At 46.2% G+C, this 1,153,433-nt stretch overlaps 1 protein-coding gene and 1 non-coding gene across 5 annotated transcripts; one reads left to right on the top strand and one right to left on the bottom strand.

Annotated features, from left to right (window-relative positions):
- Nucleotides 1-387,293: 387,293 nt before the first annotated feature.
- On the top strand, nt 387,294-880,808 carry SH3RF1 (SH3 domain containing ring finger 1). 4 transcript variants are annotated; one of them, XM_069631393.1, is made up of 12 exons: nt 387,294-387,650; nt 401,775-402,263; nt 647,059-647,334; nt 688,255-688,350; nt 725,376-725,678; nt 750,720-750,830; nt 778,116-778,270; nt 798,111-798,281; nt 798,858-799,129; nt 815,703-816,043; nt 833,845-834,179; nt 876,477-880,808. In XM_069631393.1, the coding sequence occupies exons 2-12, from the start codon at nt 401,847-401,849 to the stop codon at nt 876,643-876,645; spliced, it is 2,646 nt and encodes an 881-aa protein (XP_069487494.1). In that variant the 5' UTR covers nt 387,294-387,650; nt 401,775-401,846; the 3' UTR covers nt 876,646-880,808. The 4 variants fall into 4 exon arrangements, with proteins under 4 accessions (XP_069487494.1, XP_069487496.1, XP_069487497.1 ...); XM_069631395.1 differs by lacking the exon at nt 725,376-725,678; XM_069631394.1 differs by lacking the exon at nt 750,720-750,830 and having other exon boundaries at nt 387,295-387,650.
- LOC138517227 (U1 spliceosomal RNA) lies at nt 444,894-445,055 on the bottom strand. The gene has a single exon (XR_011282439.1). It is a non-coding gene; the product is annotated as a U1 spliceosomal RNA (small nuclear RNA).
- Nucleotides 880,809-1,153,433: the final 272,625 nt, after the last annotated feature.

The raw sequence follows: 1,153,433 nt of genomic DNA, 5'->3' as shown, positions 1-1,153,433 counted from the left end.
TAGTATGTTGCCTGCTCTTGGGCTGGTGCGGTTCACCCTTCTAAGGAGGTGGACTTCCCCCTCTAAGTCTTTAGGTTGCCCCCTTCTGAGCATGTCCGCTGTCCCCTCCTAAGCCTTAGTGCTGCCCCCTCTGAGCAAGTGTGGTGCCCCCATTTGAGCATCTCCATTGTCCCTTTCTGATCCTGAGCACTGCCCCATGTTGAGCCCTGTGTGCCACCGACATACATTCTCAGCCTTCTTGCTGCCACTTTCTGAGCTCTATGTGCTGCCCCCTTCTTAGCCTATGTGTGGCACCCTCTGAGGCTGCATGCTGCCCCTTCTGAACCTGTGTTTGTATGCCTTTTGAGCCTGTGTGCTCCTTCCTGCTGGGCCTGCCTTGGCATATTTTTGGTGTGTGGCTACTCTATGCTACCCTATGCTACCTTTGTCATGCTCTGACATGCTTTGAGATGCTATGCTCTCTTAGATTTGGTAGGCTGCACTGTGATATGTTATGCTATTACGGGTCATTTCTAAGCTTCGGGAACATGTTGTGCGATGTTGATCTGTTGGAATCAATGTGTTTTGTTCCCAAATACATTTCCATGCCCCGGCTGGCAGACTCTTATTTTGGCCGGTATGCTGCTACCGGCACCCTTATTTATGGACCGCCAAACTCATAATAAAGCCCATAGTCTATCCAATAAAAGGAGCCCTCCGTTTTCCAAGTGGCTACTCTATCTGGGGAGAGCCAAGAAGTAGGAAAGAGCAATTCCAGCCCCCAAGAGTCCAGAAGTCCATCCAGACTTGGGCTCTCTTCCTTGAAGCATGAGACATAGAATTCCTGATTAAATGATAATTTGCAAATGCATGGAGAATTAAAATCACCGGCTATAATGATGATATTCGGACGACCATCTCCCGGCCAATTGTCTAAGATGGAGCTTATCTCTTATGCAAGTCAACAATGGACATGTTGTCAGGATTCCACTAATTATTAAGAATTAAGATCTCTTTATTTACCGCCTGCTCATCAGATTGTAATTTCACTGCCAACAGACCATTCTCTATAATAGAGGAAGAGGATCCTAATTTTAGATGTATGGCAATAAGTCTGAATTACACAAGGCCCAGTAGGATTGCTTGTCCTGTATTCCCGTTGTTGCCTCCTTCCTTGTCTTGTGGCGCCTTGAAACACTTGTGTACAGGCACGTTATAAATACCAAATCATATCATATCATAAGTCAACTGCAAATTGGCCAACCTTTACAACCACGTTTGCCTCTTTGGTCAGTACTTTATATCCTTGCAGAATAATTAGTGACGTGAGCATAGTTTCTTGTAAAAGAATAATATGGAACTCTGCCAAAAAAGGAGAATTAGTAACATTAATTATATTTTGGAACCCACAACTATTCCAAGATTAAATATTCAAATGTTTCTGGCTAAAGATGAAGATTTATACTATCTTTCTTGTTGTCTTTAAGCAAAACAGAAGTAGGCCAAGACCAATTTTCTTGTTTCTTTGAGTGGGTTCCCGTTTCGCATGAACCAAACACCGACCTTGGACCATTAAAGTTGATATCGTATTTTATCATGAGGGATGGAAAGGACACCTTATGAATCTCAGTCAATGAGTCATTATAGAAGAAAAAGTCATTAAAAAAGCACTGTGTAAGTTATAAATATCAATACCTGTGGAATGAAAATGATCTATGTGGTCCCACATCAAACATGCAGCAATAGATGAATAAAAGTGGACCACAATTTTATTACCCCCCATTGTCCAGAGAATACCCCCAGTGATAAACGTAGGGCAGGAATCATGGAAAAAACATGGAGTATAGCTGATCTACTAAAATGCAAACAGTCTTTTAATTGTCAAATGTTCTCAATTCCAATAGCATGTCCCATGGGCTCTTCTCGTAAATAAGCAAGTAGCTTGTGTTAATGAGTTTCTTGTGTTAGAGATAAATGAAAGGAAAGTTTCCTTTTCAGTAGATAGGTTAGTGTCCTTGGTATAAGGATCTGAATATTGCTGCTCTCCAGTGACAATATTAGTAAATGATGGATCGTTACTAAGAGCAGAATTCTGAACGAGTTCCAGAGCAGAAGTATTGTTACCTGTCCTCATCTCGTTTAAAGGAGGAAAAAAGTTTGCAATCTTGTTCTGCGAAACAGCTTTAGACTTTTCCATAGCCTTTTTAGAAGCTTTAGATGATTTTTGTTTCTGTAAAGGAGAGGAAAATACAGCATCTAAATGTGGCTGAGAATTTAGGTCAATGATCTCATTGACAGTAGACAGAGCCTTAAGAATGTCCTCGGAACGGTTTTTGTTGGTGTTCTTGTTCTTTTTATTTTTAGATTTTTTTTGTTGCACCAAGCTTGTTACTATTATTTGTTTTAGTTCCCCTTGGAATATTCATATTGACCTGGTCAGAAGAAATCGCCAAAGGGGAGAATTCTTCCAAGTTCCCATTGAGAGTTTGAATGTCTGGAACAATTCTTTGAAAAGGATCTGGGGACATACTCAGTCTTTTGAAGTTTCTTTGAGGTGACATTGATTCACCCATCAGGCTGGCAAGTGGAATCTCATTCCTACTGTCATGATGCCTACCCCCGGGCATCCGGATCAAGCCCATCAGCCCCGGGAGCAGGCATCCAGATATTTAATAAAACCCCAGCAGCCCCGGCTGGGGGCTGTCTGGGTTCAGTCCTGGCGCCTTAGGCGCCAGGCTCATAATAGGAATCAGTCCTGGCACCATAGGCGCCATATGCACCAGGCTCATATACTTTATTTACCTCATGCAGACCATGCTGCAAATGAATCCAAGCCAACGTGAGACCTGGATGGGACTATTTTACTACAGGGACTATTTTTTACTCGGGTGTGGTTCTAGGGACTTCTTACCTAGAACTACTTTGGAGGCTATTTAAACCACGCCCGAACAGCAGCGCATGCTTCGCGTTATTCTGCATCCAGCAGCGTAACGCTCACCGTGCCTGCAGTCAGCATCCAGTCTTCAGCCACGCCCGTCTCGAATCCAGAGCTCCTAGCAATAGAAGAAAGAAGAAGGAAAGGGTAGAAAACAGATATTATCTCAATCCTTACCTGAATTCCGGATCAATCATGTCTTCGAACTTGAAGAGGACATTATTATACACGCGTCGCATCGCCAGCTGCAGCGCTGCGCCATACTCACCAGTCCTCACAGCATTTTTCAATCCGGCGCAGCCTCCATCATTTTCTCCGCCGAATTCCACCATCTAGGGGACAAAGAAACATAAGTTGAGCCGAGAGAGCCAACAAATACAATCTCCCCATCATAGACTTACCTGATTAATAACCGGAGGCATTATTCTGTAACGAACCGCAACTTCTTACACCGCACCTGTAAGGAGAGAGAAACCAGCAATTTAAACACACGCATCTTTTGCCGGACAGTGTTTGATAATACAGACTCTTACCTGAACACCATCAGCTGCCAAAAGACAATCTTCTCTTGGACCCAGCTGCAACACAAGAAGGAATGTACAAGAGTGAACATCGGACATGTTGAACTCTTTGAACTTTATACTTACGGGTACTCGACTGGAACCTCGGAGTCAATATTCACCCGGAACTCTTCCAGCGCCTTCAAACCAGTGAAGTAACTGGTATGTACGCGCCCCTGCATTCCACGCAGGATGGAGAGCTCATCATTTACAAACATAAGGTGAGCTTACTGAAAGTGAATATCGGTGGTGATTAGTGGAGAGAACAGTGGGGTGCCATTACTAAAATCCACAGGTGGCTAAATCCCTTTCTCCATTTGCAGGAGAATACTTCTACGGGTTAAGCAGACGAGATTAGGTGGCCCAGTCCACTCTGTTATCTCTGCACTGCGCTTCACGTTGGAGGAGGTCGCAGCTGTCCGGGTCCGATCGACGCCCCTGTGGGAGCCAGGTGAGCGTAACACCTACCCTCATCGGGGCCTCAAGATCTAAACTAATCGTACAGCCCACCTCAGGTTGACCCTTACAAATGTCTATTTGCATTAACATTCAGTTTGTCAGTAATGAAGGCTAGTAGTACAGAGTTAAGCTATACTGACTCTTTAATATTGTCAATAGCCTCACAAGAGAGTGTAATACCAGATGCAAGGCCGAGATGGATGAAGGGCCCGAAGTGTCTGAGGGGGGACTGATTCATCGCACCAATGGAGTGTGTTCCGAACAATCGTGTTTGAAAGTGGGTTGTCATTTTAAGATTGCTTGCGGGATATGTGATAGATTGATCTCCCAATATTAATTCAGTAGAAGGCTGCACATCCTCTGCGGGCTTGTCCACAATCTCACAAACCTTTTTTTCTCTATTTTAAATCTCCCTTCCTAATTGCGATCAAAAGATGGCACTCGGAAATGAATAAATAAATAAATAAATAATGCATATGAGCAGCACTTAGTTCAGGAAACGAGCCTGCAAATGAAGGTTTGTAAGCAGACTCTACCCGCCTCCCCCCGATGGATGGAAGGGCACCCAGTGCCCTTCTGTTAACAGAAATGGTAACTGCTGGTCAGGTTGAGAAGGATACACAAGGCTGGATTATGCAGAATAACTTTCAGAAGAGCCCAGCCACAGCCCGAGAGAAATCATGTTTCCACACCACTATAGCAATCCCCATGAAGCCCCTACGAGGTCTCAAGAACTTCCAGGAAAGCCGGTGCAGGGGGACCCACAGTTCAAAACCGACCTTCATTCCAAAGAACCTATAGTTATTCTCAGGTTCCTTGTCTGTACCAGCTGGACGTTCATAGCTGTTCATGGCCTACGGAGCAAGGAGAAGGGCTTTTGCTCTCCTGTTCCCTCGTGCATAGTTTCAACACCACCAGGTTCACAATGACACCCTGCATTGTGGAAGGCTTAAAAACCTTATTGAGCCTGACCCAAAGACATACAAAAGGGTATCTGTCAGACCGCTGCTTGTACAGATATCTGGGATTTTTCTCTCTATCTCCCTGTTTGTCCTACATTCACATTCCTCCTTTACACAGTGTAAGGAACACAACCTGCATAGGGAGCTCAGGGTATATTTTCTCACCATATATGGGTATGTGTGCTCTGCTTTGATAGCATATTCCCAAGTAAGGCACCACACTGCCTCACTGCGAACTGAAATTAAGTCTAGCATGACATGAACAAACTCTTAATAATTGACTTCAAGAAGCCCGTTTTTAAAGTTTTTTACAGCATTAGTATGATCACTCCATTCTCTTACCTTCTGTTACCCACAGCATTCACCTTTACATGGTCTATCCTTGACTATGCCACTCTTTTATTAAAACTTTATTTTTAGGTATTTAAATCACGATACAACTTCACACCCACATTAGGGTGGACTTAAAACTTTGCGCCTTGACCCAGGACCCACCCAATGCCCCTCCCCCCGCCCCCTCACAGCCGCGTCCCCCTGAAACAGCGCCCTCTTTAATTGAGAAAGTGCCCCTTCCAGCAATCGCTTCAAGGATGTTAAAAAACCCGGGACCAGACCTCATCGGGGGGTGTCCTCAGAGTCTGAAGATGCAGATGCGTGCTCTGCCGCTTCGCCCATCAAGAACAGTGTCAGTGGCCCCCAGATGTCTGGAGGTCGGGCTTGCAGAGGAAGTAATTTAATGAAGTCCATTTCCACATCTTGGTAATATAACAAGTCTCTGCGCCAGGAGGCGACTGACGGGGGGGGGCTCTGCCCCATGCCATGGCAACCCTCCTGCGAGCCAGAGTCAACAGTACCCCTGCAAGTTTCCTTATTGGAGCAGAGAGCAGCCTAGTCATACCCAACAGAGCTGCTGTATGGCTTGGTTGTATTGGTTCTCCCACAACAGCTGCTGTCGTCTCCAGAACTTGTTTCCAGAAAGGCGTAAGCTCGGGGCACTCCCATGCTAGGTGAGAAAGTTTGCTGAGATTGACCCGCATCTGATGCATTTCGCTTCTGCGTCTGGGTGATGCTTGTTGGTTTTCGCTGGTGTGTGATATGTTTGATGGAGAAAGTTGAAGTGTATAAGTTTTAGGCGTGAGTTAAGCGCCACTTTTTGAGTTTGTTTCAGGCTATAGAACCAGTCTTCATCAGAAATCTTAACCTGTAGTGACTTCTCCCATCTAGCCTTTGCACCTGAGATGGCGGGGGATGTACTGGGAATGAGGGCTTTACAGATCTGTGACACCAGCCTGCCCTCGCCTTGCGCTTGGATGACGTTATGCAGCAATTGCCACGTTGGTGGCTGACGTGGGAAGTCTGGCAGTAGAGCCTGAATGGTGTAACGAGTTCTGAAGTAGAGGAATACATCCAAGGCTGTGTTGCCCCCTTTACTTTTTGCTTGCTCTGGCGTTAGAAAACCCTCTTCTGTGAAAAGATCCCCCAGGGTTTGTATGTTCAGTTTGTCGACCCACTTGTGAAACACCATCTCCGAGGTCAGTGGGACTCCGGGAATAAACTTGACAAGTAGGAGTGGGGAGTACCATGTCTGCACACCAAGTTTCTGGGCCAGCGTCTTCCAAACTTTGTACGTCGTGAGCATCACATTCATCGTGGCGCTGGGAACCGGTATGTGACTAAGGACGACTGCAGTTAGGAAGTTAGGTGTTGCGAGGGCTCGCTCAACTTGTACATGAGGTCGGATAGCCTGAGAGGCATACCAATGGCTGAGGAACTGTGCTTGAGCCGCCCAATAATATCTTTCCAGGTCTGGCAGAGCCAGTCCCCCCTTGGTGACCGGGAGTGTTAGCTGGCTTACCCGCCCAGAGTAGTTTGAGGACCAAGCTTTTCAATTTTTTCCAGAAGGATTGTTGCAGCAACATTGGGATATTGTTGAATAGATATAATAGTTTGGGTAAAATCACCATCTTCACTAGGGAAATCCTACCCCAGATGGTTAGTGGAATAGACTTCCAGCGAGAGATCTTGTCCTGAAGTGATTTGACCACCTCTTCATAGTTATCCCGGAACATTTCCTGACATTTTAGAGATAGTTGTATCCCGAGGTATCAAACTCTGGAGCACTTCCATGTGAGTTTGAAGTCGTCTGGAAACTGTTTTGTGGCTGGGGTTAGAGGGAATACAATGGATTTTGACTGGTTGATTTTTAATCCTGACGCTGCTCCAAACTTGATGACTTCCCTCATGACTGGATTGAGATTGTTTTCGGGTTTCGAATGAATAGTGCTACGTCATCGGCGTAGAGAGAGATGATGAGCTTGTGAGGACCTATAATGAGTCCCCTCTCCTGTCTCTGTTCCCGCAGTTTGGAGGCTAGAGGTTCCATCACCAGGGCAAATATTAAGGCCGATAGTGGGCAGCCTTGTCTCGTGCCTCGTTGCAGAACTATTGGGGCTGATTTGGCTGTACCCACAATAATGTTGGCACGAGGCTTGGTATACTGGATAGAGACCAGGTTAATGAATCGGGCTCCTAGGCCCATCCTAGTGAGCACCGTGAACAGAAATGGCCACTCGACCGAGTCAAATGCCTTTTCGGCGTCCAGAAGAACCGCCACAGCCTGCAGTGAGGGGTCCAGTGCGGCCATGACACCGAACATTCTCCTAAGTCCAAACGTCGTGTTGCGGCCCGGAATGAAACTGGCTTGGTCTGCCAGAAGAAGGGCAGGCATCAATGGCATTAACCTCCTCGCCAGCACCTTGGCAAGTATTTTATTGTCAAGATTGAGGAGAGATATTGGTCGGTATGATGAGCAATCTTCTGGAGGTTTGCCAGGTTTGTGTAGTAGAATAACATTTGCTTCACAGGTGGTAGGGGGCAGGTGTCCTCTTTCCAGCGCTTCCGCATATACTGCCTCTAGGAGGGGGGCCAGGGTGCCCGCAAAGGACTTGTAGAATCTCCCGTCAGTCCGTCAGGGCCCGGCGCTTTGGTGCTGGGGAGGGACTTTATGGCTTCTATAATCTCTTCTTGCGTGATCATTTCGTTTAGGGGTTCTCGGAGAGAATGTTCGGCCCAGTAGAGTTCCGTGTCTTCTAGGTACTCCAGTGGGGCAGTCGAAGACTTGTTAAGTTTAGCACTGTATAGTTCTTGATAGAAGATCCTGAACTCCTCCGCTATCCTTTCATTGGTATAGACTGTCTCTCCCAGAGTGGTCCGAATCGATTCAATGTGTGCAAGTCTGTTGTCGGCTCTGATTAAATTTGCTAGAAGGGCCCCGGGTTTTTGGCCTTCTCCGTATTGACGAGCTTGGCCATTGCGATTCAGGAATTTGACCTCACGGTCTGCTGCGAGATTGAATTTCATCAATTCTTCCTTCAAGGCTGCTGATATTTTGGGATCCGCCCCGTTAGTGTCTTGACGCTCAAGGAGCTTTAGCTTCTCTTCGCTGCTTGTGAGCTCGCGCTTGATGAGCTTGTGGATGCCGTTTTCCTTGGCATGGCAGACTCCTCTAATAAAGCATTTTAGTGACTCCCAGATTGTGCTTGCGGATGGGACTGAACCAGCGTTGGCATCAAGAAACACGTTGATCTCGTCCCTTAGTTCGGAGGCAAACACTTCATCCCTTAATGAGCCGTTCTTGAAGCGCCATCGCTGTAGCGGTGGCGTCGGAGTGGATGGCTTTAAGTTGAGGAAAATAGGGGAATGATCGGAGAGCGTTCTCGGATGTATGCAGCATCGATCACCTGTCAGAGGATCGCTTGTAGAGACGAAGAGATAGTCGATACATGAGCTTGGGTTGTGTACTGGTGAATGAAATGTGAATTCTCGTGAATCGCCATTCAAGACCCTCCAAATGTCTATCAGGCTGAAGGCATTACAGATTTCTTTTATTTGGAGTCCAGCTTTGGTAGGAGGTAGTGGTGAAGCTTTTGATCTGTCCTTTAATGGATCTAGTATAGTGTTCATGTCCCCCCCCCAGATTATGGTTGCTGGATCCTGTTTGGAAAGCTGGGTGAGTACCCATCCAAAATTGTCAGGGCCGTCTGTGTTCGGAGCGTAGGAGTTGACAAAGGTCACCTTCTGTCCGGCTACGATACCGCTCACTATGATCGCTCTCCCCTCCGCGTCTTTCGCCATGCGTATCAGGCGGAAGCTCATCCTTCTGTGTATAAGTATAGCGACTCCTCTGGAGTAGGTTGAGTAAGAAGAGTAGTATCTGTGGCAGCCCCAGCTCCTGGCCCACTGGTGTTCCTTCCCTGGTAGAAGGTGGGTCTCTTGAATCATAGCCACGTCAATTTCGTGACGCCTGAGGTATTGCAGTATTTTCCTGGTTTTAGCTGGAATATTGCCGCCTCTTATGTTCCATGTTAATACGTTGAATGGTTCGGATAAAGCATTCTAATTGACCACTTTTTGTTTACTGCAGCTGGCCATGGAGCGGCACCGAGAAGAGACTTGTTAGCTTTGTTGCTGAAAGCTTTGTAACTTGCTTGATAAGACGACACTTGTATCTGCTTAGGAGATGGAGAGTAAGGGGAGGGTTGGGAACTGGTGGCAAGGCCGTCCATTTTCTTGTTTAGATTTCCGATGCCAGCCTTCAGGTCTAAAAGGCGTTCTTTTATTTCAAATGCATTACCATCTGGCTCCATCAGGGGCGAACTGCTGGGTGCGGGAGTCTGGTCTTCCCGCTGAACGGGGGCTTTTGGTGTCGCACCACCTTCGAAAGTTAATTTCCTCTGAGACTTGTCGTTTTTCCCCATTTCAAATGTGGAGCCGGTGCACTTTATGTGAGAGTCGCTATATTTTGTAATTCCTGGGGTGTTCCGCGGAACCACCTGGGATGGCTAGGAATTATCTGGCTGCTCGGATTTGGACGGATTACAGTTCAGAAGCAAAATGGAACTCCGCTATTGGGCTGCGTTCCACGCGCCCTACGGCGCGTAACTAGGGGGCTGACTTAGTTTGATTTGAGCGGGGGGTTAGCGATTTGCTGTGGTAGCCAGGCTTGCCACTAACGGACTCCCCCTGGGATGGTGCTGACACTGGGGTGGGGAGGCAATGGGCAATGTATTTTGTCAGGCTTATTGCTTATTGCTGGAGCCTCAGTAGGTGAATGAAATGGGATGCAGCATTGCATTGGTGCATCTCCTGACTGGCAGTATGGTGGTTGTCAAGGTGCCAGAGGGGTGTAGGGAAAAACACAAGTGCGTTGGGCAGCCCACCAAAAATGAAGCACCAGTCCAAAGTGGGGGGAGCGGGGGGGGTCTTCTTGGTTCAGGTCATCCAGCGGTGTACACCCGAGACTTTTTCCTCCCCCGTCCTGTACTGGGCCTCCGGGGCGTTGCACCGATTCCTCTCAGGGCTGTTGCTCCGGTATGTTGGTGGAGACCCCACACGCCTCCCAGCCCCCAAACGTGGCCTCTCGCAGCCGGAGCCGCGGGTAGGACTCGCAGCTGAAGTGGCGCAGGGGCGGGAGGATGTGGGGGGTGGGTCGGGCCGGCTTGGGACCAGCTTCAGCACGGCGCACGATCCCCCCCGTACCTGGTGTCCCGGCTGATCCTCTGGCCTCGCTCCTCTGGACTCCAGTGGGACGTTGGGGAGCCCCGCGGGGTGGTGGGCGGGCGCGGGCGATGGCCACGTGCCAGGAAGGCAGATGCTGGACCCGCACCGCCGCCAAGCCCGTGTGGTTCGCCCTCGCGCCGCGGAGTAGCGCTCCGGATCCGGCCCTCCCGCAGGGCACGGCCCATGCAGAGTGGGGGAGGTCCCTCGGCGGCGCGACGCAGGCAAATGCAGTCCACTGGCTGGATGTGGTCTGCGGCGCAGCGTCCTTTGCTCCGGTGGGCCAGTTGTGTAGGGCTCAGACCCAAGGCCTCAGGGGTCCCAATCAGGCATGGAACGGCCGGTTTTCATCAGGAAATTCATTGGCAGGCAGCTAGGCAAATCAGGAAGTCAGGAGACGAGGAATTGGGGCTGTGCAGTTCAGGAAACAGCAGGATTATTTAGGATTGATGCGGGGCACTTGCGGGAGCTCAGACCAAGGCGGCCATCTTGGATGGCCCTCTAGCGCCCTCAAGACTACTATGCCACTCTTGGCTTAGGCTTGGCAGCCCACAAATAATATTCTGGAGTTTGACCTACTCAGACAAATAAACCATCAAACTATCCACGATTGTCTGAGCACGCTCTCAAGCCCTTCATGTATTCAACATTGCAATACATGCTAACTTGCAATTCTCCAAATCTGCCTTGGAAACTCATTCCAGTTATCACAACACTTAAAACTACATCCTTCTCCTCTTTTTTGCAGAACTATAGTCCACCTAACAAGACATGCAACTGTCCCATCACATACCACTGTTCCCCCTTCTGCATCCCTCCATCCCTTTCTCTGTAGCATCTTGTTCCTGCTTTCCCATCCTCTTATCCTCCATTGGCTATTTTTCTTTCTTTCAGCAGAGTAAGGTCTGTATTCCCCTGGCTTGGGCACAGTACTCTACCACACGACAAAACCTAGAAGCTTTCAAATTACTTCTGTCGGGATTTGGCACAGTATAAAAGCCCAGCAACATGAAATAATATAACATATTCTTATTAACCTGTCTGCTGCCCCTCACTGGCTCTGGAGGCAGCCTTGTTACTGCCACCCTCTGGATCTGGGTGCTGTGCCTGCATGCTGCTATCTTGAAGAGCTTGCATACTGCCTCCTTGCGCCCAGATCCACTGCCCACATGGTTCCCTGCAGCCTATCCCTGGCTTCACTATCCCCATTATTGCACTGATGCCGCATTCTCGAGCAGTGCCCATTTACTATCATTACTACCCTCCACTAGGGAAAGCAAACGCACCTGAAGAAGAGGTCTCCCCTCGGCCTCATTGCTGTAGTATTTTCCCTATTTGTGCTCTCTATGACTCTTTTTATCGGATTGTGCTTGCCATCCCTTTTAAGGTAAATGTTTCTCTGCTTTGATAGGCAGAAGGTGCCAAAGAAAATAAATATTCATTAATTGGGTTGAGGGTGACCACTTTCCAATGTTTGTGAAACTGAAGTGTACCCAGCCTAAAAGGGCCCATGTAGTATTTGGCCAATTGTAGGTGAATAGTTCTCTAAACTGGATATCTTGGCCTGATGATGATCTTAAAAAGGCTGCAATCAAGGCACGCGATAGTCCCAGAATTACAGTAAGAACAACTGCTCTTCTGCTATCAGCAGAATAAGCCATTTTGAACCATGTATGGAGCATATCAAAGCCAGCTCAGTAGGCCCACAGAAATTGCTTAAAAGAACCAGAACGGGCTATCTCAAGTCTCACCCACATATCCACGACAAAGAAATTCAGACTAGGAAAAGGGCCTTGGGACAGGAACTACGAATTATTGCGAAAACGGAGCAAGGTGTTGTTAAACATACTGAGGCGGTGAGAGGAGCAAAAAAAAGGTTACGCGACATGGCTAAAGAAACACAAACTAGAAAAAGAATGTACAAAATGGCGCCTTCTGGTCTGGTTGTGTCAATCCAATGCCCCTGCGCTGTTCTGGAAGACCATTAATGGGAAATCCACTGATCATAGAGATCTCAATGGGGTCTCGTGGGAAGACTGGGAAGTGTGTGTGACACAACATTTCACCAGGAATACGATCCATAGGCTCCTGGACCATGTTTCTGGCACTGCTCGGTACCATACTAAAAAAATTAGCAATATAGAAAAAATAATTAGATCTTGTAAATCATCACAGGCGCCAGGTCCTGATGGAGCGTGTATTGCACTTCTGAACTAGGACATAGAGGGGTGGCCAGAAGCCCTCAACTGTCTGTTTAACTGGATTGGAACAGCAGAGGTTATCCCTGCGTCCTGGAAAGACAGGATAATTGTTCCTATTTTTAAAAATGGTAGCCCTGAGGAACAAAAAATGATCGCCTGCTGGCGATGCTGGATATTCCAGTAAAGATCTTTGCACATGTAATCCTAGCAGAATTGGAAGATTGTCTGGTTTATCATTGTGATAAACCAGACAAGATTCCGGAAGGGGTGTTATACCAGCATCAATAGCATGGCCCTCGTTACGATTATCCAACAGGTCTGGTTCATCCGCCAAACACCATTGTATGCCACATTCATTGACTTCAGTGCAGCATTCGGTACGGTGGACAGACCTAAATTATGGAACAAACTGAATGACTGGAATATATCACCGGGTCTACTCAAAATGATCATTCAATTACATGACCATACACAAGTAAAGGTTTGTGTGGACCAGGCGGGGAGGACCTCTGGTTGGGTTAACACATATAAGGGGCTTAAGCAGGGTTGCACGCTGGCACCAATGTTTTTGAATCTTTATCTGGCGGACCTAGGAGGGGAGGTCTCTAATCACTCAGCAAACCCTCCGAAACTAGGGGATGTCCCAATACAGTGGTTGGGCTATGCCGACGACCTTGTCATCTTAGACTGGTCCCGTTGGGGCCTGAAGATTACCTTAAACAGGCTCTTTTTCTATGCAGTAATTAATGCGGAAAAAAACAAAACCATGATTTTCGTTGAAAGAGGGTAGGAGAGTCAAACGAATGGCATAGTCTTTGGGGGTGCCATGGTGGAAGTGGTTTCAGAATTCAAATATCTTGGGATATATTTTTATGCTGAGCTGAGTGGAAAATGCACCTGGAACATATGAGCCTGAAAACCTCTATCACCTCAGGTCTGATGGGGACGTTAGCCGGTAAGGCAGGTGGATACTCCCTAAAGATCATTTTACAACTGTATCAAGCAAAGATAGTGTCAACCATTCTATATGGGGCTGATATATGGGCACTGGCACACGTGGAGAGTATAGCCAGGTTAGAAGGAAAGTGCCTTAAGAGATTGCTCCGACTTCCCTCACAGGAATCCATTGATTTTCTGTATCTGGAATTCAATTTGACACCTATCTATGTTAAATCGAAAATGCATGGTGTGTCATTGTTCTGGAAAATCCATAATGCACCAAACAAATCTTTGTTGGGGCTTCAGCACAAGGTTCTTAATCTAGAGCTAGGTTTATGCCAAATAGTAATCTAGTGAAAATAGAAGTAGGTGGTAACATCTGGTTGGAAAGGGCATTTGATCATTTCATCAATCTTTGAAGTGCCCCCTTGGTAAATTCAAGAACTTTATAAAATCTACTTTGCCCCTGGACGCATATGAGCAATGCACTGCAAAGTTGGCAGGAAAAGTCGCAGGCACTGACTTTTCTTGAATAATACAACACACGAATTGGGGTGGTGGGATATATACAATGTTTCGTTGGAAACTATGTGGTCTGGGACTACATTAAAATCAAGTTCAATCTTGCAGAATCATATGAAATCACAGGGGCTTGGTTAAACATCCCTCGGAACAAACAGACTTGCCGGGGCTCATTACGAGTTTGGAGGCAGCCATGGCTGCCTCCAATCTCTGGTCCGGGTCTGTGGTCCCTGAATGGGGAAATACCGGGCCATTCCGACTTTGGAGGGCCCGATATTTCCCCATTCAGGGAACCCGGACCCGGACCATCCCCATTCCCATTGAGCCCCAATAGGGCTCAATGGGAATGGGGAGCATTCTAACAACGGGCCTGTTAATGACGGGCCCGTTGTTAGCATGCTGGTCCCCTCGCGGGACCCACAAAGGACATTGTAAGTGATTTCAATCTGGCACACACCAATGTCAACGCCTAGCATGTAGTGCACAGCTGAAGTCATTATTTATTTTTGTCTAAAGGTTCTTTATTCTGAACGATATACCACTCATATCACGCCCCTCTGCTGGAACCCCCCCCTGTCACACTGAACCAGGAATCAGGCTGGTTTGCAAAGTTAAAATATTTATTTGATGTATTTACAATTTAATCACACTATGTTTTAATGGGTACACAATAATCACCAATGGGGTGATGGAACACTGAATAATTTCTTTAATACACAAGGAGTACTAGTGAGCAAAACAATTAAGCACAGAAATAATACTTTTGTGTGTGTGTTCCGATCAGATAGCACTGTGGTTAAAGGTTCCCCCTTCACACCCCTCAACCCCCCAATAAGCAATATAAAGAGATAGGAGGAGAGAACAAGTATTCAGGAATGGTAACATTCAAACAAAATATCAATCCCTCTTTCCCCCAGCAAGCAAAAGAGAAAAAACAGAATTGACTGTCAAGCTGTCAGAATGGCTTTTAAAGTTATCTTAGAATGGACTGGGTAAGAACACTAAATATGGTCAAAATTGCTGAAATTGCTATAAGTTCTTATGGGAGCCACTTTGGATAGTTGCACACAAACGCAAGCAATGATTTAACACCAAGAAACAATTTGAAATCTGAAAATTCAAGTCGGAAGCAATCAAAAGCTGTTTTACACGTGTCAGAATTTCCCAAAAACGAAATTGGCGGCAAACCTTTCACTGCGCGATAATCGCGATAACGGGAGAACCGTAAGGATTTGGGACGCGGTTTTAGATGCAATTTAAAGCTGTGGATAGTAGCTACAAGCAGAGGTTGATTCGTTTCTAGCACAGAAACTGAGGGAATTATGGACGTTTTAGTGGAGGTCATTTTTTCGAGATAGGCGCAAGAATGGAAAACAGGAATGCACTTTTAAAATGATAAATGGATTTCTTACACTAGAGGATGACTATGAACAAAATGAATACCCCCCAGGAACACAGCCACTTGATCAGAATGACTGTCTGCTAAAGACTCGCCTTCTTCAGATGAGACCCCCGAACTGGACCCCAAAATACTCACCTTTGTTTTCCAAGACCAACAAGGACCCTTGGAAGGGTGTAGACAGGTCATGGAAGAGTTGCCAGGAGAAAGTACTAGAGCTGGCTGGCCCTCTCGCTAAGATCATGGACCTAGCAGAAAGAGTGAGAGATACGGGGGAGGAAGTAGATCCAGAAGCCCTGGCAGGCTGGGAGCAAAGAGCAGTTTGCCTTCTGGGAAACGCGAACTGCGCTATAGCATCGGAGAGAAGGAGAGGCCTATTGATAAAGATCGACTCGAAGCTCAGCGACTTAGCATCCTATGAAGCTGGAGAAGCAGCTCAGGGCCTCTTATTTGGGGAAACTTTTGGAAAAGAAATGGGCCGCTTCGTGGGCACTTACACATCGCTGGAGAAAGCTCAAGCTGCCATTCGAAAGATCTTCCCGCATAGAGTTTTTGCAGGGACCGGCCGTTATAGAGGTCACACAGAAACTGAGGGAGTTATGGACGTTTTAGTGGAGGTCATTTTATTGAGATAGGCGCAAGAATGGAAAACAGGAATGCACTTTTAAAATGACAAATTGATTTCTTACACTAGAGGATGTCTATGAACAAAACAAATACCCCACAGGAACACAGCCACTTTATCAGAATGACTGCCTGCTAAAGACTCGCCTTCTTTTGACCAAGGAGCGTGTGAGCAGCGAAGTACTGCTTCCCAACCTGTACTGCATCTGCCAGGATCCAGGCACTGCGAGCGTTGCTCTTGCCTGGCCCGGACTGCTTCCTGGAGGGGGCGGAGTCTTCCGGACCACGTGTGCGATCACGTGACTCGCCGTGAACAGAAAACTGCGCTCGAGCCGCCTGAGCGGCGCATTTCTTTTGACCAAGGAGCGTGTGAGCAGCGAAGTACTGCTTCCCAACCTGTACTGCATCTGCCAGGATCCAGGCACTGCGAGCGTTGCTCTTGCCTGGCCCGGACTGCTTCCTGGAGGGGGCGGAGTCATCCGGACCACGTGTGCGATCACGTGACTCGCCGTGAACAGAAAACTGCGCTCGAGCCGCCTGAGCGGCGCATTTCTTTTGACCAAGGAGCGTGTGAGCAGCGAAGTGCTGCTTCCCAACCTGTACTGCATCTGCCAGGATCCAGGCACTGCGAGCGTTGCTCTTGCCTGGCCCGGACTGCTTCCTGGAGGGGGCGGAGTCATCCGGACCACGTGTGCGATCACGTGACTCGCCGTGAACAGAAAACTGCGCTCGAGCCGCCTGAGCGGCGCATTTCTTTTGACCAAGGAGCGTGTGAGCAGCGAAGTACTGCTTCCCAACCTGTACTGCATCTGCCAGGATCCAGGCACTGCGAGCGTTGCTCTTGCCTGGCCCGGACTGCTTCCTGGAGGGGGCGGAGTCATCCGGACCACGTGTGCGATCACGTGACTCGCCGTGAACAGAAAACTACGCCCAACCCACCCTTGCGGCGTTAAGCCCGACGGTGAAAAGGCCATTAGCTGTTGTGCGGCTGTTTGGCGGCGTTCATAGAAGGTAGATCGCTGGGACTAGATTAATTACTGTCAATCACGGAGGTTCTATTTTTAAAAGTGCTAATGCTCAATTCTATGTGAAAAGTAGTGAACCCATTGATATATAGTCAGAATTCAATGATTTTATAAGTTTTATATGCGCTGAGGAGCGAAAGTGTGGTTACATTGATGACATTTTTATATAAAGTACTAGATGCTTGTCATCATCTAATGTTCTAATTCATATTTCTCTTTAATTAGAGGTGTAAAGTTGGATTAGTCCCTACCTTTTATAGGACCTTACTAACTTTTATTTAGTAGGTTGTGATTTCTGTTTTTATATTAAAATTAACTATGGCTTATGGATTGCGTAGTGGGCGGTGTACAGAAGCAATACTAAATGCTTGTAATGAAACCAACAATGACTTCCTAGGCCATAAAAGCAGTATTCCTGATAATGAACTATTGGTTACCAATACTTTGGCGGAGGAAGCTAAAGATGATAACTTAAATAGTATTGATACTCCAGCACAAACTACCTACTTCGCTCAGATTCATGCTAACCCAACTGTTAATATCTGCAATTTTATAAAAGAGGAAGATATTAATGTTGCTAGGGTGGGCTTGGCGAGCTGCATAACCCCATCATTACCTTGCACTATGAATGAAGACCCGTTTAGAAATATTATGAGGAAAATGGGTGAACTAGATGAACAAGTTAATCAATCTATTGAGATGATGACCCCACTTGTTTATAGGCCTTCCAATAAGGGGATTTTTAACTCCACCTCTAGAAATCGTACTGTGCAAACTCATAATGAAATAATGGGTGATGGAGGCACTGAAGTGATTTCACATGCCTTATCGTATTCCCCTGAGCAAATCAAAGCCCATAGTAGGTCTATAAGACGATCCTGAGGGCAGCACATCCGACAAGGGAAGTGCCGAATTTCAATCTCCTAGTCCCCTCCCTGTGATCACAAAAATATTAGATCTTCTGGATAAAGGCCATGAACTTACCCACTTGGAACTAAAGGAATTAAAGGCAACTATGCATTTTCTTTGTTCCAAGATGGATAAAATTGAGGGCTTTATAACTGCAATTGATACTATGAGATATTTGCAATATGAAATAGGTGGACAAAGACCTAGAGTGGTTACAAATGATTGTCATGAGAGAAGCACGCAATGTTCGCTCCCTGATCACCCAGAATGTAACAACTCCGGGCAAATATATGGGGTGTCATCAGAGATTTTGAAGTGCTCTTGTGAGAACGATTTGAGTGAGATTAAGGCTTCAATAATTGCATTAAATAACACAATAGCTTCACAACTACTTAATAAACCACAGCCTTGCGATATGCTGCGTAGTCCTATTCCCCAAGTGTTGACATTGGATCAGCCTGATAGTCCTTCAGTTTTGTTGGATGAAATTGAGAAGCAAAAAGAGGCCGAAATCGAAAATTTGCACACTGAGGTAACCTCAACTTTTATGTCTCGTCGGGCTAGAAGGATGCATATGCGTGCTGTGAAAAGACTTGCGAAAAGAAGGAGGGAGGAGAAGTGCATAAAACCTACTTCTATCCTAGAAATTGCAGATGAGGAGATCATTGACTTGGATCAGTTGTCCAAAGAGAGTCAGGATGCCCTTACACCTGCAACTGAACCAAGTGTAGAAAAAAAGGGTGGGAGCCTTGGCACATCTGCATTATTGAAGGTAGATGTGCATAAGAATACGAGAAAGAACAAAACTTTTACTACACACTTGGATCAGTTGTTCAAAGTGAGTCAGGATGCCCTTATACCTGCTACTGAACCAAGTGTAGAAAAAGATGGTGAAAGCCTTGGCACCTCTGAACTATTGAAGTTGGATGTGCATACGAATATGGGAAAGAGCAAAACCTATACTACACAATTGGCAAAATTGAACACTCAGGAAACCCTAACTTCTAAAGCTGTGATACATCAAGATGCAGTTACGATTATTCCAAAGGCCCATTTAATACAGGGAAAGGGAAATGTAAAGCCGAACTCGGACTGCATCATTCAAAACTCACCAAAAATCACCTTAAATGAATATTTCCCCTCAGTAGGTAGATGCTGCACGTCAAAAAATCAGATTAAGCATCAGGATGGAGGAATTAGTGTCCCCCTAAAAATACCTCTGAGGAAATCATATAGTGAGATATGTATCAGTGCCTCGAATATCCAAACACATGTAAATAATGCACATAGACTGAGTAATGTAATGGAATCAGGAGTAGGAATTGGAAGTAGTAACAAAACGAACGTAAGATGTGCCGATGCAATAATGTCGGATAATTGCTTACCTGATAAAAAGGAAAAGGTAGTGATGGTAAATGGCCGGGGGAAAAAAGTGGAGATCTCTGAAGTACCTTTTACGACGCATTTTGGGAATTTATCAACAAATGATCTAAACAACGTGAGTACCCTTTTTGCCCCGAGCCACATCTCCATCCATGGTCCTGCAATGAGTAAGTCCCTACTTGAGAATCAAATTAACACCATTAACTCAAATAGGGATTACGATTTACCTGTTAGTGGGAGTACATTTTCACTTGAGCCGAATCCCTGTGCGGTTTCTACGACAACTACACAGGTTGTATCTTTAATGAACACAGAAAAAAGTACACCTGCTACTAGGCCTCATCGAAGTGAATTGGCAACTCAGTGCATCATTGGATTTGAGGGGGATGCAAAGATATTGGCGGATAATCGCATTAATCGATCCTATACATTCTCCGTATTTTCAAAAATTCCTCAATTGAGAATAATCAAATCTGAGGATATTACAAGGGTTTCTCTGGCAAGTACAAATAATCATAGGGCTATTTGTTATCTTGCCTCTGAAGCTATAATGAAATTTATATGGTTTAATCGTGAGGAAATTGAAAAGGAGGGTCTGACGCTGTTTACTTTTGATTGTGAGTCGGAGGCTTTAATATTTCTAGAAACACCAGGCAAGGGTATTGAAAAAATTCAAACTGCAGGTGGTCCTTGCGTGCAATTTGAAGCAGGGTTGGAGGGAGGAATGCTGGAAATTTTGAAACTTGCAGCTAATACAAAAGGTCTACCATGGTTGGAACCTATGCTTTCGGCAATCTTATGTCCGAATCCTCCGATCCCGGCGAAATAGCTATGCATTGATACGCGCTTGCAAATTTTATCATGGAATTCTTGTGGGTTTGTAAACCTGATGAAATGGCACTCTGCCCTAACCTACTCAGAACAACCTACTATAATAATGATACAAGAAACGATGAAAACTGACCCATTTGTGATTCCTGGATATTTAACTTTTACATCACCTGCAAGGAGATCTTTGTTAGGTCGTCCATCTGGGGGTTTGTTGGTTGGAGTCAAGATTTCCTTGCAGGCTCAATCAGAATTAGCTTGGGAATCTGTCAGTATATTGGCGATTCATCTTGTAATACCCTCATTTAGGTACGCATCTCTGATGATAATTTCCTTATATTGGAATCCAGCTGCCCTCTCAGTCGATGAAATGTTAGATGAATTAGATGCATGTTTATTGGATATATCTACCAGATACCGCACTTGTGAAATCATTATAGGCGGTGACTTTAATTGTGATTGTAGAGATTTGACTATAATCCATAAATTTAAATCATCCACTCTTTCACGTAGCAGAGGAGGCAAACTTAGAGAACTCCTCACGGAGTGGGACATGGACTTAATGGTCAGAAACGACATGAATCTTGGTAATACATGGTCAAGAGGAACAATGCAATCAATGATAGATTATATATTTGTATCTCATAATCTGTTTATGCACATGGCACCCCTAGAAATAGGACGGATTGAGATAGGTGATCATGCACAACTCTCTACCTTTTTTCAACTAAAATTTAATTCGCTTACACCTAATATAACTCTGGCAGTGGTTGAAATAGATCGTCCTTTCCATTCCATCAGATGGAACCAAGGAATATGTAACTTTGTTGTTACACAAATCTCCTCAGAGATTGAGAGGATTAGAAGTGCAGGGGGAAATTACGATTATACATTGTGTATGCATTATCCAGATATAGTTGCAACAGCTCTTGAACGATTCCGCAATACACAAAGCAATGTGCAACATCCACATCCATATGATCATACATGCAAACTATTAAAAAGGGAGAAGAACAGGGCATTGAGATATTTAAAGAGAGGCAACTTGGGCAGCGAAGTTAGTAAGACAAGGAGGAATGGTATACTATTAGCCTATAAACATAACTTGAGATCTGCTCGTATTTCAAATTATAACAATGCAAATTGTACATTAATTCGTGCCATCTTAGCTCATGACACACGAGTAATCTGGCGCACTCTGAAAGCTGATAATAGACGCGTGGCAACGTTTTCGTTAAATTGTATTCCTGAGCACATTTGGCAAACTTTCATAAAGGCTAAATACCAACTACCTTGCAAATTTCACTTTGTCCCTGATGTTTCTCTTGAATATTCCAATATCCCAAGGCTGAACTGGGATTGCAACGATATTATATGGGCAATCTCCAGATTGACCTATTCAAAAGCCGCAGGACCTGATGGCCTTCCCCCCTGTCTTTATAAGGCAGATCCCGTGTTGTGGGCTGACATCATAAACCTTAAGTTTGACTCTATTATTAAATCTGGGGAAGTTCCACCCTCTTGGCTAACTGCCAATATAGTACCTATTTTTAAAAAGGGTGATCCATCTCTCCCAGAAAATTATCGTCCGATATCGTTAATTGATTCTGAGGCTAAGATCTTTTCTATCCTGCTCTTAAATGAATTGGAGAAAGTAATCACGGCGAATGATATGTATTCGAAATATCAAACTGGATTCAGGAAGTCTATGAGTACAACCCTAAATGCTTTTATCATGTCGCATGTTATTGCTGGAGTAAAAGAAAGGAACTCTAATCCTGTATATATAGCAATGATTGACATGAGTTCTGCTTTTGACACAGTGGTCCGCAACTTATTGTGGAAGAAAATGTTGAAGTTAGGGATTCCAGCTGTGTTGATGTATTGGATTATTAAGTTGCACACAAACACTTCGTATAGAATAAGAATTTCCCCAGAAGGTGGGACCACAGCCCCTATACGTACAACAATAGGTGTGAAACAGGGCTGTAACCTCGCGGCTACCTTATTTAATCTATATCTATCCGATCTCGGTGAAAATTGGGAAAAGGGCGATTTGTTTTCTGTTAAAGTGGGGAGTATTCATTTGAAATGGATTGCATTCGCTGATGATATTATTTTGTTTGACCCTACTCCAGTAGGGCTCCAAACCAAACTCTCATTATTTGAGAATTTTGCAAAAGCACATAATTTGACACCTAACCCAGTAAAAACTGCCATTATGACCTTTGGAGTGAAATCAAAAAACGCGAATTTTAGATGGCAAATATTGAATACACAAATTTGCCGCGTGAACAATGCTATCTATCTAGGGTATTACATATCAGCCCTTAACTCTATTAACGCATGGTCAAATATTATTAGGAATAAAACTCGACCACTGTTGTCTCAAATGAAAAGGATTTATAGCCAATACTGCAAATTCTCTTTAATCCCGCTAATAGACTTTATGACATTAAAAGTCGAAAGTGTCATATTGTACACATTAGATATTTGTCTGTGTGACATGACTAGCGTTCTTGATAGTATACAGGGTTCTCTTTTAAAATCTGCAATGTTTCTCCCGATGTCAACTCCTAATGCCATTATTCGACACGAACTAGGTCTGGTTTCATTATCAACTCGTTGGAAATGGAGACAATTGTCCAATTACGTTAAAATTCATTATCCTCCTATGAACTCATTGTATATCGATTTAAATAAAATGTTGGGCATGCAAACTCCAAAATCCTTTTTTAACTATCAATTGAAAATGCAACAAATTTTAGATAATATAAATACAACCGTTGAGGACATGCAATATCGTCCCGGTTTTGTTAAGAAAAAACTTTTTGAAATGGATTGGTGTATTACCATTGATTTAATTAAAACCTATGTGTTGTATAAGGAATACAGTATGCATGTAAAACAGCGCATTCCACGTTATGACCATGTTTTGTTATTCCCTTGCGAAAATATCCGAAAGGTATATATTCGCTTTAGATTGAATCTATACCATACACGGGAACGGACTAAAAACTGGGAAATGAATAAATTAAATGATTGCGTGGGATGTCGATTTGTTGAATGTAATGAATCGTACGAAACGTTGAAACATCTTATACTGTACTGTCCGCATTTTAAGAATACAAGGACACTCAAATTGAGGAAATTTGCGGAAATTGAATTTGAGGACTGTCTTGAAGTTTTGTGGACCAGAATGATGCAGGGATGTCACAAACCCTTAATATATGAATTGGCAAGTTTTTGTAAACACATTGAGAATGAATTAGAGCTATTTTTGTAATTGTAAAATGATCATTTGTAATATTTTTAAATTTTGTAAAGGTTCTGCATGAATTGTTGTGTATTATGAACCAAATGCAAATAAAAGAAAAAAAAAAAAAGACTCGCCTTCTTCAGATGAGAAACGATCAGTGCAAAGATAGTTTTAGCAATACTAGTACAGAGGAAGATAGGAGGGATTGGATAGAGAGATCAGACAATTCAAAAATACACCTAACAATGCAGGTTCTGAATACAAGATAGGATGGGTTTAAGATAGGGATTAACTAAGCAAGGTACATATGCTAGTGACACAGTTCTAGCTATAGATACTCACTAGATATGTTTTTAAATGGAACCGTCAGGATTCTGGTCCGCCAGGATTCTGGTGAGGGAATTGGATCTGGTTCTAAGACAGACAGCTTGGCACATCGGATTGGATCTGCAATCAGCAAGGCGCTCTGGTCACAGCACGGCACAGGACTGGACTGGATCTGCAATGCACTCAGGACACAGCACGGCACAGGACTGGATGGGATCTGCCCTTCTTGGTTCTGATGATAATTATTTCAGAATGCAAGCAGTACAGCGCAGCCCGGCTGTATTTTGATGCTTCCCCTTAGGTTTGTGGGGTTCTGGTTCTGGAATTTGAGGCCTAACTGAAAATGGTTCAGCTATGCAATGGGTTTCTGCTTTGCCAAGTTTCTGGAGTCTGGAGCAAGGAAGATGGAGAGTTCTGCAGCAGGGTGCTCCGCCACTATCAAGATAGTGGGTGAATCTGTCTGTCCTTTGGAGTGGTGAGCTGTCTCTATTTATGCTATGATAAAGGGGTGTGTGGGCTGGTTTATCCTAAGCTTGCCCCTTTGACAGGCGATTGGATCAGAGTCTCCTCTCTGCCTTCATAGGAGGAGAGAAACAGTGTGTCACCTTTATGGTGTGATTTTATGAGGCTGAGAATCCACCCCTAGCCCCTTGAACACAAAATCTACTTTTGGCACCATACATATTTACACATGTGCAACCTCTATAAGAATCACATATACAGATTACATATTTTATATAGCAGCTATTCCGTAAAACCCCATAGCTATGGGATCTTGTCCCCGCTTTTCACAGAATTTTCTCCTTTTCACTCGGAACACAATGTCCAATTTTCAAGCAAATTTCTGCAAGTGTGCGTGTTTAACATGGGCATAAGTGTATAAAGTTTCACACTTCTAGCGGAAATACATTTTGCATAAAATCATATTTCTTGCCATTTCTGTCCAGAACATGTCCCGCAGTTCTGGCGCCTCTTCATCTGTGCCTCCAGAAATTACATTAACAATGCTGTTATTTTTAATTTTTTCACAATTTCCAATAGTAAACTATCAGTCTTTTTAAAATGTGTCCTTTTCTTTCTTAAGCAACAAATGGTTGTTTAGCTCCACCCATTTGGTCTCTCCCTGGAAGCCCAGGAGCTATCTCCCATGTCTGCTCCTTGCAGAGGCCATTTACGACTGTCTTCGCACTTCGCATTTCCTGAGCTGGAGCTTGCCATTGTTCCCTTTTGCCTCTGTAGACCAGGCTCTTCTGTAATTATCGCTTTGGTGTGATTTCCTGCTGAAAGGAAAGGCCTCTGTGAGGAAACCTGTTATTCCAGTTTGGTTAGCTTTAGCCAGGCTTGATTTAATTGTTAATTCTGTTGCATTTTTCCTTACCTTAAAACAAACTTGTGATTTTAAAGTAGCAGCTAGAATTCTCATTCAAGATGTTAAACCATGGAATCAAAACAATTACAATATGGGTTACTATCAGCAATAGGCCTCTTAGATGGCAAACATTTGATTTCAGTGTATTTATGTTTAAAGTTTAATCTGGCAGGCTCTTGACAGCTGTCATCCCTAGCAGCCCTCTGCTGCCAGGGATTTTGACATCCACAAACAGGCCACCTTTGCTGTGGAAATCCCTTTATGCTTTCAGCTTTTCATGACCTTGCAATGTCACAATGATTTCTTAAACTAAGTGAATTGTAGCACCCAGCAAGAAATGTGGATGTTTGAGGGTGTTTTGTACCAGCATTCTGCAGTTTCAGCAACAAAGAAAAGCACTTGCTTTTTCCTTCTGTACTCCATTTCCAATTGTTGTGGAGCCCAGTGACATATTCCAGGAGTGAGATCTCTGTTGCACCACTGACACATGCGTGGCAGATTGGGCAGCCATCTTTTGTGCTTTGCAAAGTGCAATTTCCAGAGTTTTTGGCGCGCACAAGGGTTTTGCAGCCATTTTGCTATTTCTGGCACCATCATAACACAGTGCTGTAGCATAGCGGAGCAGAAGTGGGTTAAAACATCCCACAACGTCTGATCTGACCAGACGTCCAGAGCGGGTCCCGCGAGGGGACCTCGTAATGAGATGGTACGAAGTTAACAGCGCCAGCACCTTTATCGGCGCCGTTAACCCCTTACCGTCTCACTTGTAATGAGGCATGCCGTTTGTGTGGAGAAGACCGTGTGGACTCCATAAAGCATTTGCTAATGACTTGTGAAGCACTCAATTCTTTAAGACTAGATGCATTTAGAAAGGCTGGCATACAAACGTCACTCTCACCTGATGGTGTATGGGAGCTTTCTATGGGTGTGAATTCAGAAGGTAGCTTTTACCATCTCTCTTTGTTGCGGAGGCAAATCGTTTCCATTCTTGATGTATTGTTTTAGTAAGTGATTTTTTTCATTTTTTATGATGTCGAGCTGGATCAATTATTTTAAAAGGTGTTTATACAACTGTATAAAATAAAAATTAAAAAAATAATATTCAATAATGCTTTTGCTTTCTCTTTAGCAATTTGAATAACCCTATTTTGCTAATTACTAGGTACATTAAGTTCCTTTTATGAGACCATCATTATACATTAATTAGTGTACTGCCATTCAGATAAAATACTTGGATGCACCTGGTAGTTACATGGATGTTTCCTGAGTTTGGTGGGGCACTAAAAGGCTTAATGAAGGAGACCAAAGAAAACATAATTTCCCTTTTCGTAGCTACAGCATGTGTTGCGAGTGCAGCTTTCCAATGTTTTATAAATCACAGATGCTCTTATTGAAAGAATGCTATGGTGAGCAGGGCTTACTACACACTAATAACCATCAGAGGTCCTTAACCTTTGGCTTGTCAGATGTTTTGGACTACAACTATCATTACTCCCAACCAACCCGATCAATGGTTCAAGATCATGGGAATCGTAGTACAACACATCTGGAGAGGCTCAGGTTGCAGACTCCTGATGCACGTGTTATAGTGCCAAGAAACATGTATGTGCGAATAGTCAAGCTCAGCGGTGGATCCCAGATGATAATAAGGAATGTGACATGAAATTGGCTAACGTCTCTCTCCCGAGGTAGGTGTGAGCTGAGGGAAAGCAGAGAAAGTTTGCACAGGCAGCAGGAAAGCGGAGTGCTGCCAACCAATCATTAGGCATAATCAAACACAGTGTGTGTGTGTTTATTGAAACTGCTGGGAGTACGACCAGAGCCAAGGAACGCCGCAACATACCAAAAGTGCAATTTCCATTATTAATGTTGAATGCTGGGGCTGTTTGACTTCCCTGTTTTGAAAACAGTTTCCAGTAAATTTCTGTGAAGCTTTCTCATACCAGGTGTAGGGTGATGGACAGCTTCCAGGATTAGGGCCTTCCAGGAGGCCTGGCGAAGTCACTTCGAACTTGGTTGTCAGCAACCATCTTGAACACAAGTCCCTCTTAAAATCCCATTGAGTTCCTGGGTCCAAGTCCTGAAATGGTATATAGTGGAAATTTACAGAAATACCCCATAAGACACTTACTTATTTATCACACACATAAACTGCATACAATCACTCCACCACAGTAGAGTACTGGAGAATGCTGGCATATCCCATCTCATAGGTTATAGCCCATGAACAACAGTTTATACCAGGCCAAGTACTTAAACAAAATATTCTTGGCAAACATGTAATATGTACCTTTGGCGCCTGCACCTATTCTAGGTACTGAATCCTCATATGGGATCCCGTTGCTTTCTCGACAGTAATTACTTTGTGGTCATTTACTACGAAGTAATTACTTCAGCAAACTAGTTTGACAAATATTGGTTAAGGGGTAAAACAGGTTTGGGGAGGGTTTTGTGTAGGGGTAGCAATGAAAGGGAAGGGGGACATGGTGGGGACCCCCAACAATTAAAAATAAAACATCTGAATTACAATTTCGAAGTAATAACTTCGTAGTAAATTAGTAATTACTGTCGATGAAATTACATGGAACCCCTCATATGTAAATGTATCCAGTATAGACTCACTGTCCTACTTGTAGAAGACTGTGGTGATTGAAGAGAGCTCTCTGCTGACTGCTTAAGAAATTAACTTAAAAAACCTGAAAGGCCCCACTTAAAAAAGCCTCACTGTTCATATGAGGGGGAATTGCCTCCCTCAACAACTTTTAAGCAACAGATGAATGCTTATAGGGGGACTGCAGGAGTGTTTTGGGAAGGGAGTACTTACTCAGTTCTTGTCCCTGCAGGAAAGTGTTGTAAGAAACCCAAGTAGTGTTGGGTACGGTAGCTGGGCACCCTGAGCCTTTTGCTCAAGGGTTTTACGGAAGGAAACCCAGCACATAACAGTAAAATAGATGAAGAGCTTCATTTACACCAGAATTGTTCAAATTAGAGCAAAAACACAATGGAGAGGTTTAGGGTTACAGGAGTTAAGGAAAATATTTGGCAATAGGCTATTTTGGCCTTCGTTTGCTTTCAAGAATCAGTGCAACACCAGATGGACAGACATTTCCACTGGCAAATGGAAATGCCCGTTCGACGTTCATTCATCGGCAGGGTTTTTTTAATGGAGTTTTTTGTCCTCGATTTGTGGTCGAAAAAACTAATTGAAAGATATGGGGGGGGAGTGATATAAGGGATAGGGGAGTGTGAGGAATAGTTAGTAAATAACTCAGGCATGCAAGGAAGACAAGACCCCCGAAGCCTGCACTGTCGACCCCAAGAGAGAAGAAGTGCTATAGGTGTGGATTTGAATTCCCTCAAAGTGGCCAATGACCAGCAATAGGGCAAATGTGTATGAGGTGTGGCCAAGAAAACCACTTCCAGGCGATGTGCAGGGAGAAATCCCCAACGCTTGCCGCCTATAGACCGACCACACTGTCAGGCCCAATCAGGAGACTTGAGCAGCCAAGATAGGTGTTTGATTGAGAGAACTATAGCCCAAGTCTCGCAGAGCAGCGACAGCTTTCTGTTTCCTATTACAGGATGCGTCGTAGGTTTCCAAGAGTGTAAGAAGGGAGCTGAAACACTATGCCCATTTTTTGGACTGCCAACAAGGGATGGCACTCTGCCATTACAGCGTCCCCGAGAAGTGCATGTAATGCCCCCTGTAAGAGGTATGGCAGACTAGCTGAGAAATGCTGAGACTGTGCTAGCAAAAGAATTGCAGTTCTGAAAATGTCAGGAACCGCTGACACGTGTTGACGTTTAAGAGCCCATTTAAAAAAAAGTATAGCAGGCTTGCTGAATATAGTGGGTATAGTGCCACTGAAAACGACACGAGCCTTGCTAGGAATTTCAGGTATTATCACGTAAAATGTATAGTTTTCTCCACTAAGTGATGGTAGACTCTCACCCTGTCTACCAGCAGAATAATTTGTAAAATCTTAGGGTTCAGATTGCATGCCCAGTCAATCCTTTCCCTCTCAGCCGAGACTGTAAACAAGTGTGCTACCCTTTCAGGGATCCAATCTTTTAAAGCTATAGACAGAGCAACATTTTCATAGTCAAAACAATAAAGATTTTCAATATAAAAAGAAATGTCTGTCTTTGCATATAAGTTGATCTCCCACGAAGTTCCTCGTACCCTTTCATACTTTCTGGTGCATTGCACCCGGAAGTATGCATTTAGAAACCCACACCATATACCCTTCCTTACATCCTCGCCTGGGCCCTCCTAGGGTGATACTAGACCCAAGTTCCAAAATGTCTTCACTTTCCTTTGCAACCGAACATAGATCTAGAGATAAAACGAATTGTGGCGAACTTGCAGGGTGATGTTGTTCACTGCACTCTTCTTAGGGTAGTTCACACTCTTTAAACAAACACATCTTTTTCAAAAACCGTTTAAAGGCAACCTTTTTGTCTGCATTCTGCTGACCTCCTCCATCAATCCAGCAGCTGCTCTGGAATTCCCCTAGCACCGCTAGTTCCAGCGCTAATAATGCCCAGCTCACCCAGCACTGCCACGGGTCGTGCAGAAAACAGCCTACTACTCATCCAGGTACATTGAGGATTCAATAAGATTATGAATACGCCTTTTGGCTCCTCCCTCAGTGACTTTACCCTCAAATGGGAAAAGAAAGATTGGACGAAGAAGTGGCAGGTTGAGCGGGGGACTAGCACAAAGGTGCAGCTCTAGAGTGCGTACAGGCTGGGGGAAACCAGCCCTGAGCTGAGGGAGACCAATGGCAGGAAGATGCTCCGGAACCATTTTCACTGGGCTGTAGTCAGAAGTGGAGCCGCCCTTGTTGATCAAGAATAAAAACTGCCTATATGTGGGTTGTCAGGCACCCTGCCGAGGTGAGGTGAAGGATGGATGGTGGATAGAAGACAGAGCCTCATAACAACCTGCCTGGCATTTCTGGGGCGAAGTACAACGAGTAGTAATTATCATCACTGTCAAAGGTATTTTCCATAAATTGTCCCAATTTCAGAAAATTCACTAACCCAGTGGAAACTGTAGTGGTATTTCAGGAATACCACTTGGCTGCAAACTGATATTAATGCTGGTATTGGATAGTATTTATTTATTAATAAGCGAAATGTTTAATATCAAATCCTCCAGCTACTTAATTCACAGACTCCATAAACAAGGGTAGTATACTGTAGTGGCTTATACCACTACTATACATTTTGTAAAGCACAAAGGGGTAAAATCTTAAATTTAATGCATTGCATGTGGAAGGTGGGGAGCGGGCGGGTATCCGGCATGCCCACTTTCTCACCCACTTCCATGGTCCCTATTCAGTATGTTCCTATATTATTTATTTATTTATTTATTCACATTTGTTAAGCGCACAGCAGTCCGTGGGCATTGTGGCGCTGGTTACAGTAGATGTTCATATCTTAGTTAAAGTGGTCATGTAAGCACATACAGGCATGATGCGCACTGGAGTCCGTAGGCATAGTGGCGCTGGTTACAGTAGAAGTTCATGTCTTAGTTACAGTATTCTTGTAAGCACATCTAACAAGAGGTGGCCTTGTGGTATTTGAGCAATGAGAGCGGTTTACAGAGCTGTGAGCAGATACATACAGTGAGCAGACACATACATGCATACAGTGAGCTGGCCGCTAATTGAAGAGAGTCGTTTTTAGCTTATTGCGGAATGCCTGGAGGGAGGTTTCAGCTCTGAGAGATGTGGGTAGCGTGTTCCAGAGCTTGGGTGCCAGATGGGGGAATCCAACTCCTCCTGCCTTGACCCTGGTAATTCGTGGTACTGTGAGTTGGTTGGTGTACTCTGATCTCATGGGTCTAGTGGATTGTGTTCTGACTAGTGTTTCTGCTAAGTAGGAGGGTGCGGTTAGGTTGATGCATTTGTGTGCGGTGGAAAGAATCTTAAAAGTGATTTGCTCTTTGACCGGTAGCCAGTGAGCATTTTTTCTTGCTTGAGAGGTATGTTCTCTTTTAGGAACACTGAGAGCTGCTCTGAGGGCGTTGTTTTGAGTAGTTTGGAGTCTGGCTAGGTTTTATTTTGAAGTACCCGCTAGGAGGGAATTGCAATAGTCCAGTTTGGCTCCTATGGTGGCTCTCACAATGGAGAGGCAGTTTTCTTTTGTTAGAAACGGCTTTATGGCATTAATCAATGTGGTACTCAGGGCGGAGGCCGATACAATGGCGCTAACTTGTTTATCCATAGATAGTGTTGCATCAATGTGGACTCCAAGCGTTTTGACTGAGGATAAGACTGGGATGACACAGTTGTCAATGCAGAAGTTTTGATAAGTCAGACCTAGTTTGGCTAGCGTGGGTTTTTGACCGAGGATGAGGATTTCAGTTTTATCCACGTTGAGGCATAATCCATTAGTGGCCATCCAGGCTTGGATTGTGGAGTAATTTGTTGAAGGGTAGCAGCGTCTTGGAGATAGCTCCCGGTGAGGGGGAGCAGCACCTGGGTATCATCAGCATAGTTTGTGTATGTGATCCCAAGTGCGTCCAGCTTATCAAAGAGTGGCTTTGTAAATAGATTGTAAAGCGTTGGTGCAGGCAACGTACAATAAAATAACTTAGAAATATAGGCTGAGGACAAATTACAATTTTTACCTCCAATGGAGGTTTCCAAAGAGAGACTCTGCCCTGTAATCCAGAGGTATTTACCACCGGTGGTGTGTTCTTGTAATATCAGCCAGATATACATATCTCTGCACTTGTACTGGGACAGCAGGTAAAACAAGAGGTACTTTTCAAATACCGCTGGTTTTACTGATACCGCTGAGCCTGAAATGCTCCCTTTATGGATTGCGATCTGCAAGCAAAACCTTTGCATTTTGTCAGAAAAAGAAGCATTCAAATGTTGCTTAGCACACCAGAAGCAGGCATACGGCTTGTAAGATTGAAAGTCAGAATCTGCACCTAGTTTTCTTTTCTCGATTTTCCTGGCTCGTTAACCCCGCCATTTCCATTGATAAGCCCCCATTGAAGCTCTCATTATGGATGCCAATGCGAATTATGCCTCTTAGAGACCCAAAGCCTATCGGGGGTAGGGTGCCACAAAAATACTTGTTCATTGTAGAGGACTCGTTAGACAGTCAGCTGTGTCGGCTACACCGGATGGGATATTAGGGATGCCAATAGTTGGGGGTACAGCTGCTATGCCCGTTGGTGTCCCTACTGGTAACCTCCAGTGTAAATTCCAGTACTGAATTGAACAGCCTAATGCTGTGCTCTGCGAGAGTGATTGAGAAGCAAATGTTGCCATATAATATGATGCCATGACCTGTGCCTGCCTCAGAGAGTGATGGCCATAGCTGGGATAACCAGATATAGCTGGCTGCTTGAATGGTGTCTGGGTTCCGCATTGAATCCACACCTGGAGTGAAAGCCTTGGACGATACCCGGGAAAGCTTGCATGTGGCAAAGAGCAGTGGTTGGGTGGCCGCAAACGTTTGACTGATTGCAACCATGTGCTTGGGAACTGAGTCTGCACTCAGCCGCAAGTTTCTATTTTACCAGAGGTTCTTTACTCATATCTTGTCAAACAAGGGGATAAGTCAGAAATAACAAAGAAGACGCACTGCAGGATGAATCTCAAGGAAGCACTGCAGAACCTGCAAATCTTGCACTGTCTGCAGTAACAAGACTTCTTTAGTGACCAAAGAAGGCCCAATAACTGTACTGTAGTTCCCTAACTTGGTGGGGCCAGTTGAGCCACAAGCCCTTGAGACCCTCAGCCCCGAGACGGCTGGTGGTGTTTGCTGCGCAGCCCTTGCCCAAGAGGGTGAGTACACTATACTATCGAGAGGAACAAAAGGAAGCCGCGTCTGCGACCTTACAAGAAGTTGCCCAAATAATGTGCAGCCTGTGGGGGGCACTTTTACAGCATCAGCTCCATCCCTGTAACCCAATATATTGCTAATTGCAATCCTAATACTGAAAACTCTGAAGACCGCTACACTGGCCACTGAAACGGTGAGAAACACATCAAAGGCATTGCCTAACTCTTTGTAGGTCGGAGGTAGTACTGTTATTGGCTGGGACTTAGGGGTCTGAGTTAGTTTTCTTGGGTAGTGGTGTGACCAATGATTCTTCATAGTTTCAGAACAATTTCACTTAGAAAACAAAGTTTTGCAAGACTCACTGATGGTTCTCAGACTGAACTTGCCTAAGGGAAAATACACTGAGGGGAAATTACATTTTATTATTTGAACCGGCATCTGTTGTTCATAGGCCTCCCTGGACACCCATATTCATCCAGAGGCTTCACCAGGCTTCACCAGGACTAGGCCTTGTCTATCTGTCTCCTATGGGACTTTCCAGTTTGCATCAGGTCATGCAAAGGCTTTGCCGCTTTCATGGATTAGGTTCCCCTCCCTACTATAGCAAGGATGGATCCCTTAAGTCTAATCACAGAATTTTACATGAACTGAATTAAGGCGAGGGATTTGTTAATCGCCGTGATTACGAGCAAGAGAAACTGGGCCAAGGAAATCCCCTGCACTCATGAACAGAGAAGTCCAACAATGTAATAAAAGGTAACTGCTTTATTAGAGAGCTCTCATACAGGGGTTAAGCAATGGCCAATACAGCATTCTCCATGACCTTTCTCCGAAATCACAGGCTTGTCCAGGCGTTTTAAGGTACAATGTTGTCACAACATAAAAGATACTTCCTAGAAACCTATGGTGGATTCGGATTGGTTAGTAAGGTGAACAATATGTATGAAATATAGAGTATTGGTTCATGGATCAGATAAACATACCTGGTGGCTCCTCCTGCGACTACCCCCTAAATGTTGCAATTACAATATCTCAGGTTGATGTACTGCAATTGGGTAATGCACAAAAGTGTGAGCTTAATGAGAAAGATGAGAAAGGATTGGCCAGAGAGTGTCTTCTCAGCCTTGGTGCTTTGGAAAGTCACCAGCTCAAGTGTAACTATTCAAGGTGGTGAGAAAGACCCTGAAGGTGCTGCATGTTCACGATAAATTACCATTTCCAATCCTCTAGGCCAGTGGTCTTCAATCTTTTTAGCCTGGGCTCCCCCCTGAGCAAAGAAATCTGGGCAGGCTGGGGCCCCCCAAAAATGCAAAATGGACAGTATGTATTGCGCGCCGTCACCTGCTCCCATTGTATCGCTGGGCTCCCTCATCCCACTCCTACCCAGTCTCTGGGCTATCCCCACCCCATCAAACACCCTGGGCTCACCCTGCTCCCACCACTATTCCATGATTCGCGCCCATCCTGCTCCCACCACAGTCCCTGGGCTCCCCCTCCTGTTCCCAACACAGTCCGAGGGCCAGTGGCAGCTGGTGAATTCTTTAAGTGGAGGGTCATAACTATTTCCCCCAAAAATGGCATAGCGACCGAGCGCATTGAGGGAGGTCGAACCAATCAAGGGGGATTCGGGGGTTTTCCCCCGGTGAATTATTTTTAAATAATGGGTTAAAATGTTGCATTGTAGAGCATACTTAAAGAAAAATGGGTAAATAGCCAAACAGTTTGGAATTGGTGCTGGGGGGCCCAGGGGCCAGGCGTGACATTTTGTACTGGACATCTATGACAGATGTCCAGTAAAAAGATACCATCCCTGTCCCCTGGGCCCCACTGGGCTTAATACAATCAACAGGATTATGTGTGTATGGAAGGTGCTGGGGTGCCAAGGGGGAAAGCATGGTATTTTTGACTGGAAATCTATGATAGAAATCCAGTAAAAAAAACATCCCTGTCCCCTGGGCTGCACAGCGCCTCAGAAGTTGAGCTGACTTTAGCAGGTAGGTAGGAGGATTGTACAACAAAGGCATTTAGGCATTTTTTAAATGCCTTTGTTGTACATCCCTCCTTCCCCCTCTATCCAACACTTGCCAAAATAAACTCAATGGACCAAAACAAACTAGCGCGCGCACGCACGCACGCACGCACACACACACACACACACACACACACACACACACACACACACACACACACACACACACACACACACACACACACACACACCCCCCCCCCATCCCCCCCCCCAATCACTCTATCATTCACACAAGCATCCATCACCATACACTCACTCATAACACAAGCATACATGCATCCATACACATGTTTAAATAAAAAAGAATGAACATAAACGTACCTTCTGCATTGGCCTGTGTGTGGGTGCTGAAACGCCCTGCTCCAGGCTGCTCCGTCCGTATGTGCGCGGAGGCGCAGGAGCTCCCCCTCGCACATACAGACATGCAGTGCTCCAGCCAGCATTTCCAATGAGCTATGCAATTCTGGTGAAGCAATACGCCCCAGCCTCGCATGGCTCAGTGAGCATGTGTGGCTGGGGAACTGAACTGTCAAAGGGAAATAGTTTTTCTCTTTGACAGTTCAGCCAGCCTAAGAGCACTCCCTTAGCTGGAAAAAGCAGCTAAGGGAGTACTCACTGTTTCACTGGGCTGGCTCCTTAGCTCCTACATAATGGGTGAGGTGGCCACTGGGTGGGTGCCCCCTTGCCATTATGGATGAGCAGCCAGGCTCGGACTGGCCTATAAGGCAATGCCGGAACAAAAAATGCAAAATGCTAGTGTGGACCAGTCAAAATGTTCCACCTTTTTGGCCAATGTGGGCCGGTTTGATGGGTTACTTCACTATGCAATTAGTCATTTTGACCATTGTTGCTGATTAAATATTTTTTCAATATCACAATTTACTTACATTTTAACACAAAGCACCCCCGTGGGTGCTATCAAAACAGTCCATATCCATTTACACCTGCGGGCCACTTTTTCATTGGTGCCTGAGAGAGTTTCATGCAGCCCGACCATGTAAGCCACCCCTACCCATTTCTTCTAAACAATAAAATCTTTTTTTTTTTACACATTTCATGCTGGGTTCTCACGTCCCCCCAGGGACGCAACCATGGCCCCCTGCGGGGGCGCGCCCCACAGTTTGAATACCGCTGTTCTAGGCCTTGAGGCAGAACATTTAAGCTTTGAACCTGGTATTATTTTTGTATCATCCTGTCTTCACTTGGATGGGAACAACTGCACCAGTTTGGCTTTGTTGCTCAGGTTCAGATCACGTGTGCAGGGACCACAAACCTGAATTTCTCCTGCCTGCTTTTATGAGGATTTTCAGCTTTTACTCATGCAGGTGTGCTATCTTGTCTGCCAATATGAAACTTTTCCTTCTCAGTGTCCTTGGCAAGGCTGTGCACAGTAGCTGCACTGGAAACATGGTCTGCGTGTCTCTGCGAAAACAGCATGTCTGCCTCTTTCTTTATTCTCGAGTCCTTTCAGCATCTCCTATTCACTTCAATGCATTTGTGGCTTTCATCTTGGTTAACATGGCCGCTCAAGTTAGTTATGTTTAGCGTCAGCAAGCAGGCCATATGTATGCGTATGTGACTTGCGTTACTGTGTAGCAAACGTGCTTGTGTGTTCTCTATCTCAGTCATAAGCATGTTCTTCACTGAAATTACTTTCTCTGCTCTTCACAGATTTTCCTAGACACACTTCTGTTCAGGGAGGAATGGCCCTCATTTGATGGTGTTCATCCTAAATATAGATGCGCATGGCTGTGTTTTACTGGAACCAAACTGTGTAATGTTGAAAGATGGAAAGAGCACCAGTGCAAGGTCATTTTAAAGACAGAACATTTTCTTTTTTCAGTTTGAAGTTTTGAGCTGGCAGCACAGCAGCGCTGAGCCATTCTGCCTTGGAATCCTTCTCTTTGGTTCACATCAAGAAAATAAATGCAGCCATCCTCGGGGTGTCTATATTCCATCTAGCCCCATATGTGCTTAGCAGACCCAGGGCAGCCATTATTTTTGTAACTGCTAAAAATGCAGTTTTTGTGATGCAGGGGAATATGTGCTCAGCAGACACAGGGCATGCAGTTTTGTGAAGCAGGGATTTCTGTTGGGCTGGTAAATGTACCCCACAGAACCCCCCCCCCTGCCAGGTTTTCCGGGACTTCTTGTTGAGAGAAAGTAGGGCAAAGTGGGGTTCATCGGGTAGAGTTCTTCTTTCATCAGGGAGTGGTACGCCAAGATCTCCTTCCCTCTTTCGTTTGGAGATTATGGAGCGACACCCCCTTTCCTTCCTTCCCTTTCCAGGTCCCAGGGAAGACTTCAGATTTGTGTGGTTGAAGCAAGAGCTTTGAAGTTGTGTCCCTATGAGTCATGGACTTTCCCATAGTATGACTACGGAAGGCTGCATGTTCTTCACATTTTCTGTAGATAGTGGTCTAGTAGGTGATAGTGGCCCCTATGTGTCCTTATCGCTGTGTGGGGGTGAAAGTTGCTGGGCAAAGAAGCCCAAGAAATGTCTAGTTGAGTATTTTATGACTTGTGAGAACTTTCCTGAGTGGATGAACCTCATTAATCTATAAGCTGTTATCCATAAATGGTTATTTATTTATTGGGGAATGCCAGTACCAGGCTCTTGAGTCTGTGGAAGACCCCATTAAAACGCCACAGGTGTTTTTTTTACCCAATTCAGTCATTATCGTTCCATTCAAGGATATGTTGAAACATGTTTTTGGAATTTTACTAGCTAGATGTTTTGCTTAATCATTTTACTTCTCTATGTTGTCGAAGTAGAGTGACAGGTGAAGTAAGTCTTTAGGACTATGCTCACAGTATTTTGATCATGTGAGGAGAATAGTATATCAGTGGTAAAAATGCCCATTGTTTGACAGTATTAACTATCGAAAAGTAGGTTTGAAACACTTGGTTCTTTTCTTTGCAACATCATTTGTAGACTATGGTTGTGTGAGAAAAGATAGTTCATTTGGTGAATTTTGGAGTGGTCGAGGGCCCTATGTCATTAACTAGTTGTACAATTGGAACAACCCACCTCTAGATGGAACTGTACTTGTCCCAAATGTTAGCTGTTCACTGCCACTCCTATTAGAGCAGGTTGATAAGGGGTGACTCATACTTGTGAACACTCCTGTTAGTAAAAGGCAGATGGAGATGCTTGGATAAGTGAAGGTCTGTGCCTGGAGGTTCGGCTCAATTAGGACATAAGATGGCCACTGCACTTAAGGGGATCTATGTGATCACTGCGTGATTTGTCAACTTTGAAAATGCTGACGTCCATTACGGCACGGCGCAGTGTTCACATAGATCACTTTGGCCTGCATCCCCATCCCGCCTCCCCGTCCCCTCCCTACTTACCTTTCAGCCACACACTTCTGTGTGTGCCGCCGACTCATCTCTGTCCATGCTGCGTCGGTTCCCTTCTACTAACGTCGCTCCGAAATGGTGCTGCAGGGTCCTTTTTACTTTTTTAAAAACGTTATCGTCCCTCATTACCCATGCAATGGGTAGGGGGGACAACCCTTCAACCCCTGACTCCCATTATACTGAACAAGGGGAGCAGGGGACGCCCCAGCTCACCTTATTCCATGAAATTGGATTATTTTAGTTTTTTTTGCATAGATCCCAAATTTGCCCCATACCAAAATTCCAACTGCGACTTCAGTCGAAATTTTGGTACGGGGCAAAAGCGCAGTATTGTACAAGTCGGACTTTTACAGTCGAGATTTTTGTACGCACACCCACTTAAGGGAGACCTTTGTGCAGATTGCAATTTTTATCGATAGAAATGGTCGTCTCACCAACCGATTTCAGCACTATTTTGGTCCCAGTATATCTCTGATACCCAGTCAAAACAGCCGAGCCCAACTCTTTTTTTACCAGTAGTTGGCCTATTGTCATGGAAAAGGTTCCAAATTGCCTCCACCTGTATGCCGTGGCCATAACATACTGGTGCACTGTTTTCAAATGCACAGGTATGCTATGACCTGTAACATTGGTAGATCTGAGGTAAGAGCGTGTGTCTGGTAAACCCTACAATCAACTGAGACCCACTGTTCAATCCTGGTGAACCCATCAATCAACTCGGAACCAGGGTTCACTCTTCATCACAATGGTATTTTTGCCAGTAAGCAATACTGTGCATGTTTTCTTTTTCTTTTTGCATTGTCCCTTTTTCTCGTTCCTTCCTACATGAAGTCATGTCAAACAATAATTTACTGTGTTTTTTTTTAAACTAAACACAGACGCAATTTATGGTGCACTCACTTCCTTTAACCTAGCAGGATATATACACACAGTGCTGCGTCCTAGTAAATGATTAAGCCATTGCTCAACCATTGTGCCACCAGCTGAAGAGATCTTCCAGCGATGCCCAAGATGGCTGTTGCCAGATCATTGGCCTCGCAGCCCATGGGTGATAGATGATGAAGCGGTGTTTGAAAGGAGGAGAAGAGCAAATGATAGGGAGAACGACAGGAGAAGGCTGCAAGAACAACCTCTAGAAGTACGGGACAGAGTTTTGGTTCGTTCTAAACACCCGAAGGGGAAGATGCCCCTCCCACATGATCCGCATCCGTTCAGAGTAGTGGACACAAAAGGCTCTATGATGACCGTTTCTGATGGCCAGGCAACAGTGACAAGGAACTCCCGTTTCTTCCGGAAGAGTGGCAAGATCACCTGTGTCTAGTGGAGACAGAGAAAGGATATCAGTAAGTCCTCCAAGATGGCCAGGACTGGGCAGTGAGGAGTCAGATCAAGGAGGACCCTTGTCCAGCAGTGATGGAGACGGCCCAATGGATTAAGGGCGAGGCGCCGCTATGGACGAGGAAGGTCCAATCGAGGAGATGTGTTACCCCTTGTGGGAGTACCGCGGGTAGCCGAGCTACCTGCAAGACTTTGAACTAGGTCTCCCTTGACCTGAGCGATGTACAATTGCAATTTGCGGTACCGTAATTAGCGCCTTCCCTATTCCCATTGAGTCCTATGGGGGCAAAAATGGGAATGGGGAAGTGCCTTGGTGAATGGGGAATTACCGCTCCCGCTCACCTTGGAGTAGGGCGGTAATTCCGCCATCCACCAAGGTGGACACGGTAAAATACCGGCGGCAACCATGGCGCTAATAGCGCCATGGTTACCGCCTACCGTGTAATGAGGCCCTTTATGTTTGGGGTTGTTTTCAGGAAGGCGTGTTTTTTAAAACTGTATTTGTGCTACATATTTCCAAAGGTGTGTGTTTTAAACCTTTTAGGAAACAAACAACTTTAACTTTGCATAACACCATTTCTTTTGCACAAGTGCATTCCATCATTTGCATTAAAGTAAGTTGTGTGAACCTGGCCCTTGTATTTTTACCTCGACTTTTTGTAAGTTATTAAAGCACATTGCTTAATTTGCTTATGGGTTCACGTTATTCTCTTTCCAGAAAAATACAGTCATTGATGCGGTAATTGGGGCAAAGCATTCTTAATATTCTATTTGGAATACTAAATATTCGTGGTGGTGTGCTGTTTCAGTAGTGGACGTTCTGGAAGTTTCCCAATTTCCCATCAGCTGCCGTCCTTCGCTTCTCCTGCAAAAACATGTCGCTAATTCCATTCCACGCAAACATGAATCTCCCAGAAGCAGCGCGCATTCTGCATTCTCACTGAACCAGGGCCCCTTTGTTTTCTGCAAGCCGACCACGTGACAAAGCTACGGGTGCATTTTGTGGTATTTCTATAGGAAGTGAGTCATGGCGAGTAACCGGGCTCGGGCATGTATTTGTGTTTTGCTCAAGGACAGCGCAATACTTCCACTTCTGAAGGTCAATGGGCAGCTTTGTATATAGGTTTCTGTACATCGGTTCTGATTGAAAACCAAGCCTTATTTTAGAAAACGATCATAGCCGGAAACCGTGTTTTGAGCGTGCGGGCTTGCGTGAGGCACGGTATTCATATTGCAATATCCTGTTAATTGCGTTTCTCAATTTGCTAACCACCCGCAGGGGAGCAACAATGACAATTTATGCTGATCGATTCGGGCAGAAGCACAGTGAGACAGCAGCTGGGAAAACCCAAGAGATATTTGTAGCCGTTATTGAAGGGTTTGCTCTTTCCGTTTGCACATAGGCAAACAAAGAAAATATGCAGAATAGAGCAGAGGTACCCAAAGAGAAAAATGCGGGAAAGGGCCGAGGCACCCAAAGAGGAATATGCAGAATAGATCAGAGGAACCCAAAGAGGAATATGTAGGATAGAGCAGAGGTACCCACAGAGAAAAATGCAGGAAAGTGCAGAGGCACCCAAAAAGAAAATATGCAGAATAGAGCAGAGGTACCCAAAGAGAAAAATGCAGGAAAGAGCAGAGGTACCTAAAGAGAAAAATGCGGGAAAGGGCCGAGGCACCCAAAGAGGAATATGCAGAATAGATCAGACGAACCCAAAGAGGAATATGTAGGATAGAGCAGAGGTACCCACAGAGAAAAATGCAGGAAAGTGCAGAGGTACCTAAAGAGAAAAATGCAGAATAGAGCTGAGGCACCCAAAAAGAAAAATTGCAGAAAAGGGCAGAGGCACCCAAAGAGGAATATGCAGGATGGAGCAGAGGCACCCAACGAGAAAAACGCAAGAAAGGGCAGAGACACCCAAATAGGAATATGCAGGGAAGGGCTGTGGCACCCCAAGAGAAATATGCAGGAAAGGGCAGAGGCACCCAAAGAGAAATAATCAGGAAAGAGCAGAGGCACCCAAAGAGGAATATGCAGGAAAGGGCAGAGGCACCCAAAGAGAAATAATCAGGAAAGAGCAGAGGCACCCAAAGAGGAATATGCAGGAGAGGGCAGAGGCACCCAAAGAGAAATATGCAGGAAAGGACAGAGGCACCCAAAGAGGAATATGCAGGAGAGGGCAGAGGCACCCAAAGAGAAATAATCAGGAAAGAGCAGAGGCACCCAAAGAGGAATATGCAGGAAAGGGCAGAGGCGCCCAAAGAGAATTTTTTTTTATTAAGCATTTAGCATAAATTAATACAAACTTTTTTGCTTTGACATCCTAATTAGTCTTTCTCACCAAGCCAACAAATAACAAAAATCCATATATGCTTTGGTTTCTTGGCCATTAACAGTTCATCATTCCAATTTTGCCTTTGGGGCCTTGTTATCTGTTTTGCGTTTGGCTATGGGAGGCCAGGTTTTGGCTAAGACCAGTTTCATTCAATTGCAAATTGTCTTGTCCAGATAATCTTGATTGCATCACGTCTAGGATTAACCCCAACCCTCTTGCTGTTCTATTTGTAAGGACAACATACTATGCTTCCCACCAAGAATCAGAATCCAGAGCACATGACATAGGCAAAGAACATTGGAGTATATTTTCTCGCTCTGCTTTTAACTCTTTACAGAACATGGATAGATGTTGTAACGATTCTTCGTGTTTGTTACATAAGCAGCATTTGTCGTCTACTGAAAAACCATATTTCTTTAGATTCTGTTTTGTTCTTAAAATGTTTAGTCTAAAGCGTAGTATGGCATCCCTATGCTTTAGATTTGCGCTCTTCTTCAGGTAGTTAGGGAGCTTTTTTGGGAAATTAACCAGTTTGGTTGAAAGCGTGTGTGATCTGGAACCTGCACGTATAGCTTACGTTTGAGCCCAGTCAACTGATAGCAGTGCTACTTTTTTTGGATTGTTGCATAATGTTTCAGCACTGATGCACAGATTATCCATGATTTCTTTGCATTTAGATCTCCAGCTGTTAAGGAGACAAGAGGCGGAAACTTCGTTTTGGGACTTCATTATTTTATATTGCGGGAGGCAGTCGATTAGTTCCACTTTCCTGTAAATTGTTAAGGTTTTCCATACCACAAGCACGGAAGGGAGTGGAGACCCAGCTCATGTCTAATCACACCACTTGTTAGGCAATTTGGCAATCTTAGTGTTCTTTTCCAAAATCAGGACTCCAGTTTATCCCTGGTTTCCCAAGGCATTCTTAGACAGCTATTTTTAAATTATAAAAATCAACCAAAGGCTGAATTGAGAATTTCCCAAATTTCTTCTTCCGTATCAGCGCTTGCGATATCAGTTGGTCCATTTTTAGTTCCAGATTGGTAATCCATGGCTTTTCGCCCCAATCAGAGCTGATCACGGCTCCCAAGTACTTCATACTGTTGGATACTTTAATTGGAATATCCTGCAGACACCATTTAAATGGTTTGTATATTCTCAAGTGTGCTTTCTTGATTATTAAACTTTCTGATTTGCCAGCATTGATTTGTTGTTTGTTGACATCAACGTAGGCCTGTAATGCATTAAGCTTTCTTTGTAACCCTATAGGGGTCATGTCCGGCAGCACAAGGTCATATGCATAAAGCAGTTTACCAACAGAGTTCCCATTTATGCGTGGCAAACAGGATCTTTCTGGCTCCACCCGTTCTTCAATATCAAGGATGTAAAAATTATATAGGACTGAAGACAGCGGGCACCCTTGTTTCAGCCCTCTTGTAGTTTTTATATGCCGACTGAGGGTTCCTTTTTGGTCAAGTCGTACTTGTAAATTAGTGTTCGAATGTAGGGCTATGATGGCGGCTAATAGAAAATGGGGGCAGCCCTTTTCCCTCAATTTGCTCCACAAGATCTCTCGGTCAACTCTATCGAACGCCACAGCCATATCAATGATTGCCAGGTATACATTGTTGTTATCCTTTACTGCTTTTAGTTTCAGTAGGTTGAGTAATAAATGGTTTAAACCACAGTCTACACTTTCCACGAATCCAGCCTGTCTCTGGTCGAAATTTCCACTCATGATTAGCCATTTTTTTAGTCTCTTCAACAAAATTCCTGCATACAATTTTCCAAGAACATCCAATAGAGATATTGGTCGATAATTTTCTGGTTTTGATCGATCGCCTTTTTTGAAAATTGGTATGACAATTGCAATCTTCCAGGATTCTGGTATTTGTCTATTGGCATTGATTCTATTGAAGAGAACAAAGCACATGTCTGACCAAAGTTCCAGATTTTGTTTTAGAATGGAATTCGTCAGCCCGTCGGGTCCCGGGGCACGTGATGCATTACGTTTTTAATGAGTTTAAAGATTTCATCCCTTCAGAAATATGCAGAAAGGGGCAGATGCACCCAAAGAGAAATATGCAGGAAAGGGCAGATGCACCCAACATGAAATTTGCAGAATAGAGCTGAGGCACCCAAAGAGAAAAATGCAGGAAAGGACACAGTCACCCAAAGAGGAATATGTAGGATAGAGCAGAGGCACCCAAAGAGGAATATGCAGAATAGAGCAGAGGAACCCACAGAGAAATATGCAGGAAAGATCAGAGGTACCTAAAGAGAAACATGCAGGAAAGGGCAGAGGAACCCAAAGGGGAATATGCAGGATGGAGCAGAGGCACCCAAAGAGAAAAATACTGGAAAAGGCAGAGGCACCAAGAGAGGAATATGCAGAATAATGCAGAGGAACGAAAAGAGAAATATGCAGAATAGAGCAGAGGTACCCAAAGAGGAATATGCAGGAAAGTGCAGAACCACCCAAAGAAGAATGTGCAGGAAAGGGCAAGTTGTCCCCTGGATATCTCCAAGCAACCACACTAGAATCAAGTGATCTGCGGGGCTTCTGTGCATTGAACGTGATACAGAGAGCTATATGCATGGAGACCCACAGACAGGCATCTCTGTTGTCGTTAGATAGGGCTAGTTGACTCTGGAAGCGGTCCCTCTAAGGTGGCAGTAGACATAACACAGACACACAACACAGCAGCCATTTTGAATTGGGTGCTTTGTATACATATACAAGTCTGGCAATCCATAAAAAAGGGCCCCAGTAGCAAAGTACCAGCACCCTTTCCGGACCGCCAGACTACGTGAATGCCTGCAGGGGTTGGTGCTCCAAGCAGGTTTGACCTGCCAGGAGCACCAGCCCCGACAGGCATGGTTTTCACGGAAGCAATGGCACCGTTAGCAACGGTTCCATGTCCCCATTTGCATGGAGTCCAATGGGACTCCAAGGGAATGGGGACATACTGTTCCTGCCACCTGACATCCTGGGCCACCGGGACTTTTTAAAATCCTGGTGGCACTGGAATATCAGGCAGTGGGAACAGTGTTATGAGGTCAGGGGTAACCCGCCGGTAGCACCGCTGCCGACCTCATTATGTGGCCGATAGTGTGAAGACCTTCTTGGGGAGAGCTTCTGTATTTCATTTATTATTTTATTTGTGTCGCTGGCCTAAATAAATAGACCTTAACACCACACATTTACATACACATAATTTACATTTTATTAAACAATCCAGACATATTCATGACAACTTAAAATCACGTGAATATCTAAAAACCCAGATTCTGCAGACAACAAAAAGTGCAATTTTCAGTGATTTCGAGCAATAATCTTGATAAAAACGATCCAAAGTAAAATCCCAGGTGTTCAACCTAATGCCCTCACTGAAACGACCAGAGATGCAATTTCTCCATGGTAGTAGTGCTACACATTCACACACTAAGGGGGGCATCAGGGGTTGGGCAGAGTGGTAGAAATGCGGCGGTAAGGCTATTTGGGCGGAAAGTGGGAGCTTTACCTCCAGCTTTTTGCTGGAGGTAAAAACCTCCCCTTTCTGCCCATTCTCACTGCTATTAGTCTGGCGCTAATTGTGCTGGCACTAATAGCACCAAGAAAGCCCCTTTGGTTCCAATGGAGCCAAAGGGAATGGGGATTTTCGGCCACACCGCAATTCGGGATCCAGCGTTAATAGCGCCGGACCGAGTTGCTGTAACGCTATTTGCATTGGACGGTATTCCGGAGCATTTACTGTCGGGATACCGCCCAACTTGTGATAGAGCTCTAACAGTACAACAACCAACTCAACAAAACTTCCTCTATACAGGATTACAAATCCCCAGAAATCCACAGTGTCCTGTAGTTTTGTGTCCATCTTCCTACACCAATCAAGATCCAGCACACTCCCCATGCCATGTCCTGTCTGTGCCTCCTCCTCTTTCTTTGCTGCTCTTCCAAGCAGTTAAGTCACCCTATTATTGCTCTACAACAGTTGGGTCTACTAGAGTGTTTATAGGGACTTTATGCACAACACATGTTTTTTCACATGGTCTGGGAACTGTATTAGACATGCATTTGATGCCTTTCAGGTTTTATGGCGCGCATGTTTTGGCGCAAAGTTAGAGATTTGGTCACTGACAGCGGCTCATGCATTTGCTACATTATTAAGTGTTGGTGTTTACTATTATGGGTGGCGAGCGGCTCGCTTGATAGTGCGTTTGGAATTTTCTAAGATATTACGGGCGGTGGTGCCACAAAATTGCTGTATCAGCATATGCGCTGTAGCGGGGGCCTGCGGGGAGTGCACCGGGACTTCGAGTAATCCTGCTCACTCCGGGTGATCGGGGCACTCCCCAGGGTTCGGCCGCTTTCAGCGCAAGGTCCTTTCAGACTCTTCTGAGTCTTTAGAGGAAATTACCTTGCGATTGTTCATACGCCAGCACGCAGCGATTGCTCCGCAGGCTTATCATACGCGTCTCCCTCACACTGCGTGCAATTCAGTCCTTGCATTAAGGAAAGGGACGTGAGAGGCTCAGTGCATTTAAAAGTATTAAACAGCTGCTGTCCACAGGGAACATTCGCTTGGAGTGGGGTGCAGCTCTAACCCAGGGAAGCAGCCTGCTTGTTCAGGCAGTTGAAGGCACAATAATCACCAGCCAGCTGCCAGCCCACATTTCTTTACACAAACAGTGTTTTTTAAATTTTGATGGAGCCTGAGAGCACCACCCGAGAGTACAGTGAGGAGGATCAAGAGATTGACAGGGACCTTTCATTAAGTTTCAAGAAAGTTCTGGGTAATTCATTAGTCATGGCAGTGTCACAAGGGGTGCAGCCTATTCAAGAACGCCTACAGGCTCTGGAATCCCTCCTGGCTGAAAAATGCATGGCTCCAAGAAAAGGAAGAGAGAGCTCAGTCAGGTGATGGTACCTCAGAAAAACAACCCAAGAAGAAGGTTGTGTCTAGGGGGGGGGATAAGGCCCGGAAGAGCCCCCACTCTTCTACAACCCTGTGCAAAGTGGTTTGGGCCCAACAGATTCCCCAGTATGTAGCTGCTCCCTTTGCGAAGCTGAAAAATGCCTTCCTGGGAAAGACGGCAGTGGGAACCTCGTACTCCCTATCCCATGGGCGAAAAATATAGGGGAGCCAAAGATGGCGACGGCACCTTGTTAAATGACTCCAATCAAGCAGTCCCACTAAGTCAGTGCCTTGTCTGGAATTGCTCAAGGGAAGCCCTTATTTATATATTTTTATGTCCAGTTCGTGTACTCTGGATGACAACCCTTATATAACACCCCTCTCTTAGAATCCCCCTGACCCCACTGAGCCAAGAAGTAAGTTTGTTTTGCAAATTTAAAAGGTTTATTTGAGAATTAAACAATATATATATATCGCACTTTTATAATAAATTAATAATTGGTATCACACTTAGACATATGACAGTGAGTGATCAACAATGGATGATGTGATACTAGCACACTGGGTAATTACTTAGGAGTAGTATAGAGGATAAGGTAGCTAAGAATGCTTTATATGGTACAAGGAAATGCAAGGTGGAAAAGAAGCAAACCAGGAATAAACTTGATATGATTTCAGCAAAAGGTAATATAATCACTTTTCCCCTTTTGGCAATTCACCCCCTCTCTATGCAATGTAAGGAGGTGGAAGTAACACACACAGTCTTCAGGAATACAATCACAGTACAATACGAATTCAGTTCCCCCTAGCAAGCTTAGAGAAACATGGATGATTTTAAACACAGGCAAAGTACTTTAAAGGTGGTATGCAAAGAAGGGAAAAATATGCTAAAATGATTTTTATTCCCTCTAGAGGTTCAGGGTGAGTGATAGCTACTTTAAATTAGTTCAGGATCACTTTAGCAATGCTCTATGAATGATTGTCAGGTTGCAAACGAATTTCAGCAAAGGAAAGCAAGGACAAATATTTTTACACAAGGCTGAAATGAAGCAAAATGTCAAATCGCGGCAATTTAGTCGCGTGCGTCAAGCACGATTACGGAAGAAGTATAAGGAGTAGCAAGTCGTTTAGAGCTTGTTGGAAAGCTCAGAATCTCAGTTTCAAAATAAAAGTTAAATCTCGCTTTTATCACAAACGGTTCAAGTGATACGGACGATTTTGTGGAGATAGATTTTCAGAAATGAAATTAAGTTTGACAGATGACAGTTTTGCAGCTTTGAATCAAAAGACGGGACACGATTTCTATGATGCAGTTCTCAATAGGTTAAAATAGTTTGAATTAGATTATTTTAAACTAAGAGATTGGTTTTTTACAGTTCTGGGAGGGTACTCACACTATATTTTGGAAGGAATGGGCCTCGTCACAGATCTGGTCAGGTTGACTGCGGTTCTCTCGCCACGCATGGTCTTTAGTACCGGTTCTCTGGTTACAGCGATCTGGGTCAGTTCTGCTCTGCTGGTCTGGCACTTGGCGCTTCACAAAGGTCTGGTCTCTGGTTCCGGGTACAGCTCTGCTTTCTGGGTGTTTCTGGCACAGGGTTTTAGGCCAGAATCAAACAGCTCAGCCCAGCTGTTTTACTCTGATGTGCCCCTTGGAAGGCTCGGGTAAATCAGTTTGCAAAGGATTTTTAGGCCTGCTGACAAATTCTGAAGTCTGAATTCAAAGTTCTGGTCTCTGTCTGGATTTGAAGTTTAAGTGCTGGATCTGGTGTCTTCTGGCAAAACGCTCCGCAAGAAATCAGCTTGAAGTGGGAAGTGAATGTCCCTACCTGTCCTGCACAGTCTCCTTTTATGTGTTTAGAAAGTGGGAGGGTCGGCTCATCTTCTATGCCCAACCCTCTCAATTTGTCATTGGCCAGTTCCTCCTCTCTCCCTTGATTGGGGGAACTGGGTTGTGAGTCAGAGTGATGAGGTAGGTTTATGGTCAGAGGATCCTCCCCTTGTCAAATTGCACACAAATCTATTTCTGATCCAAATACATATTTATCTATGTACCATTTTTCTAATATTATATGTCCAGTTAACATATTTTCTGTAGCACCAAACCATCCGATCCCTGTCTTTGTAAGATGTCGTGTCCACTTATGACAGAATTCTTCCCTTTTCATCCAGATAACGACCTCTAAACCTTTCCAGATTTTACACAAATGTGCACCAGGGATATGGGTTTCAGTTGATAAAGTGTCAGATTTTTAACATGCATACATTTGGAGTAACAACCTTTTTTCCGCTACTATCCCCAAGAACATACCCCAGAGTCCTAACACCTCTTAAAATGTGCACAGAAAAATCACAAGAATGATGATGTTATTTATATAATTTTTACAAGTCTGCACTATGAATTATCCATCTTTTTAAAATTATGCTCTGGCCCCAAAGGGGTGTGGTTTTCCAAAGCACAAGGAGGAATTTCTGGTTTATCCACTTCCCCCAAGCTCAGCTTGCTCACGTGCAGTGCCCCTCCCCGTTTCCTTCCAAGAGGAAGCCATTTACGACCCCCCTAATTTAACATTTGCCTGGGCCAAGGACAGTGCTTTGTTTAGTTTCCTGCAGTCCCCAGGTGCTCCTCCCCTGATTCAATCAGGGAGGTGTCATCTCCTTTTGGTGGGGGCATCAGAATGCAGCCAGGCCTGGGAAGAGTGGCTGAGCAAGTTTCACTCCTGTCGGGGGTAGTTGACGGGCAGAATTCACTCTCTTCAAGTCAGGCTTCAGCTAAATGTCACTTTAGTTCCCAGTTTTCTACATTCAAACCAAACTTGCAATTTTTACACATGCAGCTAGAACGCTGATTCTAAGTTCAAAACTATGGCATTTAACAGTTGCAAACTATGTGCCACTCAACAGTAGGTCACTCATTTATTTTAAACATTTAGATTTTAGTGTCTTTCAGTCCAATTTCACTTCAGCTGCTGACATCCACAGCTCAGCCAGTTTTGTTATAAACATTGTTTTGGGCTCTTTCTCTTTTCAGATTGTGTATGCACACAAGTCTACCTTCTGCCAAATGTCTGCTGGTGTTCATTGAGATTTTTTAATATCTTGCAATGTTTAAAATAGGCATTTTTAGCTTGCATTTCAGAGAAACAAAGGTGATTTCAAAGCGCTTTTGGTTTTTTTTGTTAGCCACCGGTACTGCTGTTTTTCCTTTGGCACACATTTCACTCATGGCACTCCTGGCCTATCACGCTCGTACTGGTGGGTGGCAGGTCAGGCGACCATTTTGGTGTGCGCTAAACTGCGCGGTTCTCCTGGTTCTGGGATAGAATGATGGGCGGCGACAGCTCATCCCCACATCTACCCAGTCTAATAATTCAACATGGGTCAAAACCCTTGACAACCTCCAAAGAAGAGGTAGGACATAGAGATGATCTCCAATCTGATGAAGATGGAGTGGACGATAGCAGCACAATTGTTAGGGGCAAGACAGCCTATGAACCTAAGAAGCCTCATCTGGCCAAAGTCAGTCTGCAGGAAGGGGACGATGCGACAGACATTATCGACCCCAACAGCATTAGGCATCCAAAGTTAACTGAGTCGTTGCCCTCCCCAAGGGTGGCCCAATATATGGTGCATTGTATAAGGAAGCCACTGGAGAAAGAGGTGCGGTTCAGGATGAGGTCGGAATTCCCCAGGCCAGAACTACCAGGCAAAGCTACAGAGACACCAGAGCTTAACGCTAAAATGGTCACCTTTGTCACCAAAGCCACAAAAGACATCAGAAGAGGGGTTGACCGTGCCTAGAAAAGTTGCTAGGACAAGGTGCTGGACATGGCAGGACCCCTAGCAGAAATAATGGACTTAGCCGAAAGGGCCAAAGACACTGGCGAATCCATAGACGCAGCCACCCTGGCCAGCTGGCCACCGAGGGCAGTATGCTTTCTGGGTAATGCCAGTTGTGCTCTTTCCTCAGAGAGACAGCCCAACCTCTTGCTGTAGATAAACAGCAAACTGGGGGATCTCACCAAATATGAGACGAGTGAGTCCGCACAAGGTAAGCTCTTTGGAGAGACTTTCGCTAAGGCAATGTCCCGATTCGTGGGAATGTGTACAGTCCTGGAAAAGGCACAATAATCCATCCGAAAACATTTCCCGGGATCGGTTTTCGTGGGCACCGGCCAACACAGGGGCCGTTTGGCCCGTCACTTCAATTCAACAAGTGGCTCCAGGGACCCAGAGTCCAATACTGGGAGAGTAGGCAACATGATGCCTTTTTCCCCTCCATAGGCAGGGGTCAGTGTGGTTGCAGAGGACGTGGAGGCTACAGACAGCAAAGTGCTGCTAGCGGTAAGTACGCAAAGCAAGTGTTACCCCAGGGTTGGGGGGCGGACATTGCTGTGTATGGCCAAATGGTCAGTGCTATCGGGCGATGCTTGTGTATTGCAAACAGTATCAGGCTTCAGGCTAGAGTTCATGAGCTTTCCGTGACAGGAGCCCGTCCCAGCACGGCTCAGGATGTCAAGGGAGGATGAGAAACTACTTGATTTAGAGCTGAGCAGTCTCTTAGAGAAGGGAGCGATAGAGCAGTGCCCGGCGATTCGAGCAGGGTTTTACAGTAATATGTTCCTGGAACACAGGAAAGGGAAGTCAAGATCAGTCATCAACTTGAAGGAGCACAACAGCTGGCTAGCCTACACACACTTCAAAATGGAGGGTATTCACCTCCTCAGGAACATTCTGCGCAAAGCAGATTTGCAGGAAAGGCTCGACTTGAAAGACACCTATCTGACCATTCCAGTAGCTCAAGTCCACAGGCGGTTCCGAAAGATTCTTATGGAGAGGACAGAGTTGGCAGTTTGGTTGCATTCCCTTCGGACTGGCCTCAGCATGCTGGGCATTTACCAAAGTCATGAGGCCAGTGGCGGAAGCTATCAGAGACAGGGGATCAGGATTATAGTCTAATCTGAACAACATACTGATCCTAGCTGTGGACACAGTGACATTAGTGAGTCAGGAACAATGGGTGAGCACCCTACTGACCTCCTTGGGGTTTTTAATCAACCAAGAGAAATCAGAACTGGTTCTAAGTGAATGGATAGAGTTTCTGGGATTTGTAATAGACATTAGGAAAGGCAGCTTAGAGGTCCTACAGCAGAAGATGAAAGCAATAAAGAAAGAGTTGAGGGTAATGATTCAGAAGAGACATATTTTGATTCAGAATCTAGTGAGGATTGTGGAGCTTCTGGCAGCCTCAATGTAGGCCATGTTCCCTGAGCCCCTGCATTACAGGGCGCTGCAGAGGCTGAAAATCAGACATTTACAAGTGGGATATAGATATCACCAGAATGTTCCGTTAGACGAGGACGGAAATGAGCTGGTGGTTGCACAACATGGAAGCCTGGAACGGCAGGGACATTTTCTGAGATGTGCCAAAATTAGTGATAGAATTGGACACAAGTAGGTCCGGTTGGGGCGCCAGGTGCGGCCACTTGCAGGCATGGGGAAAGTGGTTTGCAGAAGAGTTGAAACTACATATCAACTGTCTCGAACAGTTAGCTGGCTCGTTCGCAGTGAGAGCCTTTGCCAAAGAGAATGCAAAATGTTGCATTCTGTTAAAGATGGACAACATCTGAGCAGCGCGATACATAAACAAGTTATGGGGGATTCTATCGAAGGTACTGGTAGAGATGGCAAAGGACTTCTGGCATTATTGCCTAGAGAGGAAGTTAGCGATGGCAGCGCAATACCTCCCAGGGAAGCAAAACGTGATTGCATATTGCAACTCCAAGTATCTGGCGGATGCGAGCGACTGGAGGTTACACAGGCCAGTGTTCTTTCAGTTACAGGATCTTTGGGGGCCGTTCGACATAGTTCTTTTTGCCTCCAGGTTGAACGCACAAACACCCAGGTACTTCAGCTGGAGGCTGGATCCGGGTGCGCTGGAGACAGAAGCATTCCTTCAGAGTTGGACAGGAGCACTACATTACGCCTTTCCCACATTTATCATGCTAGCAAGGACACTAGCAAAGTTCCCCAAGGAGCAGGCAAAGCTAGTGATTGTGCAGCCGCTGTGGAAAGCGCAAGTATAGTTTCCGATTCGGATGGAACTTTCCTTGGATTTTCCGAGAGTGATTCTGAGTGGGCTGAACCTGTTGAGCAGCCCAGAGGGTCAGGAATACCCTTTAGTGCTGGCAGGAGCGCTACAGCTATTGGCGTGTAGAATTACAGGCAACCATGGGATTTGCCAGGTCTTTTGAGATTCGCTGCAGATTGTATCAGAGACTCATTGGTGCCTTCTACCCTTAGGAGCTATGACGCTGCTTGGGCCAAATGAGAAGAATTGTGTACAAGGCAACGCATTCCTCCTGTTTCTGCACCTGTAGTTCAGGTCCTGAATTTTTTGGTGGATTTTTTCCCTGGATGCGTATTCTTTTACGCAGTTTAGGAGTTTACAGATTAGCTATTTCCGTTGGTCACGAGAAATGTGATGGCCAGCCGATCGGGGAACACCCAGCCATGGTTAGACTCTTGTGTGGGGTGAAATTGCACAAGCCCCCCACACCCCATGCTCTGGGATGTAGAAGTGGTTTTCCGGCTCTTTAAGGAATGGCCGGCCATTGAACCGTTATCTATATAGCGTCTGTCCAGTAAGCTGGCGATGCTGCTGTGCTTAGTTTCATGTAGGAGAGTGTCTGACGTTAAGGCACTGGATGTGAACAGGAAGATCTTCTACCGGGAAGGGGCGGCCTTTCGTATTGCTAGGAGAACTAAGAGTGGTTCCTCAATCATCTCTTACACATTTTTCCCGGATGAGCCCAAGCTGTGTGTGACTCGATGCATTAAAGACTACGAGCAAGCTACCGCAGGGATTAGGCCTTGAGTGGTGCGCCAGTTGCTCATTGCGTACATGAAGCCTTTTCACGCGGTAGCTTCAGCTACCATAGCCAGGTGTGTTAGAGAAGTCCTGCAATCAGCAGGTATAGATTTGGGGATTTTTGGAGCCCATTCTGTCCGGGGAGCTATGACGTCCAAAGCCTTTGCGGCTGGAGCATCCCTGCATGATATTTTGAAGTCTGCGGACTTGTCCAAGGAAGCGACGTTTAAGACCTATTATTTCAAGCCTGTATCAACTGTGGCTGCAGTGGTGTTTGAACAAGTATAATGCTCGCCTACGGTCTCGATATGAATATGAATGAAGATTACCTAGGCTTATAGAGCCAGGAGTCTTGATTCTATTAAAGACACAGAGGCAAGAATTATCCCGCCGACGCATGCAGGATAGGAGAAAATGGTATTGATGTTCATAAATGGTATGCCAATGCTATTGTAATGTGGTTTATTTAGCTGCATATTCCCTCACTAATGGTGTGTCTGGTTGTTTCCTAGGTGATGATCTTAAAAGCAACTGATCGGAGGGCCTCTTCGGAGCTGTGGTGAGTGTTGCTGGAGTGGTTATGCGGGGACTAGGAGTGGGTTCCGGTGTTGGTACACAGTCCATATTGAGGGCTGTTTGGAGTGAAGTTTACCGATTGAACTGTTACCTGTTGGATCACTAAAGAAAGAGAAGGGAGGCACAGACAGGACATGACGTGGGGAGTGTGCTGGATCTTGACTTTATTCTCTGATTTATAATTCCGTGTAGATGACGTTTTTTTGAGTTGGTTGTCTTATTGTTATAAAAACTTTATTTGCAGGGACATTAAGGTAAGAACTTAATGCAACAAAAATCTGGAAATTCAGCTAAAGCCACCTTTACTTCGCGCCCCTGTTGTGCAGACTATGACCACAATGATGACATCACAGATCATCAAAAGTAATTAACAATAGAATTTTGAGGGGTTCCTATGTGTCTCGGACTCCCCTTAACTATTATATTATAGGGCGACCGCCGCCCGATAATTTAATATATATATGTAAAACAAAGATTGATAATTTAAAAGAAACTGCTGTGAAGAGTGGTATCAAAGAGTTTAAGCGTAATGCTTGCCTCTGTGTCTTTAATAGAATCAAGACTCCTGGCTCTATAAGCCTAGGTAATCTCCATTGGATCAAACAGGTCTGGGCCTATGGTGGCACATTTTATGGGAAAAGCAAGATGTAATGTTCTATTTTTATGGCAGAGAAGTCCTTATTTGTGGACACATGCAGCTGGTCTAGCTGCTAACAGTAAACGTTCCCAAAATGTTCCTGCTGATTGAAGCTGACTGTCTATTGTTGTAGGTTAGCTCACACTTTTTCAAACAACTGCCTCGGCCAGAGCAGCCTGCCAGGGCCCCTCTGCTATCTGGGAACATCTCAGAGCAGCTGCCTGGGGACTGCACATACATTCAGTAATTGTTTTGTCTTTGCAAAAAACAACCATTTTCTGCAACCAGGAAGAATGGAGTCTATTTTATTTTCATGATGTTTTTTTGATTGCCAATTTTCTTTTACTGCAGATTTGTTCTCATCATGCACAACAAGTTCTATGCCTGCGTCAACGACTGACTAAAAGCAGGTTATTATATCACTGGCTCTTTTGGATTGTGTGTATTAAAAGCAGCAGGGGGGTTTACAGAGCTCTCAAAATGCCCTTTGTTCACTGTAAACTGTTACTGTAGTCATGGCTTAAAGGCAGCTTAAAATAAGTTGACACCACTTTGCATCCTGGTATTTGTAGTACATTAAATTAAATGCAAGATTAAAAGAGCTAAATTTCAGGTCCTGCAGAAGATATTTTGCTAGCCCTTTCTCTGCATATATGTCAGACCCCCGGGCTGAAGACTCCCAAGATCCTGACCTCCCCTCTTCAACCTCCTCCTCACCTGACAACCAAAAATCAGAAGTAGCCTCTACATACGGTCTCCTGGAGAGATAGTCCTTCTTTTTCTTTCTTTCTTTCTTTCTTTCTTTCTTTCTTTCTTTCTTTCTTTCTTTCTTTCTTTCTTTCTTTCTTTCTTTCTTTCTTTCTTTCTTTCTTTCTTTCTTGGACAGTGTCACGCTCCCGAAGAGAAGCCACAATGGATAGTTGAAAACAACGTTATCAGTGGCCCCCTCCCCGGAAAGGGACTAACGGGGAAAAAGCCGTAATGCATAAAAAAAACAGCCGAAGATGGAAGGTGGGCTCCGCAGAATCGAATGAAATCCGGACCGAGGACGGGGAAGACCTCCAGAACCACAGAGCAACACAGGAACTGAAAGCGGTGAACAACGCACACCGAGAAGTAGAACTCCAAGGAAGAAACACAGAGATGCCAGGTAAGAGAGAGAGTGGGACGAGCGAGAAAGAGGGAGAGAGAGAGAGAGAGAGTGAGAGAGACAGGAAACAGAACGAAGGAAATCAAGGCAAGCAGCAGGCTGAGAGAAAGCAATGAGCATGAGAAAGAAGGAATACCCAATGTGGGTAGGAAAAGTGGAAAACTTAGCGCAGCAAACCAAAGACGCTACAGGCTCGGAAGGAACCCGGAACTTAAGCGGGTTGCAACGCACAGCGTGCAGGGAGGGCGTGGACTATATCCCTCCCTGAACGCTACGAGAAAACAACTAGACCGCTACAGTATGCACGGAAGATACGTGCCGGCACCCATAATGAGTGAGGCGCTTGTCAATATATTTAAAAAATATGTGTAAAATGACCAAGGACTTTTACTAGATAGTGGGAAATAGCTTGTTCTCATTCTGTTATGTCTATGATGTACCTGGTGGCAAGATGGCAAGTTTGAGACATGGCCTCTCAGGCTGGTAGCAAGTTATTTCCACCCACCAGACAACGTAGGTAGTATTCTGAAAGCAGAGATTTTTTTTGTGCATTGAAAGAGTGGTAGGTATGCGGACAAGTTTTCTCTACTCGGGCTAAAAGAAATAGAGGCACAGGTGAGTACAAATGAATCAGGAAGTATTAACAAATGACAACATCCACCTCTCCCCCCTCCCCATCCTAGGATCTCATTTGTGTAAGAAATACCTGGTTTCAGGTGCACACCCCAAAACACCCGCTGGGTGGATGTTACGCCATTATAGGGGTTGGGCAGAAGAACATGAAGATACATGTAGGTAATCCTGTAGCGCGTCAAGTGGCACAGCTCGCTTTGACATCCGTGCAGAGCCTGCTAACGCAGGTTCGAATCCCGGCAGGGCCAAACTCAGCCTTTCATCCTTCCGAGGTCACCACACACCGTGGGTAATAATAAGCAGCGCTCAGATACCTCAGGGTTCGTAGCGCTATATAAGTGCCAAATTATTATTATTATTATTATTATTATCATCCATGGAATCATCTACTGAATCCAAAGTCAATGATGACAATATACGAAGAAGTCACTCGGTTTAACGGAAGCCAGGCCGGAGACAGAAGACCACACATCAAGGAACTCAGTCCAGTTCCAATCTAGAGGTGCAACCAGAGGCTCTAGTCTGCAGCTCCTGCAGGGACTCGGGGAAGCTTCTTGCACTTTGTCGGAAGTCAAGAAGCGCGGTGGCATCCAGACGCCGGCATTTTACTTCCACAATATTACAGAGTCGGCGGACACACAGTGATGTCAGGCACACGCTGACGGGAGAATGCATGTCCCCTCCCCTAGGAGGTGCAGTGTGTGATAGTCTGTGTTGAGAGATGTAGTAGGGCAGCCTGCAGCTACCGTGCAACAGGCAGCACCGATGCGATGCTTCCACAGGGCCCAGGGACCGGACACATTTTGTATGGGAACTAGTCCCACGCATAATGTTTTATCACTTGTCCACTGCTTTGTCTGAAAAGAAAAGTGCTTGCTCCAAAGCTGTGGATCCCTCAGCTCTATTCCTAAACCCACACAGAGGCTTCAGCCAATAGGAGTCTGAGCAGAAAGCCTCAGGGGCGAAGGAATAGAGCTATGAGTGCTGGTGAGTTGACCGCATTGGCAGAGGACCACAGTTAACCCCTTTGCTGCTTGGAGTGCAATGGAAGGCTTCTGTATTGACAGTGCTCATCTGTTTGTGAAAGGAGATGCGAAAGATGTGCCAATGCTCGATAACCAGAGAGAAGCCTGGATTTGGCATCAGAGCGTATATTGGTTCACCCCCGTGCTATTTCAACACCTGTGTGTGCCTGCAATTCTAGTTCTGGTGACTGGCGTTTGTGCACAAATATTAGTTTTAATGCAAAGTTATTCACTGCCAAAATCAAATCTGGGAACCCACACAATTTACAGGAAACGGGAGCAAACAGCAACACAAAAGGCAAAGCATACTCACTACAGTGCTAGGAAAAGGAAGGGGTTTTAATGTTTTCCCATTGCAATCCAAAGTGTATCCGTCTGTGTCTTTAAGGTAAAGCAGGGTGGAGTCTGGAGAAGGGGTGAAGCCTGCAGTGGGAGCGTTTTAAAGTTGGGTGATGCACTCATTTGTTTGAGCCCAGGGCAGCGGAAATCCTAATTATGCCACTGTCTGTACGTAGGCACTTTGCATTCATGCTTATTTTTTCCATCCCTCTAAAGTAGTAAAAAAGGGAATGTAGTGATGCTTTCATGCATGTCTTTAAATAAATCCTGAATTGCCATCAACAGCTGCCTGCAAAACACGCCAGCGTTAACTTCTCTGGGCTGTCTACAGAACATTAAATCTGAACGACCTCTCACTGTAAAATGGCCACTCGAATTAAGCATAATATGAAGAAAATGATACTTGGAGAAAAACGCAATCACTGTTTGTTAGCAGTTTACAACGTTGCTGTTTAACAAGGAGCAGGCCATGGACCGGCTGCTGAGCACCATACAAGCATGCCGTGGTATTGCTTATAAACAGAAGGTTTAACACATACTAGACTTAGGATATCTGAAAGCTTAACTCTAAGTACGAGAGGCTTAGATGTCATGGGATCCACAGGCTGAATGGCCCCAATACTGATTGTCAATCTCACAAGGCAACTAACCCCATGTTCCTGAGATAGAAGAGGAGATTGTGCTATGCAGGATTTGGAGCGAGAGTAACACCTGTCCTGGTGATGTGCACCTGGAACAACCTAGCTACATTTCGTAAGTTTAGGACACAGAGAACTTCGATGAGAAGCTCCGTAAATGAGCATTTATGAAACACTGGGCAGCCCCATGCCCCATGCCTGCGCGCCTTACCATTGTAGAGGAGGAGCAATGGCAGATGAATCCGTAAGCGTGCCGTGGCGAGGCAGTGGAGCATCAACAGGGCAACGCAGCGATAGTAAAATGTTAAAACACACAGACAACAGTAGTTACAGTGTTGAGCGTGCCCATATACTAAAGCGGGGGGGTCTGCAACCATTGACGCTCCAGATGTTTTGGACTACAAGTCACATCAGCCCTAGCCAGTGTTGTTGTTGGTGAGGGATCATGGGGGTCATAGTCCAAAACATCTGGACAGCCACAGGTTACAGACCCCTTAACTAAAGGATTATTATGAATATTATTTACATATGTGCAAAAAATGGGAGGAAAATATTAGCTTGCTATATTGGTGTCCCCATTAGTGAGAACAGGTGCCTTTTTGGGACAGTTATAAAGCTGACAGGATGGACTTTAAGTCAGGTGAAAGGGAGTTTCAGTGGTGGTGGTAGAGCAGTTGAAGGAGTCGGGTGAAAGAACGAAAGTGAGAAGTATCACCAGGAGGGTAGAGAACTGCGAGATTGCATAGTTCTAAAGATCACAAAGTGTGAGGTGGTGAATAAAAAAGAGATATAATTGGCCAGTTTGTGGGTGGGGAGCCCATGGATAGATTTGATTGCTCATTAGAAGATAACATTTAAACAAGGGGTATTTGTGCATGGGTAGCCATCCTGTATGGTGGTGTGTGAGGATCATAAAAGATTCAAGAAGGTGCCGGTAGTAACGTTCAGCACGTTTTCTGGGAGTAGGGACTGAGGGGAGCGAAGGTTGGGTGAGGAACTAGTGCACAAATGTAGATATATACCTGTGGAAATCTGCAGCAGATGTTGTTCTCATTCTAATACTGAAACAAAACATGTCTTTCTTTAATGCTTTAGTTAGGAACCTGGGTCATATGTGTTTGGTGCAGAGTGTACATTCTCAAGATCGTTTTCAGAATTATCAAGAGTGATACATATACCCGTATTATGTGCCCATGAAACGTCTTCATGATACATGTGATCGTTGTCATTTGCCATTTTCTGGGCCGGGTGACCACTGAAAGCATTCTGTCCTATACCCAAAGGGGCGTGGGCACATAAAAAGCACATCTAACCAATCTGTTCTGTAGAAAACATGCTCCTTGCAAATCACCTGTGGGCCAGGTTCCTAATTAAACAATCTACAACAACTAAAAATACCAAAGAAAGGGATTACTGCTCAGGATACAGTTTGACCTCAGAAAAAAGACCACGTTTCAAATGGTATCCAGTTAAAGTACCGAATACAAAAGGATCGAATGCCAAAAAGTCGACTCAATTTGACCTAAAACAAAAGGGTCCATTTTTTTTTTAATATATTTTTTTTGGGTTTCCGTTTTGGATAAAAAAGTGGTTTTTACCACAAAAAGGGGGGTGGGGAGGGTCCCCCCAAAAAAATAAAAAAATGTGAAAAAGAAAATTCAACCCTTTGGTTTTCGGTCCTTTTAATTCGACCCTTTGGTCATTCGATCCTATGCATTCGAAACATTGATCTAGAACCTTTTCAAATGGCTCAAAAGGAGATAGGAAATATATTAAAACATAATATAAATGTATCCACTCATATTTGCAACATGCTTGTGAACGCAGTAAATAAATAATATTTGTTTCAATGTTTTAAAACATTTTATATATGCACTTTAATGGCAGGACAGCTGATTAAATGTAAGACTTTTCAAAGGCAATGCTAAAATGTTTTTAGACCAAAGATTGAATCAACAAAGAAAAATGTTTTTACTATAAAAATAATTCTTACTGTTTTTTTACATTAAAATCCAAATGTCAGCATGTGTAACAGTTGGTGCGGGGGGTCCTGTCAATCTAATTCAACTATATCTTCATGAGACATGTTGTGGACACATATATCACAATTGTATCCACAGATGCCCATTGTAAAATATGATTCTGCTTTCAAAACACATTTGTATTTGTATTTTGTATTTGGTTTATTTGTATTGCGCGCCTGATTGTCATTAGGCAATGCATATAGATAAGTTTACAACATGTCCCATCCAATGTGTATGTTTTCTGATATACTGGCTGCGGCTCTATATTTGGGTCTCATGGACTTGTACTTAGGTCAATGCAAAAATGTAACTTTAGTTACTATTCATGAAAGTTTCATCAATGATTTAATGCCAAAGAGATTGCTGGAAAACCTGACTTTTTGCTTGGGGCTTGCCATGAATGCTGAAAGATTTACTGTTTAGCCTACGCTATATCAACATTGTCAGCATCGATTTTCAAAGTTTTTGCAGATGTTTGGCCCTAGGTTGGAGTAGTTCATGCCATCAGTATTTGGAAAATCCCATCAGCCAACCCTTAGATAAACTCTTTTAAAGGGCCAAAACATGTTTTAAACATGTGAAAAAGGTAGAGAGGAACAAACAGGATACAGTGCATGCCATCCAAACCTCTGCAGTAGTTGCAGTGGGCCAAAAGAAATTAAGTTTATAACGCGCAGTAGGGGAAGAGGTGGCAACGGATCCTACAGTAATACACAATTGGCAAAAAAGAACAATCAATTACATTTTGGCATGCTCACTATTGTGTGCTCACTTTTTGGTGGCCCAAACAGCTGTATAAATAGCCACAGAAACGCTCCCGAAGACACACAATGAAAAATGTTTGAAGTCCCAAAAATGAATAATACATTCGTAGATGCACGCAAACATATGGTGCAAAACGCGCTCAAATATTTTTCGACCATAACCATGCCTAACCCAAAATAACAGGCACATGAGTAACTCAAAATCACGCATGCATCCCACACATATAATTGCTACACATGGAAATCAGGAACACAAGCTAAATTGTAGAAACAAAAAATGCCCTCAAGTCACAGTCCACAAAGGATTGCATCTTAGGACCACTTTCCCTTTCACATACTTCTAGTACATTTCAAACAACCATTCAATTAAATTAATCCCATTTGAAAACAGGGACACACAAACTATCATGATTGGTCGTGCTTCAGACCATACACCTGTAACAGAGCACACAAACCGAAACCCACTTTCTGTTGACATTGACAAACAGAAATTATCCTTTGCTTGCTAATTACTTCTTCTAAAAGTAAAGACTCTGACCTACAAATGGTTCCATGTCCTTTTACCGACAGGAATTACTTTAAAAAACTCGATTCGTTTTCTTGATGGAATTGCTTCGAAGTAATTCCTGTCTATTAAACCAGGTAACACAAATATATCATAAGAAATCCCAAAATGAAATGACATCGTTAAGGTAACTAACATTTGAAGTGACGAATACAATAAATCTAACTTAACAGATTTAGTAAAAACTAGGGCACTCAGAGTGTTTAGCCATTGCATTACGTTCTGCTAGTGTGCTCAGAATGCTCATCCGTTATATAAGGTGATATGTGGCACAAACTGTAGCACAAAATGAGTAATTTATGTGTTATCCAATATGTAAGAAAACATAATTGTTCCTTGCAGAATCACAAATATTACATATCAAGAGAGAAACGGGTTTTGTCATTGAACAAAAACAGTCTACGGGCAAGGTATATTCAAATTCATAGTAACGGCGTACATCCAAAATGTAAATCACAATATAAAGCAGCGGTATCGAATAAAATCCACTTCCTATCATTATCTCAATAAATGATGCATAATAGTACAAATAAAATACGCAAATATAGACTGGGAAGGAATATAGTATCTATGCCACTAATTAAAAGATAAAATGTTGTAGCCAATACAAAAACACCCACAGTAGCATATATGAAATTCTCCAAATAATTTGATAATTTGTATCCACATGTTACAAAAGTGACACATAATACTTCTTTACATGTGATGTACATGAAAAATGTGTACCTTCAATATCTGGAGAAAAAGAGTAAACAATGGCAATATCTTTACATATATTGCAAAATGAGAATGCTACTACAAAAGGTATGTGAACAAAAAGGAAATGTTGGGGTGATCGATAAAGGTCTCAATGGAAAAGAGGGGTTTACTTTGCACGTGCCATATTGTCGAGTGGGGTGATGGCGATGTTGCATGATGGAAATTAGCATGTATTTAGTGTAGTTAAGGAGAATGGGATCAGTGTTACTATCAGTGTTACTTTGTGTTTAGTTGATACATTTTAGATTTGCACACACGTAGCAACATAATATAAAAATCTGCTGATACAATGAAGAAGCATGGCGTGCCACATAGCGCCTAAGGGTGGGAAGTGAGGAGCTTCATATAGATATGTGAGAAAGGAGATTTGCGGATCGAGAAACCACTGTGAGGGTACATACATGCACAGACATACATACAAGGGGGTCTTTTAGGGAATTGTATTGGGACAGTTGGAGTACATGGGGTACATGGCAAATACACTAATCTGTATGCTGCGAGGATTGGGTTTTTACGACTTGGTACTTTTGTGGAAAGGAGATATAGGGCCTCATTATAAGTTTGCCGGTCCGGGAACTACGGTACTGGTAAACATGCCGGTACCGTAGTTCCCGGACCGGTGAACTACGAGTTGTGCTTGCGTGTGCCTTTCTGCCCGCCAGGTCAGACCTGGCGGGCAGAAAGGCACCCACGAGCACAGCATGTCAGATGCACCAGCACCGTTATAAACGGTGCCGTTGCATCCGACCTCCCCATTCCCATGCAGCCCTATGCGGCTGAATGGGAATGGGGAGCATCTTTTTTCCGGTGCCCGCAAATGGGCAATTACCGGGTCCGGCAGGTCAGTTTGGGTCCGGGTAATAAAGCTGGTGCAAGGGATGCTTAAGGGCAGAGCTAACATATGGTTTATGGGTTTCGTTTAGGGTCTCAGGAGTGACCAGGATGTGGCAAGAGGCCATGCATGCTGAAATGGTAGTTGTGGGAGATTAGTGTGAAATGTTTATGCCAGCAAGTCTGGGCAGATAAGATACTTATCGCCAGTTCAAAAGGAACTTGTTTGTTTCTCTCCCTCCTCGAATTGTTAAACTATCCTTGAAAAAGCCATGTGCATCAAGTCTGGGGTTAGAGGTCCCGACCAGTTGAAACTTGTAGTAAATTAGGATTGTTGTGAATATGTAACCATGTGATGATGTCATGACATACTACGTAAAGATCCCCATTAGGGGTGTGCTGTAAATATGAGATCATGCAAATGTTGTTAAAATGGGATGGTGGTTAAATAAATGTGTCCAATAAGAGCGTGGAAACTAAAGGAGATTAGATTTCTTTGAATAGGGTTGGGGGGATGACTTTGTTACAAAATATATTGGAGTGTGTTAATTGCTGCAAAATGTATCTAATGTGAGATCTTTGTGTGGGTTGAGGAGACTCAGGTTAGTTTGACTCTACAGCGTCATCTTGCCCCTCCCAGCCATTTGTACAATAAACTTGCTTTACGGAAAAACATGCACTTGCCTCTTAATAGGTGGGCCTGTTTTCAGTTACGGAGATCGGAGGTCCACCCACACAGAAACAAATATCAGACACAGAAACATGAACACAATACACCACAACTTGAAAATGAGAACACTTGGCATACACTCACTCACACATCCCCTTCACACAAACACACATAGACCAACATTGTGTTAATAAGGATCACATCCCAACAGAGGTACTTGATTATCATTTACCCCAGGCATCTGAAAGATGAGATGCTTTATTGTATACGGTGGATGGGTAGTACCCTACACCTACCCTTGCACTGAAGCATAGTCCATATGATTTCCCCAGTGATTTATGCCATGTTACATGATCAAGGACTTCAAACTGATTTATGTACTGAAGCAAAACTGTGATTTTTGATTTCTTTATTCATTTATGTTCAGACTATTTGAGTTTTTCACATGCAAATTGTCTATAAATGTTTTCTTGTTCATGTCTGAATGCTTTTAATTTTAATACAAACCACGTTTATTCACAATCATGGTTGTATGTGATTCTTCTTGTTTAACCCCTTTCTCCTTTCTGGACATTCTCATGGGGTATAAACTTAGAGGTTTTTCCTATCAGTACCAACAATACCAGGATTCCCATTACTAGGATATAGTTGTTTCATTCATTGACAACAAGTGGGAACATACCTGGCCAGTAGCAGTACTAACTCTTCTTGGTTTTTGTATCATTTACCCCTAACCTAACCTCAACACACATAGAACAACTAGTAGTCCAGAAACTACTAAATCAGGCACAGGTTTACCAAAATAGTAAAAGGAAAACTGCACAGCAGTACCACGCTATACACTGCCAAGTCATATAAATGGTACAAGCCCACCAAATAACTCAAAAAGAAAAAGATTACAAATCACAGTTTATACATCCTCATTACACACACAACAATCAGTCATTTAAATCCTATTAAAATTGGGCAAACACACCAACAATATAGGAACAGTACCAAAAAATATAAATAGTACCATAAAGCCAATAACCTCAAAAGAAGTATAATATAATACACATCAGAATTATTACTAACATAAACACTGCCGCCATTCGACACAAATAAACAAAATCACCCCAACAATGCAAAATAACTGCAGAAGAGAAGGAGTAGCGTACATTCTACCCCAGCATTCCACCAGTGATGATTCATGAAAGTATACCTCTGCAACCAAACCAGTTACACAGATTAGCATGACAAAAACACAATTTATGTAAATATTTATGATATATAGATTTATGCCGAAAAAAGGGTACAAAACCTAATAAACACATGAAATATTTATAAAGGGTAACTATGTATATGAAAAAGAAAAGGTGTGTGCCAGATCTAGTCCACAAGCATTGTAAAAAGCATTGTAATTGAATCAAATCCTCACAAGCACAGTTTAATCACTGAAAGATGTCTCAGACGTTTTTAGAAAAATTAAAACAGGATTAAGAATTCTTTAAAAAAGTTATTTTACAAAGTGTTCACATTTGGTCCCAATCCATAAATTGCATATACATATATATGGATATGTGTATATAGGGTAAGGGAGTAGGGGGCTGAGTGTGAGGGAATGAGGGGGGGGATTCATGTTGACCAAAAGTTGACAAAGTCTTTGAAAACACATAGAACCGACAAATACATACAAGACAAATGACAGTAAAACTTGGCAAGTAAATGGATACACACTTCTTCCTCTCTCTGACCAATACTTTTCTGAAGTAATTTACCAAAGTGATAATAATATATTATATACTTTCACTACTGAATAGGCAGTGCAAAATGGAAAATTCACCAATTAATTGCTGAACACTGCATGAAATGACAATCAAACTGAAGAAACAAGACAGGAAACTGTAGCGGTCAACCATAATACACAATTTAATGCAATTAATGTAAAACTATGGACATCCATACATATATGTAATAGTGTAGAAGAGACATTTAAACTGTTCAGGTCATTTATTATAAATACTGCAGCACTAGGGACACGGGTACACTCAACATTGACTGACTTGTGATCCATGTCCCATTGTAGAATGAACAAAAGTATGGGGACAGCACATTTCTTGCAGTTCTAAAGGACAGTCCAATAATACATATAATACCACTGTAAGTTGAGAGCCTCATAACAAATGTTTATCCGATTTGGTTTGGAAAATATACATTTAAAAAACAGGTGAACTGCCATAGGAATTAAAACATAACATGGAACAAGACAAATTACAAAGTATTCTCGAGATACTCGAAGATATACAAGACTATTTATTTGTTGTTCAAAGAGAAGAAGAGGGGACTGCTTAGAACACTCATATGCCCTCTAAAGATTTAACAGTAGCATACTAATTAACTACATGTACACAAAACAAATTCCAAAAGAGAATTCAGACAGTGAACAATACTCCCTACAAATGTGCCAATCGTGTCAATCCATGTTTTACACAAAAAAGCATTAATATAGATGAAAAGTCAAATGGCCTGAAAAGCAAAATGTGACTTGGCCCAGTCATGTATTTATATATTTATTTATTTTATGTTATTCATGTTTTAAGCGTGCAGCAGCCCAGGGGCATTGTGGCGCTGTTACAGCAATCGCAGGCATATAAAACATGGTATGCACATGCAGTTACAGTTGGCATGAGGTAGTACGTAATACAGACTGGTGTTATTTGAACAGCCATGTTTTGAGTGCTTTGTGGAAGGCTTCATGGGAGGGTTCCGTTCTGAGCGAAGGGGGCAGTGAGTTCCAATGGTTGGCCGCTATAAAAGGGAAGATTGCTACTCCTGCTTTATCACGTTTGACTTTGGGGATCAGTAGTCTGTTGGTGTATGGTGTTCTAGTGGGCCTGGAGGAATGGACTCTGCTTATTTTCTGGGAAATACAAGGCAGGGCTCAGTGAGGCACTTCTGAGTAATGGCTAATGCTTTGAACAGAACTCTCTCTCTGGCGGGCAGCCAATGAGCTTCTCTTCTTGCTGTCATGATGTGTTCCCTTTTTGGGATGCTGAGAGCTGCCCGCAGTGCATTATTTTGGATGGCTTGGAGTTTTTGGAGGTTTTTGGCAGATGTGCCAGCGAAATAAGGTATTGCACAAATCCAGTCTAGAGCCTCTGATGGATCTGGCTATGGTGAGGCTGCTTGCTGTAGAGAGGAACAGTTTTGCTGCATTCAATAGTTTGGTGGAGTATGCTGCAGATGATGTGATGGCACTGACTTGGCAGGACATGGAGAGGGTGGTGTCTAGGTATACCCCTAGGGTCTTGACAGCAGGAGACACTGTGGTTTGTATGTTCTCTGTCAGGAATGTGGATTATTGGTTGTAGAGTTTATTTAGTGTCGCGGGAGGCCCTATTAGTAGGATTTTGATCTTGTCCCTGTTGAGGCACAGGCCGTTTGCCGCCATCCAAGTCTGGATGATGGAGTAGGCTGTGTCGAGGGCCTTAGAATCTTCCTCATAGGTACATGTGAGGGGGAGCTGGATTTGGGTGTTATCAGCGTAGTTGGTATAGGCTATACCGCTGGAGTCTAAGATATAAAAAATTGGTCTGGTGAAGATATTGTATAAAGTGGGAGAGATGCAAGAGCCCTGTGATACTCTGCATAGAATGGGGGAGTGCTCGCATGTTCTGGAATCACTCTCATGTTTCAACCCTCTAGGAATGAGGTAATCCAAGTTGTTGCCTCATGCAAGAGGTTTGCTGATGTGGTGAGGGGATGGCAGAGTATTTTGTGGTCCACTAGTTTGAAGGCGGCTGATAGGTCAAGAAGGAGGAGAAGGGCAGGTCTGCGTTTGTTCCTAATTTTATCCATCTGATTTTTTAGGTCTAACAGTGCTGATTCAGTTCCATGGCCAGTATACCGCTTAATGTATTTTTTCCTTGAGGTGCGTGTTCCACAGAATGATCAGTTACAAATCTGCCTGTGGTTTTGTACCAAATTCGTATAAATGAATTACTCCCAACTCATACCAAAACAATTAGCAAACCTCACTTTATGTGAGATTACCATCATTAAATTTGTTCCTCCATTTCTATCAACTTGATGACTTCAAAGAGTAAAATAAGACTATCAAATGAATACGTTAAATCCTTAAGAGGCAACGTTGTCTATTTACCTGCAAACATACATGACAACCTGAAACCCTTTGGTGTTAGTGATGCCCATGAGAACATATTATCAGTGATTGTAAATGAAGTTCCAACAAAAAGTAAAACAATTGAGGAAAGAGCTAGTAGACTTGCAGAAAGGCAAGATGGAGTCATCTCCTTTCCAACCCACCTGTGTTCCCTGGGTGTCCTAGTGTCATCCCTTTTCCAACCTGCAGCTTCAACGTTTCTCTGGTATGCAGCCCCATAGTGTGAGGCTGGCCTTTGTTATGGGCTTGGTTCTCTGAAGCTACGCTCACATGGTGTTTCCAGCTAGGAAATCCCATGCTTGGCAATGAGGGCAATACCTTCCCTCATAGGAGGTCAATAGGGACATGCATTTTGTCCTTTGTCTCAGTTACTGGGATGAAGACAGGCAGGTGCCTGAAATCCACCTAGCCTCCCATAGCCTTCTGAGCTCACAGGGATAACAGTGGTACATTACAAATCAAATGTGGCTTTACTAATTATGTGAACTTCCCACTAATGTACCAAAAGAGGTATCGCTTGTATATTCTGATTACCTTGCCGCCAGGTGGGTAGCTTATCATAATTATCTGGAATTTGGAACAGGGGGATGGACTTAAATGCAACCTCTGTATGGCATTGACTTGGCTGTCAAACAGGGCACCTGTGACCTCTGAACCTGCTGTGTGCCGCAGGAGAGCAGGGGATGCAGCTCCAGATACTGAGGGAGAAAGGCACAAATGTACACTATGCTTCTGGCATGGAGTTTGATGAAATGGGGGTCTGGTTAGCAGACCACCCTTTCTGAGGTGGAGTACCTGCGAAATTTAATTTTTTAAAAAAATATTTAAAAGCTAGGGCTTTTACACCCTTGCCAAATGGCAATCCTTCATATATACACGCCTTCTATATCATCAGGTGTTCTGAGTATAATGATGACTTTACTCTGCAAAACTAAAGGTCTTTTTCAAGCAGAGCTCCGACGTGGTCCCATTTTAAGTGTGTGTTGCTCATCCAGTCCTGGATTTTTCTTTTGAATTCTGAGACTTGAAGCCCTGCATTACCAAATTAAAAAGAAAAACAGCAAATATGAGAAAGTAGTGTAAAAAGAGGAGTGGATAGGCTACTCACGTCCTGACCTAAGAAAACATGAGAGCGCTAGAGTTCACCTCTGGAATTCCTATTTGCCATCATTCATAAAGTGAGCTGACTGCAACACATTGTGAAGAGGTAGGGAATGCCCAAAGGTGGAGTGAGTCACCTGGTGGGGTAATGGGCCCAGTGCATGTTGGTGCCCTGAATCAAAAAGTCAGAAATGACAACAGTCACAATGGTGGTCGATATCATCTGTGGCACCTCTAATCAGTCCAACAGCACCTTACGTTGTGAGATTTTTATTTATTTGTTAAGTGCGAAAGGTGTTTAACCAAACACTCTTACAACAGATGCAACCGTGTACAGGTGCCTCACATAAGAGGGAATGGTAATAGACCAGTTTGGGTTATGGAATACAAGATATACAAGCCAGAGAGGGGACAAGACACACAACAGACAGTAGTCAAATTAGTACATAGTAGTACAGGGTCCAGAATACAGCGGAGCAAGGGAAATGGTGGTCATGGGTCAGGGGGTGATAATTCGAGGAATTACGTGTGCTCCTTCTTGGTTTAGGGTGTGGAGTTTAGGTGCAGATTTAAAGGAGTGGATGGTAGTGGTGTTTTTTTTATGTTGGAGGGTAGCGAGTTCCAGCAGTGAGGAGCAAGGAGGGAGATTAAATAAAAAGGAGAGAATGTGCAAGGTGGCTGCGAAGCAGAGAAATTGAGAAGGGTGTTCGAGCAGAGGTGGCATGGAGGAGAGTAGCGAGAGATAGTGTCGTCCAGGTAAGTGGGCAAGTCTGTAGATGGATTTGAAGATGAGTTGAAGCAATATGAAAAAGGGGGCGTTTCTCACAGAAAGCCAACAAGCATGCAGGGGGTCCCTGCAGTGGGGGAGATTATAGAGGGTATGAGTGTGGCAAAGTTGAGCATTTTGGCATGTGGATTGAAGGTGTAGGGGAGGCCAAGGAGGACGCTTGCATAGTAGGCAGGGAGAAGGAGTAGCAGAGATATTTGTCAGGGGTTTTGTAGAGTGATAGATGGTGAGAGGGCCCGTTTTTCTAAGCAGGCCACCCCTCTCGGCAGTAGAGGTGGCAGCAATACAATTATGGAGATTGAGATCACTGTCGGAAAGGACCCCAATCGAGCATGTTTTATGGGAAGTGGGGAGCAGGTCAGGGGGCAATTGAATAGGTGAAGGAAAGAGGGGGTACTGGAGTCTGGGCCCTTCAAAGGAGTTGTGCATAAGAATTAGGACAGAGATGAGTTTACGATGGTGAGCAGAGGTCAGACATCCTGAGACATCTGTGAGAGCTCTTACAGTGGAATTGCAGCTGCAGAAACCACACTGAAGAGGGTCACAGAGGTCTTCATTGCCAAAGCAGGCGGATGTCGTGTTAAAGAGGAACAATTCTAAGATTCGACAGTAATGATGCGGGAGAGAGACAGGCCAATCCTATGTGGGACTGCTGGGCTCAGTCCAAGGCTTCCTTAGCATCAGTAGGACATTAGTACCTTGGCCGGGGCACTAGCCATTAAGGAAGCTTCCGATGGAGGCTGCTATACTCTATAGGCCCATGGTCTGAGCTTGCCAAGTGCGTTATGCCTCTTGCCCTGTTCCTCTTTTGCTCTACTTTCCAACTTGTGAAAAAGCACACGCAGGTGCTAAATGTTAGACCGAATGTTTAAGAAAAGGAATACCAACTTACCTTAGTTTTCCCACAGCACGCCGCTTTTATGAACGGGAGTCCGCTTTCAGCGTCAGTATAACCAACACTGAAAACAGACTTCTTCTCATGGAAGCAGCGTTACAGGACCGAAAGTATGTTTGTTTTCCTTTTATTAAACATTTGTTTAAACACCTGTCTGTGATTTTTCGCGAGTGCCTATGACGATATTAACCTCCGTGGTGGGCTGAACCTGGCAGTAACGGCAGAGTCGGCCGCTGCTTCACTTGGGCGTTTCACTTGGTGGCAAGACTTTCCTGGCAGGGTCGGCTCGCCACCTTGGTTAGAATCGCCTCAGTAGCTACCTTCAAGCAGGAGGGAAAGATTGCAATAATAAGGGGGAAGCTAAAGGGAAAGGATGGGAGCAAGCGAGAGGTGAAATGACCAAACGAGTCAACAGGAGCGCAAGTGGGCGTGGCTGTCCTCAGGATGGGCGCCAGTTCAGTGGCAGATGTTGAGGGACAGCACAGGTAGGAAGTGGTGGCGACAGCTGTGATCCTACACGACTAACAGGCAAGTGGCCTTGCCTACTGATTAATAATATGCTATTTTCCATGACTAGGCTTTTTGCATGTAGTTTATACTTCCTTTCTCCCATTCGCCTTTTAGAAGACTCTCCATGTAATAAACACCCATGGTTAAAAAAAAATTCTAATGTTACTCCGGAGCTGCCGTTTTACAGTCCTCCACTGGAAAATGCTTCCTTTTGCACTTCATTTAGTTTCCTTTGCAGTTTCAGGTGCCTAATTGTAGCTGGTAAAATAGTCCAACGGGTTAAGCACTTCATGCTGAGATCTGTACGTGGTCTGCAGATTGCAGGTTCACATCCTGGAAATGCCCACTCAGCTTTGCACTCTTCCAAAGATGTTTAATGAGTCCTAGTGTTGGTTGGGTAATAATACGTGCATCTAGTAATGTTCTATGTAAAGCATTATATAAATAACAAATTACTAGTGTAATTTAACTTTTTGTATGTGCATACGATAAGGATTTGTAGCATCCACTTTTACTTATTGTTTATTGTAGTGTATTGTATATTTGTATTGGTGTCTTGTGACATATGTAGTGTAAAGGTTAAATATTTCAGCCAAAATACACTAACAAAATAAAAAAAATTAATAAAAATAATAAAAAAAGAAATATATATATACATATATATATTTCTACACTCCGCTGCATTCTCCCTTCACCTTTGAATATGCAAGCTAACATTCTTGACACTACATTAATTTGACTTTCTTAAAACATGCACCATTTTGTGACCTCTCTTCACCTTTCTGGAGATGTGCCACTGGGGACTCTAAGACCATGTACAATACTCCAAGTGAGGTCTTAATAACTGTGGGCCTAATTCATGGTATTTTTAGCAGGGTGCAAAGTGACTTTGCACTGGTGCAAAGTGATTCTGCACTGCCAACAAACACCCTGATTCACAGAGCGCTGCAAAGTGTATTTTTGCAGAGCAAAGTCTCTTTGCAGTGCAACAACTTCGCTTCTTCTGCTTATGCCACCTCACCACGTGGACTTTCAAGCTAACACCATCCACATGCAACTGAGGGAGTTGCCCATTGATGCCCACAAAATAAGTGATATGGTTGCCCAACTCAAATCCACTTGTTTTACGGGTATCAGAATAATGAAAGACCCTGCAGGGGTTCACACCTCTGCCTCTCAAGTTACAGTCAGATATCTGCAGTAGGTGATCAACCTTCTGAGACGTTCTCGTTTATGGGACTTTCTGAGGCTGTCACAGGCATACATTGTTGCAGCCATACTTTGTACATTGGCATAGTGCAAAAAGCAGTAGGTGAAATTCGGTTTCCTTTGTTTACTTTCCTGTTTGTCCACATTAGAGGAAAACATGCTCTTCTTTTTCCTCTAACACACATTCTCTTTAAATCATCACAGAATACCTTGCTACACAGATAGGACCTCAGTATTTGCCCTTTTCTGCCTTCTGTGTTACTATGACCTTAGCATAGGTATCTAATGACAGGTTCAGTGGCAGAGCATCACTCTCGTATAGTCTTCTTTTTCACTTTATAATTGAGTGCTTTGTCTGGACGCCCAGCTCAGAGAGAAGGAATGTGTGAACAAAAAACAGCCTGAGATAACAAAACATACAGGAGGATCACAGCATCAGAATCATTTATAAAATACATTTATAAAATTATAAGTCTCCAACCTATTGGCTAAGCCATGCCGGTTGGTGCACAAACAATCATAAACCAATCTCAATTGCTTTGTATGTGTTTATTCCATAACAAGATGTCTTTCAAACAGAGGTGTTGTTAGGGCGGACAAGGGGGCTATAGCCGCCGGTCTTTTGGTTGTAGCCCTGGATAGAAGCTATGGGGCTACAACCAAGAGGCTAGCTATCCCAGAGTCCTGACAGTCCCTTACATTAGCTTAGCCCCGGATCTTTTCCAGACCTAGCAACACCCCTGCTTTCAAAGTCCAATCTTCATGACCTGCTGACTCCAAGCCCAGGGGCGGCTGGCCAGGTTGATGCTTGTTGCCATGCCGCCTGCTAGTCATTTCCTACCTGTACAGTGCTGGATGTGTAGGCTACCAGAGAGAAGAGCAATCACCACGAGCCGAGAGGCCCAGGGCAGGTGTGAGCCTTGGCTGGCACCGAGCAGGCTGAAACCTGTGCTTAATCCAAGGAGTGACACAGAACAAGAGGTATGGCCAGACCCCACTCCCGCAACACTGTGATCAGGGCTTGTAAAAGAAGTAAAATGACAGTTCACCAAGAAAGAAGAGGGCAAGCGTAAAATCAATTGTTAATCATGGGCAGCCCCCAGGAGAGGTGTGGAGAAGGGCTCATAAACCTCTGCACCGCCACCCAGACTTCCACTTCACTATTAAAATGTTTTTATGAAAAAGTTAAAATGCATACAGTGTGCACTCACACCTCTTCCCAAGGCCCTAACTCACCACTTACTAGAAGGCAAGTTTAATCCTAACACCCTTGCTCTATACCTAGGTGAAGTCAGATCCTCACCACTCACCCTTTCTCCTCCCTAGGCCTACTCCATTTAGCAAGATCTTCTTGATTTGAACACTGCCCTCTGCTCACTTTTTGATCACTACCACCCTTCACAAACATTCACCCCTTATAGGCCCCACCCCTTGACCTGGATCGCCAAGATATACATCATCTTTAGGCCAACATTGGCCTTTGCTTATACAAAGGGCACATGGACCACACATCCTTGCCACTGCCCTCCTTCACAACAGCCCTCTTTCTCCTTGCACCTGAACTACATGAATCAAATCCAACAACTCCCCCAGCCTCATTTTGTCTCTAAGAAGTCATCTTTGAAACCTCAATACTATGCTCAGCCCATGCTGGCCCTTTCCTGTCCTCACTACTTTTCTTCCTCCTTATCTTCTAAAGATTACACCCCCTACTCTCTGCCAACATAGCCACTGTGAGCTTTATGGCCTACTAATGGTATGCCACTCTTCCAACACCTACCACTTTTATTCTTCCTCCTCTAGCCCCCACTCTCTTCTCTCACGCCTCCTTCATTCCTACTACTACCTCTAAAGTGGCAGCTATTTTCCACCGAGCCAATCTATCCTGTACCGGGATTGATACATTTGCTTCTGAAGCTATCAAGGCATTTACACTATAACGTATCCCTGCTGTTTAACTGATCCTTCGACACATACATCTTTTCTTCCTGCAACAAAAGATCCACCTTTCTTCCCATCCTAACAATTATAATTCCTTCCTCCTTTCCTACTATTCCAATGTTCTTGAACATGTAGTCTTTAATCACATCACTTACTGCTGGGAAACCAGCTATTTCTGTGAACCCATCCAGATTTGCTTCTGTAGCCGCCAGTCTGCAGAAACAGTGTTGACCCATGCCTTTAATTTTCTGGCTGTTGCCCCTCAATTTAAGCTCTCTTTGATACTCATCCTTCTTGACTTCTCGCATTGTTAGATGCTGTGGGCCATCCCTCTCTCCTCTATACCCTATCTCACATTGACACCAAGGTCATTGGTCTTGCCTGGATTATCCCAGATGTTTCTGACCAATCATTCTCCATCTCCATCTGATGAGACACGAATACCTTCCAACTCCACCCACCTCCCTCTTCGAATTCTGCAAGGTTCACTTCGGGGTCCAATATTCTTTACCCTCTACACCTGCTCATGTGGCAAACTCATCTCATCCTTTGCTTTCTCATACCACCTATTTATAGACAATATCCACATCTTCCTCTCCTTTTATGCATTCTCCCCTGATGTCACCTCACAAATCTTTGACTGCATCTCTAAAGGTCCATCACTAGATGACACTTTGCTGTTTCATGCTGAACTCCTTCAAGACTAAAATGATCTACCACCCTGCTCTTCTCCCTCTTTCACTCCTTCCCTCCTCCCCTCCATGCTATCCTTCCACCCCAACCTTCTCCGATCTTCCCTCGAAGACTAGCCTCCTTTGAGTTCTCTTTTCAAGCGATATGAAACTTCACTCTTTCATCCCTTCCATGGTCACTGCTGTTCAACTCGATCTTCTCAACACTAGGAAAATGCACCACTTACTAACCTACCACTCAAGCAAATCTCTAATCTTCACCCTCAGCTCTGGACTGGCTACAGGACAATGCCCAAGGCCCAGAAGTCAGGATTGTGATGGCCCCTTTTGTGAGATAACATGGGGCAGTTTGATGAACTGGTGCACTGTGAAGATAGCGGTTTTGACTAATGCTACTTGCCTAATAAGATTTACAATATACAATTTGATATAATTTTTACCCAAATCATAAAATGAACAGTTTGCCATGAAAAGTCACAAATTGCAATCTGTAATTCTGGGCCACTTTTCTGGTGCCTGGGTTTCCAGCCCTACTCATTCCACCCTGGTATGCATTTGCCTTGACTACAGATATAGCTTTCTTGTGGATCTACCTCTCTTCTACTTCATCTCCTTAAAAGTCCTGAACTTTTCTTCTCGCACTCTTTATAACCTCATGCTCTTAAATCCCACTGCTGCCCATTAAACCCATGCTGACAATGCATATGAATGCATGACATATCACTTTGCAAATTTCTTCTACTTATATTTAACTATATATGGCTAAGCCCTCCCTTATCTTACAAGTTCTATCACTGTCAACCAACATCCATCTAGTGCTCTCATCAATGTTTCTGTTCTTCAACCACCATGTGTTACCTCTCGAGTCTATTTTGTCTCTTCTTGTCCCATAAACCAGTCCTCAAAAGCTGTCCCCTCTCCCAGTCTCTCCACATTCACCCCCCACCAGAAATATCCAAAACTACATAAATATGCTAATAAGATAATATAATTGTACTGCATCATGCTGAACACCTACCTGTTATGTATAGCTCTTCGGCCAGTGTGTACTGTTTCCCACCCAACAACGTGTCAATTATCCACTCATGGATCACCCTATCCTTATGTAAAGTCCCATGGAAATTGATGGATACTTACACTGATCTACTGTACTGCGTTTCCGTTCGAAACACTAATTCCTGATCAACACATGACTTCAAATAAAGTAGGAACTAGTTGTGAGAGTAAACTGTCAATTTCGCAGGTCTAGGTAACTGTCCTAATTCGAGCGTACACATTAGGATCACATGTCCGGACAATCTGCTATATCCAAATAAAGTTCTCTGTCAGGTAATATTTTGGACCCTGTGCACCATAGGACACAGGCTCCTTATTTCAAGATGTTTTATTCAGCACAATTCCAAACTCTTCCAGAAGGGAAATGCACACATCTTAGGGTACACATTACAGAAAAGTTGCATTAGTGCGAGCACCATTAAGAGTGTGGGATAACTTACTTCTCACCTGCCTTTTAGCTAACATATTTCCCTTTCCTCTAACCTGCCTCAGTCCCTCACTTCCTCTGCCTCCATACTAGCACTTCACCCATCATGGCCACATCCCGAGCACTTCTGGCCATACCGCCTACCTGCACTAAAAAATGTCCAATGTTCGTTGTCCTTAATCTATGTATGTCCACTTATGTACTGTCCTCGGTGACGGTTCCATTTGCTCCCCTCCACAACCTGGTCAGAATGTCCCTCAAACTCACCACATTGTAAGAAGCTCACTGCTTCCCATCAAATCTGATTTCTTATCTATTGTATGTTCTTTAGTGATCAAAAGAGCATTGTTCCTTGTTATAGAGTGTATATAGTTAAAGGGTCAATCTTGTACATAGTTGCCTACCCATGTAGGCAGCAGGGAAGGACAGCAGTGGACCTGCGCTGCACAGGGTCCTCAAGTGACTGAGAGTGTAAAAGTATAATTGCAGGACAGACCCTGGTTGATTTGTCTCTCCCCTATGAACTGTAAGTGGAAACCCTGATTGACTGATTCCTAGCGGGCGCATTCATTACTGCTTAGCCACATACCAAACAAAGGAAAAAGTTATGTCGCTGAAACCAAAAGGAGCGCTGTAACACAAGTTTAAAGTTATAATAAAAAAAGAAAAAGGGGAAGAAATAAAGGACACAAAAGTGTTCAAACACACTGTTCCTGAAACGTTCATCGGAGTGGGAAATCTTAGGTGACAAACAGCAAAGTCACACCAACACCAGTGAATTGGACAATGGCGAATAATCATGGCCCCGCATTATTTTTCCCTCAAGCATGTCGTAAGCCTATTATCAGATGGAAGGATTGGAAGGAGGATTTCCTGAAGTCAGTTCTGGCAGTATATGGTTCTAATTACTCTTTAGAAAGAAAAGATTCCTTATTATACCACTGTTTGGGACATGGAGGCCAGGAAGTATTGAAAAGGATGGATTAAATGTAAATTCATTTGATCAAAATATTTTAAAACTAGATAAACATTATGAGGTAAAAGAAAAGATAATACTTGTAAGATATAGGTTTGCCACGAGAGATCAACACAAAGGGCAAAATATTGAGGAATTTGTCATGCCCCTAAAAGGATTGGCTTTGAAGTGTCAGCTCAGACCGTGCTGCCATGAGGAACGACTAAAGGACCAATTGGTTACCAAGTGTTCAGATGATAAGGTGAGAGAGGAACTCTGTAAGGAAAAGTATCCCCAAAAACGTGGAACATACCGCTTCATGCATTAAGGAACTGGTAAAGAAAAATAAGTTGGGATTAGATAATCCCAAAAATGGACTTGCGCAAGCTGAACCGAGTGTAGTGAAGAGAGACAAACCAGGAAGTCGAAATTGCAGCGAAAGGAGAGGTGGAATATTACAAACCCAATGATTGGGGATACAGGAGCCAAGACAGAAACAGAGGAAGAGGCTCTCCAAACAACAGAAGAGAAGTGTTTGGTGGTCATGGAAGTCTATCATTTAAGGGCTGCTATAGATGTGGGAATTCTGATAATTCTGTGAGAGACAGAGAGGAGACAGAGAGTGTACCGCGCATGATGTTGAATGTAGGCGATGTGGAAAAAGGGGATACTTATGCAAATGGTTTTGTTTTTGGAGTGGGAATGTAGGAATTATTGAAGATGATGGTGATGATTGGAATGATGTGCATGAATGGTTGAGTATTAAACAAGTAGTGAATGCGGTATGTGAGGTGAAGATCAAAAAACCCAAGACGTTAATTGGAGTAAATGGCACACCCATTGAGATGCTGGTCAACGGTGGTGCTGACTACACCTTGATTAGCAGGAAATCCTGGGAAGAGAGTTTAAATAAATGTACATTGAAGGAGGCCAGGGTGAAAGCCAATACATATGGGGAAAATCCTTTCACAATATTTGGTGAGTTGGATGCCACATTATTGTTTAAGAATTAGGTCACCGCCAGCAAAATATATGTGACCAGTGTGGGGGGAAATTTGTTGTCATGGAGCTGCCAGGTTGCACTCAAAATGTAGCTAGATCTGAATAGCCAGGAGCAGGTCCAGAATGGGAGTAACACAGTTGATTTGACCTCATCAGAGTGTGTTAAAAAAGAGTACGGCGAGTTGTGTGAGGATGAGGTAGCTAAGTGGTCTCCAATTGTGTGTCTAAAAGGGTTTATTCACAATATCAGGCTCAGAAAGGATGCAGTTCCATTTGTTTCCAAGCTTAGGCCTGTTCTCATAGCATGCAAGAGGGAGGTTGAGGTGGTGATTGAGATAATGTTGAAGGAAGGAGTCATTGAGAGGGCAGAAGCATCAGAATGGGTTGGTCCCATAGTGGTTGTAAAGAAGTCCAATGGCTACATAAGGTTATGCATTGATCTCAGACAAGTCACTAAGAGCGTTGTGACAGAGAGATTCCCTTTGCCCAAGATCAACGAGATGATCACAGATTTGAGTGGGCCCAAAGTTTTCTCTTTTTTGGATCTAAAATCTGCATACCATCAGATTAGGGTGCATCCTGCCTCCCATTACATCCTTACCTTCATTGCACATGTTGGACTATTTAAATGTGTCAGAATACAGTTTGGTTTGATTTCAGCAGCTAGTGTCTTTCAACGAGTACTACACAATATTTTAGGAGGCATGGATGGTGTGAAATGTTAGCAAGATTATATTTTGGTCTGGGGAAAGGATAGGTGTGAACATGACAATAGGTTACGAGGAGTGCTGAAGATATTGGAAGAAGCTGGGATGACTCTGACCCTCGAGAAATGTAAATTTAGGGCTCCACAGGTTGCCTATTTGGGGTACAGCTTGTCTGGGGACGGTGTTCGACCCAAACTGAGCACTGTGAGAGCCGTACTGGAAATGCACTCACCCACGAACAAAGCAGAAGTGTCATCTTTCTTGGGGATAATTGAATATTATGCCATATTTGTTAAAAGTCTTGCCAGCAAATGGTGAGCATGAGGAGGCTGACCAGAAAAGGGGTGATGTTTGAATGGGACATGAGGTGTCAAAAGGAGTTTGAGAGGGTCAAAGAGGACATTATAAAGGCTCTCATCTTGCAGGGTTTCAGGGACAATGCACACACAATTGTGTTCACTGATGCTTCCAAACAAGGATTAGGGAGTGTACTCATGCAGGAAGATGAAAATGGTTTGCATACCATAGCATATGCCACTAGGGCACTTATGGAGGTCATAAAACAATATTCTGTGATAGAGCAGGAAGCCCTTGCTGTGTTATGGTTGATAACCAAGTTCAGAGTTTTTCTATATGGAAATGCATTCACTGTGAGTATGGATTTCAAACCTTTGGTTGCCATTTTTAACAGGAAAGGACTCGATGGAGTTTTGAGTTGAATTTCCAAGTGGAAAACAATATTGCGGGTTTGGAATTTGTGGGTGAGCATGTCAATGGGAAGGTTAATGTGGTGGCGGATAATTTGTCTAGGAATCCCATTTGTGAAAATTATGAATTTGATTTCCTTTCCGATGAAGGAATTAAAGATATATTTGTGGTGGAAGAGTAATTTAATGAGAAAAACTAGTGTGAGGCGTGGAGCAAGGATGAGCTATATCTAAAGGTCAAAGTGTTGATAGAAGCCAGATGGAGTCTGTATAGTTATCAAGATTTGAGTGATCAGCTCACGGGGTTCAGGAGGGTGAGGGAAGAATTGAGTGTTTCAGATGGTCTGGTGTGTAGGGGTCAGCGATTGCTAGTCCCAGTGTGGATGCGAGAGAAGATAGTGGACATTGGACATAATGCCCATATAGGAGTGAGCAGGACGAAAGCCTTCAATAGGGTGGACTTTTGGTGACCTGGCATGGATACATTTGTTGAAATGAGAATCAAGGAGTGTGGAGAGTATAAGGACAGCTACAAAGTGTTAGTGAGAAAGACCCCGCCTATGGTGGTACCGGATGCTCCTAATGTTCTGTGGGACACCATTGCCATTGATTTACTTGGGCCATTACATTTTTGTGGGAGTACAGATTCTTACATGGTTGTTATTATGGATTTGCATAGTAGGTGGCTAGAAGAATGAGTGATTAAGGATATCACGTCTAAGAATGTAATAATATTGTTGGAGGGTACATTTTGGAGGGGGATTGGCCTACCTGCTCGGTCAGTGACAATGGACCTCATTTTGTATCGAGAGAGTTTCAGAAGTGGCTAGAAAGGAATGGTGTCAAGCATAAGCGGACATCCTTGTATCACCCGCAATATGTGTGTGGAATGCTTTAACAGAACCATGGTGGATGGTATGCAACTTTCGGTGCGATCTGGTGGTGACTGCCAGAAGGAATTACTTTGGAGGGTATTTCAGTACAGGTGCTCATCTCATCCGGTGAGTTGTGTTTTTCTGTTTGAATTAATGAGGGGGCACAAGCCGAATACCTTGTTGGTACCAGAATGGGTAGGTCACTCCAAATTGGTGGATATGGATCTGGATCTGATTCATGAGAGAATACGATTGGGTGGAGAGAAATCTAAGAAAGGTTTTGATTTGAAGAATGGATGTTGTTTGGTGAGGTTCAGAAGAGGTGATGAAGTAAGGATTAGACTTCTGAGGTGAAGTAGAAAGGTCGATTCTAAGTTTTCTTGGATAAGAAAAGTTTGGAAGGATTATGGCAATGCAGTACTGTTGGAATGAAGCGAAGTGTGGAACAAGGAGCATATTGCCAATGGCAAAAGATCACAACAAGGAGTGTATTGCCAATGCCAAAAGATCATAAATTCAGGAACAAGCACAGCTGCAACTTTGGATGTTGTTTAATAACTGTTTTGCTTTGTTGTAATTTGTTGTTATGTTATTTGCTATGTCATGCACAGAGCTCCAAGTGTTCTTCCTTCTCTTCTGCTGTTTTGAAAAGAGGGAAGAGGGAAGTGTGTTATATAGTATATATAGTTAACGGGTCATCCTTGTACATAGTTGCCTACCCATGTGTAGAATGCTGCAACAGCTGTTGATGTCACAGAGAGCTTCAGAATGGCCAAGAGCTCAAGGAATGTTGTGTTTTAAATGAGAGAGTTGGCAGCTGCTGATGAGGACGAATGGCTGCAGTCCAGTAGCTCTGAAATCAATAAAGACTTCCTCACACCCTCATGTCCAGAGTTGGCGTTTACTTCATTCTTCCCATAGAAAAATAAAATATATATTTTAAAAATTGTAATAGCTGCCTCAATTGATTGGTTTAAAAATATTTTATTAAATTGAGTACATTGAGAAAAAGCTGATTGCTGATGAAAAGAGTCAATTTGCTTTCACGTTATCAATTTTGTTATTATAAAAGCATGTTACTTTGAGGGCGGATTCTTTCCCTGACATGTATCTTTTGCCTATAACGCTTTGTTGTCCTTCCCGCCATATCCTTCTCAGTGAACCATACATTTTCTATCATTCTAATTGTATTCACAGTAGTGAACACTATTACTGTTAGCCCTTGTTGTACAGTAATATGCTGCTTCACAGCTATATGTGTGCTATATAAAACAAAGCACATGCAGAACATAAGGGGTGTGTGTGCGTGTGTGCGCGTGCGCGTGTGTGTCTCAGAAGTGGCTGACCCAAATAGACAATTTTAAAATCTTTGTTTTACAAATTATGGCAGTGTGCATGGAAAAGCACTAGATTTTGCATAAACACTCTAATGTATCATGACTTAAGATTGGCCAAGTTCATTGAAGGTCCATGGGGGAGGTAAAAAGTTACAGCTGAAAATATATTTTCTAGTTAACTACGCTGTGTCTTGAAACAACAACTATAGTTTCACTTCCGCAAAACTAAAATATATCCAGCTACGAAACAATGAAAAATAAATCGATATACTAAAATCACCACTGAAACTTCTTTTGTTGTGGTTCAAACCCATATTTCAACCAGTGGATCGAGTAGAAATCATTTGAAATGGTGTCTACTGGATACAGATGCTGTAAATATGGGTTTTCATTTGACAGACAGGTAACCTATACAAATGTCATAACAAATAATAAATAAGAACCCATTGAATGCACCATTTCAGAAGCATTTTGTTAACTATGTAGCACTCCGTTTTTTTTAATTGTCTATGGAGCCCCCCTCCCAGGGTCGGACTGGGGCATATAAGTGTCTCGGGCACAAATGAAAAAGTGGCCCATCGTTGCAAATCGCAATTCATTCTGTGCTGTAGCACCTTTGGGCATTTTTCTTGCGCAGAATGCAATTACCATAATAAATGATGTTGGTCCCAAATAACTGGACAGACTCAAAGAATAATGCAAAGTGCTACTTTATTGTCAGCTCAAATAAGGTAGGGAAAACCGGTGACCATACGAAATGCAGATCACTCACTCTCAGTGACTTTTCCATTACATAAAGGTTTTATACTTCGATGTATGTCAGCTATGATGTCCTCCTACGTGGCTAACAATAAAACCTATCGAGGGGAGGGATTGGTTAGGGGAACTTATAAACCTACAGTATGCATAAGTGTTATCTTAATAACATCATTGGCTGTCTCTTATCTCGTAGGCACGCCTCGATCTACCACTAAATACGTATAATATTGATTATAGCAAAATAATAACGTCGGATTTGCTTATGCAACATTGTATAGTATTTTGCTACATAGCCCCTTATGATTGGTTGGCATGATCTCCCAACCTTGGACATTCGGTATGTTAGCAGCACGTAAGTAAATCGAATCCCAGGTGTGGGGAATAACGTCAGACCACTGCCCACTTTGGTCAATTAGCCTACCATCTCTCATCAGTTTTGCCCTAAGCCAAGGCTTACTATTTGTAGTTGACCTTGTTGGCTCTTTCTTCTCTGGGACTTTTAAGGGAGTAAGGATACACCATTATCTTCATCTGGAGTTAAATGAATAGACCTTGTCTTCTGGTCTTGCACCATGTGTGTCGGTAGACCACATATTTGTCAATTTTTTCCTTTTATATACTGCTATTTAATTTATATTGCTGGGTGCTATTACCCTCTTCAGCCTCTAAAGACTTGATCACTCCATCGTACATATGCGTTTGGTATCCTTAAATGTTAAATACTTGGCACTTGCAGATGTATTCGCTTCTGCTTAATCTAAGACAAATGCGTCCTTCGTTCATAGCTTATCCATGTTAACTCGCTTTGTACTTTCCAATTATGTCTTGCTGTTATATCCTTAGTCTTAGCCAAACAGATATTCTTTGTTCCTCCCATGGAACTGTTTTCTGCAGCGTCTTCCAGCTCTGAAGCCTTGCTTTGTTTCTGAGGTAGTTGTAACATGATCCGACGGCCATCTTTTCATCATGGCTGCTTTACTCACATTATAGTTTCTGCTGCAGCAAGCTTCTATATATATCTCATCTACTTTGCGTTTCTGCATATGTACATTCGCTGAGTTTCATTTCACCCGTCTTCTCAGCATCAATGATTTCTTCATCCCTTTATACTCGATTACTTTGGTACTTTAATTACACGTTTACTCTTTAGGTCTCTGCATATCGTTTCTGTGCATCCTTGTGTCTTCCCTCTATAACGTCACTTTACTTGTGTCAGTTTGCACTTACAGATACCTGGTATCATGCATAGAGTCTTCCTGCTATTCTTCCAGTATGACGGAGGTGAGGCGGCAGGCACTAGAGATTACATCATCTGCTTCTCTACAATTCCATTTGTGACGGACGTTTGAGTAGTACCCAAGGGGTAGGTTTTTGACAAAATGTGATACAAATTGTGTATTTTAGAGAATATTTATTCAGTATCACTGGTCAAAAATACTAGCCGCATGGTGAAGCAACTTGTCAAACTAGCACAGATGGCCCAAGGAAGTAGCCCACTTTGACCCAAAAACTGGCCCACACTAACCTTTGTTTTTTAGTTCGGTCATTTCCCTATTGCCCTATAGGCCAGACTGAGCCTGAGCAGCCCTACGGCTGTAGCTTTAGAGATCCTTCCACACAATAAGCCTTTGCTGTTGCTATACATAATACAAATAGGTGGTGGGTCTATTGCGTGGCATTAAACTGCTTGAATTTATTTTGGTAGGTTTCTGCGCTCGAATTCTACCACCAAAATGTAGACAGTGGGTTGGGGTTAGGCAATATTGGTGGGGGGAGGAGTGCGGGTGCGAGGAGGGGTAGTGGGTGGAATGACGAGTGTTTCCCCCTCATTCTGCGTTAAACAATTCAAGCAAAAGCATTCAAGCCATTTTTTCCAAGCAATAGACAAACATCCTAGAAATAAGCGCTCAAGCCACCGATTGTCAAAATGCATTTTATGGAAGACAACAATTTAACTATGTGTGCATGCTTTGTATTGAACACAGGATCTAAAGCTAAGTGGCCATCCATCAAATGCTCCTTTTTACTTTGTAAAAGGGACATTATGGTTAAGTTGCGCTACTAAAAACCTATGAAATTCAGTGAAAGAACTTTGTTAAAGGGACGTTATGGTTCCAAGTAAAACCGAAAAACCCCTGAAATTCACCAGTTATGGTATGCTAAGCAACCATAACTCACACCACCGCCGTGCACTGCTAAGACTAACACCCAGGACATCAAAGATGACATCACAAATGTCATTGATGACATCACTGATGACATCACATGTCTGGCTCACTCTTTTTTCCTTTACTGACATATCTAGGCCACATGGTTTTCTTCAGTAACAGTCAGGAACTAAAAATTCCAAAAATAGCAATGGCAGACCTAAGGACCTTCTTGGAGGCTAAGATCGACGCAGTGGGGATAGATGTCAACTTGCTACGACAAGATGTCAAGTCATTGGCAGACAGAACAAGCAGCCTAGAAAGTGCTGTTAAAACCAACACGACCACCAGCACTGACAATGCAAAGGAAGTCCACATACTAAAACAGCAAGTGGCCAACCTGGAGAACCGTGCGGAGGAGACGGAAGGGTGAGCGAGAAGGAACAACATTTGAGTGGTCGGTCTGCCGGAGGGAGAAGAAGGCCAGGACCCCACAGACTATGTGGAGAACATGATCCTACAGGAAATAGGAGCTGACAACCTCTCACAGGGATTTACAGTGGAGCGTGCACACAGAGCCCTCACGAGAAAACCGAAGCCCAGAGCACCTCCCCGCGCAATAATTGCCAAGATCCTGAATTATAAAGATTGTGAAAAGATCTTGGAGTATTTCAGGAAAGGGGGAACGATAGATAGAGCCTCGGCCACAATCACAGCTTACCCGGATTATACAATGCTGGTCCAGAGGCAGAGATATAGCTATGTAGCGGTGAAGAGACGGCTGCGCGCGGCCGGCATCAAATATATGCTCCTGTACCCTGCGAGACTGAAAGTGCTACATAAGAGTTGAATGTTTTTCTTTGACACCCCGGAGGAGGCTGCCGCATGGCTGGATTTACAGGGCTGCCCGGAACAGGATGCTGCACAGGCCCAAGGAGAATAAGATAAGTGACTGAGGCGATTTATGTGGACTTGGTTGGCACGCTGTGGGATACCCTATCAGAGGCTCGACAGGAACTTTAAAAGATGAGAAAGGATGGGTGGCGTGGAGGCTAGGTTTGGATACCCTTGATCCTGTTGAGTGGCATTGGACTAGAAAACATTTTGAATACGTAGACAAATTGGACAATAGCATGTGGTTGATTATGGCAAACAGGAGCAGCAGAACACAGGCACCCTACCCCCCAAATAATAGTAGTAGTAGTAGGTTAGCCATTAGGGCTACCTCACCCTGCTGAGCTTCGAGTACAGGCTATCACCAGAAAGTGCTAGATGCAGGGGTGCCTGAGATCCAGGGATGGAGCTGGGCAACTGTTGGGGGGGTGAAGTTGGGGAAGGGAAGGGTGGCGGTGGGAGAAAGGGAGGGGTGTTTGGGGTGTTTGTAGTTAGGGGAAGTTTGAACTGGGACACAAGCCTATATAGACAGAAATGGGAAGGGGACCTGGCCTGCACTGATGGGGGGGGACTCGGAACTCTGACAAGCCATGGGGGACCTTAAAATAATTACATGGAATGTCAGGGGCCTCAACAGTTATTTAAAAAGGAATAAGGTTATGTTATACCTGCGCAGACAAAAGATAGATATTGCATTGCTGCAGGAAACTCACCTGACACTGGAAAAGCTGGGAACGCTGGTGAAGAAATGGAAGGGGGTTGTGGCGGGCTCGACATATTCTGCCTATGCCAGGAGAGTGCTCATTTGGGTGGCGCCGCATGTCCCGTTTCACTTATTGCAGGAAACTGCGGAAGCAGATGGGGGAATGGTTGTGCTGAGGTGACTGGTAGAGAACAGGGAGATATGCATTGTGAACACTTACGCCCCCAATCAGAATACGGCAACATACTTCAGAACCCTGAGTACTAATCTTCGCATGTGTGTGGGGAGTGCGGTGATCTGGGGTGGGGATTTTAACTGTGTACTGAACCCTAGGGAAGACAGATCGGATCGGAAGTTTAATAGACATGCCCCAGTGGCAAAAGCGCTGCAGACATTGCTAGACGACTTTGATCTGGTGGATGTGTGGAGAATGAAACACCCCCAAGAAAGGCAGTACTCGCACTATTCTGCCCCGCAACAGTTGCATACAAGGCTGGACTATGTCTTCGCCACGTCGGAAATAATGATGAGACGGTGCAGGCAGAGTACAAGGCGAGGGTCCTGTCGGACCACTCTCCCTTGGTTATCGGCTGGCAATACTGCCCCCCAAGAGCGAGGATCCCGACATGGCGTCTCCAAACAGAGGCGCTTAAAGACCCCCTTTTTAGGGAAGACATAAGGGAGGAGATTATAAACTTCTTTGAGGTGAATACGGGTAGTGTGGACTCAGCGAGCACGCTATGGGAAGCCTTTAAGATGGTGATGTGGGGTGTAGCAATAGCAAAATCTAAAAGCCTGCAGGGAGGAATCCTAGCTGATCTACAGGAAGCAGAAAGGGAATTGGAAAAGGCGTTGAAGGGGGGAGATGATACTGAAAGAGACATGGAGCTAGCTGATACTTAAACTGCAGCAGACATGTGCAGAGCAATGGGAAAGGCTATGTAAACTTAATTACAACAAAATATATAGAGAGACAGCATGCGGGAGGAGATAAAACAGGAAGGCTTTTGGCATGGTTCTATAAGAGTGAGATCCCCAGACCCACTATTAGGACAATAACAAGAGAAGATGGAAGTGTAGCTGACACCCAGGAGGGAGTAAATCAGGGGTTTGCAAATTATTACAGGGAACTATATGAGGTTAAGGAGCGAAGCAGTTATGCAGAAATAATAGATACACTGGAAGACATAGGTTTGCCTAAAGTAAGTGCTGAAGAGAGGGAGGAGCTGGATGCACTGATTACCTTGGAGGAGTTAGAAGAAGTGGTGAGACAGCTTCCTACTAGTAAGACCCTGGGGGCGGACGGGTTTCCAAGTGAGTTTTATAAAGTGTATAAAGCAGAAGTACTCCCCCCGATGTTAGATATGCTTAATGAAGCATTTGAGATGGGAAGGTTACCAGAGTCACTTAGAGAAGCGATCATAGTACTGCTTCCCAAACCTAATAAGCCCAGACATAGCTGCGGCTCCCATAGACCATTGTCAATGCTGAACCAGGACAGCAAGATACTGACGGCTGTCTTGGTAAGCAGACTGCACAGAGTCATTGGCAAACTAATACACCCCGACCAGACGCGCTATGTCCCGAATAGGAACATCACTCCTAATCATAGGCGACTCCATCGGGTTATTGAATGGGGGAGTAAGAATGAGGGTGAAATGGCAATAGTGTCCCTAGACGCTGTGAAGGCCTTTGATTCTGTCAAGTAGCCATGGCTGCTGGCAGCCCTGGCGGGCTATGGGATGGGGCCTGGATACATAAGATGGGCAAAGATGCTATATAGTGAAACGTTGGCAAGAGTCAAAACAGGAGCAGTGATCTCCGAGAGATGGCAACTAAGCAGAGGTACCAGACAAGGGTGCCCGTGGTCCCCTATGCTGTACATATTAGCTTTAGAGCCTCTGGCGATATACCTTAGACAACAGTATGATACTATAGGCATCGAGGTGGGAGGGGAGCGACACTTGATCTCCTTTTATGCGGACGATTTGCTGTTGTACCTGAAATACCCAGAGGAGAACCTCCAACATATCCTGGAGGTTATGGGCAGGTATGCGGGGCTATCTGGCATAGCAGTTATTTTCCCGCTAGGTAGTTATAAAGGGATCGAGCTGTCGAGCGGTTGCCGGTGCTGCAAGCCCCTTGGGCAGTTGGTACTTGTCAGTACCTTGGGATAGATGTGTACCACACGGTGGAAGAAGAACATTGGCACAATACTGAGGTAGCCATAGTGAAAATTGAAAAGAGTATGACATTTTGGGTGAAGTTGCCTCTAGCAATGATCGGGCGAGGTGCAATGCTCAAGATGGTGGTCTTACCCAGGCTCCTGCATTATTTCGGGAACATTCTGTACCTAATACCTAAGAAGTTCTTCACCAGACTGAACGGCATGTGCAGAGATTTCCTGTGGCAGGGTACCAGAAAAAGGGTGGCACTATGGAAGTTGCAGAATTTTTATGAAAAAGGGGGAATAAAACTGCCTAACTTTGAGGTCTATTACGTAGCGTGCCAACTGCAATATATAGCTAAATGGCTCTCAGATGAAGCGACTCCTGAATTCAGGTTATTTAGAGCAGACTGTGCCCCATTTTACTTAAAAGAGATGATTTGGCTGCCCGAGACAGAAATGAAAGCGCGTCCTAAAATGATGATGCTAGGGTGGAGGATCTGGCGACGTGCATGCCGGATGATGGAAAACCCAGCCCCATGCTCCCCGCAGATACCGCAGGTTGCGTTGGCTGGGGGTGACAAGCAGCTACGAATGACAATTAGAAACCACTGGGAACCTGTGGGGTTGGTAACTATGGGATATGTCTGGAGGGAGGGGACTATCATACATTTTGAAGGGCTGGAAGAGGAAGTGGGGTTGCACGTGGGTCAATATATTACATATCATGGAATGGTGCAGAAAATTAAGACAACTTGGCCTGAGACAGTACTGGAAGAAGAGCCAGATGTTACCGTAGACATGATATATGATATGACGGAGGGAGGGCATGAGATTTCTAGGTTGTACGAGATGATAATGTCCAAGGTTGGGAAAGAACTAATGCAACTGAGACTAGACTGGGAGATGGAGGTGGGAGCCCCGATAGAGGATGGGATGTGGGAACGTGCCCTGGGGTACCACAAAAAGGTGTCCAGAAACGCTAGATTAAAACAGATTCAATTATATATTACGCACAGGGCATACATGACACCCCTGAGGATATCGAGGTTTGCAAATGCTGGCAGACAGGCATGTCCCAAATGCGACGAAGAACAGGCTGATATGGTACACATGTTCTGGTCCTGCCCGGTGATTGAGCGCTTCTGGAACGAAATAGCTGGAAAACTGTCGGAAAAGGGGGTCACTATGGTCATAGATTCAGCCTGGGCCTACTTACTGGGGGGGTTCCCCAGACCGCAGAAACTTAAACATGTCAGTAAACTGAAGGATTTAGCATATGTGCTTGCAAAAAGCAGGATTGCCATGAGTTGGAAGACTTGTCATAGGCCACAAGTGGAGATATGGTGGAAGGATTTGCAGAAGTGGGTGGAGGCGGAGACCATGGTATTGCAGGAGGCAAGGAACACAGGGGGGGAGGAAGAAGTGGGAACCCTGATGGCATGGAAATCGCTGGTAGCGGAACTGTTTGGAATAATACAGGATTTGTCAGAATCCACTGGAAATGAGACCCCACCACGCGGTGCGGACACAAAGTGAATGGAATAAATAGGCTCGTAAGGGGGGGTGGGATAAGGGGAACAGTGACGAAAATTGTGTAACGAACAATGTGAAAACAGTACCATTGATATTTGCACTGCAAGTTTGGTTTGTATTGGTTGTGTTTGTTAAATATGCAATAAAAATTGTTTTAAAAAAACAAAAGAGGATGAGGTAGTGGAAGTCCCTACTACCAGCACCCACCGTGAGTCTTGGGTGTGGTGGTTATTTACCACTCTTGATGGAATGCCAAAAGCTTGTGCGAATAAGGTGATCTGCAATCAGTGCCACATGGTGCTGAGTCGTGGAAAGCCTGGTTCGTATAGCTTTGGTACGACATCAATGAAGCGACACCTGAAGTCGTTCCACGGTGGGGCTATTTGTAAGGTTGTACCTTGCGATAAACGTAGGTTGAGTTCCCCTGCAGCATCCTCCGTTTCCGCTCCTGCCACCACAAAAGACACACCTGTGGGACAGCGCATCTCTCCAGCTGCCTCGCAGGACATTCATGATGCTGTTGAACCTTATCTTTCGAGGGTCACAATATTGTGCATGTACTGCGACGCAGTACTCTGCAGGGGGGAGAATCTTCTGAGTGCTTTCGAGACTACGGTCAAGGAGCACAAGAAGAACTGCCCACTACCTGAATAAGGCCCACCCTACATCTTCCTCTCTCCACCTGCCCTTTCTTATCCCTGTGGTTGGTGTCCCTTCCTTACCCTCCTTTCCCCTCCTTTCCTTGTGTGTCGTGTTTATAAAACCAAAAAAAAATATAAAACAACAAAAACAAAAAAAAAGGCTCTTTTCAGAGCCGCCATTCAGAGTTTAAAAATAGAAGTGACAAAGAAATAGTGCAGGGTCCTGTGTTTATTTTTTTTTAGAAGTCCGCGGACATTAACATTTTTGAGGGACTGCCGATTAGAACTACTGCCCTTTTCTCTGACTGAAAGGAAGTGGTGGCTCTGAAAAGAGCCTTTTGGTGGTGTTTTTTTGTGTTTCAAAAACTTCAAATGATTAACACCTATTGCAAAATGTATTAATGTAATTCCAAAAAAGGTTGCAATGCATTTTGTATATTTCGTAGAAAAATATGATTGCCAGCATAAGTAAGATGTACTCCATCTCTGCGAAAAACGTATGTGCTACGAAACATAATATTTTCATTGTGAAAAGAGGACATGCCAACATCTCTTAAAAAGGCACAAACAGCCTTATTGACATTGTGCCTCGCTTTCTTCATTTGTGGACCAAATGAAGAAGAACGCAGCCACATTTGTCTCTGCACAATACGGGAAAAAATTACTTGGGAATTTGGAAACATGTCCATGACCTTCCCAAGTACTTCTTTCATTGCAAATTGCAAAGAAATTCCAGACACATGTCCTAAACTGTCCCCTCCACAATGAATAATAATAATGTCTGGATGACGCTGTGTCACCAAAGTAGCACAAAGAGGTACCAAATCCAGCCACCTCATTCCACGCACTCCATGCCAGTGCACTTCCACATGAGGGAATCCAAGATGTGCAGCCACTCCACAGCGTTCTGCATGCACCTCCAACCAAATTATACATGAGTCTCCCAAATCCAGATAATCTGTTTTCTGAAACACACAGCCATAGCTATCTGTTCTTCTCTCAGGAAAAAGACTTTCTGACAAACTCTCACCTTACACAACACACCCAGTAAATCTTATTGACCAATCCCTACCTCTGCTCATTCTCATTCACATGCCTCTCAACCCCAAAATCCCTGTATGCAATACGCGCTGTCCGCGGACAAATCGAAAAATCTGAGTGTGATGAATCTAAATTTAAATAGTGTGCTCCATTTCCCCTTTGAGGTTGGCTCTGAAAAGAGCCTTTTTTTTGTTTTTTTTGCAGATGCTCTAGAGACACCTTTATTTCATATTTCTTTGTTTTTTTCTTCTTATTTTACCCCAAAAAACTTCACATTAGCTTCTCCAAAGCAACCTTAATATTCAATAACAGCATGGCATTCCCGATACGAGATAAAGAAATGCCATCTTCTTTAAAAAAAACAACATTACCAGAATCAATGTTCTCATTATTACAAAAGAACATACGAGATCTAAGCATGGAAGCAAACATGCCTCGGTTAATTGCACACCTAGCAATGTTTTGCTGAGGACAAAAAACAGAACTATTGTCCCATATTGCCCTAGGCACTAAACCAGAAAAAATAACTTTGGCATTTGGAAGGACTGTCATTACTGCTTGAACCAAGAGATCTAAATCTGCCAACAAAGTAGGGGCACTGACATAGCCCAAATGCAAAGCACCACAGGGCAAAACTACCACATGTGGACTGTTCACCCTGCCCATATCTCCACAAACTTGTACAATTCCCTGCACATTGAAATCAGGCACAGTGCTTCACACCACCTCCACTCCTTTAACATCAAAATTGTTTGCCACATTCCTGCATTTAGCATACTGCTCCAAACCATCAACAAACCTATCTCCAACCACCAACACCCTGACTTTCTCCACCTCTGCCATCTTCACTACACACAGCCTCTTTCAACACAGACCACAACCTCAACACCTGATTGGCTAATCCCTACAGTCCTATTTCCGTGCCAAATATGTTCAGAAGTCCCGCATGTGGCACGCCCTGTCCGCGGTGTCCGTGCGGAGCGTAACTCTTGGGCAGCCCTTGTACCCTTTCCACTTCACTCTCTGCACCATTCCCTCATTGGCTACAGCTGAGCAGTCACACAACCATCCACCAATCACATCCAAGAACTCTACATCTAACTCCATCATCATAGTTCAGCACTTCAAATGTACTGTTGATCACTCTGAGTACAAGTCTCATGTCATTGGAAAGCACCTACTACAAAAACTACTGAACTCTCCAAGATTTCTACTTGCAGCTTCATGCATATCCAAATGCATGAACACAAACTACAGGTATGCATATATTCTGCACATTACATGTACAGCTCTTGTATAAATGCATATAAACAGGGTAACTGCCACTTAACCTGTATAACCTACAAAATGAACTTACTGTCATTTCTCCCATCTGCTATAATCAACTGTCACTTGCAAACCTGTCTGCTCTCCAAATTTTCCTTTTACACACACAGCTATCTAAAAAAGTGTAATTTCATATTAAAAGATGGGAGAAATAACAGTATAATTGTAGAAAAACGCTTTGTAGTGTATTATAAAATTAAACGCAGCCAGGATGAGTTCATGCATCCTTATACACTCACACAGATAGACACTATTATTAGAAAGGCTCCCAGCTGAAACAGCACCACTGCCTCTACATCAAATCCTCCTGCTTTATTACCCACACCTTCACAAATGCATACATTCCATGCTTTTCTATACAGTTTCTGCCATTTACCCTATAAAAATAGCAAAATTAGTATATCATTATTTCTTCTATCTCCTAACATCCAATAACACAGCCTTAAGTAGCCAAGTGAGCTTCATACGCTTAGTATTATACCCATTTGTAAAGCATGTTCAACTAACAGATTCTAAGTAAAATATACAGGCTGCACATAGGCAAAGGAAACTGCATGTACACACTATGTTCAGTTATCAAAAAACACTACTACTACAAAAACAAAAAAATCAATGTCTAAATTAACAACAGTGCTATAAACACACAAATGTACTACCTTCTTTCGTTTACAATTGCAGTGAAGACCACTCTCCTGAAAAGCAGCAGCATCTGAAGTACGAACAACAACTCAGAAAAAACCTACTCTTTCCATACAAAAAAGTAAGTACAATACTACCATAATGTTCTAATTGTTACTCAAACACACTAGAATGTTAGTATTGCAGAACAAACATCTGTTTTAATTCTATACCATTAGATTTAGTATTAGTGCTCCCCCTCACCACTAGCTTAGTTGGTATTGTCATCTGAACCCCAGTATAGTAACACACAAATACAAAAATAGCATTCCCAACTTGTTGTAGCTGGCCATTGCACAATCACACACCTCCACATACATCCTTACCATCATACTCAGACACTCATGCACACAGCACACATACATTGCACAACAGCCCAACCCACACTTTCTTTTTTTTCTCCAACAGACCCCAAAGAATGCCTACCAAAAAGCAACTCCGTAGAAAGCAATGCAAATGAAGAGCAAATCAAAATAAAAGTGTCCAAAATAAGCATCCATCTCAAGCAGAATTTGTACAAAAAATTCAAACAAAACAGCTAATACAGTCATTAAGCGAAACAAAACAAGCTTCCAGTACAGAAACTTTGCCTCCTCTTTCAAAATGTAAAACGAAACAGAAAGTGATTAACAAGAATTCAGCTACCACTAATGCTAACACTGCACCTATAAATTTTGATGTAGTGGCAAGTAACCATACCAAAAAAAGTATTTTACAAAATAAATTTACCACAGAGTCCTTCAGAACCTTATAAAAACAGGAGGGAAATCATGCACAACCCTTAAAACCTACCGTAGAAAATGAATCTTAGAAGCTCTCATAGACAGTGCAATCCTTCTCAAAAGGAAGTTATTTATTTTTGTTTTAAACAGAATGAAATCACTAACAAAACTAACTACTAAACTACAAAAAAGACTTCTCAATAAACGGAATGTCAACAAAACTAACTTCTTAAATATCTGTGAAGGTGAATGGAGTCACACCACGAGCACAGAACCATATTTTAATGAAGAAGCATACAAACAAAAGCAAACAAACACAATTGACATACATAGCAGTAGACGAGGGTATGAAAAACATAATAATACCATAATGGAACAAGAAAGGCTTCTCACAAAAATATCCCCAGAAAACTCAGTATCACCTCTCCATTCCACTGAACCAAAACGTCCAGTGTACAAATGGCTGTGCACGTCAATGTGTAACATTGCCAAAAAATCTTTCAAATCTTTATGCCAGTTCCTCAATCAGTATATGAAAGGCAAAGACAAATTCAAAATGAAACTTTTACAAAATATGGATACTTGTCCGGTGCGTAAATACACAGGACTACAAGGACATTCATTAGCTTGCATTTCAGGACCTATTTGCAAAAGCACCTTCCATCATATCAAAATGATATCAACACATCATTCAACTATAAGAAATCTGGTCCATAAACTGTACTATGCTAAAAGTCCTGCTTTAGTACTAGCCAATTTAAATAACAATCTTCTACATGGTACTGTCACGATCCATACCCCTGACCCCCTCAGGTATAACAGCCCCCTGGCAGCAGTGGGGCTAAAGCCCTTCACACTGGCTCCAAAGGCCTTAAAACCCCATCAGAAACATACACAGAGTCAGTCCTGGCACCTTTGCTGCCAGGCTCATTATCAGGAATAAAGCAAAGCCAGTTTTGGACCTTAATCCAACATGGAGGCCTATTACACAGCTCAGTTCTTTAGAACAAAGCCATGCGGTCTAGTGTTTTGGATGTGGCTGGGCCTGGAACTACTTGGCCTGGAACTACTTTACCTGGGCTATTTAAACCACACCGAAACAGCAGAACACACTTTGCGTTATTCTGCACTCCTGCAGCGTAACGCTCACTGTGTCCAGCTCCTGCTCATCTGCTTCTCCGGCGGCCCAATCCTGAAGCCCCTAGATCTGTATTCCATTAATAACCTGGAGGAACAAGAACAGCATTAGCGAGCAAGAACACTTACCTGTGAAATAACCGGTCTTAAATCCATCCTGCGCTTCGCTTACCTCGCCCATCTCCGGAGTTCACAGCAACCCGCAAAGGTAAAGAAACAAGGACAGCATTAATAACAATTCTTACCTGGGCAAGCAGCGAGTCCTGGCAGCACCCTGCGCTTTTCTTACCTCGCCCATCTCTGGGTTTCACCACAACCTGCAAGGGAGAAGGAACAAGGTTAGCATTAACAAAGCACTTACCTGGGCAAGCAGCGCTTCGATCGCTCATCACTCCGGAACATAACCGCAACCTGTACAAAGAAGGGAAGAGAACACAGGTTATCAATTAACACCAATGAACAGCGTAGCACTCCCGCATTAATAACTCACTGTGGTCTTCGCCATCGGCGCGGCAACTCCGAGATCGCAACCACCCCTGTGAAAACAAAAAGAGACATTGGGCCTCATTACACGGATGGCGGAGAACCATGGCGCTATTAGCACCATGGTTCATGCCGGTAAAATACCGGCACCGCCTTGGTGGAAAGGGGAATTACCGCCCCATTCCAAGGTTGGCGGGGCGGTAATTCCCCCTTCCACCATTGCCCTTCCCCATTCCCATTTTTGCCCCATAGGGCTCAATGGGAATGGGGAAGACGCTAATTACGGTACCGCAAATTGCGGTACCGTAATTAGCTCCCTGGGTCCCTTTGCAGGTTGGTTTTTAACGCCTGCAAAAGCAGGCGTTAAATCCCCCAACCCGCAAAGGGACCTCGTAGTAAGGCGGTAAGGATTTACCAGTACCGGTATTTTACCGGTACCGGTAAATCCTTACCGCCATCCATGTAATGAGGCCCATTGTTAGGGAACAGCATAGTGGAGCAAGACGCTGAGAAGACAGAGAAAACGGAGGGAAGGAAAGAGACAGAATAAAGATGGAAAAGACATTATAACTCACCTGGAAGACAGCAAGCAGAGTCAGAGTCACAGCCGGTCTGGACCCGACATAAGGCCACACGGGCCAGTGAAGCAACTAGGTCCACGGAACGCCTGCACCAACCACGAGCCCCTGCACAGAGACACAGGACGGAGAGTTCAACGCACAAAAACCTAAGGTGAGCAATAACCCCAAGGGAGAGGATTTGGACCAGAGGGAGGTGGGAGTCCACCCATCACAGAACCAGTATGTTAACCCTCCATTCTCCTGTTATAGGCGCTACCCAACGTCTGGCACTTAACCAAGCAGAGAGGGGTCCGGGATAGCGCTTAGACCTCCATCCAGTATCGTGTGGCACCCCCGTGGAAACCAGGTGAGCTTAACAGAACGCAAAGCCTCAATTAAAAACATCCACCTGGGCATCATGGAAACATCAGAGACTGACCAACTAACCCAGTTACTAGGAGAATTACGTGCCAAGGTGCACTCCGCCTGGCAAGAAACCAACGCCCTTAGGAGGGAGTTGATTGTCACCATGGACCGCACCGATGAATTAGCCAGACAATTGCTCCAAACACAGGCTGGGCAGGCTCCGTTGCCAGGAAGCATTCCGTCGGTTCCAGCCACATCCATCAATCCAGTCCAGGTGGTCCTCCCTGGGGCAGTTCCTTTGGCCCCACCGGAATGTTTTACGGGGGACCCAAGAAAATATGCAGTATTCATGAACTAGTGCCGCCTCCATTTTCTTTGTAGACCTGGAGCCTTTCCTAGCGATCAGTTGCTGGTTGCCTTCGTTCTGTAATATCTGAGTTGTAGTGCCGTTAGTAGGCCAGCATGACCCCACTCCTGCGGGATTTCAGGGGGTTTCAACAGGAGATGGAGAAGCTGTTTGCCCGACATACCCAGGGCCAAGCTCTGGATAACAAACTTCTGTCCCTCCGCCAAGGCAGCCAAGATTTGTTAACATATATCGCCACTTTTAACAGACTTGTCGTAGAAACTGGGTGGCCTGAGGAGAAACGAACAATGTTATTCCATCGATGATTACGGGGGGAATTGAAAGACGTCCTAGCTCAGGTGGTAAACCCGCCAAAAGACTGCGCAGAGTTCATCAACCTAGTGGTGCAGCTAGACCACAGGCTGCATGATCAAAGGACAGATCAAGCCAGAACGGAGAATCGGACTGTGTATGTACGATCAAAGGAGAACATTCTGCGTTCATCCGAAAAAACTTCGGAACCCATGCAAATTGGGGGGGCTACGGAGCTCATTAACCAAGGCCGAAAGAGACAAAAGGAGACAACAGCAATTATGCCTGTACTGTGGGAAATCAGGTCACTTCCTCAGAGAATGTCTGCTAAAACCCCCTAGGAGATCAGTTGGAGCTACAGAGAAAGAAGGAGGAGAACATGAGTTGGAAAACTTCCAGGCCCGGCAAGCGTAGAGGTCCCTTTGTTGAGCGAAGGAAAAGAGCCGCAGACCTCACACCTTGCCCTGTCTGTGATTTTGATCAGTCACCAACAACCATCTCGGATGCATGCTGTGGAGGCATACATAGACAGCGGAGCCGTTGGTAACTACATAGACCAAGGCCTGGCAACAAGGCTGGGGCTTCCCCTCTGTCAGAAAATGACAACTGAGAAGGTCACCACTGTCGACGGCACAGAGATAGCTTCTGGTCCAGTAACTCAACGCACAGCAGAATTGACCCTTCTGTGCCAAGACGGACATCGGGAAGCCATTGCCTTCGACCATACCAAGGCCCCTCAGTTCCGGGTGATTCTAGGGATGCCGTGGTTGGTTGCTCACAATCCTAACATCGACAAGCGATCCAGAAAATGAGCCTTCTCCAATGAGTGTGCTCATGCGTGCTACCAAGTGGAAATGCCATTGTCTGACCCAGACACACCTGTCCAAGATAAAGAGGCATTGGTACTAGGTGTAACAAGTACACTACCAAGCGAATACCATGATTTCCAAGACGTTTTCCAAAAAGAACAGGCTAATACCTTACCCCCTCACAGGCCATATGACTGTCAGATCGACCTTGTACCTGGAGCACAAATCCTGTGCAGTCGAATTTATGCACTCACCGAACCTGAAAATCTCCACTTGAAATCATATCTGGACCAATACCTGGCAAACGGTTTTATCCGCCCGTCCAAATCCCCGGCAGCCTCGCCCCTATTCTTCATACCCAAGAAGGAGAGGGACTTGAGAACGTGCATCGACTACCGTGCACTAAACCAGGTAACAGTTAAAAACCGTTATCCTCTACCCCTTATCCCAGAACTGCTGGACCAAGTCAAGGATGCCCAAATTTACACCAAATTGGACCTCAGGGGGCATACCATCTCATGCGTGTAAAGAAAGGAGACGAATGGAAGACCGCCTTTCGTACTAAGTATGGCTTGTACGAAAATCCGGTGATGCCCTTTGGGCTTTGCAATGCTCCTGCCGCATTCCAGAACTTCATGAACGATGTACTACGGGAATTGATCGACGTATGTGCCCTAGTTTACATCGACGATATCTTGGTGTACTCCTCTTTTAAACAGGACCATGTCAGGCACGTTCGCTCCGTCCTTGCAAAACTCTGACAGCACCACCTATACGCCAAAATTGATAAAAGCTCCTTCCATGTCACCGAAGTCGAGTTCCTTGGTTTTGTCCTCACTTCCAGAGGCGCCCGGATGGATATGCACAAAGTAGACGCCATCCTTATCTGGCCATCACCGTCTTCAGTCAAAGGTGTCCAAAGTATGCTCGGCTTTGCGAACTTTTTTCGCAGATTCATCCTGGGATCCTCCCAGATTGTGCACCCGATCGCTTCTTTATTACGAAAAAACAACAAACTGTTCCAATGGACAGAAGAGGCGGAGAAGGCCTTCCAGGAACTCAAGAAAAGATTTACCTCAGCCCCGGTGCTACGACACCCCCGCCCAGATGTCCCATATGTAGTGGAAACAGATGCCTCCAACATGGCAATGGGGGCTGTTCTTTCCCAAAGGGATCCCGAAACAGCCCAGCTACATCCCATGGCCCTTTGGTCGTGAAAATGTACTACACCTGAATTTAACTATGCAATAACAGACAAGGAACTCCTAGCGATCAAGGCAGCCTTTAAGGCTTGGCGGCAGTACCTCCTAGGCGCCAGACATACCATCACAGTAATCACCGACCATCGCAACCTGCAATACCTCAAGACGGCAAAGGCTCAATCATCCCGTCAACTCTGATGGGCTTTATTCTTCGCAGAATATGATTACGTAATCACGTACCGACCTGGAGCCCAGAACGGAAATGCCGACGCCCTATCCCGCATAGGTATTGATGAGAACGCATATTCAATCCCAGAACCAGTGGCCATTATTCCAGGTGACAATCTACTAGGACTTACAACAACGTTATCTCTGGACGAACTCCAAAAGGAAATTCGGCTCCTAATGAACACCGAGGCTCTACAAGACTGGACCACTCAAGGTGAACATTACACAACAAAGAACCAACTCCCGTATTTCAGAGGGCGTTCATATCTACCGAATAAGGCACTACAAGAACAAGTAATTTCTGGTTATCACAAGCCCCTGATAGAAGGACATCCAGGAATTGCTAAGGCCCTAGTCAAGGTGAAAAAAATGTATTGGTGGCTGACCTGGCGAAAGGACATTACGCAGTTTATTCTGTCATGTGGTATTTGTGCACAGAATAAATCCCTGAAACAAAGACCTGCGGGCCTTCTTCAACCCATGGATATTCCACCAGCACCTTGGCACACACTCTCGATTTCATCACAGATCTGCCTCCTTGTCAAGGGTTCAACACTATCCAAGTGGTTGTTGACCTATTCTCTAAAATGGCCCATTTCATTCCGCTTAAGGGTCTACCAAACGCATCCAGTCTGGCAAAGGTGTTTTTAGAGCAAATCATACGATTACATGGTTTCCCCTCTGTCCTGATTTCTGACCGAGGGAGTCAGTTTGTGTCTAACTTCTGGAGGAAGAGTTGTGCAATTGCCCAAATTGATATTCCTCTGTCCACTAGTCACCATCCCCAAACTGATGACCAAACGGAGCAGACGAATCAGACACTAGAGCAATACCTACGGTGCATGTTACATCAAGTGGAAGAAAGCTGGAAGGATGTGCTGTGGATAGCCCTTTATGCGTACAACAACTCGCTACACACTAGTTCCGGACAGAGTCCATTCTATACCGTATATGGAAGGCACCCACGTACTTCCAAATTAGATACCCCCATGGCCTTGGAAATGTCTGCGGTAAAGACTTTACATACGACCATCAATCAAGCCTTCAAAAAGGCAGCAGATCACTTGATACAAGCCAAAGAAAGACAAAAAAGATTCTCTGATCAACACAGAAGAAAAGCCCCAGACTACCAAGTCGGAGATGAAGTCTGGTTGGCATCTCGGCACGTGCCCATAAGAGGAACTCGAACATTTCGTCCCAGATATCTAGGGCCCTATACCATCAAGGCTATCATAAATCCCATGGCAGTAAAACTAGCTTTACTACCAAATATGCAGATCCATCCCGTATTCCACATGTCACTCTTAAAACCTGTTCCGCCTGGAACTCGGGTCAAAACCCCACCAAATCAGGCACTGGTTAACGGAGAACCCGAATTTGAAGTCAAGGACATCCTAGATTCTCAACTCACCAGGTCCAAGTTATATTACTTAGTGGACTGGAAGGGATACAGCCCTCATGAATAGGACATGGGAGCCTAGCGAGCACGTCCATGCGCCACGCCTGGTAAGACGATTTCATCTGAACCATCCGACCAAACCAGGGCCGGACGGAGGAAATACCTTGAGAGGGGCCTTAGGGGGGAGTGCTGTCACGATCCATGCCTCTGACCCCCTCAGGTATAACAGCCCCCTGGCAGCAGTGGGGCTAAAGCCCTTCAACTGGCCCCAAGGTCCTTAAAACTCCATCAGAAACATACATGGAGTCAGTCCTGGAGCCTTTGGCGCCAGGCTCATTATCAGGAATAAAGCAATACCAGTTTTGGACCTTAATCCAACATGGAGGCCTTTTACACAGCTCAGTTCTTTAGAACCAAGCCATTCAGTCTAGTGTTTTGGGTGTGGCTGGGCCTGGAACTACTTGGCCTGGAACTACTTTACCTGGGCTATTTAAACCACACCCAAACAGCAGAACACACTTTGCGTTATTCTGCACTCCTGCAGCATAACGCTCACTGTGTCCAGCTCCTGCTCATCTGCTTCTCCGGTGGCCCGATCCTGAAGCCCCTAGATCTGGCTTCTATTAATAACCTGGAAGAACAAGAACAGCATTAGCGAGCAAGAACACTTACCTGTGAAGTAACCGGTCTTGAATCCATCCTGCGCTTTGCTTACCTCGCCCATCTTCGGAGTTCGCCGCAACCTGCAAAGGTAAAGAAACAAGGAGAGCATTAATAACAATTCTTACCAGGGCAAGTAGCGAGTCCTGGCAGCACCCTGCGCTTCTCTTACCTCACCCATCTCCGGGTTTCACTGCAACCTGCAAGGGAGAAGGAACAAGGTCAGCATTAACAAAGCACTTACCTGGGCAAGCAGCGATTTGATCGCTCATCAAAGCGGAACATCACTGCAACCTCTACAAAGAAGGGAAGAGAACACAGGTTAGCAATTAACACCAATAAACAGCGCAGCGCTCCGCGCATCAATAACTCACTGTGGTCTACGCCATCAGCGCGGCAACTGTGAGATCGCAACCACCCCTGTGAAAACAAAAAGAGACATTGTTAGGGAAAAGTGTAGTGGAGCAAGACACCAAGAAGACAGAGAAAACGGAGGGAAAGAAAGAGACAGAATAAAGATGGAAAAGACATTATAACTCACCTGGAAGACAGCAAGCAGAGTCAGAGTCACAGCCGGTCTGGACCCGACATAAGGGCACATGGACTAGTGAAGCAACTAGGTCCACGGAACGCCCGCACCAACCACGCGCCCCTGCACAGACACGCAGGACGGAGAGTTCAACACACAAAAACCTAAGGTGAGCAATAACCCCAAGGAAGGGGATTTGGACCAGAGGGAGGTTTGAATCCACCCATCACAGAACCAGTATCTTAACCCTCCATTCTCCTGTTATAGGCGCTACCCAACGTCTGGCAAATAACCAAGCAGAGAGGGGTCCGGGATAGCACTTAGACCTCCATCCAGTATTGTGTGGCGCCCCCGTGGATACCAGGTGAGCGTAACAGGTACAGCCAATGAACTACTCGAAGAAATAGATCATATCCAGAGAAAATATTTTGGAAGTGAAAGCCACTTACAAAATGCAATAGTTTTACAACAGACTAGCAACAATTGTACAGATGGCAACCTTCTACTACACACATACAAAAAAGAAATACTAAAATTTAAAAGTACATCCGCTGAAGTACCAAACCATGTGTGTGTGTTTTGTCGCAGAACTTTTTATAAAAGTAGCACAAAAACTATAGACATAACGTACAAAATAGAAGACAATGAAGATTCCAAATGGTTTGAATTAGCTCTCTATGTTATAGCAGAAAACAAATACGAAATTGCTGACCCCTTAATACATTGCAGTTACTGCACTGCAAAACTTGACAACAACCAAACTCCTTCACGTGCTATCACAAATAACCTGGAATTATTCCCACTGCCAAAACCCCTGCAACAACTCAATTTATATGAAAGCATCATAATTCAAACAGTGCACCCATTTCAAGCAATAATACGCCTTCAACCAAAAACAGCAAAATTACCTCCCTCTGAATTAGTGAAAGGCATTCGTGGCAAAGTAGCTTATTTACCATTAGAACTGTACTCTGGGAGTGCAACGTCCAATAGATCAATCTTTAATTGTCTTAGTAAATGGGGTACCTACAAAAGACAAAATAAATTGGCAACAACTCGTGGACTTACATAAAGTTAGACAAGCCTTGCAATATCTAAAAGACAACAATGAATACTGCAAAGAAATTAATATTGAAGAAAACCTGAGAGAAACCATTGAAATAATTCAAGAGCCACCAGAAACTGGTCAGTTTCAACTTCTAGATTCTGCTACAGTATCCAATATTTTAGACCATTATACAATTCATCCATTACACTCTAAAGACACCATAGACGATGCACTGGAAACGTACCAAATGCGACAAGCCAAAGGATCACCAGTCAGCATTTGGGAAATAGTATAGAAGCACGTACCTTTCCTCTTTCCTACTGGAAAAGGAGGAAGGTACGATGATAGACCCACACAAATAACAGCATCAGAATACTGCTCTTTACAAATGTATTCTGAAATCCCAGATTTAGACAAAATGTGGAATACATATTCCACCTTCTCTTTGAAAGTGAACTAGTAACTCTATGCTATGGAGTTGCACACACATTGGAATCAGGTACCCATTTTCAAAATATGTCAGCTATGCAATTACTACAAAAAGTACAAGAAAAAGATGAGGTTCTACAATCAAGCATTACAAATCTTTTAGCAAACATGCGTGGTACAAAAGAATACTGACGTCACAGAGATGTATGCTGTATGATAAGAAACCTTGGCCCACCCACTTGGTTTGTTACATTAAGTTGTGCAGAATATGCATGGGACGATTTACATGATTTCCTACGCATAGCAACAAAAACAAAACAAACATAGATATACTAACACCTGGAGAACTCTGCTCTCTAGATCCTGTTAATGTTTCAAGGTTTTTCCATCATCGCTTCATTGCTATGCTACACTTTATTTGTAATAAAACTGTTCCTCCCCTCGGAGAAGTGCAACATTTCTTTTGGAGAAAAGATTACCAAGCCAGAGGAGCCCCACATATCCACATGCTTTTATGGATTAAAGATGCTCCTAAATTTGGTCAAGACAGTGATGCCACTGTTTTACAGTTTGTCGAAAAATATGTCACTTGTGAAATTCCTTCACAAACAAGAAATAGTGACCTTCATGCACACATTTTACAATTTCAAAGACACAAATCTGGGAAATATTGTCGTTGCAAATATGTAAACAAATGAAAATACTACACCAAATGCCGCTTTGGTTTCCCTAGACCAGTTACAACAACAGGTCAAGTAAACAACTTCATGTCTTTAGTTAGACATAGTGTCAAAGGTAAATCACCTAAGAACACAAATTACATAAAATGGACAGAAGAAGCAAAATATATCAATGATTACAATGCAATCATTGCCCTCTTATGGAATGCAAACATAGATGTGCAGTACATTCCAGACAATTCCACTGCAGTTGCACGATATGTCACAGCCTACTTAACAAAAGCAGAAAAAACAGAGCTTCAAGACCTCTGGGATGACTTATCATCTGACAAAACACTGTCATAGAAATTGTACAGCTTAGGCATAAAAATGCCCTCTCATAGAGAATGTGGCTTCTCTTAAGCTAGAGACCGTTTACCCGGTACTGCTTTGTGTGGAAAATCTGAAAATATACTATGGCTAAGTCTTGGTCCTGCTAAATGTAGAAAAAGAGTTCTCAAATCATATGAGGACATAGAAACAATAGCCAAAAATGATCCCAACAGCCAAGACATTTTGAAAAACAATTTACTGGACACATACTACCCAAACAGGAGTACCACTTTGGAAACCATGTGTCTATACCACACATACAAAAATAATATAAAACCAGATGAAAAGAAAGGTAGATACAGAGAGACAAATTGTGAAGGCAGCTTAGTGAAACTTACCAAAAGAAGCTTAATTAATCATATAAAATTGTCATTAAAAACTCCTCAACATAAAGAACTTTACTTTACTTTACTTTACACCATTTATACCGCGCAACCTTGAACCCGTGGGCGTTAGGGCGCAGACAAGAACACGAACATCAACAAAAAATTCAGAGAGAGGGATCATAATAACGGCAAGGAGCATACATCAATTCAGGGCAAGGGACGAACGTTAGAGCGGGAACTATGCGAAGAGCCAGGTCTTCAATTTCTTCTTAAAGCTAGTAAGCAGTATGTGACCTTGCAGATCTGATGGAAGAGCATTCCAGGCTGCTGGAGCTGCTGTGGAGAAGGCTCCCTTTTCCATTTTTTTTTTTAGATTTGCTCCTAGGAATGTTCATTAGGTTCAGTAAGCTAGATCTAAGGGGACGGCTATTTGATTTATTCGATGTTAGACCTTGAAGGTAGGTCGGCATTAGCCCGAGCCTGAATTTCATGGTTATTGGTAGTAGCCAAAACTGGATTCGGGATGCCACGGGAAGCCAGTGCAAAGATCTTCTTGCTTGAGAAACATGATCGTGGCGGGTCAGTCCAACTACTATTCGAACAGCCCCGTTCTGCACAACTTGGAGCCTATTAGTGATATTCTTGCTACATCCAATAAGAAGGCTGCCACAGTAATCCCTCTTTGATCCCATAATAGCTCTGGCCAGCATCTCAGCATTAGCTTGAGTGATAAAAGGGCGCAGGTGGGCGAGCAATTTAATTAAGTAGATAGCAGATTAAACCAGACTTTTCACATGAGCTTGCATGTCTAAATGTTGGTCAAATATCACCCCTAGGGTTTTCACTTTCTTCTGTGGTTTAATAATCACATCTCCCAGATGAAATTCAGGGTAACAAGATCCCAACTTCTTAATCATAGATTGTGTGCCAATCAACATTAATTCAGTTTTGGCCCTGTTAAGCGCTAATTTATTTTCTATCATCCATTCTTCCACTATAGAGTAAACTCTATTGAGTTCCTCCTCGTCACAGGAATGGGAGCCTGCCAAAGGGACAACACACTGGGTGTCATCAGCGTAGTTGGTAAACAGCACACCCTCTTGTTCTAGAGTGTTAAAAAACAGGACAGTGAAGATGTTGTAGATACACTGAGACAGACAGGCCCCCTGGAGCACTTCAAACGATACCGTCACAGGATCTGCAGATGCCTCGTCTATAAAGACGCGGCTAATTAGATTACCAAGAAACAAGATTGTCCATTGAGTTGCCTCAGGCGAAATATTAGCTACTTCCCCTAACCTGTCAGCCAGGATCGCATTATCGACTAAGTCGAATGCGGCTGACAGGTCTAGGAGCATGAGCATAGATACTGCGCCTTTGTCCATTCTTTCCAGGAGTCTTGATTTTAATTCTAGTAGAGCGGTCTCTGTGCCAAAACCCTTTCGGAATCCGGATTGAGGAGGATTTAAGATAGGATGTGAATCAAGATGTAAGGAGATTTGATTATAGGCTGCACGATCTATGAGTTTAAGTAGAAATGGGATGTTCGTTATTGGCCTGTAATTCAAGCGATTATCAGTGTCCAAGCCTGGTTTTCTCAGGATTGGCGAGACCCAGGTTTGCTTGATATTAGAAAGTACTTGGCCTTCTAAAAATGATGCGTTGATAAAGTTGCAGATGGCCTCCAGAAGAGGCAAAGGGCAGGTTTTTATGATTAAGGCGGCGCATGGGTCTTCCCTACAACATGTAGTTTTAAGTTGTTCAATAATACGGTACAGATCCTGTACTGATATACACTTAAAACGAAATTGAGGTATCGATGGGCATCTGCCAGATAGAGCCTTCTCTGTAATAGTCTGTAAAATGGCTTTTTTTTGGCTACATTTTCCCTAATGGTAGAACGTTTGTTTTGCATGAACTATATTACATGTCCCTGCTACAACTTTTTAAATCATGGAGAAAAGAAGAAGAGTTACTAAATATCTATGACTCCTATGAAGATGCTTTCAAAGCAAATGAAAGTACTATAACAGATGTAAACTTTGCACAGTACAAAACAATGTTGCACAATGAACAGCAGCATGAAGAAGAACTCCAGGCCAAACTAGATGAGGACACTCCCGACAGTAGTCAACCTTCTGTAACAGGAAGCCAAGAACCACTGGGACAGCCACTAATAGCAAATGATGCATAATTAGCTATGACAGAAGTAGAAAACACCATGTGTCAGTATGAACAAGCTACAGAAGACTTCACTGTACTGAAATCAAAACTGAACAATGAGCAGCGTAGCATTTTCCAAGAAGTAACAAAACAAATTGAACATGGTATAAGACATGAAAATAAAAACTGTACCTGCCAAAACTACAAACCTATACTGCTATATGTCAGTGGTCAAGCTGGTTCAGGCAAAACATTCCTAATCAAAATCATCAGCAAGTTCCTTCAACAATTGACATACAACAAACTGTCAGCTGTTGTAACTGCCCCCACGGGTTTAGCTTCCTACAACATAGGCGGTGTCGCTTTACACTGATTACTACTCCTTCCAGTAGAACACCAAAACAAATTAGATTATTACAAACTTTCTACAGAAGCTGCAATGGAACTACGAAGAGTTTTGAAACAAATGAAAATGCTACTAATAGATGAGGTGAGCATGGTCTCCAACCTAATGTTGGCTTTGATTCACCTCAGATTACAAGAGGTACTCAAAACAAACTATGAAGAGCTCTTTGGAGGAAAAAACATTAATGTTTTTGGAGATCTTCTTCAATTAACACCAGTGAAATGTGAACCTATTTTTAAAACCTTAGGGCACAAACTCTGTCGTAAAACTCTTGGCAGCATAGGAAATATCAACCTTTGGCAACATTTCCAATACAGAGAATTAACAGAAAACATGCGCCAGTCTGCAGACCTCACTTACGGCAACATTTTAAAAAGTATTAGAGTTGGTGTACTATCTCAAGAAGCACAAGCAATATTAAAAACCAGGCACATCCATGCACTCTATGGCCATAACTCATGTGCTGCTGATGTCATGGAACAATTAGCACACACAAATGTCAATTGTATGTCCTTGATGCCAACTCTTGCAAGCTTTTCAAAATTCAATGAAACAATGTTGAAAAAAGAAATGCAACCAATAATTGAAACTTGCTCAACAGACAAACTGGACGTACATGGTATAACACTACCCATGTGTCAACAAGCCACAACAAGACTAAATACCTTAGAAAAATCTATCTCCAACACAACTGGTTTGGAGAAAATCATTCCGCTTCCTTCTTTTCAAAGACATGTATGTATGCAAAGAACAATTTTCTCTGACTGTAGCATATGCAGTCACCATTCACAAATCACAATCACAAATCTTACCCTAGATAAAGCATTGATAGATATTGGGAGCGCAGTCTTTAAAGAAGGCATGAGCTATGTAGCACTATCACGCTTACGTACACTTGACGGACTATTTCTAATCAACTTTGATGCAAGTAAAGAAAATGCTGATATTCCTTGCATTCTAGAATACAATAGACTACGTTCACTGTACACCCCCATCTAAAAACCTATCCTGTTCCACAAAAAGCAAAACGTTGTAAAAGAAAACTACTTCAAACAGAAATGATACAGGATCTCACTGCAATTCCTCCAAAGAAAGTAAAAGAAGCTAATACTTCATCAAGTACCACAACCAAAGACGAATCTACTAACTCAAGTACTTCTTCAAAAAAGCAACACACACTCCGAACAAATGACTTGGACACAGAGCTGTCAGGTCCATTCAAATTTTCAAATACAACTGGTGTAAATTGCTACGTAAATGTAGCAAAAAATATTCTATTCCAATTGCCACCAATTATTGACAACATTTACTTACACAATACAGACCAATTGCGTTTGCAAATGTTAGTCCTTCATAGAAATGCAACCAACAATCCTGACAACACCTACAGTGTTCATGGAATAAGACAAGAATTGGACTACTGTGCTGGAATGGTCAAATTCACTATAAACTCACAAGAAGATCCACATGAATGTTTAATGTACTTACTACAAGTACTGTAAAACAAAAACATACCTATAAATGAAATCTTCCAGATTTAATACATGTGGAAACATACATGCACCGTCTGCAGCCATGTGGCACAGGAACAAATCCCTAATGAACGCTTCGTGTATGTATCCATACCTAACTGTGAATCCATTCCATTTCAGCAACTTGTACAAAATGCAAACCATGGCAGATTATGTACTACCTGCAATTCAGATAATCGCTCCACCTTACAAATACAGGCACATAATAAATACGTAATAGTAATGCTTTTACGTTACAATGCAGATGGTACCAAAAACAACGGCAAGCTGACTGGATTCACACATGGTCAAGTATTACTTGGTGAGAAAACCTTCACAACAATAGTACAATCTACCACGCAGGAGCCACAACCAATGCAGGTCACTACACTGCATATATAAAAAAAGAAATGCGGATGGTTTGAATGTAATGATACTACCATTACTCTTAAACAAAGATTACCAGCAAATCTTATGAACGATTATTTAATATTCTTAAAACCAAAATGTAATAACTAATATGTGCATAAACATTAACAAAACTTCAATTACAAAACTATAAACAGTTAGAATACGCCAACAGGTATCTAACTGCCCCAAGATTCTGCAACAACCAAACAGATAAATCAATACCACTAAAATATAACAAGAAATAAACAGTTAGAATACGCCAACAGGTACCTAACTGCCCCAAAAACCTGCAACAACCCAACAGATAGATGAATAACTTGAAAGTATAAATAAAAAACTATTACCAGGTAGAATACACCAACAGGTATCTAACTGCCCCAAAAAATCTGCAACAAGCCAACAGATAGAAGATTAGCATAAAACTATAAGTAAACATTTAGAATACACCAAGTATCAAACTGCCCCAAAAATCTGCAACAAGCCAACAGATAGTAGATTAGCAAGAAACAACAAATAAACACTGAAAGCAAAGAAAGAAATATATTGTAGCATAACAAAAAAAGGTATTTTTTTTATCCAGCATGGATTTTCTTTCCCACAGACACAATGATTTAATAAACAAACACAGAAACTGAGCAAATTGCACAGTACACTGGTTTGAAATATAGTACATCTAAAGTACTAAATATGAGGGTCAAAATAATGCAGAAATGTCTATTATGCAATGCAATAACTCATTATGAACTACCTACACTAACATATGATCTTTTCTTTTATCACAGAGATTGAAAAAGAATATCTGCTCCAGTTACGCATGTCATGAAAAAAATATATCCAATCACAAAAAGTCAAACAGCAAGTATACAATAATTCAACTCAAAAATACTGCTGCATAACACAACCATTCAAGCAAACATCTAACCATACACCACAATCCAAAATATTTACTTCCATGGGTATGTTATACTGCAGTGCTTGTTACCAAACTCTACAATCTTAATTGCATGACTTAGCCAAAACTTCACATACAAACTCTACAAATCAAACAGTACACAAACTTTGGAGTTGTGGATATTTGATGGATGTTTGATTCTATGGTTGTGTCATGCTGCAGTGGTTGTGGCCAGGGCCTAGAGTCTTGGGTGCATGGCCCAAGGCCTACACACCTTCGGCCATGCACCCAAGACTCTAGGCCCTGGCCACAACCACCGCAGCATAACACACCCATAGAATCAAAACTTTTGACTGTGGTATGTGGGCTACTTATATTACAATCAATGCTCTACTAACAACCCAAAACCGAAATCATACTAAAGTAAAATAGCTAGTAGTGCATTTATTATGTCCGCGGACAGCGGACATAGCGAACACATCAGGGGCACCTGCCACCTAAACAAATACAGCATTTGACCCATTGCTTACTCCCCCACTCTCCCCAAGCACTCCTACACACCAACACACTCCCCGAAATAGTATTTTTCCCCCGTTCAACGCTGCGCTGTACGCGGAGATCCTTGGATCCAAGATGTCGGGTGCATCGAAAAAAAATGTGATGCACCTCACGCTTCACCCCAGCCAATCAGCGAACACATCACACGTCCGCGGACATGACGCAATCCGATTAGCCAATCGTGTCCTGTCCGCGGAGCGAACAGGGAAATGTGTCAGCGGAGTGGACATAGATATCACTAATTGTTTTAGACCTACTTTTCGGTCGTTTTAAAAAAAACTACTGGACGGATTTCCACCAAATTTACAAAAGCATGCTTTCGGGACCAATCCGCTGCCCCTGCCGCAAATTTGGTGCAAATCCGTCCAGCGGTTTGAGCTGTAGGCGTGAGCAAAGTTTTTCTCCATTCACTCTATGGCAAAAAAATAAACTTTGGGACCTCCCCCTATAACTTTGCCCCCCCTGGACCAAACCTCCCTAAACTTTGCAAAATTCAGAGTGGGCCATATACTTTTTTTGCAAAGTTTGTTGAGGATTCGTCCAGGGAGAGCGAAGTTATAAGCCACCCAAAAAGTACTCTTCCTATGGGATTAGCAACTTAACCATAACTACATGGCCGCTACCTCAGGCCATGTAATATATACTGTAGAATAACAACTGGTCATCTATTCGTTGACAAACAATGCTTTTTGCTGACCAGAAAAGGAATAAGCCCCCTTTTTATGCACCATCGTTATTTTCGACATGCATGCAGACTCCCTGAAACCCTCTCAATGGGCAGCAAAGTTAAGCGTCTAGCAATAAAAAAGGCATGTATAGTCACAGGCCCTCATTACGGCCCTGGCGGTAAGTGAAAAACGATGCCGGTAAAGGATTACCAGCATCGCTTACCACTAGGGCCGATTATGACCCGAGATAGCGCTAATAGCGGCACCGTAATCAACGGTGCCTTTAAAAGCACCAAGGGCGCGGGCACGCGACTCCTATGCCGGAAATACCGCCATGGCGCTAAGGTGTGAACATCACGAGTCACGCGGACATGGAAATAACGCCCTTGTGAAGGCTGTAAAGTATCTTACCACCATGGCGTTAATAACGCCATCGCGGACCAACCGTAAATGGCCATGTGCAGTGTTCCCAGCTGCAACAGGTGCACATAATCAGCACAGGTGGAGTCAATACAGACTGGGCAAGCACAAAAGGAGCACACCCCACCCCTTCCCACACACAGTTACACTCCACAATGATTCCAACACCACTAGCAATGCTGGGGCTGCAGGACCTGATTGCAGTGGAAGTGCCACAACAACAACTACAAGAAGTACAACAACAGGCAGCACAGAGGAGAGGCAGGAGGAGAAGGAGGGCAAGGCAGGGCCAGCATGCCCCACCAGCACAGCCAGTGCCACCATGCAGGCACCCCCCAATTCCACGTATGATTGCCAGTCCATTCAACCTAACCGCTGACCAGATCCACACCCTGTCCCCCCTGGACCGGGACACCATCTCCACCATTGTGGAAATTATACATGACGACATAGTCAGCCTCATTGAAACACGCACCTCCATCCCACCCCTACTGAAGGTAGTCTCTGTGCTCCACTTCCTGGCCACAGGCACCTACCAACACACAGTCAGGCAACTGCATGGCATTTCACAACCATTACCCTCACTTACGCTGAACCAAGTGCCTGATTCCCTCCTGAAGCACACAGACAAACACATTTCCTTACCACGGTCTGCCCAGGAGATCTCAAACACCAAAGTTGGTTTCCATTCACTGGCCGGCATACCTGGTTGCATTGGCGCCATTGACTGCACCCATGTTGAATTTGTGGTTCCACATGCCATGGAGGTAGCTTACCGCAACCGTAAGCTATACCACTCAATCAACGTGCAAATGGTATGTGACTCGAACTACATCATCACACAATGTTGTGCCCTATTCCCCAGACCAACCCATGATTCAATGGTCCTGCGGAACTTCACGATTCAACGCTACATGGAGCGACATGCAGGGCAGAGATCCTGGCTACTCGGTGAGTCGCATGTTAGGCTCATGGGAATGTGATGTGGGTAGGTGATTGAGGCATACATGCATACTTCACCTGGTTGAGATGGGGGGGAGAGATGAATACTTCACCTAGCTGCGAGTGCCAGAGTAAATGGAGCAAGCTCATACCCCAAAAGTAGCCCAGACTGGACTTGACACCTGACCACATAATGCAAGATGTAAGCAGCCCTACCATGCGAATGAAGCGGTGTACCAACCAACCCACAGACATCTGCATGTGCACTGTACGAAATCAGACTGCATCTCCCTCAACAAAATGCAGCTACAAGCAACGACAATAGCCAATACACACCACAAAACACCATGAACTGAAAGGCCAGTCCCCCATCACTGCGCATACAGGAGTCACATGAGGGTCAAATACATCAATACACCACTACACTGACACAGATGCCCAACTACATTACATGACACCATTTGTTGTGCGTAGTGATAGCATCATGAGGCTGACATCACCATTGCCAGGATGAAAGCATACAAATTAGTGGATATCTGCAAGATCACAGAAATAACCGTCGTGGACTAACACAGTGCATGTGCACTCACAAGTAACTGGACCCCCCAGCGCACACTAGTCGATGGCATGCAAAACAGTCCATATGAGGAATACACACATAGCACTCACATCGTGTGACTCCATCCATGCATGGAAATGGGCTTGAGATTAAAAAACAAATGCATGCCATAGTATCACTCAATAGGGTTAAACATGATGAGTTAACTTACACATACATTGTTGCCCACATGCAGGTGATGCAGGCTATCCTTTGAGGCGGTGTCTCCTTACCCCAGTCCGGAACCCACAGAACAGGCTAGAGGACTATAATCGTGGCCATACACAAACCCGTGTGGTGTTTGAGCAGACATTCGCCCTCTGGAAGGCACGGTTTCGCAGCCTCATCAGGTCTGGTGGGTCACTCCTGTACAGCCATGAGAAGGTGGCAAAGATTGTCATGGCATGTGTGATGCTAAACAATATGTGCATCAGATGGAATGTGCCCCTGCCCCCTGACGCAGAACAGCAACCACCTGACGAAGAAGATGAGGAGGGTGGGGATGGTACAGCACCCCAGGAAGTACGTGATGCACAGGAGGGACGTGACATGCGTCAGACCCTGATCAAAATAATCTACTAGCACACAAGTATGGGGGGGTGTCACATGGAGATGACACTTGGGGCACTGGTTGTGTCTGGGACATGCACACTATACACTGTTCACCAATTAAACACACGTACGCAATGAGGAATGTCCACACAAGTGATTCGTGCATAACCAAAATGTGTATTGAAATAGTAAATATAAGGGAACACACCCACTCCCCCCTCCCCCCTCAACTCCCCAACACACCCACTCCCTCCTGCCCCCTCAACTCCCCAACACACCCACTCCCCCCTCCCCCCTCAACTCCCCAACACACCCACTCCCTCCTCCCCCCTCAACTCCCCATAACATGGTGTGGATGTCTGTGCTCAAGTGCATCATGTGGCATCGGTCCACGTGTCCGCCTCTATTGGCACACCCCTCTCCCGGCACCCGGTGCATCCCTGTCTGTACACCGCAGGTTCCTGCCCGATCTGCGGACGGGGCTGGTTCGGGTAGAACTGGCAGCCGAGGAGGAACTGGGCTGCTCACAGGGACGCATGTCCCTCATTGTCTGGACAAGCTCAGAAAGTACGTGCCGCACCGCGGCCAGCTCAGCACAAATGTCCTTAGAGGTGGGGACTCTATGGCAGCCTTTACAGTTTCAGCAGATTTGCGCATTTCCCCCCTTGCGCTGGCGCATTCTTCGACATGCTGTGTCAAGAGGGAGCTTAGCTGTTGTTCTCCTGGGTTTTGTGGTCTGTTGATGATGGCTCTGGCGTGTCCATTGTGCTGCTCCCCTCCTGCACATCTGCCACTGGGCATGGAGTGGCCGGCCAGGAATTTTCAGGAGATTGCTCCTGTATGCCATTGTCATGCTGCCTGAATGGGGACAGGTAGGGGGAGTGCAGGGGGCCAGTGGGGGGAGCCATGACAACATCGACATCCCCTTCATCATTGTCTGAGCTAGCTGCGGTGGTGGCAGTCTCATCAATGGTGCTGCTTCCTGTGGACCCAGTGCCTTCAGTAGACACCACTGGGCGGATGCTTGTAGTCGGGGGTGCTGTAGTGCTTGACTTGCTGCACATCAGTGCCGTGGCCTGTGATGTGCTGTGGGATTTTGGCTGCTGTGGGGGTTTGCTTTTTGCACCAGAGGTGGAGGGATGGTGTTTTGGGTCTTCGGGCCTGGGCTTCTTGGCAGGTGTAGTGCCTGTGTCCTCATCGGCACTGTCCGAATGAGAGCCTGTGGTGGACCAAAGGAGGGAAAGGGTTAGTGATGGGCCTGCGGACATTGAGCAGGCATTGTGATGGCTGCATTCATTTTGATTACTAGATGGTGCACATTGGAGGCAGTGACATACAGGTTGTCTCCCTCTTAGGTGGTAGAAGCATGGAGGCATGTGGGTGGCTACAGAAAAGGTGTGCATAATGCATGTGTACAAGGTGGAGGTCAGCACTGCCTGTAGGCAGTCTTGTGCTAATGTGTAGTGTGGACTCTGTTAGGCATCATTGCACTTCACAAACATCTGGACTTCATTGTGTTGAGTTTTGCATAGCTGGATTTAAGACACCTACCTGCGTCGCCTGATGTCGGGGCTCCTCTCTCCATATCTCCGACCCCCTCTATGCTCTCTGTGCCTATGGTTGCGGCACATATCTCCTCCCACGGCTGCAGTTTGATGGGCGACTCAGCTCCTCAGCCAGTCGCCATGCCCAGATTCCTATTGGCCGCCAGTATACTCCTGACGCGGAGACGTAGATCGTCCCATCTTTTTCTGCATTGTCTGGCATTGCGGGGGACTGCACTGACCCTCTGGGCTACCATGGCCCATATGGCCTTCTTTCTCATCGGTTTATAGTGAAAAGACGGAAAAAAAATATCGAAAAAAAAAGGTCGAACCAAAAAATCTCGACCAAAAAAAAATAGAATTTTTTTTTCAATACGTTTTTTTTCGAAATGGGGGGGTTCCCCCAACCCCCCTTCTTTCATTTTTTTTATTTTACCCCTTTTTTTTACTTACCTGACCCCAAAAATACATATAAATAAATAAATAAATAATTCACATTTTTTTTTTCGATATTTTTTTTTCGATATTTTTGTTATTCGATATGTTTTTTTCGGCCTTTTGACTGACCACCTTTCTCATCAGCGCCGGTCTGGTCATCTCCGTTGAAAAGACTACATCGGCATGCTCTTGTAGGGTTTCAGCCAACATATTTAACTCCTCCCTAGAAAAGCGCTCCTGCCGCAGCCGATCTCTGGTCTTTTTCAAAACTTTAGGCATTATGATGTGGAATGGGTGTTGGAGAAGGTTTGTGGAGGTTGTGGGGGTCAGGTGTCCACTGGTTGAAGAGGATGGCAATGGATTGTGTTTTTAAAGATGGCCGCCGTGCTCTTTCCCTTTCCTGTGCGGTGACGCAACTTACGGATCCGCTTATTTGTGGTCGCCTCTAATAGCGGTTCCCACTATTTTCGGTCACCGCTATTAGCGGTGACCGGTAATATCGATGACTAGGGTGGCGGAGGTGCTATTTGCACGGCATACGATGCCGGTGAGTGGGGTTTTACGCCTTTAGCGGCATGGCGGTGATTACATTACTGGCATGGCGCAATGCTCGTGCCCGAGAAGTCGTAATGTGCCTCTTTTAGCGGTCTCTGGCCAGCAAGGACACGTTAATTTTCTAAAAACATGGCATTGGGGTTTTCTTTCGCATTGAAATATCTATGCACCCCATAGGGTTCAATGTTAAATGGACGTAGACAGCGTTATCATGTTTTTTTATTTTCCCTTTCATGTTCAAAATTAAATAATGGCTTTAAACCTCTACTCCCTACCTATTAACCACAAAATGTATTTTTGTTTTTGCTATTTCTGTTATTCTATATGTAGTGTAACCCTTTGGACACAACTAAACTGAACATTTTGTGGATTAATAACTGAATGTTATTGGCTGTGCTTTTCTGGTACATAATTTATATCCATGTGGATGCCATGGGAAGTCACAGAAAACACTCCAACATATAGACCTCACTTAAGATCTGTATACTCACTGCGACCACAGTCGGGGTCCATAGGTATGGCACATGCATTTTAATATCATGATCATACAAGTTATGTTATGTTATGTTATGTTATGTTATGTTATGTTATGTTATGTTATGTTATGTTAAGTGAGGTTTGATCAAGTGCACCAATCACCAAAAGGTATCTGGGTGCTGTAGAAGGGATAAGCTGAGCATCTAATAACACTGTGAGATAGAACAGTTTAAAGAGAAACGTTTTGAATGTTTTTCCCAAATATGTATGTAAATTTGCCAACAAATAAAAATAAAAATGGTCTTAAAATGACCAATTTAAGGGATATTGGGAATACTTTTTACGTAGTGGATCTACAAATATAGGACACTCCCAGTGGCTGCTGTGTGTATATATAGCAGTTGCTACATATGTGTCTGTGTATTAAGAATGGAAGTAGGGCAGTTCCTACAGTAGTTATATGAAATGGCTGAGAACGTTATTTTGGACAAGGGTGCATATTCTTACCCTTTGAATTCCTTCTTGAGTAGTTCACCTTTTGGCAGGTTCTACACAGGATGCCAAATGGCAATAGTGGTTATATTGACTTCATTTGCTTAAACTATGCTTTTCTATTTTTTCGTTATGGTGTCGTAATAAACCCTGAATATTGAAGTTCTTTCTTTGACATTTTTGTGTATATTTGAAAAATATTATTTTTAATTTCTTTTGACAAATTAGTATAGGATGCTAGTATTGGCATAGCATGGATAACCAGAGCGTACATCATCCGAGTCAATGAGATTTTCTGCCTGGACAAACCCTGAGACTGCCACTTTGTTTGATACATGTTGCAGAATGCTACATGAAGTTGCTGGGAGCCCTGCAGAAGGCGGAAAGTGTTTGTGTCTGAGGGAGGCCATTTTCTGAAGACAACTGCTTAAAAAAGGAGACAATGAGTATGAGACTTGAGCAGAGCAAGTAGCAGAAATGATCTCAGAATGTAATAAATGTCATGCAGAACAAAACAAAAGGATGATGGAGGCCTTAGATGTTCAGTTTAGGTTTAGGATCACTTTGTCTGACTCACCATAATGTCAACGCTGACATTTTGGATATTCTTGAAGGAGTATATAAAAAGTGCAAAACTGGAGCAGAGGAACTCATCAGGGTTGACTCTGTGTGCTTGGAAAAAAGGGGGAAAATACCCAAGTTATGTCAGGTGTCTTGAAGGTTTGCTGCATCTGCCATTTAAAAGAAGTGTAATGATTATTTCAGCAGATAGTAGGACACATTCCTGCCCACCTACCAATCTTGAAAGTGGGATGGGGCAACTAATACATCGTAGACCCTAAGGGCCTAATTCATAGAAGCGTTTTATAATGGCTTAACCCCATTGGAAAACGTTCTTTGAATAAGGGCCTAAGTCACAAAGATCTCAACTGGAGCAAATCAGAATTGTCCCTGCAACCTTACACTTGATACAAAAAGCCTGAACATGGAGCAAATCCAGAGATGCTCCGGACATCTCTGAGATTCGCTTGAGCAAATCTTTATGAATCTCATTTGCGTGTGATCAGATTACTGTGAATCAGGCCCTTAATGTTCAAAATCTCTTGCCATTCAAATGTCCTTGTACTATGATGCCAATGCTTTCAGATAAGTAAACTAGACAGAGAATAGAATTGCAAAAATGTAACATATATATCTTACAGCTTCAATATTCTGGTGGTCTTTGGCGGAATATGGCTACTTCCATTATGTTGATGACCAAGGCATACACTTTATGTTCTGCAGTGTGTCTTTTTTCTATTTACATAAAAAGATATGATGTTTCTTGATAGAAATCCATAAATTTAGAAGCAATATTATTTTTGGCTATCTTTTCCTTTTACTGAACCATCCAAAATCACTGTGCTGTGCGTGTGCCAGTACGGATACCAACACCCAGTGCAGTCTCATCCAACTGCAGCTCCACTGAAGCTCACCGTAAACCTCTTACCACGTATGTGATTCTTTGGCTGAAATTGGCCTGTTCAGTTGAGCCCCTGAGTTGAGCTTGGCCATGCTTCATGAGTCAACATCATACCCACCATTTGTGAAACACCAAAGCACCAATTATCGAACAAGAAATATGTCATGAGCCTACATGATGTTATGCTATGTTACGCGATTTTGTAAAGCGCACGGTCGCCCAGAGGCATCATGGCGCTAGAGAGGGAGGAGCCCAATGAACAGAACAGAGAAGCAAAACATCATCACGAAATCAAAACAGAAGTCTTTTTAAAGCCTTTTGAAAAGACAGATGGTTGGGCAATAGCTTCAGTGAGAGAGGGAGGGTATTCCAGAGGTGAGCAGCAGCCACGGAGAACGCCTGACCCCCTACCCGAGTGAGCCAAAAAGATGGCATAGAGAGCAGTCCAGAGGCAGCAGACCGCAAGGGGCGATTAGGAACATAGCGTACTGTTAATATGTAAATGACCATGCTTCACGCTGATGCTTGTCTTTATAGAGAGGCTTTATTTCTTTAGTTCATCCAAGAGAAAGGCCCCCAGCTGTGGCTCTCCTCCTGCTCTCAATCCTCTCTCTCTCTGCTGCTAGAATGTGGAACCTTTGCTTAATCATAACAACAAAGGTTCCTTGGTAACTAGGTTACATGGCAGCAGCTGAATTGATGTGATTGTAAACTCAATGAAGTAAATGTAACCACCTCCTAACACCTCCCTTCCTTTTACCAAAATATAAGTATTTGCCTAAACTAGATAATAGATTTCATTGAACATAAGTAGTTCATTATTTACATAGTATCTGATACACCGCTATATGAAGAAATAATTAGATTGCTTTAAATATCTTGCAGTGCAGTTACAAGTTGTTGTTTACCTTTTTGCAAATTGCTATCCTCTCCTTGTTCCAGACCCCACCCCCTTTAACAAGCACCGAAGATCCCAAATCTTTAACAACTTGTTTGGGCTGTGAAAATATGGATGCACCTTTGCGCACCTTGGTGGGAAGTTTGATCTTGATCCAATCACCTTCCTCAAGACTGAATTCTCTACAAGCATTCTTCCTGTCATATTGCTCCTTGGATCTGACCCCAGATTCAAATATCTTCTCTCTCACTCCCTCCAGATCTATTCCTACGAATTTTGACCTTCCCATCCAGCCTGGACACATGTGTGAGTTAGGTTTCCTCCCTCTTAATAGTTCAAATGGGGATACACCCGTAACACTGTGTGGTGCTAGTCTATATTGGAATGTTCTCTCCATTATGGTCCTGATCCAGTCACCTCCTGTTGCTACCGCAATTCTAATTGCATCCATGAGAGTGCGGTTGAAGCGTTCTACACACCCATTGGTCTGGGGATGATATAATGAAGTGGTTACTTGTTCTATTCCATGGTTACTCAAGAACTCTCTAAATTCCTTGGAAACCAATTGGGTCCCATTATCTGATAAACACTTTCTGGGGAATCCCTCTCTCCAAAATAATTGCTCCAAACATTTAATGATGCTGCTGCTGGATATGTCTCTTAGTGTAAATATTTCGGGCCACTTGGATAATAAATCTATGACAACCAGTTCAAAGGTGTCTCTCCCACCCTTGATATTGAAAGGCCCTAGTAAGTCTAAAGCAACCTCATCCCATGGAACTGTGGATGGCTTTCTAACAGTCATGGGTACTTTTTGAATCCTGAGACCCTTATTACCTTCAATGCAATCACAACAATTGTTGACCACTTCTTCAGTGTCTTTGTCAAGATTAGGCCACCAAAATTCTGCTCTAACCAAGCCTTTGGTTCTAGGCATTCCCAAATGCCCAACATGAGCTAGCTCAATTATTAATTTTCTCATTTTAATAGGTACAACCATCTGATGTCCTCTATGTAAGTATCCTTTATCAATCCAGAGTTCTTCCTTAACTTTGGCAAACCCGCCTAAATCACCAATATAGTTTCTTATGCTGTTCTGCGTCACCAATGTTAAAACTCTCTGGTACAATTCATCCTCTGAACATGCATTGTCCCACTACTCTTTCTTTACTGACTCATGAACCTGAAATATTTCAACACCTTTCTCACGAGTCAGAGGAGACTCCTCAGACACTGTTTCTCTCACTACTGATCTGGATAAGGCATCAGCAACTACGTTGGTTTCACCACTAATGTGAAGCATATCATATTGCAGGCCTTGTAGGGATGTCACCCACTTCATGATGCGTCTGGAGACTCCCTCCAGACCACCTTTGGTAAATATTCCTATTAGGGGTTTATGGTCTGTACATACTGTGAATTCTCTGCCCCACAAATATCTTTTGAACTTTTCCACTCCCCAGACACAAGCCAATGCTTCCTTTTCTACCACTGAATATCTGTTCTCAGGTCCTTTGAGAGATCTAGAGGCAAATGCTATGGTGTGTAAGCCCTCCTGATCTTCCTGCATTAGGACTGCCCCAATACCATAGTCACTTGCATCCACAAATAGTAATGAATGTCTACTTTCTTCAAACGTTTTCAAGATGGGTGCATTGACTATAGCATCTTTAATCTTACCAAACTCTTCCTCACAAGATTCATTCCACTTGAACGTAACACCTTTACGAGTCAACATCCTCATGTTCCTTGACAACTTTGCCAACCCTCTAACAAACTTGCCATAAAATTCAACCAGACCTAGAAAAGATAGTATATCTGCTTTGGATTTTGGTGCTTCCATCTTGCGAATAGCTTCTATGGCCTTTTCTTTGGGTTTGATCCCTTCACCTGTAATTTCATGACCTAGATATTCAACTTTGTCAGTTTTGAATATGCATTTCTCTAACGATACTGTAAGGCCAGCCTCTTTGAATATGTTCAACACTCTCTCTAACCTTTTATCATGTTCTGCTTCATTTTTCCCACATACTAGCACATCATCCTGGTAACACATGACACCTCTCTCTCCTCCTAGTAATCTGTACATGACGTTCTGAAATACACCAGCTGCTGAAATCAATCCAAATGGCATTCTTATACATCTGAAAAGGCCAATAGGGGTAATGAAAGCTGTGAGATCTCTCGAATCAGGGTGTAATTCTACTTGGTGATATGCAGATTTGAGGTCAATAAGAGAAAATACTTTGGAATCAGACACCCCTGCCAATAAATCATCTATTCTGGGTAAAGGAAATTTGTCAGCCACTACATTTTTATTCAGGTGTCTAAGGTCTATGCATATCCGCAGAGATCCACTGCTCTTTCTCACTATTACAATAGGACTAACCCACTCTGAGGAATCAATTCTCTCTATCACCCCTTCACTTTCCATTTTATTCAATTCACTCTCTACATCTTTTCTCAGGGCCAAGGGAATGGTCCGTAATTTGGAAACTTTGGGAATGGCATCCCTTTTCAAACGAATTTTGTGCACAAATCCCTTCAAGCACCCTAACTTAGTGCCACTCATATGCCCTCTGGCCCCTTCCATAACAATGCTCGAGACCGATTTTCCACCGGATTTTCCACCTTCAACAGTCAAAATCTGTTCTGGGTGGCTTGCTTCAAGTCTTATCTTGAGCTCTGCCTGATCGCTCCAGGACAACAGCTCTCCACCTCTGTTGGCTACATGGATAGTCCCTAACGCCTTCCTGTCTTTGAATTGGAGCTCAGCTTCAAAGCACCCTAAAATTTCTCCATAAGCATTTGCTCTGACTACATTCTCCCACAATGTACAACATCCAAATTTCTCCTTCCACACTTGCACACTTATCAAAGTATAATCTGCTCCACTGTCCATGAGCATTGATACTGGCACCCCTCCAACTAACACAGTTGCATATGGTTTCTTTTTCTTGACCTTCCCATCAATGGCATTGACTGAAAATATAACTTCTCTACCAGCATCATCAATTGATATAAATTCTTGATCTGCATTGACTTCATGTATTTGACTTGGGGCGGTATAAAAATTCCTACAGCATCTAGCCATGTGTCCTCTGACCCCACATTCATTACATATAATGTTTGATGCATAACATTCTTTGTCAGATGCTTTGTGATATAGACTCCCACATCTGAAACACCTCCTAATTGATGCACCTCTAGGATAACCAGAGTCCCTGCCACCCCTGAATGTAACATTCTCACTGGGCGACCCTCTGGTAGATGATCCTTGTCCCCATGCTCTGGTATAGGGACCTTGGCGACCCTCAGGTCTCCTACCCATTTGCCAAGTGCCACGCGCAGTTGCCGCACCTCTCTGCATCACTCTCGAAACCTTATGTATGGCAGCTTCATTGTCATCAGTTTTGGGCTTATCTTGAGATGTATTATCCACTTGAAGCATTTGAATACATTTGTCTGTGTGTTCTATCATTTTCGCTATCTCAATTGCTCTATCAAGAGAAGGATTTCTTTCCTTCCATAACTCCTTCCTGATGTTATCATTAGAACACTTAATCATGAGTTGGTCCCTGACATGCTCATCTCGACAATGGTCAAATCTACATTTGATGGCTAAACCTCTAAGAGCAGTTACAAATTCCTCAATACTCTCTCCAGTTTTTTGAGTTCTCGTGGCAAATTTGTACCTTTCAAGAATTATATTTTCTTCAACACAGTAGTGTTTGTCTAATTTTGCTAATGTTTTCTCATATGGACCCCCATCAGGAATGTCTGGAGGTTCTGGTAGTTTTTTGACCACTTCCTGTCCTGCGGCACCTAAAAAGTGAAATAGGAGCGCCTCTTTGCGCTCATTGGAGAAATTGGGTCCAAATGCTGCCAGTGCATATTTTTGAAAACCCTCTTTCCAGTCTATCCAACGCACTCTGGGCTCACCTGGTGTAGGCAGGAAGAAAATTGGGGCTGGGACGTTTGCCATGTTGTGAATTAATTAATGTCACCCCCAGGTAGGAAACCTTACACAGCCACACTGTCACTTACTTGTACTTAAATTTTATAAGGTGTGATTTCAGGTAGAACCTGTGCTGATATTGTCAGCGCTGTCTGTGGTAGTTGCAATTTGTGATCTACAGGTCAGCCTCCTCCGTAATCCACAGGTGATCCAATTTGTGATCCACAGGTCATCCAACCTCCTCAATATTCGTGCTCAGCTCCAGTATGCTTTTATGGTTCTCTCCACTGCCAGGCACTGACTTCTTTCTTGGTGCTCCGCTCCAAAATGCGCTTTGCTGGTTTACTCCGCTCCAGGAGGATGGCCGTGTTTCTCGCCTGCTATTACACAACGCATCTAGTGTAACACTCCGTCCATTTGCATCCAAACTGTAATCAATATTGCTGCAGTGTTGCTGCTGCTGGGGGCCTTTTCTCCTTGGCCCCATCCTCGTCGCCAATGTTAATATGTAAATGACCACGCTTCACGCTGATGCTTGTCTTTATAGAGAGGCTTTATTTCTTTAGTTCATCCAAGAGAAAGGCCCCCAGCTGTGGCTGTCCTCCTGCTCTCAATCCTCTCTCTCTCTGCTGCTAGAATGTGGAACCTTTGCTTAATCATAACAACAAAGGTTCCTTGGTAACTAGGTTACATGGCAGCAGCTGAATTGATGTGATTGTAAACTCAATGAAGTAAATGTAACCACCTCCTAACACGTACAAACCTAGTGCGCAGGTATTCTGCTCCCTGGTCATAGAGAGCGCGGTGCACGATGCACAGAGACTTAAACTGAATGAGCTGGACCACTGGAAGCCAGTGCAGGGAATGCAGCACGGGGGTAATATGGGCCCCTTAGGGGGACCCGGTTGCTACCCGAGCCGCCATATTTTGGAGGCATTGCAGCCGCCCTACCAGCCCCTTAGGCTGAGCCAGATATAGGGAGTTGCAATAATCCAACTAACTCATGATCATGGCAGCAACCACGGGCGGACGAAGTGTGTCCGGGATCAGATGGAGCGTCTTTCTCACTATTTTTAACTGAAGATGGCCGGTTTGACAGACCGCTGATACCTGAGCTGCCATGGACAGATTGGTAGTCACAAGAGCCCCCACGTTTTTTACCTTGGTAGAGGGCACCGGGAGTGGGCCCAGAGAAGAGGGCCACAAGGAGGAGATCCAGAGAGAAGGGGCAGGGGGGAGCCTACCACCATCACCTCTGTCTTGTCACCATTCAGCTTCAACCAGTTGTGGCCCATCCACTCATCAGCGGCCGCCAGGCACTTATTCAAGCACGCCGCTGCCTCTGCCTGATCAAGATCAAGACGGATCAGCAGCTGAGTCTCATCGACGTATGCATAGCACCTGATGCAGAGGGAGTGGATAATGTGCACTAACAGGAAGATATAGATATTAATCAGAATGGGCGACAGAGCAGACCCCTGAGGGACACCACAGCTGAGGTGGCAGGCCTTAGAAGTGACCGGGGGAAGAGAAAGAGTTTGAGACCAATCCGACAGATAAGATAGAAACCAAGCAAGTACCTGACCTGAAACACCAATCTGGCTCACACAGGAGAGCAGGATGGCATGATCGACGGAGTCGAAAGCCGTTGGCAGGTCAAGAAGAATCAGGGCTCTGACACGCCGCTGTCAACCAGCCTGGCCATGTCATCCTGGACGGAGACGAGAACGATCTCTGTGCCTCTACCCGGGCGGAAGCCAGACTGGGCTGGATCAAGGAAATTAGAAGACTCGAGAAAAGAGCACAGGATAGGGGAGACCAGTGACTCAAGAAGCTTCATCAGAAAAGGAAGATGGGAAATAGGCTGAAAGTTGGAGGGGAGAGTGGGGTCCAAAGAAGGCTTTTTCAGCAGAGGTATGACCAAGGCAGCTTTCAGCTCAGGGGGGATATACCCCAACTGACAAGAACTGTTCACGGCCATGGTGATTTCACTGAGGAGATCAACCGACACCTTCTTCATCACTGCCAGTGGTAGCGGATCCGAGGGGGCGCAGGACTTAATTCGTAGCATGGCGTTATGTACCAGGTCTGCGTTGAAGATCGGGAAAAGTGCCAGAGTGGGACCGGAGCTATGCGAACCCTTGATGGCAAGAAAAGGGACTGCAGTGGAGAGGTTGACTGCAATGTTAGCACAAATGGTGGCTACCTTATTAATAAAGAATTCCGATAGAGAGTTAAAAAGCTCCTGCGTTGGTATAACGGTGGGAGCGCATTTGGAAGTGGAAGATAGAGACTTGATGACCGTTAAAAGAGCCTTAGGCTGGTTTAAGGCATTCTCGATTTTTTGCGCAAAGTAGGCATTCTTAGCCATTAAGATGGCTCCAGAGTATAAGCTGAAAGCGCCGCCCTAAGAATGAGATGGTCCGAGGGTTCATACTTAGAATGCCACTTGCGTTCAAGTTTCCTAACCTCCAGGCGAACAGATCGCAGCTCATCTAAGACCCAAGGTTCCAGGGGATAGTCTCTGTGGTTGGAAGAGGCGCAAAGGGGGGACTTCATTAGCAGCCGTCAGAAGAGAAGTGGTAACAAGGGTAGAGGGTCCTGTGGCTGTCATACAATTGTCTTTAACAGTGCGGGTCAGTAACTGTAAATTAGCCGACCGCCAACAGCAGTGCCAGACCCGTTCAGGACGAGTCTTAGGGGAGACAGAGGTGACATGAACTATACAAGTGACTAGGTACTGATCTGTCCAGGACATGGGATCGATCGATTGTACAGAGAGGAAAGAAGTGTTGCCAAAAACAACATCTAAAGTGTTGCCATGCTTATGAGTGGGTCCAGCGCCTTGCTGGGGAACATCTAAGTCCCTCAGACTATCAAAAAACAGATCAAGAGCAGATGTCCTAGGAGCATTACATTTTAGATTCAGGTCACCCAGTACTATTAAGTTTGAGTACTTAGCTTGGAATTCAGCAATAAGGTCAACAAGAAGTTCTAATAGGTCAACAGACAGACCAGGGGCCGATATATAACCAAAAAGTGGCACATAAAGGCTGGGGGAGAAAGCACATCTGAACAGCAGGGACTCCATATTTAAAACATGAGAACAGGCAAGCTGTGAACACCTAAGATCAAACTTAAAAATGACAGCAACCCCTCCCCCTTGTTGGTGAGGGGGTCTGTCAATATGTATGATCTTATAATCATCTGGAATCGTTTGGGCCAGGACAGGTGCCGAACACTCCTGGATCCAGGTCTCTGTAAGGACCAACAAGGAGGGGCTGTCATGATACCTACCCTCGGGGACCCAGACCAAGTCCAGCAACCCCGGAAGCAGGCATCAAGTTATCCCAAGCAAGCCCAACAACCCCTGCTAGGGGCTATTTGGGTGCAGTCCTGGCGCCTATGGCGCCAGGCTCATATGGAGAGTCAGTCCTGGCGCCATAGGCGCCAGGCTCATAGATTAAAACTTACCTGATGCAGACCATGCTGCAAACTTACCTGATGCAGACCATGCTGCAAGAGCTCCAAGCCAAAAGAGGCTTGAAAGGGACTACTTTACCTAGGGACTATTTTTTTACTCGGGTGGGGCTGGGGAGGAACACTTACCTGGGACTACTTTAGAGGCTATTTAAACCACACCCGAAGAGCAGCACACGCTTCGCGTTATTCTGCATCCAGCAGCGTAACGCTCACTGTGCCTGCAAGTCTGCATCCAGCCTTCTGCCACACCCGCCTCGATTTTGAGCTCCTAGAAAAAGGGAGAAAGAAGGAGAAAAGGTTAGAACAAGAGCAATACCTTTGATCCTTACCTGAATTCCCGATCCATCGCGCCTTCGAGCTGGAAGAAAGAAGTTATTTTATGTGCGTCGCCTCGTCTGCTGCAGCGCCGCACTGAACTCACCGGCCTTCGCAGCATCTTGACATTCCACTGCATCCTCCTGCATGTTCCCGCCGCAGCCTGGCACCTAAGGAGAAGACAAGAACAGCAAGGTGAGCCAAGGGAATACACAGAGGAATATTAGTTACCCCCATAGACTCACCTGATTTTACCACCGGGGCTACTATTCCTCTTCACGGGTCGGCGCAGCTTCCACTGCATCTTCGCCGAACCCCGGCCCCTAAGGGGAAACAAAAGGACAGCAAGGTGAAACAAAGGGACTAACAAGGGGAACCCTCCTCACCACAATAGACTTACCTGATTTTACCGCCGGAGGTATTATTCCCCGAGACTTCATACTTTCTCTCAGCACCTGAATAAGGGAGAAAGCAACAGGTTACATATTGACATTATTTTATCGAACTGTGTTGGATAATACAAATCCTTACCAGAATATTACCGGTTGCCACGAGGAACTCTTCACTAGGGTCAAGCTGCAACCTGCAAGGAATCGGACAAGAGTGAAAATCAGGCATTTGAACTCTTATGAACTACATACTTACGGCGTCTTGCCAGGGAATCTCAGAGTTATTATTGTTCTGGAACTCACCAATTCCTTCGAGCCAGTGAAGTAACTGGTTATCTACGTGCCCCTGCGCTCAATGCAGGATGGAGAGCTCATCTTTTCAAACCATCAGGTGAGACTATAAGAGGGGACATCAAAGGTGATCAGTGGGGAGAACAGCGGGGTTGGGGTGATTTACTCTCTACTTCACGGGTGGTTAATTCCCTTTCTCCATTTGCAGAAGACTATTCCTACGGGCCAAGCAAACGAAGTTAGGTGGGCCAGTCCAGTCTGTCATCTCGGCCCTACGCATCACATTAACGGAGACCGCTACTGTCCAGTTCAGATTGACGCTTCTGTGGGAGCCAGGTGAGCGTAACAGGGACAATGGTCAGTGAGCAGGTGGGATACCTCGGCGGCATGAGCCGTGAGCGAGTGGGTATTTAGTAATAACAGAGACACAGCAGGTTGATTCTGAGTAGCAACTGTAGGCAGGGTAAACTGCCACCCATAAAGAAATATTATATATGCCAGTGCCAGGGACAGAAGTTCACTCCTAACATAAGCAGTCCTGCCTTCCGGCCCAGCTGTTCCATGGACGGACACAGACAGGCTTGCCTTAAGCGCGCCTTCGATGCGCAAGTGGCGTGCCCGTTGCGCCTGTCTGCTGCGCGGGCGGTCAGGTTGGCACATAAATGCCGGTCGAGCGAGAGGATGGAGCAGAAGCCTGGCCCCTTGCAGAAATGGAAAGAGGACTGCCCGTGTGTGGCGTCCTTACAAAAAGTAAATAAGAAGAGCTATGCTCCGAGTCAGAGAGCGAGTGCAGTAGGGTAAGTAATTTACATGTAAAGCACGTAAACAGTTTAAAACAATTTAGCAGCAGGATATTAAAACAAACGGCACCAAGAGCGACTTTATAATGACACACTAAAAGCAGCCGTACCTCTCTTGGCGCAACAAACACTGTATGGCACTAAATGCCGGTCGAGCGAGGGGGTGGAACAGAAGCCTGCCCCCTTGCAGAGATGGAAAGAGGACTGCCTGTGTGCGGCATCCTTACATAAAGTAAACAAAAAGATGACATATATCATTTTTTGACTTTTTTCCACACTTTGCATGAACATTGTATATCAGTGTGTATGAAACTATGCCGCACTTTGGCAGGAATATATGATGTTGATCTAATGGGATGCTAAATGTGATTGATCCTTTTCTTATACTGGATGGACATGATCATATGGTTTTGATCAAATTAAATAGAAATTCCCTGATGCATTTATATGATTTAAATAATTTAATTAAAAATTCAAAAAATGTTTTTAATATGTCTTCTTTTGGTATATCTACTAACAAGAATAAAGTAGACTAAGAAAAATAGATTACAAAAGCTACTGTTTGATCGATATTTACGCAACCAATAGAGTGGTAATAAGGGTGTGCAGCCCACACCGAAGGCTAATCAGCCTAGGTCATTTACTCACCAATGTCATTTTGCATGCCCAGCACAGAGGCGTGACACAGTGGGTTGCACCCCACTCACAATTTTACAGAAATTGAAGAGATTCTTGACTTGCTATCTGGAAAGATATACATTTACACATGGTGCCCGGTCACCAAATCATTTGCAATACCCAGTTCTTCCCTGCAATTTTCATTTGAGCGGTGTCACACAAGAATGTCCTATGAAGATATTGAACACCTTACTGACCATAGAGCAACCACATTCTTTTTTTCTACCAAAGAAGCGGATGCTATCCTTAATTTGATCAAATACACACACCAATCAACACAACATACTGACCCACAGAAGAAGATTAAGCAGTTGGAATATGTTAAGCCATCAACAGTAAGCTTCACGCTGTAATGTTGGGACAATATTTCAGAGCACAGAGGATTCCTCGGGGACTGCGTAAACTATTCAGGCCAAATTTATGTAAGGAAAACAAAGATTTACTCAAGAAATGGAAACACATTCTGAATAAATGTTCCTTAGATCTGATACTACTGACTATCAAAACAATACGGGTCAATATTGACAGCTTGGAAAAGGAAATCAAGGAATTGTCCACAGAAATGACTGCACTAACTGACGCTGAAACGTTCACGGATATCCTTGCTGACATTAACGGCCACCTGGAGGAATACACAACTGATTTGGAATCAAGAAAAATGAGAAAATTTAAAAGAGATACTTATGACTATTTAGACGACAAGGTCTACACTTGGGTCGATAAATACCAGTTTCAACCATCACGACTGAACAATCCATCTGCAGACAATAGTAGTTCATATTCAGACTGCCACAACAGTCGCTAACCAACTTCTACAGGCAAACAATACGGAAGAACAACAAAGAGGTTTGGACACCGCAAGTTCTACTTTTTAGGAACAGGCCAAAGATGAAAACAATGAGGCGGGGAAGAGGAACAAATCAAGAGATGTTAACAAGGTTTCAGCTACAACAAACTTAGTGGTGAACTTGTCAAACACAATACTATCTGAACATGAGAAAAGAACTTTGGTAAAGGGTTGAACTTTGTACCTACTTACAGTACGAACATCTTTAGCGCCAAAGTGGAAATACACAAACTTGGCAGCAAACATAAGCTTAAAGTATTTTTCGCAGAGCTAAATCCAACAGAAGGACGAGCTGCCGATAACGCAGAGTTTATCGAGTTCAAACCCAAAAGCACATTTACAGCCCCAATCAGCATGCCGTCAATAGAGATTTTTGAAAAAATTGTGTTAACAGATCTAAAAAAATGACACTTTCGGAAACCTAGTCATAACAACTTGAATAGAGGTGAACTATCACAAATTCGTACCTTGTACTCAGATATGAATATTACCATCCGCCTAGCAGACAAGGGGGGAGCACTAGTGATTCTTAACACAAATTACTACCTGAAGGAGTGTGAGTGACAATTAAATGACACATCAGTTTACGCAATATTAGCCCATGACCCGACTAACGAGATCATGACAGATCTAGAAGCAATCCTCAAGTCAGCTGAAGAGATGGAATAGATCTCATATAAGACCAAATCCTTTCTATTCACAGCCCATCCTAATTTTTATCGACTGCCTAAAATACATGAGAGTCTGATAAATCCACCAGGACGACCAATATTGGCAACTACAGGGGGTATTTTGCAACCATCAGGGATCTACATGTATTTCTTTCTTCACCCATTGATACAAATAAATCAACGTATATTAAAGATAGCACTCACGTTTTACACATCCTCAACTTAATTCAATTAACGGACATCCTATTTACAATCGATGTATGCAGTCTATTCACCAGTCTATACACTAGCATTCCTCATGACCAAGGTCATGAAGCGGTCAAGTGGCTGTTCCTGCAAGAAGACACTATAGGAGCTTCAAAATAATTTATCATGCTACTCCTACAGTTCATTTCTCATAATTGTTTTTTTCAAACACAATGAAAAGTTCTACTTACAAACATCAGGTACAGTCACGGGAGTCACATGGCACCAGCCTATGCAAAAGGCTTTATGCACAAGTTTGAAGTAACACACATCCTCAATCACCCAGTATGGTCCAAAAATATAAAAACATGGGTATGTTACATAGAAAACATTTTTGGAGTGTGGCATGGAAGACCTGATCAGCTTAACACATTTTTCAGTTCCATGAATACTATAGATTCCAGGATCCAATTCACTACAGAGATTGTTAACCTAAGCATACACTACCTTGATGTACAAATCAATGTGTAGGAGCTAAAATATCAATAACACTGTTCATCAAACCCACCGATAGGAACAATCTATTGTATCGGTTAAGCTTTCACCCACAGAAGACACTAAAGAATTTACCATATGGCCAGATACTTAGGATTAAAAGAATAGTAGGCAATCCAACTGAATGCGATGCACAACTGTCTAAAATGTGTTCCAAACTCAAAGAAAGAGGATATCCAGAGGCAGTCTTGGCAACAGCAGAGGTCCAAAACAAGTAATAAAACACGAGAGAATCTTCTGAAAAACAAAATGGAAAGAATTCTGTTTGTCTCCAATTTTCAATGCAAAGTCGACAAATTAAGAGATGCATCACTAAACATTGGAATATATTGACTAGCGATGAAAGGACCAAATACTTATTTGGGAATCTCCCCCCTTTTGCATACCAAAGAAGTAACAATTTAAGGGACCTACTGGTCAACACGATAACTGGCACCAAGCATCAAGCAAATACTAAAAAACAAGGTACCTTTCCATGCCTCACCTGCAGCAACTGCAATAACATCAATAAAAGACCAGCAGTATTCCATCCTAGTACTGGTGGAAAAGTACAATTGAGAGTATAGGCAACTTGTCTCACAGAAAATGTTATATACTACATAGGATGCCTGTGTGGCATTTATTATGTGGGGGAAACAGAAAGAAAAATATGCATAGGGATGAATGAACATAAATCATGCATCAGAAACTGGAACACCACATCTGCAGTTGCTAGACATTTTAATGAGAAAGGACACAGCATTCCCCAACTAATGTTCCAAGTATTGGAAACTATAGCTACAAAAGGCCAAAGAAGAGACCTCAAAAGATTGAGGGCACAGAGAGAAGCCTATTGGATTGTCCGCCTCGATGCCTTATTCCCCAATGGAATGAATGAAGACTGGGATCTCAATTGTTTCCTCTAAAATTTCACTAAATATCATCAGTTTACTTTGTTAAATGGTTTTACTAGGACAGGGACATTTTTCATTTATGTCGCATTTTTCCTTCATTAATTGACTCTATATTGGTAACCTTGTATAAACCCTTCTTAAGAATATAAAGGGCCACTAAAGCCAGATCTATATGTTCTGCAATATTAGGACATTAACTATGTTGATTCACCCAACATTTGCACATTCATATACAAGCGGTCATAACATGTTTGGCACCACTCTTCTCCGTAGTAAAGATGATAGACTACATAGCGTCTTCAACTTATAAAGATATTAATAAACTGTTAATTCTTAACACAGGGGAAACGCTCTTCTATTATAGAGGATCATGTTTTCTGATATATGTACATTTATATATCATTTCTAAATGCTAAATGCTAGACTAGTGTTTGCACAGTCTCTTTTAAGTAAAAATTATTTATTCGTGATATTTAAGTTTTCAAGTGTAGAAACACCCACCACTATCAGTAAATTCAATATTTCATGCTGCCGTTTGTTTTGTTCCTGTTATTTCTTGTTATTAATACATTGTTCACCACTCCACCAGAATCGTGGGTGGTCATTTCTTTCACCACACACTCCACACTGAATATTAAAGAGGCCAACATAACACACCTCCACTCCTTACCAAAGACAAAGACACATATACATCACAAATAAACCCAAATACAGGGGAGTAAATAGCCTGAGAAGCATTTCCAGTCATTGGGCCTCATCGCAAGTCCGGTGGTAACCCTTGAAAGTGGCAGTAATGGAATTAGCACTGACAATACCGCTCTGCCGGATCATGAGCCGGTGTAAACACTGCTGACTATAAAATCAGCCAGTGCTATTACAGCCAGCACAATTACAGCCAGCGCTATAACAGCCAGCCACACGAAGCTCAAACACAGCCGCATCACAAGTCCATGTCCGGCGCTATTAGCGATGAAGACCAGCGCTAATACCGCCGAAAACACGGCACGGTTACCTTCAGGTTCCAGCTAGAGGTAAATGAACACAGGTGCCTGAAATTAAGTCACAGGTGATCCCAATACATCCCAGCGGGCTACATAAGGCACACCCGTACCCCAAACACTGTTTCCAACACCATGCTCCCACTAGCCACTGTGAGCTCGGGCAGGCAGCTGCTCATGCTGTCCCTGGAAGTAGAGAGGCTGGACAACCAGGCCAGGGCGCAGGGAGTACATGGGGTGGGCAGGAGGAGGAGAGCCCAAGCAAGGCGTACCCCAATCCCCAGGGTCAGGCCCTGATCTTGGACCCTCACTGACAGCTAGTTGGTCAGCCTGTATCGACTCAATAGGGAGGCCATAACAGAGCTGCTCAGCACAATACAGGATGACATAGGGAGCAGGATCAACACCCGGACAGCTGTGTCCCCACTGCTGAAACTTGTGTCCGTCCTACAATTCCTTGGAACTGGCACTTTCCAGCACTCCGTGGCCATGATGCACAGCATGGCACAGCCCACATTCTGTGCAGTGCTGTCCCAGGTGCTTGAAGCCCTCCTGTGGCAAGGGCAATGTCACATCTCACTGCCTACCACCCCAGCACAGGTCAATGCCATGAAGCCACAGTTCTAAATTGTTGCCCAAATGCCAAATGTGATTGCTGCCCTGGACTGTACCCATGTTGCGCTGGTGGTCCCCCAGGACCACAAAGCGGTGTACCGAAAACCGCAAGCAGAAGGAAAGCTAGCACACATGTGCTGCGGGTCACATGCCCAACACCGACAGACACCTTACATAACATATGCTGCAAGGGAACAGGGTGCATGCGAAGCACAAACAATGCCAGGCACGAGTGACACTGCATCCACCGACATGGAATAGGCACATGCCATGAAATGAAGGGCCTTCTGCATGCACAAGTAGTCCATTGACCTGAACTTGTGTAAGTCCTCACCACACCTTGCACCGTGACTAATGCCTGTGCCTCCACTCATGCAGGTGACTCTAGATACCCACAGCTACCCTGGCTAATGACCCCTGTGCATGATAAACAAACAAAGCAAGAGAATGCCTACAACCATGCTCACGTGTGTGCATCGAGCATACCTTTGTCCTCCTGAAGGCACGTTTCCGCTGCCTCGCCCGTACCGGTGGAGCCCTGATGTACGCACCAGAGAAAGGGCCTCATCACGAGTTGGGCTTTAGCCCTTAAATGCGGTGGTAACGGTATTACCGCCGCATTTAAGGGCTGGCCCTATCACGAGTTCGGCGCTAAATTGGTTTTTTTACCTACAGCTTTTTTCTGGAGGTGAAAATCCCTGTTTTCGGCTGTATTACAGCCGGCTGTATTAGCCCGCAGTATTAGCACCGAAAACTCCCCATTGGATCCAATGGACCCATTCAGGAATGGGGATTTACTGTTAAGGCCCAACCCGTGATCCGGTGGTAATACCGCCGGACCGGTCGGTGCTAGGGCTATTACAGTCGGAGGTATTACAGCCGGGAATACAGCCCAACTCGCGATGAGGCCCATTGTTGGGAAAATTATGCTTGTGTGTGTTATGTTGCACAATATCAGCCTGAGGAGAAATTTTCTGCTACCCCCTGACGTGGACATGCCACCCCCAGAGGATGAGGAAACAGTGCCTGTGGCAGAGGAAAATGCATGCATTGGCAGCAATGACATGAGGGATGGGAGAATGGCACGTCTGGGACTGATAGACTATTTATTTAGACATTTTCACATGACACAAGCCATGCACCACTGTGTGATACCAGCCCAATCAATAAACACGACAATGACACAATCAGAAATGTCCTTGCATTGATGAATGTTAACTGTTTTTAGCTCCCACCACCAAATCCCCACACACTATCCCCCTCCACCCTCCCACCACTGACTCCCCACACACTCTCCCCCCTCCCACCACCAACTCCTCCCACACTATCCACACTCCCCCTCCCACTACTGACTCCCCACACACTATCCCCCTCCCCTTGCCACCACCAACTCCTCACACACTATCCCCCTTCCACTTCCAACTCCCCACAGACTATCCTTCCTACCCCCTCCCACCACCAACTCTCCACCATGGCTACTCAGGGCAGAATTTGTCACAATGTTATTTCCATTGGCCTCTTTTCATCCATGCCAGACACTGGTGTTCTCGGACCCAATTGGCCCTGGGACCGGCGCCTGGGTGTGCTCTGCTGCGACCCCTCAGTGGGTGTTGTGGAACTGGAGGGTATCAACCCTGGCCCTCGGATGTGCTGCAGTGTGACCTCTGTGCTCTGATGGATGGCCTCTGCAAGGGCAGAGACCCCTTCAGGCATCTCCCTGACTCTCTGCCCATACACAGTTAGGGCAGCAATAATGGCAGCTGCCTCTTCCCGGTTTCTTCCCATGGCTCTCACAATCCTGTGGGTGGCCCTTGCCGGCAATCACGGATTGCCTAGAGGTGTTCTGAATGGTTGTGCCCAATGGCCTCCAAATCCCTTTGTCACATCTCCATCTCATCAAGCCTCTGAAGCATTGTGTTGCTGGGTGGTGTGTGCTGATTGGGAGTGGGGCTGTGCAGTCGCTCTGGGATGAAGGCCGGTGAGCCATAGGATGACGTGTCCATATCCAGCTCAGGTGTCTCGGCATGCGGGTGGAGGTGAGGGCTCTCAGGGGTTTGTGCCCCTTCTTTGTGCTGTTAAACTGGACTGATGTCCACCTGTGACTCAACAGTGGCCCTGCCGGATGGTGTGGCCTCTGTGTGGGACACTGCAGCTGCGGGAGTGGGTGCAGTGGGCCTGGAGGTGCTCATGTCGGCCTGTGGTGTTTCTGTGGGGCCTGCAGTGCTTCCTGCAGGCTTGGCCTTGCTGGCCCGAGGTGTTGTTTGTGGCAGCCCTTAAGTCTAGGCATGGTGGTGGCTGCCCTTGAGGGCCTAGAGACACTATTTTCAGATGGGCCTGTCTCCTCATCATCCTCTGATGCCTCTGGTGTTTTCGTGAGTGCCTGAAGGGGACATAGGAAATTCTGTCAGGTATAGTTCTGCCATGTGTGTTGGCATGCAAGACACATTTGCTATGGTACAGAGTGGGACCCCACACATTTTGGTTGATGGGCATGGTTGGGCAGGGGACATTGTATGTGTGCACAGCATTGTGGGGATGGTTGCAGCAATATGTGTGTGACACATGGCCAGGTGGCCTTTTGCATGTGTCTGGGAAGGACAGGGTGTCCATGCTATGGCATCTGATGTATAGCATGCATGACTGTGGTCATTCATGCCCCCTCATCCCCTCCCCGGGTGGCACACACCTTGTCGGTGTGTGTGTGGTGGCTTTGTCTATGGCACTGCCATGGCTCTATGGGCCGCTGCTGCACATCCAGCAGTGTTGTGCTGTGGTGTATAGTGATTGGCTAGCTGCGCCCATGTCGGTGTAGGGAGACATGTACTTCCATGTGGCTTGTCTGCCATACCAACATGGGGCAGGCCAACTGGGCCTGCAACATTTTGGTGTTACTGTTGCCCGGTGTCGTGGTTACTCACGTACCACATTCCCTCTGGCACAGGGTGCACCAGCAGGGGTATGGTGTGCATGGCCCTTGGATTGGTCACTTGCCAACCCTTCACACTGCCCCATGGCTGCTGTGGAGGGAGGCTGATGTGGCACCCCATCACTTCCCCCTGATTGGCCTACCCAGCTGCTGGGTCTGTTGACATGTGTCCTTGTCCACTGGGGCGTCTTGTGCTAGGCTGACATTTGTGCATGGACTTGTGCTGGGGGTTTGACTCACCTCCTACCTGCTGGCACCCGTCTTTGCACCTCCGACTCCCTCAATGCCCTCCATGTCAAGGACCGTGCTGCACTTCTCCTCCCAGGCAGTCAGGACCAGTGTTTCAACAGTAACACTCCAGTTGCCAGGGACTCCTGCCGGTTTTGGTACAGGAGTCCTTGCACCCTGACCGTGAGATCGTTCCAGCGCTTCATGCAGTCCTCACCATCACGGGGTATGCTGGACACCACAGGCACCTTCTGGCTGATGGTATGCCAGAAGGCTGTTCTGCGCTTGCCCCGTGTCTTCTTCTGCCTCCTGCCGTACAGTTAATCGCAGTGTGCCACAACCTCATCAGTGAGGGCCACCAATTCTCTCAATCACTGAACTTGGCTTTACAGAGTCGATTTTCTGCCACCTTACCTCAGGTCCTCTCCTGTGACATTTTTGATGACTTATAGGTCTGGATGGCTGCAGGAAGTGGAGATATTTAATGGATTGTGTTTTTCAAAATGGCCACTGCAATGCTTCCGAGTTCTGGCGATGACACAATTTCCGCCTGCGCTAATAGTGCCAGGGGCGCCGGCATTAGTGCTATTAGCAGCGGTTTTCCGGCGGTAGTCCTTATTTCATCGCAATTTCTGCCGTGCGCTAATTGCGTTACCACCGAGGTCGGGGGAGTGTTCACACCAGGTTGTTATGCATCACTAATCCTGCTGCATGACCCGGTGGTAACGCTATTTACGCTCGGCAGAAACTGCGCCGGATTACTACCCAACTTGTGACGAGGCCCATTGTCTCTCACTGTCTTCTAAACTGACAGTTTGTACATTTCCTAAGCCCAAGTCCTGCAACAGGCTGAAGCTGAAGAGACCGGTCCACCAGCAAGTGTCAACATATAGACAAATATTGCCACAAAGAAAGGAAATGCATAATTTGTGTTGCATCTCACATGTGTTCAATTAGTGATAAGAAAATCTGTCATAGTTCTCGATGTAAGAAACCTCATTGTTATTAATGCGCCGAAAATGGGTTAAGGGAAAGGTTGTGAGGCATTGAGGATTAAATGCCTGATGTGTCTAGGCAAAAGATTGGACAAGACTGGTTCGAGTGAAGGATTTGAAATTAGTTAGAAGAGACCCTATTTTCGGATGGGACTGTGAACAAGAGTGCGTTATTGTGGGCTGTGGCAGAGGAAATCTATTCTACTTCCAGACGAGAAGTAGGGCGTTAAGGCAACAGACCCCAATCTTAAGGGAATCGCCAGTCCAGGATGACCTTCGAAACCACTGGCCCAGTCAAATGATCCTTTGAAAGACCATTTTAGGGAAAACAGATCGATTTTGGGGTAACATTTAAAGGCACTAAACCCTATTTTTGTTTCACATTTTATGACTTTGTGGGCATACCCTTGTCCAGAACAGCTCCATGGAAGTTAGTTGCTTTGACCATGCAATTGACTGAAAACCCAGCATTCCTGGACAACGACCATATACAGCCAGGGGAGAACAAATTTCAGAACGTGAAAGAGGATGGCTATTGTCTATTCATGAAATCCCCACTTTATCCAAAAAGAAACGTGGCCCTTTCTCCCACCAATCAGCCCCTTGCGCAATCACTAATTCCACCACAGCCCGAAATGCCTGAAATGTACTTGTCATATTCTTATTCTTTCCCATACATTTTGTAACCTTAGTATGCAAAGGCAAGACTGCCTAATCCAAATCAGAGCACGTTTTCCTCCCCCTTTGTACAATCAGAAAGTTTTCAATCATCCAGATTCCACCATGGTAGAAGCAAGTCTTCTTTGTCCTTCTCACTGTTTCCAACTCTCGAGCCAATTAGCAAGCTTGTAATGGAGGCTCTAACCGCCTGTAAAAGCTGCAGTCCAAGCTGTCTTTGTGATGGGCGTAGAATGGGCACTGGTCAGAGAGACATGGGTATTCTCTGGCATGGGAAGCCCCAGATGAAGCTGCTCTTTCTTCTCCCCTCTAAAGCTCTAATAGCAATTCAATCCTTATTATCGGGATCTATTCTGTACCAGGTGACCTTCGCCCTCATTAGAAGCCATTGCTTTTGGCTCGGAACCAATAACATCATTTGCAGTCCTCTACCACAAAGTAGATCCCTATGCTGCGGGCTCAAACACTTCAATAAAAAAAATGACAACCAAAAGAATGTTTGGCTCAATTTTACCATAGAAAAAAATAAAGGAGGAAGAATACAAATAATGGTAATAACAATATAAAAATGGAAAAAACAAATGAGGAGGGGGGGGCACCAGTGTTAGGTTAGATTTTCATGTATATGACAAATCACATTCACATGTGAGACCCCTCTATGTTCCTACATGGGTGGGAACCTTTTTCCCCACTCGCCCTTTCTTTTACCTTTTTTATGGGTGTCATTTTTCTGACTCTCCATAGTTTATTTTTGAATCTAAACTTTCCTATAACATTTTGGGCATCTACATTTTATTATTGCAGAACAAAGCACTTTCTGTGCAGTGTTGCTGGGTTGCCCCCCTTGGGCTTCCCGTTTTTATTTACATGGTCTCAAGTGTAGAGAAGCATTAACATCCCCTTTACATTTTATATTGTTAAACCAGCAAACCCCACCTTATGTGGAGTGCTGGGGAGATACAATGTATCCCCTTTCTCACTACTCCTGCAACAGTTATGCAACAGAAGATTCGATGAGGAAGAAGAGGAGGAGACTGCTGTAGCTATTTTGAACGACTGGAGATGCCTGCTGCGTACCCGCTGCCGGTGCTGACCCCTTCTTTGAAGTGAGAGAGGAGTCCAGAACAGTACGACTCTGACCCATAGGCTATTGGGATCCGTCAGTCTTCAGACAACCTGCATTTTGAGCTATCCTACAATGAGTTGTAAACTTCCTAGGCTTATGAAACCGCCAATACCCTGAGACCTCGAGCCTGGGTGCTGTGCAATGTCTTCCAAATGAATTAATCTCACTGAAAGCTTAGTGGACTCTAGTTGGATCTCCAGAAACACAATTCCACTCTTTGAAGTCCACTCTGTGGAGTGTTGGACCAAAATGTTGAAGCAAATTTGATCAGCAATGACTTTCCTTCATCTGGTACCTTCAAAAGGTCGCCATAACCAGAGGGCCGTGAGAAGCACCAAATAATCCTTTGTTTGGAGCCTTTTCTGTCGACTGCTGCTGCAAGTTCCCATCCAATGTCCGTTATTTCATCACCACAACCAAGAATCCAGAGACGGGGTCCTGTGCTGCTGCATTGTGAAGGCGTCCATCTGCAAGCTCTATTTCACTGCTCAGGTACTTTGTGGCTTAAGGTAACTCTTACCTAAAGTCTTGTGTCACTCTTGTGTGGCTAGGGTGGTGATTTGTGTGTTTGGGATTTCGCCCATACCGTTCACCCAGGCCTAAGGCTGGAATGCATCTAGGGATCCTTCTATGAAGTCTGTGAGAACTTTCTACTATCTCTAAAGTCTGTTCTTAATTGTTGAATGAGAAATCCTCTCGACCTCTGACTTTCCTGCATCTGTGCCTATCCTGACCTGCCTTCCTTTAGCCAATGGACCGACCTTTTGCCTCTGAGATCACTCATTCCTTAGACCCCTGGAACACTTCGAAAGTATATGGCCTCTGCTTGAAAGTATAACAAGTGTTGCAAAGTACTTACTTGCTAATGTGTTAGTGATGTAAGTGTATATCTGGAATAGAATAAGTTACAAAGTGTTAAAAAGTTCTTACTTACTGCCATTCTGATGAATTTACTAACTTCTTACTTAGCTATGAGTTACTTATAGCCCCTCTGAAAAGTATGCAAAGTTATTTACTTACCTTTGAATTGTGCCCCACTATTCTAGAAAGTAACAGAGTTGGTATTACTGTATTATTCCTGAAAGAGAAAAAGTGTATCTGTGTATTACCAATAGGGTTTTACTCACCTTGAATAGCATACTGCCAATGTGTAACATTAGGTTTTGTTTACCTTGAACTGCTTACTGCCTTTCAGAAAAGCCTTATAGAGCTCTTGCTCACCTTATAATTGTGTCCCACTCTTCTGTAAAGTAATATTGGTATAACTACATATTCCTGTGATAGAAATAGTTGAGTATGTATTACCAATAGGGTTTTACTCGCCTTGAATAGCATACTGCCTTTCTAAATGTGTATCCTGAGTTCTTACTTATCCATGATGTACATACTGCCCTTCTGAAAAGTAATTCATAAGTTATTGCTTACCTTAGAAATTGAGTTCCACTGTTCTGAAAAGTAATGTTGGTGTAACTTTATCATTCCTGGAAGAATAATAAGTTACATTTGTTGCAAAGTGCTTACCTGTTGGGTTGGTAGTGTGATTTTATTGCTCCTAAAATGGAATAACTTATACAAGTGGCCAGGTACTTACTTGTAACAGTGTTGGTATAACTATAGTATTCCTGAAACAGAATAACTAACATAGCTTATTACCAATAGGGCAGGGCCTGCTTACCTGTAATTCTGTAATTAAATACTGTCATTCTAAAAGTCTAGTAATGTGGTTTTACTCCCCATGAATAGCTTACTGTCATTCTAAATGTCTATCACTAGGTTTTACCCATGTTAAACTGCATAGTGCTATTCTAAATAAGATGTATACTTTGGTTTGCATGCCATAGGTATTGTGTTGGTTTTTATAATTGTGTTTATGAATAATAATAGTACTTACATTTCTAAGGTAAAATGGCTCCACACTACCCTAGGTATCTCGGAGTGGGCACTGGACTGGCTAACCTCTTTCCTCAATGACTGCCCCTCCCAGGTTAACCTGGACTCTTTCTCCTCTCCCACCTCTATCTCCACCTGTGGCATCCCCGGGGGCTCGAACCTTTCTCCCTAGCTCTTTAACATCTCTCTAGCCCCGGCTGCACACCTAATATCCATCTACTCCCCTTACTTCCAGTGTTATGCAGATGACACACAACTCTTTTTCAAACTTCCCTCTGATCCTCACCTTACCTCCTCCATCATTCCTGACTGCCTATTTGCCATCCAGTCAGGGTTTGCCTGCAATGATCTCTGCATCAATGCCAGCAAGACTGAGATCCTTCCCATTGGTACTCCTGCTCCCTCTTTCTACTCTTCACTCTGGCGAGCATCCATGGGTGCTCCCTCTTCTCCTTCATCTGAAGCCAAAAACTTTGGAGTCATCTATGCCTCCTCTCCTTCCTCCCTCACATCAGCACCCTGCCAAGAAGGGCAACTTTCAACTCCACTTCCTCAAAGGAATCCTTCCTTTCCTCACTTTTGCCCAGAGGCTCAATGTCTCCAGAGCCCTGGTACTCTCTAGGCTTGACTACTGCAATAGACTCTTCCTTAACATACCCTCTCCCTCTCTACATCCCATCCAGCTAATCTAGAATAGGGCTGGAAGACTTATCCCTGGCCTCAGGCCCAGGGACCGCATCTCTCCAGCCTTAAAATCTCTCCACTGGCTCCCGGTTGCTGCAAGGACCAAATTCAAATTCCTCTGCATCATCCATAAGGCTGTCTGGGGCCAGGGACCACACTATCTACAAATGGCTCTCAATAAATACACTCCCTCCAGATCTTTACATTCCTCCGGCACCAACTCTCTGCTTGTCAAGAGATTTGCTAAACAATGAGCTGGTGGATGATCTTGTTCCTCTGCTGGCTCCCTCCTTTGGAACAGCCTCACCCTTCCTTTTCGTCTTGAGCCAGATGTCCTCAAATTCCAGAAGCTGCTCAAGACTTTTCTTTTCACCTCCTTCCCCCCTCCTTTGCTAAACCCAGAGTCGCTGAGATTGGTGACCAGGGCTCTCATGTGTCCAACTGGATCCCGGCCTCCCACCCCCAATCGTTTTTAGTTTCTGCCCACTCCCAGCACTTGTTTTAGGCACCCACTGGCCTGTTCTATCGCAGGGCTGTACTTATTTATTGGCAGTTGACCACCCTTACCTAGTGATCTCTGCCAGTCACCCAACCGTTTTGCAACTTACTCCCCAGCACTTCCCTTCCTGTTACTCCTAGCACTTCCCTCTCTCATCCCTCTCTCTCTGCACTTGAACACTCTAAATGCTTACATGGCCTAGTAGGACTGCCTCTCCCTTTCATTGTTATATTTGCCTGAATTCCCATGTTCCCTCCCTGTTGCTCTGTGGATGCTTTGAAACACAATTTACTTGATTTATAGGTGCCTTACAAATGTGTAGAGGAGCATTCGAACGCATTCTCCCTAGTCAAAACCCCCTCAACCCCACCATATTGTGGTAACAGATGAGGAGCTATAATTGGGAACCCATATACACGTTTATGCAACATGTCTCTACCACGTGGACTGTATGAAAAATTATATGCACTCAGGCAGTCATTCAGAAGATACCTTCACGTGGAAACAATAGAAGAAACTTACCAAGAGGGATGTTCCTTGCCGAGTTGTCAAAAAGTCGCCATGAATAAAATGATGCGTGTCATAAATGTACGTTAAACAAAGTCTAATAACAGCAAAATAATGTCAGAAAGAAGATATATGACCCTGTGCTGAAACGATATGCAAATACTTAAGAATGACAATATAACTGAAGCTGTAATAGACCCATATATTTTATGATGCAGTAATTACAAATACAAGGAAGAATGAAGTGACCCATTGGTCAATAACTGTAAATACACTGAAACGCAAGGTAGAGTTATCTCGGGAGGATAGCTCAGGGGCAACGTTCTTGCGTTGGAAGCAAGATGACACACAGCAACACAGGTTTGATCCCCGGGTCCACGCTTAGAAACCTCTGGGTATTAAGTGCGTTATAAATAACCAATTACAATTACAAGAAAGAATGCATGGAAGCTTGCTTATGAGAAGTATATATTCAACGTTTAGGACTAACGTTAGAACAAGATGGAGGACGGCTCATGTAAATCAACCCAGGTACCTCAAAATGCAAGTCCAAAGTTTAATATGGAAAGATGATGAAGAAGCTATTTTCCTTGCGAAATAGGTGAGTACATTGGCTGTCAACAAAAGATGCTATTTTGAGAGGTGAAGAAAAGCACGAAGGGAGTTCACGAGCAGACAATACGCAATACACAAGGGCATATATTCTAAAGATTGGGAAGAACACAAATATTTACTGATGCCAAATATTGGGTGATTAAAAGGCACAAAGTCCATATGGGATAGAGTGTGCAAGCCTCTAAAGGACAAAAGAAGAATTGAACCCAGTAAAAGTGGAATCAAATAAGGATAAAAACACAGTTGATATGGACGAATTCATGGTCTTACAACACGTGATGAAGAGCTCACAAACAAGGGCTATTCATTATGACCTGAAGCTAAAATAGTGGTGTACGTACACTCCCTCAGAAGTCCATAGGCTGGGCAGACTGGCAAGGCCAACCTTCAAATAGAAGACACTGGCATGAGGCCTATCGATAAAAGAGGATGACCTAATTGGAAAACAAAAAAAGACTGACGTATCTCCAACCACCTAGGTATCGTTTCTATGTAGGTGTTGCTAGCATTCAGAATGTCCACAGTTGGATTTGGGTTGCCAACCAATTAGAATAGCCTGCCATGCACCTTTACATACAATGTTGCAAAGTATTATTCCGCTGCTACATTTTCTGCTATAACGAGTGCTTTAAACCACGTTAGAAATAGCTCATGGTGTGTCTCACAGATAAGAAACCACCAATGACTGAGGCGGAGAGGGCAGGGCCATTGGATATGTGGCCCATTCCATCACCCATTACTTGCAAGAGCGCCCTCAGCTCAGCTCTGACAGATTTCTTGAGGACAATTTGGAGAGCCTATGAACAAGCAGCCGGAATAGATTCTGATACAAATGCAGAATCATCGATATGGCTGAATCCCAAAATTAAAATTGGGAAAAAAGTGATTTTTTGGAGAAGTTGGGGATATGTTCAAAGATCAGAAATGGAAGACATTCAGAGAGCTGAGGGCGGAATATAACCTGGCCCACAATTTATATGGTGACTACAGGAAATTAAGGAAAGCGGTGAGCCTGCCATCTGCAAATGCTTTTCAATTGACTTCCAGTATCAAGAGTATTTCCAGAAAGGCACATTTAGCCTCTAAAATGTACACTCTGTTAAGTGACTTCTCAGAGCCGGATCAAGGGATACTGATGACATGGTCAGAGATTTTGGAAACGGAAATGACTTCTCAAAGATGGACAAGTATATGTGCAAATATCAAAAGAGTGTCCCTGAACATTGGGGATCAAGATCGTCAGATTAAGATACTACACAGAATATTTTGGACTCCTGTTCGTCTTTTCAAACATGGTTTATTGAACTCTGACATTTGCTGGTGTTGTGAATTGGGGCAAGGCACTTTGGGGCATATGTTGTGGGATTGTATTAAATTGAAGGATTTCTGGAATGGGATCAGGAAGGTCATGAATGCTGTTGTGGGGGAAGGGATGGAATACAATTTTGAAACATTGATCCTAGGTGAAACTGTACTGCTGGAAGACTTGAATGATAGCCAACTGGGTAGCATGTTGAGTAGCTTTTAGGCGTAAAGAAGAGAGGAGGTTGGTGTATTAGTATGACTTGGCAGAGCCATGGGCAGAGGGGAGCTTGCAGGCAAATTCTTCGATGGAGGGAAGAGAGAAGGAGCACAGGTTGTTTGAATGGAGCATGTTTGTCAGTATATGTTTGTTCTCAGCTGTTGACTGACACAGGAGATCCAAGGATGAGCCCCCAAGTGCTGTGCTGAAGCCTGGGAAGCCTTTTTCAATCGAGTTGGCAAGGGGCAGAGAGAGAGAGCTTGGATGGGGGACCTGAAATGATATTTAGAAAAGGTTTGGTCAGCTTTAAACAATGGCTTCATCTGAGACTGAGTTTTACCAATCAGAATGTCCTATAGATTATCAGTTGACCTTCTTACTTTAATAACTTGACCAACACTGACTTAAACAACAACCATTGCATAAGTAGTGAATCATTAGAATTAAATTAAAGACAAAAACATTCAGAACCAAATAACATGCACCCTTCTTGAGAGTATATTTAAAAGCAAATATAAATCCTCTTGGCTTAAATGTCAAAAATGTGGTTATTTCTGGATGATGTACAGAGCAATCTGCACTTCTGCCGCATTGCCACCAAATATAGTTGAGAGCTGATTCTGTTAACGATAAACGCTGCTAAAAAGATGAGTAAAAATGAATAAAGGATCTACAAAAAGATGGAATAAAAAATGATTGTGGACCAGACAATACACAAACTAAAGAAAAGCTTACTAATATTAATGCTCACATTGAAAGATTTAAAAAGGAGACCTTAAACAAACAAAAAACAAAAAACATAATATGCCCAAGTAAGACATCATGGAATTTAACAAAGAGATTTAACTGTATTTAGCACAACTATACTCAGCCAAAAATCAATTCTAATGTCAAACAAAAATGTATCTACCTCAGGGGGGGTGGACCACTCTGGCCCCTCCTGCAAAGATATCTCAGGGCGGTTGTGCACTGCACTGTCTTACTGCAAATAGGACATACATGACAAACCAGACCAAACACTAAGAAATGACACGGAATGAGATAAAAATAACATGAGGCAAAGAAAACAAAGGAATCGATTCAACAATAAAAACACTTTTATTCATGCACAGCAGTACTAGCAAAGCAAACGAATCTGCATCCCCTTTCTGCTCTGGGTGCAAACTACAATGAATGCAAGCCTTTCAGGCTTCTAATGCAAGCATTCTAATAACAATTATCCCTGCTTGATCTATAATGCATTGTGGCTTAGTAACAACAAATACTAATAGCAAAATACATGTGGCAAGCGTCAGCATTTCTCTCAATCTCATCACCACACATCACACTCTCTATGTGTGTGCCTATCTCCCCTTCTGCCAGTATGTTAACAACCCATCTCTAGTGTGTGCAAATCTCAACAACACAGCTTCCCACTCAACAGCCTTTACTCCCCTCTGTGTGTGTGTGTGTGAACTTCTTCCTAGGCAGCCTCACTGCTCTCTCCTCTCCAGCTCCCTCTGCTTCCTCAGACAGCCAGGTCTCCCTGCACCGCCTCGCACAGGCACCTTTCTTGGCCCTTCAGCGGTCTACATCTGCTCTCCCTGCCAGATCGCTGTCAAACTCTGCTCTCCCCTCTCAATCAGTCTGCATCTGCTGGTGTCATTCCAAAGGCTTCCCAAAAGGCTTCTGTGTCTCCCAAGCTGGTCTCCAAAATGCTTCTCTCTCTCTGCATCCCATGCTGCATCCGAAACGCTTCTAACTACTAATCAAATCTTGCCTACAGTTATAGTGTTAAATCACATCATACATCTCTATGGTAACATCAAGCATTCACTCTCTCTGTCAAGCCAGCATTTCTAATTCTAGCAAGCGTCAGACTGTCTGTGCATAAGTGTGTAATGTCCACTATGTTCTCTTGTCACTGTGACATTACAAAACTAGTCCATACTGCTTTCAAACTGCGTATCTGTATGTACAGATGGCCATGACCTTCTCTGTGTGTTACGAAACCATGCTCCCATCCTCCCATTCAGCTCAATGCAAGCTAAAATCCTTTCTTTCTCCACTGAAAATCCCTCTCTCTCTGTGCAAAGCACTCACTCCCTGCCGTTCTCCCCACCTTCTTGCTGTCTTCTGTCTGCGAACAAGGCCCAAGGATGCTAATAAAGCCAGGCCGCATTCCCTCTGCTCGGGCAAAGGCTCACAGCCATCTGCCAAGAAACTGTTTACATATCTTCCCTCACAGCCTACTATGACAATCTCTCCGTGGACCACAAGCAGCTTCTAGTGTCTGTCAATGAAATGGCTTAGAGAGCCAGTTTCATTCATTCTAGCGTTTAGCGCATTCTCTCAAACCCAAGTGCTACATAATGGACTCAATGCATGATTCTAAAAGCATCTCTTTCAACATATATAACAATAACATAACCAAACAAACCCTTCATATAACAGGGCCTATTTCTCTCTTCAAATGCATGGTCAAAGTGGCAGAATAATGTGGATAATGGATAACTAATGTCACTAATAGGCATGAATGATGGATAAATGAATTACTAATGATAACATAACAGGCAAGCATAATATCTGGTTTTAAACTAACAAATATCAATCAGCATGGAAAAGGAATAATAAAAGATGTGTCACATTTTCTGAGTCTTCGACCAGTGATTCCACTGATGAAGAGTAACCAGGTGCTTCCAAAAGAGAACATGTGGATGCGTATGAAACCAATCAGCCTTTTTTATGGGGAGTAGGAGACCCTTCGACCACAACAGAGGCATGGAAAATCAGTGCTCTCCGGCAAGGTTCAGGACACATCAGGCAGCTTACCATCAGTAGAAGCACCACTTATATATATCTTGTCCAATATTTGGCATACAAAAGATATGGAATCATTACTTTAAAAAAGGGTCTCACAGTCAGCCAAATAGGGAAATTTTTGGGAAGATCAGACTGAGAGTCTAAATATATTCTTTCACTTTCATGAACAGGAGGGTGTCACAAAATTCAGACCCAGTTCCAAAATTTTTTCAAAGGATAATACTGTACTAGCAGAGATTCTTACATTTTAAAAGTTAATCCACAAGTTAAATCTCGTTCCTAGCGACTACGATTCAAAAGATACGGACGAATTTGTGAAGGTAGTTTTTCGAAATTAAAGTAAACTTCAGAATGACAAAATGACATTTTTACAGCTTTGAAATGACAGAATGAACACACGATTCCTATGATGCAGTTCTGGACAGGTTCAAATGTTTTGAATCAGATTATTTTAAACTAAGAGATTAGTTCTGGCACAGTTCTAGCTGAGTACTCAACCTATAAATTTGAAATAGGCCGTCAAGGTCTGATCAGGTTTGGACTGGACTCCTGGCGGGTGGTTCTGAAGTCACAGCTCTCTGGGTCTGCTCTGCTCTGCACTTCACAGCGGTCTGGTCTCTGGTTCTGGCAAAAGTTCTTGGCACTGCAGAGTGGTCTGGTCTCTGGTTCTGGAGATGGTCCTTCTGGATATTGTCTGGTCCGGCAAAATGCATCGCAAGAAAGTGGAAAGTGAATGTCTCGCCTGTCCAAGCAGTCTCTTTTTATGTGTTTTGAAAGTGGGTGTGTGCGTGGGCATAACTAAGCCTGCCCCTCACAACTTATCATTGGCCAAGCTCTCCTCGCTCCCTTGATTGGGGGAAGGAAATGGAGTGTCATCGTGATGAGGTAGTTTATGGGTCAGAGGATCCACCCCTGGTCAATTTGCACACAAATCTATTCTTGATCCAAATACATATTTATCTACGTACAATTTTTCTAATATTACATGTCCAGTTAACATATTTTCTGTAGCACCAAACCATCCGATCCCTGTCTTTGTAAGATGTCGTGTCCACTTATGACAGAATTCTGTCCTTTTCATCAAGAACACAACCTCTAAACTTCTCCAGAGTTTACACAAACATGCACAAGGAATATGGGCATCAGATGATAAAGTGTCAGATTTTTAACATACAGACATTCGGAGTAATACCTTATTTTCCACTACTACCCCCAAGAACATACCACAGAGTCCTAACACCTCTTAAAATGTGCACAGAAAAATCACAAGAATAATGATATTAATTATATAATTTTGACAAGTCCGTACTATGAATTATCCATCTTTTTAAAATTATGCTCTGGCCCATAGGGGTGTGGTTTCCCAAAGCACATGGTGGAATTTCTGGTTCGTCCACTTCCTCCAACTCAAGTTGCTCACAGAGGCATTGCCCCTCCCAGTTTCTCTCAAGAGGAAGCCATTTACGACCCCCCCTAATGTAACATTTGCCTGAGCCAAGGAAGGCTCATTGTTCTGTTTCCCTGCTACCAGGTGCTCCTCCCCTGATTCAATCAGGGAGGTGTCATCTCCTTTTGGTGGGAACAGCAGAAGGGAGCCAGGCCTGGGAATGCAGTGGCTGAGCATGTTTCCACTCCTGTCGGGGGTAGTTGCCGGGCAGAATACAATCTCTTCAAGCCAGGCTTCAGCCAAATGTCACTTTTGTTCCCAGTTTTTCTTCATTCAAATCAAACTTACAATTTTTACACATGCAGCTAGAACGCTGATTCTAAGTTCAAAACTATGATCTTTAAACAGTTGCAACCTATGTGACACTCAAAAGTAGGTCACTCATTTATTTTAAAAATTTCGATTTTAGTGGTTTTAAATCCAATTTCAGTTAAGCTGCTGACATCCACAGCTCAGCCAGTTTTGTTATAAACATTGTTTTGGGCTCTTCATCTTTCCAGATTTTGTATGCACACAAGAATACATTCTGCCAAATGTCTGATGGTGTTCAGTGAGATTTTTGAATATCTTGCAATGTTTAAAATAGGCATTTTTAGCTTGCATTTCAGAGAAACAAAGGTGATTTCAAAGCACTTTCTGAGCTAACAGGCACCTCTGTTTTTTCCTTTGGCACCACGTTTCACTCATGGCGCTTCTGGCCCATCACGCTCGCACTGGTGGGTGGCAGGTCAGGCGACCATTTTTGTGTGTGCAAAAACTGTGCGGTTTTCCTGTATTCTGGCGCAATGTGGGCTTTTTCGGCCATCTTGGATTTTCTGAGCCCACAGCCCCAAATGTTGCAGCATAATAACTCGAACACGGGTCGAAACCCCTGACAAGCCCCCCCGCCCGACTTTGCTTTGATTTCGAGTCGAGGGGGAGTCGGGTGCAAAGGATGTTTTGAGCCACGTGCTGGGATGTCCGCATCATCTTCTTCCGATTACGCAGATGACAAAGTTCAGCATCTTTTCCTCCATCAGGGTGGATCGATCAGTTCTCCTTGCCAGTCCTGATGGGAGTTTTCTGCGGTACCCCGGGCCCCTCGCATCTTTGCTCCCGGTCCCCAGGTCGTCTTCCTTGGTCAGTCTCCATGGTTTCATCTCTCCTAGGATGACAAAGCAAAGCGGCAATACCTATTCGTAGACCTTTCTCCCCCACTAGTGATATAGTGGGGCGGCATATTCATCTTATAAATCCAAAGACATGAACATATACATTTTTTTTTTTAAATCAGGAGACAAGAACATATACATTTTTTTTAATCAGGAGACAATTTGCATTCAAGAATCATAATATTTTAGAGACTATATGTGGGATATTTTAGGGTTGGAACTGAATTACTCTGGAGCGGCCCCCTCTGGTATTGCAGAGGACTCCTCCAGTTGCTGCAGAGTGTGCCTGGGATGGCAACACTTTAACTGATTTATATGGACCCACTTGTCTTCCCCTTCTGCTGAACTACCTTTGGGGATGCGGATCTTGTAGGCAACTGGGGAGATCTTGTCCATAATTTCAAACGGTCCCTTCCATGTAGGCAAACATTTTTGTTGTTTGGCCTGGTTTCTTTGGAAATTGTATAGATAGACCCGGTCTCCCACATTATATACTTTCCTGGAAGTTTTCAAATCGTAATGGGTCTTCATGCTATCAGCTGATCTTTCTAGATTCCGCTGAGCATAGGCAAAAGCATGCTGAAGGTGTTTCCTTAAATTCGCCACATACTCATGAGTTGTGGAGGCATTTATCAATGTCGGCTCTTGGGTCCTGTAGAGCAAATGCTGGGGAAGCACCATCTTGCGTCCAGTCATCAGCTCAAATGGTGACATTTTAGTTGAAGATGAATGGGTAGATCTGATGGCCATTAGGACCAGAGGTAATCGGATATCTCAACTTGGCCCAGAATCTGCCACAAACTTTTTTAATATGCTCACAATGGTTCTGTTGTATCTCTCTACTGCACCAGAAGAGGCTGGCTGGTAAGCAATATGTAGCTTCCTTTTCACCCCCCGTATCTCCCACATCTTAGTCATTACTTCGCTGGTAAAAGGCTACCTCTGTCTGACTCAATCCGTTGGGGTAGACCAAAACGAGAAAAGATGTGGTTGATCATCAGGGCAGCTGCTGTTTCTGCCTTGCAGTTTAGGGCCGGGAGACATTCCACCCACTTGGTAAACAAGCATGTGACTGTCAACATGTACTTGTTTCCCCTAGAGGAGCGAATCACGGGGCCTATGAAGTCAATTTGCAAATCTGACCATGGCAGTGTCATCCCCCTCTTTTGGAGAGGCGCCGGGATGTGACGGATGTTGGCTGAAATTGTGCACACACAAGACACCCCTTCAAGTATTGGTCGAGGTCCTGCCCAATGTGTGGCCAGTATGCAACCTCTCTTAAGATCTCAAGTGTTGTGTGAAACCCCCTATGACCGGCGGTGGCCGCATCATGGGCGTGACTTAACATCAGGCTTCGGAATGAGGTAGGGACCACCCACTGATCATGGCCAGCTTGGGATTTCCTTACCAACAAACCGTCTTGGATTCAGAACTTTTTTGGACATTTCATCAATACTCTAAGGTCCTCTTTCCCAATGTAATCGGTATTCGTCAGGGGAAAGTTCTCAGGGTCCTCAATGTGTTGGTAAAACTTACCAGTTATTGGATCCCCCTTTTGAGCCACAATCAAATCAGCATTTGTCTGGGACCTAGTGATAGCAGTGACCGGGACTTCCCCCAACAGGGACTCAATCTCTATTAGATCCCCTTGGATGGCCCCGGTTTTGGCCAGCTGATCAGCTAAGTCATTTCCAGTTTTGTCTGGTCCCTCTACTTTGGAATGACCCTTGATCTTTTTCCAGTAGATGGTCATCCCATTCGATGTGACTAGATCATCAATATTTTGGATTAACTTCCCATGTTTCAAGGGTTTGTTATTAGCACATAACATGCCTCTGGTTTTCCAGTTAACCAGGTGCTCCACAAACCCGTTACGTACATAATCTGAATCTGTGATTATGACCAGTTCATAGAGTTGATGTTGGACAGAAGTGAGGATGGCCTGATACACAGCCATCAATTCTTCCACCTGACTACTTCGGGGACCCATTTTGTACCCAGCAGAGGGTTCCGGGGTCTCATTCACCCATGCATTCCCTATGCCGGCCACCAGTTCTTTCTCCCCTTTGTTGTCAACATGGTAAGAGCATCCATCCACATAGACAGTGGGCATTCCCTCACACTTGTCTTCTTCAAAGACTTTGTGTGGGGAATTAAGGTATGCCTCCATGTTGTCCTTGATTTTCAGACTTTCGTCCTCGAGACAGTTTTCTCTGGCACAATCATGCAAGTCAGCCAGACCTTGCGCGAGGGGACTCTTCTTGTTTTGGCCATATCTGACCTCCACAGGAAAGCCTTGCATTGACAGAATCCAGCAAGTAATTCGGGAATTACTCACATTTCCGGCTCGGATTCTGTCACTTTGGAGATATTGCAGAGGCCGGTGTGGAGTCTCCACTATGATGTGTTCCCCCTGGATGAACGGGCGGTAATTCTTCAATGCCCACACCGTTGCCAGAAGTGCCTTCTCACAATCGTTGAATTTTTCCTCCACAGAGGATAAGGTTTTGCTCACATAGCATTGGGGACAGTTTGTCACCAATGCTGTTCAACATATACATGCGCACTTTGTGCAGCATACTGGTGAATGCAGGCGTGTCGTTTACGAATTACGCAGATGACACTCAACTTATTTTGGAACTGGGGGGCAGCCAGCACGCCGCTGACAGCGAAGTGATTGCAAGGGTTTATAAGACAATAGACAATTGGATGCAGGCTAACTGGATGTGCCTGAATGATTCAAAAACCGAACTGATGCTGTTTGGTTCCAGTCGTCAATTGGCTAATCTAGGGGCAGAGTACAAATCCTTCCAAATTAAGAAAGCCATCATTTCGGTGGCCCCTAAAGTGAAAACCTTGGGATTGATGGTTAACTCTGCGGTAGATTCTCATGCCCAGACCAGCTATCTCCCAAAAAACACGGCTTACTATCTCAGGCTAATGAGATATATCAAGCCCTTCCTAAATGAATGTAACCTGGCGACCATTGCCAGAGCTATTATTTTATCACGGCTAGACTATGGCAATGCACTGCTGTTAGGGGCCTCGTCTAAGGACTTAGCGAGATGTCAGGTGATCCAGAACAGTGCGGTTAGGCTAGTAAAAAATCTGAAGAAGAAAGATCATGTCACCCCCGATAGGATTTCCCTTCATTGGCTAAGAGTAGAGGAACGTATAAAGTTTAAGGCTCTTTCTTTGGTCCAAAAGTGCCTCTATGGTAAAGCACCAAAGTATTTGAAAAACAGCCTAGTCCTGTACACACCCAGGAGAAGACTACGATCGGAAGGAAAGTGCCTCCTGGTCGTACCCAATTTCAAGTTGAAATCGGGGTTGGGTAGATCTTTTCTGGTACTGGCACCTAAATTGTGGAACAGCCTTCCTGATTCACTGAGGTCAGAAGCAAACCACCTTGTATTTAGGAAACGGATGAAGACACTCCTCTTCAGATAAGATCTCTAGCGCTAGTGGCTGTCAGGTCTTCCATGCCAACTGTTTCGCGTCTCTTTATGCCTGCTTTCTTCTCTTCTATGTTGTAATGTTCAAGCGCCCTGATGCCCTCGGGCTACCGGCGCTTTATAAAAATATATACATACATACATACACACACATAAGAGATTACTTTATTGACCTTGTCATGCTTTTGGTATAATACTGCCGTCAAGCACGTATTAGAGAACCCTGTCTCCAGGAAAAACTCCTTGTTTCTGACAGGGTAAGCTAGGCAGAGCACTTGTGAGAGGCTTCTTTTGAGCTGTCTTACTGCCTCAGCTTGTTCTGGACCCCATTCCTACTGACCCCCCCCTTCAAGAGATGAATCAGGGGTCTGGTGATCTCTGCGTAGCTCTCAATGAACTTTCTGCTGTAATTAGTCAGTCCAAGGAGGCTACTTAGTTCCCGCAGAGTTGTGGGATCCTTCAGTTTCTGAAGTGCTTCCACTTTCTTTTCCTGGGGACAGAGACCCTGAGGAGTAATCTCATGCCCCAAGAAATTAACACAGGTTCTACACCACTGTGCTTTCTGAAAGGAAAGTTTTGCTCCGGCGGCCCTCAACTGGGTCAGAACATAACGGATTTCCGCTATGTGTTCCTCCACAGTTGAACTTTTGATGAGGACATCATGTACATAAGCCAGGTTACCCCTCGCACCCAGGTCGGGCATGGCCTTGTGTAGGAAAATGTTGAATTAATTTCCGGAGTTGAGGTATCTGAAAGGAGTCCGGGTCAATGTGTACTGCTGGCCCCCGAAGGTAAAAGCCAGCTTGTATTGGTCCTCCCTACTGACAGGCACAGTCCAGTATCCATTGGTCAGGTCTATTGCAGTGAATACCTGTGACCCCTGAATCTGGGCCAGCCCTTGGTCAATGTAGGGAAGAGGCCATCGGGAAGTATGGACCCGTTTGTTGAGCTCCCTAAGGTCGGCGCAGAGTCTCCACTGGCCGTTTGGCTTCAATATTCCCAGCACCGGATTATTGAAGGTGCTGTGGACTGGATGGATTATTCCCCGGGACTCAAGGTTCTTAATTATTTCAGTAAGGGACTCCATTGATGCGAGAGGCAAGCGATATTGCTTCACAAACACTGGAGTCATGCCAGGGTCCGTGGGAATTATTGTTGTGTGGATGTCGGTGGGATCACAGTCATATGAGTCTACCGCGAAGAGATCTTGGAAATCCAAGAAAACTTGTTTCAACTTTTGCTTCTGTTCCAGAGTCACACAGGCATCAGCTAGGTTGACTCTCTCTTCCACCATCTGCCTGAAGCCTGGAAAGACTTCTGGTTTTGCTATCTCAGCGGCCTCCTACAGCTGGGTGGAGAAGTCCCTGGTCAGGGTGCTGATTTGGACTGGAGGCTTCAGGTGGGAAAGGCAGCCCTCATGGACCTGGAAAATCACCTCATCCCTTCTGAAGTCACAAGTCACATCTTCCTTACCATAAGGGCAGGAAGTGTACACCAGGAAGTTCCCCCCATGCCGGGTAAAGATCCTGTCTGGTGTTGTATTGTCATCACTGTCAAAACAGTCCTTGGGGATTGGTCCTAACAGTTCATTTCCTAGATCAATGGAAAAATGTCGGTAATCAACCGCCATTCCAATAATGGTGCCTGCGGCTAGAGTGATACTCTTTAAGTCGCTGTTATCCACCTCTATTGGAATGGTGTCATGCTCTAGATTGACTAGTGGAGTTGGGTTTACCCCCAACCCTTGCTGTTGGAGAGAATCATTTAGATGAATATAAGCATCAGGGTTTTTCAATTTTTGTACTCTTTTAACTTTCACTTCCAGGGAGAATTGTCGGGTCCTTTCTGGGATGGTGACTTCCTCTTTAATCTGAATTTCAACTGCATAAGGTAGCAATTGAGCTGACCTAAATGCTTTTTCTGGATCATCAAAGCCCATGGGATTATCCGCTAATCGGGACCACGCTTTGAAGTTTATTAGGTCTAAACTAATGGCAAAGCGATTGAGAATGTCACTGCCTAAGTAAAAGGTGGCAGTGACGTCTCGCACGACCCAACAATTATGGACTATGCTCTTGTTGCCAATGGAGATTTAGAGCATACACCTGCTTGGCAGGAGATGTTTGGAATTGGGTGCTTCCAGGTCCATTTCCCATTTGTCTATCAGTTTGAATATGGGAATGGCTGGATCTTTTGGGAGTTGGCGGAACATGGCTTCGCTGATGAAGCTCTTACCGTTGTTCACACACACTTGGGCGAGAACAGAATCCGTCCCATCATTTAACTGAACAGGGATGAACAACTGCTCTCCAATTTGCTGTACATCAGCTAGGCTCTGAGCTGATTTCACATCTTTCTGGACTATCGGAGTGGGAATGTCTGATTGTGGATTAGTAAAGAATTTCAGAGTGTTTCCTTCCAGTGTGGAATACCACCTTACACTGGAAGGAAGGTTGATCTTCAGAAATAGAGAGGACCCCCCCACCACCAGTCTGTTGTCCTACTGCTATTACTGTCACGTCTGGAATTTGGTTATTCTGGAAGTGAAATTCTGCTTGGTCAGATTTTTGTTCAACCATGTGGCACGTGCCGTTTAAACTAACATGGTTGACACTTTATTGGTCGGCTAGTCTGTGTCCAGAGGACCTTGTTTATGCAATCTATTAGGGGTGACAACCTTCTCAGGAGGTCATTCCCTAGTAAACAAGGGGTGCCCTCTGGAGTCACTACTATGACCGGGTGTTTCACCTTGTGTCGCCCAATTTTGATGTCCAAATCTGCAGTCCCCTCGACGGGAATTTCCTTCCTGTCAAAGTTCTGGAGTTGTCCAGGAAGAGAGGTGAGAGGAATTCGGTAATTCTCCCCCCTTCCTGCATTTAGTTCTTCAAAGACCCTTTTGGACAGAAGAGTAGCTTGGGATCCAGTGTCCACCAGTGCCAAAATTGTACCCTGCCCCAGTACTTGTACCGGGGCATAGTATCTTCCCTCCTTCTCCTCAAGGGGGCACAGATAATGTCCATTTTTGGACAACTGGTGGGCTAATTTTCTGGTTTTGGACATTGAGAGAGAGGAGATCTGGGCAAAATTCTGTGGAGAGTCTCGGGAATCTGAAAGAAAAGGTGGGCAACTGGATATGGTTTTGGGTTCCCCTGGTTCCGGTTTTGGGCTGCCCCCCCCTTTTGGAGGCAGTCACCAGGATGGGTTTGGACTACGGGTTTTTGGTATTGTTGGTTCTGGGATAGGATGATGGGCGGCGACAGCTCAATCCCCATATCTACCCAGTCTATGGATGCGGTTTTGGGTTCCCCTGGTTCCGGTTCTGGGCCGCCCCCCCCTTTTTGGAGGCAGTCACCAGGATAAGTTTGGACCAGGGGTTTTGGTATTGTTGGTTGTGGGATAGGATGATAGGCGGCGACAGCTCGATCCCCATATCTACCAAGTCTATGGATGCAGTTTTGGGTTCCCCTGGTTGCGGTTCTGGGCCGCCCCCCCCTTTTTGGAGGCAGTCACCAGGATGGGTTTGGACCAGGGGTTTTCAGTATTGTTGGTCCTGGGATAGAATGATGGGCGGCGACAGCTCAATCCCCACATCTACCCAGTCTGGGTTGCAATCCATTGGGACCCATTTTTCCTTGGGAGGAGTTCCCCCATCTCTGAAGGAGAAAATCCTTTCCCCAGGATCCTCTTGGGATCCCTCTACCTCAAATTGGAAGATCTGTACCTCCTCCTCAAAGTGGGTCTGTTTGGGTACTTTGTTTCTCCTACCTCCTCTCTACTCCTTGGGTGGCAGACTTTCAGGGGTAGGAGATTTTGTTTCCGGTTCCTGAGTTTTCAGGGGCTTTTTACAAGTGGGGAAGGAAGCTTCCTCCAAGGCTTTACACCCCCCTTCCCCTTGTGCCTCCTCCCTGGGAACCGGTGGGTTATCGGGGTGCTGCCCCCGTCATTGTTCTGGAGCACCAGGCTCAGAGTTTGGGGCATTCTGCAGTGGCATGCTCATCTGAGGGTTCTGTTGAGCCCTCAGTATGTGACCCAGATCCTGTGCCATATTTTGGACCTGGCGCTCAAGTTGGGAAACCCACTGTGGCAGATACGGGGTTCTGTTTTCTCCCCTGGGCTGACCTCGGGAAGGGTAGCTATCCCTTCTCTGGTAGTACCCTGGGTTGGGAAGATTTGGGTACCCCTCCACCCTTGGTCTCCCCTCTCCCGAATTCGGTTGTCTGGGCTCAGGGAATTGGGGAAAGAAGGATGGATGATTTTGGGGCTGGAAATTGGGTGGATACCTGGGAAAAAAGTTCTGCCCCGGGTTTGGTGAAATTCTGCCCTCCTATGGGAAGTTAGGAGGGAGGTTCCCTGGGTTGGGTGCCTGGTTGGATCCCCCCTTGGGCTGGAGGAGTCCACACATACCCCAGGATGGGTCGGTTTCCCTTGTAGCGGGGACTTACATAGTCAGGGGAGCGAGGGACCCCATTTGTGGGACTACCTCCTTGACTCCCTGTCTGTGACTGGCCCGAGGACCTTCTGGGCTGAGAATTATTTGGTGCAGGCAGGTTTTTAGGTCCTCCATCTCTAAATCTAAAATGGGGGCAACCTTTACCTCTGCCACCTTGGCAGCAGCAGGGGTGCTGTTGGTTTAGGGGTTTTTGGGCTGATTCTTATTTTCCACCGGTTTCTGCACCTCATAGATGCGGGTGGCTTGCTCAATGAACCAGTCTAAAGATCTTTTCTCGTGAAAATCTCTCACGAGCTGGGTCATTATGTATTTGGGTAAGGCATGGAAAAACGTATTAACAAATTCTTTACTGTTCGTGCACACCCTTTTTGTAGTCTGAGCAAAAGCACGCTTTAACTCCTGCACAAATTCTTGGGGGGGCCTGATCCTCCCCACATTGCAAATTGTAGGCTGCCTTGCGAGCCTCTTGGGGATTTCTGTGAACAGAAAAATGTTTCAAGATGGCTGCCCTGTAGGTGGACCATCTTGAATGATTTTGGTCCTCCAGCCCTGCAAAGAAACTGGAGTATTCTGGGGAGAATGTCCATTTTACATACTGAATGCGGCTACTGCTGTCTTTCAAATGGAAAGTCTCCATCATTTGCTCATAAAGCTCCAAGTGTTCCCAAACAGAATACGTGGTGTTCTTGTGATAAGGGGTGATGACACTCCTTATTGCCTTGATCTGCTTTAAAGGGTCCCTAAGCAAGGCCCTTTTTGCCTTATTGGCCTTTTTGGTTCGGGTAACCCTGGTCCACTCATCCTCTGGCTCAGAGGCACTGCTCCCAGAGGTGCCTGTCTGATCTTCCAGGCTCTCCCGGATTCTGCGAGCCTGGGAATGGCTGGCAGAATGTGGGGACCTGGTCTCCTGTGTCCTGGGCCGCTCAGAGGAGTCTTCAGATCCCTCCTTGCTGCCAGGATTTGATGGGTACCCCCCCACTGACCTAACTGGGCAGAGGTTTTTAGGATGCCCTTAGTGGGCCTACTTTCCTGGGGTTCCCCACTAAATTGCACTGTACTTAGGTGCCCATACCCGTATGCCCGCCCATCCATTCCTGGGTGGTACTGGCCTATGAGCCCCATACTTTTGGCTGGATAGTAATCTGCCATCCCTGTGGCCCTGTGCTCATGTGCGCCAGGGGACAAGGGGGTGGCAGAGTCCAGGGACTGGGAGAGATGAAGGCCTCTGGTACTAGGGCTCCTGAGGTTATGCTCAGGTGTTTCCCTTTCCCAGCGAACTTCATCTCTGTCAGCCCCTGCTCCCTGTTGCAATGCAAGAGCCTGCGCTTTCAGTTCCTCAGTTAAGGACTTACTAGACTCTATCAGTCTCTCCTGCATGGCTACCTGTTGCTGGAGCCTATCATTGTGCTGACAGAGAGCCTCATTTTCTCTCTGTGCCTCCTGGTTGGTCCTGGAGTACTGGGCCAGTCTTTGCTGCAGGAGGGTTACCTCCTGGGTCCCATCCCTACTGGCCTGCTCCTTTCTTGCCAGAGCATCTTCCACCCTCCTGGTGTGCTCTAGCAAGTCCTGATGCTCTTTTTGGAGGTCACTGCACCCCCAGAGGGCCAGGTGATTTTCTTCATTTTTTTCTTTTAATTGGCAGACTTCCTGGCCTAAGGTGTCCCTTTCCTGACTAAGAGCCTGCATCTGTGCCGCCAGGTCGTCCCTCTGCCTTTGAAAGGCACCAGCTTTCTGGCGTTCTTGATCAAACTCTGCCTGGGTATCCAGGTCTTTCAAAATCATTTTATTGCTCTCTGCCTTTTCCCTATCTAGGTGGCTTTGCAGGGTGACTACCTGCTCTGCGCATGCCCTATTGAAGTCCAGTTGTTGCTCCAGCTTTTTGTGGCTCTGCAGTAGGGCGTCCAAACCGTCTTGGTATTCCTTCTGCAAGGCCAGAAATCTGTTATCCTGTTGCAGGATAACAGATAAATCTGTCAGACTTTTCCTGTTGCAGGATACCCATATCCTCTTTTATTTTAATGGTATACTGCCTACTATCATTTTCTGACTCCTGGCTCCTCTGCAGCCTCTGCTCGGAAGAGACCCGGTCAGATTGGGCCTTCTCTAATGCCATCAGTTGCCTTTTTGCCAGATCTTGGCCTTCAGCACATTTGTCCTGTATGGCTCCCATATATAAAAATAAATAGCCCGCTACCCTGGCAATCTTGTTGTGCTCATCCTTGGCCTTAGGGGACATATATAGTTCACTCAGGGCCACATGTAAGGGACCCTGATCTCTCCATATATCTGACCCTGTTTCAGTGATCTGGGGTGCGATTGCCTGCAACCAGACCGCCTGGTCCTGATGAGCCCACTCACCTCTCACAAATAGCTCATGTAAGAGGTGTTCTCTAGCTCTCTTGATATCTACCAAGGTCGTCATTCTGGAAATTGATTTCGTTCCTGACTTACAGAAGTTTGTATTTTATTTTGCGAAACAGACCGTTTCCTTAGAGCGTTCCTTTGAGGGGTGTTTTTACAGTGTAACACGCCGTGGTGATCCAACAGAATTTATATATCCTGTCAGTTAGCACACTGTATTAATCTGCACAAGTGATAGATCTAATCCAGAATCCCGGACGAGCCCCCAATCTTGTTAAGTAACTTCAATTCAGCAATCCCACTAAGTCAGTGCCTCGTCTGGGACGCCCAAGGGAAGCCCTTATTTATATATTTTTATGACAAGTTATACTCTGGATGATAAACCCTTGTATAGCACCCCTCTCTATGAATCCCCCTGATCTCACTGAGCCAAGAAGTAGGTTTGTTTTGCAATTTAAAAGATTTATTGGAAAAATTAAACAATATATATATATATTACACTTTTATAAATAAATTAATATTTGATCGCAGACTTATGAATATTACTGTGATCAACAATGGATAATATGACAATTGTATGCTTACTCAATCACTTAGGAATTGGTATAGAAAGGGTAAAGTAGCAGAGAATACCTTTATGGTTTCAAGGAAAAACAATGATGGAAAAGAATGTAACACAGGAATAACCTTGATTTTATTTCAACAAAAGACAATGTAATCACTTTTCCCCTTTTGGCAATTCACCCCCCGCCTATGCAATAGAAGGAGATGGAAGGAGAGCACACAATTCTCAGGAATACAAAATGCAATACAAATTTCCAGTTCCCCCCAGCGAGCTTAGAGGAAAACAGGTATGATTTTAAAGCAGGCAAATCCTTTTAAATGTGGTGGCAATGAAGTAAAATATAATAAAAATGCTTTTAATTCCCTATAGGAGGTTCAGGTTAGGTGATAGCTATTTAAGATTAATTCATGTCACACTTGCGATGCTCAATGAGGGATTAGCAGGTTGAAAACAAATTTAAGCAGTTCAAGCAAAAGCGGCTATTTTGACAGAAAATGAAATTGAGCGAAATGACAATTCGCAGCAATTTTTCCAAAAGCGTCGAGCGTGATTACGGAATAACTATATGGAATAGAAAGTCTCGTTCCTAGCACCTACGATTGAAAAGATACGGACACATTTGTGAAGGTAGTTTTTCGAAATTAAAGTAAACTTCAGAATGACAAAATGACACTTTTACAGCTTTGAAATGACAGAATGAACACATGATTCCTATGATGCAGTTCTGGACAGGTTCAAATGTTTTGAACCAGATTATTTTAAACTAAGAGATTAGTTCTGGCACAGTTCTAGCTGAGTACTCACACTATAAATTTGAAATAGGCCGTCAAGGTCTGATCAGGTTTGGACTGGACTCCTGGCGGGTGGTTCTGAAGTCACAGCACTCTGGGTCAGCTCTGCTCTGCACTTCACAGCGGTCTGGTCTCTGGTTCTGGCAAAAGTTCTTGGCACTGAAGAGTGGTCTGGTCTCTGGAGATGGTCCTTCTGTATATTGTCTGGTCCGGCAAAATGCGTCGCAAGAAAGTGGAAAGTGAATGTCTCACCTGTCCAAGCAGTCTCTTTTTATGTGTTTTGAAAGTGGGTGTGTGCGTGGGTATAACTAAGCCTGCCCCTCACAACTTATCATTGGCCAAGCTCTCCTCTCTCCCTTGATTGGGGGAAGGAAATGGAGTGTCATCGTGATGAGGTAGTTTATGGGTCAGAGGATCCACCCCTGGTCAATTTGCACACAAATCTATTCTTGATCCAAATACATATTTATCTACGTACAATTTTTCTAATATTACATGTCCAGTTAACATATTTTCTGTAGCACCAAACCATCCAATCCCTGTCTTTGTAAGATGTCGTGTCCACTTATGACAGAATTCTGCCCTTTTCATCAAGAACACAACCTCTAAACGTTTCCAGAATTTACACAAACATGCACAAGGAATATGGGCATCAGATGATAAAGTGTCAGATTTTTAACATACAGACATTCGGAGTAATACCTTATTTTCCACTACTACCCCCAAGAACATACCACAGAGTCCTAACACCTCTTAAAATGTGCACAGAAAAATCACAAGTATAATGATATTAATTATATAATTTTGACAAGTCCGTACTATGAATTATCCATCTTTTTAAAATTATGCTCTGGCCCAGACGGGTGTGGTTTCCCAAAGCACATGGTGGAATTTCTGGTTCGTCCACTTCCTCCAACTCAAGTTGCTCACAGAGGCACTGCCCCTCCCAGTTTCTCTCAAGAGGAAGCCATTTACAACCCCCTAATTTAACATTTGCCTGAGCCAAGGAAGGCTCATTGTTCTGTTTCCCTGCTCCCAGGTGCTCCTGCCCTGATTCAGTCAGGGAGGTGTCATCTCCTTTTGGTGGGAACAGCAGAAGGCAGCCAGGCCTGGGAATGCAGTGGCTGAGCAAGTTTCCACTCCTGCCGGGGGTAGTTGCCGGGCAGAATTCAATCTCTTCAAGCCAGGCTTCAGCCAAATGTCACTTTTGTTCCCAGTTTTTCTTCATTCAAATCAAACTTACAATTTTTACACATGCAGCTAGAACGCTGATTCTAAGTTCAAAACTATGACCTTTAAACAGTTGCAACCTATGTGACACTCAAAAGTAGGTCACTCATTTATTTTAAACATTTCGATTTTAGTGGTTTTAAATCCAATTTCAGTTAAGATGCTGACATCCCCAGCTCAGCCAGTTTTGTTATAAACATTGTTTTGGGCTCTTCATCTTTCCAGATTTTGTATGCACACAAGAATACATTCTGCCAAATGTCTGCTGGTGTTCAGTGTGATTTTTGAATATCTTGCAATGTTTAAAATAGGCATTTTTAGCTTGCATTTCAGAGAAACAAAGGTGATTTCAAAGCGCTTTGTGAGCTAACAGTCACTGCTGTTTTTTCCTTTGGCACCACGTTTCACTCATGGCGCTTCTGGCCCATCACGCTCGCACTGGTGGGTGGCAGGTCAGGCGACCATTTTGGTGTGCGCAAAAACTGCGCGGTTTTCCTGGAGCAATGTGGGCTTTTTCAGCCATCTTGGATTTTCTGAGCCCACAGCCCAAAATGTTGCAGCATAATAACTCGAACACGGGTCAAAACCCCTGACAAGGTGAATGTCAGGCTCTCAGGCTACTCAAAACATAACACAGATTTAATTATAAAACTGTCGGACAAAGGGGGTGGAATTGACCTCCTGAGTACTGAGAAATACAATGTAGTGCTATATGATCTATTGAGTAAAGAGGCGTATTATCAAAAACGATCTACTAATTGTAGTTTGAATGGCAAGAACCTTATACGTGCTTTCGCTTTTAGAGCCTTTGAAATAAGCTTAATTAATATCAAGGAATTTCAATATTTGATAAGTGCTAATACAAGAACTCCTGTATTTGTATTTTATGCTCTACCAAAAGTGAGAGGTTGGATACTTTGCAATCATTCCTGTTTACTCATCACTTGGTCTTGCTGTGGAGATATCACTTTGTTCATTGGCTCTTCCCTCTCTTGTACCACGCATCTGTTGCCAATTTTGGGCAGACTGATTTGGGAACTCAGCAGAACATGTTGTATGCATTTACCAATTAAGGGTATAGCATGAAGCCTAAGCATTAGGTGGAAGTAAAACCACAGTTACTACTTCAGACTTTAATGGTAAAATATGTTTTCAAAAGCACTCAAATCAGATTCTTTTTTTTGAAGAACCTTTTTTTGTGTAAGGAGTTTTACTTTTGCGTAAATTCTCTTCGAACATGAGGCAATTAAGAATTATAGAGCTTCTGACTCTAAGACACTGGTCCAGATCTCCTCCTGAGAAATTGAACTCAGTATCTCAACTTTTAGGGAACCTTTTGTCCCCCTGTATTTTGAGAGAATGTTTTTATTGTTGGTGTACCTTGGCTAAATTGGCATTTCGTGGTCTCTTAAAGCTAGATTGTTTGCCGTCTTATTTAAAAATGAAGTTTCTCTTTAATGAAAATTACCCCAATGAAGACTAATCAAACAACATAATTCACTGTGATGGAGACTAACTAATCAACATATTTAGTCTAAACATGTTACATGTTGATGATTGTAGTGGGAGCCGATACAATTAAACGTTAGCCTACACTTTTCTGAACATGAATACATCATTGTTTGCAAAGGTGACTATAGTGCAAACTGGTCAAAACAAATGTTAGCTTTAGAAATTTGTGGATGTGTATATCTCATTGTTTATGAAATTTGAGGAAACTCAACTTTCATAATAAAAACAACTTTGTATGTAATTGGGCATTGCAGAGGTTGAAAAAGTGGGTTGTAATTCTATGATCTTAATACTATATTTGACTGTATGCTTGTGATACAAATGTTTCATGGATGGATGATTATGACTTGGCTTTGTTTTTGAGTAAATACATTGGGCCTCAATACAGGTTTTGCAGTATTCCTGTGCTAAATCCACTGGAATATCGCCAAACGGATGTTACTGCCACTTGGTCTAGCGGAATTACCACCGGATCACAAGTGGAGGTATGGCGGTGTTAGGACCCCATGGGGATTTTGGCAGAATTACCAATTCTGCCGGCGGTTATTCTGCTGATTTTGCTGATTTTTGGCGGTGAGGCGGCGTAAATACCTGCAATATTTTGCCTGAGGTTTTTCTTCTACCTCACTTCCAAACCTATAGTACGGTGCTGCGGTAATGTGGCAGTAACAGATTTACCTCTGTTTTACTGCTGTTTTGCACTGCATTGCCACACTTGTAATGAGGCTCATTATCCTAAAAAGAACTCCTTGGCAGATGATTCTTGTACTTCTTCATCTTGAAGGGAAAAATTAACTGATCTGATTCAGTCTATTTTCAACTATTATTGGTAGCTATTTGTTTATGTGGGTTCTGACTCTTGACTGAGAAAGAGAACCGTGGTCTCATTTGAGAAATTGAGCCTGGTGATCACGCTTGTGAGGGAGGGGCAACGGAAAAGAGGCACGGGTATACTAAAATTGAGAAGAGAGTAATAAGTGGGGGGAGGATCAAGAGAGGTGGATGAGGTCTTAAGAGAGGGTGCAAAAAAGGCTATACCCAGTGAGTTGCCACACATGTAGAGTGACTGGTTGTGGAGGGTGACGAGAGAGTGATTAAAATGGTAGGGGTCAAACGGAGAGACAATGGGCCTAAGTCATTTTAGGCATGTTGCAGTCTCCTTTTGTATATGGTTAAGGGTATATATGTTGGAGGTCTACTTCCTGGAAAAAGAGGTTGCATGCACCAGGAATCCAACAGATGAGAATGTATGTCATCAGAAGTGATATCATCAGTGTACTAACTAATGGTGTCACATGTGATCTCTTGTGTTATGTCATCATTGAGGACAAGAAGAAGCAATTACATGTTTTCCAAATCTTTATATCAAGCTACAACACAAACTCTTAAATATTTGACAGCACAACATTTGCAGTAGCTATTGGGCTCATAATAAGAGGGAGGCAAGCCATGATCATCCAAGGCCCCAACCATAGAGCTCCAGCATAGGAATACAGGCTAAGGATTGTTGAACAGAGAATTGAGGGATAAGTGGGAGAAAATGGAGGAAAATAGAATAATGAAAATGCAAGAGGAACCGGAGAATAAAAGGGAAGTAAGGGACCGAAAAACCTATTTTTAAAACAACTAAAGAAATGCCCCACCCCACCAGCCCCATACTGCTATAAAAGCAACCAGGCCTAAGATCTTACTGAATACCTAGCCGAGAAACAGTCAAGCAGTCACGTGGGAACACACTCCGCAAATACCTCACTTGATTTGGCTTTGCCCAGAAGACAGTGGTTGCCATGGGGTCTGTGAAAGAAGAAGCCCTATCCTTTTGAATCACTATCAGTGTTTAGAAGGGCTTCAAATGGACGCTTTCACTCCAATTAATTCCAATTCCTTAAAGATATCAAACAGTTGCTTCCTCCAGGACATGATCACCCTGTTGAAGTCAGGATGCTTGAGCCCTCCAATGATAAGGACCTGACACTGGCAGCCCTTCAGAGAAGCATCTCAAAGTTATCTGCATCTCTGTAAATCACCCACAGGGTGAATCCACATTCGATTGCCCACCTCATGGTTAAAGAACAATCCAACATTGTAAAGTGCCTCCTAGTTTGTCATCAGGTGTAGTTGCCAATAGCCCTATTACTGTCACCTTCATCACACAATTCAAGTTGTCGGATTACTGCAATCTATCCCCCAATAGGGTCATAGTATTTACCATAGAATTTTAATATCTGAATTCTTGTATGCCAGCTACAGTCGTACGCCACAGTCCCAAGGCGAGTCCCGGCCGTCTTTATTTCTGGCTCATTGCTTCTGTTGCAGCTGCCTAGTCTCCAATGGAGCCTCCACTGCTGTAACAGACCCCTCCCCTTAATGCATCTTTGCTGGAGTGGCCCAATACCCGACAGAACTTCTTTGAAACCACCTACCATTGTCATGTCAGAGGACGGTGGCAAGGTTTTCTGCAACACTCTGTTTTGAATAAGCGGGAGAAGGAAACATTTGCTCTTATCTTTTTGCCATGGCACTGTGCCTGTCCCTAGAAGATCCAAAGAGATCCAATGATTAGCCAAGTTGGGGGAAGTCCTTACGCAAGTTCATCCTGCGTGTCATGTTCCTCAGCCAGGGTTGCCGCTGCAGGACAGCAATCCCAGGGGCATGCCCATTTCAGCCACTCCCAGAGATCACTGGAGTGTGATCTTCCTTGCAGCACTACTGAATGCTGGAAATATGTGAAGTCATGCTACAATGGGCCGTAACAGCATCGTTCACCAACAAGGATGGATCTCCCGCCTCTCTCATGCCACACCACCTAAGGGACGCCTACCTGTCACTGCGCCTTCTTGATTTAATTCAGGCCACTGTAGCACACCCTGTAGTCAGACACCACCCCGCAGCAACAACCGAGCTGCACACCATCTAGGCACGCCTCCGTTGCTGCTACTGTGAGAGTGGCAGCCTCCTCAGCCTGCCACCAGGACAATGACACCACACAAAGTGTAAAGTGCCAATGGTAACGGTCCTCTTCCGAGCCAACTGGCTCCATTCCCCCAAATTTAATTTTGTAGCTGGTGTATCATTCATGTTCTTTTAACAGTGTTGCAATTGAATACAAATATACATAAAGTCCAACCTTTTAAATGACATAAATATTGTACACAAGACCGGTTTTCTGCTTTTTAGCTAAACAAAACTCACCAAGCTTTATGTAAGCATCTGCGCTATAGAACTGATACATATTGCCAAGGAGGGTAGGATAGCTGAAGAGCAAAGTAAATGTTGTTAATTGACATAGTAATAATCCTCAAAATTACTTGCCAGAAGGTAGTCTTGTAGAGTTAGTAGTTCGTGTGTAATCCAAAAAAGGTGCACAGCAAAAAATAAAATATATATAAAGTATTTTCCCATCTTTTGTGAACAGCATTGACAACCAGCAAAGGTCTTAAAGATGAGCAGATCTTTACTCTGAAACCACAGAAGCAAAAAAAAAAACTTTTACAAACAAAAAAGTTTAAAACATGGAACTAAACAGAGTTCATGTCAATGTAAGGGGAAACTCCCCAATCCATCATGGAGGACAGGTCATGCCCTGCAGGAGACCAATGGGCAGGGACCCTCCTCTATATAGGTCCTTTACTCCAACCCCAACTCCTCTTTCTTTGCTGCTGAAACCACAGCTAAGACACTCCTTTCAGTTGTGTCTTGCATTTTAGTCAGTAGTAGGCCTAAAGGGTTTAAATATTGTATATATCGTAAATATATGTTAAATTACCTTTATTATAAAGGACGTTTCTGCTTGATACATTGTATCTGGGAAGCTGTGTGCAGCCGTTGCTTTTATTAATGTGTCTTTTGTTAGAATGTTAGCAGTGATATTTATTACGTCATTAACTCATGTTTCATGGGCATTGGAAAATGAGAAATGACGAAAATGGTCGCTCACGCTTGTAAACCTCTAGGTATTAAGCGCATTTAAAAGATATGTGAAAGTCATTTGCACCCGTGTATTCCTCTCCTAAACAACGTTTTAAGCTATGTGTAAGGCACATAAACGTTTCCTCTTGGCAGTAGCCCAGATGGCTCAGTAAGCTTTGGCTTTTATATAAGGGCTCAGGGTTCGGATCCCTGTCGGGCGTAACCCCACTTTCCTAGGAAAGGATTACTTTATATGGTTTATTTATTTATTTATTTATTTTAAATTATGTATTTATTATTTATTCAGTACTTCAAAGAAAAGAGTGTTTGTTTCCATAGGTTGGTTGTTTACAGGACAACTCAGACTGACACTTCCTTAGGCATTTCTCCTCCACAAGAAGAGGTCAGGGTTTTTTTTTACCCTACTCGCCTTCATAAGGCGCTTAAAAATCTAAGACCTGCCCCCCCCCTTTCTCTCTTTGAATAATACAGTCCTGGTATCCTTTCTTTGCTCAGGAAAGGGAAAGACCCTAAGAAAGGGGTAGAGGTGGACTGGAAGGGTGGTAATGGTGGGTTGAGTCGATTACCCAGTTTCTCTAAGCTGGCTGAAGAGGGAAATAACCAATAATTTCCCTATTGTCATGCAAGGACTGCGAGCTTGATGTACAGACGGGGTTTGCCTGCTCGGCAACACCAATTGCTTGATCCTTAAGAGCGGCGTGCTTTCCCTCAATCTGTGTCCCAAGATGGCATTCGATGAAGTCAATATTAAGATCTTTGCGGGGGCAAGACAACTCTTTAGTCTTGTAAATAAGACAACGTTGAGCAACCCAGGTTCAAGCCCCCATACAGTGTTTTAAAACATTGTGGGCGTAAGTGAGAAGGATCTCCAAAAGGTAACATTATAGAGACCGTCCCTATACCTTTCCCTCCCAAGCCTTTGCCTGTCCCGCTAATACATCTAGCGGTGTATGCAATCTCTCCTCTGCTCGAGGAGTTCAAGCCCAAACTTTTTGCCCTCAGGGGAGTTTGTTTTTCATTGCAGTTTGTAGGAGGCTGTTTATATATTTTCATTTTATTTCCCTTGACAGTTCTCTTTCCTTGACCCTTTTCCCTGGGGAAGCCAGTCAGGCTTGCACCTTCATGCATGCAGAGGTCCACACCTCAATTTTGAAGGGACGGTGTTCCCAGTATCCCTTCACAGCTTTTCAGTTGCTGTGCACGATAATTATCCCGGGACCCCTGTCCCTCCCCTACCCCCCCTTTTTCGGAGGGTTTGCTTAATAAGATTACACCTCTGATGGTTTCTGTTTCTCCCGTCAGCAGGGGGTTTCTTGTTCATGGCCAGTGCAGAGCTCACATTGGATGTTTTGCTTCCCGTCTGTTTTTCCGTTTTCAATTCCTGGTATTTCACCAGGGTAGCAGAGCCGATGCTGGCTCACCACAGCTCTTTTGAGGTCCGGATGATATGCATGTTTGGTCAAGTTCTCTGTAGTTTCCAACCTCGTGTGGAATTAGGGGGCCCCCTTCTACAGTGATACGGGTTAGGTTATAAGTGCAAGAGTTCTTATTGGAATGATGTAAGGTGCTCAATTTCTGTACTTCAAGGTGGACTCCAGGCTTTGCATCCCTCTCCTTCTGCTTTACAGGTTTTTTTCTTAGATAGGTACAGAATTTTTTTCTCCTACTTCAGGAAGGGAGGATCTCCCTTAGAAAGATAGAAGGGTCTGGGAGTGGTGTTCATCTTTCATCCAAGTTATTCCGGCCCTCTCTATCATAGGGTGTTACAACGCCCCCGCATTACCATCCCCGCAAGATTTTGTCTGTGCGATAGCTCAATGGCAAGGAGACACTTCGTTAGTGATTGAATTGCTTAGCTACCTGCATAACAGTTGGTCTTTTTTGATTCCCTCTGGGGATTGTCTAGAATAAGTTTCCAGCACAGTGTGCTGGGGGTGCCAGAATAAGTTCAGATGTTCGCAGGCGGAGGTTAGTCCTCCTCCAGTGAGAAACTTTGTTTTAATGGCTTAGTGCTCAATTTATTTTTACACTCTAGAGATTTTCTCAAGACTATGGAATTTAGTATACTGCTTGGTGGGTCTATTCCTCTAAGGGATATATCAACCATGGGGGAGGGTTTAAGGTCCAAGCTCAAGTTTTCTCTTTGCAAGTTCTGTCTCTTATGGGTCAGGTTTAAGTAAATAGCTCCCTATAGTGATAGCAGAGTGCTTGTGCAAGGGTTCAGGATGGTGGCAGTGAATTGTCTGTTGTTTCCCCTTTCTTTAACCTTTTTTCAGGTGTGTGTTTTTTTCTCAACTGCTGCGGTTGGGATTGCATTGGGCGATTTTCGCTCTCTCTCTCCTCCCAAGGTTCTCTCTGGTTCGTCAGGTCCCTCCAGCTGGGCCGTAAGTGTCTCCGTCTTTATGACTTGCCGCATTTACCTTCACTGGTGTTTTTTCAAGGATTTCACAGGAATATCTCTTTGTCATCTTTGTTCCCTGGTTGGTCTATTCTTAGTAAGGATAATATTAGCAGCTAACTACTGGGTTTCAGGTGTGTGGCTCATCCCTTCCATCCCGCTTCTGCATCCAGAAGCCGTAATTTCTGGTATATGGGTTTGGGAAGGTTTTCTGATATACAGGTGTTACATTTGACTAAGGGCAATTGTGTCGTTAAGGGCAGACATCGAGGTACACACTTACGGGTGCTCAGGGCCCTCAAATATATTTGCTTTTAGGTTCCACCTAAGCTAGTTTTTTGTCCTATGACATGTGGTTAAAGTGTCCCTTTTTTCTCCCTCTGGGGCCTTCTAATGAAGATTTGTCTTCCAACTCTATTCCCCAGGGTGGCAACGTGGTATGTCTAGGTTTACCAGAAGATGGTATGACATCAAGTGTTTTAATTGATTTTGTGTTGAACACAGAGAAACTTAACACTCCGATTGCCTTTTTCCCTGCTATTCTTAAAGAAACACCTTTTGTCTAACTGGAGTTGGCACATCTGCCTCGTTCTTTGCAGTTAAGACTGCTATGCCTTCTAGGACAGTTCCTGGGGTGATCTTAACCTAGGGGAAGAAATTGTGCAATAAGACCATTGGTAAAAGAAAATAGAAACATTTAAAAAAATGTCTTCTCGTTTTATTGTATTGTCACTATTATATCATCAGGTATTAATTAATAGGATGCAAGGGCTTCAAACTTGCATAATAGGAGCCTCCTGTCTTGCCATAAAATGGCTAGTCCCCCTCACTAACGTGAGAAGGGGGTTTAGATTCTATTAAAGACAAGGAGGCGAGTATTATCCCACCCACCCACCCTTGGTTTGATTTGATTTGATATGATATATTGTGATATGGCTTTAGTGGCACGCCTGTACACAGGTGTTTCAAGCGAGAACATTCTTTGGTTTGTTTTTTTTCCCATCCACCCACCCTTCTTTGTTTGTTGTGTTTACAGCTACGGGCTGAGAAGTTCTGGTCAGGAACGTGGATCACAGTTATAAGATGAGGAGAGTGAGTGATATGAGAGCCTCGCTGGATTTTGTCTTCATAATTTATCATCTGGTCTGTGCAGTGGACGTCTGGTTCAAGACAACTACAGAAAGAGGAGTTGGGGTTGGAGTAAAGGACCTATATAGAGGAGGGTCCCTGCCCATTGGTCTCCTGCAGGGCATGACCTGTCCTCCATGATGGATTGGGGAGTTTCCCCTTACATTGACATGAACTCTATTTAGTTCCATATTTTAAACTTTTTTGTTTGTAAACGTTTTTTCTTTGCTGCTGTGGTTTCAGAGTAAAGATTGTAATGCATAATACTCGCCTCCTTGTCTTTAATAGAATCTAAACCCCCTTCTCACGTTAGCGAGGGGGATTAGCCACTGTGGTGTAAATGTAAATGTGTGCATTGCATTGAGCAGGGATGTGAAAAACGAGCATTGAGTGTAGGAAGCAGTGTAGTGTTGAAGTCATAAACAGGCACGAACTGGCCTATCGGGCAATGCCCGGGCGAAAACCGAAAAAGGCTAGTATGGGCCCGTTTTTGGGGGCAAAGTGGGCCACTTTTTTTGGCCAATGTGGACCAGTTTGATGAGTTACTTCAATATGCTGCTAGTGATAAAACTCTGCCGTGGTACTATTCAAACAGCCATCCACAAAAGGAATGAATTACCATTTGCAACAGTGGGCCACTTTTTCATTGGTGCCCGAGACAATGGTATGCCCCAGTCTGACCCTGGCCATACATAGATGTATATGTTGTTGTTTGCAGAAGGAACTCCTCCTGGAGCTGCACGTGGGTGCTGCTGTTAATTAGGAGTCCAGGTGCAGCTGCTTCCTCGCTCCTGTGGAAATCCCAGGCCGCAGTATTTCCCAGACCCTATTGAACAGCCCTGATTCCTGAATGAATGTAGACCCCCAACTCCCTACAGAGGGCCTCAGATTCACACACACACAATATATGTCAGGATCCCCTGCGCCCCTTTACCAAAAGCCTGCGCGGCTCTATTTCCTGCTGTGTCGAGTGAGCGGATTTGCCTTTACAAGGCATGCCAAACATTCCACCCCTGAAAGGAGCCGAGCCCCTGCCTGCCCTCCCTGGGATCAGGAAACTATATGAAAGTGGCACCAAGGTTTGAATGGGCACCGACCCATTCACAGTCCTAGCCAGGATTACTGGTGCTGGAGGGGCCTGCAAATCCCAGGCTCCTCAGCGGCTCAGCCGAGGAGCCGTGAAACTGACACTAACTGACAGGAGGTATGCGACTGCACGCAGGCAGCTTCTTGGGGAATTCTGCTGGGTGGGGAGGGGGTGTCTGTGATTTGTGCGAATGGTGCGGTACCAGGGGAGCATGGCTTGTTCTGGAAGTTACTGGCGTTATCAGAATATCAGCGAAATAATAATGGTAATAACAATAGTGGGGAGGGACTGGAGGTGGGGTGCACAAGATCAACCTGATTCATGGATTTTTTAGGGTGGCCAAGCGACTTTGCCCTGCCAACAAACACCCTGATTCACAGTGCTGCAAAGTGTATTTCTGCACGGCAAAAGAACTCTTTGCACCGCGCTAAATGGGCGGGTCAAAGAGTACTTTTACAGTGCAAAGTGACTTTTCTCCGTAAAAATACACTTAGCACCGCTGTGTGAATCAGGGTGTTTGTTGGCAGTGCTGCACTGTGATAAAAGTTCCATGAATTGGGCCATAAATCATAAGTTTAATAAGGCATGACTTGTACTAACTCCAAAAGAGAGTGCCAATCAAGAATGCCCCCCTCACAAACCTCAACCCCCCAGCTTCATCAAACAACGTAACACGTCCAATCTTTGTACTGCCTGCAAACGTCATTTATTTTGCTGCACGTTGTATGGCATTGCATGGGCTGAGCACTACACAAAAACACACTTGGATAAAAAAAGGTGCAATTAAAAACATTTGCAACAAACAATTCCGTGAACTATTTTAACAGCATTTCTATTTAAGATCTGCTTTTCTAATTGCGCCTTGAAACACTTGTGTATAGGCGCGTTATAAATGCCATATCATATCATATCAATTGCCTGTAGATCGTCCAATAATAAATATTAGGATGCAATAACGTGCAGCAGCGTTTCAGATAATTTGGGAACGGCCATACAGCCGATGTTAGTGATACTTGATATGAGGTCACGGTTCAAAATCATTAACATTGTAGGTCAGCTCAGCTGTCGTCCACAAAATGGCTGTTACAGTCATCACCAAATGTTCTAACTGCTAAGAGGCCCACTACGGATAATTCAGCGTGAAGGCGGGGTGGTGGGCGGAGGGGGGGGGGCATCTTGCGGCGCTTCTACACTGCCACAGCACTGGACAGTGGTGGTGTTTTCAATGCAGGCATGTCCAGTGTGTATATGCCAAGCACCAGGGCAGTTTCTAGCCAACTTGGTGCCCACGGCGAAACATCAGAATGCGCCCCCAACCCCCAAAGGGCTCACGTCAATCCCAAACTACACCTCTGTCGTGTGACAAACCCCCTCCTCAATATGAATAAATAATTGCTATATAGATGAAGATAGTTTAATTCAAGTACTTCACAGACGAATTCTAATGAGAAAACACAGCTGTTGCTGCCTAAGTACATGGATTTTCTGTGACCTCTTGCCTGAATGCAGTTTCAAACTATCCGTACTAGCACACTGCGGTGTGATCAGCCTACCGATGTTGCAGGTGTTCCGTTCATACAACCTCACTTGTATTTCGCAAGGGGCAATACTAGACTAACCATATGAATTATTTTCCGATAGAAGGTTATCATTCCAAGATGGACAGTCTGGTGTTGTACTCTTTCTAAATACCTCTCAGAGTGGCAAAGGGGGCAAATAGCACCAGTGAGGGTTCATGTATGCCTTGCATTAAATCACAGAGCATTTCAGGACTATAACAGTGATCAGAGATCTCTACATTTGATTTAAAAAAAGTCTGTGATAAAAGGATTCTATGTGTGAATGTCTAAATGCATAACTGATGCATGGCTTGGTGCTCCCATCACGGTTCACAATACTCACCCTAACATTAACATTGTGGTAATCATGAACCATACAGGATCATTTGGACAGCTTACATTTTTGGATGCAAGTATTAAATGACTGCAACATCAGCCACTCAAATGGGGTACAAGGGCTCTTTTGCTTCCTATTTCTGGAGCCTTTTAGATCTTCTGGAGACTTTTAGATGAGGAAGGGCTGGGTCTCACTGTGGGCATGCCCAACCCCAATACAGAAACATCTTTAGGGAATTATATCTACAGACAGCACAGGATACCTCACAAGAGAGACCCAATAAACAATGCACAGAAAGGCTACACAGAAAGGATTGTACCTCTTACAAACTTGAGCCTGACCAGTAACAGCTGATGAAGCATTTTAAACAAAACTGGCTTCTAATGCATGGTAAAGGGTCCACATTTCCTCTGCCACTACCTCCTCATTATTACGCAGGGCTCAGGGGTTATTTCAGCAAATGAAAAGCAGGCTCATGCTTTATCTAACAGATGTGACATTCGCATTTCTCATTAGTGCTGGCCTGCAGCTAGTGAAAACCATGGCGTGGCAGTGTGGAAAGGGCGTTTGGCCCAGTGGATGTAATTTGAGGCAACTTCTTTGATTGCTTTATATGTTTATGTGTGGGCACAGTATGGCATGCTCATCAGAGCCACATACACAAAACATCCCAGTGTGCTCTTCTATGGACATTGGGCACATCATGATGACAATATGATGTGTACTGTTAGTAGGGATTTTGCCTCTATTACACTGCTAGTGTTTTAATTTGTAATCTTTCTTAACCACTTTAATAACTTGTCCTAATCATTTTACCTACGTTGATATGTTTATGTTTGTTTATCTTGTAGTGGGTTCCGTGTTTTAAAAAAGTGTGGCGATTAAGAGGTACTCAGCACTATCAAATTGTCACATTGTTCCTCTCCTTTTGTCCTGAAGACGGCTACACTTGCATCAACAGACAACGTTTGTGTGCATTGCCTGATTCCTTTTGGTGCCATTAGCCGAAACATATGTCGACTTTCACAAAATCAAACCTAAGATATCTGATAGGTTTTCTCTTGCATGTGATAGAGCTGGTTCAATCAATTAATGCTCTACCTTTAAGTGTCTGATGTTGTACATTGAGTGCTCACACAACACCTTCTGTTTCCACGTACTAACCCCACTAAATTTCTTGTGCTTTTTAGACTATTCAGCCTTGATAATGAGAAAACAATTTTGTTGTAGTTATACTATGTAATGTCTTTCCTTTCTTGTAGACTGATTTTAGCTTGATTAAAAATAAAAAATAGTTTTGTTATTATTTAGTGGTTGCTCCCTTTCTCAATAGTTGTTGTAAATGTTTTTGCCTGAACTCTGGTGTTGATATCTGTGCTTTCAACCTCAGACTAGTTGGGCATTATTATCATACTCAACTTTCTCATAAAAATTAAATAAGTGTTTTAGGGGTTCCTTTTCCTAACGACAGACACACCATTCACCTGACTGTGGTTTCAAGGTCATAGGGTCACCACTTCTCCTTTTGTTGCTCTTCTCTCTGCATTGGGCACATCAGACATAAACAGGTGTATCGCACAAATCATCACTGCAAACATATCACAGCATTGATTTGCCACGATCTATGGTCTGCACAGTGACACAATAAACCCTGAATTCCTAATCAAGGTGCCAAGTGACATTGCTGTCCATTTGGAGTACGCGCTATGCAGTGGCTTGTTTAGAAAATGAAAAGACCTTTGATGCTGAGCAGATGCATTTAGCCCATGTCCCAAAGCAGCCACTAGAATACTTAAGCAAGAAGATGACAGTTAACCTTCGCAGGGATGCGCCATGTGTAACTAAAAAGTAATATAAAAATAAACGTTTTGTTGTGTCAAATAAAGAGACGTGAAAAGAAAGAAAATACTTTAAACATGTTCCTATGTGGCATTACAATTCTCTTTGAAGAATGCATAGGTTTGGTCAGCTCACTGATACTTCTGCTGGCCTGGTGAATAAAAATGCCCCATGTTCAGTTCTTAACACTGAAATGTTGAGCGCACATTGTGTAAAAACAATGGCTCGTTAACTGAGCCATCACTTAAAAATTGCTCCACTTGAAAGGCTGTCAGCACAAAGAATGAGGGGCACAGGATGTGTGACTCCAGAGCATCTCACACGCTGCGTTTGGAATATGCATTCCTTTGTTTGCATATTCCGAACACATCAAAGTCGGCAGAGAGCAGCCAGCCGCACATCGCACAGGAGCACATACCAGCACAGCAGGCTGCTTCATCTGTTGTCCGGCAAGGTCAGAACCACCTTTATGGGTGGCCCCCTTACTGCGCCCCCTCCTGAGCTCTTTAGCTCTGCGCCCCGGGCCATCGCCCGATAAGCCTGGCCCAAGAAACGGGCCTGCCAAGTACTCTTCAAACTACTGTCGCTACCTTTCTCTGCACATTCTGCAATACATTGCTGGATTTCAGAACCGCGTGGGTTGGTGCAATACCACCACTCATTGTTTTATTTTGAGTGGTGTAGAAGATAGCCACTTGCAGAGCTCATACCACCCTAATATGGCGTAGAGAACCGGTTGCTAATTGATTATGCAGCCCGCAGCTTCAATGCTAGCAGAAGGAGCACACAGTGTTGGAGCACCAGGAAGGCAGTAGAATTAGGCCACAACAGCCCTTTTCTTTATCCCAGTGCTGGTGGGGCAAATTCATTACAAGTAAACTAGCTTTGCTATAGGCTTCCACTACAGCAATAGCAAATATCATGTGTGTAGACCAAGCATTGTGTGCTGAAATTGGACTCATAATACAAAAAAGGGCAGCTGATCCTTTTTAGGTTTAAATCTAAATGTAATGTGGCCTTGTGTAGCTCACCTCTGCCATTTTGGTGGCTCATTGCATGGGGCCCTGCAAGAAAAGAAGAAGGGAATTAGTTGTTGGTCGGATAGAGGGAAAGTCAGATGTTTAATAAATGCAGTATAAAGGTACTAAATGCCAGTACGATTCTAATTGGTTAGTGGTGGTGATACTTGGGTCTGCATTTCATCCAGAGGGAAGCTCCAAAATCAATCAATTGGAATTCAGTGCTGCGAGGCTGTGTGTGATGAATCAACTTCCGGGTTACCAGTGGTCCAGCGAGGAATATCGGTTTCTAAACCATCAAACCGCTCCACACCTCTAGTACACCAGAAGAGTTCCGAACAGATTTGAAACGCAAGCAAATTATAAACATCATTGTCCAATTTTGGTAACATTGACAGAATGGCAGGCTCATCTCCGAAAGGTCATGGATCATTGGTTATGTGCAACACAGCGAAAATACAATTAATACCCAATGATAAAAGGGACGGTCCAGTCACGGTTGTATCAGAAATATCTACTTTATGCATCACAACAGACAGTTCCAGTAACACTACAAAATACAACACACCCTGTAAAGGAATGCAGAGGACAGACCGTTTCAAAGAAGGTAAATGGGATGCACTCTGGATACTGACAGGAGGGTAACCGATATTGTTAATAATAACCACAACAGTTTAAGGTTACTTGGCTACAGCACGAAGGGAGTAATGGGTCTTAATATGTCTCTAGGGGCCTTCTAGGAAGGACCAGCGGGACAGAACTACAATGTACCTAGTGCTGTAGGTGTTCTTGGTGCCCGACGGGGTTGAGACGCCTTGACGAAGTCCATTGTGGGTATCAGGCAGAAAGACAGTTCGGTGAGTGAAGCTGGACGAATGGCTGCAGGCTGACCTACACGGTGGATCGGGATCAGGAATTGTTGTCTCAGTGCTCTTCTGCAGTTCTAAAGCACTGGTCGAGGCACTTCAGATGTCTTTAACCGACTGCAGCTTGACAACGGTCAGCATTGCAGTTGGTTGCAGCTTGAAGAACTCGACTGGCTCGAAAATGTCCTTTGAGGCGGACACCAGTAAATGCTCATTGAGGCACTTCTCCCAGCTGCTTCAATGGGCTTGTGTCATCCTTTAAGGCAGATGGGCCAAAGCCGAAGAGTGTGTTGCAGGCAGCTGCCTTGTCCTTGGTTTCGGGTTCAGAGGCCTTCTGGCACTTGCCACCTAGGAGGCTAACTGCAGAGCCTAACAGGGCACGCTGTGAGCTGGCTCGATACCAGTTCTGGAGCTGCTGGAGGGTCCTCTGATTTCGGTATCTCCTATTTCCTGGGAGACGTTTAGGGGAGGGATATTGCTTCCCTCTTTGGAGGTCCTGGCCATCCTTTACTGGTGGAAGATTTAAGGCAGACTGTACCTTCAGGCAGGGTCCAATGATGATTTCTTCTTGATACTCCTTGTGAAGTCTTCAGATGATCTGCTAAAAGAGGGCTCAGCCCTCTTTTAAAGCCAAATGGGCCACAGGGATTGGTGTAGGTTAAGCCTACCTTAATGAACCAATCCTTGGGTCCCCACGAACAATCTCCTGTTTGCATGAGGTTATAACCAGAGTGCTTTGTAACAGGGAAGGTAAAGGGGTGAAAACATGCAATACTAAGTCCCACCCATCTTCCTGTCTGCTGTGGATCAAAGAGTCTCTCTGATTAATGGATCTCTCTGTGGTTCCCGATTAAAGCAGCAGGTCTCCCTTGAAGCTGTGGCAAGACCAGACTCTCTGGCTCCTGTAAACCACATCCTTGTACCTTTAGGGTCCTCCTGTGGGGTGAACTACTGTAATCATGCAGTCACAGTCATAGATACCGAGAGCGGGGGCTGGCTTCTGGTTGACACAGTTGCATATGAAAGGTTGTTGGGGGTCCCTGTCTCCTTTGTTAACCTCTGCAGCCAGGCCCCATGTGGGCCTGTTTGAATTACCCTCTAATTGGTATGCGAATAGCTGCCACCAGCTGTAGGCCCCAACAAAAGATCCATAGAGTCTTTGTTAGTTAATCAGGCTGGCCATTGCAGAGGGAAGACTTGGTCCTCCTCCTTCTGGAGATGTATCGTGTACCCCTGGCAGTCATATCCAAACTAAATATGACAGGGGTTACTGGGCCCGTAGGCTGTGTCCACCCAGAGTACAGAGGTGTATGTGTTTTTCATGCTGTGAGCATAGGAAAATGTGTGTGGATAAGTCGCACACATTTTCATGAGGTTGGTCTACCATCAGTCCATTTAATTAAAAAGTGCAAAAAATCCCAGGCGAGCGCACACCCACCGTGCAGATGGTCAAATTCCTCACACCGGGTTAGCTGCTGATGCTAGGGGGGTTATAGTACTAAAGAAGTGAGCAGTGGCATTGCTCCACTAATATGCCATGCTTGTAAGCAGCTTGCGGCCATATCCAAAGGTTGATTGCGTGGGTACTGTAAGGGCGTGAGAGATGAAGGCATGGGTAGATTAGTGGGTCAAAGAAGAGGAAAATGGTTTAGTGGAAATTAACCTTTTTGGTTCAAGATTATTGTTTCAGGTGATGACAATTTTCAGGTGTTTCTCTTTGGATGAAGAGTTTTTACAGTTCCAGTTATAGGGCGTAGGGAGATGGACTCGAATAAGTCTGATCTCCCAAAATCCTACACTCATGAGTTGTGTGTGGTTGCTCATAGACCAACCAGAATGAGTCTGATATCTCGAATCCATTGCCTTATGTGTTGGGTGTGGGTGTGTGGCCGGATGATTAAAGTACAGAGAATGTTCCTTCTGGTCAATGTCTCAGAGAATAGGAGGTATGTTGGTGGATTTTGGTCTGTGTGCATAGGTTTGGTCCAATCTTTACAGATCCTGTGCTAGCATGTCATTTAAGTCACAAGGTTGTCAGGGATTTTCTGAAGGGCCTGTGGTTTTCTTGTGTGCACATGTTCTTAGGGAATAGAGGTCCCAAGCTTATTTGAGAGAAAGGAGGAGGACAATCCTCTGTGGTGTTTCCAAACACAATAGTACAGCTCCATTACTGGACCGTAGCGTTCTGGTTGGCTTGCAGTGGATGAGTTTTCTTGTGGTGGATTCCAGCCCTCTTTCATTGAAGGTGCTATGAGTGATAAATTATTATTCCGTTTTGATCAGGAGCCAGGCGAGCATTCAGAGGGCTGGGGTGATGTCTTTGTGCCTTTGAAGAATGAGAAGAAGTCAAGCTGCTGCTTTTTTGGACTCTTTGTGATCTGTTCAGTAAGGACTCACGTAGCCCTAGGTAGACATTGTTAGTGCAGTCTAGCCTTGCCAGAACTGATGCAATGACTGCCAGGTTTCTGTACGGGAAGGTCAGATAAGGGTGAATACGCTAGATGCTCAAAGTTGAAGGCAACCGCTGCTTCCGCATGCTTGAACCTGTGGTTCGAGTGTGAGGTTGCTGTCCACCAAGAGCCTGAGATTAATAAAGGTTTGATTGTTGTCACTGGCTGTGGGTAGGTTCCCATTTTGTTGGGTCAAGGGACTAGTGTGGGCTTTAAGGCTTGGATCTTGCAAATCTTCAGTTCAGCTTTGGTTGGATTAGGTTTTAGGCTATTTGTCAAAATTCGACTTACACAAGACATCGGCTAAGATTTGGTTTGTTTGATGTTGCATTGTTTGTAAGCGTGGACATTGGTGGATGGGATGACAAATGTGTATGAATACACAACTGCTTGAGCGATGCCATTGTTTCCTCCTTTTCCATGTTTCTGGGATACTGCTTTTCTGAAAGCCAATCATTATGTGAGTGCCTTAATTACCTCTGCTGTCCATTTAATGGGAAAATAATCCAGATGTCCTAGGCTTTAGAGAGCAGTGTCTGTATTACTCACCTATTTGTGTTTGAGGTGCGTGTCTCTTTTGTGGTAATTACTTTCATGGCTGTTTTCATTTGCAGTGGTGTGGGATTTATTGCTGTCCATTAGTCATGTCAGCAAGGTTATTGGGGCATTTCAGTTTGGATTGCATTGGGGAGAGGACAGTTTGCATTGTCCTCTTGGGAGAATAGCTCTGGGGCAAAGCCCTCTCGCCTTGGAAGAAAGATGACGCAGAACAACACAGGTTCGATCCCCGGGTCTGCGCTTAAAGACCTCTGGGTAATAGGTGTGTTGCAAATAATCAATTATAATTATAGTCGGGCTTATGACAGCCAAAACCTGTTCCCTTCACCATTACTTGTTTTAGGATGGATTAAATTAACTCCTCCACCTTTAAGGACACGTGGGTGTAAATGTGCACTTTGACAAAAAAGGATGTTTGCGATTACGCAAAAAGATGCTTTGAGCTGAGCTCCAATTTTTGAGCAATTTCTGAGAATTCAAACTCTCTAGACATTACCTACTGTTAAGAATGGTCTTATCTAGTAGTATATGTTATGTTATCTTACATTTTTATAGTGCCTACTGCCATAGTTCATGGCGTCGAAGTGCTTTTGCCTATCAGAGAGGTAAAGGAGGAGTGTGATAGAACATTCAGTAGTGGTAGGGAGGAGCAAAGCCGATTATATAGTTGATATGAGGGCAAGGGATAGATCAGGTGCTTAGGAAGGCATAAGAAGGAAAAGGTGGACAAATGGACCAAATTTATCATGAGACTCAACTGTATTCTGATATGATATGATATGACTTGGTATGCATAACACACCTTTACACAAGTGTTTCTAGGTGCCACAAGACAAGGAGGGGAAACAGAGGGATGACAAGACAAACGATCTTACTATACCGTGTGACATTCAGATCGTGCAAGTGCAACAAGAAGTGTAGGGGAGAAGGAGAGGGGAGAAGTGCAAGGATCGGTATGAGGGGAAGTGCAGTCAGGGCAGCAGGGATCTGATTAAGTGCAAGGAAGGCAGAGGACTACACAGGTGCAGTCTCAGACCGGAAGTGCGGGGTAGGCCAGAAGGCAGTGTAGGGTGACTGGTCAAGGGGGGGGCGTGGTACCCTATGTTACTCTGAGGGCAACCACGCCACCAGTCAGGATGAGCAGACAGGTAGATTAGCAGGGGAGCAGGAGAGAGAAGGAATAAGAGAAGAGGAAGGTCTTGAGGAGCTTCCAGAACTTCAGGTGATCCGGATCAAGTCTTAGAGGGGCAGGGAGGCTATTCCAGAGGGAAGCACCTGCTGAGGAGAGAGATCTAATCCCCACTCTCTGTTTGGAGAAGCGTCTGACCTGCAGAGAGCTTGAGGTAGCTCAGCGCAGGGCTCCAGAAGGAAGGTATTTAGGAAGAGAGTTGTGAATATATAGAGGACCACAGCCCCAGAAAGCCTTGTGCATGATGCACAGGGTCTTGAACTTGATCCTCGCAGCAACAGGGAGCCAGCGGAGAGATTTCAGAGCTGGAGGGATGTAGTCCCTGGGATTGAGGCCAAGGACAAGTCTTGCAGCCTGTTCTGTATTAGTTGAAGAGGGCAAAGGGTAGAGTTAGGAAGATTGAGAAGGAGGCTGTTGCAGTAGTCCAGCCTGGAGAGAACCAGAGCGCTAGAGACAGTTAGCTTCTGGGGAATGGTGAGAAAAGGTAGGAGGTGCAGCTGGAAGTGGGCCTTCTTGGCAAGGTCCATAATGTGTAGAGCGAACGAGAGAGTGGAGTCAAAGATGACACCAAGGTTTTTGCATCTCAGGAGGGTGAGGGGAGGGGGCCCAAGGAGGGAGGCCAGAGGGAGAGAGGAAAAGCAGGAGCAGGGTCCAAATGAGGAGCATCTCTGTCTTACCGGCCTTAAGGCAGAGGTCATTAGAGGCGCACCATCCCTGACTAGCGGATAGACAATCAGAAATGAGCAAGGAGGGAGATGAGGCTGATGGTAGCCTGAAAGAGAGCTGAGTGTCATCGCATAACACTAAAAGTTAGAGGAGAAAGTAGAGATCAGGCGGGCCAGGGGGGCCAGATAGATATTGAGGTGTCAGGGTGAGAGGATAGATCCCTGATGAACACCACATGTGGAAAGAGAGGTGGTGGATAGAAAGGACCCAAGTAAGACCTGGCAGGGTCGGTCCAAGAGGAACAAGGTCAGCCACGCCAGAGCCTGACCTGTGATGCCAAGGTTCACACTGAGACAGTTGATCAGGGTGGCCTGATTGACCGTGGCAAAGGCAGAGGAGAGGTCAAACAGGATGAGGACAGAGTGAGAGCAGGAGTCAAGGTTGGAGAGCAGATCTTCACAGGAGTTCACGAGAGCAGTTTTCATGCCTCTGGCCGATCTGAAGCCAGACTGATGGTCATGGAGATAACCAGCAAATTAAATGTGTAGGTTTAGCTGAGAGATGGGCAGTTTCTCAAGGAGTTTGCCCTGGAAAGGAGTGATAGAGATCCTGCGATAGATGGCCGGGCAGGAAGGATCAGCAGAAGGATTTTTCAGAAGGGGGTGCACAAGGGAGTGCTTGAGAAGGTAGGGTATGGATCCAGTGGTAAAGAAATGATTGCAGAAATCGGCCAAGGCTGCAGCGCGGGAAACATTGTTTTCCTTAATGGTTCTGGAGGAGCAGGGAGAACCTGTTTGGATGAAACTTTCATAGACCGGACTTGTCTAGAATAGGAGAGAGAGAGAGGAGAGAAGGAGAGGAGAGGGAAGGGTGGCCGGAGAGGGCCTGAGAGAGGTAGATGGAGAGAGATGAGCAGATAACGTAGACAGGATTTCTTGAGTTTTAGCGGTAAAATGAGAGGCCAGGGCCGTGCAGAGGGCCTGGGAAGGAACAAGAGAGGTAGAGACTGCAGTCGGATTGGCCAGCTCCTTCCAGATTTTAAAAAGTTTGTCCGTGCTGTTAGAGGCCACAGAGACGTGGGCTTGAATGTGGACCCTCTTCTTGGAGAAAACGGTTAGGAAAGTATTTGTAGTGTCCAACTGGTGTGGGACTTTATAAGACTTATCTCCTGGTAGTAGGTAACCCACCTTTTAATATAGGCCTGTACAACACAATTTGGTAGTGTTACTGAGCAGTCAGGCTTATCTTAAGAGGGGTAATGTGAGATGTAGAGCTGTACAATGAAATCAGTAAATAGAGGTATCCAAGTAAACACTTACACACTTAAAGTTATAGTATAAATATGTATTTATATATACACAAGGATATTTAAACAATCTTTAAAAAGCAGCAACTAATAGTAACATTAATCCCAAAGTTAGGATTTAATTCAACAAGAGCAACAAAGCAGGTGAGTAAACTTTTCATATGTTATAGATATTCTAGCACATTGAGTGACGTGATTTGAGATCAGTAATAACACTTATTTGTGATCACCATTGCAATATTGAGTTATTTGGAGGGAAAAGCTATAGTCAGATCAGAACATACTTTGTACCTAGAAAAACAGTTTGATTCTCCCAGAGGGATGTAGGCAGTCCCTAATCCCAGCATGAATAGTGTTAAACTATTAAAACCTGTAAGGTAACAAGCACTGCCAAAACCAATAGGTTCAGAAGGGGGCCTTTAGGGAGACACGCCAGCCAAAGTCATTGGGCTAGTTCAAAGTTCCGATGCTCTCTTCTTACAAATAGTCAGTAGTTCAATAGAAAATCACAGAAGCTCAGGAGGAGCCACCTTGAAGAAGCACAAGCTGGGAGGCCAGTGGAAGTAAGTGGAAGTCAACTCAAAAGAGTGTAAAATAGTACTCCGCAAGCTAGGAAGCACCACAATCGGCAAAAGGTAGATGTACCCCAAGCTCCACAGTATCTGTGAACTGAAGAATCTGTTCCAGCTGGATGCCTTCCTGTTGGACTATAGCAGACGACTGTTCCTGGTCCTTGGTCATGGTGACCAAAGGGAGGACATCTGGTGGGATTCTGCAGCAGCACTTGACAAAGGGGCCCTGCAGCAATGGATTCTCCTTGATTCAACAGCCTTTTGTGGTTTTGGCGCCAAAGAAGAACAAACACCTTTGGTTGGAAGTTACTTGATCCCTTGGTCCTGGACTCGATGGGGGGGTTCTGGATAAGGATTTCCTGCTTCTGTGGGGTCCTCTGGATGCCCACAAAGTTTTGGCCATATTCGCACTTCCGAAGACAATGCACACGATGATGGTCACGGGGCCCTGGGCATTGGGATTATGCAGCCGTGGAAAGTCACAGCAAGTCGGGGGTTGTGCCAAAATGAAGCTTGTTTCATGTCTAGTTGGTCCCACCAGCCCAAGGGAGGTAATTGCCCCGTACGGGTTAAAAACGAAAATGGGGTCAGCACAGCTGCAGGGCTTCAATGGGTACTTTGCGGTCCAGGAGTGTGCTGCTGGTGTCTCTTCACGTCTTCTTTGTCGGATGTTGTGCTCCAATGGTCGACTCTGCCTCTAATCCCAAAAACCTCGCCTTTTAAGCAAGTTCTCATTCATTCACAGCCCTAGGCTGTCAATCACCCAGCTGGACAGCCAGCCGGCCAATCAGAACTGGTTTCAGTCTGGCACATCTAGAGACAAAGGACGGGGAAGTTTCGGGACCATCCCTCACTTCCTGCCTTTCCATACACACTGGAGCCTGGGCAGGCTTCAGGGCTGAAGCCCGCCAAAGGCAAAATGCACAAAGGGCTCAAACCTGATTCAAACAATAGAGTAAAATCCCAGATGGAAATAACTGACAAGAAATGGCAAAAAAGAGGACAGGGTCCATTTGGGGAAAATGGTCACCTGTGGGTGCTGTACTGCAGCTGAGGAATCAGTCTGCAGATACATGGCAGAAGGTAGTAAAAAAGAAATCGATTCCACCAGCCATTCAAGTTAGTTAGTGTAACAGAATGTTACATGAGAAGTGGGATAAAAGAGTTACTATGTAACTCCCCAGTACTCCACATAGGGTGGTGTGTGCTGGACCCACAAAAGAAAAGGTAATCAAGACAGAAGTCATCTTACTATTCTTGGGAACAGTAGTTCACCCAAGAAAATGTACTTAAACATTAAGAGAAGTCCAAGGGTCTTCTCAGTGGCACGGCACAAAAGGTGCTGTGTGTCACGATGCAAAAAGCAGATGCCTATGGAGTTTGCCAGTCTCCATTTAACAGTAAGAAACACAAAAATCCTAGTCAGAAAAAACACATGAGAGTGAGAAAAAAGTCCGACTCACTCAGGAGTTGAAATTAAAAAGCCCTAAATCCAGCAAAATAGACGGGGGTCTCTAAGTTTAAAGGGAATTGCCACAGAAATTAACATTCTCCCTAACAAAGACTGAGAGTCTGTTTTTCCTTTGGAGCAAGCGGCAGACCAGTTTGTCAGTGGATGAGCCCGAAGCCCACCACTTCCGCTCAGTCACTGTGCACTTGCATTTCAAAGCGGCCGGATCAGAGTCACACCAAGAATTGCACTTGGAGGCAGGCTTCAGGTGGATCCTCATGACATGGGCAAGGATATCAAGAGCATTGGAGACAGAGAGATGGAGGTTGGAGAGGGTTTTGTCAGAATTGGAGTCAGCCACGGGGTAGAAGGACGAGAGAAAGTAGAGGCAAAAGCAGCAACTGACACCAACTTCATAGTTTGAATGACCGCAAAGGAAGGTGGTAGTGCTGGGGTAGGTTTTGCCAGTGGGACAGACAGTTTCAGGTGAGAGGAAAGCAGAAAATGTCAGTCCAGGAGAGTGGAGTAGTGACAAGGTTAGAGAGGGGGATGTCTAAGGAGATGAGAACATCCAAGGTGCGTCCAGGTGAGTGTGTCGGATCAGATGGAAGAATAGAGAGGCAGAGAGAGTCGCAAAGGTTGCGGAAAGACCGAGAGTGGTCAGAGGAGTCCAAGTGGATGTTGAAATCCCTGAGGAGGAGAAGCTTAGAGGTAGAGGCAAGGAGAGAGGAAGAGAGATCAGCCCATTCAGAGAGGAAGAGGGTGACCTGGCCAGGTTGCCTATTGATGGTGGCCAGAGTCAGAGAGAGCCCAGGAGAGATAGAGAGCCTGCAGACCAGGCATTCAAAGGAGGAGTAAGCCTGGGTGGGAATGACAGAGGCAGGGACCCACTCGTGAAAGATCAGGGCCACTCCACCTCCGGGCCGATTGATCCTGGGTTCGGGGAGGATCGTGCAGCCCTCAGGGAGGAGAGTGTCAAAACTTGTGACAGAGCTGGCCGTGAATCAAGTCTCTGTGAGAGCGAGAACATCCAGATCAAGATCTTTGAGGAGGTATCAGATGTCAGAGGAGTGTCAGATGTCAGCGCAGAGCGAACATTGAGGGTAGCTATGTGGACTAGTTTGTCACTTTTGAAAGACATCCACGGTGGGGTGCAGAAGAGAGGTACACCCAGTGGACGAGGTAGAGGGGCACAAGAGAGGGCACAGGTAGAAAGAGGGGTGAGATGGCCCAGGGTTCAGGAAGAGGCAGGCACCAGAGAGGAGGCAGTGGAGGAGGAGGTGGGAGGCAAAGGAGCTAGAGCTGTGAAGAGGATGATGGCAGAGGAGTCAGAGAGGATGCAGAGGGGAGAGCTACAGAGGAGGCAGCAGAGGTGGAAGGGAGTGGCGGAGGAGCCAGAGAGCTAGTGTAGGAGGGTATCTGAGGGGCCAGAGAGGTGGCAGATAAAGTAGCAGGAGAAGGAAGGAAGTTCATAAGACGTGGGAGACACCTATCCAGGAGGAGGAGGCTGGACTGAGTGCCCTGGGCCATGACGCTCCGATTTGATAGACATTAATGATGGTTTTGGCGGACAGGAAGGAGGTCAAGAGGACATCCCATCTTGTGCCACCATTAATGGGAGACGAAGAGAAAGGAGAGAGAACAGTGACCAAATGTAGGGTCCACAGGTTGGGAGAGGAAACGACAAAGAGGATGTCAGTGAGAGTCTGTCTGGAGGAGGCACTGATGTGGGTGTCAGTGATGGGAAGGCCTGGATTGGAGACCAGGAGGTCCTTCTTGAACCTCTTCCTTCCAGACTTCAGGAATAGGATAGGTGATAGAAAAGCAGTTAGAGAAGATGGGTGAGACCGAGAGCACCATGGATAGGTGTAGGTAGAAAGGAGGGGGTGAAAGGAGAGCAGCGAGAGAGAGAGGAGAGAGGAGGGGAAGCACAGCACAGGACTACATCGCACAGGATGCACCGGGTGGGGACATAGCGGGGGGGTGGGGAGACACAGATGGAGGCACAGTAAGGAATGCAACAGAGAAGCACATGCACATAGACACAAACAGTGGGAAAATGCAGGGGAAAGGGGAGAAGAGACAGACAACTGGGAGAAGCAGGGCTAGAGGGGGGGTGGGCAAGTGAGCAACAGCCAACATTAGCACAAATAGACACACAGAAGAGCAGGCACCTAGAAGGGGGGGTAGGCCTAGAAGGCACCAACAATAATCAACAGTAAATACAGAGCTCGACCCTACAGAGGGAAAAGGCCTAGAGGGCACAACAGAAGCAGAGTGGAAGTAACAGCACAGGAACAACAACCTAGAGGGAGACAAAACAAAGGAACAGCAACCCAGAGGGGAAAAAACAAAGGAACAGCCACCTAGAGGGCGAAACACAAAGGAAACAGCAGAGAACACAGAGTGAACTGTACGTGAGGAGGCCTATTGGGTGCGCAGAGACAGTGTTTAAGTGGAAGTACGTGGAAGTGCGTGAGGGCAGAGTAGTTTAGTAGAGAGCATTAATGGCTACTCCCCCTGTCTGCACCTTTCTTACCGTACGGTCACTGATGGTTGATGGTTGTGCAGCATATTCGCACTCTGGGCTGCAACCCCTTTGTCGCCAAACCCCTGCGTCGCACAACACTGTGCCCTTAACCTGTGCGGGCTTTATCGCATAGGGTCCGATCCTCGGTTCTTAAAGGATCCGATGCATGTAACATAGTGCAATATGCTATGCATCAAACGGCCAGCATCTCCTACGGTCCTGCATTGCACAACACCGCCCCATAGCCTGCCCAGGCTTTGCGGCAGAGGGTCCGATCCTCGGTTCTTAAAGGATCCGATGTGTGTAACGTAGCGCAACGTGCTACGTATCAAACGCCCATCATCTCCTGAGGTCCTAGGTCAAACAACACCGCACCCGTAGCCTGCGCAGGGTTTCTATGGAAGGCAGTGCCGAAAGGAGTTATAGTTGGAGAACAGGTGTTTGCTGCCCCAGGGGGCATGTCTGAAATGTACTCTCTGCATGGTGAGCTGGAGCATGTTGAAGCCAGGCCCAAGAAAATACAGGGTATAGGGTGCAAAGCTCTTCTACTTACTTCCCTAGACCCCCAACAACATTTGGCGGGGGTAGTATGCCATGGTTATTGCTTGTCATCACAGCAGGTAGCGCCCACCTTGGGAATTCTACACAGTAGGTGTGTCTGTACATTCCTAGGTGACTATTGTGTCTGCCCCAGTGCTCTCAGGTTTCTGTGGGAGCTGTAGTGGAACAGTATGCTATTCTTGAGTAGGACGCCTGCAATGACTGTATTGCTTGCAGCAGCTAACCTCTTATGAATGAAGGGAGCAGCTCATATCTCAATTTGTTTCAATGTGAGAATTTTAAGACGCAGATAGATTGGGATATGACGAATTCTGGACATTTCTTTGGCACATGACCGGAAATGTGAAAGAAATCACGATCATGGTATTGGAGCAGAACTATTGTGGAATTATGCGATAAATAACAGGCACATGAATAAATAAATCTGTTCCCTACTTTTTTAAGAATCTCACCACAGATGATTACTTTCCCAAACAAGGGTAAGCAGCAATTATTTATAAAGTTTTCATTTAACCTCTTAGATACCCTGGAAATGTTTGGGTCCCGATAAAATTCCCGGGAAGACTATCACTTCTGCAGATAACGTTAAAACGTAGTATAGAAATGCTGAAGCATCTCGAAATTAAATGTTTGGACTTAGTAGGAAGTAAATATTTTAAGAAATTAGGACATTTTTGCTGTTTGATTACAACCAAGATTTATTGGGAGCACTGTTTGAATGGTCTTTGAATTTATTAAACCCTCGCATTGCAAGATTTGTTGTCAGAAATAATGAAAATTGGGAATGAAGTAGGGAACTTCAATTCGTAGTGATGTTGCAATAAACTGAGAAGGATTTTATAATTCATGGCAGCTTGCAATATCTGAATAAAAGGCTACAAATCATGTTTTTATGTTAGGCTAGTTGTGACATCCCCACTGGCCTGTAATAAGAAAGTGACACCACAACTGCTCTGTAATCCGTTATTACGCTTGCGTTATGACAGCACAATGCCTGCTGCTTGAGCCAGCAGAGAGAATGCCAGATGTCACTGCAACACTTAATTACAGCTGTGAAATGTTTTTCAAATTGCTTGCTTGTAGAATAGTTTTCTGTCACTTTACAGCTATTAATTGACAAGGAACTGTTTATAGTAGAATGTTTAATTTGTGCACTGCTGGAGCTTAACACATGTAAGCTAGAATCTGCATGTTATTACTTATTTTAAAGCACAAAATGAAAACTTGTTTTCAATACATTTCATTAAACTGCTTGAACTATTTTTCTGCAACACATCAAGAGCTGTATTTTTGCTTTATCAAATCCAAAAAGATTCTATATTGAATGTTTGGATCAGCAAATGGAAGCTATCGTACATTATATTATGCAATAGACAGTGTGTTGCCATGTATTTTAATGATTAAAATACCCCCTACCATACATACAAAGTATATTGCAAGTCATCTTGGAGTTCCTTGACCGCATAAAGGAATTCGGCCTTCAGCCACTTTCCTTTTTTCGCTCACAAAACTCCTTGGTGACTTGCAATAGCCTCATAACGCACGGTAAGGGGTATTTTATCCCAAAAGTAATGATTTAGTTATGATTTTATGAATATCTTTGCAAAAAAGTAGCAAAGATTTGAATTGTTCACAATGGTCTTATTTTTGATTCTTGATGGCTGCACATTTTTAAGTAAAAGGGACTGCTTTTTTATATTGGTTAAATTGTTTGGATCAGAGAATGTAAGGATTTATGTAAACCAAAAGACTTAATTTAAAAAAGAAAATGGCTCCATCTGTATGCACAATTTCTCCCTTTAGATAGCCCAGAATGGAGACCCCTTACCCGCTCACAAGTGTCTTTGTTGAATCTCTTAGGAAGGATTAGGAATAACTCTTAATCTATTTTTTTTTTACAGTTAAGGCAAACACAAGCTATGAGATTCATATTACAAAAAACACAATTACACTGTATCAATATACGAAAACGCACACTGCTTGAAACACCTTGACCCATTGCGTGCTATACTTATTCTTACAATGCTACTGTTATGCATCATAACAGCACATCCCTCATTGGAACTCGGATATGCGGGTACGCCTTACTTGGTTCTTGGCACCGGTATTCTCTGTGGCACCTCTCAGGACCTGGGGCCTGTCGGTGCAGCACTCCATGAGGCGTGCTCTGGACGCCATCACCTGGTCCAGTTCTCCCAGAATCCTATTCAGCTTCCCATGCTGCCATCTTGCCCGCTAAGCGCATTCACAGAGGACCGCAGGTTGTAGGACGAGGACCAGGCAGGATGTGGAAGCTCCTTTGAGAACTAGGAGATGTACACCGAAACCTCGCAAATCTCGCTTCCACCCTAGATTGATAAGTACTTCACAGAGGCAGGGCCATCCTTCAGTCAGGCAGCCCTCGGGGAACCTTTATATCAACACGAGCCTGGAAGCTGCTCATGCTTCAACCTTTGATCGGTCATCATTAAGTATGTTGGCTGGCTTGTTCTCCTTTAGGGGGCCTTCCGCTCGGTAAGTGGACCAACTTGACAAACACTTGTGGCTCCCTCCAGGATTTTCAGCAGTGGTGCAATCTCTATCCATCAAACCCCTGCTCCTAGCATTCAAGGGCACCTCCTCTTTTGTGTGTCAGTGCAGATGGCATTGTTCACAGCATAACAAGGGCAGAGGGTGGCTGCTCCTCTCACCACCAGGGATGGATAACCAGGCCTTCCCCTGGCTCACTGTCTCACTCCTTGACATTGGAGACACATTTGCCCACGTGGGGGCTCCCTGTGGTTTTGCTCATGCAGTGGGATTGCTTTTTCCATTTATTTTTTCTGTATAACTGACTTATTTTTGGTGTCCAGGAATACTTCTCCTGAGGTCCCCCTTCCATTGCAACCCTTTAAACCTTACTTTAGGTACATGGTATAGTAACATGCTTACATTGCATCATTTTTTTGGGAGTAGAAATGACACAATTAAACTTGCTCTCATTTCCCATTCCTTATTAAATAAATATGGCTTCACAGAACACACATTATCAAACAGATTTTTGTTAGGCTATGGTACAGATGTCTTCATATTACAGCTTAATGTTAACTATTTTTATGAAAACACTTTGGGGCTCATATTAGAGTCCTGCAGAATTTGAAGGTGGAGACCTGTTAAGTGTACACTTTCACATAAATGGGACCAGCCACCAAATGTTCCTCATTTGCATTGCAGAGTGCAAAAGGAAGGGCAAAAGTACACAGCCCCTTTGCACACCGCCATGCAAATTGAGTAGACATTGCTGCATTTACAATGGATTCCTATGGAATCCACAGAATTCTTGCTTTTTCAAAAATGCCAGCGGATTCCGTAGGAATCCCCAGCATTTGCACTTGCATGAAAATCTGTGCTGGTGCAAATGCTGGAGTATTTGTATGGCAGAGAAGAAGGGAGTGGAGAAAACATAACATATGTTATGTTGCACCCCGTCCGACGTCCCATATAAATCAATGAAAATGGGTCATGATGTGAATGGAATGCATAAAAGCCTTACGGAAGGCTTTTATATCTTTCATTTACATTATGCTCCATTCAAGATGAGCTCCTTTGGGTACAATTTTATGAGATTATAATATACTTGTAGTCAGACAACATAAAATGGTATCCGTACCATGGCACACAACTCCAAAATGTTTTTTCGGTTTGATTGAAATTACATCTCACTTGATTTTTAATGCAGTGAGAATGCATTGTATTTTTTACCATTTAATCAATGTATCTTGATATCACCTTCCCAAACCACTGCCTTTCTGGGATTTAACAGGAAAAATAAAATGGTGGCTAGAAAGCAGATATCATTTAGTTTGGGGAATTCTCAAATTCACTTTGGATAAGTCCTTAAAGGTGCAGAGCCAGCAGCAACTCTTAAGTATTACAAGGGAAGTCTCAGTCACCAGTCCTCTCTTGGATTTCTTCCATGAAGTTAGAACTTCTGCAGGTAGTCTTCTCTTCAAGTTCCCTTGTGCACAGGACTCATCTCTTTGGAACACGAATCCTCCCTTCTACAGCCTTTAAGCTGGTCTCCTTCATTATTCCATCCATCCGAAAGGCTAAGGTGGTGTTCCTTCCTGCAGCTTTTTCAAGAGTCAGAATCCTATGCCCTTTGTGCTCCCACATATTTAAAGTGTAAAATATTGCCATATTTATGCCATGATTATGTGACACTATTTGGCTGGCCCAATATTTCCATTGGCCCGCCTCAGAGTCAGACACTCCTATACAGTGCACACATGTTTTTGTCCATTGGTTGATTATAATTTCTATATTTGTTCCCAGAAAAAAGGAGGGGGGCTAATCTGCAGTTAGTATTTTAAATGTTAAATCACTTGTATTGCATAATTCATGTTAGCAACCTACTACCTCTATGAAATAAGGATCTCTGAAATCTGTCCTCATAGACGCACATCTTGGCATGTGCATTAAATATATAGCCTATTTATTTATAATTGTATGACCATTAATTGTATTAATAATTTTAAATAAACATATGGAATGTTAATTTGATCTTAGATTAAAGTTGAAGTGCTCAGCTTCAAAAGACACTCAGTACCATATTTGTAACGGTATGATTTCAAAGTGATGAGCCAAATTTGTTTCTATGTATAATGTCATATTTGAATAATGCCCTGCATTTGACCTGTGGATAACATTGCGTTCCTCATCATCTGAGTCGTGTAAACAAGCCTATGCAATAGGTTCAGTGAATGTTTGATTTGAAATGGGATGACAGTCTTTCTTTGTTCTCCTGCATTAGCTTATCATATAGCTGTCTTTATTGCTAGGCTAAGTTTAAAGGTGCCACATTAATACAAATAATTTTCCTTTGAGGCTCAATAATAACACAAACAGGTTCAGACCAACAGATGACACTCTCCTGAAGGATCATAGATTTCATTTCAGTTTTAAAGCATTTAGAGTATTTTTCTAACATTCTCCTCTCTCAAGGAGTGTCCATCGGTGGGGACTGATCTGAGGTGAAACTCTGGTCAACCTGAAGTTAGCCCATTATCCGGGTGAATTGAACACCAGTGTTATTCAAACCAATACAAAAGAACCACTGCTTTTGAAAATATTTATAATATAATATGGAAAATCCACTATGTTTTCATACACTTTGTACAATAATCAGACAATTATTGTAGAAATGACTACTCTGTTACATTACAGAAAATGAATATAGTGATGGTTCATTTTGGCTTCATTTTCCGGGTACAGCAGGGAAACTTCAGTTCAAAATAAATATTTCTGCAATGCATACCATGTTCTATTTTTGAAAGGCACAGGTCTCCACACACAAATACAGATATTAATTTGACCTTGGAGCTTTTTTGCATTTCCTGCTGTCAAGTTACTCAAGCTCAGTCTTTGTGCCAAAAGTATTCAAGGCCCGATATTGTTCCTGAGATGATTTAGTTGGTGGCACAATCCACACCATGTATAGAGTGCTGTCTCTCATGTGTGCAGGTGACTACCCGCGTCCCATAGGTGCACCCTATTCGAAACAGTGGACAAATGTTTATACAAGTGAAGCAGTAAAAGGCACTATTCTGTCACCTCTCACTTTGAATTCAGGCAGTCTTTATTTGGCTTTGACTCTCCCCACTGTATTGGATCGCCTCTAAGGCTCTGAGCCCCAGGCTTGCCTCTCAGGCCCCACATTTTGCGCTACAGTGAATTTATCAGCCTACATTGATTTAAGGGAGTAGGATGGGGCAGCTGCACTTTACTTCTAGCTTCGCCGGTGGTGTAAGCTATTTTGCTGCATTGCTAGCTCAATGTACCATTTGGGAAGCAATGTGTTTTTTTTATTCTGCTCTTGGCCATTTTGTAATTTAGGACTCCCTTTGTTCAGGGTAACCATGAGGAAGGCACAAAATGGCTGTTCTCGCCACATAGGATCTTTCTTTTTGAGTCTATGTTACAGCTTCCTAATTGGTTTAAACTGGTTTAGACCAATGTAAGACCCTTTGCTCTCCCTCTCACTTACTGTGGAGTGGTTAACCCCTCTAGTGATATTTATGATGCTGTCTTGTCCCAGCCTCTCTCTCTCCGGCTGCTTTGGTTCTCAACTTGGAAGAAGCAGGTCTGCCAACCTGATGAAGCAGGTTTCCTTTTATTTTTCTATCAGGCAATGTTTGCTGCTTTTAACCCTTGCATGTCCATACTGGCTGGGTATAGTGGTTTGGGCAGATCCAGTCTGGGTTTCCTGGTTGATTCTCTTGCAGCCTCCAGTTATCTGTTAGGTCGAGCCTTTCATGCCAGAACCGTTGTCTCTATTTATTGCTGCTTCCCGCTGTTTATCGCCGGGATCTTCTGTTTGGCTGTGTGTCATGGCCTTCACCTAGAAAGGTGCAAGGATGCCAAAGCCCCACCTGGTCTGCTGCTTGGGATGCTGAAGGCTGCACAAGCTGTTATATCCATCCTGGAATCATTTACTGCTGGTCTGGCCACCTTTATCAAGCTACCCCACCTTGTTGGCACTGGCCGTGCAAAGAACCAGCACACTTTTAACAGATCACTGTAAGTGGTCTGTACATAAGAGAACACACATAAAACATGTAACACAATTACACATTTTATTCTTGTGGTTTAAAAATAGCATAAAAGAGCTATCATCCAAAAAACCTTTTGCTGGCCCGTGATTACCGGGTGGTTATACACTGTTTAAAGCATCTTAAATACAAAAGCACTTCATATATTTGTTCTTTGCATTCAATTTTTTGCAGTGTGGATTAGTGCAATAGGTGACTTAGAGTGTGGTCGAGTTGACTACACATCTGTCTAGTCGACACTAAATGGTGTTTCTGGCACAGAGTTGGTGGCTGGGGTTCTGGTGCCGTCTTCAGGACAATTGTAGTGGACTTCCTAGTGTCACTGATGTACCACTGGTCTGGGACATCTAAAGGTAAGGTGGTAAGGGTTAGAAACATGGGTGTTCTTACAGGGCCTGAGGTCCCTGGGAAAAGTGCTGGGCAGTATCCTACCTGAGCCATTTCTTTCAGTGCAACAGGGTGGTGAAGAATCTTGTGTGGATTCTTCGCTCCAAGCGCCTTCTGTGCACTTTGTGTATTTCAATGCTGTGAATCTAGGATCTGGTCTGCAGCTGATTAGCTGTTAGAGAAGATAATAATTATCTGGTGGAATAGAGGGAAGTATCTGCACTTACTTTTGTTGTGCGACTGCTGCCCTTTTCTGACTATGGTGTTGACTAACTACCAAGCATGCTAATTGGCAGTGGTAGCGTGCAATAATTTGTAATCTAGTTCCCTACGAGTGCTCTGCGTGTTGGTGACTCTGTGATTAGGCAGACAAAATTGTGTCTAACAATTATACTTAGGACAGCGAGTTCCAGGCATGCTATTTGAAGGCGCGTAGTTAGTGTATGTGCGCCCGATTGTCATGCACGCATGCGTGCACGATCAGTGTCCCCGTTTACTGTGCCGAATCTGAGGCCCGCATGTGTGCGCGATCAGTAGTGCTCCTTAGCTAGGGCAGATGTATAGTGTCTCGGCCCGTGGTGAGGTCACGTAGGTGGCCTCGTTCTTATCACTGGGAAAGGCCTGTCTAAGCTGGTACTTAATGGAATGTACATGCCGCGGGGGTACTGCACCCTTAACTGGCATGTCGCATTCTTTAATTCTTTGCAAATCACATTTTTCCGTCTTAACATCTTTGAGGGCTCAAGATTGTTTACCTTGTGTCACAAGGCACATACTCGTTGGCATCTGCGAGTACTACAAAATCAGTGGGATAATGTGTAGCACATTGTCTCATTTTAAATGAAAATTTATGAACAACATTTTTTCTGGCACATTTTTTTAAAACATTTTTGAAAACCATTTTTCGAAAAAAACATTTTTGAAACAACACTTTTGAAAAGAGACACAGTGGTTACATTTCATTTCGAGGTGCTTGCCTAATTGATGGTTGCTTTTTTGGAGGAGGATGTGACTTTTGACAACGAGTTATACAGCAATATGGAACAACATGTTAGGGCTATATATTAAAACATTTGCCATGGTTGTATAAAATTTGGGCATTCTTGTATTTAGAAAAACATGTATTTAGAAAAACAAATTCCACTCAATGGACACGTTTAGGCCATTTTTCACTGTGTCTAGACGGTGTATCCATTTTTGCTCTAATCTACTTAGTGCTAGATCTCTGTCTCCCCCTCTGGCTTTGGCTTCTATCATTTGGATGACAAACAATCTTAGTTCTGTGCGTTTTTGTTGCTTTTTAGCAAAATGGGCCACCATTGGTTTATCCTCTACTTTGTTTTTTAGGCAGGACCTGTACTCGAAAATCCTTTGTCTCACTTCACGTCTACTTTTTCCTATGTATAACAGATTACATGGGCATTTGATCATATATACGCTCCACTTGGTCAGACAATTTGAAAAGGTTCTGTGCTTCCATATAGTGCCGTTTAAGGATACCTCTTTCTGGTCTTGTGTGAGGTGGCAGTACTTACCACAGCGGTAGTGTCCGACCACGGGCGGAAGATGCCAAAGTGTGGTTTGGGATGTTGTTGTAGGTTTCTCTATGGGATACGTGTGTACCAGATGATCTTTGATGTTTCTACTTCTCTTGAAAGCAAAATGCGGCGTTGTTGGTGCAAAGGTGTCTGTTTGTAGCAAATGCAAATTAGTCAGGATGGTCTTTCTAAGTGCGTTGCTGACTGGTGAGAAGGTGGTAACGCAGGTCATCTTGTCTTTGTGCTCTACTCGTGTCTGTTTGGTCAAGCAATCTGTTCTGCTCTGGTTTCTCGCCGTTTTCTTTGCTTTTCTGATGATTGCTGCTGGGTACCCCCTATTTCTTAGGTGGTTTTCGAGGTCTTTCCCATGGTGATCATACTCTGGTAAGGAGGAGCAATTCCTTCTTATTCTCAAGAACTGTCCGAACGGTAAGTTTTCTTTGAGGGCTTGTGGGTGGAAAATTGAGAATTTCAAAAGTGTATTTTTATCCGTAGGTTTACGATACAATGTTGTTGTGATTGTCCCATCCTCTGCTCTGAGGATGTTGAGGTCCAGGAAGGCCAGGTTGTTAGTGTTGTGGTACATTGTAAACTTGATGCATGGGTCCACGTTGTTGAGCCATGTGTGAAATTCTTGCAATTCCAAGATGCTGCCTTTCCAAATGGTGAAAATGTCGTCTATGTACCTCACCCATACTACTAGTTTGTTCTTGTATTGGTTGATGTTGTATACGAATTGGTTCTCCATATAGAGCTTCATGATGTCTGGCGCGAAGGTCGATCCCATACTCGTGCCTCTGATCTGTTGATAGAATTGTCCTTTATATATAAAATAGTTTTCCGTAAGAGCCAACCGGATACATTCCAGGATGAATGGTGTAGGTGTGGATACGCCTGTGCGTTGGTCTAAGTACTCTTTGAGGACGTTGATGCATTCCATTTGTGGTATGCTGGTATATAATGCTTCGACATCGAATGTGTCAAGTATATCTTGTTGCGAAGTAGTGATGTTGTTCAGGTGATGAATCATGGCTGTGGTGTCCTGGATGAAAGATCTCATTTTCCTAACACATGGTCTGAGGAATATATCTGTATATATGGACAGGGGTTCCAAAATGGATCCTATAGCAGAGACTATAGGTCTCCCCAGTGGTTTTATGGTGTTTTTATGGATTTTCGGAATGCAGTAGAATGTTGGTATAACTGGGTGTGTCTTCGTGAGAAAAGCTTTTTCATCCTTGTCGATCCATCCTTGAGTGTTGTCATAGAGCATAAGGCTTTTGATTTCTTCCGCTAAGCGTGATGTAGGGTTGTTGTCCAGTTTTTTTGTAAAAACATATGTCGCTCAGTTGCTTGGTGGTTTCCTCCTCATATAGTTCTTTCCCACAGAGGACTATGCCGCCCCCTTTGTCCGCAGGTTTTACTAGAAAGAGGTGATTCATTTCTAGGTTCTTCAAAGCTTTTCTTTCTGAATTGGTTAGGTTGTCTCTGTAATGGTTTTTAGTTTTGAATATGTTGTCCACTTCTCTTAGGATTCTGTTCTCAAAAGTTAGTATCTCTGGACATACCATTGACGTGAGGGACGTAAATGTTGACTTTGTTTTCAAGCCTGTAGTGGTTGGGTCTTGATCTTTGTCCTGTTCCCTTGTCGAATCTCGGAAGAAATACCGAAGCCATATCAGTCGAAAAAACTTCCTGACTTCCACTTCGGTGGTAAAGCGATCTGCTTTATTTTTCGGGACGAAACTGAGCCCTTTACTAAGGACCTCTGTGTCTTTTGGTGTGAGGCAGTATTCGCTTAAATTGAAAATTGGAATCACCAACTTTGCCGGGGGTAGTGGGTCCACTGGCGTGTTCGCATCCCGTGGTAGGCTTGTTGTCTCGGTCTGCCTTATTTGCCTCGCCCTTGAAAAAATTGTTGTTGTCCTCTTGGTTTAGATGTTGCTGTGCCTCTCGGTGGTGATCCTGACCCGCTACTGTTAGACGAGTTTGAAAAAGACATGAATTTTCTCTGTGGTCTTCCACCTGATCTGTGGTTGTTACCACTGTTCTGTTGTTGATAGAAACCGGGGACTAGATAGGGGTATGTCCGCTCCTCTCTGTAGTTTTGTATGTCCTTTTTGAGTTTCCAGATTTTTTGTCCAGTGTGAACTCCTTGAATTTTTTGATTTCTTACTCTATTTGTTCCTCTATTTGTTCCAGCTGTTTCTTGATGTCTGGAATAATGGAGTCTGTTTTGATCTTGTCTACAGGGCCGAGACACTATACATCTGCCCTAGCTAAGGAGCACTACTGATCGCGCACACATGCGTGCCCCAGATTCGGCACAGTAAACGGAGACAATGATCGCGCACGCATGACAATCGGGTGCACATACACTAACTACGCACCTTCAAATAGCCCACACGCATGCGCGCAGTTGCACACTTCGCCACTTCCACGGCAAAGCTGCAGCTACGGACACAGGTAAGCAAGTTGCCGATCAAGTACAGTTACCCGTCAGCACCTCCGTGAGATTAGATCTGTCCCTCACAACTACGCTGCCCCGTGAAATTGTTAAACACCATTTTGCCTGCCTGATCACGGAGTCACCAGCACGCAGTGCACTCATAGCAAACTAGATTTTGGACCACTGCCAAATAGCATGCCTGGAACTCGCCGTCCTAAGTATAATTGTTAGACACAATTTTGTCTGCCTAATCACGGCGTCACCAACACACAGAGCACTAGTAGCGAACTAGATTACGAATTATTGCACACTACCACTGCCAATTAGCATGCTTGGTAGTTAGTCAACACCATAGTCAGAAAAGGGCAGCAGTCGCACGACAAAAGTAAGTGCAGATACTTCCCTCTATTCCACCAGATAATTATTATCTTCTCTAACAGCTAATCAGCTGCACACCAGATCCTAGATTCACAGGATCGAAATACACAAAGTGCACAGAAGGCGCTTGGAGCGAAGAATCCGCACAAGATTATTCACCACCCTGTGACACTGAAAGAAATGGCTCAGGTAGGATTCTGCCCAGCACTTTTCCCAGGGACCTCAGGCACTGTAAGAACACCCATGTTTCTAACCCTTACCTCCTTACCTTTAGATGTCCCAGACCAGTGCTATATCGGTGACACTACGAAGTCCACTACAATTGTCCTGAAGAAGGCACCAGAACACCAGCCACCAACTCTGTGCCAGAAACACCATTTAGTGTCGACTAGACAGATGTTTAGTCAACTCGACCACACTCTAAGTCACCTATTGTACCAATCTACACTGCAAAAAATTGAATGCAAAGAACAAATGTATGAAGTGCTTTTGTATTTAAGATGCTTTAAACAGTGTATAATCACCGGGTAATCACGGGCAAGCAAAATGTGTTTTGGATGATAGCTCTATTATGCTATTTTTAAACCACAAGAATAAAATGTGTAATTGTGTTACATGTATTTTGTGTGTTCTCTTATGTACAGACCACTTACAGTGATCTGTTAAAAGTGTGCTGGTTCTTTGCACGGCCATTGTCAACAAGGTGGGGTAGCCTAAATCCCTGTCTTTCTTTAATATTGTTACCCCCTCATGCCTTAGGCCCCCCTTATCAAACAAGAGGGCCACACTACCCCCTTATATTGTAAACACCTTTATCAAGCACCACAGGTTTGCTGGTCTTCCCTCAGTCTTCCTCGCCGGATTCTTCATTCTGGATTTAAGGTAATCTTTGTGGCAAACTGTTAATCTTCTTGGTCATGGGGGAAGTCATTGGATCAGGCTTCAAGCCCCTATGCACTGAATCCTGTAAACGGAAACCCAGGAAAGAAGCCTGTACTTTCCCAGGCTGTTTCTCCATGATGGAACCATTCTTGCTGTGAGTGCTTACCTCTGAACCATGGGGTGGGCGATTATTTAAGATACTCACCTGAAGGGGTCCATCTGCAGGAGTCCCCCTGGTCCAGGGTAGAGATTCTTTGAGGCGAGTCTCAACCACATTTCCCATTGACTTACATTTGGGCGTGGGGGGACCCTCCTGCTCCGATGCATTTTCCTCTGGGGCTTCTGATTCTCTAACCAATCTCTAGATCTCGTCATTGGGGACTATGCTGGTCCCCCCTGGGATTGTTTGCTGCGAAATCTGCACCTTTGGGATAGAACAGGTTCACCTCTATACAAGTGGATAGGCCATTGATTTTGTCCTCTTGATTCCTATGGAATTTTCTATGTGACTCTTTGGTCCAATTACCCACCATTGGACATTTTCCATGTACCCAAAACGGGTTCAGTGAGCTCTGGACCAAGAAATAGAATTTTAGGACTTATATGTATTTTTAAAGTCATGCTCTGCACTTCTATCATTGTTAATGCAATATTACACTGTGGCTAATTTTGGTGACTCTATAAATACTTTGCCCTGAAGTGTATTGCAAAGGTAACTATTTCTAAAATGTATCTTGAATTCTTAGAGGCCTTGGTCTTTAGTTCTCAAATGTTTCTTGCTGTATATTTAATTATCATATGTTCATTTGTATTACTTTTAGAAGAATCCTCTAGAGGGTAAGAAGTATATCTACTTTATTAGATTGTGTGGTTCCCTTATTCCCCCCTCTGTTATGTTATTTTATGTTGAGTGCCTATATGTGACAGTGGAACCGCATAAAGGTAATATGGTGAGTAAAGTAATTTTAGACATGTATTGTTTTGATTATATACTAAGGGCCTCATTCCAAGGTTGGCGGTAACCCGCAGATGCCACCAGCGGGTTCCCACTGATCCAGAAACACTGAATCCGCCGCCTGACTTTGCGGTGCCACCGGGACATTACAAGTCCCGGTGGCGTGGGAAGTCAGGTGGCAGATTCGGTAACTCCCCATTCCTGTGGAGTCTCATAGGACTCTTATGGGAGACGGAAGCACCGGCACCGTTGCTAATGGTGCCGGTGGTTACGTGAAAAGTCTGTCTGCAGGGGCCATTGCCCCAGCAGGTCTGACCCTGTTGAGCGCAACGGCCCCTGTAGGCAGACTCATATTGTGTCGGTTCGGAAACAAGGGTGCCGGTATGCTTACCGGCACCCTTGTTTCCGGACTGCCACACCCGGAATGAGGCCCTATGTATTTTTTATAGAACTGTGTGTTATGTGCTAAGTTCTTATTTCACCTGATAGACAAATATATGTGTAACATAATGAAAGAATATATTTGTCAGTATTCTAATGTGAAGTATTTTCTAGAGGTAGGTGTATGGACATATTGTCCAGACACCTACGTGTTAGTTGTGCTACATAAATAAATAAATACATAACATTGTGCCTCTGTGTCTGTCTGCTACCCCTAACTGAGAGTTAAGCTATGCCACCCTGTCCATGTTACTATACCTTTAAGAGAGTTTTGACTTCCCTTTCTAGTCGGGTGTGTTAGCCTCTGATTAAGGTCAGTATTTGTTGATCCCTCAACAGAGGGTTATACATAAACTGCCTAATAATGACTCTAAACCAAACTTTGGGATACAGGTATTCCTGTACTGTATCGTCACATGACGTCTTGCTCAGAAAGGCAATGCTGCATTAACATCTCTGAGGGTGCACTGCACGGTTTGGACATCATATATGCCCCCCAGTTCTTCTCAGAACTCTATATCTTTGCCTCTATGTGACACTGTCTGCAGAACAGTTGGGTGTTGACAACCATCATCGGATAGGAACCAGAATCCTAATTCAACACCTGCTTGAAGACATTTGTGTGTTTTCCAGAAGAATGAAGTACCAGTCCCATAATGCACATGTCAGATAACCTGAAATCCCAGCAACCTAATCCAGAAATCCTCTATGACTTTGATTTGCATGTACAGAGGTTTCTTGGAGAAGGGAAGAATGAAAGTGTATTCCAAAGGACTTTAATGCTCTATATACCGAGGCAATTACTGTGCTTTCATTTTATTTCATCAACTCGTGGTGTATGTCAGTACTGTCCTCTCCCAAAGTCCATGCTAGAGATTGAAATTAACCAAACCTGTGACTGCTGGTGTGCAACCCAATGAAAGGGCTCCATCCTGCTAGTACTTCCTATAAGCTGCCATGCCCTGAAGCTGCTTGCTTGTGTCTTTACCACTGAAGCTCTTGCAGCTGAATCCTTGTTGAATTCCTCTATGCTTTACTGATCATTCTGCCCCGTGCACTGCCAACGTGGGTGTCTGATTCCTGCGCTACTTTGCTCCATTTTCTCCACCTCTATCTTGGAGGCTCAGTCCTTTCTTTGTGGCTTCCAGCATATGCCCTTTCTCTATTTGCTTCTGTTGTGTTCCTGCAGCCGCCAACTCCTATTTCTTATGCTGTTTCCCTGCAGCCTCCATTCCCTGCTTCTTGTGCTGTGTCCCTGCAGTCTCAAGCCTCTGATCCTTGTGTTGTGTTCCTGCAGTGTCCAGTTCCTATTCCACTTACTGTGTTCTTGCCGTCTCCACCCCAGCTCCCTGTTCTACTCTTTTACTGCTTTCCTGAGTCTATAACATCTCAAGCTTTACCCTGTGAAACCAAGCCCTGCTCCCTTGCCTCTGTTTAGACATTTTCCCCTAGTTCTATTCCCTTGCAACAGGTTTCCTTGATTCTAGTGCCTGTGTTTCTGTTGGGAAATCGTGTTATTATGACCCTTACTTCTCTCTGTTACCTGCATTGTGTCCACCTTGGTTGTTTAGTGCCTCATACGTGTTGTACAGCATCCAAACTTGAGCCTCTGTGTATTCCTTTGTACAGAGACTGGCTGGTATAAACTAAGAGACAATATCTGCCCATTACTTTGTATTGTCTTAGTTGTAGTACACAGTGTATTTAATATGCTGCTTCCTGTTTCCATTGAAGGCATTCACTGTGAATATCCGGCTGAACCCCTGCAGGGTTGTCTCGTATAAGTAAACGCATTGTTTGTGCCTTAGGGTCCAGACACAGAAGCCACTCTTGCTCCCCACTTCCATGGGCTTGCAAGGAGTAGCCTGGACATCCCTTTGTGCCTATGGATGACCCCACACTGTGTACACCGCACAGTAGGATTCCAGAATGTTTCTGGAGTGCATGGTTCTCATCCCTTCTTGTTTACCATCCCATTTTGGCTTTTTTCTCTAGTTCCTTTATCGTTTGCTTTGGGCTTTTTCTTTCCCTTTCGGTCAGTGTAGCAGCTTCCGAACCTAGCTGGCATTCCCCCTTTTGAGCCTTCTGACTGGTTTGGTGGCCGTGAGCACAGATGAGAACAGGAAGCACTCTCTTCGGAGCTATAACTACATGTGGTGAGGATTCGTTATTACCCAAATTGACCGAATACAATTGACCGAATGACCTAATTGGTCGAATTTTAATGGTCCTAATTGACTTTTTTACACAATTGACCTATTATTTTTTTTATATTTATATAATGGGTTGGTTTCGTATTATAAATAATACAAGGGGTTTGGGTGGGGGGTTGCAGTGGTTTTTGGATTGGGTGGAGGATAGCGGGGGGGTTCCCCTCGCATATATGTACTAATTGACCTTTAAAATTCGGTCAATTGTGCAAAAGGTCAATTGTCATTCGGACAATTGTAACTCGGTCAATTCGTATACAACCGAGGATTCACCTCAGGTATGCATCTCCCACACGTATGCAGAGTGCTCGAACTAGCCGCAGACCCCAGCTCTCGGACAAGGTCCATCTTACAGCAGAATGGATAAAGGCATGCACACAAGCTAACACTGCAACTTCAGATTGTACTAATGTGGAGAACCTGCCTGCCCTCCACCAAAACCGCCCCACTCGCCCGACGAACACATGTTCCCCATGTAAGGAGATCTTAGACCATATTCTTATTTTTTTATTCAATGCGTACCCTTTCCTGCATCCACGCCACACAACTTTCACGCTAGCAAGATCATAGACTACTGTGCATCTCCAGAGCCCTGTTATAATAGAAAAAAATCACTTTAAATATCTCAACCTGTGCCACAGCACATCAGCAGAAAATGATTGCAAACAAAGTCGAAAGACATATGCCCATCACCTATAAAACATGGGAACTAACAAAATGTGTACACCAGCCTCTCGGTGAAAGAAGTGTGTGGCCACGTGCGCCTTGGATGTGTCAGACATCTTGGAATTAACCGTTAATAACATGAGAAAATGTGTTACAAACACTTTCCAGAGAAAAAGCTATACTAAAAGCTTGCGGTGAAGTAGACAGTGGGTGCTTGTACGCCACAACGCCTCTGCCTTCATCGTTTCAGCGGAAGCACACATTTTAATTGAATGCTTGCACTTGCAAATAATGGCTCTATAATAAGAGCACCATCACGAAGATTCATTAGCTGAATATTAGAGCGCTCACAGAAAGGTAGCTGCTGTCCTACCACTACTCACAGTGGTACAGAAGCAAGCTGGTCGCTGACATTTAAAGGCACCTACTATACTGCAATAAAAGCGCAGTGTGCATGCCGTGTGGCACCATGCAGTGTGACATCAGTCGTCATTATCACTGCCCCTGGTGCAGCCACAGTGGGGCGCTGAGCCCATAGACAGCATGTGTAATTCAAACGTTTAGCGATCTTTCACCTTTCAAAATTGGAAAAATAAATATTGTCTATCGCTCAGAAATACAAGGACGCCGGATGCTCGCCTGGTGGTGCAGCAACGTTGCGTTCGTCAACCAGCCCACTCTGGAACTCTGGACCATTCCTCTCAAGAATGTATCATTCGTGTTTGTGTCAGAGCACCTGCATAATTCGTTACTTCTATTGGAGGGGGCATGAATTTAGTCAATATTATTTATACACATCACATATATGTTTGCACTATTTTTAGTGTTTGTAAAATGTCCAGATGCTTTTTTTGGTTTGTTTGCCTTAGTATTGTACTTTTCATTTATATAGCGCCTTTTACCTTTATTATAGTCTCAATGCGCTGTTAGTGGGAACGCCCTCGGAGGACCGAAGTACAGAATGTTGGAGGTCTTGGCGTACAATTAGGATGCGTGTGTGCATTTGGCCAAATGAGGCTCGGCAGGACTGGCCAGGCTCCGACAGAGTGCAACTCTTGTGCAACAGGCATGTGGGTGGGTGCTGAGAGGAATCAGGAGATGGCTTGAGTGCTATAGACTCACTATGTGCCCAGTGTCCAAAATGCCCGAATCTGTCATAGGTCTGCGCTGCATTCTGATATCAGAGGTGTTCAGGCCTAGTCTGGGGTGAGTAGGCGCAGAGTTATGTGAAGAGCACGACCGAATGCTGTCACAGTCTTTGCTGTATTCTGATATGTGCGGGTAGCCATGTCTGCAACCAGTGTCCACCAGAGTGGTGCGTTATTTCTTCCCTTTTTAATACGTTTCTGCATTTATTTGCCGTTTATTTATTTCCTATATGGAACAAAAGCCTCCTTAGTCTGAACATGTAGTTAGGGAGCACTGGGACATGTTTCAAATGACCACTGATTAATGTATACATTAAGGGCCTGATTCACAGAAGCCTTTTACATTGGTGAAATCCCATTGAAAATGCTTTGTGAATCAGGCCCTTATACTATTCAGGTAACTGTGTTTACAGGTTAAACTTAAATTGGTTTAATTTTCTTAAACACCAAGTAATGTTCCTTGTGTTCCCCTTTAGCCAATCACTCAAGGCATTGGGAGGACTATACAGGAATATACAGGGTACACCCCAGGCTGCAATTACGTTTATCTCCCTGTCTTCAGCTTTGCAGTACTTTAGGGCAATGTCTCACACATATTTGAAGTTCTCAGCTGCACTTTCAGAAGGTCAAAAATGGTTGTTGTGCCATTGTTAAGAGACACACTAATTAAAAAGAAAACGTGGTTTGGGGGATTGTTTGGCAACTTGCAGATAATCAAGTAACCAGTAAAATCACAGATTTGTGAAGGTTATCTGCGTCCTTCTCATTTGCAAACTAAAAACCAAAACATACAGCCGTGCTAATCCATCAAAAGTGACTGCATTGATGGGCAATCTAGCACGTTAAAATGATTTTTTTCTGCCATTTTTTAAAGTAAGTAGCAGCAGTGTTACCATTGACTCCCATCACTAGCCTTACCTTCATTGTATTCATTGCTAGAGATGGAAAGAATTGTTCTGGGACTCCACCTCGGCAGGTCGGGGGGTCGTGGGGGGTTGTGGGGTGGTGTTTGGCGGGACTAGCGGGGAAGTCATGACATGCAAGTCACAGTCTTCTCAGAAGTGTCAAAAAGATAGGACTATACTAACACTATGGTTTACAGAGATGACATGAAACATGCAAAAATAACACAATAAACCAGCCTGACAATATAGTTGAGCAAAAATAGTACGATTCCAGCTTTATTTTTTCCATCCTGAATCGGAGCTTACAATTATCAGCATTCAAATTAATGTAAGCCTAATAAAATCCCACTCTGAAAAGAAGCAGAAATAAATGCACTTGCTTTTAGACTTTGTGTCACAGAGCAAGTCGCTTTATGCATCCCTTCCATTGCCCAATTACTCTCACTGTAATATGTGTTTTCAAAGACTGCTGTTTGAAAGTCAGCACTTTGTACATGGACTTTTGGTCAAAATCAGCAACGGGGGGTATGGAGGGACGCCATTAAAACAAAAAATAGTCAAATTCATATCAACCAAAAGTGCACAAACAATCTACTGACGTTTAAAAAGAAGTCTATGAAAACACATAGAACCCATACCTGTAGAGGAAATCAAACTCAGGACTCAAATCTTAGGTGAAATTATTTCAGTAAAGGTTTGATGGCAGCACTGCAGGGCAAACAAAGAAACTGACACCACACAATCACTACACCTTGATTCTAATGAAACCAGCAGAAGATTTCATCACTTTATCAGGGGATCTCTATGTGGAGACAGAAGCGCCCTAGGCTTCCAAGATAACTGCTGCCACCTTCAAGAAATGCGAGCACGAAGGCACCCTCATTATTTAAATAAGACTCACACTATCTCATCACATCTTTGTAGTAAGGTGAACTAGTGCTGAGATATGCATTGGCAGCGCCCGAGGTCACAGTTATGTTTGCTGAAGCAGCACTAAGCCAGTTGACAATAAAACATTGCTTTGGTGAGCGAAGCTCCACTTTGATAACAAGCATATATATATATATATATATAATTCAAAATGGAGTCTCATTAACTATTTATTTTTAATTAAGATATATAGTTTGAACATCTAGTTTGAACAACATTTTTTATCTATTCACACTTCCTTCTTCATCAGACATATTTCCATTAACCATTAGAAAAAAGATTAAAAAGGATAAATGAAGGATAAAGGAGATCCACTAGGAGAAAAGAAAGCAGCCCAAAGATCAAATCAAAAAGCGGTAGGAAAAACAGCAAAGAAAAAAGAATCAAGATTTCCATTCCCAGTTCTTCTCTAGTTTTGCAATGTTTTTACGGGCAAATTCTACCTTCCCTCTCAGGGGATAAGGTATTAATTACCCTTTTTGCTTCATTTGCTCTCCCCCGTCATTATTGCGGGAAGAATCTGCTTCATGAAGTTTACTACCACGCATATCAGTCCAAACTCTTGGCCTACGCAGATAGCTTTCCACCAATCTTCTAGCTAGTATGACGATTTTGACCTTATGATCCTTCCCAGATAGTTAGTCCCTTTTGCCCATTGGGCTCAAGGCTACGTGTTTCAGGGTTTCAATTTGGTCCCTTTTTTTTGCAAAATCTGCAAGAGAAGTCAGGCGTGTTACTATCAAATATTTTCAATGATTCCTGGGTGGGAAGGCAGTTCAGTCGAAATGGTTGTATACTAATTGACCTTTTCACAATTGACCTCGGGAGAATTGACCTTCGGGAGAATTGACTTAATTTAAAAGGTCAATTAGGACATATATACAGGCTGAATCCCCCTGCAACTCCGCACCCAATACAAAAACGCCTGGAAACCCCCCACCTAATCCGCTTACATTATTTATAATCCAAAACCAACCCAATACATATATAAAATAACTAAAATAATATAAATGTCAATTGCGCAGAAGGTCATTTAGGACCACTATGATTAGGTCAATTAGGACAAAAGGTCAATTGTAAAAGGTCAATTTGGGTAATACCGTCAAAATTTCAGGTAGGTGTTTCGAACTTGATTGCTGAGGAATTTTATCAAGTATTTTGGTGGATCATTGAATGCTCTTTGTTCAGTCCACCCATCTCGGTTCAGCTTATGGCGACCTCTGGTATCAACGGTCTGAATCCAGTCCACCTCCTAGAGCCTTTGTTTTGCTTGTCTGGGTTGGTTATCAGCATTTCCTCCGTGATTCCTATTTTTTCCAGAATGTCATTGCATCTCTTTTTCCACCCCTTCACTGGAAATTCCCCATGATCATTATGATTTTATTATCTTAAGTATAGGTCTGGAGTAACCGGTATGATACATTTCCTGTAGAGCGCCAAGGTCTTCCACACAGCAATTCCATTAATTGAAATTAGCCCCATTTCATACCTTATTGATGCTGGAAAGACCCTTTTCGGGAGCTGCAAGAACCTCCTCCAAAATGTGCCTTCTAGCTCTCTCCACAGAGTCCATTGTAGCGCTAGCTGAGTCTCGGTGCCATAAGTCAATATGAGCACCACTTTCATTTTATAGAAGTCTAGCATAAGCTTCATTGTGAATTTTCCGTATTTGTTATTGATTGCCATGGCTTGGGCTGCATGGGTTCTCACACGTGCCGTTAGTTCACTCTGCCAAGGTGTATCTTCAATACTTGAGCTCACTACCACTCCCAAGTAAACCATGTCCATAACTTGTGGAAGAAGTAACCTGATGATTGTCCACTTGAAGGTGGTCTTCTGCCTTCCCCTCAGTCTTGTTAGGATCATAATATTTGATTTCACCTCATTGATTTGCAGTCAATTCTTTGGGACATAATCCTGCAGGTTCTCTAATAGTATCTGGAGGCCCACAGGAAATTGTCTGCATAAAGAGACCATGGTACAGCCACACCATTGATTATTGGTGGAATTGTCCTGAGTTTGTTTAATTTTCTTGTAAATCTGCCAGGAAGAGTTTGAATAACATCAGAGCCAAAGGTCACCCTTGCTTTAAGCCTCTCCATGTTGTAATTCCTTTTGTTAGGGGACCTTCCGAGTTCAATCTTACCTGCACTTTGATGTTCGTGTATATAGTTTATTTGGGGCTCAAAATAGTTGCCGGGCATTTCCACTTTTCTAGCTTTTCACACATAAGCTGCCTTTCCACACTATCAAATGCCTTTTTGAGGTCAATGAATGCCAGAGATATTTTAGTCTCACTCCTGATTGTTTTCAGTTTCAGTAAATTTATCAGAAATAGATTGAGGTCTGTTCCAACACCATTTGTGGACCCCGATTGCTGCTGGTTGTTTATATTTGCTTTAAGTGCCCGTTCCTGATGATGTTTTGATATTATGGCCTCAAATAGCTTGCCTAGCACATCCAGCAATGCAATTGGATGGTAATTATTTGGATCTGTTGTCTGGCCTTTTTTTGTATATTGATATTATAATTGCTTTTTTTCCAGATGTTTGGCATTGCTCTTTTCTCCATAACCTCTTTTAAGAGTTGTGAGATGAACAGGATCCACACCTCGCGGTCGGCCTTGATGGCCTTGTATGTTAGTAACTATAGCATTCGGGTGCAGTGAATATAAGGCCTAGTTCTAATAAATCAGTACATTACCCTCTTGTGCATTTAAATTAATTTACAATTGCATTCCAATCTACCTTCTTTTAAAGTGTGTTTTTACATACTACTGCATTTTGACTCCACAGGACTCCCCCTTTTTAGAAAAATGAGCACTACTCTCACACTTCTAAACATTTTGAATGATCAATTCAAAGAGACATGTTTCTTTTTCAAGCATCTATTCTGAAGTGCTTATTCATAGCAAGTTTTTATGAACTTTCTGGGCGTTACCAGTCCTCTTTGCCAAACATTTACGAGCACACTTGATTAGCAAATAAATGCAACAGATTCTCTATATCATAGCAAAAATCATCAAATCTCCAAGTATTATGGAGGCTCCTATTGAACCAATTGAACTGGAGTGCCAGCACCAAAGGGTAAGTGTTTTTTCTCTGTGTAGTATAACCACATACTTTCTAATGTGAGAGATATCAGTGTGATTGCCATTGTAGTTTGGGATAAATGTACATAATTCTGATCCCACAAGAGCACAAACACCTCCTTTCGAGGGCAGATTAGTGTGGCCATTCGGTTATTCAGTACCATTTTGTGTATAGTTACCAGGATCATGAGTGATAATGAAAGAGAAATTGAGGTGCCATTTGCCAGTTTATCCAGCAACAGAGACAATTTCAGGATAGTATCCCCATTTATCTTAACACCTATTCCAGGCATTATGTATCCCAAGCTATCCATGGGTATCTATTTTCTTTCTCTGGGGTGATGTCAGCTGTGGGGAGTGTCTGATAGAATGCAGGGTATATGCCATGTAACAACTTCCCCTCCAATCCATAGGACCCCAGAGATTTAACAAAATGTCCCATGAAAAGTAGCATACCCAGAGTTAACAAAGGAGAAAGCAACATTGTTAGTACCTGCGCAAGTGATGGTGGATAGAGAGTAGCTACATTGGATAATGCCCATGAACCAAGAAACCTGATAAGTGCAGCAGAGACCGCCTGTAGCAGAAAAGTATTTTTGCTTTCGATCCAAGGATGTGCATTAGGTCCCTGGAATTCGTGGCACAGTGTGTTAAAAGTTTTAACAGTTGCGATAGATAAAAGACAAAATAAGAATACATTGGAAAGTCTTTTTGGACATAGGGCCTCATTACACGGAAGGCGGTAAGGGTTTACCGGTACTGTGAAGGGGACCAGTGCCGGTAAACCCTTACTGCCTTACTACAAGGTCCCTTTGTGGGACCCTACCTTAACGGCTGTTTTTACCAGCCATTAAGGACGGGACCCGCAAAGGGACCTTGGAGGTAATTACGGTACCGCAATTTGCGGTACCGTAATTACCGCCTTCCCCATTCCCATTGAGCCCTATGGGGGCAGAAATAGGAATGGGGAAGTGCCATGGTGAATGGGGAATAACCGCCCCCACACACCTTGGAATAGGGCGGTAATTCTGCCATTCACCATGGCAGACTCGGTAAAATACCAGCGGCAACCATGGCGCTAATAGCGCCATGGTTACCGCCGTCCGTGTAATGAGGCCCATAGTCATTAGCAACTTACTTCAGCTTAAAAGTTCTTGCTACCGGATACGAGGTGCAGTTTAGAGTCCAGTCAAGTTTCACAAGTTCTCGAAAAGCCGATGTGCTTCTTACTTCTAGCCCTAAATTCAGTATAACAGTGCAACAAGAAACAGTAGTGGACATCAGGGTGTGTCAATGGATGAAGTAGTTGACATCAGGTTGTGTCAATGAATTAACTGAATGATCATCATTGTCGTGCATAGTCAGAGATGTCCACACAAATGTGTGCGAGGACAAGGACGCCAGTCACAAACAAGAACAGCTCTATAGCACAAATATGGAAATAAATTCAAAAGGGTCTTGAAGAGATAATATCTTTGCAGCTTCTTTAGTTATCTCTTTCAATTTCAACATAATTGAAGAGAATCATAGTACTGAAATTCACCCTGTAAAATATTGTGTGTAAGCCTTTGTCCAGAAAATGACTCAAACTTTACATCATCCTCTGCGTGATGGAGATTGCATTTCCCTTTGTGTGTAGAATCAGAACCTCAGGGAGCAGAAACAGACAGAGGCTGGTTTCCTTCTGTGTTTCAGTCAACAATTACTGGCAGTGAGACTAAATCACCAGCTGAAGCTGCCTGCAGAGCCTGCATTGAAAAGGTAATATTATTCTGAACAAGTGGTGAAGATGCGCCTCTTATCTCAGAAGGCCTGCATGCAGGAGTAGATTCAGGCGTGGATGATCCTGGTGGAGTGTCTCTTCCAGTATCAACATAAATGTAAACATGTGCTCTGTAAAGCGCTTTGGATTAAGGCGCTATATAAATAACACATCATTATCATTATCATTAACACAAGGATGGGGCATGGGTGTTGTCGCAGCCGGTCCATGTGCTTCTGGTGATGGCTGTACCCATCTGCTATTGGAGGTATGGACCTAGGTCAGATGCTCCTCACACTGGACTGCACCTGCATGATGTGAAGACTTTGAAACAGCCCTCGCCAACTTCAGTGCCAACTTCCTCTGATTCACTTGCAATTAGAACCGATGCCCGGATCTGAGGGAAACAGGTTATGGCTGTGCTTCATTGACCTGTGAAGAGAGAGACCTGATAGCCTTCACAAGGGACCTACGGTAATTCATTACAAAATAATTTACTAAGTGCAAATCCAAATATTTTGCTGTCAAAGCAGGGGATGTAACCATGCGGATAGGGCATCCAGTTAATACTTCATGAGGTGACAGCCCATGTTTTTTATTCAGGATATTACCAGAGGCAGTGAGTCGAGTCATTGGAGACCGTCTCATTATATACTTTTGGCAGTTTATTTGCAGTCCAAAGAGTCCAACTCCAGACTTTAGACAGCTTATTCTTGATATTGCCATTTCCGTGTTCTACTATTCCACTAGATTGGGGATAATAGGAACAATGAAAATTCTGAAAGATTTTCAGGGCTCTACAGATGTTTCTAACCACCTACCCATTGAAATGGGTAAGTCTGTCACTGACAAATAACACCAGGGAGACCAAATTGTGGTATAAACTGTGTGAGAGGTTTTTTAGCAACAGTGACAGTGTCACCACTTTGGCATGGATATGCCTCTACCCACCCTGAAAACATATCAATAACAACTAAACAAAATGCCTAATTAGGACAATTGGGGAGCTGCATGAAACATATTTAGATAATATGAAATGTAGCTTCCGGTGTTAGATGCGTTGAAGGCAAAATCATTACAGCTTTTTCTGGGCCACATTGAGGAAGTATGGTGCAAACTAGTCTCGGTTTATCACATTGATCATGGACTATTTATGAGAGTGTACCATAGAATGTGCGAGTCTTGCGATATAAGGAAGAAGCAGTCTGGACGCTACCAGGCAGCCATCTGAAGAGTGCCAGAGTATCAATGTGTAACTTGCATTATCTCCTGGACCAAAGCTCCTTCTCAGACTCATGTGCCAGGCCCTGCAGCATAGCCAGACTAGAAATAGTTGCAATCAGTGACTGTTCCACTGAAATACAGGCAAAGAAACTGTATGAAGCCTGGTGGTCTTTTAGGATCACAGCTCCCACTGAAATGTCAGCTAGGGCATTTCCTGTTGCCACCACTGATTGAGACACATCGTATCCCATGTGCTTCACAATTGGCAATAAAAAGTAATAAAAGAGCTTCTAACAGGGCTGAAAAATTGATACCGTTTATAATAGGGGTACATGCTAATGTTAGATAACCACGTTGCTCCCACAATATAGCAAAGTCATGAACCATGCCATTGGGAATCAGATTATACTATAGTGGATTTTACTTTAGACAACACTTAGTACAGGTAAGAGGCATCAATTCAGTAACTTGATCAGAAAGAACATTTGCCAACTGATATGCCTTTAGAACCTCTTACTATTTACAAACTGCATACCACAATGAAACTCTGTAGAGGAGGAGCCAAGTGCCTCTAATGAAAGTCTTGCCCCCATTGTGCCTATATGTTGGAAACAGGAAATTGCGACATGCACAACGGCAGTAATGGTACCCATACCGAGATGAGTCCTTGAAACAAGATATCAATTGAGAAAACCCTGTATGATGAAGCCGTGGAGAAATTACAGTCTTCTGAAGGAGGTTCAAGAAGAGTTGTGAAGATAAATGAAAGAAAAGACTGGTGACGTCACATGAAGCAGAAATGACACACCCAGAAGAGATGCTAATGAAGAGAGCATATAGACCTTATAGAATCTGATGGTGAAGTAAAGAATTGAGCAACATTTCATGTGCGGGATGAAGTTTGCTCGTGCGGAGAAGCACTGAAGAAAATGCAAGCCGTTTTACAACTGTACAGATGCTGTACAATTAGACGAGTAGACTAAGTAATCATGAGGCTGGCTATACATAGTGAGTAGACTGCAGGTGATGCCACCAATATATATTTATAAGTGTGTAAAGGATCTGCATGTTCCAAAATGCATTTTAGCAAACTAGGACCCTGTTAATAGAAGGGCTGAAAGTATGGCGCAGTTGAAGAAAACAGCTGAAGGCGAAGGAAGATTTGAGAAAGGTTGTCTGGCCCAGTGTCAAGGGTTGGGGCAGCTAGGAAACTGGTTATCTATTCGGGAAGATACAATGAATGTGAGAAGCGAGACGAGCTCCTGTTGAGGTGTAATGGAAAAACACTAGAAGTGCCAGGTTTTATTCATTTAATAGTGTTCAATGCGAAGAAGGAGCTCAAAACACGGTCTCCTGTCACAGGGTCAAGTTGAAAAAAGACTTTGGGCGAGCTTCAACGAAACCAGAAGATTAGACCATGCTCACACTCCCTTCTATTCTCAGGCAGAATGATACTTGCAAGGCCGAGTTCAAAGACTAATTTGAATGGCAGACAGCAGGAGTGATGATCGATGGTGGGCTAATTGGGTGGGGAGGCATGGTCAAGTCCAACCCGCCAGCACCTGGGGGTACAAGCTTGCGTGCTGCTAGCAAGTGGAATATTCCAGAAGGGTACAAGTGTGCCAACCAATTATAGAGGGCCACGTAGTAAAGAACCCTATAGTTTGAAAGCCAATGAAACATTGTGTATTTTTATGATACGGAAGATGACTTGCACTAGAGGTGGGCATAGCTGTCCAACTGATCTTAGAGACCCAATCACAGTCCTGTCCCCCATAGAAAGTATACTTAGATGTTCCCCTTAAGCCTATCACAACCCCAAGTAGGTTTTCTTATTTTGCCACGTAGTATGACGTCATGTATGATGAGTTTTTGCTATAAAAGAAGTTTTTTATGAAATGCTTTGAAAGAATGCTTGTGCAGCATTGGTTGATGCCCGTTGTCCACCCTGTTTTAGATTCTTGTTAATAAAACAGCTAAAGATTTGGCAACTTCCTGAGTCGGTCTGATTATTGGTGTCAGAGTAAAATCTGCATTCCCATCCATCCCAGATAGCGCTACCTCGCTTAAAGGGCCTACGGGTTCAACTCTCTCCAGGTTATTATATTAACAAAAACCATCAATGATGGTTATGCAATGGTACATCCTTTAAATTAATCCTCGGTGTCATGAAGTTTTTGGTTACCAATAAACAATCCTGAGGATCTGTATCTGAAGGTGGCAGAAGCAGAAAGGCAGGGTTCAAAATGGAAAAGCAGTGTGACTGTTACATTGGCTACATAGTTTAAGAGGTTGTCATATTTGGTTAAACATGAGTTTGAAATGTGCTGGGTCTTGCCTTTCAAGGATAATGCTAGAACAGCATCAGGCACTGCTATGGTGACTGGGTGTCCATGAACAAAAGGGTCAGCTATTTCTACCAACAATGGTGTTTCTGCCACAACACGTAAACAAGATTGCAGGCCTACAGGCATAGGATCTAGTGCAGCACTCTAATATGCAGCTGGATGGTGTTCATCATTATACACTTCAGTCAACACATCTAGATCAAAGCATTCTTGTCCATCACAAGATGGAGGGAATAATTTCTGATAATTCGGCAGACCTAAGGCCGGATGTTTGTGCACTTATCGCTTAATTCTTACAAAAGCGTCTTCCGTTTCTGATATGCAGGAAAGGGATTCAGGGCCTAATCATGGGTAAGGTTTCGTAATCGTTTAATAGTTCAAATATAGCCCATGTTTCACTGTCGGCAATAGCTAATTAATCCAATAAATCCTCTCATTTGCTTTCAGGTTCGGGGACTGGGTACTTTAAAAATCACATCAATTTGAGCTTTAGACTGGGTTCTTCCCCTTAGCAGAGGTATCGTGACCAAGATAATGGCCTCAGGTTTGGCTTAATTGAAGCTTTTCTTTAGAGGGTTTATGTCCTTTCAGAGCAGGAGCTGTAAGTAGATCGGGAAAATCTTGTTTGCATTTTGTTTGCAAACCTTCAATGAGAGAGGCACCAATAGAAGATTGTGAACATGCTGAACCAGGACGGAATCCATTTTGAACACCAGTGAGATAGGATATCATTTTAAAATTTGGCAAAAGAGTGTCAGACTTTCCACATATGCCTGAGTTAAGTGAGTAAAACACTACTGAAGATTTGTATACTTAAATGATGAGCAAGACCCTTAGAAAGGTGGTGCTCATCCATTTTGGCTGGGTTCTTTATGATGGATTGCCATCTGCGAAGGTAAAGATTTTAAAATATTATTATTAAAATGTTGCAGTTAATTCTGGCTCTAAAAGGGAGGACCGGTAATCAGACAACCCTGTGCCCTAAGTGCTTCATGCCAAAATTATATTGCACAGATTTGCCTTTGCTGAGAAAGCTTACATGCACCCTCAGCACCAGTCCTGCAGTGGAACAGAGCAGGTTAAATGGTCACATGTGCATTCCTGACAGCTGCTGCATCACAAAGTGACAGCAGGCACAGGTTGCATTTTAATATTCAGCAACTCTGAGTCAAAACACTATAATGTTGTACCTTAATCAGCCTGGTTACATGTTAATCTTTAAATGTAAACCAATCCTGGATGTGGTATGGTGGCTACTAAGGTTACACAATTATGCAAACATAGCAATTTGATTCCATACAAGTGTCAGCTCTGTTAGCCGGGCTCTAGCTATGATAGGGCTGATGTGGATAAAGCTCCTAGGCTGTCTGTTTCCACAACTGCCATGTCGGATAATAACCTGAAAGCTGCCTCTTTTAATACTCCTGCAGGTAGAGAAACACATTCCTCCAGCTCACAGGAACCCTCACAAGGAGATCTCCTCGGAGTCATTGATTCAAAGGCAGCACTGACATAGAAAAACCACACTCACACCAGTGTGCTGGCCACTGGAGTCCTTTTGATGTCAGCAGACATGGGAAGGGAGTGGAGCTATCGTAGCCAGAAGGGAGAGGTGGGCTGAGAAAGGGGTTCCATGATATGATGTTAGAAGGAAAATGACGCTTGTTTCAACTGCCTGCATTAGACCCCTTGCAACTGGCATGCTTTGTACAAATCCCCTGTGACATTTTGCTTGCCTTTTTAAGAAAGTTGGCACCACCTCCTTCTTTGATTCTTCCTTTGACTCTCAAGACAAGAAGAAGGATTCACTGGAGCTCTGTTCGGTGTACGGTCTACTCCAAAGTCTTCTTCCAGAGAGGTAAAGACAGAACGCATCTAAGGCAGAGGCAAGTTTTCCACCTAATAATCATCATGGAAAAGTGAGGACTGAACTGCTGTGGACTAAGGCCTCTCTGCTGATTGCACTGGAACCAGGACCCGGTTCACTGTAGGTGAAAGACCCACTGTAGATGCCAGACAACCTCCTGGAGTGGAGGTCCAGAAATGTAGGACTAACCTTGTCCTGGAGACACTGGATTGGCCTCCCAGCAACCAAGAAGTTCAAAAGCAGCTTGGAATCCTGATTCATTCCATCAAGGCATCTTGAACTGGATCAACCACACTCAATGCACTTCGAGCAGCCACATAAGTTGCACTGCTGCTTTTGGCACTCTACAAAACTTCAAACTGCTTGCTACACTTCGAGCCATCCAGATTCCGGCTCAACGCATTGAAGTGAATGAATCATCTCAAGCTGATCGCCCGAGATTGTGTGAGCAACTGACTTGAGTGCTGACGCAACTGCTGGAAGCCATCGACTCGCTGTGTCAAATGCTAACTTGACCCAGCAAAGCCATTGTCTCACCATCTACTCGACCACTATCCCAATCCATTGGAAAACATCATCTTGACCATGTTGAACTACGACTTGACCTAACAAAAGCCCAAACATCCAGGCTGATGCAACACTCACTGCAAGTGTGATCACATCGACTCAAAATTCTTCACCTCGGCTCAAACACAGCGAACGTACCTAGAAACCATGCTCAACGTAGTCATGGACCAAAGACAAGACTTAAAGTTATTATAAAGCGGCCCTGTCATCCTAGTCCACTTTGTGGCAGTGTAGTGACATTTGAGCCACTTTCTCTACCTTTTTGTCTAAAAGAACATATCCTTGAACATTGGCAATTGCAGAACTCCTTTCCTAAACACCCCTGTTTATAATCCCAGAGTCCCCTTTCACATCAAGTTCTGCATTTTCTGTATTTATTTTACAGGGGTGGGTTTTTAATGTTTTTAAATCGAGGGTATTTTATTGTTTACCTTTACTTTTATAAAACTTTGTTTTTGCATTCTTTTATTTTGAAAACCTTGTACTAAAGCTGTTTGTATTGTTAATGTTACCAGTTTACACCCCTCATAAAGGTAGCCTTCCCCCACTACTTATCTCTGTACTCCTGCAGAGCAGTAACCATTTCAGCACACTGGTTGCAGCAGTGGGATTTGATACCGACTGCGCCTAGAGTTTAGTCATCCAAAATAAAATAATGTGCAGTTAATGTTAGAAACACCATCGGGTATATTTTTGATTTGCACAATTGAACTGGACATGGCCTCAGTGCAGAGCCTGGAGGCCATTGCCCTCTGTGAGCTATGCCAAGAAAGGGGACTCCACAAATGAAGAAAAGTTGGTAGAACAGAATAGTGAAAGAGCCACCAAGTTGTTAGGGAATCTAGGAGGGTGGACGAGACCCAGGGTGCACTAGAAATCTGGAGCCACCCAGCACAGATACAAATTCCGCTGTGGGTGGGGCATAGAAATGGAATGAAACAGTAATAGTGACATTTGTTCTTGCCATTCTTTCCAAAGGGTGGGTAGTGTGGTTTCTCAGAGGTCTCGCGTTTCAGTATATTCTTGCGCTTCAATTAAGTCCCAGGTCTTAGCTAGGTCACAGGGTTGTGTACCTGTGGTAGAGCTGGCTGGGAAGAGGTTGTTTATAGAAGAGAGGAGAGTGGCCTTAGCAGAACAGAGTCTGAGGTATGCAAGGTAGAAACATAAGTATTTTGTGATGCTGTGTATGACAGAATGGCCAAATGGTGAGGGCAAGAGAGACCAAGGTTTTTGATTTTCATTCACATATAATGATGTGGGTAATTCTGTTGCTGAAACAAGGTCTGGGCACCTCTGATTCAAAACATAAAAAAATGTACCTTAGTCAGCCTGGTATCACAGTCATTTTTAAATTGCGCCATACCTGATTGTGGAATGGTGGCTACTGAGGTCACATATTTATACAGCCATAGCAATTTGATATCATGCAAGTGCCAGCTCTGTGAGCAGTGCTTTGGTTGTGACAGAGCTGATGTGTATTAAGTGTTGTGGGATATATTGAGTCACTCTACAGCATTTCCCCACATCACCAAGCTGCATTTGCGCAGAAACAGGTAAATGGCTGCGCTGGCTCCTGCGAGCGCCATGGCTCCAAACTGCATTTTGCAACAACAACCAAAAATGGCTGCACTGTCCTGTCAAAGCACACATCGGGCAGAATGGAACAAGTGGGACCATTGAAGGAGATTGCCAGTGGGTTCTGACGTAAACAAAAGGAAGAAAGTGGAGCTGCAAAAGCCGAAATCTCCATTGAAAAGAAACCCTTTTTCACCATTAAAAAAATGCTGTTGTGGCACTAATTCCCTCTGTTCCTTAAAGCCACTGTGATTAATAAGCCCTACCAAGCCCTGTATGCCATACTATGCCTCAGCAAAACCAGACATTGTTCTGAATTGACAAGCCTTGTCAAACCAACTCTAAAATAAATCAACCAGGAACTTTACTTTTACTGACACAGGAAACGCGAAATGCAAAAGTATCAAAAACTCAGCTGTTCACAGAGAGACTCTAACTAGCTGAGCCATCCCTGTTTCAATGTATCCATGCTTCAGACCAACTCCAGCATTTCAAGAGAATAACTATAGCTGCAAGACAGTGTGTGAATCTGTTGGAGATTAAAAGTTGAATTTAAGAAGGAAGGCCATCTACACCACGTGTAAATAAATGGGCCTTCGCAAATTCAAGAAAAACAAATGCCTGTGTTTTGGAGCAGTACAATGGTGAATGAAAGCCTGCCAGTCTTTAGCAATATGAAGAGGTTTGTTGCTGGTGAGAACATATAACATGGGTTATTTTGTGCAAAAGGCCTGTTTTAATTCTGGATCTGAGATCAGAAAATAAAGGTTAAAACTATGGTGGCTGGAGCTGCAAGTTGAAAAACAGGTTTTCTGCTTGAAGGGGTGGCACCAAAAGGAGGGCTCTCTCTCAGAAGATACTAACAGCCCCCTGGTAATTATGGGTTTGAACCGACTTTCGTCTCTGCTGGGACCGTGACAATGAAGCTTCCAGGGAAGGAAGTCTGAAGTGTGAAGGGGCAATAAAACTTCAATCAAGGAAGAAACCCCCACCATCCTCTGAAGGAAATGACATTTGGCAGTAGTTGAAGGAAAGAAAAAAAATGACCCAGGGACAAAGGTACTGCCATTTGTTCCCAAAGACTATTTCAGGAATAAACTTTAAAGACTTCTATCTCTGCAGCAAGACTTTGAAAAATTGTAAAAAGTTAGCAGTTTAAAAGTAATATTTTTGTGTTTTCTTTTGAGACGTGATAGAAGTGACTGACACCTTAGGGACAGAAAGGGCAAAGTATTGAGGATAAATCGAAAAGTATCAATGTTGCAAACATACATTTCTGTACATATATCCCTTGGGATAATTCACATCTGTGTATAAAGTTATGGAATTTTAGGCCGAATCTTTCATGCTCAAAATTACCAAAACGTAGCAGAAGGGCGAAACAAGATCCCACAGACTGGAGGATTGGACTGATATGTGCTGCACAAAATATGTAACTTGTGTATATAATTTGCTAAGTGATTGCAATAGTATAAATGTATGTTTTTAGCAAAATCGGATTTTAAGTAGAGTAAATGTGGGAGTTTTTGGACATTGTAAAACCCCCATCATAAATCTGACATCATTCCCTTGGAAATCCAACCAGTTGAGAGCGAGGCGGAGATTAGCCACCCTGTCCAATCCAAGTAGTTTGGAGGCGTGCTTAGTTAACCCTGGCCAACCTATACTTTGATGATGTTATTATGCACCATAAATAAGGGTCCCTGACAAGACTCTAGACGCACACTCATCCTGATTTCCTGCGCTGCGTTCCTGTTTCTGTCATCTTCCAGATCCAGACTCCGACTACAAGGCCAAGGCATTGCTGATCCTGCTCCAGGGTCCACTGCAAAACCCAAGCAGTGCTGTTCCATTCCCAGCAAAGCCTCAAATCTAAAGAAAAACACTGCCACTCACTGCATGCTGCTGCCATCCTGCTACCCTGATGACCTTTAGTATCCAGTGATCAGAATTGCCTGTCCAGTCCTTGCCAGCCGGTGACCATAACCACCCAGCTGTTTGCCATGTGCCCTTCCGTCTAGTGACCAGACCCAGTTGACTATCCAAAAAGCCCAAAACTGAAAAGTGGATTGTGAGTATTTCACCAACCCACAGAAATCTATACTATACCTTGCGTTGTCCTTATTCCCCTATATAAGTCATCCTATCCTTATCCTGATAACTTGTCCAACTGTCAGAATTTTTTGTGCAATTTGTCATTAATCTCCAAGCATTAGCGCTACTTTTCTATTAATTTCTGTCTTACATAGAGCATATGTCATTAGCGATATTTTAATTAAATAAAGTAATTTTCCTTAAAGAAAAGGGGTACACTACGTGAAGGGTTACATCTGCAGCGTAACCTAGAGAATTCACGGGTGGCGTTCCTCTTTTCTTAGTCCTTAAATCTAGTTAAAGTAAACTGTTCTTTTCACAAACTGATTTCCTTTCCAATTTCACCCTTCATTTTACTCAAAGTGCGCCTCCTTCTATATTGCATAACTCTTTCAATTTACCAGCTAGAGACTTACTTTCAATTCCATTTGGTACCTGTGATCTATATCTATTCCCCAACATAAATACTGCACTCCAAATCAGTGTATTTCACCCGTTTTTATTATAAACCGTTTGGGTAATTTTAGGCGGTAATTGCAAAAGTGTAAATTTTAAACGCGTTATTTGACTGCAATCTGTTTTAAACTTTCCACTTATTTCTGAACTGTATGCTTTTGGTAACCCATTCTTTGTGATTGTTAGTATCTTTGCACTGTTGCGTTAGTAAAGAATTGTATCTGCTCCAAGGTTTAACCCACATTCATTATTGATTTATCCAGTTCCGAGTGTCATTTCACAACCTTGCAAGGGGTTTAAAATCTGTTTACTCTCTTATTTGGGTAGGGATGGTCAGAGTTGGATTCCGTTTTCAGTTTCTTATTCCTGAGTACCTACTCCTTCTTTCTATCCACTCAGAATTGATTATTTGTGGGATGAAGGAACCTTGCAGGGGGAAATTCTAACTTGGGTGCTATCTGTCCTAAATCAAAAAGTGCTCCTATTCTGCTGTGCTGTGTATGCTCCATTAAAAAGTCAAACCCAGTGCATTTCTCACATTCGCATTGTCATTCATCACCCCATTGGTGACTGCTGCCCCATATCAAAAAGTGTGTGATTGCTTTTGAATTTTAAATAAATAAATAAATATTGCATTTGACCAACCAGCCTGGTTCATGGTCCACTGTGACCCGGGGTATTTGAAAAGGGGGTGTGATATGAGTGGTGTATCATCCCAAAATTGAATCCACATAAATAAGGAGAAAAGCACGTCAGTTAGACGCTACATACTAGGCCGAGACCAAGGTGTGCATGTCGCCTGATTGAAATCCTTAACAGCATCTGGCCTGTCTGTCTCCACAACTGCCATGTGGGACAACAGCCAGGAAGCTGCCTATTTTGATCCTCCTGCAGGAAGGCACACACCTTCCTCCAGTGCCCAGAAATCCTCACAAGGAGATCTACTAGGAGTCGGTGCATCAAAGGCAGCTCTGACATAACAAAGCCATGCTCATACCAGGGTGCTGACCACGGAGATCCTGTTAAAGTCAGGAGACGTGAGAAGGGGGTGAAGTTAGAGTAGCCTGAAGGGAAAGGTGGGCTGAGAGAGGGGTTACACTATCGTGGGTTCTGTTAGGGCCCTCTGACACTTTCTGTCCCCCCATTTGCTGCAGGACAAGGAAGTCTGTGTATGATGTCAGAGGGCAAAGGGCACTTATTGCAATAGCCTTGCTTGGAACTCTTACAGCAGGCTTGCTTTGAAACAATCCCCTGTGACATTTTGCCTTTTTAACAAAGGAGCCAATGCCTTCATCTTCGATTCATTTTTAGACTTTAAAGTATAGAAGGATCCACTGGGCCTCTGCTGGCAGTCTACTCTTAAACCCACTCACATAAATGTGAAGAAAGAAGGCATCCAGGCAGAGTTAAGCTCTGTCACCTAACCATCTCCAGGTAACAGTGGGGGTAGACTGCATCAGACCAAGGCCTCTCTGCTGGCCACACTGAAACCCCACGTCCACAAGTGACAACAAGGGCCATGGTCTACAGTGCCAGCACTGAGGACAGGGACAATGGACTGGTCGGTGGCAGGGACCATCGTGTATGTCATCACCGGTGGAGCAGCAGAAGCAGGGTGCACTGGCTGCCACGGCACAACAAGTGATGCTTCAGTTGAGCTAATGAGGCCTAGACACCACACACCTCAGATACGAAGTGAAAGCCCGCAGGAGCTGTAAATTTGGCACATAACAGCCGATGGGGATAGGGTCTCTTATCTTCTCTTGGGTTTTTTTATGGGGACATTTGCTTCTGGTGTCAGTCTTGGATTGATTGAATTTCATTGAATTTGCTATACTTTTGGCATGCATTGTGGAAAGCTGCATGGTTGGTTCTTCAACATCTACTACCGCACCATCTTTGGCCTGGTCAACAGAGCTGCTGCTTTGTGCTCATGGAATTCTCATGGGACTCTATACGGATGGCTGTGCATTCTTGGACTCTTGGCTTAGGGAGCTATTTGGAACTGGGTTTGCCTGCTCTGATGTTGTTTTCTACTCTAGTATACACTGATCGTCCCAGAGTCAAAGCCTACTGCCTTCTCACAAGCTGGTTGCTGCTGGGTTTTGCCCCTGGGTTTTTGGATAACTTTTTGCTGACAGGTTTCACTGGCCATGAATACATCTTGGATGTCACCCCTTCTAGAGCTCCATTTCTGTAGTCTTATGTACCTGCCACACGGAGTGCTTTAGAGACTTGGATGTCCAGTGCTCAGCGGAGTTCTATTGGGGCGAGTTCCATTGAGCTTTTGCACTTGAATATTGCCCCTTCCTCAGTGGGGTCTTGGATGCATAGGATTATTCTTCACCCAGTTCCTTCATTGAGTTAGGACGATTTGAGATGTTGGGGGTTTGTCCTGTACCAGACTGATCTTTGGTCTTTTGCATACTTCATGAGTAAGTACTGGGACGTGCAAGTGGGACGTGGAGGTAATGCTCTTAGAATGTACTTGTAGTCTTCATTACTCATAGTCCTACTTTTCCTTGTCCAAATTCTGAAGCCCTCCTCTCCCTCCCCAGTGGGAATACCCTCTGGGTTCCTTTGGTATGGACAAAAGGATTCTCGGAGAAGGTGGGTATTTTATATCCCAAATAATGGGGGAGAGAGGTTTAAGAAAAGAAAAAATATATCTGACCATTGGAAAAGTGTTCTGCCGGAAGTGGATCACCTTAATTTTAAGTACTGGGATGAAGGAGAGTAGGACTAGGAATAATGAAGAGTATAGGCAAGTAATCCGAGAATTTAGGGGACTTTATAAAAACCGCACAATAAAGAAAATGAACTGTCAGAAACAGGGAATCAAATATCTAAAAGATGGTCATATTATGGATATGGATCAAAAACAAGACCAAACCTGGTGCAACATTACGATGTACATTAAATTACTTTTTATTAATTTGAGATGAGAGATGACTAATAATCCATTGTTAAGTTTCTTCTCTCTGACATTGGCTAGGTTGGCGTCTTCTGCCGGCTTTTCTAAAAACGTTCAATTAACTTCTTCAGAATGAATAGTCCCAAACACAAATGTCCTCACCTGAATTAACAGAATCCACAGAGTCTATAAATAACCAAATGTGAGCATGTCTCTAGATTAAGCCACTGTAACCACAGTATTCGATTTCAAGAAAGGAACCTTTTACACCTTCAAAGATTTCCGTATACATTGCACAAGGTTTTGGGGTTCAACTCTGGCACTCCCAGTCTCTGGTTTGTTCTCTCTGGTAGGTCTCCTCTGGCTTGTTTCCTGCAGATGTTGTGATATGATCACCTCCACTCCTTCCTGTGGTTCCTGTAGGCAACTCGTGCTTCCACGATGAGCTGCATATAAAGGGGGAGCCTCGTCTCAACTTTGAGGAAGAATGAATTGGGTTAGCCTCCCAAGCTTCTGTGCGTGAAAATAAGAGCTCCCTTCCTTAGGGTCCCGATTCCTCACCCCTGCCCCTATTTACTCCTCTACTGGTCCTGCTCATCCTTGATGCCATACCACATGCTTGTCCCTCCTCTTGCTGTGGGTCACCCCTCCTGCTTTAAGCCAAGCATGCTCTCTCATTAATTCCTGCTCTTGCTTGCTACCACCTCGCTAGTTTCTAACAGTGCCTCCAGTCTAACCACCTCCTCTAGATGGCTTCCGCCAACACCTTATAATCACTTCCTCCAAGCACCTCTTGCTGATGTCCCACCTACTGTGGATGACATCCAACAACTTCCCCCTATTGATTTACACCAACGTCCTCCTGCTCACTTACACCAACCTCCCCCTGTGCAATTCCTCCAACCACCTCCTGCTATCTCTTGGCCTCTTTCTGATTACTCTTGTTATCCTCTCTCCCCTTGTCTCGTCTTCTCTTTTCCATATCTCTCCACGTTCCTGTCACTGTAATTATAATTGGTTATTTATATTGTGCTTAGTACCCAGAGGTTTCTAAACGCAGACCCGGGGTTCTAACCTGTGTTCCACGTCGTCTTGCTTCCAAGGCGAGCGTGTTGCCCCTGAGCTATCCTCCCGAGACTATCTCCTTCAGAATCCACAAAGTTGCTCCAAGCGCTCACCACGATCTCCTTCTCCAGACACCCGTGACTCCCCCTTCCTCTGACATCCATTTTTATACTTTAGCAAGTCCTCCCTTGAGACTGGTATGGGTGTAAGAGCCTGCACGTGTGTATCATTGCTATTGCTGGCATGTAATTGGCTACAGGCGATTTTGCCTGCCCTCCTCAGGTGTAGTGTATTTCTTATCGAGGAATCCAAGTGGATGCTGGACTGCAGCTTTAAAAAGCTATCTGGCCTGCTCTTGTCTGTCCACGAATACACACATTGGTGTGTAGAGCTAAGCAGAGCTGTGTTCACAGCAGGTCCCACAGTGGGTGTTGCAAATGCTTCAGAGTTTTTTCCCATTATCTCTGGGGAAATGGATTCCGATTTTATCGCAAGGCGGCCTTGGGGAGTGTGCAGTGCGAGCTTGCAGGCAGTGCTGTAGTGCCCTCAAAGGGCCAGTAACATCTTTAGCCAGTACGCCCAAAGACGGTTCTGAGGGTGACCAGGGCATCATCCAGATGGCACCCCCAAGTCCATCGTCCACTAGCTTGGTGAGATCCCTGGCACCATTGTTCACCCCACAAGATGCCCCTCTGGTAATCAATGTACAGCTGTGAATTTGTCTGCATAGTCATATTGTTTGCATGTTTAGGTATTGTGCTTCGCCTTTTCTTCTATGTGTCCATTTCATGTACAGTTCTGCGATGCTGGCCCACTCTCAAGCAATGTGTGAATAAAATACATACAAAAATAACCAGCAGGAAGAAGCCCCTGCTTGTCGAGCCCGGTATGTCCTAGCCAGCCCCCAAAAGGGAATATCAGGCTTGGACGATATCTTGCTCGGAGAGGCCAATCCTGAGCTACAAACACAAATAGCAAAGAATATAAATAGCAACAGGTCTATGCCCCAAACTTGAGACTAATTTAGACACAAATGTGTCAGCATGACGACCTTTGAGCACATTGGAGAATAGTTGAATTTAGCTACAGTAAGTGGAAATGTATCAAGAACAGCTTCCAGCAGCAGGGAAACAGACAAGCACACCTTTCCTGATGGGAGGCAAGGTGTAAGTGTCCTTGGGCCAAGTGGCGGGGCAAAAATAGTGCAAAGTGTCGATGACCATGCCTGTTTCCTGGACAGGGACTCACACACATTCAAGGATTGTAACGAGGAAGGGGGGCAACGTGGTGATATACTCAATGGAATCTCTGAGCATCATCTCTCAAGACTGACTCCAGTACCCACTGTACTTCTGCAAATAGTACATTTCTACCAATGTATTACATCACTGCTGAATAACGTACTTCAAAGTGAAAGCCGTCTATTTTCACTGCTGAGTTAGTGGAGGGCCCATCTGGGCTCATGGGGCATCACATGGATGATCGATCCCATCTCACAGCTGCTCTATTAATGCCTCAGCTTTCTTTCTTAGTCCTTTGACTGTTTCTAGTTTATCGTCTACACGTTCTCTCGCATTTTCTCTCTTTATATGTTCAGGAAGCTCAGGTTATTTTTTATCTGAGTCATTTGCGTGTATTAATTTTTGTACGATGTTCATTGTCTCTGATGTGTAATCTTTTGCTGTTGTAACACTTCACAGAATCTAATATAATAGGGCCTATAATAGGGCCGGAAGGTGTTTATGGTGGAAATTGGGAGTGGGCAGACAGTGAATTCTTGGGCAGAGCTGGGATTTTGGGGCAGCCTGCAATTTAGGCACTTGACAACATATCGTATCAGCTGTAGTTGATACATATATCTTTTAATGTTTGTCTACCAAGGTCTAGAATAATATTAGCAGTGATGACTTGAAAAGTGCTCAAGTCACAAAATAAAGCAACCTGAAAAATATATTAACTATATGGAAACACGTTAAGCAAAAGAGTGTCTGGTCATAGTTGCATTTTCCTCATTCTGAATGGAAAACTAAAAGTGTAAAATTGCAAAGCAATGTGAGCTTATCATCTCTCCTGCATGTTTTCAAACAGCACTTTCAAAACACAACAAAGCGTGATAAGGTCAACTGTTTGTAATCAGAGTTTGACACCGCCAGGCTGCTTAATAAGATGCATATTTGTAACGCTCACCTGATTCTCGCAGAGGCGCCGGTCTTGACTGGGCGACTACCGTATCTTCAAAGGTGATGTGTAGCACCCGGTTGGCTCTTTGGGCTGGACCTCTGTGCACTGTATGCCTGACGTGTAGAGTAAGATGTCTGCAGATAGAAAATATGGGGTTAATGAACTGGGGTTATTGGGGTGTCCCTATCTCTTTCCTCTTCTCCTCTCCTGTAGACCCCCAAAGGTTAACGCTCTCACCTTAGGTAAGTGAATGCCGAGCTCTCCATCTGCCTCGGGGCAGGGTGCTGTAACCAGTTTCTTCACTGGATAGGTAGCGCAGGCCTCTTGACTTCAGAGGACTGCTGTCCGTCGTTTACTGCATGAACGGTAAGTTTCGAGTCATTCAAATGTCTTTAAAGTCTTTAGTAATGATGTCTTTTGTTTTGCAGGGTTCCGGCGATGGCGGATGACGGGCTGAAGTGAGTTGAAGATGGAGCCCGTGTGATGAATAGAAGAGCCTGGAAGCACGTAAGTAAGCGCTTGTTGCCTGCTTCACTATGCGCTCTAACTGTCTTTTTATTTTGCAGGTACGAGTTCGGAGCGGCTGCAGGGTGCCGGAATACCCACTGGATTAGATGTGGAAAGGAGTAATGGCACGTGAGTATTAAAGTTCCCCAATGTCTTTAAACGCACCTTGTTTTGTCTTTCAGATGCGGAATGCAGTGTGAAGACCTCCGGAGCGCACGAAGAGTAGGTAAGCCTTTGCCTTTCAGATGCCGGAATGCTAACCTGTTCTTTCTTGTCTTTATAGGTGTTGCTGAAGACTAGATTCAGGATGGTAAGCCTTTGCCTTTCAGATGCCGGAATGCTAACCTGTTCTTTCTTGTCTTTATAGGTGTTGCTGAAGACTGGATTCAGGATGGTAAGCCTTTTTCCTTAGGCCCAGGACCGGATGCAGAAGACACGATGAGCATTCTGCTGCAGAGGTTGCAGGATAACGCAAAGCAAGATTCATCCACCGGGTGTGGTTTAAATAGCCTCCTGTAGTGCTTAGGTGTCTCCTTCCACAGCCACGCCTAGGTAAGAAAAGAGTTCCTGCCTTCCAGAAGAGTTCCAGTGTTCTGAATCTAGGGAGTGGCTCCTGCCCCACCCAACAGGAAAAGTAGTTCCAAACAGAAGAGGATCAGAGGCTCAACTGGCAGGCAAGTAAGCAGCATGGTCTGCTGAAGGTAAGTCCACCCAAGCATTATGAGCCCGGCGCTTCCAGCGCTGGGACTGGGCATATTTATGAGCCTGGTGCCACTGGCGCCAGGACTGGGTCCAAAAGGTCCCAATTGGGACTGGTTGGCACTCGGAACCTGGGTTATGGATCTGCTTCCAAGGGAGTTGGGAAAACCCTGACCTTTTGGAAGCAGAGATCATGACAATATTGCAGTGAGGTTTCATCCATAATGGGTGAAAAAGAAATGCTTTGTCAACAATTATGGGGGATCCAGGAGGTCAGGACCAATTAACCTGAGTGCTCCTTTAGTGGCAGTTTGCAGCTGAGGGAGCCTGGGCCATAGAGTGCTCTGGGATACCTGGTATCCAATTTGCTTAGAATATCCCAGACCATACATGTCCAGTGGTTCAGGCAAAGCCAAGGGTGTTTAGCTTTCTGTGAAGAATCCTGCGGATCTGTGACAAATCAACTTCTGGGGTACCAGTGGTCCAGGGATGAATATCAGTTTCTAAACCATCAATCAGCCCCACGCCTCTAGTACAACAGAAGGGATCTGAACAGATTGGAAACACAAGCAAATTATAAATCTCATTGTCCAATTTTGGTGGCGTGGATGGAATGGCAGGCTTATTTCTGCAAGGTTGTGGATCGTTGGTTAGTTGCAACATAGCAAAAATATAATTATTACGCAAAGATAAAAGGTACTGTCCAGTCAATGTTGTATAAAAATATCTACTTTATTATTATCACAACAGACAGTTCTAGCACACTACAAAATACAACCCACCCTGTAAAGGAATGCTGAGGACAGACAGTTTCAAAAAGGAAAGGGATGCATTCTGGATATTTACAGGAGGGCAGTCGGTAAAGTAATTGATCGCAATAGTTCAAGGATACTTGGTTTCAACACAAAGGGAGCAGTGAGTTGTAAAATGTCACTAGGGGCCTTCGGAGAAGGACCAGGGAACAGAACCACAATGTAACTTGTGCTTGAAGAAGTTCATGGTGCTCGACAGCGTCGAGTTGGTTTCAGGGTGCTTTGCAGCTTCTGCAACAGAGTTCAAGACAGGAGACAGCTGCAGGTATCAGGCGGCAAGCGGTTCGGCGAGTGAGGCTAGACGGACAGCTGCAGGCTGGCCTACACAGTGGCTCGGGGTCAGGAATTGTCTCAGTGCTGGTCGGTGGGTCTGAAGCACTGGTCGAGGTGTCTTGGACAAAGTTAGCGACTGCAGCGTGACAACAGTCAGCAGTGCAGTCGGTTGCAGCTCGAGGGGCCCGACTGGCTCAAAAATGTCCTTTAAGGCGGATGCTGGTTGATGCTTGTCAATGCACTTCTCCTAGCTTCTTCAGTGTGCTCATGTCATCCTTTAAGGAGGACGGCTCAAAGCTGAGGAAGTGTTGCAGGCAACAGCCTTGTCCTTGGTTTGGTTCAGAGACTCTCTGGCACTTCCCACCTAGGAAGCTTGCTGAAGAGCCTAGCGGGGCACACTTTGTGCTGGCTGGGTACCAGTTCAGGAGCTGCTGGAGGGTCCTCTGGATTCAGTATCTCCCTCTGTTCCTTAGGAGATGTTTAGGGGAGAGATCTTGCTTCCCTCTTTGGAAGTCCTGGCCTTCTTTCACTGGCGGAAGCTTTAAGGCAGACTATAACTTCACATCAAAACACAGAGAGGTTGAGGGTGGTTGTAAGGAGTCTAAAGCAGACCCTCAAGTAAAGGGGTTAACCCTTCAGTAATAGACAATAGAGTTTATGACTTCAAAATACCGCTTTCTTATTGTAACAGGAGAAGTTAGCTCATGTCCTCAGACTATAACCAGCACTCGAAAATTATTAAGGCATTACTACTACAAGTAGAAAAAGTACATATTTTAATATTCATTATATAAAAATACAAATCACATATATCATATAAGAAGATTCAAAAACTTTTATAAACAAGTGTGATCAAAGGGCTAGTGTGATACTAGACAGAAATTCACTGCGGTGGTGTGTGCGAAACAACTCCAAATTCAAAGCCCAAAGGGTTGCCTAGATGTTAAAGTGGCTTGTGTCGTGCATCATCACTTGGACATACCTCAATTCATCACTCTTCCACTTCATACTCATTCATTCCATTCAAATACTCATGTATTCATATTCACTCAAGCATATAAAAGTTCAAACAATGGTTAAAAAGCCCCAGACTGTAACTTCAGCCAGGGTCCAAATGAGTTCTTCTTGTTACTCCTTGCAAAGTCTTGAGATGATCTGCCAAATGGGCCACAGTGATTGGTGTAGACTACGCCTACCTTAATGAACCAATCCTGGGTCCCCACCAATAATCTCCTGTCTGCGTGAGGTCATAACCAGAGTGCTTTGCAACAGAATAGGGGTGAAAACATGTAATACTAAGTCCCACCCATCTTCCTGTCTGTTGTGGATCAAAGGGTCTCTCTGGTTAATTGAGCTCTCTGTGGTTCCTGATTAAAGCGGCAGGTCTCCCTTGAAGCTGTGGCGAGACCAAACTTTCGGTCACTGCCAAACCACAGATTCGTACCTTCTGAATGGGGTCCCCCTACAGGGATGACTACTGTAAACAGCTGTCTCAGACATGACAGGTCACTGCCCTTGATACTGAGAGGCAGGAGCACAGTGCATTTCAAAGGTTGTTGGGGGTTTCCCATCTCCTTTGTTTTAGCCTGTGCAGCCACGCCCCATGTGGGCCTGTTTGAAGTATGCTCTTAGTATGATATGATATCATATAGCATTTATAAGGCGCCTGTACACAATTGTTTCTAGGCGCGACAAGACAAGGAGGGGGAAACAGAGGTGGATAAAATAACAATCTTATTAGGCCTTGTGTCATTCAGATTGTGCAAGTGCAGGGAAATGAAAGGGGAGAAGTGCCGAGTGGGGGGGGGAGAAGGGCAGGTAGCTCACTAAGTGTAGCCAGCGAGTGGCTCATAAGTGCAGAGAGGAGGGACTGTGGGGTTGCAGACACAGACAATAGGTGCTGGGGGAGCCTAGATGCAGTTCGAGGGCAACTGAATGTGCAGGGGCCTGGGCCCGAGTTCAGAGGGAAGCCAGGTGAGCAGTGCGTGGAGCAGTCGGGGACATCAGCAGGGGAGAGGAAGAGAGAAAATCGGAAGCGAAAAGGGAGGTCTTGAGTTGCTTCAGGAACCGGAGGTGGTTCTGCTCAAGTTTGAGAGAGGCAGGGAGGCTGTTCCAGAGCTAGGCCCCAGCCGAAGAGACAGCTCTGCCCCCCACTGTCTGATTGGAAAAGTGTCTGACTCTCAGAGAGTTGGAGGTGGATGAGCGGAGAGCTTGAGAAGGAAGATCCTTAGGAAGAGAGATTTGGAGGTATTGAGGCCCCAGAAAGCTTTGGGGGCAATGAAAAGGGTCTTGAACTTGATCCTTGCCTCCACATGGAGCCTGTTAATTATGTTAATTGCTGCCACCATCTGCAGAAGGTAAACAGACAGACAGGGTGGATCCATGGGGCCTTTGATAGTCAATTAGGCTGGCCATGGCAGGAGAAAGGTTTTGGCCCTCCCCCTCTGAGATGCATCGTGTACTCCACCTGTCAGATCCCAACAAAATATGACAGGTTGGACTGCGCCTGTAGGCTGTGTCCACCCAGAGTACATTGGTCTATGTGTATGTCGTGCAGTAAGCATAGGAAAATGTGTATGGAGTAGCCCCACACATTTTCCAGAGGTTGATCTACCATCATTCAATTTCATATAACATTTCAAAGAAGTCCAGGTGAACGCACACCCACCGTGCAGATGATCAAATTGCTCACAGGATCGCTCACTGAAACCCTGCCTAAAGTCTCCTCCCAGGTGGCCAGGGGAAGGCAGACGCTTTCTGATCCCAACCCTGTGTGTGGTGTACTGCGGGAGGATCACCTGGGTGGAGACAGGGCCCATGGTAGTGAGGAGATTCTGTGGGGTGAGGCACAGTATTTTTCCTCTAATAGGGAGACGCTTACCACTATGCCAGAGGCGGCTATGGCTTATTGCCATTATAATGTCTCCCAACCTTCTATCAAATCTAAGGTGGTAAACCCCAAGATTGTAACACAAAAGCATTTTATACAAAAATAAATAATCCTTTTGATTCCTAAAATCCAATGCCCTCCTCAATACCAAGGGTACACTACAAGGAATGGCGGAAATGCTGTCTTCTCTAAATCATCTTCCTCTAACAAAGTTAAAACATACAGCCCCTCTGTTAAAATGAAACTACATGTCCCAGAATCCTATAGGGACTGAGGCAAAGAAGAGGGCTGAAGAGGCATGTAGATGTAGTAGTCAGGCAATTAGGTCTAACAGTCTTTGCAAGGGTCAGGCAATTAGGTCTAATAGCCTTTGCAAGGGTCAGGCAATTGAAACCAATGGCTCACACCTGAAGCCAATTGCCAAACTTGTGAGGCATAAAAGGCTACAGCACGAGAGGAGAGGAGAGAAGGAAGGAGCTAGGGCAGGAGAAGGAAGGCTGGCAGTAGCAGTAGTAGTAGCAGAGCACGATCCTGGCAATTCACAAGGAAGTGTAATCACAAAAAGGAAACCGGGACGTGGAGACATCAGATTTAACCTGCAAGTTCTGTGAGGTTCCTGTGGTTTTAAAACCTGCATTGCCATGGCTGCACCAAGGAAAAAGTGCTGACAGTGGAGTTTTCCCCATGTGCGCCGAGTAGCTGTGATGGCACAGCTGTGACTGTGCTGAAGCAAGAGGCCCATGAACAAGGCATGCCGAGGGACTGAGGAGTGAATGAGACTCCCAATTGCTGTAGCCGGACCGGAAACACCCGTGCTGCAGAAGGTTGTGAGTCCCAAGTGTGTCCAAACCAGTAGTAGAAGCTGAACAAGCCGGGAAGGTGAAGCAGCTCACAACCACAGTGTTTTTGGAGGCGGTGAGTGAAGCTCAGCATTCAGGTTCACTCAGCAAGCCTTGCTGGTAACTCTTACCAGCTCAAAAATAACTTGCGTAAGTGTTAAAGCGAGTATAACGGTTTGTCATTGTAGAAAGCATTCTTTACAATGGAAATGTAACATGTGCACTGTTTGTGAAAGCCGTAGTGCTTGCGTAAGAAGAAAAGCATCTTATTTCCATTGTTGTACCATTTACTGTTGACGAAGTGGTTGCATGTCCCTAATGAAAAGGTAACGCCTATTAAAACATTCCAAAAAACCTAATGTTGACTTTCACAAGAGTTACAAGTGAATGCAGCATCAACGGAAGGTTGTGTGTGGCCAATTGTGTTTCCTGAAGGGAGTTTGAAACCATCTCCTTGATATCATGTGGGAATACAATCACTTGCAATCCTTTAAGATTAGTGATTTATCTTAAAGAGTGGTCATGTGTGCCTAAAGTTGTTTTTCCTTTGAAGACTGAACCTTGTAGTATTCGGAACAATTATTCTTTAAGTCTAGAACTTGTTGAACTGATGAGGAGAACAAGGATTACCCAAGCCAAGATGCAAACCCTTTCCATATTGAAACAAGTACTATTTTACCTATCCACCTGATCTGTGAAGTTGTTAAAGGACTAGTGTCCTCTGATGCAAGTGTGGCATTGTTACCTGGTTCTGGGAAGTGGCAATACAGCTTCAGGGTAGTTACTGTAAACATGAAGGTGTGAACAAAGCTGGGGAAGGGAGCTGGGTGCTTGTAAAGAAGATTAAGAAGATATTCTGTAATGCTGAAGACTACTGAAGTTGAGAGAAGGTAAATCTTGGGGCAGAGGCAGGTTATACATGTGGCAGTAAGGCAGACAGAAGAAGCGAAGAGGCTGCCCTTTTCTTGGCACATAGGAAGGAAGAGTGCCTTGCCTACCTGTAGAGATCAACGTGTCTTGTCTTTATAGTTCTAGTAATATTGAAGTATAAAGTTGAAGCAGAAGTAACTGCACTGTGGTGGTGTACAAAACTGTCAGTGGATGTCACATTGAAGTTGGTTGAAGTAGTGGCATACTGTGGAACAAAGGAGACTGTTCTCAGGTTAACTGTAGTACAAGGGTGGTTGTCAAGAGGAAAGCAACAACCCAATAAGTAGCATCCTGACAAGTATGCATAATGTACTGCATATGTCCTAATTAATCATAGTGCTGTAGAAGAAGAAGTTGTTAACCTATTCTTTCAACTGTGTAAAAATATTTTTTGAATGAAGATATCCAGGAGTACCTTTGGTGCTGTTTTCTTGGCTGGAATTTGAAGGGGATCTTTTCAACTGCAAGCTGAAGAATTGTGCAAGCTGAAGAATTGTTACCAGTGGATTTTTGTTTGATGAACCTTTGTTTTGATTTGGAACTTACACGAAATGTTTCAAGACTTTTCCTTTCCATTGAACATTTTCTTGAAGTTGACATTAAAATCCTGGGGAAGGGATTTACCCAGGCCAACTGAAGGTCACCCAAAATACTATGTAATTATTGTTTATTCTTGTATGTTGTTTATGATTACCTTTGAATGTTTTATTGTTAAGTGTGAGGGCCAGTTTGTGTTATGTTAGGAGTGGTTCCCTTAGTCTTTCAACTAGGTAGGGAATTCCCAGATACAGTAGGGCAAGCAAGGTGTGATTATCAAATCTTTACTTGAATACAATGTCTGATCTTGAGAAAACTGCACGCAGTTGTCCGCCTCACATTACTTACCCCTCACATTTCCCAACCTGGCATGGCCCTTTGGGTGTTCGTACTAAATCAATTTAGGCACACATTTGTAAAGGGGTTGCCATGGATATCTTCTGACTGAGGGCTTCATGAGGTGTTGACTTCCAGTACCCCATGCATGCAGAGCAAGCAAGACTCAGAGAGAAATGGTAATTGACGCCTCGCCCAACCCGCATGTGGAGTGTGAACATCCTGACCTAGAGAGTTTGTTCTGGCATGAGGTCCTTAGGTAGGCTGGCAGAGCAGTCGTATTAAAATAAACAAGTTTCACTGTGTATGTTTGTGTGCGTGTGCATGCATATATGCAAGAGTTTGTATGTGTGTGGATTCAGAAAGTTGTGTAGATTTATTATTTCTTTTGTTTTCTTCATTACTGATCATGGGCTCGCATTGAGCCATTTGTTAAAATCTTTGAACATTAACACTTAGAATATAATGTGTAACATGTCATTTCTTTCCAACTAATAACAGTGGACTTTAATATAAATATTGATTTATTATTATTGTATTCTGTTATGTGTTTCCCCTTTAAATTCACTTCCGGGACCAAATGCATCATTTGATTGAGATATAGAAGATTCTGAGGCAGTAGTTTTGTGTGAGGCACCAGAGGTGTCATGTGGTACAGACTATACAAGCTGGGGGTTTTGGGCAGGTAGCAATGGACAATTACAGCCATGTGTGAGGTGGAAAATGATATTCTTGACTGTCGTTCGAGCAGAAGCCTTCCGGAAGTATTCCGGTCAGGTGATCAGCACAGGGGTGACATATATACACATCGACAATGGACTTCTACAATCATTCGAAAGGGAAGCCTCCTCTCAAACAGTGGTCACTGGACTATTGTACTCAAGGTTCTTCTTTAAATTTCAGTTTCAGTCATATGTTCATATCTGATAATGGTGGCAGTGTGGTAGGTAGGTCATGTTGTTGTGGGATTGTTCTGGTAGAGTGATCATATAGCTCTGTAGATTGTATACTACCTAAAAATGATTGTGCGAGCTCTGTTTCTCTGACAATTTGGCGTCACAGCTCAAACTTTACACAATCCAATGAAGCACCGCTGGCTTTCTGACCACTTTCCCCTGTACCTCTCTGATGCCGAAACTCCATTAGGGTGGTTGGGAGGAGTTTGACTGTAAGTGGTGCTTATTCAAAGCAACGCACAGAACCAATTTTGACAATGTAGCTGGATAAGACACAGAGAGTAGGGACCTGATATAAGCTAGGAATAAACTTTTAGCAGCTATTACTGAGACGGGCCAGAGGAAGACAGATTGGAGCAACAAATACAACTGCAAACAGAACAAAGGGAATCGTAAGGGGATTATTTGGACAGGCTCATATAGTATTTATGCAACATTCAGGTATTGCCAGACCATTACACTCTAAAGAGTAGGTGGTAGCTAATGTCTTTGTTACAGGACTGGAAGGTTCCATGTCTTAAAATCGCGGCAAAAATGGCCGTGAATACAAAATATTGCGGCAACAATGCTGTGGTTTTTTGCGCCACAATCATGTAAAGGATGCGGGGACATCGCAAACAAGCTTATGGCCTTACAGATGCAGAACCTTCAGGGTCATTTTCCCCAATGGGGTTATGGAGCTTTCCAAGAGGGATCAAGGGAGATGGGTTCAATAAAAGTGCTAGATGGGTTGTGCAGAATTACTGAGGGGGGTGGGGGGAGTTCCCTAATTATATAGCCTGTAATTATTGAATGCAGGAGGGCTATTGGAAATAAGAAATGCCTGAACCGTCCCCAACTAAACTTCCCCCAACCCACTAATTTCTTAATCCAAATCCCCCTAAAATCAGCCAAACAAGTCAGCACGGAGAGCCTCATGTAACGATCAATTCTGATATAGCCATGAGAGAAAAAGCCCTGAGCCCCCTGGTTCCGTTAGACCAAGTGGCCCCTATGTACAGTATGGGATAGGAGGGCAAACAATCCCCTGTCTGCAGATAAGGAGTCTGGTAGGTCAGCAATCTGTTCTGACTGTTTCTCTGGCCTTCCCTTGCCCTCCACGACCATCAATGCAGGAGGGAGGCTCTACTAGTTCTATATATCTAATACACCAGTGCCTCAACCAGCCACTGAACTGGTTTCTATCACCCTAGAACACCAATCACTGTACTAATTTCCATCAACTCCTGCAGGGTATTTTGGAACAAACCTATGCAAATAAAATAGCATTTTTATTGTAACCCCGATAGGGTGTTCTTTGATTTCCCTGATAAAATGAATGAAGCTATGTTGGATTTGCTACACAATACACCATTCCCCAATTCAGATTCTAAAGACACACGCTTGTTCTGAGAACTTACTGATTTACTAGCCACAGTCCTAAGTAATAACACATCGTTATCATTAGGCCATGGACGTCTGATTGCATTCACAGTAATTTGGTAATATGGGCCTATACACACTGATCTTAACGATATATATGGCGATCCATTGTTGTATGAAATGAAAATCACATTATAGTGATATGGTAACCATAGTTTTTGTAGTGTACTTAGGAACAATGCTATGTGATGCCACTTCCTGTTTTGTCAAGGGGTGAGAGGTTGTGTTCCATCGCTTCCCGCCATATCACTTCGGGGTGGGATCAAATGACATCACTTGATGTGATGTCATCAGAGGTCAAGAGTCGCGTGATGTCACTTCTGCTACTCCTGGCATTTTGGTGAAATGACGTCCCTGGAACATGCCTTCCACAGGGTACACAGAATATCCCACACTGTCCTCCCAACAATTAAAAAAGCACCTAGATAGCATTAGGTTTTCTGGACAGTCTGTTTTCGTACAGTACACAGATGACCTCCTGTTAATGTTTTCCTCCTATGATGCATGTCAACAGGACACAGAATTACTCTTAACTTCGTTAGCTCTCAAAGTACATAAGACTTCCAGGCAAAAGCTACAACTGTCTAGATATAGTGCCCACTATCTAGGACATGACATTATGGCAGTATGTCAGATCATAGAAAATATGCACACAGAAGTCATTTTGAAGAGACCCAAACCCAGACAGTTAACCAGATGAGAGCTTTTCCATCGATGATTGGTTTTTGTAGATTGTCCGTATAAGATTATTCAGAACTTTTTAAAGCACCTACAAAAATTGACCGAAACGAATACCTCATAGCTTTTACAGCGGACAGAAGAATCAGAAAGGCCATTTACTGCAATAAAATGGGCATTATCATATGTGCCAGTGTTAGCATTATTAAATACAGATATAATATGTCAAAACACTGTCACGAATTAAACAGATTTTTCATGGCAGTCCTGAAACTAAAACACAGACACGCACCGAGACCATTTGCGTATTATAACACTGCCCTATGCCTGCTGCAGTAGGACTTCCCCATGTCTTAGTTTAGTATCAGCTGCTGCCCTTGATGTACAACAATGAATGCCTAGTGTAAGGATCATCACTAGAGAAATCTTTTCCACATGCATATCAGCACTATTGTTAAAGACAAAAAAAATCTTTCACTATCATGACTTATCAAATACGAAATTATATGATATGATATATGTCATTTATAACAGGCCTGCACACAAGTGTTTCAAGACACGACAAGGGAGGGGAGACAGAGGGATGAAAGGACAAACAATCTTACTAGGCCTTGTGTCATTCAGATCGTGCAAGTGCGATGGCATAAAGTGTAGGGGGAAGGGAGGAGGGGAAAGTGTCCGGGAGAGGGAAGGGGGGGAGTGCAATCAGGGTAGCATTGCTCTGAGTAAGTGCATCCAGGGCAGCGCTGATATGGGTAAGTGCAAGGAGACTGTGGGCAATAGATCATACAGCCCCAAAGTGCGCGGTAGGCCCGGAGGCAGTGCAGGGGAGACTGATCATGGAGGAACCTGGCCCCCAGTAGACTTTGAGGGTAGGCAAGCAACTATTCGGCATAAGAGAAAGGTAGGGCAGCAGAGGGGAGAGAGGGGAAAAGCAGAGGAGAAAAGGAAGGCCTTGAGCTGCTTCCGGAACTTCAGGTGGTCCAGCTGAGGTTTGAGAGTGTCAGGGAGGCCATTCCAGAGGGAGGCACCTGCAGAGTAAAGAGATTTACCCCCCACTCTCTGCCTGGAGAAGCGTCTGACCCTCAGAGAGTTTGAGGTAGCTGAGCGAAGGGCTCAAGAAGGAAGGTATTTTGGAAAAGAAAGGTGGATGTAGTGCAGACCCCCGGCCCCAGAAGGCCTTGCGTTCGATGCAGAGGGTCTTGAGCTTGATCCTTGTAGCCACCCTGAGCCAGAGGAGATATTTCGGGGCTGGAGATGTACGGTCCCTGGGCTTGAGGCCAAGGACAAGTCTCGCACTCCTGTTCTGGATTAGTTGCAGAGGGCGGAGAGTAGAGGAAGGCCGATTGAGAAAGAGGCTGTTGCAGTAGTGCAGCCTAGAGAGAACCAGGGCTCTGGAGACAGAGAGCTTCTGGGGGAAAGTGAGAAAAGGAAGAATAACTCTGAGGAAGTGCAGCTGGTAGTGGGCCTTCTTGGCAATGTCTGTGATATGACGAGAGAAGGAGCGAGTGGAGTCAAAGATGACATCAAGGTTTTTAGTCTCACAGGAAGGCAAAGGAAAAGGGCCCAAGGAGGGCGGCCAGAGTGAGAGAGGGAAAGCGGGACCAGGGGTCCCAATGAGAAGGATCTCCATTTTACTGGCATTAAGGCAGAGATCATTGGAGGTACACCAATCCTGAATCGTGGATAGACAGTCAGGAATGACTGAGAGAGAAGAGGAGGCTGAGGGGAGCATGAAAATGAGCTGAGTGTCATCAGCATAACACTAAAGGTTAGAGCAGAATGTAGAAATCAGATGGGCCAAAAGTCCAAGTAGACATTGAAGAGCCAGGGTGAGAGGATAGAGCCCTGGGGAACACCACCTGGGGAGAGAGAGGTGGTGGAGAGAAAGGACCCAAGTTGGACCTGGGAGGGTTTGTCCATCTGGAAGCAGGTCAACCACTCCAGGGCCTGTTCCAGGATGCGCAGGTTCTCAGAGTTTTTTTATCAGGATGACGTGATTGACCATGTCAAAGTCAGAAGCAAGGCTAGAGTCGAGATTAGTGAGCAGATCTTCACGGGTGTTCAGGAGAGCAGTCTCTGGGCCTCTGGCTGCTCTGAAGCCAGACTGATGGTTATAGCGATAACCAGCAGATTCGTTGTAGCGAGTACCCTGGGAGATGGCCAGCTTTTCGAAGAGTTTGCCCAGGAAAAGAGTGTTAGAGATCGGGCAGTAGTTTGCCGGACAGGTAGGATCGGCAGATGGCTTTTTAAGGAGGGGGTGCACAAGGGAGTGCTTGAGGAGAAAGGGGAAGGATCCAGTGGCAAAAGAGTGATTGCAGAAATCAGCCAAGGCTGCAGCGAGGGTGTCAATGTGGTCCTTCATGGTTCTGGCGGCGCATGGAAGCACCTGTTTGGATGACACTTTCATAGATCGGACTTGTCTAGAAACATTGTCGGGTGTTGTCGGCGAGAAAGAGGAGAAAAGAGGAGGAGAGGAGGCCAGAGGGGGCAAAGAGAGGCAGAGGGAGAGGAAAAGGAGAGCGAGGAGCACCGGAATATCCTGAGTTTTAGTGGTTAACTGAGCAGCCAGAGCCATACCGAGGGCCTGGAAGGGAACAAGAGAGGTGTAGACTGCAGAAGGATTGGCCAACTCCTTGTAGATTTTAATGAGTTCCGTTGTGTTGTTAGAGGCTGCAGAGACGCAGGCTTGGATGTGGACTCTCTTCTTGGACAGGACAGAGAGTCTGTATTGCCTTTGGAGCAGGCACCAGGCCAGTTTGTCAGAAGATGAACCCAAAGCCCTCCACTTCCTCCCAGTCACCCTGCAATTGCTTTTCAGGGCAGCGAGGTCGGAGTCATACCAAGAGTTGCACTTGGAGGTAGGCTTCAGATGGATTCTCATGACAGGGGCAAGGACGTCCAGAGTGTTCGAGATGGAAAGATGAAGGTTAGAGAGGGCTGTGTTAGAGGGCTGTGTTAGAGTGTGAGTCAGCCGCAGGCATAGGAGGAACAGAGAAAGTAACGTTAAAGACATCCACTGACACACGCTTCATAGGCCGAATGACCGAGAAGGTAGGTGGCAGTGCTGGGGTAGGCTTAGCCTGAGGGACAGAGAGTTTTCGGTCCGAGGATATCAGGAGGTGGACAGTCCAAGAGAGAGCAGTGGTGAGAGTGTTAGAAAGGGGTATGTCTGAAGAGATGAGAACATCCAGGGTGTGACCGGCAGAGTGTGTCGGACTAGAGGGTAGAATGGAAATATTGCTGTTAAACTCTTCACACATAACTCTGACAAGGTGCCCTGTCCTGAATCCAGATTCATTGTTACCCACTCCGCTTGATGGTGAACCACATGACTTTGAACCACGGAAATGTGTTTCCATTACCAATGAACTTCTGCCACCCAGGCAAGCTCTTTCTGAAACCCCATTACAAAACCTGTATGTGATGTACGTTGTTTACCGATCCTGTACAAGAGATGATAAAGGCCAACTGACTGACAGGTATGCAGTTTGTTCACTTCAGGAAGTAGTAGAGAGTGGTATCTTACCCAATGTATACTGAGCACAATTAGCAGAACTGTCTGCACTAACAGATGCATGAAAACAAGCAAAGCAACACAGCATTAAAAGGAATGTTGACTCTCGCTACTGAATTGGTGTTGCACATGATTGTGAGCAGTTGTAGAGGCAAATGAGAATTCTTACATCATGAGGTTCCCCAATCAAGAACCTGCTCTCTTAGATGCCATCATGTTATTCAGGCAGTTAGTAATAGTGAGGTGTGCTGCACACCAGCCAGCCAGTTTATGACAAGTTTACAAGTAGATGCTGCTGCTAAACATACGTCCGGTTCCGATTGTCAAGTTGAATATGTTTTAAGAATAAAGAGAAAGACACAAACTCCTACATTCATGACACTAGAGGAACTGGCAAACATCCCAGATGCCGACCCAGAATTGGAAAAGGACTCTTGGGCACAGAGAGATTGTCGTCTACACTCTGATAACCTCATCATAACAAAAGTACTGTTATTCTACTTGGTTTGTATTTACCATGGTCTCACCCATGCTGAAAAGGGTTGTATTATTGCTACATAGAAGGAATACTGGTATGCCCCAGATTTTTCTGCTATAGCATATGCCTATTGTAGGGAGTGTATGATTTACCAGAAAAACAATGTTGAGAAAGCTATACAAGCAATGTCAGACGCACATCTACAACTTTATTGGTCATTTGTAAATCTGCAGATAGATTTCTTCCAGCTGCAGAAATGCTAAAATTACCAGTATGTTTTAGTAATAGTGGACACTTTTTCAGGTTGGGTAGTGGAGGGGCCTAGCCTTGTCAACAAGCATATACCTAGACTCGCATTGAAAGCCTTATCCAAAGAATACAAAAATGCTATAATTAAAGCAAAATCAGACTCCTTAAACACTAGGATTTCTAACGCCAAATCAGGTTCAAGAGAGATATTCACCATTTTTAGAGAACTTGGGTCACCAGTTCCGGAAACACATACCCTCTCAAAGGATAGGGAATGGTGTAATAGTATCCAAGAAGCCATGCTCAGCAAACTCAACTCGCTGCGAAACAAAATTACTGAACACCAACAAGCGCTGGAAAAGCTTATCTCACATATTTCGCATAAACCCTCACCAAAGGTACCGCTATTCTCATTTAAGGAAATGAGTGAACTTGAAGTGGCAGCACTCATCAAATCCATCAAAGCCTCTAATTGCAAAGGAGACTCATGCCCAGCCCAGCTTATTAAAGAATGCGCAACCACCTTAACACCATTCATTACGGCCTTCATCAATGCCTCCTTCTCAACGGGACAGGTCCCGGCATGCCTCAAAGAAGCCTGGGTCCGACCCCTCTTGAAGAAACCAACTCTTGACCCTAACACCCCTACGAATTATGGGCCCATTGCGACAGTACCATTTTTACAAAAAATACTTGACAAAGCAGCTTACCTGCAAGTCCATCATTTCCTAGAAACCAACAACCTGCTAGGTCTCAGGCAGTCAGGTTTCAGACCCGGCCATGGGACCGAAACCGCACTACTAGACCTAAAAAATCAGATCAACGATCATAGGGTTGCAGGAAAACCAGCCATCCTCCTGCTCCTAGACCTGTCAGCGGCATTTGACTTGGTGAACCATGACACACTCTGCCACCACCTTTCAACTGCTGCCAACTTCTCTCCGGCAGCAACAGCCTGGATCCCTTCATTTCTTCAAGAAAGAGTGATGAAAGTATTTTCAGATAAAGCCTGTGCCGACCCCAACTTCATTAAGTGTGGGGTCCCTCAAGGATCCTGCATATCGCCCACCCTATACAACCTTCTAATGAGGCCCCTCTTTAGTTTCTTGGACACGCGTGGCATCACATACACAAATTATGCTGATGACACGCAGATCCTCATCCCCCTCACAGGGGACTACAAAGCAGACAGCAAATCTCTTAACTCCATATATGCTGAAATCCAAACATGGATGGCGGAAAATTGGCTATGCCTGAATGGAGAAAAGACGCAGATCCTACTTTTGGGCACACCAGGCACCCTAAAAAAACTGGATGTGAAACACAACTCTTTCTCGGTTGACAACACGCCAATCAAAGTTGCACTTACTGTTAAAACCCTAGGAGTTTTCCTGGAATCAAACCTCTCCATGAATAGGCAGGTTAGCGCCATCTCCTCTGCTGCAGTTTACCACTCAAAATTTATCACAGCAGCCAGACCATTCCTAACAAAAGACAACTGCATTACCATAGCCAGAGCAATTGTGGCGTCTAGGCTAGATTATTGCAATGCACTCCTGGCTGGCACCTCCGCTAGAAACATTAGGAAACTCCAGACTGTACAGAATAATGCACTGAGAGCTGCCACGGGCGTAGCCAAACGTGAGCAAATATCAGCAACCAGAAAACTTGTCCACTGGCTACCTATTAGGGAACGTATCCTGTTTAAAACCCTGGCACTTACACATAAGTGTCTGCACGACACCCTTCCCCTGTACCTATCTCAGAGGATTACCAAACCCTCCTCGGATAGACCCACCAGGTTGGCCTATGTAAACAGGATGCCCATCCCCAAAACACTCAGAACAAGAGCGGGAGGAACCAGCTATCCAGTCATTTCAGCCTCCAATTGGAACCTGCTCCCTCCTCACATCAGGAACATTGACTCCTACACAGCATTAAGAAAAGCTATCAAGACACTTCTATTTGTGTAACCACTGTATTGTGTGTATTTACCTGCCTCAGTACTCACAAACACAAGGCCTATGCTCACTGTAACCACGAGACAAGCCTTAATTAACTATATGAACATGTAATTCGTTCTGTAATCTTGTAATCATGCATTTCCTGTAACAAAGTCATATTCTTGCAACAGCGCCTCGATGCCCTTGGGCTGTAGTGCGCTATACAAATTCAAATAAATAAATAAATAAATACCAAATCTGTTGATAAAAGACTTTGGGCCTCATCATGAGTCCGGTGGTATTCCGGCGTAATTTCTGCATAGAGGAATTAGCGTAACCGCCGTGTAGTGTGGCGGTAATGGCACCACCTCACAACCTGGCGTGTACACGCCCCACTCCGGCGGTAACACTAATACCGCCCGGCAGAAACTGTGCCTAAATAAGGCTCGCTGCCGAAATATTGGCGCTAATAGTGCTACCGCTGCCAACTCTAAAAACTCAATCCAACCAGAATCACCGATTTCCAGCAGTCATCCAGCCCTGACAACAAGCAAACATGTAACAGGAGAGGACCCGAGGCAAGGTGCCTGAAAATCACCTACGCAAACCCAAACTCAGGAGGGTCAGGGTGCATGGACTCCTGTCCCAACGCCGCCAAGAATCCCTGGCAACAGGAGGTGGAACTGTCGACCCACTGGTGCTGGCGGCCTTGGAAAGAGAAGTGCAGCACCATCATTGATATGGAGGGCATAGAGCGATTCGGAGGTGCAGAGGCAGATGCCAGCAGCCAGGAGGCAGGAGGTGAGTCAACCCGCCCCCTCAAACACACAGCAAAACACCATGCACAAATGTCAGCCCAGCACAAGACGCCACAGTGGACAGGGACACATGTCAGCAGACCAAGCAGCAGGCCAATCAGGGTGAAATGACGGGGTGTCACATCAGCCCCCCTCCACAGCAGCCATGGGGCAGGATACCAAGGGCACCCCTGAGCATAACATAAGTGTGAATAGGTGGCAAGTGACCTATCCAGTGCCATGCACACCACACCCCTGCTGGTGCACCCTGTGCCAGCGGGATTGTGATGCTTGAGTAACCACGGCACTACGCAGTAGTCATACCAACATGTTGCAGGCCCAGTTGGCCTGCCCCATGTTGGTATGCAGACAAGCCAAATGGAAGTACATGTCCCTGTACACCGACATGGGCGCAGCTGGCCAATCACCATACACCACAGCGCAACACTGCTGGCTGCACAGCAGTGCCCCATAGAGCCATGGCACTGCCATAGATGAAGCCACCACACCCACTACCACAAGGTGTGTGCCACCCGGGGAGGGGACGTGGGACCACAAGCATGCATGCTATACATCAGCTGCCACAGCATGGACACACTGTCCTCCTCACACACAGGCCAAAGGCCACCTGGCCATGTGTCTCACACACACACATTTTTGCAACCATCCCCACAATGCTGTGCCCACATGAAATGTCTCCTGACCAACCATGCCCATATGCCCAAATGTGTGGTGTCCCACTCTGTACGATAGCAAATGTGTCTTGCATGCCAACAAACATAGAAGAACCCTACCTGACAAAATGTCCCATGTCCCCTACAGGCACTCACGCATCTACAGAGGCATCGGAGGACGAGGGGGCAGGCCCATCTGGAAGTGGTGCCTCCAAGCCCTCAAGGTCAGCCACCACCACCCCACAAAAACACACACAAGATATGCCTAGGCGCATGGACAGCCGTTAAACACCTCGACCCAGCAAAGCCAAGCCTGCAGGTGGCATCGCAGGCCCTGCGGTAACACCACAGGCCACCAGGAGCACCTCCAAGCCCACTGCCGCAGCTGCAGTGTCTGCCTCAGAGGCCACACTGCCAGGAAAGGGCCACTGTTGAGTCACAGGGGGACATCACCCCAGTGTCACAGCCTGAAGAAGGGCCACAAACCCCAGAGAGCCCTCACCACTGCCAGTGTGCCCAGACACCTGAGCCGGATGTGGACATGCCATCCTATGGCTCACCAGCCTACAGCCCAGAGCCACTGCACAGCCCAACTCCCATTTATCCCACACCACCAAGCAACACCATCCTTCAGAGGCTGGATGAGATGGAGAGGCGACAAAGGGAGATGGAGGCCATTGGGCACACCCATTCGGAACTGCTCTAGGCAATCCACGATTGCCTGCAAGAGGCCACCCACAGGATTGTGTGAGCCATGGGAAGAAACCGGGTAGAGGCAGCTGCCAGTAATGCTGCCCTGACTGTGTATGGGCAGAGAGTCAGGGAGATGACTGAAGGGATCTCGGCCCTTGTAGAAGCCATCTCTCAGAGCCTCGAGGTCACACTGCAGCACATCTGGGGGGCCAGAGTCGATACCCTCAAGTTCCACAGCACCCACTGAGTTGGTGGTAGGAGGGCGGATAGTGTGCTTGGGAGTTGGTGGTGGGACGGGGAGGAGGGATAGTTAGTGCACATAATTTCATTAAAACTGTTGAACTTTATCAGTGCGAGGATATTTCTGATTGTGTCATTGTCGTGTTTTTTAATAGAGGTGAGTGTTCAACAGTCATGCATGGTAGCAGAACATGTCTCTGTAGGCAGATATTGTGCAGCATGGCAAACGCAAGCACAATTATACCCAATTTCGCTGGAGCGCACATCAGGGCTCCAGCAGCAGGGTCGAGGCAGCGGAAACGTGCCATCAGGAGGCCAAAGGTATGCTTGATGCACACACGAGTCCTGCTGTGAGTGTGGTTGTAGGCATTATCCTGCGGTGTCTTTGAATCACGCACAGGGGCCATTAGCCAGGGCATCTGCGGGTATCCGGCGTAACGTGCATAGGGGAGGCACAGGTATTAGTCACAGAGTAATGTGTGAGGGTGGCCTTACACAGTATCAGGGCAATGGACATCATGAGCATGCATATGGGGCTTCATTTCGTGGCATGTGTATGTACAATGTCTGTGCATGCTGTGACACACGTATCGTGCATTATTTTTACTTCACATGCACCCTGTTCCCTTGCAGCAGATGTTACATACTGAATCTGTCAGTGACATGTGCAGCTAATATGGTGACTGTCTTGTGGCAGTGTATTGCTCTTGTGCATGTGGCATGCTGGGTTTCCTGTCGGCCCTCCCTAGGCTTCTGAAGCCAGCTGGTCGGGATTGCGGGATGGGTGCACATGGGTACTTATATGTCATACTAGCAGGGTTAATGTTGTGTGAAGTGATGTGGAAATTTGTTTGCATGTTACATTGTAGTACCAGTAGCCATGTTTGTGTTTGGAATTGATAATGTATTTGCTCGACAGCTTCTACTTCCAGGTATGTCTGACATGTGCATGCTCCCTTGTCTGTACTGTGACATTGGTGCGGGAGGTGGACAGGTACAGCTCTTGCATTTACTTGTCATGCCATGCTTTATGTAATTATTCGTGTCCCCCATTTGATCAGGTGCTTCGCATTATTTTTACTTCACGTGCAACCTCTTCCCTTGCAGCAGATGTTACATACAGTGTCTGTCAGTGACATGTGCCGCTAATATGGTGACTGTCTTGTGGCAGTGTATTGCTCTTGTGCATGTGGCATGCTGGGTTTCCTGTCGGCCCTCCCTAGGCTTCTGAAGCCATCTGGTCGGGATTGTGGGCTGGGTGCACATGGGTACTTGTCTGTCATACTGGAAGGGTTGATGTTGTGTGATATGATGTGGAAATTTGTTTGCATGTTACATTGTGGTACCAGTAGCCATGTTTGTGTCTGGAGTTGATAATGTATTTGCTCAACAGCGTCTACTTCCAGGTATGTCTGACATGTGCATGCTCCCTTGCCTGTACTGTGACATTGGTGCGGAAGGTGGTCAGGTACGGCTCTTGCATTTGCTTGTCATGCCATGCTTTATGTAATTATTCGTGTCCCCCATTTGATCAGGTGCTTCGCAGCGCATGTGGGCAGGCAATTTTCCTCACCCACTATCCACGTCTGTTCTCCTCTGTGCCTCTCCATGTATCGTGGCAGTGTGCATGGAGAGGCACACCATTTCTGCACTGGTCCTGCAACTCAAGGCTGTCCCCCATTGAACCCTCCTGCTTGTGGAGCTGGAGATCCTCTCCCTCTAGGCACACCCCCTCTTCCTCTGGGCCACTAATAGTATTCTCCCCTTTCTGCAAAGCTTCTTCCCACCATTATGAAATGATATGATAGGTTATTTATATCATGCTTAATACCCAGAGATTTCTAAGCACGGACCCGGAGATCGAATCTGTGGTGCTTCGTGTCGTCTTGCTTCCAAGACGAGCACGTTGCCCTGGAGATATCCTCCCAAGACCATTGTCTGTGTTTCTTGTGTAACCACTACCTCCCCACTTGTAAACATGTCTTCTTCCATTGAAAACTTTGATAGTTTTTTCTGAACTAATGTTGCTTCTTCTAGCTTTCTCTCCTCAATTTATTTCTGGCTTTCTCTTGTAACAACCGACAATGGTGAACAATGGTCAACTGAATCTCTGGCCATGGCTTCACTTCAATTCTCAATAGTTTCTTCAACTGCCTTTGCACTGGCTCGGGTAATCCATGACACAATGTGTGGTAGAAAATAGATAGAGTTTTGTCCTACGGTTCACAAGTCTGAAGGCGCCAATGCTCTTGAATCTCTTGAATGTAAGCAACTGGGTCTTTGTCATTTTCTGGGTCATGATAGCACTCATGTCTGATGTATTAGGTCATTGTACTCTGAGCGCCCTTGTTACACTTCAGGCTTCCCCCCGGGCCTCCTTGCAGAATGCGACTTCTTTGCAGGCTCCTCTATGGTCCAGGTACAAGCTACCATGGCGTCTGTACAAACGTCGACGCACTCCGGGTCACCTGACAGGTCTTGTACGTGGAAGACGTACAGCAAGCCATGCCCCTCTTACGACTATAAAACCACCGTCTTCCAAGGGGCTCGTTGCTGCTTATTAGCGTTACCAGCTACACACGGTTTTGTCCATTTTCTCTTCGTGTCTCCCTACACGATTCCTCATCTGAACTCCTGGTTTTGACCTTTGCCTGACTTTTGGATTGCCTCGTCTCCTCCTTTGTTCCTGTCGTGCTCGTCTGGTTGTTGGACTCGGAACGCTACTGGATCCGGCTCTCTTCTGTGCCTTGGGGTTCTTATTCCTGGTTGCCGCTCTGCACACCAAATTGCTGTCTACTATCCGGATCATCTCAATGGCTACTCAACTATACTCGTGTACTCAGGTACATACTTGATTGACATTCCTCATCTTTGCTAATTGCTACCTCCACGACGAGTTTGGATATTTGTCCTCTGTTGGATTCTGGGACATTGAGTGACTTTCCTGTGAGATTGCTCTTACGTGCATATAAACGCTTTCCTGAACTGCATCAACCCGGCACTAGTGCGTCCCTCGTGCCGTTCGGGGTTACTTCCCTATACTAACTTCCCTGTTTGTTATTTTCTCCTGTCGTTGTCTTCAGAATCCTGGACTCTTCTTCCTCCATTTATCTTTACTCAGGTCAGTTGTTATCAATCCTATAGCTATAGTTGAAACCGATACTGATTTAGATCATATCCACTCATTTGTGTTATTCTTTGTAGATCATCCCGGGGAAACTCCACTCCAATATCTATCTAGGTAGTTGCCCAGTTATTTCAACTGTTCTAATCACTTGAATAATCTCAACACTGTCTAATATCTTTGTATTCCTTTGCAGCATTGGTATTGGCGGTGTGTGTTCTCCTCGCTCTTTTATTCAATTGACACCTCTGTCTGTCCCAACTCAAACAGCAGAGAGGTACATTGTGGAAAAGAGCCCCTCTTTGAGGAAGCCCAAATCTTGCACTCAGGGGAGCTGGGATGGAAGGCTGAATTTTGAATCTTATACCACCAACATCTCTAAGGTCATTTCCTCTGCATATTCGGCCTATTTCGGAGTGGTGAGTAACAGCCCTCCATACAGCTGTCCTACAATTATTAAATAGTGCTCCATCAAGAGCCGTGTTCTGTGCAGTCACCACAGGGTGTTCTGCCTGCTTCCAAATGTCATCAGCTTTCTCCTCAATAATGGCAGTGAGTATGCTTTGTATGTCGCCCGCTGCTAATGTAACTCACGCCGTCATTCTTTCTAGCTCATAAATCCATTTTACCGCCTCTGATGTTAACAATGGGAATTTACATCTCCAATATTCATTGTCCATTTGTGGTTGTGGTATGTATTAAGACTGTCCTCCCTCTTTTTCTAGCAGTGGGAATTGCGTTTGTTCTGCACTATGTTCATATCCAGTTACACCTTTTGTTTTTGTAAAGGCACCAATCATGCTCATTCTCTTTCGTCCTGGCAATGCTCTCAACCTCTGCTCCCACAACTTTGTCCGGAAGAGTATGATTTTCCATTATCTGCGACATTTCTCTGAAGCACCTCTCCCAACTTCTTTCTCTTTCCCTCTCCTCTCCCCTACTCTTCTCTTTACCCTGACATAGTGCTCATTAACAAGCCTTTGAACTTCCTTTTGCTGCCTGCCTCAACTTTGCTCTATCTGTCTCTCCCTTTCTTTTTCAATGTCCCTCTTTCTCTTCTCTTCTGCTTCCTTCTGTCATTGATTTCCTCCTTTCTTTTTCTCAGCATATTCCTCTCTCTTTCTCCTTTTTACCTTTCTTCCTGTCATTTCCTTTCTTTTCTTTCCCTTTCTTTCACTTCCTCCATTATTTCTTCCCATTCTCTTTCTTCCTCCTCTAACCTCCTTCACGGCTGTGTCTCTTCTCCCTCTTTTTCCTTGTTCTCTTTATGTTCCTTTTCCCTGGCTGTAGTGTCATTCATGTTTTTTTTGTCTAATTTAAGCAATATTTTTCCTCCCGCCCACTCATTCTCAGTGCGCACTGTCCCTTCATTGTCACTTTGTCTCTCTTTCTGTCTTTGTATCTCTTCCTCCTTCTCTGTTAACTTTGCCTGCAGGTCGCAGCGCTCGCTATACTCGTTGTGCATGCACACTGGCTTGTCATTATTCAACTAAGCTCCATTTCTTGCGTCTTCATGACTATACGTGGGGTGGGGGGTGTATATTCGTTATTAGTTTAGCCTGCTGCTGTCTTTAATTTTTTTAACGGGTAAAATCCCTGTCCTTCGGTTGGCGGATCGATGATCTGGCGAGGGGGAGAAGGAGGAGCCAAGGGCACTGCACCCTCCCCTTCATGCTGATTAAGCCTCCACTCCCTTAGGGGTGGGCCCTCCGCCTTGTTCCCAAACATCTTCCATAGCTCCAAAATGACTGACCTATTCTCTAGTTTCTTTCCTTTATATGCAGCATGTAAGTATGTGGTCATGCGTTGCATCATAGATTTTGAAAGACTGCCCTCCTGGGGCCAGATATTAACCATTTTGCCCACTGTTTCGCCAGCCCATTCCGCGTTATTCTTGCACATTTTAATTTTATACAGTGAAAGGGACTTTCGGAGGTGCATAAGGGGAGTGTCTCCCATGATGGCACATCCTGCTCTTGATGGCCAATACTTACCAGTCCTTTAAAACTCTCTTAAACTCAAGATTTTTCCACTCTACCTTTACAATTTTCTCATCACCAATATATATATATTTCAATTTCCAACACTTTCCACACTCCTTCCCAAGCCTCTCCGGCTTCAATAGCACTCGTTTCTGTGTGCCCCACAAACAACTCCCACGCTCAGAACTCTGCCCTTTGAGTCCAAACCAAAACCTCAATGTGCTCTGATGACATAAACCAATATCAACAAAACCTCATTTTCACAACTGTAAAGCACCTTCTGATAAACAAACTTCTTCTGTCAATTGCTCACGATCTCCTTATATCCTACTACTGGCATCAGCAATCTCTACACATATGGGTATATGGGTGCACCCTCAAAACAGCACAACAAACAAGAACCCCTACAGCTGTCTTCCTGTCATACTCTGACAAGGTATCCTCTCCTTTTAATTAGAAACTGCTCCTCAGGGCATGGTGCCTTCTTCCATGCCCTTGACACAGGATAACTTTTTGTGGTTTTTTTGTTTTATTCAGTTTTATTCTTTTCTTTTTCAATACTTAATACCCATTGTCGGGGGGTAAGGCGCCACCCCTGGATACAGGTAAACTATTGTAAATAAACTTTTCCCCAAAATTATACAACAGATCCCTCCCACCTTTGTTTTTCAAATCGATGCTCTTATACTTACTTCCATGAATCGGCCGAAGCCTTTGAAATCGCTCCTCCGACAATCGGCCTCTCTACCGTCTGGCCTCCGGGGCATCCTGCCAGCAGCGGGCAGGATTTTCTGCACAGGGGGATCATGACAACCGTCTCAGTTCATGGATGATTTTCCGGTAACCACTAGTCACTCCATAGTACTCAGGCTCACGGCGGGAAATGAAAACATAATGCTGAGGGCAATGGCCAACCGTCCTCTGATCTGCTACCACACCTTAAGGAGGGATGCAAACCTCCAGGTAAAGCAGAAAAGACAGGATGGGAAATCCCACACCCCAATAACAGAAGAGTCCAAAGAATTTGACAAAGACCTGTTTTTATTCACAATCCATATAAAACAAGGGCAGCAATGAACATCAAAAATCTCCAAGCGCATGCTAGTCTTAGGCTTGACAATGAGTTATAACGAAAATACATTTCACAATTGATGTCACATTCCTCTTATCGTTACAAAACCTTACAGGGTGGATGGATTGGTTAAGGGAATCATCTATGTATAGGGTCCATAAGGGTATGTTTTTTCATTGGCCACTCTCTATCTGATTGCTCCACCTAAGACCACCTACCAAATTGATAAAGGTGAAATGTCATCTCTATACATTTTATTGACTGGTGCAACAATTATGGGGTAACGTTGTTGGGGGGTAGGAATTGGTTAGTGTTGACTTTCCCAGACTTGGCAAATTGGAAGGTTATCAACACATGAGCAACAAAAGTAGCCAGTGGAAGCGGCACCAAGGTGCTACTTTTCCAATTAGGTTACTATGTATGATTCTATAGGCCACAAGCCACGACTTTGCATATCTTGTATCTTTGCCTTGAGGACTTGATGGGAACGAAGGCCTCAGCCTGTCTGTCCCTGAAGATAGTGAATAGTCATTATTATCCACCTGCAGGTGATGTGTGTGGGGACCTCGTTTTGGATTATTCTGCTTAGCATTTACTATGATTTTAGCAATTTTAATTCGGGTGCCCTTACCCTTCTGACTGCTAGAGACTTGTTCAGGCTACTTTCTTCCCAATATTAAGCCGTGGCCAATGGGAATCTGACCTTCCAGCTTTGTTTGTTTCTTTGCTTAATCTAAGACTAAATGGCCTCATTCCGAGTCTGGCGGTAACCCTGCCGGACTCAAAATAATTAATTTACTGGCTCCTGACCTCCCGGTGCCACCGGCTCATTCCGTGTCCGGTGGTCTCCCATTCACTCGAACATGGTTGCACCGTCCATCTTGCAAGATTTTATGTGCAAAACAAAGGGGGGTCTGGGAGTCTCTCTACCAGCACAAACAAAGCCCATTGACCTGTTCTTGGGTGGATGGCCCCTGGGAGAGTCTCAACCAAGTCTTTAGCTCACTGTCCCTTTCACAGAGGAGAAATATCCCTGCATATCAGTCTTTGTCCTGCCCAAGGGCAGTCCAGCACCGAAATGCTAGGCAATTCTCCTCTGAACAAGAGTACCAACAGCAACCCCATACACGTGTTTCAGCCTTGTTGGGCATCATCAGTGAGGTGGAGCTGTGCCTCTCTGAGAACAGTGAGCAAGGGGTCCACGTCTGGATTCCCCTGGTAACTTAGGGTGAGACCCAAAGTTACTTAATATGCAAAATAAAGAGGGTGTCTCTGACTAATCCCGCTCAAAGCAGGGGGGCCCAATCATCATGGGGATGTTGAAATGGGCACTGTTATGTTGCGGACGTGGCAACCCAAACCCCACCACATCGTTATATGGGTGGCCCGCGTTTGAGGCCACATCCGAGGGGAAGTGACGTTGGGCTAGGGAGTTAGGCGGAGGGACGAGGGCAGTTCTGGGGGATGTAATGTAAGAAGAAAGAAGACGTAGAACCAAGCTGCTCTGTGTCCCGTGTCTTCATTAAAGTCAGGACGGGGAAATCCTGTGTGGCTGCCAGTGTAGAGCATCGGGCGGTCCCCACACTCCTCAGACATCACAAAAGCGACGTGGGAAACAGATGCGCGCACACCGGCGTCCACGCAGGCCTGCAGAAGTCCTGCGAGGTGTCTGCGTGATGAGCCACGAGCCTGGGGAGGATGCCGTCAGGCATGAGCTAGGCACGTTGGCGCGCCTCCCCATAAGTGGCCTGCCCCCTTTTTCTTGACACAGCACGCGGATTCTGGTCTCCTGAACACACAAAGGAGGCAAGGAAAGCACCCTTCCTTCTTGGGACGTACGGGACGCCTCCGAAGGCCACACCAGACCAGCAGTTGTGGTGGAGGAGCACCAGACTCCTCAAAAAGGGGAGGGAAGCAACAGTGGCACTGGGGCCAAAGAAAGTGAGGCACCCGCCAATCCTCTGCGCACAGACCCCGGGAGGCCGGCAGCCCGGGGGTAAAAGGGAACACACTTTTGCAGCATAAGGCAACGTTTGGCCTGCGGATCACACCCGCAGCCCGGCTGCAGGCAGGGTGCAACAGCACAGTGCCCAGGCAAGACGGTAAGTCCTGGGCAGACAGAAGGTCAACAGAACTCTGGACCAGTTCTGTACAAGCCAACAGGGACAGCTACACTTCGCACCATAGGCCTATAGGGGGTCCCTGTACCGCCCACCGTGTCAGATCAAGAAGCTTCCTCCACATTGGCGGACGGAGCGACGGGAGGTGCGGCTGGACAGACAAACTCGGCTGGGGGCACCACACAGGTACTGCACCTGCCCCATGCTTTTGATCTGAGGGATACCAGTAACCTGGGGCCCCGATGGGCGATATGGTTGAGGGACTTTAAATTCTACGTGGGGGCCATTGGTCTCACAGATGACACCAGATTAAAGAACACTCTGTCCATGTAAGTGGGACCAGCTGTGAGGCACATCACGGGGGAGCTACTCAACTTGGACACAGCGGCATACCGCAACTTGCATGGCAAACTGTCAGAATACTTCACCCCCCATAAAAACATAGAGTACGAACGGCACATCTTTCATACCACTCGTCAGGAGAAGGGGGGTTTTCTCGACAACTACGTCATGAGGCTACGAATCAAGCTCAAATACTGTGAATTCAACCGCTATTTCAATGAGGGGGCCCTGCGGTCCCATGTTATCGCAGGCTACGAGTCACAAGCATTCAGGAAGAAGCTATGGCAGAAGCAGCGCTCTCTGGAAGACATGTTAGCACTGGCTCAGATGGAAGCAGCTGTCGAGTCACAGCTGGACAGTTTAGGGAAAATCACCATTCAACACAAACCCGCAGAAGCAGACGCCATCAACAAACTGTCCACAAGGCTGAGTCAACCAGGTAGAAGGTCGGAAGCCATGCGCTTCCGGTGCGGATACGAATATCTCCACACGGGTGAATGCCCCGCCTTGGGGCAACAGTGTGCCGACTGCAGGGGAGACAACCACTTCCGGGCTGTCTGCAAGAACACCCCAGTCAACACACCCAGCAGACAGAGACTCCAAGAACGACAGAGAAGCTTGTCAGGTAATCGACCAGAAGGAGAACCCAGGAGCCAGAGGAGAGAAGAGCATGAACGTCAGATCACATACACCCGAGAAGACCGCCGGGCTCCGGAGGGCATGAGGCGCACTGGCAGGAGAAGATTTGTCCGATAAATAGAAATGAGATTCCCATCAAGCAGTGAATCCCCATCATCGGGAGACGACCAATGCAAAAAAGGCTACGTGTGGGCCTTAAATAACAGTACTGCCACCCAACACAGCCCCATACTCACGTTGCACATCAACAACACCCCACTGGAGTTCCTCATCGATACAGGGGCGACAGTAAACATTATAAGTGAAGAGGCTTACAATGCCCTCGCCCAACCTCCAAAACTCAAACGGCCAACGATCGACATTTACCCATATCGGTCGACAACGCCTCTGCCCTGCATGGGCATGATGACAGCCTGGTGCACCCGCTACACGTTCTATAAACGGAAGCCGAAAGCAGCTGCAAACTCAGCTTCAGGACGGCAGTCGACATGGGACTGGTACACATCTTATATCAATTTATGGCATGCAAGTAATTTGCCATCTCAGAAGATGTGGAAGCAGCATTCCCAAAGTTATTCAAAGGACTGGGAAAACTGAAACACAGGAAGAAACACCTACACATAAATCCCGAAGTCCGGCCAGTTGCCCAACACTACCGGGGTATACCTGTGAATATACAGAGGCAGGTGGAGGAGGAACTAGACAAAATTCTACAACAGCAGGTGATCGAGCCAGTCACCTGTCCGACCCCGTGGGTGTCACCCATTGTCCCAGTGCCCAAGAAGTCACCAGACAGATCCATACGGTTTTATGTGGACATGCAGAGAGCCAATGAAGCGATTGAGTGTGAACGCCACCAGGCACCAAGGATCACTGATACGATCCACCTACTCCACGGAGCAAAGGTATTCTCAGAGCTGGACCTCACAAAGGGGTACCACCAGATTGAAATCGCACCGGAATCTCGCTACATCACCACTTTTGCAACACATCTCGGTCTGTCCCAATATAAAAGACTTGGTTTTGGCATTTCCTCGGCCACCGAAATATTTCAGGAGGAAATCCATAAGGTCATAAGACATGTGCCCAACTGCCTCAACTACTGAAGACGTTCTGGTGTTCGGAAAATCCAAGGAAGAGCACGATGTAGCCCTACACTGAGTGTGTGCCGCACTCGAGGCCGCTGGCCTCACCCTTGAGAAGTCCAAGTGCGAATTTGTAAAAGGGCCACTTCGGTTCTTCGGGCATATCTTTTCGGAAAAAGCTATACGGCCTGAGACGGACAAGGTTGCGGTGCTGAACACGGCACAACCTCCTAAAAACACGTCTGAACTACGGTCGTTTCTGGGACTGGCGAGCTATTGCTCCAGATATCTCCAGGACTATGCCACAGTAAGCAACGCACTCCGACTCCTCACCCGCAAGGACCAGCCATTCGAGTGGTCCAGGGACTGCCAGAGCTCATTTGAGACGATTTGTAACAACAATTGTCTGGGCCGAAGACATGGTGTAATTTGACGCGCAAAGGAAGATGGATGTGGTCGTGGATGCCAGCCCGGTGGGTCTGGGTGCAATCTTGACGCAGAGAGACCCCACGAACCTCTCCAACATGTACATCGAGCAGGAGCCTCACTGCAACGGAACAGGCATACTCTCAGGCGGAGAAGGAGAGTCTGGCGGTGGTATGGGCATGTGAAAACTTCCACCTGTTCCTGTACGGGAAAGCATTCATGGTCATAACCGACCATCAAGCCCTTCTGACGATCTATGGAGATCCCAAAGCCAGAATGCCTCTTAGGATTGCCAGATGGGGATAGCACCTGCAAGATTACAAGTTTGACATTCAATATTGCCCGGGCAAGGAGGACAATCCGGCAGACTACCTCTCTCGCCACCCGATGGGCCCGGCTCTTGTGGGGCCCTCCATCGCAGATGCTTACATCAGCTACGTGGTGCATCATCTCCAACCGCTCCCAGTGGACTGGGCTGCCATAGTGGCTGCGTCTGAGCAGGATAAGGCTCTCAGCATCGTCACCCACTGAATCAAGTCAGAAAAACCCTCCTTTCTAGAACACCAAGCCAGGAACGAGGCTGAAGCTGTGAGAGATGACGTCAGGTGCCTGGACCTGGTGAAGGACGAGTTGTCCATCGTGGATGACCATGTCGTCCTCAAAAGCTGCAAGGTGGTCATCCTGGAGGCACTACGGGTGAAGATGATTGAGCTGGCACATGAAGGCCTCCTAGGGGTGGTGTCAACAAAGTGCCTTCTTCAGCAAAAGGTGTGGTTTCCTAAAATGGACACCATGGTGGAGAAAATAGTAGGGGGATGTCCCACCTGCGTGCAAGTAACCCCACCACACCCAAACCCATTACACATGTCTCCACTACCTGAGAAGGTCTGAGACGAACTGGCTGTGGATTTTTTTGGTCCTCTTTGAAACGGCACCTATGTGCTTGTGCTCATAGATGAACACTCCTGCTTCCCAGCTGGTCGAGAGCATGTCGGCTACATGGGTAATCCCGGCGCTGGACCGAATGCTATCTGCGTACAGAATCCCAAGAGTCATCAAGTCGGACAACGGCCCACCATTTACTAGCCACGATTTTCAAAACCTTGTGAACTACATGGGGTTTCAGCATAGGAAAGTAACCCCATGATGGCTGCAAGCCAACGGCATCGTCGAAAGGTTCATGGCAAGCATTAAGAGGACTTTGCAGATAGCTTCCATCATCAACCAACCTTTCAAGCAAACCCTATATCAGCTGCTGAGGGAATATTGCCACACACCGCACAGCACGATAGAGGTGTTCCCGGCGGATCTGGTGCTTCGGAGACCCATCAAACTAGGCACCAACATTGTTCGAACAGCAATCGAAGGACAAAGATCAGGAAAAGAAGAGCAAGATGAAGGCCAGAGCAGATACCCGCAGGCGGGCTCAGGACTGCATGATTGAACTGGGAGACCAGGTGTTGGTGTGCCAACCCAAGGGTTGAAAGGAGGATGCCACTTTCGCCCCTGACCATCTGGTGGTGACTCAAAAGCAAGGTACCAGGATCACAGCCGGTGGGCATGAACAAATGTCCGTTACAAGAAATTCATCCCATTTCAGGAAAGTGGGGGCCTCGCCGACTTTCAGATATGAATGCGCATACGACAGTCTCGATGAGAGACACTCTGATGGGTCGTATCTCGGAGATGGAGAGTCATTAGAAAAGCATGACAGCGAGGAAAGAGAGGACTCACCCGCCAGTAATTCGCCGGACTCAGCGGTGCCGTATGAAGCCCCCGAGACTGATCGAGGAAATGGACTGAAAGACGTGAGTGATCTTTCGTCTTAAAAAGGGGGGAGATATCATGTCGGAGATGCGACAACCCAAACCCCACCACATCGTTATGTGAGTGGTCCGCGTTTGAGGCCACGTCCGAGGTAAAGTGATGTTGGGCTAGGGAGGTGGGCGGAGGGACGAGGGCAGTTCCAGGGGATGTAATGTAAGAATAAATAAGACGTAGCAGCAAGCTGCTCTGTGTCATGTGTCTTCTTTACAGTCATGGCGGGGACATCTTCTGTGGCTGCCAGTGTCGAGTGTCTGGCAGTCCCCGCACTCCTCAGACATCACAGGCACCCACACAGCTTCAGCTCAGCCTGTGTGAGGGTGATCTTCATTACTGTGAATTCTGCTCTTACTCATCACCTTCCTCTCCCTCGTCTGTGGCCCAGGGCTTGCGTCAGACGAGTCACAAGCTCGGGCACATGCAGGCAGTGCAGGGCTTGTGGGAGGAGCAGAGAATGGGAGGAGCTACGCCCCCACCTCCCCCCAAAACCCCCTAAAGAAGACTGGTATGCGCTGGATACCTAGGTGTGTATGTGGAAGGATACAAGTATCCTTTCTTTAAAGTAACGAAAGTGAGGAGGGAGAATATCTATCGGAGTAATAAAGGAACGAAAGTGAGGAGGGAGAATATTTATCGGAGTAATATAACCCCCTGACCTGTAACTCAAAGGCACACAGACAGACTGATTTATCACTAAGCTGACACTGTTACGTTATTGATGCAGAGAGGTGCAGCCTAAGGCCGGATCACATAAACTGACCACATGATCTAAAAATGTAATTTTGGATTGGTCGATCAGTGCAATTGTCTCTGCAAAAGCACAGCTGCAAAATGTTCTGGTGCCAGTGGAATGACCTGGGCATCTGTCCATTTATTATGCCAACATACATCACCCTTGCTCATTCTTTTGGCCCCTTCTTTTTTCTCTCAGTAAGGTGCAGAATGAGACATGTCTTCTTTTGGCATAAAAGGCAGCAGATTTATTTTCACACATAATAAAACACAGCAAACAATAGTGAAAATAATTCTGAAGGTGGGGCAACTGCTCCGTGTCCCAAACCTGCTTCCCCCTTTTCCCAGCAAAGTCCATAATAGGCACAACTCCCCCAACCCTTCACGTCTGAGACCCGCATGCCCCTGTAGGTGTTCCTGGGCTGAGAGAGCACCGTTTTTTAGGGGGAAGTTGAGCCCTCGCTGCTAACACCAGACGCCACTGCCGCTCAGGCTCCCAAGAGGCGCTGGCCCGAAAGAGCGAAGACCCTTCTGGCTTTGCAATGGCTCATTCGGAGTCTGTCTCTTGTCACTGGTCGCCAAAACACTGCCTCGCCGTCCCACGACGTCAACGGCCAGGCTTGCTGTAGCTGTTCCTCATGCAGGGTGGGTGGGTGAAAAACGAAATCCTCTCCTGCAGCGGCGGGCGTCCTTCTGCTGAAAGCTGAACGTTCTGTGCTGTAGGACGCCCGCTGCTTATATGGGGCTTGGCCCGCACCTTTCTTTTGTCGCCCTTCGCGGGCTTTCCCGGCACTTTGGCGCACTTGGATTTATCCCTCCCCCTTACCTAGGGCGGAGGGAGGAGAAGGAGGACCCTGCCCTGGTTATCGGGGTGCCTCCTCCATTTTGTTGTGTTTTCCGTCAACACCTTCATAACCTGGGTATCTGTCCATTTATTATGCCAACATACATCACCCTTGCTCATTCTTTTGGTCCCTTCTTTTTCCCCTCAGTAAGGTGCAGAATGAGACATGTCTTCTTTTGGCATAAAAGGCTGCAGATTTATTTTCACTCATAATAAAACACAGCAAACAATAGTGAAAATAGTTCCGAAGGTGCGGCGAGTGCTCCATGTCCCAAACCTGCTTCCCCCTTTTCCCAGCAAGGTCCATAATAGGCACAACTCCCCCAACCCTTTGTGTCTGAGACCCGCCTGACCCTGCAGGTGTTCCTGGGTTGAGAGAGCACCGTTTGTTGGGGGAAAGCTGAGCCCTCACCGCTACCAGCAGACGCCCCCGCCACTTAGGCTCCCAAGAGACGCTGGTCCGAAAGAGTAAAGACCCTCCCGGCTTTGCAATGGCTCATTCGAAGTCTGTCTCTTGTCACTGGTCGCCAAAACATTGCCCAATTCAGTTTCCTTCTTGATTTCTCCACGGCTGAGTGACTCTCAGCACTCCTCCATTCCTGCTTCGGAATGATTTCCGACCACACAATCTCGGTCTCACACAGCTGAGCCGACAACTCCTATAAGGAAAACATCATCTCCTTCATCAGGCTAACTCTCCCCAAACACGTTAAGTCGTTGTCCCTGAGGTGTATGATCAAAACATCAGGTTTTTGCTGCTTACCCAGCAATTTGCGCACGTGACCCTGCAGCTGTGCCCATCTCATCCCAGGCACCCCATACCACCATATCCGGTATTCGCCAGCGGTCAACTCCTCCTGCTCCGCCGTCCAGCTTGCCCCGGCCCTTGACACAAAGGAATGCCCAACCACCCAGACGAACTGCCTCCTTCTTTGTGCTGCCGCTACTAGGAAGGAGATGAGAGGGAACCTTGTTAGCACTACATTTTTTCAGGCCTGATGTACCTCTTGAAACACCCTGATTTCCATCCCCCTATTTGCTTGATAGCTTCAGCACTCAGGCCCATCCCTGCTGCTGACGTGGCTGCCCCGATCCCAAATGAATGAGTCCCGAACACTTCCGCTGTCACCCCCATTTTCACCAGTGCCATGTCCATGACCCTCTTGAATTGGAAACGGCTCAAGGCCGAACCATCACTGTATAAGAGAAAAGGAGACCCTTCGCCTGTAGACAGTCTCTGCTGGAGATAAGCCGCAAGGCACCCCACTGGGCACACCGAGCTGCCTTGCGTGCTGTCCAGTGTAATAATCCTACCTTTCCCATTCTGATCTGTCTTGAATTTTCTAAGGAAGATGCTCAACCGCCCTCCCTCCAAGTGCACGTCACTCATCCTCAGGAACCCAGAACCCCTGCCGTCCTTATTCTCTGGTACCAGCTCAATCACTCTGAAAGCCCAAAGAAAGCTAATGCGAAGGCCGCCGTAAACAAGACCCTCTCAGACTCACCCCGGCAATCTCCACCCAGGCATTCAATCATACTGGGCCTCAGTACGAGGTAGAGGTAGCCATGGTGCTATTAGCACCATGGCAACCCCCTTACCGCATTCCGGGTCCGGGTTCTCGAAATAGGGACTTACCGGGTCATTCCAACCTTGGAGGACCTGGTAAGTCCCCATTTCGTGAATCATTCCCCATTCCCATTCGAGCTCCCATAGGGCTCAATGGGAATGGGGATGGAGCTAATAACGGGCCCGCTAAAACCAGGCGCGCATAGCGGGACCCACTAAGGGACCTAGGAATATGGAGATAAGGGATTACCGACACCCTTACCGTTGCCGGTAATCCCTTACCTCCTACCTCGTAATGAGGCCCACTGTGTACTTTCACCACATCAATGAGCCACCTTTCATCTGGCTTCCTCTCAGTCTGCTTGGCCCAACCTTTCATTGCCATCACTATGTAGTGTTCTTTCGTGGGATCTGACCTGCCCCCCAACTTGTAGTAGTGCGCCATTGCCAACAAGTGATATGCATCCAAGATCTGGTCCTCCCAGACCGCCAACACCATCCCACAAAAGCCTGTACCGGCAAATCCCTCTGTGTCTCTGGCAACACCTCACCCTGAAAGGCCAAGAACCGCTCCCAACACCCTTTCTATCTCCTTGATGTGCCAGGAGCGAGAGTGGTATAGATCTGGGAACTCAGATCCCCCCAATCATGCCCCACACCTGCGCCTTGAAAGGGGTCATGGTCATGCTTGCTTCCGGACAGCTCCCCCAGAACTTTGCAACCTGCAAACGAGAGAGAGAGTCAGCGGCCACGTTGTTTACCCCTGCAATATGCCGTGCCCTCACCTCTGTGTTCAGCCTCAGCAGGCTCCTTGTGAGCTCTCTAAGCAGCTTAAGCACCCTGTGATTACTGGACATCCCGTGATTAATGATCTGCACCACTGCCAAGTTGTCTGACCAGATCATCACCTTCTTGACCTTCAATTGTTGGGCCCACATTTTAAACGCCACCACGATAGGGAACAACTGTAGCAGTGTGATGTCCCTAGCAATCCCTTCGCGCTGCCATGCTGCTGGTCAGGCCTGACCGCACCACTCGCTCCCCAAGATGGCCCCAAATCCATGTGAACCTGAGGAATCAGTGAACAGTTTAGGCCCCTTGCTGCTGTCCAACTCCTCTCTCCATATCAACACCCCATTAAAGTCATCCAAAAACACATCCCACATTTTGAGGTCCTCCTTAACCTCCGCCCCCCGGCGGACATGTTGTCCTGCGTGCTGTAGCCCCACTGTTTTAAGCTTGATGCTCCTAGCGAACACCTTCCCAGCCGGGATGACATTTCCTGCAAAATTGAGGTTGCCTGCCAGTGATTGCAGCTCCCTCGAGGTGGCCTTGCCCTTACCCCTCAACACCTTGATCGTTTCTTTCAATTTCAGCACCTTGTCGCTGGGCAGTCTGCACTCCCCTGCGACTGAATCAATCTCAATCCCCAAAAAGGCCAGTGTGGTGACCAGGCACACTGTCTTCCCCTCGCCAGTGGTACCCCCATTTCCTCCATCAGACCCTGAAATTATCTCATGAGCGACCGGCACTCACGGGTCCCTCTTTACCGATAAACAAGAAATCATCGAGGTAGTGCAGTAACCCCCCACCACAGAGGTCCTTTGCCTTACTGCAAACTCCAGAAAGCTGCTGAATTTTCCAAAGTATGAACATGAAATAGCACAACCCATTGGCAAACATTTGTCAACGAAGTAATCATCTTGCACCTTGAAGCCCAGTACATGATAGCTCTCCCTGTGGATTGGCAACAACCGGAATGCAGGCTCTATGTCAGCCTTACCCATCAGAGCACCTCTCCCTGTGGCTTTCACCAACTCCACAGCCTCATCAAATGATGCATAATGAACCCTGCACTGCTCGTCCACTTTGCCATCATTCATGGATTCACCCTCTGGGAAGGAAAGGTGCTGTATCAACCTGTACTGCCCCTCCTCCTTCTTGGGAACCAATCCCAAAGGTGATACCACAAAATTCTCCAAAGGAGGGAAGGCGAAAGGGCCCGCCACCCTCCCAGTTTGATTTCCTTTCCCACTTTTTGAGCCAATACCTTCGGCATCACCAATGCTGACTTCAAATTGCTGGCCTCTTTGGCAACCTTCGCCCCGGTGAAGGGAATCCTGAACCCCCACCTAAAACCTTCCCAGAGAATTTTAGCATCGCCAATGTTATGATACACATTTAGAAAAGGAATCATGGCCTGCAATCGCACTGGTGTGGGTAAATGGCTTTTAATCACGCTTTGTTTTATACTTGAGTTTGCCACTGCTTCGCTGCTTCCCTTCCCCAGTTGAGGAGCTGCGTCCCCCTGAGCTTTTGCCCTTTGCGTGCTTGAATCTACAAGCCTTGCCGTAGCTACAGTTCCCCTCAGCAAACAACCAGCAGTTGGGCTGCTCCCCCTGGAAGCTGGAACGGTTGTTCCAGGAGGAGTTCCCTCAAAAGGACCCTCTGCCCCTGTATGGATACGACCCTCTGTTTTTCCCATATTGAGGCTTCTCCCCTTGAGCCTTCTCCCCAGATTCCCTGCCAGGTACCATCTTGTCTATGTACCCGCCCACGTCCACTTCATCCCAGGTCATAGCTGGCCAAAGCTGCATCTTAAGTCTAAAGCCCCTATCATAGTTGAGCCAAGCCTCAGAGCCATGTTTTAGATACAGATTGTGAATGTAGGGTTCATAAGCAATCATTGCCACCACATCCTGTGGGAATTTCTCAAGCATGGTGGAAGTATACATCCTAAAGGCCTTCAGCCAGTTGTGAATAGTAGCTTCCACCTTTGGCCCCTCCCTTTCTCTCTTCTCCCTCTCTTTCTCTGTTAATTCCCTTAACCCTTCACCCTCGGGTTCCATTCCCACCAGGTCCAGTATTTCCAAAAATGATTTTGGCCATACCCTCTCCTTTTATGCCCTTGGTATATGCCATATCAAGGAATTCACTGCAACTCTCGCCGGGGCAAAGCCCGGCATAGGCCTCCCGTGCTGCGTGACATTGCTCGCCAGTCCGCCCTGAACCGAGTTGGCTGTTGGCACCAACCTCAGAGGCAATCCCTAGCCATCCCTCCCCCCCAGAGATGACCTGTTGGTGGTGCCCCCACCTGTGCCAACTGACCCACTCCTATGACCTGTCCTGTCCCGGGAGCAACAAAGGCTTGCCCAACCACAGAGCCACGTCCTTTGCCCCCCGGTTCTCCCCTTGGTGGTGAACCGCCTCAGCATTCCTACCCAATTGGTTAAACGCATTAATATTACCACATAACATTTGACCACTACCCCCATTTCCCCAAGCTTACATATACTGCATGCTACCGCTGGGTTGGCTACAGGAGCGCTGGGAGCGCCTCCACGATTCCTCGAAGCCTCAGCAGGTACAGGCACTGTTGCGGCTACAAAATGCTGCGCCCTCCCCTTTCCTTTAGCGCCAGCCGGTATGTGTCTCCTGGCAGCTTCCGCCTGCTGCTTGCTGGCCTTGGCTTTCTCTGTCATAACCCTCTTCCTCTTGGATACTGGCTCTTCTTCGGGCAAAATAATCACTGCTGCAGCCCGGATACTGAAAAAGCGTCTTTTCCCCACAAGCGTCTTTCACCCAGGCGGCCCGTGGCAATTGTTATTGTTCTAGTCCTCCACACCGTGTTCACCGCTTGCAGTCCAGGCCCGCCTACCTGTGATCTGAATGCCTTCTGATCTGGACGCCTGTTCCGCTGCTCCTCCTCGACCCGCTCAGCTGCCCTGCCTTGCCGCTCGCTCATCTCCACTCCAGCTGGTTTTCGGCGACTGCGTACCCCGTGGATCCTAATCCAGCGACGTGACCATCGCTGTTGTTCCTCTTGTGTTGCCTACGCGGCCTCCAGGCACCAGCACCGCAGCTCCGACCTCCTCGCAGCTCGCCCTCAGCCTCTCACGATTCCTCCGTTCCAGCAGCACCACTGCTCTGACCGCCTTGCAGCTCCCGATTCCTCCACTCCAGCACCGCTCTCAGACCTATTCGAAGCTCGCTCACAGCAGCTCACAATTCCAAAGCACCTTGCAAGGAACGAAATACCAGACGCCTCACAACACCAAACTAAAATCCAAAACGAAATCATCTCCTGCAGCAGCGGGCGTCCTTCTGCTGAAAGCTGAACGTTCTTTGCAGCAGGACGCCTGCCGCTTATATAGGGCTTGGCCCGCCCCTTTATTTTGTAGCCCTTTGCGGGCTTTCCCAGCGCTTTGGCGCTCTTGGATTTATCCCTCCCCCTTACCCAGCCGGGAGGGAGGAGGAGGAGGACCCTGCCCCGGTTATCGGTGCATCCTCCATTTTGTTGTGTTTTCAGTCGACACCTTCAGAGTCCCAGGCGCGAGTGGAATGTACGTCTTATGGTTTAAACTGTGACTTTAGAACTTGAAGACCTGCCTTCAAATTCCTGTTTGTTTTACTTTGAATTCTGAGCAAATGTCTGTAGCTCCAGTTTCTGTATTTATTGAACAGGCTTATAAAACGTTCTAAATAATAATGGCAGATGCGCCCATATGCGAGCCGTTCGGATCCCGTTGGAAGAGCCTAGCGTAGGGCCAGGGATGTCATTTCACCAAAATGCCAGGGGTAGCACAAGTGACATCACACGACCCTTGACCTCTGATTACATCACAGGAAGTGTTGTCATTTGACCACACCCCGAAGTCACATCAAGGGACGTGAAGGAGGAACGCGCCGTTTCACCCCTTGACATAACAGAAGTGGCATCACATAGCATTGTTTCTAAGTACACTACGAAAAATATGGTTATGATATCACAGTAAAGTGACACCATATGTATTGTTAATATCAGCGCGTATAGGTCCATTTACCAAATTACAGTGATTGCAAGCAGACGTCCAAAGCCAAACGATAATGAGGTGTTATTATATAAGACCTACGAGTAAGCGCTTCATATAGAACAAATATATATACAATATCACCCAACCTGTGTTAGTAATTATTTCTCAACCTCAGTAGGATGAAAGGCTGAGTTGACCTTGCTGGGAGCCGAACCCTGCAACCTGCAGAGCGCATGCACATTGCAGCAGCAAGCCCTCAACCCACTGAGCTATCTTACCGGCTACAGCTATCAAAAAACGAGCCACTCAAGAAACACAGAACCACATGCTGCTCTCCACAGCGCAGGAGCCTCAATGTAAAAAATAACGTTTTGTTTTTAGGGGTAGCCAGGTAGACCACAGGGGTCTCAGGTGCGACCCCTGGCGACCCCTAAATGACTTCACTGTGTAGAGCCGCCTACAGTGCCGTTTGGGCATTTCCAAGATGTCAGGTAAATTGGTACTCTGCTGTCTCGTGCAGAGTAGTGTGTGTCTGTTTGAATGAGCCAGTGCCAAGGACCTTTATTTTCTTTCTGCATGGAGGGGTTGGGGGGGGATCCCGGGGTGGCATGTGTATGGAGGGCAGAGGACGTACATTTTAAATAACCTGATTTCCGATAGACGTAACGTGCGCTGTTTGCATGTTCAAATAATGCTGATTTGCATTCGCTCGTGATTTTTGTTGTTGGGGAGTCAGCAGTTGTCTAGAGAGACGCTAGTCTAGCGTATCTGGTTTCGCGCGGCACAAAATAACACGCTTCACTAAACCAGCACACAAGGCCGGTGTTTTTCTGCCCCGCCGCTCATTACAAGGCCGTACTTGTAAGAGCACGTACTAGCCAGCAGCACAACTGCGTGTTATCATTTTGGAAATATTTTAAGGGGCGCCCAGGGCAAACCTCCTCTCCGCGTCTCTCATCTCCTCAGTCGCGTGTTTATTTTCATTGCTGAAAATGGTGGGAGTTGCGTTGCAGCCTCCTGAACTAGGACATGTCTGGATATGATGGCGCGTCTCCCGTTTCTCTCTTCAGGCGTAAACGTGTTCTTGGGCCATTTTTCTATTATTGCATGCCTCGGTAAACCTCGTCCCTTTATACACACACAGAACATATTTGCAAACAATATAGCATGGCCTGAATCAAATGACATAATTGTGTACGCTTACAGTGGCATTCAAGCATCTGAAACAATGATAATTACAAGGCAACACTTTCCCCAAAAAAGCCATTTTTGGATATAAGAATCTTGCAAGCTACATTTCTGTTGACCATTTCCCTGCTGGATAATACAAGAAGTGGCGTCCCCGCGAATGATATCTGGGGTGTGAAGGGGACCATAGACAAAAAAAGTGCGGCGGGGGAGTCCGCTACATTTAACTTTAATTGCAGTAGCATCAATGGATAACGAAACACCCACCTTGTGTGTGCACTAAATACATTGAATGCAACAAACAATATATAGATTGGGAACATCCTGATGTTTGATCGCAGCAAGTTGAGTCACTTGCGTGAAAGTGCTCTCACCTCACTGCCAACCCATACATAGCCCGGTCTCATTAAAGCATCAGACATGCTGAGGCCTGGCTGAAGATGTGTGGCGGCCCATTGTAACATGATGGTTGGGGCCCCCCAGCTCAGAGCGAAAACAGTCTGCGGCACCTGTGAGGTGCATACATTACAACGGTGACAAAGATACGGGTAATTGCCGCCGATTATCACAAGACTGCCATCCAGCAGGGAGCCAAAACACTAAATACGCACTGAAGAGCTCTAAACCCTTCTTTGTCAGCAAGTGGCTGATGTGGAGGAACCAGTGTTAGAAGCCAATGAGGTGTGAGGTGATAACACTTCTGCATATTCTGTGGGAAGAGGAAACACAGCTTGTAATGTGTGTGCTGCAAAGCGCGCATTTTAAGTCCCCGCACAAAAAAAATATATTGTTTGCGCCATGATGCTTGTTTTCAGCGCTCAAAACACTGCATACCAAGGGACACATTTCTTAAAGGATAGTTCCGGGACTTTTTTTTATTGTCCCTATGGTTCGGCCATGTGTTTTTAAGCATAAATCGGTAGAAAGTAGAAAACTTTCCTATGGACCTTACCCGACTTTTCGTCCATTAACGCACTCAAAATCAGCCGCCATTTTCTGATAATCCTATCATTTCCCCCCATCGCCCTGGCTCACCTGCTTTTGCGGCACTAAATCAAATCCCCCGCCCCTGAGCCTGACATCAGCAGACGCGTACCGCCCATTTCGCAACGCCAAAGCACGTTTCGTGTCAACAATCGCTGCGCCTCAGCTAATGAAGTGTCGCCATGGAAATGGCAGGACGCCTCTTTCCTCAATAAGTATAAACACACCATTTCACAACACACAGCAGCAGATTTTCGATTCCATTCCTCTCTCTGTGTTACTTTGAGTATTCTGTGACTCGTTTCTGTGCTCTGGTCAGCTACCTTCGCCGCTTCTAGGCCTTGTGAACACCTGTACCATCTCTGTAAATTATTTTACTTTCTTTACCACACAATGGCTACAATAATGCCGTATATGTACGAGCCCGAGTACACCGAGGAGGAACTACTGGAAAGGCAAGCACGCGAAAACGATGGGGATTCAGACGGCAGTTGGGAGGACGAAGAGCCTGGACCATGTCGCATGGACGGCGTCTCCACCTGGTGCACGTGCAATCGGTGCGAGCTAATGCCAACTGAGGAGGAGAACTGCTGCTGCCGTGAAAATTCCGGGTGCTTGGCCTACATTTCGGAAGGCGAGCCAAGCCCGCAATGCATCACCGAGCTGCCAGAGTTCAGGGAAGCCTGCCTCTCACGGACCGTGTTGAGGATGATGATGGTGCTTATGCACGAACTTCGCGGCACTGTTCGTCCGCGTAATCCAAGTAACGAGTAAGTATACTCTGGTTTTGATGTCAGTGATGCCACTACTATTTCATGGTCGTCTCCCACATATAAAATTAGATCTACATATCATTCGAATGCATGTAAATTGGTTCCATATTGTGCATTTTCTAGATAGAATTTTTTTCAAAGCAGAATGACATTTTTTACCTGAATCGACAGTGATAAGAAAGTTTTGTCATTTTAATACAGTTTGCATCTTTCTTTTTCACAGGTGGTACAGGCTGGTGGCCTATCGTTGCTTCACTTGGTGGCTTCACGGGAGGCTCGGACACCGCGTTCGGAGAGTAATACCTGCCTGTGCGGTACTTGCCATTAGACAACATTTCCCCAGCGACAGTGGACAATACAGCGGATTTTCCCTGGATGTGCTGCAACATGAACTTTACAATGTGTAATGTTTATTATTTATGTTCAATTGAAATTAAGATCTAAAATAAAACCCAACATATATTTTAACAATGGTTGTTTTGATTTTTTAAATGAATCTAGTGTGTCTCCATTGAATAGTCTTCCTGTGCCTTGTCTTGTCACACCACATGTCTCCGGCCAGCATCCTCCCTCACGCTGGCCGCCCACCTTCAATCCACATAACCGTTGAACCCATATGCAGCAGACATACATATGTTATTTTGTGGGTTGGCATCAAGCCTCCCGGCCTTGCCTCCTCCCCCAAAAATACTTACCACACCACTTTGTTCAAGCGTTGGCAATAAAAGGCCGTTGGATTTTATTGATACAAAACATGGTTATAGGTAAATAATCAATATGGTTGATCATAATAAATCATCCTTTTGGGCACCGGGTACAGAGATGACCCCCTCTGGCCCGTGCCGCCTTGCCACCACAGGCCAGCCTGCTGCTGACTAACTGCCTAGGCAGCCAGGGTCTCCAGGGTGAACTGCACCCATATATTCTCCTGGGAGGGTGAGGTATTTATAAACTCACCCCCCTGCCTTCCATGTACTAGATCCTGCAGCCTGCCTCTTACATGCAGTTAGATGGCCTCTCCTTGGTGAGGCCCTGCGGCAAACGAGTCTTGTCTGCACGACCACCGCCCCAATCCACCCCCCGCCCTATCAAAGGCAGTTCGCACCGGGGTACTTGTGCTGGCAAGTGGAGCTGTCAGGGAGCGATAAAGGCCAAGAGGTGCCAAAGACCATGTACCCTTCAAAGTGGTCTATAGAGCATGGGTTGTTGTTCCCATGTCTACCTCCAGACCCCGTGTCTCCTGCCAAGCATCCCCCCTCACGCTGGACGCCCCCCTGCAATCCACATAAGTGTGTCTCCATTCAGGAGTCTTCCTGTGTCTTGTCTGCACGACCACCGCCCCAATCCGCCCCCGCCCTATCAAAGGCAGTTCGCACCGGGGTACTTGCGCTGGCAAGTGGAGCTGTCAGGGAGCGATAAAGGCCAAGAGGTGCCAAAGACCATGTACACTTCAAAGTGGTCTATAGAGCATGGGTTGTTGTTCCCATGTCTACCTCCAGACCCCGTGTCTCCTGCCAAGCATCCCCCCTCACGCTGGACGCCCCCCTGCAATCCACATAAGTGTGTCTCCATTCAGGAGTCTTCCTGTGTCTTGTCTGCACGACCACCGCCCCAATCCACCCCCCGCCCTATCAAAGGCAGTTCGCACCGGGGTACTTGCGCTGGCAAGTGGAGCTGTCAGGGAGCGATAAAGGCCAAGAGGTGCCAAAGACCATGTACACTTCAAAGTGGTCTATAGAGCATGGGTTGTTGTTCCCATGTCTACCTCCAGACCCCGTGTCTCCTGCCAAGCATCCCCCCTCACGCTGGACGCCCCCCTGCAAACCGCATAATGCCACGACATATACACGTCATTCATTCACAAACACACCCCTGTTTTGAATTCTTTATAACCCACTTCATATTTCTAATGAGAACTTCTTTGCGCTTTGCTAGTCAAACCGTGAAGGTGCTGGTTATCTGTTCTTCGTCTCTGTGAACTTCCGTGACCACTTCGAGGAAACTCGTCAGTTTGCAACCTGTGAACTGCTCCCTGTTCTACGACAAGAAACTACTCTGATCCCTGCATCTAACTGTTTGTTCGTCAAGGTAAGGCCATGTACGATAATCATTTTGCGTCCAATTTCTTTTCGTTCAAGACAGTACATGCAAGGAACTAGTCACATGTTCTGAGTTTAGTGAAATTATTTTTCTATTTTTTTAAAGTTATTCAAATACTTATCCGCGTGTGAATAACGTGTATAGTTCCAAGAACCAAAACGAACCTTGCATTGAACCTTTTATGTGTCATTTTATTTTTTAACACATTGGTATTCATAGAGAATTGTTGATCTTTACTTTTCAGAACTTTCCACAATGCCTGCCTGTTCCATTGGCGGTTGCCCTTCGAAGACTCATAGTAAATCTGAAGGTACTATAATGCATGTTTTCCCTAAGACAATAGATCAGATAAGAGAATGGGTCCGATATTGCGGATATCCACCGTCTGAGCTTGAAAGTAGAATCCTAGAAGTCTTTGCGGACAAGAGGGGTGATCGATACCGCATCTGCAGCAGGCACTTTACCTCTGACATGTACTCCACATCATTGCTAATAAAGAAGAACACACCGCGAGCGAAGCGAAAATTTCTCTCAACCGCTATTCCCACTCTATTCGTCCACATCCCTCCACTGGTGAGTCAAGTTTACGTATTTATCTCTCGGCCTTGCGGTAGTGTGTAGCATTAGCTAACAATAATTTCCCCATTTATGTATCCACTCAATATGAAGGCGGAAGATTCTCCATCCGTGTCGTTATTGCAGTCATCAGCCACTTCAAGCGCCTATCGGGTAATCTTACTTAGCTATTCTGCCACTGACTTGTTTTAGGCATGTAAATCAATAGTTTTAATTTATCGTGTGATTATTTTACCTAATGGTACACCCTTGTATTTGTCCTCTAGTCTTTGTTTTCAGTTATAATTATTGTTATCCAAAATAATGCAAGTACTGTCTTTCAGGGAGATGCTGAGGAGTCCAACGCATTGACGACAACCGTTGATGTCACTGAGATGCTCGAGGTACGTTTCCGGACAGTTCCATCGATGGAGATCATCAGATCTTGCATTCTTGTAGCGTGATTGTTACACACAATGTTTCTTTCATTTTTAGCCATTGATATGTCCTTCTGTCGTCGCCCTCCTATGTGTCTTCTTTTTTCAATATTGTGTTCATTACTAATGAAAGTCCTATGTTTCAGGGAGTCGATGGAGCATTAGTCCAAGAAGAAGGGGGAGCATGCAGTTACGGGTCGGCGCAACAGCTTGCAGAAGTGTGCACCGCAGTTACATCGTCCCTTGATGTTCTTATGCATGTCGAGGTATGGATACTGACAGTTCGATCAAGCGAAATCATATGACGTGATTACATCTGCTATACTTCCTTCTTTATTAACGCAAGTACTATGTTTCAGGGAGATGACGGAGCTTCTTCTACAAGAACATCACCCCTAGTAGTTGATGCAGATCTCTGGGTGGTGACACTTCCAACGATCGAGCAAATCGAATCATATTTAGATATCCATTATTTATTTTAGACAACTGATCATTTGTGCAGGTCTATTTAGATGAGTCGTTGATGCCTGCACAAAGTTTATGTTCTTTTTAACAAAATAGAAAACCATACTAATGCAATTACTGTGCTTCAGGGAGTTACTGAAGCATCATCTTCAATAATTTCATCAATGGAAGTCTATGAGGAGCCCGAGGTATGGATCTTGACAGTTCCATCTAAGTAGATCAACAATGCGTGAATAATTGTCGTTTGAATGTTCTACACAAAGCGTTCATTTGTGTTTTGCTATTGAGATGTACGTGGGTATTGGTCCCCAAGTACATTTTGTGTTTTCAATATTATTATACATACTAATGAAAGTTCTATGTTTCAGGGAGTCGATGGAGCGTCAGTGCGTGATGGATGTGCTTATCATGAAAATATAGTCGTTGCAGCGCAAGAGGAAGTGGAGACATGCACACACGAGTCGGAGCAACAGCGTCCTGATGTTGAAGTTCGAGGCAAGAAAGTTTCAAAGAAAAGAAAGCAAAAGAAGGTTAGTGTCCTGGTCACTATGTTGTTTTTCACTGTTAATAGTTCAATACTGTAAGTTGTGTTTAAACTGAACATCCCTTTTCCAATCTGTCCTCTAGTTGCGAGTGGGTGTACGAACTAGATCTACACAGACAGTGAAGCGAACGAGAGATGTTGCTTGTCAAACCTTTTGGCAGGGACTTGAGACTGGAGATGCATCGTGCCAATTGGAAGAATATGAAGTGATTGACAACAGAGCTATACCAGCACCAGCCTGATAGTGAATGTCCTCCTGGTAGTTCGGATGCAGTCGGAGATCAATTCACAGAATCCACACCCGCAAAAACTAAGACCGCGAGAAAGTTGAAGAAATTGTTTTATTCACCCATCGCCGGAGAAGGAACAGATGTTGCTATGGAAGAGAATGAAGTGGACGACAATGAAACACCATCAATATCACTGAACATAGTGGAAGACGATATCAGAGATTCTACCTTTCATGTGAGTGACATGTCCTCAACGTTACAGGCCGAACCAGCTGGGATGCAGAGTGACAGTATAAGGAAAGAGGCCAAATTCATTGTATTCGATAGTTGTTTGATTGATATTATTATTCGGATGAAATGTGGGCATTCGGTTGGTGGAGAAGTATGTGGGGAGCCATTGATTAATGTGACTCGTGCAATTCGAGGCACTAACCTTAAAATACATGCCACCTGTACAAAATATCATCCTTTTTCATGGTCTGCACAACCCATGCTGGGGCAACTGTCAGCGGGCAATCTACTTTGTGCAGCAGCTGCACTTTTTAGTGGTTCAAGTTTTAAAAAGTTAGAGTCTTTCTTTCAGTTTGTGGGAATCCATTTCATTGCGAAAACTCAGTTCTACAAATACCAAACCGATTATCTATTTCCAGCCATTAGCGAAGCTTGGAGAATGGAAAAAATGTCTATTGATAGTACATTCGCCGGCAAACGGTTCAGGCTAGCCGGTGATGGACAGTGCGACAGCCCAGGATTTTCAGCCAAGTACTGCACCTACCACTTTCAGGACATGGAAAGTAAGAAAATTGTGAGTTCGGTGGTCGTGCAGGTGTCACAAAGTACATCCTCAGTGGCCATGGAGAAAGTTGGCTTTGTAGCATCATTGCAAGAACTACAATCGCGGGGAATGGTGATCGACCTGATAGCCATGGACAGACACGTTTCAATTGCCAAGACAATGAGAGAAGAGTACAAAAATATAAATCACCAATTTGACGTATGGCATCTTGCAAAAACAATCAATAAAAAAATGTCGGCTGCAGGTAAAAAAAAAGATATGCAAGGTATTTCACAGTGGTCCAAGTCAATCAGCAACCATCTTTGGTGGAGCACAAAAACATGTGGAGGGTCGTTGGAAATTCTACTGGAAAAATGGCGGTCAGTAATGCTACACTGTAGCAACGTTCACCGCTGGACCACAAACCAACATTTCCACAATTGTGAACATGGCCATTTGTCCACAGAGGAGGCACGGAAGAAGAAGTGGTTGATTCCTTCATCACCCACTCACAAAGCCATTGAAAAGATTGTATTTGATAAAACTATAACAAGAGATTTGAGGGGACTCACAGAATTCTGCCACACAGGGGATTTGGAGGTGTTCCACAATATGTGCCTAAAGTACAGGCCAAAACGATTGCATTTTGGCATGGAGGGCATGATAAATCGGACTCTTCTAGCGGTCTTGACACATAACGATAATGTTGGCCGTCAACAAAGTAGGACGACCGGACCTTTAGGGACGCTTCGCTACAATAAGCCCTTCACTAAAAGAAGTAAACAATGGGTGATCAAACCAGTGTTTGAGGATATGCAATATGAGTTTATTGAGAGACTTATTGTTGATGTCCTAGATAGGCACATACATGGAGTTGTGAACGAACCTGTGCAGGGGACAACTGCATTGCCACCCAACATTGCCTCTGTTCCATGTCCACCTAAAGCAGAGCTCATTCAGAAATACACATCACGGTTTAAATGATTGTAATTTGACTGTTCTCTCGAGTCTCCTCATGTTGCAGGCCCATTGAATATGTGTATCTATGTAATGTGTAAATAAAAGTGATTGCTCAGTGTACATGCAATGTGTCTCTCCACCCTTGCCCCTCCCTTCACCGTCCAGTTGTGCGAACCACCCGGGTGTCACCTGTGACTTTGCTCTGGAGTCTCCTCATGTCGCAGGCCCATTGAATATGTGTAGCTATGTATTGTGTAAATAAAAGTGATTGCTCAGTGTACATGCAATGTGTCTATCCAACCTTGTTCATTTGTGCATTAAATTAAACCAAACAGTAATATAAATCATTTTTCAAAAAATATAGAATGTCTCCGTATTTATGGTTCTCTGGGGCTGGAAATGCACGCAGACAAAATGCAAAGATGGAGTGTAAATTTCAAGTCCTGTGAGATGGCCTTACACTGAATGTAGCTAACTAGGAATGTGTGCTCGTTCAAAGTGAAGGTCAGCTGCTTTGATTTTTTGCTCGGGTGCCGGAATGGCCCACGACTCAGTATAAGGTTCTATTGTTATTTGACCTTGACAGGCTGGGACCATCCCGAAAGACTTCTTTTTGGTGGTGTGGTGCAATAACGTAAACGATAATGAATATAATTTCAGAAACGAAAGCCATTTAATGTTCGTTCATTAGAAGAAATAACGTCGGCATAGAAGGAGTGGTATTTCGGGGCTGCCCTACGCACAGACACAATGGAAAATGCAAATATAATGTAAGTAACTCTTTAGATGAGTTTATACCGCAATTTAATTACTATACAGTAGCTTTAAAGACGGGTTAAGTTGTACTTGTTCGTTCTGTGTGGCATATTGTTTTGTACCGCGCACTATCTTGAGGAGAACGATCTCCTTTTACGGAAGCACCTCAAAACCTTCCTCTTTGCTTCTGCTTTCTCTCTCCCTCTCCCCTGCTACAACTGGTCCACTGTCTGCGACCTCGGTCCTGGGCCCTTCCACTCTCCACCTGCACTGCCTCCCTGTCAACCCCTGCACTGGGGGACTGTCTCAGTATCCTACGGCCCCCCCTTGACGTATAATACCCAGTTGCACTGTCCTAGCTATGAAATAATTTCCCGACCTAATATTTAAAATGAATAATTTTAATAAAGATCTGATGGTGAGACTAATTTCATTTTTTTATGTTTTTAAAACAGGTACATCATTCATTATTGTATGTGTCACGAGTACCAGACACCGGCGGATGGCTTTTACAACCGCCAGTTGCTTCTCCGCGTGAACAACGTTTCCACCCTGACCATTTTATGGGACGATCGCCAAGTACAAGTATGCCCTTACGCGGTACTAACGGCTAGATGCAACATACAGACCGTTGTGGTGGCCTAGTGCCTCGTTGTTGGAACAGCCATGCGATTATCAGTGCGACCGAAGAGCTTATTTTATCGTAAACCAACACCCTGTGTACTGCACACGAACATCGCTTGCCTCAAGACGAACTATTTTGGATCGACAGCAAAGAAAAATGCAAATCGCTGAATATTCTCTAAACATTTGATGTCCAATAAATGTACTTTGCCAAATGTACAATCTTGCCGTTTGCTTTTAAACCACAGTTTCATTTTCCGAATTGTGGCGCTGTATTGTGAGATGATCTAAGACCCTGCGTACAGCAAAGGAACATCGCGTGCCTCAAAACGAACTTTTTGGAACGTGAGCAAATAAAAATGCAAATCGCTGAATATTCTCTAAACATTTGATGTCAAATAAATGTACTTTACCAAATTTACAATCTTGCGGTTTGATTTAAAAGTACAGTTTCATATTCCGAATTGTGGCGCGCTGTGTTGTGAGCTGATCTGTGTTTGTTTCCGGGTTCTGTGTGGAGTCGCGTAGAAGACGCCTGGGCGCGTTTGCCTACGCAGCACAGTCACGTCACGGATAGAGGCGGGGAATATGAATGTTTTGATAAAGTCTGTTTCAGGGGCGGGGGATTTGATTTAGTGCCGCAAAAGCAGGTGAGCCAGGGCGATGGGGGGAAATGATAGGATTATCAGAAAATGGCGGCTGATTTCGAGTGCGTTAATGGACGAAAAGTCGGGTAAGGTCCATAGGAAAGTTTTCTACGATCTACCGATTTATGCTTAAAAACACATGGCCGAACCGTAGTGACAATAAAAAAAAAGTCCCGGAACTATCCTTTAATACTTTTACAACTATGATTACAGTGCTATAAAGAAGGGGGAACTGCCATGGCACATTTCTTATAAGCAGTATCTTAACTTATATTTGAGGGTGACGGGCAGATATAATATTTCTTTTGAACTGGACAGTTCATCAAAAAACATACTGGGGTGTGCGTGGGTAGCTCAGTGAGTTAAGTGTGGTACTCTGACATGTGCCAGCTTGCTCGTTCCAAGTTCAAGTCTTGGCAGGGCTGTATCAGCCCTTCATCCTTCTCAGGTTGATACATTGCATAGCATTACATTTGGTAGTAATAAGACCCATTGTGACAGCACTTAAAAGCAAGAGGAATCAGGCATAAAGAGCCATACAACAAAATGTGATATATCAGTTATTTTAGCTGGATTCAGTAAAATCGATGCAGCATTAGCATCAACATGTTGCGGTTTGTATGAACAAAATGGTAGATCACAGAAACATAAGACAAGGATGTTTGCTGGAGATAAGAAGCTGTGGGTCTGGGGCATTACAACCCCTGTTCTCCAGCTGTACCTTCTGACTGTGGCCATTTTCGAAAGCTAAAACATGTGTGAAATGTGGAAGACTTAAGTCAGGGGCAATTGTGGTGCGAATGTCCTATTGCAGCTCACACTAACTGCAATGCACGCACATTTCAGCTGACTAGAGTGTACAAGAAAGGAACTCATCCGAATGTTATGCTTCTCACAGTTTGTGTGTGCTGCGTGGGCCCAGCGTGTGGCTTCCTGCAACACACTGCAGAGTGAGGAGCCAAGGGGAGGCCAGAATTATGAAGGGGGGGCAGCGTTTCCTCTGGATCCTCGCTAGAGACAGCACTGAATACAAGGCATATACACTTCATGCTGTTGCCTCCATGTGTAATCTGTGAAGTCTGTACTATGGGGTCTAAGATAAAAGTGAAAAGCTATAACCATCAAAAGATGAAAATCTAGATAAATCTAATTGACCAAGAATGGCTGCCTTTCAGTTGAAACGTAGCAGATAAACAACAGTATATTAAATAAAAATGTTCTAGCCATAACAACTCTGAATATCTTCTAATTAAGCAAAGGCAAGGCTGGAGAGAATGTGCAGATTACCTACAACTTGACTCCTGCCTCCCCTATTAGAGATAAAGTGTGGCACTTACCATACACCCAAGCTAGATGACACACTCCGAATATTGCAGAGTAGAGGATTATCAGTAAATCATTTCGGCATTCCCCTTTCTCATTCCAGTCCCCAAAGAAGGAAATGTTCAGAGTAGGACTGGGCCCCCAGAAGTACAACAGATAGACCACCAGGCCAAGCATAATGCACACCAGTGACATTTATTTGTGGCAACCAAACAGCCCAAATGTTTAGGGGTCTGAACAGCCATACCAAATGCTGAAGCAGCACTAGACAGGAACAGTCGATAGCGGATAAAGAACAGTTACCACGTGACTTGGCCCGTGTGGCAGCCAACAAAACATTAGTCATTGCCACACAAGGAAGGCTGCTCAGCAAGAGGCCACCACCTAGGTGGTTCTCCCTTGAACCCCCTTCCTTGAGGGGACTCGTGGCCATCGCATAAACTAAGGAAATGGTGAATTGAATCCATCAATTTAGAGTCGGGGGAGAGGCTAGGACCAAAAGACAACAGAAGGTCATCACATAATCTGGTGGGAGCAGTTAGCTCAATATAGGTCTTAACCATTCTGCAAACATCCAATCCCCTAAGTAACACATAGTCCAGAGCACACTGTCCTCATTCAAGTGGAACAACGAACCCACCATAGGCTGACAGTGCTCAGAAGGGCGAAGAACCAGACTGTCTGGGAGAAAGTGCAAGTACAGGGAGGAACATAGAAGTGACCAGGGTCAATAATTCACCTAGCCAAACTGAGATCCAGAGGGGACACACTTTTATAAGTGAGACACTGCAAGGGGATATCTATAAATAGGTACAAAGGGAGCAGAACTCAGACAGAGACCAAAGCTAGATCCCCCCTGGGCTGAGGGTCTCTTATAGCAGACCAATGGATCTGAACCCCCCTGAGAAGCCAAGGTTTACATTTCTCAGCGTCCACAATGCACACAATGCACCCTCAGAGTGCTCTTAATACCTTAATGGATGCTGAGGAAACAGCCAGGCCCAGTTTGGATTTATCACAAAACTCTCTTTTAAATAGTTCAATTAATTCACAAATTGAACTTGATTCCGGCGAGCAGTTATTTCATTGACTTTGAAGAAAGACAAACAACGATTGCACCTGAGCAGCTACAGACCAATAAGTCTAATCGACAAGGACAATAAAATATTCGCATAGGTTCTGGCTATGAGGCTAGAATTTTTGTTGGCCGCTATAATTGTCCAGGAGCAGTCAGGCTTTCTGATGGAGAGGCATATATTTGAGAATATGCGTAGGATGATTCTTACTCTATATGCCGGTGAAGTGGTACGGCTCGCTTTGACATCCATGCAGAGCTTGCTAACACAGGTTCGAATCCCGGCAGGGCCAGAGGTCGATAAATGAGCATCACACACCGTGGGTAATAATAAGCAGCGCTCTGATACCTGAGGGTTCGTAGCGCTATATAAATGTGAAATTATTATTATTATTATTATTATTATTATTATTATTATTAGAGTTGAAAGTTATCAGCAGACGTGGAAGTGTTGCCATTTTGAGGCAGAAAAGGCGCATGACCGGATTGAATGGAACTACGGGTGGGAAACTTTGGATGGTTTTGGGTTTGGAGAAAAACGAATTCACTGGATACAGCTAGTATACTCAAAACCTGCGGCAACTGTAAATACAAATGGTCTGTCTTCAGAAAGTTTCAAGCTTGGAAGAGGCACAAGACAAGACTGTCCTCTATCGCCTTTGTTAGTTGTTCTAGCGATGGAACCTCTGGCTGTGAAAATTTTAAAGGCACATGAGATTCATGAGTCCATTTTGGGGAGGCTTCACAGAAAATATGGCTGTATGCAGACGACATGTTGCTAATTGTACAAAGTGTGGTTTCATCAATCCCTGCAGTAAAACAACAAATCGATACATACAATGATCATTCAGGCTACAAATTTAATTGGACAAAATCGGAAGCTATGAATCGGAAGCTATGCCAGCTTCGGAAGCATGCTCCGATTGTCAAGTGAGAAGCTATGGTTTCAACTGGTGCTCAGAAAAAATGAAGTATTTGGCAGTTTGGTTGACGAAGGATGTTGATCGCATTATGGATGTGAATTTGAAGAATATAATAGAAAGCACAAAGGTGGATTTCCGAAGATGGGGCGAATTGGAGCTGAGTCTCTGGGGTAGGATGAATGTGATTACGATGACTACGGCTCCTCGCATTAACTTCATCCTAAGTACGATCCCTATGACAGCGCGGAAGAAAGATATGAAGAGTATTGAGAGTATGATTCAGACTTTTTTGTGGGATGGGAAACAACCATACCTGAAGTTATGAAAACTACATTTATCAATGGACAAAGGAGGTCTGGGAGTCCCGGACATCAAGAACTACCATCTGGCTTTTGGAGAAAGACATCTGTTTCCTTCCATTGAGAACTCAGAGGATGTTTGGACTCAAACGCACAACAAGTAGGTGTGCACCACTGTCATCTAAGGCAATGCTACCCTCGGAAGATGCTACTGGTTGCCAAGCACATGCTCCAATGAGATTCTTGAGGGAATGTTGGCATAGTCTAGAAAAATGGACTAAAGTTGAATTGTTCTGTTCGAGAAAATCTTCTCTATGGCTGAACCCTGAGATTAAATTGGATGGGAAAATGCTGTTCCGGCTGAATTGGTTTTTGAGTGACATCCAATGGATAGCTGATCTATTTTCACATAATAAATGGTTGTCTTTTAATTGCCTGAGATCTGAAAGGGACCTAGAGGACTGCACATTTGCTGACTATCAGAGATGGAAGAGGGCTGTTGGTGTAAAGATCCCCGAAGAAGCAAACAAAAGATTGGGCTGATTTGTTGACTGAGTTCAAGTCGAAAGGTCACTTTGCCCTGAGAGTCTATACACATCTGGCAGGATACAGAGAAGTTTATGATAGTCTGCTAGACAAATGGTCAGAGGTCTTAGGTTCAGAAATGAGTGAAAATAGATGGAGCTGTATATGCAGGAATACTAATTTGACTTCCCTAAACCTAGGTGAACGGGTTAGGCGGATACAAATATTGAACAGAGTTTACTGGACACCACGGAAAATGTATGAAAGCAGTTTGATTGACTCTGAAATGTGTTGGCGATGTAAACACAGGGTGGGTTTGTTTGAACACCGGATGTAGGAATGTAATGGGTTGAGGTGTTGTATTAACTATGAACAATGTTCTGTTACTTGATATTGACTATGATTTTACAACGATTGTCCTGGGTGAGGAGGTAGTGATTGCAGATTTGTCTTACCTACAGAGGTGTTGGTTTTTCAGGGCGTCATTGTCTGCAAAGAAAATTATTTTATATGACTAGTAAAGTGATTGAATACCTTCCTCAATGGCTTGGTTGGAGGACCTACGGAGAATGTCCATAATGGAAAAAGTGTTATTTTACAGGAATAAGAAAGGCAACCTTTATGAAGAAATATGGGAGAGGTTTATGGAGTTATAAGTGAAATGTTTGGATCAAAATGTGATGTAAAGATTTATGTTAACAATGTCAATACTGTACTTTAAGTTCACCATTCTTGTGTGAGAGAGTTTTGGGTGTTTACGTTCTGTTTACATACTAAAACTTGTAATGTCTTGTTTACTGATATTTTTCGTTCAATAGAAATGTGAATACAAAAAAAAGGAAAAGAAGAGAAAAAATAGAGACCAGGCTGCCCCTCCCTTAGGCACAAAAATGTGGGAAACCTATTCGGATCTAGAAATAGTTAAAACTAGCTATTGACAATCACACTTGTGGTCATACAGATAAAACAAAGTTTAATTCAGCAAAAACATCATCATATTTAAAAACAACAAACAAAAAAGATGACAAATCACTGTTGTCAACCATGAAGACAGATATTTATATGTCATATCATAGATGCTGAGTCTAAAGGTAGATCAATGTGCATATTGATCTACCTTTAGACTCAGCATATATGATTGTCAATAGCTAGTTTTAATAATTTCTAGCTCCGAACAGGTTTCCCACCTTTGTGCGCCCAAGGGAGAGGCAGCCTAATCTCTACTTTTTCTCTTCCTATATTCACTTTGCTTTCCAGAACCAGGCCCCCCGTTAACAACAAAGAAAGCTGTTGCCCATTTATTGTTTCTGCAATACAAAAATAAAATACATTGAATTCACTTATCCATATCTTCTTCTTTAGGGAAGATTAACAACCCAATTAAAGCAGGACATGTTTCGCAATTAAACTCCTGAAAAAATAGATGAATGATTGTTGTAGGGAAGGAGAAGATTCGATTCCAGATGTATAATCCTGAGGAATGGTGGAAACATCTCCATATTGGGGAAAACAAATCTCTGTTGATTGCAGTGATGAGATTCTTTGAACAAATACAAATTCAACTAGATGGGACATCAGCATACTCTGAAGATGAGGTTTGCCTGTCAGATGGAACTGATGGCTGAGGATGCGAAAAAAGTCACCAAATACATCTATCAAGCATATATATAGAACAGAAATGTGTGATGTTTAAATAATGTCTCAAACAAAAATGAATTAGACGAAACTTACTAATTGTTTTAAGATGTAGGAAGAAAGTGATGAGTTTTTGTGAAGGTTTTTTTCTTGTTTTTTAAATTTTCAAAAAGTTTGTAAAAACTAAATGAAATTAAAAAAAATTTAAAAAACAATTATTTTTTCCTAACTTAATATATGGTTCCAAATCCTTCGAAGTACAAGGAGTTAAAAAATCAATTCACAGAAAGCATTATAAATCTTATCGGATATTAAATGGTCTAAATAAAGCAGCATTCTCTATGTAACTAAGAAGGAAAATACCACAACAAATGTCCATACTGCTTAAGAACATTGGAAAAATATGTCATAGTCAAATATCTAAACTGTTAAGACTATTGCCAGTAGGATGTGGCAGTCCTGTCGATATACAATCATAAACTAGCAGATGATCAAGTTTCCAAAGGGATGGGAGTTAATTCAAATTTTAAAAAATGGCACAGAAACTTCCAAACTTTAAGGACAAGCATGGTGGAGTCAATACATCACTGGATGGCAAACGCTGTAACATCAGCACAACATAAGTTACTGTCATAATGACATCATTGCGCACACGCAAAAAGAGCATTTTGGTGTCTTTGCATGAAATTGATTAAATATCACAAAACAATCCAAACACAAAACTAATGTCCAATGAATGAACAAACAAAATGTAATGGAAGTTGTATGTCAAGGACCTTATGCCAACTTTTCTCCACAATAAGTAAGAAATAATAATAATTTACATAATATTGACCATGCGAAAGCAATAAGGGAACAAAATCTGAAATAACACTCATGACTTGTGACTAACATTCAGATCCAAATAAAATGTCAAAGAATTCTTAAAAATATGATACTTACATTTATGAAAAGAAGTACCAAACAAGGAATAATCAGTATTCATATTCATTGAATCAGGACTAAGACTCATTAAGGTAAAGATCCATCACTCCTCACATTTTTCAGGTGGGACGCTGCAGCTAGTCTACTGGCGTGTAAAGGATTTGCTTCAATCTAAACAATCTTAGCTGATGACATTGCGTTTTTGCACCAAAAAAATGATTACACTCGATTTGCTGTTATGAGTACAAATATTTGACTTAGGTTCCATAATGCGTTACTTTGATTTCCTTGTGGTTTAACATATATATGTGTGTTGCAGGAGACCTTATGTGTCAAATCATAAATCTGTTATGTGTGCTGGTTACTTGTAGAAGGCACTGCCTTTGCAGTGTAGACTTTTGTTTCTGTCCTTTTCCACCTCTCCTTCCAGCTTCATACAAATTTGCTGAGGCAGTCATGTGTGCCTGTCCTCTGCTTTTGGAGTCCGTTGCTACTGAATTGCCCTGCCTTCTCTTTAGTAACCCCTACCCATCCTGTGCAGCAAACACCTGGTAAGGAGTTTACAGCTTATTTGGGGTTCGGTGGAAGGTTTTACCTGTGTTTTTAGTGTGATTTACAATCAGTTGTATGTGCTGGATTGCTTGTACTTCCTTTGAGGTGCAGTCCTTTGTGTCTTTGTGTCTGTCCTTTTTTCCCCCCTCCTCCAATCTTCATAGCAATTGGCTGAGGCTCCCTCGGCATACTCCACCCTCCATTTCCTTTCTCCTGTCCATCTGCCAGCCCCACTCCCACCCACCCCATCCTTGATAGGGCCATCAATCTCCAGGAAGTACTCTTAGAAGTGAGCCCAGGGCAGCCTTGCCCGGGCAGCCGGCAATGGGCCAGAGGTAAATGGCAGCTCACCTCTGGGCAGCTCCCATCCCCTGTTTGCCCATGGATGCCTGGCGGGACACCCTATTGCTACACCCAGGTAAGGTGGTACCGGCGGGGCAGTACAGTCATTGATATGCTCTGGTAAAACCCTACCACCCCTACATTACTACCACCTACTCCTAACATTATGTTGTCCTGCACTGTGCTCTTAGATTTGCTGTTGTATTACACTTAGAAGAAATGTGAAGGTTAGCCTATGTTCTGCATTTAGATGTAATGTGAAGGTTAGCCTATGTATTGCATTTAGAAGAAATGTGAAGGCAAGCCATTGCGCTGCACACAATAGATTTAGGAGTATAGCACATACACTGCACTTAGATGAAAATACGAAGATAGCCATTGTACATACATGCCAACATTCCGCACAACCTGGGAGGGAGTTTTCGTCAGGGAAATCAGGAGACAGCTATTTGCCCGCAGGAATGCATTGGGTAAAGTATTATTTTAGGTGGTAGAATGTGTAACCATAACTGTATGGGTGGTGAAGCAGGTGAAGTCATATCTCCATACCAAGCCTTGATTTCTGGGCTATCATCAACGGGGGCAGTTAACAAAGCATTTATCACCTCGGTTTCAATGCAGTACCAAGAATATGCAGACAGGTTCGATAAAAAGCAAGTAGAACAGTTACCTCCAAATAGATCCTATGACTGTCTTAGAGCTCTGGTGCCGGGGTCAACCATTCTAAGTAGAATAGCGTATTCCCTTACACTGAAAGAAAATTAGGTTCTCAAGAAATATACAGAAAAGGCCCTTCAAAATGGACACATAAGACATTCCAATTCACCTGCCGCCTCACCCCTTTTCTTCGTGCCAAAGAAGGAAGGTAATTTAAGGCCCTGTATAGACTACCATGCTGTTAATACCATCACCATAAAACAACAATATCCCATCCTGTTGATATAGGTTTTGTTGGATCAGTTGCAAATCTCTGCTTTACTAAGTTAGAACTAAGGGGTGCCTACAACGTGGTATGGCTAAGACAAGGGGACTAATGGAAAAAAGGCTTTTAAAAAATAAGTACGGCTTATTTGAGTACCTAGTATTGCTATTGCTCCTGCCACATTTCAGTTATTTATTAGCAACATATTCAAGGACATGATAGACATTTCCATAACGGTCTATTTAGACGACATTCTAATCTATTCTAACACAATGTAACTGCATGTTCAACATTTTAGGAGGCTATAACAAAGACTAAGAGAGCATTCCCTGTATGCAAAAGCTGAAAAATGTGTATTCCATGCGGATGAGGTGGAATCTCTGGGCTTTGTGTTGACACCTCGAGGAGCACAGATGAGTGTCAACAAAGTCAAGCAGTGTGTGAGTACCTCTACCCCAGGAAAAAACCTGCAATCATTCATAGAGTTTTGTGAGGAAAAGGGGTGTGGCGGCTGGAGATTGGAGGCTCCATTGGCTTTCCGCTAGGACCTAGGGACTACATTACCCATGATTCTCATGGGAATATGTGTGCGTGCATGCACACAGGAGACTCGCTATAAAGCCCCTCCCCAGCCCGTGCTGCTTGCTGGTGATTTTGGCATTCGGCAGGCACAGGCCTGAGGAGAGCAGGCGAGGAACTTGTTGGCAGTCAGAGGTGGAGCGGCAGCACTGAATAAGGGAAAGGAGGAGGAGGCACCAATAGTCTCCCTCGCTTCGGAGTGTGTACGCTGCACAGACCGCAGGTTTTTTCCACTTCAAGGCATGATCTACAAAGCCTGGGGTGGTGGCGGTCGGCCTCCCCAGGCCTCAATTAAGTGCTCTATTGCTGGTTCACGAGACCGTGGAGGTTGCACTCTGGGCAGACAATGCTGCAGTTAAGGAAAATTTCTTCTGGCATACTAAACATTCCTTAGGCTACCCAGGGAATGCATATGAACACTCTTGGTGGAGTGTGTTTTGTGGACATGAGTAAGGACGCAAGCAATATTTGTTTATACTTTGCTTCCTGCTAAAACACACATTTGGGATTCACAGGCAGGCTAAACACTGAAGCGTCAGAGGGGAACTGAGCATTGGGAGACCTCTCTGCTTAACACCATTACTGTATCATCTATTCATGTGCTCAGCAAGCACACACATGCTAAAAGGGTTATGCACTTGTGTATTGTACCTGTGTCCATGTTGTTGCTTGTCCAGGTTTTCCTGGTGCTATGTGATTTGTGAGTTGCTTACCAGCTATGCTACGATTTACTGAATGTTTGATTATCATGCGGGCATTGTCCTAATCAAGAAGGAATATGCTCAGTGTAGTAGGAGTGTATATCTAGGAACTAGGAGGTCAGGAAACCCAGAGGCCATTTGTCTTTTCATGGTAAATGTTGTATGTTCCTTTCCTTACTTCCTCTGTACTCATCCATTACGCAAGAACCTTATCCTCAATCTGGTTACCCTAACACCCCCTTCCCTAGTCACAACTTCTCCTGATCCCTCTTCCCCCATTGGCTGCCTTGTGGTAACCTGTTAACTGGAATCAGGAGCCCGTGCCAACCAAGGTGGGACGGGTTAACTTCATTTGGCTTCCGTGGTCAGGAAGGAGTTAAATACTCCAGGGGTAAGACAGGTTTGAAAACATCTACAGAAGATTCATTAGCACATTTCCTGCGATAGTGGCCCCTCTCACTCATTTGGCATGCCCATCGGTTCCTTTCATGTGACCAAAGACGTACAAAGGGTTTGATACCTTAAAAAGTGCTTTCACAACTGCACCAGTGTTGCAACACCCAAACCCACAGTTACCTTTCTTAGTAGAGGCTGGTGCCTCGGCAGTTGCCATCAGAGCTGTCCTGTGCCAACATTGCCCAACCACTCAGTTTCGGCCCCCAGTCACTTTTTATTCTTGACGTCTGACGGTGGACGAGCAAAACTACACCATTATGAAACTCACATTTTTTTTAAAATGAGAGCCACATTCAAGGAATGGTGACACCATCTCCTGGGTGCCAAACATCCTGTAACCATGTACTCTGACCACCGTAACTTACAGGGACTCGCCAAAGTATGTTGTTCGAACGCCTGGCAGGTTCGATGGCACCTGTTTTTCCCTATGCTCAGTTTTATGATGACCTATCAACCTGGGAGCAAACACAGTAAAGCAGATGCACTGTCTTGCATGATCGACACAAAATGCACATCTGAACTAAACACTCATGTGCTTCCTTGTGATCATGTAGTATGTGTCTGTATTGCCAGCACTGTACTGTTAGATGATACAAGTCTTTGGGTACAAGAACACCCAGAAGAAGTCAAGGATCTTATTGCAGTGGTGGTAGAAAGACTATCTTACATACAGAAACGCATGTATATTCCTATGGAAGCTGGACCCTGTCAAGCCTTGTTGTGGTTCCATGATTCTAGTGTGATGGCTCGTCCTAGTCAGCCTAAAACACTGGTGATATTGCATAGGTGGTGTTGGTGGCCCACCATACAGAGGGACGTCATTGACTATGTCATGACTAGTTCCATGTGTGCGCTATGCAAGGGCGCACCAGGTAAACCCATTGATTTACTTTAACAAATGCCAAGACCCCATAAGGCATGGATTATTATTTCCATGAACTTTATTGTAGAATTGCCTTACATTACAGACAAGAACACCACGTGGGTGGTGGTGGTGGATGCCCATACCAAGATGGCACATTTTATACTTAATTTGTTTGTTTTACAGTTGTTTTGTATAAAGAACAGGGGGTTCACCAGATTGATTCTTAAATCCAGCAGGATATCTTTTGTCCTGATGAAGGCCCAATAAAAAGCCACGTTAGAACGCTCAGGATAAGCGTATCCATCCAGAACAGCCGAACACAATGTGTCGGCCAAGACCTGACTAGACATCATTGACTGACTAGTCCTCTTTTTCCACAAAGGAGAATCATTTTCCTTCCCACAACAATTCACCCCTGTAAAGTATAGATCAGTTGGAAGCCCATGAGAAGGGCTCGAGTAGGTTGTAAGATTTTTCTAGCATCCTCTGCCTTATGTACTGGGTGTGCGAGGTGTGGACTTGATTCTTTTAAAATGTGTTGAATTGTCTTTGACGATTTGGTGGTTGTTAGAAATATTTAAAAAATACATCACATCGTACTAACCCCTGGGCACACATTGTGTTGTCTATGTTTGTTGAATTGATGTCTAAATATGGTATTTATATTTTTATAGTCACATTGAATGTTAGATTCTTTACAAAAAAGAATGAATAAATAAGTATATTTTTGATAATAAAAAAACACTGATGTGACTTGGGAAGCATCTAGCTGCTACTATGTGAAATTCTGAATTGTGGTGGTGCGAAAGGGAAGGGTAACCTGTTTCCTTGTTAACCTTGCACAGGTTAAGTCTACTGTCCTTCAGCATTTAAAAACACCTAAGTAACGTGCAAGCGGTTTGCTGATAGACAGAGGATTCCTGGCCCTGCTTATAGTCAAGGGGACAAGGTATGGTTGTCCACCAAAAAGTTCAGCATACCTGGAAAATGGAAACTCCTTCCCTGATACATTGTGCCGTACCATATCTACTCTATTGTAAATGCTGTTGCTGTTGGGACCAAACACTGGCGTATCGATCCAGTTTTTCATATCAGTCGCCTTAAATCTTGTCAGGATTTCACCAGGTTACCCTCTCACCCTCAGGTGGTGGAGGTTCATGGAGAGGAGGAATATGAGGTGCAAGCCATCCTGGACACAAGGATGTGCTGTGGTGTTCACTATTTATACAGCCCGAGGACCGCACATGGGAACTGTCAGATAATATGCATGCACCTCGTCTGCTCTGTCATTTTCCTGCTGCGTTTCCTGGCTCCTCTACAGTGGGGCGGCCTTTGCGGAGGGGTAGTGTTGGGATCCCGTCTTTTTACAAGCAGGGCCCCAATTACCCTGGTGTCTCGCCCAGTGCCACGGAGTGCACCGCACCGCGAGCCCCAAAATCCCAGCGGCCTGTAGCAATGTGCGCAAGGACATCATAGCGTGTACATACGCAATGACACCACACGTTACTCTACAAGCGGTCCGCGAGGAAGATAAAAAGGCACCGGAGAATGGCATTCAGGGCTTCTCAAGGTAAGCTGTTTTTCATGCTTGACTTTGCCCCAAGCCCTCTTGCTTTCTTGCTCCTGCTATCCCTGTTTTGACCATGGCTCTTTGTGCTGGACTATCTCCTGCTTACTCCCTGCTGGCTACCTCAATCTGCATTGACTTCCTGACTCTAAACCTGCTTTCTCTAGGACCCGCTTGTAGATCTTCACTTTAGGTTTTGGCTAAATTGTTGCTTCCTTTGTGTGTATTCTACCCGGTTCCTGTATGGATTTGTTTCTTGGTTTTTTGGGATTTTTGTTTCCTTTTCTTGGCTTCAGTGTTTTATGGATATTGGCTGTTTTTCTGGAACTACTTAGAGTTTGGGATTTAACTCCATTTCCATGGATTAAGTGAACTCCGAGACTCTTTGCTTCTGCCAAAGTTTGTATTTAATTGTGCCATCGTGCCACCCGGGTCAGCCTCTTGCGTTTTCATTGTTTTAAATATCTTTTTGTTTCTTCCATGGCAACTCATCATGCGGTTCTCTCATCTACGGAGTCTGCTTCTGGAGACTTTTGAAGTCGGTTCTAAGGCTACACTAGTAGGTTCACCAGTACTTGTAATTCTGCGCACAGGTAGGAAACGGGCAAAAGAGGGGAGTGATCTAAGTGATTCTATTGTATTTTCTGAACTGAGGGTGACGATAGATATTTGTGTTTTCTTTTACAACTTAGGAGTGAGCGTTGCACCATCCAGCTGATCCTGCCTCTTCGCCGGAGCCACCTAATTACTTTGTGATTTTCCAATCACGGAAACCGTACTCTCAGGAGGAAAGTCACCCTGATTCAGGAGTCTTTGGACGGTACCAATTGTTTGGTGCTGGTTTGGGGTAACCAAATAAAGGTTTATCTTTTGTCAATGTTCTCAGTTCAGGCTCTGATTGCAAGATTCGTCAAATTCATATAGATTATTTAGTTCAAAACCATATGCCTCAGCTACAAGGCAACCACTGCGGGTACCCTGGCGTAACTCATGGACACACTAAAAACATTGGGCGGCACAAGGTACTCTCACAGTAAAATCATCACCTGACTGGAAACTAGACTGGCTCACAAAGAGAAAACTAGGAAACAGTACTTCTCATGCGACACTCCAGTCCTCTGGAACGTCATACCGGTGGCAATCCGGACTGCTCCAGTCTTCTTCAGTTTAGGAAATAATTGAAGATCTGGTTCATCCAACAATACATAGGTGTAACCTACGCTGCAGTTATCTACACCGTCATCCTTATGACCTGCATCCGTGTACATTTTGGGCTTAAGATAATGAGAATACAAAGGAATTCAACTCGGCCAGTAGCCCTATTTTGTCCAATCTGATATTTCATTCTCCCATGATTTTCTGAAGGAAGGAATTGACATCTGGAAAAAACTGAATGTTTTATCTAAGATCTGCCAGAGATTGGAAATGACTACAAGGGGTGCAGGACCGAAGTCATAAGCTTCCAGAAAACAGCGGTGCAAATTTAGAATCAGAGAGACTTTTTGAAGTTGGTAACGCAAGGAACAATGTAAAGGCACAAGCTATTTTTATAGTTGGCGTCAAATGGTTTATCCATTTTCATACCATATATCAGGCAGATTTTAATAATATTGAGTAGAACAGCAATCAGACTAATTATGAGTCTTATTACCCATATTCAGTTGGGGCAGAAACCCCTGACTCTGAGCCCCTGATGTTCACTGATAGGGAGATAGAACGTGCAATAAAACAGCAAAAATCAAACAAATCAACAGGTTTGGATTATTTGCCAATCGACCTATTTAATGAGGAGCCACAAATTTGGGTACCTACTTTGAGTACTTTATTTTAACAAAGCTAGTGTAATTAATAGGATTTCTAGAAGTTGCCAGGGGTTGATTATTCTCCCAATATATAAGAAAGGGGATCAAAGTGACCTTGTCAATTACAGGCCACAATCTTGGATTACCTCTCTAAATTATATGACAAAGTATTAACTCACAGGCTAGAGTCGTGGTGTGAGGGCAATTGTATTTTATCTCCAGCGCAGGCTGGGTTTAGAAAAGCGACTTCTACAATTGACCGGTCCTTCTGACTTACTCTGCTGCTAGATAAATATGTTAAGCTTAAGGGGATGCATTTATATGCGGTTTACATCGATCAGCATACAACTTTTGATTCTGTCTCAAGGATCCAACTGTGGGCATTGTTAGAATCTCTGTGGGTTCCTTCCCCGTTGATTTGTGCAATGTCCCAACTGTATGCAGATAATTTAGCTGTGGTTCGTTGGGGACCAGCTGGGGAGTGTACTTCACAATTTCCCATCCAACAAGGAAGGAGACCGGGGTGTGTGATCGCTCTCCTTTTGTTCTCCATATTTATAAATGACATTGCAGTAGGTATAAATAACCTGGAAGCCGATGCCCCATTATTGGGTGGGAAAAAATGGGGCATCCTCCTTTATGCAGACGATGCTGTTCTGATTTCAAAGACTCCATTGGGTCTCCAAAATTAATTAACTACATTCTCCACTAGATGCGAGGAAAACGATCTAAGAGTTAATATTTTGAAATCTAAAACAATGATAGTTACCCTGAATAAATATTGTAAAGGTAAATCCTGCTTCTGTATTATAAGTGATCTTAAACTGGAGCAGGTACAGGGATATGATTACCTTGGATTACAGGTACGACAAACCACCAGTTGGAGCAAGCAGGCAGTGAAAAGTACAATCACACTGGCCAGGAGAGGTATGGCAGTGACAGGTTATGCCAATCCGTACGAGTGGTTAAGTATAGTCCCCGCTATGGACATTTGTAGAATGCAGACTGTGTCAACAGCATTTTTTGGGGCTGAATTATGGGGGTATTTGAATACACATAGTTTGATGATAGAGGAAAATAAGATAATTAAGCGACTTTTTAACCTCCCTAACAATCTTCCAATTAAAATGCAGTTGGGATGGTTCAGTATTGAGTATATAATAAAACTGAGACCATTGTTTTACTGGCTAAAAATATGGAATACTCACAAACTTGCAGATTTTCAGGAGGGAATGTGTAATTTATTGACACAGAAAGAGGTATTGTGTGTCCCATGGTTCCTATTTATTCAAAATATTGCCCTAAAAGTGAACCCTTGTGTTCTGTGGAGTAATCCTCTTCAACTGGGCATGATTATAAATCTGTTGTCAGGAAAGCATATGATATGTGGTATTTTAGTGAGTTATGTAAGCAATCTGTAGGTAAAAATGTTGTAACACAACTTTTAGAGTTTAAAAGTGTTTTCTCTTTGGAACATTATTTGGACATTCCATGTAAAAAGAGGGAGAAGACTCTAATGATTAAATTCAGATTAAGTATAATGCCGGTTAACAAATGTATCTCTCGATGGAATAAAGACTGTGTGGACATGAATAAATACTGTATTTGCCCATTATGTGTCAACCAAAGGAGACAGTTTTAAGACCATTATTTATTGAGTGGAAAACTAAATCTATTAATTATGCTTACAGTCTGATGAAAACAACAATGGAAGAAAAAGGCTTAGTTGGAATTGGGCGCTACGGGTGAAATCTGAAAACATCTCCATATGATTTTGTTTCATATTATGATGCTGACCCTATTTAAATATTTGTTTTTTTCACATGTTATATGGAATTTGATATGTTTTATGTTTGTGACATTTTATGGCATGTGCCGAAATAAAATGAAATGAATGAATGATAAACTCCCAAAAACTCAAACTACAAGAGACTTTATTACAGCCAGACCTCTGAAATCATAAATACCTTTAGTTCTTAACTAACAGTGAATATACCAGATGCTCTGTTATTAACAGACCCAACTGCAAATGCCATGTCATATTTTATATTTAAAAAATTGGCCTTTTGAATGCTACATTGAGATTCACTATTACGCTCATAACACTTGGACGAAACCTCGTAGAACGTTCATGTCTTGTTTAAAAGGTTCAGCTTGTAGATATCTATTAGAGGGACCCAAAACGTGATTAGAGGGAGCCAACACGTGATTTCTAATTATGCAAATTAGGAACATTTGTATTTCGTTGTGCCAAGAGTGTGCATGCCAGTGATATATATATTTCCTAGCATCCGCATTCCCGAACCTGTTACTTAGAGACGGGAAAATAATTTGTTTATAAAGGTAGAAGTGAGTTAAATAGAAAAACATGTAAATCAGTAAACATATGGCATACCAAGATAAAAAGTGCATAATTTAATTTGCGCCAGAGATTTAAATCTGGTGAATCTATTAGTAACATGATTGCATATATGGAATTTACTATTTCAGAATGTTACAATGTTTAATGCAACAAATCTCTAAGATGACATCACATCAACTGCGAGGGAAACTGGGGTTAGAAGTTACTCCCATTAGACTGCACTTTTCAATAATATGGCCAATGACTACAAAGGGGTAGATCTACAGGCCGATTCATGGAATTAATGTGCGCTGTAATTTTCAGCGCAAGCGTGCGAAAGCATGCGAATCGCAGCGCAAGTGCGGAAATTGCAGCGAAACCCGCGCATAGCGATTCATGGAAGTCCGTGCATGTGTAAATCCCTGGATGTGCGCTAAAATTCTGCGTGGCGCACGCTGGCGCACACGTCTCCAAACAGCGTGCGCTAAGCGCACAGCGAAAGCACACATAGCGCAGCGCACACAACAAAAGTAGGCGGAACAGGGGCCATAACACGTGGAATGGGGAACAACGAGTGAAAATGTGGGCGTCACGGGGGAAGTACAGGAGGCAAATGCACGGAACGCCCACACGCGCGTCTACAACACGTATTCATGGAATCGAACGGGGCTAATGCGTGCGACAAAAAAGATGCGCTAATCTGGAAACACATACGCCAGCAGGAAGCAGGTGTACGTGGGCCCGTGCAGCATATAAGTGCGCGCAAACAACAAACAAGCTCAGATGCCAAGATGAACATACCGTTCCTAGCAGCAGTTGTCGTGGGATACCGCAGGAGGAGGAGGAGGATAGTCAGGCCCAGAATTTTTACACCCAGAACCAGCCTTTTTGGGATGCCTGATGACCAGGTGTATGGGAGGTACAGGTTTCCACCACACATAATACTCAACCTGGTGAGTGAGTGGGAGGATGACCTTACATCACCCACCCTGTGCTCCCAAGCACTCAGCCCCCTGGAGAAGGTCCTCAATGTACTGCACTTCTTGACCACTGGATCATTTCAGCGGACAAGTGCTATAGTGGGGGGTGTCACAGGCCACGCAGTCACGCTGCCTACACCAGGTGTTGGCCATCATGACTGCACGCCCATCAGTCCGCAGGCCCATATACCTGCCCAGAACACCTGCAGAAAGGCAGGCTGCCGTCCAGGATTTCTACAGGGTGGCACAATTCCCCAAAGTGCTAGGTGCCATTGATTGCACCCATGTGGCTCTACGTCCCCCCAGGGCATTTGAGCACATCTATAGAAACCGCAAGCACTGGCATTCCAACATCGTGCAGGTAGTATGTGATGCCAAGGGAATCATCACCTCAGTATATGCCAACTATCCAGGGTCCACCCACGACAGTTTCATTTACAGAATGTCAACCCTAAACCGGGACCTAGAAGCTGGGCGGCATGGCGATACATGGATGTTTGGTGAGTATAAATGCCACTGCACATGCATGCATGTCAGATACTGAGTAATGTCACAACCCCACTAATGATAACCATCACCACGTCCCCAGGGGACAGTGCCTACCCGCTGAGCACCCACATGATGACGCCAATTCGGAACCCCACCACGCCACCCGAGGTAAAATACAACACAGCCCATAATGCAACCTGGGGCATAGTGGAGCGCACATTCAGAGTGCTCAAGTCACGCTTTCGCTCTGGTGGGCAGCTGTTATACGCTCCCCCAGTAGTGTGGGGGATCATAGTGGCAGCATGTGTCCTGCACAACGTTGCAACAGGCCGGGGCCTGCCGGTGGACATGGTGGTGCCCCCACATCCCCAACCACATGCACGCCCGCTGCGCATGGGAGGGGAAGGGCATGTGGTGAGGCAGCCCGTACGCAGCTGGTGGCTAATTAATTCACATAAAATCACACCCCTGTGGAGTGCACACAGCCCTGGCACATACCAGCTGACAATCAATGATGATGACATAAGGGACAGTCAACTGTCACAACCATACAAGCCTGAGATTGGTCACCATGAAGTGTTACATTGTGTGCATCCCTACCTACCGAAACACCACCAATGCTGTGTCATCAAAAGACATACATCTATGCTGCTAAATTCATTACCCCCTTGATAAATACAACATGAGAACAGCGCCATGTCACCCAACCCCTCCCCAGCTCCACCACCAAACACACCATGGCATGTCATGCATTGTGAAAGCAAACAAAGCAATGCACAAGACCTGACACAAGTGTCACAAAGTACACTGTCCCTAATGCAAACTGCCCACACATAATATGCTCCAAGCAATGTATAACTAACAGCACACATTACCAAATACTTACCACCAACACAATGCTGCAACACACCATGGAAAGATGCAAAAACATGACAGTACTAAGTTCAAGTAGTGGTAGTCTTACAACCTGAATACACCAGCACATCGACCCCTTCCAACTGTAGAGTGTTGCTGCCATGCAAATGTCTCACTGTACTCCATACAACAATAACTGCATCTGCAAAGTAGACGGCCTTATGAAGACATGAGGAAGGAACCTGCAAATGAGGAGGAAGACATGGATGCACAAGCACATATCAATATACCATGCAGTGTACAATACAACAACAAAATCCACTAGGGATGTCTGCACAGTATTGACTACAGACTGCCCACACAGCTCATGGGAGCCCAACGTCACTGTGCAATTCGCTGTCACTTGGTCACACCCTTTGCAAGCCCATGGAAACGGGAAGCAGCAGGGGTGTGTGTGTCAGGAAACCAAGCATCTAACCCAAAATCAGGACAAGCCTGCATGTGCCCAGCCGGAATACAGTGGATGCCCACGGGAGCCACACAAGGCAACACACTGTAAAAAAAAAAAAAAATGGCCATGTGGGGGACAAGGGGGGGGTGGGGGAGGCCACCCAGGAGGTTCGAGGACAGGGTGCACACCAACACCCACCTGCGTGGATGTTGCGGAAAAAAAATACCTCCTTGAGCTCATGGCCTGCACGGCTATGCCATTGTGGGAGAACTGCTGTTGCTCTGGTCATCCTCTGCTGCTGCATCAGGAGGTGGTGGCACTATGGGAGGCAGCCCACGCAAAGCCCTGGTATGGTCCTCCATTGCAGCAAGCATGCAGGTCTGGAAGGTCTGATTCTGGAGGATTAAAGTGCAGAGATCCCCATGCAGCACAACACACGTTGCCTGCATTCCTGCACGCATGGCCTTGCGTGATGCCCGGATCTCCTCACGTGTTGCATGCAGCTCAGCTGAGAGTGAACGTGTGAGCTGCTCCAGCTGCTGTTCTGCCCTTAAATTACTGAAAGCCTCAAGTTCAACCAGAGTCTGCCTGAGGTTATGTAGTTCTACCCTCAGGGCTTCCCTGTGGCCCTGGGACTCTATTGATATGGATTCGCGCAGAGTCTCCAGTGCCACTCATCTGTCCCTGTTGGACGCCAACATGGCTTCCCTGTGTGATTGGCAAATTGAGTCTGTTGCCTGCTGTTGTTGCTCCATCTGCCTTTCAGGGGGGATAATGGAAGTGGCCACCCTCTCCATTGCCTGAGCCATCATTTCTACTGATGCTGCCTGTTGGGTTGCCATACCGTACATGGAGTTTTACCATACAGTATTGCCTGGTGGCGCATGGCCACCGCGTCGACGGGCACCACACCTGTTTGGGGCAAGGCGATCTGCACCTTGCTGTGCTGGCAGTGCCTGAGGCTGCAGGACTGCATTACCCCTCTGATCTGCTGGCCCAGGAACAGGATCAGATGCTGTGGAGTGTGACCCTGCATCCGTAACCACCAAAGGCGGACCTACCCACACTGACATCCCCATAGAGGGTTCTACCTCTGGTGCAGGTGGGTTGGACAGAACAGAATCCCTGCCAGAAACACTTACCTGCGACTGCACATAAGTCTCATCATCCGATTCATCACCTGAATAGAGGTCTGGGGAGGTGCACCCAGAGACACCCCTGGACAGTATGGTCTGCAGTAACATTGGGTTTTCACCCACCACGACACCACGTCCCCCACTGGTGCCCGATCATGCCTGAGATCCTCCTGGGTCTGCACCATCTCCTCAACCTCAACAGCATCAAGTGTGTCATCACCTGCAAAAACATGAAAGACAACAAATGGAAACAGGCATGAGCACCATAGCACACACATAGGCCTTGACAAGCCAGAGATCCAGTGCATGATTTACACATGTCCCACATTACTATAACCCTGCCATGCATGGACTGTCAAAGAGTTGGAAGTGGAGTCACAAAGGCAGACACTGGGGAGAGCAAGATGGAAAAGCAACACATTTGCAGCATGTTGGGTAGCACTGGCATCACACATCAGGCTGTGAGTGGCATGTCCAATACACATACATGACACATGCCACCAAACAGATGTCATGTAGCATAGCCAAGTTAAATTACAAAACTACAGCAATATGTCAGTGAATGAGTACTGTCACACATCCATGTCACATCGACATGATGCGTAGATTAATGCTGAATAGTGTTGCTAAATATGCATGTGCCACACACTGAAACACATCCAGTGTCCAATAATACAGTCATTGTGAGATGATCAATGGTTGGTCACTTTAACATTACATGAAACATCTGTCATGTTCCACATGCAAACAGGCCCTAATAAAAAATGTCTGTAGCCCAATACTCCATCGGCCTGAATGGTGTAATCATTAACATAATCAGGTAAAAATAGTGGCCCAGTGTGGGCTGTAAACAATGACCGAAGCATATCACATATGTTGCAATAGGGCAAAAAAATGCATAGTAAAAATGGGAGACTGGAAACAATCAGCCTGAATGAACACTTACAAAATCTGAACAATGTATTTGCAAGATGACAGTTCAAGGTAATGTGCACTAATGTGGGCCTAATTGGCAACTGTGGGCAGAAGGGATACAGTCATACCCAAATCCAAGGCACGTGAATGTATGGGAGGAAGCAAATGGGTGACCCATAACACTATGGATACACACCCTCACCTGGCACTCAATCAGAACCCGTCACCCAAACAACATACACATGGATTACACACACACGCATGGGCACTCACCGGACAATGCATCGTAATCAGTTAGATCTCCCACACCTTGGATCTGTTCCTCTGTAAAAAAGGTCCCAGCAACAGACTCATGTTCAGTGAGTTTGTTGACCTCTTGTGGAGACCCACCGCCAGTCACCAGAATAGCGGCATGATTTGAGGCCAGCTTGTTCTTTGCTCTGCGTTTCAGGTCATTCCACCGCTTGTAGAAATCATCAGCTGTGCGCCTCACAAATCCAAGGGCACTTATGCGGTCCGCGATGGTCTGCCAGTGTGCCCTACGTTGACCAGGTGTGGTCTTGCTCCCTGCAGTCACCAACATTTCACGGCTAGGTGCCGACACATAGGTCACAAGTGCATCAAGTACGGGGTCATTAAAGCTAGGCTTCCATGATGTGCCGGACTGTGTAGAGTGTCTGGGGTCTCAGCCTGTAGTGCCAGAGCACCCTTCTTCCTCTTCTTCAAAGGTGGAGCAGAGCCTAAGTGGCTTGCGTTACTCTGGTCAGTAGGGGCAGAAGCGCAGGTGGACTGGGTACTGGGAGTGTGCGAATGCACAATGACCAAAGGTCTTGGTGCAGGCATTGGCTGAAGTGTGATGTTGGCAGGGGCAACGTCAGTTTGATGGACCAGGACCGACACTGTCCCGGCTGGGAGACTCAGAGGTGGGGTGGATAGAGCTGCAGCTGCCCCTGCAGCCTCCCCGCCATGCCTACTTGGGGCAGCAGATGACATTGCTGCCCCAGATCCACGTGGCCTGGTGACACCAACTTGCACCGGCACACGTGGCTTAGACTTGTTGACCTGGAAGTCAGCCTGGGAGTCATCCTGTGCCGGGTCAGGTGCCACAATGGGCTGGTCCAACAAGGGCTCAGCTGGGATGGTGTCAGCCACGTTTCCCTCAACCATGGGGGGGGCATGGGTGTCCCTGATTGGTCCTCCACACATGGGGGTCTAGGGGCACCCTGCAAATCATGGCCATGTCCCCTACCGCGCCCACCACGCCCACCTTTTGGAAGTCGGCCACCTTTGCCTCCCTTACCGCTTGGTCGCCTCCCAACCATGGCACTGATGTTGTTGTGCGTATGGGAGTTGCAGTAAACAATTGTCCTGGGCAATTGGGGGTGAAAGGGGTAGGGTACTAGATGGAATTCGTACCCTAGTGCTCTAGCAAGGCTGTCTGTGACCCCTGGGGGAAGATGATGGGTCACCCAATGCACAGGCACTCCAAAAACAAAAAGTAACGTGCACGCAACCCCTCGTAGACCACGTGAGTGGAAAAATTAACCCGCACTACCCTGTGGCACCCAGAAACACAAAAACAAGCGTAAGCGTGTTACACGCAGCCTACAATGACCTCTGAAGGGGTACGCGACACATGGGGCAAGCACAGTTGGTAAATGCATGCGCGACTCACCGTCTGCCTGGAAAAAGAACGTGAAAAAAACATAGGCAACACCCCCGCCAAAAGAAGAACTGTACGCTGTCTGAGGAGACCGGACAAAAGAAGAAGTGAACGCTGTTTGAGGAAACAGGCCCAAAAACAATAAAGAACGCTGTCAGAGGTAACAGGGAGTACGAACTTGAAACGCTGTGAAGTAATCGCATGTGAACCAACAAGAAGTACAGAATTCACCCACTTGCTCTCCACGAAAAGCACATACAAGGGAATGGGGTCCTACACGTACCTTTTAATGCGGCCCACACATACAGCGTCACTTACGCGTGTACGCGCTTAGGCCCTTTCCTCTAATTACACGAGCTGACACTCGGACATGCAGTTTTTGGATGTGTACGATGAACATGCACCCGTGTTGATGGAAATTCTCTCGCACGTCACTTACCCACGTAGGCCCTTCCCTCGGATTACACGCATGCACACACGGATGTGCAGTTTTTTCACGCGCGCTCAACCACTATGCCCACATCACGAGGGAAAAGCCCGCGCAAGTCACGTCACAGACGCGCTTACGCGCTAAGGGCCTTTGGTCCACTAAAACTGCGTACGTGTGCTGACGTGCTTACGCGCGAAGGCCCTTTCCTCGAATTACACACTGACGTGCAAAATTTTCACATGCCAAATCACTCCGTATCAAGCTGGCCACGCAACAACACACGGAAGACCACGCTCCTGCCCAGAAGGCCGAATTACTGCCCCCCAGAGCCCCGAACACACTCCCACCTGCCATCTGCTGCTACCTGACTGCCTGCTGCCCACGTGCCCTGCTATTTGCTGCTTGCACGTCAGCCAGGGGTGCAGTTGCTGTGACCACCCCTGCTGGAACCGAAGACTCCCGACTGGGATACCATCACTCCACAGCCCAGCCCCAGGACCCAGTTGCCCACCCACTCCTGCCTCTGGGGTTGCCATGTCGGGCACAACACCATCTGGCACCACTGGCAACCCCCAGCCAGAGAGGCAGAGGGCCACCAGCTTCAGTGCCAGGGAAGTTGGTGTCCTGGTGGAGCAAGTCCTGGGGCAGTATGATGCCCTCTTTGGAAGTTCGCGCGCTGACAATGATGGACGGACCAGGATCTGGATGGACATCGTGACTGCCATCAACGCAGAGGGGGTGGCACTCTGCGACTTACAACATGTCAAGAAGCAGTGGGAGGACTTCAGGTCCAGGACCCTCAACAAGGCCCGGCACCTCTTGAAGTCAGCGGATGCCAAGGGGCGCCGGGGCCAACTGTCTGACCACCAAATGAGGGTCCTGGAACACATATGCCCAGCGCTCCACGTCCAGGTCCTTGAGAGGCAGACCCGTCTGGAGTCGAGCGGTAAGTGTACATGCATACTGATTGGACGCTGTGCGTGTGGTAGTGTGCCAGTAGTGTGCAGGTTGCACATGTGTTTTCATAGGGCCATGTAGGGATGTGTATGAACAGGGGCATGAGGCTGCCACATGTGAGTCCTCTTAGATGTGAGACACATCGATGGTGTATGTGTTGGTAAGCATGCTGTGCAAATGCAGGTCTGGGAGCACACATGTTTGAATTTCTGTGTATGTACGTTGGCATGGTTGTGGTGTCACACATGGATGGTGGTTCCTGCTGCATGTATCTGCACTGTGTACATGTGCATGTGTGTGTATTTGACAATTGTGCAACTGTGATGCAACATGGATGCACGTGACACTGATATGTAGAAGGCTGAATGCCAGATGTGACATGTATGGTGATCGCATCACTGCGACAGTTGGAGGAGATGTAGACATGCATGTAAGTGTGGTGGTGTGTGTGCATGTCTAGTGCACTCCCTGTGTTTCATGTGATGTCAGGCTGTTCATGCTGTTGTATGTGTATGGATGTTGCTGCCTGGTGCAATATTGCTGTGGAAATGCTCATGTGTGTGAGTTGAAATTACATGTGTGTCGTGGAGTGTGATGCCATGTCTGAAGTTTGACACTGCCACTCATGTGCAACTGTCATGTGTGTATCAGTCCATTGTACAGTGCCCTGGTGTCTGTGTTTTATCTCTCCCTGTCTGCATCGTCAACTGATGAAGAGGGCGGAGAGGGTGCTGTGGAGCACAGCGGCAGGGATCGCACCACCAGCCGGAGACGCAAGGCCCGGCTCCCCTCCAGATTGTCATCTCATCGGGGAGTGAGGAGTCTGGTGCCGCATCCCAGGCCGCAGCTGCCGAGGGTAGGTTCAAGAGGCAGAGGTTGGAGGTGGACTCCTCAGCAGCAGAAGGGGCAGCTGAGACCCCACAGGGTCCAACGGAGGAAGATGGCACGGAGTCATCCAGGTTGGTGGGGGGTTTGGTGGAGGAGGAGGCCGCGGAAGGGACACACACGGGGTCTGGAGGTGGGGATTCCACTGGTGCTAGTGGTGCAGTGCAGGGGCAGGGACAGGAGGCAGCACAGGCTGTTAAAAACCTATAGGATACCAATCAAATGATCTATTTCTCACTCTTGATGTTGGCCGATGGGTAACACAATCAAAGTACAGCCTACCTTGTCTTCGGAGCTGCAGGAAGTGATGGAAGTTCACCTGCCGCACTCTCCTCGCGCTTGTAATTAAAGCTCTTGGAGACCACAGCAGGGAAACCCTCGAAAGGGAAAAAACCCTGGGCTGCTTGAGAGCGCTGGTCAATAGAAATTGGGGTGCGTGGCTAGAGAGCGTAGTTTGATCCCCAATGTCTAGCAGGTGTATTCTACTTCACGTGGAGGTAACTATAATATAAGGAGAGAATTACTAAGATGTTTTTGATGGAAAGGTATGTCAAAGGATATAGGAAATGAGGATACCTTTCCGGACTGTATTTCTGTTAGAACGGGAGAATAGACGGATGGGAAGTCCTGCTGTTTGAAACACGCTTGACTCCTTTGGGTAAAAGAGTAAGGAAAAAGAGAGGTTTGAAAGAAGGGAGTAGGAAGTCTTACTCAGAATACCTATTGAGGAGTTTAGTTTACCTAAGTTGACGAGGACAAGGTTCGTGACTTGTGGAGAAGGGGTTATGGGAAATGTAGTCTGATACCACGAATCCTTGTTAGCAGAAAGGAACACAACCTGAAAGGGTCGAGAATTACTAACAGCAAAAAGTAGCCTGATGGGAGTCAAGTATCTGACGAGGTACGCGACCTAATTGAAAAGAATCTTCCTTAACAACGGGGAACGCTGCTTGAAAGGGTTCCTGCGATAAACTCGGGGCCGTGGGAGTACTCTCTGCGCTCGGTGGGCGCGGAGGAAAAGAAACCCTGGAAATATAAAGGAGTTGAAAGGTAAGAAGCAGAGGAGTTACGGAAAGGTAGGGAAGCAGGAGGAAAGTTCGGAACTATTCGATTACTCACGTAACGTAGCTACAGTAAGCAGTAGCAACGCTCCCTCCTCCTGGCTTCTGCTTCAGATGTACCGTCTCCAGGAAAGAGGGAGGAGCCTCTGGTCCGCCATACTGCAGGACTAGACTGTTACTTTCAGTTCGATGCGCCATTTTGGAAGAACTATATGTCAACTTGGGTTTAAAGCGATATGTTGACGAGATGTGACGCCAACGGTGCCAAACCGACCAAGTCCGCCGTCGATGCATACAGTATGCCCCCTTCCAAGGGAAGAACCCCCCGGTTTGCCCGGATGATTTCTGTAAAACAAGCGAACCAGGCGCGGGGCATGAACCGCTGAAGCGGGTTCCCAAGAGCGCTCAGCCACGGAATATCCCTTCCAGTCCACCAGGAATTGAAGAACCCCACGATAGTAGCGGGCGTCACAAATTCCCGACACCTCGTATTCAGGGGCAGAGTCTAGCAAAACAGGGGGAGGCATACCAGAGTGTTTAGGATGAAATTGACTCCTCACATCCAGTTTCAATTGAGACACATGAAAGGTAGGGTGAATGCGACTCCATGACAATGGTAACTGTAAACGATAAGCCGCTGCTCCCTTCTTTTCCAATACAGTGAATGGGCCATAAAATTTAGGTGACAATTTGGAAGGGACCAGTCTTCTGGGCAGGAACTTGCTTGCCAACCATACTTTGTCTCCGATATTTATAAGCGGTGCTGGAGTCCGGTGTCTGTCCGCTTGCCTCTTGCTTGCTTCTTGGGCAGCTTGTAGGGCCGTAACCGCTTTGGCGTGTCCCTGTCGGATTCCGTCAGCGAGTTTCTCCAAATTCGGAATAGGCAGGGATTGAGGTAGAGAAGCAGGAAATACTGACGGATGAAATCCATATGTACAATAGAAGGGACTGGAATGGGTTGCAGAATGTTGTGCGTTGTTATACGCAAATTCTGCTAACGGTAGAAGTTCCTTCCAATTGTCTTGGGCCGACGATATGTAACATCTGAGGTAACCCTCTAGGGTCTGATTGAGACGCTCGGTTTGCCCATTGGTTTGTGGGTGGTAGCCCGAACTCAGGGCTCGTGAGATCCCTAAGGCGTTACACAGGTGGCGCCAATAGTTGAAGGTATATTGCGGACCACGGTCTGATATGATAGTATCAGGGAGTCCATGCAATGAAAAAATACGGTCCAGAAAAATTCGAGCCATCGTACTTGCTGAAGGTACGGAAGAGAGAGGAATAAAATGAGCCATCTTGGTCAGAGAGTCAACCGTGACCATAATCGTGTTACAACCCTCTGACAAAGGGAGATCCACTATAAAGTCAGTGGAGATTATTTGCCATGGCTTATTGGGGAGTGGCATTTGAGTCAATTCACCAATGGGGGGTTGACGTGATGACTTGGTTTGAAGACAGACCGGGCAGGAACTGATGTATAGTCGTACGTCCTGTTGCAGAGAAGGCCACCAGAAATGTCTCTGGATCAATTCCGTAGTGTTTACAAAACCCCGATGTCCAGCAACACGAGAATCATGACAGAGTCGTAAGACTTCTTTTTGCAGGATTTCCTCCGGAACAAACATCTTTTCATCTTTGAACAGCAATCCCTTGCTAAGTGTAAGACCATGTCGTGCGATAATCTCGGGGTTAGAAGGGACCCAAATCTTGCTTCGGTCTTTCATCCTTTGCAAGAAGTTATGGAGGACTGAAATGAAAAGCGCCTTGGGAAACAAAGGTTCAGGTTGAAAAGCTGTCTTCTCCCAGGGATCCCGTCGAGATAGTGCGTCCGCCCTTTGGTTGTTTCTTCCTGGAATTAAGGTGAAAACGATGCGAAAAGGAGAAAAGAAATGTGCCCATCTCGCTTGTCTGCTGTCGCAGGTTTGCGCGTATTGTAAGGTGCGGAGGTTTTGATGGTCCGTTCTCACCTCAACAGGATGTTGTGCTCCTAATAAGAGATGGCGCCATTCCTCAAAGGCACGTTTGATGGCCAAGAGTTCTTTCTCGAGGACTGTATAGTTCAGTTCCGCAGGGGTCAGAGTCTTGGAAAGATAGGCGATGGGTTTCTCATTGTTTCTATGGTCCGGTTGTAAAAGAATAGCGCCGATGGCGTGATGAGAAGCATCGGATTCCACAATGAAACGTCTCCTTTGATCAGGGACCGATAAGATAGGTGCACTAGTAAACAATCCTTTGAGGTCTTGAAAAGACCTTTGTGTCTCAGAAGACCAATTGAAGGCAACTCCTTTTTTCAACAAATGAGTTAAAGGCATGGTAAGCTTAGAAAAATGGGGTATAAAGCGCCTGTAAAAATTTGCGAAACCTAGGAATCTCTGGATATCCTTTACCGATCTTGGTGAGGGCCATTCAATGATGGCTGACACTTTTGTTGGATCCATAGCGATACCCTGAGGGGATAGAATATAACCCAAGTAGGCGACAGTTGTTTGATGGAACTCACATTTCTCCAGTTTACATAATAGGTGATTTTGTTGTAATCGATGTAGGACTTCACGCACATGTCGTATATGTTCGGACAAGGAAGGAGAAAACACCAGTATATCGTCCAAGTAGACGATAACATAATGAAGAGAAATGTCTGAAAAGACATGATCCATAAACCTTTGGAAGACTGCGGGGGCATTTGCCAAGCCAAAGGGCATTACATGATATTGAAAATGTCCAAAGGGCGTTCGAAACGCTGTCTTCCATTCGTCTCCAGTACGTATGCAAATCAGATGATACGCACCCCGTAGATCGAGTTTAGTGTAGATTTGGGCTCCTCTGATCGCCTCCAAGATGTCTGGTATAAGCGGCATGGGGTACCTATCAGGTACTGTGATTTTGTTTAGTCCTCTATAATCGATACACGGACGAAGTTCCGTTGTGTTCTTCTTTGGAATGAAAAACAAAGGCGCGGCCGCTGGGGAGGTTGATTCCGTGATCAAACCGTTTTGTAGATGGGTATGAAGGTACTCTTTTAAGGCTTCCTTCTCTTTGGCTGATAGGATATACATGCGACCGAATGGCAAGGGACAGTCAGGAAGCAATTCGATAGCACAGTCGTCCCTTCGATGTGGTGGGAGAGATGAATATTCTGACTGAGAAAATACTGACTGGTACATCTGGTATTCTGGGGGTATTGAAGAAACCTGATTAAGTATCTTGCTGGAAATGCTGTCATCTGGAGATCTTTTCGTTTCTTGACAGTGATGAACACAATGTTCTGAACCCAAAAAAAGCGTACCCGCTGACCAGTTGATGTATGGGTTGTGTCTCCTCAACCAAGGTAGTCCGAGTATGATCGGATAATGTGCAGTGCGAATTATATCAAGGACCACTATCTCCTGGTGGGCAGATATGTGAAGACCAAGGGAACAAGTCTGTTCCTTAATAGGGCCAGATGTTAATGGACTACCATCTACACTTTCAACTGGGATTTCCACGTGTTTGGTTTCTCTGGGTATCCCATGATTTCTAGACCAAGACTCATCTATAAAGTTACCTGCAGCGCCACTGTCTATCAATGCGGATACTCTCTCTAATCTAATGTTATTCCAAGACAAGGATACTTCAAGAACCACCATGGAATTATTGATGAAGTTGGGAGGATGAGACTCCTTCTTAAGTAGGGAACCGGTAACTGAAAGAAAGCCCTGCCCCGTCGTTCCCTTTACGGTCGGGCTTTGGCGTTTCCCGGCTTCCTTTGTGGAGCCACATTACATTCTTTCACAGTATGGGTGTTGGAACCACAGTACATACAAAGTCCCTGTGTCTTTCGCCTAACTCGTTCTTCTGCCGAAAGGGGGCCTCTGGTAGTCCCCAACTGCATAGGTTCTTCAGATGAAGTGCCTTTGTTTGAGGAAGTACCACCTTCTGTCAGCTGTCTAAAAGTACGTCCCTTCCTTCTCTCCTTATTCCGTTCTTGTAGACGAAAATCCAGTTGCATTACTAAGGAAATGAATTCGGCCATGTTGTGTGGTCTCGCTACTCTGGATATCTCGTCTTTAAGTTCCTCAGAAAGACCTCGCCTAAATATGGTGATCTGAGCATCGTCTGCCCAAGAGGTGTCTGCAGCCATTTGTTTAAATTTGGTTATGTATGTTAGGATATCTTGATTTCCCTGTTTTAAATCCAATAGCTTCTCTTGGGATACAATGGTAACTTCTTGTCTCCCGAACATACTTTTAACACTATTACAAAAGGCGGGATAAGAGTCGAGAATGGGATTGTTGTTGGTCACAAGAGGAGTGGCCCATGCCAAAGCGGCTCCCGTCATCTGGGCGATCATGTGACCTACCTTATCCCTGTCGGTAGGAAAAAACGCTGCTTTGAAAGTAAATTGGACTGTGCAGGATTCTAAGAATTCTCTCACCATATGTGGGTTTCCATCAAATCTGCCACAAGGCAAGGGACCCGGGGGAACCCCTGAACTCTGTCCTGACTGCCCTATAGTCTGACGTAAACTGAGATTTTCTTGTTTAAGTTGTTGCATTTCCGCCGATAATGCTTGCATGGCAGAAACCAACTGTTGCACTTGTTGCTCCATAGTAGGGCTACACTCGGTTGCGTTCTCCAACCGCCAACACTAGGTGATATCGGGCGTTGCTATCTGTTAAAAACCTATAGGATACCAATCAAATGATCTATTTCTCACTCTTGATGTTGGCCGATGGGTAACACAATCAAAGTACAGCCTACCTTGTCTTCGGAGCTGCAGGAAGTGATGAAAGTTCACCTGCCGCACTCTCCTCGCGCTTGTAATTAAAGCTCTTGGAGACCACAGCACGGAAACCCTCGAAAGGGAAAAAACCCTGGGCTGCTTGAGAGCGCTGGTCAATAGAAATTGGGGTGCGTGGCTAGAGAGCGTAGTTTGATCCCCAATGTCTAGCAGGTGTATTCTACTTCACGTGGAGGTAACTATAATATAAGGAGAGAATTACTAAGAAGTTTTTGATGGAAAGGTATGTCAAAGGATATAGGAAATGAGGATACCTTTCCGGACTGTATTTCTGTTAGAACGGGAGAATAGACGGATGGGAAGTCCTGCTGTTTGAAACACGCGTGACTCCTTTGGGTAAAAGAGTAAGGAAAAAGAGAGGTTTGAAAGAAGGGAGTAGGAAGTCTTACTCAGAATACCTATTGAGGAGTTTAGTTTACCTAAGTTGACGAGGACAAGGTTCGTGACTTGTGGAGAAGGGGTTATGGGAAATGTAGTCTGATACCACGAATCCTCGTTAGCAGAAAGGAACACAACCTGAAAGGGTCGAGAATTACTAACAGCAAAAAGTAGCCTGATGGGAGTCAAGTATCTGACGAGGTACGCGACCTACTTGAAAAGAATCTTCCTTAACATCGGGGAACGCTGCTTGAAAGGGTTCCTGCGATAAGCTCGGGGCCGTGGGAGTACTCTCTGCGCTCGGTGGGCGCGGAGGAAAAGAAAACCTGGAAATATAAAGGAGTTGAAAGGTAAGAAGCAGAGGAGTTGCGGAAAGGTAGGGAAGCAGTAGGAAAGTTCGGAACTATTCGATTACTCACGTAACGTAGCTACAGTAAGCAGTAGCAACGCACCCTCCTCCTGGCTTCTGCTTCAGATGTACCGTCTACAGGAAAGAGGGAGGAGCCTCTTGTCCGCCATTCTGCAGGACTAGACTGTTACTTTCAGTTTGATGCGCCATTTTGGAAGAACTATACGTCAACTTGGGTTTAAAGCGATATGTTGACGAGATGTGACGCCAACGGTGCCAAACCGCCCAAGTCCGCCGTCGATGCATAACACAGGCAGCCACGGAGGTGCCTGTGTGTAATCCTGTCCCTGATCCTGTCACTGCATCATCTGGCACCAGCAGGGATGCCTACGTCCAGACCCGTTTTCAGGGAGGGGATGAGCGCACAACAACTGACCTTCCTCTCCCTGCGGACGTGGCTATCCGGGACCGTGTTGAGCCTGTCCTGAGTGGGATAGCGTTGCGTCAACGGGGCATGCGAGGTGACCTGCAGTCTTTTCGTGGAGAGACTGCACGTCGTCTTGCATGCCTCTTTGACTACGTTGACCTACTGGGACGGGTCACCGGTGCTGGATTCCTCCGTGTGCTGGACCTTCTTGCGACCCCCTCCTCACCTGAACCCCCTACGCACCAGTCATCCTCCATGCCATCTTCCCACCCATGTATCACCTGGGTACCCTGTGGAGCTGCCCCTGACCTAGCGGCCAGGCTGGTGGAGGACACATCCCTGCCACAGTCAGGAGTCAGACGTCCAGCAGGGGGGGCCACCATGACAACTGCACCCCAGCCGGAGGAGGACGTGCAGGCAGCAAGAGCCAGGGTGCAGACACAGGCACAGGCACAGCAGCAGCAACATGGTGGGAGCAATGATGGCTCGGGGCCTTCAACATCGGAGGGGCAGGCATCGGCCATAGGGCAGGAGGACCCCGGATTTCAAGTGTCTTCCGTGTGGCAGTGGTTGGGCCACGCCATAGATGCGGAGCGGCAGGGGGCAGAAGAGGCACGGCTCACAATGGTCAGGGCGGAGAACTCCATGCGGAGGGCCCTGAGGCGGGCCGAGTGCCTCGAGGCAATTTGCAGGGATTTGGAGGTGAACATGTCGTCGTCCCTGCGAACCCTCGGGGCCATGGAAGAGGACCGCCTCCAGGACATTGAGCGGGGGTTCGATGATGCCCTGGCCCAGGACATCAAAAAGTGAGCCATCGGACTAGCCCGCTGCCATTGTAAATAGTTAGATAGTGTTAGGTTTCCTTTCTGTTTTTGTTTATTTTGGCCCGCTTGGACAATGCACCACATTTTTGTATATAGTTCTTTATTAGGTAGTGTTTTTTGTAGATTTCATTTCATTTGTTGGGCTCATGGTCCCTGGAGTGGTGATTTGTATATAGTTGAACAGTGGATGTTGCTCGTTTATATTTTAATTTCACCATGGCGCAATGGATTTCATATATTTTTTTCCCTTGGATTTACTTTGTTGGACTGAGACTTTGGACAAATTTTCATTTCGATTTTTTTGAATTCTGATTTCATATTTTTTATTCTTTTCCGGACATGCTGCATTTTATTTCTTATTCCCATTATTGAGTGTTTTTTTTCATTACATTCATGTTGTGTTCAATACATTTTTGTTTCATACTTCGATGTGTGGTATTCTCTCATTGGTTTCATGCATGCCATGATATGGGTTTTCACATTCACTTGCACCCATTGTGTGTGTGTGACGGACATGTGTTCATGTACATACTTGCCATTCGGGTTGTATCATGTAATGGCCATTTCTCTGTGGGTGGATGCAATACTTGGTTGGGTCTTTGGGCTGGGGTGGCGTGGGGTGTGATGTGGGTGGCCATGAGGCCCATGATTGAGGATCATCATGACGTGGGTGCTGGGGGACATGTGTGGGACATGAGTGGGGGCCTGCTGGCAGGTGCCCCTGACTGCTTGGGGGTGGGGGTGCTGGGGGACATGAGTGGGGGCCTGCTGGCAGGTGCCCCTGACTGCTGGGGGGTGGGGGTGCTGGGGGACATGAGTGGGGGCCTGCTGGCAGGTGCCCCTGACTGCTGGGCGGTGGGGGTGCTGGGGGACATGTGTGGGACATGAGTGGGGGCCTGCTGGCAGGTGCCCCTAACTGCTGGGGGGTGGGGGTGCTGGGGGACATGTGTGGGACATGAGTGGGGGCCTGCTGGCAGGTGCCCCTGACTGCTGGGGGGTGGGGGTGCTGGGGGACATGTGTGGGACATGAGTGGGGGCCTGCTGGCAGGTGCCCCTGACTGCTGGGGGTGGGGGTGCTGAGGGACATGTGTGGGACATGAGTGGGGGCCTGCTGGCAGGTGCCCCTGACTGCTTGGGGGTGGGGGTGCTGGGGGACATGAGTGGGGGCCTGCTGGCAGGTGCCCCTGACTGCTGGGGGGTGGGGGTGCTGGGGGACATGAGTGGGGGCCTGCTGGCAGGTGCCCCTGACTGCGGGGCGGTGGGGGTGCTGGGGGACATGTGTGGGACATGAGTGGGGGCCTGCTGGCAGGTGCCCCTAACTGCTGGGGGGTGGGGGTGCTGGGGGACATGTGTGGGACATGAGTGGGGGCCTGCTGGCAGGTGCCCCTGACTGCTGGGGGGGTGCGGGTGCTGGGGGACATGTGTGGGACATGAGTGGGGGCCTGCTGGCAGGTGCCCCTGACTGCTGGGGGTGGGGGTGCTGGGGGACATGTGTGGGACATGAGTGGGGGCCTGCTGGCAGGTGCCCCTGACTGCTGGGGGGTGGGGGTGCTGGGGGACATGAGTGGGGGCCTGCTGGCAGGTGCCCCTGACTGCTGGGGTGGTCGGGGTGCTGGGGGACATGTGTGGGACATGAGTGGGGGCCTGCTGGCAGGTGCCCCTGACTGCTGGGGCGTGGGGATGCTGGGGGACAAGAGTTGGTGATCACTAGTGCAAGGTGACATGTGGCTTGACTGAGGGGCATGCCCATGGTGGATGGGCTGCCTGCGGGACATGACCAGGGGTGCAGGGTAGTCCCCTGTGGTGTGGGCTGCCTGCAGGGGCCATGGAGGGTGTAGAGGGAACACCTGGGAGGACCCACACTTCCAATTCACGTGTAGGACTCCCCGCGCACCCCCGAAATTCACGTACCCCACTCTGACAGCAAAATCGCGTTTGAAACTTCCCGCGAAGTACAGTTATTCATGTACCCCACTCGCATAGGGCCAATCGTGTGTGAAACTTCCCACGAACCCCAGTTATACACGTACCCCACTCGCACAGGGCGAATCGCGTGTGAAACTTCCCGCGATGCCCAGTTATTCACGTACCCCACTCGCACAGGGCCAATCGTGTGTGAAACTTCCCGCGCACCCCAGGAATACACGTACCCCACTCGCACCGGGAATTTCACGTGCAAAACTTCCTGCGCACCCCCGAAATACACGTTCCCCGCTCCAATCGTGGGTGAAACTTCCCGTGCACCCCAGGAATACACGTATCCCACTCGCACAGGGCCTATTGCGTGTGAAACTTCCCGCGCACCGCAGGAATACACGTACCCCACTCGCACGGGGCATTTTGCGTGTGAAACTTCCTGCGCACCCCTGAAATACACGTTCCCCTCTCCAATCGCGTGTGAAACTTCCCGCACACCCCAGGAATACACGTACCCCACTCACACAGGGCATTTCGTGTGTGAAACTTCCCGCGCAGCCCCGAAATACACGTTCCCCGCTCCAATAGTGTGTGAAACTTCCCGCACACCCCAGGAATACACGTACCCCACTCGCACAGGGCATTTCACGTGTGAAACTTCCCGTGCACCCCCAAAATACACGTTCCCCGCTCCAATCGCGTGTGAAACTTCCCGTGCAACCCAGGATTACACGTACCCCACTCGCACAGGGCATTTCATGTGTGAAACTTCCCACGCACCCCAGTTATACACGTGCCCCACTCGCACAGGGCCAATCGCGTGTGAAACTTCCCGCGCACCCCAGGAATACACGTACCCCACTCGCACAGGCCATTTCGCGTGTGAAACTTCCCGCGCACCCCCGAAATACACGTTCCCCTCTCCAATCGCATGTGAAACTTCCCGCGCACCCCAGGAATACACGTACCCCACTCGCACAGGGCATTTCGCGTGTGAAACTTCCTGCACATCCCAAAATGCACGTTCCCAGATCCATTCGCATGTGAAACTTCCCGCGCACCCCAGGAATACACATACCCCGCTCGCACAGGGCATTTCGTGTGTGAAACATTCCACGCACCCCCCAAATACACGTTCTCTGCTCTGATCGCGTGTGAAACTTCCCACGCACCCCAGGAATACACGTACCCCACTCGCACAGGGCCTATCGCATGTGAAACTTCCCGCGCACCCCAGGAATACACGTACCCCACTCGCACAGGGCATTTCGCATGTGAAACTTCCCGCGCACCCCCGAAATACATGTTCCCCGCTCCAATCGCATGTGAAACTTCCTGCGCACCCCAGGAATACATGTACACCACTCACACAGGGCCTATCGCGTGTGAAACTTCCCGCATTTCCCAGGAATACACGTACCCCACTCGCACAGGGCATTTCGCGTGTGAAACTTCCTGCGAACCCCTGTTATACACGTACCCCGCTCCAATCGCGTGTGACACTCCCCATGCAGCGGGGTACGTGTATTCGGAGGGGTTCGTGGGGAGTTTTACAGGCGTTTTCGTGGTTGGGGGCCTGTGCGCCATGTACGAGATTTGTGCGCTGTGCATGGCGCACGGGGAGGGGTTGGGGGCGTAACTGGCGCTGCTTCAGGGTCGCTGCACCACTCTGCGCCACGGCTGGTTTTGGAAGCTAAAATCCATGAATACGCTGTGCCGCAGAAATGGATTTTAGCGCACGCGGCTGGCGCAGAAATTCACACGCGCATACTGTGCACCAGCCGCGTGCGCCACTTGTGCACTGAATTCTATGAATTACTTCCTTTATGTGATGTCACTTTTGGAACACTGTCCAATCACATACAGTGACCAATTAGATTGGAGAATCTGTACACACCTCAAAAGGGAGTGGTTTATGGTCTATAAAAGGTCAAACACACACTTGGGGAGAATTGAACCTGTCCTTAAAACAGTGCACACCTGTATGTAAAACAGCCAAAAGAAGCAGTGCATAAATTGACTGTACATTCTTCGAAATAAGTAAATATTTCAGAAGCCTATGTGCTTCTGGGATTGTAGATTTGGGGTGATCCCTTGGCTCACGTTCTGTGCAATGTACAAGCAGAGAAGAGTATAGGACATCTCACTGTTTGCATACCTAGACAAATAAAGTAATTGAAGCCACTTCCTGGTTGTGCCATCAAGCAGAATACTGTTATTAATGCTGAGTGCTCAAGGTAGAAGGGAGAGGGTGATTATTCGCTACCCATATTACCACTGTTTAAGTTGCCCATTGAAAGTGAGAAAGGTACACTTTTACACTTTAATAAAAGAGAAACATCACTGAAGTGAATCTAGTTTACATACATATTGAACATACATTTTCCTTTCTGCAAGCCATTCCATGCAGGAAGGTCCAGTAGTTGGTTGCAACTGACTTTTATAGAATGCTGCTGAAATACTGACATGTCTATTGAGAAGGGAGGGTGGTATATATTTTGAAAAAAGAGGAAGTAGAGAGAAATGGATAAGCAAGGATGCTTGGACATAATTTGCCTTTTAACAAATGAACGATTCATCCCGGACTCTTATGCATTTTTAATCCATGGTGCATGGGCACTCAGTTTGAATTAGATGTCCTATACTCTTCTCTGCTTGTACATTGCACAGAACGTGAGCCAAGGGATCTCCCCAAATCTATAATCCCAGAAGCACATAGGTTTCTGAAATATTTACTTATTTCGCAGAATGTACAGTCAATTTATGCACTGCTTCTTTTGACTGTCTTACATACAGGTGTGCACTGTTTTAAGGACAGGTTCAATTCTCCCCAAGTGTGTGTTTGACCTTTTATAGACCATAAAATTATACTAAGTATAGATACCTATGGTGCTGTGTGTGTTACAGAAGTCTCTATTTCTATAACTGTAGCATTGAAAACTGTGGTGAATAGTGTATTGATTATTTTAATCATTAGCATTGGAATTTCATGAATGCATGACTTGTTTAACTTTAAACTGATTTAATTATTTCTATTTGGTTAATAAATAGACCTTCTATGCAGCCCTGTGTGTGAGGAATTTCGACCATCCGCACGGTGGGCGCGCGCTCGCCTGGGCTTTTCTGAAATTTTAAATGAAATTGAATGATGGTAGATCAACCTGCGGAAATTGTGTGGGGCTAATCCGCACACATTTTCCTATGCTCCCCACATGACATATGCATAATAGACCTGTGTACTCTGGGTGGACACAGCCTACAGGTGCAGTCTCCCCTCTCTGATTTAGTTCAGCTATGACAGCCAGGAGTACATGGCCAGCCTAATTAACTAACAAAGGCTCCAAGGATCTGCCCTGTCCTTTTTTGTGCCCTGAGCTGGTGCCAGAATTCACATACTAAATCAGAGTTTAATTCAAACAGACCCACATGGGGCTTGGCTGCAGAGGAGACAGGAAACCCCAACACTCTTTCATATGCTCTCTGTCAAACTGAAGCCAGCTCCCGCCCTCAGTAGCATTGAGAGTGAACTGTCATGTTTGGGTCTGTGTGTTTACAGTAGTCTATTCCTGCAGGGGTACCCGATTCAGGAGGTACGAGTATGTGGATTGACGGAGCCATAAAGTCTGGTGTCGCCGCAGCGTCAAGGGAGGCCTCCCGCTTTAATCAGGAACCACAGAGAGCTTCATTAACCAGAGAGACTCTTTGGTCCACAACAGATAGGAAGATGGGTAGATTTAGTAGTAAATGTTTTCACCTCTTTACCTTTCCTGTTGCAAAGCACTCTGGTTATGACCTCATGCATAACAGAAGATTGTTGATAGGGACCCAGGATTGGTTCACTATGGTAGGCTTGTGGTCCATTTGGCTTTAATATGGGCTGAGACCCTCTTTTGGCACATTCTCTGAAGGCCTCACCAGAAGCAGAAAGAAGAAGGCAGCATTGAACCCTGGCTGAAGGTACAGTCTGCCTTACATCTTCTACCAGTGAAGGAAGGCCAAGACCTCCAAGAGGGAAGCAAGATCCCACCCCTAAACATCTCCCAGGGAATAGAGGGAGACACTGAATACAGAAGGCCCTCCAGCAGCCCCAGAACTGGTACCCAGCTAGCACACAGCGTGCCCTGGTAGGCTCTGCAGCAAGCCGCCTAGGTGGGAAGTGCCAGAGAGTCTCTGAACCAAACCAAGGACAAGGCTGCCTACAACACTCTCCTCAGCTTTGGGCCATCACGATACAAGCCCAGTGAAGAAGCTAGGAGGAGTGCATCGACAAGCATCTACCGATGTCCGCCTTACAGTACATTTTTGAGCCAGTCGAGCCCGTCCAGCTGCAACTGACTGAACCGCTGACTGTTGTTACGCTGCAGTCGCTAAAGCCATCCTAGACGTCTCGACCAGTGCTTCAGAACCTCTGACCAGCACTGAGACAATGATTCCTGACGCTGAGCCGTTGTGTAGGCCAGCCTGCAGCCATCCACCCAGCTTCACTCACTGAACTGCCTGCCACCTGGTACCCGCAGCTGTCTCCCATCTTGAACTCTGTCGCAGAAGCTACAAAGCGCCCTGAAACCGACTCGACCTGTCAAGCACCAAGACCTCCTATAGTATAAGGTACAGTGTGGTTCTATCCCCATGGTCCTTCTCTGAAGGCCCCTAGTGACATGTTGTGACCCATTGCTCCCTTTGTGTTGAAACTAAGTATCCTTGAACTATTGCGATTAATTACTATACCAACTACCCTCCTGTCAGTATACAGAGTGTATCCCTTTTCGTTCATTATGACTGTCTGTCCCCTGCATTGCTTTACAGGGTGGGTTGTATTTTGTAGTGTGCTAGAACTATCTGTTGTGATAATAATAAAGTAGATATTTTTATAAAACCTTTACTGGACGGTCCCTTTTATCATTGGGTAATAATTGTATTGTTACTGTGTTGCCACTAACCAACTATCCACGAACTGTTCGAAAATAAGCCTGCCATTCCGTCTATGTTATCAAAATTGGACGCAGACGATTATAATGTGCTTGTGTTGCCAATCTGTTCAGATCCCTTCTGGTGTACTAGTGGTGTGGGGCTGACTGATGGTTTGGAAACTGATATTTATCCCTGGACCACTGGTGCCCCGGAAGTTGATTTGTCACACTGTGTGTTTGTTGTTATGTTATGTTTCTTGTCCTGAAAGGGGTGATAGGCTGTAAGGAATCAATGCTGTTAAATTGGGGGTTCCAGATTCATTAAAGGAACTTTATAAACTAACGGAAAATGGTGTGCGCCTGGTTAGGTGTGGGTGTAATGTCCCCCTGAATTTGATGTCGCCTGATTAAAAGATCCTACAAAAGCAAAATTAAGCCAAAGCCTGAATGCATTTTTCCATCTAATTTTCAAACATAAATGATTGTGTTTATTGGTTAAATAAAACCTTTCACATATTTACACATTAAATACACAACATGATAAAACATTAGCACAAATTTGTCTTAATAAAATCTCCTAAAAAATGTCTACAAAACATACAATACAAGCTAAAAGTCAATTCTTCCTAACTTCTTAACAATCTCTTTCCATAAATAATATGTTAAATTCATGACCAAATGTTCTCCTATAAATAAATAGGACCAGAATTGATCTGTATGAATAGAGTTCAACACATGCACCCGAGAGCCATATGCCCTTGCATATAAAGTATTCCGCTTGCTACAGTTAGTTAATAAGTGTCTAGAGGTTTGAACTTCTTTTTTGCACAATCTACATAGACGATCCTCATAAGGTGTATTGTTCCAGGTGCCACTGCTCACTAAAGAAGGGAGTTGATTAAATCTTAAAAGCAATATAAAACGCCTAACATAGGAATTTTATAAATTCTTAACATACATACAGGGAGTGTTCACAGGAAAGGATTGTCTAGAGTATTCTGCATAGTTGGATTTTTTTGACAAATGGAAGCTTTTTTAATTTCTTTCCCAGATGGCTGATTTACATTTTATTTCTTTAAATTTGCTAGCCAAATTGTCAGTGACATCACACGTTCATCCTATATTCCCCAAGAAGTCTCTAATCTCATGTCCCCACTCCTTTAGAGCAACATAACGTTCAAGTGCACCCTCTTGATTCAAGAAGTGCGAGTATAGGGATTTAGCCTTATCCTGACTCAGCAGGAGTTTAATATAGATATTGCATGTGAGTATAATGTTCTGCGTTGTTAGCGAGATGATTCCTAGATCACTACAAATAGCCTCTGCAGGGGCTGACTGGGACAAGGCCAGCGCCCTCCTCCACAATCTGCCCTCCAAAATACTCAACCAAGCTGTTTCTTTTGAGGTACATATCTCCAAACCGTACAAGTTACACAGGACTACACAGATTGTATACAGTTGTACCAATCCTTCAATTGAGTACCTCCCGGATTTTTTTTTTAATTATCTTATAGCCTTAAACTTTGTCATCGCTCTACCTGTTATGGTTTTAGAAAAAGTCTGTTTGTTCATATTATTTGTAACAAGAGATCCAAGATATAGGTAATTAGAAACTTCCTCTATTTTTTACCCTTGCAAGGTCCAATTATATTTTTGGTTGTTGAGTCTATTGGCCTTTATCGTCATAATTTTGGTTTTCGACAAGTTAATAATTAGACCATTATCCAAAAAGAATGTTTCTAACGCCTTTAAGCTGTGCTGTAATCCCAATGCTGTTTGGCGAATATCACAATATCATCCGCGTATGACAGCCATGACACCGGGCATTGCGAAATGTGCAGCGGATTATTATCACAGTTCTGCACAAAAGTTCCTAAATCAGCTAAATAAACATTAGGTAATGTTGGGGCTAGTGTACAGCCTTGTTTTAGGCCGTGTTTAACATGAAATGTTTCACTTAATTCCCCTTCCCAATTAGTTCTAATCTGTACCCTGTTATTCAAATAAAGCGCTTTCACAAAGTATTACACTTGATTATGCAATTTTCCTGCTTTCATTTTCTCCCATAAAATATGTCGGTTGACCGTACAGAATGCCTTCGTAAAATCAATAAAACAAATATAAAGTGTCTTGTTTTTATCCAGCAATGTGCTACGAATGAAATGCATTAAAATCCATACATTTGTGATTTTGCTAAAAAACCCTCTCCAAACGCTGCTTGCTGAATACTAAGAATCTTCTCTTCCTCTATTCATTTGTACCGTAATAATAATTTACCGAAAACCTTGACACTCGAGTCTAACATAGCCAGTATTCGGTAATTTGCAGGAGAATCTCTTGGGCCTTTTGGGATCATTTGTGACTGATTCCAGGATATTGGTACCTGACCCGTAGTCACAATACTTTGAAAAATAATGTACAGGATCTGGGCCCATATTGTAGGGTTTGCTTTAAATAGAGCATTTGGCAGCCCACCTGGACCTGGTGCCCTGGAAGGTTTTAACACTTTTATAATTGTTTTCAATGTCTTCCTCAGTGAACTTAAAATATTCGCTGTGCCTCTTTAAAAGTTTGTCGGTATGGATACAAGGGCACCAGTGAGCTCACTGGCACTCTTGTTTCCGGACTGGCAAACTCTGTGTTTGCCTGCCGTGGCCACTGTGCCCGACAGGTCTTAACCTTCCGGGCGCAGCAGCCACGGTAGGAAAACACTTCATGGAAGCGCCAGCACCGTTACCAACGGTGCTGGCGCTTCTGTGTCCGCACTCCCATAGAGTGCTCTTGGACTCTATGGGAATAGGGACTTACATTGTGCCGGCGCCTGACTTCCCGGGCCACCAGAGATGTAATCTCCCTGTGGCACTGGGAATTTAGGCGCTGGTAAATTATTACGGGTCAGGCAGCAACCCACCAGTAGCACCGGCAGAGTTACCGCCAGACCCGTAATGAGGTCTTCCTTCTTTCATTTTTTGATAAGTATCACTTGCCTCCTTTACATTTGCAATAATACAGAACCAATATGTAATTCTCCTATACTTCATTCTGAATAGGATTAATTTCTCTCACTGTAGTGTGGCCCAAATTGTATTTGTGAAGAATATACCAAAAGTTTTTATATCCTTACCCTTTAAGACAGAGAACATTGCTTTCCACTGGGCAGAAGCAATAGTACCCCTGTCCCTCAATCACATTTTTCCTTTCACATCGGATGTAATGCTTTAATTGCTTTTTCTAAAAATCAAATTCATAATCATATACTTTCTGATGTACTTTGTATACAATATGAATCTTTTTCCTTCGTTCATTAGCCAAGTTGGCGGTAAATGACTGGATAATCTGGTAAAAAGACTTAATATTAGCAAAATTCATTACATTTCTCTTCGCCACGAGAGACAAGAACTCAGAGCAAATCCTACTCACATTTCCCTCTGTCCGTCCTATGCTATTGCCTCCATTACTAATAGAGTACCTACCAGTCAATTGTTCATAAGGAGGAATTAAGTCAAGATTAAGAGTGACATCAATTACCACAGGGTCACTTAGCTCATTTGGAATTAGCACAAAGTTACTAACGTTTATAAAACCCTGATTTGTAGTTAAAATAAAATCAAACCATGAATGCTGCAGACCATTAGTCCAAGTGTAGTATATATCATCACTCTTTACACTGACCAGTTGTGGTAGATGGAATGCCTGAAAAATTAATAACCATCGACTAGTATAATTTCTTATTTCCTCCTCAGTAGAACCCAAGGCCCATAAATCACACTGATTCAAAGTATACTAGTAATCTTGAGAAATTATTAATTAATTATTTAGATCCCCTGGTCAATGGAAATTTAGGTCACCTGTTATATAGTAAGGACAATTTTGGGAAGATGACCGCCATGTTACAATCAGAAGTTCAACCTGCTCAATAATCAGATCCAGCTAAGCATTTCCAGGCAGATTATACATGTTCAAAAGAAGAATGGTACATTTCCCATTTATCAACGACTGCTCCACCAATACTGCCAGGACCTGATCCGATTGCTGTGAGGGGAAGAACTTTGTAGCCTTTAGATGATTGACGCCAGCTGTCATAAAACCTCAAAAGGGTCGGACTTTATCATATTTCTGAGCCTTCCTTTGATAAATTGTACACCCATCTACAATCAAATCCCGCATTAATCACGTTTCTTGCAGGAGGAAATGTATGCTGTGACTAGATAAGGAAGTCCCAGGGGAGGGTCCCTAAGAATGATCTGTATCCTAATGTGTTCCAGGATCTAATAAGAAGATTATTGAGATTCTTCAGTCACTCAACTCCATCAAATATTGACTAACCCCAGTCTTCAGAAACATGATCAGAGCCTACTTTCTTTTTTTGCTGAAGTGTGGAGCAAATCTTGGCTATAATGTAATTAATGACTTTTCCTGGCAAATAGTCCTCACGTTTAGGTGTTGCAGGATGGTTTATTTTCCTTGGCACCACCGTAATCTCCTTGACTAGCTCATATCCCAGCTGCGAAAAAACATTAGCTTGTGTCATGATAAGTTCTGTTATGATAGATGATACAAAATGGATCACAACCCAATTAGACTCTCGGGTTTTCATTGGATTTAAACTTGTTTTAGATCATGGGTCGTTATCATTTTTAAAGATGTAATTTGGGGAAACTGTTCTAACACATTTGATTGATTCAGGAAGGGACTAGCCATTGTGGCATATAGGTCTATTATTTTTATTTTATTTGAGGCAACATTGATTGTTTGAGTAGATAGATGTTCAAAGTCTAGCATGTTACAATTCTCTTTCTCAATTTAATCCGTGATATCAGTAAATTCATTATTGTCACTAGTGTGTTGAGACTTAGTACCCATTGTCAGATTTTTCGCTGACGAAGTTGACTTTTTATTATCCTTTTTGGTATTTATTACTGAGAGAAAAAATGTATCTTTAGTTGACTTATTTCCCGCCCTTGCTTCTTTCAGAGGGCTAGTTGTGTTTTCTAATTGCAATCCAGGAATGTATCCTTGCATTGCCCTTTTCTTGCCTGCTTTGTCCTTATTAGATATAATTGTGAAACCCTTTGCAGATTCATGACATTTCAGATTTCTTGGAAATGCTGCTGCTAAACTTTGAATTGACATCGTAGCCTTACAAGTGTGTTTCCTCTTTGTGGCTGCACAATTATTTTTTTTCGTCTTAAACTTTTCACTAGGAGTAGTACGTTTCAATTGATTTTCAGGTTCTGTTTCCTCCTGCAGGAGCAGATTAGTATTGTTGCATGCCTGGCTCTCCTGACCATTAACAAGTTATTTTTCTTGCATGTCTTGAATAGTATTTGGTGAAATATTTGTATGTTGTGCCTTGATGATGATCTCCTCATTTACTGCTGGTACCGGTGTAGTCTGCAATTTCCGTGAGCTCATTTTAATACTGTTTAATTATTTGCTGGTCTTTATACATAGTGTTGCAAAGTGAGAACATGGCTTTGAGTATAGTCATAAATTCTAGTTCAATGCAAGGATCGTCCAAAGAAGAAGCATCACTTCTTTAATTGAGAAAGCATAGGCCTTCATTGCAATTGCAGTTAAATGTTGATATTTACCCAAGTCAGAAGGTGGGATAGGACATGGATCCTCAGATCCTATACTACGTTGAGTCATGGTAGTTGTCTGATTAACAGTGTTTGTAGTAGCCTGTAAATTCAAACACAACTTTAGCAAAGAGTTGTTGTCAATTGGGTTGCCCAGAGATGAATTATGGTCACTGGTCTAGTTGTTTCTTCTGGAATTATGGCTAGGATTGGATCAGTGGTATTTATTTTATTTCGTAGGTTTATGAGAAACTGTAATATTATCAAGTTATTGAAACATGTTGGAGGTTCAAAGACCCAGAACCCACAGTCACCTCTTAAGTGTAAGTGTCCGTAGATGGGGAAAGAGGCTCAATGGCAAATTATAGATGAATTAAGTAATTACTCCTTCAATCAGCCAGCTAATTCCAATTGTTTTACTCATTTAGATGACTCACCTAAGCAGTTTGTTGTAGATCTAAATAAACTCAGCTTCCAGGGTCCGTTGCTCCTGAAGACGGCCAAAGACACCAAACACACAAACACACAACCTCCTCTTCAGAATGATAGAGATAGAAACTAGACTTCCAACAAGTTCAAGCAAGGAAAACACTGTGCAGGTACTGCAAAACACACAGCACTGCACACCGTGCAGCGTACCATGCTGATGTGGGCTTTTGGTAGTGATAGGACCTACTCCTCAGAATGATAGAGATAGAAACCAGACTTTCAACAAGTTCCAGTAAGGAAAACACTGTGCAGGTACCGCAAAACACACAGCGCAGCACACTGCCATCTACATTCCAGCAGAACCCTAAACTCCACGTCCGGAGAGGAAACTGAACCCTTGGTAGCACACACATTAACAGCCTTACCGGCCCCTGGCAAGATGCCTCACTTCACTTCTGAGAATCAGTACTGCTAAATCCTTCAATATTCGTCTTACTCTGTCGTTAACCCAGCTTTAACTGTCACACCCATCACCTGACCTAAAACCTTCTTGAAAGTTCAGTCTGTGGTGGCAACTAACTGTCAGCCACCTCATTCATACACAGTGGTAACTTTCCACTTGCACGATCCTTCAATGTCAGAGAGATGGTGCAGCTTCTGGAATTGTGTTAACCTCAGAAGACGATTACCTTTTCAGCTCAGTAATGTAGCGCTGGGATAGACGCTGTCTTGAATGCATTGCAAGCTGTTTTGAAGATAATCCAGGCTGAACAAAGGATGGCAAAGAAATCTCTATAATTTTCAGGAACAGAGGGATCGAGAGCGTAATTACATATAGGGAAGGAACTCCCTCACTACAAACAGTGCAATTTGGAGCAATCTTATAAAGATATACAAAGTTACGAAAAATACATTTAAATTGTAAAAAGTGAGAGCAAAACAAATACAAAATTGCAGTTCAATACACTAATGTCAGGCAACTTCGGTGCTACCTAAAAAACATAGAAACTGCTTGTTGCTAAGTAATAATGTTGTGAAACATATCGAAATCACAACATATTGTTACTGCAAGGAAAATGTACAATAAGGAAAGTCATTCTTGAACAACATGGTAAAAAGTGAATAATCATATGCAAGGTAGTTGGTGTAGACTGACATTGTAGAGGAAGTCCCAAGCCCGACCCACACTCAAATCGCCCATTTTGAAGTGTTAGGAACTTTCACGGCGAAGTATGTGACGTATGATGAGCAAATAAACCAACAGAGAGCCGCAGTGGGGCTCTGCCCAGTACCTATCAGACAGATAGCACATATTGAAGTACCTGCACTTAAGAAACCTTGGACAGTAAGGTACTCATTGAGAAAACCATATCGACAAGTGAGACCAACTGACGATTGCCAAAACACAATGCCTGAAGAAGCCAAGAAAGTCCTAAAGGAAGATGAATGGTGACGTCACAAGAACCCGAACTGACTCACATATAGAAGATATGACAACCTGCAAATGACGAAAAGACTGGATAAGGGACATCATGAATCTAAAGTGAAATAACAATGTCAAAGGTATGATGCTTATGCCATAAGCGTGATGAAGATATGCAGCCAGTTTACAAGTGTACATATGCTTGGAACCGCAAGAAAGCTGAGAAAATCGTGCGGCTTGCTATGCTTAGTAGTAAAATAGATTGCGTCAAGTGCCACCTATGCACATCTACCTCAAAAAAGAGCATTTTATATTAGTATACTTACACTGTGCACAAGAACAGAATCAACCAAAGGTTACTAAAAGGCTGCAGGAGAGGAGCCCCTCAACACGAGAATCGAAAGCTAAAAGACAAAAAACTAAACTCAGACACATGCAACCCGCACCAAGAAGCCAAGGTTGCATTGGCTGACATAGGCGAACCAATTGATACGATTTATGTCGCAAAGAGCGGAGTATCCTGTTCAAAGAAGTCAAGATAAGCAGCAGAAGGCAGGTGGTGGGCAGAAAGCTAAATCAAATACACGAATTTCAGGGAAAAGGAGACAATTTCACGGTGTGTCTGAATCACGTGACCTGCCAACTAAGAAGAGTTGGGGCCTTCACACCTAGGCGCGGACTTGTGCCATGCACAGATATCTGAACTCTTCCCAACAGAGATACAGTCTCAAGGCCAAACCAACAAGAAATAATTGACACATGGCCATTGGGGAGGTGATTGATGATGACAATGGTTGGGGGAAGGCTGGAAGAGCAGGCGGGCACCCTGCACCTGGCCGACCATTCTGCACGCTGCTAAGCCAGTGGAAAAGTATAAGGAGGCTTGGTGCCAAGCCAATCACAATAGACCAAGTAATCTAGGATCCTATAGTTTGTAGAACCAATGGGACGTCGTACTTTTAGTGACGTCCACAATAGCTATTCTGAAGGAAGGGCTTAGATGCCACATCTGACACTGATTGCCCAATCCTGTCACCCCGTTACCCCATACAGATATAGTACCTATAGTAAAGTTACCTTCCTATAACCAATAGAATTGCATGCAACATTTTAAGCATTACGCATCAGTGATGACGAGTTTTTAGTATAAAAGATGTGTTTTCTATGAGGTTCATTGGAGTTGAAGCGAGAAGGAAGATCAAGCAACAGCTGATGTTCATGAACTCCCCGTTTTTTGTACTTTTCATTAAACAGACTACCTTTGCCAAACCATTGAGTTGTCATTATTGATTCAATGCTAGAGTACGAATCTGCAACCCCATTCATCTCACGGGTGATGCTACCTCATCTTAAATTGCTATTGGGCAACCCCAAGCTTTATGGGTCGGTTGGGGTCATGGTGCACACTTGGTAGGAGAGGATGGTTTATCGATTATCGATTAGATAAGACACCCATTGACCGTCGACATAAAGTAACTGTAGGTCCTCTGCAATATCATGAGTCCTTTTGCCATGCAGCTAAGTAGACCGAGAAGCTCCCCGTAGATAGTGGTTAGTTAAGTAAAAACCCTGCAGGTCAAGGTCTGAAGGAACCTGTGTTTTGCCCACAAACCTCTTCCCACTTCCATGAGCAGCCGATCGAGTGAACAGCAGGAGAGGCGGTAACGAAGGCGGTGATCAAGAAGATCCAGAGACAAAACATGCGAACAGTGAGTGAACAAGTCTGATCACTTTGGCAAAAAGTTGCATGCCTTAGAACAAGTAAGGGGAGGTAAAGGTGGGCAGCGGGAAAAAAGGTAGAGATAGAGTAGAATGTATATATATATAAGGGGAAGGAAATAAAGACTCAAGGGTGACCGAGTAACACATCGAAGAGGATACCGGGAAGATACCCGAGCATAGAGGAGGATACCGGGAGGATACCTGAGCAGAGAGAGGATACGCACAAGTACCTACGTTTAATATAGCGGCTAGAAGAAGCCTGCATCCAAAGTCCTGAATTAATAGGACGAATTAGGAGATCAAAGCGGTTAAAGACGCTATTGAAAGGGATGGGTTTACACTCCATGTCAGGGTAACTCATAGGGGCAGAGATCTGTGTAGCCGGCTGAAGTCTGCCTTGTCTGTCTAGTCTGTCGCATTTGTTTTGTGTTTTTCTCTTTCCTTTTATTTTTCTCTGTGACGTTATAATAAATAAGGACATTTTTGAGGACTGAGCACGAAAATTGTGTGATTGTGTAGCCAAGACACTGTATATTATGAATCGATGATTATTGTTTGAAAAGGAAAAAAAATATTTTTGGGGGGAACAAAACAGGATTGGAGCTTGCGACGATTGGTGCTCGCTCATATTGTTGATATTGTTTAAGCAACGTAAAATTTGGCTATGTGTTGTGTGAGGAAGAAAAGAGATAATTTTAAGTATGGAAGATATTACACCGTTGATACACTTATGCAAACATTTGCCAAAACATGCACCTAAGCTGAAAAAGTACAGTGCAGAATGGGTTTATGCCGTGGCCCCAGAGCGGGTCACTATCTAAAATGGTCCTGCAACACATGACGACATATTTGCATGCTACGTACACTGGCAAGAAGTTTGATAAACACCTAGCGAGTTTCGAACTTTGGAAAATGTACCAAGGGGACAAGGAGGAAGAGCCGCCTTTCGATTGGATACTTAACGTATGCACAGAGGGGGGTGAGATGCCTTCCGCGCCACCCATCCCACCTGAAACAAAAGGTGAAGTTAGTAAAGATGAAGGATTATACCCGCTAAGGGAACTTTAAGCAGCAACGGGATATAGCAACCCGGCATATGAGTCACCTACGGAAAGTAGTGACAAAAACCCAGACAAAGACAGAGATAGAGATATCACCTCCAAGGTCCTGAGGGACAAGGAGAGGCGCAAAAAGGAGAAAGGAGACCAGGTTAAAGAGCGTACATCTCTAGATACTAAGGGAGAGGGCAAAAGATGGAAAGGAGATAAGGATAGAACTGATGAGATAGCATTCACACAGAACAAATGGATGGGAGGTCAGATTCTGTTGAAACTCAACGGTAAAGGCATTGAAGAAGTGAGACAAATGGGAGAGCTAGACAAGTTTTGAAGAAGTGAGAAGGAAAAGGAAAAAGGATTGAGAGACGAAAGGATCACGAGGAGAGACAGGCAGAGACGAGAACAATTGTATCGCAAGGAGCAAGAAAGGAAACTCAGTCACAAGCAGAGAGGAGCCGACTAACAGAATAGGCAGGAACTATGGAAGCTAGAAGAAAAAGAACAAAAGATCAGGGAAAGGAAAATAAAAAGATGAAGGGATGAGGAAACACAAAGGGCAAATGAACAGAGAGATACAAGGAAACGGGAAGAAGATAGAGTCAGGGAGGAAACGCGGAAGCGCAGAGAGTTCGATTACGACATAGAACACAAGCGAAGACATAGAGCACGAGATCTTGAGTATCTGGAAAGAGAGGTTAAAAAACCTGATCCAGTGGTAAGCTGATAGGACATAGATTAATTATTTCCTGAGTAGGATTCAGTACCAGGCACGTCTAGGGCAAAATTCGAGGATGACTTCGACACCCGAAGCATCGGAGAGACGATCGACAGAAAATATGATGAAATGGGGCTAGAACAAGTACCCCAAGGGACAGGAGAGGACGAGCGTCTTGAGAGCATTCAGTTGTATGACACTGAGGACGCCTCTAGAAGTAGTAGAAACAGAGAGCTGTCCCTAGATGGGTTGAAACTAAATCAGAACGAGGGTGATGAGAGGAGTTGCACCAGTTGGGCACAGACAATGTCAGATGCGGAAAGAGAGGAATATGAGGAAAGGAGGATGAGTGAAGGCACGAAAAATGCTTCTCAAGGGAAAGGGGAATAAGATGGTTGGATTCTAGTGAATATGCACCTAAGGCATCAGTGTCAGCCATGCAATCAGACCGACACGAAGGAGTATTTTACGGTCAGAGGGGGGTGTCTCCACCACCCTATGTGAGCCGACTAAGGACATTGGAAGGTAGATGGCGATGCCGGACTATCACCCCTGCAGTGGATAAAAAAATGATGAGAGAAGAAAAGGAGTGTCACGTATCACAATTCCTGTTGCTGGAGAATGGCGGAACGAGGCCACGGTATATTCCATGGCCACACATGGATCGAGAAAACCTGAAAAATAAGCTTCCAATGTTAACATCTGGAGCCGGGAAATGGATACATGAGCTGGAAAAAATGAAGGGAGGGAACACGCTAGCTATTGGAGATATTAAAGGTCTTTTAACCGCCATACTTGGTGATCGAGCTGACAATGTGTGGAGACGTGCAGGTTACACTGGCGTGACTACAGTTAACACTGCACACAATGGAGCTCCATTTAACAATTGCAGAGCCGCGGTATGGAAAGCATTACGATTGCTATACCCGGATACTTCTGACATGGGAGCCATAATGACACGAAAAATGAAGGAGTCAGAGGATCCTTTGCTTTACATTCAGAATTTCCAAGACGCATGCTCGAAACTTGTGAATCTTGGGGGAAATCTATACCCGTGCTTTACCATATATTATGCCAAAGGCTGCCAGATCAGCTACAGAAGCACCTCAAGAAATTGGTAGGAATTGAGGCCAACCCGTGGTCTGAAATACAGTTGACCATAGCTCACTATTGCAGATTACTGCAGGAGGAGAATCACAAAAAAGAGGCTGCACGAAAAGCTGAAGAGGGCAAATTAGTGCAGAAGAAAATGTATCAATATATGCCATTGAAGGGGCAATGATAACTAGCACAGACGGACCGAACATGCAGCAGGTCAATAATCAACAGCAAATTAGTCAGGGCAGTAATGGGTTCTACCCCAGAGGGAGAGGCTTTCAATGAAGAGGTTTCCAGAGCAATCAGGGAGGTTTCCAAGGTAATCAGGGAGGTTTTCAAAACATGCAAAACAGCAATCAGGATATGCCAAATAATCAGACCACCACCAATATGTTGGACATGTGGGATGTCAGGGCATCTAGCACACACATGCAGGAGTCAAGGCATGGTGCAAAATGACCAGGGGACAAGAGTAGGAATGGTGAATCCACCTGTGTTTTTTCAGCAGGGTGGAAATGGAGTTGCACAGACAGCAAGCGCCAGGAGCACAGCAAAGCTCGCAACCTCAGAACTTGATAAGTTATCCACAAGGACAGTATCAACATTCACCGATGCAACTGTCACAGACAACGAGTGCAGGACAGGCATCGAACTCTGGAACGAGAGCTAACACTGGTGATGGAGGAAGTCCATTCACGCAGAGTGGGACAAAGTTATAGATGGATTAGGACAGCTCACTGGGAAGCCTGATGTGTTCTATCCTATCAGTGACACCAGACCCTCATGAGGAACCAAGGGTAGATGTCCTTATAGGGGATAAAGAATATTACTTCTTAGTTGACACTGGTGCAACACGTTTGTGTATACGTGAAGGCAGGTTTTCCTTGTCCGGCGATGCTATTAATACTCAGGGCTTTACAGGAGCAACAAGTTGTGTTCCTTTTACAAAAGAACTTTCAGTCTCTATAGGAGAATGTGATATGAATGTGCCACTCTTATACTCAAGACAAACCCCAGTAAACATATTGGGACGAGACCTAATGACGAAGTTAAACATGACAATCTCGTTCAAGGAGAAGGGCATAGTATGTTCGACTCCAGCAATGCATTATTTGAACGTATGAAAAATGATTAGAGCATACACAGGACAATCAGCTATGAGAGCTGTCCCATTCGAACCAAAAATATTCACTTATGGTATACGCATACTAATGGCAGGGCTACCAGGCCTTCCAGACAATACCATGAGAACCCAGATGAATTTCTATTTAGGCCACAAATACCTATGCACAAGGAAAAGGGACAACTGTTTCCCTTGGCAATACACACAGCCATAGTGCGAGGGAGAATGGCACTGATCGATGGGTGCGATGATGAAGGCAGACAATGGTGCACAGTAATCGCCATTGAAGAGGGGTACAGTCTAACAGATGTCACTGATGACGATCTATTTGGTGAACAAACAGATGTAGGCGAAACATCAGTTGAGGTAAATTTCGTTTTCTGGGTGAGAATGATCACAAGAGAGGTGCCCTAGAGAATGATGTTGGTGAAAAAACGCCCGGAATATTTTGAAGACGACATGGCCCAGGTGCCTTATCTTGGTGTGGACCACAGGCCCCTATGATGTAGGCCTATTGAAGGGAGTCGGAGAAGTAAGGATTAAACTGAAGCCAGGAGCAATTTTGCCAAGGGTACAGCAGTATCCCATGTCTAGGGAAGCAGATGAAGGGATTTTCAAGACAATTTCTGCTATGATGGAGCAGGGCATCTTAGTGACGTCAGAGTCGTCATGCAATACCGCAGTTTACCCAGTCAAGAAAGGGAGGGTCCTGGAGACTTGTTCAAGATTTGTGCCCGATAAATGATATTGTTCAGGCCGAGTTCCCTCTAGTCCCTAACTCGTCCATGATCCTATGTAACATACCTGTTGAGGCTCAATATTTCACGGTGGTTGACTTGAAAAATGCATTTTTCTCTATCCCATTACACAAAGACTCACAAGATTTGACGTCATTTACATTCAGACAAATGCGTCTGAAGAGCACGAGGCTAACCCAGGGATACTGTGAGTCTCCTTCAATTTTCAACAGAGTCCTACAAATGGACTTAAGCAACGTTGCATTAGAGAGTGTAGTCTTGCAATATGTGGATGACATTTTAATCTGCAGCACAACAGAGGAAAAATGCAGACACGATTCTATTAAGCTATTGATTATACTGGCTGAGAAAGGATATAAAGTTGACAAAGAAAAGTTAAAATATTGTCAGCAAGAAATGCTGTATATTGGCCAGCTAATCTCGCATGAGGGGAAATGGATTACCCCTGAAACGGCTGAAGCCATACTGAACACAGCCAAGCCACACACGATAAAACAGATGCAGCATTTTCTAGGTCTTTACAATTACATCATGGCATGGGTCTTTGACTACAGCTCATATACCAAGCCCTTGTTACAGGCCCTGAAGAAAGCACAGGTGACAAAAGAAGGAATTGAATGGTTTGAGACTATGGAAGAGGGGTTTACTGAACTCAAGAAAGCCATTTGCACTGCACCAGTTTTAGGGATTCCCAATTATGCAGAGGAATTCTATCTGTTCTCACACACGAATGGCAGCTTTATAACGGCAGTACTCACATAGAGAACCACATTGAGGTACAAGCCCCTAGCATACTACAGTGGGAATTTGGATCCAGTGATGAGAGACCACTTCCCTTGCGAACAGAGTTTAGCTGCCACAGCATTCGCCATAGAGAAAGCTACAACCCTTGTGATGGGAGGCTTAATGATGCTGTTCGTCGAGCACGCACTAGTTGCCATTCTAGAGAAACCAAAGGGCTCATTGACATCTCAGGGAGCTTCTGCTTATCATCTTGATCATATCGAATCCATCGATTAAGATAGTTTGATGTAAAATAGTGTAACCAGCTATGTTTATAGCAGAGCCATTCAATGAAGGAGAACCGATCCATGACTGTGCAAAGTATGAGGAATTCTATGATGAAATTCCCAAGGGGGAAAGAAAATGCATTGTCAGAAGCAGAAATTGTTTTCGTTGACGGTTCATCGAGAATCGATCAAAATGATGGGCAGAGGTACACAGGCACTGCTGTGGTAAAGCACACAGCAAATGGAGAATTTCGGGTACTTATTAGTGCACGATTACCGTCTCATTATTCAGCACAGGCTGCAGAATTATTGGTGTTGATACTCGCCATCGAGAATCACGCAGACCAGGAAGTTTGTTTGTTTATTTTATTTAGTATAGCGCTCCAGACCCAGAGGCAAAAGGGCACTTTGGTACAGGTTACAAGGTACATTACATAGTTTACAATTATACATTATACAGTTTATACGTAGAAAACACAAATTACAGTAAAGGCAGTAGCATCGAACATAGAAAGGAGGAGGATGGTGGATGTACAGTGACTCTGCCTATGTGACATCAACAGTGCATGCAGGCTTAGCGCGCTGGAAAAGGAGGAGCTACCTCCAAGCAGACGGCACGTCAGTGCAGCACGCAGCCCTATTGGATAGGCTCATTAAGGCACTACAGTTCCCAGTGGGCATAGCAGTCATGAAATGTGCCGCCCACACGAAGGGGACAGATTTTATCTCACAAGGAAATCAAGCAGCAGACACAGAGGGCAAGTGTATGGCATCCAAGGGCGAAACCATAATGGGCGTGGAAATAACTGATGTAAATGAAAAAATGAAAAAATTATCATTGCACGAAGTGAACCTGAGGGTTATAGCAACATGGGGCAAACCCAGTTAATGGAACTCCAAGGGGAAGCACCACAGGAGGAAAAGAACCTCTGTAAGTGGTGAGGGTATTCTTTAAACCCCTCCGAAAGCTTGTGGCAACAAGACAGCACTGGTAAACCTGTAATGCCTATAGCCCTGTTAAAATTAGCATTGGTACTATTGCATTATCCAGCACACATGTCGAAAGAGAATTTATCAGCAACGGTCGCTGAAGACTGGTTTGTACCAAACTTAGCAGAACACGTTGCATTTTTTATGATGAACTATATGATCTGCCAACAGTTCATGGCTGGGCACACACTAAAAGTGATTAGAGGAGTCATCCCAAGGCCAAATGGACCTTTTCAGCATTTGCATGTCGATTATGTCGATATGATTCAAGTATGGAGTGGGTACAGGTATTTAATTGTTGTGGTGTGTCCATTCGCTAGATGGATAGAAGCAAGTCCATGTACACACCCAGACTCTACCTGTGTGGCCAAATTTCTGCTGAGTGAAGTATCTCCCAGGTGGGGAGTATTTGAGGTCATGAGGTCAGATAATGGGCCTCACTTTGTTAATGCAGTCTTCGAACAGATTAGCTTGCTGCTTGGTATAAAGCACAAGATCTTGTCTGTGTATCACCTGCAAGGTAATGGGATATGCGAGAAGCTCAACGGCTTATTAAAGGAAAGGATAGCCAAGTTGAAGCTTACTCTAAAGAAGGGATGGTTACACTGCCTTCCATTGACACTGTATGCACTCAGAAACCAGGCTGGTTCTGACCATCATCTCACGCCGCACGAGATAGCAAGAGGTAGAAGGATGCATACTCCGCTGACAACCTGAGACAGAGCTAGATATGATGCCCAGCCAACAGGAGAAATCTTAGGGTCTGAAATGCTAAAGTACTTGAATTGCATGACATCTTGTCTTATTGTCATTTCAGGACAGATGCAGCGACAACAAAAAGGGTGTAGGGCAGCACCGAAAACAGAAGGAGATATTGCTTCGCACTCAGTTCAGAGTTTACGTGTTCCATCAATTTTGCCTGGAGGCACTGTCCCGGTGACAAACCACACGTGAAAGAAGAGAGATGAGCCAAGGTTCAACGGACCCTTCACAGTGGAAGACGTCACCCCATCTACAGTCAAACTACAAGGAAGAAGAGCTTGGATTTTCCTGGGCGACATCAAACCATACATCGGAAAAGACCCCCTGCCCGCACCCCAATGCATAGATACTACAGACAACGGGGAAGAACCACAGCACGTGCAGACGAGATCCATGATGAAGAAGAAGGACGCATGATCAGCAAAACAAAAATAAAGAACTTTTGTGCAAAATTGTGGCTTAAAATTAGACATTTCCTCTGAGCAGAAAAGGGGATAAGGACATAAAACACAGACACTCTGCGCATCCTAGTTGCAGGGTGAAGAAGAAAATTGTACGTATGAGCCACAACATACTCTGTTAACTTTGAACTTTGGACTGAGGTACACTGAAGCCTTGATAAGAAAAGAATATGCCAAAATTTGATTGTTTGTTTGTTTATTTCTAATGCGCTCCAGACTCGTGGGTAGAAGGGCGCAGCAGGTAGGATAATGCGAAACTTACAAAGTTACAAAATTTACAGGGTATAGAGCTTACAAGTTACAAATTATACAAGATATGGTAATGTTATACAAATTATACAAGATACAGTAATAATATACAAATTATACAAGAACGGAGTTGTAAAAGTCAGTGATTTGCATAAAGATGGAACAGGTAACATATCATGGTTCAGCAGGAGAAAGGGACCAGTGTCGAGTGTTATGCCTGAGAATAGCGTGGACCGGTGACTAGTGGTCATTAGAGATAAAATGTTGGATAGCGTTCCTTCTAAAATGTGGGTAAGGTTGATCTGCTCTTAGGTTGTTTGGTAGTAGATTCCACATTTTAGCAACCTTCACAGGGAAACTATTACCGCCGATCGTGGTTAGTTTGAATCTAGGTACTACTAGACAGTTGGTGTTGGTAGCTCTAGTTGGTCTGATAGAAGTTTTTTTCTGCATTTTGAGGTATCTTGGGGACACATTGTGGACACACAAATTGGAATAAAGTACAGTATCCAGACTCATTCAAAACAGGAGCTTTGTTCGGACTCACTTATGACGCCCCACAGCAGCAGCATCACTAAAGACGTTCTGAATTACTTTGACCTAGTCTTGAGGTCATACCCGTCACTAGTGGGAAGGCTCACTAGCATCACTGAATTTCTTCAAGACCCTGAAAACGAAAAGACGATAAGGAGGCTGCTCACCGTGATTGCCGAGCAGTTCCTCCTGCTTCCGTAATACAGAGAAGAAAAAACAAATGTCCCAAGCAGAAGGAGAAGCGAATAGGCTTGTCAACATGCTATTCTTTCGTTTAATTGAAGACTGCCCAAATCTTGTGGGGAGGCCCGCCGGGGTTGACGTACTCACTTTCATCAGAGACCCAGCAAATTGTACACCAATGAGCATGCTCCGGCAGGATATTGTAATGAAAATCGAACTTTCTAATCACCATCAGAATTCCCAGGGGAGACTGTGAAGCGTTCCGCCAAGGGCCAAATTGAGAAAGTATTGCCAGAGACTTCACTTTTATTCATACTATCAAGGACACGATATTTCTTCCGGAGTGAAACAGATAAGAGGAGTAGATTTAGGAACTTGTGTATTTTTTAACACGTACTGTAAAAGAGAACTTGCCGAATTTATTGCATTAATTGACATTTTTCGAAATCAGAAAAGAGAACTGTATCCAGAGACAATAGACAATCCGTGATCCTGGCAAAGGAGGACAATTGTTTCAGTACCTGCAGCCGACAAGCAGAGACTGCAGAATCCAGAGCTATTGTTGCATAGAGTATATATGTTAACGTTCGTTTTTTTTTTCCAATGATCGAGATGGGAAATCAAACCAGCAGCATCGTCACCGCCCAGGAAGAGAGAAGTACTTATTGTCCCAGAACTAAGTTCCATCGCCTAACCGATATGAGCATAATGTATTTATGGATCATATTCATCATTATTTTATTATCACTGACAATTCGAACAGCATTTTTTATAGGTGTAAAAAGTGTTCCAAGTCCAGTACACCCACCTAATAACATGCGCATGACACCCACAACAGCACCGAAACCCTTTATAGTGATCCCAGTTCCTAGAAGGTCCAACACTGGAGTGAGTGAACTTGAAATGAATGTGATTAGCAATGACACACATACAGTGACAATCAAGTTGAAAAGCCAGAGACAGGGTCGGCAGAGTAAGAATGAAAGAGGTTTAATGACAACCACACGTATGCAAGCGATAAGTGCACACACACCAGGTCTAGTGTCAATAAAAGCAGAACCACAGACCCAAGAAGGGGAAACATTTGGGCAGCCAACAATGAGAGGTTACCCTACACGTGATGTGATAAGACAAGTGGGAAAAGCTGAACCTTTAAAGAGACAAAAGGAGTTGGAGAATGAAACAACCGAGGCAGAATTGATAAGCACACATGATCCAATGAAGGGGACTAGTACAAGTTCTACAATACAGCCATATACTGGACTAATGGCAGAGTGGATATGGACATTTATAACCAAAAGAAAAAGAATACAAGAAGAGAAGGAAAGAATTGTCAGACTTATGCCTACTCCACTAGTACAGATGAAGAGGCCTGAACCCTGGATTGAGGTACCTGAGAAACCTCCAGTAAGAAGCCATACGGAGGTGTTCAATGACGTAGTTATAGCAAACTACATGAAAACCCTCCGAATCAAGAGAAGCATACAAGGAGATGACAGTGAACTAAACGACTACTTGGACAGCACAGCACACTTGAGGAATAACATATGGTACCAGCATATGAAAGAAGTTGGAAGACGGAATTCAGAGGAGGAATGCTTTGTTTGTGCACTCCTACCTTACAGCATGGGGAAGTCAAAGATCTTTGTAGCTGTAGAAATCGATGTCCAGACAGCACACTGTCGGTCACACATAGCAATGTGAAAGACCAGAGGCCAGTTCATGGGTAGTGATGCCTCACTGAAATGGGCAACGGAAGCAACTGATCCAAATGAAGACGACTATGTCCATGACATAAAGACAAGGAAGAATGGAAAGACAAAGCACATTGTGATCAGATACGAGAAGCCTGGAGTTAAAGGGGCGGAGATCAGAAGAGAGGCAAATCACAAACTGAACGTCCAAGGAAGAACTTCAGAAGAAGCCAGAAAATGGAAGAACAGAGGCCATCTGGTTATCTGCAACCATTGTCTTGACAATGTTAACGTATGGTTATTCTAAAACAATACAAGAAATTGCATATTCCATGTGCCACGTCACTTTTTGTAAATATGTTTTTTTGTTAGTTAAAATAGAAACTTGAATCCCACGGTGATCTCTTCCTAACCCTCTAGAGTCAGGCCCCCTTACAAAAAAGAGGGTTTCGCCAACATCTCTCACAACAGGCTGGGCTTCCTAACATCTATAACCCAGTTAATCGAAACCCAAGCTCCTTGACTTGAGTCAAAAAGATGGCTTACGTTGTATTCTTGGCTTGGTAGGTGGCGAATTGCTGTAGAGACCAATGTATGTTGCTATGTGTTCATTTATTTTCTCAAAGTGAATCGGCAAACGGTGCAGTGGCTGCATGGAAAATGTCTGGTCAGAATAGTCGTATGCTCAAGTACTCTAAGGATGGACGGTTCTGGTATGGATGTCTGATGTTTAGCTTGCACTAACTTGGCTTTTAGGTTGCACCAACGTCTTAGGGCAAAGAGTAATTCAGAGTCAGAGTCTTGGATAATTCCAAGGATGACCAATATTTATGGATTTGTTGTTTGAGGGCTGGGGTGAATCTGGAATAGGTGTTGACACAAGCACAGACAGATTCTGTGTTGCTGAATTTGTCAGTATTAAAGAGTAAGTCTCTGTCTATGTGCCAGATGCTTTTGGCGGTTCTCTTCAAGAGGTGTAAAGGGTAGCCCCTTTGGAAAAATGTGGTAATTAGGTTGTTAGGTTATTCCTAATAATCAGACCACAAAGTCCAGTTTCAACATAACCTTAGAAATTGACCGTAGGTTAAGTGTCTTTGAGATTCTTGGCGCGTTTCCTGGTATAGTGAAGAAGTGTATTTCTGTCAATGGGTTATTTGTATAGGGTAGTGTAGAGTTTGTCATTGCTGTGTTTTACTATTAGATCCAAAAAAGGTATCTCATTAGATCTGTAGTTGATAGTGAATTCCAAATTTGTATTAAGACTGTTAAGCCTTGAAACAAATTGGTGCAAAGAATCACTTGTGCCATGCCAAATGAGAAAGATGTCATCCATGTAGCATTGCCAGCGTGTGATGTTCTGGCTGAATTGATGGTTGGAAAAAATGAATTCGTCCTCAAAGGCCACCATGAATAAATTAGCGCTACTTGGTGCAAATGCTGCACACATTGCAGCGCCTTTGATCTGGAGAAAATATTTCTGGCCTAGCATGAAAAAGTTGTTACGGAAACCCATGAATAGACGTTTGATCAATAATTCAGTGGGATTCTGTTGTTGTAAAATAAAGAGGATAAAAAAAAGAAAAAAATAAAGAAAAAAATAATTCAATGAAAACTGTGTGTGGTGTTTTATGTTGGTTAAGTAAGTATGCAGGTACTTCCAATGCCTCTTCTTGGCTAATGTTAGTGTAAAGAGATGTGAGGTCCAATGTCACTAATAAATAGGAGTCATTTTTTTAGGCTTCACTGGTGTCTTTAAGGAAAGCTTTGGTCTGAAATGTAAGCAGGTTAAAAAATAAATCAATATATTCGCCATCTGGTTCAAAAATGGAACGACAAAGAGATACTATGGGTCTGCCTGGAGGATTAAGGGCATTATTGCAGATCTTCGGTAGTGCATATCCCTGATGTCATGAGTTGTAAGGCATTTTTCTCTTTTTCTCAATTAGGAAACCAGCTGTCAGCCACCTCATTCCTCACACAGTGGTAACTTTACACTCGCCCAATCCTTCATTGTCTGAGTGCCCCAATCCGAGTAATGGTGCAGCTTCTGGAATTGTGTTAACCCCAGAAGACGATTAGCTTTTCAGCTGAGTAAAGTAGTGCTTGGATAGGCAATGTCTTGAATGCATTGCTAGCTGTGTCGGAGATAATTCGAGCTGCTATTGGTGCCCAGTTCAGCTCCATGGGAGTAGGGGTAATATGCTTGAATTATTCAATACTGGTGATTAGCCTTACTGCAGCATGTTGCACTGCTTTCAGTGCAACAAGGGCTGAGGTGTTGACATCAGAGTCGAGCGCATCCCCCATCTAAGTGCAAAGTACTTGGGATTTGACAGCGTTCCTGAAGTTGGGGTGGTAGAAAGAATTTTATCTTTAGCATATGTGATAGACTAAGTCAGGTGGGTCTTTTTAGCAATGGGTATTTGAACAAGAATTAAACAAGAGTGTGGGAGCCCCTCTACTGAGAACAAACATGGAGCCCCTCTACTGAGAACAAACATGGGTCAAATACCCTGTTCTATGGAATTTCTTCTGCTCAGGAGGGTCTACACCCACGTTTTAGCTCACTGCACCCTTCACAAAGAAGAAATACCCATTTGCAGAATAGTCTGTTCCCACCCACTTGGGCAGTCCAGAACCAAAATGCTAGGCAACTCTCCGCTGAACAAGAGTACCAACAGCAGCCCCAGACATATGTCTATGCCTTGCTGGGCCTCCTCAGTGAGGTGAAGCTGAGCCTCTCTAAAGCACAGTGAGCAAGGGGTCCATGTCTGGGTTACCCTGGGTTACTTAGGGTGAACCCCAGGTTTTACGACTTAACAAGAGTGTGGGAGCCCCTATACTGAGAACGAACATGGGTCAAATACCCTGTTTAATGCAATTAATTCCACTCAGGAGGGCCTACAACCACATTTGAACAAGAGTTTGTAGTGGATGGGAAAGGATGGGGTTTTGGCAACTGAGGCTATAATGCAGCAAAACAGCCTCTCATCCGCAACATCTTCAATGCAGCTGAACTGCAGCTGACCATTAGATATAGCTGTGTGCCATCCGCACATTGGAGTAGCGAGTATTCCGGGTCCTTGGGGAGAGCTTGCAGCTGCTTCATGCATAGGCTGAAGATAACAGGAGATATGATGGACCCCTGAGGGACCCAGCAAGTTACTGGGAGGTGCAACAATCTGGATTTCCCAATCTGGACCAGTTGGTGTCTGTTTGAGCGGTACGACTCAAGTCCATCGAGTACAGATACTGTAAACCCCATTCCTGACGCAAGAGGTGTGGTTAATATTGTATGGGTGACAGTGTTGACTATTGTAGAAAAGTTGAGTAGGGACTTGTGACATGAATCCTATTTGTCCATGATTGGCAGCACGTCATTGACAACGGTATGGGTTGTTCCTTCAGTGCTGTATCTGTTTCTGAACCTAGATTGAGAATCCTGCAGCAGCCTATATTGGTCTATTGGTGTGTGCATCCGTAAGGCCACTTTTCTCATTGATTTTCCCTAGGAATGGAAGGGTGTTTTCTAGAGGAAGTTTATGGGCTCATCTGGGTTTAGTTTTGATTTTGTAATTGGACATTTCAGGCCTGTTTAAGAGATTTGGGGAGGACCAATTGTGAGAGCAGCACATTGATGATTTGAAGGAGGGGCAGCACAGCAGCACTTGGACCTTGGTTGATTTTCTGGGCTGATACAGAGGGGGGGGGGAGTTGTCATTGTATGAGGTGGGTTTGAGGGACGAGAGGATACTGGACAGTTCAGTGGTCAAGATGGACCTGAATTTCAACAATGTGTGTACTTTCTTGAGGGGATCGGCAACGGGGTTAGAGTTACATTGTTTTCAATATGTGTCCTAACTGTTGATAGTTTATAGATAAAAAGAGGTTTATGATGCCACGTTTTTCCTCTAGATGTGGGGCTGGTGGTTCTGGGAGAGGACTGAAACAAAGTTGCATGGCTTGAAAGAGTGCACTGTTTTTGTTTGCAGCCTCAGTTATTATTGCTGTACAACGTGACGTTTTTGACGATTTTGTGAGGGTGTGGCCAATGTTATGTAGTTGGTTGAGCATGGTGAGATCAGTGTGAGATTTACTTTAGCATTTGAGTTTCTTTGCTCGAAACATGGCATGCTGTGTATTTTTACTTTGTTGATAAGGAGTCAAACGTTAATGCAATTCTTCCAATTCTTTTAGTTTGGTTTTGCTCCTTATATATAATTCTTTCTGTACTGACATATTCATTCTTATTTAGAGGTTCATGATCCATTGCTGGTGCAATGGCCCCCTTCATCTGTGACATGCACTCTAAACCTTGGAAAAAAATAAACCTGGCTCTTGTCCAATCATGTCTTGCTTCAGTGGGCCTCCATTGCCGTATAAAATTAGTAAACCTTTAATAGCTTTACTGGGTTCCCATTGCGATCAGTGTGTGAGTACTCTAAATCAATACCAATATTGATGAAATCAATTTCCGTCAGTTCAGTAGTCAGTGCTGAGCTAATGGGACCTGATACCAGATTAGCAGTAAAAGCCTAGTTAGTTATCTATATATTTTGTCCAATGCATATTAAAGGGGGTTTAATTTAGCTGTCTATTCAATCAAAGTGGATCTTCATCTGATGAAAACATTAGTATTCTATTCTGTGAAGCTTTATTAATAGTTAATGCCTAGCTATTTGTTAACACTCCATAATGTATTCTGCAGCTATCATATTCAGCCAATGCCTAGCAATTATTAACCATGCCGCTCATAACAACAGTAGACTTGTTTGTCCAAAGGATAAGTGCTTTGTTGTTGCACACGTGCCAGAGATTGATAGCTCTTCGTCAAGTGACATGAAAAATTGTGTTAGAATTGTGCCAACTGTCTTCCGAATCCTGGAAATGCCTAGAACATGTGGGCCAGGTCTGACTGTCCATTTGAGCTTCTAGGACAAGCCTACAAACCACGCAGGGATAACTTGGTTCAACGTCAATTCAGTTCTTGATGCTATAGGGTATGTTAATGATTTGTATGACAAATCACTCAGCCTTGTCAAAATGCACTGTATTTTTGTGATGCGTATGTCGTTCGATCTTTGTGGCCAGGTAACCTATTTTTCTTTTTGGGCATCGGTGTGACTTCAGAATAATCAGATGCTCTACATTCCGGGGTGTATAGAGTATTCGCTGAAACATGACTGTCCATTTCTCTGTTAAAATACTGTGTTTTTGACATTAAACACATTCTTGATGGGATGCGAGTGACTAGTTTTCAAACTTCAGAACAAGAGTGACACAGAGCACACCACTCTATAAACGGTGTAAGGGTATTCTGCAAGATTTCTAAAGGCCAAAGCTAGATAATGTGAATGATATGTCAAGGTGCAGGGGAGAAAAAACAGTCCCGGCACATGAACTGTATAATAACATTAACGAGGAAAAGTTCCCAAAGTATTGGAACTCCGGTCCCCTGCACACTGTCTGAGGCCATAATAAGCCAAACAATTCAATTTCAGGTGCATAGAAATAGTTCAGTGGCAATGCATGTAATACATGAATGGAGATTAGTCACTCTATAGGAAAGAAATTCTTCTTGGCATAGAATATGGTTGTGAAGTATACAATCTTCAATAATAACAAACAAAAACAAAACCAAAAAGACCCAATGCGTTTCCAGAAACAGTTCTCCTCACCAGGGGTAAACTATTTGACGAATTCTGACAAAAATGTATAAATAAAGAGGTTGATTTTAGAGACTCTTTCATTGGTTATTGCATTAATCATAATAAGAACATACAATCGCATAGAAATGATTGCATAGTAGGCATGATAAATCACCTCATGTGTTATAAAATTCCAATTGAAATGTGGAAATGAGGAGTGTGTCACCCAAAAATGTTCTTGTAGCGCAAAATAAATGATAATCTATGGAAAAAGAGGGACCAGAATGTAAAAAACGGTCACCGCTCTTCGAATATATAGATGATATTGCACGATCTAACTAGAGGTTGTCTTACCCAATAGGAGATCCTTAAATCTTGATTACAGGTTTGTAATATTCTCACCAAGTGCTCCCATGGCGGTCAAACAAGCCCTATGTGGGCTAAAAGCCAATAGCATGTCTTTGATTATTAATATTGAACAGTAAAGATGCCAACCAAGAGGAATATAGAAAAAAGGGGGATGCCTCATTAGGAAATCCATCCGGTGCAGTCTCCTAAATGAGGGAGTAGCCTAAAGGTCTTGCTAGAGAGATGGAGCGAATAATCAAAATTACAAGCAGCTACTCCAAATAACAATATGGATTACCCTGTGTGGGGACAAAGGAACCAAAATATATCACTTATGCCTTAGACATTGTTATGATGTCCAAACGCGGCAATGTGTTCTCAAAATATCACAAAATTGGATAAAAACCACTAGAGTGATTCAGCCTCACCTCAGAGTCTATGATCTCCAAGGTATCTGTGTGGCTTGTGTATTTTTGTCATTCAAGTTGCCCAGTAAATAATTAAACCTATGACTAGGAAAAAAGGAAGATCGTAACTTGTGGCCCTAGTTTATTTGAGAATATTACTGGTATGGGATAAAGTTAGATCTGGCTTGTCGTATCATGTGCAATTAGACTCACCTATTGACTTGAAAGTGACAGCTTCAATACGTGCCGTTGAGTTACTGTCCTACACAAAATGCCATTTTGCTGCTTTCTATGATGGCCGCCATAGCGTACACTGCAACATGATGACGTCATCACGTTGCCCTTCACGATAGCACAGTGTCAACAATAAGTTTTATCCGAGCCCTGACTCTGTTGTGAAAAAAACATAGATTAAGTGTAGGAGCCACTCGGCACGTCACACTATAGAAGCTTGCACCCAACACAACTGAAAGAGAGTCTTCCATATAGCCAGTACTTGAGGCTTAAGAGGATTGTCTCAGATACCACAACACTGCAGAAGGAATATGACCTAATGACTAACAGGTTCAAAGATCATGGTTACCCATCGGAGGTTCTAGTGAAATCTATCACAAGGGTAGAGTCACATAGGAGAGAGGATCTGTTAGGATCAGCAACAAAGAGAAACAATACGAGGAGGATCCACACTTTACGCTATTCAGCACAGTCACTAGGTATCCAGGATTATTAAAAAGAATTGGAGTCTTATCAAACTTGATCCCCAACTTAATTGGCTATCCCCTGAACCATATATGATGGCGTTTAAGGGAGGCAACAACTTACGGACACCTTAGACCAGGCTGAACACCTTAATAAACCCATCCAAAGAACATTACGTAAACCCAACTGGGTACGTACCCCTGTCTCAATTGCCAGCATTGTCCCAATATCATTAAGGGAGATCATCTGAGAACCCCCAATGCAGGGAGAAAGATCACACTAAGATACTTTGCCACCTGTGACACTTGTTGTGTCATTTATGCCTTAAGATGCCCTTTCGAGTAGGACAGCTTCTCAACAACACGTATTGAAGCTATCACTTTCAAGTCAGTAGGTATGTCTAATTGCGCACCATATGACAGGCCAGGGATAACTTTATCCCATACTGGTAATATACTCATTTGAACTAGGGCCACAAGTTAAGAACTTCATTTTTTCCATGTCATAGGTTTCATTATTTACTAGGCAACTCGAATAACAATCCACAATCCATATAGATACCTTGGGGATCATAGACTCCCAGGCGAGGCTGTGGGTTTTATCCGATTTTGTGATATTTTGAGAACACATCTGGACATCATTACAATGTCTAAGGCATAAATGATTTAGTTTGGTTCTCTTGTCCCCACACAGGGTAACCCATACTGTAAGCAGTCCATAATTTTGATTATTCGCTCCATCTCTACTAGCAAGACCTTTAGGCTACTTCCTCATTTCTGAGACTGCACCGGATGGATTACCTGATGAGGCAACCCCCTCTTTTTTTCTATATCATTCTTTGTTGGCATCTTTACTGTTCAATATTAGTAATCACCCGCATAGGGTTCGTTTGACTGCCATGGGAACAACTTGGTGATAATATTGCGCAATTTTAGTCAAGATTTAAAGATCTCCTATTGGGTAAGACGACCTCTAGTTAGATTGTGCAATATCATCTATATGTTCATGGAGGGGTGGCCGGCTTTTACAATCTGGTTCCTCTTTTTCCATAGATTATCATTTATTTTGCGCTTGAAGCACACAAGAACATTTGGGGTGACACGCTACCCGTTTCCACAATTCGATTGGAATTTTATAACACATGAGGAGATTTATCAAGCCTACTATGCATTAAGTTCTATGAGATTATATGTACTTATTAACATTACTGTGATAACCAATGAAAGAGTCTCTTACATCAGCCTTTTTTTTATTATTTGCAGAATTTGTCAAAGAGTATACCCCTTTCCTGCTAACTATCGCCCAATCTCCATTACTCCCTTTCTGGGCAAACTCCTGGCAAAGCTGGCCATCTCTCAGCTTAACCTTCATTCTGACTCTGTTGGCTGTCTCCATGACCACCAGGCTGGCTTCAGAGCAGCCAGAAGCACGGAATCTGCCCTCCTGAACATCCGTGAAGCTCTGCTCACCAATCTTGACACCAACATTCCCTCTGTCCTCATCCTACTCTCTCTTCTGCCTTCGACACAGTCAACCATACCATCCTGCTCAACCATCTCTGTGATAATCTGGGTATCACTGATCAGGCTCTGGCCTGGCTGACCTCTTTCCTCTCTGATCGACCCTCCCAGGTCCAGTTGGGGTCCTTCCTATCATCTATCTTCCTCTCTACCTGTGGTGTTCCCCAGGGGTCTAACCTCTCGCCCTGGATTTTGAACCAATACCTGGCTACTCTCACCCACTACATTGCCATTTATGCTCAAATTTCCATTGCTATGCTGACGACACTCAACTAATTTTCAGGCTGCCCTCGGCCACCTCCTCTCCCTCTCTCATCTCTAATTGCCTAACTGCCATTCAAGATTGGTGTGATGCCAATGATCTTTGTCTGAATGCCAGCAAGACTGAGATTCTCCTCATTGGTACACCTTCACCATCCTTCCCCTCACCCTCTGGCTGGCCTCTCTTGGCCCTCCTCCTACCCCCACCTGCGAGGCTAAGTACCTCAGGGTCATCTTTGACTCCACACTTTCCTTCTTGACCCAAATCTCTGAGATCACTAAAAGGTCAAACTTCCTACTGCACCTCCTTAGAGGTACTCTGCCTTTCCTCTCATTCCCCCAGATGCTCACTGTCTCCCAAGCTCTGGTTCTCTCTAGATTGTACTATTGTAACAGCCTCTTTCTTAATCTACCTGCCTCTACTCTCCGCCCTCTGCACCTAATCCAGAACAGGACTGCAAGAATTGTCCTTGGCCTCAAACCCTGGGATCGTATCTCTCCAGCTCTGAAATCTCTCCATTGGCTCCCAGTGGATGCAAGGGTTACATTCAAAACCCTCTGCATTGTCCACAACGCTTTCTGGGGCCTGGGTACAAAATACCTTCAGGAATCCCTCCGCAAATACCCCCCGTCTCGAGCTCTTCGCTCCTCTTCCTCTAACTCCCTCAAGGTCAGTTGTTTTTCAAAGAAACAAGCTGGTGGTAGAACTCTGCCTTCGGCTGGGGCCTCCCTCTGGAACAGCCTCCCTGCCACTCTAAAACATGAGGAGAACCACCTCTGGTTCCGAAAGCACCTCAAGACCTTCCTCTTTGCTTCTGCCTTTGCTCCCCCTCCCCCCCTCTCCCCTGCTGATCTGCTCTCTCTTGGCACTGTGCCCCTGGCCACCCTGTGTTCCCCTGGGCTAGGTACCTGCTCACCCTGCCACCCTCCTGCACTGCCTCCTGGCCACCCCTTGCATTTGGGGACTGTACTGGGGACTTTCCTTTTCTGCACTTATCAGACTTACCCACAGCACTTGCCACTTGCTGGCTACACTACCACTGTTTACTGCCTCCATTATCTGTTATCTGTATTTGTTATCTCCATTATCTGTTATCTGTATTTATCTGTATTTATTTATTATTATTTATCTGTTTTCCTCTGCTCCTCTGCTCTCCTCTGCTCTGCACTTTCCACTCTCCCCCTTCCATGCACTTTTCCCCTTTCCCTTTCCCATGCACTTGCGCATTCTCAATGTCACTGGGCCTAGTAAGATCGTATTTGTGTTCACCCCTGTTCCCCTCCTTTGCCTTGTCGCGCTCTGAAACTCTTGTGTATGAGCACGATACAAATAAAATATCATATCATATCATATCATACCCCTGATGAACAGAAATATTTCTCGAAACACGTTTTTTTTTTGTTTTTGTTTGATATTATTAAAGAGTGTAAACTTCACAACCATATTGCATGCCAAGACTACTTTTTTTCCTATAGAATTACTAATCTCCATTCATGTATTACATTCATTGCCATTGAACTATTTTTGTACAGTTCAAATTGAATTATTGGCTTATTTTGGCCTCAGGCAGTGTGCAGGGGACGGGAGTCCCTATAATTTGGTAACTTTTTCTCGTGTATAGTTTCGAACTTCAGCCAGACTTATTCAAATAGCATGGACTCTTTCACAATGAATTTTATGATAGGTAGTTCAATTGAAGTTTTCATGTTCGTTCAGATCTATGCCAATAAGTACTCTTTTGAAAAGCATTTTGGTATATGAGTTTCAATCTTAACATAGTTTCTTGTTGAGAGATTGTAGTGATGCATTCCTGGTGGATTCCTAACCCTCCTACAGGTAGATTTTCATGAGGGGACACTGGCTGATGTGAATGTCTCCTTTTGATGATGTAAAGACCTCCGACATGAGCTCTATATCCAACTCTGTGTTGCCCTTGATGCAATAAATATGTAATTTGCATGCTATGTATGATTATTATGAGCAGCGTCCTCATAGTATCTCAGTGTCAAAGCAGGCAGATGAGGGCATTTATGAGACAATTGCAGCACTTGTGGAGTGAGGCATCTTGGTATCATCAGAGTCCCCATGCAACACGGCTGTGTACCCTGTCAAGAAAGCAAAGGGGTGGGGGGTCATGGCGTTTCATCCATGATTTACGCCCTCTAAACCACATTGTAGAAGCAGAGTATTCTTTGGTCCCAAATCCGGCAACAATTTTGTGAAGCATTCTGGCAGAAGCCGCCTGCTTCACAGTCATAGACTTGAAAAATGCATTTTTCTCAGTACCACTATACCCAAACTCACAAGACTTTTCTTCCTTTACGTATAGAAACCAGAAGTTGAAACATTCAAGGCTTCTACAGGTTTACTGTGATTCACCCTCTATATTCAACAGGGTCCTCCAGATGGACTTAGGCAATGTAGAGATGGAAAGCACGGTTTTGCAGTATGTAGATGACATTTTGATTTGCAGCACGACAGAAGACAGGTGTAGAAATGACTCATGCACTGCTGACAGTGTTAGCAGACAAGGGGTACAAGGTGGACAAGGCCAAACTACAGTACTGCCAGAAAGATGTACTGTACATTGGACAGACAATTTCCCAAAATGGCCAACAGATAACGCCAGAAAGGGCGGAGGCAATACGCATGACAGCCAAACCCACAACAGTAAGAGAAATGCAGCGGTTCTTACGGTTGTGCAATTACTGCAGAGCATGGGTATTCGACTACAGTACATACACAAGGCCATTATTGGGAACTCTGAAAGAAGCACAGATGGGACACAAGACAATGAACTGGACGGATGAGACGACTCAGGCATTCAATACACTAAAGGAAGCAATATGCACAGCCCCAGTGTTAGGGATCCCAGACTACAAAAAGGATTGTTTTCTGTTCTCACACACTGACAGGGTAGTGATGAAGGCAGTACTGACACAAAGGACAAGTTTGGGGCACAAGCCCATAGCTGCCTGCAGTGGAACACTTGACCCAGTAATGAGAGGACACTATCAGTGCGAACAAGCTTTGGCTGCTGCCACATTTGCAGTGTAGAAACCAGCAGGGATTACCATGGAGTGCCCTACCACACTTTATGTGGAGCAGGAACACTTTGCGATATTGCAGAAGCCAAAGAGCACCTTGACAACACAGAGAGCATCAGGGCACAAAGTGATACTATCAAATGCTGCTCTTAAGATAGTGAGGTGCAGACTTGTCAATCCAGCACCTTTCCTCACAGATGTTCTGCAGGTAGGCGTCTATGCACACAACTGTACAGCAAACATACAGATGTTCAGTGACACCCACAAAGTTCATGAGGACGCACTTGAGGGGGGAGACGTGCTTAACATTGACAGATCTTCGACCATTGACCAGACAGATGGTGTCAGACATATAGGGACAGCAGTGGTGAGATTAAGGGAGGATGGAACCAGTGAGGTAGTGGCAAGTGCGCAATTACCATCACATTATTCAACACAAGCATCAGAATTAATGGCCTTAATATTAGCATTAGAAAACAGCAGTGGAACAGAAGTGAGAGTATACTCGGACTCAGCGTACGTGACGTCAACAGTACATTCAGGACTGTCACAATGGATCAGGAGAGAATTCCGGAGGCCAGATGGAACACCAGTACACCATGTACTTTTACTGGGCATACTGATCATAGTGATTGATTATCCTGCACATGTAGCCATAGTGAAGTGGCAGGCAAACACACAAGGGGAAGATGTGATTTCAAGAGGAAATGAAGCAACAGACTCCAAAGCAAAGCATGCAGCTTATTTTGGAGAATGATTAGAGATGGAGACAGCAGCAAATGCCCGTACTGTGAGGACAATGATACTAAAGGAAGGGAAAAATACACTGCTAGAAGCACAGATCATGGAGTAGCAGGGAGCTGAAGGTGCCTGAACGCTGTTACCAGAATGAGGGTGAGGTGGAAGTTGGTGAACATATAGGATGCAGAAGCATAGAAAAGCATGTGGCGATGAAGGCATGTACAGCCGTGCTAATGGATCGCTACTCGGCGTGTGGATCCAAGGCATATGAGAAGCTGCCACCCAACTAGGGAGGAGTTTGCACATTGGTACACATCAACAGGCCATCCTTGGTTGTGCCACGAAAGGATGTGCAGCTTGATGAGTTCCCGAAGATGGACACCAACAAAAGGACGAAGAGATCTGTAAAGGAGGAACGGATAAACAAGAAGGAGAAGTCTGCTGAATTAAGTAGAGTAAAGAGAGCTCTGGATGAATTGCCAGCAGAACACAGACTGTTCAGCAGGACACAAATGTTCTTCCTATAAGTAATACCATGGGTACAGACATATACAAATGCGAAATGGTGGCAGATAACCCGTTGGGAGCTAATGATAATGATAAACTCCACGTTGAATGGGTTCAATGCAACAAAAGAAGAGCTCAGAGAAGTAAGGTTGGTGGCACTCCAGAATGGGTATGTTCTGGATCTGCTGACAGCAATGGAAGGAGGAGTTTGTGCAAAATTCGGGAGTTCCTGTTGCAGGTTCACACCTGACGAAGATAATGGTACACTGAGAGAAGCGGTAACACAGCTATCTCAGATGCATGCCAAAATGGAAGAAGAATCCAAGGGAACAGGAAAGGACCAGAGCTGGATAGCATACACATGGTTATGGATGGCATCATGGCTATTATATGGGCTGAATGTGATATTGGGAGAGCTAATATTGGGAGGAGTTACAATGTGCGGGGTGAAGATATGCCTCACCCAGTGCCGAAAGAGAGCAGAAGAGACTATTGGAATTAAGGTTTTGATGGATGTTTATAGGAGGAGGAAGAGACTTGATTGTGGAGGAAAGAGACAGGCTAAGGGAATGTATAGTGAACTGTCAATTATTTTCACATGAGGCAATGAAGCTTGACAACCCATTCAATGTGAAGTACTATGATGGAAAATGGGTGTGATGCAACCCGGACGGAGTGTGCAGTTATATGGAAGGGACTTTTAACAATCATGTGTATTACTATGGACACCTCGGAGGGATTAAAAAGATATGGCAGTCAAGAGCAAAATGACTCATTTATAGAGATGTGGTCGACAGGTCGACCAGAGGGGGGACTGAAGAAGGAGTCCTGAGACCACCCCTCCGTGCCCCATGTTCTGGTCAGGACGAAGAGCTAGAAATGCTCGCCGCCATTCATCTTATGTTGGACGAATCCCAAGTGCACCAATGATTGACAAGTACACTGAAAGATATCCCCTCAGTCAGCCATGCAGACCAAATACAATGCAAGGCTATCCATGTGTGGGAGAAGAGCCAGTGATCATGGACAGAGACACCTATATACACAGCCTCGACTAAGCACCAAGAAGCCATGGTACTGACGTCATTAGTGATACCATGACATAACAGCGTTAGACATAAAGTCCATGTGCAGTCCACACTGCACCACATAAACACACACCCGTATACATGAAGAACATGAGTGTATGGTTCTATAGCTAGAGGACAGATACACATACGTGCTGTTGATGCTTTTATTATTTTGTCATTAGCCAAATGCAGTAACGCAGAACCGCAAAGAACAGGAGATCCTGACCAAGCTTGCTGATGCTTGAAGCCAATTGTTGCGTGGACATACAGATGTATATATGGAATCTGATGGAACCACGTATACCTAACCCATAAGGAACGTAGTATAACATGGACAATGTAGAACCCGCATTATAAGGTTTAGGAAGATTACAGTAGGCCTCAAGCCACTGAACATGAGACGAGCAGAGATGACTAAGGGCTGCACAGAGAGCAAGACGTGTGAGACAGGCCCACAGCCAAGGACAGAGATATGGAGACACATTCCAATTCCCAGACGACAAAGGGACCAGATGCAGAGAAATTGAATAAATCCTCATAATTATGAGCTTCAGAGCTCAAATTCGTCGTCTCTAAACACATGGTGCAGCCAAGCAAGACAATGGACAGTCACCCACGGTGAGAAAGAGGAGCCGGTCTCAGCAAACCAGGCGCAGATCGCAACAAGTGTTGCTACCGTAAGGAGAATATTCTCATAAGGCAAGGTGGTGTACATAAGTTACAATACAGACACATAATCATTCACATCGCCGTGAAGAGGTGCACAGTGAGATGAGAACCGATTCCGATCCCAAGCCTGGGGAGAGGAGCTCTAACCATGCACAGTTTAGCATTACAGGGGTGTATGACAAAGGGCATGAGCCAATGGTAAGCCCAATACTCTGCAACAATGTAATAGTTTGTTCTTGGGGATGGGAGAGGCCAGCCACCTGACATCCGAGGACTAGTAGAATAACACCTGTAGGGTCAATATAGTTGGTAGAGGCTCTCAGTGGCCAAACCCCCATGGTGATAGGTTTTTAGGGGAAGGGCCTGCGTGATGACGTAACAATGCAAGAAAACCAGCCTGCCGCGTGTGAACTTTGAGCTGTATCTGAATCGCCCTCTGTTTGTGTGTTGATCACTGTTGGTTTTATTTGCAATAAACCGCAGTTTGTATTTGCTGTTGACTGAGTTCTCCGTTTGTCCTGGGGAGAGTAGTGTGCCCTCCAAGTCTGTGGACTACCAGCATCGCTCTGGTATACCTGGGTGTTCCCCCCAACAGAAGGGTGTTGAAAAGCCTCAGCTGCACTGCCCTCTAGAGTAATGTAATGTAATATGGCATTTGCATAGCACCCAAAGCGCTGAAGGTGAACACCCTCAGAGGACCAAAGTCTGTGGAATGGGAGGTCCATCAGCAGTGATTAGAATACTTGTGTACATGTGGGTTTCCAGGAAGCGGTGGTTGGTGCCGGGTGTAATGAGGTACTCCGCCACCACCTCACGTGGAGCAGCGTGGGTATTTCATATTTCAAGCTCTACTATCAGGTTTTCAAAGAAATCAGAACAATACTTACCAATTAACCCCCTCTGTTCCTCAGAGAGCGTAAGCCAGAAACAATGAAGCCCACTGCCAGTCATTGATATCTCTCTGTATTTTAACCAGAGATACAAATTTATGACACATTGACTCTAACTATTGTAGGATACTACACCCTTGATTTGATATGTACCGTTCTGTGTTTTGTGTGTTTATTTTGATACACTGTTAACTAGCTAGCCAAGCTTGTCACGTAACTTCTGTTCGAGTTTGTTCTTTGTTATACATTGTTTGTACTGTGGACCGCATTATTTAATTGGTTTTTACCTTTGTGACCTAATAAACCTGATACTTATCTTTTAACTGTGACTGGTCCCCTTGTGGTACTCCAATCCTGGGAGTTCTGTGTTTTCTTGCATCTATATTATAGCTTTGTCTCATTCTATAAATATAAATACAGTCCACACTACACCACATAAACACACACCCGTATACATGAAGAACACGAGTGCATGGTTCTATAGCTAGAGGACAGATACACATACGTGCTGTTGATGCTTTTATTATTTTGTCATTAGCCAAATGCAGTAACGCAGAACCGCAAAGAACAAGAGATCCTCACCAAGCTTGCTGATGCTTGAAGCCAATTGTCGCGTGGACATACAGATGTATATATGGAACCTGATGGAACCACGTATACCTAACCCATAAGGAACGTAGTATAACACGGACAATGTAGAACCTGCATTATAAGGTTTAGGAAGATTACAGTAGGCCTCAAGCCACTGAAAATGAGACGAGCAGAGCTGACTAAGGGCTGCACAGAGAGCAAGACGTGTGAGACAGGCCCACAGCCAAGGACAGAGATATGGAGACACATTCCAATTCCCAGACGACAAAGGGGCCAGATGCAGAGAAATTGAATAAATCCTCATAATTATGAGCTTCAGAGCTCAAATTCGTCGTCTCTAAACACATGGTGCAGCCAAGCAAGACAATGGACAGTCACCCACGGTGAGAAAGAGGAGCCGGTCTCAGCAAACCAGACGCAGATCGCAACAAGTGTTTCTACCGTAAGGAGAATATTCTCATAAGGCAAGGTGGTGTACACAAGTTACAATACAGACACATAATCATTCACATCGCCGTGAAGAGGTGCACAGCGAGATGAGAACCGATTCCGATCCCAAGCCTGGGGAGAGGAGGTCTAACCATGCACAGTTTAGCATTACAGGGGTGGATGGCAAAGGGCATGAGCCAATGGTAAGCCCAATACTCTGCAACAATGTAATAGTTTGTTCTTGGGGATGGGAGAGGCCAGCCACCTGACATCCGAGGACTAGTAGAATAACACCTCTAGGGTCAATATAGTTGGTAGAGGCTCTCAGTGGCCAATCCCCCATGGTGATAGGTTTTTAGGGGAAGGGCCTGCGTGATGACGTAACAATGCAAGAAAACCAGCCTGCACGCTGTGAACTGTGAGCTGTACCTGAATCGCCCTCTGTTTGTGTACTGATCACTGTTGGTTTTATTTGCAATAAACCGCAGTTTGTATTTGCTGTTGACTGAGTTCTCCGTTTGTCCTGGGGAGAGTGGTGTGCCCTCCAAGTCTGTGGACTACCAGCATCGCTCTGGTATACCTGGGTGTTCCCCCCAACAGAAGGGTGTTGAAAAGCCTCAGCTGCACTGCCCTCTAGAGTAATGTAATGTAATATGGCATTTGCATAGCACCCAAAGCGCTGTAGGTGAACACCCTCAGAGGACCAAAGTCTGTGGAATGGGAGGTCCATCAGCAGTGATTAGAATACTTGTGTACATGTGGGTTTCCAGGAAGCGGTGGTTGGTGCTGGGTGTAATGAGGCACTCCGCCACCACCTCACGTGGAGCAGCGTGGGTATTTCATATTTCAAGCTCTACTATCAGGTTTTCAAAGAAATCAGAACAGCACTTACCAATTAACCCCCTCTGTTCCTCAGAGAGCGTAAGTCAGAAACAATGAAGCCCACTGCCAGTCGTCAGAGAGCCGAGCTGTGATCCGCACAGTGATACTCAGGGCTGGAAGTGGAAATTATTTACAGTGGGATCCCACCAGTGTGGGCTAAAGGACGGGAAATGGTCTCATCCCCCTTCCATAAACGTCTGAAAAATAACCCTAGGGGACCGTTTCCTATACTGCTGCTAACAAAGTATTAAAGGAGTCCTCCTTTTAAATGAAAACAAGCTGTATTTAAATATTTTTTGCCGAGTACAATCCCAAAAAGCTTTTTTAAGTGCAAGCGGCCTTATGGGTCAGTGTCCTGCAGCTTGTCCTAACGACATGGGTTCGAATGCTGCCAAGCAGTCCGAACACACTAAACCAAATGAAAGGGACATATGGATTTTTCCGGATTCTAAGAGAAATGTTTTTATGGATCCCATACACAGAAAAATCCGGCCAAGTGCCAACACTGGTTATAATAACTTTGTGTGCAAAGCCACAACCCTTTGTACTGCAGTGGCTCCTGTTTGTCTTTGTGTCACTCGAATGCTGGCACACATCGTGCAAAGGACCTCCTGCGGCCAGATTACAGAAACTTTGCAACGGTGCAAGAGCACTTTTGCATGGTATTAGCACAAGGGCAAAGTTTGCCCTAGTGCAAAATAAATATATGTGGCCACATTAGAAAACTTTTGCACCATGGTTTTGAGCTACATCATTTAACAAAATTAAACACAGTAAGCACTTGTTGGCTGGTGGTAATGGTGGTCATAGGCATTATGGATGACACTTTCTAGGTACGTTTATGGCACTAAACGTACCTGTGGGCACTCCGGTTTGATGCTAGCGGTTGTGGCATGTTATGTACTATTAAAAAAATTAAGCAATACATAAGACTGCGGGAGTTGTTCTGACTACTCAACTTCCAGGGCACCAATGGTCCAGGGATGAATATTGGTTTCTAAACCAACCATCAGCCCCACACCTACAGTACGACCAGATCCTTGGTCGTGCCACAAAAGGATGTGAAGCTTGATGAGTTCCCAAAGATGGACACCAACAAAATGAAGAAGAGATCTGTAAACGAGGAATGGATCAGCAAAAAGGAGAAGCCTGCTGAATTAAGTAGCGTAAAGAGAGCAGGCAATTACTTCTCTGAAGCTTCAGAAACAGCTCTGGATGATGTTCCAGCAGAACGCAGACTGTTCAGCAGGACACACATTTTCTTTGTATCAGTAATACCATGGGTACAGACATATACAAATGCGAAATTGCTGCAGATAACCCGTTGGGTGCTGATGGTAATGATAAACTCCACGTTGAATGGGTTCAATTCAATAAAAGAAGTGCTCCGAGCAGTAAGGTTTGTGGCACTCCAGAAAAGGTATGTTCTGATGTGCTGACAGCAATGGAAGGAGGAATTTGTGCAAAAATCGGAAGTTCCTGTTGCACGTTCACACCTGCCAATGACAAAGATAACGGTACACTGACAGAAGCGGTAACACAGCTATCTCAGATGCATGCCAAATTGGAAGAAGAAGCCAAGGGGATGGGAAAGGACCAGAGCTGGATAGCATACAAATGGTCATGGATGCCATAATGGCTATCAGATGATCTGAATGTGATATTGGGTGCGCTAATATTGGGAGGAGTGACGATGTGCGGGGTGAAGATTTGCCTCACCCAGTGCCAAAAGAGAGCAGAAGAGACTATTGGAATGAAGGTTTTGATGAATGTGAATATAAGAGGAGGAAGAGACTTGGTTGTAGATGAAAGAGACAGGCTAAAGGAACGTATAGTGAACTGTCAGGTGTTTCCACATGAGGCGATGAAGCTCGACAACCCATTCGATGTGAAGTACTATGAAGGAAAATGGGTGTGGTGCAACCCGGAAGGAGTGTACAGTTATATGGGAGAAACTTTTGACAATCATGTGAATTACTATGGACACCTCGGAGGGATTACAAAGATATGGCAGTCAAGAGCAAAAGGACTAACTTATAAAGATGTGGTCGACAGGTCGACCAGAGGGGGGACTGAAGAGGGAGTCCTGAGACCACCCCTCCGCGCCCGAGGTTCTGGTCAGGACGAAGAGCTATAAATGCTCGCTGCCATTCATCTTATGTTGAACGAATCCCGAGTGCACCAATCATCGACAAGTACACTGAAAGATATCCCTCCAGTCAGCCATGCAGACCAACTACAATGCAAGTCTTCCCATGTGTGGGAGAAGAGCCAGTGATCATGGACAGAGACACCTATATGGACAGCCTCGACTAAGCACCAAGAAGCCATGGTACTGACGTCATTAGTGACACCACGACATAGCAGCGTTAGACACCACATAAAAACACACCCGTATACATGAAGAACTTGAGCGCACAGTTCTATAGCTAGAGGTCCGATACACATACATGCTGTTGATGCTTTTATTATTTTGTCATTAGCCTAATGCAGTAACGCAGAACCGCAAAGAATAAGAGATCTTGAGAAAGCTTGCTGATGCTTGAAGCCAATTGTCACGTGGACAAACAGACACATGTATGGAACCTGATTAAACCACGTATAGCTAACCCATAGGGAATGTTGTATAACATGAACAATGTAGAACCCGCATTATAAGGTTTAGGAAAATTACAGTAGGCCTCAAGCCACTGAACATGAGACGAGAAGAGCTGACTAAGTGCTGCACAGAGAGCAAGACATGTGAGACAGGCCCACAGCCAAGGTCAGAGATATGGAGACACATTCCAATTCCCAGACGACAAAGGAACCAGCTGCAGAGAAATTGAATAAATCTTCATAATTATGAGCTTCAGAGCTCAAATTTGTGGTCTCTAAACACATGGTGCAGCCAAGCAAGACAATGGACAGTTACCCACGGTGAGAAAGAGGAGTCAGTCTCAGCAAGCCAGATGCAGATCGCAACAAGTGTTGCTACCATAAGGAGAATATTCTCATAAGGCAAGGTGGTGTACACAAGTTACAATGCAGACACATAATAGTTCACATCACCTTGAAGTGGTGCGCAGCGAGCTGAGAGCCGATTCCAATACCAAGCCTGGGGAAAGCAGCTCTAACCACGCATATTTTAGCATTACAGGGGTGGATGGCAAAGGGCATGAGCCAAAGGTAAGCCAAATACTCTGCAACAATGTAATAGTTTGTTCTTGGGGATGGGAGAGGCCAGTCACCTAACATGTGAGGATCAGTAGAATAACACCTATAGGGTCACTATAGTTGGTAGAAGCTCTCAGTGGCCAATCCCCCATGGTGATAGTTTTTTTAGGGGAAGGGCCTGAGTGATGACATAACAATGCAAGAAAACCAGGCTGCGCCCTGTGAACTTTGAGCTGTACCTGAATCTCCCTGTGTTTGTGGGCTGATCACTGTTGGTTTTATTTGCAATAAACCGCAGTTTGTATTTCCTGTTGACTGAGTTCTCTGTTTGTCTTGGGGAGGCTGTTGGGTCCTCCAAGTCTGTGGACTCCCAGCATTGCTCTTGTATACCTGGGAGTTCCCTCAACAGAAGGATGTTGAAAAAGCCTCAGCTGCACTGCCCTCTAGAGTAATGCAATGTAATATGGCATTTGTATAGCACCCAAAGCGCTGTAGGTGAACGCCCTCAGAGGACCAAAGTCTGTGGTATGGGAGGTCCATCAGCAGTGATTAGAATACTTGTGTACATGTGGGTTTCCAGGAAGCGGTGGTTGGTGCTGGGTGTAATGAGGTACTCAGCCACCACCTCACGTGGAGCAGCTTGAGTATTTCATATTTCAAGCTCTTCTTTCAGGTTTTCAAAGAAATCAGAACAGTACTTACCAATTAACCCCCTCTGTTCCTCTGAAACAGTACTTAGCAATTAACCCCCTCTGTTCCTCTGAGAGTGTAAGTCTATCATCTGAAATGATGAAGCCCACTGCCAGTTGTCAGAGAGCCGAGTTGTGATCCACACAGTGATACTCAGGGCTGGAAGTGGAAGTTATTTACAGTGGGATCCCACTAGTGTGGGCTAAAGGAGGGAAAATGGTCTCACCCCCCTTCCAGAAACGCCTGAAAAATAACCCTAGGGGACCGTTTCCTATACTGCTGCTAACAAAGTATTAAAGGAGTCCTCCTTTTAAATGAAAACAAGCTGTATTTAAATATTTTTTGCCGAGTACAATCCCAAAAAGCTTTTTTAAGTGCAAGTGGCCTTATGGGTCAGTGTCCTGCAGCTGGTCCTAACGACATGGGTTCGAATGCTGCAAAGCAGTCCGAACACACTAAACCAACTGAAAGGGACATATGGATTTTTCCAGATTCTGAGAGAAATGTTTTTACGGATCCCATATACAGAAAAATCCAGCCAAGTGCCAACACTGGTTATACTAACTTTGTGTGCAAAGCCGCAAACCTTTGTACAGCAGTGGCTCCTGTTTGTCATTGTGTCACTCGAATGCTGGCACGCATCGTGCAAAGAACCTCCTGCGGCCAGATTACAGAAACTTTGCAACGGTGCAAGAGCACTTTTGCATGGTGTTAGCACAAGGGCAAAGTTTGCCCTAGTGCAAAAAAAATATATGTGGCCACATTAGAAAGCTTTCACCATGGTTTTGAGCTACATCATTTAACAAAATTAAACACAGTAAGCACTTTTTGGCTGGTGATAATGATGGTCATAGGCACTATGGATGACGCTTTCTAGGTACGTTTATGGCACTAATGTGGGCACTCGGGTTTGATGCTAGCGGTAGTGGCATGTTATGTACTATTAAAAGATTTAAGCAATACATAAGACTGCGGGAGTAGTTCTGACTAATCAACTTCCAGGGCACCAATGGTCCAGGGATGAATATTGGTTTCTAAACCAACCATCAGCCCCACACTTCTAGTACGACCAGATCCTTGGTTGTGCCACGAAAGGATGTGAAGCTTGATGAGTTCCCAAAGATGGACACCAACAAAACGAAGAAGAGATCTGTAAACGAGGAATGGATCAGCAAGAAGAAGCCTGCTGAATTAAGTAGCGTAAAGAGAGCAGGCAATTACTTCTCTGAAGCTTCAGAAAGAGCTCTGGATGAAGTGCCAGCAGAAAACAGACTGTTCAGCAGGACACACATTTTCTTTGTATCAGTAATACCATGGGTACAGACATATACAAATGCGAAATTTCTGCAGATAACCCATTGGGAGCTGATGGTAATGATAAACTCCACGTTGAATGGGTTCAATGCAATAAAAGAAGAGCTCCGAGCAGTAAGGTTTGTGGCACTCCAGAAAAGGTATGTTCTGATGTGCTGACAGCAAAAGAAAGAGGAATTTGCGCAAAAATCGGAAGTTCCTGTTGCACGTTCACACCTGCCAATGACAAAGATAACAGTACACTGACAGATGCGGTAGCACAGCTATCTCAATGCATGCCAAATTGGAAGAAGAAGCCAAGGGGATGGGAAAGGACCAGAGCTGGATAGCATACAAATGGTCATGGATGCCATAATGGCTATCAGATGATCTGAATGTGATATTGGGTGCGCTAATTCTGGGAGGAGTGATGATGTGCGGGGTGAAGATTTGCCTCACCCAGTGCCAAAAGAGAGCAGAAGAGACTATTGGAATGAAGGTTTTGATGAATGTGAATATAGGAGGAGGAAGAGACTTGATTGTAGAGGAAAGAGACAGGCTAAGGGAACGTATAGTGAACTGTCAGGTATTTCCACATGAGGCGATGAAGCTCGACAACCCATTCGATGTGCAGTACTATGAAGGAAAATGGGTGTGGTGCAACCCGGAAGGAGTGTACAGTTATATGGGAGAGACTTTTGACAATCATGTGAATTACTATGGACACCTCGGAGGGATTACAAAGATATGGCAGTCAAGAGCAAAAGGACTAACTTATAAAGATGTGGTCGACAGGTCGACCAGAGGGGGGACTGAAGAGGGAGTCCTGAGACCACCCCTCCGCGCCCGAGGTTCTGGTCAGGATGAAGAGCAATAAATGCTCGCCGCCATTCATCTTATGTTGGACGAATCCCGAGTGCACCAATCATCGACAAGTACACTAAAAGATATCCCTCCAGTCAGCCATGCAGACCAACTACAATGCAAGTCTTCCCATGTGTGGGAGAAGAGCCAGTGATCATGGACAGAGACACCTATATGGACAGCCTCGACTAAGCACCAAGAAGCCATGGTACTGACATCATTAGTGACACCACGACATAGCAGCGTTAGACACCACATAAACACACACCCGTATACATGAAGAACATGAGCGCACCGTTCTATAGCTAGAGGTCCGATACACATACATGCTGTTGATGCTTTTATTATTTTGTCATTAGCCTAATGCAGTAACGCAGAACCACAAAGAATAAGAGATCCTGAGAAAGCTTGCTGATGCTTGAAGCCAATTGTCGCGTGGACATACAGACATATATATGGAACCTGATTAAACCACATATAGCTAACCCATAGGGAACGTTGTATAACATGTGCAATGTAGAACCCGCATTATAAGGTTTATGAAAATTACAGTAGGCCTCAAGCCACTGAACATGAGACGAGAAGAGCTGACTAAGTGCTGCACAGAGAGCAAGACGTGTGAGACAGGCCCACAGCCAAGGTCAGAGATATGGAGACACATTCCAATTCCCAGACGACAAAGGAACCAGCTGCAGAGAAATTGAATAAATCCTCATAATTATGAGCTCCAGAGCTCAAATTTGTGGTCTCTAAACACATGGTGCAGCCAAGCAAGACAATGGACAGTCACCCACGGTGAGAAAGAGGAGTCAGTCTCAACAAGCCAGATGCAGATCGCAACAAGTGTTGCTACCATAAGGAGAATATTCTCATAAGGCAAGGTGGTGTACACAAGTTACAATGCAGACACATAATAGTTCACATCACCTTGAAGTGGTGCACAGCGAGCTGAGAACCGATTCCAATACCAAGCATGGGGAAAGCAGCTCTAACCATGCATATTTTAGCATTACAGGGGTGGATGGCAAAGGGCATGAGCCAATGGTAAGCCAAATACTCTGCAACAATGTAATACTTCGTTCTTGGGGATGGGAAAGGCCAGTCACCTGACATGAGAGGATCAGTAGAATAACACCTATATGGTCACTATAGGTGGTAGAGGCTCTCAGTGGTGTTGTAATGTTAAGCATCTCTCCATTCCACCCAGAATGAGAATGCTCTCCTCCCCCTGTTCAAACCCGGAACGTTCAAGATTCATTTCCCAACTGGCAGCCCTCGTCTCAGGGGGGCGCAGAATAATGCTCCTTGCTCACTCACCTCGCCTCTTCACTTTATTTCATTTGGCGACGAGGAGCATTTTCCCAAGCCCCAGTGAGCGACACCGGCCCCCGGAGCCCCTCCTCCGCGCTCTGGCTGCATCCACGGCAGCACACTCGGCGGCCGTTACCCCGCGGCCCCCCCCATCACCGCGGCCTCCCCAGAGGCGGCCTCCCCGATGCTTTCGCCCTGAGGGAGAGGGGGCCAGGCCGCCGGCAGCATCTTGACCACGGACAGCGTGAGAGGTACCAGTTTTCTTTATATTTGGGGCACCCCACAGCGAGCGTGTTGCGCGAGCGCGCATCCTTTGACTCGCTGACCAACGGCAGTCAGAGAAAAGGACCTCTCTGCGTGCCGTGCGTGTGGCCATTTGAGCAGGCCCAATCTTGTTGCCACGGCGACGACGCCACGGAGTTTCAGCTGTCCCCGACAGCGAATCACCAGCTGGCCATCCTCGAAAGGAAAGAAACATCAAATGTAATCAACTGAGAGACGATTTTGCACCGTACAATCTCCACAACCTCTGGATTGATTGTGCATCAAGGAACTATTGGATTAATAGTGCTCACAAAAAAAAAAAAAAACTACAAAAAAATTAAATAAATATTTGTGTCATATTTAACGCGTTTAACTGAATGAGCTGACAGTGCACCAGACCGCCACTCATCTCCAGCCTGTCATTCACAGCACTAAGCACGCCACTTAGAACGCTCACAGTGCCATAACCCACTGCTGCAACACAGCTCAACCCACAAACTCTTCTCCATCCTCACCAACCAGTCATGCAGAACGTGCCACATCCCACCAAGTTTCTTTCCTGCCCCGGAACACCAACCTGCCCTTGGGAGCAATGGTTTGACAGCTTCCAATTATATCTCAGGGCCATAGGTGGGAGTAAATTAAACGACGACCTCAAAGAAGCAACCCTCCTGAACTGCTTAGGAAACGAGGGCCTGAGACTATTCAGGGCGCTTCCGGAACCAGATGGTACAGGTGGAGACAGCAATTGAAAATTTGACACCGCCTTCATTAAACTCACCAAACACTTCGGCAGCAAGACAAACGCGGTGCTGGAAAGGTACAAATTCTTTTCTCGGAAGCAGGCTAAGGGTGAGTCAGTCGATACTTACCTAGCTTCCCTCAGAGTACTGATGTCCACTTGTGAATTCACGGGTGTAGGTGATGAGTACTTAAGAGACCAGCTTGTGCTCAATGTTGCTGACCCCCGCATACAGCAAAAACTGTGGCAGACAAAAAATCCCTTGTTGGACCAGGCCACCGAAATAGTGAGGAGTATGGAGTTTGGGGACCATTGCATGAAAGAGAGAATAGCCCTTAAAGAGGGTGTTGAAGTAAAATATGTGGAAGGCAGCTCCGACTATGATCAAGATGGCACGTTAGTAGCGGCTGTGAGGAATGTACCCCAAAACACTAGAGGAAATTCCAGAAGAGGGAGAACATCAGCCTATGACAACCAAAACCCCACGCGCTGCCAGAAATGCGGGTGGTATAAGCGCCACGATGCTGGGAAAATGTGCCCGGCTAATAATGTTGAATGCTACAAATGTGGCCAGTTGGGCCATTTTGCCAAAGTCTGCCGAAACAACCGAGGAAGACCAGGTAGATCCGGCAATGGCAGCAGACGACCTGTCAACAGACACAGGTCCGTGAAGACAGTGGACTATGATCAAATGTCAGACAACATGCTATCCATCAATCCGATACACCCACAAGTACAAATCCTCACGGTCACTTCATTCCAAGAATCAAGCGGCCCATGGGTCAAAATGTACGTCAACGACATACCTTTGAAGGTAATGGTGGACACAGGGTCCCCCTATACCATGGTAGACCTTGAAACCTTTGTGAAGGTACTCTCTGGCAAAGTCCATAATCTACGAAACACTCCGGTGAGAGCCACAGGGTATGGAAAGACTCCTATTGACATCATTGGGTACACATGGATCAAGCGCAAGTTTCATGACAGGCAAAACATACTGCAAGTTGTTTGTAGCCAAGAACGGGTCCTCCGTAATAGGATGGGAAGAGCAAGCTGCTCTCCAAGTGAGAATTCATCCCGGGGAAGATGTCCCTGTACTGAGTGTGTTAAAGAATAACACTGACATCAAATGCAACTTGGCTGAGCAATTTCCCAAAGTGCTCTGGGAAAAAATCGGACTACTTAAAGGTTTCCAACACAGAATCATATTGAAAAGAGGTGCTGTCCCTGTAGTCCATCGACTACGTGGAGTTCCCTTTGGAACCAAAGCAGAGCTTAAAGACGAACTCACACTTCTATGCAATGAGAACATCATACAACCCATAGAAAGTTTTGAATGGCTGGCCCCCATTGTCCTGGTAAAGAAACCCGACAATTCCATACGGATGTGTGTTGACCTGAGGGACTTAAACAAGAACATATGGGTCGACAGGCACCCTCTTCCTAACATATCTGAGCTTCTCTCGACCATGGAACCGGAAAGTTTCTTTAGCACCTTGGACCTCTCCTCAGCTTACCACCAGATTGCTCTAGAAGACAGCTCTAAAGCCCTCACCTCCTTTGTCACACCTTTGGGAGCATACATGTTCAATAGAATGCCATTCGGGCTCGCTTCTGCCGCAGCAGTCTTCCAAAGACTCATGTTGCATCTTTTCGGAGGCCTCGATGGAGTACAATGCTTACAGGACGATATTCTTATATCAGCCAAAACTGAAGAAGAATACGATGCCAAGTTAATGGGCATATTACGAATAATCAAAGAAGTGGATTTTCCCTCAAGCTGGAGAAATGCAACATAAAGTGCAGTCAAGTTTCATATCTTGGACATTCCATTGATGCCAGGGGCATCCGCCCCAAGAAAAAACTCCTAGACACAATATTGAGTTTAGCTGAACCCACCAACAACGAGCAGTTGAAAAGTTTTTTAGGGATGACGGAGTACTACTCCAAATTCGTGAGTAACTAAGCCAACAAGACAGAGAACATGAGGAACCTCATGAAGAAATCTAACAGGTTTGAATAGTCCACAGAATGTAAGAACGAATTTGAGAACCTCAAGTCCGACATCAACCGAGCTCCAGCCCTGAAAATGTTTGATTACAAAGCCAAAACAATAGTGTCAGTAGATGCCAGCAAGATCGGCTTTGGTGGAGTACTAGAGCAGCAACAGAATGGCAACATTGTGACCATCGCGTTCACTTCCAGAGTACTAAGAGGTGCTGAATTGAACTATTCCACCATCGAGAGAGAGGCTTTGGCAGTCAAGTGGGTTTTACAACACTTCAGAAATTTGATTTGGGGCCTACCCATCCTCCTAAAAACTGATCACAAACCTCTAGTCAACATCCTGCAATCAAAATCACCACACCTCATTTCACAGAGAATAAGACACTGGTTTCTGGACATCATGCAATACAACCTCCATGTTTACTACAATCCTGGCCCACAGAATCAAGTAGCAGATTGTCTTTCCAGACTAACCACCATCGAAAACAAACAAGACGTTGAAAACGAAGATCAAGACGAGGACATTATAGCCACCATAAATCCTGCCATTCCCTCTGATGAATGGACACGCATCACCAAAGCCGACACAGAGCAACAAGAAATTAGAAGAGCTGTAATGAATGATTGGATCGGTGCTGGACAAAATTTGGCGAAATTCACACCATTTAAAGATGAGATATCCATGAACGAAAACCACATCTTCAGGGGAAGCAGAGTAATTCCAGCCGTGGCACTCAGAAAGAAACTACTTGACCTAGCCCACGAAGGACATCTAGGAAGAAGTTTGACAAAGAACAGAATAAGGAACAACTACTGGTGGCCCAACATGGTGAAAGAGGCAGAAGAGACAGTGAAAAACTGCAGTGCCTGCGCTTCCAGTGACAAATCGGAAATATTAAGAAAAACACCACTCCAGCCTGTAGAAACACCCAAACATGTATGGTCAAAGCTGGCAATAGATATTATGGGCCCTTTCGAAAATCTGGAGGAAGCAAAAATATTCAACATCGTAATCGTTGATTACACCTCCAAATGGACGGAATGGGGTGTGGTGGAAAACAGTGCAACTACAAAGAAGGTCATTGACTTCCTAAACAAAATATTCAACAGGGAAGGTGACCCCAGAGACATAGTCTCAGACAACGGGTCCCAGTTCACCTCGTTGAATTTAGAGAATTCCTTGATAAAAAATCCATCAACCACATCACTACGTCACTTTACCACCCAATGTCCAACGGCTTGGTGGAAAGAATGAAAAGACTGATAAAGAGTGTCATTCAACTAGCCACTGCCAACGCTATGCCTTGGAGAGAAACCCTCAAGGAAGCCTTGTACGCATATAGAACAACGCCACACTCCACCACTAACTCTGAGCCTTTCACCTTAATGCGGGGCAGAACCGCAACTGATCAACTGAGACCAGCATGGATCTTTTTAGACACCGGTGAGGCAAGAATGAACTTGGAACCAAAAGTGGACATGGAACAAATCCACAAAACTATAAAGGAGAAGCAAAAGAAGTACAAAACATATTACGACCAGAAGAACGGAGCAAGACAGATGCTCCTTCAGGAAGGAGACTAGGTATGTGTAAGAGAACCCAAGAAAACACTCAAGGGTGAATCTAAATTCAGATCTCCACAAAAAGTCACACGTTGTCACGACAAATCCGTCACATTGGATGATGGAAAGAGATGGTCACACGATGACCTCGTGAAAATAACCTATGACACCTGCAGGCCCAGCACTTCCGAAAGCCATATCAACGACGCTCGGTCAAGAGAGAACATCAAGAGAACAACCTACAACACATGCAGACCCAGCACATCTACAGACTCTCATCATGGCGTAAGACCAAGTAATGAACTTTCTTTTGAAGAGACATACCACCCCAGACACACAAGAAAGCACGAACCCTGTCACCCCTACGAGGAAAGACCTGCCAAGAGTCTGTCGAAAAGGAATCGCAAGATCATCCGGAACTTCAGCAACGACTTCATCTACTACTGACCACCACGCCCGCCTGCTAAACTCTTGTAGCCAACCTTCCCACCCCGCTCTCCTTGTTTCCCCCCCTCTTTCCGTTCCTCTCTTTCCCTTAAGTAAGGAGATGTTGTAATGTTAAGCATCTCTCCATTCCACCCGGAATGAGAATGCTCTCCTCCCCCTGTTCCAACCGGAACGTTCAGGATTCATTTCCCAACTGGCAGCCCTCGTCTTTGGGGGCCGCAGAATAAAGCTCCTTGCTCACTCACCTCGCCTCTTCACTTTATTTCAGTGGCCAACCCCCCATGGTGATAGTTTTTTAGGGGAAGGGCCTGAGTGATGACATAACAATGCAAGAAAACCAGCCTGCGCGCTGTGAACTTTGAGCTGTACCTGAATCTCCCTGTGTTTGTGTATTGATCACTGTTGGTTTTATTTGCAATAACCCGCAGTTTGTATTTCCTGTTGAGTGAGTTCTCTGTCTTGGGGAGGGTGTTGGGTCCTCCAAGTCTGTGGACTCCCATCATCGCTCTTGTATACCTGGGAGTTCCCTCGACAGAAGGATGTTGAAAAGCCTCAGCTGCACTGCCCCCTAGAGTAATGCAATGCAATATGGCATTTGTATAGCACCCAAAGCGCTGTAGGTGAACGCCCCTCAGAGGACCAAAGTCCGTGGTATGGGAGGTCCATCAGCAGTGATTAGAATACTTGTGTACATGTGGGTTTCCAGGAAGCGGTGGTTGGTGCTGGGTGTATAGAGGTACTCAGCCACCACCTCACGTGGAGCAGCTTGAGTATTTCATATTTCAAGCTCTTCTTTCAGGTTTTCAAAGAAATCAGAACAGTACTTACCAATTAGCCCCCTCTGTTCCTCTGAAACAGTACTTACCAATTAACCCCCTCTGTTCCTCTGAGAGTGTAAGTCTATCATCTGAAATGATGAAGCCCACTGCCAGTCGTCAGAGAGCCGAGTTGTGATCCACACAGCGATACTCAGGGCTGGAAGTGGAAGTTATTTACAGTGGGATCCCACTAGTGTGGGCTAAAGGAGGGTAAATGGTCTCATCCCCCTTCCAGAAACGCCTGAAAAATAACCCTAGGGGACCGTTTCCTATACTGCTGCTAACAAAGTATTAAGGAGTCCTCCTTTTAAATGAAAACAAGCTGTATTTAAATATTTCTTGCCGAGTACAATCCCAAAAAGCTATTTTAAGTGCAATTGGGCTTATGGGTTAGTGTCTTGCAGCTGGTCCTAACGACATGGGTACGAATGCTGCCAAGCAGTCCGAACACACTAAACCAACTGAAGTGGATTTTTCCGGATTCTGAGAGAAGTTTTTTCACGGATCCCATACCCAGAAAAATCTGGCCTAGTGCCAACACTGTTTATACTAACTTTGTGTGCAAAGCACACACGTTTTTACTGCTGTGGCTCCTGTTTGTCATTGTGTCACTCGAATGCTGGCACGCATCGTGCAAAGGACCTCCTGCGGCCAGATTACGGAAACTTTGCAACGGTGCAAGAGCACTTTTGCATGGTGTTAGCACAAGGGAAAAGTCTGCCCTAGTGCAAAAAAATATTGTGGCCACATTAGAAAAGTTTTTGCACCATGGTTTTGAGCTACATCATTAAACAAAATTAAACACATTTTGGCTGACGGTAATGATGGTCATAGGCATTATGGATGACACTTCCTAGGTACATTTATGGCACTAATGTGGGCACTCGGGTTTGATGCTAGCGGCAGTGGCATGTTATGTACTATTTATAAATGAAGCAATATATAAGACTGCGGGAGTACTTGTGGCGAAACAACTTCCAGGGCACCAATGGTCCAGGGATGAATATTGGTTTCTAAACCATCCATCAGCCCCACACCTCTAGTACACCAGAAGGGATCTGAACAGATTGGAAACACACACAAGTAATAAACCTCCTTGCCTAATTTTGGTAATGTAGACGGAACGGCAGGCTTATCTCCTGAAGTCGTGGATCGTTGGTTAGTTGCAATACAGCGAAAATACTATTTAATCCAATTATAAAAAGGACAGTCCAGTCAAGTTTGTATTAAAATATCTACTTTATTATTATCACAACAGACAGTTCTAGCAAACTACAAAATACAACCCACCCTGTAAAGCAATGCAGAGGACAGACAGTTTTAAGAAGGAACGGGGATGCACTCTGGATACTGACAGGAGGGTAGTCAGTAAAGTAATTAATCGCAATAGTTCAAGGATAATTGGTTTCAGCACAAAGGGACCAATGGGTTGTAAAATGTTACTAGGGGCCTTGTGCTTGTTGAAGTTCTTGGTGCTTGACAATGTGGAGTCGGTTTCAGGGCACTTTGAAGCTTGCGCGACAGAGTTCAAGACGGGAGACAGCTGCGGGTATCAGGCAGCAGGCAGTTCGGTGAGCGAGGCTGGATGGACGGCAGAAGGCTGGCAAACACGGCAGCTCAGGGTCTGGAATCGTTGTCTCACTGCTGGTTGGTGGGTCTGAAGCACTGGTCAAGGCGTCTCGGATGACGTTAGCGACTGCGGCGTGACAACAGTCAGTGGTGCAGTCGGTTGCAGCTCAAGGGGCTTGACTCGCTTGAAAATGTCCTTTAAGGTGGACACTGATTGATGTTTTTCGATGCACTTCTCCTAGCTTCTTCACTGGGCTTGTGTGGTCCTTTAAGGCGGACGGCCCAAAGCTGGGGAGAGTGTTGCAGGCAACAGCCTTGTCCTTTTTTCAGTTCAGAGACTCTCTGGCACTTCCCACCTAGGAAACTTGCTTGCAGAGCCTAGCAGGGCATGCTGTGTGCTGGCTGGGTCCCGGTTCTGGAGCTGCTGGAGTGTCCTCTGGATTCAGTATCTCCCTCTGTTCCCTGGGAGATGTTTAGGGGAGGGATCTTGCTTCCCTCTTTGGAAATCCTGGCCTTCCTTCACTAGCGGAAGCTGTAAGGCAGACTGTACCTTCAGCCAGAGTCCAAATGAGTTCTTCTTGTTACTCCTTGCAAAGTCTTCAGATGATCTGCCAAAAGAGGGGCTCAACCCTCTTTTTAAGCCAAATGGGCCCCAAAGATTGGTGTAGACTAAGGCTACCTTAATGAACCAATCTTGTGTCCCCACCAACAATCTTCTGTTATACGTGATGTCATAACCAGAGTGCTTTGCAACAGGAAAGGTAAAGGGGTTAAAACATTACTAAGTCCTACCCATCTTCCTGTCTGTTGTGGATCAAAAGGTCTCTCTGATTAATTGTGCTCTCTGTGGTTCCTGATCTGATTAAAGGCAGGTCTCCCTTGAAGTTGTGTCTCAACCAAATAACAGAATCCTACCCTCTGAATGGGGTCCCCCTGCAGGGGTTGCCTACTGTAAACATATGTACCAGACATGACACTTCACTGCCCTTGAAACTGAGGAGCAGGAGCTGGCTTCAGATTGACACAGTGCATATCAAAGGTTGTTGAGGGTTTTCCAGTCTTTTGTTAGCTTCTGCAGCTAGGCCCCTAGCAGATATTGGTATTTTATGGGAAAGTAACAATCTGAAGTGCACACGTCGTGTACATCAACATTTGCTGGACCTTTGAGACCCGGCCAACTGTATAGCTCTTTTTCTTACCATCCATGCTCTGTGGCTCTGTGTAAATAACGCGCAGTTGCAAAACGTACATGCAGTGCCAATGAGCATATAAGAAAGCTCATTGCCTCATGTGCATTGGGCCCCCCATCAGTCCTAACAATTGTTCTTAAATAGAATTGTCTCAATTTAATGGTCACGGCATATATAAAAAAAGTGAATCCTTCTTCCGCTTTCAGCCCCACACAAGGGACAATCACCCTTCCCCAAAGTACTCCAAGATCTGGTAATGGAAGCTACGGGCAAGATCCCAGCCTAAGGCGAATGGTGGTGTGATGATATATTTTTTGAAACCACAACCCATTTTATAACAAAGGTGTGCTGGGCCTAGTCTCAACCTAGATGGCTTTTCTTCCAATAGTTTGTTTGATCGAATACTGACCTTTTTGTTTTATCTCATTAAGAGCCTGACCATCTAGGTTTATCAAATTAGCCCAATGTGCACATTTGTTACGAGCAAAAAGTGTGTTCTTCACATGTGCAACCCATATAAAGCTTTTGCCTCCCTCCAGGGTCAACAGGTGTGACCGAGCCTTGTGATATTTTCCCAGACCCTCTGTGCACCATAATCTAATCCAGTAATAAACTGGCTTCATGGCCACAAGATCTCCTAAAGGGAGAATGCCAAGCTCAACGTTCACGAATTAGCACTTTTTCTCAAAACTTGTTTTCCAAAATGTCAAGGACACTTTTGCTATAATTGATGCTGGGAAAGCCTGCTTTCTGTATAGGTCAAATGCTGGGGCAATAGCATTACTGCTGTGTTTGTGAAAAAAAGACTTGGTAGCCCCACTATATTTTCCCAGTGTAATGCTCGCCTTTGTAATCTGGGCAGACCAGCCCCCATTCTCCTGAATTCTGATGTAATCTGGGCAGACCAGCCCCCATTCTCCTGAATTCTGACACCCATATAATCAAATGATTTCACAGTCTGCCCTGAATGATCTGAGGTTGGCTTTATCTACCTTGGGACCATTTCTGACATAGGCCTTTATTTTCTGTTTGGCCTCTCTGCAAGCACCATCATACCAGCAGCCTTTTTGTAATATCCTCTTCTTTATTTTGCCCGTGTCACTTGAGATAAATGGGACCACATTCTGGTTCAAGCATTCCCACAAATCACCAAATCGTCCTGGATTGCACCATAAATAGCCGGTTTGCTGCATTTTCAATTATTTTAGGCCACTTAAGATTCTTGCGGGCATGTCCTGAAAGCGAGATTATTTGTAAATTCACCAAACCAAGTGAAGGAAAAATATGTAGACATTGCTTAATTTGTACCAATAAAAAATAATGAGGTCTTGCATTTTGGACAAAAAGTGAATGGCAAAAGGTTGCAAGCTTGATTTATTTAAATTGCCAACTTCTTAAACTTCAGTGGCTTTTTTCTTAAACATGTTTAAAATCTTCAAAAGCACACAATACATAATTTTTAAGGGGACAACATCTGAAACGCAACATAAAGTGTTTTTTCTTGAGATAATAGTATTTCATTTTTGATATTGTAGTTATGATACAGCATGACAGTTGCCATGGAACATGGTATTGGCATAAGCGAAACTGCGATTACATTTTTTCTTTAAAAGGCCTACTAAAATAAAACACATTTGTGATGCTGCCCCTTTAAAGGTGCACGCACGCGGTGGAGTGACGTTGTACTCCGCCGCATGCTGTATAAATAAATGGGGTGTTCCCGGCCGCATCAGTGTGACTAGGGAGCCCGAACGGAACACAGCTGTGCTGGTGTGAGTCTGTGGTCGGGCGGGGCTCACGGGGACTCCGGTGGGGACTGGAGCGTTGTAAAAGTGGCGATGAGTATGGATCTGCAACCCGGGCACGGCAGTGAAAGCAGCAGTGATAACCTTTGCTTTGATGATGATTTCACCGTCCGAAATGCCGTGGAGAGGGGTGCAGACCATGCGGCTGGCAGCCATTTTACAAACCAGGCCTAGGTTGGTTGCAGATTTATTTTAGAGTGACGGCAAGCCATTCAAGCCCAATTTATGGACATTTTTGCAGCGGACAGCTGCTTTTGGCACATGATGTGCTTTCTGGAGTGAATTTCCTACGTTTTCACCCATCTTTGTCGAGTTTTGGGGTGTGGAGCCAGGGGAGGCCTGCTATTCCTTTGTTGTGTTCCCTGGGCCCACCCTGCTCAATTTTTGGGGCAACTGGCCTATGACTTTAACTGCAGAATCTGTCCATCAGTAGACTGTGGGATTGTGACTGTTCTGGTGCAGTACACTTTGGAACACCCCGCTGGGGCCCTGGAGAATATTTGTGTTCCCCTGTTTTGACTGTCAGTGAAAAACTTCAGCCTGCCAGTGATCAGTCAAAGTGAAGAGGAGTGAAATCAACACTGCAAGGTGAGGAGTGTGAGTTGCGGCCCCATCTAATCCATTTGGGGTGCCTGTGCACTCGCTGCCATGAACAATGACCAGGCTGCAGCCCAGCAGCCTCCTGCAGTGGCAGTCTAGCAGCCCCCAGCAGCTGTGCCCCAGCAACCCCCAGCACTGCCACCAAGGCCGGCGATGAGATCACTGGGCACCCTGCAGCCAATGACTGAATTTGATATTTCGGGTGTCCCTTCCAGTCTGGGGCCCAGATGGAAAATGTGGATGGACGGGTTGGAAATGTACTTTAGGGCCACCATGGAAACCAACGATGATAGCATGGTGGCAATCCTGTTGTATTGTGCTGGGCCTGCAGTGCATGAAGTGTTTCTGTCCCTCCAGCCTCAGGACAATTCTTATGCTGCTGTGAAGGAAGCCCTCCACAACTATTTTCTGCCTCTTGCCAATGCCGATTATGAACGTTTTATCATGAGTTTGTCTCGCCAAAAGGACGACGAGATGCTGGACACATACTATGGGAGGCTGCGCAGGTTAGAAGTTCCCTGTGCTTGGGATAATCCTGACACCATGATAAGGAACCAGCTGATCTGGTAAGCTGCGCCGACAGATCCTGAGAGAACCTAGCAACACCCGCCCTCGCATCTTGGAACTGGGAAGGTGTCAAGAGGAGTCGGAGCTACGGGCATCCTGCGTGGAGGCTGGGGTACGCCCCAACAAAGTGGAGGACATCCGTGCTGTGGGCCGGGCAGGGGGTCCAGGCGTCTTGCTGGTGGTCAGCGTGACAGAGCGTCTGGTCCGGTCAACTCGTGTATGAAGTACGAGTATGACCTCCCGCACCCGGCAGAGTGTCCAGCAGTGGGGAAGGCGTGTGGCCGTTGTGGTGCTGCAGACCACTATGCCCGCATGTATAAGGCTGCAAACCGCTTGTTGTCCCAAGGGGTCCTGTCCGAGTTGGATTCTTTCGCCAGCAACGCCCACCAAATGTGGCTCAGGTTGACCAAGGGGACGAAGGCACAGTTCTGGATGGAAAAGAAAAAGAGGAAGAAGAAGAAAATGTCTTTTTCGTGTCTAGTGTGGGCGTCCTGCGTCCAAAATCCAGGCGACAACCCAGATGCCACGTGCAGGTCAACTCGTCATCATTTCTGGTGCTTGTGGACACTGGCGCCTCTGTCAATGTCATGGCAAGAGAACATTATGATGCCATGGAGTCTCTGCCCCGCCTCTTTACGCCCAAGGCTCACATCTTTACGTTTGGAGGTACGCAGCCAATCCCGCTCGATGGTGCGTTCGTGGCAGATGTGAAGCATGGGGGGGTTAGAGATTCGAGCAAGATTCTATGTAACACCCATCAGCAGCAACACTCTACTCAGCTGCGCAGCAGCGGAGGCCCTGGGCATCGTCACCTTTGCATGCTCGGTCTATGTGGAGGACACCCAGATGTTGCTGGACAAACACTTAGGTCTGTTTGAAGGAATTGGGCGGATGACTGGTGACCGGTCAGATTGCACATAGATGACTCCATCCAACCTGTTGCATTGAAACATCGGCAGGTGCCATTCCATCTGTGGGAACTAGTGGATCAGGAGCTAGCCAACTTGGTCTCCCCGATTGCCAATGCACGATAGCCAATGCAGCCTGACTCGGTCAGGATATGTGTGGACATGCGTCTCCCCAATAAAGCGATCAAGCGGGAACAACTTCTGACGCCCACCATTGATGTCATTATCACTGAGTTACAGGGTACCCGCTTCTTCTCAAAACTCGATCTGCGGGCCGGATACCACCAGGTGGTGCTCCACCCAGACTCAAGGTCTATTACCACATTTACCACCCATCGTGGTTTGTACTGGTATAAGAGGCTCATCTTTGGGGTGTCATCCGCTGCAGAGGTATTCCAGAATATCATCAGGGGGACCCTCACTGATCTCGAGGGCGTGCTTAACATTAGTGACGATATTTTGGTGTTCGCCAAGACCGAGGCGGAGCATCTGACAGGCTGGCAAAGACTTTTGAGTGCCTCCAATCCCTGGGTCTCACTCTGCACCATGACAAGTGTGAGTTCCTTAACACGGCAATTGAGTTTTTTTTCGGATTCGTCTTTAAGGAAGGTGGAGTGTCGCCCCCTCCGTGGAAGGTGAGGGATATCCAGGAAGCCCGGCCACCCAAAAATGTATCTGAAGTGCAAAGCTTTCTGGGAATGGTCACAATTTATGGCCGGTTCATCAAGAACCTGGCTTCCCGGTCTGACCCGCTGCGGGCCCTCACAAAGAAAGATGTCACCTGGCAGTGGGGGCAGTTGGAACAAGCGGCGTTTGATGACATAAAAGGGGCTCTCACCGCCGAGGACACCATGGCTTTCTTTGATCCGGCCCTTCAGTCGGAGATTGTGGTCGCCGCAAGCCCTTTTGGTCGGGGACGGTGCTTACCCAGGTTGACGCTAATTTGGAGGTCCAGCCTATAGAATACGCCAGCAAAGCCTTATCCGACACCGAAAAAAAGTACTCACAGACAGTGGTCGAAGTGAGCGGGAGCGGTTGGGAGCGGTGCTCCTCTACTTTTTTTAATTACCTTTTACAGCTTCTATACTTTTATTTTAAAAAGAAACGGTTCCGGAATGGTTTCGTTTTAAAATAAGTGTTTAGGAAGAAGTTAAAGCTTGCACTTTCAGTGCACTGCGCTGAACGTTCCCTTAAATAGCAGGTGCAAGTGTTAGGGGTGTGTATTGTGTGTGGGAGGGGACGTGGTGATGGGGTTTGTGGGGAGTGGGTGCAGGCAAGCAGGGAACATAGTTCCACTACTTCTTTTCGTACACTTCGACCCCTGCTCACAGATTGAGCGGGAGGCGCTGGCGGTCTTATGGGGCTGCCGGCATTTTAGACTGTACGTGCTGGGGAGGCAGTTGACGGCGGTCACAGACCAAAAGCCCCTGCTGCCCATCCTAGCAGGCTCATCCTCCAAATCACCCGCGAGGATAGAGCGCTGGATGTTGGCACTACTTGAGTATGGCGTGTCGGTGGTGTACTGGCCGGGCAGCAACAATGCGGCTGACTACCTCTCCAGACATCCCACGGGTGAACGAGAAAACCTGCAGTCCAGATCTGTGGAGGAAGCGTACGAACAATTCCGACTGGTGGTGGACGCAGCGACGCTCAACTCCGTGCCGGTGGGTGAATTAGAGCAGGCCTCAGCGGCAGACGAATGTTTGATCATTCTGAAGACTGCCATGCAGCAAGGCGCATGGAGGACGTTTATGGACTCTCTGGCCCAAGAACTCAAGAGGCCAAGGTCACCCTGGAACAACTGTGAGGGGTGCGAGAGGAGCTGGCATTCTCCGTGGCAGGCTTAGTACTCAGAGGAGACCGCATAGTGGTACCACAGGCAAAGGTGCAGCAGATCATCGAGCTAGCCCACCAAGGACATCAGGGTGCGGCTAAGACAAAAGCCTGCCTCGTCAGAAAGTCTGGTTTCCGGGCTGGAAAGGCGGGCGGAGGAATTTGTGGCATCATGCGTATGGTGGCAGGCGACGTCGCCGGCACTGAAGGAGCCGGTCATAGAGACCAAGCCTCGCGGAAAACAACCATGGGAGGTGGTCCACGCAGACTTCGGATCCACAACCAGGGGTACACATTTCCTAGTTGTCGTGGATGAGTAGTCCCGGTACCTAGAGGTGTAATTCGTTGAGTCAGTGGCCTTTGAAAAGGTGGTGGTGGCACTGCAGAAAGTCTTTGCTATCCACGGACTGCCTAAGGCAGTGGTCGTCAAACTTTTTTGGCCTGGGCCCTCCCTGAGCAAAGTTTGGGCAGGCCGGGCCCCCCCAAAAGTGCCAGATGGACAGTATGTAGAAATCGCCATGAACATTTGCGTGCCGTCACTGCACCCTACTCCACCGTACTACCGCCACTATCCCAGTGCTGCCGCCCATCCTGCTACCACCACAGTCCCATAACACAAGCATACACACATCCATGCACATTTAAACAAAAAATAAATCACCATAAACGTACCTCGCGTGGTTGCTAACATGCCCCGCTCCAGGTTGCTATGTCCGTATGTGCGAGGAGGCGCAGGAGCACCCCCTCCCACATACATACATGCAGTGCCCCAGCTAGCATTTCCAATGAGCTATGCAAGGCTGGCAAAGCAAAACACCCCCAGCGTTGCATGGCTCAGTGATCATGTGCGGCTGGGGAAATGAACTGTCAAAGGCAAACAGAGTTTCCCTTTGACAGTTCAGCCAGCCCAAGAGCACTCCCTCAGCTGGAAAAAGCAGCTGAGGGAGTGCTCAGTGTTTCACTGGGATGGCTCCTTGGCTCCTCCATAATGGGTGAGGTGGCCAGTGGGTGACGCCCCCTCACCCATTATGGATGAGCCGGCAGGCTTGGACTGGCCTTTAGGGCAATAGGGCGATGATCATACCAAAAATGCAAAATGCTAGTGTAGGCCAGTAAAAATGGGCCACTTTTTTGACCATTGTTGCTGAATAAATATTCTTTAAATATCACCATTTGTTTACATTTGAACAAAAAACAACCCTTGGGTACTATTCAAACAGCCTGTGACTAAACACTGAATATCCATTTGCAACTGCTTGCCATGTTTTCATTGGTGCCTAAGAGCGTTGTATGGCCCAGTCTGACCATGTGAGCTGCCCCTTCCCATTTCCTCCAATCAAAAAAAAAAGAAAAAAAAATATATATATTTTTTTTACATTTCATGCTGGGCTCTGGCGCCCCCCCTGGGAGGCGGACGCGCCCCTCTGGGGGGTGCGCCCCACAGTTTGAAGACCTCTGGCCTAAGGTGTTGTGCTCGGATAACGGCGCACCCTTTCAGGGCGAGAGTTTTGCGGACATGATGAGAGGGTACGGGATACACTACCGGAAGGTCACCCCATTGTGGGCCAGAGCAAACGGCGAGGCGTAGCGCATGATGAGAACTTTAAATAAGGTGTTCCGCATTGACCAGGGTCAAGGTCAGTGTCTGCAGAGGGCGCTGTATGTCTTTCTGCTGGGATACCGGACCACCCGACACACATCCACAGGGGTGGCGCCAGCGGAGGCGATGTTTCAGCGGTGCCCGAGGGGCCTTCTGCCGGAAGTGGGGGAGCGCGAGCCCGCTGTCATTGACAATGAGCAGGTGGAAAGGGAGAGAAGAGAACGGACAGAACTGGAGAATGGTCGAATGGGTCTGAAACCCCAGGGAAGCTCTCTCTCAAGTATGAGCCGGGGCCCATGGATGTAGTGGCGGTGAAGGGGTCGATCGTCACAGCGTCGGATGGAACGGTATCTGTCACCCGTAATTCCAGTTTCTTTAAAAGACTGGGCAAATCCAGGGCAGAGACGACGTCAAACATGGACATGGCGGAGGTGCCGGATGAGGGCAGCGGCCCTGTTCTTCTGTCGGGGTCTCTGACCCAGGAGGGGTCGGGTGAAGGCAGGAGGTACCCCCTGAGGACAGGGCGAGGGAAACCTGCCCGTCTCACTGACTATGTGATGGACTAATTGAACTGTTAGTGTGTTATTGATACCCGGGAGGCCGATTGTCACATGGGAACCAGGGTGGTTGTCATAAAAGGGGTGTCAGGGGACATGTGTGTGCAGTGTGCCTTTACGTGTGGTAGTTAGTAATCCTTTGTTCATGTGTTCCGTTGTTATAAAAAAGGAGGAGTGTGATGCTGCCCCTTTAAGGGCACACGCACGTGGCGGAGTGATGTTGCACTCCGCCACTGCTGTATAAATAAATGGGGCATTCCCGGCTGCGTCAGTGTGACCGGGGAACCCGAACCGAATGCAGCTGTGCAGGTGTGAGTCTGTGGTCGGGCGGGGCTCACAGGGACTCCGGTGGGGACCGGAGCTTTGTAACCACAATCAGAGTTAGGCAAACAGTACACCTCATGCTTTGGGTTATATTGTCAGCATTCTTGTCAGGGGCAACGCGTTTGTCTTGGAAGCAAGACAATGCATAGCAACAAAGGTTCGAATCCAGTGCTCGTTCTTAGAAACTGGTCCCTGGTTTATGAACGTTATGAAAGAACAATTATAATTATAACCACAGGCCTCAAGTCTTTTCCTCTAACAAACATTATTGTTTCATACTGTTACATTGAAATATTACGGTATTTTCCCCGAAAATTAAGAAATAGGAGAATAATTAGGTCAATAAGTGCACCTATTCTCTCACTTAATTTTGAAATGTTTTTGGCACAAAAGCCTGTACCACCACCCCTTTAGACAGTCCGGCCCACCACAGAAGAATTGCAAATTACATCCGGCCCCCCACCAAAGCCAGTTTTGCACCCCCGAGTTTTAGACCGTTAAAAAAATCAAATGTACACTTCCATTTCAAATAGATAGTGCACATATTTTAGAAGTTACAAGAATGGAGAATTTCCCTTTCTCCAACAACGCCTACTGTAGAGGAGTACGTGTTTCATTTTGGAGAAGATGTAAAAAAAAATGTGTATGGACAGATGAGCAAAGCACTGGGAACACCGCCTAGCAAATAAGAAAGCTGGGTTGGCAAACACACGTAAAACAATGACAATCTACACGAAAGAGGCTTTCACGCAGCCCTACACCCCCCTTTGCACTGTGCATCTCGTGACTCCCCCCTGGACCCGCTGTTTGTTGGTGTGGCGGAACACTGCAGACACACACCCATTGACCGGGAACGCAGAGGGGTTGTGTCGCATCTTGAGAGAGACAGCAGCGGGTGCTAACCCGCCTCCTCCTCCCCCTCCTCCCCTCGACCTGCCAGGGCCCGCCTCCGGGTGACGTCACCGCTGCCTGGCCGGGAGAGCTGGACACCAGGAGAGAGAGAGAGAGCGCGGGGCTGAAGGGAAGAGCCGGGCGAGCGGGGATCCCCAGCCAGCACCCGGCGTGGAGACAGCTCGAGCTCCGGCAGGCAGCCGAGGAGACGCCGGCCCTTCCTGGAGCTCCGCCCGGGCGCGCTCCCTGCCCCACCTCGCGCCCGCTGCCGCAGCAGCGGGACACCGGGGATCCTGGAGCCAGCGATGCCGGTGAGTGCTGCCCCCAGCCCCGTTTCTAGGGCCGGGCCGAGCGGGGCGGCTGCCCGGGGCGCAAAGGGAGGGAGAGGCACAACAAAGGCAGGTGTGAATGTGCCTTATAAGGTCTGCGAGAAAAGCACCGTATAAAAGTGCATGCACCTTTGATGTCTGTCCAGTGGCTATGACAGACCAGCAGCATGCCACTGAAATGTGCAGTTGGAATCACTGATGCCTGGATGAGCGGACAGGGTGGGTGTGCAGAGTGCTAATGTATTCAAAAAGAATACAAGCACACGCTGTGGGGCTAAAGCTCTACTGCTTGCAGGAACAAAAGGGTGATAAAGGTTCACTATAGCGCCAATCAGCAGCTGCTGATCCATGCCCCATTAACTCTCCAGACAGGAGTATTCAGAATGTTTAAGTTATTGTTAAACGCAGTGCCTTTTTTCATGTTCCTGATACAATCCAAGAATTTCGCAGGTCCAGTCCCCAAAGCCACTTCAGTTCACAGATCATCCACAGGAGTGCAAAATAAACCAGGATCAAAAATATACACACCGCTCGGATATCACAAGAGTCCCCTGGCCATGCGTGAGAAGGCTATGCAGTCTTGTTTGTTCATTTTGCATTCTGGGACTTGTAGGTTTCCTTATTTTCTAATGGAAAAACGTACAAGTCCCAGAATTTAAAGGGAAAAACAGGACTGGCCGTCCTTTTCATGCATGGCAATGGGAAACTTAAGCCCTGCACTTTTGATGAGTAGTGAGCTTTGAAAACTGTGGCAAATAGTTAATTTATGTGGCACGGATATGGTAAAGGGGCAGCTATTGTGCCTGCCCGGGCCTTCTGTAAGCTTTGTAATATAACTAAGCAACTTCACATGTAGCTTGTAAACTTGGGGGAAGAGCCAAAGAGGCCCTTACTCTGCCCCTTGCCAATATATACATTACAATACATCCATATGATGATCCATTGCCTCCATCTCCTTCTCGTCCCAGTTCTTAATTCCATGACGCAGTTAGCCTTCACATCAATCCCTTATTGCATGTATTTGTTAACAGCACTCGCCCCCTCCACCCAGGACATGGATACCTCGCCTTTGGTCAGCTGCACTGCAGCCTGCCTGCTGTGCTGCGTCTGTGCACACTGATGTTGAGCATTATGTTAGGTGGTGCTTGCGCAGAGTCCAAGTTTGCGTCATAGGAGTGTGCTGCAAACTCATGGGCCCTGATTCATGGAATTATTTGCGTGTAAAACAGGGATTTGTGCGCCATGCTGCAGGCAAATCCCTGTTTGACGAATGGGGATTTGCGGGCAGAATGGCACGCAAATCCCCGTTTTACACGCAATTAATTCCATGAATCAGGGCAAAGTGGGGGGGGGGCGCACATTTTCGTTGTTTACCCTGGGCACCGATTTGCCTAGAACTTCCTGCCCGGTCCCTGGCGTCCAGGGAGCAGTCGCAGTTGTGCAATATCTCCCATCCCCCTGTGCATGTCTCCGGGGCAGAGCGGAAGAGGCAGCAGAGCTCTGGGAAGTGGAGAGATTTCCCGCAGGCCGGCGGAGAGGGGTCGCGCTGCCACAGGACGGGGATAGTACAGATCCTCTCATTCCCTCCCCGCTGCACAGGAAGAATGGAGCCCTCTTCTGGGGGTTACTATGGAAACACATTTATTAATGCATTTCCCCGCCTGCCCTTGGTGCCCAGTATGTGGCACGTATCTTTGACATGTGGACGCGCATGGATGAATCAGGGTTGCAGCGGACGACATGAATGAGATTTTCCTCGCTTACAAAAAAAAATGCAACAGTAGTAAAGGGGGGCGGGTTTATGCGCACTGACGTAAACATCTGAATATAGGCAGGCAGGCGTACGACTACGTAATTAACCTCTTTATGCGAACTCCCTGTATAACGTCCTCTGTGTCCAGAAATGAGGCCATCACCCTCCACCCGGTGCGGTATGGACTGGGGCTAGAGGGATTTGGGAGCAGGCGTGTGAACGTTCCGTGCCAGGGAATGGCCACAATGTAGCTGTTTAGCTCTTCTTTTGTTTTCTAAGCGCTTGGTAGATCTGGACACTAAAGGCAAGTGCGGTTATTTGCTTATGTCATGGATTGTTTTTAGGTGAACCCAGGTCTTATAAAGAAACACCTAGCAATTTAGCCACTAGACCACCACAAAATCTGTTTTTACTTTAATGCACAAACATAACTTATTATTTTCATTGCATAATATAACCTATAAGCCCAACTGCATTGTTGGCCACCTGGCACTGCAGCCGGCAGGCTGTACTTTAGGAAAGCCTCTTGTCCCCCGCGTCACCCTGCTATGTCGCGCTCTTGCAGTCCCCAGAAGTTATGCTTCGCCCACGCGGGGGTGTGACCTGTCATGTTAGACGGAGCAACGTTCCCCAAGAGCCCCCTGGAACCGGCCAATGCTTCCCACCCGGGCCCGCGCTCCACCCTCACCGAGCGATTGTGTGCAAACACGGCAAACCTCGCCCGAGGCGCTGATGTTCTCCGGCGTGTGATTCCAGGGTGCCTAGAATGCATGCACGGCACGCGCACCGTTTAGATGCCGTTTGGATGACAGCCTGCCCCTTCATATCTCACCACAACACTGGTGTTGCCCATCGGGCTTGGTACGCTATGATTCCTCCCCTTTGTGTTCTCAAAGTGGGGCTTCAGGTGTGCCATGCTGCGACAGTGCACGTTGGCACAGCTCCACGCTGGTACTGCGCCTCCAGCTTCCCAGTATGAGCAATAACCCAAAACTGCTTGCCTGACCGGACTAGCGTCTCCCGAATGGATCATGTTGGCATGTGTGCAATAAAGCTGGGGTGCGCGGGGGACAGAACCGGGAACTATTAGCGCCCTGTACGTATGGGGATCCTTAGCTTTGCAATTTAACCTGAGGGGGATGGGTACTCCCTGGCAATTGCTATGTGGCGGAGCATGTAAACCATACAATTCCTTGGTCCCTTTTGGAAACGCCACAAAGTGGGCGATTTGTCCTTGTTGCTGTGTACCTCCTGCCCATCACCCCCCCCCCCGAAAATCATAACGGACGCAGAAAGACCTACGCATTTCACTGGTGAAAAAGTAAGTTCACACGAGGTTCAGGATCTCCGTTTAATTGGGCAACATTCGCTGACGGCTGCTCTGTGAAAGGGCATGCGCAGGGTTCGTGGCACTGGATCAGACCCACTTGCGGGGTGGCACTTTGTCGCACCTTCCTGGCTTTTCGGAAATGCCCATCGGCATTGATTTTGCTCTTTGTGTCGCTGACTGTACACGCAGAATGCTACCCAGAATGCAATGCCTGCAATTCAGCCGTAGCCCAACACCCACACGAGGGCCTGTGATTGTACTGTATTTCGTGCTGGCCTGGGCCCATTCTTGGCCCTTTCAATACTGATTTGCATATGGCTGCTGGCCGCCTTCAAAGGCACAGGCTGGCTACACAAACGGAGGCCTGGAGGGTGCCCAGAGCGATGCCAGCGTTAAGATCCATTCACACTTTCACCCATCGCATTTTTTGGTTATAGTCTGTTTTTTTAATGCAGGCATATGAAATGCATTCTTTAACCCCTTAAGTGCCAGGCTGTTATGCAAGTCTATGCAAAGAGGACGAGCATACTCGTCCTTGGCTTTTACTGTGAACGTTGGCCCTTTGCCCTGCATGCTGTGAAGCAGTTCAGGTGTGTGATCCGACCCCCTGCTCTTCCCCGCCTGTCCTAGGGCTGTTGCTTCCTCCGACATTAGCCTGAGGCCTTCTGGCCTGCAGAGCGCCAAATTGTCACTTGTCTTAATTGTTCGGATCTCTGTGCCTTAATTGTAGGGTTTGAGTGATTGTGTGTGTTCTGTTTTCACCGCATCCCGTTAGCAAAATAATGGCACCCTTGAATCGACGCACCTGACTAAGCCAAGTTTTATGAAAAACAGCCCCACACCCCGTTCCCTTTTTTTTCCTCCTGTTTTGTCGTTGATGAAAATGTTGTGCCGCAAAAAGAGCATTCCTGCCACTGGGAATAGTTCCTGCGCGCAGTACAATTGCCCCACGCTTCCCAGCCCCTCTGGGCAATGATAACTGCCCACCATCCTTGCTTCTCCTATTTCTTTCTGCTGCCAGCCATCCTGTGGTCGCGCGGTTCCGCAGGTTGTCCCAGGCAAGGGTGAGTGTGGGGATTGTGCAGGTACAGCATGGCGTTAGACCTCAGATTGAGGTTCTCAGTTGCCTAGCTAAGACCAGAGGCGTAGCCAGGATTGTCTAACAAGTGGGGCAAGTGCCATCCTTGCTTCTCCTATTAGTTGTTGGGCCCACCTAGTAGTTGGGCCCACCGCAGTGACATTATGCCCACACAGCGCTGCTGAGTGGGCATTTGCAGATTCTGAGTGGGCCTTGCCCCCTCAGGCCCTACCTATCCTGTCTAAGCCTCTGGCTAGGATGCAGGATATCCACAGATATTCTGAATGGTAAGCAAAGCGTCTGCAGAGTCGGTCCGGTGAGCAATCTGTGGCAGCGATGTGTGTAAATACATTCCAACCGTACGTAAGCACCGGCTGTGACTGAGGTTTATGTTGCGTGTATGATGGCTTGCTCTACTTTCCATGTGCAGAGCAGGTCGGGACTACATTAAAAGCCATAGAAATTTTCGCCCTTCAACGAGTATAACCAGAGGCAGTCGATATGGAAAAGTGCCTTCTCGAACCCTTCTTGTTGTGTGTCACCCCTCCTAGGAGCATGGTATCTCCCAGGGCTCCTGCTCATGTCACAAGTCAGTGACCATGTGACTAAAACAATAAAAGCGACGAGCCAGTTCCGGCTCATCAGTGGATACTATGGAACCCTGCGTGCTGTGAGTGTCCTTAAAGCAGCGCGATGCTGGCGCTCCGTAGCAGGCAGAGGGCCTGCTGCTGCAGGACCCTCCACCCGGACAGTGCCCCTGATGTCTTGCCCCCCCCATGTCAGTAGAACACCTGCTGGGCAACCCTGTATATAGTTGCTGGGGCCCCTGCTGGGCAATGCTGGCGCCATCTTTGGATCTTGTGCTCAGGGGCTGCTTGGGTGCCCCGGTCCTGGGATGTCTGCTGGGTGCCCCCAGCATGTCGGCTGGGTGCCCCTAGCCTTGGTCTGCCTGGCCCGTAGGCCAGGACATTACACTTCTGTCTAGCCATGGAAGAGAGGGGGACATTACGCATGCGCCTGCACAACAGGTTCAAACCAAGGGCAGTCGCTGGACATGGCTAAAGAGGCAGTGGAAACGCAACCGCTGGATTGGTTTGTTTTGATTATTGATGTATTTTTTGTAACCCCTCATCGGGTACCCGGTGCTCGTCTGCGGTAATTGATGCACTACGGTCTCTCTGGGTGATGGGTACCCCACTCTCACCCAGAGTCACTCCCGCTGCAGCTTTGGCCACATGGGGACGCATGGATGCCAAATGTGGAATTTCATCTGGACCGCCTCCTTCATGGGATCGCGCATGGAAGCTGAGAGTGCGCTGCCTGCAAGCCCTGCAGATTTCAGGGACCTCACTCTCTGGCATGTTGGAATGTCCCAACGGGCGCCTTTTGCCATTATTTCCATCGTACATTACCCGCCATATACCCAAAGTGCCCTCCTTTCATGGGCAACTCAGATTCTCCAGTTGTATGCTTATTGCACACTCCCCTCTGGAGCGCATTCTTTATCTCGCCCCCTTCTGGTGGTGTTGCTCATTGCATGCTCTGCATGGGTCATGTACACCCCCCTATTTCAAGTGGCCCCGGTGGAAACATGCGCTGTGCTCATTGCGCCTGAGCTTCTTTTCCCTGTTGCCAACTATTCCAGACCCCGGTCTTGCATTAGAATACGCCCCCCCTTCAGTGTTTGCTGGTGTCTGTGTATTTCCATGCTCCTCGGTTGCTCTCAAGTAAGCCTCGTCTCAAAACCAAGCGTTGTTTTTGGCCTATTCGCTCAACTGTTAATGTATCCTTTTTTTGAGGAAGGATTCTTTTCTCAGAGTTGGATTAGTAAAAAGGGGAGAGGCTGCCCCCATGGGAATGGGAATCTAGTGTTTTTTGCCAGTGTGTTGACCAGCAGGCAAATGCCGAATTGCGGGGCACACATGCTTTTCGGTGTTGTTGCATGCCAGTAGGCTGTAACTATATATCCAACAATAAGCAGAAACATTTAATCTGTGTTTGTGATCTGGTGCTGGATTTGGGGTGCTGTTGTGCACGTTGTCCCTAAAATGGTGATTTTTATAACAAGAGTTCATTAGTCTCTCAGCGAACCCTGGGAGGCCTCGCCTCTCAGCAGCTTGCACACAGGAGACCATTAAATGTTAAAAATAGAGCGAGCTGTGGTTAAAATAAAGTTAATTACTACTGTTAAACGCCGAGTTCGAGCGGAGTAGTTCATTAAATCAGAGCCCTGTTGAATCTGATGACTAGCTCTGTGTTTCCTTCGCAGCCGCTGCGTCGCATATTAAACATGTGCCAGTATCCAGGCCTCCATTCTGCAAAATCCCGGCCTCTAGCAGCAGTCTGATCTGCAGCTGCCTGCTAATGGCGGGCTTTCATCAGCAAGCGTGTGTTGGTCTCCATGTAAAGACGTACAAACAGCCTCCTGCGTTGCCCGTATCTGGGACAGGTAGCTGTTGGGTGCGCCCAGCATGTTTGTCACCACTCTTGGTACTGACCTAATGCAGTGAGCATTAAGAAAGGGCTTTTACATTGCAAATGGCCTTGGGCGTAAATATGTAGCAAACTGAATGTAACTTGCCTGTAGTGGGCTGGAGACTTATTATATTTATTGAGCGAGGACCTAGCTTCGGGAAGCAATGTAGCGCTTTGCAAATCACAGGGGGAAGGACACGGTGAGGGGAGCAGAGATGCAAGCGACCAGGGGTGGTATTGGGCCCGAAGGGCCACATGTGGGTAGGTAGGTATCAGCAGTCGCACACCAAACAAGTTACCCATCCAACCTCCAATCGGCGTTCATTTACAAGATTAGGGCTGAATTCCGCGCCCCCTTGCATCCCTTCTACCAGATGGCATTATTGAGGAGGACCCTCCATCAGCCTGCCTGGCATCAAGGCCAGAGCAGAAGACAAGGGATGGAACACAGTTTGGGCCATGTTCTGACTCTCCGAAGTTCACCCATGTAATGGGGTTAGCAAAAAGGGTACACGAAAGGCTGGCAATTTACTGCAGTGATGACACATGTGGGGTTTCTGGGGCTCTGCGGTTTCCTCTGGGAAGCTGTCTAAGAAATTCCAGACCTCTCTAAAAATGTCTCCTATTTGACAAACTCTTAGTTTGCAAGCTGGCAAATGCGCGCCTTGTATGTTGGAAAATGCTCAGTCTGCTCGTGTCACAGTCACCTATTTTATTACAAACGACGAATTTGTTCATATTGTTAAAAAAACGGTCATGGTACTTTTTATCCGCACAATGGTACCACAAACCTGGCCCTCCTCCTTGCAAGGCCTTGATCAGCGGGTTGTGCCAAGAGCCCTGACTTGGTAGAGCTTGTTGGAGACGGCGCCTTGTGTGCCCCAAACCCATCCTGAGCGCATCTTTCTCAGCTGGTTTATTTTCCTCAAGTTTGGTCATCACAGTTGAATTGGTGAAGTCCCATAATCGCACACCTTCCCAGAGCAAAAGCACCAGTATTCTTCATGCACCAACAACCCGCCAACCCCCTCGCATGCCATTAGTAGGAGAGTGCGAGTAGGATGGGCCCGTGTTAATAAAATCGCATGTGCGTGCACAGGCAATCTCTTTTTAGGGAGGAGTCGGGGGCGGGGGGATTTACTGCATGTGTACAGGAGGGCTGGAAATCTCCCCGTCCTCAGCGGAACACAGGGCGGGAACTCCCGCTCCCGCTACCGGAAGTGTCAAGGTAATTGACAAAGGCCTTTTTTATTAATAGTAGGCATAAAACGGGAACAGCAATAAACACCAGCGTTCTCCATGCTCTTGTCTTTCTCCATGTTCTTGTCCTTCTCAAGCATGGCAACAGTTTAAGAGGAAAATACCTCACAATTGACGTCTCCTTACAATCTTGCTTACAAAAACCTACGCTAAACTGGGATTGGTTAAGGGATTTGTCTACATATAGTATGTGCTTATTCACTGGTCACAGCTTATCCAGTGGCCGACTTCGGACAACTCCCAGAATGATAAAGGTAAGAGAATCATCTTAGCAATATGTAAGGTTCCATGTCATTTCATCGCGGGATGTTTTTTCGTGGGGTTTTTTACCGCGATTTTCTTTTTAACGAAAAAACCCATCACATTTTTTTGAAAATTATTTTCGAGGGTGCCCTCACAAACCCCTCGTTTTCTTTAATTTGTATTTATTTCCAAACACCCACACCCCATATATATAATTTACTAACCCCCCCCCTTAAAAAATCGATGGTTTTTTAGAAAAAAAATTCAGGGCAAAAAACCCTGCAAAAGTACATCCCGCGATGAAAGGACATCGTACCATATGTAATTTGGCTAATGAAACAGTTGCAGGATGGCATCATTGTAGAGTGGTGATTGGTTGGCACTGACTTTACCAACCTTGGATTCTTGGCAGGCCGTCAGCACATGTGCAAAAATAGTGGTAAGGGGAGCGACATAAAGGAGCTGCCTTTCCATTTGAATAAGACACCATCCCTGATTTCCTAGGCCTCCAGCCAGGACGTCTAGCTTTGAACTTGGCCTTGCTTGGCATCTCTCGTTCTGAGCACTTTTGGGGAGTTGAGGCAGGTGCATATTTGTGTCTGGTGCTAATGAATGGACACTGTTCTCAAATCATGAGTCACGTGTGAGGAGACCACGTTTTGCCATATTCTGCCCATGTTTTATTAGGATTTTAGCTCATATTTACACAAGTTTCATTCCTTTCTCTGGCCTCTAGAGACTTCGTCAAGCTACTCCACAGGGAATATTTAATTAGCCGGCACCTGGCACTCAGAGGTTGTTTTGTCTTTACTTAATCTAAGAGAAGTATCTCTTGCACTTGGGAATTATTATCTCCTGTTCTTCTTTAGAGGCATCTAGACCCCCCTTTTCTGCAGTAACCTTGGAGGTGAGCCGCGTAGCCACTGTCTGGCCTGCACAGGTTTGTATTTCAGCTATATCAGTAAATTGAATCTCCCTGCAGCTTCGAGGCATTTTAGGGTTTTCCATTTACTCTAATGTGGTTTCACCGTCCATTTTATCCAATATGGCTACTCTTTACCGTTGCATTTCTACGTTAAGCTTTTATGTGTATTCTCGTGCGTCCTGCGTATACATTGATTATGATTGGTTTCTAGTGTCTATTGGTGCAGGCTATATTCTTCATGTCTAAATGCACGTTTGACATGTGTGTCTTCGTGCATCAGCTTGGCAGTGATGTCACTTGTTCTATTCATCCTTTAGTTACACCATATTCAGTTCATCTCGAGTTTGCAGGTTCATATTTTCCTCGATAGTTCAAAGATAAGGTTGATAGGGTTGTCTTAGTGAATAGCATCTCTCATGCTTGCAGTATTTAGGTGGGGACAGGGCGGATGCCATAAATGACGTACTCCTCTCGTTTCCACAGTATGGAGGCGGGGGAGGGACAGATGTTTTGAATGACGTATTCATCTGTCTCTTGACAAATGCCTGCCAGAAAGATTGTATCCTGGTGATCTTAACTTCCTTTGTTACTCTTTCATTAGAAATAACAAGTCATATTTACGTAATAAAAAAGAATGTCGTAAAACAGTAGCTAATGGCGAAGTTGACATTCCAGAAGTCTTCTTTGCACCCAGCATGGTGGTGATAGAAAAGCAGCAGTATAGTATTTGAATCCACTCTTCAACTCCCTTCTGAGCTGAAGAGGTTCATGCTAATGCACAGGCCCTCTCTTCAATACCTCTCTGTACCCAGCCAGCACTTGGGGAATAGTTACTTGGTGTGGGACTAAGCAACTTTTTAATCAATTATGCATGCATCCTGCCAGCCTTCCATTTCACCCCAGCAAAGACCCTGTTTGCAGTTTCTTTTTTAATTGACTTATATTTTGATGGAGATACAGCAATGGTTCTTGGGTGCTTCAAACTAGCTTACAGGGTTTTTAATCGACTCCCACTGGCATTCACAAATTGACCCTGACAGTGACTAGTTAGTAATGGACAATCGTAATAAAAGGGAGGAACCAACAGTAACACTTGCAAAAAATGTTTCATCACTGCATACGGATGGTGTTGTATTGTGCATGAGATCCAAGCTAGCCTCCTGTTTGATTTTGCTGACGGTGGTCAGTATTTGTATTTTATTTTTATTTATAAAAATGCTTATCTAAGCGCTTCACAAAGGTAAAATCACTGTACAAAAATGAGAATTGATAAATAAACCAGTTTGAGAGCAGATGCTCTTTCAGTTGAGTTTTAAAGAGCGAGATGGAAGCCAGAGACCGAATAGGCAGTGCATTCCAGTGCTTTGGGGAGGGAAGAAGCGGAAACGGGAAGAGATAAAAGGGGGACGAGGAACCATTTAGAGAAAAAGAGACTGTGAACAAAGGGAGTGGGAATAAAAGGAGACCAAGAAGGAAAGCTAGAGGGGTGCAAGACCATGAAGACATTTAAATACCAAACATTAAAAAATGAACGGAAGTCAAGTTTCGAAAGTCAGCCATCCAAGAGAGTGCAAGGCCGTGGAGATAGAATCATAGGGAGAAAGAGTGCAGAGGATGCGAATAGAAGGGTGGTAGATTGAGCAAAGTGGGGCAAGATGGTTAGTTGGAAGACCAAGTAGTAAACTCAAACAGTAGAACAAACGGGGAAAGACAAAGGACGAGATGAGAAGTTGGGATGCGTGAAAGATTAAGAGCCGGCAAGCCTTACGGATATTAAATAATTGAAATCGTCTAGAATGAGACATAGAGGAAATATACGATGAAAAAGAGAGAGAGGAGTCAAAAATGACTCCAAGATTATGGGCAAAGGTAGAAATATAAAGACAAGAAGGTGGGAAGGACTCGGATGAAGGAATAAGAGGAGAATGGTAGAGTCAGGAAAGAAAAGAACTTCAGTTTTTGAAGGATTGAGATGTAAATAAGGAGAAGACATCTGAGATTGGATGGAAAGCAGGCAGGCCGAGAGAGGGAGAGTGGATAGTCTGAGAAAGACGAGACGGTCAGAAAAATCTGAGTAGTCGGCATAGAGATGATATGAGAATCCGAAGGAAGAAATGATGAAGCCAAGAGGAGAGGACCGAGGACAGAAACTTGGGGCACACTAGGAGAAAGGGGGAGGACCTGGGAGGACTGGCCAGCCCATGAGACAAAGTGCAATCAGAGAGGTAGGAATGAAACCATTTCAGAAGTGGACCCAGTAGACAAAGATGAGGGGGACTAGAAAGAAGAATAGAGTAATAATAGACTGTTTCGAATGTGGCTGATAAGTCAAGAAGAACAATGTTTAGCGTAGTTTGAAGACAGAAGAGACTCCAAGACTGCCAGGAGGGCAGTTTCTGTAGAATGGTGTGGATGAATCCCAGATTGACAGGGAGGTAAAAGAGGGGGCTGGAAAGAGAAGGCTAGATGACCTATGAAGAGACTTGGGTGTAGACAACACGTTCCAATAGTTTATATAAAAAATGCAAGAGAGAGATGGATAAAGTCATGCTGCCTATGTCTGCCATTCTTGTTTTACGTGAACAAAGGACTAAAAGTGATGGCATAGTCCTTTCCGCACTGTGCCATAGTGTAGTTGCCATCTTATAATGTGCCACAAATAGAGAAATTATGGGGGCATACGGAAATGTTTGATCTGGGGCCATGGCAGAACCTTGCAGTGGCGAGGCGCTCCTAGTATGCAATGTCCTGGCAAGTTTCTATGACCATTATAAGCTTGCTAGATGCAAATTTGATAGCCGCTTTGCACTGCAGTTCTGAAATTGTGCTGCACTTCTTTGGCCATGCCCCGTTTGGTTCCTGACATGCCACGCCATGCACAGAAGTAAGACCTTAATGTGTCACAGGTTAAAGTGCCACCTCATGAGACTCTAAACAGACTCATTGGGTGGCAACAGAAAGCCATGTTTCCTACCTGTTGGCACCTGATGAGTCGCCATAATAATCTCAAGTTTTTATATAGTGCTTCATGTTGGATTTCTTTGCGTCTAATAACTGGTAATAATAGCTGGTATTATTACCCAGGTGTCAGTGGTACTCAATTTGTTCACCTCGAGTTCGCCTTAACATAGCTTCATTCCTTGAAGATTTCCAAGCAGACAAATAGGAATTGGTGGTTCATTATGCCACTTAACTGGCGACACTTAAAATAAATGAGTCGTGTTAGGTAGCTCGGTGATGCAACCATACATATATCACTAAAAAAGGTTTATGCTGAAATGGCACCCACTGCTATGTGTGGCAATGCAGGTATTTTTGTAGAATGGTGCTGTGTGTGATAATATATATAGTTTTCTTCACCAAAGATATGAGGGGAGTTTTATTAGGTACATACAGGGAAATAATCCTGATGACGAACCACTTCTGCCCTTTCCAGTCACCACCAAATGACAAAGTGGCTTTATGGTGGGAATGAATACTCACGACTGACACAGAATTAGGGGTAAAGTACCTCTACCAGTGGTGTGCACATGGAGTGGCCTGGGTTGGCACTTACTACCCCCGGAATCTGATTGACCACCCCATTATCCTAAAATATGATAATGTGTGTGTACGCTCGTACGTCATGCCATCCCTGCATAAGTCTGTGCCCCACTTGGGCCACCCCAGTCAAAATGAGTCTGCAAACTCCACCGTTTTCTACCTCTGATTGGGGGGAAAACGTCCTGCCTTCATTTTGGGCGCTGACTAAAGTATATATGTGCCCTCTTTTTCTTGCTCCCTCTTTACCTCTATGCCTTCTCTCTAGCCCTCTACACTATCACTTTCTTTTGCCCTTTACACTCTCTCTCTCTCTCTCTCAACTTCTACGCTCTTCCTTGCCCTCTGCGCTCTCCCTCGCCCTCTGCTCTCCCTCGCCCTCTGCGCTCTCCCTCGCCCTCTGCGCTCCCGCTCGCCCTCTGCGCTCCCGCTCTCCCTCGCCCTCTGCGCTCCCGCTCTCTCTCGCCCTTCGCGCTCCCGCTCTCTCCCTCTGCGCCCTCACTCTCTTATCCTCTGCAGTCTGTTTTGCTTTTCTTTTCGGACACGTGTAATGACCTTGGAATTACTCACCCTATTGCAGGTCTACATCACCATTAGTGCAGTTATAGGAGAATAATACTTAATTTTGGCCACGACAACACTACCCAGTCCCAAGGCAGGTAGGCAGAGAGATCACACATGCTAGCAGGGTCTGGAGCAGAGCGTCCTCCCCCTCAGCGAGACTTCATCACCCGTGGTTACAATTCTCTGTTTTCTCATTCGGAATACCTCTCCTCTTATGGAGGTCAAATCCCAGCCCCTCATTTGTTGCAAACTGCCCCCGGCCGAAGGAAAGACAGCAAGCATGGGAAGCGCAAAGAGTGGAAAAATCCAGACAGAAGTGGGAAAACTGAGCTCATCTCCCGCGTGCTCTTTCCCAGCACCTGCACCACTCCGACTGCCTTCTTGGCTCCTCCTTGAGCGAACAATACAACAGCTATCCTCCACAGTGAGCTGATCTGCTTCATAATATAATATCGTAAGCGTTGCAGAATTCATGTCTGCTTACTGTGCTCACAGAAACGTAGACTTTCATTGTGGTTTTGGAAGTGAATGTTCAAAATGGCTGTGCACTGGTGCCATGTTTTTTAGCTAATTTCCGAACACACACTACACACTCTCGCTCTCTCGTCTCTGCACTCTCTTCCTTTCGCGCCCCTCCCTCTCGTGTCCTCCCTCTCCACTCGCTCCCCCTCTGTTCTCTCGTCCCCTCTGCTCTCACGGCCTCTCGCTCCCTCTGCTCTTGCATGCTCTCGCCCCTGGGGTAGCAAGTACAATATGATTTGTTGAAGGGAGCTATACATCATCCTATTTTGTTCTGATGGGAAGTTACATTCATAAATTCTTGTCAATTCTTGTCCAATGTGTTTTGAAGTAAAACTGCAGTGCTTGTAATCTCCTCATGTTATGAGGCAGGAGTTGCTAATGATTTGCTTGCTTCTTTTTTCTTTCCTACTCTCTAGCGCAAAGCCCAATGAGGCATGGTCGTAACCTAATCACTTTCATCTGCTAAGAACTTCTGTGCGTGTTCACAAATGCTTATTTCTGCGCAAAACTCCCTCGAGCGCAAGATGGACGAGTCCGCTTTGCTGGATCTCCTGGAGTGCCCAGTTTGCCTGGAGCGCCTAGACGCGGCCGCCAAAGTCCTGCCATGCCAGCACACTTTCTGCAAGCGCTGCCTGCTGGGCATCGTGAGCTCACGGAACGAGCTGCGTTGCCCCGAGTGCCGGACCTTGGTGGACTGTGGGGTGGATGACCTTCCCAGCAACATCCTCCTGGTGCGGCTGTTGGACGGCATCAAGCAGAGGCCGAGGAAAGCGGGCAGCGGGGGGAACGGCATTAATTCTCTAAGGACCCAAGGGGGAACCACAACTAATTGTGGGCCAAAGGATCTCCCGAGCTCTCAAGTGGGAGGACAGAGCAGGGTACAAGCGTGGAGCCCCCCAGTCAGGGTAAGTGCCTGTTACTATTGTCTTTGTTTAGGGTATGCCATTGAATTTAATGTGGGGCTCTTGGAGCTATGCGGTTTTCTGAAGATCTAGGTTTGTGGCTGGGACGACTTGCAAATAAGATGTCTGCACAGGGTGTTTAAAGAGCATGTTTAGTTCTGAGGGTCTGGAGCAGAGGTCTTCAAACTGGTGCTGTCCCCTCCCCCCACGGTCCATCAAGCGGGCCCAAAGGATATGGGACGGTGGAGTGGTAGGGGCTTGGCGAGTCTCTTCCGAAAGGGAGTTTGGTGACTGCTTTCAATAGAAACTATGAACAGATATGACATCAGGGGGGAGGGGGCATATTTTTAACTCAATGGGGGGCTCGGCAACAACGTTTTTAATCAAGGAGGGGCTCAGCATAAAAATGTTTGAATACCACTGGTTTAGAGTGAGTCGCAGCCTCACGCAGTGTTTCTCTTCTTTTCCCCTGTCCGTTTTCCTGTATCCATGCTTTGCTAGAAAACCACTTTCTAATTGAACGGCCCACATGGGTTTCATTTTCTTTTTCTTTTCTTCATGAAATATGCCTCCCATGTCTATTAAACACAGTTGCGCTCTCTGCAGTTTAATACGTGGACACGTTTAACTGTTTGCCAAATTCTTTTTGTTTACAACTGGGCAGACTGGGTGGAGGCTGTGTAAGGCCTTTAAAAAAAAAAAATTAAAATCATTAAATGAAATTGAATGATGGTCGATCAACCTCAGGGAAAATGTGGGGGGTTATTTTCCTATGCTCACTGCACGACATACACATAGACCTGTGTACTCTGGGTGAACACTGCCTACAGGCACAGTTCTCCCTGTCATATTTAGTTGGGATCTGACGGGTGAAGTACATGATGAATCTCAGAAGGGGGGGGGCCAACACCTTCCTCCTGCCATGGCCAGCCTATTTAACTATAAAAGGCTCCATAGATCTACCCTGTCTGTTTGTTTACCCTCTGCATATGGTGGCAGCAATTAACACAATTAACATACTAATAGAGCATACTTCAAAACGGCCCACACGGGGCCTGGCTGCAGAGGTTTAACAAAGGAGACAGGAAACCCCAACAACCTTTTGATCTGCACTGTGTCAACCTGAAGCCAGCTCCCGCCTCTCGGTGTCAAGGGCAGTGACCTGTCCTGTCTGGGACTGTGTTTACAGTAGGCAAGCCCTGCAGCGGGATCCATTCAGAAGGTAAGAGGATTTGGTTTGCAGGAGACCGAAAATGTCTGTTCTCGCCGTAGCTTCAAGGGAGACCTGCTGCTTTAATCACAAGCTTCCTAGGTGGGAAGTGCCAGAGAGTTTCTGAACCAAACCAAGGACAAGGCTGTTGCCTGCAACACTCTCCTCGGCTTTGGGCCGTCCACCTTAAGGGACGACACCAACCCAGTGAAGAAGCTTGGAGTAGTGCATTGACAAGCATCAATCAGCCTCTGCCTTAAAGAACATTTTCGAGCTTCAACCGACTGCACCGTTTGTTGGTACGCTGCTGTCGCTCACTCCACCCGAGATGCCTCGACCAGTGCTTCAGACCCGCGGACCAGCAGTGAGACGATGATTCCTGACCAGAGCCGCCTTGTAGACCAGCCTGCAGCTGTCCATCCAGGCTCGCTTGCCACACTGCCTGCCGCCTGATACCCGCAGCTGTCTCCCGTCTTGAACTCTGTCGCACAAGCTGCAAAGCGCCCTGAAACCGACTCGATCCTGTCGAGCACCAAGAACTTCTACAAGCGCAAGGTACATTGTGGATCTGTCCCCCCGGTCCTTGTCCGAAGGCTTGTAGTGACATTTTACGACCCATTGCTCCCTTTGTTTTGAAATCAAGTATCCTTGAAACTATTACGATTAATTACTTTGACTACCCTCCTGTCAGTATCCAGAGTGCATCCCTTTTCCTTCTTGAAACTCTTTATTTTGTAGGGTGCTAGAACTGTCTGTTGTGATAATAGTAAAGTAGATATTTTATACAACCTTGACTGGACAGTCCCTTTTATCATTGGGTAATAATTGTGTTTTTGCTGTGTTGCAACTAGCCAATGACCCACGACCTTGCGGAGATAAGCCTGCCGTTCTCTCTACCTTACCAAAATTGGACAAGGTTTATAATTTGCTTGTGCTTCTAATGTGTTCGGATCCCTTCTGGTGTAGTAGAGGTGTGGTGCTGATTGATGGTTCAGAAACTGATGTTCATCCCTGGACCACTGGTGCCCCGGAAGTTGATTTGTCACAGGCTGTGTAAAACCGATGGAATTTGGGTGTGGTATTCCGTCACTCCTTGGTCACCAGACCAGGAATCCATGTGGCTGTGGTGTGCTGATGGGCAGCCTATCTTGATAGGACATCTGGCATGTGTGGACAGTTTCAGCGCGAGTAAACCTATGACCTTGCTACATTTGGTACATGCCTCTAGGCATGCTCGCCTTCCCAGAGTTTGATGGTTATTTTTCTGTAGGTGTCCCGACTTCTTCTGTTCCTGTCGAAGCCAACAGTTTTGGCTTTTATGTAGGCATGGGATCAACATGTTCCAGGCCCTGCCATAAGATGACAACAGCTGGCAAAAGGGTTTTATTACCTGGGCATATTATGCCAGTGCCTGGCAATTGCTTATCTAATGCCTATACAAAAGGCAAAATGTTTTGCCCTTGTCATTGCTTGTGTTTGACAGGAATTCAGCGCAAACGACGCAAACACACACTGTTTATAAATCGTGTGGCTGAAGGCACAACTGGTTAAGACATTTGTATTACAACAGCAGCTCGTTAATAGCTGAAATTAAACAATTTCCTTTCATAAGACTGCTTAGAAATAACTGTGGCATCCCCTTTAAAGTACAGAGCCAGCTTAGAGAGAGAGGGAGAGAGATTACAGTAGGAGATGTCATGGGTAGGGAGGGGCAGAGACTCGTGGCCATAGGGAGAAGCACGTTATGGACAATCGAACGGTGGGTAAATGACCAAACTGTGCCCCTCCTCAAATCCCACCTTTCGCCTATCCTCGCTTCCCTCTGCAATCGTTTTGGCTTAAAGACATCACTTGTAGCGCTACCTAATAGCCAAAACTAAAAACGGCCATGCGGAAAGCAAGATGGGCGCGCCTTAAGTTTCTGGCTTTACCAGCACCTATGCTCTGTGCGTGTCAATTCAAAGCATGTGTGAGAGTTGAATTGGCTTTACGGTGTGGTAAACGGCAGCCCAGAACCTTTCAATCTGGAGCTAGGCCAGCTTCCTCACCACCACTTTGGCAGATGATTTGTGAGGCGCACAGGCTAATACCGGTAGTCAGTCAAAATCTCAAACAAAATATCCAATACAAAAAGACCGAAAAAAAAAATATCGAATTTTTTATTTATTTATTTATATATGTTTTTGGGGTCAGGTAAGTAAAAAAAAAGGGGTAAAATAAAAAAAAATGGAAAAAAAAGGGGGGTTGGGGGGGGAACCCCCCCCATTTAAAAAAAAAAACACATTGAAAAAAAAATTCGATATTTTATTTTTCGGCCTTTTGTATTCGAGATTTTGGTTTTCGAGATTTTTGAATTCGATATTATCACTATGAACCACTAATAGTCCTATATCTTTCGCTAGGAAGTTAGCCGTACAGGGTGCAGGGGCCCGGGCGGAGATGCCAGAAAGTCTGGGCTTGGGAGAAGGAGTTTTGAAAAGATGGGCTGTGGGGAGCGGGGAATGGCAGTGCAGCAGTTATAGGGAAAGGGGCACTTGGAGAGGGGAAACTCCCCTCACGTGTCAGATTAGAATGCAACGACAAAGCCAAAAATCATAGCGGAGAGAGACCCAGAAACCCCTGCATCATACAAAGGTCCGATCTAGTTTGCATGCGGACAATTTAATTAATTTATTTTAAACCATTTTTTTAAGAAATAATTGAGCCCATTTATTTACTACTATTGAAAGTAAACGTATATAGCTGGTGCTGGATGATGGCGCGCACTGAAGCCCCAACGCCTCACCGCTAACGCCGGGATTCTGAAAATGCAGTCGTCAAACTATGCTGTGTACCAATGCATGGGCCAGAAAGGGAATCTGGCAGCTGAGGAATGAAAGCGCGTAAAGTGGAGCTAAAACCAGAGATGACGACGAGGTCACATTTTCACTTTTCCCCGACATTGTGTTCTAATCCAGCATGGGGGCTTTCTGCACTTCCCTGCGACAAAATTATGAACCATTCCTGGATGCCAAAACAAATCGACAGAAATTAAACATATTTATACTATGTAAAAAAAATATGATGCACTGTGCCCATGTGAAGATGTAGTACGCCTGCTCATGAGTGTCATGTTTTGTAAAACCAATGACTTTGTGGCCGGCTAATAAACAATAGTTCCTGTTTGCTTGTGACAGTGTTGTCACTCAAATGTGGTCCCACATACATTATAATTGGTACACCATTTTCCTTCCAATGGGAGGTCTGCACTCACCGGTACTTTCTGTTGTCAGAAAGCAAGGGGTCAAGGACGGCCTGAGAATCCCAGCTGTCAGGCTGGTTTTAAGTGCCTGGGTGTACCACCCTGGACCGTTTTTTATTTTATTTTTAGTCCATTATTGGGCTGAAGACCTTGCTGGAGAGGTTAACCATAGGTGGTTGGGGAAGGAGAAAGTGGTGGCAACAGGAGACTGGAGGAGAGTCGCTGGAGCTTTTAGAGAGGAGGAGGGTTCCATGTGTTAAAATCCCTGCAAAAATATCACCATACAAAAATATTGCCATATTTTTGCTGCAATATTAAGGCATGGAACCTGTGGGAGACACCCCCCCACGATCCCTGCTCCCAAAAAAAACAAATATTATCCCCAATAAAAATATCACCTATGGAGGTTCCTGATGACCATATATATAGCGATATTTTTGTTGGGGATAATATTACGTGATACCAGGAGGAGACTGGGTGGCAAAAGAGAGACCCAGAAGGCTGGGTGTAAGGAGGAGGCAGAAAGCTTCAAGGGAACTCTGAGGGTGGGTAAGGGCCGACCCTGAAGGTGGGGAATTTGGTGACACAGCGGGATAGGATGAGCAAGACCCGAAGGACTGGAGAGAGAAAGACCAAGAGGTTTAGACGAGATTGACCCAAAGGGTTGGAGTGAGAGAGGCTAAGGTGGTTGGGAGAAGGTTGTTGCAGGGCTTGAGAAGGGAAACCTAGAAGCCTGGAGAAGGGGCCGGCCGGTGGAAGAGATACTGGAGAAGTAGGGAATAGTGACTGTTCTCAGCAGTGAAGGAGCATACATTGCTGTGTGAGAAAACCAAGAGGGGAGGTGGATCAGAGACTAACAGGAGATGAGAGGAAAGAGATTTAGAGTTGGTGGAAGTCCTGTTGAAAAAGGTGGCGTAGTGGAGAAACAGGAAGGGGAATAAGGAGGTGATCCATTGAAGTGAAGGGGAAACTTTATGTAACATCAAGATGGTAAAGCAGGAGGTGGTTGAAGGTACTGAAGAAGGGAGATGGGGGGAGGGGGGGACATCAAAGGACACAGGGAGGAGGTGGTAGAGAAGAGGCCTTGTGAAGGAGGGGGATATTGTTAAGGAGGAGGTGGAATAATTCCCACCAGACGGGATGTGGGAGCTCAGGAATGGAGGTGTTTGATCCAGAGGCACTAAAGGATACACCTATGTGAAAAGGAGGAACAGGACGTCAAGCGAGACGTCTGGTAAAGAATGAGATTGGGGCAGCTGGCGGGGAACCAGAATTCTGGAAAAGAGGAAGATGATGATGGGCAAAGGTAGAACCAGTGCCAGCGTTTGGGGCAGCCTCTTCTCATGCAGTGGCTCTGAGCCTTGATGGAAGGCCCCCTGCTTGTGGCTCCATTTGGCAAACCAAGGAGAAGAGACCCACCCACCCCCAGAACTGTAGGGGAAATGGTTTGGGAACCAGGAACCTGCACCGAGATGGACTAAAAAGAAGGCTTCGGGAGACTCGGAAGCCTCTGACTATCTTCTGGTATTGCTGCTAAGTATCCGGGAGAGACCTGGCTCTGAACTTAGTAAGAACTGGGAGAACCTCTGCTTGAGCACTTTTTACTTCCTTGAGATCCACTTTCTTTTTTAAGTTGTCCTGAAGTTACACCATCCTGACACTTTTTCAGATCCCACCAGTTTATTACTTTGGCCACAACTTGCACTCATTTGTTAATGAAACCTTTGATAAAATGTATCCCCCCCCTGCTGCCCGCTTTTGTTGATGATTGTCAGCCACCTGATGGCTCATCATGTTTGTATGTGGTTCATACATATTTGTTACATTTAATACGTCTGTATGACAATAAAGGTAACCCAACTAAGCAACTTATGTCTCTGGCTAGTTCGCAACAGTCCCTTGTTGCCCTCTTTGGCCTATGGAAAGCTCCGTACCGCCGCGCCATTTACGCCTGCCGGGATCGGCGGACCAGGGGGTCCATTTAGGATAATGTTCCTGGATGGGGTGCGATGTCCCCACCGCTCTCGATTATTGTTGGCACCGAAAGGAAGGCAAGGCGTTGGAGGCAGGCAATCTTATGCAGAGGTTCTTGGGGCCCAGGGGTGTGGTGGTAATTGTTTAGGTTGCCTTAAATGGCCTCCTTTGACCAGGAGACTTTCTGTTCTTAGTGGTTGTCTGCTGTGCCCCCATGGTGGTCCGTCTTGTGGGTTCATTTTTGTTCTCAACATTAGCTGCTGCATAGCTCCAATTGTATGTTACTTCAGGTGCTTTGGCACTGGTTCATGGTGGCATTCAGATTTTCTATTATTATTGGGGTCCCATGTTTCCTCTGTGGCGGGGGCCAGGAGGTCAGCAGCCACCAGTAATGACTACTGGCAGAAAGCGGGGCACAGGGCCTGGAAGACCCGAAAGTGCGGAGGTGGGGGGTGCAGGGTCATGCTGGATTTAGGCATTAGGGTATCTGGGTGACCTAGTCTGGGCTCCATACGTTTTAGTTGTATCGCTGAGGTTTTTTTGGTTGCTACTTTTGGGGATGGCCTCAGGGACAACTTATAAGGGTTAAAAGGCAGCATAGTTGTTCCTGGTTTCATATTGGTTATTGCCAAGTGGGGCAATTTTGAATCATAAACCACAATCCTGCTTGTATATATTCCATAAATATTTGTTAAATATAATACATCTGTGACTACATCATATGTTTTTCCAGCTAAGCATATTCGGTCTGTGATCATTTTGTACTGGGATTTACTCGCCCCCCCCCCCTCCCTCTTGGAGACCTGTACACAGGAAGCGGTGCCAGGAAACTCGGCATAAAGACCCAAGTAGAAATGTACAGGGGGTGGATTACAGAGGGTGCATATAAGGCTGCAGTGGTTCCCTGGTATAACCTTTAATCAAGGACACTTCACATGCATGCACGTTGTGGCACAAACTGGAGAGACCAACATGTTGCTGTTTCGGGTGCACAAGCATGGAATAATATGCAAAATTGCACAACTGTCCTTCCTATTATCCATCTGCAGATTACTTCAAAACCACCTCCTTTGCCCCCATACACAATGAATTCTCTAGGAAAAACACCCAAACCTGCAACAAGTTCCTACACACAATTTGGTGTGTAGCAGTGCTTATAGTTCATACACAAATGACGACTGTGCCAAAATAAATTGGGCGTCCCTGTGGTGACTGTCTGCGTTAGTCAAAACTCCTATAAATGGTGTGAAATCTATTCTGTTATGTTAAGATGACTGCATGGTCTTCAGGTGCTCACATGGTTCTGTAAGAAAGTGGGTTGGGTAGGTTAGTGAGGCAAGAGGGATAGGAAAGAGGTTGTGATTTTCTGTTTGTGCTTGTAGAACCAGGAGAAACTGGTGCCTTTGCGTGTCCGCTTTGAGTGTGTTTGGATTGTGGTTATTGTATCCGAAAGGGCAACGTCCAGTGTCTGGGTTGTTTTTTTGCAGCAGTTTGTTCTTTTGGTGGAGGTGTGAGTGGTGTTTTTTTGTGTGTGGTAGGGCTGGCCAGTTAGTTTGTATGAGGTATGTGTGGGTATGCTCCAGAGTAGCGAGGAGCAGGGGCGGTTAGTACAGTGTGGTTGTTGTATTGTTAGTTCTGTGGTGATATTGTGGCAGGTGCTTGTTTTCATGCTAATCCCAGTGAGTTGAAAAGCCACGCTTTCATTCATTTTCCAAAGGTATGGTGATCTTCTGTCATTCCTATCTCCTTCAGGATTATGTTCCATAGATCTACTATTAGACGGGAGAAAGCGGTTACTCCGGTTACTAGCAGTTGATTTTGGCTTGGAGGAATTCTGCTCCTTGTCCATGTGGTGATCTGTGAGCGATGCAGCGGGCTTTGAAGTTAATGCGTGTTTTTATTAGGAGCCAGTGTAGGCTTCTCAGGGCTGGGGTAATGTGGTCTCTTCTGTTTAGTCTCCGGAGTATCCTTGCTGCAGTATTTTGGATGCGTTGGAGTTTTTTGTCAGCCATTCTGTTGTTGCAAGGTAGAAGCTGTTTGCCTTGTCTATTCTTGATAATACTACGGAGATGTCTGCTATAGGTTCTGTGTTGGAGGAGTGGTAGGGGAGGATCCCTCTCTAATTAGTTGCAGGAGGTAGACCCATTTCTTTGCTATTGCTTTGACTTGTGGTTCTAGTGAGAGTCTGTTGACCATGAGTATTCCCACTTTTTTTTTAAATCAAGGCAGATCCTTCATTTAGGTTTCCATGCCTGGTGGCCAGTTGAGTTGGGTGTCTGTGGGTTATCCTCAGCGAGGTCAATCTTTCTGTTTTGGTCGGGTTTAGTTTGAGATTGTCATTCAGGCGTGTATGTCCATGAGACATTTGTTGAGTGTGGTGTTTGGGTCTTGGGTTGGAGTTATCTTGAAGATGAGTTGGGTATCATGTGCGTAGTTGTAGGTGGTCAGACCGTGGGTTCATATGAGTTTCATTAGCGGAACATGGATGTGTTGAAGAGGAGTGAGGTGAGGCTACATCCTTGTGGTGCACCACAGGAGATGTTTTTGGTGTTCGAAGTAAATGGCGGTAGGTAAGTTGTTTGGTTAGTAAGGGAAGATTTTAGCTGCTGTAGAGCCGTGTTTTGCGCCGCATTCCTCCAGTCTCTGGATTATTGTTATGTGTCTGATTGTGTCGAAGGTGGTTGATAAGTCTAATACTTTGAGGGCCGATCAGGTGCTGTTGTCTGCATTTATTTTTTGGTAATCTCATATGGATAGAAGTGCTGATTCCGTTCCTCTCATGGGTCTGAAGCCGACTTGCGAGTGGTCGAGTATTCCGTTGGTTTCTATGTGTTTGAGTAGGATTTTGTAGATGTGGTTCTCCAATGGTTTCGACGGGTAGGGTAGATTTGATATATGTCTGTATTTGTTGCAGTCTTCCACACTTCATGTTTCGTTTTTTAATAGGGGCTTGATGTATGCTGATTTGAAGGTTTTGGGTACAATTCCTGTGTTTAGGGATAGGCTAATCAGTAACCGGAAGTAAGATGCTGGGGTTCTGTGGTTTAGGATTTCTTTGAAGACGCCTCGTGGGCATGGATCACTGAGGGATCCAGCGAGGTTGGTGTCTTATATTAGTGTGGTGAAAGCCTTTTCATCTGAGTTTGAATCGGTCGAGTCTTGCTGAGGATGGTGGTCTGCTGGTTATTGGTGGTTCTGCATTTGTGTTTGTTGTGTGGCTTGTGTCAATGGCCTGTTGAATTGTTTCCATTTTTGTTCTTGGGTGGTTAGTGATATTGTCACATAGGGATTGTGATGGTATGACACCTTTGGTGCAAGATGTTGGATTTTTGGTTTCTTTGTTGATTTTGAATAGCTTTTTTTGTGGGTTTGTTGTCGATTGAATTCTTGTGGCATAGTATGTTTTGTTTTTTTTGCTTTGAGGACTGCTGAATTGTACATTCTTGGTTGTTGGTATTTAATTTTGTCTGATTGCAATAGTTTCTCCATCGTTTTGTGGTTTGTTTTTGTGAGTTCCCTCAGTTCTTCTCTGAACCATCTTGCTGCCATTTTCTTTGCAGTGGCTTTGCATCTGATTTGCATCTGATTGCTTATGTGTTCATATAGGAACCTGGCATGCTTTCTGTGCTCTCATAACTTGCGTATCTGAAAATATTTTCATTAGATACCCAAATGCACTGGAGGAGTGAACTATACATTACTGGACAATTAATGCCTGGTAATAGTGAAATATATCGCACACTAGAGGCGCATCCTTCCCTTTTGGAAGTTGAAGGCTTTGCTGCATTGAGAACTTTCCAAAACCTAATATTGTTTTGCTGTTTCAATAGCTAGATCGAAGTTAAGTTTTTTACATTATCAAAGTCTTTGTTGAATAACCTATCCTTGCTAACATAACACACGTGTGTGTGTGTGTGTGTGTGTGTGTGTGTAGAGCATGGGTGCACAACATACGGCACGCGGGCCAGTTGCGGCCCGCCATGCCCTTTTGACCGGCCCGCGAGGCACAAAGATTTTCCTAATGGAGGGCCGCCCGCGGCCGCCCTCCATTAGGAAAGTCTTTGTTGTCTTCCAGGCCAGTAAAAACACTGGCCCTCATTGGCTCAGCACACACACGCATCACGTCGCTCCTACAAGCCACGTAATGCGTGTGTGCTGCACCAATGGAGGGCCAGCACTACGGCTGGCGTGGTCCATAAGGCTTGATGCCGGAAGGCATTTCAGCCTTGGACCACGCCAGTCGTAGTGCGATTCCAGCTTATCTGCCGCTTACCTGCCTGCCTTCCAGCACGTCTCCGGTAAGTGGTCTGTTTGTGTTTCTGTGTCGGGTTTGTTTTGCTTTATGTTTGTGTGTGTATGTTGTGGGGGGGTGTGTGTCGGATGTGTATGAATGTTTGTATTTGAATGTATTTTGTGTGTATGTTGAGATGCGGGGGTGGGGGGGTGTGTCGGATGTGTATGAATGTTTGTGTTTGAATGTATTTTGTGTGTATGTTGAGATGCGGGGGTGGGGTGGGTGTGTATGAATGTTTTGATTTGAATGTTTTTTGTGTGCTGAGTTTGGGGGTGGGGGTTCGGGTCTGTATGGGTGCTTGTTTGAGAGTTTGTTGATTTGGGGGGTGGGGGGTTCGGGTTTGTATGGGTGCATGTTTGTGTGTGTGCTGATTTGGGGGGTGGGGGGTTCGGGTCTGTATGGGTGCATGTTTGTGTGTGTGCTGAGTTGGGGGGGTGGGGGGTTCGGGTCTGTATGGGTGCATGTTTGTTTGTGTGTGTGCTGAGTTGGGGGGGTGGGGGGTTCGGGTCTGTATGGGTGCATGTTTGTGTGTGTGCTGAGTTGGGGGGGTGGGGGTTCGGGTCTGTATTGGTGCATGTTTGTGTGTGTGCTGAGTTGGGGGGGTTTGGTTGGGGGTGAGGGGGCCATGGGGCATAGTGTTTGGTTGGGGGTGAGGAGGCCATGGGGCATAGTGTTTGGTTGGGGGTGAGGGACATGGGGCATAGTGTTTGGTTGGGGGTGAGGGGGCCATGGGGCATAGTGTTTGGTTGGGGGTGAGGGACATGGGGCATAGTGTTTGGTTGGGGGCAAGGGGGCCATGGGGCATAGTGTTTGGTTGGGGGCAAGGGGGCCATGGGGCATAGTGTTTGGTTGGGGTGAGGGGGTCATGGGGCATAGTGTTTGGTTGGGGGTGAGGGCCATGGGGCATAGTGTTTGGTTGGGGTGAGGGGGCCATGGGGCATAGTGTTTGGTTGGGGGTGAGGGGGCCATGGGGCATAGTGTTTGGTTGGGGTGAGGGGGCCATGGGGCATAGTGTTTGGTTGGGGTGAGGGGGCCATGGGGCATAGTGTTTGGTTGGGGGTGAGGGGGCCATGGGGCATAGTGTTTGGTTGGGGGTGAGGGACATGGGGCATAGTGTTTGGTTGGGGGTGAGGGACATGGGGCATAGTGTTTGGTTGGGGTGAGGGGACCATGGGGCATAGTGTTTGGTTGGGGGTGAGGGACATGGGGCATAGTGTTTGGTTCGGGGTGAGGGACATGGGGCATAGTGTTTGGTTGGGGTGCGGGGGCCATGGGGCATAGTTGGGGTGAGGAGGCCATGGGGCATAGTGTATCTAGGGTCAATAAAATATATATAAGTTAATTAAACCGGCGAGATACAATAACTAAATAGAAATAAATTATAACAATGGAAAATGTGTAGTACAAAATGTAAGTTTGAAATGCAAATAAAAATCGTTACCCCTCAAAAACATTCTTTTTCCATGTGTTTAGTACAAATTGGGGGTTTAAAAAGCCTCCTGCCACGCCCCGCCTACCACCCCGCCCACATTTTACTTTTCTGCCCACTATAGCCCTCATGTAAGGTACTTTCGGCCCTCTGTCAAAATCAGTTGTGCACCCCTGGTGTAGAGTAACTTCATGAAGTCTAAGGCACTTGAAATAACTTGTGAATGAAGGCACTCTGCTTTTGTCCTGCCTGTTTGGGTTGTGTTGTTCCCTCCGCCCCGTGCTCGACTTCCACTGCCTCTTTCCCTCTTACTCCAGGACAATTCATTAGCCGGGCCCACGTCAGCCTTTTGTTTTGGACCGTTTCTATTTTTGCCAGCTCACAGGTTCGCCAGCGCAGCTCTAATTGTTCCTGTAGTCTGGGTGCCAGTCCCAGCGCGCAGATATTGTGTTGTTACTGTGGTGACTAGATGTTTGTTATTGAGCACGATTCCAAAACATACTCTTCTATAAAATCCTGCTTAGCTCCTACGTCACGGAACACGCACGCATCCAAAGATGGCGTCCGGGAAGTTACATTGATTATGACTGAGACGTGGAATTGGGACCTTTGAGAGTTGGCACGCGGCCCTATGGCATGTGTGTGGCACTTTCGGCTTGGCCTTGCATTAAGCCCACATTTGCATTTTCTTCTTGAGCTTGGTTTTTTGTTTTGCCCTCGTAGGAGAGGTGTTCCAGAAGCTGGCTTGTGGACGTTGGCACCCAAAAGCCTGTGTTCCAAACCCGGCTTTGACCAAAAGAAATGGGAGTTGGGGTTTTTTGGGTGGGGGGGAGAGGGAGGGACGAGATGCCCAAATCCGTTCACCTTACATTGTCTCAATTGTAACTGTGTGTAATTTAAATCTATACAACTGTACCGTGTGCTGTCTAGTATTTATCCAAAGATGTGTTCTTCCTTCTCCCAATCACATTCAGGCTTCTGTAGTCTGGTCTCAGATGGATCCCACAAATCACACTGTGCAGCAACTGGTTAAAACGGAACAAAACATTCAAATTACAATGCTTTGCCACTCATTAGCGCAACGGCTGCACTCTGTCCTATACCAACAGCAGTGGCCGAAATTCAGATTTTATTTGCAGGAGCAAAAGTTAGCTTCTGTGTGTCGGGCACTGCCTAGTAGTCTGGAGCTGCCTCTAGAGAACCAGGAGCTAGTATATAGCTTGCCACAAATCTCACTTTTATGTGGGATGCAAACTTTGTCCAGTAGATGCAATCGATGATGCTTTAAATGCTTCTTTATACGCATACCCAAATGCAGAAGGTTAATGTCACACAGGTATGTTTGTGTAGCGCCAGTTGGCATCTGGAGCCCAAAGTGGGTCCTGGTAGCTGTCGGTGACAAGCCAATCAGGCTCTCCAGAGATAGAAACGGGAGCTAAACAACTTCCAGCTTTTTCGAACCCTGAACAGTAACTTATAAATATAGCCTTTAACGTTTTAGTATGGGGAGTGCTACACACCTAGGACGAGTAGAATGCCCTGTGTTGGGACAGGTCCTCTTGGCATCTGTACACTCTTCTCTAAGCACAGCCGTCTTTGAGGCGCATGTGCCACTTGTGAGGCTTCTTTCCTGTTGATTATATCATTGCTGTGCGTTGGATGGCCTCTCGGTGATTGAGCGCTCTTTCATACACCTCTGTTGTTTGCCCACTTGGCACAGTATAACTAAAGTATTTTCTTGCAATGGAAAGTGTATGATCGTCCATTGTTTTGATCACATATTTTTGTCAACATGAATTTTTGTAATAATGTTTATGGTATTGGTGATATTCACAGGTTTCTATTTCTATGGTGTAAGACGGTCTCGTGAGTGTAGCCGTGATATTCAGGGCTCCTGCTCTCTTGCCTAGAAGCGGGTGCCATTTATAGGTACACGTGCTACCGGCACGTCACCTGTCGGACGTTCATGCTGTTCTGATGCTTGTCGGGTTGCCCCTATGCTTTTGAGGACTGTGTACTATCTTGTCTACAATTTACATGCGTTTGTTTCACAAACGGTATGACTAAACGCTTGCTAAGTGTCACGTCCTGCCACAGCAATGGTACTTCTCTAACTGCACAACTAAATTCCGTTGCCTGCTCTGTGCTCACTGGGGGATGGGGGAGTCACGTGACATTTGTTTTTCTGTTTGCTGCGCCTCCTTATGGCATACGTCTACATATTGTGCTCCATCATGCACCTGGCTACTCTAGGTCCCTCCGCGGTGACGGTCTGCTTCATTTAGCGTGCCAGATCAGCATTGCTAAAGGGGGGCATCTCCGTGCATGACAGAAAGTTATGTTGCATTATGCAGTACTGGTGCAGCCCAGCAAACGCCATTTGCAAGGCATACGGACCCTGATTTCTGTCTAGGACTGGCTTCCAACAACTAGCATAGCCACATTCTGATAAGGACTGGCTTCCTTAACAGAATGTGGCTATGCTGGTTTTAGATTACCTTCTGTATATATTCCCCTGCCCTCTAGATGCATCATGGGTCAGGCTTTATGGCCTTCCCAACCACCCATGTGTAGTGGGAGTGTGGTGCGCTGCACTGCCATAGCAGAAGAATGGCAAACTTCAGGTGTGTCTGGTTAGTTCTCATTAAAACCATGTTTATGGCTCTCCATGGTAAGGCATGATGACCCAGGGTTTCCCCCTCCCCCTATAAAGGGTAAGATTTGTGCTTTGGGGGAGAGTTGGTTCCTAGTCACCTTCGTTGAAAAAATCGTGCGACTACATATACCAGAATCCTTAGAGACTTTAATGAGAATTAACCAGACACACCTGAAAAGGAAAAGGAAAACAGCCTCCCTGATGATTGATAGAGTCAAGAAAAAGTTTGGAGGAGAAGACTAACTGTTGCTATAGCAGGTAAATCTGACTGGGAACCAGAGTGCGCGCCTCATCTCCATTAATTTTACAGGGTCACAACACTCAACCTAACAAAAAGATGTCTGTAAATGTATACACACATTTGCACAGCCCCTCACCGGGATGCGAGACTTCCTCCAGGCTGTCGCTTCGTTCAGTCGTCTAAAGCACTGGCTGTTCGTTCTTCCAGCCAATTTCCTATGCTGGATTCCAACAGAACCGCCCCAGTCTCTGGATGCACAATAACAACAAACAGTGCCTGTCTGTTTCTTGGCGGAATCAAGGCGAGCCTTCACCATTTGGTTTATTCTGCACCTCATACATTACAGGGTTCGAAATGAAGATTGGATAAGCAGGAGCGAAATGCGGCTCCTGGGTATCATGCATCAAACAGTGAGCAGGAACTACCACTGGGAAACCAGGAGCTAGTATACAGTGTTCCACAAATCTAACTTCCTCATAAGATACAAACTTAACATGTCCATTATTTATGACCCCTTATGCTTAATATGTCATACAGACGTGTCCTCATGCTTATTTATATATTGTCCCAAGCACACAGAGTTAATGTCACACCGGTATGTTTGCTCGGCGCCAGTTGGCCTGGGGAGCCAAAAGCAGCTCCTGATAGCTGTTGGTGTCAAGCTAACCAGGCTCTTCTGGGCTACATAGCTCCCCTCAATTTCGAACCCTGCATTACAACATTATTCTATTTCCAGCCACGAAAGGTGATTCCCCCCCTCCCCCCAACACACTCTGACTATCTGCTGGTCATCGGCGATCCCAACCCTTCTGGGTCAAGGTATATGGAGGGGTAGCTTCACTCTCAAAGCCCAGGGCATTTTAACAGCAGAGCGTGTTCTTGGGGGGGGGGGGGGGGCAAGGGAATCATGCTATCTCTGAGCAGGGTTCAAACAGTCCCTGTCCCCTGGACCCATTTCCCCAGGACCAGTCTGCCTGCAGGTTCCCTTCCTCTCAGGGTGATAGGCCGCTCCTAAAAATAACTGCACAGGCTCTCTGGTAGCTGCTTACACAGGTATCTGGAACAGGAACCTCCCTGGGTGGGTCTCCTGTGGTGTGGACAATGTTCCTTCGAATGTGAAGAATGAGGGCACTGGGCGCTCGAGCCGTCCCTGGCACCTCCTCTTAGGTGCTGGAGTCACTTCAAACATGGCTCGGTGAAGACTAGAGACAGCAAGGTCCCTCTCCCCACACTCCCTCCCCATCAGGGATTCTCCCCCTCCCGCCTCGGTGAGTGTCAAGCATTCAGAGGGATTGGAAGGAAAACACAAAACCAAGACCACTTCAGGGAAGCTTCCCCCCACTTGCCTGACTGACGGTCCAATGTCAGCGACTGCCTGACATAACCGACCAATGTCAGCGACTGCCTGACATAGCCGACCAATGTCAGCGACTGCCTGACATAGCCGACCAATGTCATTTATGTTGGGTTGGTCTTTCCGTACTGTTGACACTCACAGCCTTAGTCTGTCCTCCCTTTCAAATCAGTAAATGGTGAGGCAGAGACCAAGGACTACATTACATATTATTGCCCACCTTCTCGCAGGGGTATATTGGGGCTCCCCTCTCCTGCTGGAGAAAAGATGCAAATGAATTTCATGTGGGGCTTTCCCCTGCATGTGTTGGGCAAGTGACGCAGAACACCCTATTGAGTTGGTGGGTGGGAGGTAACGATTTCTAGAAGGGCATCTCCCATTGCACCTCCCCAATCTGCCCACTGGCTACCCCATTGTACCCTTTGGCAGGAGGCTCCCCACACCCCTGCCCTTAGCCGGAACCATGACACTGGATTTCTTTTATCTGACACCCACGCCCCCCTAACTCCTCAACGATGCCCAGGGATAGCAGCCACGACAGCATATTAATATTCATTCTGCTCCAGAAAGGCTTTTGGTGGTACTTGCTGTTCGCACCCAGCTTAGCTTGCGTGCAGCTCTGAGCGCTGCTGCTGACCGTTATCTCCGTGGCCTCTGTGCTCACTGTCACTGCCGCCGGTGGGAGATTTGTAGACATGCAGCATCCGCTGGGGAGCACGTTAGCCGGGCCCCTCAACAGAGGTTTGCGGTGGGGGACAGGGGGGGTGCACTACCTACACATGTATGTGTGATCGGTTGCAGAATGTGCCGTGTGTTGGAGGAATGCGTCTGTCATGCAAAGGACATGCTTGCGCAAAAGGAGGTTTATAAGGGGCTGCTTGTAAAGGCCAGTTCAAGTGATGTTGGTCTCTGCTTGGTCAGTTGTGGGAGGGGCCCCCTGACTGGGTGTCTTGCCACCATGTGATTGTAAGGACCTCCGTATAGGACTCCATAGGGAGAATGGGGGTGGGGTGAACGGCCTTTCAACCTACCGGAGAGCCACGACCTCAATGCAATGATCTTTTGTGCAGCTTAAGTCAAACGCTTTAAAGCATATTTAGAAATATGCAACATGCCTTTTCCTGTACGCGGTCCTGTACGCTGCAGCAGGTAAAGTTTACATGAAGGTATTTATTGATGCAAGCGATAAGTCGCCTAATTCCATAGTTTGCAAGCAGGCTAATCTATAGTTGTCCCTGCCCAGTAGTTGAGATTACAATGGACTCCTAGCATTATGCTCCCCTCCCAGGCACCTTTGCTTCAGGCTATACATAGCAAGTGGCTTTGTCTTCTGGAAGACGGTGCAATTAACCTGCAGAAGAAATGCATTGTTTGCAGCTCCACATTTTTAAGTGACACCCCGTTCATCTACTCGCTGCGTTTTGGGTAAGTCGTCTCGGGAGGATAGCTCGGGGGCAACGTGCTCACCTTGGAAGCAAGACGACACAGAGCAAGGCAGGTTTGATCCCCGGGTCCGCACTTAGAAACCTCTGGGTATTAAGCACGTTATAAATAACCAATCGTATCATAGCTGTAGTTTTAATTTCACCTGCCTTAAAGAATTTCAGTGCGTTTGAATGACGGCGGTGCTACTGGAGCCAGTGGCCGTTTTGGTATCTGGAGTTTCGGTAAAAGGATCCCTTGCGAAGCAAGGGACCAAAAGATGTTTTTGGCAAATTACTTTATTTATATGTAGTGCAATGGGGGAGGTAGAGAAGTAGCACCCGCATGCGCAGTGCCCCCTTTACCTTCATTTTTTGGAATGCTCGAAAATTGGCAGAAACCTGCCAAGTCACACTGAATTTGGTTGTTGTCATGTTATGTAGACGTGCTGAGTAATGTAAACATGGCTGCTTTTGTAGGTCAAAATGACCACAAAATATTCGTGGTGTCTATTTTTCCATACAAGTCCATGGTGCAGCAACAAATCCATGTTCCTTTGCCGGTTTGGTTGCATTTGTTTTCTGATCTTGGTACATCTCTGTGGAGGGTATACGCATCTTGCTGAGGTTGGTTGGTGGTCAAGTAGCTGATGCAACATGACAAAGTCTACTACTCTGCTGTGGACGGTTGGATGCCAAATTTCTGGCCAATGCTGAGCAATATCTGCCCGAGACATAACCCCTAATCTGACTCGGCAGATTTTGGTCTTCTTGCTGCGGCTCCTGCTCTCTGCCACATGTTTCACTGCAGCGGCTCGCTCATCTTAGGTTTCCTATGCTCTTATTACCAGTTTCATTGGTGGCACAAACTTCCTTTGAACTCTTGGTCCTTCGAGGTAACTCCTGGCCGTAGCTATATGCATGTTATTGTGACGGAACTAAGCAGAGGTTGCTGTAAGAAATATAATCCTGCAGCGCCGTCTCGAAACCGCTCATTCTGTAGTCATGGATTTACAAACACCAGGGAGATCCAATTGCTAAATCCCTAAGGGATGGGGCAGATTAGTCAATGTTTCCATCTAGCTATGCATATTTTGTGTCTGCTTGCATTGTCGATCTTTTTTCCGAGTATCCATTCCTCTCCTCTTAGCGGCTGGTGCTGAGATGCGTGTGCTCTTCGTTATACCTTTCAGTAGTCTTGTGGTCCCTGGATGGATCTATGGCGGTTGGTTTTATTTGGTTCCCCCCGCATTCAGCGAGCTCCTGAGTTTGCAAGCATTGATCCCAATGCGCGGACGAACACTGAAGACACTACACCCCGCCCCGAGATCAAAAGCCTGCAATCAATCCGTCGAGGAAGTAAGAAATTGATTTTCACACCCTTTAAAAGAACAGGAAGCCTACTGCACTTACTATGCACTTCATCAAGTTTGGTGGCAATTGCAGACATCCTTGCATTTATCAGAGCGGAGTGTGCAATATGGGCCAGCTCTTTGCCAATGGGCCGCTAAGTCCCACATAGAAGCCAGACGGCCCAGTGCTGCGCGTTTCTTTTCTTTTGATAAAGGGCTGAGAAATACATTGCATAAGCATTTTTCATGCAAACCGGCATCCTTTGTTCTCCTCCTAAGCAAATCACATTTCCTAATCCACATGTTGCTCATAAAGCGCGACCATCAGAGCAGTTGTTCTGCCTTGTTCTGTCAATCATTCCTTCCCACAGAGAGCGTTGGGCTTGTGGACCATGTGCAGCCCTCATGTTGCTCTGGGAGCTCGTGTGAACCTTGGCTCTGGGCCTGCAGTATCCCTCGCGCATGTGCTTCGAAGCTCCTAGCCTCGTGCGTTTGACATCACTTGCAGATGCAGGGCCTCTCTGCTGTATATTTGGCAGCAGAAATGAGGTGGTGGGTGCAGGGGGAGAGGCAACAGCCACCTGGATTGAGGAAGATGAAAGCCTTCAGTACTTCCCTTAAATCTGTAATAAATGCCCGGATCTCCTGAAGACCTGCACCGGGCTTTAGATCAGGCTGCCAGCTCTGCAGATTATTTTAGGTAAAATGGGAAGATCAAAAAAGTTAAAGGGACATAAAGCAGGACGCCTTGCGCTTGCTCCCCTCACTTCCTTCTCGTGATCTGAGTGGCTGCTGCTTCAAGTGGAGCCAGGTGATGGTGGTGGCAAGAGAAGGCAGCTGTGAAATCTGCGCTGATGGACCCGTCCAGCACTCCTAAAAACGTTCAAATCAAATCCGACGCAGGCCCCGGATTGGTTCTCAGATTGTTCTGCGTTTTGGAAGAAAGAAGACACTCTGGGCAGCAGAAGCATGATGGTGATGGGGATAGCCTTTTTAGGAGAGATCAATGTTCTGCTATATAGTAAGTATTGTGCGCATTGCTCCGTCTGGTGGGCTTCAGGGGACAGCTCCTTCACGGGAAGCTTTGCAGCGCTGCTGCTTTCTTTTACGCTTTTTGACGTCCTGCGTTTCCTTGAGCGGCCTCAGTATGAGCGTATCTATGCAGCACTTCTTATCCTGCCCTGGCTGTTTTATGCCCTTAAGTCGAACAGTTCCTATTATGTTGCACTTGGGTTTGATCTCGGCAGTATGAAGGGTTAAATTAAGCCCACCGCTGGGGCTCAAACCTTGTTAGACTGGAATAATACAATGCCCAGCGACTTGCCCGTCGGCCAAGGAGCCATTCTCCCAGCTCATGGATGGTCTGACTCCCAACCAAATGACAATATTACGCGGTCCACATGCAGCCGGAGATCTGGAAACTTTGAGTGCAACGATATGGCTGCCTTTGGCATTCTGCTCCTGCACATGCCGCTCCCAGTCATGTCCTCTTTGTAGCAGGCCTTTTTACTCTTACTTGTCTTTGTGGACTGGAGTTCGTGTGGTGGGCTCCACACATTTGTTGGCCGCTTTGTGATTCTTCCCAGTAGGATGGTCTTCAATACCCCACCATGCAAAACACAACAATATATGCGCTCTATGTGAGGTGTTTTGAGGACCCACCCAAACCTGATGGGCTTCCTAATCTGGCCTCTATCTCGTAGGCTTTGCAAGGCCGCCTCTGTGCAATGGGTGACCAAGCATTACTCCTCTGTGATGGACTTTTTAGGGAACCTTCCAAGATGTTTGGTTACATTTACCTGATCATATGTGACTGGCATAAGACCCTGTCTCAATATGATACATTTGTCACCTGCCTTTGTGGGAAGGTTTCCAGCCCCTGCCCCCTGTGGTAACCTTGAGTGACCTGTCCCCCAGTGCCATAAATGTAAGCATCATTGAGTAAACTGGTCCAGGGTCATGGTCTCCAGCAGTATGGGTCCAAACTGACTATTTGAATTGGATGACCGAGCAAACTGCAGTGATCTACAGATGCGATTGCTTTCCTTTTGTGTTGATTTGATTTGGCATTTATACATTTACAACGGGCAGATCCTTCCGTAACCAAGCAGGGAACCTGCATCTAAGCGCAGATATTCCATTCCTATAGCCTCTTGGAAACATTACCACAAATAGAAAATCATTGAAAAGGGTAGGTCTTTACATTTTTCTGAAAAAGAGCAATGCATGCCATATTCCGTAATTCGACTGGAAGTGCATTCCAGACATAGGGTTCACTGATGGAGAAACAACAGTCGCCCTGAGCGTAGGGATGTAACGGTTTAACGGTATACCGTTAAAGATACCGTGAACAACTTAATTGAACAATAATAACTGCCACGTTGTTTATACCGGTATACCGTTGATACCGTCAAGTGTGCTTTTCAATCTGATTTGAAAAGGCTGCAGTAAGCAAGTGCTGCACAGACTTGGTCTTGCACTGCAGCCTTTTCAAACCACTCAGCTAACAGGAGCAGAAATGTATCGATTCAGCCTGGCCCGGCATCATGTGCCATTAGTTCAGTAAGTTAAGGTCCTGCAGCACTGACCAAACACACATTGGAACAGCTCCTGCTCTGGCTGCGAAAATTGTAAAACAAAAATGGACGGCCAGTGAAGTCATGCATATCTAATTACTCTCCCCAAGGTTTAGATTCAAGGTACTTAAGTTTCTCATGGTCATGGATAGGATAGCCACCGAGTTCTGTTTTAGCTTAGAATTCTGGGATTTGTAGTTTTCCCACCAATTTGAAAGATGGGGTACTACACATCCCAGAAATTCATAGGTGGGAATAAACTGGATGCCCTTCTGATGCATGTCCACAAACAACTTTAGCTCTGTAGACCAGGCATTGACTGGCCTTTAGGGCAATATGCCCATGGCCGAACCAAACAAACAAAATGCTTGTGTGGGCCAGTTCTTTGGGTCAAAGTGGGGCACTTTTTGGGCCAAAGTGGGCCAGTTTGATGAGTGACTTCACTATGCGGCTAATAGTTTTGACCACTGTTGCTGAATAAATATTCTTTTAAATGTACAATTTGCATCACATTTTATCAAGAATCTCCCCCTTAATTACTATTCAAATAGTGTTCCAAAAGGAATGAATTCCCATTTGCAACTGTGTGCCACTTTTATGTTGGTGCCACAGACAATTTTATGCCCCAGTCCGACCCTGCTGTAGACTGTGTGAACACTGGGCCTATCGGTGCTTTCTGCTAGTAAATAAACTGCGCTCCCACTGTCCTCTGAAGATTTGCACATTGGCACTAGAGTTGTTGCTTCGCTTGATCCTTCACCCACCAGCCTTCTGCATATGGTACTGGACTCAAGCAGGCAGGACAGATTCTACATTCAATTTGAAGTATCTAGAGCAATGGGGGTGAAATATTTTTTAGGTCTATTCTCAATTTGTGACACCACGCATGAAAGCATTCCTCCCTCTGAACTCGCATCACAAGGGTCCTAATGCATTCAGACCTTGGGAAAACGGTAATGATGGGACTGTGGTGAGGTGGAGGTCTATGACATATGTGTGCCGATATGCATTTGAACTTTGTCATTTTCATAGTTTTTTGTTTTTTTGCCACTATCTTTAAGAAGGTAAATGAACATGTATTGCAAGAATCAATAAAGAAATCAACTGCCCCTTTAGGATTATATGGTCAGTGGTGACTCCGACATCAGACCTTCATAATACACCAGGCAGATGGTAAACAAGCTATAGTGATTATATCACTATGCAACCTTTCGGTGTGTCTGTGTTGGCTATGACATTTTGACAAAAGAAAAACAATGACCGGGGCTTTCAGACCGCATACGAGTGACTTTTCTCCCTTTTAATGGGATAAAGAGTTGCCAAAACAAATTTTGTCGCAGCAAGGGATCATGGCCATGCCATGTGGTTCCAAAAAAATGCAAGTCGATGCCAATTTTCAAACCGATGACCTGTGACTGAGCAGCAAGCTCAATGCTCAAAATGTGCCTTATAACACTTCTACTAGTCACTCTTTCATTCAAAGCGATCAACGAGTGAGCGCCATGAAAGACCAATTCTGCAGCCGCCTTAGATTCCTGGAGGATCAGCTAAATATGTGCAGAGACAAGTTTCAAAATGCTACCTTGCTACAGCTGGAAAATCCTGCCTGCGTATTCGTAAGATAAAGAGCATTGACTTAATGGTAAATTAAAGAACTTCAAATGCAAAAAGGCAATGTAAAAATTTTTTTTTTTGGTACAAGTAGTTTTAGTTGGAGTAGTTTTTAATGTCATTCCGTAACCACACGTGCCCGACACAAAATCATTATGTTAGCAATATAGTGCCAAGAAGGAAAAGGATTTACTCGGGGTTGACGGCTTTGAGGTTTATATATTTATAATGGATAATGTTTTCTAAACATATGACAATGGGGGATTTCGCTGGTTCTATCATTGAATTCACATATAAGTCACGAAATTCACTCATCTATGCGGGTAACAAAACACATACTACCGTTGGCCTCCATTGATCTGTGGCATGCAGATTATCAAGATGGCAACATGTTCATCTTCACCAGTAGCCAGTGGGGGAGCTAAAAGCCTAAATGACCAATTAAGAAAAGCTATTAAGTTTGCTTTGCCAGTCGCAGCAGGGCCCCCCTCTCCTCCTCCTCCTCTCAGTCTCCACACATGTTTTTGTGTCTGGTGGAAGCAAGGGGTGGCATTTCAGTGGAAAGTATGTTTCAAAAAGCCCAATTCTGGCCCTGGGTGCCTGGTTTTGTTTGTGATGATAAATCCGACAATTTATTAACTTTTAAGAACATATTTGTTAAGATTAGTTAACTCCACCTGCTACACTGCGATAACCATGATCTACCGTCATTTGGCAAGAAGGTACTGCCATAAAACTAATACCGTGACACCCCTACCTGAGCGACAAAACGAGAAGGGAGGGAACAACCAGCAGATTTTTCCCAGTTGACCAGAACGGGTGAGATGGCTGATAGAGCTTGATTTTCGAGATCAAATAGCTGGGTGCCACTCCCTGAATACACGTATGTATTTGGCACAGTACTCTGAATTCAACCTTTTCGAATGGGCAGCCAGTGCAACTTCCGGTACACAGAGATGGATACCTCACAGTGGCATTGTGAGCCACCTGAAGTCCATGTAACTGGCTTTCTGGTGCTCCCAGAAGCAATGTGTCGCCATAATCAAGTCTAGAGTTAACCGTCGTCCCCACAACCACCACCCGGTTTGTGCAGAAACAAATGAAAAAATAGGTTTTAAAAGCCTGAGTTGAAAAAAATGTCATATATATAACCTCGGTTTTTGTGGGGTTAAGTTGAAGCTTGCTGTCAAACATCCAGTTTTGTTTTGCATTAGCACAAGCTAGAATGCGTTCGGTAGCTTCGGGGCAGATATAAATCTAACATAGATTTGTGTATCATCTGCATAAGAGTGGAAGTTAAATTCAATATTAGAAAAAATGTCCATTAGTGGTCGAAAGTAGATATTGAACAGTATTGGGGACAAAGATGACCCCTGGGGCACCCCACACAAAAGCTATCGGAATAAAACCCTCCGGTTTAACTACTTGTGTCTGATTTTCCAAGAAAGAGGAAAACCACTTCAACGCATCCTCCGAAACATGGGCCACCTTCGAAGGCCTGGTTAGTAGTTGTCCAAAATCAACTGTTTCGAAGGCCGCTGATAAATCGAGCATCATGCTCATATTGTGTTCATATTGTGTTCGTGTTGGCGGTTCATTCAGAATGGGAAGGGAAATTGACTGAAGAGCAACATTGAAACAAGATATGTTGCTGACCGAGCTTGGCCTGAAAGGCTAATTACGGCAGTAGATCACAAAAGTAATTTCTGCAGATGGCGGAGATGTTCAGATGCGGTCAGTTCCCATAGGGGTGATTGTGGATGCCGCTCTCCGTCTCTCTTGTGGAGCCATTCATCAGCGTAGCTATAAAGTACCGATCGACCAGCTGATGCTGCGAAGAACCCTGCTGTGAAGAACCCTTTACCCGAAGCTGGATAGATGCAGAGCAAGTGATTACGGATTTCAAGTGGCAGTAACTCAGTTCTTCAGTCGAAAATGTTTGGCCTTTCAATTAGAGTATGAATCCCCTGCACAAGTGCAGAAAATGTTCCTGCGGGTATCTGATTCTAGGAAGAAGCAAACCAGTGGTGGTAACCTGTGACAAGACATCAGCGCTGCCATCGGAGTGACCCGCTCCTCTAGTGCAGTGCTAACAAAGAAGGGGTGCTTTATCTTGCTACTGCTCCTCTTATACCTGTAAATCGCCCTTTCCATAAGTATATGTTTGCATCTCCTCCAGCCAGGTTTCCACTTCTGAACGAGTCATAGAATTCCAATTTGTTAGAATCAACTTCTTTGGTACCAAGTCCCACTGAACAGCCATTTTTTTCTGTGCACTGAATAAGTCTTCTACCAGGCTGTCTTCAGCCAAAATTAGAGTCTCGCAATCATAGTCCAGAGACACCCTCAGGGCCTTGTTAAAAATCAAAATGGTTCCCTCCAGAGCCAAGTGCTGCCACAGGTAAATGGCCTAGGAGGTCATGAACTACTTTCCTCTCTCTTCAGACATAAGGTGGCTAAATTCCCCACACAGCAAAATACTCGTCATACGGTCCTTTTCACCAAGCTTCACTAACACTAATCCCTGTTGCAGGTCATCTTAGAATGTAAGGCAGCTGATGTCGTCCACGTTCTGAGACTGAAAGGTGGTGATGTCGTATTGTTCATTTTTTTTCTTCATACGTTTTGATGCTGGGTCTTCCACTGTGCTCCACTGCTGTTTGCATGGCGTCGAGCCATGGTGGATATGACGGCGAAGAAGACTGGTTGGGTTAGCGGGAGAGCGGGAAATGTAAGATCCCATTGCTTTTGAGTTTATTTATTTATTTCATTTGTATAGCGCACCTACAGCCCAGAGGCATCGTGGTGCTTGTTACAAGAATTTTACAAGCAGTTTCAATAGGCCAGGTCTCTTGGTTACAGTTAGTCTTCATACACTACTCAGTACAAAATTGACATTACTAATAAAGTTTATGTATCAACAGGAGAAACCGCTGATTGGTTAGATGAATAGTTGTGTTTTGAGTGTTTTACGGAAGACTATATGGGATTGAATCATTCTTAGGTTATGTGGGAGGGCATTCCATTATGTGGCAGCAATCGTGGGGAAGCTGGATCCTCCCGCACAAGCCTTTTTGGTTTTGGGCACAAGGATACGGTTAGAGTAGCCTTCCCTAAGAGGTCTTGTGGCAGTGTGTTTGACAACCCTCTGTACAAGGTACGGAGTGGCACCATCATGGAGGCATTTGTGTGTCAGGGAGAGAGTTTTAAAAATGATTCTCTGTTTAACCGGGAGCCAGTGGACCTGTCTCCAGATATCGGAGAAGTGCTCTTTCCTAGAGGTCCCCGTGGCTGCCCTCAGGGCATTATTTTGCGCTAGTTGTAGTTTTGAGAGGTTCATGCATGACGTCCCGCATAGTAGGGCGTTGCAATAGTCTAGTCTGGTGCCTATAATGGCTCTGGCTATGGTGAGACACTTCTGTTGGGAGAGGAATGGTCTAGATGCATTAATGGTTTTTGCGTAGTAGGCTGAAGAGGTGGAGATAGCATTCACTTGTCTGTCCATGGTGAGGTTAGAATCAAGGTATACGCCAAGTGATTTGACATAGTCCGATACCTTGATGGGTGTGTTGTTGATGGTGAAAGAGGAGTATTCCTGACTGAGGTTACCCAGAGTAGTGGGTGAACCGATAAGTAGGAGTTCCGTTTTTTCACTGTTTAAGCACAGCCAGTTGTCAGCCATCCAGGATTGGCTGGTTGAGTAAATGGCAGTGAGATTAGACATGTCCGTTTTGTAGTCACCTGTGAGTGGGATTAACACCTGCGTATCATCCGCATAATTGGTGTATGAAATACCCAAGGAATCCAGGATGCTAAACAGTGGCCTGGTGAAGAGGTTATAAAGTGTTGGTGCAATGCAGGATCCTTGTGGGACTCCACATTTGAGGATGTTGAGGGTGGCGGAGGCTAATTCAGAAAAGACTTTCATAGCCCTGTCTTGGAGAAAGGAGGTAATCCAGTCGCATGCTTTAGGGGAGAAGTTAGCTGCAGAGGCAAGGTGACGGCACAGGGTGTTGTGGTCGACCAGGTTGAAAGCTGCTGATAGGTCGAGGAGCAGGAGGAGTGCAGGTTTGCCTGCATTGCTCATGTCATCCATTTGTTTCTTTAAATCGAGGAGGGCTGATTCAGTGCCATGTCGTGGGCGGAAGCCTGATTGCCGTAGGCCTAAGAGTTGGTTTTCTTCAAGGTACTTTTGTACTTGCACATATGCAGCTTTGTCGGGAATTTTTAACAGGAATGGGACCGTGGTGATGGGTTGATGCATGCATGCAGACAGGAAGTACCGTGAGCTCTGCATGCGGGTCTGTTTCTAGGTGTTCAGTGTTGAGGGGGCCTGAAGTATCTGTGACCCTAGGACAGTCTTGTTTGCCCTTTATTGTGAGGATGTGTTGGACAGAACTGTGATGAGCTGGTTGGAGAAATGTAACAAAACAAGCTGATGTCTTTTGGGAGCTGTGTTCAATTGTCTGTGTGGGTGGCTTAGTTGGTATGTAGTTTATGCTGGAACATAGAATTTGAGTACGTTGTTGCAGGAAGCTTTTGGTGGAGACTCAATGGGTATTGGGCCATCCATCCAGTGTGGCTGTGCCAATGTCCTGGTAGTGGAGCGCCTTTGATGGCGTAATTGAGATGACGTCTTGAGGTACCCTGAAATGGGCTGTTGCTCCCAAGCAGCAGAACGCACGGAGCGCTGGGTCCTAAATCACATTGGTGAAGACCTACAGGAGGAGTCGGCAGTGGGTAGCCAGTTAACAGCGGAGTGAAATTACTTCTACGAGAAATCCCCTATGGGAAACGTGGCGGCAGAAAAGCAGCAGTGTGCTTGGGAGTAAAACCCCAGAGGGACAACCTTACTGTGGGGCCCGGGTGCTGGGAGTAAACTAGAAGGTAGAGTAATTAGCATGTTACTGGGGAGCGGGTGAGCCACATGTAGCGAGCATATTCACTATTTGAATGGTTTTATGTTTTGCCACACTACCCAGTTTTTACAGTGCTCCAGCCACCCTTTAAGAAACTCAGAATAATCTTATTTCGGTACCTTCTGCCATGCAGACGAGAACTTAACTTCCCTAGGATGGTTGCTATTCCTACAGCATATAAGAGGCGCTTGGCATATGATGGCATCTGCTGCCCACCCAAGATGCCACCTTTATTACATTACTGGTTTTGGTGCATGGGCTCCCATCGCTCGGTTTGGGTCTATTTGACATAAAACATTTGACCTAATCACATTTGATCGAATTTATTTTGTTATTTTCCAGTTTAAAAAGGGGGGAGACCCCCGGAATCCCTCCCCCACTTCCCTTCAACCTAATCTATACCCTTACCCAATATATATATATATATATCGGCAAAAGGAGGCCAACAAGGGGGCGCCGGGGAAAGAGGAAAAAAAGGAGGGCAATCGACAGGCCGTCTGACACGCTCTGGCAAAACCAAGAAGAATATTCAGTAAAGGATACAATGCAAGTAATTAACTTATCAGACAGACCCCTAACTCAACACGAACAGGAAGTACTAGGAAAAGGTCTGACTTTTTGCCCCACAGCTAACTTCGATTACTCCCAAGCAAGAATTGATCTATACTGCTTTATCCGCAAACTAAGATTGACTAAATTTCATGCCAATTTGAACAACGTGTCAATGCCTGGACCGAACATAATTCCTTCACATCTAAACATCAGTGACATACCGGCCTTAAGAGACCTTGTAAACTTGGGAGAGAAGGAGATTATTCAGATACCTCAACATGCAGTACAAGATGAGTGGCAAATCGAATTACCAACAGAAATAGATACCTGCATGGCAGCTCCCAGTAGCACGAAAAATAAGTCCAAATTCAATCCCTCCAATGTGTTCTGTCCTACGATAGATCTATTTGAAGATCTTGTCATAGATGATCTTAAAAAAATGACGATCAGACGAAGCACAGTCCAGAATATGATGAGAGTGCAACACACAGCAATGGAAAATGTACAAGCGGACACATCGATCATTATCAGATCCTCGGACAAAGGTGGAAATGTGGTAGTTCTTAATATCAAGGACTATCAGACAGAAGCAGCTCGGCAGTTAAATGATACTAGTAATTATGTTAAACTGCACTGTAACCACTACCCAGAGTATAAAGTACAATATGACACCATGTTGGACCAATGGTATAGTTTGGAACTCATTACCACTAAAGAGAAACAATATCTAACCAAAAACCATCCCAAAACTCCAATCATACACTTTATACCGAAAATTCATAAATCCATGATTAGACCACCGGGAAGACCCATCTTGGCATCAATAGACTCTATTTGAAAATACCTCTAAATTTGTTGACAACTTTTTGTTCCCCTTTGTGGAAACTTTACCTTCGTATACCAAAGATACCACAGCATTATTTAATCAGATTGCACACATTCCTTGGCAATCCAATTTTCTTTTGGTCACGTGAGATGTTGTTTCCCTTTATACATGCATTACTCATTCAAAAGGTTTGCAAGCAGTCAAAAGATTCCTCTCAACCAGATCGTTGAGTTTTCGAGAACACTCCATTATGCTCTTAGATATGCTTTCTTTCATTTTAACACACAACACTTTTATGTTTGATTCTAAATATTATAATCACATTTGTGGCACGGCAATGGGCACAGCAGTGGCTCCTACCTTTGCTAATCTATACATGGGTGCATGGGAAGAAGACCTTTTCCATAATGACAACTACAAAGAACACACAGACAAAGTAATTATGTGGCAAAGATAGATTGATGACTTATTTATTATTTGGAGTGGGACGAACACTGAATGGATAACTTTTTTTCACGTTCTGAATCAAAACCAGCAGAATTTACAATTTACGGAACATCACAGCAAAACAGAAATAGTTGATTTAGACATCAAGGTGAAAGTCACTGAAAACAGCATAAGCACAGAACTGCACAGAAAAGAAACGAGTACTAACGCATTATTACATGCAACCAGTGCGCACCCACAATGTCTCAAAGACAGTATTCCATACGGAGAATTCTTACGGGTAAAAAGAAACTGTAGCGAGAATGAAATATGGGAAATAAATGCCAAAAAAACTGCGGCTAGATTCTCAATCCGAGGCTACAAGAAAACAGTTATAAACAAAGCCTATGACCAAACCTGCAAAAAAAACCGAGAGATGATTCTGGCTAAAAGAAGCACAACCAAAGATCCAACAAAGGATCAACCGTATGAAGATTGCTCACTTAGATTTATCACCACATTCAATTCTGGAGCAAAGGAAACTAAACAGATTTTAAAGAAACATTGGCATCTTCTGAAACGAGATCAGGACATCAGTCCACACTTGCCAACACATGCCACTGTGACTTATAGAAAACCACCTTCTATACAAAGTAAACTATCACCTAGTATGTTCCAATCACCTAAACAAAGTACTAACACCTGGCTACCTACCGAAATATCTGGTTTTTTTACCTGTGCTAAATGTAAAGCATGTCGTCCTGGAATAAACATGAAAATGTTCTCGCATCCTCGAACGAAGAAAGAAGTCAAAATCAAACAAGATCTGAGATGCTTTACACAATTTGTTATCTTGTGATTACTTGTTCCTGCAATTTATGGTATGTAGGTAGCACTAAATTGGAAGCCAGGCTAAGAATATTGCAACATCTACGTGCAATTAAAAATCATGATGTGTCCTACCCACTTGCCAAACACTTTGAAGAGGTACATCAAAATGACATCAGTTCTTTTAAGTATTTCATTATTGACTCAGTAAAAAGTCACCCAAGAGGAGGGGATAGACTGCGAATACTCAGACAAATGGAATCCAGCTATATAGTAGATTTTAATACCAAGTATCCTGGAGGTCACAATTGTGACGAAGAATTATATGCATTTTTGGGATCTTAAACATTCTAAGACTCCAAAATTCCAATCATTGATAGACCTGAGCCTTTCCCAACTTTTCCAAATACTCCGCATTTTTGTATATTTTGTATATTTTGAATATTTGGTGTGTATGCACAATGAAATACGGTTTTTAGGAACCTAAGGTTGATTTGGACGCCTGTGCATCCTTATGCGGTTTTCCCTGCAAGCACTTTTCACTTTCATTGTGTGGTTTTTTTATATCACAAACCATTTTAAATTAGTAATTTAGCCAAGGGAGAGGATGTTTTATCTATAGTTTCATTGAGTGCTGTTTTTATCAATATGTAAAGTGCATTTATCATTCAGTTGTCAATTGCATCGCAAGTCTCCCCAAAACAACGTGTATCAATTGCAGGATTGCTTTAACTGTAACCGATGGGATTGAAGAATGGGAGAGGGCAATAATTTGAATGTTAAAAATATTATGTTCCATATCCACTAAAAACTTTAGGCATGAAACAATGACACATGAATGTGACATATAGTACTATGCACTTTAATCTCTAGTTGTAGGTTCCATTTTTTCATCAAATGATATATTCATACATTGTGGATTTTATTATATTTTAAATTGTTTGTACTTGAATTATAAGGTGTGATTTTAACACACAACATCAAGCACTTTAACTTCTTTCAAAATATGCCCTTATAACAATTTGAAAAGGCAACATGTATTCTTGCATTTGCATCAATTATCTTTTACCACATTGCCAAATATACAGGTTAGCACAGTTACAATATATAGGCGCCCGCAAGGGTAACGTACTGCCTTTGTGTCTGTATCAGACCAACCTGTGTGTTTTATTATGAATATTCACAATATACATTATGGACTTCATGTTTTCCTTAGTATATTTATGTACAGCGGAATCGACCGGTGTATGACAAACACACCATAGAGGCGCCCGCAAGGGTTACAGACAGCCTCAAGTCACAGCACATGGGCGCCCGCGAGGGTCACATACTGCCCATTTGTGCTGTATTACATCAATGTTTGTGCTTTAGTATAAATATTTTTAATATTTTTGATACTTTTGATATATATTAATGACAGTTCGATTACTCCAGCTGGTTCCGCCGGCAGGCGGATTCGCCGGCGGCCAGCACTAAGGCCATACAAAGGCCTGTTCCTGCGCCCCAGATCCCACCATTCCATCTCCCTTCGCCGAGGGGTGAGGGCAGGAGCCCCCCCAGCCCAGCAGAGGATCCAGGCTCCAGCGGGCACACGGACAGAGCCTGCCTGACCCTGTCCCATACAGCGCCTGACCTGCCCATGCCGGGCGCGGCGCGGCGCGAAACCGAGGCTGAGCCTCGATTACTCCAGCTGGTTCTGCCGGCAGGCGGATTCGCCGGCGGCCAGCACTAAGGCCATACAAAGGCCTGTTCCTGCGCCCCAGATCCCACCATTCCATCTCCCTTCGCCGAGGGGTGAGGGCAGGAGCCCCCCCAGCCCAGCAGAGGATCCAGGCTCCAGCGGGCACACGGACAGAGCCTGCCTGACCCTGTCCCATACAGCGCCTGACCTGCCCATGCCGGGCGCGGCGCGGCGCGAAACCGAGGCTGAGCCTCGATTACTCCAGCTGGTTCCGCCGGCAGGCGGATTCGCCGGCGGCCAGCACTAAGGCCATACAAAGGCCTGTTCCTGCGCCCCAGATCCCACCATTCCATCTCCCTTCGCCGAGGGGTGAGGGCAGGAGCCCCCCCAGCCCAGCAGAGGATCCAGGCTCCAGCGGGCACACGGACAGAGCCTGCCTGACCCTGTCCCATACAGCGCCTGACCTGCCCATGCCGGCCGCGGCGCGGCGCGAAACCGAGGCTGAGCCTCGATTACTCCAGCTGGTTCCGCCGGCAGGCGGATTCGCCGGCGGCCAGCACTAAGGCCATACAAAGGCCTGTTCCTGCGCCCCAGATCCCACCATTCCATCTCCCTTCGCCGAGGGGTGAGGGCAGGAGCCCCCCCAGCCCAGCAGAGGATCCAGGCTCCAGCGGGCACACGGACAGAGCCTGCCTGACCCTGTCCCATACAGCGCCTGACCTGCCCATGCCGGGCGCGGCGCGGCGCGAAACCGAGGCTGAGCCTCGATTACTCCAGCTGGTTCCGCCGGCAGGCGGATTCGCCGGCGGCCAGCACTAAGGCCATACAAAGGCCTGTTCCTGCGCCCCAGATCCCACCATTCCATCTCCCTTCGCCGAGGGGTGAGGGCAGGAGCCCCCCCAGCCCAGCAGAGGATCCAGGCTCCAGCGGGCACACGGACAGAGCCTGCCTGACCCTGTCCCATACAGCGCCTGACCTGCCCATGCCGGGCGCGGCGCGAAACCGAGGCTGAGCCTCGATTACTCCAGCTGGTTCCGCCGGCAGGCGGATTCGCCGGCGGCCAGCACTAAGGCCATACAAAGGCCTGTTCCTGCGCCTGTTACGCGCATGGGAGCGCGGCGTGGCCACCCCCCCTGCACAATTTTTCTATTCTCTAACCGATAGACTACCACCTGGACAATGAAAAACGTACTCTTTTTTCAATCAACGAGGGCACCCACAAAGGCACTGTGCCTGTCCTCAACCTGTCTACACCGTCGAGCCTAGAGCCAGGACCCCTTGCCGTCCACCTACAGGGTAAGCATACTGCCCCCTCCTCCACATTCCATTCCCGACCTTCGAGCTAGAGCCCTGATCTAGCACCTCCCAACATTGCTACGTCCAAGGTCCCACATGCACCGTTGTGCTCTTGAACCGCAACAAAATATTTCAATGCACAATCTATAGCCAACCAACCATACTCTTGCCCTGCTTTGCAATATGCTGTCACTTGATAATAGCACCGGCACCACGGTCACCTAGAGACCATTGTGATACTGTGTAGTACCTTATGGTCACCCAGAGACCACTGTGATACTGTGTAGTGCCTTATGGTCACCCAGAGACCACTGTGATATTATGTAGTGCCTTATGGTCGCCCAGTGACCACTGTGATATTGTGTAGTGCCTTATGGTCGCCCAGTGACCACTGTGATATTGTGTAGTGCCTTATGGTCACCCAGAGACCACTGTGATATTGTGTAGTGCCTTATGGTCACCCAGTGACCACTGTGATATTGTGTAGTGCCTTATGGTCGCCCAGTGACCACTGTGATATTGTGTAGTGCCTTATGGTCACCCAGAGACCACTGTGATATTGTGTAGTGCCTTATGGTCACCCAGAGACCACTGTGATATTGTGTAGTGCCTTATGGTCGCCCAGAGACCATTGTATTGTAAACCACTTACCCACCAAACTAAGTACCAGTCACGCACAATGTCCAGCCTACTTAGCTTCTACTGCATCATGGCTATTGCTACACTTCCTGCTACTAGCAAGCTAAGCAGCTACACAGAAACCCCACTATACTCACATGCACCTCTATCACATATATCACCAGATATTATTACTAACACTCATGCCTACACTGACTCTAAACACCAAACTCTGTTAGAACCACTAGTTTACACTTCCAAGCCTAGCTCCACCCACGATAGAAATAGCAAACTACGCGCTAGACTTAACAAACTCCATGAGACACCTAGACGACTCCTCCTTCCTACAAAATCTGAAATGAAACATCAAATTGGCAATACAGGCTACGCTTCTAACCACACCCGAGCTTCAACGCTTACCCAAATATCTGTGCCCAAGACAAAATCCAGCGCGAAAAACACTCCTAATCCTACACATACCAAAGAGGAAACTAAGGAACATTCCTATAAAGGAGCACTTCTCAATGCCAGGTCACTAGTTGCACATGCCCTTGAGATAGCTGATCTAATCACTGAGAATAACCTGGACTTCATTGCTATAACTGAAACTTGGCTACACCAGGCAGCAGGTCCTTCACTCATGCTAGCCATACCTGACGGCTACACTATATGTAGACAAGACCGAGAGGGCACCCGCGGAGGCGGAATTGCCATTATCTCTAAATCAAGCCTCTCACTAAGACTAGCCCCTGCACTAACGCTACAATCCTGTGAAGCCCTCACTGCTAAACTCCTTATAAATAATAATCAATCCCTAACTATTCACCTAATCTATAGACCTCCAGGCCCACTTGGGACCTTCGAAGAGGATCTACACAAGTTACTAACCCCCAATGCTAAAACCACCTCTCAATTGTTGTTATTAGGGGATTTTAACTTAGGATTCAATGACAAAACAGATGTGCATGCCGCGACTATTTCCCAAGCTATTAACTCTCTAGGGTTCTCCCAAAAAGTCAACAACCCTACCCATACGAAAAGTAGAATATTAGACTGGGTCGCTGACTCTAACTGTACTAAAGTCATCTCCTCTATCTCAGCTTTATCATGGTCTGACCACTCATTAGTGTCCTTTGACCTCCTAACCTCCCAACCATCCTCTACAGTCGTCCCCATGGCACCCTCATGCCCCACAAGAAACAAAAAGAATATGACAATAGATAATGTCATACCCGCTATTCTTCCAACCTTAAACGCCTTGCCTGACAATTTAGACCCCGGCACTTTAGTTCACGAGTATAACAAAATTATGACTGATACTCTGGACAAAATTGCCCCACTTAAAATGCGTACAAGTAAACCCAAAGCCCATCTAAATAAATGGTTCACGCCCGAACTCAAGGCTTTACGTCTCACCAAGAGAAAATATGAATCCAACTGGAAAATATGTGCAACTGCTGAGAACAAGGCTAACCTAATATCTATCTCCCGTCAATACAAAAACGCAGTCTGTCTGGCTAAGAAAAACTCATACAACGATCGCATCGCCAACTCCAAATCTAGCATGAAGGAACTCTTCTCCATCCTAAAGGAACTTGAGTCACCTATTGCCATACCAGACACCTGCACTAAAGATCAGACCTGGTGTTCTGACATCCAATATGCTCTAACTAATAAAATTACTACCCTCCAAAACAAAATTCAATTTAAAAAAGACTCGCTTAAACTCCCTACACGGTCACCACCTAAGGCGATCCACATGCCTCAACATACCAAATTCTCCTTCACCAAAACTTCCACACTCGAGATTGAAAAAATCATCCTCACCCTCAAACCATCCAACTGCAAAGGTGACATCTGCCCAGCACAGCTAATAAAAGACGCTGCCAGAGACCTATCACCATTTATCTCCAAACTTGTCAATGCATCCTTCTCCACAGGTATCATCCCAGCTAACCTAAAACAATCCTGGGTGCTCCCGTTGCTTAAAAAGCAAACTTTAGATCCTCTCATCCCCACCAATTACCGTCCAATCACCACAGTTCCGTTTCTGCTAAAGATCCTGGACAAAGTGGCCTATATACAGATTCAAAACTACCTTGAACTGCACAAACTACTAGGATCTAGACAATCTGGCTTCCGCCCACTACACGGAACGGAAACAGCCCTGATTGACTTAAAGGCCCAAATAGACGAACTGAGAGATCAGGGTAAAACAGCCCTCCTCCTCCTACTAGATCTCTCAGCTGCGTTTGATCTTGTGGACCACAAAGTCCTCTGCAAACACCTGGACGTTGCCGCTCACTTCTCCACCCAAGCTATCAGTTGGATAGAATCCTTTCTGAGTGAGAGAACTATGAGAGTCTTTTCCCCTTCGGCAGCAGCTGACCCTATACCCATTACTTGTGGTGTCCCTCAGGGATCCTGCGTCTCTCCGACCCTTTACAATATATTCACCAAACCTCTGTTCGATGATTTGGACAATCTCGGTATCACCTACACTAACTATGCAGATGATACACAGATTCTCTTCCCACTTTCTCGGGATTACAGTGAGGATGGGGAGTTGGTGAATAGAGTGTATCTCATCATTCAGGCATGGATGGCCACTCACGGTCTTTGCCTGAATGATGATAAGACAGAGTTGATCATTCTGGGCACAAAAGCCAATATTAACAAATTGGGCCCAGATTACTCAGCCTTCAGCATAGACGGAAATGTCATTAAAGTCTCGAGGGAAGTAAAAACACTTGGTTTTTATCTCGACTCTACCCTGTCCTTCACTAAACAGGTAAACTCCTTAGCCTCCACCACTGCTTACACCTGTAAATTGATCAGAGCAGGCAAGCCCTTCCTGTCCAATACCAGCTGCCTAATCCTGGCTAGAGCCTTAATTCTTTCCCGACTTGATTACTGTAATGCCCTATACAGTAGCGCCAATAAAGCCACTACCCTAAGACTTCAAACTCTACAAAATAATGCTCTCAGAGCTGCATTAGGAATAAGAAAGAGGGAGCATATCTCCTCGACTAGGCGGCAACATAAATGGCTTTCTACTGAGAATAAAATCCAGCTAAAAATGATCTCATTAACCCATAAGGCCTTAAATAATGCTGCTCCTAGCTACTTGATGGACAAAATAAAAAGAAAAACTTCCAATAGACCCATGAGACTCGCCAACTCCAATTGTTTGGCAGTACCTAGATTCAGACTTGCCAAAATTGGTGGCGTTTGCTTCCCTGTGAAAGCTGCTAACCTGTGGAACGCCCTGCCACCTAACCTTAGAGCTGACCAACCCTTCCCCCATTTCAGAAGGAACCTTATCAAACACATTATCGCCAACAATGACTTAACACCCGAACACTCACAAGCGTAGTCCTACCTAATGCACCCCGACGCGACATCAACCTTTATGTTTATTACTGCTAATCATGTATATTGTTAACTGTACATTCATGTAAATACGGCAACTCTTTATCTGTACATTCTATTAATTTGTGTAATATGGCGTAATATTGTAAATTCATTTATATAACATTGTAACATTGTAAGCTTCGCATATACTTGTTGCTGCGCCCGGTAACCTAAGGGTCTGGTGCGCAATATAAATAAATAAACAAACAAACAAACAAACAAACAGTTTTATGGCCCACAACCCCCCCTGGCGTTTTTTTAGCGTTTTTTAGCGCTTTTCAGCGTTTCTTAACAAATTTCTGTGGAGTTGATGCGATCTGAGTAGGATAGAACATACCATAGAGGCACCCGCAAAGGTTATATACAGCCGCTAGGTCAAATTACCAACTACTTGTGATTTTGCAATATGCACTTTATATTATGCACTTTATTGATAGCACTCAGCACTTTGTCCTTTAATGTTTACATAGCACACAGCACTTTATTACCTATGAAACATCTGCATATTTCAATTTTGATGTCTGCAACATGTATTTTGTAAACTTTGTTGACACCACATTTCAGTTCATGCTGAGACACTGTGTCGGCCCATTAGGGCTGAATTAAACAAACCTAGTACAATAGAAGACGATGTACAATTGTTTCTCTTAACTTTGTTGGCATTGGCGAACACTAGGATGAAAATACATCATTTTATACCAGTAATTTCGGGCAAATTGTCCATCCCCAACCCACATGGAATAATTGGTTTGATATGACAAAAGCGTTTCGAACTACTATAGTGCCCATAAATAAATAAAAAAACACTCTCATGAATGCAATGAAATGGGTGGTCATGCAAGTTCCAACATGGCTGCATTGTTGTCTACCACTTGTTACTTTACTTAAGTGCAAAACATTGAAAAAGGACTTATACACTTTTTTCTATAACACTACAGTCCTCTCTCTGTGTCACATACCAGGCCAAGCCCGAGTAGGGTGAAACGCGTCGTTCTTTTCTTGCATCCAAGACCGTTGCTGCCTCCTTTGTCCATGTATTTCAAATAATAAAGGACACTTTGACTGCACGATACACAAGCCTGCGTGTGGATTTGTTGGAGACATCCAGTCTTTCGCTTTTATCACAGCCGGAGTGCCGATGTAATTCGGATTGGTTTCCAGTCCTTATATATATATATATATATATATATATATATATTTTTTTTTTTTGTTTTTTTATGTGGGGGGGGGAGGTCAGAAAATCTGATGTTTTAGATCAATAATGCTAATAGCCATCGCTGATGCTGCTCTTCCAGAGCCACATCAAAGTAAGCGTTGCAGTAACAGTTGTCATTTCCCAATTTAATTCTAGCCAGTTTGTCGACCTTGGAAGGTTGCAGCAGGGTGGGGGGTGCGGTTCGCTGGCTGAGTTGAGATCACGCGTGAGCTGACCTCCCAGGCAGAATCTGTGTTTTATATTAAGATGATAACATCAGGTTTGTATGACATACGGTTTATATAGCTCTGCAGTCTTGAAGGGATGAGTCGGGGAGCTTTTTTGTAGCCACGTCCAGGAGGAGTGAAAGGGTTAAGCAGCGTGCTCCTGGGGCTCTTGTTGAGGCCTGTGTCTGGCGAAGTCGTGTGCTTCTGCTCGTTTACAGGGCTGGGTTATAGCCCTTGACTCGAGGCCGGGGTGCGCGCCGCTGTAGTAGTGTGCACCTACCCCTGCAAATTGCTATATCGGGGCGGCTTTCTGTGCCCTCACACTGGCCCTGACTCCCGCAAATCTGCAGAGCGTGGCTTGAAATTGAGGTAAATACACACAGCAAAACACTAGTTTGCATAAAGGTCTATTGCCTGCCACAACACAGCTAGAGAAAACCTAGCCTGTGTTTATTGACGGAGGTCATTGACTCCTACTATTGAATTTGCATTATAGGAAATCCGCGCAAGATTATGTTAAGAAGCTTGAGGGGTCCAGGTACATTTTTTTAAAGAGTGACTCATGCCCCACTCACGAGTGGCTGTTTCTCCTATCAGCATGGCCGGCCGTAGGGCAGGGCGGGCCGGGCGACCGCCCGGGGCGCCATACCCCCCCCACAGCGCCATTAGCCCCCTGCTACGCCACCTCGGGGGAGTCTTTCAAGGGCTCCCCCAACCTGGCGTAGTGGGAGAAGGCGCGGCAGGCGCCCATTTGTTATTAAATGCACCCGCGGCGGCGGGGCGCGTTTAATAACAATGGGGTGCTGCTGCTTTGCACTATTCACATGATTACCTCCACGCTCTGATGCGGTTTGCATTGGACTAGGGTGCTCATGCATTAGCATGAGCGTCCTATTCCAGTGATTAACCCCCTGCGAGTCACCGGACCAGGGAGGTAGAAAAAAAGGTGGCGCATATTGCTCCCCCCCACCCCACCTGTTGACCAGCAGCGCGCATGGAATACGTTTTTCGGTGGGTTACTGTGTTTACTGAAGGGATCACCTTGTAACCAAAGTTAGCATCCGTGCAGTTGAGTGACAGTTCACGTTCTTCAGAGCTAGTTAGCCTCAAGACTTCGATAGCAAGAACTAGAAAAAAGCCCAAGATACTGGCTCGTTCTTTCAGGCAATGTGCCTGTTGTTGTATGTTTTTACAGTAGTGAGAAACTAATACTGCTGAAAAGTGAACACGTGGAACAAGCCAGCTCCTTGACACTAATCCATTTGGGGGGGGTTGGGGAGCGCGTGGGGGCGTCAACCCCTGAAGCTTTCAGGAGCAGTTGCACGGTGTGGTGAACCGCAGAACCGCTGTCGACGTTGCCCTTGAGTAAAGCCTATCCCCTGTTCCGTGTCACTGGTTTAATTTCTCACAGGTGAGGTCACTTTGTTCTGGGCAGCTTTTGCGGTTTTTGTTTTTTTTTTCCGACAAGGGGTGAATGAGAGGCACTCCCAACTCAAAGTGCTTCCCGGCAGTGGGTGGTGCGGAGGATTGTGGGCTTACCTGCCCATTTAAAAGCTTTTGAAGGACAAACGCTAGCCAAGTTCGTAGGCTTGGAGGGTCGGGAATTGGCAAAGATTCATGGAATTATTTGCGTGTAAAAACTGGGATTTGGGTGCCATTCTGCCCGCAAATCCTTGTTTGCGAATGGGGATTTGCGGGCAGAATGGTACGCAAATACCCGTTTAACACGCAAATAATTCCATGAATCGGGGCCAAAGGTAGTGGGCCCGAGTCATGGAATTTTTCGGACGGTTCAAAGTGACTTTGCACTGCCGACACAAACCCTGCTTCATGGAACTGTGCAAAGTGTATTTTTGCAGTGCAAAGTCAGTACTAAGTCTTTTTTTTTCCAGTACAAAATGACTGCACTGCAAAAATACACTTTGCCCAGTTCCATGAACTGGGGTTTGTGTCGGCAGTGCAAAGTCACTTTGAACCGTGCAAAAAATTCCACGAATAGGGCCCACTGTTTTTGTTCCCAGACACAAAAGCATGTTTTCGCCCCTTTACTAGACTGTCGCGTTCCTGCTGTAAAAGGAGCGGTGTCTCAACCCTGTTAGTTATCGGCGTGTGCAGGGCTCCGTCAAAGCGGTGCAGGGGGGCAGTGGGGGCTGTTATACAAGAGCTTGTCCCTCTGTGTTTACCCGATACTGTCGCCAGTGAACACGCACTGGGCTGGTTTTACCCTCAGCTCCAGGTAGGGGAGCTCTGCTCACTCCCTTGAAGCAGAAAGTACATCGGAACGCTGCGTGGTTGGTTTGTTATTTTATGAAAGAGCTTTGACAACACGATGGAGCACCCTAGGGGTTCTCCTCGGAGGAGTAGTATATGTCGTGGCATGTCAAGGGCATGCATTCCTAATCTTGAGGGTTGGGGGTGGCAGGGTTTAGAACAGGCTTGTCCAACCTTTTTGAATGTGGGGCCGAAGCATTAACTTTTTGTCACCCAGAGGGCCGGCGAGCCAAAAGTCAACAACCTCACCCAAAGCAGTATATTAAAAAGCGATATTGTGTGACCTTTGGCACAATAGTATCACAGGCAGTGATAGCCATGCAGTCCCAAGGATAGCTTTTGGTGTCATGGGCAGTGATCAAAGGTTTTTTGCATGTGATTTCTTTCAGTGTCTATGTGTTAATATTTTTCTGAAATAGTGGGGGCGACCGAGCGTAGCGAGGGAGCTACAAGGTTCTAGGGAGGGTTTGGGGGGGTTCCCCCCCCAAGAATTTTTTTTCAAATATGGGGTTGAAATGGTGCATTTTACAGCAGAAAAGGTGACCAAAAAGCCATAAGTGTACAATCAGTTCTAAAAGGGGAACATGAAAATTCCATGTCACCAACAGCAGAAAAGAACATTTTACAACACAACACATTTTAATGATCAATGTGTCCACAGTGTAAAACAGCACTGTCACTGATGTAACACATTGTCGTGCTGGTTGTACCCAAAATATGCCTCTGTAGCAACATGTCTATGCTGGCTGTTCCCAATGTAGGCCAGCATTGTCCTGTACAAAGCATGATTGATGCTGCCTGAGCATGTGCAGTGTGCCCAATACATATGGCAGCTTATCTCTGTAATACACATTACTTCTGTGGTGATGAAAGAAGCATAATTCAATTCAACAGATAAAATGTGGAAAAGCGATCACCCAAAGGTGAACCTAATTGAAGAAACGCAATGTGAGCACAATCTAAAAGTATGCAACCTAGCAGGCCTAGTGCACACTTTACCTTTTCTTTCACCAATAAATTGGGGGGGAGAGCGCGAACGCAGTCCCCCACTACCAGAAATAATGCAGTCGTGTATCCCGCATTTGGGAACATAGCAGGGGTCAGCAAATCCGATGTGCAATGGGTAAGCCTCACCCTGGGAGATCTGCCCTTGAGATCACATTCTCCCCTGCCAGCTAAGTATGAGTTGCATGCAAGAGGGCAGGGGTTGGGTCATTTCTGGGAAGCCCCGCTAAGCGAGGGTGAGAAGGCAGGCCCTGACCCAGCCCCAACCCCCCAATCCCCGGAAGCTCTGAGCGTCTGCAGAGCTGCCTGTCCCGCGTGTAGGGGGAAGCTCCAGCAGGCAGAGCCCAGCAGAAGAGCAGATTGTAGCACAGTTCCTTTCTCCCATCAGGTGCTGCTCGGCCCGAGATTTGTATAAATAGCAGGATGGCTTGAGCAGGCCTGTTGCAGTCTGCCCACTGGCCTGTCAGCCCCACACGGGCCCATGGCCCTCCTGAGCGTAGCTGCTCAGCGCTGGCCCCATTCACACCATCATAATCATCCTGGACCTCGACGCTCCACCACCCCTGAGTCTCAGAGTTCTGCTCAATGACAATGCTGAAGCTTTGACATCTTTGCCGTAACCATATGCCGTGTTGTGTCAGCCGAGCCTGCACAGCGCCAAAGGCAAGTATAGGCTGCCCTCAGACTGCGCTACCAAAAGAGTGAAAATAAGTTATACCTGTTGAGCTTGCCTGTTTCACTTTTATGATTGGGATCACTGCTGCATGGGTATTAAGCGCCTTATAAATAACCTATCATACCACTCGTATTTTCTCCAGAGCTGCAGCAACTATTCGAAGTGTACTCCGATCCATTTTGTGAACAAACTCAATCCACTAACAAACGAAAACTTTGGTTCCCATTGATTTGGATTTGGATTTTGTTTCCTTTCTATACATTTCTGGAGAGCATTTTTTGAAAGGTTGTTCTTGAGTGTGTAGATTATTTGCTATTGCCCACTTTTGGCGAATGGCAATTTCGACAAAACATTTTTTTGCCGCAGAGGAAAGCTATTGTCCCCAACCATGCCAGGTGCATATTTGGTGTGAAGCTGCTGTGAGGACCAAGGCCACACCTGCTGCATGAACTCTGAAACCAGGACCCTGCTCACTGCAGGTGCTCTCTGGTGAACTTCCTGGCATGGAAGTGCAGAACAAAGGACCCACCTTGCCCCTAGAGACTCTGGACAGGGTCTCCCAGCAGCCCAGAAGTTAAGGCACAGTGCTCATCAAAATGCTTGTGAGCTACGTTGACCCAGACCTCGCCTGCCTGGCCCTGCCCAAGTTTATTTGTGTTACTTGCCACTGCTGCGTGCTGAACCACACCATGCGTTGGACACAGTCACCCAGTTCCCCAACCCAAAGCTCTGTCACCGTCTCCCGATAGTGTTGAGCCACGAGTGAAAAGAACAAAAGGTTTTTGAAATGGCCCTGTTGCTTATGTACACCTTAAATAACCCTGTTCACTTTTAAGCCACCCGTCTCTACCTTTTTAAAGCCATTGTCATAAGGTTTGACATTTTGCTGCTGAAATCTTTGCCTGTGCACCTCGGTCTACAAACCTGTAGTGCCCCTCTATTTTCAAGTCTTCGTTCCCTGGGTTTTCCCTTACAGGGGTGCACCAGTAGTATTTTATTATTTGTGTACATTTTTGTTATTAGAGTAAAAGGTAATATATTTTTTTTAGAAACGTGGTTTTACATTCTTTTACTTTGGTTCAGCATACCATTGTTAGTATTTCTGCTGTACCTGGTCATCCCCTGTACTAGAGAATAAAGCCTGTTGTACTGTTTTTAGTAGTTTTGTTATTCGGATAGTGAAGAAAACTAAATGAGTAGCAATGGCAGTAACGTAAACATGTTGTAGTATGGAGGCATAGGGACAGCAGGGTGGATTCTCTGATCGGCCTCCTGATTGACGAACGCAAGCTCCCCTTAGCATCTTTGATGGAAACTCTCCAAAAGACCGTGAGCAAAGGGGGCGCCATTTTACAATCGTTTGGCGAGAGGTCCGTTGTTTTCCTTTAGAAGCCATAATGCATTTCAAGACAGATGCCTGGCTTCAAGGGAGTCTAGTTGAGCTGCTAGGGTTCAGATTTTTGGGGAGGGAGAGGGGGATCAGGCGCTACTCTCCTGCTTTTTAGATTAAATGCTTTCTCATGAGGTAGACACATCTGTTTGCCATTAGTTAACATGGCTAATTATATTTTGTATGGTGCTTCAGATTTGATGTTATTTGACTATGTTGTAGAACACTTTCATGAGGATTGGCTCGGTATGTGCTTTGTTAAAAACTTTATATAAAATATTTAAATACAATGAGAAAAAACACGGAAAATGTCAAATATATAATATTTTTGTACTAAAATGTTAAGAAACAAACGTAGCTGTTTAACAGAAGGATCCGAAGTGAATCTGTACAACCAAGGCCTATCGAAAGATTTCAAACTGAATTAGCAATCCTGCTAGTAACCCATTCCTATATGGATAGTGCCGTTCTGATCCTTAATTTATGCACTTACATTCAATGGTAGTCTTTTGTGTGTTTAGACATAAAAAGAGAATACATGTCCTAAAAAGAGAATACATGTCCTAGGACATGTATTCTCTTTTTATGTCTAAACACACATTTGTCTTGTTCTTTTATGTGTCCCGAATAGAGCACAGAGTAGTTTTGCGCACAGGCACATTTTTAAAAAAAAAAAAAAAAAATTTTTTTTTTTTTTTTTTTTTTTTTTTTTTTACACTCGAGCATTGTCCAACATACGGCCTGGCGGGCCACATAAAATGGCTTGGCGGGCCGCATTGTGGCCCGCGGGCCGTACGTTGGACAACCTTGGTTTAGAAGGTTAATGCCCCAGCCGTGACATAAGCATAACTCCTGGGTCACAGGTTCAAAGTACGAGTCCACCCTCCATCATTCAAAGGGGAGACCCGCGGAATGCGGGTTCCACACATGGCAGAGCTGGGCGGCTCAGTGCTCCGCGTGGACAGTGCTTCCCCGGGCCCTCCACAAGCAAGCACGGTGTTTTTTTTTTTTTTTTTAAAGCATAAAAAGTAGCTGTTGCAGACTGCATTCTGAACCTAATTGACAAATCAAATGTTTGCTATAGTTGCCCTTCGGACGAATACACGTAGGGGTTTAAATGGCCAGGGCCAAGCCCCGGCAGTCTCTTGAGATGGGCTTCCGAGCCAGGCCTACCCCGACTAGCCCAAGCCACCCCGACCTCTCGGGCAGGCGTTTAGCTGAACGCTGCACGGTTACACGGCTGCCTGCGGTTGTCCGCGTTTTGGATAAGAACGAAAAGGAAATGCCTACCTCAACGAAAAACGTTTCATCAGAAAACATTGAACCTAGTTTTGGTGCTTGTTTCCACAATCCTGCCTAGATAGTGCTGCCAAACCGCGATCTCGCAGAGAAGACCTGGAGAACGGGGCGGTTTCTAGGCGAGTTTCATTAGCTGCCAGGTGAGGAGTTGCAGAAAGCTTTGACAATCTGGTACCCCTTTAAACTTGGCAGGCATGAGACGCTATTGGAAGGTTTTGACTAGCGATCTATATCCTTCAGTGACCAGTTCATATTTTTAGTTTTCTCTACTTGGTGAGTTTAGATTCTGATACATCATCCACTTCTGCTCAAGAACCTGGACCCAAGGCATTGGGAAAACTAGAAGCATTGGCATATTCCTAGATTCAAGCCGCAGTGTTACTAGGCATGGGCTGGCAATGCCACTTCTAAGCCGAACGTGGGTCCGGCAGGTGCTGTTTACTCGGAATATACAATCTGGCCTACTTTGTGCAATGCAGGCACCTGTCGGGACGATTTGCTCCAATTCTTGAACATGTACAGTTCTGCACCATTTGCGTTCTTGCATTGGCTGCCTGTACGCAAGCCCATTGTTTTAAAATCATTATGGCTCGTCTGTTGGCTGTTTTTATGGTATTGGTCCCCACCTACTGAGGTTAAAAGCTCCTGTCCATTCTGGATCCTGCACACCTCTTCAGCTCTGCTCATCTCCACCACCTCTCCTCCCTCCTTCGCTGCCTTTCCCCTGTTCTCCCCAGACGAGGTTTCCAGACAAGTCTGATCTATGAAAGTCTGGTCAAAACAGGTTCACCCCTGTTCCTCCAAAACCATCAAGGACCACATTGACCACCTGGCTCCTGCTCTGGCTAACTTCTGCAACCACTCCTTCGCCAGTGGAGTCTTCCCTTCCCCCTGAAGCACTCCCTTGATGTCTGCACTTGCCACCAGCTGGCCGCACTTTTATTGTTTTGTTTCATTTATTTTCCTTTTTATCCAATGTACTGTACTTCCCCCTTCCCCCTTTCCGTCCACACTTTTCCCCCTCCCCTGCACGATCTTAATGTCACCTGGCCTAGTAAGATCGTTGTCTCTGTCTTCCCTCTGTTCCCCCTCCCTTGCCTCATCGCACCTTGAAACACTTGTGTATAGGGGAGTTATAAATGCCATATCATATACCCCCAAGTAGGAGGCAGAGAATTGGTAGTGGAGGTTTTTCAGTCCAAGTTGGATAAGTGTGGAACGAGTGACCGTTGATGGTGCGCTCCATGGAAGATCACCTTTTACTTGGTCTCGTTTAATCTTGCCGGATTGCATAGTTTGTGAAAATTGGCCTACTAGCGCCTGAAAGCTATTTGATGCATGTCATAAGTATGGGATAGCAGTCTCCGGAAAGGCAGGACCCTCTCTCAAGGACTCTTGCGATCCTGCTCATCCTGTGTTGGGCAGCCAATCTGACTCTGGCTTGTTTAACAAGAGGGCGGGAATAATTAAACCAAAGGGACTTTCCCGAGGGTCTAACCATGCATGGTTGTCCCAGGCGAGATTAGCTCTGTGAAGCAGCTGTCCTAGTGGGACGTTTCATTAACAATTAATGTCTCTCCTTCCTCAAGGGATGGAAAACGTGTTCGAGAACAAAACGCAATGGGGGTCCCCGGGCCAATTCGTGCAGCTTGCCTTAGTGGATCGTCAAATCATATTTTAAGTGTGAAAACCCGACCTGTGGCGTGCTGAATATACATCTCTGAGCCTTTCAGAGTGAGAAAAGCCTGTCAATTAAAGGCGGCCAGTCCATAGAGGCGATGCTCTGACGCAATCTTCTGAATTTTCCTGCCTGCAGATGGGATGAGTTGAGACCGTGTTGCGGCAATAAACTCCTTCAAATATTTAATGGCAAACATTTTACACGCTTTATTTCAAATACCGCGTCTACCGTCTTAATTGCGTGGCTTGGTCGAGTGGCCTGTTGATTCTAGTTTTCACGAACAGAACTTGGTTCCGAGCGACCCTAAATTCAAGTCTCTCTCCTATCAACATGTCTCAAACGCTGCCTCGTGAAATCGTGTGTTAGCTTAAAATGGCTGCCGCGGGCCCAGTGCTGACACCTGATTTACGGATCGCCGGGAGACGAGATTGGCTCTGTACAGCCTAGATGGCGGGTCACCTCGCTGCAATTCCCGAGATCGCAATGTTCAAGTGAAGCCGGCACCTCAAATAATGCAGTATTTCGGAGAAATATTCTTGCGTTAGCTTTAGCGTCTAAAGTGCATGAAATATAAGGCCCGAGTCAAAGAATCCCATCCCCCACGTGGTTGAGAGCTAGAGCTGGTGTATAGAAACTAGTATTTACTAGAAATGTACTTAACCCAGTGGGTGCCTCGTTGTATGTTGCTCTGGCGGAGGGGGATGGGGTCCGCCAGTGCCATTAACGAATTTTGATAAGGAAGCAGTGGCAATATGAACCGAATCTAATCTCCATGCAGCAGAGTTAATTCGTGACCCTATGAAGGTGAAAAAGAAATTGCTGGACTATGTATGATTGGACGGTGTGAACTGCTACAAATTATATATAAATCCACCGCCAGTTGAGAAGAGCTCTTTTTTAAAAAAAAAAAAAAGTGTTCCCTAACTCCTATTGGAGGACTCATGTTTTTAAGATTTCGGTTAAATATACTGAATACAGCTGAAGTGTTGCAAACGCGTTTCCCTAATAATGTCACCACAGGGGACAGCGGCTGCTGTAATGGAGGAGGGTTTCTCCAAACAAGATTGCATGCGAGAACCTACGAGCATTGAGAAAAGAACTGTGCGTGCAAAGTATGTGCAAGACTTCCAGTATATCGATGTCCGAGCATTTTATAATGGAGTTACCAGTGGGGAGGTCACAGGTTGGACTGTTAAGGCAGCTGGGCTTATTGAACTGCGAGGTTAAATGAAAGGGGCATGGGCAGATGGGCCAAGAGTGTTATTGCACCTTAGTCTGAGCATTTGCACTTTAATCCTATAATGACTTTTTGGACTTCAGTATTGCCCAAAATTGCACTTTTTTTATTACTTGCACTTTAATGTTTAAAAGAATATGATTTCAATAATAGATTTTAATGGATGAAGTCCAGGGCAAAAGAAGGATTTTAAATGGTCCTAAAGTAATAGGTGTAGCAGTTGTTGACTCATTCACTATAACGTGCATAGAAAGGGATTGTCTAATAAATGTTCATTTTGGCTTACTGCACAAAAACCCAGACTCATTTAAAAGTGGAAAAGGTCGCTTTAATGTGACAGGCCAAAGCTTACAATCAAAACGCTTAACTGGCTCCATGGCCTAACAAACTAAAGAAATATTTTAACAACCAATTAAATTAAACATTTTCATTTTCCCCCAATAATTAAATAATTAAATAACCCATTTCCTCCCTAATTATCCCTTGGACCCTACCGTCTCCTTGCCCCTTTTCCAGGCGTCCCGCTTTCTCCCAGGGGCCATGCCCCTCCAGGCTCAATACCTGTTCCCCCGGGGTGACCTGCTTGTGCAAACAGCACCACCCCATCCTTTCCCATGTCATTCCCCCATTGTGCTTCCCTCCCCCCACATCAAAAGGGGCCATGCCCCCGGCACCAGAAAAACCCTCCCCTGAGGAGTTCTTTCTGCCCCCCCCCCATTTTTTTTTTTTTTTTTTTCCTCCCACCTCCAACTTTTTACCCAGTCTCCCAGCCAAGAACCCAAGTCCGCCAGGTAGTGATTATTCCCATACACGGACAAGTGTACCCCATCCTCTCTAAAGATAAGGAGACCCTCATATGTTATTTCCTTATGGTCCAATACCTCCACTGCCACTGAGGCACAAAAGTTTACCATTTCTCTGTTTATCCCCTTCCTGGCCCGCTCTATTGCTCCCTCACTTCTCACTCCCCTCCACACTCATCGCGGCAACAACTTAGTCCATACCACCACTGCTTGAGGCCACATTTCCCGCACCCACACTAAGTCCCTCTTCATTTTCCTTAGCAGAGCCACCCCGTATCTCTCACCAGGTCATTCTCCCCTGCATGCATAATCACCACCTCTGGAACCCCAAGCGTTCCCTCATCCCTGTCAATATAGGAAGCAGCTGATCCCACCGCAGGCCCCCCAACCCGTGCCATCTCACCACCACTTCCTTGTAACTGCACCCCAGTTGCCTTCCAAACACCCTTTTCTCCGCCTGTTTCCCAGCCCACTTAACAATTGAATGGCCAACAATCCAAACTTGCGCCAACTCCCCCTTCTTTCGCGCAGCATCTGAAAAAGAAATTACAAAATCACTGACAAGTCAAAAATATTTCAACAACAACAGTTGGCCCACAAAGTCCTACTCCACCTTTTCAACATTCCCCTTTATCAAACTCCCTGCCGTACCCCTTGTATTTCCAGGACCTCCAACGCCCCAATCTTTTCACCTTGTCTTCTGAAAAACCCAGCCTGGTACCCTCAGATGCTGCGCCCATCCTAAAGGAATGAGTCCCAAAATCCTCTGCCTTTTCTCCGACTGCCACCAGCGCCTTCCGCAATACCCCTAGCACCTGGGCCGCTGAAACCCGCGATCCATCCGCATGTTGAAAGAATAAATAAATAAATAAATAAAAAACCAAGCATGTCTTACCCCCACAGCGCTCCTTCCACACCTTGCCTGCCTGAACTGGGCATAAAACCTTGCTCCCTCGACCCAGCCGAACCCAAGAGCCCCTTCCCTTCTGATCCGTGTTAGACCTTTTAATCTTGATGTCTAAACCTTCTTCTGTAATTTGAACATCTTCCCATTGCAGTCCCCTACCCCCCCTTTTCCCCCGACCAACTCAGAAACCCTGAAAGCCCCAAAGAATAACCACGTAAAACAAGTCGCAAACAGTTCCCCTACAAGCAATAAACCATTTGTTCAACTTGTTGTGCCCAGTTTATTGCTTTACAGTCCTGCGTTGCCCCCCCTGCACCGGGTGCCCACATGCACCCCCGTCCATGCAGGCCCTTCCATATAACTAATCTTCAAGCTCCTTGCATCCATTACCACCTGTTTCCCACCTGCACCAGGGGCCCTAGTGCACCCCTGTCCATAAAGGCCCCTTTTCTGCCTTACTCCTCTCCACCGCTGCACCAGGGGCCAAACCTGCGCCCCCGTCCATGCAGTCCATTCCACATAAATTCCTTTTCCAGCACCTTGCTTCGTTGCTCCACTTTTTTTTTTTTTCTTTCAGCTGCACCAGGGGCTCTAGTGCACCCCCGTCCATGCAGACCCATCTCATCACTTCCCCTTGCTGCACCAGAGGCGCTCCCGTACCTCCGTCCATGCAGCCTGAAGCCTACTCACCTTGTCGTGCGGCAAGCGTGAGGGCTTCACCACCGTCGTCCATGCCCTCAAAATGACAGCTACCTCCCCTTAACAATTTCCACCGTTACATCCCCCCTGCGGCCCTCCCCTACCTACGCGTCTTCCTCCTCACCCTTCTCCTGCCCCCTTTAAGTTGCCCCCAAAAAACCTTTCATCAAACCTTGTGCCCTTCCCTCCTTTTACGATAAACTGAGCCCGACCTACCAGCACACCCTAATTTACCTGGCATGCGGTCCTTCCCCCCCACCTACTTGCCCCGCTCCTCGCCCTGACCCACTGTCCCCTGCCTGAAAACAATCTGTAACCAGATGCCGACCCGCACACCTGCTGCACTAGTGTTTAAATTTGCACATCCACCTCGTGCAGCCTTCTTTATTGAAACGCCCAACATGCTGTCGAGGGCTGTCCTCTGCCTCCTCTCCCTGCCCCCTCATGGGCGGGGCGACCAAGAAAGGGCCGGAAAGGCACGGGCAGCCCACTTGCTGTGTGCAATGTCGGGGCAGGCCTCGTTGGGGGCATCCATTGCAGCCAGAGATCCATGTCTATCTCCCCCACACCACCTGACTGTCCTCTGCCATTCTCGCTCTGAATTCCTCACCATACCTTACCCAGGCAAAACCCCCAAAACTCGTGAAAGCCTTCCTTGTTACATTCATATATTTAAGCAGGGCCACGCAACGCTCTGGGAATTTTTCGCAATACACACTGGCATAAATGATAAACGCTGACGTCCAATTCTCAATAGTCACCGGGACCCTTGGGCGTGAAGCCAGTTCGCTCTCTTCCTCCTTAGACCCCCCCTTTGCTCTCACTTCCCTATGGAGCAATTTAAAGACAAGTATTTCAACCGGTGTTGCTTAACACTCTTCCCCCATCAACGATGGAGTCAAATATCCAAAATACTTTATTTAAATCTCATCTATTTCATAAAAACAATCATAAAAATGATCATAGTACATAAAACATATATCATATGTTAAAACCACACAAGTAAGAACACCATAAGTGAATAATGTTATAATCATTTCTTTAGGATCATACACTCTGATTTCTATGTCACACAATTGATGGCCTATTTCCTATTGGTGTAATGTAAACAACCCGACTTGTACAAGTTTCTGTCCTTCAGATACAATAATGTAGGACATTCTTCAGGGGATTTTTGACTTGTGCCGGAATTAATAATTCTTCTTTAGGGGTGAAACCTTTCATCCCATTGATAAATCCTGGGCCTGTTCTGTAAATCACCGCAGATTCCCAATTTCTTGAGGAATTCTTGCGTTTCCTTAATCTCTCCTTTCTATCTCACTGCTGGTCTGTAATATAGTGAGGTAAGCGCTCTCAGTCCTGTGTCTTATTATTCCACACCCGAGGTAATTGGACCCTTTCCACCACTCTTTAAGGTTTAGTATTTTCCAAAAGTTCCTTATTCCTGCCTCACTATTACTGTGTATGCGTCCTCATCTGGAGAGTCACCCATGGAAACGCGGGTCAAAAACAACCTCCTTAAATACCAGCTGACGATATTTGATATATGGCTAGGCTCTCCCTGCGCTGACCGAGGAGGGGCCGTACTGAAACCCTCTACCTCCACCTGCCCAGCGGAGGCTGCGCAGCGCCCTCCGCCCTCACTCCTCCTACCCGGGGGGGGCGTTCCGCGCCCCACTCTACCTTCCTCTATTGATGGGGACCTCTCCCCCCTTCTCCCACCTGCACTCCTCTGCAGGTATTTATCCCCTCTTCCCCTCTGCCCTGACACCCCCTTCTGTGCCCCATCCCTGCCCCCACTGTTGTTCCCTCGAACCACCTCCTTTTGAGCATTCCCAGCTTCCCTAGGTCTATCATTCACTCCCTCCCTCACTGGCTCCCCACCCAAAATCCTTTCTCCCCCGGACGCCCTCCTGTCTATCTCCCTCCTCATCTTCCTGCCCCTGGATTCCCAAACCTCCCCTCTCCCTGCCGCAGGGGTGCAAGCCACCACTACCGCGGGAGCCCCATCAGCCGTAGCTCTACGCTGCGGCCTGCCCCCACCTACCTCCCCTTCTCCCGTTACTTCCCCTACCGCCCCTTCCAATTGGGCCTTAGATGCTCTGCTAATAATTTCCAGGGCCTCCCTCAGAGCCCTAGCATCAACCAAACTCTTCTTGCTAGCTCCCTGGTCCACCTTTGTGCACCAATAATCTGGTTGTGCACTAAAAATATGCCCCCTGAAAATTAATCTAGCTAAGTTACGCCCCCGAGCCAAAACCTACCCGTGGACCTATACCCAAAATGCCAAAACTGCTATCTTTGAACAGCGTAAAATTAACACCTCATAAAAACCCACTGGTAATATGTAAACCAAAATAGTATATTTGTTTATTTATTTATATTATTTTTTTTTTTAAATTTTCCTATTTTACACCCCTAAATACTGACCCCTCTTAATGCCCTCGACCTCAGAGACCCCCCAATCTTGCTCTACAGTGCCCAGCAAAAACCCTACACCCACCAGACACAAGATCCACTTGAACACAATACCTCCCACACTGCCCCCTAGTGTATCGCGAGATGCACCGCACTGTAACGCAATGAAGGAAGAATAGAGCTGCCCCTTTAATAGTAATAATAATAATTTGGCATTTATATAGTGCTACGAACCCTCCGGTATCTGAGCGCTGCTTATTATTACCCACGGTGTGTGGCCGCCGGGATTCGAACCTGCGTTAGCAGGCTCTGCATTGATGTAAAAGCGAGCACTCTACTCGCTGTGCCACTTGACCAGGTATGATCCGTGTTCCTAACCCCAACGCTCTACACAACCCCCTCCTCCCAATTAGAAACGGTCGAAACGTTCGCTCCACAACCTGCAAACTTATAAAGGAAAACCAACTGAACTACAGCGGCTCCCGTAAACACCCCGCCAACAGCGCTTTCCTCCCCCCAGGTAAGAAAATGGAGGTACCTTATTTACGGTACCTCCGCTATAAAACAAATTTTTGTTTAAATGTTTTTTTATATAACTACCTACACAACAAACCTACACGCTAAGATGCCCTATTCCTCACCTCTACTGATAACCTCTTCAAAAAGCCCAACTGAGGGAAGGCTCGGGAGCAAGCGACAGGACTGATACAATCACCAAGTCCTAACCGTCGCCTGCCTCCCGAACCTTCCCTGAGCCCTTAAATACCCCCGGGAGGCGCTCTGCCCCCCATGGCCACTCTTGGCCGTGTGCAGCGCCAAAAACTCCCCGGGGGGAAACGCTTCGCGTTCCCCCCGGGGCCCTCCTACTGGCACTATGTGGAGCAGGATATGAGGGGAAATGTATCGATTAATCATTTCTCTCTTCCGCTTTCCCTCTCCTAATGAAATGAATTGGTGTAAATTGTGGATGTAGTTGTAAAGAATTATGATGAGTATGGTACTGTGAAAAGTAGGATTGTCTGTTTTAGTAACTTGGGTGTTTAAATATGTACTCCTGTTTCTTTATCTTTTTGCTTTTAATGGTGATACATATGATTTGTATAAGGTTGTTTTACACAACCAGTATTACAATAAAAAAAGAAGCTAGTTTTGAAATTTAAAAAAATCCTTTGCGCCATGATTAATGATGAAATGGACGCCCTTCTGCCGTTTCGTCTCCGAGACATGTTTAACCATGTTGCGATCAAGGCCTTGTTGAGGAAGTCACCCGAGGCGCTCTTGCGTAGGATGAATAATTCAATTTTTCCCTTTTGTCTCGAAGCGTTTTACCTTTTGAACCTGAAAAGTCATTTGTAATTCTGCTACCGAACGCCTTCTTGATTTCAAAGAGATGGCCTTGCATGTCTGATAGGGCTCTGATTGCAGTGGCCGCTTTGCTCCGACTGAGCAAAAGACACCCCCTCCCTCCCCCGCACATGATCCTCCGCTACCCAGGGTGGATATTGAGAACCCACTAGTTCTTTGTGAAGGCCATATCTACGTGAGGAGCAGAAGACAAAGGCTTTGTGCAGCTGGAACTTTTTTGGTACACATCTTTTACATATTTTATTAAAACATTGATTGCCCGCTGTTGCTTTCTGGCTTTGCCGTCCGTGGCTCCCAGATGCGATTTTCTTCTAGCGTCTTATCCCCATTTTTTAAGTCTTGTTCTTTGATATGGCTCAGTGTAACCAATATATTTATAAGGTCTCTGCGGCGTAGTCCAGAAGTAAGTGGCAACCGCAGTGTGTTATCTTGTATGTAAGGGATTAATAAAGTTTGAAACTAGCTAGAAAGCAATGGAGCGCTGTACGTAGGGGCAGTGGTGGAAGTGGTGGGGGGGGGGGGACTAGTTGTACTCGGACTGCATCCAAAAAGGAGGGCGTGGGATGGCGGGACAGAAAGGGGGCAGGGTGTTGGGGGAGGGAGAGGTGGGGCAGATGGTTTGCTTTGTTCAACTGCCCTTTGTTTGCATTGCGGCCAGACTATATACATTGACTGTAATCATTGGAGTTAACATATCCCTTATCAGCCTGGGCGTGTCTATGTACCTGAACTCAGAAAATGTTTAGACCTTGCAACAGCCAGAACTATTGGCTTTGCCAAGGCTTGTTTATAGCAGTAACAGACCTGTTACCCATTTGTCATTGATAAGCAATTTTGTCATCTCAAGCTGAGCCCTTTTTCTTCAGCTCCCTCCTTTTAATCAAACTTCATTTTGTATTTTAACACTAATGAGAAAAAGATGAGAGCAGATGCCATAATGCAAAGTGCTGTGGCTAAAAAGAGAGGAGAGGCATGACACATGGCCGCATGGCAGCTGCGTGCTCCATTTTCCTCTCGGCTTTCATTGTGTATCTTCGCGTTCTGCCTGTCGTCCTCTCCCCCTCGCGGCTTTTCTATGCTTCCCATCCAATTCACCCTTTAAGAGGTATCGCTCGTCATCTGAGCACATGGTTTTCCTCTATTTTCCTCGTGGGCCTATCTCCTCTGCGTCTCCTTCCTGTCTTCAGCTTCCATGGCGTAGATTTGCTTTTCTACCTTACTAACTACACATGCCTTCCTGGCAGTGGATTGACAGAATCGCAAAGACATTTTTCAGCATTACAAAAAAAAAATGGCCTACATTACTAGCAATAAAAAGCTACCCCCCCCCATCTGAAAGAATACTCTATCAATTTTGACTTTGGTGGAACTAGTGAAGAGGCCAGGCTTCGCTAGTTGGTGTGTTCAGGGGTGATTTATTATCTCCAGACAATCACCTTCTTGGTGCTATGTTTGGAGTATCACCATTCAGAGATCTGAGGCAGCACCATGTTACCCACAGACCTCAGCGTGTCTCTTCTGCTTTAGGGTGAGTTGAGCGTTCACTCAAATAACTGCAAGACGGTTTCTTTACTTCGGGCTGTTTTAGTCTGATTTTGTAAGCAGTATCTTTCATCTATGATGCAGTACCTTATCTTTTTTGGGGTTTTGCTACTTCCCGGTTGTGCCTCTCCTGAACAGAGCTTTGTCCTTCAGTGAAGGTCCCTCGAAGAGAAACCTCCTCGACCATCTTGACCAAATGTACCCCATAAACTGTAATTCTACAAGGGGATCTAGTAGGTCCACACCAGTAAGTTCGCACTAAAAGGGGGTTGTATAATCCACAAATCAACTCCATAAAAAGTGTCTGCATGGAGCCAGGGGCCTGGCCTGCGAGCTGAAGTTCTGCTTCCTGGCACCCATAGCTCTGTTTAAGCAACATCCCCCTACAGTGCTGAAAATGGAAGTTAATCCGGACCCACTCGGGTAAACGGGGGGTATTCCAGCAAGACCGTGTTTGAACGGTGAGAGTGATGGTATAATTGTGCTTACTGCTGTTGTCAAAGAAGACTTTGAAGAAATGGATGCTTTTGCTTTTAGTCTAGTAATTGTCTTTTGGCAATAGCACATGGTTTGCAGCACCGGTCTGCAGTGTGTGGTTCTTTAGATGTTTTGACTACAACTCCCGTGACTGTACTGGCTGGGGCTAATGGAAGATGCCGTCCAAGACATATGGGGGGAGGCAAAGGTTTCAGCGCTGCGTTCTGCAGTGAGCAGAGTGGGGGTTCGTGCTCACTTCTGTATCGAGCCCTTCTAGGTTTGGCATAGCCTGACATAGAGGGAGCAATAGGCCACACAGGTGATCTTCCCTAGAACGACACATTTTCAATGGGCCGGCCTATTAAACACCTGCAATATTGAAGGAATACAGAAGCAGACCAAGAGATGTCCAAAACAAAAGTATTTGTGGCATCTTACAGTGTAGATACACAAATACATTGTTGGTATCCAGCAGTTGGTTTGAGTGAGGCTCTTGTGCAGGAGGATGGACCATTGAGGTTTGCCATTTCAAAAGTACAAATCAACATGGTTGTCTTTTGCTCTCCTGTTGCAGTGCACGGAGGACTGTGGAACCATGAAGGGGGGGTGGGTCTCTCTCTGGTAAATGGCGCAAAGGAGAATTTTCTGCTGCAACGTTTGTGTTCCAGATAACGTTGCAGGTTGCATCATTTTTGACCGTAGGCAGCACTAGCCACAAGCAATTTTCACGATAAAGTGCAGTTTGTGCGCCCACTCTTTGTTTACATGGGGGTGTGGTGATGTCAGGCACGAGCATTCTTGAAGCACTAGGTGGAACTGGAGACAGAAAGAACAAGGCCGTGTGTGCCGATGCGCGCTGGGGTGGTTGCACCCCAGTAGGCTTTGGCAAACACTGCATTCTGCTATTTGCCACAATTCATTGTTTCACATGCCATTGATTTCCCATGAGCCTCCGCCTTATTTCCACTAACCGATATTGCCCAGTATGGTTCATTATTGTTTCTACTGCCAGATAAAGCAAATTATTAACTATACTAGTGAATCTGAACTGGGTTTTTCTTTTTAACTCGGAAGCTCCCTGGTTTCGGAGGTGTAAGGGATGGGGCTACCTCATGGGAGTACACCAAGTAGTGGAGCTCATAAATGGTAATGAATGTGGCGTCTGAGGTCAGGCCTATATATTTGTCTATAGATGTGTGGCGTGCTGCATGGACACAGTGGCTTCAGAGCGGCTATGCAGCACACAGGTGGTGTGCATTGCCATCTCATGTCTTATCCTGCGAGATGCAGGGATGTGTCGCACCTGTACTCCAAGCCTGAATGGCTGGCAGTGTCACGCCTCTACTGTCTGATGAGGGAAAGTGCCCTACAGGACATTGTCTGGCTCCTGCAAGGTATTGTCATAACCACGTTGCCTGGTTGTGGTCATAACGCTGTCTGAGGACGCGGTGTGCTGGTGTCAATCAAAAGTCACAATAAGTTGAAACATTGCTTTTCAACTACAAGCTGTTTATGCTTAAAACATTTTGAAAATCTACTCAGACAAACATGAGCTATTAATTGTAAAGAAAAGAAATGCATCTATTTTTGACGTGCAAAATGCTTGTGATGCATAAGACAAGCCAGCACTGTCGCACGAATAAGCAGAACTCGTGTGTAATATTAAGATGCATAGAAAAATAATCAAACTAATAACACTGCTAATGTGTAATATTGTGCACATGTATATTAATAAATAAGACTCCAGTGTCGTCTTTAACTATGAAGAACACTCATGCCCTATGCAATCTGTAATGTCCCATACAAAGGTTACCTAAAAAAAATGACATTCCGTCTGCACAATGAAATTGACACAGGCCTTAGGACCTCTAGTGGAGGATGTGAAACGTTTAATGTGTCATGTGCGCTGGATGGGCAGGCCGGTGATAGATGCCCTCAACGATGGGTCGCTAGATAAGCAGACGGAAGCGTACACATGAGCAGAACACTTATTTAATTTTACAAACAAGAATGAGCAAACGAAAAAGCCAAGCACATGTAATGTTTCGAACAAGCACGTGAATAAGCAAGAACACTTGTGTTTATTGTTATGAACAAGCAGACCCGTATGAATAATCCGAGGTAGAAGTCTACAATTTGGAGGGAGCAGTCCTGACGATGTCAGGAAGATGGCCCCCAAAGGATTCACAGCTGGCGCGTCGATGACTCCAGTTCTTCCAATGTAGCATGCTTTGTTTGTTTTTGCAATGAAAACAGGAATATCTTTGAAAGTGAACAAGCAGTGTCTGGTTTCACATGGGGACTGCTGGGACTGCACAGTTATACAGTTATACAGCCATACGCAACGTATGTCCTATTATCAGCTTGGTTACTTGAAGCCTTCCTGGTCAAGGCCTCCTTTGTATTCACTGCCTGGGATGACGTTTCTCACAATCGCCTACTGAGTGGGCAGGAATAGCCAGTCCTGCGGATAAGGGGCCTATCAGCCACTTGTACTCCCTATAAATGGGCAAATACTCTTCAAAATGAAAAATGGGTGGTAGACATACAGTCCACAAAATTGGGGAACAGACACACTGGAGCCTGCCCGCTGCAGTCACCTACACAGCTGCATGCATAGGTTTGGACCACTACTACACGCAGTGCAACAAGAAGAAACTCTTCTGTTATTAATGCCTTCTCTCGGGAGGATAGCTCAGGGGCAACGTGCTCACCTTGGAAGCAAGACAATGCGGAGCAACACAGGTTCGATTCTCGGGTCCGGGCTTAGAAACATCTGGGTATTAAGCGAGTTATAAATAACCCATTACAATTCTATGAAGAGGTAAAAATGTATCTTTTTAATGTGCATGAATAACTAGATGTAAAGATGTGCATAACAAAAACATTTGTTTTGCAAATAAACCCTACTTTCACTTCAAAATGTAATCTGGAGCACTGGCAATCGCATAACATTCTGACGATCTATTGTACTTCTGGGTAACATTTCAGAACGGGTTTTCCCGGTTGCCTTCTCCTGGGCTGCCAGTAGTACACTGACAGCCTGCCCTTTAAAAAGACACACATTCTAAATGCGAGCTGCATGGAAGCGGTGATAGACGACAGGGAGTTAATCCACCTCATGTCATTACGAGAGTCCAGGTCATAGACGTCTGCCCTCTGGAGCTGGAAATTGAGCTAGAACGTGGTTTATCTGCATGTGTTGCCAGTCTCTACCAGGCTGCGCTGGTCTTCCAGAGAACTATCCAGCAGCTAGATCTCATTCGGGTTCTTGCTTTCTTCCTTGGAACGTGAGAGAAAATGCCTTTGGGATTTGTTTTGTGGTGAAACTTTAATAATTGCCAGTAAGTCTCTAACCCAAGCGTGTCTGCCGAGAAACAGGACGAAGAGGCAGGCCCCGAGTGAGGCAGCAGGAAGGCCTTTTTGTGCGGGAGCGAGGTTTTAATGAAGTCACATCTGAAATATTGGACGGCACGAGTTTTAGAATTGGCTGCGTTAAGGTTGATGTGTGAAAGCTACCGTGTGTTGTTGTGGTCCATCTGCTCTGGTGCGATGTAACATTAGTTTATGGATTCAGTGCTGGAAATGGACAAAGTAACTGTGGGACCACCTCACCCCGCCCCTTTCCAGGGAGAGGGTGGGGTTATGAAGGTGGGGCTGAGGGGGTGCGGAGCCCCAGCCCTGCTTGAACAGCATCCAGGGGAGTTCCAGCATTGCAAGAGAGGGGCGGGGGAGGAGGGGAGAGGGCAAGTCACAAAAAAACTCAAGCTACTCATCCCCCCAATTGTTTTTTTTAATACCATAATATATTATTATAAGCTATGAAGTGAATCCGCTATGGATCTGCAGATGAGACGGCGTGATTAAATGGTTTGCCCAGGATCACACACTTTAGTTAAATGGTGAAGCCGGGATGTGGACAATTTTAAGCAACTGAATACATCTTCCCATGTTTAGTTGATAGATATTTATTAATGTTTTGCTTTGCATTTCATGTGCTTAAATAATACTTTATAGCCATGCCTGGGAAGCAAACCACATCACATAATAAACTCGCATTTCATAATAAACAAACTATACACTATATATACATCGTCATAGAAATATGTCAACAATAGGAGTATGGCTTTAGTTTTACTCTCCCCATTCTGCAAGTAAAGTCAAAATAACATCGTGCAGATTAATGTGGCCCTTACAAATCCCCCTTGGGTTTTAAAACCATAGTCCTTCAATAAAACATGCAACATTATACACTCTTCTCATTTCTGATTATCCCCATTCACATTTCTTAAGAGACAAAAGTCCCTGCTAATAGCCCCCCCTCCATCCTCTCAATGTGTGATGGCTCCCATTGTAATGCTCTGTGCCAGGACAATGAGGGTGCTGAGCAGGAGCACTGTGCTGGGCACCCTCCTTATCCTGCTAGTTGGACACCTTTCCTGTGAGGGTGACGAACGGGAGAGGTGTCCCACTGCCAAACGTCCCAATCGTGCTCTAAAAGAGCCACTGGAGGGGCAGGCTGCCCACCCTCCAGACCCCCCGCTTGGTCAGCCACTGCCAGCATCCCATCTATTCAATGAATCCAAGCCTGGCGATTGGCACAAAAGCAAGGAGCATTTTGGGTTCGGAATATCGGGGGTCAGAAGGCAGGCACACTGGCTCCCTGTCAAGGCAAGGATTGTATTCAAAACCCTCGCCCTGACACACCAATGTCTCCACGGGTTGGCTCCCCCTTACCCAGCACAAAGAATCATTAGACACACGCCATCCAGGCCGCCAGCATAGCCTACTCCAATCAAATCGCTGTTCCTCTCACACGCAGAGTGCGTGCAGGTGGTACCAGTTTCCCAACCATGGGCGCCACCTTTTGGAACACCCTCCCTTCCCAGACTAGGATGATTGAATCTCACCCAGCATTCCGGAAAGTCATGAAAACTAGGCTCTTTGTTTAAAAGGGCGGTATTTCCGCATCTGAGCAACATCCATCAAATGTATTATGTAACGTAACAATCTGTATCAAGAAATATTCCGTTGGGCATGTTATAATGCTCAGTCCAGGCAGCTTTAGATTACTTGATAAGTTTACTTCAGTTCTTATGTTACAGTTACAGAATTCAGACATAAGCAATAAGGAGATAGAAAGACCAAGACACCGGCACCCATCACCCAGGGAGGGAGGGCTCAACTCACAACATAGAACTCTCAACACAGCATTCTCCCACTCATGCATCAACATTCCACAGGCACTCTGGTGACATCATAAATCACATGACAAACCCCATCAGACTAACCAAGCACATCACAACACATCTTCCCCCTTACCAAACACACTTGCAACAAAAGCTTCACAACACATCTCCCTTCTATCAGACATTTTCACAAAGGCACGACACACATCTCATCCAAACCCAAGAGCAATGTAGGTTTCACATGAAAAACCCACAACTATGCAATTCCAGAACTCCGCCTATCATTCTTAAACACCATCAATAACAGCACTAATCACCTCCCATCCACCCCTGCCACGAGCAGACTCTAGTCTCCCACACTAGACACAAACCAGCCCAGATCCAAGGCTATACCTAACCCACAATACCATAACCAACACAAAACAACTTTGGTCCTCCTGCTCGCCCCTGCCACAGGCGAGCCTTCAGGCTGCCACCCTGAAGCACCTACTTGTCACCCGACGCAATACTAGTCATCAGGATGACAACGAAATCACCATAGACAGATAAGAGGTTCGGTAAAATATGTATATGTATATATATATGTATATATATATATATATAGACCAAGCCAATCAAGCAAACCTGACCATACCATGGTGTAAAGCTCCTCAAACAGCTTGGAGATGCTGGCCAGTCAACTCCAAGACCATCAAAAACATATGGTTGACTCTGACACTCTTCTCAATGGCAGTACAATCCAGTCCCATAATCAAACCCTGACCAGATAAAATAGCCAGGATCAACACATAACACACAAAGATAAACAAATCATCCTGTGCATCTTCAACTTTGTCATAGTATTTACTAGAGGGCGTCCCCTACCAGCAACCCGCTTCACCTGACTTCTACAAGCTGTCCTTTAGGATAAGAATCATATTCTCCAAAGAGTGCACTACCGCCATAACAAAAGCACTAGACTACCGCTATAGCAAAGACACTAGACTTTCCAGTACCGTTCACATTTGTGCAACTCTCACTAACCACTAATTAAAATCCCTGACAAGGCGCTACCCTCAGGATTCCCCTTACTCACACTTAAAACCTACCGAGGCGCTACCTCACTTTAGTTGCATCACAAAACGCAATCTCCATGACCTAAACAGCGCTAACTAAAAACACTGATAGTGTGCATGCCTTCACTTCCATACTTTCCAAGTACATGGATATACATGACATTTCTACATCATCGATTAACATTTTTTCTTTTAGCAATTATAAACACCATAGATTTGCAGTAAGCGTACACAAAATTTTTCCAAAAAACAAACATGTAAATTACAAATCACCCTGAAATCCTCACTCTTAAATGGACTCCACGTTGCATTAGTACCTTGCATTGCATTAAGGTGTGCAAACAAAACATACTAGAACTTTAAAGCAATCAATATGTCCACAAACCTGCAAATGCTTGAAATTTGTTAACTCCCTAAACATTACATTTTCACTAGCCGCCGAAAATGTCCATTTACCTGTAATTGCTTGAAACATGTTAATTCCCTAACACATTACATCTCTACTCGCCAATCATACCAATCGCCCAAACGTGACAATAATGCATTTTACCCTCTTCTTACACTTGCCGCAAATTTTTTTTATTTTTTTTATTTTTTTTAAATTGCAGAACATAGAGGATCACAAACAACAGCATTGCATTATTTAAACAAGACAAATGTCCCACGTTGCCTTCTTCACTTCTCGGCCATTAGAGATAGCAAAACCCAGCCGCAATGTTAATTACTCCTTTTAAACCCATGCGCACTGCATAAATCCTCATCAAAGCGAATTCCTGGGACTTACTAGGTCACCGTCGGCAGCTACCAGACACCCATAATGAGCGGAGCGGCTTGCATTCTTCCATTGTCACGACGGTTATCGCCGCATTAATCCAAACTGGAGAGCTGCTTCAACCTTAAACAGAAACTCCGAGTCCTTTCCGAAACTCTGACTTCCGCATTACGCAGCGTGAAACATCACGTTGCGTGATCTAAGCAAGGTCCTTTATTTAACCCTACACACCAAGTCCTGGCGCATCTTCAAAACGGCCTCTTTAGAACGCTGGGAACGTAGCATTCTGATGTTTCGCCGATACCCCCATCTGGAACGTTACGTCATAACAATTGAATATACCACAGATGATGAAGGTACCATTTCACAGTCCCCTGAAATAACGGTCGTTCACTGGTGCCGCCTAGGACAATGTCAAACGCTCACTTCAGCCGCAAATGTAAAACCGTTCCTCTTAGACATTATATCACGCTTTCTTCAGTGCTCACTCCAGCCGCTCATTAAATGCTTCTGTTGCGCTTTTAAACACCTTCTTCAGCTACACATGAAAATTGCTCCTCTTATGTAGTGAAGCATACCAACTTTGACACGTCCCAACATGGCTTTTCAAACTTTTTCCTCTGAATATGTTGGTGCTGCTAAACCGTTTTCGACCCTCTCCACCTTCTGCAAGCGATTACAATGCACACACAGCCACGACAGTCACTTTAAACACAATTCTGAGGCTGCAGCTGCATATACAACATGAACGTGCAGCTTTTCATAGTCCCATTCACAGATGGCTCCAGCATCGCTCGCTGGGCGCAGGGACTTCAGCTCCCATCGGTGGGACACTTGCAGGGTTGGCAGAGCAGCCTGCAGGCGGGGCCCGACCTTCCCGCTTAACATAGGCCAGTTTCTCCTCTGACACAGCATACCCAAATTATAGAGGGCAGTAGATACGACTGATACTACCAGGGGCACCCTTATTTAAAGGACTCTTTCCAGGTTCACTTCCTTCCTGGGCTACCCCTGTCTCATGGGCCTCTTCCTGCTTCTTTCCCAAGGCACAGCACTCCCTGGGCATGGCCTAGGCTGCTGCATTTATATTTAATGGAACTTGTGACCCCTTCCTCCCGTGTCCACCCTGGGTGATGGGTTTGCTTACTTGGTCCTTGGGGGCGGTGTCATCTGTTTTCTTCTGGTCCTGATTCATCCTGCACCCCCCCCGCAGCAGGCGTCTTGAATCTTTTACTTCTTCACTTCTTCATCACTTTACTTAGTTTCTCTTCATCTTCCTTTGCCTCGTCGCCATTGTTATAATGCTCAGTCCAGGCAGCTTTAGATTACTTGATAAGTTTACTTCAGTTCTTATGTTACAGTTACAGTTACAGAATTCAGACATAAGCAATAAGGAGATAGAAAGACCAGGACACCGGCGCCCATCACCCAGGGAGGGAGGGCTCAACTCACAACATAGAACTCTCATCACAGCATTCTCCCACTCATGCATCAACATTCCACAGGCACTCTGGTGACATCATAAATCACATGATAAACCACATCAGACTAACCAAGCACATCGCAACAGGGCAGCTTTCTTGTAACCCTGAATCAAGCCTGCTTATGCTTCCTCATAGTGCCTCAATGCATGTGGGCTGTAGTGCACTCTACAAATACAAAAATATAAATAAAATAAGAGTGAACACCTAATTTTATTTTTTAAATGTGTCTGTTAGTGATTCAGTACGAAACCCTTTTGAGCAAGTAATGCAGGTCGGACTCTTCATCTGTCACAAAACTCACTGTAGCAGAAGAATGTAAATTGCAACACATATATTACCTATTTGGACAGCTTAAATTAGGGATGTTAGTCTTGCGCTTTTTCTGCAACATTCACACTTGCGGGCTTCTGAAGCGCTGCTTGTGGCAGATTTTGGGGACTGCTGGGCCAGTCTAGTCCAAGGGATTTGGGCCTCGAACGGGGCTCCGGGCTCCTGCAAGACAAACTATTGTTTAAATTACGATGACCAGAACACGAGCATTTCGAGTGATCTGAGCGAGCTAAACCAGCGCAACCTGTTGGAGCCAGCCGAAACCAAGTGGGCTACTGTGCGCCAACATGGCCGCCGCTCTGTGAGCTGGCACAGCCAGAGCCCAGATTATAAGCCAGCAAATCAAAGAATTGCAAGTCAGCAAAACATTGCGGAGGGAGACTGGGCAGGCACACGAGTGTTGAACCCCCAGGAGCTAGGGACACCGTTGTTGATGCTTTTTAACCCATCAAATGCGGAGGCGATCCAATTGGACGGTCTTCCTAGTCAGTGGTTTTCAGTGGCCTCTTAACGTTTTACTGGACTAATTCGAAGGCCACGGGCATCCGATACGATTTTGAAATGGGAGTATTTTACTCTACTTTTGCAAATTATAAGTAAACGTTTTTTTCAGAGGATTAAAAATGCATGTTTTGGAATTTAGTTTGCGCAAGAACAATAAAAACACATTTTAAAAATGCATTCTCGATGTCGACTATTTTTAGATGTTTGAGATTATATTAATTTTCACTTTACAAAGCTAAGTGTTTTTGTTGTAACCTTACGTGAAAGCGTGTTGTTTTTTTTTTTACCATCTTATGTGCCATTTCAGATCACATAACACACTAGCAGAACCCCACTGTGTGGCATATGCCTCTGGTGTGGACATTGTGGGCGGCATGGAGAGGCGGACTCCTGCATATCACGTATTCCTTGTCACCTGCTGTTGGTGTTGGGAGTACTGGCCTAATTTTATGGAGTGAAACAGTTGGTTAAGTCGTCCATCTAGAGTACAATGGAACGAGCCAAACTTTCTGCATCCGAACATCTTGACCCTATCGTTTTTTCATCTTTCTCAGGAACAAAAATTGTACATCAAAAGCTGGGGTTATGGCTGCTAAACACAGGCACGTTGATATGACTGGTAATGGGAGCTAGGTAGGAAGACTTATTTAATAAACTGAAGCGCTGTCGACCAACTGGGACCCTTAGGTCTAAGACCAGCTTTTTCTAATTTTTTCCAGGTCACCTGTGTCTCAAGAGGAGACTGCAGCTTCTCGGTGGCTGGACCAAGACTGTGGAATAGTCTCCCACGGAGTCTAAGAAAGACAAACTCTTTATTGAGCTTTAGAGCGGGTTTAAAGACCCACCCGTTAAAGTAGATCTGGTGATTCTGGCTTTTCCTGAATTTCTGTAGCGTTGGTCTCTACTAGGTTGGTGTTCTTTCCTATCATATGGTACCACCTGCGCCAGGACTCGATTAAGTTTGTTGTGTGCACGATATAAATCCTTCAAAATTCAAAAGACTGTTTAGCAAATAATAATAATCAATGTTGTTAGGGTATATATTGAGCATGGACCTAGCTTTGGAAAGTCATAGGGGAAGTACTTGATGGGAGGCATACATGATTGGTTGCTATGAAAACGGAGCAAAGAAATCAAGCCGAAGAGCAGTAGTGCCAAATTAACACCTGCGTCCTATCTAGGTAGCTTATGACTAGAGGTTGTTCTTTTAATTCCGCTAACAGTACCGCATCCCTTTTGCTTAGTTTGTGCATTTAATGATGTTCCCACTTGCTGAGATGGCTCATGTGGCCAATTACAGAACACCGAGCTATCAGACTCATGTACTTATCACCTTGATTCTGACTTGCGAGTTTGCTTCACCCGATGAAAAGGGCCAAAGCAGTAGGTTCCGTGCACTTCCAGAAAGCTGGGAATAATTCAAAACCATTAAAAAAAAATGCAGTTTCTGGAAAAGTTATTCCTGTGCTTGGCCACTGCAAGTCTTTCCTCTATTGCAGACATTTTGAATCCGAGATCCCTATGATCACAGCGCCAGTCAAATTCTAAACGCCTTCAATCTTCAAGCAGCCGCTCCTATTCTGGATCTTTAGGCCGTTGAGGCCCAGAAAAAAAATCGGACTTTCCAAACTCGACTTCTGCAATGCAGGAATTCAAATTGGAAATAAGGTTGCGTCGCAGGAGCAGTAAAGCTTCTGTGTTGGTTAAGAACTGCTGTAGATCTGACTGGTTTCCAACTCGGAGCTAGATGGGCTGTGTCAAGTAAACTCCTTAGCGCAGCCTGTGGGCAAGACTTTGCTAAGGTGATTTATCATTGCTCCGGTCCCCCTGCTGCTTAATTGTATCCAATGGGATCCGCTGCTTCCACCTTTATTTAGGTGGTTTGGGGAAACTCTTTACAAATGAGACTTCAATCAACTAGGAGTTGGAGCCAAGTGAGGTCACACAACCAGAATTAAGGTCCCCATTTTTTTGAGGCGTTATCGAATGACATTCGCTACATCAAACATTGGTTTTAAATACGTGAACGGAGGATTGCACTGGGGCAAAGTCTTGAAAGCAAGACCACGAGGTTCGAATCCCGGATCCGTGCTTAGAAACCGAACTCTGGTATTAAGCGCGTTATAAAAAAACCATAAAATAAATTAATTAGAACGGTTTATTCATATCGAAAGATAAATGGGACCATTGAAAGGCCTTAAGACATGATCCAAGCGTCAGGGGAACTTTATCTTACTTTCTAGTGGGCATGGAAGGAAATGGGGTTAACAAGGAATCCAGATGCATTCGTTTTGCATAATCTTATGGTAAGGGTGGAAAATGTGCACTCGCCACTAGCCATTGGCTAGTGATGATTTACTCTTGGCGAGTAAGAAATAGTGAGCGGTCTGTATGTATAGAATTGAGGTGGCGAGTGACTTTTTATGGCTGGCGAGTAGCTTTGAACTTAAATTAGTGCCACCTGTCTTGTAGTCCATTAATGCGCACATGAAATAAAATGTGTAATGAGTGGGTTCTGTGAAAGGAACCTGATGTGGCATCTTGTGGCCAATGGGATCCCAGTCATGGTTCTGCCAAAGCAAGCATGTCAAAGGAGAGGGCCCCGGTCTGGACCTAGAGCCCCTTGTTTTCTGAGGACTGCTGGTGAGCTTGCAACCTTGTGCCAAATTGCACTCGGATGTGTGCAAAAATTGTTGAAGTGGTCACATAGCAACATTTTGAAATCTTATGTAATGTCACCCACACTGTATGCAGGTAGACTTCTTTCTTGAGAATTGTGTGTGTATGTGCTGGCAGAAAACGAGTTGTGATAACTGAAAATATAGCAGTCAGCCCTATGTGTTTCAAGAAATCCTCCGGTGTCCATAATGCACTTGCATTTCTTCACAATTCGTTCTCCAGTGCTTTTAAATCTCTAATCACTAAAATGAATTTGCGTGGGTGTCTCTTGCCTCTGTGATTTGTTTTCATCTGTACCCATTCCTGTTGGGTGCATTATAAAGGCACCCCACGTCATGAGTAGATTCTCTTTAGAACAGTATATTTTATCCAATATACATGTGGCAACGAAGGTGCACCACCAAGGGGGGGTTCTCTAGGCCAAAGGGGGGAGGTCCTTGCTCGCTTTTGCCGAATTCGCTTTGCCTGCATTTTTCAGCTGATTTTCCTTTGCTGCAAACATATACATGGTAACTTGGTGTATGATGGGGCAGTGGAAGGTCCCCCCCCCCCCCTTTTGGTTGCAGTAACAAATATCTGCGGAGAAAAAATCTTCGGAGTTGCCATTTGGCAAAAGAAAATCGTCAATCCTTGAAAGAACCAAAGGGAGACCCGCGCGTTCAAGGGGAGAGTGACCAAAGAAGAGAAGATGCAGCCTCCATTCGCCCTTGCCTTCCCGGTGCATGCCAGACTTCACCCACACCACGCGGGAAGTCAACCTGTCTCTGCCGCCGTACCTCACACGTGGGACTCGCCCCAAATGCCACCCCATATACACTGCCATTTCCAGACTGGCGCCTGAGGACGCGCGGCATATTCGTAAAAAACTACAGGCAATGCTGTATTTTTAAAAAAATTGTATTTGTTTTTATAAAGTGCTTTCGCCAAAGCGCTAGTACACAATCGGCCATAGAAATGTACATAACATGAGAACTGTGTCAGATGATTCGTAAAACAGAACAATGACTATTCAGGGAGAAGATGGCGAGAGACAGGCAGAGCAGATGTGCAGCATAAGTGCCTTCCAGTATGTAGTGTCAAGTGACTTCAATTCAGCAATCCCGCTAAGTCAGTGCCTCGTCTGAGACGCCCAAGGGAAGCCCTTATTTATATATTTACATGACAAGTTATACTCTGGATGATAAACCCTTAGATAACACCCCTCTCTTTGAATCCCCCTGACCTCACTGAGCCAAGAAGTAGGTTTGTTTTGCAATTTAAAAGATTTATTGGAAAAATTAAACAATATATATCTATCACACTTTTATAATAAATTAATATTTGATATCACACTTGGGCATATGACAGTGATCAACAATGGATGATGTTACACTAGCACACTGATTTAATTACTTAAGAGTCAGTATAGGAAGGAAAAGGTAACTGAGAATGCTTTTATGGTTTCAAGGAAAAACAATGATGGAAAGAATGCAGTACAGAAATAACTGATGGGGTTTCACAAGAGATAATGTTCACTTTTCCCCTTGTGGCAATTCACTCACCCCTCCCCCCCCAATGCAATATAAGGAGATGGTAGGAGAGCACACAATTTTCAGGAATACAAACAAAATGCAATACAAAGTTCCAGTTCCCCCCAGCGAGCTTAGAGGAAAACAGGTATGATTTTAAATCGGGCAAATCCTTTTAAATGTGGTGGCAATGAAGAAAAATATGCTAAAAATGATTTTTAATTCCCTGTAGGCGGTTCAGGGTAGGTGATAGATATTTAAGATTAGTTCAAGTCACACTGGCAATGCTCAATGAGGGATTAGCAGGTTGAAAACGAATTTTAGAAGTTCAAGCAAAAGACGGCTATCTTTGACAGGAGCTAATTTTTCAATTCGCGGCAATTTTTCCGAATGCGCCGAGCGCGATTACGGAAAAACCATAATGAGTAGCAAGTCGGTTTAGGGCTTTCCTAGGATACGTGGTTCAAAAGATACAGACGATTTTATGAAGGTAGTTTTTCAGAAATTAAATAATGATTCAAAATGGCAAAATTACACTTTTGCAGAATGGACACACAATTTTTTATGATGCAGTTCTAAATAGGTTAAAATGGTTTGTATTAGATTATTTTAAACTAAGAGAATGGTTTTGCACAGTTCTGGCTGAGTACTCACACAATGAATTTGAAATAGGCCGTCAGGGTCTGGTCAGGTTTGGACTGGACTCCTGGCGGGTGGTTCTGAAGTCACAGCTCTCTGGGTCAGCTCTGCTCTGCACTTCACAGCGGTCTGGTCTCTGGTTCTGGCAAAAGTTCTTGGCACTGCAGAGTGGTCTGGTCTCTGATTCTGGAGATGGTCCTTTTGGATATTGTCTGGTCCGGCAAAATGCGTCGCAAGAAAGTGGAGAGTGAATGTCTCTACCTGGGTTTTGGTGTTCATTTTATGTCTTTAGAAAATGGGTGTGTGCGTGGCATAACTAAGCCTGCCCCTCACAACTTATCATTGGCCAGGTTTTCCTCTCCCCTTTGATTGGGGGAAGGAAATGGAGTGTCATCGTGAGGAGGTAGTTTGAGTCAGAGGGTCCACCCCTGGTCACTTTGTACACAAATCTATTCTTGATCCAAATACATATTTATCTATGTACAATTTTTCTAATATTATATGTCCAGTTAACATATTTTCTGTAGCACCAAAACATCCGATCCCTGTCTTTTGTAAGATGTCGTGTCCACTTCTGACAGAATTCTGCCCTTTTCATCAAGAACACAACCTCTAAACTTTTCCAGAATTTACACAAACATGCACAAGGACATTTGGGCATCAGATGATAGTGTCAGATTTTTAACACAGACATTCGGAGTAATACCTTATTTTCCGCTACTACCTCCCAGAACATACCACAGAGTCCTAAAACCTCTTAAAATGTGCACAGAAAAATCACAAGAATAATGATATTAATTATATAATTTTGACAAGTCCGTACTACGAATTATCCATCTTTTTAAAATTATGCTCTGGCCCACAGGGGTGTGGTTTCCCAAAGCACATGGTGGAATTTCTGGTTTGTCCACTTCCTCCAACTCAAGTTGCTCAGAGGCACTTCCCCTCCCAGTTTCTCTCAAGAGGAAGCCATTTACGACCCCCTGAATTTCCATTTGCCTGAGCCAAGGAAGGCTCATTGTTCAGTTTCCTGCAGTCCCCAGGTGCCCCTCCCCTGATTCAATCAGAGAGGTGTCATCTCCTTTTGGTGGGGGCAGCAGAAGGCAGCCAGGCCTGGGAATGCAGTGGCTGAGCAAGTTTCAACTCCTGTCGCGGGTAGTTGCCGGGCAGAATTCAATCTCTTCAAGCCAGGCTTCAGCCAAATGTCACTTTTGTTCCCAGGTTTTCTTCATTCAAATCAAACTTACAATTTTTACACATGCAGCTAGAACGCTGATTCTAAGTTCAAAACTATGACCTTTAAACAGTTGCAACCTATATGACACTCAAAAGTAGGTCACTCATTTATTTTAAACATTTCGATTTTAGTGGTTTTAAATCCAATTGCAGTTAAGCTGCTGACGTCCAGAGCACAGCCAGTTTTGTTATGAACATTATTTTAGGCTCTTTCTTTTCCCAGATTTTGTATGCACACAAGACTTCATTCTGCCAAATATCTGCTGGTGTTCAGTGAGATTTTTGAATATCTTGCAATGTTTAAAATAGGCATTTTTAGCTTGCATTTCAGAGAAACAAAGGTGATTTCAAAGCGCTTTTTGAGCTAACAGGCACTGCTGTTTTTCCTTTTGCACCACGTTTCACTCATGGCGCTTCTGGCCCACCACGCTCGCACTGGTGGGTGGCAGGTTAGGCGACCATTTTGGTGTGCGCAAAAACTGCACGGTTTCCTGGATTCTGGCGCAATGTGGGCTTTTTCGGCCATCTTGGATTTTCTGAGCCCTCAGCCCCAAATGTTGCAGCATAATAACTCGAACACGGGTCAAAACCCCTGACAGTAGGCTCTAAAAAGGAAAAGGCCCGGAAACGAGATTGAGGGCAGGGTGCTCTAGGTACAGACGAGGAATGAAGAGAATGGGAGGGAGTATACAAAGAAACCAGTGATGACCAACAGCGAGGAGCTTGACCATGTATAGCTTTATAGACGATACATTAGAAATGAAATGCAATCCACTAGCGGAAGGTAAGACAACGAAGAGGCATAAGGGAGGCAGATATGGTAGATCCAGGTGGAAGACAAACGCGAGTTGATGAAGGCTTTCAAAATAGACCAAAGTGGGACTAAGGCAAGACCGACCAGAACTGCACAGTAGTAATCTAGCCTGGAAGAAACAAGAGGGGTAGTAATTTTGGTAGCATGGAATGTCAAAATGGGTTCATTTTCCTGATGTTGTACACAGCGAATCTAGCGATACCAAGGAGAAATAAAACACCCTGGTCGTTGCAACATTGAGTACGTGTGACAGCATCCAGGTTTGCAGAGTAGAGACTGGCAGAGAGAGCGCAATGAAGGGAGTCTGATAATAAATGTGTCATCTGCACAGAAGTGACACGAAAACCCAAGGGAAGGAATGATTTTAGATAACGCCGAAGAGTAAAGAGAGAAGAGTAGTGGACCTAGTACAGACCCCTGGAGGGCACCAAAACATAAGGAGAGAGCAGCTGAGGAGTGTCCCGCCCAGGATATGCAGTATGTCTTAAAGATAAGAGAGCCCGTGAAGAATAGGGACCAAAATCCCCAAAGTAGAAAGAGTAGAGAGAAGGGCCTTGCATGTCTCGTTACAGAGGCCATTAACCGTAGCCATTAATCAGTCACATTTCTGTGGTCAAACTCTGCCCATGCAAACCAAGTAAGCCACCCATGCACAGCTTCTTAACATAGCTATAATCGCCTCCTCTGCCGCCTTTGGGGGCACCCTAGAAGCATCCGAGGAGCGATGCAATGGCGCCACAAAACCGACAGGTAGCTGAGCAGATTGGAGGCGGAAAGGGTAGGTGAGCGGGCAGGGCCGGTAGGGGGTCGTGTGAACAGCAAGTAGGTTGCTCTATATATAGGCCAAGATGGGTTCAGCCTGTGTTTGGGGAAACCTGATTGGCAGCTGCTATGCACCCCAGGTGCTAATGCCCTCTCTCCAGAAGAACCATTGTACCTCATTAACCATGTTCCACACCATAGCCCGTGACCCTGGGTTGCAGAGTACGTGGGGGCTATGGGGCCTGTACCCCGCCCCCCAGGAAAGGCCATCTGCGTAAGAGTGGCTATACTTCAAAAGGACTTTATTTGTTTTGTTGGGCACCTGCACCCCCTACGAAAACCAGAAGTCGGTGCCCCTTCCCGGACCATACATGCTAGCACTTTTGGAACATGAGGTTTTCTTTGTGAACACACACACACTTTGATGTTCCTAACACAAAACACATGGAAACTCACCTGCATGCATGCAGAACTCGGGGGGGCTGAGGGGGGGCTTCCAGTCATCAACATAATGTTAGCATTGCATGGCAATGTCACATTGTTACTCTAACACCCACAAACCAACCCCACCCAGCCTCTTTCAGCACCTCCAGAATGGCTGTAACCACCTACTTGTAGGTGAGGGGTGAGTAGCCAAGGGGGGGTGGGCAGGGATGAGGATTCTTGATGGGTTATAGAGTTTGACTTTTAGGCTGAGAAAATGAGGTCAGGCTGATTATGCAACTCGGTGGATTGTGCATAGGCACTTCAACTGGCACGACAGGTAGGAGGGATGTGGACTTGCACTGAGCAAAGTGCTTTGAAGCAGGGTCGGACTGGGACATGAAAACTATCTCGGGCGCCAATGAAAAAGTGGCCCACAGCTGCAAGTGGCAATTCGTTCCTTGTGCGACAGACTGAGTAATCCCCAAGGGGGAGGTTTTTGATACAATGTGAAGCAGCATTTTAAAGAATATTTATTCAATAACACTGGTCAGAACTACTAGTCGCATGGTGAAGTAACTTATCAAACTGGCACACATGGGCCAAAAAAGTGAGTGTTTTTGGTTCGGTCATTGCCATATTGCCTTATAGGCCAGTCCGAGCCTGATATGACGTGGTACAAGGTGACGTGTTTGGCACGATATTTAGAAAATCGAATGAATACGTTGCACTCTAACAAGAACAGCCATGTTGCGCAGTAGAAGGAAATGGAAGAAAGCCTCACTGCGCAGAGCCTCTTTCCCGAGTGCCTGCGCGAGTGCGTGTCTCGCTCTGATTCGGCCTTAGCTCCCTGCTGCGCACGTTCCTCCTGGGAAGATGCAGTCTTCCTTCGCTCAGACACGTAGCTTTGGACCCCCTGGGTGCCGCCTACCAGCACGACATGTCTAAAAATAGAAGCCCATAAAGTGAACGAGCCCTGTACTCTGGCGTGTGCGCAGCGATGAAAGATTCGTGTAAAGCCGCCGTGACGGGGCCTAGCTTCCGGCGATGGAGAGCTCTGAAGGAGCACGCGGCAATGGCAGGAGGCGGCGGCTAGGGCTTCTTAGTGACTGCCTCTGCCCAACTCTGCCAGGCAGCCTGATTTCCGTACTTTCCAACATTCTGTCACCAAAAAACGGTAGGATTCTTGAGCTTTCAAACATATTAACGGGCTCATGATACTTTTCCCACAGTACATTCTATTCCAAACGCATTTTCATGCTGGTTGAGCCCATACCTGTCAATTCTGGCTGCACCACTATATGTGGGTATCCCCATGTAAAAAAAGCTCTTCTTCGTGGCTTTCAGTGAAAATGCCATGCCACAAATGAGAAAACATGTCTAGACTGGATCATATGACCTTTAGCCTGATGACAAAACAGGAAATAACACCTAACATATTTTCCTGAAAAAAAATTACAGTAAAGGACCGTCTGTCGAGGTCTATCCTAGATCCGCCAATCCATCAAAAGATATCAAACTACTAAATGACAGAGGGGAAAAAACTTGCGCTGCAAACTACTAGCCAGCCATAAAAAAAATCTACATTCCGTACATAGAACACAGCACACCATTTCTTACTCGCCAGGAGTTAAATATCACTAGGCTAGTGGTGAATTCAAACTTTGCACCCTAGTTAGTAGCAGCTGATGATTTTTTTAATTAGAGGGGTGTTAATGCATCCCACAAATAAGTGCGAGTTTGAGGGAGCACAGACTACGGAAAAAGCAGTTCGGGGGAAAGGGGAAGGGGGTTCTCCCCCATGAAAGTTTTTCAAATAATGGATTAATATGGTGCATTTTACAACACACTTTCTGAAAAATGTAACGGAAAGGTGCACGGTTTGTAATCGGTTTTGTAGGGTACCTCATGAAAGAATCCAGTAGATGCAAGTCACCAATTGTGCAAAGAAGTATTTTTAAGATGCTTTTCCCACAGTGCATTCTATTTCAAACGCATTTTCATGCTGGTTCAGCTCATACATGTCCATTCTGGCTGCACCACCACATGTCGGTATCCTTATGTAAGAACGCTCATCATGGTGGCTTTGCCAGTGAAAATGCCATGCCACAATAAGAAAACATGTCTACACTGGCTTGACCAATGTAAGACAGTGTAGCCATGAATAACACGTATGAATGATCTTTGAGCACTGTGCTCCGCTTTGACTACACAAACGCATATTTTCATCTTAAATCCTACCTGTAACAATGTTATCATGCTTCATTAACTTTCTGCTAACGGTCAGCAGTTTAATTAATAGCTGCAGCAAACTTCAGGTGTCAGGGTGTCTCTTCCTTCTCAAAGGTGTGTATGTGTGTATATAGTCCGACATCCAGTGGTCGCTGCGGAGTATTGCATTTTGTTTTTTGTAGTCGAAAAGGGCACGTCGACATAGGCGTGTCTGTAATACTATCCCTATAGTGACATGCATTGTACCCAAAATCCCTCACGCGTCGAGGTCCCTCAGATTGCTTTTTTCCGCCCAGAATTTGGTCGCCTTTATGCAGAGCTCGTCACAGATAAAAATTGCGGTACCATTTATTCGACCCTTGGTCGTTATTCTTTCAAAATGAGTCAAACCTCATCCCTCCTTCGACGGTTAAGCTGCTTCACCGCCGATTAAGAACTTCGGCGGTGATCTCGACGGAGCCAATCCTTCAGCGGTGCCGAACACGTGGCTCAGCCTCGCTGGCCTATACAGTAGGGAGAGTGGGACATTTCTGTTTCTTTCTAAGAATGCCTTTCTCTTTTACCCCCCCTTTCCTTCGGGGTCGTTATCACTTTTAACTGCATCCTCAGCTATGGAGAGGGCTCATTTTAGATTTTGCCCACACTGTAAGGGCAAATTCACGTGGAAGGATCAGCATAAGCGGTGTAACTGCTGCTTACCCCTCGACCACAATGAGGACGGTTGTGCGGCCTGTAAACTTCTTCACCCAAAAACTTTAAAGGACCGCAGGGTCAAGATGTGGGCAGCCTATGCTATGTCTAGAGCTGATTCCTCACCCACCGCCTCCGCCGCCGAATGTGACGAGGACAGTGATAACACTACCTCTGTAACCTTGAGAGGTTGTAGACCTCTCAAGGGAGCGTTCCCGCTCCTCCACGTCTGTCCCCGGCCCTGACAAGTTCGGCTTACGCCCTACTTATGGGGATGTACACCCCGGCGACACTGACGCAATACAAAAAACATAAGGAAAAACACACAACCCATGGCACTTCTTCATCGAAGACGAAGAGAGGCCTAGCGCCAATGGAGACGAAGGCCCTACCGGCGACCTCCGCCGACCGTAAGAGTCGAAAGCCCTCCCCGCAACCGCATTCGCGACCTGCGACTGGGCTATCCTTAGATAAGGGCGCTATCAACAAGACGCCAGACAACGGGCCTCGTAAGAGAGCAACCGTCGGCAAGAAAGTCTCCTCACTGCCAAGCACGCTGCCAGGCGAACCCTCGACGGACAGTCTAGTCGTCGAGAGCTTGGCTCGAATAGTCTCCTCTGATGTGCAGAGACGGGCGGTGAAAGAGTCGCCGATCCCCACTCACAAGGCCAAGGAGACGCCGAGACAGTCGGAAGGCAGGCAGGAACCTCCCCCTCCATCGAAGAAAAGACCTAGCCCACGAGAAGGCTTCTCAGAAGGCGAAGGGAGTATTTCCTCGACGTTATGGGAAAGATCTAAACGGCTACAGGCAGAAGAGCTTCCCTTTACGCCTCCATACCGTTCTGGGTTACCCCAGTGGACCTTAGAAAAATTCCAATCATGTATGGACAAGTTAGACAGGTTAATGTCCACCCCTGAACATGCAACACCCAAGAGGTCAAGAGAGGTACTTCAAGAAGACCCCAGGGCCAAATACCCAAGACTATTTAACCCCCTTCATGAAGAGGCTCCTACATATGACCTCACTGAAGAAGACTCTCACTTTCAAGATGATGAGGAGTTTCTAAATACTGAAGAAGGGTTTGAGGAAAACCCAGACATGGGTGGTGGAGGTTTCGAAGAAGACCCAGATGAAGGTGGCTCACAGCCCTGGCAGTCACCAGTACCGTCAATTGACCCTGACGTTCTGGTTCTGTCCTCTCAAACCACTCCAGTCAGAAACCCGTCACCTACAGATGACCAGCCCACTATCAATGCGCTACTACGCAAAGCAGCAGCACATTTCGAAATTGATACAGGGGAAGTTACTCCCGATATAGATTTTGTAGAAAAAATCATTAAGGAGAAACCACCTACTAGCCAGGCCATTCCCCTTCTCGCCCAGTAAAGAGACAAATTATCCCATCGCTATCAACTCCTGCGCTGGTTAGAGGGGTCAAATCAAGAATTGAAAAACGGTTTACTCCCTCACCGTCTGACCCATTATACATCAAGGGTCACTCAATACCTGACTCCTTGGTAGTTCCTACCACAAGGAAATGGGCAGGGGGTTCCACTATCAAATAGCGAAACACCCCCAGACAAGGAAGGAAAGAAGCTTTATGCCCTGGGAAAGAGGATTACAACCTTGGCAGTTTTCTCCACCAGAATTGCCAATAACAATACCTTACTAGCAAGTTATGCCGACGCCCAATGGGGAAAGTTACGGCAGGATCTCGAAGTCCCTGAACCCTTACAAACTCGCTTGTTAACCACTATAACGGAAGGCACTCTGGTTAACCAGAGCATCATCAAAAACACACTTGATGCTGTGGAAACGGCTGGACGGTCTTTAGTTCAGGGGATACTAACGTCATGTCTGGCTACGGAACTCGGGTTTTAAGCCAGATACCCAGTCGTCACTCATCAATAAACCAATCGAGGATTCAAACCTCTTTGGGAAAGTGGTGGACGACGCACTGGAGACCGCTAAGAAGGACTTCGATACCCTAAAGACTCTAGACCAGATCTCAAGGACTCCCAAAAAGCGAGGATACAGCAACAGACGATTTTTTCGAGGCCAACGACAACAACAGTACTCTGCAGGCAACTGGTGCTCTACTCAAGGAACCAGCGCCCAATACTCAGAGAGGACAACGTCGTGGCAAGGGAAGAGGTCGGGGTCCCACTCCTAGAGGCTCCCCGGCTACCAACACCAAATGACCCAAAGGTTCGGGTCCCCTCCCATGCATCGCCGGTCGGGGGGACGGTTGACATCTTTTCTACCAGCATGGGAGGGTATAACAGACCGCTGGGTATTGTCAACTATAACCCGCGGTTACTTCACAGAATTCAATCGGTCCCCCACGTACAGACCCCCAAATGAAAGATGCCTATCACCAGAGCATCTCGCCATCCTGCTTCAAGAAGTCGAACTGCTACTAGAAAAAGGAGCAATAGAGGTCGTGCCTCTGTCACAGGTAACGGAAGGTATTTATTCAGTGTACTTCCTTGCACCCAAAAAGGACCTAACCATGCACCCTGTATTAGATCTGTGCCCAGCGAACACATTTGTCAAACCTCAAAAATTTCGCATGGTGACCTTACAGGAAGTAATCCCCCTGCTTTCTCAGGGAGATTACATGAAAACACTGGACATGAAAGATGCATACTTTCATATGTTAATGTTGCCAGCGCACAGGAAATACCTCCGGTTCATGATAGAGGGCAAACACTACCAGTTCAGAATGCTACCTTTCGGCATAGCGTCAGCACCAAGGGTATTCACGAAAGTACTGGCAGTGGCAGCGGCCAACCTGTGCAGGTTGTTCATCCCAGTATACCCTTACCTCGACGATTGGCTCATAACAGGGGATTCCTACGAGATATGCTTTTCAAATACCCAAAAGACTGTAGACCTTTTGTTCCAACTGGGCTTCTCCATCAATGAGAAGAAGTCCAGCTTAGACCCCAGCCAGGTCAAGCAATTCCTAGGGGTTCTAATTCGAACAAAGGATGGCCTCGTCTTCCCCTCCGAGAGGGTCCAAAATATGCTGTTTCAGATCCCTCAATATGTAGCCGGTCGAGAGGTGACGGTACGCAAAGCCATGCGATTGCTAGGAATGATGGCGTCATGTATATATTTGGTACCTCATGCGCGACTGCACATGCGCCCTATGCAAGAGTGGCTCAACAGCCAGTGGTATAAGGCCAGCGGACAATGGGAGAATCTAGTGGTGGTCTTGCAGACCTTGGTTCTTCTCTCGCTGCGGTGGTGGTCGAAGGAAAACCTCGTAATAGGGAAACCATTCGTCACCCTCACAGTGGAAGCCACTCTAACCACAGACACATCCCTCACAGGATGGGGAGCTCACCTACTCCATCAGACTGCACACGGAGTGTGGACTCTGAGTGTTGCGTCCAAGCACATACATTTGCTGGAACTATTAGCGATCTCTTCAAGGCACTCAAGGCTTTCCAGACTCAACTACAAAGCAAGACGGTGCTAGTCCTCACGGACAGCGCCACAGCCATGTACTACCTGAACAAGCAAGGGGGCACTCACTCTACAGAACTGTCCAAGCTGTCCCAGAACATCTGGAAGTGGGCTCTCAAACACATGTTCCTGTTATCACAACATGTACCCGGGGAACTCAATCTGCTAGCAGACGAACTCAGCAGAAATTTCCCGCTGCCCACAGAGTACGAATGGCGGTTACAAGAAGACATCGTCTTCGACGTTTTCACGCAATGGGGCTTCCCAGAAATAGATCTGTTCGCAACTCTGGAGAACACCCAATGCCAAGATTACGCCTCCAGGTATCCCCAGAACCGTTCCATAGGGAACGGTCTTTGGATAACATGGTCAGGGAAATTTGCTTACGCTTTTCCCCCCGACTCCCCTTCTCAACAAGATAGTGCACAAGATGCACCAGGAACCAGTTACCATGATACTAGTGGCCCCTATGTGGGCCCCGCAACCCTGGTTCGCTCACCTAATGGAAATGTCTCTGTCTCCACCGGTGAAACTTCCCTGCCCGTACAACATGTTGCCACAGGACAGGGGCAAAACGCTGCACCCATGCCCACAGACCCTGAACTTAGCAGCCTGGCTCCTGAGGTCATATAATTTGGACACTTGCAGCTCCCACAAAGATGCATGCACATTCTTAGAAGAAGCAAGGAAACCAAACGCTCGTTACTGCTACTCCAGCAAGTGGAAACGGTTTGTCATCTGGTGTAGTGCTAAAAGCATCAACCCCGTTGACTGCTCTCCCACACACATTTTTCTTTACCTGACTCACTTTTTAGACTCGGGGTTAGTCTTTAATTCTATTAAAGTTCACCTAGCTGCACTTTCCGCATACACTACGTCTCAACATAAAGTGTCATGGTGGAAGGTTCCAGTTATCAAAGTCTTCATGGAGGGAGTAAAAAGAATCCACCCTCCTATTTCTAACCCAACTCCCGGATGGGACCTAAATGTGGTACTAACTAGGCTTATGGGCTCCCCCTTCGAACCCATGTACAAGGCAACTCTTAAGAATATCACTCTTAGAACTGCTTTCTTAATAGCTATCCCCTCCAATAGGAGGGTAAGTGAACTACAAACGCTCTCTATACTAGACCCCTTTGTAACAGTTCACAAAGATGAGGTGGTTCTACGCAGGCATCCTAGGTTTGCACCGAAATTCATTTCAATCAGTCTATAGAACTACCTACGTTCTTTCAAAACCCAACAAACTTGGGAGAAAAGAGCCTTCACACACTGGATGTGCGCAGAGCGGTCATGTTTTATATGGAAAGAACTAGACCACTAAGAAAGACTAATCATTTCTTTGTCTCGGTGGCAGCAGGAAGAGAAGGAGATGCAGTTTCTAAATCCACTATATCTAGATGGATTGTACAATGCATCACTTTCTGTTACACTGTTGCTAAGAGAGAACTACCCTTCAAGCCAAGAGCACGTTCTACTCGAGGCACTGGGGCTTCCATAGCTTTCATTGCAAATGTCCCTCTGGAGTCCATTTGCAAAGCGGCAACCTGGAGTTCTGTACACGCCTTTACAAAACACTGTCTAGATGCCCATTCTAGAGCTGATTCCCAGGTGGGACAAGCAGTATTAAGACCTCTTTTCTCTACTGTTCCTTCTCACACCCCACCTCCGGGTACTGCTCGCTAGTCTATGCACAGCATGTGATTCTAAGCAGATTAACAAACATCAGAAGACAAAGCATTACTTACTGTAAAAGCATTTCTGATGGTTGTATCTGCTTAGATTCACATGCGCCCACCCTTCCTCCCCGCTCGGATGGAAGGAACATGGACATCTTATTACTTCTCTCTCTCTTTTCTGTACTCGCTCACGTCTAAGGCTCCCTCAGGGCAGAAAATATACAAATGGAGGGACCTCGACGCATGAGGGATTTTGTGTACACTGCACGTCACTATAGGGATAGCATTACAGACACGCCTATGCCGACGTCTCCTTTTCGACTACGAAAAACAAAATGCAATACTCCGCAGTGACCACTGGATGACGGACTATGCACAGCATGTGAATCTAAGCAGATACAACCATCAGAAATGCTTTTACGGTAAGTAAAGCAATATCATATTTATATATATATATATATTTCATAAGATGCATGCTTGCTTTGTCAAATAGGGACTTACAAGAACATGGTTTTATCACAAAGTCTCATCTGGGTGATCTCTGTCTTCAACATAGTGATCCATTACAATCTGTGCATATCCCGTCCTGTTCTTTTTTTTCTTTACATTCTGGGACTTGTAGTTCTGCTTTTCCGTTATAAAACCCAGGCTAGAAGTCCCAGAATGCAAAGAAAAACCAGTATTGGATAAGCACACATAGATTGAAATGGATCATGTTGACAACTATGCTTTAATTTAGTGCAACCTTTTGGACCGTTTAATGTGATCTCAGGTTGTCCAGTGTAAAATTATAATTCCTAGCTTTTTGGTCCTATCATGTTCCATTCTGGTTCGTGTAGTTCATTAGTTTACAAACTGAACAGGAATGCAAAATGACATGCCAGGGTTTACCATATGTTCAACCTCCAAAGGTGTGAGTGAAGTAGTGATCCCAGATGAAAAAAGTGGGCAGTGGATTATCTCTATTTCTAACTTTGGTGGTTTTAGAATTCTGATATGGAGCAGATTCATTTGCAGGTCAAATTTGAAATGAATTTGATGTAATCTGGTGTAAACAACAAATGACCGAACTTGGCATCAAAATCAGCAAAATTATATCTTGCAGAACAAATTGTCGGGCAGCGTTTAGTTTTGTCCCACCCAATCTTTTTTAAAAAAGTACAGTTACTGCCATGTGCAATGATTACAACTTGCCAGTCTACTCTGCAAATGTAATCCTGGAAACCCAAGCCCTCTGCAATAACATGAAAAATAAGTAATTCTGAGTTTCACGCCAAAATTACCTGGCTAACCTTTCAGAAGAATCACTGATAACTGGCACAGAGCGGGCGTTTGACACCGCCCTGCTCAGGCAGACAGGAAATACACGGAGAGCAGCGTTGTTGCCGATAGCTGAGGCTCAGGCAGTGTGGTATAACTTATTTTTTTTATTTGGTTAACTTAACCTTTTACAATCAATAAAAAATACATCATTTTCATATCGTTCCACAGAAAAGGGAAAAAAACTATTAAACTAATAACCAGATTAAAATTAAAAACCTATATAATAGTTAAAACCAGTATAATTCATATTTCAACAATCAATTCAAAAATAAAAACTAGAAAACCCATTAGGTGCATTTCCTTCAGAATTCCCTTCTCAATCATTTTGAACCTGAACACCCAATGCAGAGTCGCTCCTTATCTTGTATCTTCCCTTTTCCCCTTGAACACACCCTCCTAACAAGACGGACCGGGTTTGGATATCCCCTATCATACTTCGGGTACCCACGCCTTAATACTTACAACACTATCTTACATCTTGTAAGCATTTGAATTACAGCTACTGTCATACGCTGCGAATGACAGTCAGATTTTCCCAAAATGAATCTTGCATTTAATGTGTTGATTCAAAGATGAATTTACTAAAACAAGAGCAATCTTGCATGCCTTGTGCTTTCACATGCCATTAAGAGATGTTTAATAGTCTGGACCTCTGGATTTTTGCAGATTTAGCACAGTTTTATAGCCTATTCCCCCAACCCTCTCCACCTGTGTGGATAACATTCAACCTTAATCTCGGGAATTTATTCCTGATTCTCCAATCCGGAAACTTTGTCAGATATTGGCTCAGAATACCTAATTTCCAATCAATTTTCAGCAGGGGATTAGGGTTAGCAGTGTAGTATAACACTCTAGCCTGGTCACCTCCCGTCTGTCATCGCAGAGCATGTCAGGTCATGTGTCTCATCAATCAAATTAATTAGTACTCCCCTCATCCCCAGTAAAAACACATAGTGACTACCACTGCTCCTGCATCTCAGCTGGCTATCCTGCAACCAGTCTGACAGCAGCAAGGCTTGGTCAGAGCCCCATAAACCAGCCACTCAGCCTGACAGACTAAATAGCGGTAGGATTTTTTAATGAAATCTGTAGGCCTTAGGGCTGCATAAAAAGCGGTAGCCTACCGCCTAAATCGGTAGGGTTGGTGTGACGAATCAACATCCGGGATTCCAATGGCACAGAGGGTGAATATCTGTTTTTTAAACATCAATCAGTCCCACACCTCTAGTACACCTCTGGAAGGGATCCGAACAGATTGGAAACACAAGCAAATTATAAACCTTGTCTGATACTGGTAATGTGGACGGTAGGCCTATCTCTGCAAAGTCGTGGATCGTTAGTTGCAACGCAGCGAAAATTCAGTTATTACCCAATGATAAAAGGGACTGTCCAGTCAAGGTTGGATGAAAATATCTACTTTATTATCATCACAACAGGCAGTTCTAGCAACACTACGAAATACAACCCACCATGTAAAGGAATGCAGATGACAGTTTCAAAGAAGGAAAAGGGAGGCACTCTGGATACTGACAAGGAGGATAGTTGGATGGCAAATAATCACAACAGTTCAGGGTATCTTGCCTTCTGCATAAAGGGAGCAATGGGTCTTAATATGTCTCTAGGGGCCTTCCGGGAAGGACCATGGGGACAGAACTACGATGCACCTTGTGCTGTAGGTGTTCTTGGTGCTCGACAGGGTCGAGTCAGTTTGAGGGGGCTTAGCAGGCTTCTGTGACAGAGTTCAAGACGGGCATCAGCTGCGGGTATCAGGCGGCAAGATGGTTAGGTCAGCGAAGCTGGACGAATGGCTGCAGGCTGGCCTACAAGGCAGCTCGGGGTCAGGAATCGTCTTGGTGCTGATCGGCGGTTCTAAAGCACTGGTTGAGACATCTCGGATGTATTTAAGTGACAACAGCTTGACAACAGTCAGTGTTGCAGTCAGTTGCAGCTTGAGGAACTCGACTGGCTCGAAAATGTCCTTTAGACGGACAGCTGTAGATGCTTGTCAAGGCACTTCTCCAGCTTCTTCAATGGGCTTGTCGTCCTATAGCCTAGCAGGGCATGCTGTGTGCTGGCTGGGTACCGGTTTTGGAGCGGCTAGAGGGTGTCCTAGGTTCAGTATCTTCCCTCTGTTCCCTGGGAGATTTTTAGGGGAGGGATCTTGCTTGCCTCTTTGGAGGTCCTGGCCTTCCTTCAATGGCTTAAGATGTAAGGCAGACTGTGCCTTCAGCTAGGGTCCAATGATGAGTTCTTCTTGCTACCTCTTGCAAAGTCTTCAGATGATCTGTGAAACGAGAGGCTCAGCCCTCTTTTAAAGCCAAATGGGCCACAGGGTTTGGTGTAGGCTGAGCCTACCTTAATGAACCAATCCTGGGGTCACCACCCACAATCTCCTGCACGCATGAGGTCATAACCAGAGTGCTTTACAACAGGAAAGGTAAAGGGGTCAAAGCATGTGATACTAATTACCACCCATCTTCGTGTCTGTTGTGGATCAAAGAGCCTGTCTGGTTAATGGATCTCTTTGTGGTTCCTGATTAAAGCAGCAGGTCTGCCTTGAAGCTGAGTCGAGACCAGGCTCTCTGGCTCCTGCAGTTCACTGTCGTCGCTACTGAGGGTGGGAGCTGGCTTCAGATGGACTCAAAGTTAGTTGTGGGTTTCCCATCTCTTTTGTTAACCTCTGCAGCCAGGCCCCATGTGGAGCCATTTGATTTACCCTTTCATTGGTATACAAATCGCTGCCACCAGCTGCAGGGCCCAACGAAAGAGCAGGGCTGATCCATGGAGCCTTTGTTAATCAGGCTGGCCATGGCAGGGGGAGGATTTGGTCCTCTCCCTTCTGTAGATGCATCATGTACCCCTGGCTGTCATATCCCAACTAAATATGACAGGGGAGACTGTGCCTGTGGGCTGTCCCCACCCAGATTACACTGGTCTGTGAATTTGTCGTGCTGTGACCATAGGAAAATGTGTGTGGGTTTGCCCCACACATTTTCTTGAGGTTTTTCTAACACAGGGGTGCACAACTGATTTTGACAGAGGGCCGAAAGTACCTTACATGAGGGCTATAGTGGGCCGAAAAGTAAATGTGGGTGGGGTGGTAGGCGGGGCGTAGCAGGAGGCTTTTTCAACCCCCAATTTGTATTAAACACATGGAAAAAGAATGTTTTTGAAGGGTAACGATTTTTATTTGCATTTCAAACTTACATTTTGTACTACACATTTTCCATTGTTATAATTTATTTCTATTTAGTTATTGTATATCATCTGTTTAATTAAATTATATATATTTTATTGACCATTGATTGGACATTCCGTTATTTTGGACTGCTCTAGTTTGCTGTTTGGGTTGCCCAAGAGGAAAATGGCCTTCGTTGAGTCAGGTTTACTCAAAAAGCAAAGGATCTACATCTCCTAACTGTGCCTGTTTTTGCTTTATTATTGGGTTCACTCTTGGAGTGCAACACTATGCCCCATGCCCCCCTCACCCCCAACCAAACACTATGCCCCATGGCTCCCTCACCCCCAACCAAACACTATGCCCCATGGCCCCCCTCACCCCCAACCAAACACTATGCCCCATGGCTCCCACCCCCAACCAAACACTATGCCCCATGGCCCCCTCACCCCCAACCAAACACTATGCCCCATGGCCCCCTCACCCCCAACCAAACACTGTCTCATGTCCCCCTCACCCCCAACCAAACACTATGTCCATGGCTCCCACCCCAACCAAACACTATGCCCCATGGCCCCCTCACCCCCAACCAAACACTATGCCCCATGGCCCCCTCGCCCCCAACCAAACACTATGCTCCATGGCTCCCACCCCCAACCAAACACTATGCCCCATGGCTCCCACCACCCCCAACCAAACACTATGCCCCATGGCCCCCTCAACCCCCAGCCAAACACTATGCCCCATGGCCCCCTCACCCCCAACCAAACACTATGCCCCATGGCCCCCTCGCCCCCAACCAAACACTATGCCCCATGGCCCCCTCGCCCCCAACCAAACACTATGCTCCATGGCTCCCACCCCCAACCAAACACTATGCCCCATGGCCCCCTCAACCCCCAACCAAACACTATGCCCCATGGCCCCCTCAACCCCCAGCCAAACACTATGCCCCATGGTCCCCTCAACCCCCAACCAAACACTATGCCCCATGGCCCCCCTCACCCCCAGCCAAACACTATGCCCCATGGCCCCCCTCACCCCCAGCCAAACACTATGCCCCATGGCCCCCTTACCCCCAACCAAACACTATGCCCCATGGCCCCCCTTACCCCCAACCAAACACTATGCCCAATGGCCCCCCTCACCCCCAACCACGCACTATGCCCCATGACCCCCCTCACCCCAACCAACCACTATGCCCCATGGCCCCCTTCACCCCCCAACCAAGCACACATTCTCTAATCAATTTCATTGTGCATCTATCCCCCTGAACAATGCTTGATGGGGTTGTAGAAAGGTAATTACCCACACTCAATGGGTCTCAAACGCTTGATCGAGGTTCAGTTGCAAAATTACAGGAGCAGACCTCATCCAGGACCATACTACAAAAAGGCTGCAGCCGGTTTGAAACCCGAACCCCCCCACCCCCCAACTCCGAACCCCTCACCCCCAAATCAGCACACTCTCAAACATACAGCCCCGAACCCCCAACCCCCAACTCAGCACACACACTCTCAAGCATGCACCCATACAGGCCAGAACCCCCCCACCCCCCCAATCAGCATACAAACTAGCAAGCATGCACACATACAGACCCTGCATCTCAACATACACCGCACTTACACTCCAAAACAAACATTCATGCACACCCGACACCCCCCACCCCCGCATCTCAACATACACAAAACAAACATTCAAAACCAAACATGCATACACACCCGACACTCCCCTCTCCCCCTTGTCCCCCCCATCCCAACATACACAATACAAACATACAGCAAAACAGACCCGACGCACAAACACAAACAGACCACTTACCGGAGACGTGCTGGAAGGCAGGTAAGCTGCAACGCTGGCGAGGTAACTGGAATAGTACTACAGCTGGCGTGGTCCAAGGCTGAAATGCATTCCGGCATCGAGCCTTATGTACCACGCCAGCCGTAGTGCTGGCACTCCATTGGTGCAGCACACATGCACTATGTGGCTCGTAGGAGCGACGTGGTGCGTGTGTGCTGAGCCAATGAGGGCCAGTGTTTTGTCCGGCCCGTAAGACGACAAAGTCTTTCCTAATGGAGGGCGGCCGATGCTGCTTGCGGGCCGCCCTCCATTAGGAAAGTCTTTGTGCCTCGCAGGCCGGACAAAACAGCATGGCGGGCCACAACTGGCCCACGGGCCGTATGTTGTGCACCCATGGTCTAACATCATTCCATTTAATTAAACATGTCAAAAGGCCAGGCGAGCGCGCACCCACTGTATGGATGGTCGAATCCCTCACAGTGGTCAAGTATGGATTTCCGGGTGTTGGGCGAAGATCTACTACACCATGACAGTTTGCCCAATGAGACTGTCTGAAATGGGCAGTGATAACAGGGTGGTTGAATTTCGCTGTCTTTCCCAACTGTTTGACATCACGACAAGGGAAGCACAGGAAAAAAGTGAGTTAGGAATCCTCGAGCCCTTCACGATTCCAAAGCAAGGGAAACGTAAACATAAAAGCTGCTTGCTTTAAAATGTCTGTTTCACGCTCGCTCCCATGCAGCCTCTCAAAAATACATGGATGTATAGGGCATAAATCATGACTTGGGGATGCCGCGTTTTGTTCAGTATGCACAATCGCAAATGAACCCCTCAAAAGTCTAAGTGGAAAGCTGTGGAGGAAATTGCGGGCATGAATTTTGCCCACAAATCTCTGGCGAATGGGGATTTGCGGGCAGACTGGCACACGAATCGCTGTTTTACACGCAAATCATTCAATGAATCGGGGCCTTGGAGAACTCCTTGCGTGCACGCATACGTAAAAACATTCAGACATGCACACATTCATACAATCGGACAACCCCCCCCCCCCTGTCATGAATGCATGCAAACGGATTATAAATGAACACTTCACTTACCTGCTGGCACCCTCAGCACAATGCCGCCAGTGCCACCACACAGGAGACGCGAACAGATTGCCTGCTTCTCTGCAGAGCACCCTGATGGACAGGAGAGGACTTCTCGCCTGTCCGTCAGCGCGTTCGCTATTGGCACAATAATGAGGCTGCAGGACCAGACTCTGTACACCCCGCTGACCTCCAATTACTGGGCGCCACATGCTTTACGGGGAGTATATTTGCAGCGCGGGACGTGCCCTGCGTCTAGTCCCACGTGGTGCAAATAAGGCATGCGGGTGGACCGTGCTGCCTGTGCTCTGGTGGCACTGCTTTAGACTGGGAGCCACAGATCAAAGCAGTAGCAGTGTGCCCGAGAGAAGTACAACACACATCAACATCGCTCACCGGAAGCCAGCGGGCGCCCCTCCCTCCCCCCATAAAGGAGCTGCCGGCTCATCTTGGTGCCATCAAAGAATCCACGATCATTTGTAATTTACAGTCGCCATTTATCCCATCCATCCTACCCCATTTATACCCGCTCTCTCACACAGACGCTACCTATTCTTTGCCTTTAACCTTTCTTTTCCCGCTCTGTTGTCCCTCTGTGTTTAGGGTCCAAATTTACATTTTTACACCAATCCTCTGGAAAGAAAACCGAATTGCACGAGGCGTCTTTAGTCGACATTATTCCGAGTGACGCCCGTGCTACCTTCTCTACCCGTGGTGGTGGGCAGCTCCAACAATGGCTGTTCATTTACACGTTTCCTAGACATGTTGGTTTTAATATTATGCCTGGTTGGCAATGCCACAAGCTACTTCTTTCTGACTGTGGCATCCATGCCGCAAGGAGTGCCATCTGGAAGAGTGACGGGGTGCCGAGAATAATCCGGGGAGCAGGGCATGGTGTGATGCCTCCTGCACAGGCCTGTGTGCCGCGCCGCCCTGCGCCGCCGCGGTGGAGCACATGGGAAGGTGTAATTGCCCCCAGCTGCCGCGGTGGTGGGAAATGGAAGGCGCTGAAACGCAGGGATTCGGTTGCTTGCTGCGCCCAGCTCGCGCGCTCACCCTGGAGTCATTTGCTCGGTAGGTGTTGGAGACTTCTGTTGGCGTCGCATGTGTAACCTCGGCAGTTAATACATTACGGCACGGGGCAGGGCGTTGCTGGCTGATGATTTCATTAGAGTAATTTATGGCTCTGCGAGAATTCCCATGGAGGCGGCGTTTAAAGTAGCAGGGGATCGCTCAGTTAACATCCACGTGCTCTTCCTGGAATGAGTTACCATAAGCCTGGAGGTGGCATAGTGCCGGGAAGTGATACGGAGCAGGTAGGGGTGTGCAGGGACTGGCCAACCCCTACCCAAGACATGTCGCGCATCTACAACAACGCACCCAGCGCGAGGTAAGGCGGGTTAACTAGGTCGCACGTTTTCTTACACCAAACAAGAAATGCTCATAACATTACTCAAAATAACACCGCAGATACTAAAACAAAGTGAGATCTTGTTTTGTGGAACCTGGGATCAGGTGAGCGGGCGGGCGCCCGGCTCCATCCTAGCGCCAACTTGAGGCTGATCCCTTCCGCCATTCATTAAAAAAAAAACTACGACATTCCATACCCAGCGTTCAGCTGTCTCCTCCTTTAAATGTGTCCTTTTTTCCTGTGAATGCCTATGACGTCCCATACCCAGCGTTCAGCTGTGTCCTTCTCCTTTGAATTTGTCCTTTTTTTCATGTGAATGCCTATGACATTCCATACCCAGCGTTCAGCTGTGTCCTTCTCCTTTGAATTTGCCCTTTTTCCCTGTGAATGCCTATGACGTTCCATACCCAGCGTTCAGCTGTAGCCTTCTCCTTTGAATTTGTCCTTTTTCCCTGTGAATGCCTACGACATTCCATACCCAGCGTTCAGCTGTGTCATTCTCCTTTGAATTTGTCCTTTTTTCCTGTGAATGCCTATGACATTGTCTTTCCCTGCTGAGGAGGGAAATGTACTCACAGGATCCTTTTCCTTCTCCTCTTATGGGCCATACTTTGCCTGAGGGCAGAAGCCCCTCCTTGTGGTTTTCTAGGCGAGGCCCGGCCCATACTGGTCCAGCAGTTGGTGGCCGTCCTTTGGTCTCCTTTTGTTGTAGAGACTTGTGTTCCCCCTCTCAGAAAGGTGTTATTGCACCAGCTCCCTCCCCTTGGCCCAGGCACCTGGGAGTCTGGCGTTCCCTTTTTCTGCCTGGCCACATCCCTGCACACATTGGTGCAAAGGAGATGGGCCGTTTGGCATCCTCCCCCCCCCTTTGCCATGGGGGAGGCACACGCCCCCACCCCCTTCATTGACACCTCCCTGCTTATGTGACCTGCCTTCTACCCCCCCCCCCCCCTGGCCCAGTGTAATACCATTCGCTTTAAACCAGTGGTATTAAAACGTTTTCATGCCAAGCCCCACCTAAGTACAAATATGGTTTCTGGGCCCAGACCTAAGGGTTGGCCCCCTACGGAACCCAATGGATGTTTGGGGGGTAGGGGGGGTGGAAACGTCAGCTCTTTACAATATACGCAGATTACCTGTTGCTTATATTTTCTATTACAAGTAGTCACCTTCATAGTTTATTTCTATTTAAAAACAGTCATAATCCAGAGTCTGGGGGCCCTGTGGACATCCTTCGAGTCCCACTATGGGGGACATCCCCCTTTTTGAAGACCACTGCTTTAAACGTAGGCTCTTTCGCAAACTCCTGTTTTCATTTGCACATGGGCTTGTGTTTTAAGCCATCGTTTTGCATCAACATAATCCAAATGTGAGTAAACATTGAACGGAAACACAACGTTCTTCATCCCACCAGTAGATGTGTTGGTATTATTATTGTATTTATTGAGCAAGGACCTAGCTTCGGGAAGCAACAGAGTGCTTTGCAAATCATAGGGAAGGACACAGTGAGGGAAGCAGAGACACATTGTGCCTTTATTCCTGTAGATGCCGAACCTTTGCTGAACAACTGTTAGTGGGTAGGTAACATGTTTTTTAGGTTTCCTAAATGAGTCACTGTCTAGTCTGCAGGGGGGGCCTGACTCTGGTCTGTTTCTCGTCAATTACCCAAGCATGTTGTCTTTTTTTTGTTTCAAAGGGTTTCACAAATGCAAGAGATTATCTTTGACTGGGGGGCGTGGGTGGGGGTGAGGTGTTGCATGTGTGTTGTCCTTCTCAAATCTCACAGAATTTAGGCTGCTGGTTTGCTTCTTCTCCATAATATTGCAGATGTGCCTTTGTGGTTGTTTTGCATCACTTTTCCAGGTTTTTGAGGGGGAGGCATTCATTGTTGTTGATATGTTTAACTTTATGCCTGCATTGTCGCGGATGGGTACGCTACCTGTACTAAACATGTTTTTCACATGCCCCACATCATTTGCACATGTGACAGTTCTTTATGGCTTAATATCATCAGTGTGGCCTCCACCTGTAGGCAATAAATCATGGAAATCCCCGGGCAGTTGTGTTTTTCTTTGGGACCCCTATTACGTTTTAGGGATTTGTAACCCGCACCGCTGCCAGTAGCACGGCCTCCGGGTACTCTGATGGGTAGGCGTTTGGTTAGTTGGGATGAGGAGGGAAATGCATGACTGCTGTGCTCAAATGTTGATCTCTGCAGACTGGAAGTACCCTGTGCTATGTGTGCATGTAGGTTTCAGGGCATTGAGGAGTTGTGTCCGTACTTAAGATCTGGTTTTCCCATAATACTATGGCCCATTGGTTGGGAGCTGTGGAATGCACGTTTGCTGGAGATGTTAAGTTTGCTCAGTGGGGCTATTAATAAGCCATATGTGGCTTGGTTTCCTTGTGTGCATCAAGTTTGAGTGTGGAAATTAGAGTCAGTAGGGTAAACGAGCTGGATTGAGACCAATAATAAGGCATGTTGTTTCTAAGCCCATACTCAGTGGGTCCCCAGGCCCAAAATCTGCAACCGACAATGTATGGCAAAGTTGGTCAGACATTCTAATTCTTGGTTTACCCCTGGCCTGTTAGCATTATGCACCCTGAAAAGATGAGCACAGTTGACTTGGCTAAAAGAACCCACCATCTCTGCAAAACAAGATTTCACCAAAGATTCCAAACAATACAAATTAGCCATAATAACAGCTAAGTCCAAATCCTTCAACACCAGAATTAGCAATGCGAAGTCAGATGCAAAATAAATGTTCTCCATATACAGAGAACTTCAATCCCCTGCATCCCCCCCCCCCCCCACAACCGTCACTAAAGACCAGATTTGGTGCTCTAGTATCCAAGAGGAATTCCTAAGCATAATTGACACCTTGAGTGAGAAGATCATATTGCAACATTCAATATAGTACCCAGGACCTCTAGCAACAACTGCCCTCCTCTTTCCCCCACCACTTAGTTCTCCTTCAGAGACCAATGTCACCAAGCTGATTAATAGCCTAAAACCTTCAAAATGCAAAGGCGACCTATGCCCTGCACCCCTCGTCAAAGACTATGCTAACATACTAACCCCCATCATCACCGCCATCATGAACACTTCCTTCGCTCAAAGTACTGTTCCAGCCAGCCTCAAAGAAGCTTGTGCACTTCCTCTTCTGAAAAAAATGTCCCTGGACCCAGCTGTTACCTCAAATTACAGGGCGAGCACCACTCTCTCCTTCCTCTTAAAAATCTTGGACCGAGCTGCCTGCCTACAAGTTCAGCAGTTCCTGGAGAATAATCGCATCCTAGGGATATGTCAATCTGGTTTCCGCCCAAGGCATGGCACAGAATATGCCCTGCTAGATTTAAAAAAGAAAAAAGAAAAAAAAAAGAAAAAATCAATTAGTTGAGATTAGGTACAAAGGCAAGTCTGCCCTGCTCCTTCTCCTAGACTTCTCTGCGGCTTTTGACCTGGTCAACCACCAGATCCTCTGCCACCACCTCACCACTCACTTCTCATCTTCTGCCACTGCCTGGATAGAAGAGTCACAAGGGTTTTCTCAGAGATCGCCAACGCCTCTCCATCACCTGTGGTGTGCCACAAGGATCCTGCATCGCCCCTACGCTCTACAATATCTTCAATGCTCCCTATTCCACATTTTAGATTCCCTTGGCATAGCACACACAAACTATGCTGATGGCACTCAAATCTGGATCCCCCCTCTCAGACAACTACAAAGAAGATTCTAGCACCCTGAACTCGATCTATTGCACAATTCAGACTTGGATGGCTGCCAGTCATTTCCGTCTCAACAGGGACAAAACAGAAATCCTGATTGTTGGCCCACCAAGCTCCCTAAAGAACCTCAACAATCAATATTTTGCCTTCATGACCGACAACTGCTTAATCCCTGTTTCTAACACAGTAAAGACCTCAGCGGTCTACCCAGACGCCTCACTCACCATGACCAGGCAAGTAAGTGCCATTGCCTCCTCGGCAGATTAGCAACCAAGGACTTTAAGGCAGCCAGACCCTTCCTCTCAAAAAAATAATGGCCTAACCATTGGCTCCAAGATCGATTATTGCAATGTCCTACTCAATGGCACCTCTTCCAGAAACATCCACAAACTTCAGGTCATCCAGAATAACGCCCTCAGAGTAGCCGTGAACATCCTGAAAAGAGAGCACATCTCGAGTGCTAGAAGAGACACACACTGGCTCCCCATTCAGGATCAGATCATCCATTACCCACAAGTGCCTTTCGAACACAGCAACACCTTACCTCTCCAAAAGAATTGCCAAAGCACACTCCTCAAGACCTACTAGGACCCCTTACGTTGGCAGGCTCATTGTTTCCAAAGTGAAATGATGCAAAGCCAGAGGTTCCAGTTGCCCTTACCCTGCTGCCAAGCTCTGGAATGACCTCCCACCCTTCCTGAGGCCAGAGAAATCCTACTGGATCTTCCGCAAAGCATTAAGAACTCAGCTTTTCACCTGAATTCCCCACCTCCGGCCGCTCGCTTCACCATGAACTTTCTCCTGCCCCACTGCCCTTAGGTTTTGCTCTGGAGGATAATTGCCAGTCAGTCCTGATTCTGTATGTTTGTAGGATAACTGCCATCAGATATACATATTTTTCCTTGTTTCTGCATGAAACTATGCCTGTTCCACACTAGCATATGATTTTGTTCTCTAGGATAATTGTCAGTCGGTCCTGATTCTGCATGTTTGTATGATAACTGCCATCAGGCTACTTTACATGTTTCTGTATGTAACCATGCCTGATCCACACTAGCTTGTCTAGTACTTTGTACATGCAACAGCGCCTTAATGCCTACGGGTTGCATGTCCGCTTTACAAATGGAATAAATAAATGCATATTGTGTGATACTTGGGTGAGTCTCTCGTGTGCGTGAGGACAGAGCTCAGTTGACACTAGCCGTGGTGTGGCTGAGGTTTGGTGTGCACTGCGCCGTCAGGAACCATATCCCCATAATTGCACAAGTTGCATAGTGGTGGTGGGGGATCTGGGGGTGGCAGTGCATGAAATGGCGGGGTTATGGTTAGGTGTGACCTTGGGTAGCTCTTTCGTTCTTGGTCCCTGTTGTAGTTTGCCGCAGAATGCCAGTGGGCTTTGGTTGTCGTTGTGGAATGGATTCTTAGTTGATTAGGCATTGAAAAGCCAGGTCTTTAGTGTTTTCTTGAACCCGAGGTGATCCTCAATTGTGGGGGGATTTCCTTTGGTAGAGCGTTCCAGACTTTGAGCACCTTGTTGGAAAAAAGCTGCTCCTCCATGTGTCTGGTTGCAGCGTGTGGTCTTCAGTAGTTCGTAGACTCTGGATCTTAGTGTCCTCCTTGGTTGGTATAGGGGGATCATTTTCTATGTGTTTCTGTTGCTCACGTGAGTCTGCTCGGCGGCCCCGGGGAGCTCTCTGGCGCGGAGTGCTTTGAAGTGGAATAGCCAGTGGAGGCGACTTGGCGCTGGGGTTATGCACTGCCTCCTGTTGAGTCAGGGCATTGCTCTTGCCGTTGTATTCTGCTTGCTTTCAAGATTCCTCTTGATCTAGTTGGAAATGGTGCATCACTTTCAGCATACTTAGTATCCACATGGAACCAGGTGCCAGAGTGTGAGCGCTGAGTGACCCTAGACGCTGTTTGCTATGAGTTTAGTTATCAGCCATTTTCAATCTTGGCACTAAAATCATGGCCACCGTTACCCATTGCCATAGTACTCCTTTACTATGGAAGGGAAGCCGAGTCTCTGGCATTGTTGTTGTACAGAGATCTCCACAGCGAGCGCGCTGGCCACCATGCTATCCAACCAGATTCAAGGAAATGCTTGAGGTGTAGGAGCGGTGGAGTTGCAAGGTCTTGCAGCCGATGATGATGATGATGCAATGGCGGTCATGAGCAGTGAAAAGAGGAAGGGGCACTTGATGGGCCTTGTGTGTTCTGAACACTACCCACTGTGTAACTAGTCTGACTGGTTGCTGCTTTAATGCCTGTTTTTGACGAGTCCTTTTTAATCGGCTGCACTTCCTACGTGCCCAACTTAAGCCGGCTCTTTCCCCACGTTCAAATTTGGGTTCGTGACGAGGAATGTACCAAGTTGGCAAAATAAGGGACTTTTATGGTGACTTCTGTTGAAAGCAGCAGATTTGCAAGTAAGACGTAGAATATTTCGGGGAAATGTGAACTTCAGGTCCGATAATAACCGATTAATAAAAAGAATATCCTCGGTTTTAAGGAAGATTTTTCGAGTTTGAGTCTGCTTCACTGGTTTACTGTGCTGGCATAGTTATGTCCCCTTCACTTTTGGCATATTGTGGCTTATTTGCAGGAGGTTGGGCTCTCTTCTTGCCAGTGAAGGATTGCTATGGGTTAGTAGTTTTGTTGGGGTTGACGTTCTATTGGGTTTACACTGGTTGTGCTGCTGTTCTGATGATGCCCTTGTTCGCGTGACTAGGTAGCTTTCGAGTAGATCACTCACTTTGACATCTGTGCAGAGCCTGCCAATGCAGGTTCGAATCCCGGCGGGGCCAAACTAAGCCTTTCATCCTTCCGAGGTCGATAAATGAGCACCACGCACCATGGGTAACAATAAGCAGCGCTCAGATGCCTGAGGGTTCGTAGCGCTGTATACTACATGTACGTTATTATTATTATGGCACCTTTCACCCTTTTGGCTTATACGTGTACTGGGTGCTTTGCTCATGTCTGCCCAACCCCATACCTGTTGTGGTGCGTCCTGCGCACACACACCGATGCCCGTGAGCCCCCTCCCGCTACAGACCTCAGAAGGACATGTCTGTGTGGTTCGGGCTCCCCGGTTGCTCTGCGCGGCCAGGAACGCCTACTTTATTTATACTGCACGCAGTGGAGTGCAATCTCACTCTGCCGCGTGCGTGCAGCCCTTAAAGGAGCAGCATCACAATACCGATCTGATGCTCTCTAGCGAGATGTTTCAGGATATGCGTTTACTCTATTCCATATGGGCTTGCATTATTTTTTTCAAATCCAAAAGCTGTAACACTTTCCCTGGAGCGATGGATGTTTATTTAATTCTACCACACTGCATGGCATCTTAGTCCGACATTTCAGTGGGCAAAGTAATCTCTTGTTGGCACACTTGGCCTGCTCTCCAGCTGAAATGGCAATGAACTCGAGTGCCTTGTACAGGTTTCCGTTTGGATCAGAGGTAAGGTCAATCTTAACATGCTGATGCTTGGGCCACTAACTCCCACGTAATCGGGGAGTCCATGTTTCTCAAGCAGCACTAAATAGTTACGGAATTCTGCACTCTCTGTTGCAGCGCTGCTGTGGCTTGGTTCTAGCCTCCCTCGTGCCTGCGACATTGCCTATAAATGTGTTAACCCGATACCGCACTGCGTGGTCCATTTATGACGAGTCTCTCAGGATCTTGCGCAAGATTACACAATGTGCCAGTGTTCGCGGGGACCTGACCCAGACACGCCACGCTTCTTAGCCGAGCCACTGGGCCACATCTTTCGTCAAGGTCCGACTTGATGCGCCCAGATACCTCTGGGGGTCAGGTGCGCTATAGAAATCAAACAAACAAACAAGGTGCTCGTTTTGGATAAAGGGAACACCTCTGAAATAGGAGAATGGGTATAAGGAGTTCATGAAATGGGTGGTAGCAGAAGAAGCAGTAAGCGAAAGGTGAGGGGCGGAATCGAGGCGCTCAATGTGTACCCCCTGTCCCCCCTTTCTAAGGCCGTGCAGGCAGAAAGGGGCGCAGGAAGACGTCTATGTAAATGTGCAATGGGAATGGTGCGGATTGTCTCGCTCTAGGTTTCGCTTTAATTAATAGCTAACTTGGATTATGTATATGGTCTCGTGAATTTAATATTATTATGGTATAACTCCTTAGGATTTTTGCACAGTGACTTTCATGCCGCCCCGGACATTGTTTATGTACATTGCTCTCGTTCGTGTCCTTGTTTTAATACAATTATTTATTTATTTTGTCATTTACAACCCCTAAGCTAACACCAAGGCAGCTGGGCGCTCATTTTTAAAAGGACATAGTGTGGTAATGTATAGCTTAACAGTTGCAGAAAAGTTTAGGGGTACAACATACGTACAATTGTAATGTAACGCCATTTATAAAGCGCAAACAAAGGCAAGGGGGCATCCAGGCGCTACATTGTAATGTTGGTCACTCAAGATGCATAAACAAAAATAGTTTAAAAAAAACTTATTTGTGGTAGTCCTCGTATTTTTGCATTACTTTTTCTTTGCCCATGCACATTAATGCAAATGGAAGTTAACCTGTTGAGACGCTTGCGTCGTCAGCACAGCACCCCCCTTGGTAATTTGCATATTTAAGTAAGTTTGGGTCTCACCCTAAGTTACTAGGGGAATCCAGACGTGGACCCCTTGCTCACTATCCTTAGACACAGCTCCACCCTACTGATGAGGTCCAACCAGACCGAAATTTGTGTCTAGGGATGTTTTGGTACTCTAGGAGAATTGCCTAGCATTTCGGTGCTGGACTTCCCAAGGGCAGGGCAAAGACTGATATATGTTTGGGATATTTATTCACTGTTGAAGATAGTGAGCTAAAGACTCTGGGTAAGTCTCTCATAACCAGGACTAATGTCTGGCAGAGGGACTCCCAGGACCCCCCATCCCCCTTGTTAATTTGTAGCTTACAGCCTTACATAATGTTAGACATTGCACAACTTGGCAGCCCCGACTGTGGCTTCTTTCCGCCCTCCCCCTTTCTGGAGTCTGACTTTCTCTTGCGTTGTTACATTTGCCCCAGAGCGACATTCTGCATTTTGTAACCAGAGATCTCACGCAGCAATCATGACATTTTCTGGTCCAATTGCCGAAGGAGGCAGGCCTTGAAAATGCTTTCCAATCGCGGACTATTCTACGGGTGAACAGCTGGAGGATTCCTCGGCTCATCGCATCTGGAAGGCAGGCCTGTGTCGGGACTAACGTGGGGCCTATGCAGGCGGGAACCACTCCAGTGGAGAGCAGATGGCTGTATGGTAGAAAGCCTGACGGGGAAAGGGCTAGAAAGAAAACCCGGCCTGGATAAGCAACACTGGGGCAAGCATCGAGGCATGACAGTGCAGAGGCCCCAGACATGCCGTGCCCGAAGGCGGCGGTGTAAAGAGGCGCTGAGCCTGTGCTCATCCTAGGGCACTGCCTCCTGCTGACCCACAGAGGGGTGGAAGCTGGCAGTAAGGGAGTCTCTCTTTGCTGGGTATGAACTGCCGGTCCCCTCTTGAGTGGTCTGGGCCCAGCACAGGGCACCTGAAACACCCCAGCGCCACTTTGCTTTCATGCCCAGTGGTCAGCCAATGGGCTTCTTTCACACTCCTCGCGTCACTTGCAGGCGTGTAAGTGGTGTGGTATCACCTACGCATTGCTACATTCTCACCGTGCACGCGCTGGAACCACGGGAAGCCGCTCCTTTAACTTCTATTAATAGAGCATCAGCACCCACCCATGTACTGTGATTTCCAGCCTTCCATGGGCCAGGCCTGAGGGCAAAGAATACTGAAGCCAATGGGAGCGCATTATGGCTCCAAGTGGACTCGGAGAAGTGCTCCCTTGTCCCCACATCTTTCTGCCAAACTTTGGGCCTATCTGCTGTGCAGCTGCCTAGTCGCTATGCAGTTGCGGTGTTACCGCCGTTCGCAGCATTACTGCCGTTCGCGGCATTAACAAGGCCATACACCAGTTGTGCTGACACCCTATCGGTAAGACCAATTTCCAGGGGTTTATCCAGATGAAAACCACCCCGAATGTTATCCACTTGAAAAGCTAGCAGAATGTTCATTAAAACATGTCTTCCCTGGTCTGGAATTCAGAGGTTCCCCACCGGTAGACGCTTATTGGTTGCCATACTCTACCCAATCCTCAAGCTTGGAATGGAGGCTATAACCACTTATACACAAGCGTTCCCATGGGATCCCTATTTTTTGCTGCACCCCTCGTGGCAGTCACAGAATTAACATTCTGCCATTGGACCTGGGCTGCAACGCATGGAGATGGCCTGGCAAGCCACCAGATTCACAGGATTGCCCAAGCGCACTCTTGAGCCCCCAAGCATCCAATATCACGTTGCGCCGTAACGTACACTTCTCCAAATCTGACTTGGAAAAGTGACCTAATTACCACACCACTTTAGCACGCATCGCCTCTCTGTAGTCCACCAAACAGGACGGACCCGCACCCTTATCAATAAATGTTCTCCACTCAGCCCCTGCCGTGGCCCTCACCCGTTTGTAGCACACCTTTCACATTCTCTTATCTTCTCCTTGCTCATTGTCTTTTCTCCATCAGGCTAAGCTCTGGCTACCCCCTGGGGGGGTACAGTGCCCCACTCAATAGTGCTAGGTGGTCTGAAACTACTACGCTGGTGATTTGGAGCGGTGTTAAAGCATATTAACATAAAATAACCTGTATACACCGGGCACTGGACCGGCAGGCATGGACTTGCACTGTCATGGCAAGCCCAAGTTGAGGTCTCCTTTACCCCCTAGCCCCGTTGCACAAGATATGATGGTGTTCGAGCGATTCACACCATGCTCTGTTGTGTTCGAGTTGACCATAACGCTCCTATCAATCTTGGTGATCCAACCCCATTTCCTCTGATTGGCTCTAACTTGTTTTGGATATTGGGGCAATCTCTTAGCATGAATGCAGCACTCGTAAATGGTAGACGAAAACCCTAGTAAAGGTCCGAGCATGGGGTGGGCGATATCGGAGTATAAACATGGGAAAATGGAAGACTGCATAGGGCAAGAATAAAAGAACGGGATGGCTCAGTGGGAACTGACTTGGAGCCTTGCAACGCTTTATTTCCATAGCCCAGCTTCCTTTTTTGAGGCTGACGTCAAGTGCAGCAGCAAGACGAGACCTGGGCGTTTAGAGCACCGAAACAGAAGGTGGCACCCTATGTTGAAATTAGCAGCTTTTATCAACTGTGATTCAATGGTTCTCTCAGGCGGATAGCTCAGGGGCAACGCGTTAGTCTTGGAAGCAAGACGCAAAGAAACACAAGTTCAATCCCCAGGTACGTGCTTGGAAACCGCTGGGTATGAAGCGCATTATAAATAACCAATTTACACACAATGCTACCCCTTACCATGATGGCATCGACCCGAGCATTGACGCCATCCTTCCTTAATCCATAAACAAGGCATAGCAGTGAAGCTTCTTGACCAACCCTTTTACAGCAACTGAAGGAAGACCAACAACGGCCAGGACCCGTGACATAGCAATACCTGTACGTGGCTATGCTGTATGCTTGCTGCTACGTGACAGCAGCCATCCTCCAATGGTTACTGAATTTGCGGCCCTCCAGATGTCTTGGAACACAGCTCCCATCGTCCTGAGCTCCCATTAGCTCCAGCTATACTAGTGAGTGGTGAAGGATCATGACAGTCCGATTCCAAAATATCTGCAGGGCCACGAGTTGAGCATCCAGCTGGCAAAAAGACTTCTGTTTAATAGGCCTTTTGGAATTTCCGTCTGTGTATGCGGATTCCCACACCGAGCACTAGACCACACCTTGATCGATCCTTCATTTAAAACCCAGCCGACATTATTACATTAGAAACCACTGAAATTAATATGGTTTTGCCATATTACGATCAAATGCACTAAAAAAAATCCTAAGGAACACTAAAGAAATTGCAGATCTCTAGGCTACAGTGAAAATTATAATTGTAGTCAATTTTACTCCATGCTCTCCCATCTGCCATGTGTTTTCTGATTGGCTGGCTGCAACTATGCCATCTCTGCCATCTTGGATACCACATCCAGTGCCCTTTACAGAATAAATGGAGAATATCCAAATGGAAATCTTGGAAGCTGCTCCATTGAGGGCCCCCGTTGAAACAAGATTGTTGGAAAATACAATCTCAGTGGAGAAAAACATTAACCACTTCAGCCACGTACCTATCAGCTGTGCTACAGTTTAACCAAGCTGCAGTGTTCCCCTGAAAAGCCACTTGAATCCGAGTGAAAAGCGCAGGCGCTCTGAGTAGACTTCGACAACTGTGGCTTGGCCTTGTGACGGATGGGATTTCCTACTCATGGAATAAGTCCCAGCAACAGAGCTCTAATACACAAGCATGACTTGGAGCAGGGACCTGGCTAGGACTTGCCTGTACCGAAGTGCCTCTGTGAACAACTGCTTCCAGGCAGATTCACATGACCACATTGAATGCCTCTGGAGCAGTACCGGCCAATCGGTCTGCTACCTGATCTTTAACAGAAGCAGTGATCAGGGGTTTGTAGATTGTGCTCCCGTTTTCAGCTAGTCCTCATCAATGGGTGCTAAACCAAGAACTTTCCCGTTTTTAGAGGCAAAAACGCAACACTGTTGTCTTGGTGTCCAAGGACCTGTCCCGCCTCCCCCTCCACTCCCCTCCCCTCCACCTCTACCTCTGTTACTTTCTCGCAACGTTGTTTAGCACAAAGGTTCCTGATAGGCGTAGTGCCCTTTATTAACAATGATAGACTTTAAACATGGACGGGGGGGGGTGTCCATTGTGTGAGCAAAGGACAACTTATCACCCTGCTAGTTTGGGGAAACAAGGGCTCCTTTCGTAGGTCCATTTTACGTCAAGCCTCGTGCCTGCTGCAAATGAGGTTGGATATAATCCTCTGAGCCCTGCACAGAGATCACACTGGTCGGTCTGTGTGATGACGTGTTAGGGCAAAAAGCCTATATGGAAGCATGTTGACCCTTTAGGTGAGCAGTGCTTTTGAACTCTGTGGTCCTCAGACATCCCGTCAGATGGAGCGGTGGTGCCAGAAGTGATCGTAAAGGCAATGGTCTCTTCCGATGCCCACCTATCCTCGTAGGACTCCCAGTGCCTAAATGTACTTCGTGACTTCTGGTGCCCGTCTCTCCTTCTAGGACTTCCAGTGCCTGGCTATACCTCTGCGAGTTCTGGTGCCCGTTTCTCCTCCCATGACTTCCAGTGCCTGGCTATACCTCTGTGATATCTGGCTCCCGTCTCTCCTCCCATGACTTCCAGTGCCTGGCTATACCTCTGTGATATCTGGCTCCCGTCTCTCCTCCCATGACTTCTAGTGCCTGTCTTCTTGTCATGGTAATAGCAATTCAGGATTGGTCTGCTTAATTCGAAGTCTTGAGCATGTGCTGAAGACCAGCATTGCCGATGTGGACTTCCGGCTTCGAGTCCACAGGGGGTGCTCAGCCAGTGTGGACTCCCTTTGCCCTTCTGTGTCTGGCTCAGACCAGGCATCTGTAGGAAGCTGGTGATTCTTACCACTTCGCCCGGTAACCCAGAACCATCTGCTTGGCTTACTACAAAGGTGTCCGCCCTCTTGGACGGTCCTCTATGGGTGTTGGTCTACCAATCTACTAAACCTTATTTATAGCCTACATTTTAAATGCATTTTTTTTTTTTTACACCTAAACTTATTCCCACTTCTCCCTGCTCCTCACTTTTGCCCCTTTTCCTTTCTTCTTTCTCCATAGACTACGGCACAATACACCCGTTTCTCGGACAAGGTACCGGTGCCGTAAAACCACTGCAGTGGCGATTGGGACTGCATAAAAGCTCTATAACATAAATGTATGTTTATGAAAGACACAATTTTCGTGTTCCCTATAATACATATAGCTAAGTCTCGGTTTGGCCACGTTTGTACTGGTTTATAATCTTTAAATCCCATTCAAGAAAGTTTCCTGAATCCCTTCTGCTCTTCTGGTACATAAGTGTAAATCTGTGCCAGGACTGGGACCAGTTAGCTTGGTAACAGTATGCATCCTTCGGTCTGTTTTCTAATGTAATTTTTTATATTTTTGAACCGCTAAGCACCATCTTAAGAGACCTTTTGTTGGTAAAGACAATGGGGCGCATCACGAGTTGGACGATGCAGTAAAAATGTGGCGGTAATAGCATTACCATTGCATTACCGCGCGTTGGGCAGAAAGTGGAGGATTCACGTCCGGCTCTAAACTGGAGGTAAATCTAACAATGTTCTGCTAATGTTCGGTGCAATTTCCGCAGAGGAATGACCACAGAAGTAAGTGCACCAAAAATGACCCATTGAGTCCAATAGACTCCCAAAAAATGGGGGCTTACACCACTACTGCCACTTGTAATCCGGCATTAATACCACCGGACGCAGTGGCGGTAATGGCATTGGGCAGCATTCATGCAAATTTACTGCCGGCTACCACCCAACTCGTGATGAGGCCCAATATATGCAAACGTATTCGCTGCTATTTTTCATCTGTGCATTTTGTGTTTATTCCTTGTCTTGTGTAAGTTGGTAAGCTTGGCAGTGCTGTGGCAATTTTGCTGCTTTTCTTTAATGCTTTCACTTTTCTGTGGTGTGTGTGCTGCCCTCCCGTTCAGGACCCCTGTGTGTTTGGTTCTGGGCCAGCTGGTCGAGAACCACAGCCGCGTTTCCCTCCCTGTAAACGGGTTTGTGTGTGTTGTGGGATTTTCTTGCATCTTAAATTCAATCAGCTGGCATGTGTGTATACAGATGTGTAGGTTTGCATCTGTTTCCTTGGATTTTATCAAGCGAAACATATGGATGCCGATTGTGTTCCGTGGGAAAGTTTATCACATCTAAGGGGTGGTTTTACAAAATGTCAAACATGTTGGTAGGGACTCTAGATTGACAGAATGATGGTCGCGTGGAAATACATGGAGAATCCTTGTTCATAATGCCCCCCCAGAACGATGTTAAGATTATAAAGAAAAACAAAGAAGCAATATTCGGATAGCGCTTACTGCCTCTGGCCTCCACCGTCTAAACGCTGTAAACAGTAGTGGCTCTTAGTACCTCAATGGAGTTGCGGAAGGATGGAAGCTGAATGGATCGGCCCGGAATCAACTTATGACTTGCAAAGCTTCTTAGCTGGCGTTTCAATCATTGAGCGATACTGGCATCATGAGGAAGTGGAAGATGACGTAATGGCTGCTGTTCTGCATAAGGAGTGTAGCAGGTCAGGGTGCATTGTCTGCTGCATTGGTGTGTACAGGGGTCGGCATTCTCTCATCTGTGGCATGTAGCTGCTTCCACTCTTGGTTCGGTCCATGGAGTAACTTGTGCATCGGATGCTGCCCACCGCTGTGCTGCCAATGCTTACTCCTTGTCCACGGAGGGTCCTCGCGTACACTTCTTCCTCCATTACCTCTTTATGTGATGCCGGTGTAGTTCATGTCAGTCCAAAGCTTAATCCGCTGTGTTTCTGGATACGGTATAATGTACTCAAGGGCCAAACACCTAAATGCTTTGCATGCTTCAAGGGGCCACTTGAGACCATCTCAAGCGCATCACAGGAACCACTCACTCGATTCTCATTGAGGTCCATGGACCTGCCTGAAGGATTAATTGCTGGCTCACCTTTGCCACGTCAATTTCTCATGCCGGAAATGGAAACCAACATTTCCTCATCTTCTTCAGCCACTACATTTCCTCCCTCTAACCTATCTGTGACTTCGGTTATCTCCCTTCTTCTCTACCCTCCCCAAATCCCTTTTTCACCTCCCAGGCTACTGTACTTCACACAGGAGGACCACAATGGGCAGCTGGACCCCATAAGCCCCCAATAATATCAGTCAAAAAATTGATTTCTATTTTGTGTTGGCTAATTAAAAGTCTACTTATCCCTTCAACCAACACTAAATGTCCCTGTGTAGGTATTGATCCCTAGAAAGCGCTGGTGTGCCGCTTACATTGATTAAGGAGACAGAAGAGAGAATTGACCCTACCTTTTTCTTTTTCTAACCAATTGTGTTGCCGTAAGTGCAAAGGTAATCCATTGAGGTTAAACAAGTCTGGTAATGGACCCGGCTAGTGAGCACGGGAGGTAGTGGACTACACATTTTAATGCTCCCTTCTTTATCTGCTCATGTGTATCCAGATAATAATGAGGCATTCCCTATATTATTGCTTTCCCCCCACTTTATTCAGGACCCTTTCGTGTCATTTGTGGAACAGGTAATCCTAAGGACTTGGTAACGGGTCTTAAATGCTTGCCCGCCAGTTCCCATTACTCCTGAGTTGTCACCAAGTCTCAATGCCACTGAGGAGTCGGCGCATTTTTGACAATTCAGCTCACTCGAATGTCTCATGTTCTGAGGCCCCTGGCTTCCCTACTCCTATAGAATCACTCGCGCTGAGGCAATCCCTCCTCATTCACAGATTAGTGCGAGTGATTGTATAGGAGCTGGGAAGCCCATGTAAAGTACAAGTATGTTGAAAGGTGTACCATGCAGGTTATTCTGTATTTTACTTACAAATAGTTTTATGGAAAAAAGAACAGCACGTATTTAATGCGAAGACCAGATTCTGTGTGCTGGAAAACACTGTTTGGGAACCCTTATTTATTTTATTTTTATTTTTTTGATTTGTAAAGCACACTAACAGCCCGTGGGCATCGAGGCGCTGTTGCAAGAGATTTGTCTTAGTTACAGTAGGATTACTTTGCTCATGGTTACAGTGATCGTCTGATCATACAAGGCAGGTTTAGAAGGTTACATACATAGGTTTGGTACAGCTCAGTCATAGGTTGTTCCTGACCAGATATAGACCTGATTATAGTGGCAGCGTCCACCAAAACCGCAGCAGTGTACTGCTCCCCATGCAAAACGACTTGCCCTCTCCCAATGAAGAGAGATGGTGGAAGTCCATGCGGTAAGGCTGTGGAGATAGCTGAAGATCGCAGCATTCCACGTCTTGATGGCATTGCCCTTCCTTTGATAATCGGTCCTGTGGCATTGGGCATGCGCTTGCTTGGACTATATGACGAGGCCATAGACCGGTGCAGTTCCTCAAGGAGACGAGAGCCCTAGTCCTCCGAGCTGCATCCACTGCGATTTCATATTGTTCCACCGGAAGGAGGTGTGTAGTGCGTCACTTCTTGGCTGGTACCGCTGATACAGAAACACGCGTGGAGCTGTGTGGGTGGACGCAGGAGTTCGGCCCCACTCCGTCCGTTTCTCATTTTCTTGTTGGCAGTATTTATTTATTTTTTTATTGCTGGGGAGAATTTGCCTGTGTTGAGGAATACAAATGGCTGTTACACCGCTGGGTGGAAGCATGTGTGGACTTAAACTAAACTCTGGCGAAACCGTTCTGTGGAGAACGCCTTCAACAGGCAAATGTCACTGCAATCAGAAATAACACGTATTGCACCCACTGTGTGTGTTAAAACTGTGTGTTAGACCCCTGGTCTGATTTATTTTACAGCTTGTGTACACCAGTTTAAATATCATACGGAACATTTCTGCAGGAAGTCCATTCAAAATTGTGTTATTTTTTGTTTTCCTTCTAAATTCGATTCTTCAAGTTTTCTGAAGAAAATGGGAAGATGTGGGGGGGGAGCTTCTGCAGAATCTGCATAATTATTACATTCTTCTTTTCTGCACATCCCATACCAGCATGTTGGTGACGAGATGTCGGATATCTGCTTGTAACATATATACAACAAATGGACCGTAGCGTTGAGGATGGCAAGAGGCTAATCAGTAAAAATTACAAAAAATATATTTATTTCAAGCCATAACAAACATTTTAGTGGTACTGAACCCACATAGGTTTGCATTGGATACTTCCATATAAATCAAACTCCACTCAATTCCCTCCATCAAACATACACACCCAATCAATCAAACACATCTACTATTATTCCACATTAGGTTTTGGTTTAATAATATATATAATGACCATGAAGCAAATTATTTCCACCTAATTCTTAACACCCCTTTCTTTTACACATGTGACTGTTTCTGTAACAGGTGGTACTAGTCGACAAGTGTTTCAGCTGGTTTTTCTGAGCTTCCAGATATAGTCCTCAGTCTTCCGAACCTTCTTCAGGATGGAAGTAGGGCATTCATTGTGCCTCACATCTAGGTACATGGAATGGGAGACATCGTCACCAACCTGACTCTTGGAGAAAGTACAAAAAAGTGGATCAAATCCTCAATGCTCGTGTGACTCAATTACTTCTCAGCCGAGCTTCTTGTTTTCAATGAAGAATGGTAACAGACTATGCCCCCTTTTTGTGTTCTTATTTGCTGTGCCATGGACCTTAGTTGCTCTTGTGGCCACGGGAAAGTCACTCTGGCCAGGAAAAAATTCTGGATGCCCAAAGTCTGATGACTTAGTCGCATATGTGCTCCTGATGTATCGGGTCTCGCAACTCCGCTGAAAGCAACCCGTTCCTCAATATCATGGGCGTCTCTGCTTGTGACTTGCCTGCTCTCATGGACCATAGGTGGCTTAGAGTCCAAATTTGAATAAGTGACAAACAATCAATGTGTTTTGCCTCCAGAGTGTATAATAGTCTTGCCAATTGTGCGATTTATGATATTTATTATAATCCAAGGTGTAAAATGTGCACTTGCTACTAGACTTTGGCTAGTGATGCTTGGCCCATGGCAAGTAAGAAATGGTGTACTCTGTGCATTTATAGATTGGCTAGTGACTTTTGTATGGCTGGCTAGTAGCTTGTAACTTGCATTTTTGTCTTCTTTTAAAATGTACACAATGTAAAACGTTTCAAGCACCTCTGTCAAATAAGATTACCAAGTGTTCAGAATGTATGTGCATGCCATTTGTGCTTCCCCAGCCAAACTCTACACTGCATCCTCCGCTGCTTCACCCCGGCTCCCCTGTCAAATACGCTTAGTTAAAAGAAGCAATGCAGTAACCAGGCGGTGGAGGATGCTTCCGAAAAAGAAATGCTGGTTCCAGGCTGATCTCACCATGCTCTTTGTATCAATGATTACGGCTTGTGGCGCCTCTCATCGCTGAGAGAGACAGTGTAAATTGATGTACACCGTGGTTTGTTGCAGTCCTAGTTGCACGCTATCCAGCACGGTGTGTACAGTGGCTCACTACAATATTGTTGACTGCCCTGTATCAGGGTTTCTGACTTGGTGGTTGATGGTAGTCCTGTGGTGAATTCTGCTTAATTCGTGTAGGATGACCGCACCTGTTTTGCTTCCCGTGCCTGTTTAGGTTGCTTCATGATTTGCGTCCTCTTGCCTCACCATGCATGACTTTTTTCGTTGACTAAATGTATTTGATGGTATTTGTACCAAGTGGGCTCCACGGGCACGAGTCGCAGAATGCTCCCGGCGCCTTTATTTCCTCTGCCCTGGATCCACAGCATCACTCGTTCAGCTCCCCCTCTTTTTATCGCTACAGTGTTGTTGACTCTAGATGTATTCCATAGCTTGTCATTTCGGTCGCATTTTCATTTTTATTACAGGCCAGCAGGGTCGTGTTCTCATTGGTCGAAAAATAAAAAATGGTTTAAACCGAGTGAAGACTTCTTCCTCCCGGTTGCATTCCTGGAGAAATTGTTGTTGGTCGTGTTGGTTGCTCAAGCCCGGCTCTCCATAGACTGGCCTTGATTCTTCATAAGGGGGTGGAGTCCATGCAGAAAGATTCTGGCCGCCCAGGACTTGCCTCTAAAGGCGATGCAGGGAGCAGTGCATCATGGGTACCTCTCTTGGAAGCCATGTCAAATTGAATAGATCTTAATTAGCCCTAGTAGCCCCATGTGTTTAGTTAAGGGTAACCACACGTGTTTCCCAACGTGAATGGGCCTTCCTTTGTACGTGTTTTAACCCTCGGAGTGCCTTTTGGGAAAGCGCTCTCGTTTTCCATTTAATTTTTTTGGACGGAGGCCTGGAAGTCCAGTCCATTTGCTTTATCCAGGCACTTTGGCTCTCTCGGGTGGAACGAGGAGGGGGTTGGGGGAGCACTTCCAGGGTGTAGTCTAGTGATGATCACGTGATGCGGATGACTGACATATGAAGGTGGATGGGGGACGGGACTCTTCTGTTCAAGAAAATTACAAAGTATCTTACAAGGTACTTGGTTGTAGAATCTTACTTCATACGTTTCAAACGGGGTCTGCCGTGTGTGTGTGTGTGCGCCTTCAGTATTTCAGAGGGCGAGGCTGGCGGCTTTTCTGAACAGCTGTCTGACATTAAGCGAGCATTGTTTTGTTGTACGCTGCCAAACTGTTGTGTGGGAGACCTGTTAGTGTGATGTACACAAAGCTGCGCCTTGAGTTTTCCGATTCTTTGGTTGGAGTAAATGGAAAAGTATTACATTTGATTAACTCCTGATTGGGCCCACACGTTAAGCACTTTAAGGTAAAGGGAGGAGAATGGGCCGGAAACAAGATGGAGCAGCGCTTTGCCAAAAATGTTCTTGCTGGAGAGCTGTTCTGTGCAAGCTCTACGCCCCATCCTCCCCATGTTGTGGAAGATCTCTACCCCTGATTGCAATGTGTCCTTTGCTCTGTTTTAAGTTTGAACACTGTAGTATGCAGTGAATATACATTTGAATTTCAAGCTGCATTGAAAAGTCGTCCCTTGAAGTAATCCTTTGATCATCAGGATCCCGAATGTTGAATTACTCCAAAGGAGCTTGGACTTTGCAGACATTTTATTATTAGGGTGAGTATTGAGACAGATGAAATGGGAACCACACAGTATGCGTTACATGCGCAGAAGGATTGCATGCTTCAATTACTATCGCAGATATATTGGTTAAATCGGTGGTCATTCTTATGTTCCCAAAATGCACTTTGGTTCTCCAGCATGGGGTGGCATGGATTCACATGCTCATGAATATTCCCCGTCGTCAGGCTGGGAATCCTCGGTAAAGGAAAAATCAGTTTCAGTTTCGTTTCTGAACTGTCTTTCTACTAATAACCAATCACTGGTCTCTGGGTCATACTGCACCCAGTCAATGACTGCCCTCTATCTAAGCCCCTCCTCTGGCAGCCATCTTCATATTTTTACCACACGTTCAAGTGCTTGGAGTCCTCGTGCTATTGCTCTCGAGCTTTTACTGCGTTTAGCAATTTTTCAAAGAGTTTAACCTCATTTTTTCGGTCAATCGAGTCTCAAGCTCCATCGATTCTACTTCCGATTAACAGGGACCCGTTTCAGAAAAAGGAAACACGACGCCCGGACCCAAGCTCCTCAGGAGCTGCCCTGGATGTGGACTACAAAATGTCTTCAAGGAGGATGAGCATTCCCTACTGCCTTTACAAAGACAAAATGCACGTGGAGAAGGACTGTGCGTTTTGTAAGACTGTCAGAGCGGACGATGAAGGATCGTCGTACCCGCCTCACCAACTGGCTGGACGATGAGGGATCGTCGTACCCGCCTCACCAACTGGCTGGAAGGGAAGAGCCCAGCAGCGGGTGAGAAGAAGTCAGAGTGGTCTTCTAAGACCTTTGAGGGCGCCCCGGCGACGGGGGCCCAACAAAAGGCAAAGCACTGCGAGTCCGCAGGCACCGGGAGTGCCGATCGGTCGGGCTCCTCGGTTGTCAGGCAGGGTGCATTATCACCAATGCCATCAACCACGAGCAAACGCTCTGGCTCGGGGAAAAGAAAGTCGGAGAACCCGGGTAAGCTCCCACCCCCCCAAAATGAAGGGCTCAAGCGCGTCCAAGGTCGCGAAGGCCCTGATTCTTCCGGTTAAGGCCTCTATCCAGGGTGTCACGGCGGCCCTGGCAAAGCCTACAGAGGCTACCCCCAGTGGAGGCGACCTCCAGGCCTAGAGTTTCTCTGCCACCGTGGAGGGAATCCTCCTTTCAGCCCATCGATAAGACCCTGGTGAAACCTCGGGTGGAAAAAGAGGGGGTGCCCGGTGGCCATTACGGACACAGATTCCGCCTCCGAAGAGGAACTGGCTGGTGTCGCAAAGAACCTGGACAAGAAGTTCGAGGAGGTCCGGTCCTTACAGAGGGATCCCGACGAGGCAGACGAAGAAAGCAACAGCAGTGCCGACGGGGAACCGCACACCGTAGAGGGGACGGACCCTACTCCCCAACCGTCGCTCCCTTCGCAGCCGGTGCCAACGCCACAAGACAACTCAGGAGCCATCTTGATGGCGATTCAGGCCTTGTGTACGGAGATAAGGACAAGGTTGCCCTTACCTCCAACGGACGACACAGCGAAGCCTGGACCGTCAGAGTCCACCAAGCAAGCGGAGGTGAATACACCCCCCTCCTTTCCAGCCTGCACAGCCCTCACAGCCCTCATCTCCCTCCCCCGTTCCGAGGGATGATACGGGAACGGAGACGGAATAGACCTTCCATCACCACCCGCTCGGGCTTCCCCTCCCGACAAAATTGGCTCCTTCCACGCCATGATCGCCAGGGCGTCTGAGCTCTTCCAGCTCTGCCCCGAAGAACAGAAGAATTAAGGCTTCCTCTACCAACGGTGTGAAGCCAAGAGGAAGACGGTCCTCTCAATTCCACTGCTGGACGACATCTGGGACGAGGGGCTCGCGCTCCTGAAGAACCCGTCTACGGCTCCTGCTAAGAGGGATCGGTACGAGAAGAAGTACCGGTTCCTGGATTCCGCCCCCATGTGCCTTAGGGCGCAGCCGTCTGCGGATTCGGTCGTCTATGCGGTGGCCAAGAAGAAAGCGGCGTGGGCGACGGTTTCAACCTCGGCTTCCCTGCCGGACGGCGAAGGAAAGAATCTAGACGCCATGGGGCGACACGTCATCTCGTAGGCGGCGATGACGATTAAGGCGGCCAACGCCCTCGCGATTGTGGCACGCTACGACAGGGAACTCTGGTTTTAGATTGCTCCCCTGCTGGACTTCCTCTCGGATGACAAGAGGGCTGAGGCACTAGAGATCCTACAGGAGGACGAGGTGGCTCGGGCCACGCCATCAGTGGCCACAGACATCGCTGACACCGGTTTTCGCCAGATGGGCAACAGCATTTGCCTTCGTTGGCGCGGCTGTCTCAAGGCAACAGATTTCCGCCAGGACGTTCAGACCAGGGTTCTGGACATGCCTTTCGATGGGAACAACCTGTTCGGCAAGGCAGTGGACGAGTCACTGCAGGCCACCAAGGCGGATACGGAGACGGCCCGGGCCTCGGGTGTTCTTCAACAGCCCTTTTGGAACGCCAGAGGCAAGCAAGGTGCCTCCAAAGGATTCGGTGGCGGCTCCTTGTCGTACTGCCAGGCTGCCCGTTCCTTGTTGCAGGAGGCCTACAGAGGATGCGGCAAGACAGGGGGACCGAGTTGTCGTCGCCAAGGAGGCCAAGGCGGCAATGTCACAACCACCAGTCCAGCAAAGCTTACCACCATTGATCCCATACCTCGTGCACGCACGCCTACCCCACAACGCCCCATTTGGGTTCATCATGATTTAAGGCCACACCATTGCACAAGTAAGAAAGCAGGTAATATGCCCAGCTGGACCCAAGCATGGGATTTCTGGCACCAGGTTCATTGTAGAACTTAGGAGAGTCCATCCAACATGGCGGAATTCAGCTCAAACACTGTCGGAGGCAGCAGTCTAGTTTCCTGGGTGTGGCTGCTATATAAGCCACACCCAGGCTTGAAACCACGCTTTGCGTTAATCTGCCAGCAAGGCAGCGGAACGCTCACCGTGGACTTGTCATCTCTACAGCCCCTGCTAACAGCCCTAGGATCTCCGTCGTCGGTTTTCTTCTCCCGTCGGATCGGCTGCTTCACTCTTCAGTTCATCACAGCCCCGGCTGCTTCAATCTGCAGTTCCATTATCAGCCGTGGCTCTCAACAGCACGCCGCGTCTCCAGGGCCTCGTCAGCTGGGTTCCGTGGCGCATCTACGGCTCAGCTGCCCACTTTGCGACTCTTTGCAAGCTGCCAGCTGTCACGGCCGCCCACAGTCACGCTTCCAAGTGCAGATAACTGGAGTCCTGTAAAACTAAGAGAAGAAGGGCAGTAAGTTACAAAAAGACAAAACGAACATTTGCATTAAGAACCTTCTAATGATGTGCTAACTCAAGGCTGGATCACAAGCATTTAGCACGCAATAACTTAACTGTGCAAGAAGCTGATCTGCAGAGACTACATCTGGCAAGTCAGCAAACAAGTCATATTGAGCAACAAGGCTCACCCTCGGCGCAACAATATCCGAGCTACAGCGGGTCTGGGCAGGACCCATCAGTGAAGTAACTGGTGGGAGCGAACTAGAGCGCCCCTGCTAAGAAGGAAAGCAGGATGGAGAGATAATCATTTTAATACATAAGGTGAGCATACACATACATAGAGGGGTGGTGGTCACGGAAGGGTTAAGGAACACAAGGGTGGGGTTATATTTTCCACTAGGACCATTTCACTCACCACCATTCGTCGTCTTGTTATTTTCCCTTCAGATGCAGATGCACGAAAGACGTAGCAAGAGAGGGCCGTAAACTGAGATTCCAGATACTCCCGCAGAGCCAAGGTGAGCGTGACCGGCAAGGCCGCGGGCAAGCAGGACTGAACCGGCCACATTGTCAGGCCCCCACCTAAGCACCCAGGTGGGAGGCCGGCTGGCGAATTTCGTCAGCGTGTGGGAGTCCATCTCCACCGACCGTTGGGTGCTGGATGCCCTGGCCCATGGGCACACACTGGAATTTCTAAGAAAGTGTCCCTGTATTCCACCTGCAGCCAGGAAGGAAAACCACATCCCGCAACTGCTACTGGAGGTACGAGCGATGCTAAAAAGGGAGCCATCGAACTCGTCCCAAAGAGGCTCCGGGGCTTCAGAGTATACTCGCGTTACTTCCTCATAAGGAAAAAGACCGGCGGTTGGCGACCCATCTTGGACCTTCGTCGTCTAAACAAGTACATCAGGTCCCAGAAGTTCCAGATGGTCACCCTCCAGCACATGTTGGGACAGCTGGAGGAAGGCAACTTCCTATCATCTCTGGACTTGGAGGATGCCTACTTTCACATCCCCATCCTGAAAGGACATCGAAAGTTCCTGCGATTTGTGGTCCAAGGTTGGCACTATCAGTTCCCTTCGGACTGAAGTCGGTGCCCAGGGTGTTGGGCATCACCAGTGACGGCGCGGCTGTGCCTACATGGGATCCACGTATACCCTTACCTGGACGATTGGCTCATCCGGGCGGCCTCAAGAGAACTCGCCGTCGATCACACAGAGAAGACCGTCCAACTGCTCACAGAGCTGGGATTCTCGATCAACTTCGCAAAATCCCACCTGGTACCGTCACAAGTCGCCCTGTTCCTGGGAGCCAAGCTCGACACAGTAGCGCGATTTGGCCTCCCCGTCGGAGGAAAGGACGAAGGCCATCCTAGGCAAGGTGCAACGGCTGTCGGCCATGGACGTGGCCAAGGTGAGGTCCGTCAACTCCCTTCTTGGCATGATGTCCTCCTGCATCTACCTTGTGTGCCTGTGCAGACTGCGAATGCGACCATTGCAGGAGTTCCTTGACGCCCGCTGGATGCAAGCGACGGGCAACTTCGAAGACAGGATCCCGCTCAACGAGACCTTCCGCCAAGCGATCCGGTGCTGGGGCACCCGCGCGCATCTGGCGGCGGGGATGGACTGCCAGACTCTGGCCTATCAGGAAACTGTGACGACGGACGCCTCCCTGGAGGGATGGGGGGGCTCAATCCGGACATCTCCATGCAAGAGGCCTTTGGCTCCCGGAGGAGAGGTCACTACACATCAATGTCATGGAGCTCAGATCGTTCCTTACCTCCCTCGAGGGCAAGGAGGTGAGGATCTTCACCGACAACACCACCATGATGTTCTACATCCGGAAGCAGGGAGGCGCTAGATCCCCAGCCCTAGGATCTGTGGCATTGGGCTGTCGCCCAAGGGATGTTTCTGGTACCCTTCCACCTGGCAGGAATAAAAAACACCATCGCTGACGCACTCAGCAGGGAGCTGCGCTCGTGCCACAATTGGGAACTGTGGCAGGATTAAGTGGATCTCCTCTTCTGACGATGGGGCAATCCCCAGATCGACCTATTCGTGACGACGACAAACACCAAGTGCCAGAGGTTCGCCAGCAGGTTTCCCCAGCTGGGGAGCATGGGCGATGCCTTCTCATTCCCCCGGGATGGCCTGTTCCTGTATGCGTTCCCACCGTTGCCGTTGCTGCTGCGACTCATCAACCAACTCAAACGGTCCCGGTGCAGGATGATCCTCGTCGCACCGGCATGGCTGAGGCTGATCTGGTTCCCAGACCTTCTGGACATGTCGGCGCCCCCCCCCCCGCCCCCCCAGTCAAGCTGCCGATGGACGCGGATCTTCTCGTTGGAGAGCGAGGTGCCATCCTCCACCACGATCCAGCGTCGCTGAACTTGCAGGCCTGACTCCTGCAGTGCTAGAGTTTGGAGGGTACGATATCCCGGCGGACTGCAAGGAGGTGCTTGCAAAGGCTAGGGCATCCTCGACCCTCAAGTGCTATAGACACAAATGGAAGAGGTTCTCTGTCTGGTGCCGTGCACAGAAGATTAACCCTCTGCGGATTACGGCCCCTCAAGTGCTGCCGTACCTACTGTCGCTGGCCAAGGCGGGGCTGGCTCATGCCTCCATCAAGATCCATCTAGCGGCGATTTCCTGCTACACCAGGACTCCTGGGCGATCATCGCTGTGGTCCCATCACCTGGTGAAGGAGTTTATGAAGGGACTGTTCCGGTCATTCCCGCCTGTGAAGGCTACGGCCCCAGCGTGGGAGCTCAACGTGGTGCTGTCCAGGCTCATGGGGCCGCCATTCGAGCCTCTGCATTCGGCATTGATGAAGTCCCTGTCATGGAAGACAGAGTTTCTTGTGGCCATCACCTCTGCACGATGAGTGGGAGAGATCCAGGCCCTCACCTGTATCCCCCCCCCTACCTGACATTCCACGAGACGAGGGTGGTGCTGAGGACGCACCCCTTCTTCATGCCCAAGGTGCCGTCGGACTTCCACCTCAATGAACCCTTGGTGTTGCCTGTTTTCTTCCCGTCGCCTTCGTCGCCGGCTGAGAGGACTTTGCACTCGCTGGATGTGGCTGGAGCGCTGAAGTTCTATGTGGACCGCACAAAGAGTTTTCGGATGACATCACAGCCGTTTGTGAACTTTGGCCCTGTGAACCAAGGGAAGGCCCTCTCGAAGGCTTCCATTTCCAGATGGCTGTCCGGCTGTATCATGCACTGTCACCGATTGGCAAACTGACTGTTGCCTGGCCGTCCGAAAGCCCATTCGACCAGAGCGATCGCTGCTACCACAGTGTTCTTGTCTGGTGTACCCCTGCTGGACATCTGCAGGGCTGCTACGTGGAGGTCGACGCACACCTTCACGAGATTTTACTGCGTCGGCCGGGATTCCAAGGAGAGTCCAGAGTCGGCCAGGCAGTGCTGCGCAACCTGTTCGCTTAAGGTGAGCCTGTTGAGGAGGTAAGAGATGCTTAATGTTGAGTTGTTGTATTGCTTAATGTTGAGCCTTGCCACCTCCCGTGGAAGTGCATGTGTGTACTGCTATGTATTGTTATATTCATGAGCATGTGAATCCATGCCAGACCCCATGCTGGAGAAGGAACAAGCTACTTACATGTAACTGTTGTTCTCCAGTATGGGTCTGGCATGGATTCACATGCGAACCCTCCCGCCTACGCCTCTGCGGCTCTTCTCTTGGTCCTACTGCCACTTTACGTGCTACCAAATCTGAAGATGGCTGCCAGAGGAGGGGCTTAGGTAGAGGGCAGTCATTGTCTGGGGGCAGTATGACCCAGAGACCAGTGATTGATTATTAGTAGAAAGACAGTTCAGAAACGAAACTGAAACTGATTTTTTTCTTTACCGAGGATTCCCAGCCTGACGACGGGGAATGTTCATGAGCATGTGAATCCATGCCAGACCCATGCTGGAGAACAGTTACAGGTAAGTAACTTGTTCCTTTTATGGAAAGCAGCCAGCAGCCCACATTCTGGGCATCCCACATTATTCAATAGCTAGCTCTACACCGCCCACATCACTGTGACAATGCAGGCACCCCTTCACCTCCCACATCACTGACCATACTAAACCCCAGAGGGGCGGGATGGCAGGTGGGGATGTAGGAGTTCCCACAGTAAATAATTTCCAGTTCCAGCACCTGAAGGGAGGGACAGTGTGGATATAGAAAGCCCTATTTTTCCTTCATTTAAAAGTGAGACCATTAAGAGGCGACAGGAAGAACAATTCTGCGCCAAGGCTAAGAATATGCCTTTCACGACCTTGGCGGGTGGCGGGCATGGCCGGTAGTGGCCCGTCACCCCGAGCTACGGTAGGTCCGAGTGAAGCTGTTACAGGCCATGTCTGCCCTCACCCCCTGCTTGTGGCAAGTCTCATCCCCTCCTAGCCCCACTTGCTGCTGGCCCTTCTACTCCCCCAGTGTGCGGGATTGCCTACTCATGGGCAAAAGTCCCACCGCTACTAGAGTTCAAGTTAAATTGTCATCCGAGATTACTCACAATCCACTTGGAATTATAGAAGAAAGATGCTTAACTCCAAAATTAGAAGGTCTATTTCAGATAAACCATTAACAAGTGTTTTTGCCTCTATAGCCACCATTTTGTTTGTTTGCTGTTTTACTGTGTGTATCCACTGCCACACGCACTGCAGCACAGTAAGAGCCCTGGCTTGTGTGGGATCTTTGTACACCGCTGCCTGGGTCACTGGCCTTCTTTTGCTAGTTTAGGACAATTAGCAGTTTTAACTATATGGAAATGGGTATTTATTACTGAAAGATTATTTTTTGTTCTATAAGGCTACAGCATGAATGGGAAATTAACCAATTTACCAATAATAGGTGCAATAGAAATGTAGTAAGGTTTTAATTTTATATAATCAAATAAAATGAAATGTTGGTAATCTTATGTAAATGTATTTTTTCATATTATGTTTTTGTATTTTTTAGATCATGTGCAAAAGGCTTGATGAAGCCATATGTACTTAAATTAAATAACGTTTAAACAGGGCTGGCTAGAAGTGTTTTATGCTACAAAATGGTGTAAAGACCACCAAAGCCCCTGGAGTCCCACCAGCGGTTCCAGCTGACCAGTTAGAGTGTGTTCTACTGGATCCAGATTCAGGCAGAACTACTAAAGAATATTCCATTTTATTCTAGTTTCGTCATGGCGCTGGCTATTGTGGTATTTACTCGTTTCAGTTGGTATTTTTGGGTAGAGTGACTGTCGGCATCCTGACCACATCCCAAGATCGCAAGAGGATTATGGGGACATGAAAAGGGGGCCCTTTTAAACCCTATTGTTCCACGAACCGAAGACCATTATTGTTCAAGGTGTAGTCACGTGTCCCTAAGGAAAGGCAATGCTGGGAAGACCTTTACAGAACACTTAAAGTTAAACGTTTTACCATGGGAAAACGACATTAACGAATGGTCGCGTGTGCTTTGTGATTCCCCAAGGAGGCCCGTCTTTCTTTCTTTATTTGCATTTTTAAAGTGCTCACGCAGCCCGGGGGCATCGAGGCGCTGTTACAGGAATATGTCTTAGTTGCGTATTTATAACACGTTTAATACCTAGAGGATTCTAAGCGCGGACACGGGGATCGAACCTTTGTTGCTTTGTGTCGTCTTGTTTCTAAGGCGAGCACTTTGCCGCTTGAGCTATCCTCCCGGGACACTGGACTGCTTCTATGGAAATACAATTACACAACCACCTTTAAAGACTGAAAATTACATCAAAGAGTGGTCGCGTGTGCCTAATTGTGATTTCTCCTGAAGTAATGAATCTTGTACTTTGCATAAATGTGACATACCTTTCTTTCACGAGAGTATTAACGACTGAAGACGAGACCAAGCATTGCCTAAGCCAAGAGGTACCCCATACTAAGTGTGAAGCTGACCCTTTCTTAGAGTTCAGAACAATCGAGCTGCATTGTGAAATTATTTACAATCAAAGGCCTAAGATACAAGTGTTACCTGAAGCTAAGAGAGTGGCACCTGGGCTTCTGGGTGACTGAATGGGTTGGTAGCTGGGAGAAAGGCAAAGGTGAATTTGGGGAAGGGGTTTTGGCAGCTTGTAAAGACTATCCTGAAGCAGACTCCACCTGTAATGCCCAAGACGGTCACAACCAGAGAAAAAGTTAGTCTTGAAGGCAAACCCAGGTTATTGTTGTGGTGGCCATTAGACAAGAGAGGCAAAGAGGCTGCCTCTTTTGAAGAAAGCTATTCAAAGGAAGAGTGCCTTGCCTACCTGAGGAGGTTGAAATCCATTTTGAAATCTATCTGGTCGAAGTCTGTGCCAAAATTCATTGAAGCTGTAGCAGTTTGTCCAAAAGTACATGAAGCTGTGGCAATAGTCCAAAGTATTGGAACTGAAGAGGTATATCTGGTTGTCAGTAGATGCTACACTGCAGTTAAAGCGAAGGTGAAATAGCATGGAACAAGAGGCATCTGTTCTCATGGTGAGGAAAGTAGAAGCATCATTGCAGTAGCAGTATTAAGAAGGCATCCTGACAAGCATACCCTTTTGAGTGTCAAAACTATAAGTCAAGAAGTCCTAACCGTTAACCAAGAACTGTGTAACATTATCAGTGTGGATATTACATTTTCTTTGAACTGTGGTGAATCTACCCGTGGGAGTGATAAAGCATTGTGGCCAGGCTTACCCTTGTGGCTATTATTCCTAGAAGTGAAAATTGGATGACTTTACCCAAAAGAGATTTGTTACCCTCGAAACCATTTGTTGATGAACTTTTGTTCTGACTTGAAAATCATCAAGAACTACGTGAAGACATTTTCTTTCTTTGGTTGAACGTTTTTCATGAAGTGACTTTAGATCCTCGCGAAGGGAGATCACCCAGGACGTTAGGAGGTCATTGAGGAAATTGCATATTGTTTATGTTCAGTTGTCATCTTTTTAATTTGTGTTTGTTGTTTAGAGTGAGGGCCAGTTGTCCTGTGTTAGTGTGATCCCTTAGCTTTTAAAATAGGCAGGTAATTGCTCAGCATACTAGGGCACAGGATGCATTTTGATATTTTTTCTTTAAAAATAAAATGGCATATTTTGAAAGATCTTCAAACAGTTGTCCGCCTTGCATTGCTGACCCCTCACATCTGGTCAAGGGAAGAGAACGCCCGGAGGGAAAAATTGGGGCCAGCAAAAACAAATCTGCCGCAATTGGATTCAGCAAAATGCCCCTGCTGACTGAGCGTCACCGACCCGCCTCCAGCTATCGGAGAGATTATCCAGCAGCCATGGAGGCTTTGTGGAGATGGGGCCAAAGGAAGAACGACAGGGGTTCCTACTTGACTTCCTGGAGGGTTTGGACGTGCGCGTCGTCCCAACTCACACGGCCACTGTCGCCCGCGGAAATCAACACAAGAGACTAAATAAACCTTTGTTCTTCGCTCAGGTGATATTCTTCTGTCATACTTTGTGCCATCTGCCCCCCCTGGGAACCCCCCTGCATCTGGCCATCTGCTCCCCCTGGGCACCTCAGCACAGAAGCCCCTACCGCCTCCTGCGCCCCTAGAAACACGCGCGCCGACATTTTTTAAAAAAACAAAATGTCGGGCGCGATGCGGCCCGAAAGCGAGGCTTGGCATTACACGTTGCCTAGCAACGGTGTGTAGGCTGCTTTTAAGCCCACACATCCGCCGGCAGGCGGAAGCCGGCGGCCACCCAAGGCCAACATAAGGCCGTCTGCCACCCAAGGCCAACATAAGGCCGTCTGCCCTGTTTGCCCCTGTTCGCTCCGGGGAGCTACTGTTACTGATAGACCCCTGATTCCCCACGCAAAGTTCACAGGCAAACTCCGCATTAACGAAAAACTTTTTTAATGCACTGAACGTGGATGATCGTATATATACTGGACATTAATCCACGTGATCGTATATATACTGGACATTAATCCACGTGAGTACTGTTACTGTTAAACTGCTATGCTATAACTAGCTACAGTAGTGCTCCCCTGTTACCCCTGTCACGTGCTATGCCCCTTGCCCTGGATCAGACACCCATTGTCCTATGTTGTGCTTTTTGATCGTTATATGGTTCATGCTATGCCTGGTGTTGTGCCTCACGGTAACCCACAAGTGAATTGTGCCCCATGGTCGCCTACAGACCAGTTTAGAATTGTATTGTGCCCTATGGTCGCCCACAGACCACATTTCAGTTGTGTTGTGCCCCATGGTCGCCTAGAGACCAGTTTAGAATTGTATTGTGCCCTATGGTCGCCCACAGACCACATTTCAGTTGTGTTGTGCCCCATGGTTGCCTACAGACCAGTTTAGAATTGTATTGTGCCCTATGGTCGCCCACAGACCACATTTCAGTAGTGTTGTGCCCCATGGTCGCCTACAGACCAGTTTAGAATTGTATTGTGCCCTATGGTCGCCCACAGACCACATTTCAGTTGTGTTGTGCCCCATGGTCGCCTACAGACCAGTTTAGAATTGTATTGTGCCCTATGGTCGCCCACAGACCACATTTCAGTAGTGTTGTGCCCCTTGGTCAAATTGCTCTTTTGTGATATTGACTGCCCCAAACTGCCCTGATTTACTTTGTGATCTGACCAACAGCGTTTTTGCCCACCTACCTGTACATCTCTTGTTTACCAATGCAGCCCCCTAGCCCACACCCCAAAGCGCCTACATACCTCCCTTCCACTTTTTCCATCTTTCTCACATCCCTCTCCTTTCTGGCCACCTGCAACATGCTGCATGCGCACCCAGACCAACATGCCCACCTTTGCCCTACCCCACCATCTGATCTCATACACAACACACCGTCATATGCACTCCATCCCACATTCAACCTCCTTACCGATCCGGTCGGACACCACCCACTCCACCTCAGGCTCTGTAGACTAAGAACTCGCACCAAACACCTCCTTACTCTCCGCAGTACTCCACACTCCTTAGGAACTACAGACTCAGCTCTCGCACCCATACTTCAGCCGCCCAGACTTCCTTCCCTGACCACGCTCACTACCTTAGCTCGCATCACGCTGCATGTGCCACGCCCAAGCCTCACACACCCAAATTCACACCGCCTTCCCCCAGCACCACCAACACACACACACTACATCCAAACTTAAGATGCGCTCTCATCAACGCGCGCTCTGTCCATGCCCATGCCATTGAAATCAATGACCTTATCACCACCCACAATCTCGACATACTTGCCATTTCCGAAGCCTGGCTCCATGAAGCCTCCAGTCCTTCCATTCACCTCGCTCTCCCTGAAAACTATACCATCCTTAGACAGGACCATAAAAACTTAAAAATTGGTGGCGGCGTCGCTCTCATCTTTAAGGACACCCTCTCCATAAGAATGTGTAATCAACAATGGGACAATAACGCCGATCTCCTCACTGCCAAACTAGCCCTTTCACCTAATTGCATCATAAATTCTTTATCACCTACAGACCACCAGGATCTCCCCTTGACTACCAAAAGCAACTCCTCCAAAACATAGGCAACAACCTCAAAAGCACCACCAAAAGCATCCTTCTAGGGGACATTAATCTTGGCTTAGCTGACCCGAAGGACAAAGCAGCCGCAAATTTAGCCAAAGAATTATCTAACATGGGGTTCGAACACAAAATTACTGCACCCACTCACAGCAAAGGCAGATCCATTGACTGGCTAGCTGATCACAACTGCTCATCTGCAATTACCTCCATCTCAGCCCTTCCTTGGACGGACCATCACCTCATCCAATTCACCATTCCTACCACGCCCACTCATAAAACCTTAACTCATGCCCCACCCGCTAAAGTAAGAAGCTCCAAAAAACTCACTGCTGCCAACCTCGCCCCTCTCCTTGATACCCCGCAACTCAAGCATCCATTCCCCCTTGACCCTACATCTCTAGCCAACATCTACTCCAGCACACTCACTCAAGCCATCGATTTCATTGCCCCGCTAGAAGAAAAAAAAGGGAAAAAATCAATACACTGCAATTCCTGGTTCACTGAAGAACTATCCGTCCTACGCACTAAGAAACGCAAAGCCCTATCCAGGTGGCAAGCAGCGCCTAACCAATCCTCGCTTAATGACTTTAAAGAGATCTCTCTGACCTACAAAAAAGCCATATTCCTTGCTAAATCCGAATCCTACAACCAGAGAATCACTAATGCCAGTTCCAAATCAAGAGAAATTTTCTCCATATTCAAAGAACTCACCACACCAGCCTCCAGCCCAGACGAAATCATCAAGGATGAAGCATGGTGTACAGGCATCCAGGCTGCTCTCCTCAACAAAGTTAAATTACTCCAAGACAAAATAGCCTCCCAACGCAAAGCTCTCAACACCCCCACCTGCCCGCCCATACCTCTCACCTACAACTCTCCTTCACAAACACCCCTTTTTGCCTTCAGAGAAGTCTCAGAGACGGAAGTCAAGGACCTCCTTAAAAAAATCAAACCCTCCACATGCAAAGGGGATATCTGCCCACCCTCCGTAATCAAAGAGTGCGCAGAATACCTCACCCCCATCATCACGGCTTTTATCAATGCCTCTTTCGCATCTGGAAGTGTACCACAATGCCTAAAAGAAGCCTGGGTCCGCCCGCTCCTAAAAAAAAAAAACCCTCTCTCGATCCTTCCTCCCCTAACAACTATCGCCCCATCACCACCGTCCCCTTTCTCCTTAAAATCCTAGACAAAGCCGCACACAATCAAATCCAACACTACCTGGAAACCAACACCATCCTAGGCAAAAGACAGTCAGGTTTCCGCAAAGGCCATGGGACTGAATCTGTTCTTCTAGATTTAAAAAATCAAATTACTAAAATAATGGACACAGGCAAACCTGCCCTCCTCCTCCTACTCGACCTTTCTGCCGCATTCGATCTGGTCGACCACAGCATTCTCACATCGCACCTCTCCAATGCTGCACACTTCTCTCACAAGGCTACCACGTGGATCACATCCTTCCTTGAAGGCAGGGCCATGAAAGTGTACTCTGACCAGGATTGCGCCCCCCCCCACCACTATCAATTGTGGAGTCCCACAAGGGTCCTGCACCGCACCGACCCTCTACAACCTATTCACCAAACCCCTCTTTGACTTACTGGACTCCCTCAACATAGCGTACACCAACTACGCTGATGACACGCAGGTCCTCCTCCCCCTCTCTGGAGACTACGACCTTGACTCAGAAGCCCTCCTCAAAATCTACTCGACTATCCAAACATGGATGGCTATCAATGGTCTCTGCCTAAACGGAGACAAAACCGAAATCATCATCATCCTAGCCCCCAACGAAACTCTAACCAAACTCAGCCCCGATTATTCGCACATGATCATCGACAGTATTAGCATACCTGTCTCCTCTGCCGTCAAGACCTGAGGAGTCTACATTGACGCAACACTCTCAATGACAAGACAAACCAGCGCCATTGTCTCAGCTTCTGCTCTGACTACTAAACTCATCTACGCCATAAAACCCTACCTCACCACACCCAACTGCCTCTCCATAGCCAGAGCTACTATAGGAGCCAGATTGGACTACTGTAACGCCCTCCTGGCAGGCACCTCGTCAAAAAACCTAAACAGGCTCCAAATAGTGCAAAACAATGCCCTCCGTGCTGCACTACACATTCCCAAAACTGACCATATCTCACAGGCCAGAAGACGCGTCCACTGGCTCCCAGTCAAGGAAAGGATCAACTTTAAAATCCTCACCCTCACACACAAATGCATCAACCACACAGCACCCCCCTACCTATCTGAAACTATAACCAAGAACTCCTCCATCCGCCCCAGAAGAAGTCATCACGCCAACCAACTCCAAGTACCCACTGTAAAAAGAGCCAAAGCCGGCGGCATTGGCTTCCCTCACATAGCACCTAAGCTCTGGAATGCCCTCCCCAACTCGCTCAGAGCAGAACCATCTCTGTACCGCTTTCGCAAATCCCTCAAAACCACGCTATTCAACTAACTCCACCTTCCCTTCACCCACTTCATCTCGCACACATCTGATACGAAAAGTGTTCGACACAAAATGCTTCCTGTAATGAAAATTGCTTTGTAACCATCTTCCTTCCATTGTAACCAGACTATGTATGTATTCATGTAACAGCGCCACGATGCCCCCGGGCTGACGTGCGCTTTAAATAAATCCGAATAAATAAATAATAAATAAATAATAAGTGCAAATGGTCGCTTGAAGTGCTTCCTCTGAAGAACATGCAGTCAGTGCAAGACCTTTTCTTAGAACGTTGTGCTTCTGTCCCATAATTCAAACAAACATTTAGTCTGTGCAGAATAACATGTTTCTTTGGAGTGGGCTGTCTTTTTGCCATTTGCATGAGAAACGCGTCTTGTTTTTGACATTGTGAGGCTTTGAACTCACTGTATAGTTGCCCTATTCTCTCCCTGAATGGATAACTATTTCCTGCACCCATTCAGGCAAGAACAAACCGAGCATGGCCGGGCGAATGTGCAGTAAAGGCTGGGAACGCGCTCCAACAGGGTGAATGGCATTCCTGCGGAAGCAAGGAGGTGGCAGGGCAAAGGTCATTCACATTCTGGACAGTAGCCGCTATTGTGTTTGGAGAAAGGAGGGGAGCTGAGGGCAAATGCTTATTTTCCTTCACAAAGAGCCATGCTAACCTGTTTTAGGATGACAGTTTCTTTCTATGTGTATAAGCCAGGATATATACGGTCATCTAGAGATCTGCTTCACATCAGACATGTGCATGTAGCATCGTGTCCCAAGATTGCTGACACTCCCATCATTTTCATTCGGTCCTTAGTGGGAGGGTCTTTTTGACACATGTGTCTTAAAATAAAAATAATAAAAACTCTTTATGGATATTGGAGGAGCGGAGAGATGTCGTCTTCTTGCTAATATGGAGTCTTGGAATCTCAAATTCTGGTTTCTAATCCTCTCTTTTGCACATGAACGAATAAAGTGAGTCAGCGAAAATTGCTTTTTTTCCATGCATCACACTTTTTTGTAAATCTGCAGAATGTTATTATTTGATTATTATTAGGCTATTTATTGAGGGCAGACATACCTTCGGAAAGCAATGGAGTGCTTTTCTAGGCCTGGGGGGAAGTACAAGAGATGCAATGGAGTATGGAACTAACAAAGGGGAATGGGAAGGACAGACATATTGGCAGGAAAGGGTCTAGAAGCAGTCAGGAGAGGAAAAGTGGGTAGCAGATCTCAGAGTCTCAGCTAAGGTGGGGAGTGGAGGATGTGTGAGGAGGGTCTAGAAGTCATTCCTAAAATGTAAAAGCGAATGGGTGAGTATTGTAGTGACTGGGAGGAGGTTCCAAAGTCTGGAGGCGTAGACTGAGAAAGCCTGTCTTCTGGTTCTTTCCTTCCTGCTTCGGCGGAGCTAAATTCGGCACATGCCCTTGCTTCTTGTGGAACATAGACCTCCAGAGATGCTGAGTTTGGGCACTTGAGGGCAATGGCATTGCAGATGATGCAGTAGGATTTCAATGTGATACGCATTTGCAGCGGGAGCCAGCACAGTTCGACATGAGTCGGGGTGATCTGATCAAATTAGAGGAGCCCTTTAATGAGTTGTGCTGCAGCATGTAAGACACGTCTCTGGGGTGCAAGGGTGTTCACCGGAAGGCCTTCCAGAAGGACATTTTCGTCATTGAGGTGCCGCGAATGGACCAAGGCTGCAACAGCAGATCTAATTGTTTGCTGGGATGAAGGAGTTGATTTTCTTCAGGAGGAAACTTGGCACTAATACGTTTGTGTCTTCCGTGCGTGCTTTTTGAAGGAGAGGGTGGGGTCTGCCAATTCAGAAACCAAGGGAGTTGGCACAGAGGGTCACCTGGACTGTGAAGCCCTCAAGACTCATATTGGAGAGAGGGGTCTGGTTGACAGTTTATTCGGTGTTGGTCCGCAGTAGGAATTTGGTTGTGGACGGGGGAGCTTCAGGTAAGCACTGAACAAATGTGACTGGATCAATGTGAGGCATTTTCGAGGATGTTTAGGGCATAGTCGATCACCTTGATGGTATCCGTTTCTGTGCTCTCAACAGTGTTAGTTTAGTTTATTGTTTGCTTGTTCGGTACAGTAAATACATTGTTTCAAAGCGCCCACATGGCAACATGGAGGGAACATGGGATTGCAGTATAATTAAAATTAAATATACAAAAAATACAGAGGGGGAAGGGACGGCCGAACCTACTATGCCTTGTGAGTATTCAGAAAGTGCAAGTGCAGCAAGGAAGAGGTCAGTGGGGTAGGTGCTGGGGTGTCCGTGCTGGGGTGTCCGTGCTAGAGGGTGAGCAACAGATGAAGTGCCAGATATGTTAAGTGCTATGTGGACAGGAGCCGTGTTGGGTGGAAAAGTGCAAGTCTCGAGTGCGCAAGGTGTGCCGAGGTAAGTGCTGTAGTTAGACAGAAGCTGGGGATGATTGGGTGTGAGTGAACATGAGAACGGGGTGATGTGAACATGCATCAGTCGGACACCCAGAGGCAAGCATGCAAGACGGGCTGCAACACGTCTTCCTCCTTAAATTGAAAAGTAAGGAAGATGACTGTGAGGGATTCGACTATCCGCACAGGAAGAGTGCGCACGCCTTGGCTTTTTTTTGTTAATTTAAAAAAGGAATGATGGGAGAACAACCTCTGAAAATGTGTGGAGCCATGCCCACACATTTTCCACGCTCAGTGCACAGCAGAAAAATAGTCTTGTACTCTGGGAGGACACCACTTACCATCGTCGCCCTCCCCTGTCATGTGCAGCTGACACCTGACAGCTGTGGGTACATCAAAAGCCTTTGGCCGTGGGTAGCCTGATTAGAATTGCTAAGCCCCATGGATTTGCATTTCCATTGTAAAACCTTGCTGGTGGCAGCGAATACTGAAGCCTGTTAATTAACAGGCCTTGGGGAAGGCCTGGGTGCAAGCAGTGACAATGGAGATCAGATGCCCATACCTCTTTGTAATGCAATGTGTCAACTTGGTACTAACACCCCTCCTTGGTATGAAAGGGCAGTGAAGGTGCTGGACCCGAGATAAAGGTACAGTCTACCTTACATCTTCTGCCACTGAAGGAAGGGCAGGAGCTCCAAGAGGGGAAGCAAGATCCCTCCCCTACACCTCTCCCAGGGAACTGAGGGAGATACCACACTCAGAGGACCTATCCAGCAGCTCCAGAACCGGTACCCATCCAGCACACAGCGTTTCCTGCTAGGATCTGACAGGACGCTTCCTAGGTGGGACAAAGGACAAGGCTGTTGCCTGCTAACACTCTCCTGAGCTTTGGGCCATCTGCCTTGAAAGGACACGAGCCCTGCAAAGAAACTAGGAGGAGTGCCACACAAGCATCATCCAGTGTCCATCTTTTTAAGGACAATTTCGAGATAGTCAAGTCCTCTAACCGCATTCAGCTGCACTGCTGACTGTTGTCACGCCGCAGTCACCAGAGCCGTCCGAGAGCCCTCGACCAGCATTCCAGATCCGCCAATGAGCACGGCCTGCAGACGTCAGTCCAGCCTCGGTTGCCGAACTGCCTGCTGCCTGGTACCCACAGATGCCCCACTAAACTCTGTCTCACCGGCTGCGAAGCGCCCTGGAGCCGCCTTGACACTGTTGAGCACCAAGAGCTTTTTCATCACCAAGTACATTGTGGTTCTGCCCCCCTGGTCCTTCTACGAAGGCCACCAGAGACAGTTAAGACCCTTTGCTCCTTTGGTGCTGGGACCAAAATAACCTTGAACAGTAAGACTGATTGCTTTACCAACTACCCCCCTGTCAGTATCAGAGTACATCCCTTTCCTTTGTGAAACGGTCTGTCTTCTGTGTTCCTTTACACTGTGGGTTGTAATTGTAGTGTGCTAGAACTGTCTGTTGCAGGAATAATATAGTAGATGTTTTTATATAACCTTGACTGGACAGTCCCTTTTATCATTGGGTAATAATTGTATTTTCGCCGTGTTGCAACTAATCAACGATCTGCGACTTTGCAGAGATAAGCCTGCTGTTTCACCCACGTTACCAAAATTGGACAAAGAGGTCTTATAATTTACTTGTATTCAATCTGTTTAGATCCCTTCTGGTGTGCTAGAGGTGTGGGACCGTTTGTTGGCTTAGAAACCGATATTCATACCTGGACCACTGGTGCCCTGGAAGTTGATACGTCACAATGACTCTGAACGATGAGCAAGAGGTGTAACTGTAGGGTGGAAAAGTAATGAACGCACACACTGGAAACCTGACATGGTAGGAAGGAAGTGAATATGGGTATCAGGAAGAAAGGCCATAGACGATGACGCGGAGATGGTGTCCACACACAATGCGCACAAACATCTCTATACTTTTCTGCGAGGGGATGAAGACGAACTTGCAGCCAATGTCCACGTGCAGGCACGTGTGGTCCAGAAGCAAGATGACAAAGGCAAGAGGTCCATTCGGTATCGACACACAGGGTGGGCTGAAGTCACAGTGAAGGAATTATTGGATGACCAGAAAAGGAACCGGGAGACCGGGGTTCCCCATCCCCCTTTACAGAGATCAGTGCAAGAAAATTGAAAACGTGAGGCAGTTCATAATCTTGAACCCTAGGAAGATGCACTCAATAAGTATTAATGCAACCTAGGATAGTATAATTCAATGAAAACACAATGAGGATTGAATAGACAAGAATAACCTTACTTTTCAGAACCGGCGACAACAGCTAGCAATGTTATGTTGATGACAAACAGAATGAATGGCAAGACCGTAGACACCTGCAAAATAGAGTCTGAGAACTGAGGTCCAAAAGGGTGTTGAGTGGATACCAGACACTCATGCAGTGTACACATATGCACCAAGGTGCATATGTGTACACTGTTGGACTGGCCAAGTGCAAGTGGGGACACAGTGGCATGCAAGGAAGACAGAATATAGCATCATCCTAGCGGAGATGACCAGCTGACAGATGCATTGTGCAGTAGAGTATTCTATTGACAAATGCCTATAAAGCAGGTTGGAGACTTGGGGGGGGGGGGGGGGGGGAGCGGGATCACTGGGGCAGCTATTAATTGGCCTGTAAGGAACGGTCACACCCTGGTAAAGAAAGACCTGCATTACTGCTGTACATTGGTCTCTGGAGAGGGCCATTTTGGAGGCAGATTTGTTAACCCATTTGCACATCCATAAACATAGAGGACAGACTATGACCTTATTGGAGCCTCTTGTGGCAGCTGGAAGGAATCAAATTACGGTGTATGCTTCTCTTATCTCGCAATAGATTTGTTTTGTTGGCAAGTGAGCGTGTGATGGATGCGAGTTATATCTGTGAATTGGGATGTTTCAATTCTAGTCTGGTGGCAAATAAAATACCCCAGAAAGCAATAAAGCTTGTTTTCCACTTTATACCTAGGGCAGGTCCGTAACTCCAGACAAAGAATGCAAACATGTCAGTCCAGAAGGAATTGTAAAATTGGAACTGAGGTGAGTTGGGGCTGTCTGAAGGAAAATATGTAGGTGCCTAACTGCACAGTACAATCTCCACTATTGTCCATCTGCCTCCACCATATTTAAACAAATGGACAGTTGACCTGACCAGTTGCAAACTATTTTTTTTTTAAAGTCTCAACCAGAAGTAAAGGCACAACACTAAAGAACTTTTCTTGCTCCAAGTACATCGGTCGCTCATTATTCCCAACCTAGACCATATCTTCTTGGTCCATTCTTGCATTTTTACTTACTGTGGCACTACTCAGTTGAGCGGAGAAGCGGGAACATGTCCAAGATGCGGTTCTAAAGCTGAAATGTCTCTTTCCGTGGGAAGGACAGCTGGATTTCTTCTGACTTGAGCCAGAGCATGAAGTGAAGGAGTACACCATTGCAGGGGGATTTCTTTCCTGAAAAAGCCTTTCTTCCTCATGCTTCACTGTGCGCTCTGTGCAAGAAGAGTGCTGCACTCCAATGCCTTGGAAACATTAAACAAAGATTATGCTTTTAATTCCAGATAGATGATGTCATTCTGTAGCGTTTGATTAGTCTGTTATTCTACGAAGCTACTATACTAGGAGGCAGTGCTCCAAATAAGATTTTGAAGTGGGTGTATTTTACTCCCTATTTTTTTAAAGTTGGGAGTAAAATAATTTTTTAGGGAGTGACGTTTTTAGTCCAGTTCCCAATAGGAGCATTTTATAAGCGAGTCAAAATGTTTTAACTGTAAAATGGGAATGTTTTTGTAATCATTACTCCTTTGCGCCTAGTTATTCATACACGTTAGAAGGTACACGTTTACTTCTTCTGATCAGTCAGTAATAATAGTAGTTTCTTCCTGTGGTACTACGTGCACTGCTGGTCTAAACATATCCTTGGAGATATGTGGGTGAAAGAAGGGGCACAAAGTCCTACGTGTTTGTTTCCAATTTTTGTTGGGAGTATTCTTACTCCCTTTTTCTTTTTTGGGGGGGGGGAATGTGTGCCTATTTCTAGGGAGTAAAAGTGGCTGATGCACCCCTTATCTGTGGGGCTGCTTGGAGTTTCCTGGGCTTGGCTGGTTGCATGCCTCTGTCTTAAAATGAAGCCAATGAATTAAATAACGTTCTCCTATAGGTACCTGCTGGGTGTCGGAGGCTTCCTATTGGTACAATTGCCAATTCTCCGGGGGCTGATTAGCTTGAGGCTTCTCAATCAAATGGGGGCGGGGGAATTCTTTGGGTCCATGCCTCCATAAGTGATCTCTGTGGTTCGTTCAAAATTCTCCTCCTGTGATATTCAAGATGCTGAGCTGGGCATTGTTGAGTGAATGCTGAGAGAACTCCTTATTATTGTATGTTAGTGTTTAAGGCCCGAATAGTTTTAATAGAATTGATGATGCCAATGATTTAAAAATTAGTTTAGGGTAGTGAAATATTGCCTATAACTGCAAAGTATTCAATAATAATAATGCAAACACCTCATCCCCCATCTGCAACCGGGTTTGTGATTTAATCCACGTGCTTCTCATGACCTCCAAGGTGAGACTTGCATGGAAATAATCTCGAGGGGTCCAATTATTGATATTATGGTATGAATCAAAAAGGGGGTGGTGTGGGTAAACCATCCAATCAGAAATAAAGAAGGGGAACACCCCTCAATCGTCACCTGTATGCTAAACAGCCCTTCTGACCTTTATCGAGGTCCTTTTTTAGTTTTTTATTTTAGTAGCTAGGCACACACAGTAGCTGGTGTATGTTGTTAATCCGGGGGAATAGGGGTAGCCCTCGTTTGTTGGAAGCATATGCTCTCAACAATGTCATATTGCAAAGGCCGCAGTGCTCGGAACATGGCGTGGCCCGCCAAAGGCCAATATTGCTCATTGATGTTAAGTCATCGTGGTGGTCACCCATGTTGGGCTCATTGGTCTGATGCAGCTGCGGTGACAATGTCAAGGTAAGGGGAAGGGAAACCTTTGCTGTGAAGTTCTCAGGCAAAGGAACCTTCCCCCACGAACATCTGCCCTGCATATGTTCCTTTGGGTTTTAAACTTTTTTTTAAAAGTCTGCCAGCAGGGGTTTGTGGTTTGTAGAGCATCACGGACACATTTTTCCATTCGTTTCCATCGGTGAAGACCCTGAAGAAATGGGCGACTGGTTGTTTTCCTTTAAAATAGCCTTTATTCCCCATACATTTTGGCTGTTTATTGCTAGTGTGCTTTCAGGGTTGGTATTTCTCCAGCTGGATCTCCTCCAATCAGATGTGAGCCGTATGTGCAAAAAGTTTGCAATTCATCATATGGTGAACTTGGCAACCGAATCCCTTACATCTGGATACGGAACAAACAAAACGCAAAAAATTATGGGAACACCTGCAAGAAGGTACGTGTTTTGAACAGGCTCCAGCATGACTTAATGAAAAATAAATCTTGTCCTACCTTGGATTGTCCCGATTTGATACAATTCCAAGTACTATTTTTAAGTGGAAGGCAAGGTGCAGACTTGGTGTGCGTGGACGTTTTGTACCGGGTCATGTGGAAGGTGTACAAGCATCAGCCGACGGGAGACTGGTCGCTGGTCCCACCGGCTTCCTTTTGCATCGTCTTTGAGGACCTCGTGGTAGGCGGATACGCCTTAACTATCAGATCAGCCGAGGACCACAAAAGAGATGATTTCTGGGTACCAGACCAAGGGCAAGAGTCGGAGACAAAGCTAGAATTAGGGCTTGTGCTGAGTCGTGGGATTAAATTTACTGAAATGGAAGGGGGGACTGCCCAGGACCATAACCACCAACCCACCCACCCAGCCAGAACATCTATAGCATAGACCTGGCAGCTGGCCGAGTGGGTAGCATTCAGCCGGGGAAGAACAGCGGTTGAATGATCAACTACCACCGGAAGGTGTGGGCGGCCTTAGCATAAATGCCAATGCAAAGTTCCTTATCATGCACGCTGTGCTCAGGAACTTGGAAAGCAAAAAAGTAGTTTTAACAAAGTTGAATAGCTATTATTTTAAATAGGCATTTTATGTAAGAAAAAGTAACTGCTTGTGGAACGCAAAACCAGCCCATGCTATGCTGACCCATACTGACCTGCCTGCCAAGCGCGCTTGTGCCATAGGTATCTGAGAAGAATAGTTCAGAGGCTGGTTCTTATCAAGGCACGAGGTGCAGGCCTAGGAAGAATAGTTGGCAACCCTTAAAAGGCAGGAAAGGGGAATTTGCAGAGTGTTGACGGACTTCCGATGGGATTGCAATTGTTGAAGATGCAGAGTCGTGGATTTCCATAGTAGGGTCGCCGGACCTGCCAAGGTTCTGTAGCCATGGCATTCTTAACTTCTGCTTTGGCTGCACAGGACACATGTCAAAGCTCGAGCTTGAGGTTAAATGGGAGGTTCGTTTTTGGAGGATTCATTCTGAAAATGGCTGTTCAGGCGAAAGTGATTGACTTGCTGTTCCGCCTTTGCTCTGTGTGGAGTCTTTGGAAGTCCTGAAGTGTCGGCCGGAGGCTGTCTGAGCTAAGGAGGCCTTGGATTCTTTTTGCTTTGAGGTTCTGAGCCAGTTTTCGATTTCAGTGTTTGTTGAACAGTCCAGGGTACAGGTTTGCTTCATTCCCCGCCTAGTGAAGTTTGGTACAAACTGCTTCTTTGTGCCCCTTTTTTTGAAGGGAACCATCTCCGATTAAACACAAGTGTCACCACTGAAGTGACTCGCCATATGTTTTTACAATTAAAATTGGAACCAGAGCGTTTCTTAGACTGCTGAATACCAGCTGCTCTCGAGCAAAATGAGCTGGAAGGTTTCCATAAATCTGCAAAGTGGACCACTTGTACGGGGCAGAGAGACCTAGTTACATAGACTTAAATAGCATACAGAGCTCTGAGAAATGAGTTTGCTCAGTTTGAGCTATTGCCGTATTAATAGCAGGGGAAGGTGGAAAATGCAATGTGCTCAAAATGCTATTTGGAGGAGGAAAAAGGTTGCAATCAAAGCTGCCTGAGGTAGCGAAGGGGAAAGAGGACGCCATGTGAAGTTGGGGAATAGGGGGTGGGCTCGGGAGCCAGTAAAAGGTACAACATTTTTGACTTATCAGGGGAATCTTGTGAGATTACTGCAGCAACGCCGCAAGACTCGATTGGAAAAGAAACCATCACAAGAACCAAAGAGAAATGGGGAGTAATATGATAGGTTTAGGGAGCGGAAAAGGCAATTGAGGGAAGTGGGGGGACCATTAAAAGAGGAGGGGGTCAAATGGTGAGTGACAGTGAGGACAGAGAAGACTTTTTAATTTTTGGGCATTTTTCCCATTATTGCAGCAATTGGCACACTGATATGCTACCGTGCGAATTGGCAGTCGGAAAGGATTTCCGGGAAATGATCGCGGGAATAAGGAGTGGGGGAAAAATATTTCACACCTGCAGGGATCCCATATATAAGGCAGAGAGGGCAGTGGGTCTTTGGGAAAAAATATTGGTGTAACATGTACAGTGGGCAAGACTGAAGAACATGGCTAGTGGGCCCCAAAGAAACAAATTGGTGCAACATGTACAGTGTCTATGGTAACGGGTCCTAAAGAAACTATAGTATAACAAAACCCTTAAAATCCACTTAAACCTTAGTTAAGGTGCTCCGATTTAACACAACAAAACCCTTGAAATTCAGGGGATGTGGGAAGTGATGGCCATCTTAACTCGGACTCCGGCTACCCCCGCATTGCAAAACACATGAGCAGATACTTAACACAACAGAAGGGAGTCACAATGACATACAAAGTTACATCATGAGGACATCTACAGAAGGACCCCTTGTTAAGATTATCTTCCCTTCCCACATCAGCTCAATTTTAAGCATTTTGTTGTGTTGGATCTGATCAACTTAACTCTCTCTTAATTGGTTTGTTTCACTGAAAAATATTTGACTTTCTCAAAATAACAAATCTGGAGCCCATATTAACCAATGCATATCTTTGAAAACATGCCTTGTGCCGCAGAGGTGCCCTGACTATTTTGTGTTGCACAATTTCTATGGGGAGTTTCTTCCTACTATACAACTTGAGCTGCTTGTTGTGGGGCCTACTCAAAAGGCTACAACGCTCTGGAAATTGTCACTGTTAATGTCACGGTATGTGACAAACACAGGGGGATGGGTCACTGACAAGCAGTGTCACCCACCAGAGTGTATACCTGACTGGGTTAGCTGCACTCCTCGCATTTCTGACGGAATATTCCCTGAGCCTATAACCCTTCCGTGAAAAATATCATGCTTTTAGATATCGTTTCCCGCCTGATTTCTCTTCCTTCGAAGCACTGTTAATGTGCTACTGTCAAATAATTCTGCGGGACTCAATTCATCAACCTTGGAAGTATGAAGGGCTGAGTCAGCGTTGCCCGATTCTCGATTCACACTTGTGACTGCAGGTTGAACACATCTCTGAAGCAAGTGGTTATCTAAGAGAGCTATATTTTACTGGCTGTTCTCTAGTTGACCCGCTGCTACCTTCCAATAAAGTACTTGAGTAAAACAAGCTACTAAAGGTGTCTTGTAAGAGTCCAGTATCCTCTGTCTTCAGGATCTTTGCCAGGGAAGACAAGACCATCCAAGTTGCATTGTGGTTCCATTGTGTTTTCAGGTTCAAAGTACCAGGATGCTATGGCCATGCTCTCTGCACTGTCAATGTTCCATCGCACATACCTGGAGTGGAAGTGAATGTCCTCACCTGCAGCTCTAGTGTTTCCTGGGTCACTCTTCATTGATCACCGCAGTGTACCCCGTAACGTAACTGCTGATGCCTCCTTGGCAAAAAGAATCTCTCTAGCCACAAGTTGTACACACTGCATTAGACGCACAATTTTATATAGACTTGTAAAAGTCCCTTTGTTGGCCACAGTTTTATCCTGACTTGTCTGGGACATCTCGGGTCACAGGGCTGGCTCTTCACCCATTGAAAAGTATTCTCTAGCCGCCAACAATTGCTCGAGCCTTAGAAAGGGCCACCACCGTACCATCTCCTTTACTTTTGGAAACTGAAAAAGTGTTGATAGCGACATTGGCCACTCGACCCCTTAGCTTAGGCGTGTTACTGTTGTGCGAGTGTGTGTGTTTTACAAAGACTATAAAGAGTTCTGTGCAATCTCTCCGGTGCTTGGTGTAAAAAGGTTATTACAAGGGTCCTAAAAACTAAAAACCCTTTAGCTCTGACGAATTAGGTTCTGCTGGTGATGAAATGCATACGCCCCCTTCTTAGAATGGAAGTTTGTCCCCCCTACAAAAACGCAACGAACCTCTGCAAATGATTAGGAGGACATTTTGTAGTCCTGCCGTTGGCTAGAGAATAGTTATGCAAATTAAAAGATAGACTGTCTGGGCTGAGATTTAACTTCGAGTTGAGCAGTAGAGTAGTGAACCCGAAAGCTACAAATTCCCACAAACAAGCTTCCTATCCTCTACACTAAGAGGAGAGTGTTTACAGAATCAAATGCATTATGTCATGGTCACTCCCTACTCAAAAAAGGGGCGAATAACCATGTAATGTATCAAAAATATACATATTTTAATTTTATCAAAAAAACATTACACTTAACAATATTATTCTAAAAAAGCTCAACATAATATACAAAAAACATAATGTATAAAAACACCATCTGGAATTCATTCCTACGCTTGTGTGTGTATTATCTACCTGGAACAACAATTCATATATCAAACCCTTTTTGGACCACACTGTAGGGTATGTATCTTAATCCTCAGTGGTATTATTCATGCCCCTCCTGATTTGTATGGGCAAGGAGACTGTGCCAACACTACATCCATGTGTTTCTAGGACCAGCATAAATCTCAATTGTAACAAATTATATATATATACATGAAGTCATCCCCAATATATATTCTTCTGGTGCTGTCTTCAGGGCACTTAAATCTTTGTTGTATCTTTGTTGTCGCGTATAACATTACATGCTACCAGCCATAGTTCCAATATTTCTAAAAAATAAAAAATAAACAGTCTAAAACACATGGTTATATGACTTAAAACATAACATTTCATACATTGAATCTGTACCGACTTCATCTCTATTCTCTAATATCAGCAGAGGGATATATTGCATCGTGGTCTCTGTTTACCACTAGCACTTAATTTCTTGACATGCGTTTTTTTCAATACTCAGCTTAACCCAGTATTTCTCGGAGTGCCTTTAAATTCATTTGTTGTCCGATATTTTTTTTTCACATCCACATTTCACAAAATTCATCCTCTTTCCTTCCCCACTCTTGCTATACAGGGAGTGTGTGTTACGCCGGGACGGCTGGTGGCATGTAATCAACACAGGCACTTCTTAAAAGTTTACCTAGGCTTGTCTTGGTCACCACTCTAGATTGGAGCTTGGTGAGCTGGGCTACACTGAGAAGACTGGTGAGAGCTTGCTGCCTGGGTATCAGATCGAGAAGATGCCGAGCCTGCATTAGGTAGGAATAGTGACAGAGAGGTTTTTAAGTCTGCAGACTATTGCAATTGAAAACCTGAATCGTCCTATTTCTGTCGCCCCAGTAGGTTATCATAACCACCGGGGGTCATAGAGTTTGAAGATTTGCAATCAAGCCAGGAAGTGAAGTTCCCCGCACACGGTCTTCCCAGTAAGACAGATTTTGGAATCTCCCGAACCGGTAAGCCGGCAATAAGATAGGGTGTGGTTTTGAAGTCTTACCACGTGGCAGTGGTACAGCTCAGAAAAACATATATATGTCTCTCCCCTTCAGGACAAATACGGTTGGAGACAAAGAATAGACAGTAGAAGCAGTTGCCCCGTCAACACTGAGGGAAACGTTTGTGCTGATGGCAGATTCAGCACACACGCCGCCCAGCTTTTTGGCAGACCAAGACAAGCCTAGGTAAACTTTTAAGAAGTGCTGTGTTGATTACATGCCACCAGCCGTCCCGGCGTAACACACACCCCCTGTATAGCGAGAGTGGGGAAGAAAAGAGGATGAATTTTGTGAAATGTGGATGTGAAAAAAAAATATCGGACAACAAATGAATTTAAAGGCACTCAGAAAAATACTGAGTTAAGCTGAGTATTGAAAAAAACGCAGGTCAAGAAATTAAGTTTTAAAGAAATTAAACAAAGAGACCACGATGCAATATATCCCTCTGCTGATATTAGAGAATAGAGATGAAGTCTGTACAGATTCAATGTATGAAATGTTATGTTTTAAGTCATATAACCATTTGTTTTAGACTGTTTATTTTTTATTTTTTAGAAATATTGGAACTATGGCTGGCAGCACGTAATGTTATACGTGACAACGGAAAAATATAACAAAGATTTAAGTGCCCTGAAGACAGCACCAGCAGAATATATATTGGGGATGACTTCATGTATATATATTTGCTGCAATTGAGATTTATGCTTGTCCTAGAAACACATGGATGTAGTGTTGGCACAGTCTCCTTGCCCATACAAATCAGGAGGGGCATGAATAATACCACTGAGGGTTAAGATACATACCCTACAGGGTGGTCCAAAAAGGGTTTGATATATGAATTGTTGTTCCAGGTAGATAATACACACACAAGCATAGGAATGAATTCCAGATGGTGTTTTTTGTATATTATGTTTTTTGTATATTATGTTGAGCTTTTTTAGAATATTGTTAAGTGTAATGTTTTTTTGATAAAATTAAAATATGTATATTTTTGATACATTACATGGTTATTCGCCCTTTTTTGAGTAGGGGGTGACCATGACATAATGCATTTGATTCTGTGAACACTCACTCTTAGTGGAGAGGATAGGAAGCTGGTTTGTGGGAATTTGTAGCTTTGGTGTTCAACTGTCCTCACCCACTCAGCCCCTAAAAAGAGGACTTTCTGTAGCTCATAATTACGGATGAGTAGTGAACCCGTGCATTGTGTGTGCGTGTTTAGAAACAGCCTATGAGATGACATTTAAGGCGGAGCTTGGGATGTTTAGTGTCCACTGTGTAAGAACGTCATCTGCACTTGAGCATGTAAAGCATTTACTTTAAAGGTCAAGCAAGGAACCATAAGCTCCTCTTGATTGAAGGGGATGGAGCCCCGCTTCCAGTGTATGGATAGTTTCCTGCGAGCTGTGAAGACTCAACCCATAGCTGTTGCTCTTATCCATTGAGTCCGGTTATCCTCTTGCAACTTTTCATTTAGTCCGCCCTATCAGAGAGGAGCATGCTGTGCCTGGATGGAGCAGCTGCTGTGCTGTGAGCAGTTGCATACATTAAGGTGCACTCTCGGCTGCCCTGATCATACATCCTTGCCTTCTTGCACCGGGCAGATGAGGTGGAGAGCGATTGACAATTTTGCATCAATTTGCCGTGTGTCATCTTGGTTGGAGTGGATGCTGAGCTAAAACACCAGTTGTTAAATCTTCGAACTATCTGTGCTTAATTATGAAGGATGTTGATGCATAGAAAGCCTGGCTAGATTTTTCTACCAGCTGTAAGAGGCTTGAATATACTCTTTTAGACTAAATGTGAGGAAGTGTTCATGTAATTTTATTCTGGGGTGAAGGCAATCCTTCACTTCCCAGGCGCACGTGCTGAGCATTCAAACACAAGAAAAAAAAAATGCATATGTGTTGCAAAAAAAAAGTCATAATGAAATGTGAAGAGATTGAGAGTGTTAAATAATGAAAAAAATGACGATTACTGAACGATGCTGCATAATGTAAATCTCTTGATTACCACCGCATGAGGTCAAACAAGCAAATAATTGATCCCTTGATTACGTCAGGTCTTTGCATTTACTCAAAGAAGTGGCAAAGCCTCCAATTTTTTTTGGGATTTGATAGATGTGCATATTGATATATTTCTTGAAAACACACTGAAGGGGGTGTTTCCACTCAGTTTCAAGGCATAGCAGGAAAAGGTTTGGAATAAGATCTGTCTCTCTCTTCTCTCTTGTTCTTACCCTGAAGGCAATAGATCGAGGTTTATAGGATTCCAGCATTGGTCTACTAACAAGGGTGGATCTCATCAACGGCTGAAAAGATGCTCCTTTCGTGCAAGTAAAGAGGAAGTGGAAGCTGAGTCACACAGACCAGCAATGGCCTCCATGGCACTGGCATGGGAAACCCCCTCTGGCACTTTTGTCATTAGATTGCGGTCAACATAAAATAATTCGAGCAGGAGAATCTCCTTCCTTGCTACCCTTTTACTTGGGTGAAGAAAGCAGCAGCCGGGCAAACCCCTGTTTCTATGCGTACTTGCACTGGGTTGACCTCGGGCAGCATAGTCTGTGCTGCATTGTAGAGAATCTGATCTCTTTTGTCTTGTGCTGTTCGATTCCTTTCTTGTTTCCGCTGCAAGCATTTATGAAAAAGCAGAATTGTACAGACCAGGCACGAGCTGGCTGGTTGTCAATTCCTTTAGTATCTAGGATGCTGGCCCAAAAGGATAGCTCAGAGGCAACGCGCTTGCCTTGGAAGCAAGGCAGTGCAGAGCAAAACCGGTACAAATTTCGGATCCCCCGCTTAGAGGCTCGCCCCAGTATTAAGCACGTTATAAAAGATTCATTAATGTATCTATGACCGGTCCTATGGCAGTGCGCAGGGGTGATCTGCTTCTTGAATCCAGTTACTCGTGCCATCCTGTGAAATCCACTGAAAAGACCCTGGGAGACAAATCGATCCATATTGAAACCATTGGAGAACCCTCCCTTGAAAGGGTTAAGAAGAGCACTCTGCTCCAAGCTCTGATTCTTTGATCAGTGGTGAATAAAAAAGGGGGGACAGATGTGCATGAGGTGTTTGGGGGCGTGGGGGAGGTCAAGATTCTGTGGAAGGGTTGCACAACTGCAGGTCCTTGTGCTGCAGGATTATAAATCTGTAAACTCGCCTTTCCATCTTCTCCCAGAGAATCCCTTGTTCCCCTTTTGTTTCCAGGGTCTTGGGTTTTCCTCCTGGTTAGTCTGCTGCTGCTCCCACCCGGCATGCTCTGCCTGCGTCTCTAGCCTTCCAGTCATTGATGAAGGGGTTGTACGTGGCTCGTTTGCGTCATACAGCTGTGAGAGGAGGATTTCCAAGATGGCGCCTTTGTTCACTGCACATCATTAGGACGTTTTCCATCTTGGTCATGTGATGTGCGTCCATAGCAGCAACAGGACAGTTTAGTGCTGCGTGCATGTTTGTATTAATGATTTGAGGCTGGTTTCAAATTGGGGAAAATTCTAAAATAACTGTTTGTTTGGGAGAAATGTTTACCTCTATTTGTCTGCAAACTACAAGCTGCACCCTCTCTGAGCGTGCAACTGCGGCAACCAAGCAGTGTCTTGTTCTGCCTTAAATTGAAAATGCCGGCCTCGGGCTACTGTGATAATCCTAGACTGAAAATCTGCAAATCCAGCCGCTGGCGCTCTGATTAGAAATGCAGTTTTTGATGAAAAATGAACTACACACCTGTAAGCCACGTGTACCTGGATGCTGTGGCAACAACACACAAACAAATACTTCTTCACTCCCTTTGGGAAATTGCACACAGGCCGATGGTGGTCCAGTGAGACGTGCTAGTGTGTAAAAACGTGTCAGCTTAAAATATTAAAATGGTATTTACTAATTAACGATTGACAAGCGGACACCCTATTTTAGGTTTCTGTGTATGCCACACATGCTGTTTTTGCACTCCAGTGCAACTGGAACAGTGAGGCTCTGTTTGGCTAGTGATGTAAAATAGCTCTCAACTCACACGCTTTTGGCGGGATACCCGCCTTGTAAAGGGCTGACGCACCCGCCAAGCCTCCTGCAGGCCCATTCATTCCAATGGCGTCTCACCCGCCAAAAACAAAATCCGGTGATTTCACTCGCCTTTGCAATACAAATGTTTGAGAGCTATGACCGTAAATGCACGTTTGTTGTGTTGATGCCTGCAGTTAAGTGCACAGAAACGGTGTGTTGGACTGTTTCTAGACAGCTCGTGTCCAGAGAGGAGCCTTGTGTTCTTGTAGTCCAAGTATGGATACGTTGGTAGGGGACAGGGTCGGACTGGGGCATAAAATGGTCTCTGGCACCAACGGAAAAGTGGCCCTCAGTTGCAAATGTCGATTCATTCCTCTTGTGACAGACTGAGTAGTCGCCAAGGGGGAGGTGTTTGATAACGTGATGCAAATTGTGCATTTTAAAGAATATTTACGCGGTAACACTGGTCAAAACTACTAGCCGAACGGTGATGTAACGTATCAAATTGGCTCACATGGATAAAAAAACTGGCCCACAATATCATTTTGTGTATTTGGTTCGGGCATTGCTGTATAGGCCAGCCTGTGTAGTGTCATTTGGGGGCTGTATTTAATTGGAATGCCTGGGTGGCTTGTTGGTTTGTGTATTATACGTTCGAACGTGCAATTTGAGCACATTCGTATGGGGGTCAGTGGAGAGGCCTCAACTTGAAGCAGTCTGGCGCTCTTAGTAGCGAGCAGGGACGTGCAGCGGCTGGTCCTAAATGACATTGCGGCAACGCTGGGAAGGACATTCGGGAGCAGGCAGCGGTGGGGACCAGATCAACAGTGGCGTGGAACTGCTTCAGTGGAACTGTAGGGACGCCTAGTTGCAGAATTGCTGTGTGGTGCCTCGGAACCGAATCACAGCTGGGCACATTAGACTGAGGCAAACCTACAGTGGGGGGACATGTGAGCAAATCCCAGCGAGCAGAGTCGCAGTGGGATGCCTAGAAACAGAACGGCAAGGGGGCTTGCATGAGCAAGATCCGTGGGACACCTAGGATCTGAATTGCCATGGGTTACCTGGGAACGCTAGAGTTTAAGGTAGCAACTGGAATGGTGAGCCGGTTAGTGAGGAGTGCAAACAATTAAGAAGCCACTTAGCTCAAGGCATAACGTGCACAACAAGGCATGCCCAGGCTTAACAAAGCTTTAACAGTCATAGCGAGACATGAAAAGTCCAAATCGCAAGAAACGCATATAGCACCCCCCCCCAGCCTGAATTGGACTCTGCCAATAGCTCCTGTTTCACTTCATCTCTTTGCCACTGTCAACCCCAGTCTATCTGTCCCTCTCTTGGATTCTCTGATAGAGCGTTTGACCACCATGTGCCGCAAAGATTTTTAAATTGCCAGATAATGGGAGAGGATTGACTGACGACCCTACGCAATACCCTAAGCGAAGTGCTAAAGTTCAGAGAAAGAGCTGCCGAGAAGTGAAACCCCCAGGTGCTCATTACAACTGCATAAGCCGGCCGGCTGGCAGGCTGGAGCTGCACCAAGACCCAATATGTTTTTTGCGTCAGATGTATTTACTAACAGCAAAAAATCTGTCTCTTGTGGAAAGTGTACTGCACCCGCTCGACAGTTGTCATGCCATATAGCTTCATAGGTATTGCTTTAGGTCACCTTTAATTGTACTCTATATTTGGTGTCACGCAGTACTTTTACCACTCGGCTGACATCTGTTGAATACTTTGCATTCCTATCACCCCAATGCTAGATTACCTGAGCTAAGCTGGACTCTATTCCTTTTTGACATTCATTGAGAGGTAATATAAGTTATTTTTCGTATTAACCCCTTTAGTGCCATCCTCTTTGCATTGACTTGATTGAAGCTCAGCAGTTAAGCAGTATTGTTTTGACTTGATGCACCTGCTGGCTTTTTCCTTGAGAAAACAATGGTGTTGATTGGCATTTGTGAGGAAGGCTGTCGGCGTTGTTGATCGGGAGTGGGCAGTTCACTGCGCCTAAATGAGTTTGCTGTCGGGGACTGAGGCAGGCAATTGCTTTTGTTGTGCCAAGCAGCCATCTTTAATGCCCCATTCATCTATTTGATGCCTTCTTTCCAATGGGCCTGGCATTGGTTGCTAGATGCCCAAAAGTGACCTTATGTTTGAGATTACACTGCACTGGCGATAGCATTAAAGGGTTGACAAGTGCCCCCTCTGTTATCCATTTGCATAAACAGACCTGTTTGACTTTCAAAGTGAATGGGTGCTTCTAGGCCTTAGAAAAGCAGATTTTCTTGGGCTTGGGCTGAAGATGTTTGAAGCAATTCTGTAAGCAGGGAGAGGAAAGCAAGGTATCTAGCGAAAAGGACCACCCCTTACTTGGAGTGTGACCGAACTATAACCAGAAGCACCTTTGGTGGCAGACTACTGGGAGGGTGAGAGAGTGGCTTTTGTCGTTCTTTCTGGCCCCAAAGCTCCTACCTAACCGAAGTGTCCATAAATATGTTAGTTTAATCGAATGGTGATCCCTACTTTCAGCGACCTTCTTGTCTTCTGTAGATCATCTCCCTATAAGCAAGCTATGTAAACCACTACCCCTTCTCTAGCAATAGGTTAGTGTTGTAATGCTAGCTTGGATAGTGACTTGCACTTGCTCATGTGATCAGGCTAGATCAGCCATGTCCACTCACTACTTCACCCTCTGCTTTACTCCTCCCACCAGTTCTTCATCCCTCTGATGTTTCACTCCTCCTACTTTTAGCCTCCACCCTTTGATGTCGCCACTCCTCCCAATCCACTTCACTACTCCCCCTCTCTGTCACTACTCTCTGCCATACTACCTCTACCCTTCTTCCCACTGTTACACTCCTCCCTCCGATTTACAAACACCCTCGTCTTACCCAGTACTTCATATCCACTCCTTACACTAACCTCTTCCATTCACATGCCACACAACCATTGCACTCATTTCCCTTCTTCTTTAACAAGCCAAAGCCAACTAATTCCATTCACTCATTCGATCCCAGAGCACTTCTCCTAAATGTCATTCTGCTTTGGACCAGCTTCTTGTCCCCTCCTTCTACCCTCTGTTTCCTCCTAATGACTTTACTAGCTTTTTTCTTACTAAAATTGTGACAGTCCGATCCGCATTACCTCACCAGGCTGCTTCGGATTCAGACGTGGGCTGCTTTAAGGCTATTATCGCCTCCATCGTCGATCGTTCCATCTTCTCTTTAGTCTAATTTCAGAGAATCATGTTGTTATGCTTCCTTCTCGTTCTCATCCTACTGCTTCTCCATCTGATCCTCTTCCTGCCCCATCGTTACATTTATTTTTCCTGCCTTTGTTTCCTGCTGAACTTCGCTTTGTAATTTTTCTCTGCTGAACTTTTTTCATTTTTCTCTATTTAATGGTTACCATCATTCTTCCTTCAAAGTCTCCACTTGAATTCCTCTCCTTAAGAAACCCTCTCTGTCATGCTGAACCTTCACACTTCCATTCAATTTCTCTTTTTCCTTAACTTTCTAAAATTGTCGAGCCACATGCTTATTTTCAGATCAGTTCCTATCTTATTCTGTATGCTCTTCCTATCAATCTGGTTTCCACTCTGGCTTCTCAACTGAAACCGCTCTTCTATGTGTTTAATTCAATTTTTCATGCTAGTCACCACAAATTCTCCTCTATTTTTGTTCTGCTGGACCTTCGTGCAGTCTTTGACATGGTAGATCACTCTACACTTTCATTGCAAGGACTTTCTGACACTGCACTTAGTGGTTTCTTTGTTATCTTTCCGACCGCTCATCCAGTTTCTTGGAAGGGATCTATATCCGGTCTTAACCTCTTTCCTACGGTGCCCCAGAGGGTTCTGTTTGAGGTCCTCTTCTGTTTTCTCTCTATACATCACCTTCATCTTCTCTGATTCTAGATTTTGGCTTCCGGGTACATTTTATATGCCGATGACACACAGATTCACATCTCCATTCCTTCATTCAATGACACTATTTATTTTTACATTTATAGCAGCGCACAAAGCCCTGTGGCATCTAGGCACCAGTTACAGTACATGTGTGATAGCATAGTATATACCAAGTGCAGGACCAAGCATGAAAGTTACAATATAGGGGCAAATCGGGAAAGCACACTCTGGTAAAGCCTAACCTAATGGTACAGGGGGCTACGTTTGGTGTACAGACAAATTATAGTGATGCTAGTAGCACAGACGTCATGTGGTTGTAAGGGGCATTGTTCAAATCCGTTTCCATGAACTAACAATAACCTGATTTGCTTTTCTTTTTTTTAAAGAAAACATGAACAGTAAAATACAAGCCCTGCCTATGGGTCCAGGTAAAGCGTGATTGGTGACCGGGGACATAGCAGGCAAAATATGGGAGCAGTAAAGTATTAGGTTATGGAGCGCAAAGGCCTCCGGCCACTAAGCGCTATTTGCAGATGCAATCAAGTGTAAATTACATGATATAAGGTAGCATATAAAGTGAATTTGAGAAGGCTAGTTCACCGTTGGATACCATGAATGAGCGACATTGGGGTTGGAGCCAGCTCTGCCTGATGAATCCGTGTTACAGTAGCGAAGGCTAGCGGGTAAAACACTGTCCACATAAGGGGAGCAATAAAGCTAGGTTTGCGAGGTACAGGCTGGCAAAGCCTCACCCAGGGGGGTTGGGTCTACATCAGCCCAGTGTGCCAAAGGAGACAATGGGTATATATTATATCAGTAGAAGTAATGGTTATACGACCTTTACCAGTACAGAGTCACGGATTCATGTTCCTTGCATTTAGGACTGATAGTGCGAGCAGATGCAAGACTGTGCACATACCTCAATACTTGGTGGTGCTGAAGGCCACCCTGGGCCCTCCTGGCCTGGATAGGCCCAGACAGGAAAGGTTATGGCCCTTGAATGAGGCCCTTTGAGGAGACTGGCTTTGTCTGCCAACTCCCTTGGTGATGAGTGCAAGAACAAGGTCTCAGCCAATCCGCCGGTTGCGGAGGCAGGTTTGCAGGCAACAGGACCCCAGTAGTATGTAGGAGGGCCGCGGCTACCATATTGGAAGGGTGTCAATGCTCCGAGCTAAAGTGTAGCAAGTCCTGGTGCACAGTGGTCTTCAGTGCCGGTTCGGTGGCCTCTGAATGGCATACCGGCCCAGACAGGAAAAGTTATGGCCCTTTAATGAGGCCCTATCCATCAACATCTTTCTTCCGGTCTCTCTGCTGTAGAATCATGGATGTTCTTTTGGTTCCCCTGTCTTAACCCTAAACTGGAATCTTGTACTTCCCAGCTACTACTTCCATGCTTGCTCCTCCGACCATTTCACCCCCTAACCCCTCAGTTTCAGTTGGTCATCAAGTTCGTACTCTTGGATTTATAGTTTATTCTCCTTTTTCACTGCAACCTCAAACTGCTTCTGTTGTACAATCGCTTCAGTTGCATGTTTTTAATTTTAAAAAGATTCTGCATCTGCTAACTTTTGCCTCTACTGAAATACTCTATTCATATCGTGCCTAAACTATTACTGTGCTCTATATTTTAGCCTTTCTAACATTCTGCAGTATGAAGCTTGTTTTTTTCTTCATCCTGTTCAATTAGTATTTCTCCCAATTTATCTCGTCTTCATTGGCTTCCAATTAAACAATGCTTTGAATTACAGTTCCTTTTGTTTCGTTTTCAGAAGTATTGATGCTCTACCCACTCAAGTGTCTTAATTTCTTTGTATCACTCTACTATAGAATTGCGTTCTGCTTCTCAGGTTTCTCCTCTGTCTTACGCCGACCACATGCTTGCTCTCGATGCCAGTCCTTTTCTCCTTTTCTTTGTAATGCCCTCCCTTTACAGGTTCAATCTTGTCCTTGTCTTTCGCATTTTAACCTCAAGTACTGAGGACGAATATGCTTGTCCTATTGCATAATAGCCCAGCAGTAAGTTAAAACACATCTTAAACTTCATTTATTACTCTTTTCTTAATTACCCTTTTCCCTTGAAGCATTGTGTTATGTGATTGCTATTTTTTGGTACATGCTTTTACTTTTCACATTTTATTGTGCTGTTTTCTATTGTCCATCCATTTGGATAAAGCGCTATACGAGCATTGTAAAATAAATAAAACGAGGCATACTCATCTTTTAGAACCACTTTTACTCCAAAACCAATACCTCACCTGCTCCAACAATCTCCTCCACAATCTGCCGGCCCTTCTTCCTCCTACTGGTCTCTTTGTTGTGTGTCACCTCCACCACTGGCCTCACCCCGTAAATCCACACCTTCTTCTTCCTCCTCCTCCTGTTACTTCCTTATATTGCCCCATCTGTCTACGGGTTTGTCCCTAATTCCCTAGCCAATAGTCTCCTGTCTTTTCCCCAAGGATTGCTTGAGAGCAAGGAAAAGGCATAAAACTGGTAGTAAGCCATACACACTTCTTCTGTGTGTTCTGGCCGTAAAGCCTGCATGGCGGCCAATGTGAGCTACTTTCCATGTTCGTATGTGGGGTCTGACTCCGTGCACCCTCAAAGGTAAGTCTTTGGGTCGGGATGGTCCCAATTGTATTGGCTGTCCCTGGTGGCATAGGGTGTCCAGGGAAATAGCTGTGCAATTCTGAGGCGAGGTTTGAGATGTGCAAGGGTCAGTATGGGGAGGAGCCGCACAATCCAGCGGAACTGGTTGGAGTGCGAAGAGCAGCAGAAATGAGACCCAGACTCGAGACGACCGACTAAGAATCGTACAAGGCTTGAGAAGAGGCCGGTCGGAGCAAAGCAGATCTGGAGGCATGGCCACATACCGACATGGTGGGCCAAGAGCCTGCAAACGGACATGGAATCCGGGAATGAAAGGATGCCTGCATCATCTGCTCTTCATCTGAGAGCTGACAAAGAGAGCGAGAGCGACCTGAGACGGACGCGAAGACCACCAGTGTCCGGAGGCGAAAAACACCAAGCGGCCGAGAAACGCTGCTGCATGCAAGACCGACCCTCCTTGAGGTCATAACTGCAACACGTCAAGTTCGCAGGTTCCCCAGGTCGGAGGGAGGAGGAAAGACATGAATGCAAATGGGGGAGAGGAGAGAAATACCCTAACCCCAAGAGTCACAGGACCCCAAGTATCTGAGAGGGCGAGATGTCTCGAGGGGTTGTGAGAACCCAAGCGATCTGAACGGTGCAAAGCTCCAGAAGGGTTGCAGCGACCCTGGAACAATACAAGAAACAAAACTAAGAGGAGGTCACAAGGACCCTAGTGAACCACGGGACATATTGGAGCAACAGACCCCAAATTAGCCACAGGGGCAAAGCAAAACAAAATGCCCGAAAGGACGAGAGGAGCATGAAAGCACCCGTAGGGTGGTCAAAATATGGTGCAATCAACCAAGGTGGTGGACAGAGATAAGGGAAATATCCCTCCACCCAAAAATGTTTGGCTATTTTGTTTTTTCAGGAACTTGAGACTATTTAAAGACTAATTTAGGAATCTTTGAGGAACTTTTGATAGACTGACAAGAACTGTTTTTTCTTTGAGAGGAACTTTGGTGAAATTCTAACATTGAACCAAGACCCAGGAGGGATTCTTGGAAAAGACTGAAACCCTTTTTTCCTCTTTTGTGAAGATCCAAGAGTGCAGGGCACTTAGTATATTTCTTTTACGTTTTGCCAACTGGTAGGGCCAGTTTAGAGTTTAGAAGTTAGGTTTGGACAGGGGACTGTTTTTATTTTGACTTTAGATGAGCACCTTCCCTTCCAAACAAAACTATATTTTTTTAGTCCTAGGTTTAGATAGGCCCTTTCCGTTTTTATTTAAATGAAATATGTACAACCATGTCCTCTGATCCGAGTCATTCTTCTGGCTTGCCACAGTAGGGAAATGGCCACTATTGTGACATATAATTTTCGCATTGCGTATGCCACTTTTCTGGGCAATGGATATGTTCCAGCACAATAGGACAACATGCAAGGCTTTATTAAAGGACAAGCTGGAGGCATTTAGAACATAGTCACAAGCCATCAAAAATGTACCAAATGCAGTCCTCCACAATGGCTTTGGCATAATGGAACCTGCAAGGGTATGGCCAAACCCCCACCGGCTGCATCCCCCCCCCTTCACATCCCATCTCCCTCCTATCTGTACTTGTGTTCTGCTGAAGTACTGGGGTTTTCTCTGCCACTCTTGCTTGCTTAGTGATTGACAGTTGCTGCATGCGAGAACCAGTTCACAATGTGGCACAATGGCCAGCTACTTGCAGGGAGCCCTCGTCACCTCATGTGATAGTAATGGTCATACTTGATGAACAATAACCTGAATTGTGGTTCGTATTGGTTGAAATCCATAATCTATGGGGTTTGGCATTCCCATAAATTATGGAAAATAATTCCTATTTACAACCTCATCGCAATGAATTATGTGTTTTCAAACCACTGCTATTAACGTAAATTTAAAATAGACAAAGCGGTATCAGAATTTGCGTTTCTGCGCTTCACCCCTTTATAGCGTGGGTAATTATTGCTAAAGAAAACACTTTGCATATTCACAAGTACACTCCCTGTTAATAATAGCCGGATGGCTTATGGGTTTTTTGGCTATCTACTAATTGGCTTCACTCGTTTGACTCCACCTGAAGCCAGGCACTGGTTATTGTGTCTCAAGGCGTGTGTATCTATCTACTCTCCTGACCCAGAAGGGACTTAATATGTGCCTGTGGCGTCCATCTTTCCTGAAACAGTGTTCACTGCTCCAAGACATATGTATAGTCTGTCCAACAACCTTCATGATGTTTTAAATCGAGGTGAAACTTTCCACCAGAGGATTTTTTAAAATTCCACAGTCTACCCTGAGCCCCTTCTGGCTCACCACTGCTAGGCGTGTATGCATCCGTGTTACTGTTGACGCAAACATGCACCAACCCCTTCAGCCCCCACCCGCTTTACTCTCTGGCAAATAACACAGCCGTTGGCTTTGAAACTCTTGTCATAAACACGTTTCTTTGGGGATCACGAATCCATGAAATATTTATGTCTTTGAAATTATCCCTATAAATAATGCCCGCAGCGAGCACAGAGTTAATTCCAGAGGAAGTGCCAGAATGCGTTTTCTTACCAAGAATCTAATTTGATAGGCTACAGATGATGCGGGGAAAGTCCCTGGGGAGTGCAGACGCTTTAGAATGCAAAGTTTATGAATACTACATTTCAGAATATGCTTTAATGGTCTTACGTGTGCCCTGTTCCCCTCCTCCCACCCGCCGCATGTCCGGCTTTCAAGGCTCGTCTGTCTGCTGGGCCCCGCGTCCTGACAGCGCCATTGTCTGCCTAGCATGACTGCCACTCAGGCACTCCTTTCAGGCCCTATAGTGGCCCTTTTTGAAACGAGGAAAATTCAATTGAAGCGCGATTTGTTTTCAAGAGCAGAGACTTTATCCCCGGCATGCTGAAAACACGAGGAGCTTGAGAAGATTAAGTTGCCAATGGCATCCTAGCTTATTAGCTGTTACACGCTTCGATGCGTTCCAAGCATCTGGTTTCGGCAGAAAAGAGCATCACTCGGTGTTCTAGAGTTTGCTGAATGCTCTCATTTGCTGCCATTTAAACGCAGAAACGTGGTGCACGTCTTCCCTCCGCATTACTGCATGCAGGAAACACATTTTGGTGGTGAGCGGTAGCGCCCGTGCCAATTTATGCCAGCCTTGTAGGGGAGGAGGGCTCATGGAACGTTTGAAGCTCATCGGGCTATTCTTTTGTGAACGGGCCGCATTAGATGCAATCCATCATTTTGCTTGGGGTGCGAGTTATCTCCTAGGAGGCTCGCTTCATGGGCCCATCACTGTATGCGCGACTGGTCCCAGTCTCTATGCTCTGTGTGCATGCCTTCCATAGCATTTAAGGAATGTAACCTATGGTAATAGGATTGCCTGTGACGCGCACGCGCTAAACTACGTTTTCTTTCGATGCCGCCCCATGGGGAATGAGTGTGGTGTGGAGAGACAAATTGGAGGGTGGCAGTGAGACATGCAAGGATCTGAGAAGTGCTTTCAGGGTGTCCGGGAGTGGATCAAGGCCTGATGGCGAGTTGCAAGTTTGTTCGGTTCTGGCTTTAGGCAAAAGGAACCCCTGGAGACAGGTAATTGCTCAGGGTTTTAAAACGAGTACAGTGATTGTTCCGCGCAAATGAACGTGACCTAGTCTGCAGAACATTACCCCCGCTCCCTCCCCCCCCCCTAATGGGGCGACGTACCGGTAGAGCTCCCAGCTGTAGAGAGGGATAGAGCAATGAGTCCCCCCCCCCCCTTTGAACCATTACTCAGTATAGTCCTGGTCCAGATACCACAAGTGGTTAATCCTCTTAGGCCTCGTACTGTTGGAGAGATCTAACCTCCCATAGTGCTGCTGCATTCTTGTCCCATATCTGGATAGAAACACTTTGCCCATCTGAATCCGTACCATCTAGTTGACTCAAGTTCCGGTCTGCCAAACCCATTGGGGGCTTCTCAAGGAAAGACCACGCTGCAGGGCACCAGTCGCTGAGGTGGATTCGTCCAGCTCCACCTGGCTGCTTAGGCTTTGCAACTCTAAGAACGTCTGAAAGATGTACTCCCAGGCTCCTAGTTGCTAGAGACAAGGGAACACCAAGATCCACGGTAAGGGGAAGACAGTATTTTGAGTAATGTTGCCTCTCCAGTGGCTTTAAACATGAGAATCTCACTCATTCATGGAGATTAAGAGAGATGTCTCATCTAATAACTCCTTGACTTTATCAAACAATCTGGAAGTGCTCATGGTGTCACAACAAATCTCCTCACAAAAAACATTCTGCAATGGGGGACGTTTGGATAACCAACCCAAACACTGCCATTTCATCTGGAGCCTTTGCACAAAGGTGTATTGGAAACTGAGTGCCTGGTGGCTCTGACTACTTTACCATCTCCGGTCTTGCATCCTGAGCAGACACTCCCCAGAGACAGTTTCAAACTCAATGACCTCGAGACACCCCTATATACGTTTTAAGTTGCAAGCCACTAGCCAGACACGAGATTCGCCCCTGGCGTGAATGCCGGCTCTCTACATGCAAACGGCACACCATTCACCAAGACTGAATCATCTCTCACCAATGATGGCAAGTGCACATTTTGAGGTCTGATCTAGCCTCATACTTCTTGATCACGCTGCTGATTTGTACACAGGTGATCAGGCTATCTGGTATCTTGGCTTTCAGAGCAGTGTCCTCGCTTGTTGGGCCTCTTTCCCGGGGATCACTCCGTTTCCTGAATAACTAGCAATTACATTGTATCCGCCTACCACACCGCCAACCGTGGGAAGGTTCAAAGAAGTGTCTGTCCTTGATTTCCCCCCCTCTTCACACTTCCCGTACTCAGAACGTTGGTCTCCTCCTTTTGGCATTTCATATAATCTGCAGATGATTTCTATTCTTCTCCTTTCCCCTCCTACACATCGGAGCTGTCCTCTTGCATCGCTGCCTATTGCTATCCGCCGCTGGATGACACTACATTGCTTGATGGTCAAGTCCCTTAAAGCTGAAGTAATGCCTCTATTTCCACAGTTCTTATGCCATCTGCTGGAGCCTTTCCTGATGGCCTCCATCCCTCACCCATCCTGGCTCTGTCTGGGGGTTCTTAATGACAGCAGCCTGAAATTTCAAAAATTAAGCGCATCCACAGCCATGTCCGACAGGATGCAGATCTATAATATGTCAGCATCTCAACTCAACTATAGCGAAACGTACATAGCTGCCATGACCCTCAAGAGGAGGTGGCAAAATTACTGCTGGCTGAGTAAAATCAGGAAAATGCACTGCCTAATTTGCTTTCACTTTTTACAGAATTCTTTTGGACGCAGATGGTGGGAATACAATTTCAGCCAATTTAGAGGCCAAAACTTTCAATATGCTCTGATGGAATTAAATTCAAGTCAATTGGAAAGTAGGAACTTTTAAAACTCCTGATTAGCTGAAATGTTCACGCTTCCAACACAGTTGCAATATACGGCCTCTGAGTTTAGGCAGAATGTTGCCCAATCTGGGAGACTGACACGAGGTTGGGGGGAGGGTTTGGACTTCACACCATGGACAGTTTAGAGACGCCTTTTTTACTACCAATCATCTTTTCCACTTAGCAAAATGTTCAATTTCTTCTACACTTGGTCCTCAAACAGGCCGGTTACTGTTCCACTTTCTACAATGAACTCTCCTTGTACTCCCCTTTTCCTCTCAACAAGTTGTTGAAATTTACTTCACGCCTTCGCCAACCTCCCACCTTCCTTGTCCACTTCTGCGCACCTTCTTCATGCAAGATGGCTGTCCATGCAAACTCGCTCCTTATTAAGCCTTCAAGTTTCCATCCATTGGGTTCTCTGCTCCTGCTCCCACCAAGGCTGAATTGAAACATTAATGCATGCGCCGAATGGCACGACGAGCCTTGGCAGTATGAGACTGCATCCCAGTTCCGCAAGTCTTAAAATATTCACCTTCTGACACTTTCAGGATACCATTTCTCACAGAAATGAGTTCCCCAGGCAAACATTAAAATAAGGGTCAGTCCCCGAGTAGAGTAACTTTAAAATAAGGTTAGTGATGCCAGATTCAAAAGACCAGATAGCGCAGGGATGGTAGAGAGAGACATAAATAGGATGGCCATTTAGGTTCTATGGCCTGAGGATAGATGTTCTATACATAAGTAGACTAATTCAGAATGGATGTAGCAATGCTTGTATTGTGGATTAGGGACAGTTGGTTGGTTATTGATGGAGCGGGAATGGTAGGTTCCCCCTCGCTGGCTAATGGTCAGACCTTAAGTCGGGTTGTGAATAGTTCCATAGACAGGCTTACTTTGACCTGGGGCCGGGGGGAGATTTTGCCGGTGGAGAGGGGCAAAGAGAGAGGAGGAGTTGTTGAAATGGGATGAGGCACTGGGCTGGGGGAAACGGAATTGTTTTGAAGAGAGGTGGATCATAACGTTCAATAGGGCTTGTAGAGAAATGCATTTAGAAAGGCAGAGGGGCACGGACCCATGGATAGATTTAAAGCTAAGTAGGAAATTCAAAGGGTGGAGGACCTAATTGGCAGAGTGCAAGCCCTGGAAAGGCGCACAGAAGACGCAGAAGGAAGGGCCCGCAGGAAAAATGTACAGATCCTTGACCTCCAATAGGGGGAGGCGGGTAGAGATGGGACGGCATATATCGAGAGATTGATTCTGCAAGAGGTGGGTCTAGGCACACTGACACAGGGGTTTGCAGTGGAACGAGCGCATAGATCGCTGGCAAGAAGACCCCCGCCGGGAGCGCCGCAAGGCCAATAATCACAAAGATCATGAATTACAAAGACAGGGAGAGGATATTGGCTTTCTCCCTAGAGGGAGGAGTCCTCACAAAGGGGGTCTGCGAAACTGCCAATATACATGGACTACACGGCTCTTGTGCAGTGCAGGTGAGCGATGTTCAGACCCACCAAAGAGAGACTACGGGGAGAGGATATACGGTACATGCTAATATACCCGGCCAAATTGAAAATTCTACAGAAAGGCAAATCACACTTCTTTGAGAATGCAGAGGAGGCCCAAGCCTGGATGGACGGACAGGGAATCAAGCAACTTCCGAGCAGATGACAGAATGTCCTATGACTCTCCCAGAAAGAGTGAAGGGAGACACGGCTTGCAATCGAAAGGACGATGTTCAGATTAGTGCGGGAGCACACAAGTTTGAGACAACAACGTGGAAGAAAGGTGCCCTGGCGACAGCTGCTGTGGGCGGCTGGCACGGACTCCAAAGGTTTTTGTCTTAGATGCTAGTTTTGGGCCATCAAGCTGCTATCCGTTACCTAGGCGCGGAAAGGAGGGAGCGGGAAAGGCGCTGCGCCTGAGCAGGCATGTTACTGCTGGGCATTTTTGGTTAGCACTGGTTGGGGTTTGATAGGTTTGTTAAAGGAGGGTTGTGGGGGGTGGAGAGACAGACGGGTAGAATAAGTCTGACCACTGAATTGCTGTTCGTTCCTAAGGGAAGAGGGAGGGACGCCCTTGCGGTTATAGTAAACTGGATGAAGGGACGGGAGGATGAAAGTGGACCAAGAAGCGGGGAGAATGGTGCAGGCTCTAAAAGGCTGAGCCATGAGCAGAGGGAATCCAATGAGGCGGCAGGAGAATACGGACTGCGGTAGGAGGGGGGATACTGGGGAACCGTTGGACAGACAGAAGGGGCGATGGTTGCATACGTCCATGATAAAAGATAGAGGGGTGGGCCTACTCGCATGGAACGTCGGAGGGCTAAATAACTATGTGAAAAGAGTATGAATACATACATACCTGGTAAGGAAGGGCATGCAGGTGGCGATGCTACAGGAAACGCACCTCACAGCGGAACGACAAGCCACTATGACTAGGAAGTGGGGGGGCAAGACGTACGGTTCCCCCTTCTCTGCATATGCAATGGGGGTCCTGGTTTGGATAGTCCCGCCTGCCCCCTTCCACCTGCTGGAATACAGAAAAGATTATGAGGGTAATGCATGGTGGTGGTGCATGGTCTGTGGGACAACACTGAAGTCTGCTTCGTGAACACATATGCTCTAAACCACAATGCCTCAGTGTTTTTCATGTTGCTATATTCTAAGCTAGCCAAGTACAGGGAGTCGGCATAGGTTTGGGGCTGAGATTTTAACTGCACACTCAATCCTAGACTGGATAGGTCGGGCACAAAATATAAGAAGCCTGCACCGCTGGCCAGAGTTTGAGTACACTGATGCGGGACCTAAGGATAGTGGTTGTCTGGAGGGAGACACATGGCGAGACACTGGATTATTCTAATTGTTCACCCCCCCATGCAGTGCACACAATAAAAGACTATATCTTCACAGGAAGGGAAATTCTAGGAGAATGTGTGCACATAGAATACAGCATGAGAGGACTATCAGATCATGCCCTGCTCCTGGCACTATGGCAAACTAATACCCCGAATACCTACTTGGCGGTTCCGGGCTGAAGCCTTACAAGACAGGGTTTTCAGGGAATACCTGGAAAAGCAGATAGAAGAGTACTGCAACATGAGCACGGGTAGCGTTGGGAAATCGGGCACACTATGGGATGCATTCAGGGTGGTGGTGAGAGGAGCAGTGATGGGGAAAATGGGAGGACCCAGGAAAGAAATTCTGAGGACCCTGAAGGAGGTTGTGAAGGAGTTGGAGGAGAAGGAAGATGCTGAGGGAGGGCTACATGGAGAGCCGGGGAAATTGTTAGAAAGAAGGCAGAAATACATGGTTGAATAGGAAAGACTGGGGAGACTAGATTTTGGCAAATACACCCAGGCCTCCAGATAAGGTGCATACAAGGCCTTTTTACGCATGAAAATTTTGTAGATACGACAGCTTTATTATTTTCTTGTGTACATTTACACACAAGTTTAAAGCAGAGGGCAGGGCAAAGGTCAGGTTACTTGACAGAAACCACAACGCTTCTCCTGATTTTTGTCTACATGGATGTAATTGCAAGCGATCGATAAATGCCTCTGAAACAGAGTGTATTTCTCTGAAACCTTTCAAAAAAAGAAAATGCACACTGTGATGATAGGAATGGTTTCTTTCCATTCAGCATCTGCTGTGTTGATGTCATGGAGAATAACAGAAGCACTGTGTGTATTTTACGTGCAATTTAGGATTACATAATTAATAAGATAGAAAACGAAGTTGCAATTCAGAATACATCATTTGTAACAAATATGCTTTTTTTCCCCAGTGAAAACCAACCGGTATTGCACAATTGTATTTTTTCAGAGTTCCTGTGCCGTGTGCATAATGACGTGAAGGCAGATAATTTTTACACTTCTAATTTAATTTACACTCTAATTATAAAAACTCGGTAAAATTATGAGTTGACATGGTTTAGTTTACATCCATTCAACCTTGCAGTCAATGGGGTATATTACTATAAATGGTCAGTGGCAGCAGAGTCTTTGCTCATGGGTGAGTGATTGTCATTACACCAATCACAGGTGTTCTATCCTCTCAAATCTTCAAGACTACAATTAAAACATCCAAAACCTAACTCACCAGGAAGAGCAAGCGCTATTCAAACACAAACAAACAAATGAAAGTTACATTTGTAATTGAAGTAGAAACTCAGCAAAACCTGCTCCCGTCATAATACAGATAGGTATTTAACTTTATGTAGCATCAAGGCACTGTGATTATTATACCCATTATACCTATTTTTATACCTCAGTCGATAATTAGTTTACCGACCTCTGAAGGATGTTAGCCAATAAGATAGCTCATCCGTTTGAGAGCTCATTGCTGCGCTCTTTGAGTGATCTGTAGGTTGCAGGTTCAAATTCTGGCAAGGCCAACTCAGCCTTTTATTCTTTCAAGGTTGATGAAGAGTACCGACCGGTTGGTGATAATTGTGATAAATATGTTCTACGTAAGCGCTATACAAATAAGTATTTGACCATGAGATTAGATATAGAATTTAGCATGGAGTCCCTGCCTCTTTGCACAGTTGTATCATAACATTGGCATACCATTAGGTAGTAATAGCTGCAGGAAATTAGGACTTTCATTAAACATCAAAAGACAATTCTGCTATTGAACCTCAAAACACACAATACAATTCATGTTTGCTTTACAATATAATTGACCAGGTTTTTGTGTTTTCAACATTTACATATATACAGGAGAGATCAAATGGCCAGAACTTAGAGAAATAATGAAAGGCGTATTCTGTGCAGAAAGCTACCGCATAGTAATGATTTCCATACAGTTTTTGCACACGTCGGCTGGATGTCGCATAGATTTTACTCTCTTGCAAAGGAGAAAAGTCATTTTTACTCTCTTGAAATCACATTTACTGTCAAAGTTTAAAAATGGGGAGTAAAATACTCGCACCTCAAAATCTTATCTGGGGCACTGAATACACCCAAAAGCTGCATGGGGAGGGTGACAAACCGGTAGAATGTTGGCGTGGCTATGGAGGCGAGAGGAACCAATGGACATGATCAGCGCATTACAGACGATAAGGGAGAGGTGGTCAGGACTCCAGTTGAGATCAATGATGTGTTCTCAAGCTACTCTAAATCTCTATATTCTGACACTGAGTCTGCTCTGGCCAGAGGCGTGGAGGACACCCTAGCTCAGATAGAGCTGCCAAGACTAAAAGCCGAAAAGATAAACAGGTTAGATGCGCCCCTGACAGTAGAGGAGATGAGGGAGGTGATCAGGAACCTCCCGACAGCCAAACCCCCGGGGCCAGATGGACTCCCAGGGGAGTACTATAAAACCTATGGAGTCATACTAGCGCCTAAACTGCTGGTGGTCTTTACAGGGGCGTACAAGCTTGGGAGTGCTCCCCAACAGCTTACAGGAAGCTACAATAGTACCCATCCTCAAGCTGGGCAAGCCCTCACAGAACTGCAGATAATATGGATACCTCTCAATGGCAAACCAAGATTTCAAAATCTTGACAACCGCATTGGCAGACAGGCTTAAGACAGTAATAGGAGACATGGTCCACAGAGATCAAACTCGGTATGTCCTGGGGCGTAGTACCACATTGAACCTGAGAAGACTACACCACGTTATAGATAGTACTAACCAGGTGAAGGAGAACTGCATAATGGCGTCATTGGATGCAGTAAGAGCCTTTGACTCTGTCTGCTGGGACTGGTTTCTGGCGACCCTGAAGCAATTTGGGATTGGCAAACACTTCCTAAGATGAGTGTCGCTGATCTAGCCAGCTCCCATGATGAGGGTGAAGACGGTTCAGGCAAATATTGGAAGCATGGGAGGTACAGAAGGGAACTAAGCAGGGGTGGCCCCTATCACTGATGTTGTACATCCTGTGGCGTTGGAGCCCTTAGCTGTGTTCCTCAGGATGGAGTACAAGGCTGCAGGGATCAAAATAGATGGGGTGACACATTTAGTGTCCCTGTACACAGACGACATTTTGTTGTACGGCACCAGACCAGAGGAGAACTTTCAATACTTATTGGACATCATAGACCAATTTGGTACCCTTTTGGGTACTGCAGTGATCCAGGAGAAATCCAGACTGTTCCCGCTAGCGGGGCTGACTGGTCTAGAAGATGTGGAGTTGCCATACTGGGGCCTACAGTGGACAACTGAAACCTTCTGAATCTTAGGTATTAATGTGTGGCACGACCCAGAGGCAGAATATAAGGACAACACACTGAAGGCACTTAAGGGCATAGCCAAATCGATGGGATTGTGGAGGAGGCTACCACTTGGGGTGCCAGGTGGAGTGGCCCTCCTGAAAATGGTTGTACTTCCTTGTCTCCGCTACTGCTTCATTAGCATACCTTATAACATACCCAGGGGTTTCTTCCAGCAACTAAACACGATGGCCAGGGAATTCATGTGGGAGGGGGGACGAAATAAAGTGGCCTTGCGTACACTACAGAGGGTGGAATGAAGGTACCCAATTTCGAGTGCTATTAACTAGCGGGACAGATGCAGTTTGTGGTAAACTGGTTGGCGGATGAAGCTACGCAAGACACCTGGTTGCTGTAGCTGATGCTAGGCAGACAATTTCTTAAAGTGATCTTATGGGTGAAAAAACTGTCTTTGGAAAGACCCTCAAGCCTGATGCAACTTGGTAGCGAAGTCTGGAAGAGGGCCTGGAAGTTTCTGGGAACTTCGGACACATGGTCCATGTGTGTCCCCTTGTTGTGGGAGAGCAGCGGGGAGTTGTGGGACAACTGATGAGACCGTGGGAGAGTAGAGTAATGGCTACGGTGGGAGACCTACTAAGAGAAGGCAAGACCATAGACCTCCAAGCCCTGGCCAGAGATTACAGTATTCACAGGGGCCAGTTTCTACCTAGGCATGGTTAGACAAATTGAAAAAAGATGAGTGGGCCCACAGTGGAATAAAATGAGATGCTAGAAACCATATATGACGTATCAGAGGTGGGACACGTGCTCTAGGCTATATGACCTGTTTCTGGGAGGCTTTGCCGCAGAAGAGCTGTGTGTGAGAGGAAAGTGGGAAGGGTTTTTACAGATGAGGAATGGAAGAGAGTGCTGCAGTACACCAAGCAAGTTTCGAGAAATGGCAGATTCGGATGAATCCAACTGTATGTAGTGCACAGGGTGTACCTAATTATGCGCAGATTGACCCATATAACGGGGGATGACAGCCATGCCTGCCTGAGGGGTGCAAAGGGTGGGGTGGATATGATGCACATGTTTTGGGCATGTCCAGTGATTGGGAAAGTCTGGCGGGAGGTGGCGGAAAGGGTGACAAAGGTGGGTATACAGCTGGTGACAGACTCCGGAGGCCTGTCTGCTAGGTCTATTCCCGAGGAGCAGAAGACGAGTTGCTCACTATGACAAAATGAAAGATTTGATTTATATACTAGCAAAACGAAGATTAGCAATGGCGTGGAAATCGGCTGAGGGTCCCCAAATAAAGGCATGATGGGTAGAACTGAAGAGCTGGTCATTGGCAGAGACTGCAGTGTGGTACAGGGCCCTACAAGGAGAAATGGATGAAAGGAGCAAAGGGGTAGAAGCCTGGAATGCATTAACACAGACTGTTTACTCCCTGGACACAGAGGTAGCAGATTGAGGCATACACACAAGGGGAGTAAAATGGAGGCAGGGGTGGATGGAGGAGCGGCGGACAGCAAGGACACGCAATTGACATGGTTGCAACAAGAAGACTGTGGGAGGAGCGGGAAAGGGCAGGGGAGTAGCTTAATACAAAGAATTGTATACATAAATGATTGTACTGCGGAAAGGAAGTCTGTCTAGAGTTGGGGTCTGTTTGTAGGTTTACAAAACAAATAAAATAAGGTTAAAAAAAATAACAAAAGTAGGAACTTCAAGTGCCAGCAGTTTTGCATGAATCGCTATCAAGCTTGGTGTTGGTGAATAGAGGTGGGGAAGCATCTGGGTAGGTTGAAGAGAGTGTGAGAAGCGAAGTTGAGACCGTTGTTAATAAGAAATGAGTAGGAGGGGACTAAGGACTGGGCTTGAATAGTAAGCCAGTTTACTGAGCACCGGAAAGGTGATCAGGATTTTGGCTGAATGAGGAATAGGTGGGGCAGATTTTCCTTATGTTAAGGATGTCAATCCTGAGAGCGGTGGCCATGGTCAAGATAAACTGCTGTAGTCTCAGATTGCTGTTGAAGTGTATCCCAATGTTGCGAGCCTGGGGTTAGCATTTGATGGTGGGAGAAAGTTGACTTCCATCGTGGAGGAGTGGAGCATTAGGCAGTGAAGGTCCTTCCAGTGATGCATTGCTGTGAGGTAATAGGTAATGCGACCAGAAATGGCAGGGTGATGCGTAGTAAGAGAAGATGATTTGGGTATCAGTGAAGAGATGGCAGTGATATCTGAAGTTTCAGATAAGTGTACTGTGAGAAACCAGAAGGTGTCTCACCCGCTAGTCCCCGCGGATCTCTCTCTCAGGTGGCCAGGGCACGGCCATCGCCTTTGGATCCAGACGCTGGGGGTGGACCATTGCGGGAGGATCACCTGGGTGAGGGATCTTCTGGGAGTGGGACGCCGGATGATGAGACGCGGTATCCCTCTCTTCCCTGTAACACCTTTACCCCATCCTACCTGATGGGATATGTTGAAATTCACCCCGTCCCCCATCCCCCCCTTTTTATGTACAAACTCTTTTTCACACACAGCCCGCTCTGGGAGAAAACGCTCACACCAGAGCCGTGTAACTGACATGTCCCAATGCTATGGTCAGACGAGGTAAGGCAATTATCGACACACGCTATCCCACGCTCCCCTTGTTTAGCATTATGGGCTTTGCGGGTTGCGGGCGTGTCCCCCGCTTCCATGCCATTGGAAGGTCCCTGCTTCCATGCCATTGGAACCGGAGAACAATGAAGAAAAAAAAAGGAAATAACAGAAAAGGGGCCCCTGCGGCTCCAGCTCCGACCCGCGTTAGTTGGAGGGAACTCACACCACACGGATAGAGTCGGCGGCACACGCTGAAAGGTTAAGTAGGGGGCAGGAGTAGGGTATGCAGGATGTCGGGGAACATGATCTAAGTGACCACTGCGCAGTGCGATTTTGAGATTCGATATTTTCAGATTTTCAATATCTGGCTGTGCACTAATCACATAGATCCGGTTAGACACATGGGTGGAAGATTTTTCAGTGGAGTGTTTGCCCCAGGTGCTTGACTGGAGACGATGACATAAAGTGATTCTCACTGGAGGTGACCATGTAGTTGGATGCAACTTTCTCAAGGATCTTGGAGTGATTGGGGGCGGGGCCGGCGTTGAAAAGACTGATCTGTTGAAGGAGGGCTTAATAGGGTCAGCTGTAGGTTGATTATTGATATGACGTTGACTTTTTTTTTATTGCAAGCCAGAAAAAACCCACTGGAGAGTTAGTGTTTGACGAGAGAGGAGAGTATGAAGAAGGTGACGGGTACAAGTTCTTTGATAGTTGGTGGTGAAAAGGGTCCAATGGGAGCATGAGTAGAGTTAGAGAGTAGGATGGGGTGGCGTTAAGTAAAGCATGTGGAAGAGAGAAGTGGTGGGGATGACGGAAGGAAGAGAAAATATATAAGTAGGGGTACACGAACTATGATGGTGGATAAAGTGGCCTGAATTCTAGGGATTTTGGAGGCGAAGTGGGAAGCAGTCTTCAGCAGAGAGTAAGAGAGGTGGATATTGAGTGGTTTTGGGGGAAAGGCTTGTTGACTGGCCTGAGAAAGTTTGCAAGGATGGGCGTAAAGAGAGGCTATTAAGTCTGTATGCAAATTTTCCAGTCGTGGCCATTGGTTAGGGCAAAGAGAAGAGGGGGGGCGTGAGCTTTGTGTCAGCAACTTAAGTGTAGAATTATAGATGTTTCCAGGTGTTCTGTGGTGGATAAAGCAGCAATCAGGGTAGTGATAGGCATGGGAGGAGGCAAGTGCGTTGTTGAACTCCGTGAAGGCGTATTAAATTGCCCGGGTGAGTGAAGGAGAGAGGGCTTATAGGTAGGACTGACCAGGTCCAGCCATGAGGCCAAGGAGTCCTGTCTAAACTTTCTTAGTGATGGACGAAGGGTGAGGGAGTGCAGGAGGAACGTGAAATGAATGAATGAAAGAATGAGTGATCAACAGAAGGGTGTATTCGTAGAATATAGGAGGTGAGAGAGGAGAAAGGGAAGATGAAATCGAAGAACTTTCCATGCGATTGTGTAGGTTGACATGGGAGTCGTTAGAGTGGATTTGTGTAGTAGTTGGTGTTCTTTGGAGATGTTGGCCTTAATCAGTTCGCTCAGGATGACCACGGGGTGTCAGTCGAATGCAGATGTGTTGAAGGAGGATGGGGGAATCCCGCAGTGGGCTGAAGATGTCTCAGTGCTTATCATTAGGTCAACCCCACCACCTTTTTACTTTGGGCTATTAGGTGGTGCTTTAGCGTGAACTAGAAGCCGAAACTATTGCATTAATATAGATGGGGAGAAATGGCACGCTTGTAGGCGTCGTTTGGTTATGTGACTACCCATTGACTGCCCTTGACCATGCTAATCCCTATAGCTATTCCCACCCAGTTTCTTCCCTTTCCCGCCAATAAGACCTTCTTATGGGAACTCTTTGAGCTTGCTTTCATCAAGCCTTGCCATCAAACTTTGCACTCGAAGTGCCTGTGTTATTTCAAAGCAGACTTCTGAGAGTTAATGACTTAATTGGAGTTGTAAATGTGCTACTGGTGTTTTAAAAATGTCTTAACCAGGTCTGCCTTTGGTCACTCTATTTACAAGCACTATGGTGTCCTTCACCAAAGTCCTGTTAAAAACTAGCATTGGCAAAGCCAACCGTTTAGGCTGGTGCATACGTTTTAGGCATTTGCCAGGCACTGCTGTTAGATGCCCAGGTACTCGCACCATTTTGCACCTGCTACCCTCAATGGCCAATTAAGACCACTTCAGCAGTGCTCTTTCCCATGCCTACACAAAAGCCTAAACTGTTGTCATTGACAATGCCCGTTTTATTCATTCCAGGGCTGGGGGAAGGTGGCAAAGTCTCTGAAGTGCAGCCAGAGTGACCTTGTCTTTGGAGGTGATCCAAGTTACTGTGATGGCCATTACAGGCAGTGTAGGGTGGGAGTGTGAAAAGGTTTATAACTAACAACGTTTTTTCAGGGGTTTTGGCCTGCCAGAGGCCCAAGGTAAGGGCAATGCAGGAGTCTTTCGGTAATCGGGTAGGTGGGAGAGTAGTAGCATGAATTGGGAGAAGATTGCTTTCGATATGATTGGGGCGGGTGGTGTGGCAAGAGAACCCACTTGTGCCTTTGTAGTTGGACCAAAGGATGGTGACTGGGAAAGTGCCTGGGGGCATAGGGAATGGTGGACTATAATGTGGGAGTACAGTGAGCGAGGGAGAGAAGGACACTTGGGACGAAGGAGTAGGATGGGCAGGTTCCTGGAGATGTTTTGGATTAAGGGTGGATTTGGGTTGTGGTGGGGGGGAGAGAGGATGGATTTGGTTGGTGTGTGGCGAGTTAGAATATACAGATTAGGTACGGTAGGCCAGCAGCGACCAAAATAACCTTTCCCTCCACCCATACCCCATAATTCACCAAGTGACCCACCGAATGACTCCGAAATTGAAAAATAACCCTTTGGGCTAACACATTGTGCGATCACCTGATGGAAAGTTAGAGGCGTTTTGTTGCAGGCGTGTCTCTGACAGTAAAATGCTACCGTTTCATGGTTGCAATTCACCAGCTTGAGCTCGCGTAGGCAGCATATGACTGGTTTATGAGCAGAACAAAAGGAACTGCCTGCCTTGCTCTCACGCCCTCCAATTACCGCGACATTCCCTGCAGCTAGAGCCGCAGTAGATTGGTCGCTCCCAGGCGGAATTATTTAGGCATTAAAAGAAAAACACGTGTTCCTCTTGATTAGCTCCTTTCATCTGCCCACACAAGTACATGATGGAGGGGTGTAATTCTTCCGCGAGAGCAGAGCTGCCCCTGACCCTAGGGGGTGGCGAATAGCAATCATTTCAGTTTTAAAGATCGTTTCAAATTGCGTTTTGACAGTTGGGCTGAGATGTAGGGCCAGTCCTTAAACGATGAGACTCATAATGTTACTGTGCAGCGGTTCTGAGTTCGATTTGCCCCACCTGTTGCGTCAGAACAAGCCATCACATCACACTTCCAAACAAAACCTGCCCAGGGTGCCATCAGTCCTGAATGCCAATCAGATTTCTAGAACGGCATTGGCACTCGCTTGGAATACGTCTCATATTGAAATGTATCAGGTGAGTAGGGGCGGATTAGCCTTTACACTGAGTGGGTATTGGCCCGGCTTGCATGCACGAACACACCCTCCACGGTTGCCCCCAGCCATATTAGGTGGTGACCCAGCCACTTGCTCCCTAAAAATTGGAAAATACACCCAACAAAAAATAAGAAACGGTGCCCACAGAAAACAAAGCCTGTCCTACCCACACAGCTCCACATACATGTTTGGGTCTAATATTACTTCCCGATGTGACAAAGAACCTGAGCAAAAAGTGTGAATGACAACATTTCTGTTTTCTGAGTTAAAATATATTTTTACTCTCCTAAACAATACCCTCATTGGGACTAGGAATCATACCCTCATTGGGACTAGGAATCATACCCTCATTGGGACTAGGAATCATACCCCCATTGGGACTAGGAATCATACCCCCATTGGGACTAGGAATCGCCCTTTGACACTTTCTGCAGCACTGCCCTCACAAGATTGCTGGTCACTGGTGATCCTCATCTTCACAGCTCATGTACTCTTGCAGGGCAGATAGTTCACTGGATTAGACATTTGCTGCCGAGATCTGTTTTCACACTGAAGGTCACATGCTCAAGTCTTCCGAAAGGCCAACTCAATTGTTCATCCTTCTGGGGATTATAAACTGTCCACCATTAAAGTGGGCAATATTAACACTGGTTCTGGTAAGAAGGCGAGAAAGGGCCGTACTGTGGCCCGTGCACAGTGCCCTTACACATGTCCTCATTTAGAGCGAAGAGTTTGTGAGCGACCAGTAGCAGTACTTCATAACACAGAGGAGTTCACAGTGGCGACTCAACATTGCCCGCCATTGGCAGGAATGCGATTAGGCTTCTGGCTTCGTGGGGGTTCTGATCCTCAGAGATGATGGACCTCAGAAATGTGGTAGTACCAAAAAAAGCAGCGTGTTAAAGAGTGGAGGACCCCACCCTCCTCCTGAGTCTTCTCACTTGCTCTCCAGATGAAGGGGAGTGATGGAAGGGGACTGGTCAGATCGCAGTAGTCTCCTGCGCAACAGACAGGTGGAATATGCCAATCGTGCTCCTCGGGCTGTAGTACCCCATGGGCAAAGTCTTGATGGGTGCATGGTTCTAGTGCTTTGACTTGCTTTATGCTACCACCCATGCCTTCATTGCTTTTCAAAAGTATTTGTAACATGGGCTGCTTGCCAGGCTCAGATGGTACAGTGCATGCTGCGTGACTCCTACGGCATCTGGTCCATTTGGACACGGAAGCTACTGGTGCCATGACCCCAATGGGCATAATGCCAAAAACTATGAGGGAGATTTTGCTTCACTGTGTGCAGGAGAAGAGCGGTCAATTGAAACTTCTAGAGGAAACTGGCTAATAAGATCGAATGGCCACTTGACAAGTTGCCGGCATTCGTGCCAGAATGAACCTGTGAGCTGTGGAAAGAGAATCGAGGGCAGTAGTGTCCCTGTGGAGTCCTGGGCCTCGATTTTCAAGAGGGGTTATAACTTCCTGATCATGGTTATGAGGCTCAGTCATTTAAAGGCACTTGCACTATCGACCATGACGGTGGCTGCCACTACTAAGCTCCACCAGGAGCCTTGCTGTGAAAATGGCTAACCAGTGCTGGAGAAGCAGTGCCCTTCATTGGGCGGAAACTGTTTCCTGGCGAATAAACCCAGAGAAGAGACATATTGCAAGCATTTTTACCAAGGGCCACCTCAAACATGCCCTCGTCCATGGTACGCTTCTGGCATGTCCAAGGTATTTCACCAGGATCTAAACTGAACCAGTTTTCGTTTTGCTGAGTCACCGTTGAGCAATTTTCGAGAAGCCACATAAGAAATGGCAGAAGACTACCTCTTCCATGCAGTAGGTGATGAGGGAATCCTATGGACGCTGACTACTTCAATCACTGTTGGTGAGCAGGGGTAAATGTTCGATTCTAAAGTGGGAGTACTTTATTTTAAATTACGATTTCTAATTATTCGTTAGGTAGGAAGTGCAAAAGTAATTCCCATTTCCAATGGGGATATGTTTTGGGTGAGTACAGATATTCTTTCATCTTTAAACCCTATATCTTTTATCATCCATACCTCTTTGCATTTAGTAATTAATGCACGTTCAAAGATGGCTTTTAAGTTAACAATACTCTTCAGATCAGGAAGTAATAATGGGAGAGCTCCTTCCTGTGGCACTCCTCTCCTGCTACCAGCAATACCAGCATATCCGTTCAACAGAGTGGGTGGAAACTGGGGACAGAGCCCCTTTTGGCCCATTGTTTTCCGTTTTAAATTGTATTATTTTTACTCCCCATTATTTTGTTGGTAGCATTGGGAAAATGGCTTGTACATTGCTTTCCTTTATGGCTACTTGCAAGGATAATCCTTTTGGTAATACTCACTTTGTTCGTACAAAAGGTTACAGCTTAGCTATTTCTGGAACTACAAAGATGGAAACCTGTCACTGCGGCCCCCCCCCCCCCGAACGCTCCTCTTGTTCAAGGTCTGGCGGAAGGTAAAATATTAAACCCTCTAGATCACCCACCTCACCGTCCATATTTTGTGCATAGAATCTACCAATAAAACAGAACCTGGAACTCTGAATCCTAATGGTTAACATCACAACATAATTCACACTCACTTGGATCGTCAACAGATAGCAACTCAAACAATTCAGTCTAGCGTTAAACTCCATTGGCTGGAGTCCTCGCCAATCCCAAATCATCTCTTCTAATCCAACTAACAACTCACCTTTCTATCTCTTGCCGCCTTACACTATTCACATAGAGCACCAGTACACACGCCAATCTGCTGACTTTTAGTACACCAGAAGGGATCAGAACAGATTGGAAACGCAAGTCAATTATAAACCTCCTTGTCCAATTTTGCTAGAAAACATCCTTAAAACATGGCGCTGGTTGATGTCTGTTGTGGCACTCCTCCTAGCTTCTTCGCAGGGCTCGTGTGACAGCCCAAAGCAGAGGAGAGTGTTTGCAGGCAATGCCCTTGTCCTTTGTTCAGAGACTCTTTGGCACTTCCCACCTAGGAAGCTTGCTGGCAGAACCTAGCAGGGAATGGTGTGCACTGGCTGGGTACCAGTTCTGGAGCCTCTGGATGGGTCCTCTGAGTCCGGTATCTCCCTCTGTTCCCTGGGAGATGTTTAGGGGAGAGATCTTGCTTCCCTCTTGGAAATCCTGGCCTTCCTTCACTGGCGGAAGTTGTAAGGCAGACTCTACCTTCAGCCAGAGTCCAAATGAGTCCTCCTCCTTACTCCTCTAAAAGGCTTTGGATGATCTGCTAAGTGAGGGTCTCACCCCTCTTTTAAAGCCAAATGGGCCCTACTGATTGGTGCAGGCTAGGTCTACATTAATGAACTAATACTGGGTCCCCATCAACAGTCTTTAGTTATGTGTGAGGTCATAACCAGAGTGCTTTGCAACAGGAAAGCTAAGGGGTGACATGTGCTACTAAGACCCACCCATTTTCCTGTCTGTTGTGGATCAAAGTGTCTCTCTGGATAATTGAGCTCTCTGTGACTCCTGATCAAAGCGCAGGACCCACTTGAAGTTTGTGGCGAGAACAGACTTTGTCTCCATCAATTCACATACTCATTCCCTCTGCAAGGGTGTCTCCCTCCAGGGTTTGCCTACTGTAAACAGTTGTCCCAGACATGCCATTCACTGCCCTTCATTCAGAGGTTTTATCCTGAGATGCTTTGATGTACCCATGGCGGTCACAATCCAGCTAAATGTGTCTACCCCCAAACCCCCCGGAGTAAACATGACTATGTGTTTGTTGTGCAGTGAGCAGAGGAAAATGTGTGCGGATTACCCCATGCATTTTCTGAGGTTGATCTACCATCATTCATTTTCATTAGAAAACAAAAGCCCATGGGGAGCGCACACTCCCTGTGCAGATGGTCGAATACCTCACAGTACATCAGCAGGCTTATATAAAGACTGGAGGGGGTATCTGTACTTCTGCCCTCTATATGCAGAGTAGAAGCACAGAGCACCCCATCCAAGGTCCTTTATTTGGTAGCTTGGATGAGCAACCAAGGCTTAAACTCTCAGGAAGTGATTTGGCTGGTTCTTAAGTATAGTGTAGTCCCCAAGCCCCGACAGAGGAATGTCCAAAAACTATGCTATGTGCTAACACAGTTATATATATAAAAATAAGGTTCAATGGTATATGCACAATTAATAACACACTTTGTACTCTGGTAATTCTAATATGCCAAATATATACAATGTCTATGTGGTACCACACTTAACTATTGATTCCTTTAAACTGCATCAACTGCTGACAGGTATGATTGCATACTGATTATACAGCCCTGTGTAACAACATAGATCATAAGAAGGAAGACAAGTTAAGGTAAACAGTGGCAGAATGCTTCTTTTGGTACTAAGACACAATTCTGAGTGAAGATTTCCCCCCCACGCCTGGGCAACCTGTAATCAAAGTAGTACCAAGCCCAGTCCATTAATATTTAAATAGTCTTGTTTCCTGGTTAACATTTTCAACCACCCCCAACGTACCTGAGATAGAAGAGTTTCTTCAATGGTTCGTCGACGGAGACCTCCCTTTAAAGCAGGAGCCACAGGGCGTCGAGATTCCTCGAAGAAAAGTGAACACTTGTGTCGAGACTGCTGCTTCGACCTTTGTGGTGCTCTTCGCTGATCGATCACAGAAGTTCTTTGAAGATGAAGAATGCGGTCCACCTCAGTGCAAAGAGTTGGGTGCCCCAAGAAGACTCATTAATGGGTCTAGGCCCAGCTGCGGGCATCGGGTGTCAGGAGATGCTTCGGCGTGCCTCTGGCCTGTCAGTGCTTCAGCCACAGCACGTACCTCGGGATAGCTTAGGCGATTGGGACTCGACCACTGGCTGAACTTCAGATCTTCACTTCGTTAGTGTCCTTGGGACGTCTTTGTCTGCTTCGGGTGGTGGGAAACCCACCGGCGGACTTTCCTCGGTAGCCGACGGCCTCGACTTTATCCAGCGGGACAAAGCGGTTGACCGGGATGGCAAGGGAGCAGTTTGTTCAAATGTTCTTAGGCAAAGGTGGAGCATTGTGGCTCTGGTCTTCAAGCAGCACAGCATCCATCTGTCCCTGGTTCTGTGCGACACGACTCAAATTGTTTCCAGCAGGGACGGAAATCCTCCGAACCCCAAGTTGAAGGCAATGGACGTCGATGACCTCAATGTCTTGGTGCTTCACTTCAAGATTCTCGGTGGACCCCTTCTCCGGCCGACAACCTTTCGTGGGTTGGCTTCCAGGGTACCTCGATGAAGATCAGCTTTTGCACAATGTTCCATCATAGCTAGGGGAGAGGTATCCTAGCCAGGTACTCTCTTGGATCAGTCCTCAACAGCTTTTAGATTTCGTCGAAGCAAAGCAGCAGCAATTCTTCTTCTTCCAGCTGGCCTTCAAGGATGAGGAGCTTCAAGCTACAACTTCAGCTTCTGAATAAATTGGGGATACACATCTGTCCCTCATTCACTCTGGCTGAGCCAGGCTCTGTCAGCCAATCACACAGAAGGGCATTCATGCCGGCAGGCAGCCAATCGGGCTCACATGCATTCAGGCTCTTCACTTCCACCCAGACACCCATAACAAGGAATGTGGATTGGGTCAAGCACCCGCCTTTCCGCCTACATTCATGCGAGTTTCAGGCAGGGCTGTCTCATTTATTGTGTGTCACACACAGAAACCAGACACCCATAACAATGCATATTGGTCATGCACTCTTTTCACACAGGTCCCACCCCAAGGGTGTACCCACAACATACGGTCACTGGGAAGGCTCGAGCCAGTACAACCTGGACTTCTCCACAATACCATATATGGTTCTTCCACCCAACAGCCAGTCAGGGGAAGGGACAGAGTCTGGGCTTCCCAGGGCTTTGGCGAAACAAGATGACAGGCAATGGAAACCAAGAGGCCACATGGGCCATCTTGCCGTCTTATCAGGAATCCACTGATTCCTATGGCAGGGCCTGGGTATCCCAAAATGGAGGATACCCCGAGCACCTGTCAAATTCTGCATGGAGCTGCCACCAGCCCATACCCTGTCTGTGGGGCCACACACAGGTGCACAAAAACATACACTAGGGGTAAAGGGTTGTACCCCGACCCATGGGTGCCATAAGGGTATCCCAAGGGTCTCTGTTCACCACAACCAAAAAGAGGAAGAGCTGCACTGCCAGGAGTCCCAACTAGACTTGTGGAGAATACAACACAGAACACACATGGCAAGGGAGTACGGGACAAGGACATGGAGGCTCTGTCCCTCCAATGCATTTCCATCATCACAGCCTGTTCTCAGGGAGAAGTGTGGAAACGATGACTAAGGCTAAAACGTGGCTTGACACATAGGCACAGATTGTGCTCTTGGATCTTTCACCAACTACTCCTTCATAAGTATGTGGTATAGGTGTGACCAGGGGAGTGTTTGGCCCTTGCTGACACTGAACCCCACCCCTCCCACACTTAACTATTATCATCACTTTTTATGTGGTACCTGATGCTGGATTCCCCCAGCTTTAAAGCACTGTAATAGCAGGTGCTTATTAGTAACGTGTTATTATATGGTACTACATTTATCGACTTCTCAGAGATGAAAGGATTAGTGAACCCTGCCAGGATTTGACTTGTGCATTGCAGGCTGGACACAGATGTCTGGGTCGATCACTTGTTGACCTATCTTGGCATTGAACCATAATCCTGTACACATATTGACCAACTTCTGATTTTCTTAGCTGAAAATGTGAGTGTCACCCTCTAAACTTTGCTTTGCATCCTTGGTGAAGGGCTTTTGATGGCGGAACAATTGAGCCATTCCTCTATTGTGTTTGTATCGGCAGCCCTGCCAGCCCAGCACATTTCAATTAGCCGGGCAATTTTGTGTCTGCTCCACTGGCCAAGATCCCGATCTTTAATTAGTGAGACCGCTTTGACTCGTTTACGCCAGATTGTCAATAGGCATTACAGCACGAAAATGCTGTGGCTACTGCCAAGAGCCAAGTTTCCTATAAATCTTGCGAGCTCCATTAGCTATCCACTGTGTTCGTCATATTAAGTCTTTCCATCAAAGATTGATTTCTGGATCATCTGGTGTAACAATCGTATTGCCATCAGTGCTTATGCTGTGACAGATTTAACTTTGTTTGACTGCTGATATTCCACCTTTCCTCCCAAAATGTCTTGCAGGCATAGGTTTTCTTCCCAGGACTTTGCCAATGTCCTAAATTGGTCTTACAAAATTGGGAGTTTCCTGCTTAGAGCAGCATAGCATTCTACTGAAGCGGAGGCTTCAGTTTCTGTTCAGGAATAAGAGCCAAACAATTGCCCCATCTCGTGTTAACTTTCTCCTCCCTGGTGATGGAGTGCATGCGGGGGCTGGAGTGAGGAGGGGTGACAGAGTGAACTCTGAGCTTAAGAAAGAAAGTTTGAGGCGGTCCTCAAGTGCCTGATTTCTATTGAGAGTGCTGGCGCTCTTGGGTCGGAAGTACTGCACCCTTGTTGAGACGAACCAGTATTTCACCTTTTCAAGTAACGGAAGTGTAGGAGCTCAACCCTTGACCATATTTGCTTTCCAAAAGAACTGGTCCAATCTGAAGTGGTACGATCCAAATGTAATAGTAATAATGATAATAAGTGGCCTTGTATAGTGCCCTCCTCAAATGTGTGTTGGCCTCGCTGTGCGTTGCTCTGTTAGAGCTGTGCGTTGCTCTGTTAGAGAAGGCCGTGGGGTTGTTTGTCTGAAAGTGGGGTAGGCAGAGGTCAGACATGTGGAGTTGATTGGTGCAGGTGGGGTGTACCTGGTTACTGTGTGTGTCAGTATGCTTCTGTGGGGTTGGTGTAGTCATTTGGGAGTATGTCATTCTGCGGAGATCCAAGGACTGAAGACGGTAGAGAGAGCGCATTAACTGTTGCTCAGTAATGTTGTGGTGCGTGGTTGGGCTAAAGAGACCACATAAGTCATAGTTTGGTAGTATTCCTGTGGTTTCCATCTGTGAGGGAAATTCAAGGGTGGTGTAAGGTAGAAGAGAGAAGTTTTAGAGAGTGGCTTGTTATTTGGGGGTCGACACCGCTGGTGAAGTGGATAGGCGGCTTGTGGAGCAGGGATCAAACAAAATGTGCACTTGCCAATGACCAGTTATTGACTCTTTACGAATATGAAATGGCGTGCTGTGTGAATGTAGATAATTGAGGGGGCAAGTGCCTTTTTATGTCTGGCTAGTAGCCGCACAACTTGCTGTAGAGAGTGAACGGCCTGGGTGGAGTCGAGTGCCAAGGACGCCTTAGTGGGCTTTGTGTTCTGGGAGGCATCGTCTTCCAGAAACGTTCTTATTGTGTTTTTTGAGAGTCTGGATCTTTTGGGCTGCTGGTCTCAACATGTGTCCCCATGTCCTCTGGAGGATGGGAAGACTTGTTGGGGGCTAGCCAAGGCTCTCTGTGGGCCTCTGGAGCAGCTACTGTTATCTGCCTCTTTGCTGGAACAAATGAATCTGTTGAGACTGATGACACCGAGCTATCAAACCTAGCTCGGTTTTCATCTGGGTGATGCCACCGAAGAGCCCCTCGATGGTAAACCTGACAGTCATGATTTTGGACTTCTCCAGTCAGAGATCCTTGCGCATAAGTACAAAATATTGAGCTGAGGCTTAAATGTCACTACAATGAAGGATTGAGTACTGGTGCAGCCGGGCACAGATGCTCTATATGAAGGCAGCACATAAATGTGCATTTATTGAGAAACTTTGTTTCTAAAAAAAAAAGGGGGGGAGAATGTAAGCCAATAGGCAAATCTATGTCTTTATATTGATTTGAGATTAGCAATTACACTGAGATTCCCTAGCCCTCCCATACTGTGGGAGCTCTTCGGCCCTCTGGAATATTCATAAAGCATTGGAACGGAAAAGGGAGGGTGGGGCTCGCGAATCTAGCAGAGTGAAGTGAATGATGCGCTTCAGATCCAGATAGGAGACCAGGGAATATGGAAGACTGGATTTTTATCTAGTGACAGGCATTGGTTAGCCTGTAGCATTTTCCCTGCCTTCCATGATCTGGTCCCTACATTCTCATAGGCCAACGCTGCTAAACAAATTGTTCCCTGCTACTTAGCTAGCTCGTCTACAGGTATGCATCTACTACTGATTTAGTTTCAAGCATGGCTATTCCACAATTACAAGCACTGATTTGTTTGTCCTTGCTGCATGGGATTCGACTGGTATCTTCTTGTTCTTTTGGCTAAAGCATCGATTTCCTAGATGGGGTGTAGGTTCTTGCTCTACAAACTGGTACGCATAACCTTAGACTCCAGGCCTAAATCGGTGTGGTAGGGTGTCGCACTTTACCGTGGGAATAAGAGTACACGTAGACAGGGTTAACTTTTCCAATACAACTTTAATTAAACTCTATTATTTATGTAAAGGATACTGTAGCATGAAGTTTCTTTCGAGAGGGTATGGCGTTCTTCTCACATTTACATACGGAATGCAGGCATCAGGACTCAGTCACTTACTTCTGGTGTTCTCCCCATTGGATATGTTTTCACCAACAACAAAAAAAAACGTGACTTCTCAAGAGGACTCGGCAGGGTACTGTTGTGTCCGTTTCTTGAAAACCGTATACGATTGTCTATTTTGCACTTCTGAAGTGTAAACCTGTTCCGCCCCTTTTCCTCCGCTCGATGTTTCTTTCAATCTCTCCCTTCCAATGTTGAGCGCAATGTTGGTAGGCTCGGCCTCCTTCTCCACAGTGCGCGTCTCCGTGAGATTCACAGCTGACGACGTGGAGCGGAATGATTGACCGGCCTCGCCTCCTTGTTTTCTTTGCTCCGCAGCTCCGTCAGTCTCACAGCTGACAACGTTGAGGGGAAGAGTTGACAGGCCCCACCTCCTTGTTTCCTTCGCTCCGCGGCTCTGTCAGTTTCATAGGTACTGGCAACGCCGCGAAGGGGAGCAATCACCTTGCATATAATAAATTACTTTAAAACTATTCATTGTGGCCCAATGGCGCAACGATCCGTCTCACTTCAGATGTTACGGTGGTGCTCTATCAGAAAGCCCACTCGTAACTGACATTTTCTTCCTCGCCAAATGTCCAAAGATGTAATACCAACAGACCTTTTGTGCCCGTGTCAGGGTCATGTCCTTGTCAGGGTGTGGAGGACGGGGACCACATTCAACCTGGCACAAGAGGTGCACCAGAATAAAAGCCAGAACCAACCCTGTCCCAGACTTGAAGTGGGAATTGCTCGACATTTATGGAGGGGTAGTTCCTGAGACCCCCCACAAATGTCACCACTGATGCTGCTCGTCGGCTCCAAAAACCTCCCAATGCATTTTCTGGCCCCAGTTCTTTCTTTTCTATTGTAGGATTCCATTTTCCAAAATACAACAGCGAGCAACGAAAAAATCTCGGGCCAGGGCCAGGAGAGCAGAATCAAGCAAATCCACAGAATGTACAGAGAATCCTCTTGCCGAACATGAATGAGACAGCCAGCACGAACATGACAATCCTAAACAGACCCCAGACCAACGGGGAACCTTTAGAAACTGTACTTTGTGTAAGGAGAGGCTGCAGGGTGGACAAGGGAGACACAGAAACACTCCCTAACGTGAAATTGCAGCAACACTGACCAGCAGTAAAGGAAAGCCACAAGAAGAGCAAGCAGCCTCAACCCCTGGCTGCTAGGCCAAGAGATTGGTTCCAAAACCATGTTGGCAAAGGGGCAGAGGCTTTGTTTTTTTTTTTTAAGCCCCTCACCTTTGTAATGCACCCCCTGGGGAAAAGGCAGGCGCCGATTGGTGCAGAGTAAAGTGAGCACTATAGCCAATGGTAAGTGGCAGGGCACTCAGCACCACCACCAGCAGCACAATATAAAAAGAGGCTGAAGGAGAGGCAGCGTGTGGGTTGTTCGGGTGAGATCACAGGAGGAGGTGAAGGTGGCCCAGGCAGAGGCTAGACGGAGGAATGAAGTGTTGGAGAGTTGGTGGCAGAGCTTAGTACAGGTGTGGTGTTTGTGTGAGAGAGTGGTACCAGTTGTGTGTAGTGTAGCAAAGTACAGCAAAGGGGGAGGTTGGTGAGAGAGGGAGAAAATGGGAAAGATAGTGAGAGATGGGCATAGGGGAGAGATGGCAGTAGTGAGAGAGGGATTGAGTGTTAGAAAAGAGTGATGTTACTAGAGGGGGTGCATGTGTATAAGAGAAATGGGGACAGGGTGAGAATAGTGAGTGTGTGTAGTGGCAGGGTGAGCAGGGAACCATATCCCTGGAGGTGGTAGTGGGGAGTGGGGGAGCAAGGCCTGCTAAAATCTTTTTAGAGTTGAATACCAACCCTGAGTTGAGTGAACAGTAATTACATGGCAACGCCCCTTGGCGTACGATCTACAGGATGTACTTCATGTTTCTCTTACTAAATGAAAAACCTCTTCCACTTGTTGTAATAGCCTGTGCAAGTGTTAGGTTTAGAATGTTCATACACCTCGGTGGGAGATTTAAGTGCCTGAATTCAGAATTTTGCAGTGGAATGCGAGGAGCTTGTTGAGGAATGGGCAGGAGTTGAAAGCGGTGTTGTGTGGGGAATTGAATGTTGATGTGGTTTGTATCCAGGAAACGTGGTTAAGGGGTGATCTGAGGTTTGTGATTCCGGGTTTCGAGTTGTTTCGTAAGGATAGGGTGGTGGGGAGGGAGGGGTTGTATCTCTGGCAGTTCGGAAGGGGTTGGTTGCTAGGGAGATTGTGGTAGATGGAGCAGTGGAGGTTATCGGGGCGGGGATTCGGGTAGGGGGCACAGAGGTTTTGGTGTTGAATTATTATAATCCGTATGAGGTGGTGGAGGTGGATGTGCTGTCTGGAGTGATAAGGGGACATGTGGGACCTTGTGTTTTATGTGGCGATTTCAACAGTGCCGATACGTTGTGAGGTAGTGATCGGACGGATGCGAATGGGGAATTGTTGGAGGGTATGGCGGATGAATTGAGTCTGTTTTTGCTGAATGATTATTCGGGCACTCGGTTGGATGCGAGGACTGGGAAGTTGTCATGTTTAGATCTGACCCGAGTGTCTGCTGTGGTTGCGGGTGAATGTGACTGGACGGTGCGTGAGGATGGGGATATGGGGAATGATCATTCTGGCATTTTGGTGACTGTGAGGGATGAGGTAGGGGTCAGGTCCCGGATGCTTGGGGAGTCGGTTGAATTTAAGGAAGACTGATTGGGAGTTGTATAAGAGATTGTGTCAGGAATTGATTGTTCCTCGGGATAGGGATGGGGGGGGGGTGGATAAATGGAATGAGCATTTGGTGCAGGGAATGAGAGCGGCGTCGGTGACGGGTTGAGAAGGGGAAGGGTGGGAAGGTTGAGGTTCATTGGTGGTCGGTTGAATGTTTGCGGGCTTTGGCAGCGCGTAAGAAGGCGAGGGCCAGGGCGGTGAGAACGGGAATGTTGGAGGATTTGTTGGCATATAAGAAGGCGAAGGCGGTGGTGCAGAGGGTGATTAGGAAAAGAAAGCGTGGATATTGGAGGGACTATTGTGGGTCTCTGGGGAGTAATTCTGGCATGGGTGAGGTTTGGAAGCAGTTCAAGTGGATGTCCGGGTTGATGAGGCCGCAGGGTGGTATGTCTGTGTTGTTGAAAGGGGTGGAGGTGGTCAGTGAAGCTGGGGAGAAGGCAAATTTGTTAGGGGAGCATTTTGCGGGAGTGCACAGTTCAGGGAACTTCCCAGAGGCGGTGAGACTAAGTATGGGAGTGGTTGAGGAGGAGATGCGGGAGTTGTTGGCGAATGTTGGGCCTTGGGAAGGGCAGTATGAGGTTCTGTTTTCTATGGTGGAGTTGGATGGGACGATTCGGAATGGGAAGTGGTCTAGTCCAGGGGTGGATGGGGGTCATGTATGTATTTTTGGAAAAGTTGACAGTGGAATGTAAGTTGGAGGTATTAGCATTGTTCAATGAGATCTGGAAGAGTGGAGTTTTACTGAGGTTTTGGAAGAGCGCGATTGTGGTGGCGATTTTGAAGAGTGGCAAGGTCCCGACGGAGTGTAAGTCGTATAGACCGATTGCGCTGACTGTTGTGTTGTGTAAAGTTATGGAACAGATGGTAGTTGAGCGTTGGGGGTTTTATTTGGAGTCGAATAGGTGTTTGAGTGATTTTCAGAGTGGGTTCAGGAAGAATCGGTCGGTGGCAGATCCGTTAGATAGGTTGGTGACTGGAGTGGAGGAGGCGTTGTGTGATGGGGAGATGGTGGGGGCGTTCTTTTTGGATTTGGAGAAAGCGTATGATATGGTGTGGAAGAATGGGTTGCTGGTGAGACTTTTGGAGATGGGTGTGAAGGGGAGGATGTTTCGGTGGATTAAGGCGTTTTTGGCTGACGGGACCTTTCAGGTGAGAGTGAGGCGGGTGATGTCTGAGGTTTGGAAGATGGAGAATGGGACGCCGCAGGGGAGTGCGATTAGTGCGATGCTGTTTAATGTTATGGTGGATGGGTTGATTCGAGCTTTGGCGGGTTTCGGGTGTCAGGTGGATTTCTTCGCAGATGATGGTGTGGTATGGGTAAGAGGGCGGAGTTTGTTGTTGGTGCAGAGTCGGCTGCAAGCCGCAATAGTGCGTATGCAGGAGTGGTGTGGGAAATGGGGCTTTTCGGTGTCTGTGGATAAAAGTGAGTATGGTTTTCTCAAGGAGAAGAGTGCAGCAAGGGTTGGACTTGGTTTTGAAACGTAGATAGAATTTGCTGCGGGCGGTGACTGGGAAAGAGTGGGGTGCGCAGCAGAAGTGTCTACAAATGTTGTATAAGGGGTTGATTTGAGTGTGATGGATTTTGGATGCCAGGTGTCAGTGGGTTTCACGGCGAGTCAGAAGTTGCGGTTGGATAGGGTATAGGCGAGGGCATTGAGGGTGTGTTCGGGTGTGATGAGGTCCTCTCCAGTGAATGAATGCAGTTCAGGTGCTTGTGGTGGAGATTGCATTGGGGTTTTGGAGGGATGCGTTGAATATGAGATGGTGGGTGAAGTGCAGTGCGAAGAGTGTGGCTCATCCGGTGCGTGAATGTTTGAAGTATAATTGGAGGTTTGACTATTATAGGGACCGGTGGAGGAGGAAGGGGGGCACTTTTGGGTTTCACATGTGGGAGAAGGGAGTGCAGTGGGGTGGGGGCGATTTGATGACTGTGACGGGTACGGATTTGGAGAGATGGCCGAGGTGGATGATGGGGGCTCCAAAGGTTTGTTTGGGGTTGGCGAATAAGAGAGGATTGCGGGGCGAGATCAAAGCTTTGGGTCAGGCGTATGTGGCAGGAAAGGAAGGATGCAAGGTGTCCACGGATGGTTCGAAGGATCCTGTGTCTGGGAGAGTGGGCATGGCGTATTATCTGGAAAGCACTGGGGGGAGTATAAAGTGGGACGATTGACGAATGATGTGTCGATTTGTACGGCTGAGTTGGTGGCTATTGCATTGGCGATTGATAGGGTGTGCGAGTTGGGGTTAGAGAAGGTGGTGAAGTTTTCAGATTCATTGAGTGGGTTGCAGGCAATTGTGGCAGGGGATGGTGATAGGAAGGATGTGATTTTGGACATCAGGAGGAAGATTGATTCGTGTGTGCGTGGGGGAATGGATTTGGAGTTGGCGTGGGTCCCCAGTCACAGTGGCATTTTGGGTAATGAGTTGGTGGATCTGGCGGCGGGTGAGGGTATGAGAAGGGGAGCGGTTGATGTGAGGCTGCCTTTGAGTGTGGATGAGGTGAAGGCTGTGGTGGTGAGACGGGTCATGGATGAGTGGCAGGAGAGGTGGGTGAGTGGGGTGAAGGGCAGGTGGATGTTTGGTGTTCGTGGGAAAGTGTCGGTGAAGGTGGATGCAGGGAGTCTGTGAGAGACATGTTGAGGAGAGGGAATTGATGAGGGTTTGGTTATCTGTGCTGGGTGTGGCTGAGCTGAGTGGGAAGGCTGTGCTGGGAGGTGATGGGGTGAGAGGCAGGAGGAGGAGTAGTGTGCTGTTGGATTTTGTGAGGCAGACTGGGCGGTGGGAGGAGTTGTGAGTTTATGTGAGCTAAGTATTGATTGGTGGGTCTGGTGCACATCATTCTTTAGGATGGGGAAGCGCATGCGTGGGTCTGCCCACACATCTGATAATTAAGAAGAAGAGCCTGAATTCCACAACCTCCTGCCCGAGGTTGCCAGGACAACGGGAACCTTTGTGACAATGTGCATTCTCCAGCATGGGGTCTGGCATGGATTCACATGCTCATGAATATTCCCCGTCGTCAGGCTGGGAATCCTCGGTAAAGAAAAAACCAGTATCAGTTTCGTTTCTGATCTGTCTTTCGTAGCAATAACCAATCACTGGTCTCTGCGTCATACTGACCACAGCCAATGACTGCCCTCTACCTAAGCACCGCCTCTGGCAGCCATCTTCAGATTTTTACCGCACGTTCATGTGTTGGGATCCTCGTGCTATTGCTCTCGAGCGTTAGTGCTATTTTTTTGCTTTTTCACAAAAAACTTCGATTCTTTCGGTCAAAAGAGCCTCAAGCTCCACCGATCCTACATCCGATCAACGGGGACCCGTGTCAGATTCGTCTGTGCCCCTCAAGGGTGAAGATTCGTCGAGCTACACTTCGGAGGACTTCCAGAAGCTTCTCAGGCCCGGTCTCGGAGATGGCCCAGGAGAAGGGAAGCTCGACGCCCGGAAAGCTGTTCAGGGTTTGCCCTGGATGCCAGCTGCAGAACGTCTTTAAGGAGGACGAACACTCTTTCTGCCTTTACTGCCTTCATGAGGACAAAACGCACGTGGAGAAGGACTGTGCGTTTTGCGGCAACATGTCGGAACGGACCATGAAGGACCGTCATCAACGTCTCGCCAACTGGCTGGAGGGTAAGAGCCCGTCTGGCGAGAAGAAGAAGAAATCCGAGCGGTCTTCTAAGACCTTTGAGGGCGCCCCGGCGACGGGGGCCCAACATAAGGCCAAGCACCGCGAGTCCGCTGGCACCGGGAGCGCCGAACGGTCGGGCTCTACGGGCGCCAGGCAGGGCGCACCCTCCCCGGCACCATCAACCACGAGCCAACGCTCTGGGTCGGGTAAGAGGAAGGCCGAGCACCCGGCGAAGCTCCTGGAGAGGCCCCGGTCGAGCTCTAAGGCAGAGGAGGAGCGTGGCAGTGCCCCCTCCCTCAAGGATAAGGCGGTGAGCGCTCCTAAGGTGGTGAAGGCCTTGATCCATCCGACCAAGCCCTCTATCGAAACGGTCGCAGCGGCCCTGGCCCAGCCTGTGGAGGCTGCACCAGTGGTGGCGACCTCAGGGCCCAGAATCTCCCTGCCTCCTCGGAGGGAGTCTTCTTTTGTGCCCATCGATAGGACCCCCGTGAAACCCTCCGTGGGGAAGAAGGGGGGGCAGGGCGTCGTCGTAGATTCGGCCTCAACCTCAGAAGAGGAGCTGATCGAGGTCTTAAGCCACGGCCTAGGCGTGGAACAAGACCAGCCCGTCGGAATGGGCCCCGACGCAGGTGACGACGACGACATCGTCGAGGATACCGACGGGGCCCCTGCTCGCCCGTCGGATTCCCCTCTGCCAGCGCCGCGAGACAACTCGGCGGCCATTTTGTTGGCCATACAGTCCTTATGCACTGAGATAAGGACGAGGCTACCGTTACCGACGGAGGAACCTCTCCCGTCGGGGGATCCAGAACCGGGACCTTCTGGTGTTCCCCCTACCAAGAAAAGAAGGATCCATCCTCCACCTCCTTTTCAACCGTCGCGCCCCGTCCAGCCCTCCTCCCCGTCCACCCGAGGGGATGATACGGGGACTGACACGGCGGCGACGGGTACGGACGACGAGGCATACGACGAGGATTTTCCGTCGTCGCCTCCCACCAGGGCTTCTCCGCCCGACGAGATCGGATCTTTCCACTCCATGATCTCCAGGGCTTCCGAGCTTTTCCAACTCTGCCCTGAGGAGAAGAAAAAGGAAGGCTTCCTTTATCAGCGGCGCGAGGCCAAGAGGAAGACGGTCCTCGCAGTGCCTCTGTTGGACGACATTTGGGATGAGGGCCTTTCCCTCCTCAAGAACCCTTCCACGACGCCAGCTAGAAGAGACCGGTACGAGAAGAAGTACCGGGTCCCGGACACGGCCCCCCTGTGCCTCCGGGCGCAGCCCACCCCGGACTCCGTCGTCTCCGCGGCAGCCAGGAAGAAAGCGGGGGGGGTGCGGCCTCCACATCGACTTCCCCGCCGGACGGCGAGGGAAAGAAATTGGATACTATGGGACGTAGAGTCATCTCGTCGGCAGCGACGACGATTAAAGCGGCCAACGCCTTGGCTATCGTGGCCCGCTACGACAGGGAGCTCTGGTACAAGATGGCTCCCCTGCTGGATTTTCTGCCGGACGACAAGAGGGCGGAGGCCCTTGAGATCCTCCAGGAGGGTGAAGTGGCTTCGGACCACGCCATCACCGTGGCGACGGACATCGCCGACGCGGGGTTCCGCCAGCTGGGCAACGGCGTTTGCCTTCGACGTCGTGGATGGCTCAAAGCTACGGACTTTCGGCAGGACGTCCAGACTAGAGTCCTGGACATGCCCTTCGACGGGAACAACCTGTTTGGGAAGACGGTGGACGATTCCCTCCAGGCCATCAAGGCGGATACTGAGACGGCCCGGGCCCTTGGAGTCCTGCAGCAACGACGGACGCCCTTTCGGAGCGGCGGAGGCAAGGGCGCCTCCAAAGGTTCCGGCGGCGGTTTCTCTTCCTACCGTCAAGCGGCCCGCTCGTCGTCGCAAGAGGCCTACAGAGGACGAGGCAAGTCTAGCGGACCCCGCCGTCGTCGCCAAGGAGGTCAAGGCGGCAAGGCCGCGTCCAAGCAGGATTGAACCGGCCGTGGGGTCGGGCCCCCACCAAAGCACCCCGGTGGGAGGCCGGCTGGCGGGCTTCGTCAGCGTGTGGGAGTCCATCTCCACCGACCGTTGGGTGCTGGACGCCCTGGCCCGGGGCCACGCGCTCGAGTTTCAAAGAAGGTGCCCGCGCGTCCCCCCCGTGGCCAGGAAAGAACTTCACGTCCCTCAACTTCTCCTGGAGGTAAAGGCGATGCTCAGAAAGGGCGCCATCGAACTCGTCCCAAAGAGGCTTCGGGGCTCCGGAGTCTACTCGCGATACTTCCTCGTCAGGAAGAAGACGGGAGGATGGCGCCCCATCCTAGACCTGCGACGGCTGAACAAGTTCATCAAGGCACAGAAGTTCCGGATGGTCACCCTACAGCACGTCTTGGGTCAACTGGAGGAAGGAGACTTCCTATCGTCGTTGGATTTGGAGGATGCCTACTTCCACATTCCAATCCTAAAGGGGCACCGAAAATTCCTCAGGTTCGTGGTACAAGGGCGTCATTACCAGTTCAAAGCCCTTCCCTTCGGACTACGGTCGGCACCCAGGGTATTCACCAAGTGCCTCGCACCGGTGGCGGCGCAGTTGCGCCGCGAGGGGATCCACGTCTACCCCTACCTGGACGACTGGCTCATCCGCGCCAAGACGAAGGAGCTCGCCGTGGTCCACACAGCAAGGACCGTCCAACTCCTCACGGACCTGGGATTCTCCGTGAACTACGCCAAATCCCACCTGGTGCCCGCGCAAGTCGCACTGTTTCTGGGAGCGAGGCTCGACACAGTGTCCCTTCTGGCCTCCCCGTCGGAGGAGAGGACCAGGACCATCTTGGGCAAGGTGCAACGGATGTTGGTGGCCGACGCGGCCAAAGTGAGATCCATCAAGTCCCTCCTCGGGATGATGTCTTCCTGCATCTACCTCATTCCCATGTGCAGGCTCCGGATGCGCCCGTTGCAAGAATTCCTGGATGCGCGCTGGATCCAGATGACGGGCAGCTTCGAAGAAAGGATCAAGCTCGACGAGAGTTTCCGACGAGCGATACGGTGGTGGGGCACCCGCGCGCATCTGACGGCGGGCATGGACTTCCAGACCCCAGCCCACCAGGAGACTGTGACCACGGATGCCTCCCTGGAAGGGTGGGGAGCGCACACCGAAAATCTGCACGCGAGGGGACTCTGGCTCCCGACGGAGAAGTCCCTGCATATCAACGTCCTGGAGCTCCGTGCAGTGTTTTGGGCCCTCAGGTCCTTCCTTCCGTCCCTGAAGGGCAAGGTGGTGAGGATCTTCACCGACAACACCACCACCATGTTTTACATCAGGAAACAGGGCGGAACCAGGTCCCCAGCGCTGTCCAAGGAGGCGCAGGACTTGTGGCATTGGGCCGTCGCCCAAGGGATTTTTCTGGTGCCGTTTCATCTGGCAGGGATAAAAAACACCATCGCCGACTCACTCAGCAGGGAGCTGCGCTCGTGCCACGAGTGGGAACTACGGCAGGATCTGGTGGATCGCCTCTTCCGACGGTGGGGCACACCCCAGGTCGACCTGTTCGCGACGGCGACGAACACCAAGTGCCGGAGGTTCGCCAGCAGGTTTCCCAGACGAGGAGCATGGGCGATGCTTTCTCGTTCCCCTGGGAGGGCCTGTTCCTCTACGCGTTCCCTCCCTTGCCTCTGCTAATCCGGCTCGTCAACCAGCTCAAGAGGTCACGGTGCAGGATGATCCTCGTCGCACCTGCGTGGCCGAGGCAGATATGGTTCCCGGACCTTCTGGACTTGTCAGCGTCCCCGCCGATCAAGCTGCCGGCGGACGCGGATCTACTCTCCAGGGAAGGAGGCGCCATCCTCCACCACGACCCGAAGTCGCTGAACTTGCAGGCCTGGCTCCTGCAGCGCTAGAGTTTGGAGGATACGACATACCGGCCGATTGCAGAGAGGTTCTTGCAAAGGCCAGGGCGTCCTCGACTCTTAAATGCTACGGACACAAATGGAAGAGGTTCTCTGTCTGGTGCCACGCACAGAAGATTAACCCTCTTCGGATTACGGCTCCCCAAGTACTGCCGTACCTGCTGACGCTGGCCAAAGCTGGACTGGCACACGCGTCCATCAAGATTCATCTTGCTGCGATCTCCCGATACACCAGAACCACGGGTCGGACGTCCTTGTGGTCTCATCGTCTGGTGAAAGAGTTCATGAAGGGACTATTCAGATCGTTCCCGCCGGTGAAGGCTCCGGCCCCGGCGTGGGAGCTCAACGTGGTGCTGACCAAGCTCATGGGACCTCCGTTCGAGCCTCTGCACTCGGCCCCGTTGAAGTTTCTATCGTGGAAAACAGCTTTTCTTGTGGCCATCACCTCCGCACGACGAGTGGGAGAGATCCAGGCCCTTTCCTGCAAGGCCCCGTACTTGACTTTCCACGACACCAGGGTAGTGCTCAGGACGCACCCCTCCTTCATGCCCAAGGTACCGTCGGACTTCCATCTCAACGAACCCTTGGTGTTACCTGTGTTCTTCCCGTCGCCTTCGTCGCCGGCTGAGAGGACTTTGCACTCGCTGGATGTAGCTAGAGCGCTGAAGTTCTACGTGGACCGCACGAAGGGTTTTCGGAAGACGTCACAACTCTTTGTGAACTTTGGACCTGTCAATCAGGGGAAGGCTCTCTCGAAGGCTTCCATCTCCAGATGGCTCTCCGGCTGTATCATGTACTGTCAACGGTTGGCAAACCGACCGCTGCCTGGCCGTCCGAGAGCCCATTCCACCAGAGCGATCGCAGCTACCACGGCGTTCCTATCTGGTGTGCCCCTGCTGGACATATGCAGGGCTGCTACGTGGAGGTCGACGCACACCTTCACGAAATTCTACTGCGTCGACCGGGATTCCAGGGAGGAGTCCAGGGTCGGCCAAGCAGTGCTGCGCAACCTGTTCGCCTGAGGTGGGCCTGGTGAGGAGGTAAGATGCTTAATGTTGAGTTGATGTGTTGCTTAATGTTGAGCCTTTGCCACCTCCCGTGGTTGTGCATGTGTGTACTGCTATGTATTCTTTATTCATGAGCATGTGAATCCATGCCAGACCCCATGCTGGAGAAGGAACAAGTTACTTACCTGTAACTGTTGTTCTCCAGCATGGGTCTGGCATGGATTCACATGCGAACCCTCCCACCTACCCCTCTGCGGCTCTTCACTTGGTCATACTGCCACTTCACGTGCTTCCAAATCTGAAGATGGCTGCCAGAGGCGGTGCTTAGGTAGAGGGCAGTCATTGGCTGTGGTCAGTATGACGCAGAGACCAGTGATTGGTTATTGCTACGAAAGACAGATCAGAAACGAAACTGATACTGGTTTTTTCTTTACCGAGGATTCCCAGCCTGACGACGGGGAATATTCATGAGCATGTGAATCCATGCCAGACCCATGCTGGAGAACAACAGTTACAGGTAAGTAACTTGTTCCTTCTCCACCATGACCTTGGCTCCCCTATCCCAGTGACCCTGTTGTTGTTGACATTTATTATAACAAGGCTATACTGCTGTGTTGTCGGTGCAATGTTGCGGTGCAATGAGGGAAGTTAGGTTTAGGGTCACCACTCGATTGTGTTGAAACAGTGAGGAAGACTGCAAGTTCAACGTGCTACCAGATCTCGCATGCATCAGCCAATCGATTTGCCTGGCAAGCCCTCGTGCCCTCCTCCCATCCCATGTAGATTCAATCCACCTGACTTTAGAGCACCCCATTTGCCTCCTGTTCCTGAATCTGTGTATGCTTTTTCTGCGGAAATAAGTCTGTGAAAGAAAAAAGCCACAAGCGGCTAAGTGCATTGGCTTTCGTAACCTAACTAAAAAATACGTTTTGCTGACGCCCCCTGCACAGTAGTACTTTGCGCAATGTTTTATTAACTGGAATAATTATGAAATCCGGGACGCCAGCTTCATTATGCACATCTGGAAAGGCTTTGTTCATTAAAACGAGCTGCAGTGCTTGTGCTTCTTTACTGAAAGGTGTTAAACCAAGGCTATTTATATGAAAAGGGATGATTTAGAGTCGCAGAATTTTCTCTCTGGTGTTTCTTTTGGCTTCCCGGTCGCATCGGAGTTGCTGAAATGCGGCCGGCCGGCCGGCCTGTGTGATTCCATTCAGAAAAAGCCGGCTACAAGCGGTACATTGACGCGCGGTTTCCTTAGTGATGCGGCCGCCAAAAAACATGCGAGAAAATGGCGTGTGTTAAGCACCGCCCGCGGAAAGCTTGCAGCTGAGAGGAAATATGGATGGAGAGAAGGCTGAAAAAGATTGCTTTGCCGCCGCAGAAAGGCGCGTATTTACTGTTCTCTGTCACTGGCAGGCAGGCAGGCCCTGTCTGTCTAATGAGCCCATCTTTGTGCTCTTCAGGGTTTTTACTCCCTCGGTAACCCATTCCATGTGCATTTTTGGTAATTAAACCTTTTAAATGTACGACAGCAGACACAATGCATGACCAGGTGACTGAATGTCGCCAGGACATCCCTTTCCACTCTCTCAAGTTGCTTTTCCAGGTAATGGCTATTCCCGAGTATTTTCATTGATGATTGAAAGCCATGGCCTCAGAAATGGTCCCCCAGAGACTTGGTCTCACCTGGGGAACCTGTCTATAACATACACACGTTTGGGTGAGGTGTGGTGGCACTGCTTCCCAACCCCGCTTTTTGAAATTTTAATTCAGCTACTTGTATGAAGTCCGGAAGCTGAAAGGCATGTGTGTGACTGAGCTGCTGGAAGTTTTTTTTGGAACAAATGCCTCATTGTGGGATGGCATGGTGTGTCTGGGTGTAGCAGAGTTGAGGCATGCAGCCTAGTCGTCACTTGAGTGCGCACTTGAAACCGGGTTCTCCCAGGCTTTCATTTTTCATATCATAAATGTTGGGGTGGGGAATGCGTTCACGTGTAAGCAAGCTTTAGTTGTGGACCTGCATACTACCTGTGAAAAGACGCTTATTGAATAGCTCCCCATTCATAAAGGGGGCCTGTGTCACAGCCTTTGCAGCATACAGGGGGGCCGGGGTGTACAGATGACCAATGTTGTCGGGACAGTTATTTTCCAGTCCTGGGTATTGATTTAACCAACTAATGTGGTCTATGCTTTGCAACAGGCCTGCTGAGGGGAGAAGTGGAGGGCCAGTGATATCCTGCTCTCTGGTTATCCTGCCAATGGAGTTGTATACCTTTCATGGTCGCTGTTTTTATTTACATAATATGAGGGAACATCGGATGGGCGATAGGCACTGTTGTGGCCTGCTCCCGGTTCGCCGGAGCGGGCCTCCTCAGATGCTGGGGCCACCCGGCACGAACCAATGAACTACATCGAGCACCCTGCTTCTCCGGATCACCAGAGGTGGGGACACCTGGGCTGAGGGCACCTAGCCAACTGTAGCCCCGGCTCTGGGTGCACCCAGGTCAGGGTTGCCCCAATAGCCGTGATCACACGGCCTAGACATTCCGGTGGGACGGTGTTGTCCAGCAGGGCCAACCCAGTAGGCCTTCAGCATGCGGCGTGGCACCAGCATGGTGCTGTCAAACATGCCAGAGTCCGTTCTTGGTCGACTAACGAGCCGGAACTGGCTTGTCCCTTTTGTTGGGTTGGTCACATGGTTACCACCATATGACCATTGCACAAGTCCTGGAAGCTACCATGCTCCCTGGATGGGGTGACCTGCAACAGGTACCACAGACTCAGAAAATCTGCTGTAACAGTTCTCTTGGTACTTTTGGTTCTCTTTACACTTCAGTCGTCTTGTGTATAAAGCTGTTGGCAGCCTTTTAAGCACTATGATTGCTTTTGAGGGAAGAGTCTCTCCTTTACTAGAACAGGCGCCATTTTAGATGAAGATTAATGTCCATGACATTGGGCGAGATGGCGGGCCTTTGGTTTTTGCGAGGCAGTGCTGCTGCCATGCCTACTGTGGCAATTAAGCCTTTGTCCAGAAGGTTTATTGCTGCCAGCGCTACTTGGCAGATCAAAGCTGAGGAGAAATGGGTCCATCATGAATTGGGGGAGGAGGGGTGCGGGGTGGCGGGAATGGGGATTTACATTCTTTTCACCACTACTGAACCTGCCCTCGTTCGTGATTTGGGAATTTAGACAGAGGGCTGCTGTGGCAGTTTTCCTTTTTGTAAATATTCGCCCATTTACTTCATCACTGGAGCTCCCCTGCTTCAGTTTTTTACATTGTATATTTGCATGACTCACATTCACGTATCGCTCCGCACTATATTTAGAGCAGTATACCCCTTGTTACCATTATGCTTATTACTCTGAGGACCTGGTGTGCAGGAGGAGGTGGGGGGACACCCTTAGGGTCTTCAACATTTATTGTTTAATATCAACTGCATGCCATGGCATGCCACAAGACAATGCAACTGGAAATGCAATGAGGGAAGACAGGAGCGGGTGAGCCAGCCAGGCAGATATTAATATGTTTGTTATTTAGGTGTTGGACTGTCATTATAATATACAACAATCAATCATATATACAACAATCAATCATTTAATAAGTCCAAAAGATGTTTTCGGAACCAGATTTGCTTTTCAGTGATGTAGCAGGCATGCTGGCTACCACAAACCCTACCCCACCCCCATCCCCTATTTCTTTTACAGAACTTTCATGTTTGTCTAATTCTGCTCCCCCTGCACCCGCCCTCTCTTCGGATGCCATTTACCACTCCAATTTGCCACTTTCTCTGCACGATTCGGCCTCTACCGTGGTGACTGGCCTCGTTTTATACTGCATCAAAGTGGGCGGGAACTAAAGGGTACAACGTTCACTTACTTTTCGGGGCAACCCTTAATCGTTCCCTTACTTTATACAACCCAGAATACCGTTCCAGGAGAGTAACTTTAAATAAAATCCTTTTTGTTTTAAACTACATCCCTACTGGGGACTCAAACCTGAACCCTCCTGATATCAAGCCAGTGTAATATTGCACTGCGCTATCGGGGCTGGACTGGCCTATAGGAAACTCTGGAGATTTCCCATTAGGCCTATGCACCCTGGGCCTCTTTTGTGTGGGATTTCCAAATTTCCCCTATAGGAAAAGGGTTGGGCTTGCTGAAAACCGCCTTGAAAGTTCTTTGTAGGGCCTCTTTTGGTTCCCCGTCTACCCCGGTGCAGTATCTGTCAAATTCTGGAAGGCCATTATTTATTTGAATAGACTGCTTGGGATGTTGTCCCGGGAGGATAGCTCAGCGGCAACACGCTCGCTTTGGAAGCAAGACGATAGAAGCAACACAGGTACGGTCCCCGGGTCCGCGCTTAGAAACCTCTGGGTATTAAGTGACTTATAAATACGCAACTAAGAAAAAAAAACAATTCCGCAACTAAAAAACAAACAATTCCTGTAACAGCGCCTCGATGCCCGCGGGCTGTGTGAGAGCTTTAAAAATGCAAACTAAATAAATGTACAACCCCTTCCCAAAAAGCTCAGCTTGACGGCAATCTGGATCTGCGTATGAATGGCGATAGGCTCATACCTGTATGTTGGCAACTGGAGGGGTGTGTCTGTGGCTGGCCATGTTCTTTAAGAGGTGTGAATGGTGGGTGGTGAAGGGGAGGCTGTATGATGGTGCATGCTGAGTGGAACGATGACACACTAATGGTGGTTCTTTAAATCCATTTTCTTTCATTGTGTTCTTCAGTTTTACTAGAACTGTTAAACACAATGTTGCAGGGTGCAGTGGAGGAAAGGAAGGACCCAGGAATGGGGTTTGAATGGGTGGGTGGTGATGGTGAGTATGGGGGAGGAGGAGGGAACATAGTTCCACTGCCTTTTTTTTTTATTTTTTACACTTCGACCCCTGTATAAAAAAACCCTGACATAACTTGTGCAAGAGCAGATGATGAGCACCGGCTCCTTTCCCAGGCATGACCTTTTCGAGTGCAGCTAGCAAGGACATCCCCTTTTTTTATCCCGTTTTTTGGCACCAATAACACCCCAAACGAAAAGTAGACCCTGCGCTGTCAGATTCGACCCACGTACGAGGGACGGATCCAACGCTGCAGGGTAAAAACATGCACGGACGGCAAAAAGGTAAGTAGGGGATGGGTGGTTTTTTTAAAAATGAGGGCTGTTTTGGCTGCAGCAAAATTGGCTTCGTGGCCGTATTGACCACGGTCAATTTGGCTGCGAAAAATTGCGCCACGGCCAAAACGTATACATCCCAATGTGGCAACTGTGGCATCCCACTTCTCACAAGGTTGTAGACATTGGTACGGGTTCCAAAAGTGGTTATGGCACTGCATAGAGGAGACCAGGCAAATAAATTCAATATACCACTCTATTTCATATAAGAATTTGTATAGTACTTTACGGAGGAGAGCAAGAGAAGCTAGAGAGTTGGGGAACTGGCGAGTTTAACCACTGCAGGCCGGGAGTACAATAAACTGCAGGTTCATAAACAAGACCGCACCAGTTGAATGCAAGAACACCTTTGTGACCGGGACAATGGAGTCAGGGGCTAGAAGAGAAGGTACTTTCACTGGCAAGCAGCAACTGATGCATATATCAAGGTGATTGGCTGAGCCCTACCCATTTCCTCTACTGCTTTTAACTATGCATCTCTTTTTATTTGGGTGCCATGCCATCTTATACATATACAATACGCACAACATATGTTATAATGATTTAGTTCATCTAATATCCCATAAACTCAAAACTGCAAATGATACATAACCTTATATACAATACAGCAAATAAATGCATCTTTAATTTTAAATTATACTATCACAATTCTGGGACTTCACAATACCAAAGTTAAAATGTTTAAATAATGCATCCATTTAACCACCGCATGCCATAATAGCTGGTCTACATTGCAAGCTCAATTATAACTTCATCCTTCCTTTGGGACTTGGAGCCATCCTCAGTTTGTTTGCCCTGTGGCTATACCCTAATCACATCATTCTTCCAAGTAGGAATGGGCGAAAGGGCCAGTGCAGCCAACAGAATTTTAGATTTTAGGAAATTTGATGTGCAAGGAATTCGACCATCCCCACAGTGGGTGTGAACTCCCCAAGGCTTTTTTGAAATTTTATATGAAATTGAATGATGGTAGGTCAACCTTCTGGAGAATGTGTGGGGCTAATCAGCACACATTTTCCTATGCTCCCCGCACAATATACACACAGACCTGTGTCCTCTGGGTGGGCTCATCCTAGAGGCGCAGTCCTCCCTGTCACATTTAGTTGGAATGTTACACCCACAAGTACATCAAGGCATCTCAAAAGGAGCAGGGCAAAACCTTCCTCCTGCCATGGCCAGCCTAATTAAATAACTAAGGCTTCATGGATCTGCCCTGTCCATTGTCAGTTCTGCTGGGAACAGCCTCACATACTAAACAAGAGTTAACTGAAGCAGGCCCACGGGAGGCCTGGTCGCAGGACTGACCAGAAACCGGAAACCCCAACACGTTTTGATATGCATCTGTGTCAACCTGAAGCCAGATCCTGCCTCTCAGTATCAAGGGCAGTGAAGTGTCATGTCTGGTACATGTGTTTACAGTAGGCAACCCGTGCAGGGGGACCACGTTCAGGGGGTAGGCGTATGCGACTTGATGGAGACAAAGTCTGTTCTCGCCACAACTTCAAGGGAGACCTGCCTTTAATCAGTAACTATAGAGACCTCCATTAACCAGAGAGTCCCTTTGATCCACAACAGACGGGAAGATGGGTGGGACTTAGTAGTACATGTTTTCACCCCTTTGCCTTTCCTGTTGCAAAGCACTCTGGTTATGACCTCACGCATAACAGAAGTTTGTTGTGGGGACCCGGGATTGGTAACTTAAGGTAGGCTTAGCCTACACTAATCACTAGGGCCCATTTAGCTTTAAAAAAGGTTTGCACCCCTCTTTTGGCAAATCATCTGAAGACTTCACAAGGAGTAACCAGAAGAACTCATTTGGACCATTGCAGAAGGTACAGTGAAGGAAGGCAAGGATCTCCAAAGAGGGAAGCAAGACTCCTCCCCTAAACTTCTCCCAGGGAACAGAGGGGGATACTGAATCCAGAGGACCCTCCAGCAGCTCCAGAACTGGTACCCAGCCAGCACTCTGCGTGTCCTGCTAGGCTTTGCAGGTAGGTGGGAAGTGCCAAAGAGTCTCTGAACCAAACCCAGGACAAGGGCGGTGCTTGCAACACTCTCCTCAGCTTTGGGCCGCCCACCTTAAAGGACGACAGAAGCCCGGTGAAGAGGTTAGGGGGAGTGCATCGAAAAGCATCAACCAGAGTCCGCCTTAAAGGACATTTTCGGGCCAGTTGAGACCCTCAAGCTGCAACCGACTGCACCGCTGACTGTTGTCATGCCGCAGTCACTCACACCGTGCGAGATGCCTCGACCAGTGTTTGAGACCCGCCAACCAGCACAGAGATGATTCCTGACCCCGAGCTGCCCTGTAGGCCAGTCTGCAGCCATCCGTCCAGCCTCGCTCACTGAACTGCCTGCCGTCTGATACCCACAGCTGTCTCCTGTCTTGAACTCTGTCGCAGAAGCTGCAAAGCACCCTGAAATCGCTGTGGAGCACCAAGAACGTCTACAAGCACAAGGTACATTGTGGTTTGGTCCCCCTGGTCCTTGTCCAAAGGCCCATTGCTCCCTTTGTACTGAAACCAAGTATCCCTGAACTAATGTGATGAATTACTTTACTGACTACCCTCCAGTCAGTATCCATTGTGCATCCATTTTCCTTCTTGAAACTGTTTGTCCTCTGTGTTCCTTTACAGAGTAGGTTGTATTTTGTAGTGTGCTAGAACTGTCTGTTGTGATAATAATAAAGTAGATATTTGTATACAACCTTGACTGGAGACTCCCTTTTATCATTGGCTAATAATTGTGTTTTATTGTATTTTACACTCCGAGTGTAGGAGAGACTGGTTACCTTCACACACAACTGCTAGCAGGAGCTACTTTTAGCTCCCCATGCCAACTGGTTTCATCAACATACCTATGTGACATTAACTTTGTGTATTTGGAAATGCATATAAAGGAGCATTAGGACACATCTAGAGGATATTTAAAGCATAATTGATCATATATGATGGACACACAAAATGAACATCTCCTGGTAGTTAGATTTGTGGTGCACTGCACGTCTGCTCCTGGTTGCCAGAAGTTGCTCCTGAATACCAGATGATGTCGATAACGAGGAGCTGGCTTTAGCGGCAGGGCCTCAAATCTTGATTTCAAACTCTGCTGTGTACGGGAGGCAATAGGATATATGCAGGGAAACCCCAGTTCAAGACGAACTGCTACCAGACTAAAGGCTTCATGCCAGAAATGCTCGCCAACTTCTCCAGTTTGTCCATACCATCCATGAACCCAAAAGAAATGTCATGTAAAAGAAAGGTAAGCCCCTTCCCTACATATAACTACATCTGTGATTTGAAGTCAGTAGGCTGTATGGCGATGGAAGAAACGCAGTGGCCAGTTGAGAATGGGTAGAGGCTGACTGCCTGAATTTTGGGGTGAACCAAAAGCCAAGCTAGACAAACCGGTTGACAACCTGCATGCATTCTTTTGTAACATACAAAACAAAACTGTTTCTTTGTTTTTCCCGCCCAAAGTTCATTACTTGAATTTTGGATCAGTTTACCTCTAGCCTGTTAACTTTACAAAGGACGGTGAATCCATCATTCAGCATTACCAAAATGCTTTGAGCTCAACAACACAAGGTAATCTGCAGACTTTAGATTGACATATAGAAAAAGTAGAAATGGAACAAGGTTTGGTCGGATAAATGGTAAAATTATCTACCAAAAAATGAAATAAGCGTCCCAAAGTAACCCACACACTACTGAAGTAATAAGTAACAATGCTTCTGAAGTAAGCCATGTGCACAGTCTGATTTAACTTGGTGTTAAATTAGAAAATGTTTCTAATGATCAGTCTTTATTTGCGAATATAAATCCTAGTGTCTTTTCTGGCCTCTTGGCCTGCGATCTCCATTTGCCAATAGCTGTGTTCTTATTTCACATAGGTAGAGCCACTATATTCACATTTTGCTGTTTGTTGTTCTGGGGTAGCAGAGCCAACTATTGCTTGGTTTCGTTATTGAACGCTTCTCCAGGGCTAATCAAACAATGAATTTTGTGACTGAGCATTGGACTTTTTAATTTAAAACTGCAATGGCTAAACTGGCATGACGAAACCAAGAAAGAATTACTCGTTGGAGCCTCGAGTATTTCCCTCAGTGCGACTCATGGGACCTTTTGGACTGTTATATCTGGCCTCCTCATTCAAAGGAAGGTTTGAAGGGCCTGCCACCTCATTTCAGGCATTGAGGTCGCCGCTGTAGTAAATGCTGGACTAATCAACTCTCCTTGTAAAACACTGTAACTGTGTCTTTCAGAATACTTTTGTTTTTTGATTTGGCAGCTGCAGATCCCAGTGGGTCGGGAGATGGATGACATATTCTAGAACTGCTGATTGACTAAAGCGTCATGCGCTGCAAAGCACGGCTAACGGCCTGATTTTAGCACAGGAAAATGGCGGCCTCACCCCAGCCTCGGTTTTATTGGCTGCTGAATACATTCTACTTTCTGACCTGGCTGCTTGTGAAGCAGTGCGCGCAATGGCATCTGTGCGCTGCTAAATGAAATGTAGCCTCGCCACAGTTCAATGTTCCTCCACGATTGTTTTCATCCAAGATGATTTAGTTAAGTTTAATATATTCAGTTATAATTGGTCCCCGGCATTTGGTTCCCCGTTTCTTTCAGCTAGGAGGCAGCCGTGATCTCCCGTGATTGCGTCCAAAATGGGGCCATTATGATGGAGGGTTCGCCATCCCCACCCGCCGTTGTAATTGCATTGCTAGGTTGGCGTCCATGTTGTCGGCAGCAGTACGGGGCTCACTTGTGCAGGAAACTGCAAAATGACAAATCACCTGTATTTATGAAGTAACACGTAGGGAATGTTATTCCACTCTGAGGCAAGTCACATCTCCAAATCTAATTAACAGTGGTACTGCCAGCCTTTACTTACTGGTGTGCAAGGCCATCCAGGTCGATGCTAGTGTGGAGATAAGTGACCCAGAGATTAAATGAGCCCTTTTGGTGGAAGGAACAGTGTGCCCATTAGAGGGTTCTCCTCAGCCGTTGGCAGGCTGTGTGTAGGTGGAGGACTCCTGCCCAGTGCATGGTGGCAGTGTTGAAGCATCTAAAAGTGTGATGCCTTGGTTACTACACAGTTGTGTCTCAGTGAGGAGCACTCTAACTGCTTTGTTTTTTTTCTATAACACTTTCTTTAATAGCCTCCTGCCTTGCAGGAATTCACAAATTACTCACAACATTGGGTATCGGTGATGGGAGACAAGAAGGATTTACCAGTTGTCTGAGTATAAATTGAAGATTTAGATTCCATGTTGTGACTCATTTACGTGAAGGAAAAACATCACTAATTCGTGAGGGGTTTGGTCACGATATTCTTGGTTCCCGGGGTAGTCCGGTCGCAGTACATTAGCCAGCATGCTTAGCACCAAGTGCACCACTCTGTAGCCTTCACAATGCGCCGGAGGAGAGAGAACCAAATCGAACACTGCGGACGTTCGGAAGTAACAAACTGAACTGCAAGAATTGTTCAAAATATCGACATCATGGTCGCTACACTAAGTTGCTGGCTGTGAAATACCTTCGGATTTAGAATCTAACCTTAGCTACCTGTCTCCCTTTTAAGGAAACTATCGGAAGTGTGAAGAACCCCCCTTGAGGAAAAAGGGCCAATTGTATTGTATAAATAGAGGGAACCATTTGGATTCCATGTTGAGTGGTGATACTCACCCTACTTGATCACTGTGGGAATAAACAAGCTCCCATTAATCTTGTCCTGAAGAAGGTTGTATCAATTGAGGGTCGACGAATATTGACGTCCCGAAAATAGACAACTGAAACACGTGTAGACTAAAGTCTGCGTGATAAACACACACAGACGGAACCATCAGAACAGTGGATGGAGGACTATTGTGGAATTATGTTAATACAACAAGAGGCCTTTTTATATAAGGCTAAAATATAAATGTTAGTAGTGTGTTCCAAAGTAAAAACAGTATGAATGGTAGGAGTGAATCAGTCTGAGTTGAATTGATATTGAATTGTTTATTTAAATGTTTTAACATTATATATGAATTGTTTATAAAAATAATTAAATTTTCGAAATGAAATTTGAACATTTATTGGTATTTATGAAAAAATAAATGTACTAAGCGGCTATTCCCTGTCCGTTAGGTCCAAATCCTTTTTCCTGGTTTTGAGTATATGACGCCTGAAGGACCTTGGACTACAAGCAGGCACCCCTTTTGTGTATAAGCCTTCACAATGCACCAGCTTTTCAATAGCAAGAGCCCATCCATGCTCCGAAAACCACAGACGTAAACCCGCAATGTTCAGCGACGCAAAAGCTTCCCAACAACAGTTTATTTGTGAGCGGCCCTTCTCTGTGTCTTATTGGTGCGATTTGAGGTATCATAACCTCTGAATCTTCTCGCCTTGCTTGTATTTGTGTTGTCCTGATTTTGTCTACATGCTTTAGATGCTGCGGTTGCCTCCCTGGTAAGGCTCCTAATCTCCTTCAGAGCTGCGCTCCCTTAGTTGTGGGGCTGTGCCTTCTTGGGGTGTCCTTTATCTGCTACACCAGCCCCCTCGTTGCCTGCTGCCTCACTACTGCCCCCACCCCTGGATATTTTCTCAATGGTGCATGTTTTCAGTCCCTTCCGGGATTTCACGCAAGCTACCCTGTAGCTAGCAGAGGTGTAACACAAGGGAGCCTCTATGAAAACGGCTGTTGCTTTTCTGCTTCGCGCAAGGGTAGACTGTGCATCCCCCTCCTGGATTATGAGTTTGTTTGGCATTTTCTTCATCTTCTGACTCTGCAAAATGCCAAACCAGTGTCAGTCTGCATATACTTTCTTAATGTGGCATGGAGTTTTCTACTTGGCATCAAGGGTAAAGCAAACATAAGTGTTATTACGTGTCTAGACTGGCATACAATAGTAGTGCCAGTCTGCATTTACTTAATGTGGCGTGACAATTTTTACTTGGCATCAGGGGTAAAGCAAACCTAGTTGTTTTTCCAAGACTACACTGGCCTACATTGCCAAAAAGTGCTGTGAAATGCACCATCTTAACCCATTATTTAAAACATTTGATCTGTCAAGGCGTGGGAGGTGGAGTTCTGAAAGTACCCTCCCTGATTTCCCCCGCATATTAGGTGCATACATGTATACCCTTCAAGTTAAAATAATTTACCAGCTGAAACTTCTCTGAATACCAGCCTAGAGTGACCTTTTGTCTCCCCATGACCAGAGGCTGGGCATGAACTTGCTCAGGGTCATCTTTTTGACTTAAATTCTCTCCTTCTGCCAGAAAATAGAGCGAATGAGGTTGAATTATACCTGCGCAACGTTTCCATAAAGGTAGGGTGACCAGGCGTCCCGGTACATAACCCCTTGGTCCCGGCATCCCAGGCGTGTTGGGAGCTTTAAAACCCTGTCCTGGGATTGGAGGGACGGGTGCTATGGTTTTTAGCCAAGAACTGATTAAAAAAAAAACATGAAATCTGGCCCGGCGCTGCTCTTCCTGCTCGTGTGAATGCTTTTCATGCCCCGATTTCCTCCACCTTCCTTGTTGCTCTCCTCCAGGGAGAGTCGTGTGCCTGTGAACACGCCTCTGTAACAATCCACCGAAATAGAAGTAGGACTACCGTTTTATCAGAGTCCTGTTTGTGTTTACTGTAGTCCTACTTCTATGTGTGTTGCCTGTATCATTTTATTTTATCTAGTCACCCTACATAAAGGGAGAAGTGTGTGGGTGGGTTGCGGCACTCCCTCTACGAATGCAAAACATTGTGTTGCATATCTACATTAGAGTGCTACAAGACCAGATTGTAAAATATGGCAAGCTATTCTTAGTCCCAGGCCTCTCTGGGCGCTGCATCATAATTACTCTTCTAGTGTAGGGCCAGTAGATCTGATAATTGCAGGCAAATCCTTGTGCTCTGTACGGTTTCAATTTGTTCATAATGAAAACAGGGATTTGGATTCAAGAAGGTGCATTTGAAAACCCACAAGAACAGACAATGTGTATGTGGCATCTATGGTTTCAGATGCAATAATTAATGAGAGACTAGACATATTTATGGGGTATTTATCTTGCATGGCGATCGAGGCGGCAGAACCCCTCGAAGTACTGTCCATATGCAGTCCTCCATCTCCCACCCACGCCACCAACTTTAGTTTCTTCCAAGGCAGATCTATGATCTGCTCGGCTCGGATGATAAAGCACTGCCCGTTTCCCAGAGCCACAGCCCCCCCTCCTCCCGATTCCCTCCCTGCCCCCTCCCCCCGAGACACACAGTCTGGGTCCCTGGCCGTAATGAACACGACAACATGTTTCTTTTGTTATATGCAGCATAGCCTTTCTTATGCATGATGGTGAATTTACAACTGAAAGGCCACCAGTCACCTTGCAAATCTGTGACAGTTAAAGCGAGCAACACAATAAAGTATTCATACCCATAACGTCTAATAGCTTGATATGCTAAAAAGTAAAGTTAGCTTTGAGCTCCTTAGTTGAATGTTCTTAACACCATACATGACAGGCTGGATGTTTGTGACAAATCTCCAAACCTAAGTGAGTTTGACAAAACCTATTTTGTGTCTTAAAGCACTGAAAATAAGGTGGGTAAATGGATATTTTGCCTTTTGCATCTAATAGTTTTCCATTCAGGATGTGCAAAATAAAGGTACACTGATATTATTTTGGCCCAACATGCTGCTATAAATGATTCCCATGTTGTCATGATGCTTTACAATGCAATTTGTGTATTTTGCAGGTAAACTCTATAGGACCGTATTTTTGTAGGTCTTGACATCCAAAACTTAAATATTTGTTCCAAGTAAAGCATAGAAGAAGGTGGCTGTGCCCAAATTGCAGAGTGCGTTAAAATCCCTGCTTCGCGGATTAGCGCAAGTGTGGTCCCGGGCAAATAATGTAACATCACCCTGACTTCAACTACAAAAAATTGAGTGCTTATAAGTGAACACCTTTACACCCTTACAATAGGGCAGTTTTAATAAATGTAGGGACAAATTGGTGTACCCTGGTGCTCCTCTGCTAGTGACTCCAATACTGTCACATAGAATTGCATTAATGCTGCACTGACCCGCCCCAGTCTCATAACACTTGATTTGACAGGCAGACATAGTCTCGCCAGCCAGTTGGTGCACCAGAGATTCTAGTATAGTGGCCGAACTGTGGTAGAACCAACATTACGTTTTCTCCCCTGTTGCTCCCAGCCACTGAAGTTGCTTGGGCCGTCCAGAGTACTGCCTCACACTCTGCAATGTCCTGTTATGTTCTGATATTGAGTCTTTCATTGCACACTATCAGCCATTTTCACACTTTCTGGGACCTTGAAGATCTGCAAGAAGTGGGTGTTTTCAGACTTAAAGGAGAGAGTTAACTGATTGTAACATTGCCCCTACACAAGTAAGGTGGCCACTCTTCAACCGGCTCTGAATTTAGCGCCTGTCCCAACATTTGAAGTGTTAGTCCCCGCCTACATTTTAGTCTAGTTGCACCCTGGAAGTTTGTTAGGCAGAGAGGTGAGGGAAGCCTTTCCCCAAAACTGGCAGTGTTGAAGTTTTTTACTGTGTTTGCTCAGAAAAATGTACTTGAACAAACGCAGTAACATTTTAAAGCTGCTCCTTTCACGAAAGACTTCCATCGCCTCTCTGCATAGTGCGCTTTAAAATATACTATTTGATAGTTGGTCCCCACACCAGACGATGGGGCCGGGCAGAGCCTCCAAGTTTGCCCCGCTTATTTTCTGAAGTGGCCCCTCCCATCACCACTTGGGCCCACCCCCCCCCCCCACCCCCAGAAATGTAGAAATGTAGATTTCGTTACGCCCCTGATACATGCTGCCAGTTATTTATTTCGTAAATGGCATAATTAAATGCCCTTTACATACAGCATGTCGGGCAGCGGGAATTCGATATTTCTCTGGAATTGTCATTCAAGATGCCATATTTAGGCTTTTCCGCCGCCGCCGCCACAGTAGAGTGCTTTGAGACTTCTACTAGGCCACTCTTCTGAAGGATGGCCCTGTTCACACAGCACGGGCTTTTGCCTAATAAAAGCTTCTGTCGGAGGCATCAGGTGCTCTGCGCAGCTTGACGGTCAGGGCGGGAAGATCTTGTGACAAGAAAGTGGTTTTAAATTTCCTTTTTTAGGCCATGTTGTCTGCCGCTTAATATTACTTCTAGTGTTTCAAAGCAAACGTAGAATAGTTATTTTTTTTCTTCTGCAAAGGCAACGCGGTAATTGGGTGGGTGGGGATGTTCTCTCCCACTCCTCCTCCACGTCATTGTGCGTCTGTGTATAAATATACTGTAACTGAGTTTATACGGTTCTATGTGATTTTAACGAATTCCATTATAGAGAATGCTTTTTTAATTAACCCAAAACAACGAAAAGAACATTCTTATGTTGTTGTTTTGTGGACCCCCTCCAGGCCCGCTGTGGTTTTATAAGCCTAAACCCACCCCAACCCCATCCCTACCTGTTATCCCCCTTGCCCCACACCCCCAAGTACCTTTTATTTTTTATTTTTTTTAAAAACCAAATTTCGGTATTTTTTTCATTCAGGTTTTGGGTAAAAAAAACATGGGTAAAAAACATTCTCTGTAATGTATTGGGAAAAATCACTGGATACCGTTTATACACCAATATATTTTATTAGTATGGGTTGCCGATCTTTACTAGCCACCTAATTGACCTGGAAATCTAATCAAACGCCCTGCCTGCCCACCCCGCTTTTATGGTAATGTATAGTCTCTGTTGTGACATGAGCTGCGTTGGGTGCAAGTGAACTTTTTCCACATGGACTATAGAATTCTTGCCTTCTGTTCCTACAACCTCTCTTTACTGAGGGCCGTCATTTTTTTGGACCATTGTGTTGTAAATGCCACTAGGGGCGCTGGTCTTCAATATTTATTTACTCTCCGTTTGGGACCTTCCCCACCAATTGTGCATGTACATTTCCTGCCAACTGCTGAGCATGCAGAAGCATTCCCATGGCTGTGGAATTCTCAATGTTCATGCTATCACTTGAGTGTCTCTGTAGCACTGGCTGCGTCTTCTTACTAGCTTGATCATATTTGCGACCCACTGGGGGCCTCTTTGCACAGTAAGAGATGGAGTTCCTTTTTTTTTTAACTGGTTCTTACTGTACGTCCCGTTATCACTTTACAATGATTAAAACCCAGTCTTTGGGTGAAATGTATTAGTTTGCCAATATGGTTCCTGCGACGGTTTAGTTTGTGGTACAATGTGCACCATGTTTCGGGTGCTGCCTTGGTTGCACAGGTGACCACCTGCATCCCACAGGCACATACTATTTGTTGCAACAAAAAACATATTTCATCAGTGAAGCAGGAAAAAACTCTATTCTGGCACCTCTGACTTTGAATTCAGACAGTCTTCATTGGCCTTTGTTATTCTCCCAGAATAAACCAACCGCCTCACACTTGAAAGAAGCAGCACAGTTTTTCGGCATCCGTTTGCTTTGGGGAAACAGGTTTGGGTTCCATTTATTTTCACAATACCCCACATCTAAGTCTTATCTAGAGCCCTGTGGTTAAGAGGCGGTGGGACAGAGTTTATTTTTATTTTTTACTCTTAATAGTTCTAGTTTTTTACAATCATTTTGACATTTCCGGAACTGTATCTTTGTGCAGTTAAAGCGGGCTGCTGTATTTTACTTGATAGGCTAATGGCTTGTCTTGAGCTCCTACTGTGCTAGTAAACAGCAAACAATGTGTACACGTATGTTCAGTGCTGCTTTTTAGCTCCTTTCTGTATTTGTAGGGGGCTGCAGTGAGCTTGCTTTAATTGGATACATAATAAGTATGTGTCACAAGCATGGAAGGCCATATTCATATCATGAATTGATTTTGTTCTTGAAACGCCTGGCAAAATCTTAAGGGCCGACACCAAGCCTGATTTGCATATGGTCTTTCCCCTTGTGTTATTGCTTGGCAGGTGAAGAATGATGGTCTGGAGGGTTGCCCAGAGCAATGCCAGAGGTTACAATTAATTCCAAACCTTCCAGCCATCACCTCTTATGTTTTGCTGCAGAACCTTTATGGCCGAAACCAAGACCATATATGTCTAGGACCCATGTATACATTTTCTATGAATGTTTGCCCATGTCCATTTATTTTCTGGCTCAAAGATGTGTATCTTTATTGCTCAAATAAACGCAACTACTCTTTGACCCGTTTTAGGTCTTTATCAACGTCTCAAACTGCATTTTACAGAACTTGTGCAGATAAAGAGCGGCAGAGATGACACAGTATTGTGCGATATTAAAAAGTCAAGCCGTTCACTCAATGTACCACTACTTTTATTTACTGTTCAACTATTTTAGTTTGAAAGTGTGTGGAACAGCTGTAGAACCATATCGAAAGCCACCAACAAGACACAAAAAAACATCTAAATGTCCTTCTCCCTCCATTTTTCTAAGTCTTCCAGAATGTGGAGATGTAATCCCTTGCCGCCCCCATATATATGTTGCAGATAAACAGAAATCCGTTGAATCATACACCCTAAAAGCTTGACTGGCATCTTGCTTGGGTGATCTATGCCTGCCTCCACCTTGGCCAGGGAACGTCAAAAGTGATCCTACTCAATACTTCTGAGCCCAGGAAGTAATCCATTCTGACACCCATTCAGCCTCCCTTTTTGGGGAAAACTGTCAAGTTAGTAGAGATTAAAAGCCAATAGGTTATATTGGATACAACATTTTTTTACCATGGAGGATCAGGTCCAGGCTATATTTGCAAGTGATGATTTTTTTTAAATATCAGGCAGCCAAGTGAGATGTGTTGCTTCATGCTTTTGACCATGCGGGTGGTTGTAGTAGGAGTGAGTAGTAATTTTGACCATCAAAATGTGCTCCTGAAGGTTACATCAGTTAAACTCGTCACCATCATTTACACTGGATTCTGATTGGTTTAGAAAAAGTCACCATGTCAAAGCTGACCGGACTCCCTTGTTTGCGTTCAGTAGAATGAATAAGTCTGCTTACAGTTGTCTGCATCAACCTCAGTTCATGGATGGGCCTGCACCTGCCTGCCCTAATGATGGCATGGCTTGCTGCACCCCACAATGGAACATTCTGCTTATCGATTTTAGCAGACTACTTCGGCTTAGTGTTCTGTCAAACCAGAGGAAATAGAAGGCCTGCAGTCCTGGAACCCAGGCTCTGGATTGAATTACTGAACTCTATTTATGACACTGGAAATGTATCTAGATACAGTTGGTTGGAGTTTGAAGGACGGGTGGACCCCTGCGCTATCTAGTGGTTGATTTGTTGCTATAATATATCCTGCAGCCTAACACATGGTTTGTCTGGGAACCAAGATTCCCAATTCATGTTTTTAGAAAGAGTGGGTTGGCAAAACTTGTTTAGTAGAGGTGCTGGTGGTTGGTTTTAACCATTGATTGTAACCATTGGTTTCTTGCTTCTGGGTTGTTGAAATAATTAAGCAACTCTTGATTTGTTGTCTTCAGTGAAGGTTTAATGTTGTTACAGGAATATACCAGAAGGCCTAGCAGGATGTGCTAGGTGCATGTGAGAGGGGAGCCAACACATGTTTCGAAAGTAGTCTTTGTCAAGGCATGGGCAATGGTGAGGGGTCCTGTTAGGGGGTTTTCTCACCTGATGAGTGGATCACTGTTCCTTCTAGGCGGAGGGCTGGGTGGCCAATCTGTACGAGCTGGATAATCGGTCTGTGGTTCGTTCCGTTGGAAGAAAAACCCCTAACAGGACCCCTCTCACACACACCTAACACATCCTGCTAGGGCTTCTGGTTTATTCCTGTAACAACATTAAACCTTCACTGATGACGACAAAATCAAGAGTTGCTTAATTATTTCAACAACCTAGAAGCAAGTAACCAATGTTTACAATCAATGGCTGAGACCAACCACCAGCGCCTCTACTAAACAAGGTTTGCCAACCCACTCTTTGGAAATGTATCTAGCTTCAGGTCCCTGTTGAAGCGACATCTGTTAACGTAGGAGTTACTTATAGATTCCATAGAAGTTAAGACCCACTGCAAGAGGTGATAAAGTTTAAAAGGTGCTGTATAAATGTTCTAATGGACTGACGGAACAAAACGAAAAACAATCCAGATGGTCCACCTTTTTCGGCCCAACCCACCCATATGGCAGTCTACTTACCCAAGCTCTAACCTTTAATACATGGCCCCTTCAATTGGGTTAGTATTCCACTACTTCTTTTAGTACACTTCTACCTCTGGGCAGGACTGACCGGGGGTGGCTTTGGTTATGGAAGGACCGCCTGGGGATGACTATGTATATTAGCCATTGAACGGGAGGAGGGGGATGTATATATTGTTGAAAAATAGGATGGTGCTCAGTGGGTGGCCATTTATTGGAGGGGCGTGGCTGAGGATTAGTTCGTTGTTGGGGTACTACACTGTTAAGTCCGCTAGCCAGGCTATCGTGGTTTTGCGAGCTTGTTCCCTATTTTGGCTTGTAGTCTCTCCCAAAGACACTGTGCAAGAAATCGCAGCACACTATAGATTGCAGGTGTGTGCCACGACAGTAGTACTGGGGCACAATGACCAACTTGCATCCCATTTTGGAGCACAAAATGTTCCTGGATACACATAGTAAGAAAATACTAAGAGCAATTCACCAGGACAAAAAGAGTAGAGAGGAGAATCCCAAACTCGGAACAGATGGACCACGAGGCACAGGGAACACAAGGGCACAGGGAATGGGCGGTGGCTAGGGTACCGCCACTGAATAGCCCTGTTTCCGTCTTACACCTCGGCACACAATATAGGAGTGGCAATTGTGACACACCACAATGTACAACAGGGGAAGGAATATGTGCTGCGGGGAGTCAAAATGGAGGGGGTAAGATTGGGTGCTGCCACTGACCAACCCTACCATAAAAACTCATTCTTCTGCAGACACCTCCCAAACTCTGAAATAAACACAACCATACCTCTACAGCACTACAAACCGCACGCACTTCACTGCACCACAACAACATAGCCTCGCACAACACACACATGACCGCTACGATCAAATATCACACCCATGCCCAGCGAACTGTGTATTCCGAACTGAAGCTGCCAACAGCACATCACAGCTCCTTTGCCCTTTTTCCCGCTCGGTCCTACCAACTTATACCGCCCCCCCTCCTTACCCTCTTGCTTTACAGATTTGCTTGAGTGCCAAGGGACCATGCAAATTTTGCCAGTACGCGGTATAAGAACCTATAACATAACCCTAAACTTTTGCATGGGACCGATGGCGTTGTGTTTACTAGGGCAACTAATTTTGCAAAAATGTTTTGAATTTAAAAATCTAGCTTTGTTGAAAGTGAAGCCCCCTTCCCCTTTGCCCCTTAAAGTGGAATATACCCTGTAGATCAGAGGTCGCCAAACAGTGGATCGCGGGCGACTAGTAGCTCGCCTGAGCCTTTTCAGTCGCCCAAGCTGAAGATACCGAAAAATAAACATTTTCCTAAGTTACATTATTTAATGGTGCGCTTTGCAGTTATTTTCCTGTGTTCAGGATCCGAACTCTGGTCGTCCCAATTGCGGGCAGAGAGCTTTGCTGCTGTGCCACTTGGAGCTGCTTGTAAATCCACTGACAGATGTCAGTATCACGTTCTGCTTCTGCAGGCCGCCTGTAGTACCACAGTTGGCCTTGTGCGCCCCCACGACACTGTCTTGCTTAAGCAAGCTGCTCTTGTTTGCCAGAGATGTTGGAGGGGCTGGGGCAGGATCATTGGGACCTCATAATGAAAATATCACAGTAGCACTGCTGCTCGCCTGGAAATGTTCAAAATAATATTTATAAAATGGTGCAATTTCCTTCATGTGGCTTCTTTCCAAATTCCACACTGTACATTTCCAATTTAAATCACTTCCATGACACAGGTACACCCACTTTTAGTACATTAAGCGATCCATAGACACGCTGTACAGTAGAAGCCTACCAGGGTAGCTCAGCAGGTTGACAGACCGATGCGGAGATGTTATATATTCAAAACTACAGGTTGTTAATCGTATGACTTTTTCCAATGCCTTATAAAAAAAAAAGCTCTATACAATGTTTTTGGCCGGTTTTTGGGTTGAGCTGGTTTCTTGCTTATATTCAGGGCTGAGGTGGGGATATTTCTGCCCCTGTAGTGAAAATCAAAAGTTGGCACCCATGAACCCACAGTTTAATTTCCTAAAAACTGCTGTCACAATAACAGAAGCATTTATTTGTGATTAACCAGTTTGACAATCATATAACATCTTTATAAATATAACTTGTGCTAAAACACAGAGGGGCACACAAATAATGATAATAATGTGTTATTTATATAGCGCCTTAATCCAAAGCGCTTTACAGAGCACATATTTACATGCAATATCGCCCTACTGAAATTGGTACTCATTTATCGACCGCAGAAGTATGAAAGGCTGAGTTGGCTTTGCCGGGATTCGAACCTGCAACATGCAGATCACGCGCAGACCACAGCAGCGAGTGCTCAACCCGCTGAGCTATCTTACCGGCAAATAGCGGAGTATGTGTGGTGTCTGACAAAAATAAAATGTCAAAGAAAACTTGTGAACGCAAGCAGCATTTTTCAATTAGGAAATTACTTTTTATTTTAATTTTAATTTTTTTGGAAGTGTGAAATGCACATTTGGAAAACAATAGTGTGCCTAGAGGCTGACCATACCATCCTGCTTAACCGTCTCCGTGATAACCTGGGTATCACTGGTCAGGCTCTGGCTTGGCTGACCTCTTTCCTCTCAAATCGACCCTCCCAGGTCCAACTGGGGTCTTTCCTGTCTGACATCTTTTTCTCTACCTGTGGTGTCCCCTAGGGTTCTAACCTCTCTCCCTGGCTGTTCAACCAGTATCTGGCACTTCTCGTCCACCGCATCGCTGCTCTCTGCCCCAATTTTCAGTGCTATGCGGATGATACCCAGCTCATTTTCAGGCTACCCTCGGCCTCCTCTTCTCCTTCCCTCATCTCTGACTGTCTTTCTGCTATCCAGGAATGGTGTGCCGCCAACGACCTCTGCCTTAATGCCAGTAAGACCGAGATTCTACTAATCGGCACACCCACTCCCTCCTTCCATGCAGCTCTCTGGCCGGCCTCTTGGCCCTCTTCCTGCTCCTACCTGCAAGGCAAAAAACCTTGGGGTCATCTTCGACTCCACACTCTCCTCCTCTCCTCACATTTCTGACGTTTCTAAGAGGTCACACTACCAGCTGCACCTCCTCAGAGGTATCCTTCCTTTCCTCTCCTTCCCCCAGAAGCTCACTGTCTCCAGAGCCCTGGTTCTCTGGAAGTTGGACTACTGTAACAGCCTCTATCTAAATCTGCCTGCCTCTACTCTCCACCCTCTGCAACTCATCCAGAACAGGATTGTGAGACTTGTCCTTGGCCTCAAGCCCAGGGACCGTATCTCTCCAGGACTGAATCACTTCACTGGTTCCCTGTGGCTGCAAGGATTAAGTTCAAAACCCTCTGCATTGTCCACAAGGCCTTCTGGGGCCTGGGGCCTGGGGCCTGGGGCCAAATTACCTTCAACTCTCCCTTCCTAAATATCTTCCTTCTCGAGCACATCGCTCTTCCGCCTCCAACTCCCTCAGGGTCAGCCGCTTCTCCAAGCAACGAGTTGGGGGGAGATCTCTCTCCGCAGCAGGGGCCTCCCTGAAACTCCCTGAAACTTGAGGAGAACCATCTCCGGTTCCGGAAGCACCTCAAAACCTTCCTCTTTGCTTCTGCTTTCTCTCTCCCTCTCCCCTGCTAAATCACTGAAACTGTACTGAATCAGCTACTGGGCCACTCACCAATCTTGGTCCTTGGCCCAGCCACTCTCCCCTGCACTGCCTTCCTGGCAACCCCTGCACTGCGGGACTGTCTCTGTATCCCTACAGCCCCCCTTCCCTGCACTTATCTTGCACTTGCCACCAGCTGGCCCTTATTATTTATCTTGTTCATTACTAACCCTGTACTGCACTTTCCCCTCTCCCTTTCCCCCTTGCACTTTTCCCGTCCCCCCTACCCATGCACTTGCGCGATCTGAATGACACCTGGCCTAGTAGGATCGTTGTCCGTCTCCCCTTGTTCCCCCCTCCCTGCCTGGTGGCGCCTTGAAACACTTGTGTATAGGCGCGTTACAAATGCCATATCATATCATAGAAAGCCTGCATAAAATGCAAAGGAAGGGGCACAAAAATTACAAGATATTTGTGTGGTAGTCTAACAAATATCTGTCTTTTTGAGACAGCTACTACTAAATAATAATGCAACAAAGACGTTTTTGAAGTTCTTAATATATTCGTGAAGGCATATGTTAGTCCATCTGTTTATAGAGGGGAAATAATCGAGCCAAAAAAAATTGGTAAAAATTCTGAGGTTTATAAATATCCCCACCCCGATATCGCCCGCTAGTAGCTCCCCACTGTTGGCCTCTGCTACAAGTAGCTCTAGCTAACGTAAAGGTTGGAGACCCCTGCTGTAGATGAACATGGACCCTTGCCTTATGGAAGTACTTAAACTGGTTCAAAGGGTTGCTTTATGCTGTGACATTTGAGTCACTGTGCCAGTCTTTTTTTAGTGTCCATTTGCATACAGCACATCAGGACTCGAGATGCTTGTTAATCTTTTACCCTGGACTTTCACCCTGGACTACTCAATCTGGATTTCTTGATATTATTTTCTTGGCCTGGACTCAGGTCTCCTTACTTGTGCGCACTGAGGCCTTTGGGCGTGTTGCGCCCTATAAGAACTACCTAATAATAATAATAATAATAATAATAATAATAATACGATGTACTAGGCGACCAGGCCACTTTTACAAGGAAACAATCTTCCCTAGGTAATATCTGGGTATGGAATGGGACCACCTGTCGCTCTTGTGCCAATTAAAGCGGCTCCAAATTGGGAAGCCCAGTTCCTGACATGAATACCCTATCTAGGGGCAATTCAGATCTCAAAAGTTTCCCATTCCATGAGCTATATTTCATCTAGTCTGGATTTTATTAATTGCAATCAGGCACTTAGTAGTTGTGCTTTTCCCAAATGATTATTGCAATAAACTGAAATGTTAAGCATAGCGTATTTAAAAAGTGCGTCATCATTGATTGTCTATGCCTCACAGCAGGATTTCCAGTCACATGGACAAGGTCATTTCACAGATTCCAGTAAAACTCAGGAAGGCAGTTTTCTGTACCGTGAATCGAGCCATTCATGTTTTGAGCAGAACCGTGAAAAGAGAGACTTTCTGCTCGTGACGTTGTCAGGGGGCACATCATGGCGCTGCGACTCTGCGGGTTAACGCCAGTGGTTCCGCGCTGTAGAGCAGGCCTTTCATGCGCAGCCAAGTGGAAGGTCCCGAGCGAAATGTAAACTCTGGCTCAGCAGATCTTCAGGGGCCCGCTGCATAATCCGCCACCTCGGGGAGTTTGGCGGGAGGCTCGGAAAAGGCGGCCGTGAGAAGCGCTGCCTGCTGGGGAAGCAAAACCGACCCCGAAAAATGGCCTCAAATCGGCCCCAAGAGCGACCTCCGGCACCGTGCTCCAGGGTCCTCAGGCAGTGGGGTACTATGCCAGAAAATAGTTTTTTTTTAATGGAAACCCCTGCATTTTATGCATGCGTTTAATGTAGACGGAATATAACGTTGTATGCAGTGCTGGAAATGATGAACTGGGGGATTGATCCCACAATGGGGGGAGAGTGAGACCGTTTGGGGGAGGAGGGGTTGAGAGTTGGCGTGGCAGAGTCAGCCTCGACGTTCTGGGGGCGTGCTGGATGACCGTTTTGAAAGAGGGTCATGAGTGGAACCATTAACTCATTGACTTGTCCACGCCCCCTTCCTCTTAGTCCAGGATGCTGAATAGCTACCTTCCTTTGGGGGACATTAGATGCCTCTTTCACCCCAATTCGGAGTCTATTTTCTCAAAGAGATGCTAATAATTGGGAAGCTTGGGCCACTGAAAAGCTGAGTCCAGCAGTTCAGCCCTTGGCTTCAGGGATATGCCTGGAGGGGCGGGGATATATTCATATGACCTAGGCATGCTTTTCTTCTCTGCCTGCAAACTCCCCAAAGCCGGAGGGATCAAGCCCACCCAAGCCACGGGCGGGCGCCTCACATAACAATATCCCACCTTTGTTTCCTATGGACAGCTTGGTTTGCCAGGCCTGATATGAATGCATGCGGCTATATTCCAGAGCTGTATAATTGGGGCAGCCAGTGGCCTCCGCCCCATGTATTTAGCAATTCTAGTTGAGGTCCAGTAGGTACATTATCTAGTAGATCTGCAAGAGGCCTCACCCATTGCCCACCACCAACGTCCTTTGAAGGTCTCGTGTTTTTGGAGGGGGGAGAATTGTTCGAGAGAAGGAGCAAAAAGAGCAAGCAGTGCGCAGCTGCACAGTTCAGATGGATGGAAGGAAGGGCTAGAAAGTGGGGCATAAATACAAGGAAGGGTCCAAGGAACTGGGAGTGAACATGAACAAAATCTCCGATTCCTACAGAAACATATCTTAGTGCTGGGTGTACATGTCAGCACTTGGCCTTAAAAAATATGGCCTTAAACCCCACACTGTGAAGGCCCTGAAGCTATAAACAATCTTGGCCTCCCCTTTGAGGATAAAGTAACCATTTAACTTAGCTTTCCCATTTCTTACCTTATCCCAAAAGTGCTTCCAGAGGTGGAATCGGTCAATTTGCACTTAAGCTACGCAAAGAGCGTACTGCTCGCCTCCAAAAATACCTGCTCCACAGACTTCAGCGAGTATAGAATGCTGCAGCTCAGGCATTCCTTCGGGCTGGGAAGGTTTGACCATTTTCTTTCCTGATCTACACACTCTACCCTGGTTGCCGGCTACCAAAAGAGTGGCTTTCAAAGCCCCCTGTCTGATACACTGAATAAACTTGGGGCAGACATTTTGCAGAAAAAAGATTTATACCCAGCACTCATGAAGATCCTCTACGAGGACTATGGTGCGCGTTCTCGGATCTACACTCTCCAGATATCTGGGCAGCGTTTGTTCTCCTTTTTAGAGCCTTCAATATGAAACTCCATTCCAGAGACTATCAGGGCCGCACCAGACTGTGTTGTTTTTCTGATAGCTTGAAAACCTTTCTCTTTATCTTCACTAACCTTGAACGGATTTCACCACCAGTGCTTCTGTGTTCAGTAACAAGGGGCCAACTCGTTGGCAAAAGTACCCACAAGTGCCTGGCGAAGAAAGCCCCCAAATACTTAAATTGTAAATTCACCAAGAACCATTCGAACAGACCTACTAGAGCCTCCCAGGTTAACCAACTAATGGTACCCCGATTTTCCAGTCCTAGCGTCCAAACTCTGGAATTCTCTGCCACCTAACCTCAGAACTGAGACGACTTACTTTGCCTTCCTAAAAAAACTGAAACCTTGGCTATTTTCAAAAGAATAATAAGGATCCAAATACTTGGCTACTGACCTGTAAGTGACCTTGAGGACCCCTGCACTGTAAATGTGCCATGCCCGGCACCATAACAGTATCTCCTCCACTGTATTATACCCTTTTTGCGTTTCACTGTAATCTGCTTCTTATTACTGTATGTACTATGTTAACTTAAAATGCAATTACCTGCACACCAATTGTAACTTGTGAATATTATTACTGTATGCACCCTGTTAACTTAAAATGAAACCACTTGTACGTCAATTTAAACCTGTAAACTTGCGCCGAGATACCTTTGGGTTAAGAGTGCTATATAAATAAATAAATAAATAAATAAGACTCCATGACAGCATTACAAGATAGAGGAGTTGGAGCTCAGAGCGGGCGAGCAAGAGATAGAAGACGACTCTGGGAACTGCCGGGGAACATATTAATGAAGCACAAAGAAGAAGAGAAAAAGCATGGAGTGGAGCTTGGGAACTGAGACGATTGAAAATAAAGCAAAGCGCTCCTAAATGAGGAGGAGGAAGCACAGAAGTGGCGATGAGGAGGATGAAACCCAATTAGAGAGGATAAGTAGTGTCTACACAAATAGTGATGGAGCAACGGGGAACACAAGAATGGAGAAGAGAGGGCGAGAATAAGCGAGGATAGGAAAGAGAAGGGAAGGGCGGGGTAGGAGGAGAAGGGAGGAAGTACAGTAACAAAAAATGAGCAAGAAGACAGGAGTGCTGGTAGGTATGGAGAGATTTCCTGAGAGGATTATACTTTAACCTTCTTTGGAAATGCCTTCTCCACTAGGTTGTTTAGTTGTGTGCCATCCATAAACTCCTGTAGGATCCCATCTAAAGTGGGACTTTCCATGCACACAGAAAGGTCCACAGCCTTCGTTCTTTAGTCTAGTGTTAAGATGTCCCTTCGCAGCCCCTAGAAATCGCTTAAGTTGTAGTGGGTAGATTTGTGGTCTTCGTGTGGATGCAGCATTCAATAGGCCGAGGAGTGGTTGTTGGTGGTAGGACTGTATTCTGCTGTTGGGTTGCTTGTTCCTCTGGTGGCCAGGCTGGGAAGCGTGGACTGAAGTTCCAGATTACAAAGGTTTGTAAAAGGCGAGGAGGGCCACCCTGGAAACATGATGCCCACATAGGCCAGGATTCCACTGCTAACGCTAGCCTAGGGTGACCAGACGTCCCGGTTTTGCTGGCTGTCTGAATGATGGACGGCCAGCACTGCTTCTGATTAAAGGGGTCATCCTTTAGACGGGTTAGTCTACTTGAAGACACGCTGCCGTGTTTTCAGGCTTCACACGCAATACGACCCAACTGTAATTCGGGTGCATTTTCAAAGCAGGTTATACAAAATAAAAAGGCCTTGTGCGCTGCTTACTATTGCTGGCAAAGATAGATTTCTGTTGTTGGATTTTCTCCAATTAGCACTCCATGTTCACACGTTAGAAATCTCAGCGCGGCTATCAGTCTGCCACCTCATGCTGCAATGCCGTCGTTTTTTCTGAATTCGGATTGTAGTAGCTTTAAATGTACACTGCAGGGTTACAGAGACTTTCCGCTCTCGGCCATCGCTTCAAATATGGCCCTGATCTGAATCAATCAATGCTCGCTGGATGTTTTCTGTAGCCCATGTATAACCAATCCCAACCAGGCTCCTGGTCTGCCCATGCTTCCTCCAAGCAAACGCCCCAAAGCCATTGGCACTTTTTCCTTGTTGGCCGTCTGGCGTCTGAGCGGCGCAGCCAAGGGCTGAAGCAGCACGGTGTTTCAGCTACTCTTCGACCCCTGTTCGCACGTGTGATGCACACTTGGGAGAGTGCTTCACCCGCGCAGGATCTTTTTTGTTTCTGTTGCTATCAGTTTCACAAGTGCGTAGTTCACACTAGTGCCGAAGCGAATGAACGCTTGCGCAGCGGCCTGCACCGAAAGAAGTCTCTTACTTATAAAGCGTCCTTCTTCAGTTGCGTTGCTGCTCACGTGTTCGAATCGGGCAGTTTGGGTAAAGGGTGACTCCCTTCCCAGGTGTACACCCTGGCTTTGGCCTGGGAATATGGTGGCCCAGTGTCCAGGGTCCTCTGGAGTTCTTGGTAAACGCTGAGCCGGAGAGACCACCAATGCGCAGCACCCGCTTTAACCTTCACACAGGAAACCGGTTCGCGACGGAAGGGACCAGCTGAGTGTGATTTTGGGATGAGGTCTGCGCCACTGCTGATGTGGGAGAGAGAGCAAATACTTGAATGCAATATCTCGGGAGGATAGCTGAGGGGCAGCGCGCTCGCCTTGGAAGCAAGACGACCTAGAGCACCACAAATTCAGTCCGCGCTTATAAACCTCTGGGTATTAAGCGCGTTATAAGTAACCTATCATATCATATACCTATACAGTTGGCATTTGTGACACAGCAAGGAACTTCCAAATCAGGACTTTTGCACTATGTAATCGGGAAATTGTATGTGGGAGGGGGGGACATCATACCTTGTACTGGTTAGTTGAATGAGGCGGGCTCATTCGTGTCCTCTGATCAAGCATGTCATTGAATTGCACGCTGGCCTAGCCACCCATTAGACAAACCTCTTTAACCCTTCAGTGCCTGCTTTCCCCTAGCGCAGGAGCCAGTTTGCAGTGGCCACTGAAAAGAATTCGCCATAGGTCTATGGGGGCACAGACACCCCTCCCAATTTAGTGACTGAAAGTGACCACTCGCTGCTGATGCATATCTCCATCCTAAGGATTCTCGAGCAGTTTGCGACTCTAGCTCAATGCAGTCTCTGGAGGATAGCTCGGGGGCAACGTGCTCGCCTTGGAAGCAAGACGACACAGAGCAACACAGATTCGAGTCTCCTGGTCCGCGCTTAGAAACCAGGGACGTCATTTGGGGGTCGCCAGAGGTCGCAAGTGCGACCTCTGTAGTCTCCGTTGCGACCTCTGTGGTCTCCCTTGCGACATCTTAAAAAAAAAAAAAAAAAAATTTATATATATATATATATATATATATATATATATATATAATTTTTTTTTTTTTTTTTTTTTTTTTTTTGCAATGCAAGCTCCTGGGCTGTGGCCAGCACCATGTGGTGCTTTAATTCTGGAGTAGCTAGCTTTCTTGTTCAGGCCCCTTAAAAAAGAAGAAAAAAATAAGAACATGAGGGCCTCAAGTCTAACACTTTGAGCACTGAACCTAAATAAGAAAGGGTAGGAATGCCAAAAAATGTGTCTTTCTGGAATTCTATACAATAATTGCTAGACTCATTAAAGGTTTATTTCAGGCACACTTCAGGGGGCGAGTCACTGATTTAGTCTGTTCTCAAACGCCTCAATTCAGCCTTTCATCCTTCTGAGGTCGATAAATGGGTACCAACGCAGGTTGGGTGTATATTTCTTCTATGTAAAGCGCTTAAACTTAAGTGCTGTATAATAACACATAATTATCATTTGGTCATGGACGTCTGCTTGCAATCACAGGAATTTGGTAATATGGGCCTATACACACTGATCTTAACGATACATATGGCGATCCATTCAGGTATGAAATGTACATCAAATTATAGTGATATCGTAACCATATTTTTCGTGGTGTATAATGCTATGTGATGCCACTTCCTGTTTTGTCAACGGGTGAAAGGTCGTGTTCCATCGCTTCTTGCGATATCACTTTGGGGTGGGGTCAAATTACATCACTTCCTGTAGTGTCATCAGGGGGTCAAGGGTCGTGTGATGTTACTTCTGCTACCCCTGGCATTTTGGTGAAATGACGTCCCTGTTAGAAACCTCTGGGTATTAAGCGCGTTATAAATAACCTAGCTATGCAGTGCAGTGCGGGCTTCCGCTCTAGGAAACACAGCCGTGCATTTGCGAAGGGGAGTTTATTTGAAATGCTGAACCTCAACCTAACCATTGCCGAGTGGGAGGGAAGAGAACCTTCAGTGGGGTTGCTTTGCAGCTGGGTGGAACCTTTAAGCCCATTCCTATATTGAGAGGAGTTTGTATTGTGAATGCATAGCAGTGTGAGGTCATTGTGGGGGTCATGAAAATGCATTGAAGCCGCTAAACCTCAAGTCACATTATCTGCAGGTAGATTACCTGCTTCATAAAAAGCAAGATGGGAAGGAAGGCGGCAGTCTGTACGTGGCGAGATGTTTTGGAGCTGGGTAGAAGCACATTGCTCAGTCGTTTAATTGACCGGTTTAGAGTATCGGGGCTTTGGGAAGGATGCCATGGGAAGGATTGATTTCAGATTCATGGCCCTCTAGATACTTTGAGAAGCAACACCAATATGCTCCTCTGGCTTTCGAGATGGAAGGGTTTCAGTAGTTGAAGTGCTGTGAAAGCAAATGAGGTTTCCTAAGACACTATTCAGAAGTCAGCCGGGTATGTCGCTGCTGTCTTATGCTTTTGAGTGGCACAGCTGGAATAATAGAACTTTGGTATGATAATGTGTTTGTCTTTAGCCTGAATTGTTAAGTGCTTAGTAAGGCTGGGCATGGAATTGGTGGCTATTCCTTCAAGCATGCATCATGTTCAAGACTGCCTACATCGCCCGTAAATCAGTGACCACCAAAGGACCACTTTACCTGGCCGAGATACTCCCCATCTCCGGAGGTCAGTGCACCACCAGAAGCCACGGCATCGCTCGACTGGAAACAAAGAACCGAGAAAGTGGTGGGGGGGGAATCAGATGCCTGCCCTGTCTCTGGAACAAATTGCCAATGCAAATAAGACTGACTTCCCCCTCTCCAGCCTGTGCTTTGGGAGAGCCCGGAAGATCCTACTATTCAAAGAGTTTTGCTCCAATTGCTGATCGCTCCGCTCACCCCTCATTCTCCCCTTCTGGAGCTCCTACCCAACCCATGCTCTCCCTAACCATCCCAGCCCCTCTGACCCCAAACCGTCTCGGATGCAGCCCCGGGGTGTGCCTCCCTGTGTAAAGTGCTATGTTGCTTCCCAGCTCGGATCATGCTTTATAAATCCCATACATACATACGATCTATAGTGGAACTGTCTTGACTGTTTGTTTGAGTAAGAGTATTCAAATTGAATAGTCCAAACAGATTTCTGTATTTCAGATGATCGTTGGGCTCTTGGTTCCTGCGGACGATCGTTCCACAGCTTTGACTGCAAGAGATTTTCCTCTGCCTCTTGAGATGCAACATGACTGCTTATGTATCTACACGTGGCCTTCCAGTTTTATGTATATTTTTCCATGTTTAGCATGTTTTCATTGCCTTGTTTTCTTGTAGGTCCAGCTTTTAACGTGTTGCAAACACATCTTTTAGGCCTTTGCACATAATGCATCTGAAGGCTGAATGTGTAGGTTTAAATAAATTATGCTCAGATTATTGCTTTTCTGCAATCTACTCCAGCTTTCCATCTAAAATAGCATACCATCATAAATGTCTCCTTATGAACTAATGGCTGTAAATTGTCAGAGAAAGTCAATTTAGAAATGGTCTGATTAGCTAGCTGGAATTCTTTTTGGGGATTCCCTTCCACACTGCGTGTTGTCGCTGGCTGCAAGCATTGTGATGCCATACCTCATCTTTAATACGTTATAACAGGTGAGTAATTATTACATTTTCTTATTACAGGTGAGCAGTGATGTCCCACTTAATTCACTATATGGGGTCAAGTACCCCTACCAGTGGTGGCTGGTGAATTTTTTTAACTGGAGGGGTGGCAATATTTCTCCCAGATATGCCATAGCGACTGAGCGTAGCGAGGGATCGGGGGTTTTCGGGGATGGGGGGTGGGGGAATTCTCCCCCTGCAACAAAAATAACGGTTTAAAATTGTGCATTTGAGAGCACACTTTTTAGAAAAATTGGGTAAAAAGGCAAACGGTTTGCAATTTTTGTTGTAGGGTAACTCATGAAAAAATCCAATAGATGCAAGTCACCAGCGGTGCACAGGAGCCATTTCTCCAACACATTTTCATTATGCCTTTGCCCTCAATATGTACCAGTATAAACAATGTTCACACTGGCTGTGCCCATACATTTCCATGCTGACTGCACCATTATAACCTCATATTCCCATATAAGAACATACTCATGTTTGCTTTGCGCCTAATGCCAGTAATGATACTATAAGAAAACATGTCCATGTTTGTACTGCCAATATATGGCAGTATCCCCACATAAGAACATACTCCAGATGGCTTTTCCATTAAAAATGCATGCCACAGTAGGAAAACATGTCCAAACTAGCTGAACTAAAATGCCAGTCGAGCTACATAACACTTATCATGCTTGCTTGATCAACCATGCCCAGTAAAAAATGCCATGCCTGCCCTGTGGTGCGCCAGCGCCTTGCACTCGGACGTAATCACATTAATCATGTGATTATGTGTGCGTGCGAGGAGCTGGGGGGGGTTCCGGGGGCAGATGCGTGTCGGGCGCTCTGGTCCCAGGGTACAGCCATGACATTTTTTACTGGGAATAGATATCCAGTAAAAACTGCCATGCCCACCCCTGAGTGCCTCACAGGCCACATCAATTGAGTGTGTGCAAGGTGTTAGAGGGGCCCAGGCATGGCATTTTTGGCTTGGCATCTATCATAGATGCCCATTAAAAATGGCATGCCTTCCCCCTGGGCCCTCCAGTGCCACACATGCACAGATAATCTGCGTACATGTGACGTACTGGGGGTGCTTAGGGGTCAGGCATTACATTGCATGTGAGGCGCTAGGAATCCCAGTGGACTGGGCTGGCATTCTTTACTAGGCATACCCAATGCAAAATGCCATGCCTGCCCCTTGGGCCCCAGAGCCTCACACACACACAATTAATGTGATTGGATGCAAGGCGCTGGGTGGCACAGGGGTCAGGCATGGTATTTTTATTTTACTGAACATCTATCATAGATGCCCAGTAAAAAAAAAAAAAAATGTATACCTGTCCCCTGGGTCCCCAGCTCCTCACATATGCACACAATGTGGTTCTGTGTATAGGCACTGGATGTCGAGGGGGCTGGCATGGTATATATTACTGGACATATGTCATACATGTCCAGGAAAGAAATACCATGCCTGTCCCCTGGGCCCCACAGCGCCTGACACACGCACACACTCGATTTGTATTTTTTTTTTTTGGGGGGGGTGTGGGATGCTGGGCGCGCATGGGCAGGCATGGTATATCTTTACTGGACATCATTTATGTCCAGTAAAGAAATCCCATCCCTGTCCCCTGGGCCCCACAGCGCCTCAGAAGGAGAGCAGATTTTTGACGGTTGGGAGGGGGGTTGTGCAACAAAGGCATTTTAAAAATGCCTTCGTTGTACAACCCTCTTCCCCCAACTCTCCAAAACCAACTCCACTGAACAGCACAAACCCACACATTCACACAACAAGCACCCTCTCATTGATACGAGCACCCATCATCATGCACTCACTCATAACACCAGCATACACAGATTTAAATAATAAATAAAAGATGAACATACAATCTGTGACGAATCAACATCCGGGGCACCAGTGATCCAGGGATCAATATCGGTTTCTAAACCATCAATCAGCTCCATGCCTCTAGTACACCAGAATGGTTTACGAACAGATTGGAAACACAAGCAAATTATAAACCACCTTGTTCAATTTTGGTAACGTGGACGGTACGGCAGGCTTATCTCTGCATGGTCGTGGATCGTTGGTTAGTTGCAACACAGCGAAAATACAATTATTACCCAATGGTAAATGGGACTGTCCAGTCTAGGTTGTATAAAAATATCGACTTTATTATTATTGCAACAGACAGTTCTAGCACACTACAAAATACAACCCACCCTGTAAAGGAATGCAGAGGACCGACAGTTTCAAGAAGGAAAGGGGATGCACTTTAGATACTGACAGGAGGATAGTTGGTAAAGTAATTAATCGCAATCATTCAAGGACTTGGTTTCAGCACAAGGATACTTGGTTCGAGGGTATTGGGTCCTCCGATGTATTCCATATCTGACAGTAATCCCCACAGCTGTGCTGCTTCGGAAAATCTTCGGCGTCCTGCGTCGATGATGTCGATACGCCGCCCTCGAGGACCTCCTCCGACGGCCGACTAGGGGCCTTTGGAGAAGGACCAGGGGGACAGAACCACAATGTACCTTGTGCTTGTATAAGTTCTTGGTGCTCAACAGGGTCGAGTCGGTTACATGGCGCTTTGCAGCTTCTGTTGCAGAGTTCAAGATGGGAGACCGCTGCGGGTATCAGGCGGCAGGCAGCTCAGTGAGTGAGGCTGGACGGATGGCTGCAGGCTGGACTACACAGCGGCTCGGGGTCAGGAATCGTTGTCTCAGTGCTGGTTGGCTGGTCTAAAGCACTGGTCGGGGCGTCTTGGACATGTGAGCGACTGTGGCGTGACAACAGTCATGAGTGCAGTCGGTTTCAGCTCAAGGGGCTCGACTCGCTCTAAAATGTCCTTAAGGCGGACGCTGGTTACTGTTTGTGCACTCCTCCTAGCTTCTTCGCTGGGCTAGTCTTAGCTGGGGTTGTGTCGTCCTTTAAAGCGGACGGCCCAAAGCTGAGGAGAGTGTTCCAGGCAACGGCCTTGTCCTTGGTTTGGTTCAGAGACTCTCTGGCACTTCCCACCTAGATAGCTTGCTTCATAGCCTAGCTGGGCAAGCTATGTGCTGGCCGGTTCTGGAGCTGCTGGAGGGTCTTCTGGCTTCGGTATCTCCCTATGTTCCCTGGGAGATGTTTAGTAGGGTGATTTTGCTTCCCTCTTGGAGTTCCTGGCCTTCCTTCATTGGTGGAAGATGTAAGGCAGACTGTACCTTCAAAAAAACAAGTGGTGTGGGGGGTCCTGGGAGTCCCTCTGCTGGACATTAGTCCCGGTTACAAGAGCCATACACAGATTCTTTAGCTCAATATCTATCCCAGACGAGAAATGTCCAAAACATATGTCTTTGTCCTGCCCTGGGGCAGTCGAGCACTGAAATGCTAGGCAATTCTCCTCTGAACAAGAGTACAAACAGCAAACCCAGACACGTGTTTCGGTTTGGTTGGACTTCATCAGTAAGGTGGAGATTTGCCTCTCTATGCCAGAGGTTAAGATTGATTCTAAACCTTCCAACCATCACCTCTTTTGTTTTGCTATTGTCACCCCAGACGTGGGCCCGGTGCCTGCTGGGCCTAGAGACCCAAGCTACTCCTCACTGATGACGTAGGCTAATACTTCCTTAATGAACCGATCCTCGGGCCCCACCAACAATCTTCTGTTATGCATGAGGTCAATAACCAGAATTCTTTGCAACAGGAAATATAAAGGGGTGAATACATTTACTACTAAATCCCACCCATCTTCCGGTCTGTTGTAGATCAAAGGGTCTCTCTGGTTAATTTAGCTCTCTGTGGGTCCTGATTAAAGGCAGGTTTCCCTTGAAGTTGTGGCGAGAACAGACTTTCTGTCTCCATCTGTCAAGACCGGTGACAACAAGGAATGTGGATTGGGACAAGTACCCAGCCATTCAACACTACACACTGCATTCAGGCCAGTTTCGGGCAGGGCTGTCTCAGTCTTTGTCTCTCATGCTAGAAACCAGACAACCACAACAAGGAGTGTATATTGGTCACACACTCCATTCACCCAGGTCCCACCCACAGGAGGTACCCACAACATACAGTCACTGGGAAGGCTCCAGTCAGTCTAGCTGGGCCTTCACAACAACACCATATATGGAACTTCCACCCAACAGCCAGTCAGGGGGAAGGGACAGAGTCAGGGCTTCCCAGGACTTTGGGAAAAACAAGATAACAGGCAATAGAAAGCAAGAGGCCACAGGGGCCATCTTGTTTCCTATCAGGAATCAACTGATTCCAATGGCAGGGCCTGGGTATCCCAAAATGGAGGACACCCAGAGCACCTGTCAAATTCAGCATGGAGCTGCCACCAGCCCATACCCTGCTCTGTGGGCCACCCACAGGTGCCCAAAAACATACACTAGGGGCACAGGGTTGTACCCCTACCCATGGGTGCCATAAGGGTATCCCATGGGTCTGTTCACCAAACCAAAAGAGAGCTGCACTGCCAGGAGTCCCTCATGGACTCCTGGGCAGAAAACATGACAGAACACACGGTAAAAACAGAAAAAGGACAAGGATTCAGAGGCCCTGTCCCTCAGATGCATTTCCGGCATCACAGTCGCCCCCCCCAGACTGAGGTGGAGGGTGCCTAATCTCCCACGGGATAGACACCCTCATCCAGACGGTCAACATACCTTCTGGAAAGGCCATCTGCATTATCGTGACTCTTCCCTGGTCTGTGCTCTATGGTGAAGTCTAGCCCTTGTAGGCTAATCGACCACCTGAGCAATTTCGGATTCTCACCCTTCATCTGCATAAGCCACTTCAGGGGCTTATGATCTGTTTGGACCTTGAAGGTGGACCCCGTAAGGTAGGGCCTAAAACGCCTAAGGCTCCAAACTATACTAAAACATTCCTTTTCAACAGTAGCCCACCTAAGTTCTCTACCCTTGAGTTGTCTACTGATGAATATGATAGGATGTTCTCTCCCTTTGTCATCTAACTGGGACAAGACAGCTCCAATTCCGGTGTCGCAGGCATCCGTCTGGACGATAAAGGGTCGGCTGTAGTCAGGCGCACTCAACACAGGTGCCCTACACAGACTTTCTTTCAAGCCATCAAAGGCCCTCTGACAGTCTTCAGTCCAATTAACCTTCCTAGGCTGTTTGGGTGAAGTTAGAGCTGTCAGGGGTGCAGCTATGGTTCCATAGTCTGCCATGAAATTGCGATAGTACCCAGTGAGGCCCAAAAAGGCTCTCACCTGGGTTTGAGTAGTGGGAGTCTCCCAGTTCTGTACGTCCTGTACTTTACTGGAGAGAGGTTGGATTTGACCCCCTCCTACCTCATGACCAAGATAGGTAACTTTCCCCTGAGCTATCTGGCACTTGGTGGCCTTGATAGTGAGGTTAGCCCTTTTCAAGGCCTGCAACACCTTATCCAGATGTGTCAAATGCTCTTCCCAGGTGGAACTGTAGACGGCAATGTCGTCTAAGTAAGCCACACAAAAGGCTTCCAGCCCACTGAGCGCATGGTTGACCAATCTCTGGAAGGTGGCAGGGGCATTCTTCAACCCAAAGGGCATGACCCTAAACTGGTAGAGTCCCTCAGGTGTGGAGAATGCCGTCTTTTCCTTGGCATGGTCCGTCAGAGCTATTTGCCAATAGCCTGAGGTAAGGTCAAAGGTGCTCACAAATTTGGCAGCACCTATAGTGTCCACGAGCTCATCAGCCCTGGGCAATGGGTGCGCGTCAGTTTTGGTGACGGCATTGACTCCTCGGTAGTCCACACAGAACCTCCAATCCTTGGTACCCGCCGGGGAACTTGCCTTGGGGACAAGGACCACTGGACTGGACCAGGGACTGGTGGAGGGTTCAATAACACCCAGATCCAACATCTTGGCGACCTCAGCCTGGATGTGGTTTTTGACGGTATCTGACATACGATAGCTCCTGCTTTTGACAGGCACACTGTCACCAGTGTCAATTTCGTGCTTACACCACGGTGTAAGGCCCGATGTCAGTGAAAACAGAGGGGCATACTGCTGGAGCAAAGCCCGGCAGGCCCTCTGCTGCTCTGTTGTCAAATCGGGAGAGAGTTGTACTCCCTCCACTGAGCCATCCTGAGGGTTGCTATGCAGCAAATCAGGAAGGGGCTCACTCTCATCCTCTTCTTGCCCTGAAGCTAGCAAGAGACATGAGACCTCTGCTCGCCTGTGGAAAGGCTTGAGCCTGTTGACATGGAATACCTGGGGGGCTACCCCAGAGGCTCCCATGTCCACCAGATAATTGACTTCGCCCATCTTGGAGATGATCCTGAAGGGTCCAGTCCACTTGTCTGCCAAAGCTCTAGGCTTGGTAGGCTCCATCACAAGGATTTCCTGTCCCGGAGTCCAATCCACTTGCGAAGCTTTCAGGTCATGCCAGTACTTATTCAATTCCTGGCTGGCCTTGAGATTTGCTGTTGCCTGACCCATCATTTGTGTCATCCTCCGCCTGAGGCCTAACACATAGTCCCCCACTTGCTTGGCGGGACCTGGAGGGGTGGCTTCCAAGCCTTCTCGGATCAAGGCGAGGGGCCCCCTCACGGGATGTCCAAAGAGTAACTCAAAGGGGCTGAAACCAACACCCTCTTGAGGTACCTCTCTGTAAGCAAACAGCAGGCATGGCAGGAGGAGATCCCATTTCCTCCTTAGGGGCTCTTCCAAAGCACCTAGCATGCCCTTGAGAGTTTTGTTAAATCTCTCAACCAGACCATTGGTCTGGGGGTGGTAAGAGGTGGAGAACTTGTAGGTTACCCCGCACTCTTTCCACATGGTTTTCATGTAACTAGACATGAAGTTGGATCCTCGGTCAGAGACAACCTCCTTGGGGAATCCAACACGGGTGAAAATGCCCAGGAGAGCCCTGGCAACCACCTTGGCAGTAACAGTCCGAAGGGGTATTGCCTCAGGGTACCTGGTGGCATGATCTACCAAGACCAGGATGAACCGATGTCCACCTGAAGTGGGAGGGTCAAGGGGACCGACGATGTCGATGCCCACCCTCTCAAATGGTGTGCCAACCACTGGTAATGGCTGCAGTGGGGCAATGACCCTGCCTCCAGTCTTGCCAGACAACTGACAAGTTGGGCAGGTCCTGCAGTGGGACTCCACCTCTACTCCCATCCGTGGCCAGTAGAAATGGGCAGAGAGCCTCTGCTTAGTCTTCTTGGTCCCAAGATGACCAGCCAAGGGCACCTCATGCGCCAACTGCAGTAGGAAGGGCCTGTAAACCTGGGGTACCACCAACCTCTTGCGGGCACCAGGTTCGGGCTTAGTGGGCTCACTAACAAGGAGCTCACCCTCCCAATAAATCTTGAATGTCCTAGGCACTTCACCTTGTGCCTGGGACAGGGCCTGTTTCCTCAGGCCCTCGAGAGAGTGGCACTCTCTCTGTCCCTTACAGAAGTCTGCCCGGGAGGGTCCCCCTTCAGCTAACAAGCATTGAAGGTCGGGATGATCCTCCGGGTTGAGAACCTCTCCCACAGGAGAGTCTTCTGTCTCTTCTCCCACAGGAGTTGAGTTTGGGTTTTCCGCTGGACCCAGCCCGTCCGGAGCATGGATCCCAATGGGTACTGTCGGAACAGCAGGAAGAGAAGGTGTTCCCTCCACAGAGGTGGCCTTCTTGGTCTTCCTTCTTCTTGCCTTAGGCCTCGCCTTTGGCTCGGGTACCTGACTCACAGCCAGACCCGGTGTCACCTGTGACCTAGTGACTGCAGCAGCAGTCATGGGAAGACCATCCGAGATCAACCCCAACTCTACTAGATCATTTCCTAACAGAATGTTAGCAGGGACATTGTCCTGAACCAGGACAGGAAGCTTTGCTGTCTTGTCTCCAATCATGAGTGTGACTAGGGCTACAGGCGATAATTTGGGAGGCCCACCAGCTAACCTGGTGGTTCTCAGAGGAGCACCTACATAGTCCTCTGGCTTGAGCAGGGTCCTGTCCACCACTGTCATGCTTGCCCCAGTGTCTCTCAAACCAGTAGAAGGCTGGCCATTCAAGAGGACACTTCTCAAAAACCTACGGGTGTTCTGCGGGATAGTTGCCAGTACTTCTGCGTACTGGTCCCAGGCCCCAAGGGACACTAAGGAAATCTCTACCGGAGCACCAAATGTGATTCCTGTAGAGGAGGGGAGGACAGTGGCCTCCACCTCAGCCACGGGGTAAGGGTAGGTCAGGCTGACAGCCTGTACTCCAAGTGCCTTACCTTTACACTTGGGGTCACCCCTTTTGTGATCCAGAGCCCCACAATCCCAACAAGTGCCAGGAGTGCGGGGTACGGTACTGGAACCACTGGGAACCTGCTTTGCAGCAGGTGGACCACTACTCTTATTCCCACCCACAGAGGACTTATCCCCACCAGATTTTTGGGTCTTAGGAGAGGAAGGTTTTGGTTTACCCGACTGTGATTGCTTTTGGGACTCCTCAGCTTTCTGAGAGGTCCCCTTTTCTTTTTCCTTGTCCTTCCCACTGGAGTCCTTAGGGGACACCCGGTGGGAGACCCACTTGTCAGCCAACCTAGCCAGCTTAAAGGGGTCCAAAATGTTCTGGTCAGCCACATACTGACGCAGCTCTGGTGAACAGGCTTCAGAAAAATGCTCAAAAAACAAGAGGTGGGACAACTCAACAAAAGTTTTCACCTTGTAACCGTCAATCCACCCCATCATGTTCATGTGCGCAGTACTCACCCAGTCAACCCAAGACACATTCTCTCTTTTCTTAAAATCCCTGAACCTTTTAAGGTATTGGGTAGGTGTCTTGCCAAACTTGGCAATCAAAGCAGACTTCATACACTCATACTGACCCCTTTCTTCCACACTCAGCTTCAGAATACAGTCATATCCAGTTTGAGGCACTCTGCTTAACAAACACTTAGCCCAATCTCTTTTATCTACCTCATGAATTGCACAAGCCATTTCAAACGCTTCAATCCATTGGAGGATATCTGAACCCTCCACAAACACACCAACCAAATCTTTCATAAACTTGGTGGCTGGGGACCTGCCACTCTCAATTGGTCTAGCTGAAGTCTCCACTCTAGCTCTCTCTAGCTGGATTCTCTGACATTCAGTGTCCTTGTCTTTGAGCGCAAGATCCCTATTCTTGAGTTCCACTTGCTGTGCCAGCTCCTCTTTCTTAAGCTCAGCTTCTATTTCCAACTTGCGATATTCAAAGGCCAATTTCATCCTTAATAACTCAAGTTCCATGGAATTGCTGGGGTTTGGAACAGAGGCAGCAGGAATGGTGGCATTCCCAGAAACAGATTCAGCGACAACCCCAGGGGCAGAGTCCTCACTGGTTGCATCCCCCCCTTCATCAAGGGTTTCACCATCAGTCTGGTAGTCCACCAGGGCAGCTATCAGCTCAGCCCTAGACTTATCCACAAAGTCTAACTCCCTGGCTTCACAAGCACTCTGGAGAGCCTCTAAGCTCATCCGAGTCAATTTACCATTTGCAATGGGCTCCATTGCCTGTAATGCAGTTATTTGGTACACACCCAAACCTTAATCTAATAAAGTGCGGATATTTGGTAAGTGGCACGGTTATACACTGAGTCTTAAAACCATAAGCATCCCACCGCTGCCACCAGCTTGTCAAGACCGGTGGGGGGGTCTGTACTTCCGCTCTCTATATGGTAGAGGAGAGGCACAGAAGACCCCAGCCAAGATTCTCGATTACGGTAGCGATGGACGAGCAATCAAGGCCTAGCTTCTCAGGAGGTGATGCAGGCTGGTTCTTAAGTACAGTGTATCCCCAAGCCCCCCACAAAGGAATGTCCATACACTGTATTACTGAAAACAGTCTTTATATAACTAATATTCAAGGGTTATGTACACTTATCACAACAACGCACTTTGTGCTCAGGAAAACCAATAATGATAAATATCTACAATTCTAAAGTGGTACCACTAATATTAGACCTCATTAAAGTGCATTCACAATACTGTAAAAATGGCACACAGATCAATAAGAAGGAAACCAGCAATAGAGAGAGGAGAGATAAAAGATGGTTGAAACAATAGGCAGAATACTGGCCCTAGCTACTGGACACAGTTCTGTGTGGAGATCCCCCCACCTGGGCAACCTGTAAAATAAAGGGATATGACACAAGCCCAGTCCATATATTGTTCAACAGTCTTATTCTCTCCTACAATGTTTTTACCCCCCCAATGTACCTGGTGGAGTCGAGTTCTTCGAAGAGGCGTCGACAGATCCTTCTTGAATGACCCCCTTTTAAGCAGGAGTCACGGATCGTCGAGAGGCGTCGAGAAACGTCGAAGACCTCGGGGTTCGGCGACGGGGAATCGACGGCCCTTCTTGAATGCCTTCCCTTTCAAGCGGGAGGCACGGGGCGTCGAACGTCCGTCGACAAACGAGGTAGAACGATGTCGAAGAGGCGGCAGCTTCGTCCGAGCGGTGCTCGTCGGCGTCGGGGCGTCGGCGTCCTGCAAGGCGGAGGTGTGCGGGGCACCTCGATGACAATAGTTCTGGACCGCAAAGATTGTAGAGACGGGAGCCCAGCAAGGGCGTCGAGTCGCTCGAGTCTTTGGGATCGTGAGGTGGCGGGAAACCCACCGGCGGATTCTCCTCGGCGCGTTGGTCGTCCTCGACTTTCTCCGGCAGGGCAAAAGCGGTCGACGGTGCGGACGAGGGAGTCCTTCGAGTCAAATGTTCTTAGGCAAGGAGCGGACGGCTCCGGTCGTCGGCGGCACGGCGTCAAGTGGTTCCCACGGCTGGGCAACACAACTTCGACGGGCCTCCAGCGGTTACACAGACCTGCGAACCCTGGTTGACGGCAATGGACTTCGACAGCGTCGAGGTCCGGGTGCTTCACTTCGATCTCCTCGGCGGTCCCGTCTCGGGTCGGCAGCCTTTCGAGGGTCTGACTTCCAGGGTGCTTCGGCGAAGATTCAGCGGTGCTCGATGGTCCCTCGGAGCACGGGAAGAGGGCGCCTTACCAGGTCCTCTCTCGGGTCAGTCCTCGACGATTTCGACAACCTTCAGTTCCGTCGAAGCAAATGCCACAGCAAGTCTTCTTCTTCCAGCTGGACGTCGAGGATCAGCAAATCCAGTTACTCTTGAGTGCAGACTCCGCTTCTGAATGCTTCTGAACAATTTCCAGTGGTGAGAGGTCCCCAGATATACTATTCTGTCTCTCATCCACACTGCTGGCACACACACAGCAGCCAATCACACAGAAGGGCATTCATGCAGTCAGTCAGCCAATCAGGCACACAGTGCATTCAGGCCACACTCCTCCCTTTCAGACACTCACAACAAGGAATGTGGATTGGGACAAGTACCCAGCCATTCAACACTACACACTGCATTCAGGCCAGTTTCGGGCAGGGCTGTCTCAGTCTTTGTCTCTCATGCCAGAAACCAGACAACCACAACAAGGAGTGTATATTGGTCACACACTCCATTCACCCAGGTCCCACCCACAGGAGGTACCCACAACATACAGTCACTGGGAAGGCTCCAGTCAGTCTAGCTGGGCCTTCACAACAACACCATATATGGAACTTCCACCCAACAGCCAGTCAGGGGGAAGGGACAGAGTCAGGGCTTCCCAGGACTTTGGGAAAAACAAGATAACAGGCAATAGAAAGCAAGAGGCCACAGGGGCCATCTTGTTTCCTATCAGGAATCAACTGATTCCAATGGCAGGGCCTGGGTATCCCAAAATGGAGGACACCCAGAGCACCTGTCAAATTCAGCATGGAGCTGCCACCAGCCCATACCCTGCTCTGTGGGCCACCCACAGGTGCCCAAAAACATACACTAGGGGCACAGGGTTGTACCCCTACCCATGGGTGCCATAAGGGTATCCCATGGGTCTGTTCACCAAACCAAAAGAGAGCTGCACTGCCAGGAGTCCCTCATGGACTCCTGGGCAGAAAACATGACAGAACACACGGTAAAAACAGAAAAAGGACAAGGATTCAGAGGCCCTGTCCCTCAGATGCATTTCCGGCATCACACCATCAAATCACATACTCCTACCCTCTGAAGGGGGTCCCCCTGTGGGGGTTGCTTACTGAAAACACATGTACCAGACATGACAACTCACTGTCATTGATATTAGGAGGCGGGAGCTGGCTTCAGGTTGACACAGATGCATATCAAAGGTGTTGGGGTTTCCTGTCTTTTGTTAGCCAGGCCTCTCGTGGGCCTGTTTAAATCCACTCTCATCAGTATGTGTCCAACAGGGCCAACAAAGGATAGGGTGGATGCATGGAGCCTTTATTTAATTAGGCTGGCCATAGAAGGAGGAAGGTTTTGCCCTCCCCCTTTTGAGATGCCTTGATGTACTCCTGGGTGTCACATTCCAACTAAATATGACATGGAGGACTGCACTTGTAGACTGTGTCCAGCCAGAGTACACAGGTCTAGGTGTATGTCGTGTGGTGAGCATAGGAAAATGTGTGCTGATTAGCCCCACACATTTTCCAGAGGTTGATCTACCATCATTCAATTTCATATACAATTTCAAAAAAGCCCAGGTGAGCTCACACCCACTGTGCGGATGGTCGAATTCCTCACACAAACGCACACATTTATCCAAATAGATGTGCACCTTGTATTGTGTTGCTGAATATTATTCAAATCAGTTTAATAAAATGCATTTAAAACCGCTTTGTGGTTTAAAAAAAGTACTACCATGCAGGTTGATTTGAGCTCACTTGTGTTAAAATCTAGCATTGCACAAAATAAATACGCTATCATAAACTTTTTTTTATGAATTAATGGCTGTAAAGTGCTGCAGAAATCTTTTTTAAAATAAAGGAATTTGAAAAATTAGGCTTTGTGCTACAGTGGCACCTGGATTTCCGATCTATGCTGGCACAAAACAGCTGCCATTCACATCTCAACTGTACAAAGTTATTTTAGTCACAGTAGTGATGTAATTTTATTATTACAGGTGAGTATTGATGTCACTATTCATCTGTAGTAAGGACGTTATTCACAGACTTCTATCCGGATATCGAGGCTGCCACGTGCTATAAGAACATGGTGTGCAGCTTTTGTAAGGATTGTGTAGGCTTACTAGTTTTATAAATTGTGCCGTTTTCGTAGACGAGTTTCATGGGTGAAGCTGCTGCTCGTTATGCCGGTCGTGGTGCTCGGCACCGCTCGCACGTGTCGCATATCTATGACGCGTCTCGGTGTAAATGTCGTGAATCATGAGAACAGGGTGAAGGTGATGCAGGTCTTTGGCTTTTCCACCCTCTTCAGTTTAAGGTGGGAGTAGTTGCGCGTAAGTGCAGCAACCGCCTCCTTTACCCAGACTCCTGCGCTCTTCGCCCTGGCTGTTATCGTCTTCAGCGCACATTCCTCACCTACCCGGGCACGTACCCCCGGTGCATACCGCTGCGCCAAGGAATTCTTTGTCTGGGTGGGGCAGCGGTTCTTTTCTCTCCACACGCATGGGCCGGATTTGGAAGTGCAGCGGTAGATTGCTGGAAGCACTTGCGTGGCTTTGAGTCCCCTCTATAGGCCTCTCTTCACAACCTAAAAGTCACAAGTTTAAGTCCACCCAAGTTGGCTTAGCTTTTTATCATTTGCAGGTTATAAAGTTGGCATCGAGTTTTGCCATTTATTATTTTAAACTAGTGTGCGATTTAATTGGTGTTTTCTGCTATATAGGTGGTCAGAATTGTTGGTTGCGTTTATTATTGTTAATAAATTAATCCAGCATTCCACTTCTGAGATCTTGTACACATCTCTTGTTCTCTTTTGTTGTGTACAGGGTGTAAGATCCTTTTTTTGGCTATGGCAAATATCTGCCCTTTAGAAACATGGTCGCACACTGATGTGCGATTCCCCCCCAGTCCCCCCAAGCCCTCCCCCCGCCACCTGAAGCACACTATAACATTCCAAACTTGGATTCCAAAGTCTTCAAGTTGTGTGTTATTGGAATTTCAAAGATGATTGCAATGAGAATTGAATTAGACATCAAGAAGCATCCCTGTCCTAGTCACAAAAAATGATTTCTAGCTGCGCAATCCTAATGGGCTATGCCCATGAGCAGGAGAGAAAGAAACGTTAAGCAAACCAATGAGTCTTGTATGCGTTCCGTCATGTGCTCCACATTCAGGCGCCATTTTCAGCCATTCACAATCACAGTTTTTTAGAGGCAATGGCGCCTTCATATTCAAAGTGCTCCATTATTTTCTATCTGCCAGACTGAATACCCTTCAGAGGGCCTTGGATACATGTGTATTTACACCATGTCCTTGATGCCCGACATATAGTCATCGTACGTTTCTTAAAATATTCGTGGTAAATTAAGGCAAATGTAATATTTGTCCACACGGTGCAATTCATTGATTTATAGAGCGCTCTAAACCCCTAGGCATCAAGGCGCTGGTTACAAAGGTTACATAGATTGGTTACAAAGACACAGAGTCTGTAGTTGATTGCTCTATACTCTTTCGTTTTGCATTTGATGATGGCCAATATAGTTGTAATCTTGACTTCGACAATATGTACTTCATTTCTTGTAGCCAGGTGATACCACACCTTCGGAACCTGCAAACTGTGACAAAATTCCTCCAAGTTGTTCTATAGTTAATGCCTCACATTACATTGTATCCACAATGTGTTCGGCCACACTAAGGAAGTGGTTCAGGGTCTGACTTAGGGCTGGGAACACAAGATCTTGAGTTGCTTATCATTTTTAGGAACTTTGACACTATTTTGGTCGAATTGGCTCACATTTTGGAATCCATATTGCCCCACCCTTGAGGGATTAACAGTGGCAGAAACAGCGGTGCTGGGAGGGGGGGGGGCAAGCAGGTTCTGACTGGGGCACCAGGAATCTAAGTGATTCACGATCAGCCAATAATGCCTTGTTAATATTTTCTGTGGACTGGACGCGCCATAATATTTCCCCGAATTAGTGTGAGCGATCCAGCGCATCGAGGGAGCCCAAAATAATGGATGTGGGTTTCCGAAGGCATCGCCCTCTGAGAAAAAGTTTAAAATAATGCATTGAAACTGTACAATTTACAGCACAGTTTTTGAGAAAAATATGGTAAAAAGCCATACAATTTACAATTGGTTTTCTAGGGTAATTGAAAAAATCCAGTGCGTGCCCTGTCAGCAACAGTAAATAGGAAACAATTTATGAGGCTGTTGCCACAACGTAATAATGCCAAAAATGGTCCCTGTAAATCACTTATATTATTTCCTGTCCCACTCACCTCCATCCTGCCATACCAACATATGCATGCAATCCAATATCCACACACCTTATTCATGCCGTGCCCACACCCTCAAGTAGATATCTGGTCCGGCAGAGACGAATTGGCATAAACTTGCAGCCAGACCCTATCAATAATGATCACTGTAAATCACTTGCATGAGGCTGCAGCCCATCTATCCCGGTAAATGTCACTGTAAATGACTTAGATGAGGCTTCAATGTCATCCCCATTGCTAATTCCTGCCCCCACCCCACAAAAATGCAGCACCCAATTCATAATCTATGCATTACTTTCATACCATGCGCACACACACACCTGGGCAGATAACTATCCCTGCACCCTCGGTCGGACTTGCATGAGGCCGCAGCTACAATTTATCACTGCCATAAATGGTCACTATAAATCACTTGCATGAAACTGCAGCCACAACCTATTTATGCCTGCAATGGTCACTGTAAATAACTTGCATTAGCCTCCAGCCATAATTCATCTATGCCAGTAATAGTCACTCTCAATGAATGAGACTGAGGCCACATTCAGTGCCACTGATGGTCACTGTAAAATACTTGCATGAGGCTGCACAGTCCTCTGAGTTGCTACTTCCGGACCCACTACTCCATGCCGAACCATGCAAACACATGCACGCAATCCATTATCCATGTGCTGCATTCATGCAACGCACACATACCAAGGCAGATACCCAGTCCACCCACACCCACACGCACATACAAAGACAGTGACACTAACATACACATAGTACATGCACAGGCTCAATATTCTTCCGTGCACACTTCTACACCCCACATGCATGGGTGTCCTTTTTTAGATTTTGTGTAAACTTCTTACCTGTCTTGTACGTTTTGTCTTCTGGGTTAGAAGGGCGCATGGCCACAGACTTGGGTTTTAATGAAAGGCAGCACTGGCCTGCTTCAAATAGGTGTGTTTTGTGAGAAATCTTCTCACTGGAATGTGCAGTTGGGTTTCTCCTTAAAGGTTCACCCTTGCTGCATTGCCAGATCAGCAGGAGGCCATTTTTTGGATTGGCTCAGGGCCTTTTTGCACCCTGACCGACTTCTAAGAGTGACCAACATCTCGTGGATCCAATTTTTTAAATAACAAAATGGGAGTCCTTAATTACAGGACTACTTGAAGTGTCTTTGTCTGAGTTTAAGTTCTACTGTCAGGGCCCGATTCATGGAAGTGTTTTATAATGGCGCAATCCCATAGGAAAACGGTCCATGAATCAGGCCCTTAATTTATTCAGCTCATGACACACTTTTGGAACATGAGAACTGGGACAAAGTGAAGAGTAGAACTGTAATGGTTGTCACCATTCTCTTTGCAACAGAAAAACCATTGTGTCATGTTTGCTAACATAAGCAAAATGTGAGAGTGGCACATTAATCCATTACTCTGCAACAACCTATTTGCTATTGTGCACTTTGGTCTGACACACTTGGGGTAATTCACCATAGTGTTTTGCTTGTGTTCCGTAACAAGCTGTTCTTTTGACGAAAAAGCCACAAAGTTGTTATAAAGTACTTAAAGGCTAACATTCTACCATGCTCTCTATCCATCCATTTCAAGAGTGACCCCCCTCTGACCCAAATAGCAGGAGAGCTCAGATAACGTGCCCAACAAAATCCATTCTGCTGTATCCCACAACCCCTTTTTTATTTTTTTTGCCCTACCGGGTCACTTTTGTTATTGAGATTTGTATTCCACCTTGTGGTTTACAAAATCTCATCGGTACTACGCCTGATATCACTACCTGATCCGAGATCCCTGGTCTTCCCCTTCTTACTCCCCTCCCCCCCGCCATCTTCTTGCCAATGCCACAGTTTGGACTGTTCCTCTATATGAATGAACTGCCAAGGTAGTTTAGGCCTCCGTGTCTATCCCAGCACTTCTGTGAGGCCCCTTTCCTATCCCGCATGACACTAACACAGGGATCGAAATTAAGATTTGATAAGCAGGAGCTAAAAGTGGCTTCTGGAAATCCAGCGTTAACCAGTGACTAAGCTACCGTTCAGGAATCTGGAGCTAGTACATAGTGTTCCGCAAATCTAACATAAGGTGCAAATATGACTTCATCCATTATTTATTATCCCTGAATGCTTTAAATGTCGTATAGATGCGTCCTAATGTTTATTTATAGATTGTCACAAGCTCGCAGCGATAATTCCACATAGGTGTGTTTGTTCAGCATCAGTTGGCCTGGGGCTTGGGGTGGGGGGGGGCAAATGTAGCTCTGGGTAGCTATTAGTGTCAGGCTCTTCTAGGCCACAAGCAGGAGCTAAATAGCTCCCAGTTCCCCTCAAATTTGAACCCTGCTAACAACCTCAAGAGCCTGCAGTCACGTCCTTCCCATACGATTGTGCCGTACTCTTGTAAGCCACGTTTCTGCCGCCTGCGACGTGACCTACACGCTCTCCCCAACTTCATTTTACTCCCCACAGCAGCGGCTGAGCCATTGGCCACGGAGCCGGATAATTGCTCTTCTTCCCAAATGTATATCGTTTGCCTGGATCATGGTAAAATCAATCCATGACTGTGCCAGAAATGGACGCCATCACAAGCGGAAAAAAGACCTTTGGAATCACTCGCATTTCAATGAGATCAAAAACGGTTCTTCCTGCGCTGGTCCGAATTGTAGCAGTAGAGGAAGACCCGATCTACAGTAGGTCATGCATAGTGCGGTTTCCTGCGTTTCAAATGAGTTCCAATCACTCTGCATTGTTTTCTGCTGGAAATTCATTCGAATGTTGTTTTAAGTAAGTGGAATTGTTGGGGCTGTTGAACATTTCTTTGCAGAATCGGCGAACCTCCCCAGCCCCACCAGCTAGGATGAAATCTTTTCAGATGCTTCTAAGATACATTGTTGTAATTGGCACAATAAACGTTTAACTCTGAATGATATGGCTATGTTTGGTGCAGTTCAATCCAGGAAGGCAAAATTGTAAGGGTTGTTCCCCATACAAGGCGCCATTGGCAGTGTTTGCTCCGAACTACATCAAAGACCGCTGGACAGATTTGCACCACACATCTAAATTCCTGTTATGTATATTTTGAGCTCACTGACTTATTTGCAGCTGCACATGGTACTTTTGGGGGGGCTCGATTGGCCCACTGTGATCTGCAAACATGGCCCCGTCTAGCTCATTGAAAGTGAGACATTTTTATTGGTTTGGGTCCTGCGTATAATGTCCAAATGACTGCGAGAGTGAACCGTGAATGTTCACAATGGGTCTCTTGAACCCCTGTAAAAATCAGCCAACAGGGGGCATATTGCAACCATCTGGTGCCTAGAACCCGGCTGAAACCTGTAGACTGGGTCCAAATGGCCAGTGGCGGCCCATGTATCTAGAATGGGGCAGGTGGGCCTTGAGCAGGATTTTTGCGGGCCTGTGGCCCTGACTCCTGTCCTTCTGACCGAGCCCAAAAGAAACAATTGTGGCAAGTTTACCCAGCATGGACCAGTGGGGCCTGAGACCGGTCTTTGTGCGTATGTGGAATAGGTTTGAATCCCAGAGGCCCCAGGTTGGATCAGTGGGTCCCACTGACCTGGATTAATGTCTGGAAGCCCTGAGCCAGGTCAGTGTTTTCCCGCAGGCACATCTCCGGGCCTGGAAGCCCTTATCCAGTTCTGGTCCATGGTTATACCGCATTTCTGGCTCTGGGCCCATGAGCTGGAAGCGGGTCTGATACAGGTATATGGTGACCCATTTACACAGCCCAGGGTCAGCTGACCCTGAGGCGGGCGTGTGGGAACCGCACACTCGGCTCGGTTGACACTGGGCTTGGCCAGGTACGTTCAAGTGTATTATACAAAACCTCTGCAATTCTGTGAAAAACCAATGTCCTGACTTTATGGTTTCATGGCACTACAAGTAAAACCCAGAAATAGATTAACTGTGGTTCCTAAAGCAGCCATAACTCCTCCCTTCCATGAACTGCTCATAACTGCACACATCAGATGACTTCACAAACTATTTCATCCATGGCATCTCTGATGTCGTAACACATGAGTGCAAACTGCAAGAAACAGTAGTCACAGTGCAACCAATGAATATGCTATAGAGTGCCCTGAGAGTTCAGTTTAGTGACCATGATTTATATAGTTGTGCTAAACAGCGTTGACCCCTACACCAAGCTCTACTCTAGTGATTACATCGGAATCGTACCAAAATGTCGACCTGACAATTGCGATGTCTGAAAATGTCGACTTTTTTTTTTTTACCCCCCTTACACTACGTATATATGTGGGGGGTATGGAATATAATATTAATATTTCCCCCCTGCATATATATATATGTGTGGTGTAAAGGGTTAAAAAAAAAAGTCGGCATTTTCGGCTGTCGCAATAATCGCATAGATCCATTACATCCACAGGTCATGGCTGTATATACTGCAGCACATATATGACATATGGGCACTGCGACAAAGCATCCTGCCTTTTTCTGGGGGTCCTTAGTCTGGTGGTAAAGGGGGCTGGGTGCCATTCCAAGCTAGAGAATGGCAGATCCGTGGGAGGCTTTTTACCCTTACAGGTGACCAGGCCAGCCCTACCCCACCAATGGACCGCAATCCAATTCCTTTAACGTCAGGTAGACCAAGGGAGGCCACCCTGGTGTCAACATCTGGCATGGCCACGGCATAGACCCAAGCGGAGGGACTAGCCGGGCCCAAATCCCACATTAGAATTGGAAGCTATACAAGCTGCCCGAAGAGACGCACCTGTGTTTCCTTTCTCCAATCCCAAGATCCTCATCGTGCCAGGTACCATCCCCAGGGGCAGAGCCCAAAAGCCAGCCCCTAAACCGGCTAACACACCTGAACACCTTTATGCCAGAACACCGCCCTATAAGATCCACCATCCCGGTCTGTCCGTGTGGGTGTTGGAGAAAGGAGCTGTAGACTGAAGAAGGGCGACAAGTGCCTTTTTGTTGCTGGTTGGCGGAGAGAACAGGGGGCTGCTGAGTCCACTGGAGGAAAAATCGAGAGGGCTGGGACAAATTGGTACCAAATGGATCAGGGGAAGGGCTGGAGCAGGAGCACAGACAAGCTGTTGAGTACTAAGAAAAGAGACCAGGATACTGAAAGTCGTCCAAAGAGACGATCCTAGAAGACGGGTGGTGCTCAGAGGAGTAAAGAAGTTTCCCAATGGGCTGAAGATCTTAAAATGGATACTAGTGCAGAGGGCTGAGGCTCACAGGAGCCAAAAAGGTAGCCAGATGGGTGAATATCTTGAGGGTAGTAATTCAGAGAAGAGTGGTGCTTATGAGTGAAGAAGGTGAGGGTATTGACAACAGTGCCTAGAGCGTTGATGGTGCCGATGGTGACAATTGTCTCAGAGATTGAAGAAAGCAGAGACAGTGAAGGTCTTATGACATTCAGATTGCACAAGTGCAGAAGAAGAGGTAAGGGGGTGGGAGGGTTGGAAAGTGCCGGTCTATGCAAATAAAACCAAGTGAAAAGGTGGGAAGGAAAAGGGTGAGGCGAGGTGCAAGTGCTAAGTGGAGGCCAGAGGGCAAGTGCCAGGGAATGCAGGTAAGTGCAGTGAGGGGGCGGTGGTCTGGGAGAGGGGGCCTGGAGCCCTGTAGTACTCGGAGGGAAGCCAGTCACTGTGGCTGAAGGTGTTAGCAAGGGATGGGGGAAGAGTGAAGGAGGAGGAGAAAAGGAGGGTCTTGAGGAGCTTCCAGAGCTTAAGGAGATCCAGCGCAAGATGAAGAGGGGCATGGAGACCATTCCTTAGGGAGGCTCCTATGGAGGAGAGATAGATAGAGAGAGAGAGAGAGAGAGGGAGATCTCCCCCCTGCACCCCCCACTCTCTGCTTGGAGAAGCATCTGATTTGCAGAGAGTTGATGCTAGCAGACCGAAGGAAGAGGGAGTTGGATGTAGCGGGGTCCCAAGTCCCAGAAGGCATTGTGGAGTATGTAGAGAGTCTTGAATTTGATCCTAGCAGCAACCGGGAGCCAGTGGAGAGAAATTAGGGATGCAGAGATGCGTTCCCTGGGCTTGAGGCCAAGGATAAATGTTGCAGCCCTGTTCTGGATTAGTTGAAGGGGACAAAGGGAGGATGAAGCAAGATAGAGGAAGAGGCTGTTACAGTAGTGTTGCCTAAAGAGGACCAGAGCACTGGAGACATTGAGTTTCTGGGGGAAGGTGAGGGAAGGGAGAATACCTCTGAGGAGGTGCAGATGACAGTGGGTCTTCTTGGCAAGGTCCGCGATGTGAGGCGAGAAGGCGAGAGAGGAATCCAAGATGACGCCAAGGTTTTCTGCCTCACAAGAGGGTGAGGGGAGGGGGGCCTATAGAGGGCGGACAGAGGGAGGGCCGGAAGGTGGGAGCTGGGGACCCAATGAAAAGGATCTCGGTCTTACTGGCATTAAGGCAGAGATCACTAACAGTGTACCATGACCGAATAGCAGACAGTCCGGGATGAGAGAGGTGGAAGAGGGAAGCTTGAAAAGGCCCCAGTTGAACCTGGGACGGTCAGTTGGAGAGGAAGGAGGTCAGCCAGTCCACTTCCAGGCCTGGGATGCAAGGGTGTCACGGAACTGATTTGTCAGGGTGGCATGATTGACCGTGTCGAAGGCAGAGGAACGATCCAGGAGGATATGAAGGGAAGGAGAGTTAAAGTCAAGATTAGAGAGCAGGTCATCACAGATGCACATGTTTAATATGGGGTTAAAAAGCAGGATTGGGAGTATACAGCTCAGAGGTGATTACACAATGAGAGACTGGTACTGATAAAAGATTGAAGAATGGGTAAGGAAGTTTGAGAGTGGCCAGAAGAAAAAAAGAGGGGGACAGTAGAGCGATTGAGGAGAGTAGGAGAGCACCCATAGTACAGGGGCTAAACATTAGTGCTGCACGCCAAGGTCCAAGCCCAGATCGCCTGTTCCACATCCAGGAATGTGGGAGTTGCCACAACCTTCAACCAGGCCATTTCCTTTGACCACGATATCCATGGGGTCAAGCATTTGTAACCTACAGTGGGGGGTCCAAGGAATAAGAATCTACCGCTGCACAAGAAAGCCAAGTCTCAGCGGGTAAGAAGGAAATAAGAGCTGACCGTGTGAGACCAGAGTTGGCTGAGCACTGTCCAATGAACCTGCGATCAGGGTCGGACTGGGCCACAAAACTAATTTCAAGCTGTTGTTAATCTCCATTTACTTTAATGGGATCAAATGCCAAGAACATCTGACTTCACCCACCTTAATACCTGACTACCAGTTAAGACTGCACTGAAGGTGGATCATTTACAAGGGTGTTCCCATGATGTCAACCAAGATCAGTCATTTTTTGTCATGTGCTGGTTTTCTCGGAAGGGTGATCCCATTGTGTACAATAGAAATTACTTTTTTTGACTGTTGAGGGAAGGCTTTCAGAGAGTGATGCCATTGAAGCATAGGAAAGGCCCGGGGATCGTTGGCAATGAGTCCGAGGAGGGTGACACCCTCATTATGAGGGGTGGCTGTGAGGTGTGCTCCTGGCCACATTAGTCATTGGAGAGGGTTGAGCCGATGATGGAGGGAAGGAGTGATGGGGCACACCAGGCTCTGCATACTCCCCATTGTGGTGCTGTCCTGTAGCAGCCACTCGCCATACCACCTAGCAGCGCAAGTTTGCAAGTCCAGGTTGCATGCGTTGGGGGATAAAGAGATGAGCGTAGGTCAGAGGATTTTAGGAGTTTGGGGTGGTAATATATTACAATAAAACCCTGAAAATGTCCTGTATTTCAAAATGCTGCTAATTTCAAATCTAAAAATGTTATGAAGCTACAACGCGAAGGAATAAAACGGGAAAAGAAGAACCCCGAAAAATAGCCTGGGGGTGCAGTAATGAAAATATTGATGTTGAACAAATGTGGGTAATGTTTGTTTGAACTATTTTGGGGTTTTATAATCATATGAAGTAATTGCAGACTCAAACTCTTGCACTCTCAACGCACAACAAAGCACTTTATGGATGAAAGCCCACACTTTGCTCAATGTCTAGGAAATGCAGTGGGTTCCACGGCTTCGGTTTCACCAGTATGGCACTGTGGCTGACTCACTTTGTTCCATTAATAAGTATTCACTGTTAGACCACACGTTTCCTAATCAAAACTCTGTATGGGTTGATGCCCCTCACATAAGCACTTTGATAGCAGATATTCTGCTATGTTTCATGTATTTACGCAATTAGTGGTTATCCCTTCTTGAAACCTCCTTTTCTTTGTCCACTTTTTAGGGTGTTCCACAGTTGCCGTGTGCCAAAGCATTGTACAACTACGAGGGGAAGGAGCCTGGCGATCTCAAGTTCAGCAAGGGTGACATCATCATCCTGCGCCGGCAGGTGGACGACAACTGGTACCACGGCGAGATCAATAGCGTGCACGGCTTTTTCCCCACCAACTTTGTGCAAATCATCAAGCCTTTACCTCAGCCACCGCCTCAGTGCAAAGCGCTCTATGACTTTGAAGTAAAAGACAAGGAAGCCGACAAGGACTGTTTACCCTTTTCAAAGGTAAAAAAGCAGGTGGTGGTGTGTCTCGTCCTTGTGGTTGCGTGCCTTAATAGTAATTACGATGAGACGCTTTACCAGAAGTCTTGTCTGCACATTTGTGGCTGAAGTCTGCTGTTCATGCACATTCCACACAAGTGACTTCAGGAAGCAAGATTGCAGTCTGTTTTGTAGATACCAAAGCCATTTTCCAACGATACCCAGGCGTTCAAGGTTAATGGTGGTGCCCAATTCAAATGCAGAGCATGGGAGTAATGCGAAAGGAAGACAGGTGGCCTGTATGGCGCAGGGCAAACATTATTGGCAATTTGGCTACATTTAAGACAAGAGTTTTCTAGATGACTAAATATTGATCAGGGACCCCGTGCTGAAGCTTACCCAGGGTTCGTGTTGGGCCCATTCCTCTATTATCCAGATCTGAGTCTTTGGTGGTGTAAAGGAAACTTGGGAAGGATGAGAAATTAAAGGTGGATGGAGGTGAACAGGTACAGGATGTGCTGTGGGGTGAGGGGTATTTAGGTGTTGCCACAGGGCACTGTAGCACTAATGTGTTACCTAATGTCACTGCATCTTAGACTAGGCGTGCTGACCCAACTTTAGATTATACTGCGACGCAACTAACGCTACTAGTATTAATCAGTATTAAATGCCCTAACCCAGCCCTAGCGCCAGTCCAACACTCCCAACCATCTGACTGTATCCTCTGATGTATTGTGCCTACGCCTGGCCCAACGTACCTTTAGCACTCCCAAAATGCACACCACTAGGTAGGAGCCCATTGACCTGCCTTATTATTGCTCTAGCCACCACTTTCCTAGTAAATATATTGGTAAACGATCATCCCCCCCACTATTATACTAGCATCATACCCACCTAGTATAAACGCAGAAAGACCTTCTAAATTAATCATGCAAGAACTACTGTTATCACAACCTTGCACGACTTCTGATAGAAATAGTAGACTCCGCGCAAGACTGTCTAAATTGTATGAACCGCCTGCCAGAACATTAGCACCTAGGAACAATAGATCCCATCCTTTATCTGTCACCCATCCTTTACCTGTCACAGATACCCATAAAGCCAAAGGCAACCTACCTCAAACAACACAGAGCTCATCTCCAGCTGGCTCACCCTGCCATACTCTCAAAGGAGCCTTAATAAATGCTAGATCCCTGGTCGCCCATGCCATTGAGATATCTGAGATTATACAGCTAGAACAACTAGACCTATTAGCAGTCATTGAATCCTGGCTGCACGCCGCTGCAGGCCCAGCACTGTCATTAGCTATCCCTAAAGGCTACACCATCCTAAGATCAGACATAACTGAGGCACGAGGAGGAGGCATTGCACTGATTGCAAAAGACAACCTACCAATCAGACTTATACCTCACCTGGAGACCAACTCCTGTGATAACTTATCAGCCAAACTTAACCTAAATAGTACACAAACTCTTAAAATTCATCTAATACACAGGCCGCCAAACTCTATTGGAACTTTCGAAGATGATTTATCTAATATCATATCAAATAATTTAAAAAATTCCTCTCAAGTCATTCTACTAGCAGACTTGAATTTAGGATACAACGACCCAAAAGATGCACATGCATCTACTGTTGCAAATATCCTCACAGAACAAGGTTTCACCAAAAAAGTACTCGACCCTTCACATTCAAAAGGAAGAACCCTGGATTGGATAGCGGACCATAACTGTAATGCGACTATCTCTTCCAACTCGCCTGTGATATGGTCAGACCATCATCTTATAACTTTCACCCTCAACACTGGTAAAACTATTGCCCTGCCTGCTGTACCAGCTCCCCAGTCCCTACTCGCAATAAAAAAAATCTCACTTGTGACAAACTACTCCCTCTCATCTTACCCACCCTGAACGCCCTCTCAGAAAACCTGGGACCAGATGCCCTGATCAAAGAATTTAACAATATTATGACCACTTCTCTAGATACAATAGCGCCACTTAAACTCAGAAAAAGTAAACCCAAGGCTCACCTCAACTCTTGGTACACTCCCTATTTAAAAACCCTTTGCACTAAAAAAAGATCTTGCCAGTCTCTATGGAAATCTCATCCATCCGAAGAAAATAAAACTAATCTGAGCGCCATTTCTGCCCTCTACAAAAAAGAAATTCTCCTAGCCAAACACGAATCCTACAACACAAGAATAGCCCAAGCTAACTCTAGCACTAAGGAACTCTTTGTTATCCTCAAAGAATTTGAAGCACCTATACCTATACCTGACAACTGCATTAAGGATAAACCTTGGTGCTCGAATATCCAACAAGGCAAAGTCGCAACATTTCAAATAAGAATTAATAATAAAAAAGCCTCACTATCACCCAACTTGCCCAATAATACTACCTCAACCAGTCCCACTATCTCTGACTCATTACCTCGATTCAAATTCACAAAAGTTACTATTCTCGAAACCGAAAAGACAATACTCTCACTCAAACCCTCTAATTGTCATGGTGATCAATGCCCTGCCCAACTCATAAAGGACGCAGCCAGAGAACTGTCACCTTTTATCACCAAATTGATTAACGCATCATTCAGGACTAACTCCATCCCCACTAACCTTAAGGAATCCTGGGTGCTCCCCCTACTAAAGAAATAAACTTTAGACCCTCTAATTCCCACCAATTACCGACCTATTACCACGGTACCATTCCTTCTTAAAATCATAGATAAAATGGCTTATCTACAAATTCAAAAACATTTGGAATCTAATCATTTGCTAGACAATCAGGCTTCTGGCCTCAACACGGGACTGAAACTGCGCTAATTGACTTGAAGGTCCAGATCGATGACCTCAGGGACAAGGGTGACCTAGCTCTCCTCTTGCTCCTGGACTTATCGGCCGCCTTCAACCTGGTCGATCACCAGGTCCTGTGCAGCAACATGGACTCGGCAGCACACTTCTCCCCAGAAGCCATTGCTTGAATACAATCCTTTCTCAGTGACCGTACCATGAGAGTATTCTCTCCCATTGCATCAGCTGACCCTATCCCTATCACGTGCGGTGTTCCCCAGGGTTCTTGTGTCTCGCCCACCTTATATAACATCTTCATTAAGCCCCTTTTCGATGATTTGGATCATCTGGGTATCACCTACACTAACTATGCAGATGATACGCAGATCCTCCTACCAATTACTGGCGATTATGAAAAGGATTTGGCCTTGGTGAATAAGGTTTACCTCATCATCCAGGCATGGATGGCCTCCCATGGACTATGCCTGAAGGATGAGACAGAGATCATCATCCTGGGTACACAATCTTCTCTCAAAAAACTAAGTCCAAAATATTCTGCCTTCAGCGTCGACAATAACATTATCACAACTGCTAAGGAAATAAAAACATTAGGGTTTTACTTGGATTCTGCCTTAACGTTTAACAAACAGGTAAATACACTGGCCTCGGCCACAGCCTACACATGCAAATTAATCAGAGCCGGCAGAGCCTTCCTCTCCAACAACACCTGTATCACCCTTGCTAGAGCTCTCATATTATCAAGACTTGATTACTGTAATGCTATGTACATTGGGGCGAGCAAGTAAACCACCAAGAGAATCCAACTCCTGCAAAATAACGCCCTTAGAGCTGCGCTTGGAATTGCCAGGAGAGATCATATTTCGGACACTAGAAGAGCTAATAACTGACTGTCCACAATGGACAAAATAAAACTTAGTCGCCTCCCTTACTCATAAATGTGTAAACAAAGAAGCCCCTCGCTATCTTGTGGATAGAATCATTACTAAACCTGAGACAAGATTAACCAGACATTCCAATACTAACTGCCTCTTGACCCCTAGATTCAAACTTGCCAGAGTGGGAGGAAACCGCTTCCAGGTTAAGGCTACCCAATTATGGAATTCACTCCCCACTCCACTCAGACTAGAACCATCATACACAAAATTTCGCCACAACCTTATAAAAATGCTCAAAGATTCTGACGGCTAAGTGAGAATCTGGCCTTAGTCCATTCTACCAGCATTTACCTTTCTTTACTTCGGACTTCTCTCGGTATGCCCATTGTAAAATCTTGTATAAAGCTCATATTGTATATATATTCTTTGTGCAATCACCTTGTAAAAATGTGTTTACTGTAATAATGTTTTTTGACTTTATAGAATAACACTACAACTGTAATGTCTTCTTATGAACAACCAAGCTGTGAGTAAACTTTTGCGATGCGACCGACTACCTTCGGGTTTGGTGCGCAATACAAGTAATAAACTAAACTAGATAGATCAAGAAGATGGGTGAACGTATTTCCTTCTTGCTTGGATGTGTAGATCTCAGTCGTTGGATCGAGCAGGAGGTCTAGATGGAGCAGTGGGTTGACGTGGTGAGGCAGGAGTTGCTCAGTGATATTGACTAGTCTACTTGCTTATTTGAAGTGCATGTGAGGCCTGCATTTTTGCATGCTTGGCTTGAGATGTCCTCAATTGATGCCTCAAAATATGGAAGCGGTTATGATATGGGATTGTATAGCCTTTTCCTGACTCAATCACGTCTGAGTCAAGAGTTGTCCTTGTGAGTAGGGGAAGAGGAGAAAAATATGGTGTACAGGCAGCTGTGAATGGCCAGTTCAATCATTAATGCCAAACGTCCTTTGCCACCGCCAAGTGATTAACCTGTGAAAGAGGGGTGGAGACTGAGAAGTATAGTGGACTGATATGCTAATGCCCCATCCCCCAGCCCCAAGAAAGCCATAACTAGTAACGTGTGTGTGTGAAACAGTACGGCACAGGGAAGTGTAAGTTGTGGAAGCGTAGATGTTCACAACTCTGTATCTTTAGACAATTTACTACATAGGAAAGTGTGTGTGTTGATTAATGTAAGCCCTTTACATAGGGCTCCATGTCACCTTATGTTCCATTTCAAAGGACATGTCTTCCTTGTTACCCAGTGCCAAGATGGAACAACGTCTGGCTTCAATTTGACTGCCTCTCTCCACCCCCCACACGGTTTGGTCAGCTGATTGGTCTCCTTCAAACCACAGAGGAAATAACCAAACTAGTGGAGTGTTTTCTTTTATTGTGTTTGAGTGTATTTTTATTGAAGAAGCGCAGGGTGTCATTTCAAACACAAATGACTAGCAGTGTAGACAGTAAGAGACAGCAGAAGCAGTCTTGAGGTAAGGTACCTTTACAGAGCATTGTTTAACTGGCAAAGAAGGGTTAAGAGTGGTAACATATACCTGGGACTGGAGGTGATAGCAGTATTATCATTTTTGATATATTGAGGACAATATTTACAGGTTACAAAGAATGGCCCTCAGAGCAGAATGCAGAAGTGGGTCAGGAAGTTTGGATAGGAGGATCGAAAGGTATAGGGAGCTCCTATCACTAGCGGGGTGGGTTTGAGGCATTTTTGAAGAATTCCACTGAGGAGGTGCCTTTGAATGCCGGGGAGAGCATTCCAGCTGAGTGGGGAAAATTGGGGAATGAAATGAAGGGAAAGCTAGAAGGGGGCACAGTGGGGAGGCAGATTGATGAGTTGTGAGGAGCCGAGGGGAGTTTGGTAGGGAAAGTATAGTGAGATGCAGTGAGTGAGGCAGTGGAGAGTCAAGACCATGGATGGATTTATAGACTAGTAGAGGAAGTTGAGGGCTTTGTGTAAATGGGAGCAAAAGAGTAGATTGGTAGACCAAGGAGTAGGCTGGTGCAGTAGTCTCGTTAGCTGAGCACAAGAGTAGCATCGTTTGCTGAGCACAAGAGTAGCAATGTGTTTTAATTGAGTGTAGCGTGAAGTGTGGGCTAACATTTCTATTGATAAGGAGTTTGAGTCTGGCTACGGTGGCAGTGGCCATGATAACCTGGATTTCAGGTTTTCAGGTTGCTCTCAAACAGAAGGCCAAGATTGCAAGCAACGGGTGAGGGGGTGTGGAGGACAGGTGGCTGAAAGAGATGGGAGAGTGGGTTGGCTTCGGAAGCGGGGAGAAAGATGACTCATATTTGTGGAGTCGAGCATGAGGCAGCGTAGAGCAATCCCGTGGTGGAGTGCGGTTAGACAGTTGATTTTGTTCAGAGATTACAGGGTTGAAGGAGGAGGAAGGAGAAGCTTGGAGTATCAAAGCTGATAGTTAATTCCAGAGGAGACAATGAGGTGAAGAGAAGTGGTCATAGGACGCATCCTTTGAGGAACACATAGTGGGAGGGTTGTCTGGGAGTAGGTCCTTGAGATGGAGATGGAGATGGAGAAGGAGCAGGCCAAAGAGATTGACCACCCAGTTAAGTACAGTGCCATTGAATCTGCTGTGGTGATGTATAGGCCTCACAAGAAAACAATAAATAAATCAATAAATCCAAGGAGGGAAAGACTTTTAATGAGGGAGGAGTGATGCAGCAGAAAGGTATAGAAGGATGAGAATTGAGGAAAGGAGAGTGCTGGGCAGTGGTAAGTGATTTGGCAATGTGGATGGGAACAATCTCAGGGCAGTGTTTGTACAGGAATAAAGATTGGAGGGGTCAGCAAGTGAGAATACCTTGAGATAGTTGACGATGCAGTTTTAGGCAACCCTCTGGAAGATTGTACAGTGCTAGGGAAGTAGAGAGACGTGTCTGTAGAATGTAGGGTTATTAGGGTCAGCACTTTGTTTCTTTAGGGGAGGTATGCCTGTAGCCATTTTGTAAAGATACCAGCTGAGAGACACCTTGAATAATCATTGTTGATACAAAGCGGTCAATTGGAATGCGGAGTTGGAAGAGCGAAAGATGGTTAGCAGTTCAGTGGGGGAGAATTGGAATAGGGAGGAGAGTGCAGGAAAGATCTGAGGAGTGGTAAAAGGGAGGGTTTGGAGAGATGGAATGGTGTACAGGATTGCCTGTATTTTGTCAATTTTAGTGGAGACGTATGAGTCGGTCATCGGCAGAGCGAGAGGAGGAAGCGAAGTGGTTGAAGCATGACCTGGAGGGTCTTTGACAGTTTGCAAGGGTTTGAGTGAAGTGAAGAAACAAGATTAGTGTGATAGTATAATGCCGAGAGCTGCGATCGGGGTCAGGAGAGTCCTTGTATGCAGCAAAGAGGCTTGGGGTATCTGACGTTATGTCCTCATGAGCTGGATGTCTGGGTCGGTCCTTTGACGAGTGAGACGTGGTGAAACAGAAGGGTCTCAGACTTTGGGTCTTTTTACAGAAGTTTCTTTATTAAGCAGGTGTAACCAAAATGAGGTTTAAAGAATAAAGCAAAATGTCATAGCGTAAATGCTTTAGAAGTCCCTCCCTCCCTGCGTGTATAACGCAAAATGAAGGTGTACCTCACCTAGGTGCGCAAAGTACTAAAACCCCTAAAATAAACCTGCCTGTCACAACTAATCCTTTAACTTAAAATAATGGTTTGCTGAATCAAATGTTCCTTGAAAGTGAGTTATCAGAATAGCTAAATCTAATGGTGCAATGAAGAATATAAACGTAGTCCTTCTCTTTTGGTGAAAAGTAAGGTGGGTAGAATATCTATAAGTAGTCCAGGCTCCTTCACCAAGCTCCTCTTCCTGCAGCAGCATCTGAAGAGAAGTACATGGAACCTGTCCCTGACTGAGACCAGGTCAGAATGAGCTGGCTCTGCCTTTATAGCCAAACTACTGCTCGTCCTTTTGGCTGCTGGTTGGTGGAAAGCCTTGCTTGTAGGATTGGCTGGCAGGGTGTTACCACTCTGGTCCTCCTGTGTTTAGGCTCTTTCTGTTGGCCAGTTGGGCTTCTATTACTTCAATTGTAGATTAACTCAATTTAATTTTTTTTATCCTGGGCTCCTTTAAAATATTATGTGTACGATCCTTGCGGCTCAGGTTTATGTTTTATTCATTTAAGTACCTCTTACATTTCCCCAGGTTTCTCTATGGGGACTTGAACCCAGATCCTCATATAGGTTCTATGAAGTTCCAAACATCTGGGACTTGTCCTGGCACTGTCGAAGGAAAAGATTAGGGTCTTTCCTCTGATGTCCTTCAGTGTTTCTCATCTGTCCTCTCATCGACTTCATCCCTCATAGAGGAAGACGTTGCCATCCTGGCTCCTGGTATTCCTGCACAAGCATGCTAAGGGGTGGATTCCCATTTGTTCCTCCACGTGTCGGGAGCTGCACAACTTCTGTCACCGTCCCAGCGGGTAGCGTCTCTACCGCCACCAGGCAGTCCTGGGTAGGGTTCTTGTGTGGATCGCAGCACTACGATTCTCCACAGTCCCTAGTTGAGGACGCAGGCAGGAATGGGTGAAGGAGTGGGCAGGGTAGTGTTCATTGAAGGGGGTGGACAGTGCAGAGTTGAATTTAGTAAAGGGGAGATCAGTAGAGGAGTGAGAACTTGGCGCAAGATGTTGACTTGGTCGAGGTAGGGGACTATGTAGTCAGGTTTGGAGAGGGGATGGCAGAGTGGGTGAGGAATAGAGAGGGTGACATTAATGAGAGAATGGTCTGAGGAGGAGGAAACTGTTTGAGTAGACGAGATAAGGTTGGAAGATATGAATATGAGATTAAGAGTGTTGCCTTGAATGTTGCTTGGAGGTTTATGCAGGTTGATTAGTAAGATGTTATTGAGTGAAGTAAGTTTGAGCTATTGGGCCTTAGACCTATTGAGAGGTTCAGGCAGCCCATCATGGTGGCAGGAACATCCGCTTGAAGCGTTTCAAGTATGCGGTCAAGATCTGAGAAGAAGAGGCGTGAGGTGCCCAGAAGGGCCTGCTCTGTCAGCTGAGGGTGGGGTGAAAGCTGGGCTTCAGTTCTCTTGCCTGCAAACCTAGGAGCCCCTAGACATAGAACAGATTGACGGTCAATGCAGGAGGCAATTTCGGACCACTGCTAATCTTACCATGTGTTACCATGATCCTCATGCCAGCTCGGACAGGAGAATGAGGGATTGTGCTGGGAGCTCGGGAAATGTCCAGGACAAAGGAGACTAAATACCTTCCTTAGGCCTGAGATGGCCAGAACAGCTGTGTGGAACTACAGGCACTTCTAAATAGGGATTATGAGGGTTGCCATTGAACTGTAGATCTGGGAGCTAAGCCCTGGATCAGACTGTCTGGTAGGTGCTTTATGGTGGTTTGGGACCTGTTTGAGTTACCTGCATAATCCAGCCTTTTTTAACATTCTATTCCTGGGCTGCAGTTACCATGTGCTGTTAATAGGGCAGCAGGATGATCTTGGGTCCAACAGCAGGGTAGAGTCACCTTACTGGTTTACGTTTGCAGGCCCAATTTAGGGGTTAATGGCCTTTTGATAGACTTCGTCTATATTTATTCATTTGGTGGTTTTGTGGAGTCGTACATGTCACCCTCCAGCCTCTTCAAAGTGCTTGAAGGCCTGGTAAAGTGAGTCAAAGTTGAAGGTTCGGGCCGCATGTTGATTAGTTGCCCTACTTTTATTATCAGGAAATTCCTTTATTCAGCTGCGATAGATGCGGAAGAGCAACCAGCAGAGAGTTCAGATTATGGGGGACCAGGTACTATTCAGAGCGGGTGATCTGCTATGAGGCCTATGCTTTGGTTTCCTTGCCTGCAAAAACTAGGAGGGCTTAGACATAGAAAGACATAGCAACATGACACAATGTGACATTACTTAGGATGACATGATAACATGACATGACAAGTTCAGAGGGCAAACTGGATTCATGTTCATAAATTAAGAAAAAAATATTGTTTTATATGACCAGCAGTGCATTTATATAGAGAAACCCGCCTTATTCTTCTTTGGTTGTAGTTGGTAAAGATAGTACTTCTGAATAGGAACACTGTACACTGTACCAAGCACTTCCATTTGATGGCTGCACTACCACTTGTTTTTGTTACCCTTTGCTCAGCACTTTCCACTTCCTCCTCCCCCCCTGCACTTTCCCCATTCCCTCTCCCCTGCACTTGCACGTTCTCAGTGTCACAGGGCCTAGTAAGATTGTTGTTTTGCTCTCCCTTGTTCCCCTCCTTTGCCTTGTCGCGTCCGGAAACACTTCTGTATGAGCGTGATACAAATAAAATATCGCGTATCGTCAAGAGAAGTCACTGGGCAGGGACTAATGCTATATGTGCTTAACAATACTTAGGAAGTGGGATGCAGATAAAAAAAACAGTTCATGAAGTGGAAACATGCAGAGGGGACAAGAAAAGTGAAAGGTTCCGTTATTTAGAGAAGGTACATCACTGCATTATCAGCTCAATTGTATACAGTGCTTTGCATCTGCGCACAGATGGGAGCAGGGAACATAATGGGTTGATGAGACTCTTCAGGAGATGGAACGTGCTGTTTTAGTGTGACCTTAAAGCCATGAAGAATAATGTTTTGGGGTGTACTAGATTTTGGCATTGGCGAGTTGTGGAGGCAGTCCCTGGATAGATTTGTAAACTAGAAGGCGGCACTCAGAGTTGGCGTTGTATGGTATATGGAGCTGGCCCGTTCTGAGGTGATGGACCGACGTGGCAGAAGAGCGAGGGAGGTTGCAGGCGGCAGATATGGCAAGGCGGAGTACTTTGGTAAGTGGAGAAAAGAAGTCAAACGGGATTCCACAAGGATATGCGATATTGCCACAGACCATAAGGCTACACTGCAATACCCATCCCTCCGCTGTCCACCTTGTGGGCAACAGGGATATTAAACTCTGGGACTTACAGGGAATGGGGGAGACTGAGGCATGGCCCCATAGGTTCTAGATGTGAAACTGTAAAACGAAAGACCTGCTTGACCACCCTCCTGGCAGCCCGAGTGAACGGTGGGAGTAATGTCACAGCAGCTGCCTGCCAACAAGCCAAGTGGAACTGGAGCATCCTAAAGTCATGTCTTATTCTGGAGGCCACCGTGCCAACAGACATGGGTTATTGGGGGTTGGGGCCAATGGACCCCACATGCCCATTCATAGCAGCACTTGGCATGGGTTGCCTTGACTTTCTTGCAAATGCATTTTCGTTTTCTGACATTTTGTCTTCAAAAGGGGTACTTTGCATCGGAATGGGTGGATTTTCCGATGTATCCTATATACCGTCACCAACGGAATTGGTCCCCAGGGACTCAGTGTTCTGTGTTTTTGTTTCCAGAGGGACACAGGTCTTCTGTCTGCTTACTGGTCAAGCAGCCCCTGGTCATTCACGGCACCCACCGCTGCCATTTCATCCATTGGCACTTTGCACGCTGATACTTGTAGTTTGGTTTCCCCGTTACAGGGTTGTAAATTCCTGCATGCAAAGTGCTGTTGGATTTAATTTGCGCATGGCTTGGACGACCTAGCGAGGGCGACAAGGAGAGCTATGAAAAACGTGCCGTCTTTTATGGGAATCTGAGACCACCATTGTGTGGTCAAAGGAGAAATGCTCATCCAGCCGTATCGGTAGCTTCCCACTCGGACAACCCCAGTCTAGAGGCGGCCCAGAGTATCCTGCAGAGACCTCAGCGTGTCGCGGCATGGTAGATTACAGATGTTATTGAAACTGCAATTTAGTATTTTTTCTAAAATGAAAATAACTTTAGAGGGAAGAAATCCTCTAATAATACATCAGAGATTTAAAGTTGCCATTTGTTGGCTGTGAGTACCTCTTCTAGTCCTAGATTTTTTTTTTTTTTTTTATTTATTATAATCTAAAAGATTTTTTAACAAAGATTTGACGGTGATTGCGCTTAAAAGGTTCCAGAGCGTTAAGGTCGTCTCGAGACAGACAAAGGAGGTGTCCTGCGTGTTTGGTGGGTTTGTTGATGGGACTAGTCCTAGTTTTAACTTTGCATTTTTGTTACTTGCATATGGGCATGTTGCATGCAAAGAAAAAAAGGTGTAATGGATTAGGTTTTGACACCTGACAAGGTGCACATCTGTTAACCCTGTATAAGGGAACGCATAGTTCTTTACCTATAATCGGGCATGAACAGAGCTCTCCCGTTTCCCCATTTAATGCTGGAGCATGCCATCCAGTCTTGATTTCTTTCTTTATGTCCTGGAACCTTTACTTTTCCATTTTAAATTGAGGACTACAAGCCCCAGGATTCAAAGGGCGGATTCCTTAAGGGCAGAGAAATCCTACTCTAAAATCACAGCTCTTCTCCTAACTCCCACCCACCCGCATCGTTCAGGGCTCAGCCGCATCAAACCAGGCTTTTCGGCCTCTCACTAGGAGTCTGTGCTTTTGGTGCTGAGCTGGGGTCCTCGGAGCAGCAGCGACTGGCTTCAGTGATAGTGTTGTCCGGCAAGCAGTGTCCAAAGGTGAATCCACTAATGAGATGGTTTCCTCCTCCCCTCAGAAAATTAAAATGTTACAGCGTAATGGTCCACAACAAGCCTGTTAACGGTGCAATCCTGACTGCTGTAACAAGTGTCCTTTGCATTCTGATGTCATACCTAGTGTGCGTTGTCAGCAAGAAGTGGGGAGGGGGAACAGGCAGTTTGGGAGCCCTGGCAAAATCCAAGATGGCAACACCCACCTATAAACTGAAACTCTCTCATAGGCTAGTCGGTTCCATGTGTTAATTCCGCCGCAAAAATATTGCGATGCAAAAATATCGCCATATTTTTGCGGCGAAATTCACACTTGGACCATGCGGGGGACACCCCTACAAACCCTGCTCCCACATAATATCCCCAACAAAAATATTGCCTATGGCGAACCAAGCGGCCATATCTACGGCGATATTTTTGTTGGGGATATTATGTAGTGATACCGGCTAGTCTAACTAGCAGCGATCTCAATAATCTGTCTGCCTTCATCAAATATCTCCAGCAATCGGCACCCTGCGGTGAGGTGGCCATTGTAATACAGGTCTGTCAGTGAAGCACTGGTCAACAGAGGGCCTCCCGGGGAGGGTTCTTCTTCCCTGGAGGAAGGTGACCACCCTTGCCTGGGCAATCGAAGAGAGGGATTCCTGGGATCAGAGAGGCCTTCCTGGTCTGGACACGAAATCATTGGGTACCCAGACAACGTAAGATACAGCAGCCCTGTTATGAATGAGTCACCATGCGGACAATAATGTGACATCAATGGCTTGTAGGTTTATAATTCTGCAATCTCAGTACCCAAAACTAGACCTGGCTTATATTTCGTTTTTAGCAACTGCCACCATACTTCTAAGGTACATAACTATAACATTTTGCACCAGAGGTGCATTCATCTAAAAATCCATCTCTGACTTTTGGGACTTGGAGTTCCAGCTCTGGGTTCAGGAATACAAATGTGACCTTTAAACCTGCATTGCTGTCACTGCAGCGGGGATTAGGAGATGTTCACAGCAAGGTACGTGTGTCCATTATGCTTTTTGTCATGGAACATAGTGACTTTGGAGTCTGATTAGCAGATCTCACTTTCAGAAACAATTACCTGCATCATTTAATTTTTTTTAATGAAAAAACTATTCTGGGTTCCCGCCCTCCCAGATGGCACTCTGTCGCACACAGATGCTGGCATCACATGGCAGGTCACTTCAAAAGTATATTTGCGTGTTCCTCACATGATATGATATGGCATTTATAACGCGCCTATACACAAGTGCATGCTCCAGAGTGTTGATACTAGAAGGCACCAAACTGCCAAGGATGCTGTCCAAATACACTGTTACTCTCAAGTATGTGGGAATTCAGAGTAAAGTGCAGCCTTTCACTTTAATGGACACGTCGGTTTCAAAGTGCGGCAATTGGTTGCATGTTGCTATGTAATTTTCAACAGTGCCCTACAAGTTTGGCTTTGTTAGCATGCTGCCCTAGAAAATGCTAATGCCAGTGTTGCTCCAGGTCAGTATATTGCAATGTTAGTTTCTACATAGTCCACAGAGGAGGATAAATATTGGCCGGGCTACATTTGCATTGCCCTGTGTGCAGGGCCACTGATGCAGATTCGGTTTTTCCCGCTCTCTCTGTTATGGGTTGCGTGGCAGTCGTCTCTACCTCGCGTTCCAGACACCCCTCCTGCGCTCCCATCATTGTGACTAAGTAACAGCCTTCACCACGCACTGCACATGCACCCAAGTCTGGCCGACAGTGTCATTGAGTGGACCCCACCCACATAGGGTGACCAGACGCCCCGGTTTTCCCGGGACAGTCCTGGGAAATCGCCCAACTCCCACCCACCTAAGCAACCCGACCCCCTTCACCCAGCCAACTACCCACTCCAGCCCCTGGTTTGCCCCTTACAACTTGGACGTATGTAACTCTTTCCCTGTGCATACTCTTGGACGGATGTAACTCCCCACTTTACAACCTCTTCTAACACTGCCCCCCCCCCAACTTCTACCCTACTGTCTGACCAACGATGCTCACCACTTCTGTATTTCATTTTTATACCAACAGCGCCTCAATGCCCCTGGGTTGTATGTGCGCTTTATAAATTAAATAAATAAAGAAGGGGAGGGACTGCGGCCTGCTCATGCTATGCGACACTACTCGTGTCTGTGGACACCCGAGAGCTGTGTTTGTGGTGACAAACCTGATATTAGTTGTCCAATGAAATCAGTAGTTCCCCATAAAGCAGTAAGAGTGCCTGTGCTCTGTGGGGCCAGATTATGAACCTTTTTACGTGGACGATGTTAAATAATAAGTGGCAAATGTATTTGTTTTCTTGCCCGATTTCGCCCTGGAAGGTCGCTACGTGAGGTAGTTTTTGTATATGCAAACTGCACTGCATACAAATGACCACAGTAGCATCCAATAAGTGATGTCCCCCCAACCCCCTCCTCACCGCCACACCCCAGCAAAGCATTATTTTTGCATTGTGGCGAGTTTGCCGTTTATAACAAAATGCACGATTGAGCCTCTGTAAATATGCTAGTCACTTAGGGTTTTAAATATTTGATTACTAAATTACACAACAACAACAATTTACGGACGCACAAAGGAACAGACGCGCTTTTTGGCCCATGAAAATCACATTCTGCAGGACAGTCTGGCATCATTCTCTGGAAAGCGGTCACATGACGGCTCACCCCAAAGAGCAGTTCCCCAGAGAGGGGCGGGAACGGGAAAAGCTGTGCCTGGCGTTCCCGGAAGCCGAGCATATCGGGCAGGATTGTTTTCTCATTTGTTCTCTGATGGAAGCCTTGGCACGATGTGCTGAGGCCTCCTCGATTTTCAGGCGCGTTGAGATCATTCATAGATGGCGCTGAAGCAATCGGGCCCAGTTTGCTATTGGTTTGAAGCTAACCAGGCGCTAAATAGCTCCCAGCACCTGGTCTTTGCGAAGTAGCAGTGATCCCATTCATAAAGGTGAGACGGGCACAGCCCGCCCCATAGATATACTAAATACCACTTTTGCAGTTTAGGGCCTCGCAGGCCATCCTCCTCTGGAGGTATGTGAGCTGGTACAGAAGCAATCAAACCAATAGTACTGGGGTACTAAGAGTCCAACGAAGGTTTACAGAAATAGGTTATTGAATTAAACGAACAACAATGCACCCAAGTAATAAAGACACTAATGGCCTAAACCTGTAAAGGATAACACTGAGAAAGCGGACTTTAAAATAAAGGGGCCCTCTGGGTTTGTAGACATGGGTGTTCAAGCAAAGATTTCAGCAGCAATTTTGAAGTTATTCAATGTCTTTCAAAAACATGGAGAAGGGGACTTGAGTCACAAGAGTTGAGGCAGACCAGGTGGAAAGGGCTGCTTTAAATACCTTTAGATCGCGTCGTTCAGGGCTCAACAGCATCAAACCAGGCTTTTTGGGGTCACTAGCAGTCTGTGCTTTTGGTGCTGAGCTGGGGTCCTCGGAGCAGCAGCGACTCGTTTCAATGATAGTGTTGTCCGGCAAGCAGTGTCCAAGGATGAATCGACTAATGCAATGGTTTCCTCCTCCCCTTGTGGAATTAAAATGTTACAGCGTAATGGTCCACAACAAGCCTGTTAACGGTGCAATCCTGACTGCTGTAACAACTGTCCTTTGCATTCTGATGTCATACCTAGTGTGCGTTGTTAGCAAGAAGTGGGGAGGGGGGACAGGCAGTTTGGGAGCCCTGGCAAAATCCAAGATGGCGACACCCACCTATAAACTGAAACACTCTCATAGGCTAGTCTAACCAGCAGCGATCTCGATAATCTGTCTGCCTTCATCAAATATCTCCAGCAATCGGCACCCTGCGGTGAGGTGGCCATTGTAATACAGGTCTGTCAGTGAAGCACTGGTCAACAGAGGGCCTCCCGGGGAGGGTTCTTCTTTCCTGGAGGAAGGTGACCACCCTTGCCTGGGCAATCGTAGAGAGGGATTCCCTGGATCAAAGAGAGGCCTTCCGGTTCGGACCAGATATCATTGTTTGGGGACACAGACAACGTAAGATACAGCAGTCCTGTTATGAATGAGTCACTGTCCACCATGCAGACAATAATGTGACATCAATGGCTTGTGGGTTTATAATTCTGCAATCTCAGCACCCAAAGCTAGACCTGGCTTATATTTAGTGTTTGGCAACTGCCACCATACTTCCAAGGTACACAATTATAAAATTTTGCACCAGAGGTCGATACATCTAAAAATGCATCTGACATTTGGAACTTGGGGTTCCAGCTCTGTGTTCAGGAATACAAATGTGAACTTTAAAACTTCATTGCTGTCACTGAAGCGGGATGTCATGAGATGTTCACAGCAAGGTACGTGTGTGCATTATGCTTTTTGTCATGGAACATTGTGAATGTGGAGTCTGATTAGCAGAGCTCACTTTCAGAAACAATTAACTGCATCATTTAATTTTTTTAATGAAAAATCTATTCAGGCTTCCCGCCTTCACAGATAGCACTCTGTCACACACAGATGCTGACATCACATGGCAGATCACTTCACATGCTCCAGACTGTTGATACTAGAAGGCACCAAACTGCCAAGGATGCTGTCCAAATACACTGTTACGTCACTCATTAATATTCACAAGAAGAAATGTGCATACATTTAGAATCACTGTATGCACATTTTTCTCATGAATAATATGGAGGGGTATCCTGAAAATCTGACATGTTTCCATCATGTTTCCTGGAGGCCTGGAATTGGACACCCCTGTGCTATTGTCATGCAGATTGTATTTCCCAGCAAGCTGACAAGTTCCCTGATATTGTAGTTTGGTATCCAATCTTCACATAACATCACTTAAAATTATTTGCCTGCAAGCGATCGTCCACCTTTTGTGGGCATCACTCGTGTGCCCGGCTTTGTGGAAAGGACGCGTAAAGTAGCAGGGGATGCCCAAATTATTGCTGAAGACATTCTCCCAGAATATATAGGTGACTGGTGTGAAAGTGGTGTCTGACATATAGCTTGAGCACAGCAGGAGGGCACAGGAGAAAGCGAGAATCCCCTTTTTGGTTGCCAGAGGTCATCTGGAGCTGTGAGCAGAATGCTCCACTGCAAGCTGTTATACTGGTGCCGCGTGCATACAGGGCTGGCGTGGCAGAGGTTGCTCTGTCTTTGTCTTGGGTGAACTAGTCCCCTGATCATGTCACAGTTGGGTTTGGGAAATGGATTTTGAAACTCCCACTGAGAAGATTCTAAAAAAGTCCCACCTTGCCACCTCTCCGTATTCCCCACCAATAATACCACCAGGAGTCCCTTTCACGTGATCCGTGACCAGGACGATTCTCTCGCTTTCCCCTATTTGGCACTATTACTTCCGGTTTGCTCCAGCAACTCCTCTTCCCGGGATGATCAAAAGCACAAGATGACCCGAGGAAAACCAGATCAAGCCAAGAATCACTACGTGTAGCAGCACCTCATGGATCATCAAAATGTTCGGGATGAAGGCACTGCACTTGACCATGCTTCCCCCTCAACTTGGAACATTTTACAAGCTGTCGGAATAACCACAGACACTCTGGAGAATTAAATTGGTCAGGTGGAGGTTGATGAGTCATTGATCTGTCATGAAATGTCAAGTAACATAACATATACTGTGGAGACGCAGAGAACATGGGCATACATCACTAAGAAAGTTGAAACGCTGCATTCTGTGGGCAGGTGTGTGTTACCCCACCATTCTGTGCTTATTAGATGCTGAAGATTCCTTGTAACCAGTTTGGCTCGTCATGTTTAACTAATTGATGCATGTCAGTATTTATGGTATAAACTCATTGACTGCTTCAACACAGCCAAATGGCATGTGCTTTAAAAAAAAACTGCCTATGCTGTTTGCCAGCTCTGGAATATAGTGAAGTTGTGGGCATAGGTTTTGCCCTTATCCACCTTCGGCTAAGAATCAGAGGAGCCTCCATGGGTAGGCAAAGGGGGCATGTGCCCTGGGCGTCCACCTGGCCAGGGGTCCTCACCTGTGTACCTGTTGGAAATAAAACCTTTTACAATTTTTTTAGAAAACCTAAATAACACATTCAATAATATTGTCCGGTGTGCTGCTGGGGGGCTGAGCCTGCTGCTTAGGTACATAAAGTTTATGCATTCACTTTAGCACAACTATTGTAGAACTTTTATATAGATCACATGCAATACCCAAATGTCAAATGCATAAAAATAACTGAGTGACACAATGGTTCAAAAGATAGCTCGGTGTGTTAAAACATCTGTAGTCATATGCTCGATCATAATGCTACATCCCGGCAAGGCAGACTCGGCTTTTCCTCTCTGAGACTGATAAACTTGAGTATGCAAAGTTTGGTGGCAGCAACATCTGCTGTGCTACAACCCAACATACTTGCAACACAAGTACACTGTTTCTTTTGCTGGATCTATACCTAAAGCTTTAAAAGACAACAGTAAAACCCTGATTAAATGTATTTGGGCACCCATCAATTCGTGTTCCAGTACTTCAACATACTGCTATAGTAGAATCATTCTTTTATTGTATCAAATGTTCCTATACGTTTTTATTTTAAATTGTCATGTTGGTTTATGTGATGATGTCTGTTCTTTCCAAGTCAGCTCTGCAAAACACTGTATTATTTTAGTTCATGGAAGTCAAACATTCATAATTAATTGTACCTTGTGGTATGGCTTTGTAAAGACAGGAGGGGGTATCTGTACCCTCACAATACTCAGAAAGATAGGACAAGGTCCTTTATCAACAGTTATCCATTCAGTTGAATACCAGCAAGTGATTAAAAAAATCCAAATTTTAATATTATTTCATTACAATGGAAATGACAAATTGTCTAAAATACATAATTAAACCCTCTAAAAGGATACAAGAGTATCGTTATAACTGACAAACATCACAAACCTTCTATTCTAAAAATACCATAGAGATCTTTCCATTTCTAATCTCTATTTTCATCTCTGTTGTGTAATATTTTAAATCAGAGAAACGATTATTGTGAATCGTTATGTTATTTATTTACCTATTCTAATTCTATTTGATTATTAGAGTTAGAACATCCCTTTAATGAAGTTTTCAATTCACTCGTACAATTTAATTAATTAAACTGACAGAATACTCGACATGTTTCAGTCCTCTTTGTTGATCTTGGGACTTTCTTCAGGAGTGGTCAATAAGAGGGATTTGGAGTGGGCTTCAGACAGGTTTAGAGTCTTCTGGCCTTCTCATTTGAATAGTAACAACTGGTCTTCTAAGTGTGGGGGCTTTCTTGACTAGCAGGCGAAAAATGTCCACAATTGTTGGGCGTTTTTCTTGAGAGGAGAAATGATTCTTCCTACATATTCATTAAATTGGAATGGAGTGCTCCGCCGGTAGTTTTTCTTGCCGCGGTGAACCGCAAAGGTTCTAATAGTTTTCTTGCTTCTTATGCAGATGTTTCTGCAGGCGGTTTCTGGTTCTTAATTTTCTGTTCGTCGTACTGGTGACCGCATGGGATGCATTGGTATCCCTGTTTGGTGGCGTCTTCTAGGGGCCGTGATTAGCACTTCTTGTACGGTCCTCCTTCACTAGTACTCGCAACTCCTATGATTCGAGCATCATTTCTGTACTCCTGCTCTCTTTATGGCAGAGTAGAGGCACAGAGCACCCCAGCCAAAATGTTCTATTGGGTAGCCAAGGTCAAGCAATCAAGGCTTAAGCTCTCAGGAGGTGATGCAGGCTGGTTCTTAAGTACAGTCTAGTCCCCAAGCACCCACAAAGGAATGTCCACGCACTATGTTAGTGAAAACATAGTTCTTTATATAAACAAGGCTCAAGTTACGTACACAATCACAATAACACATTGGTGCTCAGGTTAATCTAAAAATGGTAAATATATACAGTTTCCATGTGGTACCACAATTACTCTTTCATTCCATAAAAATGCATCAACTGTACTCAATTCACATGTCATACAAATCAGTTAATAATGTGAACCAACAATAGACATAGGAGGAAAGCTGGTTGGTTAAAACAATAGACCAGTAGGCAAAGTTCTGTGTGAGCATCCCCCCACCTGGGCAACCTGTAAATAAAGATATAATACAAGCCCAGTCCATATATTGTTTGAGTCTTATTTCCCACTAAAAAGGTCCTACTGCCCCAATGTACCTGGAAGAGTAGATTTCTTCGATGGGAAGTCGACCAATCCTTCTTGAGTGTCTCGCTTGAAGGCAGGAGCCATGGATCGTCAATAGTCCTTGAGGAAGGTGAACCTTGGCGTTGAGAGTCGTTGATGCAAAGGTTCGATGGCGTCGAGGCAGCAGCTTCGCGCCTGGCGGTGCTCCTTGATGATCGGTGTCAAGCTGTCCCCGCTTCTGGCCAACACGGCTTCAACGGGCCTCCAGCGGTTAGGGCGGTCCTCCGAACCCTTGTCGATAATGGTGGACGGAATGTCTGTGTGCTTTACTTCGGATTCCTCAGCGGTCCCCGTCTCCGGTTGGCAGTCTTTCGAAGGCTTGCTTCCAGGGTGCTACTGCGAAGGTTTAGCGGTCTGCACAATAGCTTGGGGAGAGGTTTCCTAGCCAGGTCCTCTCTCGGATCAGTCCTCGACAAACTAGACAGCTTTCGGATCGGGTCGAAGCAAATGCAGCAGCAAGTCTTCTTCTTCCAGCTGGGCTTCAAGGATAAGCATCACATACCAACTTCAGCTTCTGAACGATTTCTACAAGTGAGAGGTCCCCATATATACTGTTCTGCCCCCCGTTCACTCTGCTGGGTCACACTAGGGCAACCAATAACTCGTAAGGGCAGTCAGGCAGCCAATCATGCTCACAGTGCATTCAGGCCATTATCCTCCCTGCAGACACTCACACCAAGTAATGTGTATTGGGACAAGTACCCAGCCATTCAGCACTCCACACTGCATTCATACCAGTTTCGGACAGGGCTGTCTCGGTCATTGTATTACATACCAGAAACCAGACACCTATAACATGAAGTGCATAATGGTCACACACTCCATTCACGCAGGTCTCACCCACAGGGTGTACCCACAACATACAGTCACTGTGAAGGCTCCAGCCAGTCTGGCCCTTACTTTCCCACAATACCATATATGGAACTTCCACCCAACAGCCAGTCAGGGGGGGGGACAGAGTCAGGGCTTCCCAGGACTTTGGGAAAAACAAGGTAACAGGCAATAGAAAGCAAGAGGCCACAGGGCCATCTTGTCTCCTATCAGGAATCAACTGATTCCAATGGCAGGGCCTGGGTATCCCAAAATGGAGGATGCTCGGAGCACTTGTCAAATTCAGCATGGAGCTGCCACCAGCCCATACCCTGCTCTGTGGGCCGCACATGTGCTCAAAAACATACAATAGGGGTACAGGGTTGTACCCCCACCCATGGGTGCCATAAGGGTATCCCAAGGGCCTGTACACCAACCCAAAAAGAGGGAGAGCTGAACTGCCAGGAGTCCCACTTAGCCCCTAGGCAAAAAACAATACAGAACACACATGAAAAGGGACTACAGAACCAGGACCGGGAGACCCTGTCTCTCCGATGCATTTCCAGCATCACAGGCTTCAACTGGGAAACGATGTAGTCAAGTGCGGAAATGGCAGTCATTTGCCATTTAAGCAAAGGAGTGTGGTTCTGCAGAACTCATTTAATCTCAGGGTTCCTAACGTGTCAAAATGACCAGGCCATACATTTTTTCTAAATTGTTAGCAGCTTAAGGATGCTTTACTCTTCAAGGTACACTTGTCAAAAAGCCTCACCTGAAATGTGTACAAATATGATAACATTCCAATGAAAGTATTTGGTATTGGCCATGGCTTGAGTGCCCAAAGTGTTTCTATAGCCAGTGGTCGCGAGTAAAAGCAGTGACCATTCATCTATTGCATACCACATAGTATTTCATTTCATTGTGCAGTCATGGCAGTAACATTTGAAACATGTGGATACCTTCCATTCTCTATGATCTGGTAAGTGCACCTTGCGGGAAGCTTCTAATCCGTACCCTCCATCCATGCCATGGAATGTGCATCTTCCTTGTTGCTTGTAGTATTTTTCCTGTATACATGCTTGAGCACTTGTATATCATGTGAGGCTGCTAATCTGACCTTTTTTATGGCATGTGATCTGTGTCTGTATTACAGTCCATATACTCTCCTTGTGACTGCTTTTGTTAAATTGTGTCCTGTACCTATGCTAGAACACAAGCACCATCTTTGTTAACTGTGAATGTTGCCCTTAGCATGCCACTTTTTATTATTTTGATCCCAGCAATGATGGAGAGCTTAAGGGGAACTGAAGGGAGTACACATGCTTATTTTGATTGCTGTCATGTAGCATATCAAGTTATGGATTGTCATATAGATGGAGGGGGTGCCGTGACCAGCTGTATCGAGACATAGGAGGTACAGGGGAGCAACTGTCCCATTTGCAGCAATGCTCCAACACGTGCATCCTGCCAGGCGGATGCTTCTGGCATTCATTCATTCTTAAAAGAAAATGATGTGCAGAAGTAACCAGTATTTGTTGTGTTGCTAGGTTTCCCCACCAGTGCAACATGTCTGAACCTTCCATTCCAGGTAATGCAGTGTGATCGTCAGTCCTGCTCCCCTTCTATGTGATTTGCCTGAAGCAGCAGATTGTGTGTGAAGCTAAATTAAAAAGTGCTTGTATGAGTGTATGCATCGAACGGTAAGCAATGAGTTTGTGTGTGTTGGAATGAAGATACATGCACGTGTTTGAGTGAATCTGTGCTTGCATGCCTGTAGGTGTGTTTCTGAGTGTGTTTTTCCGTGCACAACTAAGTAAATGTGTGCTAAAGTGTGCATGTCTTTTGTTTGGTGAGGAGGCGGGCCACACCAGCATTATGAATGCAAAATACAATGTAAATGCCTATATTGTGGATGCAGCATCATGGAAATTTACTGTATGATTGCTGATATATATATATAAATATATTTCTGAGGCTTGTGGAATCTGCTTAGATCACATGCTGTGCATAGGCCGACATCTAGTGGAAGCTGCGGAGTATTACAGTTTGTTTTTCGAAACTCGAAAATGGGCGTCGACACAGGGCGTGCCAGTAATACTATCCCTAGTGTGACGTCCACTGTACCCAAGATCCCTCACGCGTCTAGGATCCTCAGATTGTTTTTTTCCGCCATACTGGTCGGAAGCATTTTGCGGAGTCCCCTGGCCTTAGCCATATTTTTGCTAAAATTTAAAATAATAATCTATTGACATCCTTCCCCACCCCAACGTCGAACTTCGACACTCGACGCCGGCTGGAGAAGAAATCGACCGTCAGCTGCTGCATGACGGATTTGGGCCTCGGCCCGGGACTGGAAGGCCGCTGGCCTCGGCCCTGCAAGTAGGGAGAGTGGGGGGTGGTACATACTCTACACTCTTGGTATATAGGTACACCTTATACATTTCCTACACTTAACAGCCCGCTGCCTCAATGTGCGTATGGAGGGTACCCCTTTTCAATTCTGCCCCAAGTGCAATCGCAAATACCCTTGGGTCGACAGGCACGCCACGTGCAATCTCTGCTTGCCGAGGGACCACCCTGAAGCGAACTGCAGAGCGTGTAGTAGGTTTAAACCTAAGACACTTAAGGACCGTTCGATGAAGCGTTGGGCCCACCACGCCGGGCAGGCGGCCATGGCAGCGGAGGGCGCCTTCAGCGATGGCAGCGACGCCGTACTTTCGGACGGTGAGGGCATTACGGCGTCGAAAGACAGCCGAGCGCAGGTCCCTGACCTCGGAAGGTCGTCCGGCAGGGCGGCTATGGGGAAGACCCCCGGCGACACAAGCGCTTCACATACTACACACACTAAACACACTAAGTCCAACCGAGACTCAACGACGTCGAGTTCTCGGAAAGAGGCACAGACAGAACAGTCCGATTCGGTGTCCTCTGGGCGATCTCGATCAAGATCGCCGCATGACTCCAGGCAATCATCCACTCTTGCCAAGAGTGCCTCGCTCCCTAGGCTAACAGAAGTTCGATCGTCGGAAGACGAAGACGACTTCCACCCCCAGGCCGCGCTCCAGGAGTCGCAGCCCGCAGTTAAAGCCAGCAAGGCCCCATGCTCGAAGGACAGGGACAACTCTCCCGATCCTAGACGCCAGGCGTCGAAAAACTCCGGAGCCACTAAGGGACAGGGAAAACATTTTTCTACGCACGGGGAGGGGGGAAAACAGCAGAAGAAACTACCTGTGCATTCTTCCACACCTGTGAAACACTCCACCCCCCCTAAACAGACAGACAAGCCCAGGTCTGCTGATAGGTCCACAATCAGCAAAGCTACTCAAGAGAAATCCCATAGACTTGCTGAGAGAGTCATTCCCAGTTCCAAAAAATGGTCCAGTGAAGACATAAATAGGGTCATGTCAAGAATGTCTTCTTTGGCTGATTTTTATGATAAAAATCCAGAACATTTCCTCTCGTATGATCCACAAGGGGCCACACCCTCCGACTCTACTGATCCTATCCCCCCTGAAGCCAGACTCGCTAGTTGTCACCAACACTCGTAAGAGGGCTTGGACACCCTTGTCTTCATCAGAAGCTCCTCCCGACAAGGAGAGAAAAAAACTATACGGTTTCGGCAGGAAGGTAGCCTCAACGTCCGCCTATCAAGCAAGGATTGCTAACTCCACCATCCTGTTGGCCAGCTACAACTGCCATCAGTGGGAAGAAGTCGCGGCACTCATAGCCTCTGCTCCTGAACCGTTAAAGGGCCAATTAGCTCGGATTTCCGCAGAGGGGAGAGCCGTGTCTGGTTGCATTTTGAAAGCAACCTTCGACGCCGCGGACAACGCAGGCAGATTGATAGCGGAGGGCACTGTTATCAAGAGACATGCGTGGTTACGGCAGTCTGGTTTTAAAGCAGAAACCCAGGCATCATTGTTGGACAAACCGGTGGAAACCGATCTGTTTGGTAAGGCGGTCGAAGACGCACTTAAAAATGCCAAGGACGAATACGGGACACTCAAATCCCTTGGCCAGTTAACCAATAAACCCCCTAACCAGAGAGGGAATAGTAATTTTCTTCGCCCACGCGGCCAAAATTCCCAGAGAGGATCTACTATTCACAGGGGCAGGGTACACAGTGGAACAACAACCAACAGTCTACCCAGGGTTACGGCAGAGGTAATAGGAGAGGTCGTGGTAAAGGCAGAGGCAGCCCCAGAAAGGGAGGCGGCACGCCTCCACCAAAGCAGTGACGCTCAGTTCAGGGTCCCTTCTCACGCAACCCCAGTAGGGGGACGCATTTCAAACTTCACCCAGGCTTGGGAAGGGATTGCATCAGACAGATGGGTGCTGTCAACAGTATCCACAGGATATTGTATAGAGCTACTGCAGCATCCCCGGAACCATCCTCCACGACAAAGAGTACACTCCTTAGAACATCAGAAGATTTTCCTCAAGGAGATCGCCATTCTTCTACAAAAGGACGCGATAGAACTCGTCCCGGGACACCAGATAAACAAGGGTATTTATTCAACTTACTTCCTTGTGCCAAAGAAAGACTTGACAAGGCGCCCAGTATTAGACTTACGGCCTGCCAACAAGTATGTCAAGCCCCAAAAATTTCGTATGACCACGCTACAAGAGGTAATCCCCCCTCCCAAAAAGGGGGGATTACATGGCAACCTTGGATATGAAAGATGCTTATTTTCATATTTCCATGTTCCCAGCGCACAGAAAGTACTTGCGCTTCAAGGTGGACAGTCGACACTACCAATTCAAGGTACTGCCCTTCGGGATAGCTTCAGCACCAAGGGTATTCACCAAGGTACTGGCGGTGGCGGCAGCACACCTACGCAGGGAGGCAATCCCAGTGTACCCTTATCTGGACGACTGGCTCATAACAGGGGAAACCCCAGGAATTTGCAGGACAAACATTCAAAGGACTATCGACCTCCTCCACGAGTTAGGCTTCTCAATCAACGAGAAGAAGTCAAGCCTGGTGCCAAGGACCTCAAAACAATTCCTAGGAGCAATCCTGGATACCCAGGAGGGGTTGACCTTTCCTTCAGAAGAAAGAATTCGGAATATACAACTGCAAATTCTGCATTATCAGTCCGGTCAACAAATAACGGTACGCAAAGCAATGCGTTTACTGGGCATGATGGCGTCATGTATTTACCTGGTCCCCCATGTGCGCCTGCGTCCCATGCAGGAATGGTTGGTGAAACAGTGGTCTCAGGCAAGTGGTCAGTGGGACGATCTAGTGGTCGTTTCGCCAACACTGGTACAAAGCCTTCACTGGTGGAGAAGAGAGAATCTCGCACAGGGGAAACCCTTTTACGATCCCGAAGTACAGGCAGTAGTCACTACAGACGCATGTCTGACGGGGTGGGGAGCTCACCATCTCCACCACACAGCTCAGGGTCTCTGGTCTCACTCAGTGGCCAAGAACCACATCAACCTGCTAGAGCTTCTGGCAGTATTCAGAGCGCTTCAGGCGTTCAAGCCCCACCTACTAAACCTGTCAGTGCAAATCCGGATGGACAGCACTACAGCCATGTTCTACCTGAACAAGCAAGGAGGGACTCGCTCGCCAAATCTGTCCAAGCTTGCCCAGAAAATCTGGATATGGGCACTCAGACGGAACATCTTCCTGTCATCACAACATGTTCCAGGGGAGCTCAATTCCCTAGCGGATGCTCTGAGCAGAGACTCCCTTCCAGAGGAACACGAATGGGTTCTTCACAGAGAGGTTGTAGAAGATATCTTCTCTCAGTGTGGTTTCCCCACTATAGACCTATTCGCCACAAACAGACAATGCCCAGGATTTGCATCCAGGTTCCCCCAACCAGACTCCCAGGGGAACGCCCTGTGGATGAACTGGTCAGGGATGTTTGCGTACGCTTTTCCACCAACTCCTCTCATCAGGAAAGTGGTGAACAAGATGAACAGGGAATTGATGACGCTCGTCCTAGTTGCTCCCATGTGGGCAAGACAACCGTGGTTCCCACACCTACGCAGGATGGCGGTGTGCGAGCCCATCAAACTTCCAGCCTGGTACAACCTACTGTCCCAGCACCAAGGTCAAACAGTGCACCAGCAACCCAACTCAATGAACCTGGCAGCATGGCTCCTGAGGTCATAGTTTGGACACCTCAATTTGCCACAGAGGTGTATGGACATCCTAAAGGAATCTAGGAAACCAAATACAAGGCACTGTTACTTTTACAAGTGGAAGAGGTTCGTTATCTGGTGCCAGAATAGACAAATCAACCCAGTTGATTGCACTCCTTCCACTATTGTTACATACATGCTTCACCTGCTAGATGCAGGATTGGTTTTTAACTCACTGAAAGTACACCTGGCAGCCCTGTCGGCTTACACCACTTCCCATAGCAAGGTTTTGTGGTGGAAAGTACCAGTAGTTAAAGCCTTCATGGAAGGAGTAAAGAGACTTCACCCTCCTATTTCAAACCCACCACCAGGGTGGGACCTTAATGTGGTGCTAGCCAAGCTCATGGGCCCCCCTTTCGAACCCATGCATAAGAGCAGTCTCAAACACCTGACTTATAAAAAGGCCTTCTTAGTAGCTTTTACTTCTGTAAGAAGGGTCAGTGAAATTCAGGCTCTGTCAGTGCAGGATCCCTTCTTTACTGTCCATAAAGACAAACTGGTTTTACGCACACACCCTAGGTTCTCACCTAAATTTATATCAAAATTCCATGTAAACCAGTCCATCGAGCTTCTGGCTTTCTTCCAGAACCCGCAAAGCTCAGCTGAGGTGAAACTACACACCCTAGATGTGCGTAGGGCGGTCCTCTACTATGTAAATAAAACCAGACCGCTAAGAAAAACAGATCAACTGTTTGTCTCCGTAGCTACAGGCAGAGAGGGGGATCGCGTCTCTAAAGGTGCCATCTCAAAGTGGATTATTAACTGTATCCAGCTGTGTTACTCACTCTCTGAAAAAACTCTGCCTTTCACGCAAAGGGCCCACTCTACTAGAGGCATTGGGGCCACTCTGGCTTTCATTGCAAATGTACCCCTTAACACCATTTGCAAAGCAGCTACTTGGAGCTCTATTCACACTTTTACTAAGCATTACTGCATTGACACACATTCCAAGGCAGATACACAAGTGGGACAAGCGGTTCTAAGACACTTATTTGCTCATGACCCTTCTCACATCCCACCTCCTTCTTCTGGTACTGCTCGCTAATCTATGCACAGCATGTGATCTAATCAGATTCCACAAGCCTCAGAAGGGATACATTACTCACCGTAATTGTATTTCTGGTGCTTGTATCTGCTTAGATTCACATGCGACCCACCCTTCCTCCCCTCTGAGAGAAGGCGCATGATTGCTTGTAGTCTTACCTTTCTGTCTATCTGCTTGGATTATCTGTACTCGCGCTACTCCTCATGCTACCTCATGTCAGAAAAAATACAATCTGAGGATCCTAGACGCGTGAGGGATCTTGGGTACAGTGGACGTCACACTAGGGATAGTATTACTGGCACGCCCTGTGTCGACGCCCATTTTCGAGTTTCGAAAAACAAACTGTAATACTCCGCAGCTTCCACTAGATGTCGGCCTATGCACAGCATGTGAATCTAAGCAGATACAAACATCAGAAATACGATTACGGTGAGTAATGTATCCCATATATATCCGGATGGGTGCAGCTTCATTCAAATGATTTACCCTGTCATTGCTAGCATATATGTGGGTGCAGTTCTGTGAAAATTATTATTTACCCCAGTGTTTCTGGCATATATTGTGGGTGCAGCATCTAGTGATTTACCCTAGCATTGCTAGCATGTCATGGACACTCAGCCGTACAGGTAAGAGGTGTATCAGCCACTTTTACTCCCTAGAAATAGGCAAATACTCTGATAAAAATAGGGAATAACAATACTACCAACAAAAAATAGGAAACAGACATATAAGACCTTGTCCCCCTGTTTTCACTCACACAGCTGCATGGATATGTTTGCACCAGTAGTGCACATAGTACCACAGAAAAAAGTACTATTATTACTGCCTAATCGGAAGAAGTAAGCATGTATCTTTTAATGTGTATGAAAAACTAGGTGCAAAGAAATAATTACAAAAACATTTCCGTTTTCCAGTTAAAACATATTTTTACTTGCTTATAAAATACTCCTATTGGAAATTGGACTGGTTTACTCCCTAAAAAATAATTTGACTCCCAACTTGAATAAATAGGGAGTAAAATACTCCCACTTCAAAATGTTATCTCGAGCACTGTGGACACTGCTTCATGAAGGTGATTTTATAGTGGCTATATGTTGTAGTGTATGTCTGAGTGCTGGTGACATAACTGACTCTGGAATGCTTTGATGCCAGTGTAGTGTAGAGTGCTGTGGTGTTGTGATCTTAACTGAGGTTCTAACTGTTACAGTTGTAGAGTGTAAGCTGGCATAGAGGGACATGCCGGTGTCTTTCTGGCAACTATCATACTAATAAACCTATAATTAACTTACCTGCTGGTCCAGGTTTTGGTTTATGGTACCAGGTTATTTAATTGGCGACGAGGATGGGATCCTGTCGAGGAGGGGGCAGCAGTTAAATCCAGGAACATCGCCCTCCATGTATCCACGTCCCATGGGTGATGCCAGCTGTGTCAGCTCCTGGTTTCCTGGTCTGGAAGTTGTGTTTCAGCAGGCCGGGTGGTGCTGAGGGCAAGAATTTGTGTGCCCAGGAGCGGAGCTGAACGGCACACAGTTCCATGTGCAGAGGAGGAGGGTACCATGGGGAAGGTACTCTTGCAGTCCCATTGGTGCTCAGGGCGTGAGTTAATTGTGCCTGAAAGGGGGCTGCACGGCACACAGTTCGGTGTGCTCAGGTGGGTGGTGCCTTTGGGAAGGTGCTCCAGCAGTGAGAGCAATTCCTAAGCAGGCCGGGTGGTGCTTAAGGAAAGCGGCTCCTGAAAGAGTTGGAGCCAGGGTCCGGAAGACTTGGATGGCAGTTTCCAGAGCCATTGTTGGAGCGTGGGGCCAGGCGGCTCCATAGTTTCCGTTTTTGGCCACTCTGCATTTAGCCTGCCACGAGAGTGCAGCGAGGCGTTTCCGTTGGGGCAGTGGAGCAGGGCCAGGTGGACTTTCATTGGCTGGTTGTACTCAGGCCAACTGAGTGGCGTTGTGAAGTCCAGCATGTGTGTGTTGGAGCTGAGACGACTAAGCGACCGTGTTCTGGCTGCTGTCGAGTGTCAGCAATGGCAAAGGGCGCCGAAGCGGAGATTCCTCTGCGCCATGGACTCTGTTGGGGTCGCCGAAATGGAGGGGCGACGGCGATGCGACTTCTGCGGTGCCCAAAGTAGAATGATGACGTTGGTCTGTCATCGCAAGGCGTTCCAGCGTGAACAGCTGGAACGCGGAAGATGGTTCGAACATGCTGCGTGTGCGGCATTCGATTGTGAAATCTACACTGGAGTCAGGTTTCCGGTGAAGAGCAACATTACGTTGGACTGCTCCAGTGGCCGAAACGACATGTTGGCAAGTGTTGATGGGACTGGCAAGATCAGTTCTCTAACAGAGGTGAAATGTAGGACCGTTGAAGGGAGGACACTCAGTGGAGTTGTGAATAGTGTTTTGGAGCGTGCGGCGAGGATCACATTAAGGACAGCCTGTTTCACTGCAGTGGCGGGCATGTGTTCCTTCCGGGGCATGAAGGGGTGCTGCTGTGTTCTCCTTAACTACTTGGAGGTGTCGAGTTTTGAATTCTGGGTGCGGTTCTACAAGAGGAGGACAGTGTGTTCCTGTGCAGGACAGTATTGAGCATATTGTGTCAGGCCGGTTTGTGTGATGTCTTGTTTATGTGTTGTGGCCTGTATATGTTTTGCACCGGTGTATCTCTGTTACGGGCCAGTGTGTTTTTGTTGTGGCCCAAATGTTATTTTAAATTGAATACTTTTGAAATATTAATTGTATTTTTGTTGAGTAACCTGTTTTTCTTGCAGGTGGGCTGAAACTGTGGGTACTTGGACTCGTGGGTTGCGGGTTCTGGTTATTATTGTGTTGTGATAACATCTTTTATTTGCAGGGGGGGCCGAATTGGTCTACTGACCTGGACTCGCGGGTGGGTTGGACTCGTGGGTTGTTGGTTCATTTCTTGATTCTTGCGCAGCTATTGAGGTTCTAACATTTTTCACAGAGAATCACCTTCCGAGAACGAGAACTAGGACTTTCGTCATTCAGTGAAGTAGATTTAAGTGACATTGTTATTGAAATTATATTTTGTATTTTGTTCTCCGTCTTCTGTGTGAAGGCTGTGGCGTGCGAGTCAAGACATTTCCTTTGCGAAATTGATTTTGGGGAAAGGAGGTCCTGTGGTGTGTTGCGCAAAGGGGTTGTTCCGTAATTTGGTGTGTTGCGGAATGGGTGACCCGTAGAATAGTGGATTCCGCTAGGGTTTCTGCATTTTTCGGGTGTCGGATATAGTGGTTATGGTAGCCTAGTTTAGACTAGGGGTCCCGGGTGTCGGTGATGTACTGCAGTGGTGCAGTTTGCCATGGACTAGGGGTCCCATGTGGTGAGTTAAGGTGTTGCTGCAAGGCAGCGTGGCAAGGACTATGGGTCCTGGACTGTTGTGGTGGTGTACTGCAGCGTTATTGTGGTGTAGTTCTGGCAGGGACCAGGGGTCCCGGGCTGTGGCGATGTACTGCAGTGGTGCAGTTGGCATGGACTAGGGGTCCTAGGTGTGTAGTGATGTACTGCGGTTGGTGCAGTCAGCCAGGAACTAGGGGTCTTGCGTGTGTGGTGGTGTACTGCAGTGGGCAATTGGCAGGGACCCGGGGTCTTGAGGCGTGGTGTTTCAGGGCATATGGTTTGGCGCTGTTGTAGGTGACCGTGGTTTTCGGTTGGTGTTCGTGTGTGTGTGTGTGCGTTCTCTTTGCGAGAGCTGTTGTGGACTGATGTTTAGGGGTGATGTGCTTGTTGTTGCTCCTGTTGAGCTGGGATAGTGCCCGGGGGTAGCAGCCCTGGTGCCCTGGGGTGCACACCAGGGTGGAAGGATGTTGGTGCACGGAAGCGTTTGATGGTTAGTGTAATGTACTTTTGGGGGACGCTGGGGCGTGGCAGGCTCTAGGTTTCAAGGGGCAGCTTGAAACAGGTGGAGTGCATGTTTTTTAAAAAAATTTTATTCCTCTGGTGTTTTCCAGTTCAGGTTCAGGGGAGGTGTTAGCCCTTATTCTACTTCGGTGGGTTCCTCATTGGTTGTGGCCTTGTGGGGACGGAATAAAGTTGAATGTATTCTTTGGCACGGTTAGGGGGCAGGTGGAGTAGAATGCAATTTTTGGCATTGGTTAGGGTGCAGGTTAATTTGTACCATTTTTATCTTTTGGCATGGCTAGGGTGCAGATTCTTGGGGTGCCACGTAGGTTTATGGTTGCACAGCGGTTTTGGTGTTAAGTGTGGCGCAGTGTCTTCAGTGTTGTCTTAGGTTGGTTGGCATCCTGTCTTTAGGTGGTTTGGTGTATTTGTTTTGGGGTGGTGAGTGGTGCTCCAGATGGACAGTTACAGGTGGACCGTGTCCTTTAGGAATGTGAGTGGTGTCCATTTGGGGTCTGGTGGGTTGGTGCGTTTATGTGCTGGCCACACGTACTTGTGGGGGTTTTGTTCTGGGAGAAGGGAAGAGTGTTGTAGATCCTTTTTCTGGTATTGTAAGAGCCTTCTTGTTTTCAGAAATGTAAGAAGGGAGAAGTGTTGTAGTGTGTTCGAGTGCTGGTGACATCACTGACTCTGGAATGCTGTGATGTCAGTGTAGTGTAGAGTGCTGTGGTGTTGTGAACTGAACTGAGGTTCTAACTGTAACAGTTAGAGAGTGCAAGCTGGCAAAGAGGGACGTGCCGGTGCCTTCCTGGCAACTATCATACTATTAAACCTACAATTAACTTACCTGCTGGTCCGGGTGTTGGTTTATGGTACCATGTTATTTCACTATACTGGCATATATTATGGGTGCCACACCATCAAAGTTGTTTGCACTGAAAATGCTGACTTATGTTGTCGACACCGCCTCATCAAAATATGTGGCATGCTCATGTGAACTGTGGGTGAGGTGACCATTGAAGGTTTTCCTGTGGTATCCTAGAGAACAGAGTATACGTTGTATGGATTTTTATCCAATTTTTCTAAACAAATGTGCTTCAAAATGCATCATTTTAAACCCATTCTTTCTGAATCCTCCATTATTGTGGGCTTAGTCATGCTCGATCACTCGGACTAATTCGAGGAGATTTGTATTCCCATCCACTGAAAATATTCACCACGCACAAGTGATCTTGCTGGTTTAGAAATGCTCAGAAAAAGTTGTGATGAGAAATTCTTGCACCCCATAATATGTTTGGTTTCGAGGTGGGGGAGGGGGGAATGAGTATGTATCCGACCCCCCAGACGCCTTAAGTGGCCTTGATAAGAGGCACACAGATGTGCAGCAGCAGGGCATCATGCCAAGCTTATTTTCTGAACTGGTTATTTTTAGCTGAGGCTTTGAACATGTATTTCTTCTGCGTTGTCTCTTGGTCTGCATCCTAACTTGAATGGCATGCCTGAATGCCGAGGGAACGCCGCAAGAACAAACTTGCTCCATTCGCTCTGCAGCCTTCCTCTTTGCCCCCCAGCTACTGTGAATTGAATCGCGGTCTGAAACTGAAAACGTGTGAGGTAATGGCGTCCAAACTCTTGCTTCCTCCCGCTGATTGCCTCATAATGGCTAACTGTCCAGGGCTGCTGCGTGGCCACTTCTGTTCACTGACGTTAATGGCGATCTTCCCCAGAGAGGCGTGTGGGAAAACAGCCATGCATGCAGCCGCCTGAGACTTTCCTATTGGAAGAGAATTGATCCGAGACATCGACTGGTTCCCTCTATGGTGCAATACTTAACCCCGCCCTGCCGCAAAACGCGTGCCTCCCATAATGTGATGCCAAATTAGGCTTTTCCTGCACACCAATGTAAGAGGGGAGCAAAAGAACTCTGTTGCCTGAAATTCCGTTGTATGCAGAATGCAACAAAAGGGAGAGTACCGGCTCATCTGGCATCTCGAACAAACCTAAGGGAGGGTGTTTTTTTTTTCCCCTCCAACTTTTATATACAATGTAGTTACCCTTTGTCATACATGGCCCCAACCAGGATTGGACTGGGATACTTTTTCCATTGGCTCGGGGACCAATGGAAAAAGTAGCCGACAGACAAAATTTGAGAATCGGTAGTACCCAAAGGGAGATCTTGGGCAAAATGTGTTGCAGATTGTGCAATTTTTTTTAGAATAATCGTTCAGTAACACTGATCAAAACTACGAGCTGCACAGTGAAGTAACTCATCGGGCCCAATTTGACCCAAAAAAACATGCCCACACTAGCATGCTGTTCATACACTTGGGCATTGTCCAATAGGCCAGCCTGAGCATGGACCCAACTACATATTTAAGTGTTTGTTTGCCTACTTTCCTAAAATTCTACAGTACTCATTCTTCTAATTGTTTCTTTTTTGTTTCCCCTGCTTCATTGTTATTACGCCCCTAAACGGAGAACTTTGGATTGAGACTGCATATCCTTTATGAAGCTCTCGATGCGCTCAATGTGATGGGGAGATAGTGGGTTTGAATAGACGCGAAGCAGTCGGTGAGATAGGCTTTCACCAACGTTGTAGTTTGATGACAGTGCATTTTATTCTTACACTGTTGTGAGCAGGGCACAAGTCGGGGGTATTCATAAGTGGCCAGTGTTTCACCACCTTTTTCAGAAAGTGTACGCTTTTGAGGTTGGAAATCAAAACATGTATTAGTTATTTAAGTTGAATTAGTGCATCTTCGGCCAGCCTCTCCAACCAGTGATGAAGCAGAGACTCGAACCCAAGTCGTCAGAGCCTGAAACCATACACTAGGCCACATGAAAAAGTAACAAAAACAACATTGAAACGTCTCATATTGGTAGTTTGGTTTACAATTCAATCAGCCAAATTATAGGAACATCCAATTTAACTTTATTTTTTTCAGATACCATACATTTTTTTCAGAAAGATTCATGGTTATTTGTTCTGTCCACTTTCTTGAATTTGTAAAGGCCTATTGAATAAACCTTTCATAATTCACTTAAAAATATGTTCATTTCCTCTGTGATGCTACTCTTTAGTATGATTGTTTGTATTGTAGCACTAATCATACGCGTTTTCATGTAAGAAATTGATACTTTACATATGGGAGAAAGAACTCGCCACTGTACATTAAAAGGATAATTGCAAGTCGCAGAGGAGTTCCGTAACCAAATAGAAGAACAAGGCCAAAGGCATAGTTCTTTAATAAGGTCATGGAACTCGGAGGGTAGGTTTGTGATGTCGCAACTGAAGCACAATAACTGACTACAGAGTAGTAGTGATGTACATTTCTTGTTACATGTCAGTAGTGATGTTATAACTAATTAAACTATAAAGAAGGTAACCTGATTTATACTGACAAGATCCTACAGGGCTAAAAATGACTATACATGAACAAAAAAGGTCTGGTCAGAGATGGTGTGAAAAGGAAAAGAAAATGAGCCAATCATGCTATTATGTTGATGCTTTAACACACAGGTACATATATGGTGTTACAAAGTTCTTGCATTGATTCCAAGAGAATGCCAGATAACTAAAAAGTGATATAGATTCAAACATGAATCGTCATCAATTGTGCAAAAAATCAATAAGTTATTAGATAACGAAAAAACATATTCGATGTGTACATACATTTACACAAAATAAATGTTAAAACATTACCCAATCAATGACAAAAAACCTGTGCAAACAATACAAATATAGTGTATAGTATAGTGTGTCCTTAGTCTTTTAGTTATTGAATGGAGCCATGCTCGCCCAACATGTTCCAATCCCCAGATGTTGGTGTGAGATCTTCCTCTTGGGCTCTGAGTGAGATGGTGTGTGATGACCAACCAATTGTTTCAAAATGAGGTACGCAAGGGCTATCTTGGCCAAAGACCTCTAAAGGGGGGGCTTTATCAATATTGCGCCGGCTATTGATTATTTTGTTAATGGAGTGTCTTCAAATCTGGAAACGTTGCTCACAGTGCTACTACAATTCGACAGCGTCCAGAAAAAACGAGCAACGAGTTAATAATGACATCACTTCACACATCTGCTGAATTTCCTGGGTTTCATTGTGGTAAATCTGATCACCGTAACTCTCTCTTAACTAAAGCTTTTCACAGAATATATCTATATATATTACGTGGTGGCTCCCACTTCCCCATGGATGACTACCCGTGTTAAGCTTGTGAATAGAGCTTTTCTAGGTTGGGAAGCAGGATGGGCCCTCTAACTTCCTCTCTGTTTGTAGTTTGATGAAGTATTTCATTAAAATACGAATCTGCACATTCAGCATGACTATTTTGTTTTATCCTTTAAATGTACTCCATGCACTTGTTTGACATGCCAGCCTATATACTGTTGAGGAGTAAAAAGCTGTATGTGCGCGTCGGCGTGTGCAGCCATTTGTTCACCACATGACCCATATTTACGTTTCCCAGAGTTTACAGACAACTTTTTACCCTTTCATAGACATGTTACTGCATCCTTTCTATTTACTGGCACTTGAAGGAGCTGTTACGTGCCTTTGAAGCCTTAGGGAAACCCAGGGATTATTGCGCAGACAGAGTCCTGGGCATACTACTCCAGCTCATCGGTGGAACAGTACGCGAGGTGCAATGATTTCTGGTGTTCCCTCAACAACCTTAGAAGTGTTCTGTGATGGGGGTTGCTGCACCCTACAAAGTCATAAAAACCCTTTAAGTTGTAAAGAAAGAAAAAGGTTACAATTTAACCAAAAACAAAACAACCCATATTCTAAATCCACATAACTTGTTTCCAGGGGTAAATAATTAAAGTTGAAAGCTGCTAGTCGGGTATAAAGTCACTCTTCCCCCAGAGTTCTCCACATGCACACAATTTCGTACTCTCAAAGAATCAATTATCACCAGCAAATGACTAGCGGTGAATTCAAATTTAGAGGAGATTATATAAGTGTACCTTCACACAACACATTTAAATATATGGGGGGCAGGTGCCCCTGAGAAAATGCTCTCCCACTCCGTAATTAGGCATTTATTCCATGAATAACTCTTCCGCTTAGAGGGAAAATGTATTTCTTCACTTGCAAAAGGCAGGATCAGGATGGTGATTGGAAGGAGGGACCAAACCTACATAAACCTGGAGGAAGGACTAATGCAGTCATGATGATCCACCATGTTGATGTGGGAAAAGGGTTTTTTTCGCAGGTATGTCAGGGGAGGCTGCGCTTCAATGAATTAAAGACTCTGAGGCTGATCTGGACTCTGAGTAATGAAGATTACCAATAAGCAATTGGCCCATTACTAGAATGTGCCTTTCCTACTGTGGAATTCATGGCCCGCGATGGCAGCCAAGTAGCAAATGAGGTGACTGAGTACTGAGACAGCACATAAAGGAACCACTAGCTACTGACCTTATACATCTGAAAAGGTAACCAAGTCTTTTCTGATTGGCTGCCTTGCTCATTCCTTTCCATGAGATTTCACTTGTGAGATTAGTTAAATGATGCATCATTTGTGATACTGGGTGGGTGCAATTACTTTCTTGAACGTAGGCTACAAACCCACATGTACATCTGCAACAGTGTTGTGATCTTTGTTCTTAATAAAGCACCATAAATGTGCTTCACCAACTCATTTGGGAAGCAATCTGTCCAAAAGTTTGCGTTTACCTTTAAGTAGCATAGTCCAATTGATAAGTCTATTGTCTGGTTTTTGTAATTCAACTGCTCCCGATTGCCAGACTGTCACTAGTATTCATTCGTTCCTCTCGAAAAGGCCTTTTCTCTCTATGGTGCATTTGGTCGTCACACTTTTAAATTGAAAGACTGAATCTCTTGTCCCCAGTAGATCACTATTGGAAATATTTATTGTAGAGGTCGAGGTGAGCAGAAATGGAGTTACCCTACTTTTATTTTTTTGCTTTTAATGGTTTCTGTACATTGTAAAATAATTTGCATATTTCTGGATCTTTTCTTTTAAAGTTGGAGTGTTCCTATTGATTTTCCTTTGTAGGTAACCCTTCGTCTGGGCTTCTGCAGAGCTGGTAAGAAATAAAACAATGTGTAATAAATACACAGTAAAGTGTTGTTGTCTACCTTTTTGTGTGGGAGTTGGGGGCACTGCCGAGTTGCCACACTTTTACATGTGAGAAAGTATCTTAATCAAATGTCTTTGTTGGTTCTTCTTAAAATCCCTACTGCCTTGTACACCCCTTAATGTCCAAAACAAATTGCTTCTCCAATAGTTGGTTATGTTATTGGAATTGTATGCTCCCTTTCCATTTTATTTTTTATTGTAACATTTACAAATTAAAAAAGAAAACCAATTTATTATATAGACAGAGCGACTAAGTACATAGAGAGAACCAAATAACCATACAAGTCAGTAAAGTAGCAGTAAATAGACATAATGCAAGTATATATTCTAAATGGATACAGAAAATAAATGGGTAAGAAAGCAATCACTTTTCAGAGCATGTTACAAAACTTTCCAAGACTATATTTCCTCGCAGTTGCCAAAAAGATAAACATACGTTCGAAACCAACTGAACATCCTTGTGATTACTAAATAAAGCAGAAGGAACAACATTATAATTTCCCAATTATAAAAACTATAAAATATACCCCCAAGACAGTTACAAAGAAAAATGTAATGAGGCTTAAGGAGGTAGTGGCCACCAGAACAGCTATATTTGAAACCAGTATTTAGCGGTTCAGGGTTTTCCTCAGGATATCAAGAGGTTCAAGCCTTTAATTCTGTATGCTAATGGTCTTGACACTGTGTACATTGACTTGCATCAATGCAACTGCTGCAGGCACACTTTTGGGTCATTATCAGCATCTCCCAGATCCAGGACCAAAAGCCGAGGGTTAGACTTGACATTAGAAGGATATCGCTTTTCTTCCTCTTGAATTTTGTTTGTTTTTGGAAAACGGAGGTTCCGGTAGCACCCATCTTCTTTACACTTGAACACTTACAAATTTGTAGAACAGTTGTATAACAATAGGTGATACCTGCCATGACCATGAATGAATAATATATACCCCTCTCCCACAGTTTTACTTGAAAATTTAGAATTTGCTGAAGTAACATCTCCCAATAGCCTCATATGTATTTGTGTTTTGTACTTTTTTGGTGAACAGGCGTCAATTTCTATCGGAAATGACTTGCAATAACACATTTACAGATGGCGGAAGCATTCCCACGATGGATGCCTGTACAGTAGCAAAAAGATGAGAACTAATAGTGGGCCTGTTTGAGGTTGTACAAAATAAGGACATATGCCAGTGATAAAACAAACGGAAACAAAATGTATACAAGAGAACAGGTGACTTACAAACGTAACGGTGCCCTAGGGGGCAAGTGCTTCAACCTAAAGAAAAGTACTCATTAAATACACAAATTTAAATGTTTCAGCGTCACTAGAGGAAGTGGTGATGGGGTCGTCCGGTAGCGAGGATGGGGGAAGAGGGTAGGGTGAGCTCCCTAGTTAGCAAGTACATAAGATCTAAGCAGAGTTTTGAAGAGATGTACAGTTGGGCTGGCTGTTTGTTATGGTTCGTGGGATTTTAGTGGAGTAGGGAGAGTAGAGAAAAAGAGCAGAAGCAAGAGGAGGCACAGGGATGCTAAGGGATAGTGAGGCTGAGTGTAGAGGAGATTATAGGGAGCGAGATGGTCAGTTAACAGAGATACAATCAAGATCACTGATAACTTAGATTAGAAGGAATTTGAAAAGAGAGCAGCTGTGCACCGAGAGCCAACCAGCATGTTATATCTAGGCTAAAGTCGGTTTGGACCAAAGGGAAGCAAATGGAACACAATCCATTGAGGACCTCCATCTTCTATCCATCCGACCCATCTAACAGTTTGCTCCCCTGGCCATGCAACACCTTAATAAAGGTGGTGTTCCATGCTGCCGGCCAACCTTGTGCGCCAATCCGATCTCCACGTTCACAGATCCACTACTACTTTTGTTACACTCCTACCTCTGTCCTTTACTGTGGCTTTGCTAATATTTCTACCACATTCATTGTGGCTACCAAGGCCAGGCGTCTGTGGAAAGATTTTATTATTGCATTGGAGAAATGCTCGGCTCTGTACAGTTCAACATAAAAAGCTAGAACATTGCATGTGCTGTGAGATGGAGCTCATCAGTCCTATTAAAGATGATTAACCATCCATGAATAAGTGGGCCTATAATGAGGATGCCTGCCCTCCAGGGCCTACAAACTAAGGAAGTGATTACAATGGTAGCCATTCTCTCAGATGTACATCATGCACATCCACTGGCACGTCTTCTGTCTTCCACGTGTTCTCTCTCAAACACATTCCCTCGTGTGCATGCTTTCTCAGCCGGAATCTCTTCCAATGTAAAATTACTCCCTGACATATCATTATTTGGATAAAGGTGTGCTCTCCCTCCCAGGTTTTTAAGTCATGGACTAAACTCAGCCATGCAATCGAATGTGAGCAAGAAATTAACCAAGTTGGGAGCACTTATAAAAACCTTAAGAGCCTGGCCACTCTTGCAGATTCTCAATGAGTGAATTTTTTGATTTTCCATGCTTGGTTTCTTTCAATCCTGAGATGGCTTGAAAATTGACAAAGAGCTTGTTTGCCGGTGCACTCATGTCTGATTTCCTTTTCTTAACGCAGGATGATATTCTGACAGTCATTCGCCGGGTGGATGAAAACTGGGCAGAAGGAATGCTGGGAGATAAAATTGGAATATTCCCCATTTCCTATGTGGAGGTAAGAGGCCATGCTGTGTCCTGATGGTGAGTTAGTAGCATTCTTTCTGTTGACATCCAGATGCACATTGAATTTCTAAGTAATGTCTCAAATTGTTTAATTTATGTAAGCAATCATGGGGGGGGGGGATCAGGCGCCTTTTAATGGTAGTTGCAGATTTGCTAATGTGACTATTGTCACAGACTCCTAATCCCATCATTTTGAAGGAAGGACGCTCGATGTGTGTGTTCACAGATTACTTTGTTAGTAAAGAAGCTCAATAAATGTATGTTTTGGTGCATGCTGGGTTTGGTGCTAAGTGTACTTCATCACCGCTGGCATTGAGCTGCATGTAATGGATGCCCCAGCTGATCGGCGTTGAGGTCTGTCTCACACAGGAGTGGCATTGAGGTCTGTCTCGCAGCAGGTATTAGTGTTGATCTTGTTTACTCTGGGAGTTGGGCACCTGAAATGTTACTATGCCTTTTCTGTTTGACATTGACCAGTTAGTTCTTTGCTTTTCTTAAAGAGAATTCAGGTTTGTGGTCTCCTAACATAAAGTGTGTATTTGTAGAGTGCACGTTCACCCCCAGAGGGATAACCTGGTGCTACTTATCGAAACAGAGGTTTATTGTTTCCCAACTCAATGGTGCTCATTTTATCGACCTCAGAAGGATGAAGGCCTGAGTGGACCTTCTCTGGGATTCGAACCTGTGACCATGAGATCAAACACAGTCACCAGTGTTGGATGCATTAGTCCACTGAGCCACAGACTGGTCTGGATGAACATCAACATTATACCTCATTAAAGAATGAACAGTGTGTGGTTTGCAGGCATCTGTTTCCTCAGGCCTGTTTACAACTGGCTATGATCAGGTCAGGTCAGTATGTATTCGTGAGGGTATGTGAGTGAAGAATGGGCTAAGAAAATACACTATCCCATTGTAATACAGCCACAGACTTGAAGACACTTGATTTTCTGTGGGCTCTATCAAATATCTACTTTTTTCCACGATGTCACTTATTGGTTTGTCCCCTTTTCTGCACAGCAGAATGTCTGTTAAGAAAGAGACCACCTCTTCCATTGATGCCTCATTGTTGTGGGTGCAAGTGAGGAGGTTTGCTCCTTCCCATTCCTCACTCTGACCTGAAAAACGCCAGGATTTTGATGGTCCCCACTTTGTGCATTGACCGGGTTTCTGCCCTCGTTGCCTTGTCATTGAGTGGGCTGCTGAAACTGTTTGCCTAGTCACTGCATAGGTCTTTTCCGTCTGGACATTGTGGGCAGGTGAGTGCTACTGCCTTTTGGTGCCCAGCAATTTTCAAGGCTACAGAATCCGGCATCAAGAGTGACCCAGATTGCTTATGGTGCAGGAAGGGTGAGGTAACAAGGATCTCTGTCATATACAATATAACATTTTATTTATATCGCGCTCGTACAGAAGTGTTTCAGAGCGCAACAAGGCAAGGAAGGGGAACGGGGGAGAACAAAACAACGATCTTACTAGGTCCAGTGACATTGAGAACGCACGCATGGGAAAGGGGAAAAGTGCATGGAAGGGGGAGAAGTGTATAGTGCGGAGCAGAGGAGAAACAGATAAATAATAAATAAGTAAAAATAAATAAATAATAAAAGCACTAAACGGTGGTAGTGCAGCCAGCAAGTGGCAACTGCTGTGTTTAAGGCAGCAGACAGGGTATGTCTGATAAGTGCAGAACGAAAAGAAAGGAGGTGGGGGACTGTATGGATACAGACCCCAGTGCAAGGGGTGACCTGGAGGCAGCGCAGGAGGGTGGCAGGGTGAGCAGGTATCTGGACCCGGAGGACACCCGGAGGACACAGGGTGGCCAGGTGCACGGTGCAGAGAGATTAACAGATGAGCATGGTATTGGGGGGGGGGGGCGAAGGCAGAAGCAAAGAGGAAGGTGCTTCCGGAACCGGAGATGGATCTCCTAAAGTTTCAGAGTGGCAGGAAGGCTGTTCCAAAGGATAGTCGGTCAAAAAGCCGAAAAAAATATATCGAATGACAAAAATCTCCCAAAAAAATCTCAAAAAAAATAGATTTTTTTATATATTTATTTATATGTATTTTTGGGGTCAGGTAAGTAAAAAAAAGGGGGTAAAATAAAAAAATGAAAAAAGGGGGGCTGGGGGGGGAACCCCCATTTCGAAAAAAAAAGTATTGAAATTTTTTTTTTTCGGTCTTTTCACTATATACCGTTCCAAAGGGAGCCCCCAGCCGAAGACTGAGATCTACCCCCAGCTTGTTTCTTCGAAAAACGACTGACCCCGAGTGAAGAGCTTGAGAGGGGGGTATTTACAGAGGGATAGATGAAGGTATTTTGCACCCGGGCCCCAGAAAGCCTTGTGGACAATGCAGAGGGTTTTGAATTTAATCCTTGCCTCCACAGGGAGCCAATGAAGGGATTTCAGAGCTGGAGAGATACGATCCCAGGGCTTGAGGCCAAGGACAAGTCTTGCAGTCCTATTCTGGATAAGTTGTAAAGGGCGAAGAGCAGAGGCAGGAAGATTTAGAAAGAGGCTGTTACAATGGTCCAACCTGGAGAGAACCAGAGCTTGGAAGACAATGAGCTTCTGGGGTAAGGAGAGGAAAGGCATAGTACCTTGGAGGAGGTGCTGTAGGAAGTTTGACATTTTAGAGACATCAGAGACATGGTCGGAGAAGGAAAGTGTGGAGTCAAAGATGACCACGAGGTTCTTAGCCTCGCAGGTAGGGGTAGGAGGAGGGCCAAGGGAGGCCGGCCAGAGAGTAAGGGGAAAGGATGGTGAAGGTGTACTGATAAGGAGGATCTCAGTCTTGTTGGCATTCAAACAAAGATAATTGGTGGCACACCAATCTTGAATGGCAGTTAGGCAATCGGAGATGAGGACGACGACGAGGTGGCCAAGGGTCGCCTGAAAATTAGTGTCATCAGCGTAGCACTGGAAATTTGAGCAGAACATGGCAATGCAGTGGGCAAGAGTTGCCAGGTATTGGTTGAAAAGCCAGGGCGAGAGGTTAGACCCCTGGGGAACACCACAGATAGAGAGGGAGATAAATGATAGGAAGGACCCAAGTTGGACCTGGGAGGATCGTCAGAGAGGAAAGAGGTCAGCCAGGCCAGAGCCTGATCGGTGATACCCAGGTTATCATGGAGACGATTGAGCAGGGTGATTGACTGTGTCAAAGGCAGTAGATTGATCAAGTAGGATGAGAACTGAGGGAATGTTACTCAAGGTTGAAGAGCAGGTCTTCACGGATGTTCAGGAGAGCAGTTTCCGTGCTTCGGACAGCTCTGAAGCCAGACTGGTGGTCTTGGAGAGAGCCAACAGAATCGGAATGAAGGTTAAGCTGAGAGACGGACAGTTTTTCCAGGGGTTTACCAAGAAAGGGAGTAATGGAAATTGGGCAAGAAGGATCAGCTGTGAGTTTCTTGAGAAGAAGATGCACAAGGGAGTGCTTCAGAGGGGAGGGGAAGGATCCTGAGGCAAATGAGAGGTTGCAAAAATCGGCAGCCCAGAGCGAGGGTATCAATGTAGTCCTTGATGGTTTTAGAGGACCAGGGATGAACCGTTTTTGATGAGGCTTTCATAGATCGGACTTGTCTAGCGACCTCATCACGGGAAAAAAGAGGGACGATGAGAAAGAGGGATGGGGGTGGTTGAAGGAGGGTCAGCAAGCGCAGATGGAGAGGGGATAGGAGGGGGTAGAGGAGGAGAGGGTGGACAGGATGTCCTGGGTTTTAAAGATGAAGTGAAAGGCAAGGGCATTGCAAAGGGCCTGGGAGCCAAGAGTAGGGGTAGAGACTGCAGCAGTGTTGGCCATGTCCTTGCAGATTTTAAAGAGTTTGGCGGAGTTGTTGGATGCTGCAGAGACACAGGCTTGAATGTAGACTCTCTTCTTGGTGAGGACAGAGAGTCGGTATTGCCTTTGGAGCAGGCGACAGGCCAATTTGACAGAGGATGAACCAGAAGCCCTCCATTTCCTCTCAGCCACCCTACACTTAGGTTTAAGTGTAGCTAGGTCGGAGTCATACCAGGAATTGCACTTGGCTTTGGACTTCAACCGGATCCTCATGACAGGGTCAAGAGCTTCAGGAGTATCAGAAATAGAAGGATAGAGAAGGGACAGGGCTGTGTCAGGATGTGAGTCAGCCAGAGGAGAGGGTCTGGGGGAAAAGGTGGCAACAAAAGCCTCAACTGACACACGCTTCATGGGCTGGATGTCTGAGAAGGTAGGTGGCAATGTTGGGGTAGGCTTGGCTTGGGGGAAGAGAGGGAGAGATGAGGGGAGAGGAGGCAGTGGTCACTCCAGGAGAGGGGAGTGGTCAGAGGGATAGAGAGAGGGAGGCCAGAGTAGATCAAGACATCAAGTGTGTGTCCTGCAGAGTGAGTCGGGCCAGAGGGGAGGATGGAGAGGGAGAGGGAATCGCAGAGGTCTCAAAAGAGCACTGATGAGGAACAGGGAGAATCGAGATGGATATTGCGGTCACCAAGGAGGAGTTGTTGAGTGGTTGAGGCCAGGAGGGAGGATGAGAAGTCAGCCCACTGGGAGAGAAAAGAGGTGATTTGACCAGTGGGCCGGTAGAGAGTACCAATGGTAAGAGAGTGGCTAGGAGAAAGAGAGAGAGCCTGCAGACAAGGCATTTGAAAGAGGAGTAAATCTGAGTGGGAATGATAGTGGCAGGAATCCAAGATCAGGGCCACACCCCTCCGGCCCGCGTGGATCCGGGTGCGGAGAGGATCTTGTAGCCATCAGGTAGGAGAGTGTCCAAGCTTGTGACAGTGCTGGCTGTGAACCATGTCTCATTAAGACCGAGGACATGAAGGTCCAGTTCTTCAAAGAAGTGGCAGATGTCAGAGGAGTGTGTGACAGCAGAGTGAGAGTGGCAAGTTGTCAGCCTTAAAGACCGTATGGGGAGGTGTACAAATCAGAGGTATGTCCTGCGGAGGTGTGGAGAGAGCCTGAAGTGGGGCAGAGGAGAAGGGAAGAGAGGGCAAGGTAGCCAAGGGAAGAGAGGAGGGGACAGCTGGAGATTAAAGGAAGTTGATGAGCCGAGGGGACCACCTATCAAAGCGGAGGAGTTTGGCCTGAGGGCCTTGGACCATGACAGTGCCAGTTAGGTAGACATTAATGATGACTCTGGAGGAGTCGAAGGAATTCATGATGACTTCCCAGCGAGTGCTACCATTAATAGGAGAGGAGGAGACAGGACAGAGCACATAGAACATATAAGGGGCTCGTACATCTGGTGAAGGAATGACAAAGAGGATGTTGTGAGGGTCTGTCTGGAAGAGGCGCTGGAATAGGTATCAACGATGGGGAGACCTGAGTTGGAGGCCAAGATATCCCTTTTAAACTTCTTCTTTCCAGACTTCGTGAGAAGGGAAGGATAGTTGATAGAGAAGCAGTTGGAATAGATAGGAGAAACAGAATGCACCATGGGTGAGAGGGAGTAGGCAGTGGGAGGAGTATGCAAGTACAGCTGTATGGAACAGTCACTGGGCTAGCAGGTTACAATCAATGGCCAAAGTTAATTGCAAAACACACCCTTGACTTTCAAAGTTAAATGCAAAACAACACCCAAGTTTGACGTTCAAAGTTTCAGTGCTAAGGCACAGAAGGAATAGAATCGAGGTATGAATCAGAAGTTAGATGTGAGTGCAGAAACCAGTGCATTTGAGAGCATAACAGGGAGAACTGTGAGAACAAGCGGAGAAGGGAGTAAAAGGACCCAAGAAGGGAATAAGAGCAATCATAAGGAGGGAACTAACCTATGGTGAGTGAGGTAAGAGAGTCGGGTTGCGACTATAGCCTCATGTAGCATTCTGGTAGCAGACAGGGAAGCAGACAGTGGCCTTCGATGTGGGCCTTAGTTGCTGGTGCCGGCTCTTGCCTCCCGGAGACCCTGATTGGGTCAAATGTAACTCGCTGCCCAATGGGAATGGTCTAGGCTGCAGGCACAGGGAACAGCCAGCAGATGGTTAGAAAGGAACAGCCATCTTGGAGAAGTTAATAATGAAGGACCAAACAGGGCTTAAAAGCCACAGAAGCACTCAGGCCTCCAGATAAGGTGGGGGTACTAGGCCTTTTTACGCATGAAAATCTTGCAAATACGACAGCTGTATTATTTTCCTGGGTACATTTACAAACAGGTTTAGAGCAGAGGGCAGTGCAAAGGTCAGGTTACTTGATAGAAACTAGGAGGTTTCTTTTGATTTTTATCTACATGGATGTAATTGCAAGCCACCTCTGAAACAGAATGTATTTCGCTAAAGCCTTTCAAAAAAAGAAACTGCAAACTGTGATAAAAGGAATGGTTTCTTTCCATTCAGCGTTGGAAGCACTGTGCATAATTTCCTAGAATTTAGGATTGTATAATTAATTAGATGGAAAACTAAGTTGCAATTGAGAATTAATATTTTGTAACAAATTATGCTTTTTTCCAGTGAAAGCAAACCAGTATTGCACAATTGTATTTTTCAGAGTTCTGGTGCTGTGTGCATAATCATGCAGAAGCAGATCATTTTTACACTGATAATTTAATTTACACTCTAATTATAAGTGTGTAAAATGACTATGCACAGTCTAGATTACATCCATTCAATGGGGTACATTACTATAAAATGGTCAGTGGCAGCAGAGCCTTTGCTCAAGGGTGAGGGATTGTCATTACACCAATCACAGGTGTTCTAGCCTCTCAAATCGTCAAGACTACAATTAAAACATCCAAAACCTGACTCTCCAGGAAGTGCAGGTGCAGTTCAAAAACAAACAAATGAAAGTTACATTTGTAATTGAAATAGAAACTCAGCAAAACCTGTCCCTGTGATAATCCAGATAGGTTTTTAACTTCATGTAGTGCTTCATAAATGGTTCGTCCAACATCTAGGTACTGCGATTTATTATACATCAGTCAATACTCAGTTAACTGACCGCAGAAGGATGTTAGCCAATAAGATAGCTCAGCCGGTTGAGCACTCATTGCTGCAATCTGTGCGTGATCTGTAGGTTGCAGGTTCGAATCCCGGCAAGTCCAACTTGGCCTTTCATCCTTTCGAGGTCGATAAAGTAGTACCAACTTTGGTTTGGTGATAATTGTGATAAATATGTTCTATGTACAGCGCTTGGCCAAAAGCTATACATAAATAACCATTTGACCATTAGATTAGTGTAGAATTTAGCATGAAGTCATTGCCTCTCTGCACTGTTGTATCATAACATTGGCATACCATTAGGTAGTAAGAGCTTCAGACTCCTTAAACATCAAATGACAATTCTGCTATCGAACCTCCAAACACACAATACAATTCATGTTTGCTTTACTATGTAATTGGCTAGGTTTTTGTGATTTCAACATTTAAATATATACAGGAGAGATCAAATGGCCAGACCTTCAAGAAATAATGAAAGGTGTATTCAGTCACAATGCAGAAAGCTGCTGTACGGTAATGATTTCCATACAGTTTGTGCATGCGTCGGCAGGATGTCACATACATTTTACTCTCTTGCGAAGGAGAAAAGTCATTTTTTTTCTCTTAAAATCACATTTACTCTCAAAGTTTAAAAACAGGGAGTAAAATACTCCCCCCTCAAAATCTTATCTAGAGCACTGGAAGCACTGTTGCCACAGACAAAGCCACAAAGTCAAGGCTGAATATTTGAAAAATGCATCAAATTCTGAATGCAAAATGGGCCGTTTCGCGCTTTCACGCAATAAGTTTCAAAATTTTAGGAATTAATTCACAGTAGCTCCCGCATGTCGGGGAAATGCAGGCAGGGTGGCAGAAATAACTCAAAGTGAGCCATGAGGCCCCTACCTTGAATGGAACTGGTAGGAATCCCCAGACCTCTGTAGCTTCGTCGAGTGGTCTGTTGGGAGAACAAGTGCAGCTTTGGCTGGGCAATGCCATCATGCACCCAGTCTTTTTTGGTGGCTGGAACAGAAGGGGCTCCTGCTTTAATAGCTTGACTCAGGTTGCATCCAAGACACCCCGTCCGTCTGCATCTAACCACACTTTTCCCTGCTTGTTAACAAAAAGGGAGCAGAGAAACCTATTGTTCTTGGCATTCATTTGCTGTAGCCTTGCGTGCTTGGCCATGCAGGGGAGCACACTTGCCAGAGCGCTGAGTACCAAGAGACATAGGTGTCATACACCTATAGCCTTTAGAATGATCAGGTCCCTGGCTGTCCTTGTGTCTAGCAAGTACACACCCAGTTGCAATCAGTGAAGAGGGCAACAGGATGGAGGAGCGCTAGTAAAGCATTATGGTCTATCACAGTGGAGAACTATTTGCAGTAGATTTGCCAGACAGATTTACTAGACCGTTTTGTCCCCTGCTAGACATCTCCCCTGGAAATACCTACAAAACGACTTGGTAGCAGATGTTACATTTTCCATCTAATCTTGAAGGTATTCCTTATTCTTCTGTATTTGAAGTCTGGGCTATGGTAGAGGCTTACCACACCCTTTGAGTATATCCTTAAAGGATAGTTCCGGGACTTTTTTTTTATTGTCCCTACGGGTCGGCCATGTGTTTGTAAGCATAAATCGGTAGATCGTAGGAAACTTTCCTATGGACCTTACCCGACTTTTCGCCCATTATCGCACTCGAAATCAGCCTCCATTTTGTGATAATCCTATCATTCCGCCGCATCGACCTGGCTCACCTGCCTTTGCGGCACTAAATCAAATCCCCCGCCCCTGAGCCTGACATCAGCAGACGCGTACTGCCCATTTCAAGCACGTCTCGTGTCAACAATCGCTGCGCCTCAGCTATTGACGTGTTGCCATGGAAATGGCAGGACGCCTCTTTCCCCAATAAGTATAAACAGACCGTTTCACAACACACAGCAGCAGATTTTCGATTCCATTCCTCTCTCTGTGTTACTTTGAGTATTCTGTGACTCGTTTCAGTGCTCTGGTCAGCTACCTTCGCCGCTTGTAGCCCGTGTGAACACCTGTACCATCTCTGTAAATTATTTTACTATCTTTACCGCACAATGGCCACAATAATGCCGTATATGTACGAGCCCGAGTACACCGAGGAGGAACTACTGGAAAGGCAAGCACGCGAAAACGATGGGGATTCGGACGGCAGTTGGGAGGACCAGTCAACGGATGAAGAGCCTGGACCATGTCGCATGGACGGCGTCTCCACCTGGTGCACGTGCAATCGGTGCGAGCTAATGCCAACTGAGGAGGAGAACTGCTGCTGCCGTGAAAATTCCGGGTGCTTGGCCTACATTTCGGAAAGCGAGCAAAGTCTGCAGGAAGGCGAGCAAAGTCCGCAATGCATCACCGAGCTGCCAGAGTTCAGGGAAGCCTGCCTCTCACGGACAGTGTTGAGGATGATGATGGTGCTTATGCACGAACTTCGTGGCACTGTTCGTCCGCGTAATCCGAGTAACGAGTAAGTATACTCTGTTTGTGATGTCAGTGATGCCACCACTATTTCATGGTCGTCTCCCACATATAAAATTACATTTACATATCATTCGAACGCATGTAAATTGGTTCCATATAGTGCATTTTCTAGATATAATTTTTTTCTAAGAAAAATGACATGTGTTACCTGAATCGACATTGATAAGAAAGTTTGGTCAGTTTAATACAGTTTGCATCTTTTTTTTTCACAGGTGGTACAGGCTGGTGGCCTATCGTTGCTTCACTTGGTGGCTTCACGGGAGGCTCGGACACCGCGTTCGGAGAGTAATACCTGCCTGTGCGGTACTTGCCATTAGACAACATTTCCCCAGTGACAGTGGACAATACCGCGGATTTTCCCTCGATGTGCTGCAACCTCAACTTTACAATGTGTAATGTTTATTATTTATGTTTAATTAAAATCTAAAATAAAGCCCAACATATATTTTAACAATGGTTGTTTTGATTTTTTAAATGAATCTAGTGTGTCTCCGTTGAATAGCCTTCCAGTGCCTTGTCTTGTCACACCACATGTCTCCGGCCAGCATCCTCCCTCACGCTGGCCGCACACCTTCAATCCACATAACCGTTGAACCCATATATGCAGCAGTCATACATATATTATTTTGTGGGTTGGCATCAAGCGTTGGCAATAAAAAGCTGTTGGATTTTATTGATACAAAACATGGTTATAGGTAAATAATAAATATGGTTGATCATAATAAATTCTCTTTTTGGGCACCGGGTACAGAGATGACCGCCATATATTCTCCTGGGAGGGTGAGGTATTTATAAACTCACCCCCCTGCCTTCCATGTAGTAGATCCTGCAGCCATCCTCTTACATTCAGTTAGATGGCCTCTCCTTGGTGAGGCCCTGCGGCAAACGGGTCTTGTCTGCACGACCACCGCCCCAATCCACCCCCCGCCCTATCAAAGGCAGTTCGCACCGGGGTACTTGCGCTGCTGGCAAGTGGAGCTGTCAGGGAGCGATAAAGGCCAAGAGGTGCCAAAGACCATGTACACTTCAAAGTGGTCTATAGAGCATGGGTTGTTGTTCCCATGTCTACCTCCAGACCCCGTGTCTCCTGCCAAGCATCCCCCTCACGATGGACGCCCCCCTGCAATCCACATAAGTGTGTCTCCATTCACAAGTCTTCCTGTGTCTTGTCTGCACGACCACCGCCCCGATCCACCCCCCGCCCTATCAAAGGCAGTTCGCACCAGGGTACTTGCGCTGCTGGCAAGTGGAGCTGTCAGGGAGCGATAAAGGCCAAGAGGTGCCAAAGACCATGTACACTTCAAAGTGGTCTATAGAGCATGGGTTGTTGTTCCCATGTCTACCTCCAGACCCCGTGTCTCCTGCCAAGCATCCCCCTCACGATGGACGCCCCCCTGCAATCCACATAAGTGTGTCTCCATTCACGAGTCTTCCTGTGTCTTGTCTGCACGACCACCGCCCCGATCCACCCCCCGCCCTATCAAAGGCAGTTCGCACCAGGGTACTTGCGCTGCTGGCAAGTGGAGCTGTCAGGGAGCGATAAAGGCCAAGAGGTGCCAAAGACCATGTACACTTCAAAGTGGTCTATAGAGCATGGGTTGTTGTTCCCATGTCTACCTCCAGACCCCGTGTCTCCTGCCAAGCATCCCCCCTCACGCTGGACGGCCCCCTGCAATCCACATAAGTGTGTCTCCATTCACGAGTCTTCCTGTGTCTTGTCTGCACGACCACCGCCCCAATCCACCCCCCGCCCTATCAAAGGCAGTTCGCACCGGGGTACTTGTGCTGGCAAGTGGAGCTGTCAGGGAGCGATAAAGGCCAAGAGGTGCCAAAGACCATGTACACTTCAAAGTGGTCTATAGAGCATGGGTTGTTGTTCCCATGTCTACCTCCAGACCCCGTGTCTCCTGCCAAGCATCCCCCTCACGATGGACGCCCCCCTGCAATCCACATAAGTGTGTCTCCATTCACGAGTCTTCCTGTGTCTTGTCTGCACGACCACCGCCCCAATCCACCCCCCGCCCTATCAAAGGCAGTTCGCACCGGGGTACTTGTGCTGGCAAGTGGAGCTGTCAGGGAGCGATAAAGGCCAAGAGGTGCCAAAGACCATGTACACTTCAAAGTGGTCTATAGAGCATGGGTTGTTGTTCCCATGTCTACCTCCAGACCCCGTGTCTCCTGCCAAGCATCCCCCCTCACGCTGGACGGCCCCCTGCAGACCGCATAATGCCACGACATATACACGTCATTCATTCACAAACACACCCCTGTTTCGAATTCTTTATAACCCACTTCATATTTCTAATGAGAACTTCTTTGCGCTTTGCTAGTCAACCCGTGAAGGTGCTGGTTATCTGCTCTTCGTCTCTGTGAACTTCCGTGACCACTTTGAGCAAACTCGTCAGTTTGCAACCTGTGAACTGCTCCCTGTTCTACGACAAGAAACTACTCTGATCCCTGCATCTAACTGTTTGTTCGTCAAGGTAAGTCCATGTACCATAATCATTTTGCGTCCAATTTTTTAATTTATATCTATTTGCTAGTAGTCATCAAATTGCATCCATGTTTTCTTTTCGTTCACGACAGTACATGCAAGGAACTAGTCACATGTTCTGAGTTTAGTCAAATTACTTTTTCTATTTTTTGAAAGTTATTGAAATACTTATCCGCATGTGAATAACATGTATAGTTCCAAGAACCAAAACGGACCTTGCATTGAACCTTTTATGTGTCATTTAATGTTTTAACACATTGGTATTCATAGAGAATTGTTGATCTTTACTTTTCAGAACTTTCCATAATGCCTGCCTGTTCCATTGGCGGTTGCCCTTCGAAGACCCATAACAAATCTGAAGGTACTATAATGCATGTTTTCCCTAAGACAATAGATCAGATAAGAGAATGGGTCCGATATTGCGGATATCCAGCCTCTGAGATAGAAAGTAGAGTCCTAGAAGTCTTTGCGGACAAGAGGGGTGATCGATACCGCATCTGCAGCAGGCACTTTAGCCCAGACATGTACTCCACATCATTGCTAATAAGGACGAAAACACCGCGAGCGAGGCGAAAATTGCTCTCAACCGCTATTCCCACTCTATTCGTCCACATCCCTCCACTGGTGAGTCAAGTTTACGTATTTATCTCTCGGCATTGCGGTAGTGTGTAGCATTAGCTAACAATAATTTCCCCATTTATGTATCCACTCAATATGAAGGCGGAAGATTCTCCATCCGTGTCGTTATTGCAGTCATCAGCCACTTCAAGCGCCTATCGGGTAATCTTACTTAGCTATTCTGACACTGACTTGTTTTAGGCATGTAAATCAATAGTTTTAATTGATCGTGTAATCATTTTACCTAATGGTACACCACAGTACTCGTCCTCTAGTCTTTGTTTTCAGTTATAATTATTGTTATCCAAAATAATGCAAGTACTGTCTTTCAGGGAGATGCTGAGGAGTCCAACGCATTGACGACAACCGTAGATGTCACTCAGATGCTCGAGGTACGTTTCCGGACAGTTCCATCGATGGAGATCATCAGATCTTGCATTCTTGTAGCGTGATTGTTACACACAATGTTTCTTTCGTTTTTAGCCATTGGTATGTCCTTCTGTCGTCGCCCTCCTATGTGTCTTCTTTTTTCAATATTGTGTTCATTACTAATGAAAGTCCTATGTTTCAGGGAGTCGATGGAGCATTAGTCCAAGAAGAAGGGGGAGCATGCAGTTACGGGTCGGCGCAACAGCTTGCAGAAGTGTGCACCGCAGTTACAGCGTCCCTTGATGTTCTTATGCATTTCGAGGTATGGATACTGACAGATCAATCATGCGAGATCAAATGACGTGATTACATCCGCTATACTTCCTTCTTTATTAACGCAAGTACTATGTTTCAGGGAGCTGACGGAGCTTCTTCAACAAGAACATCACCCCTAGTAGTTGATGCAGATCTCTGGGTGGTGACACTTCCAACGATGGAGCAAATCGAATCATATTTAGATATCCATTATTTATTTTAGACAACTGATCATTTGTGCAGGTCTATTTAGATGAGCCGTTGACGCCTGCAGAAAGTTTATGTTCTTTTAAACAAAATAGAAAACCATACTAATGCAATTACTGTGTTTCAGGGAGTTGCTGAAGCGTCATCTTCAATAATATCATCAATGGAAGTCTATGCGGAGCCCGAGGTATGGATCTTGACAGTTCAATCTAACTAGATCAACAATGCGTGAACTATTGTCGTTTGAATGTTCTACACAATGCGTTCATTCGTGTTTTGCTATTGAGATGTACGTATGGGTATTGGTCCCCAATTACATTTTGTGTTTTCAATATTATTATACATACTAATGAAAGTTCTATGTTTCAGGGAGTCGATGGAGCCTCAGTGAGTGATGGATGTGCTTATCATGAAAATATAGTCGTTGCAGCGCGAGAGGAAGTGGAGACATGCACACACGAGTCGGAGCAACAGCGTCCAGATGTTGAATTTCTAGGCAAGAAAGTTTCAAAGAAAAGAAAGCAAAAGAAGGTTAGTGTCCTGTTCACTATATTATGTTGTCTTTCACTGTCAATAGTTCAATACTGTAAGTTGTGTTTAAACTGAACATCCCTTTTCTAATCTGTCCTCTAGTTGCGAGTGGGTGTAAGAACTAGATCTACACAGACAGTGAAGCGAACGAGAGATGTTGCTTGTCAAACCTTTTGGCAGGGACTTGAGACTGGAGATGCATCGTGCCAATGGGAAGAATATGAAGTGATTGACAACGGAGCTATACCACCACCAGCCATTGATAGTGAATGTCCTCCTGGTAGTTTGGATGCAGTCGGAGATCAATTCACAGAATCCACACCCGCAAAAAATAAGAGCGCGCGAAAGTTGAAGACATTGTTTTTTTCTCCCATCTCCGGACAAGGAACAGATGTTGCAATGGAAGAGAATGAAGTGGACGACAATGAAACACCATCAATATCACTCAGCATAGCGGAAGACGATATCAGAGATTGTACCTTTCATGCGAGTGACATGTCCTCAACGTTACAGGCCGAACCAGCTGGGATGCAGAGTGACAGTATAAGGAAAGAGGCCAAATTCATTGTATTCGATAGCTGTTTGATGGATATTATTATGATGATGAAATGTGGGCATTGGGTTGGTGGGGAAGTATGTGGGGAGCCATTGATTAATGTGACTCGTGCAATTCGAGGCACTAACCTTAAAATACATGCCACCTGTACACAATATCATCCGTTCGCATGGTCTGCACAACCCATGCTGGGGCAACTGCCAGCAGGCAATCTACTTTGTGCAGCGGCCGCACTTTTTAGTGGTTCAAGTTTTAAAAAGTTACAGTATTTCTTTCAGTTTGTGGGAATCCATTTCATTGCGAAAAGTCAGTTCTACAAATACCAAACCGATTATCTATTTCCAGCCATCAGCGAAGCTTGGAGAATGGAAAAAATGTCAATGGAAAGTACATTCGCGGGCAAACGCTTCAGGCTAGCCGGTGATGGACAGTGCGACAGCCCAGGATTTTCAGCCAAGTACTGCACCTACCACTTTCAGGACATGGAAAGTAAGAAAATTGTGAGTTCGGTGGTCGTGCAGGTGTCACAAAGTACATCCTCAGTGGCCATGGAGAAAGTTGGCTTTGTAGCATCATTGCAAGAACTACAATCGCGGGGAATGGTGATCGACCTGATAGCCACGGACAGACACGTTTCAATTGCCAAGACAATGAGAGAACAGTACAAAAATATAAATCACCAATTTGACGTTTGGCATCTTGCAAAATCAATCAATAAAAAATTGTCTGCTGCAGGTAAAAAAAAAGAATTGCAAGGTATTTCACAGTGGTCCAAGTCAATCAGCAACCATCTTTGGTGGAGCTCAAAAACATGTGAAGGGTCGTTGGAAATTCTACTGGAAAAATGGCGGTCAGTAATGTTGCACTGTAGCAACGTACATCGATGGTCGACAAATGAGCATTTCCACAAATGTGAACATGGCCATTTGTCCACAGAGGAGGCACGGAAGAAGAAGTGGTTGATTCCTTCATCACCCACTCACAAAGCCATTGAAAAGATTGTATTTGATAAAACTATAACAAAAGCTTTGAGGGGACTCACGGAATTCTGCCACACAGGAGATTTGGAGGTGTTCCACAATATGTGCCTCAAGTACAGGCCCAAAAGATTGCATTTTGGCATGGAAGGCATGATAAATCGGACTCTTTTAGCGGTCTTGGCACATAACCATAATGTTGGCCGTCAACAAAGTAGGACGACCGGAACTTTAGGGACGCTTCGCTACAATAAGGCCTTCACTAAAAGAAGTAAACAATGGGTGATCAAACCAGTGTTTGAGGATATGCAATATGAGTTTATTGAGAGACTTATCGTAGATGTCCTCGATAGGCACATACATGGAGTGGTGAACGAACCTATGCAGGGGACAACTGCATTGCCACCCAACATTGCCTCTGTTCCATGTCCACCTAAAGCAGAGCTCATTGAGAAATACACATCACGGTTTAAATGATTGTAATTTGATTGTCTGTTCTCTCGAGTCTCCTCATGTTGCAGGCCCATTGCAATTAAACCAAACAGTAATATAAATCATTTTTACAAAAATTATAGAATGTTTCCGTATTGCAAAAACATGGCCGACCCATAGGGACAATAAAAAAAAAGGCACGCAGACAAGATGTCCCTAAAACTAACTGCAGCTAACTAGAAATGTGTGCTCGCTCAAAGTGAAGGTCAGCTGCTTTGATGTTTTGCTCGGGTGGCGGAACGGCCCACGACCGAATATAAGGTTCTATTGTGATTTGACCTTGACAGGCCGGGACCGTCCTGAAAGACTAAGAAAAGATAATGAAGAAAAATTCAGAAACGAAACGATGAGCCACGTTAATTAGAAGAAGTAACGTCGGCAAAGAAGGAGTGGTGTTTCGGGTCTGCCCTACACAGAGACACAATGGAAAATGCAAATATAATGTAAGTAACTTTTGATGAGTTTATACCGCAATTTCATTACTATACAGTGGCTTTAAAGACGGGTTCAGTTGTACTTGTTCGTTCTATGTGGCATATTGTTTTCTACCGCGCACTATCTTGAGGAGAAACATCTGCTTTTACTGAAGCACCTCAAAACCTTCCTCTTTGCTTCTGCTTTCTCTCTCCCTCTCCCCTGCTACAACTGGTCCACTGTCTGCGACCTCGGTCCTGGGCCCTTCCACTCTCCACCTGCACTGCCTCCCTGTCAACCCCTGCACTGGGGGACTGTCTCAGTATCCTACAGCCCCCCCTTCCCAGCACTTGTTCTGCACTTACCTTGCACTTGCCACCAGCTGGCCCTATTTATTTATTATTTTATGCTACTTACCTTGTACTCCACTCCCCCCCCCTCCATGCCTCGCCACGCCTTTAAACACTTGTGTACACCCAGTAGCGCTGTCCTCGCTATGAAATGAATAATTTTAATAAGGATCTGATGGTGAGACTAATTTCATTTTTTATGTTTTTAGGTACATCATTCACTACTGTCTGTGTCACGAGTACCAGACACCTGCGGACGGGTTCTACAGCCGCCAGTTGCTTCTCCGCGTGAACAACGTTACCACCCTGACCATTTTATGGGACGATCGCCAAGTACAAGTATGCCCTTACGCGGTACTAACGGTTAGATGCAACATACCTACCGTTGTGGTGGCCTAGTGCCTGGTTGTTGGAACAGCCATGCGATTATCAGTGCGACCGAAGAGCTTATTTTTATCGTAAACCAACACCCTGTGTACTGCACACGAACATCGCTTCCCTCAAGACGAACTAATTTGGATCGAGAGCAAAGAAAAATGCAAATCGCTGAATATTCTCTAAACATTTGATGTCCAATAAACGTACTTTGCCAAATGTACAATCTTGCCGTTTGCTTTTAAACCACGGTTTCACATTCCGAATTGTGGCGCTGTATTGTGAGATGCTCTAAGACCCTGTGTACAGCAAAGGACCATCGCGTTCCTCAATACGAACTTTTTGGAACGTGAGCAAATAAAAATGCAAATCGCTGAATATTCTCTAAACATTTGATGTCCAATAAACGTACTTTGCCAAATGTACAATCTTGCCGTTTGCTTTTAAACCACGGTTTCACATTCCGAATTGTGGCGCTGTATTGTGAGATGCTCTAAGACCCTGTGTACAGCAAAGGACCATCGCGTTCCTCAATACGAACTTTTTGGAACGTGAGCAAATAAAAATGCAAATCGCTGAATATTCTCTAAACATTTGATGTCCAATAAACGTACTTTGCCAAATGTACAATCTTGCCGTTTGCTTTTAAACCACGGTTTCACATTCCGAATTGTGGCGCTGTATTGTGAGATGCTCTAAGACCCTGTGTACAGCAAAGGACCATCGCGTTCCTCAATACGAACTTTTTGGAACGTGAGCAAATAAAAATGTAAATCGCTGAATATTCTCTAAACATTTGATGTCCAATAAACGTACTTTGCCAAATGTACAATCTTGCCGTATGCTTTTAAACCACGGTTTCACATTCCGAATTGTGGCGCTGTATTGTGAGATGCTCTAAGACCCTGTGTTACAGCAAAGGACCATCGCGTTCCTCAATACGAACTTTTTGGAACGTGAGCAAATAAAAATGTAAATCGCTGAATATTCTCTAAACATTTGATGTCAAATAAATGTACTTTACGACATTTACAATCTTGCGGTTTGATTTCAAAGTACAGTTTCATATTCCCAATTGTGGCGCGCTGTGTTGTGTGAGCTCATCTGTGTTGATTTCCGGGGTCTGTGTGGAGTCGCGTAGAAGACGCCTGGGCGCGTTTGCCTACGCAGCTCAGTCACGTCACGGATAGAGGCGGGGAATATGAATGTTTTGATAAAGTCTGTTTCAGGGGCGGGGGATTTGATTTAGTGCCGCAAAGGCAGGTGAGCCAGGTCGATGCGGCGGAATGATAGGATTATCACAAAATGGAGGCTGATTTCGAGTGCGATAATGGGCGAAAAGTCGGGTAAGGTCCATAGGAAAGTTTCCTACGATCTACCGATTTATGCTTACAAACACATGGCCGACCCGTAGGGACAATAAAAAAAAAGTCCCGGAACTATCCTTTAATTATAGCGTAATTAAATTCCCTGGCTTATGTGGCTGGATGGGTCACTTAGCCGCTTAATGGTAGCTTTGCTGTAACTTGTTAGTTCACCTTGACTGTAGCATTCCAAGCAACTGGCTTTAAGTAAGTACATTTCTTTGAGTTTGTCGTGCTGTTAAGGTCTGTGGGAGGTCCAGAATACTCCTTCTCGGCATCAGAAACGGTGGGCTGGTACCAGAGGCAGTGACCTTTTGTAATGTCAGAGGATGGGGGCCTTTGTCGTGAGTGTCTCTGGCTGGCGTGAGCCAGGGATGGCATTGGCAGATAATCTTGTCCATCAGCCGGTCCCCAGGCCATTCCATTCCCATCCATGTCTTGGATATTAGCAGAGAAGCTCTATTCTCTTTTTACACCTTGAGGAATGTCTTTTATTTGATGGATTTGTGTTTAGTCACCCATCGTTCAATATAGACTGTAGCACACACACCAAATGTAGAACTACGGTAATATTGAAGTGCACATTTTTTCCTCATATTTTCTTCCACTTTATCGATCACAATTTCACTCGCCTCGTGTTGCTGTTGTTTTTCTTGCTGACCAGAAGTTCCTTATTTTCGTTCTTTCCTTTTTTATCGTATTGTCTTGCTTGCCATCACTCCTTATCTCCGGTTCCACCCTCATGTCATTCTGACATTTCCTCCCTTCTTTCCTCAGACATGTCTTTCCAGCCTCCTCACACCTTTCTTGCCTTGCTTTTTTCCTTCCCCCTCACATCATAACTTCCTCCCTCACACCATAACTTCCCCATCCCCCTTTCTTCTCTTCCTCGCTCCTCCATTTTCACTCTGTCCACTGCTCCGACGTCTTCAATTTTACCCTCACCCTCTCCCTCTTCCATCCTGCGTATTTTCATCTTCATCACTACCTTTTTCTTTCATGTGTCGCCGGTCTTGAATCTCCTTTATTTACACGTGCGTTTTTCTTCCTTGTTTCTTTCTGTTTACCTCTTAAGTCCCTTTGTGTTTATTTTGTACTTTCTTGCTTTATTCTTATTTTATTTTTATTTTTTTCATTTATAAAGCACTCGCACAGCCCTGGGGCATCGGGCGCTGTTACAGGAATATGTCTCTTAGTTGCACGCTTAATACCCAGTTTTCTAAGCGCGGACCCGGGGTTCGAACCTGTGTTGCTTGGTATCGTCTTGTTTCCAAGGCGAGCACGTTGCCGCTTAGCTATCCTCCCGGGATATTCTTTGTCATCCATGTGCCATTTTTAGTGCTGTCTTTCTTTCTGGTGTGTGTTTACACTCCTGGAATCCTTGTTTTAGTTTTATCAACTGAGACATATTATCACTAAAACTTTGTGTTTGGAATTTAATTTCTCCTTTTACTGTGATGGTCAAAATTGTTGGATCAATGGATGTGGTGAAATTCAGTGGTGTAGAGGATGGATGTGGCGATTGGTGTCTGACCTTATTGTATGCTCCCTTATATACTGCTTATAGCTCACTTACCACCACACTAATGCTGTTTGAGGATGAAGGATAGCGGGGCTTAAGAGGGAATGCACAGCAAGAGTAAGGAAAGCACACAGGGGACCTCATCTCTATCGAGTAAGTTAGGAGTAAGAGAAGAGTTAGTTGCTCTAGGTGGGGTGAGAGTGGGAGAGCAGAGGATACGAGAAGTGAGGAGAAGAGTGTGACTTTCTAGAGCTAGTTGGGGAGAAACAATGACAATGATTGCTCTGGCGTTTCCCATGAGCAGGTAGACCACTCATTGAAACCCACCTCGGCACAAACAACCAGGTTTTAGTATTGGGTATGTTGGTTGGTACGAAGGGCACTTTCAAAAGAGGGCGGGCCCTGAGCTGTGGCTCCACTCGGTGAAACGTACTGAGCCTTCCTTCCTGGGCACACTCTAATCCTGCTAGAAGCCTAGTAGGGAAGACTTGGGTACGTTGGTACTCTGGGAGGCATGCATGGCCCCTCTCGAGCTCCTACGTGGCTCCTGAGAGTAAGGCATATTGCAATTGTCCTCGCCCTGAGCTTTCACTACTGCAGCTCCCTTATAAGTATCAGAAGGCAGGGAAAGTTAGGAGAGCCCATTGGGTTTAAGATGGCATTAGAACCTGTGTGCACAGAAATACAAGACAACTGGTTTTATCGGGGAGTTGGATACGGTGGAAGAAGCATCATTTATTTATTATGGGCCCTCCTTGCAGCTTGAGGTGAAATGTGGTGATGTGTATAAATAGTTCTTCAGGCATTCACCATAGATGAGGGCCAATCAGTCCTTTTCATGAGGGTGGGGGGCAAACCTTGCAGTGAAGATTTTAATGAATTTCAGCACTTAACAAAGTAACCTTCTAAAGATGAGAAAAACAAAATTCAAAAAAATGGCAAACGTTTAGAAAAGATAATGTGAAACATGCTGGAAGGTATGAGGACACCTGGAGCAGAGGGCGGAGTTTGACTGTAAGAATCTGTTTTCAGATTTAGTAGCACCTGAGTTTTTTTTTTTAAAGGAAAATCGTGGTGTTGCAATTAGATCGGATTTTCAAGGCCAGCAAATTACAAAAAATATGTCAAAATGTACATCTTTATTTTCCAGGTAATGCTATTCAAGCTAGTGATTGTATGGGGTAGCTTACATCTTACCCGCAAGGACTTTTGAAACTTATAGTGGCAAATGCGGCCTTCCTTACTATATGTTCCCATTCAAACTAGTCCAAATTGACCCGAGAGGCTCTCAAGGCCAAGTTAAGACTAATGCATTCTTCTCCACCCAGTACTACCCTTGTCTACAATTTCCCTTAAAGTTGTCAACCTTGAATTATCATTTAAACTAGATTGTCCATGTGTGTTTTGTTAAAAGGACTTGGAAATTAATCATAACTCTGGTTGGAAATGTATTTAGGTCTTGAGAAAGACCCACTTATATTTTTGGGTTAAACGCTCGGCCTAATAGCTTTCGATAGTGCAGGTAATGATATTAAATGTTATTGTTAATGATAGAACTGTATCCAATCTCAGTCTCTTTCCTCTGCAAGCATTTGACAGTCACCTATCACTAGCCGTGAATAGCAATAAAATGTCTAGATACCATGTACACCAGACTCAACACCTTGTTATTGAATGACATTGGGCCTCATTATAGGTTTGCTGGTATCCTGGCGGAAAATCTGCCAGACCGGCAAACGAACCTACCGTTTCAGCCGCCTGATATCCCGGCAATAGCGGGATGTTACAGGCGGTGAAACAACCAGTAAATCCCCATTTCTAGCTCGTTAGTGGGGCTGTAGTTATATCAGTTCCGTGAATATCTGATTTTGATGTCCAACACATCTCTTCAACCCCTGCAGGAAATCCTGCAAAGGAGGTTCACAGCTATGCTTGTCGGAGTGGCGTATGTGGGTTATCTTGAGAATATTTCTAGCGTATTAAAACTATACATAGCATTGATATTTGACCCTGTGCTCCAGACAAACATCCAACTGGCGTAGTATTGGTACAAAGTTGGCCACTTCTAGACCTTTCTCCCAGTTTATTTTTTGTATATGTCCAGCATGTTAAGGGATATCCCCTGGCATGTTCCCATTATCCTGAGGATGAGTGTTGACTTGTCTTTAGATAGCATGCTTGCTAAGCAGCAGTGGCGTAACAAAGAATATGGGGTTCACCCTGCGAGCCATGCTGAGGGGCCCCCCCAACTTGGCAACCAGTCACAGATCCTGCCACACTCTGGGCCAGCCTAGATTACCATGCTTGTGAATGTGCTGCTGCAGGGGTACGCCTCACACTGCACTAGGAGAAAGATAGAAATATGTGTTTTAGTGCATTATATAGCACACTTTCTGAGAAAAATTGCCTAAAATGTCAGAGCGTTTGCATTTGTTTTGTAGGGTAACACCAATCTAAAAAGCTAATACATGCAAGTCACCAACAGTGCACAGGAACATTAATGCTTTAATTAATCTAATGCTTTGCTATTAAAAATGCCATGCGACCGTGAAAACATGTCCAACTGACTGCACAATGTAAACCAGTCTATACACGTAATAACATATTACAGTAAAGCATGCCATGCCACATTTAGACATACATAGACTGGTTGCATCAAAAATACCAGTCGAAGCAATAACACTTATCGTTATTTTATCACAGATGCCCAGAAAAACATATAATGCTGCAGTAAGAAACGGCTAGACTGGCAGCCCACAAATGCCAGTCTAGCCACTTAGCAGGACTCCTTTATCAAAGATGCCCAGTTAAAAAAAAAGTCAAGCCAAACTAAGAAATGACTAGATTGGCTGCACCAAAATGCCTCTCTAGCCACTAATACCACATAGCAAGCCTCCCTCCCGCCCACTTCCCCGAACCCCAAAGTCAGCTTCTCAGCCCAGAATATTACCTCCACGTCCCTTTTCCTTGTCCCAGTGCTTACGTATGAGGCTCCTTGCCTCATAGGTAAGTACTGGGATGACAAAGAGTGGGACTAGGAGTAATGAAGATTACATGTAACTAAGCCAGGCACTACTTCCATGTCCCTCTACCTCATCGCAGTACTTGTGTATGAGTCAAAGTGCCTCATACACAAGTACTGGAACGCGGAAGAATAGGACTACCAGTAAGGAAGATTACTAATAAGTAACCAAGGGATTAAACACAAATAGTGGCGTAACACCATTGAGCTGGCTGAGCTTTATCCCTCTACCCCAACCCCTCCTTGACATTTTGGGCTATGTTGACTCAACCTGGCTTACCTACAGAGCCATTGGCGGACAGAACAGGACGGCACCTGGGTTTCGCTGTTAACAAAGGCCCAGCTCACAGCAGTCCATAAGTGGGTGCTTTTAGACTTAGAGTTAACTGCTTGTGACATTGAAGCAGCACTAGAATAGTCTCATTTGAATGCATACAGAAGTTAGATGCCCCACACAAATAAGTTTGCCCCTCCCCCACCACCTGAGAAGTTAGCACTACACCACCACTGGAGCAAATTTACAGGTTCCAGCCTCACGCATAAACTGATTGTGCCACCAGACCACTTAGTAGAATAATGGATAGCAAGGCCTGTAACATTTATTTGAGTAAAAGCTGTTTTTTTAAATGCAGGATCAGTGCTGGAAATACTGTGGTATCGAGGGTTGGGGGGGGGGGTTGGGGGTGGATGTGGGGGCAATTTTCGGGGAGAGAAGATGAAATGTTGGGGGATGGACTGTAAGTGGGTGTTCCTCCTTTTATGTTGTTGGCCGTCCCCTTTTTTCACATTGAAAATCGGGCCCCCCTAGCTATGGCTGGATTGTACAAGCCATTCTGGTAATGGGTGAGGTTTCTCATCCACTGAACCCTTTTCTGAGTCCAGTCAGACTTTCCATCAAGTAGCCTAGTCCAAGATGCATAGTCTTATGGGTAAAGTTGCAGGCCTTCGCTTAGATATAGGGGATGGTAGTGTTCTTACGGGTTCTGGTTAGGACTTAATGAATGTTAGCGCTATCTTGCTACAGAATTAAGCATTTTCAGATCCAGTGGATGAACAAGCAAGCCATGTCCGTGCAGCTGTGCTGAGTGGGGTGGGGTTGCTTGTCATTAGAGGGAGACAGTTTTTTTTCATGCATTTTGGAGGCAAGTGTGCCTGCATTGGCCTGATGGCAGGGGAACAGGAGTGGTCCTCTTGAATCCAGCAGTAGGAAGACTCCTTCTGCGAGTTGTGCTTTACGCAGCTATCCATCAATCCCGAAGCCTCGCAGCCTTCTTCCTGCAAGTAAGGTTTGCCTCCGTGTCCAGTGGGCGCTGGAAGATCCTTCAGGCAGTATTCGTTTCAGGGGATAAACAAACACCGTAATTAAACGGCAGGAGCAGCTGCTGGCTACTGTTTTTTGTCTTTCCCACAGTCCTTTGATTAATCCCCTTCAATCTTACTAATTGCACTTCTACAGGTTTAACTTCTGTTTTTTTGTAGCTTGGATTTTTTTCTGGTTGCTCCAGGTCATAATGAGAACAAAAGCGGTGTTTAAACGGATGATGACAGCACTGCTGTACCCTGCAGCCACATAGCTGGTGGTTCGTGCAAATAGCCGAGGCACATGTTCACTCATGGGAAAGCGAGTACACGAAATGTCAATTTCACATTACTTTCTGAGTGTGTTTATTCGTTTGTATCGTGCTTGCAGGCGGCCCTTGAGGACTTAGCATCAGAGAGCGCTCTGAAAGCGGGATCAATCACAGATGGGGGAGGGGGGTATACCAGGAGACCGCAGTGTTGAGTTGCGATGCATGAGGTGAGCAGTCTGGAAAAGAATGGGTGAAAGGAACTAGTAAAGTAACCCATAAGGAGGAGTCAGGGAGCACTATGGTTAGCCAAAGGGATGGTGGAGAGTGCATTGGCGCTGTCTTTCTATGAAGAACGCCATGCCTTTGTAAAAAGCAGCCCAAATTCTTGCTGCAGAGGGCCTAATTGATGGGTTGACTGTGAATTGGTTTTGGAAATCGGTAGGGTCCAATCTTTGGATGCACGTGAAGATCATATGTATTTAGCAACGTCAGTGACCTTGACCTATTGAACTCAACTATTTATTTCATTTTGATGCTTTATAATTGTAAGCAAGGCCTCGCCAAAGCACTGGAGGGGAGGTCTGAAGGACCATGGCAATAGGCAAGGCCATATTGATATCCAACGTATGGAAGGAGATAACTGTGGAGAAGGTAAAAAGGAAGGTACAAGGTCATGGGACGGACATAAATGCCCTACAGCATCATTCAGATCCTGCCGGAGAACAAGAGGCAGTGGAAACAGTGGTAATGGAAGAGAGGACGAGTAGGGGATTGAGGCAGCAGATTGACGAGGGTGTCATCCAGCCAGAGGGAGGAACGGAGAGCATAACCCAACAGATTCAAGATGGAGACAACCACATGTGAGAGAGGGAAGGTACACAGCAGGGTAGCGCCAAGAGGCAGGCAAAGTCAACATCAATGGTTTGGTGGCACACCATCCTTAGTTTTAGTAGTAGTAACAACATACTAGAGGAGGCAGGAGAAGTAAGGACCAAAAGGGCAAACTTTTTCTCACTGAACACAAGAGGAGTCTAGAAAGTATCAGCCATCTTGATGGACAATAACACAGCTTGGTGGGAAGGGGCTTGGAGGGCAAGCTTGGCAAAGAGGCAGAGGTTTTTCCCTTAGCCTACCTCCCTTCACTGAGCCATAAATGTTTATAGCGCTCCATATATCATTGGTATGATCTCAAAGTGCTGGTAGGTTGAACGGCCTCGGGGACCACAGTCCAGGTCAGAGAGAAAGTGTTGAAGGGTGTGTGGGTGCACCAGTTATGTGTGCAGCTGGTGTAATTGTCAGATGGTAGCTGCATCCTAGCGTTAGGTGGAGAATAGATCAGTTGAATGTGTGCAGTCTGGTGGGTGGACACCCAGACTGGGTTCCGGCTGCGTTAGGCCTGTAGGACGCTTATGTGAGCAGCTAGGCTGGAATGTCATGGGATAGCTGCGTTTTATTAGAGTGATGAGGTGTTCATGGGGTAAAGTTTGTATGTGAACAGCTAGGCCGAATTGATCAGGGGTATAGCTTCATTCTAATGTGTGATGATGTAGAGTAGAGAGTAAGCGTAATGATATGGGACGGGGGTGTTTGCATGGGATTATGAGCCAATGCAGCAGGAGCAATTTCTAGTTTGAAGTTACTGATGATATTCGTTCTTCTATCCAGGTGTGGAACTTGCCGACATTTAACTATCATGTTTAGATCTGATGCAGGCTAATGTCCACAACACTAGCTTAGTGTGACATTTGCTAACATTCACAATTCCATCTGGGTCCGGCGCAGGCTAATGTTCACAATTCTAACTAAGTATGGGGTTGCCAACATTTGCAATCCTATCTAGATGTGACGCAGGCCAACGGTCACAATTCTAACCAAATGTGGCACTCGCTTCATGTACAATTCTGTCCGGGTCCAGCGCAGGCCTCTGTTCACAATTCTCTCTAAATGTTGCACTACTTAACATTCACAATCCGATTTAGATGGGATGCTAATGTTCACAATTCTAACTAAGTGCAGCATTGCTAACATTCACAATCCTGTCAGGGTCTGGCGCAGGCTAATGTTGCAATACATCTGTGCTGCACACTTTGAACAACTTGGAGATTGCAACCCAGTCAGGTAATTCTCCCAACTATATCCCCCCATCAGACATGAGACATTGACACCACCCCACAATCATCATAAAATGTTACCCAGAACAGTAACAACACATCTCAATGGATAAAATGACTTGAACGCTAATGCTTTAGCCTAGCCCTAGAATTTCAATAAGAGGAATCCTTAGGAGCCCCAAACCACCTCCCTGCTCATCAACCTATCTTTCATTCTACTAGCAGCATTGCATTCTGCAAATGAACCACAGCACACTTGACAGATAGATGTATGCCTCCTTGCACCACCCTAACTACATGAACCTTCTGAGAGCAGTAGCAATCATACTATGCAAGTTTGGCTACAGTATAAAGGCGAGTCTGCCGATTGCAAAAGTTCCATAGTCCTGGAACCTGTTCATGTTAGACAGCAGCTGCTAATCATGTTGTGGCAATTGGCAGATTCAGTGCCTGCAGCAGTCGAGAACGGGGCTGGAGGTCCATATGCTCACGGACCACACTGTCTTTGACTGGGTGAAATGTGGGCCCACGATCGTGAGTTATGGCCGCCACCACTGACAAGGAGACATCTTTGACCATTCTGGGGCATAATTTCTGCCCTGCTGGGCACTAGATTGTGGATTTGCCATCGTGCAGGCAAGGCAAGGATCTTTATGAAATTTGGATACACAAGTGGTAGATGCTAGAATCTCTGTACTTTGACATGAGAAGAATGTCATGAGACATGAGAAAAATGTGTAAATGTGAAATGGAGAGCATCCGGGTAGTCTATTGGCACTATAAGTCAATTACAGTGTCTAGAGAGAAGGAAATCATATTTCCGTAGTGAATTCATGGCCTTACTCAATGTTCGTGTTGTGCTAATGGAAATGGTTCAAAAGATTAGGAGTGACAAAGAAAAAGGCTTGGTTAATCTAGTCTATCCAGATTCGTTTTTCTGAATAGGAGGTAGGAGTCTGGCGTGGACATTTGTAGATGAAAATCAAGTTTGTATCCCTCAATCACAGTAGAACAGGAACATTTTGGTAGCAACTGTAGTAGCCAAAAGACGATGTTCCTAATGGATTGCTGAAATTATAGTGCAAATAACACCGCCCTTGCTCATATGGAGTGTATTATTGTGCCTTCTGGAACAGTGTATCGGGTGGAAAGGCACTATTTACTTCTGAAGGACCCCGTGAAACCTTGAGTAGAGGCAATATATTAGCAAAAAGAGGCATACCCATCTTAAAAAGCAGTGACCACAAAAGATGCACCTAAAGTGGGAGTCTGCCAAGTACAGTTATGGTCACCTGTCTCGGGAGGACAGCTCAGGGGCAACGTGCTTGCCTTGGAAGCAAGACGGCACGGAGCAGCAAAGGTTCGATCCCCGGGTCCGCGCTTAGAAACCTCTGGGTATTAAGCGTGTTATAAATAACCCATCATATCATAACTCCTTCTTGAATAATAAGCAGGCGTGGTAACAGATGCTGCTGTTTTAACTATGGGAATAAAGGTGCAGGAGCTCTTCCAAAATAATTTAACTAGCTTGTAAAAAATATATTCTATTTTAACTTTCAATAATAACAGCATTTGCAATGTGTATCTAAAGCACAGCTCAAACTTTGTCTCTCTATAATATGGTGTGGTATTTATTAGACAGAGCACATGTTTGCTCAAAAGGGCATCCTTGGCGCCTGAAGGACACAATACAACATGTGTGGTAAATGAAGTGGATAAAACAATGTGATGAATGTAAAAAACATAAAGTCCAAAACATATATTACTTTTCGAAGTAGTAGAACAAAAGTCCAACAAACCCCTGGAGGTACGAGGGGGGGCGCTTTCCTCTTGTTAGTGTTACTATTACCCAAATAAATAGCAATCAAGTTATCAATCTCTGGAGGATAAATAGGTGAGTTATTGGTCTAGCTCAGAGAGGAATGCATGACTATAGGTTGCATATAAATATCTGGAGCACATGTTTGATTTACGGTTTCAGCCCAACGACACACAATGATGACCCACAGGAGATGGAATTATCTGCAAACCCCTTTAAAGGCATAGTACGAAAAAAGTGGGAAAATTAGTAGCCGATGTAGCTCCTTGAGAATGGGGTTGATGTAGCTCCTTGAGGATGGGGTTGATGTGGTCACAATTTCTTAGATCGTAATGAGGCATGCTGCAGCCTTCTGGAGGGCGTTCAGTAGGGCAAACAATGGATCAGGGACTTCTGGTAGTCTGGTGTTACCATAGACCATTTGGGAATGGAGAGCACCAGCTGATCTACTATCCCAACTGATTCTATCTAAAACGTTGACTTTCAGGGCTCGATCCCTGCATTACCAAGGCTCCTCCCTTTTAAACTCGCTCCTGTCTACCTACTACCAAATTGAGTAAAGCTTCTAAGACTGCTGAAGACCTATGCAGTTTGCTCTACTTATGGCTCCAAACTAAGCTTCTTCTATGAACTTCCTGGTGTCTGCTTTATTATCTCTTTTATCAATCTTTGTTCTCCTCAATTTTACACTTGATTTGCGCTATCCTTGGTGGCAAGTGGTACATTTATAAAAAAAAAAAAAAAATCAGAATATATGACTTCAGTGGTAACATTTCTAAAAATTGCTTATGTAATTGTGCACCTGGCTTTGGAAGGGTGTATATGACCACTTGATGAATTCTCTGGTTAACTTCTTCTGGTGATCCAATAGTCCTCTTGATTTACATTGTTCGCTGGGGACTTCAGTGCCAAATTCTCTGGTGAAGAAGTTATTTTTGGAATTCAGCAATCTTGATTTTTAGGTAATGCAAAAGCAAAACACCTATTGGAAACATCAAACTGAAGGTTTCTTTTTCTAAATGAGCTAAAATAAATGTGTGCTCATGCTCCAAACATGACTGTACTCTGTTGTAGTTTGCAAATTTCCATTGTTTGCAATATTATTTGTATTTGCCCCGAGACTAAACAGACCTAGTTCATTTCACTGGATATACATCCTTAGTGCATCATTACAAACACACAAACTGGGCCTAGACTATGGCTATAGTAGCGGGTTTTGCACAGATTTGATCTGAAGCCGTAATAGTAATCTAATGCTAGCTGTTAGCTGGTGGGTTGTTAGTTAATGGTGTTTTGTGAGGTTGGATTATACATTCTGGAAGAACTGTTTCTACTTTGTAGCTGACTGGAGCACGCTCCTAGGACGTACGGATAACAGTGCTAATAAACTGCAAGCCTGAGTCAACCTCGGTTGACAAATTTCTAATTTGGCTGGTTGGATTGGAAAGCACAGTGCGTCACTATTCTGAAATATTAAAAGGTTCAGAAGGTTTAAGAATAATACAATTTGAAAAAATAGTGAAGTGATAAAAAGGCCAACCAACCTATGCCTTTTTTCTAAAGTGTTACTTTGGATAATTTCCTTTATAAAAATATATCTTTGTAAATTATTATTTTGAAACTATAACTTCGTTTTAATTGTAACCATTGTTTTTGCCCTCATTTATTTGTAATAACTAGTTCACGTCTATCTTTTATCATTCACTCTTCTAATGTATGTTCCCTTTGTCAAGTACTTGTTTTTCACTGCTGTTTGATGTTACCCTTTCCTTTTTATTTAATGTTTGGGACACTCGGACCCTGAGCTTTCAATTGTAAGTGATATATCCACCCTATAATATGAAATCATAGATTTCGTGTAATGCTTGAAATTGGGGTCATCGTATGTCCTAAAGACATGGTTTTTGTATCATTCCGTTCCACGTTTAGCCCACGTTAGTGGTATGCTGTCAAACTGCAATTCCTAAGGCATTCAGTTTATTCACTGATGAAGTTGTGTATAATTGACGATTTCGTGTTTCTTTGTAATGCGTTAAATTGGATCCATTGTATATCCTACACACATGGGTCTGGTGTCATTCCATTTTAGAGTTCACCCACTTTAATGGTATACTGTGCAAACTGCAATTCCTAAGGCATTTGAAGTCCATTCACTTGAGTTCATTCACTGATGAAGTTATGTATAAGTGAAGATTTTGTGTAACATTTTATGAGTCTAGTGGCATTCCGTTCCACATGCATCCAACTTTGATGCTATACTGTCCAAATCTACATTCCCTAAGGTGTTTCAAGTTAATTAACCAACATTAACTGATGAAGTTGTGTGATGAACTTGTGTAAGTGATAGGTGATGATACCGTAATGCTTTGGATTGGGGTCATTGTATGCCCTAAAGATATGGGTCTGCTGTCATTCCGTCCCACATTCCTCCAACTTTGCTGGTATACTATCCAACTTTCCAATTCCCTAAAGCGGGGGTGCGAACAATGCAAGCCCTTGGTGGAGTATCCCTACAAGCGACCAAGCCGCTGAGTTCAATGCGCAACAGTCGCCAGGGCGGTGAGCCGTGCGAGCCCCTCGGGGGGGTCGGGTGCCTCGAAGGCACCAGGTGGGCCGAGCTCCCCTAGTAAATATATTGTGCAAATGTAGCTGGAAAGCAGTTGAGCAGATGGGGTAGGGGGAAATATTCAAGTTGCAAGGTACTAGCCAGCCATAAAAAAGCCACCCGCCACCTCAGTGCTTTACATACATACAGCACACCATGTCTTACTCGCCAAGAGTCACATATCACTAGCCAGTGGCCAGTGGAAATATTTCGCTTTGTGGTGAGGTGCATAGAAGACAGGGGTATGGTGGCAGTAGGGGAGTTACAGTTTTCACCCTTATGCTGTTCTACTATCCTAACACTATGACCAAGAGGTCATAGACCTTGAAGAGCATGGTCTTTCATGCCTTCCTGAAGTGATGCATCAACCCGATGTTTATAGTGTCAGCGCATAGCGGGGGAATGCTTGTTTTTGTGTCTGCTTTCTTGGGATCCATTGTGGGAACTTGTTGCCTCATGGCTTTGCCTTGTTCTCCTGAGCTGCTGTGCTTCTCTGCGGTTTGTGATGGTGTCTTCGACGACACAGTTCTGTCTTGAAGGTGATGTTGGCTTACAGGGGTATCCAAAGAATTTGATCAGCCCTATGATTAGACAGGATGTGGTGTGCTGGATAACCTTCAGATGTGCCATTGTTGCAGCTGGGACAACTGTACAATGGATGATGGTTGTATACAGGTGGGTGAACAGCAAGGTTTATGTGTAATTCTGAAGTGCCTGGTTGCGACGGATGTTTCGATTTTGTAGACCAGTGGGAGATGCTACCAGACAGTTTGGGTCTTCTTTGTGGTGTGTGTGTGTGTGTGTACTGATGGGGAGACAGAAGGGGGGGGGGGGTTTCAGTGGAAGATGAAGCCGGTGAGTCTTTGTGCTGGGAACAGTTTTGGGGAGTTTTGGGTGCATTTTGATGTATTCCTCCCAGGAGAATGATCTCTGTCTTCATTGGGGTAAGTTTCACGTTGGCTCTTGACACCCCAGCTTGAATGATGGAGCAGTGTTTCAGCTGGTGAATGATGTCCATGCATTTCAGCTTCAGGTGGAGCTGTCAGATACATACTGGTGGATTTTGATGCTTGGATCGGCAAATAGTGTCTACGTGTATTCTTGTTGAAGGTCAAGATACGGGGGGAGATAATAAATCCATTGGCACCCCACTGGTCATTAAATGTCCTCAGGATTTGCAGATGCCCATATGGACAAGCTAGTTTTGGCAAGTGTGAGTCAAACCAGCTCAGGACTGAGGCGTTCACTCCCACGCAAGTGAAAATGAGTTCTAGAGGTGTTTCCCTGTACAGTGACACTTGTGTCTATATGAAAAGGGAACTACCAATGTCCCCATTTTCACATGGAATAGCTAGGAACTAGGAAGCGTGCTGTATGTCTCTATTTTAAACCTATAATTTGAAAATGTCAGTTGTTTACCTCCAGGCCTTGCTATGAAGAATTCAGGTTTTTTTTGTACTTTGTTGGAATTCATAACGTTTTTACCCAAGTGCTGCACATGATTACATAACACGGTGCAAAAATAAGTATTTGTGGAAAGATGTGAATAATCCGAGCAGGAGATTGTAAGAACCAGGAAAGTGTGGAGCGGAGATCAGCTTGTAAACGAGAACGAAAGATGTGAAGGGACGGGGAGGGGCCGTATAGCAAGAGGCATGGAGTTGCATAGTGTGGAGGCAAGAAGGGCGAAAGAACGGAAATGAGAAAGCAGACAGGGAGGTTTAGGAGAGGCCAATAGAGGTGTTCGGTGCAAAGGGAACGAAAAGGGGAGGAGGCGGAGATGAGAGCAGCAAGGTAGGAAGAAGCAAGTCCACGAAAACATCTCAAAACAATACAGAGGAAATGGAAAAGAAGATGATTCATAGGGAAGCAGGGAAATGGGCAGGAGAGAAGAAGAGATTGTAGAACAAGGAGGTAGCGAGAAAAGAAGATGAATGGCAGAGTTGAATACTGAGCAGAGTGGAGTTAGGGAGACTCCTAAAGAGAACAGAACAGTACTCAACACGGGAAAAAATGTGAGGACCTAATGACAAGAGACAAATGTGACCAATATTGTGAAAGTGACGAATGCGCTCGGTTAGGGACATCTCAGGTGAAAAGTCGAGTTCAGGGTCGAAGATAACACCAAGGTCACGTGCAGACGAGAAGAATGGTAACAGAGGGAATAGGAGGCCTGGGTCGTCCTTGTGAATGATGCTCAGTCATATATATGTGGTTCTCCAGAAGTTACTCAACAAACTACAGAAAAACAATTATCATCTCTATTGACCCAACTAAAAACGAGACATTATAGTTTGTCAAGAAGACGTAAATTCTTCTGGAAGCTGAACTTGAGATGGCCTGAAAAACTAAATCTAACGCTGACAGAATAGTAATGCTGAGTTCCCTGTTAAACTGGGGGGCTGGTGGCCAAGCTAAACTCAAAGCACCAAGAGATCTTAAGTGCTTTAACATGGTATATGGATCTCCGTCTTAGTGTGTGCTTATAACTCTATTATTCAAATGATCAATGGCATGGAGGTCATTGGGCAGCGATTTATCGGCTGCAAAACCGGATTTCATTGACTGCATGCCTGCAGATTGCACTTTGTGAAATTCAAGCTCTCAAACGCTAGCATGGGTTCATAATAAGAGCGAGCGTGTTGGCAGCTCAGGTTCTTTGTCTTATGTTTGAGCTGCTGTTCTCGACAGCATAAAGGCCTCTAAGGTTGGTTACTCGGCGCAGTCCAGTCATCTGAGATGCTCTACTGGGCAGTTTCCTTTTTGGCTAAAAATCAATTTCTTGTATTCTGTAAGGACAGAAAAAAGCAATGAGCTTCTAGTCTCTAACATCAGGCTTTTGCAAAGAGGTTCTTTTACTGTAGATATGACGATGGTACCATCATTGCAATAAATGTGTGCCTTAGCAATTCTGTCTTTGCCACCTCATCACTATCTTTCTAAGCTCACAGATAAAAATGGAAGGTATCCATTTCCGGAGTTTGTTTGGTCATTTTTGGGAGTTTGCCGTATTTCCCAGTTAGGAACCTTTTTGACTGTTTTCTTTCTAGGCAGAGAGTGGTCCATAGAACCCAGTGAACCTGTTTTTTCAGTCCTGGTATTAAAACCCTGTGCAATGCAGGTGGCCAAATATGGAGCATGGATCGTGAGCTGGACTACTAACCCAAGCCTGTGTTCCATGTTCCCTGCCACCACCACGTCCCACGTTGCCAGGGCTACCCCTCCCCCCCCCCCCTGTCATCTTACCCCAGCTCCAGTCTTCACTCGTGGGTTTCCACTTCAGCTCCCGGCACCCTCTTACTTCAGGGACGCGCCACTCTCCCACAGCCCCTGCCACCTCATTGGGCCAACAACTAACGCCGACTAACGCCGACATGCGCCTCCTGTGCCGTGGACATGAAACAGTGGCTCCAATTGGAGCCCTGGATTTAATTTTCATGGTGACTATTTTCCAAAAGAGCTGCGCACTTGCCCCAGCTTAAAAAAAAAATATATATATCTTTTTTAGTACCAATCCCGATTAGCAACTTGCGGGATAGCACTAGGGTCTCATGGCAATAATACCTTCTGCCGTGGGCCGTACCGAGTGGTAACAGCTGGAGGGCCCGGTATTATCAAGGCCATTACCACCGGGTACAGCCTACGGCAAGGCTGTTATTGGTGGTGACAATATCCAAACCAACACTTTCCCTGAAGCCGACATGAGCACCCACAGTGTCTAGATGGCCCCCTTAGGGTCACCTGCGCGAGGGCGATTTCATTTTTGTCCTCCGCAATAAAGCCATTCTGATCATATGGATCTAGCGGATGATGTCTGTTCATTCTGTATAGGTTAGAAAGCATCCCTAGAGGTTTGGCTGTTCTGCCGACAGATCATGAGCTGACATTTCTAAAACAATGAGTCCTACCGTTTTGGCACCTACATGTCAAGTTACTTTGCAAAGATTTCGCCTGCCTCCCTTTCTTCAAAGACAAAAAAGAAGAAAAAGAAATGTGTGTATTGATGGCAAACCCACCATATACTTGTTTCATATTTGTCTGAAGAGGTTACGTGATGTGGGAGATGGTGACTATTTGGTGCCAAAATGTGCTTTTCCTATTCCCTGAATAGGTTTTTCCAGTCCTCCATGCTGGATAGGCATTTAGTCATGGAGAAAATCACTGAGATATCATTAACATTAGTTGTAAATTCAGTTCATATAGGCCATTATTGCCCCCTCACATCGGGAACTCACATTTCCCTGTAGACACAATCTGTATTATTCCGGTGTGGCAATATTGAATTCCCTCCATCAATAGCAACCCATATGCACTTCAGCCACGGTCCATATGTCATGCACATTGCAGTGCCACCAGACTAAGGGGCCTCTGGGACATCAGTTTTGAATGGGATTTTACATGTTTATCAATGATTCTCTTGCGGGGCCCACTTGAATTCCTTTTCTCTGCAGTTTATCCCGGGTGTCGTGGGGATTGGGAGGGTTTAAGCCGTTTGCTAAAGGCAGAGATTATTGGCGTTTTTATTTTATAATAATTTGGGTCAAATTATGTTCCTAAAACTGCACAGGTGGTGGAGGTTTTACCTTTTGTAGTACAGCAAAATTGTAACATGTATTGTCCTAAATGCCACGGTATTCCATATGGCACCTAGGGGCACGCGGCCTCCCAGCGATGAGCAGCACTGGTGGTCCTAGGTTTCTGGCAGCCACATTTTACCCTTGAAGGGAATTCTAGGACCTTAATATTTATAGACTTACTTTTTGGTATCCACCCCTGCACCCCAGAAAAGCAAATTCCACCAATTGGATTTGTGACGTATCCACCGCCAAAGTGTTCTTAACCTTCTACGAAATGATTCATTTCAAAAGGTGTTGAAAAAGGATTGTGCAAGTATTATAACTTTATTACGTCGTCAACAATTTTTATCTTTGTTGTATTCGTGCGTCTTTCGCGTAGTCTGAAGCAACATTAGATGGGCCGGGTTCGAAATTAAGTCTCCAGTCAGCGGGAGCTGAAGTCAGCTCCTGCGTGTCGGGCATCGCCCAGTAGGCAGCAGACAGGCAGGAGCTAACGATGGGGAAACCAGGAAGCGAGTACGTAGCGCACCGCAACTCGACCGTCCACAGGAAAGGCAGACATTAACTTTTTGCACCGTTTAACATGATCCATTATGTTTAAATATGTACTAGATGTGTCACAATTCTTCTTTAATATTCTGAAAGTTAATCAAGTTAATGTCACATATGCATGTTTTGTAAGGCACCAGTTGGCCTGGGGAGCCAAAGTAGCTCCTGATACCTGTTGGTTTCAAGCTAACCAGGCTCTCCTAAGGCTAGAATCAGGAGCTAAATGGCTCGCAACAATTTGGCAACTTGGTGTGAATGGTGATATTTTCATATGGTGTCTAATGTGGGAGATGCAATTCACTGCTGCGTTCTTTCATTGCAATGGGCAGAGTTGCGAAGCAGTGTGTTAATGGCATCCTTTAACTTCCTTTATTAAGTTTCACATCAAAGTGGATAGTCCTTGTAGTGGCGAGTCTAACCTCACAACCTTTTCAAGTAGGGTTGGACGTAATGGGTTGGTACAGTCTGTTTATTTAAACAATGGCTTTTGCCTTCAATGCATTTCACTTGAAATGTTTATCTTACACACGTCAGAATGTAGCAGGAGTTTCCACGTGGTCTTGGTGTGTCTTGCCCAAGAGGTGAGCATATTGCTGTCTGCGTAGGAAACGTGGAAGGGTTGTTATCAATTTCACCGAGGTTGTTGGCCAAACACATCTCGTCTTTCATTAGTAACCCCTCAAGGCAGAAAAGGCAAAGGAATGCTGACACCTCACAGGAAATCTGATATCACCTCTGACTGCTGCACAATTAATTCCTGATTTGTTTTTGTTTACAGTTCAACTCAGCAGCCAGGCAGCTGATAGAGCTGGATAAGCCCTCAGGGTCTGGAGCCGACTCTGGAGAAGGCACCTCAGGGGCCATCCACAACAATTCAGCCCAAAAGCCCACGGACACCAAGAAGAACACCAAAAAGCGGCACTCGTTTACCTCCCTCACGATGTCCAACAAGTCCTCGCAGTCTACCCAGAACCGGCACTCCATGGAGATCAGCCCCCCTGTTCTCATCAGCTCCAGTAACCCCACTGCTGCTGCGCGTATCAGTGAACTGACGGGCCTCTCCTGCAGCGCTCCTTCTCAGGTAATAGACCGGTGACGCGACAACACGCGTGCTAAAGCTTTCCAATGGCGTCAGAAGAAAAGAGTACATTGTGTGCCCAATGCTTACAAAATAAATCTAAGACTCAGAAATCACATTCCGGGGAATGCGCATTGGGTGTTAGAACTATATTTGGTGTAGATTGTAGTTTTATAAATGCCTGCTTATGTGCAGTGCTTTAGCTCATCTGCAGCATTAAAGTGTCTTTCTTGTAAGGAAAGAGATTGTAGGCCAAAAGGATATTTGAAAATCCACATTTGATGGTACATGAATCCATGTATGAAAACCCTCAGTTTAGAGAGGCTTGCCATCACTATGTACGTGTTTGGAGATGGTATGTTATAGTAGCATATCCTTGTAAATCGCCACATGAGCATCTAGGCTACTTCATGCCACTCACTACAGGGTGCCTGCATGGAAACAGACACCCATCCTCCACTCCAGGACGCACGTGAAGAGCCTACTCTTCAAAGAGCATCTTGCAATCGCTGATTCTTCCACTCAGCCCTATTGCTCTCCTTATGGAGCCCTCCCCCAACTTCTTCCTGTTCCAGCTGCCTATGTGCCCTATCTGGAAACACCCTGGGTGCAGCACCCATGCACAAGGCTCTGTTGCTTTCCATGCATACATTCATAAATTAACGAGGAGTTGGCAACAATCGTTTTTTTTAAAATAAGTTTATCAACCGTACAAATATATTAATTATGTTTTTTTATTTTTATTTATTGAGCATTTGTATGGCGCCTATACAGCCTGAGGTGTTTACAGGCATCACAAGACAGGGTGGTGTGTGGGGTGGACATAGGAGAAAAAAACAACAGTCCTACTAGACCTTGTGACATTCGGGTCGTGCAAGTGCAGTAACAGGAAGTGCAAAGGGAGGAGGCAGGTCAGGAAGGAAGGATGGGATAAGGGAAAGGGGGGAGGGGGAAGTGCAGGAGGCCCAAGGCACCGGGCAAGTGCTAAAGGGAGCCCAATAGGGCAAGTGCCCGGCGAACGAGGGGTGAAGGTCAACTAGTGCGACGACGGCGGTTGACCAGACTCAGTAGGCTAGTCAGGGAAGGGTGCCTGAGGGCAAGTGCTGGATATAGGGAGTCTGGGGAGACAGGTTGAGGAGGGCTTAGCCCCTAAAAGACTCATAAGGGTCCAGGAACCAGTTGCAGCTATGGGGGAGGGGAATTGGGAAGGGGAGAGGGAAGGATGAAGAAAAAAAAGGAAAGTCTAGAGAAGCTTCCGAAACTTAAAAATATCCGGCTCAAGTCAGAGAGGCAGGGAGACCATTCCAGAGGGAGGCTCCTGCTAAAGAAAGATATCTACTCCCACTCTCTGCTTGGAGAAACGTCTGATCTGTAAAGAGCTGGAGCTAGACCACCGAAGGACTCTAGAAGGGAGGTATTTAGGGAGAGAGAGTTGGATGTAGCGAGGTGCCATGCGCCAGAAGGCCTTGTGGATGATGCAGAGGACCTTGAATTTGATCCCTGCAGCCACCAGTAGCCAATGTTGAGATTTTAGGGCTGTAGAGATGCGGTCGCTGGTCTTGAGGCCAGGGATATGTCTCGTAGTCCTAGACCGGCTTAGTTGAAGAGGGCAGAGGGAGGAAAGGGGTGGATTGAGGAAGAGGCTGGTGCAGTAGTCCAGCCTGGAGAGAACCAGAGCTCTGGAGTCATTGTGTTTCTGTGGGAAGGTGGGGAAAGGGAGAATGCCTCTGAGGAGGTGAAGCTGAAAGTGGGGCTTCTTGGCAAGGTCAGCGATATGGGGTGAGAATGAGAGTGAGGAGTCGAAGATGACACCCAGGGTTTTTGCCTCACACGAGGGTTGGGGGAGGGAGGCCCAAGGAGGGCGGCCAGCGAGTAGCAGGGAAGGAAGGGGCAGGGATCCCAATGAGGAGGATCTCAATCTTACTGACATTAAGAGGTCAACCAGTCCAGTGCCCGGTCCGTGATGCTAAGGGTATCACAGAGCCGATTTATGAGTGTGGCATGATTGACATTGTCAAAGGCAGAGGACAAATCGAGGAGTATGAGAACGGAAGGAGAGATGGAGTCGAGGTTTGCGAGCAAGTCTTCACTAGTGTTCAGGAGAGCAGTTTCTGTGCCTCTGGCTGCTCTGAAGCCAGACTGGTGGTCGCGGAGACAGCCAACAGATTCAGTGTGATGGATTAATTGAGAGATGACCAACTTCTCCAGGAGTTTGCCCAAGAAGGTGCTAGTGGAAATAGGGCGGTAGTTAGCCGGGCAGGAAGGGTCCACAGATGGCTTTTTTAGGAGGGGGTGCACAAGGGAGTGGTTTTGGGGTAGTGGGAAGGAGCCAGTGGCAAAGGAGTGGTTGCAGAACTTGGTCAAGGAGGGAGCGAGGGAGGCAATGCTTTCTTTGAATGTTCTGGAGTTGCCGGGAATCACTTGTTTGGAGGAGACTTTCATAGAGCAGACTGTCTTGGTGACCTCCTCCGGTGCTATGGGTGAGAACGAAATAGGAGGGAAGGAGGGAGAGGGCAGAGGGAGGCCTGAGAGCAGGTGGGAGAGGAGAGATGGGGGTAGAGGAGAGTGAGGATAGGATGTCCTGAATTTTAGATGTGAAATGGGAGGCCACAGCCGTGCAGAAGGTCTGGGAAGTGCAAGCGATTTCAATCCGGCACTTCACCTAAGTCAACGCCTAGCGTGTAATGCACAAATGAAATCTTTATTTATTTTGTGTCTAAAAGTTGTTTTATTCTGAATGATGTACCACTCCTATCACGCCCTTCTCCTGGAACCCCTCCCCGCCACCCCCCCCCGGTCACACTGAACCAGGAATCAGGCTGGTTTGCAAAGTTAAAATATTTATGTATTCACAATATAATCACACTATGTTCACTGGGTATACAATTATCACGAAGCAATCTCTTTAATCACAAGGAGTAATAGTGAGCAACACAATTCAGCATAGAAATAATACTTTTGTGTGTGTGTGTTCAAATCAAATAGCAGTGTGGTTACTATTTCCCCCTGCAGCCCCTCAGCCCCCCAACAGGCAATGTAAAGAGATAGGAGGAGAGAGAGAGCAGGTATTCAGGAATGCAGAATTCAAACAAAATGTCAATCCCAATTTCCCCACCCCCCCCCCCCAGCAAACACAAGAGGGAAACAGAATTGATTGGCAAACTGTCAAAATGGTCTTAAAGTTATCTTGAGAATGGAATGGGTAAAACACTAAATATGGTTTAAATTGTTTAAATTCTTATGGGAGCCGCTTTAGATAGTTACAGGCAAACACTAGCAATGATTTGATACTAATAAGCAATGAGAAAACTTAACATTGAGGTCGGGTGCAATCAAAAGCTGTTTTACACGTGTAATATTTTGCCAAAATGAAAATTCACGGCAAACTTTTCTGCATGCTGTAATCGCGATCGCGGGAGAACTATGTGGTTTTGGAATGCTGTGGATGTTAGCTACAAGCAGAAGTTGAAATTTTTGTTTCTAGCATAAAAATTGAGGAAGTTATGGACGTTTTAGTGGAGGTCGTTTTTCTGAGATAGGCGCAAGAATGGGATAACAGGGATACACTTTCAAAAGACAAATGGGATTTCTTATACTAGATTAGGACTATAGAAAACGAGAATGCCACACATGAATCTCCACAGTCCTGGCCACAGACCCTTCACGTGGTGGATACTCCCTTTCTTTCTGGGATTCAATTTATTTATTCACAATACTAATGATTTATGGTTTTTAGAAAACAAATGAGAGACACCTAGCCCAAGAAAAGCTCTGACAATTCAAAAATACTCCTAACACTACCAGTTCTGAATGCAAGAGAGGATGGGTTTAAGACAGGGATTACCATGGACAGTACATATGCTAGTGACACAGTTCTATCTATTGATACTCACTATATGGGTTTCAAACGGAACCATCAGGGATTCTGGTTCTGGGACAGACTGCTGGGCACACCGGATTGGACTGGGTCTGCAATGGTTCTGGTCACAGCTCGGCACAGGACTGGATCTGGTCTGCAATGGTTCTCTGGACACAGCACAACGTGATTGGATCTTTTGGTTCTGGTAATGATTCTTTTAGCAGGAAAGCAGTTAAAGGACAACCCGGCTGTTTCTTTTGTTTGAGGGATTCTATCTGGTTCTGGAAATTCAAGGCCTAGTTGAAAATGGTTGAACTAATGGAATGGGCCTTTCTGCTTGCCAAGTTTCTGGATTCAGGAGCAACGAAAATAGATGGTTCTCTCGCAGGGTGCTCCGCCAGCAATCGGTTAGTGGGTGAATCTATGTGCCTTCTAAGTCCTCAGCTGTCTCTTTTTATGCTTATGATAAAGGGTGTGTGTGCTGGTTTATCCTAAGCGCGCGCCCTTAGGCAGGCGATTGGCTAGAGTCTCTTCTCTCCCTTGATTGGAGTAGAAAACAGGGTGTCACCATGATGATGTAGGTTTATGAGTCGAGAATCCTCCCCTTGTCCCTTTGAACATAAAATCTGCTTTCGGTACAATACATATTTACATGGGTGCAATCTTTATAACAATAACATATATAAATCACATATTTTGTGCAGCAGATACTCATTCGAACCTCTTCGCTGTGGGATCTTGTGTCTGCTTTTGACAGCATTTTGCCCTTTTTGTCCGGAACACAATGTCCAGTTTATCTGACAATTTGTACAAATATGCACGTTGAACCTGGGCATAAGGTATATAACGTTTCATACTTCTGACACAAATACATAGGGTGTAAAACCACCTTTTCCGCAGTTTCCTTCTAGAACATGTCACAGGGTTTTGCTGCCTCTTAAAATGTACAGTCAGAATTTAAATACACAAATATGTGATTTTTGTAATTTAAACAATTTTAAGTGGTAAATTATATGTATTTAACAAAATGTTTCTTTGTGAATGTCCAGCCCCAAATGGCTGTTTGTCTCCGCCTCCTTCTGGCTCTCTGCAGTCCAGAAGCAGTCTACTCCCATTTCCTCCAGAGGCTCAGGCCATTTTACGACTCTTCACACTTAGCCTTCCTTTGACTGGAGGAAGTCCATTGTCTTTTTCCCCTGACAGACCAAATTCTCCTTCCCTAATCTAATCATCAGAGGTGTGATTTCCTGGTGGAGTGAGCAGAAGGGAGATGCCTGGCCTCTGTGGGGGAAGCTATCATACTGGTATGGATGCTTTGAGGCAGTCTTAAATTCAATGTCATTCTGTTACATTTTTTTTTCTTAGTTTAAAACAAACTTGCAATTTCAAAACAAGCAGCTAGAACACTTATTCCAGATTCTAAACCATGGGATTTAAATAGTTACAACCTAGGTTACTCTCAATAACAGGTCACTTAATTTTCAGACATTAGATTTCAGTTGTACCAGTTTAAATCCTTATGATGCAATCTACTGACAGCTGTCATACAGGCGGCCACGGGTACTGCGCCCATATTTTGACAGATTTCACAGGCAGGCACATTTTTGCTGTGAATGTTTTGATGACAAATTCAGCTTTTCAGGACATTGTTCATAATGATTTCTTGAATTAAATGAATTGTAGCACCCAGCAAGAATATGGGATGTTTGCAGGTGTTTTGTGCTGGCATTCTGCAGTTTCAGCAACCAAGAAAAAGATTTAAAAACAAGATTTCTTTCAGCAAAGCACTGCTTTTCATGCAGGCTCCATTTTTACATGTTGTGAAGCCCAGTGACATGTTTCAGGAGTGCGCTCTCTGTTCCACCACTGACAACATGCATGGTAGATTTGGCAGCCATCTTTTCGTGTTGTAATGCACGATTTCCATAGGTTTTGGCACGCACAGGGGTTTTGCGGCCATTTTAATAATTCTGGCACCACCAGAACACAGTGATGCCACAGGGCAGAGCATAAGTGGGTTAATACATCCCACATAAGGAAGAGGAGAAGTGGACACTGCAATGGGATTGGGGAGTTCCTTACAGATTTTGAAAAGTTCAGCTGCGTTGTTTGTGTGGCACCAGAGATGCAGACCTGGATATAGGCCCACTTCTTGGAGCGGATGGAGAAAATCTGTATTGCCTTTGGAGCAGGCAGCAGGCCAGTTTGTCAGAGTATTTGCAAGAAGCCAACCACTTCGTTCCGCAACTCTGCACTTGCTTTTCAGCAAGACAAAGTTGGAATCACACCAACTATTGCACCTGGAAGCAGGCTTCATGCGGATCCTTGTGCCAGGGTAAGGGTGTGGGAGATGGAGTGGTAAAGGTTAGCAAGGACTGGGTCGGTGGGAGAATCCATAGCAGGGTTTCGAGAGGGAATGAAGGAGGCGGCAATAGCAGCTACTGACACTCACTTAATCGGACGAATGGTGGCAAAGGAGACTAACAGTGCAGGAGGAGGCTTGCCGGAGAGCCCAGGAGCTCCGGAGGAGAAGAGAGCATGGTCAGACAAAGAGAGAGGTGTAGTGAGAGGGCTAGAGAAAGGGATATCTGCTTAGAAGAGCACATCCAGTATGTGCCCGGCTGAGTGAGTCGGACTGGAAGGAAGAATGGTGAGGGAGAGTCACAGAGGTTGCCGAAGAGTAAAGTGGCCGCATCAGGAGAATCAAGATGACTATTGAAGTCTCAGAGAATGACAAGCTTTAGAGGTAGAGGTCAGGAGAGAAGAGGCAAGGTCTGCCCACTCATGAGAAGAAGAGGGAGACCGGCCCAGGTGTCCTATAAATGGTGGTGAGAGGGTAGGAGAGACACAAAGCTTGCAGACAAGGCATTCAAAGGAAGAGTAGGATCGAGTGGGTATGATAGAAGCAGGGACCCATTCTGGGTAAACAAGGGCCCCTCTGCCACCAGACCAGTTAGGCCTGAGCTTGGAGAGGATCTTGTAGCGCTCTGAAGGGAAAGTGTCAAAAGCAGTGACAGAGCTGGCATTTAACCACGTCTCAGTGAGGGCAAGGACATCAAGGTCAAAGTCTTCAAGGAGTTGACAGATTTCAGAGGAGTGTTTTAACAGCAGAGCGAGAATTGAGGATAGCTAAATGAAGCTGGTTGCCACCTTTAAAGCTTTTCCGAGGAGGGGTACAGAAACAAGATACAAACCATTGGTGGGGGCGAAGAGGCCAGTGGGGTGGCCGACGGGAGGAGTGGCAGGAGAAGGGAGGAAGTTAATGAGAGATGGGAGGTGCCTGTTGAACGAGGAGGTTGGGATTTTAGCCCTGGGCCATGATAGTGCCATTCTGGTAGACATTAATGATGCACCTGAATGATAAGTGAGCCAAAAGCACTTCCCATCTGGTTCCACCATTAATGATCATGGCTGAGACCATATGGGGAGTCCATAGTTCCGGCGAGGGAACGACAAAGAGGATGTCGGTGATGGTCTGTCTGGAAACAGCATTGACATAGGTGTCGGCAATACGAAGGCCGGGGTTAGAGAACAGGAGTACTACCTTAATCGTTTTCCTTCCAGGCTTTGAAAGGGAGAGATGATGGGTAATAAAGTAGCAATTAGAATAGATGGAGGAGATGGAGAGCACCATGGGGCAGGGGGCAGAAGGATACCAAGGGGAAAGAGAGAGAGACATAACTGCACAGTGCACGAAAGAACTCACCAGGCTGTCTAGCAGCAAAACAGGAACAAGTGAATCAGGTGCAGGGCATTTAAACAATAATTTAAACAAGGGCGGGAGATTTAAAAACATCCAGATTTGGAGATCTGTGATACAGGAAAAATGCCAACATTTGAACAAGGGTGGCATATTTAAAAACATCCAGATTTGGGTTTCCAAAATACAGGAGAATGCATTTAAACAAGGGCAGCAGATTTAAAGAATAACATCCTGATTTGAATTGCTTAACAGGTGGGTACAAAACATACCTTTTTAAGAGCATACTGGAGTTACAGGTAGGCAACCTGTGACTTTCAAACAGGTGGGTGAAAACATACTTTCCAAGCACAAACTATATTTACAGGTAGGTCAATTTTTAAAAACATTCAGGGTTCACAACAGCCAGATTTGGTTATCGACGATGTGGTAAAAGGGCCTGAGATTAGAGAAAGCAGGCAATTTCAGATTTAGTTCAGTGCGGACAAAGTGCCGAAAGAGTGATGGCAGATCACCACAAGGAACACATAGGTTAAGTCTTTAAAAAGTCATATCACAACAAGAACTGGTGGAAAAGTTAAATGTTCGGTGCAGGTAGGTTGAAGTTGCAGTATGAGAGCATCAAGTTCGAGTGGGGCGAGGTTAGAGCAAGGCTGCCGACATGCTGAACTCAGTCTGGCTAGGCTGCAGGCTATGGGATGACCATGAGCGCTGCAGCAGCGAAGAAGGGAAGGCAAGGAATCTCGCTGCTTGCCAGGTGTAGGAGATGTAGTGCTTTGCAGAAGAAACGTTGCAGTAGTAGCTGGGGACCTGCAGTGAGAAGGGGTGTGGGAGGTGGTAAAGAGAAGAAAGGAACCAGGAAAAGCACCCTGACATCACAGAGGCCTCAGATTCTGGAGAGTGCACAATAACCATGGCTTCCTTGTTGAATTCTGCACGGAGAAGTAACACACCGCCGGGCAGCAGCGCTTACCTTTTTGTTAGTAGGCAGGCAGGCAGAAAGTGAAGGCAGTTTTGTAGGAGGGGGCTTTTCAAGTTCCTCAGCGTGCAGGGCTGATGGGGGGCACTCTGAAACTCCGGATCAAGTAGTAGTGGGAGGGGGCTAACAAAGCCCAGACAAGGCTTGTTGTTGCCCTTATAGGTGGCCCTTAGAGGGGGGCAGACGTCGGCTGCCGGCTCCCGGGCCCGGGTGGTGCCTCAGCCAATCTGGCGTCCCTTCCGCAGTTGTAGATGTGGATCGGGACAATTACAAGGCGGTGGCCATGATTGAAGAGGCCCGCCACCAAGGTATATTGCAGCTCCACGCAGAAGGAGTTGGGCCCAGGGGAAGATGTTGCAGCCACTGCTGCACCAATGAAGAAGGTTTAAATACAGAGATGAAAACGAATACATAGAATGCCACTACCTGCCTTATTTCAGTCGGCTATAACAATCTGTCGTCATAAATACATTCCAGAGATTAACAGACCTATAGATAAGACAGCTAGGGAATGGGGAACACCAATCAAAGCCCCAGTTAATTCATTATAGAAGTTTTAGCAATAGAGTAGTGACCTAGTATTCTCCACATGTTTACAGGATCCTAAAATCATTTGAGCTCTAAACAGTTTCTAATCTGACATTCTCAAACACCAAGGAATCTTTTACGAGAAATTACTAGGCATATTGAAGGGAAAGCCATATTTTTACATTAATTTTAAGAATTGCAGCATTACCACTAATGACGAAATACAATAAACAATGCAGCACTTTCCTCCCTATACAAAAACGATGTCACTTTATGGACTGCTGTAAAAAGATATGTCTTGTATGTATCTTTTATTTAGGCATCTCTCTTGTATGTATGTGTTTTATGTAGGTGATGTACACAGCACAAGCCTAGCTAGAAAGCAACATAGCGCTGAATTATTGAGGTGGGACTGGTATATAGCGTAGAACAGTAGTCTATGGGCCTCTATTGTAGGTGATGTGTTCATTGAGAAGCACAGTTACCATTTCTTTTCCTGAATCACAGGAAGAAGGGAGCGAGCAGGATATTAGCAGGGAGTCTGTTTTTCTCCTTCTTACACTTCTTGGATTCCAGTTCTTGTCTTCTACTGTTGCGTTGTCCTTCTGAGATGGTGATCTTTTCAGCAAAGTATGGTGGTGCCTTTGACATTGGAGCTTTGTTTGGGATGCAATTTACCTTGAAGGTGGAGGCGTAGCTAGTGTAATTCCTTGAGAGTGGTATTTTTTTCAGTCCTGCAATGAGGCATGCTGGACGGCTTTCAGAGGGGCCAGAATTGTGGTTGGGACTCCTGTCAGAAGGGCGACGGCACCATACAAGCGGGAGAACACCATGGCCTAAATAATGGACATGAAGTCCATGGCAAGGATGAAGGGTTTGATTTGGCGCAGGGGTGAGAGCTGGTACTTTGCTGTCTGTGTATTCTTGACGATGTGTGCATTGGAGGAGAAGTTGCATTCAATCCTGAAGTTGGGGGACTTTGCCCCACGGATGACATGCAGTCAAGATCCATCTCCGTCAGCCACTAATTTGGTGATGCCTCCAAAATGGGTGAACTTTGTTTTGGTTTGGTGGAGTTTCAGGTAGGGACTTGGCATCCATGCTTAAATGATGGTGAAGCAGTGATTGTGATGTTGTCTAGGCAGTTCCCCTTCAGGCATAGCTGTGTGTCATCAGCATAGTATGGATTGTGATGTTGAATTTAGCCACCAGTGCCCTCATTGGGTCCATAATAGAGATTGAAGATAAAGGACTCCACAGGGTTTTGCCGGAATCTGCAGTTGCCCATTTAGACAATCTGGTGTTTGTGGGTGAGGTAGGAGTCAAACCATCAAAGACTGTGGCACCAAATCCCATGCCGGTGGACAGGGTATTGATTAGCGATTTGCGATTGGCCACATCAAATGCGCCAGAGTTCGAGCACCAACAGGCGGCATGGGCGGCCTGTGTCAATGATGAGTGCCTTGTTAATGAACTGGATGTTGGCAGTCTCTGTACTGCATCTCATTAGGAAGCCTGACTGGTATTCCTGAAGTATGTTGTGTTTGACGATCTTGCTGTGTGGTTTTAGCTTTACAGTCTTCTCAATGATCTTGCCAATTAAAGCTAGGTAGATGGTGGAGCAGTCGTTTTCTAAGTTGTCCAGGTCGAGTGTGGGCTTTTTTTGCCTGTCCAATTTTGAGTGCATCACGGATGATGTCGTGCATGAGTGTGGCATTGATGGTGTGGAGGAGAGAAGAGCATTTCATGCCAGGTTCTTCAGGATGAAGGCTGGGATGACGTTGTCTTCCTGGGAGGTGTCCTCAAGTGATTTAAGAATGTTTGCAAGTTCTTCCAGTGTTGAGGCAATGTATTCTGACCATTTGGGGACATGGCATGGTGGTATGGCAAGGGTGTAAATGGTGGGTGGGAGTACTGTCATTGTGGCTTTGGAGTGTGTCGATTTTGTCTGTAAAGAACATGTTGAGTACCACTCTGCATGAATTTGGGTCATGTTTGGGCTGGTAGGGGATTATGCAGTACTTGACAGTTTGCCGTGGGCACTGCTATTGTTTGAGGTTCCTGCTATGGCTGCTGTGTCGAAATATCCTTTGACCGAGTTGATGAAGGTCCTGGAGGCTCATTAATGGTTTATCAAGTTTGAATACTTCTAGCAGTCTGGGGTTTCTCAAGGTCTTTTCTTGTGTGCTGATGGCATGTGCTTACTGTCAGTGAGTTCTTCTGTATGCTAAGGTGTGGATGGCTTGGTTTTGTTGGTTGATAGTTTGTGGTGCATCAGTGTTGGCAGAGTCTGTATGCGGTTGAGCCAGTTGAAAAGAATGTTGACATTGGATGAAGTAGTGAATGTGGAGGCCTGGTTGGTGAGGTTTCATATAAGGGGACAGGGGAAGTGTTTGAATGAGGGTCAAGGTTTCTTGGTTACTTTCAGTTTGCCTTGATGGAAGTTTTGGACCTTGATAAATATGGTTGCATGGTGGCTCCATTCAAATTGCGGAGGTGGGAGGCAGTTGATGTCTGGGGATATGATGAATACTAGGTAGAGGGAGGGGTGCCTTTTCTTTGGGTGGCAACAGTGATCAGTTGTGTGATCTGGATGGTGGCCAGGACATCAAAGAGGTCTTCTTTGGTTTTCTTGCTTGATTGTGCTTCTGGCAGATTGAACTCTCCAATGAAGACATTCATGGATCTGTGGATAGTTGGTACAGTGATGAGGTTGGTGTTTTCATCCAGGAAGGTTATCTCAGTACGTGTTGGGCAGTAGATTGGGAGGAATATAGCAGTTGGGGGTGGGAGAGTGGAAAATGACAAATGGTGTGCTTTGTGCATGTGGAGAATGGGCATGCATGCCTGAGGTAAGTTTACCAAATGACTCCATGTCACTGGGTACATCCAGCATCAGACTTGGTCTTCGCTTTTACTTTAGTTTTACCTCAGTTTATATTGTTCAGTTGAATTGACAAGACTACTATCTCCCAAAATGCAGTAGTCGGAGAAAGGGAAACCCAGGCCTGGGCATGATGTCCCGGATGACAGACATCTGGTAGTCTAAGCAAGGCAGCAGGTGATTGGCAGCAAGGGATTATTGAACCTGGGCATGTATTACCTTGCACCATGAAATGTTCATCTTTGTATACCTTTGCTTTATCAAAGTCAATTTCTCGTTGGTAATTTACTTTGACAGAGTTAAGTCATTGGGCAATACATTTATATATGTTTTAAAGGTCTTCCCCCATTTATATGTAGGCCTACTCGCTCGAAATGTATATGGGGGTGGGTTTCGGGATGTAATTATTGTGGGGGGTGCAGTGGTTGTGAGGGGTCTCCCGCTCACACCTTTTGTTTGCGAGGAAATGTGTTTTAAAAAAAAAAGGTTTTGTGAACAATTCGGCCTAGAGCAAATTTGCCCAAACAAATAACTTACAACCGTTTTTTAAAGGGTTAGAGCGTGTAAGGGAGAGGTGGGGTGAGAATAGGGGAGGTAGCGGAAGGGTAGTGGACGCTGGGGGGTGCTTTGTAAATAATTAAAAGAAAATCGAAATAATGCTCATAGAGTAAATTACCACTTGGTAATTTAATTCGATAAAACATAGAATTGTTTCGCTGTGTGTAAAGCTGTCTATTTGCTGAGGCCTGCATCCATCAGGCTTCCAGAATGATCATTTATGTTTAGCAGAGAATATTGTCGTTTTACTTTTATTTTTATTGATGGCAAGATCTTTCAACAGTTGAAGACTCTGTAGAGAAAAAGACCACACTAAGCAGTTCACTTAGGTTAGGCAAAGTACAACAGATGGTGTTGCTCTTCCAAAATATAATGTCAATGTAATAATTTGCAAAATAGTGCTCTCAATGGAGGTTGGGGACACTGGGAGAATGAGCCATATAAATGGCTGCTGAACTGATGGTCTGTGCCTGCCAAACTTCGTTTGATAAAACCATGTGCAAGGCAGTGTTGCGTTTCTCTTAAGTCACCTTTGAAGATGAACCAGACATTTGGACCATATGGTCTGTTAAAGAGGTTAAGAACACAGACTCATTTTATTCTCTGGGTAGGACCTAGTGACTAAACACAGTCACTATGGTTACATATTCAATACCTATGGAGTCCTTGTTGTCAAGCATTTGCAAAGGATGCACCACGTTCATAGGTAGGGTGCAGTATAATTGAGTGTTGAAATTGGGACAGTACCAGGGGTCTGAATTGGGCTTTCTCACGGTTGGCCTTAATGTAAGCATGAAATTTTTGGCAATGCTTAACTGGCGGTTGACAACTTTAATCACAGGGTTCCATTTTGGAAAAATATATGCTGTGCTTCCTCCTAGGCTAAGCCAGGATTGCTGGAAACCCCAGTATTCTTTAGCAGATCTATCCCATCCTCGCACTACACATGAGTGTACCTCATCATCCAGGCATGGATGGCCTCACATGGTCTATGCCTGAATGATGACAAAACGGAACTCCTCATTTTAGGCACGACAGCTAATCTCAACAAACTAGGCCAAAACTATTCCTCGTTCGAAATTGACAATAACATCATTGCTGTGGCTAAGGAGGTTAAAACTCTTGGCTTCCATCTAGACTCCACACTAACATTAAAAAAACAGGTAAACGCAATGGCCTCCGCTACCTCTTATACCTGCAAACTTATCAGAGCAGCCAAACCTTTCCTCTCTTCCAACAATTGTATCACCTTAGCTAGAGCCTTGATCCTGTCCAAGTTGGACTATTGTAATGCCCTTTATGTAGGTAGTAATAAATAAATTACAAATAAGATTCAAATCTTGCAAAATAATGCTCTAAGAGCAGCCCTAAGTCTTCCGAAGAAAGCCCACATTTCAGACACTAGAAGATCTGTCAACTGGCTCTCCACTAAAGACAAGATTTTCCTTAAATCTGTCTCTTTGACTCACAAATGCCTCCCCGAATCTGCCCCTCAATACCTTATAACGAGATTCACTAGACAAGCATCTCGCCGCCCCTCCAGAAAGGCTAATGCCAACCTACTACTGGTGCCAAGATTCAAACGTACCATGACCGGGGGGTCTAGCTTCCCTGTCAAAGCAGCACAAAATTGGAACTCCCTACCGCCATCCCTAAGGGAAGACCTTCCTCACTTACAATTTAGGTCTAATCTTATCCACTGGATTAAGGAACATGACAATTAACGTACTGGTACTTTCACCGACTTGCCCCTCTCAGTTATAATACAAAACTTGTAAATTGTGAATATTTTATTTTATGTAAATTTTACTTTTGTATCTGTTCTCTGTATATGTATATTTTATTTTATGTAAATTTTACTTATTGTACCTGTTTTCACTGTTGTGTCCAGTACTGTAACCATAGCTGGACTCTATCCACAGTGCCTTATGTAACCTAAGCTATACAATCCTCTTGTTGCTCTTGCGCCGCGTTACCTCTGGGTTAGGTGCGCATTACAAATAATAAAAACAAACAAACCCCCCCCCATGCAGTTGTGTGCATAGCTGCACATAATCCATGTTTAGTTGATCCTGTAGATTAGATTGCTTAATGTCCACTAGAAGAAGGAGATGTCTATAGAACTGAAGAGACAGTGGCGATGTAACAATTTGAAGACACTGCATGCTGAACCATGTAGAGGAGTAGTTCCCTGCCCAGCTCCCTCTTTCATACCCTGCCATCATCATGCCTCATGCCCACTGGGTTGAGCCAGATAGAGATGATTTGGGTATGCATCCCTTCGTCTCCAAAGGCTTGAGGATCTGCCTCAAAGATTTTGAGATCCGCCAACGTGTAGACAGACGACCAGTCCCTGAGACTTGCCGCTGACGACTTCTCTCAATCTCATGACAGGGGTGGGAAATCGTGGTTGTCTCCTTCCATCAGAGCATGGCCCTCAATCTTTGTCTACAGATATTACATGACTAATTATTATAGAACTGTTGTCCACAGTGGCATATTTGAAATGTATTCTAATTGGCCAAGAAAGAGGTTTAAGCTTACGCATATTAAGTGAAATTACCAAGGCATGTGTTTAGAATGTTGGGAACCAAGCATGGAAATGGGGGAGTTGTACTTGTTGGTGACGAATGTGTCCATTAACACTTCAGTAAAGTGGGACTGGAAAATCATGACCAAATCCTTCCTATTTAAGAAGTTATGGTGTTGACACGGGCGTCACTTATCAGGTATTTGCTGAGGAGGCTATTTATTTATTTCATTTGCATAGCGCCCAGACCCAGGGTTATCACAGCACTTGTACAGGGTTTGTAAAAAGGACATAGTACATAACAGTGTTCATAGTAATAGAATGATACATATTTGTTAAATAGCCAGGTTTTAAGAGTCTTTTGACGACAAGGAAGGAAGGTTCATTTTTGATGTGGTCCGGAAGAGTGTTTCAAAGCTGGAGCCCCTTGCTTATGCTTGAATCTGGGAGTGAGCAGAATGCAGCTGGAGGAGGAGCGGAGGCATTGAGTCACTGGTTTAGTGGCAATGCGAGAGCTGAGGTAGGCGGGGTGTTCTGGTGCAGACATCAGTGGACAATGGTGAGCGTTTTAAATTCAATTTGTGCTTTTATACGTAGCTAGTGTACTTCCCTTCTTGCTGCGGAGATGCGGTCAGAGAGTTTCGATCCTAGAGCTGCCCTTAGGGCCTTATTTTGTAAGAGTTGGAGTTTTCAGGTTCTTGGAAGAGGTGCCAGAGAATAGCACATTTTACTAATCAAGTTCACTGCCAATAATGGCACGTGCAAGGGTGAGGCAATTTGGAGGAGAGATTAATTTCCTACTCTGGGAGAGAAGTGCAGGCTGTGGAGGACGCCAAAGCATTGATGTGGCGGGACATATTCAGTTCAGCATCCAAATAAACACCCAATGTTTTCACGTGCTTGTAGACCTGTATGGTGGTTTAGTCGATGGGGATATGATATGATATGATATGATTGGTTATTTATAACTTGCTTAATACCCAGAGATTTCTAAGCGCAGACCCGGGGATCAAACCTATGGTGCTCCCTGTCGTCTTGCTTCCAAGGCGAGCACGTTGCTGCTGAGCTATCATCCCGAGACTCATGGAGGAGTATAATGGGTGCAAGGTACTTCGACAGTCAGAGGAGCCCACAATGAGGAGCTTGGTCTTCTCTTTATTGGGACAGAGGTTGTGGGTAGCCATCCAGTTCTGAATTACTCTGTAGGTCTGGTTGATCAGCTCGCGTTTGGTTGGTGCTTTGTGGGTGATGCAAAAGATTGTAACCTGAAATTTGATCCTGAACTGAAACCTACGTAGCATGGATTTAGTTTAAGTCACAAAACAGTTTCCAGAGGACTCCTACAGCACCTACTAACTGGTAAAAAGGGTGCAAGATAACTTATCTGTATTCAGTCTGAGATCAAAAAGGGTTTGTGTTACTGGTTCGTATTTCCATTGGGACCACAGGAGACACTCGCATATATTCAGACACTGGAGACGACATCTCTTGTAGAAAGCCACATAGTCGCAATTCAGTTTTATGCACACTTCTCATTAGCGGTGAGGTGTGAGTTTGACAAGCCAGCTGTCCTCATTCACTGTGATTCCCAAAATGCACTGGACAACAAAGACATGTAGATGGGCAGTATCTGCTCTTCCTGCTTTGGGATCACAAAGGGAAGGTGTTTAGTAGACACAAACCCAATCGCTGGCCATATTGCACTATTCGTGTCACATTCAGTAATCAAGATGGGGAGCAGCTGCAAAGTTATGTTATTGGGATTTAATCCTGTGCACTGCTGTAATTTTCATGATCTCCAGTTGCTCTCATGGAGCTAAAAGACAAAGTGGGGGGGTGAGGTTAGTTAAATGGATAGAGGGAAAAGACAAGGAATTCTGCTCAACTGTTGGTGCTTGTAGGACTAGGAGCAGCTGGCGTCTGTGTGGGTGTTTGTTCCAGGTGGGTATTGATATGTAAACCAGGGACGTTTTGTTTTCAGATGCAAGGCCTCAAATGTTTGACTTGTCAGTGTTTGGTCGGTTGGAGAAGTTTGCACGTTAATTGCTTCCACCAGGAAGCGTGTTTTCTCTAGCTGTTTGTGTGGGGTATTTTGTCGGCTTGCTGCGAGTGAGGGTGGTTGACGTCTGATGTGGTCAGTGGGTTTCTTAGGGATACCTAGATGTGTTGCATAGTAGGGCACAATATGTACCGTGCAGGATGTGTAATTTAAGGGGATAGCTCTGTTGTCTGACCATGTATGGTAAGGGACATGCGATTTAGGAGGGCATCTCTGCTTTCTGAAGCTTGAGCATGTGCAGTATGATATGTGCAATTTAGCGGGGGAAGCTCATCTGTTTAAAGCCTGACAGTGTATTGTGCAATATGTGTGATTCAGGGGGGCTAACTATGCTGTCTAAATCCTGATCGCGGAAGGTGCACTATATGCAATTTAGGGCAAAGATTCTGATGACGAGAGCATTTCAATGCACAGGGCAGTTTGTGATGCAAGGTAATGTAAGTGGTTGCGTATACCACCTTTCTGCCTCTTTTGGTGTGGCTTAACTATGTATGCCTCTGTAAGAAAAAAGGGTAAGAGGCTGCAAGACAGTGGGGGAGAGGAAGATGCAAAACCTGTGGTGTTGATAGGTGCAGGTCGGAAGTATGCTATGTAGGGGGAGAGCCAAAGATCTGATGGCCTAAAACGCATGGGGGTCTGCAAAGCTGCTGATGTGGGTTTGATGGGGCTGAAGAAGAGAGCTTTGTCATGGGTTTGGTGTTAATGTGCTAATGGCTAGACCGGTGGTTGCAATTTGTGGGGTGGGGGGGCGTGTGTGTGTGTGTGCGTGTGTGTGTGTAAGGAAGAACAACCCTGCACTTCTACCACTGGGCTCTTGCAGACAGATCACTGTGTGTGTGTGTCTCCATTTGCATCACCCTCTCTCTGCCTCTCTTCCCTTATCGCCTTCTCTTGCCCTCCCTCCCCCTCTACCTATCTTGGTAAAAGGGCAGTCTGGAAAGTCCACTCATTACCTAGATGCTAAGGTTTATGGAAGGCAAGACATTTTGGTTTAGAGAAAGGGCTGCTTGGAATTTGAGGCCCTCTATCGCCCCATATGTTTGGTGGCAAATTGAGTGGTGCCTTAAAAACCTCACTCTGTTCATTGCACTGATAAAAAGAAATTCTGCCATTGCTCGTTTGTCTGTGTAGCCCAAATAAAGCGGTCCAGTCGGTTCCGCTTGAATGTATGTAAACCCCCAACATTAAACACCTGGTTCTGATTTCCTGTAGAAAGTCATGTGTTAAATATGGATATTTGTGATTATACTGATTACTGTTTTGAAAAGCTACTTTTACGAAGAATCAATTAGGACAGCATTTGATGGAAAAAATGTATTAACACTTTGTTTTTCTTATCCAATTGAAGTTTGTATTTTTTGTTCCAATGCTTTGCCTTTCAAAAATATTTTAATTTGTATTGTTTTTTAAAATGAGGGAAAACCACGAGCTACTGTTTATTTATTCATGTTCATGAAACATGTAGTTATTTTCTTATCAATACATTTGCAGTATTTATGTAATTATGATTTTTATTTCATTAATCATATTTTTAATGTTTAAATAATTAATAATTACTCACCAATAAAAGTGATTACTTTTGTTGTCACAAAGCCCCTCTTCCAATATCTTATATAATTTTCACCTTTGGTTTAATTTCCAAATATTCTTTGTCTGGTGATATTTTTGTACTCTTCTTTGCATTTTAAATGTTCCCTATGTTTTGGAAGCTCCCCATAATTACTTTTCTTGAAACTAAATCATCACTCAGTAAGATCTGTGTACTCCCTACCTCTGATCAAATGCCATACTATTGACCTTGTACGGGTCCGTCCTGTAAGGCAGTCAGTGGCCGGAATTGCACATTGGCAGCCTTCAGGATAACGTAGATTTGACAAAATGGGCCCTTTCAGAGTTGTTTAAATGCACACTAAAAGCTTGATTACCTGCGTCCATTAGAAGCCTGGTGATGCATGAATTGATGATGGGAAAGCAAACATGGCTATTCGGGTGACACCAAGCTGAAAAACAGAGCAAAAAGGCTGGGTAAAAAGGTCATTGGATTTCTGCATGGTTTCCCAGGACTCTGTGGTAGGAACCTCGCTTATCCTTAGTCCTAACCTGTATATGCCATTTCCATTACCGGAACAGTACTGTTACCAGCAATGGCGGGTGTCGGTTAATGGACCATGGTGGTTCATGGTGTGCTTGATAACAAAGACTTGATTGTAATCCTACAAGCAAGCAATTACTTGCAAGAATGGAGTCTACTAGTGTTTTTATCATAGGTAAGATTTAAAGGGTTCTATCTATTTTTGTTACTTTCTTCATAATATTCCCAGCTGGAGAATTGCAGCGTATCCTTGTAGTTGTTGTAAGGATCAATTTCAGATCTTTTTGACAACAGAGATGCCACAGTGAAGGTAAACATCTACCAGGATTACAAAACGTGCTTAAACATTTTGAGTGTAAGTCAGTACATTGTTATATATATTGTGCCTGCAACCACCATAGTGGGCTCTCGGCACTGAAACTACTGTGGTGGTTATGTGTACTAATGAGACACAGGCCTTATTAGTAAATGCACAATGAGGCCCATGCCTGGAATGTTCAGAACAGAGTCTGTTGTAGAGAAAAGGGGTAGGGTAAGGGTTTAGTGGCATAAGCAGGAGCAGATGCAAATACGCTCGGTAGATAAGGAAGATAGGGAGCCGGAGTGATAATATAAACGTGGGTGTGTGAAAACTGTAGATGATTTTGATAAAAGGTATACATGCTGGTTATTGTGTGTATGTTTTAGTCGGGTGACATCTAATTCAGGGGAACTTTCCACCCACCCCAAACGATGCATACACAATTTTCCTTTAATAAAGTACTTTTCATGAATCTGGGACCCCAATTTAACAAATGATTCCTTACAGACTCCGCCCCCCAACCCCCCTCTTTTGGGTTGCACAGAAGGTCTATTAATTAACAAAATAGGAATAATTAAATCAATTTAAAGATAAATGAGTTATACTTTAAAGAAATTATAATGATCAACACACTATTCACCTTCAATGGTATAGTTATATAGATAGAGCCTTTTCTCCAGCATTGGATCTTACATGGATTCACATGCTTATGAATATTCCTCGTTGTCAGGCTGGGAATCCTCGGTAATATTAAAAGCAGTTTTGCTTTAAAGCTTAACAAATTGCTTGTCACTTATTTAGCCATTACTATCACTTGGGGGTCATACTTCTCCAACCAGTGACGTTTGTCCTCCTTAGCTCCACCCCTGGTGGCCATCTTCAGATTTTTACCACACGTCTACGTGTTGGGAATCCTTGATATTGGCTCCTCAAATTTTTCTCAACTTGTTTCATTCTTTTGATCAACGATTCTTCATAGTCTCCATCTCTTGTTACATAAGTGACTGCTGGTAGTGGGGATCCATTGCCGGTGAAGATCTGAGCCATTGAGTGATCTTCTGGCCAGGGAAAACTTCATTGCTGAGGCCTTCTCAACATGGCTATGGTGGATGTCAGTAAGATGTTGTTGTTTAGGCCTTGTCCCAAATGCGGTCTCAGGAACATTTTTGTAGAAGATCGGCATAAGAAATGTCTTTGCTGCCTGCATCCGGACCACGAAGTAGAGAGCTGCTTCATCTACCAGGAGTTTTCATCGAAAACCAGGAAAGAACGCCACTGACAGTGAGTCGCGTGGTTGGAAGAAGGTGAGAATGCCTCTGACTCAGTCTCTGTCTTCGGAAGTCATGCCTCGGCCAGGGTTGGCGGGCCTGAGCACAAAACTCCCTGTAGGAAGTTGAGATCCCATGAGAATACTTAATTGGGGAAGAAACCTAAAGGGGCCCATGCACAGTTAGTCTACCGCTCTGTCGATGGCTACGATGGCTGGCAAGCCTCCATCTAATCTTCAACCTCGTCGGCGGCGCCGGCAGCGACGAAGGGCCCGTCGACGGCGCCGTCCTCCACCACGGCGAAGGGTACACCGATGGCCATGGTTGCCACTAAATTATCATCAGCGACTGGAGCACCGTCATCCAGGTGCTTGTCCACGAGCAAGCACAGTTCTTAGTCAACGAAGCACAGCTCGTCAGCTTCCATTCCACCGTCGGCAACTTCTTCAACAAGCCATATGACCGAAACAGTTACCGTTTCGTCATCACTGCCTGTACCAATACAATTATCAACAACCTCGTCTGTGATTACCATAATATCCAGAGTTTCACTGGCTCCTAGGCTGGTGCCTACGCTTCCCACCAAGGATAAGCCTCTTTTTACACTGGCGCCCATGGCCATAGCGACACCGCCTGTCCAGATGTTATAGGAGGGTAGCATATCAGACAAAGAACCTTTGGGGGCTTTATCTTCGGATCAAGAGGAAATGGAAGGGGATCCTGACCCCATTATACTGCCTCCTCATCCACCAGCTCAGCCTTGGGCCTCTACACCATCTGTTTCGGCCCCTGGGATTTCTGACGAGAAGGACTTGTCACAAGAAACTTTGTCCACTTTGCAATCTCTGGTGACAGAATTGCAGCATAGACTACCTCCTCCAGCCCCTTAAGGTGCTCCTGGCCAACCACGCCACATGAGGGTCCTCAGCCGCGACCAGCACCATAGGAGATTTTGAACCCAGTGACCCTCACAGACATGGATACGGGCGCTGACACATCTCAAGGTACCCAGGCTACCGATGAGGTTGACAACATGGTACCGGCAGATGGGGGAAATCCTGATGCAAATTTACCCTCCACAAGTACACTCCCTGATGATATTGGGTCTTGTTATGCCCCGTTAATGTGTGCCATGAAGCTTTTTAACCTTGTTCCTGAGGAACAGAAGGAGGGATTCCTTTCCTGTTCCAAAGGAGGGAAGCCTCCAGGAAATTAGGGGTGGCTATTCCTCTGTTGGACAAGATCTGGGAGGATGGTCTCAAGGTAATGCAGAACCCATTTTCAGCACCACCAAAGGAGGAGAGAGTTCCACAGGACGCACCAGAGTGTATGCATTTGCAACCATCACCTAATTCAGTGGTTTCGGAATTCCCTGGCCATTCTCTCCAGGTATGATGGGGAGCTATGGTACAAAATGGATACCTGATGACAAGAAGGAGGAAGCATTAGCCTTGCTGCGTGAAGGGGAGATAGCATCTGACCACACAATCACTGTGGCACTGGATGTGACGGAAACAGGTTTCCGCCAGATGGGCGTGGCTGTCCTACGACATCCAGGCTGGTTGAAAGCCACCAATTTCCACCTGATATATAATCAAAGGCAATTGACATGCCTTTTGATGGTGTCAACCTCTTTGGGATAAAGGTCGATGAAACCCTCCAAGCGCTTAAGACTGACAAGGACACTGCTTGCTCCTTATGTGCCCTCCAGCATCAGAGGCAGCCCTTTTGTTCTGGGAAGGGAAGACTCCACGACCTCTGGGAGTTATAAGCAGCCGTCATATCAGCAACTGTCTCACGCCTCCTGACAGGAGACCTACTGTGGTAGATCACAAGCGTACAGGGGTGCGCAGAGGCGGCAGGGATCCATCACTGGACTCCAAAGCAGACCTGACCAGGATCGGGGACTGTGCCCCCACTTTAGCACCAATTGTCGACCAGTGGAAGAACATCACCACCGACAAATGGGTGCTCAGCATTGTAGAGCGGGCACACACTCGAGTTCCTTGGAAAGTGTCCCAATATTACACCTGTACGCAAAAGGGAACTGCATCTGCCCCTCCTACTACAGGAAGTTCAGTACCTACTGAAAAAGGGGAAGTTTCTCCAGGTACTCCCTGGTGAGAAGGAAAAACTGAAATCCAGAGTGGAGACCCATTCTGAATCTCAGATAACTCAACAAATTCCTCAAGTCACAAATGTTCATGATGCAGCAGGTTCTAGAGCAGCTGGAGCAAGGAGATTTTCTCGCCCCTCTAGATCTGGAAACACATACTTCCATATACACATCCATCGGAAGCATAGATGGTTCCTGAACTTCATGGTGCAAGGGAAGCACTACCAATTCAAGGCTTTACCCTTTGGTTCAAAGCCTGCCCCAAGGCACCGTACAAGGGTGCATGTCTAATGTCTACCCCTATCTGGATCCGATCAGTATCACCAACTAGCCCTGATGCATACCAAAAACACCATTTGATATCTGACATCTCTGGGATTCTCTATAAACTTTGCCAAGTCTGGTCTAACGCCATCTCGGAATGCTCTGTTCCTGTGTTCTCGACTGAATACCTTGTGGTGCCCTGCCACTCCTCCGGAGGAGAGGAGACAGTCCATGCTCCACAGGGTCTAACAGCTGTCCTCAGTTAAGCACAGGATGCTCGATCAAGTCCCTTCTAATAATAATGTTCTCCTGCATTCTCTTGTTCCTCACTGCAGACTACACATGAGAACACTCCAATAGTTCCTGGATGCCAGGTGGAAACAAATATTAGGTTCCTGGAATGACAAGGTTGCACTCATTTCAGTTTTGATGACCCCTCCAGCAGTGGAAACATTGGCAACACCTGACTCTGGGTGCCCCTTTTTTATGCCCTTCCGGCCCATCAAGCCACCGTGAATACTGATGCCTCTATGGCTGGTTGGTGGGCACACACAGGTCCGCTCCATGCCAAGGCCTCTGGCTACCGGAGGACATGGAACTTCCCATGAATGTGTTGGAGCTCTGGGCAGTCTTCTGGGCTCCCAGGTCTTTTCAACCCCAGCTTCAGGGGACGGTGGTTTGCATCTTCAGAGACAATACGACCACCATGTTTTACATCAGGAAGCAAGGGGGTGTACCCATTCTCCCATCTTTTCCAATGAAGCACAATCACTGTGGCACTGGGCGATCACACAAGGGATAGTCCTCATTCCATTTCATCTGGCCGGGATCCACAACACGATCGCGGATTCCCTCCGCACAGAACTGCAGTCTTGCCACGAGTGGGAGCTTTGTCAGGACAAAGTTCGTTCACTGTTCTCAAGATGGTGTCAGCCTCAGATAGACTTGATCACCACAGCTCCCCTCTCCTCTCCTCACACCCACCCCTGCCCACCATCTTCCCTTCCTTTCTACCCCTTACCTGTAGGTGTGGCGACACCGGCACACTATTCCTCATATGCCCCCTGAGCCACCATGGTAATGGAAGATGGGCTCATTGCGACCAGTTGTTTCAAACAAATGCTTTGCTATTCGCACCCTGGGACTTTAACCTGGGGTGCTAATTAAGCAATAATTGGTACTCCTTGGAGCTGTACTCGGTGGTAAGGACCCTGGTTGACGGCTCTTATAATGCTGGGGCCTATTCAATCGGGCCTCATGCCAATACCATCCAGTACACCCTGAGATCCAGTAATTATTGCCCTCTGGAACTCGATCCATGTATCGACTCAAAATTCTCCCACAATTCTCAATTTTTGCAAATCTCTCAAAACATGGCTTTTTCAACACCTCTTAACCAAGGACTAATCACAGTGGATTCAGAGCGCACCTCACAGTACTGTGCTACTGTTTAAAGATGCCAGCCCAAACACTGGCTACCCACATCCTGTACAGTGATCTACTGCTCTCATGCTAGCTAGGCACTTTACAATGAAATAAAATCTAAGATAAGTAAGATGGGGAAATGTGTTCATAGATGCCCACTGGCCTCATGTTGCGGGGGATTGAGGGTGTGTCACCGTCACTGCTGGCTTTTTTAGCAAACAATGCCTTCCAAGCATGCTGATGTCAGTAGGCTCATAATTGTAATATAAAGGCAAAACTTCAGTCTCCAGCATGTTAAGTGGTACAGGCTAAAAAGCTGGACTGGGTGAATTACTAGCTTCTTGCCCTGGGCCTGTTAGCAGCTCGGTGCTATTCACTATTTAAAGAACAATTGCCTTGTCGTCCTTGACCTGAATCGCCTTTCTTGCTGGAAAGTTTAATATTGACACATTCCTTTTTGTTTTTTCTTTTGTCTCGTCAGGTTCATATCAGTACCACAGGGCTCATTGTGACCCCACCCCCTAGCAGCCCAATAATAACCGGGCCTTCCTTCACCTTTCCACCAGAGGTCACCTACCAAGCTGCTCTTGGAGTAAGTAGCATTTGACTCAACATGGTTCCTCTTGGTAACAGATAACACAGCTCAAAACATGTATTTTTTAAGTGTACATACAATTAAAAGTAGTGTCATATTTTTACAAAACACTTACAGCAGTTCAAATATCAGATCAATTTCATTTTGTTCAAAAGATGATACATTCCCCTTTAGAGTATTTGTCTCCTCAGAATTATATTTCCCCTTGGCATTATACTTGCTTTTTATTTTTTATTTTTATTTTTTTACTGTCTCACAGGCAGGTGGACACCCTCTTAAGGACTGGTTCCAGTCTCCCCCCTCTAGGAACAGGTGAACATTGGTCGCGAGATCGGGTCAGATTCCGCCCACAGCCTAGTCTTTTTTCCTTTCTGTATTGGGGCCTTTCTGCTGTCTTTTCTACTGAAGAAGGCCTGGGTCTTTAACTCCTGGTTGGCCACACTTACCATGTTCTGCTATTAATCCAAAATGAGTCCAAAGGAAAGCAATTTATTGCATTCACCTTTCTCTCATTCAGTCGGTCAGTCTGTGAGCGAGTGAGTCCACAATGTATGGGTTTTAATTTCTATAGAGCACAAAACACTCTCCTTAAATGTGTGTATCATTTCTCTAATCTAATTGGGCCATATATTTGATTGGGTAATGTTCCAAAAGTGACATCACACTAAACCAACCTGTTTGTACTCATTGGGTATATTATTGAAGAGGGAAGTCTTATGGGAGTGACTTCTACACTCATTTTCCATCCACTTGATGTGATGTCATCTTGGAAAGTTCTACATTAAACAATTGTAATTTTCTAAAACAGCATATTTCTCACAAGTGATCATGTTACTAATCAATTCATCAGATTGCTGTCAATCATGTGATTCAAATGATGTGATTCTCATCTCGACACAACATGTGGTGGGTGTGTTATAGATTTTTGGCTTTATCTGGCTACTTCTATTCAACAACTAGATACTTTTATACAAAAATTCCTTTTCCAGCTCAGAATAACAGGCTCTCTGGCATTGATACTAGGATATATAAATCACTTGCGCATTCAGTTTCTGTGTGAACCTATCCACATTCGCCTAATTTGCATACTTGCATAAGCATAAAAAATCATTTTATATTGAGCTGATAGAGCTTTTCACTCCGAATTTTTTTTTAACTGCCTATGATCTTCTGTCCAGAAGTTACAAGCAATAATGTAATTCCAAATTCAAAGTTCACATAGGCTTTTTTATTTTTCTTATTTCCAAAATATTACATGGCACGTCCAGTTCCTCTGCCTAGTAACAGAACATCTGGTATCAGTTCCTTTTGGAGTTGAGGGCCGGGCATTTATAATTCCTGTGAATGTTGTTGTCATGGTGCAAGTTCTTTGAAGTTAGACTGCTGGCAAGGCCATTTACGACTTAAGTCCTGCCCCTTCAGTGATCCCAGGATCTGGTTGTCCCTATTGTCAAACATCCAGTTTCTAAAAGTGTGAAGTTCCTTCCCCTTGAAAGATGGGGGTTCAGATTTCTTAAGATGGGAGTCTCGCAGCGAGCCTATTTACTGTAGATTTAGGCTATTTTTCCACAGACCCTGTGGTGGATGTAATTTGTAAAAGGACATTCTTTGTTTTTATTACCTACACATGTCTCTGTTAACCAGGATCCAAGCAAAGTCATAATGTTTCATGGTGAGTTTCTATGGCCAGTTTTCATACTTTTCTCTTGGGAAAGCACGCCGTCCATGTCCTGCACCTTGTTGGGGGCCTAAGGCCATTTGGTAGTTCAGACCTAGTTTAATTCAGGTTCATTCACAAGTGCATCATTTAAAGTCACATTTTCATTTCCCCTTGCTTTTACATTTCCACAAAACACAGCAACATTATAACTTTCTCTTTGCAACTAAACTACTGTCGCAACTTATTTTTGATATCTGTTTCTTTTTATAAAGCTGATTTTCCGTCCAGTAAAGGAAAATGGACACAAGGCAAGGGACCAGTTTGATTTCTTTCTCTCATATCAAATGCTGTACTTATCATTTACAATTAGACTGGTTTTCTATTTTAAAACACGTTGCTGGCTACTTTCTGGTAACTGGAAGGATTTATTTTCTCAGCTTTATCAGTTACTTTGGAGATATACGTTTATCTCTTATCATAGATGAGCTGAAAGATTGCACAATCCCTCGCATGTGTCATTTCTCAGATGCTGGGCAGACACTGGAGCTCACATGTTTGTTTATAAAATAGTGCTTTTCTTTCGAAGCATACTTTTCTTCAGTATATATTTCTTTAGAACTAGGAGACAGTCTCTTAAGATGAGCCCTTTGGCTGAATTAGTTTGGATTTCGACATTCAACAAGAAGTCTTCGGAGGATGTGACCAACTCAGCGGGTGGTAATGGACATTTTTTGGGTGAAGCCAGGTGAGGGGTTGAAGGCATTAGACCAGCAGCTTAAGTCTCTAAGGATTTGACCGAATTAACTCAAAACTAGATGGGTAGAAGTCTGGGAACTAGTGTGTGAAGGAGGTGACTGGGCCAAGCATCAAGTAAACCAGGATGATGCTTAAAGTTATGCAGAAGGAGAGCAAGTAAATCACCAGATATTACGAGAATCATGGAAGTTGTCTAATGGTTTTGCGATTAGAAAGTCTGTGCTCATGATATAAGCTTGAAGGGGGACTATTTTACTCTCTCATTTTTTAAGTTGAAGTAAAACATGTTTGAAGGAATAAAACAGTAATTCCCATTCTTGGGCAAGTTGAGATATGTTTAAACTCTAAAACATATATATTTTTGTATTCCAGGCTTCTCTGCACCAAGTCATTCATGCAAATGAAAAGGTACATTTTTATCTTAAAGTTCCTTTTCAGATCAGGTAGTAATAAAATGCTACAAACCTATTGATGGGACTCTGTGGTTGAAAGCAGGGGGAAGGCTCCCCTTTATCCAATATTTCCGATTTGTGTTGAATATTTTTAATCTCCAATTGTTTTTGCAGGGATCATGTTCCTGTTTTGATGGAGTGAAAGTACTCCGTACGCTGGGCAGAATTATAGTAGGCAGGGCTCCAGATAAGATTTTGAAATGGGAATATTTTACTCCCTACTTTTGCAGGTTGGCGGTAAAAGTATTTTTCTAAGAGTAAAGAAGTAGTTTTCATTGTGGGCCAGTGTATATTTAGAAAGGTCATTTTAATTTTTAATAGGTGGATATTTTGTTGTCAACACCTTTCTGTGCTCAGTAATTACCATTAACAACCTTTTTGTTGAGTTTAATCTCAGTCCCTCTTTAATCTGATAACACAGTAGCAGAGTTCCTCTGTGTCTTCTCATCTGAACACATCAACGCTGCAATGTTGGGGAAAACGAAGGAAAGACACGTGTTTATCTGTTATTGCCTGTTTTTGTAGGCAGTAGGTGCCTAATTTTAGGGATTAATGGGCAGGTGTGCCGCTCACCTGCAGGGCTGCTATTTGCTGTACCCCCACAGTGTGCCATGATTCAGTGAGTTAGAAGATGGCATGTTTGCTGGTCTCACGAGGACTTTCGATTATGGCCCACATGCTACGTGACACAGTGTAGGAGAGTGGTGAGGTGTCGTACTGCTGGCGTGCTTATGCTGCCATAGAAAAATACCAGGAAGGCAGAGAATTTGTTTCTGGAAAGTCATGCTGGGGAGAAGGAGGGTATTTGATTGGTGCCTCTCGTTTCTGCAGACCTAGAGAGGGGTGGGGCTTGAATTGTGAATTCTGCAAAATACTTGGCGTGCAATTAGCATTCTCATACAGTAAACCTCATTAAATTGGAGAGATGTGAAGCAATGCGCTTTTTCGTCCATTCTATGATTTAGAAAATATTTTAAAGCATATACTAAATTATCTATTCAGTAAAAGAGTAATGTATTGTGCAACATTATCGATTCAATAACATCACCTTTTGGCGTGATATATGAAGGTGTATAGTAAATTGTCATATAATCAAAAATAATAAACACTGAATACAACCTGGCACAGAATTATTAATTCACTTGGGACACAGGCTGAATCTGCCTGACTGTACAAACCTATGTCTTCTCGCAACCTCACATTCTACCGGCTGGCCTCCTGTTCCTCCTGTCATTTTATTATTTTTATATTTTTGACAAATTACCTTCCTCCTATCCTTCATGTCGCCCTCTGCTGCCTTGCTTGCACTGCATTGCACCATGGGTAACCAACCCGTCATGAAACTGCAATGGAGACTTTGTTGTGAAAGAGCTTTCTTTCCTTATTTTCACAGCGGCCATTTTGCAACCTGTTTTTGTTTACAATAGTTCATGCTATAGCACGCCCTACTTGGAGCGTGAGCAGTACTAAATGCTGAACTGCCTTCAACATTATGATCCCCGCATTTTCCCCTTTGATTTTTGGGCCAGTACCAGTCGGTACAAAGCTCCTTTGCTGTTTTGATCGCTTCAGTGGTGCTGTGGGCAGTGTTGGATTCTTGGCAAAGCAACACAAAGCTGCTCCCTACAATGTAAGTGGGGACTTGCTTGCTGCTTGTATGGCAAGTGTCCCCACACCTTTGGCTGGCTTCCTTGTAGGCCGCCAGTTGCATTGTGTTGTCCAGTGTCTGTGGGATATAAAGGTAACCTTGTGATCCCTTCTAGTGATGTCACTGTGGATCAGACTAACTGTGTGCCTGTTTGCTTATTAAAGGCAAATGTGCTGCTCCTAAATACTTGGGGCACAGAGTGGATGCTAGGACAGAGCTGTGCTCTGGGAACAAATAGACGCACTATGAAATAAGGAGGACAGAGCCACAGGAGTATGGACTTCTCTTTATTCTCCCTCTCCAGCTTTGTGTCCTGGGCTCTACTAGCTGCTCATCTTCCCCGTGCGGTCTCCTTCATTCTAGTCCTTAAGGTGGCAGTCCCTAATTTAAGGGTGCCCTCTCGGTTTCTATACCCAACAGCCAATATCGGTGAAAAGCAAACATAATGAAAACACGCACCTTGATTATCCTACATCTTTGGACTTATAAGGGCATGCATTTAATGCGAAGAGACGAATGCGATTCCAAGTTTCCTAAAGGTTTTGCCTAGTAGCAGATTTATAAAGGGGGGTGTAGCTCCAAGCGGCCTAGCATTTGAAAGAGGACGGCTTGGATTAGTAGAAAGTCTGGTTCCATGAGATGGAAGGAGGCCTGGTTACAGGCCGCTCTTGGGAAATGAGGGGTCGTTGGTGCAGCGTAACCGTATCGAACAAAACCTCGTGCATGACCGTCGAGCTGGCTCTGCTGGGCCGGTGTAAAGTATTCATGAACGAGGAGGCCAGGAGGAAAGGCCGGTTTGTCTGTCAGTCCCACCGGGCCTTGGGTGGCTTCCAAGCTATCGGCGCGCTCGGCCTCCCTTCATCCCAGCCGCCCACGCCTGCGTGGCGGCTTCTGAGGAGGGTGAGCATAAAGGGCCCGCTGTCTGCGGCTTCCATGTGAACTCCCTGCAGGTATCTTGGTGGAGTTTCGAGCCGCGATGACGTGCGCCGAGGCCTCGGTTCGCCGTAGATTGCCATCAATATTTGAAGAGCACTTTGTTGTCAGACAGATGGGGAATAACCACTGTGTAAAGCACTTTTACTTTTCTGCTTCTTAGCTAATGTGGGGAAGAGAGGCGACGCGTTCTTTTAGAGACTACCCTGGAAGCAGTAACACCTTAAAGCTTATTTATAAAGTATTGTGGATTCTGTTTTAAAGATTTTGCTAACTCTGCTATATTGGATTATTTCGTCGATGCATATTTCTTTCTAATAAAGTGATTACATTGGTAAAGTCAGAATTCCACTACAGGGAGGGCCTACGCTGCATATGTTTGCTGGCCTAGCGTGGGGGCGCAATATATGAATGGTGCTACAGTTTATCTGAGCGGTTCCTTTTGCTCTCAGCTCTTTCCTAGGAACCATGTCACAGTTAGAGCTGTTGTAGGTTCCGGTATTTTCTTGTACTGCAAATAACAGATCTTATTACTTTGCCCCAGCTAAAAGGCGCTCACTTTTATTTTCTGTTGAAAAGCAGCGCTGACACTTCCATAATTTGAATGCTTCCACAAAGATCTCTAGAAATCTACATATGTGTGTATGTGTCCTCCATGTGATGAGCCCTGGTGCTCAGTTACTTGGCAGCTAGGTGTGTGCTATATAAATACAAAAAATCCGTGCTTGCATATATATGTATAATATATATGCAAATATGTTCCCTTCTGCAGCCCAGCAATAATCTGCATGTAAAATGGCGATTGTGGACCTTCTAAAGCTGGTAATGCAGAATAGTGCCCTCGTAGCTGAAATAGTGCTCCCAAATTATGTTCTGAGAGTCCTGGCTTTGTTAGCTAATGCTATTTTGCATTTCTGCACAGTTTATAGAGTTTTGCAAGTAACGGAATGCAATATGATGTGTGCCTAAACAGCAAGAATGGTGATTATTCCACACCTGAAAAGGGACAACCTAAGATCTTGCGCAATAAGATGAAGTGCTTTCAGTCACTTTTTTTACACAGCCATTCTCACCTTGTTTTATTGATAATGGGAATAACATTGGCAGTAACAAGAAAACGTTAACAGATTTTTTTTTGCAGATCAAAAACACAGCAACATAACCTGATCTCCTGTCGGGAACAGTTCTGAACACAGAGCTGTTCCTGACGGAAACACCTGAAGGGTGGATTGGGTTCTGTAGCAATGAGCGGTGGTGGTGGCTCTGCCTTGTGTGAAACAAGAGGCGATAGCTGGAAGGTTTACAATTAATCTTAACCTCTAGAAAAGCTGTCCTGTCAAGCCATCAAAGAAGAGGAAAGACTATATGCAACTCAGGCTTGGCCCCACCCAAAACGGGGCAGTCCAGCCCGAAATGCTTGGTCACATCCCTTCTGCATGAGGGCCTAGAGACGAAAGCTTCTCCTCACTGATGACGCCCAATGAGGCCGAAACATATCTGGACATGTTTGTGGTCTTGGGCAGAAGGGAAGTGACCTAGCAGTGAGGGCTGGACTGCCCCTCTTGGGGTGGGACCAGGCCTGATTTGCATATAGCCTTTCCTCTTTCTATAATGGCTTGGCAGGCTGAAGAACGATGGTCTGGAGGTGGTTCAGAGGTTACAATTCTAGACCTTCCAGACATCACCTTTTGTTTTGTAGGCCGCTGGGTGGTTGATGGATTGCACAATGTGCAAAAGGAGCGCACCCTCCAAAATATGAAGTGCAGCTGTATGGTTGAGCAGCATCAAACTATGGACGCTTACATTTTCTATGATACTGCTTCCTTTGGCAGGTGAGCTCTGCAGTCCCCTTTTTCTTTCTGGGTAGTTGAGCTAGTTCACTAAGGAGTGCTCTCTTGATAGATTTGCTTCCTGCGTGAAGTCGCAGGTCAGTCACAGAGCCAACTCCGGCCTTCATCTTTCTGAGATCAAAAATGGAGTCAATCATGTGAGAATTCCTCTGAGCCAGCAAAAGCTAAAATAGTGTGTTCTATGTGGAGAAGCCCACATGGGAGGTCCTCAGACACGTTTTAGCTCTGTGCCATCCCAGAAGAGAACATCAATTTTCATTCCTTTCTGATCCCATCCTAAGTTAGTAGCGGAGTCTAGCAATGGACTCCCGACGCTCGGTGCCTGGTGAGATGGATACACGTTACTGATGACACCAAATATGCTGAAGCAGCTCTTGGTTGCTGTTAATACTTTTGCTCATGGGAAATTTGCCTAGCATTTCAAGCGAGGCTGCTCTTGTAGGCATGTCCAGACGGATCTATAAAGATTATATTCTCCCCTGGCAAGTCACTGGGAGCCGCAACATGCTGGAGGTCATCCTGATTGGATTTCAGCCCAAAGAACGCAATATTTTACTTGTTCGTTATCAGAGCATTTCTGACATTGTTGGTTAATCAATAAATGGAGAACCATTGAGGTGGGTAATGGTAACACTTAGTAGGCAGGCTCTAGAAATAAGAGTGATCTTTCATGAAGCACAATAAAAAAACATATTTCAGCCTTCTTTCCCAATTTCACAGGGGTACATTCTAACTGAAAATGTGTCCATTGACACATGTTCGCCTCTCAAACACCTGGGCACTTATTAAGATCACGGATGGAATTTGAATGTCCCACTTATACGCACCAACTTTCCTACTTTCAGCTTTTAAATGCTACCTGGTACATCAAATAGCAGGAGGCATGGGATGTCGAGTAGCACAATCATTGTAATAGGGATGCTGCAGCCTCATCTTGTGCCAGCCAAAGCCTTTGGGCAAACAGTTGGGATGGGCCCACAGGTGGAACTTTAAAGTAGACAAAAGTACTATTTATACTCCAGGCCAGAAAGGAGCCATTACCAGCTGGCAGGCCGACCAGGATGAAGTCAAAAACCATTAAAGAGACCATCATTAGCAAAGCCAATAGGTTTTGAAGGGCATTTGTGAAGTTCACCCTCAGATGCCCATATAAATGTCATAACGTGGCCATAAAAATTGCTTTTAAGCTCACACCATTGCAATTCTTGCTCTACTAATGGTGTTGTATACTACACCCATCACCAGTACATAGTCGTAACCGCGCTGATGCTTGTATGGAAAGTTACATATTACTCCCCCACCCAGGGTAACCAGAACTTAGTTTGTGTTTTTTTTTTGTTTTTTTTTTTTTGCGGGAGAACAGAAAAGGGGATGGGAGGAAGAGTAGAAGGGATTGAGATTTGCAATAGATGTGTATGCCTGTGTGGTCGGTGCACAACGATCAAGCATAAAAAAGGCGGGCGCATAGTGCTCATGAAAGCACGCATGTAAGCCTTGTGGACAGTCTCTAGTTCTTTACACGAGAAGTACTGAAAATTCAGAAGTGGTTGTATTATGGACTTCAAGTGTGCTCGAATGAAGCCTTGAAGTAGTGAGGCTGGTTAGTCTATTAGATGTTTGTCTCCTGACGGACTCCACACAGATGAAACTGGATTCGCTCAGAAAGCTGCAAAAGTAAGAGGCCAAAGTCAACTGTGTGCAAAGTGACTTGGATAGACACAGGTGACGAGGAAAAACAAAGGGTGTCTGGACCATCCCTCGGGCGCTGTACCTGCATGGCCAACTCCGGATATTTTGGGATTCTAGGGTGAAGTAATACTTTGGGAACCGATGTAGCACAATGTGGCAGAATCTGTCCTTTAGAATTTCCTTATTCAGCCTGAGGTAGAGGACTGAAGATATAGAAATAAAAAAAAACGTCGAATGATTAACTGAGAGGAATGTGTGTAAATAGTATTGCAGGTAAAATTAGCTACATGAAAATTGCCATTCCGAAAAGAAGAAACAAGTTCGGGAATGTCAGCCTTTTAGTATAATGCTTAACCTTTTTTGCAGTTTCCTAGTGAGTGTCCTAAAATTATGGGTTTTGCATACTGTCCCGTGACTTACAATAAACCCCTGCATACAGATTAAATAGTAAGTGGAGCTTGAGAATAGGGCTCAATCCCTAATAGCTGATGGTGACAAGTGTGGTAGGCTGGTTATCATGATTTTGGACTATACCAGAGTTTATTTATAATGCATGGAACATAAGCAATACAAAAATGCATGGCAGTTGAAATGAAAAAGAACAATAGTGTGCATGGGTTTAGAAGTGAAAATTATACATGGCAGTTTATAAACACAAGAGGATATTCCAAAATCTAGGTCATACTCCAGAACTGAAAGGAAGGCGAGGTGAAAAAATATTAGTCGAAGATGCTGTTGTTTTCCATTTAGGTAGATAAATGTGGATATGTTTTTGGAGGAATCCCTTAGAAATCATGTTTTTTTTTTTTTGTGTTTAGCTGTTTAGCTCTCCGAACTCCTATCCAAACTCCTCTCTGCCAAACTCACCTGCTCACACACTGCCTCGACCACCATCCACCATCCTCCAAGCCCGAAACTCAATTTTGAGGACAACATCATCCAGCTTATCTCCCCCAAACTTAAACCATCCTCACAACTAATACTCCTAGGAGACCTCAATCTGCTGACCCATCCAACCACCCTTGCCAACTCATTGCAAGCCTTAGGTTTCACCCAATGCATCACACGGACCACTCACACCCATGATCGCACCCTTTACTGGATTGTTGACCACAATAGCAACATCTATGCCCCTTGCACTCACCCCTGCCACTGGCCTGATCACCACATTATCACTTTCTCCATTGCCACCCCCGCCGCATCGCCCAAACCAGTAACCAATCCTGACACCATCATGTCCCGCAGCTCTCGCAACCTCACCTACGACTGCCTTGCACCTCTCCTTGACCAGCCAGTCCCGCTCACATCCTACACCTCCACCCTAGTGGAGTACTACAATTCCCTGCTAGGAACATCCTTTAACCATCTAGATCCCCTCAAAGCTAAGAAAGGCAAGAAAACTACACACCTCAACTCCTTGTTCACCCCTAATCTCCGCTCTTCCAGAGCCACTAAAAGAGCAGCAGAAGCCGCCTGGTGCACAGACCCTTCCATAACCAAGAAAGCCCTCTCTCCTCCGCCTCACTACAGTACAAAAAATACATCCAGGCCTCCAAAGCTTCTACCTACAATGAAAGAATCTCCAAGGCCCCCTCCAGCTCTAGTGAGCTCTTCTGCATTCTCAAAGAACTAGAGTCCCCCATCTCCCCACCCACTTCCATCCTTAAAGACAACACATGGTGCAACAGCATCCAAAATACGCTCATGGGTAAATATCACGCAACTCCAAGATGCAATTAAAATGCAAACAGGCCCTCCCAGCGCAGGCCCCCCAACCCACTACCGGCCACCACACATCCATCATCCTGACCTTTCACTTCCAACCGATCGACAGAACCAGCCTAGCCAACATCATGCAAGACCTCAAGCCCCCCTGCTGCAAGGGAGATTTTCTGGCCAGCCACTTAAGTTAAGGAATGCACAGAACCCCCTACACCCGCTCATCGCTGCCATCATTAACACTTCCTTTGCCTCCTACACCCTCCCAACCTCACTCCAAAGAATCATGGGTCTACCCATTACAAAAAAAAAAACTCCCTCGACCCTGCTACCCCACCTACTAACGCCCAATCACTACAGTCGCCTTTTTGCTCAAAATCATGGATAGAGTTGCTCCTCATCACTGGCTCAGCAGCATGCCTTGCCAAATTACACGAGGACTACAAACCTTCGCTATCGATGGTCACAAAATACCGGTAGCATCGTCCGTCAAAACTCTCAGCATCTTGCTCAACTCTGCACTCCCCATGACCCGCCAGGTCAACCACATTGCTGCCTCCTCAGGGTATGCAGCCAAACTTCTCAACACCAGCAAGCCATTCCTTTCCTCCCAGAATCACTGCAAAATTACCCAAGACCTGATTGGATCCAAATTGGACTATTGCAATGCTATACTGTGTGGAACCTCATAGAAAAATCTGCACCAACTCCAAACCATTCAAAATAACGCTCTGTGTGCAGCACTTGACATCAAAAGATATGCCCACATACCGGAGGCCAGAAAGTCTGCACACTGGCTCCCGGTCAAGGACAGAATTAAATTCAAGACACTCTCCATCACCTACAAATCCATTGCTAATGAGGCTCCCCAATACCTTGCGGACACCATCAAAAAACATTCTTCATCCAGGCCTACTCGATCCGCCTACAAACACCGGCTCATCACACCCCGCCTCAACAGGAAAAGAGCGGATGGCGCCAGCTTCTTGGCACGTGCCCCAGCCCTCTGGAATGAACTGCCACCTCAACTGCGTAACGAACCCTCGTACCATGTCTACAGGAAACACCTCAAGAGACTGCTCTTCAACTAAGCTTAATCATTCACGGCTCATGTATCCTCCTCATCCATGCTCCCCTCCCCACGCCCCTGCATCACAACTAGCGCCTAGATGCCTGTGGGCTTTGTGCACTCCTATAAATGTACACAATAAATAAATAAAATAAGTTGAGCATATGGATGTTGAGAACAAACCAACTCTGAGTATAGATATTGTACTAATGTGGATTCAATATGGAAACAGCCTTGTTTTTAGCACTAACTTGCAGTGCAGTATGTTATGTGCTCTCAAGACCCAAAACGCAAAGTAAGCCAAGATATCAATTTTGAGATATCAGGGACTGCTTCCATTCGACAAACCCTTGCAAGAGCTGATATGCTTGCAGCATTTATAGGTACAGGGGTCCAAATCTACTAGCTGGCTTTGGATTTAAAAGAACGATCTTCATCGAGTTAAGCTCTTCTAGGAATCGAAAGCCTACAACGAGTCAACAATGTGGATAGCCCCCCAAAACACGGCACAGCAAAACATTAAAAAACATACCCACAAATGCTCGAAGTATGGCTGTCAGAATTCACACGTTGAGAGCAGGATTTAGGGAAAAGTTGTATCTCAATTTAAGATTGATTCATCAGAAGGTGCTGGGTCATTTATATTGGACACCAGTACGCATGCATAAACTTAGGTTGCTAGATAGCGATTTGTGCTGGGGTTGTGGTTTGGAGGCAGGTACTTTACTACATATGTTGTGGGAGTGTACAAGGGTTTGTGACTATTGGAAATATATAATGGATAGGTTGGCATTGCTTTCCCTTGTCTGCTCCCTTCATCTTTGTTATCTAAGTAGATGTACTGTAGCCCAGTCGAATAGCCGATGAATAGATGGGTCGTTGACAGTAGCTATCAAATAGATAATGAAACTGTGGAAGACGCGGAAAAAGCCACAGGCGGATGATTGATTTGTGAGTTATAGGTTTTGTTGAACTAGCGGAAGATTTTATTTACAAAAAGCGGTATGGTTGAGGACTGTTGAGAAATTGACATCCTTCAATGATTTAAATGGGTAGTGTAGTGTCTAGATTTATGAATGTATTATATGGGAAGTGGGGTTATATAGTTTAGCTGATGGCGAGTGTATGGTTGTGTGTTGGTGTTTGTGTTTTGTGTTGGGGAGGATCTTGAGTCTAATGTAGTTCATTTTGTAAATATATTTGTTTTTAATGGCAATAACTATTTATGAAAATATAAAATGAACATATAAAAAAAAAAAAAAGAATTTGCAAGCCAGTAGATGGGTGAGGCTATACTACCCATGTTAAACCATTAAGTAGAAAGGACTCAAATTCTCAAAATCTCTTGGCTCTTAAAGACCATTATCTAAAAATAATCCCTGGATTAAAAATTCAGATTAAAACAAATGAATGCCGCCTGCTGGATTCCTACCTTCCATCGACTGGTACATATGTGGGTTCACTTATGACCGGGCAGCTGCAAGTTGGAGCAGAGTGCCCTTTACACACTTTCTGCACACCAAACTCATTGTCTTCCCATGCTCCAGAGAAGACTTGGGAGATCACCTAACACAAATACCTCATGGTCACTATTTACTGTCCCAGGCAAGGAAAATTAAAATGTTCTTTGAAAAGGCTTTTAAAATTGTAAAATAAAGTCTTAATGTGAAGCCCTAAAATATAGGATCAGGCACAGAAACGCCTATTTTAGCCCCGTAAAGCATATTTACTCTGATATAGTAAATGCTTTAGAATAGCTTCTTACCAAATCCAATGGGGAATCCTAACCAGCTGTGTTTATTCAGATTAGCTGTGGAGTCAATATCTTAATCTTAGTTCTGATCTTTTATAATAACTGGCTGGTATCATTACCATGGACTTTCTTTTGATTAAAAAAATTAGCAGCAAACATGCTAATCATGGTGATGTCCACTGCGTCTCCTCTAAAAACGGAGCCAGCCCACATCAGATCTAAAGCTGCCCACAATCAAAAGCTGGAATAGCTGGCAGGTCAATGTTCTCATTGATTTTCCATTCATTTAACCAATTAGACCGTGAACATGTTTAATCATGGTGTTGTCGGGTCTTAATCTAGGTGGCCTGCCATGACAACATCCAAAGCCATAGCCCACCATCTGCCTGTTTCATAGGATTGACACTTTGAACAGTCCATTTTATTTATGTATATGCCCTTCACTTTTCAAAATAGCTGAAAGTCAAATTGAAAATGAATATGCTTCTTTTGTGATGGAGAATTTCAACTGACTTTAAACTACTGTTCATTGTTCAAGGGCATGGAACGAGTACTTCATGAAATATGAACAGAATTGTATGAAATATTAAAACTGCAATGTAGCTGATCTCGATCTACTTATATTTTGCGTTTTATCAAATTAACCTGATTTGCTTTACAAATGCAGTAGCCTGCATTTGGTAAATGCATTGCGAGTGTGCCGTTGACATATTTGTAAACAATCTAACAAGATGTATAAATACTTGTGCAGTCATTTGAAATAAAATGCAAATTGCACGCAGGGGACCGCTAACATTAACAGTTAACGTGCTGTTGGGTCCCCAGCATGCATTTCTCAACAGTTGGAAGGCAGAATGCAAAACTGAAGAGTAAAACAAGGCACGTTTACTCTTCGGTTTTATGCTCAGGTTTGTTAAACAAAGTAAGTGCTTCCTGCAGTTACACTTTGGAGACAATGTTTACTAATGGCTTCCTATGGAATTCACATGCTCGTTATCGGGTGCTAATTGGATGCAGATTCCATAGGAATCAATTCGTTTTCTGCCCTCGTGAAAATCCCATGGAGCCGTAAAACAAAGTGCTCAACAAGACGCAGGAGGAAACAGTGATAGAGGGTAACTCTTCTCCCCGCCCTTCCTACACCTTGTGTGAGAATGAAAATGAGCGGATGCGGAAAATGGAGGTGTAAAAGCGAGATGCCTTTCTTTTTCACCTTTATTTCCCACACTGTCCGATGTCGTGCATGTGAAAAGCTGCGCATCTATACAGTTTCGTTTTGATTCCATGCACATTCTGCTTTTACAACCAAACACAGGTGAAGCCACAGAGTCCACATTCTACTGACAGAGCATTGTGTGTTGCTGCTCATGTTATTAATGGTATTGGTGGTTCAGTGTCTAAATGACACATTCAAAACAGTGTCTGCTCAAAAGTCCTATCAGATCCCCCTCAAAGCGCGCAGAGACATTGATCAGCAACAAGAAGTGCTTTACCAAACCCCAAATAAACAAATAGGCTCAAACTAAAATCTCCCAAGAGGCTAATGTGGACCTCTGAAAATTGGTGGTGTTTTTTCTCATTACAAACATCATACGTCTGCATTGGCTCTACTGAATTTCAATCTGAGACGAATTTTAGTGTTGCTTCCTATAGCAAGATAAGTTCCTATAAACAATTGATTTTATTTTTGTCTAATTCATTACTTGACATTCACCCCACTGAAGAAACAATCTGCAAAAGGTTTATTTATCTGTTTAACTTATTTAGTTTATTGCATAAAGAATGTGTTTAATGAAGTATAATTCAAATCTACATGGAAAGACAATCATTTCCAGTAATAAACAGAAAAGCATTTCTCCAACATGGAAACTTGGTATTGCATGGGCATACTGCCTTATTGTCACTTCATAGTGCGCGAGAGTTGGCTAAATGCAGAATGTGGGGCGGTTGCCAAGAAGAGGAAAACGTCTGCTTCTCTAAAGATGAGAAATGGCCGGCCACATTGAAGATAGGAGGGGGGGTTCTCCTGGATTTGCTTCAGAAGTGTTTGAATGTTTCTTTGAATCAGTGATTCTTCAAAACTTTCTTAGAAGACTGGAAGGTTGAGGTTGTCCAGAACTTTGATGCTTTTCCACCCTGGTTCTTGCAGTTGATCATGATTTGGAAAATGTATTTTAAATTGCTAGATTTCTTCAAAAGTTTATAGTTGGTCACCTGCCTGGTGATGCATTCAGACCCAGACCCCTCCAAATCTATTTTGGCTTGATTTTCTTTTCTTCCCCTGCTTCTGTGACGTGACTGGTTCCTGTCTCTCTGAGTGGTTCCTCCCACTCCCTGTCTTTAAAAGCCCGTATTTTGTGTTCTTGTTTGTCTCCATTTTGATTCGTCTTTTTTCCTCTCCCCCTTTCCCCCTTTAACTCCTTTTGTGACTGCTTGCTTCCTTTTAAAAACCCTACTCACAAGAGTGTTGCTTGCCTAGGAATCTTATGCAAATGGTTGAGACAATGAATTCAACCAGTACAACACCAGTTCAGTCCTGTTAGGGTCTGGAAATGTCCAAGGGCTAGAGCCCCTTTGCAACACACCCCAGATAACCTTACAACCATGCGCATCACCCATTATACACCTCAGCCTATCCCCTTCCTAACTTTCACAAGCAAACACTCAGTACGCACCATCACAGCTCTAACCCATACACCCTTATCAACATCCAACTCGCAACCTCTAAATCTATTCCAACCAATCATACAGCCACAACCTCATGCTTATCAATGCTTTCTCCACAGTACGCCATGCCACAGACATTACTGATATCTCCACGCACAATCTCAACACACTCTTGATGACAGACATGTCTTACCACAAACCTCCTCCCACATCCTCAATGTCCTTGTCCCTGCCAGTTTCATCATTGAGCATGACAACTGTGCAAAGAAGTCTGGCAGGGGCCTGGCAGTCATCCACAAGACTTCATAGACCTGTATACTCCAGGAACCCTCGCCCCTCAAATCCAGGGACTTCCTGGCATGCTACCTATTGGTTCTTACACTACTACTTTCCATCTGATCTACCACCCATCACTGTGTGCCAAAGCCTTTCTAGAAGAAATCCCTGACCTCATCTCTGCATTAACTGTCAACTATTTTATCAACGTCTTCCTAGGAGACCTCAAGCAACCAAGAAAACCGAAGACGCTCTCCTTTATCTGATGGACACTGCCCACATCCCACAACTCATCACCGATCCCACCCCACCAAAGTTAGAACTCTCCACCTGATATTCACCTGATCACCATACACCAACTGCCTCCCACCAATACAACTTAACTGCACCAAAGACTAAAAGCCCTCCGATAGAAGGCAGCAGAAACCAAAAAAGACACCATGGCTCATTTAAAATGGTCCCTTTTAAACCTTAAAAGAAAACTTCACCAACCTGGCTTTCACACTCACTCCTTCATACAACATCATTTTCAACAAAGCTCTACTGCACTCTGACTCTGCCAACATCCATGCACCATTGAAATTACGAACCAACAAACTATCCGCACCTTGGTGCAGATAATAGCTCACTGACACTAAAGGTGTCATCTGAAAACTAGAATCTGGAGAAAAACGAATCTACACAAAGATCTCATCTTGAAAAGCCTCATTTCAGCCCGCAGGATCCTCATCACCTCAGCCTAAGCACATTAGCATACAGCATCTCTAGCAGAAGCCCCCAACAAGCGAAGAGCCATATTTTAAAGGTCATCAAACACTTCATCAGCCCCATAGTACCCGAATCCACAGAGAGATGCAATGCATTCAACAAGTTCTTTACAGACTTGATGTCACCCCATTGATGACACTCTGCTCTCCATAGACACCCCTGCCATACCATCAAGTCCTGTCCAAAGATGGTCACAATTCAAACCAAAACACTGGTAGAACTCAAAACATCCTTAGTCACCAAAGACCACCTACGAGGATGGTGTCATCACAGCCTCCATCATACAGAACATCACAGGAAAGTTGTTCACTCCTCTCCTCCACACTATCAGTGCCTCACTCATGCAAGGCATTTTCCCTGTTGCATTGAAAACTGGCCAAATCCTACCCCTATTAAAGAATCCCACACTGGACCTGGATGGCCTAGCAAACTACCGGCCCATGACCCATCTACCCAGCATTATCAAGAACGTGAAGACCGTCATGCTCCAACTACACAAAAATGTCATCCAACACAACCTACTTAAAGAATACCAGTCAGGCTTCTGACCAAGATACAGCACTGCGACCGCTGCCATCCAGGCCATCTATGTGGCACTCCCCATAGACAAGGTCGACCTATGCCTCCTGGTCCTGCTCTGCTGCATTCGACATAGTCAACAAGTTACTATTAAACACCATCCTCCATCATAGGATTTGGTGCCACCGTCCTTCGACACTTTGACTTGTATCTCACCAGACGATACCAGCTCATCCAAATGGGCACATGCTGATTACATTAATGCCCACGGAGCTAAATCCAACAAGGCTCCATCTTCTCCCTGTCATCATTAACATCTACATGGAGCCACTGATGGGCACTCTTGGCCAAATTCAACAACATAATCCACCAGTATGCTGGTGACAGAGCTATACCTGAAAGCCAACTACCTCAGTGACATTCACCAATTGAAACGCTGCCTCTCCACCATAGAAGCCTGGATGTCAAGTGCCTACCTGAAACTGAAACCTACCAAAACAGAGTTCGTCCACCTTAGGATTGCCACCAAATGCACCAAACTTCAAAACTGACTCACAGATGAGCTCAATGGCTTCTCATCCGAGCTTGCTGCTAGTGCATACTCCCTCGACTGCACCATCGACTGTGACGCTTCCTTCAAAGCGCTCATCGCCAAGTAGACACAAATAGGATGGTACCAGCTCTCACTACTGCACTGTAAAACATCCTTCATACCTGCCTCAGACTTCAGATCTTTTGTCCATGCCCTGTTGCTCGCCTACCTGGATGGTAGCAAAGCCCTCCTGGTAGATGCCTCAACCACTACTCTGGCACTTCTGGAAGCTGTGCAGCATGCCTCATCATGCCTCATCACAGGATTGGACAAATCTGACCACATTTCCCCTACTCTAATGGAGCTACACTGGTTACCATTACAAGCCTGCATTGCCTTCATGTCAGCCTGCATTACCTACAAAGCTCCACAGGTAATCTGCTACCTTCGCCAGTCTTTATGCTCTCAGGTCCGCCACTGTGCCAACCCCACAGTGCCCTTCTCCTGCAATGCAACCCCCCCACCCCCGCTCCCTGTATCCTCTCCATCGGTCTGTTCTGTGCTACAGTGTCCCCTTCTGCCAACATCCTCTCCTCCACTTATTGCCCATCCGGCTTCCTTATTTGCTGTGGTGTCTGTCTGTGGGTGTGAATACACTGAAACGCTTTCACCATGCATAAGCCAAACCGTCAGCGATTGATCGTTGTATGCACCTGACATGGACAATCCATCACTTCTCATTAGCAAGTTGCCCTCTCGCTCTTTAAAGAGAATAGTTGAACCTTGCAGTACCCCACTTTCCCCAGAACATTTTTTTAAGACCTTTGGGCGGTAATCAATACACTGGAGCTGAGATTCCCAGCCAGTGCTGATTGGCAATTTATCAGATCAAAGCTAGAAGTAAGTGGCTCCTGTAGAGAGGGCCACTCGTTAATGCAATTGAGTGGTGCGGGTTACAGCCTCCTGGTTTATAATGTTACAATAATGCCATTCGGGTTTTAGGTATCATAGGACGCATGCTGCCCGTATTGCATTTTTAAATTAATTATTGTTAGCAAGCGTCTAGTCTTCATAATCATTTAAATCCTTAGGTCAGGAGGATATTCTGCGAGTAGCCGATCATGGGCTATTGATATATATTAGGCCACTCTTGGCTTGTCATTCACAAGAGCTTGAGATTTACTTTCATCAGAAGATGCTCACGTTTGTAGTAGTTTGTCATTTATTTGTACAAGAAATTAATTAATAAAATGGGAAGCTAAACACTATTGTTTTCCATTCTGCCTACGTTATTTTAGACAAAATACATTCCTCTCCAACGTTATTCTGTAGGTGATATTTAACCCTAGGCATTTTTCGGTTTTCAAACCCCTGCTGCGTTGTTCTGCCGGGGTTAACTCATAGTTTGGTGATTGGCAGCAGGAGTCATGCTGGCAAGTCTCCTGAAGGTTGGGGTTGCCAGGACCTAAATTGTCTCCCTCGCTTCACTGGTCCACAGCACCCTCATTACCTTGGCTTGGGACTCCTCAACTGCTGGAACCTTCCCAGCATAGTTTGCCACCCTCCCTTACACAGCAATAGTGCCTTACCGGGTGCTCAGAGGGTCTCTAGCACACAGAAGCTAGGCCATATACTCACCTTGTAGTTTGAGGTTCATGTGAACAGACCGAGGATTGGTGTTGGCCGGTTAGGTCTAGTGCCGACACCCCACTGACCAACACCGAGCCGCTAGGCCTGTATGAGGAATCATGCATTTTGCTTGAACTACAAAAGTACTATTTATTTATTTCTCGCATAGTTAAATGGCGGGTTAGGTGGTCAATCTGGATAGAATGGGGGATGTGTGTGGGTGTGAGAGGAGGATGCAGGGGGTCTCCCCCGCATTCTGTGGAAAAAGAAATTGGTAAGAAAGTGGTGCAAAAAGGGATCCAAACCTTTAAAATTCAACCAAAAACACTGTTTCCTGTATGAGTGAGGCAGATACACTGGGTTTCCAATTGTCTCTGCAACCTTTTGCGAACTTGCACCTCCACTGAGTCACTCTACCACCTTAGACCAATATGAACCAGATTGTTAATTCCACGCTGGAGATCAAGTGTGCGAGGGCCTCCAAATCCAATGTTGTACATAGGCGTGTTGCAGATCACGTGCCTGGAAACTGGTTTACTCACTATAATAGATGTATGCGTGATGACTTTTTTGTATAAGTATGTGAACTGACCATGTACAGGCAGAGTTGTTAATGTCGCTGTATTGTTTTAAGAAAGGTGTATGAATGGATGCAGCCAACAATTTTTCCCATAAATATATTGTCTTGGTCATTTTCTTTGGCTCCGCCACATGGGTGCCTGCCCAGCCTGTGATTATTCAAAGTGATTCTCTAGCTCAGAGAACAATGGGCTTCATCACAAGTAAGCGACATATTATCACATCCCTGTACTGAAGATTTGGAAGTCAAATGTAGGATTTACAGCCAGCATGTGGCCGCAGGTCAATCCTCCATTTTAGCCCCAGTATTACCACTGGCAATAAATCTGTGGAAAATCCCCATGGAGTCCTGACGACCCCCAAAAATGGGGAATTACACTGTCGTATAAAACCTTAGAATACCGCGGTAATGCCCCGGGACCGAATGGTGGTTACAGTAAATAAAATGTAGCGTCAATTCCACAGATTTACCACCAGATTACTGCCAAACTCGTAATGAGGTCCATTGAGTCTAGTTGTCTAGATGGATATTCTAGATGTACCGTTGGTTCAAATCTATAATTTTGAATTGTGGAAAAGCATACACACTGGCATGGTGTCCTGTCAAAGGGTCGAATACATTGTTTCGAACTGCAATAGTTTTGAATCAAAAGGACGAAAAAAAAAATTCGAATGCCTTTTTTAAAATGTATTTTTTTTTTGCCTTTGTATAGGAAAAAATACTAGTTTTCCCCCCAAAAAAACGATGGTTTTGGGTGGGACCCACACCCCTCCCCCCCCCCAAAAAAAGAGTGCATTCGAATTCGGTCCTTTTGATTCAAAACTATTGCATTCGATCCTTTTGTATTCCAACCTTTCACTATAAACTCACTGGCATCCCTGCGAATGATGAGTTTAGAAAACACGGCTGTTTGCCCAGGACTTTAACTCGTGTCCCTGTGGTTTGGTGGTGCAAGCTCTCTCCTGTGTTTGTGTGGTGCGGTAGGCTCTTATGCCTCTCAACCTGCAGTCCTTGCAATATCTGCAAGAAACATTCAGCCTGAGAAGTCTAGGTTCGCTAGATGCAATTTAGCCGTCTGCAAGCGTGGAATCGGTAGTCTGCACTAATGAAATGCCTTTGCCAAGTTGGTGCACTTTCTTGGAAGGATATGACGGGTGTGTGGCCGTAGTTTGATGCAGGTGGGGTCGAGTTTCGATCCGTGATGTTTGATGAACGAGGTTCATTGTTCTTAAAAGTAATAATGGGTCTTGGAGCCGGCCAGAAACTAAGGCTTTAACGTAATAGGGGAAGCCCTCGGAATGTGTTCACCTGAGAATGACTTCCTGGACCCTGCTAGATCAAACGGAGTGTTCCAGGTATTCTAAATTGGCAACAGAGTCCTTCTGTGTATGCCAGACATGCGAGTTTAAATGTGTTCACAGATGATATGTAGCCCACCCGCACAAACAGATTTGGTATTTCTCGCAGTACCCTACTGCTTGTAGGACAGAGGGAACTTTCCTACACATGACCTGGCCACATCCAATTATCCATACACTTTGGCAGAGAGTTGTCAGCCTTGTTTCCAAATATATAATGTTATTCAACCCACTCTATAACAATACCTGAATGCAAAGCTAGTCCTCCTCGCCCCGCAACTAGCCAAGTGCCAGATGGCAATCCTTTGGGCTATAAACCATTGTCCCATGCATGCTAAATGGATACACGACTTATGAATTTACCCCTGAACAAAGCAGATGCTTGCTGGTCTCCCTGTGCCCTCTCTGCTGCCACAGAGGAGAATGGGACTTATGCCAGGCACCAATGCCATTTGCATGGTCTCCAGGCGCACTGCCGCCTCTAAAAGACAGAAGGATGGGCTAGGTTAGTTGGGGGAGGACATGCAAGCTAGCTTTATCTCTGTTGCTGCATGCAGTTTGAAAGTACCCGGGTACTGGGTTCATGTTTAAAGAGAGGTATTTGTGTCCAGATGGAAGCTTTGTGTGCTCCTGGAGCTATGGTGCAATGGTCGTGAGATATGCCTGCATCGTGGACTTTCTCTTTTATAAGAGGGTGATTGGAGAAGACCCACACAACTGATGGATGGAATCTTGAGCACGCAGGATGGAATATGCATGTTTGTTTTGATGTTGTTTTTGTTTAAAGTATTCCCACTATTTGAAGGATGCAAAAGTAGCATACTCTAGGAGGACTGAGGAATGATATAAAAGCAAGTAGTTGTTAATTTAACTGATCTTTTAGTTGGTATTCATAGTTCCAGGTTGGGGTTGGGACAAACTAGGGAACAAATCAAAAAATAAAGGGTAGATCTGTATATGTGTTAATGATGAGCCGACACAAAATGGGGTTTTACAGGTGCATCCTGCAACTCTGAATTTCTTCCAACAAAAAAGTCTCAAATCCTACTGTAAATCTTTCCCTCCAGGGAAGTCCTATTCAAAAAAAATTTTAAATTCTTCTGGTTGGATGGAGACCTTCTGTCTCTCGGTTCCTTAACTCGACCTCTCCAGGGTCTCATGTATTATTTGAGATTCCCTTCACTAGACCTCACCACAGTCTCTTGTCTTTATACTTGGATGCGATTCTCCGGACCGCAACAAGGTCTCATTAGATCATTCTTTGGTAGGCCTGGGTACTCACTCCTTCCCCTGCCTTTTCCCGACCGCTCCACAGCCTCTGGTCTTCAGATGGAAGAGTATTTCTCTCCCATCAATCCTGGGTCCTTGTCCGGTTGTCTATATTTTCAGGAGTATTTTTCCTTCTCAGATTTTCTTCGTGTTCAGGCTTGGCAGGGCACAGTCCTACGGCCTTCCGTTTTACTTTTGGTATCTGTGACAACTCCCTACTGTGGTTACCACGTCCTTCCCAGTAGAGGTCCTAATGGTGGTGTTTCTACATAGTGTTCGTTTTTAGCTTCGATGCTGCCAACAGATAGGCTACCTCGGCGGAGGTAGCAGTCTCCATGTTTCTGCAGGAAGTTGTGAACAGCATTTCTGCTTCCTCACGGATAGTCCCCCCATAAATAATTGTAATGGTTGTCTTCAGTCCTTTTTATATAACTGGGCCATGGGGATCTATTTGTAAACCGGCCCGGGATTAGTCTTCCCCATGATTGACCCATCTCAGGTCTTTTAACCCTTAATTCCCAATGGATCCTTTAATTGGCGTTTCTATTATTGTTAACCTCTTTGTATTAGGTGAATGTTAATTGGCCTCTGTTGTTCAGAGCTGCCTGTTCCAAGGCTTGAATTATACACTTGTCCTCCGAGCCACCTTGAAATCACTGATGTGCTTCTCCATGGTTGTGCGGTGCTTTGCGGCTTTCCGCATTCATGGTGGGAGCTTGTGTGGCATTTTTAGCGGACAGCACAATGCGGTCGGAATCTTTCCTTTCCTCTAAACGTGCTGGTATGTATGTACCGTCAAACCATCACCGTTTGAGAACACATTTAGTTCTTGTTCTATATCCAACAAAACTTAGGGCTACTGGGACATATCTCTTAAGTGTTGTGAAGCTGGTGTCCGCGAGAGAATTTGTAGATGCCAAGTCTCAGAGGGTGTGACAAGCCTAGGGAATCTTGCTTCGTCCCCCTTCTGGGAGGCTGATAGGATTGCGTCAAGACCATCCCAATCCTGTGTGACTCGACACCCTCATATCCAAGGATAGGAACTGTTCTAATCCCCAGAAAATTCAAGCTTGGGATTTATTGGGAAACGTTTACAGGGTTCATAAGCTATATGTACAATCAATAATTTAAAAAAAAGGAAATCCTACTTCTGCTCATTTCCCACTGCAACATTTTCTCAGCTGTCACTGTGCCTTATTTTTCCATATTTTAAATGCTGTTATTTCATACATAAACACCAGCACATTGTGGTTATAGCAAATCTCACCCTTCAACTTCCAGGGCCTTTAAGGAAGATAAAAATGGCAGCCTCGCTCATTGGCAATTGGAGCCAAAGTCATAAAATGCTATCCATATATTTGTATGCATTAATCTTTAAATATGTTCCTTTCTAAACCGTTTCAGTCCCGGAACTTCAATGATTTCCTATGGCTAATAGGACGTGCATTTGTGTATAGACCTGCTTCCCATCCAGAATGGAAGAGTGCTACTTATTGTGCCACCGAAGACCCTAGACGAGTAGTGGCCGTCTTTTTTTTCTCTTTGCTGAGAGGCAGAGGATTACATCGACCCCAGAGAGCGCCACGGGGATCCTTGATTGAATCTACTCACCTCTGGTACCATACCGCCCCACCCCCAAAAGCAGTACACGGATTCAAAGAGCACTTAAAATATTCCAACTTCTGGCCAGCTTGAGTGCATGTAGAACATTAGGACTCGTATGACACTTTGTATAGGAAATATGCTCATTGTTAGAATGGGCTCCACCACGTGTTAACGAGTTACTAGAATTAGCCTAATATGTGGCACTAGCCTAACCTGCTGCACTCAGGAGTCTACCATCAGCGCCATATGCTGGATGGATGTGATGGCATACCATGTTTGTTTCTGACCTGTACCCGGCACAGAGTGTAACCAAAAAAGAATTGCCCCAGCGTAGTTTGGATCCCTTGCTCACTGTGCTTAATGAGGCTCAGCCTCCGCTCCCCGATGAGGCCCGACTAGGCAGAAACACGTGCCTGGCATTGCTGTTGCTACTCCTGTTCAGAGGAAAATTGCCTTACATTTCGGTGGTGGACTGCGCAAGTGGGTGGGACCAGACTGATATGCAAATGTAATTTCTCCTCTGTGAAAGATACAATGAGCTAAAACCTGGTCACCGTCCCATAGAAAAGGTTATTTGGCTATGTTCGTTCTCGGTAGAGGGGCTCCCTTCAGTTTTCATCTCACTTGTTACTCTGATCGAGTGGAGTGTGGGTGCAGTGTCATTTGACGTGGAAGGCTTTCAAGCATCTCAGAAGTTACTACTTTGCTAACTAAACTGAGTTAAAAGAGCCGTCCTGTGCAATTTTCCGCCGATTTGTAAAATCTGAGCATAGTACATGGTTGGCAGAGAATGAGAGGTATGGACGAGGGATTTTGCTCACTAAGCGAGTTGGTAAATTAACACTGCAAACGAGACCAATTTCTGAGATTTGAGACAATAATTAAGAATGGCTCTAGTACAGAAGCAATGGCTGTACCTGGCCTTACTGTCAGCACAGGAGGAATGCCGATTCGGGAAACTGGAACAACACTGAATTAATATCAAGAAACGCGCCAACAAATAACATTGCAGAATAGTGACTTCTAAAGAACATATTTCGTTTTAAGCCCGATCAAGTAGAATGTATGTTTCTCCTGTCGCCCTAAATGCAGTCAGTGTTTGCCCCTGGTGAGCTTGCAGCACTTCCGGTCTTATTGACTGGTTAAACCTTTAAATGGGCCTTTGATTCAGGCCAGCTGGTAACATCTGGAAGCCGGGTTCAGTTCCAGGCGCACAGACCACCTGGGCACAGTAAATCTGTGACAAGTTGGTTTTCATTATGTACTCTATAAAAGAACATTTAATGCATAGCCCAGCAATGTAAGAATAAACGGATTTTAATTGAAATTTCCTCTTGCGAGTTCATATTTAAGTTTTACGACTTAAACCAAGCCGGCTTTAGATTGTGCACATTATATTTTCAAATCGTGTTGATGTGTAAATCCATCTTCTATTTTTTCCTTTTTTTATTTTTTTATTTTCCTACTGCCAGGTATCTGAATGGAAGCATTAATGTTGTTTTTGCGCCGTGCGCGATCCCACGTGCCCATTTTCCCAGGGGTGTCAGTCTCCAGACGTTCTCAGAATTAGCTGAGGTTTTATGGATCAGAAAGTAACAATTGCTCCATTGATTTTGAACGGGAACAGGATCTGCGCGGCAGAACCCCCTACTCCCCGCCCCCACACCCTATTAGGGCCTTCCCTCTCAGGGAGAACCGTAGGCCTTTCACTGGTGTGCTTGTGGGAGATCCCGCCTCTTGATGGCGCTGACTTTCAAAGGCTGCTAACTGGAGGGGAAGAGTGAGTGAAAGTGGACACAATAGCACAATGACTGTGGCTTGGCCTTGCACTTGCTCTGCTTAAAGCGCACTTCAAAGCCTGAGCGCTGTCTATTGTAGCTCGAGTTTCAGGTTTCCGAAAACAACCCCTCCTGTGCCTTTGAGCATTCCAGCGGTGTGTGTCAACCGGTTTATGGTCATTTCATCTAAAACCATTGCATCTAATGCCATTCCATCGACATTTTTCCATCTAAAATATTTCCATCTAATGCATTTTTTTTCTTTTTTTGGGGGGAAGGGGGGGTTCAACCCCCCAACCCCTGTTTTTTACCCTTTAAAATGCACCTGAACAAAAATTAACCCTTTACCCCCCAAAAACATGCATTAGATGGGCATTTTTTAGATGGAAACATTTCAATGGAGTGGTATTAGATGGAATGGGTTTAGATGAATTGAATAGATACCGTGTCAACCCTTTAGGAGAACAGGAGTGTAAATGCCTCTGCAATGCTTGCTTCATTAGACACCACACACCAAAATTGGAGGCAGCACATTTAACTTGGCTGGCAAAGATCCAGTTTCGTTAAAGGTGGTCCACTGACCACCTTACAGGAGGCAAGTGGTTATCTATCATGTTGTCCAAAGGAATGAGTGGTGGGCGATGGTGGCCCTCGAAGGCAGCACTATGTTGTGTGTGACAATGGCGTTCTTTGATTGTTGTACTTGTGATAATTAAATATTTAGCTACACATTCTATGCACTGCAATGACGAACCTTTTTTTTATTATCTAGGATCTAAACCCGCCCCTCCTCCCGCCACCACCTTTGGCAGCTGCCGTCATCGCATCCACGTCTTCAGCTGCTGCCTCTTCAGTAGTGGGGCAAAGGCCTGCGCCTGCATCAGTCGATCCGATTGCTGCCTTAAGGTCGCAGAATCGCCCAAGTGTGTAAGTAGCCTGAAGTCTAGTCTATAACCAATTGCGCTGTATCTGCCACTTATGCAGCACACCCGCCGTCCCTAAGCTGCCCATTTTTTAACTTGCCTGCGGCTGTGGGCAGCACTTGGTCCACCCCTGAATGCTTAGCCGCAACAGCCCGAACTGGGCCCCCCCATCCCTGTTTGTGTACCACTTCCCTCCCGTCTTTGCTGGTCTCACACTTGGATCTGTCCCTCCCCCCCATCCACCCCCGCCCCATGCAATAATGTCAACAGGACTCGTATTGTGGGTGTAAAAGGCTGCAGCTGCTTTATTAGGCAGTAGGTATCTTACAGGTGTTCCGTTTCAGCAGTCGAGCATCAGGATTCTGCTCTGAGCTGGTGCCCTTATACATTTGCACTTTCCCCAGGTGGTTTCCACCTGCGCCCAGCAGGTTGCTAACAATTCTAAGCCATTTACACATTGCCCTGGTGCTTTGCCCTCTTTCTTGGATCTTCCTTTCCCTGATGTACAGTCTACTAACCCAATTTCCCTGTTGCCCGGTGCCTTGCACGCTTACACCTCCTACTCCTCTCCCCGAACGCTTAACGGCTTCTTTGTTCCCCCAGGCTCCGACCTCCCACCTATTCCCTGATCCCAGGTGCCTTGCTCTTTCTTGTTCCTATCCCCCAGGTGCTTTGCCCATTACTTCTTCCCAGTTTCTGGACCTCTTCCGCCCTTCATTGTTACCTAGGCGCCTTATTATCCTCCCAGTGCCCCTTCCCCCAGATTCTTGTCATCTTCCCCAATTGCTCCTGCCCTGATGTTCCCCATGTATCCTGCCCTTGCCCCTCGTCTCTTCACTGGTGGCTTGTCATCTTCCCTCTTACTTGGCTGCCCCCACCTCCCATTGTGTTGCCTTCATCCCCCTCGTTCGCCCAAAGTGTTATCTCTGCTTTCCCTGCGTCCCCGGGTATCTTTACCTCTTCCCTGATCCTTTGGTGCTATCCTTTCATCCCTCCTCCTGCTGCCTCCCTGGGTTCCCCTGGTCTCCCCCCCTCTTTTGCATGCTAGCCCCTTCCGCCCCCTGAACTACCCCTGCCATTTTACCTTTCTGCTTACTTCGTTCTACCACATTCTACCACCCCTCCTTCCTCCAGCTCCCTCTACTTCCTCACACTTCCTTTCACTTCCCTTTTTCATTAGCTCACATTGTTTTTACATTACTTTTACATTACTTTTGACTTGACTTTCACTTTACTTTCACATTACTTTTTATTTATTTATCCCACCTCCCACCACCCTCTACTTGCCCCGTTGCGCATCAGAGGTTATGCCCCTGCTGCAATCATATTCTGTGACTGCACAGTCCCTTGTGGTTTCCGACAGCCCTTCCAGCCTGGATGCGCCATGTACCTCCACTGCGACAGTACCCCTGTAAATTAAACAGACTATACAACAATGGTCAATCAATCTTTTCTGGTGTGGGCGGACGGGCATACAATCTCCTCCGCTGTAGTGATCCTGGCAGAGAGGGTGCCTCCCTGCGTGTGCTGCCTTTTTATAGACCCCTTGTGGGGGTGGGGGCAAGCCTACCTTCTCTACCCCCTTTAATGTCCTCCCCCCAGAGGTCCCTTTGCTCCTCATCCTTCTGCCTGGCGCCCTTCCGTCTGCATCTGCAGCCCCTTGGCTGCTTGGGGGGGGGCAGGGATCCTTCGTGGCCCATCGGCCGCCGCGGCTAATGCAGGGACCACCCAGGCCTCCCTGGGCCTGCGTTCCCTGGCAGTAATACATCAAGAAATGCAACAGCCCCAAAATGAACTATTATTTTGTGCAAACGGCGAATGGGTGTTTAAGACTGTGCTTCAACTGCCTTCTTGTTTATTCATTGGAGAATTATTTTTGCTTCATTTTATGTCAGCCAGCCCCCATCGGAGCACGTTTGCAGTTCGTCATGTAGGATCCTTCTATGCAGTAACGCTGTGGGTTCTCGCTCTGCTAGGGGCCACTTGAACTATTCATGGAAGTAGCTGATCAGCTTAGTAAAAGCAAACAAAATACCTGTCTCCCTCCCTTTGTCTCCCTCGACCTCTCCTTATCTCTATATAGGTATATACAAAGTGAGAGAACTTGACTGAAAGAGCATTGGTTGACTGAACAATGGTCACAGCGCAAAACATGAAAATCACAGAAATTTACCAATTATGGTTCTCAAAGCTGCCATAACTCAAACTGCCATATGCAGCTGATGACGTCATGTTGAACTAAGTGACATGGCAAATCAGCTTTACAATTAATTTGGGAATTGTTTTGTGTTTGCTGGTGTGGCCTTCAAGTAAAGTCAAAATGACACCCAACAGAAGCATTGTGGGGTACTATTGTTTTTCCTTCCCTGTTTTTTATATTCATGCGCTGCAGTATATTAAGTTCGAGGGGATTGGATCCTCCGATCTATTCCATATCTATGACAGTAATCGCCACAGCTGTGCTGCTTCGGAAAATCTTTCTGCGTCGATGACGTCGATACGCTGTCCTCGAGGGCCCCCGTCGAGCCAACGTCACCAGATGTTATAAGTAGGACACTCGTAGCCTCAGTTGTAGTTCCGTTTTTTCCGCGAACGTGTTTGCTTCGGAGATCTCGGCGCGCCTCTACACTTCTGAGTTCTGTTCTTTCGGTTCCTCGAACCTGTGATATCGCATGATGTCTTCGTCTTCTACCCCGCGGCCGGGTTTTAAGAAGTGTCGGCACTGCGGGTCCAAGATGTCGTTGACGGATTCGCACGTCGCTTGCCTCTGGTGCCTCGGTGAGGACCACGACACGGATGACTGTGTGGTCTGCCAGTTGCTTACTTCGAAGGCCTTGCGGGAGCGTTAGAAGAAGCTTTCTGTAGGTAAGGTGACCAAGCCTCGTAAGCTGAGGTCCTCTGGGCTTTCGACTGACGATTCGAGGGGCGACTCTCCGCATCGTCGTCGGTCTGGGAGGTCTCGGTCTCGGAGTAGGTCCCGCCATTCCTCTGCCCCTTCGAGGCACTCACGGAAGCGCCGTCATCGGTCGCCTTCCTGGTCCTCTTTTGAGGACGGCAGTTTGCTTGTCCCACCAAGCATTCAACTCCTGAGGAATGGGCTTCCTTCCGTAAGGAGATGTTGGCGATTTTTGAATCGCAGGGCTCCGGTCCGTCCGCGCCTCCGAGAGGGGCCGGCCATGACCGTACTAGAGACACCGCTTGTACACCTTCGGGCTCGGGTGGTCAGCACGATTCGCGGGAGAGGTTCCGCTCGGACAAGAGAATCGTTCTAGTCAAGCCCGTTCCAGGTCCCGGTCCACGGCGCCTTCGAGACCGTCTGAGCCTGTGAAGTCTTCGAAGAAGAAGACATCGACGCCTTTGGCACTGAGGTCGTCGAGGGACTCTCCCGAAGGCTCCGCCTCCAAGGAAGTCGTCGACGCCATCGGTGCTCAGGCTGTCGAAGGACACGCTCGGGCTCCGCCCTCGAGGACTGTGTCGAAGCTGTCGGCGCCACGCTCGACGCCGATTCCGTCGACGCCTTTCAAGGCTGTTTTGTCGGAGGTACCCCGTGGCACAGTGGAACCCCCTAGAAAGGCTCTGGCCAAGGCAGAACATGTCTTTATCCCTTATTCTGTGCCCACTTTCCTGCCTCTGGATTATATTTCTGAGGTGGATGAGGGTTCCGAGGATAGGTTGGTTCCTGATACGGCACCAGACGAGATTATATCTGGTCATAGCCAGATTGAAGACCTGCGTCAGTCGCTGCACGACGCCAGTGGTCTGGACACCTCTCCGGAGGTGGAGTTCTGTAGGCCTGAGCCTGGCACCCATGCCGAGTCCTTGTACCGGCACCTTATGTCGAGGGTCACGGATTTTGGGGTGGTCTGTGCCACCAGTGGATTTTCTGTAGGATGACCTGACGGATATCCTCGACCAAGGTCCACCAACTGACCCGGTACTACCATTTCATATGGCCTTGCAAAGAAGGGTGGCAGCGGCTTGGACTGTCACGGAGATTCTCCCGGCAGTGAGCAAGTCTTTGCCGCGAAAATACCGTCCAGTCAGTAGCGACCCCTGCTACTTGACCAAGCACCCCACTCCGGAGAGTTTGGTGGTGAAGGCGTCTACGGCCCCAGCAAAGCAGGCGTTGTATCCTACCATCCTTCTTGATAGGGACGACAAGCGTTTTGATGGTTGGGCGAAGAAAGTGTTTTCTTCAGGGGGTATGGCTCTTCAGGCAGCCAACTCCGTATGTGCCTTGTCACGTTTCACACACACTCTGTGGAACTGTATTTCCTTAGCGGCTGAATATATTCCCGAGGGGGAGGAACGGGATGGTTTTCTTGCTATTATAGAGAATGGCAAGGATGCCATGTGTGAGTCTGTTCAGTTGGGTCTAGACATGGCAGATTGTGTCAGCCGGTCCATGGCGGCGAGCACCGTAATACGCAGGTTTGCATGGTTGCGGAAGTCGGGGTTTGCTCCTGATGTGCAAGCCCAGCTCCTCAACATGCCCTTTGATGGTGAACATATTTTTGGCAGCAAGGCTGACAAGAGCCTTGAGAGGTTGCAGACCTCAAAAGCTGCAGCTCGCCAACCTCTGCCTTTTCGTCCTAGGGGACAGCAATCGAGGGGAGGTTCCTTTCGTTATTACTCGTCCTTCAGTAAATCGAGAGGAGCAGCAAGTCAAAGGGGCCACCGTAGGATTGCCAGAGGTGGAAAACAGGGTACTGAAGGTGCCAAGGCCGCTCGGGCAGTTGCCTCTTTACCCTAAGGCAATGCCGCAGCCACTTCAGCTCAGTCATGAGGCCATGTCCCATGGTTCGCCGGTTGGGGGAAGGCTGGCGCAGCATCTTGTAGAATGGCGTGCCATTACTTCAGATGTGTGGTTCTGGAGATCATAGCCCACGGCTACTGTCTTCCCTTTCGGCAGAGGCCTCATGACAATCCACCAGGGAATCTCTCTTTGAAGAGTCCGGATCCGCTCCTTGCGCAGGAAATAATAGCTCTGCTGGAGAAAGGTGCCATAGAACTGGTGCCTGGAGCGGAGAGGAACAAGGGATGGTATTCCCCTTATTTTTTGATTTCGAAGAAAGAGTGGGGATTGAGACCCATCATGGACTTGCGCGGTTTGAACAAGCTCCTCAGGAATGACAAATTCAAGATGGTTACTCTCTCTCAAGTCCTCCAGGCCCTTCAACTTAGGACTGGTTGGTGTCTCTCGACCTCAAGGATGCTTACTTTCATGTGCCGATCCATCCCAAGCACAAGAAGTACCAGAGGTTTGCGGCTGGCGACTCGCACTTTCAGTTTCGGGTCCTGCCATTCGGATTGACCTCCGCCCGTGGGTTTTCATCAAGCTCATGGTGGTGGTGGCAGCATATCTCAGGAAAGGGGGTGTTCACGTCTACCCCTACCTGGACAATTGGTTGATCAGGGCGCGCTCTCCCGAGCAAGTCCTGGATCATCTGTCCGTCACCTGCCACTCCCTTCACAAGCTGGGCTTCTCCCTCATTTTAAAGAAGTCCCACTTGGCGCCAACTCAGCGTGTCCAGTAAATCGGATCAGTGCTCGACACTTCCCTGGGGCAGTGTTTTCCTCCTCAGGTGAGGGCTCGTCACATTCAGCAGATGGCACACAAGTTTCGACATGCCCAGAGTCTCCTGGCGTTCGAGTTCTTGAGGTTGCTCGGCCTCATGGCATCCTGCATTCTTCTGGTGCGAGAGGCTCGACTGCGGATGAGATCTTTGCAGTGGGCTCTCAAGATGCAGTGGTCACAGTCCTCCGGCAGGATGTCGGACCCCGTTCAGGTACCGCCCTCGATCGCCCAGGACCTTCTGAGGTGGGCCGACGAAGGCAATCTGATGAGGGGGGCTCCATTTTGGCTGCCCTGGCCGGAGGTGACGATCGTGACGGATGCATCCCTCACGGGATGGGGAGCTCATGCCAACGAGTTGACAGTCAGCGGTCGTTGGTCTCCGTCGGAGTCCAGACTCCATATCAATCTGTGGGAGCTGAGGGCTGTCAGGCTTGCCCTGAAGGCCTTTCTGCCGACTGTGCAAGGAAAGAATGTCCTGATTCTGACGAGCAACACAGTGGCCATGCACTACCTCAACAAAAGGGGGGGGCAGGGTCACTTCTTCTGTGCAGAGAGGCGATGCAGCTCTGGTTCTGGGCCATCCAGGAGGAAATTTCGATCTCGACAGTTCATCTGGCCGGAGATGAAAACGAGACGGTGGACGCTCCTGAGCAGGCATAGCGCGATCTCTCACGAGTGGGAGCTGGCTCAGGAGATTCTCCTGTTGATTTTTGCCCTTTGGGGGACCCCTCAAGTGGATCTCTTCGCTTCCAGTGTCAACCAGAAGTGCAAAAGGTTCTGCTCGCTGGAATTTCCTCCAAGAGGAGCCTTAGGAGACGCGTTTGTGGTGGAGTGGTCCTTCCCACTGCTGTACGCGTATCCTCCAGTCCCTGTCATCCCGCAAGTGCTGCGGAGGTTACGGAGGTTCGGTTCCCGGATGATCCTCATTGCTCCGGCATGGGCGCGGAGGACGTGGTACTGGGACCTTCTCGACTTGTCCATCTGCCCTCCATGTCGTCTTCCCTACCGAGACGATCTGCTCTCACGGGAGGGGGGTCTGGTTCTTAATCCAGAGGTCAGATCCCTCAACCTTCACGCTTGGCTTCTGAAAGGTTGAGGTATAAGGATTGGGACCTCCCTGAAGACGTGATGGAGGTGTTGCTTTCGGCCAGACGGCCGGCAACAAAGTCCCTGTACCGTTGCCGTTGGAGAAAGTTCTGCGACTGGTGCAGGGTTCAGAATATGGATCCTTTTTCATGTGACATTCCTGTGGTTCTGTGTTTTTTGCTTTCTTTAGCCCACAAGGGCCTGCAAGTGGGTACCATCAAAGGTTACCTGGCGGCGCTGTCCATATTTAAGCGCTCGTCTGAGGAGTGTTCTTATTTTAAAATCCCTTTAATTTCTCTGTTTCTGAAAGGGCTCACTAATGTGTTCCCTCCGTCACCTTTCCAGGTGCCCAGTTGGGAGTTGAACCTTGTGCTCAAGTTTCTAATGGGTGCTCATTTTGAGCATTTACATTCTTGTCCTTTGAGACTGCTAACTCTTAAAACTGTATTTTTTGTTGTGGTCACTTCCACTCGCAGAGTGAGTGAGTTGCAGGCACTTTCAGTTAAGCCACCCTTCACTGTGTTTCATAAGGACAGGGTTGTCCTTGGAGTTCGTCCTTCCTTTCTTCCGAAAGTGGTGTCGGAATGTCATTTAAGCCAGAAGGTCATTCTTCCAGCATTTTATCCTCCTCCGCATCTTGGTAAGGACGAGGAGAGGCTCCATAGGTTAGATCCTAGGAGAGCTTTAAGTTTCTACATTTCACGCATGTCCCGGGTCAGAGTGGACGATCAGCTCTTTATAGGTTACGCTGGAAGGCGTTTGGGACAAGCTGTTACTAAGCAGACTTTGTCTAGATGGATTATCTTGGCAATTTCTGAATGTTACCGCTTGGCGGGTAAGGACCCTCTGGTAGGCTTACAGCCCCATTCTACAATGGATATGGCTGCCTCTACTGCCCTGCAGAGGGGTGTTCCTATTCGTAACATCTGTGAAGCAGCCACTTGGTCTTCGGTCCATACTTTTGTAAGTCACTACTCCCTAGATTCCATCCATGGCCAGGATCTGGCCTTTGGCAAGGCGGTCCTTTACTGTGCAATTTGATTGGACATTTTAAATTTCTATATTCTAAATTCTTTTCTCCAGCATGGGGTCTGGCATGGATTCACATGCTCATGAATATTCCCCGTCGTCAGGCTGGGAATCCTCGGTAAAGAAAAAACCAGTATCAGTTTCGTTTCTGATCTGTCTTTCGTAGTAATAACCAATCACTGGTCTCTGCGTCATACTGACCACAGCCAATGACTGCCCTCTACCTAAGCACCGCCTCTGGCAGCCATCTTCAGATTTTTACCGCACGTTCATGTGTTGGGATCCTCGTGCTATTGCTCTCGAGCGTTAGTGCTATTTTTCGCGCTTTTTTCACAAAAAACTTCGATTCTTTCGGTCAAAAGAGCCTCAAGCTCCACCGATCCTACATCCGATCAACGGGGACCCGTGTCGGATTCATCTGTGCCCCTCAAGGGTGAAGATTTCGTCGAGCTACACTTCGGAGGAATCCAGAAGCTTCTCAGGCCCGGTCTCGGAGATGGCCCAGGAGAAGGGAAGCTCGACGCCCGGAAAGCTGTTCAGGGTCTGCCCTGGATGCCAGCTGCAGAACGTCTTCAAGGAGGACGAACACTCTTTCTGCCTTTACTGCCTTCATGAGGACAAGACGCACGTGGAGAAGGACTGTGCGTTTTGCGGCAACATGTCGGAACGGACCATGAAGGACCGCCATCAACGTCTCGCCAACTGGCTGGAGGGTAAGAGCCCGTCTGGCGAGAAGAAGAAGAAATCCGAGCGGTCTTCTAAGACCTTTGAGGGCGCCCCGGCGACGGGGGCCCAACATAAGGCCAAGCACCGCGAGTCCGCTGGCACCGGGAGCGCCGAACGGTCGGGCTCTACGGGCGCCAGGCAGGGCGCACCCTCCCCGGCACCATCAACCACGAGCCAACGCTCTGGGTCGGGTAAGAGGAAGGCCGAGCACCCGGCGAAGCTCCTGGAGAGGCCCCGGTCGAGCTCTAAGGCAGAGGAGGAGCGTGGCAGTGCCCCCTCCCTCAAGGATAAGGCGGTGAGCGCACCTAAGGTGGTGAAGGCCTTGATCCATCCGACCAAGCCCTCTATCGAAACGGTCGCGGCGGCCCTGGCTCAGCCTGTGGTGGCTGCACCAGTGGTGGCGACCTCAGGGCCCAGAATCTCCCTGCCTCCTCGGAGGGAGTCTTCCTTTGTGCCCATCGATAGGACCCCCGTGAAACCCTCCGTGGGGAAGAAGAAGGGGGGGCAGGGCGTCGTCGGAGATTCGGCCTCAACCTCAGAAGAGGAGCTGATCGAGGTCTTAAGCCACGGCCTAGGCGTGGAAGAAGGCCAGCCCGTCGGAATGGACCCCGACGCAGGTGACGACGACGACATCGTCGAGGATACCGACGGGGCCCCTGCTCGCCCGTCGGATTCCCCTCTGCCAGCGCCGCAAGACAACTCGGCGGCCATTTTGTTGGCCATACAGTCCTTATGCTCCGAGATAAGGACGAGGCTACCGTTACCGACGGAGGAACCTCTCCCGTCGGGGGATCCAGAACCGGGACCTTCTGGTGTTCCCCCTACCAAGAAAAGAAGGATCCATCCACCACCTCCTTTTCAACCGTCGCGCCCCTTCCAGCCCTCCTCCCCGTCCACCCGAGGGGATGATACGGGGACTGACACGGCAGCGACGGGTACGGACGACGAGGCATACGACGAGGATTTTCCGTCGTCGCCTCCCACCAGGGCTTCTCCGCCCGACGAGATCGGATCTTTCCACTCCATGATCTCCAGGGCTTCCGAGCTTTTCCAACTCTGCCCTGAGGAGAAGAAAAAGGAAGGCTTCCTTTATCAGTGGCGCGAGGCCAAGAGGAAGACGGTCCTCGCAGTGCCTCTGTTGGACGACATTTGGGATGAGGGCCTTTCCCTCCTCAAGAACCCTTCCACGACGCCAGCTAGAAGAGACCGGTACGAGAAAAAGTACCGGGTCCCGGACACGGCCCCCCTATGCCTCCGGGCGCAGCCTACCCCGGACTCCGTCGTCTCCGCGGCAGCCAGGAAGAAAGCGGGGGGGGGTGCGGCCTCCACATCGACTTCCCCGCCGGACGGCGAGGGAAAGAAATTGGATGCTATGGGACGTAGAGTCATCTCGTCGGCAGCGACGACGATTAAAGCGGCCAACGCCTTGGCTATCGTGGCCCGCTACGACAGGGAGCTCTGGTACAAGATGGCTCCCCTGCTGGATTTTCTGCCGGACGACAAGAGGGCGGAGGCCCTTGAGATCCTGCAGGAAGGTGAGGTGGCCTCGGACCACGCCATCACCGTGGCGACGGACATCGCCGACACCGGGTTCCGCCAGCTGGGCAACGGCGTTTGCCTTCGACGTCGTGGATGGCTCAAAGCTACGGACTTCCGGCAGGACGTCCAGACCAGAGTCCTGGACATGCCCTTCGACGGGAACAACCTGTTTGGGAAGACAGTGGACGATTCCCTTCAGGCCATCAAGGCGGATACTGAGACGGCCCGGGCCCTTGGAGTCCTGCAACGACGGACGCCCTTTCGGAGCGGCGGAGGCAAGGGCGCCTCCAAAGGTTCCGGCGGCGGTTTCGCTTCCTACCGTCAAGCCAAGGAGGTCAAGGCGGCAAGGCCGCGTCCAAGCAGGATTGAACCGGCCGTGGGGTCGGGCCCCCACCGAAGCACCCCGGTGGGAGGCCGGCTGGCGGGCTTCGTCAGCGTGTGGGAGTCCATCTCCACCGACCGTTGGGTGCTGGACGCCCTGGCCCGGGGCCACGCGCTCGAGTTTCAAAGAAGGTGCCCGCGCGTCCCCCCCGTGGCCAGGAAAGAACTTCACGTCCCTCAACTTCTCCTGGAGGTAAAGGCGATGCTCAGAAAGGGCGCCATCGAACTCGTCCCAAAGAGGCTTCGGGGCTCCGGAGTCTACTCGAGATACTTCCTCGTGAAGAAGAAGACGGGAGGATGGCGCCCCATCCTAGACCTGCGACGTCTGAACAAGTTCATCAAGGCGCAGAAGTTCCGGATGGTCACCCTCCAGCACGTCCTGGGTCAGCTGGAGGAAGGAGACTTCCTATCGTCGTTGGATTTGGAGGATGCCTACTTCCACATTCCCATCCTAAAGGGGCACCGCAAATTCCTCAGATTCGTGGTCCAAGGGCGTCATTACCAGTTCAAAGCCCTTCCCTTCGGACTACGGTCGGCACCCAGGGTATTCACCAAGTGCCTCGCACCGGTGGCGGCGCAGCTGCGCCGCGAGGGGATTCACGTCTACCCCTACCTGGACGACTGGCTCATCCGCGCCAAGACGAGGGAGCTCGCCGTGGTCCACACGGCAAGGACCGTCCAACTCCTCACGGACCTGGGATTCTCCGTGAACTACGCCAAATCCCACCTGGTGCCCGCGCAAGTCGCACTGTTTCTGGGAGCCAGGCTCGACACAGTGTCCCTTCTGGCCTCCCCGTCGGAGGAGAGGACCAGGACCATCTTGGGCAAGGTGCAACGGATGTTGGTGGCCGACGCGGCCAAAGTGAGGTCCATCAAGTCCCTCCTCGGGATGATGTCTTCCTGCATCTACCTCATTCCCATGTGCAGGCTCCGGATGCGCCCGTTGCAAGAATTCCTGGATGCGCGCTGGATCCAGACGACGGGCAGCTTCGAGGAAAGGATCAAGCTCGACGAGAGTTTCCGACGAGCGATACGGTGGTGGGGCACCCGCGCGCATCTGACGGCGGGCATGGACTTCCAGACCCCAGCCCACCAGGAGACTGTGACCACGGATGCCTCCCTGGAAGGGTGGGGAGCGCGCACCGAAAATCTGCACGCAAGGGGACTCTGGCTCCCGACGGAGAAGTCCCTGCATATCAACGTCCTGGAGCTCCGTGCAGTGTTTTGGGCCCTCAGGTCCTTCCTTCCGTCCCTCAAGGGCAAGGTGGTGAGGATCTTCACCGACAACACCACCACCATGTTTTACATCAGGAAACAGGGCGGAACCAGGTCCCCAGCGCTGTCCAAGGAGGCGCAGGACCTGTGGCATTGGGCCGTTGCCCAAGGGATTTTTCTGGTGCCGTTTCATCTGGCAGGGATAAAAAACACCATCGCCGACTCACTCAGCAGGGAGCTGCGCTCGTGCCACGAGTGGGAACTACGGCAGGATCTGGTGGATCGCCTCTTCCGACGGTGGGGCACACCCCAGATCGACCTGTTCGCGACGGCGACGAACACCAAGTGCCGGAGGTTCGCCAGCAGGTTTCCCCAGACGAGGAGCATGGGCGATGCTTTCTCGTTCCCCTGGGAGGGCCTGTTCCTCTACGCGTTCCCTCCCTTGCCTCTGCTAATCCGGCTCGTCAACCAGCTCAAGAGGTCACGGTGCAGGATGATCCTCGTCGCACCTGCGTGGCCGAGGCAGATATGGTTCCCGGACCTTCTGGACTTGTCAGCGTCCCCGCCGATCAAGCTGCCGGCGGACGCGGATCTACTCTCCAGGGAAGGAGGCGCCATCCTCCACCACGACCCGAAGTCGCTGAACTTGCAGGCCTGGCTCCTGCAGCGCTAGAGTTTGGAGGATACGACATACCGGCCGATTGCAGAGAGGTTCTTGCAAAGGCCAGGGCGTCCTCGACTCTTAAATGCTACGGACACAAATGGAAGAGGTTCTCTGTCTGGTGCCACGCACAGAAGATTAACCCTCTACGGATTACGGCCCCCCAAGTACTGCCGTACCTGCTGACGCTGGCCAAAGCTGGTCTGGCACACGCGTCCATCAAGATTCATCTTGCGGCGATCTCCCGATACACCAGAACCACGGGGCGGACGTCCTTGTGGTCTCATCGTCTGGTGAAAGAGTTCATGAAGGGACTGTTCAGATCGTTCCCGCCGGTGAAGGCTCCGGCCCCGGCGTGGGAGCTCAACGTGGTGCTGACCAAGCTCATGGGACCTCCGTTCGAGCCTCTGCACTCGGCCCCGTTGAAGTTTCTATCGTGGAAAACAGCTTTTCTTGTGGCCATCACCTCCGCACGACGAGTGGGAGAGATCCAGGCCCTTTCCTGCAAGGCCCCGTACTTGACTTTCCACGACACGAGGGTAGTGCTCAGGACGCACCCCTCCTTCATGCCCAAGGTACCGTCGGACTTCCATCTCAACGAACCCTTGGTGTTACCTGTGTTCTTCCCGTCGCCTTCGTCGCCGGCTGAGAGGACTTTGCACTCGCTGGATGTAGCTAGAGCGCTGAAGTTCTACGTGGACCATACGAAGGGTTTTCGGAAGACGTCACAACTCTTTGTGAACTTTGGACCTGTCAATCAGGGGAAGGCTCTCTCGAAGGCTTCCATCTCCAGATGGCTCTCCGGCTGTATCATGTGCTGTCACCGGTTGGCAAACCGACCGCTGCCTGGCCGTCCGAGAGCCCATTCCACCAGAGCGATCGCAGCTACCACGGCGTTCCTATCTGGTGTGCCCCTGCTGGACATATGCAGGGCTGCTACGTGGAGGTCGACGCACACCTTCACGAAATTCTACTGCGTCGACCGGGATTCCAGGGAGGAGTCCAGGGTCGGCCAAGCAGTGCTGCGCAACCTGTTCGCCTGAGGTGAGCCTGGTGAGGAGGTAAGATGCTTAATGTTGAGTTGATGTGATGCTTAATGTTGAGCCTTTGCCACCTCCCGTGGTTGTGCATGTGTGTACTGCTATGTATTCTTTATTCATGAGCATGTGAATCCATGCCAGACCCCATGCTGGAGAAGGAACAAGTTACTTACCTGTAACTGTTGTTCTCCAGCATGGGTCTGGCATGGATTCACATGCGAACCCTCCCGCCTACCCCTCTGCGGCTCTTCACTTGGTCATACTGCCACTTCACGTGCTTCCAAATCTGAAGATGGCTGCCAGAGGCGGTGCTTAGGTAGAGGGCAGTCATTGGCTGTGGTCAGTATGACGCAGAGACCAGTGATTGGTTATTACTACGAAAGACAGATCAGAAACGAAACTGATACTGGTTTTTTCTTTACCGAGGATTCCCAGCCTGACGACGGGGAATATTCATGAGCATGTGAATCCATGCCAGACCCATGCTGGAGAACAACAGTTACAGGTAAGTAACTTGTTCCTTCCCACCTCCTTACGTTGGTACTGCTTTGGGAGTCTGTCATAGATATGGAATAGGTCGGAGGACCCAATCCCCTCGAAGAACAGGTTACTGTTACCTGGTAACGTTCTTTCGATGCGATGGTCCGACGACGTATTCCATATCGCTCCCTCCCTGCCTACCCCGCTACAGAATTTCCTATGCGATTGCAGCTTACGTTTCCGCAAGGCTTTCTTTGGTCATACTGGCAGAATATTGGTGCAACACGTTCCGGGGGCAAAAAAAACTACAACTGAGGCTATGGGCGTCGTGCGTCCTACTTATAACATCCAGTGACGTCGGCTCAACTGAGGCCCTCTAGGACAGCGTATCGATGTCATCGACGCAGGATGCAGACACCGCAAGATTGTCCGAAGCAGCACAGCTGTGGTGATTACTGTCATAGATATGGAATACGTCGTTGGACCATCCCATCGAAAGAACGTTACCAGGTAAGAGAGTAACTTGTTCGTTCAGGTGTGCCCCAGTGGGCTGCAATATGTGGTTTCTTTTTCCGTTTTTTTCACAGTGGATTCCGCTGCCTCAACTACTACAATGTCCATGAACAAAAATGGTAGCCTGCTCAAAAATGTTCAGCCCTGCCCTAATCAAGCCAATTGGCTTTCTTTCAAGTAGAGACCCAGGCTACTCTTCACAAATGAGGCCCAACAAGGCTGAAACCTGTCTGAAGATGCTTGTGGTCTCGTGCAGAAGGGATGTGACCTTGCAGTTCGGGATGGACTGCCCCTTGGGGGTGGGAGCAATTCTATAATGACTTGGCAGGCAGATCTTGAGGGTTACCCAAAGCAATACCAAAGGTTGAGATTGAATCTAAACCTTTCAGCCATCACCTCTTTTGCCATTCAGAGAGGCCCATTTGGGGCAACAGACCTGAATAAACCTACTCATGATTCTCAATTGCAATATGTAGTCCCACAAATAGGTCTACATGCTCAAAATACCACCACACTTTGGATTTTTTTAACCAGGTTTCAGGGAATTTCATAAAAGCTTCTGAACTGATTTCCACTCGAGCACGGGAAGACAGTGAGTATGATCAGATTCTAAGGTTCTCATGCAGGTTTGGTGTAAATCTGTCAAGCAGTTTTTTTCTCTAGATGGGTGAGAACCAATTCCGTATGGGAGTTAAGATAGGAAATGCAACTTTTGGGTCCCCCACCTTTGACTCTCCCACCCCTTGCCCGATGGGACTTCAAACTTTCTACAATAATTTGCACTTGGATGTATATTTTCTTGGGAATGTTTCAACCAGTTCATCAAACAGTGACACATTTATAAGGATCCGAAAGAAAAAGTGCACTTCCTTCGAGGTGTCCACTACAGAGTTAATATTTCTGACTCTGTAACATATATATAAAAAGTGTGTGTACATGTGTTTGTGCACTTTCTTGGACTGAAAAAGAGTCGCCAAACACAATGTTGATCTAAAAGGCAGGAATTTCCATACTGAGCTAAGCAGAGGATTAAAGGAACCCTTTAAATGAATAAATTTCTCTTACATGCTCCTTTCTTAGCTTATGGATCTTACATGCCACATTAACGACATCTAGTGTACAAAAATCCTTCCTTTGGTAGATGGCAAATGTGTATGACTATTCATCCACCTTACAGGACTCACAAATTCTTAAAAATCCCACTAGACCTGCAAGGCGAGTTCCTTAGTATACATACTCAACCTAACAGAAATGCACTCGCCCCATTGTGACGGGTGACAGTATATATACCGGTGCTTTCTGTAAAATGCTGCGTGTCACAATAAGCACACTTCATATTTGGTGGAATGCTGCCACCCACAGTCAGCCATGAACAGTGAAACTTATTTGCCATTTACTGCAAACACAGTTTGAGTTTGTTTGCAGTAAATGGCAAATAAGCCTCAAACATCCCCATACTCGCAAGCAAGGTCGAGTACAATGCAAATTGTACTCGCCCTTAATAAAATCTACTTGCCAATGCAAGTGAGATAGTAGATTTTGCTAGCCCCACCTTAGTGATGTACCATTATTCCATCCTTTTGTATGTTTTTGGGAGGTGAGCTTGCTCTGTGTGTCTCAGATGCAGTAGGTTACCTCTTTCTGTCAATTGCATGGAAAGACTTCCCAGTGCCTTACCTTGCCATATTCTTCTGCTGTGCTTTTTCTGTTTTTAGTCGGTGCATGTTTTGTGTTAATGATTATTGTAATATGCAATAGTGTGAACTATATTGCTGTCCTTTAGTCATTGAAGGCAAGCGTCCCCAGCCAGCACGATCCTCCCCGCAATGAGAGACAATGAAGGACTCTCCCAAGTCGGGAATAAGGCCAAGACAGAGTGCGGGTGAGCTTAAATGGGAGTTTATCAATCAGAATATGGCATGCAAAGAACTCTGCAAACTCCAAGAGCGCTCTGTCTGACAATAGCAAAGACAGGCGTATATATTTACAAAAAACGTCATAAGAACCTACATACTATAGGGGGCACAAGTTCAATGGGATTGGGTGGCGACGACTAACTATAGGTGCTTCTGAGATGTGGTTGGCCGTGGCTGGAGAACGTCACTGGTCAGCCTCGTGGGTTGGGCTGGGCCTGGCAGGTTGGCTGAGTTCATCCGGGCGGTGTTGTTGTGCCATCGCGGCCAGTGTCAGAGATGAATGTCTTTTCCTGACTTATTTGCCCTAGGCCATGCACACCGCAGTCATTCAGTCATTGCAATATTATCTTCTTTAGTAAATCTTCCAATAGGTTATTCTACAGGTTAATGCAACACAGGAGGAATGCACCTTGTGAGGGGTCTAATGGTCATTAGTCAGAGCATGGTTACCAGTGTCCTGTTGACCGGAGACATAGGTTGAGGGGCTAAGCTTCAGGGCATGGGACGGGCGGTACAAGCCTCCCTGTCATGTTAGATGTGGTTATAAATGTGCCGCTGTGTGTTGCCTCAGTGTTGGGTGTCCTGATTGCACAGGGCCATAAGTCTAAAATGCTCTCGGGGGTTGTGGGGTTTACGAGGGGGCGCCTTTGGAAGTGTGGGTTCAGGCAGGGGTTTACTGCTGTGCTGTAAATAATGCAGGTGGCGGGCCGTGGCCTTGGGTGCTGCAGAGGGGGCTACACATCTTTGGAGCGGCTCCAGTCTAGTTGGGGGAGGTGGGGCAGCGCGGCGCGGGCCTCTGCTCTCATGTTTGGCAGTCTCCGCAGGGTGGGAGGGGAAATGGCCTTGCACATATTTACAAAGGTATCTTCCTCGCGTGTTGCTGGCTTTTAGAGGTGAAAACATCACAATCATTAGAACACTTTATAATATTTGTTTGAATTACTTGAAAACATACATTTCACTTCGCTGGAGGTGTCTCAATTATATCCAGTCTGAGCACCTTATTGTATAAGAGGGTATTGGGGCATTTGAGTATACACTCGACAGTAACATCCAAAACCTACTGGCTTTGCTATGGCTTCTTTTGAATGCCAATAAGTGGCTTGAATTGGGCCTGGCGCTTAAACAAAAACAAAGGCTTTTTGACATAGACTGCTGCCTCATCTCTAGTTCAAATTCTAACTAACTAGAGATCTATATTGAATCGTCAAGAATGCCAACACTCCCTTTGTCCCACTCTTGAAGAAAATAATAATGTGGCAATTCTTTGACAATATGGGGATTCTGGCAGGTTGCAATGTAGTGGCTTGGAATTGATCTGCGTGGACCTGTTGGCTTGGATCAGGTTGCTGGAAATGGGGAGGATTTAGAAGACTTATATTTGAAAGATTGCACCTAACTTGATGCTCGTTAAAAAATATGGCTTCTTAAACAGTGCTGAAAAACATACTTGTGTAACAAAAGCAGTGTCTGCTGTAAGGAACTCATTGTGACAACAGTAAAGACAGACACAAGTGATCACAGTTAAAGGGTGTTTATTGAACTATAAATGCAGGGTGAAAAAACAAACTAAATCTAAAATGGGAGCAAGCGTCAACCATCAAATGAAAATAAGACGGTCCTTGTGTGGTCGTGTCAAAATAAAAGGCCTATACTAAGAAAAACATATTGCCAAATCCTTACGCTAAATACAAGAGTATAGGATAGTTTTCAAGAAAAAGAAAGAAGTGTTCTTAAATAATATGTCAGGATGCGATGGCGTGGATCTCCCTTCCCCATGTTTTGCGCACAGGGTAAGATGGGACCTTGGGGCACAGCACACACTCGAGCTTTCGCAGCACAAGTCAATAGTTCCTTCCCAGTTATCAGATTCTTTGATGGCTGCAAAGTCTCTTTCCAATAAAAAGTCTCTTGGCCTCGAGGGCCTGATAGTTCCAACAAACAAATACAAAGGTTCTGTTTCACAAATACTTTTGGGTGATGTCTTCAACCCTGGGTCCCCCTCTTCTAGGTGCTGACCCCTTAGACACTTTGGGTGATGGTTTAGTTGAACAGGCATTTGTATGGCAAGTTTTACAAGCTAGTCGGGACAATAAGGGCAAGGTTTAGTTGAACAGGCATTTGTATGGCAAGCTTTACAGGCTAGTCGGGACAATAAGGGCAAGATTTAGTTGAACAGGCATTTGGACGGCAAGCTTTACAGGCTAGTCGGGACAATAAGGGCAAGGTTTGGTTGAACAGGCATTTGTATGGCAAGCTTTACAGGCTAGTCGGGACAATAAGGGCAAGGTTTAGTTGAACAGACATTTGTATGGCAAGCTTTACAGGCTAGTCGGGATATTAAGGGTAAGGTTTAGTTTTGCAGCATATTTTATACCCCCACCTTTTTCTCGAGGGTCCACCCAAGTTGAGTACAGGCTTTGGCTGTATGTACTAATTTTCAAAACGTGTTGCTAGTGGCTGAAATGGTGGTAGGAGTGGGAGAGCATTGACTAAAGCGGTCTGTGACAAAGCTCTTAAGTGGTGGTTATTTTCTATGCAGCGGGACAGCGCTTTTGAGGGGAACATGGTCATTGCTAGCATTTGTTTCCGAGGAGTGCATCCCTTCTTCAGGGGCAAAATGTAAGTATCTGCGAAATCAACAAAAAGTTCAGCATCAATATGCAATTAATGATGCCTCAATTTGACAGTGTGTCATAAGATTAACAAGAAGTTGGTTTACCTTGTATGCCAAACTAAGTGAACAATTAACATATAGGCAAGAAACCTTCCATGGATCACAATCCTGTGTTCTAGGATCATAAAAAAGAACTAATCTCAGTATTACAAAATGATTTAAAGAATGAAAACAAAGTTGTATTCGTTAGAGACCTACCTCCCAATTAGAATCTTCTAAGTGCTATTGGGTATTCGATGGAGTGTGGAAAACATAGGACGCAAAAATATATAATAGGTTGATATAAGCGTGTTCTAGACTCCAAAATCAACTCGTTGATAAGAAAATCAGAAATTAAAGGAACCGTATCCAGATGTTTATGCGAACGATGGGCCCAAAGATAGTGAAACAGAGGATTGCGATCCATGGAAGGTTTTTTACCTATATGGGAATTGTTCCCTTAGTTATACTCTTTCTGTTTTGCTTTTTGTACTACAATCTATGTGCAAGAACTGTGTTTTGGCCCCAGCACCTTAAGATTGTCAGATCTTCACTTAATCACTACAAAGCAGCATCTTAACTTTCACTTGGTGTGCAGTGTTATGTTATAAAGTTCATTTGCAGTATTTGTTTTTACTGCCAGAACAAAAACGTTTGTTGAATACCTTTTTTGTATTTTGACTTTAGTCATTTTTCAGGATATGATTCGTGTTTCCAACTGCAGGCATGGAACTGTCGTGTAAATGTGTAAAGTTGGCATTGAGCTGTACTCGTTGATTATAGCAGAGGTCTGCAACCTGCAGTGCTCCAGATACTTGGACTACGACTTCCATGATCCCTCGTTCTCTATGCTGGAAGGGCTTATGACAGTTGTAGTCCAAAACATCTGGCGAGCCATAGTTTGCCGGCACCTGTATTATAGCACACACCGTATGTGTTTTTCTTTTTTGGGGGGGGGGGGGGGGCTGATTGAGAGACTCTTTGTTTGTGGTACACAGTAATGTATTTTCAACTCTGTTTCCAGATACGTTGCCATTTACCCATACGCCCCTCGGAAAGAGGATGAGTTGGAGCTGCGGAAAGGCGAGATGTTTTTGGTGTTTGAACGTTGCCAGGACGGATGGTTCAAAGGGACCTCTATGCACACAAACAAAATGGGGGTGTTCCCTGGTAACTACGTGGCAGCGGTCACAAGGTAGGTCAGTGGGGAGGACTGAGGAGCAACGTGTTTGCCTTGTATCGGGTGCAGCATATTTTCCATGAGATCTGCCGCAGCCATACAACCTCTGAGGCATTCTTATCATAAATTCAGAAAATGATCGGAGGCCCAGTCTGCGCTTACCTTAGATGTTAATGACGAGGGTTATTTTTCAAATCTCCCTTATGTGGGTATCCTTGGGGTGGCTCATCTCTAGCCGGCACTCCAAGTAGATGTTTACAATCACTTAGCAGAAGTGCACATGTTCTCCCGGTCAGAAGAAGGATCGGTTGAGTTTGCACTTCTGACTTGCTACTTATGCACTGATCTATTTTGGAGATCCAGCTACTTGCACTCATTCTTGTAAGGTCGGCCATGTTAAAGTGCATGTGATTTTTGTCATCGGGCATAAACACGTCACTTTAAATCCAGGTTAATATCTTTATTCTGACAGTTGTGCTAATGTTCATTCAGCTACTCGTTTGATTTAATGAAGCTTTAAGTGTGTGTGTCTCTTGTAATGTTCTAGAAGTCCGCCTCTAACTGTATGCACGTTTTCCTCCCCTTTGTTAGGGCAGTGACCAATGCCAGTCAAGCAAAGGCTGCCATGGCTACCGCTGGTCAGACGGGGCAGGTGGTGACTATGGTGAGTCCGTCAACAGCGGCGGGACCATCTCAGAAAGTCCAGGGCAATGGTGTGGATTTCAACAAGGTGGTGTGCTCCAACGGCGTGCCAACGGCGGTCATTCCAGCCACCCATATCCAGACCAGCCCGCAGGCCAAGGTCTTGATGCACATGAGCGGCCAAATGACCGTCAACCAGGCTCGCAATGCTGTCCGAACAGGTACATAGTTGTGCAGCGCTATTGGCAGTCGGTATGGGCCATCAGTCGTTGCAGCTTTAGGGTGTATTTTTAATAATTTCACTAACGTTAAATGTGTTTGCGTAAAGAAGTTTAGCAAGATCTTTCTCATGCACTTGGACAATGTTATTGTTAACAGAAAACTCTTAACCAATTTACTGAGGCTTTGGCAATGTATGTTGTACAACTCTAGCGTTACTTACCCTGCTCACTGGGAGTGATGAAAATCCAACCATATTGGACCAGGATACTTCTTCCCTCAGTGGAATCAGGGCAGGCGGGGCCATCTTGGCCAAGCAGGCTCCTTTAAGCCTTGTATGCATCCTTACATTAATGTATGTCTGAATGATTGACAGATTACGAACTATGTTTTGATTCTCATGGATTGTTAATACATACAAAATAGGAGCAAACTCTGCACCCCATTTGACTTTTGGGGTGGATGTTTGACTTTTGTATATGTCGCACTAATGTCAGATTACATGGCTATAAATGTTGATGGCAGAGAGGGAATCGAAGCCAGTCTTGTCTACGCATTTCAATACTTGGTCTCCGTTGCTGTCTTTTCTCTTGGATGGGCACAGACAGAAACACTTAACCAGCCGTAGCCTTAATGCTCTCTTCTCTCTATGACGGGTATCTGTCTCTGTGAGAGGTAATCTTCCAAAACATGCTTCTCGGAAGGGGGGGTACTAATTTGTAGGTGAAAAGGGGGGTAAACCAACAAGAGTTGCTGTAGAGGTTGTGGCAAGCATGGTGCCAACTTTTAAGATTTTTACTATGGGGACAGAAATTCACACAGCAAGCAAAGCAAGCGTGCTGTACCTATCCCCACGTCGAAACAGCCCATTTTAGAGCACGTTTTGCAGCAATAATTGGAAAAAATCCGTTGGATTTAATGACGGGTCTAAACATATACCATTTTAGCAACCGTTGCTTAACCTGCTGAGCTGTCTTTCCTCCACATTTGGATCCCCACCTTTCCCCTAGTGCCTGTCCACTGCCTTGCCCCCCCTTCCACCCTGCAATAAAGGCTCAAGTGGTCCATTGATGAGGTGGCCTTCTCACTTTGAGGTTGGCAGCACTTGGTAATATTGCAAGATGCATGCTAGCACTTCACTGAGCCTTTCCTCAGCCCAGCAGGAGAGGAGCCAGAGCCCTGGCCTGCTGAGCGATTTAAAGTGCAAGTTCGTCCCAATACAAATGCATGCAGAATGTCCATGGGGCAAAATGACACTCCTGCCTCCGTGGTTCAATTGCCCCCTCTGCCCGTGTGTACTCGGGAGTCGGCACCTATGGCGGCAAGGCTGATTTTGTAAAATCGTCTCTTTCGCAGAAGACTGTCCATTTTGAATCCCCAGGTTGGAAAAGCAACGCTGAACATCCTGCTTCCTGCTCAAAAGCCCAAGGTTCGCAAAGGCGAAAAACAAAGCTTCAGTCGTTGTCTGGATTGTTCACAAATAATTGGAAATCTCTTCCCTCACATCTGTTTTAGACTACACTTTCAAATCTATCTATTGGGATGACTTAACTACGAACGCATTTTTCTCTATAGTAATTCAGCGTGTGTATAGTACGCGCTTTAGTTTTTTTCCCCCTCAAATTATTTGTGTACATTTTTTTTTAACTCTGGTATTTGGACACTCCTTGGACTCTTTAAGATAATATCCAAGGAAACTGTGGCTTCACCCCAAAACACCTGTGACTTTAATAACCGCTTCTTGACTAACGCCATGCTTCACCTGTTAAGGGTGCAGCTTTTGAGCACTGTGAGGTAGCCCGGCGTGGCGCGCAGCCGCATTAAGACACCGCCTTCGGTAGACACAATAACGAAGGCGGTACTTAACCTTCTATATCCTGACCCGCGGGTCGATGTGAGGCAATTAAGGGCGGTTTAAGCCACAGATAAACATCTGCGTTCCTGTTGCCATCGCACAGCGCAGGTGGGCTTAACGGAACAACACAGACATCTTTCTCCTGCTCCCAAATGCAACGTATCCCTGCCCGTAGGCAAGAGCTTAACGCACGTGGCTCAGAGAGGCGGTAGATGGAGAAATGTGAGGTGCAGCCAGGGGAAGCTGTCACAACCTCGGGAGCGTAGCTTTTCGTTGGACTGGACAGATCTCTTATATTTTCATAATAAAGCAGGCAAAGGCACGTTCATTTGTAAATTGCTGGCCTGTGATTGGCACCTAAAATGTTGGCATTATCTGTTTTCATGATGTGCTACGTCTGTCGTACGAAGCAGCGCACTTTACCTTTCAGTGAGGTCAGTAATGTCAAGATTGTTCAAAAATATTTGTTGTGCACGAGGGGCTGGGTCTCAAAACACTTGCCCATGCCAAATGTCTGTGTTTTCCTTCTTACACCTCATTGATGCACACACGTGTTCATTAAGGGGGCGTGGCCTGCCAGCTCATTAGGCCATACCCTCTTGACGAGCTTAATGGGTTACAGGCAGGCCTTTGTAGAGATCAGCACCCTCTCCCCGAAGCTGATCTCTGCATCTATTACCTAAAACAATGCTTAGCAGGGACAGCACCACATGCTTTCAGCCTTAATGGTGGCACTGCCCCTCGCAGGCATCCCTTTACCTAAGAGATGCAGTGATAACCCTCAGGCTGAAAATGCAAGGCCACTGGAAGCCAGGGCCTTTTTTCCTGAAGCTCCCAGGAACGACATTAAAGGGATGCCTCGCAGGTGCTTGACCACTATTATAGAGAAAGGGATTTTTTTTTCTGAAGCATGAAGCTCTCACACATGAGCAAGAGCTTCAGGCTTTAGAAAAGCCTTGTCCTCTAGCAGACGAGGCTGCCAGGGGACATTAATGGAAACGGCATATCGCCTGCCTTTTGGGTGTTAATCGTTGAGAGATCAGGAGTGGCCTTCTCAAAATACACAGACCCCCACCCCTTTCTCGCTTTGCCTTAGGGGTTCAGTATTTTTTATCCTTCCTGGTGTTCCATTTCCTTTGCACATCTGATCAACATAAGACTTCCGATATAGAGCTGCACCATGCAGGAAGTAGGGGAAGTGGAGTAAAGGAACTAGTGGTACTCTGGCTGCATCCAAAATGGAGGGAATGGGATGGGGGACAGATGGGACCAGTGGGGTGGGGTGGAGGGTTTTGGGGTGGGACAGTGTGGGGCAGGTCAGGGCTTGCTCTTTGGTTTGCAATGTTCAATTGATCATTTTGTATTGTGGCCAGACTAGACATTAGCTGGAATATTAAACTAATGGCACTAGATTCGTCCCCGACAGAAATATAAATTAAATATATTCATAAACGAACATTTCTGCTTCAACTGTGCATGCAAATTAAGCAAGATGATATTTTACACATCTCTCTAGAACATATTAGTGTTACCTGTGGGCCAACATTTTCACTAAAACCCACATTTACAAATATAGTTTAAACATATGATTAACAAGAAAATGTAAACTGCGTAGGGCTCTATATGTTGTCAGTAGGTAAAAAGAATAGTACAGGAAGTAATCCATCTGACAGGTGGCAGTTTGTCATTTTAAATTACTGTATCTTTTCTGTTCATTAATACTTTTATTTGTAAGTAACATCACTTAAGCAAGCCCATGCCTGTACCTTAAACTCAATACATTTTGTAGTTGCCGGTAATGGTATATGATATGTTATTTTCTTTCGAGAGAGGGGCGCCTGCTACCTTTTTTGTATTTTTGGAAGGAACTTGGGGTTGGTCACCCTAAGTTGCATGGGAGCAACCAGACATGGACTCCCTGCTCACTGTGCTCAGAGAGGCACAGCTCCACCTCACGGATGATGCCCCCAACAAGGCTGAAACACGTGTATGGGGTTGCTGTTTGTACTCTTGTTCAGAAGGGAATTGCCATAGCATTTCGGTGCTGAACTGCCCAAGAGGGCGGGACAAAGATTGATATCTAAATGGATATTTCCCATCTGTGAAAGATACAGTGAGCATAAAGCAAATGGCTGCAAACTCTCAGTGGTTAATGACCACTGAACAGGTTATCATGCCGTGTTCTTTTGAGAGAGGGGCGCCTGCTACCTTTTCTGGCTGTAGTCACTTCAATTGAATCCAAACATTGGCAAAGACAACAGATTTGGCGTTTCTATAGGCATGAGCTAGGCAATTGTCAGGCACTGTCATAATGGTACTACCGGACAAAAAGATGCAACAGGTAGAACATGGTGTGATTATCTAGACATACGAGTGTCTGGCATGTGTCTATCTAATGCCTACACAAGCCAAAAACTGTTGACTTTGACAATGCTTCTTCAGGCATGCCCTCCATGCCAGGAACATATATAAATCAAGTGGTTGAAGGCACCCTTGTTTAAGACTTATTTCTAATAAACCTGTAGCACCTTTGCAGCTGCAATTAAGCCATGTCATCTTAACTCTCAGTAGACTACTTAGAAATAACACTGACAGGCCAGCAAGTTTGATGTTACTTGCTTGATAGATCTAGCTCAAAGGCATCTCAGAAGCTCTACAGTATTTTAGCGAACTGCAAACATTTATTTGATCAGCAGCAGAGGCTTTCATATGCATGATGGCACATTTCCAGCTGAAAGAAGTTGCAAAGCACCACTTAACTTGCAAACCATTGATGGTTAAAGTGAGCAACACAAAGCACCCTTTTAAATATTTGTTTATATCCATGATGTCTACTAGCCTGACATCGAAAAAGGTAAAGTCCCGCAGCTAAGTGGGGATGGAGGGGAGTGGGTGGGAAAGGAGATCAGGGGAATTTGGTGAGAGGCTCCCTGTTGCCTCCCCACATTAAACAACAACAAAAAAAATGCGCTACACGGGGAAGGACCGGCCTCGGTTGGCTGTGACAGCGGGCTGAGAATGTCTATTCTCGGCCACTGTTCCAGCCACCTGATTGGCTGAGCGCCCTTCCCCGGTGGCGAATGTCCGGTCTGAGCTAATTCTATATTAGGCTTAGGGGAAAGAAAAAGCGTTCAGGAGGCTTTTCTTGAGCCTTTGAACTAAAGGTACGCTCTGCAGAATGTAAACGAACTAGTGGTACGGCGGCGGACCAATGATTTATATCACACCAGACTTTAAAACGCCAGCCTGTGCTGCAGCACAGAAGGGAAGGGGTTAGTTAGGCTGCCGCTTTTCCGCCTTCCTGTGCAATGACACTTGCACCATAACATGATTCGCTGTGTATACACGGCAATCAGGTGATGGCTACGTCAGCTGAGTTCACGTCAGCTCATCTGATACCCAGCGAAATACTCTTTCACTTTTATTGTCCCTGTAAATAACCGACAATAAGCACATACCCGAAGTCCACCCCCACCACAGAACGCATACCATCTTGGCACCGTATAAAACTCACAACAAATAAGTGACCACAGTAGACTGCTGCACACCTATTCTCAGATCTGTCTCGCATTATTCAGTCTAACAGACTGACTGCAGACCTTGTGTGCTTTAATGGATATAGTCTGCTGTTGTTTTTGGCACATCTGCATCGAGCTGAGAAAACACCAGCGTGTGCACTGTGTCTGCAATCTGACTGCAAGCGTCTCTGTTAGTTCCTCTGTTAGGAGCCGAATCTACCCACACTGTTAATATCTCACCTCCTAATTTCCATGTCCCCCCTCCCATCCCCTTCCAATCATAGCACTTCCCCAGTGTTCAGTCCTCCTGAGCAGTATTCACGATAACCGCCCCATAAGCGTCACAGGGTGACGGCGAGGCCCAACGCAAAATCCATCGAGGTCGCAAGTGATGGCACGCCCGCTGTTCACTTCCTGCCCCTCCAAGGCCTAAAGGATGGGGTGCCATACCGGGGCATGCTTTTACCCATACGGCTCCGAGGGTGCATTCAAAGGTACTCCAAACAGACGCCCTTTTGTTCGACATTTCATACAAGAAACACATTTTAATGCAAGTAGTTACAAATGATAAAACCCGTGTTGGCGACAGTGCTACACAAACAATTGTCATACTCCTTAATTACCTAGCTAGTAACCGAACAGGTGCTATGTAATTTGGTGTAAGGGCAGCCCAGAAATGTTAAAGCACCCTTAGCGAGACACACAACATTAGAGGTCTGGTCCAGGTTATCCTGCTCCCTAAATCAGGCCTGTTCTCTCGGCCAGTTTCCCCCCAGACCCTCCCCCCCGTTTCTGCCCAAAGACATTACTGTTGAGTGCTGAATTTGGCCCAAGTGGAGGTAAAATGGCGGAATGGAGTGTGACAAAAGCCAAGTGGCATCAGCACCACGGATTGAAGTGGACCTGCTGATTACTTGCCCCTCTACAAAGGTATGAATGGAATCGTGGAGGAATCAAGGCAATCGCACCTTTTAGATGGACCTGCACCAACCTAAGCACAAGATGTCAGAATGAAAATCTGAATTTTCTCGTATAAGTACAAACAACCAACAATGCTAAACAAGATTGTGAAAAAGAAAAAAACAAGGAAATCTCTCCTGAAGAACCATAGCCAAAGCTATGGGGAAACACGTATTGGGAGATTAACCAAGGTCAGAAGGATGATGAATGTATGGAACAAATACATGGAATAAATTGAATTATTTACACCATTGACTACCATTTGTTCTGGGGATCGCACCAGGAGTACCAAATTCTTTCTCTACATGAATGGAAACGTCTATGCCGTCTGCGGTTGTGTGCTCATCCTCGTGAAGTGACTCGTATATTGTTGACATGCTTTGTCTTATAAACTTCGGTCTGTCATGCCTGTTATTCAACTTTGCCTTAGCTGCATTAAGTCACCTGACTGAGGTTCTATTCGTAAACCTGGGAACCCCACCATCTTGTTATTGCCACCATGCCGCTGTTGCCATCTTTTCCTAAGGAAAACCCTTGAAGGAGTCGTAGCCACCCAACTTTAAGTACACATTGATGTCAACAGCCACTTGGATACTTAATAGGCTTCAGACGCTCATGCGGAACGGAGTTAGCCACCATCCAAATGATTAGACAATACGCTCCTTGACAATGGGCCCCTGAGCCTTCTGGCACACCTCAATCTCTTTGCAGCCTTTCACAGATAGATGATCAAGTACCTCATCAACTTGCTGCACAAGCACATGGGTATCAAAGAGAACGTCCTCTGCTGCTGTGCCTCCAGCCTAGAAGACCACCACCCGTTTCACCAGATATATACGTCACACAGGGATTACTATTCACCCATGATCTTCAATCTTTCAATGGAACCTTGGGAGCCCTCCTTGCCGGCCTCAACATCCACATTCTCGAATGCCCGTATGAGACGCAACTACCGAAAAGATCATGCATCGAGATATCCACCATGTAGTCTTCATGCAGTCCAGGGTGCTTGTTGCCAACCTCAAACTGAGCTCCACCGAGATGAACTTCCTGCACCCCACCAACAGTGAGCATACCCATATAATACCTGGCTCTCTACCATAAACCTTGAGGGCTTCTACCTTCAGTGGACACCCTGTGCCAAGTTTTTAGGATTCTGCTTAAGCAGCCACATCTCCTTCAGAACGGAGGCAACTATCCATCCTGTGGGTACCTACAGTCCACTATACAGGCCCTGGGCCTATCTGACCCATATGGAGGAAATGCCCTGCTTACCAGCCTACCCACCATCGCCACCCTAGAACCAATGAGAAGCATCCTTTCACGCCACATCCATTCTCATGGAAGGTGCTGCAAATGGAACCACATAATGCCCACACACACCCACCAAACGTCTCTAGCTACCCCTATAAGCATGAATCGCATTCAAAGTCCACCTATCACCTGCAAGCTGTCAGCATTCATGCTTTCTCCTAACTGCAGGTGGTCACCAGATCACCAGAAGCCTAGACCTGGCTACACAAGAGCAGCAGAAAACAGAGAACCAGCGAACAAGCGTTGTCAATCTGCTTCAAGAATGTATAGCCTCATACCCATCAACATCAGTGTCACTCCTACCCCCAATCAAGACCTTCCGTTCCCAGGTGCAGCGTCTTCACACCCCTTAAGATACACCTCCAAAGCAACCCTGTCCTTTCCACCCCCACATCTCCCCTTAGCACTGTTGCATGTTTATTTTGTATTTCTCCAGCATGGGGTCTGGCATGGATTCACATGCTCATGAATATTCCCCGTCAGGCCGGGAATCCTCGATAAAGAAAAAATCAGTTTCAGTTTCACTTCTGAACTGTCTTTCTACTAGTAACCAATCACTGGTCTCTGGGTAATACTGCCCTCTTCCTAAGCCCCTCCTCTGGCAGCCGTCTTCAGATTTTTACCGCACGTTCAAGTGTTGGGAGTCCTCGTGCTTTAGCTCTCGAGCTTTTACTGCGTTTTGCGTTTTTTCAGGGAGGTTTATCTCTTTTTTTCGGTCAATCGAGCCTCAAGCTCCACCGTTACTACTCCGATTAACGGGGACCCGTTTCGGAATTTTCTACGCCCCTCAAGGGTGAAGTTTTTGTCGAGCTACGCTTCTTGGAGGATTCCAGAAGACCTGAGGCCTTCCATGGACATGGCCCAGGACAAGGGAAGCTCCGCGCCCGGATCCAAGCTGTTCAGGAACTGCCCTGGATGCGGTTTACAGAATGTGTTCAAGGAGGATGAGCATTCGAGATGTCTCTACTGCCTTCATGAGGACAAGACGCACGTGGAGAAGGACTGTGCGTTTTGCAAGAACCTATCGGAACGGACCATAAAGGATCGTCGTTCCCGCCTCGCCAGCTGGCTGGAGAAGGGCCAAACTAGATGAGAAGAAAAGATCTGAGCAGTCTTCTAAGTCCTGTGAGGGCACCCCGGCGACGGGGCCCAACAGAAGGCCAAGCACCGCAATTCTGCGGGCACCGGGAGTGCCGAAAGGTCGGGCTCTTCGGCTTCCAGGCAGGGCGCACCTTCCAACGCTCTGGTTGGGGGAAGAGGAAGTCCGAGAACCCGGGTAAGCTTCTGGAGAGGCCCCGGTCGATTTCGAAGGATTCAGCTGAGGGGGAGCGAGGCAGTGACCCTCCCCCCAAGGTGAAGGCCCCAAACGCATCCAAAGTGGTGAGGGCTTTGATTCACCCGGCGAAGGCCTCTATCGAGGGAGACGCAGCGGCCCTGGTGAAGCCTGTGGGGGCTACACCAGTGGAGGCGACCTCGGGCCCAGAGTTTCCCTGCCCCCTGCAGAGGGAAGGCTCTTTCCAGCCCATCGACAAGACCCCGTAAAGACCCCGGCGGAAAAAGAGGGGCGGTGGCCATTACGGACACAGATTCAGCCTCTGAGGAGGAGCTGGTGGAAGCCGTGAAGGACCTCAACGAGAGGTTCGAGAAGGTACGATCCCACGGGGGAGATCCCGAAGAAGTGATCGAAGACAGCGACGGTGGCACCGACGAGGCCCCTGTGGAGGAGCAGCCACCCCTCCCGTCGGTGGCATTGCCCGAGGAACAGAAGAAGGAAGGCTTACTCTATCAACGGCGAGAGGCCAAGAGAAAGACGGTCCTCGCGGTACCGTTGCTCGCCGATATCTGGGAGGAAGGACTGGCGGTACTGAAGAACCCGTCCACGACGCCTGCCAAAAGGGATCGGTACGAGATGTACCGGGTCCCAGACGCTGCCCCCTTGTGCCTCAGGGCCCAACCGACATCAGACTCGGTCATCTCCGCAGCGGCCAAGAAGAAAGCGGTGGGAGCGACGGCATCAACCTCTACTTCCCCACCCGACGGCGAGGGAAAGAAATTGGACGCCATGGGGCGACGAGTCACCTCGTCGGCAGCAACGACAATTAAGGCGGCCAACACCCTGGCGATTGTGGCCCGTTACGACATGGAGCTATGGTACAAGCTAGCCCCCCTGCTAGACTTTCTACCGGACGACAAGAGGGCGAGGCCCTAGAGATTCTGCAGGAAGGTGAGGTGGCGTTGGGCCACGCCATAACGGTGGCAACGGACATTGCCGACACCGGGTTTCGCCAGTTAGGCAACGGTGTTTGCCTTCGACAACGAGGTTGGCTCAAGGCGACAGACTTCCGTCAGGACGTGCAGACCAGGGTGTTGGACATGCATTTCGACGGCAACAACCTGTTTGGGAAAACGGTGGATGAGTCGCTGCAGGCCATCAAGGCCGACACAGAGACAGCCCGAGCTCTGGGAGTCCTTGAGCAACGACGGCCCTTTCGGAGCCCTGGAGGCAGACATGGGGCTTCCAAAGGATCTGGCGGTGGCTCCTCTACTTACCGCCAGGCGGCCTGCTCCTCATCACAGGAGGCCTACAGAGGTCGCGGGAAGCAAGGAGGGTCTTGTCGCCGTTGTCAAGGAGGCAAGACCACTTCCAAGCAGGACTGAACCGGCCGCTGCGTCGGACCCCCAGTGAAGCACCCGGTGGGAGGCCGGCTAACTAAGTTCGTCGGTGTGTGGAAGTCCATCTCCACTGATCGTTGGGTGCTGGATGCCCTGGCCCACGGGCACACCCTCAAATTTCAAAGGAAGTGTCCCCACATTCCTCCCGTGGCCAGGAAGGAAAATCACGTCCCTCAACTGCTGTTGGAGGTAAAGGCGATGCTCAAGAAAGGGGCCATCAAGCTCGTCCCCAAGAGGCTCCGGGGCTCCGGAGTATACTCAAGATACTTCCTCGTCAGAAAGAAGACAGGCGGCTGGCGCCCCATCCTGGACATACGTCGGTTAAACAAATACATCAAGGCCCAGAAGTTCAGGATGGTCACCCTCCAGCACCTGCTGGGACAACTGGAGGAGGGCAACTTCCTATCGTCGCTGGATTTGGAGGATGCTTACTTCCACATCCCCATTCTAAAAGGTCACAAAGTTCCTCCGATTCATAGTCCAGGGACGGCACTACCAGTTCAGAGCTCTGCCGTTCGTATTAAAGTCGGCACCCAGGGTGTTCACCAAATGCCTAGCACCAGTGGCGGCGCGGCTGCGCTTGCAGGGGATCCACGTCTACCCCAATCTGGATGATTGGCTCATCCGGGCAAGGACAAGAGAACTCGCCGTCGAACATACAGCAAGGATCGTACAACTCCTCACGGAGCTGGGTTTCTCCATCAACTACCCGAAATCCCATTTGGTCCTGTCGCAGGTGGCACTGTTTCTGGGAGTGAAGCTCAATACAGTGGAACGATTGGCATCTCCGTCTAAGGAAAGGACGAAGGCCATCTTGGGCAAGGTGCAGCGTCTGCTAACCACTGACGTAGCCAGGGTGAGATCCATCAAGTCTCTCCTCTGAATGATGTCCTCATGCATCTACCTAGTACGCCTGTGCAGGCTACGGATGCGCCCTCTACAGGAGTTCCTCGATGCCTGCTGGATGCAAGCGGCGGGCAGCTTCGAAAACAGGATCCCTTTCGACAAGGCTTTCCATCGAGCAATTCGGTGGTGGGGCATCCGTGCGCACCTCACTGCGGGAACGGATTTTCAGACCCCGGCACATCAGGAGACGGTGACGATGGACGCCTCCCTGGAGGGATGGGGTGCACACACCGGAGATCTCCACGCAAGAGGCCTTTGGCTCCCGGAGGAGAGGTCTCTCCACATCAGCATCCTGTAGCTCCACGTCGTGTTCTGGGCACTCAAATCATTCCTCCCGTCCCTCAAGGGCAAGGTCGTGAGGATCTTCACCGACAACACCACCACAATGTTCTACATCCGGAAGCAGGGAGGCACCAGATCCCCAGCCCTATCCAAGGAGGTCCAGGATCTGTGGCACTGGGCCGTCGCCCACGGGATGTTTCTGGTTCCCTTCCATCTGGCAGGAATAAAAAAAAATACCATCGCCGACTCACTCAGCAGGGAGCTGCGCTCGTGCCACAAGTGGGAGCTACGCCAGGATCAAGTGGATCAGCCCCCCCACCAATCCACACCTGATAGAACCACCTTACCCTTCAGATTTAACCACCTTACCCTTCAGATTCAGTAAAATCTCGATCCTTGAGACAGAGAAAATCATACTCTCCCTAAAACTGTCAAATTGCAAGGGAGGCAGCTGCCTGGCCTAAATTATAAAGGCTGCAGTAGAGACCTATACCCGTTCATCTCTAAGCTTATTAACGCCTCCTTCAAGACAAACACAATGCCTAACAAACTTAAAGAATCCTGGGTTCTCCCACTGTTAAAAAAACAAACACTAGACCCCTCATCCCGACCAACTACAGACCCATTACTACAGTCCCATTCTTACTTAAAATAATCGACAGAGTAGCTTACCTTCAAATTCAAGACTACCTTGAAGCTAACCACCTATTGGGATCACGTCAATCTGGCTTCCACCCTCTACATGGAACGGCAACATCCTTAATAGACCTTAAGATTCAAATCGAAGAGTTGAAGGATAATGGGAAAACAGCTATGCTACTCCTCCTTGACCTATCTGCAGCCTTCGATCTGGTGGATCACGCAATCTTATGCAATCACCTCAGGTCAGCTGCCCATTTCTCAAGTGATGCCATAACCTGGGTCCAGTCCTTTCTCGCAAACCGTACAATGAAAGTCTTTACTCCCTCAGCCTCTGCTGAGCCCATACAAACGTCCTGCGGCATACCACAGGGATCCTGCGTCTCACCTACTATGTTTAAAATCTTTGCTAAGCCCCTGTTCGACAAGTTGGACAGATTGGGCGTCACCTACACAAATTATGCAGATGACACCCAGATCCTCATTCCACTTTCGGGCAACTTTCTTAAGGACACGGCCTTGGTAAACAAGATAGAACTCCTCATTCAGGCATGGATGGCATCCCCTGGCCTCTGTCTGAATAACGACAAAACTGAGATACTGATCCTAGGTTCAGAGACTAACCTAAAAAAGACTCAGCCCCAGTTATGCCTCCTTCAATATTGACAGCAACTCTATCAAGATGATGCCCGTAGTTAAAACGTTGGGTTTCTACCTTGATTCCACATTAACCCTTAAGAAACAAGTTAACTCACTAGCATTCTCAACTGCTTACAGACCATTTCTCTCTGAAACCAGCTGCATTACCTTGGCTAAAATATGTCCAAACTGGACTATTGTAAATCTTTAAATTTAGGCGCTAACAAATACATCATTGACAAAATCCAAAGGTTGCAAAACAACGCCCTAAGAGCAGCCCTGAATATCCCCAACAGAGACCACATCTCCAAATTTAGAAGAGATGTCCATTGGTTAAAAATAAACGACAGGATCCTTCTTAAAACAGCTTCACTTACGTCCAAGTGCCTGAACAACATAGCACCACCATATCTCACAGAAAGAATAAACAGGAGAACCTCAACGAGATCTGTCAATGCCCACCTCCTAGAGATTCCTAGATTCAAACGAACCACAGCTGGTTCTAGCTTCCCGGTCAATGCAGCCTATCCTGGAATGCACTCCCTGTAGACATTACAACTGAACAATCTTACCCTAAATTCAGCCGTAACATGTTAAATTGGTTACAAACAAATGACCGCTAACACCCACCCTGCCTCACTAGGACTGCACCCGATACTTACTACCTTATCTCTGCTCCACTTCTATTTTGCTGCCTCTTGGTAGTTTCGGCCTACGGTTCTACCACACTTACTTTACCTGTTACCCACTGCACTACTCTACTGTATTATGTAATATGTGATCTGTAGCACCACGCCCTCACTGTAACCTGTAAGTGTTAGCAAGGTATATCTCTGTATGTCTGTACCCATTGCATTTGCTGTAACTGAGCTTTAAGTATACTTGTCCTGTTGCGCCCAGCTACCCAAGGGTTCGGTGCGCATTACCAAATAAATAAACAAACACACACTGTGGGCTCCCCGCATTGCAAACCGTTTTACTAGTTTCTCCATTGCTGTCCCTGAATGGCTGCTGTGTGCCTGACGATCTTTATCAATGGCTGCGGAAGACCTGCAGTGTCCTCCAGCGGAGCCCTCAAGTCTCCTGTGGCCATGCCTAGGAAGGCGATCCAGTCCTGTTTTTGCTTGGCATTCTGGGACTTGTCAATTTTCTAAATTCCACATGATAAAGAAAAATAAACTTAGCCCCAGAATCCAAAGGGGAAAGAAAACAGGCACTCGATTGGCTTCTCATGCATGGCCACGGCAACCTTGAGAGCTCTGCTGGAGCTCCAGTCCCCACTTGCCTGTAAGGCGGCATATTCTTAGTGTACCGTATCACGCTCTCACATCTTGGGCCACTCTATATGTGCTCTGCAATTTAACTTGTTAATGAATGACCTCAACTGTTTAATAATTTGTTTTAAACTCATCTGTTTTGGTTCTGAACATAAACTTGGACCTGAGAATGTAAAAACCCTTTTTACAGTACACAGGCTTTCTTGCTTCTTTTATAAGCCGCCAACTGCGTACAGTCACTTGGTAGATTTCGAAGAGGAAAGGAGGGGGAATCGAAGAAAAAAGGCATGAGGGAAGAGGGTCTGATCATTCACTTCCTTGGTGGATTCCAAATCAGTTGGGTTGAAAGGGGGGCGGCGGAGGGAGTGCTAGTATATAACAAATCAGCTTATACACACCCCCAACCGGGTCAAGGTTGAGTGCATGGTCAGAGGAAGAAGAAAAGATCGAGAGGACACAGCAAGGGGCACAGCGGACCGAAATACAGAGTTCAATGAGGTCCTGCATGTTATTTCAAAATGCTCAACATAGTCCTTTGAAAGAGTAAGACCTTTTTGAACTTGGACCTTCGATGGTAAAAAAAATGTACGCCGTCTTTTGTACAAAAAAACACATCTGTGGTTTAACAAAATGCTCAGTTTGTTGCATTTGTAGACCCTCTTCTTCATTAACATTTGCTTTGAAATCAATGATTCCCTTTCCCTGGCAGATCTGTTATTTGAATGCTGGTCCCTGGACGTTTTCCTTTTCTCCTTCCACATCTCCCACCTGCTCCTCGCTCACAACACCCCTCCCCTATGTACCACTGGGCATCAATGCTTCCCCCGCCGCCTCTATAATCCAGCAGCGGGAGTGGGGAAAACGCAGCGTGTATAAAACCTGGCGTTCCGCAGGAGTGCAGGGTCCCACAGGAAGTTCCTTACACAACGTTCCTGTCCGCAGTTTCCGGCACCGGCAAAAGATGGTACTACAGGTGACATTAAGCCCCTCTAGGTCTTGGCTGGCATTTCGCCCCCAGGGTCCCTACTCAGCCCCTTTTAGGCCAAAATGGGCATGGCTCCCTACAGGTGCACGCTTTTGTCCTGTGATCACATCTGAACTTCCCCCAATATTCACATGCCACCTTCTCCAGTGTTCACCTACCACCTCTGTTATGTGTTAGCTTATCCAGCCTCCACAGAGGTCACATAAGTCTACATAAGTCTACATTTCCTCTCCAGGTCCACCTGCCAACTTCTTTTCAGTGTTCATATTCCTATTCCTTCCCAGAGTGGTCTAAACTGGCCTTCTTCTCTTGCTATTAATGTTCCATCTCCTCCTCTCAGCATCCACACCCCGCCTTCTCTTCGGGCTTTGCACCTGTCTGAACTCCCTCGTAATCTATATTCCTCCTCACCCTCTTGTGTTCATGTTCCACTCCATCCCCACCATGTCCACCGCACCAGAGTCCCAAGCCATAGGTGAAGTCCCGATTATCCCCACCGCTCGCATCATTCTTCCGACCCACAGCGTTCCTCTCCCTGCTCCTACCATTGGTGCCCACTCTCTGCATACTCCACACAGTATGAACGTCCCGTTCTCACAGCGTTAGTCTTACTCGCCCCGCCCACTATATCCACATGCCTGTTGCTCTTCAGTATTTGCATTCCACCTCCTTCCCACATTTTCCTAATTCATCTTTCTCCCCACATTCAAGTGCCCACATCCCCCTACTCAGTTTTACTCCAACACTTAGCTGCTGTTTATATGCCAGTTAATGCTCTGTTGTTTCATCCCATCTCCTCCTCATTGTTAAAATCCCTCTTCCTCCTTATTGTTTGCATCCTAACCCCTACTGCCACCTTCTCTGCCCTGTATCAAATCCCTTCTCCTCTTCCCAGCATAAACACCCGACTTCTGTGCAGTGTCCCAACCCCACACCCACCTCCTAATGTTCACCTCTCTCTTCACTGAACCGTTCACACCCAACTCTTCCGCGCCGGCGTTATATTCTGCCTACCTAGTTTTATACGTCTTACCACGTGGCTTCCCTGTGGTGTTCACGGTCCACCTCAGGCTGATCTACCCAAGAATGAACCTTTGCGTGGAAGATCTCTGGTTTTGCCACTCAAAGCTCTAGATGCCTTTGCACCAGTGGGACAATAACCATTATAATCGGGTCGGAGGGAACAAGGGAACAGTATGCACTTTTTCAAAGTTGGCTTTTGAAGAGGAGGATATGGCAGGAGAGGAGGACTAAAAACTGCACTTCAACTGTGGCATGCAGGAGCACACACATTGGTCATTCAAGCAGCACTTGAAATATGGATGATGCATAATCCGTTCATTAGCAATGATCGCCCCTGATAGAATTTGAATTGCTATTTTGGATTCCCAGTCAAGTTTGTTTCTTGTACATCCCCTTTCCAGCTGTTTTCCAAATGTGCTTCTTTTAGTGGTCTTTCAGTTTTCAGATACTCTGAGAGGTAGCTCAACCTTTCTTTGTTTTCCTCTCCCTTGCTTTCCTGTGTAGCTGCCATACACAGCCAAGAGCGGCCAACTGCAGCAGTGACCCCGATTCAGGCGCAGACATCCACGTGCCTGCTTCCTACAGCTTCCTCCGCACCCCATCATCAGCCTTCTTGCCAGCAGCTGCAGCCCCAGCTCTCAACATCTGCTGCTTACCTGGCTTCTGCGGTCAACGTCAACAGGTCGACCATTCCAATGGCAGGTTCCACGGCCTCTATGAACTGTACCAGTGGCACTTCGGCATCGTTTGATGGAGACACCTGTTGGCGAGGCACACCAGCCTCTCTGGAAAATGCTTTATCTGCTGCAAATTCAACAACCATCAAATCGGACAAAGACAGCAAGGTGCGGACTGCTCTTTGTTTACTGAAGATAACCGTTTTATGCATAGGCCTATTTAGTTATGCACTGGGCGTGCTGATGGTATCAGACCATCGATTGAATTGCTTGGTGCCACTCACTCAACACCATTTTTTATACTAAGATGCCACTGAATTTTAATCGCAGGATAATACATTATTTGTGATCTTAAACCTAGACCTAGGGCCTCATTCTGAGTCGGCCAGTATGGTAAACAAGTGCTGGTGTAAAGACTGCCACTATACAAGACTGGCCAACTCCGGGTTTGCTGGTGGCGCACCTGGGTTATCTCCAGGTGGAGGTAAACCAGGTGCCCTACGGGCAAAAAAGCAAATCCTCCCCCGTCCCCCCATGGAGTCCTATGGGGATTAACACGGTCCCGTCCGGGTGCTGGAAATGGTAACCGTTTTATGCATAGGCCTATTTAGTTATGCACTGGGCGTGCTGATGGTATCAGACCATCGATTGAATTGCTTGGTGCCACTCACTCAACACCATTTTTTATACTAAGATGCCACTGAATTTTAATCGCAGGATAATACATTATTTGTGATCTTAAACCTAGACCTAGGGCCTCATTCTGAGTCGGCCAGTATGGTAAACAAGTGCTGGTGTAAAGACTGCCACTATACAAGACTGGCCAACTCCGGGTTTGCTGGTGGCGCACCTGGGTTATCTCCAGGTGGAGGTAAACCAGGTGCCCTACGGGCAAAAAAGCAAATCCTCCCCCGTCCCCCCATGGAGTCCTATGGGGATTAACACGGTCCCGTCCGGGTGCTGGAAATGGTAACCTTTGCTGGTATCCTGGCGTCTCTACCGCCAGGATACCAGCATAGTTGGAATGAGGCCCATAATCGGTATAATATACCTAATTCCACCTTTGCCCACCACGCAACAAAAAATGATTAAGTAAATAACCTCATATGCTGGATCATGAGAAGAAAACGTATATTAAAGTAATATAATTCATAAACTCATCTGGGACCGCAATTCCTTAAGTACAGGTAGGGGGAGGGTAAAATGGAGGGCTTCAAACTGACCCATACCCTAACATTGGAGAGGGGCTCTCCACCTTACTTCCCTAAATCTAGTCACTTACACGCCACACTAGCAATGAAAGTACTGTAGGTTTTACCACATCCAAAGTGATATAACTTTGAAATCAGGACGAGAAGGAAAAACACAGCTAGAAAGGAATGCCACGTGTTGAGGGCACTGTTCCCAAACTATATTGTATGATATTTAGATTGCATTGATAGGCCTCTCTCCCACTATACAGGTCTCCCAAATTTAGCGAGAGTTCAAGCCCCAAATTGCACCTTGCGCCATTCAGATTACGTTGATAGGCCTCTCTCCCACTATACAGGTCTCCCAAACTTAACAGGGACTCTGCTCCGCAATTTTTGAATCGTAAGGATTACAATACTCCTTAGGGTCCCACCACACGAGACTCTAGAACATAGTCAGAATTAGTCTCAAGCACAAACTAAGCCTAACCACCTTAACATACTCCTAGTGAGGACCAGACTGCGATAGAATAGTTCTACCGCCCTCACCCCTTTCCGAGAGACCTACATAGGCAGAACTGAACTTTGACCTACACCCCTGATGACAGTACGCTCAGCACCAAAACACCATCAGACAGCGCTTGAAGGATACAGAAACAGACCCTTTGGAAGAGCAGACGGCACAAAAGCACCCAAGGCTACCAACACAAGAAGAAATACCAGCACTCCCAGCACAAGACACAGCAGCCAACCACTCAACCGGCACCTCCGCACTGAGCACCAAAATGCCCCGAACCAGAAGGGGACGCAGAAAAAGGGCACATACAAGGCCGCACTGGACACAGGCACACAAATCCAAACTACCACCGAAGCAACAACCTCAAATAGAGGAAACACAACACCAAAAACCAAAACGACCAGAACAAAATTCCAAAGGGAAAATTCCTTATTTCACACCATACCTCGCAACAACCCAAGAACCAGGATACCCCAACGACACAGACTTCAAGACACACAAAGAACATCCCGAGACAACCAGGAAAAAGATGGGAACACCCAAGAAGAAGGTGGCCAGAGTCCGACCCCATCACCCCATACATCACAAAAACAGGACACCCTCAACACCCACGCCATTCCGGACATAACGATGACGAAGATCTTATAACCAACATCCCAAACATGAACCTAACTGACCAATTCAACGAAGAAGAAGCCTTCACGGACCTTCACCTAGCCAGCACAAATGGAGAAGCAACACCACTGAACAGCCAAGCTTTCAATCTAGCAGACCGCTTGAATGAAGATGCAGCTTACGCTGATCCTCATACGCCCTCCTACAATGAAGATACAGCCTTCGCTGATCCTCATCCACCCCAATCAATGCTAACAATGATGCACCGCAACCAAACAACCACAAACCAAAACAAGGAACAACCAACAAGCAAAACCACACCAAAAAGATCCACTGCAACCTCATCAATGCAAGATCAATGTCCAAACATGCCACGGAGATATACAATCTGCTCTGCGACAGAAGGATTGACCTCCTATTTGTAACAGAAACTTGGCTAGATGACAACTACAAGATCACCCTCAACAACTGCTTGCCTGAATACTTCAAATGCGTCCAATCAAACAGAAAAACCAAAAGAGGGGGAGGGCTGGCAATCATTCACAAGGAACACCTGATATCAAACTTGAAGACCCACTAATCATCGATAAATGTGAATCCCTAATCGTACGTCCAGCAGTAACACCCAAAACAAACTTGAAATTCGTACTAATATATAGACCACCAACGTACGATGCAACCTTCGTAGACTCCTTCACAGAAGCAATCAGCGTCCTAGCCATCAAACACAATCACCTGATAGTCCGAGGAGACTTCCACATTTGGTTTGAAGGAGAAAGCACGACCATACAAAAATCACTAACCAGCCAACTAGCAGCAATGAACCTACAACAACTAGTCAAAGGAGCAACCCACTCGGCATGGTGTACACTTGACGCAATCTTCGCTAACAAACTACTCCTCACCACGGCACCCCCAATTCAAATACCCTGGAGCGACCACCTCACCATCCCCTTTGTAATCAAAACGACCAAGCTAGCAATCAACCAGACAAATAGCGAAAAACATGAAAAGAAATTGGAGAACCATCAAAACTCCAACCTGAATGAACTCCTGGAGCTAAACAAACCACACCCAACACTCATGGAAGAGGATGACCTGGACAACAATTTAACCCTGCTGCATTCCTGGATTTTAACTACTATAGACAACATCGCCAAAGAAAAGCCCTTTGCTTCTTCTAATAAACGGTCAATGGCAAAATGGTTCACTCCACTACTTAGCACCATGAAAAACGAAGACTAGAACTTGATTGGAGAAAACAAAACGATGCGGCGAACAAACTGAAATTCCTACAACACTACCGGGCATACAAAAAGGAAATACAAAAAGCAAAGAGGAAACAATTAGACAACTGAATCTTCGAAGCACCAAACACCCAAAAAGAACTCTTCAAAATCATAAATGAAATCAAAAACCCTTCAGGATGTAACAGCACACCAACTCCGTCCTCAAAACTTTGCAATGACCTCGCAGACCACTTCAAAACAAAATCACCAACATCTAACAAACCATACAAAGCAGACCGTCTGATCAGACCACGACCCCTACCTACACCCAGGAGGAACACCCAAACAAACTACAAAGCTTTCCAGAAATATCAGTGGAGACATTGATCAAACTGGTGAATGAAAGCAATAACTCAGGGTCCCCCAAAGACCCCTGCCCACCAGACATATACAAATCGATTCTTAAACAAGGAACGGCCATGGAATTTCACAGGAACGTCCTCAACCAATCCATCGCAACTGGGAAAGTGCCACAAGCCTTCAAAACTGCATACATCAGGCCACTACTCAACGATACAGCGGGAAATGTAGAGGACCTCTCCAACTACAGACCCATCTCCAACATCCCGGACACGGCCAAGCTGCTCGAAACATACATATACAAAACAACCCGAGAGTCTATAGAAGAACACAGCCTTCTAGACCAGGCATAAGTTGGCTTCAGACCACTGAGAGGAATGCAATCAGCTCTACTCTCAATGTGCGACGATCTAAAAATCAATGCAGACTCAGACAACAGCACTGCCTTGATACACCTAGACCTATAGGCAGAATTCGACACAGTCAACCATGACACCCTCATAACGAGATTAGAAGGAATTGGAATAACAGACACGGCCCTACTATGGATCAAATCTTTCCTAACAAACAGAACGGAAACCGTATGGATGAAACCCTTCAAATCCAGCCCGTGAGATTCCACCTGTGGAGTACCACAAGGATCATCCTTCTTCCCCCTACTATTCAACATATACCTGTATTTACTGATCAGAATCATCAAAAGCCACGGCCTCACCTGCTACAACTATGCTGATGATACACAAATAATCTTCAAAATACAAGACAACCTGGAAAGAAACAGCGCTAGAAAACTGCCTCTGCGATGTATTCTTCTGAATGAACTCTAACTCCCTCAAAATCAACCCAGGCGATACTGAAATAATGATCGTCACAATAAATGGAGGAGAAAACCAATTCATCCCTTGGCCAAGGGAACTCGGGACAACCCCAGCACCCTCGCAGATTGTAAAAAACCTGGAGGTTCTGATGGACAATAATCTCACGCTAGAGCCACAAGTAACGCTCTACTCAAGAAATGCTTCTTCCTCCTGCGAGCGGCAAAGAGAATCTTACCATTTCTATCGTTCACCATCATCGCCCTCGTCATGTCCAAAGTAGACTGCGCCAATAGCCTATAACTAGGCATGCCTGAACGACTCCTAAAAAAAACTACAACGCATTCAAAACGCGGCAGCCCGACTACTTCTGAAAACTACCCCGAAGAGAACACACCACACCAGCACTGAAAACACTACATTGGCTACCAATAAAACAACGAATAAAATTCAAAACAATGTGCATTACGCACAGAGCAGTACACATCGAAGGCGCTGAGTTCCTAAGAGACAAATTGCGCCTACATCAACCGACAAGAACGCTCAGATCAAGCATGGACATCCGCCTGGAACCGAAGCCCTACAACAAAAGAAAACTAGGAGGATCCTCCTTCTCTCACCAAGCCCCGAAAACCTGGAACGACCTTCCAAAGTACATACGTAACACAAGAAACCACCTATTATTCAGGAAATTACTCAAAACATGGCTCTTCACGTCATAACTAGAAAGACTAGCCACAGGGGCACCGACATAACTAAAAACATCAATGAGCATAGAGCGACCGCGATACACACCGATCAATCAATGGGAAAAGCCGAGGTAAATATCCCACGACATACCAAAGGACCAAACAGGAGACAGTCGCAATACGACCAAAGATAGCAAACTAAGACAAAGACTAGAACGAATCATCAAGAGGACCATGACCTTAACTATTACCTTCCCCAACAGCCCTAAGGACAAAACATATAAAGGGAAAGGAAGCACTGCACCATGGGCCCCAATGCAATGGGTGAGAAACAGAATGTTTCATCACTACACACGGTCCATCAATACAAAGCAGGAAACAATGCCTCGCCACACAAACTACAACTAAACAGTCCCGTGGATGTTCACCCCACGGAAACCAAAGAACCAGTCAGGACAGAAGGATACGAACGTCTGAATACACAAGCTCACCAAGACGGAGCCACTAGGACAACACATCAACATGACCCCGACCCTGAACCATTCAAAGCCTCAACCGACCAGGGTCACACTAGATCACCTGAGAATAGATATCACCCACCCGGTCCCACACCTGAAGATCAGGTTCAGACACACCCACCAATCCAAACTATATTCAATAGGATACAGTTGGATCAGCGTAACGCCACCAAAGTGAGTCAGCCCATGAGGAACCAGCAACATCCCAACCAACAGGTATACAACTCTAACGGAACCATAAGTACCTGAATCAGGATACAGATCCCACTAACCCAACCCTCAATCTTCTGCATACTTAAACCCACACAAAACCACACCACCATCTCTCTCCCAGCAATCCGCACGCACTTTACCACACAGCACCAACAACACATAAACTTCACCGACAGCACTCGAGGCCTTCGCCCGATCCGATACTAGCACTAAAGCCCAGCACTCGGTGCATACCGGGCTCAAGCTGCCAACAGCACACCACTTCTCCCACTCTCCTCCTCCCCTCTTCCCGACTAACCCTACCCAGCCTTCCTGTTTACAGATCCGCCAGAACGCCTGGGGACCAATTCCGTTGGTGACGGTGCCCTATACAAGTACCACTAACATAACTGTACTGCTCGAGTTTAACGTGGCTGTAACCGTGCTCCCGCGTTCTACATCACTAGAGCTGTAGTTCCTCGGTCGCCCATGTCCGGATCAGCTGTGAAAGGTTGCTGCAGGCAAGTGTTCGAAGCTACGTTCTTTCACCATGAATATACTCGTAGGCCATCACTACTAGTATGGTGGGAACAGTAAGCAGTATTTTAAGTACCGCATAATTAGAGTTGGGATTACATGGGATGTTTACACCATGTGGTACATAGAAAGTACTGTGTGTGGTAAATATGGATTATTTAATAATTAGGTGGGATGTTAAAAAAAAAAATATTTAAAATACCACTTTTTATCATTTCCACAACACTTAATAAAACCATTAGCATTGTAACATGACAACATAAAGTAACTGTGCATTAATTTCGGATCTTTCAAGCTAGTCAGTGTGTTCATGCTTAATTTGGTGAGAATTTAATTATCGCTCTTGCAATCAGGACTTTAAACGTTTCGTTTGCGATACCTCTGGCAGACTTGACATACATTCCTCGATACATCAGTAAACACCTGGCTATTTGTTGGCCCTAGATTCGAGTAGATTGTGTTTTTTCAGGGGGGGGGGCTTTATTTAGAGATGATGGCCCTGATCGTGCAACATTTTGGCACACGGGTTGCTTCAAGTCCCAATGCCCACAGATAGATGTGCTCTAACAGGGCCGGGGCTTTTGCACATGCATTGGCCATTGCCTGTGCATTACTACCTGTTGGGACACTGGTGAAATGGTTACAATTGTTTGTTGTCCTCTTAATGTCAAGCCAGCAGTATTGAAGGGTCCATGACCTTGTTGTTATTTGTGTTGGGCTATTTCCTACCCCTTCCTGGATGGCGAGGGGGCTGTCGGGGTGAGGAGATGTTTGAAGATCAGTTCTACTAGGCGTTGGTCGCTATTAGCAATGCTTGGTCTCAACAGCCTCTGTGCTCCACCCTTGCCCGTGGACACTCAGTAACCACGGTACCAGCCAGGGAGGGGTGCCTTATTCTGGTGGCAGGGATTTCGAGTTTATCTTCCAGGCCTGGTGGGATATAAGAGCCCTTGAGCATTGGCTGTACTCTGGCAATGGATGGGAGTGAGTTATGGGGTGAGGAGAGGAAATGGGGGCAGCCATCTTGCCCCAGCTATATGTGAGGCCAATCTGCAGCCTGGATAGCTCCTTGTGCGCGGTCGCACAGGCCCTTCACGCCTCGCAAACCCTTTCATTTCCTGTGAAGTAGGGGAGGATCAATCGCTGCTCCTTGATCTTTTTGGCCTTTTTGCTGCAGCACTGTGTGGCTGCTTGGCAGTCTGTACATGACTGCTATCCTGTTTGTTCATCGTGACTGGAGGCTTGGGGGGCATTTCGGGACTGTCCTATTCTGAAGAACGTTTCAGCCTTCGTGTGGGACACAGTGGGCATGTTGGGGTGGGAGTATGGTTGACCAATTCCCAAGTGGATAGATGCTGAATTAGGGATCGTAAGATGCCTATAAGATGTATACGCGCCTTACAAATGCACAAGAAATAAATAATAAACAAAATGCTTTATGCTAATGTAACGGCAGAGCAGACCTGTTAATAAAACTGTGTATTAGACAGTCTTTAAAAAAACAATTATAAAACATAAGGACGCTGTTGGGGAGACATCTTGGAGCACTTGCATTTCCTAATTAGTGTACCTCTCAATGGTTTATTGCTGCAATATTCAATCATATCATATGTGGCAACAAGACAAGCACATGCAGGTTATTTATAACGCGCCTTGCTCCGCGTAGTCTTATTTCCAAGGCGCGCACGTTGCCGCTGAGCTATCCTCCTGAGACAAATGTGATGTTAAGTATAGTGCTCTGTTAGGAATTATCAAAGAAGCAGCTTGCACTTCTATTTGGAATTGGAAAGATAGAGTCCTGCAACACCGCTGTCTGCCGTATGCATGGCCGGTTCAACAGGAAGGCCATTCTAGGTCACCCCTTTGGGTGACACCAGCAAGGTGGCACAGAGGTATACCATGTTAGCCTTTGAATCCGGGCCCAAAGCATGGTATAATTCCTTATGCTAGCCCTGTGTTGATGAGAGAACGCAGTGTGTGCACTTATGCATGCCCTCACATAGGAGTGAGCACCAACTCATTGAGGGAGCTCCTGTTGGTCATTTCAAGTTTCAGGAAGGTGCAAGCTCGACACTGCACACCCGTATTAAGGGCCACATGCTGCCAACTTTGCATGAGTCTGCTACCACCCGTAACGTTCCTTCATTGGTGTTAGACCATTCTGAAACCTGCGTATGTCCCCTAGGCCGAAGCCAATGACGAGCCATAGGTATTGCAAGCTGCTCCTCGTTATCCTTACTCGGAAACGAGGGTGGCTCCCCTCAGTGCATGTGTGCAAATTACTAACCCACCTGGGGACACCGAGAGAACTCTAGCCATTCCGTCTGATAAAGAAAAGTACCTTGTATGTAAAAAATAAAAGGCTGGTTGAGATGACCAAAGGGGAAGCAAATTATAAGAATGTATGGGTTTTCAGGTTTTTGAGGAAGGTTGCCAGAGAATTCAGAGAAAAAGGCTGTAGTGGAAGAGTGTTCCCAAGACGGTGCCCAAAACCGAAAACAGTCTAAGAATTCATAACAAAAATTGATTAGAGGACCACAGAAAACGAGCTGTGAAGTATGGCTTGATTTTCAAACAAAAATACATGAGTTGCAATTTACGGATGCATTTGAAGGCCATCTGTTGGAAAATGGACAATGCAGAGAGCATTTGGCAAAAGAAACCAAAGAAAATAAGCCCGACGGACGCATTTTGAGTGGCATATAGGCAACTCAACAGATGGCTCGGCAAGCTGGCATTAAGGGAGTTGGTATAGTCAAGCCGGGAGTTCACCAAGGTACCAACCACTACTGCATGAGCGGAATGCTTTGAGCAATGGAAGAGTACGTCACAGCATATCTAGACAATAAAAGGATGATCTGAAAACATCATTGACTTTGTTAATCAATTTCATTTACGGTTCCCAGACAAATCCTAAAAATTTTACCTTCTTGCCAAATCTAGTGGGCAGATTGAACATAGTTGGTGATAAGGGGCACCTCAAAGGATCTTTTAAGAGGTGTAAAGAGCCCAATATTGTAGTCTCGGTCTTTCTTGTTACCCAACCAAAGTTGCATCTCAGAGAGACAAGTCTGGAAGTGAGACAAATTCTCCTGGGGACCAGAAATCCCAATGAACAGTTGTAGATGTTATGTTAAAGGTTCTTATACCGCTAACGGTCACCACCTGCGTGGTCCCTTGGCGCTCTGGCGGAACTGTAAGGCTATAGGATAAGGGGGGGGGTGCAAGTTAGTAGGACTGTGAGGAAGAAAGGGCAAAGGAGCTGTGATGTGCTGGTGGCAGCTTCAGTTCAGTTTACACTGCTCGCTTAGCGTAGGTGTGTTTTTCAGTTGGTAGCTGTCATGTGCTGTTGTGCAAGGCTGTGTGGTTTGTTTTGTTGTGGTGAAGTGTGTGTGGTTTGTTGTGCTGTAGAGATGTGGTTGTGTTTAGGTTCGCATTTGAGAGGTGTATGCAGAAGGATGAGTTTTTTTTTAGTAGGGTTGGTTAGTGGCTGTACCCTATTCAAGCCCCCACTGTTTTGATTGAACGTGGCTGGTGCCCCTTCCCCTCTCGTATATTCTGGTGTGCTACAATTACCACTCCAATGTAGCATGCAGATATGCTGCCCATATCCCTTTCCTCTTAGCTCACCCTGGTGCGTAGCAACCACCACCCTCACTGGTTCCACCACAGGGGCGGGGGTGCACGCCCTGTGCCTCGTGGTCCATCATTTCCAGGATTGGGATGCCGCTCTCTATATATTTATTCCTCTAAGGCTCTCTGTCACTGGTCCAATTAGGTCAGGCCCATCTCTTTCCCCTGTTTCCTGTTTGATCCTCATTAGGGAAGGGTACACCCAAGTCTCCCTCCTATTTGGACGGCTTTCTTCTTTTCTGCACTCCACTCTGGTCTGTCTTACTCCCCAGTCCTCCTTATGGGACGAACGGCTACATTTGGGGCTAACAGCAAATGCAGTGACACCCAGATCTGAGACATAGCAGCAAATGATAGATTATCTGCATATGAATGGAAATGAAAGTTGAATTTGTGGATGATGGTCAACAAGGAGAGATGAGAAAGGGGAGCCCTGGGAGACCCTACAAGTGACCATAGAAGAGGTTTATTTAAATGAGCCCATCTTGGTACCCATTGCAAAGGAAACTTTGCAAACAATGCATAGAAGAGCCTGTGATCCCTGCTAAGGATACAACTGAAATAAGGATATGGTGATCCATTGTATTATAGGTAGCCGATAGGTCTAACATCACTGACAAATGGCCATGAGCCGAGTGCTGTGATAGGTCATCCATGCAGAGACCAGAGCAGTTTTGATTTCATGTCCCAGGCAAAACCCTGATTGCAGAGTACCAGAAGGTGGATATTCTTAACAAAAGAGCCCAGATTTTTGAGTCCCCATCTTCTCGAGGATCTTGGCGATCCAAGCAAACCATGCAATGGGTTGATAGTTGCCCTTTTCCTCAGGGTCTAATAAAGGATTCTTTCTGGAGCGGTGTAATGAGGGCAGTTTATAGGCCCCAAAAGACAATTTCCTGTTGGAGGGATGGGTTAACTAAATTGGTGATACATTCCATCAAAGTAGAGCAATTAAACTGTGCTACTAAGGCAGGTAGTACATCCCAACTGGATCGGGTGGGCTTATGCTCATTTAATAAAGGGAGGACATCATCATCGGATTCTCTGGTGAATACAAAAACAGGCCTAACTCTGAAAACAAGGATGAAGACTCGCCACATTGTAAGCTTTCATAGATTTTATGGATCTCTCAAGTAAGAATTAATTGAATGATGAAGTTGGCTGAAGGACTTTCTGAAGTAGGCAGCGGGACTGGTAACATTTTTAACAATAGAGAAGAGTTTGGCAGGCTTATTAGTAGAAAACTGAATCTCGCCTTGGAGAAAGGTGGATTTGGCTTTCCTAATCCCTGTTTTATATGTGAGTGGTGCTTACCGTGCTTCGCCCAAGTGATAAGGATCTCTCAATTTTCGCCTGATTTTGTGTTTCCTGCGTTACATTTCTTTGATTTTTACCGTTGATGAGAAGCAGGAGTGTGATCGTTTTTAATACCCATCTGGAACAGATGGAGCAGCCTGGTCAACTATCATTTGAGAAGAGGTTGGTAGTTTATATGTGAATGTACCGCTCCCAAAACATCTAAACACATTTATAAAGCGACATTAATAACTTTTAAATAAATATCGAAATGCCTTTTACATGGCACATATTATGTACATGCAGACTGTTTCTATAGTCTGTGACTGCCATCTAGGGGCCCTTTTAATAATTTTAGAATCGTAGTTTTGTGGCTTTTAAATTACTCTTCATTAACTTTTCCCTCTGACCATATTACTTTATACCTACTTTTGCCTTGCTAATACCATTTACGGGGGGACAACCCCCGTAACCCCTGTACCACTTATACCTGTCATTCCTCTTTTTCATCCTCCCCCTTATACTTCTTTTAACTGAGGTCTAATTGGACTTTTTCCCCCAACTCAAACTCAAACCTGCATTAATATATAAATGCCTATATTTTGTTCATTCAGCCACTATTTTTACCCTCTTTTTTTGTATTACATTATTTTTCTGTTCTGTTTTGTTTGTGGTCTTTGTCAACTTGAATCAGATTGCATAAAGGTCCATAAATTGGACCTATTCAAAACGTTTTGATTATTCCGTATGGTTGAATTGAACTAGTATAGTTTGTGAACAAGTCCAGATAAAGGCCTCCTTCACCTATATGGCAAACATCCAGATGTGCGTTAGCGCATAGGGAGGATATCCCCAAGAACAACCACTCATGCAATGGGTCGTTCTATCTCCAGTCCACAAACATACATACTGCGAGGGGTCAGACATGTGAGGCTGACAACTTGGTAAAGGGCTTTCATAAGATACCATTTCATTAACTCAAAGGGGGTTGACAAATGCCTCACTATCCCTACCGTGAAGAGGATTTCCCTACCTATCAAAAATAAACTAAAAATAACACTCTAACAAAAGGAATCTGTCCCTCACACTTATACATACATAGATCAAACGCATAAAGCGAATATATAGCAATTCAAAGGTAACACAAATAACAGTTATGCCCAACATAAACCTGATAACTGTATATCCTTGTAACCTGGGTTAGTTTCCAGTCCCCATATTCAAAACAGGTTTTTCAATCAAAAGTTCAAAATAGGAGAGCTCCGTTTTGTAACCAAGTTCTGCTTATAAAGTTCTTCTTGCTCAAAAGTCTTCCACTTGGACTTTGACCAACAGCTCAACTTGTAGCGAATAGTTCAACTCACTTCGTCTTAGGAAACAAAAATACTTCCACAATTCATCTGTATCAACAACAATGTTTTGTCAGGCTGATTCACAACAGTTCACAAAATACTATGGTGGTCTTTCCACTTCTTCTTCACAGCCTTTAACCACAACTCGGTACTTCAATTACTTCTTTCTGGCCCACACACCTGTCAGGACTACCACTACAAAGTCCCTGCCCTGGTATACTCACCTGCCGGGATTAAAGGCTCCTTATACTACTACAAGTACGTCTGTGACAAATTTGACTTTAAACAGTTTAGCAAAGTCTTTTTGACTTTCAACAACATCAAAATCTGCTACTACTTCTGGGAAAACATGATACACATTGGTGCTGTTTGTTCCACTCTTGTAATTGCCACATGCAATGAAGGTTATATGCTCCTCTCCTCCTGAATACTGTCTATCAAGAGGGCTGCTTTCCTGCCACTCTTGTTTCCCCACTCTTACATCAACCAAATGCTGATCATGTCTGTCTATCACACTTGCTCTTCTTTGGCTTGTTGAGGTATTTTCCAACTATTGCCTTTTTCTCACTCTGGCAAAAGGAGTTATAACAATTGCTTCAAAATTGCCCTTTCTTGTCTTTGGCAATAATTAGTGCCCTCTTTTGACTTTGGCAATGACGTTTATAAGTACAATTTTATCCTTCTTGTCTGTTAACGAGTTCTTATTCTGCCACTTTAACTTATTTACATCAGTTCGGTATTCAAAATTATGATTAAAGGCCAGTAGGCTATTATGGAGCGTACCGGGTTTACCCAATAGTGGTGAACTCACTGGTTGCTGTATACGTGTCCGCTCGCTCCGCTGCTACTGTGTTTCTGCTTCCTCCACCTCTTCCTGCACGGCAAACTGCATAGGTTCACCTCCCATGGCCCGCGCCATTCGGGAAAGGAGCGATCCTTGCTTTGATAACACGCTGGTGCTCGCCTGCCACTGGAGCACAACTCACAATGAGGAGAGCCTGTCTCTTGGAGGGGACAGCTTTTCACTACAACGCTTCCCGTCTCATAACCTCTGCATTCAAGGCCATCAAAGGGGGGAAAGCTTTTCACTACAACGCTTCCCAACACGCAATCTCTGCATTCAAGGCCATTAAAGTTGGAGACCCTCTCTGGACCGTCATCCGCTCTGTAGCTAGCGGCGGCTCTGGAAACTCTGTTTTCCTTCTTCCTGTGCTACCACTGCAACGTGGACTCTCTGCAATCACGCCACCTTCTACTTTTCATGGTCTGCATCTGAGGGGGTTTTATATACTCTAAAGTCCAGCTTAGGTGTGGGTCATTAGAACCACTAGACTTTACCTTGCAGTCTAGTGCCACTCTACTTCCTCGCAGTATCCTTGGGCATTGTGGGACTTTAATTCCCCAATGTTCAAATTACCTTTTACTTTTAACTTTTCAATTCTGCAGTAGGCCATCAATTCTGCAGTAGGCCATTAAGATTGTACGATCTCTAGGGAAGATAGTGTAGGGATAGTGAAGGAATTTTCCCAGTCCTCCTGACCTGAATTCCCACCCGCCCCCCTGCCCATGTGATCATCCCGCAGAACACCACCCCCAGGGTCAGGATCAGGAAGCATCTGCCTTTCCCTGGCCACATGAGACGGTTCCCTGGCCAGGTGTTTTGGGGGAATACTGACTCATCACAATACACATCTGCTCACCTCTCCCTCCTTGCAGTTATAGCAGGTGTTTCTCCCATAACCCACACTGTTTTTGCCTATCATGTCATTGCACTGTAATATAGATTGATACCCATTTCACCTTACTTGTATTTTTGTAGAAGTGGTCTGGATGTGTGTTGGCCCTTCATTGTACTGGGGCCCCCAATACCCTTTAAGAGGGCCTTGAGGTGAGTATCATATTTGCACCTCAACCCAGTGCAAACAAGTAGTGTGAAAGCTTGCCTGAATCTCATGCTATTGCCTCTACAGCCACTGCAACCATCATAGTTTCTTTGGCCATGTCTTGCGTACCACTGTTCAGAACCATCTCTCTCTCACGTCTCCAAAACATATGCATGAAAAGCAATGTCCAAGCAGAGAACAACCCCTCTGAACAAACTCCATGTGCTCAGTCAGAACTTCATTTATTTGAATGCTTATTTTACCTCTGCCTCTCCCTGTCACCTCCCCTGCTTTCCTTCGCCCTGCTTGCCCTTCTCCTTTTTTCTTGACCTTTCCTTAACTGTGTGTTGTGAGAATAAGTGGCATGGAGGCTTGGAATGCCCAAGCTTGGTGGCCTTCAGATGTTGTATGCAAGTATTGGGTAGATCACACTTTCTGAGCTCATGCTGTGCACGTAACTCAATTGTATATGTTGATATTGTGTGTTGGGATTATTTGAAAACATTTGTCTAGATGATCTGAAAACCTAGCCATGCTCCATGCTGCCGTGTTTTGTCAGCTTTCGAATTCCTTTCGCCTTGTAGTTGGCGAGCGCAGCTATTTTTACAGTGGGAAAAAAACTCAAGGCTCTTTTGGGATTTGTGTGTTCTGAAATATCTCATTGAATCTGCTTTGCATTCTCTCAAGCTCCCCACCATCTCTTTCATTGCTTTCTTCTGGCCGCTTTCTAGTTGATGCCAAGTGCAGCGGGCACATGCATTATAGATGGCAAGCGGTGAAGGGTCGGCAACTGTGGTCCTGTGATGCTTGTGCTTCCCCGCTGCCTAATTGGATCCCTTAGACAGCCCCTTCAGGAAGGGGGCCCTCTGCATCGTGTTCTAGGCAATTCCCACAGAGGCTGACCACTGTTTCCTCATGCCATCAGTGCTACTTGCCCTTGGAAGTCAAGTGTTTCCTAGTAGTATCACAAGCACAATCAAACGTAACACAGCTAAGGCTTGTATTGGGCGATTTCTGCCATTTTGGTAGGAGCAAAGGGAAAGTCAAGTTGCGACCTGTGGATGAGTGCAGATTGGAAGGACCCATTGTGTGCCAGTATGACTCCAGGTGAGTGAGTTGGTTTGGGACTAGTGGGGTTTGCACTGCTGCGGGGTGGTGCTGTGTGTCATGCCCTGTTGCTTACCGAGCTTATTCCTGCAAGCATACAAAATCTTGGCAATATGAGTGTGTGATAAGTTATTACATGAGCGGGTGGTCCGCTGCCGATTGTGTTTGTGATTGTGGATTGATTATGTTGTAGAAGAGGCAGCATGGGGAGAAGGGTTGGGTTAGTGGGTGGGAGGGTTGGTTATTTAAGGTGACTACTGAGGGTTCTAGTAGCTCGAGTCCATGTACATTTTCGAAGACCCTGGTCCCACCATTGAATCATTGTGATTATCATGATTGATTAGGCTCCTGTTGTATTTTCTTGCTATCGGACTGCAGCAAATTATATATATGTATGTATATATATATATATATATATATGTATATATATATATATTATTTGAGACAGCTCATGGGTCCATTTGTGGCGTCTGAGTAGGTGGTCCCAGAGAGGCCATTCATATTTGTTCTTGGTTTGTTTGATGCAATATAGGAGGAGATCTGACAGGTGTCCTGTTGATGAGATGACCTATTTTGTGATGCTGTTCTGGCACGAGGTGTTGTGTGGTCCTGTTAACTGAGCAGTACCTAGCCTTCGTGCATTAAGTGATTGTGAGTTTGTTGTGCTGAATACCCTGCTGTAAAATGGGAGCGACTGCAGCGTGTCCTGTTGCTAGAATCCTCGGGCTGATGTATGTTCCCCTAGACACCTACGCCTGTGTGTTGTTGCCGCTCTAGTTGAATAGGCAGTAGCACGGCTTCCTGCGTGTTTCTTCTCCAGTTCACGGGTTCACGGGTTCATTGGTAGGTGCCTTATGGAGCATCTGATTTCTGTTGGGTTGTCCACATTTAGGGATGTTCTCATTGGCGTGGTGGTGTGTAGTATGTATTGTTGCGCGTCCAATTGACTGAGCTGTGCGACGAGGCGTTCATGCTTATTTTCAACTTCTGGGTGTCTGAAATTCCTTATTTTGCCTGAAACTGGTGGGGTGTCTTGATTCATGCTTTGTCCTGTTGCAGAAATTTCCCAGTTTTGGGATGTTAGGTGGGCGCTGGTCTGCCTTTTTGTTTTTCCAGTTGAGTAAGTAGTGTTCATGCATTTATTATTTTGTTCAACATTTGCATATCTAGATTTCTATGGGAAATGGACGGGGCCGCTGATATAATGTCCATATGTCTGGTTGCGTGGGACCTGTTGGTGTAATGTCCTATTTGAGGGATGTTGTCTTAGGTGGGTGTTATCTGTCCTATTGCAAAAGTAGTACAAAAAGGTGTTCACGCTCATTGTTAGTTTTATGGGTTTTTGAATCTCTTGGCTTCATTGGAAATGGGGGGCGGGGCGGGGGGGGTTGGAAGGATATCTGGCTCATGTCCTATATGTGTGGTGTCTTGGCCGAGTCCCAACTGGGAAACCTTTATATATAGCAAACAATATGAAGCATGTTTTTAAATTCATAAGCTGGTGAGGAAACCTCAGTCGTGTTGTAACATTAGCAAAGTGGTTACATCGGGGGTGTGCGGGGGGTGGGGGGGTGGAAGGGCAGGGATCCTGCTTACCTAAGATAATATCCTCCAAAGCAGGGTGCGTTCAACGATCTGGTCATTGGGGATCCACCAGCCGGGACGCCCAGATATTTCTGCAAGCAGCAAGGCGTGTTTGCACAATTTCTACTTGCCTTGGGTAGAATGAAATAATGCACCACTCCTGAGCAATAGAATCTAGCGGCCTGGTTAGGTCAGGATGAGCCACTACTGGATGCAACCATAGCACCACCATGTTGCTGTTCCAGTGGGTGTGGCATGTCTATGGACCCACCTTGTCCTGAAGGAAGCAGTAGTTTGCATGTGCCCTCCGGGTGCCTGCTTTATCTTAGGCACTTTGCTTGCGTCTCATCTTGGATGAGAGAATCATTCTTGGTAAATGTCTCCTATGCCAGCTAAGCATGGTCTCAAAGTAAATGCACTTTTAATAACGTACGATTTCTTTTCTGTTCTAGAAAGAAAAAAAAGGTTTGCTGAAATTGCTTTCTGGAGCGTCCACCAAACGAAAACCTCGCAGTTCGCCACCACAGTCGCCAACTCTGGAAGTGGAGCAGGGAGCAGTGGAATTGGCCCTGCAGGGTGCCGTAGGGCCAGAGGTTCCATCAGCAGTCAGCCATGGCAGAGCAGGATCCTGCCCGGTGGACAGTGATGCATCTGCGGCTGCGCAGGACACTCTGCATCGGAAGACCAGTTCTTTGGATACCAATGTACCCATTGCGCCGCCTCCGAGGCAGCCCTGTTCCTCTCTGGTCCCAGGACTGAATGACCCCAGGCCTTTGGTCTGTGAAAGGTAAATGTCTATGTGAAGCCCCAATAGTTGTTTTGCTCTAAAGCAAAGTGATATTTTAACTTGAAGAAATAGCAGGAAATCTGCAGCATATTTTCATCTCATCGGAAGATCTGTGTTTACCTGCTCCTTGAGCTCTGCATAGAATTCTAACGTTTGTGTGTTAAAACTGAATATAATTTGTTGTTTTTAAGCAGGGAATAATTAGGGCAAGGATTTCTGCACATGTTCCTGAACAAATGTTTAATCGAGCCACAGCACTTGTCCAAGGGCTGTTGGGGTGGGCCACTGGCCAAGGATTGAACAGAAGGTCCCAGGCATTGTCGATGGTCACTGCTGGCAGAAGCCGAAAGGGACTAATGGTGACTAGTACAGGGTGTAAGTGCCACTGAGCCCTTGCTTTCTAGATCATAGTGTTCAAATTGATTTGGAACCTCCTTGAAAGGCAGACCAGATACCAGAGTTACCATTTTAAATGTGTGAACACATTTCCGGTATTTGAGCTGCTGCATTTTGCTCAAGCTGAAGCTTCTTGAATGGAAGTTAAAGCTCTGTACGCAAGGTGCCGTCCCATCACAACAGAATCATGCACCAGTTTTTGTGGGCTCCCCAACCACCTGGGAAAAATTGATCCCCCCCCCTGGTAAAGTGGCCGAGGTTGGCTGTTGACACAAATGTAGTGTCATTGGGTAAGCAGAGGATCCAGAATGTCTTCTTTAGGCCCAGAACATTTGCCTTCTGGCTGAAGGGCCTGCACCCAGCACAGCTGGCTATATTGCCTTTCTTGGAGATCCTTTCTGTTGAACGCTACCATGACCTGAAAACGCAGGACTTTCTGTACCTATGGATATTATTAAAAAGGTGGGAATCTTCTTCTCACCTAGTTCTTTCAGCGAGTAAGGGTCAACATTTATATAGAGCACCATCAGTGCATAGCTACCAATGGCATTGTTTTTTAGGTGTTCAGGTAGTTTAGCAGTGAACGACATCTACCATAACTTGTTCCATTATGCCCTTAATCGCCATTTTTAGGTTATTCTTAAGGTCTTTCACTAATGTATTGGCATTGAAAGACATTCTATGTTGTCACTGGTGGAATTGCTATATTGACGGACATTCTGGATAGCATGGCTGTATTTTTGATGATGGTTGATCAACTTTTGGTAACATCTTTACAGACGTGCACATTTTGGCATCCAGGATTCTGTTGGCTCTTTTGCCAACGTTAGAGCCATTTTTGATAACTTTAGAAGAGTGTTGGCAGGTAATTCTACTCCCACAATTCCTTCAATGCCATGCATCGTCGCAACCCAACCAAGGTGTACACTTTATTTGTTAAGCTGTGCACTATAGCTGGAATATAGTTTGGGCAATTGTTCTCTTTGCCAGCCATTGCACAGGTTCAAATGGTACAGCTATGATAGTACTATCATAGATTCCATAAAAAACAACAAAAGAATTCCTGGTAGATACATCACACAAACAAAAAGATACTGGGAAAGGTTTGTGGTGTTGTCCTCCACAGCGGTCCTGAAATTCATCAGTGTCTTTTTGGAGGCTGTTCATCAACATAAATCTATTAAATGCGCATTAAGGGGGCGAAAGAGGGATGCTAACTTGTCATGTTTTCAGAAAGAATAGACTAGGGAAGATGTCATTTCAATGAATAACAACCATTCTAGAGGGTAATAGAAGGCCGAGGCCAGCCCAGATAACTAGAGAATGAGGGACGCGTGGCGTGGGAATGGGGGTTGAAGGATTGATGTGGCTGAAGGAATTTCTAAGTCAGTGGGGGAGGTTGTATAATGCTGGGGCAGTGCCAGTTAAGAGTGCAGCTAGAGACTTCAAAATGAACACCGCACCTACGCCTGTTCACTCATCCTACATGGACTCTTGCACAATCCCTTCCCTGCCGCAGGAGCAAGAATCCACATTGTGTCAACTGATGTGTGAGCACGTTTAGGTAACCAAATGGACCCTAATCGCACTGATTTGTCGGCTTGGTTAAGTTACCAGATGGCCCCATGTCATCGGGAATCGCATGCTCTTTCCCTGGACTTTGCTTTTACGCTGTATTTATTTGAAGTAGACCAAGACTACAACTCCCAATACACAATTGATAGTGAAATTGAAGTTCAGGTCTGAGACCCGGGGTCATCTTGTAACCTTACCCTAGATGACTGTGCTACGATCACCCTCCAGGGTGAAGGAAGTGGTAAAGAAAAGCGCATCACAGACCCTTTTCGGGCCTAGTTGATCTGCTTAAAGGCGTCAATTGACATCTGGGGCCTGATTACAGAAAGTTTGCACCAGTGCAAGTGTGCACGGTATTGGCACTAGGACAAAGTTTGCCCTATTTTTAAAAAGTATGGGACATATTAGAAAACAGTTGTGCCATGGCAAGTGCATTTGGGAATGTTATAAGGACTAGTGCAAAAAACATCTATTTTCAATGCATTTTTGCTCCAGAGCAAACTTTGCCCTAGTGCTAATACCAATCCGTATTCGCACTAGGGCAAACTTTGCCCTGGTTAAAAAAAAATGTGTTCTAAGTGTCTTTTTTTTTTTTTTGCACAAGGGCAAACTTTGCCCCAATGATAATACTGTGCAAACGTGCACTTGCACCAATGCAAAGTTTCTGTAATCTTGCACCTGATCTAAATGCAGTTATTAGTTGAGGACAAGTACATCACTGATGAAAATGGGGATTGTTACTCTGTTTCGAATAAATGATTTCGACTGCCCGGCAGCATAAACTGCAGGCAAATTTCTCCTTCAAACCTGTGCATTTAGTTGGAAATGTTTGCATGGCGAGGCTACACAACGGGGTGCAAGTAACTTTTCTGGATTGGGAACTGTGTTCAGTTACGACCTAAGAACCAGGGCGCAAAATGTGCCCTCACCGCTAGCCATTGGCTAGTGATAATTGACTCTTGGCGAGTAAGAAATGGTGTACTCTATGCATGTGTAGAACTGAGGTGGCAAGCAACTGTTTATGGCAGGCCAGCAACTTGGAACTTGAATGTTTTACCGCTGCAAGAACTGTTGGCTTGCGTTTGTTCTGGCGCTCCCGTTTTACTGTGTTGTCTCTTATGGTGAACGCCTGGCACCTTAGAATTTCATCTGGTGCTCCCGTTTTACTGTGTTGTCCCTTATGGTGAACGCCTGGCGCCTCAGAACTTCCTCTGGTGCTCCCGGTTTACTGTGTTGTCCCTTATGGTGAACGCCTGGCGCCTTAGAACTTCCTCTGGTGCTTCCGTTTTACTGTGTTGTCCCTTATGGTGAACGTCTTGCGCCTTAGAACTTCCTCTGGTGCTCCCAGTTTACTGTGTTGTCCCTTATGGTGAAGGTCTGACACCTCAGAACTCCCTCTGGTGCTTCCAGTTTACTGTGTTGTCCCTTATGGTGAAGGTCTGGCACCTCAGAACTCCCTCTGGTGCTTCCGGTTTACTGTGTTGTCCCTTATGGTGAACGCCTGGCGCCTCAGAACTTCCTCTGGTGCTCCCGGTTTACTGTGTTGTCCCTTATGGTGAACGCCTGGCGCCTCAGAACTCCCTCTGGTGCTCCCGGTTTACTGTGTTGTCCCTTATGGTGAACGCCTGGCGCCTCAGAACTCCCTCTGGTGCTCCCGTTTTACTGTGTTGTCCCTTAAGGTGAAGGTCTGGCACCTCAGAACTCCCTCTGGTGCTTCCAGTTTACTGTGTTGTCCCTTATGGTGAAGGTCTGGCACCTTAGAACTTCATGCATCTGCGCTGTGCTGCGATTCTTCTTCTTCGAGAGTATTAAATGAAGTTTGCTTGAACTGGACTTACCCAGAGAATTGGTTTTCTTGGTTATCCATTTGTTTGAGTGATATAAGTATGGCCATCACTTGAGAAGTTTTTAATAGATAAGACACCTAACAAAATGGCGCCTTGTGTGCAACTGTAGATGGGAGACTGAGTTCCCAGAAGATGATGATGTTGTTGGCTGGTAATAAGTATGCTATATGCAATGCTCCACCGCTGTCCCAAGAGCACTATAACTAGTATGTCAAACAGGAATCGGGAGGACATAGTCGGGATATTGCTTAACATAGAAGGGTTTTGAGAGGGAGACAGCTAGGCATGCTCTACTGTAGCAACAGCCATGTGCTTTTAATATCATAAATACATATGGAGATCGTCATTTACAGAAAAACTTGTTTGCTGGTGGTGCAGTGATGGATTTTTATCGGGAATGCCCGTAGCCGCGGGCCATGTTGTGGGATAAGGCCTGAAAGGAGGGCTTGCAATCCAGAGCGAAGCAAGGGCATTGCCGCTATTAAGGTGCAGCAACGGTCAAGTGTGTATCCCTCCACTTTATTCTTCTCGCAATGAACCATGCCTGTTGGCTGAGCGAACATGAAGTCCATAATTGAAAAAAACACAAATAGAAACATTTCTCAGATGGGTGCCGGTAAAATCAAACTGAAGTAGTTCAGTACACAATTCCGCTTTAAGTTCAAATTAAGGTGCGCAGCAGTCAATTGGCCGTCACTGTAAGAGGATGTTTTGTCTGCATGGGATTGGGAGGAGAAGCACAAGGGAGAAAAGTGAAGGGGGCCTAAACCACAGAGAAGAGCAGGTGTGGCCAAGGCATTGAAATTTTTGCTGCACATTTTCAGCCGAAAAAAACTAATCTAAAAATATGTGGGTGGGGGTAAGGGGATGTAAAGGGTGGTGGGGGTAAGGGGAATAAGGACTAGATAATAGCTAAGGGGGGATTGGGAGGACCCCTCACCCCACCAAATATATTTTAAAAACTATTTCAATGTGTTTTTCGGTGAAAAACTCAAAACCTGGCAATGTAGGAACATAGAACCGGTACTGAGTCTGAGAAGCATGAGGCAACGTACAGGCACCAAGAGTGCCCGAGTCATTCCACCCAGCCATAACGAACCCTGGCATGTGCAACAATACTGGGGCATAGTGCGGGGAAGCAAAGACACCTGATTGGCTAGCTGAATAATGTTCCAATCCAGGTGCTAATCCTGTATATGCATTGCATTAAAATGATACTTTGTGCCTCGAAGCATGACCATCCGCAACGGTTCAGTCCTTCTCTGGGGTCCCAGGAAGACCATCTTGACGACTTTCCCAAAACCCTCATGAGAAATTCTCAGAATTAACTGCTAAAGATTTAATCTGTTTTGACCTGCTCTGTGCAAGCTCCTGTGGACAGAATGCATACAGGCTGTGTCCTGTTCCTTGGTTTGAAATGGAGCATTCCATTTGCATTAGTTCGTAAAACACGCTCTAGTATCGCGATGTGGTTAGTGAGTTGCCAAAGAAGCATGCGGTTCGGAAGGACATACAATCCGAAGGGGGAGAGAGTGACACATTTCCCTAATTGTTTTCCGAGGCTTGAACTGTGCCTGCTACAGATCGGACGTGGGAGGGGATTGTTTTTCATCCATTGTCTAGGGCTAGAGAAGTAACTATTTCAGCGTTTGGTGCCATGCTTTTTAGTATACATCTGATAACTTAGTCACATAACTTCGTGCAGTGAAGTTAGTCAAAGCTACCAAATGCACAACTATGAGTAACCTTTTTCAACAGTAATTCTCCACGTGTGCTATACATTGACACGCGTGACACACATGCAGTCCATTACCCTAGAGACTTACCTAGCAGCAAATTCTTCTTGAGCTGGTGAAGCAGATGCATGTCAAGCACCCATTGGTCTCATCTTGCCGTCGTACAAGCAGGATGACAATCGTTTTCCACCGAAGCCTTTTTTTTTGGCTTGTGTCTACATATTTACGTGGGACTTGTTTTCCATCAGTGTTGGCGTCTGGCGCGCTAGGGCAACGTTTTGCATAGAAGGCATCAGCTAAAGTGGTAAATGATGGCTCACAATCGCCTGCATTATAATATTGATCTTCAAATTCAGTCTGTTATGGATTTACATCCTATTGACTTGTATTGTTCATAAGTCTATTCGCATTGGCATTCTATGTCTATTACCTTCCACTTTTCCTTGTCTTTGCATATGTGAGGTGTCTCCACCTCTGAGAGGTAAACCCCTCCTATAGCCCCATGTAGAAAAAAACAGTTCGACTCCACCGCCCCCGTCCTGTGAGGAGGCAAGAGCCTAACTTCTGTTTGTGTCTTTTGGAGATGTCCCGGCAGTTTAAAAGGATGATATTCGATGGGGTCCTACCATGGACATTGACCAACAGACAATACCATGGCTGTTATGAAGGTCAAAGAACATTTTGTTCGTTCTTTATAGGGATTTTTTGTTTTGTTTTCCCCTTCCCTCTCTACCTGCTGTCAACCATTCTCACATGGACCCTCTCCCCATTGATCTAATCAGCCAAGAACCCGGGGAGCACTGTGACGTGGGGGGTTATAGAAGTGAGGCCGTCAGTGGTGGCTGAAAGAGCAGCACCCTAGGAGTCATTGCCGTTACTTGTCTGACCTGAATTTAAATAATCTCTTGCAAACAGCCCTTTGCTGCATTGTGCACTAACCCAATACTGGCAGCAAGTGGTGTGATTCCCAGGCCCTAGGGCCCACGTGCAGAGGATATGTATGCAGAGGATGTGCCGCTCACACTTCGTATCTGCCTGGTGAAGCTCAGTTCACATTGTGCAAGGAGTGAATGCTGGTCGAATCTAAAGGAAGGGCCCAGAATGTGTATGTTAATCCAGGCACTGGGGAAAGAGGTACAAGCACTCACTCGCCACTGACATTGTGATCGATATCGCGTTGTGGTGTCGTGGAGCAATGGGAACTGAACATGATCTGATGCAACCACGCAGCGCATATGCAGTCAAGAAGCGGTCACCTCGCATCCATATACAACAAATCCTTAGAAGGAAGCCCTTTCTGTGAAGTTCTCATGTGGTACAGCTACTGGAAGAGGAACTCCTCTGTGCCCCTCGCTATACTACATCAACATAAAACATAAAACGAGGAAGAGTACACATACATAGAACTATTGTGTAAGAGACTGAGCCCCAGCCCGAGCATTGTAGTGTACTAAAGAAAAAGGGGTCACTTGACCTCCCAGACTAAAACTCCAACTTGAATTCTAGGTAACCATTGCGGTACAACAATGACATGCGAACATTCCAAGTTCCACACCGTTCCTACCAACGCAACCTGAACCATGCATTAAATGGAAAGACTGGAAGGAGATATTTTGGTCCTACGCACAGCGTAGACTGTAAATATGTTTTGCTATACCAATGGGCACGAGGATCAAAACATTTTTAAGAGACTGTCTGCAGCTCCTGAAGCTGAAGGACCTTAAGCCAACTGTTTTGAGAGAAGCGTGTGCAAATGTGATGAGCATTATGGAAAAAAGGAAAAGAAAATACTAGCTAAATACCACTTTCACATTACCACAAGGAAACAAAAGGTGAGAATTCCACTGTGGTAAGGGGACTGGTGTTCAAATGTGAATTCAGGCCTTGTCATGATGAACATTTTGGGATCAATTCATGAAAAAATGCAGCAATCACAACTAAAGAGGAAATGGAGTGTAAGAATGATCCAACCTTAGAAGACTCCATCGAGCTAGCTAAGGAGGGGGAGCACAATTAGATATGCATTAAGGAAGTAGAACAAAAAGGAGCCTGCTCAAGCTGGGGCAATCTCTAAAGGTACTAAATCACGCAGAGCGATCGTAAGGCCACCGACATTTGGGACTGACGACAAAGGGAAGTGGCAATCTATTATATACATATGAGAGAAGATGCAAGGTGGGCCCTTTGCACAAGATGTTTCAGATGTGGTACCATGGGAAAAATGAACACCGCCATAAGATCAATATTATGTGTATATGTGGGAAAAAGATCACTTAGACCGAAATGGCAAATATACTAAAGGAAGATTGATTGATGAAATCTACAAGTTAATTGACCCAAGAGATACAGGCTAAAGTAGAGCAAGAGCTACTTTCTATATCTCACTTGGGAGGTAAAAGAAAAGAGAAAACCTTTTGCCGAAATCTTTATATGGCAATGTGGTTGCAATGCTCACGGACATCGTAGCAGATTACACCTCCTAAACCAACCAGTATAGAGAAACTGGTTTCAATGTTGCAGCCTCTGGAAGACAGACTTTAGAGCCATTGCTTATGGCAGAATTCCCATTGATGTCACAGGAGAATGTGATGCTTCGTTAGCATTCAGTGAAGGACGGGCATCTGACGAGAAAGGGTGACAATCTACTCGGGAAGGAACATCGAGGCGAGTTGAGAATACATGTGGACCCCAACCATGAGGAACAGGTTCTAATAGTAGAAGATACCAGAGCTAGACGGATGTGACGGATGATATAGGTTCCTGGTTTACTGGGGTCTGCAAAAAGGAGGTTGGGTGTCTCAAAGGATTTGCCTGCCCAATCAGACTTAAGGATAACACCTTATCAGTGGAATAGAGGGTGGGACAAGTTCACTTTGTGATTCAAGAACAGGTGAAACAAGAGCGTGTGAGACTCTAGAAAGAGGGGATAATTGAATGGATGGACTAGTCCAAATGGGTAAAGCCCATCATGGAGGTGGGCAAGGCTATTGGCTCACCGAGACCGTAAACGGACTTGCATGGGCTAAATAGGAATCTAGTGACAGAGAGCTTTCCGATTCTGAACTGATCGCCCACATGGGCAAACCAAGAATATTCTCCTTGGTAGACATGAAGTCAGTTGACCATCCAAGAAATCAACACCCGAGTTCAAGAGACGTGGCACCATTCATCACTGTCATACAGTTGTTTAGGTGCAGTATAATGTCGATTTGGGTTTATAGCAGATAGGTTATTGGAAAACGAATGTATAAACTGTTCATGACTTTGGCAGGAGTAGTATTAGGAAGGGGATATTCTGGTGTGGGGAACAATAGTCTGGTGCATGATGAAGCACTTAGTGAGGTATTGAAATCTTTCAAAGAAGGACTTGCAGTGAGCCTCAACAAATGAAAGGTCAGAATGGAAAACGTTGGCATTTGAGACATGGATATTCGCAGATTGGATAAGGCCAAAGAGTTCTCCCATCAAAACCATTATGAACATAGCTGAGCATTCTTGCAAAATGGAACTGCCCTCCTTCTTAGGTCTTATTGATTTTCATGCCACATTTGTGAGAAACATGGCAGACAAAACACGTGACCCGAAAATGCCTTACTGGGAATAATGTACAATTCAACTGGACAGAAGACTGCAGGAGGGAATTTGCTGTGTTATCGCACCTGATGGAAAAACTTCAAACAATATGTATACGGACACCAGTGAGCATTGTCGAGGGGCTGTGTTAATGCAACAGGACAACCGTGGAGCGAAAACTATAGTCTTGGCAATATAGGTGTTTGAGATGCTGACCTGATGCAAACCAAACCCCAGGGTGTTGGATGGGGATGATATCAATGAGAGAAGTAGATTATGCTGAAATCGGAGAAAGAATAATGAGGCAGGGTGTTTGGGAGAAGGCTTTGAGCGTGCAGGCACATAAGAAAAAGCAAATATAGTTTCACCAACCAACAGGGTGAAGGTCCCGTCGGATTTGGCCATTGCTATTACACTAGAAGATGGAATGTTGGGCAAAAAAGAGTTGTTGCAGTATGAATTGATTCTGCCCTCCGCCACAGGCCTTTCTTTTCTCTTCGTTCTTCAAAGGGAGATGTGTTGTCTTCACCACTCATCCTCTCTCTTTTCCTCCCCTGCATACTGTCAACCCTGTTAAAACCCTCGTGTGGCCCCCTCCCATATCATGCCATCAAGAACCCTGGTTGTTCTGTAATCTGAGGGTTCTAGAAGTGAGTGTTTTAGCAGTGGCTCAAAGTAGGGCACTCTGGGGTAGTTTCCACTACTTGTGTGGCGTGAACTTAAAGGAATGGTGCGGTCAGAAATATTATTGTCCCTATGGTTCGGCCATGTGTTTTTAACCATAAGTCGATCGATCGTACAAACATTTCCTATGCACCTTACCAGAGTTTTCGTCTCTTGAACACAAGCGAAATCAGGCAGCAGGGCGCGGCCATATTGTCATAATCTTATCACTTGCTGCATCGCCCTGGGTGACCTGCCTTTGTGGCACTAAATCATATCCCCCGCCCCTGAGCCGGACATCACAAAATCATTGATATTCTCCGCCTCTCTCTGGGACGTTACTGGGCAGTGTACCCAAACGCGCCCAGTCGTCACCTACGCGACTTGACGCAGAATCCAGAAAACAACACACATCGTCTCACAGCACAGCGCGTCACTATTAGGAATATGAAACTGTACTTTTAAAAGGAAACAGCAAGACTGTACAATTGGTAAAGTACATTTATTTCACATTAAATGTTTCGATAACATTCGGCGTCTGACATATTCAATCAAAATGTGAATTTTTTTCTTTGCTCTCGATGCGCAAATCCGCAAATGTTTATCGTGAGTCACGCACTGTTCCTTTTTGGTACACAGGGTGCTTGTTTTGGCTAAATGAAGCACTTCGGCCGCACAGTGAATTGCAAGGCTGGTGCATCAACTTGGCACTAGACCACCGTAAAGGTTATGTTGCTCCTAATCGCTGGTACCGCGTAGGGGCATATTGGCCCTTGTCTATCGTCCCAAAAAATGGTCAAGTAAATCCATTGATTGACATGTAGCTGCAGCTGGCGATTGAAGAATCCATCGGGTCTGGAATAGATGACAATCGCTGAATGGCACGATGTACCTGTTTGCAAAACATAAAAATAGAAATGTCTCTCAGTAGCCGATCTTTATTACAATTAATCATTTTCTTTATTAGCGCAGAGGTGACATAATGTGAACCGAGAGAAAATAACGTGGAATATCAAAGTACTCCGCTATTTGCTTCTGAGGATAGTGCAATGGAGTATGTTGAGCTCTAAACGTAATGCGTAAACTGAGGCAACAATTCGAGGTGCGCACACAATGTAATGATTTATTAGCGTAGAACCAGGGGGAAACCAGTGGTGGTCTACATGCGTCTCGATGCTGGCCTGCCCATGTGCCCGGTAGATAGCCCAGCACACACAGACACAAAGGTTGTACTAGCACTTCATTGCAATATGCCACAAAGAACGAACAAGTACAATGTAACCCAGCAATAACGGTCAGCTATTCGTATTTCGACTAGTTCTGGTATAAAATAGTCTAAAGAGAAACTTACATTATATTCGGCATTTCCATTCTCTTGGCGTAATGCAGACTCCTCCGTTCGTGTCAACGATTTTTCATAAAATTAACTTATATGTAACTAGGTCAAGTTTCGGAATGGACAACCTTATCATATCATACGTTATTACACCCCCCACCCCCTTCAATTCAATCCCTTTCGGAATGGTCCATGTCTCTGAAGGTCAAAAAACAATACAACCTTATACTGTGTGCGGGACGCGTGGGCCTCCCAGCTCCCAAGCAAAAATTCAAAGCTGGTGACCTTCACTCACAATGAACATACATTCTTACTTTGCAACATCCCGTGTCAACGCATCCATGAGAACATGAATTTTGAAGCACGGGCCCTGGAGGAAAAAATTAGGGGCTGTCACTGCCCGTTGTTCGTGGTGCTGCTGAGGGGTAGGGGAAACTTGCCAATCACAGAATGCCCCCTACTCCAAAATTATAGTCGATGTAACACAAAAATTGAGTCAAAGTGTGTCTAGTAATAGGTTCACCTCTGCTTATCTCATGGCATGTTTTCAGTCAGTACTGCTTGCGTGCCTAGTATGTTATGGAGCTTAGGTTTAATCCCTTTTGTGTGACAAGCAGATATTCAGCTGTTTGGGGAACTTTATGGCAAGGCAACTGCCAAAACCCAAAGATTCTTACACACTGTTATCCATTGGTCATTAACAAGAAAAATGAAGGTCCCACAGTAGCTCTACTAAACTTTGAAATGTGAAAGCAATCGTAATAATTGTACTATTTTTTTTTTTTTTAAACGGGCTGAGAGGATAGATTTCAAAAGACAAATTGCATACTTTATTTGGACACATTATAAAAACATTTTTGGAAAAAATAAAAACAGATGGTAATCATTTGTACCGGGATTTGAACTGTTCAACGAGCTCTGCTTTGGGTGGACATGGCACGTTGTCAATGTATGTGTGCTCTGAACAGATTCGTGCGCAACTCCATGAGCATGCATCTCTACAACATTTATAATAAGATCTTTCACAAAAAATCGAATTCCATTTCCTCATATACTGGTTTGACCACCCATTTTTTGCTTCTTTTCGTAAAGGCCATAGTGTAGCGAAGCATGCCTAAGTTTCCTGCAGTCCTAGATTGTTCACGGCCTACATTCTCGTTATGCGCTAATGCCGCTAGTAAAGTGCTAGATTTCATCCGTTGGATTCCGAAATGCAATCTCTTTGACCTGTACTTCAGGCACATATTGTGGAATACCTCCAAATTTCCTGTGTGACAGAATTCTGTGAGTCCCTTCAGATCTCTTGATAGAGTTTTATCAAACACAATCTTCTCAAGGGCTTTGTGTGGAGGTGAAGATGGGATCAACCACTTCTTCTTCCGTGCCTGCTCTGGGGACAAAGGGCATGTTCACAACGGTGGAAATGTTGGTTTTCTGTCCAGTGGTGAACGTTGGAACAGTGGTGCATTAGTGACCGCCATTTTTCCAGTAGAATTTCCACAGACCCATCACATGTTTTGGAGCTCCACCAAAGATGGTTGCTGAAAGACTGGGACCATTGTGAAATACTTTCCAAACCTTTTTTTTTTCTCTGCAGCCGAGATTTTTTTATTGATTGATTTGGCAACATGCCATACATCAAATTGATGTTTAATATTTGGATACTGTTCTCTCATTGTCTTGGCTATTGAAACGTATCTGTCTGTGGCTATGAGGTCGATTTGCATTCCCCTCGATTGTAGATCTTCCAGTGATTTTATAAAACCAAGTTTCTCCATGGCCACTGAGGATTTACATTGGGACACCTGCACGACCACCAAACTCACAATTTTCTTACTTTCCATGTCCTGAAAATGGTATGTTCAGTACTTAGCAGAAAATCTGGGGCTGTCACACTGTCCATCGCCGGCTAGCCTGAACCGTTTGTCAGAGAATGTACTTTGAATAGCCAATTGTTCAATTTTCCAAGCTTCACTAATGGCAGGGAATAGATAATCACGTTGGTATTTGTAGTATTGTGTTTTAGAAATGAAATGGAGTTCCACAAACTGAAAGAAACTGGATAACTTTGTGAAACTAGAGCCACTGAAAAGTAAAGCTGCTGCACACAGTAGATTGCCAGCTGGCAGTTTCCCCAGCATCGGTTGAGCGGACCATGAAAATCTTTTATGTAACGTTTAACAGGTGGCATGTATTTTGAGGTTACTGCCTTGTGTTAGATGAGTCACGTTCACCAATGGCTTCCCACATACATCCCCTCCCACTGAATTCACAAATTTCAGCATCTTTATAATCTCCATCAAGCTGCTATCGAATACTATGTATTTAGCCTCTTTTATTAGACTGTCATCCGGCAACACTGTTGTTTCGGACTGAACCGTTGTGGACATATCAGTCAAACTGGGAATACTATAGTTGATATCTTTGTCTAGTTCGTCGGTCAATAGTGTTGATGCTTCAGTCTCTGTCAATTCAACATCTGTTACTTGACCATGGTTAGGAGAAAACATCAATGTCGACTGTTTTTTGGGGGGCATTGTTTTGGCGGGTGTCGATTGTGTCAAGTGTTCAGCGAGTAATGTAAAACTATTTTCTATAAATTCAATTTCATCTTCATCTGGCAGAGCAGGTGCATTGTAGCAATGGTCCAAAAACACTTTTCTGGATTCGCCGGTCACATTAAATTCATTTTCTGGCCATTGGAAATAGGCACCTTGAGTGTGAACACGCCGCGCCTCAATTAATAGTTCCTCCATAGTGAAAACAGTTTGGCAAGCAGCATCTGTCATTTGTATCGCTGTCTGTGTCTTCATAGTCCGTACTCCCATCGGTCAACTACAGGACAGATAGGAAAAAGGATGTTCAGTGTAAATCCAACATACAGTATTGTAAAATTTACATTAAAAAAAGCATATAATGAAGGCCTCAGCACAAAACAATTGCCAAAAATATAAACTGTTTATAACTAACCTTATTTTTCTTTCTTTTCTTTGAAACCTTCTTTATTCTAACATCACCATCAGCAAGCTGGCACACCAACTCAGATCCACGTGCCTCCCGTTCAATATACGGATCTTGTATACATCCCTACAAAAAAGAGTTTCAATTTAAAATAAGTCATTTGCATTACACATAAAATTAGACTGACTTTCTTTCATTAGAGGGTACTGTCAGTACGCATACCTCTGGCTCCGGATCAACTACAAGGTCTGGTTCCGGAACAACTACAAGGTATAATGTAATTGTAGAGGACGCTCCAGCACCTCCCTGAAACACAGTACTTGCATTAGTATGGATTAAAATATTGGAAACTGGACACACAATTTGGAAAGACAACAAAGGTACACATCAATAGCAAAGTACGAATGAAACATTGTGTAAAAACAATTACACGATATGTAAATATGATCAGATTATCTCGTTCGATTGAACTGTCAAGACCCATACCTCTGGCTCCTGATCTACTACGAGGGATGTTGTAATTTTAGTGGATGCTTCAGCATCCCTCTGAAACACAGTACTTGCATTAGTAAGGATGAAAATATTGGAAATTGAACACACGCATTGGGACGCGGACAAAGGTACATATCAATATCAAACCACGAAAAACATTGTGTAACGCAATGATACGTTGCGAAAATATGATCACATTATCTCAAATTCCATGCATAAAACAAGTTTGGAACAGAATAGCTAAGTAAGATTACCCGATACGTGCTCAAAGTGGTTGATGACTCCAGGCAAGACATGGATGTTGAATCTTGTTGCTTCATATTCGGTGGATAGTCATGGAGTTGTAAAGGGAAAGTATTATTCGATTTAGAAATGCCAACATTAAAAAGTGGCATGTAAGGAGACTGAATACGAGAAAAGTATGCTTATGTAAATGCATAATATAGCATAGTTATCTGTGCCCATAAATCAATTTTCTATGAGGGTTCTCAAAAACAAGGACTGATGTTTAGCAAAATGGTCATTATTTAAACAGCTATTCAATCATATAAATATCGAAAGTGTTATAAGTGACATTTACACCGAAAACACAGGCCTAAAGCTAAATCCGGAAGCGTGACTCACCTGTGGCGGCATTTTCACGAATAAAGTCGGAATGGCGTTTGTGAGCAATTTTCGAGATGTTCTCAGTTGATTCTTCTTTGTGTACAAGGGATGTGTGGTACAAATTCGGGGTAAAGTGCAGGCTGCAGATGCGGTATCGATGACCCCTCTTCTCCAAGACTTGTTTGACTCTACTTTCAAGCTCTTCCGGTGGATATCCGCAATATCTGACCCATTCTCTTATTCGATCAACAGTCTTAGGGAATACATGCATTGTAATGCCTTCAGATTTGTCATGGGTCTTCGAAGGGCAACCGAAAATAGAACATGCAGGCATTGTTGTAAATTCTGCAAAATAAAGGTCAAGATTATTCGAAAATTATTTTGCATAAAAATGTGAGAAAGAAGGAATTGGACCATACATTGTTCAATGCACGCTTTCTTTTGGGCACCAAAGCAAAACCAGTGCAGCGTGGGCGGCCATATTATAGGATAACTTTCACAAACAATTCATTGATGTGTTGAAAATCCGAACATGTTACTCGTCCCTTGAATGTACTATCGTGCATGAAAAGGAAACCTGCTTATACTATAGGCGCGGTCCGCGAAGGATACAATTCGATGCCAATTGACACTGATAAAAATTGATATATCGATAACGTAACAAAACTCAAGTCAACAGCAATGAGACAAATTAACATAGCACTACTGAATGCGTTACTTCGAAATAGATATAAATGTGCAAATGAAGGAGATATGATTAGGATACATGCCCTTACCTTGACCAACAAACAGTTAGATTCAGCAAGCAGAGTAGTTAGTGGCAGGAGAAAAGGGAGATGTTCACAGGTAGCACACTGACAAGTTCACTCGAAGAGGTCACAGAAGTTCACAGATAACACGACGAAGAGCAGATTAGCATCGGTCACCGGGCTTCTCAAGTAGCACATTCCCGAGTTGACTTGCAGTGCTCCAAGATGTTCTCATGATCAATATCAAGTGGTTTATAAAGAATTAGAAGAAGGGGTGTGTTTGTGAATGAATGACGTGTATATGTCCTGGTATTATATGGATTGCACGGGCGCGGCCTGCTTGAAGGGGAGCCTGCCTGGAGACACGTGGTCTGAGGAGGCCTTGTGAACAATGACCCCTGCGCGAAAGATAGCTTTGAAGTGTACATGGTATTTGGCACCTTGGCCGTTCGCGCCCCTGACAGCGCACATCCACTGGTGCAAACTGCCTTTGATAGTGGAGGGGGGGATGGATGGGCCTCGGGCGTGCAGACAAGGCACTGGAACACTGCTGAATGGAAATACACTTGATTCACTTAAAAACTGAAACAACCATTGATAAAAAATACATTGTGTTTTATTTTGTTTCTTATTTTGATGGCACAAAACTACTACACATTGTAAAGGTCTGGTTGCAGCACAGCGAGGGAAAATCCCCTGTACTGACCGCTGTTTCTCTAATGGCACCAACGACACAGGCGGGTATTACTCGTCGAACGCGTTGTCCAAGCCTCCCATGAAGCCACCATGTGTACGAACGATTGGCCACCAGCCTGTACCATCTGTGAAAAAGAAAGATAGAAACTGTTTTTAAATGACCAATTTAAGTGTGTTAAACCTTAGTTGTCAATGACAATTCTTGTATACAATGGCATTTTTGCCAGGACAAATGCTAACTAGACACTGCACAATATTGAACGACTTTTATGCGACTATTACTAGAGAATTGCAAGACTAAACTGATATGACAATGATATATTGATGTTATGAGAATATAGGAGACAACCATGAAATAGTAGTAGCCTAACTGACATCACAACCAGAGTATACTTAATCGTTACTTGGATTATGAGGGCAAACTGTTGCGCGAAGTTCGTGCATAAGCACCATCAAAATCCTCAACACGGACCATGTGAGGCAGGCTGCCCTAAAGTCTGGCAGCTCGGTAACACATTGCGGCTGTGGATCGCCTTGCAATATGTAGGACAAGCATCCAGAGTTTTCTCGGCAGCAGCAGTTCTCCTCCTCGTTGGCATTAGCGCGCACCGATTGCAGGTACACCAGTTGGAAACACTGTCCATGCGACTAGGCCCAGGCTCTTCATCTGTTGAATCGTCCTCCCAACTGTTGTCCGAAGCCCCATCGTTTCCGCATCTTTCTCTTTCCAGTAATTCCTCCTCGGAATACTCAGGCTCGTACAGGTAGGGCATTATTGTTGCCATTGTGTGGTAAACAAACAAAAATAATTTATAGCGGTGGTACTGGTATCTGTTCACATGGGCTACAAGCAATGAATGTAGCTGACCAGAGCACAGAAACGAGTCACAGAATACTCAAAGAAATACAGTGAGAGTAATGGAAAAGAAAATCTGCTGTTGTGTGTTGTGAAACGGTTTGTTTATACTTGAGGAAAGAGGCTTCCAGCCGTTACCATGGCGACATGTCATTAGCTGAAGCGCAGAGAATGTTGACACGGAATGTGCTTTGGCGTTGTGAAATGGGCGGTACGCGTCTAGTGATGTCAGACTCGAGGGCGGGGGCTATGATTTAGTGCCGAAAAGGCAGATCACCCAGGGTGATGCGGCAAGTGATAAGATTATGACAAGATGGCTGCGCCCTGCTGCCTGATTTTGCTTGTGTTCAAGAGAAGAAAACCCCGGTAAGGTGCATAGGAAATGTTTGTACGATCGATCGACTTATGGTTAAAAACACATGGCTGAACAATAGGGACAATAATATTTCTGACCGCACCATTCCTTTAAATGATCTCTGCTATGTTGTGCCCAATAAAGGCCTTTTATTCTTTCTTAATAAGGATCCTTGTACAGCCTTGTACAGAAACACCTCCATCTAAATTCCCTTTGCCTATTGTCTTAGTCTGGCTCTTCCTTCCCTCCCTTCTCCACACCTATTACTAATTCTTAACAAAAAAGAAATCAGGATAGTTTATACTTCTACATTTCCTGGGATTTTAGTGAAATAAAGGACTTGCACCTTCTCTGCCTTGACAGAAAAATGTTATCACGGTCAGTCCCCAAAGTTCTCGTTCAACAGAGAAAAGTATCCTATTTTGGCAAGTCTCTTTTTATGGTTCAGAATACATCCCCTTCTCCTATAGTCGCTCTGGTTCTTCTTCCAAACAGTTCTCCTGGTTGCCTCCACTTGCTGATGAGATGTGAACAACTCCAATCCTTTGGGAAGGTTCTGTGACTTTCACTGAGTTTCCTCCACAAGCTGCAGCTTTTCTTCCACTTGCAGGCAGAGCCAACTGGGGTGGCACCCCGAATCCCCCAATAGTGCTTAAAAGGACATTAGTACCTCCCTTGCCTAGGGTCCTGAATTACACCCTCTGTAGCACCTCTCTGCTTCTGTTTGGGTCCAGAGGCTTCTCCTTCCCCAGTGGGCTTGCACCCTTCCGATCGTGGTCTTTCCTCCACCCTTTGCCTTGAGCTATATGTGCCCTCTTATTCATACTTTGTCTTGCTACCTACCATCTCGCTAGCACTGCAGATTATCTCCTGGCTCCGAATTTTCTCATGACGTCATCCTATCAACTCCTGAAGTTTCCAACCTGCCGTCTCTGTATAGTTTCCTCCAGCCACCTCTTGAAAGCTCTCTGCACATTTCTTCTGATGTCTCTTTCCAGCCAGCCACCTCTTGCTGTCTTTTAAGTACCACCTCCTGTGGTCTCCCTTGTACCACTTTTTGATGTCTGTCTTCTGTCCCCACCAGTGGTCTTCCTCCGACCATCTCATGTGATCTCTCTTCTAACATCTTCTGAGTTGTTTTCCTCCTGCAACTCCCTGTTCTCTTTTCCTGCTCTTGTCTTTAGCCACCTCTGCTCTTTCCTGACTCTCGTTCTATTCCTTCCACAGCAGCCTTCTACAATCCCAACCGCGCTCTAAACTACTGCTGCAACCTTTATCTAACACCCAGATCTCCCCTTCCTGGGACCTCAGTTTTATACATGGTATGGTATTGTTTATTAAAATAGTGTCTATACACAGGCAAGTGTTTCAAAGCACTCAAGGAGGGCGGGCAACATGGGGGGGGGGGGGGAACAGTCGCTCAGAGCCCTTGAAATTCAGAGACGATAATAGCCTGCACAGGCAGAGTAAGTGCGTTAAATACATTTAACAATTTGAGAATACAGCAAATAGTCATGACAACGATTCAGCTTTTTTACCAGTGCAAATGAGGATGCAGACAAGGGAGAACAGACAGACGATCTTCAGGCATGGTGCTTACGGATCATGCAAGTGCATAGATGGCCACAGGGAGGGGGAGGTCCAAGTGCACCCGGTCGTGGAGACTGGGGTAATTGCAGAGAGAGCCACTCTCGGGTTATTTCTCAAGTGCAGCGTGTGTGGTTGGGGTGTAGGGCACTGATGCAAGTGCGAAAGAGGACTGCCAGGGTTCAAGGCACCTGTGAGACTCTGAAGTACACCAGGCAGCTAGTCAGCAAGCTGTAGGAAGAGGAGGGAGAGAGGGAAAGAGCAGAGAACTAGGTTAGCAGGGTAGGGGGAGAGAGAAGGAAATGATAGGGTCCTGCACTTGTGCCGGTAAAGGCCCTGCACATCTGTATTCTTAGTAGTGCAGCTGGGTGATTAGACAGACTAAAATTGATTTCCCAGCTAAAGCTCTAACACAGCTTTCATCTTGTGATCGACTAGCGGTGGGACAGTGGTATTATGAAGCCGGTCCGCCATCTTGGATATTCGGTCTGTACTGTTCGGTGCATGCTTCTGTGAGTTGCAATGGCCTTGTTTGAAGCAGGAGCCGCTGTGCTTTCAGTGTTTGAGTGTTGATGATGGTTTTTAATCAGGTCAGGGCATGCATCTCATTTAGTCTGTGTTGGGGAGAAAGTGTGTTGCTCCTTGAAAGGCCCAGGGTCTCCTGTCTAGGCCTTTAAAGAACAAGTATGCAACATGCGACTGTCCCCTGCCCAGTGGCTAAGTGAGAGTGATCAGGCGATCCTCCCCATAATGCCCCTCAAACCCTGCACCTTCATCTACTAACTCGGGGAGGTCACAGGCCCTCATGGTCATCCCACTAGAAGTCCCCAGAAACAGGCAGGGGTACTTTGTTACAGCGGAAGAAGGATCTTTTTGCTGTTTAGTCTGTTTTGCTCATCACTAGTCCTCCTTACGGGAGAGATCAGCGCTGTGGAAGTCACATGATCAAATATATTTATTTATTTCATAATGTGTATGGCTTTTGATAGCTTTACATATGAGGACAATACTGCACATAGATAAATTGGATACATTAAAACTTTTCACTGCAAAGGCGCTTGGCTTACAGCATATTTACACATTACAATATCCCTGCGGATAATTCAGATAAAATGTCCACGCATAAAGCAAAAAATGTCATAAAATACATCAAATTAATATTATTGCCCTTGAGTAACAGATTCCATCTTACTTTAACATCGTCCTCCCATTTCATATTGTTATAGGCTATCATGTATTTGTTTTGAAGGGAAGCCAAACTATTGCAGTAGCTCATGATATGTTATGCAGTTACAAGCATTTCCCCGCCACATAATCTTCAAAATCACTCCTTACAGGGAATGCTAAATCGTGGATATTTGATTGCCAATACTCCTGAGGCATTGAACTTGGAGAATATCTCCTGTTTAACGGTGACACTGTTAGGAAAGGCATAAATGTATCTACTGGTTACGTGGCAAGATTGGATGAATACACTAGTGTTATTGCTAGTTAGCGGAACAGGATCATATTCTGCATGATGAGAACCGATAATCATTTTGATTTGATTTTTCCAAGTTAGAGCAGATAGCCCGTAACCGGGGAGTTTGTGATCATGGGTCCTCCTATGATGTATAGACCTTATGTGACCAATTCGTCCAAATCTAATAATGGTTTTGTATGCTTCCATTACTTCTACCATTATGGTTGCATTGTTCAGGTGCATCAGCCTGTTAGCTGGTGGTGAGCTCTTATATTCTATTCTAGCTGCTATGCTCATGAGGTTGAATGCTAGGGACGGTATTCAAATGGGACAGTTTTAGGCATCCTAAACAGTATTCGCAAAATGTTTGCCACTAGTTTTGATAGGTCTTTCATATATCTTGCTCCCCATACTTCAATCCCATAGATCATGCATGGTATGGTCTTGGCCGTGTATGGAGCATCCTCCTTCATTAACGAAGAAATGGCTAACGACATGGCACATATTCATGCATTTCGTTTTTGTTTCATCCCATTGTATATCCCATTTACATTTCTCATCAATGTATATGCCCAGATATTTGTAGCATTTAACTACTTCCACAGTTTTCTGATTGATGGACCAAGACATCAAATTCTATTTTTAAGTCTTGGCTTTACCCAAAAAGGTGATCATTTTTGTTTTCGCTATGTTTATCTTAAGATCATTTTGTTTTGCAAATGCACCCAAACAATCGAGCTTTATTTTAATCCTGCTGGGGTGTAGTCTAGCAACAACAGATTGTCAGCGTAGCCAAACCAATCAATTTGAAGAGAACCTATTTTTAGCGTACATGCTCTTATGGAGTTGAAAGTCCCTGACAAATCTGCTAAAACTAAGTTAAACAGGGTAGCTGCCAATATACATGCCTGTTTTACTCCACATACTGTCGGAAAGTGTCCACTTATTCGCCCTTCACCATCTAGTCTTACACGAACCGATGTATCGGAATAGAGCAACTTAATCATTGACAGCAGACCTAAGGGAATCTCCCATGATATCAATTTATTCCATAACCGAGTCCTCCGTATCATGTTGAACACGGCGCTAAAATAGCGCCATAGACAGGGAGTACGCAGCGATCCCAAGCATATTCTATAGCACTAATGTTAATAGGTTATGCATCGTGCTGGATTTAGCGCCAAAGCCTGTTTGATTAGGTGGAAGGATCTTGTTATTGTTTATCCACACATTCAATTCTTTAAGGAGCACCTTTGCAAAGATTTTAGCAGAAATGGCTATCATGCAGTAGTAGTTCAGCAGGTCATTCCAGCATCCTCTTTTATTTTATGCATAGGTAGAATGATGCTTTGTTGCCAGCTTGCGGGGGCCTCCCGCACTGACCAATATGAGAAAAAAGAGTCCAATGCATTAGCCCAGAGTCCAGGGGATAAGTGCAATAGTCTATTGCATGTTACATCGGGGCCGACAGCCCTAGATGAAGAAAGATTCATAATTGGCGTTGAGATTTCAGCCACTGTTGACTTGCATAACCATTCTGCTGAGTTCCTATGTATTTCATCAGCAGGTACAGTGCTTCCCAGAGTATTCTGAATATGGATCGCCCATCTTTTTTCACTTACACTGTTAATGGGGAGGTTGCGCTTAGAGGCACCTTTCATGACAGACCATATGCCTCTTTTATTAGATCTGGCGTGGTTTGCTAGGCGCATCCATAGTTCGTGTTTGTTGTTTGTCTTAAGTTTACGTAACCAGGTACTATATAGTCTTTTAAGGGTTTTAATGTGTATGGATAGCTCTTCAGCACCTCCATCTTCTGTTGTCTTTGTGTAGGGCGGCTATATCTTGTCTACGTTTCTTTTATCTGGCTTGAATAAGACGGTTATGTTTCGTGTCATTACTGATGTCTCCATTCCAGTGTTCATTTGTAGCATCTTAATTTGGCTACCGCCTCTAATTGTCGTGACAGCCTTGGAGAAGTCTGACAAGATATCATATACAGGACAGGCATCTGAAGCAGACAATCTTTCCAGCAATGGGGGTAGAATAGTCTCAGAAATAATTCTGGCCTTTTCTAATCTGGAGGGATTCCACATAGTGTGATTGGCCCCAGAATTAATATAGATATCACCATTGAGGTTCTACTGGGTGGATACTGCTTTAGTCTTAATACACATAATGGTAAATGGTCACTCTCATCTCGGGGTACTACATCCATATCGATGAGTGCCTTTGCATTGGCAAATACATAGTATATAGTTGAGCAGAACTTGCCACTTATAGGAGTAAACGCTTTGGTTGCATCACCTGAGCAAAAACCATTAAGCCTCGTCCTATTATATACACCTAATAGGGGGGCCCACCCTTTCCCTCGGGTTTTGGACTCAGAGTACATATGAAGCTTCGATTCATTGCCCTCGGTTTGCCATTTGCTTCAGAGTCCTTTTCTCACATTGAAATCGCCAACTATCACTATCGGCATAAGATTACAGTGGCATTTGTAAACTTGGTTTTACAGTGTAAATGTTGACATTATTGGCTACTGATTTGGGTGGATCATAGATGTTTATGAATAAAATTTGGTTAGTTTGGGGAGTATCGCAGTTTATCATTACAGCCTGTACCATCTGGGTCGACCATTGACCATCAATAAGAGTCCATGGGTGACGGTCAGAAACTAACAGCCCGCCCTTAGGTCTGCCGATGGCACCCTTTACTGCTTTGACTTGCAATGTGCAACGACCATCAATGTCGCACTGGTCCACCTACCATCCATGTTTCTTGAAGGGACACAATACTAAACAAATCAATGTAAGCTGACCTTCATCAGCGGCGATATGATTAAAACCTTGAGTGTTGCATGAACAAATAACACTGGTGTCATCACAAGGTGTTGGCAAAATGGGCATTAAATGCTTTGGTAACCATTGCCAATACCCTTTGCTCTCGTTAGCAACACATTCATGGCTGCCTGTGTGATTGCTTGCTCTCGGCCAATCTGCCGCAGTTTCTTTCGATGTAACCTTTCCTGTAATAGAGCTCCCTCGCTGGGTAACTGAGCAGAGGCGGATCTAACGGTCGCCAGGCAGACAAATGGCGACGGGGCCCCTGTCCCAGGCCCCACCCCTTCCACACAGCAAAAGGCCCTTTCTGTTGTGATGTCACTCCAGTTCGAGTTGAGTCGTTTGTGCGTTTGTTCTGCCCTTCTTTCACAGTGTCAAAGGTTTAGCCTAAAATTGTGAAAGAAGAGCAGAACTGTTTAGGGTGTGCATTTGTTATTTTGGGAATGGGGAGGCAGGCCACCAGGTATGAGTTACATGTTGGCTGTGTTGGAGGCAGGGCACCAAGTATGGGCCAAGTTTCTTGTCTTATTCGCTAGCGTCGCAGTTTCCTTCCCTAGGCGCTACACTACAGTCCGAAGCCGTGAAGGGGACTACATTCTTGGTGGGCTTTTCTTGTGAAAAGCACCCTGAGCTGGGGACAGTCATGAATGAGAAAGCCTCACTCCATCCCACTCCCCCATCACGACCTGCACCAGTGAAGGGAAATGCCTGCCTTTGGCTGGATGGTGTGAACACAGGCTGCGGCCCCGAACAGTGCCGTCTGCACTGATGTGCGCCCGGAAGTTGGGGGCTGCCCCAAAGGAAGCCCCAGGAGAGGGACCATCCCTGGCCCGGTGAGTCAGAGACTCAGGGCCCGGCTCAGAGGGGAATTCATGGATCGCAGCACTGCGTATACACAGGCTGCCCTCAGGGGCCCACCTCGTTACCTCTGTGGCTCTCTAACTGAGTGTGTTTCTCTATCTTTCTTGTCCTGCCCGCCTTCTTCTCCCTTCCCCTCCATCGCCCTATCTCGTTTTTCATCTGTTTCTCTACCATTCTCTCACCTGTGTTCTTCTCTAACCCCATCGCCCTTCCCCCACGACTTCCTCTTCCATCCTATGTTCCATCTTTCTTTCTCTTTACTCACTTTATACATACTACCTCTCCCAGCCTCCCTGTCTTTACTTATATTTCTTTCTCCTTCGTTCTCATCCCTTCATCTCACTTCTCCCTTGCCCCTCTTGTCTCCCTCGCCCCTCTTTCTCATCGTCCTGGTCTTGTGACCACACTTAACTCCGCCCACCCAAAGCTCCGCCTCCATGACCCGCCCACCTAGGGCCCACAGCAGCTGCTCCCCACGGGGCCCTTTGCCTTAAATCTGCCACTGTAACTGAGGTCTTCTTGTTACATAACTCAATGTTAACAGGTTTAGCACAGTATTAAACAGTTTGCATCAATACCTCTGAGCAGCAATATCCGAGTTTAAAAAGTTAATTCTCAAAGCATGGAATGTATTCTCTGGTAGCATTCGTTCGACGTGACGTTTATCTAGTCCTCCAATTGATCAACAATTAGTATGTCATCGTTGTTGATGGTACGTAAAGGGACAATGCCATGTAGAATCTGTAACACCGCTGCGCCTATGGGGGGGTCATGGTCTATTCCAAATACAGATTTCATCTGTAGTGCTCGTATTGAATCTGTGCAATCAGATATTTCTGTTGGAGAGTTCAGTTTTGCTATATTTGATGGTCTTGTGTGACTTTTTTTCAGGCAATTTTATACTAATGCTATTACCTTGAGGAGCCTGCATCGAATCGACTAATAGGCTACTAGACGCTTAATTTTCACAGTGATCTACAAATACATTTCACTGCTTCTAGAACATTATCGCAAATGCCAGTGTTTTTCTTTATTTTTCGCTTTCTTTGTTTTAGCTTTGGTGCACACATGGTGTTTAGAGACTTCACTTACTTTCTCTGTGTCGGCACGCAGATCGCACAAATAATTCCGAATGTCATTGACACCCTTTTTACTTTTTTTTTTACTAGGCTGTCGGGAACAGTCATTGATTGATACACCACTACTACACGGCTGTATATATCAGCAGTTTGCAGGCCAGCTACATAATCTTTCCCTGTGTTTATGCTGCATAATACTTTAGCAGTTGATACACCCACAGCTCTCTCTTCTAAGCTTTCACTCAACACATCAGAGGCTAAGTGTACAACACATCCGTTGGTAACTATGGGGCCAGTGTTGGTTCCATAAATCACTGCTTGGGAAATTCGCCTTTTTTTGTCGTTTTGTTTGAGTGTGCTTTCTATGAGCCTTTTTTCTAGAGTGTCGATTGATATGCTATGATAAGGTATTTATTATGCGTCTGTAGACCAGTGTTTCAAGGCGAGATTGAAAGTCGAGAAGATGTTAAAGGGATCACTATATGGGCTATCCTTTATCAATTCTACTTGTCCTGCTGCATCAGTGGTGCTTTTTTGGGTACAGATGACCCTGTTGCATGTGGTAGTACTACAGTTGCTGACAGAATGTCGTCCTTGATGCTTTTGTGTAGCAAAATTGATTGCAGGTCTAATTTCTTTTTCATGCTTTCGCCTTGTGCTACTGTTAAGATGGATTCTGAACTCCATCCTGGAGGGGCAGAGGTTCAGAAGGCCAGCCTAGTTTCTTGGAACAGGGTAACCTCTGGACAAGCCAGGCCAATCAAGGTAGCGATCGCGGCGGTCAAGACTAGGTCTCAAGAGGGGTGAGGGTGACTGAAAGCCCGCAATGAGCACACAAAGCAAGGACGCTTACAAATTACTCCAAGCAGGTGTTATATTAAAAATATAGACACATATATTACAAGACCTCTGTAACATTGACCATAGTAAAGTATCACAGTAAAACTCAAGTAAACCAACACATCACAATCAAATACAATATATATACAATTACCGAAGGGTCTAAAGAGTTAGAAGCACGAAATATGCAGACCACCTAGATGGGGAGGAAAACAGGCAGTGCAAGTAATCGTTAGACCCAGTTCGCCTTCAGAGGCCACTTAACTAGAAGGAAGTCCAAGCCCTACGAAGAGTGGAGCCTTGTGCTCAAAGGTACCTGCACATGCTGGTGCCAAGGGGAGTCTCTTCAAGGAAGTCGGGCAATTCAGAGCTGTGAACAAACGAGGACGAACAGATCTCCGCTACTCAAGCGCGGCCTCCACTTGAGGGCAGAAGCAGAGCGTGAGTGCGAAAAAGGCATGCTGTTTAACACAGCGAGGAAAAGCTACAAGCTACTACAGGAGGGCGACCGGTTCCTAGTGTTGCTACTCACCGGTCCCCGATGCAGGCAGACCCAGGCTTCTCCGCGTCAGTTTCAGTGCTGGCAGGTTCAGATATGAGCAGGGGACGTCTCAGCGTCGTGTAGATTCTGTGGCAGCAGAAGTTAGAGTTGAGGATGTCCCAAACGCAGTGAACCCGCACAGATTGTTACCACAGCAGGGCAACAAAGCGGCTGTGTGTATTTCAGCCCAATGTACACTTCTCACTTCAGACCTGGGAATGCCAAGTGTACGAATCGTGTGAGAGTGTCAAGGACTCTGAATACAGCAGAAACCTGACGGCGGTGACAGAGCAAGACTCCTGGCTAAGCTGGTCATGATGATGATGATGATGATGATGCAGAAGATGCAGAGAATAGTTGTTCCCACTATTCCAAAGGGTCGAAGTACCAGTACAGGCCTTCTCGTTCTGTTTACTGAGGCAGTCTCATTAGCTGAGGTATTCTCAAGCCCTATAGTATCAGATACAATATTTTCTCTGCCAATATATTTAGATCAGGGTCGAGATTCGAGACTAGAGTGTCTGCCCCTACTCTGTCTGGGACTCAGGCTAGAAAAGCTAAATAAGACAAAAGTGTCCCGACAGGAAAAGCATGAGACTCATCACTGTGTGTGTAGATCAATGTGAGCATTAGGTAATGGTACTTTACACGTCTTGGTGATTGTTCTGCATCTAATTAGTACAAGACAAACAGCACTGTGTCTCCAGAATGTGCATCAAATTCACATTTATTGAATACAATTCAAATTAATCTGGCAAAGAAACTTGAACCAAATGTTGTACACAAGAAATTATGTTGAATGCATGCGACAAAAAGAACATTGAAACAAACCTTTAGCGCAGTAAAAAAGCACATAGATAAAAATAACATCCTGTAGGAACCGTTAAACACTGGTACCACTGGTAGATACATGTCAGATGTGAAATATATAGAGATACCAATACATCTTAGTGCAAAAAACACATTCTATTAACAGTCTAGCTGGAGCATGGAATTTCTATTGTAGCATTCATTGCCCATCTGTGAGTTAATCAGCTAGTTGTAGTATGTGTATTGGGTATTGGTAATTCTATAGTTCATGGGTCGAGATTGGAGACAGCACGCTGGTCAATTAGCTCGGCTGCTTGCGAGCTCTTTCTCTGCACGGATAATACGTTTTCAATAAGTTTGGAGCTCAAGCAGGGTAGTCTCAGTTAGGCCAATGGTAAGTTCATGAGCCGTTGGTTGCTCTTCAGTTGTATTTAGGACTATGGTGGGTTTGGTTGTTTTTTTGGGGTAATACTTAGTAATCCTGAGATTTTTCCTAACTGGATCATATAATGCTCCAGATTTGCTCATCGGTTTTAGTTTGGTGTGCTGCTTCAGACTCAAATGCACATTTCTCACTGAACATTTCAACTGTCGATTTAAAGGGCGCAGTGGTATAGTTTGCTTCTGAAACTGTCATTCCCATATTTCTTGTTCAGGGATCTCATTAACTTGGGTCATAGGATAGAGGGGAGTAGTAATACGGGAAAGGGGGAGGTACGCTGAGTGACTAAGCACCTGAAAGCTGTCACGGCTATTAGGCAGTGGGATATAAGGCACCTGCAGCAATGTCGGGTCAGGGCCCACAGCCTAACAGCACTTGCAAATGCACTTCCGCAATGCATGAAGCAGATGCGCATGACCTCTGCACATGTAGGTGCTTCTGGGTTCAGGGGGCGGAGCCAAGTTAGTTGTCCACGAAATAGCCAAAAATGTTCAAGTGCTTTCACTTCAGTGAGATAAGGTTGACTAATAAAGTCCATGAAGATCATGTGGGCAGTAGAATTCATAAAGTCCTTCTCATACCAATTATGTTTTCAATGGACAGCCAAAGAGCACTTGCAAAAGCACTTCTGCAAAGCGCACGCGCAGATGCGTGCCACCTCTGCAGATGTAGGCGCTTCCAGGATCAGGGGGCGGGGCCAAGTTAGAAAAAGGCGTTAATCTTCTGCAGCGTGCCAAGCTGCTAATCTTCTGACCCACGTGATGCAGATGTTAATCAATTTTCCAGGGGGCTATTACATGAACCAGCAGGATTCAAAGCTAGTTCTTGAGCACATATTACTCCATATTGCATAAACGGGATTCCCAGTGCTGGTTACCCTTTAACTCTGACCTGGAAAATCTGGTGATCAAGGAATGGACGAACACAGGGTAACCATCTTTCCTCACATTTACATTAATGGTATCCCTTGGTAGGATTTATTGAGATGTTCCTGAGTCATTTTTATTTTTTAAGTTCAGAAAAGAAAACCTACCTTTAGCCATATTTAAAAAGCAAAAAAGATTTACAACACAATATAGAACTCTGAAAAGTGATGAAAAAAAGTTCTTCCCTAGTATACGCTACAGAATAGTCAGAAAGAATGGAGATTGATGAATTATTTTTGGTGGGGTCAGTGCTCTTTTCACGGGTAAATACGTGTTAGTGGGTAGAAACCACTGTTTAGGTGGCTAGGGATGCAGGACCGCGATTTCACACTTGGAAATATGAGACTGTTGTCCCCATATTTACACTTTGAATGTAAATAATTAGAGCGAAAGCCTCATTTTGAAGCCCTTGCTTCACCTAATAGTGTTCCTATATATATATATATATATATATATATATATATATACATATGTATATGTATATATATGTATATGTATATATACGTATATATACTATGTGTGTGTGTGTAGAGTTTGTATTATGTTATATACATTTATAAAGCGCATGTCCACCCAAAGGCATCTTGCCCCTATGCACAGTCCACTCAAACAGCTCATAACCTCTGTCGCCCCTTAGACAAACTTAAACGTCTTTAGTGATCAGCGGATGGCAAAATAGTCTGCTGTCGCCCAAAGGCAAAATGGAAGGGAATTCCACCACCTAGCTGCAGCGACAGAGAATGCATGCCCTCCAATTCGAGAGGGACGTACACGTGGAAAAGAAATAGTATATGACTCAAGGGAATGAAAAGGCCGATTGGGGATGTAAAGACGAAATGTACTCTGCAAATATTCTGCACATTGCCGTAGAAGGCTCGGTGCACAAAGCACATGGATTTAAATTGAACTCTCTGAGCCACAGGGAGCCAGTGAAGCTACCGTAGAGCTGGCTGGAGAGATGGACATACCATAGGGAGTGCCTATCATTCTGCAATACTTGCAAGCGGTGGATCAAATATGATGGCTGAGCTAAATATAGCGAATTACAGCACACTCAGCACCAGTGCAGCCACCACTGGTGCATGGAACTGAAAGGGGAGAGGTCCCAAAACCATATACAAAACTTAACTTCTAATGACCAGACTGACAAATAGATGCCAGCCAAACGTCCAAGGAGAGAGAGAGGCGGAGACTTTTACCCTCAATCCCTTCACAACGGAAACCAGAGTGGGGCAGGGACCTAGATGAGCAGGCCAAAAAGCGTACGTCCACAAAGGTGTAGATGAGGGGACCACCACCAGTATCTCAGTCTTGCCCTCATTCAGCTTAAGCCAATTACAGGTCATCCCCCTCCCCACATCCTCCAAGCAACTCCGTAGCTGAGACGCCGGATCAAGGCGGGAAAGATCAGCCCACAAGAATAAACTGGGTGTCATCAGCATAGGATTAGCACTGGAGGCCGGGGGAGTGGATGAGCCTAAACAACTGCTGGATGTAGATATTGAATAACGTTGTGGACAAAGCTGAGCCCTGGGGGACCCCGCAAGTCAAAGGAACAGACACTGAGTGAACAGGTGGAAGACAAAGAGTTTGTTTGCTATCAGCAAGAAAAGCAGAGAACCAAGATAGTACTTGTCCGGATATCCCTGCCCCAGCCCAGTGAGCAAGCAAGATAATGTGATCATCCTTGTTAAACGCTGCTCATAGATCTAAGACCAACACCCCCAGTACCCCCTAATCGGAGAGACATGCAAGGTCATCCACCACTGAAACCAATACACTCTGTGCCCCAACCGGGACGGAAACCGGACTGGAAAGGATCAAAGAAAGCAGAAGATTCCAGAAAAGAACTAGGAAGAGGTGCAATTAAAGACTGCAGAAGCTTCATAAAGAATGGGATCAGAGAGACAGGTTTTTTCAGAAGTGGAGTCACCAATGCATGTTTCAGCTGCGAAGAAATAGTCCCCAACTGACAGGAATGATTAATGGCTAGGGCCACCCACATGGCGATGGCCGGCATTATATCCTGGCACACCGCTAATGTAATAGCATCCAAAGCCGATGAAGATTTGAGCCGAGATGTAGCCTTTAAGATCTCCCCCACTGAACACACAGAAAAAGTAGACCATGTCCTCAGGGTGGGGCAGCCAGATGCTGCCAGAGAACCTCCCTAAGACCTCAGGTGAGAACGCAATGGAGTCGCAAATGTTTACAGTTTACTCCGAAAAAGAATCCTATAGTTCATATGATGCAACAGCCCCAGCCAGAGCTGCTGCAGGGGAGGATAGAGAGCGTACAAGTTCAAATAGCTTTCTAGGTTGATTAAGAGCAGCTTCAACCATGCCTGAATAGAACCAACTCTTAGCGGCCATGACGGCATTATGAAATGCAGCCATGGCCTGGCGCACAGACGCCCGGTCAGACTGAGAGTAGGAGCATCTCCATTTCTGCTCAGTCTGCCGCCGCTTAAGGCGCAAACATTTTAAGGCATAGTCAAACCATGGTTTGGATTGCCAAGAACACTGACTAGGCAGTATAGCAGGGGCAACGGAAGCAGCTGTCTCTGAAAAAATCTGACCCAGAGACATGAAGTCCACAACTGGCAAAGCTCTGCAGCCAGATGCCATGGACTGAGATACATCGTTTAAATTAAGACCTCCAGCTACGCTTCCAAATTTTGGCCTTGGCACAAGCCTGAGGAGGAGATTCCACCATTAGGCAGAAGGGAACCGCAAAGTGGTCAGACCAAATGAGTGGGAGGGCTGGGAAAGCGAAGGCTGACCCAGGAGGCGAGAATATCGGCAAGCAGGGGGGCAAGACAAATTGCCTAAATGGTCAGCCTGCCTCGATATGAAGCCTGCAGGCCACACTGGGGGATGGAGGGTGTAGGTCGGAGCCAGAAAGCCAGGCAACTTCCAGACTGGAATTCCGGTCTTCAAGTAACCAAACAATATAATGAAAGTGAATAAATAATTAAACACAAAAGTGTAATCAAAATAATAAAAAATTAATTTGTCGTACAGTCACCCACCCGCTCATGCAACGAGCTGAAAGGAAATAAAATTAATACAATATAAAGCAAATCAAAAGGATAAACAGGCACTGCACTGATGGCAGCTCCTGCGTACAGCAGAGAATGCACACATTCAATACAAAGACTCCTGAAGTGCCTAGCCCCTCCCACTGCTCCTAGAAAGAAAAGACGCAAAGCGTGTCTTTGTCCACAGGGGTAGGTGGGGGCCAGGAAGCCAGGCAACTTCCATACCGGAATGCCGATCTACATCGAACCAAACAATATAATTAAAGTAAATACATAACTGAACACAAAAGTGTAATGAAAATAATTTAAAATACATTTGTGGCGCCCTGTAAAGTAAATAAAATGGATACACGATAAAGCAAATCAAAAGGATAAACAATTAGGCACGTAGCCGATGGTCTTACCTGTATGCACTGGTCTGATCAGGCCCCAAGACTATAGTAGATGATTTCTCACTAATATATATAGACTATTAAATTCATTTTGAGCTTGTTTTTAAAACTCAACTGAGTCGTTTAGCCATTATTTGGGTTTAGGCATTTGTGTTCCAATAAAGAGTAGACTCCATTTTGTGACAATATATTTGTATATTGTTTGATCGAAGACTTCTATTGAACTCTCCTTTCTTCAACGCATGCCTTCCCGACAAGTGCATTATTTAGCATGACCAAACATATTTTTAATCCCCGTACAACTACAAGCGCTGCCTGAATTTTTTGGACCGCTTAGGACTACTTTTATTGTAGTTTCTAGTTGCTCTCATAAAGAAAGTGCATCTCTGTCCCACTCGGGCAGATTTGGTTAAAGCTGCCAATATCCTTGTTCAACCATCTTTCACGATCAGTTATGCAATGAAGATGATGCTTTCATTCTGTTTCACGACCAATCTTTCATAAGTATATGTTGTTCATGAATTCTGGTCCTATGGCTCCAAAGACCTGCTGGAGCACGGCACATAGTTCCAACGTCTCGCTTGTTCGAGACCACAGACTTAACGAAGGATCCTAGACGGTGGAGCCATGTTGCCGCTCCTTTCTTCACTAATGTGCTAAATTCATTTTTCTTGACAATTGTAACACGCTCATGGCTTGTTGATTTTTCTGTGTGTGTTTTCCATAAAAAGGCTTGATTGGGGACTGACCGATCGATTTTGTGGTGCTATTCTGACCTTCTCAGGGTCGCGTTAGTTGAAGTTGACACTCAACTGTGGAGCTTAATTGGGAGGGTCATGCATAGAAGGCAGCAGCATGGCAGTACTGCCATTTAACAAATAGACACACACTATATGATGACACTTTCTTCATAGCAAAGTATTTGTGACAGACCTCGCAGGGCCACTTTAATAATTGGATGCCATGGGCACCTGCCCACCATGTTCCCCTGCTATGCCGTCGCCAAAGCTTCGGACACTACGACAACAGCTGGTAATAGGTGGCTGCTTTTCAGCCCTTGCTGGTTATTGGTGGGGGATATTTGTCAGTTATCTTCCTGGTCAAGAAGCATTCTGGAGGATTTCGCCCACTCCTACAGCTGAAAAGATTGAAGTACTTTTCAAACGCCAACCAATTCAGTTGCAATCCCTGCAGCTTGTCATTTCCATTTACATGATATGTGACATCAAACTTTGAAATGCTCCCTATTCCCACTTCCTAGAAGTTTGGTAGTAAGCGTTGATATAAGACAACTTAAATGTTGTTCTACGTTTAATTTTACCCTCAGGAAGGATGAAGGGCTGAGTTTGCCTTTCCGTGGTCAAACCTGCACTGCAGGTTGCCCACAGATCTCTGTAGTCAGCACTTAACTTGCAGAGCTATCTTGCCGCCTGTTTGGTCAGCGGTTTTTTAGGTTTCGGTTGGTCGGAATGCGGACGGCGGATCTTCTCCATCCCATGTTCTCCCATTCATCCTGTCTCCTGCTCCTCACATGGGAGTTCAGAATTGTTATGACATTAGCGGTTGAATAAGGCCCTCTACTTGCAACATAGTGACTTATTTGTTTTTAACACCCTCCTCGGCTGCATATATCATCTGGATCGCTGCTAAAAAACAAGAGAGGAGCTAGCAGGGTTTGGGTCGTTTAGCCCTTCTTTTGGGAAGGAGTCAGAATATTATTGATAGATATTGGGCTTAGTGTGGATAGGGAATTGTGTCTCAAGTGTAAGGACTTCAGGCCATTCAGAGGGGCTAAGATTAATGCGGGCTACTGCTAATGCAGTCATCCCCATTATTTGGGTAGGTGTTAATGTGGTGATGTTACACTTCTGATTGTAATAACCTGTAGAAATGCGAACTTCCTTTTGCAAAAGCTCATATTCGCCCCATGTGAATTTTCCGCATGGCGCCTTAGTAGCTTAGTAGAAGCAGGTTGTACCATAGCAGTCATTGCCTATTTTTTCAAACGAAAAGCTTTTGATTGCGATCCACAAAAGCCTCCTAATCTGGACCCTCTCTTAATCCCAACTCATAATTAAGCCTTACGGATGCTCTTAATGGGCTGCACCAGGTGTCACCAGCCCACCTCCAAAGTCCATCTGGTCACGCGCAGCACATGCAGCTGTCCAGATCATGCAGTAAATTGTGGACTAAACCTGTACATTGCTCTTTTCACTGCGGTGAACACCACCTTGTGGGCCACTCCCAAATGTGGGCAAATATTATGTTGGGAACATGGATTTTAATTCTAAAACTGTATTATGAGAAAACTACAAAAAACGTGTTCGCCATATGTAGAAAGCTAAGCCATTTGTGCATAACCCGGTTTCTGAAAGCTGCATCCTTCTGCTGGGACATCAAGCCAGTGGACTGTGAAAGTCCTAGTCCACTGGCGTGACGTCACAGCAGCGGTCTGCATCCTTTTGCATGGCTGCACTGGTCTCTTGTGGGCCGAGTGAAATAGGTTGGCACTAATGAGACGTGGGCTATGGTGGCAGGCCTCAGGTATTGCTTTTTGGCCCCGGCTGTCCATGCGTCCCTCATGCTGCTTGTTCACCCATTGTGCTGCTGGCTGACCGGGGCTAGCACTGTGAGCGGTAAAGAGATGCTTGGCGGGCCCATAAACAACATAAACATGTCATTGGGCACTGATCAACAACTGGGTCAGGTTTGAGTGACATCATCACCAGCTATAGCTTGACTCTTGTTCTCCGTCGGATGTCTCTCGTAACTCTTCAGTGGGATATGCTCCTGTTGTTGATAGTTGCCCATCTACCTTTCTATATTTAATTGCAATATCCCACTGAGCTAGGATGTACTTTTTGGCTGGTGTTCCAGTCCTTCCCTGCCTCCCATGGGACTTCTTTTAGATTTTGAGACTCTAGGAGGGGGCTCCGGATCATCCTGTAATGTAAGAGGTTGTAGTGAACCCATCCCTGATGTTTATCCATCCGCACACGAGATGTTCAAACTTAAAACCACTCAGCCTGTGTTCCAAGACAAAGCACAAAGCAATGCATCTCGGAAGGGTCGCGTGGCGCCGGGGGGGTGGGGTCGTTTGGTGGGGGTGGGAGAAGAGTGCTCCAAAAGCAGCAAATGCTGATGCTGCTTTTCCTCGTTGGCACTAATGCAAATATACATGGTTTGTTAACCAACATGAATGGATGCATCGTTCTTCAGTCGACGTAGAGGAGGAGAGAACCATATGCAAATCAGGGGTCGCTCCCACCCCAAAAGGGGCAGTGCAGTCCGAACCGCTAGGTCACATCCCTTCTGCACGAGACCACAAGCCTCCCCAGACATGTTTCAGAAGCATCAGTGAGATACAGTGTGGGATTAGGAGCAGAGCAAGCGTGGTACCCGTCTCTGGACACACACTTCATACCCGTGCAAGACTGATGATGGAAAGTTAGGAATCAACTGTCACAGTGGCATTGCTCTGGGCAACCCTCTACACCATCTTTTATTTGCCTTCTGTGCCATTACATTGGTGAAGATTCATTCAAAATATTCCAGCCATTACTCTTCAGTTATGCATATCGGTAGGAGAGCTTCGCAGAAACAATGTGGCTGTTTTTTTAAATAATGCAATAACTTACATATTTGTAATTTGAAACAGTTACTGTCCTTGTAGTGCTGCGAATAAGACGCGTTATGAACCTGCCAGTGGTACTCATCTTCTCATCCTCGGAAAGGAGAGAGGGCAGAGTGAACCTCCTATCATTCGGAGATGTGGCTTTGAGCTTACGCATAGATCTCTGCAGATGGTGCATTAATCCACCAAGCAACCTTGCCAGCCTAACCGCATACGCAGTCCTTTGGGCATTGCAAGGAATTGGTAAAAAAAAAATGCATCGTTCATTCAGTAATGAATCCTGCCCCTGCTACACCAACTGCACTGGGGTACGCATCCTCGCCCTCCCAAGCCTTCCTTCTATGATAGGCACAGGAACAGTGCTTGGAAAGTGGCTGCATCGTGATGAGCTAAATTCATTTTTCTAAAGTTACGTGAGGTGAACTAACTTATGACAGAAAATAAGTCCTACTATTGGGTATTCTGGAAGCATCCGGCCTGTGAGGATCAAAAGTATAGGCTATGTGACTCAGACGCGATGAGCCCCCGCAGAGCTCAGCCAGATGATTGCATGCGGGAAAGTGTTCTGTCCTCGCCACTCTGCTGCAGAGGCAAACAGCGGTGCTCATCAAATGCCGAACGTGCATGGGTTTTTGGAGCACATGTTGATGCCCACACCGTGATGGTTACCAACAGAATATTGATGTGCTGAGAGTGCGCGGAAGTAAGGTGTGATGAAAACACAATTTATTTTTAAGAGTGCAGATTTTGTGGTTGTGAGGTACTCCCCAGAACTTTAAAAACACGCACCAAATCAGTTGCTTTTTTTCTGAAACCAGCTTGGTCAAGGCTGCCTAGACTATTACCGGGCCAGAGTACAGTAGAACAAAGTCTTATTTTTTTTTTCTTTAGGGACACACTACAGATAATCCAACATCCACCAGCGCAACGCAGGGCAAGCATGGCCACAACTTTTCACCAGCTTTGTGGGTAACCTGGAAAGAGCAAAATATCATGAAATCTGGTTCTAGTCCAGAAGGAGGTATATGAAGGGACCCAGACATCTCAGGAATTGGCTACACCCCTACTAGCTGGTGTATTTTACACTCCAGCAATGGGCTCTTACATTTAAGCTCCAACTCGCCACATGAGATGGAAGACTGCCAGTTTGTGTTAAATGCAAACCACACAGGACGGTATTCTATTGAACACACACAAGCGTGTACATTCCTGTGTTTCTTTAATTTCTGCTCTCTTGCCCCCAGACATGGAGTGCTAGGTCGCCCTCATAGGCCTTGGGTTAGCCTCGAAACTGAGAAGACCAAGACCCGGTTTACAAGATTCGGGAAGCCATGCAGAAATACTTCTGTAGATCTCCTCAACTGCTATTCCAATCTTTCTGTCTGATCGACTATAGGAGAGACTCCCATCTTTATCTGGGTCAACCCTTCCCCTCAACCCTCTGCGTCCTGGTGGTGTAACCTGACTCACTGCTTGCAATTGTTCTTGAACACAAACTTCCTGATTTGTATTTCAAATAATGTGAAAGTGCAACACATTTAATGAACATGAAAGGCTTGGCTGGGATCCTAGCAGTAGGTCCTATGGGCACCATTTCCAAGACCTACAACAGGTTAAGCTGCCCTACATAAAGCACCCAAACTGCCGTAAAACCAGATTACCAAACCAAAGTATGCTGTACGCTTTACTGGCAGTTTTAGCTTTTGTCAAGTTTTAAGTATTGATCTTCCTTTGTAGATACTTTATTTATTATTTATTTACATTTTTAAAGCGCTCACACAGCCCGCGGGCATCGTGGGAAGGCCCTCTTAGCTCAGCAATAAACAGTCTCTCTTCATGCCCACTTCACATCTGTTTGGTATACTTTTGAGAGGAAGCTGCCCCACATTTTGGAGCTCACTAGATTGGAGTTCCTTCGGGGAGTGGGGCCCCACATTTGCAAACACTTTGACTTCAGATTAGACTTCAAAAGGACACCCTTCCCTTTAGACAAATCCTTAAGACCTTCTCTTTCATGCATATTTCTTCTCCAGTGCATTCGTCATCAATGTCTGCTAGTGGCAGGAGATGGTTTGTTTCACAATGTCCTGCATGTAAATTAAATGTTCACGCTCAGAACTTTCTAGATGCTTCTCTTATGACTGAGAGGCCTCAGATATACATAAAGTGGCCCTCCTCAGAATACTGCACATAGAGTCCTGCCTACATTTGACTTTCACCAGTGTACTGAGAAAGAAGTGCCGGACATTATTTTAAATGTTAAGACTACCACATGTACCAGTGACCCATGTCCTACAACCCATTTTAAGGGTTTCCTTGACGTTCTCACCCCCTGGATCACCAAATTGGTCAACACCTCCTTCAAGGAGGGTACTGTTCTGCAGTTCTGAATAAGGCTTGGATTACCCCACTGAGGAAGCCCACATTAGATCCAGCTGTGGCAGGGAACTATTGCCCCGTAACTAATGCTCAATTTTTGTTAAAGATCATCGATAGAGTAGCCTACTTGCAATTGCAAATTATAGAGGCTAATGAGAAACTGGCCTCGCGACAGTCTGGCTTTAGAGCTCAACACGGCACTGAAAAAGCACTGTTGGACCTTAAGTCTGATATCTCCAACATTGTTGAAAGGAACCACCCAGTGCTTCTGATGCTGCTCTACCTCTCTGCGGTGTTTCATCCTATAGGTCACAGCCTGCTCCGGGAGAGGATGGTCAGCATTGCTAACTGCTCAGAAAAAGCGGTCTCATGGATCGCCTCCTTCTTCGGCCCAAGGTTGCTATGGGTAATGCTGAAGCCCTTCCCATTAGTCAGTCGTGCAGAGTGCCACAGGGCCTCCGGCATGTCGCCTTCCCTCTTTAATATCTATATTAAACCATTCTTGGATATGCTGTACAACCTGGGTGTCACCTATGCCAACTACGCGGACAACACCCAGGTGCTGTTTGAGCTGACCGGCTGCTATAATGAGGATGCTAGGACCATTGACCACATATATAGCAAAATTCAATCCTGGATGGCTCATAATGCCCTAGCATTGAATAACAGTAAAACCAAGCTCCTCGTAATTCCCTCTGGCCCTCGGCTGAAGTCGATTGACCCAACTATTCTCAGTTTACCCCTGATGGAGAGGTGATTTCGGTGAGTCCTAAGGTCAAAACAGTGGGCGTCATTTTTGACCCTGAAATGTCCATGAAACCCCATGTTTCTAACATCTGCTCTTCCTGTGCCTATGTTACTAGGCTCCTCCATCAGATTAGACATTTCCTTACATTAAAAAAATAGATACCTCCTGGCTACTGTTCTGGTCAATTCTCGACTGAATTACTGTAATAGCCTGCTTGCTGGTACTACTCGAACTAACCTGACCCGTCTGCAATCCTCTCAAAATGGTGCCGTAAGGGCTGTTTACGCGTTGGCCAGAACGGACCACGTATCCGACTTTCGGAGGGAACTCCATTGGTTGCCTGTAAAACAAAGAATTAAACACAAGAATCTTGCTTTGACCTTCAAATGTTCGATTTCTGCTGCCCCTAAACGCCTTAAGGATAGGATTTCCCTCCAACACCCATCTAGAGTACTTTGCTCCAAAAACACAAACATCCTATACCGAACCCAGTTTAAACTGAAGAAAATTAGGGGGGCATGTTTTGAAATCAATGCCCCCCTGGAGTGGAATGGTATTCTGTTCCTCTCAGATCATCTACCTCTTTGGTTGAACTCAAGAAGGAGGTGAAACCCTTATTGTTCAACTCTCCTTGCTTATCTCTGGCTTCTCCCTGCTGATTTCTGTGTGTTGGTTTGTTTTGTTTATTTGTGAGCTCTGATGCCTACGGGCGTGTGCCGCTTTATACACATTTTAATAAATACTCAAAGTCTATTCGGAATTGTGGGCCCACATTTTGAAATCTTTATTCACTAAAATTATTCAAACTGGTGTTTGTTTATTCTTGTTTATAGTCCCAATATAAAAAAGGCTGCTAGATCGGACCCTAGTAACTATCGACCGATCGCCCCATTAGACAGAATCTTCTCGATGTTTGTTCTCAAACACCTCATGACATGGTCACATAAATTCGGTGTTGAGGATAAACACCAGATTTAGAAAGGTCATAGGATCTGCTTTAAATGGTCTAATCCTAACACTATTTTCGGCATCTACGTATGCAACTAACCAACCTGTTTACATTACCTTCGTAGACCTCTCGATGGCCTAGATTGATAGAATTAATCGTGATAAGCTGTGGGAAGAATTGACCAACGGTTATCCGGAATAGGTAGTTAATATTTTGAAACGTATATACACTTGCACAAAAATGTCCAATTCGGCTCAATGCGACATCTTTAATGTCTGACTCAATTCAGCGGTCTACAACATGGATGTGTTTTGGGTCTGCCTCTATTCAACCTTTGCATCGTTGATCTAAAACACTCATTAAATAAAGTCAATACCTTTCCTCCCGCTTAGCGTCAATTTCTATCCAACATCTTGTTTATGTGGATGATGATGTCCTTCTTGATAGAACTCCGATTGGGTTACCACAGGGATCCAATCATATGAAGTAAGATGATATGGAAATGAGTGTCCAAAAGACCAAGGTCATGATTTTAAATCTTCCAAGAACTAAGAAGCACGTGAAATCCTGCCGGTGGTACGTTGACAAAACGGTACTGGAAATCTTTGCCAATTTGGAAATATTCAGGGTTTCAAATAAGTACAACTCAGAAAGGGAAACTTGGAGACAACTGGGAAGCAATGATGGCATTGTATGTTTCACAAACGAAAAATAAAACACTGAATATGTCCGTTTTTCCATTCTACCACTGTTGCATACGTCACAGAATTACTTATGGTTGACTTGGGATGTGAGTGGCAATGGCAAAAACATGGAGGGACAATTATAATCGCTACCTGCTGGGAGTGATTTTCTTGGCTGCCATGTTTTAATTGGAGAAAATTGTCATTGTATAGGAAAATGTTAAATCCATTCCCGAATTCATTATTAATTGGTATACATCAAATGGCGGAAAAGAAAACTTCTAAGCACACCTAAGCTCAGGGAACGGAGTTAACCGAACTGAAGCTGCCAACAGCACATCACAGCGCTCTTGCTCTTTCTCCCACTCGGTCCCACTAACTTGTCCTACCACCTTTCCGTTTCAGATCCACCAGAGCACCAGGGGACCACTCAGGTGGTGATTGTGCACAGTACAAATGTCCTTAACATGAAATAGTATAACTTGAACACTATGTTCAACATGTGGTCCGATTAGCAAAATTAGAACTGACCCCAGATATTTTTAAATCCAATCCAGAGGAGGTAAAGAAGAAAACTGTGGCTCCAGAATTGGATTAATACTAGAAAATCAGTTGGTAAATTCTAAACTATACTCGTATGTAAATCAACATGAAAAACCTCATCACAGACGCCCTAATTATCTGATTACATTTCCTGCCCAAGAATGCAACCAGTAATCTGGAATTGTTTTAATTTGTTTCCGCCTTTGGCAATAAAGGGTGCTTATGTAAAAATGCTGGGGGAATTCTGGTATTGTAGAATTTCCCTTAACCGTCACACAAGTGAGACCTTAGAGCTTCTCTTCCTAGGTTGTCCTGTACTTTAATCCTTGAGAAAGCATTACTTTATGGGCTACGTTCATGACGTTGCTGTATTGTCAACACTCCACTTCTGGATAGGTGGTCAACAGACCTCAATTAAAATTGATTTTAGATACCTTGACACCATTTCCGGGTAGAAATATGAGTAGAAATATGAATTAGAACATGAATTGAGTAATATTTTTACTAGATTGCCACCGATTTTATAAACATGTATAATTTAAACTCTCATTGCATGGACTGTAATTTGCACTTTTCTATTTTCTACTTGACAATGTATATCTTTTACTTTTTTTCGCATTTTTTGTAATCTTTGTTAAAGGTTTCTTTGTAAACTAGTACACAATAAAATAAACTAACCAGTCCTTTGTTTTTTTAGGTGCAGGGTTGTGGTGTCCTATCCCCCACAAAGCGAGGCGGAACTTGAACTCAAGGAAGGCGACATTGTCTTTGTGCACAAGAAGCGCGAGGATGGCTGGTACAAAGGCACTCTGCAGCGCAACGGAAAGACTGGCCTGTTCCCAGGAAGCTTTGTAGAGAACATATGACTGCAGTCGTGACAGTCGCCCCCTTTCCTCACCTGGAACACGTCATTTACAGAGTGCATCTCGCGCTGCGTCCATCATGGCAGGACTGTTTCTGAGAGCGGAAACTACCGTCTAGGGCATGCTGACGTGAGGACTGTAATGACACGGAAATGACCTCAAGACGAGGTACAACCTCGAGCACAATTGCACCAGCGATCAAAGGTGGCACACCTGGCTGGCCTATCACTCTGGATTTTAAAAGTGTGATTTGTGCCTTGTACTGTTCCGTTCGATTTTTTAATATACTGGATTTTTTTTTTTAAGAATGCCTAACAAATAAACAATTGTTTACAAGGTTGTAACTAATAATTTATTTGTTTTTTGAAAGCTCGAATTTTCTTTTGTAAAAGTCATATGCTTGGAACTCTGATTCTGACTGGTGATTTAATTTATGACGCGCTACCCGAGGAGACGCTGGATTCTCTCCTTGCAAAGCTTTACCTCTGGCTCATGAGCACCCTTTTAGTTAGGTCTAGTGCGTTTCCTTTTTCCAATACTCTCGGGCCCTGAAGAGGGTGACATTGGAATGTGATGTATGTTTTATAAGGAATAGCCTTGTGGAGCTGTAATGGTGGTGGTGTGTGTGTAAACTGGAAGCTGCGGTAGGACCTGTGTTCTAATAGAATCTTTCCCGTTGATGGGGCTCTTGCCAGCATGGTCATCGCTTGCAGGCAGGAACTGATATGGCACAATTGACGGATATCTCAAACCATGGCAATACCAGGTCATATCTACTAAATGTGTTCTTCCTATTTCAGCATGATAGGCGGGGGCGTTCGAGTCGCCTTGCACCGTCGCTGTTGGTGTTCTGTATTAGCCCAATGTATACCGGAAAGAATGGCCCGTTTCTGTGATCCATTTCTTGAAGGCGTCTTTCGGGCCGTTGAGAATTGTTTAGTTACACTGTGCAAGTACCTAGCCGAGGTGCAGGGATTCTGGTGTAGTCCTTACTTGCCTCTTTCTAGCACAGAGTTGGACCTAAACCAAGACCCTGCTGTTAATGCCGTGGCCCAGCTTGTTTACAGGCTGTACAAGTACAATGCACGTGAACTACCGGGGATGCCGGGTGCGCATGCACAGGTTAATGTAGCATGGAGAGAGATTGTTCTCAATATTAAACCTGGAGCAGGCGGGCCATCACTACAGTCTTACGGGGCGAGGTCCAGTGCAGTGGCGAAGGCTCTTGAGCAGCTGGTAGTTGTCGGGTTCAGTTTGGGCTTCCTTCCATGCCAACTCTCTGGTGGGATCGCATCTCTACCCTACTGTGCCCCAGATTCATCCATGGCTCTCGATGTCATTTCAAACATGGTTGCCTAGATAAATTGAGAAGTAGGTGGACTGGGAAGCACATTTTTCTTGAGCATAAGAAAAATGGGTTGTTTTCCAGGTTCATGCCTGCCAGTATTGTCCTCCCCCGACCCCCTGCATAACGCCCCGTTTTTATCATCGGTACTCGGCTCACACAATAATGAAACTATGGCACTTTACCCATGAAAGGGAAGCCCCTCCTGACCAGCACATATCTAGGACTAGGAACAGTTTGAGACAATTGCTTGTATTATGGACGCAAGGGGTAAATAATCCCAAGGTAGTTTGGCATCCATTTTACTTCCGTTTCATTCTACAGGAAAGTAATTATCTGTTGCGAAGTACATAAATTGAACTGTTAGCCTTCGTATTTATGATATACATAAAGACTTGAGAAAAAATGCTGTCATTTAGAAGCAATTAAATGTTAAATTTCATGGGTATTGGAGAATGCATTTAATCTCTCTTTGAGCATTCTTAACAAATAAATACCCAAAGGCATCGTTGGCAAGAACGTCTCAGGGGAAACGAGCAGAAGAAATCATTAATCAATAAGATGGCTATGGCTGGAGAAAGGTTTGTGTGGATCGTATTGTGTCATAAGGAAGATGGCGCTTCACATGTTGAGAACTCCCTACAGTGCCAATGAGGATGACCTGTATATGTTCTCACGTTGCATTTAGATCTTCGTGAATGCCTCAGAAGCTCTGAGAAATTGACTTGCGGTCGATCTAAACGACTGTAACGAGACACTGTGAACCCATACTTTTAGCCATTCTAACTGTTGTGGTTATTTTTCGTTGTCTAGCATGTGTGCTACTGATCCGTCGCCATGGTGCATGACGCGTATACAGGACTTCAATGCAAATTTATTGTGCTTATTTTGCATTCAGAATACATTCCTCTGCGGTGGTCTGGATTTGGCAGAAGTCTGCTCTGGGACTACCCACTGGTACGAACTGGGCAGGGGCGGGGCGAGCAGCGTGATCTCGGGAAGATGTGTTGGCTCAGTTAACTATGATATGCCCATGAGAGGGGAGAGGATCTTCTGAAGGAACCTTTTAATTGTAGGTGTGGGTCCAGAGTCGCGTCCGTTTGAAACTCTCCTACAGTGGGAACCTAGTGTTGACATAGGCACACCCGATTTCTTATATCTCTTCCAAAGAAATCTTTTTTTCCAGGACTATTGTGAGGGTGCTGTGATCCCCGGCAGAGACTTGTGCTTGGTTCGTGCTGTGGCTTGGACTCTTCACTGTGCAAGGCCGATAGGTGGGCGGCACTTTCACCAATGCAGGTCACAGTCTGTGGGTGTTCCGTTGGAGTCGTAGTGAATTGTTAAAATGTTTTATTTTCCATTGTATACTTGAATAAGTAAACTACAAGTTTAAGAGGATGTTATACACAGGGTAACATGCATTACGTTAGATGTTCAAGTCGATCCGTTAAACCAAATATAGTCAAAACGCTTACTGGTCACACAGCCCGCCTTTGGCCGTAAACAACTATTTTAAACAAATTTGCTGACAAAATGTATTCTGGTTGGATGTGAAAATTGTATCCATCTCAATTTAGTTTGCTGTTGAAGACAGGTTATGCTACATTGTTGACCTTCCACAGCAGCTGGATGATTGAGACAACCGCAGTTTGATGGGATTGAGACAACCGCAGTTTGATGTTACTTTTGCAGGCTATTGTCCTGCTCCCTAACCATACTTGCACATCTTGAGCTCAGTAGCGAGGTTTCAGGACATTTACTGGCACGGTTGGGCATCTATCAGACCACTGCTTGGTGTCAACGGCTGGCTTTTGATCGCATGTAGCTTGTGTTTGCGCTATCAGGGTAATGTGCAAAAAACGGTGGATTGCAACGGCATGCGCTTCCGAAGAAGACACTGGATTGGTAGGATGGTATTCCTGCCCCGGCGACGCTGCTTGTGATCTTGGCGCGCCCCTCGTCCTGCTTAAGCGGGTTGAACTGGGTAGCACTTGAAAATGGTCTCAGCAAATCTAGACCACCACACTGATCACGCCATTCATGTACCTGCTGTTTGATTGTGAGAGGCCTCGGGTGTTGCAGTACTGACTTGTACCTGTGTGTGTTGGTCAGCTTTGCAGTATTAAAGGCACATTGTACTACTGCAAGTCAAAGCAATGCACGCGAAAAGCCTTTTTCAACAACCTAAAGCGGTCCCACTAATGGAAACACAAAGATATGTTAAATTGTTTTGAAACGGCCTTTGCGTTAATATATGGAGGCTGTAGTCTTAAAAATGGCCATGCGCCTAAAAGCAAAGTGTTAGTCAAGTCACAAGTTATAAAATGCTATGTATTTAATTGCTGCTGCGCTTAATTCACTTTCTCTCGTCTGCTTGAATATTCTGGCCAATTCCATTGCTTTTTTTCCCCCCCAAGATGAACTCGGATATGCGCATGCGCTGTCTTTACTCTATTTTCAAAAAGAGTAGTGCATTTTATAGCACGGCTGCTTGTTTCAGGTTAGGACACAGCAGCCACAACGCGCAAAACCCTTTCTACCCGTTAGGCTGCGTGACTTCAGTTACCTCTGTTAATAGTTTTTAGTAATGTTTCCCCCTTGTGTACAGGATGTTAAAATATCAACTGTTAACAGTTCTCTTAGACAATGTCGTGCACACATTTTCTATTGATTATCGAGACGAGGACAAGGATTTTTGTAACAAGGGCTTGCTACACAAATGTGCAACATTTACATATGTAAATATGTATGTGTATATATGAATCAAATCAGTCATGTGATTATTTTCTTGTCGATGATTAAAATTAGATGTTATAAACAAGTTGCATTTTATTTCCCTTGGTTTGTCATTGGAAGAGTGTCTTCGTGTAATTTCATCGTGCTTGCATGCCTGATCCATGCACCTTGCAGGAGCGGCGCATAAACACATGCATTTGCTATTGCATTACATTCCTGTGCTGCACACTTCCTACCATGTCCCTGCAATGCTCGGTGTAAACATTTGGCCGGGATTTTCTACATGTTTCCATGGATAGGCTGGCTAGTTTGGCTATATGGTAACGCTTTAGCGCCACCTATAACCCAAAACATTCGAACATTTCCCCGCAATTATGTGGCACGAACCCCCGCAGCCCCCCCCTCTCCCCACACTCCACTTATATTTTTTTATAACCCTCATTACCCCACCCACCTCACATATGATTGCGGGAAAATGTGCCCCGCATAATTCACCATTTTTACATTCAATATTTTTGTCTCCGCTCAGTAATTGACTGATACCCCTTCAGCCACTTGATTTGTAAGCAGTATGTGTGTCCTTCACGGAAGTCCTGTTTAAAAAAAGTTTCGGCTTGTGCAAAGGCATAAGAGCCAGTTAGCACCATTGCAACAGAGTCTAGCAAATGCCTTGCCCATGTCTACAGAAAAGCCAACGCCTTTTTTTTCTTATACTGCACCAACCTTGCTGTGGAGCGCTGTACAAGGGGTTACAGCAATGGAGCACGACAAACTGGCTGCATTTCCAGCGTGCCGCTGGAAGCACATGAAGAGGGGTCAACCGAAGGTTGCAGGCAGAGCATACAGGTGAAGGAGAGAACAAGTGCAGTTTTAATTAGTTGGTGGATCGGCAGCTGCGCTCCCGTTGCAGCTATATTCATGTACGTTTAGGACCTTCCTAACTGAGCCCCTGTGTCTGCAATCAGTGATTCCTTACCTGGACAACTGCTCCGAGAGGGCGCCCAGGCTGTTTAACACCCAGAAGACCCGAGTCTTTAGGCAGCTCCTCGCACGTGGTTTCCGCCTTTTTTATGCTCGTGTTTAACTCCAAATGGGTGCCGCTCAGTTCCACTCCAGAATTCAGCCCTTTGGTCATACCCACCAAGAAAACAAACACTGCATAAACATTGCCGGCTGACCTCATAGTTGTGGTTTTATGAAGCAAGTAAACCCTATAAAACAATGGGGGTGGGGTGGCTGCACGCCCTATGGACCAGCCTGACGGCACTATCTTTGTTCATTTTGTATCTAGGTTTCTTATTCCTTCATTCCAGTTCTGAACAGTTGAAACTGGCATCCTACCTCCCAGTCTCAGTACCTGCAAGTTTCCCACATCAGGATACACAGAATATCTAATCCCCCACACTAGCGTGAGATGGGGGTTTAGATTCTATAAAAGACAAGGAGGCGAGTATTATGCATTACAATCTTTACTGAGAACCATAGCAGCAAAGAATGAAAAACTTTGTAAAACGAAATTTTTTGTAACATAACATTATAATAAAGCAATGGGAAACATCCCAGTCCAACATGGAGGGCAGGTCCTGCCCTGGGGATAGCCAATAGGGATCCAGCCAGTCCAATATAGGTCCATTCCTCTATCCACTCCCCCTCTTTCTGAAGCTGATCATTTCCACACGACCACCGAAACATTCCTCCATTAGAGCGAAGAACAAACTCCCAAGGAGACTTCTGCGCTGAACCTTCTGTAAGTTGGATCGAAATCGCTTACTTCTTCCCACACCGAAGCCATCAACTGGAAGCTGAAACAACAATCAAACACCAGTATTAATACTCGCCTCCTTGTCTTTTATAGAATCTAAACCCCCATCTCACGCTAGTGTGGGGGATTAGATATTCTATGGCAAGACAGGAGGCTCATATTATGCAAGTTCAAAGCCCTTGCATTACGTTCACCGCTACATGAGCAATACGCTTATGGTAAAACGTCTTAAAAGTGGATTCCCTAGACCAGTCAGCTGCTTTTAAAATCTGTTCCAAACTACCCCCCAGAAAGGCTGCTTTTGAGGCCATAGCGCCTCGGACTGAGTGGGGACCAAAAAAGGACGTGTCAACCCCCGCCTCCCGCATGATCCATTTGATCCATCTGGCCAAAGTAGCAGGGGAGACCGGTTTATGGGGTTTCCTGTAGGAAATCAGCAGCTGAGAGGTATTGGGAGGTCTAAAACCTTCAGTTTTAAGCTCAAAACATTTCAAACATTGGACCACACATAATTTACAATCCTCAGGAAAAGCTGGATATGATATAGAGGAAGTCATGCACTTAGTTCTTCGTGAGATAAAGAAAGTAACCCCCTGAGGGGTAAACATCTTATTATCCACATCCAGAGCTCTGATGTCAGAGACCCGTTTAATAGACACCAGACATAGTAACATAGCAAGTTTGGCAAACAACTGCTGCAGGGACAGCTCTTCATTAAGAGGCCAGGACCTAAAGAGCTGTAATACCATATTAACATCCCAGAGAACCGAACACTTCGGTTGTGGTGGAACCTTAATACGAATAGATGTAAGGGCTCTCCGCACCAAAAAGTGCCTACCCACTGGCTCTCCTTAAACCAAAAGGTGACCGGCTGAGATAGCAGAACGAAACCCATTAACAGTTCTGTAGGCTTTTCCTTCTTTAAACAACTCTACCAGAAAATTGACCACTTCTACGGGAGGGGCAGAAATGGGATTGAGGTGCCTAGCCACACACCAGCCAACCCATCTGTTCCATGCTGCGGAATATCCCACCTTCGTGGAGGGCGCCCAGGAGTCCCTGATGATTGCCATAGAGTCTTGCGAAAGTCCTCTGAAGCACCAGGAAGAGCTGAAATCTTCCAAGCCATAAGGGCCAGGTGTCCCTGCAAGACCAACTCGTGAGGGAGACCCTCCGGATCCACCAGCAACCGGGGATCGGGAGGGAGGAGACGGGGAATATCTACCGCTAATTCCAGAAGGGCCGGGAACCAAACCTGAGAGGGCCAAAAGGGGGTAACCAGAACCAGAGGCACCATCTGTGAGCGAACCTGGACCAGAACCTGAGCTATCATGGCAAAGGGGGGGAAGGCATACCCCAACGGACCCGACCAATCCTGGAGGAAAGCGTCGGTGGCCAGAGCCAACGGATCTGGTCTCCAGCTGTAAAACCTGGGAACTTGACAATTTAGCCTTGAGGCAAACAAGTCTATGGTCAGGGGACCCCAGACTGACGCTATGCGGGCGAAAAGAGACCTGTTCAACATCCAATCGCTCCTGTCCTGCAGGTGCCTGGAGTTCCAATCCGCAACCTCGTTGCTGACTCCCGGAAGGTATTCCGCCTTCAACAGAATATCCCTGTCGAGGCAAAAATGCCAAAACTCTCTTGCCAAATCCGCCAGGACTTTGGACCTGGTACCCCCCAGGTGATTGATGTATCTTACCGCAGATATGTTGTCCATGCGGAGGAGAACACAACAATTCCCCTGATCCTTGAGGAGACTCCGAACTGCGAAGGACCCTGCTAATAATTCTAGGCAATTGATATGGAGCTGTTTCTCCGACTCTGACCATTTCCCACCTGTGGAAACCTTGCCCAACCTGGCTCCCCAACCCGATCTGCTCGCATCGGATTCCAGAACTACATCCGGAGATGGGCCAAAAATTGCCTTGCCATTCCAGGCCTCCATGTGCCTGAGCCACCACATGAGTTCCAACCTGGCGTCCGGCGGCAAATCCACCATTTGGGAGTAAGAGAGAGACTTGCGTAAATGTTTGGCTTTCAAGCGTTGCAGAGCTCTGTAATGAAGGGTAGCAGGGAAGATAGCTTGAATGGATGCCGACAGCATCCCCACTACTCTGGCTAATTGCCTGAGGGAGATCCTCCCCTTCCGGAGGAGGAGACGAATTTCTTTCCTTATTTTTGAAAGCCTGCTGTCTGGGAGAAGGAGGATGCAAAGCTTTGAATCTATATTGAAGCCCAGAAATTCGATGCATTGTGTAGGCGTCAATATGGACTTTCTTACATTTATCACAAAACCTAAATCCTGTAAAAGGGTCACAGTGAATTCCAGATGGGAACATAGGGTTTGATAATTCTGGGCTAGGAGCAACATGTCGTCCAGATAAATTATGATCCGAATCCCCCTGGATCTGAGGAGAGCCATCACCGGCCGCATGAGCTTGGTGAAACACCACGGGGCTGAGGACAGACCAAAAGGAAGGGATGCAAACTGCCACACCCGACCCCCCCCCCATTGGAACTGAAGAAACTCCTGATGCGGGGGAAAGACGGGGACTACCAAGTAAGCGTCCTTGAGGTCCAACTTGACCATCCAATCTGCCGGGAGAAGGGTGTCCCTGAGCAAGTGAATTCCCTCCATTTTGAAATGGTGATAAACAACAAAAGAGTTTAGGGCCTTCAGGTTGATTACTGGGCGAAACCCCTGGTCCGGTTTTGGGACTAGAAAAATGGAACTCAGAAACTGAGTGGCCCTGTAAGTGGCCGGGACTACCGCCCCCTTGGAGATGAGATCCCTTACCTCCACATCTATGAGGGATTGTTTGACTTCGTCGAACACCAAAGGAAGGGGAATGGATAACTGACAAGGAGGGGCATAGAATTCTATCTGATAACCTTGCACCGTTTGTAACACCCAAGGATCCGAAGTGAGGACCTCCCACTGTGGAAAAAACCTGGTTAGTCTGCCACCTAGACTTTTGGGGGAAAAAACACTTAGCACCTGAGAAAGTACCTGCTTGCCCCCTTGATCTTCCGGCACCTCTGCCGCCACGTCCTCTCCAACCTGAGTTTTGTTGTTGGTAGAATTGGTTATGTGCTCCTCGAGCAGAGGAGGTATGGTATGCGCCTCGAGGCGCGAACTGACGGGGACGGGAGGAGCCCTGGGAAAATCGGCCGGAGGAGCGGGCCCTACCTCGTCCAGCCTTGTTAAAAACCTTTGGGGCAAAAACCTTTTTTATATTAACCTGCGCTTTATCCAGCGCCGTAAATGTGTGCACATATGCTGACAAATCTTTCAGAAAGGAATCCCCAAACAGATTACCCTGAGCTGAGGGGCCACCTTCCCTCTCAGACATGTCTGCCAATTTGGAATCCAACCTCATTAATAAAGATTTCCTCCGTTCCCTACATATGGAGGCATTAGCATTGCCGAGCAGGCATACCGTACGTTGGATCCAACCCCTTAATGCGTCAACATCTATCGGGGTATTAGAGGACGCCGCCTCTTCTGCCATTTCAAAAATCTGCGTGACTGGACCCAATATGTCCAACAGTCTGTCCTGACAACTACGCCACGCTTTATCGACCCCTTTCTTGGGGTCTTTCCCCTTCTGGGAAAGAAAAGCCGCCATAGACTGGTCTATTTCTGGCGCCAGAGCCACCTTGTCGGCGATCAAAGGTCTGGGACATTCCGACCGTAATTTATTACGATCCTCCTTGGCCATAGGACGTCTGATCCAGAACTTGAGGAACGCTGAAACCTCCTCAGAGGGTTGCCACTCGGCTGACCTGGGGTGTTGTATCAGGGCAGGATCAAAGAAAGGAACCCCACTACCATCCAGCAGGGGGCCCTCCAGAGGGGCTACTGAAGTCACCTTCCTTTTCTGCCTCTTAGGGGGCGAATCAGAGTTATCTGAACTGTCAGAGGAGGAGACATCAATGGGGAGCTCCACCGGCGCACAAGGCGCGGGGGCCGGCCAGGGGGTAGAAGATATAGGCTGACCGGATTCAACCCATCCTCGCTTTAAATTACTCTTAGGGGATATGGCTACTATGGGACTGAGTTGTCCCTGGGTATGCTTAGTTTTGGCCTTACATTTCTTGGGGGCTTGGGATGCCGTAGAAAGGGCAGCATCCTGGGACGGATGAAAATCCGCAATACGGGTAATCAACCTGTCAAAGGCGGACGCCAAGGTATTATTTAAATCAGATAAAGCCGAGTCCAGAGAGGACTGAATAGCTTGAGCCACCAAAGGCTGGGCATGACAGGCTTGATCCCCCAAATGATCAACCACTTTATCACTTTTTTTGGCAGCGCGCACTTGTGTGCTGGCATCAGCAGAGGAGGGGAGCACTCCTTTATCCATGACAGTACCAATCTTACTTGGTACAAAATTCAAATATATATATATGAAAGTGGTATAAACAAAACAGCAGGGTCTCTGCTGAACCAACAGAAGCCAAGCAGGCTGAAACTTTCACTTCAAAACCGGGGTGCCACAAACTCTTGGAAGGGCCACCCAGGCAGAGTATGTACAAAGTCTGTATCCCACAGACAAACACGCGAGCAGCGTGTGAGGGCAATGAAAAAACAAATTGCAACTCTGTTAAACATTACACCTGGCAATATGAACAAAATGAAATAGAAAAGCACAATATGGAAAAAAACAGAATAAGAGGCTGAGAGCAGGCTCGAACCGCCAACCTTGCCTCTGGTAAAACAGCACGCCTAAAGCGAGTGCTAGTGAGTTTCACAGAAACAGCACGCAGTCAGAAAGTATCTTAACTGCCGCGTGCTCACAATACAGAGGAAACACTAAACCGGCCTTCTCTCGGGCCCACGTGGAAAAAAAGGAACGCGAGCACGTTCGCATCTGAAGGTCAAAAGGAAGTTAAACAAACAAACTGTGCAGCTCCCGGCTGCACGCGATACAATTGAAACACTGAGCGGGCTTTCTACACGCTCCAGTAATTAAACGAAATCACCTCAGGGGCGCGCGGCGGCTAAATAAACAAACGCACGCTGCCTGCCTGAGGAACCAAATACATTAACACAAGGTATCCATATAAAGGAACGCGTTCTCTCGAACGCTATTTCCTGAAACTAACGTTCCACAACTTTCTTCCACACAGACTAAGGAAAAAACCATAGGTGTGACTTAGCTGTGGGTCAGCAGCAAAGAAAGAGGGGGAGTGGATAGAGGAATGGACCTATATGGGACTGGCTGGATCCCTATTGGCTATCCCCAGGGCAGGACCTGCCCTCCATGTTGGACTGGGATGTTTCCCATTGCTTTATTATAATGTTATGTTACATAAAATTTCGTTTTACAAAGTTTTTCATTCTTTGCTGCTGTGGTTCTCAGTAAAGATTGTAATGCATAATATGAGCCTCCTGTCTTGCCATAGAATCCGGCCTGCAAGACAAACCTGACCATGTTGGCTCTCGTTTTTGGCTATCCACCGATTTGTAGGATGCTGTGTGCGCCCGCAGGAATCCATTCGCAAATAGCACATGTTCTAGAGACTGTGCACTTCCAGTAGGACACATGCCAGTGGAATATTGAAATTCTATCCCTCTGGCATGTTGCCATAGCGGAGGAACACACAATCTTCTCTGCCTCCCATAGATCTCCTCGTAGCTGAAGGAAGCACAGGAGGCAGAGGGCACTGGGCAGCAGGCCTCTGCCATTGGTAACTGCTGATGGAGTTTGTAGCCTGTTAAAGGAACTCTCCTGCAACTCCCACACGGTCTGAGATCCTAGTGGCATTAGGTCTCAGGGCCCAGAAGCCTGCTTGGTAGCACAACCTTGTGTTTTAGTTGGCACATTTCCACCAGAAGGGATGGGGAGTGTAAAAACAAAGCGGTGCGGGGGATCCTGGCAGCATGGTAAGTTTTGGATTTGTGGGCAGGGAGGGGGGGGGTTACAGGAGGTTTTCTAAGGCCCTCTTGCTATTCACTGCACTGCTGTAGAGGCCCATACAAAAAATAAAATGGTGTCGAACTATGAACAACAAGGAGGATATCCCTCATTGTGTATCAGATGTCACCTGAAACAGTTTGCTGGAATATTTCCGTTACCCACCTGCTATGTTTTCAAAACTGCATTCATCTACTGTAAAGCAACAGTCCTCCCCATCCTCTGAAAATGGTGAACAGTGCACTATAAAAAAAAATCCAACTTGGTGTCGGATTTCATCTCATTGGTACGGGTCCCCTATATTTGCCATTAACACTAAAGGTATAACATATGAGACATGATAAAAGCCAAACACTTCCTTACACATCACTCGTGTCCTTTTCCCTACCGGTCGTTGCTGGCATATATTGCAGGCGTTCTCCCCATTTATCTACGGCTCCGGTGTATCCATTCTCTGTCCTTTTCAAGTCAATGCCTGAGAAGAGGCTGTGATACTGCAGGGTGTTAGTGTTTTGCTGTACAAATGTCTGCTAACCTCACTAGGGTTAAGCCTTTCCATGTCAGTCATGTTAGCCGGCTCTACTGTCCCGTGTCCGCTCCATTGCATTACTCAGGGGCATCACCCCTGTACGCCCTAGGCGCAGCAACAACCCGAATGTCCTAGCAGTAGTACCTTTCTTTTCCGGAGAGCCAGCAGCCCTGTATTTCATAGGGGTAGCACTGTATTTATTTACCAGGAACAGCAACCCTCTATTAAAGAGGGTCAGCACTACTATAACCCCCAGAGCAAGAAGTTATTTATTCCACAGGGGAAGCACCCCACTACTTCCTGTAAGCAGCACCACCATGATCAGCACCTCTGTATTGCCCAGGTTCAACACCCTACTATATCCCACTTTCGGTACCTTTGTGTTACCAGGACCTCTTTTGTGTCTGCAGCGGTGTATTCCCCTTATTTCCCAGGGTCTAATTCCCATTGTATTCGCCCTCCCCTTTTGCTTCTCCACTCGTTTGACTGCTGAATCTCTGTTCTCTTCTCTCCCTTTCTCCTTTTTCCTATCTCCTCCCTTCCTCCCATTACTTTCTTCCATGCACTTACTCTATCAGAATTGTCCCTGGACATATTATGATGCCAACCTCGTATGTGTCCACCGCCTGTAAGTGATTTCAACCCGGCACGCCACCTAAGTCAATGCCTATCGTGTGATGCACAGCTGGAACCCTTAATTATAATTTTTATGTCTAAAAGTTATTTTATTTCTGAATGATGTACCCTTATATCACGCCCCTCTCTTTGAATCCCCCCGGTCTCACTGAACCAGAAAGCAGGCTGTTTTGCAAAGTTAAAAGATTTATTTTTATGAATTTGAACAATATATATATATCACACTATTAATATTCATGCAATGATCACCATTGGGTGATGTCACAACAATCTCTTTAATCAGAATGAGGATGAAATAAGAAAAATAATGCAGCATGGAATAATACTTGATATGGATAGGAAAACAATGCAGCATAGAATAATACTTGATATGGATAGGAAAACAATGCAGCATAGAATAATACTTGATATGGATAGGAAAACAATGCAGCATAGAATAATACTTGATATGGATAGGAAAACAATGCAATGCCATTTCCCCCCCTGTACACTACTCAATCCCCCCTAATATGCAATATAGAGATGGAAGGAGAGAAAACAGGTTTAAGGAATATACAATCTCAACCAATACAGTTTCAATCCCAATTCCCCCAGCAAGCAGAGCGAGGCAGGAATGATTTCTAAACAGGTCAATTGCTTTTGAATGTGGTTTGTAATGAATGGGAAAAATGCAAAACATTGATTTAATTCTCTAAATGGGATTCAAAACTAGTGGGAGCCGCTTTGTATAGCTTCAGGTAAACACTAGCAATGATGGTCGGCTGACTAGCAGATTGGAAACTGAATTCTGAGGTTGGATGCAAGAAATAGCTATTTTCTCCAGCATGGGGTCTGGCATGGATTCACATGCTCATGAATATTCCCCGTCGTCAGGCTGAGAATCCTCGGTAAAGAGAAAATCAGTATCAGTTTAGTTTCTGATCTGTCTTTCTTAGTAGTAACCAATCACTGGTCTCTGGGTCATACTGCCCCCAGCCAATGACTGCCCTCTCCCTAAGCCCCGCCCCTGGCAGCCAGCCTCAGATTTTTACTGCACGTTCAAGTGTTGGGAGTCCTCGTGCTATAGCTCTCGAGCTTTTACTGCGTTTTGCGCTTTTTCAAAGAGATTTATCTCATTTTTTCGGTTTAATCGAGCCTCAAGCTCCACCGTTTCTACTTCCGATCAACGGGGACCCATTTTGGATTTTTCTACGCCCCTCAAGGGTGAAGTTTTCGTAGAGTTACGCTTATTGGAGGATTCCAGAAGTTTTCTGAGGTCTACCTCGCGGACGAGAGGAACATGGCCCAGGAGAAGGGAAGCTCGACTCCCGGCAAACTGTTGAGGATCTGCCCTGGATGCAATCTACAGAATGTGTTCAAGAAAGGACGAGCATTCGAAATGCCTATACTGCCTCCACGAGGACAAAACGCACGTGGAGAAGGACTGTGCGTTTTGCATGAACATGTCGGATCGGACTATGAGGGATCGTCGGACCCGTCTCTCCAACTGGCTGGAATGCAAGAGCCCAGCAGGTGAGAAGAAGTCCGAACGGTCTTCTAAGTCCTGTGAGTGTGCCCTGGTGACGGGGGCCCAACAGAAGGCAAAGCACCGCGAGTCAGTGTGCACCGGGAGCGCCGAACGGTCGGGCTCCTCAGCTGCCAGGCAGGGCGCACCTTCACCAACGCCATCAACCACAAGCCAATGCTCTGGCTCGGGGAAGAGAAAATCAGAGAACCCGGCTAAGCTTCTGGAGAGGCCCCAGTCAATCTCGAAGGAACCGGCCGAAGGGGAGCGAGGCGGTGACCCTCCCCCTAAGGTGAATGCCTCAAGCGCGCCCAAGGTGGTGAAGGCCTTGATCCCGGCCAAGGCCTCGATTGAGGGAGTCGCTGCGGCCCTAGCGAAGCCTGTGGAGGCTACCCCAGTGGAGGCGACCTCGGGCCCAGAGTTTCCCTGCCTCCATGGAGGTAATCCTCTTTTAAGCCCATCGAGAAGACCCTGTGAAGACCCCGGTGGAAAAAGAGGGCGGGGGGCGGTGGCTATTACGGACACGGACACAACCTCCGAGGAGGAACTGACCGAGAATTTGGAAGAGGCCCGGTCCCACCGTAGATATCCAGACGAGGTGGATGACGAGAGCGAGGGTGGCGATGACGAGGTTCCCGTGGAGGAGGAGCAACCGTCGCAGCCCGAGCCGCAGGACAACTCGGCCGCCATTTTGACGGCAATCCAAGCCTTATGCACAGAGATAAGGACGTGAATGCCCCTACCCCCGACGGATGACCCAGCAGAACCGGGTCCGTCGGGAAGCCCTCCCAACAAGAGGAGGAGAATTCATCCAGCGCCCTTTCAGCCCTCACGGCCTTCTCAGCCTTTGTCCCCTTCCCCGGTCCCGAGGGTTGACACGGGAACAGACACGGCCACGACGGGGACGGATGACGGCGGTGACGATGGGACTGACTTCCCGTCTCCGATTCCTCGGGCGTCCCCGCCCGACAAGATAGGCTCCATCCACGCCATGATTGCCAGGGCGTCCAAGCTTTTTCAGCTCTGCCCCAAAGAGAAGCAGTAAGGCTTCCTCTACCAACGGCGCAAGGCCAAGAGGAAGACAGTCCTCGCGGTGCCGTTGCTGGATGACATCTGGGCCGAGGGACTTGCCCTCCTGAAGAACCCGGCCACAACGGCTGCCAAGAGGGACCGGTACGAGAAGAAGTACCGGGTCCCCGACGCCGCCCCGTTGTGCCTTAGGGCACAGCTGACCCCGGATTCAGGTACAAAGCACCTAGATGTGAAAAAATTGCTAAACAACAATGTTCGACTGAATGTGATAAATGACTAAGCAGTACAAAGCACCTAGATGTGAGAAATTGCTAAACAACAATGTTCGACTGAATGTGAGAAATGACTAAGCAGTACAAAGCACCTATATGTGAGAAATGGATAAGCAACACAGTTTGCCTTGATGTGAGAAATGACTAGGCAGTACATATCGCCTAGATGTGAGCAACACAGTTCGCCTAGATGTGAGGGATGGCCACACAGTACAAATCGCATAGATGTGAAAGATGGCTAAACAACATAGTTTGCCTAGATGTGGGAGATGGCTAAACAACACAGTTCGCCTAGATGTGAGAGATGGCTAAACAGTACAAATCATCTAGATGTGAGAAATGGTCAAGCAACACAGTTCGTTTATAATTGAGAGATGACTGAGCAAACAGTTCGCCTAGATGTGAGAAATGGCTAAGCAGTACAAATCACCTAGGAAATGGCTAAGCAACACAGTTCGCCTACATGTAGTTCACCTAAATGTGAGAAATGGCTAAGCAGTACAATTTGCCTAGGTGTGTGAAGCTAGCTAACACATTGGGTGTATGAGGGGTGTTGTTGTCATATGATAGTGGGTGTATGCATTGGAATGTAGGCGTATGGGTGGTGAGGTTAGAGAGATGAGAGTAATATAAGAGTAATAAGGGAAGTGGGTCAGTTTAGTGGGGCGCAGTTACTGCTTCCGCCGCTGTCCGCACCAGACTTTGTCAGTCGATGCAGGTTGGCAGCAGCCAATGGGAATTAGCAGAATACAGACAGAAAGGGGAGAAATATAAAAGTCTAGCAGAGCCAGTCCGCAATGAGATGTTTGGATGAGGTTGGAAGAGGGCCAAGAGACCAGAGCAGACTGTGCAGCAGGTGGAGGAGTTGGATGAACCATTTGGTGTGCTTAGACAGAGTGACGGTAAGGTGTTGGGACTGAGAGGGTGGTGCACATTTAATTGTGTACAAGTAAGTTAGAGATTATTTGAAGAACATTTCTGACCAAGAATAGCAGGGGGATTGAGAGTGGGAAGGTGCAAGAGAGTGTGTGAGAGAGATTCTTAAGGATGGGAGAATGAGGGTAGGAGAGAGTAGAGGCCGGGGTAATGTTTGGAGAATTAGATTCAAAGGAAAGGGGGCAAGATCATGACCGAATTGAAGAGTAGAAACAGAAGAAGAGAGACCCGGCAGACAGTATTCAGAAAGCAAGGAGAGACAGTTCAGAGTGAGGAAAAGGTTGAGTGACTGTCATCTGGACAAAGGAAGACATGGCAGTTAAACCACTTTGTCATTTAGGAAGTACCTGAGGGAGTTGGATAGAGAAGGCTACAGCCATCGGGCCTCCCTGTCATGGAGCTATTCTCGACATTAGGCGTCTCCTGGTTTTAGAGGATTTGTACTGTCATAAGAACTGATTGAGTTGGGAGCCTGGGCTAGGGAGGTGGGAGCCCCCTTCAAGGACAAGGGAACACTTATAAGGACGACCCCCAGTCTTGGAGCCCCTATTATATTTTTCTAATAAATGTTAAAATCCTTTCTAAAACATAGTTGCATGGCTTATTGACCACTTTTTCACATAGTCAATGCGTGATAGTACCCTTTTATTGCAAAACACGCAATCTGAGGATTATACTACTGCTTGTCTTTTCAGTCCCTATGTCGTAGCACCCAGCTTCCTTCTTGACTTACAAGTCCCAGCAAGTCTTTCATCCTTCTTGCATATGGCTGTCATCAGGCTGATATTTCAACCCACCATCCCGGGTGCACCCTTATGGGCCAAATAGGTTGACCCTTCATAAGCATTTGGTTCTCCTTCTAGTCTCTTGCCACTGCCACAGTCTGAGATCGAGCCTACATCAGGATTCAGGCGGCTTCTCAGCACTTCTGGGTTTCTGAAAGGTTCTGGTCTTGCAGGCCAGAACTTGTCTGGCCTGCGAACAGAGAACAGACAGATCTGGTCTGTGCTCTGTGATGAGCCCCTGTGTTTCAAGCTAGATGACGAGGGGTATGGGGCAACCACTGGGGGCTATGTTCATGGCCCAATCTGTGATGTAGCCCCCAGTAGATGTATATGATGAATCCCACATGCAACCCATCTCTAGCTTTGTTTGTTTACCCCACAATATTGCACAGAACTATCCCAAGCATGACAATCGCAGATGTGAGTATACACCAGTGACAAGAAGGGGAGGAGAAACTCAGGTGGTCCTTGGACCAGCTGACGTGTGTCTGCTAATCAAGCCCTGCCCACAAGAGCAGATAGTTTAGTAAGAGGCACAAAGATGTTAGCGTTTGCAAGCCCCACGTGACGTGCACAATGATGAGAAAACTGAAATCATACCAAGCAATGAAGGGTCAGTGAAGCCCATTCTGTCTGACCTTGGCTACTCTCACGTAAGTGGCAAGTACAATGACGCACCGCCTCAAGCTTTAAGGCGATGACGGAAACACTATGTCTAATCCTTTAGCCCCAAGGGGTGAAGAGATAATTAGGGTGTTCATAGCGGAGAGGTAAGAGTGTTGGTAACACTGAAAGAGGGTTAAGAATTCAGAATGGTTAGTTAGGGGGTGTTAAGGAAAGGCTTTGTCACATAGCTTGTAGGCATGCCTGGTCCCTTGTTCCCAAAGAGGGAGCGTCATACAATTTGACTTTGTCACAGCCTTCATGTAAGCCCAGTGTTTTATTGGTTCTGGAACCAGACTGTCGATGTAGGAATTTTGTGTCCCTACCATTGTTTTTTTTTTATGCTGTACCAGTAAATGTCTTGCATAGTTTTCTGATTGTTTTTTTTTTGTGCTTGTTCATGCCTTTACTGTGATCTGTTCATTCTTTGCACTTCCCTTCCAGCACAAAGAAGCCTCTTGGGCTACAAGTCCTGGCGGGCCGGGTGTCAGGTGCCAGAATATGTTAGTCCCCATTCCCGAATGGGGACTCAGAAGTACCGGCACTGTTAATAACCGTGCTGGTGCTTTGTGACAACGGTGCCTGCCAGGGCCGTTGCATCTGGCAGGTCAGACATGTTGAGTGCAACGGCACCGGCAGGCACAGTTGTAGTCTGCTGCCGGTCTGGACAGGGTGCTGGTACGTTGCTACCGGCACCGTTCTTGCCGCGCTGAAAGACATGTAATGAGGCCCAACAATATCATAGCCATTCTCTCTAAATACCAAGAAGGAATAGTGAACAAAAATGTTTACCAAATGAAATTGATTCTTCATAAGCTGACATGTCAAAATTAACCTCTACCGACCTAAGTTCATATACTGAATGAGAAGCTGATTATAAGAATATTGAACTGTAGACAAAATGTCATTATGCATTAAAATGTAAAATAAATGGCTAAGCATTAAAATGTAAAATAAATGGCTAGTATCTCAAAAAAAAAAGCCTCTTGGGAGTCATACATGTGCTCTTTCAAAAACAAAGCAAAGAACCCACAATCCATAACCTGGTTCCCCCAGTCCAACTGCAGCTGGCATGTGGTTGTCATAAACTATGTTGCCAGTTTCCGAAGTGTGAAGGCCTCGTTTAAACTTTAGACCTCCAACCCAACTTTTAGCTGCAGATGATCTGGGCCTACAATCAGGAAGTATGTATGTAGTACAAACCTAGTTGAGAAGCAACGGCAAGCTGTATAAAGAGGACCACCGATGGGTTACAAGTAGGATTTAGAGGTAGCAGAGGAGCAGGGATGGCTAGGGGAAACTGAGGTGTCGGGGGCGTCTGCAAAGGGGGAGAGAAAAGGTTGAGTGGAGCAATCGGCAATTGTTGAGAACTTCTCTGAAGTGTAGGATGGACTCCTATCTGAGTTGGTAACTTGTTCCATAGCAGGAAAGCCTGATGTTATGTCTTCTGGTGATGCACTAGCCTCCAGAGATGGTGAGATTTATCGGCCAAGCAAAGTGATGTTTTCATTGTGACTGTGTTGTAGGTGATAAAGGAAATCTTGAACATGATGCTTGCTTGAAGGGGTCGTCAGTGCGACTCCTTAAAGGAGAGTTCCGGGACTTTTTTTTTATTGTCCCTACGGTTCGGCCATGTGTTTTTAAGCATAACTCGGTCGATCGTAGAAAACTTTCCTATGGACCTTACCCGACTTTTCGTCCATTAACGCACTCGAAATCAGCCGCCATTTTCTGATAATCCTATCACTTGCCGCATCGCCCTGGCTCACCTGCTTTTGCGGCACTAAGTCAAATCCCCCGCCCCTGAAACAGACTTTATCAAAACATTCATATTCCCCGCCTCTATCCGTGACGTGACTGTGCTGCGTAGGCAAACGCGCCCAGGCGTCTTCTACGCGACTCCACACAGAACCCGGAAATCAACACAGATCAGCTCACACAACACAGCGCGCCACAATTCGCAATATGAAACTGTACTTTTAAATCAAACCGCAAGATTGTAAATTTGGTAAAGTACATTTATTTGACATCAAATGTTTAGAGAATATTCAGCGATTTTCTTTTTTATTTGCTCATGTTCCAAAAAGTTCGTTTTCAGGCACGCGATGTTCCTTTGCTGTACACAGGGTCTTAGATCATCTCACAATACAGCGCCACAATTCGGAATATGAAACTGTGGTTTAAAAGCAAACTGCAAGATTGTACATTTGGCAAAGTACATTTATTGGACATCAAATGTTTAGAGAATATTCAGCGATTTTCATTTTTATTTGCTCTCGATCCAAAATAGTTAGTCTTGAGGCAAGCGATGTTCGTGTGCAGTAAACAGGGTGTTGGTTAACGGTAAAATAAGCTCTTCGGTCGCACTGATAATCGCATGGCTGTTCCAACAACGAGGCACTAGGCCACCACAACGGTCTGTATGTTGCATCTAGCCGTTAGTACCGCGTAAGGGCATACTTGTACTTGGCGATCGTCCCATAAAATGGTCAGGGTGGTAACGTTGTTCACGCGGAGAAGCAACTGGCGGTTAAAAAAGCCGTCCGCCGGTGTCTGGTACTCGTGACACATGCAGTAATGCATGATGTACCTGTTTGAAAAACATAAACAATGAAATTAGTCTCACCATCAGATCTTTATTAAAATTATTCATTTTATATATTCGGTCGGGAAATTATTTCATAGCTAGGACAGTGCAACTGGGTTTTAAACGTCAAGGGGGGGCTGTAGGATACTGAGACAGTCCCTCAGTGCAGGGGTTGACAGGGAGTGCAGGTGGAGAGTGGAAGGGCCCAGGACCGAGATCGCAGACAGTGGACCAGTTGTAGCAGGGGAGAGGGAGAGAGAAAGCAGAAGCAAAGGTTTTGAGGTGCTTCCGTAAAAGTAGACGGTTCTCCCCAAGATAGTGCGCGGTACAAAACAATATGCCACATAGAACGAACAAGTACAACTTAACCCGTCTTTAAAGCTACTGTATAGTAATTAAATTGCGGTTTAAACTCATCTAAAGAGTTACTTACATTATATTTACATTTTCCATTGTGTCTGTGCGTAGGGCAGCCCCGAAATACCACTCCTTCTATGCCGACGTTATTTCTTCTAATGAACGAACATGAAATGGCTTTCGTTTCTGAAATTATATTCATTATCGTTTCTTACGTGGTCCCGGCCTGTCAAGGTCAAAATACAACAGAACCTTATATTGAGTCGTGGGCCATTCTGGCACCCGAGAAAAAATCAAAGCAGCTGACCTTCACTTTGAACGAGCACACATTCCTAGTTAGCTACATTCAGTGTAAGGCATTCTCACAGGACTTGAAATTTACACTCCATCTTTGCATTTTGTCTGCGTGCTTTGCAGCCCCACAGAACCATAAATACGGAGACATTCTATATTTTTTGAAAAATGATTTATATTACTGTTTGGTTTAATTTAATGCGCAAATGAACAAGGGTGGAGAGACACATTGCATGTACACTGAGCAATCACTTTTATTTACACAATACATAGCTACACATATTCAATGGGCCTGCGACATGAGGAGACTCCAGAGCAAAGTCACAGGTGACACCCGGGTGGTTCGCATTACTGCACGGTGAAGGGAGGGGCAAGGGTGGAGAGACACATTGCATGTACACTGAGCAATCACTTTTATTTACACAATACATAGCTACACATATTCAATGGGCCTGCGACATGAGGAGACTCGAGAGAACAGACAATCAAATTACAATCATTTAAACCGTGATGTGTATTTCTCAATGAGTTCTTCTTTAGGTGGACATGGAACAGAGGCAATGTTGGGTGGCAATGCAGTTGTCCCCTGCACAGGTTCGTTCACAACTCCATTTATGTGCCTATCTAGGACGTCAACAATAAGTTTCTCAATAAACTCATATTGCATATCCTCAAACACTGGTTTGATCACCCATTGTTTACTTCTTTTAGTGAAGGCCTTATTGTAGCGAAGCGTCCCTAAAGTTCCGGTCGTCCTACTTTGTTGACGGCCAACATTATGGTTATGTGCCAAGACCGCTAAAAGAGTCCGATTTATCATGCCCTCCATGCCAAAATGCAATCGTTTTGGCCTGTACTTTAGGCACATATTGTGGAACACCTCCAAATCTCCTGTGTGGCAGAATTCCGTGAGTCCCCTCAAAGCTTTTGTTATAGTTTTATCAAATACAATCTTTTCAATGGCTTTGTGAGTGGGTGATGAAGGAATCAACCACTTCTTCTTCCGTGCCTCCTCTGTGGACAAATGGCCATGTTCACAATTGTGGAAATGTTGGTTCGTGTTCCATCGGTGAACGTTTGTACAGTGTGGCATTACTGACCGCCATTTTTCTAGTAGAATTTCCAACGACCCTCCACATGTTTTTGAGCTCCACCAAAGATGGTTGCTGATTGACTTGGACCACTGTGAAATACCTTGCAATTCTTTTTTTTTTACCTGCAGCCGACAATTTTTTATTGATTGATTTTGCAAGATGCCAAACGTCAAATTGGTGATTTATATTTTTGTACTGTTCTCTCATTGTCTTGGCAATTGAAACGTGTCTGTCCGTGGCTATCAGGTCGATCACCATTCCCCGCGATTGTAGTTCTTGCAATGATGCTACAAAGCCAACTTTCTCCATGGCCACTGAGGATGTACTTTGTGACACCTGCACGACCACCGAACTCACAGTTTTCTTACTTTCCATGTCCAGAAAGTGGTAGGTGCAGTACTTGGCTGAAAATCCTGGGCTGTCGCACTGTCCATCACCGGCTAGCCTGAACCGTTTGCCCGCGAATGTACTATCAATAGACATTTTTTCCATTCTCCAAGCTTCGCTAATGGCTGGAAATAGATAATCGGTTTGGTATTTGTAGAACTGAGTTTTCGCAATGAAATGGATTCCCACAAACTGAAAGAAAGACTCTAATTTTTTAAAACTTGAACCACTAAAAAGTGCAGCCGCTGCACAAAGTAGATTGCCTGCTGGCAGTTGTCCCAGCATAGGTTGTGCAGACCATGTGAAAGGATGATATTTTGTACAGGTGGCATGTATTTTAAGGTTAGTGCCTCGAATTGCACGAGTCACATTAATCAATGGCTCCCCACATACTTCCCCACCTACCAAATGCCCACATTTAATCCGAATAATAATATCAATCAAACAACTATCGAATACAATGAATTTGGCCTCTTTCCTTATACTGTCACTCTGCATCCCAGCTGGTTCGGCCTGTAACGTTGAGGACATGTCACTCACATGAAAGGTAGAATCTCTGATATCGTCTTCCGCTATGTTCAGTGATATTGATGGTGTTTCATTGTCGTCTACTTCATTCTCTTCCATTGCAACATCTGTTCCTTCTCCGGCGATGGGTGAATAAAACAATTTCTTCAACTTTCTCGCGGTCTTAGTTTTTGCGGGTGTGGATTCTGTGAATTGATCTCCGACTGCATCCGAACTACCAGGAGGACATTCACTATCAATGGCTGGTGGTGGTATAGCTCCGTTGTCAATCACTTCATAATCTTCCCATTGGCACGATGCTTCTCCAGTCTCAAGTCCCTGCCAAAAGGTTTGACAAGCAACATCTCTCGTTCGCTTCACTGTCTGTGTAGATCTAGTTCGTACACCCACTCGCAACTAGAGGACAGATTGGAAAAGGGGTGTTCAGTTTAAACACAACTTACAGTATTGAACTATTAACAGTGAAAAACAACATAATATAGTGACCAGGACACTATCCTTCTTTTGCTTTCTTTTCTTTGAAACTTTCTTGCCTCGAACTTCAACATCAGGACGCTGTTGCTCCGACTCGTGTGTGCATGTCTCCACTTCCTCTTGCGCTGCAACGACTATGTTTTCCTGATAAGCACATCCATCACGCACTGACGCTCCATGGACTCCCTGAAACATAGAACTTTCATTAGTATGTATAATAATATCGAAAACACAAAATGTACTTGGGGACCAATACCCACGTACATCTCAATAGCAAAACACGAATGAACGCTTTGTGTAGAACATTCAAACGACAATTATTCACGCATTGTTGATCTAGTTAGATGGAACTGTCAAGATCCATACCTCGGGCTCCTCATAGACTTCCATTGATGATATTATTGAAGATGATGCTTCAGTGACTCCCTGAAACACAGTAATTGCATTAGTATGGTTTTCTATTTTGATAAAAAGAACATACACTTTGTGCAGGCGTCAACGGCTCATCTAAATAGACCTGCACAAATGATCAGTTGTCTAAAATAAATAATGGATATCTAAATATGATTCGATTTGCTTGATCGTTGGAAGTGTCACCACCCAGAAATCTGCATCAACTACTAGGGGTGATGTTCTTGTAGAAGAAGCTCCGTCATCTCCCTGAAACATAGTACTTGCGTTAATAAAGAAGGAAGTATAGCGGATGTAATCACGTCATATGATCTTCTTGGAATAATGCTCCATCGACTCCCTGAAACATAGGACTTTCATTAGTAATGAACACAATATTGAAAAAAGAAGACACATAGGAGGGCGACGACAGAAGGACATATCAATGGCTAAAAACGAAAGAAACATTGTGTGTAACAATCATGCTACAAGAATGCAAGATCTGATGATCTCCATCGATGGAACTGTCCGGAAACGTACCTCGAGCATCTGAGTGACATCAACGGTTGTCGTCAATACGTTGGACTCATCAGCATCTCCCTGAAAGACAGTACTTGCATTATTTTGGATAACAATAATTATAACTGAAAACAAAGACTAGAGGACGAGTACAAGGGTGTACCATTAGGTAAAATAATTACACGATAAATTAAAACTATTGATTTACATGCCTAAAACAAGTCAGTGGCAGAATAGCCAAGTAAGATTACCCGATAGGCGCTTGAAGTGGCTGATGACTGCAATAACGACACGGATGGAGAATCTTCCGCCTTCATATTGAGTGGATACATAAATGGGGAAATTATTGTTAGCTAATGCTACACACTACCGCAAGGCCGAGAGATAAATACGTAAACTTGACTCACCAGTGGAGGGATGTGGACGAATAGAGTGGGAATAGCGGTTGAGAGCAATTTTCGCCTCGCTCGCGGTGTGTTCTTCTTTATTAGCAATGATGTGGAGTACATGTCAGAGGTAAAGTGCCTGCTGCAGATGCGGTATCGATCACCCCTCTTGTCCGCAAAGACTTCTAGGACTCTACTTTCAAGCTCAGAGGGTGGATATCCGCAATATCGGACCCATTCTCTTATCTGATCTATTGTTTTAGGGAAAACATGCATTATAGTACCTTCAGATTTATTATGGGTCTTCGAAGGGCAACCGCCAATGGAACAGGCAGGCATTGTGGAAAGTTCTGAAAAGTAAAGATCAACAATTCTCTATGAATACCAATGTGTTAAAAAATTAAATGACACATAAAAGGTTCAATGCAAGGTATGTTTTGGTTCTTGGAACTATACACGTTATTCACATGCGGATAAGTATTTGAATAACTTTAAAAAAATAGAAAAATAATTTGACTAAACTCAGAACATGTGACTAGTTCCTTGCATGTACTGTCTTGAACGAAAAGAAATTGGACGCAAAATGAGTATGGTACATGGCCTTACCTTGACGAGCAAACAGTTAGATGCAGGGATCAGAGTAGTTTCTTGTCGTTCACAGGTTGCAAACTGACGAGTTTCCTCGAAGTGGTCACGGAAGTTCACAGAGACGAAGAGCAGATAACCAGCACCTTCACGGGTTGACTAGCAAAGTGCAAAGAAGTTCTCATTAGAAATATGAAGTGGGTTATAAAGAATTCGAAACAGGGGTGTGTTTGTGAATGAATGACGTGTATATGTCGTGGCATTATGCGGTTTGCAGGGGGCCGTCCAGCGTGAGGGGGGATGCTTGGCAGGAGACACGGGGTCTGGAGGTAGACATGGGAACAACAACCCATGCTCTATAGACCACTTTGAAGTGTACATGGTCTTTGGCACCTCTTGGCCTTTATCGCTCCCTGACAGCTCCACTTGCCAGCACAAGTACCCCGGTGCGAACTGCCTTTGATAGGGCGGGGGGTGGATTGGGGCGGTGGTCGTGCAGACAAGACACAGGAAGACTCGTGAATGGAGACACACTTATGTGGATTGCAGGGGGCCGTCCAGCATGAGGGGGGATGCTTGGCAGGAGACACGGGGTCTGGATGTAGACATGGGAACAACAACCCATGCTCTATAGACCACCTTGAAGTGTACATGGTCTTTGGCACCTCTTGGCCTTTATCGCTCCCCGACAGCTCCACTTGGCAGCGCAAGTACCCCGGTGCGAACTGCCTTTGATAGGGCGGGGGGTGGATTGGGGCGGTGGTCGTGCAGACAAGACTCGTTTGCCGCAGGGCCTCACCAAGGAGAGGCCATCTAACTGCATGTAAGAGGCAGGCTGAAGGATCTAGTACATGGAAGGCAGGGGGGTGAGTTTATAAATACCTCAGCCTCCCAGGAGAATATATGGGTGCAGTTCACCCTGGAGACCCTGGATGCCTAGGCAGTTAGTCAGCAGCAGGCTGGCCTGTGGTGGCAAGGCGGCACGGGCCAGAGGGGGTCATCTCTGTACCCGGTGCCCAAAAGGATGATTTATTATGATCAACCATATTGATTATTTACCTATAACCATGTTTTGTGTCAATAAAATCCAACGGCCTTCCTTTTATTGCCAACGCTTGAACAAAGTGGTGTGGTAAGTATTTTTGGGGGAGGAGGCAAGGCCGGGAGGCTTGATGCCAACCCGCAAAATAACATATGTATGTCTGCTGCATATGGGTTCAACGGTTATGTGGATTGAAGGTGGGCGGCCTGCGTGAGGGAGGATGCTGGCCGGAGACATGTGGTGTGACAAGACAAGGCACAGGAAGACTATTCAATGGAGACACACTAGATTCATTTAAAAAATCAAAACAACCATTGTTAAAATATATGTTGGGTTTTATTTTAGATCTTAATTTCAATTGAACATAAATAATAAACATTACACATTGTAAAGTTGCGGTTGCAGCACATCCATGGAAAATCCGCGGTATTGTCCACTGTCGCTGGGGAAATGTTGTCTAATGGCAAGTACCGCACAGGCAGGTATTACTCTCCGAACGCGGTGTCCGAGCCTCCCGTGAAGCCACCAAGTGAAGCAACGATAGGCCACCAGCCTGTACCACCTGTGAAAATGAAAGATGCAAACTGTATTAAAATGACAACTTTCTTATCACTGTCGATTCAGGTAAAAAATGTCATTCTGCTTTGAAAAAAATTCTATCTAGAAAATGCACAACATGGAACCAATTTACATGCATTCGAATGATGAGACGACCATGAAATAGTAGTGGCATCACTGACATCACAACCAGAGTATACTTACTCGTTACTCGGATTACGCGGACGAACAGTGCCGCAAAGTTCGTGCATAAGCACCATCATCATCCTCAACACTGTCCGTGAGAGGCAGGCTTCCCTGAACTCTGGCAGCTCGGTGATGCATTGCGGACTTGGCTCGCCTTCCGAAATGTAGGCCAAGCACCCGGAATTTTCACGGCAGCAGCAGTTCTCCTCCTCAGTTGGCATTAGCTCGCACCGATTGCACGTGCACCAGGTGGAGACGCCGTCCATGCGACATGGTCCAGGCTCTTCATCCGTTGACTGGTCCTCCCAACTGCCGTCCGAATCCCCATCGTTTTCGCGTGCTTGCCTTTCCAGTAGTTCTTCCTCGGTGTACTCGGGCTCGTACATATACGGCATTATTGTAGCCATTGTGTGGTAAAGAAAGTAAAATAATTTATAGCGGTGGTACTGGTATCTGTTCACACGGGCTACAATCAACGAAGGTAGCTGACCAGAGCACAGAAACGAGTCACAGAATACTCAAAGTAACACACAGAGAGTAATGGAATCGAAAATCTGCTGCTGTGTGTTGTGAAACGGTGTGTTTATACTTATTGAGGAAAGAGGCGTCCTGCCATTTCCATGGCGACAGTTCATTAGCTGAGGCGCAGCGATTGTTGACACGAAACGTGCTTTGGCGTTGGGAAATGGGCGGTACGCGTCTGCTGATGTCAGGCTCAGGGGCGGGGGATTTGATTTAGTGCCGCAAAAGCAGGTGAGCCAGGGCGATGCGGCAAGTGATAGGATTATCAGAAAATGGCGGCTGATTTCGAGTGCGTTAATGGACGAAAAGTCGGGTAAGGTCCATAGGAAAGTTTTCTACGATCGACCGAGTTATGCTTAAAAACACATGGCCGAACCGTAGGGACAATAAAAAAAAAGTCCCGGAACTCTCCTTTAAGGATGCGGGTGATATGGTCAGATTCTATTAGTCCTGTGAATGAGGCACCTTGGATCCTGTGAGTAGAATGTTGTCACCGACCAGATGAAAGATGACTAAGACTTGGACAACTCTTGTGAAAATCTTAGCAGGGTTGAAAGGTATTAATTTGTGGAGAAATGCCGGCTCATTCCATTCTTCTTGGGTCATCTTGGCAACATGTGTTTTGAATGAGAGGTCACAGTCAATGGAAAAGCAGAGAGAATTTGCACTGTGTTAGAGTCGAGCTGTGAATCCATTGCGCTTCCTATCAGTTAGCCAATTCTGCACTAGGGAAAGGTTGGTGTGCTTTCCTAGGAGAATTAATTTGTTCTTTGTAGTGTTGAGATTCGGGTAGGTACTTGATATCCAGGCTTGGATGAGGAACAGACAGTGCTTGAGTCCATGGATGTTGTTGATGCAATTGATCTTAGATAAATCTGTGTGTCTTCTGTATATTGGTGCATCATGGCGCCAGTGTTGGCAAGGAGTTCTCTTAGGGAGTTACATGTAGAGATTGAAGGGGACAGGGTGGAGCCTTGTGGAATTCCTCAAGTTACTGTATGATCCTGGGATCGGTTTGGGCCCATATGAATGAGTTGGACTCTATTGCAGAGGTATCGGATGAGACACTGTGGGACTGTTCCATCAAAACCCATGCACGTTTTGAGTGTGCCTTCATGGTAAATGGTATTGAAGGCAGCAGAGAGGTTGAGGACGACGAGTAAGCAGGGGTCTGCTTTGTCCAGGATGTGTAGAGCATTGATAACTTGGATGGTGGTGGTCTCTGGGCAGCATCGCGGTCGGATACCAGATTGATAGTCCAGTAGGAGATTGTGCTGAGTGATCCTTTCATGCAACTGGAAGGCAACAGTCCTATCAATCACTTTGCTGATGAAAGGCAGATACCTGATGGGGAATAGTTGGACATGCCTTCTTGGTAGATGGTGGGTTTCTTCAGCATGGAAAGTGTCTTTTTCCGGTTTAAATGCATCTGAAAGGTACATCCATCTGTGAGGGATGCATTGATGAAATTGAGAAGTGGTCTGAGTGCTTCACCTTTGACCTTCACAATGGGGAGGAAAGGATGCCATCTTTGTATTTCTTGGGTTTTAGCACCACAAGAGCATAGGTCAGGTCTCCTGACGATTGTCCTGAATTTGGTCCATCTTGATATGTTACCGGCTCACATGTGAAATGTTTGTGGTGCACATGGTGCAGTCAATTTGTTGCCTTATCTTGTCAGTAAAACACTGTGGAGGTAACTATTGTACTGAACATATACTCGAATCTAATATATTTGGGAAAGGGTACATACAATGGATTCAGGGATGTCTTGCTGATGGAAGCCTTTCAGGTCTACCAATACAGCATGGTGTGTCTCACAGTACAAAAGCATGGTTTGTTGTGGCTCGAGTTGAATCATGAGAAAGGGACTGACTAGCAGAGAAATAATATTTAATCAAACAAAGTCGACACACAAAGCGACTAGGGCTATAGTATTTCTTCTCTTCTTGTCTTTAGTTAAGAAAGCTGGTGTCTTCCTCTTGGCTTAGGTGCCCGTAATTCTTCAAGCTTGTGAAGACAAAGTATTTTCTTGTGACCAATTCCTGTCGAGATAACCACTATGTGTTGCGGATTCTCGCAATCGTCTCGCAAATGTACTGAGGCAAGTCAGCATCTATAATCAGTCAGAGGAACTCCTCCAATATGAATGTAGTTTTAATCAGTCTGGTGCCTAGTTCTCTCGTGATCTCGGAAGGGGCTGATTAACCTGCCTGCAGCTTTACAGAAATGCAACACATTCTGCTGATGTGGAGGGACGTCCTGGCGTGAGGGGCAGAACAAGGCACACAAACACTCTGGGTGCAGAGGTGGCAATTACTTCCTCGTTCTCTGTCTTGTACCAATCGGTCCTCCAAGCTGCTCCGGGTGGAACTACTGTACTGTAATGTAATGTAATGCAATGCAGAGTAAGCAGACATTGCAGAAAGTCTTGCTTTCCCTCCATGAGGTTATCACCTCAAGCATACGGTACAGGAATGAAGGAGAACTTAATGAGAGTTTTGAAGTTGGTGGGGAGTTCGGCAAGGGTGCATACTGGCTCCTTTCCTTTTTAACATTTATGTTCACTCACTGTATGAACTTTTGGAAAAGGTTACTTGAGATGGGCCAAGAATATCAGAGCTCAGGATACCTTATGTTCGTATGTATGCCGACAGCATGGCCACCAGATTCCTTACACAAGTAACTACATTCACAGGATTATGTGACTATGAGTAATAGGGACCTTCAGTGAATGCCAACAAATGTAAGGTCATTGTGGCTTCTCCTATAAATATAACCTGTGAGCCCATTCTGCTGAACGAGACAAAATTGTATCCCAAATAATGTTCTGTTTAGCTTGGCATACGTTTCTCTCTCATGTCAATCCTACATACAGAAACAGGTGGTAACTATAGCCTAAGTCAAATGGGGCATATAGGGGCTGGTCAATGGCTACTGCATATCTATAACGCTAAATCAGTTGCTATGGTTATTATGGAGAGGGCCTTAAGGTATATATGGGAGCAAATAAATAGAAAATACTTCAAACCCAAGTTTTTGAGGAAGGTAGTTGGGGTCCAGAGATTTACATCAGCCTTTAATGCTCATACAAAAACTGTCCAGCGTTTTGTGGCAAACATTTTAATGAGTCTGTTGCGTTTTAAGTTGCAATCTGGAAACATTCTAAAACACGATTAGAACAGAATATCATGAAGGACATCTGTCAGAGGAGTGAAGACGGAGGTCCAAGTGTGGCCCCGGGACCTCCCAACCAACTTTCAGCCCGAAGGCAGAGAAATTAGAGGTGAACATTACTCTGGGGCCCTTCATCACCATTGCTGATGTATCGCAGATGTGAGAAACGCTATTCGCTCAGACATCCATTCAAACCGTACCCAACAATATGGAGGAGATGGTTGTCCTTGATCGAACAAGTCGACTGACCAGAACTTCGAACGCTGCTGACGTCACTACTGACATTATGACGACGTAGATGCATTTAAACATGAAGCATTTAGGCATTCAAGCGCAAAGCTACACAACCACAATAGTTTGTTGCTGCTAGTCCCGAAACAAATGCTTATGACTCATAGTAGTTAGAGGACCGACACACTTACACCAGTAAATCTTAAGCTACGCGGAAACAGCAAGATCCCAAGAATACATACAATCAGCTTGCACATGCTTAATTGTAACGAACAAAGATGGAGTCATAGGTGCATTGAAGTGAATGGAGAAGCAAGGCAAATCTCAGAATATGGGGAAACGCAGACAGCCTGAATCAGATAAAGCAGACAGACAGAACTTCCAGTGCAGACACCGTGCGCAGCCCTGCCAAAGACAAGCAAGAGATGGAAAGTTTCCAGTGTACCAAGGAGATGAGACACCTGCATGGAATATAGCTTATTTATTTATTTGAATCTGTAAACTGCCTTAACGGCCCTGAGGCATTGTGGCGCTATTATGGAAAGCTTTGCTTAAAGATGTGATACAACATTGGGAGCAATCGGGCAATTTTCAGACAATAATACCGTCAATAATACAGGTAGTCAATAGTAGGTACAGTTACAGAGATATGGGTAAGGATAGGACGGTTTGAAATGTAGGGAACAATCAGAAAATATTATACATCCCATAATACAGTAAGTCAGTGGTACTTATAGTTACAGAGGTATGGGTAAGGACCAGACAGTTTCCAGGGTTACATAGGAGGCTGTTGGTTCTTACATTTTATTTTAGAGCTTGGTTTTGAGTGCTCTGCAGAATGCTGTGAATGAGGTTTCCTTGCTAAGTGAAGGTGGTAGCGAGTTCCAATTTTTCCAGTGGGCGTCTCTTCTAGCTTGAGAGATGCGATCCCTTTCTGGAATGCTTCATGCCACTCGAAGGGCGTTATTTTGGGTAATTAGCAGTTTGCTGAGGTTTTTGGATGAGGTGCCTAGAAGCAAGGCGTTGCAGTAGTCCAGCTTTGCTCCAATGGTAGCTCTGGCTATGTTTAGACAGTGTTTGGTGGCGAGGTATGGTTTGACTGCATTGATGATCTGAGAATTTCTTTTTGGTCTACCAGGAGGAGTTCTGTTTTATCCCCGTTGAGGCACAGACCATTGGCTGCCATCCACGCCTGGTTAAGGGCATAGGTTTTGTTGAGTCTGGCTGCAACCCGTTCATAGGAGCCTGAGAGCGGGAAGAGAACTTTGGTATCATCGGCATAGTTGGTATATGCTATGCCGTGATCGGCTAGGTCATTGAAGAGAGTTAGGGTAAACATGTTGTATAGGGTGGGCAAGGTACAGGAGCCCTGGGGGACTCCGCAGTTGATGGGATTAGGGGTAGCACAGGCCTGGTCAGAGAATACTCTCATGAGTCTTCCATTGAGGAAGGGGCTGACCCAAGATGTGGCTTCCCGTGAGAAATGGGCAGCATCCGTGAGGTGTCTGCAAAGGGTCTTGTGACCTACTAGATCAAAAGCTGCCGACAGATCCAGGAGCAGTGCTGGTTTACCTTTGTCCATAGTATCCCCTAACTGGTTTATAAGGTTGAGAAGGGCAGTATCTGTACCGTGATGAGGACGGAAACCTGATTGCCTCTTACCTAGTATGTTGTTGCATTCCAGAAAGTGTTGGATTTGCAAGTAAGCAGCTTTGTCCAATATCTTAAGCAAAAAGGAACAGTGGTTATGGGTCTGTAGTTATTCGTTGAGTCAGGATCAAGGGAGTTTTTTTTAGTAGTGGGCGAGCCCACGACTCCTTGAGGGCTGGGGGATAATGCCCATTGAGAATGAAGCATTGATGAAGGCTGTGAGGAATGGGGCTAGTGAGTCTGTGCAATCTTTAATGAGGGCAGCAGGGCAGATATCGCCCTTGCAAGGGGATGGCCCTATAGGTTTCATGATGTCTAGGACTTATGTTTCTGTTACTTCTCTGAAGGAGAAGGACTGTCTGTCTTTGTCATAGTGGTTAGAGGCTGGGGCAGCGGGAGCGCTGGATTTAGACGGTGCGTGATACTTGGGGTTGATTTCTTTCCTGAAGGGTGTTGATTTTATTGAGCATGGCAGTTTGGATATTGTTGCACCATATTCCATCTATCATGGTTTCCTGCGTGTTGGTCGGTGGGGCGGCCAGTTCTTTGTATATAGCAAGAAGTTCTTTAGACTCAGATTTTGCATTGGTGATTCTAGAGTTGCATGAGGAGGATTTAGCGAATGTGATGGCCTTTTTTTATAGCATGTAGCAAGAGGTTTGAAGGCCTCCAACGTTGACTCTGTGGGGCAAGTTTGCCATTCAGTGAGCGCGGATCGCTTGAGGGATCTTACATCAAGTAGCTTTTGGTTGAACCATGAGTTGGAATGTTTCTTTGTCTCAGCTTTTTTTTCTCTCTAGGGGGCGGCAATGCCATATACTGCAGTTCTGAGGGTGGCGTTGTAGAGTTCTACCAGAGCCAGGGGGTCATTGGTGAACGGGAGCTTAAGGGCTGAGGCCTCTATTAGAGGAAGGATCCTTTCTTTGGTTAGGAGCCGAGAGGATCTCGCCAGAGCTGGGGGTGTGAAGGTATTGGATTTTATTGTGTTTTAGGTGGGGATATGAAAGTGTATGAGGTGGTGGACGGTCCAGCTGCGGGGTGTGTTGGAGCCGATATCTATGTTGCAGTTGTGGTCGGCTATCCATTCAAGCATGCAACCTTTTGTGTGAGTTGGGTCTGTGACTCTTTGGAGAAAGCCCATGTCATGGACTGCTTTAGCAAAGGTCTTGTTTTGCTTGTCTTTGGGGTCTTTGAAGCCGAGGTTGAAGTCGCCCAAGAGGAAGGCTTTGGTGCTATGTTTTAAGTTGTCTCCTAACTGGTGAAGAAGATTAACTTGAAAGTCTAGTAGGGGGGCACCGTAGCGATAGATGATGTGGAGGGAGATAGTATTGTTTGGTGAGAGGGAGATTTTAACAGAGCATCTGTATTGACATCTGATGAGGTATTTATTTGGGGACCGGTAAGCAAGTCTTTAGTGATGAGGGCTACGCCACCTCCTTTGTTGGAGGTTCTGTCCATGTGGAGAATGGTGTAACCTGGTGGAAGGGCTAGACCGATGGCGGGGCCAGAGGCTTCATGCAGCCAAGCTTCGGTGATTGCGAAGAGATCGAGAACCAGGTCGGTGAGCAGGTCTCGAATTTCGGTGGCATGTGCTGGGAGTGATCTATGTTAATGAGGGCACATTTGAGTTGGGTGGTGGGTGCCGTATGTATCTTTTTCTTGGTGGGGTGTATATTCATAGCCTTGTCTGTGCTTGGCAGAGCATTAGGTTAAAGTCTAGGTGGGAGCAAGGGTCTCGGGGTAACTTCCATGGGAGTAGCAGAGGTAATCATGGGACTAGACCGGGCTCCAAGTAGTTGGTTTCTCAAGTGGGTGGGCCAGGGGCGTGAGCTGTACTGATGGGGTTCAGGGCGGCCATGCGGATCAAGTTTTGTAATTATGATGCTAGGTGGGTATGAGTGGTTGTCTGAGGCGGTTGGCGTCAGGTTCTGTGTCGCCTGTGGGGTGTGGAAAAAGGAGGGATGGAAGGGTGTGGGGGATGTCTTTAGCATTGGGAAGCTTGTGGTGTATTTTAGTGGTGAGAAGAGGCTGGCTAGGCGATATGTATGTCTCAAGAGAGCGCAGAACTGAGTCTGCAAAGGTTTTGGTGTACGTGGGGTTTGCTGAGGGGGCCACAGAACTAGGCAGCTGGCTTGGGAGATTTGCACAACCGTGGCTGTATGAGCTGAAGCTGCCATGGGGGAGATGAGCCAGGTGTAGAACGGGGCCGATTACGGTTGGCTAGTCCTCTGGGTCAAGCGAGAGTTAACGCAATTGGTAACAGGTGTGCGAATTCTGTTCAAGCAGCTCTGGGGAAGCTAACAGGGCACGATACCTGACAAAGATCAAATATTATTTCTAGCAATGCAATCAAATAACGATGAAACATGCAGATATTTAGCCAGGATTATTTTTGCGAGAGGTGGCAATACAGTTGCATATCATTAGTACAGCAGAGTAAGTACAGGCAATACCGTTGCATATCATTTAGTATAAAATCCTCATAATTACAAGCAACAGAGCTCCATTTTGTGATCCCTACACACATACCCTGGAAGACTAGGACAGTGCCTAGTCATTCGAGGCAGATGGAGGAATGCTGTTCCCATGGAACCGGAGGTGGAAAGATACAATTGCTACACAGATTCAAAGGGGGATGTACTCTCTCAGGGCATAGGTGATCAGAGATGGTAACTTGTTGGGAACACACAGCACCTTTTGATGTCGTTCCCATTGCCTTGAGTAGTTTTACTCAGCCTGGTAGCTGTTCAAAGTCCCAAGTCTGAGAATACCCATTCTGTCCAATCCTTAGTTACCTTTCATGTTAAGGCATACTATGTTGCAGTGGCCAATAATTCCTCTGCTAACCTGCAACTTTGTATTTGTTTCATTTAGAGGTAGTCCTTGGAGGAGCCACCAGATATTGCTACCCAATGGTTATACTAACCCCTATGTATTACATATATAATTTTCCTAAACTGACCAATCCCCTTCCCTGATTGGTTTTGGGGGATGCAACTTGTTTTTATGACATCATTTACGGTTAAAACGCTGTAACCCATGTTTGGAGGACGAGAACCTGTGGGCTGCTATGCCGTTCTAGTGTGATCCCTGTCTCTTTGTTTGATAATAAAGACAGTAAACTTTGCCCAATGGTTGGGTCTTCCATTCTTGCAGTGGGGATTTTGTTGGGGCCCAAGTACCTTCTTGCTGGTAATCCGAGTAGCTGCTAAGAGTGCCCTTGCCGCTCCTTTACAGAAGTTGTATTAATAAAATACCTTGGCTCCGACATATACTGCATATGTTAACAGCACTAGGTTGCCCTACATGGTTTGGTGATTCAGAAACAGTGCTGCCAAATGCAAAACGTGCAATTCGGTCTACAGTTTTGAGAATGGCTAACCTTAACACCAAGGCCCACACTCTCTCCACTCCCCACCTAACCTGAGATTGGGTGGTCTGCTTCTCCGTTACCTCAACTAATTGATTGTTGACCCCTCACTGCCAAATTGCCCTCCCTTCCCTGTAGTTAACTTCCCTCTCCCTTATTCTGATCCCCTGCAACCTGCTTCCCTCACTGTGTACTTCCCTCCATGCCTCCAGATAAGGTGCGTACTAGGCCTTTATACGCATGAAAATCTTGTAAACACGACAGCTTTATTATTTTCCTGTGTACGTTTACACACAGGTTTAGAGCAGAGGGCAGTGTAAAGGTCAGGTTACTTGACGGAAAACAGAATGCTGCTTTTGATTTTTATCTACATGTATATAATTGCAAGCCATGGAGAAAAGCCTCTGAAACAATGTATTTCTCTGAAGTCTGTCACAAAAAGTGACTGCACTGTGATAAAAGGAATGCTTGCTTTCCATTCAGCTTCTGCTGTGTTGATGCTCGTGGAGCAAACCGAAACACAGTGCATATGTATTTTCCTAGCATTTTAGGATTGTATAATTACTAAGATGGAAAATTAAGTTGCATTTGATAATTAATCTTTTGTAACAAATGGTGCTTTATTTCCTAGTGAAAGCAAGCCAGTATTGCACAATTGTATTTTTCAGAGTTCCTGTGCTGTGTGCATAATCATGCGGTGGCAGATCATTTTTACACTTATAATTTAATGTACACTCTAATTATAAAACCAGTGTGTAAACTGATGTGTATGCACAGTCTAGTTTACATCCATTCAACCTTGCAGTCAATGGGGTACATTACTATAAATAGGCAGTGGCAGCAGAGTCTTTACTCAAGGGTGAGTGATTGTCATTACACCAATCACAGGTGTTCTAGCCTCTCAAATCTTCAAGACTACAATTAAAACATCCAAAACCTGACTCTCCAGAAAGTGCAAGCGCTATTCAAAAACAAACAAATGATAGTTGCATTTGTAATTGAAATATAAACTCAGCAAAACCTTTCCCTGTGATAATCCAGATGGGTATTTAACTTTATGTAGCGCTTCATACGTGGTTCGTCCAACATCTAGGCACTGTGATTATTATACCTCAGTCGATACTCAGTTTAGCGACCTCTGAAGGATGTGAGCCAATAAGATAGCTCAGCCGGTTGAGCACTTGTTGCTGCGATCTGTGCATAATCTGTAGGTTGCTGGTTCGAATCTCGCCAAGGACAACTCAGCCTTTCATCCTTTCTTGGTCAATAAAGGCATACTGACTTTGGTTTGGTGATAACTGTGATAAATATGTTATTTGTACAGCGCTTTGCCAAAAGCACTATATAAATAACCATTTGACCATGAGATTAGATATAGAATTTAGCATGGAGTCCTTGCCTCTCTGCAATGTTGTATCATAACATTGGCATACAATTAGGTAGTAATAGCTCTAGGAAATTAGGACATTCTTTAACCATCAAAAGAAAATTCTGCTATCGAACCTCAAAACACACAATACAATTCACGTTTGCTTTACTAGGAAATTTGCTAGGTTTTTGTGTTTTCAACATTTAAATATATACAGCACCGGTCAAATTGCCAGACCTTAGAGAAATAATAAAGTGTATTCTGTCACAATGCAGAAAGCTGCCGCATAGTAATGATTATACATTTTACTCTTATGCAAGCGAGAAAATTCATTTTTACTCTCTTGAAATCACATTTACTCTCCAAATTTAAAAATGGGGAGTAAAATACTCCCAACTCAACATTTTATCTGGAGCACTGCCTCCCTCTGACTTGTAATGTGGCCTGCTGCTTATTGTAGCTAGTTCTGCGCTCAATAAATACCCTAAGAATAATAGTAATGAGATATGTTGCTAACAATAGAAACGGACAAAGCCTCTCAGAGGAGGATGGCATTGGAATATCTGCCTATCCCTACATAACTTAAAGCGGCTGGTTATTTAGAAATAGTTAAATTAAAAACAAACCACAAAATATGACGCAGATTTAGACAAGCACTTCCCTCCCCTACTGTATTTATTGGGCCATTCGAGTAAATGTGAGCCTTGTGATATGATGTTCATGTATCCACTCCAAAGGGTTATGATTTATTAACATCACACCAAAGGCATCCACACAGCTCAGTTACCAGTGACCAACTGCTGCTGAAGGGACCTCGAAGAGATAACATTCCACAGAAATATAACATTCTCTGGAAGAAAAACAGGACTCCATCATGGTGAAGACAATGGAGCACAGATCAATACAAGCACATGAGTGCATCATATCTCCTTTCCTTCATAGTGGTAGATGAGTGTTTGGATATGACAGGGAAAATCTGGTTGATGAGGGTCATGGCTCAAATCTAATCTCTTTTTAGACATGTGGTTCCTGCTCTTGGCCCTGTTGGCTACAGACCTTTGACGTTCTTGGGCAATAGATTATCTCTGGTGGCCACGGCTCTGGGGTTGGGCGTGGGCAAGGTCTTCTAGATGTTGAGGGCCACTTGATGCACATTCTATACCTTGCCATCATAGGTGGTGATGGGGGCTATTCCCACCCCAGGAACTTCGATGGGTTCACTATAGTGGGATTGACCCTTCTGAGCATGATTTTGTAATCTGATGTGTAATGGTTCACCCACCCTGAATACATGCTCTTTATAGAGGGTCCTCACCTTATAGCCATTCCTAATTCTATGCCGAGCCCTCCCAATGTTAGTGGCTACCAATGAATGGCAGTGGCATGTTGACCTCAGTGAACCTGGCCTTGAGCCAATATTGGCACCTAATATCCTGGAAATTCCTGCTTCTAATCAAATTGAAAGGGTCGACCTGGTGGAGTGGTGTCTATGGATACAATAGTTCTGTATCATTATGTTGAGATCAGTCCTCACCGGGTATCCATATGCAAGGTCGGAGCTGAATTGAATTGTGTACTCGAGTATCTGGTTGAACTTTTTTAACTAGGCCATTCTCCAGGGGGGTCAAACAGGGCTGTCGTAACATCCTTGACGCTATCATTTCTCAAAACATGCTTCCCTCCCTGACAATAGTTTGGTTCTACTATCTACTAATATAGTGGTGGGATCACATTCTTGTAGAGACAGTTCTTCAAGAAATACTACAATTTTTGTTGAGGCAATTTCCGCTGGAAATTTTGCTTCTGGCCAGTGTGAAAAATAGTCAATAAAGGCTGTCTCGGAGGATAGCTCAGGGGCAACGCGCTCGTCTTGGAAGGAAGACTGACGCAGAGCACCACAAGTTTGATCCCCGAGTCCGTGCTTAGAAACTGCTGGGTATTAAGCACTTTATAAATAAGCAATCATCATACAAAAAGTAATTTACCCCAAATCCTGGCCTTGCACAAAGGTGATGGGAACCCCTCTCAACCAGGGATGGGAGGCCAACCAAGGAGAAATCCAGAGCCATTGCTACCCATGAGGAAACAGTGACAGTTCAACAGGCTCCAGTCCCTGCCCCCACCTTGTGCCAGAATGTATTTGAGCAGTACTCCTGTGTCTCACACCATGCCTCCAGACCAAAATGCACGCCTTTGTCAACAATCAAGACCTGAGTGACAAATGGCAGAGAGAGGAGCTCTTCAGCCTCCCTTGTGTAACCGCTGGAGATGGGAAGCCAGCAGAGTGAGAGGAATCCGGCAATATAAACCCCACGAGGCTGCAGGGGAAGCCACACGACACTTCCTGGTGCTGGTGGCAAACACCCAAAGCCAACGGCCAGCACCAAAGATCACCAGGGTCTAAACAGGTCACAGACCCCACACAGTCTGCACTTAGACCAGAGGAGGTCAGAGCAAGGCCACTAACACCAACGTGGATATTATGCTCCCAACACCGCTGCTGTAGTAGGGTGGGAGTGGATAAGAGAGTTGTAGTGGATAGGAGTGAAGTGGATAGAAGGGAGATGTAGTGTGGAGGAGAGAGTTAGACTATGAGGAATGTAGTAGTCGCATCAAAGGGCGGGGGTGAGGCTCAGAGCAAGAGACATCGGAGGGACAGAGGAGTGGAACGCAGGGTGTAGGAGAGAAGGTTGGTGTGTGGGTGGAGTTGGGAGCAGGAGAGTAATGAGAACAGAACACTAGGAGGAGAGAAGCAGTGGAGTGTAAGAACATAGCAGGAAAGGAGACTGAGTCTGAGCGTCTTTGAGGCACAATCCCATTCCACTAATCTTTGGATACCTTTGGGACAATTAGGAAGCCCTTGAAGGAGTATAGATGGAGAAGGCATTCTTTCCTAAGGTCTTCACACAGTGACATTTGGAACGTAGACATTGCTGTATATTCTAAGCTCGAGTGAGGGAAGTCTGGTTTTAGGGAGGAGGTCTGATACTTGACGAGAAAGCGGGATGGCCAAAAAAAATGACACAACCTAAAAAACTTTGAAATGTTTGTTTTTGAGTTTTTTGTGTGTGCCATCTTTGACATAAGTGTCAATCTCCAGCCGTTCCCATGCATGAAAGGGCATGTCTGGCTGATGGGCAGCACCAGTGTGAAGCGTCCTGTCACTTGAATCTGTCCATTACCGGCCACCAATAGTGCTCTGTGACCATAGATTTTGTTCCGAATAAGCTGGGATGACCAGCATGAGCATTTGTAAGTAATTTGGGTCTCTGGCTGTTGCAGCGGTGGAGAGATACACTGCTCACCTCTCCATGTCTTTTCTCAACACTCTGATTTGAACATGAATATGACATGAATGTTTTGTAGTTTGGTAAACCAATATTTTGTCTATTTCTTTTAAAATGAGGTAATACTGAAATTTAGAAAGATGTGTCGAAATAGTTAAATATTCTAAATACTTTTACGACAAATTTTAACTTATTTGAGAACAACTGTCAGGGTAATTCATAGAATTTCGCACAAAAGTGGCGCACGCGGCTGGCGCACAGTGTGCGCGTGCAAATGTCTGCGCCAGCCGCGTGTGCTAAAATCGATATCCGCGCACAACGTATTCATGGATTTTAGCCTCCAAAACCAGCCGTGGCGCAGAGTGGCGCAGCGACCCTGCAGCAGCGCCAGTTACGCCCCCAAGAACGCCCTCGCGCAAGGAAAAGCCATCAAAATTCCCAATTCAGCGCAAAGGGCTGCGCTAACCCTGGACCAGTATACAAGGCTGCCAAACAGCAAACGCTGAGCGGGGAACGTGTATTACTGGGGTGCGCGGGAAGTTCCAAATGCGATTTCAGCAGGGTTCGTGTATTTCTGGGGTGCGGGGAAGTTTTACACGCGATTTCAGCAGGGTACGTGTATTACAGGGGTGCGCAGGAAGTTCCACACGCGATTTCAGCAGGGTACGAGTATTACTGGGGTGCGCGGGAAGTTCCACACGCGATTTCAGCAGGGTACGTGTATTACTGGGGTGCGCGGGAAGTTCCACACGCGATTTCAGCAGGGTACAAGTATTACTGGGGTGCGCAGGAAGTTCCACACGCGATTTCAGCAGGGTACGTGTATTACTGGGGTGCGGGCAAGTTTCACACACGATAGGCCCTGTGCGAGTGGGGTACGTGTATTTCGGGGGTGCAGGGGAGTCCTGCACATGAATTGGCAGTGTGGGTCCTCCCAGGTGTTCCCTCTACACCCTCCACGGCCCCTGCAGGCAGACCACACCACAGGGGACTACCCTGCACCCCTGGTCATGTTCCGCAGGCAGCCCATCCACCATGGGCATGCCCCCCCAGCCAAGCCACATGTCACCTTGCACTAGTGATCACCAACGTATTACCCCCTTGCACCCCCACCCCCAGCAGTGCAGGGCACCTGCCAGCAGGCCCCCACTCATGTACCCCAGCACCCCCACCCCCCAAACAGTGCAGGGCACCTGCCAGCAGGCCCCCACTCATGTCCCCTTGCACCCCCACCCCCCAAGCAGTGCAGGGCAACTTCCAGCAGGCCCCCACTCCTGTCCCCCAGCACCCCCACCCCCCAGCAGTGCAGGGCACCTGCCAGCAGGCCCACACTCATGTCCCCTTGCACACCCACCCCCCAGCAGTGCGGGGCACCTGCCAGCAGGCCCACACTCATGTCCCCTTGCAACCCCACCCCCCAGCAGTGCGGGGCACCTGCCAGCAGGCCCCCACTCATGTCCCACTCATGTCCCCTTGTACAGCCACCCCCCAGCAGTGTGGGGCACCTGCCAGCAGGCCCCCACTCATGTCCCCTTGCACACCCACCCCCCAGCAGTGCGGGGCACCTGCCAGCAGGCCCCCACTCATGTCCCCTTGCACCCCCACCCCCCAAGCAGTGCAGGGCACCTGCCAGCAGGCCCCCACTCATGTCCCCGAGCACCCCCACCCCCCAGCAGTGCAGTGCACCTGCCAGCAGGCCCCCACTCATGTCCCCTTGCACCCCCACCCCCCAGCAGTGCAGGGCACCTGAAAGCAGGCCCTCACTCATGTCCCCTTGCACACCCACCCCCCAAGCAGTGCAGGGCACCTGCCAGCAGGCCCCCACTCATGTCCCCTTGGACCCCCGCCCCCCAGCAGTCAGGGGCCCCTGCCAGCAGGCCCCCGCTCATGTCCCACTCATGTCCCCTTGCACCCCCACACCCCAGCAGTGCAGGGCACCTGCCAGCAGGCCCCCACTCATGTCCCCCTGCCCGCAGGTCATGACGATCCTCAGTCATGGCCCTTATGGCCAGCCTCCCCAGCCCAAAGACCCAACCAAGTATTGCATCCACCCACATAGAAAAGGCAATTACATGATACAACCCCAATGGCAAGTATGTAAATGAACACATGTCCGCCACACACACACAATGGTTGCAAGTGAATGTGAAAAACCCATATCATGACATGCATGAAACCAATGAGATAATACCACACATCGAAGTATTAAGAAAAAAATGTATTAAAAGCAACATGAATGGAATTAAAAATAAACAAACAACAATGGGAATAAAAAAAGAAAAGCTGCATGTCCGTAAAATAATGAAAAACAATCATAATCCAAAGGAAAGGTGTCCAAAGTCACACTCCAACAAAGCAAATCCAAGGGAAAAACAAAAGTGAAAACCATTGCTCCATGGGGAAATCCAAAAATAAAAGATGAACCCAATAGTGAACTATATACAGATGAACAATCCAGGGTCGTCCATGATCCCAACTGAAGAAATGAAACCTATCAAAAATACTACCTAATGAAAAACTATATACAGAAACGTGGTGCATTGTCCAAGCGCAACCAAAATTAAAGAAAAACCAAAGGAAATCTAACACTATCTAACTATTTACAAGGGCAGCGGGCAAGTCCAACGGCTCACATGTTGATGTCCCGGGCCAGGGCATCATCGAACTCCTGCTCGATGTCCCGGAGGCGGTCCTCTTCCATGGCCCAGAGGGTTCGCAGGGACGATGACATCTGGAACTCCAGGTCCCTGCGAATGGCCTCAAGGCACTCGGCCCGCCTCAGGGCCCTACGCATGGAGTTCTCCGCCCTGACCATCGTGAGCCGTGCCTCTTCCACCCGCTGCCGCTCCGCATCTATCGCATGGCCCAACCGCTGCCACACGGAAGACACTTCCCGTCCAGGGTCTTCCTGCCCTCTGGCCGATGCCTGCCCCTCCGATGATGAAGGCCCCGAGCCATCATGGCTCCCACCTTGTTGCTGCTGTGCCGCTGCCTGTGCCCTGGCTCCTGCTGCCTGCACATCCTCCTCCAGCTGGGGTGCAGTTGTTGAGGTGGCCACCCCTGCTGGACGTCCGACTCCCGACTGTGGCAGGGATGTGTCCTCCACCAGCCTGGCCGCAGGGTCAGAGGCAGCTCCACAGGGCACCCAGGTGACACATGGGTGGCAAGATGGCACGGAGGACGACTGGCGCATAGGGGGTTCAGTTGAGGAGGGGTTCGGAACAAGGTCCAGAAAAAGGAGGAATCCGGCCCTGGTGAGCTGTCCCAGTGGGTCAACGCGGTCAACGAGCCATGCGAGAAGACGTGCGGTCTCCTCATGAAAAGACTGCGCAGGTCAGCTCGCCTGGCACGTTGACGCAACGCCACCCCACCCAGGACAGGCTCAACCCGGTGCCAGATAGCCACATCCGCAGGGAGAGGAAGGCCAGTTGGTGTAAGCCAATCCCCTCCCTGAGAACGGGTCTGGACGTAGGTATCCCTGCTGGTGCAAGATGATGCAGTCACAGGATCGGGACAGGATTACACACAGGCACCTCTGCAGCGGCCTGTGCTGCCTCCTGTCCCTGCCCCTGCACTGCACCACTAGCACCAGTGGAATCCCCACCTCCAGACCCCGTCTCTGTCCCTTGCACGGCCTCCTCCTCCACCAAACCCCCCACCAACCTGGATGACTCTGTGCCATCTTCCTCCGTCGGACCCTGTGGGGTCTCAGCTGCCCCTTCGGCTGCCGAGGAGTCCAACTCCAACCTCCGCCTCTTGGACCTCCCCTCGTCGGCTGCGACCTGGGACGCGGCAATGGACTCCTCACTCCCCGACGAGATGACAACCTGGGAGGGGAGCCGGGCCTTGCGTCTCCGGCTGGCGGTGCGATCCCTGCCGCTGTGCTCCATAGCACCTTCTCCGCCCTCTTCATCAGTTGACGCTGCAGACAGGGAGAGATGAGAGACAGGCATCAGGGCACTGTACAATGGACTCATACACACATGACAGTTGTACATGAGTGGCATTGTCAAACTTCAGACATGGCATCACAATCCCCAACACACGTCATTGCAACTCACACACATGAGCTATTCCACAGCCATATTGCAACAGCCAGCACCATCCATACACATACAACAGCATGAGCAGCCAAAGGTGAGCCAGACATCACATGAAACACAGGGAGTGCACTAGACATGCACACACGCCACCACAATTACATGCATGTGTACACCTCTGCCAACTGTCGCAGTGATGATTGGCATCCATGTCACATCTGGCAATCAGTCTTCTACATATCAGTCTCACATGCATCCATGTTGCATCACTGTTGCACCCATGTCAAATAAACACACATGCACATGGTGCAGATACATGCAGCTGGAACCAACATCCATGTGTGACACCACAACCATGCCAACTTACATACACAGTAATGCAAACGTGTGCTCGCACATCTGCATTTGGCCTGCATGCTTACCCACACATACACCATCCATGTGTCTCACACATGAAAGGACTTGCATGTGTCAGCCTCACAGCCCTGTACATACACATCCATACATGGCCCTACAAAACCACATGTACAACCTGCACACTACTGGCACACCACCACACGCACAGCTTCCAATCAGTATGCATGTACACTTACAGCTCGACTCCAGACGGGTCTGCCTCTCAAGGACCTGGACGTGGAGCGCTGGGCATATGCGTTCCAGGACCCTCATCTGATGTTCCGACAGGTGGCCCCGGCGCCCCTTAGCATCCGCTGCCTTCAAGAGGCGCCGGGCCTTGTTGAGGGTCCTGGACCTGAAGTCCTCCCAGCGCTTTTTGACATGTTGGAAGTCGCGGACTGCCACCCCCTCTGCGTTGATGGCAGTCACGATGTCTGTCCAGATCCGAGTCCGTCCTTCCTTGTCGGCGGCTGAACTTCCGAAGAGGGCATCATACTGCCCCAGGACTTGCTCCACCAGGACACCAACTTCGGTGGCAGTGAAGCTGGTGGCCCTCTGCCTTTCTGGCTGGGGGTTGGCAGTGGTGTCTGATGGTGTAGTGCCCGACATGGCAACCCCAGAGGCAGGTGTGGGTGGGCAACTGGGTCCTGGGGCTGGGCTGTGGAGCGATGGAATAGCAGTCGGGAGTCTTCAGTTCCAGCAGGGGTGGTCACAGCAACAGCACCCCGGGCTGACGTGCAGGCAGAAAATGGCAGGGCACGTGGGTAGAAGGCAATCAGGCAGCAGCAGATGGCAGGTGGGATTGCGCTTCGGGGCTATGGGGGGCAGTAATTCGGCCTTCTGGGCAGGAGCATTGTCTTCCGTGTGTGAACGCGTGGCCAGCTTGATACGGAGTGATTTGGCACATGAAAATCTTGCACGTCAGCGTGTAATTCGAGGAAAGGCCCTTAGCGCGTAAGCGCGTCAGCGCACGTACGCGATTTCATTGGACCAAAGGCCCTTAGCGCGTAAGCGTGTCTGTGACGTGACACACGCGGGTGTTTCCCTCATAGCACGTGATGACAGAGCACACGTGGAAAAGCTGCACGTCCGAGTGTCAGCGTGTGTAATTGGAGGAAAGGACGCATACACGCGTAAGTGACGTGTACGTGTGGGCCGGTATAAAAGGTACGTGTAGAACGCCATTTTCTTGTACGTGCTTTTCGTGGAGAGCGAGTGGGTGAATTCTGCGCTTCTTGTCGGTTCACACGCGATTACTTCACAGCGTTTCAAGTTCGTACTCCCTGTTACCTCTGACAGTTTTCATTTTTCTACTTTTGTTGGGCCTGTTTCCTCAAACAGTGTTCACTTCTCCTTTTGTCTCCTCAGACAGCGTACAATTCTTCTTTTGGCGGGAGTGTTGCCAACGTGCACACGCGCGTATTTTTCACGCTCTTATTCCAGGCAGACGGTGAGTTCCGCACGTACTTAGCAACTGTGCTTGCCCCGTGTGTCGCACTCCCCTTCAGAGGTCATTGTAGGCTGCGTGTATTATGCGTACGCTTATTTTTGTGTTTCTGGGTGCCACAGCGTAGTGCGGGTTCATTTTTCCACGCACGTGGTCTACGAGGGGTTGCGTGCACGTTTATTTTTGTTTTTGGGCTGCCTGTGCGTTACGTGACCCGTCATCATCCCCCAGGGGTCACAGACAGCCTTGTTAGAGCACTAGGGTACGAATTCCATCTAGTACCCTACCCCTTTGACCCCCAATTACCCAGGACAATAGTTTACTGCTCCTCCCATACGCACAACAACATCAGTGCCATGGTTGGGAGGCGACCAAGCGGTAAGGGAGGCAAAGGTGGCCGACCTTCAAAAGGTGGACGTGGTGGGCGCGGTAGGGGACGTGGCCAGGATTTGCAGGGTGCCCCTAGACCCCCATGTGTGGAGGACCAATCAGGGACACCCATGCCCCCCCCCATGGTTGAGGGAAACGCGGCTGAGACCATCCCAGCTCAGCCCCTGTTGGACCAGCCCATTGTGGCACCTGACCTGGCACAGGATGACTCCCTGGCTGACTTCCAGGTCAGCAAGTCTAGGCCACGTGTGGCGGTGGAAGTTGTCACCAAGGCACGTGGATCTGGGGCAGCTATGTCATCTGCTGCCCCAAGTATGCAGGGTGGTGAGGCTGCAGGGGCAGCTGCAGCTCCATCTGCCCCAGCTCTGACTCTCCCAGCCAGGACAGTGTCGGTCCTGGTCCATCATATTGATGTTCCCCCTGCCAACATCACACTTCAGACAATGCCTGCACCAAGTCCTATGGTCAATGTGCATTCGCACACTCCAACAACCGAGTCCACCGGTGATTCTGCCCCTACTGACCAGAGTGGCGTTAGCCACTCTGGCTCCGCTCCACCTTCTAAAAGGAGGAAGAGGGGTGCTCTGGCACGACAGGCTGAGACCCCAGGCACGGCTACACACTCCGGCACGTCAAGGAAGCCTTGCTTTAATGACGCGGAGCTTAATGCACTTGTGAGCTATGTGTCGCAACATAGCCACGAAATGGTGGTGACTGCAGGGTCCAAGACCACACCTGGTCAACGTAAGGCACACTGGCAGACCATTGCCAACCACATAAGTGCCCTTGAATTTGTGAGGCGCTCAGCTGATGATTGCTACAAGTGGTGGAACGACCTGAAACGCAGAGCAAAGGACAAGCTGGCCTCAAATCATGCCGCTACTCTGGTGACTGGCGGTGGGTCTCCACAAGAGGACAACGAACTCACTGAACATGAGTCTGTTGCTGGGACCTTCGTCACAGAGGAGCAGATCCGAGGTGTGGGAGAACTACCCGATTACGAAGCATTGTCCGGTGAGTGCCCATGCGTGTGTGTGTGTAGTGCATGTGTATGTATTTTGGGTGACGGGTTCTGATTGAGTGCCAGGTGAGGGTGTGTACTCCAGAGTGTTATGGGTCACCCATTTCCTTCCTCACATGGGATCACGTGCCTTGTATTTGGCTATGACTGCATCCCTTCTGCCCACAGTATCCTATTAGGTCCACAATTGTGCAGTTGACCTTGTACTGCCATCTTGCAACTACATTGGTCAGAATTTGTAAGTGTGCCTTCAGGATAATATTTTCCACTCTCCCCTTTTTTGCTAGACATTTATCAACCATATTGTGACATATGTGATATGCTTCGGTCATTGTTTACTGGCCACACTGGGGTAATGCTTTACCTGGTTATGTACACAATGAGATCATTCAGGCTGATGGAGTATTGGCCAGCACAAATGTTTAGATGAGTGCCTGTTTGCATGTGGAAAATGACAGATGTTTCCTGCGATGTCAATGTGAGGAAAAATAGATCAGCCAACTATTACTGTATTCTTGTACCTTGCATGTGTTGCAGTGAGTGGCACATGTGTACTTAGTCCCAGTATGCGGCATTTTTCATGTCATCATGTCCATCTCACATTGATGGGTGACAGTACTCAATCACTGACATATGGCTGTACTTGTCAAATGTACCATGGCTATGCTAAATGCCATCTGTGTGCTGCCATGTGTCATGTATGTGTATTGGACATGCCACTCACAGGCCAATGTGTGATGGCAGTGCTACCCAGCATGCATCAAATGTGTTGCTCTCCCATATTGATGTCATCAGTGTCTGCCTTTTGCCTCCCCTTACTACTCAGTGACAGTGCAGGCATGGGAGGGTTATAGTCATGTGGGACATGTGTGAATCATGTACTGGTTCTGTAGCTTGACAGGCCTATTTGTGTGCTATGGTGCTAATGCCTGTTTCCATTTTTTCTCTTTCATGTTTTTGCAGGGGATGATGCACTTGATGCTGTTGAGATTCAGGAGATGGTGCAGACCCAGGAGGAATCCCAGGCACGACCGGGCACCAGCGGGGGACGTGGTGTGGTGGTGGGTGAGAACCCAATCCTCCTGCAGACCATACTTTCCAGGGGTGTCTCTGGGTGCACCTCCCCAGACCTCTATTCAGGTGCTGATTCGGATGATGAGAACTATTTGCCATCACAGGTAAGTGTTTCTGGCAGGGATTCTGTTCTGGCCAACCCACCTGCACCAGGGGTAGATCCCTCTATGGGGGATGTCAGTGTTGGTAGAGGTGCCTTTGACGGTTACAGATGCAGGGTCACACTCCACAGCATCTGTTCCTGGGCCAGCAGATCAGAGGGGGAATGCAGTCCTGCAGCCTCAGGCAGTGCCAGCACAGCAAGGTGCACATCACCTTGCCCCAAACGGGTGTGATGCCCGTCGACGCGGTGGCCGTACGCCACCAGGCAATAGCGTATGGGAGAACTCCATGTGCGCTATGGCAACCCAACAGTCAGCATCAGTTGAAATGATGGCTCAGGCAATGGAGAGGGTGGCCACTTCCATTATCCCCCCTGAAAGGCAGATGTAGCAACTACAGCAGGCAACAGACTCCATTTGCCAATCACACAGGGAAGACATGTTGGCGTCCAACAGGGACCAACGGGCGGCACTGGAGACTCTGCACCAATCCATCTCAATAGAGTCCCAGGCCCACAGGGAAGCCCTGAGTGAAAAACTCCATAACCTCAGGCAGACTCTTCTTGAGCTTGAGACTTCCACTAATTTTAGGGCAGAACAGTGACTGGAGCACCTCACAAGTACGCTCTCAGCTGAGATGCGGGCAACTCGCGAGGAGATCCGGGCATCACGTCAGGCGTTGCATGGGGATCTCCGCACTATAATCCTCCAGAACGAGACCTTCCACACCTGCATGCTTGCTGCCATGGAGGACCATACCAGGACTTTGCGTGGGTTGCCTCCCATAGCACCACCACCACCTCCTGATGTAGCAGCAGAGGGTCATGAGAGCGACGGCAGCACAGTTCTCCCACATTGGCATTGCCGTGCAGGCCATGAGCCCATGGAGGTGTTTTTTTTCCCCAACATCCACACAAGTGGCTGTTGGTGCGCACCCTGTCCTCGGACCTCCTGGGTGCCCCCCCGCCCCCAGCCCCCACATGGCCATTTTTTATTTATTTTTTATTTTTGAATTTTTATTTTTTTTTTAAAATAATTTGACAGTGTGTTGCCTTGTGTGGCTCCCGTGGGCATCCACTGTATTCCGGCTGGGCACATGCAGCCTTGTCCTGAGTTTGGGTTAGATGCTTGGGTTCATGAGACACACACCCCTCCTGCTTCCCGTTTCCATGGGCTTGCAAAGGGTGCGACCAAGTGACAGTGATATACACAGTGACGTTGGGCTCCCATGAGCTGTTTGGGCAGTCTGTAGTCAATACTGTGTAGACATTCCTTGTGTATATTGTTGTTGTATTGTACGCTGCATGGTGTATTAATGTATGATTTTGCTTCCATGTCTCCCTCTGAATTTGCAGGTTCATTCCTCATGTCTTCACAAGGCTGTCTACTTTGGAGATGAAGTTCATGTTGTATGCAGTACAAAGACCAGTTTTGAAGGCTGCAAAACTACAGTTTGAAGGGGGCGATGTGGTGGCATATTCAGGTTGTATGACTACGACTACTTTAACTTAGTACTGTCATGTTTTAGAAATGTTTGAACTTGTCTAGATGCATTGTTTAGTTGGTAAGTATTTGGTCATGTGTGTTGTTAGTTAAACATTACTAGGAGCATATTGTGTGTGGCCAGTTTCCATTAGGGATACTGTACTTTGTGACACTTGTGTCAGGTTTTTGGGATTGCTTTGTTTGCTCTCACATAGCATGACATGCCATGGTGTGTTGGGTGGCGGTGCTGGGGAGGGGTTGGGTGACATGGCACTGTTCTCATGTTGTATTGTGCAAGGGGGTCATGCATGTAGCAGCATATGTGTCTTTTGATGACACAGCATTGGTGGTGTTTCTGTAGGTAAGGATGCACACATTGTGACACTTCCAGGTGACCAATCTCAGGATAGTATGGTTGTGACAGTTGACTGTCCCTCATGTCATCATCATTGATTGTCAGCTGGTATGTGGCAGGGCTGTGTGCACACCACAGGGGTGGGATTCTAAGTGAAGTTATTAGCCACCAGCTGTGTTCGGGCTGCCTCACCCCATGTCCTTTCCCCTCCCATGCTCAGCGGGCGTGCATGTGGTTGGGGATGTGGGGGCACCACCATGTCCACCAGCAGGCCCCGGCGTGTTACAACGTTGTGCAGGACGCATGCTGCCACTATGATCCTGCACACTACTGGGGGAGCGTATGACAGCTGCCCACCAGAACGGTCAAGGGAGCCAAAGCGTGACTTGAGCACTCCGAATATGCGCTCCACTATGCCCCGGGTTGCAATATGGGCTGTGTTGTATCTTACCTCGGGTGGCGTGGTGGGGTTCCGAATTGGCGTCATCATGTGGGTGCTCAGAGGGTAGGCACTGTCCCCTGGGGAGGTTGTGATGGGTATCATTAGTGGGGTTGTGACATTACTCAGTATCTGGCATGCATGCATGTGCTGTGGCATTTATACTCACCAAGCAGCCATGTATCGCCATGCCGCCCAGCTTCTACGTCCCGGTTTAGGGTTGACATTCTGTAAATGAAACTGTCATGGGTGGACCGTGGATAGTTGGCATATACTGAGGTGATGATTCCCTTGGCATCACATACTACCTGCACGTTGATGGAATGCCAGTGCTTGTGGTTTCTATAGATGTGCTCTGATGCCCTGCGGGGATGTAGGGCCACATGGGTGCAATCAATAGCACCTAGGACTTTGGGGAATTGTGCCACCCCGTAGAAATCCTGGACGACAGCCTGCCTTTCTGCAGTTGTTCTGGGCAGGTATATGTGCCTGCGCACTGATGGGCGTGCAGTCAGGATGGCCAAGACCTGGTGTAGGCAGCGTGACTGTGTGGCCTGTGACACCCCCCCCACTATGGCACTTGTCCGCTGAAATGATCCGGAGGCCAAAAAGTGCAGTACATTGAGGACCTTCTCCAGGGGGCTGAGTGCTTGGGAGCAGAGGGTGGGTGATGTGAGGTCATCCTCCCACTCACTGACCAGGTTGAGTATTATGTGAGGTGGAAACCTGTACCTCCCATACACCTGGTCATCAGGCATGCCAAAAAGGCTGGTTCTGGGTGTGAAAATTCTGGGCCTGACTATCCTCCTCCTCCTCCTGCGGTATCCCACGACCACTGCTGCTAGGAACGGTATGTTCATCCTGGCGTCTGAGCTTGCTTGTTGTTTGGGCGCACTTTTATGCTGCGCGGGTCCACGTACGCCTGCTTCCTGCTGGCGTACGTGTTTCCGGATTAGTGCGTCTTTTTTGGCACGTGCGTGTGGGCGTTCCGCGCATTTGCCTCCTGCACTTCCCTGCCCACCCCAGATTTACACGTACCCCGCTCGCACAGGCCCAATCATGTGTAAAACTTCACGCGAGCCCAACTTCCCGCGAGCCCAACTTCAAGCGAGCCCTTGAAGTACACGTACCCCGCTCGCCCAGGCACAATCGCGTGTGAAACTTCCCGCGCACCCACGAAATACACGCTATTGTTGACACAGCGGGTGTCCGTGTTTGTCGCGTACCCCTTTGCACGTCATTTGTCCTGGAGGGCCACAGTATGGGAAATTCATCAGAGCTGTATATACGTGCTTTTTGATAGCGCAGGGACGCTACCGCCTGCCTTCGTGTGGCGGACATGTGTTGATGTACATAGTTGACTTTTGGTTTGTGTCATGGAATCGCCATTTCACTGCTGGGGGGTGGGGGTGCTGGGGGACATGAGTGGGGGCCTGCTGGCAGGTGCCCCTGACTGCTGGGGGGTGGGGGTGCTGGGGGACATGAGTGGGGGCCTGCTGGCAGGTGCCCCTGACTGCTGAGGGGTGGGGGTGCAAGGGGACATGAGTGGGACAGGAGTGGGGGCCTGCTGGCAGGTGCCCCTGACTGCTGGGGGGTGGGGGTGCAAGGGGACATGAGTGGGGGCCTGCTGGCAGGTGCCCCTGACTGCTGGGGGGTGGGGGTGCAGGGGGACATGAGTGGGACATGAGTGGGGGCCTGCTGCCAGGGGCCCCTGACTGCTGGGGGGAGGGGGCGCAAGGGGACATGAGTGGGGGCCTGCTGGCAGGTGCCCTGCACTGCTGGGGGGTGGGGGTGAAGGGGGACATGAGTGGGGGCCTGCTGGCAGGGGCCCCTGACTGCTGGGGGGTGGGGGTGCAAGTGGACATGAGTGGGGGCCTGCTGGCAGGGGCCCCTGACTGCTGGGGGGTGGGGGTGCTGGGGGACATGAGTGGGGGCCTGCTGGCAGGTGCCCCTGACTGCTGGGGGGTGGGGGTGCTGGGGGACATGAGTGGAGGCCTGCTGGTAGGTGCCCTGCACTGCTGGGGGTGGGGGTGCAGGGGGACATGAGTGGAGGCCTGCTGGCAGGTGCCCCTGAGTGCTGGGGGGTGGGGGTGCAGGGGTACATGAGTGGGGGCCTGCTGGTAGGTGCCCCTGACTGCTGGGGGGTGGGGGTGCAGGGGGACATGAGTGGGGGCCTGCTGGCAGGTGCCCCTGCACTGCTGGGGGGTGGGGGTGCAGGGGGACATGAGTGAGGGCCTGCTGGCAGGTGCCCCTGACTGCTGGGGGGTGGGGTTGCAGGGGGACATGAGTGGGACATGTGGGGGCCTGCTGGCAGGTGCCCCTGACTGCTGGGGGGTGGGGGTGCAAGGGGACATGAGTGGGGGCCTGCTGGCAGGTGCCCCTGACTGCTGGGGGGTGGGGTGCAGGGGGACATGAGTGGGGGTCTGCTGGCAGGGGCCCTGCACTGCTGGGGGGTGGGGGTGCAGGGGGACATGAGTGGGACATGAGTGGGGGCCTGCTGCCAGGGGCCCCTGACTGCTGGGCAGTGGGGTGCAAGGGGACATGAGTGGGGGCCTGCTGGCAGGTGCCCCTGACTGCTGGGGGTGGGGATGCTGGGGGACATGAGTGGGGGCCTGCTGGCAGGTGCCCCTGACTGCTGGGGGGTGGGGGTGCAGGGGGACATGAGTGGGGGCCTGCTGGTAGGTGCCCTGCACTGCTGGGGGCTGGTGGTGCAGGGGGACATGAGTGGGGGCCTGCTGGCAGGTGCCCCTGCACTGCTGGGGGTGCAGGGGACATGAGTGGGACATGAGTAAGGGCCTGCTGGCAGGTGCCCCTGACTGCTGGGGGGTGGGGGTGCAGGGGGACATGAGTGGGGGCCTGCTGGCAGGTGCCCCTGACTGCTGGGGGGTGGGGGTGCTGGGGGACTGGCAGGTGCCCTGCACTGCTGGGGGGTGGGGGTGCAGGGGGGACACGAGTGGGACATGAGTGGGGGCCTGCTGGCAGGTGCCCCTGACTGCTGGGGGGTGGGGGTGCAGGGGGACATGAGTGGGGGCCTGCTGGCAGGGGCCCCTGACTGCTGGGGGCCCAGGGGGACATGAGTTGTTGATCATATAGCAAGGTGACATGTGCCTTGGCTGGGGGGCATGCCCATGGTGGATGGGCTGCCTGCGGGACATGACCAGGGGTGCAGGGTAGTCCCCTGTGGTGTGGGCTGCCTGCAGGGGTCGTGGAGGGGGTAGAGGGGTCACCTGGGGGGACCCACACTGCCAATTCACGTGTAGGACTCCCCGCGCACCCCCGAAATACACGTACCCCACTCTGACAGCAAAATCGCGTGTGAAACTTCCCACGCACCCCTTAAATGCACGTACCCAGGCCAATCGCGTGTGAAACTTCCCGCGTACCCCAGATTTACATGTACCCCGCTCGCCCAAGGCCAATCGCGTGTGAAACTTCCCGCGCACCCCCGAAATACACACACACGCTATTTTTCACACAGCGGGTGTCCGTGTTTGTCACGTACCCCTTTGCACGTCATTTAGCCTAGAGGGCCACAGTATGGGACATTCATCATGGATGTATTTACGTCCTTTTTGTTAGCGCACATTTTGGCACACATTTCTTTCATGCGCAGGGACGCTACCGCCTGCCTTCGTGTGGCGGACGTGTTTAGGCCTGTGCGCGTCTTTGCCCGTGCACTGGTTTGCCCTATTCGATTCAATGATTATGTGTTGTAGGCGAGCGTGTGGGCGTTCCGCGCACTTGTCTCCTGTAATTCCCCCGTGACGCCCTCATTTTCACACATTGTTCCCCATTCCGCGTGTCACGCCCCGTGTTACGCCTACTTTTGCCGTGTGCGCCGCGCTAAGTGCACTTTCGCTGTGCGCTTAGCGCACGCGGTTTGAAGACGTGTGCGCCACGCAGTATTTTGGCGCACATTCTGGAATTTCCTCGCGCACGAACTTCCATGAATCGCTGTGCGTGGGTTTCGCTGCGATTTTCGCACTGGCACTGCGATTCGCACGCTTGCGCCAAAAGTTTCAGCGCATATTATTTCCATGAATCGACCCGTGTATCTTTTGTAACCTCCAGAAAATCTGTGAGAAAGATGTAAACGGGTAAATCAGAAGGAGATAATGGGATAAGTGAAATGAAGCAAGAGACAAAAGAGAAAAGAGAAAAGGGGCTTGAGGGGCAGGACGCTGAATAGAATGCTCAAAAAGATAAAAGGGACAGAACAGGAGGCAGCGAAAGAGGCAGAATGCAGGCAGTCAGAACAGGAGTGAGATGGATGAGGGAGAATGTGAACGAAAGAGAGAGCCAGTGCTAGTGATCAGGGGGACAGAAGTTGTGATCAGAGCCATGACGCAGAATAACAGAGGAGATAGAAAGGAGGACAAAGATAAGGGACTAAAAGAAAGAGGCTGGGCAATGTGCAGGGAATGAGATAGAACAGGAAGAAGGAAGCCAAGAGACTGAACACGAAATAGACAGAGAAAAGGGTTACACAAAGCTTTCTGGAGATCTACTTATATCTGCACGTAATGCCATGCGAGGAACAGGCGTATTTTCCTTTCTCTTCTGCGCACAACACTAATATGCATGTAAAGTCATTGCTCAGTGCAGACAAACCACTGACTACTTTTCTCGCCTATCACCACCACTAATACTCTTATTTCCTATCAATATGCAGACATAGAGCTCTCAAAACATGCCCTGGTTTTTGTGGGTATTTCATTTGGCATACCTATACTCCTTGTACATATGTGCCCACAAGGCTGTCCTATGATGTGAGTCCAAAAGCCAGAACTGATTGATTAGTTCACACATAACATGGGGCAAGCTGAGCTCTCTATAAACTGCATTTAAAACTGCTTGTACTGCTCTTAAAACCTAGACACACCCCATAAGAGCCACTGTGATCAGATCACATGCTTATTGTCTTTGTTGGATGTAGGCATGCAACTTGGCGTCCCTCTAAAAGGCATACACGCCAACATGCCTCCTCTCCTTCAGAACATACTCATCCATACCTGTTTTGTCTTGGGGCATTGACAAGTATGTATTCTTTTGGCGAGTCTTAGTGCACTGTGGAGTATTAAAGCCGCCAAGAGTAGAACTATCCTTATCTGCTTAAGTAGATAAGGATAGTTCTACTCTTGGCCGCTTTAATACTCCACAGTGCACCAAGACTCGCCAAAAGAACACATAATTGCCAACTCTATGTTTTAGATGGCAGGCAACTGCTTTTTTATTCAGACTTATCAACATGTTTTGTTTCAGACTGCTTAATCATTGTGGCATTAATTGTGGCATAGAGTTGGCAATTATGTGTGTCTGTGTTTGATGGTTGAAGGGGGCCCCACCTACTGCATTGCTGCATGAATATGTTTTACAGTGACAATGCTGGCATATATTGTGTGTGTGGAATCATGAATGTGTTTTACAGTGGCAATGCTGGCATATATTGTGTGTGTGGAATCATGAATGTGTTTTACAGTAGCAATGTTGGCATATATTATGGTTACAACATCCTGAAAGTGTTTTACACTGGCAATACTGATATACATGTGGACACAGGTGTCATGAAAATGTTGTAAAACTTCACAAAGTGGTGAAGCTTTTTGCAGGGGTCTTTTAATTCTCACAAATCAGATTTTACTTGTATGTTAGTGTGAATATCTGATTATTACAATACATTGTCCTTTTATTAAACTCCACAAACCGCTGTAAGTGAAAATATAATTCTGCTAACTTGTACCCATCAAATCAAGGAAGTGGATGGGGAGAAATTGTTCTGCAAAAAACTGCTGAAATTATTTCTTGCAAACCAATTTCTTCGAGGTAAAAATAAAAGGCGATGGAGACGTGCAGCCCATACAATTTCCAGTTTCCTCTGTTTGTCTTGTAGCTTCTCTGGACATCTCGAGACTGGAAGAATTTGAATGTTTTCTTTGGTCTCTTGTGTGATTATAGCATTTTTTTCACACTAAATTACTGGTAAATGTGCTTTTATTAGGACTAATTAGTACCGTTTTGGTGAGCGTTATATAGGTTTATTTGGGAGGATAGCAATGCGCAAAGGGGATGCAAATACGGTAATGCATGATTTATTTTGCCCAGAATGCACTTTAGCAGTAATAAACCTCAGCCAATGTGGTTGTGCGCATTTATTTTGAGATACATAATAAACTTTGGAAAAGGTGGTATGCTTCTCTGAACAAATGTATTTTTGTGAAATTCACGCACATGAACTGTGTGGGAGTGAAATTATTTTTAGCCATAACAAGAATTGGTGGGAAATGTGATCCTATCAAGTATCCTATAGCGCTGGCAAACAACTTTGCTATTTTTTATTTTTTTTTTATTTACTTGTCTATAATCAACAGAAAAGTTTGATTTTTACAAGAGATCATATCTCATATCTCAGATATGAATAGATCGTTAGAACTGTTAAGTTGCAGAACAGGTCAGATCAGAATGAAAGAAGAAAAAGAAGAGGAAGAAGATAGTGCAGCATAAAGGGAAGAAGAGATGAAATGTCCGACTGCATCGTGGAGGTTTTGTTAAGTGGAACCAGGTGCGGAGCCACTCTCTGATGCTCGCTTAAGAGCTGCCTCCAAAATCTTTATCGCCGCGGTTGCCCATTTAGTTTTTTCGCCTGCAACCAGTCTACACCACCATGTTTCTTCTTCTCGGAGTGGCGCGTCATGCATTAGTGGTAGCATAAAAGCTTCACGTAAATATGCTGTATTCGCACAATTTAAAAGTAAGTGTTTTACAGTTTCCTCCACTTTGGGCTCTGAGCATAGTCTGCATGTTTTTATGGTCGATTTTGACCGGATCGCTTTAATTTCCTGAGTGGGATGGGTTTCCCTCTTGCAGGATACGGACCGCATTGGGTCTCTAGATGGCCCCACCTTCTCGTGTCCTAGCGAATCCCGCATTGCACCTCTACAAGAATTCGGAGCTGTATTGTTTAGACCCACTCATATTCTGGAGGAGCTCTTTTTTCAATTTGAAGGTACGGGTTGCACTTTTCTCTATAATTTTACATTGAACCTTTTGGTTGGCTTGCACTCTGCTTTTGAGCTTTTTGACCGACGGGATGACAGTGTGAGCTTGAAATGCTTTTAGGCTCCCCTTCCCGTACTGCCTGGCTGGATTGACTTAACTGCATATTCACGGCATAATAGGCAGGGACGATCAGGCCCCTGGTTTTCTCCCTAAATTGATCGGGAGTTGCTCACTTCTAGTTCTTCCCTAGAACAGATTGTGGGGCTATCCCTGGAGTTAACATAGATGGGAATATGACTTTTTACTGCACGGATAGGGTCACGCATGGGGTTGCTAGATCAGGTCAAGGGAATATTTTAATGAGTGATTTTAATGTTTAAATAAAAAATTGTCTATTGTTCTAATTAGTTCTTTTTCTTTTCTTCTTTCCTTGATGTATATCTTTTTACAAATGTTAGTTTTGAGTATCACTAAGATGGAGAAGTATCTCATCGTTGTGAATTACGGAAGATCTACATGAAGATAAATGTCTGCATGGAAGAATTTTAAAACTATTTCCATATTGCCTGTAACCAAGTGCTTTGTGCCTTGAGATATGTGAAGAAATGAAATGTTTAAATTGTATTACTAAATTATCTAATCTGTCCTGTCCTGAGGAAGACGACTGTCAGGCCTTCTCTCTCCTGCTAGGGCAGGAGGTAGACTGCCTAGACTGTGCTAATTAGTCGTCGAAACCACCCGTGTATGATACCAGTACAGCCCATGAAATGGTCGGTTGCTGTACGAGGTACTGGTTGTTGACTATCATGGTCAGATTGGAGACAAGTATTGCTTCTGTTCTATTAAGCTACGACGCGACTATACTTGTCTGTTTCCCATAACAATTTATTGGATTGAATAGGGGACAACTTTTTTACCTCGCAGGAGATACTGAATGTTCAGTCTTGCCTGGATGAGTGCCCTTGTTTTTCTGTTTTTTCTTTTTCTTTTTGGTTTTTTCTTTTTGAATATTTTTTCCTTTTTGTTTTTTCTAGTTAATTCAAACTACCATTATAATTTTTCCAGTGTATTTATTCCAATAGGTTAGGAATATTATCAAGCTAATATGCACTTTAATAGGAAATGTGGAGTATTGATGGTATGTTTTTATGCTGCTTTTATTGTAATTTCAGCACTATGTATGATATAATTGAATATGTGTCTATTAAAGATTGATGAAATTCTACTTTCCTTGACCTGATCTATCCCCCGACTTGACTCCTGTGCTTGTTGCAGTCTATCCCGGCGATTTGTTCTCCGGTTGCATACATGTGAACCCCTCTTCCCTCTTGGTACATATTATTTTGGTTCTCCCCTGGGTTCATGTGGTCGGGGACGCCTATTCTTTGTTTTAATTTCCTGAGTTAGCATGAGATTTAGCCTCAATTTCATGAAGTTCTTCTGTAGCCTTTTGTCAGGGAATTTTATGCAAACTTCCGAGATCAGACGAGATCGGGCGCATTCAGTGTGGTGTGGCCGTATCAGAATAGTTGAAAGAAAAACCAGCAAACTTTGCAACTTCACACAATCATGGTTATGGAAAAAAATGTGAACACTTTTTGCTCCATTTTCCTCACAAATCTTGCCATAAAAGGCATCATTTCTACACATCTGGCCTTGAAATGAGTTTGCGGTAAGGGCAAAAGGTGTGGGTAATTAAAGGCAACCAAAAATGGATGGTATTTCAGCCAGAAGAATTTGCTGCCACAGGATTAAGAGCCGGGAGGACAGCTTAGGGCAAAACACATTTGCCACGGAAACAAGACCATGCTGAGCAACAGAGGTTCGAATCTGGGCCCAGCACTTAGAGAGTGGCATCTGGTATTAAGCGTGTTATAAAAAAGATGAATTAATTAGCCGTCAAAAACTGGCGGAATTTGAATGTGTGCTTTGGTTTCTGTGAAATTATAGCATTTTTTCACACTAATATTCAGGTAATAAAAAATTACATTTATTAGGACTAATTAGTTTTTGGTAAAGTAAAGGTACATTTATTTGGGACCAACCATGGAAATGTGCAAAGGGGATGCAAATACGGCAATGCATTATTTATTTTTCCCACAATGCACTTTAGCAGTAATAAACCTCAGAAATGTGGTTATGGGCATTTTATTTTCTGTTAAATGTGTTTTAGTACATAATAAACTTCTAAAGTGGGGGTTTACATCTCTGAACAAATGCATTTTGTGAATTTCACGCACATTAACTTTGCATGTGCAATTATGTTTAGCCAGAACAAGAATTGTTGGGAAATTTGACCCTTTAAATTATCTTATGGTGAGGGGGAAAAAAACCATTGCTATCAGAATACTCAAAAGAAAAACCAGTAAACTTCGTCTTCACATAATCATGCATATGGAGAAAAATAAAACGTTGAAGACCCCTAATTTTTTCATGTTCACCTTCATAAGTGATCGTAGATTGTATGCCTTTTTTTGCTCCATTTTCCTCACAAATGGTGCATTAAAATGCACCATTTGTACACATTTAGCCTCGTTATGAGTTTGTGGTAAGGACAAAAAGTATGACTGATGTGAAGCTAATTACACTGTACTGCCTTAACAGGGAGACAATATCTGAGCTATTCGGTTATACAGGCAGATTTAGCAAGCAGGATCAACATAAGAACTGCAATCCCACCACTGCTGAAACTTGTCAGTACTGCACTTTTGTGTTTTTGCTAAATGGCCTTTACAGCACCCTGTGGGCATGCTGCATGTCATACCGCAGTCCACGTTTTCAATAGTGGTTGGTCAAGTGCTGGGTGCGTTCATGGAGCATGCACCTCAGCACAACTCACCGCCCACACCCCGGCAGAGAAAATGTGACAAATGAATGATTTTATGCAGCTGCCCACTTTCCTAATATTATTGCATCTATGAACTGTATACATGTCACATTGATGGCTGTCCAGGTGTTGGGAGATGTGTACTGGAACAGGAACAACACTACGCATAACCTATGGCGACTCACTCATTGCTGTGCTCATTTCCCAGGTCAACCTATGATGCCATGGCCCTGCATAACAGTACACTACCTCCATATGTGGAGACACACAGAAGGCAATGGACCTGGATCTTGGGTAAGTAAAAACCCCATCAAACAACCCATACAGGGGTCACATGTGAGAAAGGTAGGAAAGGCTGTGAGGTATGTTCACCTATACAATGGCAATGTAATGCATTACCTGCCCCAGTCCTGTGCATGAAGTACCTGTCTTCTGGTACAACACATACAAATTCACCATCTGACTATGCACTTGCATGGCAATGTTAAGCCATGACAGAAATCCATAATCCTCCCTGTACCAAGATTGAACTACAGGTACCACAATGCACAGAGAAACCATGCCTAGATGTTTGAAGGTATAGTTCTCCTGTGCAAGATGACAATGCAACACACACTGACAGGCACTTGCCATGAATGTAGCACCCCATGAATGCCATTTCTCAAGTACATGATCAATGTCGTACATTGCACATGATTACCAGAAAGCATTTCAGAGCGCATCATGAGCTTACTTCTCTATCAGCCATCCACTGACACTGCATGTCTGTAACGTCTGGTGCGTAAATGGTGTTGAAAATGGTTGATTCCTCTAGTGTTGTGTTTGTGCAGCAGAGTGTTGGGACTGACAATGGAGACTCCCCACCAGTAATCCTTCTGTGTGGGTGACAGAAGTGGAACTTTGTGCAGCCTGTCCATGGAATTGCTTTAATGTAAGGTGCAGTGGTTTGACCGCCTGATGATATTGCCTCATTCGGTTCTGTGACCCACCACATATTGGGTGCTCTTGCTGCTGTGAGGAAGTGTACTTCCTGCCTACTACCCTAGCCATCTGTAAGGGTGATCCCTACACACCATCCTATGTTAGTGCCCTGGTACGTCTGGCATTGAAATGGTGACATGGGTGAGGAGGGGACTGGAGGACCCTGAAGAATGGTTTGTAGTGTAACCCCATGGGTGCCTGGTGGAATGTCCTACAGGTGACTGGTATCCACAGGGACCTGCAGGCTGTTGGTGCGGGCAGCAGCTAGAGGTGATGCTTCATGAGTAGTGTCAGTATTGGTGGTGACCGTATCCACAACTACTGGGGTGGAGGCAATCTGTATGATGGGTGTAGCTTCCATGCAGGTACTGGCAGCAGATGTTTTCTAGCCGGGGGTCTTCCAGTGGGTGGCATGACTTTGGCTGCAGGGGTAGTGGTCAAGATGCTGGTCGCTGTGTTGACACCTCACTGGTTTTAGTGGTAGATTGCGATGACCCCAATGTACTGGGCCCTGCTTCTTCTACCTTAGTGGCCTGTGAAGCGATAGGTGGAGGTGAATGGTGAATGGGGTGAATGGTATGCAGTTACTCCTCACGATTTCTGGTAAATAAAGCAAGCTCATCAGCATGTCTGACCACCTCTTCAGCAAAAACCTGGACCTATGCCTCGCTGAATTTGAGCTTTTGAATCTGCGTTTTGGGCACCAACCCTTTGCTTTTTTCCCCCTGCCATGCTTTGTTCTACTTTTAGGATTGAACGGCCCCAGGAAATGGGTGATTTTAAAGGGATTGAGTTTTTAAAGATGGCTGCCAGAGAGTTTCCTGTTGCGGAATCATGTTATTTCTGTTCAGTGTGAATTCTGCCGGTGGAAATACTCATCAGAAATTCCTCCAATTTTCAAGCGATAGTGCAAATTCGAGTATCGGTATTGGTTTTTCACTCTAATTCCGCTGAAATGAATTACCGTTATACAACAGGCGGTCAGGGCGCACAAATAGCCTTGTAATTTGATAGCAATTTCACTGGATGTTAGGGCGGTATAGGTATTTACATCCCATGGTTGGTGCTAAGGGAACAACGATGCTGGTAAAGGAATACCGGCATCGATTACCCCTACGGGCTATTCTTACCAGCCCGACCGCTAATAGCGGCATCGTAAAGTACGGTGCCGTTAATAGTGGTCTGGGCGCGGGCACGCGACCCACCATGCCGGCAATAACAGCATGCCGTAAACTTGAGGAGATCACAAGGTAAGCGGACATGCAAATAACGGCTTGATGAAGGCGTTAAAAGTGGTTACCGGCATGTCGTAAATACCGGCATCGCAGACATACCGTAAAATGCCATGTGCAGTGATCCCAACTGCCACAGGTTCGCACAATCAGCACAGGTGGAGGCAATGGAGTCTGGCCCACTACAAAAGGAGCACACCCAAACACCACACCCACACACCACACCAAGATCAATCCAATAGCAGCATCAACACTTCAGCTGGAGGACATGCATGCATTGCAACACCAGCTACAACACCAACAACAACAGCAGGCACCACAGAGGAGACGCAGAAGCAGAAGGAGGGTGAAACAGGCCCTGCATGCCCCACCAGTGCAGCCAGCGTAACCACGCATGCAGCCCCCGATCCCAAACATCAGAGCCAGTCCCTCCAACCCAACCCCGCAGCACAACCACACTCTGTACCGTCTGGACCGGGACACCATCAACAGCATTGTGGGCATGATACACGACTGTCTGCCTCATTGAAAGTCGCACCGCCATTCCCCCTCTACTAAGGTAGTGTCAGTGCTCCACTTCCTTTCCACAGCCACCTACCAGCACACAGTGTGGCACATGCATGGCATATCCCCACCCTCATTCACTTGCATCCTGAAGCAAGTGGCAGATGCCCACCTCAAGCACACAACGGAATACATATCTCTACCACGGACTCCCCAGGAGATACAAGAAACCAAAGGTGGCCTCCATGCCTTGGAGGTGGTTTACCACAATCACAAACTATACCACTACAAACGGGTGCAGATGGAAGGTGACGCAAGCAAGATCATCACACATTGTTGTGCCCAATATCCTGGATCAACCACAGGAATGCTGCATGTCACCATGGGAAACATCAGCGCAGAATGCCAAACATTGCAGAGCTCACCATCAGAAAATCCTACACAACACAAATCATGTAAATTCACACAAACACAGCACTATGCATACACAATGCATGAGCTACAATATGGCAGGGCACACTGTATGTCATCTTGAAGATGCAACCGACACCATTATTCCATGGCCCAGGACACATTGAGGGCCTAAAAATGGCTTGCATACAACCAGGGACATGTGCATGTGACCAACGATAATCTGCCGGCATGTGTGACTAGTAAAGCTGTCCATCATCATTTGACTGACAAATAGCTTTCAATGTCTCCCATGCAGGTGGCAGTGGCTATCCCTTGATGCCGTGCCTCATCAGCCCTGTCTGACTACAATCGATCCCACACCCTTACCCGTGTGGTCATTCACCAGACCTTTGGCCTGTTGAAGGCATGGTTTTGCTTCCTTAGGCCGTTAGGTGGGGCACTCCTATACAGGCATGAGAAGGTGGCCAAGACCATCATGGCATGTGTTATGCTGCACAACATGTTCATCCAACGCAACGTGCTCCTGACCCCTGACATTGAACTGCAACCGCCTGGTGAGGCTGAGGAGGAGGAAGAAGATGGGGTTGCACTTCAGGCAGGTGGCGATGCACAGGAGGGACGTGCTGTGTGCCAGAATCTGATAGACCAATATTTCTAAGACACATGGATGCAGAGGGTGCAATGGATGTGGGACTCAGGGCACTGGGTGTTGGGGGGACATGGACACTGTGCACTGTTCACCAATAAAGCGCACATACACAATAACCAATGTCCAGTCATGTGATTGTTCTTGACACAACGGGTGTATTAACCATAAAATGTATAAAAAGTGCATACACACTCCACCTCAAACATCCTCTCTCTCCTCCCACTCCCCCCACAACTCCCCCAAACACCCTCTGCCCCCTCCACCCACAACTCTCCCAACACCCTTTCCCCCATCCTCTCCTCCACAACTCCCCCACACATTGTGTGCACTTCAGTGCAGCATTAGTCTGCAAGAGTCACCAATAACAGGCTGCCCCTACTTCCCATGTCCTCTACCAGCATTGGGTGGCTGCATGTCTGGCCGCCGCAAGGTCCGTGCGGACCTGCGCAGGGGGCTGGTCTGCCTGGAGCTGGTTGAGGAGGAGGTGGTGCCTGGTTGCTCCTGTCCCTGTGCGGGACGCTGGCTCTCCATGGCATCCGCAATGCGGCTGAGGACCTGCCTCACAGCTGCCAACTCATCACAGATACGTGTGGTACTTGCTTCTATTGCGAGTTTAATGGCCGTAGCGTATTCACGGCACTCCTCCTTCGCCAGGGCACCTTCGCTCACGTGCTGGCCAACCAGCGCAGTGAGCTCCTCTTGGCGCTGTTGGATGAGGCTGATTCCCTGGTCTCTGTCCCTGACACCGGTGGATGTTGAGGCAGCGTGCGGCATGGGTCCGCCATCAGGTGGGCTCTCCCTGGGGCTCCATCTCCCTGGCAATGACTCACCACCAGGCAGCTCATGGCTGCTGGCATTGGATGTGGGGCGTGGGGTGAGGTGGGGTGACAGCTGCGTGCTGGGTGTGCTCTGTCCAAGGGTGTTTGGCATTGTCCCTCTTCATCTGACAGGGGTGCCGTGGCAGCTGCTGCTCCAACCGAAATGTTGGCAGCGGACAGTGAGTCTTCTGCAACTGGCTCCTGTGTGGTGGTAGCGGCTGGTGTGGGAGCTATCGTGGTGTCTGTGCCCCTTTCACGCCTTGGTGACGTAGCATCCTGAGTGGCTGTGGGCTTCTGCGGCAGTCCTGGTTTGCCAGAGCCCCTTGCTGTGGTAGGCCTGTTGCCTCCTTCCATGCCCCTGGCCTTCTTCATGGGTGTTGTGGCCTGCGCCACGGAGTCTTGGTCCGCACAGTCAGATTGTGAGCCTATGGGGGACCAAGAGAGGGACAGCATTGGTGATGGTTCTATGTGCATCATGCATATATTGGTATTGTTGCAGTTCTATACATTTGAGGCTATTTGGACTTTGAGTTGTGACATACAGGTTGCTTGCCATATAGGTTGGTCATGCAGGCAACGTCTGGGTGACACATGTATGAGGTGCTGCATGCATGGGGATGTGATGGTGCTGTGGACAGCCTATAGACAGGGTTGTGTACATGTGTGTGTGTGTGTGATGCCCCATGCATTGTTTTGTGTGGACACTCACCTCCATCAGCCGATGACGGCGCTCCATGCTCCGTTTCCCCCACTCCCTCAATTGTCTCTAGGCCAATTGTGCTGGCACATGTCTCCTCCCAGTGTGTCATCTTGATCGGGGAGCCTCCTCCGCCACCTGTTCCCATGCCCTGGCTCCGATTTGGCTGCAAGAATGCTCCTGACACTGAGGCGCAGGTCATCCCAACGCTTGCACACGTCCTTTACAGTGCGGGGGTAGGTACCCACCGCACTGACTTTGCGTGCCACCTCCTCCCAGATCTCCTTTTTTATCTGGGCAGCACGCTGCATGTCTTGCACAAACACAACCTCCGCATTTTCAGCAAGTGTGTCGGCAAGCATATTTAGCTCCTCCATTGAGAAACAGACCTTGCGCTGGCACGCCTCACCTTTCTTCAGGACCTTGGGCATTCTGATAGAGTGTTAGGTGAAGTTGGGGCTGCTGTTGTGCTGGTCCAGGTCCTGGGTGCTGAGGATAGCAATGGATTGTGTTTTTAAAGATGGCCACCTTGCTCCTTCCCGTTCCTGTGCGATGATGCTACTTCCGGTTCCGCTTATTAGCGGTGACCATTATTAGCGGTGACCGTTATTAGCGGTCACCGCTGATAACGGTCACCGCTAATGCCGCATTGGACCTTGTCGGTAGTGTTATCTGCGCTATGCTTGATACCGCTAACGGCATTTTGGGTGCTTTTAACGGCATGGTGCAAAATACCTTACCGGCATGGCATAAAGCTTGTGCCTGCGAAGTCGTAATAGTCTTCTACTAGCGGACTGGTGACAGCACGGACACGCTATTTAGGCAATGCCGGTAAGGAATGTTACTTACCTCCAAGCTCGGAATGACCCCCATTATTTTAAACACTTGGAAAGAGCACCCACCAAACCCTCCGTCATTACTTGGGACTCCCTAGTTAATCCCGGTCGCTCACACTAATTCGGCAAAATATTAACCCACCGCCCCTGAAAATATACACCAGCCACTGTTGACAACATCCAATCCCTTAGATTGCCAGTTCCCCACACAAGTCACCCACTAGCACCAGAAACTGCCTCTCGCCGTGCCAAAAATGATCTGTCTGCTTTGCTAAATTGATCGGCCAGCTCCATCTATGTCTTGTTCTAGATCATGAAGCTGTCCAGGGAAGAGTGATGCAGGTATTTCTGATTGGCTGATGCAGACCTGAACCTGTGGATAAATGCATCCGATTCAACCGAAGGGATGCGCAGGGGGACGTCACTACTTTGCAGGCCAGTGTGGCTTTATTGTTATTTTACCAAACATTTCATTTGAAATAGACTGGGTCGCCTATGGGACATACGGATTATTTGACGAAGCATAACAAAATTATAGATGAGAAAAGTGCCTGTGTTGTGCAAGGAATATTAACATTATGTAAATTTGGCTGGAAACTAATCGGAAGAAACAACACGATTTAAAAAAAACATTTTTTGCAAAGCAGTGACCTTGCATATTTTTAAGCGGAATCAGTACTTTGGAAGCCAATGATTCGTAACTGCCTTAGGGGAAATATGAATTCGGGGGTAATGGTAATAACAGGCAGTATACTGCTTGATTTTACCCACTGCCTGAATTATGAGTATGTCCACAAGGCCAAATTTTCCGCATGCACAGCTGAACATACCACATGTGTTTTTGCCAGATACTGCATATAATAAATATTGCAAACGTGAGGGTTGGAATATGTCACGTTGACGTCTGGTTCCGGGTGTAGGAGGCGGGAGGACAGGAAAAGGGAAGGGAGGAGGGGCTAAGGGCAGAACCTGTGTTATGTGAATAAAGAGAAGACATGTGTAATTAAGCTCTGTGTCCTGGTTCTCCTTTACTACGTGGCGGCAGGTGGGCAGACCCCCTTTGGGCCACAACACTGGCGACAAGGAGGTGAATCCTCCAGTCTGACCCACGTCGGGTGTTAACAGCTCCCGAGCGGCTGCCCGGAGGCGCCACGATCATCTGCAGTGTCGCAGCAGGGCTGCATGGGCTGGCGCAGGAGCGCAGTGAGGGAGGCGCATTGTCTCGGGCTCGCGAAGAGCAGAGACACGACCCGGGCTGCAGAGGTGATACGGAACAGTGTCTAACATTCCGAAAAGGAATCAGGATTCTCGGGCAGCGGCGGTGACAACGTGGACACTCCTAGGCCTGGTAGGCCCTAAAGGAGAACAATAATTCATGGACCCCAAGGTGAGAAGGGGCCCCTAAAGTAATGGTGTTCGTGCCTGACGAGACAGCCATTACTGTTTCTGAAACACAAGGATAATTACTGAGGACCCCACACCCACCTCACACAGCACCTATAACAAAGAGGAGGCACACATTAGGAAGAAGAATGTCCAGCCGGGACAGAGGTCAGGCTGCGCAGGCCCAGGGGCCACAGGCAGAAGAACCGCAAGGGCATATAGGCTGCTGGACACACTAGCAGCCCAGATGCCTGGCGTCTTCGATGTGGCTGATACTAGCAACATAGGTCCGCAGTGGGCCCGGTGGATTCGAGACTTTAAACTGTACGTGGGGGCCACAGGCCCCATTGCAGATGAAAGGCAAGAATGCCTCCTCAAGCTGGCTGTGGGACCAGCGACTCATGACATCATCGATGAAATGCCGGCCAACACAATCGACCTCATTCAAGATCTAAAGGACATGCTAGCAGCATACTTCACGCCACATACCAATGTGGACTATGAGCGTCATCTGTTCCATAGCACAAAGCAATCCAAAGGAGAGAACCTGGATGCATACATCATGCGTCTGCGCACGAAGATGAAGCATTGTGACTTTGCCAACTACTCTAATACAGAGGCTATGAGGTCTCAAATCATCGCAGGGTTCGAGTCACAAACTTTCAGATGAAAACTACTTAAAAAAATCTTGCACCTTGGATGAAATTCTGGCAGTAGCTCGAGCCGAGAGGGCTGTGAACTCACAGGTGGAGAGCTTCAACAACCCCATGCCAGCAGAGTCGGTACATCGACTTCAGCAAGAGAGAAGGTTAGAGGAACCATTCTGCTACAAGTGTGGATTAGAATACCCGCACAACGGCACGTGCCCTGCAGTCGGCCAGCGATGCGCCACGTGTGGCGAAGGTCATTTCAAGTCTGTGTGCAGACTCTTGAGGGAAAAAGGGAGGGAAAGTTCAGAGAGATCACGCAGAAGTCCAGGACGAGAACCATACCTGTGGCCTCACCACCTCTGACCACCAGCTCACAGCGCCCACAAGGCCTCCCAAGCCAGGAACCAAAAGAGAGAGATTCGAGAGAAGACAGACCAAGACAGGACAGAAGAGAACGGAGAAGATATGTCACGCGCATGCTACCGGAATGGCGTTCGAGGCACCACGTGCAGTACCTGGTGGAGCAATCCCCTTCAGAGTCTGACAGCTTATCAGGGAGAGACCAGAGAAAGAAAGCGTATGTCTACGCTCTGGGCAATTCCATGGCCACCCAACACAGTCAGACACTAATAATCAAGCTAAATGAACAACCAACTGAATTCCTTATCGACATGGGAGCTATGGTAAATGTGATCAGCCAAAGAATCTTCAAGGATTTGTCACAAAGACCGAACCTGACACCAGCCACGGTGGGCATCTATGCATATGGGGCCAAAGCACCCCTCAAATGCATGGGACAATTTGAAGGCCTGTGTCCATACAAAGGTCATGAAAAGAAGATTCCCATTCATATCCTCACGACAGAGACAGAAAGCAGATGTGTTCTCAGCTTCAAGGCATCTGCGGAAATGGGACTCATACATATTCTATATAACCTCATGGTCCATAGATACATTGACCCTGTCAAAATGATCAACAACCTGTACCCCAGCCTATTCAAAGGTGTGAGGCGACTCAAAAACAGGCAAGTGAAGCTCCACATAGACGACTCTATATACCCGATAGCACAACACTATAGAGGAATCCCGATCAACATTCAGAAAATAGGAGAAAATGAGCTCCACAAATGACTTGAACAGGATATCATAGAGCCAGCCACGGGCCCCACCACCTGGGTCTTGCCAATAGTCCCCGTCCCCAAGAAGGGATCTGAAGCCATCAGACTATGCGTCGACATGAGGCGCCCCAATCAAGCCATACTAAGAGAAAGACACATGGCCCTACACATTACAGACATGATTCATTTACTAAATGGAGCCAAGGTCTTTTCCAAATTTGATTTGAAAAAGGGGTATCACCAACTTGTACTGAGTCCTGAGAGCAAAAATATCACCACCTTCGTAACACACATGGGGCTGTTTTGTTACAAAAGACTACGTTTTGGGGTGTCCTCGGCAGCAGAAATCTTTCAGGCCAATGTGCACAATGTCATCAAGCACATCCCCCAACTGCATCAATTATATCAACGATATCTTGGTCTTCGGAACGGATGTCAATAAACACGATGAGGCCCTGACTAAAGTATGTAAGGCACTGGAAGCGGCCAATCTCACGCTCAATTGTGAAAAATGTGAATTCAGAAAAAGTATGCTGCGCTTCTTTGGTCACATCTTCTCGGAGAGGGGAATGGCACCTGGCACAGAAAAGGTTGCAGCACTTAATGAAACTGCAACGCCATCAAACGTGTCTGAACTGAGGTCCTTCCTGGGCCTCGTGAGTTATTGCACTCGTTATATCAAGGACTTTGCTACCGTAAGTGAACCCCTGAGAGCGCTAACCAAACAGGACATCCCATTCTGTTGGTCAGACAAATGTCAAAAGGCTTTTGAAACCATTCGAGAATGTGTCGCCAAGGCCGAAAATATGTCTTAATATGATCCCAACGGGCCTAGGGGCCATCCTAGCTCAGGTGGACCCAGTGGATCCGGCCCAGACACACGTCGTCGCCTACACTAGCAGAAGCCTCTCCCCCATGGAGCAGGCATACTTACAGGCCGAAGAAGAGGGGTTGGCCGTGGTGTGGGCGTGCAGGCACTTTCACCTCTTCTTGATTAGGAAACCGTTTCGAGTGGTTACCGTTCATCAGACGCTGCTGTTCCTGTACGACAATCCCCAGGCGAAAATACCACCCTGCATCGTGAGGTGGGGGTTAAGGTTGCAAGACTACTCATTTGAAATTACACATCACCCGGGGAAAAGCGAAAACCCCTCCGACTTTCTTTACAGATGCCACAGAAGCGGGTGTGTCCTTGAACCGTCTGTAGCAGACAGATATCTGAGATATCTCATACAGCAAACCATGCTGGAAGGAATCAAGAAATCCCAGATAGCCCGAGAGGTGGACAATGACACAGCCTGCCGGATAATCAGTGAAGGCCTCCGATCAGGACACTGGAGGAGAGTCGAAGAGAAAGGGCGAGCGGTGGGGGAGGAGGTGCGAGCGGAAGTAGAGTGATTACTGCAAGTAAAAGAAGAATTGGCACTTTCTGATGATCATCTGCGGCTGAAAGACTGCAAGATCGTGATCCCTCTGTCCATGCGAAAGAACGTCGTTATGCTCAGACATGAAGGTCATCATGTGGTGGTATCCACCAAACGCATGCTATGCCAGAAGTGCTGGTTCCCACATCTCGACTCAATGGTGGAGGAACTGCTTAGATTGTGCCCCACTTTCTGCCTCATTACACCCAACAGGCACCCTGAACCGCTCCAAATGTCTGAACTGCCCGAAGGGATATGGGAGTCTGTGGCCGCTGACTTCTTCGGACCTATCGAAGGGGGGAATTATGTGCCAGCCATTATGGATGAATATTCCAGATACCCTGAAGCTCAAATTGTCATCAACAGCGGCCCACCTTGTAATACCAGAGCTAGATCGCATGTTCACTGCATATGGAGTCCCGAAGGTACTAAAAACGGATAATGGACCTCTATTCACAGGTCACAGCTTTTCCCAGTTTGCAGAATATATGGGGTTTTACCATCAAAATATCAGCCCTCTATGGCCGCAGGCCAATGGCATGATCGAAAGATTCATGGCCAATCTAAAGAGAGCTTTTTAGACCGCCAAGCTCACTGGGCAACCTTATGAACAAGTACTGTACCAGTTACTCCGGGATTACCAAGGCACACCCCATAGCACCACAGGAAACTTCCCAGCTGAACTGATGTTCGAAAGGGACATCAAGACAAGGTTGCCCCAGGCCAAGTTCGAGAACAATCGACCTGAAGTGGACCGAGAAGTACGAGAGCGTGATGAAGCTGCAAAGGAGCGCATGAAAGTCTACGCAGACGAATGCCGGGGTGCTCAAAAGCCTCAGCTGGAAGTAGGAGATATAGTTGCGGTGAGGCAACCGCAAACACACAAGCACACCTCCTTCTTTCATGAGGAACCTTTGCTCATCACTGATAAAAAGGGTTCCATGATCACGCCTCAAGGAACAAGGGGTCGCACCACCCGCAATTCTTTTCACTTTAAGAGAATCTCACCCTCTGGGTCTCGGCGGTTAAGTGGAAGAGTGCCCCTCCTGACTATCTGTCACATGAACCATATCAACGAGGACACTGGAGGCTTGGAATCAGAGGACCACTGTGAGAGTGGAGCGAGAGGCGACACCCCTGAGCAGGCCTGCTCACTTCCTCAGTGTGCATGAAACAAACCTTGCGCCTCATTGAAGAAATGCATAGAGAACTCTGCTAGGACCCCGGCCTGTTGCTGAGGTCTAGTGACTGTTTAAAAAGGGGGGACATGTCACGTTGATGTCTGTTTCCGGGTGTGGGAGGCGGGAGGACGGGGTAAGGGAAGTGACGAAGGGAGGAGGGGCTAAGGGCAGAACCTGTGTTATGTGAATAAAGAGAAGACTTGTGTAATTAAGCTCCGTGTCCTTGCTCTCCTTTACTACGTGGCGGCAGGTGGGCAGACCCCCTCTGGGCCACAACAGAATACTGCACAGAAATCGCAGTAAATGCCGCAAAAATCTACTATAACGAAAAAGGTGTCAGTAATGGCTGTCAATAGGGGCCACTTCAGGCACAGGTGAAGCACATCAATTGCAAAGGGTATATAAGACCTCTCAACTCACAAACGCACCATGGGTTCACATGCTGGGCTATCTAAGTCCATGTTACCAGGGGAGGGAGCCAGGAAACTGGAGTCTACAGGAGATCGAGAAGGGACAAGTGGCACATAGGAGGTGGAAGTGGACCACTGTTTGGAGGGTGAGACCATCAGCCAGGTTGCTGAATAATGACCAAATACCCAATTCTTTGCCGGGTAGGGCAACACACCAGTACCTCCATCCTGCAGCTCAGCAAAGAGGGCATAGAGCTTAGTAGTGTCATCTACTCTGCTACAACGCCTCTCCTTAAACTGTTGGCTGCACTCCATTCTGTGCTAATGTAAAGCTACCAACATACAGTGGGAAGGTTTAATAACATGTCTGGTAAATGAGGATGACTGCACACAGGGTATTTCATTTGCACACAGGTTTGTTATGCCAGGACAATTTTATAGACAGAGCAGTTGCATCACTGCTCATAAGGTTCTGTGCAAAGTCTTTAAAAGGAGTCTCTGTGTTGAGTACTTGGTCCGGCAATAGTCTCATCTAAGGAGCGCCGGTAGGCGCTGCTGCTCCAGCTGAGCAACTTTCCTCAATGCAGGCCCTCTCCTTCCCTGTCGCGTGCTTCCACGATGAGTCTTATGAGACAGCTTGATCATGGGGTCTCAAGAGAATTTCTCGCCACATACCTCCTTTTGCTGAGAACCAATGTCCCATCCCATCACATAGTCTACATACTTGGCTGGTCTGCACTTCTCTTGGTGGGGGCGACCCTCATGAACCTCTCCACGAATTACCTTGCAGTCGATTGTCTCCCACTTGCTCTCCCATCTCCTCACTACCCTGCTCACATCGATTCTCAACCGCACCACCTTCCATGCTGTCTCTGTACTTCCTGGGTATATTCTCTTGCAAGTTCCTTGTCCCAGACATCTGGTGTAAGGGCATTGTATCTTGCATGCACACTGGTTTCTCTTAATGGGGGTTCCCTTGACCCCTCAGGTGTCTTTTGGTACATGGAAATCCTTTCCAGGTTCCATTGTTTGCCGTCTTGTGTGCATATGTGATTTGATCTTTTCTGCACCACTTCAATCGGTCTACTGAACCTTGAAACAGTGATTTAATCCTTGCAGGGTAGGTGAATTTTGACTATATCTCCCACCTGCACTTCCATTCCGTGGGCAGCTCTTCTCTCATCAGTTCTGCTCTTTATGGTTGCCCTACTCTTCTTGATTCTCCATACAACCTCGTCCATGTCCACTATCATCTTCATTTACTCTGTTTAGCTAGGGAGGCACCAGCATAGATGCCACACTCCTACCCCACAACATGTCAAAGGGTAATATTTGGTCCTGTTTGGAGTGAGGCAATGGGCTGCAATGGCCTTCTTAACAGTTTTGTACAGTTTTGTACAGATCCATGCCTGAGGCCCTAGCCAGTTGCAGCACACCTTTGATAAATCTTTTGTTCTCTTGACCAATCCATTGGCTTGGGGGTGATATAGGGAGGCTTTGATTTGCTTGTTGTTGTTTCCCATCAGGAATTTCTCCATTTCCCTGGATACTAACTGGACCCTATTGTCTGTGACAATCTGTTTGGGCAGTCCTTCCTTTTGGAACACAGCAGTGAGTACCTCAACCGTAGCTGTGATAGTGTCTGATACAAATTCAGCTTCCACCCATTTAGATAAGTAGTCGACATCACTATTCCGTATCTATGCTCCAGCCACATAGCTTCTAGCGGGCCTATGATGTCTACTCCCAGCTTGTGCCACCATCCCTCTTGTAAAGAAGGCCCTTCTGCATCCCATCAAAATCTCTGGTGTCTGTGGACTCTGACACTGGAGAGTGGGACAAAGGAAGAACGGATGCCCGGGTGAAATTCAGTCATCTTTAATACAGGCACATAAGACACACTGCAAGCACACAAATATCTGATTGGTCCTCTTAGCCAGAATAAAGCCCTCCTTATCTTTGGGTGGCTTATCTGTTACTCACAAAGCCCACATTAGCTCATTATTGGAAAGCACTGGCTGCCTGACAAGCTTATTTTAGACCCAGCCCGACACAATTACCCATCCTATAACTCATGCCAAAAGCAATCCTTATCTGCTTCTCGAGGTGCTGCCAAATTAAGTTGGCAACACATACCGTGGAAACCTCCATGAGCTCATTCTGTTTGCTGCCAAGTAAGCAGCTGATCTGTACTAATTGGTAACTTCCTTGCCTTTATCTGGTTTACCATCAATCATGTCTGCTTTTCGCCGGCCAAGTTTCTAAATATATCATCCCAGACGTGCTTATCTTACAGTGAACTGCTGCCAAAGAATAGTTGCTGTCAACATGAGTCAGGACTCTAACACCTGTTCTCGTGACACCATTTTGTGTTTTGGCATCCATTTAAAAATATCTCTGTCTGTTCGGCCATACTACCAAATGGTGAGTCAATATTTACTTTAAGCATATCTCATTTTCTATCCAGTTTCCAGAATATATTTTTACATATTCATGATATGTGAGTAATACTGGAGACACTCTTCACTTCCTGAGTCATTCTGACCCAAAAATATGCGCCACCGACATACACTTTTTTATCTTTAAAAGCACTATAATTCTAATTTCTGCAATACTGGAACCATTGATCAGCCTATCAAGTTATCTGTACTCAGTTTGAGGGGGTGAAGGGGTCTGGTACGCCTATACATTCTGGTATCTCAGTCGGAATCATTGTTGCCTGTCGCACTTTCAGGCACATGTCGCTATTTATTTACCTATTCATGGCACTGCGCCATCATCACAGGGATGTCAAGATCCATAAATGGCCCCCAATATGCATCCCTGATACAGCATCGTGTCATGCTGCTCCCAAGGTGACCCGAGTGAGCTCTTCACAGGATTATCTTTCTCATTCCCGCTGGTGGAATAGCTTGATTGCCTCTCAAAAGTATGCCATCTGCTTCACGTATCTCGTCTGCTACCTTCCAGAATGGTCTAAGCCCATCCAGAACATTCCTCTCATCAGGCCACCCATTCCTGACCCAGTCTGTTATCATTTGTATCGAGGGATCTTTGCCTGACTCTTTTACCAATGGTTCTCATCCATTTCCATGTACGTGTTGCTACTCAGGCCCCCAATGGATGCTACTACACATTCACCCTTCAGAAATGTTGACCTTGATCCACCTGATTCTGGCAGCCTCGACATGCAGTCAGCCTGTGCATTCTTTCACCCTGCTATGTGTTTGATGTCGTACGTGCATTCCTGCAGCTTGGTGGCTATGCATGCTAATGGGACTGGATGTTTTTGTCCCACCCGGGATAGGCATGTGTATAAGTGGCTTGTGATTGGTGAGGAGCGTGAATTTGGTGCCCCTCACATATGTCTGGAAGTATTCAACTGCCCATGCACACGCTAACATTTATTTTTCAATTGTTGAATAGTTCTTTTCTTTATGCCTGCTCGAGGTCTCTTCTATGTCTCTGGCGATCTGGATTGCTTTGTCGGGCACCAGTTCCTTCTCCACAATAAACGTAGCCTGTATCTTCCTCAATTTGGTGTGAACCTCCAGCATATCATAGATCATGCTCTCGGTGCCATTGCCGAAGTCACAAAAATCTGCTAGCTCTCTCATCCTTGTGACATAATCATAGACTGACTCCGAAACCTCCTGCTTCCTGCTGTAAAATTTGATCTGATTCAATTCAGTGTTGTCTTTGTTGGAAAATCTCTTTACTGTGAGCCTGACTGCTTCCTTGAACACATCATCAGCGTCATCTTCAACCAATTAAAGATTTAGGCCCACAAAAATTCTCTACCCCTTCACTCCCATGGCATTAAGCAGCATGTCTCTTTTCCTGGCAGGGGAGTAGTCTGTGCCCCCAACAGCATCCAGGTAAGCTGTGAACGATAGTCCCATTAAGGACATGGAATGGCAGGCCTACCTGCTGACTGGAGAAGAGTTAGAGGTGGTGTTGCACTCTGCATCATGAACGCATGGGGATCTTCTGGGTCTTCGTCGCCAATTATGTGGTAAATGAGGATGACAGAACACAGGGTATTTAATTAATTTGCACCGGAGTCTAGTGCGCCAGGACAATTTTATACACAGAGCAGTTGCATCACTGCTTGTAAAGTTCTGTGCATAGTTTTTAAAGGGAGTCTCTCTGTTGTGTACTTGGTCCTGCAATAGTCTCTTCGAAGGTGCGCCGGCTGTCCCTGCTGCTTTGGCTGAGCTCCTTTTCTCAATGTGCGCGCTCTCCTTCCCCGTCGCACGCTTCCACGCTGAGTGTCATGAGACTGCCTTGATCGCAGGGTCTTGCGAGACTCTCTCGCCACCCATGCCCCATCCTATGTTTTCAGTGGTTCTCAGCCAGTTCTGGATGTCCTCTTACGCAAATGCTCATCTCTCGCCCCGCCACCCAGCAAGAAATCAATGCTGCCAAAGCCAGTATTCATGGAACCACTGTCACGGGATGACACCCTGTAAAGAGAGGCACAGGACACCCAGGAAGGGTTTCGGGTGGTTGTGCCGAAGTAAGGTGGACAAATAAGTACACACACAGCTGAAAGTAATGAGAACGAAGAGTAGTCAAGCGTAGCAAGGAATAAGGTACTACAGAATGGATTCCCTCTAGGGGTGTATGCAGATATAGGAAAAGAGTATTCCACAGACCTTAGGAAAAACTCTAGCCTTCTGCACAGTTTGCTATAACAGAGGCCGACGCTGTTTGCTCATGGCTTGGAACAACAGCTATGGGTGTCTGTAACGTAGAAACGAGACAAGGGAAGGGGCAGAGGTTGCCTGATGGAAACCAACAGACAAGCTCTGTACAAACAGTACAAGAGAAGATACTTGCAGACAAATCCAGGAAAAGGAAGTTGATAGCAAACTAGCAGAAGGAAATGAAGGAAAAGTCGTGTAACAGGATTGGATAGCAGAGGACAGTAAGGAACAAGGTTGAGAGCTCAGAGGAGCAGGAAAGCAATGAGCAAGCCCACAGGAGCAGGGCTGTAAGGTAGGGAGCCCAGAGGGAAAGGACTTAAGGCAGTGGAGTAAAGCAGGCTGCACGGCAAGGAGCCCGGAAGGGCCGGGCAGCAAGGAGTGAGCCCTGAGGGGCAGGGCCGCTGACTGTAGAAGGCTGTAGAGGACTGTAGAGGGCTGCTAGGCTGAGAACCCAGCAGACAAAGGCTGTAGGTAGCAAGCAGCGGAGCGTGATCGGCTGCAAGGTAGGAAGGCCCCAGTACAAGGGCTGTTGGCAGCGGAGAGAAGCGGGCTGCGCGGCAAGGAGCCAGAAGGACCGGCAGCAAGGAGTAAGCCCAGAGGAGCAGGGCCGCTGACTGTAGAAGGCTGCAGAGGACTGTAAGATGCATAGTAGGAAGCCCAGAGGACAAGGGCTGTAGGCAGCCGGAGTGAGGCAGGCTGCAGGGCAGGAGCCTGGAAGACTAGGGTGGAAGGTAGCAGCTGAGCGTGATCGGCTGCAAGGCAGAAACCCGGCAGGGCAAGGGCGGAGGCTGGAAAGCAGCAGAGCGTGATCAGCTGCAATGTAGAGAGCCAGGCAGGGCACTGGATCCAAAGCCGGAGTAAGGAGGAACCGCATACAAGATCCGTAGCTCGAAGCAAAAAGGTGCCGGAAGGACTCTTAATGCAAGAGACTGAGCTCCTGCAGGCAGCAGCTTTTATACCGCCCAGCCCAGCACAGAGGAAGGCTAATTGGTCGCAACTGGATCAGCACACCTGCAGACAATCGGCCACCTCCCTCTCTGTTCTTGAGCTGGTGGAAGCAGAGCACATCCCTAGGGCTTATGGGGATTGTAGTTCCGAAGATGGCGAATAGGAATGGCCAGGAAAAGATGGTTATAGCCAAGTGCATTGTGGTAAGTGTAGTTTGTTGGAAAAAATAGAAAAGCACCAAAGTCTCGCAAATGGGAAATAAGGTCCATATTGATCGTAAATGTATGCGCCCATGGCGCAGGCATGACAACCACTGGTTTCTCCAAAGTTGTGGGTTCATTGGAATGTATCCATATTGATCTTCCCTTACAGTCCCAGTTACGAGACACATATTTCAGAATCCCAAGTTCCATCATAATATGAACGTGCAAATGAAATGTGGTGTCAGCCTTTGCATCGCCCACTGCTGTGCATGTTTCCAAGCATCCCCCTATGGCTCTATGGACCCGGGGTAATAGCACGTCACTCTGTTTGATCGAGTCGAACATACTAACAGACCTGCATGCTAAAGTATGTGACATGCAAATCTCTCTCCCCTCAAAAATGCCATTATCCTTTACACTCCCCCACCAGGGTCAGACTGGGCCTATCAGTCATTCAGCCACGGGCCGGATGACTTGGAGGACCTGGGGGACGGTTATATAAAAACAAGGCACCCTGGGCCAGTTTTTTGAGGGTTAAATATTTTTGTAAGTGATGTTTCTTTAAGTAACGTAAGTTACATTGATTCCCTGCTGGCTGCGGGTCGGCTGCGGACGGCCCGCTCAGCAGCCAGCTCCCGGCACTGGCACAGTGACGCAGCGGATTCATTCATCAAAGAAATGTAACAGGTTCGCGTTACCTTCCTTTGATGAATGCATTACAATGGAGTAGGCCTTGCTGGCCTGGTAGTGCCCCTGATCCATCCAATCCATCTGCCAGCAACGAAGCCACCAGGCCCGGCCCCCGCTCCTGTGAATTGTCACACATTGCATTTGGAAGTTGCTTTCAACTTTGCAAGTCCAACAACACATTTGTGTTGCACTTGCAAAGTTGAAAGCAGCAAATTTGTTCTCTGGGGCACGGCAGGGGTGGGGGGAAAGTGGGCATTCCAAGGTCGTAGTAACATACAGTGTCTGTCTTTTTTAAAGTTTTCATTCGCTGTTTGTCTGCCAGCCAATGACATTTCTGGTTATTGTCAGAGTCAGGTAGGTCATGAGTGTGGTTTGGGTGAAGGCGGGCACATGTCAGGCAGGAAGCAGCGCCACCTTCTCACTTTGCTCCTCATAGCGACAGTCAGAGAGCCTGTGGTGGGCCTCCCTCAGCCAGCCTGCCGCAGTGCTGCTTACAGTGCCACGTGATGTAGCGTGTGGTGTGTGGCCTTGCTTGCCACCGCTGGTTGTTGCTTGAGTTTGGCTTGTCTGTGCGGCGGCAGTCTCCTGCCCTGGCCCCCGACTGCGCCCGGAGCCCGGACTGTCCTCAGGCTCTGACCGACCACGACAAGCCGACCCTGCTGCCACCACCTCTCCACACTCGAGTCATCAACGCAGTGGTCGAAGTGCACGAAAAGAAGTAGTGGAACTATGTTCCCTGCTGGCTTGCATCCACTGCCCACAAACCCCATCATCGCGTCCCCTCCCACACACAATACACACCACCAAACACATGCACCTGCTGTTTAAGGAAACGTCCTGTGCAGTGCACTGAAAGGGCAAGTTTCAACTTCTTCCTACACTTTTATTTTAAAACAAAACCATGCTGGAACGGTTTCTTTTTAAAATAAAAGTATAGGAGCTGTAAAAGGTAATTTAAAAAAGTAGAGGAGCACCGCTCCCGACCGCCCCCGCTCACTTCGACCACTGCATCAACGGCAGGTAAGTGACAATCCCAGTTTGAGTGCAGCCTGCTCTCTGTCTCTCACCTGCTGTCTCTGTGTCTCTCTCGCTTGTATTTTTGTGTGTATGTGTCAGTGTTTGTGTGGGGGGGTAGGGTGTGGTGGGGTTGTGCGGTAGAGAGGAAAGTTGGGGAGGGGGGACATTTAAAATGTTTTTTTCAATAAAATAATTCCATCAAAAATTGCACAAATAAAGTGCTGCGAAGAAAACAACATTGACGAACAAATGTAGAACTGTTTTTGAAAACTTCACGGTGGTCTATCTGAACGTGGTTTCCAGAGAGAGTGGCTGGTGGTATTTGCTGGTTTAGCAAAGAACCTGCCCGACCACAACAAATGGAGACACTTTCTCCATCCACCGAGGCTGAATGAAAGCACACATTATTCACTGATGGGAAAGGGGTTTTGTGTTGTCACAGCAGGAACCATCGCCCTAATACGCCGAGCTTCAGATTATTCCAGGATGGATGAGTGTGAATACTTTGCGAAATTGCTACCACTTGTGGGAAGGTCTAAGTGACTTCGCTGAACGTGATGCTTAGGGACAGGAGTGCCAGATTGATCTTCCTTTTTCAAAGCAAGATTGGCAAAGATTCCAGCTCAATTTATCCACTAAATAATTACAATGAAGATAAGTTGAAGAAAGTTGCCTTTGGAGCACTCAAGTACTTCCACAAAATGACACCCACATTGGGACCGGAATGAATCCCGCCACCGCTTTTTTGCTCTTGTTCTTTCTTTGCGGATCGATGGTCTTACTGCCCGATATGCCCTTTTTAGAGCCGCACCCAAAAATCAGCCACTGAAATATGTGTTCTGTGGAGTTTAAGGTACATTAGTACCCAGTGCACCGATGCCATGGGATACACTGAGCGTGGATTTGCTCAATTCCGAGCCGTACCACAATATAATCCTGTTTACGCATTTGCGTGCATCGCGCACCGGGTCAGAATGCTTCCTCACTCACCTCTCCATTCATTACTATGGATCAACTTGGCCCAAAATGGCGCCTTGTTGATCTGTAGTTGATAAAGCAGCATGCGTGTTCTAGTCCTTGTAGAACGAACGCATACTGCAGTGCTGCTTTTTTCACCCGGAAAACAAAAGTTGATTGAAAAAGATAACGCCATTCGACTCTACTGTAGGTACCACTTCTCGTCCAGACATTCTGAATTAAAATCCCCTAGTACAATAATATATGCACCTTCCCCTGGCATTTCTCCCAGCATGTAGTATAAAAAGTCAGCCAGAAAACCATCCAAAACAGTGCGATCTGGGTTAAAGTACATGTTAAATGAAAGGCATTTAGAGAGCTTTCCTTCTTGCTGCGGCCTCCAGGAAAGTAGTGTGACTAGCATATCCTTTCTTTCTATCAGGATCTGAGTCCCCACAATTCCCTGATTGTGCATGACCACTGTTGGTAGCACCCCAATACGGCTGTCCACTCGACCCTTTTTCCGCCTGAACCGCATCCATCCATAATGGGTAGCTCAGTCATAAATGTTTCCTGGAGTCACACAAAGTAACAAAGGCTGAAAAAGGTGGTTGTCTTATGACCTGCAGGCTTAGGATGTTGCCCATGGCTGAATCCTGGCCTACACCAGAGGTACATTGTAGAAGGAGAACGCGACTGGGGCATGATTCCCAGTACCTTGCAGGAAAAAGTGAATACACGGAGCGCATGAGCCCTTGACCGGCTCATCTGACATCACATCCCCCTTGACTTTTATGGCCAGAAGAACAGTGCTCGAAGTGCACGAACAGAAGTAGTGGAACTATGTTCCCTGCTGGGCTGCCCTCGTTCTCTACAAATACCATCGCCACGCCTCCTCACACGCGCAATTGAAACCCCCAACAAACACACGTGCGGTTTAAGGCAACGTTCACTGCAAGTTTCAACTTCTTCCTACACTTTTATTTCAAAATTAAACCACTCCGCAACGGTTTCTTTTTAAAATAAAAGTATAGGAACAGTACAACTTAAAAAATAAAAAGTAGAGGAGCACCGCTCTCAACCACTCCCGCCCACTTTGACCACTGCAGAAGAATGATTGAAACCTGAATACTGACCCAGCACCCTTTTGGAATCTAAATGTCCCAGATATGAGGATTGTGGTGTCCCAGGAGGAGGTTGCTATCCATCAGCAGAGGAGGGCCATTCCATGCCAGGAGTTCTGAAGAAGTATGATTTCAAAGCACTCCTGTGAATGTGTGCGACTGTGTGAGCTAACTAGGGTGTGGCAGCCCTGAACTACACTTCGCTTCCCACCAGCAAAGCTTGGGCTTTGAATATTAGGTCCTCTTTATATTAGGATATCCCGATTCAGCTCTTGTTTTGTATTTCACCTTCCCCATTGCACTTTTGTGTTTAATCATACCCTGGTGTGGTCTGACTCCCATAGGCCTTTATCTGAACAAAGGAAGGCTGAACCTGACACGTCTGGTCATTCCCTGTGGAAAAGATATATACTCTATTAACCATAAGTCAAGAAAAAGAAGGAATAAGATTAGGGTCCCAAATGCACTTCTTGCTATATGCTTCTTCCCTCGACGTACTGTAATGGGTGTTATTAATGGCTTTCTTGTGAGAATGAGTTGGTGATTGCTTGAATACCTTCAATGGACATTCTTTACATCTTGTCCTTGGACATGGCCTAATGGTCTTAGTTTGGGAAGAAATTGTATTGCATCTTTTATGGACTTCAAGGAATCCATTCGTGGTCTTTCCCAACTCTGATGGGAAGCAACATGTCTGGGCTCCTCCAGAATCTCTCGTCAACCTCCATCTCTCTAGGGTTCCTGGCAGGCACACGGTCCAATTCTATCTCCACCTCCATCTGCCAGCTCCTGCTCAATGATGCCCTATTGGAGTCCCACTCCCCGTGTCTGTCCCTAGCATTGCAATATAGCATTGGGCAGCCCTCACAATAGTTCAGCTAGCAACTCTCCCCCAATTTTAGTTGTGGTGAACTCTATCGATTTCAGAGATCTCAGCGGCAGGTACGTCTTGCCAAACAGTGAATAGGTGAAAATGCTATGATGTCTCACACCCTCACAAGTCAATTCCCTTCCAGGTGGTAGGCTCAGGGAGACCTTATTGTAGACTGGTGGAATGTGCTGCTGTAGTTCGGGGGGGGTGGGGAAACAGAAGCTTTAGGGCCAGTGGGAAATGGTAGTGCCCTCAATCATCAAGACATACAAAAGGTAGTGAAATTCTCATGGTAACCAGACCAAAGTTCAGACCTTATCAAAGCAGAGGAAAACATAATGCATACTTGCAAGGTGGTGCCTTTCTTATGCTAACACATATGCATGGTTGTGAGCTATAAATAGCACCCAGCTCCCTCCACAAGGCCAAGCAAACACATTCGTAACTATTGGGGTGAGTGTTGGTGGCTTTTTTAGTCCCAATCAAAACCAGCCCATCTGTGAATCTCTTCAAAGCTCAGCTTAAACTTTACTTACTTGTGAAAGTGGGATCTCCTCCTTCCCCCTTCCACTGACTCAACCACTACCTTGAGTGTTGCATAATAATGTAAATTTGTATATTTATATAGTGCTCCTCTTTAGTTTGAACCACTTGCCCATTTAGTTTAATGCTACCTTTCTAAGTTACCAGTCTTCTTATAAACCAGACCGTCCACGCAGAAGCTCTCCTTCCCTACCTGGAGATATTCAACAGCTCCCTAATTTAAGGCACCTTCCCATCGACCCTAAAGACAGGAAAAATCCCCCATCTACTAAAGAAACCCACTCTAGATCCCGACAACCTAGGCAACTATCATCCCATCACCCTCCTTCCCTTCATAGGTAAGATCATTGAGAAAGCAATAACTGCCCAACTGCAGCAACACATTGACACCAACAATCTCCTCCAAACCTACCAATCTGGGTTGAGACACAGATGCAGCACAGAGATGGCAACCATACAGGTGGTCAATGACACCCTCAACATCCTTGACGATGGCCATCCCTGTCTCCTGGTTCTACTCGACCTCTTGCCGGCATTCAACACAGTAGACCACCAGGCGCTCACCGACACCCTACATTGGCACATGGGGATCAGCAACCTTGTCCTATGCTGGTCAAAGTCCTACCTCGCCAATCGCCAGCAGTTTGTCCAGATGGACTCCACTAGATCGCCAATGATACTGGTCACCTGTGAAGTCCCATAGGGTTCCATCCTCTCCCCAGTGATCTTCAATTTATACATGCAGCTGTTGGGAGCCCTCCCAGCCACACACAACATCCACATCCACCAATATGCTGATGACAAACAGCTATCTCAAGATCAACTCCAACGAGGGCATCCACAGGCTCAAAAACGGCCTCTCGCTTAATCCAGTCTTGGGTGTCCAGTGCATACCTGAAGCACAACCCCTGCCGAATTCCTACTTCTCACCAGCAACACGAATGCCCGGACATACACACCTGGCATCAACCATGAACCCTGAGGGCTTCACACCCAAGTTCACCTCCTGCGCCAAGTCCATCAGGCTCCACATTGAAAATCACCTCTCCTTGAAGACACACATAGTTAAGAAAAAAACTCAAACAGCTTGGTATTAGCTCTCCCTCCTGCAGAAAGCCAAGCCCTTACTCCCTCTGGATAGCTTTAGATCAACCATTAAAGCACTGGTCGTATCCCACCTGGATGGGGAGCAATGCCCTCCTCAAAGGCTTCCCATTGTCCTCCCTTGTGCCCCTGAGAAGTGTCATATACGCAGCCGCATGTCTCATCAAGGGTCTACGCAAATACAACCACATGACCATGGCCCTCATCGTCCTTCACTGGCTCCCATTTCATGCACAAATAACCTTCAAGTCTTTCTGCATCATCTATACTGCAGTCACCCTGAAATCACCCAGCTACCTTGTGTAGAAACACACCATCTCCAGAGACAGATTACCGCCAGAAGAAAAAAGGAAAGGACCAGAAAACAAGCCTTCTCTGCCACGCCCCAACACTATGGAACCTCCTCCCCGTCAGCATCAGACTTGCCCTCACACTCCTACAATTTAGAAAAGAACACAAGGCCCACCTCTTCAAGGAGTTTCTCCTCCTCAAAACCTAGGCCATCACATCGCCCCCCACGCCACCTGACTCCCTAAATGCCATCCTCTGTGCACCTCTGTATTCTACCCCCGGCTGTATATCTGTTCTGTTGTTACCTCTGAAAAGTGCTCCGTTGTGCATCTGTATTGATGTATACCTCTGTAAAGTAGCTTCTCGAAGCTAGGTCCTGCTCAATGCATACCATAACAATAATTTAAAAAAATATATGTTTTGTTTTGTCCCTAGTTTATGCCCCTCACTTTTTGACACCCTCATAAACTGGCTCTCCACTTGTTCTCATATTCATGCTATTGTACAGGCACACTTTGTGGGATTGCCTTCGCCATCTATAGATGTGTTATTCTAAGTCATTTTTGATCGAAATTGACATCGCTGTATAGTCCATGGCCCAAATAGGCTCTGGCTAGATAGGGCTACAGGTTTGTCCCCTAAGGGAAACCTAGAAATAAAGACGGACACAAAGGTTTGTAAATCAAATATTATTTTTAATGTAGGGTTGTGTATGTGTTTGACGTGTACAGTACTTACTGTGACCGATCCATCCAGCCCATCATGGGGCTGGATGGAATGTTAGAAGAGAAAGAAAAACAAAAGGACAGACCTGCCCTGCCCAAGAATGGGATGGGCAGGGGAAAAAGATTATAGAGGTTTAAAAAAGAAGAGCCGTTAAAGAACGTTTGGAAAAAAGGACAGAAGAGAGAGAGGAAGAAAAACAATTCCCTCAGATGGCCACAGGCTCATGCGTCCCTCAGAGCCTGATGAAAATCCTGATCCAAGCCATGTGTGTCTGGTGACCCAGCGCATTTACTGTGTGCCCGGGGCAGCCCGGCCACCCACGGGGTCATGGTGGCTGTTGGGCCACCTGGGGGCCTGTCCAGATGGGCCCTTCATCAAAAGGCCCTGGGCAGCATGCATGGTGCTACACTGGGAAAAGATCAAAAAGCTGCCCAGTCTGGGCCACAAGTAGAGGGGCAGCCTGACCTGGGACACCCAGCCATGTCCCTTGTCACCCCCATCTTGGCTGGTGAGGCAGGTGCTGCAGAAAAGTCCTCCCGGGCCACGTATGCCAGGCGGCCCGGGAGGTGAACGAGAATTGCAACCCCCTCTACCCTGGAGGGTGGTCCAGTGACAAGAGGCGTGGAGAAGCCACTCTGCCCTGCCCCGGAGGGCAGAGTGTTGAAGGGACGTCCTGGATGTCCCATACGTTAGCATGGTGGTGATGGTAGGATGCTCTCCGGGCTATGGCACCACCCAGAAGATGACAGAATGGTCGGACTGCACCCCAAACCATGGGGGCCGCCAAAGAGCACTTAGTATGTCGAGGTGGTGACTGTGGGGGTCCCTGGCCTGGTCATGGGGGCCACCCAATAACCGTGCAGTGATCGGAGCAGTGCTGAATGCAGGGAAGTGGAGCCCCATGTGATGGAGGGGGTACCACCAACCGAAAACTGTGGGGATCAAACCCAATGTCGTCCAGAGCAAACTCACCCCAAAGCAAACATCCGAACAGCACCACATAAAGGCACTAAAAAGGTGCAGCTGACTGCAGCACTCACCCCTGCTTAAAACTATATGCATTATATGTTTTTATGTGTATATTTATGTATATATTCAAATGCATATCCCTTCCTGGGTAAGCTCCTGGTGAAACTGGCCATCTCCCAGCTTAATCTCCACACTGAATCTGTTGGTTGTCTTCATGACCATCAGTCTGGCTTCAGAGCTGCCAGAAGCACGGAAACTGCTCTCCTGAACATCCGTGAAGACCTGCTCACCAACCTTGACTCTATTACCCTGTCCGTTCTCATCTTGCTTGACCTCTCTTCTGCCTTTGACACTGTCAACCACGCCATCCTGCTCAACCGTCTCCGTGATAACCTGGGTATCGCTGGTCAGGCTCTGGCGTGGTGTCCCCCAGGGATCTAACCTCTCTCCCTGGCTGTTCAACCAATACCTGGCACTCCTTGCCCACCGCATCACCGCTCTCTGTCCCAACTTTCAGTGTTATGCGGATGATACCCAGCCCATTTTCAGGCTACCCTCGGCCTCCTCATCTCTGACTGTCTGTCTGCTATCCAGGAGTGGTGTGCCGCCAACGACCTCTGCCTTAATGCCAGTAATACTGAGATTCTACTCATCGGCACACCCAGTTCATCCTTCCCTGCAGCTCTCTGGCCGGCCTCCCTTGGCCCTCTTCCTACTCCCACCTGCAAGGCTAAAAACCTCGGGGTCATCTTCGACTCTGCTCTCTCCTTCTCCCCTCACATCTCTGACATCTCTAAGAAGTCACACTACCAGCTGCACCTCCTTAGAGGTATTCTTCCTTTCCTCTCCTTCCCCCAGAAGCTCACTGTCTCCAGAGCCCTGGTCCTCTCTAAGCTGGACTATTGGAACAGCCTCTATCTAAATCTGCCTGCCTCTTCTCTCCGCCCTCTGCAACTTATCCAGAACAGGACTGCAAGACTTGTCCTTGGCCTCAAGCCCAGGGATCGTATCTCTCCAGGACTGAAATCTCTGCACTGGCTCCCAGTGGCTGCAAGGATTAAGTTCAAAACCATATGCATTGTACACAAGGCCTTCTGGGGCCACAATACCTTCAACTCTCTCTTCCTAAATATCTTCCTGCTTGAGCTCTTCGCTCATCCGCCTCCAACTCCTTCAGTGTCAGTCGCTTCTCCAAGCAACGAGTAGGTGGCAGACTACTCTCTTCGTGCTGGGGCCTCTCTCTGGAACAACCTTCCTGCCTCCCTGAAACTCGAGGAGAACCATCTCTGGTTCCGCAAGCACCTCAAAACATTCCTCTTTGCCTTGGCTTTCTCTCCCCCTCTCCCCTGCTGATTTCCTGACTGAAACTGCTCGGGTTACCTAGCCACCCTTTCTGATCTCTGGCCCAGGCCCTGTCAATTGCCCACTTGCACAGCCTCCCTGCCAACCCCTGAATCTGGCGACCGTTGTTCTGTATCCCTACAGTTCCCCTACCAGCATTTTTGTCTGCACTTCCTTGCACTTGCCAAGATCTGGCAGTTTATTTATTCTCTTATTTATTCCACTTTTTCCCATGTACTGCACTTTCCCCTCTCCCTTCCCCTGCGCACTCTTCCTTTTCCCTCCTTCCCATGCACTTGCGCGATCTGAATGACAATTGGCCTAGTAGGATCGTTGTCTGTCCTCCTTCTGTTTCCTCCCCCTTGCCTCGTCGCGCCTTGAAACACTTGTGTATAGGTGCGTTATAAATGCCATATCATATCATATAGTTATAGTTATGAACATATCTTAGGTTCGTGTTGTGGTGGGGAATTTGAATTGTTTTATATACAGTGCATGTTTATAGTTATTACAATGTTTAGTGCATAGTTGTATAGAAGCAGGAAAATATTTCTATTGTTCAGTGTAAGGGCTAGAGGGGTTGTGTACCCTGGCATGAGGAAAGTGGAGGTCTACCTGAGGCGGCTAGGGAATGGGACCCCCCATGCCCCCGCGCCAGGGGTGGTGTTAGGTCTGGAAAAGATCTGGGGCTACGCTAATGTCGGGACTGGCGGGATTTGGGGATAGCTAGCCTTTTTGGTTATAGCTCCTGAGATTCTATCTGGGGCTACAACCCTAAGATCCGGGGCTATAGCCCCCTAAACCCCCCACCCCTAGCAACGCCTCAGCCGCTCACAGAGGCCATCCTCTGGCCTCCTGCTCTGTGCGTGGTGCCAGGGGTAGGACATGGGCCTGTTCCATCGGTCCCACCCTATGGGTCTCCCTGTGACCCCTCCATGGAAGGGTGGGCCCCACACCCACGTCATATGATCTGAACTGTGAGGAGTGCTCTTTCTATGGAAATGGTTGTCTACCTCCTAGGTTCCTTTCTGTGAGCAATTTCATTGTGTCTATCATAATCCTTATAGGAAGCCGATGTTATACTATTCAGCCTCTTCTTGCAGGGCCATGGGCCATTCATGTAGCACATCTTTGAACTGTCTCTTCGAATGAAGACGTTTCAGGTACAGGACAGTCTCGGGTGGGCTAATGTGGTCTCCTTCACAACATTATTGTTCAGATTACGTTGGAAGTCCTGACCCCTGGGAACATGACAAGTAGCTTCAGTTATGGAACTTTTGAAACTCTAAGGATGTCTTACCAAGTGCCACAAAAAATAAACCCCTGTGAATGCCATGTGGGGGAGTGGGAGGGTATGGGGCACAATGGAGAACACCAACCACAAAATGAAAATATTGACTGGAGGACCCCTTAAGAGAAGTAAAAAAACAAGTAAGCTGCCCTGCATTTGAATTCCCTCACTGGCATCCTCCTGCCCCAGAAGAATGTAGGATTTACATTTAAGAAACCTACGTCCCTGCATGGCGATGCCATGTACTGTCTCTAGTTAGAACATTCAGAGCATGGTGGGTTACATCAACGTCGTGAGACAAAACCCTATAACATGCAGACTATAGGTATTTTACTTGGGATGTGGAAGGACGTCATACACGTTCAAACATATTCTGAGATAGAGTAGAACCACTTACTGTTTGTGTATCAAATAGGGTCTTACTCATAACATAAGTGCATCCTTCGAACAGACATCTGGTACTGTTCAATTTAAGAAGCAACTGCACCACTGCAGACTCACAGGAGTTGTATTAGTTTAGCTGATTGCAAGTCACTTTCAAGACATCACTTGGAAAATCTTGTGACCAAACCTCAAATATGACATGCGTTATTGTTTTATTGTCAATTTATCGCTATCTAATATGTGAAATGTAATCTAGAAACACTATTTGCTATTTTTCATAAAGGTTCCCAGCATCTCAATGTTTACATGTTATGTTTTGTTATGTTATGTTAAAGGTACTTATATAGCGCACCGTCACCAATGGAATTGGTCCCCAGGCGCTCTGGCGGATCTGTAAACAGGGAGGACGGGTAGGGTTAGTCAGGAGGAGGGGGGAAGGGGAGTGGGAGAAGTGATGTGCTGTTGGCAGCTTCAGCTCGGTATACACCGAGTGCTGGGCTTTGGTGCTAGTATCGGATCGGGCGAGGCCTCGAGTGCTGTGGGTGATGTTTATGTGTTGTTGATGCGGTGTGGTAAAGTGTGTGCGGATTGCCGGGAGAGAGATGGTTGTGTGGCTTTGTGTGGGTTAAGTATGCAGAGGATTGAGGGTTGGGTTAGTGGGGTCTGTATCCTGATTCAGGTGCTTATGGTTCCGTTAGAGTTGTATATCTGTGGGTTAGGTTGTTGCTGGTTCCTCGTGGGCCGAATCGCTTTGTTGGTGCTGCCCTGATCCAGCGTATCATAGTGAGTATTGTTTCTATTGGTAGGTGCGTCGGAACCTTATCTTCAGGTGTGGGACTAGGTAGGTAATATCTATTCACGGTTATGTAGTGTGACACTGGTCGGGCTAGGCTTTGAACGGTTCAGGGTCGGAGTGGTGTTGATGTGGCGTCCTAGTGCATCCGTCTTGGTGAGCTTGTGTATTCAGTTGTTTGTTTCCTTCTGTCCCGACTGTCTTTCCGTTGGTTCTTTGGTTTCCGTGGGGTGGACAACCTTGGGGCTATTGTTTAGTTGTCGTTTTTTGTGTGGTGGGGCATTGTGCTTCCTGCTGTGTATTGGTGGACTGTGTAGTGATGAAACATTCTGTTTCTCAACCACTGGATTGGGGCTCGTGGTGCAGTGCTTTCCTTCCCTCTCTATATTTTATCCTTAGCGCTGTTCGAGATGGTTATAATTTAAGGCCATGGTCATTATGATGATTCGTCCTAGTGTTTCTGTCTTTGTCTTGCTATGTTTACAGTCTTTAGTCGTATTGTGGCTGTCTCCCGCTCGGTCGTTTAGTATGTCGTGGGATATTTACCTTGGGTTTTTCCCTATTGATTGATCGGTGTGTATCAGGGTCTCTCTACACTCATTGATGTTTTAGTTGTGTGTGTGCCCCTTTTTGCCGGTCTTTCTAGTTATGACGTGAAGAGCCAGGTTTTGAGTAATTTCCTGAATAATAGGTGGTTTCTTGTGTTACGTATGTATTTTGGAAGGTCGTTCCAGGTTTTCAGGGCTTGGTGAGAGAAGGAGGATCCTCCAGGTTTTCTTTTGTTGTAGGGTTTAGGTTCCAGGCGGATGTCCATGCTTGATCTGAGTGTTCTTGTTGGTTGATGTAGGCGCAGTTTTCTCTTAGTAACTCAGCGCCTTCGTTGTGTCCTGCTCTGTGCGTAATGCACATTGTTTTGAATTGTATTCATTGTTTTATTGGTAGCCAATGTAGTATTTTCAGCGCTGGTGCAGTGTGTTCTCTTCGGGGTAGTTTCAGGAGTAGTCTGGCTGCTGTGTTTTGAATGCATTGTAGTTTTTTAAGAGTCGTTCAGGTATGCCTAGGTATAGGCTATTGGCGTAGTCTACTTTGGACATGACGAGGGTGATGATGGTGGTTGTTTTGTTGGCGAACGATGGGGACGGTAAGATCCTCTTTGCCGCTCTCAGGAGGAAAAAGCATTTCTTGAGGAGAGCGTTTACTTGTGGCTCTAGCGTGAGATTGTCCATCAGGACCCCCAGGTTTTTTACAATCGGCGAGGGTGCTGGGGTTGCCCCGAGTTCCCTTGGCCAAGGGATGAATTGGTTTTCTCCTCCATTTTTTGTAACTATCGTTATTTTTTTGCCTGGGTTGATTTTGAGGGAGTTAAACTTCATCCAGAAGAATACATTGCGGAGGCAGTTTTCTAGCGTTGAGTTTATTTTCGGGTTGTCTTGTATTTTGAAGATTATTTGTGTATCGTCAGCGTAGTTGTAGCAGGTGAGGCTGTGGCTTTTGATGATTTTGATAAGTAGATACAGGTAGATGTTGAATAGTAGCGGGGAGAAGGATGATCCTTGTGTTACTCCACAGGTGGAATCTCTCGGGCTGGATTTGAAGGGTTTCATCCATGCGGTTTCCGTTCTGTTTGTTAGGAAAGATTTGATCTATAGTAGGGCGGTGTCTGTTATTCCAAGTCCTTCTAATCTCGTTATGATGGTGTCATGGTTGACTGTGTCAAATGCTGCCGATAGGTCTAGGAGTATCAAGGCAGTGCTGTTGTCTGAGTCTGCATTGATTTTTAGATCGTCCCATATTGAGAGTAGAGCTGATTGCATTCCTCTCAGTGGTCTGAAGCCAACTTGTGCCTGGTCTAGTAGGCTGTGTTCTTCTATAAACTCTTGGGTTGTTTTGTATATGTACGTTTCGAGCAGCTTGGCCGTGTACGGGATGTTAGAGATGGGTCTGTAGTTGGAGAGGTCCTCTACATTTCCCGCTGTATCGTTGAGTAGTGGCCTGATGTATGCAGTTTTGAAGGCTTGTGGCACTTTCCCAGTTGCGATGGATTGGTTGAGGACGTTCCTGTGAAATTCCATGGTCGTTCCTTGTTTAAGAATCGATTTGTATATGTCTGGCGGGCAGGGGTCTTTGGGGGACCCTGAGTTATTGCTTTCATTCACCAGTTTGATCAATGTCTCCACTGATATTTCTGGAAAGCTTTGTAGTTTGTTTGGGTGTTCCTCCTGGGAGTAGGTAGGGGTCGTGGTCTGATCAGACGGTCTGCTTTGTATGGTTTGTTAGATGTTGGTGATTTTGTTTTGAAGTGGTCTGCAATGTCATTGCAATGTTTTGAGGACGGAGTTGGTGTGTTGTTACATCCCGAAGGGTTTTTGATTTCATTTATGATTTTGAAGAGTTCTTTTTGGGTGTCTGGTGCTTCGAAGATTCGGTTGTCTGAGTGTTTCCTCTTTGCTTTTTGTATTTCCTTTTTGTATGCCCGGTAGTGTTGTAGGAATTTCAGTTTGTTCGCCGCATCGTTTTGTTTTCTCCAATCATGTTCTAGTCTTTCCGTTTTTCCTTTTCATGGTGCTAAGTAGTGGGGATAACCATTTTGCCATTGCCCGTTTATGAGAAGAAGTTTTTCTTTGGCGATGTTGTCTATAGTAGTTGTAATCCAGGAATGCAGCAGGGTTACTTTTTTGTCCAGGTCATCGGAATGCAGCAGGGTTACTTTTTTGTCCAGGTCATCTTCTTCCATGAATGTTGGGTGTGGTTTGCTTAGCTCCAGGAGTTCACTCAGGTTGGAGTTTTTGATGGTTCTCCAATTACTTTTCATGGTGTTCGTTGTTTTGCCCAGTTGACTGTTTGTTGGGGTGGTCATTTTGATTACGAAGGGGATGATGAGGTGAACGCTCCAGGGTTTTTGTATTTGGGGTGCTGTGGTAAGGAGTAGTTTGTTCGTGATGCTTGCGTCAAGTGTATGCCCTGCCAAGTGGGTTGCCCCTTTGACTAGTTGTTGTAGGTTCATTGCTGCTAGTTGGCTGCTTAGCGATTTTTGGATGGATGTGGTTTCTCATTCGAACCAGATGTTGAAGTCTCCTGGACTATCAGGTGATTGTGTTTGATGGCTAGGACGGTGATTGCTTCTGTGAAGGCATCTACGAAAGTTGCATAGGTTGGTGGTCTATATATTAGTATGAATTTCAAGGTTGTTTTGGGGCTTACTGCTAGACGTATGATTAGGGATTCGCATTTATCGATGTTTAGTGGATCTTCTAATTTGGTATCCAGGTGTTCCTTGTGAATAATTACTAGTCCTCCCCCTCTTTTGGTTTTTCTGTTTGCTTGGACGCATTTGAAGTATTCAGGCAGGCAGTTGTTGAGGGTGATCTTCTAGTTGTCGTCTAGCCAAGCTTCTGTTACAAACAGGATGTCGATCCCTCCGTCGCAGAGCAGATCGTATATCTCGGTGGCATGTTTGGACATTGACCTTGCATTGATGAGGTTGCAGTGGATCTTTTTGGTGTGGTTTTGCTTGTTAGTTGTTCCTTGTTTTGGTTTGTGGTTGTTTGGTTGCGGTGCATCATTATTGGCGTTGATTGGGGGTGGATGAGTATCAGCGAAAGCTGCATCTTCATTGTAGGAGGGTGTATGCGGATCAGCGAAGGCTGCACCTTCATTGAAGCGGTCTGCTAGATTGAAGGTTTGGTTTTTCATTGGTGTTGCTTCTCCGTTTGTGCCGGTTAGGTGGAGGTCCGTGAAGTCGTCTCCTTCATTGAATTGGTCAGTTAGGTTGATGTTTGGGTTGCTGGTTATAAGATCTTCGTCGTTGTTATGTCCGGTGTGACGCAGGTGTTGAGGATGTCTTTCTGTCCTTGTGATGTATGGGGTGAAGGGGTTGGACTCAATCCACGTTCTTCTTGGGTGCTCGCGTCTTTTTCCTGGTTGTCTCGGGCTGTTCTTTGTGCGTCTTGATGTCTCTGTGTCGTAGGGGTGTCCTGGTTCTGGGGTTGTTGCGAGGTATGTTGTGAGATATAAGGATTTTTCTCTTTGGAAGTTTGATCTGGTCGTTTTGGTTTTTGGCGTAGTCTTTCATTTGCGGTTGTTGCTTCGTTGGTAGGTTGGATTTGCCTGTCCTGTGTCCAGTGCCGCCTTGTCTTGTGCCCTTTCTCGGTGTCCCTTCCTGGTCCGGGGCATTTTGGTGCTCTGTGCAGAGATGCCGGTTGAGTGGTTGGCTGCTGTCTTGTGATGGGAGTGCTGGTATTTCTTCTTGTGTTGGTAGGCTTGGGTGCTTTTTTGTGCTGTCTGTTCTTCGGGTGGGTTGGTTTGTGTATCCTCAGAGCGCTGTCCGATGGGGTTGTGGTGTTGGGCGTACAGTTGTCGGGGTGTAGTTCAAAGTTCAGTGTCGTCTATGTAGGTCTCTTGGAAAAAGGTGAGGGCGGTAGAACTATATTATCACGGTCTAGTCCTCACTAGGATTATGTTAAGGTGGTTAAGCTAAGTTTGTGCTTGAGACTAAGTCTAACTATGTTCTAGAGTCTTGTATGGTAGTAGGGACTCTAAGGAGTATTGTAATCCTTACATTTCAAATCTGGGAGCGGCACCCCTGTTAAACTCGGGAGACCTGTATAGTGGGAGAGAGGCCCATCAATGCAATCCAAATATCACACAAGACAACCTGGGAGCAGGACCTCTGCTAAGCTTGGGAGACCTGTGTAGGTGGAGAGAGGCCTATCAATGCAATCTGAATATCATATAACACGATTTGGGAACAGAACCCCTGCTAAATTTGGGAGATCTGTATAGTGGGAGAGAGGCTTATCAATGCAATCTGAATATCATACAATAGAATTTGGGAACAGAACCCCTGCTAAATTTGAGAGACCTGTATATTGGGAGAGAGGCCTATCAATGCAATCTGAATATCATGCAATGCAATTTGGGAATAGAACCCCTGCTAAATTTGGGAGACCTGTATATTGGAAGAGAGGCCTATCAGTGTAATCTGAATATCGTACAATACAACTTGGGAACAGAATCACTGCTAAATTTGGAGGACCTGTATATTGGGAGAGAGGCCTATCAATGCAATCCGAATATCACACAATGCAACTTGGGAACAAAACCCCTGCTAAACTTGGGAGACCTGTATATTGGGTGAGAGCCCTAACAGTGCAATCTGAATATCATACAATACAATTTGGGAACAGAACCCCTGCTAAATTTGGGAGACCTGTATATTGGAAGGGGGGGGGCTATGAATGCAATTTGAATATCATACAATATAATTTGGGAACAGAACCCCTGCTAAATTTGGGACACCTGCATAGTGGGAGAGAGTGCTATCAATGCAATCTGAATATCACACAGTGCAATTTGGGGACAGAACCCCTGCTAAATTCGGGAGACCTTTATAGTGGGAGAGGCCTATCAATGCAATCTGAATATCATACAATACAACTTGGAAACAGAACCCTGGAAACGGGTGTGGAATATAACAAAATACATTTGAGCAATGGGACTCTCACTCAGGATAAAATGAAAGTATGATATGATATGGCATTTATAACGCGCCTATACACAAGTGTTTCAAGGTGCGACGAGGCAAGGGACGGGGAACAGAGGGAGGACAGAGACGGCAATCCTACTAGGCTAGGTGTCATTCAGATCGCGCAAGTGCATGGGAAGGGGAAAGGGGGAAAGTAAGAGGGGGCAGGGGATAGTGCAGTACATGGGATAATAGAATAAATAACAATAAGTAAAAGTACGGCCAGCTGGTGGCAAGTGCAAGGGTAAGTGCAGACATCCGGTGTCAAGTGCTGGTGGTGGGACTGTAGGGATACAGAGACAGTCCCCAAGTGCAGGGGTTGCCAGGAAGGCAGTGCAGGTGTGTGACTGGCGGGGGAGAGGACCTGTGCCCGAGATCAGAGGGTGGCCAGGTAACCAGTGAAGTTTCAGCCAGGAATGCAGCAGAGGAGAGGAGGAGAAAAAAATGAAGCAAAGAGAAAGGTTTTATGGTGCTTCTGGAACCGGAGATGATGCTCCTCATGTTTCAGTGAGACAGGGAGGCTGTTCCAGAGGGAGGCCCCAGCCGAAGAGAGGGATCTACCACCAACTCGTTGCTTGGAGAAGCGACTGACCCTGAGGGAGTTGTGCCTTCTCCCCAAAGGCCTCTGAGTGAAGGCTTGATTGGACATCGGGGACCATGTTTCTGAGAGGACCTGATTGACGTCCTGACCTTAAGTTGGTTTGGAAACCTATCTTGGATATTTGAGCACTGTGACTTCTCGCATGTGCCTATCCACGCAGACAGTATGTGACAGAGGCACAGGAGTTACCCTGACTAAGGACACGCAATGGTGTATTTTTTCTTGGCAGCAAATTTGCTACTTATCTGAGCCTCAAGTCTGAATGGTCTCAGAATTCCATCATGCCAGAGTCCCGCCATTGACCCCTAAACCAGACTTGGGTGCCCACAGGTGGGTGGGCGCTCAAGCTGCTAAGCCCCAGTATGAGTGTGAGACCCTCGGTCTAGAGACAGGGGCCCACTTCCTCCTTTTTGCCTTTTTCCAGTAGGCAGAATTGGTGGAAATCTACACAGAACCAGGCATGGGTCATCCTACCATCAGTTTATTTATGCAGAGTTGATTTCCTGCTGGACAGTTTCTTACAGAGCATTGCAAGTGAAGAACCTGCAGTAAGGAAGACATTCCATCCTCTAGGTTGTAAAGCACCCATTTCTGGACACATAGATGCCTAAAAGACAGAGGACCTTGTGTCTTGATTCCCATATAGAAACTACCTGAAGACGCTTGACCATGTTAAGACGTAATATTAGCTATCTGTGACCACTCCCTCCCCCCAGCCCTGTGGCACTTACACCTGGATGCCTCAAACCAAAAAAGTGATGAGTGGAAGTTTTTTTGAATTAATCTGAACCCCTGGCATTGCTCTGGACAACCTTCCACACCACCGGTTTTTAGCCCATCTGTGCCATTAAAAAAGGGGTCGAGCCATATGCAAATCAGTCAGGCACTGTCACCAATGGGAGCAGCCCAACCTGAACTGCTAGGCCAGGTCCCCTCTGCACGGAAACACACGCAGACCTAGACATGTTTCAGCCTTGTTGGGCCTCCTCAGTGACGTGCAGCTTGGTTCCCTATGGCATGAGCAAGGGACCCCTGTCTGGGCATAACCTCTCATTTACATAGGGAGACAAACTTAAACCAAAACAGAGATGGGTGGAAGGTTGTGAATTAAAGCTAAACCACTGTCATTGCTCTGAGCAGCCTTCCACACCACTGGTTTTTAGCCAATCTGCGCCTTTGCAAAAGGGATCCAGCCATATGCAAATCAGTCCAATGGGAGCCTCAATACTGTTGTTTTTCCGGCGCATGTTCTTGAGTGTACCATCTGAGTCGAAATTGCATTTTGAGTGTCTACAGCACCGGCTGCTTCTGCAGTTGACTGCAGACATGGCAGACAGACACGTTTTCTGGTAAACCTTTATTTCCCAGGCACATCGGTTTTCTGCTTGGTACTTGCGATGTCCTTGACTGTTTATTATTGTGCTTCCTCTGCTAGCAGAGCCCAGGAACGCCTTGCAATTTCCTTACTCGTATACATTTTTAAACATGCAATTAGTGGTTGGTCCTCGGTGGGCTTGTTGGTACTTACAATTCTGTGTGCGCACTTTCTCTTTTCTGTGCAAACATTTTCTGGTTTTCCTCGGATCGTATCAGGGACCAGTCCTAAAAATAAAAGTGGGGGGACTCATCAACAAACGCAATGGGATGTGACGCCACTAGAAATTAGCATATCAAGGTGAAATATGCACATTTAATTAAATTGTCTTTGCATAACTGTAATGTTCTGGCCTGTGGTCACGCAGGCCAGGCGGACCAAGGCTGGGGGCACCCAGCTGACATGCTGGGTGCACCCAGAAGACACATAGGCTGCGATCACGCAGCAGGATTACAGGCAGGGATCACCCTGCTTATGTCAGGATCACCCGACATGACATCAAGGCTGGGGAAACCAAGCAGACATATCCGGACCAGGCGCACCCGGTCAGCCTGTGTGCACACAGGCTCCTCCATGGCCTGGGGACACCCAGGCCAACACCAAGGGTGGCGCCGGCGTTGCCCAGTGGGGGCACCGCCGCCCGCATGCAGGGTTGCCCAGCAGGGGCTCTGCAGACAGGGGGGGCTCATCACGGCAGTGTTGCCCAGCAGGGACACGGTCTGTGTGGAGGGTCCTGCATCAGCAGGTCCCCCACCTGCTATGCAGCACCAGCCTCGCGCTGCATCAATGACTCACACAGCAGGCAGGGCTCCATAGTCTCAACTAACTTCGCCGGAACTGGCTAGGCCCTTTTATTGTGTACCTCATCTGGTCACGTGACCTCAGTACGAGCCCTGGGAGATACCATGCTCCTAGGAGGGGTGACACACCACACTCCTCCTTTTTCCATAAAAAACAAAAGACAAGCATCACTGGACATCAAAACAAATTAAATCACTAACAGCAACACTTGTGATTATGGGTGCAAACAAAACTCACATATATTTAGGATCTGACATTTACACACATAGAACATGTGTTTAGCATGTACGCATATTTGAGGGCGACAGGGTTGTTGGCACGTTGTTTTTATTTCCACATTGTCAAAGGACCCTTTATTAACCTGGGTGAGTGAGGCCACTGAAGGACACCCATGGCAGCTCCTGGCACCACATAAAGCATGTCCACAGCCCCACCTAGGCCATTGACTGGGCCATTTTAAGCAAGTCCAGGCTCTGCAGGCTCCCAGCCTTCATGGTGATGTCTACTGAGTCCATCTTACGCAATTGTGGAGTTGCGGGAAACCAGTTTATACTTTCACCAGTATCAGTTCAGGACAGTCACACCACAGTTCAGGGGCCGGCAAACCCGCACCTGGGGGGCACCACGGGCCACATCGGCCTGGTCCATATACAGTGGGGACAACCGGTGACCGGATACTGGTGGCGGGATTATAGGCCACTCCTTACACTTCCCCTTACACGTAGGGGCGGCTGACAGGGAGACAGAAGTGGCAGGGTGTCTGGGCCACAGGCCTAGGAGGGCGCACAAGCACTCATGAGAGCTGCAACCCTCCCTTGTTGTTCCCCTTATCTTTATCATTTTCCTTGACAGTCCCTGGCCACACACTTTCCTTGGGGTGCATACCCCATCTTCTTTTTTTTTTTTATCAGCAAATCTTCACTCAGGCCAGTCAGACCAAGGCTGGTGGCACCCAGCCGACATGCTGGGGGCACCCAGCAGACACATAGGCTGCAATGACGCAGCAGGATCACAGGCAGGAATCACCCTGCTTATGTCGGGATCACCCGACATGACGTCATGGCTGGGGGCACCCAGCAGACAACTCCATACCGGGGGCACCCGGTCAGCCAGTGGGCGCACAGGCTGCTCTATGGTGGGTGGCACCGGCATTGCCCAGCAGGGGCACCAGCGCCTGCATGCAGGGTTGCCAAGCAGGGGCTCTGCAGACATGGGGGTGAGGGAGGGAGTGAGCTCACCACGGCAGTGTTGCCCAGCAGGGACTAGGTCCGTGTGGAGGGTCCTGCATCAGCAGGGTCCCCGCCTGCTATGCAGCACCAGCCTCGCGCTGCATCAATGACTCACACAGCAGGCAGGGCTCCATAGTCTCAAATAACTAGCCGAAACTGGCCTTGTGTATTGTGTACCTCACATGGTCACTAACACGTGACCTCAGTTCAGCCCTGGGAGATACCATGCTCCCAGGAGGGGTGACACACCACAATAACCACCCAAATTGCACAGGAAAAATGGCATTTGCCTTTCATAAAATCAACACAAACACACAAAACCAAGAGATGATATTTTCTTTTAATAGTGTTTTTGAAAACGTTAAAAGGTGTGCATGTTTTAAACTTCGGGAACATGCAATAATTACACCATTAGTTTGTTATTTTTCATCAGGTTATTTAGTGCAGTGGTCAAGTGTCCGGTCTGCAGACCTGACTACTGTGGTTCGATACCCAAGGTCTTCTTTAATTCCTGAATTCAAAGAAGGCATTCAATGTTTCATTTTAGCTGGGGGGGGACTGAGTCCACCCTCTGAAAATAGTTGGTGGACTCACTACACCCGTGTGTACCCTCAACTTGAGCCTCGGATCGTAATAGCCTTATAGCCCTCAGAAGAGAACTAATACTAGCTCCTAGGATCTGGAGGACCTCTTTAACTCACCCTTCCGAGCCTTTAACAGCCAGCATAGCCCACGGCTGTGGACTACAAGACTTGATTACATGTCTACAGCTTTGGGTGTTTTGGCCTGTGTTTTATACATGCGTGAATCATCTTTCATGTTGGTGCCGATTAAAGCCGAAAAAAAAAAGATCTACCCTCAACCACAGATGCCAGATGGTGAAATCAACCAAAATGATATATCATAAAGATGTATTCCAGTGACTGAATACACTCTGAAATCTCGCAACACAAAACAACAATAATCAATAGTATGGCACCCTAAAATCACGATACAAGTCATAATACCAAAAGTTAAAAACACCCTCCTCTTAAAATTGCCCAACAATGAAGGATATTGAAAAAGGTATCCTATGCGATCACCAGGACAACTAGTTTGATAGTCAAGTTATAAACTTTTCTCAGTCTCCAGGCAGCTTTAAGAAATGGGGATATCCCTCATAAGGCCACTTTTGATTCAGTAAGGTAGCAGAAGTCAATGGCATGGGCAGCTCTTCTTGTATCAGATGTTTCCAAGACCAGGAGTAAAACACGTTTTCCTCACCATAGCATAAATTGGCTACAAGAAGAACACATGTGAAAGACCTTCACGAGCAAACATGCATCGCTTGCAATTGGCTGTGTGATCGTCCATCCACTTGGCAACAAAGGATCCAATGTAAAGGGTTCCTAGTCTGAATGTTAAGTATAGCAGCCTCGCTTCACTGGGCCTCATTACGAGTTTGGCGGTAATCCACTAGTGCTACCAGCTGGTTGCAGCCAAACTCGTAACACTGTTTCCGCCGCCTGATATCCCAGTGCTACCGGAACATTACAAGTCCTGGTGGCCCGGGATCTCGGGCAGAGGAAAGTGTAAGTCCCCATCCACGGGAATGGGAACACGGAAGCAGCGGCACTGTTGCTTCTGTGAAAACCATGTCTGCAGGGGCCGGAGCCCCAGGCAGGTCAGACCTGCCGGGAGCAACGGCCCCTGCAGGCATACTTATCGCTAAGGCGGTCTGGAAAGGGTGCCGGTAAGCTGCTACCGGCACACTTTTTTCCAGACCGTCAGGCTTGTAATGAAGCCCACTGTCCTCGATCAATGAGAAATCGTTTTCTTGCCTAAGATAATTGTTTTCTCTCAGGATAAGTGAGGGTCAGACTCCCCAACGCTGCCAAGGTTAATTTACAGTGATAACACCACGTATCATATGCTTTAGATGCCACAAGACGGGATTATCATGCCCTTCCATCAAATGCGCATATGCCGTATAAATCTGCTGCCTCAACCCCACATAGGGTTGACTATAGTTGCCCATGTAGATAATTTGTCATGGCTAATGACAATGACTCACAGGCAGAGCTGCCATGTCACCACATGCCACGCGTGACTGGGTCTTCCAGTCCAATGCTGGTTGTCAAGTGATGCTGTGGCAGCTTGGAACACACATTGTGAATGCAGAACTGTGAGTCGCAAAACATGAAAGAAACCTAACAGTCTTTAACAATTATAATTATAACCAGGGCACTCCAAATGCCATGTGGTGTTGTGTTGCCACAGCATCAATGTGCAGCTAGTGATTAGAGTGGGCAGAAGAACCAGACTGGATGAGTATAGCAGCAATGCTACCTATTGCAGACCACGGTAGAAGATTCCTCGATCATGTCTGGCTGGACTGAGAATGACTTATTATTTCTTCATACCTTCCAGATAATTTAAGTTGTTTCAATGATTTCACCTTTCTACATTTTAAATGGTTTGTGAATTTGTTCTTTTTAAATCATGCCTTTTTTTAGTTTGGTTTTGAAAAACCACCCAGAAAACCTGGTAATTACTTGAACCTATATAACCATTTCCCAAAGGTTAGGAGCACTGTGACTAATTCCGTATCACTTTTAACAGGAATTTTTCATTGGAATGTGGTTCCTGATTTATGGCCCTAGTCTGGGCCAGGGATTGCGCTGTCCCTAACTTAGGCTAGGGATAGATCCCACGAGAACAGACCAGCTGGATAGGAAGGGGCACCAGCAAATAATATTGATTTTAAGACAGGCGATGGACTACACCCAGAGTCCTTACCTTATTCCTTCATTAGACACCATGGTGGATTTTTTAGGAATCCCAACAGGGATTTCTTTTTATTTATAAAAATACTAGTACAATGTTTCATTAAATATTTCCTCATATCATTAAAACCCTTTTCTCTCTTCCACAGGCATGAGTCCTTTCTGAGGGATCTGTCCCATGATCCTACCTTCCCTTAGACGAGTCACGGGAGACCCATAGGGAGGACCTGACTGAACAGACCCCTAACCTATACCTGACACTGCACTCTGTAGAGGTAGCCAGTGCGTGGCCTCTGGCATTCCGCCGCTTCTCTTACCTACCTCATGCCAGGGAACCAACATCTTTTTTTCTTCTTCACACCTTATTTATCCAACACTATATACACCCCGCTACGTAACCACCTACCCAATTCTAATCCCCCTGTTTAACTAATAGTGCGCATTATAACTAATAACCATTACTATAGTGACTAATCCTGCGCTGTCGTCCATTCTTCCCGAGGGGGAGACCCTTCGCATGAGGCCAGGAAGGGGCGGCCACTGCCCGAGAGTCCCCCTGGGGGGTGCTACACAGTGCGAGGATGGCATGGGGAGGGATTCCACCTCTGGGACAGAGGGAGGATGCAGCGGGACAGCACAGTATTTTCACCCTCACCCAAACCCTAATAATCCTCCCTTAGACCCCAGTTACTTTTCATTTGCCCCTATGTATGTTGGTCAGTCTACCCCTCTTATTAGTACTGATACGAAGGAGAATATAGACTCCTCTCAGAGACCATCATGGACAAGGACTAGGATGAGGAGGAGGCGCAGAACAATGACGATCACCAACAAGAACCTGATGGAGCAGTATAGCTTTTTGTGTACTACTCCAATGAAAACCAAAGAAGGACTTACCAACTTGTCTAGCCCTCCCTGGCGGAGCCATGAGAGTGAGCGCAGTGGGGCAAAGGAAGGGGTAGGGACGCAGGAGAGGGAGCTGCGGTGTCCGAAGCTAGTCCAAGAACGAGGGACAGCACAGCAGTCTGGCAGACGGAAGTTCCGGGCGTTCCTAAAGCCTGGGAGGTGCCAGGAAAGAGAACCGCATGACCGGGAAGAAGTCAGAGGCTGCGGAGCCACCAAAGCATAGAAGAGGTCCACGGAAGCCACACTGTTAGCAGATGCCCAGGAGAAACCAGAACTCTTGCGTACCATGCACTAAGGTATGTGGGTTGCCAGAAAGGCGTTGGGGACCAGAAAGGTTTGCAGCAATCAGAGGGGCCGCAGAGAGCCGCCAACCTCAGTCTGGGACTGGTGGGAGAACCCAGGAAGAAAAGAGAACCAGAAAGGGTCAGTAGGGATGCCCTACCCGAATTGAGAGAAAACCAAGGGTAAGCTGGAGGACATCTTCCTCATCACTCTTATTGGAAAAGATTGAAGGAGAAGATCAAAGCTAAAGAAAGCTGACCCTACTTGGCAGGTTAGTGACCCAACTAGGTCTAGGCCAGGGGAAGGGAGTCATTCCCCTGGTTGTGTGAACTGTGAAACTAAAGCCAAGAAAGGCCAGGGGAAGGGGGCCATTCCCCCTGCTATTGTGAACTGTGATGACATTGTAAAGAGGGCAGTGGAAGGGAGTCATTCCCCCTGGTATGGTGAACTGTGCCAGAACTCTAAAGAGGCCAGGGGAAGGAATACACTGCCCATGGCATTGTGAAGTGCAAAGTAAGCCTTAGAAGAGGCCAGGGGAAGAGATAGATCGCCACCTTGCACTGCGGATTGCAAACCAAGCCTGGAAAAGACATGGGGAAGGGAGTCTTTCCCCCGGGTATTAGGAACTGCAAAGAAAGCCAGAGAGAAGGCCTGGTACAGGGAGCCATTCCCCAGGCATTGTAAAACTACTAAAATCAAGATAGCTGGAGAAGGGAGGCATTCTCTAGGAACTCAATCAAAGTAAGCCTGAGAAAGGGCCAGAGGAAGGGAGACATTCCCCCCCTGGTGTTGTGAACTACAAAGAAATCCTGAGAGAAGAGCAGGGGAAGGGCGTTATTCCCCTGGCATTGTGAAAACAGTGAGAGCAAGATACATGGAGAAGGGAGTCCTTCTCCAGGGCCCTAATAGTGAAGAAATAACGTTGTGTAATAAGAATGTTGACGTTTGAGGTGGAACGTTACCCTTTTGAGTTGAACTGAGAACTTTACTGCTAACTTGACATTTCAACCTGGAACTTTGTAACTTGAAAAGGGATTGAGACCAGGGGAAGGGAGACATTCCCTCAGGCAAAGATCCTACCTAACAAGTGGAACTGGGATCCATTGTCCAGAAGAAGCGAGACATTCTTTTGGACCAAGAAGATCCACTACCTCTTTAGTTTAGAAGTGTGGTTTTGACACAGGATGGTGAATTTTTGATTTCATGGACATCCTGACCGAATCCTTAGTGTTTTAGTTGTGGCAGGGAAGCCCCTCTTGGAATAGGGAAAGATAGATTTTCTCTTTGGTTTTCATATTTATAATTGTTTGTCAACAACCATGCCACCTATGTGTCAGCCTCGTACCTCTACACTATACATAACTATAAACATAACCTAATTATAAATGTACATATAGACACACATATACATACATTTGTTAAATAAAATAGTGGTGTCTGCTGCAGTCAGCCACCCCTCTTGATCACCAGTTGGTTCTGTCGGTCGTGGTTGGGAGTCCGTCACCTTAAAGTAAAATGGGCTGTTCTTCATACCAATACGCGGGTTTCTGTATTTGTAATTCTTCTGGGTGGACCCATCCACCACATAGGGCCACCCAATCTCACTGCGTGCCCTGCACCAAAAACTGCTCTTTGGCAGCCCTGCCAGCCACATGGGGCTTTCAATCTCTCTTCTGCTCTCCCGAGGCCATATTCCCTCTATGCAGTGGGCCAGTGCCCTGGGGGGCTGTCACACTCACTGCCAAATGCGCGGCACTCTGTTCTTCTGGACACTCTTCAGGAGTCCCCATGCCTTGGGAGGGGCGGCCACCTGGCCAAACTGTTAAGTTTCACATAGCAGTGACAGGTGGCCGCCCCTCCCAAGGCATGGGGACTCCTGAAGAGTGTCCAGAAGAACAGAGTGCCGCGCATTTGGCAGTGAGTGTGACAGCCCCCCAGGGCACTGGCCCACTGCATAGAGGGAATATGGCCTCGGGAGAGCAGAAGAGAGATTGAAAGCCCCATGTGGCTGTTGAGCTGAATGCGTGAGTCACTGCATGTTGAGCTGAATGCGTGAGTCACTGCACTCAGGAATCTTGCTGCTTCTGAACATAGTCAGAGAACTCTCACTGAAACTGCAGAGCGCGTAGCTCTGGTGCACCGGCTCGTTGCTGCATATGCGCAATATGCGAGTCCAAAATGTTGGTCAGTGGCTATGAGCACTTGGTCCACAGCTCCATGTAAGAGGAGTGAGGGGGATAGAGTGGCATGAAAGCCACATGCTCATAGGCTGTAACCAATTCTTTGGCAGAACCCAAAAACCCACACACCTGAGGACAGTATGGCGAAGGAGGCTTTTGGCAGTCAGACCAGGCCCCTACATAAGGTGTGAACAGGTGTTAAGAAGGGTGCCGATTTTTGGGGACAGTGTAGGTATGGTGCAAGAGTGAGTTGGAAGCAGAAGAAGAAAGAGGAGGTGGAGCTGGAGAGGAGGTAAGTGGGGAGGAGGGGAGAGAGAGAAGAGGAGGAGGCAAGTAATGTAATGTAATTTGTCATTTGTGTAGCACCTTTTCCCATTGTTATGGCCTCAAAGCATTGTAGGTGAGTGCCCTTGGTGGACCGAAGTCTAATGTATGTGAGGATTCATCAGAGGAGCTTGGAATGCGTGGGTGCATTTTAGCCAATATGAAGGTAGGTAGGGGTGGCCAGGTCCCTGTTAGCAACCCATGCCGCACTGGCATGTGGATGGGTGCTGAGAGGTTGTCAGGAGAGTATGCGAGTGCAGGAGTCTGATTATGTGTCCAACTAGAGCACACTATTGTTGGGGGACGTAGCTGTACTGTAAAGGCAGGGGTGTTGTGCAATGTAAGTGGTGTATGATTGCATATGCGTGCATGTGGTTGGACATGCCTGCGGCTACCTTCCATTGACATGGAGTGCGATACGTACCTGTATGTCCTGGCTGGGTTCAAAATACACCCACATTCAATGCAGTGGTTAAAGTCAAAGAACGCAGCTGGATTTGAAACAGTTTGGGATTCAGAATACAGCTCTCCACAAAACATTGGCAGGATTCAAAAGTATGCAAGAAACTCGAGGAGGAGGAGACTAAGGAGGAGGGGGAAAGTATGGAGGAGGATAAAGATCAGGAGGAGGAGAGTCACGAAAGAGATTTGGGGAGATACTATGTGAGGAATCCAATGGAGTCATCACGGATTCCCCGGTGGTGACCTCCTGCCATGTGGCCAGGGGACGGCAGCCGCTACCTGATCCTGACCTTGGCGGTGGCTCTTTGAGGGAGGATCACATGGGAGGAGACAACTACCGGGGAGATGACTTCATTGGACGAGGTGCAGTATCTCCCCCTCTCCCATGAGGAAGACCCTCTAATGCCGAAAACCTTAATGGCCCATTGTCAACTGTTTGTTCCCCCCTTGAGGAAGTAAAGAAATCTCTTCCCCTCATTCTTTAGGCAAAAAATCCATTCATGACCTAGACACACAAAGCTCCCACAAAACCCTTTTTGCTTCTGATATACCTTTATTTGAAAGCTTTCCCTCATGTAAAACCACTAAGAAAAACTACCGAAATGCTATATGTCCGATGACATCTATGGACTCCAACTCCCATAATCTTTGCAGTACTGAGACGAGGAAGATGAAGGAGTTGATCCAAGGTAACAAGAGCTCAAAACCTAGTATGCATATTATTTGCATTTTCAAATCACTTGTGCGCAGGACCTTTAAAGATGGCAACCGCACTACTGTGTGTGGCAGCGCAAGAGAAGACGTCGGCTCCTATGCATAGGCTTCAGAATGCGAGAGACATGTACCAGTGTGGCGTAGAAGAGGAATTTGTCGAGGCAGAAGGAGAAAGGAGAAACACAGTGCGCAAGCATGAGAGCCGTGGAGATGCAGAGAGCCGCCAAAGAGTTCCCGGGTGTTCATAAGCCTGAAGAGGCAGTGTTCCCCAGACCGGGACCTGACAGAAAGCGGACGTGCGACCGCAGAGCCGCAAAGGAAGCAGGAAGGACGTCTGCATGATCTATACTGGGAAGTGAGCAGTGGAGCCACCAGGCTGAAGCAGGAGCAGGACTGGAGATGCTTGAGAGAACCAGTGAGTCGACCCGAAGCAAGTGGGGACCTGGGGTGTTCCAGCGACCACGCCAATGATAATTTGAAAATATAAGAAGCTTGTTTGAATACAGAAAAGGCAATGTGCAGATTCAAAAGCCAATGAAATATGGATGCATTTGATGCAAGTGTGGGGCAAAGCTTGAACAAATATTACCACAGAAAGATATACCAAGTCAAAAGTGGTCTATACAATTCTGGTGATACAAAGGAACTGTGAAAAGCATAAGAAGTTCTAGCAAGGAAAAGAATCCAGGCAATTGAAACCACAAGAGAAGTCCTGGCAGGGGAGTGACTAGGCAAGTAAAACTACAAGGGAAGTCCTAGCAGGAGAGTACACCAGGCAGTTGGAATGGCACAGAGTCCTGGCAGGGGAGTATACCAGAAGAGTTGCAAAGCTATCACAATTTTGTTGTACCTACATTTTGACACTTTTCAAAAATTAAAACAAAGACGGATTTGCAGCAAGCCTTTGCAAGGAGCATTGGCAAGGACCTGAAAGCATGGTTTTGCAAATGTGTCTGTGTTTTATTTTTTGAAAAGTGCCATAATGTAGGTACACAAAATAGTGATATACCTTTGATGACTGAGGTATAGCCTCGGCCATGGCCAGTGACCAGATTGTCTGGGGCATGGCAGTCATGCACCAGACAATCTGCCCACTGGCCATGGCCACCAGACACCGGCAATGTGGTTAAAGGGGGCATGGCCACCAGGGATGGGCTATATGGTCAAGGTTTTCAAAATCGGGATAAGTTTGAATGGGAAAATACATTCTGCTTGCTGCTACTGCTTGAAGTGCTGGACGGGATTGTAGCAAACCTGCGAGAGGGGAATCAGTAAGGACTTGAAAGTATGCTTTTGCAAATCTGCCCTGTGTTTTATTTTTTTTAAAGTGTCAAAATGTAAGTACAAAAATAGTGATATATCTTTGGTGCCTGGGCAGTGGGCCTGGCCCTCGACAAGAACACATGACTACTCTGATTTGCCTATTAGGGCATGCAGCATGGCCGAAGCCTCTGCCCCATGTATTGTGGAGACTGGCCATGGCTGCAAGCCATGAACACTGGCCCTTGGTCACATTATGAGGGTATAGTGAATAATGGACTAGGATGCAGGCTATGTGCAGTGGATAATGGAGGTGGTTTGGTGAGGCTGGGTCATGATCGAGCCTCCTGCCCTAGGCAGTTTAGCTATAACTCGCATCCCCAGCATGCATGCTGAAAATGGGACACGTCAGTATGTGCTGCAAAAAATATGTTTGCAAAAGGAGGTTTATAGTTCTTTCCTGTGTTAAAAGGAATTATTTATAACTTATATACAGTGCTATAACATCATGAAACATTTTCACTAATAAAAACCTATGAAATTGACTGAGAAAACATTTTTAAAAAGCCGTTATGGTTAAGTTGCACTAATAGAAACCTATGAAATTCATTGAAAGAACTTTGTTAAAGGGACGTTATGGTTGCAAGGAAAAATAAAAAAACCTAAGAAATTCACCATGCGTTGCTAAAACTAATACCCAGGACATCAAAGATGACATCACAAAGGCAACACTCATGGGCAATAGGCAACAAGAAGGCCACATTGGATTACTTTTTTGTTAACTATGACCTACTAAGGGGTCTTAAACTAGGTCCTCACAAACTGATTGTCTCCCTCTACGCCGATGACGTGATACTGTTTATTGGCAACCCCCAAGAAAACCTCAATCCCGTAATGCGTGAAGTAATAAAGTTTGGCCAAATGTCGGGCCTTACGATTAACCATTCCAAATCTGTAGTGTTTCCCCTGACCCCCAATACAGTCGAATTTGTAGACGATCACGGCTTCAAGTGGGAAAACTCAAAGGTGCGCTACTTGGGGATTTATATGTCTCGCAACCACCACGACATATATAGAGACAACTATGTGTCCGCGCTGAACGCCATCCAAGAACGGATACACAGGTGGAAGACGCTTCCGTTAACATTGTGGGGCAGAACCTCCTTGACGAAAATGTTCATACTCCCTAAACTCCTGTATCTGTTCTCTAATATCCCGCTCCTACTCCCCAAAGCCTTTCTCCTGAAAGTCAAGTCTGCAGTCCTGGAACTTCTGTGGGCAGGTAAACCTGCGCGCGTCGCGTATAACACCCTAGTTCTTCCAACGTCAAAGGGTGGTCTAGCATTGCCAGACATAGAAAAATACTATTGGGCAGCCCAAGCTCATTTTTTGAGCTACTGGTATATGTCCCACTTCGTACGCCCACATGTGCAGGTGGAACGCGCCCTAGCCTCACCAGACCTGCTCAGTGCCATTATTATAAGTCAAATCCCAGTTCCACATAACTCGCTGAACACAGCTCTGTCCACATATGCAATCTGGAAAAAGATGGCTGTCAAATACGGCGTGACCGTAAGATATTCCCCCCTATTGCCCATCAGACACATCCTGGGCATCCCACTCACGAATGAAAAAGTTTTCCTAATCTGGGCCGATAAGATAAATGTCCACTCCTTCGGGGACCTCTTCCCGGAGGGCACCTTCCTCACCCCACAAATGGCCAGGGACAGAGGGGGGAACACCTCCCTGGATATATTCCTTTATTTTAGATTACGCCACACCCTGCACAAACTGTTTCCTTCATTCCCAAAACAACCCCCCACATGGGATCTGTTACACAACACCATCCAGGCGCGGGGAGAGGGGAGGCTGGTATCGCGACTTTACAATTCCCTTGTGGCAGACACAGGAACACCTAATCCTAAAACACAGCAAAAATGGGAATCTGCCGTTCAGTCATCAATAAGCGCAGAAGACTGATCTTATATCCTGCGCCAAACTCAAAAAGTCGCAATAAATACACGCTTTAAACTAATACACTTCAACTTTGTTCACCAAACATACTACACTCCAGTTAAGAAGCATCAACATCATCCAGAAGCCTCGACCCAATGCGAACAGTGCACGGCGCCACACGCAGATTTCTTTCACCTAGCATGGGATTGCCCGGGAATTCAGCGCTTCTGGGTCTCAGTCTTACAAATAATTGCAGACATCATAGGGGAACGGGTGGCCCCGCTGCCATTGGCGGCTCTTCTCGGCCTCACTAGACACCTACAACCCGCATCCCGTAAACTAGCATCACTCCTGCTGGTCCTGGCCCGAAGGCGAGTCGCCATGGCGTGGAGCCGCGGCCCTCTACCCAAAATCGAAGACTGGAAGAAAGACCTAACATACTGCCAGGATGTAGAGAGTGAATTTATAAGAACCCTTCCTTTGCACGCTCGCCCCCCGGACATTTGGGGACCATACATCGCATATCTGCTAAATAGTACTGTAGCATCTGATTCCGAAACCACTGGAGCGTGAAATGGGGCTTTGCGACTGAAGAACTAATGTATAACCTCGACCTGACTCGAGTCAGTTTTAAGCAATGAACACATTGATACTTGTTTTGTTGACACGGGAGTGGTGGGGCGGCCTTGGCGGGAGAGCTCGTTAGTGGGTAACGTTATATTATTCCTTTCTCTTGTTCTTTCCTTCACCTTCCTTTCCCCCTCTCTGCTTTCCCCTCTTTTCTTTCCTTTGTTATTAAGAGGATGCACCATGTTGGCGCACGTGTACCGATGATATGAAAAGTTCAAAAATAAAGTTTAAAAAAAAAAAAAAATATGACCTACTACAATTGGTGAAAGGTTTGTCTATTCAGCCAAACAGCGTTACTGATCATGTCATGCTCACTATTCATATTTCCCCTAGCGAGGCACCTTATGGGCGGGAGAAAATCGGAGCAGTTGATTTCAATCATACAGGGAATCGCATTCTTTGGTCTAGAGAGCATGTTGAGAGAGCTAACCAATGTATTGACGACTTTGGTACTGAGGTGTATCAACAATTAAAATCCCTTCCACATTAATGAGATAGAGAACTGGTTGTTGCAATTCTATAGCGAGGTTGCATTACATAGGGCTACCTATATAGAGTGTGAGGTAAAAAAGGTATGGCTTTCAATAAAACTATTAGGGATAACAAGAGATGTATGCACAGAGATATTCGATGTGCTAAAAACAATAGATCTGACCCCTAGTGTGTTCAAATTGGTAAGGCAATTAAAAAGAAGTATAGAAATTGGGTCAGGTGGTGACGCTCCTCCTACAGAAGCGCTGCCTGGCAAAAAATGTTAATTGTATTAAACACACGAGATGCTAGAGGCATATAGCTACTCTTAGAAGAGGCCAAGGGGAATACAAACAGGAGAATCCTTAATCCAATAAATGAGGCCCAATAGCATAGGTTAATAGAAGCACATTTATAATATGAGAATGGTGTCAATATAGCTCAACAGAAGGCTTTAACATACAAAGCTGAGATGCAAATAGAAAGGGATGATATAATAATGAAACTCGGTAAATGAAGGCATCGAAATCTCCAGGCCCTAATGGTCTAGCTATCATTGTACTAAAAAAGATCCCAGGACCTGGGCCGTATTTTGGAATTCTCATTCAGAAAAGTATTCCAAGTGGGCAAAATCCCTAGATCATGGAGAAGAGCAATCCTCTTCCTAATCCCACCTGTGAGGCTACGAACCTCTGGGTCATCTTCAAATCCACGCTTTCCTTTTCTCCACACATCTCTGCCATCTCTCAGATGGCAAACTACAAACTGCACCTTCTCAGAGGTATTCTTCCTTTCCTCTCCTTCCCCCAGAAGCTCACTGTCTCTAGAGCTCCGATTCTCTCTAGGTTGGGCTATTGCAACAGCCTCTTCCTAAATCTGCCTGCAACTAATCTCCGCAGATCATCCAGAACAGGACTGCAAGACTTGTCCTTGGCCTCAAGCCCAGGGATCGTATCTCTCCAGCCCTGAAATCTCTCCATTGGCTCCCAGTGGCTGCAAGGATTAAATTCAAGAAGACACTTTGCATTGTCCAGAAGGCCTTCTGGGGCCTGGGTTCGCAACACCTTCAACTCTCCCTTTGGAAATACCTTCCTACTTGAGCTCTCTGCTCCTCCACCTCCAACTCCCTCAGGGTCAGTCGCTTCTCCAAGCAACAAGTTGGGGGTAGATATCTTTCTTCAGCCGAGTCCTCCCTCTGGAACAACCTCCCTGCCTATCTGAAACTTGAGGAGAAACATCTTCGGTTCCGGAAGCCCCTCTTTGCTTCTGCCTTCGCTCTTCCTCTCCCCTGCTGATCTCTGTCTGCTTTGGCATTGGGCACCTGGCTACCCTCTGTTTTTGGGCCAAGATCCCTGGCCCCCCAGCCTCTTACCTGCACTGCCTCTTGGCATCCCTTGCACTTGTGTCTGTATCTGCAACCCTACAGTCCCCTTTCTGCACTTATTAGTCTGCTCCTTATTCTCGCACTTACCACATGCTGGCTGCACTACCTGTTACTGTTTGATCTCGTGTTAGCACTTTACATTCCTCCCCTGCCCCTTGCACTCTTGCCTTCCCCTGCACTTGCGCGTTCTCATTGTCAATGGGCTGAGTAAGTTTGTAGTTTTTGCTTCCCCTGTTTCCCTCCCTTGCCTTGTCACGCTCTGAAACACTTGTGTATGGGCACGATATAAATAAAATATCACATCATATATCATAATGTGATATCATACCCATTTTTTAAAAAGGGTGAACATTGTGAACCAGTGAACTATAGACTCTTGTCTATGCTGGACACAACAGGTAAGATTTTTGCTTCATTCTTATTGAATGTACATGCTCAATGGTCAGAAACAGTCCAACTTTTAGACAGGTTTCGAACACGATTTAGAGCAGGGTCTGCTACTAAGCACAATCTAACACTGATGGACTTATTGATGCAAAGAGCAAGGACAAACAATAACCCTGGTCTGCACACTTTCTTTGTAGATTTCCGAGCTGCTTTTGATTCAGTCTGTAGACATAAACTCTGGCAGAAGCTTGAGGCGTATGGTTGGCCAGGTTATATCCAGCAGTTTTTGAAATTACTTCATGGTAACACTACTGTTCAGGTTAAGTTGGACGGCAGGGGAAGACAATGAGGAGCCCAATCCCCACTATTAGGGGGGACAAGCAGGGCTGCGTTTTGCCCCGCCCTGCTCTTCAACTTGTACCTGGCAGATTTGTCCAAATGTTTGAATGGGGTTTGAAATTTCCCGCCGAAGGTTGACTCTTGACATGCCGTTTGTTTATCATATGCTGATGACCTTGTAATCTTTGGCCACACATTCTCTGGCTTAGCAAGATTTGCCAGAGAGTTGTGGAGATATGCAGAGGAAAATCACTTGGTCATCAATAGGGATAAAACGCATATCATGCTTTTTTTCGGTGGGAGGATAGTGAGACCTAGATTGATGCTTCTGGGGGAGTAATCGGATATGTTAGCTGCTATAAGTACCTAGGAGTGGAAGTCCGTGTGCGGCATGGTTTCCGCAGACTGCATTGCCTCATGGAAGAGAAAGGCGGCCCAATTAAGAGTATTAATTACCAAATTCACCAAACGATTCAAACAAATGTGGGAACTTCGCTTAGAAGGCACCATTCGATTATATAAACAATGCTTTTGCCCAGCTATCCTTTACGACCTGGAAAGCCTGACTCTTTTGGATGTTACATGGCTACAGCTTGTGGAGGGCCGTTTATGGAAATTATACTGGGACTACTGCAATGCATACCAATGGAGATACTGCGACTGGAATTAGGTTTGATCTCCTTGGAAGCTAAAGTACTGCTGAAATGTGGATTCATATACTGTAAGGCAGTGACTAATCCTAAATGCCCCTTGCTGTCTTTCCTGGGTTTGGAAATTATGTCTAAAGGGCGTGCAACATATGTTAAATCAATCACAGAATTATTTGAAGCTATTGAGTGGCGACCAAATAGGGATACAGAGTTAAAGAGAGGGTTTGAATTGAAAAATAGGATTGTTGCTGTAATTTCCATCACTTGGCTTAAAAAAAAAACGATACCCTCACATAGTAGAAATTACACGTAACCATAAAAAGCTACAACCTTATTTGCTTCTATGTCCTTCCCCGCAAGTGCATAGATTTATCCCCCTGATGCGAATAAACAGTCTCCCGTTATTGCCTGTAATTGGGTCAGTTTAAACTTGCCCCCTGAGAAAAGAAGCTGTTGCATATGCAAAAAGAAGAATATACCGGAGACAGCTAAAATGTGATGACAGCGTGTAGTCAACAAGGCTCTGTTTATATGTGTCATCTGGGTGAATTTGTTCATGTGCTAGATTCCATTAAAGACACTACCTTTTTGAACTTTTGTCTAAACTCTAAGAGTAACTGTTTGCACCTTGCACTTTATAGGGTATGGTCGACTGACCCAAAATCTGGTTTAATTTTATAATGAATTGGTTTTTAGGAAATGTTAACGAACTAGAAATTTACTATTAATGAATTTTAAAATGTTTGCTACTGAATTGTATAAATGTTTTAAAATTGTGTTGTATATTAGAATAATTTATTTTTGTGTAGTATTTATAAAGTTCTTGTGCACTATAGCACATTAAAATTAAAACATTAAAAATGTGTATTATATTTGTTCTACTTTTGTTAGTATTTAAAATTTACATTATATACTTAATTTGACTTTGCACAAATAAGATGTTTGCATTTTTTTTTTTTTGAACTTTTGTTTATTGGCAGGAAGTCAAGACAGGTACAGCATGGATAGCATGTAGGAAAGCGAACATCACGGCAGCACATAAATGCATAGCAAAACAGATAGTATCAACAGTACATAAAAGCGGGGGGGATATTGTGGAGTTGTTCGGACGGGGCGTGCCTCATTTTTAGTCCGGTTGGGCAGGTGAGGGGGTGGAGGTCCATTCAACCCCGTTCTTATTATTCAAGTAACTGCGAAATTCTGACCAAACATTCCTGGGGCGGGAGGGGGTGGGCAGGGATCCGATGTACTCCTCTTCACATGTTTGTACCCACGTGAGGGCCCTCAGCCACATGTTGAAGGATGGGGGGTTATGGCGCTTCCAGCATTGCAGTATACATTTTTTTGCAACAATAGCACCCACATTTAAGAATTTCGACATTTTCCTCTCGTCCTCCCCCGTCCAAATACCAAACAGCAAGGCTAGTGGGGTCACCGCAATTGGGGAGCCAATTATCTCTGTTAGCGCTTCTGTAATCTCAACCCAAAACGTGTTGAGCGCAGCGCAGGACCAGAACATATGACCGTGGTCTGCCTCAGGTGCTCTGCATCTCGGGCATGTGTGTGTCGAGTTGGGTGCGAATTTTGCCACTCTATGTGGCGTGTAGTAAAGCCTATTGAGAAGTTTGTATTGCATGCAGCGGAACCTGGCATTGAGTGAGACTTTGCGCGTATGTGCACATATTTTGCTCCAGATTGCGTCGGTGATCTCTGTGTCTAGTTCCTCCGCCCATGCTCGACGTGAGTCTGGGGCCATGTTCCCCAGTTTGTCCAGCTGCATTTTATACAGGGAGGAAATTATACCCCTACAGCCTGAGGAGTTAGCTATATATTGGAGTTCAGGGGAGTCTGGGGGCTCATCAGGGAAGGAGGGCCACATGGCCCGTACCGCTGCTCTCAACCTGTAGTACTGCAACAGGTCCAGCGCTGAGCTGGGGTGTCCTGAGCGCCATGTTTGGGGAGTGATAAATGTGCCATCGTGGTAAAGATCTGTTAGGGCCCGATATCCCAGGTCCTCCCACCGCCGAGAGAGAAGTCGATCATGTGTCGGTGGAAGGCCAGGAAACCGCCATAGGGGGAGCCACTTGTAATACGGACGCTGCTCCCGAGTGGAGGGGAGGATATGGTTCCACGCCCTAATCGTGGTGGCCACTGGGTCCGATGGGGCACCAGTACGGTATGTATAGTGTAACAATAAAGTCATGGCGTGGGTGCCATCACCAGCCATTTTCTCTAATTTGACATGTGGGGGCGGATTTGGGTGTGTGTACCAGTGGGTGGCGTGTTGGGCCTGTGCAGCATTCCAGTAGAGAGTCAAATCGGGGGCAGTGAAGCCCCCTCTTTCGTAAGGCAGGGCCATGTGTAGCCACTTCTTGCGGACTGCTCCTGAGTGCCATAGGAATTGAGCAAACGCTGTGTGGAGGTTCTTGAAGTACTGCTTGCCTGGCCATACCGGCACGTTGGCGAATATGTATAGGAGCTTGGGTACCGCGATCATTTTAATTAGGGACAGTCTGCCCGCCAGGGATAGCGGCAGGTTGCGCCACTTAAGCAGCTTGGATTCGATGAGCTGAGCCGTGGCTGCGTAATTGCCTGCCAACAGGGATGTTTTGGCTAATGACACTTGCACTCCGAGATATTTAATTCCGCCCGGGGACCAGCGCAGGGGGAACTCACAGGACGGTTGCTGAGTTGTTTTAGTTAGGGGGAAGATTTCGGATTTGGAGTAGTTTATAGTAAAGCCCGAGTACGTTCCTATTTTGGTTATGTCACGAATGATAGGGTCAAGGTGTGTGGAGGGCTGTCTGACGTAAAGGAGTACATCGTCCGCATATAGTGAGATGATTTCCGGTGAATCCTGCAAGCGTACGCCCTTCCGGGTGTGGCGGTTCCTAACGTGATCAGCCATGGGTTCAATGGACAGCGCAAAGAGGATGGGGGAGAACGGGCAGCCCTGGCGTGTACCTCTGTGTAGTTCGAAGGGGGAGGAGGGGACGGAGTTGATGAGGACCCTCGCCGATGGCCTTGTGTATAGCAACTTTATGTAGGAGATCATGTTCGGGCCTATCCCCATTTTCTCCAACACTGCCCATAGGTATTGCCATGAGACCATGTCAAATGCCTTTTGGGCATCTAATGTGACTGCCACTGCGTCGGCATTTGGATCGATTCTGGACAGGACATTAAAGAGGCGCCGGATGTTGAGTGCCGTGGAGCGACCAGGGACAAATCCGCTTTGGTCGGCATGGACCAAGTAGGGCATGGACGGGAGAAACCTATTGGCAATTATTTTGGCAAAAATCTTCGTGTCGGTATTGATAAGCGACAGGGGCCTATAGGAACTGCATTCGTCTGGGGGTTTCCCGGGCTTGGGGAGGACGGCGATCAATGCCTCTCTTAGGGAGGGAGGGAGGGTGAGTGCACGTAGTGATTCCGTCCAGACCCCGTGGAGTATGGGCGCTAGCATGGCAACATGCTCTTGGTAGAACTCAGCTGTGAGCCCATCGGGCCCCGGGGCCTTGCCCTTCGGAAGATCTGAGATTACTTGAACTATCTCCTCTAGGGAGAACGGGGCGTCAAGGAGTTCTTTGGTGTTTTGGGAGATCAGGGTCATAGGAATAGACTCCAATAGGTCATCTAAGTCATGGGATGAGTGCGCTGGTTGGGGTCCGTATAAGTTGGCGTAAAAGCCAGTAAAAGTGTCGAGGATGGCTTGGTCCGACCAGTGCCTCACGCCCCCCTCGTCGATAACACTATCAATCCGGGTCCTACCTCCCTCAGATCGCACCAGTTTAGCAAGGGTCCTGCCCGGCCTGTCCCCCTCACCATACTTTCGGGCCGCAGTGGGGCGGGCATAGTATCTCACCTCACTCAGGGCGTGCACTTCAAACCGTTCCAGCTCCGTTCTAATCTTCGCTAGGGTTGCAGGCGCCGGACTAGAGGCGTAATCTCTTTCTAGGTTTTTAAGCTTAGTTTCGGAGTCGTTCAGCGCCTGCCTTATGGCCTTGAGGACCCCTGCCTCCCTGGAGATGCACATTCCTCTGATACAAACTTTGAATGCCTCCCACCTGGTCCCTTTGGGCGTGTCGCAGGCGTTGTTGTTTTCGAAAAACAAGGCTATGTCCGCAAGGATCTCAGCCTTAAAGACTATATCTGACAGGGCGTCGGATTTGAAGCGCCATGCAGGGCGGGCTTCAGGGGCTCTACCAAGTTGGATCTGTAGGAGCACTGGGGAGTGATCAGAGAGCGTGCGCGGAAGGATCCTGACATCCGAAACCCTGCCCATGTGGTCACCCGACAGGAGGAAGAGATCTATCCTCGAGGAACTATCGTGTACTGTAGAGTAAAAGGTGTAGTCCCTCTCTCGGGGGTGAAGTGCCCTCCAGGCATCGATCAAGTTGAGGGAGCCCATATGAGTTTGAAGCCGTTTAGCCGCACGGGACATGGGTCTACGGGCAGTGGCCGTCCTGTCCAAGGCCGCATCAAGTATGAGGTTCATGTCCCCGCCCCATATGATAGGGACATCGATGTATTTCGTGATAATGGCAGATATCGTGTCTATAAACTCCGGGGAGTCAATGTTGGGGGCATAAGTTTTCACAAGCAGGCATTCGTCACCAGCCAAGGTGCAGTGCAGGATCACATATCTACCTTCTGGGTCAATGTGGGATGTGTGAAGTGTGAACGCAACAGCCTTGTGTATAAGGGTAAGTACTCCCCTGGACTGGGTGGAATACTGAGTGTAGTATCTGTTTGGACCCCAGGTCTGTGCGAGGTTCGATGACAGGAGTTTCTGAGCGTGAGTTTCCTGCAATAGGAGCTCTTTGATCCCATGTCTCTGTGCGTACGCCGTTATCCTACGGAACTTAGTAAAGTTGGTCAGACCCCGTACATTCCAGGTCAGCACTCTAATGGCCATACCAGGGAGTTACGGGACGTCCCAAATGCGGGATCTGACTACCGCACCCACCAGGAGCGCTAGAATGAAGTAGATCCACCACCCAGCCGCGTCCGTCGAGACCATCCTGCCTTTTTGAGTAAAGCAAACCCCAACTGTCCCACCCCCCACCCTCACCGCCCAGTAGCAACTAGCAGTGCTTCGACACCCGCCCGCAACCCAACCTGCGTGCCATCCCCAACTCGGCAGCGCCAAAAACATAGCCCAACAGGGGCTTGGTGACATAACTCTCGCCTTAAGCGGCATTGCAGCTGCAGTGGGGGCTGCTGCTGCCGTCTAGACCACCTTTGTGCTATCATTGCATGATAAAGCATCGTTACAGTTTACAATATTTCCCGACCAGTACGGCGGGGGTTACAAGCAGGAGGATAAACCATGTTGTTCGAGATTGCAAGGACAAAATTAGGGCCAGCAAGGACAGTGTATAGCAGTATGGTCCAGCTCCCGGCCCACAGGCACGGATTGTGGGGCTGGGGACCCAAGATGCAAGCAGGTATCTCCCGGAGGAGATGCAATGTTAGACCCAGGACCATGGGCCGAGGCAGGCTGCCCAGAAGGAAGTCAGGAGAGGGCCAGCACCAGTTCACAGATGGGCAGACCTCGGTAGCCAGGGGCACAAGAGGTTCACCCATGAGCACAGGGGTGGTAGTCTCAGTCCTCGCCAATTGGTTCCTCCGGGGGGTTTGGCATTGGAATCTGTGCTTCTATAAACTTAACCGCTTCATCAGGGACCGTGAAGAAATAGCTCTTGTTGCGGTGGATGAATTTCATACGGGCAGGGAAAAGCATAGAGTATTCAATTTTCCTTTCTCTGAGCATCTTCTTCACCCCGCCAGATCGGCGCCTCTCCATTTGTACTCCTACCGAAAAGTCCGGAAAGATCCTGACAATTTGTGATTCAAATCTTAGCTCCCCCTTCTCTCTGGCCAGACGGAGTATATGGTCCCTGTCTTTGTAGCTCAGTAGCTTTGCGATGATCGGTCTGGGGAAGTCGCCTGGCTTAGGGCGGGGCGCCAGGGAGCGGTGCGCTATCTCGACTGTAAAGAATGGTGAAAACTCAGGATTGCCGAGGAGATCTCTAATGAGCTGCTCAACCGCCAACTCCATGTGACCCTTTAGTGCAGACTCGGGAACCCCCACTATGCGAATGTTGTTCCGCCGAGATCTAGATTCTAAGTCGTCATTCTTGGCTTTGACCTGTTTCATATCGTGGATGAGCTCAGTGACTGTGTTTTGGAGAGTATGAATATGGTCCTCGCTGGCCCCTATCCTCTGTGCCGTTTCAGTTATCCTGGTCCCATGTTGGTCCACCTTAGCCCGTAAGGAGGCCACACTAGCATTGATGTCATCCAGCTTTTCGTGGAAGGATGCGAAGTTTTTCGCCATGGACTCCATCAAGGTGGTCAGATCCGGGTGCGGGGGGTCCAGGGGGGGCTCGCTATCTTCCTGTGTCGCAGAGGAGGACGCCAGGTCCGTCCTAAGCGCCGCTTTGGCGAACTTGTCCATAGCGCCCACTTTATTAGCACCCCGTGCTCTGCTGGACATGGCCAAGGTAGGGGATCTCTTCCACCCGGCCGAGTCAAGGATGGGGCGACACGTGGGGGTGGCAGCTGGTCAGCGGTAGCAGATTGTAGGCATTGTAGGGTCGGAGAGGTTGGTAGTGCGGCGACTGGGCAGAGAAGGCGGGATATGGTGGTAGGAAGGTGGCGTAGTCTTGAGCGGGCGGCAACAAATGAGTGGGGTGCTGTGCACTCCGGTGGCGCCGTGGGGTTAGCCAGCCAGCTGCCGAATCCCGGGAGCGGTAGCTCGCAGTGAGGTGTGTGGCTGGGGCGTAGGAGTGGGCCCAGTTCTAGCGGCAAGTCGAGGTATAGGGGGGGCGTAGAGGTCCCAGCCCATGTGTGGGCAGCCCCACAACGGGCGAATCAGGCCGATGGTGTGGGGTCCGCACCCACGGGAGCAGAGGGGGGCCCCCGGCGTAGCGCCAAGCACCCACCTTCCAGCCCGTAGGTGGGCGAGACCGCCGCCTCCCAGGAAACGTCTGGGGACCAGGTCCGTTGTCGGCGGTCATCCGCTGGCGTGATCTCGATGGTTCCGGGGGAGGCGGGCAGCGTTCCCCCAAGGCACCCCCCAGACGGTGTCGCCGGCGGTTCCCACAGTGGAGCAGTCGAGGCCGCAGCCGGCAGCAGCGAAGCCCGCAGGGTCCAGGGGATCAGGCCGGGAGGCGGTGCCCGTGTGGGGGGGCGCAGGGGGCCCCCAGCCGCCGCACACAGGCAGATCAGTCGCCCCAGCTCCAGCCAGGGACTGGTCCACGGCCGCCTCAGCGAACAATCCCCGCGGCAGGGGAGGCCTCCGACGGGCGCGATGGGCGGCGCACAGGTGACAGGCGCCGGGCCGCAACAGCCGCGGCAAGGCCGTGGGGGAGGACGCTCTCCGGCGGCGGCCGCGCGGTCCCCAGGCACCGATTCAGCCCGGGATTTCGGGTGCGTGTCGAGGGCGGTTCCTGCATCAAAATCGCAGCAATTGCTGCAGCTGCCAGTCTGGATCAGCGCCGATGCGAAGAAGATAACGGTGGACTGCGACGGAGCTCTCGAGCTAAGCAGCCATTTTCCTTGGCTGCTCAACAGCGCCCCCCAGATGTTTGCATTTTTATGCTGTTTAATGACTATACATGTTGTGTATATAATATTTGTAGAAGTAAATGTTACTAAGCTTTTTCTGTATATGATACACTTTTTTAGTTGTTTAGTTATGTTGTATTTTTAGAATGTTATGTTTATTTGTTAAATTACATGTATTTACAATGCGGACATGTACCTTGTTATTTGATATTGTTGTATATGTAAAATATGACACTTGAATGCTTATATAAACTTTGCTATTATAGATTCATTTTTTTAAATATTCTGTGTGTATTTAAATTGCAATTTTGTGAAGAATTTTGCTTGTGTATATTATATTTTAAGTTTCTTTAGTAAGTGTGTATTACAAAAGCTATTTTAAACTTTCTTTGAACATATATTATAAGTCTACACTTAATATACTTTTGAATGATTTTACATTTTATATAATCACTTATTTTTATGTGTGGAAGTTTTATCATTTTATGGCAATATTGTATGGTTTTAAGTGTGTGGCTGCTTTAAGGTTACCATATTTGATTTTAATATAATCTTTTTTTATTTATTAATAACGTTTATTTTGTTGTTACATTAGTGTTATTGTTTCTGGTATTTGTAGACTGTTTTTGTTGGTTTAACCTTAACTTTTTTTGTAAATCATTTTTTTTCAAATAATTTTCTGTATTTAGTTAAGATTGTGTAATTGTTTGTAAAATATTTTTGTACTATTTCATTTTATTAATTTATATTATATATTGAGTTAAAATATATTAATGAGAATATTTGTTGTAATTGTGTGATTTTGTTGTAGTTGTGTATAATTGAAATTATTTATGTTTCTGAAAATGGAGATCAAATCTTTGTGACTGTCCCCACATCACTGCTTAAAGCAGTCCCTTACCTCCAATTTGAATAGGAACCTTTGAAAAAGAGTCCAATTGAAAAGACAAAATTTGAAATTTGAAACATTACAAGTACAGTTTATGTATGTATAAAAGCTTTTAGAAAAAATACAAATTAAAGGTTCTTGTACTTACCATAAAAATACTTTTATGTACTTGCTCAATTGTTTCCGGGTATCATTACAAAAATCGCCATCATTTGAGGAAGTATGTAAAAGTAGACTTGGATGTTATTAATATTAAAATAATGTATGTTGTGAACGTATGTAAAATATTTAAAAGTATTTTATTTTTGAAATTGTGTTAAAATGTATTTTATTGAAAATTGTATTTGTTGTAATTGTGTTTCCGTATACAGATGTGTAAAATTGAAATTATTTATATTTCTGAAAATGGAAATATAATTTTTGTGGCGGCCTCCACATCAACCCTTAAAGCCATTCCTTACCTTCAATTTGAATATGAACCTTTCACACAGAGTCCAATTGAAAAGACCAAATTTCAAATATTCCAAGTACAGTTTATTCTTTAGAGTAGCTTTTAGAAAAACACCAATTAAAGGCTCTTCCACTTATAAGAAGAACAATTTATGTGTTTGTTAATTTTTTTTCTAGGTATCATTACAAAAGTCCCAGAAATTGAGGAAGTATGCAAAAGTAGACTTACATGTTATTAATAGTAAAACAATGTTTATTTGACTTTTCATTTCAATTTTTTATTTCATAGATGCAAAAGGAATACAAGATCCAATTTTCAAAACACTACATGTAAGGTAATTCAACAGTGTGAGACGATGATGCCTCTAAGGGAGCCTTCAAGATTATCTTGAAAGAATATAAAACAGTTATAACCAAGGCCAAAGCCGCTTCCTTCAATACCAGGATAGCGAATGCAAAATCAGTGACCAAAGACATTTTTGCAATTTTTAGAGAATTGGAAGATCCATCACCCCTGCCTCCAACACTCCTGAAGTATGAAAAGTGGTGTAATGACATGCAATCTGCTATGCTTGACAAACTTAATGCCTTGCAAACCAAAATCTTATGAATTTTGTACAAATGACAATTGTTCGAATAACAATTGACCTTCTGCACAATTGACCGAATTTAAACGGTCAATTAGGATATATATGCGGGGGGAACCCCCTGCAGCCCCGCAGCCAATCCAGCCCTCACCCAAACCCCCCACCCAATCCCCTTATATTATTATTACCCCAACCAAAACCATTATATATATAAAAATGACCATACGGTCAATTGTGCAGAAGGTCAATTCAGACCACTGTTATTCAAACAATTGTATCATTCAAACAATTGTAAACGAACAATTCAGGTAATACCTATTAAAGACTGTGCTACCACCCTTGCCCCTTTCCTCACAGCCTTTATTAATGTATCCTTCCAGTCTGGCCATGTCCCAACTGACCTTAGGGAAGCTTGGGTACCCGGCTCCTTAAGAAACCCTGCCTCGACCCAACGGTCCCTGGGAATTATAGACCCATTACCACTGTCCCTTTTTTATTAAAACACCTGGACAATGCAGCCTACCTCCAAGTCCAAAAAATCCTTGAAGACAACTGTCTTCTCGGCCTCCTGCAGTCTGGTTTCCATCCAGGACACGGTACTGGAACTGCATTATTAGACCTAAACAATCAAATGGACGACCTTCGAGACGCTGGCAATCGTGCGCTCCTGTTGCTCTTTGATTTATCCGCAGCATTTGACCTGGTGGACCATAAGACACTGTGCCATCATCTCTTAGCGGCGGCAAACTTCTCGCTGAAGGCTTGTGCTTGGATCACCTTGTTTCTTCAGGAAAGGGCTATGAATGTCTTCCCGGACTCAGCCTGTCCCCATCCAAGTCATATTAAATGTGGAGTCCCACACGGCTCGTGCATTTTGCCTACCCTATATAACCTTTTCACAAGGCCATTGTTCAACTTACTGGACGGACTGGGAATCTCATACACTAATTATGCTGATGACACCCAAGTGCTTATCCCCCTTTCTGGTGATTACAAGTCTGAAATGAACACCCTCAACTCCATACACTCAAGTATCGAAACTTGGATGGCAGAAAACTGGTTGTGTCTCAATGGTGAGAAAACCAAACTTCTGTTAATTGGATCCCAGGCCACCCTGAGTAAACTGGATAAACAATATAGTTCCTTCACCACTGACAACATTCAAATGAATGTATCCCAAACAATTAAGACCTTGGGTGTCCATATGGACTCTAACCTTACTATGAACAGACAGGTCAACGCAAATGCCTCCTCCTCAGCCTACCATTCTAAACTGCTTAATGCGGCCAGACCCTTTTTATCCCAACAAAATTGCCTTACCATTGAAAGAGCAATAATTGGGTCGAGATTAAATTACTGTAAGGCCCTCTTTGTAGGGACTTCTGGAAAAAATATTTCCAAACTCCAAATGGTGCAAAACAATGCCCTTAGGGCAGCCACCGATATTTCTAAAAGGGACCACATCGCAGAGGTTAGGAGGAAGGTTCACTGGCTCCCTGTTAAGGATAGGATTTTCTTTAAAACACTGGCCCTTACGCATAAATGTGTTCATGACCTGGCACACCCCCCCATTCCGGTCCAAAGAGTAGTTAAGCCAACCACAACCAGGCCCAACAGACTGGCTTACACCAATCGAATTTCCATTCCTAAGACCCGGAGAGTTTGTGCAGGCGGTACTAGCTTCCCTACCATGGCCGCATTGCACTGGAATTCTCTACCCACCCCATTTTTGGAGTAATGATTCTCACTTAGCCTTGCGCAAAGAAATAAAAACAATACTATTAGTATGAGTCTTGTACCCCGCATGTATTGCTTCCTGACATCCCGCCGTATGTGGCCGGATGCTAGCGTTAGCTATCATGTAACCCTCATGTAATGCATGCCAAGATGTGACCAACCATGTATGTATTTTAACTAACCACCTGTAACCATAACTAAGAAACTACTGATGGGCTGCCTTAATGTAACCCCAATTAAGCCTACTTACAATCTCTTGCAATAGATCCTCGATGCCCTTGGGCTGCAGCGTGCTCTACAAATCCTAAAATTAAAAATAAAAATAATGTACAACACATCAGAAACATATTCCAAAAACATTAGTCTCTCACTGAATACAAACATTCTAAGCAGTCAGCCTTCTATTTTGTTGCATTTAGGTTCGTACTTTTAAATGTTTTTAATTAGTAAAAACATTTTTGGGTGTTGATGTTTTCTACAGCAGAAAACTAAATTAAAAAGTATATTATGTGTTGTGTGTATTTTTAATATTAATGGATACATTATTTTAAATTGGTATGAAATGTATACTATTTTGTAAAAAAAAGATTTCATTATAATAAATATTTACTTTCTTAAAGCATGTCTTAATTGATATTTTAAGTGTTGCAGACAAGTAGCTGCATTTGTTTCTCCTACTGCAATTATTGTTCCCAATTATTTTAAAACTCTTTTTTTTTTGGGTATTTAACAGAGCAAAAAGAGAACACGCATAGCAAAACTTATTTCCCACGCTCCTTGTTTTGGAACCCCCCCACCACCCATCCCAAGGAGGAGGCAAATAAGAGTTTGGGCATATATACATCAGATCTGGTCGGTCTTAGTTTATACCCAACAGCTTCAGTCTCTGTGGATACCCATGTACTCTATGGTCTTCTTTCAGGAAGTCCAATACTTCTCTCCAGTCCGTACATTCGTTTTTGAGGGCATAGGTAACTCACTTGAGGGCGACAAAATCCCAAATATTTCACAGCCAGTCTTGGAGTGTGGGCACTTGCCCCCGACCTCCACATCTGTGCTATTAACAACATTGCTGCTACATTCAGCACTTAGAGTTCTACACCTGGCCCTTGACCCTAGCGCCCATCCGTCCCCCTCCATTCCCAGCAGAATGTCCCCGGGGCCGCAATACACTTACCCCCAAATACTGCTGACTGCACCTATGCTATCTCCTTCCAAAAGGTCTTCAGTTTGGGGCAGTTCCACCATTTGTGGGACCAAGTTACTATCTCTCCACACCCCCTCCAACACCCATGTGATGCCTTGGGAAACATTTCTGGAGCCTGACCTGTGTATAATGCCATCTGAACAGCAGTTTACATCGCATTTCCCATATTTGTGTAGATTTGACACATTTGGGGATTTCTCTCCATAGCTTTTCCCATATGTCCAGCGATATTTCCTTCCCCAAAGACCTTTCCTGCTGCCCCACATACGCTCACTTTGACTTGGGGCCAGGGCTGGCAAGGATGCTGAAAAAGCCCTGAGATAAGGCCCTTTGTGCCATCAGGGGAGGCTAGGTATTTTTCAAATGGAGTCAGTGGTCAGACGGCAGCCGCTCTGACCTCTCTGTTGGACACCCGATGTCTCAACTGGAAATATTGCATCTGCTCCCATTCACCCAGAGAGAACCTTCATTGCACTATATAAAGGACTTCATTTCCCTCAACTTGTGGCATCCCCCTGCCTGCCATCTCTGGAATACCCCCGCTCCCGTTCCATCTCAGGTGAGAATTAGGGATTCTTAAACATCGGTGTGAATGGGGAGGGAAACCAGGTGATCCCATACTTTCTAATGTGACCCACCAATTTGGTTATACTACTAAGGTACATGTAGTATACCACCAGGGGGCGTAGAAGCCTGGCTGCCTGACCCGGCGTCTCCTTACCTCAGGCTGAATCAAACCTGAATAAATCAATATTTAAAGCAATTCTCCTCTGCCCCACTCTCCGCTCCTGCTCTGTTACCTGTAGAGCAACTCTGGACCAAGTTTCACCAAAAATCAGACTTCCCTTCCTGCTCTGTTACTGTCTCCTGTTGTTGGGCCTCTTCCCGCTCCCATCGCAGAGCGGGTGTGTTGGGCCTCTACCGACTTGTTTCTTCGGCGAGCTGTCCACCGGTGCCTTTCCCTCAGCTTCCACGTTTACCAGGCGCTGCTGCCGCTCCTTCATCAGCCTCTGCTCTGGGAGCCCTGTGGAGCTCTAAGCTTTCGACCTTCTATGTTTGCCAGACGCTGCTGCTGCTCCTTCAGCCTCTGCTCCGGGAGCCATGTGAGCCTGATTGCCATGTCCCACATCCCCCTCCTTGTTGCTGTGCACCTGCCGGCTTCGGTCTGTCCTGCTCCTGCTCTCGTCCTGGACAGACGTGCTAGGCCTCCACCTGCCACCCTCAACTGCTTGCCAGCTCTCTCTTCCATCAACAGGCCGCCTCACCTCCAATTGGGTCTTCCTCGAGGCACCAGTCCTTCTGTGTTCTGCAGAGCACCGTGACTGAGCCTGTTTGTGCTCCCGCTTCTCTAGGCTCCGGAGAGGGGCTCATGTCCGTGGAGGCGTTGTAGCTGCTCCATTTCCAACTTCTGCTCCGGGAGCCTTGTGGAGCTTGGCTGCAGTGTCCATCATCGCCCTTGCAGCCGCGGGCTCACCAGCATCGGTCAGACCTCTCCTGCTCTCATCCTGGGCGGGAGCACTGGGCCTCTGCCAGCCACTTCCAGCCGCTTTGCCCATTCTATCTCCCATTAACGGGCTCCCCTCACCTCCAGCGGGGTCTTCCTTGGATCACTGGCCTTTCTATGTCTGTCAGTACACTGTGACTGCACCTGCTCAGGCCCTTGACTTTCAAACCTCCGGAAAGTGACTCCAACGTCCACTGCACCTTCATCGTTTCCACACTCTGGCCCTCAACCTCTGCCTGGACTCCTATTGGCCACCTGCTACCACCTGGCCCCCTGCTCCACTGACCGCCTCTAACCACCTGAGCCCCCACTCTCGATTGGCCCCTACCACCACTGGACTCTATTACCCCCTCGGAACGCCAACTACCATCTAGCCCCTTCTGGTGCTATCCATCTGCTACATCCTGGGCAATCCCTGTCTCCCGGATCATCTGCCTCCACCTGGGCCCCTCTGATCCGTGGCCCGTTTACTGCTGCCCGTCTGTTGGCTTTCTGCCTCCACCCGGCTCCTTCTTCCCTCTGGCCGCCTACTACCACCTGCCCTCTGATTTGCTGACTGCCTGCTACCACCTGGGCACCTTTCTGTTTCCTACCATCACCAGAACTCTCTATTTCCCCCCAAACAACAACTACCACCTTGACCCATCTAACCTGTGTACCATCTGCTCCCTCCCGCTGGTCTTTGTTTCCCACAGTCCGCCAACTACCCAGACCCTGCTGACCTGTGACCCATCTCCTGTTGCTTGGGCCCCGCTGCTACCGTCTGGGCTCTTTACTCCCACGAGCCGCTGGTTACCTCCTGGCCCTCCTGATCTGCGTACTTCCTGCTACCTACAGGGCCATCCTATCTGCGGCCCCCACCGGCCCCTTTACCTATTACCATCTTGACCCTTTTGATCTGCGGCCCATCTAATACCACATGGCTCTCCATGTCTGCTGGCTCCACTCACTCACCACCTGGTCTCCTCACCTCCACTGGCTGCCTGCCACCTCCAGGTCCCTTTGATCCGTAGTCCACCTGCTACCACCTCGGTCCCTCTTAACTGCTACCACCAGAGCCCTCTTGATCTGCGGACCGCCTGCTTCCACCTGGGTCCCTCCAGACTACTGGCTTCTTTCCTCCTATTCTCCCAAGTGCCGCTGGCTACAACCTGGGCCCTTCTGAACTGCCATCCCTCCCCACCTGGGCCCCACCCTACCCTGGCTCCTTCCACCTGGGACTTCTGGTCTACGGTCCATTTGCTTCCACCTCCCCTCACTCTCTCTTCCTTGCAGCACTCTCCATCACTCCGTCTCCTCCTCTTCATCTGCATCTCTCTTCAGCATACCTCGCCACTGCACTCTCTTCCTCCCCCTCCACTCTTACTCACAGCACTCTCTTCCCCCTTGTCATGCGCATTAACAGATTTCTCTCTTCCTGTCCACCTTACTCCCTCCTCCTCCCTCTTCTCCTCTTCCTTCCACTAATCCTCATGTCCATTCCCTTGCTCAACCCCCTCCCTGTTCATCCCCTCCCTTTCCTTCCCTCGCTCATCGTTCCAACCTCATCTACCCCCCCCATTATCCAACCCTCCAATCTAATCAACAATGCTTTCTGGAATTCCAGATCCCTCTGCAATAAAACAGCAGCTGTCTTAGACATGTTCTTCTGTCTTTAACCTTCATTTCCTCTGTATAACTGCAACCTGGATCCCTCCTCACAACTCTACTGTTCCTGCCCCTCTCTCTACTCCTTCCTCCTCTCATGTCTCTCGCTCCTCTGGTCATGGCGGTGGCATTGGTCTCCTCTTCCACCCAAAATACCTTTCATCCACCTCCTCATTGTCTCTTCCTACCTTTCCTTCCTTCGAATACCTGTATAAATCCTTTACTTCCCGTCACCCTATCTCCTTTCTGATCATCTATAGACCTCCTGGCCCCCTCTCCTCCTTTTACGATGACCTTGATCACCTCCGCTCTCTGATCCCCCACTCCTCCTCTCCCCTCACTGTTCTTGGCGACTTCAACCTTCACCTTCCCACTCCCCCTCATCCTTCGTCTCTTCTTTCTATCCTCGACTCCTACCTCCTCTCTCCTCTCCCTTCTTCTCCTACTCACTCTTCTGGCTCCACTCTTGAACACGTCTTTAATTCTACCTACTCCTCTTCCCCTGTCTCCACTTTACCCAACTATCTATCTGACCATGCTCTGCTCTCCTTCTCCCTTACTCCCCCTCTCCCTCCATCCACTCCTTCACCCTCCTCCATATCATTTTCGCAACGTGACTTCCGTAACTTTAGCTCATCTCTTTCTTGATTCCTGCTCTTCTTCTCTTCCCCCCTCTCTCTGACTTCTCCTCTCTCCCAGCTGATCTTGCTCTATCCTCTCTGTCCTACTTTATCTCTTCCAGTCTAGATCAACTTTACCCCCTCTCGTCTTTCCGCCCTACTCGCAAACCTTCCCAACCCTGGCTCTCCCCTCACCTCCTGTCCATGCGTCGTCTCCTCTGTCGCCTTGAGCGTCACAGGCTCAAATTCCCAACTCTTTCTAACCAAACCTCCTATTTCTCTTATCACTCTCTAGATGGCTCCTACCTTAATTCGGCTAAACGCTCCTACTACTCTAACCTCCTTCACTCCCAAGCCTCTCATCCTGGCTGTAGCTTTCAAACCCTTTCTCGTCTTCTCTCCCCTCCCACTCCTGACCTCTCAACTACGTCTCCTCTCTCTCTTCCTGATTTCGCTGATTTCTTCTCTTCTAAAATTCTCTCTCTTCGCCAAAACATTAACCGCTCTCCTTCCTATTCCCCCCCACTCCTTCTGCTCCCCTTCGGCTTGCATGACTGAATTCTCTCCAATCACTCCTTCCGATGTCTGTCTCCTCCTAACCAAATCCCATCCTACCGCTGCGCCTTCTGATCCCCTCCCCATCCTTCTTATTCCTAAGCATTACCCTCTTCTCATTCCCTACCTAACCTCCTTCAATATCTCTGCTACCTTCCCTTCTGCCTTCAAGCACGCCACTATCGTCCCCATTCTGAAGAAACCTTCAGCCCCTTCTTGCATCCAACTTCCGTCCAATCTCACTTCTTCCTTTTCTTTCTAAAATTCTTGACCGCCTAGCCTATTCTCAGCTCTCAGCTTTTGTCACTGACCTTTCTCTCCTTCCCCCCTCTCAATCTGGTTTACGCCCTAAACACTCCACTGAGACCGCTCTCACTTACGTCCTTAACTCCCTCCTCACCACTCGCTACTCAAAGCAATCCTCGGTCCTCATCGTCCTCGACCTCTCTGCTGCCTTCAACACTGTTGATAACCCCTTACTTCTAAATACTCTTTCCTCCTTTGGTTTCAAGGGCTCTGTCCACAACTGGCTCTCTTCTTACCTCTCCCACCGCTCCTTTACTGTCTCTTGGGGCGGTCGATTCTCACCTACTCTCCCCTTGACCTACGGTGTTCCCCAAGGCTCTGTCCTCGGACCCTTCTTATTCTCTCTTTACACCTCCCTCATCTCCCCTATCATTTCTTCCTTTGGGATTTCTCACCATTTTTACGCCGATGACACCCAGCTTTTCTTCTCCTTCTCTTCCTTCACCCCTGACTTACACCTAAATCTCTCTTCCTGCCTCACCGCCATTAAAAACTGGATGTCATCCCACTAGCTCTCTCTCAACACTGATAAGACTGAAGTCTTATTCTTTCCCTCCAACATGCTTCCTCTGCCCTCCGCCCCTCCTTCTATTCATTTCCCCCTTCTAATCCTCCTATCTCTCCCCATGCTCATAATCTAGGCATTCACTTTGACTCTTCCCTCTCCTTTACCCAATACATTTCTCTCACCTCCCGCGCATGTCGCAACCACCTTTTCAATATTCGTAAAGTCTGCTCTTCTATCACCTTCCATGCTACTAAACCTTTAATCTCCTCCCTCATCTTCTCTCGTCTCTTCTATTGTTCTTCTCTCCTAGTCGGACTCCCTACCTCCCATCTTGCCCCCCTTCAATCCCTCTACCACTCCGCTATCCGTACCTTCTGTCTTCTCTCTCCTCAAGACTCCATCTCCAACTCACTCTCTAACCTTGGCTGGCTTCCCTTCCATTCCCAACTTAAATTTCACTTCCTCTGTCTTGTCTTTAAATCTCTTCATGACCTTGCCCGCCCATACCTCTCCTCTCTTCTTTCATTCTACACCCCCTCCCGCTCACTTTGATCTGCCGATCTCTTCCTACTTTCTGTTCCTCCACCACCATGTGCCTCGTCTCATTTCCGCTCCTTTCAGCGCCTTGCCCCCCTACATTGGAACTCCCTACCTCTTTCTATCCGCTCCATCCCCACCTATTCCTCCTTTCCGTGCCTCCTTGAAATCACTCCTTCTCCATTCCCCACCCTGACACTCTTATCTCCCTTCCGCTTTCTCTCTCCTCCCTCTAGTACCCCCTTCATACTTCCCTTTCCCTGCCCCTTTCTCTCCTACGTCCTGCCCTCCTCTTGGCTCCTCACTCTATTCCCCTACTCGCTCCTTCTTCATCTCCTTCCCCTCCCCCTCCTTCTTTTTACCTCATAAGCTAATTGTTCTACATGCTGTTTTACTGGTTTGATTCATATTTTGTAAATTGCTTCCACTGTTGTTATGTTCTATGTATTCATGTTGTTAACTGTACAGTGCTTTGGAGTAAAGCGCTATATAAGAATAATAAATACAAATACAAATACATGTGGTCAGGTCTGTCTCCCTTAGGGAGCCAGAGCACTTCTCGCACGGAACGCCTCACCACCGCTTTGTCCATGCTCACCCATAATTTTGAGCTCTCGTCGCTAAACCATTGCTGAATAATGCGAATATGAGAGGCCTCAGAATAAATCTGGAATATTGGGAAGCCCTTTTCCCCTTGGGTGCTAGTAGGAGCTTGCATGCAATTCATGGCCTTTTGCCGTTCCACACAAAGGATTCAGTCACTTTTTACAAGTTTGTGAAGAAGGAACTGGGAACCGATAGTGGCAAGGACTGGAACATGTATAAAAGCCCAGGCAGTGTTACCATCTTCAGGGTGGCAATTTGACCCATGCAAGAAATTGTCAATGGGTTCCATTCCCAGAGGTCTTTCTTAATGGAGATCAGAAAGCTTGGGAATTTGCCTGGTATAGTCTATCTATTGTCACCCCCAGGTATTTAATCCCTTTTGTATTCCAGAGAAAAGATGATGTCGCTTGAAGGTCCGCCTTGTCTGCTCCTCATACCGACACGTTCAAGATTTCTGATTTCCCTACATTGATCTTCAATCTCACGACCCTCCAAAACTCCTCCAACGCTGCTAGAACCCTGTCTATTGACCTCTTTGGTTGCATTAGGGATAGCAGCATATCGTCTGCAAAGGCCGCAACCTTGTGCTGGGTGCCCCCAAATGGTATGCCCTGGATGTCCGCTGAGGCTCATAGCACATGTACCAGAGGTTCTAAATAGATTGCATGAAGTAACTGTGAAAGGGGGCAGCCTTGCTTTGACCCATGCACAGTTCAATTTTTTCTGAGCTAGAGCCATTGATTAAAGGTCTGGCTGGGGATCCCTATAATTCACTCCCACAATCCAGGTGACGTCTTCACCCTAACCCATCTTGGTCATAGTGTTAAAGAGAAATTACCATTCCATGTGGTCGAACACCTTCTTGGCATCGAGCGAGAGGAGGATGATGGGGATTGCACCTTTCAGCACCTTCTCGAAGAGGTGGGCGACCCTTCTGATGTTGCCGAAGGTTTGTTGGTCCAAGATAAAGCCTGATTGGTCAGGGTAAATTAGCGTGGGCATCCACAGGTCTAATCTATTTGTCAATACCTTTTTGTATATCTTGGCGTCAATGTTTATTAGGGCTATGGGCCTATAGGAATTGCACTTTGTTGGCTTCGGAAGTAGGACCACCTTGGCTGAAGGTTTTGTAGCAGCCCACCACAAACCCATCTGGACCGGGAGACTTATTGACAGAAAGCAGTTTAATTACCCTATGGACATCTACCTCCCTGATCTCGCAGCCCAGGTCCTCGGAGACGGCAGCCCCAGTCGCGAAGGTCCACCTTGCCTAGATATGACTGCTGCAAGGCTCCCTGGGGGTTCTGCAAGGTGTACAGGGCTCTGTAGAATTGCACAAACTCCCCTGTATCTCTTCCATGCATGTGACTCTCAACCCCTGTGCATTGTCTATGGCACCAATGGTTTTGGTGTCCGCCTGCTGCCTCAGGATCTTAGCTAGTAATTTATCCGCTTTGTTAGCGCTCATGTAGTAGCATTGTCTCGCATTGATCAGCGCTTTCTCGGCATGCTTCACCTGGAGCAAGTGTAGCTGCCCCGTGGCTTCCCTGTATGCCTTGTATGCCCTCCTCATCTGATTTTCATGTACCTTCCGTCTGTACTCCTCCACCTCCTCTTGCAGCTACTCTTCTAGGACCCTTATCTGATTCCCCTTTACTGCTTTCAGCAAGATCAATTCCCTAATAATTGTTGCTTTAAATGCATCCCATTTCACAATCTCTGCCGTGGACTCTTTTTCGTTCTCTGAAAAGAACCTAGCTATCTTATCCTCAATGTCATCCCTCAGATCTGAGTCTCTTAATAGTTCCACCAGGACTCTCCATCCCCACATTGGCTGTGATGCCCTCGGAAAGGAAAGTTCAATAGCCACTGATGTATGATTGGCTAGTGCCACTGGTCCGACGTCAATCCCCTCCACTCCCCCTAACCAGGAAGCGACACCCAAATGTAGTCAATTCGGCACTGTGCCTTGCCACAACTCAAAAAAAAGGTGAATCCATGCTCCCCCTCCCCTTAGTTTCCCGCTGGACATCTCTGATGCCCAGGTCTCCAAATGTATCCTTTAACAATCTCGATGCCCCCCACTTTCTATGCTTCTGTCCAGTTCCCGTGATCGTGCTATATTTAGGCGCCCATGACTACAATTTCCCCCACTGCAAAGCTCTCCAGCACCCTGAGAAGGTCCTTTGGAAAGGCCTCCTGCCCTGCAATTGGGGGCAGATACTGATGCAAACATGCATTTATGCCCCCGCTTTGAGCCGTTCGCTAGGATGCAACTTCCTGCTCTCATCAACCCGGACATCATTCCCCTCCCTAAAGGCCAACATGACCCTCTCTGTTTTAGTAATTGCAGATGCATTGAAAATATGTGGGAAATTCCTGAGCTGTAATCTACCTTGATCATGCTGCAGTAAGTGTGTTTCCTGTAGATCAATCACGTCCGGCTGTTGGGCCTTAACAAAGAGCTCTAGCTTCTTCCTTTTTAGGGTTGAGTTGAGTCCCCTAACATTTTGTTTCAACCACTTGAATGTTTTGTTTTACACTGCTCTAAGCTGACCTCCATAGGGACTCCCCTTCCCCATCCCTGGCTTTTTCCTGTCTGCTAGCCCATGCCCACCCTTGACCCCTCTCTTCGTATCTCCTTCCCAGCCCTTCCCTCCTATTACCCCTAGCTTCCTCCTTTATCTCACTCCGTCACCTCTTTTCCCCCTCTGTTGTACCCTCCACCTCCTCTTCCAAATGCCCCACCTATTCCCCGGGCTCCTCTGCCCTTACAGTTAGACATGATGGTGTAGAGTCGCTCTCCCCACCCAAACCTCCATTACCATTTCTCTTTATCCCGCCCACACAAAACGTGTCCCTCCCTCTTCCCCAACATGCCCCCTTTCATCTTCTAGACATTCTTCTGCTGGTTTCCTCACCGAGTCTCCATTCCACCATCTTGTGGGCAGAACCGGGGCGCCCTCCTTCGGGTTCGTCCTTCCACCGTGGAACACTCCCAAGATCTCTCCTCTGTGTCTGTGAGAGGGTAGGCTTCTCTCCTTGGTCTTTCTCCCAATCTATGTGCAGCAGGACATACCATTCGTGAAGTGATGTTATCCTGCGCTGCGCTTCCTCCCAGTTGAACAAGAGGATACATAGTAAAGTCAATTTCTAGTGGATATTCCTTTTCGCCAACTCTCTCACCATCGGGCCCATTTGTCTTCTTTTTAGCAGTGTACTCCAGGATAGATCATGAAACGGCTGGACTGGCATGCCGTTCACTGTGAGCAGCTCCTTTGTTCTTGCGGCCCTTAGTATTCCCTCCTTCTACAGGTAGGACGAGAGTGCAACCACCACAACCAGTGGTCGTTGTCCCATTGCAGCTGCCATCCAACCCATTCTGTGCACTCTCTCTAAGCCAATGTCCTCTATTGGGGTATCGGCCAAGATATCTGCAAACAGCGCTTCTACCTGTGTCTTCAGTGTTGTGTCCCCTATTTCTTCCCGAAGTTCTTAATCCTGATGTTGGACTTCCTGGATTTGTTTTCACGGTCCTCAGCTTGCAGCTCAAGGTTATGGAATATTCTGCTCATATGATCCAGGAGCTCGATTCTTGAAGGCCCAGTTCCTATATGTCGGTGCGCTCCCCCCAGCTGCTCAACTTCCTTCTTCAGATCGGAGAGTGCAGCGGTGAAGTCAAATCAAAAAAGTTGAAAGTGTTCCTGGAATGAGGCCATAAAACACTCCTGGAAGTCCTTACGGCTTTGCTGGAGATCCTGTCTAGTTACCCCCATGGCTTGTGAGGTCCTGCTCTGCCCCTGCAATGCTGCTATCGCTCCCACAGACCTTCCGCTTTGGGTAGTCTCACCCGTGCCCCAGAGGCACCACAGAGGGCCCGATCCAGGTGGCTCATCCAATCCGGGGCATCCACTTCACCTCCCTGTTGAATACTCCACTCACGCTGCTGGCGGGCCATTCACCTCTTTTTTCATGCCACCAGAGCAGAGGCTACAAAGGTTTCTGGCAGTTTCCCCGGTGTTGGGAAGGGAGCCAGATGGGGTCATGGCTCCACTAGTTGCCATCTACATGGGGTAGGCTCATGTTAATTGAAGGAACGTGTGGAACTCACATAGGCCCGTCTACCCTCTGCCGCCGGCCATCTGTGTCCCCTTGTTCCACATTTTAAGCAACCTAAAAATAGAATAAGCATACTCTGGATCAATACTTGGTAAATTTGAAAGGGGCACACCATCACCAACTTCATATGTTTTAGGAACTTTAGAAGGTAAAGGTTCATTTTCTTTTTATACAGTTACAGTTTCTATATGTTTTCTATTATTATTTTGCCTTTTTGTTGTACTAACAACAGTGGAACTGGCTTTTTTTGATTGAAGTTTGTTATTAGTTGGATGTTTATAAGCATATTTAAAGATATGTGTCCATGTTTGTTTTGCATATGTGCCAAAACTGCTGAATTTCCTAAATTATATTTTTGAGTGTTAGCCCTTTTTCATTTTGATTTGCAGATGGTGCAAATTACTTCAGTTACATTTCGCACATCATTTGGTACTGGAGCTTCAAAGTAGTCCAAATCCAAGATCTTAGTTTCCAAAATTGAGTTAGTTGTTCCAGAGGTAGTTATATCTTTTGAATGTTGTTTTTTGCTTTTCCGCTACTAGCACTTGAAATGCTTTGACTACTGTCAGTACTACAAACATTCAATAGTGATATTTGTTCAGTTTTTGAAGTTTGTGATGTCTAAGGTAAAGGAGAAGAAGTAATAGGTAAATTATCTTTTTTTTGTTTTGTGTGTCACACTAGATCTACTTTTTAAAATACTACTAATTAAAACTGAAGGGGTTTTAAGTTGTTTTTTTGCTGATGTAATAGGATTTGCTATTGGGACATTAGTTGTCTTACCTTTGGTTATAATAGGAGTTTTATTTTTAGAAATAGGAGTAGTAGAAGTGCTAAGATGTATTAATTTTTGGATTTAATAAAAGTAGTTTGCACTGTTGAAATAGTAGTAGTAGTAATAGTTAATGTTTTTGGATTTGTTTTTTTAATTTCTGGACTTTCAATTGTTGGACTAGTAGTATTGTTATTGTTATTTTGCATTTATATAGCGCCTTATATACCATTGGTATGGTCTGAAGGCGCTGGTAGGTTGAACGCCCTTGGGAACCAAAGTTCAGGTCAGCAGAGAGAGTAGAGAGAGTCAAAAGGTGCGTGTGAGAACCGGTTATGTGTGCAGCTCGTGTGGTATCCGTGAAATGGCTGCTTTCTAGCGGTAGGTGTGATGATTGAGAGGTCAGGAGTATGTGTTAGTTCTGGCAGGATTTATCCAGACCGGATGTGGCTGCGTTAGGCCTGAGGAGAACGCCTGGCTGGGGGGGGGTGTAACCACCAGTGATTACTTAGAATGATGTGGAGTGAGCGGCGAATGTTGGTATGGGAACAGTTATACCGAATGGTGTCATAGTATCTCTGTGTTCTAGTTGAGTGGTGATGTAAGGAGAGAGTAAGCGTGGAGGTGAGATATGATGGGTTATATGCCCTTTCAGACATTCACTGTATTCCAAACCATACTATATACGTCGTACAAATTCTATGTGCTCCAGTCCGTTCCATGCACTCCTATCTACTCCATGCACCCCAGTCTGCTCCATACATTCCGGTCCGCTCCACGCATTCATGCATTCCGGCTTGCCCTGTGCGTTCGAGTCCGCTGCACGCTCCAGTCATGGTGCGTTATATACTATTTCAAGCATTCTCTGCATTCCAGACCATACTATATATGTAACGCAATTCTATGCGCTCAGTCCGTGCCATGCCCTCCTATCCACTCTTGACTGCCCCCCGCGTGCATTCTTGTCTGCCCCAAGTATGCATTCTTGTCTGCCTTACGCATGCACTCCTGTCTGTCTCATGCATGTACACCTGTCTGCCTCACGTATGCACTCCTGTCTGCTCCATGCATGTGAACCTGGCTGGCCCATGCTCTACGCATTCGGCAGCTCTATGTATTCATCCATTCTACGCACTCATCAGTATTGGCTGCAATCTGCGCTTGTTCGTTCTACGTACTCGGCCGCTCTACGCAACACGTCCGTTCACTCTGGGCGCTCGTTCGCTCCAAGCACTCGTTCGCTCTGCCATTCATCTGCTTTATGCCCCGACATGTACTAAGCATTCACCTGTTTTACTCACTTATCCTCTCTATGCACTCACCCCCTCTATGCACTCACCCCCTCTATGCACTCACCCCCTCTATGCACTCACCCCCTCTATGCACTCACCCCCTCTACGCCCTCACCCCCTCTACGCCCTCACCCCCTCTACGCCCTCACCCCCTCTACGCCCTCGCCCCCTCTACGCCCTCGCCCCCTCTACGCCCTCGCCCCCTCTACGCCCTCGCCCCTCTACGCCCTCGCCCCCTCTACGCACTCGCCCCCTCTACGCACTCGCCCCCTCTACGCACTCGCCCCCTCTACGCACTCGCCCCCTCTGCGCACTCGCCCCCTCTGCGCACTCGCCCCCTCTGCGCACTCACCCCCTCTGCGCACTCACCCCCTCTGCGCACTCACCCCCTCTGCGCACTCACCCCCTCTGCGCACTCACCCCCTCTGCGCACTCACCCCCTCTGCGCACTCACCCCCTCTGCGCACTCACCCCCTCTGCGCACTCACCCCCTCTGCGCACTCACCCCCTCTGCGCACTCTCCCTCTGCGCACTCGTCCCCTCTGCGCCCTCGTCCCCTCTGCGCCCTCGTCCCCTCTGCGCCCTCGTCCCCTCTGCGCCCTCGTCCCCTCTGCGCCCTCGCCCCCTCTGCGCCCTCGCCCCCTCTGCGCCCTCGCCCCCTCTGCGCCCTCGCCCCCTCTGCGCCCTCGCCCCCTCTGCGCACTCGCCCCCTCTGCGCACTCGCCCCCTCTGCGCACTCGCCCCCTCTGCGCACTCGCCCCCTCTGCGCACTCACCCCCTCTGCGCACTCACCCCCTCTGCGCACTCACCCCCTCTGCGCACTCACCCCCTCTGCGCACTCACCCCCTCTGCGCACTCACCCCCTCTGCGCACTCACCCCCTCTGCGCACTCACCCCCTCTGCGCACTCACCCCCTCTGCGCACTCACCCCCTCTGCGCACTCACCCCCTCTGCGCACTCATCCCCTCTGCGCACTCATCCCCTCTGCGCACTCATCCCCTCTGCGCACTCATCCCCTCTGCGCACTCATCCCCTCTGCGCACTCATCCCCTCTGCGCACTCATCCCCTCTGCGCACTCATCCCCTCTGCGCACTCATCCCCTCTGCGCACTCATCCCCTCTGCGCACTCATCCCCTCTGCGCACTCATCCCCTCTGCGCACTCATCCCCTCTGCGCACTCATCCCCTCTGCGCACTCATCCCCTCTGTGCACTCATCCCCTCTGCGCACTCATCCCCTCTGCGCACTCATCCCCTCTACGCACTCATCCCCTCTACGCACTCACCCCCTGTACGCACTCTACGTATGCTTTTTATTAGATGAGGTGTGTTTTGTTATTGTGGTGGGCCAGCACTTTTAATTATTAAAGCAGTTCTAGAAGCAGTACTTGGCACTGAAGGTTGTATTTCTATTTCTATAGGCAATGTTTGTACTGTAGAAATACATTCTAATTTATTCGGAGTGTTTTTTTTTTTAGTAATTCTTTTTTTGATAACATGTTTTATTGTCTTTTTGTGTTACAATACAATAACATATGAACTTGCAAACATAAAACTGTGCATACATGTGGTAGAGCTACATGAGGGACCTCTGCCTATATGCGGACCAATGTAGAAACACAAGTGAGGTTAGGAACACAGTAGATATTAACTATATCTAGTGTCCATTGACATTTCACGTTCAGTTCTTACAGATGACTAGATGATTTAATGACCTAGCTATTATGCCCAGAGGCGGCGAGGATGTTAAACTACAAGCTGGATTATTTCAAATTGTACCAGTTTCTCAACATCTCTTCCCACTTCCCCCATACTTTGTCTGCTTTGCACCCCCTTGCTTGGTAAACCTGTTGTTCCATTGGGATAATTGCGTCTGTCTGATTTCCATTGTTCATACTGTGGAGTGATCTCAGAACCCCATAGTTGCACTATGTTTCGTTTAGCTATGCCGGTGGATGTTGAGACTTATAGCTTTTCAAAGCGCGATAGGTCCTGTTCCGTATCAATACCCAGTAGAAGGAGTTTGGGGTCAGTAGGGATTGGTCGGCCTAAGACTCTGGCGAGTCTATCACAGCGGCTACGCCAGAAGTGTTGTACTTGTGTACATTGCCACAGAATGTGGTAGAATGTCCCCTCTTCTTGCTTGCAACGTAAGCATTTTGGATCAGATGTCTTGCCCCACTTGTATAACGCCACTCGAGGGTAATATATTCTGTGGAGTATTTTCAGCTGAATGAGTCTGATTCATGCTGAGATCGCTGTTTCCCTGGGGCACATCAGGGTCTCAATCCAGTCTTCGGGTAGAATCGGGCCCACGTCCCCTTCCCATTTGCGTTTCAGGCTTGAGAGCTCTCTTGTGGCAAAGGAGGAGATAACGTTATACATGGCAGATGTGATCCTGGCTTTCACACTGTCGATAACTATATTTCTCTCTATGGGCGTGCACTCTGGCATTTCCAGTAAGCGGGCTCTCTGTTCCATTAGTGCATGGTGTAGCTGATTATAGTGGAAAATTTCAGTGGCAGGGAGACTGTGTGTGGACAAGATTTCGGCAAACGGGATTATTTGATTATTTGCATATACCTGCTCGATGGTATGAATACCAGCTGTTACCCAAGCCGACCATTTAGGGAGATTGTCGAGACCTGCAAGATGGACGTTTTTCCAGATGGGCTGGACCTGGGTGAGTATGTTGTCCCAACCTATGTACTTATGAGTATCTCTCCATATTTGGGCTGTGTGGGCTGTGATCGTGCCCTTAGGATGACGATTCACACTAGTGTATAGGCTTTCAATCGGGGTCATATCATGACGGGCAGCAATCTCGGCCTGTATGTGGGGGAGCTTTGGGTCTCCGTGCAAAATGTCGTTTCTCACCATTTGTGATGCCCAGTAGTAGACCTGGACATTCGGTAGCCCTATTCCCCCCTCCCAGACTGAGCATTGGAGGGTTTTAAGCGCGATTCTCTGGTGTTTTCCTGCCCATAGGAGCCTACGTGTTATTATGTCTATTGTGTGGAATTCTACAACGGGAGTACTGAGAGGGGCGTTCTGGAGGATATAGAGGAATCGGGGCAGGGCCAGCATTTTGAAGAGTGCCGCTCTGCCTAAAAGCGTCAATGGCAGTGATGCCCAGTGAGCTACATCTTGCGAGTATCTTTTGATCAGGGGGTGTAGGTTTTGGGTTACATAATTGTCAAGTCTGTTTTCTATTAGGACGCCAAGGTATCGGAACTGTGTGGTTTCAATACGGTATGGGGAGCTGGAAGGCGGAATGCAGTCTACCCTTTTACCGGAAAGAACACCGATTTCACCCAATTCACTCTTAGTCCGCTAAAGACCTCATAATCCACCAGTAATTGAGTTACTATAGGGCAGGAGACCGCCGGGTCCCCCAGATACAATAGAAGGTCATCGGCATACAGGGACTCCCTGTCCTCCCACTCTGAGTTCCAGCAGAAGCCGCGCCACGTGGGTGAGCTCCGTAGAATGACTGCTAGCGGTTCTATTATCAATGCAAATAGCATAGCCGAAAGTGGGCAGCCTTGCCTGGTACCCTTACCCAATGGGAATATATGCGAATGCCAGCCGTTTACCCTTACCTCTGCTAGTGGGCAATTATAGAGGAGTTGGACACATTTTATAAAAGAATCACCAAATTGCATCTTCCTCATGATTGCCCATAAAGCATCCCAATAGACAGTGTCGAAAGCCTTTTCGAAGTCTATTGCCAGTAATGCTAGTGATTGTTGTAGCACGGGTGCTCGGTCTAATGCCAGATGGAGTCTGCAAATATTCATTCTCGTCGACCTTTGGGGCATGAAGCCACACTGGTCCGGGTGTATCAGTGTTGTGATGACCGCTTGGAGTCTATTTGCTAGCACTTTGGCCAAGATTTTGGGTTCACTATTGATTAGGGATATGGGTCTATATGTGCTGCACTCATCAGGGGGTTTGCCTTCCTTGGGGATCACTATTATGGTGGCCCTACGGAGGTCCGGTGGGAACCTACCTTTGGTTAGGGAGTGCTCGAACATGTTGAGCATCCGCGTGGGTATGTCCAGGTGGTTCAGCTTCTTCCAGATATCGATCGGGAACCCGTTGGGTCCTGGCGTCTTGCCCGTTTGCAGCTGGGAGATAGCCGCAGATATTTCATCCACTGTTATTTTGCTATCTAACATGGTGACCTGTTCCGTGGTAAGTGTTAGGAGATCAATGTTGTCGAGCGTGTCACTGGCTGGTGTGGTGGCCGGGGGCTGGTAGAGATTTTCGTAGAAATCCACAAATCGCTCTGCTATCTCTGCATCAGTGGAGACTGGTTCTGCGTCTGCTGTCTTAATACATTTTACCTTTCGATGCCCCTCTTCTCGTCTCTGCAGCCAAGCGAGCATTTTCCCTGCTTTTTCTCCCGTTTCATAAAGGCGTGCCCTCATGGCGTGTGTGCCTATTGGGCACAGTCAAGCGATAGGTTATGGAGCTTTTTTTGCGCTAGTGTTAGCGCTCGGTTCATCTCCGGGGTATCGTTGGTGATGTACTCTACCTCCCTGGTCACCACCTCTTCTTCGGCAGACTTAATCTGTTCACAGTGTGCTTTTTTCTTTGCTGACGTCCACGAAATGATGTCGCCCCTCAGGACTGATTTGTAGGCTTCCCATAGCGTGGTGGGGTCCTCGACCGATCCTGAATTTAGCTCATAGTAATTGGAAGTGGCTGTCTCCATCTTCTCCTGTAGCTCTGGGAACCCCAAGTAGTAGGTGTTCAGTCGCCATGTAGGTGGGGGGCACGGTCTCTCTGTTTCTAGTTCCAGGATCAGCGGGGAGTGGTCCGAGATACCCCGTGGGAGTATGGATGCGTTGCATATTTTGTGCACATTTTGATTTGGCAGGAAGAAGTAGTCTATTCTGGACATGGAGGCGTGCACACCAGAGTGGAAGGAATATTCTCGGACATCTGTGTATGTCGCGCCACGCATCTCGCAGTCCCAGTCCAGAGGCAAATGCCGCCAATTTGGTGGTGGCGGTGGGATTCCTCGCCCTCAGGTGTGAGCGATCTGAGGCATTGTTCATGACCTCGTTAAAGTCTCCTCCAAACACCCATGTATCTGCATCATTTTCTGCAAGGATCGGGGTAATGTCTGCTAGGAGAGCACTGAGTAGAGATGGGGGGGGGGGAATATATTGCCAGGATCGCCAGGGTTTGATTCCATATTGTTGCCTGGACGTGTACATAGCGGCCACCTTTGTCTTGTGTGGTATGCGTGATTTCCAGAGGGAGCCTTTTATGTATGAGTATCAGCACTCCTCTCGCGCCCATGGAGAAGCCTGCATGTACTGCTGTGCGGTAATTAGATCTTTGGAAAAATGTGCATAAGGTTCCTGCCAGATGGGTTTTGGTCAGGAGGACTATGTCAGGGGAGTGGCGATTCAAGTGCCGTAACACCAACCTTCTCTTGATACTGGAGCCTAGCCCATTGATGTTCCATGTCATGAGTGTTAGGCACCTAATGGTTGGAGTCGCTTCAGGTGGCATCTGGTGTGTGAAGTATAGTCTCACAGGTGTGTTTCCTTTGGTGCTTTTGCAGCGAAATGGTGGCATGGGCCAAGTTTACATTGCTCTCAGTACCTTTGTATGCTAAAATTTGTAGACAAACGTTGTCTCCAACTCCCCCCTCCCTACGCTCCACCCTCAACTGAAGCATCTGTCGACCCAACAGCAACATGCGAACAGTTAAACTTTACAGCACCTCCGTGTGGTGCTGGAACTTAAGTCTTGGTTCGGGGGGTGGGTGTTTGATTGATTAGCCACCGGCCTGGATGTGTTCTGTGATTAGACTGTTGTAGGGCGCGGAGGCTCCATAGCGTTACATTACTTGGTGACTCTATCATATTGCTCACAGCTGCTCTTGCTTCATACATTTCCCTGCTGCGGGTTTTCTGGTTGTGGTTGCTGCTGCGGTTCTTGTTCCGGCGGCCGCTCTGGGCGAGGGCTAGTGCATTCCCTTCTCTTTCTCCCCTCAGCGCTGCAGTCCCCTTCTATATGAGGCTCAGCCCAGCTCCACGCTTCTCTAGGGTCAGTGAAGTGCACAGTTGTTTCCTTGTGGAATATCTTGAGTTGGGCCGGGAAGATTAGCCCATACTTGACACCCATCGAGTGCAATCGTTTCTTGAGCGGATCGAATGATTGGCGCGCTTTCTGCACCTCCGTGGTAAAGTCAGGGAAGAAGGCTATCCTTGATCCGTTAAATGTGACCGTGCCCTTTGATCTCGCCTGTTGGAGAACAGTGTCCCTGTCCCTATAATTCAGAAATCTGGCGATGACTGTGCGTGGTGGAGATCCCGGTGTAAACTTGCCAGTTAGGATACGGTGGGCACGCTCGATAGCGAAGAACCTGGAGAATGACTCTGCGTCATAGGAGTTTGCCAGCCATCCTTCGAGGAACATTTCCATGCATTCCCCTTCTGCTTTTTCAGGAAGGCCGACTATGCGGATATTGTTGCGTCTGGATCTGCCTTCACTGTCATCAGCTCTTGCTTCCAGGGTTTTAATGTGTGCTAACATGCTCGACACTTGCCGATTCACTCCACGTAAGCCATCCTCGGTTTCCGAGATTCGTGTCTCTGCTTCTCCCGTACGGGAGGTCAGCTTTTGCAGGTCGTGGCGCAACAAGGACACGTCTGCGCCAATATTGTCCATCTTTTTTTCCATTGAGGTCCTGGAGCTGGCAATGGCACTCATTATGTCTCTGAGGGAGATATTTTCTTCCACATGATCTAGATCGGCCGCTGGGAGCCTCTCTGGTGAGCGAGGCACTGATGTAGATGCATATTGATCAATTCTACTCTGCATAGATGTTTTCCTGGGCTTATCTTTACCCATCTTTCTGCTTAGTAGGATGTTGGTGCAGGAGGCTGGTGTCAGGCCTTGATGGGGGGAGTGCTGGTCAATAGGATAGGCTGCTGTTGCCAGGACTGTGGTGGTGGTTGCAGCGGCGCTAGGCGTGGCGTACAAGGCAAATACTTATATCCGCACTAACTTTGTGTGCACCTTTATCTCGATGTCCGCAAACTAGGGGGGATGCCAGTTCTCTCTAGCCCACCATCTCCCGCTCCTTACCGCCTTGCAGCACACTCGGGAGTCGGGTTGTTGGGGCCGTGCCTCGGTTTGCCGGGGATTCTGTGTGGGCGCTCTACGCCGAGCGGAGCACCCACTGTCACTCCGTGGATCGTCCCTCGTTGCACCACCACCGAGCCCGCCTGGTCTTCCTTCACTCTCTCGCGATGGGGAATGGTCTGCAGGTGACGGGCGCCTCTCCACAGTACGAGCACCGCCACTCTGCGCCTCGTCCTCCGGGCTCGCAGCTTCAGGATGTCCGCACAGGTAGAGGTGCCCGCCCAGCGGTTAACAGCGGGCCAGTACCCGCTGCGGATGAACGGGCAAAGCCCGCCCCCGGCTGCCGCACAGCACCTCCGTCGGGATCAGGATATCGGACGCAGAGCCTGCTCCTCACGTGCGCCCATAGACGCTGTGCCCGGTATCTGATTTTGTTACAGGGGCTCGCCGTCCTCTGCCTCGGTCGCCGGCTACTGCAAACGCACGGCGCCCATCTTGGAAACGGCCATCGTTTCGGGTCCCTGGACTTTGCGCTCGATCGGGAAACCGATCCACGCTCCGGTTTCGCGCCGTTGCAGTGCGATTCAGTGCAGCAGAGGTTCTCACTTCGGTGAGCTACTTTGGGCTCGTCACAGAAGAGTTTTAATGCAGGATCATTGCAGGATAAGGCCGGTGGCACGGGAGCAGCAAAACTCACGTCCTCATCGTATGGCTGCTGGCCACGCCCCCTCTTTTTTAGTAATTTTAATTTTATAACGTTGGGTGTTATGCATGGTGATTTTAATTCATAAGATATGATACGGGTTGTCTCAGTGGTAACATTGCAAGTATTTAAAAGTGTATTACTTTTTTGGTGGTTTCTTTTACATTTTTTAAAGGGCTTGTAGATCCAGATGTTGAGATTTCAACTATAGCCATAAATGTTGTTTGTATTGCAAGTTGTTCTTTTACAAAAACATTTTAGACTACTTGTGTGATATAACCAATAGTTGGTATTGTTGTAAGGTTTATTTGAACATCCTGGTGATTATTTATGTGTGTGCTTTTATGTTATTTTTTTGGTGTTCTTTTTTGAGGAATGTTTGAGGTGGGTTTCGGTTTTCTTTTTTCTTTTACAGTTTTCTTTTCATGCTTGTGTTTTATTGCTGCAATAAAATAACAAAGGACAAATACATTATTCAAAGAATGTATTTTTATTTTTACAGTTTTATGTTTAAAAATTTTGTTTATGAAAAATGAAAATTTGGTGAATGTTTTATAATAAATTATACTTACAAGATGTATGATGTTGTTTGGGTTCTTTTTTGTCATCTTATCTTCTTTTAATGTTGATGTTTCACCTATACAGAAGACCTGTTAAAATATAAAATGTTGTGGTAGTGTTATGCATGGTATGCTAGTGCCTACATTCGTATTGGCATTTTTTGTATATTTTGCTATTAACAGTACGCTAGTGTTAATGTTTGTCATCGTCTCTTATTGTTGATGTTTCACATAGAAAAGAAGACATGTTGTTACTCTATAAAGAAATGCTGTACTGTTTACTAGATACACCTGTGTGTTTTGATTATGGGGCCATTTAATGCTACTGCTTACATTCATATTAACATATTTTATAGTTTGGTATGTATAATAAGCTAGTGCCTAGAGTGCTATTAACATATTCGGTATAGTGCTATAAATGAATCAGTAGTAGCTACCTATCTATTAGTAGTATTTTTTATTTAGCAATCGAAAAATAACAATTTTGTTGAAGCTATGCAGCATATGAAGCATATTAACTTGTCCAACTGTTTGCTGTAAACCCCTGTACATTATAATTGTGAGGATATTAGATGATACTGCTTACATTTGTATGAACATTTTCTATCTAGTAATATTTATAGTGCGCTAGTGCGTACCTTCGTATTGACATTTTGTATATAGTGCTATTAATACTATGGTAGAGTCTAAATTTGTATTGACATGTTGTATATGGTGCTATGAATAGTACACAAGTGGCAATGTTCGTGTTGAGGAGATTAGATGCTACTGCTTACATTTGTATTAACATTTTTCATCTTGTACTTTTTATAATACACTAGTGCCTAAATTAGTATTGACATGTTGTATATAGTGATATTAATTATCTGCTAGTGCCTGCATTTGCATTACCATTTGTATATTGTGCTATTAACAATACACTGGTGGGTACATTGGTGTTTTATATTTAGTATGACAGATATAAGTGAGTACACCTGAATATTACAATTGAAAGGATATATTTATTTATTTATCACATTTGTGTAACACCCAAACCCAAAAGTTTCACAGCATTTGTACAGCTGAAAGTTTAAAGTGTGCAGAAATATGCAAAAAGTCATATATATGGGATAGACATTAGTTGTATTTGTTGAACAGCAAGGTTTTCACACGTGTTTTAAAGGTTGGGTAGGCATGATCCTTTCTGATGTTGGGGGTTACAGAGGTCCAAAGAGAGGGTGCTGTTACACAAAAGATAACAACTTCTGCTCTGTTGCATTTGTATCGTGGAGTGAGGAGGGTGAGACTGGCAGATGAGCGCAGACAGCACACATGTTGTTTTAGGACAGTACTGTTGTTGAGGTAGAGGGGGCTTCTTTGTAGGTACAATGGTGTGCAAAAGACAAAGTTTTAAAGTCAATGTGGGCTTTGATGGGTAGCCAGTGGACATCTCGCCTGGCTGCAGAGATGTGATCTGAGCGACAAAGGCCCAGTGCCGCATGCAGGGCTTTATTTCAAAGAAGTTGGAGCCTGGCGAGGTTTGTTGCAGAAGTCACCATGAGGATAACGTTACACTAGTCTAGCTTGCTAATGATAATGGCTCTTGCAAGCGTGAGGCAGTTGCTCGGGGAGCGAAATTGTCTGCTCAAGCAGATGAGCTTAGAGGTATAGGCTATGGAGGAGGCCAAGACATTGATGCGTTTAGTCATTGACAGTTCTGCATCTAGATGGCCACCTAGAGTGTTGACAAGTTTCAGGATGGGCATGACAGTGCCATCAATGGGAAGTGAAGAGAAAGCTGTGTCAAGGGTTTTGAGCTGTTGGGGGGAGCCCACTATGAGCTGCTCCATTTTGTCATTCAGGCAGATGTTGTGAGTAGCCATCCAAGTTTGGATAGTGCTGTATACCCTGTTTATGGTGACAGTGTCATCAGTGTAGTTGCCTGTAATGGGGATCAGGATCTGTGTATTGTCAGCAATATTGGTATAGGTGACACCAAGGGAGTCAAGCAGGTCAAAGAGGGTCTTGGTGTAGATATTGTAGAGGGTGGGCGAATGACAGGAGCCTTGGGGAATGCCTAGTGAGTCTGAGATGGAGTCAGCGGCTGAGTCTCCGATAAAGACTCTCGAAGTGCTATCACCAAGGAAGGATTTCACTTAGGAGGTAGCACCTGATGAGAAATTATATGTATGGAAATGGAAATGCAAGCTGAGCTAGCATAGTGTATCATGACCCACTAGGTCAAATACTGCAGCGAGATCTAAAAGCAGGAGAATGGCCAGGCTACCTGAGTCTCTGATGTTATCGAGTTGGGTTTTGAGATCGAGCAAAGCTGTCTCAGTGCTATGTTTCGGACGGAAGCCAGATTGTCGGCTCCCACGGGATGGTGGTGTTCAAGGTACCATTAGATGTGGGAGTAGACTATGCAGTCAGAATTTTGAGCAGGAAGGGGACGTGGTGATGGGTTGGTAGTCAGTAGGCAGGGTTGGGTCGAGTGATGGTTTCTTAAGGAGCGGAGTGACCAAAGCTGCTTTGATATTGGTAGAGACCACATGGGTGCAAATGAGGCGTTAACAAATTTCATGATAATGGGTGTCAGAGTGGTGCCACAAAGTTTACCTATGCGGGCAGGTATCTGCCTTGCAGTTGGAAGGTTTCAGAGATTTAATGGTTTCTAGTACGGTCACTTGGGAGAAGGTGAAGAGCGGTGAGCGGGAGTGTGCGGATGGGGATGGGTTGATTTTAGTATCACATGGAGAGGGTTTGGTCTGGTTTAGTTGAAAGTTGCGCTTTTTTGTGCATCGTTTTTGATGTGTAGAATTTCTATTTTATTGGCAAGGGCAACTTGGATACTGGTGCACCATGCTTTCAGATTTGGTTGGGGCACCAGTGAAGGCCGGGTTTTTTAGCTCTCTCAAAAGAGAAAATACCTCTTAGGCATTAGAGCTAGCATTGGAAATTGTGGAGTTATAAAAGTGAACTTTGTGAGTGATTACTGCTTTTTTGTGGATTTTGGTCCCATTGGAGAGGTTAGTACAGATAGCCGGGATAGGGTGGGTGCTACATAGATGCTCTAAGGCTCTTTTGGTTCTGCGAAGTGTGAAAAGCTCATCAGTAAACCAAATGTTGAGGGGATTGTGTGGTTTAGGTATATTGGATTTGAGAGGGGCATGCTGGTCCATCGCATAGAGAAGGCTCTAATGGTAGAGGTTAGCCAGGTCTTGAGGGCCTTTGTTTACTGGTGGTAGTGGCAAGAGCAAAGGTTGGAGTGTGGTTTTGAGTATCTCGAGGGTGAGCTTGTGGATGTTGCGTATCGATATAGGGTTGATAGGGGGTGTAGTGGTGGGAGATAGTTTAGAATGTGAGCGCTCACATTTTATTAATGAGTATTTGGACCAGGGATGGAGGATATATCAATGGTGGTGTTAGTGGTGAGGATCCAGTCAAGGATGTAGCCTTTAGCATACGTAGGGGAGGAGATCAACTGAGTGAAATTCATTTCACCTAGCGCGTGGGCAAGTATAGCCGCACTAGTGTCAGCAGGGTCGTTGAAGCACAAATTGAAGTCTCCCAGTATGACGAATTTGGTAGTTGGCTTGAAGAGAGGTGTGATAAGGAGAGGGGTGTCCGACTCCAGCCAGCTAGGGGAGTTGGGTTGTCGGTATAGGAGTAGCAGATTGGGGGTTGATGGTGAGTTTTAAGAGTAACATTTCATAGCCAGGTAAGGGCAATGTAGTGAGAGCAGGGAGCCAGAGGCGCTGTAGAACCGGGATTCTGTGGTGGCAAGAAGGTTCAGGTGGTGGTCAATCATGAGGTCATGGAGGTCAATGGTGTGAGCTCCAAGTGGATGGACATTTATCAAGGTGCTATTAGGCTGTACTGTCTGATTAGTAGGAGGTTGTGGGACTGAATTGGGAGGATCGGTGCAGGGAACATAGTGGGAGGACGGGATGTGGGTGGGGATGGGAGGTGAGCCCAGAGTGTCTGGTGTCACCCACAATGGGAAGGGTGATGCCTACAGTGATGAGGGAGAATTGGAGGTTCTGGCGCATAACTTATGAAGTCTTTGAAATCCAATCTAGGGCCAATAGGGCCTACTGAGACTCTATTATGCTGCTGGAGGAGGGCTACGTGTTTTAGGGCAGTGTAGAAGAGGGCATGAGAGACATATGTAGAACTTGAGAGGGATGTTGTGGGGAGGGGGATGTGTGTTGCACATTGGGAGGTAGCGAAGGATTTCGCAACAGGGAATCAGTGAGTGGCTGGCAGTGCAGAGCTGGCTGTAGAAACCTGGTGGGAGGAAGTTGCCGGTGGTGGGTAAAGTGGGCAAGGTAGTGGTTGTAGGCCGTAAAGGTGGTTTAAGTAATTTTCTGGGGTTAGTTCCATGCTGGGCAATTGATAAGTTCTGCCTCAGGGAGCTTGCAGCCAACCAATCCACAGTGGGCTAATGGGGAAGTGCCCGTTGTAAGAACAAGATATTACATGAGACTGCTTACGTTTGAATTAACATATTGTATCTAGTAGCATTTATAGTACGCTAGTGCATTTCTTCGTATTGAGCTTTTATATATATTGCTCTTAATGGTACGATAGTATGCACATTTGTATTGACATTTTGTATATTGTGGCATTAACAGTACGCTAGTGGCTGTATTACTATTAATTTTTATCTAGCTTTTAAAACATTGTATTTACCTTTGTCATCTTCCCTTAATGTTGATGTTTCACCTATAGAAAAAACATGCTACAAAATAAAATGTACTCTTTACTGTATACACTTGCATTTTTTAATTGTGAGAACATATAATGCTACTGCTTACATTCATATTAACATTTTCTATATATTGGTATGTATATTATGCTAGTGCCCAGAGTGGTATTGACATATTTGGTATAGTGCTATTATTAATAATAAGCTAGTAGCTACCTGCAGTTTTATTGAGCAGTTGAAAGATAAAAATATTGTTGAAGCTATGCAGCATATGAAGCGTATTGACTTGTCCAACTGTTTACTGTACACAACAGTACATTATAATTGTAAGGCCATTAGATGCTACTGCTTACATTTGTATTAATATTTTCTATCTAGTAATATTTATAGTACACTAGTGCATACATTTGTATTGACATTTTGCACATAGTGCTATTAATACTACGCTAGTACCTACATTTGTATTGACATTTTGTATGTCGTGCTATAAGCAGTACGCAAGTGGCTACATGCCCACTGAGGACATTAGATGCAACTGCTTGCATTTGTATTAACATTTTCTGTCTAATACTATTTAGGCCATTATCCAAGAAAAGAGCACCAACTACAATAACCAGATTGCCAAAGCACACTGGAGTGCTAGAGAGCTCTTCACTATACTGCACAAGCTTGAAGCCCCGGTGCCCCTCCCAACTAACTGCACTCAAGAAAGCGCCTGGTGCGTTAATATATAAAAGGTCCTACTTCTCAAAATTGATACACTCCAAAAAAATAATTGCTAAGATAAATACCGTGGGCAGTGTCACACCTGGAATCCCTAGTTCTGGGCCCCAGGTGACCATACAAAATCTTCCCACATTTAACTTTAAACCGGTCACTGAATGTGAGGTAATTCAAATCATCCATGGACTGAAACCCCCTCGATGCCAGGGAGATATCTGCCCAGCAGCAGTCATCAAGGACTGCGCTGAATCAGTCGCACCCTTCATGGCCACCCTAATCAATACCTCTTTTTCCTCATGCTCTGTGCCTAATAGCCTCAAGGATGCATGGGTCTTTCAACTCCTAAAAAAACCTACTCTCGACCCAGCCATCCCCACAAATTACTGCCCCATTACTACTGTCCCCTTTCTTCTTAAAACCCTGGATCGTGCAGCATGCCTTCAGATCCAGCTCCACTTGAAATCTGACAACATGCTAGGCCTGCTAGTCTGGATTCCAACCTGGTTGTGGCATGGAAACCGCATTACTGGATATCAAGAATCAATTGGACAAGATTAAAGACACCAGCAAAAGAGTCCTACTTCTGCTACTAGACCTGTTGGCCGCCTTTGACTTAGTGGACCATCAAAACTTGTGTCGCGATCTGGCACCTGCAGCATACTTTTAACGAGGAGCCATCTCCTGGATCACCTCATTTCTCTCTGACAGGCCCATGAGAGTGTTCTCAGCTAATGCAGAAGCCCTGCCAGCCCCCCTCACGTGTGGTGTCCAGCAAGGCTCCTGTGTCTCTCCGACCTTCCACAACATTTTCAAAAAACCTCTATTTGACCTGATTGACGAGAATGGCATCTCCTACACCAACTATTCACTATAGAGGGCAACATCATACAGGTGTCCAGCAATGTCAAGACACTGGGTGTATACCTTGATGCCACATTGTCCCTATCCAGGTAGGACAATGCCATTGCCTCTTCAGCGGCTCACACATCCAAACTAATCAATGCATGCAGACCCTTTATTAACCCTGACAACTGTATCACCATTGCTAGAGCGCTCATTGGCTCTAGATTGGATTAGTGCAATACCCTATTCTCAGGTACCTCCTCCTCACGCAACATAAACAAACTCCAAATCATTGAAAACAATGCCCTTAGAGCTGCACTTAACATCCCGAAGCGTGAACACATCTCTGCAGTAAGGAGAAGCACTCACTGGTTACCAATTCTTGAGCGCATGATTTTCAAAACGTTAGCAATTACGCACAAATGCCTTTCCAACTCGGTACCCAAGTGCCTTTTGCAAAAAAATGTCAAAGTCCAATCTACCGGGCCCACACTCTCCTCTTATTCTCACCAACTCACGATCCCTCGATTCAGGCGCAAGATAGCAAGCAGCTCCATTTTCCTGTTCATAGCCTCCAAGTCCTGGAACTCCTTACCATTGACACCGAGAACTGAACAATCCTATTGGGTGTTGCTGAAATAACTTAAGACTCTACTATTCACGATGAGCTTGCCTTCTGTCTAACCTCAACTAAGCTGTCTGTTTGTTTTCTTAATCACATGTGTTCCACTGTTTGTAGCCATCACCTTGATGCTTCTGGATTTAGAGTGCTTAATAAATTCTAAAATAAATAAATAAAATAAATGTATAGTCCAGTAGTTCCTATATTGGTATTGGAATATTGTGTATGGTAATATTAATTATATTCTAGTGCCTTATTGTTATATTGCATTATGAAATGAGTAACTAAAGGGGTAGGTGTTATTATTTACAATGTTCACATTTAAACAATAGTTGAATTCAGCTGTAAAAGGCAAATTTATAAAAACTATTTACTAACCTGGCTCCGTTGAAGGATGAAAAGGAGTGGTTGTTGACATTTTCCATTTGCTGCAATGAAATAGTAATACATGACTTATTTTTCTGTTCTAATAATCTTTATTAAGATTATATGGAAGAATAATAACGGCATAATCATGACCATACAGAAGACAAAATAAGCATAGAACATTCGAAGAAAATATGAGCAACAATCGTGCAATATTGGCAAATGAGATGCTTGGGAAGAAAGACCAGGTAGGTTGAAATAATAACAGTAAGTGCACCTAGACAGGTAATAATACAAATTCTGTATCTACACATTAAGTGAATAAGTAGTTGACAGACAAGGGGGGGGGCAAACGAAGGAAACGATCACGACCACAAGAGGAAGGAAGGGAGCGAGAGGAGTATGTAATGATGGGGCCAAAAAAGCATTGGAATTGGGTCACAGTGCAAACCAAGCAAATGAAAACATTATGTGAAATTCAATTTGAAGATGAAAGGATGGTACAACAATGCAGGAAAGCGCATAATAGGTTAGCTTAGGAGCAATGGGACGTGATCTAAGTAATGAATAAAGTGAGCCCATTTCGCGTTATATTTGGGAATGGCATCAAGGTAAATGGCCATGCACTGTTCCATTCTCTGCACGTGACATACATTGTTCAACCAACCCCTCACTAAGACATTTTGCAAATTTGTCCAATTGGTAGTGATATGTTTGAGGGCTAGGGCAATAAGGAGGTCATAACGTTTAGCTGAATCATGTAAATCCATAGTAACAATAGCATGACTGCCCAGAAAGACATTCAAAAAGGAAAGGGGGATAGCAACATGATAAACCTCCGTGAACACAAGATGAATGTTAAATGGAAGACAGAATGACTGAGATATAGGCTGCTGCACTCAAGAGTACTAAATTGGCACCGTTTGGCCCCCGGCCCCTACTACACTCTATACTTTGGGTTCCCCCGCAGCACTTATAAATGGACTTATGAAGACAACTGCGAAAGGAAGACCACTTGTTGTTGTATTGGTTTTTAGTTGCTGTAATTAATACAAATGCCAATAAAAGGTTTTAAAAATAAATCAACATCAAAGATTACATGAAGAAATCACCACACCTCCTTCCAAAACGTGAGCACACGAGGAATACATTACTTATTTTAAAGTATATGTATAATATTATTATTAAAAGGTATATATGTTTGTAACTGGTACTTATTTTGCATTCATACTGGACACTGTCTTCAATTGAAGTGAATTATATTATTAATAGGCATAGTCAAATCGGTTGCGCGTTTGTGCATTGTCTAAAGCATAAATGTCATGTACATCCGTTGTAAAGTAAGTACAGAAGTGTGTTTCTGTATGTTGATTGGTTGATGTACATTATGCATGCGCAGTTGATTATTTTTGGCACGTGCTGTTTGTTAAAGAAGAAGTGTTTTTATTGAATAATTTCAATGTGCATTTTTTAAAAATGCGACAACGGCTAAGGTTGTAAGCAAAAGTGTTAAGAATGTATTGTGTATTTGTCAATCTTGAGTTGTGAAAGTTTGCTATATAAATATTTGCCTACATCCGTAATGAATGTATTTAGGATTATGCATGCATGCGTATTGGTCATGTTGCTGTGTTATTCAAGTCACGTGATTATAAGTACAGGTGCAAATATAGCAAAGTGTACATGCGCACAATGTTTGTAGCTGGAATTGTGCGTATTGTACTTTAGGCATGGATGCCTGTATCTTGCTTTGTATGTAAAGCAAATTGTTTTATTTTACGTTTAACATGCCTGTATGTATATTTTTATGCATGTGATTATTATTGTATTACGGATGTGTTTTTATATGTATTTTGATTGTGTGTGGTTATTTTAACTGTTTAAAAAAATGTAGATAAACAGTGTTAATTGTTGGAGATTTGTGTGTACTTTGGATGGAGCATTACATACGGCGAGTGCTGACTGCTTCACCATTTGGTGATGTCAAGGTGGAATGGCTTGTCAATCTGGAAAAGTGAATACCCTTCATTTGAATGACAGACGTAACTTGATGGCCGTAGGCCAACCGTCTTATGCACCGAATTATAGAAATATAGACTGCTATGCTTGACCAACAAGCGGCCATTTTAAAAGTAGCAAGAATCGCCATTTTGCTTGTTAACCATTGCTCATTGCTTTCTGTCTAAAACTGCTTTGCAGCTTGCAATTCTTGCGGATTCTGCTTACTCTGCTCAACTGTTAACATTGTTGTCTGAATATGAAAGGGCAAGGTCGCGGGACTGAGGAGTTTGTTGAAAACTCCTCATGAGTAGCCCAGAAAGGAATGCCCACGCTCCCTCTCTGTAGCCTTGAGGGAGAGCTGCAGGGCATTTAATCACTTCACAGCTGCCAGTCAGTCTCGTACGATGGTAGAATATGTTAGAATAAAACAGCTAAAGGCTTGAATTATGCTCGTCCTACGGCCCCCCTTCGCAAAACCCTGTAGAGCGTGTCGGCTCCCAGGACACGAATAGCACCTCATAGATAGCAAAGCATGGAATGTGGCGCTTCCCCCGTGTGCAGCTTGCTTCCAAGAACAGAACCACCGTGTTCTGTTCAACAACTAAAAGATGCCTCCGCACTTTCTAAATTGCACATTGTTACTAGAATAGACATCGAAAGTGTCATAATTGTCATCCCGAGTTCAAAGAAACTTAATAAAGGAGGGTGTTAAACATGACATAGCTGATTGTATGATATGCATTTTGTATATATGTAACTGATGTACGTAATTCGCTCTCTTGCGTCCCTCGAGGTCTAGGAAACTCACGTCGCGGGGCGTGAGACCAGAATTGGCCAATTGGGACTATTTTTGCTTGCAATAAACCCTAGCATTGGGAATTTGAACCTTGTGTCTGGCGCATCTTTTCGTGTATGGTTATTGCCTTGTTTCCATATCATGAGGGACCCCTAGGGGCCCCTTTCAAGATGGCGCCCGAATAGGGACCCTCCCCCACTTGCCCCATCGTATACGTTGTAACGGAGTAAAGGTGGAAGAACGGCGAGGACGGGACGATCGAGCCGGGATCAAGAGGTGTACAGGGCGCCCTGTAGAAGTAAGGAGAGATTCCTTCCGCAGATCTGCACACATCTGATCCCTGATCGACGTACCGGGCCAGAGGGCAAAGGAGGCGAGGGACCCGAGACGAGGCAGAAGCCAGAGAAGTGCAGACACGACGTTGGGAGAGGTTGCGTTAGGACAGGCGACTTGTTTTATCAGGCGAGTCATTCCCCGATTCAAATAAAAACCTGATTTTTGGTAGAGTGTTGATTTTGCAAATTCAAACGTCCAGGTAAAGGTTAGCTAACCAAAGGGGAAGGTTAAAAAACATGCCTGGAGTACTGTCCACTTTAGCGGGGCTTTTCAGCTGCGGTAGACAGTCCTTGGAATATGGCCAAAGTGCACCGCCTGTGGGAACGCCGGCTTATGACATGTATGCAAAATATGGTGTGGGTGCGATAATATTTTGTGAAATTTGACATAGGCAAACTAGAAAGAAACCGGACCATCAGTGGCCGATTAATGGTAGCTTTGAGATTGCGAGGATAGATAACCTAGAAAGGGTGCTGATTAGGAAAAAAGCGCAACCCGCAGCTTTTGAGACTGTCAAAGATTGGAGGAGGGAAGCAATGCTCCGACTTAGGAGTAGAAAGAAGCATGCGCGTAGGCACAAATTGAAGCTTGAGGTAGCAGAAGAAAAGGAGGAGGAGGAGTGGACGGCAAGTCTAAGACGAGAAGGGAGACGTGAGCAAATGAACATAGGAGTATACCCGCAGCGGGAACTACACAAAGCAGACAAATTAATGGAACATTTGTTAACTAATACGGGTCGAGGCCCAAAACCAGAATCGAAACCAAACACGCCAGTAGTGACTGCACAGGCCCAACCAGTAGCTCTCGTACCCCCTCCCGTAGCCCAAGCACTTCCCCTCACGCAAGCATTAACCCAAGCCCCACCCACAGCTCGAGCCCTCCCACAAGCGCAGACCGCAGACACACAATTTCCCAGCACCCAGGAAGGCCCTTCACAGATGCCACCTGTGCCACTTTTCCCATCAGCACCTCCCGCTCCAGAGACAGATTCAGCACCATCCGCCCCTCCCAAAGTCGAAATTGAGACCGGGGAGGCGAGAGGCGGGGCTGAAGGAACAGGATTTGGATGGGTAACTCCAAGCGCGATCAGCAAAGAAAGAAAGATTGAATTATGGCAAGAGGCAGAAAGGTACATAGAAGGAAACGATGGGACGGCAGCATTGGCCTCATTGTATGGGTACCGAAGAAGCAACGAGACACAGGTAGTGTTGGAATGCATGTGGGAAATTTTGGTGGGAGAATGGAAAAAGATACTTGGGAATTTACCGCCACAGCGATCGTTAGATTTGAATAAGTTAGCACGCAGTGAGCAAAGAGATGAGGATGTAAGAAAACATGTGTACAAACTCATTGAACTGAAAAATGAAATGGAAGACAGATATGCTGAAATGTTTGCTACACCTGAATATAGTAGTGAGTGTATTAAGAAAGGTAGGAAGGAGGCGTCAAGGTTGTATATGAAAAAATCGTGGCCGAGAGTTTTTTCAGGTGGTGCAAAGCATTTGCCGGTACCGGGACAAATAGGTGATAAACAAAGATTGCAGGTATGGGTGGGGGAAACAATGCGATGGATGTCGAACAAAAGAACGTCAGTGAAGGAAGTAAGTGAGATATGTAATGGGTACCCATTGGAGATGAGAAAAGAAGCGATGCGAACGATAGTAGGAGTGTTACTGCAGCAGGTCTTTGGATACAATAGAGGTAGAGGAAATGCACAAGGCAGAGGAAATTTGAATAATATGCACGGGGTGTCATTGGGAGTAAATCAATGTGTGTACTGTAAGGAGGAAGGACACTGGCGAGTGCAATGCCCGCACCTACAGAATAGAGGTGGGTTTGGTCAGAGAAGGCCTCATAGAGGACATCAGGGGTCAAATGGCCCAAGCAGAAATAGCATGCAGCAGCAGCAGCAGCAGGGATATACCAATGGAGGTACTCAAAACCAATCCTATGGTCAAAACCAAGTGTAACAGAACCAGGCATTGAACCAAAGTGTTTCGAACCAAAGTCAGGGTGGGCAGGGCCAACAGAGAAATAATCAGAGTGGAGGACGCCAAGGGGGAAATGGGAATATTTTTGATACACAGCCAAACACGTATTATAGCAGCATTGGTGACTACACATCGGACGATGTGTTATTTTCGCGATAGGACAGCCCACGGCAGGGATCGGAACCAGTGTCTATTCCCGTGAATCAGAGAGGACCCTACGTAGAAATGAGTCGGGAATAAGGAGCACCGTTTCCTTGTAGATACAGGGGCACAGAAGTGTTCGATAGACCACCACTTGGTTCCGGAGATCCCACTGTCGGGGCAAAAGAATGTTTCTGTAGGGTTTGCAGGTACACCAGTAATTAACCCCATGTCCGAAGCTGTCCCAATTACAATAGGACCATTTACGGAACAATGTCCATTTCTTCTGACAGAAAATTGTGGGGAGAACTTTCTGGGATTAAATTTGTTGAGAAAATTGGGGGCAGTTATACATTGTACGGCAGATGGGGTGTTCCTCACGATGTGGCCTCACGATGCACCGGTGACGGAATTTATGTCAAAAGCGTTTCCAGAAGAGCTAAGTAGAGTACCAACCTGTCTGTGGGCAATGCATTATAACGATGTAGGATGCTTGAAAATGGAGCCAGCAAAAATAACTTTGAAAGAAGGTGTTACATTACCACGAATTCCCCAGTATAAAATTTCTGTTGAAGGTGAGAAGGGATTAAAAAGTATTGTTACTGACCTGGTGAGATTGTGGGTGGTTGAAGAAATTGCAGGTAGCACGTGCAACAGCCCGATTCTTCCAGTTTACAAGAAAGGAGGCAATGAAGTACCCTATCGTTTCATAATCGATCTGCGCGCATTGAACAAAGTGGTGGACCCACAATTCCCTTTGGTCCCAGATGTCACAACAATACTAACAACGATACCGGCCACTGCAGAATACTTTAGTGTAGTTGATCTGAAGAACGCATTCTTTAGCTTTCCAGCGGATAAAAGCAGTACATATCTGTTCGCGTTCACTCTAGGAGGTCGATCATTCACATTCACACGCATTCCACAAGGATACACAGAAAGCCCGAGCATTTACAGCAGAGCGCTAAAAGAGCAGCTAGACATGCTAGAATTACCCGAAGGTTGCGTACTCTTCCAGTACATAGATGACTTGTTATTAGCTGCTGACACAAAAGAGATCTGCAAAGAAAGTACTATATTACTATTGACACACTTAGCGACCCATGGTCACTAGGAAAGTTTGAAGAAATTCCAGTATAATCAGAAGGAAGTATCTTATTTGGGTTACCTACTTTCGAAAGAAGGGAGAAGATTAACACCAGAACGCATAGAAAGTATTTCTAGTATGCATATTCCAAAAACTCAAAAAGGAGTGAGAGCTGTAATAGGCATGGCCTCTTATTGTCGGCAGTGGATCAGTAATTTTGCGTTGATTGTGAAGCCGATGATAAAGTTAACTAAAAAAGATGCCTTTACAGTGGGATGAGGAATGTCAGAAAGCGTTTGAGCAATTGAAAGCTGCATTGTGTGCTGCGCCAGTTTTAGGCACTCCTAACTATAAAAAGATCTTTAGACTATTTGTGAGTGAGAGTGAAGGATGTGCATTGGCGGTTTTGACACAGGAACAAGGTGGAAGAAATAGGCCGTGCATCTATTATTCTTCCGCGCTGGACCCTGTAGCGCGCGCACTACCACGATGTTTGCGATCCGTCGCAGCGGCTGCTGCGTCAGTGAAACAAACGGAAGGAATGGTATTGGGGCACACTTTAATTCTGATGGTGCCACATACTATAGACGTTCTATTAAGTAGGACACAGACGCAACACCTCACCTCAGCTAGACTAACAAGATATGAGCTCATCTTGTTTGCACCCCACATCCAAATTATGAGGTATAGCGCATTGAATCCTGCAGAATTAATGCCACTGCCCATACCAGAAATTGGTGACAACAAATCACCACCCCATGATTGTTTAATGGTCACTGAAGAAGAAACAAAGGGAAGAATTGACTTGAGCCACATCCCACAGAAAGAGCCAGATGGGGAGTTATTTTGTGACGGCTCTTGTTTTAAATTACCTGATGGCACATCAACAGCTGCATATGCAATTACTACCCTAGAGAGTGTTGTAGAAAGCAGAAGAATCCCCTACAATTTGGCACAAGCCGCAGAAATAATAGCACTGACCGGAGCCTGTGAACTCTCTGAGAATTTGAACGTGAATATTTATACTGACAGCCAGTACGCCTTTGGCGTGGTTCATAACTTTGGCCGACTCTGGGCTGAGAGGGGTTTCTTGACATCACATGGGGCCAGGATTCAGCATGGCCCTTTGATTGTGCGATTGTTGTCTGCACTCACGTTTCCAAAGCGCCTAGCTATAGTGAAATGCGAGGCGCATAAAAAAGTAACATGTAAAGTGGGAGAGGGAAACGCATTTGCAGACAGGATTGCGAAGCAAACAGCCACAGATTTGGGAAATAAAATGATGACAGTACAGACTGAGGAAGTATCTTGTATGATAGAGAATGGAGTTGCCACAGTCAAAGAAATGCAGGCTCAGGCCACGACCAAAGAGATTCAGGGGTGGGCTGAGGGCTCTGCTGAGTTAGATTTGGAGGGATGTTGGGTGGACAAAGAGACCAAGAACTGGATGTTGCCGAATTGTTACGTAACTGCAATGGTTACAATGGCGCATAGCCCTACCCACATTTGCGCGAAGAAGATGGTACAGCATTTATCCACAGTATGGAAAAATGAGCACATAAAAAAAAATGCAGAAAGGCTAGTGCAGAATTGTATTACGTGCCTGCAACACAATGTAGGGAAAGGAACCGTGACTCCAGTAGGTAGTTTTGGCCCACCCTCTATGCCATTTGAGGTGATCCATTTTGATTTCATAGAAATGGAAAGGTGGCAGAACTACAAATGTGTTAGTGGTGATTTGTGCATTCAGCAAGTGGGTGGAGGCATATCCTTTAGAAGACTGTACTGCCATGTCAACGGCAAAAGTAATGTTGAAGGAGTATTTCTCCCGGTTTGGGTTGCCCCGTGTCCTGTGGTCAGACAACGGCCCACACTTTGTGGGCGCAGTAGTACTACAGATCTGTGCAGGTCTGCAGATGGAGAAACGATTCCACAGTTCCAGGCATCCCAGTTCTGCCGGGCTTGTTGAGAGACATAACGGTATCTTAAAACCAAAGATAGCTAAAATCTGTGCTGGGAGCAAGTTGAGTTGGGTGGATGCATTACCCCTAGCACTATTGTGCATGCACACGTCTGTGCAGGCTAAAACTGGGCTCTCCCCCTATGAAATTATAATGGGGAGACTGGCAAATGTATGGTACGCACCGCAGCCCAAAAGATTATGTGAGGTCGAGCATCCTATTTTAAGCACGTACTGTGGCTTTTTAATGCAGAAGTTGCGTTTAATTCAACAGCAGGTGCAGGAGGCGTTACCAGTGCAATACACCAGACCGGGCACACGCTGGAGCCTGGAAGCTGGGTCTTAATAAAGAACTTTGAGCGGAAGACAGCATTAGCACCCAGGTGGCACGGCCCCTACCAAGTACTTTTGGCGACGCAAACGGCCATTTGAGTGGACGGATGGAAGGCATGGATCCATGCGACACATGCCAAAAGATTCCCAGGACTGCTGACAACTTCCGACGACCAGAGAAAGGAAACGGTCTCGGAAACTAAAGAAACTGTTGCCAGTCCACTACCACAGCATCAGTCTGAGCGAGAAGTGAAACTCGAAACAGAACCTGAGGAGGCTGCCAGTAAGGGGAAAGGGCAAAAAGTGCCCCAACGTTGCTCAGCAGAAACAACATCACTGGCGAGCGACACAAACCCTGCATTGCAAACATGAGCAGAAACAACGTGTGTACCCCTTTGGCGCCCACCAGTTTCTGCAAACGCACCAAAGCCAAAGAAAGAAACTACATCATTGCTGCGGTGCTCATCGCTACCCATCATTGTGCTGCAGGCTGACACTGAGCCTGATACTGGAAGTGCAACGGCACTATTCACAGAATATACAATACCAGGAGTGAAACGGTATAATTTGCTGCCTCGACAGGCAAAGTAATCCACAGATCTTTGGTGCTTTTCTTTTGCCTTTGGTTCCACTCACGGACGGAGTAGGAGCCAGGGGCGTAGAGGAGAGAAGTGTGAGAGTTGTGCAAGTCGGACAATTCAAGACTCACGGCTCCTCAGTGCGCTTATAAAAGTACATGTGTCAGGAGCCAGAGCAGGACAAGCTGGACGCACATAAGTACTAAGGCTGATAGAGTGCATGTGTCCTAAGCCAGAGCAGGACAAGCTGGATGCACATAGTACTCTATCAATAAAGAACTGTTCAGAAATCGTCTGAGCAGTGGGAGAAAAAAAAAACACAACTAATCTTGCTCGGATTGGATAGGTGATCTAGGCTGTGAAAGGGCTGGCAGAATTGAACTGTGACATTTTCGTTGAACTTTTCTGGCATCAAGAACGAGAGACATTTTTGCGACGAACTTTGCCAGCAAGAAGAAGGACGATGAAGAACAAATCAAGACCGGTTTCAGCCTCCTCCTGCACCTCTGCTGAAAAGATGATAGATTTAGAGACTGTAAATTTAGGGAAAAAGCATGGTAAAAGGAATAAGGTACTGATTTGGACATTGGTCCTGTGTTTCTTAAGTATGGTAGGACCAACAATAACAGCTATTACACTATGGTTCCTGGAGTCTGTGCACCCATTAGAAACACTTTTGCCAAAAGCAGCTGCTGAAAGCCCGGTTCATGTAATCACTGGTACTTTGCCCCCAATGGAAGAAAGACATAGAGAAGGATACGGCAACAATACATTGTTGCTCATCATGAACATGACCCATGGGTTTTAAAGAAAAAAGATTGCTGGGTTTGTGCCCATTTACCACAGCACGGTGGGAAAGGGATAGGCTGGTATGTACAACCGTTACCATTGCTTTATTCATGTGAAGTATCATTGAGTGCAATGTTCTTTGGGAAATGGAACAAGAGTAATACGGGTCAGCTACATGAGACCAATATGAATGAATTTGAGGAAGTGATCATGAGACCTGTGGGTTGTTCCATATTCCACAAAGCTAGTGTGTTTTCACCAGATCCCATGAGGAAGAATACACGAAAGATAACGAGACTAGATAGATTACATGGGCAGAATAGACCAACTCCGCCAGCAGAAGAAACATCAGTAATGACATTTCGAATGAGGGATGAGTGGAATAAAGATGCTGTGCCCCCTGCCTATACAGTGGATCACAGCCGCGAAACTGCTCGCCTATGTTTACAGAAAAAGGGTTCCTATAAAGTAGGAATGTTTAGCAACTGCCTGAACACAGTGGTTTTAAAGCATGAAATAGAACCTGTGTACGTAGGGGACCCTGTTTACTTTATATGTGGGAAAAAAAGCATATCCATTGTTACCTAGGAACTGGGGAGGTACATGCTACCTAGGTCTCTGTTTCCAGGAGTGTTCCTCTTGGAGACAGCAGAAGTAGCCAGACGAACAAAAGGTAGAACTCAAAGGAGTAGCGAGGATGAAATGATAGCAATAGATATAGCCAAATCATTTATACCATTCTTGTCCCAAATAGAAAATTCCTACAATAAAAGAAAACTGTCTAGAATATTAAAAAATACAATAGATTCAACAACGGATATTTTATTGAATATGACGTTAGAAGAAAAAGGAATAAGACTAATGGCACTCCAAAACAGGATGGCTCTCGATATAATATTAGTTGATCGTGGGGGAGTTTGCAAACTCGTAAAAACTGCATGCTGTGTGTATATAGATGATTACTCCCCTACGATATTTAAAGCAATCCGGAAATTACATGTCCTAAGTTCCACACTCTCTACTGAAGAAGGGGGTTGGGGGATAGGATCCTGGTTTTGGGGATTATTGCGGTCTTGGGGATGGAAGTTAATTTCGATAATAATGGTAGTACTTGGTATATTCATAACATGTTGCTGTTGCATACAATGCTTACCAATAGTTTGCACTGAAATAACTGATGGATGTACTAAGGGATGTATGCACATGGTGTTGAGAGGAAAACAAACGGATGGCCGGAATAACAGAGACACTGATGAAACAAAAACAGTAAAACAATTCATGGCTATAGACATTAATGATGAAGATGATGCTCATAATAGCATGAAAGGTTCAGACATAGATACCCCAGACTTATCCTCATCGGAGGAGGATACAATGAATGAATAAGACGTTTGACATACGGCCAAAAGGAGGGTTTGTCAATCTGGAAAAGTGAATTCCCTTCATTTGAATGGCAGACGTAACTTGATGGTCGTAGGCCAACCGTCTTATGCACTGAATTATAGAAATATAGACTGCTATGCTTGACCAACAAGCGGCCATTTTAAACGTAGTAAGAATCACCATTTTGCTTGTTAACCATTGCTCATTGCTTTCTGTCTAAAACTGCTTTGCAGCTCGCAATTCTTGCGGATTCTGCTTACTCTGCTCAACTGTTAACATTGTTGTCTGAATATGAAAGGGCAAGGTCGCGGGACTGAGGAGTTCGTTGAAAACTCCTCATGAGTAGCCCAGAAAGGAATGCCCACGCTCCCTCTCTGTAGCCTTGAGGGAGAGCTGCAGGGCATTTAATCACTTCACAGCTGCCAGCCAGTCTCGTACGATGGTAGAATATGTTAGAATAAAACAGCTAAAGCTTGAATTATGCTCTTCCTATGGCCCCCTTCGCAAAACCCTGTAGAGCGTGTCGGCTCCCAGGACACGAATAGCACCTCATAGATAGCAAAGCATGGAATGTGGCTCCTGTGTGCAGCTTGCTTCCAAGAACAGAACCACTGTGTTCTGTTCAACAACTAAAAGATGCCTCCGCACTTTCTAAATTGCATATTGTTACTAGAATAGACATCGAAAGTGTCATAATTGTCATACCCGTCGGAAATGTCCATCGTCATCCCAAGTTCAAAGAAACTTAATAAAGGAGGGTGTTAAACATGACATAGCTGATTGTATGATATGCATTTTGTATATATGTAACTGATGTACGTAATTCGCTCTCTTGCGTCCCTCGAGGTGTAGGAAACTCACGTCGCGGGGCGTGAGACCAGAATTGGCCAATTGTGACTATTTTGCTTGCAATAAACCCTAGCATTGGGAATTTGAACCTCGTGTCTGCCACATCTTTTCGTGTATGGTTTTTGCCTTGTTTCCATATCACGAGGGAACCCTATGGGCCCCTTTCAGGTTTGCCTTTCGGGGTGGAAAATGGCAAGAAATTCTGGATAAACATTTTGTTTATTGTGAGTGTTGTCAAGCTGTTTGATTTTATTTTAATCCACACTGGTGGGAACGATCTTGGCTACAAAAGAGGAACAGAAATTTGTTTTATCTTACAACTGATATGCTATGCTTAGCAAGATTATTTCTAGTGACAAAAATGATGTTTTCATGTTTGGCAGCACGATCAATGTGGAGGCAGGGAAGTATGAATCACCGAAAAATGAATCGTGCTGGCACAACTGGTATATGTATACATTTTCTCTTGAACATTGAGTACATTTTATTTTCACAAGAACATTAAGAGACAAATTGACACTATTTGTCAGATAGATGGAGTAATCCACACAGTTCCTTGAAAGAAGCAACTGGGATGAGTCCTGGTCTATTTTTTTAACACTCTGTTAATAATTCTAACAAGATAATACTTTCTGAGTAATGTAGAAGGGAATTTGTATTTTGTTCACTTTGTTCAACTGCCTGCATTTTGTAGGTTACATTGTTATTGAAGCATTTTGAATCATGATCATGCTTTACACATTGCTTTAGGGCACATGTAGTATTGTATAAAATGAAAATTGTCTTAAAATAGCGCTGCATTTCTGCTTCATTTTCCTCTGTTTTGATCAGTTTTAATAGAGGCAGTGCAGTTGCAGCATAATGGTCATTTCATACTCTGTTTTCTTTTCATCACAGAAGCACACCATTTGCGTTTCATGTCTGGAAGTTTTAGAAGAGCCTCCCAGCAAGCAGTGGTTTCGCACTTGTGAGAAGGAAAAGCTTTTGATGTTCTATATGAAGATGTGTTTTGTTTAGTATTAAGATTGTATGCATCTGTGTGCATGTGCATGCATGAAAGGGAACTGTACATAGTTTGTTGTCTTAGAGCACAAGGAATAGCTGTGCATGCAGTCTGAACATTACTTTAACTCCCTTTCTGAACACCCGCCCACCACAAGCGGGTATAATGGATGCAGGTAGAAGCAGGGCTGTATATATTTTCAGTGGCACATATTGTACAGGTACCTCTGAACAGGACTGCTATATATCCAGTCAAAGTAGCCTAATTTATCAGCAGAGCTGCTGTATGCATGTCATGGCACAGTGCTAATTATTCACAGCAGGGATGTGATTGCATCATACCTAAATTTCTTAGCAGGACTGCTATGTTTTGGGAAAGTACCTGAATTTCTTAAAAGGGCTGCTGTAGTGACAAAGCACAAACATGTGTTGCCATTTTCTGAAGCAAGCTAAAGTACTAAGCAAGAACAGTGTCTGAGCTCTTCCCACCGGTTTCACTACAAAATTCCCAAGTCCCATTAATGCGATGTAGAAAACCTTGCATGGAAAACAAATAATGTCCCCCAAAGAATAGATGGGGAGGGGCGTTGGGTAGGGGTATTTAATAAAGTGGATGGATGTGGATGGGGTGTGCTGCGGCGGTCTCCCCCTGCATTAAAAATACAGAAAATGTGTTTACATGCAGTATTCTCCACCTCGCAGTAAAAAATGTGGTATTTTCACGTAGATCCTTCCAACCACCCTCCTGTGCTGGTATGATGCACACTGACAGACATTGTGAGAAGATAGCAATGCTGTCATATACCTCATCCCTCCTACTCTGCCTTGCGCTTTTCAAAACATCTGCTTCTCCCCTGTCACATTACTGATTCCCACTACCAAAAATCGAGCACATTTCAAAGCCTTATTATTAATCTACGGACTCATGTAGGATAGTCCAAACAGCCTGAGAGATGTTGACAGGCCAGTTCTGTTGGGCTAGCCTCACATGGAACTGCCAGTGCCTTAACCCTATGTGCCTTTCCATATCAACAGCCTGTTGGGAAAGGTAGCTCAGTTTTTCAATAACCCTGCTGCAGAGATCATTGTGTAACCTGTTAGTTCAAATCCTGTTGATAGGTGAGTTAATGTGTCTGCATCAGAGGTATGTGTTTAAGATGCAGGTAACATTCATTTGTAACAGAGCTGACTTAGCTTTAGACTTTCAAAAGGACTACTAAATGTTCAGTGATTCAGAACACACACCTCTCATCGGGATCATACAATTACTGCACCTTTTTTACGGCAACCACTGAAAATGTTGACTTTTTTATTTCAACCCCATATATATATGGGGGGGATGGGTACAGTATATAATCAATGTAAGTGGTGGCAGGGGGTGTGTGGGGTCTCCCCCTGCATATATATGGTGTGAAAAGTGCGTTGAACTTTTTTAAATCAGCATTTTCGGTGGTCGCAGTAAAAACAACACAGTGATCACATATATTCCCTCTCATTAGGCCTGCTGTACATGTAACGGCTCTGAACACACATCTCATCAGGGCTGCTATACTTGTAATGGTTCATAACAGAAACATTATATCAGGGCTGCTATACCTGTAATGGCTCAGAACAAGCATATCCCATGAGTGCTTCTGTACTTGTAACGGCTCAGAACAAACTTCTCACCTGGGCTCTTATACTTGTAATGGCATACAGTGTTGGTAAAGCATCTGTACTCAAGCAAGTACTGCATCTAGTGAGACACACCTCTAACTCTATAATTCCCAACCTAATGGCCAAAAGAAGGTTTGCACACATAGAAAAAGGAGCACCCAATGGTAAAGCTGCACTGGATTTGTAAATGGAAAAGGCATTTTCAGCTTTTTAAATATTTATTGGTGCTATGTCAAGATAAAAAGGAGAGAAGGAGAAGCTCTGAACCTAGGCAATACAGGAGAACAAAGTGAGGGGGTGGAGGGAGAGGCCACAAGAACACAGAATGTACTAGACCCTCCAAAACAGGAATTCGAGTAACAGGAAGAGAGAGATCAATGAGCTACATAAGAGAGCAACAAAGAAAGTGACAAGGGAAACAGAGGTAAATAATAGGACACACACACAAATAGGAGTAAGGGATAGAAGCAGAGCAAAGGAGACATATAGAGACAGACACATAAGAAAACATGGATCAACAGCAGATGGGGAGATCTGGAAATAGAAAATCCAGATTACAGAAAGGCAGGACAATAACATAAGAGGCAGTGCAAGAATGATAATCAAAAGTAGCTGCAACCACAACAGAGAACATGAAAAAACAGATATAGCCAAAGTAATGACATGAGAGAGGAAGAGGAGTTATATCAACCGGTAAAGCACAATGTAGGAGGGAAACAGCAATAATAGAATGCAGAGATGGGAGAGGAAGAGTGACAGAGCAACCGACAGCAAAACGTGGCATACCAACACTTGAGTGTGAGAGGCAGAACATCAGAGTGAGAGACAGGGGAAACAGAGCTGAAAAGGGAAGGAGAGATGGAGCAAAAACATGGAGTGGCTGTCAAGCAGGTAGTGCCAGGCAGCAACAGTAGGCACGAGAGGCAGAAGTGATGCTGGTAGAGTGAGGGACATGATTTATGATGTAACTAGCTGGCATCTGTAGTAGTTCTTAACAGAGTTTTGGTGTCCAGGTATACTGAAGATGAAGCTGGGTAGTACGCATCAACAAGTTTTGTCAGTAATGTTTACAAACAGTTTTAATTTTGCGCACAAATTGGATAGTTTTCATACACTTTTTTACTTTCTTGCGATGGAAGAAACTAATTTTGACTCCCTTGAAATTGGATTTAATCTCCAATTCTAAAAACTGTGAGTAAAATACTCTCACGCCAAAATCCTATCTGGAGCACTGCTTAGAAGCCTATTATTTCACAGTAATGTGCTGCTTTATTTTTTTTTTATAGCATATACTTTTTTGCTAATGTATGTCTTTCCTTGGCTAAATTATACATTTCCTTGCGCATGCTGTGTGTGGTTATGCTAATGTTGGATGAATATTGTTCATGGAATTATGTGTTTTTTGCTCATCTATGATGGAATGTGTATGCTGTGCGGGTTGAGAGCATGTTTGGGAATATTGTTCTACAAATTATGTCTTTTCTTGCTTCACTGCATGTTGGAATGCATATGCAGTGGGGGTAAGTGCGTATGCTGTGTGTTTGTTTGAATGTATACGCTGTGTTGTTGTGTGCATATTGTGACAAATCAAAGTATTCAGTCACTTTCCCCAAGGGGGAAACCCCTTCCTGTGAGGCTAGGATGGGGAGCCTGCTGTGCAACAATCCCCCTAAGGGTGGCATTCAGCGGACCTCACAGGGAGAGACTCCCCTCTTGGCGACAAGGACTCCTTTTCCCATGAGGAACTCCCTTCATTTATCCACCACAGTACAACACTGTACTACAAACTAACAAATATATGGGGGCACTGCGGAGCCACCAAGCAAGATGGCTGTGTAGCTGAAAAGCTCCGCTACGAGGCATGAAGATCCAGTGAAAAACACAGTTATAATTGGCAATGATCGATTTGAAGTGGCACATTTGGCTATTGGAACGAGTTTGGAGAACAGGATCGCTACTTTGATCCCCTGATATCCTGCCAGGGAGCAGGTCAGCCCAGGAGACAGCTGCATTTGTGTGTGGACTGGAGAGCGGCCGAGGTGTCCTGTGAACGGTGGCAGAGGGTGACCGGGGAGTTCCACGAAGAAGCAGGAGTCCAGTGCGGCAGGTACAGTGGAGTGAGTGGAGGTGCACAGACACTGGTGGAGAGCGGTCCTTGAGGGTGCGGTGAGTGGAGGTGGCAGGCCACGAGAGCAGCGATGGAGACTGATGCGGGCAGCTGCTGCAGGTGGCATGGGGCTGATCGGATCACTGCAGTTGCCGATACATCGGACGTGCTGGAGAGAGCTCTGGTGTGGGGCATAGATTGGCACGTACTGGTATCCGCCACAATACACATCAAGAGGCAGTGGGCTATAAGGCTGTAAGGCGGGGCAGCCAGCACAATCAGAGCTGTATAACACGGTAGAGCCCACCATATTTGAGGACAGTGGTCACATAAAGTGCAGGCTTCTCCTCATAACTGGTCTCGAGGAAAACGGTGACTGCATTCATGGAATAGAGCCTGGAGGCAAGTGCCAGACACAAAGGTGGTAGGTCACCACATCTGTATAAACACAATCAGCGCATGTACGTGAGGAGAGCATTGGAGGGAACCACTGCGGTTCATTATAATGGTTTGGCATTGTGTGCAGAGACAGTGGGCAGTGCTTGGTACACTTGCAGCTTCAAGGCCTGTCATAGGGACTGCAAATTCGACTGGACACTGGCAGGCCAGATACAGCAATATGAGTGTTGGGATAAGACTGACATCCCGGACCTCCCAGACTCCTACAAGTCATGACCAGAGGTGCTGAGTAAGGGAAAAAACCTGGCACTAGGGATAAATACACAAAATCTACACCCCATAGAGAGGCAGAAGCAATAACTCAGTGAGTGGCTGCTCCAGAACAACAAACAGGTGAAGTACCCTTGGAACTGCAACAGATGCTAGACACTATGACCAAAGGATGTGCGGCAGTGCACGAAAAGCTTGATGACATTACTTTGTCACCACCATCAGGGCGCTGCTGGCCAAATAATGCAATGATTAATGAGGCAGAGGAGCGCATCGAGGCAACTGAGGACACAGTGCATGATCTTCAGTCGGCGGTCAGTACCCTGACTAAGGACATGAAGCATGTCCAAGCCAAGTGTGAGGACCTGGAATCCTGATCCCGGAGAAACAAAGTGAGGATAGTGAGGGTTCCGGAGGATGCCCTCACGGGCAATATGAAGCGGGCAGTTGAGTCACTGCTCAGGGAGCTGCTTGATGATCCACAGATGACTCCTTTTTGCACAGTCGAAAGACCACATAGAGTGCTAGCCCAAAAACCAAAACCGTGTGACTTCCCCAAACCGATAACTGCCAAAATACTTAGCTACCGGGACAGGGACCTCCTATTGAAACTGGCAAGGGATAAGAAGGAGTTCCGAATGGGCTTGCAGGTGATCTGGATTTTCCCCAATTTCTCAGTGGCAGGAGCATCGTCAATTTCTAGGAGTTAAGAAGCTGCTGCAGGAGCGTATCATCCAATACGCAATGCTGTATGAAGTTTCCAGTTTCAAAGCAAACTGTACTTTTTCACAGTCCCGCATGAAGCTGTAAAGTTTATTGAGGCTAAAATTCTGACCTTGAGGCCAATTAATGGGTCCCCTGGCGGCACGCTAAAGACTTCAATCTGTGGATGGCGGATGGCTGTGAGACTGCTAGGTTCTTGAATGTGTCAATGGCAATATGTTATATCATCAATACCAATATTAAGTAACCATGTTGACATAATGATGATGCGCTGTGCCTAGAGTGGCAGCAGAATGCCCCTGTTGCGATTGCAACTCTTTTGTTAATTAGCCCTGCTGTTGGGGCTGCACAGTTGTGGAATAGGGAGGGATTATAACAAGTTGGAAGAGACTGACCTGAGAGCAAGCCGGGAAGTGTCTGGAAGGCAACATATTGTGAAGCTGCAGGTCAGAGACCAGAAAGCCTCCTCCGAGCCCTAATAGGGAACAGGGCTCAGAAGGTGCTCTAGGGGCCAGGCCCAAGGGAAAAACCCCTGTAGGGGAAAAAAATCCTCGGAACTCCGGAACCAAGTGGAGTAAGTCTCTTGCTTCGCCCAGATGGGGGTTTGAGTGCAAGGGGGATAGTAGCACACTGGAATCCTTGTCAAACAAGAAATCCAGACAGAAAGGCAAGCTGTCCAAATTTGGGACAAGTAGGAGGAAACGAGGGGAAGCAGAACAGAAGAGGCAGCAGAATGGCAGATTAGAAGTCAGCTGCATGGACCCGTGAGGCTGAGCGGAAGACAGGAGCGAGAGCTAACAGGTAAGGAAGGAAAGAAAGGAGCGTCAGTAGCTTAGTGAAAATTAAGTGATGCAGAGAGCTCACCTTGTAGCTGTTATATGCAGTTCTTCGTGGTGTGCCGCGTCCTCCACACTGGAGTGTTCCCGGGTGCCATCTTAGGCTGTAACACTGCCGCTGTTCCTGTGCATTGACCTTATCCGCTGCCATCTTGTGTAGCGTATATGATGCAACTAGAGGCCAAGTTAGCACGCAGGGGGAAGATCCCAATGTCGCTGATGGATTGTCTCTCGATTGTGAACATGCTAATGCTGGTACTCCCGAAATTATTATACTTGTTTAATAATATAATAATAGTATGGCTGTTCAGTAAGTTATTCACAGACTTGCAATCACTGTGTACATCTTATGTGTGGGGTAACTGGGGGGTTTGCATGGGCTGGATGTCCATTACCTGGCCATGGCAGGAGGGAGGTCTACAGGTACCTCATTTTGAACTGTACTATCTAGCGGCACAGGGACTCTATGCTTCATATTGGGAGGAACTGGAAAAAAACCTCCACATGTGTGGCTAGAGAGGGCAGCAGCGTGTGAGGTTGCCCTCAAAACCATGATCTATGGGGTTGCAAATACGGTGCGGGTTTCATTAGACCCGAAAGTGGCTACACAGTTGGCATGGGGCCGGCTCTGCAAGCTGCGGGGGATTGAGTACCCGTATGATCGAAGAGCTCCCCTTTGGGGCCAAGGTAGGTTGGCGCCGTCACTAGATTGTTCGCTAGAAAGGAGCTGTAGACCGGTCAGCGTTGTGGCGCTGGGGTGCATGTATGTGCAGGGCAAGTTCATTGAGTAGGTGGAGCTAAAAGAGCATGTGGTTGACTCTCCATTACAGAAGCTACACTATTGGAGAATGAGAACGGCCTTCAGGGCACACCGACCAGAGTTCCCGGATGAGCCCAAAGTCAGTCCCGGTGAATTCTCCATACATGCGGTGGAGATGGGAGGTAATGCTAAAAGTGTGTCAGTACTTTATGATCATTTTTCTGGGTGAAATTGGACATAATGGTCCTAATAACAGGGCGAAATAGGAGCAGGATTTCAATGTTGAATTCACTGATAAACAATGGGCTGACATCTGTGGTCTTACAAGAAAAGTCTACCACAACTCCAGGTTTCAGCTGATTCTATTTATGACACTGAACAGGCTACACTACACCCTGGCCAGGGTTGGTCATTTTGGGATAGTCTGCTCGGGCAAGTGCCCAGGTGCCCCAGTGATGATGCAAACTTGTTACATATGGTTGGGGTGTCCCCCCACTTGTTGAGCTATTGGGAAGGGACATGTTCTGTTCTGAAGGTGGTGACTGGGCACTCACCTCCTCTCCCTCCAGTGGCCCTAACATTGGGTCTCACATGGAAAATGGCTGAGGAGAAATGTAGATTTTTGAATGTGGGCCTCCTGTTGGCCAAGAGACGAATCCTGATGGGTTGGACACAACTGAGTGCCCCGTCGGGAAGCGTTTGGTTGTAAGATCTCCTATTGGCCAATGACATGGAGGAGTTGTATGGAATGCTGGTGCATGCAAGGAGCAGGTCCAAAGACATTTGGTCAGACTTTCACCGATACCTCAAGGATCGGGGTGAGTAAGTCTGTGGGTCTTCACTGATCAATGTCGATCAGTAGTGGCACCTGTGCAGTGTATATTTTGATGTTGACGTTGAATAGATCACTTACAATGCGAAAAATACTGATGTTGTCGCAGAGCAAATAAAAATACACTTTTAAAAAATCAATAAAATATACAGACTTCTCTTACATGTACTATTGTAATGTTATATCAGAAGAAAAACCTGTTACTGTGATGAACAAGAGGAGGAGGAATAAAGAGTGCTTGCCTAGTAAGCACTGAGACGAAGAAGCTGACAAGTGGTGTGATGAATGCATCACAGACGCAAAGGGAAGGACTTTCCTCAGAAGCTGGGTAAGCCTCAGCTGTGCATCATAAAAAGAAGTGGACTCAGTGAAGCAGGAAGTGAAGCCCAGGAATTTCAAACTGGCCTGATCGAGAATGCTGGGTAACCAAGGGAGACGCTGCTTCATGTGTTTGAAAGCAGCCTTGGAGAAGAAGTAACAGCTGTCCACTACCTGACCAACTAAGAGGACCGAGTTGGCAAAAGTTCCTCGAGAGACATCCAAGCGGGCTCAATGAAAGCTCTCCAGTCGGCGTACCAGAGAAGCTGCATGCCAGGAACAGACCGGAGGCGGTCTTTACATGGAAGAGGACCGAAATCAGAGAACCAAAGGAAGAAGGTAGTGGCAAAGAAGGGAAACCAGGAGAATCATCTTTTGTCACTGATACCGCCAAGACACAGCAAAGCAGGTCGGAAACCACGAGAATGAGAAACCAAAGAACCATTCGGACCCAATATGGGAAAGAAGAAAGAGAAACCGATCTGGTGATGCATACCCGTGGCACTACAAGTAAAGGGTAGAGCGGGAGACTAGCACCCTAGTAAACTTACGTTAGGTAGGAAAACCTTATCATTAAGAAAGTTAGGCATTTTCTATATTATTTAAATGAAATCATTGTGAACGTGGCACACAATTTTCTGTCCCCTCCTTCTGACGTACCACAGCATGTAGTGTGTGATGTATGCCTTGTCGGTGGGTGTGTATGTTTTTTGTGTGTTGTGTGTGTGTGGGCAGGTGTATATATGTTGTGTGTAGATGTGTATGCAGTGTGGGTGGGTGGTTGTGTGTGAATGTGTGTGGGTTTGTATGTTGTATGCATGTTGTGTGTGTGGGTGTGTGTTTGGGTGCTTATGTTGTGTGTGTGTGGGTGTGTATGTGGTTTTTGTGTGGGTGTGTATGTTTGTGGGTTTGTACACATTGTGGGTGGGTGCTTGAGTGTGTATGTTGTGTGTGGGGGCTTAGTGTCTGTGGGTGCATATGTTATGTGGGTTGTATGTGAATTCTGTATTTCCTTGCTTGAGTGTACGTTGGAATGTGTACGAGGTGTGGGTGGGGTGGGTTGTATGTTGTGTGGGAATTCTGTATTTCTTGTTTGAGTGTATTCTGGAATGTGTACGCAGGGTGGGTGGGCACATACGTTGTGTGTGTTGTGTTAATTCTGTATTTGTTGCTTGAGTGTATGTTGCACTGTGTATGCAGTGTGGGTGGGTGTGTGTTCTGTGCATGTTTTTTTCATACTCTCCGTGTACCATCCATATGAAATATGTGCATTAATTCTGCGCATGCAGCATATATATAGATACATTTCAAATGTTAATATCAACATTTTCGAAATTCTTTTTCATTGCACCAATTCAAACTAAAACGTAGGTGCCTGCAACACATTAAGAAAATTGAAGTGGCCAATTTAGAGATATTTGGGCAGAAAAAATATTTGTATTTCCTATGGAAACATCTCATGTTAAAAGCTGTTCAAAACACGATGAAAGTAAAAAATGTTTTAAACAATGAAGCTGTCAATGTAGAAATCTGAACTTTTCCATGCACAGGAGACTGCCTGGAAATATTACTCTGGAATATTTTCAGGTTTTGTCATGCAAGCGTTCAAAAGTAATTAAGAAAAGTCATTACAGAAATGCCATAGAGACCTCGTCTTACCCTTTAGTATACCTTACGCTAACATGAAGGCATAATATGTATTTTGCTGTAACCACACGTAAGCTGCAATGCACGGTAAAAGGTTGGTGTTTGTTTGCATTAAAGACGGATATCGGCAATGTAGGTGCAGCTGTTTTCTCTGTTATTTCAAGCACAATATAGTGCTGTGATTTTGAGGCAAGGTATTCAACTCTCTTGCCATCCTGCCAGACAGCAAATTGTGGCTGAGTGCCCCGCCCACCTCTAACAATAACAGGTGTTTAGCATTTGGTCTGCATGTATATATATACATATATATATATATATATGATACTATGTAAAAAGATCGTTTTATTTTGCACGCTTTAAAAAAAGATCGATTTAGAAAGTCTGCTCTGTGACCGCACTGAGCAGTCTTTCTAAATCGAACTGTTACGTCCCTGCTGCACACGAGTGCGCGCAGGGGGTGACAGGCACGTTGGTACCCGGAAGACCGAAGACGCGGCCGAAACGGGTAAGTGTGTTTGTTTTGGTGTGTCTGTGTGTATGTTGAGATGTGTGTGTGTCTGTCATGGGAGCATACATGCTAACCCTCCCGATTTAGGCGGGAGACTCCTGATTTTTTCAGAAAAAACAGTACTATTTGTTACTGTCTCCCGCCTAAAATAACAATATCCCCAATGCATTCCTATGGGGAAAATGCATTCTCCCGATTTCGTGCTGAAATCTCCCTCTGAGGGGCTTCAGAATGTTGGCATGTCTGTGGGAGGGGGGATTTGTGATGTAGTTTTTCGAGGGGAGTGGGTGAAGAAACCCTCCGTTTTAAAGATAGAGGGTAGGGGATTGATTAAAGAGGTTAGGGGGGTGGGGTGAAACCCCGCAGAAAGTGAAATATGTTGAATATTGCGGGCCGCACCAAATTGGCTGGAAAACGTCTTTTTGGTGAGCGGCCTGCAATATTCGACATTTGCACATAGAACCATATATATTTGTCAGCTACATTGGTGATATCCTCTTTAATGCACCAACCTTTCACTGCACATTGCCACTTACTTATGGTCACAGCAACTTATACACTGTCGTCCTGATTTTTGTTCCCAGCAAACTGTGCGAAGGCACCATCATCTCATCTCATCTCATCTCACTGTCAATCCATTCATAACCCTGTCTCATTCATCTCCAGACCTGCCGGTATAAAATAAGATTCACACTTATCTCAAGGAAGCAAAGAAAGACTTGGATATGATTTCTATACAGGCATGTCTGAAGTTGAATAAGAGCCACAGAAGTCACACTTCAAGCGACACCAATTTAAGTCTGTGACATTATTCAGAGCCTCTGCTTGGATTTATTGATGCTAACATGTAGGTATTTTAAATAATCAATTTCTTATATAGCGCTTGCGGCAATATATTTTACATAAAACACTTTTATATTCAATTATTATTACCCAGCAACCAAAATTAATATTTATTTGTAGACCTTAGAAGGATCACAGGTTGAATAGAGCTTTCTGCAATTCAAAACTGTGACCTGCAGATCATACATGGATCCGAGCAGTAAGTACTTAACCCGCTGCTCTATCTTACCAGCTATTTCTCCTTAAAGGTGCATATTACAGGATTTGGTAATGTGATGGGTCTGGGGTTTATATTTCTTATTAATGTACCACTTATTAATACAGTGCTTAGAAGCAGAAGGAATAGGTCATGGCCCACTAATAAGCGTGACAATAGTTGTTTTATATTTTGTTTAAAAAAAAGACTGGAGGGGACAGGAGAGGGTGGCGGGCAGATATCCTAATAAATGTTTCTTTTTAACTGCACAGTTGAGTAAACAGTGTAGTGTGTCTCATCATAGATTTGGTGCGATCTCAGGGGTAAATCCTCTGATATACCACCAGATGGATTTAACATTACCACCACTTGGTCTGGAGAAATTACTGCCGTATTACAAGTGGTGCTAAACGGAGCTAGTCCCCATAGGACCGCGTGGAGATTTTGTCAGTCTCCTTTGCAAACCAATAGGGACGACAATCAATAAAAGGATATCATCCTCAAAAGCCAACCAGCCGAGTTCCGGGAACCCAACCCCGGAAGGAATAACGAAGCGCTGTTAAAAGTAGAGGACAAATCAGAAATATGTAAATTAAGTAAGGTTGTAGCCAATACACATCCTTGACATAAACCAAGGTTAACCGAAACATCTTTAGAAATAAGTCCCCCTGCATTTAAACGAACCTTCAACAAATTCTTAGAGTGAAATTAAATCAACATAGAAAGTAAGCCCATTGAGCAATGCCCAGAACCTACCCCTTTCCACTTTATCAAAAGCCGAAGAGAGGTCCAGGCTAGCCACATATAATCTGAATTGTTTGCTCATTTTAGCAGAGTGTTGCAAAAACCGAGAGCAACATTCCGTTAGTAACAGTGCCAGCCCCTCTCATTAAACCTTTCTGATAAATGCTTAATAATTGACTCTGCTCCAGCCATGCAGTAAAATCTCTTAAAACAAAGCTTGAGTAAACAGTGTAGTGTGCCTCATTATAAATGTGGTGCTATCTTGAGGGTAAATCCGCTGATATACCACCAAACTATCCCTTTTTCTTTTTTAATACATTGGAACTATTATTGCAATACCCCACGCAGGGGGGAGTCCAATAATAGTGACAACCTGGGAGAAAAGGCAAAAAAGAATATTTGACCCAAGAACAGGGTCATTTTAAAATACATAATTGGACAATACATCGGGGCCACTGGCTTTGGAGGATTTCAACTTAGTAAGCGCTCTCACCAGCTCCTCCACGTCAACATTTAGTTACCATGGAATTATTGGATATAACTGAAAGAAATCCTCAATTCCCTGTGAGGTGGAGCCACATTGTCCATCATAGAAGAAAAGCCATTCCGTTTCTGAGATTCAGTTGGTCTGCAACTTTGTTTGGTGGTCTTCCAAGTTGTTCCATACCATCCAGATACCGCGTGAGTCCCTTGTTATAAGTTTACTTATTATTAACTGGGTATGGGCATGGTATTGGCAAACTTTATAGGATATAATGCATTTCTGTAATTGTTGCCTCATCTTGGCCATTTCACATTTTATCCAGGCTAGATCATTTCTACCCTTCAATTTTACACTTCTCAAAGGCTTTCTCAGATCACGTTTATGTGCCTTAATCTGCCAATCACAAGATTTACTGGGCTGCTCAATTAAAGGTTCAATCACCCATTGGGCGGCGAGGAGGGATTTTAGCTCTCCATCCAGGAACATAATGATTTGTCTCAAAAGCATAAAACAATCAAGTTGACTCTAAATAGGAAGCTGTGTGTCTGGGCATCGTCTGTCTGGAAATCTGCCTGGCTCCTTTGATGCGTTTGTAGCCACACTCTGCAATGTAACCAGCACCTTGATGCCTCCAGGTTGTGGCACATCTTTACAAATGAAATTAAATGAATAAATAAATCCAGTCTGCCTAGCCTATAGAGGCAGAGCCGACTCTCCAGCTGCAACATTGAGAGTACTGAACATTGGAGCAAGCCAAAACACACGTGAAATAAACGAGGCTTCTGGCAGGGGTTATTGTGATAGAAGTCTCAAATTGCAGCTCACATTAGCAGCAATGTGCACATATTTTATCTGACTATAGGCTTATGGTTCATGACCCTAGATGCCGGTGGAAGAGGCCATACGCTGATGCACAATCTTCACGAGGTATCCAGTGTGTTCATTGTCCAGATTTACCCTACACATCTTTTTGATGGGAAGCACAATGGACCAACAACACGATTGTAGGTTAGCCCAGCTGCTTCCATGGAGGTGTCATCAACATATCTAAACACACATAAACCCAAAGGGAGAGTTTTCGTGTCTCCTGTTTGTGGTGCCGCTGGTGGAGTGCAAAGGATAGCAAGGGCGCCTCACCACATTGTTTGTCCCAAGCCTCACTAATCCCTGCATGTCAATGAGGGAGCAGAGTGTAGAGCTGAGGTTAAGGGGTGTCTTTTTGTTGTCTGAGGGCCATGGGGAGTGAAATCGGGATTTCCTGTAGTGTGCTCATAGAGCCATGTTTCAGTGATCTGTTGGTGAGGGTGCATATGATGGATAGTCCTTTGTGTGCGTGTTTGGGTCAAGAGAGAGTGTTGCAATTTGAATATCATCTATTCGGTTGCCATGGGCGTGTGTGGGGGTCTATTGATGTGACACTGAACATTTGGTGAGGCAGTGATGTCCAGGAGGCAGCAACGCCTTTCATGGGTTTGGTACTAGTCGTGATGGGGTTATCCGAAAGGTTGAATTCCCCGAGATAGGTGTTGTCTGAGCAGATGATGGATACAGAGGCTAAGACGATGGTGACATCTTCCATGAGGCACAGCCAAGGAAAATACCATACAGGTTAATCCTATGGGGAGAAAATAAAGGGGAAATCAATGCATTTGGATATTCTGTTTAAAGCTTACTTAACTACCAATCTGCAAAATGGGCTCATTAGAGAATCCAAATCACCAGCTGGTGCCTCTCTTTTCTGTGTTCCCAATAAGGACACTGATGAACTCTGGCCCTGTGTGGATTATTGGAGACTCAACAGGGTTACAGTTAAGGATCGATACCCAATGCCACTTATTAACAACATCCTGGAGGCCGTCCAATGGACATCTATTTTTACCAAGCTGGATCTCCGTGGAGATAACCATCTTCTTAGAATAGGTATGGATGATCAGTAGAAGACAGTGTTTCATACTGCCTGTGGAAACTTTGAATATCAAGTTATGCCATTTGGACTTGTAAACACACCATTCACTTTTTGGCGGTGTATGGACCATGTTTTTTTGGGATCTGCTCTTTTATTCAGTCATAGTGTATATTGATGACATCCGTGTGTTTTCCAATTCAACTGAGCTCCTTTGCCAACATCCGACATAGGTCAAATGCAGATTACAGAAGAATTACCTTTTGGCCAAACCTGAGAAATCTGTTTTCAAAGTCAACACAGTTTCTTACTTGGGTTTTATCTTCCCCAACAAGGGTATAGAGATCGATCCCAGAAAGGTTTCAGTTATTCTTCAGTGGCCATCTCCCACCTCGGTGAAAGAATTCCAATGATTTTTGGGTCTTTCCAACTTCTATCAGAGGTTTATCAATCTTTTCTCTCAACGTGTCCTACCGATAACACTTCTGCTTAAGAAGGGATTTCGACTAGGGGGGCGTGGCCGGGAGCCGACCGTACGGCATGGCTCCTTAAGTGCTCCTGGAATGCCCCGTCGTCGGAGCGAATTCCCCGCGGATTGAAGCTGTCACCGAGCCGCCCTTTGGCTCACCCATACCATGAATGCCTGCTGCTTCTGATGAGCAGGGTTGGAGGCGGCACGGAGCAGCCCTGTAGCCGGGAGAGCCTCGCGCTCTCCCAACAGATCAGCATGGAGTAAGCCAAAATGGCGAACGGGCTCCCCAACGATCGCAGCCGAAATGGGGGAGGGGCAAACTTCCATTAACACCAGCCAGCAACATCAACCATCCGCGGGCTATGAGGGGCCTCGGATCCGACCCTCACTGAGCAGCGCCAGCGTGTGAACCCCGAGCGGAGCCCTGGAGGTGTGCCCTATAACCGCGGCAGCCGGAGATCCTCGCCGGTACTACTGAGGGGGAAGCCACCGAATACAGCCGAGGCCGAACGCAGGGGCATCGCCTCTTGCCTGGGCTGTCGCCGCAGAGCACCGAGCCGGCCACGGAGGCTGCGCCTGAACGCACAGTGCAGCCGCCCCAAGGATCCCTGAGCAGCTGGGTGGAGGCCGGGGCCCACCAGGAGAGCTCTCGACGCGCAACTGCGGTGCCCCCTGCCCGCGAAGTGGGAGGCGCCAGGCCCCGCTCCGGCTCCTCACACCTCCACCCAGCCAGGCGCGGCAGCAGCTCCCCAACGCACGCCACACATCGCGTTGGGCTTCTGGAGAAGTTTGCGGGACCCACGCAACATCGAGGCCCCGGTGGGGGAGGGGCGCTCCTACGCTCCCATCCCTATCACCCAACGCGGCCCGCAGTCCTGTCACCCATCTCTACAAGCGGACCAGGAGAATCTCCTCCACAGCCTGCAGACTCCAGGCGGCATCCATCAGGACCCGAGGCGAAGCAGCACATCGGCCCCGAGCCCCTGCGGTGAGTGCACCCAGCGCTGCGCCTCCAGCTTCTGCATACATCCGAGTGTGGGCCTGGAGAACACCCGCCCTGGATCGGCGTAGCCCCCCGCTATGGGTGGTGCCCGCCCACGACTATCCACCATCTCACGGGCACCAATTAGCCCTAATTGCAGCATTTCCCTACACGCCTAGCCCTTACTTGGCGGTCTGGGACTCAGCGGCCCGGAAGCTCCCCTGCACGAGATTTGCCTGCCACTGAGACGGCCCTGCTGCTCCCCCCCTCCTTCTGGATCCGCATGCTCCCGTTGGCGCCCTCTGCCCGCCGCCCCAGTGGACCCCAGGGTCGGCGCAGGAGCTGGGGCCCACCTGAAGGGGCCCTACGCCTAAACCTACTCCTGGGGGAGCAGTAGCACCTAAGGCAGTACCCTCGCCCGCGAACACACAAGCTAACATCAACAACCCCTTGAAGCGAGGGACAGCAGCACATGTGCACCCTACCCTACTCTGGAGTTCCTTGGGGAAGCACCTGGCACAGCTATCTCCACATCCTCCAATAGACATTCTAAGCTCGCCTGGATCATATCCACTCCCTGCTTTGTGGCCCTGTTCCGGACCTGCTGATCTCCTTTACCCACTCCTCCGCCTCCAGCCGGACTTCCGCGGGGTCTCAACCCGATCTATCACACCATCACTTCTCCTCACCGGCGGATCCTGACCTCCCGGGTCCTCCTATCCTCCTATTAGCGCCGCAAAGTTTGTCAGGCTGCTGCGCAGCCCACAAAGCCATCTTATGCTCGTCCTCTTCGCCCGCACCGGCTGACCTGGCTTTCTGTGAGGTGGAGCTCGCCATTCCTCCCTGGCACCATCCCTGCTCAGCTGGGCTATACCTGGCATCTCTGCATACATTATTAATCAATACTAGAGCAGCCGTCCCTCATCCGCCCCACCACGCGGCGAAACCATGGCGAAAAGTGGAAAAGCGGTGAAACAAGCAGATATTGCAGCAATGATGTCCAACCCGGGCCAAAATAAGGCGGGCAAAACCGACCCTACCACCACAGCAACTCCCAGCGGCCTCTCCTCACCAGAGCACCCACAGGTCGAGCATTTTGCTACCAAAACAGACTTAAAAGACCTCCTAGCAGCCCTCACCAAGGAGATCCATAAATGCACAGAGGAGATCACCAAAAAGATTGCATCTCTAGTCAAAAGAGTGGAGGAAGTGGAGAAGCGCACCGAGGAGGTGGAGAATGGCCTATGCGATAACACCTTTGAACTGGAGCGCGGCTTGAATAGAATAGCAACCTTAGAGGCCAGATGCGACGCACTCGAGTATAAGCAGGAGGACAGTGAGAATCGCTCCCGGCGCAATAATATTCACATCCGAGGAATCCCCCCTTCAATCACCAACGCAAATCTCGAGAGCTTCGTTAACGACCTACTCAGGTTCATTATAACTCTTCCCGACGGCGCCCCGCTGGAAATCGACAGAGTCCATTGCACAGCGCCTAGGCAAACCTCTTCCTCTCCACCAGATGTTCTCGCCCGGATTCACTTTTTCAGGGTTAACGAGGAAATAATGAGAGAGGCCAGGTCTTCGAAACAAATCACTTTCAAACATCGCACTGTTTCAAGACCTTGCAAGCATAACCCTCCAGAAAAGAAAAGCCTTTCGTAACCTCACGGAATGGCTTCAAGAAAATACAATACAGATGGGGTCAACCCACATCTCTGAGCTTCGAATGGGAGGAGGTGCACAAGCAAATCCGGAGCCCCAAAGAGGCAGATCAATTTTTGGGAATAAAATCAGCAAATGAGGACTCTGACCATGCAACCTGCTCTCAATCCCAACCCGGCTCGCCTACTTCCAATCGCTGGTCCCGTGTTAGCGGGCGGCGCAGGCCGCGGGGCCCCCGGAGGCAACGCAATCCAGACTGATCAGAAGCCCTCACATATCTCCCTGCGGCCGGCTCGCCAGACCAATGTCTCTCTCCGCCCGGCGACCCCTTGCGTCTTCCAACCTCTCTCAGTTCTCCATTCTCCCCTCATCTCACACGGGAGATACTGGGTCAACGCGTGGCACCCCGGGGAACACCGTCGGAATCACACTCTGGCGCACAGCCCCAGGCCCTTGTTCTCTACACAGCCCTTGGCTTACCTCCCCACGCCCTGGGCGGTTTTTCTGTTCATCTGCGGGATGCAATTCCTGACGTCGGGGTCCACCAGTAACCCCACGAATGAGCTTTATGGTCTCATTCTCACAGTTTTGGGGGGTAAGGAAGGCAATATTGAGCCATGGGAACTGTTTAACTCCCCTGAAACCCCAGTTCACAGTTTTATTCGTAGACATTGGTATTATAGCATTCCAACATGCCGCCTTAGGAAGACTCTAAAGCCCTACAGCTCTTGCATAAACAAATGCTTCACACCCAGAACTATTAGGCCCGAACAACGCTAGGGAGATTTGCATCCTGACCTGGAATGTCCAAGGCCTTAACTCCCCCAGGAAACACAAATCGGTGGAGCACAGGCTGGCGGCTTTAAACAGGGATATAGTAATTCTTCCGGAGACTCATCTCTTGCCAGCCGCCGAAAACACTGAATCAAATTCAGGTGCTTTAAACAGGGCTTCTTTGCCTCTAGTGGGGAAACAAAACAGGGGGTGGCGATCCTACTAAGCGACAAATTCCCTCTATCCAACCCCACAGTCAAAAAGGACCCATCGGGCAAATACCTTTTTATCCGAGGCCTCATTGCACAACAGCCAATCACAATTGCGGGGATCTACGCCCGAATGCAAATCAGGTCAAATTCATAGATGAGCTACTCCCTCCGCTATTAACCTTCACCACAGGGTATCTCCTAGTCGGGGGGGACTTTAACTTAGTCCCTGACCCCACAAAGGACAAGTCCCTTCCCCATCCCACCCTGACTTCTCCCGAGCTCTTGCATTTGCCAGACTTCTTAAAGAGTCAGGCACGGTCGACATATGGAGGATAGCCAATCCCGACGCTCACGATTACACGTTCTTCTCAAACGCACACGCAGGTCACTCCCGAATTGACATACTACTTGCCACCAGCACCTTATACCCATGCTTTAGTAATATCGAAATCCACACAAGAATTGTGTCCGACCACGCGCCCGTCTCGATCTTGGGAGGCCCTGACCCCCCTCCTAGATTCTGGAAACTTAACAACACCTTATTACTAGATCAGGCGATCAGGGGCGAGGCAGAAGAAGCATTGATCAACTATTTTGAGGAAAATCAGAACCCCAAAACCCCAATTGGGCTGTTATGGGAGGCCATGAAACCAGTCATAAAGGGAGTACTAATTAGTGCAGCCTCTGAGCAATTCCGAGTCTCCAAAATCCTCACACAAGCACTAGAGTCCAAACTATCCTCCCTAGAAAATGAGCTCAAGACCAAATACTCTAGAAAGGCAGACAGGGAGCTAAAAAAGGCAAAAAGGGCTCTAGAGATGCACTGGGCTGACCGCACAGCGAAGGCTCTGGCATATACAAAACAATTTTACTATCATAAAAGTAACAAGGCGAACCGGTTGCTAGCGTACAAATTGCGGAAAACCCACACCAGAAACAACATAGTTAGCCTTAAAGGACCAGATGGATTAAGCAAATTTACTACCCAAGACATATCGAAACCCTATTGGACCACCATAAAGCGGTCATGCAAGGACCACCCTCACATAGAGCCCAACAGCAACGCTATCTGGAATCTTTTCACACCCCCACAATTTCTTCCCCCTTAGACTCCCTGGAAGCCCCAATATCCTCAGAGGAAATCTTAGAAGCCATCAAATCACTTAAAAACACCGCACCAGGCTAGGAAGGGCTCACGCCCAAGTTTTACAAATCATTTGCTCACATCCTGACCCCACAATTAGCAGTACTATTCAACTAATTTCTATCCACAAAAAAGGTAACACACTCCATGGCCGAATCAACTACTATCCTACTGCAGAAGCCGGGAAAGGACCCGGAGCAAGCGGCCTCATATAGGCCAATTGCCCTAATGAACACCGACGGGAAAATCTATTCCAAGGTTCTAGCAGCTAGATTAGCCAAGATTCTCCACGAGCTAATTCACAAAGATCAAACAGGCTTTATTCCTGGCAGAGGAACTCATGATAACATCAGGCGCACACTCAACATAATCGAGTCCGTGAACAGAATGAAAATTCCGCTCCTAGTAATTTCCCTCGACGCACATAAGGCGTTTGATCTAGTGAACTGGGACTTCATTCGGAATACTCTTTCTCACATGGGACATGGTCACACGCACATCCATCACCACAATTCCGAGGCAATGGGAGGAAATCGACAAGCATCTCTATATCCAGAGGGACCCGCCAGGGGTGTCCACTATCTCCCTTGGTGTTTGCCTTAGCGATGGAGCCATTTGCCACGAGAATCCGCCTCAATCCCAATATTAAAGGGGTCACGGTGGGCGGGACTGAACATAAAGTGGCGCACTACGCCGACGATGTACTTCTCACAATCACCGATCCAACCAGCTCGCTGCAACCTCTACTCGAAGAATTAGAAGCATTTGGTGCATGTTCCGGGTTCAAGGCGAACTATGATAAATCCTCCGTCCTCCCGATCAACCTCCCAAGGCGCCAGGCAAATACTCTATGTCCCGATCTGCCATTCCCGTAGGCTCACACCTCGCTGGAGTATCTGGGCGTTCACATCCCCAAATCCAGCCAGTTAATCTACAAACACAACTTCCCTCAGTTATTTAAAACGCTACGCTCAGACCTGAAACGATGGGACAAACAGGAGACTCGTGGCTGGGCGGGGTTGCCGCGGTAAAAATGAACCTGCTCCCCAGAGTGCTATATCACTGCCACGCGCTCCCAACTCATATCCCGGAAGCGGATCTTGTAGCTTTGCAGCGCAATATTATGACATTCATTTGGGGGAGGCAAAAGACCCCACATTGCCAGGAAAATCATGACCCGTAGCCGACAACTCGGAGGTCTAGGGGCCCCGGACATCGCTAGATATCGACACGCAGCCCAACTCGCGCACGTCTTCACTTGGACTTGCTCAGGGGATCGCCCAGCCTGGCTGCAACTGGAAGAAGCATGGTGCACGTCCTCCTTATCAGACCTGCCCCACATCCAGTCCCAGAATACCCCGCACGCAATATCTCTGCTTCCAGCAACTTGCAATACAGTGGACAATTGGAAAGCTGCAAATAGAAAGTGGGGAATCAAAAGCTCGCTGGGCCCGCTGACCCCAATCTGGGGCAATCCGGGCTTCTCCTACGGCCTTTGCCGCCGAAGCTTTGTCAAATGGTCAGAGGGCGGCCTCCACAGAATCTCAGACTTTTTGAATGAAGGCCAGCCACTCTCCTTTGAGGACTGTAAAGCGAAGTTCAAGATAACCGAGGAGGAGCGATTCCGGTATACTCAAATCCGGCACTGGATCTCGCAACGCTCCGTCAGAGAACGAGGCTCCAGGGACTTAACACCCCTCGAACTATCACTAACAGCATCCCCTCCAAGAGGAAAGATCTCTACCCTCTACAAACTCCTGGAAAAAACCAACCCGGAATCAAAGGAAAGGTACATGCTGAACTGGGAGCGCGATCTGGGGCGCCCACTGGACCCCGAGGCCTGGGACAAAATTTGGACAAGACTTCACAGGAGCACCCAGTGCGTCACTAATAAGGAAGGAGGATATAAAAGTATGCTTTAGGTACTATATTACACCTTCCCAACTGTACAAAGCGGGTGTGCGGCCCTCACCGAACTGCTGGAGGGGATGTGAACAAGAGGGGTCGCTTTTCCATCTCCTATGGGACTGCCCAAAAGCAGCGCATTATTGGAAGGGTGTTCTGACACATATCCGAGCAATAACAGGCCTCAATATCCCATGGGACCCTGGAATCATTTTACTGGGAGACTCGGGGGAGGGGAGCCTGCCGATGTCAGGAAACGCAGCCCGCCTCTGCACCCATCTACTATTGGCGGCCAAGATCGCCCTCGCCCGTCTTTGGAAGCACCAAGAGGGCCCCTCCATCCCACTTTGGTGGGCTAAGTGCTGGGACATCATTGTTGCAGAAAGAGTCACTGCATCCCGCCTGGGCAACCTCAATCCTTTCCTGAACACATGGGCCCCATTTATGGACTATGCGGACAGTTACCCTGCCCTCACACTGAAGCCGCCCAATGTCCGCTGGTTGAATTGAACTCCGCATAGCTATAGCCCGGCCCAACCTAGAAATATCCCCCTCCACTATCGCCTCCCTATCAGAATATTGCCATGAATGAGCTGCATACTAAATGTCACCTTTTAATATCCAATCTTCCACTATAATGAACTGTGTCTTCACAATCTTGTGCTAATTCCGTTGTCTACTGTTTGATTTGTTTTCTTCTTTTTCTGTTTTTGCTACTGTTATATATCGAATAAAATATATATTTTGAAAAAAAAAAAGGGATTTCGATTCCACTGTGATCATGAGGCCGAAACCACCTTTCAGAGCTTGAAGAATACATTCTGTTCTGATGCTTTTCTTACCCAACCTGATCAATGAAGTCCCTTTATAGTTGAAGCCAATGCCTCTTATGATGCTATTGTGTGAAAACAAAATCAAGATATCGAGGCTGAGTACCCCAAAAGGAAATAAACCAAACACGGGTTACAAAGGAACATACGAAGATCTTTAATTTATACTGAATCAGTTACAAAGAACAAAGCAAAAATCAGATAGCTATCGGCCCTCAGTGCAACACAGCGAACTCCAGGGTGGTTCGGTGTATTCAGTGAGAGATGCTGTACATTAGAATTCATCGCTCTTTTATACCATTTGCGAACATGATGTCCAACCCTACTTCGGGTTAATATTCCTGTAATACATTACTGATCTAGGGTTCATGCCGAGTTCGCATATCCACATGTAACTAGTTTGCCTTTAATACATACGTCAACAAGCCTACACGGCAACTGTGTATTTTGGGATTTCCCATACAGGTCTTCTCAAACATTAATACAATGAAGTTAAGTGTTCTCAGTTCAGTATTTGAATACATTGTTCTTAACATATGCTTGCGGATTAGTTTAATTGACGTGAGTAATCCTTTACACACAGGTCAACGAAGGACAAGGTCTCAGTTCCCAACCTCAACAAGTGGCCTACATATTAGCTAAACACAGAGGTCAAGACGGCCATGTTGTATTTTGAAATGACATCGTCCACCATTTTAACTCACAGGGTGACTTTACAAAGCGAACCTAAAATGGCAGATTGACCTAAAATGGTGGCTTACATTGATTCTAAGTTCAGGACCTTGCAACATGGATTTCTTCGAAAGTGGCTTAGAAGCAGCTTGGCGTAGGCCAATATACATATATTCATTGCAATAGGAGGTACAATATAATTTCTCATTTGACAAACCCTCCTTTTGGCCTATGCCAAATGCTAAACTACTTCTGATCTCCTTGCAAATAACTCCATGCATCATCGTCCATGCACCCTGAATCTCTGTCAGAAATATCTATTGCCATCAGGTCATTCGCTAAAATTTCTTTTAACACGTATTCCTTGGAAGTTTTATCCAGGGCATACACTTTATGTCCTATCGTACCTATCGCTTGTGCGCAACATCCCATTAGCATCGAACATATACTAGATAGACACTGAATACAACAACAAAGGAACAACAGAATTCCCAAAAGGATCAGTAAGACCGAAAGTACCTTCCAACCCCAAGATCGGAAGCAGTCCCAGAACCAAGCGCTAAGATCCCAGTTTACCTCGGGAACATGCACTTCTGAACTAAGGACGTGTAGATTCTGTATTGCCTTGAAGATAGTTGGGGAGGAATCTGGCACGAAAACACAGCAAGCGGACCCCACTAATTTACACACTCCACCACGTTCTGCCAGAATGACATCTAATGCCATCCGGTTCTGAAGCGCTACTAGTCTGATCGCTTTCTGTTCTAATGTCATATTATAGAGTATGTCCGTGGTCCGGTTGATGGTTCTCTCCAGTACTCTCGCTAGTCTTCTGATATCCTCGGAATTCGCTATCTGCCCCCAAAATGGCACAGCTGATTTTGCTGTATCTCCCATGATTTGTGCTGGAGTGTCACCGTTCTCGTCCCGCCGTGGACGAGCCTTTGAAACTTCTATTGTACTAGCCATAAACACCCCAGGTAACAGGATCCCTGAATAACAGGTTCCCTGCCAATCCCTGGGCAACCATGGAAATGCTACATTACCGCAAACAAAGTAGACAGGTTCGCCTACATACAAAGGTCTGTCTTCCTCAGTCAAATTTGCAACGTTGGCACAACCTTTAAAATCTCCCATTGACTGAGTACCATTCCTCTGTATGCAAAAAGAAACTGAATCAGGGCTATGGTTAACAGTGTAAGAAGGAGGCATGGCATCCTTATTGCCTATCGGAGCCAGCTTGAAGGAAATCAAAGATTGGAAAGGACGAGACAGTCTATCAGAAGGCCTAATAGAAGCAACGTTAGGCTTACTCCTATTTGCGAAAAGCGAGCATCCCAGGGGAGTCAAAACACATTTCTCAAAGCTATTCAAATTAGTGCCATCAAAGTTCCCCAAAATGCTATTGTTCCTACGGGCAAAGAACAGTGCTCTAAGAGAAGCATAACAAGCAGTTGTCCAAGGTAAAGGATGAATATGCCAACCTAGCCCCTTATCCCCGTGTTGCGGTAAATGTGAGCAGACCCAACAGTTGGACTTATTAAAAATGGCATGCGTAGCATTCATGATAAGTAGCAGAGTATTATTGTAGTACCTTTGTCTATGCTGGAAGTCCCTAGGGGACAGAGTATGCAAATGTACAAAGGGAGTAGGAACATTAGGTACATTTTAAGTTGGAAAACAAGGACTCTAAAGGATGAGTTTCCTCGAGGTACCATAAGCCTAAGACAGTGACTATTATAAAACCAAATATTATTATAAAAACACAGCAATACGTTTTCGGGGCCCAGGTGCATTGTCCATTGTCCCGGTTGGTCACACAATCATTTACAAGTCCCATACGAGCGGTAGCGGTGGCAGGCATTGTAGTCTTCAAACGGAAACCCCCAATGTTCGTTGCTGGTGAACTCCCAGCCACGCAACTTCTTAATCCTTCCACAACCCTAGCTAACAGAATCCCCTTTCTAAAATGTGGGCAAAAACAAGCCCTCGATGATCCTTTCCTTCTTCGAATGCACAGCAAAACCGTGCCGTAAGTCTATTTTCTTGGACGCAGATTGTACCTTGCTTTTCCCGGTACTGATTGATCCGGAAACAATGTGTCGTCACTTCCCGTTGGAAGCAATGTATCAGAAACAAATGAAGATGCCAAATTTGAAACAGCAGTTTCAGGAAGCAAAACCTTTGGAGAGTGTGGAGACAAAATGGCTGGTTTCCCAAGCCTCGCGGGCTCAGAAAGATTCTCTGATACACTCTCGGCGCTATCTACTGCTTTTGGATCGTTGGTTGTAGCGTTAGCGAGGGGTTCTGTTTCTTCTGTATCGTGTGGCACTGGGTGAGGAAGTTTCTTGACGTGCGACGCGTGGATCCAATTCTTTCTTCCAGAAACCCGCACCGCCGTTTGTGTGACCAACAGGACCTGGAATGGGCCTCGCCAGCGAGTTACAAGGCAGGAAGAGTGCTCAAATGCCTTGATGAGCACCCAGCTTCCAGGCCGTATGCTGTGGCCCGGGCCCTCGTATCGCACAGGTAAAGCCTCTCGCACCTGGTGATAAATCAAATACAGGTTTTTAGTCAACTAGCTGAAATAATCTGAAAGTAATATATTTTCAACATTTATTAAAGATATACATTTAGGAAGGTTCCAGATATTGGCAGGTCTCTCCATTACCTCCTCAAATGGAGAGAGCCCAGTCTTAGTTTGAGGGGTTGTACGCATGGATAATAACACGATCGGTAAGGCGTCTGGCCATTTTAATTTAGTGCCGGCACACGTCTTAGCGAGCTTGTTCTTGATGATACCATTGTGTCTTTCTACTAGTCCGTCGCTCTGAGCGTGTCTGACCGAATGGAACCGTTTGTCGATCTGTAATGCCGCACATATCTGCAGAATTACAGCAGCGACAAAATGTGGACCATTGTCCGACCAGATGACTCTTGGTAGCCCAAACCATGGGAAGTACTCTTTTAACATGGTTTTCGCCATAGTCATGGCTGTAGCATCTTTGACAGGGAAAGCCTCAACCCATTTACTAAAAGCACAGACTAATACGTACTTCATATTATTACAGCGTTCCATTTCAATAAAATCAAAGTGTATGACTTCAAAGGGGACAGAGGGTGGCCCAAAACTTCCCCTTGGAGTTGCTGTTTCCTTTCCCACATTGTGTTGTAGACAAATCATGCAATCCTGAACATAACGTTGAACAGTTTTTGAAATTTTGTCATTTACCCAAACTTTCTCTAACATTTTCATTACTTTCTGGGCACATACATGCGTAGGACCATGGGCCATGATGACCATCATCATTACATACGCGTCAGGGAGTAGCCATTTCCCTTCAACTATGTCCACCCAACACCCGTCATCATCAAGTTTCCCCAAGCCTTCAGCCCACCTCTTGGATTCTTCTAACGTGGCATCAGCTTGGATATCCCATACAGACCCAACACCCTCCTCCATTGCATAAGCATTTACAGTCTCCCTTGAAACATACATCTCCGTACGGAGATCGGTAGCAGTTTGTCTAGCTATCTGATCAGCGAAAGCATTCCCTTTTCCTGTCATCTGTAATCTTTCGATGTGCTGCACATTTCATAACAGCTAACTGAATAGGGAGCGCAAGCGCTGAGAGCAGTTGTACTATTAGGGAGCCCTGTTGGATTTTGGTACCATGTGAAGTTAAGAACCCTCTCTCTGACCAAAGTCTCCCAAAGTTGTGAACCACCCAAAAGGCATACTGACTATTAGTATATATGTTTACTGCAAGCCCTTCGGAAAGTTCATAAACTCGGGTCAATGCTATAATCTCTGCGGCCTGCGCAGAGTTATGTGTGATTCTCTTGGTTTCCACGACCGTGCTTAATGTGGTGATTGCATAAGCAGCTGTGGATGTACCATCCGGAAGTTTGAAGCAGGAACCATCACAAAACAGCTTTCCTTGCGGATTATTCAAAGGAGTGTCTTTCAAATCAATTCTACCCTTTGTCTCTTGTTCGGTAGTATACAGACAGTCATGTGACTCTTCATCGCCGCAAGTAGTACCTTGCGGGAAAGGTATGAGTTCAGCCGGATTAAGAACACAACACCCCTTAATTTGGATCTGAGGAGCAAACAAGATCAATTCATATCTCGTATACCGTGCGGAAGTGAGCTGTTGCGTTTGGGTTCGGTTCAGTAGAACATCTACAGAGTGAGGCACCATCCGGGTTAGATCATGGCCTAGGACCATTCCCTCACTCTGTTTTACAGAGGCAGCAGCAGCAGCTCGCAAACATCTTGGCAAAGCGCATGCTACAGGATCAAGGGCGGAAGAAAAGTAACTGCACGGCCTATTCTTCCCTCCATGTTCCTGCGTTAATACAGCGGAAGCACATCCACCACATTCATGCACAAACAACACAAAGGCCTTTTCATAGTTTGGTGTGCCCAGAACTGGTGCAGAGCATAAAGCAGTCTTAAGCAAATCAAACGATTATTGGTGTTCCGCGTTCCACGGCAGTGGCGAAGAAATGCTCTTCTTTGTCAAAGCCAACATCGCTTTGATCACTAGTGAAAAATTCGGGATCCACAACCTACAGTAAGAAGCCATACCTATCAAGGCTCTAACTTACTTCTGTGTATTTGGGACAGACATGCCAGAAATGTGTATTATTCTTTCAGGTGTCAATCTTCTTCCCTCCTTTGACAGGAGATAGCTTGCTTAGCTAGATGAATAAGCAATAACACAGTGCCCTCCTTACAGGCGCTCTCAGAGTCAGCAGCTAACAGCAAGTCATCAACATATTGAAGCAATGTACAAGTAGAGGGCAATTCAAGGGTATCAAGCTGTTCTTTCAAAGCCCTACTATAGAGGCTAGGACTCTCTGTGTACCCTTGAGGTGCACGAGTAAATGTGAACGAGCGTCCCCCTAAGGTGAACGCGAACAAGTATCTACTATCCTTGTGTATAGGAATACTAAAGAAAGCATTCTTTAGATCCACAAGACTAAAGTAAGTAGCTGTAGCTGGAATCATGGTCAATATTGTCGTCACATCAGGTACAATCGGAAATTGCGGAGCGACGACTTTATTGGTGGCACGTAAATCAATTATGAAACGGAATGGAATTGCATTATCGCCTTTCTTGTACACGGGTAAAATCGGACTATTGCACAAACTTCCTGAAATTTCCTCAATCACCCGGTGATGCACAAAATCGTAAACAATGCATTTCAAAGCTCGCTCGCCCTCAACTGAAATATTATACTGGGGAATGCGTGGCAGCTCAATTCCATGTTTCAAAACTATTTTAACAGGCTCAATCTGTAAAACACCGACATCGTTGTCGTCAAAAGCCCATAAGCTCTCTGGTACATCAATGAATTCTGGCGGCAAAGGTCTAGTCAAGAATTGCGAGACAGAAAATTGCTGTGGTGAAATTGTCAAGAGCACTCCATCAGAAGAACAATAAATTACTGCATTCAATTCCTTTAACAGGTTCAACCCCAGTAAATTCTCTCCACAATTCGAAGTCAACAGAAATGGACAGTGGTCCGTAAAGGGACACAAAGAAATGGGTACCGGCGAAGCCACTGGACAAACATTGGTTTGCCCTGGTAGTGGAATGTTTGGAACCCGCGAATGATCAATGGAACACTTCTGTGCTCCAGTATCTATCAAAAACTGATGTTTCCTATTTCCCATCACCATTTCAACGTAGGGACCATTCTGATTGACGGGAATAGGTGTGGGTTCCAAAACCTGCTTCGGGCAATCCTAACGAAACAGAATATCATCAAAAGGAAGCTCTTCAGATAGATATGCAGCAGAAGGATGATCAAATATGTTCCGAGTGTCCGCACTCGAAGTCTGATTATCCTGTGAAAAAGGTTGCTGAGGATCCTGTGCAAACTGACCTCTACCAGGGCCCCCTACACCCGGGCAACCTCTGGATCGTCTACCCACATTCCCAAATGTGTTATTCGACCTCTGTTGAAGGACGGGGCATTGTGCACACCAATGACCCTCTTGTCGATAATGGGCACACTGGTTAATGTTCACAGGACCCAAGGGCACATTCCCTTGTGGAACATACTGATGTCTAATCTGCGAACTACCCCCTCTGGGGCCTCTAACAATTTACTGTAATAGTACTTTAGTCTTTAAATCACCTTTTCGTTTTTCAACTCTATCTTTTTCATCATTGACACGATTCTCATAATACTGAGCCATATGCAGTACTTCTGATTGGGACTTTGCCTGCCAAGCGCTCTCAGAAGACATCATTTGTGACTGGATGTCAGGGAGCAATCCACGCACAAATTTGTCCACATATAACCTTTTCCCAGACTCTGTGCCTAAGTCTTGTCCGCTGAAATCCGAGAATACCTGTTCGAACCGATTAAAGAACTCGGTAGCAGCCTCAGACTTCCCTTGGACACAGGCTGTAAGCTTGTCCCAAATAATTATTTTCTGAGGAATTATGGTTTTCAATTTTGCAATGATTCTATCAGGCAAAGTCAGTATCACCTGGGGCGGTCTTTCACCAGCTGGCCTTTCTCCATCGAATCTAGTTATATTCGCCCATGTATCTCCCAATCCTGGCACGTCGTCTATAGTTCTAACTTGTTTCCACAAATCTACGGGCAGGAGTACAGGAAATAACAAATCAATATCGCCTAAGGTGAACACTGAGGACTGCAAGACGGACTCTATTTCTTTATAGAATCCTGTCGGATTTTTCCTAATATCAGGAATAGATTGTCTAATAGTATTCACTTCTTGTCTTGAGAACGGGATGTGAACAAACTGTGATAAATAATGTGCAGGAATGTTCACTGCGTCTATACCCTGTGCAGCATCGGCCGCAATCTCAACCTTCAGGACAAATGTCGGAGGAACTTCTCTCATAGGCATCTGAGAAGTAGGTGACTCCGAACGCTTACTAAGCAACAGAGCTAAGTCGAGCGCTAAAGCAGTCGAAGAAGTGTCAAGTGAAAAAGCTCTCTTATAAATACTCAATAACTCTGTGGGACAACTAATCTTTCTTTTTACACAATCATCCTGTAGGTACTCTATCATTACCTGTATCACTTTCCTCTGCATTTCTGGCGTATACTGACTATATGTGTCATATACCTCAACTGGAGTTATCGACATATCTGAAATCCATCTAAGCGCATCCTTCGTACAAATTTGTGCTTTCTCAGATATCGATTTTCGACAAGGAAGGAACCGTTTCTGTACATACATACTTTCCCCCTCGTCATCCTCATTCTGTAACCTTTCCAACTCCTTTCTAGACTCAAATAACCTCTCGACATGCTCATTTACTTTCTCCACAGTGTCTCTTGAAAACGCTAAAGTGTTTAGATCCCTTAACCCTTGCGGGAGATCTGTATTATTTAATTTTCCCCACATTACACATAGATGAATAACTAAACCTTCAAAAAAGGTTTTCTCAGGAAAATTATCCATATTAAAAAGTGTGGCAAAGACATTAGCTTGATCATCTCTCTCCATACAATGCTTAGCCCATGCAATCAAATCATGTTTCTTCTCTGGTGGTACAGTATTGCGAGTGACAACCTTCGACCCCGCACCTTGATCGACTACAAGCGGCACAGGACCACTTGGAAGAGAGGGAGCAGTCAAATTCAATGGAGGTAATGTTACTGATGTAATAAGAACAGGTGGAGGAATAGGTGGAGGAACAGTAACTGGAGGAAGAGGAGCATTAGGAGGAGCAGGAACAACAGGAACAACAGCAGGTAGAGCAGGAATAGCAGCAGGAAGAGGCAAAGCAGCAGGAAGAGGAACATACAGAGGTGGCGCCGAGGCACCAGGCCTTCGTTCATTTAATAATGTGTCTATGAATTCGTTGGAAACACAAAGGTTTTTAGAAGGATAGATTTTCTGAACCCCAAGTGAGAAAGCCCTATCCATTTTCCTAGTCGACTCAGAATGTTTATCTTGGTCATCCAATAATGCTTTTTCGGCGTTCGTCTTATGACGGCGCGCATGTTTTTGTCTTTTAAGATGCTGCAACGCTTCTTTTTACGAATTCTGCAGGTCTAGCCTTTTTCTTTAATAGAATTGACTCTAAATACTCAATACGAGGGATTTCAAAACTACCATTGATTGGCCACTGAAGTTCGAAGGCATGTCTGGTTTGTCTGTGCCAAATATCATTAAACACTATACTTCCAATGCCATGCTTTTACAGTACATAGTACACGCCGGCGACCACTCCTGTGGTGCCGGACGGCTAAATTCCAAAGATTGTCTATCACTGCGGAATAATGCCCTGAAGCAAGTAGACAATTTCCCAGGCATATCAAATTATTGGTGTTACCTGGTCAATAATTGTGACTGCAGATACAATACACCAAAATCAAATTATCAGGAATATTTAAGAGTCGGGTCACGACTCACCTGATCGATTTCCTAAGGAGGTCCGATCGGATTTCAAAGAATCTTACCTAACTAATCTTACCTCGTGTGTGGTGATTTCGGCAAATCTGCCCGCCTCGATATGTGGACCCTCGTCAAGATGCCGTTCTCAGACCACAAGCTAATCGTCCAGGGATCGGGTTGTGCAGCGCTGCTGAGGTGTTGCGTCTCGTTCAGTGGGGCCCCTTTTTGTCACACCGTCCGATACCGGTCCGATAGCGAGTGTCAACCTTCGATAATCCGGCATCAATCTTGAGGGTCCCTATTCGGCCGCCAACTGTGAAAACAAATTCAAGATATCGAGGCTGAGTACCCCAAAAGGAAATACACCGAACACGGGTTACAAAGGAACATACAAAGATCTTTAATTTATACTGAATCAGTTACAAAGAACAAAGCAAAATCAGATAGCTATCGGCCCTCAGTGTAACACAGCGAACTCCAGCATGGTTCGGTGTATTCAGTGAGAGACGCTGTACATTAGAATTCGTCGCTCTTTTATACCATTTGCGAACATGATGTCCAACCCTACTTCGGGTTAATATTCCTCTAATACATTACTGATCTAGGGTTCATGCCAAGTTCGCATATCCACATTTAACTAGTTTGACTTTAATACATACGTCAACAAGCCTACACGGCAACTGTGTATTTTGGGTTTTCCCATACAGGTCTTCTCAAACATTAATACAATGAAGTTAAACAAGTGTTCTCAGTTCAGTATTTGAATACATTGTTCTTAAAATATGCTTGCGGATTAGTTTCATTGATGCGAGTAATCCTTTACACACAGGTCAACGAAGGACAAGGTCTCCGTTCATGACCTCAACAAGTGGCCTGCAGGCAAGTTATATATTAGCTACACACAGAGGTCAAGACGGCCATGTTGTATTTCGGAATGAAATCGTCCACCATTTTAACTCACAGGGTGACTTTACAAAGCGAACCTAAAATGGCGGATTGACCAAAAATGGCGGCTTACATTGTTTCTAAGGTCAGGACCTTGCAACACGGATTTCTTCGCAAGTGGCTTACAAGCAGCTTGGTGTAGGCCAATATACATATATTCATTGCAATAGGAGGCACAATATAATTTCTCATTTGACAATAGGATCCGTACTCAAACAGGGAAGATTGGATAATAAAGAACACCGGGTACCATGCTATTCTCAGACTCTCTCTATCAGTGAGCTAAACTATTCTGTTATAGAAAAGGAGTTACTCGCCATTAAGTAAGCCTGTGATGAATGGTGACATCTTCTAGGAGCTATGCACCAGTTTGAGGTCCAAACCGATCATAACAATCTGAAGGTATTACAATAATTGGAGTGCCGAAACAGCAGACAGGCCCAATGGGCATATTACTTTTCTCCATATGATTGTTTTCTTACAACAGCCTCTTGTTCCGAAATGACCCTGGCTATACATCTCTACTGATTTTGTGGTGGACCTCCTGCCTTTGGCTGGTTGCATGGCGATAATGGTTACAATTGACTCTTTCACTAAGATGGCACACTTTTCACCTTTAACCGGAATTCAGGTGGTGTACATCTTCTTTAAAGACATTTTCAGACTGCACAGACTTCCCTCTACTTGCATCACTGATAGAGGCTCATAGTATACCTCTCAGTTTTGGGCCACGCTTTCTTCTCGACTAGGAATCGACAGTCTTGTCTTCAGTTTATCACCCGAAAACCAACTGGAAGACCGAGAGACTAAACCATACCATGGGACAATACTTGCATTGCCTTTCTACTGCCACTCATATCAACTGGTTGGAACATTTACCAATAGCGCAGTTCTCTAATAACAACACAACCCACTCAGCGGCTAAGAGGAGTTATTTTTATTGTTCCACTGGACTGCATCCCAGGACCTTTACCCTCTCACTCTGCCCTCCTTCTAGTCTTCCTGCATTGGGCACACTACTTGAGAACATAACCAAGAATCATAAGGAAGCTTAGAAATATCAAGAAACAAGAACAAGGTCTACGCCAACAGACATAGAAGACCCAATCCCGAATGGGACATTGGTACCAAGGTCTGGTTGTCCACACAATACCTACCTCGTTGGATATGTCCATCTAAATTAGCACCTTGCTACTTGGTGACATTTTCAATATATTTACCAAGATCAACCCTGTGGCCTATAGATTGTGGTTACCAACAACATGGAAACAGATCCATCCCATTTTTTATACCTCTTTATTAAACCATACCTCAATGATAAGTTCTTGAGTAATCTCCAAAGCAACCCAAAGGGTAGATCTCCTGTACAAACCTAAGATGAATTTGAAGTTTCTAAGAAAACCGGCATACACCTGCATGGGAAAGGGACATGCTGTCACTGCGGTGACCCGCTGATCCATTTGGAGGCGGTGGCATAAGGGATGGACCATAGCTCCGTACCTATGGCTACTGGTCTAGTCTTTTTCCAAGATGGCCACCGCCATCGGGAGCCAACACTTTTCATAACAGCATGAGAACAGTGCTCTGCGTCGCAATCCTTGTTATTCCTGAGCTCCAGTCGGGTGAAACCCTGCCCTTCTTTTCCTGTCTACTTGCGCTGTGTTATCCTGCTTCTGTGCCTCCTTCCCATCCCTTGTTCTACTTCTGCCTCCTTTTCTTGCTTCTACTGTCCTACCAGTCTTCAGTGCCTCTGTGCCTACTCCCCTGATATTGCTACCAGGAAACATGGATCCAGACCTGCACCACCTCAGTTTTTTTTTCCCCCACTGACCTTTCCCCTTGGATTTTGGTTCATTCCCTCTGGTCTCCCCTCTGCCATTACCTGTCCCAATAGGTGGGCAAAGTGGCTACTGGTAGGGATCGCCCCTATCTGTACTTAGAGCAACTCCACTCCAGACATAAGGAAAGAGAGCCCAAATGACCCACATGTGAGAGGTTATCAGTGTCTTTAGTTGCTTTGCCACCAGTTTACGGATGGTTGGGTCAACAGGGCCCAGGGATGTACAGCAGGGATGCTGGGGTCTTCTCTCACTATCCAGAGTCATTGTAGGAAGTGGCTGTAGTGACTGTAAAGATGGCAGTGCCAGTTGATGACCTCTGGAGTGAGGACAATGCCAGGGACTACATTACCCAGACTCATGCTTGTTCTCCTAGGGGACTGTAAAATCCTGGTAGCCATTTTCCATGCCTCTCTATATAAGGGTCTGCCTCTGCTATGCCTGTGCTTGGTGTCCCAATGCACAATGTGAGAAACCAGAAGGTGTCTCACCCGCTAGTCCCCACAGATCTCTCTCTCAGGTGTCCAGGGCACGACCATCGCCTTTGGATCCAGACCCTGAGGGTGGACCAGTGCGGGAGGATCACCTGGGTGAGGGGTCCTCGGGGAGTGAGAGTGGGACACTGGATGGTGAGACGCAGTATCCCTCTCTTCCTTGTAACAACTTTACCCCATCCTACATGATGGGATATTTAGAAACTCAACCCCCCCTCCTTTTCCTGCACAAACGTTTACACGGACAGCCCGCTCTGGGAGGAAACAGACTCACGCCCAAGCCATGTACCTGACATGTCCCAATACTATGGCCATGTGAGGTCAGGCAATTATCAACAATCACTCACTTCCATTACACTTCCCCACACGGATAAAAGGCAGAGCACGAGAGCACACTCTGAGCGAGACAAAACACACAAAGGTACAGCAGTTTCAAATTGGCAGGTGAACAAGGGGAGAAAGACAGCCAGGCGCGAGAGGTTGGTCAGAGGGACAACACCCGTGACCTTTTTGGCAGGTAGCCGTTACTTTCAAGATACCTTCAAGGCAGAAAATGTAAGACCAGGAAACCAGGCTGAAGAATACTGCATTTTGTGTCAGAGATACCGAGGGTCCTCCTGCGTAACTGCCCAAGGCGGGGAGGAGCAGCAGACACTGTGCTATCGTCCTTGGCTCCAAGAACAAAGAAGCAGTAGAGAACAACACAGCTGGTGAGTCGATGAGACCGATGCCAGAGCGGTCTGTGTTGAAGTCAAGGTTGCAAGCAGCAACATTGTGAAAAGAGTGCTGGAACGAATATTATTAAACACGTGTGATGAAAGATGCGAGTGAAACTAAAATGCTGGTGACTATTTGAACATTAGAAGGAAAGATACCATACCGTTGACAGAGTGGTCCGGCACTGTGAATGTGCTCAGCCAAAGGTCTCTGTACGGTATCCTGATAAAAGAAACAAAAGTAGAAGATTGATGTGAAGAATACATTGTGTGAAGTGAATCAAAGTGGTCCTGTTACGGTCTAAGCAAAACTCATCGCACATTCGAAAGTCTTCCATTCTGGACGAGGGGATCCATGGTACGAGCCCGAACGAGAGAGATCAAGTTGTGAACATTGGGGAAAAAGAGGATTTGAGCCCAGACAATGGGATCCATGGTCTGAGCCCGAACAAGGGAGACCAAATAGTGAACATTTTAGAAAAGGGGTCTGAGCCCAGAGGAGGGGGACCCGTGGTCCGAGCCCGAAGGAGGGAGACCAGTATTGAATTTATGATAGTGAAAGCCCTGACAAAGGAAAGGAACTTTTGTCTTTTGTTTGTTACATCAGGCCCGCTGCAAGAAGACTGTCATTGCGAGAGAGACTTTGGCGGAAGACCCTGATGCCTATGTGTTAAACTGTTACCTCGTGGCCAAGAAGCAAGAGTGTGTGCGAAGCCCACATGTGCCACCTGCCCTGTGCTGAAAACATGGGGAAGGGAAGCTAACTGCTCAACTATCCTCACATATTGCTTGAACACTTTTCTTTTGCATACATTATTATTTGATGCTCGTAGCTTGCTCACATCTTTAGATTGAGATTTAGATAGGCATTCCACCAACCCATTGAAGTTCAATAAACACCCTTGAACTGTGATCCCTTGTGTCTGTCTTCACGGTTTGTTACCATGCCTTCCTTACATGTGGTGTCAGGAGTGGGATGTGACTCAATTGAGACAAATTGGGGGACCCTCAAATTCTAGAAACGTAGTCACAGAGCCTCATATCCCTTCCCCGCCACGAAAGAATACATAGGTTTTGACATTTGTAGTAGCAGAGATACTACTATCCCTCCAGGGAAAAGAGGGATGGTTCCCACAGACTTAGTCCTAATACCCCCTAAGGCTTGTTATATAAGGAGGGCCTCAAAATCTGGCCTAGCCTGGAAGTTTGTTCTGGATGTCCTAGCAGGTGTCATAGATCCCGACTTCCAGGGAGACGTAAAGGTTCTCCTACAGAATGATGGCGAAACTCCATTTGAAAAATGCTGTCGGGACAAAATTGCACAGGGAATTCTTGAGAAGGCTCTATTTCCCCATTTTAAGGAAGAAAGTAAACCAAGAGAAACTGAGAGAGGTAGCTTAGGCCTTGGAGACGCTGATGAACTGCCCACCATTGAGGCAAAGAGGGAAGAAGAACCTACGATCCTTCCCGATTTAGCCTTTGCCCAGCTTAATGATCCAGCACTCTCAAAGGCTTTTGTACAGGTGATTCCTGGGGGAGAAGGACAAGAAAGGGGAAGCCCCTTTTTCTTCCTGAAACAGGGATTACTAGGAAACCTCCAGAGAAGGCCTAAGAAAGTTCAATTGGTAATTCTGAGACCCATCGTAAGATCGTGTTCGAGATTTCAAATTCTCATTTGACAGGGGGACATTTAGGACAATCCAAGACCCAAGCTCACATCAGTGGAAAGTTCTACTGGCCTGGTATCCATGTGGACATAAAGAACTTCATCCAGACATGTGAAATATGCCAGAAAACCATTGCACATATCCCCTTACCTGACCCTCTGTATCCCTGTCCAATCATCAAAGTCCCTTTCTCCTGAATTGGGATGGACATCATTGGGCCTTTTGAAACCTCTAGACTGGGTAATAAATATGTCCTCGTATTCGTTGATTATGCTACCCGATACCCAGAGGCGTTCCCTATGCGGGACAATACAACCCAACAGATCTTAAAACACCTTTTACCATTCTTTTCTAGGGTTGGTTTTTGCAAGGAAATTCTAACGGATCAAGGATCCAATTGTATGAGCAAACTGATGAGTGAAGTCAAGGAATTACTACATATCTGCACTTTAAGAACCTCAGTTTCCCACCCCCAAATGGACGGGTTAGTCGGGAGATTCAATAAAACCCTTAAGATGGTTTTGAGAAAATTGGTAGATCAGGAGGGAAAGGACTGGGCTAGCATCATCTCCTGGGCCCTATTTTCAGTGAGGAAACCCCTCAGGCAACCTAAATTTTCTCTCCTTTTTACCTACTTTACGGTAGAGAACCAAGAGATGTCTTAGATATGCTCCGGGAGACCTGGGAGGAAAGGGAAGAGGCACCTATTCCACTTTCGCAAACAGCTACCCGATTGCGAGAGCTTATGAACCTTGTACAAAATCTAGTCTACACTCACATGGACAAAGCTCAGGCCTAACAAGAGTCCACTTACGAGAAGAAAGTACATTTAAGAATGTTTTCAGTAGAACAAAATGTTTTAGTCCTCTTACCTACCTCTGAAAATAAACTTGTCTCAAAATGGCATGCACCATACAAGGCAGTAAAGCAAACAGGGACCTGTATCTATAAAATAGCCCAACCTGATAAAAACCAAAAGACCCACCTTTACCATGTAAATCTCTTAAAGGAGTAGAACGAAAATCCTTCCACTGCCTCCAACTCGATATTGTCTTGTTTAATACTGGAGGAGATATCCAACTCAGAACGTATTCCCTAAGAGCTGTCTAGACAGAAGCAAGAAAACGTAAACAACCTGGTCGTGACATTCCCTGATGTATTCTGCGGAAAACCAGGCAGGGTACATGGTACTTATCATTATATCAGAACTCCAAAGGGAAAAGTGGTCCATTTAAAACACTACAGACTCACAGCAGCCGAAAACAAATAGTGGTAGAGGAAGTTGAAAAGATTCTGAAGGCAAGCATTATTAAGCCATCTTCCAGCCCATGTTCCTCCCCTATTGTATTGGTAACCAAACCGGATAATTCCTGGCGTTTTGCATAGACTTCAGGCAGGTTTACACCATCTCCGCCTTCGATGCCTATCTGTCACACTGCGCCCATGGCGGGGTGCCTCCCACCCAGCTCCACTTACCTGTCAGCAGCATCCTTGCTCCTCACTGGGTCGTTGGCGCCTCTATTCACGTTAGCGCTTTTCTCAGCTTCACTGTGCGGAGTCCTGGCACTCACTTGGCTTGGCCATTTCGGGATCGCCGCGCATGCGCAGACTGCTGTGTCCTTTGTTCTGTGCATGTGCTGTGTTTAGGGTGCTAGGCAATGGCGGCTTGTGTTTCAAGCCACTTGTGGTGCCGGCTCCATAAAAGCTTCAGGAGAGGCACCAGGCATTGTGTCTTAATGTGTGTTTCACTGTGTTATGTTCCAGGAATCTTTCTATGCTAGCCTTGCTAGCCCTTATGCCTTGCCTTGCCTTGTTTTGCCCTAGCTCCTCTTACTTGCTGGGGCTTTGCCCTCCTGCCTTTGCCTTGCTGCCTTCCTTTCCTCCCTGCTTTGGCTCCTCTCCTTCTTTTTTGTTTTCTTTTACTTTTCCTCCTGCCAGTGTCTTCTGCCCTGCCTTCCTTCTTGCAGCCATTCCCTTGCTTATACTGCCTGCTCCCACTTGCCTGCCTCTGGAAGTCCTAGCCTGTTATCCATCCCAGAGATCCTGATTGGGACTCCAACAAACCTTTTGTATCAGCGTCTGCTGTCTACTACCACCTACAAGACCTGAACTTCAGACTGTGTCATCACCTGCCTTCCCAGTCAGTGTTTGCACTGTTCATGTGCCACAATAATCTGGGAAGAGCCGTCATGTTTCGTGGGGAGCTGATTCAGGACTGCCTAGTCGCATTCTGGTGGGACCTGGGTTGGTTTCCTGCATTGCCTAATCTACTCAAGACAGCCTGTCATCAACACTGTATTCTCCAGGAACATCAAGTATGAAGCGCCAGAGAGACGCCCTGCTTAACGATTAAGACACCTATCCACTGGCTCTGAAATGGACCCCGACCAAGAAATACAAGACGAACTCCAAGCCCTTCGTCAGGAAATATCAGATGGATTGTGGGGCATCTGGGAACTACATCAACACAATCTTTGTCACCGGTACATCAAAAAGAGACAGCAACTCAAGTGGAATTCATTGATGGGACACTACTATCTTCTGGACCATTCCGGCATCACTCTGGATGATTATGTTTGTATCAATGACCACATGGAACAGATTGCGTTTAATGTTATAAAGACGCCATCTTACCCAGTAGTCCTTGGATTGCACTGGTTATTGTTTCATAACCCACACATAAACTGGGAACCCCAGACTTTGATCTTTGCTTCCAGTGACTGTATTCAGAATTGTTGTGCTGAACCTGTCTCCGATATCATCTCAACCTCTTTGGAGTCATCTCCTACCAACACAATACATTTATTCTGTTCCTTGGAGACCATACCAGCAGTGTATCATTCAGTATTACCACGTGGTTTTTGAGGCAGAGCTGATTCCTCTACCCCCTCATAGGATTTTCGATTGCTCCATTGATCTATTGCCTGACAAAGTGATACTGCATGGAAAGATCTATTCCTTGACTCAACCTGAGAAAGAAGCCTTACAGTCATACATCAAAGAATGCTTGACCAAGGGGTATAATGTTCCTTTGAAGTCACCAGCAGGCTTTCCTTTGTTTTTCGTACAGAAGAAGAAGGGTTCCCTGCGTCCCTGCATAGATTACTGTCTGTTAAACTAAATAACTCACAAGGATCGGTATCCGCTACCCATCTGGTCTGGGTAAAAGCAGGCAATGAATGGAAAACGGCCTTCAAGACACCCAGTGGGCACTACGAATATCAAGTGATGCCGTTTGGTCTTTGCAATGCTCCCTCAGTCTTTCAGCGCTTTATGGATTCCATCTTTTCCGATTTGATTGGCCTAAACATATGGATCTATCTGGATGACATCCTTATTTTTCCCACCACCCAAGACGGACATGTACTCCACATGCAAGAGGTGTTGTCTCGCCTGGCCAAAAATCATCTTTACGCCAAAGCTGAGAAGTGCCTTTTTCATCAGGAAAGCATAGAGTTTCTTGGATATGTAATTAGAAGCTCTGGCATACAAATGGATTCCGCCAAGGTGAATGCAGTTCTACTTTGGACGCAACTTAACGATCTCAAGTCCTTACAACGTTTTCTGGGCTTCACCAACTTCTACTGCTTTTTTATCCAAGGATTCTCTCGTCTGACTTCCATGTTAACAAGGCTCACCAGCACCAAGGTGCCATATGTTTGGGATTCCTACGCTAGGACGGCGTTTGAAGAATTGAAGAAAGCCTTTGCCTCTGCACCCATTCTATGACATCCTACGGAGGAGTCACCCTTTATCATTGAAGCCGATACTTCTGATTTTGCTATCTCAGCCATACTTCTACAAAAGGAGCCAAGCTCTGGCATAGAACTTCCTGTCGCCTATCTAGCCTGGAAACTGTCCTCGAGCGAACAAAATGACACTGTCATCGAGAAGGAACTGCTAGCAATCAAGGCTGCCTTTGAAGAATGGAGGCATCATCTCCTGGGGGGAGGGTTTTCAGTTGAGGTTCGTACGGATCATGGGAATCTCCAGTTCTTGGGCTCCCTTCAATGTCGGAACACCAGACAGGCTCGATGGACCTTTTTCTTTTCCCATTTCGATTTTACCATCTCCTACATTGTGGGGGTTCAAAACCGGAAAGCTGATGCCTTCTCTAGATCTGTGGAATGTGAGAAAACAGCCCATGGTTTGGATATGCATGTCATCGCTCTGAGGCATTTCCTATCTGCTTTGCGGCCTCATCTGGGAATCCTGCTTCGTGACACCTTGTCCAATCTGGCTAGGACTTGCCTGTTGGGCAGGAAAGACATCAAAGAGAGAGATGACCTCATGGTCTATCAGGAACATTTATATATACCCACCACAGATCTGCGCGTGGCTATACTACAAGGGTTTCATGATTCCAGAGTCGGTGGGCATCGTGGTGTGAAGGCTACCCAAGAACTGCTAGCAATCAAGGCTGCCTTTGAAGAATGGAGGCATCATCTCCTGGGGGGAGGGTTTTCAGTTGAGGTTCGTACGGATCATGGGAATCTCCAGTTCTTGGGCTCCCTTCAATGTCGGAACACCAGACAGGCTCGATGGACCTTTTTCTTTTCCCATTTCGATTTTACCATCTCCTACATTGTGGGGGTTCAAAATCGGAAAGCTGATGCCTTCTCTAGATCTGTGGAATGTGAGAAAACAGCCCATGGTTTGGATATGCATGTCATCGCTCTGAGGCATTTCCTATCTGCTTTGCGGCCTCATCTGGGAATCCTGCTTCGTGACACCTTGTCCAATCTGGCTAGGACTTGCCTGTTGGGCAGGAAAGACATCAAAGAGAGAGATGACCTCATGGTCTATCAGGAACATTTATATATACCCACCACAGATCTGCGCGTGGCTATACTACAAGGGTTTCATGATTCCAGAGTCGGTGGGCATCGTGGTGTGAAGGCTACCCAAGAACTGATTGCACAACAATTATGGTGGTCTGGATGAGCAACTCAAGTAAAAGACTACATGGAGATGTGCCATGTTTGTGCTCAAACCAAGACTGTACACAGAAGACCTCTGGGGTTGTTGCAGCCTAATGAACTACTGCCTTTTCCTTGGCCTACCATGGCCATGGACTCGATTGTGGAGTTGTCACCCTCTGAAGAACAGACGTGAATCATGGTTGTGGTTGACTGTTTTTCTAAAATGACGCACTTCATTCCTTTTCCTGGAATACCATCAGCCGTCCAGATGGCCAAGTCTTTTCTTCACAACATCTACCGTTTACATGGCCTCCCTGAGTAGATACTCTCTGACTGTGGGTCTCAGTTTCTTTCTTTTTTTTGGTCTCAAGTCTGTAAGCATCTGGGGGCCCATCATGCTCTGAGCTGTGGATATCATCGGCAGACCGATGGCCAAACGGAGAGGACAAACCAGACTCTCGAACAGTACCTATGTTGCTTCACCAATGCTTCATAAAACAACTGGTGTTCAAGTCTGGACGTGGCGGAGGTGGCATACAATTCTATGCATTCTTCCATCAGTTGTAGCCCATTCTATTGTACCTATGGGATACATCCTAAAGTGGTTCCTTTTCGGCCTGTCCAACCTAGTCCTGTTCCCACTGTGGATGTTTTGTTTTCCAGAACACAGACTCAACACCGGCTCGCTATGGGGCTTCTAGAGGTGGCTAAGGGTCGTGTGAAGAACCAGTTAGATAAGCATCGCACTCCGGAACCGAAGCTGGAAATCGGGGACAGGGTGTGTTTATTTTCTAAGAATCTGCCTCTTCGTAACCTACCCACTAAGTTGGCTCCCCGTTTCTTGGGTCTGTTTCGGATCATCCTGCGACTGTCCTCCGTGCTTAGAGGCTGCAGCTTCCTCCTTCTTGGCACGTACACCCTGTCTTCCATGTTTCACTATTGAAACCCTATGTGCCTGATTCTTTCGGGAGAGCCTGTCCTCGCCCAGCTCCGGTTTACCTTCATGGGACTCCTGAATTTGAGGTGCACGAGATTTGTGACTCTCGGATCACGTGCCGGGTTATCCAGATTTTGGTCGATTGGAAGGGCTACCCGGCTTGTGACCGCACATGGGAACCTTGTTCGCATGCCCATGCGCTGTGTCTGGTACGGGAGTTTTATCTTCAGCATCCACGGAAACCCGGGGCATCTGGCCTTCCTGGGAGGGGGCATAGTTTCACACTGCACCCGTGGCAGGGCGCCTCCCACCCAGCTGCACTTACTTCTCAGCGGCTTCCTTCTTTCTCGCTGAGTCGGTGGTGCCTCTATCCGCGTTGGCGCTTTTCTCTGCTTGCGGGTGCGGGGTCCCATGCAAGGAACTCATGGTGGCAACAGTAAAGACAGACACAAGTGATCACAGATCAATGGTGTTTATTAAACTGTATAAATGGGTGAGAAAACCACCTAATCTAAACATAAATCTAAGATGGGAGCAAGCTCCGACCATCAAATAATAATAAGGCAGTCCTAGTGGCTTCTGGTCAAATAAAAAGGCATATACTAAGAAAAACCTATTGCCAATCCCTACAACTAATACCAAAAAGAGAGTTGAATAGTGTTCACAAGAAAGAAAGAAGTGTTCACAAATGATAAATCAGGATGTGGTCTCCCTTCCCCACGTTTTGAGCACAGGACAAGGCGGGACTCCGAGGCACAGCACACGCGCGAGCTTTCCCAGCACGAGACTACAGTTCTGCTCTCAAGTACCAGGACCTTTGGTGGTTAAATCTCTTTTCTACAAAAAGTCTCTTGCCTCTGAGGGCCTTATGTGTTCAAAGTAATAAACCAAAAAGTTCCTTTCCGTATGTACGTTGGGCGATGACTCTTCACCCTTGGATCCCCCTCTTCCGGGCTCAGATCCTTATTGAATGTTGGCTTCTCTCTGTCAGGTTCACTATGGCCTTTTCTTTTACACTTTCACCTGTTGCATTCACAAGTCTTAATGTCTTTTTAAACAATCCACTGTGGACATCCCTCTGTTGGGTTCACTCTTGTCAACATACCGTTCTTTGGGGAATCATGCTTTGCCCCCTTCTGTCAGCATCGCTCCGTCGGGTTCACTCTTGCCAATAACACAGTTCCTTCTCCTTTTCCACTATGCAGGATTCATCTCCCTTAGCTTTCCAATTTCGTGCCAGTCAAAGACTTTCAACTGTACAGGGGGTGTTGCTAGACTCCTGTATGACCACTTTGACCTTTTTCTTGTGGCTCTCCTAAGGTCTTCTGATATTCTTGAGTTTCTTGAGTAAGCACCCACGTGGTGCCGGACCCCTCTGCAGCTGGTCTTCCCGAAAAATGTTAGCAGTTCTTTGAACTTACTTAATTTGTCAATTGCCACTTTCGTTTGACACATTTCGGGTTTCTTATCAGTTCTCCCCTCGACTCACTGGCTGTGATGAACCGCTTGGCTTTTCTTGCTTCTGGAGTCAAGGACGGTACCGTGGTACCAAGCGTCGCGCCCTGTCCTGCTTATCAGTGTAGGAGGGCTTTGTGTACCGTTGACATCTGCTGCAACACACGCTGGCTATTGTTCGCTGTCTTAGGTTTCCTTCCACAGAGGTTTCGTGGCTCTGGGTCGGAAAGGGCAAGGTCACTTCTCTCCTTGGCACCCCTTTGTTTCTCACCGCCTTTTGCCCCCTTTTGAACTGTCGTGCTTGGATAGCTCTCGTTGTGCAGTCTGTCTTGCTCGTAGTGTGCTCTCGTGCTCCACCTTTTATCCCTGTGGGAAAGGGAAAGGGCCGTCGGGTGTGTGTGATTCTGGTCAATTGCCTGACTTTGCCTGACCCTTGTTTTGGACATGTCAGGTAAACAGCTCTGGTGTTAGTCCATTTTATTTCGTAGTGTGTAAAAGTGTTTGTGTCGGAAAAGGGGAGGGGTAGAGTTTCTGAGTATCCTAAGTGGTAGGATGGGGAAAAGGTGTTGGAAGAAGGGGGATACCGCGTCTCACCCGTCGGTGTCCCATTTCCACTCCCTGAGGACCCCCCATCCAGGTAATCCTCCAGCACTGGTCCACCCCCAGGAACTGGATCCAATAGCGATGGCCGTGTTCTGGCCACCTGGATGACAGATCCCCAGGGACTAGTCAGGGAGACACCTTCAGGTTTCTCACACCCGACACTCCCTTGGCTTGGCCATTTCTGGATGACCGCGCATGCGCAGACTGCTGTGTCCTTCGTTTTCGCGCATGCGCTGCGTTTAGGGCACTAGGCAACGACGGCTTGCGTTTCAAGCCTTGTTGTGGTGCCGGCTCCATGAAAGCATCAGGAGAGGCACCAGGCATCCCGTCTTAATGTGTGTTTCGCCGTGTTACGCTCCAGGAATCTTCCTGTCCTAGCCTTGCTAGCCCTTGCGCCTTGCCTTGCCTTGTTTTTGCCCTAGGCTCGCCTTTTTTGATGGGGCCTTGCCCTCCTGCCTTTGCCTTGCTGCCTTCCTTTCCTTCCTGCCTTGGCTCCTCTCATTTTATGTTTCCTTTAACTTTTCTTCCTGCCAGTGTCTTCTGCCCTGCCTTTCTCCTTGCAGCCATTCCCTTGCCTATACTGCCTGCTCCCCCTTGCCTGCCTCTGGAAGTCCTAGCCTGTTATCCATCCCAGAGCTCCTGGTTGGGACTCTGATAAACCTTTTGGATCAGCGACTGCTGTCTACTACCACCGCGAGACCTGAACCTCAGACTGTGTCATCACCTGCCTTCCCAGTCAGTGCTTGCACTGTTCCTGTGCCATGATAATTTGGGAACATGGATAGAAGACTTCCGAATTAAATACATCAATCTGGAAATGATCCTATGCGACGACATGAACATACATTTGTTTGACGTTTGCGGTGCCGAAATACCTTATACCAAGCTGTAACATAAACCTAAAAGATGGTCAAAAGAGATAAGCATGAGGAACCTTACCCTACTAAACGGAAGTACCATAGGAGATAATCCTCCCCATCGCACTTGGTCTAGAGGAGAATCGACAGCTTACCTCGACTATATATATGCGTCAAACACGATCGTGGAAGCGACTAAATCTCTGGTAATTTTTTCGATGAATCAGAGTGACCACTCTAAAATCTCACAGACATGGTCCACTAATTATCAAAATCTTTTTAAGGAAAACACTGGTAACATTGAAATCAATACAGCACTAAATTGGCTGCAAATTTCTGGACATCAGGTGGAAAAATGGAAAGAAACAGTGAAAAGCTAAATCAACTACGAGTGGCTGCTGATTCCCTTCCAAATGCAACAAAGAAATAGCGGGAATACTAAACTGGAACATTCCCACTCATAAAATGGCCCCAGAAAGGGCGTTTGAGACCATTCATACACTTAAATCATGACAGCGCAATTGGATGAAATCTATTAAATCCATCCTCGCACAGAATGATGCAGAACATATGCTTAGGATCCTTGGAAAAAAGAACACCTAAGACCCTATGAAATCTGCTCAATAGGAATGCTGTGAACCAATCTCGATTATTAGCTCAAGTCCACGAAAGACCTTGGGTGGAATATTTAATCAAACTCTACAGCGATCCGATAAAAACTAAAGACAAGACCGAGGAGATATCAGAACATCACAAAAAATAGTTCAATAAGTGGAACCGGGAAGAAATTCTACAGCACATTAGGCATCTAAACTCCTCAAGATCTCCCGGACACGATGGGCCAAGCAACAGTATTATTAGGCAGCAACCAGAAGACTGGACAGAGCTGTGTCTCAAATTATTTGGCTTAATTTCTGAGCACAAATACATTTCATAAACATGGCAAACCACTACACTAATTCCAGTATTCAAGCAAGGCGAAAGAAACATGCCTACAAACTACAGACATTTGGCCATGCTCGACCCGCTTGGCAAGATATACGCCTCAATCTTATAAAAAAAACTGAAAGAATGAGGATCAAAATATAGTATGTATGACCCACACCAGACTGGGTTTGTCAAGAAAACTGGAACCTACATAAATTTGATAATTCTCAATATACTTAAACAGGAAGCTTACAGAACGGGAATTGTTTATGCTGTCTTCATCGACCTGCAAATGGCCTTCGACAGTGTTAATAGAAACAAACTTTGGAATAAGTTACATTCATGGGTATGTCCAACGGAAATCTCAGAGCCAATTAGGGCACTTTATAATAACACCTCTATCAAGGTTCGTGTAACTTCAACTGGTATTGTCTCGATGCCCATTCGAACAGCCAGGGGACTCAAGCAAGAATGTCCACTGGCAGCTACGTTGTTTCACTTTTATCCGTTTGATTTCATGGCAGCCAAACTGAAATCACAGCATATCGTCCGAAAATTTACGGAACACACATCTGTTAAATCCTCTATGCTTATGATCTTGTGATCCTCGACAAGACTCAAATTGGACTGCAAAGGAGGCTTTGAGCGCTTTAAAAATATGTTGATGACAACAACATGTGCATCAACATCTCCAAAACGCAAATAATGTCACTAACCCCTGAGAAAAACAACAAAGCGAAAACAATTTGTTTACTTTTAGTTGGGAAATGACTAGATTCAGTCAAAACCACAAAATACTGTGGTATCTGGCTGAATCAGTCTGAAATAGAAGCAAATTGGATGGAACACCAAAAAAACAAAAGATGCTTGCTTGCCCGAAAAGGATTAATCATCCACAAAAAATATGGTCAATATTCTCTAAGACCGATCCTTACCTTCTACAGACAAAAAGTGGCGCAGATTCTTACATACGGAAGCGAGAGCCTACTTAATATGTCTCATCATGTATGGAATACATTGATTTACTTTCTCGATTTCCCTGTGAAACAGTTGTGGCTACATCGCATAGGGGAAGGGTGTGTGAGAAACCAGAAGGTGTCTCACCCGCTAATCCCCACGGATCTCTCTCTCAGGTGTCCAGGGCACAGCCATCGCCTTTGGATCCAGACCCTGGTGGTGGACCAGTGCAGTAGGATCACCTGGGTGAGCGGTCCTCAGGGAGTGGGACACCGGATGGTGAGACGCGGTATCCCTTTCTTCCTTGTAACACCTTTACCCGTTCCTACCAGATGGGATATTAAGAAATTCGCCTCCCCCCTGCCCCCATTTTCCTGCACAAACACTTTTACACGGACAGCCTGCACTGGGAGAAAACAGACTTACACCGAGCTGTGTACCTGACATGTCCCAATACTATGGTCAGGCGAGATCAGGCAATTATCGACAATCACTCACACCTGACTTCTATTACACTTCCCAACACGGGTAAAAGGCGGAGCACAAGAGCACACACTGAACGGGGCAAAACATACGAAGGTACAGCAGTTTCAAGTCGGCAGCTGAACGATGGGAGAAAGATGGCCAGGCACGACAGGTTGGTTCGGAGGGACAACAGCCTTGACCTTTTTGGCAGGAAGCCATTTCTTCCAAGATTCCTTCGAGGCAGAAAACGTAAGACCAGGAAACCAGGCTGAAGAATCCTGCATTGTGTGTCAGAGATACCGAGGGTCCTCCCGCGTAACTGACCAAGGCGGGGAAGAGCAATAGACACAGTAGTATCGTCTTTGGCTCGAAGAACAAAGAAGCGACAGAGAACAACACAGCCAGTGAGTCAGGGAGACCTATACCAGACCGGTCTGTTCTAAAGTCAAGGTTGCAAGCGACAACATTGTAAAAAGAGCACAGGAATGAACATTTTTAAATGCATGTGATGTAAAATGCAAGTGAAGCTAAATTGCTGGTGAATATCAAGTGAAGCTAAATTGCTGGTGAATATTTGAACATTAGACAGAAAGATACCATACCGTTGACAGGGTAGTCTGGCACTGTGAATGTGCTCAGCCAAAGGTCTCTGTACTGTATCCTGATAAAAGAAACAAAAGTAGAAGATTGATGTGAAGAGTAAATTGTGTGAAGTGAATCGAAGTGGTCCTGCAACGGTTTAAGCAAAAGCGTTGCAGAACCACTGATTGCGCATTCAAAAGTCTTCAATTCTGGTATCAAAAGGGATATGATCCCAGAAGATGGGGATCCATGGTCCGAGCCCAAACAAGGGAGACCAAGTTGTGAACATTGGGGAAAAGAGGATCTGAGCCCAGACGAGGGGGATCCACGGTCCAAGCCCAAACGAGGGAGAACAAATTGTGAACATTGTAGAAAAGGGGTCTGAGCCCGGATGAGGGGGACCCGTGGCCTGAGCCCGAAGGAGGGAGACCAGTCTTGAATTTATGAAAGTGAAAACCCTGATAAAGGAAAGGAACTTTTTTGTTTTGTTTGTTACATCAGACCCTCTGCAAAAAGAGACTGTCATTGTGAGTGAGACTTTGGCGGAAGACCCTGATGCCTATGTGTTAAACTGTTAGCTCGTGGCCAAGAAACCAGAGTATGTGCCGCCTTGCCCCGTGCTGAAAACGTGGGGAAGGGAAGCTAACTGCTCAACTATCCTGACATATAATTTCTTGAACACTTTTCTTTTGCATACATTGTTATGCCACACCATTTTGCATTTAGAAGTAAGGATTGGCAATAGGTTTATTAATATTGGCCCTTTTATTTTGACAGACTCCACTAGGACTGTGTTATTATTATTTGATGGTCGTAGCTTGCTCCCATCTTAAGTGTTAAGTTTAGATAGGCGTTCTACCAGCCCATTGAAGCTCAATAAACACCCTTGTACTGTGAGCACTTGTGTCTGTATTCACTGCTTGATATCATGCCTTCCTTTCAACAAGCACCACATTTGCATACTTGATTGACAGAGGTTTACTGATGGACTCTGCTCTGATACACGAGTTTGCCTGTATTATACATAAAGTTCTGCTCATTCATGCCATCCCGAACCTTCAGAACTGTGCACCTGCAAAAGAGGAACAGAAAAAGCAGATTAGTTAGCTAGTTTAAGACGCAGACCATAACACCCACGGAGTGAACACAAACTCCTTTAATTACTTCAAGTAAAATTAGGGCTTCCAAGGTAGAGAGAGGGCACAACCCCTAGCACAAGATACTTACTTTGCTCCAATCCTCTTATGGATGCATTGTCCACTGGCACCTTGATCCATCTGTAAGACTGCCAAGTATCCAGAGGCACCTAGGTACTCCAACGCTCAGTTCCGATTGTTTCCCAGGGGGAAGTTTGTGATATAACTTCTGAATAGCCTGGAAGGGGTGTTTTGGGATACGGCAGCAGGACTTAGGGTTTGCAGCCTTCTCAGGAAATCCAATGTTAAATGTTACACAATTATACAACTGTTTTCTTACACTCCATCTCTCAAAGTCTCCAGGAATGTGGCCTTCAAATTCCAGCATCCACTGATTCATTGTACAGACTATTTCTCACTTGCTGTCTCATTTGGTCTTCAGGTTCTAGCATACAACGGCTCACTATACAGTTAGTTTTCCATTTCCGGCATGCAGCTGTTGGCTCCCCCACACTTGGTTTCTCGATGGCTCTAGGAACTTCAGCATCATATGTTAATAGACATGGAAAAAGGATGTCTTTTATCTGCGTTGAGCTCACTGTAGCAGAGGGCATTTCAACACCCATGTTGAATTTCAATTGTGACCTGTCCAGAGTTGCCCCTTCCTCAAAGCTAAATTGCAAGGGCCTAGGAATAGTACAGATAGGGGGATTCATGCATGCACAAATTCTTTGCCTCTGAGGGATATTGGTAGTAGCAGGAGCATGTGCATTAGTAGCTTGTTTGATTTCTTTCATCCAACTCGCACAACCATGAGAGCAGAGGCAGAATTGTAAAAAGTAGTTGTGAGGAATTCGACCATCCGCACTGGCAGAGTGCGCTCGCCTGGGCTTTTTTGATTCGATAGGAGCCCTGAGAAAGAAGCTAGGGGTGCCACACAAGCATCATCCAGCGTCCATCTTTTAAGGACATTTTTGAGACAGTCGAGTCCTCGAACTGCATCAGGCTGCACCGCTGACTGTTGTCACGCCGCAGTCACAAGAGCCGTCCGAGGCACCGGACAGCCTGCAGATTTCCATCCAGCCTTGCGTGCTGAACTGTCTGCCGCCTGGTACCCGCCACTCACTGTCTCGAAGGCTGTGAAGCACCCTGGAACTGCCTCAACGCTGTCAGGCACCGAGGACCTCTTCAGCACCAGGTACATTGTGGTTCTGCCCCCCCATGGTCCTTCTCCAAAGGCCAATAGAGACAGTTATGACCCTTTCCCCCCTTGGTGCTGGAAACGAATAACCTTGAACAGTAAGACTGATTACTTTACCAACTACCCTCCTGTCAGTATCCAGAGTGCATCCCTTTCCTTCGTGAAAATGTCTATCCTCTGTGTTCCTTTACAAGGTGGTCGTATTTGTAGTGTGCTAGAACTGTCTGTTGTAGTAATAATAAAGTAGATATTTGTATACAACCTTGACTGGACAGCTCCTTTTATCATTGGGTAATAATTGTATTTTCGCTGTGTTGCAACTGACCAACGATCCACGACCTTGCAGAGATAAGTCTGCCGTTCCGTCCACATTACCAAAATTGGACAAGGAGGATTTATAATTCACTAGTATTCCAATCTGTTCGGATCCTTTCTTGTGTACTAGAGGTGTAGAGTTGATTGATGGTTTAGAAACCGATAAATAGTTGGAGCCTTGCGCACAGCTTAGTCACCCAATGATAAAAGTACTGTTGCAGGCAACGTTTAGTCACTGCAAGGTAATAGTAATAGTCATGGAGCTTCACATGGAGACTATAAAACGCATGACCAAGGATGTCCTGCGCATCTTATGTCAAGAGAGGGGCCTTTCCCACAGCACTAAGGTCAACAAACCTGAGTTGCTGACCAGCATCCAAGCTTGGGCAGAAGCGACAACGGTTGGGGACAAGACTCCAGGGGATGGACTAGGCCCTGTGTACCCGAACGGACATGACCTTCCAGAGGGGGAAAATGACGAGGACGACCGCATTAGCAGTGTTTCTCGCCAATCATCCCGCTGGGGGGCAAATGTGGTTTCTGAACACTCGAGAGTGTCAGTGAGGACAGGGGCTAGTGCGGCATCCCGCAGGTCGCAGGCCTCAGCACAGTCTATAAGTGGGCCAGTAATTGATCCGGCTGTAAATGAGGTAGCGGCTAGACAGCTCCTGCTCGAGGAGAGGAGACTAGTGCTAGAGGAACAGAAACAGCAGGACATGGTTGCCATTGAGCAGGACAGGACCACCATAGAGCTGCGCAAGCTGGCGCTTGAAGAGAAGAAAGAGGCCAACAGATCCGCCTCTAGCGAAGGCAGCAGTAGTGGCTCAAACCAGAGTGACCGGGATAAGCTCTGATGGCACATCCCCAAAGATTTAGTAGAGGCTTATGAAGTGGGGAAGGATATCTTCGATTGGTTTGAAGCGCTTGAGCTGACATTTCAGCTACAGGAGGTGGATGAGGTACTGTGGGTTGCAGCCCTGACGAGTCGCTTACTGACACCAGGGACTGATGCAATTCTTGAATTAACTCCTGAGGAAAGGCTCATATGAGAGCATGAAGGCAGCCCTCCTGTAAAACCCCATAACAGTATCTAAAGAGCTTCAGAGAGCTTGGAAAGAAAAGTGGGCAGACATTTGAGGCGCTCACACACTTGTCGTTGAAATATCTGAGCGTGTGGGTGACTGGTAAAAAGTGGACCCATTTAAAGGGATGTACAATTTGATTGTGTTTGAGCATGTGTTGAAAATTTGTGAGGTTGTCCTACACCACCATCTTGTGGACAAGTCTATCACAGAACCTAAGGAGCTTGCAAAGGCTACCTACAGGTTTGTGAGTACTCAAGTCCAGAAAAAGGCTGAGGCGAGCACACCCAAACCGGAAGAGAAATCGGCAGACAAAAAAGTAAATAAGGATGGGAAAAACAAAGGTCCAACCCAATCCTATTCAAAGTCAGTTCCCCAAAAGTACAAAGGGAACCCCCCAAACTCTAGTTCAGCTGTGCACACTGAAAAGAAGAGCGTAGGCACCCCTATCACTGAGACACCTACGTTCTCAGCACACAAGGGTTGTTTTGTGTGTAAGGAGCTGGGCCATATGAAAGGGGATCCTGCTTGCAAAGGCTTACCCAAGCAATCCATAGTGAATGTTGGACTCATGGAAGAGGCCATCATTAGTCTGAGCCTCTCAGAGGAGGATTTCCCACTAAGCCAGGGAGTGGCCGAATGTGGATTGGTTACACTGATTGGGAACGGTACGTGATCTCTAGAAGAGACCCCAGTTCCCAATAATACTCGACCCTATCTAGAGCACGTGTACATCAATGGTAACAAAACTCCTGCGGTCCGAGACACCGCATCTAGCATCACTGCTGTCACCCGCAGTGGGTACAGCCAGGCCAGTATATCACTGGGCCTGATTTGTGCGTAAGTGGATTTGATGGTAAGAGTAGGTGCCTCTTTGCGATAGTAGTGTTCAGCTGGCAAGGTGAAATCACCCAGCGCTGTGTAGCGGTGAAAGACTCCATCCCTGTCCCATGTCTGTTGGGTAATGATCTTCCTGATCCCGAAATAGTCGCAGCGGCTACACGATCGAGAACCAAAGAGATCGCCAGATTGAATGCTCTGCGAGCCTTAGGGCCTGGAGTACTTCCAGAGTGCGTGTTGGAAGGACCGGCATGCCCGGTAGCCCCTAGTCCAGTTCCACAGACTACTGAGTCGCCTTCTCCTGTGGAAGAGGGGCTAGTAGCCACAGAGGACCCTACTTTGGTAGCAGGGGCCCCGTGACTTCAGAGTTGCCGGACGCAGCGCAGGAACCTGAGGTGGAGGACCAGGTGGGCTCAGATCTGAAGGGTCTGCCTAAGCTGGATGAGTTTGCATCAGCTGTGGGCCCAGATCAGCTGGGGGCCCAGATCAGACTGACTTCTACACAGCCCAGAAAGAGTGTCCCACTCTAGCGGGTCTGTGGAAGCATGCAGAGAAGCAGTCTAAGGGCGAGGCCCCTGGACTGTTCAAAGTGTACTGGGATGATGGACTCCTGTACAGTGAGCCAAAGGATTCTGAGGGTGAGGACACTAGAGGGTTGGTGGTTCCAATGCCACAGAAAGTTCCTTTTGGATTTGGCTCACCAAATTCCTTTAGCGGGTCACTTGGGAGTGACCAAGACATCAGACCGGTTGTCTACGCACTTTTACTGGCTGCAATTCGACGTAAAAGCTAAGGAATTTTTCGGGTCCTGCCTGACTTGTAAAGCTTCTGGCAAGTCAGGCGGTGCCACAAAGTCCCCCTTTATTCCACTACCCGTGGTTGGGCAGCCTACAGTGCTACAGAACTGAGTAAGGTTTAGCCCCTCTGAGCTTCTGTTTGGACAACATGTACAAGGTCCCCTCAGTCTAGTGAAGGAGGGATGGGAAAGCAAACCCTCATCCCTGTCAGGAGATGTGGTGGACTATGTACTCGGCCTTCGGTCTAGAATGGCAACGTACATGGAACAGTCAACAAAGAATCTAAAGGCCAGTCAGGAGCTGATGAAGCACTGGCATGACCAAAAGGCCACAGTGACAGTCTATTCTCCAGGCCAGTGGGTGCGGATTATGGAGCCTGTCAAACCCAGTGCCCTTCAGGACAAGTGGACTGAGTCTTACTGTGTGCTGGAAAAGGTCAGTGAGGTGAATTATCTCATTGACGTGAAAGGACATAGGGATGACTTGGTCATGGGGTTAGTGACTGACGGAGAGACTGAGGAGGAGACCGATCCCCTCCCAGACCACCTGCACACTGAAGTCACAGATGGGTCAGTTGAAGGTGTTCACCTTGCAACAGACCTGTCAGAACAACAACTGACAGGCTGTTGCCGGTTACTGGGACAGTTTGCCGATCTGTTTTCTCTGATTCCTGGTCGGGCAGCTTGGTGCACCCATGATGTGGACACTGGAGACAGTAAGCCGGTGAAGAGTAGGATTCACCGGATGTCCGATAAGTTCAGGGACACCATCAAGGAGGAAGTTTCCCAGAAGTTGTCCCTAGGAGTGATAGAGCCATCCCACAGCCCCTGGGCTAGCCCAGAGGTACTGGTTCCTAAAAAGACCAGTAGTAGGAAAACTGAAGTTCGATTTTGTGTGGAGTGCAGGGGGCTCAATTCTGTCATGAAGACAGATGCTCACCCTGTTAGGAAAGATTTCATTTTATGTGTCATTTTCCCTCCAGTTGTACACCCCCCCAAACTTTCTGCTGCTGTTTAGACACCATAGACTGACTTTGCCAGAGAAGCACAGCCTTCAACTGCACTCCTCTGGGCTTTCGCTCACTTTTTATGGGGAAACTGACATGCCCTTAAGACAGTCAGTACTGGGAGACTTTGTTTCCCTTAGTCTTTTTCCAATGTTGCAACTTTTGTGCAACATGTAAGAAGTACACAATGTACCAGTATCAGGTCATAAAATCGCAGCAAAATGTCGCCGGTAAAAAAAATTGCAGCAAAAATGCAGTGGTTTGAACCGGTAAAGGTGTACCCCATTATACCATTTAAGGGGAGCGGGGGTTGCAGGGGTGTCACCCGCTCCTCTTAAATGGTATAATGGGTTTGGGGGTTGCGGTGGTGTCCCCCGCATCCTTTACATGATTGTGGCGCAAAAAAACACAGCACTTTTGCCGCAATATTTTGTAATCATGACCATTTTTGCCACAATTTTATGACATGGAACCACTGTACCTTACTGTACAGTGTACTTGGGTCTCATAGTCTATTACAATGACTCTAGATACTCTCATAGGACTTTTTTGGAGATGTGCAGATGTGTCATGGACAGGGCTGGTGGCAGCTTATCTTTTCATGTGATTTTAACCCTTTCTTGCCATGTTAACCGTGATAGCCGTGTTTGGCACGAATAGGTGGCCTGACTCCAAAATGGCCATGCCACAAGGTTCTTTGTCCTGTCCTTGCCCCTTTGCCTTCCCCAGGTCGAGCCGACCCGGGTCAGTCCTTATTTAGACATGCAGTTTCCCACGAAGAAAGGAAACAACATGAGAGGATGCAAAAAGAGGGTGCATATGGATTTTCAATAGAATCAAGTGTAGACAAAGGGGTAAAATGGTTAGATTTAGAGGACCCTAAAGGAAGAACACCAGCACCAATACCATATTCTGAATGACTGCAAGCATGATCGGACAGTACAGGGGATGTATCCCCGCCCAATATGAGCAGACTAATTTGCATTGCCAGGAAAAAAACAAGCAGGCAATGATAATGCTGCCTGGAGAACAAGGAGTGTGGGTAGATATGACTACGGAACAGGGTTTTCAGTTTCCACTAATAGAGAAAGGAGCGGGTCGACCACATTATATACCATGGTCCCAGATGGCTAAGGAAAATTTAAAGTGCACACTGCTGAGTTTAACTTCTGGTGCAGGAAAATTGATAAAATAATTAGAGAAAAGAACACCAGGAATGACGTTAGCTATAGGCGATATAAAATCCCTATTATCAGCCATCCTGAGAGAGAGCTGACGGCATTTGGAAAGAGCAGGGAATCCAAAAGTAACTACGCAAAACACAATGCATGATGGAGCGCCATTCAATAATTATAGAGCAGACATATGGCGAGCGCTTAGGGTGCAATATCCAGATACATCGAATATTGGGGTGATAGTGACTAGGACGATGAGGGAGGATCAAAACCCCATTGCTTTTATTCAGGATATTCAGGACAGAGTTCGGAGGCGCCCAAACAGTGGGATAAAACAGTAGCATTTCTTTATCATATATTATGTTAAGGGCTGCCAGAACCAGTAAAAAGGCAGTTAAATAAACAGGTGGAATTGGAAGCAAAGCCATGGCCAGTGATACAATTGGCAATTGTGCATTATTGCAGAATGTTAAAAGAAAAAGACAAGAAGAAAGCTGAGCATAGAAAGCTAGAAGAGGCGAAGTTGGTGCACAAGAAAGTATCAAACTTTGCCATAAAGGGAGCGGTGTTGACTAGTAATGAGGGAAGGAAGGTGCAAGTAGTGCAGTTACCACATCAAAATAATATAGCCAATGCCCAAGACCAGAATGGGTATAATTATATGCCAAGAGGCAGAGGGAATGGGCCTCAAGGGGAAAGACAAGAAGGATTTAAAAACCCTCAAGGAAGGAGAGGATCTCATGGCAGACAGCCACTAATATGTCGGAATTGTGGAAAAATAGAACACATGGCTAGAGCATGTAGAGGCAGAGGAGAAATGCAACAACAGAACTGGCAATCTCGAAGAGGGGGATGGGATATGCTCCACAATACAAAAAAGATTCACATGGATATTATGCCCAAGATCACATGCAAAATCAAGTATATGTGCCACAATTACAGCAGTTTCAGCAAGTGCCAGTACAGACACAATTGCTGCATCCCCAGCAATTCCAACAAGCACCAATGCAGACACAGTAATTGAAGGGGCAGCAACAGCAAGCACCTATGCAAATGCAAAGGCACCCACTCAACAAGTACAATACATCCCAATGCAACAGACAGACACATCACATGGCAAATGGACACGGGAACTACGCAAGTAGTAAGACCCAAGTTAGAGAATGTGACTGTGGTGGGAAGGAACCCTTTCAAAGACATGGGGGTGAATTTATACCCACAATAGGACAGCCCACAGGAATACCTGATGTGTTCAGTACTATCTGTAACACCAGACCCAATAGGTTAAGGTGATGATAGGAGGCAAGAAGTGTCCATTTCTTGTAGACACTGGAGCGACTCGTTCCTGTGTCTGTGAGGGAAAATATCCAATGTCAGGCACTGCCATGAATGCTCAGGGATTTTCTTGGGTGACAAATTTAGTTCTATGTACAGATGAATTACCCATTTCTCTAGGGGAACACGACATGTCTATGCCATTGCTATACTCTAAACAGACACCGGTAAACATACTAGGATGTGATTTAATGACAAAGCTTAATATGACGATGCCTTTTACTGACACAGGCATAGTGTGCTCATCCCCTGGGAATACATTATATGAATGTGAGGGCATTTATATTAGCCTTACTAGGAAAGAAAGCCTTATGAGGAGTCCCTCTAGACGAGGAGTTATATGGTGTGACTGTTTTATTATCATGGTTACCTAGATTGGCAGGTAAATGATTACCCTCTCAAAGAGGGTAAAATCCACAGAACAGGTTGTTATGCCTTGTTCTTTCTAGAGAGGGGCACCAGCTACCTTTTTTGTATTTTTGCAAGGAACTTGGGGCTTGTCACCCTCAGTTACCTGGGGTACTCAGACATGGACCCCTTGCTCACTGTGATCAGAGAGGCACAGCTCCACCTCATTGATGAGGCCCGACTAGGCCGAAACACGTGTCTGAGGTTGCTGTTGGCACTCTTGTTCAAAAGAGGTTTGCCAGGCATTTCGGTGCTGGACTGCCCTTGTGGGCGGAACAAAGAATGATATGCAAATAGTTATTCCTCCTTTGTGAAAAGTACAGTGAGCAAAAAGCGATGGCTGCGGACTCTCAAAGTGGGTAAAAACCATAGAACAGAATATCATGCCATGTTCTTTCTAGAGAGGGGGTGCCTGCTACCTTTTTGGTATTTTTGCCAGGAACTTGTGGCTGGTCCACCTAAATTACCTGGGGGAACCGAGGTGTGGCACCTGCTATCTTTTTTTAATTATAAAGGATACCTGATACATTTTTGTACAGGCCAGAAAGTCCTATGGATGATGAGGAATGGCAAGTTATTCCTTTGGAAATAGAAGCAGCAGTGGTAAGAGAAGAAAGGGTGATGCTTAATGGGGACAGACGGTGGAAGTGGATGGAGAACGGTGATAGCCCTCAATGAAGGATATAGACTGACAGACTTGACAGATGAAGACCTGTTTAGGGATGACTATTCAGATGGTGTTAGTATTCTTCATAAGTATCACTTATTGGATTAAAGTTGAGAACATAGAGGTACCACAGATAATGGTGTTGGTAATTTTTTAAAGAAGACTTGGAAAAAGTGGCAAGTTTTTTATGGACACAAGTCCATATGACATGGGCCTATTGAAAGGAGTTGGAGCAGTGAAAATGAAGCTTAAACCAGCAGCTATTTTACCATGTGCAAAACAGCACCTGATGTCTAGAGAAGCAGATGAGGGGATATTCGAAACTATATCCAGCCTAATGAAACAAGGCATTCTAGTACCAACCGATTGTGCATGTAACATGGCTGTGTACCCTATCAAAAAATGAATGGGGTGGGGTCATGGAGATTTACATGGGATCTTCACCCCTTAAACAATATAGTCGTAGCAGAGTTTCCGTTAGTTCTAAACCGTGTGACAATATTGTGCCATATTCTGCCAAAGCCAGGTATTTTACTGTTATTGATTTGAAAAATTCGTTTTTCTCAATTCCCCTACATGAAGACTCACAGGATTTTACTTTGTTCTCATATAGAAAGATTTGCCTGAAACATACTCATTTGCCCCAGGGGTACTGTGAGTCCCCTACAATTTTTAATAGAGTCCTTCAGATGGACCTGGGAAATGTTCAGCTCAAAAGCACCATCATTCAATAGGTGGATGACATTTTGTGTGTATTGAGACCGAAGACATATGTAGAAAAGACCTCGTCAAACTTATGACGATACTCTTAGTGAAAGCGTATAAAGTAAACAAAGAAAAATTACAATATTGTCAAGAAGAAGTATTATATATAGGACAGTTAATTTCTCATGAAGGAAGAAAAGTGACACCTGAAAAAGCAAAAGCCATTATGAGAACTGTACAGCCAAAAACGGTGACACAAATGCAGCAATTTTTCGGTCTATGCAATTATTGCAGGGCCTAGGTCTTTGACTACAGTACATATATTCGACCACTTTTAAAAGCGCTCAAAGAAGCACAGGTGGCTAAAACTAAATTAGTGTGAACACAAGACATGACTGAAGGGTTTAATGAATTCAAAACACGATTAGTACAGCTCCTATATAAGTCATGGCAGAAGTCATTACACAGCGAACGACATTAGGACATGGTAAATCATTAGCTTATTACAGTGGGATTTTAGATCCAGTTATGAAAGGACACTATCCCTGCAAACAGTATTGGTAGCTGCTGCATTTGTCATAGAAAAAGCTTCAAGTATAACTATGGGGTGTTCTCTAACTCTATTTGTAGAGCATGCATTATTTGCAATTGTAGAAAACCCCCAAAGTACATTGACTACTCAAAGAGCATCAGGGTAGGAGGTAATTATCACAAACCCTGCAAAATTGTTAGGTGTAGCACAGTGAATCCAGCAACGTTCATAGCTGAACCAGTCTGAGAAGATGATTATGTGCATGCCTGTGTTACATATGCTGAATGCTATAATGATATTCCCCCTGTAAGAGAGGAGAATGCTCTAGGAAGGGAGGAAGTGGTTTTCATTGATTGGTCATCTAGAATCGACCAAAAGAACGTGGGTGAGACATACGGGATCAGCAGTAGTAAATCTGACCCAAGAGGGTACATTTGAGGTACTGACTTGTACAAGACTGCCCTCAAACTATTCAGCGCAGGCTGCAGAATTAGCTGTGCTTATTGATGCATGAGGAAGTGACGGTGTACTCTGACTCCGCCTATGTGACGTGAACCGTGCATGCAAGTCTGTCACGTTGGAGAAGGAGGGGCTTCCTCCGCACCAATGGCACTCCAGTGAACATGCAGGGCTATTAGGCAAGCTCATTGAAGGCTTAAGCTTTCCAGAAACCATAGCCATCGTGAAGTGTGCAGCGCATTCAAAAAGAACAGATTGAATCTCTCGTGGGAATGAAGCTGTAGACTTAGAGGCCAAATGTGCCCCATATTATTCAACCAAATGAGACGAAAGATACCAAGAAAGCGGCAGGGCGATGCATGTTGATTAAAGAAGGGCTTAATATGACGTCCATTGTGCAATTAATTGAGGTACCAGGATGAGCATCGCAAGAAGAAAAGGAGCTATGCAAAAAGCAGGGGTGTTCTTTATCCCCCACTGAGGCAATTTGGAGGCAGGACAGTACAGGAAAGACAGTTATGCCTCTAGCATTGTTGAGAGTATCATTGGAGCAGCCCCATTACCCAAAACATCTGACTCGAGAGAGAGTCTAGCTGCTACAATAGCAGAAGATTGGTTTGTACCGAACCTCAGTGAACATGTGGCAAAGTTCATTGAAAACTGTATTGTGTGTCAGAAATTCTCTGCAGGACACACCTTATGAATGGTGAAAGGAGCAATCCCTAGAAATGGCCCCTTCCAACATCTGCATATAGATTATGTGGTGCTAGAGGGAATTCTCAAAAATGTGCCAATTCCTCCCGCCTTAGAGCCCTCCAGCTCTTTTTCTAAACTTTGGGACTTTGAGCTTTTTTAATTCTGTGTGTTTTACTCTTGTGTTAGTTTTGGTTATGGAGTTTTAGACAACTCCATAGGCATCATCTTTTCATTTGTGTCACACAGCACACTCAGTGCAGTGGCACTGGGAACCCCTTTCAGGCTTTCCCAAAGTTTAAATACCTTCTCTGGGATAAACTACTGTTTCCCAAAATAAGTAAAGTGAAATTGACTTTACTAGTCTTTTTAAATTCCTAGACCCAGCACACCCTATCTTACAATAGAGTGCTGGAGGGGTTACTTACATCCCCTGTGTCTAGATACTCATGTAGCAGTCAAATGCTACCCTTTACTCTCGAAATGGCTGGTGGCAGTGGTTTTACAACAAACTACCATGATTTTTCCTGACCGCGAACACCGGTCGCGTTAAATTGCAGGAGCCATGTTTTTCAAGATGGTGTCTGAGCCCCCTCTGTAAAAACAGGTCCTGGTCTTCTTTTTTTGCCGTTTCTTTGTGGAAAGGTCCTTCTGGAGTTTTGCTCTGCTTGCCAAACCAGGTTTGGTCCCTTTGTTCCATCGCCTTTGGCAGGCTTCAGGACTGAAGACCACCTCTGGCGCCCGAGTCTCTGGGGTAGGCAAGAAGGTGAGGGAGGTGCCCGAAACTCCCTGTGCTTAGTCTGCTAGGAGACCCAAATGCACTCTGGCGTGATTGGCTGGCTGACTGTCCGGCAAGGACAGCCACCCTGCTGGGTGAGTGGCAGCTAGGCTGCAATGAATGGCAGGAAACTGGATAAAAGGAGAGTCTTTTGGCTTGGAAGGAAGAGTCGACCACTGGAACGAAAGAACCGAAGACGAGCTTGAAGAGGACGGCTCCTACAACTCCTGGACTGTTGCTTTTCCCGGTAAAGCCCTGCTGCAGGTCCAAATTCCTAAGTTCATCTCGACAGAGAAGCCCTGCAAGGACGACTTCTCCCTTTGAGTTGTGGGACCAATCAACTCGACCCTAAACCACCTGCATACCATTCTCAGAGCTGGTTGTATTTTTCTCACTCAGAGTGCTGTAGGAAACCGAATAACCAGGGAAAAGGACACCAGCTTGTGTGCTTGACTACAGCTAGTGGAAACGAAGATTTGCCGGTTGCCAGCTTTTTGACCAGTCCCAGTGCAGTGCAGGAGTCCCCCGACGTCCTCCCTCTTGTCCCCACGAATGAGGCCCAGGAACAGCGAGATCTGCAGGAACTGCCAGGAAAAGGTCACCAGCTGCATCTTTTTCTTCATTTGTAATGTTACTGTAAAATCAGACAGAGTACTTACCTTTCGTTGTGAAAGTGCTTGAAACTTTCGCAACTCACAGGCCTAATCAGCAGGTGACCCAACATATAATTCTTCTTGCTACAAACTACTCCTAAGAACTTGTGCCGAGACTTTTCTGTTTCACTCCCAGAACTGCTTTACCCTATCCAAGACTTTAGCCCATTGGCTTTGGCCTAATCTACCGAATTGAATCAACTCTTCTGGTGAACTCAAAATATTTGCACGGTCTAAGAATAACTTGTAACCCTTCATGTTCTGAATAACCTATTCCTTTTTTCTCCTACTTCAAAGTATTCTGAATGCCATTTTGCTCCTCCTTCAAAGTAGTCTAAATGCCTCAGAAACTTATAGTGTAGAATAATGAAGTATATTTTTGTAAGATATTTAACTGCCTCCTTCTAGTGAATGTTTTATAACTGACTGTTGAATACATTAATACATGTTTAACTAAGAAACCTTGAGTGTAAGAGTTTATTTGAATACCTGTGATTGTAGACCTCTGTGTAACAGCCTTACAGCTCACATTCCCTCTTGAGATAAGCCTCGCTGCTCAGCTCTCCTATCAAAAACTGTGTAGTACAGACTTGTACCAAAGGTTGGTTTTGTTTACACCTGTAGTCATAGTTGTGTGTAGTGGTCCCAAATGGTACTGCATACAAACTCTGCCTAACACTGGTGGCAAGCGGTGAGGATACATTGTAGAGTTGTTACATTGAGAGCTCTGCTTTAATTTTGTTCAAATAGTAACCTTCACAAGGCTAAGCACCACTATAAAAGCAATTTTATCATGCCTGATATGGATAACTTCAGACGGGAAGCCCTGATCATTCTAACAGTAGATCAACTGAAGGAAATGTGTATGGTCAGGAATCTCCCTGTTAAAAGGAAAGAACAATGAATTGATTGAAAGATTGTTGAATTATCAAAGTCTGAGAAGTAGGGATGTCACCCCTACTGCTTCAGAAAATGTGGAAAATGCTGATGAGAATGATAATGATTCAGAGTCTAACTCTAATGTTATTGAAGCATCAGAAGAGTTAGAGGAGTCTCAGGATGTGAGCCCCTCTTTACCTCAACAAGCTCTTGGGCCTCGGCCTTTAGCCACAGGGACCCTAAAAGGTCCAGCACTGAGTCCAGAATTTGTCTCCCTTGAAAAAATGAGACTTGAGTTAGAGTTCAAAAGGCTCCAAATGCAAAATGAAAACAAACATCAAGAAATCAAACTCAGAGAAATGGAAATGCAACATGCTCTTGAAATGAAGAAATTGTCTCTTGAAAATGTTTCTATCCCAGAGTCTTCTAGGTCTTCAAGTCCTAAGAGTCCTCTCATACCCAAGGAAGCTGTGACTATGTATGAGGTGAAACTTTATATTTTGGATTGGTTGGGTGCTTTTGAGTATAACAATGGTATTTGGGGTTTCACAGGGAATCAGTTGATTCCTTGGCTTTTGTCTAGGCTCCCCCAGGTTGCACCTGATGCTCTAATGGAGGTGGGGGAACTTGAGAGATTGGCGTATGAAAATGTGAAGCTAGCTTTGATAGCTATATTTGCGAAAATTTCTTCCCAGTACCTTAAGATGTTTAGGACCCTCACAAAGAATGATGCTGCCCTTTGGGCTTCCTGGATATGTGCCTGTTTGAAGAACTTAGATGGCTTGGTTAAGGGTTACAGAGTTAACACTTTTGAAGGAATGAGAAATCTGTTTATGATGGAATATATTTTTGCTGCCTGCTCTCCTGAGCTGAGACAGAACTTGGCTGACTCTAAAGAGCTTGATCCCAAGAAGCTAGCAAACGCTGCTGACTTGTGGGTTGCCAACAGGGCTACTCACAAGGATTCTGGGGCAACTCAGAAAAAGGATGAAGGGAAGCAGCAAAAGACAAATGGTTAAGAGAATTCTAATACCTTCAATCCAAAAAGAGGGCCCCAAACAGAAAAAGGGTAAGCCACAAGGAAAACCGAATCAGGTTTTGAAACCTCTGGTGCCAAACTAGAGGGAGGTCAGCAGAAGCCCCCATTTGTCAAAACATTTGGAAAATGTTATGCTTGTGGGTCAACTAACCATGTGAAAGGGGATCCCAGATGCAAGGGTAAACCTTCAGGGATCCACACTGCCTCCTTAACCTTCTCCCCAGAGGAAGAAGTACATATGGCTAGTGGAAACTTTTAACTATTGGCTGAAGACCCCATTGGACTCTCTGCCAGTATTTCTTTAGTGTCCCTGTGTCTGGGGGAACAGCAGAATTTAGATGTCTATAATTTAATTCCAGATAACACAAAAGAATATTACAAGGACAGTGTACTTGTAAATGGTCAGGAAACCCCTGCCATTAGAGACACTGGGGCCAGCATTACAGTGGTGGATGAAACCTTTTTCAAATCTGAGGATGTTGCTAAGGCACCCACGGGCCCCACAAAGCTTGCTGGAGGCCCTGTCTAATTAGTTCCAATTCTACCAGCTCTCATTCAGTGTAACACTATGACAGTAAGGATTCCTGTCAGTATTCAGAATTAGGTGCCTGGGAGAGTCATGTTGGGGAATGATTTAAAAACTCTAGGAGTAGTGTTCAGTACCCCAGGCCTCCCAGTGAGCAGAAACAGAACCAAACCAAATTGGCTAGAGAGGCAACCTTAAGAGACCACTCTGAGCCTGCAGGACCCTCTACGGAGACCCCCACTGTAAGCCCTTGTGTTAGTGAGTTGACCTCTAACCAAGGCAAAGCTGAGGTTAGAATAATAGAGAAATTGGAGCCCCACCTAAGCTCCATCATTGCCCATCCAGTTGTAAAGTCTCTGAATCACCCTTCTTCTGAGGAAGAGGTATATAGACAAATTGGACCCCTCTCTAGGCCTGAGAGAACTGGTAATTCTCACAGCTGTTGGAAAAGCAGGAATAATAGGTCTAAGGCTAAACACCTCAAGACTGTTGGATCTTCTACTGAAGACTCCAGTGTAAATCCTAGTTTTAGGAGGGAAACTTGTAAACCAGGTAAAATGAGATCTCAGAGGAAGTGGCAGCATGTACCTTGCTTGACCAAAGCCTGTCCAACCAAGATACCTGAGACCCAACCTGCTCTTGTGAGAGAGGTGGTGAGGAACCATGGAGGCCCCTCTAGGTCTAAGGGAGTTCTTTCTCTGGACCCCATGAAAAAGCCTATTGTAGGTTCAGAGGTTGTTACAACTTCTGAAGGACTGTTAGATCAGATCCCTTATTCCTTAAATAAAAGAGATGTACCAAACAAGGTTTGTAAGTCATATAGCTTACAAATGAAAACCACTGATAAAAGTGCCATAGCAAGGGTTACAAAAGGTTGCTGGTGTACTCAGCATGCCAAATAACCGATTTGCAATTGGAGATCCATCCTGGTGGGGATAAGATCCTCCTGTCCCTTAGTCTGGGGGGGGGGACCAGTGTTAGGGAGAATTCTAAAAAATTTGCCAATTCCTCCCACATTAGAGACCTCCAGCTCTTTTGCTAAACTTTGGGACTTTGAACTTTTTAATTCTGTGTGTTTTACTCTTGTGATTTCTTTGGTTATGGAGTTTTAGACAACTCCATAGGCAGCATCTTTTCATTTGTGTCACACAGCACCCTCAGTTTAAATACCTTCTCTGGGATGAACTACTGTTTCCCAGAGTAAGTAAAGTGAAATTCACTTTACTAGTCTTTTTAAATTCCTAGACCCAGCACACCCTATCTTACAATAGAGTGCAGGAGGGGTTACTTAGTATCCCCTGTGTCTAGATACTCATGTAGCAGTCAAATGCTACCCTTTCCTCTCGAAATGGCTGGTGGCAGTGGTTTTACAACAAACTACCATGATTTTTCCCGACCGCGAACACCGGTCGCGTTAAATCGCAGGAGCCATGTTTTTCAAGATGGCGTCTGAGCCCCCTCTGTAAAAACAGGTCCCGGTCTTCTTTTTTCACTGTTTCTTTGTGGAAAGGTCCTTCTAGAGTTTTGCTCTGTGCACCAAACCAGGTTTGGTCCCTTTGTTCCATCGCCTTTGGCGGGCTACAGGACTGAAGACCGCCTCTAGTGCCCGAGTGTCTGGGTTGGGCAGGAAGTGAGGGAGGTGCCCGAAACTCCCTGTGCTTAGTCTGCTAGGAGACCCAAATGCTCTCTGGCGTGATTGGCTGGATGACTATCCGGCAAGGACAGCCACCCTGCTGGGTGAGTGGCAGCTAGGCTGGAATGAATGGGAGGAAACTGGATAAAAGACGAGTCTCTTTGCTTGAAAGGCGGAGTCGACCACTGGAATGAAAGAACCGAAAAGGACCTTGAAGAGGACAGCTCCTGCAACTCGTGGACTGTTGGTTGGCCCGGTGAAGCCCTGCTGCAGGTCCGAATCGCAAAGTTCATCTCGACAGAGAAGCCCTGCAAGGACGACTTCTGCCTTTGAGTTGGTGGGACCAATCAACTCGACCCTAAGCCACCTGGATACCATTCTCGGAGCTGGTTGTATTTTCCTCAGAGTGCTGCAGGAAACTGAATAACCAGGGAGAGGGAAACCAGTTTGTGTGCTTGACTACAGCTACTGGAAATTAAGATTTGCCGTTTGCCAGCTTTTTGACCAGTCTGGGTGCAGTGCAGGAGTCCCCCAATGTCCTCCCTCTTATCCCCACGACTGACCCCAAGAACAGCAAGATCTGCAGGAACTTGCAAGATCAGAGGTCACCAGCTGCATCTTTTTCTTCATTTGTAAAGGTACTGTAAAATCAGACTGAGAGTACTTACCTCTCGCGGTGAAAGTGTTTGAAACTTTCCCAACTCACAGGCCTAATCAGCATGTGACCCAACATATAATTCTTCTTGCTACAAACTACTCCTAAGAACTTGTGCCAAGACATTTCCGTTTCACTCCCAGAACTGCTTTACCCTATCCAAGACTTTCGCCCATTGACTTTGGCCTAACCTATTGAATTGAATCGACTCTTCAGGTGAACTGTCTAAGAATAACTTGTAACCTTTCATGTTCTGAATGACCTATTCCTTTTTGCTCCTACTTCAAAGTATTCTGAATGCCATTTTGCTCCTCCTTCAAAGGAGTCTAAATGCCTCAAAAACGTATAGTGTAAAATACTGAAGTATATTTGTGTAAGGTATTTAACTGCCTCCTTCTTGTGAATGTTTTATAACTGACTGTTGAATAAATTAATAAGTGTTAAACGAAAAAACCTTGAGTGTAAGAGTGTATTTGAACACCTGTGATTGTAGACCTCTGTGTAACATCCTTACAGCTCACATTGCCTCTTGAGATTCACCTGGATGCTCAGCTCCGCTACCAAAAACTGTGTAGTACAGACTTATACCAAAGGTTGGTTTTGCTTACACCTGTAGTCATAGTTGTGTGTAGTGGTCCCAAAGGGTACTGCATACAAACTCTGCCTAACATGTGGATACGTTGCAAACATTTAATGTTATTGATACATGCTAGTTGTAGTGTGTGCCTTTTCTAGATGGTTTGAATCAGGTATGTACACACATCGTGATGCTGTATACGCTGCAAGGTTTCTAGTCTGTGAAGTATTTCCAAGATGGGGGGGAGTGCAAAGTTTTGCGATCTGACAATGGACCGCACTTTGTGAATGACCTCTTTGAAAATATAGTCTCACTCTTAGGCATCAAGCATACGTTTGCTTCGGCCTATCACCTGCAAGCCAATGGAATATGTGAGAAATTAAATTGCCTTTTGAAGAAGAAAATAGCAAAGCTTAATATAACATTAAAAAAGGGATGGCTGCATTGCCTACCGCTTGCATTGTATGTTACCGTCAAAGTATGCTATATCTTCTGAGGATGATATGAACTTTGGTGCCCGAACCAGCCCTTTAAGACGAGGTAGCAATACTTTGAGATAGGTGGAGATGCAAAATATACTCAAACATCAATAATCAAACTAACTCAGGAAGTTTGCAAAGTGTAACTGTTTTAATGTCAATTATCTAAAACAGGGATTTACAACAAACATCAATGAATTTGCTCGATCTTAACACTCAATGCATTTCATGAAAAAAGCTACTTTTATACTAAAAACTTGTCATCATTGACGTCAACCTACATTGCAAACTACAAAAGCCTACTTGGGAAAGTGATAGGGTTACAGGGAACATCTAGGTTCCATACTTGTTGGGAAGGTGATTGGGTCTCTAACATCAGATGGGGAAATTAAGCCCTCCTTTAGTGCAGGTCACTACGAATGTCATCAAATACACGATGTCCCATTGGTTATACAAACTATAGGGCTTTCTATTACGTGGCCCTCTATAATTGGTTGGCACCCTTGTACCCTACTGTAATATTGCACCTAAGCAAGCAGCATGCAGGCTAACATCCAGGTGCTGGTGGGCTGGTCATAACCATAGCTTCCCACCAATGAACCTGTCATCCATCATCACCCTTGCAGTCTGCCAGTCAATTAAGCTTTGAACTTAGCCTTGAAAATGTTCTATGAGCTCGAGAATATGAGGGAGTATAGGCATATTCTGTCTTCTTGGTTTCAATACAGCTCGTCCCAGTGTCTATTTTCATTAAACCACGTGACTGCAGACCATGTTTTCGAGTCTTTCTGCATTTAAAATACTATTAAATGATGAACCTCTGGCGTCTTCAATGTTCTCACTCCTCACCTAAAACAGGAGTTTTGTTCTTTCACATGTTCTGTCACTGCTGTGCGGACATTCAGGCCCAAGGTGGCCTTGACTTCTTGGTGTTGAGCCAGCCAAGCCCTTCCTTGGTTCACCTCCATGGTTACGTTTCTGATTTCTAACTGTGACACACTGAAAACCTTCCTTTTCACTGGATCTAGCACTGGTAAAGTGCGTTGTGGAATCATCCATACTTCATAGGTTTCCTATGCATATACGTTGGTGCATTGCCGCAATCTATTCACTACATAGCTAGGCTTTAAGAATACTTTGGGCCAACTTACAACCCTGGTGGTAGCCGTGCCTGTAAAACAGGCACGGCTGCCGCCGGAGTTGCATTTTTTCTGGCGTCCGTGAATGGGCAAGAACCAGGTCATGCCGAGTTAGGCAGACCCGGTACTTGTTCATTGTCAGGTGACAGAATCAAGGGCCTCCTCCTCCCCATTCTGCCCCATAGGGCTGAATGGGTATGGGGACGTCGGATGCACCGGCACATTCAGAGTTGTGCCAGTGCATCTGACGTGATGTGATCGCGGGTGCCTGTCAGCCCGCCAGGACAAACTTGGCGGGCCGACAGGCACCCGCGACCAGAACATGTAGTATGACTGTCCGGGAACTGCGGTACCAGCATGCTTACAAGTACTGTAGTTCCCAGACCGCCAGGGTCGTAATGAGGACCTTTGTCTACATGCGTTACTGCTTCTGTACAATTGTAAAATGACTTGATAGCTTCATCATTATTTCTATTAGGATGATCATCTTCATCTCAAGCCCGTAATGTTCCTCATCTTTGACATCTCCTCTTCAGGGTGTCTATGGAACATTTGTGTTCTCTCATCCCTGCATCTCCTTTGGGTGTGTCAGCTCTATTCTTTATGATGTCACCAATATTCTCTTTTGCTCAGTTTTCACACTTCTTCTGGGATTTCATTCAAACAGCCATCATATTGTCGTGTATGCATGTATGGCTTTCTCAATAGGAATCTTACGTCTAGGATTCTCTTCGGTATTGGCACTCTCACTGGTATTGCACGTGTCTCACACTCTGGCTCCCAGCAACACGGGGGAGGAGATTTGGGTGGGGAACATGGCGCCACCTCTACACTTACCCCTCTGGGCGATTCATTGACCACTCTCTCATCAGTCTTCACATCTAGACATCCTTGTTTGAAGAAATGCTTCTTGGGGACCCATATCTTTATGACTCCTTTCAGGCATCCCGCTGATTTGACATGCTCATCAGTACTCCAAGACATTAGCATGCATTGCCCACTTGGACTACAATAGATCCACTTCCCCACGTACGTCTTATGATTCTTTGGGTACAGGAACTTCATTCCTTCCGGTGCGTGTATGCTGGCTTTCACATAGTCTCTGATTTCTTCATCTATCAGCTCCTTAGTTTTCCATCCTGATTCAACATGAATCATAATCTTCATTAGTTTTCTTTGCAGTCTTCTTGCATTGTGAGATGATTATTCTGATCACACAAAATCCAAGTAATAGCATCACTATCAAGGCTCCAAGGAACTTAAACATATCTGCCATCCATTGTGGGACCCACAAGAATATTGATCCAAACCAACTGTCTTCAGCAATGTCTTCCTCTTCTTCTATCTGGATGTGTAACTTCGTCAGCATCGATATGGCCTCTGTCAAGGTGCCATTCTCATCATCATGAGAAGGTATGAACGTGCATCATGATTCTCCAATTTTGGCACAAACACCTGCATCCACCTTCCATAGCTGTAATCATGAGAGGACATATCTATTCTGAAGTGTCATCAGTCGTATGGCTCTCAGCTCTTCCTTGATAGCATTGAATCCCTTTATGGTAGTATTGATCGTCTGCAACAATTCCCATCTGGTTATTTGTAACCACTTAGTATTTGCAACTGTCTGGATCCTGGGCATGAAGATTATCATGAATATTGATGAAGTCTTACTAAACAATCTATGTTCATATGGAATGGAATCAAAGGCTTTTATTGACTTAGCTGAGAAAACGTTCTCTCTCTTCAGTCGATACAGGAGTTCAGCAGATCTCTTTTTCCTCAGGTGAGCATCTGCTTTAGGAAACTCGCCAATATCCAGGTCACTTTTTGGAATCACCAATGCTGGAACATTAACATTCACTATAGAACATAGTCCACCCCAATCCCTGGGCAGCTTCATACAAGCCCAGTAGTGATCCATTATCACTGCTGTTCCAATGCTCATTCCTGGCACATCAAAGATTCAACCACAATTCTTGTTTTCTCCAAGTTTTGTTGTGCCATTATTTCTGAAACATAGTTTTTCACTATACAAAGGCACTATCTGTAAGGGCCCTCCTTTGTCTTCGACCCATGTAAGTAGTTTAGCAAGTTTCGGCCTAGAGGTTTGCATCCATTTTCTACAATGTCAATTGTCGGTTTGTAGCATCCCATTACTACCCATGCTCTGCAGATGACGACTCCTTCTTCCCATCTATCTGGACTGATCCCCAAATCTGCATTTGGCCTCTGTTCTTCCATCTTTGAATCTCTTCTGCTGATATTCCTGGACTTTCAAGTCTTCTAGTCACTTCCCATATGATTCCAGCCCCTTTCACTCCAGGCTGTTCGTATCGTATCACGTGATTGTTAGTATGGGCCTTTGCTCTTGTCTTTGTGTCTTGAACATAATCATCTTCATCCGGATCGGTCCATTCTGTTGCCCATGCTAAATAGGCTGTTTTGCCCATCAATTGACCTCTTGTTTGACAGAGTCCAATGTGAGATAGACAGTGTGCCATCTGATCATCTATTTCAAAGACTATGGATATTTTAGACTTCCCCATACTATAAGGAAGAAGAGACATACATAGCATTCCTCTTCTGAGGTTCTCCTTCCTACCTCTTTCATGTGCTGATACCATGTTATTTACCAAATGTGCTGTGCTGTCTAGATAATCATTTAAGTCATGATCATCTTCCCTTGTACTTCTCTTAGGTCTCCTTCTTGCCTCATGAGCTCTTATAATCATGTCATGAAGTATGTCTGCATAATTCCTTTTCACTGGGGGAATCATAGAGACACTTGTCAGTTTAATTGGTGTCTTTACATGTGCTACTGGTGTAGAAACAGTCACATAAGGTCTCTTCCTATTGGCATGATACGGAGGTAACAAAGAATCATGAAAAATGTGCAATGCTGGCCTCCCCCCAAAGGGAAGCTTAGACCTATATATCCCCGAATTAGGCACTTTCATCTGCGCCCCTGGAGTAGGAACTATCACATAAGGCCTCAGTGGTCTTATAATTGCCACACCTGTACCCTCCTGCTGCATAGGACAATACACAGGATCTTTGTTTGGATCTACATAAAAGACAGTACACACTGTGAATGAAAGTAGAATAATAATGAACATGATGCATGTATAGATTATGTACCAGTATGTCCACCTTATACAACAATAACCTCTTGTATGTTGTGGTGCTCTCTCGTTATTTGCCACATTATTATTGCTATCAATGTTGCCCATAGCTTCTTACTTTTAAGGAAGGAAAAAACGAACTTTAATTGGGCATTCGCATAAAATGCTCTGGCAATTGCTGGATTTGCTCCACAAGCTCCACAAACTGCTGGCTGTATGCAGGATGATTGTTAGAATTCCGGATAAACACAAACGAGATGTCTTTTCGCCAAATCAAAATAAGAATGTACTTCCAATAAATAGTAAAAGACCAGCACCAGTAAATTATGAATGTCTTCATTTGACAAGCCCATTCATGCATTAAAGGTGTGTCAGGCAATAAACAGATCTGCCTGTGAATTTCATGTATCAGCCAATCTATCATAGGTCGATTCCTAGGATCTCTCAGGAATACACGAGTATTGGTTTGTCTACCAAAAAGATGAGGACGCTCTTCAATTATAAAATGAAAGACCATTCCAAGCAGTTTGTGTGCGTCTTCGTCAGACAGGACCATCTGTGCTTGCTTTACTGGAGGCAGTTGGAGGATTTGCTCAATTATGGCCATAAGCAGTCTCCTCACGATTGGACCATTCTTAGGATCTTGCAAGAACATACGAACATTGGTAGTTCTCCCAACAAATGATGGATACACACAAAAAATGAAGAGAAAAATATCAAGAATGATCCGATGTATGTTGCCATTAGGCACCACCATGGGCACCTCCAAAGAGAAACTCAGTGAGAAAGGAATCGGGGAACTGCTCCCTCTTACAATCATCAAAGAGAAGCTCTAGGTCTGACATCTCTTTTCCTTTCAAGACTTCAATATGCCTCAGTCCAATGTTCAGCAAACTCCTGTGGTTTAAGAACAATAGCTTTTTTACCCCTTGTTTAGTAGCTACAAAGAGTGTCTCGAATGAACCCCAGTCCAAGAACTCTTTATCTGTCATTACTGGACAGTCTCTGCATCCTTCTTCCTCGTCATCGATCTTGTCTGCACATGTTGAACATCTTCTCCGTGGCTTGCTTCTGAATGAGGTGGGGGTGGAACAGTCTCGCCAGCGTAGACTTTCACGTCGCTGAGGAATATCCAAGCATGTCTTCCTAGAACTTTCACTTCTGATGGCGTGACGTCCTCTACGATCTACGATGAAAGGACCGTTAAACCTGGGCCTATTACATTTTCGATCAAAGTTTCTGATCAGCTCCTGATCTCCTGGGAATATTTTTGGTAATAAAAGTTAATTTGGTCCGGTTGCTGTATGGTCTTCATCTGTGTTCTGAGACCGACACCTGGTCCGCTTGACTTGGTCTGAAATGACAGAGATACTTGTAGTCATACATGTTAAGTAGGCACGTAGCTCATCTCCCAATGATTCTGCTGTTGTTTGGGCATCGCTTCTAGTCCTCAATGGAGGAGTGAGAGGTGTTCTCATTCACCTCCCCGTTACTAGTTCATGGGGCATTAGGTGATGGTCAGAGACTGCTTTATTCCTCAATGCATAAAATGCGAGAGGCAGGCAATGCAACCATCCTTTTTTCAATGTTAACTTAAGCTTGGCTATTCTCTCTTTGAGCAGACCATTGAGTCTCTCACATATCCTGTTAGCTTGCAGGTGATAAGCTGAGGAAAATGCATGCTTTATACTAAGCAATAAGCTAATTTGTTTGATTACTTCATTCACAAAATGTGCACCATTATCTGATCTTAATACCTCACATATTCCCCATATAGGAAATACTTCTCGAACTAAACATGTCACAGCGCAAGTGGCATCTGGATGTGTGTATGGATCAGCCACCACTATCATATATCTATGGGGGGGTCATTACGAGGTTGGAGGTAAGGGATTACCGGCACCAGTAAGGGTGCCGATGCCGGTAATCCCTTACCTCCGTATTCCGAGTTCCCTTTGCGGGTCCTTCCTTACCTCCTGCTTTTAGCAGGAGTTAAGTACGGGACCCGCAAAGGTACCTCGGAGGTAATTACGGTACCGTAATTTACGGTGCCGTAATTACCTCCTTCCCCATTCCCATTGAGCCCTATGTGGCAGAAATGGGAATGGGGAAGGGCAAAAGGTGAATGGGGAATTACCGGTCCCTCCAACCCTGAAATGGACCGGTAATTACTCCATTCACCATGCCGGATTTGGGACGGTTTCAGAGGCAACCATGGAGCTAATTACTCCATGGTTAGCTCCAAACCCGGAATGAGGCCCTATATCCATTACAGACCTGCAGCCTATCACCATAGTCAATATGTAAATGCTGAAAAGGACCATTCGGTCGAGGTATTACTCCTCTGACTGTTTGCAATGTGTACCCAGCAGTAAACTTTTGATATACGATGCAATTTACTACATAAAAAGCAATGTTTTCTAACAAATTTGGTACAAACCATTCCTCCGCAATAGTTGCACCGACGCTTTCCCTAGTGACATGCACAGGGTAGTGTAGCTGTTCCAACGCCACCCGGTTTACTAGTGCTTTCCTGTCACCACAGTGCGTCGGAAGGTGATAAAGAACCCCCCCAATGTCCACAGATCTTTTTCATCTTGTGGTGCTCCACCTTGAACTTCCACTAATTGTGTCTTCGATAAATTATTGAAACTTTTATTTAAAATCAACATCACCACCATTTTTTCAATCACTCGTTTTGCTTCTTCCTCTATGGCTTGGTTTCCAAATGAGATAAAGTCTGCTCTCTTAGTGTGAACTGCACACTTAAATATTGTGATGGCTACTGGGAGTTGTAGTGCTTTAATAAGTCTGTCCAATAGAGCACCATTTTGCACTGGAGGGCCGTCCGTACAGAGGTAGCACCTCCTTTTCCAACGTACTAGCCCTGCATGCACTGTCGACGTCACATAGGTGGAGTCACTGTACATGGTCACTTCCTGGTCTGCGCTCTTCTTGAGCGTGACAATCAATGCCACTAATTCTGCAGCCTGTGCTGAAAAGTGATACAGTAGTCGTGCAGTTGTCATTACTTTGAATTTCCCATTAACCTTGTGCTTAATTACAGCGGCACCTGAATATCATTGCCCATCAGTTTGATCAATTTTCGAAGAACCATAAATAAAAAGAATCGCCCCAGCTGTCAAAGCATTTTCTTTCACTCTTGGGATATCATCATCGAACTCCTCATAGTTTGAGCAATCATGTGCCTGCTCGTCCTTTGCCAGTGGCTCAGCTACAAACGTGGCAGGGTTTACCGTTTTACATCTGACAATTTTAATTGCTGGATTCGATGTAACCACCTCATAAGCAGGAGACATCAATGTACCCTTAGGTTTTTCCAAAACAGCAAAGAGTGCATGCTGAACAAACAACATCATGGAACACCCTATTACGATGCTGGCAGACTTCTCAATAGCGAATGCAGTGGCTGCCAAAGATTGTTCGCAAGGGAAGTGACCCCTCATTACTAGATCCAAAATCCCACTGTAATATGCTAAAGGCTTGTACCCCAACGTAGTTCTCTGCGATAGTACTGCCGTCATGACTGTTCCATTCGTGATCAAAAATAAAAATAATTCCTCAGAATAATTAGGAATCCCTAAGATTGGAGCTGTTCAAATTGCCTTTTTTAACTCCTCAAACCCTTCCTCTATTTCCTCAGTCCATACAATCTTTTCCTGACTCGCTTGAGCCTTTTTTCAGGGCCTGCACCAACGGCCTTGTATATGAACTATAATCAGATAACTATTCCCTAACATAATTACATAGCCAAAGAAATTGCTGCATGTGCTTTACTGTGTGCGGTTTTGCTGTTTTCAAAATTGCCTCAGCCCTTTTAGGTGTAACTTTCTTTCATGCGAGATTAACTGGCCTTTGTATAGAACCTCTTTTTGACAATACTGCAAATCTCTTTGTCCACCTTATATCCCTTTTCGGCTAAAACAATCATTAGCTGAATTGAGTCTTGTCTGCATTCTTCGTCTGACATGCTGCAGACCAAAATATTATCTAGATATTGCAACATAACACTTGGCAAATCATTATTGCTTAAGTCCATCTGCAGGACTCTATTGAAAATCGATGGAGACTCCCAATACCATTCGGTTAATTTTGTTCTTTTTAACTTTGTCTGTCTGAATGTAAATTACGTCAGATCCTGAGAATCTTTATGCAACGTGATTGAGAAAAACGCATTTTTAAAGTCAACCACAGTAAAATATCGCACCTCAACGGGGATACTACATAAAATCACTGGATTAGGAAGTAGAGGAACCTGGGCCTCTACAATCTGGTTAGTCAGGCACATATCCTGAATTAAATGCAACGACATTCCTTCGATGTCTTGACAGCATACACTGCGGTATTACATGGTGACTCTGACGTCACTAACCCATCATGGCAGATATTGTCTTAAAAATACCCTCATCTGCCTCACAAGACATGCAATACTGTCGTGCTCGAGGTAAGATTGCTCCTGGCTTCAGTTTAATCTTAACCTCTGCAACCCCTTTAACAGGCCTACGTCATAAGGGCCTGTGGTCCACAATGAAGCTAGCACTTTCTCCATGTCTTCATCAAAAAATGCAGGTCGCTGTCTCACTATCATCATCCTCTGTGGGACTTTGTGTTTTTCTGCCCTAATCCAATATGTAATCTCGAACACTACTTCGTCATCAGAGGGGTCGTCTTTAAATATATCCTCATAAGTGGCATCAGTTAACCTGCAACGCTCTCCAATGGCAATCACTGTGCTCCATGATGTGCCTTTGTCATCAAATCCTATGAGCATAGACAAGACCCCTCGTACTACAACTGCTTGTAACTCCAAGGGAAAAAATCTGGCACCCCCGTCTTCGTCCATGGGAATCTCTGGTCTAAAGAGAAATTCATCAGGTATTCTCATAGTCTTACCTACTAAACCAGGCAACCATGTTAAGAAAATTAGTACCCCGTGATGAAATACTTCTGGTTCTAATGGTACCCCTTGTATGGCTATTTGTCCTGTGAATGCCATAATGAATTCACTCACATTTAAAGAATGTATTCCTTGCAGTGAACACACTATGCCTTCATTAGTAAATGAAATCATCATATTCAACTTTGTCATCAAATTTCACCCCAGTATATTAACTGGCATCTGGTTTGAATACAACAATGGGACGGACATATCGCATTCTGCTATAGAGACGGGCAATTCTTCAGTAAAAGGAACTCTACTTGTAGCTCCTGTGAAACCTTGAGCATTCATGGCATTAACAGATAATAAACATTTTCCCTCTCGTATACATGAGCGAGTTGCACCCCTGTCTACTAAAAAATAAAAAGATCTGGCTCCTATCGTGACGTCAACCCTCGGTTCCTCTTGACATTACTGATAGTACTGAACACATCAAGTCACCCAGTGAGCTACCCTATTGGGGGTAAATACTTATCCCTGTGCCCTTGACAGTATTTCCAGCCCTTGAGAGGATTTCCACCCTCGATAGTGGCACCCCCTATCCTAGGAGTCAATAACTGACCTGTTTTTGCGCTCTGTTGTATTTGCATGGGTGCATGCTGTGACTGCCCTTGTGGCGGATTCAACGGTGCTTGCTGTGGTTGAAAAGCCTGTTGTATTCTTGGCGCTTGTGCTTGATACACTGTTTGATCTTGGGTAAAACCCATCCCTATTTTGTGAGCTATATGCAGGCGGAAAAGTGGTTCCCCCCTCTTGAGAACTGCCCATTCTGCACATACCCCTGACTTCCACATGTTCGTGCTAAATGTCCTGTCATTCCACATGTCCAACATACTGTCAAGACTAGACAATCCTCCCCGTTCCCTCTCCTCACCTGAATCTTCCAAGGTGCTTTCGTAGGTCTCGGAATCCTTCTTTCTTCGAGACTTCTTAGTCTCCTTGGACCTCTTATCCTTCTTTTAATGTAAATAAGGCCTAGCTCCTTTGGAGGCCACCTTGACCTGTTTGGGTTCCCATATCGAGGGGAACCCCAAGGAGCATGCCCCCAAAAGTCCAGGGAAAAAGCCTTGATGGCAGAAAAAACCCTGTCGTGGTGGTTAAGGCTAAACTTGGCAGTAGAACTTGTAAGTAGTAGTCCTCTTAATCTTGAAATAAATTGAGAACAGCAGGAGAATCCCACAAGACTGTGGAGAGTAGGAATCAAACGTACAAGTCCATGAAGTCCTCTTGATCTGATTGGAACAGAATACAACTGGAAGTGCCCAACTGAACAATGGACTTTGCAATCCAAAAGAACTCCAGGTAAGTCCAGAATCCAAAAACGTAAGGTAGAATGAAGAGCTATGAAGTAACAAAGATAAGTGAAACAGACAGAGTAGACAGATACGAAAGGTAAATAAACCCCAGCTGAAGCGCCAAGAAGCAAAAGGCAGATCGATAGGAGGAAGCTGTAAGAAATTAAGGAAAAGATCAGCGCATACAATATAGAACAGAGAGAAAGGATAAGAGAAAGGAAAGAGTGAACGAAAGAAGGATAGAAGATAGTACCGGGAGGGGGAGCAGTAAGGAAAGGTGCACCGTCAAGGGGAGCCGGACAAGGTGCCGAGTAAAGTCAGAAGACTCGTAACGTAGTTACGAGAGAGAGAGCGAACAAAGAAGACTACTAACTGGAATTAAGGTAAAGAGGAAAAAGATAACTGCTGAGGTGCGGAAAGGCAACAGACAGCGCCACGAAGCGCAGAACAACAAGAGAGAGAAACCAAAAGTAAACAAATGATGCAATGGATCCCAAACCGATAGAATGTCCTGGAAGGCAGAAAGATAGTTGAATAAGCACAGAGGAAGACAGAGAGACAAAAGCAACAAGGTAGTAAGAAAGCAATCTACAAAGGCTGGTACAAACAAAGAGCTAGTTTCCAAGAGACGAATACAACATGCTGAGCAACAGGAAACGTCCATAGAAATAGAGGTGGCAGCAATTTTAGGGGAACACTAAACCACAGAATATGGTTCCAATTCCAGCCATACTAATGCATCCTCCACCGGCTCCAGCATTTCCACTGCCGGCGCATGACACATACAGGAGGGAGTCTCCTAATTTGGCCTCCCTGCATGCCTTGATTAAAATTCTGCATTTTTCTCTTGCAACAACTGGCAATAATGCACTATAGTCAATTGTATTTCTGGCAATGGTTTTGCCTCCATACCCACCAGCTTCTTGAGCTGTCTCTGCACCTTATCTGGCAGCCCTTGACATAATGTATGATAGAATACAGGTATAGATTTTCCCCACGGCTTGCGTGTTTCCAAGCTCTACTGCTCTTGGAAATTCTGAATGTAGATAAGCGGATCCTCCCCAACCTGCATCTTATGTGCCATTAACGATCACATATCCGATGTATTCGGATACTGTACTCAGAGCACTTTCCAAACTGCTGCCCTACAGTTATTAAACAGGGCTAAATCATGAGCTATGCTCTGGGTAGTGACACCTGTGTATCCTGCTCTCAACCAAATCTCATCGGCTCTCTCCCCAAGTATAGCTGCTAGAAGACCTTTAATGTCCCCTATAGCCCGCGTATTTCCTCCTGTCATTTTCTCTAAGTCACAGATCCATTTTCTGGCATCCGATGTTAAACTCAGGAGTTTACACCTTAAATTATCCTTATCCATTTGGGGCCACAGTATATACTGTGGTCTGACCCCTCCTTTTTTTAACAACGGGAACTGTGAGAACCCGAAATCGCATTCATCCGCCCTCGTCTGCCTGTCCATAGCAGGGACAATGGTTGCACACCTTCTTCTTCCCGGTAATGACCTTAACCTGCTCACCTAAGATGGCAAGCCCCCCTCACACTACAGGATCGTTCTTTAGATCGATCTGGCCACGCCAGAGGCTCTGGTGTCCTCTGTTTAGGTGGGTCAGAATCTGACCACCACACTTCTGTGCCTGTCAGAGAACATCCCTCAGGACCACATGCACTACTGCCCTCCTCCCCACAGAAGGTTTCTCTATCTTTGTCTGACATATCTTTTCCCCAACTGGCATGACTTTGCCTTGCGACTGTGCTCCTTCAAATCAATAGTTTTTTCCCTAATTTTTTTATTCACTTTTGGTCCTCATCTCATGATAAACCTTATCGATTTTCTCTCCAATGCTTCCTATGTCAAAATTTTCCTCTACATCTGCTGTAGATGGCCCTGGCATTGGTTCATGTGTTGGGAAGAATTCTTCAAAGTCCTCCCATGGGATTAGGTTCCATTAACTTTTTCTCTATTCGATTGATGTCACGTGCCCTTTGCCTTCTATTGAGTTCCAGTTCCTCATCAAACTTTCCTTGATTCCTTGCTTCCTCCCTTACCCTTTCCTCTTCCTGTTTTTTCATCTCTTTTCTCATTTGCTTTATGCACTTCTTCATCTCTGCGTCTTTGCATTCTTTTATTTCTTAATTTCTGTTCTTCTTCCTCTCTTCCCTTTTCTAGCCTGTCGCGTTCTTTGATTGCTCTTTGTCTATTGTTATACTTCCGTTGCTCCTCTGCTCTTTCTTTTTTTTTCAACTGTTCATCTTGATACAGTTGTTCCCGTCTTTGTCTGCCTTTTCTTTTGGATTTATCTTCTTTCAATAGTTTCTCTTGTTCCCTGTCTTTCTTGCTCGTCCTGATCTTTCTTTTGCCTCACTTCCTCAATGCTCTTCCCATCAAGTTTGAGCAATATCTGACCACCCATCCATTCGTTCTGCATGAGCGCTACCTTGTGAGCTTTATCTTTCTCTCCTTTCCATCTTTTTATTTCTCTCTCTATGTCTAGGGACATAGCTGGTCGATCACTTCTTTCCTTGTCTCGTGGGACTTTAGGAATCACATCTCTCTCTGGAGTCTTTTTGGGACTCTCGTCACTGCTACATGCAGGTGACTTATACGTCGGGTTACTATACCCTGTCGCTGTCTTAAGCTCTCTTAAAGGATATAATCCTTCATCTTTCGTACTATTGCTATTTACTTCAGGCGTGGTAGGGGGAGCAGTATTACCCAAATTGTTCGTTTACAATTGTTCGAATGAACAATTGACTGAATTTAAAGGGTCACAATTGACCTTTTCACAATTGACCGTATATGTGTGTGTATATATATATATATATATATATATATATATATATAGGGGGTTTGGCGTTGGGTGGGAGGTTGTGGGGGTTTTCCCCCCACATATATGTTACAATTGACCTTCACAATTCGGTCAATTGTGAAAAGGTTAATTGTAATTCGAACAGTTATAAAACGAACAATTTGTATACAACCAGGGGAGCAGAAGGCTCTTCACCCCCCCTCTTTGCACCGGTTAAGCATTCAGTCTTCAGGAGGCAGGTCTTTCCTTTCCTCCTGGTACATCTTGCAAAGCTGGCTAATCTTTTTTCTAACTTCTTTCCCGTATACGCTGCATGCAAATATGTTGTCATATGTTGCAAAACTGCTCTAGACGGACAGTGGTCCCCCTTCTGGCCATGGCATGAACATTTTAACTGCTGTACCCTTAACCCATTATGCACTGTATTGCTTAAGCTTGGGTGCGTGTTTTGGCAACTGTTTGCACAGGTGCATGAGTGGAGTAATATCCTCCATCACATCACAACTCAGTCGCAATTGACTGTCACAGTTTTATTTTACTGCACACAAATAAATGCTTTCCTAACAATAATACAATATGAGCGTGCACCAATCGTCGCAGCTCCAAACCGCTATATCACATTTATTTCAATCTACTTATTCACTAAACATTATCAGTCGATTATATAAATACATAATTAACTTTAAAATCTCAATGTTTCCGTAGCAGTCTATTTCTTCCTTGTTTTCAATATTTTGTTTCTTTGTCACATACATCATATACAATATACAGACAAACAGACAAACTGACAGACTGGCCGGCCCACACATACCTTCGTCAACGCTCCTTGTGACTATCTCTGCCCCTAATAATGACTCCAATGGAATATGAGCTGTCGCCTTTAACGATACCTTGATCGTTTGTAGCCTAGATATATCCACTTGGACTCTGGGACAAGCTCCTTCTAAACGTCCTGAATGTAGGATTCCAGGCTTATCATATAGATCGCTCCTTGTATATATACCTTCAATTGTGACGCTCATAGTCTCACACTATGACGCTCTTCATCTTAACCCAACAAATAAAATAAAATACCCCAATCAACCAACCCTCCGTTACTCTACCCTGTTATCACTCTTCCCCACTCAGTGCTCATTCAGTTTGTAGCCTCACTCAGTATACTCATCATTCACGTTTTCAACTTCTGACCCTCAGGATCATCTCCTCCTCAAGCAGCCGCTTCAACCTTCAGTTCGCTCAGCTTCTCTTAGAAGTCGGGAGGGGGTTTTGCTTGAAAACAAGGGACCCGTCCCACATGTACTTGAAAGTTTTATTTTAAACTAATGGCTACTATCTACAAGGAGCTTCACGTTCCTCCAATAAATGGCAGAGGACGTCTGATATTTCCGGGACCCCAAATCTTACTAGGTCGATGGATTTTGAACCATCCTCGCTCTGCTACCACGTGAACTGGGGTGTCCGACCCAGCCCTTTAAGATGAGGTAGCAATAATTTGAGATGGATGGAGATGCAGAATATACTCAAACATCAATAATCAAACTAACTCAGGAGGTTGGCAAAGTGTAACTGTTTTAATGTCAATTATCTAAAATAGGGAGTTACAACGAGCATCAACGAATTCGCTCGATCTTCACACTCAATACATTTCATGCAAAAAAGCAACAATTATAGTAAAAACTTGTCATCATTGATGTCAACCTACATTGTAAACAACAAAAACCTACTTGGGACAGTGATAGGATTGCAGGGAGTGGGCCGGGGTCAGGGCCGGCAGTCTCCAAGAGGTGGGGCTGAGCCGGGTCCCTGCCGGGGCCTCCTGGTCCCACCACACCACAGTGGGACACATTATCCCACCACGGCCGCAGCGGGAGATGCACCCGTCATTAAGTCAGGCAAGCTGACAGAAGTGCAATTTCCTCTGGTGACCCCTTGCACAAGGGGTCACCAGAGGAAGTTACTGTCCTTTTGTCCCCCCCAGGTCACCAAGGCGAACCTGGGGACTCTGTGCATATTTCCCTGTGGCCTCGAAACTGCCCAACACGGATGACATCCTCCCAACTCTCTTCCTACCTGCTCTCTTCAGCTCTCTCATGGCCCAACACACTCAGAAGCTCCACTTTAAGGTTAGCCACTTCGAATGCTTAGTCCGCAGACTACCTATGCTGAGATGTCGTACCAAACCTTTGCTGTAACACAAATCCCCCAATGCCAACAGATCACAAGAACCAACTACTGTGCCCAGGTTCCTCACATACCACGGCATCTATGAGATAAACTCGGCCCTGCCTCCACCCTTAACCTCCTCACACCACCCAATATGAAACATCAACATCACTCCACCCCGCCCCCTCAGACCTCTGATGTGCATCTCGGCATAGCCAAGACTCTCCCCCATGCCCCACCAAGCACACAGTCCCCACATCTCACTCAGCGACCAACATCGCTCCTCCCAAATTATCCATTGGCTAAACCGCCTCTAATCCTAGCCTTCCCCCAACACACTCCAATGTGCACTCATTAACGCACGCTCGCTACCAGCCCATGCCACAGAGATCTGTGGCTTACTCGCCATCCTCAACCTAGACCTCCTCGCCATTACAGAAACATGGCTTCACGAGGCAGGGGACCCGCTATCGCCCTAGCCCTTCCGCCAGGTTACACCATACACAGGCAGGACTGACTGCATATGAAAGGAGGTGGTGTGGCTTTCATAGCCAAAGAATCTTTGCTCCTCCACCAAATCAATTCCACACTGGAAGGCAATGCTGAAACCATCGCCATCAAACTGTCCCTTTCCCCAATTGCACTATTGCTATGCACATCATTTACCGACCCCCAGGCCCTTTCTCAGACTTTCAGGAAAACGTTCTCCATTTACTGGGAGAGAACCTAAAAACCACCACCAAAACCATCGTACTTTGTGACTTAAACCTAGGCCTTAACAACCTCAAAGACAAGCAAGCCAAATCACTTGCCAAAGCACTACATAACATGGGATTTGTGCAACGAGTCACCAACCCGATACACACCAAAGGAGGCATCCTTGACTGGGTAGCTGACCATAACTGTTCGCGCTCTGAAACACTTGTGTACGAGCACGATATAAATAGAATACCATATCAGCCGATATCAGTGCCAACACCACATGTCCTTGGACCGACCACCACCTCATTCAATTCTCCATCCCAACATCCACCAATGCCACCAAACCTACCACTCCCTCACCACCAACACCAGCCTGGTGTGCCCGCAAATGAACCAAAGACAATGTCCTACCTTATCTGGAGGTCCCAGCCCTCAGACCTCCTTTTTCCAATGACCCTGATGTTCTAGTCGAAGTATACAACAGCACACTCAAAAACGGAGTCAACACCGTAGCTCCTCTAGAAAGAAAGAAAGCCAAAATGACTAGTCATGCAAACTCCTGGTACACATGGGAACTTCAGGACCTATGCAAGCTCAAGCGTATCGCGCTCACCAAGTGGCAAACCAATCCTAAAGACTCCACTAATGATGAATTAAAAGAACTATCTACCCAATACAAAAAAGCCATTATCCTAGCTAAATCCAACTCCTTCAACACGAGGATTTCTAATGCCAAATCAGAATCCAAAGAGATGTTTGTCATATTCAGGGAACTAGCTACCCCAGCTCCCAGCACCCAAGACATAGTTAAAGATGAATCATGGTGCACAGGCATTCAATTAGCTATGCTTCATAAAATAGACCTCCTTCAGGGAAAAATTCGATCCCACCAGAATTCCCTGACCCTCTCATCTCACCCTCCACCATCATCTCCCTCCCCCCATGACAAGGCACTCTTCTCCTTCTTAGACCGCTTGGAAACTGAAGTCTTGGCCCTCCTGGACAAAGCTGCATGCTCCCAAATCCAGCACTTCCTTGAAACCAACAGCATCTTGGGAAATAGACAATCAGGTTTCCGCCCTGGCCACGGAACTGAATCTGCATTACTGGACCCTAAGAACCAACTAGCTGAAATCATGGACGAAGGCAAACCAGCACTTCTCCTCCTTCTTGGTTTATCTGCAGCGTTTGACCTTATGGACCATAAGACCCTCTGCAGACATCACATTACATCTGCGCAATTCACTCCCAAAGCTACTACCTGAATCACCTCCTTCCTCAAAGGAAGAGCCATGAAGGTGTTCTCCGCACAGGCTTGCACGGCACCCACCACCATTCACTGTGGAGTCCCACAGGGCTCCTGTACCTCGCCCACCTTGTACAACATATTTATTAAACCTCTCTTCAACAAGCTGGAGGCTCTCTGCATAGCATACACTAACTATGCCGACACTCAGGTCTTCCTCCCACTCTCTGGCTCATATAAAATTTATGACAAAACACTGTACAATACTAATACCACCATCCAAGCCTGGATGGCAGCCACCGGGCTATGCCTTAAGGGAGATAAAACCGAAATCCTCCATGTCGGCCCCAAGGAAACCCTAAAAAAGCTTAATAAACCATACAACTCCTTCACCATTGACAGCACACAAATAACTGTCTCACCCTTAGTTAAGACCCTGGGCGTGTACCTCGACTCCACACTCTCCATGAAACACCAAGTTAGCGCCATCGCCTCATCGGCATCACTCACAACGAGATTGATCAATGCAGTCAAACCTTACCTTTCCATGCAGAACTGTCTCTCAATAGCTAGAGCCACCATGACTATTGCAATGTGCTCTTTGCTGCTACCTTTGCCAAAAATCTCAACAGACGGCAAATTATTCAAAATAATGCACTCAGAGCAGCCCTGAACATTTCCAAGACGGGGCAAATTTCCCATGCTACGTGTGCTGCACACTGGTTCCCTGTGAAAGAACGCATCATCTTTAAGACCCTAGCCATAACCCACAAATGCCTCTCCCTCACTGCCCCCTCCTATCTCTCAGAGAAAGTAGTCAGAGCTTGTTCCCCCAGACCCATATGCGCACACTATGCTAACCAACTGAACATCCCCTCCATCAAATGGGCCAAAGCGGGCGGCACCAGCTTCCCTTTCATAGATCCTAAACAATGGAATGCCCTCCCAAATACCCTAAGGAATGAGACTTCGCACCTGTCCTTCCCCAAAGCCATCGAAACGAGGCTCTTCAACTAGTTCACTCTACACATCTGGGTTCGCCCCCTCAATACCTGCGTTTCATAAGGTATTAGTTGTAACCGGTTCCACTGTAACCCTTGAACCGTAGAACCCCCCTCCCCCTCCTCTGTAAACCTTTCACACTTAACCGTTATCTGTCTGGCATTAGGTTCACTTTAACCGCGAACCACAGAAAGCATGTACTCCCTCTGTCTCCTGTAACTAAGTAAGCATTGCATGTAACAGCACCACAATGCGCGAGGACTGCTTTGTGTGCTTTATAAATGTAAAAGATAAATAAATACAATAAATATTTCAAGGTTTATAAAATATGGCTTTAAAAGTACACAATTCAACCCACCTTTAAAAAGCTTTGCGCTTTATAAAAGATGGATTGAACTCTGTACTGTTCAAGCCATCTTCTATAAACATATTTCTATGTTTAAAAAAGAAGGCATGAAAAGTACACAAAGCATAGCAAGGTACACACACATATATATAAATGCTGTATATTTGTGTACATACAATATGGTTTGTGTACTTTTAAGCCATTTTTTATAAACATAGAAATATTTTACATATATCTATGTTTAAAAAAGAAGGCTTGAAAAGTACACAAACCATAGTAGGGTATGCATATAGATATATAAATGCGTACATACACCGTCCTGGCACGAGGGTTCCACGGCATCAGGGCATGCAGGCCGGGGCCTCCATGAGTAGGCCTGCAGGCCTACATAAATGAGACACAGACTCAGTCGTTCCTCTTGGGAGTCTGCAGCCGTTCTGTCCACGTGTCTGCAGAGGTTCCTTTTATTAGCTTGGGCGCCCATGCTAAAAGGGCAATACACAGGGGAGGGACACATTCCCCTTAAACGGGCAATATACTTGGGACACACTTCTCCTTTGCCATAACAAACAAACAAATGTTACCTAGACATAAACAATCCCCTCCCCCTTACAGGACGACATTACTCAGGCTACTTCAGAATCATAGGATCAAGAACAAATATGACATGCCAGTGCTACACACAAGGGGCTCACATGTTTAAACAACACATATCAACACACTATACACATAACCTACGGGTCCGCGGGTGGCGAACAGCCAATGGAATGTTGGCAGTTCGACCACATGTTACAACAACCCTTTATTAACCTGGGGCCAGTGGATCTTTCACCACTGAATGACGCCACTGCTAGCTGCTGGCACCATTTAGAGCATGCCTCTGAACTTACGGGAACACAGCGTTAACGGGGACCACGTTAACCACATCGTTCCACAGAGACTTCTCCGAGCACTTTCAGGACTGCGGGAAACCAGTTCACTAGGCTCCAGTGTCCTTTCAGGATAGTCATTTCCACAGGTCCAGGTCTGTTGCTGTTACAGTTTAAAGGCTGGTAAAGCCGCGCTTGGGGGCACCAGGGGCCACATCGGCTTAATCCCTTGATGTTAGGCAGTCAGCGAGACCCGGGTAACAGGTCTTCCAGGCTGCGCCAGGGTCAGGCTCGGCCAGTCCCTTGATGTTAGACAGTCAGTGAGACGCAGGTAGCCGGGTGTCCAAGCTGCACCAGGGTGTTGACAGGGCAGGGTGGTGTCACGTTATTCAATCCCATCTTCCCTGGCCATGGTCCCGCAGGCAGACATGTCTCTTCACTGTCGTGGGACAGGAGGGCGCACCAGCACTCGTGCTGAGCTGCAACCCTCTCCTGTTCCTAGCATTTCTTCTGGGTGGTGGGCTGAAGCTCTGCGAGGCGTCGTTTGACCAGACGCAGACAACAGAGTGTCTGGGCCATGTCTTCTCCCCACCATGCAGGAGCCACTGATGTTGCCAGTGCAAATGATGTCCCCCCAGTTCGGGGCTTGCAGGGACCGTGCCCAGGGCCACATCAGCCTGGTCTATAGATGACAGGCCCGGCAGTGTGCCCACCAGTGGCAGGGCGATGAGGCCATGCACAGTACTCCTCCCCTGGCAGGAGAAGTTGGTCTCGCACTACCAGCAATGTAGAGTTCCCACCAGTGGCAGGGCGATGAGGCCACTTGCTAGGCAGGCAGGGGAACGCTGGTTGCAGACTGTGAGGCCCTCGCCACTTCCTTCATTCCGGCGTACATGCATGACACACTGCGCGGGCGTGAGGCACACTCGGCTGTGTGAGGGATCTGGGTACTGGATCAGCCACAACGCTGTCGAGGCAGCATATCTCCATGCAGACTTGCACTTACTTGTTGTTGCCGTGCCGAGTTTAGAGGGAATACCCCTGACCCTGTGCAGTGTCATTATTTATTTTCTGAAATCTTCAGCCTGCGACCATACAGCCTTCCTCACAGTCAGCATCTTTACTTAATGTCCACGCTCCACTCTTGGCGTTTAGCTTCCGTCTCGTTACATGGGCCCGACATCGCACTGGCCCATTCTGCATTTACTGTCCAGGCTTCGACTACGTGAGCTGCTGGGCACTTAACCGCCGATGGGCCCAGGACCTTGAGAGGGCATTCTGCATCTTTTAGAGCGCACATGTCCTCACTGTCGATGGGGGCCTGGGATCAACGTGTGGTCATGGCTGTCCTTGGGCTTTGTGGCGCTGCCTACCTCAGCGAATATGTTGTGGGACGTTTGATTAGTGAACTGGGGTGATAAGATCTGGGTGGATGACATTAAAGGGGTTTTTGTTTTGGGTGTGCAGTAGTGTTTATGTTAGATGTGTGGTTTTCCTGGTTAATAAAGTTACTGTTAATCTATGTTCGTGTTCCTCCCGGAAAAGGAGGAGTGTGGCGCTGCCCGATGACGGGCCTACGCGGCGGCGTGACGTTTCACGCCGCCGCGCTAAGCATAAATAAAGGGGGCGTTCCCGGCCGCATCAGAGCAACCGGGAAGCCCGAACACGAAGGACTGGTGTCTGTTGACTCCGTCATGTGGCGGGGGCTTACGGGACCGCGTGGGGGCTCCGACCCGCCCCCAACAGTGGCGACGAGCGGTGAGGGAGACCCGGGCCCGGTGGTGTAATCTGTGGAAGATTCATTTTTCAAAACGAAGCGGAACGGACTTTCGTTTCGTCTCATGCCGGGTCGCGGGACGCACACGCGGCCGGCGGCCATTTTGTTTAGAGGCTGTGAAACTTCACGAGGCTCCGGTTTGGAGCGTGGAGTTACGACGGGCCTAATTTTTGGACACATTAATAGCAGGAGGTCTACCCTGCACGCCCATGTCTGATTTGTGGATTTTAACCTGATTTTGGGTCTTTTACGTCGTGTGAAAGCCAGGAGAGGACTGATATGACAGGGCCAATCCACTACTTTTGGCTCAATTTTTGGAACTTCTAAGTCCATTTGGATAGCGGCAAGGTGGATCCACGGTGTTCTTTGTCCCCTTCATCATCAGAGTGCCGTGGGTTTTTCTTCTTTGTCCTCTTCATCATCAAGCTTGGCTGCTCTGGATAACTGTGTCTTTTGGACATCCACTGGTGCCTTATCCGGATATCTCCCCGTGTTGGAACTGTTTGTGTACCCGGGAAGGAGGGGTGAGTCGCACTGTGTTGGTGGGTGTCTGAGTTGCGGCCCTCAGGACAGTAGGTGGGAGTGCCCGTGCGCTCAAGCCCATGGGCGACTCTGAGGATTCGGACAGTGGTGGTGCAGCAGCGTCCCTCCCCCGCGATCGTGGCCAGGCAGCGGCTCAACAACAGGCCGCCCTACCTCCGGTGATTCAAGTCCTTGCAGGACCGCCACCTGGACAACCGGGTTTTCCCATTATGGCTCAAGCAAGAGCACCCGCGGCCCATGCCGCCTTACAGCCGATTCCGGAATTCGATGCGTCGGGCCCACCCTCGAGCATGGGGCCCCGATGGAGAAGATGGGTGAGTCGCCTCGACATGTATTTCAGGGCTGCTCAGGTGACGGATGATGACAGCAGAATTGCCACCATGCTGTATTCGGCAGGGCCGACAGTCCAGGAGATATTTGAATCGCTTGCTCCTATCAACAACTCTTATGATGCGGCCAAGGCGGCCCTCCTCGCACACTTCCTTCCCCTTCAAACGTGGACTATGAGAGGTTCGTCATGCTCTCGGCGAAGCAGAAGGAGGAGGAGACGCTGGACACTTTTTATGGTCGCCTACGCCGCCTCTCCCTCGGTTGTGCATGGGGGGATGCAGACGACATGATACGCACCATGCTAATCCAGGCATGCTCCTCCGGCAAGCTCAGGAGGCAAGTCCTGAGAGAGCCGGGCCTCACGCTGCCCCGCATTCTGGAGCTGGGCAGGTGCCACGAGGTAGCAGAGGCACGAGCCAACAAGATGGAAGCTGGGTCTCGGTCGGTGAGGTCGGAGGAGGTGTGTGTCGTGTGGCGGGGTGGCCGAGGAGTGAGACGCCCGGGTGGAGGACCCCGAGACAGGGCTGGAAGAGCCGGGGAGTCGTGCCAGAAGTGTGGGTACGACCTCCCTCACATGGCAGAATGCCCGGCGGCTGGAAAAACCTGTGGGAGGTGTGGACTGGCCGATCATTTCTCGAGAGTATGTCGGGCAGCCATGCCGGTAATGGTGCCGAGAGGTCAGGCACGGACATGGGCTCCGCGCCAGAGCCAACAGCCCAGTATTGCCCAGGTAGAACAAGGGGAAGTTGAGTCCCATCCGGAAGGAGCCGAGGAGGAAGACGAGGAGAACATCTTTTTCATCTCAAGCGTGGGAGTACTCAAAGGAAGAAGCCGGAGACAGCCGAGATGTATGGTCGAGATCAACCACTCCCCAGTCCCAGTGCTCGTTGACACAGGCGCCTCTGTCAATGTGATGGCCAGAGGGCATTATGACTCCCTCAAACCCCTTCCAGGTCTGGTCGCACCGAAGGCCCGCATATTTGCTTTTGGGGGTCAGGAACCGCTACCGCTCGACGGTGCCTTCATGGCAGACGTGGAACATGATGGCTCACAAATCAAGGCCCGATTTTATGTGACCCCGGTGAGCAGCAATACCCTGCTCAGTTGCGCAGCTGCGGAGGCCTTAGGTATCGTTAGCTTTGCATACTCTGTCCACCTGGAGGACATTAATGATCTCCTCGACAAATATGCTGCACTCTTCAGTGGGATCGGAAAGATGATCGGGGAACCAGTTTGATTAAACATCGATGAGTCAGTACAGCCCATCGCATTGAAACACCGACGAGTACCTTTTCATTTAAGGGAGCAGGTCGATAAGGAGCTGGACAATTTGGTGAGCCTGGATATCATCGAAAAGGTTGAGGGCCCAACCCCCTGGGTGTCCCCGATCGTGGTGGCCAGAAAGCCCAAGCAACCCGACTCGGTACGCATTTGCGTGGACATGAGGCTCCCCAACAAGGCGATCAAAAGGGAGCGCCATCTTACTCCAACGATCGATGATATCATTGCTGATGTTCAAGGGGCTCGAGTGTTCTCGAAGCTGGACCTCCGAGCCGGGTATCACCAGGTCGTCCTTCATCCAGAGTCCCGGTACATAACAACGTTTACCACCCACCGGGGACTATATCGATACAAGCGGTTGAGTTTTGGAGTATCGTCTGCCGCTTAAGTGTTCCAAAACATCATCAGGGGCGCCCTAGCAGATCTAGAGGGCGTCCTCAACATCAGCGATGATATTCTGGTGTTTGCCAAAAACCGAAGTGGATCACATGAAGAGGCTCGAGAACACTCTGAAACGACTTCAATCGTTGGGCCTCACCCTGCACAGGGAGAAGTGTGAGTTCATGCGCCCCTCTATTGAATTCTTTGGCTTCATATTCAAGGAGGGGGGGTGTCGCCAGACCCGAAGAAGGTGCAGGACATCAAAGCAGCGAAGGCCCCCGAGTCTGTGACGGACGTGAGGAGCTTCCTGGGGATGGTAACGTATTGCGGGCGGTTCATCCCGAACTTAGCCTCAAGATCCGAACCACTCCGGGCGCTGACCAAGAAGGAGTCACCATGGCATTGGGGCCCTCTCGAACAGGCCGCCTTTGAGGACATTAAGGGTGCCCTCACAACGGGAGATACTATGGCGTTTTTCGACCCCGCCTTGGAATCGGAGATTGTGGTTGATGCGAGTCCTTTCGGGGGCAGTGCTGACTCAAGTGGACCACAGCGGGACTATTCGACCTGTGGCATATGCGAGCAAAGCGCTCACCGAAACGGAACAGAGGTACTCCCAGATCGAGCGGGAGGCCCTGGCAGTGCTGTGGGGCTGCAAACATTTCCGGCTCTATGTCTTGGGACGTCCAGTGACGGTGGTGACTGATCACAAACCGCTGCTTCCGATTCTAGTGGGCTCATCGTCAAAGCCACCAGCTAGAATTGAGAGGTGGATGCTCGCCCTCCTCGAGTATTCAGTCACCCTGGTATATAGGCCGGGGGCCAACAATGCCGCGGACTACCTGTCTCGTCATCCGGGAGTAGGTGGGGGAGATGGACATGACACCTGCGGAGAAGAGGCGGACAGTTATGTACGAATGGTGGTGGAGGCGGCAACGCCAAATGCGATGTCCCTAGAGGAGTTGGAGGCTGCTGCGGCTGAGGACGAGTGTTTTCGAATCTTGAAGGACACAATGCACAACGGGTCCTGGAAGTCCGTCCTCGGAGCCGTGTCCGGGCGCACCCAGGAAGCCAAAACAGCTCTGGAGCAGTTGTGGAAGGTGAAGGAGGAGTTGTCGTTCCCCGACTCAGGACTGTTACTCCGGGGTGACCGGATCGTCATTCCACGGTCAAAGGTGAGCGATGTGATCAGTCTCGCCCATCATGGACATCAGGGCGCCGCTAAGACCAAGGCGCGGCTCCGCTCGAAAGTCTGGTTTCCGGAGTTGGAGAAAAGGGTGGACGACTTTGTGGCGGCCTGCGTATGGTGTCAGGCGGCCTCTCCTCTGCAACGAGAACCTGCAATTGAGGCAATGCCCCGTGGCACTAGGCCCTGGGAGATCGTCCACGCTGACTTTGGCTCAACATCAGTGGGCACTCACTTCCTGGTGATAGTCGATGAACACTCGAGATACCCGGAGGTTGAGTTCGTCGAATCGGTGGATTTTGAGCATGTGGTGGTGGCCATGGAGAAGATATTTGCGGCCCATGGTTTCCCCCACACTCTATGCTCTGATAACGGATCGCCCTTCCAAAGTGAGCGGTTCTCCGAGTTGATGGAGAGCTGCGGAATACAACACAGGAAGATCTCCCCCCTGTGGCCCCGCGCAAACGGGGACGCCGAGAGACTGATGAGGACCCTGAACAAAACATTCCGAATTGCTCAGGGGCAGGGGCAGTCCTTACAACGCGCCCTCTGTCAGTTTCTGCGGGTGTACCGCACCACCCCACATGCCGCCACGGGAGTGGCACCCGCAGAGGCGTTATTCAAGAGGTGCCCCAGGGGACTGCTGCCGGAAGTGGGGGAGAAAGAACCAGGGGTCATCGATAGTCCGCGGGTGGAGGCTGAAAGACGAGTCCGAACGGAACAGGAGAACCTGCGCAGGGGTCTCCGACCTCAAAGACTTGAACCGGGAGATGAGGTCCTTATCCGTAATCGACACCCTCACGGGAAGCTATCGCTCCCCTATGAACCGGAGCCATTGGATGTAGTGGCAGTGAAAGGATCCATGGTGACGGCCTCGGATGGACGGTCGGCTGTCACCCGAAACGTGAGTTTCTTCAAAAAAACTGGGTGATTCACGAACTGAGACCCCACCCGAACCTGATCCACCAGACATGCCTGCTGACGGAGGTCTCTGGGACGAAGGACCCGAATCCCCAGTCCGGGGAGACGCAGCGGAAGGACGTCACGTGCCGGAGGTAGGCCGGAGGTACCCCCAGAGGGCTGGGCGAGGGAAACCTGCCTACCTCAGCGAATATGTTGTGGGACGTTTGATTAGTGAACTGGGGTGATAAGATCTGGGTGGATGACATTAAAGGGGTTTTTGTTTTGGGTGTGCAGTAGTGTTTATGTTAGATGTGTGGTTTTCCTGGTTAATAAAGTTACTGTTAATCTATGTTCGTGTTCCTCCCGGAAAAGGAGGAGTGTGGCGCTGCCCGATGACGGGCCTACGCGGCGGCGTGACGTTTCATGCCGCCGCGCTAAGCATAAATAAAGGGGGCGTTCCCGGCCGCATCAGAGCGACCGGGAAGCCCGAACACGAAGGACTGGTATCTGTTGACTCCTTCATGTGGCGGGGGCTTACGGGGCCGCGTGGGGGCTCCGACCCGCCCCCAACAGGCTTCATATCGCTGCCACGGTGGCACCACCCCCTTCTACCGAAGAGTGGCCTGGGATGCCACGGTGTTGCAGGGCTGCTGCCTTGATGTGGGCGCTTTGGGATGCACAGGAACACTGCAGGACTGTGCCTGCCTGTCTTCTCTTCCCTTCTAATACCGCCAACCTGGAAGCGCTGCACCTTTCCTTATAAATACACCACCACAGCGCCGGGATCTGAGGGGCCCATACATTTCCTCATCTTTTCGCAGACATGTAGCCCCATATTCGGTCCACTCCCGGCACCACAGATGGGCCCGGGGCATCAGAGGGTCACACGTCTGCTCTGACGGTGCTGCATGGATGTATCAATGGCCACGGTCACTGGAGACGTTGCTGTGCTCTTTCTTCTCCAGTCCCGACATGGAGTCTTGCAGGGAGCTCAGTGCCTTTATGGCCCGGGGTCTGCACTGGACCATACGCTTTGTCACGTGCCCCACCCTGGAGCGTCCCTTGATTACACCGCCTTCAGGGCCCACGGTCGCCGTCTGCCTAGGAACCTTTTCTCCCTGAGCTCTGACACCGGAGCACTTGACAAGCTTTCACCACTTGCAGCCTTGAGGCTTGGCATTCTAATGCTGCTTGTTGTGGTACTAGTGGTTGAAGAGATGGGGGCTGGCCACATATGCCCAGACATCACGTTTTCTGTTGTGTCATCCCTAGTCAGGGCATTTTTTTTTCTCACTTCCGGTGTAACGTCACTTTTTGCTATGTGTCAAAAAATCCTACCCTGCTCAGTCATTACTTAACGGATAGGATTTTTTGTCACCAGGAATGTGGTGTGCCTGTCTTTCTGAGGTGGGGGGGGGGGGCAATACTTTTCACTTTATGAGAGCCAGGCTAACTAAAATAACAGAGTACAGTGAAGTCGTGTCAGGAGCGACTCCAAAAGGGATGGACAGAGCACAAACCCTGCAGATGAAAGAACCTGAACCCAGCTGACACTTTGTTTTATAACCTCCAGGATTCTAGTAAGCACTAAATGTGCAAAACATATTAAAAATCCATAAAAAATGTATATGTATGTGTACGTGAACAAAGTGCATTATTAACGTGATAATAATGTATTTAGTTTGCATACACATATTCGTGATAAATCCTGCTGACTGCGCATGCGTACTCATGCTCAGCGTTAGCAGGAAGCCTGAATACACAGTGCGCTCTGCGTGCATCTCTCAATCAGCCTCAAGGATACAGGTCTCCATGTACAGTTCTGAACCTGCGCGCTCAAGCCTTCACAATAAACACAAAGCTGTTCCATATCACACAGTCCTGCTTTTCCTTCGTATTTGCATTCTGTGACTTGAAGCACTTTATACATTTATAATGGGGAGAAAGCAAAACTGTAGTATCAAAATGCAAAGAAAAAACGTACGACCAGTTTACGATGGGCAACTTCAGATCGTGTTTATCTAGCACACCATGTGGGTGTCTTAAGGTGCTAGACTTAAAATAGCTAGGCCATTAATGTCCATCGTGTTATATGATGGCTTAATTATAGTAGCGAAAGTCTATTACTGATGCGGGTTCAATGTAAATGTCTACACCTATTAATGCTTGTTATATGTACAGCATCAATATATTGCTTATATCATGTTATAATACTGATTTGTATCTACAACATAGTAATACCGCTAAAATACGTGTCATTTATGATGTGCTCAAATGCCATTGAACATAGCACTTGTGGTATCTAATAAATATCACTGGTAGGATTTAAAGAAATGTGAACATCTGGCACACTTATGCTTGCGGAATGTAATCGTCTGTACGCCCCTGGTACCTATCAGAATGGTTTAATACTATACATTCAATATGGTTTGTGCTGTCTGGCCACATTGTATCAGATGCTAGTGCATGGTGCCCGTCTGGTCACATTGTATCAGACGCTAGTGCATGGTGCAGGTCTGGCCGCATAGTAGCCAGCGCTAGTGTATGATGCAGAACTGGATGCATTGTATCAGATTCTAGTGCATGGTGCAGGTCTGACCGCAATGTCTCAGATTCTAGTGCATGGTGCAGGTCTGGCCACATTGTATCAGACGCTAGTGCATGGTGTAGGTCTGGTCACATTGTATCAGATGCTAGTGCATGGTGCAGGTCTGGCCACATTGTATCAGACGCTAGTGCATGGTGTAGGTCTGGTCACATTGTATCAGATGCTAGTGCATGGTGCAGGTCTGGCCACATTGTATCAGACGCTAGTGTATGGTGCAGAACTGGCCACATTATATCAGATTCTAGTGCATGGTGCAGGTCTGGCCGCATTGTCTCAGATTCTAGTGCATGGTGCAGTTCTGGCCACATAGTATGAGATGCTCGTGCATATTGCAGGTCTAGCCGCATATTATCAGATCATAGTTCATAGTGCAGGTCTGGCCGCACAGTAGCAAGTGGGCAGGAGCATCGGGTGGGCAGGAGCCCAGCATGCATCAATCCAGCCAGCTGATCTGCAACGACCGAGCCGCTGCAGAAACTAACGCCACATCCGCATCCAGGAACGCATATCAGAACAATCCGCTGCTGTTTTACTACACGATCCCAGGAGGGTTCAGGTATCCACTGCCACGTTATTTCTACTGCCCCAAATTACCAGAATCCACCTTATCTGGGCTGCATCTTCATTTACAGACCACGAGGAGCCACCAAAATGGCCACCACTGATTTTGTTTGTTAGGTTGCCTAGCAACCACACAGCAATCCCAGTGGCGCGTCAACACCTTTTGTTGGGAGAGGCCTGCCGGAAGGCGTGAGCTGGTGTAACGTCACTTTTTGCTATGTGTCAAAAAATCCTACCCTGCTGACTGAGCATGCATGTGCATGCTCAGTCATTACTTAACGGATAGTATTTTTTGACAGCAGGAATGTGGTGTGCCTGTCTTTCTGGGGTACCAGGGTGCAATACGTTTAACTTTATGAGATCCAGGCTCACTCAAATAACAGAACATGGTGAAGCCGTGTCACTACCAACTCCAAAACGGATATAAAAAGCACAAACCCAGCGGACGAAAGAACCTGAACCCAGCGGACACTTTGTTTTATAAGCTCCCAGGAGTCTAGTAAGCACTAAATGTGCAAAACATATTAAAGAATCCATAATAAAATGTATATCTATGTGTATGTGAACTAAGTGCATTATTAACGTGATAATAATGCATTTAGTTCGCATACATGTACATATTCGTGATAAGTCCTGCTGACTGCACATGCATATTCATCCTCAGCGTGTGCAGGAAGCCTGAATGCACAGTGCGCTCTGCGTGCATCTCTCAATAAGCCTCAAGGATACAGGTCTCCGTGTACAGCTCTGAACTGGCGCGCTCAAGCATTCACAATAAACACAATGTTCAGTGAACATGAGCAGCCTTCATAATACACACACACCACTGAATATACAGTCTTGACCATGCACCGTGTACACAACGGCAAACTTCACAACACAGTCACACATAACTCTACACCAGCCTTATGTATGCATTCCTCCTCACTGTAGTGTGTAACAGCAGCATTCATAATACACACATCATTCCGTGTATAGCTCTGACAGTGCACACAGTGCTCAGGAGCCACCAGCAGCTTGCACCATACGGACAGTCTTTACTGCCTCGGGACAGAACAGTTTTCACAGTACACACAACCCTCGGTCGGTAGAACGCACAGGGTTTGCCGTTGCCAACTATGGGCCCGATTCATTGAATTTTTTGCATGGTTCAAACTGACTTTGCACTGCTGAAAAGTGACTTTGCAGTAGTGCAAAGTCACTTTGAATTGTGTAAAATAGAAGAGACTCCTGGACTCAGCGCCATCAAAAATGTGTGTATGTTTAATTATATCACATATTCACACTTCTTGAACAAAAGCCCATAAACGATAACATGTTTCGGCTCTGCTGAGCCTTTTTCAAATTTGGGCCTTAATGGCTTGTAATAAATCCATAGGACTGTTGTCCCTGTAGTAATAACTGGGTATAATCCCCAATAGGAAGTCTACGGACTGAAAAATAACACGTGTCGGCATCTCTGCCGATGCAGGGGATGCAGACACAACAATGGGAAGAACACAGGCAGGGCGTGGAGAGGGAGGACGAGACTAGGAAGAGGGTGGACAACACTGGGACAAGGAGTCTAGGCAGGACGTGGATAGGGAGGACAGCAATGAAAGGATTTAGGCAGGGCGTGGGGTTGGAGGACAACAATGGAAGGACATAGGCACAGTGTGGAGAGGGAGGACAACAATGCAAGGACATAGGCAGGGCCTGGAGAGGGAGAACGAGACTAGGAAGAGGAGGAGAGGATGGACAACACTGGGACGAGGAGCCTAGGCAGGGGGCGGGGAGTGGGAGGACAGTATTGGAAGGACATAGGTAGGGTGTGGAGAGGGAGAACAACAATGGAAGGACAAAGGCAGGGCGTGGAGAGGGAGGACGAGACTAGGAAGAGGAGGAGAGGGTGGACAACACTGGGACAAGGAGCCTAGGCAGTGCGTGGAGTGGGAGGACAGCAATGGAAGGACATAGGCAGGGCGTGGAGAGGGAGGACCACAATGGAAGGACAAAGGCAGGGTGTGGAGAGGAAGGACGAGACTGGGAAGAGGAGGAGAGGGTGGACAACACTGGGACGAGGAGCCTAGTCAGGGCGTGGAGTGGGAGGACAGCAATGGAAGGACATAGGCAGGGCGTGGAGAGGGAGAACAACAATGGAAGGACAAAGGCAGGGCTTGGAGAGGGAGAACGAGACTAGGAAGAGGAGGAGAGGGTGGACAACACTGGGATGAGGAGCCTAGGCAGGGCGTGGAGAGGGAGAACAACAATGGAAGGACATATGCAAGGCATGGAGAGGGAGGACAAAAATGGAAGAAGCATAGGCCGGACGTGGAGAGGGAGGCACACAATAGAAGCACATGAGCAGGGCGTGGAAAGGGAGGACAACAATGGGAAGAGGAGCATAGCCAGGACATGGAGAGGGAGACCACCCTGATAAGAGGAGCATAGGCAGGGCATGGAAAAGGAGACCACCCTGATAAGAGGAGCATAGACAGGGCATGGAGAGGGAGACCACCCTGATAAGAGGAGCATAGGCAGGGCATGGAAAGGGGGAACAACCCGGACGAGAGGAGTAGGGCGTGAAAACGGAGGACAATACTGGCAAGTGGAGTATGAGCTGGGTGAGGAGAGGAAAGACAACACTGGGAAGAGTAGGATAGGCAAGGTGTGGAGAGATGACGTCCACAATCGTAGAATCATTTCCGGGGCATTGAGAGGGAGCACAACAATGGGAAGCGGGCATATATAGGGCACACAGAGCAAGGACAACACTGGTAAGAGATGTATAGACAAGGCACAAAGAGGAAAGACAGCGTACAGAAGGACATAAGCAGGGAGCAGTACGGGGGCGGATGCGCATAGAGAAGAAGCATAAGTAGGGAAATGGGGTGGAAGGCAACATAGGGCAGCACATAGGCAGGGTGTGGCAAGGACAATACTGGTGTTCAGGAGGAGAGGAATTCACTGACGGGCCCATTGGTCAACGCTCACCCTCTAGAACTTGTAAGACAAGATAGCTGTACCATGTGAGGACTGGGGGTGCAGGATTCACTTACTCTGACACGACTCAATAACGGGGACTCAGTAGTTTGGCAAAGGAAAGTCTGTTTAATGACAAGTACAGCAAATAGAGAAAGAAATGGAAATATGCAGTAGTGCGATCACCTGTCTCGCTCCGACTTCCTCGAACTTCAGTTCAACAGCAATTCTTATAGGCAATATTCATCATCATTGACGTCTAACTCTACAAAAACTCGACATGCAATATAATTGGTTAAGAAAGGTAACTTAAGTACAGGTTAGGTGCTATATCTGTATATGATATGCGGATTGGATAACTCTGATTGACGTCACTATAAGTACGAAGTCTCATTGGTTCTACTATCTATAGGACTCCAGATAACTTGGTCCATTGTGATTGGGCAGGTTACACCCCTAGACATAAATCCCCATTTTAATTAGCAGCATGCAGAATGGACACGCAAGGACCTGGTGTCCCAAGTTTCACCCTGCCTCCCTTGCATCAATCAGTTTCTTAGGGCTATGTGTCAATTAGTTGGCTGGGTTTGTCCTCGGGACTGTAGCCTCTTATCGGGAAAAGTTATGGCATTCTGGGTTCTGGATGACATCAGGCGATGGTACCTCTTCGCGCCTGGCTGGTCATGTGTCTGTTCATCATGAATTTGCTTCAGTTTTCAGCTTTTATTGTATTTACTTCTGCTTCGGCCCTGCCACCTGTTTGGGCCTCTCTTATCTTGACCTTCACGGGCGAGCTGGTATGCTCTGAAGTTTGGTTCTTGCGAGCTGACGCTCTCCTCCCTTTCTCTGGGTGACCTCGATTTCCCAGGCATGAGCCGCTCTCTGTCGAGTTTCGATTGCGCTCTTCTTCTCTGTTCTGGCTGGGTTGTGAAACTTGGCCTGTCAGGCTTCTGGTAGCCTTGGTATATTTCTGCTTTTACAAAATGGAGTCGCACTTGTATACTGTGCCTTATCGAGGTAGATATATGGTTGGTGCTTGCCGTTCTATCTTCTACTAAGCATTGCAAGCAGTATCGATTATTTAGCATCTTGCATTCCAAGCCTATTTACACACGGTTAACAGGTCGGTTGCTTCCACCTTGTCTTGTAGCACCGTTTTCTCACGTTTTAACATTGTCTCTTCTTTGTATCCATTACATTTATTTTCGTATCACTTACACTGGCGTGCTATATTCGATAGTGGCTTTTGTTCATTCACAAGTCTGTTCAGGCCCTTGTGTCATTTCCACTGGCCTTCCATTAGGGCTCTTGGGGTCTCTTCGTGGACCGTATGTAGGCACTCCTCATTTCGTATCAGTGGCTGGTATGGCTGTCTGATAGGGTACCGTGCCGCCCAGGGTTATCTGGTTATGGGTGCTTCAACAGATACGGATCTTCTAATGTACACTGGGCATAGTGCAGCTCTCTGTTGGTTCATTTGCTCTTCATACGTCACGTGCCTTGGCGAGTACCTTCCTGGTAGCTCTAAATGAGAGGCAGGGGTGCAGGTCATGTCTGGGACCTCCTTTACACTGGGATACTGTCATGATGCCTACCCCTGGGCCTCAGGACCAAGCCCATCAGCTCCGGGAGCAGGCATCTGGGTATTTATCAAAACCCCAGCAGCCCCGGGTAGGGGCTGTCTGGGTTCAGTCCTGGCGCCTTAGGCACCAGGCTCATAATAAAAAACAGTCCTGGCACCATAGGCGCCAGGCTCATAGACATTACTTACCTCATGCAGACCATGCTGCAAATGAAGCCAAGCCAACGTGAGGCCTGGAGGGAACTACTTTACTACAGGGACTATTTTTTACTCGGGTGAAGTTCTGAGGAACTTCTTACCTGGGACTACTTTGGAGGCTATTTAAACTACGCCCGAACAGCAGCACACGCTTCGTGTTATTCTGCATCCAGCAGCGTAACGCTCACCGTGCCTGCAAGTCGGCTTCCAGTCTTCTGCCACACCCGTCTTGAATCCGGAGCTCCTGGAATGAGAAGAGAGAATAGAAAAGGTTAGAAAAACGAACATTATTTTATTTCTCACCTGATTCCGGATCCATCACGTCTCCGAACCTGGAAAGGACATTATTTCTGCACGCGTCGCATCGCAAGCTGCAGCAGCGCGCCATACTCACCAGTCCTCACAGCATTTTTTGATCCGGCGCTGCCTCCATCATTTCTTCGCCGAACTCCGGTATCTAAGAACCAATAAGCCAATAAATACAATCTCTTTTACCATCATAGACTTACCTGATTTACCACCGGAGGCATTATCCTTAACACGCCACATTCTCTTACGTCGCGCCTGTAAAGAGAGAGGAGAACAACAAGTTATATACATGCATCATTTACCGGACAGCATTGGGTAATACAGACTCTTACCTGAACGCCATCAGCTGCCACAAAACCATCTTCATCCGGACTCAACTGCAATGCAAGAAAGGAAATGAGACAAGAGTGAACAACGGACATATTGAACTCTTTGAACTTTATTTTAACGGTTGACGCCTGGAACCGCAGAGTCAATACTCTTCCGGAACTCTTCCAACACGGTCGACCCAGTGAAGTAACTGGAGTCTACGTGCCCCTGCATCCCACGCAGGATGGAGAGCTCATCTTTCAAGAATATAAAGAGAATACTCCTACGGGTCAAACAGATGAGATTAGGCAGGCCAGTCCAGTCTGTCATCTCTGCACTACGCATCAAGTTGGCGGAGACAGCAGCTGTACGGGTCCGATCGGCACCCCTGTGGGAGCCAGGTGAGCGTAACAGATAGGAAGTATAAGAAGAGTGTGAGTAGTTAGGACCACAAAAGGAAAAGGAGTATAGGCAGGGTGTGGAAAGGGAGGAGAATATAGGGAAGAGACTAGCCAGGGTGTGGAGAGGCAGGATAGCAGGAAGTGCATAGTGGGGAACACAGGCAGTGCTTGAAGAGATGTGGACAGTATTGGCCCGCACCACAGCCTGGTTTGGTCCATCATAGGGAGAGGGCTGCAGGCAGTGCGTGGTAGGGGTCAGAATTTGGGGAGGAGCACAGTCAAGTCTTGGAGATACATTAGCATTATTAATTTAGCGCATCCAGTACTATGGAGGCGTGCTTATTGGCAGAGGAGCACATCTAGAGCTTGAAGGGGTGTGATTATTGCTAGAAGGGAACATGCAGTGCTATGAGAGGCACTGTTATTGGTGGGGTACAGTGTTGTTTGGAAGGAACCTCACTGTACAGCGTGATTGATAATGTAAATGCATCTGTCAGATAGCTCAGTGAGTTCAGTGCTCTCTGCTGAGATCTGTGCTCATCCTCAGATCTGCCAAGTCTGGCAAAGCCAAGATCAGTCAGGGTCTTCAAGACAAGCCCCTGCTGGGTTGCTACAAACCAAATTTCCTTACACTTCCCCTGTGAAGGCGTGGGGTGGAGTGCGCTGAAAGCTGATGCCTTGCTTTCCACTGCAAGCAGCGCTTAAAGGACATTCCCATCCTAATAATCATGCACACCCCACCCTATCATCTTCTAGCACCCCATCTAAACACCTATGATATGATATGATATGGCATTTATAAAGCGCCTATACACAAGTGTTTCAAGGCGCAACGAGGCAGGGAGGGGGGACATGGGGAAGACAGACAGCGGTCTTACTAGGCCAGGTGTCATTCAGATCGCGCAAGTGCATGGGAAGGGGGGAAAGGGAAAGTGCTAGAGGCAAGGGAGATGGGAAAGTGCAGTACATGGGATAGTGGAAAATAAGATAAATAAATAAGGGGCCAGCTGGTGGCAAGTGCAAGGTAAGTGCAGAACAAGTGCTCGGAGGGGGGCTGTAGGGATACAGAGACAGTCCTGCAGTGCAGTGGTTGCCAGGGAAGAAGTGCCAGGGGTAGGTGGCTGGGCAAGGGACCGAGATCAGCGAGAGTGGCCCGGTGCCGATTCAGTGCAGTTTCAATCCGGAGTTTAGCAGGGGAGAGGGGGAGAGAAAGCAGAAGCAAAGAGGAAGGTTTTGAGGTGCTCCGGAACCAGAGATGGTTCTCCTCAAGTTTCAGGGAGGCGGGAAGGCTGTTCCAGCGGGAGGCCCCTGCCGCAGAGAGAGATCTACCCCCCAACTCGTTGCTTGGAGAAGCGGCTGACCCTGAGGGAGTTGGAGGCGGATGAGCGAAGAGCTCGAGAAGGAAGATACTTAGGAAGGGAGAGTTGAAGGTATTTCGGCCCCAGGCCCCAGAAGGCCTTGTGGACAATGAAGAGGGTTTTGAACTTAATCCTCGCAGCCAGTGGGAACCACTGCAGAGATATCAGTCCTGGAGAGATATGGTCCCTGGGCTTGAGGGCAAGAACAAGTCTCGCAGTCCTGTTCTGGATGAGTTGCAGAGGGCGGAGAGTAGAGGCAGGCAGATTTAGATAGAGGCTGTTACAGTAGTCCAGCTTAGAGAGAACAAGGGCTCTGGAGACAGTGAGCTTCTGGGGGAAGGAGAGGAAAGGAAGAATACCTCTAAGGAGGTGCAGCTGGTAGTGTGACTTCTTAGAGACGTCAGAAATGTGAGGAGAGAAGGAGAGTGTGGAGTCGAAGATAACCCAGAGGTTTTTTGCCTTGCAGGTAGGAGCAGGGAGAGGGCCTAGAGAGGCCGGCCAGAGAGCTGCAGGAAAGGAGGGAGTGGGTGTGCCGATGGGTAGAATCTCAGTCTTACTAGCATTAAGGCAGAGGTCATTGGCGGCATACCACTCCTGGATAGCAGACAGACAGTCAGAGATGAGGGAAGGACAGGAGGAGGCCGAGGGTAGCCTGAAAATGAGTTGGGTATCATCCGCATAGCACTGAAAGTTGGGGCACAGAGCGACGATGCGGTGGGCAAGGAGTGCCAGATATTGGTTGAACAGCCAGGGAGAGAGGTTAGATCCCTGGGGGACACCACAGGTAGAGAAAAAGATGTCGGAGAGGAAGGACCCAAGTTGGACCTGGGAGGGTCGATTGGAGAGGAAAGAAGTCAGCCATTCCAGAGCCTGACCAGTGATACCCAGGTTATCACGGAGACGGTTGAGCAGGATGGCATGGTTGACAGTGTCAAAGGCAGAAGAGAGATCAAGCAAGATGAGAACACACGGAGTGTTAGAGTCAAGGTTGGAGAGCAAGTCTTCACGGATGTTCAGGAGAGCAGTTTCCGTGCTTCTGGCCGCTCTGAAGCCAGTCTGATGGTCATGAAGACAACCCACAGATTCATTGTGGAGATTAGGCTGGGAGATGGCCAGTTTCTCCAGGAGCTTGCCCAGGAAGGGAGTGATGGAGATTGGGCAATGGTTAGCTGGGCAGGAGGGGTCGGAAAAGGGGTTCTTAACAAGAGGGTGCACAAGGGAGCGCTTAAGGGGGGATGGGAAGACTCCAGTGGCAAAGGAGTGATTGCAGAAGTCAGCCAGGGCTGGAGCCAGGGAGTGGATGTGGTCCTTGACAGTTTTGGAGGAACAGGGGTGAACCTGTTTTGACGAGACCTTCATAGATGGGTCTTGCCTGAAAACCTCGTCAGCAGAGAAAAGGGGAAAGGTAGGGAAGGAGGGAGGGGGGGTGGCTGCAGAAGAGCCGGCGGAAGAGCAGGGAATAGGGGGAGGGAGGCGGTAGGAGGAAAGTGAGGCCAGGATGTCCTGAGTTTTTGAAATGAAGTGAGAAGCCAGTGCTGCGCAGAGGGCCTGGGAGGGGACAGGAGAGGTAGAGACTGCGGCAGGATTGGCCAGATCCTTGCAGAATTTAAAGAGTTCAGCCGAGTTGTTAGATGCCGCAGAGATGCAGGCTTGGATGTGAGTTCTCTTCTTGGTGAGGACAGAGAGCCGGTATTGTCTTTGCAGCAGGCAGCAGGCCAGTTTGTCAGACATTGAACTTGAAGCACGCCATTTTCTTTTGGCCACCCTACACTTGCGTTTTAGGGAGACGAGGTCCGAGTCAAACCAGGAATTACACTTGGCTTTGGGCTTCAGGCTGATTCTCATGACAGGGGCAAGGATATCAAGAGTATCAGATATAGAAGAGTGGAGCGAGGAGAGGGCTGTGTCAGGGTGAGAGTCAGCCAAAGGGGGAGGAGAGGGTGAGTAGGTGGCGGCAAAAGCCTCAACTGGCACGCGCTTCATGGGTCGGATGACCGAGAAGGTGGGTGGCAGTGATGGAGGAGGCTTGGCCTGAGGGGTAGGGAGGGTGAGGTGGGAGGATAGGAGAAAGTGGTTCCTCGAGGAGAGAGGACGGGAGAGAGGGGCAGAGAGGGGAAGGTCTGAAGAGATCAGAGCATCGAGAGTGTGCCCTGCAGAATGAGTCGGGCCAGAGGGGAGAATGGTTAGTGTGAGAGAGTCACAGAGGTCACGAAAGTGTCCAGAGGGAGGACAGGAGGCATCCAGGTGGATGTTGAAGT

This window comes from Ambystoma mexicanum, chromosome 6q (assembly GCF_040938575.1).
Source record: "Ambystoma mexicanum isolate Mex_15411 chromosome 6q, UKY_AmexF1_1, whole genome shotgun sequence".
Classification (NCBI taxonomy): Eukaryota; Metazoa; Chordata; class Amphibia; order Caudata; family Ambystomatidae; genus Ambystoma; species Ambystoma mexicanum.
Note: the sequence above shows the minus strand (reverse complement) of the source record. Positions and strands in the feature narration are given on the sequence as shown.

Excerpts from the sequence above, each read along its gene's own strand:
- SH3RF1 (XM_069631393.1), top strand. The coding sequence starts at position 401,847 with ATGCTTATTTCTGCGCAAAACTCCCTCGAGCGCAAGATGGACGAGTCC. Across the intron at positions 778,271-798,110 it reads TCGCAGAATCGCCCAAGTGT|ATACGTTGCCATTTACCCAT; the intron begins GTAAGTAGCCTG and ends CTCTGTTTCCAG. Across the intron at positions 798,282-798,857 it reads TACGTGGCAGCGGTCACAAG|GGCAGTGACCAATGCCAGTC; the intron begins GTAGGTCAGTGG and ends CCCCTTTGTTAG.